The sequence below is a fragment of the Periplaneta americana genome, chromosome 1, assembly GCF_040183065.1.
Source record: "Periplaneta americana isolate PAMFEO1 chromosome 1, P.americana_PAMFEO1_priV1, whole genome shotgun sequence".
In the NCBI taxonomy this organism is placed as follows: Eukaryota; Metazoa; Arthropoda; class Insecta; order Blattodea; family Blattidae; genus Periplaneta; species Periplaneta americana.
Genome location: NC_091117.1, coordinates 91203147 through 92356579, shown reverse-complemented (window position 1 = coordinate 92356579; position 1153433 = coordinate 91203147). Strand labels below are relative to the sequence as shown.

At 35.4% G+C, this 1153433-nt stretch overlaps 8 protein-coding genes and 1 long non-coding RNA gene across 17 annotated transcripts; 5 read left to right on the top strand and 4 right to left on the bottom strand.

Moving 5' to 3' along the window:
• Positions 1 to 4392: 4392 nt before the first annotated feature.
• On the top strand, positions 4393 to 15818 carry LOC138698305 (uncharacterized). The gene is made up of 3 exons (XM_069824128.1): positions 4393 to 4569; positions 12286 to 12435; positions 15247 to 15818. Exons 1-3 carry the CDS (start codon positions 4519 to 4521, stop codon positions 15376 to 15378), a joined length of 333 nt encoding a protein of 110 aa, XP_069680229.1. The 5' UTR covers positions 4393 to 4518; the 3' UTR covers positions 15379 to 15818.
• Positions 15819 to 23423: 7605 nt separating this feature from the next.
• Positions 23424 to 49261, top strand: LOC138698297 (glutamic acid-rich protein-like). Of its 2 annotated transcripts, XM_069824106.1 has the most exons (6): positions 23424 to 23755; positions 33854 to 33982; positions 39025 to 39120; positions 44055 to 44129; positions 47117 to 47245; positions 48899 to 49261. In XM_069824106.1, exons 1-6 carry the CDS (start codon positions 23687 to 23689, stop codon positions 49049 to 49051), a joined length of 651 nt encoding a protein of 216 aa, XP_069680207.1. In that variant the 5' UTR covers positions 23424 to 23686; the 3' UTR covers positions 49052 to 49261. The 2 variants fall into 2 exon arrangements, with proteins under 2 accessions (XP_069680207.1, XP_069680216.1); XM_069824115.1 differs by lacking the exon at positions 39025 to 39120 and having other exon boundaries at positions 23570 to 23755.
• Positions 49262 to 74506: 25245 nt separating this feature from the next.
• On the top strand, positions 74507 to 90595 carry LOC138698292 (uncharacterized). Its single transcript, XM_069824092.1, has 4 exons — positions 74507 to 75205; positions 82419 to 82640; positions 86640 to 86810; positions 90359 to 90595. Exons 1-4 carry the CDS (start codon positions 75149 to 75151, stop codon positions 90497 to 90499), a joined length of 591 nt encoding a protein of 196 aa, XP_069680193.1. The 5' UTR covers positions 74507 to 75148; the 3' UTR covers positions 90500 to 90595.
• Positions 90596 to 105878: 15283 nt separating this feature from the next.
• LOC138709132 (uncharacterized) lies at positions 105879 to 110265 on the bottom strand. The gene is made up of 2 exons (XR_011334839.1): positions 110131 to 110265; positions 105879 to 107593 (listed from the first exon to the last, which is right to left on the bottom strand). It is a non-coding gene; the product is annotated as an uncharacterized lncRNA (long non-coding RNA).
• Positions 110266 to 122978: 12713 nt separating this feature from the next.
• Positions 122979 to 138962, top strand: LOC138698284 (probable serine/threonine-protein kinase DDB_G0283337). Its single transcript, XM_069824079.1, has 2 exons — positions 122979 to 123068; positions 134262 to 138962. Exons 1-2 carry the CDS (start codon positions 123021 to 123023, stop codon positions 135918 to 135920), a joined length of 1707 nt encoding a protein of 568 aa, XP_069680180.1. The 5' UTR covers positions 122979 to 123020; the 3' UTR covers positions 135921 to 138962.
• A 57498-nt stretch (positions 138963 to 196460) lies between these two features.
• Rilpl (Rab interacting lysosomal protein like) lies at positions 196461 to 303470 on the bottom strand. 6 transcript variants are annotated; one of them, XM_069824048.1, is made up of 10 exons: positions 302959 to 303469; positions 302607 to 302742; positions 291098 to 291225; positions 278355 to 278558; positions 274016 to 274090; positions 250512 to 250684; positions 241601 to 241765; positions 229127 to 229225; positions 223221 to 223286; positions 196461 to 204755 (listed from the first exon to the last, which is right to left on the bottom strand). In XM_069824048.1, the coding sequence occupies exons 1-9, from the start codon at positions 303256 to 303258 to the stop codon at positions 223223 to 223225; spliced, it is 1344 nt and encodes a 447-aa protein (XP_069680149.1). In that variant the 5' UTR covers positions 303259 to 303469; the 3' UTR covers positions 196461 to 204755; positions 223221 to 223222. The 6 variants fall into 6 exon arrangements, with proteins under 6 accessions (XP_069680149.1, XP_069680162.1, XP_069680141.1 ...); XM_069824061.1 differs by lacking the exon at positions 241601 to 241765 and having other exon boundaries at positions 302959 to 303470; XM_069824040.1 differs by lacking the exon at positions 223221 to 223286 and having other exon boundaries at positions 302959 to 303467.
• LOC138708814 (ATP synthase subunit gamma, mitochondrial-like) lies at positions 257050 to 263109 on the bottom strand. Its single transcript, XM_069839015.1, has 2 exons — positions 262939 to 263109; positions 257050 to 258184 (listed from the first exon to the last, which is right to left on the bottom strand). Exons 1-2 carry the CDS (start codon positions 263107 to 263109, stop codon positions 257522 to 257524), a joined length of 834 nt encoding a protein of 277 aa, XP_069695116.1. The 3' UTR covers positions 257050 to 257521.
• Positions 303471 to 303882: 412 nt separating the features above from the next.
• Positions 303883 to 305588, top strand: ATPsyngamma (ATP synthase, gamma subunit). Its single transcript, XM_069824035.1, has 2 exons — positions 303883 to 304016; positions 304134 to 305588. Exon 2 carries the CDS (start codon positions 304195 to 304197, stop codon positions 305068 to 305070), a length of 876 nt encoding a protein of 291 aa, XP_069680136.1. The 5' UTR covers positions 303883 to 304016; positions 304134 to 304194; the 3' UTR covers positions 305071 to 305588.
• Positions 305589 to 347166: 41578 nt separating this feature from the next.
• Rph (Rabphilin) lies at positions 347167 to 999512 on the bottom strand. Of its 3 annotated transcripts, none has more exons than XM_069824012.1 (19): positions 999230 to 999512; positions 847768 to 847878; positions 645575 to 645615; positions 536121 to 536265; positions 524062 to 524211; positions 417677 to 417806; positions 400919 to 401038; positions 397356 to 397578; positions 383140 to 383266; positions 371095 to 371246; positions 368235 to 368463; positions 364996 to 365150; positions 361179 to 361261; positions 361006 to 361080; positions 357037 to 357160; positions 354489 to 354598; positions 354184 to 354350; positions 351712 to 351887; positions 347167 to 348443 (listed from the first exon to the last, which is right to left on the bottom strand). In XM_069824012.1, exons 4-19 carry the CDS (start codon positions 536192 to 536194, stop codon positions 348319 to 348321), a joined length of 2220 nt encoding a protein of 739 aa, XP_069680113.1. In that variant the 5' UTR covers positions 536195 to 536265; positions 645575 to 645615; positions 847768 to 847878; positions 999230 to 999512; the 3' UTR covers positions 347167 to 348318. The 3 variants fall into 3 exon arrangements, with proteins under 3 accessions (XP_069680113.1, XP_069680123.1, XP_069680132.1); XM_069824022.1 differs by having other exon boundaries at positions 397458 to 397578; XM_069824031.1 differs by lacking the exons at positions 417677 to 417806; positions 524062 to 524211; positions 536121 to 536265; ... (1 more) ...; positions 847768 to 847878; positions 999230 to 999512 and adding an exon at positions 409703 to 410450.
• Between the last annotated feature and the right edge of the window lie 153921 nt (positions 999513 to 1153433).

Sequence of the window (1153433 nt, the reverse complement as noted above, 5' to 3'; positions counted from 1 at the left end):
AAAACAAACTGAGACACAAATTTAATCGTGATAATATTGTAAATGCAAATGAAATGTTTGGTTATATTACTATAAAATGTATATAAAACCGAGAAATTACATTTAATACGTGGTAACTAAAAATGTCTATCGAAGTATGAAATGCAAATAATAAATTAGTAGCTATATATTTTGTTTCATCTCAAACGTAATATGAACTTTACTCATTAACTTGGGAATATTTTTATTTTAGTAGGTTATTTTACGACGCTTTATCAACAGCTTAGGTTATTTAGCGTCTGAATGAAATGAAGGTGATAATGCCGGTGAAATGAGTCTGGGGTCCAGCACCGAAAGTTACCCAGCATTTGCTCGTATTGGGTTGAGGGAAAACCCCGGAAAAAGCGTTAACCAGGTAACTTGCCCCGACCGGGATTCGAACCCGGGCCACCTGGTTTCACGCTGACCGTTACTCCACAGGTGTGGACAATCCTATGTACTTTAAGGTATTCTTATCGCTTACTTCTCCGAATTTAGTCCAAGCAGAGCTAGTAGGTAACTGCTTTCCCTTTTCTTCCACTACTCTGACTCTGCTGATTTAACTTTATTTTCGGCATATACTTTTGACATCGTGTCTTGTAATCTTTTACCATCAACAGAGACGGTGTCCGAGCCTCTGCTTGAGATCGACGTCGATACTATTGAATCATCTTCAACATTCGTTTTGATGAAACGTACTGATTAGACAAGCCTACAATTCACCTACTGCTTACGCCTTACTGCTACCGGAAGAGCACTCATGAACACCGAGCGCTCGTCGTCAGACCCGATCGCTCGGTGTGTTGCCTTACTTCGTGATTTATCGGAACTATTCGTATATGATCGCTATTCATTCAGTCAGTGCCTTCCTGGACTGATAACGATATCCCGCGCTCGCTCTCTTGCAGGTCTCTGGTTCGAATCTCACGTCGCTGTCACAATATAGAGAATTACGTTAAATTGAAAAATAATCATAATATGGATATTTGAACACATTTTTTTTAAATGGTGGCCGTTCATTTCGATACAGGCTTCAGTTCTTTTGTGCATATTACCGCACTATAGATTATTGTACCTAATTACAATTACCAGTTTCGTCCTTCGTATTAGTAACTCATGTTGAAATAATTCTGTACCTACTCTATAACAGAGTACTGTAAATTCAATCTTCACTTCTGCCCGATCCGAAAAGATAAAATTACTCAGACATGCTATCTACTGTCCGTCCAAGCGGTTACGTCGCAGGATCATAGAAAGGGGGGAAATCACGTGACAGTTAATTACTTAACGAGGCCCTTTTATTTAAGTTATTTTAAACAGTTTTATAATATTATGCAGATGTCCAATTCCTAAAATAAATTAATGTTTTCATAAAATAGCTGATATAGCCCAGCCACTAGCCTTTACAGAGGGACGAGCAGAAGCGACTGGGGGAAACCGGGATGCGACGTAGGCAAACGGACGACAGTACCTGTGCGAAAAAATGATTCAATATTGAAAGCCCTTTCGTCGAAAACTCGAACATATTTCTGGAACCTACTATACTCACTAACTCAGTACTGTTTACTATGACCGCATAAGCGACCTTGGTTCTGTGTGGAGAACGGTTGGAAGTTTACTAGTAGAGGGGGTGGGAGTGAAGTACAGTAAAAAATTCAGGTAAAATAAAAACTGAAGTAAAAATAAAATTAAGTTCCTGTTCAATATGAATTATAAATTATAATTACAATTAATATTAAATTTAAAATAAAAATCAAAGTACGAAAAGATTACCTGATTAATAAAGGCTAGACAATTTATTGTAGAAGTTAAGAACAAAGAAAGAATTCTTTTACTGAAGTACAAATTAAACCTAGAATAATAAATTTAAATAGTGAAGAAATTACCGGATATTGAAATATTTTATGATAGAATAAGATAACCAAAGCTCGGAACTTGGGGACTTCTGTCTTTGCACGTGGCTAAGCGACCGGACTTCAATGTCAACAAACTCCCGCTTCCAGCACAGAGGTACTGTAAGATCTGCTATAAAACTGGTTCCTGGCTGGAACAACATAATGATAATATTATGGTAGGTTGAAACAAGTAATTTTATAGCATATATATAAATAAACATGCAAAATATATCAAATTTACAGTTCTGCTCTGTATATTTTATTACAGTGTATGACTACATACAATCGAATATTTTTCGAACCCATACCTTCTTCGTCTGTTAGTTAAACATGATCTGAAACGAAAGAAACTTATTTCCACGTCACATGAAGTGACGGGAGCAAAATTAATTTTTTTATTTTATTTATTTTAACTAGCTACCTACTAAATACAAATTACATTTATAAAACAAAAATGTTTCTAGCCACTACCGTAAGAGCCAGGCTCGTGTACGGTGTGGTCTTAGTCAATAATATAACATAAAATTTACAAGGACACTTTACTAAATACAGTAAGTAACTTAATTCAAACCAAGAAATACAACACAAGAGCAAGAATAAAGAAGAAAAAGAAAAAGAGAGAAAAATACACATTTAATATAAATTGACAATTCGACAGAAGCCAGTGATATTCAATAAAAACAAGAATATAGTAGACAGAAATAAAAGGTAAAAAAAATACATTTGTTAATATTACATTATATCGTGGATAATTTTACAAATTTATTTTTTAAAAGCTTCAATTTTAAAAAATTTCAAATTTGGAAAATGGTTTATAATTGTATTATAAAGTCTTTGGCCGAAATAAAGTATGGAATGTTTTCACTGTCACTGTTTCCTGTTTGATTTTCAGTAGTTGCTAGCTGATCTCGTATCTGAGAAAGATAAGTATCGTAAATTTGTCTCGAAAATAGTTTTCAATTTCTATGTCACTACTAGGGAAGGTTCCACTACGACTTGATCCATGGCTATGGACAAATTTTCCACCGATTTAAGAGACTGCAATGTATTTCAATGAATGCCCGTTTCCAATCTTTAGTTTGTGTTTGACACAAGTTACAAAATATAAACTCTCCATTCGAAGAAAATAATGTATCTCCTCAGAATTCCTCCACGAAATTCTGTACCTAAATTTTAAGAAACATATTTTCAAACATATACAATACCCATTCGAATAATACGTATTTTGTTATTTTCAAACAGACCGTCTTCCTATAATTCTCTGAATGTCATTGGCTTCGACACGACACAGTTTCCTCGTCCGTCTTCCTGTCATTCGATGTGACCACTTTCTTAGTACACACGACTGTCCCTGAGCACTTGCAGGGTGAACTTTGTGTACGTTGTATCTGTAACCTTACTCATGCACACGACACACAAGTCCCCAAGTTCCGAGCTTTGAAGATAACTATTTACAAGAAGCTATGTCTGAACGAATCTCAATTACTGACCAAGTGCCTAGTAAGTTTTCGTTTGAATTCAATTTTATTTCGACAGTCCCTGATGCTAGCAGGTAGCTAATTCCAGAGTCTTGGCAGGGCTATTATGAAAGAGAATGAGTATGAGGAGGTGCGATGGTATGGTACTGTTAGTATTGTTTCATGGCGAGAGCGTGTGTTCAGATTATGGTGGGAGAAAGATAAGTGAAGCGAGACGACATGTACGAAGGAATGGAAAAGATTTTGAAGAGAAGGCGTAGTGAATGTAAATTTCTGCTTTTGTCTAGTTTAAGCCAACCAGGGATGGGGTAATACGATCATATTTGCGAAAATTACTTACAAAACGTACACACAAATTAGAAGTTTGTTTTGTTGTCGCTCGAAGGTCAGTGAGTAAAATGTCGGCATAGTCAAAAAGGGCAATGCAAGCACCTGCACAAGGAACATTTTTAACAGGAGGGAGGATGAACATTTATCCTGTTTAGCACATGGCTAATAGAATATACTTTTCATAGTAGGTACTTCCAATAAAGCTTGAAAATCAGCAATATAGCAAATATTGAATTTTTCCTTATTATGAGTCACCTGAGAGTAATTAAGTTATTATGGAACATAAACTGAACAAATACTAATAAACGAAATTGCTGCGAAATCGAAACAATCTGGTTACACATTAACAAGGAACAAAACGCTGTAAACGAAATTATTTAAATAATGTAAAAATAAACATACTGCCCATAGATAAGGGATCTCGGAGAAACATCCACAAATAACGTTCATTTTCGAAATATAAAGCAGAAATATTCATAAAATAAAATGTATTTTTTCCGATTACATTTTGAGAACTGGGAAGCTTAGTGACATAGCGCTGGTGCAATTAATCTGTATATGCTATACGTTATGTAAAGTGCCCTTTCGTATATCATGATGACCTGGCGGATATTCCAAGACGTATTAATGCCGATAATGATAAAAACATGCATTTCCAAGGCATAGAGCAAAGTCCTATTTTCTGACATTACATTTATTAATGTTATTTATAAATATGAGTTTACTTTAGAATCCATCACGATCGAACCACTGTAGTTTGTGGTAGCTACACAGAATAGCAGGCAAGATCATTCACTATGCTGAACAAGACGGTGATATTGTTTTTGGTAGCTATTTGCTTATTCCAGGTAAGTGTGGCAATTGAAACAGTGCATCAGCAATTATTGACTAAGTGTAATAACTGATGTGATACAGGATCTGTTAGCCAACTTGTCTGCGTTACAGATGTATATAATTATCTCAAAGGAATTAGCGAATATTTCTAAAGAACATTATATCACTTAAAACAATGTGTTAGAAATTCTAGAAGTGAGTAAAAATTTCTAGCGCCTCTCTTATATAATTAGTCTTACTTAATATAAATTATTTAGATGTAGGTCCTACTTTTCATAATGTATTTTGATTAAGAAGAAATGAAGATCCTATGGCAATGGTAATGTTGTATAATACAAGATGTTCTATAAGTTTGGAATCATAGGGAGTTTTATACAGTCTGTTCTAAATGACACCCATTAATCGTAGCACAGAGATACAGTCGATGTTGCCGTGTCATTAACACTCGATTAATGATGGTAGAATTACTCTGCTGACAAGCGTGCCTGGTTCTATAGGTATGCCAGGTGCTGCGTACCAAAATTCTTGTCAAAGTAAACCATGGTTTATAAGTGCTGCGAAGATAAAATAAAATGGCGTCAAGTACGGGCTTCGCGAAGGCCATATAACACTTCCTCAGCGACCAATCCAGTGCTCTGGAAACTGGTAATCAAGGATTCTGAATCACTGCCCAGCTTACTGAACCAAGGAGTCGAGTATCTAGTCTGGCTCCAACAGGACGACTCACAGGTTCATTATATCACTATTGTGCGAGAATACCTCGATCACCAGTTGCCAGGGCACTGGATAGGTCGCCGAGGAAGTGTCGAATGGGACACGCGAAGCCCATTTCACTTTCATCTTTGGGGACACTTCAAATCTTGTTAATTTAAACCAGAGGTCGACGCGCATGTAAGGAAAACGGGCTCACGCGGGTAGCAGCGAGTTGTGTGAGAAGCAAATGAGCTCTTCACGTCATCTGAGACTAGCAGTGGCGGGTCTGTGATCTTCTTACAATGTTTTGATAAAATGATGTACTTTTCAGAAAAGTGCAGTAAGATAAGATAAGTATAGTGAAGCGCACGTTATGCAATCATTTTATTTAAAATTTTCAATCATAAATAAAACTACTGGTACTTTATTATACTGTAACGAAAATATATTATTAATGATATTGTTGATAACTATGACATACAAAAACATATTATAATAACATGATAAATATATAAATGAAATATTTCTGAAGATCGAAACTTTACCCAAAAATCATAATAGGATAATTATGCAAAATAAACTGTAATTTAATGAACTCTATATTACCACAAATATTTAAATGAACTTTTGATCTGTTCATATCATACGAACGTTGTATGTCTTTATCCTGCAAGGACGTACACACACATTCTAATAACCTGTAATATCACACGGAATTGCAAGATATGATATCCACAATGAATCCGTGAATTCAGAAATGCGTTTTGTTTCATATCAAGAAACAAACTGATCTTTTCTCTAAGATGGAAAAATCCTTCTTGTCACACCTTGCCTCAACCATCTTACGGCACAAAAATAAAAAATCAGTATGTTGCGATTAGATATCTTTAAAAAGTTATCTAAATTTTCGATTATTTAGTCCTGCAGATCTAATAAAACTGTCTTCACCACAGATTCCATGTTTACGAACTTTGGCGCAATAATTTTCCTGACAAAATATATAGTATACTGACAAAATACTCTAACCATATGTTTGTAATTTAGATTTCAAAAAAAAAAAAAAAGTTTTGCCAGTCATAGCGGTCCGTCTGTAGTAACAGATACTAGTTTCCCCAGGCAATTGATACTTTTACGGCGTTTTCAACAGCTGCGAAAATAATCCTCCCATATAGTTGTGACTTTTAAAATAATTACATCTAAAAATTTCTGTCATAAAAAAAATTGTTGGTCCATGCTATGCGAATTTTAGCTAGCTAGAACGGTCGCTCTGTACCAAGTCTGTTTGAAACATAATAATAATAATAATAATAATAATAATAATAATAATAATAATAATAATTTTTATTTATTTACTTATATTTAAATTACAATGAAAGTACAATGGAATAATTATTAAAATAATAGCAGTTAATAATAATAATAATAATAATAATAATAATAATAATGTACAAAAGTAAACTGTTAAGCTACTAAATCTATAAATGAAAATAAATCAAAGCAAGCTTAAATGAAAACTTCAAGAGATCGATAAAATACAAGAAATCATTAGAATATAATAATTCTAAAAACATCTTTACGATAAATTTAGATACTCAAATATCTTGAAACGTTCCTCTTCTAATAATTCATCATATGTGGCTGCGTGTCAAGGTTTGCAGTGTCTTTCGGTATCATATTTGCTTGCTGTATTAAATGTATTACACAATAGACACGTTGCAAGGTCGTTAATTACAGATATAAAGTATCTACTATGCCACGAACTATCAGGTCGGGTCCTCATCCCTTCTTTTGCTAGGTTCACCTTGCTCTGCAGTGATGAATACGCGACTGACCCAATATAACTGGGAGGCGGTCTGATCACGTGCCCAGCAAGCAGCGGGTACCCACACACAATTTGCTCTCATTCCGACCCCTGGTTTAAACTGAGAAGATTTTTGATCTGCAGCACCTGGCATACAGAATCAGGCATGCTTGACAGAAGATTGATCCTACTATTATCAATCTAGAGTTAAGAAGAAGCAGAAACTGGTAGTAATCTGAATGTAGTTGGCTTCGTCCGTTCGCTCATCGAGTTTAAAATTAAAGCTTTTAAAAGATATTTATCACTAGTGTACATAAAATTAAACCTAATATGGAAATTGACGATAAAACTAGTTTATTATTATGAAATTGAATATTTCATTTTGGTTCAACATATAAAATTATAAAACTTGCATAACAAATTCGTCAATACTCCCTCCGTTCCAAAATATGGTAGAGTAACAAACAAAACAAGTGTGATTATTGTGCATACTCGCAGGAAATGTTTCGCTGTGTGGTATTTGTTCAGTAGAGAAGGAACTATCAGACAGTGCAGTTGTGAATGTTTCTAGTCTTCTGTAGTTCATCAAAGTATAATATTTAAATAGTTCATTATAAACAGAAATTAAATGTGTACCTGCTGTGGTGTTCCTGTTGCAGAAAATGTAACACCAACGCAGTCAATTTTGAACAGAACATCTAAGGCACAACAGTCATACAAAAACGGGTTCCAATTTATTGCAGTTTTTATGTTAATTTACCTCTCTCAAAACAATGTTAGTTTTTCTTTTATTAATTTGACATCACACAGAATGAAATATATTTTATTTATTAGTTTTTCTCATGTTAATTTATCAAACAAGTAAGTATCTAGAAGAGGTTTTAAAGTTACATTATATTACTGAGATCTTTAACAAATGTATACAATATTTTGGAACGGAATAAATGGCATATTTCTATACCACATTTTGGAACAGAGGGAGTACTTATTTTACAGATGAAGACGATTCAAATGGTACAGTTAATGGAATCTGAGAAACTTGTCTAAGCCTTTGCTCTTACAGAAGAGTTATGTTTTCAATAGAGTGTAATCATTTATCCAGAATCTAATTTTAATTTTTTATGCGCCGAGAAGTCGAATTCGGCTAAAATTAGAACTAAGTAGCAGAGAGTTTCACACAAAATACACATAACATGAGTCACATTTCATTTCATTTTTCTGAAAATAAACCACAATAACATAATTTATACCGTATTTTATAATGACTATTATACTTTTACTATGTCATACTTTTGACCAATAAAACGGTACGGAACAACGTGTTTCAACCAATCATGGCTGCCTATCCTACAAACTTTATCACCTTCCTAGCATTTGTTTGTTTTTATCACCTCCCTAGCATTTGTTTCGTTTTCCAACATTGTACATTCAATAACTGTACCTTTTATAATGATTCATGTTTATTTCATCATCTTTGATTAAAACTTTTCTATCGTTTACCTTGTTTACATTATTTAGATTAGTAATCGTCTATAGCAGGGCCGGCAATGAATACTTCTCGCTTTGGCAATACAGAACTGGAGCGTGCCCGTACAGCTGAGTAGCTAAGGTATCTGCAGTAGTGTGTGGATACATCTCTATTGTATTAGGTGTAACACGAAACACAATAAATTATGCCATTAGGCGATACAATGAAACTGGGGAGTACACAAGAAGACAGTACAAATGAACGCGATGACAGATTTGCTGTCAGTACTGTACTACTCAACAGTCATTTGCCAGCAACAATTGTTTCTAGTCGTCTGGTGGAGGTATGCAATGTGATTGTGTCTGCTACAACCATAAATAGAAGATTCCATGAGAATGGACTGATGTCAGCATATCAATTGGACCATAGCCGATAGGGAGTCTGTTCTGTTCACCGATGAATTCCGGTTTGCCTTGCGTTCAGTAAATGGACGACACCGTATATGAAGAAGACCTGGAGAGCGCTATGCACCTTGTACAATGTCACCTCGGGTACACAGCCAATAGGGATTATAAAGAATGGACACAGCGAATTTTCCTGTGTTTTGTTTCTCTGTGCGCCGGCGTTCCACTTTCAAGCGCTAGAGGTTAGTGTAATCGAGCATACGCTAAGATAATAATTGAGTATAGAGTTGAGACACAGGATCCAAACATCGCCTAACTTACTGCATAATCCAGTAACGCTTTGATTCAAATAAATTCAAGTTAACAGCTTTTCCTTATTTCTCAGTGACAAACTAGTTGTAATAATAATTTTTTAAATTTCAGATATAATAAGATAATATAATACATTATAAAATTATGTATCAAAATCGTTTAATATTTGTATATAATATAATATAATATAAGTATATGGTTTTACTTCCCATAAGAGTTTTGTTTTTCCATTTTCAGTGCTATCAAATCATTACATATTTTAATTGTTGTTGGGGTCAACGTCTCAACTCTCATTATAAAGGAACTCTAGAGTCTACACATTACAGTTAATGACGGATTTATTATTTTATGGATCCAATTTATTTTGAGTACATAATGTACCTAGATTTATTAATTATATGTTATATATCCGCTGTGTCTACTGCTAGCTGGTGTGATGTCAGCGCCAACTCTAGGGAGAAAGTAGAATCTCACGCTGTAGCTGGCTTGAAGGTCATTGAAATCAGTCCGGCTACATCAAAGGTACCGACGCGAAGTGTCCATACTTAAGTTACCTATACGCTGAGGTACCTTTCAATGGAGGCTCAGTAATGATGTGGGAAGGCATTTCTATTGGAGCTCGCACAGAGCTCTTTTTCATAGAGAATGGCACAATGAACGGGGATCGGTAGATTGAAGAGTGGAAATTCCTCACGTGCCTTATGCTCAATTTATTGGTGCATGAGAATGCACGAGCACATGCAGCAAGAATCGTTTCAGATGTTCTGCATGAGGTTACATTTTAATGATACGGATTGGCCAGCCCGCAATCCTGATCTTTTTTTTTTATTTTTAGTAGGTTATTTTACGACGCTTTATCAACATCTCAGGTTATTTAGCGTCTGAATGAGATGAAGGTGATAATGCTGGTGAAATGAGTCCGAGGTCCAGCACCGAAAGTTACCCAGCATTTGCTCATATTGGGTTGAGGGAAAACCCCGGAAAAAACCTCAACCAGGTAACTTGCCCCGACCGGGAATCGAACCCGGGCCACCTGGTTTCGCGGCCAAACGCGCTGACTGTTACTCCACAGGTGTGGACAATCCTGATCTTAATCCGGTAGAAAATATTTGGGGCATTCTTGAAAAGCGAGTTCGTGGAAGAGCTGTTGTTCCAAAAACGATAAATGAACTTCGGGCACACTTACAGAAGGAATGGGACTCTATTCCACAAGAAGACAAAGCCGGAATCATAAGAAGTGTGCCACGTCGCCTGCAAGATGTGACCAGAGCCCGAGGTGGCAATACACACAATTGAACGTGAATGCAGCTCAATAAAATGTATGAAATTTCAAGAAATTTTTAAAACCAGAGTGTATTTGAATGCACTGTGTGACAACAATAGGCATTATTGTTGGCAAGTGTTGGTGTTATGAAGTCATGTTCATTTTCCAATTTTGTATAGCAAAATTATAAACTTATTCATCACTTTTTAAAACATATTGGTGACATATTAAATACATTTAAAACGTAAAATTCAAGTGTCTCAAATTTTTTGTCCTCTAGTGTAGTTCTGGACTTATGGAAATTTACGTGTGCCCATTATTTTACCTGTTTCGTTTTAAGGGAATTTACACTGACGAAATGTTAAACTCTTTAAATGAGGGTAACTTACAATACTCAGTTTCACCCAATCCCAAGTTTCCTTGCAAGGACGCGTGATTGCCTGCCTTCTATTTATTTCTCCTCCCATGTCCGCTTCGTTCATTCATTCATTCATTCCTTATTTAGCCGTTTACTCTACCCCTTCTGAATAATCACAAACTTGTTTAATAACCGCACTAATTAAAGTGTAATTGTATAATTTCTTTTCTTCTTTTTAACGTGAAACGTTTAAGTGCAAGCCTACCCTTATAAGGAAAAAATTGTTATATTTTCTTTTATAGTATAATTAACGTTTCTTTCGACTTCTGACAGCTCGCTGGACGCGTGGCTTCGAGCGTATTCCGAATCTCACCGGTGAGCAATCCGATGGCATCACGGTGTTCCGAATTCCACCGATGACGTCATTGATGCTCCACCGGTGTCGCACCGGTGCCATCAACTTGAAGAGGTGGTGGAAGGCTCCATCAGCCGCCATCAGTGAATCTGTTTGGTTCTTGTATAGGGCGGGAATTAGCAGACGAATGACATCGTGCACTGTTGTGTCATGGCGGTGTGTTCTGCTGTATAGTTTGTAATGAGCAGAACGTAAAAACAATATGTTAATGGCTTATGAGCGAACATGTCAACGGACCAGTTATTATTACCGGTTCAAGAAATAAGTTGTTTATGATCTCTTTTATTTGAACGAGATGGCAGTACGGAAATTTCGCAAAATTTTGCTAGCGTAGCACAGATAACCACTTACACAGTCGCCATGACAGCATCGATTCTTCCAGCAGTTTTGTTCCTTATTTTCGTTGCAACGTGACGTCATTGATGCCACCGGACCGGTGAGATTCGGAATACTCTGTATATGTCGCTAGTCTCGTGGCTTACGAGTTGTTGTCATGTAGCCAAGGTCAACCATGGGAGTAGCCAATCACAGTTTAACGCCACCTGCTCTCTTTGCCCACGCTTGCGGGCAATGCTGTCACATTATCGAACAAATCGTAAGTGACTGGGTGACTGACAGGCTCCTAGTAGTATCAGCAAGTTGACAAGGTAGTCATGACGCAAACCCGTAATCCACATGGCTAGCGAGCTGTCAGAAGTCGAAAGAATAGTTAATTCTACCATAATACATGATATCACTCGTGGTGTCATGGAAACAGAAGTCTAAGCGGTTTTCCACAGGGTCCGTCTGACTCCATTCTCTACTTGATGGGCTTCGAAGTTTTCCAGATAATTGTCATGGAGATATTAAGTATGTACTTACAGATTATGTCTATACACGAATATCAAACAAAAATACACTATAATACAGTGTTTAAGAAAATAAATATTGTATTTGATTACTTTAATTCTAGTAGACGTTTCACTTAATGACATAACGGAGTATATCAACCACAAAATATCTCCCACTATTACAGGTACTTCATGGAGGGCTGTCTTCACCCAGACTCCCTCGTTCAACGGACACGGATGCCCAATCTGGAGATACGAATGTGTTAACTGACATAGAGAATGCAGTCAGCAGCACGCTTGGTGATTTCAACAATTTGCTTAACCAGACGGACGAGGTGAGCACTCTCATCATGTCTATATCTTTGTCAGTCGTCAAAATATCTGAAAGTTGGAATTTATACAACAGCTATATTACCGGTTGTTCTGTATGGCTGTGAAACTTGGACTCTCACTTTGAGAGAGGAACAGAGATTAAGGGTGTTTGAGAATAAGGTTCTTAAGAAAATATTTGGGGCTAAGAGGGATGAAGTTATAGGAGAATGGAAAAAGTTACACAACGCAGAACTGCACGCTTTGTATTCTTCACATGACATAGGGGAGAGTCGGGTAGTATCGGACATCGGGTAATATCGGACAGTGAGTTTCTTTCGTCTACCACACGATGATAGTACCTGATTGACATGGTTACGTTTCTGTGATGTCGCATAGAGAAACGTAACCATGTCATTCAGGTACTACCATATGGTGGTAGATGAAAGAAACGCACTGTCCGATATTACCCGATGTCCGATACTACCCGATTCTCCCCTAATTAGGAACATTAAATCCAGACGTTTGAGATGAGCAGGGCATGTAGCACGTATGGGCGAATCTAGAAATGCATATAGAGTGTTAGTTGGGAGGCCGGAGGGAAAAAGATCTTTGGGGAGGCCGAGAAGTAGATGGGAAGATAATATTAAAATGGATTTGAGTGAGGTGGGACATGATGGTGGAGACTGGATTAATCTTGCTCTGGATAGGGAACAATGGCGGGCTTATGTGAGGGCGGCAATGAACCTCCGGGTTCCTTAAAAGCCAGTAAGTAAGTAAGTAAGTAAGTAATAATAACAAAAATAAACAAATAAATATAATTTACAAAAGTTATATTACCGGTTGTTCTGTACGGTTGTGAAACTAGAACTCTCACTTTGAGAGAGGAACAGAGATTAAGGGTTTTTGAGAATAAGGTTCTTGGAAAATATTTGGGGCTAAGAGGTATGATATTACAGGAGAATGGAGAAAGTTACACAATGCAGAACTGCACGCTTTGTATTCTTCACCTGACATAATTAGGAACATTAAATCCAGACGTATGAGATAGACATGGCATGTAGCACGTATGGGCGAATTCAGAAATGCATATAGAGTGTTAGTTGGGGGACCGGAGGGAAAAAGACCTTTGTTGAGGCAGAGATGTAGATAGGAGGATAATATTAAATGGATTTGAGGGAGGTGGGATATGATGATAGAGAGAGACTGGATTAATCTTGCACAGGATAGGGACCGATGGCAGGCATATGTGAGGGCGGCAATGAACCTGTGTGTTCCTTAAAAGCCATTTGTAAGTGAGTAGTAATAATAATAATAATAATAATAATAATAATAATAATAATATTAATATTAATAATCATCATCATCATCATCATCATCTAAAAGCAATTTGGGTAAAACTTTCCTCTGATGCGCAGACTTCAATATAGGCTATAAGTTTTACACGAAGTTAAATACTCTTTCTGACTCTGGTTCTATGAATGAGCAATATCTCAGAGTTCACTGAACGCAGATTTAATTTTTGCATATCTATTCTGATCAGAAACTAAGGTAAGTGAATTAACCTTGTCCTTCAACGCACCTATTTGTTTAATTATATCTACATCTTTTAACGGAAACTTTAAACGGAAAATCGAACACAGATTACTGTATACATTATGTCTTTTAATTTCGTCTTAATGTTACAACAATGTGTGAAGTGTATCCATTATAAATGGAAAGGCCATCATTTTACATAAGTATCTTTTTTTTCTTTCTTCTGGTGCTCTCGTAATATAACCATTAAGTCGACTTGATTTATCACTTAATTATCAGTTTTCCATATTGCAATGACTAGGTAGGCCTATATGCGTATGAATACATGTGCATATCCCACTCCCAGTAAAATACTGTGGTAAGACCAAAATCACATATTATTTTCAACGCTGTTTTACTAATTGGAGGTATGAAATTCTGATAATAAAATAGTAAATTAGCAAAGATTTGGTATGTATTTTTTATATGTTTACAGCAGTATTTTACTAGGAACTGCATATCGTTACAAATCACAATTTTCGAGTTACAACACTATTTTACTCGGATTGCGATATGTAGATATGTGTATGTATGTATGTATGTATGTATGTATGTATGTATGTATGTATGTATGTATGTGTGTATGTGTGTATGTATGTATGTATGTATGTATGCATGCATGTATGTACAGTATTGACATTCTCAGAGTCCTAATATTCAAACCATTCTCTTCTCGTATTTATGCGTTTGAAGACGTCTTTCTTGCATTACTTTATAAACCTTTTATTTTTATAGATATCTCATCTTTCTGTCTATAAATGGACATATTCTGGTAATCTTATCTGCTTCTCATTTTGTGCAAATGTCTATAAAATACTGTGTCTGAATGTAACAATTGTTTCGTATGATAACATTGATTAAAAACTCGTATCATCCCTCATAAGATAAAAATGTATTCTGTACATTTTTTTTTCACATTATGTCCATAAATTGAAGACTTCCCTCGAATAATAGTGTAACCAACAAATCTATAGTACACGTTTCAGGAGAAAAAAAGAAAATAATTTCAGCGGCAAATTTCGTTGGACCTATATTTACCACAAGAACCATTTGACTAATCAAGGATACTAGTTTATTCAGCTATACATACATTCATTTATTGTTATAAATGAATGCTTCAAAATTACTTTTTCCTCCGAAGTCACATATTTCATTAATTTGATGTTACAGCCCTTTTCAAGAGGGGGGGGGTCTTCAATTATTATTCAACCTTATCTCCAAGGACACTGAATAAAAAATATATATATCTATCTTGATTACAGTTGCGCCAGATGATGCAGTCGGCCAATAGTAGTTTGCAAACACTATCATCTGCACTGGACGTACTAGGAGATCTTCTGAGCGGAGCTCTACAAAATGCTACGAGAACGCTCTCAGAAACTAACAAAGAGTAGTAAACACGAATTTGTTTTCAAAACACATATTACATACACTTACAAAAATAACGATCTCAAATTGATACATTTCAATACTTCATTAATAAATTGTATCACACTAAAATTAAGAGCAATTGATATACATACCAACCTTAAGTCAAGGAATATTTCAACATGTTTTGTAGTTTAACATTGCATTGTTTAGCACCTCAGATTAAGTATTGAATTATAGTGAAACTGTGTTGAAAATTATAAAAGAAATAATTGTCCTAGAAATAATATAATTGTATAATTAAATGTATGAGAAATTTTCTTTCTTTCTTAAGCCATATATACAGTGAATTTATAATTCAGGAAGACAAGTTATTACAGACATGCATTTTGATAAGCATGTTATTTGTATTAGTAATTCTTATTGTAATCTTTATGTTACGAAAAATAAATAATGATATTTATAACATCCATGTAATGACTTAGGGCAATAGGAAGCGCCGAATCAATGCTGAATGCAGCCCGCAACACTTCAGTCTATGTATAAGGAGTGGGGATGGAGAGGTAGCTGATGCAATCACAGTGTGTGGCAGTGGTGGATTACGTCATTTAGCTGTTATCAATTGCTGTTTATTTATCGAATTATCAACAAAAATAATATACTTGTACAAACTTATACCCTGAATTATTTTTCTACAGTTATCTTTTTTAATACAATATAGTCATCATATGTTTGAAAATGAATATGATGCATGTTATTCTCTTCTACGAGCTAATTAATAATTCTTAGGTAGCATTCGATATCCTAATGAATTGTTACTGCATTACCTAATTATTAACTACGTCGTTCCTATATCAATTAAATCAATAATTCATTGTAAAGAACTTAGTTTATATAAGTTTCTAATAATAAGTAATAATTATGTTTAACCATTATTGTTCTCTAATCTTTTTCAGTGACTCGAGCAAAACACTTGAAAATTTTGCGTTATATCTGATATAGTCACACATAATTGTGCCAAAATGTCGTTGTCCAATATATTTACTTACTTACAAATGGCTTTTAAGGAACCCAGAGGTTCAATGCCGCCCTCACATAAACCCGCCATCGGTCCCTATCCTGTGCAAGATTAATCCAGTCTCTATCATCATATCCCACCTCCCTCAAATCCATTTTAATATTATCCTCCCATCTACGTCTCGGCCTCCCCAAAGGTATTTTTCCCTCTTGTCTCCTAACTAACACTCTATATGCATTTCTGCCATATCTCAAACGTCTGGATTTAATGTTCCTAATTATGTCAGGTGAAGAATCCAATGCGTGCAGTTCTGCTTAGTGTAACTTCCTCTATTCTCCTGTAACTTCATTCCTCTTAGCCCCAAATATTTCCCTAAGAACCTTATTCTCAAATACCCTTAATCTCTGTTCCTCTCTCGAAGTGAGAGTCCAAGTTTCACAACCATACCGGTAATATTCTTATGGGGGAATGTTGTACTTTTGACAGTTAAATTTTTTGATGTGGCAAAGTTGACTAACCTAACTCCATTGTCATTACTAGTTACGTATAGGCTCTCTTTTCCAATAGTTGGTTTAAAAATATCCTCCTGTCCTACTTTAGCGTTGAAATTCCCCAATAAAATTTTTACGTGATATCTAGATAACTGATCAAAAGTATGTTCCAATTCCTCATAGAAACTATCCTTTATATGGTCGTTTTTCTCTTCTGTAGGGGCGTAAGCATTTATAACTACGATATCGCACCATCTACCCGTAAGTACTAAATATGATAACCTGTCACTGATAAATTCGACCTTCATTGCTGCTGATTTTATTCTTTTATGAACAGAGAATCCTGTTCCTAATTGATTATTATTGTTTCCTTCCCCATAATGCAACAAGTAATCTCCTATTTGTGATAGGGCCGTTTCCATCTAACCTAACCTCTTGCACTTCAACGAAGTCTATTCTATATCTAGCTAGTTTTTTGCTACTAATATTACCCCACTTGTTCTATAAAGACTAGTTACTTTCCAAGTACCAAATCTCATAACCTTTTTCCTTTGCTGTGGTCGTGCCAGAGAACCAGTCCCATTCCGAGGCTTAGTATATGAGGCGTTCAGAAGTCAACATGATTAATTCCTTTTCCAAAGATTTTGAGATATTCAAGGTTGAAGTTAAACACACACTATTAATTCTGTGATGTAGTCGAGAACAACACTGCAGTTTGTGGGCTTTTTACTGAACTATGGAGCAAATCACATTGACCACTGAAAATATGGTCAATTTAGTACATTGCCAACTTATAAACTCTGAAATAACCAAAAATGGAGTTAATCATGTTGACTTCTGAACGTCTCATATGGTTTCGCAACAAGCTGTTTTTACGCTGATGGGTTGTTAGCCCTTCGCCCAACTCCCAAGCTCGTACATTTATACGCATGGAACAGGAACAAAACAAACTAGTCAATGGTTTCATATATGCATGGAACAGGAATGCAGCAAAGTAGACAACGGCTTCATATAGGCATGGAACAGGAACGAAACAAACTGATAATACTCGTAATTGAATTAACAGTTAAAACTCGTATACATAGCGGCAAAAAGAATGGGCCGGCCGACAATTTCTAAGTTCCAGAGACATAACATTGCGCATGCTCGTCTCGTCAAAGCCATAATTCACCAGGTAACACATAATTAAACCATTTACATTTGCTGTATTTTGTTTAAGAGTCTAAAATAGATACATCAAGACTCTTGAAGAGTGAAATAATAATAAAATTGATAAATACAAAATCAACCGGGGCGAATATGAACAGGAAAACCACGTATTATGCCGAACCGATATTAACAGTCACAGTAGCGTACGTCGTTACGGCATTGGTCTATTGAACAAGTTGGTAGTAGTAGCTCAAGGTTCGAATCTACCCCAATTTTCTTTTTTATTACAAATTTGCCATCATATGTGTCTCGCAAAGCTATAATTATGTGGCGATATCTCTTAGAATATGCCCAAACTCTAATAAATAATAAACCTCCCTCTCTCTTTCAAGCAATACTGCTTTCTGTTAATACAACGTTCTGTCTCCTCATTACGCTTGAAGATGGCACAAAAACAATAAAACAATAACTCATTGCCCTGGTTCGCATAGGTTATTCTGCGTATGCTACTCTCCGACAGGACTTCGATTGGAGAAATGTAATTTTCTCCAACCAGGTAATTGTCTCCAGTAGCATTCTGCGTATGCTAATCTCCGACAGGACTTCGATTGGAGAAATTTCATTTTCTCTGACGAGGTAATTGTCTCCAATAGCAACGATAGTACTGCCCTAGTTTATTGTATGAATGGCCACCGATACGATGAACGCTTCGTGAGACGAATTAACAAGTCGGGTTGCGTGAGGGTCGCGTATTGGAGATGGATGTCATACGATGGGGCAGGACTTCTGGACGCATCCACGGGAGGTTTACGGCAGAAGTCTACGAACACATTTTGGCAAATGTAATGATCCCTTCCGCCCGAAAACGATATCCAGAAGGAACACTTTTCTTCCAGCAGGATAATCATCCGATACACACCGCTAACCGGATTCAAAGACGGTTTACGAGGTGGCGTGATATCGACCCAGTCGACTGGCCTCCAAATTCACCGGATATGAATCCGATTCAAAATTTGTGCGCTGCAGTCAAAAGGATCCTACGCTCTAATTGGGCAGAACAACCACCCATTCGGACACCTGAGGAATTGTGGGACAGAGTTCTAGATGCGTGGGAGGAGATGGCCAAGAATTTAGACCTGTTCCATAATCTTGTGGACTCCATGCCGCGCGAATGAGGGCAGTTGTTGCGCAGGTGGTTTGTGGACGAGATACTAGTCCCCACCACAGGCCTTGTTTTGTTAATATATTAAAACATTGTTTGTTTTTGTTAATTTAATTATTTATTTGTGTTTGATATGCGTCGGGTTTTTTAGGATGTGAATCAAGTATTTTTGTTTATACAGGCCATGTCTCACCTATTAATAGCCCACAGGTGATGGACAATAATATTTTTACAAGGCAGGCATAACGAAGTTTGTTAAAAATGCCATTTCACATTTAAACTAATAAATTAAGTAAAAGTTAAAATAAAAAAAAATAATAATTTTACCCTAACGGGAGGCGAACTCACAACCTCTGTTATAGATGTCAGACTTCTTACCACTGGGCCCCACACTGCTCGTAAGGTTTACTACATTATACTCGTAGACGGACGACTTTCAATGAAGAGACACCACAGCAATGCCTTGCAGTGGGTAACGTTTACACGAGTGAACCGCGCGATAGAACAGCATTTCTATCGACCAAGAGTCAGCCCATTCTTTTTGCCGCTCAGTGTACATTTATACGCATGGAACAGGAATGAATCTCATGCGCGGGCGGCGAAAGTCCCAGCTGCGGGAATATTATAACAGTTTCGGCGCTAGTCCGACCTGCTGTGCCCGGCGTGCGACTCACCGTGCGCTGGTCGCAATGTGAAAGAAAAACATTGTAACATCCTGTTCAGACGTTGCAGGTCAACACAAAATGGGAGCCATTACTTTCGGAACGACCCTCGTAGTAAACTATTTGTTTAATTACTATTACATAAAACATTATTTTTCTACGAATGTGTGGAAAGACTTTTTCCGACAGAAAACTGGCGCCGAAATTAAAGTTTCCTGCACTGATTTTCCGCACTCACAATCCTCACGTTTTCTAATAAATTCATCTATACAAAAACATGTTTTATAATTAACACTTTATTAATCAATATTCAAATGAAACATTTGTACAGTGACTCGCAAATTTATTCGTGGTTAATATTAATATTAGTCGTAAATTTATTGGTTTCATTTCATCACCAGAATCCATTATTTAAACGCCTGTGCCTACAGAATTAAATTCCCTATTTAAAAAAAAGATAACGACCCACTTAATACACAGTCCTAGTAAATACGCGGTTCCTTGAAGAGTATCTTGTCGGGTTTTCATCCTAGTAATAATAATAATAATAATAATAATAATAATAATAATAATAATAATAATAATAATAATAACAATAATAATAATAATATTATTATTATTATTATTATTATTTGGCCTATATTTATAATAATGAAGTTTTCGCGAAGTGTCCTGGTACTACTGGGTGGACGAGACGAAACACCATCGCTTAACCGAAAGACTAGCGGCCCCCGCATGCCATAGGAGTGGTCTTCCTATCGTCAAAGTGCGATAGTAATATGCGGTACGATAAAAACATAAAACCTCACCTCATTCTTGTAAGTGTTCTGTAAATTTCTCCTTTATTAATACACATTTATTCACACGAGACTTCCTATTTTGTACTGATCCTGTCTCTTTGAACGTCTTTATTAGTCGGTATATTTTTGTTTTATCCGGCACAGGGGATTCGGGAAATGGACGACGGAACTTACGGCGACACCTCCACGAAGACTTTTTTTTACGAAAGTGTTACAATTAAAAGTGCGTTGTTCTGTACTGTACCTCAAGGCACAATTTACATACTCGGCACTCAGCACAAAACTGTAAACTCCTTTCTGCAATATTTTGTATTTTTGTTGCGCGGTATCTGGTAGTCCATTCTCTCGATTGCTGCACACGTCTAAGTAAATTGGCGGACTCATTATTACTGCCTACAAGAACAATAAAAAAATTATAAATTATTGCTAGATTTCTGTTAATCATTCAATTAAACGCTGGCCTTCTATGCCCAAGGTTGCGGGTTCGATCCCGGGCCAGGTCGATGCCATTTAAGTGTGCTTAAATGTGACAGGCTGATGTCAGTAGATTTACTGGCATCTAAAAGAACTCCTGCGGGACAAAATTCCGGCACATCCGGCGACGCTGATATAACCTCTGCAGTTGCGAGCGTCGTTAAATAATACATAACATTTAACATTCAATTAAACCTTGTACTTTGCGCGGGATCTAGTCCGAGGATGAAAGGGCCTTAAACCCGGGAGCAGGTAGTGGCACTGCGGCGACTAGTTTTCTGCAGCTTCGGTGGCGTTTCGTCTCGTCCAGCCAGTTTTTATTTACGACTACACCCCTGTTGTCACCTTTGCATCTTTATATCCGAATAACTTATTTTTAATGTATCTTGCATAGGCCTATTGGATGTCGCCTTGATGTGAAAGTATGGCAGATGAGAAAACAAGAAGATAAGATAAAAATTTCTATAAAGAAGCAGGAGATAGCGAACCGATTTCGCTTTGAGACGGGACTACTCTAGTCGATGATCAGCCTAAATGTGGAATAGTAGGCAATTCCAACGACGGGAATACTGAAAGAATTCTTTCGCTTTCCAGGTAAATCAGCTGAAATTATTGGAATCAGTGAACATTCAATAAAAATATTTGGTTTGATTCTGCGTGCTATGTCATCAGATTTTCTTGTTGATGTAGACAAATTCGACACATATACCGAGGAAAGAACAAACCTGTATCTTCAATTATATCCATGGTACTTCCTTTCCACCAACCGTGCACAAGATGCCTCATACGCGGAGGAAGAATAATCGAATCCCCTATCCTACCAATTGGTATGCTGAGTGAAGAAGCGCAAGTGACGAAACACAAACACGTCAGAAGATTTAGGCAAGGAAATCATCACGAGAATACAATATTAAAGACAATACATATCTCTGATAACGAATTTGAATGACGTCCTATGCATCAGGAATCACACCGATAGCTAAATTGCGGCAAGAGGTGACAGACCAGTAGTGAGTGAGTTCATAATCAGAGTGCACGGTGTATCACAGTAGCAATGCCCAAGAAAATCGAGCCTTTTTGGGAGGGGTACATAACAACTCTTTCCGATGCCAAGTACAGTTACGTGAAAATCATAGGAGACTGCAAAATACGTGTTTTCGTTATTTTCAAGAAAGGCATCTTGTGTGTACCTAATAAGACTGGCAAAGCTCAGATGGGATTAATTCCAGAGTGGAAAAAACAAGCAAATCCACCCCCGTCACAAGTCGCCGCACGTCACGAGATGATACAAATTAATTCCATTCGAGCTTTACCAATCTTATTAAGTACACAGAAGATGCCTTTCACTTCTTTTACTTTCACTTAACTGTACTTGGCATTGGAAAGGCTCGTAATGTATCCCCCAAAAAGACTCGATTTTCTTAGGAATTTCTTCTGTGAGTCCCCGTGTACCCTATGAGATCACTCACTATTGGTCTGTCACCTCGCGCCACAGTTCAGCTGTCGTGTGACTCCTGATGCACATAATGGCATTCAAATTCGTTATCAGAGATCGGAAACAACCCTATATATATATATATATATATATATATATATATATATATATATATATATATATTACATAGGCTTCTATTAAGTTCTGATCCGGTAATAGTAAGTTATTTTTATTATGGAGAACTAAAAAGCCTCTACAATTAGAAGTGCGACTCCTACTAAGGTAATCAACAATTTATTCTTCGTGGATCTCAACACGCACTTGTTGAAGACCAGGAGGAAGAAGATAATGAGAATAGTGACCACGATGATGACAGTGGTAATAACGACGAGAGTGACATCTAGACCTAGTGAAAAAAGATGGAAATATTTTTAATACTTCATAATCAAATTTCTTACAAATTAATTTAATTTTTTAATTTCAAAAGGTAAGGAATTCAAAATACTGAAATTTAGTGCATGCAATTTCACAGTAAATGCATTTTCAACAATATTGTTTCGGACAGAATACATTCCAGACTATTTTTTTTTCTTTTCTACGTCTGGCCCATGGTGCGTTTTGTTCATTCGAGCATAAACATCTCACGTTAAAAATGAACGAATTCGTCTAATAATTTAGGAGAACTCGTTTTACAACAGGCATCATTCGAAAATAACTTTCTCGGCCTCAGGGATCCTGTAAACGTATCTCCGAAAAATACCAAGCTATATTTCTCGCAGAAACATTTAATAGAAAATAAAATATCTCATAAGAATTGTTGATTATAGCTAAACTAAGAAACATCCCATGGATACTAAGAAACAAATAGGAGTCACAAAAGGAGATTCATCTAGTATCCTTCCTCTTGTTTGTAGGTTAAACTAATCCTTCCAATTTAGTAAGTTAACATTCTCGCACTCGTTGACCAAGTTGTTTATTCCAATTTAGATCTAGCACTGCATTGGTTACAAACCTTCGCTGAGTTCGTGTTAGTAACAAACAACACCAGACTTGCACCATTTCAATTGAAAAAATTAAAGGAGTGCGAATCAGAGTGAGCCATGTACAGTATAATCAACTGCCAGCATTGACAGTACAAAACGGATGGTGAAAATGGCAAGACATTGCAGCATGTGTGTCACAGTGCTACTAACGGGCTTCTTCCTTCTTCAGGTAAATCATGAATAATTTATTACAACAATTTACATGACTGAATATTACACAATTATGAACATCACTCTTCTATAATAAAGGGTTAATTTTATATGGAATAACTTGCTCATTATCAGGCCTCGGCCCAGGGTACCGAAACGCATGAAGTTACGAACGCATGGACGATTGTGTTACGTAGATAAAGGGGAACGGGAGGTGGAAAGCGCAGTTACTCTTTACCTGAACTTGTAGACATTCAGTCACAATAGGACACAAAATAAATGTTCACGTTTACAGATATAATACAGTATATACAGTGCATTTACAATACAGAAAATAACAGACTAACATTACATTTTTCATTTTACATTATACTATACAGAACATGTTTTAACAATCTAAAATAATCATTTGATTTTTTGTATTTTATTTTGATGCTGAAGATCTATCTCAATTGTATAATTTAATATATCCCGTGTGTATTTTGCTATTACAGTGTTTTTGCAAAGAATCGAGTTCTGTCATATATTTTTACACAATTTTCAAAATGCAGTGTCCTCCCCTTTAATAAAGTATTCTTTTCCGAACTGCTCTATAAGTTTCTTCTGAAGGGAACGCTTCGTGCCCTTAATTTTCGACATGTTACTCAATACTGTGAATTATAAAATAGCGAAATTAACAGTAGCACAAATATGTACGAGTATATGATATATACATAAATAATTAAATAAATGAAATAAGGTAAAATATACATGCTTACTCACGGATCTCAAGTACGTATGGTGATCGCACTGACGCACGACAGGCAGGAATAAAAAGAGGGTCATGCACTTTGTTACGAAACCAACTGTACTCCCGCACTGCAACCCCATCCCACGGATCATGAAGTCATTTATACTCTGTGGATTGCAGACTTCAGTCTGGTGACTAGGTGACCCTAGGCCTGCTAATTATAGGCCTACATTTCTATTATTATTATTGTTATTATTATTAGTGCTGTCGATCGATCAAAATATTTAATCGATTAACTATTTGAATTAAATCGATTAATCGAGTTTTGATCCAGTTGAAAAAATGTTTTAATATACTGTAATATACAATATTGTTAAATTTAACTTGTGTTCGGTAATAAGCATAAGTATTAAATGTTGTATATCTGTATATATTGTATCGTCATATTACAAAACAATTATTTTAATTACTTAGTAACATATTTATTATGAGGCTTAAAATATGTGTCAGTTTCTCCGGGAATTTTTTAGACAAACATAAATAACAATAAATATGAAGACTCACCTAGCTAATACTGCTTCATTCATGATTTTAAACATGTGAGTGCATTCACATGCTCCGAATTAAGTGCCGCTCTACGTTTAATAACAATGTTTCCTGCATCTATTAAAAAAAAAAAAAAAAACCTTTTTTTTCTGTCAAATACTTCCCCACGATTGTTCGATTTAAATCCAAACGTTTCACCGAGTTTATCTCTCAAATTCTCATATAACGTAATGGTTTACACTTTTCACAAACCACAGAAAACTGATTTTTTTTCCCCTTTATCAAACTAAACACACAACCGTCATATACAAACTCAGTACAGAAACTGCAACTGCAAAACTACAGCGGTCGAAACAGAAGACTGGCCCATATTGTAATCCGAAATTACCAGATTTTAGAAAAGGAAGAAAATAGTTACGCTCTCACTTGCACACAGTGTAGCCATGGCTATTTTATAATGAATGAGGAGAACGAATCCCAGAAAAGTATATATTTCATATGGTAGGAAGATGAGCTGACAACAAGGTGGAAGTTTTCTTGGAAAACCATAAAACTTAGTAAGGATTTCGTATTGCGTTTCAACTTTCATTAGAGGTAGACTAGGTCACTGTCCTCATATCTCCATCCCTTTCTTAAGTGTTTATGCAAAGATTTTCCTACGCTACCTGGTTTCTTGTTTACAGTTAGAAAATAATAGTAGTATTGTGCGTTTAAGTAAGGAATTTCCGAGAGAGAAATTGTCGGAATTTTTAGTATGAGTTTGTATTCACAAAATAATAATTAATATCAGCTACAACCGATTAATTTTAATCGACTCGTTTATTCGATTAAATATTTTTAATCGATTAATTTTACAACAGAAATTGAAGGATTAATCGATTAAATCCCACAACACTAATTATTATCATTACTATTATTATTAGTATTATTATCACTACTATTATTGTTATTATCATTTTTATTATTACTATTTACTGTTATTACTTACTTACCGGAGTTCATTGCCGCCCTCACATAAGCCCCCCATCGGTCCCTATCCTGTGCAAGATTAATTCAGTCTCTATCATCTTATCCTAACTTCCTCAAATCCATTTTAATATTATTCTCCCATCTACGTCTTGGCCTCCCCAAAGGTCTTTTTCCCCAACTAACACTCTATATGCATTTCTGGATTCGCCCATTCGTGCTACGTGCTACATGCCCTGCCCATCTCCAACGTCTGGATTTATTATTATCATCATCATCATTATTATTATTATTATTATTATTATTATTATTATTACTGCTACTACTACTACTACTACTACTACTGTCATACTCAATGGAAATAACCCTATTTTATAATAAGTTAGAAAGTCGCCACGATGGTCTAATGTAGGACTAGGCATCGGGAGCACATCCAGACTCTAAACGGGGACGCTTAATATTCATCACTCACGGAATCATCGTTGCGCGGTGTTCGGCGGGGAAGAAAGGGGATTAAAAGAAATCATATGGCTCCCCGTGAGAGAGTACAATCCGCTCTTGCTGCCCAGCCCTGGTCTAGTGGCTACAGCGTTAGAACACATGGGTCTTCTCCGGAAGCTCCCAACAAGTTTCCATCATCATCTCATCTCATCGCGGGTGTAACGTAACCAGTCTCTTATGGCGCACCCTGAGCAACGACTCAGTACGTAAATTGGGCCTATAACTGGCTTCATATGGGTGCATATAAGTTTGTTAAAAGCATAATTAATACAAACAAAATACAACAAAACCGTTATCACCTTACCACTTCACTTAATATAAATTAATATAACGACGACGACACGCTCTCGTTATAGTTTCGTCTATACCGGTCATTCAAAAGTTCCACGCCATAGACAAACTCCGCTTTTAGTGCAGATAGCGAAGAATGGAAAGAGAGGAAAGTTGTTTGAAATAATGTATAGTTTTTAATCTAACGTGCTTGAATTTTCAAAGTAGAATGCACCTTTGAGTTTGTACACTACTCGTACGAACCTCAATGAGAACGGAAAATGCCCTGATGCCACATGTTTCGTCCTTAAAGGGGCCATTTACATTATCGCAATCACCATAATGTGCCGGGTAAATTACAAAATGATCACGATTATTAGCAGTATTGCCAATACAAGTACACGAAAAACTGCCAGGCAAGAATGAAATTCCCCTGAATTCTTATGCTATCAAATGTAAAGAAATGTTTCTTTATACTTTGAGAAGTTAAATAATCGCTAAACTCTGCATGTCAACTATTATTCTCCATTAAACAATACGTATCTAAAATCCGCTAGAACTAGCGGAAAAGTCACTAATTTGGCAGCACTGAAACTAGCGGGTGTGTCGTACTAGTGTACAGCCTCAACGGTATATTCTACGTTGAAAATGAAAAAACATTAGACTGACAACTAACATATATTTCCAACTTTTACTTCTTTCCATTTTTCGGTATCAGACTAACGACGGACTTCGTCTATGTCGCAGGATTTTTCGATCACCCTCTATAGCCTAATGAATTATTTATCATGTTGAAAAAATAGTATTCCCGCGTAATTAACTACAACTGAAAAGACATACATAAAATAAATCATTCACTAATGAACTCACATAAGAAGATAAGTTCAAGATACACATGTAAGGCATTTTTAGAATCCTATCAAAAATTACTAAATTACGGTAATAAATTATGAGTTATTCGTATATATCCTAATCACTTCTAATATTGTTCCGTTACTTACCAAAATATATATTTAAAAGCGTTCCCGGACAGTTTTTCTAAACCATTTTTCCCAATCTGATAGTCCCAGTTATGCATCATCCCAATGACCATTTCTCCCAAAATATTTGTACCAAGGACAATTTTCCCAGTCTAATATTCCCACTGTTAAATTATCCCAATGGCCATTTCTACCATCCATTTTTTCCAAGTACATATTGTAGTGAGTAACCATGGTAATGCTATTTAAATGTAGTGTAACACAAAATTCCAGTATAATTATGACACAAATTTTCACTTGCAGGAGGAAAGAAATTACTACTTACTTGTTAATGAACACATATACCATAAAAGATACACAAAAAATGACAAAGATTACTGGTAATGCTCTCAAAGACAGGAATGCAGAGCTACTGCAATTACGCAAGGGGTTGGAGAACAAATTACCATACTCCAAGAAAGTATTCATTCTCATGCTCCAAACCAAGAAAAGATCAATGCAGAACTGGTGGCGCAACAAATGAAAAGATTTGCAACTGAATACCCAGAAATACCTCCTGTACAAATTCTTCGTACAGAATTTCCAGGAGTTGAATTGGGAATTTTAAATCAGCTCCCAGATCGAGAAATCTGTACGCCGTGTTAGGAGAAGGAAACTGCCTACAGAACCAACCAATTTAAAAGATTTAGGGGCAATCCCAAACTCTTATAAGATGACACTAGCTGGTGAGTTTCAAAAGCAACAGACACCAAAGCATCCGTTGCTCAACTGTCACTGGGTCAATCTGTTAAGGCAAAGTCTAAGCAAAAGTGGGTTCGTATGAACGAAAGAACAAGAAATATCGTGCTTGACTACAACCAGTACAAAGAAGATAACAGAACTCTGGTTTATCTAACATCCCTCGGCCACAACTTCTGATTGTAACTCATATTTTTTTTTTTTTTCATTTCTAAGTAAACAATTTCGGAAAATTATATATTGTTTGAATTTTTTGGGAACGCAAATGCAAATGATTTTTGGGGAAAGTGACCAATTTAAGAATTGGGAACTTTAGTCTTGGGAAATTGCAGTTTGGGAAAATGTCTTTGAAAAAGAGACATTGGGAAAAATTGTCATTGGGAATTACAGATTGGGAAAAATGTACGGGAATCATTTAAAAGTGATAGTAGCAGTAGTAGCTTATGAAAGCAGATAATTAAAGTCAATTTTGTAAAACTACATTACTGTATATTGTGGAAATTCACTTACGCAAACAAGTTGCTCTTTGAACTATTTGCAATTAATTCAAGATAAAGCAACTTCGAATAGTTCAGCCTTCTTGCTTAGCACCTAAGTTATTTGCAGGACGAAAATCTATATCAGAGTACAATTTCGACTTCATCTACAGAAAAGTAAAATGGTCACATTTTCCATTTAATTCCATTCTGTAATATCTATGGCTACCCAAGTTTCCAAATTAATTTGTGTAGATATTTTTAAACACATTCTAATCGCAATAGAGGAATGACTCTTTAGATAATATTTCTGTACAAAATAAATTCTTCCTATTCTATTTCTGTATAATGGCATAATGGTTAATGTAATGTGTTAATTAATATGAAAAATAATTCGTGTGGATTCTTTTAAAAAATTTTGTCTGAAAATATTTAAGATATAATTAGGCTATGTAAATTGTCCTAATCATGAATTTCCTATTTTTTTTTCAGAATGTATGTTGTCCATACTATTTCACTAGTCACATAACCTTATTTAAAAGCAGCATTTTAAGAAGAAAACAGAGATGATTAGGAATAAATCAGCATATTGTGGTATTTTAAAATAAAACCTATGGTTTTTAGGCTAAATAAAAATTGACACACGAAGGAGGTTAAATGAAAACAGGAACTTGAGTTTTACGGAATAAAAGGACACTTTTATGAATAAAACTACATTTATTTCTCGATATATATTTCCCTGCTACACTACTGCGCTTATCCCAGCGTTTCCCTAATGTCTGGATAACATAAGCATACAAAGATTGTCAGTACTCCGGAGTCATAATCTGACAGCTTCCTTTATATCGTCGTAACTGCTTCCACTGCTTTGGTGATCGTTTGGGTTATGAACCCAGGTTTCGTCACAGCTGCTACGATTCTGTCTTTAGTTCTTGTATATCTGAGGATAGGATGGCAGGTAGACGATATCTTTCACGTGGCCACACACGAATAAATCGCAAGGTGTTAGGTTCGGAAATCGAGGTGGTCAGTACTATAAGGAAAGATCATAGATACCGACGCGTCCAATCCAGCGATAAGGGAGAGTTATGTTAAACAAATTAGAGATTTACTGATGAAAATTGGTCGGGATGCAGTCTTGGTGAAAAATTATGTCATCGAAATCGTCGTCTACCTGTGGGAATAACCAGTTTTGTAACATGTCGAGGTAGGGGAGCCCAGTTACTGTTATCTATGCAAATAAGAAGGGTTCACATACCTTTCACTGAGAAATGGCGCTCAAAAGTTGTTATTTTCATTTTATGTGAAAAAATTAAAGTCGCAGCCTAGACGCATCTTTCATGTTGAAACACTGCAAGTACGGTGCATAGAACGACCCAGGGGACAACGCATATAATTGCTTCGGTTTTGAAACTACGTAAGTCTGTGACTTAAAATAAGTTCCCTGTGGTCAGCTGTTGATAAACGGGGTTTCGGAACCTATACCAGTATATTTCACCACTATAGAGTGCTTTCTCTGTGGTCAGCTGTTGATAAACGTGGTCTCGCAACTTCACCGCTATAGAGTGCTTTCTCTGTAGTCAGCTGTTGATAAACGTGGTCTCGCAACTTCACCGCTATAGAATGCTTTCTCTGTAGTCAGCTGTTGATAAACGTGGTCTCGCAACTTCACCGCTATAGAATGCTTTCTCTGTAGTCAGCTGTTGATAAACGGGGTTTCGGAACCTATACCAGTATATTTCACCACTATAGAGTGCTTTCTCTGTGGTCAGCTGTTGATAAACGTGGTCTCGCAACTTCACCGCTATAGAGTGCTTTCTCTGTAGTCAGCTGTTGATAAACGTGGTCTCGCAACTTCACCGCTATAGAGTGCTTTCTCTGTAGTCAGCTGTTGATAAACGTGGTCTCGCAACTTCACCGCTATAGAGTGCTTTCTCTGTAGTCAGCTGTTGATAAACGGGATTTCGCAACCTATACCAGTATATTTCACCGCTATAGAGTGCTTTCTCTGTAGTCAGCTGTTGATAAACGGGGTTTCGCGACCTATACAAGTATATTTCACCGCTATAGAGTGCTTTCTCTGTAGTCAGCTGTTGATAAACGGGGTTTCGCAACCTATACCAGTATATTTCACCGCTATAGAGTGCTTTCTCTGTAGTCAGCTGTTGATAAACGGGGTTTCGCAACCTATACCAGTATATTTCACCGCTATAGAGTGCTTTCTCTGTAGTCAGCTGTTGATAAACGGGGTTTCGCAACCTATACCAGTATATTTCACCGCTATAGAGTGCTTTCTCTGTAGTCAGCTGTTGATAAACGGGGTTTCGCAACCTATACCAGTATATTTCACCGCTATAGAGTGCTTTCTATGTAGTCAGCTGTTGATAAACGGGGTTTCGCAACCTATACCAGTATATTTCACCGCTATAGAGTGCTTTCTCTGTAGTCAGCTGTTGATAAACGGGGTTTCGCAACCTATACCAGTATATTTCACCGCTATAGAGTGCTTTCTCTGTAGTCAGCTGTTGATAAACGGGGTTTCGGAACCTATACCAGTATATTTCACCGCTATAGAGTGCTTTCTCTGTAGTCAGCTGTTGATAAACGGGGTTTCGGAACCTATACCAGTATATTTCACCGCTATAGAGTGCTTTCTCTGTAGTCAGCTGTTGATAAACGGGGTTTCGGAACCTATACCTATATATTTCACCGCTATAGAGTGCTTTCTCTGTAGTCAGCAGTTGAGAGAATACAAGTCACTCACATAGTAAAGCAAGTTGTGTTTAATTTATTCCAGTATTCGTTTTGATGTTTTATATGCCAACATGTCTTCAGCGGACGACAGCGAGATAAATGAGCCCGTCAAAAAGAAAAAGGGAATACAAATAATCATTTGTATAAATAAGTGTAACAAGATTAAGAAACCAATCGTGATGCCAGAAAAAGAGCATACTTATATAGTCTTCCAATAAATAGGTGACTTGAGAAAATTCCAGAAATAAATGAAAAGGATATTTACGAAGAGTGTGTGTGTGGTTGGAACATACAGTAAGTGAAGGAAAATGACCTGAGGATCTCCATTCCTGAAACATTTTCTGTGTAATTTTATGATATATTTTTGTGTCTCAACACAAATTGTTAATAAATGAAATAATGTTTATTACATTTTATATACTTGAACAATGTTGTTGTTTATATTATTATGATGTACCGAAGTACATATGATATTTCCATGCAGATATTCTGCGTCATCATACGATGAAAGAGTAATGGAACGGAGAAAAATTCTCTCCGGCGCCGGGATTTGAACCCGGGTTTTCAGCTCTACGTGCTGACGCTTTATCCACTAAGCCACACCGGATTCCACCCCGGCGTCGGAAGAATCGTCTCAGTTTTAAGTTCCAACTCTTGGGTTCCCTCTAGTGGCCGCCCTCTGCACTACGTCATAGATATCTATGAACCTAGGACCGAAGTCCACATATGTGCTGAGGTGCACTCGTAATGAGTGACTAGTTGGCCGGGATTCGACGGAATAAGCGCCGTCTTAAATCATGAAATGATTTACGCATATCATATATATTATTATGATGCACCGAAGTACATATGATATTTCCATGCAGATATTCTGCGTCATCATACGATGAAAGAGTAATGGAACGGAGAGAATCCGGTGTGGCTTAGTGGATAAAGCGTCAGCACGTAGAGCTGAAAACCCGGGTTCAAATCCCGGCGCCGGAGAGAATTTTTCTCCATTCCATTACTCTTTCATCGAATGTTGTTGTTGTTTAGTCAACTATCCAAAGACAGGTCTGAACCTCACAAGTGATACCAACAAGGCACGCACCAATTATGAGGCAACTAGGCCAGGAGATAATGGGGTATAATGGCCAGTTCCTTTCCCCCTCCATTCCATACATCGCCGATTAGCTATATATTAATTAATCAGACTTCAGATGCATACAGATAATTGTTATTCCTCTGACACACATCCTTAAGTGAGATGTACTGCCTGATAATACAGTACTTGTACATTTGAACAATGTAAGTAAACAAATTATTGCAATAAACATTGAGGCTATTAGACGCAAAACTTTCCCCCCTTGTCCATATTAAATAATTTTCCACAATTCGCAAAAAATTCCTGAAACCTAAACTATTTGTCATTCAAACAGGAAAAATATGATCTTAGATTACACTATATGATAGTATTAAACCCTTATTTATAGAAAATCATGGCATACGCTGTATTTTATTTTCGGATAAGACCATGCTATTTAATGACCAGGCAACTTTTGAAAGAATTGAAATCCCGAAGGTCATGAACATTTTATCTTGTCTAGCAGAAAATTTAATATTATATAGGCTACAAGTTAATAACATGCTTCCGTTACTTCTTCACTTAAATTTTAACTTCCACAAGCAAAAGGTTTAACAAACACATCCTATTTTACTAATTACTCTGTTTTTTTTGTTTCGTTTTCCTACAAGTTTACAATTCTTGATTTATGGGGTTTAAATAATAACCGTCAATTATTAATTCATCATATTAACGCTATTCAAAATCAGTGCGATAAGAAGACAATGGAGCTTTGACCAAGAAAGAAAAGTAAGGAAAACCTGAGTATATTTTAGAAAAACTGCTGCTTTGTCCACTAGAGTTTCATATAATTCTCTGTGCGCTCGTAAAGCGGATCGTAGCCTCTTTATTGAGAGGCTTCAAGCTGTTCTAAATAAAATAAATGTTAACAATTTTCTGTGTTATCTTGGTTATTATATATTATATTAATTACCAAAATATGATCTGTTACTTTTACTTCTGTGATATTATGTAAGTGAAGACGACAAGATATGAAAAAGAAGGTTAACGTATTTTTTATGAGCTTCTTTTAATAAGCTAAAAATGTTTGCAGTTGCTGCGTGAGGGATCATCAGCGTATATCCAAGTTGCGACAGCGCCACCAAGAAAACCGGTGCTAACAACACAGCTGCTGGACTACTGGAATTCAGGGCTGGAGAAGTTCATTTGGAGATATGATCCGGTACAAAGTTATTTACAGTCGCTTTATCATAGTATCATTCTTCTTCCTCTACTTGATCTTCCTCTTCCGTTTCAAATCTCAAATAATGTCTGGCTTGAACATAATTTACAATAAAACAGAAATTTATTGCTCCAAAACTAATAAAGATATTTCCATACAGATTTTCCTACATAAACAGCAACTGAAACTGTTTGGTGCGCATGTGTAGCATGACGTCATAATGCTTGCGCATGCGCATAAAGGCCAATTCACACGGGGATAGTTTACAGGAGTCAAGTGCTTGAAGCAAGTCGACTTTCCTTCGACTTTCTCGTGTGATATGGTCGAGACAGTCAAGTTGTGACTTGGTGGTCAAGCAGAATTTGAGTTTCCGACTCGTCAACTTTTGTGTCCACTTTCCCATCACGTGATCAACTTGACTCCACCACTTTCTTCGTGTGAATGCTAACTTGTAGCAATTTTTTTTTTTTTGCAAGCAGATATTGTGGATAGCATGCGTGTGTGGTTTGTTTAAATTAATAGTTATTTAATTTTGGTATCGAATTTGAGATGAACTTAGCTTTCACATCCCACATTTTAACAATTACTTGGATTTGTAATTTGAAATTATTCAAGAAACCACCTGCTTTTAGGTTCTCATTTCTTTTTCTGCTAATCCATGATTCACTTCCATACAAGAGAGCTGACGCAGCCAATGCCTTGTAAAATTTTAATTATGTCCCTCTTCGTGTAGTTTTTAGAGATCTTAATGTTCCATACATTATTTGGCACATCTGTAATTTTATCTCTCGAGCATATTTAGTATAACTAAAATCGAATCTTAAATAGTTGAAATCTTGCATCTGTTCTATTGTCTTATTATTTAGGATAAGTTTAGTTCATGCAGGATTATATCCTATAAAGGCCATACTTTTCTTTTTTCTATGAAGATTCTTAGCTTATATTGTTTACAAATTTGTTTCAATCTATGTATTAACCTTCCACAATTCATCTTCTCTGTCTGCTAAAATTATATCACCTGCATTTATAATAAACAATTTACGTGACTATTTCTATTGATTTGAATTCCTTCTAAACTTTTACTCTTCCATTCTATTACGGCATCGTCAATATAAATAATGTTAAAAGAACCGGTATAAGTATAGGTAGGAAGTTCGTACCAGACCAGTAGAATTCAGTTGAGTACAGCGAGGAGTATGGATGTCACCCGCACTACAGATGATTCACAGTATCTTCAAAAACAACCCATATTGGCAATCTGTGGCGCTGTATAGAGTCGTGAATAGTTTGAAGAATTTCATTACATGAGGGGCAACTAATCAAAACGTAAATTGTAACATAAGATGAAATTTTCAGAAGAGAAAAACTTTGTATTTTTCAAACTATTTGTAGTAAAAAGTGAATAAAATCTTGTTTTAATCTATGGTTGAAAGGGAATCAACTTTATATCGCATTTGAAAAAAAAATCAAAATTATGAAATTTATAACATTATTTTTATGGACATTTAACGAATTCATGCAATTGTTACAATCTTATTTTAACAAGGAAACGCGAATTTCTGCTTATTTTATGTTGTGTTGACAATTAATTTTTGTGTTGTCTGTCTGGATATTGTATGCTGCCAGTGACTTCTTAACTTTTGATGCCGGAATTTAAACACTTCTGTGACTGGGATTTAAATACCAGAGTCCTCATTTTCGGACATTTCTATTGTGATCAAAACATATACTCTCATTACAGAATTTACGTTTTAATTAGCTGTATCTCACATAACTGTGTAGAAATGAATGATACAGGTTGCGATTTGGAAAATTCTGATTGCATAATTACAAGAGAAATTATCTTAAGGAATTTAAGAAAATTAAAGAAGACGAAAATAAGGGTTGAAAAAGACGTAAACTATGAAATCAGAAGCAGACGCAAATCACTGATGCCATTCATGAAAGCAGCTAGGAATAAGGGACATTTTGCTAAAATATATGAAGACAAAATGAAAATCAACGGGAGGTACTACAATTTGGAGTTTTGTGAGGAGAACGCGAATCATCCGGAATTTCGATTAAATAACATGGCAGAGAAACATCTGAGGCAGACTGACAAACACGCGCAACGGGAATCGAATGCAGGAGAGGAGAATGAAATCAAGAGAACAGAACAACCGACTTCAAAAGACAACATTGAAGTTAATGTAGAATATGTAGTGGACCAGGGGATGTGCAAGGTACAAACTAAAGAGAATAAAAATTTCGCAAAACACAATATAGAAAGTCAAGAAATGTTCGAAGATCAATGGTTTGGTTTAATACCGAGTAAAGGGACGAAACAGCTGTTACAATCCGAACGTGACGTGAAGCATGGAACGAAAAATGATGAATCAGGAGTCGGAGCAAGAAGGCGACACAACACAAGCAGAAATAAGACATCGAACCAGGGAGCAAAAAACGGAACACCAAGCAAAATTTTATTAAGCTAGCAGACAATGAGAAGCACACTTCAAAGAAGAGTGGCATAAAGGATACAGCGGCAAAGAAGTACAGTATGTGAATGATAAGAGAAAGAAAGGTTTAATCTGTGTAATGATGAATGACTCTAGTGAAGAAGGATATGAATTATTTTTAGTAGGTTATTTTACGACGCTTTATCAACATCTAAGGTTATTTAGCGTCTGAATGAGATGAAGATGATAATGCCGGTGAAATGAGTCCGAAGTCCAACACCGAAAGTTATCCAGCATTTGCTCATATTGGGTTGAGGGAAAAACCCGGAAAAACCTCAACCAGGTAACTTGCCCCGACCGGGAATCGAACCTGGGCCACCTGGTTTCGCGACTAGACGCGCTAACCGTTACTCCACAGTGGTGGACATAGATATGAATCAAGTGAGGGGATAATAGAGGAAAGAAGAAGGAAAGAGAGGGAGAGGAATTCAGAGTTGGGAATAATGGGAAAGTCATCTAACGTGAATATGGAGAGTATAAGAAAAGGAGTCTTTGCGAGTGCAAGTCCGAGTGTACAATTACGAAAGGGAATACGACGAAGAGAAGAAAGAAGTCAAGAATATAACAGAGAACGAGAGCGCAGATGATCCAAGTCCAGCAACCGTGGGAGAAATTGATAGGGTACTAAAGATGTGCGAAAAACTAGAGGAAACTTGTAAAAAAAAAGGTCAGAGAGTTTTGTGATAGTTAAAGGAACAAGAAAGTGCAAACAAAGACGTGTGAAGTATAATAAGTGACCTAGAGGAGAAATCTGACTTAGTCTGTGGTATTGCATGCGGTCAAAAATGTGAGGATTATATTATTTAGTGTAACTGAAATGGAACTGTGAATAAGATAGAGGAATAAGTACTGAAGTGTTAATGAGAAGATGAATAGAATAGAACATTGAGAAGAGAGGCAATAAAGGTAATGAGGCTAATAAGAGAAGGAAATAGTAAGTAAATAATATTTAGGGTTGCATGTAATCGAGAGAGGAAGAATATGGGAAGTGAGGAGGTAGAAAGTGAGTGTATGTAGTGAGAGTGGACCGTAAAAGTTATCCAATAAATGAAAAAATAAGTGAATTGAACAAGTAATAGCAAGGATATATTACAAACATCAGAACATTGGAACTATAAATGAGACAAATAATATAATAGGGTACGGTGATGTAGATCAGGAAGTAGAAAAATTAGTGAATACTAGTCAGAGATAAAAAGGTTTTTAAGGTAAACAGAAAATTATGGATAACAGTAATGAAAGATGACAATAATAGTAGTACAGATGGATGAGTAGATGTAGACGAGAATATTTGTAAATAAGAGAAAGGTGGACAGTACTGCATAGTATTCAGGAATGAGATTGAGGGAAAATAAAGAAGGTAAAGAGTTGAAAATACTGTACATCAGAAAGGATGGAGGAAGAAATAGGATTTAAATTTAGGTAAGTGGAAGATATGGGGAGATATAGATGATAGGAGAAATATAATAGGATATGTGATTGACTATAATCAAGGATAGTGAATAGAATAGAATGTTTTATTTTCGCTAGCAGAGTTGGTGGACCGTATGCAGAAATGTGAGGGAAACCACTGCCTGAAAGCCGTATGATGATGATAAATATGAAATGAAAATGAAATGGAAATGATTGCATAATTGTGCAGAGAACACTGTCATCTATCGGAAACCACTCCAAACTCAATTTTGATGGGAGATGGAAAATTTACGTTTTGATTAGTTGGTCCTCATATCCTATAGCTTCTCACTTACAACTTGATCAAAGGCATTCTCAAAATCTATAAATATTATGTGGGTAGATGTATTATATTCTCTTCTGTTATCAATAACCCGTTTCATTGTAAATACATTATCAAAGCAGAAACGGAAAGATCTAATTCCACTCCGTTCTTCGGTTAGGAAGTTTTCTGTAATTGGTATCAATCTATTGTTCAATATTCCTGCATTTATCTGATAACCTACATCCAGAACACTAATTCATATGTAGTTCGATGTATTGTTCCGTTCTCCCTTTTTAAAAATCGATATTACCTCTTCCGTTAGCCAAGTATTTGGTAGGTATAACTCCATTCATCCACTATAAAAATGTATAATATACAGCTTTAAAAATAATCCTCCTGCTTTTATTAGCCCCATATTTATTCCTTCTGATCCAGAAGATTTCTTACGTTCTTATTTTTAGTGCAGTCTCCAATTCTTCTAATGTCATCAGGATAAATGAATATAATTTGCTATAATTAAATTATTCTATCAGCATCTTATTCTCACTGAAAGATGAGTTTATTAAGGTAGGCCTACAGTACATTAAGAATCCACACATAACTCAACTTTATGCAACTCTGTTATTGAAATTTATAATATTAAAACATTAATAACTTTTTAAATATTTACTTAATGTAACGGTTTTATTCAGAGGCATCTGATAATTTTTTTTAACTCGTGCGTAAATTTATTTAAACCTTTCGTGGATAAAATTACTTATATAATATATAATAATCTACAGTAAGATACCGGTAATTATTAAATAATAGCTTTAATTCTGTTATAGCAATTTGAGGACAGATTCAAAATCTTGGATAATAAAGTGAGAAAACTAATACAAGATTTTATAGAAGAGGAGAAGTTTATTCAGCGGCAAGAAAAGGTAATTTTTATGTCATATCTTAATATTGTAATTTTATGGTTTTACAAAAAAAAAAAAAGAAATAAATTTAGATTATTAATATTCTCGCTAATTCTTGAGCATTATTACACATCTAGACACACTCTTTTGAGAAGACGCAGAATTTTTTAACGTATAAGTTGTCATTTCAACGGATTATTTACTTACTTAAAGACTGTTGAATTTAATATCAGTTTAATTGCAATGGAAAGACGTTTTATTTTATTTCTGTTTGTAAAAGGAAATCATTTAATCTCTCCAGACACTTCGATCAGGTTCATGCTCTAGTAGTCAGAGCTTCTGGTTACAGTCCATAAGATCTCGGGTTCGATTTCCAATTAAAACACAGAAATAGTTCCTTATAGTAGATATTGTTTCTGTGTTCGTCCATGGTCTGGATTGTATATGTTAAGTTTAGAATTAAGGATTTACAGAGAAAAGACCAGAATTGTCGAAAGACAACCTGGTAGCATTAAAAACATTTCTTCAACTACACAGTCGAAATACTGTAATATGTTCCCTACAGATCCATGATATTTAGGCCTACTCTTATATTAATTCTTTCTACCCTGAAAATAATACAATAATTAATTGGATTAAAAACGCAGTAAAAATTACGAAAGTAAATAGGAAAACGTTTTCAATTGGTGTTGTAAATCAATAGGAATATCCTAAAGTAGCACCAACAGACAGCGCATGTACTTTGGGGGATGTGGTTTGCGTGTGCGTCTGAGAATTTACGTAGTGTATAAGTACAGTATATTAAATAGGCTACTCTTAAAAACAACTCAAAACGTCAAATTTTTGTTGTGTTCCTATATATACATAAACCAAGGAAAGCTTTTTGCCTTTAATCAGGTCTCAAAAGATTCTGAATATATGCTTTCATTCCTAAAAAATATAACTAATTAAATTACGCCTAAAAAAGCTACTTCAGTAAGAAATTACTGGCTATAGTTTAATTTTGAAAAAGGGCAAAGAAAAATTGTAATAAAAACATATACAACCTCGACAGCAAGCTATGTTAGCTTAGATTATATTCAGTACTTGTAGGAGTCTCCAAAGTTTACGCCTGCATTTTACAATGGGACTTAATGGCCAGTTTCACCAACCTTCGTTATCATTATAACGTCTCGTTAAATAATTTAATGACACGTTAGTCAATTTTTGTGTTCCACCAAACATCGTTATTGCTAACGCATCTTTAAACTCGTCGTTAATTTATTAGGACTTAATTCGTCGCGTTAAAGCAGTAACGATGGGTTAAGAAGTCAACAACATGGCGGACGTATTCTATGTTGAAATTCTGCAACATAATGGCGAACTTTTATGTGTTGTAATAACACTTGGAATAATCATTTTGAAGATTTAAGTGATAAAGAATTTCACGAAAGCTACACATTAAGGAAATAAGTAATAAGAATGATTCTAGAAGAAACTGAATATAGGTTAGAATACGACAGATAGGAATCACCCACTTAACATCTCTGCAACAGATTCTTCTCTCTTTAAGGTAATGTTACGGGAAGTTTTGAAATAGTAATTGGTGATATGAACGGGATGTCAAAAGCTGTATTTTCTAGATATGTGAATAAAGTATCAGACGTACATCAACATTACGACCACAATACATTATTTTTATAATAGGCCTACAGCTAAATTTCCTGTCGTCATTGATAACAATAGAGTGTGTAAGCTACATGTTCCAGTCATATCTCCTGTCAGTAATATGGCCAAAAGATTCTGCAACAGAAGATCCTATTTTTCATTCAATATTCAAACAATTTCATTTGTAGAGTTCCGCATAAAAAATTGTGACTAAACTATCGCTGAGGTGGTTTCCTTCGTGCTCTGCTTATACACTTTTCACATACGAAACTGTGACAGGTTAGGTTTGATTAGTTTAGGTTTTTGTTATGCCTTGTATATACGATCAGTTGCATCTCCACAAAAAAATAAAATAAAATTCAACGATTTTCAATTCCGAAATCAGCAGAATTACCTCAGCGCTGGTTTATTGAAATTGTAATAGGTTAGAATACGACAGATAGGAATCACCCACTTAATGCCTCTTCAACAGATTCTTCTCGTTTTAAGATAATGTTACGGTCAGTATACGATAGCACAACATTCCAAAGGTGTAAGAGGATGCCTTTTTAAATGGAAAGGGTGCAAAGAGATTTTGCTCTTAGGGTGTAATGGATACCTCTTAAAATCCAATTTAATGACACCTCTTCTGAATTCTGCCACACAATTGTTACAGGGTACATGAAATACAGTATAAAAGTAGTATGCAATTTATGGAAGAGGCGATTTCCCATCCTAAATTTAGGCCTAATAATAACTGTATTGTGGCATCAATTCTGAAGCTGTTTACCTTATCGTCCGCAAAATTTTCTTATATTTCCATTACAAGTTACAAATTAACTGCTCTACATTCCTATTTACATTTGGAAGCATCTGGTTTTTTTGTTTTTAAATTACGGTATGACAACATACTGTATTTAGGAAAAATATCAAGAATAAGAACTTTTAGATGTTCTTAAAATTACAGCCTGTTTCACGTTTGGCTATGATTGTTTCCTCATGCCAAACAAAGTCAGCCGTGATCATATGTAACCAATGAAATTCGCGATTTCGAAGCCATGGTCGTATGAGAAATAAAACATGCAAGATATAAGTACAAACTCCCCAGGTTAGTAAACGCATGTTAATTTTAAAGAAACGAGGCATAGCGAAACAGACAACTTTTAAAGATCTCGTTAAAATTAAATGATCCGTTTATTGACAAGTCGTTTGTGCTAATTTAAAGGAGTTTGATTAAACCGGTCATAAGCCTACAGTAAACTGTGGATTATCCAGGACGATCCGTAGTGAAAAAAAAAATATAGGCCTATAAATAATATAGTCTATGTATAAAATAAGAAAGTAGGGGAACCTTGACTTCAAAAATCCATTTCGTGAATAATGCCTTTAATATAGACTAATTATTAAAGCCATGTTTTAACTTCAAATTTTCAAAATCAACCTGAAGTGTCCTTAAGACGTGACTGATACTTTGTATTCTACTTCAGTAAATGATCCTATTCAAACTCTGGCCAGAGTTTATCTCATTTCGCCATTTCGTGTTTTTAGATGACCATAAATCTCTGAAGTGGAGATTGTATTTACTGAAGGGGAAGTTTCTTTGCTTAAGGGAGTTTACACAATACAAATTCTTTGCACACTGACTTGTTATCTTAAAAGCATTCCCGAGTTTGGACATGTATTTACCATTAGGTCAGTGCTATTTTTCTGTGGTACGGAAGAAGAAATTTATCGTAGGGAATAACCGAACTTAGAGGGTTGTGTTATTATTTTAGCTTACTGTGAACCTACTCATTTTCATGTTTAAAGATTACGCTGCTTATACCAAGAAAGAGTGATTTTTATAATATTAAGATACACCCTCTAAAAACTTCAAGATACTGACAGTTCAGCAGTAGAAAATAGTTCCCTTATAAATAATAATTTATAAAGTTTATTTATATATGCAACAAATATCAATATTACTAGTACATACTCTAATATTTGCACAACACAAATTACTGTATATATTAAAATTACATAAGCTCGTTACACACATATTTAACTTATTTATGAGACAAGTTATTTTGTCCAATAAAGTTCACATTATGTACAATTATTGTAGATATTTTATAATTTTAACCTATAACTATGTATTTTATGTGTAAAATCCACGAATCGTTCACAATTATTTACACACAGAATACTTAATAAATTTTACAGAAGAAAGAGTTCGTATAAAGTATAGGGTATTAAAACAATAAAATTATATTTTGTGAGGGGGGGGATAGAAGTTATTCCTGGCAGGGATGTTAATATGAATTTATGAGAGGGTGATAACTTCCAACAGGGGGGGGGAATCCACATATCCCTCCCCGTTAATTCGCACCCTGCTTATGATCGACAGCCAATAGAATAACAGGCAAATTCTGACGAAAAATATTTTCAGTAACTCAAACATAAATAAAATTATTTCAGGTTGCATGAGTTATTGGACCACTCAATATAGAGAATCTGTTCAGCCCCAATTTTAAATGCTGGTCACATTTTATGGATGTACCCGAATAGGCGACTTTCAAAATGCTGACGATAATTATGGTATTAATATAATCATAAAATATTTCATGCGCAAAGTCTAGTACATGGGTGTCCAAATGCTATAGAACCAGGAGATATTGCACGTCTAGCATGCTCTGCTAGGATCAGCAACTTTCCATATTATAAAATAGGAAAAACGACCTTAAAGAATATGCACTGCGGGTTGCGTACAACAGGGTTGCTTCGTACGAGTTACAATTATTGGACATCTAGGGCCGTATTCATAGACATTTCGCAGCACGCGCTACGAGCGTACTAAACTAGCCCCGGCTATCCACTGGTTACTAGTGCAGAATTCAAATCATATCCTATCGCTAACACTAGTTTATGAATACGAAAAACACTGATAACCCACCGAAAGCCCGCGCTAAAAATGTCTATGAATACGGCCCCTACGGTCTAGTATAACGAATTTTCACTACGGATGCCATCAGTTTATTTCAATATTGTATATTCTTTTGATTGAAAAAGTAATCGAAGACTGGGCTGATATTCGAACGATGCATTTATTGCTACAATTCAACGAAGTCGGAAATTTTATATCCATTTTATTATTTCTGCACTGATTGTTGCATGACGAGATGTGAATGGTATTTACTATGAAATTAATTCTAAAAATGTAAAAAGCAGGAAGTGCAAATAAGATTTTACAGAAATACGATATTGTAAACCCCAATTTACCGGTATTATTACTAAATTTAATCATGGAACTTCACAGAAAGTAATAATCTTTCAGAATCCCTCTTTTATAGGATAAACAACCAGAAGAACATGACGGGAACACTATTCAACAAATAGTAGATAGAAAAGGAGGAAGAGAAATGAAGGTATTGTATATAGAATTGAAATAAATTTATACTGAATTATGTTGGATTAACATGTGATCTTCAGATTCAATGAATTGCTTATTACAGGATAGGCCTAGACGTCTTCCAGTATAATTATGAATGGTTAAATCATGGCTAGATAGATACAAGACAGAGACTTGGCAATGTTTAGGAATTTAAATATAAATGCGTGGCCTTGGTTAGGTTCCGTATTAGCTCTATCTGTTAAAAAATAACGCACTTACGATGTTTAACTCCTTGATTTTACTAATCAATGTTCTTCCAAAAAAGGAAGTATTCCCTCCTTGTTAAAAGGAGTGCGTACAGTAACAGCATCAACAGTGTTTCAGGTTTGCCTGTAAAACATTATTTCAAAAAAACAGTGGGACTGTCACAATAGATGATTCTCGACTTCAGCTAAACTATTTGCTTCAATATTTACTTCCTCAGAGTAACTGACGTCACTTGCATAGTGCCTGGAGAAGGCTTAGGTTTCCCTCCAACCTCTTTGACATTGCTATACCTCACTGCTGTTGCTGTTGCAGTTATAGGTTTTTGTTGTCGCAACAATTATCTTACTCACAGTCTGGATGGAGTTTTTATTTCTAAACTTTTAGGGGTTTCTAGGGCTGAGTTTTTACAAAAATTGGTCAAAAATCAATTTTTGTTTTCTTGTACGAAAATATAGGGTATTTCAAAAGTCAGTTCAAACATTAAACCGCTATAAATATTATAATATTTGTGATAGGAAAAAAGCAAAAAAATCACAGTGTTGGGTAAACAACAGGGTTTACAAAACATTGGAAGATGTCCGCCGTTCTCTTGTTCAACGTACAGCATTCTGTCTGCGACACTATGCATAGCATTTTGCAGATAATGTCTTGGAATATTGGCAATTTCTTGCGAGATGACATCTTTCAGTTGCAGTAGGGTTGTCGGATGTGTCAGGAAAACCCATTCTTTTAGGTAACCCCACAACCAAAAGTCGGCCGGATTGAAATTTGGAGATCGCGGAGGAAAGTGCATACTGATGACACTATCGCCAAACATCTGCGTAATTGTTTTGCAGGGATAAAGATGTGGGATGGAACGCTATCTTGCATGAAGATTATGTTTTCTATATCGTGATTCCTCAGTCTAGGGGTGACGAAGTTCTGTAACATGCTGTAGTAGCGCTCTCGTTTACTGTAACAGTGTGTCTTATTTCATTATTGTTCACACCTGTGGAGTAACGGTTAGCGCGTCTGGCCGCGAAACCAGGTGGCTCGGGTTCGATTCCTCGTCGGGGAAAGTTACCTGATTGAGGCTTTTCCGGGGTTTTTCCTCAACCCAATATGAGCAAATGCTGGGTAACTTTCGGTGCTGGACCCCGGACTCATTCACCGGCATTATCACCTTCATCTCATTTAGAAGCTAAATAACCTAATAAGTTGATAAAGCGTCGTAAAAAACCTACTAAAAATAATAGTGGATTTAACACGAGTAATTGAGGTACGTTTTCTAACCAAAGTCATCAGTAGGCACTTTCCAACAATGTGGCCTCCGCGATCTCCAGATTTCAATCCGGCCGACTTTTGGTTGTGGGGTTACCTTAAAGAACGAATTTTCCTGACACACCCAACAACCCTACTGCAACTGAAAGATGCCATCTCGCAAGAAATCAATATTCCAAGACATTATTTGGAAATTGCTGTGCATGGTGTCGCAGACAGAATGATGTACTTTGAACAAGAGAACGGTGGACATCTTCCCAATGTTCTCTAAACCCCGTTGTTTACCCAACACTGTGATGTTTTTGTTTTTTCCCTACCTCAAATATTATAATATTTATAGCGGTTTAATGTTTGAACTGACTTTTGAAATACCCTATATTTCTTGGATACTTAGGAAGTTGATAGCAAGATGCTTTTCTCCTCTACATCTTCTTTGGGGTTCAGGAGCGATATTTACATAGGATTGTTTCATATGTCGTTATTGTATCTGCTTTCAAAGTTTACCTTTTTCTGCAAACTACATTTTTTATGTTCAAATTGCTCCCAAGCGCATGCAATTTTAACGAAATTCAATGAAAATATTCGTACGTGACCGATCGTGCTTCATTTAATTTAGGATGTTCCCTGTTGTTGTTGTTATTATTATTAATATTATTAATTATTGTTAGTATTAATAATTAGTATTATTATTAATTGTATTTTTTATTAATTGTGTTTATTATTGTCTTCATTGAGTGTAATTAGTTACCACTGGCACCGGGTATATACCCATTGCAGTGTGAATAAATACATACACATACATACATATTTTATCTCAGATCTAAAGCTGAGAAATGTTAAATATATCTTGAAAATTAGGAGCTAAAAATTATTATGTGAATTAAAATATAAATAAATAAATTCCTTCGGAATATGTATGATAAGAACTTTCTTGTGTTAAATATTATTAACGTACCTTGTTAACGTGTTTCGACCTATTTTCGGTCATCGGAGTTCCGAAGATGACCGAAAATAGGTCGAAACATGTTAACAAGGTACGTTAATAATATTTAACACAAGAAAGTTCTTATCATACATATTCCGAAGTGATACAGTGTTGAAAGTTGTGTAATCAAGATGTATAATAAATAAATGTCTATATAAGGTCCTATTTTAAATAATTAATTATTGATAAATAAATTTAACAAATATATACTTTTATATAAGTAATATATATACCAATTTCAAAACATTTTGCCTAAACTAGCCCAGATATCACGGATTTCTCAAAGTTAAAATATTTTCCGTGAATTAGGGTCCTAATAAAAAATATGAACTCGCTACATGTAAATGTAATGCGCATGGAACATTTTGATTCTATCACTTAATTGCATAATTAAAATAAAATTAACTTCGAAACTAGCAATCCGACTGAGCTCAAAATTTGCACATATCTTATTCTTAATGCATCTAACAAACAGTTAGGAATTGAATAAATGGGATTATGGATTACAGAACACGAAGAGGAGGAGGCAGAAACATCAGGATTATACGAATATGAAGAAAATGTTAAAGGTGCAGAGAGAGGCTAAGAAACAAAAGAAAAAGGGATTATCAAAACGTGAACACAAAAAGCAAAGAAAGGTAAGAGGTATAACGATGATTATTTAAAATTTCAACTTCTCAAGGGCATAATACGTGCATAAAATGCACATAGCTTCATGAGTTTCGTTAGTCGCTGCAGAAAAAAATCGTATTCACGGCTAATACTTTAATAAAAATAGAAGTAATAGCTTCTATTCAATAAAATACTAATTCAGTCAATTTTTACTCATCTACATTAATTCTTAACACTGTCGCCCTTGATATTCGAATAATTACTATGTTGCTAATATAGTCGAAGTTCCCAGTTCGAACCTGGCTGAGAAGAATTTATTTTTAGAAGAATCTTTAACACGACTTCCTCCGGAAGACAAAGGAAGTTAGAAGATCATCCATATCCAGAGGAAAGCAATTATTTCCATCCAAACAAGTGAATTTTTGAACGTATGATCAACTATTGTAAGAGCTTTAAAAATTCATAAATTTAATTTTTTACGTAAGTTAATATTTCGTCATTTTGGTTTTTTGGAACTATAGCCAAGGAAAAAGTAACACCGCGATAAACATGCTTAAAGAACTAAACAAAGTTAATCCAGAAAATTATCATTCTCCACAAAACTCAAAAGAAAGTGAAAGTAGCATAGTAAAATCAATATTAAAGAAAGTCACTTCCTAGAAATTAAATATTATAGCAAAATCTTCTTGTTAGGCACGGTACTCAAATTACTATTGAAAATCTTAAGCAATAAATTCATAGGCCTAAAGATAAACCCACCTATCTTATAAACAACAACAGTATTTCTACGGCTCCACTCACTGTCTGCAAAAATGAAAACTTCAACATGTAAACTCAAGCACAACAATTTAACTTCAAATAAAAAATGGCAATCGATAAATAAACCTACAGCAACCGGAATACCAACACGCGAAACAAAAACGCTACGAACTTATGCCCCAACGTAATATAATTTTACAAAATCCAAATCAATGGCTTTTAATTGGACTCCACTCATTTGAAAACAGAACAACAAATTTATAAACAATTTGTATTCTTGCCCTCATCATAATTCAACTCAGCCAGTCATCATTCTCGTCTATAATGCTATAATCGGGAGTAATGAATCACATACCATAGTTGCTGACGCTTGGTAAATGGAATTCTCACACTGCCAGATTGGTCAAATCCAGGAAAGCCTTAGCTACTTGATAATTTCTGGGGATCTGGGGACTTAGCAAACAGCTAATCGACAAGCCAATCCTATATTAACACTCCATTTACAAAAAAATTATCCGTCTAATATTTAAATCGCTGTGCACGTACAATCAAAGCCTATAACAACTCAACACTCATTATTTCACATTCTATGAGCAATAAGTGTAAAAAGTGTGTTAAGTAATTAGCCAATATCACTGATTAAATTGAAAACTTCTTTACCGTGTTAATATTTAATATTTACCTTGCTTGACTAGTTTCGAAGTCTTGTGCTTCATTGTCCAAAACCTAGGACAATGAAGCACAAGACTTCGAAACTAATCAAACAAGGTAACTACTAAATATCAACACGGTAAAGAAGTTTGAAATTTAATCAGTGATATATAAGTGTTAAAAGTGTATATAGAAAAATAAAGAACCATTAGCCAACATCTTCAACTTCTGATATTATCTTCAATAAAATATGTGTAATTTCCTTTTAGGCAGAAGAATTGATCGATAACTCAAAAAGTTTCGGGCAGAAGTTGCAAATCCTCACCACTTCTGCATCGCCTGACGTAACACCCATCGCTGCTGACAGCATTGGAACTGAGACAGAGCGCCATCAAGACATTCCCAGCTTAATTTTTCTTTAATAACCACAAGAAAAGTAACTGCAGAAGATGATGGTTCAATGAGAACAAAACTAACTGATGTAACAATTACAAACATACAGTATTTATACGTACCCGTAATTGTATAAATTCAGAACCGTAAAACTGTACACTACTCAATGTATATATGTATTATTCTTTGACAAGCATTGGAGTGTTACAATCAAGTGCAAATAAAATTTTTATACACTACTTATAGTGTTCATTACACGAGCAGTAGCGAATACATCTTAACACCTCTGTCCACTGATCACTCCACCCTGGAAACCGAGTGTAATATCCACAAATTAAACTTCAGAAGTAGGCTATATTTATTTGTAATAATAATAGTAATATTAATAGTAGTAGTAGTAGTAGTAGTAGTAGTAGTAATCATCATCATCATCAACGACAATAACGATTAGGCCTCAAGGCCCGTTCCGACCTCATGAAGGATTCTACTGGATTTTAGAACTAATCTATCACCATTAACTAAGTCTTCCAGCGTTTCTTCGTGCTAATGGTTTGTAGTTAATTTATATGTTTCAGAATTCGTCTGTGATCCATTCTATTTGTGTGTTCCACCCAGTCTTCTCTATAATATAGATGGCTTGCAACGGGCTGTATGTAGAGCAGGCCTTGGCACTATTGACTCGATTGAGTTACTGTAGATTTCCCCTTAACTCTCCACTCCAACTTCTCCGGCTGAGACGACCACACAGGAGTGTAAGCATTGCTTAGTGACGGATTGTATAAGGCAAACATCATAGCTTTTACGACCTTTCGGCTCTCCTGAAATCCATCATTAATGCACAGTACCCTGCTCACTGTGTATTTGTTTATAAGGCAGTATAAGCGAAAAGAACATGGGCGGAGGTTTCTGAGTTCCGTTTCACTTCTCCGTTGTACCCAGGACTGATGTAAAGTGATCGAAATATTTGAAACATCAACTTTTAAAATATCTGCTATGAAGATAGAAGTGTTAGCTAAAAACAAAAAGAGCAAAAATTTTAATAGACAAGAGAATAATAGAGCGCTTTAATAACTCCAAATTATTATCTGGAATATAATGTGTTTTATAAATCTAATGAAGATTTTGCACAAAAAAAAAAACAAAAAAGAAACAAATGTAACTATATCGAACAATAAAACAAAATTTGAAGGGAACTAGGACCGAAACTACTCTAAAATTCTATACGATAACGACCGTGCCAGCACTGATATGTGAGACAGAACATTGGATATTGAAACAAATACAGGAACAAAGAATATAAGCATCGGAAATGAGGTTCCCTGAGGAGTGTAGCTGGTTACAGAATAACAGACAAGAAACGTATCGAGGATGTCAGAAGAGAATTAAATATTTTCAAGCTTACAGATAGACCTCAAATATTTATTTCCATTAAATGATTATTCAGTAAAACTACCAGTTATAACACCGTCCAGAACAACCATCAAAGAATCCAAGTAAAGTAAATTAAATACTGACGCCAAGAAGAAATCCTCTATCGCAGAGATAGACATTCGTACGCATTTGCACCGCGTGCACTGAATGCAGACACTCGTGTCAATGTTCTGAAGACTGTCTAGCCTCTAGGAGCTCTTGACTTTATTGTCTCGCTAAAGACAGTGATCGAAAACTTCGATTGCAGTAACTTTAAAAAGCGAATTAAAATACGTAATCAATCGGAGCTTTTGTGAGTGCGTTACAAAATGGCTAGCACGGGTAATATTAAAAGACTCTCAGGATCTCAAATGAAACGTCTGTGGGAAACTGATTATTTATTTTCGGTGATAGAAATTGGGGCACAGTATTCAGTTTATGGAAAAGTTATTGACATTATTATAAAATTCCATTTAGAGCGGCATTATAAAACATACCACATTAGTCAGTATGCATATGTCGTAGAATAGGATCTGGAAGCCCTTCTGAATGATCTTTGTAATGATAAACTAGGGATAGATTGGATAATTTAGCCTACTGTATACCCTCAACACTTTATGTATTATCAGAGATCTTTCTTCTAAAAAATGTTTTTATTTTAATTTATTTTCCAAAAAATTACTTCATTTCAGTGTGCTGACACTTCAGCTCCAGTTGAGATAGGTACCGAAAATTAAAAAAAAAAAAACTACACTAAAAATAATTTTCTTATTTAAATTATAAAATCTGCTTATTATATACGTAATTTACTCTACTTCGAATGCATGAAATATTCACGCCTAATAAATTTTGTGGAGTGCAGGTATCTACCCATCACTACTCTATTGCAACTAACTCTAAATTCTTGTCAGAGTATTTGGTATCGCTTTAATAGCTTACAGAAACACCTATGATAATGATGATGATGACGATGATTGATGATGATAATGGTCGTGATTGATAATGGATATAATGATATAATTAAGTACAAAGAAGTGTATCAAAACATTTAACATTCAAGACTTTGCCAGTATGCATTTACCTAAGAATAACAATTGGGTAACTATAATAAAAGGAATTTTCATCAGACGTTTTGGTAGTTCACCACGGCCTAGAACTTAACATCTCTAATGTTTCGTAACTACCATTATGACAAATTGGTATTTGGTAACCAGTTGTTAGGAGTAGCCAAGCATAATGGGCTCAACAGAGTAGGCGACACATCAGGTCCCACCTCTCTTCCCTGACGATGGAACACGTAAGATGTTCCTAAACGCTGAAAGTGTTAGTTTCAGCATATGGTGGTACACCCAAAATTCTACTTCTGAACAAGTACGCAGTGAAAGCATATAATCTCATTAAAATTTTCGTATTTATTAAATAAGAATTAAGAATCACTTACCAGAATATTTGAGAAAACATCAAATTTTAAAAGGCATATTAAAAACTGTATCCTATGACAAGCGATAGGTGAAATTCTGTGTTTAAAGTTAAAGAACCGACATCTTCACGTTCAGGTAAGTCTGAAAATAAATGATCCTACAGCAGGCATGGCAATATTTTCAGCGTATTCCGAATCTCACCGGACCGGTGGACAACAATGACGTCACGCTGCAGCGAAATAGGAACAAAACTACTGGAAGGTTCGTTGGCTATCATGGCGGCTGTACAAGTTGTTGTCTGTGCTACGCTAGCAAGATTTTGCGAAATTTCCGTACTGTCATCTCGTTCAAAGAAAAGAGAGCATAAACAATTTATTTCTTGAACCAGTAGTAATAACTAGTCCGTTGACATGTTCGCTCATAAGCCATTAACATATTGTTTTTACGTTGTGCTCATTACAAACAATACAGCAGAACCAAAGCAGAACACACCACCATGACACAACAGTGCACGATGTCATTACAAGAATCAACCAGATTCACTGATGGCGGCTGATGGAGACTGCCACCACCTCTGCAAGCTGATGGAACCGGTACTACACCGGTGGAGCATCAGTGACGTCATCGTTGAAATTCGGAACACCGTGATGCCATCAGATTGCTCAGCGCTGAGATTCGGAATACGCTGCTAGCTATACAACGCCCCATCATTTCTCCCTCCACAAATATTCTACCTGTTTGTGTATACGTACAGTCTTAAAAAAGGTTTTGTCGCACAGATATTTGTTAGTCCCAGAAAGGAGACAGTGCGCATGATCAGAGGACGAGCGATCTGGTGCACAAGAGAACCGACTAGTTGAGGTAATAAAATTAGTTTCGTTGTATATCTGAGCATGAGCACTGCTTCCTTTCTCGGACTCATAAAGTATCTGTGCGACAAATCTTTTTTTTTCTGAGACTAGACAGTAAACAGAGGTTTAACTGGGTACTACAGAATTCTAATCAGGGGTGTGTGAAGTGGTGGAATATGACAGATAAATTGTAGATTTCGTTTTAATTTCCAATAAACATGGTAACAAGACTATTTTCTTATTATGAATAAAGGTAAAGCTCAATGCTGAACTGTCCTGTTGGAACTTATATAAACATTATATTATGAGACTGCACTTCGATCTTGAACATAAGAAGGATTTTGGCAAACAAACTTATAGGTAAGAGTTTAAACAGGATTTATAAAAATGGTTTAGGCTACATTAGTAAAATAGTTCTTATATGCGATAAAGAAATATTTTATTTTAATTTGTTGTGCAGGTTGAAAGAATGTGAAAGTTTTCAAGGATCTACGGGAAAATTTTGCTCATTGAAAAGCCAAGCTACAATCACTACTAGTTGGAAATGCAGTGCGATCAAATTATTGCATTTCAAAACACTAGCCGAGTTGCAGAGAACAACATCCTTTTTAAAATGTCGGGTAAAACCGGCAAGGAATTGTATGAATTATTACCAAATAACTTTCCTAACTTGCTTTTCAGAGCTATGATGTTCGCAATCTTTGGATTAATGTACGTCTGGGAACAATTTTTTTTTATATAAAATTAACCTGATGAAAAATATTGCGCGTACACGTCTAACAGGCTACAATGTTTATACAGTAGACCTTAATAGTATTCATCTTAATATGGACAGTTTCCTCCCGATGAAACTGTATAGGCAATCTAGACTAATAAATGATTATTTATATTGAGTGCTAAGCCACATTGACCATATTTATTTATTATTTTGCTAATAATTGTAACATAAAATATAATATATACAGAAAAACTTTAGCTCGCCCCTGAAAGAGTAGAACTCGTGCTCAGGGGCGGATTCCTGAATTGAAATTAATAATTATACAATACAATTTGTCTTATGTCTACTGTGCAATTATAGTATATGAATTTAAATTTACAATATTTCAATTTTTATCAAATCCATACATAACTTTTTTAATTTAATACTAGAACTATTAGAACTGACAAGATTAGGATATTTAAATATAAATTTGTTATATATTCTTGGGCCTAAATTACTACTATGATTAAATACTGTAACAGTGTTGCATTTTGGTTCACACAATCTTAAAGAATCCATACCTTTTGTTTCATAACTATGAGAATACAATTCAAAATTATTTCGATTTTTATGTATGAATTTTATTAATACAATATAATAAATTTGTCTTATGTTAAGTACATTAAAGTCTAGAAACAAATTTTGAGATAGAAAATCAATAGGTTTATGAAGACATATTTTAATTATTTTCTTCTGTAATAAATAAAGTGGATTAAAATTGGATTTAAATGAGCTACCCCATCCTATAATTCCATACATAAATACCGATTGAAATAAAGTTAAATATATTGTACGTAATAAACTTATTGAAAAGTAATTCCTCAATAAAACAAAATAATATACTATTTTACGTAATTTATTACAAAGGTAATTAATGTGTTGGTTCCATTTCAAATGATTATCGAAAATTATGCCTAAATACTTAACTTCAGAGGACTCTTTAATAATCGGACATTTACACTGTATAAGACATCAATCAGAATTATGTAATTTAATAATTAATATAGATGTAGGAGATTTGTTACATTTTTTCAGATAATGAGAATGGAATAATGATGGTTTTATTTTCGTAGATAGAAAGATAATTTATGTCAAACCATTTTTTTTATTAATTTAAGTCCATTATTTGAATTATTATATACATCATACCAGGTTTTTCCACCAAAAAGTAAAACTGTGTCATCTGCATAAGAATAGTGAACACCATTGTATTGTTGTAAGTCAATTTTTAATAAGTCATTAATATATATTAAAAATAGAAAGGGCCTAGAACTGTGCCTTGGGGAACACCTATATTAATAATTACAGGTTCACATGAATAATTTTCAATTTTCGTTATTTGAATTCTGTCATTAAGATACGATTTTATTAAGTTTAAAGCATTACCTTTGATTCCTAATAAGTCTAATTTCTCAATTAAGATATCATGTTTCACTGTATCAAATGCTTTTCTTATGTCCAGGAAAATACCAATGCATTTGTTACCTTGATCAAATTCTCTAACAATGTTTTTAGTAACTTTATATATTGCATTATCTGTGCTGAATTTTTTTCGAAAACCAAATTGATTATCACTTAATATATTATGTTTATCAAGATAATTCATTAATCGAACTTTAATACATTTTTCTAGTAATTTTGAAATACATGAAAGTAATAATATTGGTCTATAATTATTCATATTTCTTTTGTCTCCTGTTTTAAAAATAGGTTTCACAATTGCATTTTTTAATTTATTTGGGAATTTGCCATTTAGAAAACATAAATTAAAAATATGAGTTAGAGGTTTGGCAATATAATTTATAACCATCTTAAGTATTTTAGCACTTATGTTATCAGGACCAGGTGATACATTATTTTTTAAAGTTTTGGCTATATTGATTATTTCGTCATCTGCTACGGGGTAATGATACATACAAGCATTTACTGAAGTTACATTGCTAAGAAAATTGTTATTTTTTATAGACGATACAATATCCAAGCCAATGTTTGTAAAATACGAGTTAAATTCTGTTGCAATGTGTATTTTATCACTTAAGATTAAACCATTTCGAGAAACAATCTCATTAAATTGTTCTTTTTTATTTACTTCAATATTTGCCGCTTCTCGCACAGTTTGCCAAAACATTTTAGAATTATTGCTATATTTTTCTAATTTGGTGGAGAAATAATTATCTTTCGCTCTCTTTATTACGTTAGATAATATGTTACGAAATTTTTTAAACTTGTTTTTTTAAATAATATTAAATGGTTCTTTTCTTAATTTGCTTGCAAGTTTGTCTCTCGTACGGGTTGATTTAACTATATGAATGCCTATATTGCGTATTCCACTTGATTTGGAATGTTTAACGTAATGGCATACACCATTAGTTTTGTACATCTCTAAGAAGAATAGAAGCCAAATTCATGTAGTTATAAAGAAAAATATCGCGCAAAGGAAGATTACCAAAAAACAGTGGTGGCGTTACTGTCTGTTTTAACGTGTGTATATAGGCACGCCGAGGGTGCGAGAGATGCGGGGCGATGAAGTACTGCTTCTTCCAAGAAGATGAACAGATAGGGACATCGCCTGTGGAAATGAAGAGTGTCGCAAGAGAAAAATTTGAAGAGAATTAAACGCGTAACATTATGTTTACAGATAAAATAATGACACTCTGCGAGGGGAACGCTTCATCACTACATAATAAAATAAACGCACTTGGAACAAGACACGTATTCACATGCAGTGGAACTGAAACTAAAACCGTAATGTAACTATCACAATGCAAGACTGATTCTATAGATGTTATTTCTCTTCCGACTGTACAGACCGATTATTTAGTCCTGACAGTCGCCGAAGATGTGCGCCTGGGTCAGGCGAGTCCATTTAGTTACGCCAAAGGGTGTTTGGGTTAGTCACTCGCTTGCCTTCGGAGCGATCGGGTGTCATGCGTGCGGTAGAGCGGTATGTTTCTAGTACAATTAAGCTGTACTGCATTCCTTTACCGACCGTTCGCCCTTATCTCTACTCCGGAGCTCTCCCCACTACTCCTATTACTTCCCCTCTTTCGCGTCGCTGAGCTATCAGGACTAAATAATCGGTCTGTACTCTTGAATATAATTCAAGTTATCTCATGACCTTTCCTGTCGCCCGCTCTTCCTTTATCGAATTGTTTCGTTCGCATTCCTATCGTCGGTAATCCCTGCTTGCGAGGCTTATACCCGTTTATATAAACTCAGCAGGTACGTCCGAAGTATTGTGGAAGGAATGAACTCGATTATCCACACCTCCCCTCCCTTTTGTCCATGCCTGTTCTACAGGGTGGAAGTAGTATTAGCCGTGCAGATAGAAGGGACAATAATATACATTAAAATAAATATAAAGCTTATTATACGTTTTGTAATTAAGTGCATAATTAATTAGAAAAATAGGCTGAAAATCTGCGTAGTTTGGAAACACCGGCTCACCTAAGAATACACCCACGAACTCCGATTTCAACAGCAGTATTCCATCCCTTACAATGCAATAAGGATTGCCAAACTTTCTAATGGTAGGAAATAACAATATGTATTAATCTTTCCATTAAATTTGCAAGAAAACAGTCCATTTTATTTAAAGCTGAAAAGAGATAAATCATTCCTTATCAGTTTGTCGAATGATAACAGTAAAATTTAGAATCGTACGGATTGTATTTATCGAGTAAAACAGCGACAACCTTTAAGGAAAAAGTTTTTTTTTCTGAGAAAAGTATTAAGTTGGGACTAATATGATAATAGAATTTTTATTGTATTCTATCCAAGGAATAAGCTGTTAAATTCTGCACAGTTACATTACCTCCACTCTGCATATTTCTTTAAAAATATCGGTATCATTGGTTATACTTCCAGACGATGTGTAATGTTCCAGATAATACGATTTACTATGAAACGAGATAACAGTCTGTAATTAGAAACGCTACAGGATCTAGAATATGACCTACACTGAACTCCACTTCCCTCTTATCGTCTAACACATTCACACAGTAATACGGATTATGGAAACACTTTGGACTGTCGTAATACAAAGGCTTTGAGGTCATTCTCTGATACGCGAGAAGTAACATCTGTCGCTAGTGATTTTTATTATATTAAGCTCAAAGGTCTTTTTACTTTCCAAGAAAGTGAACTAGGATATTTCCGAACAGTCATTAACTATGACTGCATGTTACGTGATAAAATTCGAGATTTCCTCTCTCTTAGAAAATAAAATCCTATTCACAGTTATATAACATATACAGCATATTAATCATTAATAATACCAATTTTCAAGTGCACTACTTATAAGTTTTTATGAAATAGTCCCAAGTTTACGTAACAGAATCAGGAAATAATTTACTAAATTTATATTACAGTGTGGAGTATTGGATAATAATTATACTGAAATTTAATTGTACAATATCAGTCGTTAATAGATCAGTAGATGATTTATTTATTTTATTTTAGTAGATTATTTAGCGTCTGAATGAGATGAAGGTGATAATGCCGGTGAAATGAGTCCGGGGTCCAGCACCGAAAGTTACTCAGCATTTGCTCATACTGAGTTGAGGGAAAACCCCGGAAAAACCTCAACCAGGTAACTTGCCAAGACCGTGAATCGAACCCGGGCCACCTGGTTTCGCAGCCAGACGCGCTAACCGTTACTCCACAGGTATGGACAGGTAGATGATGGAGACGTTAAAATATATTCTTACATTAAAGGAACATATAGAACATTTCAGATCAAGTAGACTTCTGTGAACCTGTTACGGAATGTGTTGCGTGCCAATTGTACTGTCGAGTAGAGGTGGGGAAAAATAACGTAACAGCACCTTGGAATACTACGTTCCAAAATAACGCTAGTACGAAATACTTGCCGTTACAAAATACTCGTTTCACTTTGGAACTACATATATAACAACGCCTGTTCCACAGAACGGAACATGTTTGGCACTATTGAAAGCAGTGGCGCCAACTTTTAGAAAACACTGGGTGGACTCAAACATTTGAGGTATAGGTTAAATAAATATCATAAGTATAATGATAACACGATAAATTACTGGGTGGGTTCAGATCCCACGAGCCCATATAAGTTGGCGCCACTGTTTGAAAGCAGAATTGGGAATCCTTTTGTCGCACTGAAATAAATGTTGGTATATAAAGTGAAAGATAAATAGTAAAGATATGAAGAGCATCTTTAAAAAAGTACACATTAGCTTGAAACTAATGTTACTGAGTATAGGATTCTATGAAACAATTCTTAGCATAATGCCTATATTAGAGTATAGTAACTACATTGTGAATTTTATCAAGAGAGACGAAAATATATAGGTTATGTTTTATTCAGAAATATTTAACAATTTTAGTTTCATTACCCATTACCATTCTCGAAATTAAACTAAATTCTGTTGAAACATGATTATTGTCGAAGTTTTTATTTATAAAAATACAACGGTAAATTTTCATATTTCATTACAATGAAATTATTACTCTTCATGACGGTATTAATATGAATTTTAGCACTGCCGAAATGATTATAGCTTTTATTTACTAATTTTTGGAGAAACTGAACACTATTTTAAACTTGAGCTGAGCAGAAGACAAATAATAGGTTATTTTACAATTGGAATCCACTTCGATTTCGTGACCAATAAAATTTACAAATAATTTAAAGTTGCATTACATTGCCTGCTTCGAACAAACATGATCTACGAATTCAATTTGGCATTATAAAACATTCCTTTTCCACGAATTCTCATCTCGGCTCACTATGACATACTGCATCATATGGCATATAGGGAAGTACAGTATGTGATCATTTAGCGTCCTAAATACCACTGTTACATTACATACTAGTAGTACGTACCTGTTCCGAAATACTACTGTTCCATCAGATACTAGTCAACCGTGTGGTTCCAACGTTCCAAGATACTATTGTGCACCTTGTAGTTACACACAAGTTACATATGGTACTGTTATTTCGGAACTGTTACTTGAAACTTAGTACTTTCAAGGAGATGGAACAGTTGGAACCGTTACGAGAAAATGACAACTTTTCCCATCACTGCTGTCGAACTAAGCGACTCCACCACCCGCCACACCACGAGTTCCTCTCCCGTGATGGTGGTGATGAAACGTATATACCTCACACATCTACAGAGTTTCTGCCTCTGTGCAACGTCATGTTTGCGGTAGACGAGAAGAGAGATAAACAGTAGTTTACAATTCTTTTTAACGCTGTGACGCTCACGACTAAGATAAGTCGTTTGAAATTTACCGGTCACTCACCGGCAGAGATATAATAAAAGAACTGTACCTGAGTAATCATCTCTCCGTCAGGTAAGCAAGAAACTTTCATGCATACAGTACAGCGTCTCGTTTAGGCACAGTGAAAACGTAAACAAAGCGCAGGTAACGTGTGGAGGGAGGACGAGCCGTACGATAAACACGATGGCGGAGCATTAATTGAAATTATATTTTCCAAAAACACAAAACAAAAGAACACAAATTGCATAACGTTATCATAACGTTGAAATAATTCAATATAACAGATCAAATTTTGCTATTAGCCTATATGATGTTGGTTTCAAGCAGCATTTTACAGACATGAATTTCATTCTCTGTATGACTAATATAATATCACCGTCTTCTGTGGCCGAATTAACGAAACTACGGTATATTGGGCTGAAGTGACAACATTATTTCCTAAACATAATTATCCCTTCTCGAAGTTCAATTTATTGAGGTACTGTACCTGAATAAATTATTGAACTTTGAGAAGGGTACTGTACCTGAATAAATTTACCTTTGAGAAGGGATAATTATGTTTAGGAAATAGTGTTGTCACTTCAGGCCAATACACTGTAGTTTTGTTAATTCGGCCACAGAAGACGGTGATATGTTAGTCATACAAAGAATGGAATTCATGACCGTAAAAAATACTGCTTGAAAGCAGCATCATATAAGTAGCAAAACTTGATTTGTTATAATGAATTATTTCAACGTTACAGTTGCTTGTTTGTTAAAGTGTATACATGATGACGTTATGCAATTTGTGTTCCTTTGTTTTGTGTGTTTTTGGAAAATATAATTTCAATTAATGCTCCGGCATAAATGTTGTAACTAAAATATTGTGCATCCCTCGTGTTTATCGTACGGCTCGTCCTCCCCCCCCACACGTTATCTGCGCCTTGCTTACGTTTTCACTGTGCCTAAACGAGACGCTCTATTGTACGTGTAAATCGTCTAGAATCCACTATCTCTGCCACCTACGAAACTTGGACAAATTGCGAAGAACATTCACCATCACGGCGGACGATCAACTGGGCGTCACACGGACACAAGTAGTGCGTTATTTTTCGAGAGGAAATAACATTAAAAGATAAGTGTGGAGAGTGTTGATAGAATAACGAGGGGAAAAACGGGAGAACTTCGAGAAAAACCTTCACAAACCTGGATACGTCCAGCACTAATGCAATTACGCCATCGACGAGATCGGGGTCGTCATGAGCCAGAGTTCTGCCAGATGAGTTACCAAGGTAAATCAGTTTCATTAGATCATGCTTCGTAGTAAGAACAATAAAATTAACAATTCTGTACTTCAGAGATAAAGTATGATAAGTCCAAATTTATCAATTTGGATTGAGATCTATTCGAAGGTATACTCTGTTAAATCCTAGAACGACTTATATCGGATTTAATGCATTTTTTTTTTCAGATGAAGATGAGAATATATTAGGGACACACTTCGATAAGTCCCACATAAATCTGTTTACTTATGTGTGTCTTACAATTTTCAAGGTATACTATGGTTCCACTATACCAAAAGTAAGAGGAATAGGTATGAACGTAATTTTACCAGTCACGAAAGAAAAAAAAAAACTGAAATTTGTTTTATGCTTGGGAATAGCTACCTAATAGATTAGTTGCCTGAGTTTGTCAAGATTAATGTAAGTACAATAAAGTCATTGAACACAACAAAATGTTGGTCGGCGGGTATCGGATGCAAATTATAGGGCACAGGAACATCATTCGTTTACACAGAATTCATCGTTAGCTCTGAATCACAGTTCCATCACTAATCTGTCACACAAAACTACTGTATTAGGCAATTATTAAAGCTTTAAGATCGCATTTTAGATAACTGTCCCACGGAACTACACAGTGAGTTTTGTAAAGTTCCAATAAATGGCATGCTAACATTCATTGAAGCTTCTAGGATTTTCAAGAAACTCAATTATTGTCTCCTCTCTACTGTCTAATAAGTAGTTTAATCAATCTGTCTTAATATTACCGGTACTTAAAAATTGTGAGTACATAAAACATAAGGAAATGTTAAGATAGGATGCACAATAGAATCTTTGAATTCTACCAAACAATGGACCCGCAGCAAGCAAAGAAAGAATCAAGTTCATTAGGCCTACCTTTTAGGACACGAAATGAGCTTGAAAATGGAAGAGATAGTTTGAAGAGGAAATGCGCTACATTTAACAATTCACATCTTCACAATATCACATCTTAAAAATAAATTTAAAAGTTGTGTGTAAAGTGTAAATTAAAAAAAAAAAAAGAGAGAGAGAGACGTTACATTACTTAAGGTGACATGTATTTACTTAGTCTGACGAGTTATTCCTTTGGCTTGAATTGTAACTTATTTTAAAATAGCTTGTAAGAGGGTCTTAGACTACAGTTTAATGTAGTTCTGTTTATAAGTATGAATAAGGGTGTAATTGTTTGTCTTTTTGAACTGTTGTATTAGTGATGCGTGGTGAGTCAGAGAGGTTATAGTTTTACAATGGCAGTGAATAGTTTCGATCAGTGATAATTTATGGTGTGTTCTATAGTGTCAGTGAAATGTGTTCTAAAGTGTTCGTGAAATATGTCACAATGCCAGTGCAGTGAGTGAGATGTGTCATAATGCCAGTGCAGTGAGTGACATGAGAGTGAAGTGAAAGTTTACAGTATCAATGTGAAACTTACGTAGGGCCTATACATATGTGGGTTGTAATAGAAAATTAGGTTCACTTATTAATTAGGTTATTTTATGTATTACTATTAATGTAATTATTATATATTGCTTTTATTATGAATTATTTGTATTATGTATTTTAATTGTATTGTGTATTATTTTATTATGTATAATTAAGTTATCACTGCCACCGGGTGTTTGCTCACTTGCAGTGTAAATAAATGCATATACAATTATTAGAATAAGCCTAATGAAGCTTAAATCCCAATTCTTAAGATGATGATGATGATGATGATGATGATGATGATGATAATGATAATGATCATGATGATGACAATAGTGATGGTTATGATAGTGGTGGTGGTTGTACCACAATATAAACGAAAATTAGGAGTACTAAGAACCAGGAAGTCAAGCTCTGGTCCCTAACACAACCTTACGGCTTCCACGGTTACCTGAACATTTGTTGAATAATAATGAATTTTGTAGTTTATTTAGGCTTGACCTACTCATACGAATATGATGTGTTAAACAATGTGTGTTTAACCTTGGGATTCAAGAGGAGATCAACGTCAATGGAGTAAGCGCGCACAGGAAGTCTATTTAAGTTCGCTCATTTATATGCTAATTGTGTTGTATAACTAACTGCTTCCGTGCTGTACGGAATACACTTTATATCCTAGTGAGCTAACATTCATATTCGTTCTTCTAAAGATTTTACAATGAAATAAAATTATTCTAGTGGCGTTGCCATCGAAATGAAGAACAAAACTAGAAGTTGCAACTGAGGAAAGAGCTGTTTGATGTCATTGCGTCTGGGCCTTCATAGAATCTGCGTAATTTAATCCTTTCAAATTACGATCTGCCCACACTGCAGCTGTTAATATATACAGTGAATGCATATTAGACCGAATAATAAAAATACGAATATACGATAACAATTGACGTAATAATTATCGCGCCAATTCCAACGGTAGGATATTTTGGTAAAACGACATAGCCAAAGTTTACAGAGCTTCATGCAATGGCTTGAATTTAGGCGTTTTTTAAATTAAATTTACACGAAAATAGTGCACGATATTAAAATACGCCAGAGGAATAAATTATTCTCTATTAGATCTCCTATCGATATGAAAAAAAAAAATTATGATCCTTCTCTCAATAGTTGCCAAAGAAGAGATTGTTAAACATTTGGGAAAAAAACATTTCTTTTCTAAAAAAAAAAACCAAGAACTTTCCATCAATATGACATTACAGTTTTTTAAGTGGATCATTTTACGACGTCCCGCGCCGTGGCGTCGCGGTCTAAGGCATCCCGCCTAGGACTCGCGTTACGGAATGCGCGCTGGTTCGTGTCCTCATGGAGGAGGAAATTTTCTCATGAAATTTCGGCCAGTGTATGGGACCGCTGCCCACCCAGCATCGTGATCCACTTAGGGAGCTACGATAGGTAGCGAAAATCCGGTTTCGCAAACCTGCTATAACGACTGGGGGAATCATCGTGCTAACCACACGATACCTCCATTCTGGTTGGATGATCGTCCACCTCTGCTTCGGTATATGGACGTGAGGCCAGCAGCCAGCTGGTCGGTCTTGGCCCTGCAACGGGCTGTAGCGCCATGGATTTTTATTTTTTATTTTACGACGCTGTATCAATATCTAATGTTCTCCCCTTCCTCACAAAAAAAAACAGTATTGTTCCTTGGAAGTAATGTTTCTCTGTCTTCCTCGATTCACTTACTTCCTTTGTAAGAGACGTTCTTTCATATTAGGGTCGGCCCGGTTGGCGCAGTTGGTATAGTGATGGCCTTCTATGCCCGAGGTTGCGGGTTCGATCCCGGGCCAGGTCGATGGCATTTAAGTGTGCTTAAATACGACAGGCTCATGTCAGTAGATTTACTGTCATGTAAAAGAACTTCTGTGGGACAAAATTCCGGTACACCGGCGACCTTGATATAACCTCGGCAGTTGCGCGCTTCGTTAAAATTAAAACATCATTTAATAAAACATAACATTTAACATTTCATATTAAGCCGTCGCTGTCGCTACGTTGGTGGGTACAGTGAAGCACGTCAACACACCCTGCAGCTACAGGTGAACTACAGGGTGGGGCTGAGAAGTTGCTTTCTACAAGTTCTAAATGTACTACCGGTACCGTACATTTGTCAACCGCTGTTTTAAGAGTTTCGTTCTACTCCCTGGCAAGTATGCACTTAATAAACATGTTTCCTGAATTACAATCCACTCTTATACACTAACTACTTGTAAAATAAGTAACGGTGTCCAAAGATATTAATTTTCATTTCATCCACACATATTTCAATGTTCATAATAATATTCGTATCATAAAGGGGAAAAGGAATTGGTTGGGTCACTGGCTGAGAAGAAACTACCTACTGAAGAATTCACTGGAAGTAATGGTGAACGGGAGAAGAGTTCGTGGCAGAAGATGATGCCACATTGAAATATTTGGATCATATGCGGAGACGAAGATAAAGGCAGAAAATAGGAAAGATTGGAGAATGCTGGGTTTGCAGTGAAAGATTTGCCCTTGAGCAGAACACTATGAATGAATGAATGAATGGAATGGAATTTAACTGAGGGGGACACGGATGGCCCAGCACTGCGACCTATTGAGATCTATTACGCTAATCCTCGATATGGAATGAGTTGCATGCCACAGATCCCCTACGCGCACCATCCTAACCACATGATTCCCTTGACGACGGGTCCCTACAGCCGACAGAATCCATAAACCATTCCTGCCTCAGCAAATTCCCCCAAGGCCCCCCTGTCAGTCCGAGGCAGAACTCCTCCCCCGAGTAGGTCCGCCTCGGGTGCCATTGCAGAAGCCATCCAACATCGCTGAACTACATTCCACGGAGGCCGGTCGAGAGAGTCAGCAGCTTCAGGAGGCCGCCGGTAGTGATCTGAAAAGCCAGAATCGGGAGATGAGGAAAGGATAATGGAGGAGGAAAGGAAGTGGCGAAGATGAGTGGGGTTCCAATCACCTGATAAAGTTACCTTATATTCATCCATAGGAGTGAGGGAAAAACCCCGAAAAAACCTCACCCAGGCAACTCGTCCTGACCGAGAATCGAACCCGGGACCGCTAACCCCTCAGCCACAATGGTGGACAATGAATGAATGGATGAAATATCAGTATTTCCTCCGTGCCCTACAGATAATATTATCCTGCCGCATATCGTTTATTTCGAATAATTATACAAATACACAACCGCTTGTTTCAACCTCGTTATGTTATCTGCATAATACCAACCTCACAGGAAGGCGGTAAATTAAGTACTTTACAATGGAAGGAATCAAAAAGTGTCTATAGTAAATGAACAGGATTTAACTATCTTGTACTACATGTTTGTCGGTCTCCTCCGGATTTATTTCCGATAACTCCATGTGACGTAATCGACCTACGTTGGGCTGTCTCACAGTCAGATAGGACAGAAGCCAACTGACCTAAGCCCTTGTCGTATCCGTTAACATCATCAGATAATATCGTCGAGAATTATGTACAAGAAACAAATTATACAGAGAGTGGAAGGAAATGTTTTAGGCCTACATTCCTTCTCAAATATGATTTCCAGATGTATGACAAACAAAAAATGCGATCGGTTTAAAAAAATGACATTTTGTGTTTAAATTTTTATTGGCGATTCTATTAAACTGTTTACAAATACGAGATTGACTTAGTCTAGTGTAGAACAAGCTGTTTAAAACCATCTTTTAGTAGTAGCACAGTCTAATATAATACAGTCACGAAGCTTGAGTTTATGAGGGTACTAAGAACAATAGACTGTGCAGCTAATATTTCGCATTGTCTGTAATGATACGATAGTAGCGATCCTAGTGGTTAGCAACTATCTATGGATGCATATTTACTACGTACTGAGCTTCGTGACTGTATATACTAGACTGTGGTAGTAGTTTAGTCACACAAAAGTACAGTTTTCGATAAATGCCAAACAAGGATTGCAAATTTCACTCGTCGATTGTAATAATGTGGCTGCGGAAAGCAGGGAACGCTGCACCCAAAGACGTTTTATAGTTTAACCGCTGCACCCAGAGTACTTCAGGTACGAGTTAGAAGAGAGATTATAGAGTGGCCATTGCGCCGTCATGTTTGAAGAAAATTGAAAGAGCATCCACCATTAAAATAAGCGCCTAAAACAAAGTAGGCGTGATGATAAATAAGATTGGAGTCGAGAAGCTGTCGAAATTCCGTTTGCATAAATCATTTACACTGAAATAGAAAACCCTAGTGTTCGTCAAAATTTTGACTTACGTGCCAGTAACTTAATATAAAATAAAGAACTTATTTACGCTAAATTTAAAACACTTCGAGTTATTCCTAGAAGGAAAGCTTAAAAAATAACCTAACGGAGCAAAATTGTCATGTATGTACGACAAGAGTTCCAGCATATACTGAAGATAATGTTAATATTCTTAAGTCTTTTTTAATGCGACCTGCAAGACTGTCTATAAAATGAACGAGTATGATTCGGATTATTTTATTAAATTGTTTTCCCAGTCTCTACACATTGCAAAGCTATTTTATTGTACCATAAGATATTATAGAATGAAAGTAGGCCCTAACTGTAGTAAACAATCTTTATCTCTAAGCTTGTAACTTGAGTAAAATATCACCCAGCACGCTTTCAGTTTTTTTGTTACAGTAATTTATTATTTATCGGAATGTGAACGTGAGGCCAGCAGCCGGCTGGTCTCTCTGGGCGCCACAGATTATTATTATTATTATTATTATTATTATCATTAGTGTATAATTATATTTTTTCATGTCCCTCCAGTCAAATAATACGGCCTACTCGAGGGTTTTGCAGAATTTGGATGCCAATGTCAAAATACAATTGTAGGCCTAAAATTGTGTTGCTATTAGGTTTTAACTGGGTTTGAAACGGAATTGTAGTGGTTTTATCCGTATTTAGTTTAAGTCCACTACTAGTGAACCATTTATTTGTTTTATCGTTTGTCTTCGAAATAGGCGCTAAAGCACATCGTCTTCTTCTATAAGCAGTAAGAACACAAAAGTGTCGTGAACACAAAAAGCTGTGCACGGAGGGACACAATTTGTCTCGTTTCATATTTATTACCCACTGTTTCACCAATTATTTTTTTTCAAAGGGAATCTGGAAGAACAGACAAATACTGTAGTACACACGGTATGTATGTCAGGCTTTGTTACACATTCACGCATGAAAAAAAAATGCTGCTAATTAACAAAACTACGAACGCTAAGAGCGTTGTACAAGGCAACTTGGCCACTCTATAATCTCTATTCTAACTTGTTGAATTACACTCACTCACTTCTCTGGAAGTCAATTATGAAAGGACTGCTATTTATGCTCTGCAGCGTTGCTACATGTTGCATTTCATTTTCTCGAAAACTTTACATTCTCAATAGGTGTATCAAAAACATTATTTGACACAATTTGCTCGTAATGACGTCATCTATACAATTCTAGTGAATTTAGTATGTAGGCTAATATGTTACCTTATTTTCTGTGTCTGTGTAATTTAATAAAAACTAATTACTTTGCAACCAACACTTTTAGATAAAGATTCCCAACTCAAAATGTTTTGTGAAGCGTCCTCTCTTTCCTGTTTAATTTTTGCATGCTTTTACTGAGTCACTCAGAATTTACTCTCCGCTTTGGTAGCTATATGGATAGCGTGTGTACATTTCGCCCAACCAGTCCGAATTTCGATTTTCGGCTTCAGAAACTGAGAACGAAATTTTTTCTTCCGTCTACGGAACTGGGTGTTCGTCTATTATCCTGTGATATCTCTGCGGTGGCCTTGAGTCATGTTGATCATATGATCAGGGAGGGCCGCATTTGTAAGATGTCTAAATGTACAATCAAATGAAACCAACTCTTTCTCTACCTCCCTCCCTCCTTCTCTCTCTGTCTCTCTCTCTCCTACCCTAAGTGGTGTGTGTCGTACAAAAAGGGCATGATAAGTAGAAAAAGAAAAAAAAAAAGAAATTCATTTCAAATGGTAAAACTGTGCTCAATTAAATTTCTATGTAAATACTAATCCTCAGGCTTCGAGACTTGGGACCCGATACAATAAGTTTACTGTGCATGTACTATAGGTTGTTGACTCGCTGCAGGTAGTGAAAGGTAGAGATGTGTTGAGGTAACAACGTTGCTGTTTAGAATAGAGTACTGTAGTATGAGGAAATATACATTACACAATCACAACGTCAAAATAATGTGAAACGCATTTATTTTCCTGTCTTTTATAAGTATTTGTTTTTAATTATACAGAGTGTTAACGGTGGAAATAAACATGTAGCAATTTTAATTTCTTCATTTATCCTATTGGTCGTCTTTAGGAAGTGCAGTTACAATACCGAATTGCAAGACAGCATACTACAAAATACATTTTCAGTGTCTCAAACGTAAATCTTTTTCGGTTATCTGCCAAACACAATTTGTACTGTGAAAAACTGCGCTCTACGTCACATGACGAAAAAACTTAACATCATTGCAGTCTCTAAGAGACAGTCCTTTATTCTGGGGTGACTCTATATCCACTAATTTGCTGTTTATATTACACAGTGATCCATATCCGTTATTTTTACATAAAATTGATTTCCACTTCTATTTTACACGTTCAGTAACCGGTGTACTTGATGTCTCATTAATTCTCTGCATAATTTTCTAAATTAATTTGAGGGCTTCTGGCATCTCTTGCTCTGACTTTTCTAACTGTGTAATAGTTTCAGACACAGTTTGAAAATATATTTGTATGAAAACCAAATTATTCGTCAGAACCTTCAAATCCAGAGCGTTTTCCTTTGCGTATTTGTTGGCATTCATTCTACAGTACCTCCACGCACTGTACGCTTTACCACTATACTCAGAACGCCGTTATGCGGATTTCCCACTGAACTGCTCTATCGGGTCCGAAGTCTCGAAGCCTGCTAATCCTATTCCGTTTTACTTCAAGCCCTTCATTTTTTGGCCTTAAATTCTCACATAAATGACTATAAAAAAAGGTGAAGGTATCCCCTTTACATGAAGGCACTTGGGGGCATGGAGGTAGAGCCCCAAGCTTTCGTGACCTCGGAACTAGAATGAGGTGGTGTGGTCGGCATAACGCTCTGGCCGCCTTTTATCCCCGAGAAAGACCCGGTACTCAATTTTATAGGAGGCTGAGGGTGAGTGAACCTCGGGGCCGTTCTGAAAGTTTGGCAACGAGAAAATCCCGTCACCACCTAGGATCGAACCCCGGACTTTCCTGTCCGTAGCCAGCTGCTCTACCAACTGAGCTACTCGGCCGCCCATAAATGAGTACACAATGTAAATTATATATATATATATATATATATATATATCTAAGACAGTGGTCTTCAATCACAGGGCAATTCGAAGTTCTTTTTGTGGCCCTTCCGTAAATTTACGCTAAACATAAACATAATACAAAGTTATTGTTTCTTGATCAAACTTCTCACTACAATAGTTGAAATACTCGTAAATAAAGCATTGGTTTATTTTTGTCTATATCAGAAAAATTTTACACCTGCAAGGCTATGAGTTCGTACTCAACTTGAACCGTAACCTAGTTTGAGTTTTCTCCAACTGTAACACGTAATTCATTAAGACAAAAATAATTGAATCACGCAAAAACTTACATATAAAATAATTTAAAAGCAAATAAATAAGCAAGAATAAAACTCATTAAATAAATTCTGAAACAAAAATTGGATCCAAATAAAAAAATAAAGACTAAATAAAATAAAAAAAAAGTAAAACCCGAATTTCTCCATACATTTCAACCAACTCACAACGTACTTTCAACACAACTACTAACATCAACTCTTTCAACTCTTAAGAAAACATTTAAAACTATGGACCTCTGAAAATTCTCGGGCTCATCTTACAAAAGTAACAACTCAGTATCACAAACTTATCGCCGCTTGACGAAAAGTTATTAAATATAATCGGTAAAGACATAAATGATATAAGGCAACACAGTACACCTATGTACTCAGGTCCCACATTTACCAATGGGCAGGCTTGGGCAATTGCCCCGGGGAGACAGAATTTATGGGGTAGCATTTTTTCCCGAAAAGCTTGCGAAATATTCGCAAATTTGGTTTTGACTGAGGAAACAGAAATACTTTAAAAATAGGTACCGAACTTAAAATGTTTGTCATGTAATCTTTCCGAAAAAAATATATACCATGATACGACATTCGAACAAACCCAAAGCGAATAAAAGAACACTTTTGCTACAACAAAGTGATTATTACTAGACCGCGGAACTTCAACCTATTAAGAGTAAATGCTGAGTAACTTTCGGCGCTGGACTCTGGATTTATTTCGCTGGCATTAGCACCTTCATCTCATTCAGACGCTATACAACCATAGCAGTTGAAAAAGCAGCGTAAAATAACGAATTAAAAATAATAATGGAAAGGGATTGATAGACTACAGTCACTGGTCCATTCCGTAACAACACAAGATAACGAACTAGGCTGCCATATTCTGTGCTTCTCCCGTACTTGCCCAAGCAGGCTTAAACTAAGATGCGTAATTCCTAAGTTATTGATTGTTGTCAGCTTGCCAGTGATGATAATACACCAGAATACATCAATATTGTTTTATTTGCTTAATTTATACTGTACTTTGTAAAGTATACTCGTATTAAAACAATTAGGCCTATATTTTGTGACGGGGGATAGAAGTTATCCTTGGCAGGGATGTTAATATGAATTTATAAGAGGGGGATAACTTTCCAACAGGGAGAAAATCCCCCTATCCCCCCCCCGTTAATTCGCACCCTGGAGATGTGCCTTGACCAAGATGTTACTGAACACTAAGGAGCTCCTTAACGCATTGATGTTCTGTGTTATTGTAAGTTTCATCACATGATTAAAAAAAAAAAACAAAACAAAAAAAAAATAGCTGCTAAGAGTGGAAAAGAGTTGCTTCCGGGCATTTTAATTCAAATATTATATTTAGATCATGAAGGATGAGTGGAACGGAGAAAAATTCTCTCCGACACCGGGATTTGAACCCGGGTTTTCAGCTCTACGTGTTGATGCTCTATCCATTAAGCCACACCGGAATCCCATCCCGATGTCGGATCGAATCCTCTCAGTTTAAGTTCCACCTCTTGGGTTCCCTCTAGTGGCCTACCCTCATGCACTGCGTCATAGATGTATGACAGTGGCACAATGTCCACACATGTGCAAAGGTGCACTCGTTATGAGTGACTAAGTGGCCGGGATCCGACGGAGCAAGCGCCGTCTTAAATCACTAAATGATGTACTTCGGTACATCGTAATAAAATATTGTATTTAGATTTTTCAGATTGTCAGTGGAAGTAATTTAATTACAGTATGACATTCTAGTTTCAGCAGCATATTCTTTCAATATACCTTTTTCTAAAATTAGTTACCCATTGTACTTCTTTTCCTGTACATCTCAATTCAAATTATTGCTTTTAATTTTTTGAGGTAAATTAAGACTATTGGAAATAATTTCTTTACAGTACAACATTATTGATTTAGCCGCCATTTTTTCAAATAAGGTAAACAGGGATAAGCGGACCCATACATTTAATAGTTAAACTTTGACATTTAATAACATGCTGAATTGAAATTAAAATTTCTCTATAATTTGAACAGGTTACCATCAATACCTTACCTAACTATGGTGAAAAGGAATAAAAATGACATTATTAAGCTGAGATCCACGAACGCAAAATACAGTATATTATTTTGTCAGCTCATAGGTTACATTTTTCCCCAATGCTGGGGCTAGTGTAACCTAGTATCTTTCTGCAGCAAAGATCAGAATATGTCTTGGAGCAAGTGGATATGAAAGAACATTACATTCTGTATAGAATGAGAATTTTATATTTTGAGCATTTAATACAAGGCAAATATTTAAATAACAAAATGACACACAAACTAAATGAAAAGTATTCTTTATGTTCCTAAGAACTTTTGCTTGAGACAAATTAAAAGCACAAAAAAGAAACACATAGAATCAGAATTTTATATTTTGGACGCGAAAACATTTCCACTCAAGAATTTAATGTGAAGTAGCTTCTAGTAGCATGAACATTCGATAGTTGGCGCTATTTTCCAAATTTACACTTACCCTGGCTTATCTTACTGTGGTTTTTTATTAAAATTGGGTAGTGTATCTTAGTTGTATCAATTCAAAGAGAAAATAATTAAATTAGGTCTTTATTTAATTTAAATAGTCATATGTTTAAATTTTCGTAGAATAACTTTTAAAAATTGTTACTATTATTATTATTATTATTATTACTATTATTATTATTATTATTATTATTATTATTATTATTACTATTATTATTCCGTTATTATTATTATTATTATTATTATTATTATTATTATTATTGTTCGCACCCCCCATTAACTGCTCTGCAGACCCCACGGGGCCGTGGGCTCCCGATTGAGAATCACTGCTCTAGGCGGTCTAGTCATTCGACTAACTGTGCGCCTCATAAGAGAAAGTGAATCAAAGTTTAACTCTATTATAAAATTTTCAAAAGGATTTTTGCGTATTAAAAAGTCAAAGATCGCACACGGTGGAAACGAGCACGCTCTTATTCAACAAGAGTGCCAAACCCAGATCAATAACGGTACTTATTGTTATTGTTTCACACTCTGAGTAGCGGAGAGGTACTGAAAACTGCAACAACGAATAAAAGAGAAACATCGTGTAATTCATTAAAATGTATAGCCTACTGCCCGGTCGAAAAAACCGTGCATGATCCCACGGGTTTTAAGTCCGAATGGCAGATGTAGGTATCTACAGAGGTATCTTTTAATCATCGTGCATCTTAAAACGGTCTGTCTGTCTGTCTATCTATTTACCTACCTACCTATCTACTACATATCTATATATTTATTTATTTTTTACAATACAGACAAAGTATTGGACTTCAGTGGCGTTGGATGAGTATGACAACTGTCCTTAGGCTAAGACATACCTGCAGAACTAGCTTCTCAGAGCGACTGCCTTCGTACCCCTTCTACTCCACTTACCTTTTCATAGCGTTCTAGTTGCACTCGACTATATCGACATTCATCCTCGCGGCGGCAGGTACAGAATACGCTATTAAGAATTACAAATGAACAGATAATAATATCCTTAGAAACATATCTTTAGAAAGTACGAGAAAAATGAATGAGGGAAATAAATAAGTTAAAAGACATACAAAATAAATTTTAAAATGTATGTGTGCATAAAATGTAAGAAGGTATATGTATGTACTGTATGTACATGTATGTATGTAGGATATATATATATATATATATATGTTGATAAGTGAGTGATAGCTACATGACCGGAGGTCAATGCCGCCATTTAACATTGTAACGCACTGCAGCCAAATAAATAAATACACAATACGCGTAGGCCCTACTACAGTTTGAAGAGAACTGGAACATGGAAAAATCTAGACCCAAAGGAAATGGGAATATGATTATTTTGTTGTTGAAGAAGGCGAAAGAATTGCTTATTTACTGTGTCTCATCTAATTTATTTCTTTTCGTCATTTCAATATTAAACGACATTTCAACAAAGTCCATATTAAGAATTATGGAATAGACAAACTTTCCGGTAAGTTCATTATTACGAACTCTAAATTGAATATTTATGTATATATTGTTAAATTAAGGACATCACTCATTGTGTTCATTTTGTATAGAAATGAACAGTGACATTTATATTAATTTCAAGATTCATTATTTAAATGCTACAAATTTATGTTTCCGTAGGTGATGATAGGAGGAAAGTTTTGGAAAATCTAAAGCAGGTTAGGCATAAAGAAATCTCAAAGAAACTACCGACAGAAAATCTAGCATAATCGTAAACCTTGAAATGATATAACGCATTATAAATACAGTTACTTTATTACAATCCTTTTTTAAAATTACTCTGCCGCCACTGATAGACCTATCACACGCAAAGAATGTCAACAACTCTACGCAGAAATCGATAATCCCCAATAGAAGTGGAGTGAGGCTTACGTCATATTTACTCTACTTGCAGGTTCTGCAGGCCTGGGCTAAGAAGGCCCTACTACAGTTTGGCCCTACGGGGTCCTGCGGGGATTTCGAACTTGGGACCACATGGCTTTGATGTTAAGTTAAGTATGTCCCACTAGCCGCTACGTACACAGCTGCCAGCGTGTATGACTTCTTAATATCCTACAAAAAAAACGTACCGGTATTATTCGGTAAGAATATATGTTAGAGCTTTCGATGAAGGAATCTTGCATATGTATCGACATAACACTGAAAATGATTTTGGATTTTGTTGCCATGGAAGAATGCATTGCTTTTCACTAAATTATCAGTAAATTCAGCGAAATATTTAGATAATGTTTACTTAATCCCGGATGTGTAATATCTTACGAAAGAGTTAGGGAATTGTCTAGTCTTCGAGAAACAAAAGATAAGATTTTATCGTCTGGGTAGCTCTACCGTGACCCCGAGCCTCCTCTCCGTCTCAACACTGAGCCAAGGTGGGGTCACACACCAATGCTGCAGTCAGGGTCTTGAGTCCAAAGGTGGCCGGCACCCGGGTAGGCGCTCTGGCTGTGTTAATGGAAGCTTCATATAAATAAGGGGAGACAGCCCTCGTAGTTCAGTGTCCATTGCAACGGCAGCAGGGAAACATCATAATACCAAAATGGCAGTCAGCAGAACTCTTCTGGCAGCTATCGCAGCTGTTCTCTGCTTCGCACAGGTCAGTTACTTTCCGAAATTCTCTTTCAGTCGCCTCCTGTTACTACAAAATTAGTTGTGGATTTAATGCATTATTATTTTATAAAGTGTGTAAGTACATTTCGAATTAGTGAAATTTACATCTGTCGCTTATCACAGCTAACAAAATAAATCTTGAATACAAAAACGCTTTTAGTAAGAAATTGTTTTCAAGTACAAAAATCACGTTATGGCCATATCAGATTGCATTTAGTTTTTATTTAAGGCTATACACTACTGAAATTTCTAAAACCTACAATTTTTAGCTAGAGAGTTGAAATTTTTACTAAATATGCATATCAGTAACATAATCACACATTGTAAATTTCAATCTCTTCTCAAACACTTTAAAGAAAATAATTAAACTTATTTTGTTTTCTTTTTTCTTTAATTTTCTTAGTGAAAATCCTATTTCTAAAAAAAAAAAAAAAAAAAAAAAAAAAAAATCTTACTTTTTAAATCTTATCTCTTTCTTAAAAGTAACACTGCATATTGTGCCATGGAGCATTAGTAATACCCTACTCTAACTTATTCATTTGTTAAAAAGTACAATTTCTTCAATGTTCAAATATTAATAAAAAATACTGCTTCATGTATAATTCTTTAGCAATCAAACGATGTTGAATACAGCCGATCCAATGCTTCATTTCAAAACAGAGATATTAATGAATAAGTATGCCAAGTTTCATCACTCTAGCTTTAACCACTGAGAAATAAAATTAATATTTGTAGTTGCAAACGTAGAAAATTTCTTTGAAATAATTGAATTTATAAAGTTATGCAGAACTCAAGCATTAACACAAATTCTACCACGTTATATAAAAGTATACCTACTTATAATCAAAATATTAAGATAAAATTTTCACGAAAATACTCCACATGAAACCGTTAATTTTTATAGCGCGAAAAAAAAAAAAGATAATGTTTGTCAAAATTAGATTATTTTCAGTAGCGCAACGCCTTAACATAGTTCAAATGTGCTGAATTGTCCCCATAAATAAAGCCTGTAAGATTACTAAACATTTTTGGAAGCTTTTCCGTATGGAAAATAAAATTTTAATCATTTAAAACGAAAATGAACAAACACCGAAAACAATTAAAGCGTTGTAATGCTTTGTTCATATTTTTATTCGTGTACATTAAAAACCTATATTTGATATGAAACGTGAACATCAGTATTTTTAAAATAAAATAGTCTCATTTATAGCAAAGCACAAACGTTTCACATAATTGGTTCAATTGCAGTATCAATTAATGCCTATTTTATAAATAGTACCGCTATGAATTCAAATTAAAATGTGCTGCTATACTCCCTTCTTTCAAATCAATCAAAGCTTTAATTAAGACATGATGTTTTATTTCGTGAGTTATTAACGTTGATGTTCTGTCTGCCGCAATTACATAACATCTCCGTTATAAAGACAATTGTGTGAATTTATTTCATGAACACTTATTTTAAGTACAATGGCTCTTATTAATCTCATATTATCTTCTACTCTTATATATCAGATATATAATATTTCATTCTTTTTTTTTTAATTTTGTAATTGTCTAGAAGAACTAGACCAAAGAAGTCACTATTTTTTCTTTAACAGATAGGTACTACGAATAGAATGCGGTTTTACTTTCTGACACTCGATACTTTCACAGAATAACCCAAAACTATTCATCTGTTGTATATAGTAATGAATGGATGTATCGCAGCCATAATGAAACTGCTGGTGAGACATGTAATTGAAGTATTTAATTTTGCTCGAGAGACCCAGCTGCAGATTTATCTGCAGTGGATGTTTGGAGGCCTAGACCGCACCAGCAAGAAATCATTTTTCTAAACCAGTGAAGATAGAGATTACTGTCGAAGGTGATCGTATTTCGACGTAATTTAGTAAGCATCGTTTTACATTTAAATGGTGATCCGTTCGCTCGTAATGTTTGATGTGGACAATATGGGGCCGATACATTCATTCAGTTTTACGTACAACAGGTTATTGTGTGGAAAGTATTGAATGCCGGAAAATAAAACCACGCGCTGGGTGTCTTATACCAGTGGTATTCAATCTATGATACGCGTACCGCCAGGGCTACACATTCCACTGAATACGTATGTAAAAATGTTGACATTTATTTTATTATATATGTTGATGCTGTAACTATTTAAGTTTACATGTTTTCTTTGTATGAGACTTGAAAATATAAAATGGATGCCTAATGGGTTGCTAGCCCAGAAGGGTTTTCAAAAGCCATGCTTCAATACCGTCTCCAAGGGAAGAGATCTTTAGGCCGTCAAAAAAAAAAATGGATCGAGAATGAGTCATTGAGACCGTAACGGGCCTTGGATTTCATGCTTCTTATGATGATGATGATGATGATGATGATATATTTTCTTGTATAATATCAACTGGTGATTTTCTTTGCTTCAATAATTTTTACATCATTCATTATTATTATTATTATTATTATTATTATTATTATTATTATTATTATTATTATTATTACATCAATAACTACTATACTGTAAATAATAATAATAATAATAATAATAATAATAATAATAATAATTTATTTTCTATACAACATCAATTATATTCTTTTGTTATTTATTACATAATTGCAATGCAGTTTGGGGGAACGAAGGTAAAAAAAAATATATTTTAGAGATACGCTAGCATAAAAGAGTAAATACCACTGTTCTATCATACTATTCGTAGTATCGATAAGCAACTGATAAAAAATGGTGCCTCCTTTGGTTTACTTCTAATGTAGAATTACCCATATTCCATTTTATTAACCCACCAATAATGAGAAATTTGAGACGATATTTATATCACGTTCACTGCCGCCTTTGCGATTAGCATATTTCTCACGCAGTGTTAATTGCAGTAAAAGCCTTTGTAAAAATTTTAATCATTGTTCTTATAATAGCTCATATATCAATTTGCAGTAAAAGTTTTCATAATATTGTGTATTTCACTCCTTGAAATTCGTTGAGCTTAAAATCACTGCAGTAAAACGTTTTGAGGAGATAATCAACATATAGGCCTATAAAGTAATTTCTTGATATCAAAACAGACTATTATACGTCAATGTGGTGGTGTTGATACTATTCTTGATTACTAATAGACATGCATGCGAAGTTCATTGACTACCTACGAAGAAGAGTCCATCGTGATGTATTTCAGGTTTGTACTCCAAAATGGATTAATATAGCAAATACGTATAAGAATTCTAGACTAAAATAAATCTGTAAATTATATGTATTCCTCACGTTATGGGAAGTACCTAGTAGTTTATCTCTGTGATAATCTACAGATAGTTTACACGTTGATCAATAGCTATATATTTTGAAATTAATAATTTTCAGTCTTAGAAAAACGTTTTGTCGCACAGATACTTTTATAATTCCCAGAAAGGATGCAGTGCGCATGGTCAGACGTACAACGAAACAAAATTAATTTTATTATCTCCACTAGTCCTTTTGTGAATCACGTCGCTCGTCCTCTGAACATGCGCAGCGCCTACTTTCTGGGACTTAAAAAGTATCTGTGTGACAAAACTTTTTTCTGAGACTGTACGTGCCAACCACTTATTTTCAATATTTCTTATTCTATTTACAAAATTAACCGTTTTATTCTTTCCTTGTTTATTCATTACGTTTACGACAAAGCCAAAGTTTAACTGTAATCCATCTAAATAGTTTCATGTTTGACACGTCTATGCGTTTTGTTCTTCGGTAAATTTTCAAGTTTCTTAATCTTAAAATAGCATCGAAACTGCCGTAGTTTCTGTCTTCTTTAATACAGTTTCTTTCACAGTTATTGTATGTTAAAATGTGTGTAACGTATAACTGTAAGATCGCTAGTTGTGCCGATTGACAGCTTGTACCCCAAATATTTCAAATTAGTCTACTCACTTGTTCTAAACAATCATTTACGATCGTTTTATTTCTTATGGTGCCTTTTAAGTAAAAGCTAATCACTTTATCTTTCTTCGTAGATATGCTTAGGCCCTAAAAATGCGTTATTTCGTAAAATGTATTTGTAATTCCGCAGAGCTGTAGAAGATGGCCTGATCGTCTACAAGTAAAAACGTGTTTGTAAATTTTATTCGGTGAAATAATTAAAATGTAATCTCTGATTAACTTTATAACTTCTTTACTGTGTTATATCTGGCTGACTAGTTTCGAAGTGATATTCTTCATTGTCAGGAGCCTAGTGAAGGTCCAGCGCTATCTTCTGGTTTCCTGTTGTGTTGGAGTGTGATCATGATTGTGTCGAAAAGGGTGTGTGTTTTGAAATCGAATTGAGTGTTCAGGATGTGTTTTTTTTTCTTTTGTATGTTTGTAAACTTCATATTGTTATAGAGCAGTGGTTCCCAAAGTGTGGGTCGCGACCCCCTGGGGGGAGGGTTGTGTCGCGACATGGTTTACAAAATAAAACAAACGCCTTATTAATAGCACATTTATTTTGTACTTGGAAACATAAACAATCTTGAACATAAAAATAAAAAGTAGCTGTGTAAAAAATAATTAATGCGATAAGTATGCCTGTTTTGTGACGACAGTTTCTCAAACTCTATATTCGACACACACACACACACACACACACACACACACACACACGCACACACTGTAGCGTTTTCAATTTTAAGGACTTTCCGCTTCTATTACGATGACAATTATGGTGAGAAACTTAATTTGCATGAATACGAGTTTGCAAATGCTATAAAAAATTCAAAAACTTATTTTAATCTCGAGATATTCTTACATTCTTTTGATCCAAAACTGGTCAAAGCTCTGCGAAAAAAAGTAGGGTAAAGTTGCCTAATTCCGTGATACGTTTGCTTTCACTGAATGTCACAGGATTGGTTATCTTGCTAGGAAGTTCATTGATGTCTCAAAAGTAGGCGAAAGATGCACTCTTTCGAGAAAGATGTCTGGCACTGTGATAGAACGACAAAGCTTTGACTGACATTCAGTTTTAAAAAAAAGTAACACGGGATTAGGGGTATCACGGCATTAGGCAACTTTGCCCTATAGTTTGAATATTCCATTAGTTGGTACCTATTTCAATTAGTCTTTTCTTAATACAGAATTTCAACTAGTTGAATGCAATTGTATAAAAAATTCAGTATTCATCTGTGACCGTTGTATTTATTTTGTTTTGAGTTTCTTCCGGAATATATATATATATATATATATATATATATATAAAGTTAAGGTTATGTTTTATTTAATGACGCTCGCAACTGCAGAGGTTATATCAGCGTCGCCGGATGTGCCGGAATTTTGTCCCGCAGGAGTTCTTTTACATGCCAGTAAATCTACTGACATGAGCCTGTCGCATTTAAGCACACTTAAATGTCATCAACCTGGCCCGGGATCGAACCCGCAACCTTGGGCATAGAAGGCCAGCGCTATACCAACTTGCCAACCAGGTCGACTATATATATATATATATATATATATATATATATATATAACTATTATTTCAAACTGTTCTAACTTACTGTACAGTATGTACGTAAAAACAAACTCAGTATTTGTTGTAGCCTATCACAAATTTTCCATGAGTCCTTTAATACACTGGAATGAATAAAATTTCTCCTTGTCAAGTGATGTCGACCAACAAATAAGCTTCCTTATAAATCACTCGATTGTATCTCTGGCAGTTATTGTGTCAACATTTTGGCCTTGCAAACTACTGTTCAAAGTATTTTAAGTGTTCGAAAAATATATCAGCAAGGAAGTCCAGTCTAAGAAGCCAAAGAGAATTGGAAAATCGTTTTGCATATTCCGATTTCTCGTTTTGCATCTATCGGTACATAAGAAGTTGGTTGGTATCCACTGGTTTTCAGTAAAATTGTCGTTTTCGATTTTACAGGGATTTGTGTTTTTGAATGGAATTACAGGGTTATTTAAAATACTACAAACACATAATAAATTTACCCCATATTTTTGGAAATATTAAATTATAATTCAATGTGTTTTTTGAGATATTATATTCTGTCTTTTCCACTTCTTGTTGCTGTAATACCATGGATGACAGATAAGTTACACTTAAAATGACAAGAAATTAGCTTAATTAAGATCTTAACAGGAAAAACTTATACCATTGTAAATATATTATAATTAATATTGTTAATTTTAGGAAACCAAATTTAATATCTCCCACAAAAAATCTTGTTTAGAAAACAACATTAAATGGAACGTATTTTAACTCGAGTATTTCTTACTTCCAAAATATTTTAAAAGAAAAAATCTTATAATTAATAAACAATCATTTACATATACTATAATTACTTCTAAGATTCAAATTAAAAATATTTCAATTCATTCTGCACACTTAACACAGCTGCGCTCGTGTCGAATCTGGAAACTCAACGCTGAGAAAGAGGAATGAGCAGGCAGTTACCCAGCTATAAGATGCGATCCAGCAGGCAGTGTTAAAAGCATAACGCTCCAAATAACAAATGACAAACAAACGATAAACAATCTCCTAACAACGCAGTGTTGTAATGACTAATAAAAACGCTACGAAATTATGTATTAAATTTGTGCCAAACAGAGCACTTCCAAATACATGACAAAATTTGTAATAATAAACGCTATTGCCTGTCTACTGCGATGTGACTCAAAAGAAGATGCATGTCACAGTACTCTGCCAAACCCTACTCATTATGGTGCTAAGTTTTTTAATCAACTGTGATTCACAATGGCAAATGGTAATTTGGGAAATGATTTGCCTTCCTATTAAGTCTTCAGTGCATGCGTGTTCTTCATCTTCATTAAGTAGTGTTTTCTTCTGTTTTCCGGTTCCTACAACAATGCGCGGGCAATTACATGCCACCTCTGTTTATGTAACGTCTATTAATAATAGCTACTTTCTAACATGATGAAAATGAAAACGATTTAAGAAAACTCAGTAGATTCTATTAATGGAATTAGACAACACTTAGAGCGAAACGTGATTAAGACTACTTAATCTGCAAGAATACGATATGCCCCATTCGATTTTTGGAGTAATGCTCTGTACTAATTTGTCTTGATCTTCTTCTATCTAGTTTTGTGCTTTTATTGCATTTTCTTAATTTTTATATAAATCATATACGCATGAACTATAATGTAAATCAATTTCATGAAAGACAATAAAATTGTTTCTAGACCATATTTTACATCATACTGTATCTGTATGCGATAGGTGCTCGAGGCTGGCACCGTGAAAAGATCGACGGAATCTGGATCCATCGCCAATCAGCTGCAGGAAGCGGCCACCAGGGCTCAAGAAGCAGTGAACAATGTGACACACGAGTTGGGACTTGATAACCTTCCCTCTGCCGAAAGTGTAGCCCAAAATTTGCACAACCAGACCCTCCAACTCGCCAGCAAAATGGGCCAGTTAGTTGGACAACTTCATAACGAGGTAAGTAAACGATATCATTCGACACAGTAAAATATAATCAAGGGGTATCAAATCTGGTGACATGGCTGGCCAGAGATGAGGACCTCCGCGACCAATCCAATGGTGTGGGAAATAGTAGTTGAGAAGATTTCTCACGGCGAGAGTGAAATAAGCATGCGCCCCATCAAGTTGGAAGTATATGCGAAGTATCATTGCAAGAAGAACATTGTCTTGTAATTGGTGCAATTCGTTTCGTAGAAAGTGTAGGTACACGTCACCATTTAATTTTCTGGGTAAATGAATCGTCCTCTCAGCTGATCATACAGAACACCACACTATACATTTAGACTAAATCTATGTTGAAAATTAGTTTTCTCCGTGGCTTTAGGGTTAATAGCTGCCCATTCATGTAAGTCATTAATGCCATCCCGTGTGAATTGTGACTCATCTGTAAACGTAATACAGCAGTAAAAGAGTACAATTTTCATACAACCAGATGCATAATTGAATACGATGGGCATGATCTTGTGGTTCTTATCATTCGAGAAACTGATAAGGAATGATTATTTTGCAGTTTTTTAATAAAATGGACAGTTTTCTTGCAAATTAAATAAAGATTAACAAATATCATTAACTTCCTACCATTAGGAAGTCTGGCAACCCTACTGCACTGACTATGGGACGGAATGCTGCTATTCAGACAGACTGCATGTATTGCACGTGAGCAGTCGATGAGCTGTTGCCGATCTACGCAGACATTCAGCCTAATTTTCTAATTAACCAAGCTCTTAATTACAAAATGCATAATAGGTTTATCATTTATTTTGATGTATTCTATTTCTCTCTTCAATTTGCACAGTAATATCATCTCCACCCAATATAACTGCCCAGATGTAGTGCTAATAGATATGTTATTTTGTCATGTTAAAATTCTCTAACGATTAATTGAAAAGAAATTCATGAAATAAAAATGAGAAGTTTTCCAATGTACCATTTCGTGTAATTTTTAAAATGTTGTAAGAAACTGGACGCTATCCAATTAAACACAGCTTCAATCTTCCAACCGTGTTACATTACTTCAAAAGATCATGATCTTGTTCAGAAAAACTGTTATTTTTCTCTAGGATTAGTCTTGCATGAGAAAACAAATTCGTAAGTTCATGCAGTAAAATATGAACATTGGGTATACTGCAATGGCAGAGAATCTGTAAAATACAATGCTACAACGTTGTTACGAACGCCAATAGTTTTGAATATGAGCACTTTTAAAAATGTTAGTTGCTTATCGTCACATTGAAGGAATTTTTGTCATCAAAAATCATCGCGGAACTGAGATTACACTTCACGGCTAACTGCAAAATATTGTCATATTTACCGTCACATTCTGCCCATAACGTAAAAAAAGATTGTTACTTAAAGTTGATTTATTGAATATTTAAATTCAAACATCACTGATTTCAAAATATAAATGTTAATGATAAACCCAAAAAGCAACTTTCTTTTTATAATTATTGAATATTCTCCTGAAGGGCAGATGAAAGATAGGCCTATATCGTATATGTAACTAGAAGTTAATACCTCGTTACAAATAAATAACACTAGTCAAGTTGATAGGGCCTACTTTTTACATGTATGTATTTGTACACACAAATTTCAAGCCGCGGCTATGTTTCTTTTTTTTTTTTTTTTTTTTTTTTTTAGTTATTTAACGACGCTGTATCAACTACGAGATTATTTAGCGTCGATGAAATTGGTGATAGCGAGATGGTTTTTGGCGAGATGAGGCGGAGAATTCGCCATAGATTACCTGACATTCACCTTACGGTTGGGGAAAACCTCGGAAAAACCCAACCAGGTAATCAGCCCAAGCGAGGATCGAACCCGCGCCCGAGCGCAACTTCAGACTGGCAGGCAAGAGCCTTAACCGACTGAGCCACGCCGGTGGCCTATGTTTCTTGTATCAGGGACAAAAGCTTCTTATTTAGTATTCTAAAAAATGTTTATAGTCGTGCAACTGTATGAATGTTAAGAGTGAAAATTTTCTCTTAGGTCGTCTGTTAAGAAATAGAACTTTCAACATGGGATGAAATTGCTTACTCTCAAATCCCATCCAATTTGTCGTATCACAACGGTATTCTTACAGAGTTCAAAAATAAAACTAACTCAACTGCAGTAGAACCTCTCATTACCCCAATCCTCGATTAAACGCTCCGCGAATTATTCGTCGCCAAAAAAAAAAATACGATTTTTAAGAAGTAATTACTTAGCCTATAGTTTTTTTCTGTTTTCTAAATTGTATCTACCACGATCGCGTAACCTTTCCGAATGCGTAATTTTCGTTCGGTTCTCTGTCGAGGTTAACACTTTCATCCAATTTGAATTATCATAAAAATTCCAGCTCGCACTTCCTTCGTCGAATATTGATTAATAATTACTAATTAGTAAGCTGAGAATGGACATGAAATTAGTCGTAGGAATGAGCAGAAAAGAGTAAGAAACAATTTTTAAGAACCTTAAATGGCACAAGATAAGCAGCGAGTCCCAGCGAAAGTCCACGGTCTGTCTATCGACCGACCAGCAGCAAGTCCCCACCCCAGCTAGCGCCGCTGCTTGCATCCGCGAAATCACGGGCTTCGCCGCATTAAAACTTGCATACAACGTTACATTAATGACATTAATAGCTGCTGAAATATTTCCCCATCTTGTGTAATACTTCATACACATGACAGTATTCACAGAACTTTTATCATTAAACCTATTTACTAGATTTAGTACTGTTTTTATAATTACTTGCAACAAAAGATTTACGTCTAACGATCTCCTTTGTTCTGCCATAAGATTTCTTTTTCAATAGTACGTTTTCAAAATATGTACACGTTTACGCACTGAATATGTAACCAATGCAAAACACAACACACCGCAATACTCATGTTTGGAGGATAAAATAAACACCAGTCAGGAGTGATTAACTAAACTAACATTGGAGAATCAGCCATGCACGTAAGGAGAGACAAACTCGTGGGAACAGTCTAATCGACAGAAATGGTTAGTTATGGATGCTTAATTTTTAAAGCGTATGAAATTTTGTATTATTATTATTATTATTATTATTATTATTATTATTGTTATTGTTATTGTTATTGTTATTGTTGTTGTTGAATCTCCAGAAAAAAAGAAACCCTATTTATCCACAACATATATTAGGGTTACAGTTTGATAGAGTTTTAAAAAAAATCATATTATGTATACATATACAGTAGAGTCTCGTTAATCCGAACTAATTGGGACCAAGATCTATTCGGATTATCCGAACTGTTTCCTGTAATACAATCCATGCTATTCACGATCGCTGAGAGATGGTGGTGGGAGTACCCTGTTGCTATTTTTAGAACCACAATAAAACAGGTTCACTTCATTACAATAGAAAATTGCTGATTTTATGAGCATGACAGATGTGTAAATTATGTACAGAAAACACTAACTGTTATAAGTACTCTTGAATGTGTTATTTTCATAATTTTTAAAGTAAAAGAAATTGAGTGACTTTATACATTTTTTTTCTTTTCGCTATTTTGTACTATTACAATAAATTTGGTTTTTTTCTTAAAATAATTTTGTTCAGATTAACCAGATTTTCGGGTTAGCGTAGTTCGGATTAACCTATCTAGCATAAATAGTACACTACGGGAATAATTCATACCATATTAATTTTACAATCACTTATAAATACTGTCTGCAAAGACTAACCTATAATTATGTAATATTACATAGTACATAAGTTTTAATCTGGCGAAGCGATGTTAAGTTCGCGGGTGAAGGCAGCGTCGTAAGCTGGGAAGAGCTGCCGCTGCTCGGCTGACAAACACCGGGTAAGCTTATGTTCGCTAGGACCCATTGTACGTATTCACGTACCTAAGTCCATTAAAACAACATGGCTCATCCAATTTTTTTTTCAGTGCCGTATGTCTCGTGCATTAAAACTGAGATGTATAGATTGTTAACATTCTTAATTCCTTACAGGCGAGTTCCCATCAAGATGATCTGAGCGGAATATTGCAATCCATTGCCAACAAATGGAACGAAACTGCCGCTACTCTTCAGTCTCAGAATTCTGAAGTGTCCAGAACAGCGCAGGAACTGCAGACTTCTTTCAGCACCGGTCTTCAGTCTTTCTTCGCAGAAGCTCAAAAGGTGAGTAATAATCAAAATGTTAAGTCAAATATATAATAAACAATTACAACGTTGATTGGCATATCATAACTACAAATTTTGTCAGTAAACTAAGGGTACAGAAAAAAAAAACAGATTTATAAAATGCATGACTTAAAGTTGTAACAATTTGAAATAATGTTGAGAAATGTAACTGCTGTAAACTTAAATATAAGTTAATATCAGTATATCGGATAGTGAATTTCAAACTTAATAAAATAAAAAATAACAGTGGTAGACCTAAATATTCATAGTCTTAAATAATACTGACTGTAATGCGAAACAGTTTTTTAAATTTATTTATTTATTTAACTAGCTAGCTGGCTAGTGAGTACAAATTAAAATTATAAACAAAAATATTTCTAGCCACTACCGTAAGAGCCAGGCTCGTGTACGGTGTAGTCTTAGCCAATAATATAGGTTGACATAAAATTTACAAAAACAATTTACTAAATACAGTAAATAACTTAATTCAAACCAATAAATAACACACAAGAGCAAAAAAAAAAAGAAGAAGAAGGAGAAAAAGAGAGAGAAATATACATTTAATATAAATTGACAATCAGACACAAGTCAGTGATATTGAATAAAAACGTTAATGTAGTCGATAGAAATAAAAGGTAAAAAAAATACACACATTTGTTAATATTATATATCATGAATAATTTTATAAATTTCTTTTTTAAAAGCTTCAATTTTTAAATATTTCAAATTTGTAAAATGGTTTGTAATTTTATTATAAAGTCTTGGGCCGAAACTAGCACCATATTTAAGAGCTGCACTTGTATGTCACTTAGGCTCAATTAATGGGATAGTAGACTTTTGTCTTCGAGTACGATATTCATGTCGATTAGATTTTTATTTTATTTGATTTCTGTGGTAGTAAGTTAGTAAACTATATTTATAAATTTCTTCAGTAGTTAATACTTTAAAATCTGTATAAATTAAATTTGTTGGGTAATCCATATTTTTGGTTAGACAAAATTTTATTAACCTTCTGTGTTATTGCAATGTAATCTGAATTTCGCTTCGTGAAATTTAAATGTACTGTAAGTGGGAGTTGAGATGACGTATATGCACAACCTTCACAATTGATACCATTAAAAATATGATCACCGTTTAATTTATGAATCGCACTTATTCAGTCTTTGATAATGAATAATTAAAAACAAGACAACTTCAATATCAATAATTAATTGAAAAGACTTACATCACATATCCTACTCAGCATTTAAAAAAATAATAAATATATAATAAATAGCCCGTCTTTATGCAGGCAACTCCCTAAAGAATTGTGGAATTAAACAAAATATGTGGACTATTATCAACTATTTTGTAAGTATCTAGGGCTCTGTTGTTACACTTAACCAATTACTGTTAAAATATATAATACAGGAAACCACGTTAATCTGTACCCCAAGTCCATTGCTGTCAATAACGTTTAGCAGGTCTGATCTTGAAAAAAGTGGGTTCAAATCCTATTGAGACAAGTTACCTAGTTGAAGATTTTTCCGATGTTTTCCCCTCAACCCATTAAGAACAAATGCTGGGTAACTTTTCGCCACTGCACTGGACCCTGGACTCATTTCGCTGGATAAACTTCGCAGTTGATAAAGCTCCGTAAAATACACAAATTACAAAATCTGTACCCCGATAATCCGGACTCAGCTTAGTCCGGACATAAAAAAAAGTTCCGCAAAAAAAATGGGGAATGAGAGTTTTAAAAAGTGGCTGAAAGTCAACAATCGTATACCTTATTTTATTTCAAGGAGTGCAGTTCGGTGGCTCCTTTGAACATCCACTTACAGATTTATGACTTCCTACACAAACAAGTCTGACAATTCCATCCTGTCCCCTCGTCCCAACATTGCACATTTGCCACAATCCTGGTGACCTTCGAAATTATGCAATGAAACTGACGGGATTCTTGGAATTCGGAAAAGATGCGACAACTCTGCCTCCACGTGGATTTGACGGGAGCCTGTCAATTCTTCTGAACGAAGGTTGTGATTGGTTACTGACAGGAGAAGACAAGATTTCCGTCACAGTAAGGAAGACATTTATTTATGACAACCAATTAGTAGGGGGCAGTAGAAGGTCTGTCGGCAAAGTCTTTTCTATGAAACTGCACTCCATGAAATAAAATAAGGTATACTGTTCACATAGTTCATTCATTCTTAAATGTTTCTTGTTGTTCCATCCATCGCAATTATCACCTACACCACCACAGCCAGTTTCTATTCAGTTCGTTCTTGGATTATAATAATTAGGTCCTTGACCTTAAATATGTGATACTGTTTTATAGCTATAAACTGAGTTTTAATGCACTTGCTACTGTTCTTCCAGGTTATTTCCGTTAATCCGGACTTTCATTAATTTGGACTTGTCCTTCAAATTAGTTCTCATTAACGAGATCCCAATTTAATCTGTTTTCCCTATATAGATTCTACTTGCCTTTTTGTTATAAGGTGTTTCTTCAAATTGAGCGATGAGTATTTGTCTTATGTCGATGAAAAGTTCCGCTGCCCCTCCATACAAAATTAATTATGGAATATGAACCTATGTTGAATATGATGGCATATTTCATCGTCATTTATATAATGAAAGTATTGTATAAATTATAATTTATATAATCTGCACATAAGAGCACCGTACTAGCTTTGCTCGCGCAGTCTAACTTCATGAAATCGCGGAACTTCCCCAGAAATGGGGTTATTATAACACTATAAACACCATTTAATTTATAAGAGAGTTATATAACCTTTAAAATATTAGTCTATGTACAAGGCTCTTTGTGAATGCAAAGAATTGATAAAATTACAAATGTATTCATTAATTCAAAATGTCTTTGGTCAACCGTTATAAAAAGTCTGAAAAAGTTGAATTGTTCACAAGGCCCATTTTAAACTTATAAAAATTTATGAAAATGAAATAATTTCTGCAGACCAATAGAACTTTGGCAAGATGATTCTTATAGTGGAAAAAAGGGTCGAAAGTCTCTGTATTAGTATGAAACTATAGTTGTCGCGTGTCCCCCAGCCGACAGTAGTGACAACGTATTTTCAGTTCCTGTCGGCTGCACTGTCCATTCACTGATGTTTTAGCTAGGGAGCGCTCTCCCTAGCAGGTGGAGTTTTAGCTAGTGGAAGGAGGTAGTGTTTACTTGATCTGAAGCAAGTCGAGGGCCTGCCGCTACTGTCGGCTGGGGGATACGCGACAACTAGTTAATGTTTGTAAACAAAAAGCATGAACCAAGGATGTCTATTCTAATACAGCTACTTCATCCGAACCTCAATAATATATTATAAAATACATAAAGTATCTTTTTCTCGGGGTAAACAGATTTTCATACGTATCCTTGACATTTTTATTAAAAAAATATACAGTAGATGTAAGACAAATTTGTTAGCTTAGGCCTACTCTTGACCGCTCGTTAAAACAAAACTAACCTACATTTCCCGTTTCTTAAGAACTTGCAGTTGCAGACTATTGTTATGAAGATTTATCTAATTAGCACAATTCCCTTTCAGCTTGTGCAAGCAATCTCACCACACGCAGAGAGTGCCAGCACAAACCTACAAGAAGTTGCACGCACTGCACTGGACAGGGTTCAAGAAACTGCCAACGAATTCAGAACTAGTCTTCAGCAGACTACAGCTTCCCATAGCTAATAAATCAAGACTGACAATTAGCATTACTACACTGTGTTTTGTGATTTTATGTTGTTTGTAAACCTCAGGTTTCAATAAAAGTAACATAATTTTTAATACATAGTTAGATTTTCCTTCCAATATCCTAAAAAAAAAAATGCATACGTACGAAACAATCCTTTTTCCTAAACTGCATGAATGTGACATTCCTAGCAAAAAGTGTGAAGTTCCGAAATGTGTAAAATATTGTACGTAATTATAGTCAACACACTTTCTCGACAATATTCTTATAATATTGTGAGGTATTGTTGGATGGTAATGTAATTCAGATCTTAGAATTACTTACAATCTTCTATGACATAAACGTAGCTCTTGAGAATACCATATCTAAAAGAGAAGAGTTTGATTCTTAGTCTGGTGTTTCTTGCCTTATTCTACAGTGTTTTAAAAGGTGGTTTTGGAATCAGACTGCGATCGTGGCCAGAGGCAGCTTATTTGTATCTGCATAATATTAAGAGTAAAATTTATGCAATTCTTGGAAGTATAGCTTTAAAAGGTTGATAGTGTGGAATGCAGATAATGTCGCAAGTTTATTATTCTGCGGATTATAGTTACTGATTCTACAGCGTGTCTCTAAAAATGTTAACACTTAGCTATACGGATAGTGATTCGTACTTATATACACTAACTTCAACATTTCTCCACTTGTTCACCATCGTGTTCAACACACATAAGGAACCTTTCTCATGTGGTAGGCCTATGCAGGTCTTGGATGCATATTTCTTGTGAAATTTCTCAGTGATTTAGTTGGGGAAAAATATTACAGGAACTCGCTGTAACCATTTAACAATCGATAAATGCACTCTCGGTGTCAATTTTGGCATCCTCATGTATCCGACATCCACATATTATTTTTATTTTCCGGAACTACGTTCCGGCCCAATTGAGCCGCTGGAATTGCTGCAATGGCATCAGTTATATTTTCTCGCATATTGTAAACATTGCGTTGCTTAGTTGCATATAGACAAAAAATCGCGAGAGTAAGATTCGGCGAACGTGCTGGCCATTACATTGGCTCTCCTACCAATCTATCTTCGTGCGACTTTACCTTCAAGAGAAATGGCCTATACAATTTCCATATGATATGGCCGCATTCCATACAGATGACCTGAAGAGACCAGATTGACTTGCGCTGTATAGCCTTGTTGATCTGTTTGGTCTACGTAAGAAACCCTATGTTTCCAAGGTGTATGTGGTCGGCCGCTGTTGGCTTTGTAATTGTCAAGAACTGAGCAGGTTTCGACGGACTTCTCATAAATGCGGTAAATGTTTCATCTAGATCAGTGGTCGTCAGCACTCGCTGAAATGTGCAAAGGGTACGCGGTGCATCCCGTGTGCACTGTCGTTCAACAGGGAGAGAGAGCATACCCGCTAGCAGCTATGGAGTGCACCCTAATGCACTGCGTTTTCCGCGGGTAAGCGAGACTAGCCCCAGCGTGCTCTCTGCTGACGACCCCTGATCTAGATAGTGGATCACTGTTAAAGTAGGCTTCATACTTTTTGTAAACCACTATGGGGGACTCGGATAATACCTCCATCCGTGCCGCAATCTTTCGTCTTTACTCCAAGCTGAAACTTGTAGCCATTTTTAGAACAGAAATGAAAAATTCATTGTAACCATGGAAATATCATGACCTAGCTTATATTGAAAAAAAAAAATGAAAACGTGTTGCCCTTAAGTTTCTATGTATAATCACTAGGGCCGTGACATCGGTATATTTGTATTAGTTTGAAGGTGAACATACGATGCTGGACAGAATGTAGTCGACTTGTTTCAAGTGCAGACAGCGGAAGCGAATTTGACACACGCCTAAGCAAGCACGTTCCGTATTTTGTATACATTGTTGCGCATTATAAAATGAAGACAATACAACCATTGTATATAAGGGTTAACATCGGAAAGATCTAAAATGTTGAGGTTGAGAATAATTGTTGGAAATCATACTTAAATTGTCACAAATGTGGTAAAACATAAGCCTGAAAAGAATTTTTTTTTAATATTTAGAGTTTTGCATTACAGTTTTAGAATGCCGAAAACGTTTATGGCGTATGATGATATAAGCAGAAAGGTGTGTGCGAAAATGAACACAGTAATACACAAAAACTGTGGTTTCAATACATTATGCAATACATTATGTGAAATATTTTACTTATGCGCCCTTGGTTTCAGTCGATGTAGAACGTAGTTTTTTCCGCATATAAGGTTATACTATCCGACACTCGGGGGTCATTTTCATTTGAAACTTGAAAATGAATGTTGTTGTTTATTGCAGCAGGAACCGAAACCAGGAGAATAACAAGCAAGAAAGGTAAGGCACGGAACAGATGTGATAAATAAATTAATGTAACAGTTAAATACAGGGAAAGCAAAATTGTACGGCATATAACTTTTCGGCATTCTAAAACTGTAATGCAAAACTCTAAATATAAAGAAACATCTTTTCAGACATATTTTACCACATTTGTGACAATTTAAGTACGATTTCTAAACCTCACCAGCATTTTAGACCTTTCTGATAATAAGACTTAACCCTTATTTACAATAATTGTATTGTCTCGATTTTATAATATGCAATAATCGTATACAAAACACGGAACGTGTTTCCTTAGGCGTGTGTCAAATTCGCCGACTGCATTCTGTCGTATGTTCACCTTCAAACTCATACAAATATACCGATGTCACGGCCCTAATAATTACTAAACATAAACTGAATCACTACCCATGTAAGTGTTAACATTTTTTAGAGACACGGTGCAGTGTTTGTATCATCGCTTTCTAACGAATTGACTAAAATAGAGTTCCTACAAAGCATAATATGATGGAAGCAATGACAGCGATAAAATCGAAGACAGCAATCACCCTATAAGTGTATTCCAAGCGTTGGAAATTATTCAGGTGGTTTCCGATGGTTACTTGTCCCAAGAAGCACATGACTTTAGGAACTCTCTTGGCATCATAGAGATATGATAAGATTTAGTAATTACATTTTTTGGGCATGTAATACAAAACAAAATAGCAAACCTCAAAAACGACAAGAATAGCTGGCAGATCTGAAACACGACGCGACGCAGCATTTTCTTCTTAATGGCAAAGTATCATGAACTGGACGTACAGTTTGCCCTTTCGACCATTAAACAAGAGAATTTATTTTGAAATTTAAAATTAGACTACGTTTCTGCAGTATTAAATGTTTCCTTGACAAGTACTTATTTGGGACGAAAAATTATGTACACAATTTTATTTTCCTCTCAAAGAGCATAAAAATTGTCTAATACATGACATTAATTTAATGGAACATTAAGCTTATTTTTATACTAGTAGCACTACTATCACTATTTCAATAAAACCAGTACCGTAAGCCAGCTAGGCCTACATTTATTTCGTTTTCATTGCAATGTAATGTTCTTCAATACGAGAAAAAATTCGATCGCATAAAAGTTGCATAAGAAGTAATGGAACTGTGACTATCAAACTACTAATCTATTTTCCAAAATTCATCACGTAATAATCAGACAGCGGATTTTCGATCCCGATACTGAACGTTAGGTGTACGTCAGTTCCAAGGAGGCCGTTGAACTCATTGCTACGTTCCTTCCGTACGCCAAGGGACGTTACGTCTTGTCGCTGTGTAGGGACCGAAAATCCGCTGTCTAGTAATTAGTCTACAATATCCAAATCAATTTATCGCACTAAAAGTATCATGCTTTTAAAATAATGGTGTTTAAATAAGACATTAGTTCACTTCAAAATAAATTATTAGAGCATTCTACTGCAGAATTAAACGTGTAAATACACAGTTGGCTAACACACTAATGTAAATTGAAAAAGAGAATAAAGAAGTTAATCAATGGCACGACAGACCATAGAGGGCTACGCCTACCAGCAAAGTTCTGACTTGATATCCATTTGCTCAGAACAGGTGAACGATAACACTGGTATGCAACCATTTTTGCTACAGAGAATCTGTTTATATTTTTCACTTTCTCACTATGGATAGTTACAAAGCTCATATGTAGTTTCGTTTCATCACGTTCAATTTTCTGAAAATAACGTTTTTTTTTTGTTTCGAAATTCATGAAAATGTCTGATACTGAAATTAGAATATATTCATAGATAAATTATATTATTACGTTAAAGCTGGTAATTTAGACATAATGGAACCACTAAAATGTTATAAAATAATATATTTTAAAAATTATGAAAAAAGTATCCCTAAATTTAATTTTTCTTGCTTAATATTGCTAGGAAACTTGAAGAAAAAATCAATTCATTTCTACATTTATTTGTATCCCATTCAATGAAACTGGTAGGTGTAAGCCTTAAACATGTGATTATTCTGTGAAAAGAAACTCTCTTAAATGGTGCAATAAAATTACTTCATGTTGAAGTGCACCGCCAAGCAGCAGAATTCCAAAAGCAGGTAATGAATCCGGGGATTAACCGCAGAGATGTATTGGTTACCTGCGTAATGCATTCTACTTTTATAACCATATTTATCTATGTCTTCCTATTTTATCATCAGTTACACGTAATTTATTTTTCATTTCTCAGTGTTCAAGCTTCTTTGAAAGCAGAAGCAAAGTAGTTTGCGAACAAAAGCTGGTGTATTTGATGGATGAGGGATTCAAATTTCCAGTCCTCAATGAATGAAATAGAAAAATCTTTGTGGCGTTCATTTAAGAGATTAACAGAAAACTTCCTAGGTAACAGACAATCTGAAAAGTACAAGGAAATTGTCGAGAAAACGTTAGCTAACTTCAGAACTATAGGGTGCAACATAAGTGTGAAACTTCATTTTTTACACAATCATATTGACCACTTCCCCAAAAATCTTGGTGCAATAAGTGAGGAGCAGGGTGAAAGATTTCATCAGGATATTAAAACCATGAAAGTAAGGTACCAGGGTAAGTGAAATGAAGCAATGTTGACGGATTATTGCTGGTGCAGCTTTATGCATCCCTCTTTAGGGATTCAACTCAAAGTCACTGCAGGGCATCAAAACTTCACAAGTTTCGAGAGGCATTTTGGACATCTGAATGAATGTGAGTAATTTTAATAATAATTTATAGTAATTAATATAATGTAACAATACAGTATTATATCAATTACAGTCGGCCTCGGTAGCGTAGTTGGTATAGCGCTGGCCTTCTATACTCAAGGTTGCGGGTTCGATCCCGGCCCAGGTCGATGGCATTTAAGTGTGTTTAAATGCGACAGACTCATATTAGTAGATTCACTGGCATGTAAAAGAACTCCTGCGGAACAAAATTCCGGCACACCGGCGACGCTGATACAACCTCTGCAGTTGCGAGCGTCGTTAAATAAACCATAATTTATTTTATATCAATCATATAAAAATAATTTTATGAATACCATAATTATTAACAAAGATTATTTTTATTAATAATTTAAGGTTTAATAATTAATTTTACACCTCTGATTGAGGAGGTTCTAGCTGATATGTATATACCGATATGTGTCAGAGGAAGAACTTGTTTGTATGCATCTGAAGTCTGATTAGTGGAATATGTAGCTAATCGACGATGTATGCATTGGAGTGGGAAAGGAACTGGCCACCCTACCCCATTATCTCCTGGCCTAGTTGTCTCAAGAGTGATGCCTTATTGGTGTTACTTATGAGGTTCAAATCTGTCTTCGGACAGTTAATTAAACAACAACAATTAATTTTATACTCTCGATTGTTCGAGTATATTACGGTGTTAAAATATGTTTTAAAAATAATATAACTCATTTAACGTTTTCGAAACACTTGTTTACATTTTGAAGTTTTTCGTTCGAATTTCCAAAAATTACAGAAAAGCCTGGCCCTATAGAGAAAATCTGAATACAGGCTCATATATTCTACAACTTTCAATATCTAAAAGCAGTCATATAAATTAGATTATCTTATTAAATTTATTATTTTAATCATGAACTTAGCCAATTTTAACGTTTTTTTTTTCATTTTTATTTCTAAATTACAGAAAAACTTGACGTGATACAGAAAAATAAGAATACAGATTCGGATTCAGGGCCCTTCAGATAACTAGAATCAGTAATTTTTCTCTTGCAGCACAAAATAATTTTTTGAAATGCATATCAGTGTAATCAAACCAATACTGGAGTCACGTGTGGTTAACATGATGATCTCCCTCCGCCCATCTTGCTGTTGTAGCTGGCTTTCGAAATCGAAATTCGCTACTCACTGTAGCATCCAAAATTCATCATGGTAGACTACGAGGTAGACACTGGTCCCATACACTAGCCGAAATTTAATGAGAAAATTTCACTCATACGATTCGAACCAGAGTTCATGCAGGAAGGACAAAGAGAATAGCTGCACGCATCTTTATTATTAACACAAAAAACAAATAATGAATCGATTCTTATCATCTTAAACATATTGGAACTGTTACTTTAAAAGTTACACTTCGTCCAGTCTTAAACCATAAAAGATATTTAAATACCATTCGTGACATGAAGACTTACAAATTACTGAAGTTCAACTGATAAAACGCACGCCAGTTCTTTTCCTTCAACCACTGAAAGAACGAGGCCATCGCGTGAATGATAACTGTACAAAACATGTCTTTCAAAACATATTTTCAATATGAAAAATATTAGTGATCATGCAGATGCTTGCGGAAGATAAATTGAGGTTATAATGTCAATTGAATAAACAGCGAATGGAATAAATGAGCTATGGTTTTATAAATACATGAGCCTATAACAGGGATGTAAATGAGGAGAAATCGAGCGTGATGTATTTCTTCTCTCCTGTCCAGTCTATAGGACTGATGTGACGCAGATCAGTGCTGTCAACTTTAGCAACAAGTCGCTAGATCTAGCGGTTTTGAGGGGGTGTCCGACGACAAAAATTAGGAAATAGCGACCAGCGACTTTTCTGGAATTTTTATTAATAATTTAACAACAAAGCTAATAATTTTTTTACTTTTTGTCATTTTACCTATTTTTAATAAGATGTATTTGGAACATTAATTTTTTATTTTGAAATTTTTAATATTATTACAGAGAAATTATTTTCCTTGGTACATTTTCAAAATTTTATAAGAACAACCCTCCATGACGAATCATGAATTCTTGTCTAATTCCCTGCATTATCTTCCCTATGACGAATTCTTAAAGTTAAATGGTGCAGTATTTCATCAACAATAAATTTTTGGTTGAGGTGTACCAGTACAAATATTCTGCCGGGGCTAAATCCAAATAGCTTTCTGTGTTTGCTATGACCGTACTTCCTCTTTCCTATTCGAATGCTGAGATATAACGCCTGTTCAGCCAAAACTACGAAACAATTCATATCAAAGCAGCTAGTGCTATACCTCACGCCAGGAATACCTTGAGGATTTCGGGAAAAACGAGATACAAATACCAAATTTCCTTAAAGTGTTTTGCGAAGACTGGAAATACTGAATACCACCTTCGTCCTACATAAATCCTTGCCTTCCACATCAGCAGTTACAGTAAGCAATGGAGGATATGGATGATTTATATGTCTAAAAGTAACGATACACTTTTGTATTGTTAATCTTGAACGTTTCTTTAGATACGCCTTTCTTTTTACTTGTAAATTGAATTTAGCGACTTTTTAGCGACATTTGATATATTATTTGGCGAGTTTGAGATGACAATTGTTGCACAACATTGAGTCCCAGATGTACTTCAGGAATCGCTGAGGAAGGTGTTGCGATTCTTCCTCAATTCCATCCCGAGCACCTAAATCGGTAGTGAGGGGAAATCGCTCCGCGATTCATATTCTTACATTTCTGACCTATAAGGAAATTAATGATTTCTGGCAGAATTCCAAAGTAACATGTTATACGTAAGCTTCTGATCACTAACCGACCAATGGAAAGTCGGATTTCTAGATTTCTTGCAGGGAATACAGTTCGAAAGCATAATAAAATTATTGAGGCATCCTAAACACTTATTCGTTTTGTAGAGAACAGTCGATTTCTGAGGAGAGTTAATAAAATAATTAATTAACTAAACTTATAATCTTTCTAAATTTCAGCAACAATTTAACTCTACTCCTTTTTCTAATAAAATTATTTATTTCACTTCCTTCTTTGTACCAGTGTACAATGAAATGCGGTGCAAGGAAGTGTGTTTTTGCATCAACAATAGACTCTTGTCACAATGCAGGCTCCCTTACTATGTGGTCAGCTCGATGCTGGTCCACTGCGAGGATGTCAGACGACAAGCATAAGAAAAGGGACAAATCTCCGCCCACACCGGGAATCAAACCACAGACCGCTAGGTTTGGAAGCACACGCGTCATAGTGGCAAAAATTGTTTAACTCTTTGAAAAAATATAGGCCCTATAATTTCAATTTGATTAAACTATTATCCTGTATTTCACTTTCTGTCATATGCTTTTCCATTTCACTGCGGGGTAAAGCAAGGAGATGCACTATCACCTTTACTTTTTAGCTTCGCTCTAGAATATGCCATTAGGAAAGTTCAGGATAACAGAGAGGGTTGGAATTGAACGGGTTACATCAGCTGCTTGTTTATACGTGAATATGTTAGGAGGAAATCCATAAACGACTAGGGAAAACACAGAAATTTTATTTGAAGCAAGTAAAGAGATAGGTTTGGAAGTAAATCCCGAAAAGACAAAGTATATGATTTTATCTCGTGACCAGAATATTGTACGAAATGGAAATATAAAAAATGGAAATTTATCCTTTGAAGAGGTGGAAAATGTCAGATATCTTGCAGCAACAGTAACAAATATAAATGACACTCGGGAGAAAATTAAACGCAGAATAAATATGGGAAATGCCTATTATTACTCGGTTGAGAAGCTTTTGTCATCCAGTCCGCTCTCAAAAAAGCTGAAAGTTATAATTTATAAAAGAGTTATTGTATATTACTTATTGTTCTGTATTGTTGTGAAACTTGGACTCTCACTTTGACAGAGGAACAAAGATTAAGGGTGTTTGAGAATAAGGTGCTTATGAAAATATTTTAGGCTAAGAGGGATAAAGTTACACAACGCAGAACTGCATGCATTGCATTCTTCACCTAACATAATTAGGAATATTAAATCCAGACGTTTGAGATGGGCAGGGCATGTAGCACGTATGGGCGAATCCAGAAATGCATATAGTGTGTTAGTTGGGAGGCAGGAGGGAAAAAGACCTTTGGGGAGGCCGAGACGTAGATGGGAGGATAATATTAAAATGAATTTCAGGGAGGTGGGATATGATGATAGATACTGGATTAATCTTGCTCAGGATAGAGGCCGACGGCGCGCTGTGTGAGGGCGACAATGAACCTCCGTGTTCTCTAAAAGCCGTAAGTAAGTAAATTGTCCTATATTATGTGAATCAGCTCTGCGGTCCCAGCAGTAGGAAAAGATAAGAGGGCAATCTGATAGTGGGGAGTAGTAGGGAGGGATCAGAGGTGGTCTCGGGAATGACGTAAGAGAATGAACATTGAACTTGTATAATATAAATAGGGAACGGATTTTCTAGGTGCTACAAATGAGAGATTGAGGACTTTATAAAACCTAATTTAGAACTTTTAGGAGTTATATAAAACTAACGATTAGCAATTTCAATTTTAGTAAATATCTCAATTTAGGTGGAATTTATGTACAGCTGTCAAAAGAAAAAGTGGCCGCTCTCCTGAAGCAAAGTTCCCTTCGGGTATCTTCGCTACAATTCGGAGACAGGCGATGTTACATGTTGTTGGACCACGTTGCCCGATATCTACAGTTATAATTGTATTCTGTGTGTTATCGATAGCATAATGGTAGCGTTCAGGCTTCTTATTCATGAGGTCCTGCGTTCGACTACAACCACGTGCTTTTTATGTTCTTTTTTGTTCTGTTTTTGAGAGAGACAAACTATACATAATGGCTCCTTTCTCTTTTACGATTATTTTATTAATTAACATCAGGTTCATTAATATATTATGCCATGACTTTATCATTATGATATTGTGGCTGCAAATGGAAAGAAAAAAGATTTTATTCTCAATAAAATTATCTTTCGTGGCATAAACAAAACAAGTTTACTGGCGTCGGCCTTAAAACATTCAAACAATTAAGCGTTCAAACAACAAAACAAAAAGCCACAATTCAATATTTAGTCTATCTTCCTCTTATCTCGATCATCTTGCAGTCGAGTGGGCATGGAATTGACTAGTCTTTGCAAATAGCGACTGTTTTTAGACACGATATTCCAGACATTCTGAACATACATACATAAGTGTTCTGTCCATGGGCAGGTCTTTCATTGCAAACCCAGCAATCTCCAATCTTTCCTATTTTCTGCCTTCCTCTTAGTCTCCGCATATGATCTACATATCCTAATGTCGTCTATTATTCTTTTCAACCAGAGACCCAACCAGTTACTTTTTATCTTTCTAATCAGTTTCAACATCATTCTTTCTTCACTCACTTTTTCAAACACAATTTTATTTCTTATTCTATGTGTCCACTTCACACGCACCGTTCTTCTCCACATCCACATTTCAAATGCTTCAATTCGTTTCTCTTCATTTCGTCGTAATGTCCATGTTCCTTCCCCATACAATGCCACACTCCACACAAAGCACTTCACTAGTCTCTTCCTTAGTTCTTTTTCCAGAGGTCCGCAGAAGATCCTTCTTCTTCTATTTAAAGCTTCCTTTGTTCATGTTTGCAGTTTTTCTTGGGAAGGATAGACCTAAATGCGGTAAAATCCCGTTGCTTTCCGCACACCACTATCTCTTTCGCATCTTATTAAATTCCAGGGGGCCCAAGCGTGGAGATGAGGAGAGTGGATTTGACTAATTGGGCCCTCCGGACTTCACCGAAAGTCACGGCAAGGGTTAAATATTAATTCTATCAGGATGTTTGACCCTATTAGAGATCGGGAAAGCTCAATTAGCCTTTGCCCCCCGCATCCTGGACTAGCTTCTACGAATCATCAGAAAATCTTAGAGTGTGATTGGGCCAATTTTTCCGAAAATGTTTCCACACTTTTGCTCTCGTAGGTCAGCGGACGAACGTCGGAATTTAGATGTCAACGTCTCAGGTTCAATTCCTCGTTACTCCTTTTCATTTTATTGTGGTTCAAGATAGTATAATGTAATAATACAAAAAGAAAAACTAATACCAGTATTTTGCAACTGGATTTTTCCAAACCTAATATTAAATTTATGTTATTTATATCGCTAATATAAATTACAATATAAATAACTTGAATATTATTTATACAGTATCACTAAAGAACGATAAAACAATATAAATGATAAATATCGGTTTGTTTAATTAATATAAGATATTATATAATACGTATTTAATTACCTAAATAAAATAACCTATTTTACAATGAAAGATGTTTATTTGTGTTATAATAATTACCTACATAAAATACAGATTATTTATATTGCGAAAGAACAATAACAATATAAATAACTTGAATATTATTTTATAATGCTAATGAAGGAAAACAATATAAATGATAACTTGAATATTATTTATATCGCTAAAGAACGATAACAATATAAAAAACGTGAATATTATTCATATCGGAATTTCACAGATTTATTACAGATGTATTTAAGAAATTGTAGAAGAATAGTAATTAGTAACAGTGCCCTATTTATTCTTCTTGGAGCCAAATTTGTAACTTTTAAAAGTGTGGTTACTATGTTGAAGTGTATGTGTTGCAACGGATGCTTGATTTGTTATGTATGTGAGTCAGATATGGGATGCTTGATGTCGTCGCAATGTCGTAATTATAGTTTGATTGTGTTTGTGTGACTATTATGTATTAATTTATTATGTATGGTACGGAAAGCTGCATATTTGTGTTATAGAAGTGTTACGTATGTGTGTTGTTAATGTTTTTGTATGTTTCAAATTGATACCTGATATTTGTTTTGCAATCGCAATGCCTAATTTACGGAATGTTTATGTTTTGTTTACATCGAGTAAGCTAATTTAATTTTCTTTTCCATTTCTCTTTATGCTTATCTTTTTTGTGTATAAAACTATAGCCCTAACATACATATGTAAAATAGGGCTAACCCCCATTGGAGATACTGTAGCTACAATAGTAATAATTATTATTCATATCGTTATAAAACGATAACAGAATATAAATGATGACTTGAATTTTATTCATATCTCTAAAGAACGATAACAATATATAAACAACGTGATATCCATCAAGAACGATAATTGGATATAAATAATAATTTGAATATCATTTACATCGCTAAAGAACGATTAAAAAATAAAATGAAAACTTGAAGAAGGCGCGAACCCAGAACCTTTGAATCATTAAACAAGCACTCTACCGCTGGTCTGCGAGGAGCAGATATGGAACACTTTCATAGTTCCGGAACTGCTTGTAAAAGCACATGCATCGTGTAACATCGCCGCGACCCGAAGTGGACTTTGAAAATATTCGCTGTTCACGAGTTCGGCCACTTTTTTTTTTTTTTGACAGCTGTACAAAGAACTGGTGCTGACAACGAGTACTACTGAAATGAAGACTCAAATTGTATCAGTGAAAGAGACTGATTGCTGATTGGTCAGTTTCATTTCGCATAACGGGCATGCATTGACACAAAACTAACATACAAGTTCTCGCCTAACCTGAACAACCTACCACCCCTTTTATGCTACGATGGAATTTTCCAAATTCCTTCCCCTTCTAAGACCAATATGGAATTAAATTGTCAGGCCAGTGTTTGTCTATAAGAGATTTTTTGTTCCTTCTTTTATTTTAAATAGGCCTACAATTTTTTTTTTAGTTATTTTGGCAATTTTTGCATTTTTAGTACCGGTATTTTGCAAAAAAAGGCGCTTTTCGGGCACTAACATTTTTTAAGCATTTATATGAGTGTCCTGTTCATTTACGCGGTTTAGGTCCTATAGAATTTAAAATAGAGGAATCCTTTGTACATGGAACGTAGAGATATATGAATAACATAAGTTTAGGATGTAGCAAACAAAATAGGTACGGAACTATAAATCTGTTCCCTAGTAATAAATGAAAGCGTCGCGTCGTCTTGGTTTCAGTCACGGTTATATTTCTAAATAAACAACATGCCAGGCTTGAGTTGTGAGGTACTAGAAACAATAAACTGTGCCGGTACTATTTCGCATTGTCTGTGATGAAGCGATAGTAGCGATCCTAGTGGTTAGCAACTATCTATGGATGCATATTCCCTACGTTTATTGAGATTCGTGACTGTATATACTAGACTGTGCCTATAGTTTACACACGCTTTTATAGCCTGAATTTGCTGGAAACTTCAACACCAGAAATCTTCTATTCAGACGCCTCGGGTTCAATCCTCTGTCTAGTCGTGATTAAATATTGTTTTGTGAAATAACCTAAAGTTACGTGCAGTAGTGCAAAGACGCGGCTGATCACATGTTTCGCACGTGCTTCTGATACGTATTATTGTTAATCTACTTTGTTGTTCAGTATAAATGAACATAACATCGTTGTGTTTGTCAATTTTAATGTGATTTTCGTCGACGCATACTATAAAATCTTATGCATGACAATTCTTTGGAGAGTTAAATTCTTCAAATTGTACTCCGCATTCAATGTAAGGGGAAGTCTAATTGTAAATAAGAAAATGTTTACGTGATGTTTTATGTAATATAATAAAATACAGTGAAGGTAGTTTAAATCACTGTTTTCTGATGAGTTGTAAAAACACAATTTTACATTAATTGCATCAATATTTTATTGTTTACAAAAATATCATAATACAGCATTTTATTTACATTCCAGTAAAACATTCTCATCCTACGCAAATAACTAGCGTAAGTACAGTTACCGAGTATTAAAAAAAAAACAAAACAAATATATATTCAAACAAGTATAAAATAATTTGTACATTTATAATAGTTTCAGTTGTAAATTCTTAACTCCATCGTATTTCCAGTTATATTGAAACTGACAACTAGAGTAACCTAAACAATACTCCAGCCTAATTACAAATAAAGATAAGTGAGTCCTTCATTCACAAAAGTGAGTATGAACTAACGTAAATCAAGAAAATCGTAATAATTCATTACTGATCACATGCGTATTCATAACCAATACCTGATTCAAAGAGCCAAATAGACTACTTATTTAAAGTTATTGTAAATGCATCTGTATAGCACAAACAAGATAAATGCTGTCACAACAAGGATAAAGAATAGATTTACTAATCCACCGGCGTAGCTCAGTCCGCTGAGGTGCTTGCCTGCTCTCGGGCGTGTGTTCGATTCGCGCTTGGGGTTGATTACCTAGTTAGGTTTTTTCCAAAGTTTTCTCCAACCGTAAGCGAATATCAGGCCTTATCTCGCCAAACCAACAACATTTACGTCTAATTGTTTGTGCACGCTTAAGATTTATCGATACTTCATTTTACGTTATCCATCTGCCCATTCAGCTACCGGTACGTTAAGTGTAATAACAATAATAATTCGTGGCGCTACAGTCTACGAAGGACCTAGACCGACCAGCCGGCTTCTGGCCTCACGGTCACATGCCGAAGCAGAGGTGGACGATCATCCATCCAGAATGGCGGAACCGTGTGGTTAGCACGATGTGCCTCCCAGCCGTTATAGCTGGTTTGCGTAACCGGATTTCGCTACCTATCGAGACTTCCCAAGTGCATCGTGATGCTGGGTGGGTACCGGTCCCATACACTGGCCGACATTTCATGAAAAAATGTATTCTCCCTTGAGGGGTACGTTAAGTGTAGGGAAAAAAAGCGCAGTAGTAAGGAGGAAGTCGTAGATTGTAGAACTATTAATGGGAGAAATTGGCACCCTACCGTACAGATCTAATGAGAAACATAAACCCTTAAACATTACTTTACCCTTAGCTTGAGTATAAATTATTTGCGTTTTATCGTGCTCCTTACAAATAGTTTAGAACAAAGTTATGACCTCTATTTAAATACATAGGTCAACAAACATAGATGTTTCGAAAATTACTTACATCGCTTGAATATGGTATCATATTTTTATGAAACTGCTTCAATGTATCACAGTCTTGAGCACAACATGCGTTTATTGTAGAGAATTCCTGTTCAACATTCGAATATGAATTTTTGATAACAAGAAACGAGACATTTTACTTTAATTTCGTGATATAAACTCAATTGTACGGCGAATAATATCTTCGTTGAAACGGTCAATCTTACTTTTAAAAGAATTCTGAAATATTTCTTTCCATAATTGAAGAACTCCTCGGAATAAGGATGTAACCAACAAAACTGTAATTCATGTTTCAGGAGAAAGGAAAATAATTTCAGGGGCATATTTCATTAGGCCTATATTTACTATCAGAACCATTTGACTAATAAAGGATATAAGTTTATTCTGCTATCGAGTGCAATAATTTATTTTTATAAATGCATGCTTGAAAATTACTTTTTAACCCAACTCACGTATTCCAATAATTTTATGTTTTTCCGGGGAGATCTTCAATTACAAAAAAAATCTCCCAGACTCTTCCTTTCTTGACAATTCTATTAACTGTTCGCTGTAAGTAAGGTAATTTTTTATTATTCCGTCTGAATTTGTTCCTTAGACAAAATATTGATGGCTAAGAAGTGATAACTTGTATCTACAAAAATGGCAATTTATTTTAACTACATTACTACTAAATAACTATACTTTATTATTATGTTCATGAAATTGACAGTTAACTAATATTTTTTCCTCGAGCAGAAGATCTTGTAAAGAAGAAAACATATTATATAAAATGTTTATCTATTTTGGGGGAAATTAATTATTGTAAAACACTTTTCTGATTCGCCCGTAAATTCACACATATGAGATCACTTCTTAACCATCGATATAATGGCTATAGTCTATATCCTAATTAGTCGAAACATCTTAATAACTTCTAATCTTTCTTTTCTTATGTTTCCCTCAGTTTCTGAAATGTCTTGGAGAGGTACAACATATGAGATACTTTAAAATCATCCGGCAGTAATAACACCATTTTTGGCTTAGTCTTATGGTGAATTAAATCGACCCGTTGATCATCAAATTGTAAGAATATAATAGTAGTATTACATAAATTTCTTGGAGTAACATAGGTTTCCAATATCGAATATTTTGTCAACTAAGTCACTGGTTCTCCTCAACTGATCTCAACATAATTTATACCCATTTACAATTTGTAAATGTACTTCGGAGAGTTCACTACATACAGTATTATTAGATTATGAATCTAGATATTTCTAGTATCTTTTATCAAATATATCTAAAATATTCACTGTAGCAACACGTTACCGTAAGTCAAAAGCGAAGTAAAGACTGATCTCGAAATATAATTTTGCCTCTTTCATATTCACTCATGAACAAAGAGATCTTTACAAGGAATTGTTACATTCTTAGAAATAAATTCTGGAGAAGTGATGATTCCAGAAAATGGGCGTATCTCAATGAAATACATGTATAGAAATATGCATTTTTTCTCACCAAACATCTCATTGGGTTTCGCTGAGATTCTAACCCAGTCGTAAAAAGTGGATTAATTTTTCGTTTGTCTAAAGATGAGTATTGCTATATTGAAGATGATAAATGATACCACATTCACAATATCTGTTAACATTGCCCTTCAGCATCTCATACGAACATGTATCCAAAACTTACACGTCGACTTTATATCCTATGACGTGTGTTATTTACAACTATCACGCGTTTAAATTCCTTAGCTTACGATAAACCACAAATAAAATAGGTTACACAGGTATTTAATAGTCATAGTCTATGGAACACTTCAACAGTGGCCATTGCATGAACCAAGCAACCTCTCGAGGAACGACCAAACTTTGTATTTCACATCGAGACACTTAAGTAGCAATTGCAGAAATGAAAAACTGTCAGGTTTTTCGTCGCTCCTGTATACGTAAGGACTGGAGTCGTACTCATTGCAAGGTAATGCTGTCCTCTTGTTTAAGCGAGTCTTGAATAGCTTCGCTTGCTTGTCCTTGCAAAACAGATTATCCAAATTTGGTGAGGATTTTATGACAGTAGCTAGTTTGTTAAGCAGCAGCGATTCCTAGGAAAGAAGGTGATAAATTAGTCATCTGAATAAATTAATAATATTACGTGGCTAATAGTATAGTGCGATATTCAGTCTCCACAAATAGCACAATATAAAACAAAATGCTTTACTTTCAATTACCTACAAAAAGTATGATTTATAGAGAACAGAAATATGCTGCTGGAAATGTAAAGGGGAATTTTATACATAGTTGAATAATGAATTGCAGAAACTTCACATGTCCATATGAGTAAACTTTTCAGGAGGCAAAAAAAAACTGATTATCTTCAAAAGCGTTTAGAGTTTTGACGTGACTATTTTTATTAAAGCATAATATTAAGTTGTAATGTGTGACATACATGAAATTTATTTTTTTCTTTAGTATTTTCTGGAAAAAATTTGAATTGCCTGGACATGTGGGGTTTCTACAATTCACGACTAGTAACGATCATTTTATTTCTTTAAAGACGGAGGGCAATTTTTGTTATTTTATAAACAACTTTAGATGCATATTTAGGGCAAGAAATTGAAAAAAGAAGTACACAAACATACAAAAATTCAAAACTGCAAATTCCACATGTCCCGGATTTCTAGTGTTCCAGCAATTTTCTGCAATTCGCTGTAACTCACTGCCGCTGTGAAATGCACACTGAGCACTAGCCATGTGGGATTTCTGTACCATTTGAAAGGCCGTTGTATGAATATTATAACCATATGCATGTTTATAAAAAAAAGATTAGAAGTAGTTCAGATGTGAATGGTATTCAAACGGACTTGAATCAAATTTATTACTGGGCCTTAATGCACAGGATGAATATAAATGGTTCTAAAAGTAAATCTATTATATTTTGTAAAACCCGAGGGGAAACTAGTCTAAATAACGAAGTCAATGGTGTTATAATTCCGCAAGAACAATGTTGTAAACATCTAGAAATATATTTAAACTCCAAATTTTCTTGAGGAGAGCATGTTAGTAATGTTAGGGAAAAGAATGAGCATCTTGAAAAAAGCTATCCCCAAATAGAAGGAAATAGCATATCTAACATTAGTGCGGTCGTTAATGGAATACGGAACTACATGTTGAGATCCCTATAGAATACATGAGATAAATTCCTTAAAAAGAATCCAATATAGGGCAGCTAAATTTGTTAAAGGTAAAAGAGGACACGGGAATAATACGATAAAAGAACTTAAATGGAAAACAGACATAGATCAGAGACAGACAAGTGGTTTCAAGTTAACTGTGTTCTGAAGTACCTCTACTGTGTACAAAGGCGGCGGCGTTGGTCGTGCTCCGTTGAACTACCGTGCCCTAGTTGTTAGCTATTTATTCCTTTGTGTTGCAGTCTACGAGTAACTTTTTTTAATTGGTTATTTTACGACACTTTATCAACTGCGACGAGTAACTTACATCATAGGCTATAGACCACAGAATTCCGTATTAATTTTGAAAAAATCACGATAAAAATATTATATTTCGCGTTTTATCGCTAATTGGTTGTAAGATAATCGTAATAATTTCGTAAAAATTGTAAAATTGATTTTACGTGAAAAAATAAACCTAGCCTATATTATGTATTAGGCGTCAAAATAATGATAAAAAAGGTTTCATACATCAATTTATTCAATAAATGCACAAGGAACCCAGACACATTTCAACACAGGAGATGTAAATTCAGATTAATTCAACATGAGAGCTCGTAATGCCTCATCACGTCAGTTTTAACATTGAAAGTGTTGCACGACTGTTCGAAGCTATTTCTTTCAAAGTAATAAATTCTACACTGCAATCAGTACTTTTTATATCCTTGAAGTAACTTATTTTAACCCTTTCTGAGTGCATTAACATTATTAACATTTATCTGTATAATATTTGCTGGGTTAAATAAATCATTTAAATTTATAAATAATGACTATGAATCCTGCAACCCGTATTTTTCAATTTTCTGAATCACTAGTTTACTGACATGCTTAGATAATTCTTATACTTCAGTCTTTAAGTCCAAACTGAAATGGTTAATTAATTTGCCTACCAACTCACCTACATTATTCGAAATTACTACATTCATTCTACGCTTTATATCATTATGCAGAAAACTGTGGTCACTGCCTATCCCTCTCCACCGCTGAACATTACTACTCATGCGCATGTAAACAAACTCGTATCTATAGTCAAGAAATAGCTAACCTGTTCCATCGGACAAGTTTTGCTCCCTGGTTATGACGCATCGCTAACGCTATGTGAAACTGACACACGAGTTCGTATTCTATCACGAATGTTTGCTGCTCGGAATTGCCTATGGAAACTCAATTTTATTCTAAGTGAGTCATTTTTCCATCTACACAAAAATATCTCTGAAATAAGACTGAGTGAAATCTACCAATATGAATGTGGCAAAGCACACATAGTTTAGACTTCTACAATTTCATCTCGATCTAATGGCAATATTTCTGTTCTCATCACATTTCTCTTTCTCCACTATAAACACACTAACTCCATCGATATTAAAAATACTGAATAATAGGCTACAAGAATTATTATGGGCACTTACCTCAGTATACGAAATAAATAGCGCCAATACTAGCAGAAATCCATATAATACATGTAATTTCATTGTGAAATGATCACATCCGCAGTATCACTCAGATTTCTTCATGAAATAGACGAGGTGCTGTGTAGATTCATTTATACATAGGTAAAGAAACGAGAAAAATGGCAACGTATGCATAAATGTGTTTCACTTAGCCTTCAACTTACGTTTTAAGAATCACAGTCTTACGATTAGACCTTCACTGAATCACGTACTTGATTGTTTTCACTCTTTTAACAGTCTCCCGCACGGATTCTGTACGACAATATACAATATTGATGCTGAAAGTTATTCAGCAATTCTCTGTATGTCTGTCTACGTGCACACGTATGTATATGTTGACAAAGACGTTTATTAAAAAAATTAAGCAAGAACTTAGGACAAGTCGTTGAACTAAGGATAAGCATTAACATTTACAATGATTTTAACGGTAAGAAAAATTATATACTTACAATATAAAATTAAAAATCATTCATAAACCAGCTACTATAAACAGAATGCAATATTTAACCACGTGGATCTTATTAATATTCTTCTAGATAGAAAGCAAAGCATAGAGAGCCTAGGTTAGGCCCGTAACACACTTGCAGAGTTTTCGCCAGCGAGAAATGTGTTGCAAGAAAATTAAAAAATTGATAGCATGGATTCAAATGGACGTCCACACACTGGAAGAGATTCCCGTTCGAGGCAAAAACCTCGAGCGAGTTTCTCGCTGGAATCGGTAGCTCAGCGAATTTTCTTGACACATTTATCAAAGATGTTTGACATTTATACTCTTTATGCGATTGAATATAGAAAAAGATCTTACAGGTGGCGATGAATTGTATTGTTTTTATTTGAAAATGAGGAAAGATGGCTGATAATTGCAGTCAGAAACTTATCGAACTTGTAAGATGTCACCCGTAGGCCTATTTATATGATACACGGGATGAAAACTATAAAAACACGAAACTTAAAGAAGAAATCTGGAGACAAATATCATATTATCTGAAAATAAATAGGACTATATTTTATTTTGATGAGATTTAGTATTATTAATTAAACATTTTAAATAATGTATCTATATGTCTTAACAGTTTACATAATTTTAATCAGAACATAGCAAAGAATCCTCTATCATATCATGAATGGCAAAAAACTGTGGTCCATTCAACCTGAAATAATGCCTAAACGTATCATCATCCAAATCGAAACCAGTGTCTAAAACTCGCTCTGTGATTTTCAGACATTTCTGGCTTCAATTTTAGGCCTACTTTTTCTTTTCATTAACAAAATATGTTCATGTAACGCCATTTCCTCATCATCTGAATATTCAGATTCAACATAACGTTCGTACGTAATTTGTAAAGTACGACAATATACTTACAGGTTATATATTTAAGTACGACATTATACGTAAATACATAAGCTATAATATTTCCCCCAACGAGTCATTACTATAATCAGAAAAATGCTTTCTGCATGAAGCAGTGCATAGATGATCACAGAGGTGTGTGATCTGTGATAGCGAGAACTCGCCAAGTGTGTAGAGGAGGCTCTTCGCCTCTTTGTCGCAACGCATTTCTCGCTAGTGAAAACTCTTCAAGTGTGTTACGGGCCTTATGGAGATGGCCTCAGTCCAAAGATATCACACTTAGGAAATGTGAAATTAAATCTTCTAGTAAAATTGGTAACTGGTACAAAGTTACCACAAATGACTGTACTTGACTGATGGCTCACGTGAATGTTGTTTCGTAAAGTGGGGCAGAACAAAACTTGGACCACCAATATTTACAATTTACATTATTTACACTATGTACACTAGAATTCGCTATTTTTTTACTATTTACACTATAATAAAGAATAAAGAATATTGATCAAATATTAGGTATTTACATTATTAAGCTTATGTACAGTGTTGTGTATTCTAATGCAAGGTATTTCATAATATTATGGCCCAATTTTTTGTAAATTGTGTGCAATAGTGTAAATAATGTTTGATCAATGTACGCATTCTTTCTTTATGATAGTATAAACAGTGGAAATAGTGTATTTTTGTGTACAGAGTGTAAAGAGCTGTCAGGCACTATTTTCAAAAGCCGATCGTCAGAAAGACTGCTTTTCGTCTCTAGAATATGATTTTCTTCAAATTATTACTTTTGTGGAATATTTGTTTTTAATATATACATTTTTCTTCATTATGTTAATCATTCTTTCGATCCAAATTGTCTTATTTAACACTACGAGTAAATTGTAATTGGTTAACTCTTAAAATTACATGCAGGTTGTAAAAAAGGTAAAGGTATCCCCATAACATGCCATGAAGGCACTTGGGGGGCATGGAGGTAGAGCCCCATGCTTTCCATGACCTCGGCACTAGAATGAGGTGGTGTGGTCGGCACCACGCTCTGACCGCCTTTTACCCCCGGAAAAGACCCGGTACTCAATTTTATAGGAGGCTGAGTGAACCTCGGGGCCGTTCTGAAAGTAACTAAATAATGTAGAGCTTCTCGTTTAGGCACAGTGAAAACGTAAACAAAGTGCAGGTAACGTGTGGGGGGAGGACGAGCCGTACGATAAACACGAGGGATGTACAAGGTTTTAGTTACAAATAATTATATTAATTAACATTAATTGACATTATATTTTCCAAAAACACACAAAAGAAAAGAACATAAATTGCATATACACATTTTAACAAACAAAGAATTGTAATGTTGAAATAATTCAATACAACAAATCAAATTTTGCTACTTAGTCTATATGATGTTGTTTTCAAGCATCATTTTTACGGTCATGAATTTCATTCTCTGTATGACTAACATAATATCACCGTCTTCTGTACTGTACCTGAATAAATTTAACTTTGAGAAGGGATAATTATTATGTTTAGGAAATAGTGTTGTCACTTCAGACCAATATACTGTAGTTTTGTTAATTCGGCCACAGAAGACTGTGATATTATGTAGTCATAAAGAGAATGAAATTTATGACCGTAAAAAATGCTGCTTGAAAGCAACATCATACAAGTAGCAAAATTTGATTTGTTATATTCAATTATTTCAACATTACAATTGCTTGTTTGTTAAAATGTGTGTATGATAAACTTATGCAATTTGTGTTCTTTTGTTTTGTGTGTTTTTGGAAAATATAATTTCAATTAATGCTCCGCCATAAATGTTAACTAAAACTTTGTGCATCCGTCATGTTTATCGTACGGCTCGTCCTCTCTCACACGTTACATGCACTTTGTTTACGTTTTCGCTGTGCCTAAACGAGACGCTCTAATGTACAGTTGTTAAAAGAAAAAGTGGCCGCTCTCCTGAAACAAAGTTCCCTTCGGGTATCTTCGCTACAATTCGGAGACAGGCGATGTTACATGTTGTTGGACCACGTTGCCTGATATCTACAGTTATAATTGAAGTATTCTGTATGTTATTCGATAGCGTAATGGTAGCGTTCAGGCCTCTTATTCGAGAGATCCTGCGTTCGACTACAACCTCGTGCTTTTTATGTTTTTTTTTTTTTGTTCTATTTTTGAGAGAGACAAACTATATATAATGACTCCTTTCTCTTTTACGATTATTTTAGTAATTAACATCAGGTTCATTAATATATTATGCCATGACTTTATCATTATGATACTGTGGCTGCAAATGGAAAGAAAAAAGATTTTATTCTCAATAAAAATATCTTTCGTGGCATAAACAAGACAAATTTACTGGCGTCGGCCTTAAAACATTAAAACAATTAAGCGTTCAAAAAACAAAACAAAAAGCCACAATTCAATATTTAGTCTATCTTCTTCTTATCTCGATCATCTTGCAGTCGAGTGGGCATGGAATCGACTAGTCTTTGCAAATAGCGACTGTTCTTAGACACGATATTCCAGGCATTCTGAACATACATACATACATACATACATACATACATACATACATACATACATACATACATACATACATACATACATACATACATACATACATACATACATACTTACATACATACATAAGTGTTCTGCCCATGGGCAGGTCTTTCATTGCAAACCAAGCAATCTCCAATCTTTCCTAGTTTCTGCCTTCCTCTTAGTCTCCGCATATGACCCACATACCCTAATGTCGTCTATTATTCTTTTCAACCAGAGACCCAACCAATTCCTTTTTCTCTTTCTAATCAGTTTCAACATCATTCTTTCTTCACTCACTTTTTCAAACACAATTTTATTTCTTATTTTGTCTGTCCACTTCACACGCACCGTTCTTCTCCACATCCACATTTCAAATGCTTCAATTCGTTTCTCTTCATTTCGTCGTAATGTCCATGTTCCTTCCCCATACAATGCCACACTCCACACAAAGCACTTCACTAGTCTCTTCCTTAGTTCTTTTTCCAGAGGTCCGCAGAAGATCCTTCTTCTTCTATTTAAAGCTTCCTTTGTTCATGTTTGCAGTTTTTCTTGGGAAGGATAGACCTAAATGCGGTAAAATCCCGTTGCTTTCCGCACACCACTATCTCTTTCGCATCTTATTAAATTCCAGGGGGCCCAAGCGTGGAGATGAGGAGAGTGGATTTGACTAATTGGGCCCTCCGGACTTCACCGAAAGTCACGGCAAGGGTTAAATATTAATTATATCAGGATGTTTGACCCCGATCAGAGACCGGGAAATCTCAATTAGCCTTTGCCCCCCACATCCTGGACTAGCTTCTACGAATCATCAGAAAATCTTAGAGTATGATTGGGCCAATTTTTCCGAAAATGTTTCTACACTTTTGCCCTCGTAGCTCAGCGGACGAACATCGGAATTTAGATGTCAACGTCTCAGGTTCAATTCCTCGTTACTCCTTTTCATTTTATTGTGGTTCAAGATAGTATAATGTAATAATACAAAAAGAAAAACTAATACCACTATTATGCAACTGGATTTTTCCAAACCTAATATTAAATTTATGTTATTTATATCGCTAAAGAACGATTACAATATAAATAACTTTAATATTATTTATACAGTATCACTAAAGAACGATACCAGAATATAAATGATAACTATCGGTTTGTTTAATTAATATAAGATATTATATAATGCGTATTTAATTATCTAAATAAAATAACCTATTTTACAAAGAAAGATGGTTATTTGTGTTATAATAATTACTTATATAAAATACAGATTATTTATATTGCGAAAGAACAATAACAATATAAATAACTTGAATATTATTTTATAATGCTAATGAAGGAAAACAGAATATAAATGATAACTTGAATATTATTTATAGGCTATCGTTAAAGAACAACAGAATATAAAAAACGTGAATATTATTCATATCGGAATTTCACAGATTTATTACAGATCTATTTAAGAAATTGTAGAAGAATAGTAATTAGTAACAGTGTCCTATTTATTCTACTTGGAGCCAAATTTGTAACTTTTAAAAGTGTGGTTACTATGTTGAAGTGTATGTGTTGTAACGGATGCTTGATTTGTTATGTATGTGAGTCAGTTATGGGATGCTTGATGTCGTCGCAATGTCGTAATTATAGTTTGATTGTGTTTGTGTGACTATTGTGTATTAATTTATGATGTATGGTACGGAAAGCTGCATATTTGTGTTATAGAAGTGTTACGTATGTGTGTTGTTAATGTTTTTGTATGTTTCAAATTGATAACTGATATTTGTTTTCCAATCGCAATGCCTAATTTACGAATTGTTTATGTTCTGTTTACATCACGTAAGCTAATTTAATTTTCTTTTCCATTTCTCTTTATGCTTATCTTTTTTTGTGTATGAAACTATAGCCCTAACATACATATGTAAAATAGGGCTAACCCCCATTGGAGATACAATAATAATAATTATTATTCATATCGTTATAAAACGATAACAGAATACAAATGATGACTTGAATTTTATTCATATCTCTAAAGAACGATAACAAAATATAAATAACGTGATATCCATAAAGAACGATAACTGAATACAAATGATAATTTGAATAGCATTTACATCGCTAAAGAACGATTAAAAAATAAAGTGAAAACTTGAAGAAGGCCCGAACCCACAACCTTTGAATCATTAAACAAGCACTCTACCGCTGGTCTACGAGGCACAGATATGGAACACTTTCATAGTTACGGAACTGCTTGTACAAGCACATGCATCGTGTAACATCGCCGCGACCCGAAGTGGACTTTGAAAGTATTCGCTGTTCACGAGTGCGGCCACTTTTTTTTTGACAGCTGTACATCTACTCTTACCATTGTTATCATCGTTATTATTATTATTATTATTATTATTATTATTATTATTATTATTATTATTATTTTCTGTAGTGATGTTATTTATATTTGCTATATATTTATATATTGGCTGAGTAGAAGAGAAAACTTGTGGTCTTAACTATGCCAGTACCAATAAAAATATATGAAATAAATAAATGAACAAATAATTTAATTATTGTAGGAAAGGTCATCATAGTAGTATCAACCTTTATCAGTAGAATGCATTTTCAACAGTCCTCGAGGTCTAGTATTGGGTCATGAATAGAACGTCAATTACAGCACAAACGATATGCAAGTGTTCCTTGATAGTAGCCTACCTGTGTCACACGCCAAATAATGACGTCACGCCAATATAGTCTATAAACAACTAACCTTACCTCCGTACGGCCTGGGACAGAATACGGTCCCTAGCGATGATTGTTCAAGTCCGTCAGGTGGCCTGGGCTGCATTCGTGAATCCGATGCTGACAATGGTCCATCCTGTCACAGAGTCAGGTTCCATCTCAAGACGAGTACCTGATAACTCCTAAGTCCGAATCCCTAAGCTCTTCCAACATCAACATCAAAAACTTGTACTACGTTAGACTTCACCCTAGTTTATTTTCAACCATTGCAAACAATCGATGAAATGAGGAGGTGGAGGGTGTTGGTGGAATAATACAAGGAAAACGGGAGTACCCCGAGAAAACCCCTCTGCAACGTCTGCTTTGTTCACGACAAAATATTTCGCCATGACCTGACTGGAGATCAAACACGAACAGTCTGGATGGAAGACTGGCGGGCTAACGCTCAGCCATAGACGCGGCTTAATAGTAATATTATTCGGATTCTTTGTTTTTAATTGGTTATTTTACGACGCTTTATCAACTGCTATGGTTATCTAGCGTCTGAATGATAATATGAAGGTAATAATGCGGCGAAATGAGTTCGAAAGTTATCCAGCACTTGCCCTTAATGAGTTGAGGGAAAACTCCGGAAAAAACCTCAACCAGGTAACTTGTTCCAACCAGGATTTGAATCCGGGTCCGCTCATTTCACGGTCATACAAGCTAATCGTTATTCCACAGCAGTTAACTTATGGCTCTGTGGTTATGTTGTTATTGTTTAGTCAACTGTCCGAAGACAGGTTTGAACTTAAGTAACACCAGTAAGGCATCACTCATGTGGCAACTAGGTCAGGAGATAATGGGATAGGGCGGCCAGTTCCTTTCCAATGCATACATAGCCGATTAGCTACATATTCCACTAATCAGACTTCAGACGCATACAAAAAATTGTTCTTCCTCTGACACATACAGTATCGTCAAGTGAGATGTACTGTCTGATAATAGATATACATACGTATTAGCCAGAACGTCAATCAACGGTATGATTTATAAATGTTTAACCCTACTATAGAGCGTTCGGGATTTAGAAAATACCACTGGGTATATAGGCGTCTTAACGGACATCCCTCCTTATTGTAATACACTATAGACCAGCTATGGGGACTATCAGCAAAGTAGGGAGGGTACGTTACTACTCACCCCGCATTCGTTTGATTGACAGGAGAGGGGTAACGCAGTTGTTTTGCTAAGTCAAGTGCAGTGGTGGATTCGACACACCTTGCGCATCAGTAATTCCTCCGCTGTTATTTCTTGTTTCAAAATCTTTACAGTATTTTGTTTATAGGAAGTACACGTATCATACAATAATTATGACGGCCACCTACTGTCATTAGGCAAATTATATATTCTTCAATTGTATAACCATTCCTTTATCGCGTGCACGAAAAATTCTTGAAATGCCTTGTGATCGACATAACAAAATATTTATTTTAAAAAACAATAAATAAAAAAGCAAAGCTTCATTGTCATTTAACTGCACAATATATTAAAAGATACAGTGCTCAACATAATAAATTGTTTCTTTTTAAAACCATTAAAGTAACTAAGCTCCATTGTCATTTAACTTGAAAATATATTAAACACAATATTATGATCAACAAAATCAATTGTTTCTTTTTATAAATACTATAGAAAGTAAAACTAAGCTCCACTGCCATTTAACTTTAAAACATATTAAACAAAATATATGAGATATGAATGAAACGAAATGCTACTGTAGGCCTATACTGCTGGTTTTCCTTTTTTTATTTTATTTTATTATTTTTTTTTTGTTGTTGATTGCCCTCGAAATTTATTGTTATTAACTAAAAAGGATATATTTGGCTCTAAAATAGAACAACTCAACCGTAATACTGAAACTAAATGCATGTCTGTGATCCTAGACCTGGAGATACTTTTGGTCATATTCATTTTGAAAAGAAAAACAGCTCACAACAGTAAGTTGAGCCAAACATATATACCATACGCATTGCAAATGGCCGCTGATTAGGGAATTGCTCCTCTGGTAGGTATTTAAAGAGATCTAATCCATTTTTTTTCTAAACACTTTAGTGGCGTGCTCTCTTGCATCTCTATAGTGGCTCTGATGCTTGGGTAACACCAAATACAAATGGATTATTGAACAGACACATCTCCATGTCCATTGCAGTTACTTTTGAAAATCTTTCTTGGAAAGAGAACGCATCAAGTAGGCCTAATATGCACTCAAAGTTTTAAATAAGTTCAGTTTCAGATAGGTACTTAATAAAATAATAAGTATCTAAATCTTGAAAATACCATAAACATATCTTGTTTTGTATCTTTTCACAAATATTACGAAAATAGCTTTTAAAACTGTAAATAAATACTGTAAGATCATCGAAGTCCGCTTTATGCTTAAGATCAAAGTGGAATATTGAAGAGTTTTATATGCGCAATTTTAAACCTACATATTAAGCAACAGACTTTCTTCTTTTTGTAACTAACAAAAAATTCTTTCTGCCACTCTTCCTGAAACTGACGTCCCAAGATCGAAGCCATACCCGCCACTGAATGAAGCATGTCTAGAGAAGCACCAGGCGGAGGAGAGGGTCGGTGGAGTGAGGTAAGGCGGCTTTGAATGCAGTGGCCCTTCGGAGCCATTTTTCCCCATGGTTGCTATAGACTCTCGAAAATCCGGCCTCTCAATTATCTGGTCTCTTTCTAGTGTACTTCCTATCACTTCTATTGTAATAGTTTTCTCGGAAATTTGTAACGGTGTCATAGGTTATACTGTATTATTTATATGCGTACAATAATTTTTTATTTAATTTAATTTCTTCCTGTAACCACTACAGGTTGCCGTCGACAAAGAGTACCATGATACAATAGAGTAAAAGCACATAACCTCTGTGCTAGGAATGGTCGGATTAGCAAGAGTCTACTGTATAAATAAAATAAGTTATTTACGTATTTTCTACCTATATAATTAAATAACATAAGTACATCTAAATACTGTAATAAAGCATTATACAGAGTTATTCAAAACCTCTGCGACAAACTCTGAGTGGTGATAGGCCTAGATCTAACAATAAGGAATCTTTTTTGTCAAACAACCTATGTCTTTTGACGCGTCGCGTCGTTTCGAAGTTACCATTGAAAATGTTTTTTGCGCGGGCGTACGTCGATGTATGCGAATGTGTGCACTCCTATTTATTTGTTGAGAAGTTTGTAAGAGACGTGAAGGATTGTTGTTTGTTTGCGTTTAATGTTCAATGCCTTTTCCTTTCAGTTCAGTGTAATCATCAATTGAGAAGGGATGTCTACGCGGTCTTCCACCAATGTTCCGGGAACGAAGAGACGCATCCTCTCGAAGGCGTGATAAAGTCGAGCAAACATTGTGTGGTGAGGATGATTTCTGTTTTGAAACTGTTGTTGGTACATGTGGAGAGCTCTTCTTCCGTTTCCGCGAGCTCCCCATAACACATTACCATGTCGGTTAACTCGGGAAAAGTGTAGACATTCATTCTCATTTGATGATTATATTGAACTGAAAGGAAAAGGTATTAAACATTAAACATAAACAAACAACAACAACAACCCTTCTCGTCTCTCACAAACATCTCAACAAACAAACAGGGATACACACATTCGCATACATTGACATACGCACGCGCAAAAACATTTTCAACGGTAACTTCGAAACGACGCATCAAAAGACATAGATTGTTTAACAAAAAGGGTTCCTTATTGTTAGATCTATCACCCCTCACTTGTCAGAGTTTGTCGCAGACGTTTTGAATCACCCTGTATATTGTTTATAAATGGACTTCTACAAGCATGTTATGTTATTTCTGATAACCGAATAAATGGAGTGGATTTAATTCTGTTATTTTATATGTTATAAAATACGTAAATAATCTAATTTAGTTAAATTAGAAAGAGGTGGGGGAGATGTACACTAACTAAGAAGACTTCTACATACCCAATGGTATTTTCTAAACTCCGAACGCTCTATAAGTCTATAGTTTCAATCTGAAGTTATTTGACTACGGGAATAAGTCATGGCGCTAGCGTCTGAGCCTCAAACGCTGCCTTTGATAATTAACTTTATACCTCCCTATATTTGGATTAATTAAACAGTAAAACGTAAATTAAACATACTTCCTCGTTATACATATGACTCAGAATATATAAAACGAATGACATTGAGGGAATTAGCATGAATCTTCACTTGATTATTTATTGACTCTGTAGTATACTAGGTTATTTAATTACGATTAAATCGGTGATAGCGAGATATTTGTCGAGAAGAGGCCATGAGATTACCTGGCATTCATCTTACAGTTGGAGAAAATCTCGAAAAAATCCAACCGGATTTCAACCCAAGCGGAAATTGAACCCAACAACAGATTCGAATCTGTAAATACGCTACCCTTGACCTACACTGCTGGCTAAAATTCTGTGAAAATCATTTGTACTTATCACTATGCAAGTAAAATTTTAATGTCGATATCTAAATTTTAATGTCAGAAATAAATTTCATAATTTCGATATGATGTTAGGGACTGGACTAATCTTGCTCAGAATAAGGGCCCATGGCGGGCTTATGTGAGCGCGGCAATGAACCTCCCGTTCCTTAAAAGCCATTTGTAAGTAAGTAAGCAATGAAGTAAGAGACGCTAAGCTTCAGCAGAATACCCAGTGACCTAATTGCATTAAGAATTAAACATTCAACATTACATCATGGGTTGAGTCTGTCAAAGCTATGTGTGATAGGCAACCGCTGATTAGCAAACAACACAAAAGAGAAAGAGTTGAAACAAGAGTGCTATAAAACTATTTTAAGTGTAACATCATCTTTATGAAGAGAGAGAGAGAGAGAGAGAGAGAGAGAGAGAGAGAGAGATCATTGGTAAGTTAGAGTCTAGACTAAAAAAATACAGGTAGATTCTAATCAAAGAAACAGCGATTAGGTAAATATTCTGAAATACATATTTCGTCACTGCTTGTTAGTTTCAAAAATACATTATAGGCTTATATTTAATTTTCGAGAGAAACATGAGGTCTTATTGTTACATTTATCACATCATCTTACATAAAAAATGAAAATGAGAAATAGAACAAATTTTGAATATGCAAATCTGGCTTTCAGGTATAGCTCCCTGTGAAGCAGACTTGAATTATTTCAAGGGAAAAATTGTTCCGGACCGGGTATCGATCCCGGGACCTTTGGCTTAGCGCATCAACATTCTACCGACTGAGCTACCCAGGAACTATACCCCACACCCTCTCAACTTTTCCCTTTACATCCACACACCTCAAGTGAGCTGACAAGACGCCAGAACCCAACTCTGAGTGCACACAAACTCTGTGTGACTTGAATTGTGATTTTCTGTTAACATATTAACAGTGACGTATATAATATGCAAATCTGGCTTTCAGATATATAGCTCCCTGTGGAGCAGACATGAATAATTTCAAGGGAAAAATTGTCCCGGGGACGGGTATCGCACCAACGCTCTACCGACTGAGCTACCCAGGAACTACATAGTCTCACAGAGTTTGTGTGCACTCAGAGTTTGGATCTGGCATCTTGTCAGCCCACTTGAGTTGTGTGGATATAAAGGGAAAAGTTGAGACGGTGTCGGGTGTAGTTCCTGGGTAGCTCAGTCGGTAGAGCGTTGGTGCGCTAAGCAAAGGTCTCAGGATCGGAACAAATTTTGAATAATTCACCGTTTTGTGTAATGATTAAACATGTAAATTTCAGTATTATTAGAATGCATGTCTATAATTTTAATTGAAGGGTATTTGCTTCATTGTAGGGACATTGGCATATAATTTCCTTAGCTTATTATCTTAGTACAGTATTTAAATAATTATAGAATTTCAACATGCATTTAAATACTGGCAGAGGGAGGGTCCTGACAAACGTTTGTGGCAGGTAGGGAGACACAAATTCTATGGGCGACCCTGATTACTTAATGTCGTGCCTTTTAAAACTCGATTATCACAGAAACAGCTTCATTTATGATTTCATTACCATTAGAATATAAATAATGTTGAAGGTTTACGTAGTGCTGTCAGCATAAGCCATTCTTTCTGTAATCTACTACAGTGCTGACAGCTGCATATTTCACATAAACAACAGAAAGAGCATCCAGCTGACAACCGACATGGTCATAACACAGTTTGCAGTTAACAGTGTACAATCTACCATCTGCTAGAAGTGACTATTACAAATATGAAGACATGCTTTAAGCTCTTTATAGTTTTATTTATAATAACGAAGGTAAGAATACACATACATAAGCACAATAACAAATAAGTTATAGGAAATTTTAGGAAATCCCCATTATGGCGTGCAACGTCTATACAAAGAATTAGGGCAATGAAATTAAACTGGAAACTGTATAGGCCTATAAGCACATGGGAATATCCGGTACATATTATTTATCCATATGTATGTGAGTAATGACAAGGTTTTATTAGTTTTGTATACTTATTCACTTATAATGCACGTGTCTCTTTCGCGTTCTTGTAAAAGCACAACTGAATAACATTATTTTTTAAAATATATTGCAAAATTTCGGTTTATGAAAAAATTCGTAGTTTTTTTCGCTGCGACAGAAATTTTTATTTGAGCTGAATCGACGACAGAAACTAATCAGTTCTGATGATGGCCAATAGCAGTCTGAAACATGTTAACAAGGTAATATAAAATTTAACACAAGAAGAAATACAAATAATACGTTTTCCGAAGTGATATAGTGTTAAAAGTTGTGTAATCAAGATGTATAATCGGTAATATGTATTATTAAAGATGAGGGGTTTGTGCGCAGCACGAAAAACACGTTGACTAGACAGGGAGCATACAGGTGGACTGACAAGTGAACGACTACGACCAGTGCAACCAAAAGAAATGCAACTGCACGCTATCCATTTGCCTACTTGCCGTCTTATAACACGAAACGAACACAGGCCTTCATAGTCCAATGCACTGCAGTGGTGAACGGACGTAGTGAGCAATAGTTACCTACAATGACGGAAACCAAGCAAACAAAGAATGTGAAATTAAATATTTCGTTGCGGAGATACAGCAGTGATATGTTGCGCATCCAAGCAAACACAATTGTATGTACAGTATGTGAGTATGAAATTACAATATGTAGGAAGTATTACGTAGAAAGACACTGTAACAGCAGAAAACATAAAGACAATATTGCACACGATTTAAAGGTGGTGATTTTCTCAACATTAAACTCAGTATCAAATGGAAAACCAGAACTTGTTAAGGATTTATGTGCGATGATGATTAAAGCAAATATTCCGTTGGAAGATTTTTGGAAAAATATACCAAGCAGCGCATTCCGAATCAGACAACTCTCCGTAAAGACTATCTGGTTTGAAAATATGCAAGGGCATAGCAATAATAAAAGAGGTGTCAAAAAAATCAAGAAAAGACCTGCAGGACCTTGCATACAGAGAATAAAGAATAAATAGCAGAAAAATAAGAGCTATTTAACAATTTGTAACATGGTGAATAATGCAAAATCATCAGACGATAGGATAGCATACTTAACGTCCTGTGACGTTGAAAGAAGCTTTTCGCAGTTCAAAAACTGTTTGAGTGATCGACGACGACGTTTGACATTCGATAATTTAAGAATGTCTGTAGTAGTGCAGTGCAATTCGGCTTGTGATGGCTCTGAAGCTATGGATGAATCATAAAGGCAAGTTTCTTCTTCTAACTATACTAATGTTTCTACATATTCCTCATATTTGTAAATTGTCATCTGCTAGACCTTAACGGAGTGTTGCATTTGTCACTTTTAGATTGTACTCTTCGCGTGGTTTGTTTACGTCGAAAGTCAACACAGGCACTGGGCATACAACTGTATAACGTCTATGCACACGCAACCTGACGACAAACCGCACAAATCCCTCATCTTTATTTATTATCTATGACTCTCTGCCAACGTTGGGGTAGTTTTTGATTTCGCGTCTGAAGAAATCTATTGGTTTGGAGTTGAAGTCGTCGAGACAAGTTTGTGAAGCATCTTCGTTATCACAGGAGTTTCATTAAAGATTGTTGGATAGAGAATGGAGAAGGTGGAAATCTGGCGGCGCAAGATCGGGAGAATATGTGAGACGTTGAATCACCTTCCAACCAAGCTCCTGGATAGCTACTTTCGTCATGTTTGCGGGCGTGCTTATCGTGTTACAGCAGCACTTCATCTGTCTTCCCGGTCGTTTTTCTTCCATTGTGGCCGCAAGGTGTCTGAGTTTTTGATAATAAATGTTAGCAATTTGTAGTACACGACTCCCCATCAGACGCATAACATCATCTTCTGTGGATGGACACCAACTTTGTACCGGGTGTTGTGTGTTGGAACGACACAATCATTTCTCTAATGGCATTCTCCCCATACACAGCACAAATGTTTCGAACCGCCTCCGCTGCCTTTGCTCTTCTATTAAACTCAAACAGAAAAATATGTCGAAGTGTTCGTTTTTTTTTTTTCTTTTCCACTTGACACTCCATCGTCTTTAGCCAACAAAATTCAAGGTGTATTTACAAGCATAACACTCAAAATAACAAATTACGAATTAAAACGATAAACAATCTTCTAACAACGCAGTGTTGTGATGACGAACAAAAGCGCTATGAACTTCAGCAACAACCTAATACCACAGTCTACTATATACAGCCACGAAGCTTGAGTTTTGAGTGTGCTAGAAACAATAGACTGTGACGGTTCTATTTTGCATTGCCTGCAATGAGACGATATTAGCGATCCTAGTGGTGAGCAACTATCTAATGTTTGCATATTTACTACGTATTGAGCTTCGCGACTATATACTAGACTGTGCTAATACGTATATGCGGACTTTCCTTGTGTATAGGAATGGACTTGGTCACACTGTTGAATTTATGGAATATGACGTCTACATTTCCGTTCCACAAAATCCTTCATTTTTTTTCTATTAATGGTCCAGGCTTCGAGACTTTGGACCCGATACAATAAGTTTACTGTGCTTGTACTATAGGTTGTTGACTCGCTGCAGGTAGTGAAAGGTAGAGATGTGTTCAGGTAACAACGTTGTTATTTAGAATAGAGTACGGTAGTATGGGGAAACGCACACATATGTACATTCTGAAAGTAAATACACATTACACAATGACAATGTGAAAAGAATGTGAAAAGCATTTATTCTCCTGTCTTTTATAAGCATTTGTGTTTAATTATACACAGTGTTAATGGTGGAAATAAACATGTAGCAATTTTCATTTCTTCATTTATCCTATTGGTCGTCTTTAAGAAGTACCGAATTGCAATGTACTACAAGACACATTTTCAGTGTCTCAAACGTAAATCTTTTTCAGTTGTCTACCAAACACAGATTGTACTGTGAAAAGCTGCGCTCTACGTCGCATGACTTTATTAGGAGCAAAACGAAAAAACCTAACATAATTGCAGTCTCTAAAGAGACAGTCCTTCATTCTCGGGAGACTCTATGTCCACTAATTTGCTGTTTATATTACACAACAGTGATCCATGTCCGTTATTTTTACATAATATTGATTTCCACTTCTGTTTTAGACGTTCAGTAACCGGTGTACTGGTTGTCTCATTAATTTTCTGCGTCATTTCCTCAATTAATTTGAGGGCTTCCGGCATCTCTTGCTCTGACTTTTCTAACCGTGTAATAGTTTCAGACACAGTTTAAAAATAGATTTGCATGAAAACTAAGTAAATTATTCGTCAGAACCTTGAAATCCAGAGCCTTTTTCTTTGCGTATTTGTTGTCATTCATTCTACAGTACCCCCACCCACTGTACGCTTTACCACTATACTCAGTACGCCGTTATGCAGATTTCCCACTGAACTGCTCTATCGGGTCTGAAGTCTCGAAGCCTAGTCATTATTAAAATATGACGTCCACGATGCTAACCTGTTTTCATAGGACTGATTAACATGAGCCGGCTCTTGATGCTGACTGTTTCAAGATGTGGAGAATCAAGATTCATCCCTTGATGTTGAGTATTGTTAGTAAGATCATCGTTAGATGTTTTTGGCTAGCCATGAATTTTATTAACAAGTTTCCCCCTAAATTCATTTCTATGAGCCCGATTCAGAAGGTTATTTTTAGATTTGTACCTACAATTTACCACAATATGAGCACATAATATTATAGGCCTAATATAATATGTATATGTAATATATTAGACTACATATTGCACATCGATATAGATTTGTACAATTTATCACAATATGAGCAGATAATATAATATAATATAATATAATATAATATAATATAATATATAATATAATACGTATATGTAATATATTAGGCTACATTTTGTACATCAATGGGAGAAGAAAGATTCTAAATAAAATTACAGTGGGGATTATCCTTTTTTCTTAGTGGATTGAGCCAGGGACATACTCTTTTTTGGAGGAACTAATTTTGAAAGATATTGGCGCTTTCAGCCTTTTTACTCTATAGCCAGTCTTCAAATGTAAAATACCATGAAATATTACAGTATCATGACCAGTGGTGTATTTCTAAACGCAAAGTGCTCTGGCTCTGGAATTCTGGTAGTACCGGTAGTAATTTTCTTGTCATCATCGTCTTCACCACTACCACCACCACTACTTCAGCAAGAATACTTATGGAATGTCATACAAAAATACATGGGTTTGAACAGGGTCCGAATTAAGATTTCTGATGGGGGAGGGGGAGGGGGATAGAATACTAGATAGAGAATACCATACATAAGATTATTATTATTATCCTCATTCGATACGGCTCAACGCTTGGTCGCACTGAGTTACTTGTCTTGCATCTGGATCATAACAGTAATTGGATCCGAGAACAAGCTGATAAGATGCGTAATTCCTAAATTATTGATTGTTGTCGGCTTGCCGGTGATGATAATACAGAAATATTATTTTCTTTGCTTACTTTGTACTTTATAAAATACATATAGGCCTACTCGTATTAAAACAATTATATTTTGTGAGGGAGGGGGATAGAAGTTATCCCTGGCAGGGATGTTAATATGAATTTATGAGAGGGGGATAACTTTCCAACAGGAGGGAAATCCCTCCATTCCCCCCGCTAATTCGCACTTTGGGTTTGAATCTAGATATAGAAGTTGTTAGGTATGCGGAATAGACCTCACTATGAAAGTGATTAAATACGAATGAAATATGGCTTTGTATAGATGAAAAATTTGACAATAATATGGGAATCATAAAAGTGCCCTGGCGCCGCCTGGTCTCGAAAAACAGTGTGTTGGCGCCGCCAGCGCCCGCCAGGCCTAATACATACACCCCTGATTACGATGTAAAACAACTGACTATTGTAAGGCTTTTTAATGACTGAAACATAAAACTAAACACATTTAAAGACACTAAATTAAACGGAACTCACAAAAACAGAAACAATAAATTTCAACAAAAATGTATGAAAACAATAACAAAAGTTGTATATACTTTATCAGGTATAGGCTACACCAGCACACAGAATAACCTACGTCACCCAGTTTCGAGAATGAAACTACAGCTGTGTTGGTTTGAATGTTTTGTTTTTGTTTCAATTTACAAATTGAGAGTATGGGTCCATGATAAGAGAAGTAATTAATGAATGGCATGCAATATATTTTCTCTTCGTGTGAAGCAACATTTCGAAATTAGTACCAGCTCAAAAAACTTTTCACTATGGTTCGCTCATAGTGTATCGTACGTGCCTGTTATCACCTTAATATGACAGAATTCGACATTACAAATCACACGGGTGATTGCACAGTTCTGTAGCTGCTCTCGATGCCGAGATACAGAGTGGACCGCTCGAATGTATCTAATTTCAATTGTATGTGACTGGTGAACGATTGAAGATAGTACCTTACGGTAATGTTTATATGAAAGGAAAACTCAACAAGTTTCGAATCCTGTCGGTAGATGGTGCGCAGACATGGTTTCTTTTCGTAGATTGCATCGATTGTCAAAATGGCGACACCGCAGATGAAAGCGCAAACTGTGTTGTGGTATGCGGAGTTTAAATCAATTATTAGAGTTCAAGGGAGTATCGGCGAATGTTTAACTATGATGCTCCAACAGCTAAAAGCATTAAGAAGTGGCACGATACATTTTTAGCTACAGGATCGGTGTTGAAGAAGCATGGTGGAAGTCGTAGAACATGCGACGAAATGGTTACAAATGTTAAGCCGCGTATGAGCGAAGCCCGCGGAAGTCATTAAGAAGAGTTTGCGGGAACTTCAAGTACCGGTACCAAAATCAACATTGCAATGAATTGTCCACAAACGTCTCAAACTGTACGCATACAAAGTGCAGTTAATGCAACGTCTGGAGTCGGATGACAAACCCAAACGAGTGGAATTCGCCAATACGATGCTAGACCGTCTCGGCGCTGATCCTGATTTAACACCGCTCGATTTCTTTCTCTGGGGCTACGTCGAAGATAGAGTGTACGCCACCCCAGTCAGAGACATTCGTGATTTTCGGGAGCGCATCATAGAGGCTATTGAGAGCATTCCAGAAAACATGATCCAACGTGCTTGGCAAGAAATCGTTCATCGCCTCGATATCACAGTGACAGCTGGAGCTCACGTAGAGATATGGTGTCGAGTTTTCCTTTCATATAAACGTTACTGTATGTTTCTATCTTCAACCGTTTACCAGTCACATACAATTGAATTAGGTACATTCGAGCGGTCCACTCTGTATTACTGAGAGAGCCCATGCGACAGCTAATTTTATACGCAATTTCAGCGCCCTCATTTTCGTAGCGAGAGGTAGCGTCATTTGGCCTGGTCTCACAAGTTACATTAGTTCATTGCCTAACTACTAATAACATTAGTTTTCGGCTGTGGTTCAGTGTTGTAATAATTTAAAATTCTTCATTTATTTTTCACCACGGATCCTGGAATAGGTATTCCTTCATACTCGGTGCGGGGAAATATATTTTAAATCCGACGGCTTGCTTTTACGCAAATAGGTACCGGTACTGCTAAACCGCAAAATTCCATACTTTCTTTCCCGCGAAACGACGGATTGCAAATGCACAAAATATTTCAAGGCTCTAAATTAATAGATCCTTAAATAAAATTAATATTTGTACAACAACTTACCTTTAAAGCACACTGTCCAGTGATTGTCCCGGTATGCCGTTTGTCTACAGTACGATGGGCTGGAACCGAAGTGCAATTTTTGTAACGTACTCCAGTAATGACAATTCATCACTTTGATATTTCCTCCACAGTTCATTTGCAACACGATGATTATCTTGGTCACGCCTGTTTGTTCTCTGTTATAACGCGCTGTGTTGAAAGAAAGATACGTTCCACTCTGCAGTTGTTTTAACACTTCTGTAAATTCATGGATTGAGGGATGAGGTTTGTAAAATTGTCGTTTCAAATGACGATAGAACGATTCCGCCCCATTTGTTGTTCTGATTTCATCTGTTGGTACACTGACCCACAATTTAGGAGAGAATTTAGCTTCTTCACTTACATAGTTTTTCAAGTAAGTCTACATAGTCTAGAAATCTCATTAACTGATTGTGATTAGGAATAATGCTATGCAACTTAACAAACGCATCCCCTACTGTGCATGGAGGTACATATTTTAAACCAAACATATTTCAGGAACTTTCCTATTTCGGAATTAGGATTGGTATATTCAGAGCGAAGTCCCAGGTCGAGTATCTTCCTATACCACGTCTGGCCTAATTCAGCCTTTAAAGGTTATGTTAGGAACACTTTTTTGACTGCATTATGAGCAGCAACTTCAAAATCTAAAACTATGGTTTCAGGATTAAAATCATCACTACATAAATCACGAATACGTTTCCACATGCATACAGTTTTCAATAACAGTAAACAAAAAGCAACTTGGACGTACCCCAATGTAGTATATGTATGTATAGTATAAACCTGATGAAAGTACGAGTATTTTGGTGAAACGTAAAATGTTCCATCCGCTAATATATCACGCGCATTACTACACAGAAACTGCAAATTTCGTTCACAAGTAAAAATTACTGTCTTATTTTCGATTCTATATTTGAAATTGTCCTTAACAATGCATTCCACGCCATGATTTATGACCGTTCTTATAAATGAAATGAAATTTCACTTTAAATTCACTTCCAATCACATACAGCACTTCCATCAGCAACACTTACTTTCGACTGTGGTTATGGAGACATCGAACCCTGTCACTATACAGCGCCATCTACACCGAACGTCGAACACATATTCATCAGCGCCACCTTCACCAGTACAGAATGAGTTAGAATAAATTTGGTATTACCACAGTCTAGTATATACAGTCACGAAGCTTGGGTTGTTCAGTGTGCTAGGGCACTACTGTGCAGGTACTATTTCACATTGTCTGTGATAAGCCGATAGTAGCGATCCTAGTAGTTATCAACTATCTATGGATGCATATTCCCTACGTATTGAGCTCGTGACTGCGTGACTGTGGTATTACCACAGTCTAGTATATAGTCACGAAGCTTGTGTTGTGAGGGTGCTAGGAACAATAGACTATGCCGGTACTCTTTCACATTGTCTGTAATGAGACGATATTAGCGATCCTAGTGGTTAGCAACTATCTATGGATGCATATTTACTACGTATTGAGCTTCGTGACTGTACGAGTATATACTAGACTGCGGTATTACGTTATCAGATGAATTGTGCGGAATTGTAAATGTTGTTTTTGCGGTATCGAAACAAGATTTTTGACCACAATTTTCGGTTATTTTGTGCATTAGCTATCCAGTTTTTAAATCAATAATGGAGCTAACTTCGAATGCAAACACGAAACCCACTGATTAATTTTATTATTCTGTACGCGTGTGGTCAAGGCACCTGTAATTCTGGCAACAAGGTCACCATTACCCTGGCAACAGGCAATACGATGGTGTTGAACAGCAACCTCGTATGTCAAAATATTAGTTTTACAGAAGAGCGAAAAAGTGGAACTTTTACAAGGTTGCTATTCAACACCATCGAAAAGTAATTTACTTTAAAGCTCTTATCAAACCCCAAATCTTGTTGAATTTTTTTTTTTAACTAATAGCGAGTACTTGAACATATTATACAGCATTTCAGCAATCCACGGCACTCATTAAGTGCAACATAAGTACGCGTACATGATTGCGTGCAAGAGTATCACTCCAATGCGTCCACTGCTGTGGAGTAATGGTTAGTCTTCCTGACCGTGAAATGAGCGGACCCGGGTTCAAATCCCGGTTGGACAAGTTACTTGGTTGCGGTTTTTTCCGAAGTTTTCCCTCAACCACTTGAAGCAGAATTGCTGCGTAACTTTCGAACCTTGGAATCATTTCGCCTTCATTACATCATTTCATTAATCATCTTCAATAGTTACAGGCAGACGTGGTTCCAGGATCCACCTACAGATGGCATCGTCTGCGGGAGCTGCACATATCCAGAGAAGCTGTCGACCTTGTTGGCGAGTTGGTTTAGCGCTGGCCTTCTATGGGGTTCGATCCCGGGCCAGGTCGATGGCATTTAAGTGTGCTTAAATGCGACAGGCTCATGTCAGTAGATTTACTGGCATGTAAAAGAACTCCTGCGGGGCAAAATTCCGGCACATCCAGCGACGCTGATATAACCTCTGCAGTTGCAAGCGTCGTTAAATAAAAAACATAACATCCAGAGAAGCTGCAGGGACTTCAACAAGCAGACTGTGGTTAGGTCGAGAGAGTGTAGCTCCCTCAGATAGATGGCGCCTTGGTGAGTTGTGGAATCAACGGTAGCATGTCTCTCTGGTTAAGGATGCAGCAGATTCATCCCCATGAATTGCGAACAGATTCCATTGATCTGAAGAGACTGCAGAGGAACATCACTGGGGGGGGGGGGGCGGAGGGGCGTTCCTGTTCACGTGGACTCCGTCAGACCTGGATGCTTTGGTTGAATCGATGAGATGGCACCAGACAGTGAATCACGAGCGGTCCTAAGAACTTCAAAAATCACCCCAATAAAGGAGGTTGCATAAAAAGCCTAAGGCTGCATGCTTGCCTACGGGCTCTCCTCTGAAGGCAAAAAAAAATCACTCTAATGATGTAGTGGTTCCCAAAGTATGGATCGCGACCCCATCGGAGGTCGTGTAAAAAGCTGAGGGGGGGATTGCGAGATGATTTGCAAAGTAAAACAAAAGTTTCAGGAAAATACTCAAAAAGCTGTCGTTTAAAATTGTGCAAACTTAATTAATTACCTATCCACAAAAAAACTCTGTATTTATCGTATCATACTTAGCTAAATTCTCCATACTTCTGTAATACATTGCAATCAATCAAATTTATTTTTGCCAAGTGATGTTGACCAGAAATCAAGTTTTTTTATAAATCAGTTTATTTCATTCCTGACTGTTATGTTAACATCTTGACCTTTCGAATTACTATTCAACTATTCAATCAAGCTATTATTCAAATATTCAAAGTGTTTTAAATGTTAGGAAATATCAGATTAAAAAAAAAAGAGACAGAATTGGAAATCAGATTTTGATATTCCGATTTCTTGTCTTGCAGGTACCTGTACACTCGAAGTTCTGATCTTAACGGGTAATTTTTTTTCAATATGTGAAGAAGATGATTTTCATATAACGAAATCATGTTTTCACTAAGTTACTATAATACTGTAGTATGAAATATTAGAGATGATGTTTAAGCTTACATAATATTTCTTGTAATTGCTGCACCATGTTCTTCTATTTTGATCGTTCTTTGAGTGATATTCATTGGTTCAGAGTAAAATTATCTTTGTTTTCGATTTTACAAAGATTTATAATTTTCGAATGGGGATAAAGTACCAGTATGATACCAGTAGTGAGGGAGGATTAGAAACAAAAGTCCCGTCCAAAAATGGGTTGCGCCTTCAAAAATTTTGGAAACCACACCGCTAAAGAATAGCTGTCCCAAGATCGTGATTTATAACAGAAGAACTGTAGTTTAGAACAGTGTTTCTCAACATTTTATGATAAGACTCCCAACTTTTCCTCTCATTCCTTTAATGTGGCCACCTGGCCTAAAGATCAGAGTAGAATTTAGAACACAGTAATGTGAAATTTGGTATTACATTTAAAAATAAAACAATTTAATTATTTTTTTATTTAATGCAAAATAGCCTAATATTTAAATTTTCATATAACTTCAAAAAATTATCATATTATTATTATTATTATTATTATTATTATTATTATTATTATTATTATTATTATTACTATTATTATTTATTTTATTATTATTTATTTTATTTTATTTATTTATTTTTATTTTTATTTTATTTTACTTTTTTTGTCTGCAACCCTCCATTAATTGTTCTTCGGATACCCAGAGGGCCGAAAAGCCTGGTTGAGAATCACTGGTATAGAGGTTTTGGTTTACGATATTGATGGTATTCTTAATTCTCTCTCTCTTTTTTTTATAGATGACATTATATCACTGCAATGAGTTATCAAAAAATGTGGATGCTACAATATCATCTGTATCCAGTAGCAATCAGCTTCAGCGAGTAATGTCAGTTATCAACAACATCAGTTCTGATCCCACATTCATAAATTTAGAAGGTAGTAAGAGAAGAACAATGCAGAACATTGCGAAAAGTGAACAATCACAAAATAACACAAAATCAAATGTCTTATATCACACTGCTAGTCTTCATAATGTGAGAAACGACTTGATACGCAGTGACAGTGCCAAGAAGATAAAGGTATATTCCAGAGCTGATCATAACTCCAAAAGACTAATTTTGAATAATTATTTGTCAGCCGAGCTATTGACTGATGATACACCATATACTAATCTCAATGATGGCGATTCAAACAGACAAATATATGAAGCTAAACAAAATTTAAAACAGAATTATTTCGTGGAGAACAGTACGAAAAATGAAATAGAAAATAACAATGTGAACAGTACAATAATTCATGATAACTTCAATAAACAAACAGTATTAACATCAAGTGAGCCAACTCGTCAAGAGAAAAGAGCTAATCAATATGATGGAAATCCTGTGGTAGGATATGTACTTCAAGACAATAAACAGTTAATATTCAGCAGAAATGATAGCAATAATAATTATGATCAGAATATATTTACCAAGTCTTCCAAGCAAATACAATCAAAGAGTATTTCATTTGACGACAAATTAAATTTTATTAATTTAAACAATTCTATGAGTAGCATACAGAATCGCAAAATTAATGGTTATACAAACCAATCATATTCTTCTTTTAGCCACAGAGAAGAACAAATATTAGAAGATGAAAATCTGAACGAACTCGTTCATAAATATACACCAAAACAATTTAAAATAGACGAAAAAAGGAACTTGATTAGTAATGTAGCCAACAACAATTCTCTTCTTAATGAACCAAAAGAAGAAGCATTTAAACCTACTCACAATTACTCACTCACAAATATTACATATGTGCGTGATTATCCAATTATTAGGTATAATCATGAAGGACAAGAAATCCCTCAAGCTGAAGATTCAGTTCAAAGTGGTTCAATTGAATTTACAAATCATATTTCTAACAGTGATGATCAGATGTCATCCTTCCAGGCAGTACCGGTATTGAATAAAATGAATAGTAGTCAGTCAACAATATCATCTCAACAAAGTAGAGCCACACATCTTCTAAATAGTAACTCAGTTTTGGATGAAGAATTACAATTTGAAAGCAGCGTGTTATCAACCAACAACATTAAACCACGCCATGTGATACAAGAAAACAGTAAAATTTCAACAGTCCAGACACAAGAAAAAATGGAAGTTACAACACTGCCAGGGTTGCTCAAAGAAGTAGGAACAGAGCTTGAAAGAGCAGAAACATTAAACAGAGCATTTGAACGTTTGCTTCAGTTTTTGCACATTGTCGGACAGGTAGATTCATATCTGACAGATAAAATAAAAAGTGTACTTCGTAGGTTGGCATTGTTTTATGATGATAATTATGGTCCAGGAAATCGTAGAAGACGACGTCATGAGGATGAAAATGTTAGCCCTATTCCTGATGACGATTATAGTTATGATTACAATTATGATTACTATTATGACGACTCATATCGTCAAAGACATAAATAAAACATTTTTAAAGCCTTTGATAAAATAGTAAAACCAGGTAATTCAGTATTAATCATCCTTTCATCAATATACTGCATGTTAATTTATACCCAGGTCTGGTTAATTTCAGTCCTCATGCTAATTAAAGGCAGGAAAAACTTCACAACTTCGGAAAAAAAAAAAAAAAAAAAAAAAAAAAAAACAATATAATGTATTAACATAGAGCTTTCCAATCTTGAGCATTCCCAACACGCATTGACCATTTCCCAACCTGTCATTTTCCTTCTTCTGCAACAGCAGGACTCATTTCACCGTGAATTATGATGTATAGTCTTCAATTTTAAAAACCATAGGATTAAGAATGTAATTAAATGTTAATACAGTGTTTAATCTTATCTTATATTGCAACAAATCTTCGAAATGATGTCTACCTGCTCATAGATAACCTCTGCAAAACTTAAATAAATTGTTGAAAACTAGACCTAGTTCTTACAGTATAATGTTATGAAGAACATTATGAATATCATGTAAATGATAAGGTGCTTCCGAACTCCAGTAACGATTGAGTGCTTTCAGGGCTAAGAGATAGTCTACTGGCTATGTTACGTCCAGGCGTTTTGTCTATAGCTGCAGTAGTGATCTCCTCAGTGTGCAAGGGACACCTCTTTGCTTTCCTGGCCAGTCATCCCTGGCACACTGAAGGACTATTACCACATTTCACCTCTCTTGAGATACTTTTTGCAAAATAACTGACGTCTGTCTCTTGTTATACACAGACAGTTAATGAAGAGCTGTTTATATTTTCTACTTTCCAATCTTTCAAGCACGAAATAGAATATTGTCATATAACTTTATTTCGATCAGTAGGCCTATCTTTAGACCAATTACAACGTCTGTGGTGCCTGGGAGTTTCCACAATTATATTGCACTTACTGTTCTTTCTGAGTGAGTGCAAAATTTGTTATATTCGTCTCACATCTTCAAGTAACTTCACTGCACCAATATGATTGCATTGCCTTATGTTAACATGACGGACGTGGAGGAAATGAAGCTACCGGTACTGTGCATTTGTTTACATATTATGCATATTTTTTATTTCAATTTAACACTTTTCAAAAATAAAAACAATCGGTAAACACACAATATTAATATGAAAGCACAATTTAACGTTTGTAATCAAGTTAAAACTATGTTTTGCTTATATTTCTTTACCAGATTCTTGTATTACTTATTTTCTTTCATGTTTTACTAACTTGCACTAGTTGCCTGAACAGGATTCATATTATAGCGAGAAATATTTCTCTATAATGCTGGGAAAATCAGATTTTGCTAGCAAATTTAAAAAAAAACGTCAACTTAACGTATAAATAATTAAAATAGTGACCTGACAATGACAAGGAGTATAAAAGCATTTAAATACAACATTTTAAAATCTGGACGAAACTAGGTTTACTGCAGTTTACTTGATGTCCAAAGGGACATGACAACTTCTGCTGCAGTATTCCTGCATGGACATAACAATCATGCATCACTGTTTATGATGGACATGGCGAGTTATGCATCTATTCCTTACTTTCAATGTCGAAATAAGTAAGGAAGAAACGAGTTGTCCAACACTATGATTATTATATGGTACTTCACATCTCTGAACAACATGGCAATCTTATCTCATTTTCGGATTTTTGTGCACATAACTTATGCAACAAGACTATTCAAATATAAGTGACCAATATTATTACATTTAAATTTTCTTAAAATAAAAATGTCAGCCCCTATATATTTTCCTTTATAATGACAAATTTCTTCAGATGCTATATTGATTAGCCTTATTTTTCTGCAATTCTCATTTAAAAAAGAAGTTTCAGGTTGTATGTAAGGTGCTAAACATTTTACGTAGTTTTGCTTCATACAGATGTTTCCTATACAGAATAAATTGCATACACATCATCATCATCATCATCATCATCATCATCATCATCATCATCATCGTCACTGTTGTCATCAACAACCAACAAAACTATCATCATCCATACAATAGGTAGGGTTAAGTTCATGGTGTAATTGTACAAGAGCACTGCTGTTCAGCTATCCAATCATTCACAAAAATAGGAGTGGTAAGCACAATAAGCCTCAGGCTGCAGTGTAAGCTGTGTTTCTCCTTCGTACAAGAAAAAAAACCATTACCAACACATCAAGGTAGACCTTTCAGAGAGTATACAGGGTGGAAGTAATATAACCCTGCAGATATTAACAGCACAAGAGTACAACAAAAAATGTTAATATCCTGTTAGTCCCAAGTGAATAATACTTTTCTCAGAAAAAAATAATTTTCCCCTAAATGTTAACAATGCTTTACTCAATAAGTAGTATCTGTACGATTCTGATTTTTACTTTTATCATTAGAGAAACTGATAAAGAATGATTTATCCCTTTACAGTTTTTACATAAAATGGGCGATTTTCTTGCAAAGTAAATAAAGAAACTAACGTGTGTCATTATTCCCTGCTATTAGGAAGTCTGGCAACTCTACTGCAATCACTAAGGGATGGAATGCTGCCTTTCAGATCAAGTGCATGTGTGTTTTCGTAGGTGAGCCGGTGATGCACTGTTGCCAAACTACACAGATTTTCAGTATACTTTTCTAATTAATCAATCACTTAATTACAAAACGCATAACAAGATTTTTATTTATTTTAATGTAATTATTACTCCTTCAATCAGCAGAGTTATATCACTTCCCTCTGTATAATACAAATTGTTTAACATTAAATTTGCATTTTAGTGAGAAGGCCTACGACTGTATGGTGGTGTAATTTAAACAGATTATTATTGTAATTACAATAATGCACTCAATTCTATACTGCTGCATAATATTTTTTCTGTTTCAAATTCAAGAAGCATGAAGCTACATGTAAGACAGCAAAATTAAATGTCAAGGAAATGTTATTCTTGTAGTATGTGTTGTTAAGACGACATATTTTATTATGAGTGTTATACTGCATATGTAATCTAAATTAAGACTAGATGTAAAGCATAATTATATTTAATTACCCCATTTTCGTATGGGATAATAATGTTTTGTATCATATTTCATTTTCATTGTGTATTATTTATTATGTAGATTTTAATGAAGAAACAGTATTCCACAAATAAAATGAGAAATGTTTCTGAACCATTGGTTATACATAATAATAATTATACTACACAAGCAACAATCTTCTTTTTCCTTTGCAGACCAAACCAGAGATATCCAAGATATAACATTGACAAATAATTTAAGTACAGTGTACCTCAACATATTGACAAGGGGATGGCATGGATGCGGGTGATGTGTCGCATCCCCTGAATTTTTCTGAACAAAAAATATATTTATAGTTATTTACCGATGCTTTATTTTGTGTGTATCATGTTATACCTGTTACACATAATAATTATTATTTGAAGATTACCTTCAAATTTTAAATGTCGCTGCTATAGCAATGGAAATATATTACACGACGTGACAAAGGCATGCGCCCAAGCCAATTTATTAACAGCGAGTTCTTACTCCCAAGAAGTGTGACTGTGTATATCGCATCGGTAGAGCTATGTGAGAGCGAGGTAGTGTTCAACTGCTGAGTGGAAGAACATCACTTATATCAGTGTGCAGAGGATGCAATGTAGATTACGCATAACCGTGTTGCACCTGCGTTGCAAAATGTGACTGTATTTTAATTAACTTAAATTGTCAACGTTTTCTCATGATTGACAACAGGAAAATGTATGCTCTGGACCTTTTGGGCTATACACAGTGTAAGGGGTATAAGTGTCATTATTTTAACTGATGATTATTCAAGTGATATGGGAGAAAAAATGTCCTTATAATTTTTTTTAATTGCAATATTTAACTAATTATTGAAGTTTACAATATTAGACATTTTCCAACGTTGCTGGATGGGGTGGAGGTGGTTTAGAAGTACACAGTACAGCTCAAGCGGGGAGGAGGGACTTTAGAAGTACCGGTACACAGTACAGTTCAAGCTGGTACAGACATACTTACTTACTTACTGGCTTTTAAGGAACACGGAGGTTCATTGCCGCCCTCTCATAAGCCCGCCATTGGTCCCTATCCTGAGCAAAATTAATCCATTCTCTATCATCACATCCCACCTCCCTCAAATCCATTTTAATATTATCTTCCCATCTACGTCTTGGCCTCCCTAAAGGTCTTTTTCCCTCTGGCCTCCCAACTAACATTCTATATGCATTTCTGGATTCGCCCATATGTGCTACATGCCCTGCCCATCTCAAACGTCTGGATTTAATGTTCCTAATTATGTCAGGTAAGAATATAATGTGTGCAGTTCTGTGTTGTGTAACTTTCTCCATTCTCCTGTAACTTCATCCCTCTTAGCCCCAAATATTAGGAAAATATTTGGGGCTAAGAGGGATTATTATTATTTATTTACAATGACTGGAGAGGGCATCCTGCGCGTATAAGACCCTAAAACGGCCTCTGGCTCAAAGCCAGTAAAGTCAATAAACACACACGTGTGAGTGTTTCAATACATTGAATAAGTAAAACTAACATTTACTGTGTGTAAGATAAATAAATGAAAGAAGAGACTGTAAAAAAACAAGTATTGCACAGGCAGGTGCGGAAAATAATGTTTAAGCTGTATAATTATTTTAAAAACGTTGATGAGCACAACGCTGCCGGCCATCTTGATGCTGGCTGCAACATTGCCGACATGCAAGAAACGACTGCAGAAGCATGTGGTGTGGGATTGAGAACCGTGCAAAGAATATTCTTAGTGAAGGAAACAGGGTTTGTTTGGTGTCATGCTTACAGTAATCAACGGCTAAGGCCATTATTGTCTTTTGATAATTTAAATTCTCTCCTGCACTATTTGCATCGCACGTGCACGTGAATTACGATGTGGCAATGTTGTACGCTGCCTTGCCCTCTCTATCTGTCTCTCTCGACGCAAACGCTAGCAGACTACAGCCTTCCGAATTGCCGTCGACTCTAGGACCATTATGATAGTTTTTATAAGCTTCTTCACCTCGCTAAAAACTGAAATAAAGTTGTTTTCTTCTTTGAAATTCATTAGCTACACGGTATCTACCGGTTATTCCCCCGTAAACTCCCGTCAAATGTGTGTGTGTCTAATGCTCTGGATTTAACAATGAAGTCATCATCCTTTGACATAATAATCAGGGGTAGACAAATCCCAGGCAGCAGGTCACCATGACGTCTAAATATTTTTATTTGACGCCGGATTTCTTTTTATCGAATTCGAAATTTGTCAAGACTTCAGTTTCTTTTATGTCGCTAAGAAATTCGGGTGCGTTTTTTAGATGAATATTGTTATATTTCTTGCGCACCTCAAGATAATAATACTGCATACAGATTCAGTGAACAGCACGGAGTGGCTCTTAAGAATGTGCGTTTGCATTACAAAGATAGCTGATATTGTTTAATAATATATTTCAGTAAAAAAAAAATGTACGTATCTTCATCTTGTGGATAAAATCTTCTGGTTCCTGAAAATTTTTGGAATTTTGTCTATTCCTGTATTATAACAGTCCCAATTGAAACTTGAATTTTTCTTCTTGTAGAAAAGGCTAATGTTGGTTTACTCGCACCAGTCTTTCTTCTTCTGGGAAAGAAATAGAAAATAGTGGAAATTGCTCATTACTAAACCTGAGATTTTTAGGGGCTAAAAATCAACATAATTTTCTGTATTACTTTAAAGCAAAACCGACAATATAATCAAAGTTCATAACTATTGGGACAGCTAAAGTTTACCATTGTCATGGTATCTTTAAGCGCCTACAGGGATGCTTCCATACAGGGGAGTGGCATTTCTTCTGAGATTAGAGCTCAGTTTAGGTGTGTGTGTATTAATCGAAAATTAGGGGCTAGAAAATATTGAGAATAGGATACATGTTTATATGACTTTTTTTTTTTATTAATACACACACATCTAAACTGGGCTCTAACCTTTGAGAAATGCCACTGCTCCTGTATGGAAGCGTGCCCGTTAAATTTACTGAAATATATACAAGTTTTAATTTTGATAGTTTCGATAAGCAATGTTCTAGTTTTAAAAAATACCGGTAGTGAAAAGTTTGAATCTATAGAGAAAAAAATCGGAATAGGCTGTATCAGAGACAGCCGCAAGTTTTATGCGTGAATACTAACTCGGGACTAGATGCTGAATGTACGGTATCTATTGCTTATACACCCACTCCTATTTGCATTGCATATGCCTCGACATTTTTATTTTTCTCTCTTCACTCAACTTCACTCGGAATTTTCTCAATTTAACTTGTTGCCTGATTGTTACTCAATTGAGATTGTAGCCTGGTTCATTACAAATCGTTTGACACAACTTCGAACGTTCTATCACTTCACATTCTCGAGTTACACTGCTTCTGCTTCCATGTGACCGATTCGTGCCTCAATTTCCTCCCTACCACATATTGCTAGATGGCGTAACCTGCTCCAACTTCAAGGTCACGTTGGATACATTGATTCTGTCAATAGCCATTTACTTCACTGGAATATGTCTTGTAGTTTAGAAATTATATGCACGACAAAATTCGCCTGTAAATGTATCAGTCGACTTTCTGGGATGGCATCCTACTAGTGGACCGAACTTATAGACATATTAACGTCAAAATGGACAAGCTTCTTCACAAAGAATGACACAAATGAAATGTAAAATCTGTCTTTGTTATCGTAAAATATATTATGTATTCCAGATCGACTGCTTCTATAGAGGTTTTTTTTTAAGCAAGAAGTGGAATGGTGAAAGAAGCAAGTATTCTTCGAAACTCATAGGATCTGAAGTTCAAATCACTATGAATTATAACCATAGTTGTCAAGAATTTTGACAAGATTAGAAAAGATGAAACTTTTTTTTTTTTTTTACTTATGCTAAGAAAGAAAGTAAATATGACCTGTGATCATTGTAAGAGATTCTTGTTGTTACAGATTTTTAACGGTGTTTATCATATTAAGACAGCCAGGTAGCTCAGTTGGTATAGCAGTTGGCTATGAACTGGAAGGTCTGGGGTTCAATCCTGGGTGATAATGGGATTTTCTTGTGACCAAACTTCCAGAATGACCCTGAGGTTCATTCAGCCTCGAATCAAATTGAGTAAAAAGAGGTCAGAGCATGGTGCCAACCACAGCACCTCATCCTAGTGCCAATGTCAAAGAATGTATGGAGTTCATGGCATTCATAGCATCTATTCTACAGGGAGTACCTTATTGTATTAATATTAACTTAGTGTAGGAGACTTAAGTAGGCAACAAATTTTGTGATTTTCTTAATTCACGATATTGTAACCATTAGGGACCGTACTTTGTCCCACGAGGTTACAAGGTTAAGTGTTAAGTATTACTGAAGTTTTTAAGCAGACGATGAGCTTGCACATGCAGGCGAAGTACTTGACTGGCTGCTCACATGACTTCTATTTGGTCAAGTTGGGCAGAACAAAAATGGACCACTTTAACAATTACACTAATATTTATTTTACAATATGTACACTAGAATGCACTATTTTTACTACTTAAACTATCATGAAGAATGTAAGCCTACATTGATTACACATTATTTACACTTTTATGTATTGTAATGCAAGGTATTTTATTTAATAATACTATAGCTTACTTATTTTGTAAATAGTGTATAATAGTGTAAATATGTTCGATCAATGTAATTACAGTGAAACCTGCCTTTGCGGTCACTTTATTTAAACGGCCACCTGGCCAAAAGGCCAATTTTCTCTGGAATCAATTGGATTTTCCATAAGTTCGATACAAATTCTCTCTTTATTTAGCGGCCACCTCATGCGCCGGCCAGCGGCCGGGGTCTATTTGGACTGGAACCTGACTATAACGGTCACTGTCCAACAAAAAATATTTTCACGGATACTGTCTGACCTATTTTTTCAACGGTTAGAGGACAGGAAGCAATAGCTAAGTGTACAACAGTATACCCTCCATATCTTAGGGTTAGTTGGTTACTGTTTTATGACTCTTTTGTCACTTTCCACTCCGACCCTGCACAGCTATAAATTCTTACTCGTTTTCTAAGGATTGAAACACGGACTTTTTCTATCGAAAATGTCACAGTATGTTTTAGGTAGTTAACCATTCGATTTTTTTTTTGTTCTCCTCTTTCTGTCTTTCTCTATATGGACCAGCTTTTACGAATTTTTCTTCTTTTCATTCACTTGATTCAGAGGAACTGTGAAGTTAGTTTGAGAGAGAAATCATGTTTAACAATAAATTTAGAATGGTGTTAAGTTTAGAGGTGAGACGAAAAATGATTGAAGAAAGTGAAAAGGAAACATCTGCGAGAAAAATTGCAGAAATATTCAAATGTGGAAAGACACAAATAAGCGGTATAATTAAGAATAAAGATGAAATATTAACAGAATGGGAGGAAGACAGAATCTGTGTTTAGTAATGTGAATGAGTTCGTTTGCGAATGGTTCAAGTGTGCGAGGGCGAAGAAATTGCCTGTAAGAGGGCTTATAATTCAAGAGAAAGCTCTTGAAATTGCGGAAGAACTCAATATAAGAAATTTTGTTGCTAGTAATGTGTGGTTAGAGTGCTTTAGAAAACGGCATAACATTACATTTCGTTCTGTGTCTGGTGAAGGAGGTGACATTGCAACCAATGTTATTAAAGAATGAAAAAAATAGACTGCCTTCAATTCTTGCGGAATATGAACTCAGAGACATTTACAATGTTGACGAAAAGGTTCATTTTCAGGGCCCTCCCTAACAAAACTTAAATTTTAAGAAAAAGGAGTGTAATGGGAGGAAGTTGGCAAAAGACAGAATAACCCTGCTCATTTGTTTTAATGCTGCAGGAGAAAAAGAACCACTCTTAATGATAGGGAAATCATTGAAACCGAGATGTTTGAAAAATGTTGACATGGGCTTATTGGAGGTGAAGTGGACTGCCAACAATAAAGCTTGGATGACATCATCATTGTTTGCGAACTAACTATGCGATTTCAATTCCAAGATTAAACGACAAAATCACAATGTGACCGTGAAATTGGCGTTTCTTCCCCCAAATACATCACACCTCCAGCCCCTTGATAACGGTATTATCCAGTCAATTAAACTGAGGTACCGCTAGCTAGTTTTGAAAAGGATAGTTGCAAAAATGGAAGAGGTTGACATTAATATCCATGAATTTTTGTATGCGCACAGTCGTAAAAAGTCAGTGAAATTCAGTATTTTCAAGCTGATTCATAAAAGAACCGCAACCTTAATCAAGCGGCCACTTGATAAAACGGCCATTTTACAAGGTAACTTCACATGGCCGCTTTAGACAGGTTTAGTAATTTATTCACCATAAAGGTCTTTAAAAATCATGGCTTCGTCAATCTTATTTCTAAGTCTATCTAGTTTCTGATTATACTATGGACATATTTATGAATTTGTAGCTTTGTTATTGCAGGACATCTGCTGACATGATACAATTACACATTAGTAGGCATTTTCTGCAAGGTCTAAAGACATAAATTCCTCTACAGTATATGGCATATGATGCAGCAGCAACCTGTTGACCATGCTTTTAAACTTCTTTTGTTTACTACTTATTATGGAGCTTGGAATTTTATTATACAATTTTATGCCTCTATGTAAAATACTTTTAAGACTTGTGGTTATTCTATGGGTGGACAGATGGATATGACTTGATGTTCTTGTTTGATACATGTGGTAGTCTGAATTCAATTTGAATTTTGCTTTGTTTTTATGAATGAAAGACACTGTTTCTAGAATGTATATACAAGGTACTGGCAGAATTTTGAGTTCCCTAAAAATTTCTTTACTTTGCGACCTTATAGGTGCTTGTTTCATAATTTTTATAATTTTCTTCTGTAACTTAAAAATTTCCGTAATTTTGCTTGTTGCGCCCCATAATGGTATGCCATACTGAATCTGGGAATGTACATATCCAAAATACATAGACTGAGAACTTCATTAGAGGTTGTTTTGTTTAATATTCTGAAAGCATATACATAGCGGTTCAATTTTGCTATAGTTTTCTCAACATGATAGTTCCAGCAGAGTCGATCCAGATGCCTAGAAATTTTGTATTTTTAACTTCCATTATGTCTTTATCATTTATTTTGATAGGAGTAGAATTTTGATCGCTGCTATGTTGTATTATACTGTAGGTCTACATAGTGTAAAGGGGCTGTCAGACATTGACTACCGGTACTTTACATGATGTAAAGGGGCTGTCAGACATTGATTACTGGTACTTTACATGATGTAAAGGGGCTGTCAGACATTGACTACCAGTACTTTACATGATGTAAAGGGGCTGTCAGACATTGACTACCGGTACTTTACATAATGTAAAGGGGCTGTCAGACATTGACTACACTATATTGCATAATGTAAAGGGGCTGTCAGACATTGACTACCACTACTTTACATAATATAAAAGGGCTGTCAGACCTTAACTACAGGTACTTTCAAAAACTGATAGCCAAAAGACTTTGATTCATATGACCTTATTTAATACTAAATTGTAACTGTTTAACTCTTAGACTTATATGTAGGTACTGTATCTAAACATATCTACATTTTGCTCTATTATTACAATTATTATTATTATTATTATTATTATTATTATTATTATTATTATTATTATTATATTGTTTTCTGTATTGCTGTTATTTATATATTTGATAAGTATTTTTATACTGGTTATGTGGAAGAGAAAGCCGTAAGACCTTAACTCTGCTAGTTAAAATACATCAATCAAATAAATTAATAAAAAATTTAAATTGTAGGAAAGATCATTGTAGTGTCATTCTTTATCACTAGAATGCATTGTTAATAATCTGCGGGGTCTAGTTTTGAATCATGAATAGAATGTCAACTGCACACAAACAAGATGCAAATGTTCCCTAATAGTAGGCCTACCAGTGTCGCATGTGAAACATGACTTCACGCCAATATAGTCTATGAACAACTAACTTTATCTCTATATGCCCAGGACAGAATACAGTTCCTAGTAATGACATGTAGGCCTAATGTGAAATAAAAATTTAGATTAATGTTTCTTAGAATTTGACTCAGTTTTTGATTATCTGTAAATGGTACAGTGTACCTTATATTCACAGCAATTACATCACTCTGTGTTATTTCTGTTCTCAAGTGAACTGACTTCTGGCACTTCTACACTTTCTTCTGGAATTCATACTGGTGCCGTTTAATTCCAGCCACTGTCTTAGAAATACCAGTACTGATTAAACTGAAGGCTATGACAAAGTCAGCTATTTAATACTGCTTTGTGTTTCTTTCTTTTACACGTGTCAGCATCAGTCTGAGCTTCTGTTATTTTATTGCCTGTAACATGACATTTTACGTCAAATAAGCCTACATCATAGAAAGCGCAGTTTTCTTCGTTGTTGTTTTTTCAGTGTCAACTTTCTCAACAATTAATCAAATAAATAGTGTTTTTAACCGGACAGGGTCTATAAGTTCTTTTGTTTTTTAGAAAATTCCTTTATCCATGACCATAACGAAAAACATGCCTTTACTAAATACTTTTGCGTGTGTAAAGTAGGCTTTTATTCAACATTACTTTATTTCACTAGTGAGATAAAGACTTTACCTCACAGTTTGAACTTTATCTCACAGTTCATTAGTATTTTCCTAGTACCTGGGCACACACGTATATTTTTCCATTGAACTATTACTCAAGAAGTTAATATATTAGTTACTAGATGTCATTACCTCTACTTCTTTATTACCATTTCTTAAATATACATATACTCAATCTCCTTCTCTTTTCTCTTTCCTTCTCTTCTGGTTTGGGAGTTGTTTTCTATTCTCACTGGAAGAAAGGTAATTCGTGGATCTCAACCAAAAAGGGACTTTCGAGCAGTCAGTGGACGCAAGCCATTAAGATGAACTGTAATACAATACCTGTACGTACTCTCCCTGGTAGAACTCTTGACTCAACCCGTTGCAGAAGATGCGACGAGCAAGAAACGCTTCCTCACGTCTTGGGTTTCTGCCATCATGGAGAATTGCTCCGAATCAACAGACATAATACGGTTCGTTCTCTCATTGCAGCTTCAATCCGTCAGAATGCTTCCTATGAGGTTTATGAGGAGGTTGGTTGCGTCCCTTCTGATGGCTCTACTAGACGGGCTGATATCATCATAATTGATCGGCAGAAGGATAAGGGTGTCATTCTTGATCCCACAATCCGTTTTGAAATGCATGAGCAACAGCCACAAGAGGTGTGTCGTGAAAAACAAGTCATATATGAGCCTTGTTGTCAGCATCTTGGAGCACAATACCACATTACACACTGGACAGTTTTTGGGCTCATGTTCGGTGCCCATGGCACGATCCCACATGAAACTTTAAATCAACTTAAACAATATAAAATTTCTGATGCAACAATTGATGCCATAGGATCTCACGTGTTAAAATCATCTTTAGCTATAATCAGTAATCATTTGTACCCAACAAAATTTTTATTGTAAATGATTTCCTACGTTTTCTTATCTTAATGTTTTTTCTTTTTCTTTCCAAGTGTCACAAAATTGTTTTGTTTACTTATTATTCTTTATGAATTGATTAGTAGGCCGATCTATCGAACCCTTATTTAGGGCGGCTTTTGTTTCTACAAATTATCTACGTCGTAATTTATGCATTGCATCCATATCTAATATGTATTTTTTTTTAATTAGTAATAATTTACCTTTTGGGAAGCGAGGAGACTTGAACCTGCGAAGTTGGGTTTGTAGGATTTTAGGATTTTATAATTTTATAACAACACGCGTTAGTCAACTGAGCTAAACAGACACAATGATTAATTATATTTTAATATTCCTCTTAAGTTTACAGAAGTAAAATGTAAAATTATTTTAATCACATTAGTCCCGTGAACACTTCTAAATAATCCCTGAAACTTCAAAAAGATGAAAATACATGTTTAAAATGAAAAAAAATATATATTAAAATTATATAATTAATTATAATGTGTTATTTATCCAACGCCTTAGATACCATTCTTCACTAATCATGGCCTCCTACATCATGACCTAGCTAGTACACTATCGATTCTAAAATCCATGCCATGATATGTGATTATATAAGGAATTATTTTCAACATATTTCTTTTATAAAACATAATTTTTCGTTATGGTCATGGATAAAATTACGTATGGTACTTGTGAGCGTGATCTTTATTGCACTCGTGTAATTTAAGCACTCGGCTGATGCCTCGTGTTTAAATCTTTCCACTCGCGCAATAAAGATGCACTTACCTCACAAGTACCATAAATAACTATTTTAAGCAAAGGAGCAATTTTCTGTTTCATTTTTTGTCCTGCATCATGAAAGGATTTTTTGGGCTGCTCAACACCCGAAACTGATGGCAATAGATCTCGTAATGTTATATCACTGGGGTTCCTCTTGAGGAAATATCAGTTCAGCCTTCAATCATTCCGAATATTCTGCGACAAACCTTTTTTCATCTCACATAACTTCCACCATTTCTTAAAATCGTTCATAAAATAACAAACAGATTTCTTAATTCTCTTAAAAATACTATCTGAACACACTCCTATTTATGATCTAGTCAAAATATACTCATATAATGATTCTGAAGAGATTTTTTTTTCTCGAGCATTAATTCAAATAACTCTTAATGAATAACTGAAGCCCACTTTTGCTGGCAGTCCCCTAAAATAAAAATAAAAATTATTTAAAAAAAACTTCGCACATTAGCAGTGAAACTGTAAGATGGGATTTAAGTTATGTTATATATATATTGGGGTCACAAAAATTTCGCATGAGTATGTGCCGATTTTTTAAAATCTCAGCATAAAAATGAACTTCATAACAGAAAATTAAATTTTCAATTCAGTAATTTCAAACACTATTATTACAAGGTTAACATGGAATAAATTAATTAATCTGTATATAAACTAAAAGTACACACCTTTGGGCAGACTTTCCATGTAAACTTTGAGGAGATATTTTGCTTAAACACAACACAGAACTATCTTCAGTTGCACCGCTTTAACTCACAACAGGGGTGCGGACCACCTGTTTATTAATTATCAACTTCCAATATGTGTTTACATTCTTAATCTTTCCGAATTCCTTTCTGCGTTGCAGATTTCTAAGTGCAGACATCTGATTAATGTTTACAGAGTAGAAACACCAACTTCAATGACATTAATTTTTTTTTTTTTTCCAATTAGATTGGGATTCTATTCCATTGTGCACTGACTAAAATCAAGGCACGAAATAACAGGAAGATAACTTTTTTCTTTCCAATGGTGGGTACTGGATTTTCCGTCCTTCACACACATGAAGCCAGCTGTATAGACCAATTTACCGACAGAGTCATTGCCCAGGAAGCACATAGGAGCCTGGTCTATGCTACATCCACAATGAGATGATGATGATAATGATGATGATGATGATGATGATGATGATGATAGAGTTTTGTTGGAATGCTGCAGGGTAACCGGAGCTCCCGGAGAAAACCCGTGTTACCTAGACCACGGGCTTACCCAACACAAGTTATAAATTGGAGGTACACCGGGAATCGAAGCTGAGTCCACTGGATTTTAAGTCCAGCACTCTAGCCACCATGGCGACTAAGGCCGGGTGCACACAGAATCAGACGTGGCGCGGCGCGACGCGACATTTTGTCTCGTGGTACTTGTCTCCCATTGATTTCTTATGATGTGATGCACACAGAATCAGACGCGGCGTGACAGTTGCTAGGGGACACAAGGCAACATGAAGAGACAACATCGAATGACTGCTAGAAGTTCGTCGCGAGGAGACTGTCTGATGGCTGCAGTGTATTGCACATGCGTTAGTAGTGGCTATGATTGCACGCTTTCATTATCTACAAAAAATAATGTGGTTTTTGAAAATATGTGAAAAATTGCAAATGAGACGAAAGCACCAGGTGAATAATAATTTATAATAATAACACTGCGTAACAAATGTTAACATTTTTTTTGCGCTAGGCATGTGATATATGTTTTCTATATAATTTGAGCCTCCTGAATACGAATATGGCAATAAAAACAGTTGTTGGTTACGGTTTTTGAGAAATTTTGGAATTTATATCTATTCAAAATATTGTTTTATATAATGACAATGAGGCTAAATATTCACTGTTCAGAAGATTACAGCTTTCTTTTTCTGCATTTTCTTTTACACTGGGCATCAGGTACATCACGAGCTAAAGTCCAACAATAGTCTGCTAGCATATTGGTACTCCATTGTCCTTGGTATCTTTTTTCCATAGTTAAAATTTCTTCATGGAAGTGCTCATCATGTTCATCACTGAAATCGCACAATTCTCGGGGAAAAAAAAGTCAAGATGTGAGTGAAGGAAGTGAATTTTCAGGGAAACTTTACAACCCCTACCTAGTTTAATACGCTTAATACGCCAACAGTAAATTTTTCACTAGTTCTTCATAGTTCTCACTTCTACAGTTATCCAGAAAATTAATTCAACCTCCTTGAATGCAATCCAGATGGCTGTCTCTTTTCCTTCCAGCAAAGATTCGAAGTGATTGTCCATTATTTCTCTAATTTGTGGTCCATTGAGAACTCCCTCTTTTATTTTTGAATCACTAATAGCAGGAAATGTTAAGGAATGTGCGCTGGTCCGAGTCCTCATGGGGGAAGAAATTTCCTCATGAAATTTCGGCCAGTGTATGAGACCGGTGCCCACCTAGCACCGTGGAGAGCTACGATAGGTAGCGAAAGCCGGTTGCGAAAGTCAGATATAACGACTAGGGGGATCATCGTGCTAACCACACGATACCTCCATTCTAGTTGGATGATCGTCCACCTCTGTTTTGGCATGTGGACGTGAGGCCAGCAGCCAGCTGGTCGGTCTGGGCTCTTCACGGGGTGTAGTGCCACAGATTATTAATAGCAGGAAATTTGGAAATTTTTCCTGGATATTTTTAAATCCTTCAGTTTTATAATTTATCCCTTTAACAAAATTCTTCATTAACCGTAACTTATTGTGTAAAAGGGGTAAAATTACTTCGCTTTGAGGTACAAGGGGTTGATGTATAAATTTTTCTTCCTTGGCTCTAGTGATTTTCGTTTTATTTTATAATGCTTATCTCCAGCGCGAGTCCACACCTGTGGAGTAATGGTCAGCGCGTCTGGCCGCGAAACCAGGTGGCCGGGGTTCGAATCCCGGTCGGGGCAAGTTACCTGGTTGAGGTTTTTTCCGGGGTTTTTCCTCAACCCAATGCGAGCAAATGCTGGGTAACTTTCGGTGCTGGACCCCGGACTCATTTCACCGGCATTATCATTTCATTCATTCAGACGTTAAATAACCTAGATGTTGATACAGCGTCGTAAAATAACCCAATAAAATAAAATAAAAATAAAATATCTCGAGCGCGACTGTCCAATTTGTACAGAAAGCAGCAAAATTTTATGTAGCCTAATTGCATTCCAAAAAGCAATGCTACAACCTTCAAATCCCCACATATAAACCATTCGTACTTTGAATATTATCATTAAAGCACACTTTAAAGAAATACATGTCTTACACAGAATACTAACACCACAGAAATATCCTGGTAAACTGAAGCATTTTCATACAGCGAACCTGTTTCTTCCCCTCCAAATGGAAACGAAAAGGGCAATAAAACAATTTCCGCTTCTAGAAGTGGTTTTGACATGGTGATATATTGCAAAATATAAACTACAGTAATGTAATTAAAGCTCACCGTGAAAGAAATGCACATCTCAAGTAAAATCAGGTAAACTCAAGTGAATTTATACCGCGAACCTGTTTCACTCCCTCGAAATAGATTCGTAGAAGGGCAATAAAATAATTTCCCTTTCTACAAGTGCTTCTAACATGGTGCCCTACTTATACTAATATTGTTTTCACATAATGAGTCTTCACATTTGTAAAACAAAATAGTTACACACGAAATACGGTGATTTTTTTAATAAAATGCATAGAAAATTAATTATATTGTGGATCTCGAAAACCCGAAGTGATGGAACATTTTGCTTGTTATTTTTTAATTCAGGAGGTCGAAATTAGTAAGAATTTGTTAGTTTTATGTCTGGTGCAAAATGACTGTTGACCAATATAATTTGTAGTAGGCCTAAGCCTAATTCTCTGCTCTATACTATCACTCATGATTGATTTAATATATTATTTTTCTTTATTGTGAGTCGTGAAGTAGTCATAAACATAAAAAATGACGTACGTTTTAATTTTAAGACTCTTTCAATGCTATAGATTTTTAGGAGCTTGCGTCCTTAGGAAATAATAAGCAAATACAATAGAATTTTTCATATAGACAGTCCTCTATTATTGACGCCATTTTCTAGCCTAGGCCAGTTTTCCAATCCCACAGCCAGCAAATCAGTTGTCGTGAGCAGACAGTTTTAAGCTGTCGCGAGGCGTTGTAAAGCAAAACGTAGCGTTGCGCCGCGCCACGTCTGATTCTGTGTGCACCCGGCCTAACAGGATGATAATAGAGGATAAATACAAGAGAATTGGACTCATGGAGTCCCTATAGAAGAGAGTTATGTTTCCTGGTGGGTCTGGCAGTTAGTAGAATTGCTTTGTGGTGATCATGTGATTGGAATAGATATTTCTCTGTTTACTGTACAAAGTAAATCTTTGTTAACTCTGCCCAACAAGTGCAAAGAATATTTGAAGAGATTTTCAGATACTATTTAGTCGTCCTACACTGCATAATCTACAAAAAACTATCCACAGGTTGACAGATTGTTGTTAGTGACTGTCCAAAGACAGGTCTGAACCTCGCAAGTGATACCAACAACGCACCACTTATGAGGTAACTAAGCCAGGAGGTAATGGAGTAGGGTTGCCAGTTCCTTTTCCCCTGCTGACAGATTAAGAAGCAGAAATCTTTGGCTACCTGATTTCTGGGTTTAATCCATTGTAATTTTTACTCTTTTGGGAGTATTTAAACAAACCTAAGTATTTTATTTTTACTTTTAATGTAATAATGATTTTTTGTGACTATCTTGGAGATTGCATGATAAAAGCTGGAGGGTAACACAGCTGGAGTAGTGTAGCTTTAGTGAAAATATTTTAAACTGGATGCATTGTATTATGTGTATACATAGACATTTATTAATTTGAAAGATGTACACCATGCCAATAAAGATTATTTATAGTTTCGAAATTTCATTGCATGGCTTTTAATTGACATATAGGAGCCTACTATGATTCAAGTACTAAACCAAGTAAAAAGTCATTTTTGTCAGATACAGAATAACGTGTGGTAGCTCAGTTGGTAGAGCAGCTGGCTACGGACTGGAAGGTCCGGGGTTCGATCCCAGGTGGTGACAGGATTTTTCTCGTTGCCAAACTTTCAGAACGGTCCCGAGGTTCACTCAGCCTCCTATAAAATTGAGTACCGGGTCTTTCCTGGGGGTAAAAGGCGGTCAGAGCGTGGTGCCGACCACACCACCTCATTCTAGTGCCGAGGTCATGGAAAGCATGGGGCTCTACCTCCATGCCCCCCAAGTGCCTTCATGGCATATTACGGGGATACCTTTACCTTTTTACCTTTTACAGAATAACGTGTATTTATATTCCAGGTGCCAGTCCGGGTCAGCTTACTTAATACCATAAGGATGAAACCCAACCATTTTTCCCCCATTACTGCATAAGCTAGTGGATTATGGTGATTTTCTAGTTTGCAGGTTGAATTTTCTTTTGCTAACTTCATTTCGAATTTCGGTACTGAGAAATACTACAACTGGTAGTAATTTTATAACTGTTATGTTGGTAGCAGATACAAGTTGTCAGTAGTTTAAATTCTGAAAATTCAAATTGTTCTAGATTTCTGAGCCCATTACTGGAAGCTAGTGAAATCTGAACGGGAAAATTTCAGTATACGGATTCCTCACTTACCGGTATATCTTAAAATAGGCCTACTAAAAAGAGCAGATTTGTCTGTGTTTGTCGAATGCACATCATCATGCTTACGAAAGTGCACTTTTCAGTGCCAATAATTTATTTTGTATGCACAAGGTTAGAATTTTGAAGTAAGAAGGAAAGGAAGGAATCCATGTTCTGAAATTTATCCTTTATTCTAAAGCATATATTTCAAAGTGGCATTCGTTTTCGGAATTCATACTAATCATTTCACAAGATCAAACAAAATACATTTTTAGGTTAGATCTCGTGATTCGTAAACTGTTTAATCAAAGCAATCAATTTCATGTTGTCAGACAAAATACATTTTAATATTAGATCATACACTAATCTACTAACATAATGTGCGAGAGGTCCAGAAGAAATATATACTCTTTCACAAATTATTGAACCTTTTAGAAAACACCTCTCCAACATAAAGATGAGATGCGGTAAATAAGCAAGACACCGTTATTTTTAATACTATATTATTATTATTATTATTATTATTATTATTATTATTATTATTATTATTATAGTACATGGCATTGTGTGATTTTATCCTCTTTTGGTGATATCTAGTATTAGTTTGCAATACTGAAGAGACGGCCAAATTAGTCTTTTAGGAATTACTCTTACCTGATTCTCACTATACATATCAGAAAATTGCGTCAGCACAGGAAAAATCGCAGTATGTTGTATAACTTATTGACACCAAATTGGACACTAAGACCGGGTGCACACAGAATCAGATGCGGCGTGGCATGATGCAACATTTTGTCTGATGATACTTAACTCCTACTGATTTCTTATGATGTGATACACACAGAATCAGACATGACAAGACAGTCTCGAGCAGACACAAGGAGGGAACACTGAATGACTGCTTAAACTTGGTTGTGAGCAGACAGTCTGAAGTGTAATGTGCATACATGAGTACCTATGTCCATAGTTTCACGCTTCCACTTTTGTTTTGTAGTGCACTTCAGACTGGAACTCAATGCGGATAAATTAGTCTACTTCTCTGCTCTATACTATCACTCATTGTTGATTTAATGTAGTTCATAATCAAAAGTAGCGATACTCAATTCTAGGAAAAATGTTTAAATGTTTCTCGTCACTTCTCAGTTCTAGCATGAGCCAATTTAGAACACGTCATTTATTCCATGGATCTACTTCTTCTTCCAAAAGAGTGACATTGCACCACAAAAGCACATCGTCCTCATCCATTGATATTTTCTAAGCCAGGGCAGTTTTCCAAACCCACACAGACAACAGATCAGCTGTAGCGAGCAGACAGTGTTAAGCTGTTGCAAGGCATTATGAAACACTATAAAGCAAAGCGCGATGTCGCAAAGAGCCATGCCATGTCATGCCACATCTGATTCTGTGTGCACCCGGCCTAAAGAAGTGCAAAGTGCAAAGAAACTTCAGAACACAATATGTGAAAACAACAACCTCTTGACCAACCATACAAAAGTGCTAAAACAACTTCATTGGACATACAGTGTGGATGTGAAGCATAATGTAGATTATGTGAGGATGACACAGAATGCATATGAATGTCTCTTCAGTGTTCACCAAAAAAGTCTATTCAGAGGGCTTTCCAGTAGCTGCAAAATCTCTCATATAGCAGTACAAGAGATACTCTGAAAATGCCTTCATTTATATGAGCATAAATTGCAATTACTGCAGGCGATTAAACCAGATGATAGGCCAAAAGTATGTAATTTGCTGCAGATATTCTTGCATGTTTGAAAAAGGATGACAATTTTCTAAACAATGTGGCATTTTTTTATGAATTCACTTTTCATGTGTGCGGTACAAACATAACATACAGTGGAGCTCAACCAATCTGCATGCTGTAAAAGAGATGTAAAGCCTTGGTTTTTCTGAACCGACACATACGACTTGCGAGATGCGCTGCATAATATTTTTGCAATGACGTTGCAAGGCTTGTGGTTTACAAGCTGCGAGTTCATGTGGTGGATTAGTTGCTGAGCACAGGTTGTGTCCGGATTTTTCCTTCAAAATTCTTTGAAGTTCCTTCAGTGGAACAGCGAAAGTAGGAGACAAATGGCCAGCAGGCTTGCAACTCACATTTTCACTTCCCTCAGCCCCAAATTCCCTTGCAAAGACGAGTTTTCGTGTACCTTTTCATTGTTTCTCCTCCCATTTCCCCAACATTGACAATAGTCTCGTCACCTGTTTGCTACTTTTGATAGAGGAAGCTAATGTACTCATATGTGCGTACATATGTTTAGTCAACAGTCTGTAGACTGATTGGAACCTCATAAGCAGAGAGTGGAATTTAGGCAAAAACCTATTTTTTTCCTCGATACATGCAGGCTTGAGATTTAATATTTACATTTTTTATGGAAATGTAGGTATAAATAAAGGGGTTTTATAGTGCCTAAAAATGCCTATTTCGACGTTAGTGCCTATTTTTATGTTTTTTTTTTAATTTTTGCGTAATTTTTTCGTAACTGTTCACTGTATTTCTTAACATTCTGTACCGTTTACATTCCAAGATGGATAATAACAACTCCTTCCTAACAGTAAACACAATAGAGACGTACTTCCAGGCTACCCTTTCTCATTCTTACAATCTTTCAATCCTAAAATTTCATAAGATTGGGTAGCATAGTCGGTATAGCACTGGCCTTCTGTGCTCGAGGTTGCAGGTTCGATCCCGGCCCAGGTCAATGACATTTAAGTGTGCTTAAATGCGACAGGCTGAAGTCAGTAGATTTACTGGGATATAAAAGAACTCCTGCAGGACAAATTATTATTATTATTATTATTATTATTATTATTACTATTATTATTATTATTATTATTATTATTATCATTATTATTATTATTATTATTATTATTATTATTATTATATCTTCCTCTGTCAGCAATTTAACACAAACTCGCTGGGTTGTACCCGATTAAGCATTCTCTTACATTCCAAGACATATAACAACCCCTTCCTTTTTTCTCGTCATTTGTAAGTACAGCAGTAAGCGACATATACCCACAATAGGTGCTGATCATCTACTGTGAAGCAAACTATGGAAATGTGATTGTGTATGAAAAACACTAACTTAAAGACAGAATGTCTTCATTTTGTGTATGCATGTGTACCCTTGTAAAATGTGAAATATGTGGAAGTTTCTTTTAATCCTAGAATTTTGCATTAAATAATTGCTGAATCTTATATTAGTGACATTCTTTAACAAAAAAGCCTTTTTTTAGTTTATAGAGCCTAAATAAAGAAGTTTAAGAGCCTATTTTAGGCGCCTAAAATGCCACTTTTTAGGGCCTAAAATGCAGCTCTCTACTCATAAGAGCCACCAATAAGGCATCATTCATGAGGAAATTGACCCAGGAGATAATTGGGTAGGGAGACCAGTTTCATACCCCTTCCATTGCATACATCACATACAAGTAGTGCAGGTGCGAATTAACGGGGAGAATGGGGGGGGGGATTTCCCCCTGTTGGAAAGTTATCCCCCTCTCATAAATTTATATTAACATCCTTGCCAGGGATAACTTCTATCCCCCCCTCCCTCACAAAATATAATTGTTTTAATACGAGTATACTTTATAAAGAACAGTATAAAGTAAGCAAATAAAATAATACTGATGTATTATCATCACCGGCAAGCTGACAACAATCAATAACTTAGGAATTACACATCTTATCATAAGCCTGTTCATGGCTATAGGGGTAATTACACTAGTCAACAAATTTTAACTTTGAAAATTGTGCCGAAATGAAACATTGTTACTATCCACATATTTGCCATGCTGAATCCAAAATTGGAACCCATTTTTCAGCAGCACCCTCAGATTTTCAGTTATTACCCACATTACACTTCTGAAAAGTTCGATACTAACTAAGCAGTTCAACATTTTTAATATCTAATGCAGAATGCATAAACATGGTCTTTCACTATTATAGTGATGTTAATACTAAAAATAAAGTATCCTTCATGTTATAATGATGTAAATGGCTACTTATATTTACGTAGTGGAAGGCAGGCGTCGCTTTAAAACACTTTTTTGTATGTGTTGTAGTATTCTCTCTCTTTGTATGAACCAGCAGTAATCACTCAACACAGATGGATCCCATCTCCCTTTATAACCCTGTTTCCTCTGTAAAATGTCTTGGTGAAAGCATTTCCCTTGTTCGTCACTCACTGCACCCAAGTTTTTTTGGAAAAAAGTTCTAAATGAGAATGCAGGAAGTGAATTTTGACAGACATCCTGTATCCAAAATTCTTATAATTTTGAAGGAGACTCTGAATTAGTTCGTCATTCACAACACTTTTCAATGACTACCATGCTGGAAGTTCGTTTGGAGTTAATTTCTCTAAAAAAAAATTGGTCACCCATCACTTTTTAATCCGAGGTCCAATGAATATTTCTTCTTTTAATTTCGCATCACTCAAGCCAGGGAATATTCTTCGTAGATATTTGAAACCTTCGCCTGTTGTGTGCATACCTTTCATAAAGTTCTTCATGAGCCCTAATTTAATGTGTAAAGGATGGCGATATATTTTTTGTGGGTCAACTAAAGGTTTAAATTTTACATTATGTTTCCCAGGAGTGAAATCTTCTCTTCTTGGCCATTCCTTGACTATATAGTGATGTTGAGTATCTCGGCTGTCTCAAAGAGACAGAAAAAAGATATTAATTAGTGAATCCACTCTGCATTCCATGTAGAAGACTTTATAATGTTACGGGTAAAGCATGGAGGGCACTTCACTTTATTATGAGAATCTTGAGAAAGACTAGCCCCAAATCGAGGGAAATAGCATATCTAACGTTAGTGCGACCGTTAATGGAACACGGAACTACATGTTGGGATCCCTATAGAATATATCAGATAAATTCCTTAGAAAGAATCCAGTATAGGGCAGCTAAATTTGTTAAAGGTAAAAGAGAAGATGGAAACGATACAATAAGAGAACTTAAATGGGAAACTTTGGAAAACAGACGTAGGAAAAGTAGAATAACATCATTGTATAGAGCACATCTAGGTCAGAAAGCATGGGTAGACATAACGGCTCGGTTAGAAAAGCCAACGTACTACGGTAGGAACGATCATGATTTTAAAATCAAATGTAGGAAATAGAAAACGGATGTCGGTAAATTCTCATTTTTAAATAGAACTATAAATGATTGGAATGACCTACCTGCAGCAGTCTTTGAGGGCTGTCCTTCCTTAAGGAGTTTCAAGAATAATTTAAAAAGTTGTGTATCAAGTGCAAATTAAAATTAAGGTGACATTTAACATTTAATTTTTTAAGGTGACATGTATTTATTTAGCCTGACGAGTTACTTCCTTGGTTTGAATTGTAAATTATTTTAAAATAGCGTGTAAGAGGGACTTAGACTAGAAATGTTTAGTTTAAATGTAGTTCTGTTTATAAGTACAGTATGCATAAGGGTGTAATTATTTGACTTATTTGAACTGTTGTATCAGTGAAGCGAGGTGAGTCAGTGGAGTTATGGTTTTACAGTGCAGTGAATAGTTCCGATCAGTAATAATTTATAGTGTCAATGAAATGTGTTCTATAGTGTCAGTGAAATGTGTCCTAAAGTGTCAGTGAAATGCGTCATAGTGCCACTACAGTGAGTGAGATGAGAATAAAGTGAAAGATTATTGAAACTTATGTACGGCGTATACATAATTATGTAGGTTGTAATGTAAAATTAGGTATTTTATTTATGTTTCATTATTATTGTGTTAAATTATATTGTGTATTCTTATTGTATTGTGTATTGTAAATTTATTGTGTATTGCTTATCATTTTTTTTGTGTATTGTTTATATTGTGTATACCACTGCCACCAGGTGCTTGCCCACTTGCAGTGTAAATAAATACATACATATAAATATGCCAACAATGGTTTTCATATTTTAATGCTTCAAGAATACGATGCATGTTTTCGTATATATTATTTTAATGTACCGAAGTACATATGACATTTCCATGCAGATATTCTGCGACATCATGCGATGAAAGAGTAATGGAACAGAGAAAAATTCTCTCCAGTGCCGGATTTGAACCCGGGTTTTCAGCTCTACGTGCTGATGCTTTATCCACTAAGCCACACTGGATACCCACCCCGGCATCGGACAGAATTGTCTCAGTTTAAGTTCCAACTCTTGGGTTCCCTCTAGTGGCCGCCCTCTGCACTATGTCATAGAGTCTATGAACGTAGGACTGAAGTCCATACATGTACTGAGGTGCACTCGTTATGAGTGACTAGTTGGCCGGGATCCGACGGAATAAGCGCCGTCTTAAATCACGAAGTGATTTACGCATATCATATATATTATTTTAATGTACCGAAGTACATATGACATTTCCATGCAGATATTCTGCGTCATCATGCGATGAAAGAGTAATGGAATGGAGAAAAATTCCCTGGACAGAATCGTTTCCGACACCAGGGTGGGTATCCGGTGTGGCTTAGTGGATAAAGCATCAGCACGTAGAGCTGAAAACCTGGGTTCAAATCCCGGTGCCGGAGGGAATTTTTCTCCATTCCATTACTCTTTCATCGCATGATGATGCAGAATATCTGCATGGAAATGTCATATCTACTTCGGTACATTAAAATAATATATATGATATGCGTAAATCACTTCGTGATTTAAGACGGCGCTTATTCCGTCGGATCCGGCCAACTAGTCACTCATAACGAGTGCACCTCAGCACATGTGTGGACTTCAGTTCTACGTTCATAGACTCTATGACGTAGTGCAGAGGGCGGCCACTAGAGGGAATCCAAGAGTTGGAACTTAAACTGAGACGATTCTGTCCGATGCCGGGGTGGGTATCCGGTGTGGCTTAGTAGATAAAGCATCAGCATGTAGAGCTGAAAACCCGGGTTCAAATCCCGGCACCGGAGGGAATTTTTCTCCGTTCCATTACTCTTTCATCGCATGTTTTCGTATGTTTCTTTCATTGCTGTACTGTATGCTACAGATATAGAGGGAAGTTTATTGCCATTGTGTAATGAAACGGCTTTCAGACTAATTTTAGAAGAATCTATAAATAAGCGCCACTCTTCAGCATTATGTGTAATACCTAGTTTTAATCAGTCCATTTACATCGCTGCATGCACAAACTCCAGAATCTGTAACTATAAAAAATGGTAATAGATCCTTATTTATGTTTCTAATTACTGAAACATTAGTATCTTTATCCAGCACCTTCCATTCCTGAAGACGAGATCCTAGAATCTGTCAGCTGTATAGTTAAGTACAAATCACGTACCAGATCGTTGAGTTCTACCTATGTTATTAAATTTGGCTTTTCTTCTCTCTCTTCATCTGGAATGTAGACATCATCCCTTAATGTAGAGGGCTGCGCATCATCAGATGACGTTGTGTCAGATTTTGATTCTTCTTGCCATGTAGAAGGTGGAATGGGAATAGGTAAATTTTCTCCATGAGGTATTGGTCTTATAGCTGACGGGAGATTAGGATACTGAATGAATCTCTTTTTTTTAACATTGGTCAAGCAGAAATAACAGTCATCTTGGTGGTTTTTTTGTTCATGCCATATCATTGGTTGGGAAAGATTTTACAACAACGCCTTGCTTTCTTCATTTCACTTCACACAGAACAGCTCACACTACTAACAAAACCTATACACCCGAACTAAACAAAGTACAGACTGACTGTCTCTGTTTTCATTACCAGGCACCTTGTAAGTCTATCAACAAACCTTGATTCAGATGTGTCAAGTGAAGAGGAACTTAGTATAATGAATAAAAATGAAGAAGCGCTACATGTATACTAGGTATTGAAAAATGTGTATAAATTCTATATTTACAACGCTAAATTATTTAAATTTATTTCATTTACACCTTGTTAAATGAGAATACGTATGTATACATCAAAATTAAACGAAGGCACCTGTGGCTTCCACCAATTTCCTCAAGCGGCCGGTAATGGAATCCAGAGTCTTCTGGAGGAAGTTGCATGGGGCATTGGTGATAATTCCCCGAATCCATGCCTCCATTTCTTTATTATCTCTGGACGGATTCCTTCCTTTCTCCGTATGGGACCATCTCTGAACGAAAACAACGGAATTTCACACTTCATAGCGTGCAGCAATCTGTGCTCGCTGGCGAACAAACAGGTGATCGACCATCTTTGCTATTGTTGCGCGAACCGCCCCTCATGGCCATCATCTATACTACGGACGTGCAAAAGTTCAAACTCTATCTAATGATCTATATGTACACACAATTTTCATTATGGTTTCATCGATTTAAAAAATTCTGTAGCCAATTAATAATACCTAGCTAATTCCCGCCTGCACTGTATGTATGGCTATTCATAAAATATAACATTGTTTCAGTGCTCAGGAACCTGACATGATGGAAAAAATCTGATTACATATTCGTAATCAGCGCATCAGACTTGGTAATAATCAGCATTATATTTGTCGGCACAAAAAATGTTGTTGACTAGTGTTATTATTATAATCAAGATGCAAGACAAGCAACTGAGTGAGACCAAGCATTGAGTCGTATCGAATGAGGATAATAATAATAATTTTATGTATGGTATTCTCTATCTAGGATTCTATCTCCTCCCCTCATCAGAAATCTTAATTCGCACCCTGCTAATCAGACTTGAGATGTATGCAACAATTGAGGCGGCAGCCGGAAAAGGGGCCCATGGGTCTATAGGCCCTTTTTCGGGAGATTGTTTAATTCGATTCTCTGTGTTAAAATCTACTTGCTTACGTATTTTCGTTTCAATATCTTGTAAACAGAAGGCAGGATAGCTAATTGAATGAACCCATGCACTCTTACGTAGTTGTGGAACACAGCAAACATCAACAGTCAGCTTGAGACAGGCACTGCAAGCAGTATAATTGTGTTGTGTGTAGCAGTTGTGATCTGTGTGCGATATGAATTGTTTCAAAATGGAAAGAAATGAACATAAACTAAAAAAGAGGAGAGAGGACATGAAAATGAACTTAAAACGAGAAGACAAAAATGAATAAACAACATGATATTACGCATGTAACTTCGAAAGGTGCTATTGTTGAAGGTACGTTTATGCACCAGTTACCTCTGCTGCCAGAAGGAATGTTTCTCCAAATTCACTGCTGATGAACGGGAAGATCTCTTCGAAATATTTTACAGTGGGCAAACAAAGTTAGTGCAGGATGCTACAATGGCAGGCTTGTTATCAAAAAAATCTCCTAGTCGTAAATGTAACTTAAAATCCAAAAGTAAGTCATGAAAATACATGGATATATTCTCTGCGTCGAAGTGATGTTCAGCAAGAGGTGTATTGTCAAATGATTTTGGGACTCTTCAAAATTTCTGCCAAAAGACAGAGTAATAAAAGGGAAAATATTAAAAGGTGAAATATTTGAGGAAAAAAAGGGTTCTCATGAAAACAGACCATATAAAATGAACAACAATATAATGGGATTTAGTGTAGTCCATCTACAATCGATTCCACATAGCAAGATCTACTAGGGTGCTATTCATAGACATTTCGCTAGCCCGCGCTACGAGCGTGCTAAACAGGATTCATATCATATCGCTAACACAAAAAAGGTTAGTTCACTGATCATCCACCGAAAGCCCGCGCTAAGAATGTCTATGAATAGGGCCCCTATTGTCCACTAACCCAAACCTAAATATCAAGATTCTCTTTGGGTTATTCTGTGATTATTACAAAGAAAAGACTGGTGAAAAACTGAATGTGAAGTACAAAACATATTTCAAATATTTCAAACAGTTGGCTTGACAACATCATTGAAGAGAGCAAAGTTGGATTGGGAGAAAACATCAATGAAGATTATTCTCAAAGTGAGTGTGAGTCCATCCAGAATGTACACTAAAGTGTAAACTGCACTGTGTGTGAATCCATTCTAGATTAATATTAAAAAACCTGTAATCTGTATTCTGTACCCAATAGATATTCTTGATTCTAAAGTATTCGGTACAATTTATGTCGTAACTATGAGATATATGTAAGAAATATAATTTTACTAAATTGATTATGAAATTGTAAACCTCTGTAATTTGCGCCGTTCAATGCTGATATTAAATTTCTGCTAAAATATACTGTAATCATATTGAAAGTATTTTTATAAAATAAACTTGTTCTCTGGAAAAAGGGCCTATAAAATGGTTCAATAAAACATATTCTTTTATTAGCACTATTAAAGTCTGAATGTATTATTTAACAAAAACTTGTAGACAAATATTATTGTAACAGTATGAAAATTATCTTGATAAAAGTGCATCCAAATCGCATTGACATACAAATAAATCTTTCAATTATTGTTTTCTCGAAACATGACTTTTGCTACTGCCTCAATTTTTCTTCCTCTGATACTTTTCGTTACGTGAGTTTTACTGCCTGATAATAATACATTAGATGTATCAGTCAGAACCTCAATCATAGGTAAAAAGCTACTAAAGAAAAGGACATTATCCTATTTTTTTAGACAACTGATATCTTCAGTAATATATCAACACTGCATGCATCCAATTGTTTTATTTTTTTGCTATACATTATTAAATTTTATCACACATTCGTTCCTTGAACCCACATATGAACTTAGATAACTTATATATATATATATAATACTAAAAATCTCTCCCACATAGTTCATTTTTGAATTGTTAGATGACAGCCTGAGAAGAAAACTAGGTACGAGTGCCTGTTTCTTTTACACTAGTATCTATGTGTGCAGATTTATGCTTCCCTGTACCGGTATTATTTTACTGCTAGATGCACGGTTATTTGCGTCCAGTAGACTGTTTTCCCTACTCCACGTATCAAAATTGGAATTGTTTTATCTTCCTAAATAAGTTACTTTATTCTTTTCTTCATATATCGGATTTTGTAAATCCTCATATTGCTCTTCAGTCCTTTCGCTCTATATAATCTATCGTTGATCAGTCAAATGAAATAGCTGTTTGTAACGACCCCAAACGAGTAGGCTACCCTTCTCATCCACTCTTTTTCTCACTTGAAGAGGAAGATAGAAGCAATCTTCAAAACGTTGTGAATTCATTTAAAATTAAGCAGTGCAAAAAAAATCCTATCTATACCTTCTCTTTACAACTCTACAGATTCAAAGCTATTTGCTGAAGCCTTGAAGTGCACGCCTCGCAGAAATCCAGTTGGACAAATAAATCCGAGGTGTTGCAGTGAGGCCTCTCTGCACAGACCACGCACCTCGCAGCTATAGAAACCACTCAGTAGCTCTCGTGTAGTCCAGATCTGTGTGAGGTGGGCCTCACACCTCGCATGCGTTGGTTCAGAAAAACCAAGGCTTTACATGACAGCCTCAAAGTTTATGTGTTTGTTAGCTGACCGCATTATTGGGTCATTATTTTTGCTGAAGAAACAGTTAATGATGCAAATTACCTTGATATGATGTAGCTGTATCTGATACCGAAAATGAATAACCATCAACTGCAGTTCTTTTCCAGCAAAACAGTGAATCCATTCTGGGCCCTTATTGTGAGAGATCTGAACCAAACTTCCCTGGCATGTTGGATTGGTAAAGGCGGACCAATTGTCTAGCCTCCTAGATCTCCTGACATTACACCCCTTGGCTTCTTCTTCGTGGGGTTACGTCGAAGATGAAGTGTACAAAATTCCTGTGAACAATCCTGATGATTTGAAAACCAGAGTAACCAGTGCCATTGTCATTGTTGATGGGGACATGCTACTGTGAGTATGAACACAGTGCTGCACTACTGATTAGATGTTACACATGCCACAGAGGTGCACATGTCGAAGTGAACTGAACACAAAAAAACTTGAGTTGATGTATCACTTGAACCAGAGTAGTTTCCTATGTCAATGAAAAGCCATGCTATTCAATTGTGAATTTGTGTGTGTATGTCTAATGCCTACCCACTTCACTTTGTGTGATTCAGGTTCTGCATACTGCTGATAGATGGCAAGACTGTGACCAATTTTCAAATTGCTGTGAAGAGTAAATAAACTTTATGAACACAGTGTATAACAAAAACAATGAATAAAAGCCTGCAATTAAGGTACATTTTTAAAGAAATCAGTGTAATTAATTCATGGCAGTATTTTCAAAGTAACACACTAATTCTCTGAAATATAGTCCGACCATCGGTTCTGTGCCCCCGTAAGATATGTGAAATGAACCTTAATTCCTTTTCAGCCTCGGCAATTCATTTCTCTCCCTGTATTCCTATTTCTCTCTTTTCTATCCCTCTCTCTTTCTCTCCCCCACTACTCACAATTTTGAGCCTTCTTGCGGGACAGTTTATTTGCACTTGCAGTCCAGTGTTGTCAACTCAACATGAATACTGTAGTACAGAGTGGTGAAAGAAATATTATTATTAAAGTAATAGCATTTTGCATAAGTCAATCAGCGTCATTAGACCTACTTAAATTAAATTATGAATAAGTAATAATTAACCTTACAGTATTACAAGCAATATTCAAGAGACATGATACTGTTTGACGGAAGTTTGGCAACATCCCTATTCGGCAAGGTTCGTGGACTGCTGTTTGACGTAGTGGGAGAGAAACGGGTGGAATGGGGTGAGTAGAGGCGTTAACTTTTCCAAGAACGACGACAGCGCTGAAGGGGCATAGATTCGATGGTCCGACAATACATCCCTGTCTAAAATGTAATCTAATTTATATAGCATTGTTAAATAAATCAATAAACAAATATTTATCTTTCATGTGTAAAAGAATATAAATTAATGAATTTAATTGTGCTCATCTACATTCTCACATTTATATGACTGTGTAATAATATAAGGAACGGTATAATTTTTATCACGCAATATTCTACTTAATATATATTTATTTAATAATAATAACAACTTTTACATACTAAACACCCCAGATAGTAAGCAAAACAAAAATAACAAATGAAGGAATCAAAATGTATATTGCTATAAGAACAGCATTTTTATGACACTGTAAATTACAAAGAGCCCCTACACAATTTATTTCATTCCTTTGCAACCTATACACTTATTATAAACATACTGCATTAATTTTGTGCAAATAAGAAGTACATTCATAATATCCAAATTAATCAGATTTTGGCACAGTTATATATACCTGGAAAAGGAAGCACTGTCTTGGTCAATTGTAAGATTTGAAAATCTGCTAAGAGAAAAGCGTAAACACACTCTGCAGCTATTTTGTCCTCTGTGCAGTAATATGCACTATTTATCATCTACATAACCAATGCACTAATATGTACTACATAAGAGTACATACATTTTAAAATTAATTTTACATTTTATGCAGCCAACAAAATTTCTAAAGAGCTATTAAAGAAGAAATATTTTCAAAAATTTTAAATCACACATGGCTAGTTTAATTGATTTAAAACTTGCTTGTTGGGGTAGGGTAGTTTGTAAAGCAGCAAATTCAACTTTTAAAATACTGTCAAATGGAGCAATGTTAGCACATTGGTGGGTTACTTCGGTCAAAGGAAAGAAAAGCTGGATAATTGCCGACTGAGTTGAAATTGAAATAGTTGTTTCACTGGTTAGTAGGCAATAGGATTAAGCACAAACAGAGCATGTGATAAAGTTGTCAGATTTACCGTACATTCATTATTTAGTCAGCTGTTTAGTCACGTGAATTTCTACTTTGTAAAATTCTTGGTGTCTTGACACTTCAACAAATAAAAATAATACTTGATTTACAGAAATGGGTGTTTGCTACCTATCACAGCTCCCCAAATTCATCACGATGATGGGTGAGCACAAGAAAATCTCTTTGCCCGTGAAGGACCAAAGCTCATTCTATAACATGAATTCAGGAATGATGCTTAGACCACAAAGCTATGGTGTGCAAACTTTATACTTCATAAATAATAAAAATTCGAATAAGAGCTGAACTTCAACGTATTTGGAGAAGATAAGAAACTTGGTTTAGCATTATATTTTCCCATATTAATGTAACAAATTTAATCTCAAACAAGAGCTTTATTTTCAATTAACCTGTGCGGTATCTTTAGCTCTGGATGAGCCAAAATTATCACATCAATTGTAGCTTGCTTATATTAGTTAAAATATTAACTTACAGCACAATTTAGTATTTATTTAATTCCTTTCAGTGAACAAGAAATAAGTGGAACACAGACAAGAGAACGCTTAAAAATATCTATAGAACATCAGAACAGGATTAAGAATACAGAGAGTAACTTCATATCATTATGGTATTCACAGGAGTATAATTAAGCTGAAATTAGAAACAATATCTAGATATGGTTCGGTGAAATGATTTTTGAAAAGAAACCGGGAAACTGAAACTGACAAGTTGTGCAGAACATAGAAGTAGTGCAAATATCAATTATGTAACAAAAATGCTTATTTTGACAGTCTGAAGGAAGTTTTAGAGGATATATCTCCAGAAAACATATGAAACTGTAACAAAACAAAATCCCTGCAACAATCCTGGCTGTTCTTAATATTATACAGTATTGGTATACAAGAAAGGCACAAAATAAATGGAGAGAATAAAGGATTCATCAAAATCATCAACATCAGTTATGCTCTATGAAAATGCCAAAAAGGAAATTTTACCACACAAGTCTAAACATCTCTGGACATCTTGGACAGAAAATTGACTCTGTAACTACATAAATAATCCAACTAAAAGTGGATGGTTTGATTCTCGAACTTTCCAAGACTGGTTTTTCCAAGTCTTTCGCCTAAGCTGAGCTCCCATTCTGGAAGTTGCAACTGGGGATAATCTTACATCACATATAAATATCTCTGCCTTTGCTGCATGCCAGGAGAATAGAATCCATTTTGTACGACTTCCCTCTAAATCAACCTATCTTAAACAGCCACTGAACGTTGCATATTTCCATCCATGGAGAAGAATTCTAAAAGAATTTGAAATAGAAGTCTCGGAGAAAGCAGCGTGGAACACTGACAGTTGATGACTGAAACTCCACAACTAGAAAAACAAAATGATCTGGTATCTGGTTTTCTATAATGTATTTATCAATTTGATAAGCAATAAGTTTTACACTGTTTGCCAGATAAAGAAGCTGTTGAAAAAGTTTTCTTACAACATTTGTAACAATGAATTTTTTAATTGGTTAATTGGATAACTGCTATGGTTATCTAGCATTTGAGTGAGATCAAGGTGATAATAGGTTTGTTTCAGCACGGTTCAGAATCGATTCTGAGCTGCCTGCTCATGCGCAGTAGCTCAATGTTCATTCCAACAAGACTAGAACTGATTCCGAACCGATACTGAACTCCCAGTTCCCTGTTCGAACATGCTTTAGAACTTGTTTGGAATGAGTGAAATTGGTTCGTGATTAAGAGCAGGAACTAGGAATTCTGAACTGCTGATGCATGTGCAGATGGTTTAATTTGAAGTTATATTAAAATGCTTCGAGATTAGGCAGGCTAAAATAAAAAATAGTTCATTATGAGTGATTTGGAAGGTGATAGCGGTATATTTTACGAAGAATTAAATTCGGAAGATGAATATAATAATAATAGGGGAAGAAACTCCGAAGGCCATGAAAGAAGAATTCAAGAAACGTTTCAACAACGTAAAATCTCGAACTAGTTCTGACACCATACACAACTAGTGCATATGTTGAAAGAAATTCGGCATTAGTTCAAAACGTGTTCTGAATTGCTCGCTGGAACAAACCTAATGCTAGTGAGATAAATCCAGGATCCAGAGCCGAAAGATAAACAGCATTTGCTCTTAATGGGTTGAGAGAAAAACCTCAACCAGGTAAGTTATCCCAGTCAAGATTTGAAACCAGACCCACTAGTTTCACGGACAGGCATGCTGACCATTTCTCTATAGCGATGGACTTCCAACAATGAAGGAAGGAATGTGGAAGAAAGGAAGAGTATGTACAACATAGTGAGTTCATTGTCCCTCTGCAAAAATGCATTTCCCCATCAACGGATGAAGTGGAGATCAATATACTGTACATTTTCATTTAAAGATATAATGCAAAAAAATGTGCCTTCTGTCATTGTAGAATGAGAAATTGTATCCTGACCATGTGTTAAAACTCCCGTCAAATGAATAATCAGATGCTACTGTGAAGTGTATGATTAAGATGAAAAAAAATCGTGAAAATGACCAGACGAAAAAAGATTACTTTAATCTACAATTCGATATAAAACAAAAAAATTGATCCACCAGTAATGATTAGCAAAAGGACTTTTTTGTCTCTAAGTTGAAACTGTAATATATTTCTTTTTTGACTTAATATGCCACATTAAGAAACATTTTTAATACGATATTCTCAACAATTCCAATATCATTGTTTGTCATTACATAAATTTAAACAAAACGTCATTATTCCTGTTTTCTATTTACTTTTCTTGTGACATATAATAATCCATTACTACTGTTACATTGACCCAAGAAGTGTTGAAATGTATTTTCATCGAAGTTACCCTATCTCACAGTCAGTGTAACATCAGTCCAGATATAACTACTACTAAGATTTATTTAAAATCATCCGTCCTCAAGCGAGGTTGACCATTGGGATCTGGAATTAACAAACATAAAAAGATAAAAGGAAATGAAACGAGTAAAATAATTATTCAATTTGTATATAAAAACAAAAATTTATGTGTTAACATATAAATGATAGTGTAGAATTTGTAGAGAGGCCTTCAGAATTTCCATCACAACCTTCTGAACTTCATAAAAGTGAATTTTAAATGATTTAAGGATATTACATATAAATTTGGGTAAACAACCCCTCGCTCCAAATAGTAAGCCTGTCTTTTAAATGTAGTATGTAATTGCACTAGTGTTACTTCAAGACATGTGAAAAACCCCAAGGGTCAAAATTACTATTATCAAATTAATTTCTGAAAAAAATACAGTACTTTATATGGAAATGCACGTTATAGACGGGCTAAAGTTGCTCCAGTTGACGGTGTTTAAGAATTATTCACTAACAAAACATATATAAAACAATAAAAAGGGGAAAAAATTTTAAACAAGAGTATTCTTTCCATAACAAAGCACAAAAAATATACATGTATATTTATATTTCAATATTGATAAAATACAGGATAATTTCAAAACATGTACCAGAACATATTAGGCACACTGTGCTGAAACTATTCTGTAGGATAAAATTACCATGTAATATTACATATGTACAGTGATTACAATAATGTATTCTAATACATACATGTTATGATGCGACTTTTCTGGCAATCAAAATTCAATTCATTCATAAGTCTTCTCTTTGGATATTCTTCAGTTGGTCCCCCATCCTGTTTTAACACTTATCTTACAATGGGAGTCATCACAGAGATAAGAAAGCTTGGAGAGCAGACAGGACTACTTGAGTAAGGCAAACTGTTCCAGGTTCGCACATGCTCACAAAATGCTCCCTTGATTTCTTCCTTCAAAAACAAATCTTTGTTAACTGTGGAATATTTAAAATATATTTATGTGCACAGCGGATTTTTAAGGGAAGATAGGATAATACATTTATTTTTAACAAGGTATAATTAGACACATGGAAACCAGCTGGGTCAGTACTAAAAACTTCAAGTAAATTGTTAAAATAGGTACCAGTAATAAATTGTATTTACATTGCCAAAAAATCTGAACAAAAGAAGCTTAGTCTTCCCTATATTCCTATATGTTACAATTATTTAGAATGAAGTATTTTCATTTAATTAATGAGAAAATATTCGAAGTCTATATATTAGCTTCCTCAGTATTTTTAAAACAGAAATATGATTAATCTACCGAATTGTACAATCAAGACATTGCAAATAATTTATGAAGCACATTATTCAGGAAAATTTATTTCCCAGCATGTAAGGATAATGTTAGTATTAGCAAAGAAAGTTTCAACTCTATTCCACATTGAATATTTTTTGTTACAAATAAAATATCAATTCATTTTAATGTTATCTTCTATTAGAGGCTTTCTTAGACGAAGTTTATCCCAGTCTTGTTACTGGGTTAATGGTAAAAAAAATAACTAAAGCACTAGGAAGACTAACTTAATGGAGCATTCACTGAAGTATGTTTCTATCACTTAACCAAACTAAAATGAAATGTTTAATTGATTAAATCGAGGGACCTTATTTTTTTTTCTATTGCCATAAATTTGCTCAATGGCTTTACATCAATTTATCCTAAGAAACCTTGAAATCTGGTGCACAAAGTAGTGTATGATGAAAACATAAACCTATAGTTAAATTATTCACAATTATATAGTTTACAATTATCATGATGTGAGCATATATGCGAACAATTATTTAAAGATTAACTAAACAGTCTCTTGTCTTAAACAATAGTACCGGTATGCAATTTACAATGATTTTAACAAAGGCGAAAATGAAATAATATTACCGTTTACATCCAATAAAAGTTATAGGTGTGTGTGTGTATATATATATAATTTTATTGCTCCCAAGTCTATTCCTAAATCACATGATCAACACACAGCCTAAACAAGTACCACAAAGGTTATCTGAATGACATGTGCTTAATACGTTGCTTAAAGCACTTCATAAAATGTTCTTTGTAACACCGTCATTTTTGCAAAATTCTTTCTTAGTTTGGACTTATATAGCTTTTAAATGCAGTAAACACATTTAACTGTCCTATTAACAAAGTATAGCTAATAACAGGACTTTTCCTATATCCAACATATTTTTAGCTCTTATGCATAATATATTTTTTAAGTCCATGAAACTATATAATTGTATAATATCTATTTGTTTCACCTTATTAGTAAAGAAAGTTTACTCTATCCATTATATAAATTGAAAAGCTATTTAAAAAACAATAACTTTGATTTTTTTATCAATTCTGTCAGTTCAATGGTTTAAATTTTAGAAGGGAATAGGTAGACCAGAAGGTTATGCAATTATGCAGTAATATTGATGAGATATAATCCCTTTGTAATTTTGAGCTTAATTACAGAATTCACGTAACCAGAACTAACAATACGAATTTGTCTGTATGACCATTTTCTTAACACTCAATAGAAAACTATCAACATTTTTTTACATGGTTTTAATTGAGTCATCATTAAGTGTATTTCGAATTTCTTCATCTTTGTCTCACCTCCAGTTATAAAATATACAGGCAATTTGATAATCATACTATCTGCAAACTATCGAGAATCCTTTTATATCTGTCTGTGCAAGTTCAGTGCTACAGCAATATTATTTATTATTATACTAGTATCACTACTATTATAGGATGCATCAGAAACAACTGACAGATTTTTAAAATTAATTCCTGCATTATCCACTACCGGTACATGTTGTTTTCCAAAAGTACAATTATCATGCTCAGTGGTCTTTAGAGTTCAGTTGAGATGGAGCACTGGTCCACACAACATCTACACAACGCACATTTTGACGTCAGTTAGTTACAACGCTCTTAGTCACAATACTCTGTTACTAAGGGTGTCTAAATGACAAAAAAGAAGTGTGAAAGACAGCAGACCTCCAAGACAAAATCGTTCAATATGTACACCAGACAATGTGAATCATGTAAGATGCATCATTTTATGGAATACACAGAGATCAGCTTGGTGGCATGGAAGAAAATTGAAAAAAAAAAAAAAAAAAACACCATCACTTTTCATGAGACGTTAACTCATCCCAGTATTCCGTGTCAGTTTCAGTTTTATTTTGCACGAATTACTTGATACGTATTAATTATATTAATGAACTGTCCACAACAATACTTTTGACTTTCAACCATTTAACAGATTTTTCAACTACTGATCAATTTGCTAATTCTTTTAGAAGTGTCTATGAAAAAGTAGAAAAGTTATATCATCACACCAAGAAATAAATTAAGTATTCAGCTGCAGCATCATAAAAAAGTGCCCGCTGAGTTAGATCTGTAGTAGCGTGTCTGCCTCCAGACTAGCCGTCCGAGTTCGATTCCTGGCGGGGTCAAAAATTTTCATGTAAAATTCCTACCTTGGGACTAGGAGAGATGGCGGTGCACAATTTCTAATAACTAGACTGTGCACCAATATCCCTGGGCTAAATCCAAAATCTCTCTGCAGTGCATATGAAGAGAAGGTCTATGTTACTATGGATAGTGAGTCGTCTGTTGGAAGGGGACATTAAGACTGGCGGCCCTCTTGGTGCTATTCAACAGGTGTAGGCTACGTGCTGGCACTGGGTTTCCCCTTTTCCCTTCTCATCATCATCATCATCATCATCATCATCATCACTGTGGCTCGCTGAAGTGGTGTGCAACTAAATAATGGGGATTCTCTCGCTATAATTATCAATACACAAATTCATAATCTTAATAAAATTAAACCAAAGGAAATTAAATCTCCACCAAATAAGTATTTCTTTATTTTCAATAATTATATTTAATAATTTCTTTGGTCTATTTCCATATATTTTGGTCACAGTTCTGCCATCTATCTGCAATATGCAGAATCCAAATCACGTAAAGTGAAGTGGGTAAACATAAATCAGATATAACTATAATAAAAACCTCTTTGCTGATTCACTGTCACAACTATTTAACAGTTGTTTAATATTAAAATAAAGAAAATAATCAGGTATTTACATGTTATTAATAACTGGGACAAATTTTTGTGCCCTCAAAATGGGACAATCCCAATTAATTGGACTATACACTTTTAATTTCTACTTCCATACTTAATTTGTACTCCTGTAAGAAGTTCGAACTTCACATCTTCCTCTTCATGTTCCATATCAAAGTATATATTTTTGACAGTGTATCACTAGCAGTGAGTATAAAATGCTCGCTCTAACCGAGTAGGCCTACTATTTCCTCAATGATATCTGGCTGACCAAACAGCTCTCATTCTCGTATGCTACTTAGCATCTTATCCATCTTATCTGTTAACTATCGATGTGCTTGAGCAAAAGATTTTACTGCAGTCCTCCAGTGTAAATTGTAGCCTATAGTTTCATAAAATAGAGCAACTGTTCACACTGCATGTGTTTCCATGATAATTCAAAGGAAAATATTTCTGAACAGTATAATTTCTCACTTTGGAGATGTCAACTGGCCCACCCACTTGCCAGATCTCACTGCACCAGATTATTTCTTGTGAGATTATGTGAAAATCAAACACCCAGCCAATATCAACGCATTAAAAGAAACGATATGCAAACGCATTTGGAAGATTCCAATCGACGTTTTGCAACAAGTTATAGCATGTTTACCGACCAGACTAAGCAAGTGTATTGAAAGTAATGGTGGCCTCTTAGATATTGTTATATTCAAGAAATAGTGCTGTACATCAACTCTCGCTGAAAACAAGAATGTAGCTCTCTGCAGCAATATAATAGTTTCAATTTTCTTTAATACATAATTTTTATTTAAAAACCATTAAGTGATTCTGACATACCCTGTATCATTATTATTATTATCATCATCACTATAGTAGGTGCACAATATGAAATGAGAAGTGAAGGCAGCCTAATGTGTAAAACGAAGGTCATAATATGTTGACAACTATTCCAACTTATTTGACAAAAGTGAAGAAATGATGGAACCCTCACATGATGCTTTTCTTTGCTCCCTTCTACTGGACACCGAATCTCCAAATATGAACAAAAGTAATATGAATTATACTTCAAGAATGGATGAGAAAAATTTGTGTAACAGATCAACTTGCTAGATAAATACATTCATTCATTCATTCATAGTGTTCTGCCCAAGGTCAGGTCTTTCACTTCAAACCCAGCATTCTCCAGTCTTTCCTATTTTCTGCAGTCCTCTTTGTCTCCTCATATGATCCATATATCTTAATGTCTATCACCTGATATCTTCTTGTGTTCCGAATTGTTCTCCCATTCATCATTCCTTCCGTGCATCCTTCAGAAGGCAGTTTCTTCTCAACCAGTGACCCAGTCAATTCCTTTTCCTCTTTCTGATCAGTGTCAGCATCATTCTTTCTTCATCCACTCTTTCCAACACAGCTTCGTTTCTTATTCTGTCTGTCCACTTCACACACTCCATCCTTCTTCATATCCACATTTCAAATGCTTCACTTCGTCGTAATGTCCATGTTTCTGCCCCATAAAATCCTACACTCCACACAAAACACTTCACTAGTATCTTCCTTAGTTCTTTCTCCAGGGATCCGCAGAAGATGCTTAGAAGTGTTTAATCTATACACTTGAGACAGAATGAACAGCGTTAAAAGATCGGTGGAATTTTTAATTCTAAAGATATGAAATCTGATGCATTTCATACTATATTAATACGAAAATAATGAAGAAAATCTTACTAGATACTGATATGTATATATCACAATTCAACCAGGCATAAGACTATGTTGTTCATGTTTATTATTACATAACCTAAGAAAGAATAACAGGTCAGTGTTTGAAATGTATTGTTTCATTATACTGATACAATAAAACCTCGTTTTAACAATGTCACTTTTTGGAAAAGATTTCAAAAGTCGTGGCATAAGTACCATACAAAACAATGCAATTAATTCACACTTTTAAGAAATATCTTAAGGACCTGCTTATATACAACCAGTTTTAGCGAAATTCCGAACTTACACCAATCATTTGTGATAAATCTCTGTACAAGATATGATCACAACAGTGTAGCACCAAAAGCAGTACATTGTGATCAATAGCATACATTAATATCTCAATTGAAAATAAGCTTGTAGAAGTATTATTATGTTTTTGTATATAAAAACTGTAAATTTAATTATCGCAGGCCTACTTAAAAATGTTGTGATTTTGTGAAAATATCGTATTGTTTGTTTGCGAAAGTTTATTAATAATGTGTCTGCTACTAGCAACTTTATTATTATTATTATTATTATTATTATTATTATTATTATTATTATTATTTAACTTTAATCAGTAAAGCATTAAAATATGTAAGCAACATAGCTAAATACCTTAATCATATTTTAATTTCTACTCTCAGCCCTTTTTTTGCTTATATCAAGCGAAGAAGAAAAAAACACACATTTGAGGAAAAAAAAAATAGTTTCACAGAAATTCGTTAAAAAGGGGTTTACTGTACATGAACTGTTATTCTATATTTCTGAAAAGATATTGTGAGGGCAAAACAAATATAAATGCATATCGTGTTATTATAAGTTAGACCGTGTGGCCTGTTACAGACACAATCCATCTTTTGGCAGGTTGTCCAATTGAGTTTTCCCCTATAGAGTAGAAATGCTCTGGGGATTCTTTGATTGCCCATTCTGTTGACGTGGTTCTTTCATTTCTCTACGTTCGTATGTATTTTACTACAGGCTCGATTTGAAGCTCTTATCGTGTACATAAATTTAATAATCATGTTAATTTTCTATGTGATTTAATTTGAAATTAGGATTATAATAAATTACAAAAATATGCAATTCAGTATTATCATGCAGCACATGATTGCAGCAGTGAGACTACACTCTTCACAAGTAACAGTGTTCTTCTATAGACCTGGTTTCCAAAACAAGACAAATGTGAAGATATGATTTCTTGTGAAACATTGGAAGTCCGTCTACAATGAGTTACAAGTTTGTTTCTATTGCGGTATTACAGTATCAATGCAAAACTTCTTGTGCAGCACAGATTGCAAAGAACACTACTATTCAATTTTGTTTTCGTTAAGTATGATTATAAACACGACTCGAAATTTATTTTATACTACAGAGTTATTTGTTGTCTTTCAGTCTATCAATATATTATCAAAATTTTATTGTCTATCTCAATTTGAAGTCACTATTTTCTAGATTGTAATGACAATTTGTTTCCTTAATTAACATGGAATTGGAATGCTTTTCTTCAAAACACATAAAATATTAATGTACCGGCAATGATAAATATTTTGCTTACTTTTTGATCTGAAAAGTGCTTCGGGTGCAAGAGAGAAAAATTATAATGTTTTGAAATTAAAAATCTATTCTGGTATGACTCATGGTACATATAAACATAAGTGTAAGATGAACTTCGTGCCTCGTAGTATGCCACACAGTCCATCTCACTCCATTCTCTACTTAATGTGCCTCGAGCATTGCCACACAATAGTCATAAAAATCCTGGATACCTATGTATGATTTATGTATATACAAGAATACCAAATAATATACACTACAGTGTTAAAGAAAGTTCTTGTATTTTATTGCTTCAATTCGAACAGAGTCATTTCACACAATCATTGGGATTTCGTTAAGTCCACTGTCACTTTTTATTAATTTAGTACTTATTTCGAGTCAGTTGAGATACTATGATTATTTGCTTCTGGCGCAAACATAATATTATGACCAAACTATTAACAAAGAGGGATTCTGAAATGGCCATATCGGAGTTGAAGGTATCATTTAGAATTTGTATGAAAACAAATGGATGAAAAAATTAAAAATAATTAAAGCTATTAGACAGTAGTTTTAAAATTATTTCAAATTATGACAAAATTAATAAATTTGAAGGAATGGACATTATCAGTCTTATATTTATCACTCAAGTTGAGTACTTCTTTCTTGGCACGTTCATAAAAATACAAAGCAAGTAGAAAACGGCCGTAATGTAAAGTTTCATGGACTTTTTTGTTACTTGATAAATGTGCAAAACCTGTTTATGCAACATAACATTATTCCTTATAAGAAAAAAATATACACGAATAGTAATAAATTGATGTACAGTGCTCCACACTGAAAATGGAATGCCTGAAAAGTTTAAGTATCATTCCCACTACCCAGTAAAAAGAACGCTTAGCTCATTACAAAGATGTGTACCGGTAGTAGTCTAGGAATGGCAGTGACTATACCATGTTCGAATCCATTAGGCTATTACCATTTTCATTAATTTTCGAATATGCTATTTTTTTTATCAATTATTTACTGTTGTTTATTTTAAGGAATTTCTTAAATGGTTAAGTGAAACTGGTTTCTTTAGAGACATAAATATGTAAAAATAACCAAAATACAAGTAGGTTCTCCCACTCCAGCTAAACTGAACTAAACCTCGATTACTTGCATTGCTCCACTATGGCAAACACTTATGTCTCTATACTGTCCTGTCTGGAAGAGTAATGGTGAAGTGGCTTGTCGTACAGTAATTAGCACTTCCACCACAAACAGATACCGGTATTGGTTTGTTTACATTATGACGTCCCTTCATGGTTTCTGCCTTTTAGTTGTGGGAGGAAAGACGACTTACGAAACAAACCATATCTCTATTCACGGAAAAAAGTGGAAAGAGGAAAAAGAAAGAAAATAAGAGGATAGCTATACAAATAACCATAATTCATCGACTGTGTTGATTTTTAAAAATTAAAATGACCGTAGTTATTTAAAAAATATGGAATTGTGAATACAGATGAAAAGAATAACCAATATAGTAATAAAAAGACCTCTACTTTACAGTCATAAAATATGTCATAACCCCTACTTTATAGGACTATTCTTATATAGACTAATGCAACAATAAATTATAATTTTTAAAAACTAATTAATACAAGTCAAACAATATATGGATATGTTTATGTTAGTCAACTAATAAATAAATACCGTAAAGTGGGGTGACTTTGAACGCCGAGGTGACTTTGAACAGTAATTTAGCGCCTTTCTAAATTAAATGCTGTACCCAATTGCGAAAAAAGTGAACTAATTTATTGACAAATTAAACAGTTTTTTCGCAATTGGGTACAGCATTTAATTTAGAAAGGCGCTAAGTTACTGTTCAAAGTCACCTCAGCGTTCAAAGTCACCCCACTTTACGGTACAATTATTTCAATGCAAATGGTATGACAGTCAGTTTATGTATTTTATAAGTTTATGCCATAGAACAAATCAGATGCAGGAGTCAATGCAACGACATTAAGTAATAATATGTCGCTGACACTGTTTGGAGTAGGTATTTATTTATTTTCATGAGTAAAGACTTCTGTTTTATGGTTTAATGCATTTATTCAGCTGAATTTATTTAACTGACAAACAATATTCTTCGAAAAACTCTTGAGACATGTGTCCCTGATTACACACCAGTAGCCTAAGTATGAAATGAATATATAAAGTGTAAGTTTATGCACATATTGGATGTAAAATGAGAACCATTGAACCATATACCATATATGCACTGGCATACATGCATCAAAATATGTATTAAATAAATAGGTGAATATGAAAACCGCTGCATACAATGAAACATTCATCAAAATAAAAAATAAAAAAGCTTTTTTATGCCACCAGGTTGTCTTTAGAGGTTGAAGTGCCTGTAAGACGGAGTTATGTTGCCCCGATGATATGGTAGGAATGATCATGATCATGTACTGCCAGGCGAGGTCTTAAATTTAGACTTACCGGTAACCTAAATTCTAGACCATCGACGAACAAAGGAACAATTCCTTTTAAGGAAAAAAATCCCTGTGCCCTGACCAGAAATCGAACCAGGACCTCATGAAGTGTGGTCAGAAACTCTGACCATTAAATCATGAGGCTGGACAAAAACTGAAAAGTAGAACCTAAGAATCCAACTTGGAACCGCAGAACTGCAATCCAATACTAAATCAATTCAGCTAAGGATTTTTTGCTCCATTCAGTACAATACTTCTTCGGAGTATCAACTTCAAGCTGATAGTTTTCGTCGTGTGAACTGAGAGCCAGAACTTAAAAGAAACAGTTATGAGACTCGTGCCATTTTCAGTGTGACCTACTGTACATTTGTTCAATGTAAATCAATACAAATCCATGGTACAAATTTAGAGAGACATATCAAAACACATCCTTCTCAGATAATCTGTTCATCTGATCATTATTTATTAGATACTGATGCAAGTAAATCCAATGACCTACTTCTTCAAAATACATTTTTAACTAAGACCAACAGCAGTTTAAATCAGTGATTCCCATATGAATGTCATAATATGTTTAAATTATGTCTTCAAAAACATGCTCGAATTTTATGGAATACTGATTAAGAGTTTAAGATCAATAGAAAAGTCACTCAATGAGTAACCTAAAATAATGAGCTTTCACTGTACTAAGTTGGTAACAAGAAAGGCACAACAACACTTTTCATATTTCTAAAAGATATTAACTTATTACTGTTTGTAATGAATTGATATTATGCACAACATAACCTTATAAATATTTTACATTAATATCATGTGTATTGTATGTTGTACCTTGACCTACATATGTAAAACAAATAATTTGTTCCAAAAACTAAGGATTTTACAATTTCTAGTAGGTTTTTTTTTTTTTTTTCATGAAGAGGCAGTTCCTGTCACAATAGTTAGAGGAGCCAGTCTATGGTGATATGATAGAAGCTGATATGTACAATTTCAGCAACGATATTTTGTTGTCTGAATATGTTGCAAATATTGTTTTTAACATTATTGCAAAACATGGTATAAATACTCCCATTAGTAGCTAACACTGATACTAATAAAAATATATTCCTTCTAATGTGTCCCTGATTTTTACTGAAAGAATAAACTTTACAACTGCTCTCCTGTAAAATAAGGAAAATGCAGGCTACATATCAGCTTATGCCTTATCACCACATACTAGTGCAAAGAAGCTAAAGAGTATGCAATTTATGGAGAAGCTGTTACATTTTTACAAACATAGATCAGGCTAAATTTCATAATGTTAAGTTTAAAATAATTCTTCAGCACCAGGAAACACTGACCTAAATTACACTGTGTAAACATGGCATAAAATCCCATTATTTTCTCACAATTTTGTTGTCTCAACATTTTGCTCAACTTCAAATATGCCTTCTCAATCAAAAAATCATTTTCTTCATCTATTTTACCCTTCTTGAGGCCTATGGACACATCAACATGGACACTTGGAATTATAGAGGCCTAGTAGCATGTATGAGTAACAGAATTCAGACTTTTGTCAAGATGAGAACTGATCTATAAATAAACATAATGTCAGAACAATTTAGTAGTTTTTTTCTGGGGAATTACTATTTTCTATATTACTATTTATTTTCATATATGACTGCATTTTTAGTTTTTAATCGAAAATTACAATAAAAACAGTATACTACTGCTTAGTGAAGGGTAAAGGAATAAACAGTGTAAAAATAATATTTACATTTTTAAAGCAAGTGTGATAGGTAGGTTCTGAAAGTTAATGCTCTATTAATAACGAAACATATGCCAAAAAATGAGTCCTAAAATATGTTAAATTGCACGAAAATAATAAAATATGCACTACCGTTCATTCTATCTACAATTGTATTTTGATTAATAATAAAATAGAAAAGCTATAATGTTAAATGTATTTTTATTAAATAAATTCTCAACTTGGGAAAAATGTAAGTATCTTACAGCTGACATATATATATATATATATATATATATATATATATATAGTTTGAAAAACAGAAGCCCATCAAAACATGTTAACTTCCACTTTATGAAAATTTTAAGAACTGCAGTTAGTTATGAATGTCATTTGTAGTTTGTGATGATGAAATTCTGCCTATTGTCTTTTAGGAGGTCTTGTAACGAGAAAAATACCGTTCTACATCACAAGATATGGGTGGGATGTATAGGAAGTACATTACATCTTATGATTTCAAGTTCCTTTTATGTTCTTTACATAAATTGATGTCCACTGTTAATACCGAAAATAGTATGCTATGATTGAAATCCCTTGCATATAAAATGTAATTTTACATAGGCTATATACATTACCGTATTGACCAAAATAAAAGCCACACTTTTTATCCAATTTTCAACTGAAAAAAATCAGTGTGGCTTATATTCGCTACCTACGCTTTTGCATGCCATTGTGCTGTTTCAAAATTATGGTATGCTCATTTGCAACAATACAGCTAGCGTCTGTAAGCGAAACTGGCAGCATTTCATAATGCAACAATGCGAACTTTTACCTGGCGTTAAAATTGTGTTGAATTATTGTTTTGTAAACTTGTATATTTCAGATCAGTTTCAGTAAGAAAGCTTGTTTCACACTGATATGAATGATCATTTAGAGTGAAAAGCATCAAGCCAAGGAATTCGGTGTAGTTGTGCATTATGCCAAAACCACAACAAACAGAGAGGCTGCAAGAAAATATAGATTGGACGAATCTAATGTGTGACTTTGGGTTGCATCAAAAGAAAAGTGGATAAAAGCAGTTTCAACTAGAAAATCGTTCAGAGAACCGAAATGTGGCAAATATTCAGAACTTGAAGCTAGGATTCTTTCCTACGTGCAACATAAGAGGAAAGATGAGATGTCTATCTCGCGAGAAATAATCCAACTGAAGAAAATAGTGAGAGTGAGAGTGATAGTGATGAAGTGAATAGTGGCAGTGATGACAAAGAATAAGACAATAGGTGCCAGTGTGCTGTACCATATGTTAGGGAAAAATGTTTACATGTAAGTACAAGAAAATAAATGTTTCTTCCCTTAATCTGGCTGTGGCTTATATTCGTGATAATTTCCCCCCCCCCACGAAAATTAAGAGTATGGCTTATATCCATGGGTGGCTTATTTTCGAGCCAATACGGTATATACCTATATATATTTTATTAATATGCCCGAACATATAAAAAATCGAATATGCACAATATTAACAAAATATAGAATAAATATGCTGCCAAAAAAAGTCGAAAATCCATAAAATATGCACTAACATTTTAAAATTGAGAAAATATGATGTAATATGACAAAAATGGACAAAAAATATGAAACCAGCACATTTCTCTTCTCTAGCCCATAACTTATACACATTAAAATATCTGCATATCTCGCCTCCCATCTCCACAGAATAAATAGTTATACACCTCCATAGTGTCCATTGTGTAAACAGCCAGAATCCATCAAGGACAAAGAACACGTTCTGATCTGTCCATCAATCAGTAAAATAAATGTTGATCTATAATTGCAACTAACAAAATACCAGTGGGACACCTCAAGAAAAAGGGAGAAAATCCAATTTCCACATGAGACTTAGCCAATAACATCAGCATGTAATGCAGCGTGTTTTTAAAATCTGAATTTATATTAATTTCTGGGTTCAAGTCATAACATTTTTAGATTACATTAATGTTCAAGATCATGATGGCAGTGAGTGTTAAGATTTATTACACAAAAACAAGAATTAATATTTATGGAAATTTCCCTTATGCCAAAAGAGAATTTACCCGTTTAAAAGGTGCCAGGTTAAACTGTCCAGCAGGAGAAGGTCCACATCACAAAATGTCCATAGCAAAAAGAGTCACAATATTATGGATTTATTAATTTGTCCTACAGAATAATATCTGTAATATTGATAATTAATTTGAGGAGAAAAATTCGCTCTAGCACCGGGGAATTTTTCTCCTCAAATTAATTGTCAATATTACATATGTTATTCTGTAGGATAAATGAATAAATCCATAACATTCTCACAGCTAGCAGTGCATATAACTGCGGAATCCCAGCCAAACAAGTCACTCAGCTGAGAGCGCCCCTAATATAACGGCAGTTGACATTGGACATAAGCATCAACATATATGCCTAACTTGGAGTAAGGCCACAAAGGGAAACACTGAAGGAGGAGAATTCGATCCAGTGCTGTGAATTGAATTTGGCATAGCTCAGTTGTCGGAGCGCTTGGTACGTAGAACCAATGATCCGGGTTCAATCCCCGGCACTGGAGCGAATTTTTCTCCTCAAATTAAAAAGAGTCACAGTTAAATGCCCATAACACATAAATGTCCACTGTAAAAATATCCACAAGCAAAAATATCCATAATTTTATTAATTAAATGTAACATATCTTAGGCATTATAAGAATTCAAACCATGGCACTGTAAGCAACTTCACAACTTTTTATTTAATGAAACCAAAATACTATCACTATGGATTTTGAATTAGCAAATGTAAATGTAATATAACGACATTTACAAAATGCAAGAATGAGTGGTTGTATCACTTCAGCCACTCAATCATAAAATCGTCAATCTTGGATTGTGAGTAGATATCTGGACATTCAACAACCCAACTGCAAGAGTGGATTATATAGTTAATGGCTTTACCATTAGTTCCTTTGCAAGATGTCCAAACAACTTTTGATTCCATGTATGAAAATGTGCATCGAGAACTACTGGATTTTCCCGATTAAATCAATCATATGTATGTACATAAGCAGTATACATGCTCGAGGAAGGAGACAAGCTCTTCCCCCTAGATTTCCTCCTCCTATGTGGAATTTGTATGGAAGAATTTTACAAGGAAACATTGAATGTTGCCGAAGGACTTCACTCAAATTTTCAGGAAATGGTTGCAATCCATCATGTGAGTGTATGGACTTTTTTTTTTTTTTTTTTTTTTTTTTTATATTCAGCAAGAATAGCAAGACAACGAAATCCGTATTTCCCAACTCCAAGTCGGACATACAAACATCAGAACTCTTTTCAGCAGGAAATAAACCATAAATCAAAGAAGCTTGGAAGCTATAGTCCGAAGATACCCACAACATAAAGCAAACAATAATATTCCTCAGGTATCTTAGAGTAATCTCGTACCATCTAAAAAGATACAATGAACCTCAAAATGAAAAAGCATATTAAAAATGTAATAAAGTAACAAAAATTCATTTATACCTATCATATTTGTGAGCATTTACTTACATTGGACATTAATGTAAGCTATATTTTAAATATTGTTCCGCAAAAGTCTTGGATTCTGGACTTCTATTAATATGGATATTTATAACTAGGGCTAGGATTCTCAGGTAAATAAATATTTTATTTGCACTGTAACAGACACTCGTAATTGTGTTTTAAGTTTCGGACAAGGTAACCTGATCATATATTTCAAATTTTATTTCACATAAAAACACATTTAATTTTTTTTTAATGTAAATATATATTTTCACATATTCACATAAAACACATAAAATTAAGTTTTCATCAAATAATTTTCGATAAAAGCCTCATTTCAGATTAATCATCACCCAAATGTTCAGTGCAGTTGGCAACTGTTTCTCGGAATTGCCTATCTGTGGAGCTGCAGTCTGCTCTCTCACCACAAGCAATAAGAGCTGTCACCACCAAAAAATTGTACTGTAACTAACACACATAAACATTTATGTGTCATTTAGGAGTGCCTTGTAAGTTATAATGCTGATTCAGGAAGCAATTACAATTTCATAAACACCAGCTGCCTCTGTTTCCATTTCTAATAATAGACATGTCTAAGGAGTGCATGTTGTTTCTCAATGGCCAGGGTGCTCTTTTTCCCAGTACAAGGCAATGTTCCGCAATAATCGTCAGTCACTTGTGATGGACAACTTGACCATGAATCTCACTGTGTACTATAATTTTTCACCACTTGGCGAGACAGCATAATTTAGAGTACTGCATATTGTTTATATTAACATAAAATAATTGAAACATAATTAAACATTTTTTCTTTTTTGTCTCATATTTTCCCGATTTTTAGCACATAAATAAATCAATATTTTCCCGATTTTTAGCACCTAAAAATCCGAGCCCTACTTATAACTATGGACTTTTGTTATTTGGACATATTCCTGTGGGCCTTTTGGTCTAATATCGTTTGAAATGCTACCAGAATTATAACTTCTTTGGGATTACTGAAGAGTAACAGGAAGATTGCAATGATAATAAAAAAATACTTTACCAACTGTTTAAGATGAAACTACAGAATTGCTATATTCACATTTATTACAGTTAACAGAAGCTCACCTATTCTCGTCTCCACCAAGAAGAAAGCTACAACCAATGATCATATGGCTACAATAATACCACGTAACAATGATGCTTTTCCCTATTTAGCTTCTAAGGAATGTATATTTATTTTTTAATTTAGTTTTCATTCCACTTTTTGAATAAACTCGTAAAACATATGTTTAATATAATTAAAACCATAATTCTGTGTCTAAGTGAAACTAATCCATGTGCCTTTTATAATTCAGATTTGTGATGAGACTTCACACATATAATATAGCAGAAAAGTTATGTCTATTCACACTTTTTAAATGCACACTCTTTCGAACAATATGTGGTACTGATAATAAGATTACCGGTCATGGATTAAATGTAGTGAACTCTGTGTAAGGAGCTTATCTACGATCATATCTTTGAAAAACCAAACCAACATAAACTGCACTTACTTTCTCATTATACATTATAAATGAGTGCATGGTAATGTGTTCCAACAATGTATTATTATTATTATTATTATTATTATTATTATTACTTTATCATTATCATCATTTAATTTTATTTAGTTCTTGTGACTTTCAACCAACTCTGGCTTCATGGGTTTTATTAGACCAAGGCCATGCTGAGTAACTAACAAACAGTATAGCTATCAAGAAAATAAGAATGATCCATATATTGCTTTGTTCAAGAAATTAGACAATCCCACCTGTATTCAATAGTATTGCCTCCTGCAATACTATAATTGTATTGTTTGTTAATGATGTTTGGACATCTAAAGGCTTCCTGAAAAATATGTGGTATTACCTATTGCTGACAACACAAATAATAACAAAAACATATACAATAAAGGCCAGAAACAAGTTAGTTTGCGTATATTATTCCCAATCAACATAACAATAAGACAAATTTCACTTCATGATAATAAGGAATTAACCAAATTATATAAAGAAAAATAATATTTTTCACTCATGTTAATTTATGGTTATTAAAATGTATATTTCTAATTCATCCATATTTTGCCTGTTCTTGTTACCTTTAAAAATAATCCTATCTAAGTTACTGCATAAATATTTGATGTGAGATAAACTTCACGAATTACTGTCACTGCAACTTGAGATCCTTCCCTAAAATAATGGACATGTTATGCATTAAATGACACTAATTCAATGCAGTCGCTCGTATATATTTTCAACGTTACTGAAGCCAACAATAAGCTGCACTTCACTCAGTTCATTACGCAATTTACACTAGTTTAGTAGTCTGAAATGAATTCTTAATTATGGTTCATTTAACGACACTCGTAACTGCCAAGGTTATATCAGCATCACCGGTGTGCCGGAATTTTGTCCTGCAGGAGTTCTTTTACATGCCAGTAAATCTATTGACATGAGCCTGTAGCATTTAAGTACACTTAAATGCTATCGACCTGGGTCGGGATCGAACCTGCAATCTCGAGAACAGGTCAGCACTATACCGACTACGCTACCAATGCCGACTGTAGTATAGATAACATATGATCTGGAGCAGAACTTTGATTATTGCTATGTTTAAATGACAACCTTTCTACGAGGGTCGTCCCAAAAGTAAGTTTACAATGTATATTTCTCAATATTATAATAACAGTTTGTACATAACAGGCTATGAACTATGTTCTTCACTTAACACTTCATTTTTCCATATAGTTCTATGGCAATTGAGGCAGCTGTCTAACCGTTAGCCAGCATTTCACCACTGAATAGAGTCCCCCGATAATAGCTGAATTCGAATCTCAAAAATTTAGTCATGCACTCTAGTGTTTTATTATTTAGGCCCACTCCAATGTCCTTGTGACGTAGGCATCTAATTACTGTAAGTGCATGTCAGCTGTTAATTTCAATATTGAAGTTGATAAACGAAGATGTGATTTGGTATTTATTGTTTTTACAGCATCTGTTTAGTTTTTATTACAAAATTCTTTAAGAAGTGTAATGAACTGAATCACTTTTGATTAAATTAAATCAATGTGATAGTGTTAAGGGGCATTTCTTGTAATATGTAAACTTGTTCAACTTTATAACCTGAAATATAGATGATTATATGTGGATACGTTTTTATTTTCGAAACAAATTATCACTGTAACTTGGATTTAAATTATTTAACTGTTATTTCAATAAGGAATTAACGAAGATAATCGAAGCTCCATCACACACTGTGTTATTCTGAATCACTGACCAAGTCAGAGAAAAACATGAACACGATCACCAGTAGGTAGGCCTACTATTCCAAGAGACTTTACACTAAATGAAAGGTTCCTTATTACTATTCAAAGAAGAGTTCACTTTATTCTATACCTTTCCTTGATGAATTTATGTATGTATGTATGTATGTATGTATGTATGTATATATATATATATATATATATATATATATATATATATGTAGAAGAAAACAGAATTCAACTAATTTAGAAGAAAAGTATAATACAATGAGCAAATAACTTTTTTCAGGTTGAGAGCATTGTAAACAAGAATCGTGAAAACTTTGAAATAAATATTTGCAACATTACAAACTTCTCATAATGAAAAAGTAAAACCTTTTTTTTTAAATATTACTCGACGTAATAAAGTTCGAAAAAATGTAACCATGAAACTCATCTTATGACTCTTTTTTAAGTACTGGTATTTAACGATGTAAACAACACACAAATACAATTACAGTACTTACTGAAGAAAAAAATGATCTTCAGAGAGATATATGTGTCAATGTACCACACAACTGCAATCTGTTTTATAACAAATCCAATTCAATCTCCATGTACTTACAATAAGAACGTATTTTCGTTTGCAATATGGCAATAATAAATTAATTATTTGCAGAAACACTGAAAGTACGGTCTTATCAATATGATTAAGCTATAAATTTAAAACATCTAATATCCCATGAAATCAAAAGGTCTGTTCATATTATCCTGTTAAAAGAAACTTTTATGAGTGGAATATAATTAAAAATTATCTGAGTAAATATAATTTACAAATGTTTACACCTCAACCCTTCACACATTAATATTATTGGAACTATTATTCTTGTGTTAATAAGGCCATCTATCTTGTACAACACAGAGAATTTCTATATAAAAATATTGCACATGAGCAATAACATTTAGTTGGGCATTCAGAAATTTGGTTGTATCAGACCAGCTGAGACAACCATTTTCACTGACATATATTGATTGTGAGCTTAATATTTTATTTCGACACACTCACTAATTCAGGATGATTTATGTCTTCCACAGTGTATTATAAAACTAATTATGCTGTCCACAGTTTAATCATTACAACCATGTATCTTCAGAGGAAATAGGAAGTATAATTATTATATACCTAGAGACAAAGAAAAAAAAAGGATTAAAATAGAAAGAAATAATAAAGAAAAAAGGAAGGAATAAATATAAAAACAATAAAAAATGGCAATGTTAATTTATATTCTATAAGGCAAGATATTTATAAAAGCCAGGAAGAATAGTATGTGGAAGGAAATGGTCACTGTCTTTTGTGTAATAATTTTCTTAGTATACACTGAAGAAGTTCTGGAGAATTACAGATGACAAGTATCTAATGTTTCATTTGGTACTTTATGTTACTTAGGTTCTTAAAGGTTTAGATAAACAAATATTAGACGATAATATCCAAGGGGCCCATACATACATACTGATACACTTCTTGCAATTACATATGATTTTAATTAACATTATTTCAATAAGAACAATAATCTGAACATTTTCCAGCCAGACACACACTCGTCTTCTATTCATAAAAGATGGGTTAACAAAGGAATGACGAAGTAATTTAATTTTTATAGAGGAGGAGTACAGAATCTTAAGAACAAAAATCAAGTAAAAATTCTGCAAATCATGGATAACAGTTACCAACAATTATGCAAATTAGAACATAATCACTTTGGAATCTTAAGAACAAAAACCAAGTAAAAGTTCTGCAAATCATGGATAACAGTTACCAATAATTATGCAAATTAGAATGTAATCACTTCGAATCCAGCTAAATGTATGGGTGGATTTTAAGAAATGATCTGATAAGGCCTTCATGATAAGTATTTTAATATCTTGAAAATATTCTGCCGGTATATATGTGTGTGTGTACCAGGTGGTAATATCAATTCTAAACTTTATACAGAGTGTAAGGAGTATAAGTGCCATTATTTTAACTGATGATTATTCATGGCATAAGGAAGTAAAATGTCCTCACAATTTCTTTCTAATTGTAATATTTACCTAATTATTAAAGTTTATAATATTAGACGTTTTGCAATGTTGCTGGATGGAGACAAGTACACAGTACAGCTCAAGTGAGTACAGACATGTCGGTACAAAACAGATGCTCTGTTCTAATGCAGGGGTGGACAGGGCTATTGTTGTTTACATAAAACGAGCAGCAAATACAAACTTTCAATCTCATTACTAGAACATTGTTAAATTTACATTTTATTTAACAATACTGCTCCATTTTTCAATGTAGTCCATACCTGTGGAGTAATGGTTAGCGTGTCTGGCCACAAAACCCGGTGGCCTGGGTTCGATTCCAGTCAGGGCAAGTTACCTGGTTGAGGTTTTTCCGGGGTTTTCCCTCAATCCAATGTGAGCAAATGCTGGGTAATTTTCGGTGTTGGCATTATCACCTTCATCTCATTCAGATGCTAAATAACCTGAGATGTTGATAAAGCATCATAAAATAACCTACTAAAATAAAATTTTCATTGTATGTCTAAAAAATAAACAATAATGGTTTACTGCACAAAATCACAAAAACTTTTTCTCTAAAGCAACATTTTAATCTCTCCCGCTTCCATAAAGCAGTATCATTTTTAAAGAAATTTCTGGTTGTGTGATTTTCAAAACGGGTTAAGAGACTCCCTGTTTCTAATAATCATTGAGAAACTGCTACAAAAATTCGCCAATTAAGTAACCTTCTTTGTGGAAAATGTTGACAATACATCCTTCTGAATTACAAAGACTTTCTCCATAAATTAATAACATATCATGATACTCCTGAATTGTGAATGACATTGTAAGTTGTTTATCGAATAGGCCTACCTGTACTGAACTGCTATCCGCTCTGTAGGACAGGGAGCTTGAACTCAGCTGATCTGTACATTTGTCAGCAGCATGAATTCTGCTAAACATATTGCCACGTCTCTCATGCCAGAATATTAACAAATTTAAGCATGCATTATTATTTAATTTCACGAAAACGTAATAGAACACACAAATATTTATTTAAACTAATATTAACTCTTGCTAGATATATCTACTGATGTAATTGTTTTTGTTAATTTTACTCACAATATAAGGAGTATAACGCAAATAAAATAAGGAAAGAAATATTTTTTCTGGGAAAACTATTAAGTTTTGACCCTATGTTTTACGGAAATTTTTTGATCCTGTAGACCATCCCTGACGACTGTGAAAAGGACAGCACTTATACCCCTTACACTTCTGTATATTGAAATATTAGTTTCCCTTTATTATGCAAGAAAATGTTAGTTTTTACGAATTCCAACACACTCTCAATCAAAATATTAATTTAGTAGAACAAATGGAAGCAGAATTTTTTCCTCTATATAAAAAAAAACTATAGTAACCTTTTCTTGTATAATAATTAGGGGAGCTAATATGTCAATATATTAAATTATAGTATTGAAATTCATATGGTCCATGTTCTAATTCGCAGATGCATGGGCAAAGAGAGTTAAGTCCACTGTCCTCAAAAATTGAGATATGTCCACAGAGTTATGGATAAAATGTTCTCTACATCTGTGTTAAGTCCACTAAGTCATATGCCAAAGAACATGGCAGTTATGGGCATGTGTCTCATGGGTTTATTCATCACTAGAGCGATGTTGTGCAGGTAAAGTGAGTTAAGTCACTCTAATGATACTTAACACTCATTACACTGGGGTCGCGAAGGATTCTAGTTTTTAGGACAATAAGACAAGTCCTATAGAAAGGATTTAACCCTGTTTACCCGACTGTTATGTTTCCCTACAAGTAAATTTTATTTTGACATCTCTGTAGTCACATCACAGTCTAGTATATACAGTCGCGAAGCTCAATACGTAGTAAATATGCAAACATTAGATGGTTGCTCACCACTAGGATCGCTAATATCGCCTCATTACAGGCAATGCAAAATAGTACCGTCACAGTCTATTGTTTCGAGCACCCTCAAAACTCAAGCTTCGTGACTATATATAGTAGACTGTGGTCCTATGTTATGTTTCAAATAAGTGGTAATACTCCTTGCTAATAACCCGCATTTTAAGAATGTGTTATTTTGGCGACAATAGTTGTTGTGGTAAGAGAAGTGACTGAAATCGAAGAAAAGTGAGTGAAATGGAACAGAAAATGACAACAAGAGGGAAAAACATGCTTGAAATCCTACAAAGATGATGTGCTGTTTCGTCAAATAATATGAAAGAAGACTCGGGTAAGATAGTGATTCTTATGACTTCCTACAACAATATGCTTTCAGTGATATGCAGTGCAGTTTGTGTGTTCTTATGAATCAGGCACAGGTCAGTGAGCGATTTATGATGTCAACTTCATTGGCTAGGTCGCAACCTAGTCGGCATGATCATACACCATATTAGATGATTCAAATTTTTATTTACGTTTGTTACAAGTAAAAAATAATGATCTGAAAGTTATTCAAAGTATTAAAAATTACCAAAAATTGCCGAAAAATTAAAAAAAAAAAAAAAAAAGACGTATCAGTTCAAAACTTCGAGAAAAAAAAAAGCAATATAATAGCTGACCTTAATATTAATATAGAAAGGATTTCTATACTAGTGGACATCTGATCAGATGTAATTTCCCCCCCCCCTCTCTCTCTACATCCAGATTCTGAACTTCCATCTACTGTATCTAAAAAGCTAAGGGATACTTTCTTCGACTCAGATAATAGTTGCAAGGATCCAGATTTCCATCCCATACAATGGAGTTCCGAATCATCATTTGAAGAGAAATCTTCATCAAAGAAGAAGAGAATCAAGAAAGGAAATCAGCAAGCTATATTGAAAAATGAAGAGTATAGGGAAGTAACTAAATTCAGAGATGCGATTGTAGTAGAAAACAAAAAAGACAGAAATGAAGACGTGGATGAAAATGCTGACACATTTACAGAGCTTCAGGAAACCATTGATATCACTAGCCTAAATGCCTTTGTGTCCTCTGATAAAAATGAAGCATGTGAAGAAAATAATTATTTAGATACGAATATTACACCAGAAAGTTCTGACAAGAGAACAAGAGAGCAATGAAGAGATACCCAAAAACTCAGACCTGAAAGAAAAATAAAGAGGAACAGAGGTAAAATGTATGTAACCAAAAAGAAAAAACTGTACCTGAGAATAAAATGATCCCCTCAGAACGACGTAGGAAAGCATGTATGGATAAGATCAGCGAGACCAAAAAGAGAAAACATTTCTTAAATGTAAAATACTACAAATTTATTTTTAAATCAGTTTTCATTATGTAAAAGAGTCTTTTTTTTAAGTGATTGTTTCATTTCCTGTATCAGAAATATAATGTATTAATACAAAATGTACTATGAATAATATAACATATTAGCATTTATTTATAACATTCAACTAAGAGGTAAGTCCAAAACATGATCATGAGATAAGTCCACATACCAACAAATGTTTTAAAAAATAATAGTTCTATTAAGTTCTAATAAGGTTAATCGAATCTCAATATCCACATACTGCTTCGTGAATAAGTAATGAACAGTAACACGAAATTGTGTGAATTTTAGTTAAACACTTAATTACAGAGTTCTTTAGAAACTTTAAATGCAATTTTCTTAATAACAAGGAATCTGGACTTAACTCTCTTTGCCCGCACACCTACGAATTCACCAACCCGTGTAAGTGTGTACATACACATATATTTGTGTGTGGTGGCCAGTTAGCTCAGTTGGTAGAGAACTGGGTAAGGACTGAAAGAGCTCGTTTCAGTCTCGGGAGATGACAGAATTTTTCTCATTACCAAAACTTCCAGAACGGTTCCAGATCCAGCCTCCTGCAAAATTCAATACTAAATCTTTCCTTAGGGTGCAGGGTGCCAACCACATCTCTTCATCCTAGTGCCGAGATCACAGAAGCATAGAGTTCTACCTCCATGTTCCTCATGTGGCTCTGAGATGTCTAAGGAGGATATCTTTACCTTATATTTTTTTTTTTTTCAAGCTACTATATATTAATATACAGTATATCAAATTTAAACAAAAACTCAATTTCTTATATAAGTAACTTTCCAATACTTCCGACTCAAATACATAAAAAGTGGCCATTAAAAAGGAGATGAAGTAATATGTTTTGCGCAATAAAAAAAAAAGAACTGAAGTAATTATTGTAAGAGTATAATATTATGTGAATAAGTGTGTAAAGTGGGGCATTCTGGTTTTGTAAATTAAGACTACGTACTCAAGTATGATATTTTAACATATGAAATGCAGGCAAAATGCTAGATTTACATTACATGAGATTTGTATATTGCCAAACAGAATTAATAAGAAAAAGAAATGTCTTTTAGCTATGTTCAAATAAATATCAACACAAATTGTTTTTTATTAAGACCATATTTAAAATGAACAGAACTTTGCAGCCTGGCAGATTAATGTTAATACCATACACCTCATGAAAATTGTATGTAAAAAATGTAAATTACTTACACTTCCTATTTCCACTCAACCAGTACCACTTATGCCAAACGTCTGCATCATATGTTCATAACTTGAATTTTAAACACTTTTTACACAAAGCGTAGACTTACATGAAAATCAGCTGAGTAAGATACGGGACCTTCAGAAATGTAGAAATTTGAGATGGTCATTTCTATCAACTCATGTTGAAGTGCAGATATGAGCAAATATTACAAGAAATAATTAAAATATGTTTACTCGGAACCCTTATACACTTAGTGGGACTTCTTTACACAAGCACACAATGAGAATACAATACAAACCATGATGAAACTTGTGACAAAGACTTATTACAGTGCTGCAAACTGAGAAAATAAATCTACAATGTATGTGTTTTAAAAGTTTAATAACAGCATTGTAAATCCAAAATGGAAAACAAAGTTCATATCAATATATAAAATAACAAAATTAAATCATGTCTAAAATCCAATATACATATCAACATTATGAAAAGCATGGATGACATTTCTAGGGTTAGTTGGTATCTGATATGTTAATACAAAGTGTGGATGCACTACTTTTGTTATGACATACTTGCACAAAGAAAAGTACTGGTACTAAAAATGTATACTACTGAAAGAAAAACAATGTAATAAAGAAGTCAAGAAAAGACACACAATAAATATTGTGGCCATACACTTAACTCTATAAAATGATATTACAAAGATATTTTAGACTCTGGGGCAAATGAATGCTCAATGTTAATTTGTGAAACATGAAAAATATTAAATTTCCATAATGTTTATTTATACAGCATTAACTCTAAAACATTACATTAATTTTATATAACAATAAGAGCAAAATATTTATTTCTTCTTTGGTGATAAAGGACTAAGTCAGAAGATACTGAAATATAATGTCTCTGATAATTTTTAAGTCTCCTGTAAAAAACGGTAATTTAGTCTTTAACCCCTAAACGATGAAGACATTCACAAAATCCACCTAATAAGATGTTTTTTACACTATGTGAATTCCAGTATGATGGCAGTACAGTATGTCTGGCAGATCGATGAAATACTTTCAAAATGGAAATTTGTTGCAGTGAAACTCATTTCATATGTTTCACACTTATGATTCCAAGTTAATTTATTACAGATATACTTGTTCCATTTTATAGAGTGTTAGTTGGGAGGCCGAAGGGGAAAAAACCTTTGGGAAAGCCGAGATGTAGATGGGAAGATAATATAAAAATGAATTTGAGGGAGGTGGGATATGATGGTAGAGACTGGATCCGTCTTGCACAGGATAGGGAGTGAGGGTGGTCTTATGTGAGAACAGCAATGAACCTCCGGGTTTCTTAAAAGCCATTTATAAGTTAGTAAGTATATGTTTTCCATTGATTCGTTTTTTCCGCTTATAATATAATAATAATCCGTGGTGCTACAGCCCTTTAAAGGCTCAGACCAACCAGATGACCGATGGCCTCACGTCCACATGCCAAAACAGAAGTGGACAATCATCCAACCAGAATGGAGGCATCATGTGGTTAGCATGATGACCCACTCAGCCATTATAGATGGCTTTCATAACCGTATTTCGCTACATATTGTAATTCCTCATGTACATCACGATGCTGGTGGCACTGGTCCCACAGACTGACCGAAATTTGATGAGAAAATTTCTTCCCCATTCCTTAATGCGAATTCTAGCAGGTTGCCTCAAACCATGACGCCACTTTATACTTACAAAATCATATTTTAAACCAGAGTGATACGAAATGTCACTTACACAGTACAGTAAAAGCTTGAATTACGAGCATAATTCGTTTCAAAAACGTGCTCTTAATCCAAACCACTCGCATACCAAAGTTATTTTCTCCATAAAAAAACAATGCAAACTCAGATTAATTCGCTTCACAACCTTTTATTCATAAGGAATACAGTATAATTCAGGTAAAATTCAATATAATAGTGCAACACAAACTACTTTACTGTATTTTGTTCTTTTGAGTGTCTTTCACTTGTTTTACTGCTTAGTAAACTTCTTGAACATTTCACTGTCACTAATGGAATCACTTCTGACTGCTTGATTGACTGAAATATTTTGCTTTGACTAAGAATCTATCCAATGACACCTGCTTTTGGCTCATTTTGAGGATTTTGCGGAAGTGTGACATTGCGTTGTTGTTGAACAGATCTATTGCACGCACTTCTACAACCTTATCAGGGTAGTGAATTTGAACAAAATTTTGTACTGCTTCTTTAATCTCATTTGAAGCAAGAAATTCGTCTGCTCTTTTCTCTTATTCTTCTTCAGACGAGATCCCCTCTATTGCCTCTTGCTGTTGCTTGCAAGTGAAGCAAGTTACATACAAATTGTGCTGCTCTCATTGCAAGACATCGCACGTTTATCAAACAAAAATGTTTCCTCATTGTTCACTCATTTTGCAAAACACCCAAGTTACTCGTAATTGAAGGTTTTACTATACCTCCTAAATCAATTTTGCTCGAAATTACGTTTGTTGTGAAAATGCAGTATGTTTTCATTGTTAAGATGCAGCCCACATTGAAATTCGTGGAAATTTGAAGCTGCACATACTTGTTCTGGCATGTGCAAGTTTTAGTAAACTGGTATGCGTGAGTGGGAGAATCCATTCAGAAAGGAGAGGAAAGTTTGTGAGCGAATGCACTGAATACAACTACAATAACATCCCTCCAAACTGAAAATATTTTGATATAACTGAACAAATTATGAAACAGTTATCACAATTTGAGGGCATGATTTATTCCTCAGGAGCAAGCAAAACCAAGCAGTCCAAAATAACTGACTTTTTGTAAAATAATAATAATAAAGTATGTTATTAAACTTAACGCCATTTTAGATGTTATTACATGTCACTTCAATTATATGTTTTTTTCTTTTCACTTACGCTTTTTTTTTTTTTTTTTCCAGAACCCCATAAAACGTATAAATGAAGTTTCACTGTAGACTGGTGTCCAACAAGAGCCGATTGTAATATGTGATCAAAAAATATAACAATTATTACAATTTTGACAGTTTGTTGCACTGTGTTCTTATATGAATGTTTAGTATCATAAAATATATCACTAATTATAGTACAAAAAAGAATACACAGATCAATGGATATGGCATTATAGAAATAAACAGTATGTGGAACATAACATTTAAAGACCACAAAAAGTTTCGGCTTATGTAAAACTTTTAGAAGTACATGGGGAATATAAGAAAAAGGAAAATTTAAAAACATTGTCATTCATTCATAAATTATTCTTATATTAGGTCTAATAGGGACTCCTCATTTGTAGTTAATTTAGAAGATTTTATAAGGCAAGTGAGTCTAGTTAAATAGCCAAAATTTAACCCATACTCCTTTTCTGTAAAGCATGAGTGATTCTAAGGGCTTAAATAAGAGACATTCTGCTTCGACATCTTTACATTAACTTCATACAACACCATATGTTCTAAAAGTGAATTGTTTTGCCATATGAATGTCAACTGTTGGTCTGAGATAGTCTGTTCCAACCATCTTGTACTGCCATTGTACTCCAAGACGCACAGTGTAAAGTAACCAATACTATTATAGAATGTAGTGCTAAGTTCTCAATTTTTATAAACATTAGTTTTAACAGTTCTATTAGATTTTCTGACAATACCGAAAGGTTATAATTAGCATATGGCCTCCCTAGTTCTGGGGTGTGCAATAATGTCGTGGTTAAGGTGTTACACTGCAAACCAGAAGATCAAGGGGTCATGGATTTTCTCCATTAACCTAATTTTTTTGGCCGCACTATGGTCCGGGGTTCATTCAGTCTCTAACAGAAATGTGTACCAGGGTTATTTCCTTAGGGGTAAAGACAACAAGCATGTAGGACTGACATTCCTGATGCTTCTAATGCTGATTGTCTGTATAGAAGAGAGCCTTAATCTCCCTCTACCCTTTGGGCCTCCACGACCTGTAACCTTTTTTTACAGTTTGAATCAAAGGTATAAAGTAATTGTTCATAAAACAAAAAGACAAAGAAAGAGAAAAAAAAACAAACAAATGTACAGATGAGTCCGTCAGTTGATCATTACATTTGGTTAATACTTTGTAACAATGTAAAGCAATGCTACCCAAGGTTTAGACATGTCACAATATAAGATTCTGTAAACTTATATTATTTTACATGGGAAAAAATGTTGGGAATGTATTTAAAAGTACAAACTATCACAGAAAAGGAAAAGTCATCCAACTAGCCCTAGAAGTCTCTAACAAAAAATAAGCTTCACTGTACAAATAAATATTCAACAGCAGAAAATAACAACATTAAGCAGACACCTTAGTCAGATTTATATAAAAGCATTTTCACCAGGTTCCATCTTTTAAATGCACAACTACAAAAATATATATATAGCCTATACCATGCTGTGCTATGTAAAAATCAATATACAATTTAATCATATGATACTGTTAGAGAGTATTTAAAGTAAGTTTTGAAATAATAACCAAGGTGTCTGTTTTATTTTAAAAATAACACTGGGAGGTATTTAAAAAAAAACTTGCAGTAATTCGTACATCATAAGAAGCTACATTAATTAAAAATATAGTATGATTTATAAAAGAAAACCATTTGTTACGAAAAGCAGTTTTCAAAATTCATTAATTTCTCTGGAGTAGAATATTTGTCTAAATAAATGAAATATAAAATGCATGCATTAAATTACACGTATTTTTTTCATTCTGAATATCATAAATTAAAATAATCATTATATGAAGTGAAAGCTTCTTACAGTATCTGCAGTTGCATTCTTAAAATTCCTTTTTTTATTTTATTTTATTTTTTTTTTTATTTTTTTTTTTTTTTAACTATAAAAACATTCACTATGCCTACTGGAATTCTCTATCTGCCATCACTTATACTTCCAATCTGGAGTGTCCCCACCCTTACCCTCATGGAAAATCTGTATGAGTAATCCATCCACAATCCCAGTACTTGGGCGATCAGACTGATGCTGTACTTAATGCAAAATTTTCAATACTCGGACAATCAGCTTGATTATATCACAGCAGAAGTAGACTTCAAAGTAAACATAGTGTGGAACAGCGCATGTTGTTATGTCATTAGTGAATGCTTTTGCTAAGTACACTAATCCCTCCTCCATATCTGTGCAATCTGTATCCACGTTTAACCTCAGTAACATTTTCTTTAATGCATTTTAGCTCCTAGTATCTTAAACTGAAGAGTTTTATAGAAAATCTAGAATTTAATAGCACCCTGTACTCGTAGGGTAGCTAGGTAGCTCAGTTGGTAGAGCAGCTGACTACGAACTGGAAGGTCCTGGGTTCGATTCCGAGTAATGACGGGATTTTCTCGTTGTCAAATTTCTAGAACAGCCGCAAGGTTCACTCAGTCCCCTATCAAACTGAGTACCGGATCTTTCCCAGGAAAGGTGGTTGGAGCGTGGTGCCGATCACACCACCTCATTTAGTGCTTAGGTCAAGAAAGCATGGAGCTCTACCTCCATGACCCTCTATTGCCATCATGGCATGTAAAGGAGCTACCTTTACCTTTACCTACACTCATAGACTGTGGTAATATAAATTACCAACACTGCACTTAATGGCATTACACCTACAATTTATTTTTCACTATCCTGACACGTGTGCAGTAGCAACCTAATTTATAGTGTTTACTGTTAACTGCGGTTTCGTGTATCTCTGGTAGGTTTCGGAACGCATACCCTGCAGGTACAGGGAGATTACAGTATACAGTAGATCGAATCAACAGTGTCAATTCAAATTTTTTTTTAAATTTGTGTAAATGTCTCAAAAGAGTTTGTTTTTAAGTTCGATGTTGGACAATAAATCAAACAGAAGGACTGTTTTCTATGGTGTTACAAGGCCCTGACTGACCCAGCCAGCCGCTGGCCTCACAGCCACATGTCGAGGCAGAGGTGGACGATCATCCAACCAGAATGGAGGTATTATGTGGTTAGCATGATGATTTCCCCAGCTGTTATAGCTGGCTTTCGTAACTGGATTTTGCTACCTATTGTAGCTCCCCCAAGTGCATCACAATACTGGATGGGCACCGATCTCATACACTGGCCAAAATTTCATGAGAAAATTTCTTCCCCCACGAGGACTCAAACCAATTCGAATTCCGTAATGCGAGTAATGGTATTAAAAAGAAGTCCAAGAAAATCTTTCATTCATCTAGTAGCACAACATGCATTTTCAAGTGGATTCGCACATACAGCAACAAAAAACTTAAATTGTGACAATATAAGATTTCAGTGGTTTAATGACTGAATAATCTCGATAACAACGCTAAAATTCAGTTTTGTAATTGATTGTGACTCCGAAACTAATATCTTTTACTGATTCATGGATACATATTTTATCGAAATATGTAAATTTCCAAAATAATACTAATTGTTGGAGTTCCGAAGCATCTCTGATCAGTTACATAAAAGACCATTACGTAACTTTCGTAATGTTCTTCATAACAGCATACAAAAAGAAATAAAGAACTGGACTTAATGTTCTTGAAGGACTTGGAGAAACACAGTGATAAGCCACACTCAAATTTTACAGGAAAACAACTATTAAAACTTAAATCCTTAAGAACTGTTTTCCTGTAAAATTTGAGTGTGGCTTATCACTATGTTGCCCCGAGCTCTTTAATTTATTAAAGCAATGCAAAGCCTGTCTGTGAGCATATGGACGACATTTCGAACATTTCTTGTAATTTAATGTAAAATTAAACACTATGTTAGCATTTAATTACACTCTGAATCCTATAGTTTAATAACTGAATTTTGATTGGAAAGCAGTCTTTGTATGCGTACTTCATAGTGCAAGCAAGCCCTGTTATGGCTTGGCCAGTTAGTGTGGGGCACTCGAGATTGAAAACCCCGTATTTACAACACAATAATAACCCCAACACCAAACCCCACTCTCGATCAAACTGACTTTCAATAGACTGTAAAGCGAATATTTTTGGAGATATAAATCTATACTGTTATATAGAATCGATTTCAAGTAAATTGCTATCTTCTATTTTGTTTATAAATAGGGAACCATTAGATTTTAGTAAAGATTATTATATTCAATGTGCACCATTCTCACATAAATTAACTTTGTAACTGACTGACTGAATATGAATATGAACAAAATTCGTCCAGGAATTTGAAAGAAATAGCTGCAGCCCACATAGAAAGTCAGGTGGATGAATGGCTAGATGAGCGGACGGACGGACGGACGGACAGACAGACAGACAGACAGACAGACAGACAGACAGACAAACAGACAGGCAGATAGAAAGGTGTCTCAGAAGTCACTTTCTCTGTATTAGGAATACTGAAAACTTACATTTCCATGAAATCGATTTTTTGCATCACAATAATTCTTCCCTTTTATAGTTTTGTACAATAAGTACGAAAGGTTTTAAGCAATGCCAATTTTCCAAATGAAACAAAATTTTCGTAAATTAATGAAAATTATATAAATGTTACTGTATTTAATTTATTGTAAACATAATTTTGAAAATATACAATATTTTAAATTATGGCTTCTGATGCTTTACTGCTAAATCCAATGTTCAACTGCTGACTTGCAAATTATTTTACAACAAAACATATTCCTTCATTAACAGAAAAAGTTTTCATTTCCAAGTAATGAATTTAATATCAATCATTCATATACCAGACATATATGAGTGCATCAGTTCTTTTATGTATATCATTTCCAATCTGATTTACATAATTATGAAGTTATTTCCTTTTTTACTTCACATACCTACATACCCTGTATAAAATTAAGACTTTCATAAATCTTTTTTGTATGTGAAGTTGTAGCTAAAAAGAAAAGTTTATATTTCTTATATAGTAACTAGAATATGAATCACTTTCATTTTATTGAAATAAGAGTTACTTTCAAAACACAAAGTCATTATGTTCAGGAAATAAGGAAAACATTACATAAAATATCATTATGTTTTAAAACTAATACACTGAAACTGTTGTTATATTTTTATCTCCAAAAAAAACTAAGATATAATATGAAATAATAATAATAATAATAATAATAATAATAATAATAATAATAATAATAGTTTCTTCTGATAAGTTGAAATACAGAACATGAATCTCACCAATGACTTATGAAAGAATTAACTTCACTATTTCTTTATTACTTGTTACTAAATATACTTGAACAAATAACCTCATCAGTGTTATTTTTAAAATTATACAAAATCTATAATGTATCTGCCAGCAAGTGCGCCAACAGTTCGAGATTGCCAGCAAAGTCAATAGCACAGGCAGCAGCGGTGGCAGTTGCCAGGGTGACGGTAACCAGACTGTCATCTTCGTTGCTGCCATCAGCACCACGAGGAGGAAGAGGAGGGGCATTAGACAGGTGTGTCAGGATTAGTGCTGCTAGATAATGCCATCTTGGACAACGACGAAAGACTTCGTTTCGGGCTGCTCCCGAGAAATGTAACATTGCTCTCGCTAAATAACTTGCGAAAACTGCAGACAAGACACAAGACAAATACAATAAGCACAAGGGAACATGGTTGCGCAAACCCTCTTAAATGCTCCTTTGAAATGCAAGGAAGCAAGGTGTCCACAATGAAAGTGTTAATTAATACTACGACCTTACATACTGATATGAACATTATCTTGACTCTTCAAGTGGCTTTGCTGCAAGAGTAAGCAAGTTGCTGATTTAAGATGTTTGAACCACTCCTGACAGTTACTCATGGAAGCTGTTCTGTGTGCGTTTCAGTTGTAAACTGATCATGATAGTCTCGTCTCTCACCTGTACAGATTTGTTGTTACTTTTACAAGCTTAGATTGTCTTCTTTGCAGTCAACATGATGGAATGAACGTCTATTATTTATTTACGTAACTGCACTAAAGAGTATTTTACTGCATATATGATAGAAACCAGCATTCATATGTGACATTTTTCATGTCTGAGCAATGACAATGCTAAGCACTGGAACTATAAATTCAGTTTTTAAACCAATCTACATGAATTGCAAAATTCAAAAGTTAAACTACTTACAACACAAACACAAACTGTTCATCAACCTGATTATCACTTCCAGTCTACATTCCACAACATGCATTAGTAATTCGATCCACAAACTTTATAAAAAGATGTAAATTAGGAAAAGACACGGATTTTTATTAATGAACCTAAGTTCAACGAATTGCAGAATTCACACAACAGAATGTCAAAAACTACAGATATCACATGCAAATGGTGAATGATCGAGAAATTACCAGGTCTATGGACTCTTTGGGATGAGTACACGATTTATTACATTTGATTAATTTTTATCACAAACTACAATTCACAGAAATATAACTAAACGCAATCCTTGATTTTATAATCTTCTACTTCACTATATAATTATACAATTTGATAACGAAATGGTACCATTTGGTTTTATAAGATATATTACCTTTTTTTTTTAATAATTTCAACACTTTTAAAAGTTTTTGAGTTTTTAATAAACTTTTACATTTTAATAAAAAAAAAAGTCTCTTGCAGCTGTGTTTGTTTTGCATGGTCTTTCTAACAAAGTCTTCTTCAGATTTTAATCTATGAGCGAAATATCTCCGTCTCAAACCAAAATATATGCATCAATAAGATAAGGGAAAACCGATGGCTTGACAATGACTCTTCCATAACTGACAAACAGACCAGGATTTGTATTTCATTTCATTTACTTAGATGTTACACTAGCATTGAACTCTAAGATGTGGAACAAGTCAAGAGTTGTACAATTTTTTGGCGAGATGAGATGAGGTAATGTGATCTTTGTTACATGTAAAATATCTTGTGCATCTGATACACTGTAGTTTTTAAACTACGTATCAATGAACGTGGATTTAACAAATTTATGCTTATCTTCATCTGAGGTACAACATCCTGAATGCTGTCACATTTGTGGCTATCGGCACATTTTATAGAGCCTGCAATAATTTTTTCGAAAAAAGAAAAAAAAAATTATGTGGATAAACATCTTTTAAACTAATATATATATTAGGAATGCAAAACTAGCAACAGTACAACCATCACAAAATTACAGTCTGAATGACTACCATTAAAACTCATTATCCTTCATCTTTAATGCACAGAATTATTTACGTCATAAATTTATTATCATTCACAAAAGCACAATTTACTTCTGTTTTATCTTGTAATTGGGTAAATTTAAAAGGCTTATTGAAAACCGATATGCTAATATATTAAATGAGGGGATACAGGGTCCATCTATGCTTATCTTTAGAACAACATTAACATAAGTTATTTGTCACACTTTATTTATTTAAGTTGAACGTTTTCAGCTCGACAAAACCATCTTCGAAAGCTATGCCTTTGAATACATGTGGGTTAGAGTGCATGTGTGTAATTAGATATAATATAAACACTAAACAAGTTACAAACTTCTGTTGTAAAGTACAATTATAAGAGCTGATAAAATGATTAAAATTAAAACATCAATAAAATGTTAAAATGAAGTGCGGAGTACAGCTTGTTGAACCAACTGTGGCAAGGGATGGAAGACCACATGATTCCAGTGTAGTGTTTGTATGGAGGTTAAGCACAACTGCAAATAATGAAGTCTGTGTGAGAGATATATCATATAGATATGCAAATCATAGGGTGGGCCAACAATAACAATTCATGTACTGGAGTTTATAAGTTAACGAAATACAGTAATATTGTGTAATGAAAATTGTACTTTAACAAATGTTTAAAACTGTTGAATAATATATAGGTGTAATATAATTGTTACATTAACTAATATAATATACAATATCTTGTTACAGACTTCATATAGCGAAGTATAAACGTAAGTGTACGAAACAGTTGCTGTTATAAATCTAAGATGTATATATGTGGGAGTTGATATAAGCGAAGTGTAAATTCATTCATGTATTCAAGGGCATAACTTCCGAAGATGGCTCTGTCGAGCCGAAAATGTTCAACTTAAATAAAGTGTGACAAATAACTTAAGTTAATTCTTCTAAAGATAAGCATAGACGGACCCTGTTTCCCCTCATTTAATTGTAATTGGGTATTTTAAACTGAACAAGAGAGCCTTAATAGTCTTCTCCAGTCTCAATATAACATTTAAGCATATTATGGTTTTCAAATAATTACATAAAAAATAACAATTTCTTGAACAACATTTATTTTCAAACTGTACTTTTGATATTTACAGTGCTTATGTTATTATTATAAAGCGAAGCAACTAAATTCTAGAGCAAACATAAAGAAAATACAAAATAATTATAAAGAAACCATACCTAAATTCAGAACATTCAATAATAAAATATAGCCTAGATACCAATAGTGTAGAATTTGAAATTTGGTTAGAGAGACGCGATATTACTCAATTGCAACTGCTAAATGCTATGCAATGAAAAGTTGTGTTGTTTAAATTGACCTTCATTACAATGTCATCAAATGCTAGAGTGTAGACTGATCTCATCAACAGAAAAATACTCATAATCTCTTTATATAGGGTGATTCACGAGAATTTACCGCCACTTACGAAGCTTATTTCTAAAGACATTTTGAGCAAAAAATGTCATATAAACAAATGTTCTATTCTCAATATTTATACAGTTACACTAATTTGAAGTTGTTTGTAAAATACCTTCTTTCTTTAGTTTTAAGGTGAAAGAATATTACAAATAGAGAATGAACCATTCTGAAGTACAATTTCTTTAATTGGCAAGTATTCTGACGCTAAAAATGTACTGTCAATTCCTTAGTTTCTTCGTACAAACATCTTATTCAATTTTTAACTAGAAAATTACATTATTCTTACGCACTTATCACAACAATTATTACAAATCACACCACTTCCACCGACTTGATTCTATGCAGTTCAATTTGTCATCCTAATGTACAGTCTTAGAGAGTTTACAACACATTTTAAAAAATCTCGCCATCCACTTCAATACACTTGGCCGGACGCTTGTGAACGGCACTCGTCGTTCTATGTAACTGCATACGTCTACCTTTGATTTCCATAGTAACATGCATGATGCATGCAAGTAACTCCTCACGTGTTTGTGACTTTGTTTGGTAGACAAGAACCTACCCATACACTTATCAACGTCTCCTAGATACTACAGAAAGACATGAGCAACTGTCATATCAGTGAGGTTATGATGAAAAGTGACAGTGCAGACGAATAATAAAGTAGAGATTTAATTTAAATTTTCGCTAAAAAAGAAAGAGAATGAAAAATATTTGGGTATTGAAATAGTTAATTACATTTTCAACATGCAACTTTGATTAAAGGTATAATAAATAAAGTACATAAATGAATAATTAAAAAAAAAGTTTGTTTTTTTTTTAAGATGAAAGAGTCTCCCAGTACACGACATCGAATTAGCAGAATTCTTAGCTTCCATATCTTTTGTTATCTTTTTGTAGAAAATTATCGAAATTCCATTTTCTGCAATATTTGAAATAGCTGCAAAATGATAATAATTAAGCAGCTCGTTCTCAGGAAAAGATGATTATAGTTATAGCATCTCTCGATTTAGTACTTGATCCGAAAAAGCATTCCATCATCATCCAGTTCTGTTTCAATCCCGTAGCAGACACCCAACCAGCGCATGCGCATAAAATAACCCATGGTTCGTACATGAACTGATACATGAACCGCTTGTTGGAATGAAGCTCACAACATTTGCAACCAAAGGCAACAATCTGACTCATTGTCTCATTGAACACGAACCCAGTTAGTGAAACAGCTGTGCTGGGTGCTCGCTGGCCAAGATCATGTGTTGTTCACAGCAATGCGTTCCAATAATAACGAAATGTAACTCTGTTAATATTGAGAATAGACATTTGTTTATATAATATTTTTTGCTCAAAATGTCCTCAGAAATAAGCTCCGTAAGTGGCAATAAAATCCTCTTGAATCACCCTGTATATACAGAGTGAACTATAAGTAATGTCATTAATTTTTAGAGGTTATTCTTTGAGATATTTTAAAAAAAAGTTTAATACAATTTTGTTCGTTTTTGCTTCTTTTTAGAGTTAAAAATTGTGTTACATGAAACATTTCATAGCGTGTTTTGGGAAAGCCATTGATTGAGTTCCCAATATCGTCGGCTTAGAGTATAAACCTGCTAACAAAAAGGGAATTTTACAGGGGAAACAAAAAAATGAGCATAAATTAACCCTTAAACTTTAGGACCAAATCCGAAGTACAGGTCAATTTAAGAGAGCAGTGTATTATGATAAGAAATGATTGAAAGAATTTTAGTTTTGTCCTTTAAATGTGCATAAATTTGATCTGAATAAATGCAATTTTTCGTTCTGCAAAGGGATTTTACAATGTTACATTTGTTCAGATCAAATGTCTGCACATTTCAATAATAGTCTTGGATTAGGCCTCCTGGCCTGTTCCGCTTCCAGAAGAAAGTTGATCTTTCCATCTCTTCCTTGGTCTTCCGATGTCTCGTTTTCCATGAGGTGTATAGTCCAATAGTCTCTTGGGTAACCTATTGTTGGGCATTCTTAATGCATGTTCATACCAGTTGTTGCAGTAAGATTCTATAGTATCCGTAATGGCGGTGATATTCAATTCTGTTCGGATGTCAGCGTTCCTTTTATGGTTGTAAAGAGTATATCCTGCAAGAGGTCTTAGCAATTTAAAGGACAAAATTAAAATTATTTCAATCATTTATAATCATAATCTCTTAAATTGACTGAGCATATTGGAAATTAAATCAATAGCTTTCTCAAATCACACTATGAAATGTTTCATATAAAACAAAAAAATGGAAACAAACACTAGCACATTTGCATTACTTCGGTTGAAATATCTCAAAGACTAACCCTCTAAAATTAATCACATTACTTACTGTTCATCCTGTGTATATAATTATGTACTTTCAGAAATGTTACCTAATATTTCAGATGTTCTTGAATGTATAAAATTACATTAAAAAACTTACTATAACCAATTACACTTCCAACATCTTGACATCAGTTCCTCCACCTACTCTTGCAGCAAAAGTTAAAAAGAAAAGTTCTTCCTTATAACCATATATCTACCTTCATTAATCAAATTACTCCAAAGGCTTCAAATTACAATTATGAGAATAATGCTCTTTAAGCATGCTTCTCATGCATCTATAAACATAGTAGTCAATTAAGTGTTACGTAACGCTAAATCTATGCTATTTCCGTAATGTGCTGTAAGTAAAAAATGTTAACAAAATATTGTAGATACTTAATAATGTATTTGTTAGCGATGAAATGCCCTGCATAAAAATTCAGAGTATATGATATTTTAGTGCCAACCGATTTTCTTATAAAATATCGATCTTCATGCAATGATGTCCTATTCATTAGCATAAATGCCAACATATATTAATTACCCTTCTGATTCCAAAACATTTGCTGTAGAACATCGCACATATCATACAAATAATGAAAATAACTGGAGTAAATAACTTTCATTTCTGAAACAGATATTTTGAAAACTCAACTTTATGTACGAATTTATACATATGAAACTTGAACTACTTTTTGTAACTTGTTAAGTGATGATAGCAAAATATAAGCCATGCTTCGACATTACAATTTGAAGCAAACTGTTGAACTGAACAACTGTCATTTTTCAGCAGCTAACATAGGAGCTTTAATAAAATGAGCAGATATGCGTGGTAGTTTTTTTTTTTTTTTTAAATAACAAACAGAAAAGTGACAGCTACCTCCATAATAATAATAATAATAATAATAATAATAATAATAATAATAATGAAAGACTTTTGGGAAGGCTGAGACTTAGATAGGAGGATAATATTCAAATGAATTTGAGGGAGGTGGGATATGATGATAGAGAATGGATTCATCTTGCACAGGATATGGACCGATGGCGGGCTTATGTGAGGGCAGCAATGAACCTCCAGGTTCCTTAAAAGCCATAAGATAATAATAATAATAATAATAATAATAATAATAATAATAATAATAATAATAATAAATAATTTGTGGTGTGATCCCATGAAGATGAAGAGCCAAGACCGACCAGTAAACTGCTGGTCTTACTGTCCAAATTTCACGAGAGATCCCTGCAAGGGGAGTATGGTCCTTGCAGGGTAAGGGAAGAGGGTAAGCTAGTAACTGAGTGTCTCTGAAGGAACAAGTGTATCGGGGTATTGTCATTGGCCGACTGGGACAACCAAGGCTCAGTCATTGGACAGCCAGTTCTGTGTCGGGATTTGATTGTAAAAGTGGTGAAAAACTCGCATTCCTTGCTGGGATCTTCTCCTGAAATGTAAACAGCATCCATACACCTTAGCAGCGGTGATGATCATCTAACTACGAGGGAGAGTCAAAAAGTAACCTTAATAAATATTTATTAATTGAATATGTACAATAAGACTATAAATACTTTATCACTTTTCAGCATAGTCCCAACTACGTTCAATGCAAGTGTTTCTGTTATACTATGTTGAAAAGTGATGAAGTGTTTGTAGTCTTATTGTACATATTCAATTAATAAAACAATTATTAAGGTTGCTTTTTGACTCTCCCTCGTAGAATGGGGAGAAATGTGTTGTCAGTGTGATGAGGCTGTTATAGCTGATTTACGAAACCCATCATAGCTCCCCAAATTCAAGATGATGCTGATTGGACATTAGTCCCATACAGAGGCCGAAATTTCATGAGAAAATTTATCATACCAGTGCTCATTCTATAATGCGACTCCAGGCATGATTTAAATGCTACCGCACAGGACCTACCTCTAATATTATATCATCTCTCCTCTGGCAAACTAGCGAAAGTGACAAATTCGTGAACTTGCACTTAAGGTCTATATTGTACTATTTAAATGTAGACCTTAAGTGCAGGTTCGCTAATTTGTCACTTTCGCTAGTTTACCAGAGGAGGGACAATATGTAGATTTATTTATTGGTTCCATCATCATAAAAAAACAGAAATGTATTACAATAGTGTATCTGTCACTAAGAGGAGAACATACATTTTTAAGGTCACCTGTTTATAATTCTGATTCAAATTGAATTTAGTGATGTAAAACTATGGATAGGAGACCTGAGTTACTGCAGGAAAATGTTATATTTCTAGTTGAATATAATAAACATTTTCCTATTTCCATTAGGGAGCAGCAGTAGCTCAGTGAATATATGAAAGACTGGTAATGAAGACCTGTTTAGTTCATCCTTTTTTTTTTCTTTCTACCATCTTATTCTATGTTTACAATTATAATAAAACGTATTTCTGTATGTTTGTCTTGTACATTTAAATTAATAGAAAAAGAGTTGTACTGATTCTTTCCTTAATGCAATATCACATTGTAAGTGATACTATCTGAACATTAGTCTTGCCTTTATATTCAAAGACAAGTTTTATCTGAGGAAGGGAAGGAGTACAAAACAGAACCTTCAACCTTCAACAGTCATGGCTGCCCTCTGTTGAGAGAAGTACCTGTTATTCTGTTATTAGACAATGACTACTTTCGAGCTTGTTTTATCATAACATCTTATCAGTTATCAGTGAAGTTTGGGTGATTTCTTACAAGTGATTAAAGCTGAAATAGTATCTCTCACAATAAAGTAATGTGTTAAGAAAGAAGCAATATACCTCTTTTTTTTTAGTAGGTTATTTTACAACACTGTATCAACATCTCAGATTATTTATCATCTAAGGGCCGATGCAGACTAGCATTTGGTTAACGCTGCGTCCCTGTGTCTACCATCCACACATAGAGTCATAATGATGCACTGTTCTACGTCGATTTCACTGTCCATACTATAGCCGATAGACGCACGTATGTACTGAAAAACGTCAACAATGAAGTGCCAGAATGCAGCAGCCAGCGGTGATGCCGCGTTCTGTCAGAACCCGCAACTAGATAATTAACGCTGCATCACTGCCATCTTTACCTGACGCTGCATCCTGGGAACCACATGTGTATTGATCGCTTAGAATAATGTACTTTTAAATCATGCATCAATGGGACGCTGCATCACAGCATCTTCTTAATGCTAGTCTGCATCGGGCCTGAATGAGATGGTGATATGCCAGTGAAATGGGCCCGGAGTCCAGCACTGATAGTTACCCAGCATTTGTTCATATTGGGTTAAGGGAAAACCCTGGAAAAAACCTCAACCAGGTAACGTGCCCCGACCAGGATTCGAACCCAGGCCACCTGATTTTGTGGCCAGACGCGGTAACCGTTGCTCCATAGATGTGGACAATATTCACCTCTTTTTGCTATTATTTTAGATATATGAAAAAGACTTCCAAAAATAAGTTACAGCAATAATGCTAAACATAAACTATGATAATAAAGGAACAACAAAAAGAAAAAGATAAACTAAATGCGTCTCGAACTCGGGACCTCTCCATTATCAGTTTCACATACATAGATTAGTTAGCTATTACTAATGCCTGATGAAAGATGAAAGACAGTAAATTCATTAAAAGATAGCAGAACACAATTTTTGCTCCAAGCAACTTGGTAACCTCCAAGTACTGTATAATTTAACTTTTACACCATTAATTTCTATACAAAATACAGTACGTTTTGCTAGTTTGTGATGAGCTGTGTATAGACTGCTTACCTATTCACTGCCATTGTGCTACAACATGTAGAAGGCAGGTGAAGGACAAGTGTTCAGCTGTGTTTTGATAAACACACAAAAGGAGTACATACCTCAGTTCTACTTCAGCTGTGGTTGAGAGTAGTTTATTTCTCTGATTTATTATGTAGCAATGGTCAATATACATTCATTGAGGGAACATATATACATATACATGTACAGTGTTTAAATAAAGAGGAAGTCATGCGTCACAAGGAAAAAATTTAGAAATAAATTTCGTAACAACGATTTCATATAGAAATACAAATGTCTAGATGGTATATTTGACAAATCAAGCTTTTTGATTGCCGAAAAATAAGACAAAAGTGCAGTGATAAAAAACTTTACGAAATAGGAGCTCTGTTGAAATATAGTGCTCAAAAGACCCTGAGATGTGAACCATAGGAAACAAGCCTTTTTAAACCATGTGGCAAGACAGAGAACAAAATTGTTGCAATTAAAACCCTAAAGAATTCCAGAAATTCAGATATTACAGTCCCAATTTTACGACGATAGACTTAACTTCTGTAACTGAATGTCAGAAAAAGTAAATAACGAAAAAAAATTGATCCCAGATCGATTCACGGTGAGGCTTGTTTTTATCTGAAAGACAGCATTGCACTGCGTAACAGCACACAGTGGTCAGCAGGGAAGCCAACAATAGTGAATTAGATTGCAATGTATGATGTAAAAATATGAGTGTGGTGTGTCATCAGTGCCAATATAATTATTGGACCAATCTTTCATGAAGAAACAAATAACTGGGTGAGGAAACCCTTTTTGATGAATTAACATCGGAAAGTTTCATGGTGCATTTTCAGCAGAATAATACTACAGTTTATATTACCAATTTATCCATGGGCAAATTGCACTGGATATGTTGGTACAAATTATTAGCAGGAACTTGTGGCTTTCTCGTTCTCCAGACTCACACCTTGTGACTTTTCTCTCTGGGGAATGTTAAAAAAAACAACGAAATTGAAAAGAATATTAAAAATTACAATCCCAATAATTGCGTCAATACATGTTTTAAGAGGCCAATGAAACATACAGGCCCCTATCCATACGTCACTATCTAAAGTTATATGACTACTACAGTCTCACTGCACTTGCTCCTCTGTGTTTTCATATCTAATTTAGTTCGGTTATATTATGAATTAACAATATAATCAACTTTATATTTTTTAACTGATTTTTTTAGTTGGTTATTTAACGACGCTGTATCAACTACAAGGTTATTTAGTATCGATGAGATTGGTAATAGCGAGATGAGACCGAGATTCGCCTTTTAACTGATTAATTTGCCAAATTGTTACAATTATAACTAATCACAGAAAGCCAAGAATAAGATAAGTTTTCAATTTAAAGTCACATAAAGTACCAGGTATTTCATAGTTAATGGTTATATATCTTGGTATTTCGACAAATAATTTCAAGCAAAAAAATCTCTCTCTTTTTATGACAGTACCAGTAAAAATGAAACGAAATTTAATTTACATTTTAATTTACATTTTGAAGTACGTATTAAAAAATTATTTTACATTTGAAAATCAACATTCTCTTACCAGTGAATATGTGCAGTTTTGGAAGTTAATATTCTCATGCCTCGAACTTTGTATTACATTTTTCCATTTTCAGTTGACTTCCCCCTATTACATGGACTCATATAGTGACATCGTAACTTCCTTGACAGTATCTGGTTACATGCAGATAATGCTAGTCACTTATTCACTTGCAAGTAGTTTAAGCAACATTCGACAGATGGCAACATTATTACATGTTGGCATGTGTAGCATCTAGTGGAAACTTCTTGAATTTCATGTTATGTTAAACATTTTAGATTTTCTCATCAATTGTACCCTCGAACAAACACGTATTCATGTAAAAAATAAATTAGATCCATTAGTGCAGAGGAAATGTTGCATGTGAATGATAAAATAACTTGATAAGGTATAAAATATGTATTAGGAAAAATTGGTATCACTTCTTGCAGCCACTGTGAGGAGGGTGACTACCAAATGTTATTGTGTTACATATATCTATTTGGTAAAAGACCAAGATATCTCAGCAGTGTGCAACATTACGGAATGGGGCAACAATCAGGCAAGTGGCCCATCAAAGACTAGCAAAATGTACTGTAGAATCATCAAAATTGGTGGTCCCAAAAGTATATCCTATCCCTGAAAGTCACATAAGGAAGAGTGTATTATTTTACTGGATTTAAGTGCCATAACACAGCCATCATCGAAATGCTTTCCGAGTATTTGACTCATCAATCAACATAATATATTTATTACTAAACCGAATAAGAACAATATCAGATTTCACTTATTCCAATAGGATCATGAATCATCATTTCTAGGGTAACTAAGTGATGACTGCAATATGCATGATGTACTTCTATTACCAATTTTTCTTGAAGATGGAAGCAATATGAAGTTCTGAAGAAAGTTCTCGTCATCATACAGTTGATGTATCAAAATAAATAGCATAGTATGACCTGCGTGAGAATATAAAATATGGCATAATATGGCGCATTTAATTTTCTTTCAACTATTGAAGAAACTCAACTGAATTGTATTAGAAAACAAACGTGTTTAGTTTGTACTTGAATTTATCGAACAAAAATTGCAGTGACAGAATACTAATCTTATTCTACAGAAGACTCCGCATGTCAACAAACATTAATTCAAAATCCTTTTGTGCCCCATCCGCTGATTGGACCTATATTTGTGCCAAAAAAATTAGGCATGCATGAACACGTGGAGCAAACAGACGTGGCAGATAGATTACGTAATTATTTTAAAGTAACAACCTACCACATTGCACTGAATGTATGTGGGATTTTTATAAGAATATACTTATATTATGAAGTGTCCATGTTAGATAACACACTGCTTCTAAAATGTTTCCCCTTATGATGTTTGGGCCCTGAATTACCATCAGCTGGCCCAGCTATTATAGCCTACATCATTACATATGTCACAGGACATTTGAATCACAATATTGAGAAACCCCACATGTTCATTTTTCACGAAATTCAGTTATATATGATTTCGTATTCTAAACATGTAGACTCATGATATTATGAACAGAAACCCCACATATTCCCATCGACATTCATTTTAGCTAAAGTGTTAAGAAAAAGATAATTTGAGCATAAATCTAGGACCTGAGATGTTTTCTGTATCTCCTGAAAAGTTTAGTTTTCTAGACATGTGGAGTTTCTCAATAATCTGGTTCATTTAACACAGCACAGTACCAAAACTGTACTACACAATATACTATATATTACATGGAGCTTATAGAAACTGACTGATGACTGAACACATTCCTATCTCCTTTGGATTTGTGTTGTGAGTGATGGAAGCAGCCATAGATGAATTACACACCCTCCTTGTTATCTTTCCACGCCTCATTGCCAAAAGTCCATGCTGATTCCCAAATACAGATCACATTCTTTCTTGGCAGTCTTTATTGGTTATCCACCTGCTTCATATATCTTATATCCTTCTCGTGTTTAGAAAAACAGTAAATTTCTCATTAAGACTTTGAAAATATGTAACGGGTTGTGCTTTCAGATAGGAAACTAATTAACATTGTGTTCTAGGCACCTTAAATAGGTTTTTTATCCTGCAGCCAATGGGAAGGGCTTTGGACAAATGCATTTTACATGTGGAGTCTTCTTGTATGGAATAAAGATTAGGTAATGCTAACTTGAATGACGAGCTTCAAAGTAGTTTCAGAGCAATGCAGTTGAAGATATGACAAAGAAAAATTAGTTCAATTTAAGGAACTAGCTACCAAGATTTAACAATTTTCAAGAATGACTGGGTCACAATACTGACATTCTTGAGCATCTAAAGCTTATTCTTCAAGACAACAAATTTGATAAGTGATAAATTTTACTGAGTAGTTGTCATTTCTTGTTTTTCTAATGTAATGATTAGTGACAAATGAGTAGTGAACAGTAACCAGTTATTGATCAATAGTTTCTTAATTAGTAATAAATTCTTGTTTCTGTAAAGTGATAGTTTATCACAAATAACTGATTTTTTTGAACCAGACTGAAACAATGATCATATTTTCTTAGCTTGTGATACGAATAAAAGCAAATCATAGTCACATTTTAGAAGTGTTGCATTGCTGTACAGTTTATTATTTACTTATATTTTCTTTATTATAAACTACTTTAATCTCTTCAACTGTTTTAAACCAGTGGTTTTCCAAATTTGATCTTATTGTACTTTGAAACACATTACTACAATTTTGCTCACCACTTCCATTCTTATGAGGTGACAGTGGCCTTGATTTTAAGTAAGGTATTTTATTTTATTTTTTAATTGGTGGATATATTTGCATGATTTATATAAATTTCAGATCTTTTTCCCATCATCTTTTGATTATGGAATAAACATCACAATTTTTCTCAATGTCTTTTTCACAGAATGTTTATCTATTTGCATGCTCATTATTATTGTTTCTAAAGTAAACAAATACAATTATTTTTATTGCAAGGGGGCAAATCCTATAATTTAGGTTTCTTTTCTTTTTAAGAAAATAAAATCTCCAAAGATATATTTTATGTAGGAAGACTTTTTTTTTATAAAATCGCCAAAGATATATTTTTTATAAGACTTTTTTTTAAAGTTTATTTAGATATAAAGCTGTTAATGCAACTAAAAAAGAAATAATTTTTATTTCACAATTATACCAAGTTATAGCAAAAAAAAAAGTTCGAACAAATAAACATGAAGAAAATAAATCATGCACAATTATTAATTAATACAAAGATTCACAAGATCCCCAATCAGTCAAAATTATTATATTTACTATTAAGCAACTTGTCAGACAAAGGTAAACAGAGAAATATGTCTATTAAGGATATCAGAGAAAGAAACATAAATTTCCTTATTTGTCACTAGTCATTAGTAGTGTTGATTATTTGTCACTTGTGGAATTTTTCACTTTGAAAAAGGTTACGCAAAATAGTAAACGATTTATGAATAAAATTAATGTTTAGAAATTAGCATTTTGAACATGATGCCTTGTTTCACTACCTTACTATACAGGATAAAACATTTTTGTTAATGATGTTGTTGTTGTTTTCTAATGCCAGGCGTTCGACAATAAAGTCATTTGGCCTCTTGCACTTCAATATTTTTCAAAGATATTGTCATGGTTAGCCACTGAAGCACAGATTTTGAGGTTTTCCGAATCTAATTCTTGATTTGAATTGCACAATGGGCAGTTAGGGGACTGATATATTCCAATTCTATGCAGGTGTTTGGCCAAACAGTCATGGCCTGTTGCCAATCTAAATGCAGCTACAGACGATTTTCGTGGTAAATCGGGAATTAACTGTGGATTATGATGCAGAGAGTATATTTTTGTTAATGTTGACATTATATTATTGTCCCATAACATTAACATTTATCTTCTACGCATTCCAGTAGCTGTCAGACATTTATCATCTCAATTTAAACTTTGAAAGACGGTTCTGCTTCATAGATACGATGGTTGTTTGAAAAGTTCATGGTGTCATATATTATAATAGTCAAGAACAGATTAATGGTGGGCCTGGACAAGAATTTCTACTTCATTCATGAACAAAGGAATCTGTACATGCAATTAAACTGCTACACTGAGACAAAGGCTTTAGTTTATCATCCAATAGAAGTCACGCTAGGAATTTTATAATGTCATTGCCATCAGCTAGAACTGAACCAACATGCCTGGGCCTCTGGAGTCTAGAAACAAGCACAGTAAACACTGGGTCTCTAGGGACAACTTGAACTACATTGTAATACTAGTTTTTGAGAAAAATGATTGTTATGGGCATATCTACCTTCTGCATACACACATTAAATAAAAGTAAGCATACTACTTATAATAGCCACTATCTGTACTGTATATGAAAAAGTCTGTTAAATACATAAACAATAGAACAACGTGTTTAAATGAATGAAATTTAATTTTGATCAGAAGTAAGACTCATTAATAATAAAAATGTTCATCTTTTTTCTGACAGTTACATAATTTTAAATGTCTTCCCCCCCCCCCTTAAAATAATTAATTCACTGGTTATTCTAAATCTATAGTCCCTAAAAAAACATTAAATTGATATGATTTATATACAAGAAAAGCAAGCCTATAATTCCAATGGAAGCAAAGATCTTAGTGCAAAAAAAGAATGTTTAATATTTAAAAATGTCTAGTCAAAGAAATGCTTGCTTTAAAATCACTACAGAATACAAACTTCATTATTTACAGCAAAACAGAAATTAAATTTTGTTACTACTATTTTGCATCATGGAACTCAGCACAAGCACTTTTAAAACCTATATATTTTTTTAGAATTTGCAATTTTATTCTGAGGGGCTGCCCCACTACATCAACTCGCAACTTAGAGGACCATTTATTTTTGTTCAAAGTTTTTTGTTTCCCCTCCTCCCCACCTCAAGCGTTTGGCAAGTCAACATCAAACTGCAAAGCAGCAATGCCTGTTGGTCTGCAGGAGATATTTCATTTCCTTCCTACCACTCATATCTGGCAGGCATTCACCAATCTGCCCCCAGGGGACACAAACAAGTCATGTAAGTATAACTAATTTTTAGTCTTCAGTACAAAACGATGATCAATAACAAATTAATATTTGTTTAGAATTTCTATTAAAATGGTAAAGGTGACAATAGAGTTTTTACATTCAGAAGCAACTTCACAAGTACCTAATAATAACAACAAAATAAATTCAGAAGTACAAATAAATAATTTTTCTACACACTGTTTTATACAATAACAAGTTTGTTAACCATGTACTTTCAGCACATTACTACGTAATTCACTTTACTGTTGTCTTGTGTGCCTGCAATTGACTAAATTATATATCCGTAATTAAAAAAAAAAACTATGAAATCATAAAGTGATTTGATTACATTATTTCGCATCAGATACAAAAAAAATCTCTTCTCGTTTTAAAAAATGAAACTATCTCTTAAAAAAAGAAAGGGTGCAAACCACTACATATATTCCTAAAGATACTTCACAATTAAATGATAATTTAACATTGTAAAAAAAAAAAATCAGTATTTTGTGTATCACTATTACTTTTAACATACCAATAATAAAGTAATTATACTGTATACATATTAAATTAGTTTTAAAATACGAATATTTCAGGAAATTGTACCTAACTTTTAATGTAATTTCTCACTGAAATATAGAAATATTTGTTAAAAAGTTAATTTTAAAAAATTTCTAGCAGTATTGTACTCATAGTATTACTAAGTAAGTCAAAATACGTGTTTGAAGTTATTCTTCTTACTACACACATATGTCTTCAGTTTTATTACTATATTTCAATAAAACATATTTAATAAAAAAAAATTCAAGTATATTAGCCTAAGTCTGAACATTTTAGAAAAGTGATCAAAGTGATGAAGTATGTCTAATTGAACAATTATTAGCTCCTAACCTCTATAAAGTTTCAGTCTTCATGTAAGTTAGTACCAAATATAAGAGAGCAATGTATTATGATAATAAATGATTGAAAGAGTTTTAGTTTTGTCCTTTAAATGTGCAAAAATTTGAACCAAACAAACGTAATATTTTAAAATTCCTTTCCAGAGCGAAAGTTATATTTGTTTGAATCAAATTTCTGCACATTTAAAGGGCAAAACTAAAATTCTTTCAATAATTTATTATCATAATACACCGCTCTCTTAAACTGACTGAGCATATTGGGAGTTCAATCAATAACTTTCCTAAAACACACTATGAAATATTTCATATAATTCATATAATTTCAAGTATTTTTTTATCTCGAAAAGGAAGCAAAAACCAACATAATTGTATTAAACTTTTTTGTTTGAAATATATAAAAAAAATAATCCCATGAAATTAAGACATACCGTTCACCGTTTATATATAAATTGCATTTAAATGTGAATCTCATAAACTGGAACTCTTAAAACACTCTCTAACTGTGTTTTTATTTATTTTATTTTATTAGGCATCTCCACTTTTCAAGTGGTTGCCTCTAATGCTCTTTCCTCTCGATAGAGAGGAGAATTATCAGCCAGTTACAATACTTCAGGGACAAACGACCAGCCTGTTACAGAAGGTAAGATGAGGACATGCTATATTATACTAAGTGTGAAAACGTCTATAATTTTAAGAACAATAAGAATTAATATAATGAAACTGTCCATCACTTTAGAATTAAGAGTTCATGATCTTAGTTTTCTATGTCTGATATGACATACGACATACATTACGTCTACTGGTGTCGATTGTAATACCGGTAAGGACTGGTTTCAAAGTTACTTATTTTTCCATCCTTACATTAATAAAGTAAGTATAAATTATTTCTCAATTACCTTATCTATAGAGTAATTTTACTTCTCGAAAATGATAAAAAAAGTCCATATTTTGAAACAAATTTCTGCTCTGGTATTCCAGATTATTGAAATTAGTATAGTCTTCAGCATAATGTGCTCAGCTACATCAAATTGTCTGATGGCATATTAGCATATAAATTGGAATTCCATCCCCATTGAAATGAATTTTTTATAAACAAAGAGTTTTGAGTGCATATTTTCTAGACGCAGTTTCATTCTCTATGTCATTTCCATTTTTCTAAAGTTTCATTATTACTGTCTCATGATTTTGAATAGGTCCTGTATTTTCGAAGATTTGTTATGTAGTCTTGTACGCAAATGAGTACAAGTTCCATGTTTCTTCAATGTATATTAAGTTCCACATATTTTTTCGAAATTTTTATAGTTCACAATTTGTAAACAGTTGGAGCATTGAAGCTACGATACGTACAGATTTACTAAATTTACAATGTCACAACTTTTTTTTTTTACTTATGTGCTGGAAGCCATGTTATGATATCGCATTTCATTACAAGAAATGTTTTACATACAGTTGCATGGTAATTAAAAATTGGAAGGAATATAGGCTTCAGTAATCTTAGTAAAGGAGAAAACACACATTGCATCTACAGAATATTAATAAATATTTTCATATGTTTTGATATATTGATGGTTGAGAACTTCATGGGCACTATAGATGTTACAGTTTGTACATTATACATAATGCACAAGAATGAACTGAGAGTGTCTCGGAGCTATAAGTGAATTTACCATACAACAGTCTTTCGCAAGTAAAGTATCTTTATGGAATATAATAGTTCCCCATAACATAGTACATGCACAACGTGCAACTTAAGACAAAACAAGGAGACTAACATGAAAGAAACGAGACAAAACATAATTTAAACTTTTTCAACACATAAAAATGCCAACAAAACATACGATATCTTCTAACCTTTAGACAACATTCGGCTCTGTAGGACTAAGTAAGTTTTGTGAAAATGCAGTAAGGATAGTGAATCTGTGGACAAAGAAACAGAAATAAAGGTTTGCCCAGCCAGAAACCAATAAGAAGATAGAGGAAGTACATAGAACAGTAGCATTAATACAGTGGCCATTCGATTTTGCATTACACAAAAATTAAGCATTATGCAATTACTGAATATATCTTCAAAACTTTAAAAGCCAATGAATCATGTGAAATAACATAAATACTTTCTCAGAACTTGAAATTATTCAAACCTGTGTGACATATACAAATATTACAAAGCAAAATAAGTTCAGTGTTGTATGAATCTATGCAAAGCACACAAACATTCCAAGCCACTTTTCCAAACTCAATGCTAATTGTACCTATTCACTAATAATTGAGATTTGATTGCATTTTGGTAATGTTTTTAGTTGTTTTACATAAAATAGATTTCGAATGTTCAATTACACTAAACACTAATCCTAACATTTGTTGCTAAATTTCAGTAAAATGTTAAATTTCAAGTTTTGTAAAAATTAACTAATGGAAACTGGTTTGTTTCATATGGTTGAACAAATACATAGTGACGACCTGACCTGCTCTTCCCAGACAAGAAATGTATACTTAGATCTATTATATTGCATGTAGTTACGTATGAGAAGCTATGTATAAAAATTCAAACATGTTCTAAAGCATAAATTTGAAAAAAAATCTGTTTAAGTGAAGTATTTTTATACAATAGTTTATTGCAGTGGTTCCCAAAGTGGGGATCGTGTAAGGAGCTGAGGGGGGCGAGAGAAGATTTACAAAACAATAAAAAAAATGTTATTGACATACATTTATTTTATATTTAGAAACATAAACATAAACAACGTTGAACATAATAAAAAAAATGTTTCAGTAGTTATACATTAAAAAATAATCAATGTAATAAATGTATCAGTTTTTCAGAAAGCAGGTTCTCGAATATGGACTCCATATTCCATACACACAATATCATTTTCAAATTCAAGGCAACTTCTCGCTATTGTTTGTTCATAGACAAGAAACTTATTTTGTATAAATAGGAGGTTAAAATATTACAAAAAAAATTAAGAACTACGTACTTTTGCATTCTTTTGACCAAAAAAAAAAAGTCTATTTTAAACTTTCCAACAGCAGGCACATATTTCAATGAGTTTTTCCTTCATATTTTTTTGGAATTTCAGCCAACTAAACGAAAATGTCTAAAAACAGATTTACTGTCAATCTGTCACTGTTTTAATTGTTTTGAGCTTTTTTTCGAAAAATACTCAAAAAGCTGTTGCTTAAAATTGTGGAAACTTAATTGCTTGCCGGAAAAAATAAACACAGTATTTACCTATCATATTGTATGTAACTAAATTTTCCACGAGTTCTTTAGTACACTCAGATGAATAAAATTTCTTTTTGTCAAGTTATATTGACCAGAAATCAAGTTTCTACATAAATCTGCTGATTTTATCCCTGGCTGTTATATTAGCATCTTTCCTTGCAAACTACTATTCAAAGTGTTTGTGTTCGAAAATAAGAGTAAGGAAGACCAATCTAAGAAATCAAAAAGAATTGGGAAAAAGGTTTGCATTTTCTGATTTCTCATCTTGCACGTACTCATACAATAAAAGTTCTGCTCTTAACTGTAAAACTGTTTTCAACACATTACTCCGCGAAGGCTGTCTTACTTTCGTAAGATAAAGATTATTTTCATAAAACGAACACATGTTTTCACAAATTTTGCTCTTGCAAAGCTCTTCATTTGATTAAATTTATCACTTTGTACTGAACTATTACCGCAGCACCATGGTGGTAATAGTTTGAGGTATTACAAATTATATTTACTTAATATTTCGTGTCAATGTTACACCATATACAGTAGAATCCCTCTTATCCGGCACCAAAGGGACCAGGCTAGTTTCGGATACGAGATTTTGCTGGATAATTGAATGAATACAAAAAAAAAAAAAGTTTGTATTTAATGGTGTCAAATGTTGAAACTGCAGCCATGTGAAGCTTATTTATCATTTGCTCATAACTGAATAAACATAAAAACTGCGTGAATTCTCCTTATTAAAACACACCTCATAACACAACTAATAAACTAATTCCAGATTCGAATATTCACTGAAAATTAAAGTTAGTGGGATCTTCCTAATGTGGCAACACTGACAGTCCAAACATAACTACATAAACTATGGGATTTTATATATTGAAACGTATCACACAACACATATAATACAATAATTTTATATTTGAATATTCACAGAAAATGAAAGTTCGTGTGAACTTTCTAATGTGGCAACACTGACAGCTCAAACATAACTAAATAAACATAAAAACTGTGTGGATTTTCTTCATTAAAGCACATCACACAACACAAATATTACACTAATTTTAGGTTCGAACATTCACTGAAAACGAAAGTTCATGCTAACTTCCTAATGTAGCAATACTGACATCCCAAACATAATTAGATAAATATAAAAGTTGTGTGGATTTTCTTCATTAAAACACACCACACAACACAAATAATACACTAATTTTAGGTTCAAATATTCATTGGAAATGAAAGTTCATGTGCCAACCCACATTGTGACAATGTGGCAGATTCAAAATTTTTTTTTTGGCCCAGTCAGAAGTGTCATTGTTTTGGTACTGCCGGTTATTTGGGTGCTGGTTATGAGGGATTTTACTGTACTTCTATTTTTGTCACTCTTTGAGCAGTATTCAATGGTTTTAAGTAAAATAATTATCGTTATTTCCGATTTTACAAAGATTTGTGTTTTTCGAATGAGGTTAATTAAGTACCGGTACAGTAGTGGAGGAGAGGGGGGGGGGAGGGTTGCAAAAGAAAATCTCACCCAAAAGTGAGTCATGGCTTCAAAAAGTATGGGGAACCACTGGTCTATTGAAATGAAAAGTCCTTATCACACTTAAAATTCATTACTTTTGAAGATGGAGAAACAGTGAAGTCCATGCAATAACTACAAATATTTTAAGTTATTGGTTTATTTCTTGTTTCGATCTAGGATCTTTCAAGTAACTTTTCTATCACAGAATAAAAGAGAAATTTATTGCTGTTATTATTATTATTATTTCAATTTTGCAGCCAATAACATTGCAACTATTATTTCTTAATTGTTTTTGTAAAGAAATAATCAGACTCTTTATGTTATATTTTCCAACTTATCCACAAAAGCATTATAAGAAAAATTTCTAACATGCATGCAAACAATCAATATAAAGTCAAATATAACTTTTACTATTAAACAATAAATTAAAAATATATTGTTAAATATATATAATTTTTACAATCATGGCAATTAATTTAATCTCAATGAGATTGTAACAGGCCACACTCATGATACTATTCTTAAAATATGCATAATTTAAGTAATTTCGTGACTTAAGCAGTAATTATATACTTCTTTCGTGTTAAAATCTTAATTCTTATGTTTATTAGAACGTCATAGTGCAAAAATATTTTTGAAACATATCGAAGAGCCACTGTATATGAAACTACCACCAAAACAAACAAAAAGAAACATTCACAACAACCACAGAGTCGTGAGGAGAGAGGAACAAGATTGGGTGATTCAAAATACCCCTTACCAAACATATGAATTTAATATACTGTACGTCATTATAACTACAGCTACTGTCCATTATTTCTATATATTTTAGCTGACGAGATTATGATGTTGGTACTGCCATGCTTAAAAGCATATAGTCCTGCACATTCAGGACTCAACTAATGTATAAAAACATAAAGAGCATTTATGAGTCTAAATGAACAAGGCACCTATTTCTAATAGGAGATACCAGATCAAAAAGTTTAGCATAATTCTCTTGTTAATAATTCCTAAGCACCTACTCTGAATTCCTAAAATGGACAGTTTCTGTAGAAGCTAATGCAAAACTAAAATGAAATTACATCTATACCTATTAGGTCTAACAATGCATTGTTATTACAAAACAATTAATTTTAACTGTACATAATTCATAATGCTTACTTGTAATTTCTACAATGTACATAATGAAATTCTATGTTGTCGAGCATTAACATTATAGGCTAGTTTAATATATGTTACGTTAGTATATAAATAGAAATGAAGGAAGGAAATGTTAACTGGAATTTAATCACACAAGGACAGTGAATAAAGTTTAATTCAGTTTTTAAATCCAGAGTATAAATCCTTGAATTGCTTTCAACATTATGTTAAGGACTCATGCTCTGGAGATGTTTTATTATTATTTACACGAAGAGGTACAGTTAAACTGATTTTAAATATCAAGATGTAATGTTCTACGCAAGTACAAAATTATTTTATTAAACGTCTGTTTGAAACTTAAGTATTTAAGTTCTTCACGAGCAGCAGAGTAAGAATTTCCAATTGCTGTAGAGTATTTCCGTAATAGTCTAACCTCAATTTCACTGAGAAATAACAGATATGCAATGCTGGTACAGTGTTGCATTACTCCTGCAGCTTGCATGAGAAAAAGAAGTGTTTTTGTTGCCATACGAAGTGTATTCTTGCAGGTGCAATTGGTAATTTATGTGTAATATATAAGATTAAAAATGTGATCTCCCACTTAAGCAAGATTAAGGAGCTGAGAAAGCTAAGTGCATCACACATAGTTGCAAATTGTGGCAAGATAGAGCGACAATAATGTGTTCACCAAATACAGTATGTGATGACCCATACATGTCAGACTTTAAATTCATAAGAATGTCTCTTTCTTCCAATTTTCAAGCCTTAACTTTCTCTTAGTCACTACGTGATACAGACAGAAAATAAAGTATTAATATATAATTTTTAAAATAACTGAGTGATCATATTATTTAGATTTTATGACTGTAATGATACGTTTACTTCTGCAACTTTTTTGTTTTTATTGTCAACAAATCAAATAGCACTAATGTTTCTGAATTATTGGGGGGCTTTAAGGAACAGACATACGCAAAGGAAAAATAGTCATACTGATTTCCATCCACATTGATACAGGACTGAAAATACACATATAAACACACTGAATTTAGCAGAGAATTGAAAATAGTTACGATCAACTTAAATGTAGTGAATGTCCTGGGCCTTAAGACTTCCCTAAGTTGGTGCCACTCTAACCATTCAAATGCACAATAATTTTCAGTATATCACCAGGATTTTTAGTTTGGTTGTTGTTAAATTGCCTCCTTTCAGGGACGAAAAAGTTGGCAACATGAAACTACGATTTATTTTTGTAGTACAGAATAACCAGCATAGTAAATTTTTTTGGGGAAGTTATTATCCATCTGTTAAAATCAAAGCAAAAATTAAACTACCGCCTTATGTTCTTATACATATTACTAAATAAAGAGTAATTCTTAAAAAGACGACAAAACCATTATAAAACAGTAGCAATGCTATATTTTGTAGAGCTGTTTAATTTTGATTAATTGCAGCATTATAATGACAATGTCCATTTAAAATTTGAAATTACTAAAAGTGTAATGTAACTTGCCAAAAAAATTAATGAAGAAATGTAAAATATGCTTTTTTTTTCTAAGAGACATAACACCTATTACATTCTTTTCACAAACAAATTATTGTTTCCAACTACACTTACAGGAACCTGTACTAAATGAAACACACAACAGTTTCGATAAACGTTCAAGGAAGAGATTAAAAATGTATTTAACCAATATAATTAATGTAATCAGGGTAATCACTGTCCTATTATTTGCAAGAGAGTAATATAAATATTAGGCATGAAAATATAGCATATTAATTTACAGAAGTTCCTGCATTCTAGTCCACACAGTGTTTTGGACTTCATGCATTAGTTGACAGGGACACAAAGGATTTGCTTACAAGCAAGCAGATTTTAGTACTCACAACTTGCGAATCCCAGATTCTGACTTCTTCCATGGGGCATCATCGGGTTCGAATGGCAAGGGTCCCTGCACTGGGGGATCATCCTCTTCACTGTTCGGCCTGTAAACATGATGCAGTACATATAAAATTGTTCATATTGTTAAATTACAATTCAAAATGGAAGAAAATGTTTTGCACCCATATAGTTACACTCACAATTACATTAATTAATATGACAACAAGACAAAAGGACCTAAACTTTGATGAAATATTTCAGATATAAGCATTAACGAACAATATGACTTCACGAGTCTCCAATGGTAACTTGACAAAAGTGAAGCTGTTCCTGAAGTACTGAATACTGAAGCGTTAGAAGAAAAATAATAATATAAATTGCATTATTATTCTGCAGAAGAAAGGCTGTCAGTAAATGTAGCTCCATTATAACAACAATTTTTTATGTATTATGTATTTGTAACACTACTGTTTTATTCACAGCAAAAAAAAAAGAGTAAAACCTTCATAATTATCATACTAACAACGCAAGACAACAAAACAGAAAATTACATAAATTAAATGAATTATTGTACATAAAGATAAAAGGAAAAATTTATTCCAGTTGCAATTTTATTTATTCTTGCAATTTTATTTGTGGTGATAGCTTGCTCTTTAACACGTAACATACAATGAGCAATGGACTTCAAAGATGTCGTTATTTTAATATTAAAAATATAACCAATTTATGATAAAATCTCAGAGTTTATTGCACTGTATTTACAGTTCATTATATATCTAGAACTTGCAAGTTCTTCTGATTTAAAATAACATGGAAAAGTTTTCGGAAAAAGTTACACATAAAAGCAAAATGACATATGGACAGACAAAAGAACAGGCAGGCAGACAGACATAATATATTGATGTAGATTTGGAATTGTTTTGATTTTTAAAGAGTAGTTTTAACACAAATATAGTCCATATAGAAGGAACACAACACATTAAGGCTACAAATATTAAAAATACAAATTTAGGTACCTTTATTCGTGTAATATGAACATGATCAAAATTGTAATGTTACGGTAATTTTTATCGAAGTAATGAGATTATGCTTAATTTTCAGTATGTATGTATCTAATGCTCCATATTTAACAATAAAATTATTCTCATCCAATTTCTAGTATTAATTTGACTAAACTGTATATTTCAACAACATTCCAAGAAACTGCATACCTAGTATGCTTGATAAACAGTTCTTAAGACATGGTTTTAAATACTGCAACTGTCAAATTTTATTTTCATAATTTCATACTTCATCGTAATTGTCATTGTCTTCATCATAATCATTGTTATCATTATTATCATAAGCTTCACAAGATAGCCTGTAATAGGCTATGCTGTTTCCAAGAAACTAAAACCACGTCTTTCCACATTTTAGAGGCCATCTTTTACAGTACAGTGTGAGACAAAGGTGGCACTTCCGCATTACTTCCATTTGTTGCATACTTTCAATGCCAACCAGAGAACAATCATTCTCCACTTTTTTTCTGCAGCTTACAACCCCAGTCATAGAATAATAGGACAATATTAATAGGAGGGAAACAAACTCTACTTCTGTTTCTAATGAGAAGTGGAAGTATTTCTTAGTTTACTTTGATTTTTCAGCTAGCACCCTTCATATCTTTAAAATGACTGAATATTCTATTGAACACCACATTTTTCTTGTTGAAGCTTACAAATACATACAAGTATTATTTGTATTATTTCAAGTTTCAGAGACAATATTTGAGTGTAGTGTGCTTCAAAATCCTGTATTGTAAAACTGTTCAGGAAGTGGCAAGAAACTGGTTGTTTTAAGAACAAATCTTGTACAGCCCTAACTCAAGAAAACCTTTGGGATATGTGTATGAGATATGAACACGTCCCAAAACGTCAAACAGCCATCTAGATCAGAAAATCGCAATTTCAGAAATATCTGTCTTAAGGAGACTTAGAGTTTTAAGTTTTATACATATAAAGTTTCTGACATCCACAGTTTGCAACCTACTAATTTTAATTTTAATACCACATTTACCATGCATTTAATGGTCTGCCATAAGACAAAGTATAGGCCTACTAATCACGAAAGTACAATATAAAGTATATTATTGAATTCAACAAATGTCATTGCAATTAGATGTTAAACCAAGGAAAATAAACTCAAGAACTGCTAAAATATGTAGAAGAAAAATATTCTTAAAATACAAATGCACTGACATGATAATTAAGTTAGTTTGGTATACATGGTTCTTTAAAATGGCGAGTGATTCCTTCAAGACAGCCAACACCAACTGTTCAATCAACTCTTTGGAAGTTCCTGTAGCCTTCAGCAAGCCTTGAGTTGCGAGTGAGATGGTAGGCCTACCTCTTGCACCAATGGGCAGGCCTTAGACTGTGATGTTGAACAGACAGCATTCGTCTTTGTAGTACGGAATGGTTGACATATAGATACCATTCTTCTCAATGTTAACTTCTTCTGGTTAATTAGCCTCAGACTCGAAATGTATGGTAGGATCAATAATAATAGCACTAGAAAAGCCAGGTGATATGGCTATCAAGTCAACAGTCTGGTGCTACAGGCTACAGTTTTCGGAAATTCCATGACTTCTTCATACATCATGAGGTCTTTTTCATACAGAGCACTGGCCATTATGCTTCTTGTGCAATAATGTCTGGCATTATGCAGTGTTTCCCAAAGGGACAAGATTCCAGAACGTGGACAAGGGTTTATGGCTCACTGAGGCATCACTACAGCGGTATGTATCCTGAGATGTGCCCGGTATGGTTCTGACTACACACAGATTAGCATTTTAGTAGCCTCCCACCATTACTCTCCAATCAAACCGTTGAGGTTGGCAATCCAACAATTAGCTAGTGTATATCCTTATAAATTATCACATATTTTCCTTTGTGTGGAAGTGCACGCTATTTCTCGAACTTAGCATTAATAAGAACGATGCCAACTGCCGTAATGAAATCATTCTGAATTGAAGTCATGTACCTTCAAATATTGTGCATGTTTTTAAATGATTCTCTAGATGAATATACTGAGCAGTGTACTTCAAAAGCTCCATTTATTTCCTTTATTCAGAAAATTAAATTCCTCAATGTTTCTTTCAAAAGGCTAATTTTATTTGGCTAAAAAAACAAACAGCATTCATTAGGCCATGATAAAATATTTGGGTTTTTCTTCACCTGTTCACACATAATGTGATTTTTAATCTTCTAATGTTTATCACTGCTTTGCACTGTTTGTCACTGATTTTAGTATCAGACCATGCCGATTTTTCAATCCTGAACAGCAAGCATGGTCAATAGAATATTTAATATATTACCCGTATAAAGCATCCAGTTATCCATGGTATAATTGGTTATATTAAAATGTTTCGTGTATTCTCTGTTTGTCTTTATATTTACAAAATAATTCTAGTTGTGACTTTGGTAGTCCTTTATTAAAGATCAACAGTTCTTGTGCATAGTCTTTGCGTACAAAAGCTTTATTCATTTTCTCAACTGAACACCATATGTCAAGAAGATATACAATTCAGAATTCCAAATCACTAAATTAAACTTTTACAATTATAATCACGTCTCTCACAATAATTCAGCATTGTAATTTTCTCGTATGTACACAACACAGCTGCTATCAAATTGTTCATTTTGACTGGAATATCTCCAGGCCGAGATAGACTTCACTGCTTGCCAGAATGATGGCATTTCTGACTGCGATGAGAGGAATTATTATAACACATGCTCTGTACATCTGTCACAGAAAGAACCTCTGAACAGGCGAGATGGGTTAGACTTTTTGGCATTGTGAACTGAAGCAGAGCAAATGAAAGACAATAGCAAAACCCAAAAACTAAGGCAATGTTTAATGAATAAAAGTACTCAACTGAAGTATATTAAAATGTCACAATGTATAGTCCATCTCTAGTTCCTTATAGTCCTAGAAATATACAACACTGCTGAATAAAAAAACACTACGAATGTTTTCAACAGGATGATCTAACATCCCACATATCACATTAATTAGTAAAGGTCTATAGCCTTCTTGTTTTCCTGACCTCAGCCTGATTCTAATCTAAGAAGAAACTTAAAAATAGTAAGTGTCCTATAGTAATGCGGTGCACACTTTGCAATAATTAATAACTGAGATAAGAAAATTGGTCCACAGAATATAACAAATAGAGCTCCAAGAAGTGTTCAAAAAATTTTCTCCATCGATGTCAATTATATACAGACCAAAGAGGACACCATTTCCGACAAGTGCTTTAAGGTGAGAAAGTAAGTGAAATATTTTGTTCTAATTTTACTGTTTTCCCTGCACCATGCTAAGAACAATTCTAGTGAATGGTCACTCTATGACTGGAAATAAAGGCATGCAGAAGGCAGGAGAAATGCAAAGGTGCCACCTTTGTCTCACACTGCAATATTAACAAAAAGACAAATTAAACAAATGAAATTAATTCCTAACAGACATAATAAAAATTCTAAGTAGTCTTTTCGTTATATTTAGTATTAACCTGGAGTGCTTGAACATCTGCCATGAAATTCAACATACTTAAACTTAGCCTTTGAATTTGTTTTCAGTATGTTTCAAGACATATTGAAAAGAGACTTTAGTTTCATAATTTCTGTTGCACTGTTAGCTGAAGCTTTTTTTATATCAACTATTGCAACCAAGAAATGCAAATAATTTTAAAATAGCATTTCATTCAAAAGGACAGGAACTACTTATAACCAGAAAAAGTCAACAGGATCAGGATGATGATGATGATGATGATGATGATGATGACGACGACGATGATGATGATGATGATGATGATGATGATGACGACGACGATGACGATGATGATGATGATGATGATGATGATGATGATGATGATGACGACAACGAGGAGGAAGAGGAAAAGAGAATGGCGAGGAGCAGTTTGATGATCATTGTGCATGCAAGTGCACATATTTATTTTTGTAGCAGCTGCAACACTCAGAACAAGACTGAGATATTTGATAGTTTTCTATAGAATTTCAAAATAGATTGATTTAAAAATAATGGATCTTTGCTTCAGATTTACACATTTATGCAGTGTTCCCATCTAATAATAAATTAAATCAGGTGTTGTTCAGATCGTTCTGTCTTTCATTTAAAATCAGTCAAACTAATTACTGTCTCAGAGTGAAATAGTGATTTTGTGGTATATCATAATCCATGGTGAGATTTATATGCTGTAGTATAGAGTAAAAAGTGTGAAATATTGCTTATAACGTTTTAACTTTTAGTTTTATTGAAAAATGCTGTGCAGAAGAGTTGTTTGGATAAATCAATTAATTCTGCACATGTTTGTAAAACAGTAATTTTTAATTTTGTACAGAATGTGCAAAATAATGTTTTTTTTTAATGATCCTATATTGTTTTTTTTTTAATGTTTGTAATCTCCAGGTCTTAAAACATAATATGAAATAGTAATGTTTGTTTAAGTCAAATAATGTTTTAAGTCTATGTTGGAAATTGTTTAATACTTTCAGCAGTGTTGCTCTGCTGATTTGTTACACCTCATAGCTAATCTTTCTTTCTAACTACTGTAGGTCATTAACTGGTTTTAGTAGACTCTCTTCTTCAGACAGCTCCATAAGAAAGAAACTAATGGGTTTAGATGAGAGCATCTTGGGGACCATCAAACTCTTAGACCCGTAACACACTACACTGAGAATTATGAACTATGTAATATGTGTGGAGACAGCTTAGCAATGCTTTGGTCTTCACACTATAGCGAGAATTATGTTGCTAGAGTCCCTTGATAATAACTGAATGTAAGGGTTAAGACAATGAGCACACTCCTTCTGACTGGTTGAATTCAATCATGACTTCCATTAACATACACTAATTAAATCTACAGGTACAAGTATGTACTCAAATAAAAGTCAATTTGGTCGATGAAATAATAAATCCCTAATTATCTGTAATGTCTGGCCTCCGGAGTCCCTTTACAATGAGAGTTAAGACATTGATCCCATCAATAATTAAAATATGTAATGATTTGATAGCACTGAAAATAGAAAAAAACAATCTCTTGTGAAAACTATAAGGGTTATTCCATGCAAAACAGTACGCTTTTGAACCATGATGTCTCAAAAGTTAAATATATTGTAGTAGGTTATTTTGTATGTTCTAAATATGAATTTCACGCAATATTATATTTATATCCTTCATAGTTTGGCAGCAATCAGCATTTAAAATATTAGTTTAGCAAAGAACACGGTTTCATTCACTGAAGTTTTCTTACTATGTAAAAGAAGATGGAAAAGTGATTTCAATGCAATTCGAAAGAAGAGAGCATTGTCTATAAATTCCCTCAAAATGAAAAAAAAAATTAGAATTTTGTAAGTAGTTACCCACCGTAAAATAATTTTAAATAATATAGAACACAAAATGCAATTCATTTTTACACACGAAAAAACATGTGTTTAATTCTTTAGGGTATATTGAGTCCACTGTGAAAATTTCAGAATATTGACTTAAATATCATGTCAGTTTTTAATAAAAATAACTCACCGGAACAAAGGAGCTCAGCTGATAGGCTCTCCCGTCATACAGAATGTTGTGCGATCAAGGTCAGGGAGACAAACATTTGAGATTAGTCATAATTATGAAGTCTCGCGAATGCTGTGACCGCCACACATAGCAAGCGATTTTCAACCATCGGAACAAAAATTAATAATTTTATTAATTTAATTATTCATAGGTTTTTTGAGATAACGTCATAAAACTTGAGAGATGGATTAAGAATAAGATTTTCTTCTTGGTACATTCGAATATAAAACTAAATCTTTTTTTCAATGAGGTGTTTTTATGAGCATCCCTTAATATTCGAATTAGTCTTTAAGGTATTAAAATATGGTTGTTCAGCTTTACAATGGCGTCTCTTTAGTTTCGATGACACCTCATATAGGGTGTCTAGAATATTTCAAATTATGGATAGCATGTAACTGCCACCCATTTTTCAATCATCCATATGACTAAAATATGAATGATATGGCGGTCATACTTGGCAGTTTAATTTATTTTCATAATAACATTATTATATTAAAAGTCCAAAAAAATTCATGACATCACTGGCATATTCTTAAAATTTTGTATGAAATGATCCATAACCAAAACCTATATATTTTTTATAGATATTAAACAAATTTGATAAGTAATTTTATAATATATATTATTTTAAAATATAATTTATTATACAAGGTGGCCCACATAAAGTGTTACAAGCTAATATCTCTTAAATGGATCAATATAACTCAATGCTGACTTCTCCTACAATTTTCAGAGATGGAGTCTTCATGATAGTTTCATGGACAACATTTCAGCATGCCCCAAAATGGGGTTCTGAGGCAGTAACTTCAGAATTTCAAATGGAGTGATGATATAACTTTTCGATATTTTAATTGTCCTAAACAAATTAAGCAACTTTTGTTTAAAACATTTTTTTCTATACTGAAATTCTGAAATGGTATAGGGTGTTTGAAACCAGACATATCTGATACAGATAAATAATAATAAACCATGCTATAACTTTACATGGGATATGATGATGGAGACTGGATTAATCTTATACAGGATAGGGACTGATGGCGGGCTTATGTGAGGGTGGCAATGAACCTGCCTTAAAAGCCATTTGTAAGTAAGTAATAACTTTACATAATTTTATTAATTGCTCAAAATTAGCTTAATTAATATCTAAACACATAGTAAATCTTTTCTAAAAAATTTTAGTTCTATTTATTTCAGTATCATGATATCAAAGCCACCTCAACACTCAAAATATGTGGCTGGCCATGTTGAAGAAGAACCTTTCCACAAGAATCACCAAGTGCTTAGATGTTAATGGAGGCTACTTCGAGCACTTAATGACATAATGTAAAGTAAATACCTTGGTATTTATTCATTTCCTTATTCATTTTGTAATATTTTCTACTACTATATATTTCATTGAAAACATCCTGTAACTGCTCAACAATTTATTTAAAAAAATGTTTCAATAAATGTTGCCTAGTTTATTGAGGGGAACAAAAATATTTAAAAAAAAATTTCATGGTTTCATTTAAAAATCTGAAGATGTACCCTGGTGCCCCCTAAAGGGGCTCCGGGGAAATACTGCCCATATCACAGTTTGGAAGAGCCCTTCCTCCCAATAATATTTAGAAGACAAAGTATTCGGTTTTATTTATTCATTTAAGAAATAGTAACTTGTAACACTTTATGTGGGCCACCCTGTATATAAAAATTATTATTACAGCTAGTTTATCACAGAGGAATAGGGAAACCTGTTAACTTGTATTTACTAGAAGCAAAGTCATCATAAGTGCTTACTAGATTATGCAACAAGGTAGATGATGTTTGGATCCTGTGTCTCAACTCTTATATTCAACTATTATCGAGGAACTCTATATGTTCCTACACAGTGGAATCATCTCTGTATAAATAATTAAAACATTAATTTTTTTAGGCCATATGAAAGGCAGTTTGATATGAGCTGACAGAAATAAAGTTACATGAATTTAAACAGTTGACTTTCTATTAATTGTTCAACTTTATTCACTTCATATAAGTTTTATAGGCTATAATTTCGCTAGGTTACCTGTGTGAAAGGGAAATACAGGTGGTGAGGACAGCTATGTTTTCAAAAAATCGCTAGCCAACCAATGTCAGCTATGTCGCATTTTGAGCACAACTTTTTGCCAAGGGAAAGCATTTTCCATAGCTCGACAAACAGATTACATATTTTTCGTTGTAGTGTGTTCAGGCATTACACTTCTGCCAATCCATTTTCCTGAGCTCTCTTGATTCAAGTAGTTTATCACCTTCCTTCCAGAATGTGCCAGGGAATCATCATCTTACAACAAGGTATCTTCTTGAATTGCTCTTGGCTCTCCCGGGAATAAAGTCGCACAAGCTAGAACTATCTAATTTTGCAGAAGGTTAAAAAGAGCTCTAAATTTAAATTTACATATATTAAAAATGGCTCCATAATGTAGTTATCAATTAATCCAACCCACACGTTAGCTTTCTGGCAATGTTGGGTATGGTCTTCTACCATCTATTGTGGATACTCTGGAGATCAGTAACGATTTATAGCACCACTGAATTAGAAAGTACTATTGTACTTTGTAGTACAGTAGTGAGTGTGGTTTATTGTTGTTGCGTGTTTCGGGAGAACAGCCCTAGAAACCGAAAGAGATGCATATAAAAATGGTGATATAATTAATTCATTGTTAGAGCAGGTATCTTTTTTCGAGAAGAAACAATATTGAAAGAAAGAAAGAAAGTTTTAAATTTATTTTATTACAAATTTTCCTCATTAGAGGATTGCCATGAGGACAAAATATAGTCTGACAATTTGTGTGATTGTATAAAAGAAAATTAACATTACACATATAAGTCTTATCAAAAACTAATAACAAGAGCGTGACAAAGGCTGACCTACTCTGATAACAAATGTAAAACTGCCTGGAATCTGATAAATAAAGAAAGGTCTAGTAACTCCCAAAATCAAATAAACAATCATAATATATCGCCGGAAGAGTTTAATGAATTTTTCATTAACTCGGTGGACAAAATCAAATCCAAAATTCAATGCTCTGAGCTATCCCCTATGGGAATACTAACCGAAAATAACAAAATCTCATGTACTTTTAAATGGAGAGAGGTCACCACTGAAGAGGTATGGAATATAATAAAAACTTTGAAAAAATCAAATTCAAAAGATGTTTATGATATGTCAAATGATTTTTTTTTTTAAGTTATAAATTCAATTTATATTCCTCTTACAAATATGATCAATATTTGTCTAAAACAAGGTCTATTTCCAGATCAACTAAAAATTTCGAAAGTAATCCCAATTTATAAAAAGGCAATAGATCAAGTCCAAATAGTTACAACCAATCTCTATCATTCCAGTGCTATCTAAGATAATTGAATATGTAATTTTCAATCAAATTTGTGACCACTTTGAAAATTCAAATCTCTTTAGTACTAACCAATTTAGCTTTAGAAAAAGGAAATCAACAAATGATGCAATTGAGCTTTTAATAACTGAAATTTTAAGAAATTTTGAAAATAGGTCACAAGTTAATGCTGTGTTTTGCAATCTCTCCAAAGCGATTGTGTTGATCACGACTTAATTTTATCAAAATTAGAATTTTATGGTATTCGAGGGAATACACTAAATATTTTTAGAACCTATCTTCATGGCAGAAGGCAATTAGTCTCAATAGGTGAAAATTGGTCAAGTCTCTCCAGTATACATTATGGTGTTCCACAAGGCTCAATAATTGGTCCACTGCTATTCTTAGTAGCAATAAATGATCTTCCTAAATTCATTAAAGCTATAACAATTATGTATGCTGATGACACTACATTCTTATGTTCTAGCTCTACTCTGAATGAATTACATGCTCTAACCAATGATATTCTATCACAGATGGCTTTATGGTTTGAATCTAATGGTTTTTTCCTTAATCAAGAAAAGACTATCAACATAAGTTTTACCCTAAATCATGTAATAAAAAAGGACAACATACAAAACTATACTTTTTATAGACTCCAGAGTAACATGGGAAAAACATATCGAATATATATGCACAAAATTATCAAGAGTTATATATTTATTAAAGAAATTAGTGACTTGCATTTCTCAAAATTATTTAAGATGTGCCTAACTTTTCGTTCTTTCAGTCGATAATTAAGTATGCCTTAATTTTCTGGGGAAATGGTAGCAAAATTGGGAGTGTCTTGATTTTGCAAAAAAAAGCCATTAGAATTCTATGTCAATCAAACTATCTTGAACATTATCGACCTCTTTTCAAACAATCACAGATATTAACTGTCATAAATTTATATATATACGACCTAGTCCTTTACACTCGACAAAATATAGACAATTACTCATTAATAGCCAATATACATGATTATGAAATTAGAAATAGTGAACAAATTAATATTCCATACTGTAGATTACATAAAACTAGTACAAATTTTTCTATCATGGGGATGAAATTATATAATAAGCTTCCCAGTCAATATTATAAGTTACCAACCAATAGTTTCAAAGCTAGATTTTATAATTGGCTTTTAATTAATCCTTTCTACTCTGTAAATGAGTTTCTTAACATAAATTCATACAAAATTATTTTTTAATAAATAAAGTTATTTACATTTAGTTACAATTATTACATTAAGAGTGAAGTGTTTTCATTAATTTTAGAGTTTCAAAATGTTTTGTGTTTTCATTCTAATTAAACTTTACTGTTTTCAATTATATGTGTATTTTCAAATGTATGTTGTGATGAAGCCTATCACTGTATGTTTAATGGCTTAATAAACTGAATTGAATTGAATACACCATCAATGACTATTTTTCAGAAAGATAATCTTAAAAAGAGTTTTCATTGCAATCTGATATGGACAAGTAATATGGTGCGAATTAAACTTTTCTGTTGGTCGTGCAGCCACTACTGGTGTCACACAAGTTGCGTCGGTTCATGGCCCAACTACTAATAGCATCAAGATTCGACTGTGGCTCATAGTGTTGTTACAGTAACCATCTGAAATTCTACAATTTTTTGTTTTACCACAGATCCTAGACAGATGTCCATACTCTGTGTAGGGAAAGACGTATTTTACATCAAACTTGTTTTACAAACATATGTGAAATATGTCGATTTAGCCTACTTCGAACAACTTTTATACACGGCATTTTTCAATAAAAGCAAAAATTTAAATGTTATAAGCAATGTTTCATACTTTTTACATACTCTGTATGTAGCAGAACAGTGGGTGTATTGTACATATCCGACAATGTTCAGATAATCAAATAAAAAGACGTATTTGCAAATTAGTGAGGAGAGTTCACAAAATTACTGTTTTACGAAAAAAGAAATTACTGTGCAAACAAGTTTCAGCAATTGAGGCCTTGAAATAACAAAGGTGCTAAGTACTAAAAATAAGAAACAAAGTTATTTGAGAAAAACTGATACTACAAAGGCCTGTGGAGTAATGTCCTGCATTAGGTACCAGTCATGGTTTAAACTGCTTAGAGGTCTCATTGTACTTTCCCTGAAATAGGACACAGCATATATCAACGTGAAAAATCTCAGTTTCAAAGAAGACAATAGCACTTAGCACCTTACATATTAAAGCCTCAATTCACGTAAACAGGTGCTTTTATATTGGTTTAGCCTAACACATACATTTTATTTTGTAAATGTTCAAAGCTAAAGCAAATGATATGTGCTGGGTCACATGTTACATTCTCATGAGTCAGGGATCTGTCCTAGCACAGAAATTATGAGCAAAGACTCTGTTTACTGGTTACCAGTGCCCAAATCCAGCTCTGATATATTGTTACAAAACTACAACTATCAGTGCAAAATAAGAACCCAGTCAACAAGCAGCATGCTTACAAGTTGTGTTGTGCAGAACCAGGCTTTCTCCGACTGGGTGAGGCCATGGCGGCAACAGCACTGGTAGGGGGAGGTCTGCCGGGGGAAGGGACGGAGGGGGAGGGGAACACCACGGCCATTGCAGCAGCAGGACGAGCACCGAACTTCCTCTGAGCATGCGACCACCTTGACAGCGACACAGATTGGAGGATCACGCAAGATGACAAGCATAACACCAAACCAGCAGTTTCTCCTTCTTCATCACCTACTAACTTCACTAATTGTACGCAATTCAAAGCAACAGTTGCAATTACATATGTACTTGGATAAAATGAAAACAGGAGTGTGTTAGTTTAAATTAAATGCCACGTAATTTTAATTATTATTCTTTAAGAAAGTTGCAAATATGAAACATTATTCACTCTCCATTATTGTAACTCACATACGGAAAATTCTTGTTAACATTACAGGAAATTACTCACAGACAAATAAATTCTGATGTACCAGTAGTTAAATATACGAATTTCTCCCATTATTTTTGTAATCTAACAATAAATTTAGTCTAACCAGAATTACGCTCATTCACAGTCTTTTTCTTTTACGAAAAGGAAATAACAATAATAGTCTAAGTTGAAAGACTAATAATAAAACTTACTGTTACATAAACATTTTCTAAGACAATGATAAAATAAGAATTTCACACAATAGATCCTGTTTTCATTTAATTCCATTATACAACAGCATCAAACAATGTGGCTACATTACAACGAAATAAAGAATTATGTAACTCAACACCATAATGGGAACATAAATATTTAAAAAGTCAGGGAGGCACAAATTATGGACAATTAAAATATTTAACACTAATTAAACTAAAATATAATACATATACAAATTTTATTTCCACATTAGAATAAGCGCAAAAATACTATCTTGAACTGTAAAATGTACATTAACTAATGAATGGGAGAAACTCACGACAAGAGAAAGACAAGAAATATCATTTCTAGAGACAGTTTTTGCAGCTTTTTGCCAAAAAATATTTCTGCTTATATTTCAGTAAAAATGTCTAATAATTCCTTTATAGAAAATTTCTCTCTTTAATTTTAAATTAAGTGAGAAACAATAACTAATACAGTTATGAATAATTAATTAAATAATAAAAGTGCATCTTTTTACATAAATTTTTAAATACGATAAGTGTGCAACAAGATAAGTCCTGTCTTAAACCCGAAAATAAAAATAACCAAAACTAGTGTTGAGTTACTAAAGTAAAGTAATGGTCTGAAACAATAAAGTGCATTTCGTTATTATTCATGCTAACTCAATTCATCAGTAACACAACCAACAATTTTACTTAATTATATAGTATATGCAAATATACATAAAGCAATGGAAGATCTAAAAAAAAAACCACACCACTACAACACATGCTTCATATTCACAATATTGCTTTTCTTTTTATTTCCATTGTTTATATGAAATTCAACTCTAAAAAGAAATACTATTTCCACCTTTTAAGAATATAACTCAAATAATTGAGTTTTAATGCAATTAATAGAATTTCAAGATAACTTCGAACATAATTTGAAAACTGGAATATTCTACAAGAGAACAAGTATATATTAATTTGAAGAGTAAAAGTAAATTGTAGAAAATATGATGGAGAGAACTGAAAATTGAGAAACTGAATATAAAAAAAAAAATACACATGAATTAATGAGAAAAAATTACTCTTAAGTAACATCACTTAAAAAAACACTCCACAAACCACAACAATATACTGTAGTTGGATCAGGAATGTAACAGAGCTTCCTCTGATAATGGAAAAAGATGTCAAGTTGAAACTAGTCCTTTCTCATTCTCACTAACTTACCATGTCATGTATTTTTAATTGCATATTTAATTTCAGTTCTCAATTTAATACACATAAAATACATCCTGCTACAAAATTTGTATAACTTAAATAACAATACACTGCTAAAATAACACTCAAGCAAAGAACTATTGCATATGTAAGATTTAAGGTTTTCTTGGTGTTCAATGTGGTGCAGGGTTTAGGATCATTGTACCATGTCACAGATGTAAAAACAATCAAAATGACATGTTACCTCCACCATCAAGGAAGACAAGGAAGGGAGAATCTATATTCTGTTAGATCTATTACCAGGAATAATTAGCTTCCAGAATTGGTAACAGACCAGAGATAGGTCCTCTATACAAGCACAAGAGCACATGAACACCTGAAAAAAAGCTTGACATAATAATGCCCTTTTAATTACTTCAACTATTTTTGTTCAGTGATTTAATGTTCAAAATTTTCGAATCCTATTCCTGCGAAACATGAAAGTGTTTTTAAAGGTCTGCATGTTTGGAGCACAGTTTTATCTTTCCAACTGCGGAATAGACTAAGGCAAATTTTTTCTTAGTGTTTGTGACTGTCTGGTAAACAGCTTTACACACATTGAGGATGGTGCGAGTAGACAGAAAGAAAGCATCTCTCTTCCTTGGAGCTCGCTCTCTTTCTACTATCCCCTTTCACAAAAATGTCCAGTTAAAAGGATGGCATCAGGATTTTTTTCTAGAAAAACTCAACTAGACAAAATAATATTCTTTGTTCAGATAGTGACATTTGACATTTCTATATGAAGGTGTGTTACTGCGTTTTGCTGTTTTAATAGAAAATAATTTATAATCCTATATGTTAGTTTACAGTTTAACAGTCTTTCTAATAAACCATGTATAGTTTTTATACGAGACTTATGCAGTTGGGACAGAAAACATTACTAATAAACTATGCATAAGCGATGGATGTATAAACAGCCTGTAACTATACATGGGAATTGTTTTGCAGTAGTTATACACGAAACCCCTTGTTTAAACGTTGTATATAGAGACAAAAATGGTCATCCTTCTAACAGCTATTTATATTTATTGTCATTTTATGACGAACATTGCCGTGTAACCACAGAAGAACAAACCAAAGAGCACAGAACAATTAGAGTAATACAGCTGTAGCTGTATTCTTTCACCAAAATACAGCATGGCAATCGATCAGGCCCAGTTGTACTATCAATACTTAGCGTGGCACACTAGTGCTCACTATCGGATGAATAGAGAACCTCAGTTATTTTATTACCTTTCCTAATGAAGTAATGGCGAAAATATGACGTAGCTATGTAACAGTTGTACTGTTATACACGATGTATGTAGTGATTATTAGTAAGGAATTTACACATGACTTATGAACAAGCTATTCGTTGTGTAAGTATAGACAGTTAAATGTCTATATAAGAGATTTTATTAGTAAGATCGTAATAGTTTAGTTTAGATTAGATTAGTGTTCTTTATGTATATCCTATTTTAAGTGAATAAAACTGTGTACTCTGTAGTGTTTTTGTATTAAACAATGAACTGCACTGAGAAAATATTAAGCAAAGGGACAATGTCTTATGACGATAAATCAGAAATTAAAAGGTCAGTTCTGATACATCCCATGTAATGATATTCAGAGCTTCAATATCTTCCACAACAATAGTAAGGGTGAGTCCTATAAATTATTTTTTAGTTTCTTTTCTGAATTAGTACCTATTTATTTATTTTATTGGCATTGACTTGGTACATCAATTTTTGTCAACTGTTTTAATTTTAGCCTTAAAAGTCGAAAACCACTGCCAACATGTTAGGACCGTGTTCTTTGAGAAGTTGCCAGAGTACTAGAGAGCATACCACAAAAAGTCTGTGGGAACTAAAGGATTATACAGCCAAACTCTATATAAAAAAAATGCCAAACAAATAACATTCGACAAATTTTTCATCTGGTTAGATTAGTACATTGCAGAATAAAAAATAATGAGTAGTGCGTGTTGTGCATTGGATTCATGGTTTCACCTCCAGAAATGAACCAGCTTCAATTTATTACAAAAGGTAAAAATATAATTTATAATATATGATGAATTATAATTTTCAATAGGAAAGTGGTGGAATACTGTATGGTACAACAAATTTTTCAGTCTCTCTCCATTTTATTAAGTGTTTCAGCTTAATAAGTTCAATTTGCTGATTTTTTCCAAAAATGTCTTAAGAGAGTTTCACTGTATTTTGTTTGCTGATATTTCTGCAATAGTAGATAGTGACTCTTTCACATTCATTTGTTCTGAACATAAGATTTTTCAAAGTAAATTCTATAACTTCTATCTCAGAGTCAAAATGTTTAGTACTTTGGCTACTGGTACATAGTGAGAGAAAAGTTTACAGTATATACCAGCTCCCGCTCCTTCTGATTGATTTAATTTGGAGCCATCTGTAAAAATATACAGCTTGGAAGCTTCTGGGAATCTGGTATGAATTGTTTCTATTCTTAATAATCTGAGTATTTCTGGGAAAGTATGTTGTTTCCTTACTTCTTCTAACAGATGAAGTTATGATTCATATTGTATGTATTCAAACAGATTCGTAGCCTTAATTGCAGTTTCTGCTTCAAAATTGAGATGTATATATTTTAAATAATTTTCTATTTTCTGTACTGGAGGTGTTCGAGTTTTCAGTCGAATATTATACTATTCTGTGCATGGTTTATCACTGGTTGTGTTTAATTTTATGAATATTTTTGATGCATTATTTATTATCTCTTCTGATATTAGCTTATTTTCTGTACATGATTGCATTGCTGTCACTGGTGTTGTTTTTACTGTGGTGCATCACAAAAAAGAAATTAATGGAAATGTATTCTTGGACATTCTCATCAATTATGCAGTCTCCCAGCTACAGAAAACGCAAAAGAATGTCATATTCCAGCAAGATGGAGCACCCCTTCATTAGACACGATTTGTTTGGAATATTCTTGATGAAAATTCCCAAATCAGTGGACAGACAAAGACAGCTCAGTAATTCAATGGACTCCTAAGACCACCAGATATTACACCATTATTTTTTTTTTTGCGAGGAGAGAGTGGAAGGGGGATTATGTCAAAGATGATTTATAAAGCTCCAGATATTGTCATCTTGTGACAGCACACGCACAAACAAATGTTGCAAAATGTGTGACATGAAATTGAATACTGCTTGTATATTTTGTGTGCTACAAGAGGTACACATATTGTAGTTAATTTTTTTATTTTATTGGGTTATTTTACGACCCTGTATCAACGTCTCAGTTATTTAGCATCTGAATAATATGAAGGTGATAATGCCAGTGAAATGAGTCCGGGGTCCAGCACCGATAGTTACCCAGCATTTGCTCATATTGAGTTGAGGGAAAACCCAGGAAAAAACCTCAACCAGGTAACTTGCCCCGACCGGGATTCGAACCCAGGCCACCTGGTATCGCAGCCAGATGCGCTGACCGTTACTCCACTGGTATGGACATGTTGTAGTTTACCATGTTCTTTTATGCATACATACTTATGTTTAAATTTGTGTTTTATTACCAGTATTCATAAAAATAGTAATAATTTATAGGCACCCAGTACACTTTCCAACATACAGAACCTATTTAACCATACTGTTAGCAGTACTAGCTAACTATACAAAGAATCATACGTGAATACTGATATGACAGATATGCAATACAAAATCTTAAAATAAATGCATTTTAAAATTATTTACTCCTCCATATCGGTCACAAGTGACATGCATATAACTAATGAGATGGTCTTCTGCATATACCAAATCTGTTCCAGAATGATTAGTAATGGAATTGGGAAATACCATTTCTGTGTTGTGAATTTCTTGGACCATGAAAAAGTGTGATGCAAAATTTCTGCAATTTTGCAACAGATTATAGATGTAAAACATATGTTTCAGAACTACTTACAGGTTCTGTTAACAGAAAAGATAGGAAAGGGAAAGATATTTATGTGATCCCTTGCCGAGAGATATTTATTCTCCAGGAATGGACGTCAAAAAGCAATACAGGATGGATAATTATGTATACAGCATTTAGAAAAAAGACTATGTGGGCCTACATAGTGTTTTGGAAAAAGACTATCACATGAAGAGAACTTGATATGAACTGATATTCAGGATCATTGATAACAATCTCTATAAGGATTATTAAATTCGGAGAAAGGATGCACGCATATACACACATACACATAGGCGGAGCTATAGAGGGTGATTGGGGGGGAGGGGCACTGCATTCCCAAACTTGTCTCAACTCATTCTTTATTATTAACATTAGAAAATATTAAATTCAAAAGATTTTTTTTTTTTTCCTTTTGTTTATGATTAAGTTTCTGTGCTTAAATTGACGAATTAATGTCTTCAGATCATGTGTCTGGATTAAAATATTCATTTTAAATTTCTGAATGTATAAAAATTTCTATACCTCATTTGACGAATGGAAGCACAGTACCAGTAATGTTTCTTTTGTAACAGCCTGTACTCATGTGTTAGAAATCTGCAGATGTTCAGGATGCCACTTGGAGAAATATGAATAACATACTGCAGAACAATGCAGAAAAAAAAAAGTGATCCCGGTATAATGTTTAAACTTAAAGACAAGAGATTAAGTAAAATAATTATAATTCACATTTCATATGATATCTTCAGGAAGGTAAGCTTCAGATAAAGTTTCTGTTAGCACTGTTACATAGTATTACTGATGTATTCATGTGTTTGTGTATGAGAGAGAAAATAGGGAGATTGTTTTAAGTTATGCCCTATTATAATTAGTAGTAGACTTACAGTTCGAGCTCTATATAACTTGGTCCGAAACATCACAGATATGGATGTAACACGGTAAGAAATATGTCCCCCCAGAAAATACCTTTATTAAATTATCATATTCCAATAATTATATTGTACCACGGTCAAGCTATAATGGGGGAAGAAGGTAAATAATGTCCCCCATAACCTTGTTTATCAGGATTCTATGGTTTGGTTTCGCTTTGCCCCCCCCCTCCCCCCAAGGAAACTGTTCTCTCTCTGCCTATGCACATACACATTGTATTTCATAGCATATTTGCAAATAAATAAAAAATTTCGCACCATGCTGAACACCACAAAAATCTTAAATCATACCATAAGCACTCTTCGTAGTTATGTGATTAATTACTGTCTCTACTGCTGTTCTTGAGATTGTTATACAATTATGCTCATTTTCTACTAGTATGAAATATACTGAATGAAGAAACAACAGCAAAGAAAATGGAAGTAACCTAAGAAAAGCAGTCCTGACATTACTAATGATTACCATAAATTCAATATTGGAAATGCCATATTTTCAGAACAAAGAGTCAATGCACTGGCCATTTGCTAATAATGCGAGTCTGTACACTGAGGACAACTGTAACTGACATTACAGAAGGCATTTCAGATTAATTTACAAAACAATTCAGATTTGCTAAAGTCTGATTCCCATTTTATAATACTGCACATGTGCTTCTATCATTTTTTTTGTCCAGAATGATTTTCTTGGGTACTCTTATAGAAGGTACTCCCACTGACTGCAGTATAAGAACAGCTATTCCACATCACCACAGCAATGCTTATCAACATGATGCTTCCACACTGCATATTCCCATTCGAACAGTCTTGCACTGTTATGCATTTGTAAGTAGTACTGTATTTTAAGCCACTATTTTATACTGTACTTTCAATTTTAAGAAGTTAGCTCTACAAATATGTTAAAGTTCAAGCATTAAATGTGGATTGTGTTAATAATAAATTTAAAACAATAAATAAAAAATTACAGATTTAAAATACACAGAAAAGAATGAACTATTTTCATGGAACTATACTTGTTTAGAATTCTTGCATTATACAGAATGTTAAAAAAAAAAAAAAAAAAAAAAAGGTATCCAATATTTTAGGAGATGATAATATGCATGGAAACAAGGAATAAATGTCTAATAAACATGGGTCCTACAACACATACTTTCTGAGATCTGAACACTTGTTCATAGTAGGTGCTCAATTTGATGTCCATTTATGGCAATGCATTTCTCTGCCCTACAATACAGCAGACTACCAGATAATCATACTGTAGTTGACACCCCTGGCATGGAATACTGATACGTCACAAGGAATACTGAAAACAAAAGTTTGGTTGTGGATATGAGTGGGTTTCAGCAGAGATGATGTTGTGAATTTTCATAATCGGCATGTGTAGGCTGATGAAAATTCCCATGCAGTTGAAGAAATAAGGTATCAGCACCGATTCTCGATCAACGTATGGGCAGGTGTTCTTGGCAATAGATTAAGGGCCATACATGCTACCACAGAGATTAACTGAGGCTCGTTATCAGGACTTTCTTATTAATGTATTGCCTACCTTGCTGGAGTATGTGCCATGTCAGCAAAGACTACAGATGTGGTTCATGCATGATGGGACACCAGCACATTTTTTTTGCAATGAGTGTGAACACCTGATGCTAACATTTCAGGACTACTGGATTGATTAGGGAGGCCCCACACCTTGGCCTGCCGATCCCCAAACCTAAATCCCCTAGACTTTTGGTTATCAAGAATAACCAGGTCAATTTCACAAAGAGTGCGTGATTTCTTATGCCAAAGGACAGAGGAATGCACTGTCATGAATGGACGTCACACTGAGCACCTCCTATGAAGAAGTGTTCAGTCCTCAGAAAGTATGTGTTGTAGGACTCATGTTTATTAGACATTATTTTCTTGTTTTGATGCATACTACCACCTCCTAAAATATTGGATACTTCTTTTAACACCCTGTATAATTACTTTATGATATTTTAGCTGGAAAGTGTTAATTGGTACCTATACATCTGATATTGTGAATCAAATTACACACTACAAAAAACATTATATATTCTGTACATTTTACGATGTCTGGTCGTACAGAGACATCTACTTTACAATTATAACATGCTACAATGGTTTATACTGTTAGAATGTGCTGATAAGCTAATTTTTCGACAAGGTGCAATTTTCGTCAGAGAAATGCATGCTGACTTACGATTCACTGGACTTTGGTCGGTACATTTCCAATTCATCTTCTAAGTCACTAACTCGAGCTTTCAGTTCATTTCTCTCGTGAAGAATCTCCTTCAGCTCTGCAGTGGTAAACCTGGGTCGGTTTGGGTCATCCAGATCATACACAGCTTTGTTTGTCAGATCAGGCACTTCTGACTGTATAACCAAGAAACCAAGACACATATAATATTTAATAACTCAGATATAAGGGAAACCTATGGGAAGCAATTAGAACTGACACGTGTTGAAAAAATGGGGAGTCACAGCCAAAAATAATAATCTGCATGGAAGAAGATTACCAGGACACCCGGCTGGATTTCCCAGAATTGTTCTGGATTTTAATGGTGTAGCATGTGTCCTGGATTGAGTTATATTTGTCCCGAAATGTCAAATAAATTGCAAAAATACAATTTTTGCTCATTTCTATAAAATTAAAACTCCTTACTCATTTTTTTCAAAACTCTGCCCAACCTATGTTCAATGTCATCATCAATGCCGCCTGGTTCCTCTTACCAGTTTGCATTGAAATAAAAACAATAATACTATAGTATGTATTGGAAAGTATCGTTATTCTTTACTCTCTTTTGAAGTCGATTTATTATTAATAAGATTTAAACATTGTATCATTCATTTGTCTCTATAGGTCAGGCTATAATATGACCATTATTTTACTGACTTTATCAATAATTCTAAGGAAGTTTCATAATGTAGTAAAAATGTAACAAAATTATATGTTTGAGCCCTATTTAGGGTGATTCAGACCACCCGTAACAGTAATTTATTTCGGAAACTACTGCATTAAAATTTTCCATACAAAAATATTTGTAACTAAAGCACACGTGAACTTTCACTTGAGCTTGATTTCATCAATCAGCCCCAACACAAAGTAGGATCAGTGGCGTATCACTTTAAAATTTCAAATGGAAGTCGGGGTCAAATAGAGTACCCATTTGATAGAGCTCTTCAAAACAAACAAATTCCATAAGAAACTTTTTATTAATTCCTACTCTTTCTATGTGAGAATATATGAAAAGACAATCCAATTAATATCAAGAAATATGTTACTAGAAGAAAATGTAAACAAGATAAGTTCATTTAATGTTGACATAGTACACACGCACAATTATTACTTGACTGAGTGTAGAGCTGATGGCCAGCAGAACTGTTGAGGGGTGAATACAAGTAAACTACCCCTTCTCCTTTGCTTCCTCAGCAGTGTTTCCTTTAGTCACCACAATACAATATCTACAGTACACTGCACTTAGTCAGGTAATAAGCTCAGGAGGCCTTGCCCAACAATGTACAATAAGAAGGAAGTGTTTTGTTTTCTCTGTACCTACATATGTACATTTTTCAAGTTTTGCAATTACTTTTGTGACTAATAAAGTAAGTACCTAAAAGTTAAGAGTGATTACAAACTACAAACAGTGATGGTTTACACAATGGTTTTGATATGTTGTTGGTATTGGGCGAATCTCATAGAAACTATTTGACCCAGACTTCCATTTGAAATTTTAAAGTGATATGCTACTGACCCTACTTCCTGTTAAAACTAATTTAAAAAATCACGCTCAAGTGAAAGTTCACAAATATTTTTGTCTCAAAAATTTTAATGCAATAGTTTCCAAAATAAATTATTATTACGGGTGGTCTGAATCACCCTGGATAATTAGTTTAAAAACATAAAACTAATAAAATCAGTTGTACTGTAAATTGAATGAAAATATGTAGTCACGTTAAAGTATGCAGTATTGTCACCTGTTCTGGATTCCTGATGAGAGAATCTGGCAATCCTGTGGGACACTTACTACTAAACAGACGTGAATAATGTGCATAATTTAAGAAGCAGATTCGTTCAGGTAATGTGGTAAGAAAAATTCCCATAAAAAATTAAATAATGGTTTATTTGACAATGCTCGCAACTGCAGAGGTTATATCAGTGTAGCCGGTGTGCCAGAATTTTGTCCCGCAGGGGTTCTTTTATATGCCAGTAAATCTACTGATATGAGCCTGTCGCATTTAAACACACTTAAATGCCAACGACCTGGGCCAGGATCGAACCCGCAACCTCGAGCACAGAAGGCCAGCGCTATAAATATGGGTCTAATTTTCAATAATTATATAGTTTTCAATGTTTTTCTCTTTTTTTGAAAACAACACTCCAGTAAAACATCTCTTGAATGGCACTAGTTGTGTTTAAGATTATGCTAGGTGTACACAATATTGTGAGTTTCTCTTATGATTGTGTACACATTTTCTAATGCCACGTATGCAAGGATCTTCGAAAACATGCTCTAAAACAGTGCATCCACACCTGTCATTGTTGTTTATTTTTTCATAAAATCATAATGAAGGCAATTAAGTACAATATGAGTTTTTATATAATTTGACATTCAATGCTTGCATAGTAGATAATATATTCATTATATTGATTCAGTATAGAAAATCTTATTCGCTAAACAGCAGTTGATAATGCATGTTTGATGTGGTTGCCAGGGGTTGCTCGTGCTGTGTTGAATGGTTCATTGAACCTCCTATAATTTTCTTTATAAAAATATTATTCTCTATCACTTATAAAAACCGAGAATATATATGGGGCTCACAACCAGAGTGGACCAAGTCCACCAGTGGTCACTTTGTGGATTAATACAATTTCGGATGAAGAAAACTTAGATTTATTCATTGCCATAACAAACAGTAACTCACTTGTTACTACACAGAGGGCAGCATTTCCTATGTAAAGTGAAGGTTGCTAAGCATGAGCCAGGAACTTTAAGACTTAATTTCTCCAAATTATTCCAGAAGGACTTGGTCCACTCTGGTTGTGAACCCCTTATATATGCTTTAACATTAATCTGAATACCAAAAGTTGATTGAGTTATGCTCGTATCGATGAACAAGTTACTTGTAAAGTAGGATTCTCTAAAAGTAGAATTGAACACCCTGGCAAGTAGTTTCAGCGAGAGAATGGTGAGGAAGTGAAGGTGTGTTATATGGCTATTAAACAGAGTGAAGTTGCTATAACGTACTTGTAATGACAGTGGCAGGAGTGGAAGTTCTTATTGGACAGCAGGAGGGAACTGGTACACCCTTGTACCCTCCATCTCTTTCTACTCAATCCCTCTCTCTTTTTTTCACCCCCTATGGCCTATACATTCCACATTCCAAAACTGCTGTTGCTCAGTGTATTTAAGGTAAATTTAATAACACTACTACTATTACTTTTCCGAATTATATGAATACCCAAGAAAATTGGGCACGAGCCACCAATGGTGCTTGCTGTTCTGTTGTGAGTAGAGGTTCAGATGGGTCACCCAGTCATTCCACATACACGCTGTCAATACACAATTCTGCCGACACAACATAATGTTCTTGAAAATGATTTTAATTGTGCAAATGCAAATGCAGTTCTGAGATTTTTATCCAGTACAGGACTTGACAAGGTGGTTTAGATTTTATTTGCCCATTGTTGCTTACCCTCCAGACCATTCACATCTAGAGTACAGTTGGACACTCAAAGAAGTCATGGAACTGCACATGAGGAAGTTGTACAAACAATACTTTTGTTGTTTTACCTTTACTTAAATTGGACATTTCGGACCTTTCACATCCTAATATTTCATAGAATTTTATTGTTTTGAAGTCGCCAGATAATTTGTCTCTGGTAGTATTTGTTTTATTATTTTATGGTTTCTTTGTGTTCATTTTTATGATTTTTTTTAACGAATTGTCTTGTTAGTAATGCATTTGTGTATTTCGTTTTAGTGTGAGATGTTAAGTTAATTAGGCATTTTGTAAAGGTGTTTATTTCCTTTCTTTTTAACAAATAAAAGTGATAATTTAATATAGTAGAGACAGACTAATTGCAGTTCAAAAAGAAAAAAAATGTAAGAGAAAACATGGCAACATGCTGCCAATAATTCTAGGATTCATTAAGTTTTGTATTAAACCCCTTTAAGAAATGTAGTGGATTTAATGTTTTATTTTTATTATTAAATGAAATCAAAATGACAATTTTATGCAATTAAACTGCTTATAATAGATAATTTTGTTCAAAATTATAACCTTAAATAAAGATCTAGGTTTTATTTTTCGAATGACATGGATATTTATCATTTCAATAATCATCAAAATTTTGTGAAACAAATTAATAAGTCCTGCTGTATAGTGATATCTGATATTATATCTACAAGACCTGAAAACTCCAATTAGATATTACAATCTTTACTATAAGAAAAATAATGTAAATATGGATAGGCATTAACAACAGTTTGTCTTGAATTTTAAAGCACTGCAAACCAATAAAAACTTTTGCTATAGTATACTTGAATTGTGCAAGAACTGCGAAAGAACTCTGCCACCTTTCCTATTTACTAATCAATAACAGTGCTATGAATACTGACTATACAGAGTATTAAAGAAAAAGCATTTAATATTTTGAGAGGTGGTAGTATTCACCAAAACAAGAAAGCAAAGCCAAATAAACATGGGTTCTTGGATATGCGTACTTGTTCATCGACATCATAAGAGATGCTCAATGTGATTTCCATCAAGAAAAGTATATTCAATATACTGTATATTCATCAAAACAAGGGAAAAAAGTCTAATAAATAAAGTAAATTTTGTATGAAAAAAGGGCTTTGAAATTGGTATTATAAGAACAGCATATATTTGCTCGTTTCTTACTTGGTATACAATATCAAATCAGAAATGTAAACAAAAGAGCAACAAGGTGTGAGTGCCTAAAATGTACGGCACCAGGCTGCGTTATAATAAATAGAAATCACATTAAGCATCTATAATGATAATGATGAATAGGTACTCAGAATTTCGGAAGATATTAATTTTAGAATCCATGTTAATTACACTTATTCTTGTTTTGACGAATACTATCACGTCTCAAAATAATGAGTGCTCCTTTCAACACTCTGTATAGTAGCTATTTTATGTAGTAAAGAAAGTCCGCAAGCACTGAAAATCTGCGAAATCAAGTGCATAAACAAAAATTCAGAGTTATATGATGAAGCTCAAGCAATAAAATTATTACTCCATATTTTCAAGAATCCATCATCTCAATACTTAAAAAAATTACGTGAAATATTTCAAACTGGGAACTTGAAACCAGATACTACACGAAAGGATATTTTTTAGAGAAGATTATCTATTTTTATTCCTTCATGGTCTACCAAAATGCCACTGATACTGTACCAATACAAAAAAAAAATGATTATTAATGTTGACATGCTTCAAGTGCAAGGCAGCACTATAAAAAGAAAATATACTACAGATTTTAACTTCACTTAGCCTCCATACTGTTTCACTTCACTCCCCCTGGGCAAATACCAACAGTTTATAAGAGACCAAATAATTGGATATACTCTCACCATGGTACCTATATTGAATTGTAGCTTCCTGAATTTATGGGTTTCTTCTACAAAATGCATGTTAGATAAATTTACAATAAATTCAGCACTTCAGTTAAATAAATTCAAAATAGTTCAGTATTCCCAAACTGTCTTGAGTCAGCCATATCCATTCATTCATAGTTTTCTGCCCAAGAGCAGGTATTTCACTGCAAACCCAGCATCCTCCAATCTTTCCTATTTTCTGCCTTCCTCTTAGCCTCCACATATGATCCATATATCTTAATGTTGTCTATCATCTGATATCTTCTTCTGCCCCTATCTCTTCTTCTGTTCACCTCAGCCATATTGTTGTCAGTATAATATAACTCTATTTTTCCTTGTCTATGACCTTCGACACTTTGGTATTATGTGTAGGATGCAAATCTGACTTTCAGGTATAGCTACCTGTGAAGCCGACTTAAATAATTTCAAGGGAAAAATTGTTCTGGGGCCGGGTACCGAACCCTGGACCTTTGGCTGAGCATGCCAACATTCTACTGACTGAGATATCCAGGAACTGTAATCAACACTGGCTCAATTTTTCCATTTATATCCATATATCTCAAGTGGGCTGACAAGATGCCAGAACCCAATATTGAGTGCACACAAATTCTGTGTGACTTGAATTGTGGTTTTCTGTTAACGAACAGTGACATATATAATGGAAATATGTCTTTCTAGTATAGCTCCCTGTGAAGTTGAATTGAATAATTTCAAGGCAAAAATTGTTCTGGGGCCAGGTACCAAGTGTTGGTTTCGGCATCTTGTCAGCTCACTTGAGGTATGTGGATATAAAGGGATAAACTGAGCTGGTTCAATATCTGGCCCTGGAACAATTTTTCCCTTGAAATTATTTTTATGGAGGATGTTCAGACTTCACCTGACATGTAGCAAGTGTCTGCAGTGTGTTATTACACAGCTGTAGCTATTACATTAAACAAAACACACTCGTCGACCAAGGCCAGGAAAACATAAGAGTAGTGTCATCATTTATTTCAATGAGGTGGCAGATTCAAGACCATTTTCTAGGTTAGGTCAACCACTTTTTTTTTTTTTTTTTGCCTGGGACTATTTTGAAACTTGAAAGTGGATTTATTAGAACAACATTTTATAAGTTAAGTGCACTCGAAAAATATATTAACTTTTACGAAATTAGTTTACTCAATGTGGAAAATTAAGTATAATATATATGTATAAATGCAGCTGACTCTAGATGGTTTGATAGTATTTTAGAATATTTCTGTCAATACTATTTATTGAAAAGGTACTTCATTCAATGATAACCTATTCAATTAATACAAGTATTTATGGTACAGCAGATCATACATCTGAGATGAAATAGAAAAACAGAAGGGTCCAATGAAAATCAAATGTAAAAAAAAAAGGTGATTTTAACAATAAAGTAAGTTTACACATGAATGCAAGATGGTATGCTTTCATAAAATGTAGAATTTCAGACATCAAAGATGAAATAAATAAACTCGTAAGGTCATTAAAAAATACTGCTACAATATTTTTATCATTTTCAGGTTACATACATGTTCGAATACAAGAACAAACACATTGCAAATTTTAAAACATGTTGTATTTAATTCTTTGCTGTATTAACAGCAGTGGCACCAGAAACAATTTCTGTCAATTCCTTAGTGATGGCAGCTTGTCTATTTCGATTAAATTGTACAGAAACTTTGTTTTTTACTTTCTCGGCATTTCTAGACGCATTTTCCATTGCAATAAGTCTTGCAGAATGCTCACTTGCAGATGATTCCACCATTGCTCGGTAAAGAAGGCATGTTAGAGAGAACTCAAAGAAACTTTGTACTGTTTCAGGATCCAAATTGTCATAGAAATTCATTTTTGGTGCTGCAAAAACCGTTGCAAGGCTATAAATGGATGTTGCTATTGTTCTGTATGAAGTGACACTTTTCAGCTCATTAAATACAATTTTTCCATTGTTGAAACCTTCATCCATGGTTAGAATAGAACTTGCAAGCTTTGATGCATCCAAGAAAGTATATGGCTTTGCGCCAACTTTGTCCACCACAAGGGAAATTTTTTCAGCATATTCAAACTTGAGAGTATTGCGTGATATAACTCCAACACAGATAATATGGTTGATTTCATTTCTATGTTGTTTCAAGTCGTCCTTGATGTAACGACAAATCTGAGCATTTGCTGCACCACAAAGTCCCCTGTCTGATGTCATTGCAATATACAAATTTTCTGGTAGTGTTCCAGGCAATAAACGAATCTAAAAGACATATACAGACTGAGAATTAAAACATTCTCCTCAATATTATACAACAGACTGCTAACTAAAACACAATTGAAAAATTTGTTATACAAATAGCAAGAGTTCAAAAACTGAGGCTTTTGTTATTTTTATTTTTTTTTATTTTTGCTAAACGGCAAACACATAATGTACCCAACTGCAATGTTGATATCCACACTAAAGGTCTTCATCTACAACAGTGTGAAATATGAGTGCTTATACAAAATATCACTAATTCGAAGAATTTTAAGCAAAAATAGCATAACATCATTGCAGTTACAGCATCCATATGACAGTGACTTAATTTTATTGCATTATCTCTCCAGGGATGTTTGCTGTATTGTGATAATATAATTTAGTTTGTTATATTATGTGAACTTGAATGCATTTCTTATTTCTTATATTAGTAATATGTGGCCCACAAAGATAAAGAAAAATAAGTGTTATAAACAGGCTTAGGATCCGAGATGACTTAAGAATGAAGAGAAGTTACAGTGTAATGGAGTACAGATGGAGTGAGATAGCACATGAAGTTTTGTTTACCTGTGCGTCAGTGTACAATCCGGTTCGTGATCAGAAGTACAGTATTCTTTCATCTCTCTCTATGAAATGAACTCAGGCCATCACAGTGCATTTTCAATTCATAGTGAGCAGTTTTTTCGAACTAGTTGCAAGTATGTACATATTTTTTCATTGCAACGATAATGCCTTCAATGTTACCGAGGGACATGAAAACTTGTGAGGTATGTATTCTACTTCATTTTCCACCGTCACTAGATTGCACTATTAACAGCAGAATATAATGCAGCACACTGACGTTGTTTACATTCACAGTATGTCTGTCTACTATGTTCAAGGAACTCTATAGTCAAGTTGTCCATACATTGGTTGCTGAAGTGTCCCGGATCCTAAACCTGGTTTTAAGTACAACACTTCCTAGTTTTATGTTTAACACATTTTGTAAAAATTTGGTTGCTATGATGCAAATAATTTTACTGTTTAAGATTTATTTGGTATTTGGTACATGATTCGAAGTGATACACAAGGAAAACACGCGCCTTTCATTCAGTGATTTTTTTTTTTTGCAAGGGAAAGTACAATTTTTTGGTCCAGGGAAAATGCTCCTTTTAATCCACTGATTTTTTTTATCATATCATGTTCCTAAACTACTTTAGAGCAAAAATAACACACACGTAACATCTCGAATTGTGCACTTTTTGCCATTCTTTTTTTTTTTACTATTATTCAAAAGACAACATAATTCATGGTGTACTGAAATAAGATTGCACGAAAAACACATTTTTATAGTCTCAAAAATAAAATCCTTGATTTCTTTTAAAAACTGTACAATTAAGTAGATGTCATTAAGAAAATCACGTAAAATAGTTACAGTGTTTATATATTATACTCATTTCTAATATTATTCTTATATTTACGAAAATCGGTAATTAAAAGTGCTAAAAATTAGAATATATTACTATATCATTGGTTTAATAAGACTCTAGGCAAATTTTTCTTTCTTTTCATTTAAACTTTTGTTAAAGACTTCATTATGTGTGAGTGAATTATAAAGAAGCAAGAAAGAGTTACAATTCGTCACTGGCAACCCTATTTTAAGAAGGGTCTACAATTTGTAAATGCCAGCTTTTACCTATCCAGTTATTTGACTGAAGAGAAACACAGTAACTCTATAAATACTATACTGTAATCTTAGGAGATAATTTTTCACTTGACACAAACTTAGTTTCATTTGTAAATTTATTCAGTCAATAAAAAAAAATTATAGGGCTCTGATTTAGAGTGGACTTCCTTAGTGTCTTTTGATTTGTGCTAACTGTTAATGATCTTGTGGTACAGGCAGCACACAGATGGTGTTTTCACATACAAAGATGAAAGTTGCTTGGAGTCAGGTCTGGTGACCTAGGAGACGAAATAACCTTTTCACTGTCATTACTGAGTTCGTCTTTGCTAGGTGCAGAATGCAAGCAACTTGTATTGAGGAATCACCATTTTGCCACTCTCTCCCCCCTGGTGGCTCAAGTGTGAAACAGATTTCCCATGTCAATGAAACCGAAGCTTTGAGAGTTTAACTACTGGTGCATACATGTTACTGTATTAATAATAGTGTACTTTATAAAAAATTACTTTATAATAAACATATGAAAGTGTTCCCACAATCTTGAATAATGGTGTATTTAAACCTAGTAAATATCCTTTGATTAGTCTTTCAACAATAATAAAAATGCACTGCAATGTTAATAATCAGTACTTTTGATGACACCATTGCCCTGAATAAAATACTCCAACTCCTTAACAATATTGCATAACTTATAAACCAATTCATTCACTAGTAACTATTCACATATGCTATTCTACGATCAATTCCCAATAAATTATGAGTAGTAATTGCCCTTGCAATATCCATTGCAATCCTATTTATTATACCCTTATACAGGGTGCAAACAATATAAACTGCCAAAAAAATACTGGTGATAGAGCATAAATTATGGACAAAAAAGGTTTAATAAATTTTTTCTGTAACTTTTGTGGCTTCCCTAGAAAAAAATGTTATCTGTGGGTCTAATGTTTTTGGAAATGATAATAGACCATCATTATTTACTTCAGTTCGCCATGTAAATTACAACTGTGGTGATATCCCTGTTTACAAATCAGGATAGTCTGTTGTGGTGATGTTAGTATGTGTTGGACAGGCCATTGGCAATGGCATTCACATTTACTCGAACAGTAAATATTAGACTACTATCAATCCTAAAACCTTGCAAAAAAATTGTAATAACAAATCTGGGAGGTCAGAGAAGACGAGGTCGACCGCACTTGCGGTGGATTGATGGAGTGGAAGAGGATGCCAGAAAGTTGGGGTGCAAGAATTGGAAGGCTGCTACACAAGATAGAGACAGATGGCGACAATTACTAAGGGAGGCCCAGGCCCACCAAGGGCTGTAGCGCCAATGATGATGATGATGATGATAATGATGATCAATCCTAAAAACATGATATTTTAAGAATTAAAAACAAAAATAGAAGAAAAAACAAAATTTCACTACACATCATGTTTAGCAGAGCAAGATTTACAGTCTGTATAATTTTGGCACTTTATATCGTTTACAAGAGGAGCCATTGACGATATCAGATCCAGGATTAAGAAAGCAAATTCGATATTCACTCAATTGTTTCCGGTTCGGAGAAATAAAAACATTTCTAACCACACAAAATTGAAAATCTTCAGGAGTAATGTTAAAGCTGTCCTGTTATATGGATCTGAAACCTGGCTATCAAACAATACAATTATAATAAAGTGGCATCCCTTTATGAGGTGTCTGAGGAAGATTTTAAATATCTACTGGCCAATGATAATAAGTAACGAAAATTTATGGACACTAACAGAAGAAGAACCAATGGAGATTCAAGTTAAAAGACGGAAATGGAGGTGGGTAGGACATACTCTGAGAAAACCTAAGGAGGCTATAGAAAGACAAGCATTGGAATGGAATCCCCAAGGAGCTAGGAAAGTGGGGCGACCAAGAGGGACATGGAGAAAAATGGTTAAGAGGTGGGAAAGTGTAGGAAATTGGACGACGACGACGACGACGACGACGACGACGACGCCGCCGCCGCCGCCACCGCCGCCGCCACCACCACCACCACCACCACCACCACCACCACCACATCATTTACACCCTGTATAATTAAAATTTTCGAGGTATATTATATCAATTTTATCCATCAATCAAACTATATTCTGATCAATGAGAAGAATTGTAATCCTTCCAAACTTTTTATTTAAAGTCGTCATATATTTTCATTCTGTACTGAAAATTTACATATACATTATTTTGAAACTTGTAAAACAGATCTCTCTCAAATATCATGCTGAAAATGGTCTCCTCTGACAAGCAAACACTTCGATCTGGTATTCCTAATATCCAAATACTTTTCTGTAAAGCATCCTAACTAATAACTGCAACTCTTGGTCTGTAGCTTCTTCGAACACTACAATTATGTGAGGTTTCCTTGTCTATATCTTTCCCTTAAGTAGGCTCCAAAGAAAGAAATCTTAATAGTGTTAAGTCTGGGGAAAAAGTTTTTTCGAGATTATTCAGTTTCAGAAAAAATGTTCAATTCCTCTCATGCTTTCATTTAAGGTATAAGATTTGTATTATGTTATTGGAAATAACTATGAATTCCTTCATTCTTTGCTAACTAAGTCACAAATGCACTAAATATTTGAAGGCAGACTTCTGTAGTAATAGTCAGTTAAAAAGACAATGGGACTGGCAACTCACTTATGAAACAAGGCTGATACTGATTTCCTCTGAATGCACATAATGCGAATTTTCTTATGCCTATTATGATTGTTCAAATGAAACCATTCTTTAACAATAAACCAAGTTATATACAAAATGACAGGACTTTCAGCATGGACAAACCATTGCTACAGGAAGAGTCCAGATCAGTAGGAGGTGAGGAAGATCTGTTCTATAAGGTTCAAAGTATGTGCATATAAATTTTCCATTCGAATCTAAACATATCTAATGATTTCATTGCAAAACGATCGTGGTAAGGCTCTAGCAAATGAACCATTCTGTATTTAGTCATGCAATATTAACGAATTCTAAAAATACTCCAACTCCTAAACAACACTATGTCACTTATAGACCAATAAAATTATACTTAGTCATTTCGAATACTAGTGACTACTCCTAGCAACCAACCTCTGCACGCTCATAGTATATTTCTGCTGCTTCACCAAACACACGAGCACCTTTTACAGCAAGCTGAGCTTTTGAAAATTTTGATGCTGAAACCATTCTCATAGACTTAGTAATCTTCCCAATATTTTTCAGCGACTTTATTTGAGCTGCAAGTGACTTCAGCGTAGCCATAATTCTCTCTCAAATCTACAAAATAAAGGCATTTCTTCCTGTGAACTGTGTTTTAAACATATTCCTATCTTTAAAATATTTCACAATTTCAATATTGTTAACATATACCTACTTCTATCTACAGTGATATTTACTGAATAATTCAATAATAGGTTCATAATTTATAAACACAAATTTTAATACTCAAGCTAATAGCTACATTTATAATATATGTGATGTTTCGGCAATGATGACAACTATCGTATGACACTGAAAGACCGAGAAGAAGATGGGAAGACAATTTTAACAACAAATGTATTATACCCCCTAATAACGAACAGGCCAAATGGCCTATATCTTGTGGCTGATGATGATGTTTCGGCAAACCCTGAATGAGATGGCTGGAATCATGGAACATGGAGCAGATTTACTAGCCTCATGTAGCCCAGAATAGGAAGAGGAAAAAAGGAAATAGCTAGAGCGTTCGCTTACATAATATAAGTCGATCGAGCGGCACACGACTGCCACAAAGACCATGTTCTGTAGGAGTGGTTGTGTTGATGTTAGATTGTGTGTTATTCTTCTGCGACATGTACGACCCCACTATACCATATTATAAGGAAAAATATCATCTAACGTCGATCGAAGTTATTGGATTATTGATTGGGGCTAGAGGAACCATCACCAAAAGATTCGCGCATTTTTGCAAGCAGTTTGGTCTAGGACAAACTCTTGTCACTGAAGTATCTATGTCTGCAGTGAAGGGATCTATAAAAATCCTAAGAAACCATCTCTACACTTAAATAGATTCATCTCTTTCCTATGGCGATCTGCTCACTTAAGTTGGGTCTTGCAACTAGTGCTAAATAGACGACTGTGATCACCTGATAGGAAATAGATACTAAAAAATTGTATGTTTCTTCTGGAATTAATGATGTTTTGTTTAGTCGTTTTTCAATTATTTATAATCGTGTTATTTCTTTTTCTTTTCCTTCTTCATTGTTTTCTTTTTTTTTTCCCCATTATAATTGTTTACCTACCATTTACTAAAACAAAAAACAACAATTTTATGGTAAGCTTTGTCTTCTAGGCAGCCTTCACTTGGAGGAAGCTGAATAAAATTTATTCAAAATAATAATGAGCGTTTATATTAGTTTGCTCCCATGGCACCACAGAAATTTACAATAGAGCACAGGATTTTCATGGTAGAGATTTATCAGAAAAAGTGTGATTGTGGAAAGGTAGAAAGACGATTTGCAAGAAAATTACCTAATGTTACCGTTCCACACAGAAACAACAGCAATCTAAATTTAAACACGTCACTAACACAATCAGACAAATAACACACAATCTAATGTCAACACAACCACTGCTAAATCTAACCACATCACTGACACAATCAGAAGACTAACACGCAATCTAATGTCAACACAACCATTCCTACAAAGAAACTGAACTAGACTGTCGAGCACGCAGGAGATGATTTGCTGTGTGCTGCATGGCCTTTGTGCCAGTCATGTGCTGCTCAGTTAATCTACATTATGCAAGCGAGCGCTCTGTATAATTAGCAATTTCTGTGGCTATCTGACTTCATTCTTTCAAACTCACTATAAATTAGTATCAGAAAAGAAAAAACTGAGAATCATTAAGTGATACTTCTATTATACATATTACGAAAGAACTGAAATAATCACATTTCACACATTTTTACAGATCCTTCACTTTTTCAGTATGTCAAATGTTCATTGTCTTTGCCTGCTACAACATCTTGATAGAAGTTACCAGTCACGACAGCTCATAGTTGAAGACTATGAGACAGACCCGCCACTACAAGAATATATTATATTTTAACATTGAAATTTACAACTCTAAATTAATAGAAAAAGTTAGAAATTTTACCCTGTTCGATAATGACAGTCAATACATTTGGAACTGCTGATATCAGTAGATCTTTTTCTGATAATATACAGTAGATGGCAGGGCCCAACTATAAATCTGCAATACTCCCTATGCAACAAAGCTAGGAGGCACCACCACCACCACCACCACAACCACCACCATTCTTACAAAGAAACTGAACTAGACTGTCGAGCAAGCAGGACTTGATTTGCTGCGTGTTGCACCACCACGTCTGTTGGATTGTATTGTTGAGTACTTCACAGTTAAGTAACTGCTTCCATTTTGTAATGCAACCAAATGTTATACTGAACTACTATTCTCAACAGTTTATGCTATGAAATATGAAATTACTAATTAATGTATGAAAATAGCGTTAACTTTCTTATAATTCTCTTCCACTGCTCTAAAAACTATGTATAATTATTATATTCAGTTTTTTATACTTCTGTGACTAACATTACTTCCTGAGATTTCTAAATAGCCTACATATTTAGTGAAAGTACACAGAACATACACATCAAGTAATCTAAATTAATATCTGGAGTACATTCTCAAATGTTCTATCTTGCAATAAAAAGTTACCATGCAACCAGAAGAACATTGTGACTCAACAGTCACAACAATAACAAATAATCCATACTTATAACTCTGCAGTGAAATCAATTTCACTTTTATTATAATGGAGCAAAATGTAATAAAACGAAATAAAGTGAGCATATATCGCAGAATTTTTTTTGTCCTGGAATTGTGAGCATTACAGCTAGTAGTAACTTAACATATGGTAGGCGGGAGGGGGGAGGGGGAATACTGATTTCTCTGGGGAGCTACTATCACAAATTACTTGGGATAATACGTTATGAGAGAACAGAACAGGAGAATTTATGTGACCATATTCTGAAAATTAAATTTAAAACAAAAAGTGGATGGATTAATCGACCAATTTCTGTTGTAAGATTAATTGATCAAAAATATTTAATTGAATAATCGAGTCAATTAAAATTAATCGGTTGTAGTTGACACTAATTATTATTTTGTTCATTCAAACTCATACTAAAAATTCCGACAATATTTCTCTCCCGGAAATTACTTACTTAAAAGCACAATAGTACTGTTATTTTCTAACTGTAAACCAGGTAGAGTAGGGAAAATTTTCCACCAACACTTCAGAAAGAGATGGAGATATTAAGACAGTGACCTAGTCTACCTCTATTGATAGTTGAAACACAATGCGAAAAACCTTATTAAGTTTTATGGTATTTCAAGAAAACTTCCACCTTGTTGTCAGCTCATCTTCCTAGCATATGAAATACATACTTTTCTTGGATTCGACCTCCCATCCGTTATAAAATAGCCATGTCTACACTGTGTGCAAGTAAGAGCATAACTACCTTCTTCTCTTTCTAAAATATGGTAATTCGATTACAATAGTGGCCAGTCTTCTGTTTTGACCGCTGTACCGCAGTTGCAGTTTCTGTACTGAATTTGTATATGAAGGTTGTATGTTTAGTTGGATAAAGAAAAGAAATCAGTTTTCTGTGGTTTATGAAAAGTGTAAACTCCATTATATCATATGAGAATTTGAGAGGTAAACTCAGTGAAACTTTTGGATTTAAATTGAACGATCATGGAGAAGTGCTTGACAGAAAAAAAGTTTTTTCATGTTTAGTGATGCAGGAAACAATGTTACTAAACATAGATTGGCACTTAATTCGGAGTATGTGAATGTACTTACATATTTAAAATCATGGATGAAGCAGTATTAACTAGGCGAGTCTTTATACTTTTTGTTATTTATGTTTATCTAAAAAATTCTCGGAGAAATTGACACAATAAATTGTAAGCCTCATAATAAATATGTTAGTAAGTAATAAAAATAGTTGTTTTGTAATGTAACAATACAATAGTACCGGTATACAGATGTACAACATTTAATACTTATGCTCATCACCGAACACAAGTTAAATTCAACAATAATTGTGTATTACAGTATATTAAAACATTTTTTCAACTCGATTAAAACTCGATTAATCTATCGATTAATCGATTAAATTCAAATAGTTAATCGATTAAATATTTTGATCAATCAACAGCACTAATTTTAAATGTTACGTAAGACAGGAACATGATGGGAATCCTGTCTTTCATTAGGTAAATACAGCAAAATGGATTTATTATGCTTCTGTTCAAGAGTAGACATAAAATTTAAGATATTAAAATACATTTTTAATGTAACTTTCTCCTAATTGCGAAACTATAAATTTAGTAAAAAGTAATTAATAAATAGATTTAATAAATAAAACATTAATTAGTTAATAAAGTCTCAAGTAAAATTACTTATGTACCTGAATCTCAGGTCTACAGAAGAATAGAAAAATCACAAAAACAGACAAAAAAAGATTACTTATGTTCACAAAGATGGCCTGTAAAATTCTGAACACAATCTGAGAACGAATTATTTAACATCTGGCATTAACAGAAAGAAATTAAAATGTAACATTATACAAGATGAATATATCCTTTACATCAAACATACCAAATACATATTGGTATACGAAATACAGACAAATGTGGAATATTTAAGTAATTAGTTTGAATTTCTGGAAAATAACAACCAAGACAATACATTGGTATGATACGAGTATAAATTTCTGACAGGGTAATACAACAACAAAAACATCACTGCGCAGACACAAGTTTTTCTTCTTCTATTTCATGAGAAAGAAAGCAGGCAGCTACAATAAGATGATTCTGAGTTTGAAGGACACATAATGATCTGCCAAGCATGAGAGGACAGAAAAGTACATCAATTTAATATTGTTTCTTGGTTTAATAACACTTCATTCATGGTTCTTATTGCATAATGCTGATGGGATCAGATGATAACAATGAACATAAAGGACTACACAAAAAGCATTACATAATGTTCATTCACGATGTTAAAACAGGACTATGGAAATATGAAAGATTCAGCAGTAAAAGTATACATCACTGGGGTCAAACTTCTCATTTCAACATAATTTACAACAGAACCATTTTTAAATTCCAGGACAAAATAAACAAAATTTACTGGTACATCAAAATTCAATTAAGGTGAAAGTGATAAGGAAATTTCTCATTTGAACAAACTTTTCTAGCTAAAGAGACTACTGAGAGTTGGTGTGATAATGGTACAATACAAAATAGAGTAATAGTTGGCAGAAGAAACCAAAGTACCGGTACTCCAAGAGAACCTGACCCACAATTGTTTTGTTTTCTACACATCTCATAGGAAATGTAAGGACACAAGACAAGACAAGAAGCCATCAACTGTCTGACAAGAGCTATGAGTAGGTAGACGAAAGTACGCATACATTTTGTGATGTGTGCCATCACTGCTTCTGATGTGAGTTTTAAAATTTACAAGAGAAAGGTACAAGATGAATATGTGGTATATTAATGAAAACATATCAAGTTGTAGGATCTGAGCATTCATTCCAGCATTCGTAGATATAGAGACAATCAGACATTTTCCCAACAAAATTACTTTTTTACATTATGCTGTTATTAGATTTCGTGACTACACAACTTTTTCAACTTGTACTAGATCAGCAGGCCATCCAACCAACTACAGTAACACCCCATTTTAACATTCCCGTTTTTAAGGAATAATCTGTTAAGTCCTAGCAAATTACCACATGAATAGTGTAATTAATTCCCACTTTTAAGGAAACCAGGTTTATGAAAAATCCCACATTTAAGCAATACGTTTCAAGTGAATTTTGTGATAGTGAAGCCCGAAATATCTACTCGATGCTCAATAATCAATAATTCTGGCATAATCGATAGTGCATTTGAATATAAAGTAATGTAGCACCATATAATGGCATTATTCTTTATAGTTCTTCATGGTCTTGCTTTGTGTTGCTTTCACAGAGTGGTTGCTTTGTTTGCTTTGTTCTCACGAGTTATGTGGATCATGCTTCCAAGTTTTTTTGTTAGTTTATGCTTCGTTATAACAGCGACTAAATGAAAATAATTAACTATCAGACAAAAAGTGAAAATAATACAGAATGTCGAGGTTAATCCTCAAATAACACTATCACACACAGCAAAAAAAAAAGTATGGCTTGCCAACTACTTCATTATGGGGAATAACAAAAAAGAGAAAAGAAATTTTCAATGCCTAATTCTGAGTGTGGTTCAGGTTCAACCAAATGGAATAACATTCGTACCTCGCCATTTGAAGAGTCAGAAAATATCATAATGAAATTTACTGTAAATAATAATTGTAAGTATAATTAAATGATTATGTTTGATATATAACACACATTTGTACTAGTTATTTTAGCCTTTCCTTGCCATTTTATGTAAAATCCCTTTCAAGGAAAAAGAAAAAAAGTAATCCCACAGAGATTCGTTAAAAAGGGTTCTACTGTAACATTATGAACTACTATTCTCCCAAGTTCATTTTTTTAGTTTCTTTCTTTTTTTTCTCCAGGTATTTTTCACGTATTCTGAGCTTCGACCTCACACCTATCTTTCTTGTCTTCCAACAGAGAGTAGTATCATTAAACATGTTAGTGCAATACTTTCTAGAATGGCTATCCATTGCAGAAGATGATTAATATGTCGAAGCATGGTGAATGAGTGTTAAAGGAGAGGGGTAGAAATCAGGTCGTGGCCCTTCTGCAATTGTTACTATCCTGTTGTCTGCCTGGAAGGACTTAGGAAACTACGAAAAAGCCAGGTCAGGATAGCCGGCCCTTGGGATCAAATTTCAGACCTTCAATACATAACAGGCATGCTAAGTAGTTTTTTTTTCCTTCTTTGTCAATAATTTGTATTTTACACTGACGGTCTTATGAAATTCCACATACCATCTTTAAAAACATTTCTCACTTATGGGGTTTGCTAAAAAAGTTCTGTAAAGTCTGAAATAGCATGCCAACACAAAGTCTTAGTAATGCTAATACTGGCAAATGGTGATGCTTAGTGACATCCTTTTTTCTACTTAACCTCCTTTTTGTCGAGTCATCTTGTGTTTAATTATACAGATAACTGTTTCTTTATATGCATTCAGAGTGTGTTTTCCGATTTCAAGATGGCGGATTTTCATGGGTAATTCTGAATTTAGATAAAATATTTAGAGACTCGTGAAATGATGGAAACTGTTCACGGTGATCATGAGCCATGCTCGATACTATCAATGGTTTAAGCAACTGAAGGATGATCGACAGTCAACAGATAATAACCTGTGTTCAGGATGGCCCTCAGTGTCTTCTGATGACACTCATATTGCATAATTTCGTGAAATTGCAACATGTCAATAGGATCATGTCATGACTAGGCTGAGGTTTTTTACGCATGAAATTCCATAAATAGATAAAAATAGGCAACAAAATATTGAATGTAGGCAAACACAGAAAGCTTTAATTTCACGCATATCACAAAAACTTAATTGACAAGATATTATCACTGCAATAAACGGTTTAAGTAAATAAATTCAAATCTTAGCAAGAAGTTTTTTTAGTGGGTCATTTAACGATGCTGTATCAACTACTAGATGATTTAACGTCGATGGAATTGGTGATAGCGAGATGGTATTTGGTGAGATGAGGCTGAGTATTCACCACAGATTACCTGACATTTGCCTCACAGTTGGGGAAATCCAAGGAAAAAACCAAAGCAGGTAATCAGCCCAAGTGGGAATCAAACCCATGCCCTAGTGCAACTCTGGATCGACAGGCAAGCGCCTCAGCCGACTGAGTTATGCTGGTGGCCTACAAGAAGTTTACCGACATAAAATAACTGATTCAAACAAAGCTACACTTGTACACTTACAACATTGTAATCAAGGAAAACGTATTTCTGTATATTTTCCACTGTGAACTGATGTCTAGTGTCTGTAAATATGCAATTGACTGCACAATTTCGCTCTTGTTCCCCAAACCACTCATCTTTCCTCAGCTGCCATGCTAATGCACTATTTTCTTCGCGAAATAACGGCTATTAAGGAAGAGAAATAGAGATGGGCGAAATATTTCAAATTATGGTATTAAAATATATATAGAATAGATTTGCTAAAAATAAGGAAAAAGGGTAAGAAAAACATGAAAACAGCAATTTAGGCAGAAAGCAGGCATGCACAGGCAAAACTGGCACTTATCCTCAAAAGAGACAATTTTAAGCAGCCTGAAACTGATGTAAACTGACTCCAAATGACCTAAAAGGAATGTGACGATTATTTCTCATCACCCTGTTTTTCCTTATTATTGATTTTTTTTTTTCTTCATCCACCATCCCCTGCTTTCTTTGTTTCCCCTTTCTTTTCAATAGATGTCTCTCTCTTAATCTTGATTTTGTGTTTTTATATCTATGTGGAGAATGAGAAGATTGGCTGTTTCATTTTTGCTTGTTCATTGGTTTATTTCCTGTATTCTTATTGGTTACTATTTCAAAATTTTCTGTTGCCTGGTTGGCGGTTTTTGCTGACCATACTGTGGAGTGACATGCGGAAGTGACAGTCAGTCAGCCAGCCAGTACTCCTACAACCAGTCCATCTCGCAGATGGACTGGTTGTAGGAGTGCTCTCTTGGAAGCCATCGTCGTTGGGGACTGTTTAAGATAGCTGATTCTACTGATTTGCAGATGGCCTAACGGTTTGGCCAGGATGAGGTATTGTAAGATGTGGATTGTGATTTAAAGAGAGAGATATTTATTCTCGTTTGTCATTATTCTTTAATTTCATTATTTGATTTTTCAAGATTATTTCAGATCTAGTTTGTTGTATTGGTAATTTCATATAGTTATATCTCCACCCTCATCCGCTACTTTGATATATACTTATTTGGAAGTAATGTGGGACAGTCAGCATGTATGCGTGGACTGATTTCCTATTCATCGTGATTGTGTTTCATATGGGCTTACATTATTAATTTGTAAGCTTTCTGTTCTATCATCTCATGCCATGATTACCTTATTCACATTATTTATTAAAGCTTTTCTCTGTAATAGCGAATGACAGTGTATGAGTTTGCCTTTTCTCTTTCTTTGGGTCATTTGCTGTTTTTGCATCACTGCTAGTTACCTTCCTGACATATATCTGTTCTAGGAGCTTCACTCCAACTGTTATTAATTATCTAGTCGAATGGCTGTGATCTTTCGACATCTCTTTATTTATATATATTTATGAACGAAATTTAATGTTACTATTTTTAATGAAATTATTTATTGTTATCATCTTAGTTTATTGTAATAAAGTGTTGTTAAGGTAAATGTTTAATTTTCTTTTGGTATTGTTAAAGTCTGTGTGATGTATCTTGTCTCACTGTGAAAAGAGAGAGAAAGGAGATATGTCTTACTTCGTCTGTATTGTTATGGCGATGGGGGAGTGGAGCGGTGCCGTCCATCCATCCAGTGGCAGAAGGGACTACTTGATACATTCTGTAGCGCAAAATAACATAATATCTCTCTTCGTACTGTGTAGTTCCATCACTGAGCTTGTCTTTCAAGAAACTGTACAATAACAAGACTTTGAAAGGAATCCTGAAAATTTACAACCCTCCTATAATCTCCACCCTCATTTGAAGGGACTTGGTTTTATTGCTACTGAGACAAGATAAACTTTACCAGGTATAACTCTCTCCTTTCCAACGAGGCTATCATCATTAATCAGGGGTTTACAGCCAAATCTCGGTTAAAGATGACCCAATACTATTCAGGAATAAGTACTTAACATCTCCTCTTTTAAGGCTCATAGAAAAAAAAGGCAGATAATTTCATTGCATATATCAAAAACTTCTGGACTGCGATAACAGAGGTCAAAACTTCATAGAAGGAATTAGGACTGACGATAAAACATGGGTTTATGGATATGATGTGAAAACAAAAATGCAGTCCTCACAATGGGACTGGAAAAAATTATCTGACTAAATGAGATGCAGCAGATCAGGTCGAACGTGAAGTCATAAAATGACTTCATAAACTTACTTAATAATACAACAAAACAAAACATATAAAAAAAAAAAACAAAACAAAAAAAAAAAAACAAAATTCGAACTTAGGATCTACTGTATACCACTCTGTAATACGTCCACTGAACAAGTAGAAAGCTGCAACTGTTGTGTAGTCACACCAGTATTAAAAAATCTTTTTCTTTTTTTGCAAAACATCACCTATGCCCACAACCTAGACTAGACGGCAGTTCGGAAGCCGGTCGGCTGCTATATGCGCTGTAGCATTTCTGGTATGTGACGTTACAAGCTTGTACAGTAGAACCAATCGGACTCAGTCTGTAACAAGTACTTCTCAAGTTCGTTTGTTCACATGTGAGTGTTTCAATACATTGAATAAGTAAAACTAACATTTACTGTGTGTGTCTAAGAGAAATAAATGGAGGAAGAGACTGTAAAAAAACAAGTATTGCACAGGCAGGCGCGGAAAATAGTGTTTAAGGTGTATAATTATTTTAAAAACGTTGATGAGCAGAATGCTGCCTGCCATCTTGATGCTGGCTGCAACGTTGCCAACATGCAAGAAACGACTGCAGAAGCATGTGGTGTGGGATTGAGAACCTTGCAAAGAATATTGTTAGCGAAGGAAAGAGTTTTTGTTTGGTGTCATGCTTACAGTAATCAACCGCTAAGACCATTATTGTCTTTTGATAATTTAAATTCTCTCCTGCGTTATTTGTATTGCACGTGCTCGTGAAGTACGATGTGGCAATGTTGTACGCTGCCTTGCTCTCTCTATCTGTCTTTCTCGACGCAAATGCTAGTAGACTACCGCCTTCCGAATTGCCGTCAACTCTAGATGCAATGAAATTATTCTCTGAATGCTACATCTTGGTAGGGTTTCATTAAAATATCACGTCCCTAGGTCGCAACATCCTCTTGTTAGGATTCAATTTGACGAATCTTTCACACAGAAGCAAACATCCACTAACCTAAGCGAAATGTAGGTTGACAAGGTAATATCTATTCACCTCCACAAACTGCCAAGTTCATGCCAACGAATGTCACCCAACGCCAAATTTTATTTAAATTCTCACCTTCAATGGTTCCGACATAGCAGCCATGCAAACTTCTGATGTGGGAGCAACACTAGTGCCATTCAATGTAAGATCCTGAAATGTTGTATGATAGAGCTTTGAAAACAACTCGTTAAAGCCTTACTTTTACTAAGTAAGAAAAGTAACATGCACCTTCCACATAAATAATGGGAATTGAATTTTAAATACACGAACACTAATGAAACAATTTAAATTGGGTAATCTAAGAAAAAGTTGTGCTTATAACTCTACTAGAATGTAAGTTAGTAATATCAATCAATTAACAATATGAAAACAGTTATATCAGTGCAAGAGTCAAAGGAGTTAGAAACGAAAATTCCAAAACAAACATTGCTCTTGTATCATGAAAATCAAATAACAAGAGAAATCTGTAGAAATGTTATCAACATATATCACTAAGAAGCAACCATAACATTAACTGCTTACCACAAATATGAAATACATACACTGACAGATACAATCCACAAAAGAAGTGTTACTATGAACTCTGATTTTTAATTAGATTTTCTATAATTATTGGAAACTCAGTGGCAATCATTCACAATTCATGCAAAGCAAAGCTATTCCATTACAGGCCCCAAAAGGTCCTTAGAGTGGAGTGATGTTAAGGCTCCCACCTCATGAGACAATCGGCACTGAATAGCAGTAGCGATGTTAGTCCTATGTGCTGACTGTCTTTGTTCCCAAAGGAACACCTTGCTATTCATTTTTGTCAGGGGTTGATTGAATCTCACTGTGATCAGGCAGCCTGAATGATTAGATCAATGCAAAATATCCATGACTCCATTGGGAATCGAATCCGCAACCTTCTGGCTTGTAGTACAATGCCTTAACTGTGATGCTACTGCACATTCCTACACACTTCGAGGAATATTAATTATGAAATTTCAAAGTTCTGTATAATTATGTTGTTGAATAACTTTTAATACAAGTTACAAATACTGTACCAAGATAAATTAATAATGTTAGAATAATATAGTATAGACCCTACAAATTTTACACATTGACTACAGGAAAGTAAGACACATACTCAAATACAAATTTAGTTTGTCAGGTATTTGAAGAATTTCTATTTTGCATACACCATCAACATATGCATTACATTACTGAATTCACACATTTTTCAATACAAAACAATCTACCTTTCAATCAATGCATTTTAATTTAAAAATATTTTGTGAAACATACTAGAATATTGTGAAAATGTCAAAAGCTGAAAGAAAGAAAAAAATAATAATAATAAATATTACAAAATCTAATTACCTTACAAGAGGAAAATGCGACAGTTTAATGATGCATAATATCAAGAGTAGACACCAATACGCATACATTATAGGCAGAGATAGTCAGATAAAAAAATTTCAAAATTGTGCTGTTATTAGAGATCTGACTTGCAGATTGCATGCCAATAAGCAGACCTAGCCAAATTGGTAACACCCAAACTAGTATGCAAGAGATCTTAGGTTCGAATCTCTATTCTTACATATTTTTTACTATTCAGTAATTTTTTATCTAATTGCAATAAAGAAAGATATGAAAGTTTTGAGGACATGTAAGAACTAAAAGACCCTAATATTAATGGTATAATTTTTCTTTACTAATTGCGAATACTTGACTGTTCGTCATTCATCAATATGAAGCCGTAGTGTAGACCAATTTACCAACAGAATCGTTGCTCAGGGTAAGCTATTGGAGGCTGGTCTACACTACACCCACTATGGGATGAGATGATGAAGATTTGCTGGGATGCCACTGGGGAACTGGAGCTTCCAAAGAAAACTCCTGTATTACCTGGACCACGAGCTTGCCCAACAAAGTTATAAATTAGTAGTATGGCAGGATTATATGCTCCCAGAAGGTTCCTTGTAAACTTTCGAATTTTGTAAATACAATTACTGTCACATATTAAAGAGTGCAAATACAACCAGTCTACCTACACAAAAAATATTACAGATTTTTAGGATGCTAATTTGGAATAGAATAATGCGTGATATTAATCTTAAGAAATATGCAAAAAAATTTTAGAGCATCGCTGGCCACATCTTTACCACATTCCTTAACATCTGAAGCATTCACACTGAATTATTAACCAGCAGCATATTTTTATTATCAGATTTAGTACTGTAGCCATTCATTACTTGGAATTTAGATTTAAAAGTTACAATTAAAAAGATTGTATGCTATTACATTATTCTATAAAATTACTGCTTGGGAAGTATACATTTTCTAAAACTATATTAATTTTGAACATCACTGTATAATGAACCAGTAATATAAAACCTGTTAAGAATATTAATGTCTTGCTTCATATTTAACATTAGCTAACAATGTTGAATCTGTCTTTTAAGCAAATAAATGGCAACTATGTTTAAAATTCAAGATAACTTGAACCTCAGTTTTTGTGAGCTCTGAAGCACATTTATTCCTTTCATCCCTCCACTTCTTTAACATTATCAAAAATATCCAATCTACAAACATACCTGAGCTCGGGAAGTACATTACCATGTTTGGAACTTCAATTAAATTAACTTTTGTATTTATATTTTCACTATGGTGAGTACTTCCTGTTTTATTTAAATCTTAGGGTCTACTTAAATTTTAAAAATTCCTCATAAAAACTGTATACTGTATAGCTTTAAATCTGAACAAAAATCTATAAATTTATTTCAATGCATCCATAATCATTTCAAAGTTTGAAAATTCAGAATATTTTAAATTCAGTGTACTTACTTACGGCTTTTAAGTAACCCGGGGGTTCATTGCCACCTCACATAAGCCCGTCATTGGTCCCTATCCCGTGCAAGATTAATCCAGTCTCTATCACTACATCCCACCTCCCTCAAATCCATTTTAATACTATCCTCCCATCTACGTCTTGGCCTCCCCAAAGGTCTTTTCCCTCCGGTCTCCCAACTAACACTCTATGTGCTTTTCTAGATTCACCCATATGTGCTACATCCCCTGCCCATCTCAAACATCTGGATTTAATGTTCCTAATTACATCAGGTGAAGAATACAATGCGTGCAGTTCTGCATTGTGTAACTTTCTCCATTCTCCTTAACTTCATCCCTCTTAGCCCCAAATACAAGTGTACCAGTGAACTTAAGAAATGTTGTCATTGTAGTCATATATAGCACTAGAGATTTAAAAAATGACCATATTTGATTAGTCCATAAACACAGGATTCTGAATGTCCCATATGGGACTCTTGACAACCCTATTTTATACAGTTATTTTATTTTATTTCAAATAACTAATGACCACAGCTTTAACTAAAGTGTTTTGAGTCTACCTTCGTAGTCTACAGCTTATCATGATTTCTTACAATATCAAGTTGCCAGGTAACAATTTCTCTCCATTAGGAAATTATGTCCATTTCAAGAAAAAACTTCTGACATTCGCAGATAACACTAAAGTAGAGCCTTACATATACGCGAATTTCTCATCTAGGAAACTTAACTAAATTACCAACCAGCAAAAGTTTTCCTTTCTGGCAGAAGAAAACATTTTCTTGCTATCAAATTCCTAACAAATAAGAAGTTATACCTCATAATAACATCCTGTTAGGCAAGTCAACAGCAATAGTTAGGTAGTTGATTCCTTCAGTCGTGGAATTTCCTGCATAATAATAATTCATCTGATTTGTTATTTGCAGTGAACATATTTTACAGAAAGAGAGCAGAAAACTGTATAATTTTCATTAAATTTAATTTTATAATAGACATTCATAAAGTTTTGTATGATACACAAAAAATAGGTAAATTTAAAGTGATTATAAAAATGTTTTATGTCATATATTTAAGTTAAAAGTATATTATGTCAATCTATCATAATTCAAAATAGTGTGCTCTTTGTACAATGGTTTTAACACCTGCGTTTTGTAAATTAGTGACCCAGTTTATTGCACCTCCAGATTTAAACTCTCAATTTTATTCAGAAATGAAAATATGATAATTTTATTACTCCAGGGAGGTTTTCTTGGTGTACTCTCATTTCATGTCATTACTCATATTCGATTATTCTATCCTTTATTATTCATACAAGTAACATATAAACAAGTCATACTGCTACAATCATGTGATGATAGATCAACATCAATCAAATATATTACCTAGTACTGTATATGTGAATAAAATTCCTGGATGTGGTACTAAGATCTCGAAATAAGTTGCACACTTTTCAGAACAATTACCGGTATTAATAAAAATTATGATGAAAGTTCATAACAGAGACAGTAATGTAACACAATTTTGTAAATATTATTCACATTTAGGCATAAGAAGAAGTCGAATTAATAAATAATCAAATGGTACATACGTGCGATTTTGCGAGATCCTCATTCTCCTTTTGTGCTAGTCCAAGTCTCTGTCTCAGGCCCACCAGCTCCCTCTGCTGATCTTGCAGCTGAGCCAAGAAGTCAGCTCGCTCATCTATTAGTCCCCGTACTTGAGCCTGACTTCCGCGATGTTTCCTTCGAAGCTCCTTCCCAATCATAGTTAGTCTCTCCACCTGTGTCGTAAGCTGGGAAGAAAATGTTTATTAAATGTCACTTCAATTATCAATCACTTTGAAATGAATATCAAATGGCAAAATACTATTAATGGAAAAAAAAATAAAATTAGTATCATGAAAATATGAGATAATACATACTTTCGTTTTATACATTTTCGTATGTCATTCATTAGATCATTACAATGATGTTAATTTAGTTCTTTATCATGTTACCAAATGACATCATTGTATGCAGTTTATTCTCCTGAGCTATTATTCAAAAGACATACTGTACATAAATTAATATATTGTGCACTCGAACAAAACCACCTCATACAAGAAAATAAACTTTCCTTTCCTACACTGTACAATAAATTAGAAGACATTTTTATAAATGAAAGCTGATGAGAATAAATGAATAAGATGTATAAACAATTGAATACTCTTTCAAATTTAAGTACCATAATATAGGGAATAATGATGAAGGGGGAAAGACACTGGCCATCCTACCCCATTATGTCCTAGCTTAGTTGCCTCATGAGTGGTGCCTCGTTGGTATCACTTGTAAGGTTGAGACATGTCTTCGGACAGTTAACTAAATAACAATATAGGGATACAATTTTAAATTTCAAAGGAGGGGGAATGGGGTTAGGCTAGGTGAGGGGATGAAACCTAAAATGAAATTAACACTGATTTTAAATATCTGCCCAATATCTAAATCGACTCGTTTTTTTAATTACATTAAATTGAAATAAATAGTTATTTAGACTGGGAAGTTTTAAAATGAAAGCCCTGCATATATAATATATTACACTGTTATGAATATTGCACATAAAGGTAAAATATTAAGAGCCTTTTCAACAAAGTGATGGTATAAATAAAGATGCTAATCGTTTTAGAAATAATATCTTCGGGCAATTTAAAGTTCTTGTAGTACAAACAAATAAGGTCCTTTTAGTTTTTTTCCTAACAGAATAGCGTTAATTTTACAAAGTAATTCGTCTGTAACCCCAAAATTCTTGCAACCCCCAGTTTGTCATTGGAGGCATAGTTTTGAAAATAATTTTATACAGAAAGCTAAAGCTTTTCTTTTTATTTATGTTACGTTTATGTTAATACTATAAAGTACTTCGTATAGACATTTTAAGTCCAAAATTTGTACCTGCAGAATACACACAAACATACAGAGTTTTTAGAAAGCACTGTTCGAAATGGATATGCATTTTCAGCATTCCTGGTACCGAAAAAGTTAATTTTACCATTTTGTTTGCTTTTCTGATTGTGTAGAACAATTTGCTCTGAACTGTTGGGTGGGTTATATTCATATTCATTGTTTACAAGTCTTTTCAAGTATGAATGAAGTATCATTTTTACAGAAAAATGTATATGAAATAAAGGCCATAAAATGTTGAATTGCTCAAAACTGCTTCTAACTACAGAGTAGTTTCTTGTTCAATTTTTTTTTCTTGCATAAAATAAAGTGGCACATGGGTGGTATATTCTTCCATGTCGATCATGTCATATATGCCCAAGAGTATAGGGAAGACCAGGTAACTTGATACCCTAAGGGTGAAACCTAACCATTTTTCCCCCATTACTACATATGCTAGTGGATTATGGTGATTTTCTAGTTTGAAGGTTGAATTTTCTTTTGCCAACTTCGTTTCGAATTTCGGTACTGACAAATACTACAACTGGTAGTGTTTTTGTAACTGTTATGTTGGTGTTGCTGTCGTACTCTATTTAAGCGGCGTCAGTACTGGCGTATTGAAAATGTAATAGCACTAGGTTTCTGAGTCGGTTACTGGAAGATAGTGAAATTCGACCTTATTAATAATTAATTAATATTAGTATTAATATTAATACATAATAGTTATTTTATGTGTTGCGTTGCGGTTATAAATTCAAGAATAGTCAGATTAGTACGAATAAATATAATATACTTGGGCGTGATAATGCACGTGGGTAATCGATAGAAACATTATTTCACATTTTAATTAATTTCTTTCGTGTTTAGATTTTTATTACAGTGTAAAAAAAAATGAAATAGTGTGGCAGTGACTCCTCCAAGGAAGAAAATGTGTGGCATTCAGAGTACACTTCAGAAATCTGTAGTTCACATGTATAATGAGTTGAAGAAAGAAGATGATGAAGAAGGAATTATGCTAACGGAGACAGCAATTACAACCAGAATAGCAAAATTATTAGGAGTAAGTATTCTTAAGCATACATTTCAAAGTGGTATTTAGTTTTAGGAGTTTGTACTAATAATTTCATGATTGTGGTCAAACAAAACAAATTTTTAGGTTAGGCCTAGATGTTTAATCAAGTCAGTGATTTTCATATTGCCAAACTAAATACATTTAAGATACTGTAATACTGCAGTAGGTGACAGCTTAAATACATTTACAAATTAGACGAACAAATAATCAAACAGCACGAAAGTAAATTTCCAGTTTTCTCTTTTGGTATTAAATTAACCGTTCAGATCACAATTTACATGCCACATCGGCCGAAGAAAATACAAGTCATATTGTAATTATTAACTTGATATTCCAGCAAATATTACATGAATGTTGGCCTGTTATGGTGCTTAAAAATAATTCAGTTTTATATAATAACTATATAACATACTCTATAAAGCATAGGAACGTTGACTCTGGCTGAATAATTTATTCAGGAGTGGTCTAAGTAATATTAAATATGGTGTTTCTTCAGAAAAGCTACCCCATCCAAAGTACTTGTTAAGATATAACACTCGAGAGGACGAGGACGCACTATACTGGGAAACTAACCATTTCTCTTCATCCTGGACCTCTCGCATGTTATATTGGTAATTAGTAACAAGTTTGAGGGAGGGACTACTACAGTGCATTAGAATATACGGTTTTCCTGTGTTTAAAATTTTAGTGTCTCTTAGAGTTTCAATGTGAATTGCTTTTCTCTCTCTGTTTTTTTAAATGGTTAGTCATGGAATAAACCAGGTGACGTTTCCAGTGACATGAATGGTGTTATTCATAGACCAACAAATGAGGGTGGAAGATTAGATGCCGGAACGAAAGGTGGATTTATACTCGGTAAGTTATATTGATTTATATTTTACATAAATTTAGCAAGAGTAATTTTTTAAATCAGGGTACGAAAATATAAAAATTGGTGACTAAATAAAAACGTGGGAAAGCCTTTCACCAAAGAGGATCTCATGTCATATTATGTTCTGTTATGTGCTGTAATTGCAATAAAAGAATACATTTGTTTTATTTTCTTTATTTAAATGCTGTGAATTCATGTGACGTAATTATATGCCCAGGTATAATTTTTATTGCAGGTGCTGATTTAATGTTTTCATGCAATTGAAAGAAAAGTCAGGACTACCATAGTGCTATGAATGGCCCTGTAGTTGAGAAGTGGGTGCAAACACAGTTGTTAACCTGAGAACATTAGGGCAATGCGTTATTGTCATGGATAGTGCTGCATATCATAGCAGACTTGTGGAAAATCAGCCAACAACAAAATGGAGGAAAGAACAGCTACTGATGATTGCAACTGAATATAATAGATTTGTTGTACTAAATGATAAGAGTTCATGGTGTGACGCCGCCGCCGCCGCCGCCGCCGCCGCCGCCGCCGCCGCCGCCACCGCCACCGCCACCGCCACCGCCACCGCCACCGCCACCGCCACCGCCACCGCCACCGCCACCGCCACCGCCACCGCCACCGCCACCGCCACCGCCACCGCCACCGCCACCGCCACCACCACCACCACCACCACCACCACCACCACCACCACCACCACCACCACCACTACTACTGTTTCTCTTATTTCTCATGATTAGGCATACTTATAGATGCTACTTTTTTCTTTCAGGTGAAATTGAATCTACATAACAATCCTACGACAACAGAGCCTTGCCAATTACTGTCCTGAAGCGGCCTTGTCTTATGTGTTGTGTCTATATACAATTCTTTCAGCTTTTTTCCCCCTTAATGTAATGAAGTTGTTGGTTGATTGATGTCCAGTGTTCAGCAGTTAATGTCATTTGTTATCTTGCACTCCAATATTTAACCGGATGATGGAAAGTTGTGTAAAGTTGGACAGTCAAGACAATGATCCATATCTTCATTGAGATTTCAGAAATGGCACATGGGAGATTCTGAAATATCAGTTCTTTGTAAATATTTGAGACAATCATGGCCTGTGATAATATGACTACTGCCACTGTAGATTTTCATAGAAGTTCAGTTATTAAATTAGGTGTATTATTTTTACTATGTATTGTACTATATTTTTGTTTTGCTTAATTGATGAATTATATATGCTGTAAATTGAATAGTAGACTGTAGGCCTATAGCTTAACTGATGATTTGTATGTGCTGTTAATTAAATAGTAGGCTGTATACCACAAGTGATGAATTGTTTATGCTTGTAATTTGAAGTAATTTGCATGATATGTATTATCAATTTCTGTATATTTCAGCTGATTGAATTGTTTATACTTTTAAATTGAATTAACTTGCTTGCTATGTATTATATTTTATAGCTTAACTGATGAATAATTGTTTAGGTTTGTCAATTTAATAATCTGAGTGCCATGTACTTCATATTTTTAGTAGAGCCACCAATGTAGCTTAGTCGGTAGACTCGTTGGCCTGCAAATTCAGAGCTGCACTCGAGGGTAGGTTGGATCCCCCATTTGGTCTGATTAGTTAGTTTCTTCTGAGGATTTTCCTCCATCGTAGAGCGAATGCCGGATGGCCTATTGCAATTTTTTCATTTGCTTTAGAATCTTTCCCATTTTTGTTACCACATTGTCATGTTCTGATCTTGTTATTCTTTTAACAGTGTGGTAAGATGCAGGTATAGATAACCTTACAGTAATTTTGCTACCTTTCAGCTACCTTATTATCTCCCACTCCATGAAGTTCAGGGATCCACTGAAGTACCAGTCGTCGATGTAATTCGACCATTTTGCTTAAAATTTTAAACCACTATAAATTATTGAGATTTCTTGCTGTTACGTCCAATACTGTAGCAAGAATATCTGATTTTGAATCTGATAGTATGACAGCCTTCTCAGATTTATGAAGTTGATACTGGAGATTTTGTAAGCTTAAAAGTGTATCTCAATTTTCACTATCAAAATTAGTCAGTGTTTGAAGTTAGTTAGTTAGTGGCGTTTAAAAAGGGCGCGTCAGCTACTATGGTTATTTGCGCCCTTATCTAAAATCTTTCACTAAACACAAACACAATACAATAACCAGAACGTTTAAAAGAACTAAAACGCATTGTCACGGTTAAAATGGGGCAAACAAGTGTTTGAATATAATTCCCTGTAAAAGGGAATATACTGGTATTGTACTACAACACCACTACATCTATAGCTTGGTAAACAGGATCCATCTATAAAAAATACTGTATGTAGTCACTCACTGACCAGATCATTTATCGTTTCTAATGATTTTTAAAATGTCTGGAGAAGTATCACATTTCTTAACATCATCTGTTAAAGTTAACTTATATACTATTCATTTTCAAATAACTTGGGATTGTGTTTTATTAGTAAAGTTTCCCTTAATTGAGCTAGTTTGAGTTCTCCAAGTAGAGTCAAAAAGTCTGTTGGGATTTTGGCTCAGTTTATTAATATTTGTGGACTGTGATTTTTTGTTCTAGACAACCATATTATCTGCAAATGATGAGATTATCATAAGATCTATCTCTTTAGTTAGACCATCGACATTAATATTGGAAAATGTATTCCTGAAAACAACAATGTGGGAAGCCCAGATGAATCTGTCTCTATTTATATATTTGTGACAATGAATCAAATAATCAAGTCACTGACCCAGTGTAACACTTTATCATGGACCCCGTAAGTTTGCAATTTCTTAAGTGATTTATATCTACAGAGTCATATGATCCTTGTAAATAAATTAAAATTGCTAAGGTGTTTTGTTTTCTGTTTAAAATATCTTCAATATCTTGACTAAAATTTAAAATCTCTCCATTTGTTGAATGTAATTTTCTAAAGTCAACTCAATAAGATGGAAGTTAGTTACTAGATTCCAGGAACCAATTCAATCTATGAAATCATCTCTTCCATAATTTTGGCTATCATACTGGTAAATGGTATCTGTCGATAACTCGAAAAGATATTAGTTGAATAATTGCTTTTCAAAATTGATGTTATGATAGATTTTCTCCAGAGAGATATTGTATTTTACATGAGATTACAAGATAAAAGTAGTGAGTTTGCTTGTTTGCCAACATGTTTAAGAAAATCAGCATGTGTATTGTCTGGACTTGGAGATGTTTTGGATCATATGTTATTAAATTAATAGTAATATTCAGTTCTTGATTAAATATTGTTATATAAAGTAGATTGTAAATTTAATATTTCTTTCAGTTTTTCCTTTATAGTCTGACGTACACAGATAAAACTAACAACCACACCACCAACTAATCTAATAGAAATTAAAATATAATTAAATGTAGATAAAGTAATTAAAATTATAAATACACGTAATACACCATAACCCCCTAATTTCAACAATATACTATTTTATTCCCTTTTACAGCTTGTAGATAATTATTAATTATAGTTATTACTTATTAGCGTAATATTTATTGAACTTATTGGCTATTTCACTTCGTTTGAAAGAAGTTATTGTGTACAAAAAGCATTTTTGGATGATCGTTTCATGCTGTATGTTGTGTATAAATCTATGATTTCTGGCCATCTGTTCTGTGTAATCCATCTTTTGTATAGAATTAATAAAATACTCTTTTGGTAGTAATTATTTTATTAATTGAGTACTTAATTTTCACCAGCTCACATTTCTTGAATCATTTGTTTTTTCTTATTTAAATTTAGGACACAAGAGCCAAAAAGAGGCTTCACAGTTATGTATCATACATTTTTTCAATGACAGACGTCGAGTTGCAGAAATAATAAGTGTAAGTGTAACATTACTAAGCAATTTACAAACAAATGAAATCTTTAAAAAGGTATCTAGAAGTGAAATTACTTATGGCTTTTAAGGATCAAAATTATTTTTGTAAGTTAATTTATTATTATTTCAGTTTTAGCCTATTTGTATTATCCATTTCCTTACTAATTTCAAAAGAAAATCAGAAGTTCATTCGAATTCCAACCAAAAGTCAATTGGTTATTAATTTATCTACCTTTAGGAAGTACAGTATATGTACGCTGGAATCTTTGAAGTGAAGTGACAATAATTTAATTGGTCTTGGAACAGATTTGATTCTTGAATATTATATACTATACTTTGTTGTATATTTACGTCTAGTAACCTATTAATGCTAATACTAATAATGTAAAGGAATAAAAGAATAGAACATAGCAATACACTTCTCATGTGATTCATTTCCTCCATTTCTCATATAGTTCACCTACGAAAATATATTACAAATTATTGAAACTATTCAGAATAACCTTCCAACATAAAGGTAAAGTACGGTGAGTAAAGAAGTCATTCAGTACATAGGATCGTGATTTTACTACATGTGGTGATATCTGGCAACAGTTGGCAACACTGACAAGACGGAAATATTTGCTGTTTGGGAACTGAACTTACGTGATCCTCACTATACACACAAGCATATAGGGTTTTTAGAAAGCACTGTTGTAAATTTCTGATGGGGTATAACAAGTATGCATGCAAGAAAAAAAACACGCACACGAATGCAAGCATGCACACAAGCATATACAGTTTGTACGTAATTATGCACAGGTCGTTGTAAAATTACATTTAATTAAATATAAATTAAATCTGAATTATGCATAATTGATTTGACATAATTCGCTTTTGTAAGTAGTGACATTTAATATCGAGTTTGAATTATATTTTGTTCGCTTTGATACGTAACAGAATTTCATTTTAGCTTCACATAATTTGCTGTATAACTTTGAATGCATTTTAATCATTTCTTATAATCCTAAAGGTCAGCTGTAGGATATGAGAAACATATAAGATGTGTGACAGTGAAATTTTAAATTTAAATTGTTTTATTTAACAATGTTCGCAACTACCGAGGTTATATCAGCATCGCCGGTGTGCCAGAATTTTGTCCCGCAGGAGTTCTTTTACATGCCAGTAAATATACTCACATGAGCCTATCGCATTTAAGCACACTTCAATGCCATCGACCTGGGCCAGGATCGAACCCGCAATCTCGGGCACAAAAGGCCAGCACTCTACCGACTGTGTGACAGTGAAAATCCCTTACTCTTTACATTGGTGATCTGAGGGTTACTGGTGCAGAAAAAAACAGCAAACTCAAACAGTCCAAGCAAATACAGAGCTGACATGGACTGTCTTTACATGCTAGCTTATTTTCTTTCTCATGGCACATGTTCCAAACATTTTAAAACAATTGCAGATCACTGAGTATCTGTCAGCAATCATGTATAACAGCAAAAAAAAAAGACTACTTGTTAGAAGGCAACAATTTATAAACGAAGTTGAGGCAAATTTCAACAAAACAGAAACTTAAATTGCAAGTGATTCTTAATAAACATGTCTAATATAAAAATTAATAATGAATATATGTTAACGCCTGAATTCATGATTGAAGAAAAATTTCGTATTAAATATATATAGTGTATTTGTATTACTTACTTACTTACTTACTTACTTACTTACTGGCTTTTAAGGAACCCGGAGGTTCATTGCCGCCCTCACATAAGCCTGCCATTGGTCCCTATCCTGAGCAAGATTAATCCAGTCTCTACCATCATATCCCACCTCCCTCAAATCCATTTTAATATTATCTTCCCATCTACGTCTCGGCCTCCCCAAAGGTCTTTTGCCCTCCGGCCTCCCAACTAACATTCTATGTGCATTTCTGGATTCGCCCATACGTGCTACATGTCCTGCCCATCTCAAACGTCTGGATTTAATGTTCCTAATTATGTCAGGTGAAGTATACAATGCGTGCAGCTCTGTGTTGTGTAACTTTCTCCATTCTCCTGTAACTTCATCCTTCTTAGCCTCAAATATTTTCCTAAGAACCTTATTCTCAAACACCCTTAATCTATGTTCCTCTCTCAAAGTGAGAGTCCAAGTTTCACACCCATACAGAACAACCGGTAATATAACTGTTTTATAAATTCTAACTTTCAGATTTTTTGACAGAAGACTAAATGACAAAAGCTTCTCAACCGAATAATAACACGCATTTCCCATATTTATTCTGCATTTAATTTCCTCCCGAGTGTCATTTATGTTTGTTACTGTTGCTCCAAGATATTTGAATTTTTCCACCTCTTCGAAGGATAAATCTCCAATTTTTATAGTTCCATTTCGTACTATATTCTGGTCACGAGACACAATCATATACTTAGTCTTTTCGGGATTTACTTCCAACCCAATCGCTTTACTTGCTTCAACTAGAATTTCCGCGTTTCCCCTAATCATTTGTGGATTTTCTCCTAACAAATTCACGTCATCCGCATAGACATGAAGCTGATGTAACCCGTTCAATTCCAAACCCTCTGTGTTATCCTGAACTTTCCTAATGGCATATTCTACAGCGAAGTTAAAAAGTAAAGGTGATAGTGCAACTCCCTGCTTTAGCCTGCAGTGAATTGGAAAAGCATGAGATAGAAACTGGCCTATACGGACTCTGCTGTAAGTTTCACTAAGACACATTTTAATTAATCGAACTAGTTTCTTGGGAATACCAAATTCAATAAGAATATTATATAAAACTTCTCTCTTAGCCGAGTCATACGCCTTTTTGAAATCTATGAATAACTGATGTACTGTACCCTTATACTCCCATTTTTTCTCCAATATCTGTCGAATACAAAAAATCTGATCAATAGTCGATCTATTACGCCTAAAACCACACTGATGATCCCCAATAATTTCATCTACATATGGAGTTAATCTTCTCAAAAGGATATTCGACAAAATTTTGTACGATGCCAACAAACGTGATATTCCTCGAAAGTTACTACAGTTAGTCTTGTCACCCTTCTTAAAAATAGGTATGATTATGGACTCCTTTCATTGTTGTGGTACAATTTCCTTTTCCCAAATTGCAAGTACAAGTTTATAAATTTCGCTAGATAATGCCCTTCCACTCTCTTGTATTAATTCTGCTGGAATTTGATCAATACCTGGAGACTTGTACTTTTTCAGATTTTCTATCGCAATTTCGACTTCAGAAAGTATATTTGTATTAAAGATCAAAATTCTAGTGACGTTCTACTGATTAAAAGATATGTGGACAAGTTAAAAGAATCTTTAAGTACTCCAAGCTCTCAATGTTCTATTAAACTGATTCCTAGTGATTCGAAAATTATATTACTGGTATATTCAAAACTTATTTATACATATTTCAGGGTTGTGCGTAATTTTATGTCATTATCCTTCAGTTACATACAATCCAGGTATCACTGTCCTCACAATAACAGGCACACACATACGTACTCTCACACAAACATCTGATGGTCACACACGCATGTGCTCAGATACATAGCTACTCTAAACTTAGTAAGAAATTGTTCGTTTTGTTACAGAGTAGATTAAATCTAAACATATTTTCTGAATAGGGAAACTTCCATCAAGGAATGTTCATATTGTAAAGAAACATTTTCATTTATCAACAAATGGTATGCTTGTTTGAACAGTCTCTCGTGATTTTTCCATAACACACATAATTTTTAGATAAAATAGAGTAATATGCAGAAGCATTTTTAATGAATTTATTGACATTATACATGATTTCAAACAGTACTTAAAGAAATAAAAATAAAAATCTAGTAGAAATTGCAGCACTCTTTCTACTGCTAGAAAGATTTGAAATGATTTTCCCAAGAACCTGAATTAATAGATGAGAAAATGTTTAAATTCAAGTAGCTATGACAAAAGATATTTTAAAGTGGTTCATGTGAATTACATTACATATGTTTCAAATGCTGTCGTCATTAAGAAGATATAAAACTGTTTACACTGAATAATGACCCTGCCAGCCAAGATCAAGGTTTACTTGCAACATCTCCCTCCTACCTCTCTACTTTTTTTATATGACATTTTCTCGTTTTGCAAGTGTAGGTGACTTTACCTCATCCAGTCTGAGCAGACATAGTATAATTACTACTATGTTTACATGTATTACTTGTGAAAGTAGGCAAGTCTGCAAATAAGACACTGATATATATATATATATATATATATATATATATATATATATATATATGTATATATATATGTATATATAATACACACAATCATGCACGCATGCACACACAGAAATTAACAGATACAGCAGTACTCTTAATGCTCCTCAGAGTTTTGGGGGGAAAAAAAATCAAATTCTAATATACAAATATAACATTTCAATTTACTATAAATACCAACGAAAATCTAGCAATTATGAAAGATAATGCATTAATAATCAATCACTTTCAGCACAAATCAAGACAAATGATATAGCAACATAAAAGAGATGTATTAAAAACAACATAATATTAACTGAATTATTGAAGAAATTTACTTTATGTATGTCCTATGAATAGGTAAAGTATCATTTAATAAAAAAGCTAGAATTAAACATGAAATTATAAAAAAGGTTATCAGTTTTAATTGAACTCCAAATAATATGCATGACTGTATAATTATTACATCATGCACAACAATTTCTACTCTAATATATGAAAATAAAAATTTAACATTTTACAGATTTCACAGGAGTGACGAATTAATAAACAAAGAAATATGATGAGATTATAAACATGGGACTTCAGGAAGAAATTTAGTTTGATTGTCAGTAGGGATTTGGCGATATATCCCTTTTCAATAAGGACTAAGCATTTGTCTTGTGTTGTCTTTTACAATGACTTTCGTCATGCTGGTCAAAAAACGAGTGTGCCACCAACCAATGGCAGTGGTAAAAAATACATTCATCCTATAATTTATCGCCAACTTAAACCACTTACATCACTCTTCATTGGTCTAAGTAGATGGCAGACTTATTTACAGACGCTATTTTTATTATGTACAATCCTATATACACAGTAAGTATAAAACCTTTTGAATTACTGCATAAAATGCTAATTTTTAAAAAACAAATCAAGGTAATGTGATTCATTATCACCATCAAAATGATTATAAATTTGATCTTATCTGCTCTAGCTTCATTTGGTCCATCATTTTGTAGGATGGGCTCCATTTCTTCAGTCATCGGACTTGTATTTACATGCCAGATTTGGAAATCTAATATTTTTTCATTTTGTATCAACAGCTAATCCATCTCTGTTTATAATTTTCTGCAACCTATCATTTAAGTAACATTCGACTCATTTCTCAAATCATTACAAAATATATTATTTATGGAGCAGTCTTTGAGAGTTTAAAAATTACGTTACTTCTGTTGTCATTGACCTTTCTCCTCACATACAAGCACCTACGCATGCATGCCCATAAACACAGTCAATATTGACGATTACATCATTAACAAAAGTCAACATATTACTGCACTCAAATCAACCAACAACGTCAAGGATATGATTTCATGTATGATGTTCGATCATTTTACTTACATTGTCTGCTTCTGCAGACTTTGCAGACAATTCTCTGTCTCGTGCACGCATTTGATCTCGCTGCTGATCAATTAAATTCCTTAACCTTTGTAACACAGCAACATCGACTTCAGGACTAGTGGATTGAGCTAAAATAAAAACAAAAGAATGCTTCAGTTACATTACTTACAAGCTTACCTGCATAATGTTTATACAATATTATCTACTTTCATCTCTTCTATTATAAAAACAGAATATCTGGTCACTAATTCGACTAGTAAACATGAAATTGCTATTGCTAACAGAGAACCAATTAAGCAGGCAGATAAATTAAATGTTTAGGCACTGCAGTTACAAAGGAAGGAATTGGGTCTGCAGATATTAAAATTAGAATTGAACAAGCAAGAAAAATTTTGGGAGCCTTGAATTCAATATGGTGAGACAAAAATATATCCAGAAAGACTAAGATTCATATAGGAAAAGCATTGGTTGAGATAGTCCTTTGTTATAACTGTGAAGTATGGACTCCGAATGTTGAATATAGGCTAGAAGGAAACTTTTAGCAGTGGAAATGGATTATTTACGAAGGAGTGCAGGAATATCTAGGATGCTAAGAATCAGGAATGAAGAAATAAGAAGACGGATGCAGGCAGAAGAGACAGTTCTAGAAAGGATTGAAAAAGAAAAACACTATGATGGTTTGGACATCTAAGGAGGATGGATCGACAATGCTGGCCTAAATGGATATTTGAATGGTCACCAAATGGAAGAGGAGTGAGGGGTAGGCCAAAAAAACATGGTACTGCAACACCAGAGAGGTCATCAGTGCTATAGGACTTTGATGCTTCGGATCGAAGAAGGTGGCAATTAGGAGTGGGAAGGCGGCACTAGTTGCATAATCCCGGACACTACTAGTGCTGTCTCTCTACTGGTATGACCAGTTACACTTTTCATGACAAGTGTCACTCGTTACGTTCAAAAGCAATATGCTTTTTCGAGGCATTCCATCTGTAGGAAGAACAGAATTACACTCTTATGTCGGAAATACTAAGGGCTTTCCAAGCAAGAAGAGACCACTTCACTTCACTTCACATCTACTCCTACAAACAACAATCTAACGAAGTTAGATATGCAGACCTCAGTGGCAAATGAATAACACCATCACAGCTAGTCCATTTACTAGGGAAAGTTTCCTTTAGATATTGTATCACTAAATGGGTAGAATGTAAAGGAACTACATACAATGACAGTACATGCCAAACCTCGTAACAAAGTAATCATAGAGTTTACTTTACAAAAATTCTATACAGATGTAGCCTATAAAGTTATTTTCTATCATAACAGATCCAATCAACTGGTTACTGACGATTCCACATTACAAATTCACAGAAAAATGAAGCTAAAAACTTGATTCCACACAGGCACATCATATCAATTTCCAATCAAGTGCTAATATTGTAGGGTGACCAGATGTCCTGTTTTCGCAGGTTGCTTTTTTTTAATCTCTTATCCTGTGACCCGCGTGAAAGCTTGAAATCCCTATAAACATTCTGCTTTTTAAGTTTATCCTGCTTAAAGTCCTGCGAGATAAAATTTGAAGCAAAAGTTCTAGATTTTCTATTCTTTCAGGGAAAATAAGTATGGAGAAAAACAACAGGAAATACTTCGCAGTAGTGAATAATACATGGACAGAAACTTTAAAACCAACGTTGGTCGCAAAGTGTAATCTGAATTATAGCTATGTTGAATTCTATGACTTCCTTGTTGGATAGCTACAGTTGTTGGAAGCAATAACCTACATTCAAATCAGAAATAGGCTATGTAGTTGCTCAGTAAGTGCTGAAGAATAATCATGCTATAGCAGCTACAATGTATGTGTATATTTTTCTAAATCACGTTAGAAAATAGTTAATAGTTACCATAATATCAATTTAGATCTCCTCATAAGTAAATTAATTATTTTTTTAATATTCATACCGTACATTATTTCCTTTGTTGCAGTTGTACATGACAGCTACTAGTCTACATAATTAGTAAATTCGTATTGTATTAAAACTGGTTACAACTTTGGTATGAAGTCAATATATACAGGGTGATTCACGAGGAGTTACCACCAGAGTTGCGCTAACTTGAAGTTGTTTATAAAATGCCATTATTCTTGAGTTTTAAGGGTAAAAGAATATTAGAGATAAAGAATTAACTATTCAGGAGTATCATTTCTTTAATTAGCTAGTATTCTGAAGTTAAAAATGTGTTGTGAATTCCACAGTTGCTTAGTACAGAATTTTTTTTCGATTTTTAACTACAAAATTACATTTTTTACGCACTTGCCACAACAATTGTTACAAATCACGCCACTCATTTTTAAGACTGTACATTAGGATGCATAATTAAACTGTAAAGAATTAAGTTCCTAAAGTCATATGATTTGTAACAATTATTGTGATAAGTGCATAAGAACGATGTAATTTTTGGTAAAAAATTGAAAAACAAAATCTGTACAAAGCAATTAACAACACATTTTTAGCTTCAGAACACTAGCCAATTAAAGAAATTATACCTCTGAATAGTTCATTCTCTATTTGTAATTTTTTTTACGTTTAAAACTAAAGAAAAGAGGTATTTCATTAACAACTTTAAATTAATGTCACTATGAAAATGTTGAGATTAGAATACGTTTGCTCAGAATGTCTTAGGAAATAAGCTCCGTAAATGCTGGTAAATCCTCGTGAATCACCCTGTATATGTATGGCAAATAACAAAAATCCAAGGCTGTGCTTTACAGAACTATTTTTAGAAATGTGTCCTGCTTTTTGTGTCTGAAAATCCAGTCACACTAAATACTGTCATGAGTGAAAGTAGCTTCATTCATGATAGGTATTAGTCACATTAATTGAAGATCGACATTTACTCAATAAAAACAAACAAACAAACGAACAATTGCATCTCTTCACTTTCTAGCTCAACCTGAAGCTGTTGCACACACTTCATGTAATGTTAACCATTTTTCTTGTACTAATTATTTATGTACTTGTAGTAGAACAACCCCCAACTAAAGAATGCATTCCATTTCACACATATCTTTGTTGATTTTCAAATGCAATACCACGTAAGAATTAATGCACTGAGAACCTAGTACACGTTCTTGAATCGGATGTTCTGTGGATCGGAAATAATAAATGATAGGCCCTAATTTGCAGCAGCAAAAACTGTAAGAGATGCATCATATCCATATAATGTAATATATGATATAGTATGTGATATTCTTAACATGCCAAGCATCAGTATTATAACAATCAACTGCCATTTGACTCATAGTTTGTGCTGTATATCCAGTTTAAGAAGCTGAGTATGCATGAAAGAAAAATCTCAGTATACCAGATTCAAACACTAATGCCATAGTCATTCAGAAATAGACACAAATTCATAGAAATTCTTTTTCTCGCAATAACCAATATTATAACCTCCGGAAATGATTATCTTTCTCCTCAATCACTTTACATAATATACTTCCCACAAAAATGGCTTGTAAATATTTAATGTCCACACCTGTGGAGGAACGGTCAGCACGTCTGGCCGCGAAACCAGGTGGCCCGGGTTCGAATCCCGTTCGGGGCAAGTTACCTGGTTGAGGTTTCTTCCGAGGTTTTCCCAGCAAATGCTGGGTAACTTTCGGTGCTGGACCCCGGACTCATTTCACCGGCATTATCACCTTAATTTCATTCAGACGCTAAATAACCTGAGATGTTGATACAGCATCGTAAAATAACCCAATAAAATAAATAAAAATAAATAAAAGTAAATATTTAATATAAAAAAATTGTCACACAGCTTCTGAGAAAAGGCTATGTGTAAATATATAATATGAAAAATGGGCAGAGATGTGACTGAATAGTATACCATACTTCTGATTGAGGTTCTGGCTGATTATACATCTACTGTATTATCAGGCAGTACATCTCACTTGTCGATAATTGTCAGTGGAAGAACAATTGTTTTATACATCTGAAGTCTGATTAGTGTAATATGTTACTAGTCAGCAATATATGCAATGGAGGAGGAAAGGAACTGGCCACACTACCCCATTATCTCCTGGCTTAGTTGCCTTATGATTGATGCCTTATTGTGTCACTTATGAGGTTCAAACTTGTCTTCGAACAACTGACTGAACAACAATATCACATCTTCGGCATCAAGAATGTTCTAAGTGTGTAGATAGTTCTATTTCATAATCAGTTTTACAGCACTACAATGCTTTAATTATATTCTGCACAGTAATCGTGATCTATCTCAAGAAGGGCAACCCCCTCAGATGAGTCAAGCTACTTTTCACTGATTTTTTTTCTGAAGATGAAATGAGAAAGACCATACAGTAGAACTCTGCTAATAATTCGAATATGCCAGAGAGAGAGAGAGAGAGAGAGAGAGAGAGAGAGACGAAGGGAGGAAAAAAAGGAAGAAAGAAAAAAAAAGTGTATTTGAAGTGAAAATCAATTTAATGTTACAGTATTTAGAAACTCAAAGTGTACAATATACAGCCTATACTTACTTTAGCACTAGCGAATGAATTACTTCGAAACTGAACAAAGTGGTGGACAGTGAAGGGTGGAAGAGAAAAAGGCATAGTTTCCCTGCTTGCATTCATGATCCCTCCTTAGTCCGAAATTTCGATAATCCGAACAAACCCTGGTCCCAATTAGCTCGTACTAGCGGTGTTCTACTATATTTAAAGTACAATAAACAAAATCTCTCCTAACATAGCATATTGAGCTACAATTATGCCTAACAGCTTCAAATACTAGCTAGAGATATAAATATAAAAATGTGACAAATCCTCCAAACTAAAGAGAGAGGGGGGGGGTGAGGGTGTGTGTGTGTGTGTGTGTGTGTGTGTGTGTGTAAAACACTTCAAAAGCCGATATTCTGTTGGTTAAGGTGGAGTATTGTTTCTTTCATTCATTCATTCATTCATTCTGTGCATCAGAAACATGCATAACTGTGGAATATTGAAACTGTTAAGAAAATTTGTTGCATAAATTTCCAACATAGATATCTGAACAGGAGGAAACAAGGAAATAAAATTTTGCATTCTCTGCATGAGATATTTTTGCAGTAAAACAAATAACTTTGTAATGATGACACAGCATGTGTAGTTTATATGCAGTGTTGTGGGTTTAACATTTAGAAACCGAAGTGCAACTACTTCGGCTCTTTCTATGTTGATTTTAACTCACTAGATACCTATATCCAAAGTTCAATGGTTAGGGTTTTATTTAGACTACACAAATAAAATAACGATTCTTTCGTTAATTAAACACTCAAAAGCACAGAAAGTTTTCAAAAATACATAACCATATTATGTTCTTAATTTATATATTAGAAACATTACCTACTACAGATACAAAATTGTAAGTAAAAAGATTAAGAATGCGCAAGAAACATTCCATTAACTCCAAATGTTATAATTTCTCTATAACAACTATGCAAATCATGAAAAGTGTGCCTCATCTGTACATTATTACCATCTGTCTGACTTTTATTATATATGGTAGTAGGAAAAATAATGCTTGGAACTGCAAAAAGTTCAAATTTTTCTCACATAATTACCTTTGTAATTATTCAACTTCAGATATCGACATATTGGGTTAAATTAATTTTGAATTAAGCGAGGATTATTGAATATTGATCTGAATTACTTTACATAGGCTACAAAAACACATATCAGATCAAAACAATTACGTTGGTTATCAAAGCACCAATCACATAAAATTAATTTATTTTCCAAAAATAACAGGCATTTGCAGATGATATAGTGTTTATAGCAACTTCAGAGAATGATTTACAATGTTCAGTTCATAATTTCCATCAAAATGGAGAAAATTTCAATATGGAAATTTAAATTGATGAATCTAAAGTAATGGCTTTTTTAGGGAAAGAACCCACCCATAACAAAAGTTCATCATCATCATCCAATTCAAGCACTAGACTTAGTGGTCTGTAGAGGTCTCAATGGACTTAACTGTAATTGAATTTCCCCAGAATAGTTTACAAGACTATTGCCAGGTAAGTCCAGTGGTGAGGCTGCCACCTTATATAGCCTCTGGATAGGCATTACATGGCATTTGCTCCATGTCATTGGAACAGGTATACCGCTGTAACTTGGTCCCCAGAACCTCATTAGTTAAAGCAGGTTGTGCCACGAGCAGGTGAGGATGGGAATTGGGTAGGAGAGGCTATTTGAGATGCATTACTACTCTTTATAACCCTAACAAAATGTTCATATCAATTATAATTAATTATCTGGACCAAGTACAACAATTTAATCTTCTTTGATATCAAATCATATTATGAAGAAGGAAAGACTCTCAATGAAAAAATTATGAAATTTAACAGAACAATTAAAAGGATATTTAAACCAACCTTGGTACAGAAACACAAGCACAACAGAATTTACAAAACACTGACCAGACCTATATTATGTTATAGCAGTGAGGCCTGCACAAGTCATAGTATTGACATACAGAGATTAATTGCGGCAGAAATTAAATATATGAGACGTACATTAGAATACACAAGAAAGTACCACATTAAGAAAATGTGACATTATAAACTACAGATTGAACCAATCGTAGATTATCTACAAAATCACAGGCAAAATTGAAAATCACGTATAAACAGAATGCCTTGATCTAAAATTCCTTGGATAATGTTGAATTATCATTCTCTGAGCAAGAGATCCTTGGGCAGTCAGTTAAAACATTGACAAGTGACTGTTACGGGTACTAGACCATATACATGGAAGGATGATGATGATGCTTCAAATTACAGTTTAATTTATTTCATAATACTGATAAGTGATCATTAAGATCTGATTCGATTTTATTGCTGCATTCTATCCCTATGATAGGGGTGGAAGAATCCCCCTGCACTTTTAAGCCACTGATATTGGCCTAATGTGTTAAAGGTTGTGTTTTCATTGTTATCATACTGCGACAAAATAGTTTCCTTTCTTGCATTATATGTCAACCATAGCCTACTCATTCCAATGTTCTTTTGGCCATCAAAACAAATATTCTATCAATCAGTAATCGAAAACATATATACAAAAAACTTAGAGGTGTTGTCAAAAAATTAAAACATCCGACAAGAAGACTGGGACAAATTTGTTAAATCTCTAGAATGTAATATTACAGGCCCACAGAGAAGCAGTTTCAAAATTTCCTATAAATTACAATTAGAAACAAACTATCGTCCAGGAACCAAGACAGAATGTGAAGATGACTGTGCAGTAAATGAAGACGATGTAACAATAGAAGAGCTCAATTCTGTATTATAAAAGTCAAAGAATCGAAAAATTAAATGAAGAAAAAATATGAATGTTGAATTATTTAAATGTGGTGGTATATATCTAAAAAAAAAATGTACAGTCATGTATTATTAGAACAATTTAATACTATATGGTATAAACAGAAGATACCTAAAAACTGGGAAATACAAATAATAATAAATGTACAATATAAAAAAGGTCCCACAAACAGCCATAATAGTCATAAAACGTTCAAACTTCCTGAAATCTAATCTGCTGAGTACAAATTAAAAAAGTTAGAAAACCTTTAGCAATGCAATTAGCATTAAATAACTTTGAAAAATATACATAATTGCTTTGAAAATAAAACGTGTCATCTTTTGTTCCCTCCTTCCTTTTCACCTGAAAAAATAAAAGCTACAGGTCTCTTTTGTCATTATGACACTAATACTAAGGGATTCCTGAGAAGAAATGCTTCCAATGAGACTGAACTTCTATGAAATGTATACTCGTATGTCACAGAACCATGTTTACGAGTTCTGTTTACAATGTGCTATCATATCGACAGAAACATGGCAGTTTTACAGCAGGAACAGTTATTCTTGGCCTGTAGAAAAAGTTGCACGGTAGCATTATCAATATAGTGACAAGCCTCAGCTTGATGCACATGCTCAGACCTCCTTACAGTGACACTTTATTAGTTAACCAACATTATCAATTAAACTGGACTTACTAAATAATATTATAACTACAGAAGAATTGAATAATTTCAAGGGAAAAACTGTTCCGGGGCCGGATATCGTCCCCGGGACCTCTGGTTGAACATACCAGCACTCTACCCACTGAGCTACCCAGGAACTCAACCCGACACCGTCTCAATTTTTCCCTTTATATCTACACAACTCGAATGGACTGACAAGATGCCAGAGACCCACATCGAATGCACACAACTCTGTGTGACTTGGAATTGTAGTTTTCTGTTAATGTACCTACAGTAACGTATATATTATGCAAGTCTAGTTTTTCAGGTAAAGCTCCCTGTGAAACAGACTTGAATAATTTCAAGAGAAAAATTGTTCTGGGACCCCCGGAACAATTTTTTCCTTGAAATTATTCAAGTCTGCTTCACAGGGAACTTTACCTGAAAAACTAGACTTATATAGAAGAATTGGTTCGATAGTTTCCATTTTACTTTCTAACTGGCCTACTATACGAAATGCATTGTGGAAAAAAAAATAAATAAATAATAAAAAATAAAATGCTTGGAAAAGTAAGCAGTTCTACGATTAAATGTGAAAATGTGAAGTCTGTCTTGATATCTAACAACACTTTTGTGGTTTTTATGACTTTACTGAGTTCTTTCAATGAGACTGAACTTGTGATGTGTACACTCATGTCAGCTTTATTAACTATTTACAACAGTTTTATTGCTCCGATAATTTTCATTCATTACTTTCTCAATAGCTAATAGAGATTAAGTGACTAAAGCTAATAAAAACAATTGAATAACAATATTAATATTATTTAAATTTATAATTTAAAAAAGACACATTGTAGGATATGCACCATTAAAATTTAACTGCAATAATAATGCAATACATGGATTGTAAAGTAAGAAAAACCCATTAAAATCAAAATTAGCATTGTTGTGTTGCATCATATGTTGTTTTCAGTTTACAAAAGATGCTCAAAATGGCCCCCCCATTTACTACCAAACAATGCATAAATCTGTCTTTGAAATTGTTTAAAGTTGTTATTCACTTGTTTTTTATTAGCTTTATTCACTTGTTTCTATTAGTTTTTGCCTGCAATTGTTTAATCCAAAGCCTCCTCAAATTGGTATACTGAAGCATTCAAATTTCCCTTTATTCAGTACATATACATTGTCATCAAAAGAGGTAATTTTTACAAAACAATAGTTTATAAATGGCAAATATATATATGATTTTGTACGTACTGAGACCTGAAGAATCCGAAAATGGGGAAATAAGTACATGGTGCCATTTAAAAAAACCGACTCATTGGCACACTCTTTATGAATGAAAAGTATAGTACTTGAAAACATGTTCAAAATATTCCTTCTTTGACACCCTACAACTTTTGTATAAATAGTTTCTTCATAAAATTAGAAATAAGAAAGTTACAAGCATTGTTCCATACTTTTCACTCACTCTGGAAATGACGCACATGATATACATTTTAGTAAAAAATTAATGGGTATTTAGCCTATTTGAAATCGACACAATGCATAATGGCAATCTGTCCAAACAAAAAAAAATCGCGATTTTGTGTAACTTATTGTTTAGAATAAACTGACAAATGAAAAGATTTAACCAGTTCATATAGAATGCAGAATGATTTCTCTTGCAAAATTTATTACTAGCTACTTGCAGATCTATTTATACTTTTTGTTACCATTTAATTCTAAGTTTTTACTCCATTCAGTCAGATGACTGCACAGACATGGAAGGATTCCTCTGTCTTAAAGAATTATTGGTCATCAGTCATAAACCCTCTTATTAAATTACGTAAAACATCTTACTCTATCAAGCTATTAACAATGTCAGCTTAAGTGCACAATACAGGAGCAGGCATATATGGTAATTGTATAGAAATCACTATCTATTCACATACTGTGCCACTTTTGGACTACTCTTACATCCTATAGGCATTACTGTTAACCCTGACACTCATATTTATATTACACATTATGTTGGTTTTTCATAACAGTATTGAAGGATTATGGCGAAGGTATATTATGGGGTAGCTGGCCCCCACGTTGATATAAAAGTAGCCCCATATTGAAGGTAGTATCTAGAAAGTGAGAAGAGACGGAAAAAAGAGAGAAAAATGGTAGATAAGATGAGAGAGAGAAGAGTTTTTATTCCTCAACTTCTTCAGTTCCACAATTCCGTAAAATACTGGAGTTAATGCATAACTGGCATATGGGAAAATCTGGTCTCTCTGTTACTGTGCACTTGTTCCACAATGTCGTTTGTTAGCAAACCATAAGCTGTAAGTAATAATGTCTTTCACAACATCACAAAGGAAATGGACTGTTGCAAAACATGTAAAACGTAGGTATAATGAAAAAGTAAGTACTCTATGTTAGATTTTCATGACAGTGATTTATTTTTTTCTGCTTCGTAAACGAAATGAATTCATTCCACTGTTTCCAAATTATCTGACAGATACGTCTATATTCAAATAGACCTAAGGCTTAATGAAATTATTATCACCGAAAAAAAAGAAAAAGAATGTTCCTAAAATTGAGTACCGGGTCCTTCCCGGGGGTAAAAGGCGGTCAGAGTGTGGTGCCGACCACACCACCTCATTCTAGTGCCGAGGTCATGGAAAGCATGGTGCTCTACCTCCATGCCCCCCAAGTGCCTTCATGGCATGTTACGGGGATACCTTTTTTTTACCTTCGATAAATTTAAAATTTATTTCAAATGAAAATAAAATGAAATGATATATTAGGTTCACCCCACGAGACTGCACGATATTTTAAAATGTAGTGAGATGGTAATCCTGAATACTAATTGCTACATGGTTAGGTTTATTCCTGTGTATAGGTAAACGATCCCATTACATTTACAGAATAAATGTTGAGCGACAGCAGTATATTTCAATATTACCGAAAACTTTTTATTAAGTATGGCCAAGAACATTTCGACAAAACCATCAGAGAAGTGATACCAGGATCCGTAATACCAATTGTAAAGTGTGTTCTAAGATCAACATTTTTCAATTTCGATTAAATAAAAAAATAAATCTTTACAATTTTTTTCCAAAGGAAGATGAACAGCAAGGACCCCTCCAACCAGACACTAGCGGATATGTACTCTTTGAGAGAGGGGTTTGGGTGCGGTAGTGACATTCTTCGACAACAAGTCTAAAGTAACCTAACCTATCACTGACTGGACCTTAAGAAAACTCGCCTTTTCTGTGATCAGTAAGAAAACGCACCGAAATGAGATGTACGTCCTGCCCCTCCCTGCTGCCTAACCCTTCCACCTTGATGGAGCGATCCCGCTTGCCCCCACTTCCACAGCAACTTTCCGCCCTTATTTCGGTGCGAAATTGGTGTCGGCACACAATTTTTCTTTTGTTTACGATACATGTGATTCGACTAGAAGTCAAATAATACGTAAATACATTTGTACCTTAACGCAGTAACGCAATTTGTAAAGACATACCAATAAAAATTACTTTTTTACACACCTGCTCCATCTGGTGAGTGATCTTGTCTTTCTGCTAAAGAAGAAGACAGCTTACGATTTTCCTCTTGAAGGCGGGTCACCATTGCAACCAAATCTCGAGATTCTTGTCGCCAGTGTTCTTCTATTTGTTCCAATTCCTTAAATAGAAATGCTTTTTCGTATTAAAACAGTCCCAATATTTAAATAATCGGACATAAACTTGGCAACTTATGTCTACGAAAAAAACAGCGCTTGACATTTGATTCATATAACCTAAAATGTCACTTCATGACCTTTCGTAGGTATTATTGAAATACGTCATGCAATAACTCTGGGGAAAATGTATGCATCATACATTACACGCAAGAACTTACCTTCTCAAAACGTTGTCTATCTTCAGCTTTCTCTACTTTATCATTTTCTAATTGAGCAATTCTTGCTTTCAATTCTTGAACAGTGGTATTTTCACGCTCATTTTTGGTTGCTAGACCTTCTAAATGCTCAAGTGCATTTATTACTTTAGGCATTAAACTAGTGACAGCTTCCGTGCCATGAGCATCAATAATCTTCTCGAACTCTTTACCAATCTCGGAAGCAATATCATACACATCCACAACAGATACCTCCTGTTCGTATTCTTCCATATCTCGTGCAATTTCCAGCTGGAACGGCATGAAGCTCCTATTTTTTTGTGCCACTTATAAGCAAAATTTCACGTCCTCACTCATCACCGACATGACTGTGATTTACAGAATTACCAACACTGGGCAGTAAAATTATGCCACATAGATAACATCTTAAAATCACTTCAATATCTGTATATGTCATAAGTACCTTCCAAACATTTTAAAATTATAATACTGCTATTTATCAACACCGTAAGCTTGTATAAGAAGAATTATGTTTCTTTATGTAGTGTTGGTAGCTAAACTCAATCAGATGATAATGACATCTTTGATAGGTTACTATTCATTGCTACCAAATTAAATAATATTTAACTTCTATTATTATACCTCTGTAAGATAACTATGTAACTATGTAAGTTACACTTAAATATTTACTGTAAATAATTCACATAACTGTAATAATATATTTGTTTTATTTAAAACATAATTGAAAATAATCATAGCATTATGATATTACAACGTTGGCATTTCAAATGTATATGACGAATGAATTTGCGTATGACAATTATAACGTACGTCAATGCCTTGCAAAGTTTAATGTTTCCTTAATAATCTGATATTAATACTTGTAAATGAGAAACACTAGTTTTATTTTTAGAATCATAATTAAAAGTAGTTTTTGTATTAACAATAAGAAGTAATCGTATATTAATATAATGTTTTCATATTTCGCCTGGCGCCATCTTCCTTTTGCTCCCATCTTCTGCTCTACGGTGTGTCCGGACGGCCCGGACGAAGGGCATTTGGTGAGTTTTCAGCAAAGGATTTAAATATGGAAATAACTTAATATTACATAGAAAAGACGACAAAATGGTTGTATGGTTTAAATAATCGATTATAAAATAAATTATTTCTATTTACAGTGCGACACTATAAGTAGAGCACCAGACGGTCTTTGCAGGAATACTAAAAGGGACCGTCAAAATGATGCTGGGAAGATATGGCACCATGGTGCCCCTAAATGGGCAACAACAGGTAAGGGGGATGGCAACCCTTAAAGCAATTTCAATTCGTTTGAAATCCGTCAAGAATATTCAGAAAATTACTCAATCCATGAAGATGGTATCAGCTGCTAAGTATACAAGAGCAGAAAGGGAGTTGAGACAAGCTCGACCATATGGGGAAGGTGCCAAAGTTTTCTATGAAAAGGCAGAAGTGGCACCTGTAAGTGAGACCCCACAAAGGTTAGTTATTGCCGTTACTTCCGATAGAGGGCTCTGTGGAGCAGTACATACACAGGTATCCCGTACCATTAAACAAGAGTTGGCCGAGGACCCAGACAATACTAAAATTGTCTGTGTTGGAGATAAATCCAGGGCCATTTTGCAGCGTATATATGGCAAGAATATAATATTTGTTGCAAACGAGGTAGGTCGCAAACCTCCAACCTTCCTTGATGCTGCTAAACTTGCGAATAACATTTTGACTAGTGGTTATGACTTCGGATCAGGAAAAATTGTCTACAATCGATTTAAGTCCGTCGTTTCATATACGACAGCTGATCTACCACTTTTTAGTCTGAAAGCAATTGAAGCTGCACCTAAATTGAATGTTTACGATTCTCTGGATTCGGAGGTTCTTCAGAGTTACATGGAGTTCTCTCTTACATCTCTTCTGTTCTATGCAATGAAAGAAGGTGCTTGCAGTGAACAGTCATCACGAATGACGGCCATGGACAACGCCAGTAAGAATGCTGCCGAGATGATTGATAAACTCACCCTGACCTTCAATCGTACCCGACAGGCTGTGATCACCCGCGAGTTGATTGAAATCATCTCTGGTGCTGCGGCTTTGGATTAAAGTCGTGCTGGACTTAATGCAGTAGACAGGTTAGAATGTCAAGGTTGGTCAGCAACACTGCCCAATGTAGGTTTTTTCGAACAATTTGCATATTTAAAAAAAAAACTCTTAAAAACAATCTCAAAGTCACTGGTAATATTATTCAACATTATGTGAAACTTCTACATAACACACAATTTGAAAACAGTATTTGTATATCAGATGGTGGTTATATAGCATATTTTATTTGTTAATACGTTTTCCAGTTCTGTTATCATTCAGTTGTATCTAAAATGAATACATTTACATAGCCCCATAAAACATCTTGATATTGTCCAATGTATTCATTTTAGTTACAAGCTCAGTGATGTATAAGAGGAAGTGATTTCAAACCTAATTTTTGAATGTGAATTTATTTTATAATTATGTAAACTTGTAATTATTATAACAAAAATGACATTTGTACTTCACAGTATCAAACTATTTGTCAATCCATGAAAACTCCTATTTGCTCGTAAATAATAAATCTGTTAAAATAATTTCTGAAAATTATTAAATATTTTTAAAGGAATTTATAAAGAATGTGCATGCATAAACTCTAGTATATTATATAAGTTTATTTAAAGAAAATTTTCATAATTTTCTACAAAAGGAATGCATTGCTTGACATTTAATGTAAGTATGTCACTCATCTATTTCCTAATATTAGGATCTTCTTTGTCTTTATTGGATTATTGCGCCTTTTGACAAGTGTGTTTTTTCGGTGGAACCTTATTTATTCTTATCTTGGTTCCCTAGAAAAGTTAGATCTACTCTCGTTAATAATTTAAGTCACAACCTCAGAACAGGATAGCAATTATCATCTTTGATTAAGAAGAAGAACAGTTATACTAGTTTGTTTGTGTGTGTGCGTGTGTGTGTCAAATACCTACCCACTTCATTTACGTGATTTGGGTTCTGCACATTGCAGGTACATGGCATGATTGTGACCCATTTTTAAGTTGCACACTACTTTGGCGGGCCACGCTATGCATGATGTGTCTTACAAAAGGGAATGTACTCTGCTTGGATCATTATGTTAGAATGCTTAAATTAACATTATCAAGGTATCACTTGTGAGATTCAGACTGTCTTCGAACATTTGACCAACAGTAACAAGGTAAATGTTACACAATGCACTGCTTCAAAAGACACAATAATCCAGTGAAGTTTTAATGTTGGGGGAGAAAAATTTTTATTAATTCTACCATAGCAATGAAAATATTAAAGGAAAGGGATGGTTTATGGTCATTTTCTTTATGGCTTCTTTACTCATATGGAATCCCTTTTCTGTTCAGTGTTCAGATGTGCCAAATTATTACACTAAGTAATTCTTTTGCACTTTTCATTTTCTAATTATTTTGTAAAAAGAACAAGTTCTACGGATGTTTACTTTAGAGTGTCTTTACCTTTAAACAATTAACCTTGGTAACTTCATTTGTGTTACCACCTTCATCCTGCAAACAATCAATAGTACTGAATGGTGATGCTCACATTGTGCTGTGTTTTGTGAATTTTGGAATTTGATGTGCTCGTATGTTGAAGCATGAAACTTCTGTCTGGCAGGATATATTTGGAAATTACAGCCCAGAGAATTAGGGATTTTAAGGGTATTTTTGGGAGAGGAAAGATAGTTTCAGAGGAAAATATCATAGTGACTTGGAATGTATAGAAAATCGGAGAGTAAAGTATAAAAAAAAATCTGTGATTTAGGCAAAGTATACCAACAAAACAGATTATGAAATTGCGGACACAAGAATATTAAGAAAACAGAAAATCAGTCTGCAAAATCCTGAACAGAAAATGCTTGATAAAAATAGAACCATACAGAGATCACTGCTGAACACGTGTTTGAAAGCCCATAGGCCTCTCAAGGAGCCACAGACAATATCTTCAATGCTTAGAACAGCTGTTATCCTACAGTGATCCATGATAGTACTATAAATCAGTGAATTAGAGACGAGTAATTTCCCTGGACCAAAAATAGAGTAAAATTGTTTTACCATGAACCAAAATTGTACTAAAACTGTTAAAGTACACCTTACCATGATTGTTCCAGAACGGCTTTCAGTGGACCAAAAAATTTTGGCATTGGACTGGCAGGAGGTTTTTCTTGTTACCTTAATAGTTCTCTTATTATTGAAGTTTGTAGAAGTCATTCCACCATAGTTGAAGCATGGCCTTATTATCTCGCAGAGATTATGTGGGCGGCAGCACATGAAAGTCTTAAGGAGTGGACATATTTTCGTCCACAACGCATCTAAAGTCATGTTTCTATCATCATGCGATTTTTCACTGGATTCTGTCATTTTTCCACATTTTTAGTCACATGTCTCAATAAAAGCAACAGAGTTAGTTGTTTTACTTCCACATAGTCTTCAATGACATGATGAATCTATTGTCTCCACATTGAAGAGGCAGGGTGTCTTGAAACTGACAACCACAGTTAATTTGGCAGCACAGACTACTGCTTTGAAACTAAATTGTAGTCTCTTCGACCAATCTTTGAATGATTGCGATTTACAAATGATTGATATCGGATTTCTGAATAACTAAATTTACTCGCCACGCTCACAATAGATGCTGAAAATGCTTTCCTTGCTGTTTAAGGCAGAATTCAATCCATTCACACTTGTTTGCAAACACTTCGCAATATTAATTGATTTTTATGAAGCATATGACTCTGCAGGTATAGATTATTTGAGACATTGTAAAATATTACACTGAATCAGTGATTTCATTAGCCAACAATTTGTTGTCGCAAAACATGACAATTTATCTAAATATAGAATCATCGAGATTTGCCACAGGGTTCAGTTCTCACTAATACACTTTTTAATATAGTCAATGATTATCTACCCATAAAGCGAAGATCTCGAATGACAATCTCATTATTTGTAGATGATGTGGTTGTCTAAACTAAAAATCAGAGTCGACAATTAATAAACCCTGCCCAACACTTCCTAATACATTTACAGAATTGGTCATCTAACAGTTTAATGAAAATAAATGCTGACAAAATTATCAATTATTTTCACTAAAGAAGAAACCATTGAAAACATAATTGCAGTTGGATGGTGAAAGATTAGGCCTAAATGAAACATATGAGGCCAAATATTTGAGGATGGTATTTGATACAAAATTATCTATCATGAAAGAAACATCTTGAGTAGCCTATATTTGTAATTGTAAAAAGACAAAATAAAAAAAGTTTTCGCTCTTAAAACAACTGGCAAGAAAAAAGTGGGGGTGTTCCACACATAGTAAACACTTTTTTTTTTACAAAATGTATACAAATATCTATCCTTATACTGCTTTTCTGAGGCTTGAAAGTAATGTAGTTTTCCCTAAGATAGGTTACTAGCCTTATTGTTAGGTGGTCCAGTAGTGGGGCTGCCACTTTTCTGAGGCTTGAAAGTAATGTAGTTTTCCCTAAGATAGGTTACTAGCCTTATTGTTAGGTGGTCCAGTAGTGGGGCTGCCACTTTTCTGAGGCTTGAAAGTAATGTAGTTTTCCCTAAGATAGGTTACTAGCCTTATTGTTAGGTAGTCCAGTAGTGGGGCTGCCACTTTTCTGAGGCTTGAAAGTAATGTAGTTTTCCCTAAGATATGTTACTAGCCTTATTGTTAGGTGGTCCAGTAGTGGGGCTGCCACTTTTCTGAGGCTTGAAAGTAATGTAGTTTTCCCTAAGATAGGTTACTAGCCTTATTGTTAGGTAGTCCAGTAGTGGGGCTGCCATTTTTCTGAGGCTTGAAAGTAATGTAGTTTTCCCTAAGATAGGTTACTAGCCTTATTGTTAGGTGGTCCAGTAGTGGGGCTGCCACTTTTCTGAGGCTTGAAAGTAATGTAGTTTTCCCTAAGATAGGTTACTAGCCTTATTGTTAGGTAGTCCAGTAGTGGGGCTGCCACTTTTCTGAGGCTTGAAAGTAATGTAGTTTTCCCTAAGATATGTTACTAGCCTTATTGTTAGGTGGTCCAGTAGTGGGGCTGCCACTTTTCTGAGGCTTGAAAGTAATGTAGTTTTCCCTAAGATAGGTTACTAGCCTTATTGTTAGGTAGTCCAGTAGTGGGGCTGCCACTTTTCTGAGGCTTGAAAGTAATGTAGTTTTCCCTAAGATAGGTTACTAGCCTTATTGTTAGGTGGTCCAGTAGTGGGGCTGCCACTTTTCTGAGGCTTGAAAGTAATGTAGTTTTCCCTAAGATAGGTTACTAGCCTTATTGTTAGGTAGTCCAGTAGTGGGGCTGCCACTTTTCTGAGGCTTGAAAGTAATGTAGTTTTCCCTAAGATAGGTTACTAGCCTTATTGTTAGGTAGTCCAGTAGTGGGGCTGCCACTTTTAGCCTCTGGACAGGCTTGTAAATAAGATATAAATTTCAGTTATCTGGGTTGTGAAATATCTTACCAAATGAAAAAGATGTGAACAAGAAAATCACAAAATTTACATAAAGTTTAGGAATAATAAATAATACATTAAAAGCTAAATTAGTACAAAAATCCACAAGAATAAAAATACATAATATTCTAGCATTACCCTCCCTTTTATACGGAAGTGAGATTTGGACATTACGGAAAAGAGGTATGAGCAGAATCAAAGCAACGGAAATGAAATTTCTCAGACGGACAGCAGGATATACTCTTTTAGATCGAAAAAAGAATGAAGAAATATTGGAACAATTAGAAGTAGAGTCAGTAGAAGAAAAAATAAACAGATACAAACTAAATTGGCTACACCATGTAAAACAAATAGACAATTCAAGAATCCCTAAAATGATCATGCAATATCAACCCAGAGGACATCGAAGGTTAGGAAGACCCTTTAGAAGACTACTAGATGGGGCCGAAACAGGTCTACACAGGCCTAATTCGTGACGGATGATGATGTATAGAAATATAATTTTTTAACGTTGTGAAGAAATGGTAATAACCATAAATGTGAAAATTCTGATTGGATGATCTCCACCTCTGCTTCGGCATGTTGATGCGAGACCAGCAGTCAGCTGGTCGGTCATGGCCTTTCATGGGGTGTAGTACCACGGATTTAAATTTAAAATAAATGTGGAAAAAAATAATTACAGAATCATTACAAATACTTTGATTAATAACACGAACTGTTGAAACTACACCAATAACAGCTATGTAAATTTTAACCAATAACCTAAATATCGTCAGATTCAACAAGTGGAGTTCTCAGCTGCACATACAAGATCGCAAAAGTTGTGGGAAGTAGTGTACTGAGAATCATTTGATTGATTTATTAATTTAATAGAATATTCTATATAGCAATAATATGGGACAAGCAGTAACAAAATTGGATGGCTGAAGGCAGACATCACTTTCCATTAGATCTCTCTGTATAAATTTTTAAATTGAAAAAGCAGCTTTCATACATTATGAGAAATTAATAGGATTACCCTACAGCAAGTGGGACAAAAAAATCAGAGGTGTGCTTAAAAACACTATAGAGCTGTCTAACTCTGGTTTGAGACTTCAAACAAAAATTACGACTTCCATAATTAAAGGTAACTTTATTAGAAAACACAATCCCTTAAAGTTATTTGATGTTAAATATTATTTAACTTTAACAGAAGATGTTAAGAAATCTGATACTCCTCCAGACATTTTAAAATGCCATTAGGAAAGATAAATTTAAATTATCTTGTTGGTTAGTAACCACATAGTTTTACACCTGAGTCCTGTTTACAAGTCATGGAGGTATTGATGTTGGTGCAATGTGTTCCCATTCTTGCATTTACAGAGGATTAGGCTGAAGCAGTACTAATATTTAAGGTGAAATTTTAGCTGTTCTTTCAATCTTACAAAATCTCCTTTATCGAGTTGATAAATTTGAAAAGGCTGTGATACTATCAGGTTTAAAAGCTGCAATCCTTGCTATAGCATCAGATGTAATAGCAAAAAAACCTCAGTATTCTAGAGTGTCATAAAATTTTAAGACAACTGGTGAAATTAAATAAATGGTGGGTACTTCAGTGGATCTCTGCTCATTGCAAAGTGGGAGGTAATGTATAATATGTAATTCATGGTACCACAGCCCACGAACGGCCAAGACCAACCATCCGACTGATAGTCTCACGGCCACATGCCTCAGCAGAGGCAAATGATCAACCAGTAAATACCGGACTAATGTGTGGTCAGCATGCTGATCCTCCCAGCCATTATAGCTGGTTTTCAAAACCTGATTTTCCTACTGAGCATAGTTTCCCAAACTCACCATGATGCTGGGTGGGCACTGATCCCATACACTGGCTGAAAATTCTTTCCCCATGCATATTGGGCGAGCATGCTTTCTGTTACACAAGTCCAGGTGTGGTCCCTTAGACTAGGCATTTTCAACTAGTGTGCCACAAGAAAATGAAAGTGAAAATAGTAGTAAAAAGTCAACTTTGGCACAAGTCAACATTCAGTAAACATAGTGTGGGTGTGCTATTGGCAGAGGAAAGAATGACTGATGCACAGCTAGGGTTGCCAAGCTGGTAAATTTGGAATATCGACCAATATTGAATTGAAATTGACTACAACCCATCACTATGACACATTAGATCTATTGCACTGACCCTCAAGCTATAGCCCCATCTCTCTTATTTCCGACAGCCAATCACATTGCAGGTCGGCTACATTTAAACATGTGTTGTGCTACTCACTGCTGATGACTTTATACACTTCCTAAGGCTCGATAAATAATATACCACCATTTTTGTTCTTTCGTTGGTGTTCACAGAAAGCACACGAGGACATTATTTGCCGCTCAGTTATTTGCTCAATTACAGTGTGTTTGATTTATTATCATAGGAGCTGCGACATGATGTTTAACAGTGTGGCAAATAGATTCCTCATCTGGTAGCTCGGCAACGAAAGAACAAAAATGGCGAACAATACTACCTACCTAGACTTAATGAGCCTTCACTTCCTAAGGCATAAGCAAAGAGGAGGAGTCACGCCGAAAATAACAGCAATGAAACTATAGGTGCATTCCCACTACACTAAGGTTTGCTGCGTATCCAGGTTTCAAGTAGACAACTCACCCATCCCTAGGCCAGTCCCTCCATGCCTTGCCAGCCAGCATTTGGGGAATGCTATGGAATGATTACGAAATGGAGGAATGTTGACAGAATTATGTAGATGTCTAATATGGGGAAACAGGAGAACCACTAGAAAAACCCCCAACTGCGACCTTTTCCGCCACAGGAATCACTGTGAACGAACCTTAAAAAAATTCGTAATTTTAAATGTTCTTATGGAAAAAAAAATCCCATGGTTAGGAACCACTGGTTTAGATTATATGAGTATACTGCGAGATTTTAAATTACTTCAGTCTACCACATGTTGAAAAATGCTGTTTTAGAGCATGATGCTACACCGGGGACAGAACAACTAGAGGCTTCAGTGATGTCACTACAGAAGAACCCACACACAGCAGAATTGTTTGTTGCACTAAAACTGAAAACGTTGACCACTTACTTTCACTGATACAGCTGCTCTCTCACAATACAATAACTTGTTCAGAAAATGTTTTGCAGCTGAATGGTACCGTACCTGCTAGTGCGGGAGGAGGGGGTGGTCGGACCGCTTAAAAGTAACTGTCTCCAAGCTTCTAGATATTCTGTCCTGTCCCCGGTGTACAATGTGGGAGGTAATGAGACAGATGATTTCTTGGGCAAGGAAAGTAGCAAAATTACTCCAAAGTCATTCTATACCTGTGTCTGATCACTTTGTTAAAAGCATAATGTCACAATATAACAATTTCATAAAAAATTACAGTTCTTCTAAAGTAAATTGAAAAAATGGGAGGTATTATGCAGTACATCTAATTTAATAACTGACTTCCACAAAAATCTGCAGTGGCAAGATTCAGATTACTTACAGGCTATGATTGCCTCAATAAACATTTACATAATTGATAATGCAGAATCTCCTACCTGACAATGAAGGTATGGGTCAGGATCATCTTCACTGTCCAAGTTTTACTCAGTCTTCCTGCTATATATTGGGTGCAAGAGAATGTATGACAACTGCTCATCTTTAAATACCAACAAACTCGCTAATTTATGCATACGGAGTAAGTATATGCACAGTATCTGTGTGTCTGAAGATTGAGCTCAATACTGGATCAGAAACTCAGAACACCAGAAGGTAAGCTTCTCTATATTAAATCGTAAGCATTCTTTATTTGAGTTTATCATGCCACGAATTGCGATCACAGTTTGGCAGGACACAGATTACCCCTACAGCTCAACCATCGGTTGAGCAGTGGCATTTCACTTGATATAAACAATATTGTATTGAAATAAAAAGAAAACAACGTAAAGGTATTCATATTTCAAGAAGCAAAGAAAATCATACAATTTTGTTTGCAGATGACCAGGTAATAATGTCACTTTCTGAAGTTACAACTGCAAAGATCAATACTCTCAGCTTCACAGTGAAGAACCCTGCCCCCACACCACTTCTACACAGATGACAGTGATTGACAGGTTATATAGGAGAGATGTCTTGTTACAACCCCAGCTTTTGCTCCTGGTTGGGTTCTTTTCACTGTATTTTCGGATAAATTAAATCAATTGAATAATATTACATTTATTATAAGTATTATTATTACTACCACAGTAACAATAGGCCGCCTTAAGTGAATGAGTAGCAGGGATATTCTCTCAAAAATGAAGAATTCTCAACACAGCATTCTCAGGGGTGCTATGACAGTTTCTTTATCCATAGTTTCATTAATTGGGAGAGCATGTCAGTAAGATTTATGGCTTCATGAACCCAACCCTCTCCCAAAGGTTCTTTACTTCTGAAACCAAGAGTACACAGATTGGAACATCTACATAGTATGGTTTAAAATTTTCAGCATCTAAATAAAAATCAGTGGCTTTTAAGGGAATGGACCCAATTATAAGTAAAATTGTAATAGCCCTAAGTAATAAAATGATTGAGCAAATAAACACTTATCTATCACAGATGTACAATTTCATACAAAAAAATGGTAAGTTTCTCAAAATAACAGGTATAAACACGATTCTAAGATCTCAAACTCAGAAACATGCCAGATTGAAAATACAGTAAAACCTCTGTCAACCGAAAATAAGTTTAACCAAATTGTGTATTACAATTTTTACAGTAAGAATAATATTAATTGCACATGTCAGTTTAACAACTACATGTATTACCTTGGAATTCTCTTTTTTTAGTTACATTACTATGCCTCCTGTTATAAGTCATTGATCCGTAATGTGGAATAACTCCAAGTTGGGTATCTTCCTCACCCCTTTATTCACCTAAAAACGAAGATAAATCCAACATTCGAAATTCGAAGCTTTGTGGGTTCTTGTATACTTCACTAATAACGGAATACATCCAAGCTACGCCTAATATAAGTAATTCAAAATTGCTTTCTCACTCATTTAAAATGATACTACAACAATAGATGACATGCATTGTTAGTTCTATTTGTTGAAAGTGAAGCTGAAATCTTAAGGAGATCCAACTGTAGATCCTATAAGAGAAACTGACAGTCACATGAGCTGTGGCTGGATTTATGAGACAAAACAGAGCAACACATGTATTAAAAATCTCCACTTTTTCCATCAACAATTGCACTTAGTGTCATTGAACAACAGCAATGTACTGTTATTAATTTCTTTGGTGTCATTCCCAAACACTCAGGTGTCTGTGCCAATTCTAGATAATCGCATGGTAATGTTTTGCATAGATTGTTTTGCAGATTGCACAAAAGGGCGACATTTCAGTTTTTCTTTGGGGAGGGGGGGTGAAGATTATTTAGGGAAGACCTTTCAGGGTACATCTTTTGGCATACTCTTTCCCTATTTTCTCTGAAATGAATTATTTTCCATATCGTAAATTGGGGTTAACAGGACTATATATTGTTGTTTAGTCAACTGTCTGAAGATAGGTCTTGACCCCATAAGTGACACCAACAAGGCATCACTCATGAGAAACTAGGCCAGGAGATAATGGGGTAGGGTGGCCAGTTCCTTTCCCCTTCCATTGCATCGCCAACTAGCTACATATTACACTATTCAGACTTCAGATGTTTACAAACAATTGTTCTTCCTCTGACACATACTGTCAAGTGAGATGTACTGGCTGATAAAATAGATGTGGACCCTACATATCAGCCAGAACCTCAGTCAGAGGTTTAAGGATTTAAACTGAATTATATGTTGCTTTGAGACATAAAATTTGTCTTTTGTGATTGTGTATACAACTAAATTGTAAAAAGTAGTATAATTTCCGATTTCATTTGTCCAAATTCTATTGTAGGCAAATCCTAAATATTTCCTTTCCAACAGGCGATGCTATTAACACAATTTTAATTTTAGAAATTAATGCAGAAACACTAAGGGTAAAATTCACTCCTAAGTGTAATTCAGAAGTTTTTCCATCTTGAATCTTGCTTACATTACTTTTAATACTTAATTACAAATTATCAATCATCAGAAGTTTTTATTACACCTGTGCTTGTGTTTTTTTAAGGGTTTACAATAGTAGCTTAGACATTTTTTTTCCCAATGCCACCAGGTTGTCATTTGACATTTCTGGTCTCTTCTGGCAATGGCTTATTTGTGATCCACTTCTGAGGTTGGGGCACCTGGAAGGCAGAATTACACTGACCTGATGATATTATAAGATGATTATCAAATGCCAGGAGAGGTCTTAAACCTAAGCCTAACTTAATTTCCAGACCATGGACGAACATAGAAACATTCTCCTTTAAGGAAAAACTCCTGTGTTCTAACCAGGAATCGAACCCGGGACCTCATGAACTATAGAAGCTCTGACCACTAGCCCATGAGGCTGGTTATAGCTTAGACGTAATTGTCTCCATAATCTTTAAATAGGTCGTCACTTATTAAGAAAGCCTGGTGACACTTCCTAACCAAGCCAGAGTGAAAACACACCGTAACATCTATAAGTAGTAAACTACAGTAGTATCCCTAAAGACATGAATTTTATTGCATATACATTTACTCCAAATAATAGTAAAATTAAATAACTATAGTCTTCACAAATTTTATTTTATGCATTGAAAATATTAACATTTAATTATGCAGTGGATTAAAATACGGTACCAGATTTTCTGGTGCATTCCTAATGAGACAAGGCATTGCTGGATGATATTCCATTGCCGTAAACAATTTCCTGAATTAGCTCCAATAAGCAATAGTTCCATAATAGTTATTTCTTAAGCATCTATAAAAGTGGATTATTTTAATAATAAAGATACAATTCTCACATGTTTTCTATAGTAGTACCGGTACTACTCAATTATTAATTTTTTTTAACCTTAAACTTGGGAGTGGTAGCAATTGCCCTCTCTCCTCTTCAACGACGTCTCTGATTGCACAGAACTGTTTTCTGAACAAAGTGACATAGTGCTGTAGTTTCTATGCTCTTGATAAAATGTAAAAAGGGATTTCAGGAAATCCCTATGATTGCTACTTACAAATGGCTTTTAAGGAACCCGCAGGTTCATTGCCACCCTCACATAAGCCCGCCATCGGTCCCTATCCTGAGAAAGATTAATCCATTCTCTATCATCATATCCCACCTTCCTCAAATCCATTTTAATATTATCCTCCTATCTACGTCTCGGCCTCCCCAAAGGTCTTTTTCCCTCCAGTCTCCCAACTAACATTCTATACTTATATATTCCTGGATTCGCCCATACGTGCTACATGTCCTGCCCATCTCAAACGTCTGGATTTAATGTTCCTAATTATGTCAGGTGAAGAAAACAATGCGTGCAGTTCTGCATTGTGTAACTTTCTCCATTCTCCTGTAACTTCATCCCTCTTAGCCTCAAATATTTTCCTAAGAACCTTATTCTCAAACACCCTTAATCTCTGTTCCTTTCTCAGAATGAGAGTCCAAGTTTCAAAACCATACAGAACAACCGGTAATATAAGTGTTTTATAATTCTAACTTTCAGATTTTTTGACACCAGTCTAGATGACAAAAGCTTCTCAACCGAATAATAACAGGCATTTCCCATATTTATTCTGTGCTTAATTTCCTCCTGAGTGTCATTTATATTTGTTACTGTTGCTCCAAGATATTTGAATTTTTCAACCTCTTCGAAGGATAAATCTCCAATTTTTATGTTTCCATTTCGTACAATATTCTGGTCACGAGACATAATCATATATTTTGTCTTTTCGGGATTTACTTCCAAACCTATCGCTTTACTTGCTTCAAGTAAAATTTCCGTGTTTTCCCTAATCGTTTGAGAATTTTCTCCTAACATGTTCACGTCATCCGCATAGACAAGAAGTTGATGTAACGCATTCAATCCAAAACTTTACTCGGGTATAAGTATATAATCACAGTGATGAAAGTGACAATAATAATGGGACAGTTTCTGGACATTTACATTCAGATAGAATTTAAGGGCCTTGGGAAGAGATTTTTTATGTAAGTTGTTGTTGATAACCAATGCTAAGTTCTTGGCAATAAAGCCATTAACTCTGTTGCTCTCCAATATAGAAGGCTAACGCAGCAAAAAGTATAAACGTTTTAATGCAGACACCATATTTTTATGTCATGGCAGTTATATCACCTACATGCAACCCCCAAACTATTAGGAGGAACACACCTGCTGTTGGTTAGCAAGTCCATATGACCAGCTGGGAGGATTGTCAGACAACTGCACTGACCATATTCTCTCTTCACCAGTTACGCTTATACATGCCATGGCAGGTCAGCATGCTGAAATGGCATTATACCACTATAAATCGCTCTCCAGAGCCTCGTTTGTTAAAAACAGGTTGCACTACAGGAAGATGAGTATGAGATGAGTAGGAGAGGTTATGGAATGTACTTCATTACTTCTTACAACCCTTTCTGTGCAAGAAGTTTCGTACTATTTCAATTTTTATTTTAAATGGGTTATTCAGTTCAATATATATTCGTTATTTTTTAGCTTGTGCATAAGAAAAAGAATTTAACGATTCTTTTCTTCCCTAGAATTGGTGTCATTTGTTTTTTCATTCCTGATAATTGGTTACTTTATTCACAAATCGAGAAAAATAAGTGAAAGATATGTACAAATTTTGACATTAAAAAAATCTTGACATCTATTACAAATTCTGTGTACAGTAAAACAAATTGTAATTTGGATTGGAATGGAAGAGAGATTATACTGTGAAGACCTTAGGATTTACACTATTGGGTATCTCTAAAATGCTCCAGCAAACTTTTGGAGTAATTTTACACATCAAAAGAAAGAAAAAATTCAACATACACATATGTCCACAACCGACACATTTCAGAGCTACAATCTTTTCCTTATTTAGAATCCTTCATAGTAGATGTTCGAAATGCTATCCTCCCATTTGAATACAAGACTGGACACGAAGCTGCATTGACTGTCGTACATGAACCAACATCCCAGGCTTTCGGAAAATGGTTGCACATGCATAAAAAATACGTTGTTGCAAAGTTTCCACATCATCCACTGGAGTACCATAAGTTAAGCATTTCAGATGTCCCTGCAAGAAGTAGAAGTCTAAGATTAAGATCCAGTGAGAGGGGAGGCCACATAACAGGCCCACCACGACCTATCCATTGTCCAGGAAAACATTATTAAGATGACTCTGAATATTCTATTTGAAATGAGCCGGTACCTCCTCATTCATTCATAAACCATATTTTCTGTGTTATGTGTAAGGGTGCATTTTTAAGGAATTCCAGCAGAACATTGACTGGCAAGCCTATCTGTTAGTGTGTTTAGAAAACATAAGGTCCAATGAGCCACTCTCCCAAGTTTCCCGCTCAAAACATTAAGAGAAAATCTTCACTGATGCCTTGCCTGGACCATTGCGTGTGGATTTTCACCTGCCCATATGTGGTTATTTTTAAAGTTAATAATAATGTAGTTCATGAATGACGAGACACCAGCTCATTTCCAACGGAATATTTGCCACAATTTTGACAATGTTTTTCCTGGACAATGGATAGATCGTGTTGAACCTGTTATGTGGCCTCCTCGCTCACTGAATCTTAATCCTTTAGATTTCTTGTGGATGATGTGGAAACTTTGCAACAGCGTACCTATGTTTGAAGCATGTGCAAGCATTCCTTGAACACCTGGGATGATGGATTGCATACAACAGTAAATGCAGCATTGTGTTCAGGCCTGTATTCAGATGGGAGGATGGCATTTTGAGCATCTACTCTCAGAGATTCTATATAAGAAAATGGCTTTAGTTCTGAAATTCTGCAGTTGCAGACATATGCATATATGGGATCTTTCTATTCTTCTTGTGTGCAGAATCATCTCCCAAAGTTTGTTGCAGCATTTCAGAGAAACTCTTTGTATCATGGAAGGAATGGATTCAGATGTTAGGAGTAAATAATTTAGAACTTGATAGTAATTGAGATTATGTTTGTGACATAAAATTATTACACATGTGATCTATCAAACATTTATTTCAGCTGAAAGAAAATTTTGTATCATAATTGATTGTCTTTTAAATTAAATAACACTTGAACAATTTTCGGCTGATTATAATCAACATCTGTACTTATATAAATTATTGATAAAAATAGACTAATGAAGGTGTTTTACAGACGTTCAAGCATCAGTGTTATAGCACATTTTACAGCATTCACCTTGAGGCCATTGACAGTGAAAAAGACACTTTCTGACATGAGATACCTGCACAAAGAAAAATAAAATATATGTGTGTATATAAAACATAGCATCTGTGGCAAAACCAGAGATGAGAAATATTAATAATATAATATTACAGATTAGCATCATTTAACAGCTTTCAATCAGGCCATGACAAATAGGATCTGAATTTTGTATTACTATTTTGTATTGTCTAAATTACATCCAAATACAATATTATTTCAATTTAATTGGGGCAGAATAATTGATCTCGAGCAGAGTTTCATTTATACTGCACTCACTTGTCTGAATATAGTTCACATTTAATGGTGAATTTCAAGTGAGGTGCAACATTGGCTGCACTATTAATCTTGGTTTCCCATGCCATAGTCCTGGGTTCAAATCCTTGCAAAGCAAAGTAGACTTTTTAATGAACAAGAACGATGTTGGGGTAGACTTTCTCAGATACTTTCATTTCCCCTGTCATTGTTATTATAGTTTTACTTCATTCACTATCATCTATAAAATGACATAGACGGAAGAAGTTACACTGCTACTTTGAAGAGCAAACACAGTGATCGATGGCAGACACAATAAAATTATTAATCCATCGAAGGTTCCCTTGGATTTTGTCTGATGGATATAGAGATAAGTTACATTAGACGAATTTCAAGTGTGAATGAAGAGTAGATTAGTATTGTAGAGAGAAAACAATGAATCACGTAAACTTTGCATTTTAGGGGTTCTGTTTTTTAAATGAAATTTAGTGAACTCATATATGTCACCATATTAGATTTAAATTATTCTTTGTAGATTACTTGTTCTGCAACATAGAATTTTAGATACTGTTATCCAAATATACGATTTTCTCAACATATTACATAACAGTTTTGGAAATTAATAACTATGATCTGAGGTTAACTAATTTTTTCTTCAATATTTCAGTATTAAATTTTACTCCTGTAAAGTGATTAAAACCTTAGCAAAAACTGGTATCTATGTTTTGGTCAGTGTTCTGAATGCATTATTGTTTAATGGAAATGAGTACAGTATCACACTCCTAAATGATCTGGCCTGTTTCATAAGCTGTATAAGATATGTATACACAGTCACAGTAGTTAGATTAGTCCTGAGATATGCAAGTTTTCTCTTATTTTGTTTTCTTACAATTTATGGTCACAGCTATACACAACACCAAGGAAAGGACCATTAATTAATATTTACAGTATTTAGAGACATGCTTTTATAATACATGTACATTTCAATTTATTTATGTTCAGTAATATATTGGTTTAATTCACAGTAAAGTACAATATAAAACACGATACATAGAAAAATTATTCAACTAGATCTTGATAACAGAAAAATTAAGATATTTATTGACAAATTATTATTATTATTATTATTATAAATTCTGTAGGTATTTAAGTTGTTTTAATATAATAGGATTTGTAGTTGAACATATACCTAATAGAAGCTAACTGTGACCTAGTAGGCCTACTATAAGATAGATAATCATACTTTACCTGGTCTAATTCCGTTCTTGTATAGGGATACATAATAATCTTTTAATTTAATTTTTTGGCCTTTACTTATTGTAATATATATACTTGTTGTTAGAACAGATTAAATAATTATATTTTGCATAGGATACTGGTACATTAGTAACCTGTTAATTTCGGAAATTTTAATTGAACTAGATGCAGCAGATTTGGAATGTTATATGCGATGTTGTAAAGAATGAATCTAAGAAACAGAAGAGGTTGTATGCATTCACAGTTATAATTATGTATGTAGGAAGAAAGGGTTATTAAAGAAACATAAAACACTGAAATATTCATATAATAATTTAATGTGAAACTGTGACACTGTTCTTCCAATTCTTTCCTAATACATATCAGAGCACAAAGCAATATAAAGTAGGAAACACAAATTTAAATCATCTATTAACTTATACTCAACTACAGAGCCTTCAAACAGATGTTCATCCGTGAGTGTGCGGCCGTTCGTGGTGGCAAAACTCCCAGCAGCCTGGTGACCTTCCACATCTGTGTTGCCCCAGGGGCATCCAACCCCGGTCTAGTGACAAAAGCCACCAAACCGAAGTCGGGCCCCTTACAGGTGTATATTGTCACCCCGGGAAAAAGCTTCAGGTACGCAGAGGCCAACCTCCCGCGGCCACCCCAGGCACTTACGAGCTGCCGTTCCGCAAGTTTGCTTATTACGGACCTGCACAAGCAGGCGGAGTTCCCTAGCAGGTCTAAGTATCCAATTAAAATCTAAGAGGAATGCTGTTGAGTGGTCTACAATATTTCATACAGAAAATTGACAAATTATTCAATTCAGTTAGCAGTACTGAAAGAACTTTATTCTAGATTTTGGCAGGTAGGCTTAAATAAAGAGTATTTTGAAACATTTTCCTTACATAGTACTTTCAAACAAATTAAAGAAATTTCCTACATGAGTAGTTCAAGTTGACTGTGATTTGCAGTTCTGATTTGACTAGATGTGTCACGCTCCTGTTTCGAACATCTGTTCACTTACCTGTACTGTTTATAAGAGAAAACACTCTTTGCATGCGCTTTCCTGCCTGGTATGCTTACAACACATCTCACTATTTTTTAAATTTGTAACTCTAACATTGTTTGATTTTAAACTAGTGAGCCCTGAAACTATTTCTCGCAAGAATTACCTTCTACAGAGACTGCACATTTCAGAGCATCTCTGAAACAACAGAACCCATGATATAAATCACCTTCAACCACGCAGGGGCGTATTTTGCGGACTACCGGGGCTACCGGCGGTAGCCCAAGGAAATTACAAAAGAAAAAGTTTATAATATAACATAATGTAATAATTTTGTATTACCGTATTAGTTTTACCACAGTAATTAAAATTAAAGTAATTGTTAGATTTATATGAGCTCTCTGCTCTCGAAAGAAACAAGTTGTCAAGGCGGCAACACTGGAGAAACCGCTGCTACGAAGGGTAGCCTGTGACCGTTCCGCTCACATCGCACAACTCCCCGTCCCCCACTCCCTTCAGTTTCTGTCGTGCAATGTAGGTGGGTGAGTTGCCGCTCTCGTGATCAGTTTCTTGGAAGGCGCGAAGCAACAAAATCTTAGTACGCTAGCTCATTAATGTGATTGTGTTCTTGCAGTGCAGTATTTTAAATTTGTGATTTGTTCGAGCGTCTAAGAGTTATATTAATTGTGAATTATTAAGTTTTTAATTTCCCAATTAAGTGATATTGTGAAAAATATGGCAGAACAAGTTTCTGGAGAGGTTTGTGTTGAAAATGACTGTGTAATAGAAGGTTTATTAAAAGTGCCTTTTAACCGTCGTACATACAACGAGAAAGTTGAAATTGTGAAAATGGAAAGACCAACTCCTGAGTTAAATTTTTCCATGGACGTAAAAGAAAAACAGCGTGAGTACACACGCCATTTCACTTCAACATCATATGGTAAGTGGAATTGGTTGTGTGGTAGTTCTAAACTGTCTAAACTATTTTGCTGGCCATGTTTGTTATTTAGCCGCGAAACTAATGTGTGGTCAAAAGAGGGGTTTTCTAATATGAACTCCCTTCGAACGGCAATCCTAAAACACGACAAATCAAAAGCTCATATTTATAGTAGCATGAACTTTGCAAACTTTGGGAAGACAAGAATTGATTTACAGCTAGATAAGCAAAAAGTTCTACACATCAACCAACACAATGCTCTTGTGAAAAAAAATCGGGAGATTTTACTGCGTCTTATTAACGCAGTCTGCTTTCTAGGAAAACAAGAATTGGCTTTTCGGGGTCATAATGAGAGTGTGGAATCAGACAATAGAGGAAATTATATTGAATATTTAAGTTCCTTAAGTGAATTTGACCATTTACTGGCCAATCATCTTGAGAGTTCAACAGTATTCCGTGGTACTTCTCCCGCAATTCAGAATGACTTAATATTTGCTATAAGTGGGGTTATGATAAAGAACATAAAATCTGAAATAGAAGAAGCACCTTTTGTGGCCATTGTTGTTGATGAAACAAGTGACTGCTCTAATCAGAGTCAATTGTCCACTGTTTTAAGATACGTCGACAGTACTGCCAATGTTCAAGAACGGTTTATAGGATTCACAAATGTCAGTTCGGGCAAAACTGCTGCTGCTTTGTTTCAGCATGTGGAAGGTGTTATAGCAGAATACAATGTCGGCAATAAGTTAATTGCACAGACATATGATGGTGCTTCAGTTATGGCGGGAAATATTAATGGCTTAAAAACAAAAGTTCAAGAAAAGTATCCTCAAGCACTATTTGTCCATTGTTACAGCCATGTTCTCAATTTAGTTTTGCAACAAACTACTTCATCCATTCCAGAATGCCGCATTTTTTTCAAAACACTGTCGGGTTTAGCTGCATTTTTCTCATCATCTCCTAAAAGATCAGAAAAACTCAAGGAATTTATGAAAAAGAAACTCCCAAAAGTAGCACCAACTAGATGGAATTTTACATCTCGGCTTGTAAATACAGTAAAATAATACAGAGAACAACTGACTGCTTTCTTTGAAAATATCACTTGTAATGACTCTGAAGAAAACTGGGATGATGATGTAATTGTGCAGGCTCAAGGATATTTCTATTTTTTCACACAGTTTCAGAATATATTTCTTCTTGAAGTCTATGCTAGAGTGTTCGCACATACAGATGTGCTCTACAATATTCTTCAGACAAAAAGTCTAGACATAGCATACTGCTTGCAAGAGGTATCAAAGTTAAAACATACTATATCCGAGTTCAGACGTAGTGGGTTTCCGTCCATATGGAGTAATATGGAAAATGAAAATTCTTCAGACAATACAATGGAACCACCATTAAAGCGAAGAAAAGGAGATGATGAATTGAAATACAGGCAGCTGTACTACAGCATACTAGATCGTATGTACATGGAAATTACTGACAGATTTTCTGATTATGGAAAGCTTCAGTTCACACATCTTCTAGGTTCTCAAAAATTTTCTGCTTATAGAGAAAACTTCCTGAATGAGGCACTAAACAAATTATTTCAGTCCTATAACAGTCACTTTGATCAAGTACGTTTGAAAAATGAATTAAGTGTAATATATTCAGCAGAAGTCTTTGATTTTTCGGACAAACCTATCCATGAAATATTATCTGCCATATATGAAAACCAGCTGAACCAAGTTATTCCTGAAGTCCTTAAATTGGCAACATTAATTGTGACAATACCAGCTACGTCAGCATCGGTAGAAAGAACATTTTCTGCGTTGAAGAGAATAAAATCCTACTGTAGATCAACTCATACACAAGAACGTTTATTCGGCTTGGCACTGATGTCAATTGAAAAGTCATTTCTACAGAAACTTCGCAAGCGGCCCAACTGTAATTTCAATGACGAAGTCATCAAAGTATTTTCGTCCCAATCAAGACGTCTGGAATTCACATATAAATATGTAAGGAATTTTATTATAGGGTTTTTAAAATATATTTTGTGTAATAATAGGGTCAGTGGTAGCCCAGACCCTTAAACCAGTATACGCCACTGCAACCACGTAAAAATTAAATGTTTCAAATAAATTTTTACACTATGCAAAAATAAGGGAGAAAAAGGCTCGAAGAGAAGGGAAATACGGGAGTCGAGAGACTGTTAAAAATTAAGGCTAAATAAGAGAGACCCCGGGAAATATGGGAGGGTTGGCGACCCTAATCAGACTATACAACACAAGAATTGAATCGACGACTTTTCTCGGGACTTATTGTTCAGAGACCAATTCATTGTCCAAGGATTCCCATTTCTTGTAAACACATGCTACACGTGAATTAAATCATTAAATTAAGCTCTCATATTCATTCATCTGTTTTCATTAATCCTTTTGGAATATGAGGTTTCTTGCTTGTTTATCGAATGAGGTATTGTCTTATTTCAGCATGCCTCTTCTTTCAGTTATTTATTGCTCTTGAAATCAAATGGTCGATTCCTGTCACTTCTGCAACTCATTCTTGTAGTACTTCTTAATGAAGACAATTCGACACAATTATTCATACATATTTTTCGCCAGTCACTTCATGAAATAATAAACATTTGCAATAATTTCTTGATTGTGGCTATGCAGTGCTTTTTTCCTTTTAATTTAGAAAAATGCAGGAGGTGTACTGTAAAATTATTACCAATGAAAGTCATTTACGGCAATCCTATGGATCGGACTGTACTGTGGTGTGTTTCTTAATAATAATATGAGGTGCAGGTATGAATATATAAACAACTACTCACAAAGTTATCACACCTCATTCATGCAGCTCACACAAACAACATTGGTTTGTCTACTGGAAATGTCGTCGAGGTCACCTGCCAAAATCGCTGCCTCCAACTGTACAAGATGCTTGAAATGATGTCTTTATGTCATCACACATCTTGTAAGAAAATTTGCATTAACATGCATTAGTTCTTCTGAAATTTCTGCAATTTCCTTTCTTATATTGTCTTTCAGTTCTCTCAATGTATGTGCGTTATTCTGGTAATTATTTCATTTATTCGTTAAATGTCCCCATCAATAGAAATCCTATAAGATATTACAAGAATATCCACTGTAAGATATCAAAATTAAAGTGTCTAATAAAAAATAGCCATGTATCACTTTATTTGTTCACTAATTGTAGCCACATGATAATGTGAGTAGAGTAAAGTTCTACAGTTGGGTGTTGGATAATGTTAATAATGGCTCTATTGATCCACATTAATTTTTTTCACGGATGAAGCATGGTTTTATTTACATGGTCATGTAGCAACACAGGACAACAGATACTGAAGTGCAGAAGAACAGATCTTACATATGAAATGCCATTGCATGACCAAAAAATGGTATATAGTGCGTGTGAATGCTTACAGAATTATAGGGCCTATTTTTTTTATAATAACTGTGAATGCACAGAGGTACAGGGACAACGTAGTCACACCATTCCTAGAAGAATTATCTGATGTTTGAATGTACGCATGCATTTTTTCAACAAGCCTTTGCTACAGTGCATACATCTGATCTCTCATTAGCATTAATTGCGGAAATTTTTTAAGATAGGGTCATTAATAAGAGAATATGGCCAGTGCAATTCCTATATCTTACAGTATGCGATTTCTATTTGTGAGGGAGGTTAGAAACTAAAGTGTATTGGAATAACCCGCATACATAAGGAGAATTAAAAGACAATATAGGAAGGTAAAATGCAGCAATTTTAAAAGAGGAATTAATGTGTGTTAATGCAAATTTTCTTAAAAGGTGTGAGAGATTTGTGGTTTCCAACATATTCTATGACAAAGGTAGATAGTTATTGTAATCTGCATGAGCAATTCATGCAATTGAAGGGTGCAGAGCCATAGTGGGCCAATGGATTTATTTTAGTTGGTTATTTAACGACGCTGTATCAACTACTAGGTTATTTAGCGTCGATGAGATTGGTGATAGCGAGATGATATTTGGCAAGATGAAGCCGAGGATTCGCCATAGATTACCTAGCATTCACATTACGGTTGGGGAAAACCTCGGAAAAAACCCAACCAGGTAATCAGCCCAAGCGGGGATCGAACCCGCGCCCGAACGCAACTTCAGACCGGCAGGCAAGCGCCTTAACCGACTGAGCCACGCCGGTGGCCTGGGCCAATGGAGAAAGCAAGGGTTAAAGTTAAGTGAATACCATAGTTTAATGAAGATTGATATAACATTTAGTTTTAATGTGTATACTTTATATCACTTGTTATATGTTTCCATTGAATTATGGTAATAACTTCATTTTAACTCTTGTTTTCTACGGTTTTAGTAAATGGCACTTGGCCCATTGTGGTTCTGAACCCTTCAATTGACATAAGGAATTATGAATATCCGACTCCGCCGACAAACAGCATGCTTCCAGCCACCGCACACAACCACACTCTCATGGATGAACATCTATGTGAAGGCTCTCTAGTATATATTCAGCAATAAACACAGTCAAATTTAATTAAACAATAAATAAATATTGGAATATCATGGCTAAAGTCCCTTCCAAATACATTAGTATTGCAGTACCATATTTATATAAAGAATAAGCTGTTGTTTAGTCAACTGTCCGAAGACAGGTCTAAACCTCACAAGTGATACGAAGAAGACACCACTTATGAGGCAACTAGGCCAGGAGATAATGGGATAGGGTGGCCAGTTCCTTTCCCCCTCCATTGCGTACATGGCTGACCAGCTACATAATACACTAGTTAGACTTCTCAAATAGAGTAAAGGTAAATAAGTTTGAAAACAAGTCGACAAATAATTTCCATCTTTCCACCGAGTTAGCAATATTCTCTCTTATTATAATGATCAAATTTGCTGTAAGAAATTTCCGAAGTCAGATAGAAAAAGAAATTAAGTACAGTAAACCTGTTAGAGCAAATTCAAAACTTGTAAACGAAGTAATGTATAAAAATAAACTCTTTCTTTAAAACCTCAAGACATTTCTTATTTCGTATGTTATGAACTAAGATTAAAACATGTCTCTGAATACTGGATATCTATCAATAATTTACTAATAATATCTACAGTAACACTATGTAATTTCGCTTACCTCCCTATCTCACGAAAAAAAAAAAATACTAAGCTCAACAGATTATTTATGAAAATACACCTACTTATACTATATAACAGAACATTATTTAGCTTACAACTTCTTTTCATCTGAAACCTATTGCCAAATCAACCAGATATTTTTATAACATTAACAATAGTGATAGGCCTACAAGTGAAATAATGTTCGAGTAACTTGAATGCATGAGTGGCATTACAGATAATCTATTCATTTATTGCATGAGAACAATATCTCTTATTCATTCAAAGGACTTGGAAAGCTTTTATTGGCAAATTATGTTGATGTAATATATAACATCTATTTCCAAACTTCCCCTCTCCCCAAGAAAGTCACTACTGTCTACATGTAAAAAGTGAAAATATATTATAGTGAATCTTTCTCTGTTTTGAGACGCTTCAAGTCACTGTTGTATCTAAATGAAATACGTAGGCTCTTATTTGGTGGATCTGCAAGTAAAACATTTGTTATAAAACATTAAAAATATATATAAAAAAGAGTAAACGATGAAATATTAATAAACTGAAAAGTAAAATCTAAATTTTGAAATTCTGACTCCTTATTCCACAGAAAAATTAAGCTAAACTTTAAAATAGGTTTTTATTCAGCTATACACTCTAATTTGCAAACGTATCATTTGTAATGATGATTACAAATATTGTATCTCCATCTTCTTTATTGTAGAATTGAGATGGATTTTGTCAGAATTTGTTAAATACCCTAAAGATCCGAGAAATTTATCCTGAAGTTTTTGCATAGTATTTTCAGTTAATTCAGAGCAAGTACAAAATAATCAGTAAATATTTGTCCCAAATATACTGTCGATAACAATTGAACATTAAAGTTGATGAAAGATGACTATGGGAAGTAGAAATTATGTTGTTAATAAATTTATATGAATTCAGTTTACATACATATTTTTAATTGGCTATTTTACGACGCTTTAACAACTGCTATGGTTATCTAGCGTCTGAATGAGATGAAGGTGATAATGACAGCGAAATGATTCCAGAGCCCAGCGGCGAAAGTTATCCAGCATTTGCTTTTAATGGGTTGAGGGAAAATCCCAGAAAAGCCTCAACCTGGTAACTTGTCCCAACCAGGACTTGAAACCCGGACTGTTACTCCACAGTGGTGGACTCAAATTATATTACAGAATGAGAAACGAATATATGAAACCAGAATTAAAGATACATAGTCCAAATGAAAGCAGGTATAAAATATTTAAAAATAAGAATTTCGGTACCTATATATGTACCTATATCAATGAAGGAATATGGCAAGGTTGTGGTTGTCTTCAGTAGGTACCTATTCTTAAATATTTACATAAATAAAAATATTAAATGAATGGAAATCAGTAACAATAAATGGAATATAAGTTGCTGAAAATAAAATAATATTAGAGTACTTTTAGAAGCATAAGATTAAATTTTGATTGCCAAACAAGGATGAATTCAGAAAACAACACAAATTGAATCAAAGTCCCCAAAGAAAGAGTATAAAAATATCAATGTACAAATAAAACGTAATGGCTATACCGGTATGTGAAAAAAAATCTCAGTCGAAAATAGAATCTAAAATTGATAAACAAATAAATCAGTACGTGTCCACTTTCGCAAATTTAGGAAAAAGAATTTCGAAATATATTTCTTAAAATACAAAGAATAATAAAGCTCAATCATACGAAAACATTTTCAACAAATGTTCACCAGCACAAAATCAAGACTTCATAATATTTATTCGAAAGAAGCTTTCAAATATGGCAGTGAAATTGGATTAAAAAAATATATATATGGAGACAACTGGAACCAGCTTAAATACTCATTGTACATAAGACCAATTTTAGGATTTACACCATTAGATCATGAAAGAAACACCAATATACGAGAAAAATTAAAAGTCACACACACAGGAGAAAATAAACAGACACACTAATGCAATTGATTCTAACATATTGACAGGATGAATGATGACTGGCTCAATTTTGTAAGATCTACCAGGCAACTATAGGTACTTGTTTTTTTTGGAAGATGGAACATGACAGTTAAGCGACCAAACTTGGAACTACAGTGCTATGTTGCCAATATGTACTACCATGCTGCCAGCTGATGGAAGCTAGCAATTGTTGTTAAGATGGCTGACGTTAAAACATTCATTGACAATTGACGAGAAGGTAAGAAAACAATACAAAAATCGACAGAGAATCAGAGACGAAACGTATGCACAATAAATATCGCCAAGAGAGCTATTACACACTCGCCACGTAGGAACAGTAAGTTTGGCAACTCGACCATTGTTAACATAGCAACGTAGCTATGTGACATTCAGTTGTTTTATCGTTCACAACGCTCCTGTCATGTCCCATCTTTCAAAAAAACAGGTATAGACCTTGGAAGACCCAACTCGAGATGGAGGGAACAGGAACATTTGAATTTCATGGGATATGGTAAATGACTAAACAGTTCTACAGTAGCAGTGGCAATAATGGTAAAATACACAGGTCGATCAATAAAGAGATAAGCAGACCAAAATAATATTTTATTTTAGAGACTTGATAAGCTTTCTATAGCAAAATACTAAAGAAGAAGAAGAAGAAGAAGAAGAAGAAGAGCGTAGTTTGTGAATGTCACTCTATTTTTACACATGCAATATGCATTACAGGACTGTAATATCTATGAAAAAATTAATGTATTTCTTCAACAGTGTTTATACACAAATACAATATGTATAAATCAATTACGAATTTTTTTTATACTTGTGAGACAGTCTACGATTTTTTAAATTGAAGGTTGTGAAAATGTTTAATTTATCATCTATACTTTTAAAATAACGAATTTTTTTTTCTAGCGAGTAAATTGACTTTTAGGTTAAATTTAGTAATTCCCATTTTAAGCCCTCAGTCTAATTGAATGAATTAAATATTGTACATCTGCCACCCATGATATCAATAGCTCATTCCATTATACATTGTCGTGCAAAGTCAACCAGTGCGTCTGCCACGATCTGTTTTATGTAATGAAGACAATTTGGAAAAGGTGTAGATTGGTCTTTTCCCATTGCTGTTAATGAAATAGGAAATCACAATGTCTCGAAGATTGGCTCTACCTTCGTCTTTAGCTGAACAAAAGAAAGGTAAGAAACATAGGCGCTGACTTTGGAAGGCAAGACACTTTCTGTTCCCACAACTTATAAAGTCAGGAGCCTCGCCCCACCAAATAATTCTAAGAGATTCCTCATGTTAAAAAAGAAGTACCGGTAATTAATGTCTTTGAAAGAGGAACTAAGTCTTAAGTAACCAGGACATAAAATGGTTATTTCAAATTCATAGAGAGGGTCAGCTGTCGCAATGACTATGTTCGCCCCCCCCCCTCTACCGAGGAGGGACCCGAAGGCTTGCACTGCAGCCTGAGGCTTATTGTGCTTATCACTCCTATTCTGTGAATGATTGGGTAGCCGAACGGTCGTGCTCTTGTACAAGTACAGCACGTGCCGCATCATGAACTTAACCCGGACTACGGTATGGATGATGATGATATGTGAATTAATGATGGCGAAATGAGTCTGAGGTCAACGCCGAAGGTTACCCAGCAATTCTGCTTCAATTGGTTGAGGGAAAACCCCGGAAAAAATCCCAACCAGGATTTGAACCTGGGCCTGCTCGTTTCACAATCAGATGTGCTAACCGTTACTCCACAGCACTAGACAATGACCATGTTAGTGATGCAAATCACAATACCCCTCCCTTTCACTCCTCCTACATTTGAAATCTGTGAATCCCACCCATGATGCAATGGTGACTCCACTTCTTTGTCAATTATCCACATATTTTCTTTTTTTAAGTTCAAATCTATGGACTATTGTGATCGAACAGTAACGGTCATAAATAATAATATGGAATTAATTGTTCAATTAACAGTGTATTCGACTGTATTTTTGCCAAACATTAGTTTACAAATTATTATTAATGTTCAACATTTTTTTCATAAACAATTTGTTATGAAATTTAAAATAACTATTATCAATATTCAGGTTTAGTAATCATTGATGATCATCGTCCTAAGAGTGTTCTTGTTAAGTGATCACTGTGATCAGTGATTGAGAAGTAAGAACTTATCTATTATGGTAACAATAATTGAAGCGTCGGCTGGAACAACGTTGTAAGTTACAAAATTTTCATTCGGTGTGTTTCTGTGTAATAATGTTGTATGTCATGTTACCTTGCTATACTTCTTGGCTTGCAACTGTCCATCAATGCAGTACGTGAAATTTGTCCACTCAAAAGTTTGCTACCCTATAACAACAACGTTGTACGTGTACACATTTTTGCAGCTCCTGTAAATTTTACCAAATGTAACTTATAATGTTGTTCCAGCCGACGCTTCAATTAATCAATTTGAGAAGCTTTTGTCATCCAGTCTGCTCTCAAAAAAACTGAAAGTTACAATTTTTAAAACAGTTATATTACTGGTTGTTCTATATGGTTGTGAAACTTGGATTCTCACTTTGAGAGAGGAACAGATTAAGGATGTTCGAGAATAAGGTGCTTAGCAAAATATTTGGGACTAAGAGGGATGAAGCTACAGGAGAATGGAGAAAGTTACACAACACAGAACTGCACGCATTGTATTTCTCACCTGACATAATTAGGAATATTAAATCCAGACTTTTGAAATGAGCAGGGCATGTAGCACATATGGGCGAATCCAGAAATGCATATAATGTGTTAGTTGGAAGGCCAGAGGAAAAAAGACCTTTGGGGAGGCCAAGACGTAGATGGGAATATAGTATAAAAATGGATTTGAGGGAAGTGGGATATGATGGTAGAGACTGGATTAATCTTGCTCAGGATACGGACCAACGGCGAGCTTATGTGAGGGCGGCAATGAACCTGCGGGTTCCTTAAAAGCCATTTGTAAGTAAGTATAGTTAATCAATGAAACTGCCCAAAATAAAACTGCAATGAACGGAAACAGAATGATAAATTGAGTTGGAGTAGTGGCAGTGACACTAATAGCTCATATTTATCGTCGTTGAAGGGTGAACAAAGCAGTGAAAGGGAAAAGGTATAGGCCGTAGTTATCAACCATTTTCGGTTAAGCAATTTCCATGGGTATTACATGAAAAATCAGATGATTTTATTTTCTGTAACATTTCTGAGAAGCATCAACTAAAGTTTTCTCGCATGTTTGTGCAGAGTTCTGTTCCCCCAATATTTCAAAGAAGTTGGCGCCTATGGTGAAGAGGGTATCCTACTGAGGGTCATTACAAACAGCTAAATTTGCTTGACTAGATATCTGTAACGACTCCAACGAGTAGGGTATCCTTTTTTGTTCACTTGAAGACGAACATAGAGCCAATCTTCCAAACGTCGTGATTTTGTTTTTCATTAACAGCAATGGAAAAGTTCTGATGCACACCTCTCGTAAACCATTTCTTTTACCCTCATTTTGATTAATAAAATTCGGCCATGATTTTAACACAATATTCAGTCTCTTTCTACAGCTTTTCATATCTAGCCTTTGATTGTACTGAATATTCTTATATTTCATGTCCTCGAAACTCATATTAAATACAACTGTAATAATTAATCAACCATTATTATTTTTATCTTAACATATACACAGGTTCAATAAAATATCACAGATTTTAAATTGAAAAAGAACATATTTATACAATAAATATCCCAGTAATATTAACTGTGAAATATTGGTTCTAATAGCTATATTAGTCAGCTTTGCCTACATCTTGAGTGAACTACTCTTAACGAAATGTGGTCAACATAATAAAACCACATTGCTCATGTGTTACTCAGTAAAATTTCGATGTTTCTGTATATAAAATTAAATAACATTATATATCCATAGTATGTGGCTGTACTGAGATAGCATTTCATTACCGGTATATAACACTGCTTCTTGCATGCTGCATTTCACATAATGATATTTCTCTATGATTTCCATCAGATTCTTTGTACCTTTTCAAGTTCCCATCCAATTTTTGTATCATTATTTCAATTTTGATTATACTGTTCCTACTAGAAGATTATTCTTGGAAAATACCAGGTCAAATTACGTGATGATATAGTTTCCTCAATAAATGTCATACCGGTACCTACACTTAAATACTACCTATTCACAATCCAATTATAGCTTGTTGCATGTATTGCTTACTCCTGACTTCAGAAACATACTGGTACCATACCTTTTCTGTTTCCACAGTGTAGAAATGTTTTATTAAGTAAATGCAAGTAAAATAACAAATTTATTAAGGATACACTTAAGGTGAAATTTCAATTTTCTTCACTGTTTGAGCTAGATCTTTGAAAATTTGTACACTATCATGCTGCATACTACTAATTCCACAATTTGGGACATCTGGCCGATATCTACGGCTGACAACTAGGATCCAGAATACAAAGCATAGGTTAAATTAAAAATAAGATACAATATGATTTGAGGAGAGAATACAGAACAATGATAAATTTAAAAATAAAGTACAATTTGATTTCGGAGAAACATAGAAACATAGCCTCTGTACAAAATTTTATCTCATTTGGTCCAAAATTATATGGACTATTATACTGTTTACAAATTTAAATTGTATTTTGAAAAATCACTATTACTCCTTCAAATTAAAAAAAAAAAAAATATTGTCTGAAATTTGTTCCAAAAATATTTTTCAAACTCCCTGAAGTGTAACTTGCTATTTACTTTTTTCAGATTATTCTTCAAGACCTAAGAAAAAATTATTTTATATAGTCAAATATAAAAAGAGGTTTAAATAAATTGTGATGTCTAGCAGAAAAAAATATTGTTGTTCCCCAATATTGCTGAATTTTGGAGCATTTGCCCTATTATTCTTCTTGCCTCCTAATACAGACCGCTTACTTAGATTCTACGATTTTTTAAACTCCTCGTTTAATTCGGGACTCTCTTGTAGGTGTTTATAGTCTATTCTTAATCCTTGTTGTTTACAGAGGGTACACTCGTTTGTTTCATACATTCTAATTTTGTGGAGGTGGGCAGCTAAGCAATCATGTCCTGAGTTTAAATGAAATATAGTTACGACCTTCTTTATATATCATAGACAGTTGTTGCTTCAGATTTTATTCACATTTGCCAAAGTATTTCCTTGTTAATGATTTTTTTTTTAAATTTTGCTTGGCCACTTTAGCTTTTATTGTGCGAGAAAAGGTGTGATAACTATTTTTTTCTTTGTGGAGAATAGTGCCATTTTTTTGCCAGAAGATCTGCGGTGTTATTTCCTAAGACACCTACATGCGACAATATTGATTGCAAGTGTATATGTTTCTTTTGATTTTCTAGAGGTTTTGATTAGCTTTCTTGCTTCAGTGACTATTATGGTTATTGGGTTGTTATTTGAAACTATTGCTTGTATGGCGGCTTTGGAGTCCACTAACATAGCTTGAATTTAATGAAAATATATATTTAAACTAATTTTTGTTCGTTGAGAAACATGATTATAGTCATTCGTTTCGCTTTTTCCTCGTTTACGAAATATGACTTGAAAATCGATGCTAATTATGGCACTTCTTGCATGAACTTGGATCCTCGTATTTCCAATACACCAGATCACAGCTTTTGCATTAATACTCTACTCAATTTTTTTTCTCTTAGCTCACATTAATACATTACTCTCGCTGAAATACAAATTCAATTTGAATTTAAAATATGTATTAACTCTGTGATTCACCTTAAATACGATAATGTGAATTGGAAATGAAGTGGTCGGAACAAAGAGCCATTGAACAGTACAGACATTTTATATAGGCTGGTTTTTTTCACACTCTTCTGTAACACACACACTGTTTCCAACATACAACATTGTTGCATGAACATTATCCAACTTTTTCACATGTTTCTCCGTCACATATCCACACTTCTACCACATCTATAGTAGCATGTCTTTGAGGATAGGTGAATGAAACTGGTATGATACACAACGGACTGTAATGTCATTATGAAATCCCTATCGTGAAATGTGTCTGGAATGTTTTCACAGATCACTCTGTCTGAAATATTCTTCTAGCCTCCGAGTTATAATTTTATATTGCCTAGAAAAATACACATCCAAGGGTTGCAAAAATCTTGTAGTTTTTGGAGGAATAATTTTTGTTTTAATTGTCTTACTATGTAAAGTATTGTTTACTCCTTCAAAAGTAAATATAGTGTCTATCTGACCACTCCAGGAACCCAGTAGTAGTAATGTGTCTTTCTTAATATCCGGGAGAAATACATCTCTTAACCATCTTCTCATGTGAATTTTTTTGTCAGTTTACCAGAACTACTTGCATCGACCACGACATTTAATGGCTTATCATTGTCTACACGTTGTTTTACTTTAGGTTCGTGAAAGCATAGTATGTACAGTCACAGTCTAGTACAGGGCTGGGCACAGGGAGCGAATCCAAACTCTAAATGGGGACGCTTAATATTCATCCGTCACGACATCAACGCTGCGAGGTGTTCGGCGGGGAAGAAAGGGGTTGAAGAGAAGTCATATGGCTCCCCGTGCGAGAGTAGAATTCGCTCTTGGTGCCCAGCCCTGGTCTAGTACATACAGTCACGAAGCTCAATACCTAGGGAACATGCATCTAATGACAGTTGAACTTTAGTTGCTAGCCACTAGGATCACTACTATCCCACAGTCTATTGTTCCTAGTACTCTCAGTTGCTAACTGCTTGGAGCATTGTATCGCGAGAAATGCAAAAATTCACCTCAACCTTCGTGACAGTATGTACTAGACTGTGGTACAGTCGTGTTCCTAGATTTCCAGCTGCATACATATGGATTTGGATGGTGTATGAATGAGTGAAAGATGCCATGGATTGCACTACTACTTTATTAATGAGAGTTAAGAGAAAATAAATTGACTAGAGCATTAATGCGAGAACTGTGATACGGTGTTGCAGAGTTATGAGAATGCAAGTGCAAGCAAGAAGTGGTATAAATAGCAACGATTTTCAAGTCAGTATATTTCGTAAACGAGGAAAAAGCGAAACGAATGACTATCACCACGTTTCTTAACGAAAGAAAATTAGCTTAAATATGCATTTTCATTAAATTCAAGCTATATGACTTGGATGTTTCTCTTGTAAGGAAACTGCTTTGTTATACTTGTTTATTCTGTAGGTAAGCTGTTCTAAGGCAAACCTTTATAGCTTCCATTTCGGCATCATAATTTGTTTTTTGCCGACTATCATTATATAATGAGAGAGGAGGAATGAGTGAAATCCTGCTCCTACACCATTTGCTCCTTTCCACAATGAGCCATCTCTGTATATACCTAACCACATTTTTAAAGGATATATTTCCTCTGTTACTAGTAGTGATATTTCTTTTAGCTCTTAATAAAATTCGGGTGTTCGTCTTTTTTCACTTCATCTATTAAATTTAGGTGGAAATTGTATTTGAATGGGCGTATAGGTTGTAAAGTTGTTTCTACTTCTGTGGTGTTTGGTTTTTTCTTTTCAGTTTTCATAAAAAAATATTTCTCTAAAAAATCTTGAAATTTAAGAAAAATCCTGATAGCAAATTTTGTTAAGCACACTTTTAAAGATCTACAAAAAATCATGCACGTGGTAAACAATTTGGAGAAAGAGCAGCATTTTCAGTAAAGTAATATGTAAGAAAAATGGAGAAAATTAAAAGTTTAAAGGGCCACCTAGATTGTGCAGCCTGTTGGCCTGATTGAAGGAGCCCATCTGCATGGAAATTTTTGTTGAGGTTCTCTCAACAATATACAGTTCTTTAATGTTAAAAATGAAAAATCGAATTTTTTCAACAAAATTTCACATCAGTGTAGCTATCCCTTGAAGTTTCAACAGTTTATAATATTCCATCTGTTGTATATCTTCATTACTCGTTAATATACTCTTCAATAATTCTTTGTGATATAAATAGACTGTGGAACTTCATGCAATTGCATATTTCTATTGATTTGGCATATTGCAAAAGTACAAGTGGATCTTTATCAATCATGATTTTTACGTTTGAATGAAGGCAACTTTATTTTGCATAAATACATATTTTGAGGGTTTTCCTTTTTAAATGCATACATACTTTTATTATACATATTTAAATGCATATTTTAACATCTTTTCTTGTTTTCCCTGATTTATAATCTAATTTAAAAATATTTCCCTGATAAAAATAAGAATTATTTCCAAGAAATATAAAAAAATATATGAGAAATAAAATCAATACCGGTAATTATTACTGTTGAGGAATAAAATTGCTACAACGACAATGGATACTTCTTCCTAAGACACCTGCGACAATAGTCAACTATTGCTGAGATCATGAAATTGCTGTGACAATCCTGCTAGTGTGCTCTGATTTCAAAGAAACAGAACTGAATGTATTTAACCCTCCTGCTACCAAGAAGGGTAATAGAATTACCCCACTAAAGATTTTTCAATCTTATTTTCATTTTTCTCCACATTTCTTTTTGAAATTCCATATATTTGTCCGCTATATGCCCACTAACAATTTGAATTAAGTATAACTTACATAATTAATCTATTTTAAGTTGTAATTCACATTATTCTTGTTATCCCCCCTTGGTAGTGTGTGTCATGAAAATTTCAGGATATAAAATTCAATCTGTAGCTTAATTTTCTTCATTTCTAAGTTAGTCTACTTCCAAATTATATGATTTTGTGTTATTTATAACAATTTTTATATTGTTATTTATATTATCGTGAGCTTATGTTCTCAATTTCTTATTTTTTTATTTCTCTGTGTTATGGATTTTCTAAAAGTGTTTTGTTTGAAATATTTATTAGTGGAACCTCTTTTCGAGATGCTAATTGTAGTATAAGTGGTGCTCGCGAATATTTGAATTTCAGTAAAGAAGTAAATTTTGATATATTAGTTTTATATGTTTATTTATTTTTATAACTTCAAAAAACTTTTTATTTTATTTTATTATAAACAAATATTTTTTAGATACTCTTGTTTGTATATAATATGGTATTTTAATGTTTAAATTTCAAGAATTAACAAATGGTTTCCATATGTTATAGTACTGTGACTTTCATTGCTTGTAAATGTGTTTTCTACCATGTCAAAACTACAGTATATAGCATTGAGCAGTTTGTCTTGAAACGGAAGGGAGGCAAATTTAAATTTACTGTATATGTTACCTCATAGTGTCACCAGTAACATATCTGAAGTTAATTCATTTTGGTATATCTACGTTTTCAACAAAGTGGAACAGACTTTTGAATCACTCTGTATTTAAAAAAAAATAGGGTGATTATTTTATATTTTTACATTTTTTGTAAGTCTATAGTCACTAATACATACATTGTTTATATTCCAAATGCTTAACAAAGATCGGTATATGATTGTGATGGGGGTCATTTTGTTACCCCTCTTGGTAGTAGTAAGTTGTGAAAAACCTTGCTAGCAGGAGGGTTAAACACCTGCGAAAATGAAGTCACATGGAGTGTAAATTTTAATTTCAACAAGTTTTGCTGCACAACTAAACTTACAAGCATGCACCAGTCACATTTTGTGATGTCAAGAGATCATTCTGGGCATTTAAATTAATTTTGACATATAAGAGAAGATTCACAGTAAAGAATCTGGAGAATCGTTGGTTGTTTATTGCCATAATAATTACGTAAATGGCAAAGAAAGTTAAAAAAAAAGCTGGAAAGTTACAAAGTTAAAAACGTACCGGTATCAATTAAAAATATGTGTACAAATGAGTAATTAATGCATTTATAGAAAAAACAGAAATAAAAATGATGATGGCTTGATGATTATTATTTCTTTAAATTGTTATTTTCATCATCATCATCCGTCACAAATTAGGCCTGTGTAGATCTGTTTCGGCCCCATCTAGCAGTCTTCTAAAGAGTCTTCCTAACCGTAGCTATCCTCTGGGTTGATATTGCATCATCATTTTGGGGTTTCTTGAAAATTGTCCATTCGTTTTACATGGTGTAGCCAATATAGTTTGTTATTTTATTTAGTTTATTTTCATTTATACGAAATTATTAAACCAAATAAATCTCTATAGTGTATTTTTTTTACTGCATATATTTTAATTTTTAGCGCATATTTCAACAGATTTTACTGCATAGTTGCATGCATATTTTCAGGTTTTTTAATGCATGAAGTTCCGTGGTCTAGACATGAACATAATGGTCCTAAAAACTTTCTGTAATAAAATTTGTTTCACTGCACAGAAATCAAAGAAATTCATAAAGTACCGGTACCACTACATTTCTAATTGTCTTGAAAGCATGAATGGTATATGATTTCATGTATTTATCACGGCATATTCCATCATCCTTACTTACAGAGTTAATTTTGGCAGGTATTTGAATTGATTTGGCATGTCTCTTAACAGTGAGGAATCTCACAATTCACATGCTATACATTTTATTTCTCGTAAGAACTCTTTGCATTGATAGTACCAGCCAGTTATCTGTTCTTTCAGGTAGTATAAATTACAGTTTCGATTTGTTAATTGGTTTAAGCATATCTTTAAACTAATTCACTCTTCCTACATGCCTCTTTTTTTTCCTTCTCCTCTTCCTCCTCCTCCCTGACCTCGTAATCATATTAAAAGTCGTACCGGTATCATTTTTTTATAACTTCTTCTTCCTTATCGTGTTCTTTTTCCTCCTTTCTTTTGATTAGGCCCTCTGGTCTAGTCGAGCCTTATTTCTGTCCCATTCTCTGTCAGACAGTTCGGGTCTCTTCCATATTGTACCAGTACTATAATCAGCAGCTAATTTTGGTATTTTTAACTATCCAAAATATTACATACCTACGTTATGAATGGGTTATTCAGTACTTCGCCATCTACAGGATCTACTAATAAACTGTTAAATAGAAAATTAAGTAAATATAAAGAATGATCAAGTCTGTAACAGCATTATGTAGTCCTTAACAAATTTATGTGAGTTACAATGACATTCAAAGATAATGTGTACGCAAGAACCAATCAAGTTCAATCATATGATGTATGCAAAGCTTCTTATGTACCGGTATGTACATGATTATAATATGGATGAACATCAGCTGTGACAGCAGTAGACCGGATTGGAAATAGAAATAGAGATGTCAAAAAGTGGCAAGTCATATTAAAAATAGCATGTAATATGATTGAAATGTTGTTGATTTAAATGGTTTCCAGCACTTCGACTATTGTTCAGAATATAGATATGATACATTTTTAATTTCTCTCCACAACATAACATTACAATATAATATGTACTATATAAAGAAGGAAATTGGTGTAAGGGTACAACAATCTTCACTAATATCATTTATTCATTTCAAAACACTTCATTTGTTTAAACTTTAACACAATAATATTCCCTGACACAGTTATGGGACATGAATGAAGCCCATTTATGTTGGATAAATCATTTATGAAAAACAAAACTAAAATGCTACACAAAGCATAAATTTAAAAATTCGATTGTTGTCAATAAAAGAGATATTGGCTGTCCTATGATGAATTTGAATTACTCTTATAGTACCAGTATGTGTTAATAAAAAATGAGCATTTCATATTGAAGACTTGTAATTTCTAGATATCGGTGAGTTTTAAATAAAGTGAGCGAAATATTTTGTCAGAGTAAGCATTTGAAATAAAGTGGTTTTTAGAAACCTTATTCTGTAATTTTTGATAGTATAGTGAAGAACAAAACATGACAGATTGTTAAATTTAATTTCTATGATAGAGCTCCCGGACTTGAAATTCAAACATAAGAAAAAGGGGAAGGGATAATTTCGAAATTTTAATATAAATCAATATGAAAAAAATATTTGTGGTAAATACGCTCATGATCTAGGTACGCATCTTAAATTTAAGTGGCTCCACACAGCATTCTCTGAACTTGTTTTGTTCATACTCAGCACATCAGCATCGGTCGAAAGATCATTTCTGTCTTTAAACGAAAGAAATCACTTGAACAATCGACTCAAGGTTACGAAAGATTGAACAACCTAGCCTTGATATCAATAGAGAAAAAGAAGAAATTACAAGAACTTAAAAATTTTCCAACTTTTTACATTGAAGTTATCAATGAGTATACGAAACAAGAGGAAAGAATAGAGTTTTCCTTCAAATAAACAAGATATGATTTCTTTAAAATTTTGTGTTATTTCTTTATTAGTTTCGTGCTCGTTGTCGAAATCTACTAGAATGATTTAATGACCATAATACATAACATGCTTCTTTAGTTGGATTATAAAATATAGCTGGTAATAGTGACATTAAGTTACCTCTAAAAGGAGAGCCTGCAGACACTGCACGCCACTGATCTTTCTTCTCACTAGGTATGGGGGAGGAGGGGTGACTTGGGAAATGACCATCACATAAAAATGCAATTCCTATCATAGCTAGTGTTTTCAAATGAAAAGACACAGAGAGATAGTGCATATACCATTATATAGAGGAAAGAATACTGCATCAAACGAAATACTGCCAGTTAAGTCCGAGCTGGGAACATTTTGAAAATGTCCCACATTTGGCTCATTATCAAGTTGCCATGCATTTCGTTAGATGTCACCACGTTTGAACCACGTATCATAGCTTTGATATCAGCACCTCAGTTCGTAGCTAGAGAGCAGCACTATTGGACGCATATTGCACTGGCAGGAAAACCTAAATTTAGACCGAGTTGTCAGATGACAGTACCTTTGCGTTTCATTAGATGTCACCACGTTTGAACCGCATGTCATAGCTTTGACATCAGCACCTCAGTTTGTAATTAGAAAGCTGTACTGCTGGACACGTATTTCACTGACAGGAAAAGCTAAATTTAGACCGAGTTGTCAGATGATCGTACCCATACGTAGTTCTACGTAAATATATGTAGTAAATTAAAGCTATGCACTAGTTGACAGGTGATCGTACCCACACGTAATTCAACGTAAAGATATGCAGCATAGTAAAGCTATATACCTATCGACAGGTGATCATACCCACATGTAGTTCTATTTAAAGATGTGCAGTACCGGTATAGTAAAGCTATGCACCTGTCGACTAGTGATCGTTCCCAGACGTAATTCTACGTGAAGATATGCAATATAGTAAAGCTATGCACTAGTTTGACAGGTGATTGTACCCTTACGTAATTCTACATAAAGATATGCGGTATTGTACAGTAAAACTATGCGTCTTTCGACAGGTGATCGTACCCACACGTAATTCTATGCAAAGATATGCAACATAGTAAAGCTATGCACCTGTTGACAGGTCGTCGCACCTACACATAGTTCTACGTAAAGATAGCAGCATAGTAAAGCTATGCACCTGTCGAAAGGTGGTCGCACCTACACATAGTTCTACGTAAAGATATGCAGCATAGTAAAGGTATGCACCAGTTGACAGGTGATTGTACCCACATGTAGTTCTATGTAAAGATATGCAGTATAATAGAGCTATGCACCGTAGTTCTACGTAAAGATATGCAGCATAGTAAAGCAATACACTTGTTGATTTTAAGCGCCCTTAAAAATCCATCTCTCTCAGGCATGTTTGAACCCCCAGACCTTGCATGCAACTGCATACAGAGTGACATTAGACCAGTCTGTTCTGTTAATATTGTAATGAGTTGTTAAATATTACATTACAATAATACTGAAAATCAATTCTAATTATATACCTACCTATTAAAAATTAAAATATTAACATTAAATTTTATGTAAATAATTTTTTATTATAAATTGATAAATATATCAATATGTATTTTCATTTCAGTTACCATTATCTGCCTGATGTGCCAATTTTATGATATATTGTACAGTTTTTGTCACTTTATGATGGGCCACATGCTTGCTTGCCTGTTGTTGCCATTGTCACTGTTGCTGTGTGTTACTGCAATTTCTCGGCAGACAGTAATAAGAATTCGGCTGTTTTTTTTATAAAAACACAGTTTATTTCTCTGATTTATTGTGTGCCAATGGGCAACAAATATTCACTGAGGGCACATATACATGTACAGTACATACTACACAAAGCTTAGGAAGTCATGTGACAAAACAAAGCAAAAATTTAGACGTAAATATCCTGGCAGACCAATTCAGTGTAAAACTACAATATTAAATTTAACTAGTAGATTTAACAAAAGTGATTCTCTGAATGACTGAAAAATCAGACAAAAGTGTTGTGTCCTAACTAAAGACTTTATAAAATAGAAGTTACTTTTGAACATAGTCCTCAGAAGTTCCTATAAAGTACGTACAAGATGGGAAACAAAATTGTTAAAACTAAAGCTGTCCAGAATTCCACAAGTTCACGAATTACAACACCAAGATTACAAACATAAAGTTAATTTTTGCAATTTGATATTACAAAAAGTAAACAACGAAGACCCATTTTTTTTTCCGATGAAAGGTTAGTTTCTTCTGAATGGTTATGCAACATCACATAATAACAGATACCGGTGCAATGCAATTTCAGCAAAGCCAACAATCGTCGATGAAAATCCACTGTATAATGTAAAAATAGGGATATGATGTGCCAACAGTGCTAGTGACTTCTTCTTTCATGAAGAAAAGATCAACTGTTCGATGAATAAAAGAGAAATTTTGGAACCCTTTTTTGATGAATTGAAATATGCAGAATGTTTCATAGGGTATTTACAGCAAAATAACATACAGCTCATATTGATAATGTATTCATGACTGAATTGCGCCAGATATTTGGGTGCAGAATTATTAGAAGGAATTTGTTGCCTCCTTATTCCTCCGATCTCATACCTTGTGATACTGTATTTATCTCTAGAAGAACTTAAAAAATATATATATCCAATGAGAAATTTAGATCCATTAGTGCAGAGGAACTGTAGAATGTGAATGAATTTCTTGAAAAGAGAGAAAATATGCATCATTTCCAGCAGAGTCAGTACTAAATATTGTTTTATTTATTACATCTAACAAGGTTTTAATCTGATGAAATGCTACGAGACAGCAGCAGCGCACAATGGCGAGAACTGAAGTAATAACTGGACAAGCAACTGACGAGCGACCTGTCATAGATTGTCAAAACATACTGATGGCTAAGATGTGCCTACCACGTATCTACAAAAATGGTCATTTAGTTGAACTACATTATTATTATGTTAAAAAAATTGGACACTTAAGAAATATTTTGTTCTCGAGTAGAAGATCTTGCAAAGCAGAAACATATATAAAAAAAATTGTCTATTTTGAGAAAAATTAATTTTTAAAACAGTTGTTTGATTCACCTGAAAATTTACAGATAATGAGATGTCACTATTTAGCCATCAATACTGTACTGGTATGTACAAGACATGAAAGAAGTTACTCAGTTTTCATTGCTGTAGATTCTTAAGAAAAAAATAGTTTGTGTAATCATTTAAACATATCGTTTTTTCCGCTGGAAAGTAAGTCGAGAATGTTTTTTTTTTTAATGTATTTAACTGTACCGATTCAGCTATTCAGTTTGTTCACTTATTGTCAACATTTGGTAACCTCAATGCGATATTTATTACATGAAATAGTTATAAGTATATGTAAACGAGGAACTAAAATTTAAATATAAATATGTCTGTTGTAAAAGATAATTGGATGAATATAGCAGCAGGGACGATTTATGTACACTTATTTATTATAGAGTTAAAAAACAGAATTTCAAAATAAGCAAGTAAAGAAGTTTGAATGTTTAAAATAAATGTGATAGGGTGAAAACTTGCACTAAAACCAGAATTAAGTGTAAATTAACCAACATAAATTGAATAGTTATATGATAGAAAATTTGTTATTAAATTGTATATTTATTGTGTATAATCACTATTTGTGCATATATCAGTTTTAATTATTAAGTTGATGTACTTTTGAGTTATTAACAAATAATACTTATACTAATATTAATGTATTTAACTTTGGTTACTCCATTCCACACCATAATTTCCAAAAATGCTGAGGAGATTTTTCTAGGGATGTTACTAATTTTTCTTATGTTTATCCAAAATTATTTCAACTATTATATCTTTTCTATCAGTGAACCAATTTCTTGCAATTTTTGACATCATACTAAATGCTATTTCATGTACCTATTGTAATAGGTACTTTTTGATATTTTGTTTATATCTTCTTCAATACGACAAGACTGTATTTTATTTCAGTGTGCGTGTTTTAGTTAAAATCTCGTGTTTTCGCATATATTTCACTATCAGATTACATAAAAGAACATAAAATGACAGTGTAATTTACTAAACATGAATGATCCAGTTACGTAATAGATTTTCCTTCTTCCATCTTCGTTCCCCCACGAGTTTCACCAAGGTGTGATTTGTATATTGGGGAAAGAACAAGCTTCCTCCACTATCATAAGCAGTACAGGTACTTTTCAATCTTTTTACAATCACGGACCAGCAAAAGGTAGCAAAATATTTCGCTGACCACAGAGAGGAACAAAACTTTCGATTATTTCTTCAACATTTGAACTGTTAATAAGCTGTAATGATTAATGAGTACTATCTATATTCATTAAATCTTAATGTTCGATATTCGTTCCTTACATAGATCAATGTAACGTCAGCTTCTGCTTTCCTATGATAATTTTTCCAAGTTGTGGATGCAATATAGTTTCTGCAAGACACAGTCCAGCATTCGGTTCTGATGCAAAATATCTTAATTATAATATTATCTACAAGAATACTTTTTACACAAATAAATCATTCATTAAGTTTTATGATTTTCAGATTTATATGTCAATAATATATACTGTATATATATATATATATATATATATATATATACAGTATATATTATTGACATATATATATATATATATATATATATATATATATATATATATATACTTTCCCTTTGGCAATAATTTTATTTACTTCTTGTTTGGCAGAAACTAATCGTACTCCTTTCGATTTTGCTGAAGGCAAATCTGAGTTAGTTTCGGGATTTAATATTGAATATATAAGAGGTAGTTTTGCTTTAAGTTTTGTATCAAAGCAGATTAAATTATTTTATAAATACATGCTCGAAAATATTACTAACTAAATTTTAGATTCGTCACTTAATTTTTCTCATGGATACCGAAAACTGGAAGGGAAACTTGACTGAATATCGTGATCATTTCAAGAGAAGGTTCACATTTCCTGTCGAGGATTAGTGAGCCAAAGATTCTATTGCAGAGTAACAGTGATCAAAGTATGTAGCCAACCCTTTCACGAGGAATGAGATGATCAAGACATTTGTCAATGTGTGTAATGCATAATTCTATTTATTAGAATTGTTGGCTGAAAAATTAAACACTTTCGAAATCAGAAAATCCAAAATAATACTTTCGACTTTATACTGATTCAACAAAAGTCTTTTAATTTAGGCCTACAAGAAATATTTGTAGACATAATTATACTAATTATGTATGTATGGTAATTACTTAATAGACAACATGTTACCTGAGTACCGGTATGCAATACTTTTCATACGGTTGTATTATGATGCAGAATATCAAATTAAATATAATAATGAATGAAACCAAAAACTCATGAAAAGTCTGGAATTTATACCGCCGTAGCTTACTTGTTAAATTTTATCAATTAGGATGACAAAAATGTAAATGAACATTTACAGTTCAAAGTAGAACATGTCCATAAATAGGAATGCATATGACTTTTCGTGAAGATAGTTCAGAGCATAATATGATTCACAATTGATTATAGTCTAGTCACAAAGAAATATGTGTAAGATAATACTACTTTATGTTCCACAGGGACATTCTTTCTTTCATTGACAACTTTTCGAGTGAGTTACTTTAAATGGGCTACATTTTGTTTGAAATATTTTCAACAGTACTTGAAACCATTTTATATCCGACAACCCAAAGAACTCATATGAATTCATCCAGTGTTTTAATTATTTATTTTTCTTTATTCAGGCGCTTTTATTTAGAATTCTAGTTACAACAGGTGACAATCCTGGACTGCAACCTTAGTCGGTGAACATGTCTTCTCCAAGATTATGCCAGCCTTCATGCTTATGATCAGGAAACTTAATCATATCTACCCAGTGCTTCAGACGTTCTCCTTTTGAGTGCCAACCAAGTTGCAAGCCACCTGATAAACGAAAGGAATAAAATACATATACCAAATGGAAATTACATTTTCACATTTACATTGTTGTTGGTCAACTGACCGGAGACAGGTTTGAACCTCACAAGTGACACCAATAAGGCATCACTCATGAGTCAACTAAGCCAGGAGATAATGGATATGGTGGACACTTCCTTTCCCTCTCGATTACACACATTGCTGATTAGATACATATTTCACTAATCAGACTTCAGATGTATACGAACAATTGTTCTTTCTCTAACACACATCGTCAAGTACCGGTAAGATGAACTGCCTGATAATAGCTGTACAGATACGGAATTAAAATTTGGAGCGAATCTTGATGGGAGTACACCTGTATGTAGGAAACTATTTCGCACGACTGTTCACATGTAGCATATACACAGAGCGAAACATACAATAAGGGAACTTTAAATTTGATTTATGTAACTGTACATATCAGCCAGAATCTCAATCAGAGGTTAACATATAGACTTCCCAACAAAATCTCATTGAGTAATTTTCTGTAGTGTATAATATCAATTAAAGCAGTAGTAACTTAAAAATTTGAATATATAAACAATTTAGTCTCCTCCTGTTCCTTTTCAATAATACGTCAATATGTTTATTTTTAAATTTAGCATTTTTAATCATCAAACACAACTATCGGTATTCAATTAAATTCTTATTATAACGAAAAAAAGTAAGTATACAACAGAAACCACAGTTGGCAAAATGTAATTAAATGGAAAAGATTGTAGTTCAAAAGCAAATTGTGCTTTTAATCATTTTGGATTTATAGTTGGACCTGTAAATGGTGGATATCATTGGATAAATCCTGCTATAATAGCAAATACTGCTCCTATTGATAGGACATAATGAAAGTGAGCTACTACATAATAGGTGCCGTGTAATACAATATCAATTGATGAATATGCTAATACAACACCTGTTAAACCTCCAATAGTGAATAGGAATACAAATCTAATTTAGATAGCTCATAGGATTGAAAAACTATTACACGTATACAGTCTTACTCAAAATGTCTACTTTACAAGTTTCCTAAGATTCCAATTTACAAAAGCTTCATAAGCTTTCTTGTAATAATAATTACTGGTAAAATTATCTACAATTATTCTAAAAGATAATGCTTAGATATGAATTAAGCAACAGTGACCTTCACCTATTTATATTTTTATAAAATTAAATTGACTATTATTTAACACCATTTCACGAAAGTTGTACTAATTAAAATGTTGCGGTATCTGACTTATTCTAGTGTAGATAGGGTATTCTGAAATTGAAAAACGACATCAATTTATAGAATCCCAAATATAAACTAAATGTATGTAACAATGCAAGAGTTCTTTATCACGTCCTTTTAAAGCTAAATTTTAAGCAGAGATTTGATAAATTTATTATATTCGTTAGTACATGAAGCTAAATAATATCACCACATTTCATTATAGAGGCCTGGGCACTAATACCTCAAATGAGGTCCTGCTGACTACCCCATAGCTCCCTACTCCACCTTCCCTGACTACGATAGTAATGTTTTGGTCCAATATGAGTAGACAATACGGTAATCATTGCTCAGTGACAGATTGTATAAGGCAGGCTCATCATGGATCACGCTACAGTTTCCACAATGCATAAGAACTAGAATAATTTTTGCGTTCAAGCAGGACACCAGAGTACCAAAAATGTGACATATAAATCTATAACTAAATCTGTAACAAATTTAAATGCAGAAGGGCATTTTAGGCTGCCTGTATGAATATTCTGCAATAATAATTATAATAATTTTCTTTAGGGAAGACACGAATAATGAAGCTAGAGGATCTGAAAAATATAAGTGATGATAAGCATCCTGACGTAAATATTGAAAACATTTACCGGTATCGATTTTCACAGCAAATTCTAACAAGCCCTAATGTGAGCGGTGAGTTTGTTAAAAAGTGGCCCATTGTATCAGCCGATGAAATATGCCCTAAGAAATAAATATACTTAAAAATTTTCTCGACAGTAGAACAGAAGAAATTGGTTATAATATTGAAAGTAGATTAGTAATTAAAATAAAAATTTTCTTTGTGGTTTTTTGTTTGCATTTGATGAAAGCACTGATATTAGCAACACTTCACAATTAACTGTATTTATTAGGGCAGTTGATTCCAAATTTAACATCCATGAAGAATTGTTGAATATTGTGATACTCGTTGAAGCCTGACGATTTTCAACAAGTTTGGCTTCTCAGACTTTCACTGACATCTTATGAACCAAGCAGAAAATGCCGACCTTTTTATGTGAGCTTGAGTAATATTGAACGATGTTTTATTCATAAATAGGGTTAAAAAAAAAATATTTATTTTGTAGTCAGATTTTCTTCCATGAAATATGGACAAAAATTGTGATTCATTAAAGATAGGAGTTCTGCTAGTGATGCAACTACAAAATATACGTGATAGTGATGTAACTAGTTTTGTTCGTAAATAATAGAAAAAAAAAAAAAAAAAAAAAAGGGAAACTTACTTCCCTTCTCGCCTTGTTAGTTTCCAGGGCTGTAAGAGAGTGATATATGCCAGAAATGCATAACATAAATAAAAGAACTTTAAAGCTATATGAATGTTTTTACTGATGCAAAGTACCGAACGGATATGGAAATAGTTATATCAAGTACCATTGCATGATTATAATATTATTATAGCTTTTACGAACTTTCGGCTCTCACTGGCTGCCTGAAATCCATCACGAAGCAGACAGAGTACCTTACTATGTGTTTGTTTGGAAGACAGTGTAAAAAAAAAGGAGGGCATAGGCGGGGGTTTCTCCATTTCCATACAGTACCACTTCGTGCCTGAGGCTGCATTACTATTTTGAGCTGATCAATCGATCTTCCTAGGCTACAGGATTACTGTCATTCACTTTATAACTGGAAATAGATGTTTAACAGCTCATTAAATCTAGAGATGATTTAATATATACGGAAATTACCGCATTCCCTCAACATTTTGACCAACATGTAACTTTATGAACAATTACTCAGTTTAGAGAAAGAATTCTGAAGATTATGAACAGATTGAACAATTACAGTATAAATTTCTTTCGATTATATTTTTAGGAGGTTATTTAGTTAGTAAGTAGTACTAGTCGACAATAAAATCTTTGTCTTTTTCTTTAATCTTATTCCTAGATTTTAATGATCATCTTTGTACCGTTAATGCAACAACAAGACACTTCTACATGTCAGTTTGCAGTAATCTCAAAATCTCACCAAGATAATCATTGCTTTTCCCATAATCCTTGTCCCACACAGTAATCTCCAGGGCTTGTTTGGGCAGTTCAGTCATTTTAGTGTCAAAAACAAATTCTTCATTGAACACAGGATTTAGGTTCTTCCATTTCACAGCAGTCTTGAACTTACGGTGAAAAGGATCTGGTTTCAAGCGACTGCAAAAGAAAAATAAACAATAATATTATTACAAAGCACATTTAAAAAGGATGATGACATTATCTTATTTATCGTCATGGTATTATAATCTGTTGGGAGGCCAGAGGGAAAAAAACCTTTCGGGAAGCTGAGATATAGATGGGAGGATAATATTAAAATGGATTTGAGGGAGGTGGGATATCATTGTAGAGACTGGATTAATCCTGCTCAAGATAGGGATTGATGGCGGGCTTATGTGAGGGCGGCAATGAACCTCCGTGTTCCTTAAAAGCCATAAGTAAATAAGTAAGGTATTATTATCTTATTTAACATATTAGTTAAAAAAATACAAAAATATTGATAAATTATATTTTATTACAAGAACTATATGTAAAGAGTCATTTTAAGCAGAAACTTCGCAACAGGAACAATCCAGCTCACATTTTACTGTGTGACCATGGCACGGCCAGCAGCATTACTTGCTTTGTTGTTACTGCCAGATCATACATACATCCACACTACAGGATTAAAGAATGAAATAAATGTCTACAAAAATAAAGTATTACCTACGTGAGTTACAGAATAGGTACATACCGGTACTAAATTATTATATATACTCATGGAAAGAAAAAATGATCGACACTGATATTTGAATACGCCACAAGGCCTGTAATTGTGAGGTACTGTAGTACTTTCTGGTGTATAAGACGCACTTTTTTTAAATAGCACTTTTTTAACAGGGTGCATCTTGTACATAGATACTGAGTTTTTGAATAGGTCAAAGCTTCATGGGATGCTGTGAAAACTGAGACAGTGGTTAAAGGTTAAGTCGTTTAAGAAGTGTGGAATTAGAAATGCAATGGACGGTAAAGAGAACAATTTGTTGCATTAGGAATAATATTCTGATTTAGCTTTTCATTATCCATTTAGTTCTGGAGATGAATTTTTGGATTTTGACGAAGAAGATTAATACTTAAGTACGTACTCGCCAACTATTTTGTGACATTAGTACTCGTGTGGGGGTCAAAGTGACCCCCAAGCAAAAATACGAATAATTAAAATATAAAATTCATAGTTCCACGTAAACTTTCTAGCTCATATGGGTCACTACTTGCCATAATGTTCTTAAGTAATAATTTGCATGTATATACACCACAAAAGTAACACTGTAATACTTGCGTACTGATTTGTAACATTAGTAGTCGCATGGGGGTTAGTGTGACCCCCAAATAAAAACACGAATTAAAATATGAGATATCCTGGTTCTATGTAAATCCTCTAGCTCATATGCATAATTACTTGCCATAATCTTCTAGAGTAAGAGATTTCATGTATAGAATCGCAAAATAATACTATACTACTTGTGGACTAATTTATGACATTAGTTGTCACGTGGGGTCAACAGAATCCCCAACCTAGAAAATTTAAATTAACGCAACAAATGACAGTCATAAACTGGAAGTTATCATGTAGTCGTATTGCCGACACCCTTTCAGGAAGGTACTGATAAGCTGGACAATGTAGGCAACAGCGTAAAAATAATACAAACCAACATATAACACTGGGGGACAACATGACCCCCACGCGACTACTTAAATGTTAAAAGGTATTCTTTCCAACTTACTGTTAGGTTAGGTACTGGTATGGTATTTGATGAAAGTAAACGTACTGTACATATTACTTCATATTTAAAAAACACTGTAAATTCATGATAATATTCAGTGATAAAGTTTTTTCCCCTCAAAAATATGTACAAAAAAGGAGATGCAGCTTATATGCTGGTGCCTCTTATATGCCAACAAATACGATAAATTTCACTCATTTCTGTGTAACTTACGCTTACAACTTTCGTTTCTGTGTTGCGACATATTATATGATGCGAAGCAAGCATTAGAGCATAATATTTCGTAATGTGTAATTAGAAAACTGTCTCTTTAAGTAATATTTGAGATGAGTAATATGGAAGATTACTTTCGAAGTGCGCACCATCAAGCAGAATTAGATGTGAATATCTTAATATGGTAGGGCCTACTTTCCAGTGTGCTGAAATAGCCAGTTGCTCAAACAGTGGGTTGAGATGATCTCTGTCGTGCGTCCACAAAGAAGCCTAATGGTAGGTCTATTCATTTTTCATAATGTTAAGCATTTGTTGCATCAGATCTTGGAGTGTCAATCAAGATTTTAAGATGACTGGATCGTTTGTAGGCCTACATATATCTTTCAATACATATACTATGGTATATATTATACATTTATATATGCATAATGCTTCACAATATTTACATACATACATTTACATATAAATTGAATACCTACAGTTTGACAAAAGGATCAGAGAAGCCATTGTTGTCCATGGACTGAAGATTAACACAACGTACAATGCCCACTACAAGCGCTCTTCGACGAGTAGAATAACATAATGTTACTAGAATTTGCCCACGTGTCCATGTGTCATTAACCCAGACCTCATCTTCTTCTTCCACCTGAAAGTAAGGAATATATGTACTGGGTACCTGTATATTAATATACAGTAATATAACTGAAAAATAATTGTATACTCAATTTTCTTATGTTAGTGAGATATTGTACCGATACTTTTAATAATAATGATAAACCATTACCGGATAATGTTTTTCCAAATAGATGTTCATATGCTTGGGTTCTTGTGGTTTCAGATGGATTAGAGGAATTCGAGCCTCACCAATGAAATCATGGCCATACTTATCGTCATCTGTAAGAAATTAAATTTTAAGATAGGTACGTACAATGATTTTATTACAGCAAGAACAAGAATTCATTCCTTTGAAATTTTTAATGACAAACACCACCATTTTGCGATATGAAAACATCAATCAACGTCTTTATCTCTCAGGGACTTGCCTCAGAATATTACAAGCACAGAAGACAGAAATTATCACCAACTAGTCTGAGTTAATTAAATCCTTAACTCATTCCTGAATTGATTAGTTTTTGATACATTTTATCAAATATGCGGACACACAAACAAATAGTTATAGTAGTAAAGGTTATAGTAATATTTTATTCTTTCAAATTTTTAATTTATTCAAAATTTTCATTCATTTGGTATGATTCAGACTATAGTTCCCCGAAATGAGCATGAGCTCGTGCTTGGGTACAGTCCAGTAGAACAAAAGTTAGGACTTGGCCTACATAAATTTTACGCAGACATCAATAATAATTATATAATAACAACAACAGTATTGGAATAACAGTGACGAAAAATAATACAAAACTAGTAATACTGGTATCAATTAAATAATAATAATAATAATAATAATAATAATAATAATAATAATAATAATAATAATAATAATAATAATAATAATAATAATAATAATAATAATAAAAAGGTAAAGGTATCCCCGTCACGTGCCATGAAGGCACTTGGGGGCACGGAGGTAGAGCTCCATGCTTTCCATGACGTCGGCACTAGAATGAGGTGGTGTGGTCGGCACCATGCTCTGACTGCCTTTTACTCCTGGGAAAGACCCGGTACTCAATTTTATAGGAGGCTGAGCGAACCTCGGGGCTCTTCTGAAAGTTTGGCAACGAGAAAAAATTCCAATAATGATAATAATAATGTTAATAAAATGGATATACGAGTAAAAACAATTTAGCGAGAGATAATGCATGCGTTACAAAGACTATACATAGAGCTAGCCACTCACTAATTTCCATAAGTAAATTAACTGCTGGTCCCAAACTGAAGTCCATGATCAAAAACGGACATACCGGTACATATTATATTAGTGTTCAGTTCACAGCCTCAAGACCTGGTGTGAACAGGCCACAACCAGAAGGAAATCAACAGTGTCCACCACACATTCATCATGCCTCTCTTGTACAGAAAAGTATTAATTATATTTATTAAATGAAGAAAATAAAACAAAGAGAAGTTACTGGGTAAAACAGTGGTTTTAACCTTTTTAAGTTCCTTCCAAATGCATTTCTCAAATTGTTTATTTTATTTCCTACATTTCTTGGCTTGCAGAAGTCACGACTTTTGCAATAGCTCATATGCTTTTCCGTGAAGTTCTTTATTTGCATGTGTTTGTTTCTTCAAACACACATTTTCTCTATAAATTTCAATAAATGCAGTTAGGAATTCAGGACTGTTCATTCGCGCCATTTTGGACTGAAGACGAATATCTGATTTCACTAAAGATCGCATTTCAGTTAATTTTCGCCAAGAGGCCTTTCACCACACACATGCAGATTAACTGAAGGAATGTGGTTGCTGGGAAACTGTGTCTGTAGCAACAATTTTTCCTTGGGACAATGATCTGTCAAGTCACGGGCTCTCTGCAAATTGTATTTGAATGCTAGCTTAAAAATGTGAAAGTGCCAAAAGTAAATGGATCATACAGAACGAGTCAAATTACTGGCACTGGTATGAAGCAATGAGATTGTTTTTTGATGGGCAATACATTGGGTTTTCCCCATTTAGTCTAAGTTCAGCACAGGACACAATGCACTTGCACTAAGCTGACGACATATTTCTGTTGGCATTTTACACTGCCAATCTTTGTTAATGAGTTATCTTTAAACTATATTGAGAAATTCCTATTTTCAACCATAGTTAGATACACAGCACAACAACACATTTTACTCACTGAAACATACGAACATCGTATCTACTAAAGAAGCATACTTTGTATAGCATTTTTAAATTATTCTTATCTAGAAAAGAAGCTATTTCTCGCCACTTATTTAATAATTTAACACAATGTTTCGATGATTGTGTAGTCTCTGAAAAAGTCACCAAAACTTCCGTAAACACAATTCATATGACTTCTTTAGCAGATATGTCTCAATGAGGAAAATACGTTGCTATACCGGTACTGTATATAATTGTGGTAGAAAATACGGCTTTCTGTATACAGTTCAGACAACTCTTTAAAGGAGATTGACAATACCAAATGCCAGTAGAATTGTCTTACCAACTTAGTGCAAATAATTAGCAAGGAAAACCCACACACTTTATCCTGCACCAGGTTTATTAACTAAGCCGGTAAACCAACATATTGTTGGTAAAAGCAACCTCGTAGCTCAGTAAGAATGCTGGTAACTTAGATTTCAATCACTCTATATAAGTTTCATAATTCCATATGGCATTACTTTTTGGCAAGTTGAACTTAAAAAACTTACCAAGGATAAGGATATGTAGCATCTTTCTTTTGATATCCCCATCTGTTACTGCATAAAACGTCAGAATTTCATTGAACTCAGGATTCCGTGTCTTGTGCACCGTCTTTGTACGCAACCTATTCGACTAGAAAAAATAAGACACAATAAATTACGTAATTGGTGCAAGGAAAAAGTATAATGCTATTATAATTAATTGTAACGGTTTTTCTTGGTTGATTATTAAAAGCTAAACGAGCTAGTGGTCCCAATGGGATACACCATATATAATTAAAGGGTGTACTGATATTATATCAAACCAATTAACACACATTTTCAATTTATCTTTAAAGACATGTTGTTTTCCAGAAAAATGTAAATTAACTTCAATTGCACTAATTTTAAAGACTGGTAAAAGTGGCAACATACCTCTGTATGCAACTATAGGCCAATTTCTATAATAAATTCTATGGCAAAAGTATTTGAGCAAATCCTATGTAAAAAGGTATTTGTCCATGTAAAATCAGAATTATCTAGCTTCCAACATGGTTTTATCCGTAAGAATCAGCTGTTACAATTTTTTTTTACACAAGAAATATACCGTACAATGATCTAGATATGAGCAAAAGAACTGATGTTATATACACTGATTTTTCTACAGCATCTGTTAGTGTGATGTATTTTTTGTGTTCTTGTGTTTGTTGTATTCTTATGTTTTTTGTGATTATGTTTTGTTTTTCGTATTATGTTGTCTATTATGTTGGGGTTGTATCCGTTATCTTGTGCTATGTATTTGATTGTGTTTAGCTCTTGTTTGTAATTTTGTTGGTTCATTGGTATGTTGAGTAGACTGTGTACCATTGTTCGGAATGCAGCTTGTTTGTGTTGTGTTGGGTGGTTGGATGAGTTGTGTATGTGTGTTGTTGTCACACTAACATACGTAAACAAAAACACGCACAAGATTGCAACCTCATTCAAGAAATTAAATTATAACATCGCATACAGAACAAATAATACTCTAAAAAAACATCTCAACACACAAACAACACAAACAAACAAATACAACCACACAGGCGTATACAAACTCAAACACCTGCAATAACTTCTACATAGGACAGACAGGCAGATCATTTCAAACACGTTACAAAGAACACATCACAGCCATAAAAAAATTACAAAACACTTCCACATATGCAGAACACATCACAAATGCTAACCACATCTACAGAGACATCAACACAGACATGGAAATTCTACACATCCAACCAAAAAGCCAGAAACTAAACACACTAACTTAGAACAATACGAAATATACAGACACACAAAAACACATCCAAATGAAATTCTTAGCACGCGCACGCACGCACGCACATACGCACGCACGCACGCACACACACATATATCCAAACGGAGCAGAATAATTGAGAGAATAAAAACAAAAATTATAGAATTAACACAATCCAAGTGGATAATACACTTCGGTTGGGTCAAAGGACATTCCGGTATATTGGGCAACGAACTAGCAGACAGATTGGCGAAAGCAGCGGCGTTAGAGGATGGGGAAGTCGTCTACAACAAAACACCAAGAGAAGTTATTCTGACACGAGAGAAGGAGAGGGGGCTCGACAACAATGGCAACAATGGTCCAATTCGACGAAAGGAAGGATAAGCCTTTTTTCCCTCAGTCAAGAGGAGGTTGAGCCGAAAGGTGCTCATTTCCCCAGAATTCACAGCAATGACAACAGGACACGGAAAGCTGAGGGCATATCTCCACAGATTTAGAATAATAGAGTCTCCCATATGCCCATGTGGACAGCAGGAACAAACAGTCAATCATGTAATATTGATTGTAACATAGTGACCAGACAAAGGAACGATATGATAAGAAAAATCCAAGAAGCAGGAGGCAAGTGGCCAACAACGTGCGAAGCACTGGCCTCCAACTACCTCCAAATATTTTCGAACTTCGTCCGCGATATAGACTTCACAATTCTGTGAAACATCAAACTTGACAGTGAAACTGCAAAACTTGTAAATAGGATAGTGAAAGCGAAGTCTTGATAATATTTAATTATAATTTAGTGTGTTTCTATTCTTATGTGGGGTTTGGTAATTTGTAAATATATTTTAAGATGATTATATTCTAATTGTATGTGTAATTTGTAAAACTGATACTGTGGAACTATGTCCATGTCCTTAATGTCTTTTGATCTATCTACGTAACTTACTGGTATATTATCTTTATCCTTTTGTGTGTTTATTGCTTATTGAATTGAAATCTAGGATAGTGAAAGAGAAGTCTTGATAATTTTTAAATATAATTTAGTGTGTTTCTATTCTTATGTGGGGTTTGGTAATTTGTAAATATATTTTAAGATGATTATATTCTAATTGTATGTGTAACTTATAAAACTGATACTGTGGAACTATGTCCATGTCTTTAATGTCTTTTGATCTATCTGTGTAACTTACTGGTATATTATCTTTATCCTTTTGTGGGTTTATTGCTTATTGAATTGAAACCTAGGATAGTGAAAGTGAAGTCTTGATAATTTTTAAATATAATTTAGTGTGTTTCTATTCTTATGTGGGGTTTGGTAATTTGTAAATATATTTTAAGATATATTCTAATTGTATGTGTAATTTGTAAAACTGTTACTGTGGAACTATGTCCATGTCCTTAATGTCTTTTGATCTATCTATGTAACTTACTGGTATATTATCTTTATCCTTTTGTGTGTTTATTGCTTATTGAATTGAAATCTGTAACTAGGAAAATGTAGGAGTGATATATACTTAAATTCTTGCTGCTGATGTAATTTAAAATTGTAACTAGGGAAACACAAGGTCTTGTAATCTTCAATTAATAATGCTAATGTAATTTGAAAGTTTGTAAGTAGGAAGGTGCAAGAATTCAGAATTTGGAATGGTACTTAACTATAATTTATTCTCATCGCATATCTTATCACACAGATATTTATTGATTACGCAACTGGCAAATTTGCAATCTTAAAAATGTAATTATCTAGAAATGTCAAAACATGTAATATTACCTATGTAATGGGGCATGTTGAAATATATACTGAAAAAAAAACACACACACGCGCACACACACACACACACACACGCGCACGCACGCACACACACGCACGCACGCACACACACACACACACACACACACTCTTTGACTCCACATTACACTACACAAACACACCCCCACAGGAAACAAAACAAAAGGCGCCAAGACCAGGAACAACCAGTTCAGAAGAAGGTCAATAACAGACCGAAACATGTTAACCAAGTACAGTAATATTTAACACGTGAAAGACATATAATACATATTCCGAAGTGATATAGTATTAAAAGTTGTGTAATCAAGATGTGTTAGTTTTTTCCTTTTCCTTCTTCAGTCCCGATTCCTGAAGATAAAATAAGGGACATAAAAATCGAGAAACTGAGGTGTCCACTCAAAACCATTAAAACATGCACTTAAACTGAATATAATGTATATTATATGCATTATTGAGCTAAAAATTGCTTAAATATGCATTACGGTACACATGTTTTTATCCCCAAAAAGGCCAAAACATGCAAATATTTTATTTTATTGGGTTATTTTACGACGCTGTATCAACATCTAGGTTATTTAGCGTCTGAATGATATGAAGGTGATAATGCCGGTGAAATGAGTCCGGGGTCCAGCACCGAAAGTTACCCAGCATTTGCTCATATTGGGTTGAGGGAAAACCCCGGAAAAAACCTCAACCAGGTAACTTGCCCCGACCGGGATTCGAACTCGGGCCACCTGGTTTCGCAGGCAGACGTGCTGACTGTTACTCCACAGGTGTGGACACATGCAAATATGCACGGAAACAGTACACATATTTGAAACTGGAAAGTAATGAAATGGATAAGTACTAAGTTTGAGCTATGTCCTATGTTTCTATAAAAACATGCATTTGCATGGAATTCTCGTCTCTAATAATTACTCACCTTGCCTCCAGTAGGCAGTATGTTCAGTCTACAGAATGGATCAGAAAGGCCATTGATGTCCATAGGTCTGAGACCCTAGAAAATAAAAGTTCCATATTTTATATTAAGAGAGTTAATGGAATTAAATCAATTTTGAAGTTACACATCTAAGATGTAATACTTCCATTTCCTACCTTAGCACGATGAAGTGAGCAGGTTAGGGTAGCTGCCATGTGATCATACAGGAGAGTCAATTCTAATGTGCCAAGGTTTAGTGCTGTGGAAAAATATCAGATAATTATATTTTTGTATATTCCATATGTATAACATTTCCCAGAAGAAATTAAATTAAACAAGTGTTCGAATAATCTCTACTAGGAAGAATAATGGTAAGCAAACCTCGGTTAAGATAAGTAGACAATTTAGAAAATTAATGACTGAAATTACAGTTGCATACAGTGGTACTCGTAACTTGATTTGATATTTTTCAATGGGTTTTGTTTTAATATAGGTGAATTAGCGGTAAAGAGCTGCCTGCCACAGCCTGTAACCAAGAACTTTGATTTTAATTGGTACATGTCATCTTTGTTTGGTATTTTACAGACCGTAATTTATTTACAAATTCTGATTATGATGCTCTGAATAAAAAAAAAGTATCTTGTAGTTTTGTCTTTTTTATCTCGAAGATTTTTCTTCTTTTTTTTTTTACGTTACTGTATCATCTTTCTAGTTTTTCACAAATAACCAAACAACTTTCTGCTCAACTTGACACCTCTCTGGGTAGTCCTTTTGTGGACTGTCCTTCCTCATCCATCCCACAGCCCGGATCTTGCACTCTCTGACTGTTTGGTCATCTGAAAGATGCATATCCATGGGAAGTGATACAACAATGAGTAGGAGAAAGTCCAGCAGAGTGGTATTGCAGTGACATACAGGCTCTACCATCTAGGTTACATAAGGTCATAGATTTGAATGGAGATTATGTTGAAAAATAGTTATTTGTATGTAGGAAAACAGGTGTTTGAAGTCAATGAACTGGGAATTAACGTGGTATATTTGCAATTTTATTGCAATAAAACAAACCTTGAATGAGAAAAAAAAGTAGTGCATTAGACATTTTAGGAGATGGTCCTGTCTTTGAAGAGAATTTAATAGTATAGTTCAGTTCTAGAATTTTTCCTAAAAAATTATCATGTATTCGTGGTGTGCCATATAACAAGAAATGGTATAAACTTAGAAACGATAAATCAAAGGGAATTAAAAGTTATACAATAAAATAAATTTGATGACACTCAATTTAAGCAAAAGTAACTACCAAATATTTTCACTTGGTAAAAAAGAAAGAGAATTCAATATCCAATACAATGGCCAACACCTTCCTAGGACTTATGAATCCAAATATCTTGGAGTTATTTTCGATAGTAAGTTGACATGGAGCAACCATTTGAAATACATTTCTGAAAAAGCTCGTAAAAGATTCTCCCTTCTAATAAGACTATCAGGAAAGAAATGAGGATGCTCTAGGAATACTCTGAACACGCTCTAGGAATACTCTCAACACTACATACAAAATGTTCATACAGCCAGTGCTGACATACGGCAGAGAAATTTTAATTACCGTACTTCATCTTTCATAAACGAAATAGAATATGTTCAAAACCAAGCTTTCAGGCTCATTACTGGTGGAATCAAAACAACTCCAATAGATTCTATGAGATTCCTCACTAATATTAACAGCATCAAAATGACAATAGAAGAAAAAGCACTGATTCAATATGAAAAACTTATCAGATTAACAGGAAACAATTGGCATTCATACAGTCCTCTCTGTAGATTGAAAACTCAAAACAGTTTCATATCCATGGTTCAAGAATTAAAACAGAAAATCAATATCCCGAATTTAAAAGACGAACTCGATAGCTCAGTGGTAGAGCACCTGACCAGAGAACAGGAAGTCGCAGGTTCGATTCCCGCTCGAGGTTGTGAAATTTTTCTTTCATACCATGGCATGATTGTGACTATAATAGTATTTAAATTCATTAATATGTCACATCAACGGACGTGTATACGTCACCAAACATCGTAAGATGGAGATTACATTTGTAAAGTTTCTTTCAACCCATAAGCAGTGCTGACTAGATCAGATGCTATGGACAGTACTCTATAACAGAGTCGCCAGTATGAAAGGATAATTCCAAGCCTTTGGCGTGAGACGAACTCGATAGCTCAGTGGTAGAGCGCCTGACCGGAGAACAGGAAGTCGCAGGTTCGATTCCCGCTCGAGGTTGTGAAATTTTTCTTTCATACCATGGCATGATTGTGACTATAATAGTATTTAAATTCATTAAAAGAAAACTTACAAATTAAACCAAACCCTTTAACTCCATTAAATATAGAATATAATCTAACTTTAACAGAAGAAATACTGAAATCAGAAGTAAACACTGAAATAATGAAACAATTGTCTTTAGAGACAATTAATATTAGATACCCTCCATAAAACTGGCTTCATTTATACACCAACGGATCCTTGATCTCCAGAGAACAAGGTGCCGGTGCAGGTGTTACGTCCTGTCTCTTCTCACTTTATAGATTTCTTGGATATGGAACAACAAGTTTTGATGGACAAATCATTGCAATAAGTGAAAGTCTCAGGAATCTTCTATGCCACATCAATAAATTTAAGAATGCAGTTATATTGTCAGACTCCAAAGCAGCTATTCTATCAATAGTCTCTAAACACACACCTGCATCTCAAACAGCAGAAATAACTAAAATGCTCTCTCATTTAATATCACTCAATAAAAGAATTGTATTGCAATGGATACCATCCCATTGTGGAATCCTGGGAAACGAGAATGCAGATGCTTTAGCAAAGAAGGGCAGCACTGCTACTTACAGACCTGTTACTAACTCTACGTATTACTCTGTGAAAAGTTTTATTAAATCTACATATTTAGACTTCAACAAACAAAATTTGATAACACAATCCCAAGGGAAAAAATGAACTCTCTGCATCATAATCCACAGTTAATTCCCGATTTACCACGAAAATCGTCTGTAGCTGCATTTAGATTGGCAACAGGCCATGATTGTTTGGCCAAACACCTGCATAGAATTGGAATATATCAGTCCCCTAACTGCCCATTGTGCAACTCAAACCAAGAAATGGATTCGGAACACCTCAAAATCTGTGCTTCAGTGGCTGGCCATGATAATATATTTCAAAAATATTGGAGTGCAAGAGGTCAAATGACTTTATTGTCAAATGCCTGGCCTGGCATTAGAAAACAACAAAAACAATAAAAAAAATTTCCAGTTGGAACTGAACCCCACTCTCTTGCTAGTGTACTAACCACTAGACCACAGACGTCGTTGCGAAGGTCATCCAAGTGATGAACATTCAATTAACTCTCGATGATCGAAGTTATTGATTAGAAATTCACATACCCATTTTCCTTTGAAAAATTTTGATTTTGACCAGTAAAAGAGTCTGGTCATTTTTTCTTGGAACGATTGTACAGGAAAACTACGAACAACTGTTTCTCTATACCCGTTATGAACAGTGCTGCCCTCAGACGATCTCAGAAGAACGACACATAGTATGTATTTCTTTTTACATGGTCATTTGTCATTCTTTCGTACCATTTGTAAGGCTTGTTGTGCATAATATTCGAACAGCTGTATCTCCACATCCAATGAAAATTGGACACATGTTTATATGAAGTTTTTAACTCAGAATAGTCTCTACTACTACACCTTAAAATATTTATTATTCCTCCTGAATCATTCTGTATATAGGCTATCATTCAAAGTACGGTAATTATAATTATACATGCGTGGATACCAACATAGCTACCGGTACTTACCTATAACGTGATTCTGCCACAGTTTGAAGAGTGTGAGGTTAGCTTATATAAAAATTTAAGATAATAATACTTTTCTAAATTTAATTTATAACACATAGTTTTGCGATTTCAGGTGACATAGAAATAATGAGCTGGTACTAACAGTTTTCCATTAATGATGGATCAATATTGTCCTCAGCTACATCTGCCCCACTGCTGGCTGTTCGGTGACCACTCAAAGAGCTACCAGACAAAGATGCTCTGTCTTCTGACCAATACCATTCCCGTGACATAGTAGATCCTTGAGAATCTCGACGCCTGTAAATGAGCATACCAGTATTGTAACAATACTCACTGAATTATTACTCTAATATACACTCTGTCCGGCTTCTAGATTTGACATTACAAACATTTGTAACTTTCGTTGTCTGAGATTCCGACTGAAAATTCTTGTATAATTATATGATGATATCTGTGGCAGTTTACGAACATACCAAACCGTAGCTCCCCCATGTAAATGGCAATAATGATGAAATCCATCATGCAGTTCATTTGCAGCCTAGACTTGTTAGTGCTGAATACCTGGTTGGAGGTCGATTACAGGTTGGACATCTGCCATGCCACTGGGGGTACACATATCAAAATTGATGGAATGTAACAGAAAATGCAAGGGTTTCATCAGTTTTTTCATTAAATTATGAATACTTTGAAATATGTGCTCTCTTATTATGTTAAACCTGCAAGTCAGACATAGTGTGTGTGTGTGTGTGTGTGTGTGTGTGTATTTATTTATATATATATATATATATATATATATATATATAAACTTACTGGGTGGACGAGACGAAATGCCATCAAAGCTAGTCGCTTGAGTGCCACTACCTGCTCTTGGGTTTATGGCCCTGTTATTCTCAGACTAGATCCCACGCAAAGTACATATGAATTAGTTCGTAAGGTCTAATTGAATGATTAGCAGATATCTATCAATAATTCATAAGTTTTTTTAACCGTTCTTGTGCGCAGTAATAATGAGTCCGCCAATTTACTCAGACGTGTGCAGCAATCGAGAGAATATTCTCGAACTGCCAGATCCAGCGCAACAAAATATTGCAGAAAGCAGTTTTCAGTTTTGTGCTGAGTGCCGAATGTGTGTCATGAAGTACAGTACAGAACAAGGCACTGTTATTTGTAATACTTTCGCAATGAAAATCTTCATGGAGAAGGTGTCGCCGTAAGTTCCGTCGTCAATTTCCCCGATTCTCCTGTGCTGGATAAAACAACAATATACTGACTAGTAAAGAAGTTCAAAGAGACAGGATCTGTACAAAATAAGAAGCCTTGTGTGAACAAACATGTATTAACACAGGAGAAATTGGATGAAATAGATTTTCGGTTAGAGCAAAGCCCTTACAAATCTTTGCGCCATTTAGCACAACAAGTAGGGGTATCTAAAACGTCATCCATTCAACTTGCCACTAAATTATTAGGATGCTATGCATAGACATTTCACTAGCCTGGGCTATGAGCGTGCTAAACTAGCCCTGGCTACCGACTGATTACTTGTACAGGATTCATATCATATCATATCGCTAACACTGGTTTATGAATACGAGAAACGTTAGTTCGCTGATCATGCACCAGTAGCCCGCACTAAGAATGTCTATGAATATGGCCCTTTAAGTTATAACCATACAAAACCCGTGTAGTGCACCAACTTTTGGCCCTTGACGAAGCAGCTAGGATTCATTTTTGTAACTGGTATCTTCAATCAGTCCATGATAGCTTAGTAGACTCCACGCTGGTTTTTTTCAGTGGTGAGGCATGATTTTGCCTCAGTGGTTATGTAAATAGTCAGAACTATAGATGTTGAAACACTGAAAATCCCCATAACAGCTTAGAATTGCTGCTACATGATGAAAAGATAGGTGTGTGGTGTGCCATATCAGGAAGGAGAATAATAGGCCCTTTCTTTTTTTGAGAACACTATAAATTCTGAACGTTATGAGCAACTGATTCTACAGCCTTTCTTCACGGAGCTCACAGATAAGGAAAAAGAATACGCATATATTGTTCAGGATGACACATACTGCACATGTTTCAATGCAAGCAATCTCTAATGTTTTGGCGATCGCATTGTGAGTCGTGGTTTGTGGCCCCCCAGGTCCCCTGATTTAAATCCTTGTGATTTTTATTTGTGGGAGACATTAAAGAGTGTAGCATACAGAAACAACCCTCGCACCTTGAATGAATTTAAGGAAAATATCCAACAAGAAGTGCGGAACTTTAGTGAAAATGAACTTCAAAAAGTGTCAGGAAATGTGCTCAAAAGATGTGAAGCTTGTTTGAATGCAGAAAGCTACCATTTCCACCATCTACAAGAATGAGGTAAGCTTTTATGTTTTTATCATACTGCATATTACAATCGCTTTGGCAGTAAGCTTTTTATGTTTTTATCATACCGCATATTACTATCACGCTTTGACGGTAGAAAGACTACCCCTATAGCATGCGGGGGCCGCTAGACTTTCGGTTAAGTGGTGGCGTTTCGTCTCATCCACCCGGTACCGGCATATTAGTAATAAATTAATAACACTGAATTTTACTAAAGGCACGATAAAAAAAATGCCTCTTCAATAATAATAGACAATGATCAACTAATTATGTACAAAAATAATTTTATCTACAAATGTATAGGCTAATTTATGTATTTATGGAGATATATATTTGTGAAATAAATAAGCAATAAATAAATATACAAATATATAAATATGCATCACAAATATGAAAAATAATCTCGACAGATGAGTTCAAAAGGGAAAAAACTCAAAATTTAAAGTTTTGAGAAACCTGCATTTTAAAGTTTCATGTTGCTGTGAAAAATCCAAGGATCATTGAAATTACTCCAACTTCTGTTGATGATGTTTTATATATACTATAAGTTTCGAATTGGAGTGAAGTTAATTGAATTTTTCACAGCAACATGAAGCCCTAAGATGCAGTTTTTTCAAAACTTTAAATTTTGAGTTGTTTCCCTCTTGAACTGGCCCAGCGATACGAAGTAATATCGCGGGTGCTCGTGTAAAGGGGGTTAAGTCAAATTGTAAGGTATGTAAACTTCTCTCCTTTGGTACTGAACAAAACCCCTTTGTCACAAAATACGGAGCACTGTCACTGCATCATGGATAGAAGAACGATTTAACACCTTTAACACAAGAAAAAAGTACGTCACCCAAACATCGTAAGATGAAGATTACATTAGAAAAAAGTAATCGTGGAGAGTTGAGATTTGTACTTATCCCAGTTTAGCGAAATCATACTTAACCCCCTTTACACGAGCACCTGCGATATAGTGCTATAAGGAAACTGACCAGTGTCAGATTACGTGCGAAGTTTGTTTCTTACGTGTGAGAGTAATGTGGAGCCATGGTGTGTTGACTGTATATAGAAGGGTTGTTCTCCATATCAATTCCAGCATTTTGCCGGTGGTCCCACGTCTGATCTACATGTTGCTGACTACTATCCAGATTTCGGCTATGTGCAGGGTCGAAACTTGCCTGTCTACTGAAGCTTGCGGAAGATTCTAAGCTCTCATGACTTCTGTAGTAGTCTCGGACGTTTCCAGTATGGTGACCTATTCGTATCAGTAATTACAATGTACTGTACATATTATTGAAGATTATTTGGATGTTACTTTAATTCTAATACTTACAGTATTTAAACACTTAGTACAAAATACGTCTTCATTCTCCATGAGAGAAACCTATACCATTTAACTTTCTACAAAAAACAGACGAAAATAGTTGCTGTGGACTAGAAGGAAATGGAAATGCATACTTTTTGGCAGAGAAAGGAACCACAATTCAACATTTCGTATTATTCAGCAAAATTATTAATAAAGGAAAATTATAAACGAACAATATTAAATAATAATAAAAAAGTTAATGAAAATAAGTCTTGGTGCGACATTTTAAATAATAAAAAGTGATTCTTAATTTCACAACAGTGGCTATTTTCAGACTAGTAACTGGACATGACTGTTTTGGCAGAGGATCTATTGAGAATTGGAATTTATACATCACTAAAATGTATTTTCTGCAGAGAAGATTCAACTATGAATTTGCAGCACATACTAAACCGCAAAGTTATCAACATTTCACATAAAAGTGTTAATAACATCACAAACTTTTAATGGCATGTTAGAAAATAAATGGAGAAAACCCAATGTTCTGAGCATTAGATTGATTAATTTAATATATGTATTCGATATATTGTGTGGTAGCAAAAACGAATCTGCAGTTAGTTTTTGTCCAGCACATACTGTTTCTCCAAAATAAAAAGGTTATTTAATGTTAGTGAAATGTTGTACTACTTTCACCTTATAGAATGCAACATGTCACTGAAAGTACACTTTCTTGACAGCCACCTGAACTTCTTTCCAAAAAACCTCGGTGCTATAAGCGATGAGCATGGGGAGAGGTTTCATCAAGTAATATCTAACCTTCGAAAAGCGCAGTGGGAGGTGTGGAATGCAAGTATGCTGGCTGAATATTGCTGCTCACTCATCAGAGAGATTGCAGAAGCTGTCTACAAGACATTTTAATTTGTAAATTTTGGCCAAAGAAAGATTGCTTTATGTACTAATATAACAAATTTGTGTAAATAAGTAAAGTGCGTGTACCATAAAAATGGTATGTGTTAGAAAATTTTGGTTTTCAGAAATGAACTCAGCAAATCTCATTTAGTTAAAATTACATAGTTCCATCTAAAGGACAGAAGCAAAGTTTAAATTTGTTGTCCAGTGTTATCAGCCAGTACATCTCACTTGATGATATGTGTCAGTGGAAGAACAATTGTTTGTATACATCTGTAGTCTGACTAGTGTAATATGTAGCTAGTCTGCGATATATGCAATGAAGGGGAAAGAAACTGGCCAGCCTAACCCATTATCTCCTGGCCTAGTTGCCTCATAAATAGTGCTTTGTCGGTATCACTTGTGAGGTTCAGACTTGTCTTCGGACCGTTGACTAAACAACAACAAGACTTCCAAAATGGTTAGGCTTCACAGTTAGTCTAGCTAGCACAGAGAATATGTCCCTGGAGTTCAAGATTTATTTAAGAAAATAATGAATTCTTCTGTGTGTAAAGTAGCTTCCAATCATGTTGCTCAAGAAATAAAATAGCATAATATATAAATGGAGAATATTTAAACAAAAATTAATTTCTTAGGTCAAGAATGTAAATTTCAAGTTTAATAAATTTGTCTATTCTGACTTCAAAAGCATCTTCCAATCTGTTTGGTTTAGGAGAGTACTTTCAAATTCGGACTAGCTTCTACTGTTTCAGAGGTGGTAGTAATTGGTTTTTATTGACATATAGAGTAAAGAAAACATTTTCTGTTTTAATAATCCATGTTGAATCTTTCGTACACTACTTTTAACACTTGAATATAAATAATTTGTTAAATGGCGATCTTACTCGTGTTAATTATGTAAGCATGTGCGCCTTACAGCTGTTTCGGTGCTACTTCACATCATCCTCAGAGCCTTCTGTGTCTCGGCATAGCTGTTTCGGTGCTACTTCACACCATCCTCAGAGCCTTCTGTGTCTTGGCATCATCGCTGAGACACAGAAGGCTCTGAGGATGGTGTGAAGTAGCACCAAAACAGCTGTAAGCCGCACATGCTTACATAATTAACACGAGTAAGATAGCCATTTAACGAATTTTATTTTCTGTTTTACCTTGGTCCTAAAACATTTTTATCTTTTCAAACTTTTATGAATTTATAGAAGTATTTTTTATGACTTCGAGCTTCATTTATCAAAGTTTTTGTGTTACTGAACTGGAAAACGGCTTTTCCTTGTCCAGAGGTAGACCTAAAGATTTTTAACCTTAAACCACTTGCTTTCATAGGTGCAGCTAATTATTTTTCCTATGATATTAACTGAAAATATTTTTTGATTTGCTCAGGTGTAGATAAACATTGTGTTCAGGGAAATCATGTGGAAAAATTGTAGATTAAAGGTAATGGCACATATTTTTATTACAAACTAATTATACAGGTCTTTATGACAGTGCTGCACCAAATTGCAGGTTCGTTACTAGTAATTATAATGTCATATGCAACCAAGTTTTTTTTTTTTTTCTGGGATTAATCACTGAGAAATTTTAAATTGATTCTTACAGTTCTAAGCAAGATCCAAGAAGTGGAATTCTGATACAATAATGGATTCTATCGCACATATTAAATTACAGATTACTTACCCAGCTTGTCACTCTCACTGCCAGAATGAAGGTATCCAGAGATATCACCGTCACTAGTGAGGGACAGAGACTCTGTGTGCTGGGAGGAAACTGACCCTGATACCGGTCCAAGACTTGGGTCAAATGTTACACAACTGCCTTGTCTTCCAATACTGAAATAGACAAATACACACAACACTGAATCATGTAAATGCTAAACATATTCTTCTTCCAGGTAATTTCATTAAAATGAATGTACAATAAAGAAAAGACTATCACACTGTAAGGATAATGGCTGTGGTGAAATAATAGTTTATTATAGTTTTATATTTAATTGGATTTAAAAATGCACATATGAACTCTTGTTAAACGATATTAGAAAAAGCATTTTACAATAAGTTTAAATCTATAATAAAAATAAAATACAGCAGGCCTACTTCCAACTGTGGTCTGTTAATTTATAACGTGTAAAATTTGTATATTTAATACAACAGGCTGGACTTAATTGATTATTTAAAATTATGAAAAAAACTTTAATAATTATTACATGAAATGAATTGTATAAGAGTCACCCAAATGAAAGTGAGCCTTTTGTCGTAGTGTCGCTGTTCCAACAAGTGGAGCTTTATGTTTTCTCCGGTAGATAGCATTGTATGTTAGGAAACAGCTGACACTGTGTGAAGTGGTAGTGCTCTGTTTTCATTTACAGAAGGACATTGTATTGTGTAGTCATGGATTCCTCTAAACAAGCTCAACGAGCAGTTATTCAATTTCTGATGGGAGAAGATGTTGGTGGAGCTGAAATTTATTGCCGTATGAAGAATGTGTATGGTAATGAGTGTCTATCACGCTGTACAGTGTTTAGGTGGTGTCGTGCACTAAGGACATGCCTAGACCTGGTCAAGCACACTTAGCCAACACCATGGAATAGACTGCAGCTGTAAACAACCATGTGAAGGAGAATCGCCGAATCATCACCAGACAAAATGCGGAAACACTGTCCTTGAGCAAAGGAACTTTTCACACCATTTGCCATCAACGGTTGAGATACCACAAGGTTTGTGCGCAATGGGACTCCAAGCATCTTTCTGAGGAGCAGAAGGCTCGGCGATTGAGTGCTTGCTTGGGGCATCTGCTGTGTTACCAACCAGAGGGAGGGGGCAGTTTCTTTCCAAGAATGTGGCCGCAGATGAGTGATCCAACCACAAACTGGATGAGTGTGGAATGGCGGTATCCGAGCTCACCTCGCCCAAAAAAGGCTCATTCCTCCATACGAGCTGGAAAAGTGATGCTCACTTTGAAATTTATATAAACTAAGAAGTAAAAAATTCTTCCCTGTCAAATTAAATGAAGTAGCTGTTCTGGAAGAAAACTTTTAACTTTAAATGTATCCTCCTGGAAAAGTCGTTCTTTATATTATTCAGATGGTTATTTTAAAAGTTGTGAGATATAAAAGTAGATACGTACACATAGAGGATATGAAAGAAAGAAAGAAAAAAAAAAAGAAAAGAAAAAAAGAGAAGAAACAAAGAAACAAACAAAAAAGAAAACAAGAGAAAGAGGGAGGGAGAGAGAGAGAGAGAGAGAGTGAGAAAAAGAGGGATGGGAGAGAGGGGGACAGAGAGAGAGAGAGTGAGAAAAAGAGGGAGGGGAGAGAGGGGGGACAGAGAGAGAGAGAGAGAGAGAGAGAGAAGAGCTGCCAGGTTTTCTTGACTCTGACCTAGGAGGAAGTGGTATGGTCAGTATCACACTCTGGGCGCCTTTTAATCCCAAGAAAGCCTGGGTACATTTCATAAAAGACTGAATGAATGTCAGTATACTTCTGAAAGTTATCAATCAATCAATCAATCAATCAATCAATCAATCAATCAATCAATCAATCAAGGGACATTATGGAGCATGTCGACTCCATGTGGATTTCACAAAACACTTCCACTCTATTCTCTCTTTTGCTAGTTCCTCCCAGTTGATAATTCCCATTTCCATGCATGCATTCCTTCTGAATTTCATCTTTCCATCTATTTCGAGGTCTTCCCAGTGGCCTTGTGTTGTTAAAGGTGTTCCTATATATATATATTTGTTTTGCGCTGCTGAAGTCATCCATATTTAAAACATGTCCTGCCCAATTTAATCTTCTGGTCCTATTACATCTAAAATTGATGGTTAATTATAAAGTTTGTGAATGTTCTGAAAGTTATACGAGATGAAAAATTCGCTTCCATCTTAGAGTTACGAGATGTACTGAGTAAAATTTAGATAGTTATATAAGTCATTTAAAACCACTTCTTAAACTTCAGAAGTTCTACATAAGACAGATATGTTTACTGGTGTCGAGTTTACAAACTATTTCCACAGTGACATCAGTAAACTCTGCAGGAAATATAAGTCGCCTTTGAAGCTGATCAGTTGTCAGTGTTTCCTTGCACAGACAGTTGTGTGTATATTTATATCATGAAAACTCCGCCTAAAATGTCACCATGGAAAGTTGAATTCACAAAGAATAAAATAGTAATTTAACAATGTATTGGTATTAAATTTCTGCAATCAAGGGGGAGGGGAACAAATTTTGACACAGATGGTACCTACTGCTCCTTTCCTCCCCTTACTCCCTGCTAGTAATTACTGATATACATGGTCATAAATACGACAGCTTGCTACATCACTCAATGGATTCCTGTATATCCTGAATAATATAAATTTGGACATTCCACTGTGTCATGGAACTTAACATCTCCAACAATGATGATGGAACCTGCATGGAGTTCCGAGACATTGGAGAAGGGTTCTTCACATCGTACGGCTCGCACAGAAGATCTGAAAACCTGGATGACGTCACTTGGAAGAGGGAGAGAACTGAGTGAAAACGGCAAAAGATGTGCTCTAGACATCCAATTGAAAACACTGACCACTTATCATAGGCCGTTAGTCGGAGTCCTCAGCTCTGCTATCCCATTTCATCATCACAGCTGAAATCACCATCATCGTCATCATCACGGATTCCACCCAGAAAATAACTCTCTTTCCATGTAATCATTTTCCATTTCTTTGAAACATTTTCACAAAGAGGACCCTAATTCGATTCATTTGAGAATATTAACTTCACATAACTGCTGAGCTTTCCAAACTAGCAGGGAATTTGAGACAAACCTTTTCTCACCTTCAGCATGTATGATTATTAGGCGCTGTCCCTTCGATTCTGATGCTAGAATTCCATGTACTGATTCGTCACTCCAAGACATGCTGTGCATAAGGAAAGATTATGTATAACTTACCGAGATAATTAGGAAATTGCCTCGGATAGTTTATTCTCTTTTATATATCTTGATTACACAACTTTTAACACTGTATACTTCGGAATATGTATGGTAAGACTTTCCTGTGTTAAATTTCAACGTACCTCATTTACATATTTCGACCTATTTATGGGTCATCTTCAGAACTGGTAGTTGTTGGTCTTGGCGCCACTTGTTCTGTTTCCTGTGAGGGTGTGCTCCTGTGGTATAGTGTGGAGTCAAAGAGTGTGTGTGTGTTTTGAAGTTGAGTTGTGTGTTGAGAATTTCGTTGGGGTGTGTTTTTGTGTGTCTGTATATTTCATATTGTTCTAGTGTGTTTAGTTTCTGGCTTTTTGGTTGGATGTGTAGTATTTCCATGCCTGTGTTGATGTCTCTGTGGGTGTGGTTAGCATTTGTAATGTGTTCTGCATATGTGGAGGTGTTTTGTAATTTTGTTATGGCTGTGATGTGTTCTTGGTAACGTGTTAGAAACGATTTGCCTGTCTCTCCTATGTAGAAGTTGTTGCAGGAGTTACATTTGAGTTTGTATAGGCCTACGCCCTCAGTTGGTAGAGCAGCTGGCTATGGACTGGAAGGTCCGGGGTTCGATCCCAGGTGGTGACAGGATTTTTTCTCGTTGCCAAACTTCCAGAATGGCCCCGAGGTTCACTCAGCCTCCTATAAAATTGAGTACCGGGTCTTTCCCGGGGGTAAAAGGCGGTCAGAGCGTGGTGCCGACCACACCACCTCATTCTAGTACCGAGGTCATGGAAAGCATGGGGCTCTACCTCCATGCCCCCCAAGTGCCTTCATGGCATGTGACGGGGATACCTTTACCTTTTTACCATAGGCCTACGCCTGTATGGTTGTATTTGTTTGTTTGTGTGTTGAGATGTTTTTGTAGAGTGTTATTTGTTCTGTATGCGATGTTGTAATTTAATTTCTTGAATGAGGTTGCAATTTTGTGAGTGTTTTTGTTTTCGTATGTTAGTGTGATGTATTTTTTGTGTTCTTGTGTTTGTGTTGTATTCTTATGTTTTTTGTGATTATGTTTTGTCTTACGTATTATGTTGTCTATTATGTTAGAGTTGTATCCATTTTCTTGTGCTATGTATTTGATTGTGTTTAGCTCTTCGTTGTAATCTTGTTGGTTTATTGGTTTGTTGAGTAGTCTGTGTACCATTGTTCGGAATGCAGCTTGTTTGTGTTGTGTGGGGTGGTTGGATGTGTTGTGTACCGATATGTGTGTTGTTGTTGTTGTTGTGGATTTTCTGTATACCGGTACTTTGAATGTGTGTTTGTTGTCTACTTTGGTTATTGTGATGTCTAGAAAATTTATGGATTTGTTGTTTTCAATTTCTAATGTGTAGTGTAGCTTTTTGTTTATGTGTTGATGTAGGTTTTGGATCTTTCTTTTGTTTCCTTTGTATGCCTACGTATCTGTGCCAATATATGATGTTGTCTGCGTGTTTGTTGTTGTCTTTGTTTAGTATGTATGTCTGTTCTATGTGGTGTAAGAATATTTCTGCTAGTATGCTGGAAATGAGTGATCCCATGGGTAGGCCTTCGGTTTGTGTGTAATATTTGTTATTGTATGTGAAGTAGTTTTGTTTTGTGATGATGTCTGTGGTGTGGATGATTTCTTTAATGTGTTCTTGTGGTGTGTTGTTGTTTTTGAGCATTTGTTCTAGTATCTGTAGTGTCTCTTTTATGGGTATGTTTGTGTATAGGTTGGTTATGTCGAAAGTTGCTAATGTTGTATTGTGTGGGATATGTTTGTCTTTTATTTTATTCACTATGTCTATGTTGTTCTTTATTATTGTTTGTTTTTCGAATTTTATGTTGTTCCTTATGGTTTTGTCCATGTATGTGGCTAGTTTGTGTGTTGGTGCATTTAGATGATTGACTAATGGTCTGATGGGTATGTTTTCTTTATGTATTTTCGGTAGTGTGTTTAGTTTAGGTGCTCCTGGTTTGATTGGTTTTTAGTTGTTGTTTCATGTTGTTTGGAATTATTCTCTTTTGTCTAATATCGCATTTCTCAACTAATAATGGTCTACTAATTGTTTTCATTTTCTTCCAAGAAAATCCTAGGTCTTTTAGCAAAGTTCTAACATTAGTACTGCCGCTATTAAAGCCAATTTCGTCTTTCAGTTTCATTCTTAATGCGGTGACTGTTGGAATGCGTTTCTTGGTAATATAAAAATCACACACTATCCTTCGCACTACACTCTCATCAAATGTGTCTAGCTTCAAGACACTTCTTTTAATTGTTTTCTTCTCTCATCCAGCATTTCACAAGACGTACCATTCCACATTCTAGTTTTCTCGTTTCTATCACAGTTTTCTGGACACTACTACTGGACACGTCTGTAGCCATTGCCATTTGCTCTTGAACTTTATGTAGAGAAATTTCAATTCCTTGAGAAACTTCTTTAGTCATAAACGCCATTACATTGTTTATACCTTCTTTGATTTGATTATGAAGCTTCTTCCCTTTTAATTTTGAAATAACAGGAGCTATTTCATTAACAATTGTAATTTATAAATACTTAAACTAACTCTACATGTATACACAATTTAAAGACACATAAGCTTACACACTCATAAATGCTGCCATTGGATATTTTTAAAACTTCCGTAATGTAACACAAAGCAATTCACTACCGGTACAAGCACCTATTAGGGAGTGAACAAATAAGTGATGGAGAGAAATGTTTTGCAAGTGGACTTTACACCTGACCAGGAACCGATAACCTGCCGTTTAAATCTCAACAGAATCAGTGAAATGATATGATGATAATGAAGTAACAATGGATGAAATTGGTGGGTGGGGGATTGAAGAATGTTAAGTACTCAGAAAAAATCTGTCCCACAGACATTTCGTCACCATAAATCTTGGAGAATACATTCATATATCGGGATTTGAACTCTAATCTCTAATGTAACAAGCCATTAATCGACTGAAATAGAAGTTAATAATAAATTTATTCAGACACTGCGTTAAATTATTCTTATTTATTTATCAGTTATACAATTTGTAGAAATGCAAGAAAGAAAAGAGGAAATTGGGTAACATCTTAATAAATTGTTCTTTCTACATCACTTCTCCAAATGAAAAAGAAACTGTGTGCATGTTCGCTGTAAATCTTAAGTTAGAAATTACAATGTCAATTATGGAGAAATGCTACACCAAAACAATACTATTAGAATGATGATAAACAAATATTTTGAAAGTTACGGTACGGTACTGGTATATTTGGAATAACTTTTCCCAGGAAGGTAATCGAACACATTATAACTTTGGAAAGCTACACAATAATATACGTAATATTTTAATACAAATGACAAGTAACATGCAACATATAACACAAAGAATGACCTATCAAGAAAGTAAAGTTTACTTTTTAAGAGCAATTTCAATGCAAGTCAAGAATTCCTAAGGGTCTTCATTCAGTTAAAGATGGTATTATAACTCTCTGTCTTTTTATTTTATAAATTACAGAATATAAAATTAGATACCGGTACTTTAGTTTACAATTCTATAACTTAATTTAAATAAGTACAATTCTGTTACCTATTATGAATAATAACTGATCATTAAAACATATTTCTCGTAACTAACGAAACTACTGTTAACATTAATGAATATTATCAATTAAAATCAATTACATTCAAACATATGTACCGTAACAGATATAATATGGCTAATGTAATTCATTTAACAAACTGTAAGATGCAAATTCATCTTCAGGAATAAATTATTCACACATTGATTTTAAATGTATTTAATCATTATTTAAATGCAAAGTATAGCAATAAAATATATTATTACACTTATGTAGAATTTTAAAATTATTTTGTCGAATATCTAATTTGTAATGAAGGTTAATGAATTATATTATTTAAATTAAGTGAATGAATTCTCTGAACTACATAATATAGGTACCGTACTAGAAATATTCTGTTAAGGAGACTGTTTGATGTACAGTACAACATAATATTACACATGATATGACATGCAATTTCGTTTTTATTGTTACGAAAAGAAATAAACTGATGGTAAAACGTAATGGGCTGGTAGCTTGAGTAGCACGATTATTCAAATCTGCTATGCTGTAGAGAGTTGCAACACCAACTAAAAGATTATTTTTAAGCAACACTGACAAACATGCGAATATATATATTTTTCAACTCCATATTCCCTTTAATGCTAATAAAATACAACTCTTCTACAATGGAAAACGTATGGTACTAAGATGGACATCTAAAATCAGTGGCGTGCGACGAAACTTAAACTAGATCTGTAAGATGTAATGGGAATTAATTTTGCAATATTTGCTTTTTTTAGTCTCCAATTATATTGAGGTGACTTAGGTTCCAGCTAGATAAGGGGTTGCAATAAAATATATTTAGATATACTTTTTAAAACACGTTTAATGTTTTTAAATAACTACGACATTCAAAACATTCTTATTTTAGAAAGAATTATCGTTAGTAACATTGAAAATTAAATAAATAGAAATTTACAAAAAATACATTCTTCAAAATTATTTAAATATGCTTTAGACCTATTAATTTTATGACATAATAACAGATAGAATATAATAATAATAATAATAATAATAATAATAATAATAATAATAATAATAATAAATTATAGTGTTCTTTTTTCAACTAATCACTCATATGAAGAGTACCGGTATTCAATAAATTAAAGAAAAAATTTAATACATCTTGATTATACAACTTTTAACACTATATCACTTCGGAATATCTATTATACATCTTTCTCGTGTTAAATTCTACCGTACCTGGTTCTGAAGAAGGCCCATAATAGGCCGAAACATGTTAACCAGGTACGATAGAATTTAACATGTAAAAGATGTAAAATACATATGCCGAAAAAATGTAAGCTTGTAGATTTTTTTAGATCGTTAGTTTTGAGTTAAAATTTTCATACTTAAAATATAGTATGGCAATTATCTTATTATATTCTTGCATGTTTTGATTTTATGTAATATACAGCAAATACGACTCATCTATGAGATGTTTTAACATATTGTAAGCTTCATATCTTACGTTCAGTTCATTCAAACGGCACAATGAATTATTTTGATTTTACATCAAATAACATACAAAATATTGCCAAGATGCGTTGAAAGTTTGAAAATACATAATAGATGCGCAGTGTATGACAATGAAATACACAACAAGATGATTTATCTCATATTTAAAATTATACAAGGAGGCAAACTATAATTTGAAAATATGAGAGAATTCGCTGTTTTTATTTCGTATTTCACAAGATATCTTCAATAGAATGAACTTTCTTTGAAAACATATAAATTGTACAAAATTATAAAGTAAATGGGCTAGCAATGAAATACATTAAAATATTTTTAACGGATTATCATCTTGATGTCTTGTCAATATACCTTGCAATTGTACAGACATGTATATTTGCAAACAAAAATAATTTGTTTTAGTTACCCATACTGTACATACGGTATATAAAAAAGTAATGTAATCTAACAACATGAAAAAATATATAAATATAGCCTATATACATTCTTACTGTGAAACTTTCTATTGTTATATTCCATCCTGTACAGTTACAAGGGGTCTGTTTCAACAGAATTACAAATAGGCAGTGCCAGCACGTCCACAAGTGCAGTACAGCAGAGAAGAGCAACCAAAAGAGGCCAATAGAACAATTATTAGCTGTATAAGTAAAAGCTGTGACTCTCATTAACAAACATTTATTGAACAGAGGAGTAACATGATAGATTTTTAGAACCCCAGAACAATTTAAATATATGATCTATGGTCTACGGAAATATTTTTAGGGAAAGAAGAGTGGTTGAAAAACTACATCAACAGTATAAATTGTGCGAGTCGACAGTGACAATTCTCGCCAGAAGTGCATCCATAGAACAGCAATTTTCTGCCCTCAAATGCATCCATACTTACACGAGAACTAGTCAAGGACAGCAGAGACTCGCACAACTATCCATCATCTCCATCAAGAAGAAAATGCTGAAGTACCTAAAGAGTGAAAGTACTTTTTATGACCGCGTCATTAACAAAATTTCCACGGGATAGAGAAACATAACAAATTTTACTTTTAAAGAAGTTTAGTTTTAAAATTGCATACCCCAAAAATGCCGGATGTTGCACTCATGATTCTGCATTTTCATTTATATAAATCTTACATAAGTAAATTATGCACCGCACGCCACTGTACAACACGAATTAAGGTTGAAATTCCATACTTACACCATTCTTACTTTTACGTTCTCATTTAGTTGATTAAGAGTATTTACAATATTTTTCAAATTATGTAGTAATTTAAACATATGTATAGCCTATGATATGACTTCAAAGTAATTAAAAAAATTAAGCGACATTTTAATATCATTTTATGATATCTGAAATTAATGTAAACCAGACCACTTACCAAAATAAGGGCTTTTAAATTAATTATACATAGTACGAAATGCTCATTATAATATAATCTATTATTCATCAAGCTTAGTGTACGATACCAATAGGTACTTGATTTCCTGCACAATATACATATAGCATCAAAGTTCACACGTATCAGAGGTGGAAATTACCTTAAAAAATGGGATTATGTACATACATAAGTATAAGCTCTCTTAGGCGCACACTCTCCCATAAGTAACTTCCTTTTTTTCATTATAACGCATTTTTCAAAATAAAGTACACAAAATATTATTTTTTTATGTACGTTATACTGAGATTTCACTGTATTATGCAGTGATTAACTATAGTATTTAGAGACTTTAAATATGAGGATAAAAGTAATGAATAGTCTGGTAAGGCTATGGAATGAGACCTATGGTCAGTAATTAGTATTTAAATTAATTACTAGTTTTGTTAAATTAAATAATATGTATACCAGTGCATTGAAATAACAATCTGTCGGACTTCACTATCACACTCTGGCTGCACTCAGTAAAAGATAACTGTGGGTGATGGAGTACAATATTCTAGCATGATTTATGACTTAATAACTTGTAAACTTTCTTCTGTCGATAATAATAAAGACATGTGATCTTCTGTATATGCCATTTTTGAGGCATTTAGACCTGGAAATATCAGTAGGTATTCTCGGTAGATGGCTGGACAAAAAAACGTTCTTTTTTTTTCTACCTCATATAATAATAGATCACACATGTTTCTAATTTAGGAGACAGTTCTCTTCATCTCTTTCTTGGGGCGTTCCACATTTTGTCGTTGATAAATACAAAGTAAGAGAGTTAATACACAGAATTCCATGGAAAGTTTTACAGTACCGGTACAAAAAGTGTTCAGAAAAATGCTGTATACTTATTATCTGCTGTGTAATTTAACCTATTACTCAACTTATGGTACTCATCTACAATGTGGGTCAAAAATCGCTTTCCCCAAACACTTCCTTACATTTAATTACATTTAATTTATATTTGACTACACATTCCTTTATACAGATTTTGTTCAAAATGAAGGCCTTGTTTCACAACATTTAGATACTGATTTACAGATGGCAGAACATAACTCACGATTTTCATCGATTTTCACGAGTGACTGTTCGATCATCTGTCGCAACTGATGCAGATGCTGCTGTTTCTGAGCAAAAAACATCATTTTTCAGAATACCCCACAGTGAAAAATCACATGGCGTCAGGTCGCATGATCTGCGTGGCAATTCTGTTCTGCCACGACGACCAATCCATTCATGGAATTGCTGGTTCAAGAAGTCTCTCACTCCTACACCAAAATGAGGTGGTGCTCCATCCTGTTGCCATGTTAACTGCATTTCGGCAAAACGAGGGCTGTTTTCAAGACGTGACATCAGAAAAACAGTTGACGCACGAAAAGGTTGTCAACCCACCAGTTATTACACCAGCTATTCGTTTATTCAAGTTATGACATCTGTATATGTTTACAAGTATGAAACCTAAGAATGAATACCCAGATTGAGGAAAGCGACTTTTACCCACCTTGTATTTTAGCAGTAATTGTTTAATCTAAATTAAAATGAGATTACTGATAAATTTAAATGTTGAAATTTAGTAAAAATTAGTCCATGTAGGAATACTTCTCAAATTGTTTCACATTTCGTCGCTGTGCCTCCAAAATCCGCCATATGCATTTAAAGAGATTTTTCGGGAGAAAGAACACAGTATTCATTTTTAATTTCCTTGATTTCCAAAGCTACTTTCGGTATAATTTTTTAATTTTTCATATGATGATTGAAATTATACCGAAAGTAGCTTTGAAAATCAAGGAATTAAAAGTAATAATGCTTTTTCCTTTCTCCTGAAAAATCCGTTTAAATGCACATAGTGGATTTTGGAGGAGTTGCGACAATTTATGGCACGTAAAATCTTAAAAACGATATGGACATATGTTAGAGAAATTTATTGATACTAAAGAAAATAAATGTTGTATTAATTTATAATATAGAAATTATAGAGTAATAAGAATGCTTTACATTTCATATCTTATTTGAGATTATCTGCCGAAAGTTCAGAGACAGTTTACAAAAATTTCTTTAAAAATTGAATAACCACCCCAAGTCCGAACTATCTACCATTATAGAGAATTTATTACTCTTATTCTGATAAGTGTTCTGTTTCAATTAAATCCGAAATTTAGTTTATGTTTCAGATTTATATGCAAGGTTTAATTAAGAAATTGTAAAAGAACTATGGAATTATATAAGTTTTGAGAGTCACATTATGAATATGATAGTAATTTTTATATTTATGTTGTTTTGGCTTACCTTTGTCTACTGCCGCCTGTATCAGTATCATCTAAACGACGACTTCTCGCTTGGCGAGCTCTTCTGTTTACTTCATCTTCTGAACTGCTCTCTTCCTCAAATTCACCACTTCCTTTACCACAAATTACTGTAAGAAAAAGTCAATAGAATATAAAACGTTATACAGGCCTATATTAAATCGTATTGAAAAACAAATTTGGTACGGTTCTTATATAATTAAGAATTTATAGTTACTCTAAATGTTCACTATTAAGAAGATCAGCCTATATGTACCAGTAATTAATTATCGCAGTAAATTATCAATCTTCTTAATATATCCAGCTGTTTGCTGACAACATAAAGTCCACTATAGTCCACTGTAGTCTATTCAGTTGTTGTTTTTCACGAGAAATGAGGGGTATTTTGATCGGTGTTCATTATAGATGCCTGTTGCTATTAGCCAGAGTTGGGGTGTGAATTATATATTTAATTAGATGTTTATAGATTTATCTGAAAACTAGTTATTTTCATTTTTGCAAAGTTCTCTAGGCCTACTCACCCATGTCATGCAAGAAGACGCTGGAACTATCTACCTTCACCTTCTACATACTTTTGGTACCGTATCTGCTTAGAAGATTACCCATCACCTTTCTAGTTCTCTTTGAGAAACGGTATTAATCTTGATGGATGTTATTCTTTAGTTCGTCAAACTCAAAGGCAGTGTTTCTCAACATTTATGATATGAACCCCCTCTTTTCCTCGCATTACTTTAGTAGTATAAGGTGTAGACTGTAGAACATAGTAATGCGAAATTTGGTTTATTTTAAAACAATCTTATAGTTAGGAGTTAGACGACAATCGAACATTCAGAGAGAGAGACAAAGACAGAGAGAGAGAGAGAGAGAGAGATCGTAAGGAATGAAAACTTCGTAGGTAACATAAATTCATAAAGAAAATAATTTAATTATTATGTTTTTAATTTAACATAAAATGACGAATGTTTAAATTGTTATAGAACAGGTTTTAAAAATTTCATCATCATCATCATCATCATCATCATCATCATCATCATCATCATCATCATTATTTTGTTTGAGGGCCGAGGTCCTCAGTTGAAAGCACTGATCTAGGGTGTGTGGATAATATCACACGGATTATATCGGGAGATCAAGGGGGCCATATGTTGTTAGTGATGACTGATGACTCTATCATCCATTCTCTCTCTCTCTTCTCTCCCTCCCGAATGTTGTCCACTTGTTTGACTTCCTCATTTAGAATTTGCAAGTTTACCTTCTTTGTTTTTTCCAGTAACGATGGTCTTGGTCTTGTTTGCATTTATTTTCATCCTATACTGCTCACAGCTATCATTTACCTCCAGTAGCCCATCCCTTAGTACCGATATCATCTCCTCTTCTGCTAACAATGCTAACATCAGCAAATCTTATGCACTTTATTCTTCTTCCTCCTACTATCACCTCTTCCATGTTCAGTACGAACATATGATTCATAAATGAACATTCGTTGCAGAATAGAATAATTAGGCCTATTGTTTTCCATTTCACCTTTCCTTTCCTAACAGACCATAAGCAACGAACAAACACATGCATTTAGGTAGACAGTTCCAGCATCTCCTTGCATGGCATGGATGAGTACGTAACTCTTAAAATAATAATAAGGAGCCTACGGTAGTATTTTGTTAGTCACTCTAGTGTGCGAGTTTAATAGCAAAATCTTTTTGCCAGCTGGCAGGGGGAATATGCTCTACAGCCCATGAACTCCATGTCATGTTCATATTTCACAGATAATCCACTCAACCACTATATACCGTATTTATTTTGAAATGGTATTATTTTCTGTAATGAATTTATCACCATTACATATTAACATTTTTCATAAGTTAATTAATAGGTCTACTCAATTCCTATTCTCTAACATTTGAATCATAGGAGTCAACATAGCAGTAGGGATTTTAAATGAAGTCATTTTACTCATCCTATATGAATACAGTACTGGTAAGTGAAAAACAAGATATTTTAAGTATCATACAAAAATTAAAATTTTATTTAAAAAAATATACCTAAAAACAATCATATCTTGGTACAATAGTATCGGTACGTAAAAGCAATAAATTATTGTTTAGGACAGAAAGGTAGCGTTTAAATAATATAACTGCAAAGAAAAATAGTGAAGAACACATAGATGGAATAACATGTTTACTAAAAATCAGTGTCATATTTAAAAATCTGCAATTACATAATTAATAATTAGACTACAACAAAGTGCATAAGTTTAGCTGATGATGTGGCGTTTTCAGCAGAAGAGGAGATGATACTAAGGGATATGCTACTGAAACTAAATGACAGCTGTGAGCAGTATGGATTGAAGATAAATGTACACAAGACCTAAGACAATGGTTGTCGAAAGAAAAATAAAGAAGGTAAACTTACGAATTCTAAATGAGGTAGTAGAGCCAGTGAACAGCTTCAAATACTTGGGGTGTGCTATAAGCAGTAACATGAGCTGCTGCCAGGAAGTCAAAAGGAGGTAGCAATGGCCAAGGAAGCTTTTAATAGAAAAAGGAGCATCTTCTGCGGATCTCTGGAAAAAGAACTAAGGAAGAGACTACTGAAGTGCTTTGTGTGGAGAGTGGCATTGAATGGGGTAGAAACATGGACATTACGACGAAGTGAAGAGAAACAAATAGAAGCATTTGATATGTGAATATGGGGAAGAATGGAGCATGTGAAGTGGACAGACAGAATAAAAAATAAAGTTGTGTTGGAAAGGTGGATGAAGAAAGAATGATGCTGAAACTGATCATAAAGAGAAAAAGAAATTGGTTGGGTCACTGGGTGAGAAGCAACTGTCTTCTGAAGGATGCACTGGAAGGAATGGTGAACGGGAGAAGAGTTTGGGGCAGAAGTTGGATGATAGACGACATTAAGATATGTGGATCATATGCGGAGACTGAAAGGAAGGCAGAAAATAGGAAAGATTGAGATTGCTGAGTTTGCAGTGAAAGACCTGCCCATGGGCAGAACACTTCTGTGTATATATGTACCGGTAATGAATTTATATTCATATCAATTAGTAGCTTAACGTACTCTCTAGGTCTAGGTGATGGACTGAGAGTACTGCAGGCCATATGGCTAACTCTTGACTATATGGTAAATGTTACTGCTACAGTAATTCTTATTGGCTAGGAGAAGAAACTTGGATTTCGATTCAACAATGAGAACTTATGTCTGATAGCTTTCCAATACTGGGCATGAAAGAAAACAAGAGAGAGCTATCCTCCCCTATTTTTGGAAAATCACATAGGCCTACAGAATAAAACACTGAGCAAAAATAATCTCTAATTAGTTTTAAGTTATTGTACCGGTACTGTTGTTATTTTGAGGTTATGACAGAAATGAAAACTTTAAATAAAAAAAATGTTAACGTACCGGTAATACCAAGATGACGAGTTACAGAGGAAAGGAGATAAAAAAGAAAGGGAGCAGAAAGGGAAGAGGCAAAGAGATAGACAAAGAGTGAGGGAGTGAGTGATCGTGCAATTACTATCTAGAATTTTAGAGTTTTCTGTAGCTATATAATTGTGGAAATATATATTATAAAGAAGTGGATCTCTTCTTGCTCTCTTACTCTCTTTCTCTGTGTGTTCGCTTCCTTATTTTAACTATCTTAAGAACTACGTTAACATCTTTCAATTATTAACTGCACAGAAATAACTTCAAATTCACATCCGACAGCTTAATGTACATAACTGTATTAAAGTACCTATTTCTCTATTTAATTCCCCATGATCACTTGATAAAATTATTATTAATATACGTATGTGTACTTGGAATAATAATACCAGTGATGAAAAGAAACATATAATAATGTAAATTCGAAATGAAGATTGCGGACTATGATTTTGCATATGAAACAGCGCATTGATATACTTCAACACTTAAATTAGTGTTCAAAAGAAGTAGACAAATCTGTTACGAGCATTTAACATATAGTGTACAGAATGATTCACGGCTAGAGCCACACTTTAAGAATCAATTCTATAGTCCATTTTAAGCATAAAAAGTCATATAAACATGGGTCCCATTATAATTAGTTTGAAAGTTACTTGTAAAAATCCAAATGTCATACTGTGAATCAGACTTCGGAGAGTTGCATCGTAATACAAACATTGGAACATAAACTAAAAGAATGATTGCGCTGTGACGTGAAGTATGGGGGAAGGGGAAGACAGATCTGCCCATATTGTGCATGCTACTGCACTCATCAGGGACAGCCATGTTGAGTTAAGGAACACTATGCATGCCATTCACATCCGTGCGGCCAAGTTCATTAAAATGGAAAGAGGAATATTTTTAAATCTGCTTCCAAACTGATATATGTTTATTTTACGATTAATACAGTATTTTTAATTAACATTTCTTAATATATCTATGTAATTTTAGTGAATAATTCTTAGTTCTTCTCAAAACCACTGCTGCTTTCGTAGGATTCAATCAGTTGATAATCGGACCCATGTTCATATGACATTGTATGCTCAAAATGACCTATAGAAGTGTACTTAAAGTGCGGGTCATTAGTCGTGAATTACCTTGTATATGGTAGTAATGGTTACACTGTAAATCTTGAAAGATACCAGTACTGCAATGAAACTTCTTTTATACCTTTTGTACTTACGTGTTTTTCACGCTTATTCATTTTTTTTCTTAAGTCCCAGCAAACTTTCTATCCATTCCATGTTAATATATTTCAATTATAAGTTTTTCGTTTATGCGTTTTTTTTTTATATTTATACGATCATATTTTAAACTCCAGAGATACGAAACGTCATTTATATGTTCTAATCCATTTTTCTCGAAATTAAGTTTGCTGTAAAAATGCAAAAAACGCGAAAATACAGTATGCGTTCAATGTTAATTAATCAATCTTCTTAATGTATCCAGTGGTTTGCTGGCAATATAAAGTCGACTATAGTCCACTGTCTTGTTTTTCATGAGAAATGAGGGATATTTTGATCGGTGTTCATTATAGATGGCTGTTGCTAGTAGCCAGACTTGGGATGTAGTCAATATATACTGCAGAATTGTGTCTTCTGAAACTGGTACAGTACTGATGATTTTAAGTTTCTTTTTTGTGATTTATGAATGAAAAGTGCAGAAAAATGTGTTCCAGATCTTCATCATGATTATTATACCACAGACAAGCAGGAGTATCAGAAAGGTGAAATTGTGTGACAATGTGACCTGTTCTGGCGCTTGTTAAAAATGTTTGAACATGTCTGGGCAAGTTTTTGTACATTTCCAGGTCATTTGGTTTCTTCTGAACGGACTATAAAATTTGTCCTTTGTCAGATCCATAGGTTTATAAAATGAGACCTTACTGAAACAAAGACACTGGATAGAGATATCACTTGAAGAGGTCTTGGTTGCAAATATGTTGCCTGTTTTGCAATATTATTGACTTTCTCGTTTCCAGGTATGCCACAATGACTAAGTATCCATTGAAATGTTATTTCCTTTTGGAGTTTTTTAGAATACTTAATTGTTTCTGAATTGGAATAATTTTATGTGCCCCCTTGGAGTCGGTAAGTACTACATGCAAATATATTTTTCAGAAATTTGAGTAACACCCTCAATAGCTAGCAATTCAGCATCAAGACTGGAGGAGGATGAACATGGTATGAAATAGCTTTCTTGATATTTTGGAATATAATACTCTGCTCCTGATGTCCCATCATCAGGATTTAGAGATCCATCTGTATAAATTTGAAGGTGATCCTTATATGTGCTGCAGATTAGTTCCATGGCATCTAACTTAAGAACGTATGGAGGATCATTTTTGGAATGATTTCCTGGAATTTGTATACTATGTTCTGGAATCATCCATTTCCATGGAGGAATTTCGTTCACAACTGGAGTTTTAGCAATGAGTATGTCTGTGATATAGATTGGTATTTCTTCTTTGTTTATTTTGTAGAAATTACACAGCATATTATCTGACAGTTTGAAGAATGTCTGAGATCTGGATGAGACTTGCAATTTTAAATGACGTATTTTTAGATCCTTTTTTTAATACATAGTGTCTGATGGGTTGAAGAGGGCCTATTACATTCAATTTCTAGGGCAACAATTGATGTGGTTTTTGGTACTCCTAGGCATAATCTTAAGGCTGAATTTTGAAGAACAGAATGTTTTTTATGATGAGTTGCTGATGCTCCTCCCCATATTTCACATCATTGTTAAGATGAGGCTCATTTTGAAATTCGTGAAATTCTAAGCTGCCAATGCTTGCCTCCAACAATCTTGTGTCCTTTAATGACAATGTTACCACTTTAGAAACAGTGAAACATATTTCATAACACACCATGATGTAAATGAAATTCTGGAACAGTTATCACAATTTGAGAGCATGATTTATTCCTTACGAGCAAGCAGTCCAAAATAACCGACTACTTTGTAAAATAATCACATGTTATTAAATGAAGATCACACAGCAAGTCAATTTCGTAAAATGTTGTGGATTGATGTAATATATCAGCCAGTTTTGGGTCTAAGCAGATATGATTTCTTAAAAATAATCTTAATATTCTTCAAGAGTAATGTGTTATAAATTTGAATATCGTACAGTATTATAGACTCAAAGACGGTTGAACTGTGAAGTTATAAATTTTTCTTGTGAAAATTATACAAAAGTGACGTTCTTCCCATAATTAGATCGTATAGTCTTCATATTATGCAATTTCAGAAGTTATTAAATGTCATTTCAGTTAATATACGTTTTTCTTACTTATGCGTTTTCTCTTCAGACTGTCATAAAAACGTAAGAATATAAATGAAGTTTTACTGTATTAATAATACTGGGGTATTGTATAAATTTTTACAAGAAGTAAGCTAAATAACAGAATTCACATAAATTATTTCATATAAGCCTATTTATTGCTTTCGGCTTTCTAATATTATAATTAATAATTATTTCAAAGTCAGTCACCTTCATTTCTGTATGTGTTATTGATAAAGTTTTTATAAATCAACCATGCAAGCTAATTCAGCAAATGGGAAAACTTGGTAAATAAAAATAACATTGAAATAAGTTAAGACTGAAAAATACTAAACATATCACACAGCTAAGCTGTATTAAATATTGCCACTGAATACAATTTAAATGAAATTAATATACAGATAACTTGACTGGACAATCAATAGTTCTATATGTTAACTGATTTTCGTTCATTAAAATTTTACATATCACAGTCTTTCAAAAATACCGTGAATTCACAGATCCAGAAATTTGTACCGTAACTTATAGATTTTTTACATTATAACATAGGTTATAATAGGATTGAGTGTATAAAATACGAATTTCATACGGTTTTTTAAATTTATGATTTGGCTATGCAGATATGCATATAAATTGAATGATATAGAATTTGTTACCAGTACTCTTATCTGATGTCAGTCATTACAAAAGTCTAATCATGTTTTGAATAAGCCTACACAGACTTTTGAAGAAGTGGCTGCTGTAATGTATTTAAATTAAACTTGTATCAAAATTTAAATGAAATATACAGTATCGGTAACATAAAATCAGTACCGGTATACAATAATGTATACTAATTTTTAGATATAGGAGTGCCACTTCAAAAAATACCGATTCATCTCCGTGATATCTATGTAACAAAATAAAGAGCGAACAAGCGAGGTGGCCCAGATGATAATGTTTGATAGTTGCATTCTGGAAGTCGCGTATTTAAGCCCAGTGGCTGACCAATCTGACAGGGATTTTACATAGTTTCCTTCAGTCATCAAGGCAATTGCCGGATTTGAAATTTACTTACCATGATTCATCACGATAAAAAATATTTATTATTATTACTATGTATTATTCCGTAATGCCAAGACTGTCTTAAATACCCAAACCATAATACAGAAACAAAGATGGCCACCACTGTCATACAACCATTTTCAACACTTTCCTAAGAAGTTATGCAACCTAGAACTTGTGGTCCTTGTCTATAAGCATTCCAATAATGAGAGTCACAAATTTGAGTCAACAACACAACAAACGATGTTCAGACTACCTTCCCCGTATTTCATTGCACTTATTACATCTGCACAACATTGATTGCCTTACATTTACACACATAAAGGAGATCCCACTCACAGTCCATCGGAACATGTGGTTTCAACATGATAGTGCTCCTCCACACTTTGGCCTCGCAATCAGGCAGTATGTGAACAGTACCTTTGGGGACATGTGGATAGGGAGGAGGGGATCTGTTGCATGGCCTACATGTTCTCCGTACCTCAACTCTCTTAATTTTTACATGTGAGGATATGTCAAAATTGTTGTGTACATCATTCCTGTTGACATCAGGGAGGAACTGATTAATCGAATCAATACAGCTTTTCAACGGATCAGGAATGATCCTGGCATGTGTGCAAATGTGTCGATGTTGCGCAGATGCAATGAGTGCAATCATAGGCGCCAACTTTTGAAATTCTTGGGGCATGTCATAGACCTCGGATTTTTAGGCTCGAACAGAATAGGTTGCAACAATTTTATGTAAAAATCCCTAAATGTATGCAACACGAGAAACTCTCGAGCGATGATATTGCCTAAAACTAGGTGCATTAAAGAACGTATGTTTCAACCTACACTAAATGAGCCTAAACATCCGAGGTCCATGTTATAAACTGCGCTGTCTACATTTATAAATTCGTAATATAATTTTGTGTCCCGCGCCATGACGTCGTGGTCTAAGGCATCCTGCCTTACAGAATGCGCGCTGGTTCGAGTTTTCGTGAGGAAAGACATTTTCTCATGAAATTTCTGCTAGTGTATGGGACCGGTGCCCACCCAGCATCGTGATGCAATTGAGGAGCTACAATAGGTAGCAAAATCCGATTATGAAAGCCAACTATAACGGCTGGAGGGATCATCATGCTAACCACGCGATATTTCTATTCTAGTTGGATGATCGTCCACCTCTGCTTCGGCATGTGGACGTGAGGCCAGCAGCCGGCTGGTCAGTCTGGGATCTTAAAGGGCTGTAGCGCCACGAACTATTATTTATTGATACAATTTTGTTGTGAAAATATGCAATAAATACTTGCAAACATTATATAGGCCTAATCACTCACCTACGATGATAGAACCTCCTGATAGCTGTTTTACTGATGAACTCGTTGATTATTTCACCGATGTTAAGTTTACAATGTCAAAATCATCACCATAATATATAAATAACATAACTATTATCTTCTAAGCCTAGTAAAAACTGTTCCATTTTTACGAGATGTGACATTGTTTAGGGTGGAATTCGGGTTTTCAAGCTTGTTGTTGTTTGATGCACTACCTCATAATATAAATCGCGGAACCTTTCCTGAATGTCTGTGAAGTTACATGTCTCACCACTTCCTAATCTTAATGGGATTTTTCTTGGCCGTGAAAGTGTAAAGAGACTTAACCCTGGAATGATAACATGAAATTTCCTAACATAAATGGTAACGTGGGGTGTCATTAGACCCCTTATTATATTCAAGTTTTAAGACTGAAATATGGAAGAAATGTAATACATTTTTTAATATTATATAGAACCAATATGCTTACACTAATAGAATTGAAAAAAGAAAACATGTTGGTCAAAAAAAAAAAAAACTGTCTATTTGGCTGAGCTATTCCAGGAAATAGGTATGTGGGGGACTGGTGGGCCCCCACGTTACCATCCCAGGGTTAATTGCAGTATATTAGAGTTTTCATTAGTATCTTCAAAATAGTATCTACAGAAGTACAAGCTAAGCGATAATTTAGTGAAACTTTTTGAATAACTGTCATAATAAGTAAAGTTATAATAATAATAATAATAATAATAATAATAATAATAATAATAATAATAATAATAATGATGATGATGATGATGATGATGATGATGATGATGATGATGATGATGATGATGATAATATCAAGAACTAGAAATCACATGTGCGGGTATGCTGAGAATGCCCACTTTCTTTCTAGGATCTGCTCGAGCGAACGAGCATACCAGTAGTTGGCGCCTATGAGTGCAATGAAGTAGGGACAAGACACTATGAATATCGTTTGTAGTGTTACTAGTTCAATTCTGTGTATCTACAGTATAGTAAATGAGAGTCAGTCCGTTATGGAGTTCCTCCCCTGTGCTTTTCCTAAGGCAGGACTACGTTTTCTTAATGATGAAAATGACCTCTCAGAAGAATAAGTAGTTACAGGGAGAGTTGCCATTATTGTAAACAGGTTGTGTATTACTGCAAGTAAGTCACTATTATAATGTTGCAGAGTTTCAACAGTGTTTCTTTTTTTTTTTTCTCTGTGGAGCTATGGGGAGGGAGGGTTTACTGCCATCACTCCTTCGCTGCGCCAGTGGTTAAAGGAAAAGTGGCGTTGTTACTCGAAAGTAATTTATCGTCTTTATTCGATCATATTATCATTTAAATATATATTATTGTTTTATAGCGATGGAATTTAACATCACAAGTCCCTTTATCAAATTTAAAATCTCGTCCAGTCGAGCGTAAAAGAAACAACAGTACTGATTGCTAACGAGACCTAATGTACTGTACCATAAAAAAAAGGTTCGCTCAGCAGTACAGGGTTACAGTGTCAGACAAATGCGAGTTTTTTTATAATAGGCCTACGTCATGCGTGCTTTGTTTCGGATAGATTAGTACATTGCCATACTAATAGGACTCAATATGGCAAAAATATTACGACAGCGATGGTGGGATGAAATTAATACCACGTGAAAATACAAACCGAACTTAAAAAAATCAAGCAATGAACGGGAATTGAATACCATATTTCTGTTTCGTAGGTAGTCAAGCAAACCATTGAGCTATGACAAATTTCGACAACAAGCCTTTTCTATTGTCCTTTCCACATGTACTCGCGTTGAACAAATGGGATGCATCTGGAATTTTATTTGTTGCTAAATTAGTGTATTTGGAAATTGCGTGAGTTATATAATTATCGAAATTAAACACATACTGTATAAGGAACAAGATTGGGTTCGTTCTAAAGGCGAGGGAGGGAAAACGCTAAGTGAAATCATCAAGATAATAGATGTAACATCTCCCTTCAGCTGTACTGCGTAGCTATCATGAAGAAATGTTTCTAAGCCGACCATTTTTTCTTTTTATATATAATATGTACAACATATTATAAGTTACACACCTATGATGAAATAAAATTATATTATGTTATCAAGTAGAGTAAAATGAAATTTCAGATAAGCAGAGTGTTTTAGCATGTGAAATATATAAAAAGGAGATTGTTTTTCATTATTCAGCTCTCTCCATTCTCTGGTGCTCTGGTGTAAGATTTTTTTTTAACTAATGGCGTGTACTTGACTGTTCGTCATTCACCCATAAGAAACCAGTTGTGTAGATCACTTTACCGACAGAGTCTTTGCCCATAGTGCGCTATAGGAGGCTGATCTATGCTACCACCCGCAATGAGATGAGATGATGAAGGAGATTTGTTAGGAATGTCACAAGGGAACTGGAGCTCCTGGAGAAAACACTGGATTATACCTATACCACGGGCTTTCCCAACACAACTTATAAATCGGAACAAACCGAGGATCGAACTCGAATCCACAGATTTGTAAGTCCAGTGCTCTAGCCATAAGACCACTGTGGCACCTCACTCTGGTGTAATATGTGTGTGGCTGAATTTATGAACCCACTGTTTCTGTGAAGTATGGGAAGTGGGAATGAGTTGCGAATATAATATTAGCAGAATCTACGTATGATTCATGGTCTTATTCCAGCAACCGAAGTAAAAGATATTAAACTACAGTCACCTGTTTGACTGAAAGAATAAGAAATTTCTGTTCAAAATGCATATAAACATGTTTCATAATCTTCAGTGAGATGCAACATTTCTCGAAGAATTTCTTTTAACAACGTTTATACTGGTAAAGTTTATGTAAGCTAGTAAACCTGCCATCATTGACTAAATGTGATATAGATATTAACCAATATCAAAGGGTCAATGTGACACTTGTCACTTCTATCACATTCAAATGGGAGACATTTTACCAGTGGTGCAACTAATGATGGTAGGACTGAGACTTACACCAAAAGCAAATATTAAAAACAAATTTCACCTTAATAAACTGCATTCCATACATAAAATAGGTATTATTAAAATATTAACTGGGAAAGTGAGATCATCTAAACACGTCAACAATCTACAACATTCTGTTTAAGCAGCAATGTCAAGTACGGTACCTTTCTTTGTAACTCACCCATCTTGTCGATGATATAATTATTGTGATCTTTATGACCGAAGTTCTATTTTCTGACAGGAATTCTGTAAAAAAATTCTTATTCAAAGCAGTGAAATTAACACATTTCACTTTCCGACTTTTTATACAATGTTTCACTGTTTTTCACACAATGTAAAATAAGTACACTTATTTACATACTTACTTATGGCTTTTAAGGAACCCGGAGGTCCATTGCTGCTCTCACATAAGCCCGCCATCGGTCCCTATCCTAAGCAAGATTAATCCAATCTCTACAATCATATTCCACATCCCTCAAATCCATTTTTATATTATCCTCCCATCTTCGTCTCGGCCTCCCTAAAGGTCTTTTTCCCTCCGGTCTCCCATCTAACACTCTGAATTCGCTCATATGTGCTATATGCCCTGCCCATCTCAAACGTCTGGATTTAATGTTCCTAATTATGTCAGGTGAAGAATACAATGCATGCAGTTCTGCAATGTGTAACTTTCTTCATTCCCCTGTAACTTCATCCCACTTAGCCCCAAATATTTTCCTAAGCACCTTATTCTCAAACACCCTTAATCTTTGTTCCTCTCTCAAAGTGAGATTCCAAACTTCACAACCATAAAGAACAAATGGTAATGCAACTGTTTCATAAATTCTAACTTTCAGTTTTTTGAGAGCAGACTGGACGACAAAAGCTTCTCAACTGAATAATAACAGGCATTTCCCATATTTATTCTGAGTTTAATTTCCTCCCGTGTCATTCATATTTGTTACTGTTGCTTCAAGATATTTGAATTTTTCCACCTCTTCAAAGGATAAATTTCCAATTTTTATATTTCCATTTCGTACAATATTTTGGTCACGAGACAATCATATACTTTGTCTTTTCGGGATTTATTTCCAAACTTATCTCTTACTTGCTTCAAATAAAATTTCCGTGTTTTCCCTAATAGTTTGTGGATTTTCTCCTAACATATTCACGTCATCCGCATAGACAAGCAGCTGATGTAATCCATTCAATTCCAAACCCTGTCTGTTATCCTGGACTTTCCTGATGGCATACTCTAGAGCAAAGTTAAAAAGTAAAGGTGATAGTGCATCTCCTTGCTTTAGCTCGCAGTGAATTGAAAAAGCATCTGACAGAAACTGACCTGTATGGACTCTGTTGTACTTTTCACTGAGACACATTTTAATTACGGTAATCGAATTAGTTTCTTGGGAATATCAAATTCAATAAGAATATCATATAAAACTTTTCTCTTAACCAGTCTATGAATAACTGATGTGCTGTACCCTTATATTCCCATTTTTTCTCCAATATCTGTCGAATACAAAAAATCTGATCAATAGTCGATCTATTATGCGTAAAACCACACTGATGATCCCCAGTAATTTCATCTACATAGGCTATGGAGTTAATTTCCTCAAAAGAATATTGGGACAATATTTTGTACAATGTCAACAAAAGTGATATTCCTCGAAAGTTACTACACTTGCTAAAGAAATATTAAATATGTTCATTTAGTAGGTATATACAAAAGCAAATAGATCCATAAAAAGATTTCCGGAAATAAGGATTTCTAGAATGTCTTTTTTATTCTGTATCTGGACGAAGGAAGAATTCTTAATTTTCACTGTACGTTTGACTGACATCAGTAGACCATTGTATTGTTTAATTAACCATCTTACTGAGTAATTTATTGTTAATGAATTGTAATTATCGGTACTCTAGTTCATCATCCTCATCATCATCATCCATACAAGTTTTAGGCCATGTGCCCTGTTACGATCACATAATAAAGAGGAATTTTAAACTCTAGTTAAGTTACATAATATGGAATATATAAGTAAAAACTATACATAGTTCCAGTCTTAACTAATCTCTCAAATAAATAAATCATAACTAAACAGAATAAAATAAGTGTAGAAATAAATTATGTATTGTACCGTGAGGATTTTTACACTTTGATCCTGCAGTTGTGCTTTTAAGTGTAGATGTTGTACTGTTGCTAGATGGAGTTGTTGTGTGGACCAACAGGGAGTACTCACGCCCGCTGCTGCCTCGTGACCAACTATTCTTCTCAAGGCCTGGTCGTTGTAGTTTTCTACCACCATATCTCCCAGAATCAGTGCTATTCTTTTTCTCTGGCAGGACGTATTTGGGCAAACCCTGAGAAAATAATATAGCAATATATAATTATCTTACTTCTCACCCTTCTCCTCAATCAGAACTATAGACAATTTAGTTTAAGAAGGTATTACAGCATCTGAGGTGAAATATTTGAATTTTCAACTGTAATCTTTTATTATACATACACTTCCCTTTTCATTACCGGTACATTAAAAGAATTTTCAGATGTCAGTACAGTAATACTTTCAGAGTTACATTGTAAAACATAGAATATGTACCTAATTTAGCGTATTAAATCTTGAAGCTCATCTATATCTAAGTTTTCCATTCATTTCCCGTGGTATTTTTTTTTAACTGTTTAGGGCCTACACCAAAACTTTGAAAGTTTACACAGAATTTGAGTAAAATTTTCCATACCTGTATGTCGTATGATAGTAAAATATGTAATAGTATAATTGTTATAGTCGTTACAGTTACTTAAAAATAATAACAAATCTTGAAGAATTATAAATTCTACGAGCCTATTTTCTAAATTGAAAGGTTGTAGACTTTGTTCTAGAACCTCATCAGCTGGGCGGCCGGGTAGCTCAGTTGGTAGAGCAGCTGGCCACGGACTGAAAGGTCCGGGGTTCGATCCCGGGTGGTGACAGGATTTTTTCTCGTTGCCAAACTTTCAGAACAGCCCCGAGGTTCACTCAGCCTCCTATAAAATTGAGTACCGGGTCTTTCCCGGGGGTAAAAGGCGGTCAGAGCGTGGTGCCGACCACACCACCTCATTCTAGTGCCGAGGTCATGGAAAGCATGGGGCTCTACCTCCATGCTCCCCAAGTGCCTTCATGGCATGTTACGGGGATACCTTTACCTTTTTACCTTTTTACCTCATCAGCCGTGCAATTGTTTATCTCTTTGAAAGAAAGAAATCTTTTCACAGGTTTACAATCTTTTATATGCCTCAAAATAATAACAAACTAGCTTTCACAGATTAGGTCTATTGTTTCGTCAGCCTGCATTAGCAAGAAAATCTATAGAATTAATGTCCTGCTTCAGATCTTCGATGTATACCTCATACATATTGTATAATAATTCATTTTGTATAATGTGTGAAGTATATTTAAAAACAGAAGTTTTTTAAGTGTTTATCCAATACATTACCAAGACTGGCAAGTAAAGGTAACAAGTCTAACAAATTTTCCCCATTTGCCGATTCCTGATTTTCGTTGTGATAATTCGTGAGTTACGCAAAATATTAAAGAATCAATTATTCTCCCTAGTAGGCCTACATGCCTATTTTTTGTGACCTGTTCGTTGTGTTTCTGGGTTGAAATTTTGACCGTGGAATCAATTTGTGCTGCGCTATTTACTTCCCTATTACAAGCATTTTCTAGAATTGACTCATTGCGACTCATAGAACAACGAATAACTGCGACAGTTGCTTCCGTCCGTCAGGCGGGCCAGCTTGGACGGGAAACCAAAACGAAGCATAATATACTCGTAACACTTCGTGAATTTCCGTCGGTAGTGAATACGACATTGCACTCCGCGCACTATGGCAGTTGAGCGCTAAAGTGATTCAAGTTGTGGAGCCCTTTGACGAGGGCTTAAGCTCACAATATTTAGTATCATACAATTTTGACGTTTTACCGACACATATCACGTAATGTGACGAAATTTACTAAAACAATATTATGCACCCAGTACACTGTCCTGAACAAAATTTGCGTATTTTAAATGGGAAAAAAATTATGGGGGACGAAATATTGGTGGGGCACGGCCCCGGTAGCCCCTAAGGATCGGCCGCCCCTGAGTCCGATAGTAATACCAAATACACTGAAGGTCTAAACAGTCATATTATAATGTATTTGGTAATACCTAACCTTGGTAATACTTTATCCGAGCCGTATTCACATCTGACGGTATAAAACAGTATTCCTGCAACAGTTTTATAGGCCTATTATCATAACCTCATATTATTATTATTTTTTTTTGTTTTTTTTTTTTTAGATCGGGCACAGAGCAACAGTAGCTACGGAGAGAAATATCTAAAATGTCGACGACTGAAAAATAACAGTAAATAAATGAGTGACAGAAAGAAATAAGAGTGACGAACAACTTTACCGAACGTACAAACGTTATTGTTATTACGAAAACTCTTATTTTGGTACCATACGTTCAATACGTCATTAATACGTCACTAATAACGTAAATATAAGGTTTGTTCCAGCACAGTTTAGAATCGATTCTGAACTGCCTGCTCATGCGCAGTAGCTCAATGTGCGTTCCAACAAGGCTAGAACTGATTTCGAACCGGTACTGAACTCACAGTACCCTGTTCCAACGTGCTTTAGAACTCGTTCGGAACGAGTGAAATTGGTTCTCGATTAAGAGCAGGAACTGGGAATTCCTAACCGTTGACGGATGCGCAGATGGTTTAATCTAAAGTTATGGTTAAAGTACTTCGAGACTAGGCAGGTTAAAATAATATTAAAAAAAAAAGATAGTCCATCGTGATTTAGAAGGTGATAGTGATTTTATGACGAATTAAATTCGGAAGATGAATATAATTTTAATGTGAGAAGAAACTCCAAAGGCAGTGAAAGAATAGTTCAAGAAACATTCCAACAACATAAAATCCCGAACTAGTTCTGACACCGTACACAACTCATAACTGGTACATGCATCGAAAGAAGTTCGGTATTACTCATAGTTCGGAACGCGTTCTGAATTGCTTGCTGGGAACAAACCTAGTTCGGACGGTGGAAGTGCGAAAACTCTTTAATTACTGCATATAAAAGTGATAGTAGGGAGATAGGGATAAGTAATTCCTAAAAAGTTTGCTCCAACACGTCATTGTCCATCACAAATCTCACTTGGACTATTTCGATTTTACCTCCGGAAAGCTGATGTCCTATCTGCCTCTAACAGGTGCATTAAATACATATTTATTTTATGAACTCTGTGCGCAGCAGAGACTGTTTAAAGTCAACGAAATATACCGATAAGAAATATATAGCCTATATTGAGAACGGTATGGGGAAAGCTAAAAAATAGGAGACATTCTGTTCAACAGCTGCTTTGTTCACAAAGAAATTCATAGATCTGTTGAATTTGAATTCCGAACCTTCACATGAAAAGTTGTCAAGTTTCAATTTGAGACTTCTTTCATTTTGAGAAAGATTTGATCTCCCATGTCTGCAGGCCATAGATATAAATAAGTTACTGCTTGTGTTTATTGTCTATGAATGTTGGATCTCCTGAATAAATGAACATTAGGATTTGTGGCCAATGAATCATGGTTGAGTTACACAGAAATGTTCCAAAACAACAGAGTAAAGGAAATTGAAGTTTGTAACTCTTATTTTCTATATAGGTAGACAAGAACCTTGAAAAACCACGCTCCGGACTTCTTCCACATTTCACGTGTCTCTGAGCAGATTTTGCACAGGGAGATCGGCTCCTTCTGGGCTGACATTGTTTCTATTCCGCATTTCTGACACACAGCCTGAAATCAGAATTCAGTATAAATTTTCTAATAAAATAACTTTTTGAAATGTTTTAATAGCTTGCAAAAATCGGTAATTACTTTATTACTGCTATGAAATATATAGGTATACTTCTTTCAGTCAAAAAGTAAACACTTATTTCATTAGCAATATCAAGAACTTTAAAATGTTCATTGTCATGATATTTAAATATTTTTTGTAAAGTGCTTGACTAAATTGAAAATTTATTTATGTGATTTTCCATCTCTTTCTATTTGTTGCCAGAAGAATAATTCTGTGGTGTTACGGCATAAGCTGATCATGTACATTTTCCTTATTTTGCAGAGAGCAGTTTTAAAGTTGGTTCTTTCAGGAAAAATCAGGGATAGTACATTAGAAAGAATATTTTTATTATTAGTGTTAGTATTAGGTACTAAATGGGAGTAGACATACCATGTTTTGCTATAACGTTGAACACATATTTAGACAGTAAAATATTTTTGATAAAATTGTACATATCGACTTCTGCCATAACACCATAGAATTACTAAATTCTTACTTTTCTTTAGTTTTTAAAATCATTTCAAGAATTTTATTTGGAGTTTCAACATTTAAACAAAAATCATTTTTGTCTTTTATTATATAACGGTCTAAACCTAACCATATTTTAAATAGACATTAATCATAATAATTACATAAGTAGAGTAAAAAAAATGCCTAAAATAATCAATGAAGAAAGAAGATTTAAAAGTACCGTATGTGAGATTTCATACTTTCTACTTTCTGGATCACTCACTCACTCACTCACTCACTCACTCACTCACTCACTCACTCACTCACTCACTCACTCACTCACTCACTCACTCACTCACTCAGGCCTACCATTTGTTCATTAAAAGTGTAACTACATAATAAATTAAACATTAATTATAAAACAAATGCTATATATAAACACTGTGTTAATTATTTTTATTTTAAACGTATTTACTTGTGAGCACCAATATTAAGGAAAAAGCGTTCATATGCTAGTAATTTAGAGGATATGTATTTGAAGAAGCATTTAGTGGTCCTATATAAAAAAACACATGTTGAAGGCATGGCAGTTAAGCTGTAATGAAACATTAAAATTCTAATTTAATGTTATGAATGTTCATTACTCTTGCTACCGTACTCTAATTACCTACCCTACTAGCTAAAATAAATACATAATAAGTACCGTACATAATTAAAACACAAAACACTGACATGTATTTTGCAGCACAATCCCCTAATAATCTACACGCAGAAGTAAACTTCACTAGTTGCAATATAGAGAGAAACGTACAAAAACTGAATGTGTCCATTTATTTGTCCTGTGTAGATCTATTATTACAATAATGTAACACAAAATATGATTATCATCTTTATATATATACATTTGTTATAGTGTTCATTATAATATATAATAATATTTTTCACAATTTTGTACTATGGTAATTATATTAAAGTTCGGTTTGGTAATTAAAGGATCTGGAATATTCGACTCTCTGATCTATAGCCCTATAGCTTTGTTGACTGAAGATTTATGTTAACAAATGTAGTCTGAAACATGACGCTCTATCTTACAGAAAATGTTCACTCCAAAACCAATTTTACGCTGATGCTAAAATAATGAGGAGTTTAATATTATCAAAGAAAAAAAATAGTAACATAAACAGAAAGATATCAACGACCTTTCTTTGCTTGTCCACGAAACACCATCCATTTTTATTACCTTTCTAGGAGTTCAAAAATTCTCTTATAGTATAGCTGCATTCTTGATCCTGGAAGCAATAATGCAAAGCATCAAGCATGCTGGTCATCTTTGTAGTTCCAGAGTATCATATGAAATCATAAGTGGTAGCTAGTTCGAGGGAGTGTATGGTGGAAAGGACAGGAGTTTCGTATAGCCTATATACGTTGCATGCAGTTGAGGCCATGCGCTGTCGTGTTAGAGAACGACTCTTATGCTTCCTGGATGATTAACATGGACTGCGATGATTCTATTGAACTTCTTTTTAAAACTGGTTTATTTTACGACGCGATGGTTATCTAGCGTCTGGGTGTGATAAAGGTGATAATGCCAACGAAATGAGACAGGGTCCGGTACCGAAAGCTATCCAGCATTTGTTCTTAATGTGTTGACGGAAAACCTGGAGAAATCCTCAACCAAGTAACCTGTCCCAACCAGGATTTGAACCCGAGTCCACTAGTTTCATGGTCAGACATGTTAACCGTTACTCCACAGTGATGGACTTCACTGAGCTCAAGGTACTTAGAAACTACATAATGCATTGCATTGTAGTCTTAATTGTCCGATCTTTCTCAAATATGACAGCGAATAACCTCACTCTACACACCTCTACACGGAGAGAATATGGGGAATGGATTAGAACAGGCATGTCAAAACCCTGCAAATTGTGCAGTCGCGCACATTGTGCACTGGTCTCTGTGCAACGTGCAGTTCCTATTCCCCTACCTGGAGGGAGCGAATCGGCTTGGAGGTGAATGCGACAGGGCTGTACAGTACCTATACTGGGTGTTCAGTTCAAAGTGTGTCATGGCTCGCTGTATGCCGTCATGTGGCTAGTCGATGAGCCTAGAGAATTCAATCTTCCTACACTTCCGCAGAGGTGTATTACCTATCTGCCAGAGAAGTTGCCTAGCAAGTACGGCGTCCATTCAGAAGGGTACTTACTGATACATACGGTAACGCCGGTAGTGGCAGGAAAGTGAACTGTTTTGAAACATGTATTGAGGTGAGTTTTTTCTTACTGTCGGGATATGGGGAGAGGGTTAAGACGATTACTTACGAATTTGTTGACTTTAACTTCGACGGTCAACATGGACACGAAGCATTGGATTTGTATTTTGGAATGTTGCCGTACGCAACCGATGATAACGAATACCCTGCGTACGACTTGGCCGCGCAGAACACAGTTCGAAGAAGGTTATGGTAGCACACAGACTGTACACACCGCCATCTGTTGCTACGACGTTCAAGTTATACCGTACACGTTCTCAAGTGCAGATTGAACGCCTTGATTAATAGGCAACTTCTCTGACACAAAAGCTGAAACTCGCTTCAAATCGCTGACTCATCAACAGTGACGTCATGACACACTTTGAAATGAACACCCAGTAGTAGCAGATCAGCTATTGTTTCAGTAACACAGATCAATACGGGTGCTCATTGAGCTGTGATTGTGAATGCGTTATGGAAAATAAAGTGAGGAGTCCATAGATATAATGAAGAAGAGAAATCACGAATCATATAACATAACTGTTATGATGTTTTCCTCAGCCAATAGTAATTATTTTAAAATGAAAGGCTTTCATCATATCATGTGGACCTAATAGTGACATGAGAATTTAAATCATATTAGTAAAGTTCTCAAAATATGATATTCGCCTGCTCTTATTTCTTAATTAGTACTCTCACGGCAAGAGAAACATGAAAATGATGTTATTTTGGAGTCTGTACTAACACAGCCATCAATGGTTAGACGACTTACAACTTTTATTTGATAAGCTGATAAGTGATGAGAATATAGTGAGGAATACATGTGAGGTTCTTGAGGTTGTAAGTGAAGGAAGAAAGTAACTATTTGTAAGGCGGAAAAATTTTCTGGAAAAATAATACATAATAGCGAATTTTCCACTTCACGTTACTATATTATCTTAATATACTTACATTAATAAATCTTTAAACCTACATAAAGAAAATGTCCTCGCTTCACAGCTTATGAAGTACTCTTTTAACTCAATTCAGTAACGCTCCCAACTTGCTAATACTTGCTCTCAACGTTTTCCAAATAAACTATATATAAATTTAAATTCAAGCTTAATTTATCCAATTTATTAATAATAATGTGGATTTATATTAATATACAGCAAGGAAATGATTCCAGTGTAAAAGCCTCACAATGTCCTATTGCATGTAATTGGGAGCATCTGTGCACCAATGGTCCCAATAATGCTTGAACAATGAAAGAGTATTACTTTGAAATAATCAGTACCTACTACGTAAAATGAAATATTGTGTTCGTTTTTTGTTGTTTCGAAATTACTGCAATATTTATATTTTCTTCAAATACTGTATACAAATCATGTAAATAAATGATTCTTTACAAACGACTGCATTGTGAATTGTAACTGAGTAAGTCTATTGTTTCTTGTGTTACAATTATTGTCAAATATAGACACTGACAATAATTGTGTTTTTTCCTTCTGCTAAGTATGTTTATGATGTCCAAATGCCAATTTAATTGAACACTAGAAGCGCAGAATAGATTCTTGTACATCCCTCCCGCTAAGAACTGGTAAGAGCAACACGTGAATGAAGCAATCTGCACAGACCTGCGTTCCGCGCACATACACTGCACTTTCGGTGTCTGATTTTTGACATGCCTGGATTAGAACTACAGTACTGTCTCACGGATCCTAAAGTGCTGATCGGGAAACTCAAGCTGTTACCTATTGATTTCATAAATAATAAGATCTGAAGTACCATTGAATCTCTTTCCTAGATCGTGATATTAATATCCACAAAGAATCTTATATAGGCTATACTAGTATAATGAAAGCTGCGAAGACACAGATTCGAATCCAGATCAAGCTAAATTTGTAGTAAAAGAAGAGTGTGTGAAAAATTTTCTCGGGATATTCCGATTTCCCTGTTATCATTAAACAATTTCCTTGTACAGTGTGTGAAAAAAATTACTTTTAAATAATTTGTGTGGTCATAGGTGGGACCAATACATATTACATAATAAAGCTGGAAACCACAAGTTGGAATTACATAATTACTTTGCTTATGAGTGTGAATTGCGCTACAGACTTAGGCAACTTCTTTAACACCAATAAAAGTGCAATGTCTTAGGGTACGGACACGTTGACGATGGTAGACTAGCTGGTAGAGTAGCTGGTAGCGGTAGTGGGGGAAATGAATCGCTAGAATCATATGATACCGCACACGTTGACGCATGGATGGTCGCTTTACTGCTAGCTTTCCAGCACGCTGTAAGCTCCAAGAATGGTTTCAGTCATTCTTTCAAGCTTGCAGCGCAAGTCTCGGCGTGGAGCAGAGAGGCATTGGAGAGGTGATCTGTGGACCAGGTGTCAATGATGACTTGTGTAATTAGTAGAGACGACTTTTATCAATTATTTGTGTAATTCGTGCTTTTTAATTTACACAAATTTGTATTCTATTTTAAACTACGCGCGTGTGATTTACTTTTGACGTTAATTGGCCGTAACTCGGTAACCAGTAAAGATTTTGAGGAGCGGTAACTTTTAAAACGAATTTCCATTCTTACTCAACATTTTTCTCGCTTTGACCCCCCCATCTAACGTGAAAAACAAAAAAGTTTACCGCTTACCGCAAATTTTTTTCTGTGAGCAGATCACTTCAAAGTTAGTATTTTTTTTCTCACTTTTAAAAGCAATATTTTGACTTCGAATTGTTTTCTATGCTTCCCTTGGACATTGACCTATCAATACAAAAAATTGCAGCGCGATTGTTTGAATATCATAGATGCTACGACGTGATAAGTTAAACGGAGCGGGAAATATCATTCTTGGTTACTCCGACTATCAGCCAGTGGCCTGTCAAGCTCCGCCTTGAGCATACCGCTTGCTTCACCCGTGGCGGGAATCCTGTGTCAGTGGTTGTAAAGTTTTAAAACACTGCACACATTGGATGTAGAAAAACGTATTGCTCGTGTGTTCGAAAGACCTGCCACGACATTAACTTTTCGTATAGATTCAAAACTGGAGGTAGAATTTAATTAATTTTTTAATTACAAACTACTAATGAATTCGGATGAATGGACATCGTCGTTCACCAATAGGTCTGATTTGCAGTCTTCGACCTCATTTCAAGAGTTTAATCGCTTTCTTCTGTATGTGCCTTAATACCACGAAAAATAAAAAAATAAACAAATAAATAATAACTAATATCAATCAAATTATTGAGAATGTTCACTAGGCACTATTTTTTAAGAATTGTACAGTTTACCTCAGTGTGAGTATAAGCCGTTCTTCCTGCAAAATAGGATTCCCTGGCAATTTTTCCAAGCCTTCTGTATGAAATCTTTGGTTAAATAGAGAAGATAATCGAAAGTTTCGATTTCCACTCTCGGGTAGCTAATGCATTTTTCTGAAAAGTTCCGCAGATATTTAAAAAGATAATATTCACCAAACGCAACCCTTTATTATTTATAGGATGAAGGTAACACTCTCGAGAAAAGAATTCTTGTAATAATAATCACTTTGATTCTGCACTGTCTAATAAATCAACTTCATCCTCACTACTTGAATCCCTTGCGATATCAAGTCTACACAGAGATTCCAAGGAGATGACCTAATCAGCTGTGAGTCAGCTGAGAGATTAAAGCGACCTGCAAACAAGCTCCAATTTGTGCACACCAAGCTTCCTTGTCTTTCATGAACACTGCTAGCGGAGCATGCTAGCTTTAAAGCTAGGCGCCAACGTGTTCGTACCCTTACGCAAGTACAACAAGTCATGTGGCTCCTGTTCACTTTGCTGGTAACATGCGAATCTAGGAAAAACGTTTGGCAGAATATAAATAGAAAGAGGAGATGGAAAGGATTCGATTCCCGGCCCCGGAACAATTTTTCTCTTGATATTATTCAGAAAGAGAAGAATTAGTTTTGTGGCATCTAAGACCTCCAGAATTGTCACCTCTCTCTCTCCTTTTTGGATGGCGAGATACCTGAATTGATTTACTCCGAACCACATCTTAAGAACAACTTTCCTCTCGCTAGGTCTCTTTTTGTGGGGGAGGAGCAGCTCAAAAACTAAGAAGGACATCTATAGAATATTGGAGCGAACATGACCATATCATTTCTGCAGATGTAATCTTTATCTGCAGTTTTAAGGGAGAAATGCTGTTTTTATAGTCTGTGTATTAAAAAAGTAAACATTCTTACACAAAATAAGTTATGTAAATCTGGCTTTCAGGTAGAAGCTTCCTGTGAAGCAGGCTTGAATAATTTCAAGGGAAAAACTGTTCTGGGACCGGGTATCGATCCCGGGACCCTTTGCTTAGCGCACGAATGCTCTACCGACAGAGCTATCCCAGGAACTATTCACGACATCGTCACAATTCTTCCCTATACAAAATGAGTTTCCTTACATATTTTTTTTATTTTGTTTCAACTTATCGCAGTACAATAAGAGTGGTAGAGTGTCACATCAAACACTATACTGTAATTATGTTAAAGAAGTTGCCTATTTCTACAGCAATCGATATTATGCAACATATGCCTATAGCGAAGTAATTACTCATTTCCTAATCAGGTTTCATACCTTAACAAGTCTCTTTTGCTCTTATCTATCACATGACAAATTGTTAGTAGGCCTACCGGTAGTTGTTTCTTCACATCCTGCACACATGGAGAAAAAAAACGGCGTAACTTACGTTGTATTTTTATTCCAGGAGACCGCCTTAAACTTCGTTGCCTTAGACAAAATTTATAGCCTATCTGTGGAGACAACATATCAGTAGCGGCATTGATATATTACTTATGACTCGTTATTGTTATTATTATTATTATTATTATTATTATTATTATTATTATTATTATTATTATTATTATTATCATTAACGAAAAATAAAAACGTCACTCGCCAAATAAGTTGCTATGCTATGAGTTTGTTTCAGTAACTGTTTAATTTTTATTAAGCAACGTATATTAAGCTCAGCTGAAGAAACATGTGTTGAAATTCCCATGGAAATATTTTTCAGATCGCTGTAGAAGTCAGTAGGTCACACTGTTCTGTCTCTCTCTTTTTACAGCTACAAGCAAGGTCAACAGAAAAGTTTATTTCGCACCACATTATAAAATACCCATTTATGTTGCTCACACCAGGATGCATTGAAAGCTCGCGTTTTAAGATTTTCTTTCTGAAAAATTGTCAGTGATGATGTAGGTCTATCTTAATTTAAAACTTACCTTCTTTCAATATTATTTCCTTTCGAAACGATACTCTAACAATGAATTTATTACAATCTTATCTCTTTCGATTTCTATTTTCCGGAAACATCATTGGTCCGCCTAAAGGAACAAAGAACAGCACATTCTTTATCTGTCCTATTTAGAATATTACTCACTTCTATTCCAAAATATCTGAGAACTCGCTTTGAATACTTTACAACGTTGTGGAATCAACACTGGCCTTTATTATCCATTCCGCGTCATTTACCTCTTTCTATTCATCCTCTTTCACCGTGTCAGTTTGTTCCCTATGGAACTCCTTACCTCGTCATGTCAGGGATTGCCGAACAGTTAATCAATTTAAATTAAGAATTAAGAATTACATACTTTTATATGGATTTAATTTGTGAGTGTTAGCCCATTTTTATAGGTTATTTATTCTATATGTTTGTATAAATTGTCATTTAGGCCTATTATAAAGTGGAATTAGGATATTAATTGCAATTACTTAATTGTGTATCGTGTTTAGTCAATATTTCATTACATAGTATGTAAGCTGCTTAATGTGCATGATAATGATTTTGTATTTACAATTAGTATTACTACAGTATTAATATTACAGTAGCGTGCAAATTAATCCGAACAACGTAATTACTTATGCAAAAAACTCAAACAAGATAAAAAAAAAAGGATCTAAGACATACCTCAGTAATCTATGTGGCCTCCCTTGTTCCTAATAACAGCTCTGAGACGATTTGGCATGGATTCCACTAATTTCCCACAAATATTCTTCATTTCTTCATCGCGAAACCATACACCAATGAGGGCAGAAATCATCTTCTCCTTTGTAGAACAATCCATTTTTTGCATTCTTCTTTTGCAAATTGACCACAAGTTCTCAATGGAGTTGATATGGGATGAGTTGCCTGGCCAGGGGAGTACCTGAATATTCTTCTTGTTGAAGAATTCTGTAGTTTTTCGAGACGTATGGCATGGTGCCAGGTCTTATTGGAACACACCTCTGCCATCCGGAAATGATTTTTGCAGCTGGGGTACGATTCTGGTTTCCAATAAGTGAATATATTTGTCAGAATTCATCATTCCCTTGATAGGTATTAATGCTCCAGGCCCTTCATGTGTAAAACAACCCCAAAACATTACTTTACGGGGGTATTTGGGTGCTTGTTGGAGATGAGCTGCTGTTACTTTTTCGGATCCTTTCCGTACGTAAGAAACACGGTGGCCGTGGACCTCGAAATGAGACTCATCGGAAAAAAGTACATTCTTCCAGTCATTCACTGTCCAGTGTTGATGTAATTTTGCCCACATTAAGCGTTTTTTGTACATAACAGGGGTTAGCAGTTGCTTCTTAATAGGCTTACGAGCCCATCGTCCAGCTTCCAAAAGCCTACGCCGCACTGTTATGACGTGAATATTCGCCCCAGTGGTAGCCATTAACTCGCGGGTTAAGTCGACAGCAGTTAAGGTGTAATTCCTATGATTCGGCTGACGCACGCAGCTGACGTAGTGCGTCTGACGTTCACGGCTGACGCATTAGTAGGCGATTCCTATGAAACGTCAGACGCGTGCGGTCTTTTGGTAGTGAGCGGACACTTGCACAATGAATGAAAGCGATTTATTGTTATATTTGAAGACCTGATATTCTAAATATGCGAAGTTCCAATTTTTCAAATTTCATTTTATTCAATCTAAGGAAGGAACATCCATATGAGAATATATTATTAAATTGTCTTTGTTGTAGCTCAACTGTAAGGGACTCATTCGTGCGCCAAAAGATGATGTTGTAGGTATCTCAACATGCATTGCGCAGTGTGTTTTTCATCAATATCTCAGAAAGTTTTTTTGTTTGCGCTGAACACGTTTAGAATGTTAGGTCCTCAATTGCTATTGGAAGAAAATGAAGGGGAAGAAATTCTGCTCTAACAAATAAATGAGGAAAACGCTGAAGTATATCCCATATCTAGAACAAGGCGTGAGGAAGGTTTTTTACAATATTAATTAATCTGCACATGTTACAAGATGACAAGATACTTCGGGAGCTTTAGGGTAAACATTGCTCAGTTCAACTATGTTCTCGATCTGATCAAAGACGATCTCAAGAAAGATTCTTCAAGTAGATATCTGTACCCTGTAACTCATGAATAAAAGTTAGCCGTAACACTGAGGTATGTAAAGTATAAATGCTTTATAGTAGTATTGTAGTAATATATTTAAACCATTTTTCTTGCAACATTGAAATGTAACAATGAAAAAACTGTAAAGTAAAAGTACTTTATTGATATAAACTGTAGTAATTTAATCCATTTTTATATTTTAACACTGAAAAAACAATCACAGTGATTGCAAAGTTGCCGGCTTTCAAATCCCGTGTAGTCATACGAGTCACGGACGATTCAATGATTGCTGGTATTCAAAGTTGATCATGTCATCCAACTACTAGTGCTTGTTGATGCTAAAAGTTCCGGTGGAAAAATGAAGGGACTTGTGTAGCGACTATCCAATCAAAAACCATCTGCAGTGATCTAATTTTCACCTCATGAATCAAATTTGATCTCAGTTTTTTTATGGATATCGCAATACTTTAATCGATATCATCGTGATTCTGATGCAAACTGTCAATTATATTTTTTCTGTCGATACTCCTATCCTCCTGCAAGTCTATAGTTTTTTCGTGGTGTCTTTGGCGTTTACTTGGTGGTCGTAGTGAATTCACCGTTCTATCCACATTCTGTGTTCAAGTATCATTTGTGATCTGAGAAGTTGATGGTGCACCAGCGTCCTCCGCTGCAGTGTCTTCCATAATTAGTACGTCGTCTTCTTGAGTGCTTGTATCGTCACACTGAATATTGGATATGCTTCTGTGACATTAAAAATAACAATTTAATTGTTAATTAATTTACTACACTTCACAGTTTATCGTGGTTTAGAATTTATTATGAACTAGACCCTAATGAACCACCACCATCTAAAAATCTTATACCACTTGCTAGGGGTGTTGGTTTTGCGAATATTGATGGATATTATGTGCGAGATTCATTTACGAAATATTTCAGTAGTCACGCAGGGACAGTATCCTGGCAAAATAATCGTATTATTAGAACTCACTAAGCTAGTTATTTACACATTGTACAACATGTTTACAACAATACAAATGTGTCACATAATGCTAATAAACTATATAAATTTAGGATAGATCATTTTTTTTTACCTAATCTATCGACAAATTCTCCCATTTGTTTCCAAAGGTAACCACGAGTGAATTTTGAAGAAATTCTCTCAAAAATCACAATTTTATTTTTTAAGTCCATACGCCAATTTTAAAAGTCCCGTGGTACTTAAAATTCCAGCTGCGACACGCTCAGTTTTGCATTGTTTTCTCACACTTTCAATTTTCAGCATTTTCATTCTTATGAAATGCTCCTTACGACGCAGATTTTGTGATAGACAGTTGAAAGTTCAGTTCAGTATTTTTTTTTTTCACTTTCTTAACTTTTTGTTAAAAAAATATTATACGATATTTAAAACCATTATAGAAGCTTATCTAATCAATCTACCGGAAACCCAGGGCAATTTAAATAAGTATACGTGTGGTGAAGCTTTCCACAAATTATGAGAACGAAAAAAGGCTTTCAACCAGTTTTTCATCTTCCAGAACGGTAAATAAATCTACTGCATCAGACATTATGCAGCAAGGCAAGCAGAGACTCTTCTCCTAGACGCGCTGCGGCTGCGTCTGTACTGCTCTCGAAGGGGTACAGCCGCGCGGCTCAACTTGCACTGCGGTCGACGCAAGCAGCTGACGCAGCATAGGAATCACTTCCCTAACATTCCATTGTAGCAGTGTAGTGCGTCAGACGCAATCCGTCAGCCGCGTGCGTCAGCCGCATCATAGGAATTGCACCTTTAGTCTAGGATTTAATTTACTTTTCCTGACAATTAAACGATCATCTGCAGGTGAAGTCTTCCTTTTCCGGCCACAGTTTCCTTTTTTCTGGGGTGTGATGGATCCAGTCTCCCTGTAGGGTGAGTCCATGAAAAAGAGGAAATTTTGTCTGTGGAAATTTTTTTCTCTCTTTTTAAAACCGCGATTAATGTGTTCTTAAAACATCAAAGAATTCCAATTTTGAAGATAAGTTGGTATTTTCAAGTTAATAAGTTGGCAGTATTGCCGTAAACATGGCTGACATCAGCTGCTTTTTACATGGTTACAGTTGTGAATGTTTGAAGACACATTGCTAGTAAGTCCATATTATAATGATGTTTTTTCTCTTATAATGCAATATTTCAGAGTATGATAGGTTTAATTCCAGGTAGTTTCAAGATTTCAATCAAATTAAGAATACTTAAAATTGTTTTTAAAAAATGTAGTAGACAATGTCCCGTACGTGACGCAAATGAGGTTAAGTTTAATTTTTTCCAGTTTCAATTGCTTCCATTGTTTAACACTTTATATGTTAACAGTATTACATGGAATCTTTGCTTTACCACAACTTTCAAATTATTTTAGCTTTTTATAATTTTATTATTAAAAATTTATTTACTGTCCCGTACGTGACATCACATTGGGACGGTGTGTGTACCTTACTTACATATACGAGTACACAGGCTTTTAATGTACTGAAATCTATTGATACTTATTTTATTTTGTAACGTTCCTTTGCAGATTTAATCAACTGAAATAAAGGGGACTGCACACAACCTGTGAAGGATAGCAATATTTTAACAAGATAAGTGTAGGTCTTTTTGAAAAATTAAATTAAGATCTTGTTTCAAGTTATTCATTTTGTATTTACTGTTAAACTATGCTACTTGTATTGTTATATTAAATGAGAATGATTTTAAGACGCAAGATAGTTTCAACAAACTGTATTTTTATAGTGTCATGGAGGAGCCTCCAAAGTCAACCAGTGCATCCCGTATGGCAAAGATGAGAGCTCGACTGAAGACAGAAGATGCAGCAGGTTTTCTTGAAAAAGAACGCAAAAGAATTTCTGAATTACGAAAAAAGAAAAAGTCAAAATTAACAGAAAAGCAAGAACAACATAGGAAATATGAAAGGGACAGGAAAAGGCTGCAAAGATCAAAATTAAAAGAAAAACAAACGAGAAAGGAGAATCACAATAAAAGTGGCAGTACTACACCAACCTCAAGTACATCATCAGTATACAGATGTAAGCAAACCTATGCAAAAGCTATTCATAAAACAGCACGTTCACTTCCTAAATCACCAAGGAAACAAAAGGCTGTTGTGGAAGGATTAGCTAAACGTGTTGGCGTGGAATTGATCAAGATAACTGAGGCCAATCTGGATGGAGTAGGTGATTGTGAAGACAACATATTAGTAAACCAGTTTTTCTTTCGTCCATGCATTGTTTACACTTGTCCTGGAATAAAAGATGTGATGGCAGTCTGGAAAGATGGAAGGAAGGAAAAGCTACAAAAGTATTACTTAACTATGTTTTTGAGAGAAGCATTTCAGATATTCAGAGAGAATATCCTTGCTTCAAAATCGGTTTTTCCAAGTTTTGCAGCCTACGACCGACAAATGTGCTATTGCTGAAGGACACACCAGCAGACCAGTGTAGGTGTCTCATCCATGAGAATTTCATGTTTAAACTTAAAGCATTGAAATATAACTATACAAATGAATTTTGGAAGAGTATTCTATGTGATTACAATCTCAATTCATCATGCTGGCACAACCAATGTGAAAAATGTTCAAATGGAAAATTAATGTTACTTCCAAGTGAGCCAGAATGCCCAGTTAATTGGAAAGAATGGGAGAAAAATGAGGATGGCAGACTTACAATTAAAATTAGAGAAAACTGCCTTGGTGACATCCATGACCGACTGCTGACGGACTTTCCAAAAATTATTAAACATGTCTATACGAAAAGGATTCAACAGAAAGAATTTGAAATGGACAAAGCAAGTGATTCCAAACGTGTTCTTCAAATAGATTTCGCAATGTCCTTCAGTTGTGAATATCAGAATGAGGTACAGAGTGCTCTTTGGTCTCGTGCAAGTGTTTTGTTGTTTACAGGTGCTGTTTTATGCTGGTGAGTGTAAAACATTTCTTATTTGCTCAGACACTGTGAAAAAGGACAAGAATACAATCTTTTCATTTTTAGATTTGATTTATAGGGACATTGTTAAGGTGAAAAGTACAGACCTCTGTGAGGAGATTATTTGGAGAGATGGACCATCATCCGAATTTAAGAACAAGTTCATGGTGAAAGTTCTCCAAATTCTTTCTGAAAAGTACAATAAGAATTTCACATGGAAGTATTTTGGGACATTCCATGGTAAAGGGATCGTGGATGGTGTTGGTGGAAACATTAAACGACTGGTAAGAAGTAAGATGATGGGCCAAAATGGACTTGTGATACAATCAGCAAAAGATTTCGCTCAAGTTGCTGCATCTCTGAACACAAGGACCCAAATATGGTATGTTGAAGCAGACCACATTGCAGGGGATATTCTATCAAAAAATCCATGGCAAAATGTGAAGCCGATTCCAGGGATTACAGAAATGCATGTAATAATGTGTAATTCAGATGGTAATATGTTCGGCAAAAAGAATGCTTTGGCCAAATCAATTATTAGGATATGTTAAAAATGCTCATTATGATTGGTCAAAACTTCATGTTTTATTTCTTGTAACAGATAGACAGTCTATTTCCGATTGTGTCAAAAACAGAGATCTTTAAAATTTAATTTCAGTTTCATTCAGAAAATGAAGTGTAAAAGTCAATATTTTAGATATTTAGGTATTACTTTCCAATAAAATATTCGCTTAATATATTTCTTAAGTGTTACTTTGTAATAAAACTTTGTTTTCAATTCTAAAGAAATGGTTTTTAATTATATTATAATGATTAAAATAAACAGCTAATTCATTAAAAGTGTACAAGTCCCGTACGTGACAACCCTTGTCCCGTACGTGACAGAGAGATCTATTTTTCTCCTAAGTCTGATAGTAGTTTTGGAGAAAAATTAAATACACCTTACTTTAGCTTGGAACATGTAGTGTATTCAAAAAAAGATTAACCGATTAACATCAATTAGATGAGCTGAATTTTGAAAATTAATTACTCTCTTGCAAGCAATGGTAGACATCTCTTGTCCCGTACGTGACATTTATAATTACTTCGAATCTATCAAAACTTTCGCATTTAGGTATTTATTAAGTACCTCAAAAATAACTAATTTTATGTATGTAATACCCAAATAAACCTTTCTTGAGAAATGAGTTTTTCATTTTCATTTATATCAAAAAGATACTTTATTATATTCTGTACAAATGTCCCGTACGTGACAATGGAATGCTCCTGTATCGTTTTATGATCGAATTAACAGTAGCCAAACCGATGTGACATTCTGCAGCAATTTGCCTCTGTGTCATAGAAGAATGCTCTGCTAATGTTATAATTTTAGACCGTTTTCGTGGAGTTGTATCCATTTGTGAAGACGACAGAATGTACACAGGATTGCAGTATTAAGTCTTCAACACAACTGAAATGCTTATAAGTACAAAACGACAGGTAAAATGTCACATATTATAAAAAAATAATGACAGACCTTCAACAATGGAATTATACGTACTACAGATGTCAATTAAAGCGGTATGAGCAGCTGTGAGGCCAACAATGACAGAAAATGTAAAAATATGTCGTGTTCGGATTAATTTCCACGCTACTGTACTACGTTTTAATGTTTCAATGTAAATTTCACTTATGGTAGTGTGAAAGAGAAGGCCTCATGGCCTTACCTCTACCAGAATAGACATAAATAAATAAATAAATAAATAAATAAATAAATAAATAAATAAATGAATGAATGAATGAATGAATGAATGAATGAATGAATGAATAAATAAATAAATAAATAACCACACGACGATTTATCGATTAATCACTGTTATTCTCACCCCATCCCACCCTTGAGGCCGGCATTGACAAAGACAGGGTTCTGAATGGGAGAAGTGAAGGCTGATGGGTGGGCGAATACTTGCTAGGCCACGAGGGCACAAGAAATGTGCCTCAGTTTCAGCTTACCGACGGCAACCTTTTAAAATCCGTGAAAACACAAGAAATGCAGATCATTTCGGACCTCATGAACAAATTTGACTGAAAGATAGGTCTATATACTGTACACAACAAAGTTTTCTACTTCTACAACTCTATACGCTTCAGTCAAATAACTAATATGTTACATACGACTAAAAAGTACTAAAATTTAGAATGTAAGAAGCATAGGCTAGTGGCTGAGGTCCGGCCTCATTTGCTTCAGCCAATCAGCCGCCACTGATATATATATATATATATATATATATATATATATATATATATATATATATATATATATATATTGTTAAGTATTATTGAAATATCACCATTTATATAGGTGTCTGAAACTAACATTTTCAAACTCGACCATTCTCATTCCTAAAGAGCATTCAATCTGTGAGGAGTTGGGTCGAAGTGTGGGGTGGATAAAATCTCAGGTCTGTCCTAAACTGGCATGCAGGACTTGAGCAAGATACTATACTTGTCATAATAATAGTTTTTCGACTCTGACACGGGCACCAATCACTTTCAACGGATATGTGAATCAAATTATCCTGAACCTACATCGACGCCAAGGACTGTACCTACCTTCTTGCAGTCGTGGCAGATCAGACTGGCTGATCCCAGCACGCCGAAACTGTCTCCACAGAGGATGCATTGGTTCGTCCCGTTCCCTATGGCAGCTCTCTTCATGTTCTCCAGGCGCTCCACCAAACGCCTGTAAAAGAAAGCAAACGCATATTTTCATTAACAAAAAAGAGCGAGCACTGGTAACGACAATGTTAAAATTTACTTCACGAATTACTTAAGGGCGTACACTAGCGAGCTTTAAAACTTCCACAATTTTTATTCGATTTAAATGAAATTTTAATCACTAATTCTTATCATTAACATTAGATAAGCCTGGGCGCTAATAACTCAATTGAGTCATGCAGACCACCTCTTAACTCCCCACTCCACCTTCCCTGGCTGAGATAGTAATGTTTCAATGCGGTACGAGCAGACAGGAAGGCCAGTGATGGACTGTATCAGGCGGCCATCATAGCTTTTACAAACTTTCGGCTCTCGCTGGTCGCCAAAAATCCACCGCTGATGCACTGAGCCTTACTGTGAGTTTATTTATAAAGCGGTGTAAGCGAAAAGAACATGGGCGGTAGTTTCTCCGTACCCTTCACTGTCATTCTTATCCCCAGGACTGTATTAGATGATGTTGAAATTTTACGATTTTTTGGTTTGTAAATTTGTCCACAAAAAAAAAACATACCTTACCAATACATGAGATTATTCAAGAATTAACAAAGATTTTTTTCCAGTTTTATGGTTTAACATGTGGCTGAATAATTGAGTAATGCAATTGCATATTTGTTTTTTATTATCATTTGCGGTTTGGAATAGAACAAATTATTGTTGGAGAATTTTTTTTTTTTAATTTTTTAAGGTCATGGATAAGAATTAAACTGGCTGTATTTCTCAAGTAACAAAAAAGTTACAAATTTGTACGTAATACAGTGTTTAAAATGTGCATTAAAAATATCACTGCATTATCTTACTTAACGTTTAAGATCTCTGTATTGAAAAATGTAAAAAATATTTTAGGCTATATCCGGGAAACTGCATTTCTAAAGGTAGTCCAACTACTTGATGGTCAGGTTAGCTAACGTCCCTTAAAAATTAATATTTGGTTATCTATAGTTCGATAAAGAAATGAAACAATGCACAAATACATATATTTTGATGTACCGAAGTACATATGATATTTCCATGCAGATATTCTGCGTCATCATATGATGAATGAGTGATGGAACGGAGAAAAATTCTCTCCGGCGCCGGGATTTGAACCCGGGTTTTCAGGTCTACGTGCTGATGCTTTATCCACTAAGCCACGCCGGATACAACCCCGACGCCGGTTAGAATCGTCTCAGATTAAGCTCCATCTCTTGGGTTCCCTCTAGTGGCCGCCCTCTCCACTACGTCATAGATGTCTATGAACGCAGGACCGAAGTCCATATATGTGTTGAGGTGCACTCGAATGAGTGACTGGTTGGCCGAGATCCGACGGTATGGGCGCCGTCTTAAATCACAAAGTGATTTATTACGCCTATCATATATATATATATTTTGATGTACCGAAGTACATATGATATTTCCATGCAGATATTCTGCGTCATCATATGATGAATGAGTGATGGAACGGAGAAAAATTCTCTCCGGCGCCCATACCGTCGGATCCCGGCCAACCAGTCACTCATTCGAGTGCACCTCAACACATATATGGACTTCGGTCCTGCGTTCATAGACATCTATGACGTAGTGGAGAGGGCGGCCACTAGAGGGAACCCAAGAGATGGAGCTTAATCTGAGACGATTCTAACCGGCGTCGGGGTTGTATCCGGCGTGGCTTAGTGGATAAAGCATCAGCACGTAGAGCTGAAAACCCGGGTTCAAATCCCAGCGCCGGAGAGAATTTTTCTCCGTTCCATCACTCATTCATCAAATGCACAAATATTTCTCGCTAACCAAATGATTTTTTGGTGGGAAAATTGAAAAATTCTGCTTCAGAAGGAATAGTCTTTTCCAAGGTAATGTCAGATCATCGATATTTAGCATGACGATCAAAACCCAGAACTATCAAGAGGGAAAGAAAAATGAAGGAGGATGTACAAATAGGAAAATTTAAGCATGGAAATTATTATAGTATAGTAGAAAAGAGGAAGCAACGAAGAAAGAAAGAAGGGAAAGAAAAAACAAAATAAATAAGAAAAGACGACAATAAACAAAGAAGAAAAGATGGCATGACAGGAAGAAGGTAAGAATGAAAAGGGAGGGAAGAATGAAACAAAGTAAGAAAGAAAAAAAGAACAACAAGGAAAGCTGCAAAGAAGGCAAGCAAGAAAAAAGAAGGCAAAATAGAAAGGAGACAAGAAGAAAAGACAGAAAGAAAAAATAGCAAAAAAGAAGAGAAAAAAGAAAGTAAAAAAGGAAAGAAGGAAGAAATGAACAAAGAAACAATACGGCATGAAAAAATAAGAAAAGAAAGAAGGCAAGGAAAATGGAAGAAAGAAGGAAAACAATAACAAAAATAAAGTATAGAAAAGAAAAAAAGAAATAATGCAAGAAAGGAAGTAAGAAGGAAAAACATAAGGAAAAAGGCAAGAAAGAAAATAATAAGGCAAAAAGTAAGGAAAAAGGTAAAAAATGAGGAAAGAAAGTAAAAAAGAAAGGAAGAAGAAAAGCAAACAATAACAGAAAGGCAAGAAAGGGAGAAAGGCAAGGAAAAGAAAGAAGAAAAATAAGAAAAAAAGAGAGAAAAGAAAGGAAGAAGGAAAGAAACATAAGTAAAATGGAAAGAAAGAAAGAAAGAAAGAAAGAAAGAAAGAAAGAAAGAAAGAAAGAAGGTAAGAAAAAGAATAAAAGAGGGCAAAAAAGATAGGAAGAAGGAAGATAAAAACAGGAAAAAAGCACGAAAGGAAGGAAGCAGGGGGAAGAATGGAAGAAAACAGAATAGAAAAATGAAAGAAGGAAGAATATAGAATCAAGGAAAGTAGGCAAGAAATTATGAAGAAAAGAGAACGAGAAAGGAGAAAAGAAAACAAGAAACAAAGTTAAGGATTGAAGACAAGAAAGAAATAAGGAAAATAAGGACAAATATAGAAGGAAAGGAAGAAATAAATAAGGATAGAGTTTAGGAAGGAAGCTAGAGAGACTAGAAAAAGAAGAGAGAGGAATGTATCAAAGTAGAAACAAAACAAAAAAGAATGGAGGAAGGGAAACAATTAAGGAGGAAAAGTTAAAGTTGAGATGAAGAAAAGAAAGACAAGAAAAGAGGGAAGAAAGGATGAGAAGAAATTATGGAAGGAAAGAACACAACTAAAAAGAAAAGAAGACAGTGAAAATAAGAGAAGAAAGGGTTCGTTCATTCATTCATAGCTCTCTGCCCAAGGCCAGGTCTTTCACTGCAAGCCCTGCAGTCTCCAATCTTTTCTATGTTCTGCCTTTCTTTTAGTTTCCGCATATGATTAATATATCTTAATGTCGTCTATCATCTGATATCTTCTCCTGCCCCTAACTCTTCTCCCTTTCACCATTCCTTCCGGTGCATCCTTCAATAGACTAGAGATGAAAAATGGAAAGGAAGCGAAAGAGAAAAAGGAAGAAAGAACGAAAGAAAGCAAGGAGGAAGGAAAGAAGACCGAAAAAGAAATATGTGAAAAAAGAAAACACGGGACGTATGAATGTTATGTTATGTTTTATTTAACGACGCTCGCAACTGCAGAGGTTATATCAGCGTCGCCGGATGTGCCGGAATTTTGTCCCGCAGGAGTTCTTTTACATGCCAGTAAATCTACTGACATTAGCCTGTCGCATTTAAGCACACTTAAATGCCATCGACCTGGCCCGGGATCGAACCCGCAACCTTGGGCATAAAAAGCCAACACTATACCAACTCTCCAACCAGGTCGACGGGACGTATGAAGGGAAAAGAATAAAGACAAGGAAGAAATCGGAAAGCGAAAGGAAAGATAATCAGCATGGGATGCATCTAGTTACTGGACACGGAAATAAAAATAAATAAATACATTTCTAAAAAATATACTGTAATTACAATCTTTCTGCAATTTTAAATTCGCTTAAATGTTGACAAGTATACCGAGTGGTTCAGTGGACTTAAACATGTCTATCGCTATTACTTATTGCTTTCCATATTATTTACATTTATTACTTACACTTATTATTAACATTTAGTGTTTATATATAATATGTACAAGTACATTTAGTTCTCACATGTAGGCAATCCATTATATTTTGTTCTCTAACTTATTGTAACTTATTGCCTCCAAGGTGATTCTATCGTATTTACATTGTCACATGCCAAAACAGATCCCTTCTTATCACTCGAAAAGAATCACGCTTAATTACAAAGTACGATGACACAGTACCACCTTAATCTGCCTTCGCAGACCACAAGTTCTCTATCTCAAAATGTTCCTATTTAATTTTTTCACTCTTTTACTGAATCACCAGGTAAATCTAAATAAAATGAAGTGAAAATCTGAAGAACTGCAGGAACGATCAGAACATATTTGACGGCGTAAAATATCGGGGCTAAAATTGTGTTATTTGTATTCACTTTTCCACTAGCAAGAAAGTCATCCGGGGTTTCAGCCGCAGGGGAAAGGAGACCATGTGGTGGACCGATAAACCGTTCAGAAAATGCAGTCGTCTGTGCCGCTATGTGAGCACGTGAAAGACTAAATCCGATAAGTCGAAGAGAAGTCTAGGAAAATCAATCGAGTAAGCTTGGAGGTTACTTAAAAAAATACCAGCCTTCGTTTTAAATCAGAAAAAGAAAGTAAAGGATGAAATAGTACTAATGAATGTAGATAAAGCAATAATCTACTATATTCTCAGCATCTAAACTTGTCAACTTAGATATACGACAGGTTTTAGGCTTACTGATGTCGTAATGACGGTACATTACTCATAACTAGATACTAACCCATGAATTATTCCTATTAAGTACGTCATAAACAATTTACCTACAAGCAAACACAAAACCAACCATTTATTCCGCAACTATTTCTAACATTCAATCCTTCCTGTAAATTAATTATTATTTTCTTAGTTCATTTCAGATGCATACGAATATGGAACAATATTCATGGACTTATGTGCGCACTGTGTCAATGAGCGAAATAATGTGTATAAGTCTATATATATAGAATGAACAGTAAATAATGTAATTAATTTCAGGGAGTTATTCTTTATGATATTTCAAACAAAAAAGTTAAATACAATTTATTTTGCTCGTTTTTGTTTCCTTTCCGAGATAAAAATTGTTTTGTACGAAATATTTCATAACGTGTTTTGGGAAAGCCATTGTTCTGGTCCGAACAAATGTAAATTTACGTTCTGCAATGAAATTTCATAATGTTACATTTGTTCGAATCAAATTTCTGCATACGTAAAGGACAAAACTAAAATTCTTTCAGTCATTTATTATCATAATACAAAGCTCTCTTAAACTGACTGAGAATAATGAGAATTCAATCAATGGCTTTCCCAAAATACGCCATGAAATGTTTCATACAAAACAATTTTTATCTCGAAAGGGAAACAAAAACGAACACAATAATATTATTACTTTTGTGCTTAAGATATCTGAAAGAATATTCTGAAATTAATAACATTACTTACGGTTCAGAGTTATATTAAATTGATTAATAACACGGCAAAATAACACATAATCTAAAAAAAAAAGCACCTTAGGCCGTTGACTATTGCTGTGGTTCTGTTTCTATTGTGTGTTTTTTATTTACTTGGTTATTTAACGACACTGTATCAACTACCCTACTAACTTATTTAGCGTCAATGGAATTTGTGATAGCGAGATGGTATTTGGCGAGATGAGACCGAGGTTTCGCCATAGATTACCTGAGATTCGCCTTACGGATGGGTAAAATCTAGGAAAAAAAAAAAACCCAAAGCAGTTAATCAGCCCAAGCGGGAATCGAACTCATGGTTGACCGCAACTCCAGATCAACAGGAAAACTCGCTACCTCCTGAGCTACGGCATGTGGGTTATAAATGGCTTGTGTTTATGTAACCGGTTTAGATTTATATTAATGTTTATGACAGTGGTTTTCCAATCCGGCATTTTCTTTGTGACCGAGAGAAACCATTAAAAATCTCAGTTTGATTGATCAGCAGTGGGGGTTAGAACCTCCCGAAAATGCGAGTCTCAATATAGACCATCTGAGCCACATCGCTCAAACAAAAAAAAAAAAGTTATGTTTTATTTAATGACGCTCGCAACTGCCGAGGTTATATCAGCGTCGCCGCTGTGACGGAATTTTGTCCCGCAGGAGTTCTTTTACATGCCAGTAAATCAACTGACATGAGCCTGTCGCATTTAAGCACACTTAAATACCACCGACCTGGCCCGGGATCGAACCCGAAACCTCGGGCATAGAAGGCCAGTGCTGTACCAACTGCGCCAACCAGGCCGACTCGCATGAATGTACGTTTGCTTATACGTAACATTTCGAGAATACACATTTTAGATATCTTTATAATAGTCGTAGCTACAACTAGTACAAGTTAGATGCTCTTAAAATTTGATCAAAGTACCGTTTCTTAGAAAGAACTAGAAACTACGAAGCTGTGTAGTAAAGTATAGTAAGCTATAGAGTTGAAGCTAAACTAGGATAAGCTAACCTAACTATACACGCTGAAAACCTGTTAGACCTGTCCCTTACTAAAAGAGAGAAAGCAGATTTAATATATTTATGTCAGCCAATAAGATGACTAACAATAGTGAAAACGGCTTAGGTTAGGTTAGGTTAGGTCAGAAAAGACTGGGTTATTAAAATAAAGGAGGGTAACTTTACATTTACTTCTAAGTATATCAAACATCTTTGTGATAACTGAGTCCTGCATTTGGTTAGCTAAAGCCTTCAAGCAACTCGCAACAGTGTAGGTATGTATGGAGTATAGAACGATGTACGAACTTCAGGTCTGTTGTTCAGTGAACATGTGAAAACAAAATAAAGCTAGACGCTTGGAAATGAGTGCTACAATAGAAAATTTTGGTAGCGAGCACTTCATTAGGAAAGAAGAAAACGTTTTTTTTTTCAGAAAGGAATATAATTTTTTTTCTTTTGCAACACTTAAAATGTTTACAGTCACTCGTTTTAATGTGTAAAAGCTCGTAAAGCAAGTAGTCAATGTAAATAATTTTGTTTTTACTGTGATTTATTGTATTATTGTAATTTCCACACTTTATTTATTTATTTATACATTTATTTATTATTTATGCATAGACTGTGTTCAGTTACAACGTTCACGTGTAAAACAAGTAGGCCTATTCATAACTAATTCGTTACCGGTACCGGTACCTCAGAACAACAGTGGGATATCTTGCAAAAATAATGTTTTAAATAATGAGGATTAAAATTGCTATTGAACATCGAGTGCAATGTGTAAACAAAGTTTCTTGTTGCTTTAGCTTCATATTAAATCAAAAGTTTGTTTACACATTGCACTCGATGTTCAATAGCAATTTTTATCCTCATTATTTAAAATATGATTTTTGCAAGATATCCCACTGTTGTTCTGAGGTAACAGATATTATCTGTAATCTGAGACAGTAATACATGGAGACACATTTCTAAATGAACAAAAGTTGAAACATCAGGGCCAAAATATATTTTATATATTTAAATAGTAACTCATTTTTAATTGTGAATATTCAAATTTCAATCCTTTTAAAAAATTATCATGTTACTTTTCACTTTGATGAAATCTATGTATCAATTTAAAAAATGCAATTTGAATATTCAGAACTCTGTAAATAGGAGAAAAATAATAAGCATTGGTTTTTACTTTTGAATGAAAAATATACTTTGAAATTAAAAAGTGGGCCTATCTAAATGTGTTTTACTTATTGTGAGAATAATCTTCTGATCCCCATGAGGTGGTTTTAAATAAATAGTTTGTTTGTTATTAAATACACGTGACAGTACTTTTGTATGTGTGTAATATTCTCATTGTTCAGTGCCTATAGAGGCAGACACACGGATAAGCAGATGTAAACAACTAAACACAGAAATGGAGCGGGGAGACGAGTCACAGCTCTCAATTGAAAGCGAAGCTAGTATGATCCATGTGCATCCAACTTGAACTCAAAGTGACCAAACGCAGGACTAGTGATAACCACAGCCTACTTCGGTTCTTTTTAGCAAACTGTCTCGTAGTTTCTATATATACAGGGTGGAAGTAATATTAGATGTGAAGACTTAAGGAGTCTATAGAATACATCGAAACAAACATACAATCCTCAGTCATTTTGTTTTATAGTCAACAATTAATTAAAAAAGATTTGTAATTGACGTTTCATCTGGCAACAGCACAGATGAGCTAAACCTCAGGCAGAAGGCTCTGTATTGGAAGGGGGCTGTCGATCGCGGATATCAAACAGTACAATCGCATATATACACTGTACAGAAAGTATTGGAATGGAATGGAATTTACAGGAGAGGGCACTATGGCTCAGCACTACGACCTCTTACGATCTAACGCGCTAAACTTCAAGTTAGGCGCATTTCCAAACCCACACCGGTTGACTACAATAAGGTTCACTGCTTACCCAGGATTCGAGCAAGCAACCTCCCTCGCCACAGCAGGCGATCGGGGAATGCTACGAATGAAGGAATGATGTAGATGCCTAATATGGGGAAAAACGGGCGAACCCCGAGAAAAACCCCAACTGCGACCTTGTCCGCCACATGTGTCACTATGGATTTTTCAATGAAAAATTCCAGACCTGACCGGGATTCGAACCCGGGCCGCTTGCTTGACAAACCGGAGGTCTGACCATTCAACCACCGCAGGGGCTACATAAAATATTAGTTTCAACAAGTTGGTATGTTGTTTAGTCAACTGTCCGAAGACAGATCTGAACCTCACAAGTGATACAAGAAGGCACCATTTATGAGACAACTAGGCCAGGAGAATAATGGGGTAGGGTGGCCAGTTCCTTTCCCCCTCTATTGCATACATCGCCGACTAGCTATGTATTACACTAATAAGACTTCAGATGCATAAAGAAATTTGTTCTTATACACTCACCCTAGTACATGACATAACTCTTCACAGATACACATCATGCATAACGTGGCCCGCCGAAGTGGTATGCAATTTGAAAATGGGTCATAGTCCTTTTATCTATCCGCAGTATGCGGAACCCGAATTACACAAAGTGAAGTGGGTAGACACACACACACACACACACCTCTGACATATCGTCAAGTGAAATGTACTGCCTGATAACAAATGTACATATCAGCAGAACCTCAACCAGAGGATATAAATAGGATATAAAGTTGGTATAAAGGATAGGATATAAACTTGGTATAAAGACATAATTTAACAGCAAGAAATAGAAATGACCAGGTATGATTTATTATCAACCTTCAGTACAGGTTAAATTACACTAACAAAGATGCAAAATTAACCCCGCATTCGTTTCTATTCAAGACTCTAAATCGTCTCTACGTCATCAATACGTCGACCCACGTCTCTTCCCACTAGGTCTAAAGGTCATAGCTTGTTGAACTAATTTATTCTTGTTTTGTCCATTCTTAATACGTATTCTTTCCAGTCAGTTTATTTTTGTGACGATAAGTCATTAAGTTGAACAAGTTTAGTTCTTTTCGTATTGCGAGGTTACAAGACTTCGTAAGTTCGGCAATTTCTATGTGAAAAATGAATTAGGAATACCGGTATTTCATAACAGGTAATCGTCAACGCCTGTGGAGTAACGGTTAGCACGTCTAGCCGCGAAACCAGGTGGCCCGGGTTCGATTCCCGGTCGGGAATCCTGGTTGAGGTTTTTTCCGGAGTTTTCCCTCAACCCAATATGAGCAAATGCTGGATAACTTTCGGTGTTTGACCCCGAACTCATTTCACCGGCATTATCACCTTCATCTCATTCAGACGCTAAATAACCTAAGCTGTTGATAAAGCGTCGTAAAATAACCTACTAAAATAAAAAAAATAAAATGACAGGTAATCATCTGTCGTTGAGTAGTCCGCTACTGAGGCTGAAGTTATAACTTCTTCCAGTCGTGCCATGTAACGGATTTCCTCTTGCCATTCCTATCAACAGCTGTGAGTAGACTAGATCTAAATTGTCTCATATTATGTTAAGAACATCTCGTTTTATGTTGATTTCACTAATAAAACTGTTTTCACAATTAACAATTAACTTATTTCCATAGCAGCCATAACTATAGTCTTTCTGTATAAAATACATAAAATATTGCATAGTGAAACAAAAATATTCTCTTTTAGATGATATCAAGAAACTATAGTGTGTCATCTGAATCGGTTTTTTGAGAAATTCCATAAGTCATATTTTAACAAATTTAAGTTTATTGCTAATTCCTGTTCTATAAGGATAGATATATCATTTTGTAGAAAAATTCTACAAGTCAAACGGTATCTCTGTTGTGACATACTGTACAGTATGTGCTTAAAAATTAGGTTTCGTGGAGAAGGCCCATAAGTCAGTGACAAGGCTGACACAGAATGAACAAAACTATAGCCAAAGCTGTTGTGTTTTTGTAAATTAATTATTTTGTGTCTGAATATAGGATTTTTTTAGAATGATGTTGTCTTTTGTGTAATGTATTATTGTATTACCCTACATTATTTCATGAAGAACTTTATTATTTATGTCCTTAGTGACATTTTATACAGTTTAGAATAAAATTTGTTCACAAGAAGCAAAAATATGAAGTCAGCTTCTAAATACTGGTTTTGAGAATCAAATTTATATTCTTTTTTAACCAAAGTTTCAATTATTTCATGAAATAAAGATATTGTTTTGTTAAATATTTACCAGATTTTGAGAAATCCCATGAGTCAAACATTTTCAAACATGAATGTTGAGTCACTTTCTATTTAAAAATATTCTTTTGAATACTGAAATATTTGTTAGGTTTTTACCAACATCTCCCATTTCAAATATTCCAATTCCTAACTCATGAATTTCTTTTAAACAGTTTTTTGTTTCCCTAAAACTTTGTATTTCGTGACTTAAGGAGTTTCTAAAAAAAACTGATTCATCCAAAATATTCTCGATGACGTTATAGCTCGCACAACAATAGTCGCGAACATATATTATTTTGTTTTCATAAGAATATTCCTTATTAAATATATCTAAAATTTGACGTGTCTAAGCTTTTATACCAAAATCTCCTCTTCAATTTTGATTGCAATTATGTGTTTTTTAAAACACTGTGTATAATATAATAAAGTCTCTAAATGTGATCACCAGGGAAAGGATTTATATGTAAATACATATTTACTTATAAAGCTAATATAATTTATATTTTGCATTATCTTTATGTTTCACAATGTGTAGGGTTGAAAAATCCTACTTTTATTTTCCATATTTTTCCATATTTTAGAGTTTAGTACATATTTTCGTTAATTTCCATATATTTTCCATATTTCATATAAAACAGTCCATATTATATTAGGTTTAACAATAAAACAAAACAAAATTCCATTAACTTTTAAAAATACATTTCAACAATAGAGATTTAAACACATGTTCAGTAATCCCTTTAACATCAGAGTTATTTGAAAATTAGCAGTCCTATCAACAATGGGAAAGTAAGTTACAAAACTGTATTAATTTAATTTAAAATTTTTAACAGACTTCAGTTGTGCAGCTCAACAGTTAAATGCCAGTCAGAGTACACATAGGTTCAGTTTTGTAAATCATACTATAAAGACGGTAAATATGCCAAAAGTACGTCATTCAGTCAATTTAAAATCAAAACTAACAAGTTACATTTCAGAATTTAAAGAAGATGGTTTATCAACTGACAATAAAATATTATTTTGTAATTTGTGTCAGTGTGCAGTATCATCTACACAAAAGTTCCTGGTGCAACAACACATTACAACTAGTAAACATCAGGCCAACAAACAACTAAATTCCAAGCAGAGACAATTGTTTTTAACACAACCAACAACATCGAATGTAAGATCTGAGTTTAACATCGACCTGTGCCGTTCTCTCATCTCTGCTGATATTCCTCTCTACAAACTAAAGAATAAGGTCTTCAGGGAATTCCTTGAAAAATATACTCAACATACAATCCCGGATGAGTCAACACTTAGGAAGACGTATGCTCCATCCATCTACGATGAGACAATACAGAAGATAAGAGATGAAATTAAAGATAGTTCAATTTGGGTTTCCATTGATGAGACTCCCGACAAAGAAGGTAGACTTGTTGGTAATGTAGTTATCGGTTTGTTAAGTGAACAATATTCTGAACGAATTCTTTTACATTGTGATGTTCTAGAAAAGTGCAATAACAAAACTATAGTTAAACTGTTCAACGAAGCTATGGGTATCCTGTGGCCAAAGGGTATTATGTACGATAATGTGTTATTCTTTATTAGCGATGCTGCCCCTTATATGGTCAAAGCTGGACAAGCATTATCTGTTGTATATCCTAAATTGACTCATTTTACTTGTGTGGCGCATGCATTTCATCGTGTGGCAGAAGTGGTCAGAGACAATTTCCCTAAAGTAGATTTGTTGATTTCGTCAGTGAAAAAAGTATTTCTCAAAGCTCCCAGTAGAGTTAACGTGTTGAAAGAAATGTACCCTGAAATTCCATTGCCACCAAAGCCAATTTTAACTAGATGGGGTACATGGCTAGAAGCAGTTGAATATTATGCCGAACATATAGACTCTATTAACAATGTTCTCCTTGCATTGGACTCTGAAGATGCAGTCTCAATTGATACTGCGAAAACAGTTACCTGTGACATAAGTGTGAAGAATGACTTAGCTCACATTCAGCATACATTTTCATGCATCATAAAAACGCTCAAAAGTCTCCAAAATAGGCACCTTTCACTATCTGAAAGTTTTGAAATTATAAATAGTACTGTGGAACAACTGAATCGTGGTAGAGGTAAAGTTGCAGATGCAGTAAGAGCTAAGGTGGACACTGTACTTTCAAAAAACCCTGGATATGAAGAACTACAAAAGGTTGTTGCTGTGATGAGTGGTGAATCAACAGTGAAGATTAACTTGGACTTATCCCCAGCAGACATTGTGAAATTGAATTATGTACCAGTTACTTCTTGTGACGTCGAACGCTCTTTTAGTCAGTATAAATCTATCCTCAGAGACAATAGAAGAAGATTCACTTTTCAGCACTTGAAAGAAATGTTTGTAACCTATTGTTATGGTAACAGACAATAAAAATTGTGTTTTGTTGAAACTACATTGGAAGATAAGGTACGTCCATTATATTTTTTGTTTAGTTTGATTAAAATGTACCAATATTTAACGTACATAGTCATTTTTTTATAATTTTAAGTCCATATTTAATTCCATATTTTGGTAAAAATCCATATTTAATTCCATATTTTGGTAAAAATAACTACATATATATTTACATATTTCATATATTTTTAGTCCATATAAATCCGTTCCCTGGTGATCACTAATGATGAAACGTCTTCTTCCATGGACACGAGGTTGCCTACGCTTTATTATTATTATTATTATTATTATTATTATTATTATTATTATTATTATTATTATTATTATAACTATTTCTTTCCAATGTTTATTATTGTCACACTAACATTACGTATCCAACTTTCATTATTTTCATTATTTCCTTTCGTGTTGTTTTATGGTCTAGATATTAATGTAAGGACTATGTAAGCAATTGTATTCAATTAGAATTAGAGTCTGGCTGGGGGGGAAGAGAAGGCCTACTGCCCTTAGCTCTGCCAGATTAAATAAATAAATAATAATAATAATAATAATAATAATAATAATAATAATAATAATAATATAATAATAATAATAATAATATTATTATTATTATTATTATTATTATTATTATTATTATTATTATTATTATTATTATTATTATTATTATTATTATTAACCAGGTGTGGGTGTGTCTGAATTCTACACAGCGGTCAGATGTAAATAAGACCAAGTTTCAGACATACAAAGTACAGTATACTTCGATGGAACATAAACCTGACACACTACCTGTTCGGAACATTTGGAGTTAAATATAATCAATGTAAAGTCGTTACTCTTGGTAGTCCTCTACGGAGTGTACAATTCAACTAAAGTCTACTTATATTAGAATGACTTAATATAGCACAACAGGTTAGAAATCGACTCGCTCAATTACTACTGCACTGGACACGTCACGACAGTTCAGCACTGTTGCTGTACCCAGACGGTACAGAAAACAATTCCAACCCCTTTCCCTCTCACGTCATGTACAATACTCTAGTCACATATCGTATCGTATTTACGAAGGAATTGTTTAATCTCTAGTGACCACAAATAGAATTTTGGGTATTCCACCGTGTCCTGACTCCATCATCAGTGCAGACAGGCAAGACCAGAGGAGTAGCCTACTCTGTGGGGCTCTTTATGTCTGGCTACTCCAGGCTATCCCTCTGGTCTTACCTAGCTGTGCTGATGATGGAACCTCTATTTGTGTAGTTTCAAACAGTTGGAAATATTAAATTCCAGGACACGGTGAAATATCTAAAAGTCTATTTGTGATCAAATTCACAGTAAAAGCCAAAAGGACATATGTCTATTTACGAGTATATCCCAGTTCCATTCCGAAAGTCGCACCTATCAGTAGAATATGAAGCCAAAAACACTACGTCTGTACTGGCAAGATAAAGAATCATAATCTAATTGTGCATCTGTGTATGTGTATCTTTTTTAAATAATATATCACATCTGAAACCAAAAGTCAATAGAACGGCAAGTGTTTCATTTACGCTGACTAACATTCCCAGAATGCACCTCCCTTTAAAGTAGCATGCTTGTCATTGTAACATGCATGTCAAACGGACATAAATATGCATAATAACATTAAAACAAAAAGTTTGGGTCAGAACTCGACATGCAAATTTCCGATGTCACTGTCACATTATTTTTCATGACTCATTGCCTAAGTGAAGGCAATTTTTGCATGAAGGATTACAATTTTGTTCACAAAATAATAATAATAATAATAATAATCATCATCATCATCGTCGTCGATTCGCAGGTGTATCCGGGGGCGAAAAGTATATTCTATTATCCATGTGCTAAAAAGGATAAATGTTCATCTTCCCTTTTGCTTAAAAAGGTCCCTTGTGCAGACGCTTGTATTTCCCTATTTTGACTATGCTGACATTTTACTGACTGACCTTTCCAGCGACTACAAAACGAAACTTCAACGTGCTCATAACTTGTGTGTACGTTTTGTAAGCAATGTTCGTAAATATTATCATATTACCCCATCTCTGGAAACAATAGGTTAGCTTAAACTAGATAAGAAAAGAAATTTACATTCACTTCTCCTTCTCTTCGAAATCTTGAACTCTTCTATTTCTTCGTACCTGTCGTCTCGCTTCACTTACCTTTCTTCCCACCACAATCTGAACACACGCTCTCACCATGAAACAATACTAACAATACCATTCCATCGCACCTCCTCATACTCATCCTCTTTCACAATAGCCCTGCCAAGACTGGAATTCGTTACCTGCTAGCATCAGGGACTGTCGAAATAAAATTGAATTCAAACGCAAACTTACTAGGCACTTGGTCAGTAATTGAGACTCGTTCAGACATGGTTTCTTCTAAATAGTTCTCTTAATCTATCACAAAATATTTCAATATCCGGTAATTTCATTACTATAGATTTTTGTTATTGTAGGTTAATTTGTAATTCAGTAAATACAAAAATATTCTTTGTTCTTAACTTCTATGATAAAATGTCTAGCTTTCATTAATCAGGTAATCTTGTCGTACTTTAATTTTTATTGTAATTGTAATTGTAAATTTAATGTTAATTGTAATTTTATTGTTCATATTATAGTTGTAATCCCCTGGTAGAGGGGCAGAGAAGGCCTGATGGCCTTATCTCTATCAGGTTAAATAAATAAATACTAATACTAATACTATTACTAATAAAGCCTAGCATTGTGTCCTCAAGGAAAGAGAAATTGAGAGATCCGTGTCGTAGATTAAGTATCCTGAACCTCAGCGGTTGTCAGCACACGTTACAAAGGGTATTGGATACGCAGTGTATCGGAACATGCTGCCTTAGTTCAGACGTCGCCAGCTCATATTTTTGAGTGCCGATGCGCTGCTGTGTCGAACTCAATGCTACGCTGAGTGCTGTGTAGTCGTACTACGGACAAGGCAAGAGAGCTATAATAATAACACACATATCCCGTCCTCCTACATTAAATTAATTCACAGTTATCTACATAACAGAACCTTTCAAGTACGGGATGGACCACTTATTTCAAATCTTCACCCCATCAAAGCAGGAGTGCCTCAGGGTGCAGTTTTAAGTCCCTCGCTATTTAGTGTATATGTTCAAAATATAACTACACATCCCGAGTGTCAGCAAGGGCCATACGCAGATGACACTGTCATCTACACACAGCACGTCAACATTCACTTTGGATATCTCCAACTACAAGAAGCACTGGATTCTATCACTCAATGGTCAACAAAGTGGCGCCTCAAAATAAATGGAAGCAAATCTCAGGCTATAGTCTTTACCAAACGCTTTCCACATCGAACTGACTCTCTTTCCATTCAAGAACAAGATATATCATTTGTCACAACAACGAAGTACCTTGGAGTATTTTTGGATAAACGACTTACATACCGACAACACATCACTTCCGTCCGCGACAGAGCCTTCCAGAGATTCATGGCGCTTTACCCGGTGTTCAAGACCTCCAATTCACTCAAGACCAAGACTCTACTATATACTACTCTACTCCGTTCATGCATGTTGTACTGTTGCGAGATATGGTCCCAAGCACATCCGCGTCACCTTCAACGCCTAGATCAGACGTCTCAATAGGGCCTTCTCAGAGCACTTCCTCCTCTTTCTCTTTTTCAATGTAAGAGTGGAACAAGATGCAGGAGAAGTTCGTGTATCTCCGGATGACGTCATTGACCGCGACGTTTGAATAGACATCTGCAACCGCTACGATGTAACAGTCAGTCATTGTGTCCATGCCCGAGGAAAGAATGTTCTTATTACCGCAAATGTATGAAGAAATAAAAGCTTTCATAGGGAAAGCGAAATTGTGGGAGACGCAAGTTTCAGTGGGTAAATGTTACCACTTTATTAATCTAAAATTGTTACCTGATTTGAATCAAGACCAGTGTAACAAATATAATGAAATACTGAAGGACTTGAGAAAAGAATTTCAGATCAGATTTAAGATTTGAATAGTTCTAATTTAAAGTAATTGCTTGTGAATTTCTAAGGTGTTTAGGTTATTTTTAATTATTGAAAACATTACGAAATATATTATTTAACTATTATTGTAATTAATATATTAATATTAGCGTAACGTAAGAATACTTACTTTAACAACCAACAAGTTTTTAATGTAATTTTATTATTATTATTTAATTGAATTTTATTTTATTAAATATAGTATAAACTTAAAAAAAGAGCGATACCAAAAACCTTTATTAGAAATGAAATATTGTTATTGTTTGGTCAACTGTTCGAAGACAGGTCTGAACCTCACAAGTGATACCAACAAGGCACCACTTATGAGTCAACTAGGCCAGGAGATAATGGAGTTAGGTGGCCAGTTCCTGGTGCTTAAATAATTACGTAACATGTATGGTTCTTCATGCTTCAGATGTCTTCTTTTTACTCATAGATAGTATATAATTAGAAAATAAATGTATTATTATTGTTATTATTATTATTATTATTATTATTATTATTATTGTTATTATTATTATTACTGCAAACTACTTAAGAAATTCCTTCCGAAAACAACCGTCTATAGTGACAGTACAACTCAAAAGTGCAGCTTTGTGGCATTTCTCCCGCGACAGTTACAACTTAGCTCGCTCATGCGTGTGACATTAATCAGCGATCGGCTATCTTCGGGTACTGCGCTTATCTCTTCAGCTGACTATGTTATTTATACTTGCTCTCTATAACAACTTTCATGCGTTGGCCTTGAGACGCCTGGCCTAGATGGACTCCAAAGGGCAATCTGCAGAACAATAACAGGAACGGATTATCGGATTCGCAACACCCATCTATTCGAAATACTAGGTATAATGAAATTCACAGAGTATATCAAGCTGATCCGCCAAAAATTTCATATCCTCACTACTTACTCATTCCAATCCATTGTTGAATACTCAAATCATCTAGCTCAATAGCAATTTCCATCCCTAATGATTTTCTCAAACACATTCCTTACACCTCAATATCAAACCAACACTGTCCATCTGACTTGTCTGCTGCTAGTAGACATTAGTTAAACAACAAATTATCCAACTAACTACATGCCACCCTTCAGATTCATTATAAGGCAAGGGTCCTAAGTAAAGGACCTGGTACTTAATCGCACACTGCTCATTTATGAAAAAAAAACTGTAATAGGAGAATGGGGCTCTTAAGCCAGATTAGGTGTAATCTGTCAAGAAGCTTCTCGCAGCCACGAGCGGAGCGTCACATGCACAAAAATGGTGGGAATTTCAAATGACTTGTCTGCGCCTCCCCGTTATATTCATATTTACATCAATGTTTGAAATGTAACCATTTCTATTAGGCTACAATTGTTCACCTTTTTCTACATTTTGTAAAAAAAAAAAAAAAAAAAAAAAAAAAAAAAAAAAAAAAAAAAAAAAAAACTTGAGCCAATATCAGCAGCGTTTTCAGAGCGTGATATCGCAGAAAGTAGAGTAGGAAATGGGCTGTGAAATTTGAAATGATTTAGACTTGGCCAACCAAATCTGTTGCTTTCGAATGCATCCGATTGATTTATTAGTAATATTTTATTTTATACATAAACATTCAAAGATCATTTTTACAATTATTAACTGTTTGCTGTTTCCGGTAACATATGATTTATAATGATGTACATGACTAGGAAAATCTACCAATATATCAAATTAGTTTTATATGATAGCATTACTATACAGGGTGATTCCTTTACGGAGCTTATTTCCAAAGACATTTTGAGCAAAAAATGTCATATAAACATAGTTCCTATTCTCAATATTTTCAGAGTTACACTAATTTAAAGTTGTTTGTAAAATACGTTTTTTCTTTAGTTTGAAGGTAAAAGAATAATACAAATAGAGAATGAACCATTCCGAAGTATCATTTCTTTAATTTCCAAGTATTATGAAGCTAAAAATGTGCTGTGAACTCCTTAGTTGCTTCGAATAGACACCTTTTTCTATTTTTAACTAGAAAATTACATTATTCTTACGCACGTATCATAACAATTATTACAAATCACACTACTTCCACCGACATAATTATTTGTAGTTCAATTTTGCATCCTGATTTACAGTCTTGGAGAGTTTACAATACATTTAAAAAATGTCGCTGTCCTCTTGAGCATAGGCTACTTGGCCGCACGCTTGTGAACGGCACTCGTCGCTCTACGTAACTGCATACGGCTATCTTTGATTTCCGCCTCGCTCTCGCTGGCTGCTGACTGCACGCTGACCAAGATCACGCGTTCACAGCAATGCGTTCCAATAACGAAACGTAACTCTGTAAATATTGAGAATAGGATCCATGTTTATATGATATTTTTTTGCTCAGAATGTCTTGCAAATAAGCTCCGTAAAGGTCGGTAAATCCTTGTGAATCACTCTGTATATTGTAGATGAAAACTCATCTTTCACTATATTCCGGTATTTTGAAGAAACATTTTGTGAGGTGACTACTCCTATTTCCGCAATCGAGATACTCGCATTTAATACGTGTAGCCATTGCAAAGTAACAGACATAAACAAGAATTCTGTAACAAAAATTAAAAAAAAAAAAAATGAAAACGTTTTTCTTATGTATTTCCAGAACTAACAATTTAAACAAAGAGCACGTATGTTAATTCTCCATTTCCAGGAGTCTAAATTCAGTAGTGGAATGTTGGTAAGAAACGACGTTAGCGCTATCAGTGGAGGCTCCTTAGAGTTAAAAGCGATTAACAGGAAAAAGATTGGATTGAACCCCTTTCTCCTAATATAGCCCTCTTGGAACAAGGTCACTCCTTTAATTTCAGTGGTGTAACGTAACGCAAATCGACAATATGTAACAAGATTCTAAATGTAGTAGGATCTTCATCGGATTATTGAGACAATTAAAAGAGTACGATTTCAAGCAGGTGGCTAAGTTGTAAAAATATTTTCAAGTGTTCGCAACACTATTTTCTGCGAGTTAACACGATGTTCAAAATGAACTAATGTTAGAAGTACTTTATTTAAAGGATCAATTATTCCAAAACAGACTTAGTCTATTCTACTTTTATTAACACTTCCACAGAGAATTGTTTTCCAGACTGCACAGACATGTTGCAAAAATACTGTTTACATTATTTTGGCTCTACTTATTTGCGTGAGGCACTATCTCAGAGATGAAAATGGATAAACCGCGACAAAGCATATTGTTGGATAAAAACTTAAAATCAGTCTTTCGAACAATAATGTAAAGAACATGACACCAAATATTGAAATATTTATTCAGAACAAGAGAGCACAAAAATCACTTCAAATGCACTAAGTGAAGCAATAACTGTAAATTTATTTAAATTAAACTATTATTATTATTATTATTATTATTATTATTATTATTATTATTATCCGGCCCTCAGTAATACGGCCTCTAAATTATCCGGCCTTCTTCTAGTGTACGGTGGAGTCCCTCCGTTGGAATCTTGTTAAGGAAACTTCTAATTTGGAAAGCTAGCTGACTCCTCCCACTACTGGAACACCACTCAATACGGATTAGTAAGAGTCTACCGATGATTATTATTATTGTTATTATTATTATTATTATTATTTTGTTTCAAATCTTAGAATAGTTGAACTATTGAAGAAAATGTAAATATGTGTTAGTACTAAATGTATTTCAAGGGTACAATCCGAATTTGCACACTATACAATAGCTCCATGCTGGTTATTCTATTGTATAATAATAATCAGGTCTGGGCACTAATAACTCAATCGAGTCACTATAGACTACTCCTTAACTCCACCTTCCCTGGCTGAGAAGTAATTAATGTTTCGGCTCGATACGAGTAGATTTGTGCATTGCTCAGTGACGGATTGTATAAGGCAGGCGTCATAGCTTTTACGAACTTTCGGTTCTCGCTGGTCGCCTGAAATCCACCACTGATGCACAGTGCTTTACTGTTTGTTTGTTTGTTTGTTTATAAGACGGTGTATGCGAAAAGAACATGGGCAGAGGTTTCTGAGTTCCCTTTTACTTCCTCGTTGTGCCCAGAGCTAGTATAATTATTGTAATTTTTAGTAGGCCTATTTCAAACGTTAAAAAATACGTGTGTAGAATAAGTTTTGTTAAAAGTACACATGTGTACATAGAAAATGCAAGTTTTTATTTTGACATCAACTACGCAATTGAGTTGTGGATCTTTCCCGTATTCCTAGCACGTCACTGTCCCTTTAACACTGATAGGGCGAACTTCACCTGTCACTTCTTGCCCACAAGAACGCCAAAATACTAATCGCTATCATTAATTCTATCGACGGTGACGCTAGTTAAGTGCGCAGTTGATAGAATATCGTTAAATAACCGATTAAAAAGTGTTTTCATGCTCTGCCAAGCCTACCATGTATTCTTCTTGCAGCTTGATCTACCACTCGAATGCTTAGATAAGGTCATGTAGACTTAATCATCGAAGATAATCAAGAAAAGAACAAAGTGGTTGTGCAAAGAACGACGCTTTGAAGTGTTCCGTGATAGTCTATGATCAAGGATTCATAGGTGTGATGTTCAGTCAGTTAGTGTAATCAATGCCCGACCAAAAGTTAAAAGAGAATAGGTTCGTGTGCACAAACATGGCAGACTGGCCAAAGAAACAGACTGTAGGTTATAAGTAAGGACCGGACAGTATTCTGTCCCAGGGCGTACGAAGATAAGGTTAGTTGTCCATAGAGTATATTGGTGTGACGTCATTATTTGGCACGTGGCACGGGCACTGTCAGGAAACACTTGCTTCTTGCTGCAGTTGGAGTTCTATTCACGATTCAAACCTAGACCTTGAAGACCGTTAAAAATTCATTATACTGATAAAGACTGATATTATGATTACCTTTCCTACAATTTAAATTATTCTTTCATTCAATTATTTCATTTATTTTTACTGGTACTGGCAGAGTTAAGGGGACACTCTGGTACTATAATGGACAAAATGATTATTTTTTTGGGATTTTTTTTTTCTTAAGAAATAGTATCCTTGATATGTCTAAAGTATAGTGTAAAAATATTTTTTCCTAAATCCTTCTGGAAAGTAGTAAAATTTATGTTTATTTGGAACCTTGCAGTGATTCACAATGGGTAAAGTGGAAAGTGGAAAAATAATGAAGAAAAAAAAGAGCTAAACTTTTAGCTGAACGAAGATGGAATATTGTAGCAGTAAATAATAATCAACAACAAGATATTAGTAGTTGTCCTGTAGGTGAGAGTCCCACATGTTATCTCCAGCCTGCTAGTGAAACTGCTCAAGACTACATTATTATTAATACCGATGTTTTGAAAAGCTTGTTTTCAGAACTAGTATGTAGTGAATGTAATGAAAAGTCAGTAATTGTGAATTTGAGAGAATTTCATGTCTTTCCACAAAGATTGTTGTGAAATGTGGGGCATGTGAGTGTGTTTTGTGTCAAACTTTCTCATATAAAAGCATGAACATTACATCTGAAAAGAAAACAAAAACTGCGTTTGATATCAATAAAAGAATGGTTTCAACATTTTTTAAATTTGGAAGAGGACATGCAGCTATGGAAATATTTTCGGTGGGGTTGGGTATGAATACAATGAGCAGTGCAACATACTTCAGTCTGCAGCAAGGTATTCAGAAGGAGAACAAGATTTTTGTGGATAAAATAATGACAGAGGCAAGACAAAAGGTGAGAGAAGCTCATATTAGTGAAAATCATAATATAAATTCTGATATACTGAACATTGCAGTGAGCTATGATGGAACATGGGCAAAACGTGGATTCACAAGCAGCTTTGGAGTGGGATGTGTCATTGACATACTAACTGGTTTGGTCATTGACTATGAGGTTTTGTCAAAGTACTGCCATGCTTGTGCCATTAGTGAGAAGCAAATAGGAAAAGAAAGCCCAGAATTTTATTTCTGGCATGAAGGTCACAAAATAAACTGTGCGAAAAATTATGATGGATCCTCTCCAGGAATGGAAGTCGAAGCTGCAAGCAGGTTATGGAAGCGTTCAGAATCTAATGGCTTCAGATATACTACAGTCCTTTCCGATGGTGATTCCAAAACATACGTCCATCTCCAAAATATTGAAGTTTATGGCAATGAATTTCCGATTACTAAGGAAGAATGCGTAAACCACATTGCTAAAAGATTAGGCACAGGCTTCGAAATTTAGTGAAAGAGTGGAAAGGAAAAAAAAAATTACTCTTGGGGGTAAAGCACATGGAAGTTTGAAGGAAACCACTATAGTAAAACTAACACATTACTATAGAGCAGCTATAGTAAAAAATGCTCAAGATGTGGACAAGATGAAAAATGCCATTCTTGCAACACTGGATCATTGTTGTAGCACAGATGATAAACCTTTGCACTCAAGATGTCCAGTAGGTGAGGACTCGTGGTGCTTTTATAATAGAGCCTTAGCTAAATCTGAAAAGCCCAAGAGCCACAAAACTGAAATACACACACCCATAAATGTCACTGTATTAGAGAAACTGATACCTTTGTATAAGAGACTGTCTTCTAGCGAAATTTTAGAAATATGTACCAGAGCTAAGACTCAAAATGCAAACGAAAGCCTTCACAATGTAATTTGGAATATTTGCCCGAAGGCTGTAGCAGAAGCAATCTCTCTTGTCAACCAAGGTCAATATCTAACAGAATTGGCAAAGAAATCCAAAATATCACCAGTGACCTGCAGAATTAGCAAACGCAGAGATCAACGTCGTATCAAGCAGAGAGTTCGACGCAGCTTAGAGGTCGAAATTAAAAGAAGACATACAACAAGATCATTAGAGAAGATGCCAAAAAGGAGGAAGGTGTATTGTATGGTGCAGGAGAATTCTAACAGGCGAGTGAAAAGTAAATTGTCTACCAAAACTTTACTTGGATTTTTCTCCATATTGCAAATTTTTCACTTCTGGGTATACTTTTTTTGCATTAAATGTTGATGGATCGGATTCAAATTTTTACCATATGTACAACTTTACTTGATAAACAAAACTGTGCATGGATTTTTTCATTACTATTATACAAAGGACTTTATGATTTTTTTTCCTTTGAAATTATAAGCAAAATTTTACTAGAATTCCTTTTTAGATAAAAAAATTCATAACTCAAGAAAATATTATTATTTTATAAACCAAATGCACAGTTTTATTGAATAGTAGTATAATTATTACCATACAAAATTTCAGCCCTCAATCTCAATTATTACTATGAAAAAGTGCACCCTTTATTGATATCAAATATTAGACAAAAAAAAAGTAATTATTTTTTAAATTTAAAACTACTTTACCTAGGACTTTCAAACTTATACCATCATTATGTAATAATTAATGGGATTTACCTTCAAATTTTAATAAAATTTGGTTCATTAGGTAAAAAGTTTCATTCAGTACCTAAGTGCCCCCTTAAGGCGATAAGTCCTTCTCTTCCACTCAACCACTTTAAAAATACATACTGTAACAAATATTAATAACATCAATACAGAAAACAATGTAGTAGTAGCAGTAGCAGCAGTAGTAACAACAATGATAATAGTAAGAGTAAGATGTAGATGAGTTTAGGTTACATGTAATTCTAAGACTTAAACAAGTACAACTTAGTGTCAAATTAGACAATTTGGATCGAAGGAATGATTAAAATAATGAAGGAAAATTGATGTATCACATGTAAATGTTCTACAAAAGCAATACTTGAGGAAAGATCATATTCTAGAGACGGAAAGCAGTCTTTCTAACAATCGGCTTTTGGAAGTAGTCAATGTCTGACAGCCCTTTATACCATGTACACTAAAATACGCTATTTTTACTACTCGTATTTACTCTGTCATAAAGAATGAAGGCTTACATTGATCAAACATTATTTACGCTATTATAAGTAGGCTATAGTATTACGAAATAAAATACCTCGCATTACAATACACAACACTATACATATATTAGCTTAATAGTGTAAATAGTGTCAGTCCATGTACTTCACTTGCTATATGTACGGTACGTGCGTCGTCCATTTAAAAACTCCAGTAATACTTAATCTGGTAGCCTCCTGGGACAAAGTACGGTCCCTAGTTATGAGTTTCACGAGGTGAAGATACTGAAATGAGAATTATTTATATGCTAAACGAATGCCTAAGTATTTTGACTCAAGAGTACTGGGATCGAAGCTACCAGAAAGAGTAACAGAGCGTATAAACTAATAAGCAGGCAAAATTACATCATTTCTCATACAATTTGGTAGAGGGATGGCACAACTGTAGGCCTATATTTCTTACAGTTTTGTTTAAAAGATAACATTTGAAATTTACGCTTGTATTGTGCGTTATTCACTTTTACTTGTCTTTCATTCTTATGAAGTTTCCTGTAGTTTCCGTTCAACACAGATACAGTACCTGTCTTATGGTTTCCCATGTTATACTTCTTTCTGGGTCGTATTCTTTCATAGGACATTTGAAGACGTGAGACAGCGGTCTCGATTACCTGGTGTGGCATTTTCTACTTCATCTCTAGAATTTGTAAAGGAAACCTAGGGTGATGTCCTTATTTTGTGAAGAATTAAAGAAAGTTGATTACACTTGAAGAGTCCACTGCAATGATGGATGTCACTTTCTTGTCGAAAATGAACCAAGACTGTCAATGCATAGCTTAAGACATGTAGAATGTACATAGAGAGTTATATGGCATTAATACTGATAGTCATTGTCCAATAATGATAGGAAAATCTCAGTTAAACTTTGAGCGCTAAGCATTTCAAACTTTCAATTGCGTCTCCTGCAAAATGTGTTCCAAATGACATCCATCATTCTTGCAGTGGACTCTTCACTTATGCTCAAAATATGAAATCGGAACATCATGCCAGAAGGGCGTACCAACAAAACTGAGAGTTTACATTAGAGCCATAAAATGATGAAATCATTTTTTCTTTCCTTGTCTACATAACAATGTACTTTCTTTGATTCTTTCTTATGTCCATTGTAATTCTCAGACGATTGTTTTCAAACATAAATTGGTTCCATTAAAATATTTTAATAATTCAACATCTGTTGATACGCCCTTCTGGTATGATGCCCTCGAAATGTTGAAGCCATAGGATTTACAGGAGGAAAGGGGAAATTGTGTATTATATTGAAATAAATTGGTTTCAGCCACAAGAAATGCCAGAATAAAAGAAAAATTATTCTCGGAAGAGCAGATATATTGGCCTTTTTAGATATTTATTCATTCATTCATTCATTTACTTATTCATTGTGTTCTGCCCAAAAGCAGGACTTTCACTGCAAACCCAGCATTCTCCTATTTTCTGTCTTCCTCTTAGTCTCCGCATATAATCCATATATCTTAATGTCGTCTATTAATTGATATTTTCTTCTACCTCCAACTCTTCTCCCGTTCACCATTCCTTCCAGGGCATCCTTCAGTAGGCAGTTTCTTCTCAGTCAGTGACCCATCCAATTCCTTTTTCGCTTCCTGATCAGTTTCAGCATTATTCTTTCTTCACTCACTCTTTTGAACAAAACTTCGTTTCTTATTCTGTCTGTTCATTTCACACGTTCCATTCTTCCATATTTAAGGGAAATTTAACTGAAGCGCAATGAAGGATGCACGATATTTTGCGTGTCTGAAACCTTGGTAAATGTTGGAATCACATTCTAAAAGTAGTGGCAAAATGACGACACGCATGGAGTTACTATCCAAATTTCACGAGAGGATCCCTGCAAGGGGAGCGTGGTCATTGCGGGGTAAGAGGAGAGAGTAAGCCAGTAACTCAGCGTTCTTAAAGGGGCAGGTGAATGGGAGTGGTGTCATTGGCCGGCTGGTACAAACAAGGCTCAGTCAATGGCCGTCCGGTTCCATGTCTGGAATAGGTTATAAGAGTGAGGGAAAAACGCTCATTCCTTGCTCGGATCTTCTCGTGAAATGCGGACAGTACAGTGTCCATCAGCAACATGTGTACTTTCGACCATACAGGATCTTCATGTAAGGAAGATAGAACTGATGAAAATTAATGAATAGGCCTACTTACACAAATCTAGCAATAGAACTCAGGAATATTTGAAAATTAAAGTAAAAAATTGAGCTGGTTTACTCGTAATTTCAGCAGAAGACGTTGTAACAAAACCTCTTACCACACACAAACACACACACATTAAACACACAAACACAAAAACACAAACACACACAAAAACAATAACACAAAAAAAATCACACACTTGTTGAAGGCTTAATCATTACCATGCAGATAGCCAAAATCGCTCATATAATTATGTCAAATAGCACGGGATTTGTTTCTCGCGACAGCAGATGAATTCCTTCTCGGTTCTAGGTAGCCAGTAAATTTTTCCTTTTGAGAAGATTAACTCCATATGTAGATGAAATTATTGGGGATCATCAGTGTGGTTTTAGGCGTAATAGATCGACTGCCGATCAGATTTCTTGTATTCGACAGATATTGCAGAAAAAAATGGGAGTATAAGGGTACAGTACATAGTTATTCATAGATTTAAAAAAGGCGTATGACTCGGTTAAGAGAAAAGTTTTATATAATATTCTTATTGAATTTGGTATTCCCAAGAAACTACAGTAGTTGGATTAATTAAAATGTGTCTTAGTGAAACTTACAGCAGAGTCCGTATAGGCCAGTTTCTATCTCATGCTTTTCCAATTCACTGCGGGCTAAAGCAGGGAGATGCACTATCACCTTTACTTTTTAACTTCGCTCTAGAATATGCCATTAGGAAAGTTCAGGATAACAGACAGGGTTTGGAATTGAACGGGTTACATCACCTTCTTGTCTATGCGGATGACGTGAATATGTTAGAAGAAAATCCACAAACGATTAGGGAAAACGAGGAAATTCTACTTGAAGCAAGTAAAGCGATAGGGTTGGAAGTAAATCCCGAAAAGATTAAGTATATGATTATGTCTCGTGACCAGAATATTGTACGAAATGGAACTATAAAAATTGGAGATTTATCCTTCGAAGAGGTGGAAAAAATCAAATATCTTGGAGCAACAGTAACAGATATAAATGATACTCGGGAGGAAATTAAACGCAGAATAAATATGGGAAATGCGTGATATTATTCGGTTGAGAAGCTTTTGTCATCTAGTCTGCTGTCAAAAAATCTGAAAGTTAGAATTTATAAAACAGTTATATTACCGGTTGTTCTGTATGGGTGTGAAACTTGTACTCTCACTTTGAGAGAGGAATAGAGATTAAGGGTGTTTGAGAATAAGGTTCTTAGGAAAATATTTGGGGCTAAGAGGGATGAAGTTACAGAAGTGCAGAGCTGCACGCATTATATTCTTCACCTAACATAATTAGGAACATTAAATCCAGACGTTTGAGATGGGCAGGACATGTAGCACGTATGGGCGAATCCAGAAATGCATATAGAGTGTTAGTTGGGAGGCCGGAGGGAAAAAGACCTTTGGGGAAGCCGAGATGTAGATGGGAAGATAATATTAAAATGGATTTGAGGGAGGTGGGATATGATGGTAGAGACTGGATTAATCTTGCTCAGGATAGGGACCAATGGCGGGCTTATTTGAGGGCGGCAATGAACCTCCGGGTTCCTTAAAAGCCAGTAAGTAAGTAAGTAAGTAAGTAAGTAAGTAAGTAAGTAAGTAAGTAAGTAAGTAAGTAAGTAAGTAAATAAGTAAGTAAATTTTTCTTTTATTATTAGATTCTCTAAAAATGTTTGATTGTGCTTCGGCCAATTCATATGGATGTAATCGTCGCAGTTTAGACACAATTCCAAATTGGTGGAGGTGGCGACAGACTGTGGATTTGTAAATACCAAGACTTGCTGTACTGGCGAGTGGCTGCTCGTACAGTTTGGTGATTATAACCTAATTCTCTAGAATAGGTGGTCTGTTTTCAAGGTTTAGACCTCCATCATTGCATAGCTTAAACCAGTTATATTCCATCCTACCACTGACCACTCCCGTCATCTCTCTCTCTCTCTCTCTCATGTGCGGAGAAGGGTTTGAAATCTTGCACTGCAGCCTGAGACTTACATTTTCCAATTCTGTGAATGGTTGAGTAGCCGAAAGGCCATGCTCTTGTACAAGTATAGCACGCCGCACCGTGAACTGAACCCGGGCTATGATATGGATGATGATATGGAATTAATGATGACGAAATGAGTCCCAGGTCCAATGCCGAAAGTTACCCAGCAATTCTACTTGAATTGGTTGAGGGAAAACCCCGGAAAAAATTCCAACCAGGTAACTTGTCCCAACCAGAATTTGAATCCGGGCCCTCTTGTTTCACGATCAGAAGCGCTAACCGTTACTCCACAGCGGTGGACTCCCTTCACCTTCTACTTTACATATCTATTCAGTTACTGATTTTGCACTCCTGCCTTTTTTTTTTTTTCGAAAACAAAGACAGGAACACTTGAACTACGATTGTGTTGGGCATTTACACAGAGAATCCGAAAATAATAGATACTATATATAGCAAACTGACATACAGTTAAATGCTTTTTATGAAATCTGTTTCAAAACAATACCAACAGCAGATGTAGACAAATTATCCGCTGCCTAGCATCTCAAAGACAAATGAGTATAACTCCTGATCACATATACAAGGGGGAAGTGAAATAACCCTGCATATTTTCAAAACGAATAGCTCATATTACATGTAACAAAAAAGTGTAGTACAGTAGTGGAAAGTCACGTTTTTTTTTTTTTCAGAAAATAATGTTCCCCCCCCCCTCCCAAATGTTTAACACCCTCTTATTCGGTAACTATTGCGAGTAGGATCGTGTTTTTTGTCCAAATCGATAGAAAGTCTAATAAAGAATCATTTACCCTAAAAACTACTAATTTGAAGCCACTGACCAATCCGACCACCTTGCAACTTTGCAGCCAGAAAGGGAGATGGGAGGTAGTTCACTAAGGCAGACAGACCTGAATTCGTTGATCTCTTATATCTACAGTATGAGGAGAAAAATGAATGTATTAGCGGCGATGTTGCCAGAGTGCTGAAACTTCCAACTTAATTTTCTAATTAACCGTGCATTTAATGACAAAACGTAATATAGGCTTTATATTCATTTAAGTGTACCCTATCTTCCCTTTCAATCTGCACTCTGTATATCTGATTGATCGTTATAAAATGGCAACATACAAAAGAAAACGATCGCTAGGATCTCCACTATCCAAAATGAACTTTTGGTAACGATCGCTAGATGGAAGTATAGCTCCAAGCTAATACCACAGTCTAGTATATACAGTTACGAAGCTTGAGTTATTGAGGGTATTAGGAACAATACTGTGCCGGTACTATTTCATATTGTATGTGATGAGGCGATAGTAGCGATTCTAGTGGTTAGCAACTATCTATGGATGCATATTTCCTACCTATTGAGCTTCGTGACTGTATGCACTAGACTGTGCTAATACTCCATCCAGTTCCATCAAGATATAACGTGACTTTTCGTAGTCGCTAGTTGAAGCATACAGAAATTGATACGAGTTGTTCTCCTGAAAGTGCATTAGGCTGATCAATCTTTATGTGATCAGAGGTATAACTTTTATAGGGGAAGGGGAACTTATGAGACGGCTTAGTATTCATTTATAACAACAACAATAGAGGTCAAAGACGACATATTGAGCCTTACTGAACACATGACCAGAAAATTAAAGTATAATAAGCTTACGATCCTTACAACAAATTAATGTGGAAGGACTAAATGGCTCAATCTTTTGGAAGGTAATGGTGATGCTGTGGCAATGACATTATGTTATGGAACATGGCTAATTACAGCTAATTAAATAATTTACCAACGCGTGCCAATAGGTAATTTGTATGAGGTTTAGAACCATTGACTGCATTGCAATAGTAACTATTAAAACCCCTCTGTCTAGCTCGTGTGACGTACAAGGCAAGTTCTAATTACGAGGACGTCATTGGGGCGGGAGTCTATGTATCTCCTGCAATTAATCTTGGCATTGTGAAGCTATAGAGGCCGATCAGCACCGTAATACACCTATCAATCAGGCAAACTAATGCAGTCTACAGCAAGGCAAGAGCGTCTCTGGCATGGACGTGAAATGCAAAGGTATAACAATAGACTTCAGTAGCCACACTCGCAAAGCCATGGTGGTGAAAGTGCTCCTGCAACAGGTGGACCCGCGTCGGAGACTAATGGGCGCTGAACAAATTGTGTTGGGTCAGGCTACACCAAAATCTACAGAACTGCGCTACGACTGATAGACTGGAGGCACAAATTACAACTATACCCAAAGGCAACGCTTGATCGCAACAAAAGGAAGAGCGACAGATCACAAGATCCTACTTATAATCTTGTTAAGTAGTGACGGCATATTTAAAACCGGGGCCTATTTCATCATTAAACTTTGCATTCACAACATTTAACTTTTAGCCTTTTGAACATTTTTTTCTGTTCCTCCACAAATTAGAGACTTCTTTGCATTTTTCATTTAATTCTGCAAAGTCTTTGCTTACCAGTAGTCGTTGTAACTTAATGTTGTTGAGGCTCCATTTCATAGCAAATGAAAAGATATTAATTGTAAATTGTTCTTTAGATGAAAGCGACAAACGTTTTCTTGTTTTTGGTTCTTTCAAGAACATAATTTGCTTGAGTTGACGTAATATGGAAACTTTCATACAAATTAGATAAATTTCGGTTACGGAAATTTATCCTGTTTTAAATAGTTTTTTTTCGTCACTCATATCACTTAATAGTAAATTTTCTCTTCTTATCATATTTATTCTCTAAATTATTTTGAAGCCAAAGCAAAAATTTACTGAATAATTATAATGTATTTAATCCTAATGGCAAAGGGTCTTGGTTCTTTGCAAAAATCGCATTCACTTTTCAGCTATGACTTTGCAGTTTTCAAAATTATTCTAATAATGGAACAGAAATAATAATTTCATAAATAATGCACAGGTTGGTAGTACTACAGATTGAGTGAAGCAACAACAGTGAAAATTATGTCAGTTGCAATTGAAAACTTGATGAAGAAGCACGTGTTTTGTTTCATCCAAAGCATATTCTATGTTTAAATAACGAGAGTTAGAAATGGAGCCTGCACGTGTCTCGGGAACTGTTACTGTTGAAGATCAAAGGTTGTACGTTAAGATCGAAACTTTACGTGGCAAAAAACTCCTCAGAAATCCACAGTGCTTTATTGTGATGAGTTCACAGTGGACCGTAGCACAGTTTTTCGTTGGGCTCATAGCTCTCGTGGTGGTCGTATAAGCACAGACTATGATCCAAGACCAGGAAGGCCAAAATCATCAACAGATGAAAGAAGTGTGAAACTTGTGGCAGATGCTCTTGAAGAAGATCGTCGTGTGACATGTGGGAAACTTTCTGAAACCACGGGAATTCCATCAATGTCGGTATTCCGCATTCTGACAAACGATTTAAAGAAGAGAAAAAATTCTGCGCGATGAGTCCCTCACTGCTTGCCTGGTGAACAAAAGCAGGAACGTCTGGACATTACAACCTTACTGAAACAAAGATTCGACGTTGAAGGTCAAGCAGTCTTGCTTCGAATTGTCGCTATTGATGAAACTTGGGTTAGAGATTTTGAGTCGGAGTTGAAATCACAGTCCAAACGAGTGGAGATGTTCAGTTTCCTCACGACCAAAAAAAATTTCGACGACCTCAACAAAGGTGTAGCAAATAATGATCTTTGCTTATGATCACCAAGGAATCATCATGACAGATGGAGTCTCATGTGTCACAGCAATGTATTATCGTAACTTCATGCAAAATCTGCGCATAAAAATGCCCAAAGCCGACCTCAGTTGCTCGAGACTGGGCCACTGATTCTTCATGACAATGCTCGCCCGCACATCGGGAATGTTATAACCCAAAACTGCGCATATACAGATGGGAAGTGTTATCTCATGTTCCTACAGTCCGTCATGAGTTTACCAGACTTCCACTTGTTCTCACAGTTGAAAGAACCTATGCGTGGAGGTCATTTTGCTTCTCTGAAAGAACTTTCTGCCACCGTTACCCGAACCATTCGACAGAAGAACAGAAGTGGTGTCTTTGATGGTATATTAAAATTTCTCACATTTTGGGATTCAATCACTGAGAAGCAAGGAGGCTATATTGAAGAATTGTAAAGAGATACTAAAAAAATAACAACGTGTAAGTAAAATAAAAAAAAAAGTGCATTATTTATGAATTGACCCTCGTATATTTGAAAAGTGTTCTCTACTTTTTCTTTTCACTTTTAATTTTGCTGACCAGCAAAGAAAGGTGATAGTGGAACAGAAACTGCAATGGAGAGTCCAAATTGCGAGTGAAAAGATTAAAAGTTCATTGGTGGAATAGGTCCCTGGTTAACTGGTGTCATTGGTAAAATTAAACACTTTAATTAAATAAAGCAAATTACAAAAATAAATATTATGATTATGATAGGTATTATAATCTTTATATCAGTATTGAAACTAAAGTACCTTTTGTGATTGCAAAACAATACCATAACAAGTGGGTACATGTTGCAATGCCAATATAATAATAATAATAATAATAATAATAATAATAATAATAATAATAATAATAATGATTTATTTAACCTGGCAGAGTTAAGGCCATACGGCCTTCTCTAACACTCAACCAGGAGTAAAACTGCGTTACAAAAAACACTACAAATTTACAAAGTACACTACAATTTTACACACAAAACTGAATAAGATAATAATAATAAAATGTAAAGAACAAGTAAGCAGAAATCAGACATAATATATAACATACAGAAAGAAAGAAAAAAAGCATAATAAAATGTGAACAGCAGGTCAAAATATGAGACGTACAAAGTATAAAAAATAAGACAATTATTGATAATAATAATAATAATAATAATAGTAATAATATTATTATTATTATTATTATTATTATTATTATTATGGTTGCCACGATCGCTCTAGTGGACAAAATTTTACTGAAGTCTTGATGGTTTATGTTGGCACAGAATTTTTAGAAAGAGAAGGAAATAGCCTTTCACTTTAATGCATGGTTGTCGTAACCTTTCGGCATATATCTCTAGATGTTGGAGGAGGAAGTAAACCTCTGGTACATGGACGCTGGAAGAAGCAATGTCAGAGTCATTCCTGCCAGCTGATTGTACAGCTTTGTCCCTTTTCCAAAACTGGCTTAAAAATCACAAATACAAGTGAAATTACCTATATTAAAGAAAACATATACTACTCGTATATATACACTTCCGGATTCATTATACTCAGAATAAACGAGGGTGATTAAAAAAGTAAGGTAACAATAGCTCTCAAGGGTGACATATTCCCTCTCGTTCGAATTTTTCATCAGGACCGAAGCAGCAGAACACAGCTTTATCACGCAGCCATTGCATGGCGCATATGTTGCGTCAGACTCTCGCAATATCAGTTGTAAGATGGCTGCGCGCACGGAAACATGGTCAAACGTGGAAATGCGTAGTGTGATCCTGTTTTTGTGTTTGAAAAACACCTCACCAGGAGAAATTCATCGTCAACTTGTTGAGATTACTGTGCAAAACAGAGTGTCCAGTGGGAGGGACTGGACCATCCTCCCTACAGCCCCAACCTGCAACCCAGTGATTTTCATATTTTCGGACCGTTGAAGAAGCACTAGGTGGTAAGCGATTCAACATCGATACGGCCGTTCAGCAAGCCGTCATGACGTGGTTTCAGGACTTTCTTCTGTACCGGCATCGATACCTTGATGTACCGTTGGAATTAGTGTTTGGACGAGCATGGTGACTATGTTGAAAAACAAACCGTATCAGTGCCCTACCACTACATGGGTAGAGCAGTCGGTATAGCGCTGGCCCTCTGTGTTCGAGGTTGCGAGTTCGATCGCAGCCCAGGTCGATGACATTTAAGTGTGCTTAAATGCGACAGGCTCATGTCAGTAGATTTATTGGCATGTAAACGAACTCCTGTCGGACAAAATTCGGTACACCGGCGATGCTGATATAACCTTGGCAGTTGCGACCGTCGTTAAATAAACCATAATTTAAAATTTTCAGTGGCCTATTACTGTGTATTAATATATCTGCCTGTGAAATAAAGTTCATGCAAGTTCTTGTTATCTTACCTTTTAAAGCACCCTCTTATTTCAACTCTAAAACTAAAATAACTCACTATGTGAAGACCATCACTGACAACCACCAGATGACTAGCTGCAGCGGAACCTAGGAAGATGGTATGACAACAGCACTGAGTTCATCTAGAAAATCCCAGGTCGTAATGAGGGTTTTTCATCGTGCTTCAATAGGGATGGAAGCAGGCATTGGTGAGAAAAAATTGCAGTTTATAACCGCCTGTTCTAACATAAACCAACTGGACTTTATATATACTCGTATCTATCAACTAGTAGGTTATTTAACCTCGATGGAAATTGATGACAGCGAGATGATATTTAGCCAGAACTCATGTGATAACATGAATTTTATCCTACAGTTTGAGAAAACCTCGGAAAAAATCGAACTAGGTAATCAGTCCAAGGGGGAATCGAACCCATTTCGGGGCGTAACTCCGAATCAGCTGGGAAACGCGCCTACCGCCTGAGTACACTAGTACCTTATAAAGTTATTACTAGGAATGTGATTTTTAGGCGCTAAAAAGTGAGAAAGTACTTATTTTTTATGTGTTCAATTTTTTTTAAATATTTGCTAAAACATAAACATATTTTATAACAACTTAAAAAGTTTTTCTGTTAATACTAGTTTTTATGAGAAAAAAAGTACAGAGGTACTCACCAATCACAGCTAATCTTAAAATTTAAAATTACGGTTTGTTTAACGACGCTCGCAACTGCCGAGGTTATATGAGCGTCGTCGCACAGTGTGTAATTTCAAGCAGCTAGCCGGCCAAAAATCAATTTTCACACCCTATCTTTAATGCTAAATTCTTATATAGACGTGTTTATAACACTCCAAAGTATACTATCCAAGTGTAGACAGATGCTTACGTCTGTTAGGGGACCCTCACAACAAAGCGAAAGTTGCATGTCTCCGATAAGATCATTTACGCTGCAGAGGCAGGCGTGCAGTTTGTATTTGGATGGTGGAAAGTGGTGAAGTTAGTACAGTATTTTTTCTAATACAGAGTGTGGATATTTTATAAGAAAGTATGTACTTACATATAAGCTAATTTTCGTGACAAAAATTATTATCTTATTGTCTAAAATAAGTGTCTGGATAAACATGTGCAAAGAGTTGAGTTTTACCTTATTATATGACTTCGAGTTGACTTTTAAAAGGTGTAGCCCTCTATCACCTCGATAAAATTTTGTAAGATATTCAATATACTTTTCTGAATACGACGTCGTGGTTTTTTTCTGCAAACAGGTGCATACAGAGTAGCTATTAATTATTTTCAGACACCATGCGCTCCGTAATCCGGAGAGCTGTTTTCCAGATGTGGAACAAGAGCGAGAGAAAAGTGAAATTCTCAAATACAATTCAACATTTTGGTCTCAAAGATTACTCTGAAGACATTTTACAGCCAATAAAAAAATGAATTAAATTTCTGTGCTCGAAAATTCGATTACGGTGGGAAAAATACAGCACAAATGAGAAAAATTTCTTAAAATATAATGCGCTTTGTTTGAACCAAGATGCAAAGTCTGAGAATAAAATATATAATACTTAGCCATCTACTACAAAACAATTCCAATTTGTGTCTGCCAGTACAAGCATTCGAGTACGTTCACGTAAACTTTTCGGAGAACTGAGCGAAAGATCAAAACGGAAAAAAAAAACTAGTCCACTTTTTAAAGAAAGATCGCCAGAAGAAAAGCTTTCTGCTGTCCATATGAGTTTCAGAACTTCTAGGAAAAGGCGGCCAATATTGTAGGAGAGCTTTCACTTTCATCACTTCAACGTGAGAAAAAAACGTGAAAATTGATTTTGCAGGAACGACCAACATTGTCACCTAATAAGGATCTCGCTTCGATTACTGATTTACAGTTGACCTCTAATCAATATAAAGAATTAAGGGAAATGCAAAATCTTGTAACAGTTAATTTAGATTCACCGTTTTATTTATTGCGAAACATTGAAGACAGGATAGGTTCAGGCAGGAAAGGGGACTACCTTGTTGACATGATAAAAGAAAGCAGTCGCAATAAAAATGATGCAAATACCGCAATAATATTTTTCAGGGAGGTTTCCACTTTCTCATATGTTACGGGAATATATGAAAATCTAATAAGTATTTTACACACATAATATCAGAAAACTTTTTCTTGCGGTTTTGCGATACTGATGAAAGGGCACTTGACATGTATGCAAGGTAGATAAGGGAATTATATGTATGCTTGCACAAATAGTATTATATGCCTACAACCCTTACAAACTCTTGGCTCATAGAAGGTCACAGGACACTCTTATACTTACTGGCAAACTATCTGATAAAGCCCAGGAAACTAGGAACAAATACCGTATATTACACTTTTCAGAGAAGTCTTCGCAAGAAAAATATCAAGAAAGACACAAATACCGATCTTTTACTCAAGCTACTTATTTCTTTGGACCCTTACATCACCAGCTTAAAGAAATTAAGAAGAAAAAATCGTGGTCGATTTTAATAGTAATGTTGCAGTTCTCTCCGATCCTCCATTATTCGGTGCTGCCGAAGGAGAGACTGCAGCAAGGATACAGATTCTGATGGGGATGAATCTGACGTCTTAAAAAAGTAAGATATGTAGCAATATTCCTTCGTCTTACGCTTTCAATTTTAAGCTCATTCCATATTATGAACATTAATTTCTTTTTTCACTCAAATCGAATTTTTTTTACAATATTACTAATTTTATTTTCAGTAAAAATAGTTGCTATTTTCATTTTCATTATTAAAAACTTATTCACTTCAATAATTGAAGGTACATACCAAATTTTATGAAAATTGAGCGATTAGTTTTTGAGAAATGATTTTTGGCCGGCTAGATTCGCTAAATTACACACTGTGCGTCGGTGTGTCGGAATTTTGTCCCGCAGGAGTTCATTTACATGCCAGTAAATCTACTGACATGAGCCTGTCACATTTAAGCCATCGACCTGGGCCGGGATCGAACCCGCAACCTCAAGTACAGAAGGCCAGCGCTATACCGACTGCGCTATCCAGGTCGACAGGCTAATCTTCATATGCTTGGAAGTTACAGTGCACTATAAACGTTTTCTCCAAATTCTCCATCAGAAATCTGTGTCGGTTGTCATGGAAGAAAGCCTTATATTAGGAGAAAGACTTTTCCGCGTTACATGAAGTTAGTCTGGCGTATTTAAAGAGAGGAATATCACTAACTGCATAGATTCGTTGAATAATCTAGTAATGGTAATATGATTTGTTGCTGTCATCTCTTTGCATGCCAACAAATATGAACATTAATTTTGCACATTGCAAAGGGAATCTTAGTTGATGTCATCGACAGGAGATCAAAACACGTGTAGGTTATTCCTCTTGTTTCTTTATGCCATAGGCAAGACAAATACATTCAGTATGACTTCATAAAGCTATTATGTGCATTCAGCACTAAAATTAAAACATAACAAAAGTAAACTGTACGTTTAAATATTAACGGATATCCCATATAAAGGCCTATAGTATTTATATACAGTATGTACATATTTAACAAATATTTACTTTATGTTCGGAATTAAAATAAATTAGCGCAAAACCATAAAAAAGGATTAAAATATGAATTTATAAAGAAAATTCAGAAAATATTTATTTTACATAATTTTTTCTAAAAAATATCTGTTTTTATGTGAAATAAGATTTCATATTTATAATAGTGGTCCTTCAATCGGAGTTTAAAACTTGGTTCCGTTCCTTTATCTACAGGGACATCATTTTATTTTTACTAACATTTCTAATATTAACCTGGCTATAACTTTGGGTTAACGGTTGAGAACCGGAAACACCGTTTGCTATATTTTGTCCTTCCACGACTGGAGTTCGATGATACTGCGTAAAATATAAAGAAATCACTTTACTAGGTATAGGAGGGAAGAAAAATAGTTCATCAATTTACGTAAAGTAGGAAATATCGCGATTTTGAGTTTGATAATTTTCATTAGGTTTTTGTTTCATCAAAATACAGTACTATATTAACAATAAGTGTTTTTACTCTCGAACTGAGCTATCCATTCGAACGTATTCATTATGCAGTGCCTATTATACTGTATACAGCACATTAGCGTACAATATAGAGAATGAAGTTAAATTGAAAAATAATCATAATATGGATATTTAAACACATTTTTTAAAATGGTAGCCGTTCATTTCGATACAGGCATCGGTTCTTTTTTGCATATTATCTCACTATAGACTATTGTACCTAATTCCAATTACCAGTTTCATCCTTCGTACTAGTAACTCATGTTGAAATAATTCTGTACCTGCTCTATAAAAGAGTACCTTACGTACTGTAAGTTCAATCTTCACTTCTGCCCGGTCCGAAAAGATAAAATTACTCAGACATGCTATCTACTGTCCATCCAAGTGGTTTTGTCGCAGGGTCGTAGAAAGGAGGGAAATCACGTGACAGTTAATTACTTACTTATTTAAGTTATTTTAAACAGTTGTATAATATTACGTAGACATCCAATTCCTAACAAAAATTAATGTTTTCAGAAGAGATGACAGCCCAGCACCTAGCCCTTACAGAGGGGCGAGGGAAACCGGGATGCGACGTAAGCAAACGGACGACAGTACCTGTGCGAAAATATGATTCAATATTGAAAGCTCTTTCGTCACTGGAAAACGCGAACATATTTTTGGAACGTACTATACTCACTATCTCAGTAGTGTTTACTATGACCGTAAGGCGACTCTGACTGCAGACTCGGCCTTAGTTGTGTGTGGAGGAAGATTGGAAGTTTATTAGTAGAGGTGGTGGGAGTGAAGTACAGTAAATCAAAAACTCAGGTACAATAAAAATTGAAGTAAAAATAAAATGATGTCCCTGTACATGCAGAAAAATCATTTATTTACCTGAAAATCTTATCCCTAGTTATTACGGACTACAATTTTCTGTTAATAAATATAAGGCATCATGAAAAACATTTTCAATCATGTAATTAAAGCAAAACAGAAATAATTTATTATTTTGTCAAGTAGGTAGGTTGAGTACTACTCGTAAATGGTTTCTATCTAAACACTAAAAATTAAATGTGGTTCTTGAAGAAAAGTACCTGAAAATTGATGTTTCATAGTCTTCTCGTGATGTGATGTCTAATAAGGCTGGCCGCTCGCTTGCCGACAGTGGATGTTATTAACTCGCAAAACATAAGAGGTGGACGTGTGTGTTCAGTACAGTGGGATGAGCTCTCATTGCCGAAGTAGTAAATTATACCCTGTTAGTTGAAATACAACGTCCTTATTCTTGTGATAGTTTTAAGGCACAGACTCTACCTTCCACTATCTAGTGGAAAGGAGTTCATTAATTTTGGTACGCAAGTTACAAAGAGCAGTTTGAGAATCTGTCAGTCCGAAACCGCTGAGAACTTGAGAACAAGAACTTCAAACTTTGGTCATTCTCGTAACTCGACGGTACTTACGTATCTCAGACGGCGCAATGCAGTGCGAGACGGTCATAACTACAAACACATGCTTGTGCTCAGTCAAATAACTGCAACGTAACGATTTCACAAATGACAGCATTTTCCGGTGGTGGAAACATGACGAGAATATAGGGCTCATGAAGTGTTTATTTTTTAAATTTTTTTTTTATTTTACTAGATTATTTTACGACGCTTTATCAACATCTTAGGTTATTTAGCGTCTGAATGATATGAAGGTGATAACGCCGGTGAAATGAGTCCGGGGTCCAACACCGAAAGTTACCCAGCATTTGCTCATATTGGGTTGAGGGAAAACCTCGGAAAAAAACCTCAACCAGGTAACTTGCCCCAACCGGGAATCGAACCCGGGCCACCTGGTTTCGCGGCTAGACGCGCTAGCCGCCATGAAGTGTAAGTCCTCTTTCTTAAAGTAGTATTTATAACCTGGTAATTTGTTCTTATCTATCCCTCGATAATCTGCTGTACGTTCAGTTTAATTCACAAATTCTCTCATATTTTGAAGATTGCAGTAATAATGGTAGCCTATATTTTATACAGGGATGTCAGTGGCGAAGCTCTTAAGAGGCTTTTGAGGCCTAGTCTATCCAAAAAAACTTGAGCTACCTATTATAGTAACGATAGGCCTATACGTTCGTAATAACGATGCATCGTAACATTTGGTTTCACTCTCAAAACAGAAATAATTTATTATTTTGTCAAGTAGGTAGGTTGAGTACTACTCGTAAATGGTTTCTATCTAAACACTAAAAATTCAACGTGTTCACTGTTGGCAGCCATTCCAGCATGGAGAGTTCAGTGCGAGGCTTGTGGCAGAAGCCATGGATACCCTAGGCTCGCGAGCGTGAGGGGTAACTGGGGAGGGGGTATAGATCCGCTACAGATCAGTGCGAAACGCGGCTAGCCTCTCTGTCACAATAAAACGTCATGCTGTATTGGTGTTCTGTGAATGCGATTCGTTGAGTGTTAGTTTAATCAAATGTGCATACGTGTGTATGTGTGTGTTACATGTTAATTTTGTGTAAAATGGTTCATACTGAGAGAACATTGAGGTCATTATTTGTAGAATTAAAATAGAAACAGTTTTTATGTTGGACGTATGAAACAGAATGTGCTTACAAAGACAGGGGATCGACACCACATTTACATATTAAAATAGCGGATGGAGGAAGACAAAATAGAAATTTTCAATTTTCATGGTATAAGAAATATCCTTGGCTATCAGTGTGCTCCGAGATAAATCAATTTATATTCAAGAAAAGTAAAGAAAAATCATTTAATGCATCTTGATTACACAGCTTTAACACTATATTCCTAAAACATTTAAATTAAATAGACGTATGTATTACGGGTTTCTTAGACAACAATCATAAAATACAGTGAAAATCTTTAAAATCGCAATACAGTAACTGCATTCTCATTTCTATCGAAGCGATAGTAAAACGGAAGCTAGATAACATCGTTATTGTGATAATGTTATTAGTAGGTCTACATGCCAAGTGCATGACAGGTATTTTTGACATCCCTTATAGGCGGAGTTATGAGGGGGCATGGGGGCAGTGCCCCCCCCCCCAAACTTTTCTGAACTCTTTTTTTTTCTATTAACGTTAGAAAATAATGAATTCAAAAGATCTTTTTTGCTTTTGTTTATGATAACGTTTCTGTGCTTAAATTTATGAATTAATATCTTCAGATCATGTGTCTTAACTATAATATTTATTTTAAATTTCTAAACGTTGAAGAATTCCTATACCTCATTTGAGGAATGGAAGTGCTTTATTGTTTCTTTTGTAACAGCCTGTATTAAAATGTTAGAAGTCTGCACGTGTTCAAGCCGACACTTGAAGATGTACTGTATGAATAACATACTGCACAACAATGCAGAAAAAAGAAAAGTGATCCCGGTATAATGTGTAAACTTAAAGACAAGATTTAATAAAATAATTAGAGTTTACATTTCATATATCTTCAGGATTCAGGAAGGCAAGCTTCATATAAAAAAGTTTCTCTTAGCACTGTTATGTAGTTTTATTGATGTATCCATGTGTTTCTGTACGAGAGAGAAAAAGAGGGAGATTGTTTTAAGTTATGCCCTATTATAATTTGTAGCACACCTACAGTTCAAGCCCTATACAACTTGCTCCGAAAACATCACGGATATGGATGTAACACTGTAAGAAACATGCCCCTGAAAATACCTTTATTAAATGATCATATTCCGATATACTGTATTGTACTGTACCATGGTCAAGTTATAACAGGGGAGGAGGTAAATGATGTCCCCCCATAACCCTGTTATATAGGGATTCTATGGTTTTGCTTTGCCTCCCCCCCCCCAAGCAAACGGTTCTCTCTCTACCTATACATCCCCCCATCGCAAAATATATTTAGAAAAGTTTATTTTTGAGAACACGACGATAAAATGGAATCTGAAGTATGGTTTGACAGAGAAAATACGAGTAACGTGACACATAGAAATGGTGTGAAACAAATCCCAGACGCTTCTTGTATACGTGACAGAAGAATGAAGCTCTGTTGTAAACTTTACACGAATGGACGTGAGAATTTTCTGCCTGGCTGCACAATCCGCCACTGTCACCTACTACACTGGAATATGTATTCATAACATTGCCTTAACATGAAGCTGCTGCGGTATTGGAAAGTGGAAGGTGGGGTGCAGAGAGAAGGGGCAGGGTGTAAGCGATACCTCCGTGTAGCGTTGCAACCTGAACTGCTGAAATTGTTTCCAACGCAGAGTTCAATTACCATACACCAGTAACATGATTAATTCACAGCAAATTTACTAACATAGCCTATAAATTTACGTTACCTTCAATTGCCTATATTTTATACTCAGATGTGAAAATTGTAATACTGGGGTATTACTGTGGCGCTCGTAATTCAAATTGAGCTCTAGCAAGTTACAAAGTCGAATTAAACCCGCCTGCTTCGCAATATCTTACTGAAATACTCGTTGTATTGTTAATTATAATTTCATACGCCTTGTTTCAAGTCACAATACAGCATATAAAAAGAGTCCTACTGCTACTATTACAAAGGATTTCGGAAAATGTAGGTTAATCCAAGAAACGCGATACGTGGCTGAAAGAATAAAAAAAATTCTTGTGCGAGAGTCCATGGAGAGTCAAGACCTACCAGACGACTGCTGACTTCACATCCATATGCCTCACCAGAGATGAAAGATCATTCAACCAGTACGGTAGTAATGTGCCTTCAGCGTTCCCTTAAATGCTATAGCTATTGCTAAAGAGCAAGACGTTAAAATTAGGAAAAACTACCCAATAATTTCACCCGAAATTCAAATGTAATACATCGCACGAGGGTGCTTCAAAAGTAAAATAGCAAGAGCTCTCTTGGGCAAACTTTATTTCAAAGACAGACATACTGATACACAGTAGTTGGGCACTGGTATGCATTATTTTTAAACATAGTCACCATGCTTGTCCAAACACTTGTCCCAACTGTAGACCAAGACATAGATGCCAGCATAGAAGAAATCTGGTCAAGTCCCTGAATCTATGCCATGACGGCTTGCTGAACGGCCGTATCGGTGTTGAATCGCTTACCACCCAAGCACCCAAGTGCTTCTCCAACGGTCGGAAGAGATGGAAATCACTAGGTCCCATGTCGGGACTGTAGGGAAAATGGTCCAGTATCTTCCACCTGAAGCACCGTTTCGCACTGAACACTTCAACAAGTTGACATGAATTACTGCTGATGTGGTGCCTTTCAGACACAAAAATCGGATCACACTACGCACTTCCACGTTTGACTACGCGCGCCATCTTACAACTGATATTGCGAGGGTCTGACGCAGTGTGCTCTATTCTAAACTGGAGGCACCACCGCAATGCTCTTTCCTGTCTGAAAATGTGACTGTAGACGCCATGTTGGTGAGGGTATTGTCATGGATAAATTTATCCATGGTATTGTTCTCTCTTTCTAACTAATGTGTTTCAATGAGTCTTTCGTGAGGTTGATGTCACACATGCGCAGTGAGCAATAAGAATTCCGTTATTGTGTACGATAGCATTCACTGCAAGAGAGACAAGGACAACACTATATTAGAAAGAGATAGCAATACGCTCAGAATTCGTGTCACGCTTTTAAAGCATTGAGTTGTATCTCCAATGTAGTATAGAGCTCACTGGTCTGACGCAACATATGCGCCATCTAATGGCTGCGAGATAAAGCTGTGGTCTGTTGCTGCGAACCTGGCGGAAAATTGGAACAAGAGGGGGAATATGTCACCCGTAAGAGCTCATGTTACCTTACTTTTGAAACACCCGCGTATTTATATCGCTTAATATATAGCCTTAATCAAGTAATTTCAAAGGCATATTGGTTCCGTTAAGTTCAATTTTAATTGAAAAATGAGTTCTATTCAGTCAATACTTAACATAACACAATAAAACATGTTATAATAACATTTACACAGATTTTAAAAACAAACGTTTTCGCCAATTTTGATTGGCATCTTCAGGTCGTGTAGGTCGAATGGAACATGTTATAAAAAGTGAACACTTGGTATATGACGTTAAAAACCAAAGTTACAACTGTAATATCACTTAAAAACAGAGAATAGAATATAGCAAAAAGCCTCCACGATATGTGTAGAATCACTGTGTTGAAAGAGGCGTGTGTGAACCAAGGAAACAGCAAAACTCTTCTGTCATTGCAGATACAGTGTTCAAGATAGATTTGAAGATGCTACGAACAGGTCGGTCGTGTGGCCGTTAATAACCTGCATCCTAATTTAAAATTTACTTGTGAGACAGAACATAATAGATCTATAAACTTTTTGGATTTGAACATAGCCATTCGAGGCTCCACTGTTTGTTATAATATTTATAGGAAACCTACAACCACCAATCATTCCATCCAATTTGATTCCAATCACCCCTACACACATAAGATTAGTAATTTCCGTTTTCTAGTTCACCGGTTGCTCAAAGTCCCCCTAAACAGAAACAATTATCAGGCTGAATATAGATACATTGTAAATTTAACACAAATCAATGGCTTTAATAGGAATTTAATTAACAATTTGATAAGAAAGCGCTTAAATAAATTTAAAGCAGAAACCAAAACTAATAGCACTTTAATAAGTTCTGTCAAAAAGACTAAAACCACCCACTGGAAACCCATGACATTTTTCGGTAATGTGTCATACAAATTAGGCAACCTTTTTAGAAAAGAACAAATTAACGTAGCATTCCGTACCAACAACAAACTTAATAATATAATTCCCAATAACATTCAAAATTACAATAAATTTGCCAATAGCAGTATCTATCTATTACAATGTAAAAACTGTCCCAGTAAATACGTTGGCCAAACGAAAAGGAATTTTCGCACGCGTTACAAAGAGCACGTCTCTGACTTCAAATTCAATAAGAATAAATCAAAGTTTGCCACGCATCTCATTTCCCTTAATCACGAACTTACTGGCATAGAAGAAGCCCTTCAGGTCTTAAAGACTATTAACAATCATAATTATACGAATGCTGCGGAGGAACTATATATTACCACCTTTTCTAATAATAATGATAGCCCACTCCTTAACGAACAATACCCAAATTCAAATAACCCGCTGTTTAAAATCACACGCAAGTAACGGTCATTCATCCACTAGTCGTGCAACGTATACAGTTTTCGTCATACGCTACCATTTAATGTAAAGATCAGTCGTGTCGCCGTCCTCATGGATTCCAAGACATTCTTCCATTTTTTGTAAGTATTGTTTTAGAAGATTTAAATAATACTTAAATGCTTCTAAATATTCTTTCATTCTATCCTTACAATTTACAGAATTTTTCCTGCTCTCCATAACGGCCACACGACCGACCTGTTCGTAGCATCTTCAAATCTATCTTGAAAACTGTATCTGCAATGACAGAAGAGTTTTGCTGTTTCCTTGGTTCACACACGCCTCTTTCAACACAGTGATTCTACACACATCGTGGAGGCTTTTTGCTATAGGCACCTTGCAAGCTCCTCTGGCGGCGACTGTTGTTACTAACTGCAGGACAGCAGCGATAGAGTTATGATTGAAACGTATGAATGTACTTTAACGTCTCAGGTTAAATGATTAGAAATATGGATAATCCTAAAAAGCGGAAAGGTAACACAAATTGCTGTGTTCTTTGGTGCAGTAATGCTTATAGGAATATTCATTCCCAAAACAGAAAACTGAAGCGGAACAACGTTAATTGTGGATCCAAGCAGTACGCAGACGAAAGTAAGTAGGCTACACTGCTTGTAAATAACCATAGTATTATTATATACTGATGTAAAAAATATAATCTATATTTATAAATAACCATTAAGTCAACAATGACGGGAATTTATAATTTAAATTTCAATGCTGTATGTGCTATTATATTAAAAAAACCATAGTACATAATTACCGAGTTCTTTACATATATATTATGTATAATATTAGAAACAATAATATATATTTATTTTTAAATGTATTCATATCGATATTTAATTCTTGACTTCAAGTGCTGATGGTTCACCTTGGGAACCAACACCCACAACAAGAATCTGCAGTATTCATTTTATTGGGAACGAGATCAGGACACTTCCAAAACCAGCATACCGTTCCCAGTATTTTTCCACAAGATTACAAGAAAAAGTTGCTTCATCTCAACTAGCTTAGAAAAGGTATGAAAGAGACGCAAAAAGAAGAAGAAAAGATGAAAATTTAAGTATTATGGAAGGTGAATGCTCAACAAGTGTTATTTTGAAAAATGAATTAGTCAGCCATAGGAAGAAGCAAATGAAACCATTCTTAGTGATTTTGGTTTTTCTTTCACAATTGAATTGTGAGAATTCTCTACTCAAGTGTCTATTCCATTACATCCCGAACTGATGTCACATAAGAAAAATGTTATGACAAGAGTTCAGGAACAGATGATATGTTTAATGAAATGCAAGGTTTCCAAGATTATTCTTCACAAAGAGATGAGACAGATCTACCAGACTTAATGGGAGTGACATTTGTGGTTTTGAATATATTGTTAAAATTGCTGCCAATTGAAACACAATCATATAGTAAGATTAGTGAAGAAAATAGTCTACTCATATTTTCACATTAAATTGAAAACTGGATTGTCGTATTCTGCTACGACGGTGATGTTCGGAGGTCATCGTGCAACTATAATAATTATGATGTATTTTTACCACCACTTTAACCCTTCAGTACTCGCGTGGATTACAATAGTAATCCACTGATATTTAATCCTCTATTACGTCACTGCCTGCAGCACTGCGTAGTTGAGCGTCAATGCAATTTCTCGTCACAGTCTAAGTGTGGCATTACTGGTGTTTAGACGTATTTGTCGCAACCCTTTGGAAAGTTATACGAAGTTTTATAAAGTGATGCACAATTTTTCCGAGTGGATTACCATTGTAATCCACGCGAGTACTGACGTCAGTTTTTTGTTCAGGTAAGTGAAATAGTTTTTAATATGGTTATAAGTGATGCAATGCAGTAAGTTTATGAAAAAATGTGTGACATCGTTCCATCCTCTTCGCAGTTTGCTCCAATGGGTACGGAAACTACAAACAACATTTGCAAATGGCTGGATGAAGATATGGATGATGGCATTGGAAATGAAAGTGATGATGAAAGCAACAGGGGAGATCTTTAGAATGAAGTTCACGATTCTAATTCAGAACAAGACAATGATGATGATGATGATGATGATGATGATGATGATGATGATGATGATCATAGTGGTGGTGATGATGAAAGACTAATGTCTATAAATGATGGAAACTGCTATACGGATAGAAAAAAGACTACAATTTCGCAGGAAGAACCAGTAGCTCAACGAGGGAGAAGACGAGCACAAAATATAGTGATTCATTTATCGAGCCCTAAAAGGGCTGCAAGAATTGCGCGGACCCACACAGAGAGTTTTGACTGCTTTATTGATCAGATAATAATCAATGTAATTGTAAGGGTACTAATATTTGTATTGAAAAAGTGAAGCGTAATTACGGACGTGACAGAGATTGCAAATTAACAAATGACGTAGAAATTGAGGCACTCTTGGGTATTTTGTATTTTGCTGACGCCTTGAAATCGGGAAGACTGAACGTAAGAGAACTATGGGATAAAAATAGCACAGGAATAGAGTCAATTTACCTGACAATGACCTACAATAGATTCTAATTTTTGTTACGATGTCTACTCTTTGATAACATTTATGACAAAAGGAAAGGAAAGAAATTTATGAATTGGCTGCTATACGTGAAGTATTAGAGTTATTTGTTCAGAACTCACAAAAGTGCTGTAGTCCAAGCGAATATGTAACTATAGACGAGCAGTTGGTTGCATTCAGAGGACGATGTCCCATGAAGAGTATATACCTACTAAACCAACAAAATGTTGGATCAAAATTTTTGCTAAGGTGGATGTGAAAACATATTACACTCATAACTTGGAAATTTATGCTGGTATTCAACCAGACTGTCCATTTCACCGAAGTAACAGTGCACATGCAGTGGTGAAGAGGCTGGTTCATCCCATCAAAGGAACAGGAAGAAATGTGACCACCGATAACTGTTTCATGAGCATACCTCTGTGTTTAGATCTTCTAGAAAATGACAAAATTACACTTGTAGGAACATAGACAGAAAACAAAAGAGAAATCCCTCCTCATTTCACAACTACTAAGACAGGCAAGTTAACAGTACATTGTTTGGATTCAATGAACGCTGCACAATTATTTCGTATGTACCAAAGAAAAAAAACACTGTTAGCAATATCAACCATGCATTATGATAAGGCAATGGATGAGGAAACGGGAGGCAGCTAGAAACATGAAATAATATCATTTTATAATAGAACTAAATGTGCTGTGAATGTCCTGGAACAGTTATGCTCAGCCTATGATGTAAGCAGAAATTCACGACGCTGGCCTCTATTTTCTTTGACTTACTAAACATGTAATTTGTTTGAACTGTATGGAAGAAATGCGTAGGCCTACTTAGATAATTGAATCAGATGTAGATTAGGCTATCATGTGCGTTAAATCTGAACTGCAAAAACATATGTAAAATATTATATGTTAAGTGTGAATGATTGTTACATCCCTGAATTTTTTCATTGCTACACCCCTGAGTGAGGTATTTAGTTATCAAATATGACGTAACAAAGGTCAGCAGTAGTGAACTTGCGTTTCCTGTGGGAGAGTTTACATCAAGAGATCGGGTGACCTTCAAACAGCGAATGAGCAACAATTCTAGATAACTTACATAATTATGATGATAGTGAACTAACTCATAACTATGGTGCAACAATAAATTATGACTCATAGACACGTCCAGTGTGGAAACATTATGTAAACATGTCACTTGAATGCAATTTGTGTACTATAATACGTTTCATTATTAATATTTATATTTAATACGTTCCGTTATGCGCAACATATCCATTCTCATTACTGTAATAACTGAAAACAATATATTTCTTAACATTTAAATCTAATTGCAATGTTTAAACCATGTCTGCAAACAAAAACAAATGTGGATTACCATTGTAATCCAGGTGAGTACTGGCGTTACGAAATTTAACGCGAGTAACGAAGGGTAATGCTGTTTGTTACTGTAGTTTTGTATTTTGGCCTAGCAGAAAAGTATACAGGAAACAATGCCCGCAATATTGCAAAGAAAGTAGACTACCCAAAATCCAGAGTGACAACTGATTGTACTGAAGTTAAACTGGAACAGCCACGTAACGTGGAACAAATGGTGGCCTTCAAATCTAAATGCTACTGTGGCAGATCGAGTGACACATTCATAACAACTGATTGCTGATTATTTACTCTATTAGAAGGTGGTGATGAAGTCGGGTTTTCCCGGAATAAAAACAAACCTCTCCGATAAAGTGATCATTGTTGTTACTTCACCGTATCTGCATGATAACAGATTAACAGCTGAAGAAGTCGAAACTACTCGGCAGTTTCGAGCGTCGTTAAATAAAACATAACATAAAAATTACTACTTTTAGAATTAAAACACATTATAATACGTAATTTGTAGAGATATTATACACATATAAATATTACACACATCATGACATCATAAATATATGATTGTTTTCGTAATACGACTATTCCTCCCTCATTCAATAGTCTGAAATCTAATTTAAATGCCAAACGACTACACTGATATTTCAGGAACTCTGTAGTTACATTTTTACACTCCTCTAGCAGTACTGAACTTTCGACTGCGTCTATTAAATAATTAAAGACTGTAGAATGCTGGGTTTGCAGTGAAAGACCTGCCCTTGGGCAGAACACAATGAATGAACGAACCTATTCTTACTAATATTACAACTTTTTATCGGCAGAAAGCCGGATGTAATTTCTATATCACACATGACTAGTGAATGAATGAATGCTAGCCTGTAGTTAATTACGAATTGAGACACTGCGCGGCGCCACCAGTATGATTTCCAGACCCATGCACGGTGCCTATATTCTATTCTCTGTTTTTAAGTGATATTACAGTTGTAACTTTGGTTTTTAACGTCATATACCAAGTGTTCACTTTTTATAACATGTTCCATTCGACCTACACGACCTGAAGATGCCAATCAAACTTGGCGAAAACGTTTGTTTTTAAAATCTGTGTAAATGTTATTATAACATGTTTTATTGTGTTATGTTAAGTATTGACTGAATAGAACTCATTTTTCAATTAACTTAATCAAGTGTTTTCCCAAGTATAACTCTGATCATATCTGTGGCTCTAGTTCGACTTCGAGCTGAAGTCTTCGGGGCAGTACGAGTTTCAAATGCTGATATAGAAAGGTCTTGAGCCTCAGGACCGTACTCGTCTGAAAATGAGGCCTGGCTGTCTCAGGGCTGAGGCAGTGTGTCACCTGTCAGTATCGGATTCACGAATGTTACTCAGACCGCCTGTCGGACTTAGAAAATCAATCCATTTGTAGGGCGCACAATGGGCTAATGAATTCTAAGTGCAAGAATCCATCCCGGGTTCAACCCTCTAAAAGCCAAGCCAAGCCAAGCCAAGCTCATATAACTCTGAATATCCTGCATGTAGACCAGTGTTCTTTATCAAACCGCCTCCATCATGTTGAAATGACTACTTACAAGTTAAATAAACAAAGTAGGCACTTGATAGCATTCAAGAAACACAGGACATGATAGATATCGAAAAAATGGTTCAATATATCTGTCTGTGTACACCTATTACTATAATGCTATCAGACTGACTCTATTTATATTAAGCGCCTATTTATTAGTCAAACCAGGGAGAGACCGCATAAGAAATACTGTATAATCACTTGTACTAAAAATTGGGTCTTTTTTTAAATAACAGTGACTGTGAGTGAGTGAGTGAGTGAGTGAGAGAGATATTGATCTGATATCATGAGGACTGAATCCGAATGGATCCTTGCACTTAGATCAAGTTTAGGTTCATTGTACGTCCTAAATGCGATGAATATTTAAGGGGACTGGGTAGTAATTTCTGCATGATTAAAGCATTTCAGTACAAACGTTTAGTTCAATATTTGTAGGCCTTTAGTGTTCAAAGTGGAATAAAAATTTCCATGATTGTACAATAAATCATTCTGAATTCAGTCGTGTCTAAAGACAACTAATTAACTTCTTATCTAAGTGCAAAAAAAGTTTCTAAGTGGTAACCTGTTTTCTCATTTTTCTAACTGCACCTCAAACTTTAGATGCACATTGCTAGCTAGAATCTTCACTCATATTTCTGGTATTTTTAAAAAGTTATTGAGCAATGTATATTGTAAATTCTAAACCAGTGTTTAGTTAAATATTTCATTCTTACTGAAATAAAAAAAAAACACTTTGATTAACAATTTTTGCCACTTTTTTCAATACATATATAATTATGTTATGTATGTGGTATTCGTAAACAGGATGCAGAAAACACTGTAAACATTTCATGTAAATACGTAGATTCAGTAATATCAGAGAAAAATGCACTTAAGTTTGAAAAATATGCATTTAAAGAAAAAAAAAAGTATGTATGAATTATATGCGCTGCCACATTCAAAGAGCTTACCTGCAGAGATCACTCCAACAGTCATCCTAAAAAATCGGGGTTTTCACCCAGATCACTACCTACTTCCGTTAACTCCGACGGATGGGACGGATGGCAATCGTGAATCCAACGCTGACAAGCAGGCCATACCTCCTGAGTCCTGCAGGTAAGGTACCATCATCTATTGACGAGCCCGGAGCCCTAAGCCCTTAGAACCTAAATCACCCGTACTACCTCCTGACATTACCCCAGCCAATTTTACAGTTACAGATGATAGATGAAATTAGGGGAAGTGAAGAGTATTCCTTGAACGAAAGAGGAAAATGGGATTACTCCGAGAAAAACCTTTTGCAACGTCGTTTTGTACACCACAAATTCCATCCAGACGTGACCAGGGATAGAACCCGGACCGTATAGATGGAAGACTAGCGGTCTAGCACTGTAGCCACAGAAACGGATGAGAGATATACATCAATTAATGATGAAATGGGTTGTGGTATTATGTGAATTTGTCCATAAACTTTTAGTTATTTTACCTTGGCGTAAAAAAAACTATATGATTATGACTTCAATTGAAAACTTCTCCAGAAAAAACTCTTGACGCTACGCAAATTACTTCGTAAAATTAACTTATTCTGCCTGAGGCTTTCCGAGGTTTTAAGATAGAGTCCTCATAGATTTGGACCGCGGGCCTACCATAATAAATTTAGGCAATTTTCAAATTGAAGCTTCATCAAATCGATGCTTTGACTTTCGCGTATCATCTTGGATACTTTAGGACGAGGTTAGTCGATCGTCACTGGCCTAAATACAAAAACTCAGATCTCTTCTCTAGCGAGGACAGAGATGCCCGTCTCTCATTAATCATTCTGCCCAGGCTCTAACATCCTCAGCGACCATATACAGGGTGCAACAAGACCTATGTTATCAACTTCAAGCTGTGGTAGAAATCATGGAAAGCTTAGTTTTTTAAGCAATCCTTCTTCTCCAATGCGTCCCTAAGATACTGTGTCCTAGATTCTAGAACTCCTGGGGTCTATTTCACAAATGTACAAATTTGCAGGAAGTAGATCCTATAGCTACAAATTATAGTAAAATATGTTTCACAAAACATTCAAAAATATTCCTGTAGTTGTAACAGTGATTTTATAAAATGAGGTCATGAGTGATTTCAGTAATAGTTACGCTTTTTCTAAAAGTCATTGTTGAAGTTAATATCAATAACAGAACACTGTAACTAAATATGATGTGCTTACAGTCGCGACGCTGTTATTCCCGGCGTGACTCCTCATCTTTGCTTACGTCTTAGGAAGTGAAGGCTCTATAAAGTCTAGGTAGATAGCATCGTTCGCCATTTTTGTTCTTTCGTTGCCGAACTACCAGACGAGGGATCTATTTCCCGCACCGTTAAAAATTATCAAGTCGTAGCTCATATAATAATAAATCAAACGCACTGTAATTGAGCAAATAATTGAGCGGCAAATAACGTCCTCGTGTGCTTTCTGCGAACCCAACGAAAGGGCCAAAATGGCGGGCGATTATATTAAGTCTTTATCGAGCCTTAGGAAATGCATCAGCGAATCACAAGACGCACAAGTTTAAATGTAGCCGACCGGCAACGTGATTGGCGCCGGAAATTAGAGCGACGGGACTATAGTATAATAAGAATAGCTATAGAATTTTTGTATCATTTATACATCTTCTATAGGGATATCCTGAACTGGCACCGACATATAGCGCGCATGTACTTTGAGGGATGCGCTTTGCGTGTGCATTTATTTTACAATAGTGTATTAGTATATTAAACACTCTTAAAAACAACTCAAAATGCCAAATTTTTGTTATGTTCCTATATGTAAAAACCAGGGAAAGCTTTTGCCTTCAATCAGGTCTCGAAAGATTCTGAATATATGCTTTCAACCTTAAAAAGTATAACTAATTAAACTGCGCCTCAAAAGTGCTAGCTATTAGCCTAAGCAAAAAGAACTACTTCAAGTCAGGAATTTCTGGCTACAGTTTCATTTTGGGAGAGGGCAAAGAAAAATTGTAATAAAAATATATATAACTTCGACAGCAAGCTATGTTAGCTTTCCTTAGATTATATTCAGTCCTTGTAGGAGTCTCTGAAGTTTACGCCTGCATTTTACAATGACACGATATTAGGCCTACAATAAACTCTTGATTAACTGAGACGTTTATTATCTAGGACGATCCGTAGTGAAAAAAATATATAGGCCTATAAATAATATAGTCTATGCAGCGTCTATGTATAAAATAAGAAAGTAGAGGAACCTTGACTCCAAAAATCCATTTTGTGAATAATGCCTTTAATGTAGCCTAGACTGATTATTAAAACCATGTTTTAATTTCAATTTCTCAAAATCATACTACATAGTATTCAAAACTGCATGTCCTTAACCTATAAAACGCACGAATAATCGTGATACTACTGCGATCATATTATATCGTCCTATTAAAAATTGCATTTGATCTTTCTGCAACTAGAAAAAAATACGAGGAATTCAAGTCCGATAGTCCCTTCCCTATATACAAAAATACATTGGTTGCTGCATATTCTGTTTATCGCGTACGGTACTTACAATACTAATAGGCCTATAGGACTTTCTACAGTGCTGTAGTTTCCCTCAACCAAAGTATAATACATTAAAATTATAATGCTATTAATTTAATTTTTTCCTCCACTGTTCCTTCCCTGCACTCCGCTTCACCCATCCTTCATCGTACGATAATGCAGAATTCCTTCACTGAAATATCATATGTACTACCAAAGGGAAACTGAGAGGTGAAACTTAAACTGAGAGGATTCAGTCCGACATCGAAACTGGAATCCGGTGTGGCTTAGTGGATAAAGCGTCAGCACGTAGAGCTGAAAATTCGAGTTCGAGTCCCGGTGCCGGAGAGAATTTTTCTCCGCTCCAAGCATCCTTCATCAAAAAATAAAAAATAAATAGATTGTCTAAAGCAAACAAAGCATACTTTGTATTATTATCCATATAAAAGATTAAAAATATACACAGACAAACAAAGATAAGACTTTATAAAACAATAATAAGGGCAATACTAATACTGTATATGGTTGCGAAACATGGACAATAACAAAGAAAATAGAAAACATGTTAAATGCTTTTGAAAGAAAGATATTGAGAAGAATATTTGTTCCAATGAATGAGCATGGGCTGTGGAGAATCAGATATAATAATGATATAAGGAACCAGACATAACGAAAGTAGATAAATTAAGAAGGTTCTACTGAGCAGGTCATGTGCTAATGATGAGCGAACAAAGCATACCTTTAAAATCTTTAAAGGTAAAAATGTATGGAAATAGACCAATAGGTAGGCTAAGAGATAGATGGTTTGTTGAAGTCAGAGAAGATGCGAGGAGGATTTTGGAGAGTAGAAACATGGAAAGGGATACGAAAAACAGGGAAGACTGAAAGCAATGTCTGAAAGAAGCCAAGGCCCGATTTGGGCTGTAGAGCTACAGAAGAAGACATGCATGAATTCATGCACTATCATATGACAAATATGCATAATGAAATGAAAAACATTAAAAATATGCACTATCAAGTAGCAAAAGAACTAGCTAGATATAGAATAGACTTCGTGGGAGTACAAGAGGTTAGGTTAGATGGGAATGGAATATCACAAATAGGAGATTACTTGTTGTATTATGGGGAAGGAAACAATAATCATCAATTAGGAACAGAATTCTTTGTTCATAAAAGAATAAAATCAGCAGTAAAAAAGGTCGAATTTATCAGTGACAGGTTATCATATTTAGTACTTAAGGGTAGATGGTGCGACATCATAGTTATAAATGCTCACGCCCCTACAGAAGAGAAACATGACCATATAAAGGATAGCTTCTATGAGGAATTGGAACATACTTTTGATCAGTTCCCTAGATATCACATGAAAATTTTATTGGGGGATTTCAACGCTAAAGTAGGACGGGAGGATATTTTTAGACCAACTATTGGAAAAGAGAGCCTACACGCAATTAGTAGTGACAATGGAGTTAGATTAGTCAACTTTGCCACATCGAAAAATTTAATTGTCAAAAGTACAAAATTCCCCCATAAGGATATACATAAATATACTTGGACTTCTCCAGATGAATTGACACACAACCAAATAGATCATATCTTGATAGATAAACGGAGACATACTAGTATAGTAGATATTCGAACTTTCATGGGTGCAGACTGTAATTCTGACCATTATTTGGTGATTGGAGAATTAAGAGAAAGATTATCAGTAACCAAGCGAGTAGAGCAACAAGTTAATATTACTAAATTCAATATTTTGAAATTAAAGGACGAGGAAGCTAAGCAAAATTATCAGGTCGAAATTTCGAATAGGTTTGCCACTTTAGAAAGTTCCGACGAAGTTGAGAAAGAATTAGATGTTAATAGCGTGTGGGAAAATATCAGAGATAGTATCAAAATTGCAGCTGAGCAGAGCATAGGTTATTATGAAACTAAGAAAAAGAAACCGTGGCTTGATGAAGATTGTTGCATGGTAGTAGAAAGAAGGAAACAGGCAAAATTGAAATTCTTACAGGATCCAGTTGAGGAGAAGAGAGATAATTATTTCAATGAAAGACAGGAAGCAAATCGTACACTTAGGAATAAAAAGAGAGGTTACTTGAAGGAAAAACTGAATGAGGCAGAAACAAATAGTAAGAATAAAAACATTCGAGATTTATATAAGGGTAAAAAAGGAATTTAAGAACGGATATCAGCCAAGGGTAAACGTGATCAAGGATGAGACTGGTGACTTGCTTGCAGACTCTCCATCAATCCTAAACAGATGGAAAAACTATTTTGCGCAACTACTAAATGTACATAGGCCAAATAGAAATGATCGGGACGAAATTGAAATACAAACTGCTGAGCCATTTATACCCGAACCCACGCCTTCAGAAGTCGAAATTGCGATAGAAAATCTAAAAAAGTACAAGTCTCCAGGTATCGATCAAATTCCAGCAGAATTAATACAAGAGGGTGGAAGTGCATTATACAGCGAAATTTATAAACATGTACTTGCTATTTGGGAAAAGGAAATTGTACCAGAACAATGGAAGGAGTCCATAATTGTACCTATTTTTAAAAAGGGGGACAAAACCAACTGTGGTAACTTTCGAGGAATATCACTTTTGTTGACGTCGTACAAAATTTTGTCCAATATTCTTTTGAGGAGATTAACTCCGTACGTAGATGAAATTATTGGGGATCATCAGTGCGGTTTTCGGCGTAATAGATCGACTATTGATAAGATTTTTTGTATTCGACAGATAATGGAGAAAAAATGTGAGTATAAGGGTACAGTGCATCAGTTATTCATAGATTTCAAAAAGGCATATGACTCGGTTAAGAGGGAAGTATTATATGATATTCTTATTGAATTTGGTATTCCCAAGAAACTAGTTCGATTAATTAAAATGTGTCTCAGTGAAACATACAGCAGAGTCCGTATAGGTCAGTTTCTATCTGATGCTTTTCCAATTCACTGCGGCCTAAAGCAGGGAGATGCACTATCACCTTTACTTTTTAACTTAGCTCTAGAATATGCCATTAGGAAAGTTCAGGCTAACAGGCAGGGTTTGGAATTGAACGGGTTACATCAGCTTCTTGTCTATGCGGATGACGTGAATATGTTAGGAGAAAATACACAAACGATTAGGGAAAACACGGAAATTTTACTTGAAGCAAGTAAAGCGATCGGTTTGGAAGTAAATCCCGAAAAGACGAAGTATATGATTATGTCTCGTGACCAGAATATTGTACGAAATGGAAATATAAAAATTGGAGATTTATCCTTCGAAGAGGTGGAAAAATTCAAATATCTTGGACAACAGTAACAAATATAAATGACACTCGGGAGGAAATTAAACGCAGAATAAATATGGGAAATGCGTGTTATTATTCGGTTGAGAAGCTTTTATCATCCAGTCTGCTGTCCAAAAATCTGAAAGTTAGAATTTATAAAACAGTTATATTACCGGTTGTTCTGTATGGTTGTGAAACTTGGACTCTCACTCTGAGAGAGGAACATAGGTTAAGGGTGTTTGAGAATAAGGTGCTTAGGAAAATATTTGGGGCTAAGCGGGATGATGTTACAGGAGAATGGAGAAAGTTACACAACACAGAACTGCACGCATTGTATTCTTCACCTGACATAATTAGGAACGTTAAATCCAGACGTTTGAGATGGGCAGGGCATGTAGCACGTATGGGCGAATCCAGAAATGCATATAGAGTGTTAGTTGGGAGACCGGAGGGAAAAAGACCTTTAGGGAGGCCGAGACGTAGATGGGAGGATAATATTAAAATGGATTTGAGGGAGGTGGGGTATGATGATAGAGACTGGATTAATCTTGCACAGGATAGGGACCGCTGGCGGGCTTATGTGAGGGCGGCAATGAACCTTCGGGTTCCTTAAAAGCCATTTGTAAGTAAGTACTATCAAAATCGAGTTCTACATTATGTTACTACATTTTTATTTCATTTTGAAACAATGTATTACAACTAATTTCTCATATTTTCTTCACTTAAGCTCATGTGTTTGTCTGAAGAACGTTCTTGAATACAAACAATTATTTTTATACGTTACGAGAAGTGACAGGTGCACACTAAGCGAAAAAATTTAGAAGAAAAAAATTAGGTCGAACTGTCTTTTGCATTTTCGCATGACCATGATCCCATCGAGAATCGAACCTGTTACCTTCCGACTTTGCAGCGTTACGCTTTAACCGGGATGCTATCGTGCTCCCCAAAATACAAAAGTACTTAAGTCTTTATTACAACAATCACAATAAACTACATCACCGCCCGTCTTTAGAAATTCCTTTCCCTCAATCCATTTTGACACAAGGGGCCGTATTCATAGACATTCTTAGCGCGGGCTTTCGGTGGATGATCAGCGAACTAACGTTTTTCGTATTCATAAACCAGTGTCAGTGATATGATATGATATGATATTAATCCTGTTTAACACGCTCGTAGCGCGGACTAGCGAAATGTCTATGAATAGCACCCAAGATCTCTACTTGCGGTTCTAAAAGGAGCTATAGCAACACTTCACAATTCGACACAAAAGTATACTAAATTGCAGTATGCAAGCATGCTGCTTCTGCTGTCCTTTCTTTCAATATTTTGACCTTCAGTTTGTAACGAGCGAGAGTTGGGGATTGAAAATTTCGATATAACAAAGGGAGGATTTAGTGGAAAGTCCACAGATTAGTTGTTTGGTACAATGTAACGAAACCATATTACCGGTAACTTTCTTTTATTATTATTATTTTTTCAATAGACGAATAACGTACGGCTTCCCATAAATGCGGTCATGATCCAATTGCCGGCGTGGACAAGGGAAAAGATTTGTTTTCTGGCCACAGAATTTTATCATGTACTGTCTTGTGTTGTCTCAGCGGTGACTCTGTACTGTGCTGTCCATTCAACCAGGGAGGCCCGCAATGTGAGTTTTAGTTGTTGAAGATTGCCTTCTCATGACTTTCATAGAAACACGTAAATTAACATTGTTCATTATTGATTGACAGATTGTCTTCAGGACCTTAAGTAGAAAGAGAGCGTGACGGTCTTGCGTCGGAAATATGGGCTAAACTATGACATTTAAAAAAAGACAGTTTTTCTCCATACTATTCTTGAAATCAAAGCACAAGACATAAGGACATGAAATGAAGTTGAATACTTTCTAATTTAGCCGAGTTGTAACGGAGTTAAGTGATACAGATGCATATCGATGGTGTTGAACAGCAACCTCGTATGTCAAAAATATGAACGAAACAAGATTTCACTTGATTCCTATGAAAGAAGTTTTCCCGCATCTTCTGCAAACACATCTTAAGTCAAGGCATGGATACAAAAAATTCACAAGAAGATATTTGTTCGTTTTCAAGATATTCAAATGTTTTTTTTTCACTCTCCTGTAAAATTGAATTTTTTGACACACGAGGTTGTTGTTCAACACCATCGATATTCAAGTATCGAATTCAATAATGCAAACTGAATCAGATATAGGAAAATAATAAGTTACGGAGCGTATTAGATTCAATATTCCTATAGCGTGGTCATATTTAATCACTAATCACCATAAAACAATAATATTTATTTATTGAGTGACAATAATCCCTACAAAAAATTTCTGAAAATACATTTTGGACAGAAGATGGCAAATAAAGGTGTTGAGTAAAGACGAGGATTGTAGAGCATGTCTACACAGACGATATCATACTGCAAAAACTGAACATAATGAAGTAGCAAATGTTACCAAACTATGCAATAATATTATAATTATGTGGTGTTATGGTATATACCGATATGTACATTTTTTATTTTACAGAAGAGCAGTTTTAAAGTTCACTCTTTCAGGCAAAATCAGGGATACATTAGAAGGAATACTTTTGTTTATTAGCATTAGTATTAGCTACTAATGGAAGTAGCTAGGCCATGTTTTGCCATAACGTTAAAAACAAAACTCTCAACATAGAATATTTTTGCCAAAGTTATAGATACAGTAGAACTCCAATTATCCGAACTTCAAATATCCGGACCACGTTTCAGGACAGTTTGAAATTATTTATTCAAAGAAAGTTGCATATGTTTTAGGTTTTTTAATTTCGTGTACTGTACTATCATATATAAGTAAAGTTCTGTTCTGTATGGAATATGAAGAGTTCTCATAATTTTAATCCATTTAAAACACTATTTTGTTTGAATATGTGTAACTTTGTTCATTATTAACTGTAGGCCTATATAATTTGGCACTTCTAATACATGTAGTAGCTTAGTACTGTTGTTTCTAGACTCTTTTCATTTCCGATCCAATTATCCGGATTCCTGAAAATCCGGATCATACTACCCCTTATTAATCCGGATAATTGGAGATCTGCTGTTTCAGCTTGTGACATAACACCACAGAAATATCATACATAAATATCAAGAGATGTCACAAAAAATTAACAGTTTTTAAGTTACAATGAAATAGAGAAATAAAAATCGACAGAAAATTGAAGCAAATAGACCTGTGATATTACCGTACAGCATGAATAGGCCTATATATTAGATATGGCTTTGATATTGAATATTGTACATTTCACATATGCAACAGCAATCAATAAATTACACTAGCAAAGAAGATCAAACAAATACGGAAAGCTGATTCCGTCACTACCAAGTCACTAACAGCCTGTCACAAAAAAAGAAATATTTCCAGACACCCACATCAGACAACTGAGCTCTTTAAGCATGAAGTAGCAGACAACAACAACCCGTCGTCTTCGATATCTGTTACAGGCCCTACTACAAAGTACGACGGTTCTTAATACACGAATTATTTAGTTTTTTTTAGTTGGTTATTTAACGACGCTGTATAAGCCACTTAGTGTCGATGAGATTGGTGATAGCGAGATGGTATTTGGCGAGATGAGGCAGAGGATTCGCCATAGATTACCTGGCATTCACCTTACGGTTGGGAAAAACCTCGGAAAAAAACCAACCAGGTAATCAGCCCAAGCGAGGCTCGAACCCGCGCCCGAACGCAACTTCAGACCGACAGGCAAGCGCCTTAACCGACTGAGCCACGCCGGTGACGAACTAATTCTTTATTAGACTACTTGATTGTAATATCAGTACTGATATAAATTGAATTAACCTACTTGATATGAATTGTACAATTTTGTATAGCTTAACTAAAGTATGCTTGTAAATTGAATTCATATGTTTACTATGTATTGTAGTTTTTGTATAGATTGGCTGATTAATTGTATATGCTTTAAATTGAATAGTAATACGTATAGCTCAACTGTTGAATTGCTTGTAATTTGAAGTAATTATGTATTATCAATTTTTATGTATCTCAACTGATTGAACTGTTTATGGTTTTAAATTGAATTAACTTACTTGATATATATTTCATAGCTCAACTGATGAATAATATTGTTTAGGTTTGTAAATTTAATCATCTGATCCCCATGTACTGTATATTTTTTGCAGAGCCACCAACGTAGCTCAGTCGGAAGACTCGCTAGCCTGCTGATTCGCAGCTATGCTCGGGCTTGGGTTATATCCTCGTTGGGTCTGATTACCTGGTTAGATTTTTTCCGAGATTTTCGCCAACCATAAGACAAATGCCAGGTAATCTATGGTGAATCCTCGGCCTCACCTCACCTCACTTCAGCTCGCCAAAAAATTGTAATCTTGTAAAATTTTGACTTGTTCCACATCTTAAAGCTTCAATGATAATTTAATTCTATGGAATACAATAAATTAAATGAAAAATGAAATGAAAATATACTGTATTGTACTATTTTCTTGAAACAAATCAGACGAAATTTAATACAATGATAATAGTAATAATAATAATAATAATAATAATAATAATAATAATAATAATAATAATAACATAATAATAATAATAATAATAATAATTACAAATGGCTTTTAAAGAACCCGCAGGTTCATTGCCGCCCTCACATAAGCCCGCCATCGGTCCCTATCCTGTGCAAGATTAATCCAATCTCTATCAACACATCCCATCTCTCTCAAATCCATTTTAATATTATCCTCCCATCTACGTCTCGGCCTCCCCAAAGGTCTTTTTCCCTCCGGTTTCCCAACTAACACTCTATATGCATTTCTGGATTCGCCCATACGTGCTACATGCCCTGCCCATCTCAAACGTCTGGATTTAATGTTCCTAATTATGTCAGGTGAAGAAAACAATATGTGCAGTTCTGCGTTGTGTAATAATAATAATAATAATAATAATAATAACAATAATAATAATAATAATAATAATAATAACAACAACAACGATATTAATAACTTTTACTCTTGGTCGCAGTTTCACTCCTGTTTGAGTGTTAGAGAAGGCCGTATGGCTTTAACTCTGCCAGGTTAAATAAATCTTTAATAATAATAATAATAATAATAATAATAATAATAATAATAATAATAATAATAATACCTTCAAGCACTGGGCTTTTACGTAAGTTCCATATCAACTCTTGTGTAATGATTGATTAATTTCACGATTGCTGGATCCGGGATGGATCACTTGCATTTATTTATTTATTTTATTTATTCATTTATTTATTTATTCTGGTGTAGTTAAGGCCATCAGGCCTTCTCTTCCAAACACCAGGAATACAAATACAATAACAGAAATAAACAGAAGAAAAATACACTATATACAAAGTAAAGCTACACAAGAAATAAAGAGAGAGAGAGAAAAAAAACACTATAAACAAAGTAAAGCCACACAAAAATTTACACAGGTTGCAGTCACACAAACTTTAAATGAGTGATTAAGTATCATAATTAATTGTATCCTTACTAATTAACTAACATAAACAAGAAACTTGCAATTTTAATCTAGATTAAAAAGGAAAAAGAAAAAAAAAACACAAATCAATACTTCTAGCAATACCTAAAAACATTAACTAAGACAAAATTTTTCAATTTAATTTTGAAAGCGCGATAACAGATAATTCGGAGTAGGAGTATGCATGATTCTAAACAGAAGAGACAGTGAATGTATTGTTCTTCGTTCCTTCAGACGCACCCATGAAAGTAACTGGAGGGAAGGTGTTACAGTGTATGGTCAAATTTACGAGTATTGCAGATGAATCGTATGCACACATTATGAACACGTTGTAGTCTCTCAGTTAAGAGTGAACTTACATTAGTTAGCAAGGAATCGCAATAATCAAAATGGGGCATTACAAGCGTCTGAATAAGATTCTTTTTTAGACTAAGTGGTAGAAATTCTTTCATATGGAACAAGGAGTGAAGTTGAGAAAATATTTTTTTGCAAATGTGTGTTACCTGAGTGTTCCAATTTAGATCGCTATCCATAAAAATGCCAAGATTTTTAACTGTTTCACTGTATTTAACAATAATCCCATTCAATATTATACATAGTATGTGGTATAGTACTACTATCAAGAGTGCTTCGTAGACGATTATGTTCCATTACGATTGCTTGCGATTTCTCTGGATTTAACCTTAATCCAAATTTGTGTGCCCACAGTGAAATCGCATTCAAGTCTTCGTTTATTTTGTTTACTGCGTCACTAGTCTCGTCAGGGTAGGCCGTTTAGGCCCATTGTACGCTCTAAATGCGATGATTGTCTAAGTCCGACGGTTGGCACGAGTGACATTCGTGAATCCGACGCTGAAAGACGGGCCATCATTTCTAGGCCCTTCAGGTAAGGTCTCATCTACTGACGAGTCCGAATGCAGAGCCCGGAGCCCCAAGTCCTTAGAGCCTAGATCAGCATCGAAAACCCGTACTACTCTTAGATATCAACATAGCATATTTTTATTATTAGGGTTAGAGATGATAGATGAAACGAGGGGGAAGAGGAGAGTGTTGGTGGAATGAAAAAGGGAAACAGTAGTAGGCCTGCCTACTTCATTCAGCAACGTCTGTTTCGTCTATCACAAATTTCACCCAGATCTGACCGGAGATTGAACCCAGGCCGCTTGAATGAAAGGCCAGCGCGCTAGCACGGTAGCACAGACTTGGAAACTCTTGTGCATATTATGAATCAATATTAGCGTTAGACGTAAGTAGCAGATTCCTTCACGAAATGGAAGTATGGGTGAAAATACAGCTTAAAACAATACCGGATACATGCAAACAGAATGAGACACAACCAATGTTTATAAGACGAGGCTAATCTATAGAAATCGAAATCGACGTGGCTGTATTTTCAGCTAGAGAGACTGTGTTTTGACTCTTTTCTCATTCCATCTTCTTTACTACTGAAGCAGCAGGCCAGCAAGCTTAAGAAACGACGCTGATGGTAATACCCTTCGGGATTCGATCCGCTGATGTCTCGGGAGAGTTTCAGACTAGATACGAGATTAACTGTGTCACTTGCTTTCATATCCGTGACAGGACTACTATGATTAGGCAGCTGTGTTTGGAACAGCGGGGGTGGAAGTGCCCTGGACTAGGGGTGGCACCTCCCTCTGTGACGTAAACAGAGCCGTGATAGCGTGCCGTCCCACTGGGGTTGTGCTGGGATGCTGGGGAGCGGAAGACATTCTTACCAAGTAGGATATTTTAAATTGAAATGAATCTAGGATAATACTTGTGCAATGTGTTCTTGTACTGCTCTGAGAATTTTAACAATTTTGAGGAACGTAAGATGGATCCACAAAAATACCGCAAGTTGTTACACTTGTAAATTAGCCTATATGGTGTCAGTGGTTATTAGAACGCTGATTTTATGTAATATGAAAATGAGAGATATGCACATAGATATGTAGTTAAAAATGGCAAAATATGTAGATAAAATGTAATAAATAAAACATATGTAACTTAAAATCCAATCTTTATTTTTAGATACATTTTTGCACACTGATAAGAAAACAGAACTGAAAAAAAAAATTACAGGTGCACATGTAATTCAACCTCATTTAATTATTGTTTAGAGGCACAATCAATAATTAAATATTTTTCCATATTTTTTGCGGTCATCGATTGCCTTCTGTCTGTTAGAATGTTCTTATAAATTGAAAACGACTCTCAACTTCACACGAAGTAACTGGCGCGCGTATTTCAGATGAGGAATGTTACTCAGAACAACGTCCTCAAGGAGCTCCATACACTCATCTTTAAGTATTTTGCATACAGTGGAAAAGTTGTGTATCCTGGGTTCTTTTTCAATACATCATTCAATCTTACTGAAACACACTCACCTCGCTGGTTAATTAACAACACTGCTACAAATTCTGATGCGTTTTGAGAACAAGAAAGGAAAACGCGTGAAACGAGTCACTTGGCGGCATCGAACTCGTGCAATTTAGCTTTGAATGTTAATGACATTGTCTGAGTAGTTCAATAGCGTTTTACTACGGTGTTGGACAATTCAATATAAGCACAAAATAAACCGATAAATTATTATTATTATTATTATTATTATTATTTAATAAATATTATGTAATAATGTTAAAATATGTAAAATTATGTATGTATGTGTGTATGTATGTATGTATGTAGTTTTTTAGTAGATTATTTTACGACGCTTTAACAACATCTTAGGTTATTTAGCGTCTGAATGAGGTGAAGGTGATAATGCCTGTGAAATGAGTCCGGGGTTCAGCACCGAAAGTTACCCAGCATTTGCTCATATTGGGTTGCGGGAAAACCCCGGAAAAAACCTCAATTTGCCCCGACCGGAAATCGAACCCGGGCCTCCTGGTTTCGCAGGCAGACGCGCTAACCGTTACTGTATGTATGTATGTATGTATGTATATTCACACTGCAAATGGGTAAATACCCGGTAGCAGTGGTAACTACTTACACTCAATAATGACAATTAATAATAAATACCACTACCACCACTACTACTACTACTACTACTACTACTACTAATAATAATAATAATAATAAAATAATAATAACAATAGTATAATAATATTAACAAGGAGAGTCCTAAATTAAATGGGACAGACTAAATTAAAAACATCGTCCTAAATTAAAGGAGCGTCCTAAATTATAGTGTGAAACATGTAATATTATACCAAATATGTAAAAATGTAAAATAAAATTTAGGGACAACATTCCTACATGTGTATCTCATCAACATTTTGCCTTTTATTCGTGCATAAATATATAGAATTCAAATATGTAATTACATGAAGTCCGGGCTCTAGTGATTTTGTACGAAGTCGCTATACATGAAATTTTGCTACGTTGTCACAGGAAAGAAATAACGGAAAATATTGGACATTTTGTCTAAAATGCTGGGAAATTTCAAGTTTGTAAATCGAAGTTTGTAACATTAACTAGGTTTAATACTTGGCAAAATACAATAATTAAATTAAATAATCAAATATTTAATTACCTGAGGATAATAGTTATCCATGCATGAATTAGCAGCTCAAGAAATTATTATAGCTGTTAATAATTGATCTACACTGTAGGCCTATACTACTCATTTCAATTAAAAATGAAGAATGAGTGTCACTTTTCGCAACAAATCTATTCCTTCATCATGTTGTGAACTTAAATTACTGTTTTTAGTTTATTTTCTTTAATTATTTTCCAAAATAAATATTTTTACAGTGTTAGAGAAGGTCCTATGGTCTTAACTCTGCCAGGTTAAATAAAACATTATTATTATTATTATTATTATTATTATTATTATTATTATTATTATTATTAAAATACATACCTATATAAACTTATTTAAGAGAGCTATACTAAACTAAGAATGTTTATGATATTTGTGATTACGGCGGTGCTGAATCATGGTATGTAAATTTCCAATCCGGCATTTGCCTTTGTGACTAAGGGATACCGTGAAAACCCTCCGTCAGATTGGCTGGTCACGGGGTTTGAACTCGAGACCTCCCGAATGCAAGTCCCAAATATTACTGTCTGAGCCTTCTCGCTCGGTTAAGGGGTTCTGTACTATTGTTTTACGATTGTCAGAATATCAGCTGACAGACGACATTAAGATATATGTGGATCGTACATGTATGCGGAGGCTAAGAGGAAGGCAGAAAATAGGAAAGATAGGAGAGTTCTGGTTTTGAAATGAAGGACCGACTTGCCTTTGAAGAGAAAAACTATGAATGAATGAATGAATGAATGAATGAGCGAATCAAAATACTTTAACTCACAGCTTTACATACGCATCATTTTTGTTTTCTGTGATTTTTTTTTCGTTTCAACAAATAGAATATAAGTCTAGAGTCATGCACAACCGGTTACGAAAAATAAAAATTATATATTGCTATTGAACGCCTGGCGCTGTAGTCAGTATGCAAAGCTCTTCCGTCTCGCGGAGTGTCTGAGGTTCGGTTTAACGAATATTCGATTTGTTTCTCACTCTTTGTGGGTGGACGGCAAAGGCAGACCACATGGAGTCATGCAGGAGTTAAAAGAGCCCTTGGAAGGATGAGATTATCATCGTGTAGACCTATTATTTAATTAATAATTCTTCTTCTTTCACTACAATCAATCAATCAATCAATCAATCAATCAATCAATCAATTATCCATCGATCCATCCATCCATTGACTCATTGATTCATTCATCCATGGATTCATTGACTGATTCAGTGATTCACTGATTGGTTCATTCATTCATTAATTGATTTATTCATTGATTCACTGATTGATTTATTAATTGATTGATCGAGTCATTAATTCATTAAGATATTACAGCTTGTATTGCCAAGAGAAAAACATATCTTCTTAAAACTGATTTATTAATAAAATAATGCATCTGCTTAGAGTAATTAAAAGGCATTAACAACTACTGTTTTAGAGGTATGCATATTAAGTTTAAAGTGTAAACGTTACACTAGATTGTGTGTACTTATTTTCTCTTCTATTTAGTAAGTAATTGTAATTTATTCTATTCTTACATTTCTTTGCACACCAGATTTCATATTATGCATTACACTGATTTCCGTTGTTGTCACCGGTGCCCATTTCTTCATCTACAGCTTATATGTTATGAAGATAAGTGTAATAAAGTATGCAATCAATTGTAGGCCTATATTAAGCAAATACATTTTTTAAATTATACGTAGTAAATTTCCTTCAGTTGTTACTCTGTGTGCTCAGAAAATGTCAGTGTTCTGTCTAGCCCCCAAAACACCAGGGGTAAACGGTTGAAATTTGAACATTCAATCTGATGCTCTACCTTGACAGATGCTCTCTGATCGGTCGAATTAAAACCGGTTGCAAGCCCTATTCTGCAGCTCTCTAAATACAACATTAAATTACCGATTTACTTCTTTGTGTAATCTGTTTAATTTACTGTTTTTTTATTTCCCAATTTGTACACCAAAATTATTACTTTCTACATAAGAATTAAGTAAGTAAATGCGTAATAACTACGAAAAATATGCCTGTCGTAACCTATCCAATGTAACATATTAGAATAGGCCTACATCTATTGGAACTAATGAGTTTAACTGAATGATTTTATTCAATTTCCTTTGAAAGAAATATCTGTAACCCACTTTTAACTGAATTTGGCTGTAAATCGTTATTAACTGATTCACAATCGATTGAATCCTGCAGACGATTGTAAAGAATTTTATTGGAATCGGGTCAGGTCTCAATAACCTTATCAGGTCGCACTCAGAGCAACAGAGTAAAGATGGAAGTCTGAGGACGCGGTTTTCAGTCACGTACAAGTGTCTGCATCCAGGAAGCATTACTGATAGCAACTTTAAGTGGTACTACATGTTTACGAATGTGTACACTCTGTACGTGCTGAGCGAATAAAATGGTTTTACGAGCTCCGTCCACTGAAATAAAGGAGAAAACGATACATGACTCTGATGCTGCAATTTTCTGTCATAGTAATAACTGGCCTAAGAAACCCGTGGAGGACTGTGGCAGAATAATTGGATTTTAGTCGGACCTTATTAGTATATTTACTGCACATAAAGGCCTCTTCGTTGACGAATAAAGACACATTCCTATGTCAGACCTACTATTATTCCACGACTCGTGATAGCCAGGCTTAGGATCCGGGCACTTTAGCAACCAATGTACACACAACTTGACTATAGAATTCCTTGAACATATAGAGGATTCCACTTTAAGAAAATAGCATTGAACATAGGAGACTGTTCCATCAATTATTTATAAATATTTTCCTTGAGAACTCGGAATTAATTAGTTTCATTTAATTCATAGAACATAATTCCATTGAGAACTAGATCGATTTCGTGTGCTAAAATTGTGTTACACCTCTAAAATTACCATATATTTAATTTACGAATAACGGGGTAACAACTAAATTGATGGAATAGTCTTCCTCTCTCTTGCCGAACATCTCCGCTGACAAACTTAACAGACAAGTAGGGGTGGTACAGTTAAGGCTAAGATTTTACACTGTTAAAACACTTACCACAACATTGTCTGAGCGTATTTTAAGAACTACACAAAATTTAATTGTCAGCAAAACAACAAAGGCATTAAGTATGTAACATAGGTTCTTGTTTAATTATAGTGTGAAGTTAAAAAGTGTGCTGTACATAATCCTAAATTTTTTATTATAAACACTTCTTAACATTTTTAATAACGGAAAAAGTGTGCTGCAAATAATCTTAAATTTGTATTATAAACGCTTCGTAACATTTAATAACGGTAAACGTGTGCTGCGCATGATCTTAAGTCTGTATTACAAGCACTTCTTAACCCAATAAAATAAGTTTTATTATTATTAATATTACTATTATTATTATTATTATTATTATTATTATTATTATTATTATTATTATTGTTATTATTATTATTATTATTATTATTATTATTATTATTATTATTATTATTATTATTATTATATGTAATTGCAGTAACGTTTTAGGTCCCTAAAACTGTATTTTAATGCTTACTTTCGATCATTATGGAGCCTAGTTGAGGTGTCTAAAAGTTAGTTAATGGCCTAAATATCCGAAGACTATTTTTTATTTATTTTATTGGGTTATTTTACGACGCTATATCAACATCTAGGTTATTTAGCGTCTGAATGAAATGAAGGTGATAATGCCGGTGAAATGAGTCCGGGGTCCAGCACCGAAAGTTACCCAGCATTTGCTCGTATTGGGTTGAGGGAAAACCCCGGAAAAAAATCTCAACCAGGTAACTTGCCCCGACCGGGATTCGAACCCGGGCCACCTGAAGACTAGTTATAATGTATATAAAATGTAATGTATGTTTTTGCAGGTATCATTATGGCATTAATAGGCTTTTTTTTTATCGTTTCAACGGACTCAACGTACCTATCTTGTGCGATAAACTTGCTGGAATGCTGTACGTATTAAGAAGAGAGTGAGATAGAGATACTATACCCAAAGACGTTTTATAGTTTAACCTAGACTCAGTACGAGCGCTGTTCCTCGACCCAAAATTGAACACTTTTGCGCATCGCCATCTTGAGGTCAAGAGATACGTGACTGCTACATGTTTACATCACGATCCCGTCGATTTCAGATAACATATAATGTTATTTAATGATATTTAATATTATTTAATGCGTTAGGAGTAAGTGTGTATTAATTTAATCAATAGAGCGTTGTAACAGTGTTTATATAGTTTATTGTAATCGTTGTTTTGTGTTATATGTGAAATTGTGGTGTACTCTTGAGCTGTATATAACCGTACAAATAGTGTTGATAGTTTATTTTAATCGGACTTCTGTGTTAAAGTGTGTGCTCTTATGCTGCATACAAATGTACAAAAAGTGTTTATATAGTTCATTTTAATTGTACTTCAGTGGAGTACGTGAAATCATGTTATATTCTAGTGCTGCATGGCCTACAACTGGACGAATAGTGTTTATATAATTTATTTTCTTTGTACTACTGTGTAAAACTCGCTAAATGGAATCATATTGCATTGTTGTGCTGCATATAACGTAAGAAGGATTCGGGAATATCTTTTCACAAGTAAGTTGGTTACATACTGTACATTGTATTAGGATATTGTAAAATGACTGAAAACCATTTGTACATTTTTATTGTGACAATAAAAGAGAATGTTTTGTAGGAATAACAGCAAACTTGGAATTTATTTTTATATATCCACTGCAAAATCCTGAGCTTCTCAGTAAATGGTTATATACTGTTAAGCGCAACAAATTTATACCTTAGGTTTTGCTCTTTTCATTTCAAAGAATCGTGTTTCTGCAATTCTAATTATTGTAAAAAGTTACTGGAGAGCTGACGCAATTTCATCAGTTTTTAATTTTCCAGCCCATCTCATAAAGGTAATCATAAAACATGATCTAAAATATCACAGGCCTACTCTAATTAGAATTTCAACACTTTGAAATAATGATATATTCTATGTTTATTTATTAATATATATTTGAAGTACGGTATTGAAAGTCATTTGTAACAGATAGTATATATTTTGAAATTCGTCATCATAACTAAAATGTTCATAAATGAATGTTTTTGTACGTGATGAAATCCATCTCCAAATTCAGCATTATTACCACTTCTAATGGTATATTAATATGGTACAAGGTTGTGAAGCGCTTTTTAGAAAATCAAGGAATAGTTTGAAGAACAAACAGAGCTAGTTTTTCAATTTCAGAGATTTTGTAATCCACTTCACAAACGTGTATTGTATAACATTTTTTGCACGATCGTATTTTTAAAATTGCGAAAATTTATAGTAATATTATTCTAAAGCCTTTGCAAAACTGCAATGTACGTAATGGTAACTAAGTAACAATAAGTGCACTGTAATCAGTCTATATTAGTATAATTTTATGTTATGAAGAATGGTTTTCCTAGCAACAAGTTAATGTGGGAATTCTAACTTTCAAGGCCTAACGACAATAGCTGTAAACACAACAAAAACACGATCGTGCAAAAAATATTGTTTCAAATTGAACCATCACCGTGAAGAGTATTAAAGAGATCATTAGAATCAGATAATCATGAAACAAAAGATAACAGTTGTACTATATTAATAAACACTATAGCCCTATACCCTTAGCCCTAATTCGCAAAGATGACGAGGATTGCTGACAGTTTCAGCATTACATCTTTAATTATTTGCGGTATATTACAATATTACAGGAATGTAGGTGATTATGTTTTACTATTTGTATTTGATTTTATCCTCGTTAATCTTTTAGCTCATGTTTGATTGTTTTTATGATTTATAGTCAGGGTGCGAACTAAGGTTTCTGATGGGGCGGGGGTTGAATCCTAGATAGAGAATACCATACATATTATTATTATTATTATTATTATTATTATTATTATTATTATTATTATTATTATTATTATTGCTCTGATGAAATGTAAACATTGAAAGTAAGAATAAAAAAGTAATAATTATATTTTGTGAGGGGGGTAGAAGTTATCCCTAACTGGGATGTTAATATGAATTTATGATAGGGGGATAACTTTCCAACAGGGGGGAAATCCCCCTGTTAATTCGCACCCTGTTTACAGTAATAAATCCTAGTGTGTTTTGTGATTGCATTCTATCAGCATTACTTTTCGTCCGCTATTGTCACGATCGCAAGATGCACACAATGTGCAATATTAAGTTAAAGTTTTCACTTGGTTATTGAAATATTTCAGGAAGCCCATTGCACGGATGATGAATTATGCACATACAGAATGAATAGGCCTAATTCATAAAGTTGATGAGGGTTGCAGACTGACAGTTTCAGCATAATATCTTTAATTATTTAAAGAAATGCTGGTGTAGTTACCTATTTATAGGCCTATTTCTTTTTCTCGTCATTCTTTAGCTTATGTTTGATTGTTCTTATGATACACAGTAATAAATCCTGGTGTGTTTTACGATTGCGTTCTATCAGCATTGAGTTTCGTCCGCTATCGTTATGACCTCAAGATGGCGGCGAGCGATCTCTTCTATTCGGGTCCAGTAATATCTTCTGCGCAGCTGGCACTGTGGGGACTTGACTATACCTCATTCGTTCTACTAACGAGGCATCTTGCGGCAACAGTGTAGTAGTCACGACCCGTAAGACCAATGCTTTTTTCTTAAAGGAGCAGTCCGCGGTAAAATTCCATATTTCGATTATATTATAGGATGTTTACCAAAGTAATCCTTGGATTAAAGGCGTTTGTCGCATCGCTCTACGCCTTTTAGTTTGCGAAATATTGAAGGTCTTACTGCAAGCTCTGACGTCATAGCCACTGATCGCTTCATAAGACTGCGTTGTAGTTCGTTTGACATGCAGCATAGAACGAGTAAATATATATTCATACGTTACAGTCAGTTATTATTAACACACTTAGGACCTATCACATGCATATACTGTAATAATAATAATAATAATAATAATAATAATAATAATAATAATAATAATAATAATAATAATAATAATAATAATAACTTACCCATTTTGAATTTCGTACTCATAGTGATTAGAACAACTTGGATCTGGTAAGTGTTCAAACTGAAAACGTTTAATATGTCGATCCATTATAACCTAAGTCAACGCCTTCACTGAGTGAGTGAATGTATGTGAGGCGTGAAATATTCGTTATGAATGGACTGCAAATACGTGTTTATCTCACGTCAACAATAAATTAGTACATGGTTTATATTATTCTATTGCGTCATGGTTGTTGAGTCACACGGTTTAGGCACGAAGCTATGTTTGGGGGAACCTCTAAAACATGTGGATCATCGAATTGCGGCAGTTGATAACCAGAACTACTTCCAAGACATTTTTCTGTATAGTATCTTCTCTCCACGCATTTTTCTTCCAGCTGTATGTTTTGTCTTCCACCCATCGTTTAGTGGCTTTAGAGTATTGGAGTCTGGATCCAGTTACATCTCTTTTCACGTTGTAATTATGGTCCATTATCGCAATCATAGTTCTTGTTACCAGGGGCGGCTTTAGAGGTAGTGCCGTTGTGCCATGGTACTACCAGAATACAGAAGGAAAAGGAGAATTCATGTTTTCCGCTCAAAACCTGAGAGAAACAAGTTACGCTTACACAAACTCTACCGTCAATATGATCTTTGCAGCGAAACACGTTGTAACCAGTGTTTGGAGGATGGATCTGTGCCAGGCACTACATCCCATAAGAAATATAATGGGATGCGCGCGCAATCTTCATGTTCGCTCGTCCTTTTCAGCATCTAAAAGCATGATCTGAAATGTGCCAGGCACAAATTGCCGCTGGCTTTTGCAATGCTTGTAAAACTGTATACATCCCCATTTACTATTCCGATCCCTTACTACCTCGCGCTCTGTCTATCCTTCCGCTTTGTCGGAACAAGTTTCTAAGCGAAGACTGCAACAATAAGATAATAAAATATCTCCCGGTTTCTTGAAAACTTGGCTTGAGAAAGTTTTCACTTTATTATTTCTACCAACAGTACCAAGTGTAGTGTGAACGTGTTAAGTCGTGAGATTGTCATCGTAATAGTGGTCGTGTTATCGTGTTGTGTACTGTTAAAAATGAATTCGGTTGGCGCTTTATTGAAATCTCAGTTTTCAACATTAACATATGAAAACAAGCTTCGTGTTAAAGAATTAGGCAGACCAACACCGCATCGAAAGCAGCAAAGTGCTAAAGTTAACAGATCTCGCAAATTCAACCCAGATATTTATTTAAAAAACAACTGGTTGTGTGGATGTGATGTGAAAAATGCGTTCTTCTTTTTCCCGTGTGTTCTGTTCGGAGGTGAACTTAGCTGGTCAAAAGTGAGTGTGACAGATTTAGTACACTTATGGGATAAAATAAAAACACATCATAAGTCAAAGGTTAATATGAATAACGTCTTCAGTTTGTCTATGCTGGGTAAAGCGAACACTGAAAATCAGTTAAATTCGCGATTGCAAAACACAATGAGCAAGTTGATAAAAACAGATATGTGTTAAATTTAATAATAAAGTGTATACGATTTTGTGGGGCACTAGATTTAGCACTATGAAGGCACGATGAATCTGAGGAGTTTTGTTTGCAAAATAGACAACTTCAACAAAAAAATGATGGATTTATTTTCAAGTCAGAGGAATAGGCGAATGGGTTTTATCTATCGCGCATATTAACCTGGTCAACGAAAGTGCTCAAGTGCTCCAGTTGTATAAATGTTGGTGAGTGATTATTATTATTATTATTATTATTATTATTATTATTATTATTATTAGAGACGAGAATTTTATGCACTATAAAATCCCAAAATATGCATGCATTCATGTACTATCAAACTATGAAATATGCATGATCAAGCGAAAAATACATTAAAATATGCACTTTTATTTTTGTTTCAAAATGTCTTATTTAACTTCACTTTTTTTGCACAATTAAAAACCTAATAACATTTTTAAATTGGTTTCTGTGAGGTTCCTCCACTTGTCTCTATATTGCAAGAAGTTACGGGTTTAAACTTGAACATATTTGTGACAGTGTCAGGTCAAATTCTTCATTCAAGTTTTCGCCACAAATAACCTTCTTCACTGAACAAAAGAATCCGCAGTCCGGGTTAGCATTTAGGACCCTGTCCAATTTGTTTTTCGCCGCTACATTCACTTTCCCACGGGCATAACTGAGGGATCTATGAAATTCTTTGAAGATTATTTCTTTTGTTGCATTCTTGCAATATGTGAAACAGATGCGACATGCTGGTCGACTTGAAATTTTTTAGTACATTTCATCTGAAATTATAATAGACCTTACGGTTACCTAGATACGATTTAAAAACGGACATCGTAATTTAATAATTATTTTGAACAAGTTTTGTGATTTTTTTACAAAGAACAATTGTCATATAAAATGTTCGGAAACAGAACAGCATTGCTTTACTCTTTACTCCAACAGTCGCAAAATACGACATCCTCATCTGATCTAACAAAATCTTTTCCTTTACAGTAATCCACTGTGCAAAGAGTACACTTTTGGAATCTTTAAATTGGAAACATATTAGAACCACATTAACCCGCGCAAACAGAATAAACAAGCACATTAACAACTTACGACATTCACACACTGCAAACACAGTTTTACGGTGATTCCAATTTTAGAAGAATCTAAATTGCTACTAGTACTAGAAAAGGAAGAGAATTTACAACCTCCCTGAAAGAGGATGCTTTTGACCTAAATTATTTGTCGGCAATTTCCTTGAACCCTCTATATTTCCTCTCTACTTACTATTCTCAAAGTATCCAACGTAATAAATTTATGACACGCAGTGTTTAGAGGGTCGTCGGTAAAGTGTTGTAAAAGTGGACTTCCGTCCAGGGAAAGGTCCTCTAACACCTTATTGAGAAAATCTTAACATTTTATTTAATTTTTCTGTTATTTAGTTTTTTTTTTTTTCAATCCTGATTTCTGAAGCTAAAATATGGGACATCAAATCGAGAAACTAAGGTGTCCACACAAAACCATTAAAACACGCATTTAAACTGAATGTAATGTATATTATATGCATTATTACGCTAAAAATTACCTAAATATGCATTATGCATGTTTTTATCCCTAAAAAGTGGAAAACATGCAAATATGCACGGGAAAAGTACACATATTTGGAACCGGAAAGTAATGAAATGGATAAGTACTAAGTATGAGCTACGTATGTCCTATGTTCCTATAAAAACATGCATTTGCATGGAATTCTCGTCTCTAATTATTATTATTATTATTATTATTATTATTATTATTATTATTATTATTATTATTATTGCTTATAGTAGGAAAATGAGTTACCCTCCCCCTTAGGGTATCCTGGATATACCACTGATTTTGGCACTATGCATTAAATATGTATGAGCCGCCACTGCTCGTTACCATTCCACCATATGGAAAGTGTTTTCTCTTAGGAGTGTAAAGAAATCTCTCGTTATGGTATGATTCAAATTTGCTGGTGTGACAAAATTGATTAATCTGATGTAGGTCTTTTAAAAGGGCAGGGTTACAACAACTTTTTTTCAAAGCATTGTAATCGCTGGATCCAGGTTCGATCCATTCCTTCTCACTATTGTATGGGTGAGTGTGCACATTTTTTATTATGTCTCTGTTTCTCCCCATTCGTGTATATTACAAACAAGATTTAATACAGAAATGAATCTGTCTTCTAAGTCGTCATAATAACCTTCACATGTAGCACAAGACCTCATAAGTGTGATTTATGACGCTCTCTTTCCATATTTGTGCGGCGGCTTTAAGCTTTTTGCCATGTGCCAAATGTCAAATTGATAGCCCATCCATTCATATTTGGTCCTTATCAATTTCCTAATTCCTCTATGGCGGTCCGATAGAAAGAGGGTAATGTTCATTTTTTCTTTCAGGCGATGTAGAACTTTTTCGCATGCTGCGCCGCCTACAATTAGACCTTTTTGCAGAACTACGAAGTCTATAATCTTATCTGAATCGAGGTCCATTACACTGTAAGTCACATATTTTGCACTGTAACTAGGTGAGTCAAACTGGCCATCACCGCGATTCGCACGTTTTTATCTTTTAGGGAATTGTTAAGTTGTTCATGAATCTGAAAATAAGTACATCTGACTGTTGGTTCTACGAATTTTGAAATTATTTTATAAAATGTTGTCTTGCCGATGAAACATAATTGTAAAGCTTTTGAAAATTGTTCAAACAATTTGTATCTTATATCGCACAAGTATAACGCAGAACTCACTGCTATGCTTCACCTCTGTTCGGACTTCCACTCCCAATTATGGGCATTCTGGCACACTGCATTAACTTTCAGCAATGTTCCTATTGTTTCTATCAAATATTTGTAAAAGAGGAATGACAAATATTACAGAAGAAAAATAAAATTTGTAACGCTGACCAGAATACAAAAAAAAAGAAACACTTTTTGATTCCCTATTTACTTTCTGTTTCATGCGCAGCGTCCTCGGAATCTGATAAATTAGAATTTGAAGTTTCTTCTTCTATTTGAAAATATGTCTCTAAGTCAGTTTCTGCTCCCCCACATCTGATTCACCACACAATTTCTTAGCGTCCCGCAGCCTATCTCACACTGCACAGCTTTGTTTATATTAGGTTCCTGTGAATTTTCAGGCTCATCGAGAACTACACACACGTCAATATTGTCAGCAATAGGTACAGCTGTCAAAAGAAAAAGTGGCCGCTCTAATGAATCAAAGTTCCCTTCGGGTATCTTCGCTACAATTCGGAGACAGGCGATGTTACATGTTGTTGGACCACGTTGCCTGATATCTACAGTTATAATTGAAGTATACTGTGTGTTATTCGATAGCATAATGGTAGCGTTAAGGGCTCTTATTCATGAGGTCCTGCGTTCGAATACAACCTCGTGCTTTTTATGTCTTTTTTTGTTTTGTTTTTGAGAGAGACAAACTAGACATAATGGCTCCTTTCTCTTTTATGATTATTTTAGTAATTAACATCAGGTTCATTAATATATTATGCCATGGCTTTATCATTATCATTATGATATTGTGGCTGCAAATGGAAAGAAAAAAGATTTTATTCTCAATAAAATATCTTTCGTGGCATAAACATAACAAATTTACTGGCGTCGGCCTTAAAACATTCAAACAATTAAGCGTTCAAAAAACAAAACAAAAAGCCACAATTCAATATTTAGTCTATCTTCCTCTTATCTCGATCATCTTGCAGTCGAGTGGGCATGGAATTGACTAGTCTTTGCAAATAGCGACTGTTCTTAGACACGATATTCCAAGCATTCTGAACATACACACATAAATGTTCTGTCCATGGGCAGGTCTTTCATTGCAAACCCAGCAATCTCCAATCTTTCCTATTTTCTGCCTTCCTCTTAGTCTCCGCACATAATCCACATATCCTAATGTCGTCTATTATTCTTTTCAACCAGAGACCCAACAAATTCCTTTTTCTCTTTCTAATCAGTTTCAGCATCATTCTTTCTTCACTCACTTTTTCAAACACAATTTTATTTCTTATTCTGTCTGTCCACTTTACACGCACCGTTCTTCTCCACACCCATATTTCAAATGCTTCAATTCGTTTCTCTTCATTTCGTCGTAATGTCCACGTTCTTTCACCATACAATGCCACACTCCACACAAAGCACTTCACTAGTCTCTTCCTTAGTTCTTTTTCCAGAGGTCCGCAGAAGATCCTTCTTCTTCTATTAAAAGCTTCCTTTGTTCATGTTTGCAGTTTTCTTGGGAAGGATAGGCCTAAATGCGGTAACATCCCGTTGCTTTCCGCACACCACTATCCCTTTCGCATCTTATTAAATTCCAGGGGGCCCAAGCGTGGAGATGACGAGAGTGGATTTGACTAATTGGGCCCTTCGGACTTCACCGGAAGTCACGGCAAGGATTAAATATTAATTCTATCAGGATGTTTGACCCGATCAGAGACCGGAAAATCTCAATTAGCCTTTGCCCCCCGCATCCTGGACTAGCTTCTACGAATCATCAGAAAATCTTAGAGTGTGATTGGGCCAATTTTTCCGAAAATGTTTCCACACTTTTGCTCTCGTAGCTCAGCGGACGAACGTCGGAATTTAGATGTCAACGTCTCAGGTTCTATTCCTCGTTACTCCTTTTCATTTTATTGTGGTTCAAGATAGTATAATGTAATAATACAAAAAGAAAAACTAATAGCAGTATTATGCAACTGGATTTTTCCAAACCTAATATTAAATTTATATTATTTATATCGCTAAAGAACGATTACAATATAAATAACTTGAATATTATTTATACAGTATCACTAAAGAACGATAACAGAATATAAATGATAAATATCGGTTTGTTTAATTAATATATTGCGAAAGAACAATAACAATATAAATACCTTGAATATTGTTTTATAATGCTAATGAAGGAAAACAGAATATAAATGATAACTTGAATATTATTTAAATCGCAAAAGAACGAAAACAATATAAAAAACGTGAATATTAGTCATATCGGAATTTCACAGATTTATTACAGATGTATTTAAGAAATTGTAGAAGAATAGTAATTAGTAACAGTGTCCTATTTATTCTTCTTGGAGCCAAATTTGTAACTTTTAAAATTGTGGTTACTGTGTTGAAGTGTATGTGTTGTAACGGATGCTTGATTTGTTATGTATGTGAATCAGTTATGGGATGCTGGATGTCGTCGCAATGTCGTAATTATAGTTTGATTGTGTTTGTGTGACTATTGTGTATTAATTTATGATGTATGGTACGGAAAGCTGCGTATTTGTGTTATAGAAGTGTTACGTATGTGTGTTGTTAATGTTTTTGTATGTTTCAAATTGATACCTGATATTTGTTTTGCATTCGCAATGCCTAATTTACGGATTGTTTATGTTTTGTTTACATCGCGTAAGCTAATTTAATTTTATTTTCCATTTCTCTTTATGCTTATCTTTTTTGTGTATAAAACTATAGCCCTAACATACATATGTAAAATAGGGCTAACCCCCATTGGAGATACAATAATAATTATTATTCATATCGTTATAATACGATAACAGAATACAAATGATGACCTGAATTTTATTCATATCTCAAAAGAACGATAACAAAATATAAATAACGTGATATTCATAAAGAACGATAACTGAATATAAATGATAATTTGAATATCATTTACATCGCTAAAGAACGATTAAAAAATAAAATGAAAACTTCAAGAAGGCCCGAACCCACGACCTTCGAATCATTAAACAAGCACTCTACCGCTGGTCTACGAAGCGCAGATATGGAAAAATTTCATAGTTCCGGATCTCCTTGCACAAGCACATGCATCGTGTAACATCGCCGCGACCCGAAGTGGACTTTGAAAATATTCGCTGTTCACGAGTGCGGCCACTTTTTTTTTTGACAGCTGTACATCACTGCAACTTGCTATTGCTTCTTCGACGACCTTCTTTCATTTATAAGCAGAGAAGCGCGTAGATCAGAACTTGGGGAGATTCTCCTTTCAAAAATAGGAAAAGGGCAGCAGTTTTCTTAATTTTCATAGGAGTTCTATTCTCTTTCATTAAACATCTTTTTAGTAAAGACGATTCTTCAAAATCAGTTTCACGGAAATGACTGGAACACACAACAGTAGTTTTCGATAGTGTAAAACCTTTTCTGTTAATTTTCTTCACCTATGTTTTAAATCTTTGCAGTAACTTTTCTCTGTTCGGAAATACATGAAATGATACCCCTTCTTCATGTTGTTTTTGTTGTTCCCTCTGAACACGAAAAATCACAACACCACGGCATTTTAAACTGTATTACGATACAATTTCTTCTGTTTAGTCTACTGTAGTTCAAAATCGTTCATATAAAAAAAAAATTCGTCTACATAAAACCACAACATTGGTATGTGCTGGTTTTATGATTAAATGAAAAGCAAAACATGACTTCACACAGAAATTCTGTTCACGTTTACTACGGCGAGAGAAGATTATTTATTTTAATACACAGCGCTGTGCTGCACTCGCCGATGTTCTCGCCTACTACGCTATCACACCAGTTCAGTGGCTGTGACGTCATAAGTATTTGTGCGGAGTCAGTAACTCAAGAACCATGCCTCGCATTGACATGCGGCAAATTACATTCTACTTAGATTGAAAAACGTGTTTGATTGAAACCAACTTAATTTTATCGCGGACTGCTCCTTTAAGGTGGAATACTCTATAGTAGACAGATATACTGTGAATGTAAACAATAACGTCAATGTGTTGCGTCATATATTCTGCTGTTAATAGTACAATCTAGTACGGTGGAAAATGAAGTAGGATACATACCTCACAAGTTTTCATGTCCCTCGGCGACGTTGAAGGCGTTAGCATTACAATGAACAGCCATGTACAGTACATACTTTGAAAGAACTGTTCGCTATGAATTGAAAATTTACTGTGATGGCCTAAGTTCATTCCGTAGGGAGAGACGGAAGAATACTGTACCTCTGATCACGAACCGGATTGTACACTAACGCATAGGTAAACAAAACTCAACGCGCCACGTCACTCCATCTGTACTCCATTGCACTGTAACGTCACTTCAAGTTGTCTCGGATCCTAAGCCTGGTGATAACGGAAGTTACTCTGATAACGATGGGAAGTAGTGGAAACATGTCCATTCATAATCTCGCTAGTACAGACCCATCTATGTGTGGCAATACCCACAACGAACAATTACGACGCGACGTGCAAAGATTGGAAGTACGTAGATATCAATTAAGACCAATGAAACTGAGAACAGCCAATAACTAATGCTTTTCACCCGACTTAGTTCATACGTCTCATCTTCTTCCTGGCAACAATATTTTGTCTGGGCGCATGTAATATTTCAGTTATCACTAGCTACTAATAAGACTAAGGTAATGTTGCTTAAGCGCGAATGGTTCGTATTGTTCTGGGCGCTTAAAAATCTGTGTCCTCCATGAACTAACAAGCAAACATTCTCATGAGGGCAGACCAAAAAGTTATTTTTTTTCTTCCACCATGTTAATAATGTCAAAACAAGTGCCTATACAAAGTTTGGCCACTCGAGCGCAATTACGAGGACCCTCCAGAAAGTAAGTTTTCCTGAGGCCGTTTACAGAAAGAAAACACAATTTAATGGAAAGATTACTGTCAAGCGGAGGCCTGCGATACAAAAGGACGTGTTTATGTTAATATCGATTTTAAATGCAAATGAATGTTGTTATAACATAAGTGCATATCGATGAAATTATGTTCGCAGTCGTACCAAACGTTCATTGTTTATGTTTATAAAGTACTTGTGCGTATTGGCGATAAAAACAAGACAATAAATGAAAATGAAATGGCTGCAGTCTTCGGCAGTTTTTATTGTTAATGGTAATAAAGTGACTGACAATTCTTCTACATATTAAATATTTTATAAACTACGAGTACATTTTTATAGTTTTACTTGTAGTTTGTGGTATAGCAGAAATGTTGTTAGCCAAAGTTACTCCGTTGATTTTCCAATTCATCGTAAAACCTATTTTGTGATAACCTGCGAGTTCCTTATTATTTTAATTAGTTATAAACATGTTTCTTTTCACTTCTTATTTACAGGATTTGAAGTTTACTAACTTTACACTAATTGGCACATACTTAATAAATAATGATGTGTTTTGTTACATATTATGTTAAAGGTATGTTCCTGGATTTTTCATAGTTCTTCATATTTGACCTAGCCTAACTGTATTTACATCTTCATGCTTTATTACAAAATATAAATAGTTTCCTTTGCTTATATTTATTATTTTCTTGATTCTTAACTTGTTTTCTGTAGTTATGTTTATTTAAAAATATATTGAAAAAGTTTATAACAAATAATTCAGAATAACAGTATTGTTATGGTGGTTGGCCAAATTCAAACCAAAACTGGTTTCCTATGCATCTGAAATACTTACAGAAAAGCACTACATATAATCACATCGAATTAAAATGTATAAGATATACTAAACCTTTCACGTCAGAGGTGAAACACCATAAAGCGGCAAAACATTGTCAATATACCAGCTACATATTGGTTAATTGATTGGAATAGGGTATTGAGAAAGTACGTCGTTATTTTTTTTATTTTTCTTGCAAGTAACATTTCTGTAAGTATTTAGGCCTATTTATTTGTCCTTGTACCATCAATAAAAACACGTATGCTTTTAATTTTATAATTATTAATGCATATAGAGGGCAAAGGCTAATTGGGATTTCCCGGTCTCTGATCGGGTCAAAAACCCTAATAAAACTAATATTTAACCCTTGCGGTGAATTTCGGTGAAGTCTGGAGGGCCTAATTAGTCAAAATCACTGTCCTCACCTCTACACTGGGCTCCCCTGGGATCTTTTAAGATGCGAAAGAGAGAATGGTGTGCGGAAAGCAACGGGAAGCTACCGCATTTATCTTTCCCAAGAAAAACTGTAAACAGAGTGGATTGTAATAAACTGATGGGTACCCTAAAGAATACCTTTGGGGAGGCCGAGACGTAGATGGGAAGATAATATTAAAATGGATTTGAGGGAGGTGGGATATGATGATAGAGATTGGATTAATCTTGCTCAGGATAGGGACCAATGGCGGGCTTATGTGAGGGCGGCAATGAAGCTCCGGGTTCCTTAAAAGCGAGTAAGTAAGTACCCTAAAGAAAATGGGTGTGGATTGGAAGTTCAGTAATCTTCATATGAAACAACGAGTCAAAGTCAAGATAAGAGGAGAAATGTCAGAAGGAAGTGAAATTAGAAGAGAAGTACGTCAAGGATGCCCTTTTTCACCTACTCTGTTCAACATCTTCTTAGAGGATTTAGTGAAGAACTGTTTTCAGAACATGGGAGGAGTGATAGTAGGATGAAGAAGAATAGAGTACAAAAGATTTGCTAATGATATGACGATATTAGCAGACGAGGAGATGATCCTAAGTGATATGCTACTGGAGCTAAATGACAGCTGTGAGCAATATGGGGTGAAGATAAATGCAAATAAGACGAAGACCATGGTCATAGGAAGAAAAATAAAGAAGGTAAACTTGCGAATTCTAAATGAGATAGTAGAGCAAGTGGACAGCTTCAAATACTTAGAGTGTACTATAAGCAGTAACATGAGCTGTTGCCAGGAAGTCAAAAAGGAGGATAGCAATGGCCAAGGAATCTTTTAATAGAAAAAAGAGCATCTTCTGCGGACCTCTGGAAAAAGAAATTAGGAAGAGACCAGTGAAGTGTTTTGTATGGAGTGTGGCATTGTATAGGCAGAAACGTGGACATTACGACGAAATGAAGAGAAGCGAATAGAAACATTTGAAATGTGAATATGGAGAAGATTGGTGCGTGTGAAGTGGACAGACAGAATAAGAAATGAAGTTGTGTTGCAAAGAGTGGGTGAAGAATGAATGATGCTGAAACTGATCAGGAAGAGGAAATGGAATTGGTTGGGTCACTGGCTGAGAAGAAACTGCCTACTGGAAGGTATGGTGAACGGGAGAAGAGTTCGGGGCAGAAGAAGATATACTGTAATGATAGATGACATTAAGATATACGGATCATATGAGGCGACAAGGAGGAAGGCAGAAAATAAGAAAGATTGGAGAAAGCTGAGTTTGCAGTGAAAGACCTGTCCTTGGACAGAACGCAATGAATGAATGAATGAATGAATGAATGCATATAATATTATCTCATTTATTTGTATTTTATAGCCCACATTCCCTCCTAAAACCCACAAAATTCCGTCCTGTTTGGGAACCACTATGTTCGATTATATGAGTGTGCCGTGGGATTTGAAATTACATCTTCAGTGTACCACATGTTCAGAAAGGTTGAAAAACGCTGGTCTACATGAAACATTGTTGGAATAATTCCCTACACTGGTATTCGTATTTAATAGAATTATCATTTTGAAGTATTATGTCACATTTTGAGGACAATTAAGCAGATGAACAAGCCTGCCTACAAGATAGGTACAGCGTATGTTTATTTACGTTGTTGTAGGAGATGGAGATGTGACACAATTTTCTTATGCTACGAACAGAAACGACAACTAAAATCATATAATTGTTCAATATTACAAAAAAATGAGCGTTTGAAATTGTGTTGCTCGTGATGCTAGTTTTGCAGTTGTACCGTCTCGGCAGTGCCGATGTTTGTTCAACAAAGAGGACACATCTGTCCTGGCATTTAAGTTGAGTGGCCCTCTAATTATTAGGCTCGAGACTTCTGCGTAAACTATAGTTGCACAAAGTGCTCTCAAAAGATTGCCTCATTGTTTACTTTTAGATAATTGAGAACGAAAGCTCGACATCAGCATAAAGTTCAAGCTTTATTTGTTGATTCTTTGTCGAGTACTGGCAGTGTTGAGCGAAAATTTCGTGTATTTAGGACATCCCTTTAGCTGAGAGCCTTTGGTCACTTATTGATTAATAAATTACTATTCCGCAAATACGTTCGCTTACAAAATTTTAGTCGCAATAAAATTAAATAACGATAATTAAAATTTAAAAATTATATTTTCACATTTTATACAATATGTTCATTTTATTACGACACAAATAAATATCTGTTGACTACATTACTTTTTATTTTATGTCTATTTCATTAGGCCTACTATATAAAATGAATATCTGTTGACTACATTACTTTTATTTCATGTTCATTTTATTACTATTATAAAATGAATATTTGTTGGCTACATTAGTTTTTATGTTAATTTCATTACGCCTACTATATAAAATGAATGTATGTTAACTAAATTACTTTCTATATTATGTTCATTTTATTAGGCCTACTATATAAAATGAATATCTGTCGTCTACTTTTTATATTATGCTCATTTCATTAGGCCTAATATATAAAATTAATATCTGTTGACTACTTTTTATATTATGCTCATTTCATTAGGCCTAATACGTAAAATTAATATCTGTCGACTACTTTTTATATTATGCTCATTTCATTAGGCCTAATATATAAAATTAATATCTGTTGACTACTTTTTATATTATGCTCATTTCATTAGGACTAATATATAAAATTAATATCTGTTGACTACTTTTTATATTATGCTCATTTCATTAGGCCTAATATATAAAATTAATATCTGTTGACTACTTTTTATATTATGCTCATTTCATTAGGCCTAATATATAAAATGAATATCTGTCGACTACTTTTTATATTATGCTCATTTCATTAGGCCTAATATATAAAATTAATATCTGTTGACTACATTACTTTTTATATCATGATCATTTTATTACTATATAAAATGAATATTTATTGACATTACTTTTTATATTTATCATATTTGTTCATTTCATTAGGCCTGCTGTATAAAATTAATATCTGTTGACTTCATTAGTTCATTTCATTACTATATAAAATTAACATTTATTGACTACATTACTTTTTATATTATGTTCATTTCATTAGGCCTATTATGTAAAATGAATATCTAACTGCATTATTTTTATATTATGTTCATTTTATTACTATATAAAATGAATATTTATGACATTAATTTTTATTCTTAATATATATTTGTTCATTTCATTAGGTCTGCTATATAAAATTAATATCTGTTGACTACATTAGTCCATTTCATTACTTACTTAGCCTACTGGCTATTAAGGAACCCGGAGGGTCATTGCCGCCCTCACATAAGCCCGCCATTGGTCCCTATCCTGAGCAAGATTAATCCAGTGTCTACCATCATATCCCACCTCCCTCAAATCCATTTTAATATTATCTTCCCACCTACGTCTCGGCCTCCCCAAAGGTCTTTTTCCCTCCGGCCTCACAACTAACACTCTATATGCATTTCTGGATTCGCCCATACGTGCTACATGTCCTGCCCATCTCAAACGTCTGGATTTTATGTTCCTAATTATGTCAGGTGAAGAATACAATGCGTGCAGCTCTGCGTTGTGTAACTTTCTCCATTCCCTTGTAACTTCATCCCTCTTAGCCCCAAATATTTTCCTAAGAACCTTATTCTCAAACACCCTTAATTTCTGTTCCTCTCTCAAAGTGAGACTCCAAGTTTCACAACCATACAGAACAACCGGTAATATAACTGTTTTAAGTCCATTTCATTACTATATAAAATGCATATTTATTGACTACATTAGTTTTTATATTACTGTATGTTCATTTCATTAGGCCTACTATATAAAATGAATATTTATTGGCTACATTACCTTTTATATTATGTTCATTTCATTAGGCCTACTATATAAAATGAATATTTATTAGCTACATTACCTTTTATATTATGTTCATTTCATTAGGTCTAGTATATACAATGGATATCTGTTGACTACATTACTTTTTATATTATGTTCATTTCATTAGGCCTGCTATATAAAATGCATATTTATTGACTACATTAGTTTTTATATTATGTTCATTTCATTAGGCCTACTATATAAAATGCATATTTATTGACTACATTAGTTTTTATATTACTGTATGTTCATTTCATTAGGCCTACTATATAAAATGAATATTTATTGGCTACATTACCTTTTATATTATGTTCATTTCATTAGGCCTACTATATAAAATGAATATTTATTGGCTACATTACCTTTTATATTATGTTCATTTCATTAGGCCTACTATATAAAATGCATATTTATTGACTACATTAGTTTTTATATTATGTTCATTTCATTAGGCCTACTATATAAAATGCATATTTATTGACTACATTAGTTTTTATATTATGTTCATTTCATTAGGCCTACTATATAAAATGCATATTTATTGACTACATTAGTTTTTATATTATGTTCATTTCATTAGGCCTACTATATAAAATGCATATTTATTGACTACATTAGTTTTTATATTATGTTCATTTCATTAGGCCTACTATATAAAAATGCATATTTATTGACTAAATTAGTTTTTATATTATGTTCATTTCATTAGGTCTACTACATTTCATTAGGCCTTCTATATAAAATGCATATTTATTGACTACATTAGTTTTTATATTGTGTTAATTTCATTAGGCCTACTATATAAAATGCATATTTATTGACTACATTAGTTTTTATATTATGTTCATTTCATTAGGCCTACTATATCAAATGCATATTTATTGACTACATTAGTTTTTATATTATGTTCATTTCATTAGGCCTACTATATAAAATGCATATTTATTGACTACATTAGTTTTTATATTACTGTATGTTCATTTCATTAGGCCTACTATATAAAATGCATATTTATTGACTACATTAGTTTTTATATTATGTTCATTTCATTAGGCCTACTATATAAAATGCATATTTATTGACTACATTAGTTTTTATATTACTGTATGTTCATTTCATTAGGCCTACTATATAAAATGCATATTTATTGACTACATTAGTTTTTATATTATGTTCATTTCATTAGGCCTACTATATAAAATGCATATTTATTGACTACATTAGTTTTTATATTATGTTCATTTCATTAGGCCTGCTATATAAAATGGATATCTGTTGACTATATTACTTTTTATATTATGTTCATTTCAATACTATATAAAATGAATATTTTTGAGTACATTAATTTTTATAGCAACCAAAGCCTGTGAAGAACAGTTTTATGTTTTGCATCGTGTGATTCTTTACGAACTTGTATCATAAATAATTTAGCTTCTGCTAAACTAAATTCAACCATCTTGAACTGAAAAAAATCGCCAGTTAGATTTAATTTTATCTCAATGTTCATAAAACCAAAAATATAAGCTCAGCTTTACTGAAGATTAATTTCATTGCCTGAAGTCAGATCAACTATTTATACAACTAGCCTTTAATTTTTTCCTGTTAGTCAGTACTCCAAACTTTGTAGAGGTGTTTTGTCTTCACGCCTTCCTGTAACATACTGCATTTAGTTTTGTTTGAACATATAATTCAGAATTGTTTGATTTCTAGTTACTATATAATTTTGTCTTTTATTTTGCGCTCTATTTTAGTTATATCTACGGGAAGCGGGCAACAGTTCGTCTGCATTAGGGACATAATTGATCTTTTATGTATACAACAGCGGGATACAGAAGAGAGATGAGTGCACTCGCAACGGGTGGACTGCACTCCCGGAGATATCGCACAAATGAATCAGACACCACATAAACAGAGTGGTTCATAACTATAGGGGAATAACTTAGAAAACTCCGTTGGTCTTCGCATGCGTCAATTTTAAAGAGTGACACAATATACTTTTCACCTCCTTCTTCCTTATTGTCGGCCAATAACGGGAGAAGGCGTTACTTACATAGCCTTTCAATGAAGCAGAATATTTTCCCATTTTTTATACTTAATAATAACTAAAAAAGTAGTAGTCAGATTCTAATAAAGAGAAAAGCATGTTGAAGAGTATTGTTTGCAGATTTTAAGATGTTTGAGTCACCGCAATATATAAAATTTAAGACTTCTTAATTGAGGTTTGTTTTATACTACCGTAGTGTGGGAAAATATGTTTTTGAAGTAGAAAAGCGATCAGCGATAAACTTTTCTCCTTGAAGAGATAAGTGGGTAGTTGCAGTGTATGATATGAAATCGTCTAAATAGATTCTACTTTATGCTGAAAAAAACCATGTTAATAGAATGAGTCGGCAAGATATCATCACTTGTTAAGTTTATGTCTGACTGCTCGCGATCCGTCAAGTAGCGCGTACATAAACATTATTTATCTTCAAAACCCAACCATGCTTTAAAATAAGCATTTATTGTTTTGATTGATTTAATTTACTGAAAGGGACATACTAAAACGTTTAGTCAATTGTCCCCAGTCTTTTCAATTGGATTTTTGTAACAGAAATTGGGTCCCCACTTAACGTAAAGGAACGATTGTGTCGCCGCCTTATCGCAGAATATGGAAAAGACAGGTGGAGAAAATGTGATGGATTAGATGACTTGTCAATAATTAACGACAATGGTTCATATTAACGGAGGGAAACTCCGACTATGCCTCCAGCGCAGCGGTAAGGTTTAGTAACCTTCTACAACGGAGTTTTCCCAGTTGTTAACCTATAACATTGAAGTTACTGTAAGTAAGGATCAGTGATGAATTCAGGGGGAACACGTAGGAGAATCCTCCCCCCCCCCCGGATTCCAGGGTGTCCGCTCCCAGAGATTTCAGACTGTTTTAAAGTAAAATATATATATATATATATATATATATATATATATGTATATATACTGTATATATATATATATATATATATATATATATATATATATATATATATAATTTATACAACATCACATTACAATTTCATACGACATTTCAGTAACTTAAATTCTATTTTAGGCGGAAAATAGGAAGATTGGAGAATACTGGGTTTGCCCTTGGGTTGTAGATTTTCAGGTAGTTGTTTCCTTGAAGGTTGGTGGTCTGCCGGCTGATTTTGCTGTTTGAAATATGAACCATCTTGATTGTTACAGTTAAGAAGTCGGGTGAGTTGTGTTTTTATTGGCGTAGTTTTCGCTGTTAATTTTGTTTAGCAAATATAATTTTGTTTACTAAAACAGTTATAACATATACGTTAAATGTAAATATTTCAGTGTACGATGGCAAAACAACAGACAGTGTTTACCTTTCTTAAAAATAAAATACGTATTGAGAAGTCACTGCAAAATGCATCCGTTGCATTTAATGAAGAATGTCCTCAGTTGGCTTTAAATGAAAGTGAAATCTGCGAACCGGTAATTCCATCTGTGTTACCTTCATCTAATGCTGCTAGGGGTGGGTCAATGAAAATAAAATAAAAGAAATGTTGGAAAACTAAATATGATAGGCTGCATTTTAATCGTACTCGGGGCAGTACATTTTATAAAACTGTGCGAAATGCAATTAAAAATGTCCTCGAAGCTCTTAAAAAAAAAGATGGGCTATTCATATTAGTGCGAATCATATTGAATTATGAATTTAATCAATAATGCAAACAATTTTCTGTTAGTTTCAAAGGGATTGTTTCAATAATAATTTTATTAAAAATAATATTTTTTGTTTTCTAATTCTTTTAGGGTGCGAAATATGCACTAAATTGCTTGTTTTTTTAATGAAATATTCACCGAAATCAAACCATTTCAATCACCGAAATCAGAGTGAAATAATCACCATAAAATCACACCCCGACTAATAGGTAAAAACGAAACAGCATATTAAAGTATAATTCGTCACTGATTCAACTTCATTATGAAGAAAACTTCTATATCCTCATTTTACAGCATGCTATGAAGATGTCTCGGCAGGTGTATAATTTCACAGTAGTAACTAATGACGTGTGCCCCTACTACCGATGGGTTGTGCAGCATGGACAAAAAGAATCGTAGTGATGAGGTCGTCGAATAGCTACGATGATATTTTCTAAGGATTCAGGTGCGAATATCCATCAACGAACAGATGTTCCTGAGGCATCATAACCAAGGAACTTAACAAGCACTGCTTCTGCAAAATATGATATCTTCATCACTTTTCATCTGACGGTAGGAAAAACCGCATCGCTTTGCGCTCTAAATTAAGTAACTCACACATAGCCCAGATTTAAAACATGAGGAAAGCAAAACTGTATCTTTCTCCCAGGAATTGCGAAATATTCTTGTTCAGTTAGGGTACATTTTTATACTCGTTTACCCTCAATATTTGTTCAGAAAATCTTAATTTTTTTTTTCCGTTTATTTTCTACACATATTTTAAGTCGTTCACAGTGCAAAAGAGATTACCACTACAATATGTTTACTGTTAGACTTGAAGTTCGCGAGTTCAAACACGAACAAGAGTTGATAATTTTAAGAGTGATGAGAAATCAATAAGAAATCATTAGCTGCTTCCTTCTTTGGAAGTGAAGTTGAGAATTTCTTACAGATTATGCGGGTTACTCGCTATGTAAAATATAATCTAACACTAACATCACCAACCAATCTAGTGTTAATTAAAATACTGCTCAGAAGATGCAGAATAGTTCGCAAAATCTTGTTGTAAATGCCACACAGAATCCAAAAGAGATTATTTTATATTCTGAAAAATAAAACTGAAATCGAACTTTGTTAAATTAATCGATTTTACGTAAATGATACAAATTATTACAAGAATGCAAAGAATGTTTCTATTTGTATATAAACTTTATTTTCAACTAATTTTCTGTGATTTTAATTTAGATTATTACGATTTTTCAATAAACCCACATGTGGGTGATTTACGATTAACTTAATCGCAATCAACAACTTCGATCACTTTCAGATTAAAAGCAAAACTGATTCACTAAGTTTCAAAGTTCATGGGAATTTAGATGAGAACTGGGAGACTACGAGCACTGCCTCTTGCACCGTTATTACACGCATGAATAACAGCGAGAGAGTGTAGATGAGAGACGTCACAGCAGTAACAAGTGTCTCGGAATTGATAGTCTTCCTCGTTCAGTTCACAGCTGCAATCAGCGTCAAGTAACGCAGCAAAACAGACTTCGCAGTAAAGTTAACTCTTCGCAACGGTACTTGCTTTCTATTTCATAACGGCATACGTATTATAGTTTACTTATATAATGGTATGGCGAAAGTGGATTATAATATACGTATGTATGTATGTATGTATGTATGTATGTATGTATGTATGTATGTATGTATGTATGTATGTATGTATGTATGTATGTATGTATGTATGTATGTATGTCGAGAAAAAGAAAATACATCAGTAACGACACGCTTCGAGTTTTATATTTATGACTGCTGAGAAGTTCGCAAATAAGCAGGCAATTAATCAGGTATTATTACGATGTACCGAAGTACGTATATTTCCGTGCAGGAATTCTGCGTTATCCTATGATGAAGGATCGGTGGAACGGAGAAAAATTCTCTCCGGCACCGGATTCGAACCCGGGTTTTCAGCTCTACGTGCTGACGCTCTATCATATGATAACGCAGAATTCCTGCACGGAAATATCATATGTACTTCGGTACATCGCAATAATAGGATATGTGCATATAATCACTTAGGGATTTAAGACTGCGCTCATTCCGTCGGATCCCGGCCACTTAGTGACTCGTAATGAGTACATCTCTGCACATTAGTGTGTTGGATATTGTGCCACTGTCACACAGCTGCGACACAGTGCATAAGGGTTGGCCACTAAAGGGAAACTAAGAGGTGGAACTTAAACTGAGAGGATTCAGTCCGGCATCAGAATTGGAATCCGGTGTGGCTTAGTGGATAGAGCGTCAGCACGTATAGCTGAAAACCCGGGTTCGAATCCCGGTGCCGGAGATAATTTTTCTCCGCTCCACCGATTCTTCATCAATTATACAGGTAGGTAGGTAGGTAGGTAGGTAGGTAGTAGGTAGCAGAATGGATAGCTAGGTAAGTAGCTAGACATGTACTGTAAGTAGTAACTACTGGCAGGTAGACAGATGAACGCGTTAAGTAGGTAGGCAATTATGGAGATAGTGAGATAGGTAGGCTACATAAATCAGTAGGTAGGATGGATATAGTGAGGTAGTAGGTAGGTAATATGGATGAAGTGAGGTAGTTTAAGAGGTAGATAGGTGGGTGGGTAGCAGGTAGAGGATAAGTGGATAAGTAAGAGACAGGTGAATAATTATGTAAGTAGAGAGATACGGATATATGTAGCTAGATAGAAATGAATGGACCTATGTACTGTCGGTGACTCAGGAGAAAACGAGAGCGGACTGAGGAGGAAGGAATGTGAACAGATAACGTACGACAACACGTGCAATATTTGTACTGCAGAGTAAGCGGAAACATTAGGTCTCCTTCTGTTCAACTTAGCTTTAATTTCCATACGCATTGTTACACATGTTTCCTGTACGAGTAATAACCTGGCTACTGGGATGCTTATTTGAGCGATGTTTATAATAATCAATAGCGATAGTCAAGAAGGCCACATTCTTTCCGCTCGTCTTCTCCTGAGTAACGGACAGTAGGTAGAGATATATGAATACTGTCCGTCCGAGTGATTATGTCGCAAGAATCGTCGAAACGGGGGGAAATCACGTGACAGTTACTTAACCGAGCGCTTTTTTAAATTATTTTAAACAGTTGTGTAATATTACGTAAACACCCACTTCTGTACAGTAAATATTTTCAGGAAAGAGCCTTAACAGCCCAGCTACTTGCCTTTACAGAGGGGCCAGGAGAAACGGGTGGGGGAAACCGAGATGCGACATAACCACTCGGACGGACAGCAGATATGTAGCTATGCAGATAGGAAGGAAGGGAGTAGTTAAGTATTTTGGCGGATGGTGAAATGCTGTAATATACGTAGATAGAGGGATAGTAATTGAGAAGGTAGTTAGAGCTGAGTGAGTAGTGAAAAGGCATACAGAGAGGTTAAGCAGTTTAAGAGAAATAGACAATCAGGAGAAGAACGGTAATTTTGGAGATTAGGTAGATGGTCTAGATTGGTAGGTACAGAAAACAGGTAACACATAGGCCTATATAAAATTGGTAGACGGGAACAGAGAAGTAGGTAGTTCGATAAAAATTGGTAGGCTGAGAACAGAACATAAGTAGGTAGGTAGGCCTATTAGATAAGAATTAGTAGCAGAAAGGAAGGAGAAGGTATGTAGAAATAATTGGTAGGTGGAAAAAGAAAAGCAGACAAGCAGGAGAAATTATCATGTCGTTTCTGTTAGGCTTCATATATTACCTATTCCTTTTCTGGTTTACGAAACTCGTATATTATTAAATCAATTGTAATAATTCTACAGTTACATATAATTCTATTTTCTAAATGACAACTATTGTTCGAAGACTGAGGTAATTTCAAGATAAAATATTATTACACAGAACCAAAATTATTCAGCGAAATAACCAGATCTGAAGAGGTTTAATTGCTAATCTTACATTACTGTACTTTACGGTGCAATTGATGTCTACTGAACGCCATGAGAGAGACGAGACTTCGTTCCTTAATCATGGTTCCAATTTGTTTTAGAGAAAAAAAACGATAGTTCCCTTATTTTTTTCTATCAAGAAGTATTGATGAAGCTTCTGCAGCATGTTGCTTCACTCCCACGTGCTTTCTCAGGATGATAAATTGAGTCTGAAACAGGTACAGGGCTCAGCGTCTGGTAAGAAATTACAGCAAAGTGAATTATTTACAAGAGCTGCCGCGTGTATTCAAACGAAATCTGACAGTGAAACCTGGATTACTGCCGATATTTTCCATTCATGTAACTATCTACATAATTTGCATGTTGCGTTATGCGAAAGATAAATTGTACTAAAATAATACTCTCCTATCCAATTTACCGTCATATTTATTATATTGTATATGACAAGCAAAAATTGAAACAACTTAAGAAGCTTAGAAGATCTGAGTGGTTCCCATACTGTCATACAGGGCGTCTCATGAGGGATGTAAAATACTTCAAGATAATGTACGTAGTTTAGATTAATTTACATCGATTTAACCTGATACATGTACCTTTGTCCGAAATGTCTCGATTGTTATTGAAGTTATTGATAAGCGAATTTTTCAATGGAGAGAGGTACTATAGATGTATTTCTACGTTTCAGAACATTGTGATGTGATTCATTATTGAAAATGCTGCATCTTATGTTCTTCCAATATGTTTATTTCGTCATTAAATACAACTTAGCAAGAAAGTAAAATAATTACACAAGACAAATCACTAAATTTGTTCTTCTTATGGATTCCATGAATTGTAAATTCATATCAGATACCGGTACCAGTTCTCTTTCCGACCTCAATGAAACACTTGGTAGCTTGCCAGTTTCAGATAAAATCCGGTAAATACGGGGAAATACACAACTGAACCTATCGGTTGGGAAAACGTCTGGATTCCTGAACAGCAGCCAATGCATTGCCATCACAGAATCCATAAACAAAAAGCATGTCTGCACATTCACTATGCCAATACACGAATTAAATATCAAGTGAATTTGTATTCAGTTGTGTCTGTTGCGCTAGTGTTGCGGTGCTCAGATGCTACCGTGCGCAAAAGATATGGCGAAACCAGTGTTACCAAAATGTGTGGAAATTTTATTGCTGTGTGGAATGATCGGCTGTGTGGATTTTGTGTGGAATTCTTGCTGGTAGGCCCAGTAAATTTTTGAGTCAATTAAAAATAAAAGTCCATATAAGAACACTGGTACATTTGAGTCTCGAGTTACCGTGGGTCGATTGTCTAAACCGAGCTTAGCCTGTAGTGGTAGCTTGGAGTTTGTAATTTTGTTTCAAGATTTTTGGCCCTTTCTTTATAGAATTTCTCCCGTGCTTTCAAAGTTCTCAGTGATAAGGAAATACTGAACACCACTCAAGGACTTGGACAGCTGTCTGACAATGAACTTGAGGGGATGGTGTCGGCTTGGAAAACAATTTACTGCTATGGGTCATGTTGAGATGATGAGTGAGAAAGTGACAATAAGCTCAGTCACTTGTCTGGTTTTCCCTGCTCTCTAATCTGCTCCATGTACAACCCGCAACAAATATATTTTCTATTACTTAAGATTAAATTGCTTAATATACACCGTATTTAACCCTCCGCTGGGCATGTTAAAATTGTTACGTGTATTGACAAATGGATCATGGGGTCTCAAAAGACCCCACATGCCCAGCGGAGGGTTAAACAAATACAGGTAGGCCTAATACTTAATATACAGAAATAGATAAGTAATATATATGCATAATACATGTAAGTTTAACAATATATAAACAACTTTCATACGATGGAAGATAGGACTATTTAGTGATAATAAAGGTGTGAATACCAGAAGGACACTAAACCAGCATTGGATGCAGAAAGCTATGTAAGTACAGTACATTAATGAACATATCTAAATATTCTGCATGATTATAATGCACAAGAATGTATTCTAAAATCATGTGTGGAATTGTGTGGAATTTGGTTGTTACGCGGGTGTATTTTATTGTTGTTTACTTTCTTATAGTAGCAATAATTTATTCATCTACGCTTTTCTGTGTGAAAATTCAACGTGGGCGAGAAAAAGAACAATTGGCTGGGATCTTCTGACGGAGACGGAGTTATATGCAACAGGTAACGACATGTAAGCGGTAGGGAAGAAGTACGTTTAGGTCTACTATTTGACGAAGATAAATTATTTCTGAATTTCTTCTTAAGCTCTTAGATTTATGACGTTACTTATGATTAAATAACTATGTGAATTATAAAGGGGAATATGCTTTCAAATGTCGATATTCTTTTATATTTAAAATTATAATTCCACTAACTTATTTCAATAGACCTACTTAACATTTCATCCGAAGCACATGGTACTGGTTATTTACTGACTGTATTGATAAGACAAAGTTACGTAAGTCATGGCTGAGCTTATAGAAATGCATGCAGCGAGAACAGAGGACAGTGTACTAATTTCATGGAACCAGATTTGCTTTCAATTAACTCGACTGCAAAGCATATTCAAGGCTAATTTCGGTATATTAGGGAAATACAATGATCACATTTCGTTGGTAGTGGAATAATGTTGTTCTTACAATTATTGACAAAATGAATTCAAAATAGCGTTAGAAGGACTTTACAACGACCTTAGTGACGCAATTAAAATGTAACTGCGGTTAAACTGAATTTACCATGTATAATGTCAATATTTAATGCAGCAATGACAATATCTCTGTTATTTTACTTCCTTACTTATGGCTTTTAAGGAACCCGGAGGTTCATTCCCGCCCTCACATAAGCCCGCCATCGGTCCCTATCCTGAGCAAGATTAATACAATCATATCCCACCTCCCTCAAATTCATTTTAATATTATCCTCTCATCTACATCTCGCCCCCTCCCAAAGGTCTTTGTGCATAAAGTAGGGTCAGAGTAACATATTATCTACTTGAGAGCAGGGCCTCTAATTAGATATTGTCTCTTTTAATTTGAGTTAACTTTCGTAATCATTCATATTTACGAAATATTTCTCTTTAACATTATACCTGCAGGTGTATTTATAGCTTAATATTAGTGTTAGAGTAAAATGGATCAACATGCAGCCTATTTTAATAATTTATATATCAGAATTTTACAGTACCAAACTTCCGGAACTCTCAAGCAAGCATTTCTTCACAATTGCCTCCTTCCCTATTCCCTAGTTACTGAAGTCGCATTTCACTAGATTTAATATCAAAATTACGAATTTCTTCAAAACGGCTCTTAGATTACTTTCTACATGTGTAGGACTGTTCATTTAATTTTGCGACTTCTTGTATTTCTCATGTTTGTCAACATATTAAGTTGTACTTTCCAAAGACAATTAACATATGAAAGGATATAGAAAATTACACCCCATAAACTCTTTGTTGCTGAATACACAATATATGAGCTGATTCAGGACCTCTACACAGAACTCTTGAGAGATGATAGGTCTCGCATGGAGGATTATTTTTCGTCCACTTTCTCCGAGAGTCATTTAAGAGTTACGCGACCTTAGGTTATGATTAGAGGCAGGAATTTTAGGTGCAAAAGTTTGGTCGAAAAGGTGCAAAAAAAGGTGCCTTAATTTACTTGAAAAGGGTGCGAAAAAGGTGCAAATTTCTAATGTAAATAGTCATTACAACAGTACAAAAACTAATTACATTATATATAAGCACACAACTTTCTTGAATAAGCTTAATAGTTTCATCCTCTTCGGTAGAAATGTCAGCTGATTGACCTACGTTTGCGGTTCAGCCAATATAGCAAATGATATAGACAAGAAAAGGAGAAGAATGAATCTTTCGCCAATACTGGAGCAAGCTCAAATTCCTTTTCTTGCCATACAATAACTTTCGCGTAACGGTAGTGCGATGAAGAGCAAACTAATTTGTGGACATTTTGCCTAACGAGAGTTCTTTTAAGCGCAAATTAATCTGAAACCTTTCATGAAACAAGACTGCACTGAAATGAAAGTAATATGGTATCACACTAAAAACAGTAAATTGTAATAAAACATTCAAAAAATAATATATTTGTCCATTTATTAAAAAAAACAGTAGAATAGTAGTTTAAAGTCCCTGAATGACGTATTTAAAAGTAGACAGAAACACTTGTCATTACGCATACGTTCGGTTTTCCTTGCTTAATTTTTATAGGAATAAAATGCTGCAAAGGAGCCAAAGAAAGGGGAGAAAAAGTGCAAAAAAATGCTGACATTGAAAAAAGGTGCAATCAAAACACAGTTTGGAGTGCTTATTTTATGTTCTCTTTGCAAGTCAATTAGTTTGGGTATTTCAATAGAAAAATAAATAAGGTACAACACCTAAAATTCCTAGCTCTATTTATGACACAATGAATTACTTAATTTACTTCTATACAGTTTACAGTAAGTGTTAATATACAGTTTATAATTCTACATACCGTTTACGGTAGGTTTTCAAAGTGTTCACCTCAACCGTCGTAACATTGACCGTCGAACTCTCTCCCACGTGTGTGGTCTCCAAAGGCAGCTTCTATCCGCACAATCAGTTCCTTTATGGTATGAACTAAAGTGGTATACACCCCACTCTTCACATGTCCCCAAAGAAAAAAATCGAAGGGCATTAAGTCGGGTGATCGCGCTGGCCACGCAACGGACTTCCCTCTCCCTATCCACAGCTCCCCGTAGATATTGTTGAGATGTGCTGGCACAGCAAGAGTAAAGTGCAGTGAGGATCCATCATGCTGGAACCACATGTCCCGTCGCATCTAAAGAGATACATTCCCCATGAGCAGTAGCATTGTGTTCTGAAGGACTTGAAGGTAAGTTGCAGCAGCTTACAGTGTATGACCTCAGCAACAAGACATAGCAGGCACGGAGGTACGTTGAGGGATAGGGGTTCATACTATTCTAAAAAATTACAGCGTTGTCACCTTCAAAATTTTCCTATGAGCCTAGCCTACACAGAAGTACTAGTAGGGGCGAGGATAAAGGGGCGAAGCTTGGATGAACATTGTAACCATTGCTACTCAAATCAATGTACGTAGCGATGCGTTTTAAACTGGCTGTATATCTTCTAAACGACATGTCGGAGAAAATAGGTTGTTTCATAAAAATGGTAATCTATACAAGAATTATCATCCCTCCGAGGTTGGAGCAGAGGTTCTGAATCAACCTGTAGCCTATATCAGAATTTTTCAGTACGAAAATTACTGATCTAATCCTTCCGACCGCACTATGGCCCTAGGGCAGTGATGTCAAAGCAAGCGCATTTTCTGACCTTGAAGTCGTGCGCGGGCAGCAAGCGCTAAGTATGGAAAGAGGAAGGGTTGTGTATATGAATAAGCAACCTGTTGGATTAAGAAAACAGTGGTGCACAAATTTCAAAAGGAACGTGAAATTTTATGTCGTTATTTTTATATGGCTTAATATTATCTATATTGTCTGTAAAACAAAAAATACTAACACTGATTTCTTAATATTGCACTTGTGTTTTAAATCTTAATAAAATAATAGAGAGTTAAGAAGGAATATTCACTTAAATTCCATAGTAGTATAATATTATACTGTATTAAGTGGATGAAACACATCATTCATAAAGAAAGTGATATTCCAAAGAAAGAGCTTGAGTATGACATGATAAGTTGGAATTTATATTGATGGTATCTTTAGCCTTACAAAAGTAATCAATAAACTAATCAAAACAATATTACAGTACAAAGCAAAGTTACCTAGGTACTGTATATGTTTTAAGTGTAACTAATATTACACAACAAAACTCTGTTCGCATTATGCTTTTAAGGTGATATTTGTGAGCAACTTTCTATCATCAGAATATTAAATTATTTTCTCGAAATCTGCTGAAGCTATAAAGCTGACATACATACTTATGATGTAACAGTAGTTGCTTTGTTAATTCATTTCCTTACAAACAATTTCCATGCGAATATTTTCAAAATTTTCAATACATTATCTTCAGTAATACGTATATACGGTATATTAGATTTACGAAAACATTCTGTAAGGCTACTAAATAAATACGCCTATACCTGAAAATTTCACTTTTCTATACGAAAAGTTGAGAAAATATTTCTTTTGAATAAAAAAATCAAACTTGTGAAAAATGAGCATTAAAATTAAAACTTATTCTTATAATGCACTTATACTTCTCAGGCAAATCTAAAAATTAACATGGATACAGTTTTAATACGTTCTCTTTCCTTTGTCTATTGAATCTGTGCTGGCCATCCCTAAATATAGCTCGACCAAGCGGCATATACCACCTCTTTCGTCTGTCTCTTCCCTTTCCGCTGTAAAGCGCTCAGGCTCTCCTGGGCTCTAAAGCGAGCGCTTGCTCCTGTGGCCATCAATTGACATGCCTGGCTTAGGGTTTCCTCGGTTTCTAAAAATAAGTACCGGTGATATTTCTTTAGAGATAAAGACTAACATCCCTTCTGATATTGTCTCCTAATACCCTGTGGATTTCTATGGATTGTAATAGGGTTAATTTTATCTAATATCCGTTGTAATATGTTAGCGTTAATGTGACAGCAGACAAGATATTACCTCAATACATCGATATTTCTACTATTATGTTAAATGTAAATATTTAAGATATGAATATCTATAATTACGTAGGACTATGGTATAATTTTGTTCCATATTTAATTGTAATTCACACTTCCCTAGAAGATATATATGTATCGATGAAAACTTCAGTTCACTTTGCCTCAACTGCCAAAATATAGGTGCTAAATTTCGTTGAAATATGTACAGAATTAACAACATACTTAATAAACATTTTTAAATGCAAAAGTGTCCATATAGAAGTTATTGAATTGCATGAGAGAGAAGTAAAACTATTATATTTTATTAACTTCTATAGTAGAATGTAATGATTTTGATGTAACAGGGTGTCAAAAAAGTTCGTTTACAAAATTGCAGTGATGTTAAAGGAGGTAAAAACAGACATCTTTTTTATGTGACAAGAATCTGGCATTTTGCCAGTAGGTGTCCTAAAAGGGTAGGTCGCTTGGCTTCCGTCAGACCACTTACTACTAGTCAGTTCTGTTTCGACTGTTTTGCCTGCAATACATAGTAAGGCGAATAGTGTTACAAACGCAGTAAGTGGATAGCTGAGAAAGGTGAGTTTGCATTTGCTAGCAGTATTATGGCGACCTCGATCGCCCGATCTAACCTCTAAGGATTTCTTTGTGTGAGGGATATGAAATATCTGATTTACGGTACCCATATTCAGTATACAGAGTGGAAGGTAAGGTAGTACATTAATTGACAGGAACCATAGAACTCATTATTTAGAGTAAGTTTTGTCAAATAGAAAAAATTATAGGACTTACGGATAGTGAGATAATTACAAGTGTTTCGAAAGCGCTGACGGCAATTGCAAGATGTCTCAACGCCGCATAAGTATCACCCCACACCCCATGCGATCAGCGACTTGAAGGAGGTGGGTTAAGTTCAACTACCTTTCACCTTCACCGTGTATCTTGCAGCAGGTGAGGGGAGGACGGCAGCAAACAAATGAGCCGTTCAGAGCAAAAGTGGTTTAAGTCACAATTGGATAATGAGGTTTAAAGTAAAAATTCTGTAAAATACAGCGCAAAGTAGCAATTAATATGTCGTTCTTGTTGTCCACTGACTGCTAATAGTTTAAATAAAATGAATATTAATTACTACTTTGCGCTGTATTTTACAGAATGTTTACTTCAACCCTCATTACCCATTCTTGACTTACACCACTTCGCTCTGAACGGCTCAAATGTACTGAGCTTCGGTGCAATACTTCGCGAGCTAATCTGGGGATAACTCTTCGCACAAAAATGACCTACGTAAACTCCGGATAGGGACGTAACTGTCATTTGTTTAGTTTGTGTAATTTAATGTCAGAAAATTAATCCGATTATTAACCCGAATGAACAAAATAGCTCGTGTCCGGGCGCAGTTCAACAATGAATGCAGAATTATCAACTTACAAGGCAATACAGTAACAATTCAATACTAAGTATGGCGTAATAATTTTAATGTAAGCAAGAAATATGTACAGCAATAACAAGAAATAACATGAAATTCAGGAAATTATGTCCAAATTAGTGAAAACACTTGGGATTGAAGTTTCAGTTACAATTAATGAAAAAATAAAGCTGATGTAACTTTATGTACAAGATGTAATTAACATTACAGTTTGTTGTTTTACGAATTACTAATTCTGGGCGTTAATAATAGAATAAAGAGTAATAAACTCTGTAAATCACATTCCACTCACACCTTACAGGTACTGTTCAAAATGTCCACCATCAGCGTGCGTGCAGCTTTAACATCTTCTAGTCCAATTATGACGAACTCTGGCCAGTAGTTCTTCACTGTTCCGAATTTCTTCCGCGGCCTGGATCATGTCTAAGTACTCACGATTTGTGAACTCTGGCATCTCGTAGTTTTGAAATAAACTAAACTGTATCGCTGTATGTCCAACTGCACACTAAAGCAATGTAAACATCACAACAGCTGATCAGTTGCGAGTACTAGGCCAACTGTCTGCCGTCCGGACAGCGATGCCAGATTTTTTAGACCTTTGTATGTGACCCGACAATGTTTCCAATGTTTCTTCAATCGATTAATTCGAAATCTATGAATTTTCTAATTAAACTACTGCTGCAACGTCAACATAACAAACGTTATCTTCGTTGTTATACAAGAAATTAAACCGTATTTTAAACAGTATTCGTAAAATTCGCTATTGAAATATCCGCATAAAAGTATTATTTCTTCAAAAACCTCGCAAAAACGAACAAAATGGTATCATACTTTTTTGTTCGTTATATTTCAAGGAATCACATCCTACAATTAATGTACTACCTTACGTTCCACTCTGTATGCGGCAGAAGATTTGGTTGTTCACGTTGTTGAAGCTGCAGCGATTATTCGACAAACTCCCGACATTTTTAGCGTAGCGTATCAGACAGTCCGTAGTGCGTTGAAATTAACTGTGCATTCGGTTAACTAGTTAACGGAAGACAGTTTGAACCACATCTCTGAACAACACTTTTTCACATCACTGCATTTAGGTAACAGTCTGAACACAAGTTCAAACACACCACTTATTAACTGGTAACGCCGAAATGACAAGTCTGAGAGCTTTATGTCACATAAAAAAATATTTATGTTTAGCTCCTATATCATCCCTGAAAAGCAGGGAACGAATTTTTGACACTCTCTATATTTGCGTGTTTGTGTACAAATTAATAAATAGTCTTTTTGATTGCTATATCGTGATCATGATGATCGGCTTATCCGGCAACAAAACAAACTATAAATGCAGTACAAAAGTTGATAATCCTCTTCTCTTACGTGTGAATTGGAACTCTCCAGTAAGTAAATGTTCCATCTTGGCTACGTTGTGGGAGATTAGGGCAGTTAATGTCAGTATATCACTTTTCTAACTCTAAGGTTGCAGATTGTTTCTTTGAACCATCAGTTCAACATGTTACCTTCCAATAAATGAGTAACAAACTATATAAATTCATACCTAAATAAGACACAAACGCTGGAATTAAAAATAAAGAATAATATACATTTTATAAAAAAGAATAAATTAACCTTAACGATGAAATGGACTTACCCAACCCTCTCTTGCTCCGTCACCTCCAACATCTCTGCTCTCTTGATCACATCCTTGATGATTGCCTGTTCAGACTCGTTCAGGGAAGAGTCTTGGCGATTTCCGTACGCCTGTAGTTGCTGAGTCTTTACAGACCAGCCAGTCTTCAGCCTGTGCGAAACATATAACAGTAGGTTTGAGACAAGTGCTTAATTTCTAATTTAATGTTTGGAAATCAAACGCTTGCTTCCTTCTGTGATATGCCCTATCTCAGTCTCTTTCTCACCTATCTAAAATAATAAAGCTGTTGTCAAATTTTAAAATAAAATACAACGCAAATGATGCATACGAAAAGGCTGTAGATACTTGTACAAACTCTACTGTTGTATCTTAGGTCGACGCAAGAAAAGACAAAAAGCAAAATTTTAGACACACCATGCATTTTAGCAGTACATTACTGCACTTTGACAACGTTATGTATGGTTAGTCCATTATCTACCTCGAGCTGAAAGAGTTCTGAACAACAAATACCAACTGTCTGACAGCTATATGAAGAATTTCATGTCTGCTATATTCACATCCACAGCGAAATTTAATACTATGACACTTAAAATAATAAAATTTACACAATAATTATCATTTTAGTAGCAATGTACAAGTAATACATCTAGCAAGTCACTAAAATTTGATGTGACAGACACAATAGTCTCTTCATCTTTAACATAATACACCTCGCTTGATTTTAAAGTCCATATACAACTTTTGCTGAAACAGAACAGTTAATTTCTTGGTCTAAAGATATCACTCTTATTGTTTATATAATATCTTATACAGGGTGGTCCAAAAGTCTCGATCCATTTCCATTCAATCGGCAATATTTTCTTTTTATTTCAGTTTAATAAAGAAGTAGCCTATGCTTACTATTGAAGAACGGATAACAGTTGATTCAGCGCGATTGCGATTATTAAGCTATGAACAAGTGCGTCAGGAGTGTAAACAAAAATTTTACAAACCAACACCTACTAGAGCCAATATTCGGATGTTAGTGAACGAATTAAAAAAAGGAAGTTTTCTTGATAAAAATCGTTCCGGCAGACCATTGACCTCTGCACATGATGTTCCACTTCTTCAGCATGAGACTGAACGTAGTCCAGGCGCGTCGACGTCGCCGCCTCAGTAATGAACTGGACATTCCCAGGACAAAAGTCTGGAGAGTTCTGCGGTTTACACTCCACAAACGTGCGTACTATCTGCAATTACAATCCACAAACGTACATACCATCTGCAAGTGCTAAATCATTTAGAACATGAAGATTATGCTGCCCGTCAGGCTATGTGCCATGATCTACTTGAGGCTGTTGCTAATGAAAATCTAATGAACCATAGCATATCCTTTTAAGTGACGAAGCTACATTTCATACTTGTGGTCGTGTGAGTAGGCATAACTGTGGAATATGAGCCGACGAGCAACCTAACGCTACTTACGAATGGCAAAGGAATACATCCAGAATTACTGGTCAATACAGAACGTTTCAAGAAGCCACAGTCATTGGAGTCATATACTTGAACATGCTTCAACAATTCCTAGAACCACAAAGCAGTAGCAGCTATTACACCACGCAAGTTTCGTAATGCTTTTAGAGCGATAATGTAACGCTCAGAGCAATGCTTCAAACTGGAAGGGGGGCAGATTAAACTGTACTGAATATTGTACATAGACTTCTGAAAAATAACATATGTAACAATTATTAACGTTAGACCTTGCTTTCAACAAAATGGATAGAGACTTTTGGATCACCCGGTATTAAAAAAATGAATTACTGACAAAATAACATACATATATTAGAAGATTAAATTCTTAAACCAAAATAGATAAAATTCTCTTAAAACAATAAACTAAAGTGCCTGAATAATCATTTCAGCTTTCGCCTTGGTCGTAACAAATAGAAGCAAAAAAAAGAGTCGCAATTCGATTTCTAATTAAAGCAGAATTGAAAGTCACAACAGTAAAGAATGGAACACAGATACTATTCATCTTAGGGTGTAGATGCCCTTGCCCTTATGTGAGCTTCAAGTCTAACTGGCCCGGTAGGTAGTATTAGATAAGGGCTCCATCCATAGGATATGGGGTAGAAAGGACCCCAAAGGAGTGTTGAAAGCAACCTATCCTATGTGTAAATGTACTGCCTCATAGAACCAATAACGGGAATGACCAGAAGGATATACAGAATGAACCGTAAGTAATGTCATTAATTTGGTGGGTAATACCTTCAGTAAAGAACAACAAAAAAGTCAAATACCATTTGCTATGTTTCGAATAATTTTTCAAAAAAAGCGTACGTTTTAAAATACAATAATTATGAGATCGTGCAACGCTGTAATGAGCAGAGAGTGCACATTAAGTTGTGTTATGCTAAACAACCCCTTCACCTGATTTGTTCTGATTAGGGAAGTGGAAGATCATTGCCATGTACATTGTTTTTGAACTCGTATGAAAAGATACACATAATATACCGTTTAATTTTTGTGTTTAAATTGTGTTAGAGAACGAAGAATGAACAATGATCATTCCATGTTAAATAGAATGTTGAAAATTCTAAAATAAATACTACAACCTAATTTTAACTAAATGTTCAGAGAACACAGACAATAAGATACGCTTCTTTCACACTAAATTGAAAAGATTAAGAAATATTTCTAAATTACCATTTCAATTGTATATTCTAGAGATCGTAAACAATAATTAAGTATACTTATTTCATCTTATAAAACTAATTTTTTAAAACATTTAAAAATCTAAAGGAAAAAATGAAAACACAATACGCTTATTTTATGTTAAAGTAACGAACAAAATTAAAGCTATTACTTTTCAACTCTTTGACTTATCTTTAATTAAATATTCAGTGAACACAGACAATAAGAAAAGCTTATTTTCCGTTATACAAGTCTAATTAATGATTTAAAACTTCTCCGTTTGTTGTACAGCAAGCATTTTTTTCAGGCAATTAGAAATAGTTCCCTCCCACTTTAATTTTCAAAGTACTAACCGGTAAACTTACATAGAAAGAAATCAAATTTCCTGAGCCGTATTTAAAAGCAAATGTGTTATGGTTACATTCTCGTTGTCTGACTCATTCCTGGCATACGTGAGCTGCATCTCTGCAGGCAATAACCTTCACAGTGCACATCGTTTCAAAATTCATTTGCAGAACGAAAACTTACATTTGTTCGAATCAAATTTCTGCACATTTAAAGGACAAAACTAAAATTTTTTCAATCATTTATGATCATAATATACTGCCCTCTTAAATAGAGTGAGCATATTCCGAATTAATTCAATAGTTTTTTTTCCAAAATACGCACATAAGCCTATGTTATATATAAATGTTTTTCTCTCTCGAAAAGGAAGCAAAAACGAGCAAAACTGTATTAAACTTTTTGTTTCAAATACCTCAAAGAATAACCCCTTGAAATTACATTAATTCCGGTTCATCTTCTATATGCGATTAATATTGTGACAAAACAAAGAAAATGAACCTGAAGAGGAAAATGTCTATATGTGACTTGGAATGTAAGATCAGGTCTCTAAAGAAGATGAAATTTTAATGGATATGAAGAGAAGGAATATTGACGATTGTGCAATGACAAAAAAAAAAAAAAAACATTCAGAGACTATACAATACGATAAGCATATATAGGCTATTTACATAGCCTACAAGAGACTGCCAAAATATTACTGACAAGGAAATACCCCGGGTTCGAACAGGCAGGACCGCGCAGGGATTCTGTCACGGGTGCTTCACTTGTCTCTGGATGTTTGATGAAAATCATTCTTCTGTAAAACGCAGAAGAAGACCAGTATGCAAGAGCCACTTCATAGTTTAAAGAACCGATCTGCACGCATAGGAGTGCTATTGAATCTGTAACTGCATTACAAATAGGCCTAGTCAGGGCATGCAGAAATCATCAAAGTTCAAAGATTAATGCATGTGAGGACATTCTATAAAATGATGAAGGCAATAATCATTACCGCAAAATGCACAGGTGATAAGTGCAAACTCGGCACAGTCATCGAATGCGCACTCATGAAGAACATTAGTGTTGAAAGCCACGTCGATGACACTTTTTAACGTCTACACAGAGTTGTCAGAATGGTATCCAGCTGACTGCCATGCGTAATACAGCATCGGTCGATAGATCTCCGCAGACAATTGATTGCATATTACCGAATGCATTTTGAGAATGAAGAGTCTGTCATGTAATTTGGGCTGTGGAATGTTTAAACTTAATTTTATGTAAACCGTGATTCTTTTGGCGTATATTTTATATTTTATTTATTTATTTTAGTAGGTTATTTTACAACGCTTTATCAGCAGGTTAGGTTATGTAGCGTCTGAATGAGATGAAGGTGATAATGCCGGTAAAATGAGTCCGGGATCCAACACCGAAAGTTACCCAGCATTTGCTCATATTGGGTTGAGGGAAAACCGCAGAAAAACCTCAACCAGATAACTTGCCTCGACTGGGAATCGAACCCGGCCCACCTGGTTTCGCGGCTAGACGCGCTAACCGTCACTCCACAGGTGTGGACTATATTTTATACTGTCTAAAAAAATCACATCTAGAGGTTGAATATATTTAGTAGTTTTTGATGGGATGAGTTTTAAATGAACTTGTTTTCTCTCCGGAGGTCTCCTAAAGTATGCGTTCATCCTTGTGTTCAGGCAAGGAATCACAGAGGAGGAGTGATTTGTCTTTCTCAGACAGACGCAAGAAAGCTCTGCAGTTTTGTTTCGTTATGTTTCCGCTCACAATGGCGTCCATAACAATATTTGCAGGAGAGTTTTCTTCAATTTCTCTTATCACACGAGGTGCAAAATTTCCATTATGTTCCTGGAAGCATATAGTGTAAAGTTGCCTAATGCCGTGATACCCCTAATTCCGTGATACTTTTTTACTGACTATCACGGGATTGGGCATCTTACTTGAACATTCACCGTTGTCTCAAAAGTAGCTGAAAGATGCACTCTTTCGAGAAAGATGTCTGGCGCTATGATCGAACGGCAAAGCTTTGACTGGCATTCAGTTTAAAAAGTATCACGGGATTAGGCAACTTTACCCTGTACACTTTGCTTGCTAAACGACCATCCATTGACATTGCAAAGTCTATCATGTAGCTATGTGTTGAGCTATGAATCCCTTTGGTATGTTTCTCATCTTTTGTGGACAACGTTCTTTCGCATGCAATCTCACAGACTCATAGTTTAACTCACTACCCAGTTGCATATGTTCACTTGCGATAAGATCATTAACGAATGTTTCTGCATGTTAGATTTTTTCTCATCGTTCTGATTCGCATTCTTTGTTTGGAGCATAGATATATGGTGCGAAGTTATTCCAAAATCAATTTTCAAATTATCAATGAAATTAATTGAAGCTTTGAAGTTCAAAAGTACGATATTTTTGGCTGCTTCATTTGCCCAATGTTGTAAGTTCCAATAATATATACTAAACCCTTGTGCTCTTGCGTCATAAAACCTGGCTATTGTTTGTTGTTTGACGACATTTAGTTGTGTGCGGTTTCCCTCGACCACGCTTACACCTTTTCATTTCTCCGCTACATATTCCTACGCCATTTTAATATTACTTTTCGTTTTCAGTTGGGGATACCACTTCAGTAGCTTCTCATATGTGTTGTATCCTCGGCAATGATAAAATATTGTCTAATGCTTTCTCAACAAATAATGTGACGACACTAGACACTTCGCTCTTTTTGGGAGGTAAAAGTTCATATTCATTCTGGCTGCTACCTCCTTCTCCTGTCGAACTGGAACTATACCCACTGCATTCAATGCATTGCTTATCGTTATCATAGCTGTGATCTAACGTAATGATAGTTGAAACGGAGCTTTCGGGCTAAGATGCCGTGGTCTATTGTTGCTGATGCTCCCAGACGTTTCGTCTACTACTGCGGCAGACATCTTCAGTGGTTAGGTATCCTAGGTCGAAGTCTTCTGCTATGGATACCTAACCACTGAAGATGTCTGCCGCAGTAGTAGACGAAACGTCTGGGAACATCAGCACCAGTAGACCACGGCATCTTAGCCCGAAAGCTCCGTTTCAACTAGACACCGGCCGTGAAAGCCTGCATGCTAAAATTATCGTTATGATCAGGCTTCGAGACTTCGGACCCAATACAGCAGTTCAGTGGGAAATCCGCATCGCGGCGTACTGAGTATAGTGGTAAAGCGTACAGTGGGTGGGAGTACTGTAGAAAGAATGGCAACAAATACGCAAAGAAAAACGCTCTGGATTTGAACGGTTCTGACGAATAATTTGGTTTTCATACAAACTGTGTCTAAAACTATTACACGGTTAGAAAAGTCAGAGCAAGAGATGCCGGAAGCCCTCAAATTAATTTAGGAAATGATGCAGAGAATTAATGAGACATCAAGTACACCGATTACTGAATGTGTAAAACAGAAGTGGATATCAATTTTATGTAAAAATAACGGATATGGAACATTGTGTAACATAAACAGCAAATTAGTGGACATAGAGTCACCCGAGATAAAAGAAGTGTCTCTTAGAGACTGCAATGATGTTAGGTTTTTTCGTTTTGCTCCTATCACGTCATGCAACGTAGAGCGCAGCTTTCTACAGTACAAACTTTGGCAGATAACCGAAAAGCATTTACGTTTGAGACACTGAGAATATATCGTGTAGTAGGTACATTGCAATTCGGTACTGTAACTGCACTTCCTAAAGACGACCAATAGGATAAATAAAAAAATTAAAATTGCTACATGCTTATTTCCACCATTAACATTGTGTATAATTAAACATAAATGCTTATAAAAGACAGGAGAATAAATGCTTTTCACATTCTTGTGACATTATCAATGTGTAATGTATATTTACTTTCAGAATGTACATATGTGTGTGTTTCCCCATACTACCGTACTCTAAATAGCAACGTTGTTACCTCTACACATCTCTACCTGCAGCGAGTCAACAACCTACTGGGTGTTCATTTCAAAGTGTGTCATGACGTCACTGTTGTTGAGTCACCGATTTGAAGCGAGTTTCAGCTTATATGTCAGAGAAGTTGCCTATTATTCAAGGCGTTCTTCAATCTGAACTTGAGAACGTGTATGGTATAACTTGAACGACGTAGCAACAGATGGCGGTCTGTACGGTCTGTGTGCTACCATAACCTCTTTCGAACTGTGTTTTGCGCCGGCAAGTCGTACGCAGGGTATTTGTTATCATCGGTTGCGTACGGTAACATTCCACAACACAAATCAAATACTCCGTGTCCATGTTGACCGTCGAAGTTAATGTCAACAAATACGTAAGTAATCGTCTTAACCCTCTCCCCATATCCCGACAGTACGTATTTCCAAACAGTTCACATTCCTGCCACTACCGGCGTTATCGTACGCATCGGTACGTACTCTTCAGAATGAACACCGTACTTGCTAGGCAACTTCTCTGCCTCCTAGGTAATACACCTTTGCGTAAGTGTAGGAAGATTGAATTCTCTAGGCTCATCGACTAGCCACATGACGGCATACAGCGACCCATGACACACTTTGAACTGAACACCCAGTATAGTGCATGCACAGTAAATTTATTGTATCGGGTCCAAAGTCTCGAAGCCTGGTTATGATATTTTAACTTGTAAGAGGTTTCCATATTTGTTCATAATTAAGGACGTAAGAAAACATGCGAATAACTCATCCTCCCCAACAACGCCATTTTCACTGTGCACCTTATGTCGTATTTTCAGTCCAACCAATCGCAAAACATTAATTAGATTGATTGATACTCGTTGAACAATTGTGTTTCGACTCACTACATAGAAAGACAACAAGACGTACAGTACGATAACACCACCGACACTCTCTCGTCTGGCGCAACGGGCTGCACGAAAAACGTGATGCAATGGAGCCCTCTAGTGCGTAACTGCGGAGTTTTATAGACAGACGATTGTCATCACTGAAATCAGAGGCACGTACGTGACCTTCAACTGCATTCTGGTGCGATTCTGTTTGTTCGAACCCAGGGGTGTTCTTTATGGGTAAAAGAAGGCGTTGAAATATTAGTAACAGATCGAAAAACAATCCAGAAGACGTAAATTACATTTTCTATGGAGCAACAGACACTAAAGGGCCAAGGCCGACTAGCCGATTGGTGGCCTCACGTCCACATGTCTCAGCAGAGATGAACGATAATCTAACAAGAACGGAGATAGCACGATGATCCCCCCAGTCGTTATATCTGGTTTTCGAAACCGGATTTCGCTACCTATCATAGCTCCCGAAATTAATCACGATGCTGAGCAGACACGCTCATAAAGATTAACATTGCACATTAAGGATTATGATTATGGAAAAACTTGAAAATAGACAAAGTAATACAAAAAAATGTGCTGCACAAGCTCTTCAAATTATCTAGAATTAGAAATTTTAAATACCTATACAGAATGTAGCACAATGCATACCTCTCTATATCAATTTACATAGTGGTGTACTACTTTTGTTGCAAAGACAGCAAATCACACTCTTTACGTAATCAGAGGTCTTTAGCTCAAATCATGTCAGGTTTTCCTCAGTTACACGCGGCACATTTGAGGAAAATATCTTCTAACTGCCCATCCATGGTGGTCTCACAATTTAGTAGCTTCTCTTAATAAATACATAATTAATGTAGTTGACATGTCATTATCAAATGAATAACGAAGAAATCGAGAACGATTGTTTCTATTTTAGCAGCAGTTTAACCCATTCTTCTATAACGCGAAAGATAAACAATGAAGAATTTCCATTAAAGCGACAATGAATAGGCAAGGAGATGTTTGCAGAAGCTTCACTAAGCTTTAGTTTAAGATTAAGCTTCAACAAAGTCTACACAATGTCTGTGAATAGTTCAACTTGAAAGTTCCACGGATTGGACAATTGAGACCCTAGCTAACCTAATTTAGTACACACTTAAAACGTGGCAACATTACAACTCATACATCCATAAGCTATCAATTCCATGTAATTATAAGCTAAATTTTAATCCTTCGTTATATGGTTCAAACGGTAGCGTTTCCAGCTACAAATCCGTGACACCAGGATTCGATTCATCTCCCATTGCGATTAGTCATGATGTTTCTTATGATGTATTTTTCCTGTCTTGTCTCATGCGAAGGTCTTGTGTCAATCTGACCATATAACCAAATGAGTCTCTCTATTTGTGATGGTATAATGTTAATTAATTGCTCTCACAAAAGCGAGGATGGGAATGAATCGTGTCAAATGATCGTTACAATGACAATGAACTCACTTTTTCATCTTAAGTAAATTGTATTAACGAACTCTTTACGTCAATTGTATGGTATACCGATATTATAAATATATTTTTACATGATTATAATTTATGAGGCGGATTTTACCATATTTGCATGTTTTATTCCTTAGTTGCAAATCATATTCTACCATTATACGAGAATAAATAAATGCATTTCAAGTTACTTGTAACCAAAGGTCACTCTTGTATATATTGCATATATATGAATATTTAAGGATTTACTGCATATTTCAGCTTTCAGCGCATATAGAAGCATATTTCGTTATTTTTTTTAGCAATATGATGCTTAAACCAAGATTAAGAATACTGAAAATGGAATACAGAAGAAACACGGACACTGAAACACATTACAGGAGTCACATTTTATTTATTGCAATCTGACAACATGCAGTCAGTGCACTGTTGTCGGTGAATCATTTTGGATGAATCCTTGTCAATCAATAAAGCACTCAATTAAGTGCATTGCTGACTCTGTGCACATTTACAATATTGGGATGTTATGACGGATGAAAGTTATGATTAAAAGAACAGTTATTTAAAACAAGAACCTACATTATTTTCTACTCCACATGTGCATACGATTTTGTCACTAGAACGCTGCAATATGATTGGAGCAGAAGTTACAGGAAGTGTCCATAGGCTTCTTTGCACTCGTTTGCCACATCGATGGCCCAGAACCAGACTGTTCCAAGTCTATTTTTTTTTTTTTTTTCAGGAGAGCTATTTTAAGCTCCTCACATTCAAAGCTTCATGAAGCAATTTGGAATAGCTTCATACCAACTTTATGGAAAGGAATATTTAAAATTTTGTTCGATCATACATGCAAACAAGAACTGGAACACAATGAAACACAGATTTCTTTCTTATAAAAAGTTGGACTTAGAACAGACTGGTTCTCAGCCATCGACATATCAACAATAATATAGGCACGATAATGCAATTTTCTGTGTGGTTTTTTTTTTTTTTTTTTTTTTTTTTTTTTTACGTACCAACGCACAGTGGCGTATTTGGCAGATGTAGGTGGCCAAAATTATTATTATTTTTTTTTGTACTTAATTGAGTCTGAACGTGGTATCTTACTAATTTATTGTATTTTAAGCGATATTACTGTAGATAATTTTTATAAAGAAAATATTATTTATACTTTTTCATGCCATTTAATATTATTCATTAAAATTAAAACATAAATTTTACCTAATTATTCATGTTTATTATTACTTAAAATTTTACTCATACTGATCAGCCGGATAATGATGATGATATGATGATAAGAGCCATGGTTCACTAAAAAATTTCTTCACTTGGTATGTCAGTAGATTCTTTGACAAATCTTATAATAGCGCGACAATAAAGTGGCGAAGGAGTGGAGTTCTGCCAGATCAATTTTTTATTTTGCTACAAATTAGTTGAAGTGATACGTACAAAAGAACTGTGAGAAATATTTGTATTGGAACCATATAGTTCTAAAATGCGGGGTGTTGTTACTGCCGTTGTTGTGTGTATTGTCCCATTTATATTTATATTATTAATCAGGAATTATTAAACACTATATTTATTTTTACCATACTCATAATCATAACTAAAGAAATAAATGAAAAATATTATGTGATTCAGATGGACGATTTTATCATTCCGTACAAAATTCTAAATTACTCGTACAAGCCGATTGGAAACCGGCCGTTAGAAAACTCTAACAAAATACACCGTCTTTAATAAAGATTTTAGGCGTTACAAAATTCAATTGCAAGTAAACTACTGAATTACATCAATGAAACTAGTCCAGAACGAACGAAAAACTCAATCATTTTGTGTGTGTATGTTTCGTTAAGACGAGAGTTCACATTCCTGCCGCTAGGCCCTTTCCTTTTGTTTAGCTGCAGTTCGTATTTCGTTGCCGCTAGGTCGTCAATTTCATTGTTTGTTCATCTGCAGCTGAAGATCGTATTCCGCTGCTGCTAGGCATCACTCACATTGTTCTGGTCAGCTGCAGCTAGCATTTCTCACTGTTGTGCAATGGATGCTACGCGTGTGAAGAAATATTTCTGCGTTTTGGAATTCCACACTACTAGCTCAGTGATTACTATCCAACATGAATTTCGTAGAAAATTCGAAAAAAACCCACACAGTGCTGCTAACGCGTTAGATAGGACGTGCATCTGAAAATGACCAGGACCTAATGCTGTGACCCCCAAAATCACCAGACTTCACACCATGTGACTCCTTTTTATGGAGTTGTATCAAAGACAGGGAATTCATTCCACCGATGCCACGTTATATCATAGACTTAAGGAAGTGTATCATCACAGCGGTTAACACTATCGACAAGTTCGTGTTGATGCGAGTGTGGCATACCATCGTGTGGATGTGTGCCGTGTCAGCCGTGGTAGACACATTGAACATTCGTGTCAAAAAACTGTTTGAGTTCCTCGTTCGTTCTGGACAGGTTTCATTAACGTAAGTTCAATAGTTTACTTGCAGTAAAGTTTTATAACCCCTCAAATGTTTATGAAACACAGTGTATATTATACGAAATTAAAACAGACACTACGGCCTAATAAATGTCAAAGAAAAATAGCTTGTAACATAGCTTTTCATTCGAAAGACATATGAAAGATTCAGTGGTGAAATTTGGAAAAGTATCTACGATACGAACTGTATCTTTTTTCTACGGATTAGATACGCACATGCATGAATAAAATATGACAAATATATTCATATCTTACTTTGCTCTGAGGGCTAGTTGTCTGTCGTTGGGACAGACCCAACGGTCTTTTGAGGCATTACCGAAGTCTACCATCTTGGTTCTCCTTCAGTAAGGTGAGTAACTTTCACCCGTTGAAACGTAGCAGATATGGCCTCATCGCATTTCTGCAAATAAAAGAAAACAACAATTAGTATAATTTCACAAAATACTTTGCTATTGAACTATCCTAATCAGTTCTTAAATAATTCTTAGGCAACTTTGTGCTATATGTGTAACAACCTGATAGAAAAGTAACGGTTTTAGGAAAATTTTAGCCAGACGCTGTTAAAGCTTGAAGTAGTTTTAAACCTTCAACTACATATTTTGTAATAACAGAGTATGAAATTCACGTTTCAAAATTGTCAGTAACATTTGAAATTAAGAGGGCATTGCTTCTATACTTCAGTTAAGTTTTGTTACTATTTGTTAAGATTTTAACAGGTACAAGTAGTGTTACACAGAGAGATTTTTCCTTACCCGCGGGGAATTCACTCTCCCGCCTAGAGGACATGGACGCTGTGATTCCCGCCACACCAGCAGCAATAGGCGGGGAGGTGCTCAGGCGGGCGAATATTACGGTGTTATTCACAGACTAATTCTCACCACATGTAAGTAATACCAGAAAGTCTGGCGAGAAAACAGCTGTTTTGTATGTGTTATTCGTATATTGGACATCCTAGTACAGTAGGCTATAGTCAGTTGAATTCAAATAGCTCTTAACAGCGAGTTCAACATAGGATAATTTTGTGAAAATGGAAATAGAAGATGATTCTGCTGTTCCGAATCCATTAAGCGTGCGCGAAATAGTCAAGAAATTAAGAGAGACTGGATTCTTAGCCGACAAGAAATCTCAGCTACTCAGCAAAGTTCTCACTGAAGAAAGTTTAGACAATTCTGGTGCTAGGCTCGAAAATGTACCTGAAAATCTCTCATGCTTAGTGCAAGAAATCGGTGTATCTATGTATATCAACAATAGAGAACGGATTTTTGTACAATTATACACACACACACACACACACATATATATATATATATATATATATATATATATATATATATATATACAGTCTTTTTTATCTATAAGTATATATATATATATTTACTTATAGATAAAAAAGACTGTAACTAGACAAAAATTCCGAACCATAACACGGTAATTCGTATATTAAATTTTATTTCACATAAAAAATACTTCAAATAATTTAGCCATAAAAACATACATTGTTATATGTTCTTTGTTCTAATCTTTACAATCAATCCAAAAACTGGTACATACTACATATTAATGAAAACGCACAGTAAATGTAAGTTATTTCTTTCTTAAATGCATTGCGTCATGATCTTGTTTGCACGTGCTGGCTTGCACTCTCCAAGAGGAATCCCTTATCTATTAATAGATGACGTCTGACGCAATGCATTCTATCAAATGTTCTTCAGTCGGAGGCACAGGCTCTGGAATGAATGAATGAACGAAAGAATGAAAGAACGAACAAATGAACGAATGAATGAACGAACAAATGCAATAATGAATGAATGCACTAATAAACGATCTAAAGAACGAATTAATGAATGGACAAATAAACGAAATAAAGAATGAATTAATAAATGCAGGAATAAACGAACTACAGAACGAACTGACACATGACAAAGGAACGAATGAATAATACACAAATAAGTGAAATAAAGAACGAATTAATAAATGGACAAATAAGCGAATTAAAAGAAAGAAAGAACGAAATAACAAGAGAATGGCAAGAGTGAAAGAAGTAAGAAGAAATATTCGAGAGATACAGTATGTACGATTCTCGCATCACTGCACAAGGTTAAATGATAGTTTTGGTAACTTCGTTAAAAAAGAGAGATGTATAATGTAAGAATTGCAACAAATATCGAGTTCTATGAGAGGACCTGAAAGATGAGAGCAGTCGCGATTGGACAGCTATGTGAGCTGGAAATCGAGAAGTCGTAAGTCATTTGTCTCCTTTTGGAATTCATCGTTCAATTGTAGGGGCTTGTATTTTGGAAGGAGAACATCGTTGAAGAGAGAACTTAACGTATTAGAAATGCTGAAAAAGTACGATGTTGTCCTGGAATGACTTGAAAATTCGTATGTCTTATTCGTCGAATTGCAGCGTCTCACAGTGGTCAGACGTCGAACCGAGATCTAATGAGTTTCTCCTATGTTAATCACAAATCGATCCGTGATTTTTCTGACCTTTCAATTGTCACTAAGATCATTTTTAAATTCAGGTTAGGTTAGGTTAGGATACGGTGGCTACGGGCGAGTTAAGACGTCGGCCATACTGAGGCCTATTGTGCACCTCGATTGTATGGGATGAATGAGGATGAGAGTGTACCAGCCCACAGGCCGCATGTGACCCCCCACCCGCTCACCCAATGGGGACCTCCTACCGCTTTAAGTTCATACCGCCAAGGTGATCAAGCAGCACAGGATCCATTACAAGGTGTCGAAGCGCCTTTGGAAGTGTTCTTAAGGAATGAATCCTTGGAAAGATATTGCGGAAGGCTGGGAACCCAGGAACGGTTGCGGAGTGGACGCCCACTCCCGCAAGCGGACGAAGACATGCGTCTTGACCTGAGATGAGGAAAGTGAATGATATGAAATCTAAATTCTTTTTCTGAATAGTAAAAGAGAGGGCAAACGAAATTTCGAGGCAAGATATTTTAGTAATAATAAAGACCTTGGATCACTAAAATAGGCTACTATAGGGAGGTTAAACAGTTTTTGGAACAGGAAGAATATATTAGACTAAATTCAAGGGAAGAGAGAACAGGAATGGCATGGTGGAGATTAGGTATCTGGAAGCTCAAGAATAAGAGAGGGAACGTAGAGAAGGATAAATGTCCTTTATGTGGACTGGCGGAAGACTCAATGCATATTGCGTTAAAGTGTCAGGCAACGAATGATTTGAGAAACGGTTAGGTGGATAAAAAATTTCCACAAATAAACGCTATAGTAGCTTATAAAAAATGAATGGTCCCCTAAACGCCAGCAATCTGCATAAATTAGGACAATTTCTTTTTAGAGTTAAAATTAGATGAGAAGAGAAAGTCAAAGCTCTAACGGATATAAATTATAATTACAAAATATGTAAATTATAATTATAAATATTGTGTAGTCGGACACGATAGGAAACTATGACAAGTAGTCAATGAAGTTAACAGAATAATTTTAATAGATTGAATATAGAAATGAAAAAGTTAAAGTAAGAGTTTCAAATACAAGGGCTATTATTATTATTATTATTATTATTATTATTATTATTACTATTATTATTGTGAATGGATGATGACACTTATAGATTCAATATGTATTATTTTTTGTAATAATTATATAGAGAGTGATGGCGAATTAGGAACTGGAATACATCTAATCCGCCATGACGTGAACAAAGATTGGTGAAATAAAAAAAAAATCTTTTTCTACACGGGAGGGGAAGGCAAATGGATCGTGGCAATGGAAATTACAATCCGGCATTTGCCTAAGTAACTCTGAAAAACCACGGAAAAACCACAGTCAGGTTGGTCGGTCCGGCAATCAAACCACGGACCTCCCGAATGAGAGTCTCAAGCGATACGCATGATCCAACTCGCTCGGTAACTTCAAATACTGAAGATAAACGCTGATTTCCTTATTATACAACATTTTCAACGCTATTATTTCTGCAGTTCCTGGGAAAAGTGATATAAGTCAGTTTCCACAAACCTTTTTTGATAATTTATTGACAAATTACATAACATCTGCTCGCTTGGAAAAAGAGACATAAATATTTCTCCCATTACAATAATTCATACAGAAAAAAATCAAATCGACATAAACCAGTGTAAGTTGTCAATAAATTATCAAAAAAGGTTTTCTGGAAACTGACTTATGTCACTTTTCCCAGGCACTGCAGATTTAAGGCACAGAAACTTCAATTTACTAACAACTAGCTCTCTTTTTCTTTCTTTGTTCTTTCTTTCAGGGGAATAATATCTATATCAAATTGTTGTGTTCTTTGTAACTTGTAAGTTCATATGAATATTTTTTGCTGGTTGAGTGAAAGAGAAGGCCTTACGGCTTTAACTCTGCCAGCAAAAGTAAATTATTATTATTATTATTATTATTATTATTATTATTATTATTATTATTATTATTATTATTATTAATTGTTAGCAGTCACGCAATAGAAAAATTACGCATGTGCCTGTTTGAGTTAGACTGTTTTTATGATTACATCACAGAGTAGACCAACAGTCTGATTACCCAATGGGGCACCACGGGAGTCCAGTACACGGACTTGTATATGGGGACAATGAAAAGGACTCGCTTGGGATTCATTTCTGGGCTAGCCGAGGTGACATGCAAGTTTGAAACTGTAATATAACTGTGACCCCGCATCAAGCAAAACAAGGTCTGGTCCCTGTTGGCAAGTTAGAAATTCCTGAACTTCAGAGTGTCAGCACTAATAAGAAAAGATTCCCTTCTTGTCAACATATGCAGATGTGGTGAAGTCGGAACGGAAGACGGATTAAGAGGGTGGGGTGATTACATTTAAAATTTAATAGGTTTTTGAGTTGCTCTACGGAACCGAGATATTGCCTTGGGGGATGAAGTCAAGACGAGAGAGAAAGACAGAAGCACGCAAAGTGCACGCCAATTTCCAGAATGTTACGGTATATTCCAGTTTATGAAATATGGTACGATGTCAAACCTTTAAGTAGCCAGGTACCTTAAATGCAGAGAGATTTTTTTATTATTCCTAAAATCTTCTCATACAGAATCTGAAAAAGATGTGTGTGAAAAGTTTTAGGAACGTAAATTATATTTGGAATATCTTCTTGTTTTTCAAACAAGAGTTAGACCCAACGGTCCGTGCCGCTCTCAAGAGAGTTCATTCTTCCAGCTTGCTTCAGGCCTAGATCATATATGTAACAGAGTGCTTGTCCCTATGTTAAAATCGGCAGCATTTTGAAGAGAACAAGCGCCAAGATCGCCACCTGTCCGCCGTAAACGAACACGAGATGGAAGTACAATCGCTAATGCAATTGAAATGGGAGTTATGACGTGATTCCTTATGTAACAACTAGATTGCAGCATAGTAAACCTGACAAAAGTTGTTATCGCCAAAGCCTATAAGGCCGAGCAATCTGGGTATATATGATCTAGGCTTCAGGTCTGCCATTGCTTCTGTTTCCTGGAAGTCGATAATTGAGTAAAAGTTTTCGGAATCTGATTTGTGTCATTCGGTTAGTCTGTTCTAACTGATCTCTCTCTCTTTTTTTTCATAACGGATGGAAGTGATCTAAATAAGATTCTTTTGAGACATTAATCAGGAAGGGGAGTCCAACACAGAAATCTTAATATCATTGAAGTCGTTTATGAACTTTTTTTTGAGGGGCGGGGTTTGGAGATATTCAAATCAAAAGTCAACAAATGGCAAGATTACAATATGTGTTCACGTAACAGCAGCAGTTGAGTCGCAAAATTATGTACGAAACTGCACGAAAGGTTCAGTAACGCAACGCGTCACAGAGGGACAGTGATGGCTTTGCATTTCCTCATATTCGTTCTAGTGTTGCTTTCAACCTGCTTCTATCGTCACAGAGTTCACGGTTGCCACTACTTCCTGCTACATACTTTGTTACAGCGCGGGATTCGGTGAATGATCAGAGAACTAATGTTTTTCGTATTCATAAACCAGTGTTAGCGATATGATATATGAATTCAGTACAAGTAATCAGTCGATAACCGGGGCTAGTTTAGCACGCTCGTAGCGCGGGTTAGCGAAATATCTATGAATAGCACCTGATTAACATGCAGAGTAAAACCAGCCATTGACCTAAGAAATCTCATCTCTGCAGGTTCCATCATGATTATACCCTTGTCAGATCTGTTCATTGTACAGTTTTCTCAGCTGGTGTGATGTCAGCAACGTAGGCACTGCAATTGCTTTTTTAAAGATTTGTTTCTTAATGTTCTCCTTATTGTTTTATACATTTGTCTTAATCTGTTCAGTTTCAAATTACGAGTAATTTCGCGTTAACAGTAACAGACAATAAAACGCATAGTGTAATATGTAACTAGCCAGCGATGTATGCAATAGAGGGGGAAAGGAACTAGCCACCCTATCCCATTATATCCTGGCTTAGTTACTTCATGAGTGATTTCTTATTGGTTTCACGTATGAGCAGGGACCGGATTTGATGACATGTCACCTTTTTTTTCTCAGGTAGTATTAATTGCTCTTAAGTATTAAAATCCTGAACACGAATCTCTGGTTACAAAAATATTAATTATTTTATTCTGTATTTTTGTAATATTTTCTATTTTTCAAGCTTTAGTTATTTTTTTGCGCTTTACTGCCTTTTCTAATTATTAAATTATTTACAAATTATTTTTAATCTAACGAAATAAATAGATGCTTTATCAGTGGCTCGACAATGATATGTAGAGAGTTTGTGTCTTAGCTCTCCATTTTCTTAGATACCCTTCTTCCAACTTCTCCCCCTACACTTTTAACACTTTTCAAATCAGATAGAATTTTGTTAACTAAAGTTAGAGAACTTTCCAGACTTGCACCTTTCTCCTTGTGATTCCCCGTGTTAAGTTCTAACATTTCCATTAGTGAATGAATTAATGAATACCTTAACAATAATCTTGTTAAATTAAAAAATTAAAAAATAAAATTAAAGAATCACAAAAGGAAAGGAAAATAGAAGGAACGTACAACATTTAAAAAGACTATGACAGTATCACTAATATCGTGCGGAAAAAAAGAACTAAGATTTTAAAGAACTACAAAGACAGATTAATGTCATCTACGAATGATTATCTAGTAGCCTGCTGTACTGTAGGCCAGAAAAATGCATTGTCATAAATTGACGTCACATAGAGCATCTCCTATGAACAAGTGTTCAGATCTCAGAAAGTATGTATTGTAGGAGCCATGTTTATTAGACTTTTTTTTTCTTGTTTCGATGCATACTGTCACCTCCTAAAATATTGGATACTTTTTGTAACAACCTGTATATTATCTCTATCACGCCGCGTTTGTGATTTAAATGCTAGCGCGCTGGTCTTCCATCCACTCTGCTCGGTTTCGATCCCCGTTCTGGTCATGGTGGAATTAGTGGTGACTAAAGCAGGCACTGCTGAGGACTTTCTCTGGGTACTCCCGCTTCCTTATCTCATTCCACTAACACACTACCTCTCTCCCTCATTTAATCTATCATCTGCAATAGTAAAAATAGATTGGGGTGAAGCCTTGGGGGGTAGTAAGGGTTTTCGACGCTCATATAGGAAAGGCGTAGGGCCTCGAGCCCCTGGGATTGGACCTGGCTCTTATCAGGAGCTAAGGCATGATGGCCCATCTTTCAGAGTCGGCTGATCAGAGAGGACATGGAGCTCCTGTCACCTGGGGCTTATCTGTGAAATGAGACCTGGCTCTATCAGGGGCTGAGGCAGGATGGCCCATCTATCAGCTTTCGATTCACGAATGTCACCCAGGCCACCTGTCGAACTTGGACAATCATCGCCTATATAGCCTATGGGGAACACACTGGGCCAAAGTGTGCCTCGTAAAAGTAAAGCCAAACCAAGACTAGGCCTATCTCTTCCACACCTTCTCCTCAAACTATCTGTAAGCAGCCAAGCACTTTATCGTCTATTACTATGAGCTATTACCCAAACTCAAAAAATTTGAGTTTGACATGTTTGAAATAGACGAACTCATGGGGAATGTCTATAGTATGGGATCAACACGACACCAAGTCTCAAAATATGCTACAATAATATAGAGTCTCCCAAATTGATGAATACACTTTTTGAAATAATTTTTCAAGCAAAGAAATGAGATAGAAATACGATTTTTGCGGTTTACGATACAGAAGACGTGGAAAGCATGGAAACATGTTTGTCTGTTTATAAACAAACATGGCGATGCAATTATCGTTCGATGAACGTAAGTGGATACTGAAATGTTATTGGAAAGTGGACAATATTGTTGAGGTTCAACGACGTTGGAGGTTGAATTTGGAACACAACCACCAACAAGGTTAACTATCACAAGAATCCGAGACAAGTTTGAAGTCGACGAAACGGTACAAGATGTGTTGAAAATGCGGTGCGGAAGAAAAAGAAGTTCCGCCGATAATGAGAGTGTTTATGCAGTCATGCAGGCTTTTGCACAATCCCCAAATAAGTCAATGAGGTAAAGATCTCGTGAGATTGGTATCAACAAATTCAGTGTTTATAGAATTTTGCAAGCTCCAAAATGGAAGCCTTACATTCCGAGACTTGTCCATACACTAAATGAGGACGACCCAGAAATGGATAGGACGAAGAGAAAGTGCTGCGGAGTTCCCGCCTCGATCTCCCGATTAAACCCTTCCAGACTTCTATCTATGGAGAGCTCTAAAGGACACAGTGTACGCCACAAAACCACAAACACTGGAGGAACTGAAAGTTCAGATTGAACATGCCTGTAATGATATTCCATTGGCAACAATCCAGTTGGTATGTCGCTCTGTTATACGTCGTTGTTGGCAGTGTACTGTGGCGGAAAGCGGTCATTTTGAACATGTACTGGCTTAATGTATACAAAACCACAAAAATCGTATTTCTTTCTCATCTCGTTGTTGAGAAATAGTGTTTTAAAATATGTATAGGCCTACATCAATTTGGGACACTCTGTATAGACTATCAAATTAACATTCTTTGTCCTAGAAAGGATTTAAACTAGATATGAACAAAATTAACTGCCGCTCTCGCTCACTGTGTTCGTTGCACTTCTCTTTCGAGTCTCGTCTCGTAACTGTCGTGCGCTTCGAGTCCTGCTCAGCATTCTCGAAATAGCATTTGGTCGGCGTGGAAAGATTTCGTAACTTTGAATAACATACATCATTGAAATAAACAACATTTAAGATGTTTAATTGATACAAAAGACAAAACAAAATAGTATCATAGTTATCAAAATGTTCTGGTTCTATTATCAGATAATGCCTATGGTTTTATAAAAAGAAAAAAAAATCTCTAATAAATTTGCATTTCTAAGAAACACAAAACATGACGTTAAATAAAGTGTTCATATTTTTTTACTTGAGATTGTACACTTGATCTCAAACATACGAAAAAAACATCCTAACGTTGTAATAAGAACCTAGTAATTAAATAAAGATTGATACACTGAAAGGTAGAGATGATGTTTCAAATAGGCTACTTGATTGTTTATAGATATATAACGGTTGCCAAAACAGATAAAAAATTCAGTTTGGTATAAACAATTGTGACGATTCAAGGCTACTTGACATTCGAAAGTTGACCACTCCCGATGTTTTGATTCACTCACAAGCAGTCAACGACGTATGCAATACTGTCGTGCGGATTTTCGGCTTTGCAGGCGCTGTTAGTCTTGCTTTCTCGATCGTTGTTCAACTCTAATTTAACTTATGACCTTGCCTTCAAAATAATGTTGAAAGTTTTACACCGCGGCCGACTACAGACAACGAAATAAAGCGTGGAATACACGGTGTCTTATCATTTATATTCCATTACGATTTGTCTTCATGCAGGTAAATTCTGCTTAATTACGTCGGATAAGAATGCAAGGCTTTGTGTCCTCGAGCTCTAAATTCAACATCACCTCTGGAGAATATTATTACTCACCGACCGGGTTATTTAAACAGAGACCTGAGCAGGAACACAATGCCTCGGTTCTATTTATATTTCATCTAGAGCTCAAGTTTGTTTGTAACAAAGGTATTCAAAATCTGTTCTGTACACACGCACTTTTAACCGCTCTCCATATCCAGTGACGGAGAGTTGTGTGAAGCAGTGTTTTTTTACCTTCCTTTTCAAATGCCTCTGTATAAAGGAGGAAATACGAATTAAGACAATATTAAGAGAGTTTTTTTCGTTTAAAACTCGATATTCTATTAAGGGTACATCGAGCTAGTTTATTAAGTGTAACTTTTACAAGAAAGGCTGGAAGCCTATGATTGTGCGAATGTTAATACAACTCAAAGATTTTAATTAAATGAGTCAGATTGGACGTAGAAAACGTGTCGTTGAGCGTATTTATTAACTTTACATGGATCGTGCTTATTTAATTCATTCTCGTAAAAAACCAAGTTGTTTATTTAACTGAATGTTTGAAAAACTTAGAAGAGATAATTTTAATAATGTGTAATATCAGTCACTGTTAAGGATATTAAATATTACGCACAAATACTAATTCCTGAAACAATTCCGTATTGAAGGCACAGTAAAAAAATGTTATGCATGAGAAGTGCCAAATATGAAATGAGTAGTTTCCTTCGTAATAGAAGGTGAGGCAAAATGAACTCATGATTTTGAAATCTTTACTACTCCGTAACCTGCCATAACATAACACATACTTTATGTTCAACTATGTAGGCAAGTTTTAATCCTGGTTGAGTGTAAGAGAAGGTCTTACGGCCTTAACTCTGCCAGGTTAAATAAAGCCATTATTATTATTATTATTATTATTATTATTATTATTATTATTATTATTATTATATTATTATTATTCTACTCGTTTGTCGATGGGAAGTAATTAACTTGCTCTTTGGTGCAAGGGGCACTATCTCCAGATTTTGTATCAATTTCTTTCATCGCTTCCATATTGATCTTTTGAAAGTTCAAGATATAACCATTAATTTTTCAAGACCTTCCTTATTAATTGTAAATAACGATCTGTACAGTTCTATATATATGAAAATAAGTTATTCCTATCAAGGATAGCTGCCCCCCCCAAAATAAATAATAATAAAAATAAAATTAAAATTAAAAATAACATGTTGTTAATCTACAATTAATTTAGGTGCTGTTACCGCTCGGTACTCCTTTTTCAAGAGAAGCTATACTTTTTGGATTATTCTCTCCGAAAGACCTATCAATTAGGAGGCACAAGTTTGCCATTTTTACAGAGCACAAATTCAAAGTTAATTCGTGAAAATAACGCCCGCCAGGTGTCGTCCATTGACATTGATTCACTCTCTCATCCGAGTCATGATATTTTCCATGACGCGCAGTAGCATGTCTGGACAAATTGGATCAATTTGTTCCTTAATTCTCTGCTTCTCTGCTGGACGAGTTTCGTACACTTTGCTCTTCATGTAACCCCACAAAAAAAGTCACAAGCAGTATTGCATGTTATATTTATTTACAATATCAGACAATTCAAAGTGGACTTCGTCTGACGAATAATCCCTGTATCTTCGTTCATTAAATGAATAAATTCATTGCAAAATTCCATTCTTGAGATGAAGTCACGGTCCGAAAACTCTTGCACTTTTTGAATTTTGTACGGACGGTAATTTAAGTCTATGTGCAATATCGGACGAAGGGACCTGTTGGATATGTAAAGGGCAATTGCTTGTCGACGTGCAGATAGTTTTGGACTGCAAATGACAGCAGCACGCACTCTTTCCATATTCTCCGGTGTACGCACAGTTCGAGCTCTGCTTGCAGGTTTGTCATCTCTTGCAGAAGCTGTCGTTCGTAATTTCTCAATCCAGTTATTCTGTTGCGATCCGAACTTTTCCATGTCTTGCAACGTTGAAATGCCGCCTGAATAATCAATGTGTTGTTATCACTGAATCTCCGTTCTTTTCTAATGTTTCAATAGTGAATGTCCGATGTTCTGCTGACCATGTTTATTCAGTACATTTACTGAAATAATTCAGATTTGTAACAAAACAGAAATCGTTGCCATGTAAACGTAAACAATTGACACTCTAACCCAGGGATGCGATACTGTGACTCCAGAGAGTCACGCATTTTTACCCCTTCCTTCCCCTTTCCATAAAGCTCGAAGGCCGCCCGCCCCAATGCAATGCAAAGGCATCGCAGCAGCTATGCATCTATTAGAGATGAACAAAACTAACTGCCGCTCTCATTCGCTGTGTTCGTTGCATTTGTCTTTCGAGTCTCGTCTTGTAACTCTCGTGCACTTCGAGTCTCGCTCAGCATTCTAGAAATAGCATTTGGTCGGCGTAGAAAGATTTCGTAACTTTGAATAACATATATCATTGAAATAAATAACATTAGAAATGTTTAATTGAGACAAAAAGACAAAACAAAACAGTATCTTTGTTATCAAAATGTTCTGGTTCTATTATATATTACTTACGGTTGTGTAAATATAAAAAAAATTCTAAAATAAATTTACATTTCTAAGAAACATAAAAATAACGTTAAATAAAGTGTTACTATTTTTTTACTTGAGATTGTGCACTTGATCTCAAACATACGAACAGAAAATTCCTAGCCTTTTAATAAGGGCCTAGTAATTATATAAAGATTGGGAACGGATCATTATACACTGAAAGATAGAGATAGGCAATGTTTCAAATAGGCGACTTGACTGTTTATACATATATAACAGTTGTCACAGTAGATAAAAGTTCAGTTTGGTATAAACAACTGTGGCGTTCAAGCCTGCTTGACGTTCGAGAGTTGATCACTCCCGAAGTCCCGAAGTTTTGAGACACTCACAAGCAGTCATTACGTTAACGACGCGATGTAGTCAACATTGTCGTGCTGCTTTTCGGCTTTGCGGGCGCTGTTAGTCTTGCTTTCTCGATGGTTGTTGAACTATAGTATCTATATACCGTCAGTGGCGGAGGAAGGAATCTGAGTTCTTCAACCGACGACTATTTTTTGTCGTTGATAACGATAAAATGGGATGTTTGATCTTCTCGACGCAATTGAATTATGTTTCTCACTTTAATATTAAAATATATTTTAACAAATCTCATCATAAAAATTATGGGAAGCGTGTATTTTGAGGTACCGGTATTGATAATTATTGTTGTGCAGTGTTTCCTAATTTATTTGCATCTTTTTAGGGGACGGTGATAAAAGAAATGATGTCACCTGAATGGATCTGCGACCTTGTATTTTTAACAGATGTCACAACAACTCGATATTTTAAATAAATGCCTGGAGGGAAAACTCAAACAATCGTGTCAATGATAGACTCCATTAAGGCATTCATGGCTAAATTGTAACTGTGGGAGAGCCATTTGAGAAAAGTTACACTGCGTAACAAATTTTAACTTTTTTCTTTTGCTCTGGGCATATGATACATGTTTTCTATGTAATGTGACCTCCTGAATACGAATATGACAATAAAAAAAAGTTGTTAGTTACGGTTTTTGAGAAATTTTCGAATTTATATTTATTTAAAATAGTGCTTCATATAATGACAATAAGGTTAAATACTCACTGTTCAGAAGATTACAGCTTTTTTTTGCATTTTTATACTGGGTTTCAGGTATATCACGAGCTAAAGTTAAACAATAGTCTGCTAGCATATTGGTACTCCACTGTCCTTGGCATCTTTTTTCCATAGATGAAATTTCTTGATGAAGCGCTTACCATGCTCATCACTCAAATCGCCACAATTCTCGGGGAAAAAGTCAAGATGAGCTTGAAGAAAGTGAATTTTTAGGAAGATGTTACAACCCATAGTTTCATACGCCAACAATAAATTTTGCACTAGTTATTCACAGTTCTCACTTCTACGATTATCCAGAAAATTTAATACAACCTCCTTGAATGCAATCCAGGCGGCTCTCGTTTTTTCTTCCAACAAAGATTCGAAGTGACTGTCCATTATTTCTCTAATTTTTGGTCCGCTGAAAACTTCCTCTTTTATTTTTGAGTCACTAATAGAAGAACATTTTTCGTGGATATGTTTAAATGCTTCAGTTTTATGATTCATCCCTTTAATAAAATTCTTCATTAACCTTCACTTAATGTGTAAAGGGGGTAAAATTACTTTACTTTGAGGTACAAGAAGTTGATGTAGGATATTTTTCTTCCCTGGCTCTAGTGATTGTCGTGTTGGGCCACACTTCTATTTTATAATGCTTATCTCGAGCGCGACTGCCCCATTCGCACAGAAAGCAGCAACATTTTGTGTAGTCTAATTGCATTCCAAGAAGAAATGCTACTATCTTCAAATACGGACATATCAATCGTTCGTATTTTGAATATTATCATTAAAGCACACTTTAAAGAAATACACATCTTACACAGAATACCAACACCACAGAAATCTCCTGATAAACAGAAGCGATTTCATACTGCGAACTTGTTTCTTCTCCTCTAAATGAAACCGAAAAGGACAATAAAACAAGTCCGCTTCTAGAAGTGGTTTTGACAGAGTGGTCTATTGCACACAACAAGCTACAGTAATGTCATTAAAGCTCACAGTAAAAGAAATACACATCTGAAGTAAAATCAGGTAAACTCAAGCGAATTCATACCGCGAACCTGTTTCATCTACTCCAAATAGATTCGTAAAACGGCAATAAAATAATTTTCGTTTCTACAAGTGCTTCTAACGTCGTGGCCTACTTACACTAATATTGTTTTCACATAATGGGTCGTCACATTTTATAGTTACATACGAAATACGGTGATTTTTTAAATAAAATGCATAGAAAATAAATTATATTGTGCATCTCGAAAACCCGAAATGATGAAACATTTTGCTTATTATTTTTTAATTCAGGAGGTCGAAATTAGTAAAAATTTGTTAGTTTTATGTCTGGCGCAAAATGACTGTTGACTAGTGTTTTGTGTCTCGTTTTCCGTGTCTGGGCCAAGAAATTAATAAAAATGCCCATTCCTTACAAAATATAAAACCATACTTCAGACTCTTATCACGGAATTTGAAAAGAAATTTGCAGACGTTATGTCTATTGACAAAGAGGTGCAACTGTTTACCTGCCCTCTCATATTTGGTCCTATTGAAGTTCCACCTGAACTGCAATTAGAATTAAGTGACTTGCAGAATAATACAGCTATCCGATGTTCAGGATGTCTGGTCCTGAGATTTATGAAAGTCTACCAGAGGAAAAATTTCCAAACTTACTATTGTTTGCTAGACGATTAATGACAATGTTCGGCTAGATCCATCTATGCTAACAGTTATTTTCCGAGATTAATCGCAATAAAAACCACATACGCAGCAGATTAAGTGATTTTCATTTAGTGTGCTAATTGATATTATGTTCAGATATTCAGTCCGATATTGACAAATTGATGAAACCTAAAAGGTATTAGCGTTCCTCTTCAGAACATGTCCAACACGAATAATATTATGCGACTGTCTCTATTATATTATTAGCCTATAGTGTTCTGTATTGCATTGTGCTATTTACAAACTAGCTTTCAAATACGCCTCTGGCGACAACATAGCCAGTGGTTTGTTTTCATGCTAGATGTCAACAAAATGACATCCACTCTGTCATATAGAGTGGGGTGGGTAAAAGTAGGGGCGAGTAGCCATCGATGAACAGTTGCGTTCAATGGACCGTTGCCATAATCTTGGTCATTTTGACTGCATATGCGTGAAACGTCACCTCAAGGTTCCCTTTCGTGTATGTCACTCCTGAGTTGTGTTTGGTCATGGCAGCAAACACGTGGACTGAACAAGATGCTCAGATAAGTTTTTGTTATTTTTAATATAATGTCCAGAGCACATTGGTTAATGACATTAAGTTATGAAATGACATATATAGCTGGAAGCAGTCTTCTGTCTGCTTCCTTTTCAGCTGTATATTCATAAATTTTATATAACCTTCTCAGCACTCTTGAAGTGTGATTAGAAAATGGCAAAGTCGTTATGGATGGACCATCTGGAGTTCCCATGAATGGACTTAATTTTAAAATGGATTATTCAGGAAGCAATCAAAGTCAAGACTCCTGGTTTTGTTTCATGTGTGAAGAAACCATCGAGGAAAATATGATTCAGTGTATGTCTTGCAGGAAATGGGTACATGAAGCTTATGCAAATAAATAATTTGTGTGGATGTGTGTATCTTTAAAAGGAAGACTATTTTATCTACAGTTTAAGAATAATCTCAGACTCAAGAAAATAATTTTATATGTACAATCACATCATTATGTTGCTGTCTTGTAATTTAAAGTTGTATGCTAACATTTTTAATTACTGTATTAGCTAATTTGAAATAGCCTAAAACTTTAAAATATTAAAATGACAAAGACTGTATTTTTCGTGATTTTCAGTTTCAAAATACGATTACAATTGGATTAAAAGTAACCTTTAACATCTATTAATCGAATCTATGTTTTTTCATTGTTAGATTTATCATTATTTTGAGATATTTTTAAAATTTTTCTTTTGGTCCATTCATGGGAACATGGTGCTCCATTCATACAACCCTATCGCCTTCATTGAACCAATAGCCGATTTTTAAATGAGCTAATCTTTAAACAGATATAAATAAGATCTAGCACTGAAACTTCATTTTATCTCTCCTTATTAGTAATGTAATTGTTCAAGCCTTGGTTAGATAAAATAAGAAATCGTTAGGTGATCCATTGATGGCTACTTTCCCTATCTCACCCCTCTTTGCGAGTTTCGCATCCCTGCTCTAACCTTAAATGACATACCTTGACCAATGTTATGCCAAGCCTAGCTTCTATCCACTCCAACTATCGAATGGGCATTACATAAGTCATTCGGCCCCACTTCGTACCATTACTTGTAACATTGTAATAGATGTCGATGTGATTCCCGTATTGTTGGTGTAAATGGAAGTAAGAGCAGTGTTCTGTTATTCAATAGTGAAAGAAAATGTGACGTAATTTTCCATGCATCGCGACTATAAACTTCTTGTATAAAGCAAGTTATTGATTTATTTGAAGCCATGTTACTATAAAAGGAATGTTCTTTAAGTATTAATTTTAACGCAGACAGCCAGTAAACATAACGCTTATTTTCTTCTTCCTCGTTAAAATTAACTGAAGAACATTGCTGGAGAATCTTTTAAGTGTGTAGTAATAATTTAAATATGTATGTAACTTGTATTGATTAAGGCTGGTTGAGTGGAAGAGAAGGCCTTAACTCTGCCAGCGAAAATAAAACATTCTATTCTATTATACCTACTACGTTCTCCCCATTTAAAACGTTTTCATTAACTAAATCACTAATCCTTCTTCCAATTCTCCTTCTCCTTTTCCCCATGCTCGTCCTCCAGGCGGGGTCCATCTGTCAGCATCGGTCACGATGCCACCCAGGTCATCTGTCGGACTTGGATAATCAAAGTGTATCTAGGGTGCACAATGGACTAAGGAGTGTCTTAGTGTACGGTCAATACCTCGTAAAGCCAAGCCAAGTCAACATAGGCCTAGGTCGAGAAACGCTGTTCTGATGTACATTACGTACATTGTGAAGTAGTTATGTATCATACAAGTTCGTAAAGGTTCTCTATTTGGCACGAGTGTGTATCATACAATGTTTTTTCTCGATAGCACACACAAATTTACATTAAATATTTAAAGTTGGAAAGGTTATAAGATCACCATTTCACGGCCGTCTAAACTCAGAACCATTAAGAAATAAGCATCCATGGAATTACAGCCTGCTTTATTCATGATCACGATTTCATGGCCATATAAATCGGCCCTACAATCAACAAAGCGGTTAGGAAAAGTTGAATATCATATCCTGTTGCCTTGGGTACTACAGACGTAGCTTCAGAATAATACGGGCTAAAACGTAAATATGAATGTTAAATTCGTTACTTATTTGTATTACGTGTAATATTTACGTCATGAAATATCGATGTAATGCATTAATTTCTTACTTAATAAAGTTTGTATAGGCCATTCCGTATCTCGTGAAACCTACCTGCGCGTGAGGGGAAGGAAAAAGTGGCTGACAAGGAAACGTTCAACTGTGGAAGGTTGGATAGAATTTTCCAATTTTGTACACTGAAACGTGGTTTTATATCAAATTTTCTACGAAAAAAATTCGAAATCGACCTATAAGGCAATTAAATAGTACTTGGAATATTAGTAGTAGTTTGGTAGTTCGGAAGCACTGACGCTATCGCTCAGAAAAATGCAAGCTCTGTGTAGTACTGTGTCGCGAGCCAATGACTGGCAAGTACGCAATCTGACATCGAACGTAACCGTGTACTGTAGCTATAGAGTTATAGATTTAATTTTAGAGAAGTTTGAATAGTCTATCATACTAGTCTAATATTGTTTACGTGATGGGATCTTTCACCATATTCTCATATACACGAGCAATTAGTAACTTGAATTAAATTATGTTAATCAATTAAAGAAATCTCAAGTTACTACTGGAAATACTGCTTACTTATTAGTTATTGTTTCAAAGTGATAGAGTTATATCGATGCATATTTCCTAAAACAAAGGCAAGTTATCACTTTGCCTAGTTACAGTAGTATATCCTAGTTACTGTAAAATATACTGTTATAGGTTTAATTTGTGAGATATTTAAACATAATATCTTACCAATTTAATATAGGCTACAGTAAAATCCGAAAGTCTTGTCATCCCCCTTCCTTGTTGTATGTTGATATGCATCCCTTTTTAAACATGTCATAGCAGATGTGTGATAATGGTTGATACTTTACGTTCCAGCTTGTTTAGTGATCCAGAACATCAGTATGGGACCATCATTGTCGCAGCACAAAATGATGCGGCGCCATGTTCTGTGTGAAATTTCCGCAGCAAAAGCGGTGTGATTTCTCTGAATGACTCCCTAACAGCTTGCTTCAAATCTCAATTGTCTGGTATCGATATTTCGAGACATGCTGCTTAATTATTCTCCACAGGGAAATCACACCGCCTTTGCTGCGGAAAATTTCACACAGGACATGGCGCAGTATCGTTTTGTGCCGCGACAATGATGGTGCCCATACTGATGTTCTGGATCACTAAACAAACTGGAACGTAAAGTATCAACCATTGTCACACATCTGCAATGACATGTTCAAAATGGATGCACAACAACATACAAACAAAGGGGGTGACAAGACTTTCGGACCTTACTGTACTATGAGTTTATTTAATTCCATGAAATCGGTTCATAATTTGTTCGTAATGATAGGCCTATTTAACTCTGTTTACAAAGGTTCAATTGCAGCCTTGTTTCTCCCTCATTTTTGCCAGACGCTACACTCAAAAGCTTCCGCAACTACTAGATTCATATAGAGATTCACAGAGATATTCGGAACATCGTTTTAATAGCTTACATATTATTTTCGCAACTTTTTTAGGCACAACATCTTATACTAATAAGACGTATCAGTGTGCAAAATTTGAAGGTCCTACGCAAGCTTCCAGTGTTGACCGTTCCCTTGTGAGAAGCTTCCCTTTCTCGCTAAGATTCCATTTGAAAGCCAGCTAGATCACTTACCTCCACCATAAGATTCTTACTACGAGTTACGGCGCACGAATGCATTTGGTTTCATGAGAGAACGAATGACCTATACATTGAATATTGCATTTTATTTGGCAGTGGGTAAAATGAATAGCAATGCGTAAAGTGATTACTTACTTTTTAAAGCACTAATGTTTTAAAGGCTCACTTTATGCATTGATAACAATGGGTAAAATGCAACTTTACGTACTGTCGTAGAAAAAATAGTTTGTGCGTTGTCTATTTGTCTCCAAGTTCACTGGGATCAGATGCACTAGTATCTCTTTTACATGGATAATTATTGCATTTGATCGTTGAGCACATCAGGATGAAATTAGTTTGCTAATGAGTTTCATTTTATGCATGATAAAGTAAAGTCGGGAAAGCTAAGTGGATATGTGGAACAATAAACAGAACAATTCAAAATAAAACAAAAGAAGACGCAAAATTAAAGTTCTATAAAACGATGACATTCCCAGTGCTGACGTGTGGAAGTGAATGCTGGATTGTTGCAGAGATCGGTAACAGTAAACTACAGGCTAAGAGATGAGTTTTCTTCATAGAATAAAAGATTGTGCAAGAAGACATTCAATAAGAAGGAAGGACATCCGCAAAGAATTAAATATAGCTATATTCCATATAAATGAGAAAACTGATGAGTTGATGACCATAAACAAGAATGGAAAGAACGCTGTCTCGAATGAACAGCGAAAGAATATCAGCACTGGTCGAAAGTACCAACCTAAAGCCAAAAGTTCTAGAAAGAGGTGAAGCTGAATAAATGTGAAGATGGAATAATCGTCTCAGTCTAAATCGTGAAGAAGAAGAAGAAGAAGAAGAAGAAGAAGAAGATGATGATGATGATGTCCTGGGACAACATCTCGGTCTAGTATTTTTAGAGTAGGGTATTTAAATGCCAATGTTTCAATGGCGCGATTATCTAAGAGGAAGAAACTGGTGATAGCGAAGTGGTACTCTATTTTGACAATACTGTATGTCAAAGAATTTGCCATGGAATTGCCTGATATGCTCCTGAAATTGTGGGAAAATGTCGGAAAAACTCAACCAGATAATTAATCCTATCGGGGCTCGAATCTACGCACAATTGTAATCTCGGAGTTCGATCTCCCTAAACACTCCCATGATTATCCGCCTCTTTTCACTAGAAATTCGATTTGGAACAGCCGAGATTTGAAACCCGGTCTCTATCATAGGAGACCAATGCTCTAGCCCTGCTTAATCTATGTAGTAGTAGTAGTAGTAGTAGTAGTAGTAGTAGTAGTAGTAGTAGTAGGGTTCAAAAAGGGCACGTCAGCTACTATGGCTATTTGGGCCCTTACTTAATCTATGAAACCTCAAGTTTAATTTAACAGACTTTGCTTCCGTACAACGTATAAGTAACAAAAAAATCCGCAACTGCATAGTTTTACTATACAACGTACAGTTACTCACTTTAATATTCGGCCAAATTCTTTTTTCAGGTTTTGTTGTCTTTATTATGCAATAGAAATGGACTAAGTCTAAAATAAAAATTGATAACGATGTGCTGATACTTAATAGTAATTATATCAAATACACAAATCTGCAGACCATTACACAAGTGAATTAAAAATATGTTTCTATTAACGGGCACAAGAGAGCGTCACTTTAATATTCGGCCACTTTATTTGTTTACCTGAGCATGGGGTTGCTGCCTCAGTAGGCACAGTGTTTCTATACTTGCTGTTTGCAGCAGGAGTTGGAAAGGTGACACAAATCGAGGGGATAATGAAGAAGGAAGGCTATCTTCGTATATTGAAGCAACACTTACACAGAATTGCAGACAAATTGGGCATAAGAGATGCATTTAAATTTTACCAGAATAACGATCCTAAACACAAATCCTATCTTCTGAGGAACTGGCTCCTGTATAATTATCTCAAAGTTATTGACACTTCTCCCCAAAGCCCTGACCTGAACCCCATATAAAATCCCTGGGTTGAGCTGAAATCACGAACACGAAAAGCACCTTCAAAATCAAAAGGTGAAAATACCCACTGAAAACATTAAGAAATACATTTCTAATATACCACAACGTTTGAGAGAGTTTTAAGAAGAAGAGAATACGAAACAGACCACTAAATGTTATTTGTTTACTTTCTACAGAAGATGAGTTTAGTTAAAAGTTGAAGTGGCCAAATATATTAAAGTGGCTGTGATAATTGTCAATTGTCAATTTATGAATTTATTTTTATGCTTTATAATTAAGAATAGATTGATTAATTTTTTTAGTATTATCTTGAAAGAGGAATTGTTGACTTTATATTTTTGTTCCTTATAATTGTCATTAACATAATCAGAATAAACATTGATTTGGTTACAAACCTAAGTGGCCGAATATTAAAGAGAGTAACTATACACATCTTTACGTAGAACTACGTGTAGCTGCGATCGTCTGTCGACAGGCGCATAGCTTTAATATGCTGCACATCTTTACATAGAACCAGGCACGGATGCGATCACCTATCATTAGGTGCATAGCTTTATTATGTTGCATTCATTACTATGCTGCGTATCTCTACGTAGAACTACGTGTAGCTGCGATCACCTGTCGACATGTGCATAGCTTTACTATGCTGTTGAATTATGTGTAGGTGCTTACCTGTTGACAGGCCAATTCTTAAATTGTCCCCCCATATTCAGTAAGGAGAAAGACGAAGATCTACGTCAACAAGGGAAATGCAAGGAGAATAGAAAAACAAAGAGAACAAGGAGACGAGAAAAAGAGAAGACAGGAAGAACAAGGGGAAGATAAGGAGAATAGGAGTATGACAAAAACACCAAGGGGAGAATAAGAAGAGAATGACAAAGAGAAGAAGGGGAGAACGAGGGGAGGACGAGAAGAACCAGGTGAGGTCGAGAGCGAGAGGACGAGAATGAGGGAAGGACAAGGATACCAAGGAGAACAAGAGAAGGCTAAGAACACAAAGGGAAGGACGCGAAGGACAAGGGGAGGACAAGGAGAACAAGGGGAGAAAAGAAAAACAAGGGGGAGGCAAGAAGAACATAAAGAGAACAAGGGGAAACAAGGAGAACAAGAGGAAACAAGGAGAACAATGGGAATATAAAAAACAAAACGAAGACAAGGAGAACAAGGAGCGTACAAGGAGAACAAGGAGCGTACAAGGAGAACAAGGAGAATAAAAGTAGAACAAAAGAAAGATAAGGATAACAAGGGGAGGAAAAGGAAAACAAAGATAAGGCAAGAAGAACAAAGGGAAGACAAGTAGAACAAGGGAAAGACAAGAAGAATAAGGGGAAGACAAGAAGAACAAGGGGAAGACAAGGAAAACAAGGGGAACTAGGAGAACTAGGGGAAGACAAGGAGAACACGGGGAAGACAAGGAGAACAAGGGGAAGACAATGAGAACAAGGGGAAGACAATGAGAACAAGGGAGCGATAAGGAGAACAAGGAAAAGATAAGAAGAACAAGGAAAAGTAAAGGTAAACAAGAACAAGAGGCAAACAAGGAGAACTAGGAGAAAAGGAGAACAAAGGTAGGAGGAATACAAAGAGAACAAAGTGAAGACGAGGAGAACGGGGGAAGATAAGGAGTACAAGGGAAGACAAGGGGAACAAGGGAAAGACAAGTAGAACTAGAGGTAAACAAGGAGAACAGGTAAACAAGGAGAACAAGAGGTAAATAAGGGTAACAAGGGAAAACAAGGAGAATAAGGGGAACACAAGGAAAATGCAATAAGAACAGGAAATATAATGAGAACAGGAGGAATACAAGAAGAAAAAGAGAACAAGGATAACAAAAGAGGGCGTTGCCTTTTATGTGTCGGTGAATTCTCAAGTTGCCCCCGCCATGCATAGTGAGGAAAAAGACGTATTTATACGTAAGGAAAACGTTTAATAATAAGTGATTATTTGAATATAAAAAAACTGTCTAGTAATTAGCCGAACTCGGAACTCTTAAGCCGCACTCCGTAATAGTTTTTTAAATTCGTAAATATGAGGGAAACGGAAGAATCTCGGAAAATCTCTCATTCTATAAAACCTTGCCCACTTATTCTGCGCCGAGGCTGGGATAACTGTGTTCTAGCAATGAACTACGAGAGAAAGGTGTAAACAAATTTCGAAAATAAACCTTTTATATTTCTCGTGCTTTAGTAAAAAGTAAAGATGGAAGACATTTAGGAAGAAAGTGCACATATTTACTCGATTCTAATGAGTTTCCAATTAAGAAGGATACCTACACCACGATTTATCTCCCTTTCACTAACCTGACCTTTACGTAGGAGCTTAGTAAGAGCCAATTCTTGATATTGTATCAAGTAACTTCTAGCCGGAGAGAAGTGGGAAGCAGTAATTCCAACTTGCAGTTGCTTAGTTAGCTTCACTGAACACAGATTAGCAGTGGAAACTCCAATCCTGGATTGAATCGGTGCAATTATACTTGACGCAGTGGGTTAAATACTATCTCTTGAAGATTTAACAGTTCACGACATTCAATCCAGAAATAGAAGGAAAGAATCGTTCATGATATCTTCCATCCGGAACTGCAAGTTGTAGGAGAATATCAGAAGCGGTTTAAATGTATTATACAGAGTGAACTGTAAGTAATGTCATTAATTTCAGGGGGCTATTCTTTGAGATATTTCAAAGAAAAAAGCTCAATACGATTTTGCTCGTTTTTGCATCCTTTCCGAGATAAAAATTGTTTTATATGAAACATTTCACAGCGTGTTTTGGAAAAGTCATTGATTTAATTCCCAATCTGCTCAGTCAATTTAAGAGAGAAGTGTATTGTGATAATAAATGATTGAAATAATTTTAATTTTGTCCTTTGATCCAAACAACTTAACATTTTCGTTTTGCAAAGGAATTTTACAATGTTACATGTGTTCAGGTTAAATCTCTGCACATTTGAAGGGCGAAACTAAAATTCTTTCTACCATTTATTAGCCTATCATAATACACTGCTCTGTTAAATTGACTGAGCATGTTGGAAATTAAATCAATGGCCTTCCCAAAACATGCTATGAAATGTTTCACATAAAACAATTTTTATCTCGAAAAGAAAGCAAAAACGATAAAAACTGTATTAAAGTTTTTTGTTTGAAACATCTCAAAGAATAACCTCCTGAGATTAATGGCATATATATGTTATATATAAAATACGTTGATTATTCTTTAATGTTATATAACAATAAGGACATTGCACTTTATTAAAACAAATTGTTTGTAATTTTTTTTTCTTAAAAAAGGAGCAAAATCGTTTCAACTGCAGTCAACTGAAACTCCGTCAGCTTCCATGCGTACCATTACACCGATTGCTTTACATGGGCCCTCCCCATCCTATACCACAGGCTCAACTGACTGCAGTGGCCGGGACGCGAACCTGCGATGTTAGGCACAATATGCTGGCCGGGTATATCTTGTGAGCAATAAACCGCTCAGCAAACGAACCCAACACGAATTTACCCGATTATGCAGGTATACGAACCCCTGGGTAAGAGTTACACATTTGCGTGCAATAGTGGTATAAGTCTTCCGGCTTCTAAGGGTTAAACAAGGATTCCATCCAGTTCAGAAGGCGAAGGAAATAATAAATTGACTTCGGATGCCAGAACAGGGGTTACTAGTATTCCGCAACATATGAAATTAATGAATTAGACATCATCATCATCATCATCATCATCATCATCATCATCATCATCATCTGCTCCTCCTGCTGTTAGACTGTTCCGTTATATTGGAACACTTTATTTATTCAGATTTCCTTCCCGACTTATTTTTTTATATTATTTTTGTTATCTCTGTCATACATCATGGAAATATAACCTGAGCTATTGCAGAAATCCCTCAGCTAGGTGCGTTCCCAATCCATACCAACTGACTGCGCCAATGTTCGCTGTGTATTCAGGTTGGAGCACGCACCCCCACTAATGCCACGTCAGACAGTTCTGCGCTTCTCCAGATTGCGGGCGGTCGGAGAATGCTATGGAATAGTAATGATACGGAGATTTTACGGAATTATGTACATCCCTAACACGGGACAAAACCTCCAACTGCGACCTTGTCCGCCACAAGTGTCACCATTTGAAAAATTCTAGCCTGCCGAGGACACGAATCCGGATCGCCTACTTAGCAGGTGAAGTTTTGAGCACTTAACAATTTCATTTTTGTTTTAGTTTTCCGATAAGCTCACAATAATATAATGTATAATAAGTTTTAATTAAACCATCTATGCTTATCTTATGTTACAATTGTGAATTTTTACATTTATTAATTTTTCACATTAACGTTTTCGGTACGTAGGTGTAGCATCTTCAGATGTGTATATATGATACTAATTAGAAACCTTGCCAATTGGCGTGTGTATCGTGAACTTCAGTGATTTGTGTATGTGCTCGATGCACTTATCCATGATATATTATAGTTATTACCTTATGATTGCCTTGCGACACTTGATATGCTAATAAATAGTAAAAACTAAACTTTTAGCTTTAAAAACTGAGTTTGTTTGAATCAATGTTTAAAACCAATATTTAAAAACACAATTATTTAAAACAAATATTTAAAAAGACACATTGGTCGTTGCTATTCCTTCGTAGTCTTGCTTTCATTATTGTGGTATATTATGATGTTGAATAGGGCAATAATCTTGAATTTTAAATATCACTACGTCTCACTTTTTAGTTGCACTATGTATTACTTTTACCTTAAAATCCTTGTCTTCTATGTCTATCACTTACTGTTCGTATTTTCCACACGCTAGAGTAGGAGTTGCTTATGGCGAAGTTCACTGATGTGAAAGTGTGCACGTAAATAAACTCAGTCGTCTTACATATTTGATTTACAATTTATCTCTAATGCACTTACCAGTTCATTTTTTTTAATTTGAACAGGTTTAGTGCCTGCTCTATCACATTACTTGTGATATGGTCCGTAAGCTAATAACCTGTAATCGAACTTAAAATCTCATTCTTTAAGACCCACATTTTTTTTAAATATCTTTCACATATAGTAAAACGGGAATTGCAATATTTTTAAACCATTACCTTATAAGTTGTCACGAATGTGTCCCTCGCCTTACTCCATATTTTGCATGAGTAGATTATCGTCGGCCTGCCGAATAACTCGCTATATGAAAGACAAGGAATTTTTCGTTTGACCCATATTTTCTTAACTATTTCACTTTAAAGCTCTGTAAATTTAAAAAAAAAAAAAAAAAACTAACCAGGGTTGTTGTCGTGGACATTGGACATACAAGTAGAATTTGCTAACAGAGCTGTAAGATGCGTAAAGGGACAGGTATATGTACTCGAGATTTATATACATTTCATAGCAATATCTACAATAGTCCTCAGCGGTCTACTGGTTACCATGCTACCCATCCCAGCCGATGTTTCCGGATTTAAACCCGGGGGATAGCGATACATTTTAAAGGGCGATAAAATCCTTGCCATGGCTAGATGTAAATCTAGAGTCCCATGTCGCAGATTTATAGCACGTTAGACTGCGTGTTATCTTCTTCTTGGGTTAGTGAAATGTTTAGGTTTAGGAGTGGTTGTGTTGACATTTGATTGCGTGTTATTCTTCTGATTGTATTTATGAAGTGCATATATTTAGGATTGGTTGTATTAACGTTAGAGTACGTGTTATTCTTTTGATTGTGTTAGTGAAGTGTATAGATTTAGGATTGGTGTGTTGACGTTAGAGTGCGTGTTATTCTTCTGATTGTGTATGTAAAGTGTTTAGATTTAGAACAGATTGTGTTGACGTTAGATTGCGTGTTATTCTTCTGACTGTGTTAGTGAAGTGTTCAGATTTAGGATTGGTTAAATTGACGTTAGTTTGCGAGTTATTCTTCTGATTGTGTTAGTGAAGTGTTTAGATTTAGAGTCGTTGTATTGACGTTAGATTCCGTATTATTCTTCTGATTGCGTTAGTGAATTATTTAGATTTAAGATAGGTTGTATTGACGTTAGGTTGCGTGTTACTCTTCTGATTGTGTTAGTGAATTGTTTAGATTTATGAGTGGTTGTTTTGACATTAGATTGCGTGTTATTCTTCTGATTATATTAGTAAAGTGTTTAGAATTAGGAGTGGTTGTGTTGACGTTAGGTTGTCTGTTATTCTTCTGATTGAGTTAGTGACGTGTTTAGATTACCTTGTTCACATGGTACCATGGAAATTTACATTAATGCAAATAATTTTTATGACAGAGACTTATCTGAAAAAGAGTGATTGCAAGAAAATTTCGTAATGTTATCCCACACAGCAATAGGAGCAAAAGACCACTCCTAATACTAAATCTAAACAGTTCACTAACACAATCAGAAGAATAACACGCAATTTAGCGCCAACACAACCACTCCTACAGGGAGACTGAACTGGAATGCCGAACGTCGGGAGACGGTTTTCCGCGTGTTGTATTGCCTTCGTGCCGGTCGCGCGTCGCCCGGTCGACGTGCATTATGTAAGCGAACGCTTTGTATGTAGAGCTACAAACCACACATGCTATTAAGTAACTGTGTGTTATGGTACAAAGGCAATGAAAAAATTATTAGGTAGATCAATATAAGAGGAAGAAGTACTAAGAGGAAAATCTGGTCCCATAACATAGCCGATTTCACGCTAAAAATTATTTCAATACATCTGTGATTAAATCTTGACCCCTTTTGTTGAGAAAAATTCAATTAAATTGATGAACTACGATCTTCCCTTTTGGTAACAGGAAAGGAAATATAAAGAAAGGGGATGAAGGTGAACGATCTGGAATTCATCTCGTCTTTTAAAGCTATTGTACCTTACTCTACTTTATAAAGGCAGACACTTTACAGAAAATTCTTTGCAGCATTCAATTCTTTGTCCTTCCCTATCTATTCTATTAATCTTAGTTGATTTCTTTTACTGCTTCTTTGGACATATTCGAGCTCGAATTCTCTTCAAACCTTGTTGCGAGTAAAGAAAGGAACAAAGTCAACCAGTTTGAATAACAATTTATCATGTTCATTTTGAAAGTCGAAAATTGCTTGGTCGCTTCCATTATTCATACTTCAATATGTATTTCAACTAACCGACGCTGCTGCAAAACCTCATGTTTAAATGCGATTGGAACTTTCGCTATAGTATAGGTGAATAAGGAGCGATCCAGCGATTATCGATTTCAATCGTGTTTTCTTAAAGTTGTTATAAGTGGACGACATGTTTACATATGGCATCATGACATCGCAACCTCAAGGTAATAGAGCCCTTCAGTTTACTGATTACATATTGGAAAATTACGTCGCAAGTGATGCTATGTTTCTCACCAGTATCTGAGCAGATTTCAACTATTCATCATAGCGAACAGCAAATACCTTCAAATAATTTAATTTACGTCTAAATGGGCTATTTTATATGAGTCAGCCTAATATTTTTATTTTATAGATGTTCTAAAGAACATCCAAACCGAAAAAAATGTAAAACTCAGAAGCTAACAAGCAAGTAAAAAGAAGATAAAACAAATCTTAAGGAAGCAAATGATAGCACTGCAGAAGAACTCCACACTAGGGTACAATTCGTAAAGACAATTCAATATAAGTTTCTATCAGTGTAAAGGTCAAGAACATGTATTTCACCACGTGAGATGAAAGGCTCAAGATTAAAAGATGAAAGCTATAGCTTTACAAACAATATTTTCAACCATATCTGTAACCAATTTTACACAGCCAATATTACATTATCCCAGTGTAGTAGCGACAGCTATACTCATATTTGATAATGCATTGTTACACATTGTTACAGGTAATCCTAAGTCTACAAAATGGGAAAGAAAATATTGTTTGTATTCATACCATAACTCAGATATTCCCGGCCGCATATTGACGATCACCTAAAACTTCCGGGGCCACGCATGGACTAGATATCCGATTCTGAGCCGCATGGGCCTCCCGGATGGATGATGGTAAGTTACTGCCACAAAGTTACCATTTCGTTTTTTTCGTTAACTCTGTATTGAAGGATTGATATACTATTGTAACATAAGTGTTTTTTATATACGTTAATTTTAAATTTTAATATGAACACGTTTAGTGCCATAATACTGTTATTTTCAAAATAATAAGAGTAATGGTTAAGATTATTTATTTTATAGAAATATGTTATACAGGGAGTTTCCGAGATGGTGTTACAAACTTTCAGGGATGATGGGGAAGGGTACATGTATCAATTTGGGATAAGGAACCCTGGTCCGGAAATGACCGAGTCGAAAGTTACAAGCAAAAATAGTTGTGTGGAAATGAAATAATTTTATGCCTCTGTATACCTTATTTATGTGTATTTATCTGTACATCTTACACATACTGTATTCATCTGACGTTGTTAACGTTGTCTACTTACAATATTCCATTCAGTGCGCTGTCTGAGGGATGGGGACAGGAAACTACACTAAAGCAATGCAGATAGCGTAATGTGTAACGGACACGGTCGGTCCTGATATGCACGTCTGTAGACAGCAGTGTATGTGTACAAGTTGCAGTGTCCAGTCGATCAGTCCTAGTGAAATGGAGGATACACGAGAGCGGAATAAGCAGACTTGATTTTCGAATACGGATGAGCCAATGGGAACAATAGACAAGCTCACAGATTGTATCGGGGCAAGTACCCACGTAGGAGACATCCGGCCCATACCATTTTCCCACGACTGTTCCAAAGGTTAAGGGAAGGAGAGCACATGGTGCCAAATTACAATTCCATTTCCACACAACTATTTTTGCTTAGGCCTATAACTTTCGACTCAGTCATTTCCGGACCATGGTTCCTTATCTCAAATTGTTACATGTGCCCTTCGCCATCATCCCTGAAAGTTTGTAACAACACCTCGGAAACACTCTGTATTATGCATAAAATAAAGAAACATTGTCTTGTAATGCATTATTTGGAGTAAGAATGGTTAATGTTATACAAGAGGATATTTCGACTTAATACGGCAATAAATTTATTTATTTATTTATTTATTTTACAGTGATATCTTTGCTTTCTATACAGCGGTAGGCACCCATAGGTCAGCTTATGACGGTGAAATTGAAGCTATCAGGCTAGCCTTAACTCAACTGATATGTCATCAAACTAAATTCAAGAATGTCGTCATCCTGTGAGACTCCAAAACAGCCATAGGTTCCTCAGACTCCGAGTCTTCATCAATCCAAGACTGTCAAAATGCCATACAACTATTACAAGCAAAACACAAAATCGTGATACGACAGTGGATCCCCGGATACTGCAACTTATTTGGCAATGAGCAAGCCGATGCCTTGGAAAAAAAAGGTGCTAAAAGTTTACAACATCTCCTAAACCAACACCCTTCCAAGAAATAAAATTATACATCAAAGAAGTTGCCCACATCATCCACTCCCATGAGATTGCAGAAAAAACATATGGCAAACACTGGAGAAGGGAACTTCTATCAATACCTAACAGACCAAGAAGATTGGCAGTCGCCCATTTCCGCCTTGCAACTGAACATAACTGCTTGGCGCAGCATCTCCACCGTTTCGGTATTTATCAACATTCAATCTGTACCCTTTGTGACCTTCAAGAAGCGATGAATAGGGTAGAGTCGGGCAGACTGCCTCATATTATCGCCGTATCGACGTATATGTCACAAGATTACGATTTTCGACAAGGTGTAACGTATATGTCACAAGATTACGATTTTCAACAAGTTGTAACGTATATGTCACAAGAATGCCATTTTCGTATCAGTTGCAATGTTTATCACAAAGAAAGCGGGTGTGAGACTAACTTGTTCTCCGATTACATATAACAGTAGAGAATCTCGATATGATGGTATAAATCATTTGGTACAATATATCCCATTCAAAAGTCGGAGGAGATGTGTGCAAAAAGGGTGTAAGAGCGTTGTTCGAACACAATGTTCAAAGTGTCTTATTGGATTATGTATAAAGTGCTTTTACTCATATCATATGTTTAAAAATGTAAGTATGTGTTACTTTTTTTCTTACTCAGTGCATTGTATTTATTTTTAGGAATAAATATATACGCATAATTTTATGTTGTTACTATTTTCTTTTACCAAGCACATCCCCATCCCCAATGACTAGGTTCAGTTTAATCATTGACATTCTCACAATCATCCTCAGGTTTTATAATACAAACATGTAATGAATCCACCGCTCCCAAATCAATAAGCTACCACTGGAATTATGTCATATTCTTGTAACATATATGTTTAGAATAATCTCAGCTTATACACCAATTCTTAAGGATTATTAATATTTGAAAACCTATATACCAATTCTTAATATTGGAAAAGGATTACTAATATTTGAAAGGAAAGTGTTATAGGTTAATAACCCATTCCCCATTTGGAACTCTAAACGAACCCAACCCTTTGGTTATGTGAGATGGAAATGGATGGTTAAGACATAAAAGAAATTGCAGTGCAAAACTATTTCCAAAAAGAACATTTATTACAATTCGGACATTCTTCATAATCAAGCTTAACATTCACCACGCTTCATCATGGTCACTTCTTTTTTTACACTCAGAGCATTTAAATTGTGCGATTTCTTCTTCTTCAGCTCAAACCGAGACTGGAGATGCAGTATCATCTAAATTAAAATAAAAAATAAATATTGTGAGACATTATTAACGCTATGGCTGCTATTACACTACCAAAGTTTTTTTGACAAAGATCTTTTATAAAATATGTGATAGTGTAATAGTTGTATAAATTCGAGCGTATTATTCATCATCTTGCCCCCCCTCCCACCGCTGTCTAAACTTGTTCAATGTCAATTATTCCAAACTGCAATACTTCTTTCATTACACTTCTAAATAATTCACCTCATCATCCAGCCATATTACCTCCAACAGATATGTTTGTAGCTCTATATGATACAATTACATATAACTCCTCACACATTCACACTTATACTGATATAATTAAGCAATTGTTACTCACCTTTCTTTTTCTGAAACTCCAACTTGTGCATTTTCTTTCCATTACCTATCTCCACCTGTCCTTTGTATAGTAGAACAATGTCTGACTCATCATTCACCTTATTCAACAATGTGTCCGACATACTGCTAAATCGTTGTGGTAGAAAAACTGAAAATTCCTCTAGAATTGCGAGGATTGTTGCCCCGTATCGAGTTCTTTTCTTCTCCATGCTTTTTATTAAATATGGTTTTCCAGGTGTTAACTCTCCAATATTGTAAATCTTGTTCACGTATTCTCCGGTCCCCAAACGTGTAAGCATCGAGCAGGAATCCATATTGATTTACTACTACATATCAATTTCATAGCCTTAATATAAGTGGTTATTATGCTACATAATCAAAAACATGTTTTTTATCATTACTCAGCAATTTCATCGTCGGATATAAAATTAGCAACCTTGCATAATATTTGCACACATAGCAGATAGCTATTATTTACTTGTAATCAATACAATATTTGTGTAACATAAAACGCTGTGAGAACAATCGCCGGATGTCAATTAACAGCTTGCATATTATTTGCATCATGCAATATTTGTGTAATATAACACGTTCCAGGTGCTTCAAAAACATATTTTTATCATTACTCAACAATTGCATCGTCGCCGGAAGTGATTCAGCAAGCTTGCATAATATTTGCACACTTATGCATATGTAATAACATTACACAACATATACATCTACATTGATTTATCTGCTACAATTACTGTATTACGAAATAATAATGTCACATTCTGATGAATTTAATGTTGGTAATAATGTATGGCTTAAATTAAATACGCTAAACAAACCACTCAATTTTACTTCAAAATGTATTACATTGGAATAATAATAAAATGAGAAGAATGTATGAGTTTAATTTACAAGTGTGCTAGATTAATTTTTTTATAAATTGGCTTAAAGTACAACCATTTACGCCATAAATAATTCCCCCATTCCAATTTCAATTAACATTTTATAAATTGGCTTAAAGTACAACCATTTACGCCATAAATAATTCCCCCATTCCAATTTCAATTAACACTTGCGAATTTCCCTTACCCATTACTATTTATCAATTAAATTACTATTACATTAGAATTTTATCAAATCCCCCCCCCATTTCCAACTTCAATTACATATTTATAACGTCGCACTTTAATCTTCTTTATAACGAATAATAATAATAATGAGAAGAAGAAGAAGAAGAAGAAGAAGCAATTACTATATTACGAACTGCTTCGGTAATAATGTATGGCTTAAAATAAATCCAATAAATGTTACTTCAAAATGTATTAAATTATTAATCAATCCAATAAATGTTACTTCAAAATGTATTAAATTGGAACCATAATAATAATAATAATAATAATAATAATAATAATAATAATAATAATAATAATAATAATAAGGTGACCATTATTCAGCACTTGCGTCTTCACCGGATGTGAATTAACAGCTTGCATATTATTTGCATCATGCAATATTTGTGTAATATGACACGTTGCAGGTGCTTAAAGAACATGCTTTTATCATTACTCAGCAATTGCATCGTCGCCGGAAGTGATTCAGCAAGCTTGCATAATATTTGCACACTTATGCATTTCACAACATATACATCTACGTTGATTTATCTGCCACAATTACTGCTCTAAATCATAATAATGTCACATTCTGATGAATTTAATGTTGGTAATAATGTATGGCTTAAATTAAATACGCTAAACAAACCACTCAAAATGTATTACATTGGAATAATAATAATATGAGAAGAATGTATGTGTTTAATTTACAAGTGTGCTAGATTAATTTTTTTATAAATTGGCTTAAAGTACAACCATTTACGCCATCAATAATTCCCACATTCCAATTTCCATTTCCCATTACTATTTATCAATTCAATTACCAGTACATTAGAATCTTAATATTTTTTATCAATTACTCAACAATTGGCTTAAAGTACAACCAGTTTCAGGACATCAATTGGACAGCTGGCCATTATTCAGCACTTGCGCCTTCACCGGATGTGAATTTAGCAGCTTGCATATTATTTGCATCATGCAATATTTGTGTAATATAACACGTTGCTTCAAAAACATGCTTTTATTATTACTCAGCAATTGCATCACCGGATGTGAGATTGCATAATATTTGCACATCATTGTGTAGATGAAATCTCAGACATGTATGAACTTGTGTATTTCAACTATACAAACTTGTATGAACATATGTAATTCAAATTATTACGTTACGCCTCAACCTGCACTTGTGAATGACGTCACACTTTAAGTTATGCCGTGTGTATTTCAAATTATTACCCCCCTCCCCCATTTCCAACTTCAGCCACATCCTGTTTAATTTACAAGTGTGCTAGATTAATTTTTTATCCATTTGTGTCCCACATTCCAACACCCATTCCCCAATCAATTAAATTACCATTACATTAGAATCTTAAGAAAAAGAATGTATGTGTTTAAGTGTGATAGATTAATTCTTGGACACTCGCCGGATGTGACCTTGCATAATATTTGCACACATAGCAGTTTTCAAACATGTATGAACTTGTGTCTTTCACCTGAGAACAATTGCCGGATATGACTCAGCATTATATTTGCACACATAGCAACATTGATGAGATAAACATGTATGAACTTGTCATACCACAACTTCAATTACATACCTGCACGTGTGCATGACGTCACACTTTAACCTTGAACTCTTATGACGTAATATAAGTTACGCCCCTTTCCTACGTCATAATTTAAGCCCCCACCCCCTCCGTGACGTCATACTTTAAGCCCCGCCCCCTCCATGACGCCATACTTTGGCCACGCCCACTATGACGTAATACTTTGGCCACGCTCACTCAAGCCTGTCACTCCCCTTAAGCCTGTCACTCCCCTCAAACCCTAAAGCCCATTTAGCCTGTCACTCCCCGTCATTTGTATTCTACGAATGGTATTTTAATAGTTGAAAATGAGGCTATACTCTTATAGTCCAAGATGGTTTACACTTTACAGTAATTAGGCTATCTTTTATAACAACTAAATAAAAAACAGTTTGTAACACAATGATATGAAACATGAAAATATCAAAAGCTAGTTCACAATAAACTGAGAACGGAAACGGCAACGAGAACTAGAACGGAAATATTGTTAAAATAAATGTATTTAAAGGTAAGCATTCACATTTAACTATTCTGAATGCTCACATTTAAATACTGTACATTTATTTTAACATTATTTCCGTTCTCTTTTCCGTTCCCGGTTTATTGTGAACCAGCCTATACTATAGAAAACTACACTTTCTATTGGTGTGCACGTTATAAATTATTGTTACAGAACAATCATTATTGTATTCTAGCCATGTTACAATATAAAATTATATATACATGGTTTATTATAATTATCCTATATGTTATAGGAACGAGAATAACAAATTAAGTATTAATCAGATTTCTAATACTTGTACCGGTACCTAATGATAACTTACAAGACAGCAATAAATAATAACAATCATAATAATCCTGATAATCATAATCTTAATCATCCTAATGATTACGATAATGATGATGATAACAGTACTAATAATAATGATATAATGATAATAATAATAATAATAATAATAATAATCGCTGTAGAGTAACGGTTAGCACACCTGACTGTGAAACGATCGGCTTTCGGTTCGAATCTTGGTTTAGACAAGTTAAGACTGGTTCACAATAAACCGAGAACGGAAACGACAACGATAACGGAAATATTGTTAAAATAAATACATTTAAATGTGAGCATTCACAATTAACTTTCACGTTCCCGTTTCCGGGCTCCGGCAATCTTCTCGTTAATTGTGAATGTTCACATTTAAATATATTTATTTTAACATTATTTCTCGTTGTCGTTTCCGTTCCCGGTTTATTGTGAACCAGTCTTTACCTGGCTGAGGTTTCTCGCCTCAACCCATTGAGAGCAAATGCTGGGTAACTTTCGGCGCTGGACCCTGGACTCATTTCGCTGGCATTATCATCTCATTCAGACGCTAGATAGCTATAGCAGTTCATAAAGCGTCGTAAAGTAACTAGGTAATTTAATAATAATAATATTAATAATAATAATAACCCTCTTTTATTCTCTGTTGTTATGATAAAGCAAATATAAATGACACTCAGGAAGAAACGCAGAATAAATATGGGGGGGGGGAAATGCCTGTTATTATTCGGTTGAGAAGCTTTTGTCATCCAGCCTGCTCTCAAAAAACTTGAAAGTTAGAATTTATAAAACAGTTATATTACCGATTGTTCAGTATGGTTGTGAAATTTGGACTCTCACTTTGAGGAACAGAGACTAAGGGTGTTCGAGAATAAGATTCTTAGGAAGACATTTGGGGCTAAGAGGGATGGAGAATGGAGGAAGTTGCACAACGTAGAACTGCACGCATTGTACTTTTCACCTGACATAATTAGGAATATTAAATTCAGAGGTTTGAAATGGGCAGAACATCTAGCATGTATGGGCGAATCCAGAAATGGATATAGAGTGTTAGTTGGATGGCCGGAGGGAAAGGACGTTTGGAGAGGCAGAGACGTAGATGGGAAGCTAATATAAAAATGGATATGATGGTAGAGACTGAATTAATCTTGCTCAGGATAGAGACCGATGGCGGGCTTATGTGAGAGCGACAATGAACCTCCGGGTTCCTTAAAACGCATTTGTAAGTAATTATGATCAATTTGTGAAAGGATCTACTCTATTTCGTAAATCTGTCCTTCCCCTTGCAAAAGTGTTTCCATTTCACATTCAGCATTTTATCAGTTGGGAAACAAAAATATCTTTTGTCAGAGCCTCTGGTCCTTTAAAATAATATAAATAAGTATTATTTTATTTCGTCCTTACACAGCACAATAATTACCCATGCTGATGAAGATGCCCTTGCATTACAACGAAACATCCAGATGTGAACGCGCAATATAATAATAATAATAATAATAATAATAATAATAATAATAATAATAATAATAATAATAATACAGTCGTGTGATATCCATTACTATAGCGTATACAAAACACTATCGAATGATTAAATATGGAATGTCAACAAAATGCTGATAGCGAGAAAGTATATCATAGCTCCAACCATAACTTGTTATTGTTTTAGACTAGCTTAGGATTAGGTAACGGCTGAAAGTGCTGCATTATTTTGCTTCTCCGGAAAGGCAATAAATAGTTTCTTAAAATAGTGTGACTTCTGTAAGAATGTCGACAATTATAATGTGCTGTATTATTTATTGCATACCACACTGCTGTGCCTTCTTAAATTACTTTATGAACATTAATATTTCAGAAAGAGTCACGAATTGCAGTGATGAGCGGCAATTAAGCCGGCAGTCAGTGTACGCATTTCATAACGATTAGTCGGCCGTGCGATAACAGGCCGGGACCCGGTATTCCTCGTTCCCGAGAGTGCCAATCTCGAGAATACGATTCTCGGAACTGGCGTTATCGGCCAGCTAGTCTCGCCTACGAGAACGAGCGGGAGTAAGAGGCTGTTTGCCCGACTCTAGAATAGGGATCATCTCCAACGCTGCCCAGCTCTAAAATCACTGACAGAATGTGCCAGATACTGGGAAGCGAGGAGCCTCATGTCTCTGTTTAGTTCTTAGTTCTTTAAGGTTTTTGTTTAGTTCCTTTATTAGATTTAATTTTAAGTTGTATCAAGTTAATTGTTTTAATCTTGAGGTTGTGTTTAGGTCAAAGATAAGTTATCTATGTACCTGTCATTCGAATAAATAAATAAATAAATAATAAATAAATAAATTTATTTATTTATTTAACAAAAGGGACAGAACGAAGAAGACTATGTCCTCTTTCGAGTCGGGGTCGGAGTTCACTGCCTCGAGTTCGAACTGTAAAAGAATCTTTGCGGTCCGCAGGCAGGCTCTGCAGACTGGCTGTCTCGAGCTCAGTCGGACTAGAGTTCATTGCATCGAGATCGAACTCTGAAGGAGCTGACCGTACGGCCCGCAGGCAGACTTGGTGGGCTGACTGCTGTACGGGCTATCGGCTGAAAACCAGCTACTGTCAGAACGCACAGGAAACTCATGGTTTCCAAAGTGTGGGGTCGCGACCTCCTGGGACGTCGTGTAAAGAGGTGAGAGGAGTCGAGAGATGATTTACAAAATAAAAACAGGCCTTATTAACATAATTACATTTACGTTGTGTTTAGAAACCTAGACAAAGTTGAACATAAAAATAAAATAATCAGTACCGTAGTTAAAAAGTAAAAAGTATACATCTTGATTACACAACTTTTAACACTATATCACACGAAATATGTATTATATGTCTTTGTCGTGTTAAATTTTATCGTACCTGGTTAACCACACCTATAGAGACATAAACACAGACATGGAAATTCTACATATTCAACCAAAACGCCAGAAACTAAACACACTAGAACAATTCGAAATATATAGACACACATGAAAATGAAATTCTCAACACATAACGCAATTTCAGAACACACACACTCTCTGACTCCACATTACACTACACAAACGCATCCCCACAAAAAAAGGCGCCAAGACCAGCACCAACCAGTTCTGAAGATGGCCCATAACAGGCTGAAACATGTTAACCAGATACGGTAAAATTTAACACGAGAAAGACATTTAATACATATTCCGAGTAAAATGTAATTAATGCCATAAATGTGCCTGGTTTTTTCAGAATGTAGGACTATAGCTTCTAAAATCTGTACTCTGTATTCTATACACACGGTGGTATCATATTCAAGTTCAAAGAGATTTGTCGCTTTTGTTTTGATGGCAATCGTAGGCAATACGAGTTTGCAAATTCTATAAAACATAAGAGCTTTTATTGCAAGCTATTGATCTTTTGATCAAAAACTGGTCTAGCTCAGCGATAGAAAGTAGGCTAAATTTTTATGAGTTCTTTAATACACTGGAATGAATAAAATTTCTTTATGTCAAGTGATGTCGACCAGAAATCAAGTTTCCTTATAAAACCCTATATTTATCTCTGGCTGTTATTATGTTAACATCTTGGCCTTATAAACTACCATTCAAAGTGTTTAAGGGTGCTATTCATAGACATTTCGCAGCACGCGCTACGAGCGTACTAAGCCAGCCCCGGCTATCCACTGGTTACTAGTACAGAATTCAAATCATATCCTATCGCTAACACTGGTTTATGAATACGAAAAACGCTATCATCCACCGAAAGCCCGCGCTAAAAATGTCTATGAATACGGCCCAAAGTGATCAAAAATATATAAATAGGAAAGGCCAGTCTAAGAAGCCAAAGTGAATTGGAAAATAGGTTTGTGTACTATTCCCATTTCTCCTCATGCAGTATCGCTATATTAGGAGTTGGATGGTATTCCCTGATTTTGAGTAACATTATCGTTATTTTTTTATTTTACTGGAATTAGTATTAATAGAATTGAATAAAGTACCGGTATGGTAGCAGGGGGTTGCAAAGAAAAGTCTCGCCCAAAAGTGGGTCGCGCTTTCGAACAGTTTGGGAACAACTGGAGTAAACAATACGACCTCACTGCATTAACATTCCTCATCCATAGCTTTATTTCTCATAGTTTAACAGAGATATTCAGAAAATAAATCTAACATAAATCGTGAACTCTGACAGAACGTCACTGTAACGAAAAAGAAAAGTTCCATGTCTAGACATTAGCTGTCTGCGTGGTAGTAGAGAGAGTGTGAATAATTTCTCTAAACCTATAAACACTAATGGTATTAATGCAAGTCACGGTATACATACCCAGCTAAGATATTACGTTTCTATAGTGTAAAATGTCTCGAACACGTAACAGGAATTAAATAAAAATGCAACAACCTATCTGAATCAATCAATGGTTTTGGTTTAGTTGGGTAACTTAATTGGCGGATGGGTGAGTAAAGTGCGTTAATTCCACGGATGGCCGAAATTGAGTTCTTAAGTTCAGATGGTAGAGCAAAACGAGACAGTAGTGTTTAGTGCGGTAACTTTTATCGCAAGTAGAACCATAGTTATGCGATTGTTTTCTGCGTTAATTCGCCAAGAGCATAGTTGTGGGTTTGTAAAGTGTGTTAACTCCAGTAGTTGACAATTTTAATAACAGTGACCAGCTGAATTGGAGGGAAGTGAAGTGACTCCATTTTCGGAAGAATTTATTTGGTATTCTTTTCTACATGACTAGCCTGAAAGAGGATGAATTTCAAGAAGTCAGTTTTCTAAGAAGGGGTAAGGTCAGTGCACTTACGCCACCAAGTGCATATAATGCACCCCTGCCAATTTCTACACTAAAGAATGAAATGGACAGACAGAATAAGAAGTGAAGAGTTGCTAGAAAGTGTGGTTGAAGAAAGAATAATCTTGAAATTGACCAGAAGAGAAAAAGAAACCGCGTGAGCCATTGACTAGGAACAAAACTGCCTACTGAAGGATGCACATGAAAGAATGGTGAACGAGAGAAGTCTGGGGGCAGAAGAAGATATCAGATGAGACACAACATTAAAGTGTACTGATCATACGTGGAGATTAAGAGGAAGGCGGGAAATAGGAAAGATTGGAGAATGCTCGGTTTGTAGTGAAAGACCTGACCTTGGGCAGAAAACTATGAAAAAATATGTATACATTTTTATATCATTGTAATATTACTTTTGCATTTTAAGTTGGCATCAAATTAAGTTGAAAGTGCGTTGCTCTTATTATACTTTTACTGCCATTGTATTTTATTATTTTGCTCCATATATTTTCAAAAATAAGCACGTAAAGTACGCACTGTATTAAATTACTTGTACCAGTAAACACATGTACAGGGTGATTCATGAGGATTTACCGTCCCTTACGGAGCTTATTTCCGAAGACATTCTGAGCAAAAAATGTCATATAAACTTTTGTTCTAATCTCAATATTTTCAAAGTTACATTAATTTGAAGTTGTTAGTAAAATACCTTTTTTCTTTAGTTTGAGGGGTAAAAACATGTTACAAATGGAGAACGAACTATTCAGAAGTGTAATTTCTTTAACTAGCGTTCTGAAGCTAAATATCTGTTCTTAGTTGTTTTGCACAGATTTTATTTTTCAATTTTTAACTAAAAATGACATAATTCTTACGCACTTAACAGAAAAATTGTTACAAATCATACAACTTAAGGAACTTGATTCTTTACAGTTTAATTATGTATCCTAATGTACAATCTTAAATAATTTACAAGAGTGGGCTGATTTGTAACAATTATTGTGATAAATGCGTAAGAAAATTTAATTTTGTACTTAAAAAATCGAAAAAAAAAATCTGTACGAAGTAACTATGGAATTCACAACGCATTTTTAGCTTCAGAATACTAGCTAATTAAAGAAATGATACTCCTGAATAGTTCATTCTTTATCTGTAATATTCTTTTACCCTTAAAACTCAAGAATAATGGTATTTTACAAACAACTTCCATTTAGTGTAATTCTAAAAATATTGAGATTAGGACAAATGTTTATATGACATTTTTTTGGCCAGAATGGCTCCGGAAATAAGGTCCGTAAGGGACAGTAAATCCTCGCGAATCACACTGTATACATGAAAATGTGTGTCAGTAAAGTGTGTTAAGTCCAATTTTTCACGACATCTCCTTATGTTTCAGTCTATTTTAGAGTCTTAAATTAAAATTGAGTGTCTGATATTTTTAAGAAAGGTTAACAATACTCTAATAAACAGTATAAGATGATTCCGAAGTAAAAATAAACAAATTAGGATTTTGGGGAATTATTCAAACTTTAAAAATAATTTTTCTTGAAAACAAGTTTTCTGGAGTTAACACACTTTTCCCACCCACCCGCCAATTACGAAGTTCGCTTGTAAGTAGGTTTGCATCGTGCAATTTATTTCACTTCTTTCAGTGAACCGGTACGAACGACTCGGTCCCTTGAAAACTGAATGCGAGCCTTCATTCTGTGGAGTTAATGAAGTGAGTGCGGGATTGGAGTGCCCTGGTTAGAATCCTCGGCGTCATGCAGGGGTGATCACAATGACGAAACCTAATTCAAGCCTTTCTCTGTGTTTGCGTAATGCATCCACCGCGTCGGCCATTAATCACCATCATGAGGGTAAGAGAGCTCAAAACCGGGCGGACGGGCGACGTTGAGGCTTCCTTGCGAATTCTAAAACGAGGAAACGGGACCTGCTACGTGCAGAATAAATAAGGATGGTGAATTAAACAGCTGACGTGTGACTCTGCGTTCTCTCGCTCTCTTGTCAGAGTATGAACAGAAGGACGGGAATAGTCTACTTCCAATGTTTCCCGCTACTGTGAAATTTGACTCTATTCAGCCATCAAAAGAAACCGGCGTTCAATCAACGATACAACTGAGAAAAAAATGTGACTATGGGGATAGGTAATCTGAGTCCTAAGTAGTTGTCTTATTACTCCCATATAGGTAAACTGAGTCCGTAGATCATAACTCATAAGGGTATAGATAAAGTGAGTCCAGTGTACTACCTGACAAAAAGGCAGTTATAGTTTTGTAAAATATTTCAAAGTTAATTGTTCTTTTTATTCATATTACGCCATGATTACATCTTTGAGACATACATCGCACTAGATGCACTATTTACATAATTTCTTTGGACCGAATTCGCAGCCACAACTAACAGAACGACAAACAGAGCCTGCGTGCGAGTCTTCCCATTCACACTTGGATGCATTATTTTATATTAACCATCCGAATATGTAGTTCTATATAGGAAAAATGATACAGGGAATCAAGATAGACCTATCACAAGATTCCAATTCGCCATATCAGTTTCTTACAAGTTTCTTCGTATACTTTAAAGTAATGTAAGAGCTTGGCAGTTTCCTAGATGGTCTTAAAGTAAAGGGACAAAATGTTTTTACCACACAGTGTTTTAACCATAAAATGTAACAAAACTTTTAACCACACCAACGAACTACTAGTTGTACCGGTACTAGTTCATTGCCAGTTCCAAGCCTGAAAAAAGTGGGAGGTAAGGTTCTGTAGTGACGAAATTTAGCCGGGACTAAGTTTACCTATACATTTTTTTTTGGCAGGGACTCAGTTTACCTATACACCTTTTTGGCAGGGACTCAGTTCACCGCATTTTTCACGGTAGGGACTGACTTTACCAACTCCGATAACTACGGGGCAGGTTGTTCGGCTTCCTTTCCTTTCTTATTTTACTGAAATCCCACTATCATGTCCACACTGTGTAGTAACGGTTAGCGCGTCTGGCCTGAGTTTGATTCCTGGTCGGGGCAAATTACCTGGTTGAGATTTTTTCCGGGATTTTCCCTCAACTCAATATGAGAAAATGCTGGGTAACTTTCGATGCTGACCCCTGGACTCATTTCACCGGCATTATCACCATATCATTCAGACGCTAAATAACCTAAGATGTTGATAAAGCGTCGTAAAATAACCATTCCACTATCAGTAGCTTCATGTCATATCTCCAGACCCGTTTCATCTTCAGAGAACTATTCCTTCTTCGGAAGTGGCATAACTGTGTACACTGAAGGGGGCAATAGAATACATTAAAATAAATAAAAACCTATTAAGCCTTTTGTAATTAAGTGCATTGTTTATTACAAAATTAGACAAAGTCTGAGTAGTTTGGCAACAGCGCATTGTAGGCTCACCTACGAATATACAAATATATAGGCTACGCACGCATTCGGTCTGAATAGCAGGGCTTCGTCCCTTGGTCACCGTTGTAGAGTTGCCAGTTTTACTAGTGGCAGGAAAGAACGATACGCGTTAATTTTTTGTTCAATTTGCTAGAAAACCTTCCATTTTATTTAAAAACTTGTAGAGGATAAAATTAAGTAATATTTGAATAAAGATAATACTAAAGTAGGACTTATTTTAAAGACACGGTATACAGAGTGAACCGTAAGTAATGTCATTAATTTCAGTGGGTTATTCTTTGACATATTTAAAATAAAAGGTTATTCTTTGACATATTTCAAATAAAAAAGTTTAATATAATTTTGCTCGTTTTTGCTTCCTATTCGACATAAAAATTGTTTTATATTAAAAATTTCATAGCGTGTTTTGGGAAAGCCATTGATTGAATTTCCAATACGTACAGTATTTTTATTTCACCTTAATTGTTATTCTTATTCAGTAGTCTGCATTCCACACCAAGCCGAAAATAATTTTTCTATGGTTTATGATCGTCACGTTTGAAGTATTGTAATATTCATGTTTTATTTCGGTATAAAATTGAAATAATAAACAATTCTATGTGCATATTTAAAGCGTCTTCTTCTGAACCCGTTTTCATAGAATTTATTAATGTTACCTCAGAAATATTGGAAAGTTTCAGTTCTTTTAAATGTGTATTTTTTTCAAAAAGTACTTAGGTAATGACCTATTTTAAAATTGAAGCCCTGTTTTACAGTATCCAATACAGCGTTCTATAAAATCATACGGAAGCATTAACTAATACTGATTTACTGTCTGTGTATTTAATCTCCAATGAATTTCGTAACGAATACTATAAATCGTGTTCCGATATCGCTATTGTAGTGAAGTGTGAAGCTTGTGTCCGGTTTTCCTAAAATCAATCGTGAGCGATGAGTCACATACTCGCACACTGCAAGCTTATTCACTGTGAGTTCGATGAGCGTGAGATGATCGTTATTGCAGTGGAGTGTGAAGTCAATATCTATATATTTTGGAATCATGTTTTATGTTATACTTCCATAAAGTGTCTTCGTGGAGAAAATAGTACATATAATTTCGCAGAAATTTCAAAATTCCTCAGTATCAAGTGAAGACACAATTTTTAAACTGATTGCAACATTCTGTGAAACGAGCTCAGTACTTGATAAAAAGAAATCTAAAAGAACAAGAAATTGCTCGAAAAACATGCTTGATTAGAAACTAATTGGAGGAAATCAATACATATATTTGTATATAAAACAGAATATAAAAGTCTTCTGTGTATGTGGCAATGAATCTCTGAAAACTAAAGTCACACAAGACAAACGTCGCACAAATGCTGTCACAGATAGATAAGATTAAATTAATGTAAGGATTTTTATCCACCACTTGTGACTTATTGTGACGAAGTACGATATCGACATAACGGCTGTGAACAACCATAGCAATCTTGAGTTGAATTTAAAAACATAAGTACATCATGCAGAAAGTTATGTTAATAACATATTAACTCCGTTATACAAATCTGACTTTCAGGTTGTAGCTCCCTGTAAAGCAGGTTTGAATAATTTCAAGGAAAAATTGTTCCGGAGCCGGGTGTCGATCGGACGGAGTCGTGTATAGTTCCTGGGGTAGCTCAGTCGGTAGAGCGTTCGCGCGCTAAGCGAAGGGTCCCGGGACCGATACCCGGTTCCGGAACAATTTTTCCTTGAAAAAAAAATATTAACTCCGTTTTTCAATTAAATGACCGCAGCAGAAGAAACTTGAGATCACTTCATGCAAGGCAATAGGTCTACATTATACAGTGTTAAAAAAAAAGTATCCAATATTTTAGGAGGGGTAGTATGCATCAAAACAAGAAAATAATGCCTAATAAACATGGGTTCTACAACATATACTTTCTGAGATCTGAACACTTGTTCGTAGGTGGTGCTCAATGTGACGTCCATTCATGGCAATGCATTCCTCTGCCCTTCGGCATAAGGAATCACGCACTCTTTGAAATTGTATGTTCTTGATATCCAAAAGTCTAGGGGATTTATGTTTGGGGAACGAACACGCCAAGGTGTGGGGCCTCACCGATCAATCCAGCGGTCCTAAAATGTCAGCGTCAGGTGTTCACGTACATTGCGGAGAAAATGTGCTGGTGTGCCATCATGCATGAACCACAACTTTAGTCTTTACTGACAAGACACATACTCCAGCAAGATAGACAATACGTTAATAAGAAAGCCCTGATAACGAGCCCCAGTTAATCTCTGTGGTAGCATGTATGGCCCTTAATCTATTGTCAAGAACGCCTGCCCATACGTTGATTGAGAATCGGTGCTGATGCCTTATTTCTTCAACTCTATGGGGATTTTCATCAGCCCACACATGCTGATTACCAAAATTCATAAAACCATCTCTGCTGAACCCCGCTCATATCACCAATCAGACTTTTGTTTTCAGTATTCCTTGCGACGTGTCATTATTCCATGCCAGGGGTGTCAACTACGGTATGGTTATCTGGTAGTCTGCTGTATTGTAGGGAAGAAAAATGCATTACCTTGAATGGACGTCACATTGAGCACCTCCTATGAACAAGTGTTCAGATCTCAGAAAGTATGTGTTGTAGGACCCATGTTTATTAGACATTTTTTCCTTGTTTTCATGCAAACTATCGCCTCCTAAAATATTGGATACTTTTTTAACACCCTATATAGACTGAAAATTCAATAAAATACAGAATGGTCGGTGATCGTATGATTAATTGAGCACTATAACCGCCGAGATACTAAAACTAGCTCTGAGAACAGGAAAAATTGAAGAATAAGGTATGCGAGAAAAATCTGTGTATTTCGTATTCAAATATCGTATAACACCAGGAAGCAGGAGTTACGGCTTGTTTTAGACAACTTTTTCGCACGCATCAAAGAAAAGTTCATTCACTTCGGTATCATAATATAGCCTAAGCAAGGTAAAGAGTCAGACAGAAGTTTCGATGTTGCCTAGACACCATTACCTGGTTGCATATAATGATATTTTTCAGTTTCTGGAGTTTAAAAGACGAATTAAATGAATAATATTATTTTATCTGTATTGTGACACGGCATTCAAAGACACATCAGTTCAATATTATAAATATGTAATTTTTCGAAAGACAATCATCGCGAAATAAATTAATTTTGAGACTTAATTTAAACAAAGAATAATTTATTGTTGTCTGTATAAAATACGTCCAAGGGGACCGTAATTTTATGTATAGAAGTCATAAACATATACGTGGTTTTACTGCAAAAGAATAATTACCTGTATTAAACTGTAAATTATGTAATTTATCTCCGTTGTATCAATTGACTTTGATTGGTATTTGCTCATAGTTTACGAGTGACTTGGAGGCAGTCGTATTAAACAGAATACTCAGAGATGCAATACCGTTGTTTCACACACAATAGATTTATGTAATTTATCTCCGTTGTATCAATTGATTTTGATCGGTATTTGCTCATACTTTACGAATGATTTGAAGGCAGTCGTATTAAACAAAACATTCAGAAATGTAATACCTTTGTTTCACACATAATAGATTTAGTCTCCTGAAACTTTATCAGAATTGTTCACTGATTTGAAACTCATAGAGTTTTTATTTATGGTTAGAGCTGTCGATTTAACCGATTAATCGAACCAATTAACTGATTAATTTTTAAATCCATTGTCATTAGCTTTAAAATCAGTTTTCTTTTTGTCTCTTTGTACGGAGGACGGATCCGAAGTTAGTGCTTTCGTAACAAAAAGGTTACGCGACGCGTTATTAGCGGTAAAGTTGGCTCTTTTTCCCCGGTTGCAAAGTAAGACTATGTTAGCGCAGCACGGAACTGAGTATGACGGCCCTGAAAGCTACTAACCGCCCTGCATCTGTTTGTGTCAATATTATCAGTCTAACTAGAAGATGTAATTGAGAAGGGAAGAATCGTTAGGTGAAGGAATAGGGGAAATGCAATGTATCCAACTTTAGTGAGGGCTAATGAGTTAAAGAATAGTCTATTATCGAGTCTAAGTGTGGAAAAAGAGCTGGACGAAGAGAATAATAAAGAAGGTATGTATGGTAGTGAATGGTAGTGGAGATGATTCAAGGCTAGCGACTAAGGGTGATATTGATAGAGTGTTAATATGCTGAAAAGAAAAATGTGTATGGAGCCCTTAGGGAAAGAAAAGTAGGAGTGAAGTATGATAAAGGTGATGTGCTACATATGCGAAACATACTGTAAGTGAGGAAAGTGAGTAAGAAAGGGCAAACAACGATATTCAGAAAATAAATCTGGCAGTTTGAATTTAGTGGCAGTGTAATAGTGAAAGAATCGAACCTACAACGTTACTATTTTTCAATGGTGAAGAAGCGATTTGTTGAAAATTTTGCCAGTAAATAAGGAGTGATCCACAAAGAGAACTACAGAGCGAGTTGGCCAGGGCTAGACCAGTGTCAGCGGAAAGTCGTATGCGTACTAACTGCTGTGCCATCGCAATGATCAGACCTCTTGCTCGCGTATGTTTCGTGATTAGTTACACGTTCACACAGTGAGGGTGGAGCTGTATACCGTGCATTTAGAGTGCAGTAGTGTGTCCACTATGAAATATAGCCTTGAACAACGAGTGTTTATTTACGACAACTTTGTGAAATACGAATCTTGGAGGACAGTTGTAACAAACTTCCGTCAGAAAAATTTAAATTATGGTTTATTTAACGACGCTCGCAACTGCAGAGGTTATATCAGCGTCGCCGGTGTGCCGGAATTTTGTCCCGCAGGAGTTCTTTTACATGTCACTAATCTGCTGACATGAGCCTGTCACATTTAAACACACTTAAATGCCATCGACTTGGGCAGGGATCGAACCCGCATGCATGGAAGGCCAGCGCTATACCAACTACGCTACCGAGGCCGACACTTCCGTCAGTCAGTCCCTGATTCTCCAGATCCTTCTAAAGCAATGGTTTACAATTTGTGAAGGAATTTCGTACAATTGGATCAGTATTGGATAAGAAACGATCATGTGTGAAGCGTGTTCTCACTGAGGAGATGTTAGATGAAATTGACCGCCGACTAGAGAGAAATCCTACTACATCATCCTGCCGTGTAGCTCAGCAGGTAGGGGTGTCACAGTCTTCAGTGATAACAGGTACCGGTACGAAACAATTAAAATTAAAACCTTACAAACTTAATATATTTCAGAGTTTAACGGAACCTGATTATCAGGGCAGACTTTGGTTTTGCATGTTGTTCCAACAGTCAGTGTATGATGGACTACTTGACTTCACGTTAATTTTGTATAGTGACGACCACTTCAGTGTTTACATGAACACTCAAAACAATCGTTACTGGGACAGTGAAAATCCACTCCGTTTTCACGAACAACCGCTACCTGGATATAAATTCGAGCCATTTCGAAGAACGAACTGCGGCGAGTTGCTGGACATGTCTTCAGGAGATGTGCAGCCTGCCAAATATCACAAGGACGTCATTTCAACATGAATTGTGAATTCGGTAAGTCCATCATTATGCAATAGTAATCGCAAAAGCGCGGAACGAATCCTCCGCATATGGTAGCGTCGTTACGTATGAATCAGCCGCCGTGTGCGCGGTTAGGAGTCTAGCCCTGGCTGGTTCACACTGTAGTTAAAAATTATTCAAGTAGGCCTAAGAAGTATCGAAGTAGAAATTGTGCGTAAGTTAGGGCATAGATTTTTGTTAAGTAAGGCAAGGATAGAGTGAGAGGAGTGTGAAATAAGAGGTTATAAAAATTAGCGAAAAGCTTATAAATGAAGAGTAGAATAGAATATATTTCATGAAGGGTGGAAAAGAGAGACAGTAAGATGGATGGCATTAAGAAAGGGAGTAATTTAGGGTTAGTTACCGAATAGTGAGTAGAGAAAACAAAAAGTACAGTTTAAATTAATGAACTTAACCATAGGTAACTGAAGAAGGAATTATTGGCAGAATACTGAAGTCCATGTAAATGGAACAAATATTAATGGTGGCACCGTACACAAAGATGTGAGGTTCACCATTAAAATGTAAAAAGTTGTTTCACAAACATATCATAGTATCAAATATATCATACGTATATAACTGAGTAATGCTGAAACGGTGCGTGAACTGACGTTAGTTGCTTAACAAAACTTTATTTTACACTACGAGGTCAAGAGGTTCGTTAATATTTTTTTTTCTGTCATCCTCTACAGTTTTAAATACTTATTTCCCAGAGGCAAAGAACTCTGGAAGAGAAAAAAAAATTCCTGAACAGAAAAATAGACCTAACAACGTGACTTCGAAGTTATGTATTATAGCATGGATATTTCTGTCCATTGCAGATGTAATTTGCTGTTTTAGATGGAGGGTCGGCGTTTCATGGTGTCATTTTGAGTGATATTCTTGCATAGTACATACCCCTCTGAAGAAGCATAATGTGTGCAAAAATTTATAATGTGGATTTAGGTTTAGACTATATATCGTGGTGTGGCATCGTAGGAAAAAAGAGAAGGAAAATCAATGATCTCCCATTACTTGTTTAAACGTTGGTTGATTAATTTGCATTAATAAAACTACTATAATATACTATAAACTGAATAAAATAAATAATTTAATGTTGTTCCGTCACTGACTTAACATATCATATATAAGGTAAAAAACCTTTATATTACATATGTTTCAAAATGAATTGTAAAATATAAACTGAAGTTAAAAATTATTCTCGTGTGAAATGGTTCTCCATGAATATGTACTCGCAGTTCCCAAGACTCACTCCTTTAATTGGGTTATTTTACGACATTTTATTAACTATGGTTAACATCTGAGTGAGATGAAGGTGATAATGCCAGCGAAATGAGTCCAAGGTCCACCTCCGAAAGTTACCCAGCATTTGATTTTATTGAGCTGAGGGAAAACCCTGAAAAAATCTCAATCAGGTAACTTATCCCCTACTTTTGCTGAGTGCATGTAATGTGCACCACAGTTAACCCAAATTCTGTAATTGAAAGAAACATTAAATATGTAGAGTGTGGCACGAAGATTTGTAAACTACAGTACGATTATTTAATCCTGACAGCCGCCGAAGATGTGCGCCTGGGTCAGGCGAGTCCATTTAGTTACGCAAAGGGGTTTTGGGTTAGTCACTCGCTTGCCTTCGGAGCGATCGGATGTCATGCGTGCGGTAGAGCGGTATGTTTCTAGTACAATTAAGCTGTACTGCATTCATTTACCAACCGCTCGCCCTTATCTTTACTCCGGAGCTATCCCCACTACTCCTATTACTTCCCCTATTTCGCGTCGCTGAGCTGTCAGGACTAAATAATCGGTCTGTACGCCACGTAGATTTGTACGTTGCGCCAGGAGTAATACGATAAACAAAATCGAGGGAGTTCTATCAATATTAAATCTGTCTATAGGTTGGTATGGTTTGCCTACGGTTGGTAACAAGTTACTAAGCCTAATATTTGTAACTAAACCTATGTAATTTCGTATCCAGTCGTGAGTCTAGAAAAATAGAAAGGAAAATGTTAGCGCGCCGCACTTTACATAATATATGTCAGTGGCGCAGTGTACACTATCTCGGTTGGGAGAAAAGGTGAAAGTGGCGCTGATTACCACCTCTTTTCTAGTGTTCATAAATGATCTTGCCCATCCCCCTAATAAAAGATGTAGATCATCCCATATTATTTGCAGATACACAAGTATAGTAATTACAGCCAATAACTCCAACGTATTTCAATCTTCAACAAAGGCAATTCTCCTCAAAATATATGATTGGTTTGCAGCCAATACATTAGTATTAAATTGTAACATAATTAAATTTAAATTCTGTCCAAATTCAACCTCGCAAACTTTAAGCGCAATAATTAATAATAAATCCCTAATATAAACAACAACAACCAAATTTCTTAGCTCACAAATCGATATTGTGTTAAATTGGAAAAATCATATTAAAGAAATTACCCCCAAACTAAATTCAGCATGTTTTGCTATTAGATCTATGGAAGAGATAGTAAATATCAACACCTTAAAAACAATATATTTTGCATACTTCCACTTGGTAATGAGTTTTGGAATAGTATTCTGGGGAAATTCTAAAAATAGTAACAGTATATTCCTATTACAAAAAAGAGTAATTAGAATAATAATAGGTGCCAAATCTAGGGAATCGTGTAGGACCATTTTCAAAAACCTACAAACAATGCTCATGGCTTGTCAGTATATTTTTTCATTAATAAACTTACTCGTATGTAATCGTGAAAACTTTGTAACTAATGCAACAGTTCATAGCATAAATACTCGTCAAAAATGACTTTCATACTCCATCGACAAGTCTATCGTGACATCAAGAAGGAATGCGTTACATGGTAGTGACATTTTTAATAGCCTTCCTATGGATATAAAAAATCTAACTCAAAACATAAGATTATTTAGGGCCAAATTATAGAAGTACCTAATTTCTCACACCTTCTATTCTGTAGGTAAATTTATGACATTCAACAATGCTGCATGAATATTTCTGTCTTGTATTAAGTATCGACACTAACCCCTTGTCCTGTACTAATATACTTGTAAAACCCTTTTGTATATATTTCAACTAGACTGTGACTATAATTAAGATTATGTAGTAGGCCTACTATTAAGATTTTTTTTACATGTTTCATATTCTAGCTGTGAAGCGATGTACGAATACTATGGAATCTAAATATATACAATAAAATACAACGAGGATTTGAACCTGGGCCCGCTCATTTCATGGTGAGACATGCTAACCGTTACTCAAAGGACTTATGGAAGGTCTGCTTTTTTTCATTCCATTGAAACGTCAAGATTTAAAGTACTAAAAGAGAAAATATTACCATTAAAGAAGTTTTATACAGTGAAGTTTTGTTTGCATTTTATAAACATACACAATGGTTTCAGAATTTTTCTATTCTTCAAAAGATGAAAAGAATGTAATGCATTGATATTTGTGTGTTTAGTGTGCACTACGGATATTAAAACACACACTATTGAAAATCTCTCTCTTTTGTATAGAGACCATGACTGAATCTCGTTTTAGTTTCTAAGTTCAATGGACCTGTCACACGCCTATATACAGATGATGGATGGCTACGAAGAAGCAGTAAACAGCATGCATTTCTACATCAATATATTATACGTTGATATATTCTCAGACGAAAGGAGTTCAGCATATTAATAATGCATTTCCCAATTCACATTTACAAATAATTTACACTCATGTTCAATCCTTTAGTATAGAATTTGCTTATTATAAAAGCAGTTAGAAAATGTTTAAGAATAAATAATTATGGTTTATTTAACGAAGCTCGCAACTGCAGAGGTTATACCAGAGTCGCCGGTGTGCCGGAATTTTGTCCCGCAGGAGTTATTTTACATGCCAGTAAATCTACTGACATGAGGCCGTCGCAATTAAGCAAACTTGATTGCCATTGACCTGGGCCGGGATCGAACCCGCAACCTCGAGCATAGAAGGCCAGCGCTATACCAGGTTTCGTATACTGGGTGTTCATTTCCAAGTGTGTCATAACGTCATTGTTGATGAGTCAGCGATTTGAAGCGAGTTTCAGCTTTTGTGTCAGAGAAGTTGCCTATTAATCAAGACGTTCAATCTGAACTTGAGAACGTGTACAGTATAACTTGAACGCCGTAGCAACAGATGGCGGTCTGTACGATCTGTGTGCTACCATAACCTCTTTCGAACTGTGTTTTGCGCGGCCAAGTCGTACGCAGGGTATTTGTTATCATCGGTTGCGTACGGCAACATTCCACAACACAAATCAAATGCTCCGTGTCCATGTTGACCGTCGAAGTTAATGTCAACAAATACGTAAGTAATCGTCTTAACCCTCTCCCCATATTCCGACAGTAAGAAAAAACTCATCTCAGTACATGTTTCGAAACAGTTCACATTCCTGCCACTACCGGCATTACCGTACGTATCGGTAAGTACTCTTCTGAATGAACCCCGTACTTGCTAGGCAACTTCTCTCGCAGATAAGTAATACACCTCTGCGGAAATGTAGGAAGATTGAATTCTCTAGGCTCATAGACTAGCCATGTGACGGCATACAGCGAGCCATGACACACTTTGAACTGAACACCCAGGACAGAGTGATTCAAAACCCCCGCGACAAACTCTGTGGGGTGATAGATCTAACAATAAGCAACCCTTTTTATTAAACAACTTATGTCTTTTGACACGTCGTTTCGAAGTTACCGTTGAAAATGTTTTTGCGAGGACGTACATCAATGTATGCGAATGTGTGCACCCCTGTTTATTTGTCGAGATGTTTGTAAGAGAAGAGAAGGGTTGTTGTTGTTTGTTTACGTTTAATGTCCAATACCTTTTCCTTTCAGTTCAGTCTAATCATCAATTGAGAATGGATGTCTACGCGGCCTTCCACCAATGCGCCGGGGACGAAGAGGCCCATCGTCTCGAAGGCGCTGATAAAGTCGAGCAAACATTGTGTGGTGAGAGTGATTTCTTGTTTTGAAACTGTTGTTGGTACATGTGGAGAGCTCTTCTTCCGTTTCCACGATAACACATCATATCTGATGATGCCGAAAAGGCGAAAACGTTAATATTTCATATACAATGTTACAGCAAATAAACATTTGCAAAATAGATAAATCTTATAGATTGAACTTGAAATTTTATTATATTGAACTATATTTATCTGAAAACAAAATGAATTGTAAAATACATTATCATGTCTGCTAATTCGAGAAAAGTGTAGACATCCATTCTCAATTGATGATGAGACTGAACTGAAAGGAAAAGGTATTGAACATTAAACGTAAACAAACAACAACATTCTCGTCTCTTACAAACATCTCAACAAACAAACAGGAGTGCACACATTCGCAAACATTGACGTACGCCATCGCAAAAACATTTTCAATGGTAACTTCGAAACGACGCATCAAAAGACATAGGTTGTTTAACAAAAAGGGTTCCTTATTGTTAGATCTATGACCCCTTAGAGTTTGTCGCAGAGGTTTTGAATCACTCTGTAGGTGGAGTATTTTAGCATTTCACGTCTGTATATTTGTATGCGTATTTTAAATAGACACCCCCCCCCCACGTTTTAACATCTCCTCAGGAGAGATACCTATGTAATATTTAAACAGAAAAGAGAAACGAATATCTCTTCATGGTATGAACCAGGCTTTTGCGCAGTGTGGCATTCTAGGACTAAGAAACTACTCGAGCCGCTCATCGCTTCTGTCCATCATAGTACAATCATAAATTTGAAGTTCTTGTGATACAAATTCAATTTTCTAATGACTATACATATACGAGTAACTTTCTTCTGTGACCGACATGAAGATAGATGATAAAGAGATAATCTCACCTCCTCAATGAAACAACTTCACAGTTTTGCCTTATCGAGTCACATTTCCGAGATATCCGTAGGTTCATAGAAGAATTTTTTTACCATTAATTTCTTACTAAATACTATAATACTATGATATCGAATGACAATATTTGAGTAATATCCTATCTAGTATGGATAATATCAAGCAAAACACATTATTACAGTACCCTGTACAGTTCAGTAAACACAGTATCATGTTATATAAAACGTTATTAGAAATAATTTGCCTCGACTTAAAAGCGCTTCTTTGTTGATTTTCTATACAACGAATCGACAGCTTCTCTGCTGAGAAACCAACAATGATCCCCAAAATGGCTGGATATCGTCTTCCTTGACAACGTATTTTTATTTTAATAATATTCTAATGGAAACACTTTCTTCCTTCATAGCTTAGAGCCCAAATTTTGCTGGAAAAATCTCCATTTTAGCACAGAAAGTAAAGTTTGAAAGAAAAGCGACATCCCATTAACTGTAACTTCGTTCGAGATTTTCATTAAATTGGTGTAATGTAGAACTTCTCGTTTCCTATAAATCTAGTAGTTATCTCTTTGAAAGATTTCCAGGCAATTGGTTCCGGTTCATTCAATTTACTACTGAAAATCTTATCTATCAACAATTTCTAGTCTATGGACCAATAAACAAATCCCGTTTCAGTCTGATCATTCATAGCAGAAAAACTTTCCTTCAAATGCAGAAATTTCACCTTCATTTTGTCAAGAGTAGTATAAGATTATTGTAGCTGCGTCGCTAAGGGAAGATTTTTGTCACTATTCTTGCCTACTACGAACAATGGTCATTAAATTCGTGTCATTCTCGTTTCCTACAAATCTAGTAGTTATCTCTTGAAAGATTTACAGGCAATTGGTTCCGGTTCATTCAATTTACTACTGAAAATCTTATCTATCAACAACTTTCTAATCTGTGAACCAATAAACAAATCCCGTTTCAGTCTGATCACTCATAGGCAAGAGTTCACACAAAGCACTTCACTAGTCTCTTCATCAACGGGAGCTCCACCCTCACAATTTGGTGCGGGATTATGTCTCAAATAATAATAGAACCGTACTTCTTTGAGAATGACTATTATGGGTGACAGATATATCGCGACATGTTGAGAAATGTTATGCTCCTAGCTGTAGAGAATACACCATAAATATGGTGTCAGCAAGACGGGGCCACATTACATTCAGCCAGAGCATCCATACAAGTGGTAAGGACGATTTCTGGAGAAAGAATCATTTCCAGGTACTCTGATTTTCCCTGGGTGCCACGGTCCTCTGATCTCACGACACCAGATTTTTTCTCTGGGGACATTTAAAGGAACGGGGTATTCTCCAGCAAGTTTCGAACCATTGCTGAGCTCAAGAACAACATTAGTGAGGAAATTCAGGGGTTACGGTTAGAGATATTGCAAGCTATTATGGACAATGTGATTGCAAGAGCCCGTATTTGCCAACAGGAACATGGTGATCATCTAAGAGATAATATTTTTCAAACCTAGGTCAAAAGACTTTTTACTGGATTTTCCTATATTAAATATATTTAGTATGATAAAAGTTTAACGTACCTGCAGAACTAAGTCTCCACGATACATCTCTTTGCAAAATTCACATTACCCTCAAACTCAACAGGAAGCTGCCACTTTGGAATTAGGGCCTATATGTTTGGTTGTAAAAGTTACATTTTCCTTTTAGCCAGTAGGAAGCTGTCACAAGGTCAAGGGATTATTATTCTAGGTGTCAAAAGTGACACTGTCCAAATCGATGTAGTAAAAAGTTCACAGTCTCCAAATCTTGATTGTATCAGTCACATTCTCTAATATTTAAAGTAATTTTTTTAACAATTTAACGGCTTAATCTTTTTTTTCAGTCAGTAAACAATATTGTTTATGCCAGACTAAATGAAAATTACAACATAACTCCAATTTGACTTCTATTTTGACTTTATTAATATTTTATTTGATTATTTAATATTTGAGAAAGAGGAGAATGTGACTTTTGCAGTTAGAATCCTCGTATACTGCAACTATTCTGCCATGCCGGAGCGAATTTTTCTCCTAAAATATTAAGTGTCAACATTACAGATAAATTCTGTAGGACAAATTAATATATCTATAATATTCTCTTAGCTAGCAGTGCATAATAACTGCGGATTCCCGGCCAACAAGTCACTCAGCTGAGTGCGCTCCTAGTATAATGGCAGTTGACATTGGATACACTTCAACATATATATGCCTAACTTGGAGTTAGGCCACAAAGAGAAACATCGAAGGAGGAAGGTTCGGTCCGGTGCTGTGGATTGAATTCGGCGTAGCTCAGTGGTCAGAGCGCTTGGTACGTAAAACCAAGGTCCAGGGTTCGATCCCCGGCGCCGGAGCGAATTTTTCTCCTAAAACATTTGAAACAACTTAAAGAGTATGAACGTCACTTGGTAACTTGAATTCAAGAGATAAACGTGCGAATTCAGATTGAAACCTATTTAAGAGTGGTAAATTAACAGCTGATACATATCTTATTATCGGGTCTCGGCATACCTCAGATGGTGAGAGCACTCAGCGCGCCAAGCTGAGGATCCTGGTTTCGATTCCTGGTGCTGAAACGATTTTTTCTACATTTATAAGTAACAGCTGATTGTTTTATCTATTGTACTGCAAAGTAATAATAATAGGAAACAATGAGTAAATTAAACAATGACCAAGTATTTGGGTTTCTGGAGTTACATGAAACTCACGAAGGCCTGTGGAATAATATATGGACTGCAAAGTATCGTGACAGAAATGGAAAGGAAGCTCCCAAGGAAGAGTTCATTGAGGAATTGAACAAAAAAGATTTTAATGTGAACACAAGAGGTATGAAAGAAAATTAAAAACCATTAAACTCCATATGGAGCAGAAGTAAAGAAGATTGGAAGGATTAAGAGAAATGTTCCTTGAAAGGATGACATTTATCAGCCGAAACTGGCATGGTTCAGTGTGGCTAACAGATTTTTTTGGGGACTGTGACATCGTCAAGAAAATCATTTTCAAATATGGTGCATTAGACGTGCTTATTTTATTACACTTACATTAAGATTTATTAAATCTTTGCTTGAAGATTTCACTTATTCTATTTGTAATAGTCAACGGCCATACATATTTCTCTTGCTAATCCAATTCTTAAATCAAACGCAGAATAAATATGGGAAATGCTTGTTATTATTCGGTTGAGAAGCTTTTGTCATCTAGTCTGCTGTCAAAAAATCCGAAAGTTAGAATTTATAAAACCATTTATATTACCGGTTGTTCTGTATGGTTGTGAAACTTGGACTCTAACTTTGAGAGAGGAACAGAGATTAAGGGTGTTTGAGAATAAAATTCTTAGAAAAACATTTGTGGCTAAGAGGAATGAAGTTACAGAAGAATGGAGAAAGTTGCATAACGCAGAACTGCACGCATTGTATTCTTCACTTGACATAATTAAGAACATTAAATCCAGACGTTTGAGATGGGTAGGGCATGTAGCACGTATGGGTAAATCTATAAATGCGCATAGAGCGTAATTAAAAGCAGTAAGTCATTACTGGTGAAGAGGTTAAGGGTGTTCGAGAATGAGGTGCTTAGGAAAATATTTGTGGTTAAGAGAGATGAAGTTACAGGAGAATGGAGAAAGTTACACAACGCAGAACTGATGCATTGTATTCTTCACCTAACATAATTAGAAAGATCAAATCCAGAAATTTGAGATGGGAACGTATGGGTGAATCTAGGAATCCATATAGAGTGTTAGAAGACCTGAGGTGAATAGACCTTTGGGAAGGCCAAGGCGTAGATGAAAAGATAATATTAAAATAACCGGGTTCCTTAAAAGCCATTTATAAGTAAGTAAATCCGATCCCTAACTCATACTGAAAGAGGATTCTTTCATTTCTTCATTATTAGTTAGCTGGCACGTAGGCTTGGTACTAGATAAATTCCTATTTGCACAACTTCTATCGACGCCATTTCATCCTACTTGAAAACAAGACAACTTGACAACAGGTTACTTGAATTTAACTTACTTGAAAAGTGTGAACGAGGGTTAAGTCTCGGTCGTCTTTCATTGAACTAACTAAATAGAGAGGAATGAAAATTATATGCATATTTGAAGACTAATAATAATAATAATAATAATAATAATAATAATAATAATAATAATAATAATAATAATAATAAGCGATAGGTTTGGAAGTAAATTCCGAAAAGACAAAGTATATGATTATGTCTCGTGACCAAAATATTGTACGAAATGGAAACATAAAAACTGGAGATTTGTCCTTCGAAGAGGTTGAAAAATTAAAATATCTTGGAGCAGCAATAACAAATATAAATGACACTCGGGAGGAAATTAAACGCAGAATAAATATGGCAAATGCCTGTTATTATTCGGTTGAGAAGCATTTGTCATCTAGTCTGCTGTCAAAAAATCTGAAAGTTAGAATTGATAAAACAATTTATATTACCGGTTGTTCTGTATGGTTGTGAAACTTGAAACTTTGATAGAGGAACAGAGATTAAGGGTGTTTGAGATTAAGATTATTAGAAAAACATTTGGGGCTAAGAGGGACGAAGTTACAGGAGAATGGAGAAAGTTACACAACGCAGAACTGTACACATTTTCTTCACCTGACATAATTAAGAACATTAAATCCAGACGTTTGAGATGAGCAGGGCATGTAGCACGTATGGGCGAATCCAGAAATGCATATAGAGTGTTAGTTGGGAGGCCGAGACGTAGATGGGAGGATAATATTATCATGGATTTGAGAGAGGTAGGATATGATGATAGAGACTGGATTAATCTTGCACAGGATAGGGACCGATGCGATGTCGGGCTTATGTGAGGGCGGCAATGAACCTCCGGGTTCCTTAAAAGCCATTTGTAGGTAATAATTAACAATAATAATAATAAATACAGTAGTAATAAATAATAATAATAATAATAATAATAATAATAATTATTATTATTATTATAATAGTAATAATAAATAATAACAATAAATATTAATAAATAATAAATACTCGTATTAATAATAATAATAATAATAATAATAATAATAACAATAACAACAGTAAGAGATTTTTATTTTGTACTCATGATAATAATTGCAATTGGATACGATACGAATATGAACTAAAAGAATTTGTTTGGAAATAGCCAGTTGTGACCTATTTTAAGGTGATCTACCGGCGTTTACACATACATGTTGACACAGTATACTGCCGTTCAAATTTGTGGGAATAAGGAGTGCATAAGTTGCAGTAAATTCATTCGTGGTACTCACCGATGCAGGTGACGTGTAGCAATTGTCGCTGTCACGCTGCGAGACTGTTTCATGCGGGGCACAAGTAACGACAGTTGCGTGCATTCTTTGCATTTTAATAAGTACGGCCTAATTTCCCACTGCGACAAACTGTCATAATGAAAATGCTCTCAGACATAAAGAGCCGTGACGAAAGAATTACACATATTATAACACAAGTCACCTAAAGAGGACTGTTCGCATTAGGCCTACATAAATAATTGTAGCCGGGTATGTTTGTAATCTTGCTTTATAACGGCATAAAGCTGTCTCGACAAGGATATAGCAATATTAAATAAAATGAAAACTCAAGTGGCAAAAATTCTTTCTTTATTGCTCGTTAGTCTCTGTGCAGCACGTATTGAAGACGAAAGTCTCTTTATTTTTTATCCGCCATTCATACATCCAACTACGTATCCGTCATCGGCCTTCGTAGCCTATGTGTCTAACCTATGCATCATCTGTATGTATACTGTCCATCTGTCATCTGTCTGTAAGTCTTCCTAGATATCATTCACAAGGAAACGTAAAAAATTTTGGATGTGAATTCTGAAGCCATTCTGAGTCAAAAAGTTCATATGAATATGTGTCCGTTTTCGAACGGTTACGGAGATATGGCTCTTTGATTTCACAAACACTTTTGGGATTCCATTGCACTAACTCGCATTTAGAGAGAGATAATGGACAAATTTAAAGTTTATATTCATGTATGCATACATGCCTAATATTCCAGACGTCGAGGTCGATGTTTTCGTACATTTTCAAAGGTACCTCCTTCTGCTTCAATGCACTGTTGCGCTCGGACGTGAAACGCGCTCATCGCTCGGGAGAGTTGCTCGTGGCTGTTCTTTATGTGGCGAGCAGCATCTAAAATACGGTCGATTAGCTCCTGTCTCGTTTCCACCTTCCTTTGGTATACCAAGTCTTTCATCGAGTAATTACTCTTCGATATGGTACTCTTCTGTTCGGAAAGCGTCGTTCATATTCAGCGACGGCACGCAAGGAACTTCAATGGCACAAACCATAAATATAGGCCTACACAATATCGGCGTATTCTGCAGTCGAAAATTTATAAGGCATCCTGAAAAACACAACTTAACACTTCCGATAACTGTACCTGTATAACGACTGTACTGTAGGTAACTGACTGAACTGCCGTGAACTCATAAGTGATAGTGTATTTGCGTTATGTGCGAGTTCTGTGTCATTACATCAGACAAGGGCAGGCGATTGGAAATTTTTAATGCCTCATCACCCGGTTTGTGGGGTGAATAAACTTTTATCTCACCCACATCGCTCATAAGGCAGATTCCAAATTTACGTCATTCATTACGATCCGTGACCTTGTCTCACATCTCACGTCAGCAGCATATGGTAACGTCTGATTCACATTGGGGCGAGACGTTTTACCAAAAAATGCATCTAGCTCTGCCATCTTTCGAAAACGGACATTCGTTCATATGAACTTTTTCATTCAAAATGGCCCAAGATATCGTATCCTAAATTTTTTACCTTTCCTCGTGAATCACCCTGTATATACTTTAGCCGTTTGTATATCTGTCTACCTATCCGTCTTCCGCCTCTGTATCTGTCTAAATATTCGCCATGTCTATAGTCTGCCTACCTAAATGTCATCGGTTAGTACGTCTGCTTTTCTATCCGTTACCCCTGCCTCTGTCACGTGTATCCTTCAATCATGCACCCACCTACCTATTCGTAGTCTGTTTGTCTTCCTGTCTCTCTATCTATCCACTCACCCACCCACCCATCCATCTCTATATTTAGCCACCTCTATATCCATCCATCCCTATATCTCTATACCCAGACATCTCTACATCCCTCCAACTCTATAGCCATTCATCTCTATATCTAACCATCCGTCTATACAGGGTGTAAGATAAAGGTATGTCAAAACTTCAGGGAAACATTCCTCACTTGAAAAGGATGAAAATATGCTATAATATGAACATGGGTCCCCTTTTTCTACACCTCTGCTTACATTGCATGACGGGCAAGCTAGTTAGTGTGGAATGTCATCATAGCTATCGTGTAACAACAATCCCACACCAGAAGAGCCTGATTACATGCAGACGCTCTTGTTTATATCTGGTTAGTATGTAATTACAAACTATGATAGGGTAGGGGTGCTGTATCGTACACTGTTTTTGTGTGTTTTTCACAGTTCTGGTGTTCAGTGTCCTGGTATGGATGTAATGTACACGACAGCTATGATGGCATTTCACACAAAAACAAAATAGTTTGTACATTATACAATGTAAGCAGAGTTTTAAAAACAGAGCTCTAACAAAGAAATAAAGCGTTTCCGGACACACGTTCATTAATTACACACTGTTCTCCACCTAAATTTCTTAAAAAAAACACACACACATCTGAATGTGTAAAAAAATTGAATTTGCTACTACTATGGTCTATTATTTAAAAATTATTTCCACACAGATTTAGAGCTTCAAGAATACTTACGTAACACTAAAGTAAACATTGTGAAAGTTCATAATCTGTATGGAAATGATTATTTTAGAATTCTGTGATGATATAGTAGGAAAAAATTTCATTGTTACACATTCAGATGAGGTTCCTTTAAAAAGAAATTAGGTGCCATGGTTTCTTTTGGAGGTCAGTGTATTTTCATCGCCTTAAGTATGAGGAATGTTTCCTAAGTTTTGTCTTACCTTATATTTCACCTGTGTGTGTGTATCCATTCATTGATCAATCAATCTATATATCCACCCATACATTAATCTATATATCTCTCCATCAATCTATACATCCATCCATCCACCTATATATCCATCCATCCACTCACAAGTGTATCCCTACATTTAGGCCTATCTATACATCTATCCACCTACAGTATAAGTATATCTATCCATCCATCCACCTATAAGTATATACAGCCATCCATCCATCCTCCTATAAGTATATCCATCCATTCATCTATATATCCATCCATCCACCCACCTATAAGTATATCCATCCATTCATCTATACATCCATCCATCTATATATCCATCTATTCACATATAAATATGTCCATCCATTCATCCACCCGTCTATATATCCATCTATTCACCTGTAAGTATGTCCATCCATTCATCTATACATCCGTCCATCTAGATATCCATTTATTCACTTGGTGTTACTTGTGAGATTCAAACATATCTTCGGACAGTTGACTAAACAACAACACCTATAAATATATCCATCCATTCATCCATCCGTCTTTATATCCATCTACCCGCCTATAAGATATCTATGCGTACAGTTACCCTTAAAAGGAATGAGACGACTCTTGGTCGTCGAAAGTTAAAGTTCTACAGCGCGGTTCACTTGATATCGACGTAACGATACGTAACATGACAAATACAGCAAGAATTGTTACGAGGATCACAACAAGGACAAGGACCAAAATAAGAATCACGAAGAAGACAGCCATTTAAGGCCACGATTTCACAACATAGCTCGGGTCACAAATTATCATTGCTTCTCTGTACCGAATGGCAAATGCCTGCTATGGGATTTACATTCTAGACTGCTGTTGTCACTGTCTTGTCTCGGTAGCTCATATAGTAGCGTGTCGGTTCCACTGCTTAACCGAAACGTCTCGTGTTCGATCCCAGGTAAAACTTTTTTTATTGAGGTGTAATTAATTTCTTCAGAGTTCCTGGACTGTGTAATTTGTCGAAAAATATGAATAATTTATGCCCAATTTCTGGGTCTTACAAGTGGGCTGAACCTCGTCAAAAAAATAAATCTTACTTGGAAGTTAAGAGTATTCTTCCTCAAACAAAAATCATAAGAAACAAAAAGAGACCTGTCAACTTAAAATCTTGTCCACATGCCATCAGCTTCTATTACAGCTCTAAGTCGGTCCGGCATGGATGTCACGAGATTGTGGAATAAATTCTAATCCCCGGCGAGATCTACCCAGGTTTCAACAACTTGATCCCAAAATTCGTCTCGATTTCGAGGGCGTCGATGGGCATAGGTGGCTATCCTTCTCTTTTTCAATTCCGCCCATAAATTTTCAATGACATTCAAATCAGGTGACTTCGGAGGCCAATTAATGATTTCGATCTCGGGTCTCCTTTGAAACCATCTTTGAATGCTTGCGGCATAGTGCACGGGATGGTTATCCTGTTGGAACAGCAATGTTCCTTCGGGAAAACATTCTAGGGGCGGAAGGAAGGAATATATTTTCCAGAATGTGCTCGTAAGTTCCCGCATTAAACTGGCCATCGATGCGTTCTATAACGCCAGGTCCATCGTAAGACATCCACCCCCACACGATATCACAGTCTACTATATACAATCACGAAGCTTGAGTTTTGAGGGTGCTAGAAACAATAGACTGTGACGATACTATTTTGCATTGCCTGTAATGAGGCGATATTAGCAGTCCTAGTGGTGAGCACCTATCTAATGTTTGCATATTTACTACGTATTGAGCTTCGCGACTGTATATACTAGACTGTGATGATATGCTAAAGCGCCCCGATCTTTCACGTCGGTGCACATAGCGCTGATCATGTCGGAGACCATCCTCACGATAGACACGGACAGGACTTTCGTAATCACTCGAGATGGTTGTTTCGTCGGAGAAAATTACATTTCTCCAATCGAAATCCACTCGACTGGTACCGAAGGCAAGACGGTCGACAGCTTGTGCTTCCCCCAATATTTCCATTTGTGCAGCCCTCCGGCTCCTATTACCGCGGTTCCTCAACCTATTGATCACTGTCTGTGAAGAACCGGGAAAGTTAGATGTTGCTCTTATTTCGTTAGCAGTCCGAAAGGGGTCCTGTCGAACTGCCTCGAATCAGAGAGAATCCTCTTCCAATGAAGAAATCCGGACGCCCAGGAATAGGGCGATTTTCGACCTCCCCTGAATTTTGGTAACGATGAACCCACCTCTCGGCTGTACTTCCAGGAACACCGACCAAACGGCCAGCAGATCTAGCACCATATCGAGCCTTAACTAGAGCTATAACTCGCTGTCTCATGTCACGTCGGTTCGCCATTAAGATGAGAAATGAGGGATGATGATAATACTTTATTGTAGACAATGACTATTTAACGTGATATAGAATTATTGAAATAAGGGTCATCTTGCACAGTAAGAGTTAATAAATCAACTCTAACTTAAATATTTAAATAACAGGATATAACAGGAAGTCCAATTGTTGCGAAGCTAATCAAATTAAATCTAATTACATTAAGTAAACAAACCCAAAGTTATGACACCACATTGCTACAGCTAAATTGTAGGTTATTAACATAAGCATTGAATAGGTCCGTGCTTGTGCGTTGGACGACAAAACCAAACATCGAAAAGTTCGAATCTTGCCGAGGAATGTAACTTCTTGCTTTTTATAATGTAAATCAGACTTATAACTACAATCATTCATATTTATTACATTATTTATTAATATTTATAGCCAACATTGAATTTGTAAAGAAAAGACTTTATAAATCTCATATGGAATTTGTGATCTGTAGTGACATAAACATAGATTATCTCTCGGAACTTTTCCGTAAAAGTAAATTAAATTCACTCCTTGAAACTGGAAACCTTAGTCGTAGACTCATTTTCCCACCAGCATACAAGCTGAAGTAGCACAGCCATTGATAAAAGTTTTGTACACTGAATTCCTATTCGGCAGCACCTATAATCAATGGCTTGTATGAACATGATAAACAAATCCTGTTTCCCATGTTACTGAACAATTTAAAAATATTAATTTAAAAATTAAAAAAGGGTCGTAAATGCTGTATCTAGTGACTATTTACATTACATTAATGAATCTTGGAAAAACGTATATGTTACTGGTACTACTGATATTAAGAGTAAATGTATTGTATTTTTCACTTCATTTCAGAATCACTTCAGTGGATGTTCTCCACTCAATGTTGTGAAAAATTCAAAAGTAAAAACGTGTAGATAATGCAGGGACTTAAAAATCTCATGTATTAAAAAGAAGAATCTATATGTAATAAGCTGCAATGTAACTATCCTCATATTCTTAAATACTACAAGAAGTACAGTGTAATTTATCAAAATTTATGAAAGAGAGAAATAGAACACATTTGAATAGAAAAGCACAAAATCCAGATAATGCAATTAAAGCTATTCGGAATATTGTTAAAGTTAAACTTGTAGATATCCAAAGAAAGAAAATGTTTTTTCATTAAAATTAGTGATTATAAAGTAGAGGATCCCAAATCTATTGCAAATTCTTTTAACGTCTTATAGTATATAGTACAGAAATATTATTGACAACTTAAACATTCAATATTTTGCAAAAGATACTGCAATTAGTTACTTAACTCATGCATTTAATAGTTAGTATTAATATATGTAATTAATCAATAACTGCAACAGTGCTTATTCATTCAATCATAACATGAATGAAATTGAATGCACATTAAATTAAACACGTAGATAAAATAGTTAAAATCAACTGAAGGGGTGAGAATGAAATAATCCAAAGCCACACTTTTAACAAAAATTATTTTGTGCGAGTGCATTTATTACATATATGGGAAAGCCACTAATAAAATATTGTAATAATTACTCAACAAATGACATGGCCTAAGGACTCTAAACCTTTCTAATCGTTTGTCTGTGTGGCTTAGAAATATATTTTTAATTTCATTTTAATTGTTAGTTTTTAATATATATATATATATATATATATATACTGTATGTATTTACATTGTATGTGTGTGTGTGTGTGTGTAAATGCATTCATTAGATTAACGTTTATAACATTATAACTTGTAATTTTGTCATTTCTGTGATCATTAACACTTAATCTGAGGACTTTGTAAAACTCTATTTCAACGTTAGTTAGAAAAAAATAGTTGATATAGACTAAGAATCAAACTCGCTCTCTTCTACACAACACGCAGAGATCTTAGCGTTTGAACTATTGCAACGACACGAAAGCTTTACTTTCCGTGTGGAGTGTCGATCTAGTCATGAAGGTCCATTGTCGATTTAACTACACGATTTACGTATATGTATATATATATATTTTTTTTTTTATTTACGTAATATTATCATATTTTTTGCAGTTTTTGAAGTGAATTCCGGAACGATGCTAGTAACAAACCAAATAGCTTGAATCTAAGTAACTCAATATTCGTTATCTTGTGTATCAGTGCTCTGGTCTTTGATCATGCGCAGTGTTTTACATCTGAGACTTAGGAATATTCAATCGTTTCATTCCTTTTCAGGGAAACTGTACATCTATATATCCATCCATCTATACCTATATCCGTCTATTCATCTATAAATATATCCATCAAGTCATCCATTCATCTATATATCCATCCATCTACCTATAAGTATATCCACCCATTCAACTATACATTCATCCATCTATATATGCATCTATTTACCTATAAATATATCCATCCATTCATCCATTCGTCTATATATCCATCTATCCACCTATAAGTATATCTATCCATACATCTATATATGAGGCTATCAAATGCAAAAATCGCCTTATCCAGGTAAACTGGTTTGTCAGAAAACAGGAAAAACCGAGTAAAATTCTATATGCTAAAGCAAGTTGGTTAAAAGTTGTTAAAAATGGTTGTCCTTTCGTTCCATTAAGTTACTGAGCTATGCTGAGAAAAAAAATATATTGTCTTTTTGTCTTGTTAAATAAGTATGTATATCTTTATTAAACTGAAATATAATATTACTATGTATTAAATTGTTAATAACTTGTAGGCTACATGAAGATAGCAGCACCTAATTTGATAATAAAATTGATTCAACTGGTAGAACGAAAGAAAATTGATACTGGTGTCAAACAATGAAAACCCAATAAATTTCTTAAAGCTCTATTTTGAATAATTTGTAAAGGTCTCAAAGCAGTTTTCTTATTATGTCCCCAAATAAATGACATATTATACATTAAATGAGAATGGATAAAAGCATAATATACATTCAAGAGACAAGATATAGGCAAAGATCTTTTAAACCTTTTCAAAATACCAGACATTGGAGCAATTTTCTCACAGACAGCCAAAATATGCTTATCCCATATTAAATGTTCATCAACAATCAAATCTAAAAATTTAACTGATGCAACTTTCTGTATTACAAAATCATTAAACTTTAATTCTTTCGGCATAATATAATAAAATGAAGGTTTAGTGAAAATCGTATACACAGTTTTTTTTTCAAATTCAAAGAAAGCCTATTGCGCTTAACCAGTTTTCAAGAGTAATAATGTCTGCCTCAAACTTTTCAAACATTTCTTCAATAGAGTCAGTAATATAAAATACACTAGTGTCATCTGCAAAAAGAGTGGCAGTTCCTTGTAAATGAAGAAATTTTATGTCATTGACATAAATTAGAAAGAGAAGAGGTCCCAAAATTGATCCTTGCGGCACACCTCATGACAATAAGAGAGTATCACTTTACAAGTTATTCACTGAGACATATTGATACCGTTCACTTAAATAATTCCGAAACCACTGTAACACAATACCTCTAATATCAATAGATTCCAGTTTACGAAACAAAATTGAATAATTAACTGTACCAAATGCTTTTTTAAGATCAATACATAAACCTGCTGGAATTTTATTTTCGTCCAGAGCTTGTTCTATACAAGTAACCATGCCAACAGCAGCATTTAAAGTAGATTATGATTTCCGGAAACCATATTGATGAGTGTAGAAAAATTCTATTCTTGTCAAATAATTACATAGTCTTTTTTTTTTTCATACATTTTTCCAAAATTTTAGAAATCGCAGGCAATATTGAAATAGGACGATAGATTGTAGGATCATTACAATCGCCATTTTTTGAAGACAGGAAACACTTTAGCCATTTTTAAACCTCTAGGCACTGAACCTAATTGAAATGAGTAATTAATAAATTCAGAAAGTGCCAAGCATTAGGAAGATTTACATTTATTTATAACAGAACTTGTTAATCCACCTCTTGTTTTATTATTTTTATGCTGAAGACTATTTATAACTTCAATAACTTCATTAGGTAAAACAGATTCCAGAGAAAAACGTATCATTTTCTGTATGAATGTTCTGCAGGTGTGAAGATTCCTTTTTTGGTATTAAGTTCGCTAAATTAGAACCTATAATCACAAATTTCTAATCTTGAAAGTAGAGCTGAACAATAACTTGGATGTATTTCTAAATACATTCATTGTCACTTTCGAACTTACAACTAAATATGGTAAAAATTCGATAATTATCTCCCGACACTAGACGAGAGAGGAAATGTACTTAAATCATTGAGACTTTTTCGCATTCCTCGGCCTCACGTCTCTTAAATATCCTCTCACTAACGTTGTCACATATCTCGACCTCATGTCATTTAACCCATCAAATGAACGAACGTCATTCCCGTGTGTGGTGTGGGAAGATACCGAAGATTGGCAAATATTTTACTTAATTACCACCCTGGGAGATATAATTTTATTTATAAGAGTTATTATAAAATTAATATGTATACATGGTAATATACCCCAATATTTCATCCATTCTGGTAATGTTAAATACGTAAATCATAGTAAAATAAAGGTTTTATAATATACTACAGATGTGAGCCTACAGAGTTTCATCACAATCTAGTACAGCGGTCCTCAGCGCAGAGCACCCCGGGGCTAGCATCTCTTACCCGCGGAAAAAACAGTGTACCATGGTGCACTCGTAGCTGCTAGCGGGTATGCTCTCTACCTCTTCCTGCTGTATGACTGTGCACACGGCACGGCATCGCTTACCCTTTGCACATTTCAGCGAGTGCTGACGACCACTGGTCTAGTATATACAGTCACGAAGCTTGAATTGTGAGGGTGCTAGGAACAATAGAATGTGCCGGTACTATTTTGCATTGTCTGTAATGGGGCGATATTAGCGATCCTAGTGGTTAGCAACTATCTGTGGCGGGTTGCTTCAATCTCGGTTACGACTTTACCGCCGTAAAATTAGTAACTTACCATGGTTAAATAGAATTTCTGTTACACCAAGCTCGTTTAAGGGTTTTTGGACATTTAACCGGGTTTAAAAGTTTACCGGTCGTTGGCGAGCGTTTAAGAAGCTAACAGCAGCATTGCAAAAGCCTTTTAAATACGGTTATCAGCCGACCTCTTAATTTTTGTGTATGCAAACTGCGAGATAGATATATATCACGTTCTCCTAGATACCTACATTGCTGATTGCATGCATTTGCATCCAGAAGCCGTGATCAGAATAATCGTCGATATGAATTTAGCACCTCATCTTGTGAATTTGCAATATCTGGAAAACAAAGATAGAAGAGTGAGTGATAGGGGCGCCCATTTCAAGATTTAGATGATTCTGCATTAAAAAAAAAATCGATTACCCCTACGAAAAGATACCGGTTCCATTAGAAAAAAAAACAGCTCAAAGAAATCCAGGAAATGCGTAATTGGTCATTGTTGACCGAAACGACAGATGTTAGCACAAAAAGAAAAAAAAAGGGCCGTTTTCACTATTCCGTTGTCTTAGTAAGTCTACATAGTAATTTCAGTATACGGATATCTCACTGACAACAATTGAAGCAACTTTTATCTGTGTTTGTCGAATGCACATCATTGTACTTACGAAAATGCACTTTTCAGTGCCAATAATTTATTTTGTGTGCACAACGTTGGAATTTTGGAGTAAAGGGAAAGGAAGGATCCGTGTTCTGAAATTTATCCAAACCCAGCACCTAAATACATAACTAAAAAGTAGGTAGGCCTACAGCTGTGATTTCGACTACTTGTAGGCCTACAATATGCATTATACTAATCGTACCTGTGTAGTGACGAAGTAAGCGTATCCTGTAACTGTAAAGTTATAACATCAGTTTTACAATCCTACATACTTACATACAAATAAATATAAATTAATAACTTATCAGGAACACAACCGAATTCTTCTGCAATTTTTCGCCAAGTTGCGTCCTTTTCTTTTAGTGAAATGCCGTCCTTCTTATTTTCTATTAAATCTGTATATTTCTCTACAGGCTCGATGAGCATTTCCACTTCATATTTACTGAAATTCCGTGCTCTTACTCGATTTCCTTCCATAATAGGGACTAAAATTAACGAAATTGCAACAAAACGGAAGAGCTGAGGCTTGAGACCCATTCATAATGAAAATTAAACATAACCGTAACATAAACACAGAAGTTTTCGGCCAGGTTATCAAATGGGATCATTTACAATGATTCACATAAACACTGGCATTAACACTGCCAATTCCAAACTTTCATGCTTATGCAAACAGTACACAATCCTGGAGCGCTGAAGTATACGACAGAATATGAGGAAATGGCGTCGTTATGTTTCCATGGTTACAAAGTATCTTTGAGGTTATGTTTATGTCCCCATCATGAATGATGTGATTTTATCACAGATATCTGTGGATTTTACCGTAACATTTACATTCTTATGTTAACGGTTACGTTATGTTTAATTTTCAATGTGAATGGGCCTTTACTGTTTACACAAATTCAGCAGACAACAGAAAAACGCCTTCAATCACTGCCACCAGAATACTACGTTTCAATTGTTGCGAATACGAATAACAGCAAGATAACCGCCCGCCAAGTAACTACGGTAAAGAAATCTAGATAAGTAATGGTGCAACAGATTTTCTCCTTAAACGTGATAACGATATTACCACAGTTAGCTATTAAAGCATTTTAAACAAGATTGAAGCAACCGGGCACTAGTCTCGATCGTGCTATGCGCCAGCTTGTATAATCTCGTAAGCAACGGTTCTGGTACAATTTCCTTTTCCCAAATAGCAAGTACAAGTTTATAAATTTCCCTAGATATGCGCTTCCACCCTCTTGCATTATTATTTTACTACTACTACTACTACTACTACTACTACTACTACTACTATACTACTATACTACTATACTACTATACTACTACTACTACTATACTACTACACTACTACTACTACTACTACTACACTACTACTACTACTATACTACTACTATACTACTACTACTACTACTACTACTACTACTACTACTACTACATGCTGCCTACTGCTCACCTTTCTCATATAATTTCAACAAGGTATTATGTTTGTCATTGTTTTAAATGTATTTATTAATATTAATAATAAAATACTGTAAGTCGCATCTGGACAATGGATAATAATCATAATAATTTACATAGTGTTACTGTATTAGAACTGATTTAAACATCTTTGTAAATATTGATAGATTAAAAAATTAAGTTCGAACTAATATTATGGGTTATTTAGAGCCGTTGACAAGTCTGGTGATAGTGGAATTGAACATGTTGGGGTTGATACAGTGGAAATCACGACGTACAGAGGGCCTAGTTTGGCAGTTGGTGCATGTTGCAGGAAGGGTTCTGTTTAGTAAATAGGGATGTGTCACTTCGGTGTGTCAAAGTCGTAATGTTGAACGCTTAATGTTTGTATTGGATATTTCATTTTGGAATTTTGTATTACTTCATAGTGTGTGCTATATGAAAACTCTTTTCATGATCATGGTAATGCACTTTCCTGGAAATATATTTAACGGGGTCTGAATGAGGAACAGATTATGTTAAGACATGCAATGGAAGTCTAGTAAGTTCTTTTGCTGCAGTGTCTGCAAGTTTACCGGGAACTCCCTGATGAGGAGGGATCTACATTCTATTATAGTTATTTTTCGTCCTTATTTCACGAAGTCGGTAGATAGTTGTTTTATTTATTGGATTATTGTATTGAAAGGGAGCATATCTTAAAAGTCTTGTAAATTTGATTGAGAATTAGTGTTAAGAAGGTAGAGTTTATTATTGAGTGTTTCCAACATACTTCAAAGTTCTTTATGGCGTGTAACTCACACGTGAAGACTGAATAAACTGACTGAAACTTTTTTTTGTTCCTTATTCAAATTTATTCCCAATACTTTTCGATTGCTGGTAAAATTTATGTTCTAGGAATAATAAGTTAATTAAGTAGTAAAATATCGCTACAATCGAAAAGTATTGGGAATAAAAAAAAAAAAAACGTTTCCTTCCCAGGCAGGATTCGAACCACGAAAGTCATAGTTACCAGTCTATAGTGCTCTGGAGTGAACAAGGCTCTGAAATCAGCTACAAGGGTCGGTCTGGTTTTTTTGCCACTACTGTACAACATTGTGTAAATAACCGGCCGCGGCGCATGCCTGCAGAGCCGGAGTTGCGGTCAGGCGTAGGTTCGATTTCCGCTTGGGCTGATTACCTGGTTGGGTTTTTTCCGAGCTTTTTCCCAACCGTAAGGCGAATGTCAGTTAATTTATGGCGAATCCTCGACCTCATCTCGCCATGTACCATTTCGCTCTTACCAATCCCATCGACGCTAAATAGCCTAGTAGTTGATACAGCGTCGCGTTAAATAACCGAGTAAAAAAAGCCTTGTGTGATCGGGATAAACTACAGCACATCCACATCCTCTGTTTGTCTGAGCTTCTAAAGATGTAATAAAATGAAGATTCCAAGAGATGGAATGGTTAATTACGATGTAAGTGTTAAAATGGCATTTTATTTCCTGAGTAGGGATATTAGCGAGGCGAGGCCGCAGACCGAGTGTAGTAATCAGTGGAGCAAAATAGAACCATTTTTAGCATGTGTATCGTATACTAATTTTTAGACAGCATGTCGTGCTGGTAGAGACATTTCCCCTACTCATCTACTGTTGTAATCCCTCTCATTGTAATAGTGAACATTTATCGCATTAAAACCAGGTCTTTATTGACTCAGCTCAGAAATAAGAATATTCGACTGCTGATCGAGAAGTCTCAGTTTCAAACCCGGTTCATCTCTAACATTTATAATTAAATGTAGTTCTTAGTAATTGTTTCATATAGTTATCAATAAAATAGTTCTTAAAGTAATTTAATTAATTTGTGTACTCTTTTAATTAAAAGCAGTCATTTTAAAAGTAGACCTGGCATCGTTTGAATCGCTTTATTGATCAGTGCTTTTGCTACCGTCTGACAATTAGTGAGGAAGAATTGACAATCGGCGCAAATAGTTCAAAGTCAATATTAAAAATACTTTTCGCACTAGTGTGTTAAAAGTACTTTTCTCACGCTACCTTGTAACAGTCAATTTACACCCTTGCCTATCATTAAATATCAGCTTTTTGAAATGGCTGTCTAAAAAGAGCGTATTGCTTTTTTATGGCTTCAGAAACTGTTGTTCTATTCCCTGTCAGCAAATTGGTCGGAGCGCTATGCTAACCACTGTAGCCCAACTACGAAGTATCTGCTGCATACTTTTAACGTACTAATGGCCGATTTTTGGAACGTTAGATATCTATTCGGTAGCACTGTTTATTCGATAAGTGTTACTGAAGGTACGGATAGTAATTATCGACTACATAAACGTTCCCATAACTTATTTGAAGCTAAATGAGGAGATAATTCCTTATGTATTCGATAAACATTCAATATGGTGACTGAACAGCTGATATCCAAGCCAGAAAATCTTGATGTTATACAAAATTGATGATGTTCAAGGGAATACAGCATGGAGGACTATGATTAATACATACTTTGGTTAGAAGGGTAAAATGAAATTTTTCAGATTTATGTTGGATTGTGACAATAATTACATAAAGTTAATTATATTTTCAGTAACACTGAAGAATAATGTCTGATAATAATTATTACATTTTTCTTCCATGTTATTTTACGGGATTATCTTAAAATAAGCTACATTTGACCTTTAGATATACGAACAAATCAATAGCCTCCAAAACCCTGTTAAATTGGCGTCAATTCCCAAGATTTTAACTTTTGAATTGCATTCTCATCCTTATAATAGTATACGAAATCGTAAGTGATTGTAGCTCTAAAGAGTTCCGTAGCTTATTGGCTAACGTGTTAGATCCATATGTGAGAGGTTAGTGGATGGAATACACTCTCCTTTTTTCTTCTAATTCTTTCCTTTCATTGTAACACGATATTCTTTTATAGTAAAGTTAATATATTTTTGTCAGCTCTCTTTATTTCTATAATTATTTTATCATCATCAGATCTGATATCCTTTAAGTACATACAAATTTCAGCACCATGAATAGACGACAACCTTCTCCTTATAAGAATAACTGAAATATATGAACAGAAAAGTGCAAGTTGTGCGAGAAATATTCCCATAACTAAATTCTTTAAAAATTCATAGACATTTCTTCCATGTTTGGTTGTCATTTTTACAGTGAGAAATAATTACAATCAGTGTTGCCAGATCCAATTCATGGTAGACCTTACAGAAAGTGTGCTGAAGTCGTTAAATATCGGTATCATGGATGATTAATATTACATTTCTGTCCAGTGAAAAGTTAAATATCGATTCATTTCTATATCAGCTATAGTAAATGTGTAATATTTTGTCGCTAAATTGAAGTTCAAATTTGGTAAGTTTGCAAGACTGCTCAAATCAAACACGTGTCACGATCTAGTGGCCAAATTTAAAGTGTGCTATCGAATGCATAGTGATTGGACAGATAGATTTGTTTTTTAAAAAGGGGCACAGATTTATCTATTCCATAAAGTCATGGAGCAGATAGCTGTGGATTAGATATCTCGAGCTCTATGCAACCGGACATTAAAATGCTTGCACGCGGACTACTCTTCGGGAGAGTCGGCGTTCTCTTTCTTATTTAAACTTTCCTGACCGAGTTTTACTTTTTCTTGATCACCTTCAGTTCTCGTAGGCAAGCAAATCATCCCAATATACTCGTATGCTACAGCCGCTCCTTCCAAATTCATTCCTACCCGTAATCTTCCTACCCCTTCACTGATGTTAAATAACGTCTGTAGTTGGAAGCGACGCTGATTGAAATACTAAACACATTGCCAGTCGTGGCGCACGGAATGATTAAGGGAGAACTTTCACTCTTTATAGAGGTCATAGTCGTACGTTCGAAGGTCGTCAATGACATGATGTTACTCGATTTCAGTGTGATGTATCATGTTAACACAAGGGGATGTTAGACGTAGAGGCTATCCCACACACTTGAGGCCTTATGTCCGTTGGAAAAGTTGCCACAAATAAGTAATCTTAGTCCACCGTTGTGGAGTAACGGTTTGCGTGCCTAACCGTGAAACGAGCGGTCCCGAGTTCAAATCCTGGTTGTAACAAGTTATCTGGTTGAGGTTTTTTACGGGGTTTTCCTTCAACCCATTAAGAGCAAATGCTGGGCATCTTTCGACGCTGGACCCTAGACTCATTTCGATGCATTCATCACCTTCACATCTTTCAGGTGCTAAATAACCACAGCAGTTGATAAAGCATCGTAAAGTAACCCTCTAAAAATAAGTAATCTCAATATAAGCTCCAGCAGCAGTATGAAAAACACTGAAAGAGAGGCGGATAGATGGATATATTATGAGTACATTGGCAGAATACATGAAGGTGAACACACAGATAATACGATCATACAAATGAGACAGGTACACGAGTGATAGACCGAGTATCCCTGAAATGAGTGAAGGTTTTTTTTTTTTTTTTTTTTTTTTTTTTTTTTTTTTTTTTTTTTTTTTTTAAGATATACATATGAGTATTTTGATATAATGAATGTTTGGTCTCAGATGCATGCTTATAGTACTAAAGAATAAAAGTGCAAATGCAGACTATTCAAAACAGGTTGCTGTTTGTAATGTTAATTGTTGTAAAATTAGTTCAAAGCAACTTGCTATTTGATACTAGCATGAAAGATGACGTGGTGTCTGAATCTAAGGAGCAACCCTTCCAGCATTTTCATCGTTTAGGGCCATAAAAATGCATCCGAAACCAAACGCTCATAATATACAAATACTCGCCACTTACATCTAACAAATAACCTGCACTAATTTCGGGGCAACCTGTAGACACACGACTAAGAAAAGTATACAACTAGACAGATAATGAGTTGTTAGATGGATGGAATATATATGGATGGATGGATAAATAACGGATTGCCAGACAGGTATATAGACAGATAGGTAGACTACCATGTGATGACATATATACAGACTGAGGAAGGAAATTTAGATATACAGACGGATATCAGATGGGTACACTGACGTCCAAAGATATCTGACCTACGATTTTATGATCGTGTAAGCGAACTTTCTAACTACGGTAGAAGTCAGAACCAAAGCTATAAAAAAATGGACAAACTTTGAAACAGTTCAACTAGTTCTCAATAGGTGGCACAGTTATTGGGGAAGTTAAAAAATGTCGGGGATAATGATGTAGACTAAGTATAAACTATTCTTATAATTGACAATATCAGCGGTTTCCAGCTAACTCCAGTGTTGTTTTACAATCAGCATAAGGGGATGTAAATAAATCCTATAACGCGAGTATATTTATGTACGATTGGCAACACTGATTATTACCTTCTTCATCTATCGATAGAAGTAATAACTAAAGAAGCCTTACCTACCAACGAGTTAGAATATCTAACTCGTTGAGCCTTACTTACACCCGAGATCATATATGTAACAAATATGTCGGGGTTATAGGCTTTGAGGTTAACAACTTTTGTCAGGTTTACTACGCTGCCATCTAGTTATTACATAAGGAGTCACGTCATAATACCCATTTGAATTGCATTAGCGACTGTGCTGCCATCTCGTGTTCGTTTACGGCGGACGGGTGGCGATCCTGGCGGTTGTTCTCTTCAAAGTGCTGCCGATTTTAACGTAGCGAGGAGTTATCTGTTACATATATGATCTAGGCTTACACCAACAAATTATCGATCACTATCGATTAGTAGGAGTCATATCTTTGAACACCAGTGTACACTGACGTTCAAAGATATCTCACCTAGAATTTTCTGATCGTGTATGCGAACTTTCTAATCACGGGATAAGTCAGAACCAAAGATATAAAAAAATTACAAATTATGAAGTAGTTCCGCTAATTTGCAATAGGTGGTACTATTATTGGGAAGACAAGTGTTGAGGAAAATTATGATGTATATTAAGTATAAATTATTTTTATAATTGATAGTGTTAGTGATTCCCTGCTAATCCTAGTGCTTCTCACAATGATTAGAGCGGGATGAAATTTTGAACTCTATAATGTGGGTATTTTATGTACTATTGACAACACTGATTGTCATCTTCGCCATCTATTCCTGCAAGTGATAACTAAAGAAAATATATTTACACGAACAAATTTTCAGTCACTATCAATAAGTAGGGATCAGGTATCTTTGAACGCCAGTGTACGCTTGGGATCTTTGTTGATTGCAAGTTTGAGACGAAGAGCGCCGTGAGGAATAACAGGAAAGCCTAAATTTCACAACTGTTTTCGTTGATGTTATGGAGGAAACTTCCATAGCCACCTTGATCATAACGAATATTCAATCAAACAGGATGAAACCACAGTCTAGTATATACAATCACGAAGCTCGATACAGTCTGCTGTCAAAAAATCTGAAAGTAAGAATTTATAAAACAATTATATTACCGGTTGTTGTGTATGGTTGTGAAACTAAACTCTCAATTTGAGAGAGGAACAGAGATTAGGGGTGTTTGAGAATAAGGTTCTTAGGAAAATATTTGGGGCTAAGAGGGATGAAGTTACAGGAGAATGGAGAAAGTTACACAATTCAGAACTGCACGCATTGTATTCTTCATCTGACATCATTAGGAACATTAAATCCAGACGTTTTAGATGGGCAGGCCATATAGCACGTATGGGCGAATCCAGAAATGCATATAGTGTGTTAGTTGGGAGACCGGAGGAAAAAAGACCTTTGGCGAGGCCGAGACGTAGATGGGAGGTTAATATTAAAATGGATTTGAGGAAGGTGGGATATGAATGATAGAGACTGGATTAACCTTGCACAGGACAGGGAACGATGGCGGGCTTACATGAGGGCGGCAATAAACCTGCGGGTTCCTTAAAAACCATTTGTAAGTAAGTAAATAATAATAATAATAATAATAATAATAATAATAATAATAATAATAATAATAATAATAATAATAATGGTAAAGGTAAAGGTATCCCCGTAACATGCCATGAAGGCACTTGGGGGGCATGGAGGTAGATCCCCATGCTTTCCATGACCTCGGCACTAGAATGAGGTGGTGTGGTCGCCACCACGCTCTGACCGCCTTTTACCCCCGGGAAAGACCAAAGACCCGGTACTCAATTTTATAGAAGGCTGAGTGAACCTTGGGGCCGTTCTGAAAGTTTGGCAAAGAGAAAAAATCCTGTCACCACCTGGGATCGAACCCCGGACCTTCCAGTCCGTAGCCAGCTGCTCTACCAACTGAGCTACCCGGCCGCCAATAATAATAATAATAATAATAATAATAATAATAATAATAATAATAATAATAATAATAATAATAATAATAATAATAATAAACTCATCACAGTTTGACATTACATTATAACTTTTTATAAGTTTCTCCTCTTTGTAATTTAAGATAGCACATTTAATTTTTGTCAAGGGTGCTCAGAAACAATTATCTTTATTGAATAGATAACCTCGAAGTTGAAAAAACGCCGTTAAATAACCAAATAAAAATAATTCGTCATATGTTTTCCTCATGCAAGAGTCTTGCATTTACAGTATAATGAATACATGCCATATAGGTACGTAAATATATCCATTAATAAATGTGTCATGCTTTGATGTTTCTGTCCCGCGCCGTGACGTCGTGGTCTAAGGCATCCTGCCTAGGACACGCGTTACGGAATGCGCGCTGGTTCGAATCCTCATTGGAGAGGACATTTTCTCATAAAAATTCGGCCAGTGTATGGGACCGGTGCTCACCCAGCATCGTGATGCACTTGGGGAGCTACGATAGGTGCGAAATCCGGTTACGAAAGCCAGCTATAACGGCTGGGGAGTCCACACCTGTAGAGTAACGGTTAGCGTGTCTGGCCGCGAAACCAGGTGGCCCGGGTTCGATTCCAGGTAGGGGAAAGTTACCTGGTTGAGGTTTTTTCAGGGGTTTTCCCTCCACCCAATATGAGCAAATGATGAATAACTTTCGGTGCTGGACCCCGGACTCATTTCACAGGCATTATCACCTCCATCTCATTCAGACGCTAAATAACCTAAGATGTTGATAAAGCGTCATAAAATAACCTACCAAAATAAAAATAAAAAAACGGCTGGGGGGGATCATCGTGCTAACCACACGATACCTCCATTCTGGTTGGATTATCGTCCACCTCTGGTTCGCCATGCGGAAGTGAGGCCAGCAGCCGGCTGATCGGTCATGGTCCTTCATGTACTGTTCTCCAACCAGGAAAATGTCTCAGGGGAATGAGACGCATAGGGGTAATGCTGTGAATGATTGTTGATGTCATAAGGTCACACACGTGGGTACACGCATCTCCATTGGCTAACTCTCAAAGCACAAACGATAACACTGATGCACACATATTTATACTACCCTGGTAACAAAATTAGATCACGGTTAATCTCCTGGTCTTTTAATTCCTCAATACAGGAAATAACATATGCAGGAGAGAGCATGTTCTTTAAACTGACGTTATAACGGTAATATTATCTATCTACTTCGCTCCAATAGATGACGCAATAGTAAGCACATTCCTTTCACGGTTAATCTCCTGGTTGGAGAACAGTACTGTCGTGCCTCGGATTATCATTATTTGATGTTTTTAGACACATAAGACACATAGGCTATATTAAAGTTGTGGGAGAGGGGTAAGGAATGTCCATTTTTAGCAATTCTACTAAAGGATGCACTGAAAGGAATGGTGATCGGGAGAAAAGTTCGAGGCATAAGTACATATCAGATGATAGACAACATTAAACATTGAGATATATGTATCGTATGCGGAGACTAAGAGGCAGACGGAAAATAGAAAGGATTGAAGAATGCTGGGTTTGCAGTGAAAGACCTTCCCTTTGGCAGAAAACAATGAATGAATGTAGAGCCTATGTAACATACTACTGTAAGTACTAGCGGTTATAGGTAGCTACAAACTACAAGTTTTTCTAAGTCGTACTCTATAAATTGCAGAAAATTTACGTCATCGTGGAACGCACCACATTCATTACTTCGACAGGCATCGCATAATTAGTGGTCCCCAGACATGAAACTTCATCTTTTTGTTTTGTGCTGCATAGTGGCGAGGGCTCTCATCGCTGTTAGCTGGGACAATTCAGACCCAAGACAGTGCCAATTTTGTAATGGAGAGAATCGGAGTCTGGGAGGAGAACTGTATGGGATTCGGTCTTGTACGTCAGTAGCAGGTCCGTAAATTACGATCGGAGCCTTCTTGTCTGCATAACACGGACAGGTGTGCCAGGCTGGCCCGTCATTCAGCCGATATGAACCATTATTCAGCAGCCACAGGTGTGAGAGACTTCGCAGTGTTATAGTCTCTTTGTAATGGTGAATATGGGTGCGCAGGCAAGCAAAACAACACAATGCAATTAAATTAATCTCTTCGTCTACAAGTGTGTTATCATCATTTCATCACCATGATAGTCATCATTATTACAGACGTACTCTAGTTTCCCCGTCATAATCCTAATGTTACTACGATGCACAGCATGAAAGAGATGGACCGTGTTACACTGTCAGTGAGATGTGCACAATGATCTGGTATCGACGGGCGATGAAATAATTAATTCATCCACTGAGAGATACTTGTGGACTTCGTGTAAAGGATAAGTCACGTATATGCATACAGGATGAACCGTAAGTAATGCCATTATTTTCAAGGGGTTATTGTTTGAGATATTTCAATTTTGCTCTTTTTGCTTTCTTCTCGAGATAAAAATTGTTTGATATAAAACATTTCATAGCGCATTTTGGGAAAGTCATTGATTTAATTCCCAATATACCCAGCCAATTTAAGAGAGCAGTGTATTATGGTAATTAGAGCCCGGATGTTTGGGCATTTACAACAATTAAAATAGGCAGGCAAAAAAGATAATAAAAACGTGAAAAAAGGCACAATAAACTTAGAAAAAAGGATTATAAATTTTAAAAAGGCATAATATATTTTAGCAATACATTTAAATTATATCAATATAACTCACATATTTACTTCGTAGGTGACACATGTTGACTTATAAAATACTCTTTTTCGTGATTAACTGTCTTTTCACAAACCTTACATCACAAAACTCTTCCATCGGTTGAAAACACATGGGCACCAAATTCACTAACGTAAGCATGAAGCTTACTTTTCAATGGTTTACTGACTTTAGGCATTCTAGCTAACCGATCTTATACTTTCTGTCACCCGACAATAACTGACTGTTCCTCACTCAAATTTCTTTCTCCTACAATAATAAACACGTGTAGCACAAAATTGCAACAGTAAGATTTTAAAATATGAAAGCAAACAATTGAAAATGCTACGTGACAACTTTTGTGAGAACGAGCTTAATATTTAAAATTATAAAGCTGATTGTTGGTATCGTGAAGACTGACAATTTTATATTTGTAACTGTGGATTGTCCATCGTTATTAATATTACACCAATAGTATTAAAGCCCGATTATTAGCAGATTAAGCACCGAAAAAAATTACTTTTATTTATTATTGTTTGTAAAGACAGTCATTGTTTCAAATATTTAAATTTCATACACATTACATTATAATTAATTAGAAAATTGCAAATAAACAAGAAATGTTGCTTTAAATGACAAAAAATGGCATTTATTAGTAAGAAACCCTTAAAAAGGCAAAATAAAAACTGGCCCTATCACTTTGATTTACTCCAAATCAAATTTATATCTATGAAAATAATGATTTAATTCCACCCAGTAAAAAAGATATTTTGCCAAACATCCGGGCTCTAATGATAATACATGACTGAAAGAATTTTAGTCTTGTTCCTTAAATGTGCAGAAATTTGGTCCGAACAGATATAACTTTTCGTTCTGCAAAGACATTTTACAATGTTACATTTGTTCGGATCAAATTTCTGCACATTTAAAGGACAAAACTAAATTATTTCAATCGTTAATTATCATAATACACTATCTTGTATTAACTGAGCAGATTTGGAATTAAATCAATGGCGTTCATAAAACACGCTATGAAACGTTTGATATAAAAAAATTTAATCTCGAGAAGGAAGCAAAAATAAGCAAAATTATGTTTAATTTTTTTTTTAAATCTCTAAAAAAATAATAAATAACCCTCTGAAATTAATGACATTACTTATGATTCATTCTGTACATGAAATCATTATTTCAAGTGAAGAAAGGAACGAGTAGGCTAACAGATGTACCATATCATCTTCCTTAGGAGACCAACTCCATGTGTTCCAGGAGAAAGTTTATGAAGCAAGGAATCAGACGAATTTCTGGAACAAAGTTGCCACTGTGTATTTTATTTCAAATAAAGACCCATCATTATTTAAAGAGGAACAATGTTTATCTATTAAACTGTGTTAGACACAAAATTTATGTGACGCGCAATAATTCAATAGATAATGCAAATCTGAACTAAAGAGTAGATGAACAGCTTTCTATTGAGATAAAATCAAAGAATAAATTAATAACTTCCTAACAAGGTAATTTACTTTAATACAGAGTGAAAAGTTTACACGCTTTCACATAATAGGCGAATAGCTGCGTCACGGACTAAGAAGAAACTGCCTACTGAAGGCTGCACTGGGAGAATGGTGAACGGGATAAAAGTTCGGGGCAGAAGAAGATATCAGAAGATAGACAACTTGAACATACGTGGATCAAATGCGGAAAGGAGGAAAGAGTGGAGAGTACTGGGTTTGCAGTGAAAGACCTGCCCTTTGGCAGAATACTATGAATGAACATAATAAATTACTGAAAACGTGCAACAATTGTCGTTCACTAAGAAATTAACAAAAAATGTTTTGTTTCAGAATACTAGCCATACCTCTGATTGAAATTCTGGCTGATATGTATATCTGTTATCAGGTAGTACATCTCACTTGACGATATGTGTCAGAGGAAGAACAATTTGTTTGTATGCATCTAAAGTCTGATTAGTGGAAGATGTAGCTAATCGGCGAAGTATGCATTGGAGGCGGAAAGGAACTGGCCACCCTACTCCATTATCTCTTGGCCTAGTTGCCTCATGAGTGATGCCTTACAGGTGTTACTTAAGAGGTTCAAACCTGTCTTCGGACAGTTGACTAAACAACAAATAACAATACTAGCCAAGTAAATAAATTATACTTTCTGAATAGTACATTATCTATTTGGAATATTCTCTTGTTCATAAAATTAAAGAAAAAAGGTATTTTACAAACAACTTCAAATTAGGTTAACATGTTTATATGCCATTTTTTGCTCAGAATGTCTTCGGAAATAAGCTCCGTAAGTGGCTGTAACTCTTCGTGAATCGCCCTGTATAGAAGAAAACTTAGGTCTTATGTAGTCCGCTATGATATCATCTGCTGGTGAAATATCATGTTGGGGCGAAGCAAGCGTGGCAAGTACATGGGCGAATATACAGTAGTATTTCATAAAATTCAAAACATATATGTACAAATACCTTGTATAAAATTATTCAACGGTAAGTTGGGAAGCGAGGTTCCACTCTTCATTTTTAATTGGCATTGACGTCTCTGTATTCAGATATAACGCTATAGAAGCAAGCAATTTTAATTAATTATTATTACTTTCCATTATATGAAACTTAAAGAGGAAAATAAATATAGGAAGAGGACTAAACGAAGTTATAAGGCGACAAAGGTATTCTCTTGAACCTGTGTTTTTAACTTCCATATTGATTTCATTACCAGAATATTTTAAAATATAATTGTTACATAAACAGAACACTCCTGAAAACTTATTAATTCCTAGATGACTAGCTTATGTTACTTGATATAGAGGATATCAAGGTTCTCTTTATCTAGTCTATTCTACTTTCCCGCGAAAAGTTTTAATCTAAATATCTAAATTGAAAGAGAAAGTACTCGCTTTAGCCAATACACCGCTGATAATATCAGACGTAATATAGTAATAAAGAACATCTTAGAACAGATAAGTAGTCATATCATGATTATTTAGATGTCTCATTTCCCTCTTTCGGCCTACGAAAGTTGAATTAAAACTGCTTAAATTTCAGAAACTGATTGGAACAATGAAGAGGGCAATGATTAGAAGGGTCACATCACAAACTGTAAAATGGTATAGAACTATGCCAGTCTCTACGCTCATTATATGGATCAGAATTGTCTGTCAAAAGGAACTCAGAAAGACTGAAACGTCAGAGATGCTGTTTTCGAGCATTGCAGAATAAACATTGTTCGTCCATCAGAGTTATGAAGGTATTCGATAGCACCTCTATAATGTAGATCTATACTTACTTACTTACTGGCTTTTAAGGAACCCGGAGGTTCATTGCCGCCCTCACATAAGCCTGCCATTGGTCCCTATCCTGAACAAGATTAATCCAGTCTCTATCATCATATCCCACCTCCCTCAAATCCATTTTAATATTATCTTCCCATCTACGTCTCGGCCTCCACAAAGGTCTTTTTCCCTCCGGCCTCCCAACTAACACTCTATATGCATTTCTGGATTCACCCATACGCGTTACATGCCCTGCCCATCTCAAAAGTCTGGATTTTATGTTCCTAATTATATCAGGTGAAGAATATAATGCGTGCAGCTCTGCGTTGTGTAACATTCTCCATTCTCCTGTAACTTCATCCCTCTTAGCCTCAAACATTTTGCTAAGAACCTTATTCTCAAACACCCTTAATCTCTGTTCCTCCCTCAAAGTGAGAGTCCAAGTTTCACAACCATACAGAACCGGTAATATAACTATTTTATAAATTCTAACTTTCAGATTTTTTGACAGCAGACTAGATGACAAAAGCTTCTTAACCGAATAATACCAGGTATTTCCCATATTTATTCTGCGTTTAATTTCCTCCCGAGTGTCATTTATATTTGTTACTGTTGCTCCCAGGTATTTGAATTTTTCCACCTGTTCAAAGGATAAATTTCCAATTTTTAAAGTTCCATTTCGTACAATATTCTGGTCACGAGACATAATCATATGCTTAGTCTTATCGGGATTTACTTCCAATCCTATCGCTTTACTTGCTTCAAATAGAATTTCCGTGTTTTGCCTAATCGTTTGTGGATTTTCTCCTAACATATTCACGTCATCCGCGTAGGCAAGAAGCTGACATAACCCATTATTATTATTATTATTATTATTATTATTATTATTATTATTATTATTACTATTATTATTATATAACCTCAATTATAATGTAAATTTTATATAATAAAGTTTTCTTGGATAAAAAATAAATTTAAGAATAATTATACCCCTTTCCATCCGACTAATTTCATGGAGGACAGGGACCTTTTAGCTGCCCTTTTCAACACGAGCCATTCGCGCATAAGCAACGTTCCTAGTTGTAATGTTAAGATTCGGTCCTGTTAGTTATGACAAGTTAACGTTACATGCGCCCAGGCAAAATATTGTAGTCACGAAGAAGGTGAGACTATGAAATGAGTCGCGTGAAAATCATCAAAGTAGAAACTCCAGCTTTATAACAGTAAATAACAGCATGTCTTGTCCAGTTTCCTCCTGTACTAAGGGTGAAATCACAGCTAAGCTATTGGACACACAATGTTTATATTCTTTACCTCATTCATTCAGTGTTCTGCTGAATGCTAGGTCTCTAACTGCAAACTCAGCTTTCTCCAATATTTTCTATTTTCTGCCTTTCTCTTTGTCTCCTCGTATAATCCATATATCTTAATGTCGTCTACCATTACAGTATATCTTCTTCTGCCCCGAACTCTTCTCCCGTTCACCATTCCTTTCAGTGCATACTTCAGAAGGCAGTTTCTTCTCAGTCAGTGACCCAACCAATTCCCTTTCCTCTTCCTGATTAGTTTCAGCATCATTCTTTCTTCATCCACTCTTTCCAAAACAGCTTCATTTCTCATTCTGTCTGTCCACTCACACGTTCTATTCTTCTCCACATTCACATTTCAAATGCTTCTATTCGCTTCTCTTCACTTCGTCGTAATGTCCATGTTTCTGCTCCATACAATAGCATACTCCATATAAAGCACTTCACTAGTCTCTTCCTTAGTTATTTTTTCTGAGGTCTGCAGAAGAAGGTCCTTTTTTCTATTTAAAGCTTCCTGGCCCATTGTTATCCTCATTTTGACTTCCTGGCAGCAGCTCATATTACAGCTTATAGTACACCCCAAGTATTTGAAGCTATCCGCTTCCTCTACTGCCTCATTTAGAATTCGCAAGTTTATCTCCTTTATTTTTCTTCCTATGACTATGGTCTTCGTCTGATTTGCATTTATTTTCTTCTCATAGTGCTTACAGCTTTCATTTAGCTCAAATAGCATATCGCTTAGTATCGTCTCCTCTTCTGCTAACAACGCCATATCAATGCACTTTATTCTTCTTCCTCCTACTATCACTCCTCCAATGTTCTGAAAACAGTTCTTTACTAAATCCTCCAAGTAGATGTTGAACAGGGTAGGTGATAAACGGCATCCTTGACGTACTCCTCTCCCAATTTCGCTTGCTTCTGACATTTCTTCTCCTATTCTGACTTCGACCCGTTGTTTCATATAAAGATTACTGAGCAGCCTTCTCTCTTTCCAATCCATATTTATTATCTTTAGGATCCCCACCAGTTTATTCCAACTCACTTTGTTAAAAGCCTTTTCTAAGTTCACAAATACTATATACACGTCTTTATTCTTCTAGAGAAGAGGTATCTTTCGCCAATTGTTCGTGACAGTCCAATTGCATTTCTCGTACTTTTCCCTTCCTGAAACCAAACTGTTCTTCTTCCAACTGTTCATCTTAGAATATAAACGTCGATTCAGTATTCGCAAGAGAATCTTCGCCGAGTGCGATATCAGGCTAATAGTCCTGAACTCGTTTTATTTCATGACATTATTTTTCTTCGGTATTGGAAGCAACATTGTCTCCGTAAAATCTTCAGGCCATTCGTCTTTTTACCTAAGAGCCAAATAATCATGAGAGGTCACAAAAATCAAGAATGTATGAAAGGAGAAAACGAAATGAAAAAATTAAGGAAAAAATAAAGATAATCTAAGAAATAAGGAAATAAAACAGAAAAAGGGGAAGAAGAATGGGAATAGGGAGAAGACGATTAATCAGTGAAGCAATTGTGTACGTGCGCACTCCAACTGGCACATGTTACTGTACGCTTATCTCTCTATATCTGTTTCCATGAGAATCTATACAATGAACAGAATATCGTATAATAAATCGCACTGCTTCACAGTTCGGAATACAACGTTGTCAATCATGCGATAAATTATCGCGTTAGCGATATTTTTAACCCTGATGCGATATGCGATAACACTTATAGGACAATGCGATAATTTTCGTTAATCATATCATTTCTCTGAACTTATTCTACTTTGTTTCACGTATTAATGAAACACATTTGACTCTATTCTATTCTTCGGTGTTTTCTGGATAACTGTTTTAAATCTGTCCGCTTTCCGTCAAGATTCTCAGGAGAGAGACCGGATTCTTCCTCAGTAAGTAGTAAACCTGCATCGTAGTTTGCTAATCAGTTAGGCCTAATGTTCGCAGCTGCCGTCGGTGCTTTTTCTGTGCGAAAAGTGAATGAAAGTTTATTTACTGTAGTATTATTTATTTATTCCTTCATTGACTCATTCATTGATTTATTTATTTATTTATTTATGTATTTATTTATTTATTTATTTATGTCTATAACAGGGCAAAGCCCCACTTAAATAGACAGTACAAATATTTGCTTAGAACATAAATAAGTTATGACATTAATAATGTATGTCTGCGATAATTTTTAGAGTAAAATTCCGTAATTCTATGTCTGAAGGTTGAAAACGCTGGCTCAGATGTTCGGCACTGTTCATTAGCGACTGTTGCTTCAAGTGTATCTCTTTCCACAGACGTTTCATTTTGTTCTCCGTTCCTCTTTGCCACTATCTCTGCTTGTAAAATGTGTAGATGTGCGTGTAAGCGGAAGCGTAAACGTGCGTGAGTAAATCGCGTATACGGAGTTACTGGTATGGAGTAATTTATTAGGCATATTAACCCTGCCTCCAGCACATGAAGGGAAGTTTTTAAACCGGACAGAATTAGATAAGACCTATACTGACGCTAGGTGCACCAGTGAAATATCTACCACAGCTGCTTCGTCTTCCATCAGGACGAGCTAAGCTCACAAGAGTATAAAATTAACAGACTTCATTTTAAGTAACCGTGGGCAGTGAATTTAAACCATTTTAAATACAGTATTAGTCTCTCTTGATCAAATAAAATAAGATCTAATGTAACACTTGTATAATGGAAAATTCAATATATTTAAATATTCCTTATAAACTGGTTATAATGAAAAAGAACATTAAGTATCTGCACCATTTGAAGAGAAGTTACGTTCGAAATCTATTAGAAGAGGATATGATTGATTGATGATGATGATGATGATGACGATTAATCATTAATAGTTTACTAGATTTCTTTTTAAAGCGGTGACTGAAGTACGCTATATATAAAAAAAAAGTGTGCTTTCTCAGCCGTAAGGATGAATTCGTTGTTTGTAAATATATTACATTAAGAATTTGTCAACTATTATTTGTATCTGCGTATGTGTAAGCGTGATTGAATAAAATATAGGGAAATAATGTAAATTAATTTCTCCCCATGAAGACTGGATGCCTCTATGAGTTTGTTTTGCGTTGCCTTGAAAATGGTCATGCGCCATTATTGGTCAAATATCCAGGGAATTCCGCTGCTAGATGAGGACGAAACTGGTGATGATGATGATTTATTTTAAGATGATGGATGATGGTGATGATCTATTTTAAGATATTGCTTCAATCTATTTTCTTGTACTTACAACGGAATCTTTAAAAATCATGTCTATCCGATTGAAAACTATATAGAGTGGCGCACGAAAAAGTAGCCCGTGTTTTGCAGGCTCTTTAATACACTTAGCAAGTCCTCCTACTTCCGTGAGCCTGTTGCGCCAATTTACGTGTTGACTTCTTCGAATTGTGAATAATTCTTCGACGAATGTCGAATGGCGTCAGTAACTTTTGGAGTGCGAACTGAAGAGGCTCTTTATTTTTAGCACTATGCAAAGATCTCATAACGTGCTACTTGCTACGACATTCGAAAAGCAATGGCAACATAGTTACTGTTTCACGCTAATTTATTTAGGTTAGCCTACTTCTCACATTACATACTTCAAATATAGTTCCCTGCCATGTCAACAAAACGTTGCCAAATTCTTGCAAGACGGCGGACTCCTACAGCAGCATTTCGATATCTTTCTCAATGATCAATCTAAAGCTCTTCGGATGTCAATTCTTGATTGAAAGCGAATGCCTCGCTTTCGCGAAACTTGCAATAGTTCAGTACGGTAGGACTTCTCTCCCACAGCCTTCTTGTAATGTCCTAAACTGCTGAGTTGCATGTTTTTCTCTTGCAACTTAGATTATTATGAAGCACTTTTGTTCGTACTTTTAGGGCTGTATTGTTTACTACGAATCAGAAACAGCCACTGTACTTACAAAATATGGCTACTTCGAGATTTCAATATTGCAAATTTATTAAACAATCGCTGTTACGTAGTACAAGATTTCAATGGTCATCGCTATGAGCACTGACAGCATTGTTGCCACTACTTACTGAATGCCCTAGTATTAACCAAAGCTCGTATAGCTCTCCTTGCTGGTTGGCTTCTACCCGGAAACTTGTCCCTGAAAATTTCGCGGGTTTCGCTAAACAAACCCGTCCTCACCTATACTTCCACAATTTACACCCTTTCTTTTATCGAGTAAGTCATCTTGCAGAATGCGAAAAGAAGCTTATGATTCGAGTAATGTAATGAAATAAACTGCTGACAGAAGACTGCCAACTATCGATAATTGCATAAAACTGACCATTGTTGCAGCTGTTTACACAATACGATACGAAATGGCATTTCCAACTGTCAAATATCAATCACATTGATTCAAACGAAAGGCGGGCTACTTTTTCGTGAGCCATCCATTACTAGGAGGTATTGTAACTTGAAGAACAGGTTAAATACAGAAACGGAGCTGCAAATTCAAACTGTATGGTAGAAATATAGTTCACAAATACTTTAATTAAAACCTGCGTTTGAGAAACCTTTCATCCGACACGTGCTTTATGCAGTATCTCTCAGGAATATTTTATTACTACCTTTATTGACCTTGAAGCTAAACACAATTCTGACTGGATGATGATGACGATGATGATGGTGCTGGTGGTGGTGGCAATATGAGCCAACACGAGCCTAACTTGTATTATCAATAATGTTTACACATGGATTTGCATTTTCTTCATACTTGATGTAACTGTTAAGTGCTTAGTCTTGTGTACAGGGAAATTCCATCGCTTCACGCTGAGTCTATGATGGAGCTCAATGAAGATAAAAATTCTTTTACATTCTTGGTTAAACATGTATACATCAGCATAGCTTGCCACATTATCGACGGTTAGAAATTAATTCGATAGTGCTCATACTGTAAAATCATTCCTTATACGCTCACAACCGAAACTATATTGACAGAGTAATTATAGAGAATAACGGTAAATAGGCTACATATCACCACCTCTGCCTTAGTCGTCGTCATCGTCATCGTCATCATTTAGTTTGCAGACGAAATTGGTTGTTTCCATAGGTTTTTAGGATTCCCCGATTTTCTTTATTCTATCAGTTTGTATTATTGGACTGTTTCCGGTAGCAGAGTGTCTTCTTTGTTTCACGAAAAGTTGTATTTGCAATTGTTTCCTTACTAGTATTGTTCTGTGTCTTGATTTCTTTTATTTCTAATATTTGTGACCTAACGCTGCTGTTAAACACATTTCTATTGCTTAAGTATTTTTGTTAAGATAGGCGTTTAAATGATAATTTCTATGTCCATCTTTAAACAGTGATCAAACATTATGAGACTAAATTCTTATCTCAACAAAGCGATCACAATTTATTTTGGTGGAATGTTAAACGTGAGAAGCATGAACACATTATATTATAATATGAAGGATGAGTGGAACGGAGAAGAATTCTCTCCGGCACCGGGATTTGAACCCGGGTTTTCAGCTATTCGTGCTGAAGATCTATCCACTAAGCCACACCGGATTCCCATCCCGATGTCGGATCGAATCATCTCAGATTAAGTTCCACTTCTTGGGTTCCCTCTAGTGGCCTACCCTCATGCATTGCGTCATAGATGTATGACAGTGGCACAATGTCCACACATGTGCAGAGGTGCACTCGTTATGAGTGACTAAGTGGCCGGAATCCGATGGAGTAAACGCCGTCTTAAATCACTAAGGCTTCGGCCACAGTGCAAGCGGCTGGCGGCGCGGCGCGTTGAGTGGCGGCGTGGATGAATCACAAACGCATGTTAGCAAATGCAGCTGGCCATAGTGTGAGCGGAGCGGCATTTTGGAGGGGAAGTTGGTTCAAGGACAACGCTACACGCCGCTGGCCGCCCGCTCTTGTTTGAGATTTTAGCGGCGTCGCTCACAATTGCAAGTATGAATTGTCAAGAAATGAGAAAGAAGTTATCATTTAAGAAGTAAAACCCGAATATTCCTATGGAATAATTGGGAGAAGAACTTCAAAAACCTCTCCATGACGAGGAATATGTAGGAAGACATTTTACTGAATGCGAATAATATTTTTATAATATGTCGTGTGATGATGATGATGATGATTATTATTATTATTATTATTATTATTATTATTATTATTATTAGTCATACTTCGTAGAATATTGTCGGGATAAACACTCAGTGCTGCGTACAATATTAAACATATTCCAACTCCGAAATAAAGGTACAATTATATGATTTAAATATTTCTGTTGTTACGATTAACGATCGTTAAAGCAAAGAAATACCGGTACGATTAAAACTATTAGGTCAAAAGTAATTATTTACAATCTCATACAAGAAATTGGCACTTCTAATATGAAAAAACACAATCTATTAAGTACAAATTATAATGTTATATTAACATCTGCGACTGATTGAAATAATCAATGAAGTTATCCTTATTTGTCTATCAAATTCACTGCAACTATTATTCCTGCGATCTGAGTTCTAATGAGTTTGCACATCATCAGTTCTCTAATTTGTAAAGTCTTTCATGATAATGCAGATCATTCTTTGTCGCAACCTTTTCTCAAATGGAAGATTATAATATGTGCTGGCTCTTTTCACATTTGTGTCCATATTTCTATCGTGAATCGCCACTTAGCACGCAATATTCAGAAAGCACATTCCAAGTATTATTTTTCGAACACTAGATAAACGTTGATTAAAATTTTCCCTTCTAGGCGTTAGTTCTCTCACTAGATATTGCCTCATAAGATAAAGTTTTAGAGGATAGGCTTCATCTCCAATAAGTACAAATGATACCTTTACAATTGAGTTCGATAGTTCAGGCACATTGAACCTGTTGGTCTCCAACAAATTGAAGAGTGTAAAGTTGTGAAAATGCCTCCATCACTCTGTTTTCCTCTTCCCACCAAATCAATGGTTAAAATGTTTAGTCTGCGCCAGCAATACTCTGTAGCAATACTACGTAAATTAAAATATCTGGAACTGAATTTATCAGGATCCTTTACCTGACCATGCTTTTCGTCGTTTGTTACGAAGCAATTAGGGAACCACAACGTTCGTAGTAATCACTGACTACTTCGTTTAATTTTTCTTTATTTGGTTATGGTATAAATTCTTTAATCGATTCATTTTAGATTACCTCACACGTTTGTCTTGCCATTACAATTGCTGTAAATTTTCCTACCCTGAAGGAAAATGCCAGTAATCGCAATGATGTCCCTGTGGTTATAAACCTACAAGAAAGAGTAATGTTAGAAATTTACCTTAAATTTTGTTCATCTTAACGTAGTAGATTACTTAATATTAGAATATATTAATATTTCAGTCACTAATTCATTAAATATTCATTATTGCATTCTATTTCAGAAGACGTGGCAAAAATAAGTCGTAGAATTTAAAAGATAAATTTGAGAAGGAACTCCAGAAGCTCACAAAGATACGAAGCGGTTCCGAAGCTCTTGAATCGCTACATCGTTATGGACGTTTTTCGACTGACGATGTTTATGAAGGACGTCGTCCTTTCTGATAGAACTGTAGAAAATCTTTCCTTCCAGGAGATCCCATCGACTCCAAACAGTCCCGATTTGGGAGAAAGTAAAGACAATTATCAGCGATGATAACGTATCACTTCAGACGAATATGTCTTCGAATGCCTCAACACCAAAGCCAAGGGCTCGAATATAAATCTAAATTATTTAAATATATATCACTTATATAAAAATATATTCATGTTAAATCTATTTATCAATAATTGGTTATTTAAAATAGGACCTTATCTATACAATAATATAAAAAATAATTGATGCTGAAACTACAGTAGTTCGATATCCTGTTAATAAAGCAACGGCAAGAGAGTATATTTTCAGTGGTACGGAGCACAATTTTTATTTTCTCTTTTGCCGCATATGAAAAGTAATAATTATAAGTGCAGTGGAAAAATTAAAATTTGCACAGCAAACTATTGTAAGAAGTTTTAAATGCAATAAATCAAAATGAAAAAAATTAAAAATATTGAAAACTGCTCATTTCTAATGTTAAATTTTCGTAAATATAAACATGTGTTTTTTTTTTTTGCCATGTAAGATGCAGCCCATGCAATTATTCGTAATGAATGAGACTTAATTCCATCAACACAAAAATTTAAGGATTCGTAGGATTATTTTTATTTAATTTAATTTATATGCAGTATAGCCTACCTGCATCATTGCAAGAAGAATGCATGATCCTGTGTCTTTAACTTAAAATAATTGTATCTTAATATAATGATTAGCCATTGTGCAATAGTGATAAATCTCCGAAATTTGATGGCTTGCTTCTGTAATCGCTCCTTATTTTTATTTAGAAAATAGTCGAAAGTTGTAATAGGCATGCGAGTATACTTAAAATATCTATCTGGATATGTCCCTAATTCTCCATACAAACGATGAAATTCTCAGAGTTTCACATCTCTTATTAAATGGATGAACATAAAATTCTCTTCCATTCCTATTTGAAGCTGTTCTTTCTAGATAAGAATTGCCTAAAAGCAAACACTGTCATGATCTCATCTCCACGCCGCGCCGCGCCGCTCACCAACTCTGCGCTATATGGCCACACCAACGCTCTTTCCTCCCCACTCCTCAATTTTTCGAGAGCGGTACCGCGCCGCTCGACGCTTCCACTTAGAGGGTGCTATTCATAGACAATTCGCTAGCCCGCGCTACGAGAGTGCTAAACAGGATTCATAACATATCATTTCGCTGACACTGGTTTATGGATACGAAAAACATTAGTTCGCTGATCATCCACCGAAAGCCCGCGCTAAGAATATCTATGAATACGGCCCTTAGTGATTATTTTTCGCATATCATATGATGACGCAGAATTTCTGCACGGGAATATCATATGTACTTCAGTACATCGTAATAATAAATAATAATACATTATATTAGGTTCATGTCTTAATGATTACAAAGTTTAATAATTCAACTTCGCTGATAAAGTCACAGTAAGCCGAGTCTGTGGCTCTAACCAGACGGCCCGCGTTCGATCTCCTGTCAGGTCGTGATGGAATTTGTGGTATACAAATCAGACGTTGCAGAGAATTTTCTAGGGGTACTTTTTCAGTTTCTCTCTACCATTCCACCAACACTCTTCATCTTCCTTTCATTTCATTTATCGATTATCTTCAATAGTGAATATAGCCTGAGCTGAAGTTTTGGAGAAATTACGAGTTTATGATGCTCATACAGGAAGGGCTTGGGGCTCCGTCCCTGGGACTTATCAAGCTATGGGACCTGGATCTATCAGGACTGAGATGGTATGGCCCACCTGCCAGCATCGGATTCACAAATGTCACCCAGGCTGCCTATCGAACTTGGAAAATAATCGCATATACAAAGTGATTCACGAGTAATGACCAGCGCTTTAGGAATCAATTCTACAGGCTATTTTGAAAAAAAAAAATATCATATGAACATTGATCCGATTATTATTAGCTTAAAAGTTATTGGTAGGAATCGAAACATACTGTGAATCAGGCTTTGGACTTGCTTGCATCGTCATACAATCATAGAAACGTAAAGGTGAGTTGCGTTCTGACTTGAAGGGGAGAAGGGGAAGCTAGGTCTGGTGATTATCAGCTGCGATCATCAGTGACAGCCGTGACGAGGTACGGAACGCTAAATACCATTCACACCCGTGCGGCTAAGTGCACTCAAGTAGAAGAAAAAAAATGTTATGTTTTATTTAACGACGCTCGCAACTGCCGAGGTTATAACAGCGTCGCCAGTGTTCCGGAATTTTGTCCCGCAGGAGTTCTTTTACATGCCAGTAAATCTACTGACATGAGCCTGTCGCAATTAAGCACACTTAAATGATATCGACCTGGCCCGGAATCGAACCTGCAACCTTGGGCATAGAAGGCCGGAGCTACTATACGAACTGCGCCAACCAGACCGACCAAGTAGAAGAAGGAATATTTGAAAATCTGTTTCCAAACTGAGATATGTTCATTTTATGATTAATACAGTAGTTTGAATTAATATTTCTGTGTAGCTATTTCAAGTGAATAATTTTCAAATCTGCTCAAAGCACTGCTACTTTCGCAGGATTCAATCAGCTGTAACTCCTTAACGGTTGATAATCGGACCCATGTTCATATGACGTTTTATGTTCAACTAGTCGTAAAACACTCTGTATATGTCGCAAAATGGGCCAAAGCAAACCTAAATGCAATGACCCGTTCTGTTTCCAGAATTCGAAAAGCCATGTCAAAACTAGAGACAATAGTGGTCTACTATAAAGGTGATACTGAATAGAGACTTGAAAGTCGATAACTTATAGCCTACATTTAATTGAAGTGTCATTTCAATGTTAGTCTCAACAAAATTAAATAATATATGATCATAATAATTATATTAGTGAAAAACATATATTTTTTAATTGTTATAAGCCTAAGACACTATACAAAATGTTTCCGCATTACGAGTAGTTCTGCTTGAGAACGGATCGAAATTCTGCACTACAACGTGGAAGCCTGTTTATAATTACGGATCCTCTTGGGAGGAAGGTATGAGACGAGACGGGATGAATTTTGTCGGATCGGTTTGCAGCTTCGAAGATACCGCAAAGTTGAGCCAGATAGTTTTATAGCTGTTACTATATTCAAAGACCATCTCCAGTTGAGAAATCGGGTCTCACATTACATATCTCCGAAGTCTTTCATCGGTTCATGGTCATAAATATTGCAGATGTAAAGTTATATCTATTGGCTACCTCCACCTGACAAAAATTAATGAGATGAAATGCAATTTGGGGAAAGTTCAGTGACATGAATGATCTAAATGTGACACAAAAGCCACTTGCAAAATGGGGAAAAGAACATTATTTTGAAATGACAATTGTAGGCATAAGAATTTTATTACTCTCTTTGGGACAAATCTCTTGCTAATGAATTATATTCTATTAATTCATTAATAGACTCGGAAATTTAGGATAACTGCCTATTTTATTCCTAAAGCATTTTAAGCATTAACTAATAAATAAAAAATAACCATGTGCCATGGAAAACCATGAAAATTAGTAGAGTTTTTTTAGTAAACCATAATGAAAGAAAAATTGTTTGTATACACCTTAAGACTTATTAGTAAAATATGTTACTAATGAGCTACGTATGAAATGGGAAAGGACTGGCAACCCTACCACAGTATCTATTGTCCTTTTTACTTGGTTATTTAACGACGCTGTAACAACTACTAGGTTATTTAGAGTCGATGGACTTCGCGATAGCGAGATGGTATTTGGCGAGATGAGACCAAGGATTCGCTATAGATTACCTGACATTCGCCTACTGTTGGGAAAAACCTCGGAAAAACCTAAAGAGATAATCAGCCCAAGCGGGAATCGAACCCACGTCCGACAGCAACTCCAGATTGGAAGGAAAGTGTCTTAGCCGACTGAGCTACACCGGTGGCTACCACACTATCTCCTGACTTAGTTTCCTCATGAGTGGTGCCTTTCTGCAGTCACTTATGAAGTTTCAACCTTTCTTCGGACAGTTGACTAAACAAACAACAATACCTATTTGGGTCCTCAGTGCCCATTTTATGGTTTTAGTACCTAAAGTGTCTATTTTCACATATAAAAAATTAAATTAAGAAGTGTTTACTAATATTTAGATATTACTTATTTATTTACATGTGGCTTTTAGAGAACCCGAAGGTTCACTTCTGCCCTCACATAAGCCGCCATAGATCACTTTCCTAGAGCAAGATTAATCTAGTCCCTAGCATCATACTTCACCTCCCTCAAATCCATTTTAATAGTATCCTCCTATCTACGTCTCGGGCCCCAAAAGGTCTTTTTCCCTCAGGTCTCCCAACTAGCACTCTATATGCATTTCTGGATTCACTCATACGTGCTATATTCCTTGCCCGTCTCAAACGTCTGGATCTAATGTTCTTAATTATGTCAAGTGAAGAATACATGCATATAGTTCTGCGCTGTGTAACTTTCTCCATTCTCCTGTAACTACATCGCTCTTAGCCTCAAATATTTTCCTAAGCACCTCATTCTCGAATATCCTTAACCACTTAGTTGTCCAAGTTTGACAACCATACACAACAACCGGTAATATAACTCTTCTACAAATTCTAACTTTCAATTTTTTGAAAGCAGACTAGATGCCAAAAGCTTCTCAACCCAATAATAGCGGGCATTTCCAATATTAATTCTGCGTTTAGTTTCCTCTCGAGTATCATTTATACTTGTTATTGTTACTCCGAGATATTTGAATTAATCCATTTCTTCAAAGGATAAATTTTCAATTTTTTATATTTCCATTTCTTATTATATTCTGGTCACGAGACATAATCATATATTAGTCAACTGTCCGAAGAAAGGTTGAAACCTCATAAGTCATAATCATATAATCATGTATTTTGTCTTTTCGAGATTTACTTCCAAGCCTATCTTATTACTTGCTTCAAGTAGGCTAAAATTTTCGTGTTTTCCCTAATAGTTTGAGGATTTTCTCCTAACATATTCACGTCATCCGCATAAATAAGCAGTTTATATTACCCGTTCAATTTCAAAACCTCACCGTTTTCCTGGACTTCACTACAAGAATAAAATATACAAATTCAACAACGCACATTCCTCCACGTGAATACTACAGGTCTATATAGACAGTGTATTTAAAAAATAGTGGGCATTATTTCAGGAATGAATTCCCCATATGTGGATAATAAAAAACGTTTATTACAACATGGCTCCCGAAATGTTTCATTTCCGAGTTATGACAGTGTATCTATGACACCTTTTTACATTCCTCTAAAGAATGTGTAAAAAAAGTCCACCTTCTGCGTGAATACAGGGCTCACATCGACGTCTCATGGCCCTGCGAAGACGATAGAAAATTCCTGAATTATTACGTATTTCCTCACAATCTGCCACAATTCGATTCCGAAGAGGTTTCATGTCAGGCACTGGAGACGAATATGCCAACTATTTGAAATGGTTCCACAAGTAAAAACCGATATGGTTCAAGAGAGGTTAGCCAAGCAATTGGTCCACTTCTATCTATCCACCGATGAGGAAACCTTCGATCCAAATACCTGTGAACCATATGACTGAAGTGTAGGAGCGTCATCATGCATGAAGTGAGCTCGTCGATGAATGATCGGTGGAGTGTCTTCCAAAACATCAAGTATTATGTTGTTCTCCAGAAAGTAACTTAAGTATGTTTGAAAGTACATGGGGTCCAAATAATTGATCACCAAAAATGCCGGCCCACATGTTGAGGAATATTGCACTCGGTGATGAGATGGAAGAATTCCATGTGCTGATAGGAGTCGCGTGCATAGTATCTAATATCTCCTCCTCTACATTTGGAGTTGTGGGGCTTGTTCGTTCCCTTTCGACAGCATGAAGTGCAAACTTCCCATGTTCACACAGGCGGCGACACGTAGTGTACGTTCAAATGTCTCCGATCTGGACATCTTTGTTGTGGGTACTTCTCGTAAAAACGACGAACGAGCATTGCTATTCGTTACCTTACATGAAGTGCACATCTTCCAGCTCCTGATTTGAGTACATATAGCGTCACATAGTACAACTTCAATCACCACAATATGTACAACATAATCAGCTGTTCGCCTCGCAATTGCAAACTACCAGAGTGTCTCAGATTTGTATCTTCTGATAACTGAAACCACCTACGGGAAGAAAGACGTTCCAGTGAATACCATTGTTCTGAAGGCCATAATTCGGAAACCAAACATTTCCGGATCCATGTTGTAATAAACTTGTTTTATTGTCGACATATGGGGAATTCATTACTGAACTCATTCGCACCATTTTTTAAACACCCTGTTTAGTTAAAATCAACAAACAACATTTGAAATTATAAACAGCTGTTATTTTAAAATAACTTATTGATCAACAATAAACATGAAACTGTCAGGTTTCAGTGATATGTTCTAGAAATTAATAATTATTAAAGAATCGTCTACAGAATCTTAATGTAAGCACAGTCTAGTATATACAGTCACGAAGCTTGAGTTTATGAGGGTACTAGGTGCAGGTATTATTCCGCATTGTCTGTAATGAGGCGATAGTAGCGATCCTAGTGATTAGCAACTATCTATGGATGCATATTTACTACGTATTGAGCTTCGTGACTGTATATGCTAGATTGTAATCTAAGACTGAATGAAGAAATACACTGTTGAAGAATGTTAAAACATACGCATAACGGATAAACACAAAAAGACAAAACTAAGAAAGGAAATGACTTACCAAGAGAAAGAGAATAAATAGGTTTAAATTCGTGATAGATGATATTAATAATAATGACGATGATATTGACGGTGATAAAATTCAGAGTAGTACTTTGTACCCTTCTGGCTTGCAGTAGGATCATAGTAGCCATGATAAAAGTAGTTCAATTATCCACCCCCGCAACACTTGATTCCACACGCGACAATAGCGTTCCATTCATCGTGCACTGCCACGTTATTCTTTCTAATACCCCCGGGGTGTAGGCGCCGACACCCAATTACAAAAAGGCGCCTCCATTAGGCATCTCTGAACTCTCGTAACCTCTTGGAATAGCTCTCCAGTAGCAATTGATTATGTAGCTGCATAAGCCAGGAAATAAAAATCGTCATTACCGCATGATATATGTCTTCCCATTAATTTGAGCAATTGACGACATTATGGCAACACAGCAAGCTAGATAACATGGCGTGCTATATTGTAAAGCGGATGATCTCTGAATATAATATAAAATTTGAGCATAAGATGCAATATACATCGGTATATAATCCATAAACTTTCACATTAATTTATTTCTAAGTAGCCGAACACATAGGCAATAAGCAGGATTGATGTAGTAGTAGCAGCAGTAGTAGTAAAAGTAGTAGTTGATAGTCTGTAGATAGGCACTAATCAGGTAGAAAGGCATACAGTTAATTACAGGTATAAATATACAGAATGTTATTACTCCTGGCCTTGACGGCGCTGCTGTTCGTATACACTATGTCATCTTTCATCGGTAGAAGCCGCGGATTGTTGGGGGGACGGACGAATGTGTACACAGATGTGTTCCGATTTCTGCCACGGGTAGTAGCATTGCACTTGATTAAAACAATAATTTTTTGTAATGTATTTTTTTTTCCTTTTTTTTTTTTAAAAAAGAAGCAAAATCATTTCAACTGTAGTCAGCTGAAACCCCGTCAGCTTCCATGCGTATCATTACACCAACTGTTTTACATGGGCTCTCCCCATTCTTTACCACAGGCTGAATTGTATGCAGTGGCCAGGACGCGAACCTGCGATTTTAGGCACGCTATGTTGGCCGGACAAATCTTGTGCGCCTTAAACCGGACGGCTAACGAACCCAACACGAATTTATCCGATTATGCAGGTATACGAACCCCTGGTTAAGAGTTAGACATTTGCGTGCAACAGTGGTATAAATCTTCCGGCTTCTAAGTGTTAATTACAGTTATAAATATACAGTAAAGCCCCGATTATCCGTCACCCTATTAACCGATTGGTGGATTATCCGTCTGTCTTTCTCGCTCGCAGAAAAAAAAAGAAGTACTGTACGTTATATTAGCACGAATTTTTTCTACAGAGTGTTTTTATAGCCCTTTACCCTTACGCATTATGGCCTACTCTTCGAGTGGCCGTAGTGTTTATCTTCAAGGCAGAATGTCTTCTACAAGTGTCAAAAGAAAACATGTTGTACTACAGGAAAAAGTGCAAGTAATTGAGTGGTTTGGGAAAAGAGAAAATGTTGTTCATCTCACATCACAATACGAGATATGAATTACAACTGTAAGCGATTTAGGCTAATGAAAATTAAAATATAAACTGTATAAAATTTGTAAATCTACAACATGAGACCTCTACTATTCCTATCTTTCCACAGACAGTCGTCATAAGTTTTCTTGGCCATTAAAAACCCGTCGTTGAAAACCAGACTTAAGTACAATAAATAAGGTTTTAATAACTGACTTATCGAAAAATCAAACATGAATTGTAAAAAAAAAAAAAAAAAAAAAAAAAAAAAAAAAAAAAAAAAAAAAAAAAAAAAAAAACAGACTTAAATTGGTGAACTTCTGATCCACTACCTAGCGTATTAAAAGAAAAGACCATGGAGGAAATTCCGAAAATATGTTGTACTTAGTTTATGAAAACTTGTTATGGTACGGATTATCCGATTTACCGTTCACTCCACCCCTTTCATTACCACGGATAATAGAGGTTCTACTGTACAGAGATAAAATGTTATTGCTCCTGGCCTTGACGGCGCTGCTGTTCGTATACACTACGTTATCTTTCATCGGTAGGAAGCCGCGGATTGTTGGGGGGGGGGGGACGAATATGTACACTGATGTGTTCCGGTTTCTGCCACGAGTAGTAGTATTCTCGTGTGTGTGTGTGTGTCGGGAAACGGCAGTGGGTTTTACGTAAATACATCTGGCTTAAATCGACAGATCTAGACGAGATATTTTGTTTGAAACCAAAATCATTGCACATAGGAGTCGGGAGCTATATACTACCCGGAAATGTTCGCCCACGTAAAAATGACCGCTAGTCGCCGCGTGCCCCTAATCGCGCCTCGCGCATGCATGGCACCAACTCAATTTCATGCTCGCATCGTATTCGTATACCCGATCAAACGATATCACATTAATTTCAATCGCATTAATAGTCACGAATTTACAGTGTCGGAATAGATCACCTTGCAAACATTACATCGCCGTTTCCGTCCTGTTACCCTGTGTGTCGGTTTGATTTTAAAGACGATTCACGTCAAAAGACAGACAGGCAGGTAGTTAGATAGACGGAAAGGTAAGACAAGTGGGCAAATTGGTAGGAATGTACGTCAACTGACGGGTAGACACATAGGTAGATAGCCAGACAGGCATGTGAATAGGACCGAGAGTTTGAGAAACTGATGGGTATTTAAGTAGGTAGCCATGCAGACACTTGTGTAGAGAGACAGGCGGGTAGGTAGGCAGGTAAGTAGGCGAGTAGACAGATGGTCAGATAGACGGGTAGAGTGCGTAGCATGTGCGCAAAACTATCAATTCCCCAAATTCCAAAATCGAAGTTGCATTCCATAAAATAGTGCTCCTAAAAGAAAAACAGGTAATTGAATTAATATGGCAACAGAAGATGATATGAAAGGAAAAAAAGAAGGAATTAAATAGAATAGAAATAATCAAGAAAAAAGAATAGAGAAAGGCAGACAAAAAATTTGCAAGTATGACACAGATTCAATGTGTACAAGATTGGAGAACGTGAATAATATAAATAATTCTGTCTCTTAACTTCCGATTGAAGGCGTAATTCTGTGGATTATAATGTTCCTAACCGAAACTTTTTACAAATAAACTTTCTATGCTGTCCCTTTTGGCATTACTTATGTGCGAGAAAATTAAAAAAAAAGGAAGTCACATGGACAGGAATCTAGTTACTTATGGTTTTTTAACTATATCTTAATAGAATTACATAACACGTGTACACCTACCTATTGAATAAAACTATAGGTTATTAAACTTAAAAAATTCGTCCTACAGTTTGTAAACAATGATTGCATAGTACAGACCAGACTGAACAAAGGAAAACAAACGGTACGCCAAAACCCACTTCCTCTACATTTTGGAAATGAGTATTGTAAGAATATTTTAAATTCAATTAAATTATTTCAAAATGAATAGGTATATTAAGAGAAATTTCTACGATTTGTTCCTTTTGCTGTAAACATATGGAAGAAAGCTAAGTACTTTCAATAGGATTTCAACTCATTTGTTACTATTATATTTGTCACGTACATCAGTTATTCATAGATTTCAAAACGGCATATGACTCGGTTAAGAGAGAAATTTTATATAATATTTTTATTGAATTTGGTATTCCCAAGAAACTAGTTCGATTAATTAAAATGTATCTCAGTACAACTTATAGCAGAGTCCGTAAAGGCCAGTTTTTGTCTGACGCTTTTCCAATTCTTTGCGGACTGAAGCAAGGAGACGCATTATCAACTTTACTTTTAAGCTTTGCTCTAGAATATGCCATTAGGAAAGTCCAGGAAAGCAGAAAAGGTCTGGAATTGAACGAATTATATCAGCTGCTTGTTTATGCGGATGATATGAATATGTATATAGAAAATTCACAAGCTCTTGGGGAAAATAGGGAATTTTACTTCAAGCAAGTAATGAGATAGGTTTGGAAGTAAATCCAGAAAAAAAAATTATTATATCTCGTGACCAGAACGTAGTACGAAATGGAAATATAAAAATTGGTAATTTATCTTTTGAAGAGGTGGAAAAATTTAAATATCTTGGGGTAACAATAACAAAATATATAAATGACACTCGGGAAGAAATTAAACGCAGAATAAATATGGGAAATGCCTGTTATTATTCAGTTGAGAAGTTTGTGATATGGCTTTCATTCAAAAAAACTGAAAGTTAGAATTTATAAAACAGTTATATTACCGGTTGTCCTGTATGGTTGTGAAACTTGGACTTTAACTTTGAGAGAAGAACGGAGGTTAAGGGTGTTCAAGAATAAGATATTTAGGAAAATATTTGGGACTAAGAGGGATGAAGTTACAGGAGAATGGAGAAAGTTGCACAACGAACTGCAAGCTTTGTACTTATTCTTCACCAATTGTAAATCCAGACGTTTGAGATGAACAGGGCATGTAGCACGTATGGGTGAATCCAGAAATGCGTATAGAGTGGGAGACGTGAGAGAAAAATACCTTTGGGGGGCCGAAACGTAGATGGGAGGATAATATTAAAATGGATTTGAGAGAGGTGGGACATAATGCTAGGTACTGGATTAATCTTGCTCAGGATAGGAAGCGATGGCGGGATTACGTGAGTGCGGCAATGAACCTCCGGGTTCCCTAAAAGCCATTTGAAAGTAAGTATGAGCCTGTTTTGTAAAAGTCTTCTCGGCTTCCAATACTCCTCAATTACCTACATACCGAAATATTTACCATTATCTTGATACGTCCACAGCTACTTTTATTTTTAAATTACAAACTACTTTTGGCATGTATAATGGGGTATATAAACAGGCTATATTTCACCCCCTCCTATTATCGGGTCCTTGATTTCCGTCATCCACCCAAGTGTCTCCATCTATTTAGCGACGCGTCGAAGTTATAGTTCTTTTAATCATCATAGGCGTTGTCTTTGGTGCACCTTGGGAGGTGAACTACATACTACCACATGATGATTAATGGAGCAATTGTGGAATATTGGTAGGAGAAACGGGATTTGCATGAGAAAACTTACCAAGGGCTTTATTTCAAGATCACAAATTCCACTTGCATCTACTGGGGATCGAACCCCGATTACCAGCTTGGAAAGTAAACTCTCTAGCCGTCCGTCTAACGCTGTGCCATAATCCGAAGTAAAGACAAAGCATAGGGCCTATTTCTGTGTGTTATTCTAAAGTTTACATAATATTTTGTATTAGTTATATAAATGCTCTTCAATATATACTGTAAATATTTTTTTCCAATTGCGGGTATTTGAGTGCGTCATTCAACCAAGTATATAGCGCAGCATGAAGAAGTGCCGCTAGAGGAAACGGGAGTATTCTGAAAAATGTACTACCAAGCGCATTTTTTTCAGCCACAAACTCTACTTGGGCCCGCCTAAATTCCAACCCTGATTACCTACCACTATGAAAGCACATTTTAGCCGTTTGGCTAACAGTACGCCTTGGCTCTCCCGATATTATTTTAATCTTTCATGATATGAAAATATTCACAGGGGTGCGGCCGGGAAGAATGAACGTATATATTATGTTTTCTAATTTAATCCATTTATTAAATTCAATTGAGATATATTATGAAGTATTACTAAAAATACAGTCTACATACGAACACAGTATTCTCCATTATTGAACTACTTGTGTCTATGGTAAGTCATTCTATCAGCCGCGTCTGTGGCTACAGAGCTAGCGCGCTGGCCTTCCATCCAGGCAGTCCGCATTCGAATTTGTGGTAAAAATAGATGTTGAAAAGAGTTTTCCTCGGGGCACTCACGTTTCCCTCTTTCATTCCACCAACACACTCTACTTTCCCCTCATTTTATCAATCATCTGTAGGCCTAGTAGTAGAATATGCAGGGGCGATGTCTGGGAGTGGAACGGGTTTCTGATGCTGATCTAGATTCTTGGGGCTCCGCGCTCCAGATTTGGGTTCGGGCTTATCAGAAAGAATGACCCGTCTGTCAACCTCGGATTCACGAATGCCACCTAGGTAATCCATTGGACTGAGACAATCATCGCATATAGGGCGTACAATGGACCTAAACGACCTAATTGAAGATCTGAATTTACAAACATCCCGTCCGTTGAAATAAATCGCTGAGGAGAGCAAGAAAACTACATAGAACTGCAATATAAAATGATTATAAAAACAGACTAGAGTCGGGACTTGCGATATTCGTTTTTACGGGAATGTAGCCTATGCAAAATACAACGTATACCAGACAAAAAGTAAAATTCGGTAAATTTTAGACTTGAGATGTTTGTCAATTCAGGTCTTCAATTGTAAGGTTCAATTCCGGTTTCAGCCCTCGTGAAATCAATCAATCAAGCCCTTCTGTCGTCACTTTAAATTGCTTATTCTGTTTAATAAATGACACAGTGAGGAAAGGCGTGGAAGCAAAACCTTTAACATAATTCATCCCACAAAAAAAAAAAAAAAAAAAAAAAGATTAGCCTAAACGTTAAACTAATAAAAATAAAATAATTTTGAAGTCAGCTTCAGAAATGCAACAATTCCAAAGCCGAACATTAGGAGGGTGGAAAATATAGAGAGGGTGAAATAAAAAGTTGGTAACCAGAGAAAATATTGTAATATAGACCTACTACTATGCTTTTAGTAGAGGTTATAATTAGAAACGATCCATTGAAGTGGACAAGAAATTTGATGATGATGATGATGATGATGGTAGCGGTGGTGGTGGTGGTGATGGCGATGATGATGATGATGATGATAGCGGTGGTGGTGGTGGTGGTGGTGGTGATGGCGATGATGATGATGATGATGATAGCGGTGGTAGTGGTGGTGATGATGATGATGATGATGATGATGATGATAGCGGTGGTGGTGATAATGAAAATTACATATAAAGTACTTTTATTTCAGTTTTATTACAGTGTCTGAACTTTGCAAGACAAATATGCATGTTCAATTATATTGATTGATTAATTTAACGCAATTAAATATCCAGTCTTATTTCTTAAAGCTAAAGGTTCTAACTATTCAAAAATTTGCTCCCCTAGTATCAATTTCATACTTACTAATCATGTGAACCATTATTTATTTCAATATCAGTTATTATTGAATATTTGATAATGCGTAAAATTTTCTGTAGTTTAACATGAGGTTAAAGGGTTATAGTTTAAACAAATGTAGCTGCCGTTGCTCATCACTTCTTTCTGTAGCTTGTGTTATTGATCCGCTCGTCTCTTGTGTCCCGTCTCCTGGCCCGGATTGTACAGTGACACACCACATACCTTCCCTTACCTCTCCTCTTTATCCTCTTAGTTACCACCGGCCACTAATATCGCAAAAAAAGAACAACACTCACAAAGGCTCACCACCCCTTGATCTATTCTAGCTTCATACGGACTTAACAAATTGAGTACAAAAGTCCTCGTGTCTCGTCCTTTATTTCGAGCGCAGCAACAGAAACCAAGCAGAGCTGGGCACAAAGGCTATTTTCAGTGCTTAAAACTGTGACCCAATGCCATTTTGTTTCAAGCTATACAAGTACTGTATTCGAAGTTACGTTTAATGTTGTTTTCACATGAATTGAACGGCTTCTATTTTATGAATTACTTCTGTAAACAAACACGCCCCTTTTCAGTCAGTGGCGTACATCCTTCTGTGAAAACATTATTCACTGGAAGAATGGTTCTTTTATTAATAACATTTAAAATTAATTTATTTTACGTGCAGAAAAAGTATGGAGATATAAAATGCAATGTTGTCACTTTAGGCGACAAAGGAAAGAAGGAAAGAAAGAAAGAAAGAAAGAAAGAAAGAAAGAAAGAGAGAGAAAGAAAGAAAAAAGAAAGAAAGAAAAAAAGAAAGAAAGAAAGAAAGACTAATTTAACAAGCTGTAGTAGTACGTACCTGAAAACGTTAAATATGGGCAGTCCATAGTCTGCTTCTCCCTGAAAAAAGTAACAAACAGAATAAATTAATACTCAAGCTGGTCTAGCTTATAAAGAACCTGATACCTGCCAAATTCGCCTTCCATGACGAAATCACTCATGCATAATTTCATAACATTTTTAACAGTCTACAATAAAATTAATCTAACAGAATTGATACAATTTTAACCATAGCTTCATCGCATATGTATACAGAAACAGATATTGTAAATTAATGAATTTCATTGGCTCAAACAACATCTTAGCCACCGGCGTGGCTCAGGGAGTAGAGTGTTTGACTGCTGATCCGGAGTTGCGCCTGAGCATGGGTTTGATTCTCGCTTGGGCTGATTACCTGGTTAGATTTATTCCGACGTTTTCCGCAATCGTAAGGCGAATGTCAGGTAATTTATGGCGAACCCTCGGTCTCATCTCGCCATACACCATCTCACTATTACCAACTGAATTGACGCTAAATAACCCAGTAGTTGATACATCATCGTTAAATAATCAAGTAAAAATATCTTCTAACGCTACGGACAAAAAAGTAACTTGTTCTTCGCTTTTATTTAATATCTGTGTTTTCATAAACGATACGCCACTAATCCAAAATAATTAATCACTTTATGACACTTCTCGCTTGCATCAAGGAAACGCATAAACATAAACTGTATAATGCATGTGCAAAGTGGTATATATCTTCATAAGTATTTATTTTGGAATACTTTAATAGGTTAATGCATAGCTTAATTTTCTAACATTTTTGTTTTCCATGACAATAAGGCCTTTGTAAGAAATTAGTTTTCGATTTGCTATTTGTCATTTTAATGTCATAGCTCGTATTGTATTACTAAATATGTCTTGAGTTTTTCAATTTATGATAAAGTTTGTGTTAATTATGTGTTAAAGAAAATTGAGTGTCGAGTATAAAAAACCAACATTCCTGACATATCCTTTTCTTCGAGTTTAACCGAGGAGTAAAAAGACATCGGAGGCCAGTACAACCATTTGTGACGTCTAGGAGGGGAAAGCTATCGGGGGAGAGTATGGCACGAAAATGGTTTCCTCGTTTCAAAGCGGGTCATTTTGACATGAATGAGCCTCCACATTCAGAAAGAACGTCAGACTTTGATGAACACCGTTTAAACGCTTTAATTCACGATAATCCACCTCAATCGACTAGAAAATTGACCAATATGATGCATTTTAACCAAGCAACCATTGAATTCCATACGAAAAGTTAAAAAAGTGGATATCGATACCATGCATTTTGAGTGAAAACAACAAAAATCAGCATATTACCATTTGTGCATCTTTGTTTGCTTGTCATCGTTTAGATTTGTTACTGGTGACGAAAGTAGTGCGTTTATATGAACATGAAGAAATGAAAGGAACGGTTGAGCTCTAACAAAAAAGAAACTCTCCGTAACTCAAAAAGCTGGTGTCCACCCATATAAGCTAATGTGCATTAAGTGGGACAAAGTACGAACCATCTAATGAATTGCTTCTAAGAAATTATACCATTACTCCTGAAATTTATTGTCAACAAACCTGTCGCCTTGAGACCGTAATTCAAGAAAAATGGCTGGGAAGACTATCAAGCTGTTTTGCAGCATGATAGTGCCCGTGTGAATACTGCTACAGCGATTATCTAAGAGCTTGGTTGAGAGGATGTCCCACATCCACCTTATTCTACTTCATTACATTTTATTCTTTCTTCTTGTAGTAAGTTTATCTATACACGCTTTAACATCAGTGGTCATATAGAGTAAGATCTTTGGGTATATCAGTAGGCCGTTCTTTTTACTACAGTTGAGTTTCGTTTCATATTGTGTGTGTGTTATTCTAGATAGCTTGTGTTCATATGTAACTAATTTTAGATTTTGATGTTTATGATGTTGGTGATGAATCATGGTAAGTAAATTTCCCATATGGCATTTGCCTTTGTGACTGAGAAACCATGAAACACTCCGGTCAAATTGGCCGGCCACGGGTTTGAACCCGGGACCTCCTAAATGCGAGTTACAGTCTGAGCCAACTCGCTCGGTTATTTTGATCTTATCTACTCTACATCCAATAAAATTCTGGGAATCTCCTTTAATAATCAAACTGTTCTTCAAAATAAGCTTGATTTCTTAACTCCAAATCATCGGATTTCTTTAGGCATAAAATCGACAATCTGCCATAAGATTGGTAGGCAGTCATGAAGGATGCATGAGGTTATATTATTAATTAGTTTATGTATTTTGTTTGCATAAAATAAATAATTTTGCATTTAATAAGAACGCTATGATATTTATGCATCAACCTTACGACGCGCAGTCCGCGGTAGTCAGTCTAGTGCACGGATATCAAAGCGCCTGCACTGCGTGCTTTCAAGAACCCGCACAACATTTCCTTAAAAGTGATGATTGCACTTTATCTTGCTAAAAAGTGAACCTTGTTGGATTTGTATTGCTTGTAGTATGAGCACGCAGTGAGGGCGCTTTGACATCCCTATAGTGCTTACCGTGCTCGTTATTATATCCGAGATAGAGATCTACAATGCGGCCGAGAGCGATGGATTTTAATGACTAAAGCAAATAGAGCTGGGAGGCTCCTATCACAGATTTAGAGCGCAGAAAAGAAGAAAGAATGATAGGGTCCCAGGAATATTTCCCGGGCACGTCAACATTTGGAGTTCTTCCACCCTCAATCTCAACTATACAACCCACGTGAAACGAAATCATCATCATCATCATCATCATCATCATCATCATCATCAACACCACCACCACCACCACCACCATCATAAAAAATCATCATTCTGACCACCAAGTAGACGCATTCTCATTCACTCCAATTCATTACACTAACGTTCGTTGTGTATCCAGGTTTCATGCAGAAAATTCATCGAGGCCGACGAAAAATCAGAATGGCGTCTATTCAGCACCTTTCCTCTTACAACTTACTTACAAATGGCTTTTAAGGAACCCGAAGGTTCATTGCCACCCTCACATAAGTCCGCCATCGGTCTCTAACCTGAGCAAGATTAATCCACTATCATTGTATCGCACCTCCCTCAAATACATTTTAACATTATCCTCCCATCTACGTCTCGTCCTCCCTAAAGATCTTTTTCCCTCCGGTCTCCCAACTATTACCTATATGCATTTCTGGATTCGCCCATATGTGCTACATGCCATGCTCATCTCATACGTCTGGATTTTACGTTCCTAATTATGTCAGGTGAAGTATATAATGCGTGCAATTCTGCGTTGTGTAACTTTCTCCATTCTCCTGTAACTTCATCCCTTTTAGTCCCAAATATTTTCCTAAGAACCTTATTCTCAAACACCCTTAATCTCTGTTCCTCTCTCAAAGTGAGAGTCCATGTTTCACAACCATATAGAACAACCGGGAATATAACTGTTTTATAAATTCTAACTTTCAGATTTTTTGACAGCAGACTAGAAGACATAAGCTTCTCAATCGAATAATTACAGGCATTTCCCATATTTATTCTGCGTTTAATTTCCTCCCGAGTGTCATTTATATTTGTTACTGTTGCTCCAAGATATTTGAATTTTTCCACCTCTTCGAAGGATAAATCTCCAATTTTTATATTTCCATCTCGTACAATATTCTGGTCACGAGGCATAATCATATACTTTGTCTTTTCGGGATTTACTTCCAAACCTATCGCTTTATTTTCTTCAAGTAAAATTTCCGCGTTTTCCCTAATCGTTTGTGGATTTTCTTGTAACATATTCACGTCATCGATGAATTATTATTGTTTCAAATATGTGGACTTTATCGTACGCCATCCTGTACGAGTTACCTCATCGTGAACGATAAATGTTATCCATTTGATTAATACTGGTATTTTATTTGTATTCCACGTTAAGAGGTCTAAATCAGCGTGTTTCATCCTTCTGGCATACTGAATTTGTAATTTAAAATCCCGCGGTACACTCATAATCTAAACGAGTGGTTCCTAACTAGAAGGGATTTTTTTTTCATAAGAACAAGCGTGTGTGTGTGTGTGTGTGTGTGTGTGTGTGTGTGTGTGTGTGTGTGTGTGTGTGTATGTGTGTGTCTAATGCCTACCCACCTCACTTTACATGATTCGGATTCCGCATACTGCGGATAGATGGCAGGACCGTGACCCATTTTCAAATTGCACACCATTTCGGCGGGCCACGTGATGTGTATTTGTGAAGAGTTAGCCTATGGGTACTAGGGTGAATGTATGTTAAGTGTTCGTGTAAGTATCGTGTAGGGAATGGGTGAGGATGATTATGAAGGTGAGGAAGGGAGAAGGGGAAACCTGGTGCCGGCACATAGCCTACTCCTGTCGAATAGCACCAAGGGGGCCCCCAGTCTTAATGTCTCCATCCAACGGACGAATCACTATCATCAGTGACATATGCCTTCCCTTCATATGCACTGCGGAGAGATCTGGTATTTAACCCAGGCATATTGGTGCACAATTTAGTGATTAGAAGTTGTGCGCCGCCATCTCCCGAGGTAGAAATTTTACACATAGCGTACTCCTGTCGAATAGCACCAAGGGGGCCGCCATTCTTAACGTCCCCATCCGACGGACGAATCACTATCAACAGTGAAATATGCCTTCCCTTCATATGCACTGCGGAGAGATTTGGGATTTAACCCAGGCATATTGGTGCACAATTTAGTGATCAGAAGGTGTGCACCGCCATCTCCCGAGGTAGAAATTTTACAAGAAAATTTCTGACCCCGCCGAGAATCGAACATGGCAGACAAGCTACCACAGAGCTAACTCGGCGGACAAATGAAATATCACATTCTTTGAAGCTCGTACGATATTCTAACTTTACTCTTCTCTGCCACTCGCATACCTATACTGTGTTTACTGAAGGTTGACTTGTGTCGCGTTCTGAAAGTTGACTCCTGTTGACTCCTGTTGACTCACTTTTTACTGCACTTTTCACTTTCATTTTTCTAATTTTTGTTACGACAACCTTTATCATTTTAATTTACTCGCAGGACACCAGAGGCCGCGGCACACCGATTGAAAATAGCTGATCTAAATAAATGTAAAAATTCTTTTCATTTTCTACCCAGCGATAACAACTTGCTATTGACGAAACGAAGGTTCTGGTAAACCAGTCTGTAGAGTCGATCTCAGTCTGGACCTATATAGGCCACCCACGTCACACAGGTGTCTGGTAAGTTGCGTTACGGTCAGGGGATCTGCTCCGGTGCTTATTATAACGTGGTTGATGTCCTCTCAACGTCTACTTGTCATATCAAAGTGTTTATTGAAGCATTCAGTTGACCTCTCAAGCGTATCGGGCGACGTATGTTGTTTTTCACCTAATACTATTGCTTTGTGTCAAAGTGATGGGAGAGAAGAAGCGAAAATGTTTACAGGTGTAAAGAGTTGTTTAGGCACACCACCTTTGTGCACCATTCCCTGTTTAAATAGTAAGATAGAAACTATACCAGAAACATTTTTGCGAGGTTAAAATTCCAACTAGTTTCACGTATTGGATGAGGGGAGGATACTACATTAGGAAGTAGAGCTATCTTAATTACGCGAGGTTCAGATTCTCTTTGACCTGAGGCGGAGGGGTAGTAACTCGAAAGGATAGAAGAAGAGAAGCCTGATGGACAGCATTCTTTCTCCGAAATAGAGAGGGATTCAGTAAAAGCGTGCAAAAATTAAATAAAGTATGTAGTGTTATTTGAAAAATTGATGATGTCACGTGTATTTTGTACCATAATGTAGTTACATGCACTAAATCTCTACATTCATGATAGCCCCTCGTTCTAACATAACTCTCAAAAACAAAAATTCAAATACCTATCCAAACAAAAAAGTTATAATAGGTGCAAAAGATAAATGGAACACTCTATATATATTATATACATAGTAAAAGTGTTTAAAGTTAAGCATGAAATAGGGGATGCTCTACAGAACATTTTGAGATACGGGACTTAAGGTCAGCGAAATCATATTAAGGAGATGTGAGCTTAAATATGTCTCTCTGTTGCTTACTGTTTTCCATATTACCTACATTAGTTATTTGCATTTATTTACACTATTGTATACTTAGTACCAATTATTATTTACATGTATTTACACTTTAAAATTACATTCATTTACATTTTGAAATTATTTTCATATAATTTATTAATCTGTGTTAGCCACCGGCGTAGCTCAGTCGGTTAAGGCGCTTGCCTGCCGGTCTGAAGTTGCGCTCTGGCGCGGATTCGATCCCCGCTTGAGCTGACCTGGTTGGGTTTTTTCCGAGGTTTTTCTCAACCGTAAGATGGATGCCAGGTAATCTATGGCGAATCCTCGGCGTCATCTCGCCAAATACCATCTCGCTATCACCAATCTCATCGATGCTAAATAATCTAGTAGTTGATATAGAGTCGTTAAATAACCCACAAAAAAAAATTAATCTGTGTTAAGATTTTACTGTACGTATTGTGATAAACTCTTATAATTATATGAAGGATTCTGTCGTTGACTCATACCATGTTTTATGATGTGACAATGTAAATACGATAGACAGAACCGTCATATGGACGACAGATCAACAAACAAACATGCCGGATTGCCTACATGCAAGTAATAAATGTAAATACTAAATTATTTTAGTCTCCGTCATTTTGAGCACCTGCTGTGAGATAGCTTACATTATTGACTCCGATTTGCAAATGATATGAAAATAATATTAAAAAGTAAGTAAATGTACGAGTAAATAATAAGTGTAAACTAAGAGGTCTGCAGGGCAGCGCTTAGAACTAGTGTATATTCGACCGGTCGGAGAACAACCGGTGAGGTTGAACATCCTACCGAATATCCGATTTTCAAACGGTTGCCCCTAATGTTTTGCAGGGTAGACAGAACACCAGACGCACTTCACCACACAAGAACTCCGATTACATTTTGTGACTACACAAATGGAGTAACAATTGAAGGAAATTTACTTTTCCTAATTAAAAAAGTGTTAGCTTGAATTAGGCCTATCATTGATTGGGCATTTTGGTAAATTTATCATCATAACTAATATATAAATCAACTAATGGACACCGGTAACAATAAAGGAAATACGCGTAGTGCATAGATAAAATCTGACATGTAAACACATGAAAGAATAAATTAAATTACCATTATTTACAAAACATAAGAGCAAATAAGTACCGTAGTTTCCCCTAACTATGGTTCACATTTGTCACATTTTTCTTTGTATATTCAGTACTATTCATCCAGATTAAGTGAAATTTTGGCTCCGGACTCTTGTAAGTTTATATTAAATAAATATTGACATATGTGTTTGAAATTATTTAATTACAAGTGTTAAAAAATTATAAGCATTGGTACATAGTTGTATTCTGAGTTGCCCAACTATGGTCCACTCATATATTCATGCTTGAAAGCATGAATGGACTATAGCTGGAGCTGTAATTATTCGTAAATCAATACATTGAGTTTCTAATTTAAGGGTAGAAACATAATCTAGCACAGAAATATTAAAAATAAATGAAAAGTACATGGATTATTTTTATTAGTACACATTACATAAACACTCAATAAACAAGTGAAATCTGAAAGTCATTTTTCTGCAATAATGAACAACTACACTCATCGGCAAAAAAACCGTGCCACCTAAAGTTTCTCAATTTTTTATGAGGTGAGAATCAGAAAATCCTTTATGAAAAATGAAGAAAACATTGCTTCCTAGAAAAAAAAACTTATTCATTATCATTTGCTCTATTATTTTCAACGTCAAACAATGGATATAATTAAAAGGTGTAAAAACTTACAAATTATATCAATTTTCTTCCAAATGTTCAACTGATTTTGTGGTCACTCAGATGTTACTAATAGCGGATATTGCCTCCCCGTGACTGTATAACTCTTACCATTCGCCGATTCAATCCTTCGATCAGATTCTGGATGTCAGTCTGGTCGATTCTAATCCATTCTTTACTTAGAATATTTCGGAGCTGCTATAAGTTGCTGTGAGGAGTTAGGCGACTTCTAACTTGCTTCCCTAATAGTCCCCACACATGTTCAATAGGGTTTATATCAGGACTTCTTGCTGGCCATGCCATCCTATTCAATCCAACGTCGTGAAGGAACTTATCCACGATTCTTGTAGCATGAGGGCGTGCATTGTGATGCATTAACAGGGACGTTTCACCAATAAGTGGGGCATATGGTACCATACGTTAAATTAGACCTTCTTCGATGTATCTTGGAGCAGTCAAAGCACCTCCATTAATGAAAACAAGTTCTGTGTGAGCTTCATACGAAATGCCACCCCATACCATTACTGATCCACCTTGGAAACTGACACGTGAACTGAAGGAACATGAAGAAAAACGTTCTCCTTCTCTTCTCCACACTCTTTCACGTCCATCTGTAAACTAAATCTCGATTCATCTGTGAAGAGCACTCGTCGCCATTCCCCCAGGTTCCAATTAGCATGATTGTGAGCAAAACGTAATCGTTCAACATGATGTTGCTGGAGCAATTCTGGGCCTTTAGCTGGTCTTCTGGAATCAGTCCACATTCATCCAGACGTCCTCTTACAGTTCTTTCACTCACGTTAACTTGTCTTATTTTCTGGAAGGCTCTTCTGGTCTCAATAGCTGTAGAATGGCGATTTCTTAATGTGTTTAGGACAATAAAATTGTCGTCACGAGCCAAAGTTACTCGTTTTCTCCCTGAATCTGATCTCCTGGAATACACTCCTGTCTCTCTAAAGCGATGGTACACTCGTACGGTCGATCGAGGTAGGACTTAGTGACATTTACAATGAAGTACTCCAATACTGCCTCAAAAGAGCTTACCAGTCTGTAGACTTCTTCAGCTTAGCTCGAAAGGAGTCCGAGAAGTTTACACACAATATTACAAGAAGAACGAATCTTCTTTTCAGATCATTGTTGGCTATTATGTATTCAGTATTACAGTCTTACGTATCAGAAAATAAATGAATAACTAAATGAACCTCAGCACACCTACAATTATTTTAAAAATCCTACAATTTTCAAAAATTTTAAAGAAAATGTAGTTGGCCAGGTTTTTTTGCCGGCGAGTATATATCAAAGAACAAAAGTACGGTATCAGAATAAACTAACACATTCTTAGCAAAATATTATGCAAATAAATTCAATGATAATGTTTATTTATCGTACTGAGAACTACATTCATTAGGCTTATTTCGATCCTTTGAATCTCCACATCTCTGAATCATAATCTGTATCCAATTCATTTTCATCGCTCTCATAGTCACTCACAGGGACGGTTGTTTTCCTTCTACCCTGAAGTTTTCGTTTTACCTGACCATCATTCGTGCTAGTACTATTGATGATGGAACAGCCTGTTTCTTTGTTTACTTGACTATAATGTTAAATGGTATTTTAGAATATACTGAGATACCGTATTTGCAGAAGTAACTAATCACATTGATCATATTTTATTGAAACAAATATTTCAAAATGAAATACAACTATGGTCCACGAAAAATTGTGGTACATAGTTGAGGACTGACTTCTAGCCTTGAGGTTAAACATTTTTCACGCAGAGTCCTTAACCTCTGCCAGTGTAATTATTACGTGAAAGTAAACACTATATAGCCAGGTTTAATTGTACAAAGAATCATATATCTATAACGTACCAGTTCTACAGAGGAGAGCTTAATAAAACAGATAATCACAAACTGAATGATTTCGTGTCTTCACATATTCAATAGAACAATGCACACTGAGCTTGTTAAGCATCCATATCATTGCCACGTGTAATGGTAGATAGAAGCATCTATGGGGAACATAATTCCATCACAGTGGCGCCTTAAGTGGCAAACACCGAACTCTTGGGGGACTAAGTAGTACATAATGCGTTTTGGACCATAGTTGGGTGCCTGGACCATAGTTATGGGAAATTACGGTACGCCTACACACTATTGTAACGTTCATACTTTAAACTCAAAATGCATAGGTTGCCTGTAAAAGAGTAGCTGTTAATATAGTCTATGCTATGAATGTATTATTATTTCATTAATAAATCATTTTAAGGAGATAAAAAGTTATTAACAAAAATAAAAACATTCTTAAGCTATAATGATTGTAGTTTCATGATCTGTTGCTTCTGACGATACCTAACTGCAATACATGAATGAATGAATGGATAGAGAGGAGAAAATATCGATTGAAAGGTACATGACGATAATCGCGACCTTGGAACGATTCCTGAAACTCCTGGATGGCTCAATGTCGTCTGTCTTTCATGATCCAGAGCCGTCCATCCGAGAAAGACTCGGACATTCGTTAAACCGACGAACACTGGCTCACTCCACGAGACGGAAGAGATTTGCATTGAAGAATATTAGAATTATATTATACAACACCCTGGCTCTTCCTGCTCTTCTATATGGCAGTGAATCTTGAACCATTAAAGTAGCAGGCATATCAATAATTAGAGCAGCAGAAATGAGATTCATAAAAAAAAAATAAACCTGTTACTCTTGGTTAGACTACAAAACTAACTCAGAAATAGCATATGAATTGAAAATAACCCAATCTTGTAAAAAATTGAAAATTACAACATAGAATGGTTACAGCATGACGAAGGACAAATTGCCCAAGATTTTTAAAAAAATATAAACCAATAGGAGGAAGACGACGAGGATGAACTATGGAGATTCTACTCGACTAAAACCTGAAGTGAGACCGGAATAGGCCAACAAGTGGCCTAATTCCATGATAGTTACATGATGATAATGCGATATTCTTTTCTGAAATCATTTTGTCCTTAAAAATCCATTTATGTATCATCTTAGACAAAAAAAAAAAAAAAAATGATCGGCTGCTATACTCTAAGTCCCCTTCGGAAAACTTCGGTTGATTTCGTGATAGGTTAAGGTTTAGGCTACAGGTAAACGAATTTTTTATGCAAGACTCGGATTTGTTTTTCCTTTGTTTTGTTTGTTTGTTGCTTTTTATGTCTGTTTCTAGATCATGTGTTATAAACAATCTGTAACAAATATAATATATTCAAAGGGTAAATTAGGCGCAAAATAAGCATCCTTTCCCTAGTCGTGTGAATCAGGCGCTGTCGAAATGTGGACTCAGACAAATTTATGCCACTGAAGCTCGGTCATTTTTCTTGTCTAATATTGTATGTTGAATTGAAAATACGAGTAACTTACATGAGTAAGTATCTAGCTTTCATTACAATTTCTAAACAACTGGAGAACTAATTGTTGTATACTACTTTAAGCAACATCTATAAACGATAAATTTCCAGTGGCACAAAACTCACTCTATAGGTAGAGAGTGAAAGTGAAATACTCCTGCAGATTGAAGGGGACGATAGGTTACACTTAAATGAATAGACAACCTATATTACGTTTTGTGATTAAATGCACAGTTAATTAGAAAATTAAGTTGGAAGTTTTAGCAGTCTGACAACATCGCTGCTTGCTCACTGCTTTTTCTTCTCGTAATACAGATGTAAGGGGTCAACGAACTCAGGTCTGTCTGCCTTAGTGAATTACCTCCCATCTTTCTTTCTGGCTGCAATGTTGCAAGTTGGTGGAATCGGTCAATGGCTTGAAATTAATAGTTTTTAAATTAAATTTACACGAAAACCGTCCACGCTATTGAATTACGCCAGATGGTAAATGATTCTTTATTAGATTTTCTACCGATATGAAAAAAAAAATCATGATCCTACTCTCAATAGTTACCGAATAAAAGGGTGTTAAATATTTGGGGGGGCATTTTTTTCTGTGAAAATTATGGACCAATATGGTATTACATTTTTTGTTACAACATGAATTATTTGCTCGGTATGTATATCATATTATAATAGGAAAATTAATGTGACTGTTATCCGAATGTATATTTACGTTTATATTAAAAAATATGAAGTTACGATGATTGTCTGACAAAGAGCTCAACAAGTCTTTTACAATGGAGTCCTCTCCTGTCCATTGATCACTGCACGAATGAGGTAGGCAGACTTCTTCCTGCACAGTGACCGGCAGGCGGTTGAGCGTCCTGCTAAAACTCCCGGACTATATAATCCGGCAGGAGGGTGCACCTGTGTTTGTGGTATTAGCTTAGAGGCGGCTTCGCTTTAAGGGGGATATGTTCAGGTTTTATACGACATGATATCAGCAGCTGAATATTCACCCAGCACTTCTTGTATATCTTATGGAAAAGTTAAACACATCGATAGCTAAGAAGTGATACCTCGTATCTATAAAAATGAACATTTAGTTGAACTACTGTACATTATTATATAGAATAAGTCAGAGTGCGAATCAAGCTCCTTCTTGAGGGGGGGGGGGACATTCAACCCATTTCTCTTGTATCGACATTCTTCGCACGCCGAAATTTTTTAAATAGGCTAAATGGTATTTCCTCGTTTACATAAACGAAAGGCTACATTAAACAGTGTAATAGGCCTATAGGAATTAGACAAATAATATTCACCTTTTTAATATATTATACATTTCTCATATTATGAAAAGTATACAAAAGAGAAACAAAGTAACAATCAATGAAGTACATTATCTTAATAAAATAAATAATTTGCTTGCAAGAGATGATGTCTTTGAAGTTTCTTATCGGTGAGGTATATATGTGGCAGAGTGGTTGCCCCCTTTTATCCAATCAGCTCCAAACCGTTTTGCTGGAAAACCTTCTAAAGCAGGTCCATATATTGATATAATAGCGACTGAATATGAATTCTGTTCTTAGTTTCTTCTATGTATTGTTCATTATGCTGAACCCTCTTTCACACTCTGCTGAAGACACAGGCACCACTTTGATTCTGTTGAAAAGTTCCTTTTAATTTATTACCTACATATTCCTGTTGTTAACATTCTTATACAAATGAAATTCCTCAATATTTTCAGAGATAGTAGAGTCATCATAATTTTTGTCACAGATTTTTAATGAATTGCAAAGCGATTCAATTTCATCCTCACCAAACAAAACAAATTCACTGAAGTTTGTAGGCCATAGGCTTTGGTTTAATGCTTCACAGTCTTTAAAAAAGTTCTTAGAATTTGAAAATCTTGCACTCATATTATCAATTAGGCCTTGTAAGAATTGTCGTCTGAAGTTTTTGAAAGTTTTCTTGCTTTTATTGGATAGTTCCTTTATATCTTGACCCTATTATTGAATATTCAGCAAATGAAGTTTTTGAAAGTTTCTTTTCTTTTATATCTTGATCTTGATACTTCCCGATTGTTGAATATTCAACAAATGAAGTTTTTGAAAGCTTCCTTCCTTTTACTGGATGGTTCTTTTATATCTTGCCCCTATTATTGAATATTCAGCAAATGAAGTTTTTGAAATTACTTTCCTTTCATATCTTGATACTTCCCGATTGTTGAATATTTAACAAATGAAGTTTTTTAAAGTTTCCTTGCTTTTATTGAATGGTTCTTTTATATCTTGACCTTGATACTTCCCGATTGTTGAATATTCTGCAAATAAAGTTTTTGAAAGTTTCTTTTCTTCTATATCTTGACCTTGATACTTCCCGATTGTTGAATATTTAACAAATGAAGTTTTTGAAAGTTTCCTTGCTTTTATTGAATGGTTCTTTTATATCTTGACCTTGATACTTCCCGATTGTTGAATATTCTGCAAATAAAGTTTTTGAAAGTTTCTTTTCTTCTATATCTTGACCTTGATACTTCCCGATTGTTGAATATTTAACAAATGAAGTTTTTGAAAGTTTCCTTGCTTTTATTGGATGATTCTTTTATGTCTTGACCTTGATACTTCCCTATTGTTGAATATTCAGCAAATGAAGTTTTTGAAAGTTTCTCTCCTTTCATATCCTGACCTTGATACTTCCCGATTATTGAATAAATGAATATTCAACAAATGCTGATTTGACATAAATCCATTCAGTTTCTTTCATTAGGCCTACATTTAAGGAGTTGATACACACACTTATCTCAGATGAAACAGAGTTTGCAGATCTGTGATTCAAAATACAGTGAATGTTGTTTCAGAACTTCTGAAGTGTCTCTGAACAATATCAACTCTACAGCAAAGGACCATGTCGCGAACGTTTCTAGTAATTCTTGATATTTTGTTTTATTTTTTCCACTTGAAGAGATAGATTTCGTTTCGAAGTACTGGCTAATGATGAGTAAATTGTCATTACTGTAAAAACAGTACTGCAATATGATGCCACCCATCGAATGTAGAACATTTTCCCCATTTCTCTAAATTCACATCCCAAAGCAGTGGCAACTTATTCTATGTATATCTCTGACTTTTTGGACTGACTGAAATAATTACATATAAAAAGTCTACAAATGACTTAAAATGAAAAAGGAACTGATATTGAATTAATAACATCATTTACAGCGAGTTCAAGTTTACAAAGAACAATAAAATCTCTGTTATATCTACTCTTCAAGAATGTAACTACACCTTTATATGCTCCTTGAAGATTGGCTGCACTATCCGATGCAAATTCAATTCACTGTTTGCATAGTGTTTCACCTGTAATGTCATGTGTGTTCAAACGAGCAGAAATAATGTCAGCAATTGATTCACCAGTCAGAGAAGTTAATTCTATCATATCAAAGATAAAATTGCATGGTTCACTTCTAAACATGTATCTAACGTACAAGATCAAACATGATTTATTTGAAGTAGTAGTGCTTTCATCAACAGGCCTACTAAATACACAACCCGATTCAATTAAATGTTGTGCTAATGACTTCCGACATTTTATTGCTTATAAAATTAATAATTCTGGCACAACTGTGATATGAGTGACGCATTTTCCTCACATTAGTACCATTCAGAAAATTGCAGTGTACATAAATCCTTGTAAAGTATGAATAGCTAAGCTCTTTTGCGAACTACGTACGCTGTACGGAAGTTACGTGCGGTTACTTCAATTTTCTTTTCAATTTTTTCTTCACGTAGTCTAAACTCTGTTGTCAATGCTGCTGGCAATCTTTCGTTTTATTTCGTATTTTCTTTCTTCTAATATTTCATAACATTTTAAATTAAACTTACTTCTCCCATGATCACTGATTTTGTCATTCAATTTTTTATCGTTTTTAGCTTACACTTCTTTGATGAACGCTGTTTCAATGTGTAATTTGCTGTCTTTTAAGGTATCATGATTTTGCACATCATCACTCTAGAAGGAACAAACTATCTCACTAGAGGATTTGTACGAAAGCCACGGTCTGCTACTTTTTCACTTTTCAAATTGTTCCAACTTGATACAGCCACGATTAAGTTAATAGAAATATTACAGCCATCTATAGTAACTCCATCACCATGCAGCGAATCAGTTTCGTCTGAACAGATATGCATAAACTCTTTAAAATCACCGTTAGTATCAGCCTTCTCGAATGAAGATGACTGTGAATCACCGGTATTCTGTTGTACTGTTGTCGATGAAGGGCGTACAGATAAACAATCACTCAGTGATTCCTTAGTCTTTCTATGTTTTGCAAACATTTCGGATAAAATCAGTTGACGTTTCATTGTAAAGGTGCAGTAGCTTGTATATTAATGAAATATTCGTATTTATCACCACTGGATTCACAATTATTTATTAACGAACACAAGATACAACCACCTTTAACAAAATTAAACACTATTACCAACACTCATGTTATTAAACTCACGGCTTTCTCGATTCATTTCTCGAAATTTAGTATGCAGTTTCAGTGTATGCCGCTTGGTGTGCTGCATATAAGCAAAACCCAAGGCCAGTAGATAGCATCGTGATTATCGGTGGTTAAAAGGATATAAAAATTTACAGACAGTATTGACGATAGCCAATAGAAAATATGTCTAGGTCAGCGCATGAGAGGGTGAAAATCATTTCCCTGGCAGGGAAAAAATATTACTATATCAGTCAGGGAAGTTATTTTACCAGCATGGAATTCCTCCTTTTCCCCCCGTTAATTCACACTCTGGAATAACTACGTTATTATGTTTACAAGATTGGGTACCGCTATGTTCAAAAATTTTTCTTCGAAAATATCCCGTACTTTCCAGAGTTATAGATATTGAGAACTTCTTCGAAATCTTTTGGATTTTTATATTTTATTTTCTGCCTTGCACTGCCCAGAATGGACATGAAACTGGATAAAGTTGTATCAAATATATTTAATTAATGATCCGAAGGAAGACTTGCAGTTTCCAGTGACTTTAAGCAGAGAGGAAAATATATCAATATGAAGCTAAGAGTTTCGTGATTTTTTTTATCTAAAATAATATTTTTAGCTATTTCAATTGACAGCATCCCCTCAACACAATAAGTTACTTCTATTATTGACTGTAAGATTATGTGTTTACCAAAATACAACGCTATTAATCATTACTACCAACGGGTTAAAACAGGTTCAGCGAGTAGTGAAATATTAGGAACCATAGTTCTGAACAACTGAATCGTATATTTATATTTCATAATTGTACGGAATTCGAGTTGCGAAACTTAAAAATGGCAAAACTACAAAAACGTTGCAATTAACGTTAACACAGCACGCAATTTATGTGGAGTAACTTCGTTACACGTAACTCCATCTTTCTTGGTCAGCTGTTGAGTGTCTGCCACAAAGGTTCCAGGAGTTAATGGGGAAAACGAAGAATTACGCTATATAAAAACTTTATAGAAATCGCAGAGAGTAATTTTGATTATCCATTCATTCATAGTTTTCTGCTCAAGGCCAGGTCTTTCATTGCAAGCCATCTCCAATCTTCCATATTTTCTGCCTTTCTCAATTTTAATTATACACAGTGAACCGTAAGTAACGTCATTATTTTCAGGGGGTAATTCTTTAAGATATTTCAAAGGAAAAAGTTTAATACAATTTTGCTCATTTTTTCTTCATTTACGAGATAAAATTTGTTGTAAATGAGACATTTCATAGCGTGTTTTGAAAAAAGTCATGGATTTAATTCCCAATATGATCGGTATATTACGATAATAAATGGCAAAGAATTTTAATTTTGTCCTTTAAATGTGCAGAAATTGTTTCCGAACAAATGTAACTTTTCGTTCAGAAAAGGAATTTTAAAATGCTACATTTTATTTATGTTTATCTTCTGTGAAGCTTCCTCATTTTGTGGACTCCGATTTTTTAATATGTTCTGGTAGACTAACATTAATATCAAGTTCAATTTTGATGACAGCATTTTTCCATTTTCATTTATTGCGGTAGTCCGTCGACTCAACTTTCCATAAACATTTTTCTGACTATAAAAAACTAACGTCTTTGGGATACGTTGTGTTCATTGTGTCTTCTCGACCATATAATAACCTATGAAATATACTGTATTAAATAGACTGTAATTACTGGAAACATCATAATAAATTTAACACATGCCTATTGTTGAAAATAAAACCATAGTAATCATGATCAAACTCTTTCCATTCACCAAAAAAGCATAGTATTCAACAGCAATGAGATGATTAAGTTGGAAAAAAAAATATCAGATATTTTCAAGTCACTTTCAGATGGCGCAATTATATCCTTTTTGTTATATAGGGGACACCGAGGTTGGTTGACAACAGGTTTTGGTTGGCACACGCAGTATAATTCTGTAGTGAATCAGAAGATGACAAGCATTATCTAGACTACTATAGAAGATTCGTTTACAGTTGGTCAACCTACACATTCAATTTCACGTGAATGTCGTTATTAGAAGTGCGTCAGGAGCTATTTGTTTAAGAGTATTTTCGTCATTGATAAGTAAATATATAGATTCTTGTTTCTTACATGACAACAATGAAAGTGTTATATTGACATTATGTGTTTACGTGGCACAGTAATATTACTAAACATATGGGATTTGTTATACTAATGTAGGAATTTTATGTGCAATTGTTACGAGCAGTAATGGCGTCATGATGTAGCAACAAACATTTGGGGTTTGTTGGCTCACATTCATTATGCTGGTGTGTCAAACAGCTCCAGTTTAAATAATTACTTGTAACTCGTCTCACATACATAATTGAAGAATAATTTCTGTTCCATATTGAAGATAATAATGGTGCCTGCGTAAAGAAATCAGAAAGGGCGAAAACAACGCTTGAGGAAATGCTCAGAGCTTTGAGAGCAGTGAAGGAAAACAGAATTGGAAGAAAGATAAGAAATAGAACTAAATCGTCCAATGGAAAAAAAACACTTGTTTCCAGAAAACATGAAAAAAGAAAACAAAGAGACCAAAGAGCAAAGAAACTAAAGTGAAGAAAGCACTGCGTAATGTCTAGAGACACTCTGACAATGGGGAAGAAATATTCTGCTTAATTTGTATGGATTCAGTTTCAAACAGTCTGTCCAAAAAGCATTGGATTCAATGTACAAAGTGTAAGATATGTGCTCATGTAGCACCGCCATCGTGATGTAGAAAGTCATACTCTAGTAAAACGGGAAAAGGAAACAGCTGATTGCTGGGGTCGGTGTATGGCGGCTACATTAGTTTAGTTCTGCAGTGTTGTGTTGGTTTATCATAAGTTGAAGTTTTAATATTACATGTAAATTGCATTATGTGAAATTCTTTTATTAATTTTAACACTTCTACGTATGTACGATAATAGTGATGCAAGTGATAGTGTTGTGTTGTTGTCGAGTGATCCTAGGTTGTGTCTATCATCGCACGTGGTAGCCTACTTATGTTCTGAAGTTTTGTCTCGTTATTTTACAGTGGTTTAGAGTGATTTTTACCATTAAAAATGTTTCCACATCAATGTTTTTTTTATTTTACTTTAGCGTGTATAATGTGTATGAAATTATCATGCCAAAGAGCTGCTGTTGCCTGGCTGTAAAGCCAATTAGGCCTAAAATTGCGAATACACAAGAGTATTTGTATTTCCTTCAGATGAAGATCGAATCAAGTTGCGGAGGAAGGCAATACCACGAGAAAATGTAATTCTTACAAAGAATACAGTAGTGTGCATTAACCACTTCCCTGAACAGTAGTTATTAGAGGAAAAAAATTCGCTCCGGCGCCGGGGATCGAACCCGAGTCCTTGGTTCTACGTACCAAGCGTTCTAATCATTGAGCTACGCCGAAATTCAATCCACTGCACCCGATCGAATCCCTCTCCTCTAGTGTTTTTCCCTTTGTGTCCTGGTTAGAGCGCTTGGTAAGTAGAAACAAGGTCCCGGGAGCGAATTTTGTCCTCTAATAATCATTTTTACCATAACAGATAAATTCTGTAGGACCAGAAATTAATCTTTACGTAGACACTTCCCTGAAGATCAGATTTTGAGGCAAATAAGAGTGAATCGACCAGATGATGAGTTAGAGTTGAACATTTTACTTATTGCTGTATAAATAAGTAACTTTAAACTAGGCCCTAATTTTAATGCCAATAGTTACCATGTTCTACCACAGATATACTCGTAGCATACTATGTATTACAGTGAACGTTATAATTTAAAATTAGGCAACTATTATAGGTTAGTTTGCACATACTCGCAGTGATCCTGAGCAAAGAAGAAAAAAAAATACATTGAACGTGAAAACCAAAAGAATTCTGGTTGTTAAGAGATAATATCTCAAGTTTAGATGATATTTTGACCAATGCGTCGAAGTTTAGGCATAGATTCTCAGACTAGATACTACAAAGACATACCGATAAAGTTTACTTTTTAAAAGTAGAACTTAATGAATGTCCTCTTAAGAAGATCCTAATAATAGAACAAAATTTCTGTGTCAAAATAATTTGCGATGGTATAAACATTGACGCCAAGCAATTTTTTGCAATTTTTGGGTCGGATCTTGTAGGCAATACATACACTAAAATAGAAAATTTACGAACTTCAATTAATAAAACAAAATGATACAAGTATTAAGGATAAGGTTAAATGCAGGGTATTCTTAATGAATGTATTGAAAATTGTGGTAAAAACAAGATAAGACTAGACTTCAATTTTATTAGTGAACAGCTTTACCTATTAGCAAGTAATCAGTTAAGGTGTTCAAACTTTTGTTTTAGCCTCCATTTTTTTCTTTTCTTTTCCTGTTGCATACAAGTTTCTTAGAAATATGCAAATTATTGAGTTGCCACATACCTCATATCTCACATCTAACATCAAATTGTGATGTAAATGAGTCACTTATCAAATATCTACAAATCAAGTGTAAACCTCGTGAGAAACTTGTTTGTCTATTGTTAGACGAAATATATGTAAAACCTAAAATTACATATACAGCCAACCAAGTTGTAGGCAAAGAATTCTGAAGATATGACATTGGCTACTACTATTCAAACGTTCATGATAACATCAGTCTTGTCCAAAAATAAGGATGCAGTAGCATTGTTCCAGTAAGAAAAAAGATGCAGATTATTTTTAACAGATCAACACCTTCTATTTTGAAAGTACTTCATCAAACAGGATACGAGGTAGTTGCCATTATTTCAGATAATGTTGCTATAAATGTTAAATGTTTCAAATTACTCTGTCAGGATAATTTAATTCACTCTTTCATTACACATCTCTGCGACTGTGGAAAAAAGTGCTTTTTACTATTTGACACTGTTCACATCTTGAAAAATATTAGGAATAATTGGCTGAATGAGAAGGGCAGTACTTTCATCTACCCAACAATGGACAGTACTGATGTCATCAAACTGAGTAAATTTTAAGATGTTAGGAAAATTTATGAGACTCAGAAACAAAATGTTATTAAAAATGTCTCTGGACTGTCTTATCGAGTCTGTTATCCCAACACTTTGGAGCACAGAATGTTAGTTTTGTTGCACCATTATTTGATGATAAGATAATTGTTGCAATGACCACAGTACAAGATTCAGAAGGTACAAAAGGATGGTTAGAAATTGTAAGAAATTGGTGCAATGCTGTGAATATGAAACATCCCAAAAGGGAATCCATTTAAGTGACAAATTTGATGAGCCTATTAGAAGCATGAAGATATTAGGCTAAGTATTTGTGTTCTTTCTGCTCCTGGCTAAAGTGCTGCGATTATATTATTGTTATGGATAGTCCAAAAAGTTGTGGAAAGCTAAGCAGGTAGACATTGTCAGCTTTGTTACATATCACCGAGACTTTAATTAAATTGTGTGAGTACTTTCTGGAAGATCTGAAGTTGTGTTATGTCATGTTAGGGGTTTTTCAAAGCAATCAGTTGGAACAAAGGTTTGGTAAATATAGGCAAATGAGTGGCTGCAACTGTAACATTTGAGTTCAGCAGGCAATAGAATCTGAACGTAAAATAAAGGTTACGTACCTAGTGAAGTTAAAGACTAGACAAACATAGGCTTTGAATGTATTTGAAATGATAAATGACGTTAATACAGCTTCAGAGAATTTATATGGGCCTGATGATTTCCTTTTTCCTATGGAATATGATGATGTCATAAACTGTAGTGAAGACATTGAGGTTGATTCTTCTACCATAGAAATCATTGTATTTCTAGCAGGCTACGTTGGATTCAAAGTGAGCATTAAATGTGAGTGCCCATTTTGTAAAACAGTGTTACTTACAGATTCAGATCTCTTGTATGAATTACTTCCTCAGATAAGGTATTTGAATCTTCCAAACCGAGAAGGCTTAAAGTATCCGTCAAATATCTCAATCGAGGTTGGGGTTCAGGCGTACAAACTTTTTGAAATTCTTGTATCAGGGCACGTTAAGAATGTGTTTTTAAATTCAAGGCACCCGAAATTTATATTAAAATCTTTGGTATTGCAAACAATGCAATTAAATGATTGCACAATTGACTGTGAATGTGGAAAGACTTGAAAGAGCTGGCTGAACAACGTATGAACACTTGGGTGAATATATTTTTAAATAACTATGCCAAAGACAAATTTGTGTGTTGAAGAGATTGCTTCAAAGAGAGACTACAAGGACGTTGGTGAAACTTCTAGGAAAGGAGCCAGGAAAGCTGCAATATTTATGAAATTAAAATAATTCAAGTATTGATCGTATTAGTATTACTTTTTTGTTGCATGAATGTTAAAAATCTGCAAGATTCCAACGACTGATTTTTACATTATGTCAATATTAAAGTATTATATACCGGTACGATTATTTCACTCTGTTAGGAGAAGTAAACATTTCGTAATGTAATTTAAACGAGTATTATGCTTACGCGAGATAGATACGTGTTATAACATATTATGTTGCCCGACCCTACGTATGACGTCATCATTGCTACAGTATGGCCTTCTAGATCACGATGGTGGTGCATGTAGCATGTATAAACTATGCTTCATATTACGAATGCCGTAACTGTGATTCAGACCTTGATTCAGATTAAGACCACGGTTTCATGATTTTTATTTATATGAGTGCTTCTTATGTTTCAATCAAATTTGCGATTAAAATTACCATAAATGTTACTTTTGAGCTCATAAACTCCTTTATTAATATTCTGTGTCATCTTACTCCACTTACGGGGTTGGTTGACACAATTTCACCTACTAAGAAAACAAGCCGTATCTTAATATAGGTGAATGTTATAAATTTTGTAAAATTACGCTAACAAAACACAAATATAGAGTGACGTTTATACACTTCAATTATTAAAGTCAGATTGCTTCCTTGACCTCAAAAAAATAAAACACAAAAACATGTGTCAATCAGCGCCGGTCTCCCCTACACGATGTCACTTTTTAAATTGAATGCAACTTAAAACTTGCGCAAGATCCGAACGTCTTGTGCGATTTTTCAAGTTGCAAGTTTTGCAACCCAACTTACCTTTCGCAATTCGACATTTCATGCAATTTATGTTGTACCGAGAACGTGTACATCATGTAGGGTAAATTAAAAAGCTTATATAATTCGAGAGTTTCAATATCCAGAAATATTGAATTGTAAGCAATTGAAATGCTCTCAATAATGATATTTTGAGTAATTAATGTAACTTGTTCTTAATTCTTACCCAATTTTTATTACTGATGAACCACATACCTAGGGTAACTATGCGTTTATTCCAATTGTAGTAATTGTATATGGTCAATTTGTTTTGTATGATATTCTGTCGTAAAGATTCGAAGGAATTTGTTTCTTCGGATTATGGCAGGCCTACATTTTTCAGCTGCTTTCTGTACAAATAAACAGGAATAATTCTTTTCAAAACTAAGGTGAAAGAAGAAACCGGAGAATCATTTTAAAAAATATGTGCCTTTATAGTTCCTTTTACCCCTTGTAAATTTCAGTTTTCGTCCCCCCCCCCCAAAGAAAATTCCAACATCGATATCTAAAGTGAATATTCTACGATCTGACCTTTCCAATAAATGTGTGATATTTTGCTGTGACCTTCTGGATAGCGTACCCGCTTCTGATCCAAGTGGTCCGTGGTTCGATTCCCATAGTGAACAGTAGAGATTTATCTTATGCCCACGGGAGTGGCTGGTTGTTCCGTATCATGTGCTAGCCTGTGTAGTCTGCGCGATAACCAACACGACACTAACAATGTTCAGAGAAGTCCGCGTTGTGGGATGTCTATTTGTGGTTCAAGGATATTTCCTCACCTACACCGCACTGTTTTGCAAGATTGTACCAAAGCAGGTGGTAAAACAAGGCAAAGGCATACATTTTTTGTCTCTCCTTACAAAGGAATCAATATCTAGGGGGTAAAAAAAACTGCTCTACGTACGCTGTGGTCTTTGGTTGAATTAAATGGAATGCCATGTTTAATACATCTGAACACTAATGCATCACAATGCAGAAGTTCCACGAGTCTAACAGGTTATAAAAACATTACGATAAGCTTCGAGTGAATTACTGTTTTAATTACATGCACGTTCAGTACTGTTTTTGCTCAAACAGATCGCTTCAGATAGGTTCGTGAGAAAACGACATCTTGAGTTCTGCCCTATTCGTGTAGGAGGAGTGTCCAGTGATATAGAACAGGACTTCCTTTATTGTGGCACCAAGGTAGGACTCTTATCTCAGAGCAAAACAGATGTAAAATAGAATTCTCTCTTAACAATAAGCTGTTTATATTTATATTTTGTCGCAGAGTGATTGACAGGCAGGCTGAGTTGCAAGTTTTACTGTTTTAATTTGAGTCAGAATTACTAATTTAATAATGGTTTAGGTTATAGTGTACATATAATACAAAATCGTAGAATACGACACATAGGTCTACATTTAGTAGATGATTAAAATATTCAGCATATACCGCAACACGAAACAAGAAAGGAAAAATGATTAAAACTATATCAAGTTAACACACTAACATACTTCTGTATGACTGTGTGGTAATTTTATATAGTTGTCTAGAATACACAGTGTGTATTCTAGACAACTATACAGGATGTTTCCGGGCTAGTGTTACAAATCCTGGTCCGGAAATGACAGAGTCGAAAGTTATAAGCAAAAATAGTTGTGTGGAAATGGAATTGTAACTTGGCACCACGTGCCCTCCTTCCCTTAACCTTAGGAACAGTCGTGGAAAGATGGCATGGGCCGAATGTCTCCTACGTGGGTACTGGCCCCGATACAATCTGATAACCTGTCTGCGTCAACGGTTCGTCTTTTGAGAGCTGGACCAATGGCTCGCATGCCGTTGCGTCAGTCGGCTTCCATTGTCCAGAAACCACCAAAGCCTCAGACTGCAATGGACAAGTGAACGCCGCCACTGGCGTGCTGGGTGGCAAAATGTAATGTTTTCGGATGAGTCCCGCTTCAACTTGTCCTACAATGATGGCCACATACGTGTTAGACGCTACGGTGGTGAACGCAATCTGAGAGGCTGCATTGTTGAGCGGCATATCGGATAAACGCCTAGTGTAATGGTTTGGGGCGCTATTGGATAGAACACGCTATCTCGCGTCCTACGTATTCATAACAATCTGAACAGCAACCGCTACATCAGGGAGATTTTAGAGCCCGAGGTACTGCCCCTTATTCAGGCAACTCCACATGCCATATTTCAGCAGAAAGATGCCCGGCCACATGTGGTGAGAATTGTGCAAGTCTTCTTCGAAGAACGACGACTATCATTGCTTCCTTGGCCTGCATGTTCGCCAGACATGTCGCCCATCGAACATGTCTGGGATATGGTTGGTCGGCAACTTGTTCGTCATGGTCCTCCAGCACCCACTCTTGACGCTTTGTGGACTCGCATATAAACTGCGTGGAGGGAGATTCCCCAGGAACATATCCAGGCCCTCTTTGATTCCATACCACGACGCTTAGAGGCTTTGATTGCAGCACATGGAGGCTTCACACCATACTGAAATCTCACGGTCACAGATCAGGTACAGTTCTGTAATTCTAATCATTTGTGTATTGTCATGTACCTAATCTGTGGTATTAATTTCATTTCAGTCACATGTATCCTCCTTGGTGTTGCAATTTCCACAAACATTAGTGTATTTAGAAAAAAAAATAGGATTTTCCGCCATATGTTGAGACTTCGTGTCTCCAACGATCCGGAATTATTTGCAGGGTAATTTGGCTAACTTTATATTGATGTGAATTAAGGAATTACTACAAATGAACTCGGTTTTATCAGAATTTCATGTCGCCTAATCAATTTCGTAAGCGAAAAGACTTCTTTAGAAATGTAATCTTCGAGCTTATATTTTCATCACATAGAGCTTTAGTGTTATAAGTCGGAATTACTATCTACCTTCATATAGTTCCAAAACGCTCGACACACTCTCGAACACACGGTGGAAAATTCAAAATATTTTCTCGCCTTGTTACTTTATTTATTGAAACACCCTCACAACCTGTTTAAGGAAATTATATCTAGATATAAAAAGATGGTATCTCTAGAGCCAATCAAATGGTAGCGCAATTAATAGACTATCTAATAAGTTAGAAACCTATTTTGAGAAAACCACATTTAATTCTGAATAGTAGGATACATAAATGAAACGGAGGAAGCCGAAAAGGATCTATTCACTCTCGAGATAGTTTATGACAGCTGATTATGGTGAAATGAAATACCGTAATTAATTACATTTTATCACATGCAAAAAAATAGGTTTTCAGTATTCTGTACTGGTTGATAAATATAGAGATTAATCATTCGATACAACATAAGATTAAAAAAATAATGAATGTGTACGTGTGTGAAGGTAACAAATCAACGACATGCAAGTTTAATGAGGCTACATTCTAGCTAATATTTCACTGAACGGATAATTGATAGTACTAATGACATCTCACATTTTATAAGAGAAAGGGATGCTTCTAACTTATTGAAAACGTTTCCGTGTATGTATGACCCATTTGGTATGACTTCCGTTAATGGAATTGGGGGAAAAAAGTCCCTTTCATTTTCCGTCTCCGTAATGAAAATGAATTTTTCTCAATATAATTATATATTTCAGATCATAATTTCAGTTTTAGAAAATAATACTTGCACCGTAGAGGTAGAATTGGTGAAAATTGTGCGTGCCAAATTTAGTGACAATTGGCACACTAAATATGGCACTCCCAGTAAATTAGGCTAGTAACTCGAAAATTGTGATTTGTAAAGATATGCTATTTCCTAATAAAACACTACTGTACTGTAAAGATATTTTAATAAATAGGTGCCAAAACCTTAGATAATTCACTATTTTTATTATTAGAATTTCATACTTTTAACTAGTAAAACAACGTTGGAAATAATTTACGAAAGTAGTATGTGATTTTCAACTTACGACAGTATTTTACTGCGTATTCGATTTGTAGTCTTACTTACGGTACGTAAATATCATATTTCTGTACACGCTATTCAAACGTTCAGAATACAGATAAACCTCGGCACTAGAGGTGGTGTGGACTATAGACTTTATCTTGATTTGGGTGTTAGAGGGCTTGCTTTGGCTTATTATTGTCCGTCTTATACACATACATATACGATGATTGTCTAAAGTCGACAAATAATCTGGATGGCATTCGTGAATTCGATGCTAACAGTTAAGCCATCTTACCTCAGCCCTGATGGACTAGTTCCGAACCTCAGACGAGTATACTTGGTATGGCCAAGAATCTGAACTCGCGTTACCGAATGAGAGCTGGTTTGAGTCCCCATGGCGAAGGAATTTCCTCATGAAATTGAGGCCAGTGTATGCGACTGGTACCCACCTAGCATAGTAATGAATGCGGGGAGCTACGATAGGGAGACAATCCGGTTTCGAAAATATGCTATAATTGCGGGGAGAGGGGGAAATCATTATGCTCACCGCGCGTTACCTCTGTACTAGTTGAATGATCGTTCACCTCTGGTGAGGCATGAGGACGTGAGGTCAATAATCGGATAGTCGGCATTAGCCATTTTACTTACTTAATTACTTACTTACTTAATTACTTACTTGCTTACTTAATTACTTACTTAATTACTTACTTGCTTACTTAATTACTTACTTACTTAATTACTTACTTACTTAATTACTTTCTTACTTAATTACTTACTCAATTACTTAATTACTTACTCAATTACTTACTTAATTACTTACTCAATTACTTACTCAATTACTTACTTAATTACTTACTTACTCAATTACTTACTTACTCACTTACCTTCTTACTCACTTACCTTCTTACTCACTTACCTACTTACTCACTTACCTACTTACTCACCTACTTACTCACTTACCTACTTACTCAATTACTTAATTACTTAATTACTTACTTAATTACTCAATTACTTATTTAATTACTCAATTACTTATTTAATTACTCAATTACTTATTTAATTACTCAATTACTTATTTAATTACTCAATTACTTATTTAATTACTCAATTACTTATTTAATTACTCAATTACTTATTTAATTACTCAATTACTTATTTAATTACTCAATTACTTATTTAATTACTCAATTACTTATTTAATTACTCAATTACTTATTTAATTACTCAATTACTTACTTAATTACTAAATTACTTACTTAATTACTAAATTACTTACTTAATTACTAAATTACTTACTTAATTACTAAATTACTTACTTAATTACTCAATTACTTACTTCATTACTCAATTACTTACTTAATTACTTAATTACTAAATTACTTACTTAATTACTCAATTACTTACTTAATTACTCAATTACTTAGTTACTACTTAATTACTACTTACTTACTCACTTAATTACTCACTTAATTACTTAATTATTTACTTAATTATTTACTTAATTACTTACTTATTTACTTAATTACTTAATTACTTACTTACTTAATTACTTACTTATTTAATTACTTAATTAATTATTTACTTAATTACTTAATTAAGTACTTACTTAATTATTAATTACTTACTTAATTACTTATTTACTTATTTATTTATAGAGTCAAGGCATTGAGACCTTCTCTGCCACACTATCACAAGTGAAATATACATTGAAACAATGACAAAAATAGTAATATTAACACTAAAACAAATATAAAATCATTATCATGCACATATATAATGCTTACATATAATGAAATACTGACTGAACATGATACATAATTAAGTAATTTATCATTTATATTCTAATTCTACTTTAGAATAGGCCTAAATTACAATTTATATAAACACACAGAATAACCTGTAAAAATCGTGTAACACTCACAAATAAATTTCATGTAAAAGTATGTATTCTTAATTCCTAATTAAAATTGAGTAACTGTTCGGCAATAGCTGACATGAGGAGCATAGACGACATACCGACATTGTGAAAGGATGAATAGAAAGAGATACAATGACGAGGAATGGATAATAAAGCCCGATGTTGATTCCGCAATGCTGTAAGGTTTTGAAAGTGAGTTCTCAGATATTTTGGAGTAGAAGTGAGTAATATTCTAAATGGAACAGATAAAGAACGTGCTGTTCTTCGTTCCTTTATGCGGACCCATGAAACAGCTTAAAAAATGGCGTTATATGGTCAAATCTACGAGTATTGCAGATGAAGCGGACACACATTATGAACACGTTGTACTTAAATTGACAGCAATATTTGTCAAGAGAGAATCTAAGTAATCAAAATGGGGCAGCACTAGCGCTTGAACAATGTTTCTTTTTATGGAAAGAGGCAGACAATTTCGCAAATGATTTAGACTAGAGAGTGGAGCAATGAAAATATTTTCTTACAGATGTGAGTTACTTAACTATTCCAATTTAGATGTCTGTCCATTAATAATTCGAGATTTTTACAATGTCGCTATAATTAATAAACGACCCATTTATTGACAGTCTTGGTATGGGATGTTGAGTCACGAATTAATTCTAATTGATCTCTATCTTCTCTGTGACTTGGAAGATATCAACTCCATATATTGACTAAGAGTTTCATGTATGAATTATAAAGTCAAGCAGTGCAGATTAGGTACTAGCGCAAGACAATAATGTATTCAGAAGCAAATGATAAATTCCGATTCCTTTTAAGCCACTATTAGATTAGGTCAGCGGTGACCAAAACTCGAGCTACAGTGATTACTAGGCTCCGTAATCCAGCTACGTATAAACTGGAATGAAGTTGCCCGATTCAAAGTATATGTGACGTCACAGCGCAGGTACAGGTACGTTCGTATACAAAATAGTTACGCATCCTCTGCCCTCTTCCTCTAGAACAGGGATGCGATGCTTACTATTAATTCTGAGCGCGAGCTTTTTTAAGCTCTCTCCATAAGCGCGGAGCTTTTCTACCTGAGGCACAAAGGTGTACAACATATTCAACGTTGCAGACCATGACAGATCGCAAGCGAGATTACAATACAGATTTTAATGATAAATAGAAGGTTCAGTTTTTATGTAATGAACATGGCGATGAAGTGCAGTGTTTAATAAGTAAAAATATATACTACACTATTTGTAAAAAAATGTCAAACGTCAGTACGAAACACAACACAACATAGATATAGACATTATTCTGGAGAAGAGAGAAATTGATTTCAGACAAAAAATTAAGAGAGTCCATGTTATTTTTTGTTTTTATAATCATAATTATATTTGTGACTGTTTTAAATGATTTAACCACATAATCATATATGGCCACACATGCGGTGCGTGCGTTGAGAGGAATTTTTTTATGCTGTTTTCTCGACTTTAAAATTTTAAGCAGTTTACTGAATGAAAAGCTCCTTGCACAACAGTTAATGTCATATTGGCCTGAAACTTCTCACAAAGATCAATTAAACGTTGATAAATAAAATTTAACTAGCATTTATGTGAAATATTAATATTAAGTTTCTTCGGGGAATATTCATGTTGCACTTAGATTAAATACGCTGTAGTGGTAAATTCATAAAGTTAAAAAATTTATCGTGTTTCTCTATTTAGACTGATCTCCAAAGTTAATTAAATTTTATTCCCATAACTATTTTCAAGATTTTAAGCAAATATGAACTAAACATTTTGAAAACATTGACGCAAGGAGTCTTTTTAGTGACGTCAATATAAAATATATTAAAAAATATAATTTAAAAGTTATTAGACTTAATGGCACCAATTTGTGTACAGATTATATAGTATTGTAGATCTGTTTATACAATTTAAATTTCACAAATTTTGGCCGAAAATTGTGGAAGTTTTAAAAAATCATACATATCCCCTTAAATGATCGACCTCGTAAATTACGACGGCTCTTCAATATCTTAATTTAATCAGTTTGTTTTTTCGTGTTACGTGCATCTCACAAATCACACTAAGAAAACTCATTACATAATCACGACTGGAGAGTAACGACTACATTTTCAGAATCACACAATCAATATACTCTATTTCAATCAATTTTGTCATTATATTTATAATAATTGCTCAAAAGTACTTAGAGATCACACAGCAGGTAGACCCTATTAGTTTCTCCTAACCAATGAAGTGAAGTATATACATAATAAAGTCCACGCCTGTGGAGTAACGGTCTGCGCGTCTGGCTGCGAAACCAGGTGGCCCGGGTTCGAATACCGGTTGGGACAAGTTACCTGGTTGAGGTTTTTTCCGGGGTTTTCCCTCAACCCAATACGAGCAAATGCTGGGTAATTTTCGGTGCTGGACCCCGGACTCATTTCACCGGCATTATCACCTTCATTTCATTCAGACGCTAAATAACCTAGATGTTCATACAGCGTCGTAAAATAACCCAATAAAAAAAATACATAATAAATAATTGCTTTTAACAAGAAAATGATTTACAAACAATTAACTTTTCCTATTTCTCTTTTTGTTCTTAAAACCCCTTTCCTTTGCGATTTGTTTATTAATGTATATTAAATAATTGAATAATTAGTCCTATTACATAGCCAGAAAATTAGTAACGCAAGTTATTGTAATATTTGGTGCCTTTATTCGATGTATATGCATGTACAGCTGTCAAAAAAAAAAAAGTGGCCGCACTCGTGAACAGCGAATATTTTCAAAGTCCACTTCGGGTCGCGGCGATGTTACACGATGCATGTGCTTGTACAAGTAGTTCCGGAACTATGAAAGTGTTCCATATCTGCTCCTCGCAGACCAGCGGTAGAGTGCTTGTTTAAAGATTCAAAGGTTCTGGGTTCGCGCCTGCTTCAAGTTTTCATTTTATTTTTTAATCGTTCTTTAGCGATGTAAATGATATTCAAATTATCATTTATATCCAGTTATCGTTCTTGATGGATATCACGTTATTTATATTTTGTTATCGTTCTTTAGAGATATGAATAAAATTCAAGTCATCATTTGTATTCTGTTATCGTTTTATAACGATATGAATAATAATTATTACTATTGTAGCTACAGTATCTCCAATGGGGGTTAGCCCTATTTTACATATGTATGTTAGGGCTATAGTTTTATACACAAAAAAGATAAGCATAAAGAGAAATGGAAAAGAAAATTAAATTAGCTTACGCGATGTAAACAAAACATAAACAATCCGTAAATTAGGCATTGCGATTGCAAAACAAATATCAGTTATCAATTTGAAACATACAAAAACATTAACAACACACATACGTAACACTTCTATAACACAAATATGCAGCTTTCCGTACCATACATCATAAATTAATACACAATAGTCACACAGACACAATCAAACTATAATTACGACATTGCGACGACATCAAGCATCCCATAACTGACTCACATACATAACAAATCAAGCATCCATTGCAACACATACACTTCAACATAGTAACCACACTTTTAAAAGTTACAAATTTGGCTCCAAGAAGAATAAATAGGACACTGTTACTAATTACTATTCTTCTACAATTTCTTAAATACATCTGTAATAAATCTGTGAAATTCCGATATGAATAATATTCACGTTTTTTATATTGTTATCGTTCTTTAGCGATATAAATAATATTCAAATTATCATTTATATTGTTTTCCTTCATTAGCATTATAAAATAATATTCAAGTTATTTATATTGTTATTGTTCTTTCGCAATATAAATAATCTGTATTTTAGGTAAGTAATTATTATAACACAAATAAACATCTTTCTTTGTAAAATAGGTTATTTTATTTAGATAATTAAATACGTATTATATATCTTATATTAATTAAACAAACCGATATTTATCATTTATATTGTGTTATCATTCTTTAGTGATACTGTATAAATAATATTCAAGTTATTTACATTGTAATCGTTCTTTAGCGATATAAATAACATACATTTAATATTAGGTTTGGAAAAATCCAGTTTCATAATACTATTACTTTTTCTTTTTGTATTATTACATTATTCTATCTCGAACCACAATAAAATGAAAAGGAGTAACAAGGAATTGAACCTGAGACGTTGACATCTAAATTCCGACGTTCGTCCGCTGAGCTACGAGGGCAAAAGTGTGGAAACATTTTCGGAAAAATTGGCCCAATCACACTCCAAGATTTTCTGATGATTCGTAGAAGCTAGTCCAGGATGCGGGGGCAAAGGCTAATTGAGATTTCCCGATCTCTGATAGGGTCAAACATCCTGATAGAATTAATATTTAACCCTTGCCGTGACTTTCGGTGAAGTCCGAGGGCCCAATTAGTCAAATCCACTCTCCTCATCTCCACGCTTGGGCCCCCTGGAATTTAATAAGATGCGAAAGAGATAGTGGTGTGCGGAATGCAACGGGATGTTACCGCATTTAGGCCTACAGTATCCTTCCCAAGAAAAACTGCAAACATGAACAAAGGAAGCTTTTAATAGAAGAAGAAGGATCTTCTGCGGACCTCTGGAAAAAGAACTAAGGAAGAGACTAGTGAAGTGCTTTGTGTGGAGTGTGGCATTGTATGGGGAAGGAACATGGACATTACGACGAAATGAAGAGAAACGAATTGAAGCATTTGAAATGTGGATGTGGAGAAGAACGGTGCGTGTGAAGTGGACAGACAGAATAAGAAATAAAATTGTGTTTGAAAAAGTGAGTGAAGAAAGAATGATGCTGAAACTGATTAGAAAGAGAAAAAGTAATTGGTTGGGTCTCTGGTTGAAAAGAATAATAGACGACATTAGGATATGTGGATCATATGCGGAGACTAAGAGGAAGGCAGAAAATAGGAAAGATTGGAGATTGCTGGGTTTGCAATGAAAGACCTGCCCATGGACAGAACACTTATGTATGTATGTTCAGAATGCCTGGAATATCGTGTCTATAAACAGTCGCTATTTGCAAAGACTAGTCAATTCCATGCCCACTCGACTGCAAGATGATCGAGATAAGAGGAAGATAGACTAAATATTGAATTGTGGCTTTTTGTTTTGTTTTTTGAACGCTTAATTGTTTGAATGTTCTAAGGCCGGCGCCAGTAAATTTGTTTTGTTTATGCCACGAAAGATATTTTTATTGAGAATAAAATCTTTTTTCTTTACATTTGCAGCCACAATATCATAATGATAAAGTCATGGCATAATATATTAATGAACCTGATGTTAATTACTAAAATAATCGTAAAAGAGAAAGGAGCCATTATGTATAGTTTGTCTCTCTCAAAAACAGAACAAAAAAGAACATAAAAAGCACGTGGTTGTAGTCGAACGCAGGACCTCATGAATAAGAGGCCTGAACGCTACCATTATGCTATCGATAACACACAGAATACTTCAATTATAACTGTAGATATCAGGCAACGTGGTCCAACAACATGTAACATCGCCTGTCTCCGAATTATAGCGAAGATACCCGAAGGGAACTTAGTTTCAGGAGAGCGGCCACTTTTTCTTTTGACAGCTGTAAATCCCTGATGTCTACGTTACGACACTATGTAGTGGATGCGCTATGCGCTCGTGATGAAGGTCGAGCCCTTCTACCGTGATTAGAGCTAATATCGTCTCATCCCTGCTCTAGAAAGTGAAAATCGGGATGCAGCCATAGTGAGTAATCTTATCGATCACTGCCCTTACTAGTCGTATTAGGGTTATTTAAATAACTACACCTTTGTGGTTGATTGAAGGTTCATTGCTGTGCGTGTAATATTCCGGGGATAGTTGAGGATATTTTAACTAATATTTTTACTTGCAACATAGACAACATTACATATAAATTGTGTAAAACAACCGTAAAAGTGACAAAAAACAGTGCACTGAAAGACACTGAAATACCAAAAGGCACAGAAAGTGTGTTGAACGTAATAAAAAAACACAGTACCATAAAAATCTCAAAATTATTAAGATATTAACTAGACGTTTAGCATGGATTTGTGTAGCCTACCATGATGTTCAATGCCAACATCCCAAATAATAATGTCCATTTAGGGAATTTCTAGAAAAGTACATAGAGAATTAGTGGGTTTTCAGTGATGAGCGAGATGCAATATCCCAATGAAACACGAAAAAATATCGCACAATAAGAATATCTTCTACTATATCATGCACCAATAATGTCATGTGCTATTGGAAGAATTTCTTGCAATATATGATGGACTAAGCTAACTGGTAGCGCCACCGAAAGTAGGTGGGTTGCTGGTTGACGGCCCCAGCAACAAGTCGGGCAACATTTGGTGGCATGAATACCAGCAGGGACATTGTTTCATATATTGTAGTTTATTAATAGCATTGGATGTATATACATTTTCCTCGCTCTCAGTCTTCTCTTTATTTATTACCAGAGCAAGGAGAAGCACAGTTTCGTTCGACGACATTTTCTCAAAGGAACAAAAGAAAAAAAATCTTTAGCGGTGGCGCCATCAGTGGGTGATAATCTAAATACAGGCATAATTTCAGGTATGTATTTCCCACATGTAGACAATCAAAATAGTTCATTACAACATGTGTCCGGAAATGCTTATTTCCGAGTTATGGCCTTCACAACATTGAAATTCACCGGAACGTTTTTTTTCCGCAGGTCGTTGCCGTCAAAGGAGACATTAAGAGGGCACTCTGACAGTTCATTCCGAGGGGAAGGTTACATTCAGTGTTGTGTAGGCGTTAGACTGTGCGACATGTATTCAAATCAAGAGCTGGCAGAGATACACTTCATGTACGGTAAGGCGGACGGCAATGCTGCGCTGGCTCGTCGTTTGTACCAGGAGAGGTACCCACAGCGACAATGTCCAGATCGGAAGACATTTGTACGTCTCCATTACCGTCTGTGCGAGTATGGAACATTTAACTCTCCTGGTTTGGGAAGGAGACGACCAAGATCTACAACTCCAGAAGTACAGGAGGAGATTCTGGAGGCTGTGAACTTGATTCCTTCTATCAGCACACGAAGGGTACCGTTGCAAGTCAATGTTCCTTATACGACTGTTTGGAGACTGTTGAAAGAGTATCAATTGTATCCTTATCATTTGCAACGTGTACAGGCCCTGTCACCAACAGATAACCCTGCACGAGTTAGGTTCTGTCAGTGGTTCTTGCACCAGTGTGGTGTAAATCCGAACTTTCCTGCCTTAGCATTACTTACAGATGAAGCACAGTTCACACGAGATGGCATAACAAATTTCCACAATCAGCATGTATGGGCGTATGAAAACCCATGTGCAACTGTTCCATCTCATCACCAGGTGCGGTTCTTCCTCGACATGTGGGCCGGTATCATTGGTGATCGATTAGTTGGACCCCATGTACTTGTAAACAGACTTACGGGGCAGGCGTACACAAACTTCCTGGAAAACACCATACCTCAGGTTTTAGAAGACACTCCACTGATCAATCGTCAACACATTCACTTCTTGCATGATGGCGCTCCTGCACACTTCAGCCGTACGGCTCGCCGGTACTTGGATCGAAGGTTTCCTGATCGATGGCCTCCACGCTCACCTGATCTGAACCCTCTCGATTTTTACTTGTGGGGCCATTTAAAATCATTGGTTTATTCGTCTCCGGTGCCTGATTTGGAATCCCTTCGGAATCGAATTGTGGCATGTTCTGAGGACATACGCAACACTCCTGGAGTTTGGGATCGTGTTCGCAAGTCAATGAGACATCGATGTGAGGTCTGTATTCAAGCAGGAGGTGGACATTTTGAATATCTTCTGTAATGACAACGATCTGCGGAAAGAAAAACCTTCCGGTGAATTTCAATGTTGTGAAGGCCATAACTCGGAAATGAAGCATTTCCGGACATATGTTGTAATGAACTATTTTGATTGTCTACATGTGGGAAATACATACCTGAAATTATGCCCCGTATTTTTTAAACACCCTGTATAAGCTTATTCAATCGTAAGTTCCCATTTTGAAATGTTAATACCGTAAGTTTGTCAAATTTTTAGATTAAACAAAAATAAAAGCATCAATTTGTTCGTAAATAAGTAAAATTTTATTAAAACGCGAAAAAATCAAATATGACTACCACCGTGTTGTTCAGTAAGAATACTCTTTCTTCGATGCCATAAAAAGCATTAGTAAGCACATTCCTAGGGATGTTTTCAATGACATCCGATATTGACTGTTTCAGTTCCTCACGTATAGTAGGTCTACTAAGAAATACCTTTTCTTTTAGATAACCCCATAACCAGTAGTCAGCTGGATTTATGTCTGGTGAACTAGAATTCCAACTGTTCGGAAAATGCCTACTAATTACACGATCACCAAATGTTTTGTGCAATAGTGTTTTTACATTATTGTGTATGTAAGGTGGAGCGCCGTCTTGCATGAAAACAATGTTTTAGATTTTTTATGATTCTGTAACGCTGGTATTGTAAAGTCTTGCAACATTTGAAAATATCGCTGCTCGGTTACCGTCACTGTTTTTGTTTGCCCATTTTCAATTTCTTCCTATTATGAAATGTGACATAAACCATACCATACAGTAAACTTGATATCATTTACAGGTAAAACCATTGTAAAAATTATTAAAATTACTCTCCTACTGTCGTCTGTTTTCTTAACAATTACTGTTTATACAAACGTAACACAATTACCATAGCAACGAAACACGCATCGATTAAAAAAACCCAAACCTTCTAAACAGTAATGGTACCTATATGTAACCAAACTGCTGAGTACAGAAGAAGATACAGCTGTTTCAAAATGGGAACTTACTTTTGAATAACCTTATACCAGGTGTTTCAGACCACCTGTATCAGCCTTCTTTCTCGAAAACTATATGATACTGGTTGTTCATAAAAAAAATTTGATAACCGAAACCTATGTAAAGAATCGATTGGTGGCAGTACCATTTCCCGTAACAAACCGAAAGTAGGTGTACCTGTGGTCAACTTCGAAATTTCAAATGAGAACATAGGTCATTAAAAGTGCCATTGGAAAATACTTTTAAAAAGAAACAACTTTTACTGACACTTGTACGTACACTCTTCATAGTAAATGTTCAAAATGTCCCCCACTCTGTGCAAAACAATGTTCTGATCTCCTCCTAACATCCGTGACTGCACGGAGACCTTCAGCACAGCTGAAAGACATACAGGCTTCTGTAATTCTTTGCTTCATATCTTCTCTAATTGTTGAATGCACTTGGTAGAACATGTCTTTAATTCTCCCCCACAAGAAGAAGTCATTTGGAGCGAAGTCAGGAGATCGGACAGGCCAGGCTACTGGTCCTCGTCCAATTCACCGTAGGGGAATAACCGGTTAATAACTCACCGAGCCCTACGTGAAAAGTAAGTCGAACAGCCGACCTGCTGAAGCCACATCGTTAACCGAAGCGCAAGGGGAACATCATGAAGCAAATGGTGCAAAATATTTCTTAGGAAGCGTACGTTCTACCATTAAAGTTCTCCTCAAAAAAGTATGATCCTATGATTCGGTGTCCGAGGTCACACCATGTGTTGAGGCTCCACACGTGCTGGTAATCAAGTTCACGTAGCCAGTGTGGATTAACCGGAGACCAGTAATGGGAATTGTAGAGATTTACTTGACCATTACTTTTGAAAGTTGCCTCATCAGTTCACAGAATTCTAAGCTCGAAATCACAGTCTGTGTTTGGAACCCAGTTGCAGAAATCAACAAGAGTCTGGAAGTCATGTCCCCCAAGTTCCTGATGGAGATAAATATGGTATGGATGAAATTTGTTGTCTTTAAGAATTCTAAACACTGTGTTATAGTGCAATCCTAAGTCACGGGCAATTCTTCTTGTGGGGGAGAATTAAAGACATGATCTAACCAGGTGCGTCCAACAACTAGAGAAGATATGAAACAGAGAATTAGACAAGCCAGCTGTGCTAAAGTTCAATCACGGATGTTAGGGGGAAATCAGAACATTGTTTAGCACAGGGTGGCGGACATTTTGAACATTTACTATGAAGAGTGTACGTACATAAACATACATTTCTCAGAAAATACCATTTTTGCTGCTTTGTGAGTAAACAATAAAAGTTAGAAAAAAAAACGTTTCAGTAAAAGTTGTTTCTTTTTAAAAGTAATTTCCAAAGGCACCTTCAATGACCCATGTTCCCTTTTGAAATTTTGAAGTTGACCACAGGTACCCCTTCTTCCGGTTTGTTACGGGAAATGGTACTACCTCCAATCGATTCTTTACATAGGTTTTGGTTATCAAATTTTTTTTTATGAACAACCAGTATCATATAGTTTTCGAGAAAAAAGGCTGATACGGGTGGTCTGAAATACCCGGTATAACATTTTCTTCGGTCATTTCCTTCATCCTATAAATTTCATCCACCTCTAGTTTCGGAAAATGAGCATATATATGATGATGAAACATCACTGGTGAGACCTCAGGCAACAATAAACCGAATGTATTGTTTGATAACAATTCCAAGACGACAGATGCTATACCGTCGACAACAGTTTTCAACACCAAGAACATACCTAGGTGATAAACTGAAATGTACTCGTACTAAAACATTAAGTACGAAATGAAGGAAATGAGGAACCGAGAAATGCTCATAACCACGTTACTAGTTGTTCCAAAATTACTTCGCATATACATGCTCCACCTTCAAAATTGTATCATGCCAGTACCCATAAATCTGTTATACTGCACACCTGTTACATAAAAACGAAATTCTTCAAGACTCGAGTAGAGATTTCATATCGTAATTATTTACCTACTATGGCAGCCAAACTAATATAATATACAGTATATCACCACAGAGTAGAGAAAATTTTTTCGCAATATTAATAAGAATATTTGAAAAGTTAACGACAAAAACAAATTCAATATGAAACCGTGTCGAAATTCAACAAATGACTGAAATAGCCTACATTTTGAAATACAAATTCGGCCAAGAAATAGATAAATTGGTTAAAGATTTAAATATCCGATATCGGCATCAAAGTTTATCTTTCACAGCACTTAATGAGGAAGTTCCAGGACAGTTAAACTCTTATAAATTGATTTGAGTGAATAACATCCTTCTCCGAAAGTGGCCGGACTGTGATTTTAATTACTCAGATATTATTTCAACAATAGTTCATTCATATTTTCTTGTCTGTATATTCTACTTCGGCTAAGCAAGAGTGATATAGATTTATACTAATTATCATTACCGTTGTCAATATCGTTGTCGTCTTCGCCATCATCATATTCGTCTTACTCGAATATGCCGTTATCTTATTCTTATTCGTTGTATTAATCATTACCGTATTCGCCATTGTCGTATTCGTCTTAGTCGTATTCACCGTTACCTTATTCGTCGTCGTATTAGGCCTAATCATTATGGTATTCTCCATTGTCATACCAGTCTTAGTCGCATACACTGTTATCTTATTCGTCGTCGTATTAGGCCTAATCATTATCGCATTCGCCATTGTCGTATTCTTCTTAGTCACATACACCGTTGTTATTCGTCGCCGTATTAGGCCTAATCATTATCGCATTCGTCATTGTCGTATTCTTCTTAGTCGTATACACCGTTATCTTATTATTCTTCATCTTATTAGGCCTAATGATTATCGCATTCGCCATTGTCGTATTCGTCTTAGTCGTATACACCGTTATCTTATTATATTATTCGTCTTATTAGGCATAATCATTATCGCATTCGCCATTGTTGTATTCGTCTTAGTCGCATACACCGTTATCTTATTCGTCGTCGTATTAGACCTAATCATTATCGCATTCACCATTGTCGTGTTCGTCTTAGTCGCTTACACTGTCAACTTATTCTCCTTCCTCGTATTAGGCCTAATGATTATCGTATTCGCCATTGACGTATTCGTCTTAGCCGCATACACCGTTATCTTATTCTTCTTCGTCATATTAGGCCTAATCATTAATCGTATTCGCCATTGTTGTATTCATCTTAGTCGCATACACCGTTAACTTATTCTTCTTCGTCGTATTAAGCCTAATCATTATCCTATTCTCCATTGTCGGATTCGTCTTAATCGTATACACCGTTATATTATTCTTCTTCCTCATATTAGGCCTAATCATTATCGTATTCGCTATTGTCGTATTCATCTTAGTCGTATACACCGTTATCTTATTCTACTTCGTCGTATTAGGCCTATTCATTATCGTATTCGCCATTGTCGTATTCATCTTAGTCGTATACACCGTTATCTTATTCTACTTCGTCGTATTAGGCCTAATAATTATCGTATTCGTCATGGTCTTATTTGTCTTAGTCCTATACACCGTTATCTTATTCTACTTCGTCGTATTGGGCATAATCATTACCGTATTCACCATTGTCGTATTCGTCTTAGTTGCATACACCGTTATCATATTCTTTTTCGTCGTATTAGGCCAAATCATTATCGTAATTGCCATTGTTGCATTCGTCTTTGTTATATTTGTCATTATCGTATTCGTCTGCGTCTTCGTCATATTAATCTTTATAGTATACGTCTTCGTCGTATTCGCCATTACCGTATTCTTCTTCATCATATTTACCATTACCGTATTCATCATATTTGTCATTATCGTATTCGTCTTCGCCATATTAATCATTATAGTATTCGTCTTCGTCATATTAATCATTATAGTATTCGTCTTCCTAGTATTTGCCATTATCGTATTCGTCTTCGTCATATTCGCCATTATCGTATTCGTCTTCGTCATATTAATCATTATGGTATTCGTCTTCGTCATATTATTCATTATAGTATTTGTATTCGTAGAATTTGCCATTACCGTATTCGTCTTCATCATATTTGTCATTATCGTATTCGTCTTCGTTTATTAATCATTACAATATTCGTCTCCGTCATATTAATCATTATTGTATTCGCCTTCGTCATATTAATCATTATAGTATTCGCCTTCGTCATATTAATCATTATAGTATTCGCCTTCGCCATATTAATCATTATAGTATTCGTCTTCGTCATATTAATCATTATAGTATTCATCTTCGTCATATTAATCATTATAGTATTCGCCTTCGTCATATTAATCATTATAGTATTCGCCTTCGTCATATTAATCATTATAGTATTCGTCTTCGTCATATTAATCATTATAGTATTCGCCTTCGCCATATTAATCATTATAGTATTCGTCTTCGTCATATTAATCATTATAGTATTCGTCTTCGTCATATTAATCTTTATAGTATTCGTCTTCGTCATATTAATCTTTATAGTATTCGCCTTCGCCATATTAATCATTATAGTATTCGTCTTCGTCATATTAATCTTTATAGTATTCGTCTTCGCCATATTAATCATTATAGTATTCGCCTTCGCCATATTAATCATTATAGTATTCGTCTTCGTCATATTAATCTTTATAGTATTCGTCTTCGTAGTATTAATCTTTATAGTATTCGTCTTCGTAGTATTAATCTTTATAGTATTCGTCTTCGTCATATTAATCTTTATAGTTTTCGTCTTCGTAGTATTTGCCATTATCGCATTCGTCTTCGTAATATTAATGATTATAGTATTCGTCTCCGTCATATTAATCATTATAGTATTCATCTTCGTCAAATTAATCATTATAGTAATCGCCTTCGTCATATTAATCATTATAGTGTTCGCCTTCGTCATATTAATCATTATAGTATTCGCCTTCGTCATATTAATCATTTTAGTATTCGCCCTCGTCATATTAATCATTATAGTATTCGTCTTCGTCATATTAATCATGACAGTATTCGTCTTCGTCATATTAATCATTAAATTATTTGTCTTCGTCATATTAATCATTATAGTATTCGTCTTCGTCATATTAATCATTATAGTATTCGTCTTCGTCATATTAATCATTACAGTATTCGTCTTCGTCATATTAATCACTATAGTATTCGTCTTCTTCATATTAATCATTCTAGTATTCGTCTTCGCAGTATTTGCTATTATAGTATTAGTCTTCGTCATATTAATCATTATAGTATTCGTCTTCGTCATATTAATCATTATAGTATTCGTCTTCGCCATATTAATCATTATAGTATTAGTCTTCGTCATATTAATCATTATAGTATTCGTCTTCGTCATATTAATCATTATAGTATTCGTCTTCGTAGTATTTGCCATTATCGCATTCGTCTTCGTCATATTAATCATTATATTATTCGTCTTCGTAGTATTTGCCATTATCGCATTCGTCTTCGTCATATTAATTATTGTAGTATTCTTTTTCGTAGTATTTGCCATTGCCGTATTTGTCTTCGTCATATCTGCCATTATCGTAGTCGTCTTCGTCATATTTGTCATTATTGTATTCGTCTTCGTCATATTAATCATCATAGTATTCGTCCTCGTCATATTAATCATCAAAGTATTCATCTTCGTCGTATTCGCTATTACCGTATTTGTTTTCATCATATTTGTCATTATAGCATTCGTCATATTTGCCATTATAGTTGTCGTCTTCGTTGTATTCGCCATTATTGTTCGTCGTTTCGTCATCATCGTAGTTGTTTCGCCGTATTTTTCATTAACTTAGCGCTACTGTAATCGTTTTTATCATAAATATCGCTATCGCAGTCATCAGCATCGGCGCAGTGATCATTTTCGTAATCGTCATTAACGATGCGTTGGATCGTTACTTTTTAGTACTAGGGGAAAATATGAATGGATACTGGATAGGCCTATACATATGCAGCGTGTTAATAGCAGAGACAGTATGGAATACAAAAGAGAAACACATCGCTTAAAGACGACACTGGACGAACGGAAAAAAAAGTTGAGTTCCACTTTACTTACCTCGAATTAAAACTTATTAGTTTTGTGGTCAGGAGCACTTGGAACAAAACATGTATGGACTTCTATAATACGTAATGTTTTCTGAAGTACTATGAGCCGAGTTTGAAGATAGCGAGCTAAAATCGGGGTTTCCAGTTGGTAGAGAGGCGGAATTTTTAATCGTACCATAATTTTCTATCTATATTCCATCCAAATTAATTCACAACATACTCAAACTATATGCAGTAGAATGTACTGAAGACCATCAAGCTTGGTTTATGCAGCCCAGGTCAACATGCGTTCAGATATATTCATCCTTCAACAACTTTACTGGTGTAAAAAAAATTGAGAATTTGGAAAAGACCTGTATCTGCTATTCAGTGACTTTGTGAAGGTCTATGATCGTGTATCAAGACGAAATTGCTTGTATTATGGTCAGTGTTAAGAAGAAAAACGAATATCACATAGCCTAAATTAATATGACTAATTAAATATACACATATGGTTTCCAATACAAAATGTAAATATGTAGGCCTAATAATGTTTCCAAGATCTACTTAGTGAATTCTGGTGTTCGGCTAAGTGATGTACTATATCCTATGCTCTTTAATTTCGTGTTAGAAAATTCAGGGATTTCAATGCTAAAGTAGAACGGAAGTTTATTTTTAAACCGACTATTGGAAAAGAGAACCTACACGTGACTAGTAATACAGAGTGTCCACCATGAACCTGACACATTTGAAATTGCTGTATAATTCATACTGCTTGGGGTAAAAAGAAAAGAATGCATGCAATATCAAGAGTAACTAACCAAGTTTTATTAAAAAAATCAGTACACCTCAACATGAGATCCTCATACTGCTTGGGGTAAAAAGAAAATAATGCATGCAATATCAAGAGTAACTAACCAAGTATTATTATAAAAATCAGTACACCTCAACATGAGATCCTTTCGTTGCACGAAGAACATCTAGCCTGAATTCAATTTCCTGCCAGGTCTTCTGAAGCATCTCGGGCGTAACGGAATTGACGGCATCTCTTACGCGGCCGCGTAGCTATTGAAGATCACGAATTTTGTGGCCTGTATACACTTTGTTCTTGACATATCCCCACAAGAAAAAGTCTAGAGAGGTAATATCCGGTGATCGAGGTGGTCATCTTGTCGGTCCATCACGCCCAATCCAGCGACCGGGAAATTGTGTGTCGAAAAATTCTCGAACGATCAGGCTCCAATGTGGTGGGGCGCCGTCCTGTTGAAAGATGACGTTTGGCTGCAAATGCATTAACTGAGGCACAACAAATTGATTCAACATGTCGAGGTAGGCGCGTAACTGTTTGTTCTGCAAAGAAAAAGGGGCCGATGATCAAATTCTGCATCAATCCGCACCACACATTTAATTTCGGGCTGTCACGAATGTGTTCCACAATGCAGCGTGGGTTTTCTGACCCCCAAATACGCGCATTATGTGTGTTGACTTTGCCCGATAAATGAAAAGTGGCCTCATCAGAAAAAGCAATGCGAGTTAAAAATGCTGTAACATGTCGATAGCAAATGCCTGCCTCTTATTACCGTCAACTGGTTTCAGTTCATGAACCAACTGCAATTTGTATGCATGAAACCCAAGAGAGCGATGCAGTATCTTATGTACCGTGGACTTCGGCATCTGCAGTTCTCGTCCCGCTTGTCGAACTGACTTGCGTGGACTTCGTTCATACGCCTGTCTCACTGCTGCTACACGCTCCTCTGATACGCGCACATTACCGCCACCATGCAATTTCACCACACTTCCCGTTGCCAAAAAGTTCTGTTTCCATGTCTTAATGGTGTTCCGTGATGGTGGGTCCTTCTGGAACACGCGCCGAAAGTTGCGTTGCACTTGAATCACCGAATTTGTTTCAGCATACCACCAGATCGCTTGTGCTCGCTCTTGCGCTGTCGCCATTTTGACTTAAGCTACCGCAGCGCCACGTACAACCTCTCGCGCGGGTTTTTAAAAATAGCCAAAGAAATTTCCACAGTTTCTCTACATATTGCAATGCATGTTACCAATTTATTTCCATTCATTGATTTTTGGCAGCCAAATGAAATGTGTCAGGTTCATGGTGGACACACTGTATAATGGCGTTAGGTTAGTCAACTAGTCAACTTTTCCACATCAAAAAATTTAATTGTCAAAAGTACATTTCCCTTTAAGGATATAGATAAATATACTTGAACTTCTCCAGATAGATTGACACACAACCAAATAGATAACATCTTGATAGATAAACTGATACATACTAGTATAGCAGATATTCGAACTTTCAGGCGGACAGGCTGTAATTCTGACCATTATTTGGTACTTGGGTTATTAAGAGAAAGACTATCAGTAGCCAAGCGAGTACAGCAACAAGTTAATATTAGGAGATTCAATATTCCGAAATTAAAGACGATAAAACTAAGCAACATTATCAGGTCGAAATTTCGAATAGGTTTGCCGTTTTAGGAAGTTCCGACGAAGTTGAGGAAGAATTAGATGTTAATGACATGTGGGAAAACTTCAGAGATAATATCAAAATTGCAGCTGAGCAGAGCATATGTTACTATGAAACTAAGAAAAGAAACCGTGGTTTGATGAAGAGGATTCCACGGTAGTAGGCCTATAAAGAAGGAGACAGGCAAAATTGGAATTTTTACAGGATCCAGTTGAGGCGAATGAAGATATTTATTTCAATGAAAAACGGGAAGCAAGTCGTACACTTGGAAATAAAAGAGAGATTACTTGAAGGAAAAACTCAATGCGGTAGAAAAAAGTAGCAAGAATAAAAACATTAGAGATTTATATAAGGATTAAAGGAATTTAATATTGGATATCAAGCAAGGTTAAACGTGGTCAAGGATGAGAATGGTTACTTGCTTTCAGACTCTCATTCAATAATGAACAGATGGAAAAACTATTTTGAGCAATTACTAAATGTACATACGCCAAATAGAAATAATCGGGACGAAATTTAAATACAAACTGTTGAACCATTTATACCCGAACTCATACTTTCTGAAGTCGAAATTGCGACAGAAAATCTCAAAAAGTACAAGTCTTCAGGTATCGATCAAATTCCAGCAGAATTAATACAAGAGGGTGGAAGCGCATTACCTAGCAAAATTTATAAGCTTGTACTTACTACTGTTTATGGGAAAAGGAAATTGTACCAGAACAATGGAAGGAGTCCATAATTGTACCTATCTTTAAAAAGGATGACGAGACTAACTGTAGTAACTTTCGAGGAATATCACTTTTGTTGAAGTCGTACAAAATTTTATCGAATATTCTTTTGAGAAGATTAACTCCATATGTAGATGAAATTATTGAGGATCATCAGTGCCGTGTTTGGCGTGACAGATAGACTATTGATCAGATTTTTTGTATTCGACAGATATTGGAGAAGAAATTGGAGTATAAGGGTACAGTACATCAATAAATAATTATTCATGATTTCAAAAAGGCATATGACTCGGTTAAGAGAGAAGTTTTATATAATAATCTTACTGAATTTGGTATTCCCAAGAAACTAGTTCGATTAATTAAAATGTGTCTCAGTGGAACGTACAGCATAGTCCGTATAGGCCAGTTTCTGTCGAATGCTTTTCCAATTCACTGCGGGCTAAAGCAAGGAGATGAACTATCACCTTTACTTTTTAACTTTGCTCTAGAAAATGCCATTAGCAAAATCCAGCATAACAGAGAGGGTATGGAATTGAACGGGTTATATCAGCTCCTTGTTTATGTGGATGCCGTGAATATGTTAGGAGAAAATCCACAAACTATTAAGGAAAAAACAGAAATTTTACTTGAAGCAAGCAAAGAGATAGGTTCGGAAGTAAATCCCAAAAACGCAAAGTATATTATTATGACGCGTGACCAGAATATTGTACGAAATGGAAATATAAAAATTGGAAATTTATCCTTTGAAGAGGTGAAAAAATTCAAATATCTTGGAACAACAGTAACAAATATAAATGATACTCGAGAGGAAATTAAATGCAGAATAAATGAAGAACTTGGGGGTAAATAGTGATAACCCTCAAAGTTGAGATTGACAGTTTTCTGGTTGTTAAGAGCCTATAAGCCACATTATATTTCATTTGGTTAATAATTATGTAAATATGTTAACAAATGATTGGATTATGCTGCTCGAAAAATATGTCAGTTCTCTGGTGTTTGCAGTAAAAATTAAAATGTATACAATTTGTATATGCGGGTTATCATTATTTACCCCCGAAGGCTTTAAATATGGGAAATGAGTGTTATTATTCGGTTGAGAAGCTTTTATCATTATTCGGTTGAGAAGCTTTTAACATCCAGTCTGCTCTAAAAAAACTGAAAGTTAGGATTTATAAAACAATTATATTACCGGTTCTTCTGTATGGTTGTGAAACTTGGGCTCTCACTTTGAGAGAGGAACATAGGTTAAGGGTGTTTGAGAATAAGGTGCTTAGGAAAATATTTGGGTCTAAGAGGGATGAAGTTACAGGAGAATGGAGAAAGTTACATAACGCATAACTGCTTGCATTTTATTCTTCACCTGACATAATTAGGAACATTAAATCCAGACGTTTGAGGTGGGCACGGCATGTAGCACGCATGGACGAGTCCAGAAATGTATATAGTGTAAGTTGGGAGGCCGGAGAGTAAAAGACCTTTGGGGAGGCCGAGACGTAGATGGGAAGATAATATTAAAATGGATTTGAGGGAGGTGGGATATAATGGTAGAGACCGGATTGGTCTTGCTCAGGATAGGGACCGATGGCGGGCTTATGTGAGTTCGTTAATGAACCTGCGAGTTACTTAAAAGCCGTAAGTAAGTAAGTTAGAAAATTTATTTCTGAATGTCAGGAATGAAAACTGTGGGGCTTATTTAGATTTCTAAAAAAGTAACCACTAGCACAGGCGATATGATGTACTCGGTGTAACTGAAGACGCTAAGCACTTATCTGGAGTTCTAGTTAATGAGATGAATGACACTGATTTAAGGATCAATGCTTCTAAAACTAAATATGTGAACGTATCAGGATACAGTAAAACTACAACTCATTTAAAACAGACGACTGGAAATTTGAAAAAACTACACGATTTAAATATTTGGGATGTAGCCTATCAATGACAAAAATCAATTTGGATAGGAAATTTAGTAACGCCTGGCTAATGCAAACAAATGCTCTTATAATTCGAAGGCAAAAAGTATTCTGGGACCGGGTATCGAACCCGGAACCTTTGAGTGAGTACGCCAAAGGTCTACAGCTGAGCTACCCAGGAACTCTACCAGACCCACGCTCAATTATTACCTTTATATCCACATATCTCAAGTGGAATGACAAGACGTCAGAGACCCAGCATTGAGTGCACACCAATCTGTGTGTTATTTGTATATTGTAATTCTGTACAGTTTTCCCTTACGGTGCTCATAATACCCTGATCTACCTATACTTTAGAGCTCTTGCTGCAAAACATGTATTGATTATGAAATTAACAATTTCCTTAAAAATGTGTTTCAATGTTGGTAACTGGACAAGTCTAGAATACGCGGTGTGGTAAAGTAAACATTAATTTAATAATTTACTTGGAAATCACAAAACAGTCTCAACATTGAGCGTTCACATAATGTAAAGAATTAGGATATTTTAGTATCAAGGCACATTCCCTACAAAGATAGGAAGGAACGCGGTGAAGAACGGTCTCGTTTTGTGTTGACTGGACGGAATCGATACCACCGCCCAGAAACATTGGGTAACTCGTGGGCGAACGCTATTATAAGCCTTGTGCCTCGACATGCATACAAGAGATTTGTACACCTGTGAACGCCTCCAATTCAACATTGCAGCCATCGATCTTGTGCGGACGTAGACCAACCCTTTCTCTTCCGTAAAGGTTACACTTCAATTCTCCAAATCATCCATCGCTATTCTTTTCTCACATTTGGGGCTATTAAATGGAAAAAATTAGCTTGTTCATGTGAACGTGCAGTACAAAACGAAAATGTTATACACACAAAAACATAATATTTTTTATGCCATCCTAGAATTATAAACACATTGTTACCTATATCCAATATCGTGCGTAATCGGCTTATTACGGCACGCGTGCCAATAATAGCAATGACGTATTCGCTTTGACATAATACCGGAACGCTTGAGTGGGGATGCATTCAACTCGTCTGGCTATCTTGCTTACCGCTTTTACGCGCCACGTAACAAGAAATGAAATGCAGGACAGAAGGTAACGTATCATTTATTTCCAATCTTTAACAATTTTGTATCACTTTTGTAATATCACATAAAACAGTTGTGGTTCAGAGAAACTATATTATTAACAAAATAAAGGAACATTTGTAACATAAAATTTGATACACAAGGTATACAGTAACTAGAGTTTCTAATACCTGCAACACAGTATAGTATATACAGTCACGAAGCTCAATACGTAGTAAATATGCATCCATAGATAGTTGAAAACCTCCAGAACGATACTATTGCCTCATTACAGACAATGCGAAATAGTACAGGGACATCATTTTATTTTTACTAACATTTCCAATATTAACCTGGCTATACCTTTGGATCAACGGTTGATACTACCCCCTTCCACGACTGGAGTTCGATGATACTGTCGTAAAATACAAACAAATCACTTTACTAGGTATAGGAGGGAAGAAAAGTAGTTCATCCATTTACGTAAAGTAGGAAATATCACGCTTTCGAGTTTGATAATGTTCACTAGGGTTTTGTTTAATCAAAATACAGTACAGTATTAACAATAAGTGTTTTTACTCACGAACTGAGCTGTCCATTCGGACGTATTCATTATGCAGTGTATATTATACTGTCTACAACACATTAGAATAGGCCCACACTATAGAGAATGAAGTTAAATTTAAAAATAATCATAATAAGGATATTTAAACACATTTTCAAAATGGTGGCCGTTCATTTCGATAGAGGCTTCAGTTTGAATGTGTGTAATTCCAATTACCAGTTTCGTCCTTCGTACTAGTAACTCATGTTGAAACAATTCTATACCTACTCTCAGAGTACCTTACGTGCTGTAAATTCAATCTTCACTTCTGCCCGATCCGAAAAGATAAAATTACTCAGACATGCTATCTACTGTCCGTCCAAGTGGTTATGTCGCAGGATCGCAGAAAGGGGGGAAATCATGTGACAGTTAATTACTTAACGAGGCCCTTTTATTTAATTTATTTTAAGCAGTTGTATGGGTATAATATTACGTAGACGTCCAATTCCTAACAGAAATAAATGTTCTCAGAAAAGAGCTAAGACAGTCCAGCCACTAGCCTTTACAGAGAGACGAATAGAAGCAGGTGGGGAAAACCGGAATGCGAAGTAGGCAAATGGACGACAGTATTTGTGCGAAAATGATGCAATATTGAAAACTCTTTCGTCACTGGAAAATGGGAACATATTATTGGAACGTACTGTTTACTATGACCGTAAGGCTACTATGACTGTATATGCGGTCTTGGATCTGTGTGGAGGACGGTTGAACTTCATTAACAGAAGGGGTGGGAGTGAAGTACATTAAAAAACTCGGGCTACAATAAAAATTGAAGTAAAAATAAAATGATGTCCCTGTACCTGCACAGTCTATTGTTCCTAGTACCCTCATAAACTCAAGCTTCGTGACTGTATACTAGACTGTGCCTGCAAGGTCATCCATTTCTCTTTATTCAATGTCAATGCCAGGCGCAACTAATCGATGCGAACATATGAAGACTTTGTAAGCTATGGATGCCGAATTATTTCATAATTTATTTCCTACAATTTATAATCCTAAGATGCCATAAAGTGTTGTATCCAACTCTTGAATAATCTTATTATGACACTCGTGAAAATAGTCTGACTCACTATCGTTCGTGCGACAAACATTCACTCATGCCACAACCACCAAGATTATCCACTTATTGCATAAATAACTATTATCATCAATTTATAATGAACTAGGAGTCTATTCGTCCATCAGTAGATAATCACAGTCGAATATTTCAATTTTGAAATAACTTTTGTGCGAGATCGTGCGTATTTGCTTGTTTTCCGCACAGAACCAATACGCGGTAAGTGTGAAATACTACATTCAGTATTCCCAACGTAACACACATAACAATTTCCCTCTTCTTACCGCTTAAGCGCGACATTCATTTTACTGCTTTAGGCTTTTAACATATTATTTTTAGAGACGTTTAACATAGTAATAATTATAAATTGGAAACTTACCACTGCAATTTCACCTAAATTGCAATGTTAATTATTGTTTTTAAATATTTGCAAAAATTAAGTAAAGTCTACTACTCCACGAAACTTAATGCATTCCTGATACAAGTAACATTAAGGAAGCAGTGAAAAAATCAACAAGATTCCAGATGCCGATGTTATTACTGCAATATGTTATATAAATAATATTGTTAAAATATTAAAATGGAAAATAAATCATTACATAACATTACCGTTTGTTTTAAGTTCGCATTTATAGACTGGAGGAAAAAATAGAGAAACGTATATCACGGTCTGCTGGAGTATAGTAAACACAGAAAACATTTTATAGCAACAATGTTGAAGAAAGATATTTTAGTGTTCCGAAGTTGCCGTCATTAAACAGAAACCAACATGGAGATTTCATTGCAACTAATTAGAAATTCGTCTTTCAGGTATGTAATAAACGATCTTCGCACAAAATAATGTACGATACACGAGCGGTATGTTTGTTTTCATATTCTAGGAAATTAAAAAAGCTCAACTACGTTTCGCTTTTTCAATCTTTTCCTCGACCATGAAAACGTCAACATACCGCTCTTGTAACGTATATTACTGTTATTTTATACGATACTACTTAATTTTATTGATAAATAAGTGAGACTGTATTAGAACCTTTAGAGTATGAAGCTTTTGAAGAAAAAAAATCTTTTTCAAGTCATACTAAATATTATAGAATATTTTACAACTATATTTCTCACAAATTTTTATTGTTATTTAATTACTACTAATGAAACAATTAAATTTTAAACCATTTTATATTACAACAACACTCGCAGAATATCCTCAGCACTAGCAAAAGCCAGCCATAATTTGATGTTAAACTATTTTAATTTGTGTCCATGATTAATTTACACTTTCATTTATAAAATTAAAATGAATAATAAACTACAAAAATTCTTATTGTTACTCATTTTTTCTATGTTTACTTTCATTGGTTGATCGCTTTACAATATCCACTATTGGTCATTCGTTGAACAATTTAGGAATATTTTAAGAGTTCATATTTATAGGGTGACCAAGCAGTTATTGGTACTTGATACGTAACAACGGGAAAAACTTTCATATGTAATTCATGGGCTTACTGGAAAAAGTTGGTATTGTCGGACCATTGGATCTGTGCCCCCGTAAGATATGCAAACTGAACCTTAATTCCTTCTCAGCCTCGGTAATTCATTTCTCTCCCTGCATTCCTATCTCTCTCTTTTCAATCTCTCTCTTTTTCTATCCTCCATTACTCACAATTTTGGCCTTCTTGCGGGACAGTTTATTTGCACTTTCAGTCCAGTGTTGTCAACTCAACATGAATACTGTAGCACGAAGTGGCGAAAGAAATATTATTAAGCAAGTACCTACGTAATAGCATTTTGCGATGAAGGGAAACAAACAGGTCAATATATGTTTCCTATAAATCAGGCAACGAAAGGAGCAGCTGCTATCACAGGTGAGACTTATTTTATTTCAATTGATTACGTATTAAAATTACTTACTTAACTAATACTAATAATGCAGCATTTTATGTAATTTATATAGACAGATCAGAGCTCCTAATAAAGAAAATCAGGAGAGAGGGAGTCTGCAGGAGATGAAAAGCTAGAATCACCAGGGAAGAACAGACCAAGGGAACTTTTAATTCTTGTAGATGATATGAACCGATGTATTTTAAGAAGATACAAGAATTTTATAGCGTGCAGAAAGAAGTTCCAACACTGAAGAAATTACTGAAGGTTGCGAGAGAAGCAATAATTTCCAAGGTTGGAGAGAAACGCTACGGAAAGTGATTCGAGACATGGAGTTTAGGTTTAAAAATGTAGAAATACAAGATGTATTTTGATTGAAAGAAATGATATTGTAGAATGGAGGACCAATTATTTATGACACCGTTTGACTGAAGTTTGGCAACATCCCTATTCGGCAAGGTTCATGGCCTGCTGTTTAACGTGGTGGGAGGAAAGCGGGTGGAATGGAGTGAGTACAGGCATTAACTTTTCCAAGAACGACGACAGCGCTGAAGGGGCACAGATCCGATGGTCCGACAATAACTACATAGAAAAGCAATGGGACCAACTTTAACTTTTTCCAGTAAGCTCTCAGTATGTACAATCTTAATAGAAAAGTTATACTTTATAAGTTCCAGAAAGGAGACAGTGCTCATGATCAAACATACAACGAAACAAAAATAATTTGTTTACCTCAACTAATCTTCCTCTTGTAACCCAGGTCTCACGTCCTCTGATCATGCGCACTGCCTCCTTTCTGGGACTTACAAAGTATCTGTGAGACAAAGCTTTTCGTAAGACTGTACATTTTACGCTTACTTGTCTTAATAGTAATTAATTATTTTAACAAGAAATAACGAAAAAAATGCGAACATTAACATAAACCCTGTAATGGACTTCTTTTACAAATTGTGTAAAATGCTCTGCCAGATTCAGACCGGCCACATCTACAGGGTGATTCAGGACCTCTGCAACAAACTCTGGGGATCGATAAATTTCGCAATTAGGATAATTGTTTGTAGAACAACCCATGTTCTCCCATACCTCGTTTAGGAGCTAAGCGAAATCTAAACAAAGACAGGTTTTAGTGACATTAACAATTATGAAATGAATTATTTTTCAAGTACGTTTGCTGGCAAGTTACAGATCTTCAAAGTGTCTACCCTGAACCTGATTACATTCATTACACCGTCGCACAGTGGTCAATTTCTCGATTTTAGCAGGACAAAATTATTTTTTGTTCTTTACTGACAATTGCATCGTTTTCCCCCCATTATTAATAGGCATTCTTAAGATAACAAGATGTGAAATTTAATAATGATAATAATAATAATAATAATAATGATAATAATAATAATAATAGTAATAATAATACTTATACTTCATTGCCAGAACAAAGCACATAGGCCTACTGACTTTTTATATAAAAACACTCTATCACCCCAGAAAGAGTAAGTTACATACTCGTGCTCAGGGGGCATTCCACATAATGTTAAGACATTTTATTAAATAACAGAGTAAAAAGTAAAAAAAAGAAATAGAAGAAAAAACACAGATATCACAATAATTCAACTATAAATTTTCTCTGTAAACAGCAATTTTTAAATTGATTTTTTGAAATTAGGAGCATTAGCAAATTGTGTGTTTGGGATTGATTACATATTTTAGTTAGCTTTTTGTGTGTTGCAATCAAAGTTTGTCCATTGCTAATTTCAGACAGACAAGAATGTCAAGAGCGCCTAGAGAGAGGTTAGACACTCTTCAGAACAGTTCACACGAGAGTGTTGACTCAGTGCAATCGGCGCAAATGCATACGAATGCCCATCTCTACTCTAACCTGTCGACCAACGGTGTGATAATTTTTTTTAAACGTACGTAACAATAATATTCATCATGATAATAAATCTTACTACTCCGCAATTTCAAAGATGTAGAGAATTCATTAATAATAGAAGGAGGAGATAACTGAAGGGGTGAGAATGATATAGTCCTAATCGACAGACAAAATTTTACAGGAGAGCGTATTGAAGATTTAGAGTCCAATGCTATTAGGTGCGGTATCATAATTTCTTCACGTCATTTGGTAACTAATTTTTATAATAGGTTTGTTACAGCAAGCAATTCAGAAAGCGTTTCGAACTAATACCGAACTTCTTTCGACGCATGCACCAGTTGTGTACAGTATCAGAACTAGTTCGAGATTTTACTTTGTTGGAATGTTTTTTTAATTCTTCTTTCACGGCCTTCGAACTTTCTTCTTACATTAGAATTATATTTATTGTACATTCGCTCGGAGAAAATTCAGAGAGTGGGGACTGAATGCAGAAAACCACACAAGTTACTGCTGTTTCCTTCGTTCCGCACAGAGGTGAACATCACATAGTTGCCAGCTCTATAACGACTTGGAGTGTACGTATTTGCATTATCTGTTTAGTTTTCTTAGTGTACATTAAAATTAGTGAAATAAGTGGCGACCATGGGAGTCTGTTGAAGAGAGTGCACAACATAGTGATGACGACAATAATTGTAATGTTCGTACTTCTCCTCTTGGAAGAGAACATTGATTAGAGAGACAAGCTGCACATATTTTAAAAAAATGTATACCTATTTCTCAGTGAAGAAGGCAAATATGATTCACCAATTGCTAAAATTGTTTCAAAATCATTAGTGAAGAAAATAATTTGTATCAATTTGACCGAGTATAACACTCCCAAAAAGAAAACTCAGATTGCATTACAAATAGTTACGAAATTCAAGAGCTTTGATGATTTCGGACGTGATATAATACAACGCACCATTTATGAATGTTACAAGATTCACAAATCCCCCACATTGGACATCATTTTAAGTGCAGTGCAAGAAAAACCACAAAGCAGAGATTGCGAATTGCTCTATTGGTAAAAAAAAATACATAATATGACTCAATGTTGTAAGTTATACTATTCTGAAATTTATGAAATTCACAAGTTTATTATGTTAACTGTATAAAAGAATAAAACTATTATTATATGACTCAAATAAATATACTTTTTTCATATTTATAAAATGGGTGCAGTGCAAGAAAAACCACAAAGCAGAGATTGCGAATTGCTCTATTGGTAAAAAAAATACATAATATGACTCAATGTTGTAAGTTATACTATTCTGAAATTTATGAAATTCACAAGTTTATTATGTTAACTGTATAAAAGAATAAAAAAACTATTATTATATGACTCAAATAAATATACTTTTTTTCATATTTATAAAATGGGTCTGAAAGACCCAACCCGTGAAGTGACCTAGCTTTTCATGATCCGTTCACTGACGAAATAATAATAATAATAATAATAATAATAATAATAATAATAATAATAATAATAATAATAATAATAATAATAATAATACTTACTTACAAATGGCTTTTAAGGAACCCGAAGGTTCATTGCCGCCCTCACATAAGCCCGCCATCGGTCCCTATCCTGTGCAAGATTAATCCAGTCTCTATCATCATATCCCACCTCCCTCAAATCCATTTTAATATTATCCTCCCATCTACGTCTCGGCCTCTCCAAAGGTCTTTTTCCCTCCGGTCTTCCAACTAACACTCTATATGCATTCTGGATTCGCCCATACCTGCTACATGCCCTGCCCATCGCAAACGTCTGGATTTAATGTTCCTAATTATGTCAGGTGAAGAATACAATGCTTCAATTCTGCGGTGTGTAACTTTCTCCATTCTCCTGTAACTACATCCCTCTTAGACCCAAATATTTTCCTAAGCAATTTATTCTCAAACACCCTTAACCTATGTTCCTCTCTCAGAGTGAGAGTCCAAGTTTCACAACCATACAGAATAACCGGTAATATAACTATTTTATAAATTCTAACTTTCAGATTTTTTGACAACAGACTAGATGATAAAAGCTTCTCAACCGAATAATAACACGCATTTCCCATATTTATTCTGCATTTAATTTCCTCCCGAGTGCCATTCATATTTGTCACTGTTGCTCCAAGATATTTGAATTTTTCCACCTCTTCGAAGGATAAATCTCCAATTTTTATATTTCCATTTCGTACAATATTCTGGTCACGAGACATAATCATATACTTTGTCTTTTCGGGATTTACTTCCAAACCAATCGCTTACTTGCTTCAAGTAAAATTTCCGTGTTTTCCCTAATCATTTGTGAATTTTCTCCTAACATATTCACGTCATCCGCATAGACAAGAAGCTGATGTAACCCGTTCAATTCCAAACCCTGCCTGTTATCCTGAACTTTCCTAATGGCATATTCTAAAGCGAAGTTAAAAAGTAAAGGTGATAGTGTATCTCCCTGCTTTAGCATCAGATAGAAACTGACATATACGGACTCTGTTGTATGTTTCCCTGAGACACATTTTAATTAATCGAACTAGTTTCTTGGGAATACCAAATTCAATAAGAATATCATATAATACTTCCCTCTTAACCGAATCATATGCCTTTTTGAAATCTATGAATAACTGATGTACTGTACCCTTATACTCCCATTTTTTCTCAATTATCTGTCGAATACAAAAAATCTGATCAATAGTCGATCTATTACGCCTAAAACCACACTGATGATCCCCAATAATTTCATCTACGTACTGAGTTAATCTTCTCAAAAGAATATTGGACAATATAATAATAATAATAATAGGCTAACAAAAATGACAAATGTTGTTAGTGAAAATAAACATAGATCGTAAGTCGGAAGTTTAAGTGACGAACTCTAGTAGATGTTGCAACGCTGTTTCCGTCGCGTGTCGAGTTGTGTAACAACAACCATTGCTTCTGTAGCTTTTGTTTATTTTAACCTGCCTAATCTAGAAGCATTTTATAACCGTAACTTCAGATTAAAACATCTGTGCATGCGTCAGCAGTTCAGAATTCCCAGTTCCTGTTCTTAATTGAGAACCAATTTCACTCGTTCCGATAGAGTTCTAAAGCACGTTGGAACAGGGAACTAGGAGTTCAGTATCGGCTCGGAATTGGTTCTAGTCTTGTTGGAACGCACACTGAGCTACTGCGCATGAGCAGACAGTTTAGAATCGATTCAGAACCGTGCTGGAGCAAACCTAATATTTTATTCCTAGCTTCTTCATATGCGCAAGAAATGATATTTAATTATTTTATTGGAATTTTTTATTAAATTATTATTTATTTGTAATTATGCTGAAATTAGTAATTTGTACCTCATACAAAAAACCATTTTTGTTAAAATTGTGGCTTTGGACTACCTCATTCTCATCCCTTCAATAATTATGAAATACCCTACATAAGAAAAATACTCGATATGTATTTAAGAATAAATAAAATACAAAATTTATGAGGTAAAGGACATTTGGATTGCATTGCATTATTATTACTATCACTATTGCTATCATTATCATCACCATCATTATCATTATTATTATTATCATTGAATCTCCAATAAACAGTATAATAACCATTCTTAGCCCTAGGATTAGAATTGTTTATTTTATTTTATTTCAGTTGGTTATTTAACGACGCTGTATCAATTACTAGGTTATTTAGCGTAGATGAGATTGTTGATAGCGAGATGATATTTGGCGAGATGAGGCCAAGAATTCGCCATAGATTACCTTGTATTCATATTACGGTTGGGAAAAACCTCGGAAAAAACCCAACCAGGTAATCAGCCCAAGCGGGGATCGAAACCGCGCCCGAACGCAACTTCAGACCGGCAGGCAAGCGCCTTAACCGACTGAGCTACGCCGGTGGCTTTAGAATTGTTGCATTAACATTATACTAAAATACACATAATGCAATAAGCTACAAGAGAACAATGTATTATATTAGCAATCAAGACGCAAATTTGAATGTGTTTTTACTATCTCTTGTACACGGCATGTAGAAAGTTGGAGAAAATTTTGCAGCAACATTCTCTTTTGAACACTAGATCCAATTCCGGATAACATATTTATATCAGGCTAGCCATTCCTATGTTATGAAATGGTAGCATGAAAAGAGAATAACCATCAGATCCTCCACTATCGAAAAGACATTTTTTGGTAACGACCGCTAGATGGAAGTAGAGCTGCAAGTTCTATGCAATTCCATCAGGGTTATATTGCGACATCTTTTGCCGTCGCTAGATGGCAGCACTGTGAAATTGATAAAAATTGTCTTTCAAATCCATTGGGCTGATCAATATGTTATATGTGATCAGGAGTACAATGTAGTATTAAACTTAATGGTAGACATTTTATATTATTCTCTTTCGATAATTGGAAAACCGATTAATAGGCGATACAGTGATTCCTAACATGTACTGTACGTGTGATTACTTTTCCAAAATCGATGTTGAACCTGAAGCACCAATTCTCCCTTGTTCTGATATAAACTGTGTGGTGATAAAGGTAGCACTTAATGAGGTGGTGTCAAACCGATTTTGGATAATTGGGCAAAAAGTTCTTGTGCTACTGATCCTCTTTCACTTTTTATCAAATGCTGTATATGAGCCCTTCCTTTATTGAATATTTGACAATGAAAGAGGACACTCCGTGTAACAGGGATTCATATAAAAATATAACTGCTGCTTTTTTCGCTATTAAAAAACTTTTCGTTTTCCTTTGTTGCCGTTTGGCCTCTGACCCATGTTAAAGAAATAGCCTATGGTCGAAACTTTGGCTTAGGCCATGTTCTATCTAACTGTCACAGATATAGGATAAAGATTAAATTTATCTTTGGCAGAGTTTATTACAGCTTGAAAGTCACTCAAGATATGAGCACAACTGCTACTGAATAAGCAGCTTATTTGATTGCACGAAGTTCTGCTTGAAATACAGACTATGAAACAGATACTTTGTAATCTATCATTTCTCAAAACCAGAAATGCAGAACCTACATCTGAGGCGATTTCAATTACTACAAATTTCATTCGAGACCCGTTTGTAAATATACTGTATGGTATGCAAACGTTCAGAACAGTCAGAATACACCAAAACTTTGTTTTATGTGGCTGGATGTCCTATTTTAAAGCGATCTGCTTTCTGTTCGTAATCGATCTGGCTAGTTTCATCGGAGCCTTGGGCAGCCTCATTTGATACTACAGATCTGGGCTTTGTAGCCTCCTGTTACAAATAGCGGTTCTATGTCGGCAATTTCTAATGTTGCGTCCGTGGAGAGGCGAGATATGATCTAGTTATTCGCAGAATGAAGCCCCGCTGAATTTTCAATAGTTCGTGCCCATCTCCTATGTAGTATTAAATGAAACATAGGTGCCTAGTGGAGAAGTACTATTCCACGATATATATGACCCTTGATATTTCAGAGTTTAAGCCCGACATAGGTTCTCATGCAGTGGATGTGGTCCAGGTGAGAAATAGAACTTCATTTTCTATCTAATTTACAAGATTTACTATCTGGATGTCTTGGTTATCCAATATAATTTTGGTACATCTGTTCTCCTTTTCCTGAAAACAAGCAACGATCTTGTATTTGCAAGGTTAAAATTTAACTTACTTTTATATCTTCCTTTATGCAGAATATTTTCTATGATATTGGCTGATTTGTAGAGCCGGGATATATATGCATTTATGAAACTTGAATCGCGCATGTAAATGTGCTCAAAAATCTTAAAACATGCAATATTATATTCGAAATAAATTTCTAAAAATAACACCTCATAAATGCTTTTATTTTAACGTAGAGCAAAAAGATGACAATGTTTTAAAGCATGCATAATTTGTTGGAAGTTGTGAAAAATCTTGTGCATTTCAAAAATAAAGTTGAACAATTAACTTGAATTTCACTATATTACTTAAGTATTAAATTTCTACCTTTTGCCCACATTATAGCAGAATTTATTCAATGAGACCCACTGTTTACACTGTTTCACTGCAAACCCAGCATTTTCAAATCTTTCCTCTTTTCCGTCTTCCTTTAAATCTCCGCATACGATCCATGTTATGTTTCTTAATGTTGTCTATCATATGATATGTTCATTTACCCCGAACTTTTCTCCAGTTCACTATTTTTTCCAGTGCATCCACCTGTAGGCATTTCCTTCTTCTCAGACAGTGGTCCAACCAATTCCTTTTTCTCTTCCTGATCAGTTTTAGCATTATTCTTTCTTCACCCATTCTTTCTTTCTAGCATTATTATTATTATTATTATTATTATTATCATCATCATCATCATTATTACTATTATTGGAGCATTGGTTGTTATTCATAGCTTATTTCATTCTGTTCTTAGACAGACATATTTTACAGCAAATTCTACGTATATATTCTCCTAATTCCATTACACTAATTCGTGTATAGAAATTGCAAGCAATAATAATGATTTTCTCAAATACCCTGTTACATTTTTTTCATGATTTCTTTTTCAGATGTTTACATTCCACATTCAAAATGATCACCAAGTAAATAAGGTGCAAAATAAAATCCTTTCCCTAGATCCTACCGCTCTCTCGCACGGAAGGAAAACGAATCGGCGGTGAATTATGGTGATTTAGGACTATAGTCACGTAAAAATAATACATCGGTAAGAGATAATATGAAAACGTTATGCTACGCTTACTTTTCATCAAAGTATATGTTGAAAATGATGTCCACTCTGGATGCAAGAATCACATCTATATAGAAAATTCTTAAACGCCTTCTGGAACTTGGAACTCTCTATTTGTAATTTCACTGAGCATTTGTCTGACTTCATTCTCAAGCTCTTCAAAAGTGTGGATTGTTCATATAAACTTTCTCACCCCCACTCAAATAAAAAATCACAAAATTTAAATGACATAATGTTTTCTTATTACCTCTTACCTAAGATTAACATACGTGCCCGTTACCAGGGACAGTCCTCTAATTTTGCTTTTTGTCCCGGGACAAAGTTCGTCGCCGAGATGTCACCGGATTTAGTAATTTGTTCCCAGATATCCCGGATGTTAACCCTCGCACATCCCTATGGATGAATTTTTCTAATGCAACTTTTCCGCTTTTCCATAATGTCATAATCAAAACTGTTGGTGAGGACTTAGGTGCAATCAAGGTTAATAAAATATTGAAATTCAGGAAATAAGAGACATTTATTCTATCATAAATTAAGCAACTTTTAGCATCTTCAAAATAAGTGCTTCTTATTCAACAACAGAATTCTCAGTCTCTCTTGTGAACTTTATGAAAATGCTGTTCAATAATTCTATGACTGAATTATTTTTTATAATGTAAGATATTTTCTGAGATCTCCAGAAAGAGAAAAATTTATAGAGACAGTCAATTATTTCCATTAAAAATAAGTAGAAGGACTTCACCTGGCTGGAAATGGTTTATTTTGTGAAATTTCTTGCTTGAAGAAATGTATGACTTCAGAGAAATATTAAAGTGATATGAAGAGAATGCTATTCCTTGCTCAAAATGGAGTGAAATCTGTAAACATTTTCTCTGAAAAATAATGATACCCTATTCACAACTATAGTTGAATTAGGCCTATGTGTCTTTTTGGAAGTAATGCTTCAGTGGAGAGAGTTTTTTTTTCTTCTTCAGTGAACATGATATGGACATCCTTAAATTTCAAAATGAATTTAGAGAAATGAATAAGATAAAAAATTTCTAAATGTGCGGAAGTTATAAAACGTAACAAAATACATAAGCTAATAAAAGTTGCCTAATGAGAAAAGAATTTTCAGGAAAATTTTCATTACCGGTACTAGTTGTCTGTCAGCAGAGCCCTCCAGAATCGAACTAGAGACTTAAGAATCAGCTATCGAAGCCCCGCCCATTCTTTCTCTCCCTCTCTCTCTTTTTCAAACTCCCAATTTTTGTTCAAAATTAACGTGAATGTGAATTTGGAATAAAAGCTCACGTAACTACATACTCAGATTCTGGACCCCTTGCAGGAACACGGTAGTCGTGCGTCTGTATTACGTTTCTTCCTCCACTTTTCACTTTTTTTTGTTCATCCATCCATCAAGGAAGCGTGTTGAGTTTAATATTCCGAACACATTCCATATGCTTTCTTCGTATTGAATATGGACTTCAGATTACTTACAAAAAACTGTAGTCGCAGAAACTGTAGCAAACTCCTGAGCATATTGTTGCACGTCACTTTTGCACTGTGTTTATCTCGGCGGAATCCCATCCATTGCCCGGAACCTCGATCCGTTTACACGTCCTGCCCGGAGTTAAGCACCTGACCAAACTCCTTTATTACCTTCTACCACTCAACTCCTGAACGGTATTGAGCGATTGGTAAACGACCGGAGACAGAATGAAACTCGGTCAAACCGTGCAATCACTTCACTTCTGTTGCTAAGATTCGTGTAACAAAAAATTTCCTCATATCAATACATGTAGGAGGGGAAATTATTTACCTCCTTTTCACTTTGAGACAGTCCGATGTTTTATGTCAGATTGAAATATCTTTACAAAATAATAATAATAATAATAATAATAATAATAATAATAATAATAATAATAATAATAATAATAATAATAATATTAATAATATTAACAATAATATTAATAAAAATAATATTAATAATAATATTAACAACAACGTTAATAAAAATAATATTAATAATAATATTAATAATAATACTAATAATAATATTAATACTAATAATAATATTATTATTATTTAACGATGCTGTATCAACTACAAGGTTATTTAACGTGGATTGAATTGGTGATAGCGAGACGAGGCTGTAAACTCGTCATAGATTACCTGACATTTGCCTTAGGGTTGGAGGAAACCTTAGAAAAAACGCACCAGGTAATCAGCCCGAGCAGGAATCGAGACCGAGCCCGAGCGCGGATCGGCAGGCAAGCGCCTTATTCGACTGAGCTACGCCGGTGGCTAATAATAATAATAATAATAGTAATAATAATAATAATAATAATAATAATAATAATAATAATATAAGGAAAGGGACGAAAACATAACATAAAACGTAACAAAATATTAAAACTAAAATTATGCGTTCACCTCTAAATCCGAGAGGTTATGATGCCAATGAGCGAGAGCGGAAGTCGTGGGTTAATTACGAGTGACAAGAGCAATATGCAGGAAATGTATGCACAGACTGATCATAAACCAACAGCAAATGGCAACGATATGACCTCGATACGGCTCGCCCCTTGGACACTTGTTTACACTGGACACATGCAGAATATTTAGTAAACTAAAATACATCATCACGTCAGGGTGAATGAAAATAAAACTCTTACATACATCCTACTTCACTTAACGTTTTGGAACAAGTGTGACATGCAATTTAAGGATCACAAGATTTTGTAGCAAATTCTTCCGCTGTATATATGATGCATAAAGTACGGAACTTTAATCAATTACCCAAAACTGGATTGTGGATGAATATTTTGAAGAATAATTAGGGAAGTATTTCACAGACATATGTTAAGTAATATTCCATTCATTATAAACGAAATGTTTAGATCATACTAGATGACCTAGACAAATTCTTGCCTATGTAGGCTAGCCTATCAAGAGGAAAGAGAAATTTGGGAAGATCACGAAAACGCTGGCATGATACCGTCACGCATCCACTAGGGTCTAACATGTGAAGGTCATGGTGGTGGTGATGATGATGATGATGATGATGATGATGATAAATGAAATGTATAAAATTTAATGAAAATAAAACAAACAATCAATAAATAAAGAGATACGAGAAAATCTTGTACGATCACACATTCAAATAGGAATGTCAGATTTTAAATCGAATGAATTACTGACATCTGAAAAGATATAACTTCACTTAATTATATTTTATTGGAGTAGAAATATTACACGGAATACTAAAATGTTGAATAATCCATGATGCATTAGCAAAATATATCCCATATACAATTTTTAAATATCGACGGGCCAATTCAAAAGGGAAACAACTCAAAAGTTAGAGTTTTGAAAAACTGCATTTTAAAGCTTCATGTTGCTATGAAAAATCCAAGGACCATTAAAATTACTCCAAATGCTGTTAATGATGCTTTATGTATACTATAACTTTTAAATTAGAGTGACGATAATTGGATTTTTCACAGCAACATGAAGATTTAAAATGCAGTTTTCTCAAAACTATAAATTTTAAGTTGTTTCCCTTTTGAACTGGCCCGTCGATACGAACACAGAAAAAAAGAAACTGTTGACCACGAAGATGGACTATCCAAGACAATCAGCACGAGTACAAATATCAAGAATGGATAGAGTGAAAAACGGGGTAAGCAAAATATACAACTGAAATGGTATGGAGACAATGAGAAGAGAGGATTCCAACGACCTTATTTCTAACTCGTTGGAGGATACTCGGGTAAACAAAGAAATCTGTCACTACATGCCACATGGAGAAAGGAAACAAAGAAGGCCATGTCCTACTTGGAAAGCTGGAAAAAGGGACAGCATGCAGAAAAGACAGAGTGAAGAAGTGAGCCTAGGAAGAGACATCTGAAGAAAAGGAGTGTATTTTTTAGTTGGGGAAACCTGTAAAGAACACAGTAATGTTCCTGAAAAATTAAAATTGAATGAAAGGCATTTTGAAATTAACAAATTTCTGTATAAGCCACTTTTAAGTCAATCAGGAGGCGATAAACGCGACTGAGAAGCGTTACTTATAACTGTAAAGATGATGCACACCAAAATAAAATACTTCCTGTAAGTGTGGTTTAATAACTTTTCTTTCTCTATGCTCAATCCATATTAACTGATATAGTAGAATGTTCAATGTGAACAAAAATGCAATGTTGTCGATAAAAATGCAGCAAGAATGTCCGTTACGATTTTTTAATGAAAAGTGTGGCTTTCATCATATCGGTGGTAGGCTACACACATATCAGTGCTAAGAGTTTCCGGATTTTTGCTGTCAAATATATCGAGTAAAATAACTCTCCGATAGCAGATTGTAGGCCTACGCCAGACATACTTCAATAACTCACTTATCGAACATTAAAGTACATGGTACATGGAGGTAGGTAAAAGAAGAACTTCAGTTTTATCGGAAACTGATAAAGAATTTTTAAAACCTTGAATGTTGCGACCCTCTGTTCAGCATGTGCTACCGTTCCTTCACTCACTGATCTGTTCACTTCAAGTTTAGGCTAAGCATGAACTATGTTACGAACTAGCTTTATCTTGTATAGGCCTACATAATCCCACAAAATAATAAATGTAAAGTCATTAAAAATAAAGCAACATTTTCAAACTGCTGTGACCGCTCTCCTGCAGCGTGAATTTGTTTAAGTCTACCTCGGGCAGAGTCTGATTCACACGACTAGGGAAAGGATGTTTATTTTGCATCTAATTTAGTAGGTGACCATTTTGTATGTGGAACGTAAACAGCGGCGCTGCGATCTTATGTTGTTACTCTGTGGGAAAGAGAAAGACACAGTCTATGACCATAGTCTAGTAGTATATACTGTACAGTTACGAAGCTCAATACGTAGTAAATACGCATCCATAGATAGTTGCTAACCACTAGGATCGTTAATATTGCCTCATTACAGACAATGCGAAATAGTACCGGCGGAGTCTATTGTTCCTAGCACCCTCACAACCCAAGCTTCGTGACTGTATATACTAGATTGTGCTGTGACTAGAATAAAAGAGCGATCATACTGCACAGGTGAAGTAACAGCGGCGTGCTGTAGTATATTAATACAAGGAATTGCCGTTCCATAAACAGAATGGTCGGGTAATATATCTTGGGTATATTTGTTATAGATTAGTTATAACACTTGATGTATAAACAACAGAAAAAGCAACAAACAAACAAAACAAAGGAAAAACAGATCGTAGTCGCGTACAAGAAAATTCGTTCGCGTGTAAATCTAAGTTCTCATAGAATCAATCGAAGTCTTTCGAAGGGAACAACGTATGGCAGTTGATATATTATTTTTCTTGATTATGATTATGCAGGAAATAAAACACTTTATTCATATAGTCATGGGGGTTTATTAATTCAAATGCTCAATTGATCAGCCACGCTGTGGGAAAATTTATCCAGTAAATTTGATGAAATATCTAAGATTTGTCTTTAAATTTAATTTTGCAATTCTCGGTAGTCGTAGAATGACCTTAAAACCTTCTGTAAGACAGACCGTTTATGATGTGATTGCGAAACGTGTGGGTCATAATCCCGGTGGGTTCGAATGAAATTTATGGTATACAAAGACGGTGCTTGGTGGTAGGTTTTCGCAGGGTACTTCCGTCTCCCCTACCGGAATTCCAACATTGCTTCGTTAACCATCGTCATGCGGTGCTATGCATAGAACGTATTCCGAATCTCAGCGCTAAGCAATCTGATGGCATCACGATGTTCCGAATTTCAACGATGACGTCACTGATGCTCCATCGATGTCGCACCGGTTCCATCAGCTTGCAGAGGTGGTGGCTGTATCCATCAGCCGCCATCAGTGAATCTGATTGGATCTTGTATAGGGCGGGAATTAGCAGTCGAATGACATCGTGCACTGTTGTGTCATGGCGGTGTGTTCTGCCAATTGGAGACCGTCTTGGTTCTACTGTATTGTTTGTAATGAGCACAACGTAAAAAAATATGTTAATGGCTTATGAGCGAACATGTCAACGGACCAGTTATTACTACTGGTTCAAGAAATAAATTATTGTTTATGCTCTCTTTTCTTTGAACGATATGACAGTACGGAACTTTCGCAAAATCTTGCTAGTATAGCACAGACAACAACTTGTATAGCCGCCATGGTAGCCATCGAACCTTCCAACAGTTTTGGTCTTATTTCGCTGCAGCGTGACGTCATTGATGTCCACCGGTCCGGTGAGATTCGGAATAGCTGATATACAGTATGGGACTTAACACATCGGTCCTGGAGCGAGGGGAATAGAATAGGCAAGTCTGGGAGCAGAGGAGTAGTGAGAACTGATCAGAGGCTGTCTGAAGGAATGACGTAAGCGATACGTGTATAATATCACGAATGAAAATGTTGTCTTGATTTCAGACACAGTAATATTTCTATACAGTAAAACCTTGTTAATCCGGATCCCAATAAGCCGGACGTCGCTTAATCCGGACAGGCGAAAAAAAAATGAGATCGGAAAAATTAAAGAACCTTGTTTTAAGACTTACTTTTATATATTAGAGCTATGGAATTACAGTAATTACAATATCACGCGTATATTATTAAAATAAAGAAAATCCGTCAAGTTTGCATTAAAGTAATTATTCATCATAATTATGGATATAATGTATGTACTGCATTGTATGTGTTTCTTTACATTTTACTGTACTGTATAGTGTATTTTAATGTTCTTATACTGGTTGAGTGGAAGAGAAAGCTTTATGGCCTTAATTCTGCCAGTAGAAGTAAATCTACTAAATAAATAAATTATATTTAGGTCTATGCCCTTTAAATACACTCTAATAAACGTGTTTTGTTGCTATAAACAGAGTTTTAATCCATTTTCTACTGTTCTTTTAGGTTATTTAAGTGAATCCGGACTTCAGTTAAACCGGTCAACTTATCCCTTCAATTAGTCCGGATTAACGAGGTTTTACTGTATTATTACACGCAAACTTGTATATCATGGACTTGATGGAAATCGAACTTCAGAAAATGTGGAAATATATCTGAAACGATATAGCAATTGAGGTTTATATGAAAGCATATGTTCCTAGTACATAGTGAGTGATCTGTCACGTAAGTGATTCTGATTCGAGTCTCGATAGGCCTGGGACTTTCTTGCATTGAAAAAATCCTTAATGACACTTGTAGTAGGTAAGTACATAGTCAAGGTTTTGTTTAGATTCTTACGTTACCCCAATAACAATAATCACGGTTGGGTCTGATTTAGCTCGTTTCACCTCCAAATTACATTAGTCATGGTATCTATAATACTGTTTACGTTTCACTATTATTACTCATACAATGTACACCACACTAGGGAAAACGCTATGGCAGCAAAATGATCTACATTTACAGCGCGTCAATGGTAGAGGGGAACGGTTGGGTGAATGACACAAAGTACCCGCCATTGGATTAAAAAAAAACCTATTTTACTGGGTAACAATATGGGAAGGTTCACAATTTTGCATGAAAAAATATGTTTTACATTGTGAACAAGAAAAGTGAGAACCATTTTATTTCAAAAAGTACAGAAATTGAGTATTCGTAAAATTAAGTTACGTGATTTTGTTATCTACAGCTTTCTGTTGTTCGTATGAAATATGATAGCAAAAATGTAATATTACAAAATTCTAAAATTGTAAATATCACAGATAATATCGCAAAGCTTTCATTTTATGGATAAATTCATGAACACAACAGTGCATAGTACGAATGAGGTATAAATTACTCCTGGTAACGATAGGCTACCCTTTCCTTGTCTTTACTGAATGTGAAGTCGATAAATAGTTTCGAAACAATGGATATTTCCGAAGGAATGACATGGTACAAAAACCCAAAAACCTGGCACTGGTACGTTGAATATTGTGAAAGTCTTAAGTCATACATAAAAAGATAACTTTCCAATTATTATTATTAAGAAAGTCTCTTCATGATATCGAAATCTAATAAATCTTCAGGCAAGCGAATGTGTGGAAATAGTAGCTACTGTGACAGAATATAGACAAGTTTGGAGGAAAATTGTGATTGAGGTCAAAAACCTTCTGAGGTTTAATGTGCTACAGTGATTGACTGCTTGATTGATTGCAAATATCATTGCTTTACGTGTGCAAATGGGTTTTCATTTTCAGTAAACTTACATATTTTAAAATATAATTAGGAAAATTTATAAATTAAATTATTTTCTTCTGCATAACTCTATATTATGACGACTTAAGACAGATGTTGCTAATCGTGCTGGGTTACCGCAACAGCAGGCTGCCGATGTACGACATTCGGAATGGAATAGGTTATACTTAACTTATGCTATGCACTAATTTTAGTCATACACGTCACGGTTTAGTCCTATTGGGCCTATTGCGGATTCACAAAATTATACGTTGATTAAAATTAATCTCTCCAGCAATTTTTTGGGTCCACCCACATCACCTCGTCCTGTTGACATGCATTAATTAATTAATTCATTCATTCATTCATTCATTCATTGTTTCCTGCCCAACGGTAGGTCCTTCACTGCAAACACAGTAATCTCCGATCTAATAGTCGTAAATATGAACTGGGATGCGATGACTTCCCATTCCGTGTTCATGCTATTTGGATCTATATTGTTTTAATTTTTCTACAATATTCATAATATTTATTTCATTGCAAATATTGAAACTCATATGTAGGGTGATTCACGAGGATTTACCGTCACTTACGGAGCTTATTTCCGAAGACATTCTAAACAAAAAATGTCATGTAAACATTTGTCCTAATCTCAATATTTTCATAGTTACAATAATTTGAAGTTGTTTGTAAAATACCTTGTTCCTTTAGTTTTAAGAGTAAAAGAATATTACAAATAGAGAAAGAACTATTCAGAAGTATCATTTCTTTAATTGGCTAGTGTTCTGAAGATAAAAATTTGTTGCTTTGTACAGATTTTTTTTTTTCCAATTTTTAACTAAAAATGACATCATTCTTGCGCACCTATCACAAAAATTGTTACAAATCATACGAATTTAGGAACTTGATTCTTTACAGTTTCATTATGCATCCTAATGTACAGTCTTCAAGAATTTACAAGAGTGGCGTGATTTGTAACAATAGTTGTGACAAATGCGTAAGAAAGTGTAATTTTGTAGTTAAAAATTGAAAAAAAAATTCTGTACAAAGCAACTATGGAATTCACAACACATTTTTAGCTTCAGTATATTAGCTAATTGAAGAAATGATACTCCTGAATAGTTCATTCTTTATTTGTAATATTCTTTTACCCTTAAAACTCAAGAATAATGGTATTTTAGAAACAATTTCAAATTAGTGTAACTCTGAAAATGTTGAGATTAGGACACATATTTATACGACTTTTTTGCTGTCTGTATTCGGAAATAAGCTCCGTAAGGGACGGTAAATCCTCGTGAATCACCGTGTATATTTGTGTGCGTGCTATTATTAATCGAGGTTATATGAGTAAAAATATGGGGTAGGTTACGGATTGATAATGACGCACATGCATGTCTGGTGCTCGTTTTTCGGCCGGAAGCCAAGAATGGTCAGTAGTATGCAGTATATAGAGGTGTATTTGAAGCTCTGATTTTCTGTGGAGTTTAGGAAATTTAAAAATGATTAAATAATAACTATGTTTACTATTATAATGCATTAGTTTAATAACTAATGCACAAATAAGCTGAAAGTATTAAAAAAATCTTTGGTGTTGTCGGTGCAGTAGTAAAAAAATAATAGAAAAAGAGATATCCTTTTTACTTTAGTAGGAACATTTTAAGCTTCTTTTTATTCACATTTAAACACTTAAAAATATAGAAATAATTGTCAGCAGATCAGCTATATTGGTTTAGAAAACGAAACAGACGAAATACTTGAATTATCGCTTTCTGACTTCTTGAATATTGAGTAGAAATTTATTTATTAGATCACTATATCCCCTTAAAAATTCTCACCCATTTTTCAGAATAAACTGGAGCATAAGTCTGTCCCCATTCATTTTTAAACGTCAATAGTTCTTGACTCTAAATAAACAAGAAAAACTACGTTTAGCAGTGCAATTATTCCTGAATAATTCAAGTGAAAGGACGTCACACGACAATGCAAGGCTACATTTTCGTTTCTACAGATCGTCCCACCAGCGAATAGGGATTATAAAGAATGGACACTGAGCGAATTTTCCTGTGTTTTGTTTCTCTATGCGCCAGCGTATAGTTCCACTTTCAAGCGCTAGAGGTTAGTGTATTCGAGCATACGCTAAGATGATAATTGAGAATAGAGTTGAGACACACGATCCAAACATCGCCTACCTTATTGCATAATCCAGTAACGCTTTGCTTCAAATAAATTCAAGTTAACAGCTTTTCCTTATTTCTCAGTAACAAACTAATTCTAATAATAATATTTTATATTTCAGATATCATAAATTATATTATAAAATAATATAATAAATTATAAAATTAAGTATCGAATTCGTTTAATATTTGTATATAATATAATATAGGTATATGGTTTTACTTCTCGTAAGAGTTTTGTTTTTCCATTTTCAGCGCTATCAAATCATTACATATTTTAATTGTTGTTGGGGTCAACGTCTCAACTCTCATTATAAAGTAACTCTAGAGACTAGACATTACAGTTAATGACGGATTTATTATTTTATGGATCCAATTTATTTTATTTGAGTACATAATGTGCCTAGATATATTAATTATATGTGTTATATTTCCGCTGTGTCGACTGCTAGCTAGTGTGATGTCAGCGCCAACTCTAGGGAGAAAGCAGAATCTCACGCTTTAGCTGGCTTGAAGGTCATTGAAATCAGTCCGGCTACATCAAAGGTACCGACGCGAAGTGTCCATTCTTTATAATCTCTATTCGCTGGTCCCACCGGTGCTCTGGTTTCGTAATTACAAGGTGCAATCAATATATATTTCCGAACTGCATTTGTATTTATTGTACCGTTAAACTTATATCCGCGTGTCACTGAAGATCATTGCTTCCATGTATGCATCAAACAATATAAAATTTTCTTTAAGAACGTGATTTTGTGCAAAAATTTCAGTGCCCTATTGCGATTTTTCTTTGCACCCCTCCATATACGCCTTATAGCTTCTTCTCTTCCTTTCAAGTGATGCGTTTAGTATAGGCCTAGAATATACTGTAGGCGTTTCTCTAGTTCTAGATAAATTCTCCATTTCCTATGTCCCGTATATCGTCTACATTCAGGGCAGCCCGGAAATTCATTGTTTGCCTCTTGTACCTCAAAAAATCATTCAGTTTCTTTGCTAACCTTGTTTTAAACAGAGGTAAAAGCACTCTTAACGAATTGGTAAATCAGCTTGTGATCGCACATAATAAATATTTTACGTTCTTTTCTTAATTCACTATAGTGTGTCAAAGAGAAATGAAGTAGATATTGAAAGTTGTAAATTCATGCTCAAAAAATTTCATCAGTTAACGCGTGTACGCACGCCATGAACACCAGGATATCTAAAGCTATTTTATATCTTTAAAAGCTTTCCAAGCGATAAAGGTTTGGCAGAAAGGAAGATACTCCTGAACTATGCTGAGTATATAGTTTAAACAAAGAGGGTTTTTACAAGGCAGGAAATCTCATTTACTTGATGCGTTGGTTGCATCAGTTTACTGTGCATCGCCTTTTGTTGTAGTCCAAGTCAACGAATCTCTTTCCCGCTCTCGCTTTCTCATTTTAAGCATCACTTTATGAACTGTCTACTCACTCCCATTCATCTACACTTGAGACACTTTATTTTCTTATATAGTGAGCTCGTCTGTGAAGGTAGACCTCTTCTGCTGCTTTCCGCCTCATTACTATGGCTCAAAGCATGATCTTAGCGCAAGGCAGGCACTGCTTTCAAATCATTCAGCACAGAGGTCTCTTGTTCAGCTGATACATTAAAGGGTACTACGTGTCTTTGGATTTACAACCTACGATTGCGTTAAGTTGACAAATCTACATAATAAAATATACTTGTAATCATTTTCTCTAGCTCATGTAATGGCTAGGATTAGGAATTTAATGCATTCATGAATTTTCTGGGAGACTGTTCTTTATAATACAATATACTTATTAATTATAGATAAGAATCATACATTTGTCTCCTTTTATATGGATTTTATTGAATTATTTCACATTCGTAGTGTATGTTTTTACCATATTTTGCACTGTTTAAGGGCATAATTGCATTTATGTTAAGGCGACACTATACTGAAATTTCCAAGTTCTATATTTTTAAGGGTTCACAAGAGTGAAATCAATAACTACCATACTAATGAAGCTAGACTCACCAAATTTTGAACACTGGTATGTCAAGTTAATAATGACTAATGTATAAAATTTATTTCATTCACCTATGATTAGTGGTTTGCATTTTATTGATATTTTATTAAACATTGAATGGCTTTATATAGGCAGTCCCTTGCACCACAATTTACATTATTCTTAACTGATATTCACTTATATCTTTCGTACGTGGCATCAAAAATAACTATAGGATTTTCCTATAAAATTAATCAGCAAATTACTAGAATTTTTATTACAAAGAATAAAAAATAAAAATTTTAATAATGATAAAAAAATCCTAGTAATTTACAGATTCACTGTAGAGAAAAAAACGAATAGTAATGTTTATTACAATGAACTCATATATAAAGAATCATACAAGTGAATACAGTTAAAAATAATGTAAATTGTAGCGCAAGAGACTTTTTATATAAGCAATCAAAGGAGCATGTCCACTCCATGTCCACTCCATGTTTCACAAAACGCTTCCACTCTGTTCTGTCTTTTGCTAGCTCCTCCCAGTTGGTAATTCCCATTTCCATGCATTCCTTCTGAATTTCATATACACTACCGGTCAAAAGTTTTCCATCAGTTATGAAAACAACTATACGGTTTATTTCAATGTACAAACACATCGGAAAATCTAAATACACCAACAAAATAAATATTTTCTCTCTCTAGCATTATGATATGATAGAATATTCAAAACGAATTTCTGTTTAACCACAAATCCATAATTGTGATAGGTGATCGACCGGTATATATAATTTACGAGTGGCTTCACCCAAACATGGAAGTTAGTAATTTCAGTATGAGTAGTATCGCCTTAAAGGAGTTTTTAGAGCATGAACTTCTAACAGTAGTGATAATGTTTTGGGATACAAATCTAGTGGACCCTTGATTGATTCTCAATAGAAAGGAATATTCTCTTCATTACTGCATGTATGATCTGTAATCAAATACCTTACTATAATAATACCGGACAGTTAGCAGTTCTGCGCGGGAACGACGCTGGTGCTGCTACCTAGGCGGCCGGTGTGGCGATACTCGCGAAACAAGTTGTAATCAACTGCAATGTATATTGCTACTGGGCTAGTTAATAGTTTTATTAATTAGTGCTGTGTTAAAATGTCAGGGTGTATATGTGCTGTTTATAATGCTATAAAATTACAGCATTATAAATTGCTCCAAATCGTACTTTCGCTTTCTGAGACATCATAAAACGTGAGTCAACAATATCCTTTAGTAGGCCTAATTCCTTCGTCTTTGTGTTGATAGAAAAATAGAAATTATCTTTTGTATTTAGACACAATAAATGAATAAAAGTATAAATGTATTGGAAATTTTCAGGTTTTATCAAATTACGTTTTATTTTTGTCCACATGGTTTTACTAATTATTACAAGCATCAGATTACTATCAATTTTATCTTTGCAGTTATCAGCAATGCATATATAAAGCAATACATATTGTAAATTCATTCTTAATGTCAGAATTGATTTTATCTCACTAAACCAGAGAAAAAATATGTACCGGTAACAAATAATTACGGAAAGTAATATAAAGTATGCAATATTCTTCATAATATGTAGCTTTGATGTAAGACAATTTTATATTAATACTATTCAACATTTCTTAAGTGTTTCATATATTATTCCACATTAGTAACTCACGTTTTAAACAATAGTCCGAATACAGCTATGTTAATATTTGTATTGTGGACGTAATTCCACGCCGCTCCGCTAGATGTCAGGTCCGCGATATTTCGCACTCACATCAATGCTGCTAGTATACAGCTGTCCGGTATTATTATAGTAAGGTATTTGCTGTAATTTACAATTATGTTCTCTCCCTCCCTAATTTATTGTGATTTATTATCTCCAATGTCCAAGATTATTAACTTGTAATACACAAAACTTATTGGAGTAGTATGAAATAATAATGTCACTACATAGTCCTAAGTTCTATAAACATGGCATTATATAGATCCAAAAACTTTGTAAAATTATACTATTTAAAACTGATTTTATATGTTAAAATCTTATTGGTTATAAGAAAGACTTGTTTTCACTTTAAAAAATAATAATATGTTAAATAACACAGTCGCCACAGCAAGTGGCAATATAGAAAATATTAACTGAATTGAAAAAGTGGAATTTTGAATAGTTATTATTAGTTTATATTGTCAGATTACTCACAAAACATTGTGAAATAGTGTCACTTCATAATCCTAAATACTGTAAACACGTACACATTAAATAAACTTTGCTAAATTATTACTTTATGTAACACTGATGTTTAGCTTATATGTTAATATGTATTGGTTATCACAACAGGATGTCCATGATGCTCATTAAGAACACATGTTTTATGTAATATGTTATATAGTTTAGTAGAATTAATATTTCTAAATAACAGAATACAGGTTGAACAAACAGCAAAATGCAAGTATAAAAGATACATCATAGCTGAAATAATGTCATTTAATGATCCTGTATCTTTGTATTAAATAATATTAACAATGAAAGTGTTACAAATTTATGAATGAATATAAATGGTTATGTTCATGATTAAACCGTAGGATTTTTTTTTAAGTTTATTACTCCTTTCACTATCAACTTCAGAGATAATTGGCTACTTTCTGGCGCCTTGTTGGTGTTTAGTTGGCGACATTGGTCTGGAATCATCTGGCAACCCTGCTTAAAGATCAAAATGTGTCTTGCAGTGTGATGTATCTCTTAAAGACCAAGACGTATCGTACAGTGTTCAGTGTGTTATGTCTCTTAAGATTAAGACGAGTCATGCAGCGTGCAGCGTGAACTGATTAGTCTCAAAGATGAAGATGTATCGGGTAGTGTGATATGTCTCTAAAGACAGTACAGTGTTCAGCGTGATATATTCCTTAAATAATGTTAAGATGTGTTGTGCAGTGTGATATGTCTCTTAAGATCAAGGCGTATCGTGCAGTGTTCAGTGCGATAAAATTCTTAAAGATCAACAGTGTGATGTCTCTTAAGACATATCGTGCGATGTTCAACCTGATAGGCTCTTAAAGACCAAGACATATCATGCAGTATTCAGCGTGATATATTTCTTAAAGATCAACATGTATCGTGGAGAGTAATGTCACTTAAGACCAATAGATATAGTGCGGTGTTCAACGTGATAGGCTCTCAAAGATCAAGATGTGGCGTGCAATGTGATAATTCTCTTAAAGATCAATATCGTCGGCTTAGAGTGTAAACCCGCTAACCACCAAAAAAAATAAAAAATAAAAATTTACAAGGGAAGCAAAAAACTAAGTTTAAATTAACTCTGAAACTTTAGGACCAAATCCAAAGTATAGGTGGCATTAGTACCTGCACTTTTGATTTGGTCCTAAAGTTTCAGACTTAATTTAAACTTAATGTTTTGCTTCCATTCTAAAATTTTCTTTTTGGCGGTTAGCAGGTTTATACTCTAAGCCGACGATGTATCAAGACTATCGTGCAGTGTTCAGTGTGATGTCTCTTAAAGATCAAGTGTTCAGTGCTATATGTCTCTTAAAGATCAAGGCGTATCGTGCAGTGTTTAGTGTAACAAGCTCTTAAAGAGCTAGATGTGGCATGCGTGTCTCCAGTATGTTATGTTTCTTAAATATTAAGAAGTGTCGCTACTTTCTTTGTGTTATATCGTTCAAAATATAATTTCAATGTGTGTGTGTGCAAATTAGATTGTTAGATTATTAAAAAACCAGCCGACGAGTTTATGCTAGAACAGAGAATTTTTATGTAGTCTATGACATTATGTGCAGACTCTTGTCGAGACTCTGTGGGCGTTTTAGACAGAGATTCCCTTGCGTTACCCACCGCGTGTAACGGGTAACATGAGGGAAGTTACAGAAACAATTGCCGCTGACTACGCCTCGCACATCTCGCTACGCATACTGTATATGCGTTTCATTGGTCGAGACTCTAGCTGAACGCTGTGTGCAAGTAGTAAATAAAGAATTATGAACACAGCTTAATAAAAGACTGATCAACCCCTAACAACTGAATCCAAATCTATTCAAATGTAAATAATTTTTATGACCTTAAAAAACACAGAAATTAAATTGGAAAAAATAGTAAGTAATGCATGAAAGGAAAAGTCCTAGAGACGATATAAATTTCACTCAACTGACCGAATTGTGAAAGCGATATTCCATAATTTATTATAGCAGTTTATTGAATTATAATAAAAGTTAATTATTAATGATTTAGTTATGTATTTACTTTAGGTACTAATTCCGAGCTTAAAATTGAAAGATCGCTTTTGCGACTGAGCTATTCTACACTTAGATCTAAATTACACGAAGATTTTTATTTCTTTTATATATGTTTTTAAAATTTAAAGTATAGTTACCTCAATTTTACTAAAAAAATTCAATACAATTAAGTACACCATTAAATGAGCATCCAGAGTAGTTCCGACATCATGTCACGGGAGTTCCAGTGTTTATCAGTCTAATGTTAGGTTCAATCTGATGTGGAATTAAATTTGCAAATGGATATTTATTTATTTATTTATTTATGAAGACACTGATAGATTACGTTTGCGCAAATTATTGTTTACAGGGTTATCATAAAGTCCAGTAATGGCAGAATTAAAAATACGTAAGTTATAATGAGCGATGGTGAAATACCCTGGAGGGATACAGAATTTTAACTAACAGAAAAATCACATATATTTTAAAATAGTCTGGAAATCATGTACACATACATGAAGCATTGAAAGTTCAGATACTTTACTAAATAGTTTTAAGCATGAAGTAGAGGATCACTTAAACCCGAGCAAGGTAATAGGACAGGACGTAAATGTGGTAGAAAATACTTCTTTTAATTTGATAGCCATTACTGTATATACACAGGAAAAGATGGAAATCACTTCCTGTTGCTCCCAAAAATTTTATAGAAGCTGCATTACAATTGAAAATGTAGCCTGCAAGTTTTTAGTAGTATGTTCATATTCATAGTGAAATCATTACTTTAACAACTCAACTTATAATTTTTATCCAACAATGGAATCGGTATTTTAGCAGACGACACATTTTATGTAGCCTATGTCCAATTTCTTCGCAGTTGTACAGTGCAGTATGTATGAGTATAATAGTTTTATTTGAGATCAAATCTTTAATAGAATTAGCCTATTTCCTCACCTTTGTTGCCAAATTTACATTTCCATGTATTTACCACGTGTTTCACAGTGATACTGGTACTTAAGCAATCTTTCAGCCCACAAATTTGCGCTTATGATTGACAGCCGAAGACACAATCATGAGAGTCGAACGGATAGACAAAAAAAAAATCTTTAATTCATTAGAGCGGATCTTTGTATGGATTGGATGTAGAAGAGCTACAAGCACTTAGAAAAACTAACTAGACATACTGAAGATAACCTTTCTCTACGTTCTGTCTACATTTATTCAATACACAATTTTCTGCGGTGAAAGTGACGGCGATTTATTCCTTCTCCCTGGAAGCTTGCAGACGATCCGTCTGGAAATAATGCCTAATGTGACGTGCGGGTTTGACGGCTCTGGAGGATCATCCATCGCCATCGCTTATTCGCCTCCTCGGGTGACAAACTATCGAATAAATTTCCTTGTGAGGATAATGTTTCTAGTGGCATCTGTTCATGAACAATTCTCTTTTCATATAGGGGAACCCGGGGCAAGACGGGGTGCCGGAGCGGAACGGGGTTGTCCTATATTTCGACTGTAAGGTGCTATAGCCAACATAAACAATTTCAATTACTTCAACCGGTCACCAAAGAAGTGTGAGAGCTCATCACTTTTCAGTTGACGTTGAGTTGTGCTTGCGTACAGAGATGGAGTTCATTTATGAAGATTTCTTGCAATATTTTCACAATTCTAACTAAAGGTAAGCCCTATTATTTATTGAAATTTATTTTAAACAAAATGTATATTTAAAATATATTATTTAAACATCTCATTAACAGTTTCGTCATAATAAATAAATCTAATAGTGAAGCGTGAATAAGTTTCTCATCTAGAAGTGTCTGTGGGGCAGAATAGAGTGGGGTGGAACGATGCATTGTCCTATTCTGCCCCGTCTAAATTTTCATTTACATTTATATATTTCTGTTCATTTTTTTAACTACAGATGATTCGTGAATACAAGAAGAAGACGAATACACAAAACTGGTCAACTGAGTCTATGGCAAATGCTATATCTGCAATGACTGATGAAAAGTTGAGTTTTAATAATGCTGCTACACAATGCCACAGACGACTTTGAAACGGCATGTTAAGAAGAGTAGAGAAACGCCGTCATATGTGGTTGACAAGAGAGCTGGAAAATTTCAATCTGTTTTTATGAAGCAGCAGGAATTAGAACTTGTTCACTACCTTAAAAGCATGGGGAAACAATCTGGCTTAACCATGAAAGACTGCCGTAAAAAGGCGAAGAAGAAGTCAGAAAGTGGCTGCGTTGTAATCCTGGCAAGATGGTTACATTGTAGCAGATCTCTTCGCTGTACGCAGCAGCATTTATTAATGCAGAGACAATGAAAACTGCTATTAATGGTTTTCAGAAGACAGGAATTTAGCCTCCTGATATGAAAGTTTTCTCTGAAAAAGACTTCAGTCCTTCAGCAACAACAATAAGTGCACCCTCAGAAACTCTGAATACACCAGTAAACGGTGACTGACAAGATAAAGCATAAAACGTGGCAACAGTGAATGGAAATAATTCCCATGAAACTCATCCCCAGTTTTCCTGGATGCCTGATAGGCCTATTGAAGCCTCTCCCTTCCCTGTGTCTCACCTGAAAATTTGCTGCCAATCCCAAAAGTGAAATCTGAGGAAAGATCAACTTCAAGAAAACGAGGGAAAACAGCTATCTTGATGCACCCTACAGAGCTGAACTTCAAAGTTCTGTCTTCTTAAAGAAGTCAATGTTGACGAAAGAGACAAAAGACAAGGCAAGAAAGAAATTATTCACTTAGAAAAGAACAGAAAGTATAAAAATTATAAGAAAGGCGAGGAAGAGGACCTCATGCGGGGCAGAACGGTGTAGATGACGATTTCTTAAAAACCCTTAATTAAGTAACAATTAATTTTCATTTTTTCATAATTTTTTTCTGCAAGATGTGTTCTTTAGGCTATCAATAAATCATTTTTGCCAGTTTAATAATTTTTATTGATTTTACAGTTTTATAATTGCTATTAAACATTATGTGCCCCATCCCACCCCAGGTCCCCCTACTTCAATTCTTCCTGCTACCACTCTATAACATTTTAAGTTTTCTGCATCTAAAACTGTCCTTTTGTGGTGAAGAGGACACCAAGACAGTCATCGGGTACAAGGTTCGGGGATTGAAATCCGACTGAGGGCAAAAGACTTTATAAGGCCCCTATCACGGCTTCTTCTCGGAGAGAAATTGTCCTGGGACCCGTGTCGTAGACTTAAAAACGTAAAGGAATCCTGCTAATGATAAAGAGCTCCAGATAAAATTCATCGGCCATTTCTTGCCACATTGAATTTCGATGCTGAATAATCTCTGCAGTTGAAAGTGTCGTAAAGTAACCAATTAAAATAATTACAAACTAGATGTTACCCAGAAACAATGTGTTACAATATTCGATGTCAAATAATAACGTCCTGTGCTGTAGCGTCGTAGTCTAAAGCATCATGCTTAGGGCTACCTTTACGGAATACTCACGGATTCGAGTCCTCGTTGGGGATGAATTTTCTCATGAAATTTCGACCAGTGTGTGTTCACCCAGCATTGTAATGAGTTTTGGGAGCTACGATAGGTAGCGAAAACCGTTACGAAAACCAACTATAACAGCTGGGAGATCATCCTGCTAACCACACGATGATCTCGTTTTGGTTGGATGATCGTTCACTTCTGCTAAGTCATGTGTACGTGAGGCCTGAGCCGGTTGGTCGGCCTTGACCCTCCATGATCTGTGTTAGTTTTATCAGTTCTACTGTATCTTCGCATGTTAACATTAACAAACAAAAAATAGCAATACTACTTGGACTATTTATTTTACCGCTTTATTTATTTATTTTTTTTAATTTCTGGTATGTATTTTACTTATTGTAACGTTTATACAACAAATAACGCCATTATTAATTCAAGATATTGCACAAATTATAATGGAAAATAATATAAAGGGTCCCTTTCCATAGATACTCGTTCTAATCATGACACATAGCAACTTCAAACGCAGCGTTATATTCAGCAGTTATTCTTGAAATGTATCGCAACTCCCTTACAGCACTGCAGTCACTTGCTGTGAGGTTGAATTGTTTGTTTTTACAAGCAGCAATTTTCCATTTCATTTAATCACAAGCTGTCAAGCGGTGACGTTTGCGTTTTGAATAATCGTTTATTTCCGTGTGGTGTAGCTGCTATTTTGTTTCATCGTCGCCCGTATAGCCTATAGAAAATATACTGTAACGACGCATTTTTTGTGGAATGGTCATTGTCTTCATCTTTATCTTCCTGATTTTGTGGGCCTTGTCGATCCTCCTCGTTTTCTGTCGAAACGTTTGTCATTACATGGAACCATTTGCTAATTGCTTCCTGAATAATTAGTACATCCCCCGTATCATTTAAACTATTTCCAATTCTATTCTTTATCGTCTAGCATCTTTTATTTTTATTTTTGTCCACCGCGTTCATTTTGTAATGGCTTCATTCCCATTTACATAATCAGTCTTTCGAAATAATATGCGTCTGAAGTCCTGATAGATTCGTTTTTAAGTAGACATTTAATTCAGATATAAACTTCATTTTGGATAAGTAGGTAACATAATAATTTATATATTTATTATTGACCAGCAAATTTAAAGTGTAACGGTTATTCATAAAGAATTGAAAAGGTTTTCAACGTAAAGGAATTCACTTTCGCCTTGATAGCTCAGCTGGCAGAGCACTGGGTTACGATAACTGAGGACTTTAGTTCAAATCTCAGCGATAGCCATCTTAATAGTATCTACCAAAATGGTGCAGCTTGATGTCTGAGGTGGTGTAGTACGCTACTCGGAGGATGAGGCGCTCTAGCGGGACTTTACCGGACCTTAAGTCTGCATGGCTGAATCGACAGATTACACCAAATAGCTAAGACACGATATCTATAAGAACGTGACCATTCGGACTCCAATACCCATTCCCATATAAATGGAATGGTAAAATACGATAAACCTCGGGCTGCGAGACTAGCCTTTGAACCCTTTCTCCTTATAAAGGATATAAAGAGTGTTTCCGGGCTAGTGTCACAAACTTTCAGGGATGATGGGAAAGAGAACATGTATCAATTTGAGATAAGGAACCCTGGTCCGGAAATGACAGAGTCGAAAGTTACAAGCAAAAATAGTTGTGTGGAAATGAAATAATTTTATTCCTCTGTACACCTTATTTATGTGTATTTATCTGTACATCTTACACATACTGCATTCATCTGAAGTTGTTTACGTTGTCTACTTTTAGTATTCCATTCAGTGCGCTGTCTGAGGGGTGGGGACAGAAAACTACACTAACGCAATGAAGATAGCGTAATGTGTAACGGACATGGTCGCGGTCCTGATATGCACGTCTGTAGACAGCAGTGTATGTGTACAAGTTGCAGTGCCCAGTCGATCAGACCTCGTGAAATGGAGGAGTACACGAGAGTGGAATATGTAGACCTGATTTTCGAATACGATGAGTCAATGGGAACAGTAGACAAGCTCACAGATTGTATCGGGCCAAATACCCACGTAGGAGACATACCATCTTTCCACGACTGTTCCAAAGGTTAAGGGAAGAAGGGCACGTGGTGCGAAATTACAATTCCATTTCCACACAACTATTTTTGCTTATAACTTTCGACTCAGTCATTTCCGGACCATGGTTCCTTATATCAAATTGATACATGTGCCCTTCCTCATCATCCCTGAAAGGTTGTAAAACCAGCCCGAAAACACCCTGTATATATGGACACTGAAAAATACAGGCTATCTCATAAGTCTCGAATCATAGCCAAATCTCTGAAATACAGTTTTTCCTTCTTTACGGATACGTCTGAAGCATGAATGATGTCGTTAATTAAATAAAGTGAAATGTATTCAAGTAAATCGGTTGCGCCGAGAACGAGCGCCGATTGCACACAATTACGTGGGAAATATTAATAATTCCGTGAGACGTGGTAGACCAACTGTTCAGTGAACCACGAAAATGTCAACAGACTAGCAGACAATACGTTTTCCCACGCAAATGTGTGTAATCGGAGCTCGTTCTGGATGCAACCGATTAAATTCGAAAGAAACTTCCCTGTGACTGCGGGTGTCAACAAAGTCAATCACTTGAATGCGTTCCTCTTTATTTACCGACATCACACAGAATACAGAGGTATCTGTAAAGAAGGAGAGACTGTTTCAGGAATATTATCTACGGTTTCAGACTTAAGGGACATTTGTGCAATATATCATTTGCGTGATATTCCGTTAGGGCAAAAATTAAGTTAAATGAAACAATTTTAAACCATATTCCCCATGTTATAGTAGGCCTACTAACAATGAGATGTGTATTGTGATAAAATACCGGTACTCTCTCTTAATTTACAGGAGCGAAACTTGGATCATGAAAAGAAAAAATACAGTAGTTATGTAAAGAGTGGTGTAAAAGAATAGAATACTTAAAAATACGTCCGGAAGTAATCACATGAAAGGAACAAAGATATATTAGGTATTCTGAAGTGTCCTGTGTCAATCAACCAAAACCTTCTGTCTTACGCCTCTCTTATTCATAGCCTTCATCATTTCGTCATTCCAGGTTCTGTTCGAGCTACCTCTCCTCCTTTCCGGAGGTTGTCAAAGGTGAATTTATTTAGGCTACCTCTCTTCTTCTATTCTCTTCAGATGACCAAATCATTTTAGACTCTTAATTCTCCATTCTTCACCATTAATTCCGTGTCAAATTCCTTGACAAGTCACGTGTTCCAGCCTAGAAACTCAAATAATCCATTACGACAGCCAATACTTTTATGCAGCCACGGCGAAAATGTGATCGTGCGCCGAGCCACTGTGTAACCTGCAACATGCGGACACCCGAAGGGGAAGTGAAGAAACTGTCTGACTTATTAACGGATTTCGATTTCCTTAAGTCAAGCAAAGCACTTAAATATAATTTTATACAATATAAGGTTACAAATTAATATTTAGTACGTGTAATGAAGAAAGAAATTAATAAGAAAACATAGGACACATTATCACAACCTAAAATTAACTGTATTCAGAATGTCTTTGCGACAGAGTTTAAAAATCAGGAGTTATGTCACTTACTGCCAGTCGTAGTTGATCACGACGGTATTTGTCTGTCAGTCGTGATCTAAATTTGGTTTTTACTATTTTCATTGTTGAAAATAATTATTCACAAACGTAAGTTGTAGCGAACATGGCTTCAACAGAGCAAGCGAAACAACGAAGCTTCGGATATTTATTTTTTGGCAAAGATTTGACATTTGTCAAGTCCTTACATCTAGCTTTCATTTAATAAAACATTGTAAATCTGTGAGTTTAAATTGAAGATCTACCCTCATTATTCGTACATCTGCTGAAAAAGGATCGACGTACAGTGATAATAATAATAATAATAATAATAATAATAATAATAATAATAATAATAACACTTAACATTTAATGTTTCATGAGGAACATGTAGCATAATGCCGTTTTATGTTATACAACCGTTTTCCTCATAAGAGGCCTACTTGTGAAGAAATCATATATTTAATATTCTCATATATGGGCAGAAAAATAAATGCATCCTCCCATCCTACTTGAAACTTTCGTTTTTGTAGAGGTACCTGGTTTCGAGAGAGACATTGCGACGATACGCCGGTGGCAGGTCAGAGAGAAATACAAATGGGACGGAGTTTGACTTCAGTGAGTGAAAGAGTGAAGATTGGGGGAGGTAGGAAGCAAGAGAAATGGATAGCTATCATTGCGACCACAATGTGCTCGCGAGTCACATTTTCGCCACAGCTGCTTTTATGTGATATCCAGTCGTAATCCATATTTCATTTCCATAGCTCATGGCAGATGCAACTAACATTTTGCTAATGTATATAGTACCTACATAGGATAGTGAATTTTTCCAAAGGTGCTTACCTCACCGTGTCGAATTTAGACATGGTACGGAAGGTTGTTTCCTATCTCTTGAAACGAATTTTGAATGACGTCATGTGCGTTAGGAGTCACACAACAGCTGAACTATAGTGACAGGTGACAGACCAGTAGTGAATGATTTCAAAGTCAGAGTATTCATTGTCTCACAGCAACAATGCCCAAGAAGATCGAGCCTTTGTGCGAGGGGTACATAACAACCCTTTCCGATGCCAACTGCAGTTACGTGAAAATCATAGGAGTCTGCAAAAACGTGGCTTCGTTATTTCCAAGAAAGCCATCTTCTGTGTATTTAATAAGACTGGCAAAGCTCGAATGGGATTAATTCCAAAGGGGAAAAAGCAAGAAAATCCACTCCCCGCCACAAGCCGCACCACCTAAAATATTTATAAAAATTAATCCCATCCGAACTTTACCAGTCTTATTATAATTACAAAAGATGCCTTTCTTGGAAATAACGAAGCCACGTTTTTTGCAGGCTTCTTTTATTTTCACTTAACCGTACTTGGAATTGGAAAGGGTCGTAATGTACAGCTGTCAAAAGAAAAAGTGGCCGCTCTCCTGAAACTAAGTTCCCTTCGGGTATCTTCGCTACAATTCGGAGATAGGCGATGTTACATGTTGTTGGACCACGTTGCCTGATATCTACAGTTATAATTGAAGTATTCTGTGTGTTATCGATAGCATAATGGTAGCGTTCAGGCCTCTTATTCATGAGGTCTTGCGTTCGACTACAACCACGTGCTTTTTATGTTCTTGTTTGTTCTGTTTTTGAGAGAGACAAACTATACATAATGGCTCCTTTCTCTTTTATGATTATTTTAGTAATTAACATCAGGTTCATTAATATATTATGCCATGACTTTATCATTATGATATTGTGGCTGCAAATGTAAAGAAAAAAGATTTTATTCTCAATAAAAATATCTTTCGTGGCATAAACAAAACAAATTTACTGGCGTCGGCCTTAGAACATTCAAACAATTAAGCGTTCAAAAAACAAAACAAAAAGCCACAATTCAATATTTAGTCTATCTTCCTCTTATCTCGATCATCTTGCAGTCGAGTGGGCATGGAATTGACTAGTCTTTGCAAATAGCGACTGTTTTTAGACACGATATTCCAGGCATTCTGAACATACATACATAAGTGTTCTGTCCATGGGCAGGTCTTTCATTGCAAACCCAGCAATCTCCAATCTTTCCTATTTTCTGCCTTCCTCTTAGTCTCCGCATATGATCCACATATCCTAATGTCGTCTATTATTCTTTTCAACCAGAGACCCAACCAATTACTTTTTCTCTTTCTAATCAGTTTCAGCATCATTCTTTCTTCACTCACTTTTTCAAACACAATTTTATTTCTTATTCTATCTGTCCACTTCACACGCACCGTCCTTCTCCACATCCACATTTCAAATGCTTCAATTCGTTTCTCTTCATTTCGTCGTAATGTCCATGTTCCTTCCCCATACAATGCCATACTCCACACAAAGCACTTCACTAGTCTCTTCCTTAGTTCTTTTTCCAGAGGTCCGCAGAAGATCCTTCTTCTTCTATTAAAAGCTTCCTTTGTTCATGTTTGCAGTTTTTCTTGGAAAGGATAGGCCTAAATGCGGTAACATCCCGTTGCTTTCCGCACACCTCTATCTCTTTCGCATCTTATTACATTCCAGGGGGCCCAAGCGTGGAGATGAGGAGAGTGGATTTGACTAATTGGGCCCTCCGGACTTCACCGAAAGTCACGGCAAGGGTTAAATATTAATTCTATCAGGATGTTTGACCCTATCAGAGATCGGGAAATCTCAATTAGCCTTTGCCCCCGCATCCTGGACTAGCTTTTACGAATCATCAGAAAATCTTAGAGTGTGATTGGGCAAATTTTTCCGAAAATGTTTCCACACTTTTGCCCTCGTAGCTCAGCGGACGAACGTCGGAATTTAGATGTCAACGTCTCAGGTTCAATTCCTCGTTACTCCTTTTCATTTTATTGTGGTTTAAGATAGTATAATGTAATAATACAAAAAGAAAAAGTAATAGCAGTATTATGAAACTGGATTTTTCCAAACCTAATATTAAATTTATGTTATTTATATCGCTAAAGAACGATTACAATATAAATAACTTGAATATTATTTATACAGTATCACTAGACATCGGATTTTTAGGCACTAAAAATTGCAGTTTTAGGCGCCTAAATTAAGCTCAAAATTTGTAAAATTAGGCTCTATTTTAATGAAAATAGGCATTTTAGGCACATCAAGGTATCATACTTATTTCTTTCACTGAAATTTTTAGTTATACACTAAAATACGCACAAAAAGTATGTTTAAACATTAAAAAAGAATACTATATTATATTTATAAACAGAGCTGCACAAATTTAATATATTGAAACTAATGAAATAATGATTATTGATATCAAGATTACTCATTTTAAGTTATTGAAATTCAGTTCCATGCTCAGACTTTATTATAATTATCTGCACAGTACACCACCAGAATTTTTTCTAAATTCTCCACGGTTAACCTTTGCCTTTTGTCACTGAGAATCATTTTGAAAGCAGAAAAACTTCTTTCAACCGAAACTGATGTGAGAGGCGCAAATTTTAAATTAGGTACAATAGAAACATCAATACTTACTGGAACATTTACACTTTCCCCCGATATCACTCTTGATACTTTTTCCAACAATGAAAATCCTACATTCTTATTTAATACGTTGTCCCACTTATTTTTAACTTTTTTCCCAGTTTCGCCCAAAGCAGAATGTATGTTCACTTGAGCTTCCTTTACTATTGCTATTTGGCTACAAAGAGATTGTTTTTCACGTTCTAATTGTTCAATGCTTGCAGGTATGAAAGAAAAGTTTGATGTTATGTAGGCAATATCGTTTTTCACTCGTGAGTCATTCAGACAATCTTTCACTGCTTTCACACACGCTGCACTATCAGTTTCAGGTAATTTATCAATAACTGTGACCACTTCTTTAAAATACTTAGAATAATACACCACTGACTGAATCCAGGTTCCCCATCGTGTAACAACCGGCTGAGGTGGGAGTGAGATATCTGGAAAGTTCTCTCTGAATATTGAAATCCTGGATGGGGCTTTACAAAAACATTTTTTTGCGTTAGAAATAAACGAATTGACAAGAGGAAATTCATTCCGGATTGTTTCAGAAACCCTGTGAAGGCCATGTGCTAGACAGGTTACATGCGTGAGGTTAGGATAAAATGTTTTAAGAAGTGGAGCTGCAGCAACCATATATGAGGCAGCATCAGTACAAAACAACAGAACTTTAGAATCGTCTATATTACCTGAGTATAAAGACTGTAGGCCTTTATTTACAAAATAAGCAATGGCTTGGCTATTCACTTTCGAAAGTTCCTTAACACATACGAGGTGTGGAATCGAAGGTCCATCAGGACTAAGTTTTCCTACTACCATATTTGCTATATACCTATTCATAGGATCTGAGGTTTCATCCACAGAGACCCATATGTAAGAATCACCTATATCCTCCCGAATGGAAGCTAAAGTTTCATTGTATATTCTGTCTAAGTAATTTTTTCTTAGGGTCGATTCAGATGGGATATTTTGTTTGCAGTATTTTTGTAAAAACTGTCTTAAAACCGGATTTTCAATTGCATTCCAGGGAATGTTAGCGGCAACAAACGCTCTGGTTAAATCAGCATAGAAATTGCTGCTGAGATTGGATGAAGTAGGCTGTGTTAGTAAAGTTTGTTGCAGTTGATTTTTCTGCTGAGCTTTAGCCTTATGAGCCGCTCCTTGCACATGCTGCTTTAGGTGGCACTTCTTTTCTTGCGAAATCTAAAAATGTAAAGTAAACTGAATTAAAATAAAATCCTAATTGTTGTATTGCCGTATTTCTATCACAAAGTTAGTGGGTTCGAACAATCAAAATTTTAATGACCTGCAAATACTTTAACTATCGGAATTTAAAAGGTTAAAGTGTAGTGGTCTTAAAAAGAATTATACCTCAGGATAGCTCAGTCAATGTATAAATATTATAGGCCTACTCATTAAAATTAATAGAATTTATATATTTCAACTATTGTTACATACCTGTTTGCTACAAATCTTGCAGAATATTATTTTTCCATCATAAGTGAATTCTGAATATTCTGTTAGCCATTGCCGGATCAATGTAGATTTTGTACTTATATTTTTCGGCATTATCGCGTTAAACTTCACAGGAAAACGTCCTACCGCTCAAAACTTCTCAACACAAATAAGGTGAGGGAAAGAGCAACTGTTAACGAGCATTCAAATGAACCGTTGTTATTGAGATTCAATTGGACAAAAATACAAAGTTCCACTTATTGTTGCATTTCCTGGCAGTGTTAACACTAGGAGGGCCATTCTTTTAAATATTTTGTAACGGTTTATCCTACTAATTCGCAGTTTTACGACTTTTCATAAATATTTCAAAAACACTCTTTCTTCAAAAATTGTGATTTTATGACACTCTGAAGGGCAGTACAGCTAATCGGTTTCAGACCGAAAACAGTCATTTTTATAGTATAGTATATCTCTGAATCGGTAGCAGCACATGTTGTGATTGTTGCCTGCTTCAAAACTAAGGTTGGTTCTTTGTCGGCATTTATGCCTCCAAACATGTTAAATTCGGTGAAATCTATTGCGAGTGTCGTGAGATTCAAAACATTTTGTTTCCTTTATCAATGGTTTCATGGCCGGTGTGAAGCAAACTTTCCACTTTTTAAATGCCTTAAATTTCGCAGTGAATGCATGTATAAATTATAAAAGTAAGAGTAAAATGCGAAACTTTACAGTGAGTTAGGCATTTTTGGGCGAATATTAACAAATTAGGCTCTAATAACCGTTTTAGGGCATTTTAGGGCACTATAAAACTCTTTGAATACCTTTCAATTTCCATGAAACACAAATATTAATAATTATTTTTACTTTTCTCCTAAAGAAAAAAAATAGGCATTTGCCCTAGAATCCGATGTCTGAGTATCACTAAAGAATGATAACACAATATAAATGATAAATATCGGTTTGTTTAATTAATATAAGATATATAATACGTATTTAATTATCTAAATAAAATAACCTATTTTACAAAGAAAGATGTTTATTTGTGTTATAATAATTACTTACATAAAATACAGATTATTTATATTGCGGAAGAACAATAACAATATAAATAACTTGAATATTATTTTATAATGCTAATGAAGGAAAACAATATAAATGATAACTTGAATATTATTTATATCGCTAAAGAACGATAACAATATAAAAAACGTGAATATTATTCATATCGGAATTTCACAGATTTATTACAGATGTATTTAAGAAATTGTAGAAGAATAGTAATTAGTAACAGTGTCCTATTTATTCTTCTTGGAGCCAAATTTGTAACTTTTAAAAGTGTGGTTACTATGTTGAAGTGTATGTGTTGCAATGGATGCTTGATTTGTTATGTATGTGAGTCAGTTATGGGATGTTTGATGTCGTCGCAATGTCGTAATTATAGTTTGATTGTGTCTGTGTGACTATTGTGTATTAATTTATGATGTATGGTACGGAAAGCTGCATATTTGTGTTATAGAAGTGTTACGTATGTGTGTTGTTAATGTTTTTGTATGTTTCAAATTGATAACTGATATTTGTTTTGCAATCGCAATGACTAATTTACGGATTGTTTATGTTTTGTTTACATCGCGTAAGCTAATTTAATTTTCTTTTCCATTTCTCTTTATGCTTATCTTTTTTGTGTATAAAACTATAGCCCTAACATACATATGTAAAATAGGGCTAACCCCCATTGGAGATACTGTAGCTACAATAGTAATAATTATTATTCATATCGTTATAAAACGATAACAGAATACAAATGATGACTTGAATTTTATTCATATCTCTAAAGAACGATAACAAAATATAAATAACGTGATATCCATCAAGAACGATAACTGGATATATATGATAATTTGAATATCATTTACATCGCTAAAGAACGATTAAAAAATAAAATGAAAACTTGAAGAAGGCCCGAACCCAGAACCTTTGAATCTTTAAACAAGCACTCTACCGCTGGTCTGCGAGGAGCAGATATGGAACACTTTCATAGTTCCGGAACTACTTGTACAAGCACATGCATCGTGTAACATCGCCGCGACCCGAAGTGGACTTTGAAAATATTCGCTGTTCACGAGTGCGGCCACTTTTTTTTTTTTGACAGCTGTACATCTCCCAAAAAAAGCTCGCCTTTCTTGGGCATTGCTGCTGCACTCTGACTATGAAATCGCTCACTACTGGCCTATCACCTCTCACCACATTCAAACTGTCGTGTGACTCCTGACGCACATGACGTCATTCAAATTTCGTTTTCAGATATTGGAAACAACACTCTTTATTATTTTCTGCTCTGTTCGATTTTATTTTTATTTCCTCCTTTCGAACATTTTCTATTGAAGGTCTATTTGTATTGTTTCTTGATATTTTGTCTAATTTTTCTTCAATATTAATATTGTCTTTTATATTTGTATATTCTGTTTTCATATAATTCATTGTAAAATCCCAGGATTCGTTTTTTTTGTGGTCCTTTAATCACAAATTCTAACTTTCATACCTTTGTTTCTGTTTCTCCAAAATATGTTCTATAGGTATATTAAAAAAAAAAGGCTACAAACTGCAGCGTTTAGAGTTTCTGCTGGTTGTGAAAAAGAGTTTCCAATTTTAACATATGCTTTATTATGACTGTATATTTCTCTTCATTCTTGGATACAATCATATAATTACTGACGAACTCTAACATACGAAAATAAAAACACATACAAGATTGCATCAACTTTCAAGAAACTAAAATACAACATTGCATACAGAACATACTACGAAAACATCTTAACATACAGACAAGACACACAAACAAATACGACTTAACAAGTGTATTCAAGCTATAATGCAATAGTTCCAATGACTTCTACATTGGACAGACTAGCCTACTAGATCATTTCAAACACATTATAAGAGACATATCACAGCTATAACCAAACCACACAACAAAATTCAAGCTACGCAGAACACATCACAAACTCCAGCCACACTGTAACTACAGCAACATAGACACTGACATGAAATACTACACATCCAGCCAAAAACCCAAAAACTTGACACTCTAGAACAATATGAAATTTACAAACACACAAAAACACACCCATAACACATCCTAATCACTCAACTCGATTTCAAAACACACACTCTTTTCTACACAATCATGAACACACCCCACCACAACAAGAAACCAGAAGATCCCGCTGGAACTCACTACGATTCAGATGATGACGCAAACCAAGAAGAAACTAGTCAACCAGGTCATTTACCGCCATGTATATTTCTCTCATAAGTACAATGAAATGTTTATGTATAAATTCTTCTTCAAAATTTCCCAAAGTTTATTTCTTGGTATTATCAGATGACAAGTTTTCGAAAAGGACACTGAATTACAAAGAAAACGTCGAGAAAGACCAGGAAAAATATGGCTAGACTAGTCAATCTATGTTTCAAATAAACAAAAATATACTTGCATTTTTACTATGCATCTATAAAAGTCATAGTAGTATTTTAGAAATTATTTTACTCATATCTCAGTTGTACATGCTATACTTGCTGACAAGTAAAATGTTGAATATCTCTGGTTTGAAAAACAACCTCTTTTCACGCAAGAAAAATAAACAAAAATCAGTATTGCGCGACAATTCGTGGACGGCCAAGGCCTATAAGCCGACTTCTGGTCTCACCTCCACATGTCTCAGCAGAAGTGAACTATCATCCTACTAGTACGGGAGGTATCGTGTGGTCAGTATGATGATCCCACAGCCCTTATGGCTGTGAAAACATATTTCCCTACTCACTGTAAGGCACCCATACACAGGTCGAAATTTCATGACAAAATTTCTACCCCGTAAAGATTCGAACCAGCGCCCATTTCATAATGCTATTCCAAGGCGTGACCCCTTGAGTTCATGCATGTAAGGTGCTGGACGTATTAGTTTTCAGTCCTGTTGGTGTTCTTAAATTGGTTTTATTTTTAGGTTGATCCAGAAGTTTGTAGTGTTTTCTATCGTCATCACAAAATTTTGCACTGTGTTGTTAGGAGATTGTTTATCGTTTGTTATTTGGAATGTTGTGCTTGTATATAGGCCTTGAATTTTGAGGATTTGAAGAATGTTTGTGTTATTTGTGGGCTAAAGAAGATGAAGTGTCAACTATAAAAAAGGAACACTTCCGACAAATATTATTTTTCTGTCCGGGTTTAATAGAGGAGCAAAAGCACCGCAGCCGGCTGGAAACATTTCTGCTGTGTATGGGAAGAATGTCATCGGAGAAAGCACTGCAATGAAATGGTTCTGTCATTTCATGAGTGCCACTTTGAAGTGAGTGATTTGCCACGTTCAAGAAGGCCATCGGACTTCGATGAAGACCTTCTGAACCTTTAATCCATGATGATCCACGTCAATCAAACCCAGAATTGGCAGATGTGATTAACTGTGACCAGTCAATCATCATGCTACCTACATTTACATTCCATGGGCAAGGTTCAAAAGTCGGGCACAGGAGTATCGCGCGCTTTAAATGGAAACAACAGAAATCAGCGGATGCTTCTGTGCTTGTTTGTCATTTGTTAGCTCGTCGATAATTCCTATCCAAGATTGTTACCGATGACGAAAAATGATATCTTCATGTTAACATAAAAAAGTAAGGAATGGTTGGGTCCTAACAAAAAAGCAACATCCCGTATAAAACTTTGTGTCATCCACAGAAGATAATGTTCTGAGTCTGGTGGAATAAACAAGGCGTCGTGTACTACGAAGTGCTTCCAATGAATGTAACTATAACTGCTGACATTTACTGCCAAAAACTCAGATACCCTTAGGCCGTAATTGAAGAAAAACGACAGGGAAAACTGCCTCGAGTGCTGCTGCAACACAATAATGCACGCTCGCACCCCACTAACATGACGAAAGCAGCTATCAAGGAGCTTGGTTAGGAGGTGATTCCACATCTCCCATATTCGCCCGATTTTGTACCCTGAAATTTTCACCTTTTCCGTTCTCTATCCAATAATCTTCAAGGGAACTCATTTGATAACGATGATGCTTTACAAAATTGGCTTGACGACTTCTTTAACTCTAAACCAGAAGATATCTTCGAACGCGGATCTGAGAAACTGTCCTAGGGTTGACAGTCATAGATATTGTAGAAGAATATAGGGTTATTCTAAAAGATGGACCCAATTTCATTAATTTATATTTCACGACATACAACTTGGACATGAACAGTCTATATACCGAACGAAAGAGGAAGTTCCAAAGTTTTGTTTTCCACCGCTTGGGCGGTGATAGTTCCGTAAACGGCCGCTAGGGTACTCGCGCCAATAGGCAGGCATTTCGCGTCAGTTGTAAGATGGCTACTATGCAGCATAAGGTTTTCTGCGTTCTTGAGTTTGCACGAAGTAAGTCGGCAGTTACAGTGCAGCGGGCGTTTCGTCTCCGATTCGGTATTGAACTACCGATTAGGAAAAGCATAAGCCGTTGGTTTCAGCAATTTCAACAAAGTGGATGTCTCTGCAAAGGAAAGCACTGCAAGTGGAATAACGTACCTGGGCATGTTGGAACAATGGCTTTTTCCTCAACTTACCGAAGATTCACACGACTTCATTTTCAAACAGGATGGAGCTCCGCCCCATTGGCACCGTGATGTTAGAGGATTTTTAAATCAATCCCTACCTCAACGATGGATAGGTCGCATGGGAAATCAAGACCTGGCTCTACACTTCTGGCCACCGAGATCTCCTGATCTTACGCCATGTGACTTCTTACGGGGTTATGTTAAGGAGACTGTTTACGTCCCAACTCTACCAACAACTGTACCGAACTGCGGAACCGTGTCACTGCTGCGGTGAACTCAGTAACACAACACATTGCTTCTTCGCGTGAGGGACGAGTTCGGCTACCGCTTAGATTTTTGCCATGCAGCAGAGGGGAGACACATTGAACATTCATAACCTGTGTTAAAAAAATTTTGGAACTTCCTCTTTTTATTAATATGTAGATTGTTCATGTCCAATTTATACTTCATTAAATACAAATTAATGAAATTGGGTCTATCTTTTATAATAATTCTGTATATTACTGATTAATTTGTCTTCTGTTCATCTCCAATAAAAGCTTTCATCACAACACAGAGAAGAAAACGCTACGATAGGAAATGAACACAGAAGTAATAAACATTTATCAGATGACAACAAAGAAATAATAAAACATTAACTGTAAGGTTTATAAGAATGGAATGGAATGGAATGGAATGAAATGGAATGTAATTTAGGGGAAGAGGGCACTATGGTCCAGCACTGCGACCTGTTACGAAAGGTTTATAGGTACTTCGCGTTCATTATGACACAAGTTTAAGAAAGGTGCATATTATTTCATTTTGAACGTGTCTCTAAGTGCCTATAAATATGCATAACGAACGTCTGCGTCTTGTGAAGCCACGTTACTGTCTCCACAGCTTATCGTCAAATCGAAAAGCGAGGGCTGTGACAGAACAGTTCAAATAACTGAGGTATCTACTGCATGTGTTTTTATTATGGGCGTCGTAAAACAGACTGACTTTATTTAAAAGTATAGCTCTCCGATGTTTTATGTTCTCGCTCCCTGGGAATCCCACAAGTGCGATTGGAATTTATTTCGGTCTACGAGGCAAGAACAGGAAGTGTAAGTGAAGGCTAGTTTACACTACATTACAGATCATATATGTAACAGATTCCTCATCCCTATGTTAAAATTGGCAGCATTTTTGAAGACAACAACCGCCAGGATCACCACTCGTCCGCCGTAAACGAACACGAGGTGGCAGTACAGTCGCTAATGTAATTCAAATGGGAGTTATAACGTGACTCCTTATGTAACAACTAGATGGCAGCATAGTAAATCTGACAGAAGTTGTTACCGTCAAAGCCTATAAGGCCGAGCAATCTGGGTATATATGATCTAGGCTATAACTCAGTAATTTTTTAACGTGAAACGTAGGCCCCATATGCTGGAGAGTCGAATAAAATATTAGAGGTACGAACATTTCAACACCGGAGTCAGTTGCTTCATAACGGCAATTAAATTCTCACAGCATTCAGATGTCAGTTGCTTAGGAACGGCAATGAATTACGTCACACTAATCTGATGTGGTTTTCCTAGAAACGGATCAATCAGATGAAACACAACAATTCCACTGAAAATATAGTGAGAATCTTTTAGAATTTACCGGGTCACAAGTCGCCCTCTTACTAGCGCGATCTTCTCGCAACTAGAGTTGAGTCGATTCGTGAACGAATCGTTCATTGGAACGACTAATAATAAAGAATCGTAAGAATCGATTCGTAGTATCAAGGAATCGTCGTTCAAAAGAATAGTGATGAATCGACATGGTATCGTAACCCACAATTCTATTGTTTGATATAACCAGTCAGCGGACATTTCCGAACAGTGCCGAATGCTCCCGAGCGAGGGTGAAATCAAAATATGCATTTATTAAGTGTGAAAAACAATGAAACGTACCTGAAATTGACATGGTTAAATAGAGATGTAATGCGAAAAATGTACCTGATAATAAGCTACAGTTGATAAATTATAATTAAGAAACACTGTCTTGGATTAATTTGTAGACTAATGGAGGCCATGATGAATGGTTCCAGCCAATGAGAAAGACATTCCATATGTCTCGCCTCTTATGCTATCTATGCGAGAGATGTAGAACGTTTTTGTTCTACCCGTGGTTTGCAAAGGAAAGTGTCCTGTAAGTCGTTCGTTGACGATTCAAAAGAATAGTTGGAATTGCAGATTGGGAAGAATCGTGAACGAATCGTTACAATCGATTCGTAATATATGATTGAATCGTTGGAATCCACTTCTGAAAAAGAATCGTGTTGCTCAACTCTACTTGCAACCCCTGACTTCTCCTACAGCAATCTCACGGCACTTCACCAGCAATTCCCTACATTCCCCTAAGAGCTGTCGCGAAGTGTGGGCAGATCAGTCGTCAGCCACGTTTCATTCGGGACAGTGCAGCTATGTTGTGTTGTGCAATGGTTAGATATTCAGATTGCATATATGCAATTCGAACAATAACAATGGCTTATTAATGAATGAATGAATAATGTGTTCTGATACTTATTTATTTATGTGATTTATACCTTTATACAAGGGGACAGTGTTCAAAACAGCTTCTGTAGGTCTGTGATTCTGATATCAGATGAATTTGAAAAAGTTTTACATGAAACGTTTTTAACGTTTAAGAGCTTAATAAAATATTAAGCTTAAATTTAATTAAATCGAAAATTATTCTTACACAATTGGGGGTGATTAATAAATTGAGAAGTATAAAGACAGAAATAGTAGATGTAATATAGCTTAATTATAAGGTATTTAACTATGGCATTGGAATCCAATTTTCTCTAATGACATTATTATTCATTACAATTTCAAACAACTCACTGGTCTCATTATTGATGTGTGAATCGTTTCAACTATCAACTGCTTTGTCGTCTCAAGACTAGGATTCTTGGAATGAAAGAGCAATTATGAAGTAATTAACGAGAAGACTCCGCCTTGTTAAATGTAAACGAGTCGAGTATAAAAACAGAAATGAAAAGAAATATTAAACCTTTTATTTCAAGTCAAAAATATACTTACACTCCCAACCATGTTCACAATAACAAACATGAACAGCATGAGAAAGTTTCAAGCAATTACAGGAATTCGACGGATCCCGTGTCAGTTTTTTATGATATAAAATAACACGACATGTAATGACGGAAAATGTAAGCTGAAATTGAGTATAGTCCACAGGAGAAATAAAATTTGTGAAGTTGAGAGAAGAGGCAGAACAATAAAGGAAAACAATCTCTGATCTTATTAATTATATCATTCAGTAAACGCCGGAGGTCAAACCAGAGTCCTCAGAATTATATATACCGCACTCCCCAGCATAGCTAAGAAGCAACTCCATTTTATTTCTCCTTTTCTTCTTTATTTACCTCCTCTCCTTCATGTGTTGATTTCAGCAGAGTACTCGTATTCGTGAAGTGTAAACCAGCCTTAAAGTAGATTATATCCGAGGAACGCGTACATTCCATTCAGTTACCAAGGCAATAACAAGACGGAGAAACCACTTTAGTTTATATACCCCGTTTAAAATGGAGAGATTGCTTGATGTACTCTACATACAGTAAAGAAGAATTTGAAAATTAAATACCAACCTCAAGGCAGTTATTTAAAGACATCATAATTCCTTATAATCTACAATCTTCCTATCTAATATAACCTAATCCACCTATCTAATAACATCTAATCTGATTCAAACAAACCAAACTCTATAAACCAATTTAATTCATAAATCTGATCTAATCTAAATCACATGCACAATATAATCCAGTTCACCTTACCATCTAGTCTCATTTAATCTAATCTAATTCACCTACCTAATCTAACCTAATCCAACTATCTAACCTAATTCAATCTACTCTACCTATCTACTATAATCCAATCCAATACAATCTGCCAATATAATCTAACTCAATCCAATTCACATTACCTTATGTAATGCAATCATATTCACTTAATCTAATTTATCTTATATACATATCTAGAATAATCTGATACACCTTACCTATCTATTCTAATCCATTCACATATTCATCCATCCATACATATATCTGTCCGTCCGTCCTTACTTCTACCCTTCCAGATATCTGTATACCTACCTGTCGGTCGATATGTCTGCCTGACTGCCTATCTATCTGTCGACTTACCTGCCTGCCCATCTATCCATCTGTCGAACCATCTATAGAGCATTTCACGTTAAGAAAAAAATTGGTTTTATGGGCATTGCCAAGAACATTGTAGAAGCTATGTGGTAGGCAGGCGTTTCAATGATAACTGGTCATTAGATGGAACAGCTCCATATGCTCGATGCTTTTTTCTTAACGTTGAATCCTCAATATCTACCAATCTGTCCGTAGATCTATCCATCCATATGTCCATCCATCCATCCATCCATCTACTCACCTACTTACTTACCTACCTACCTATCCAAATAACTATCTATCCATCAATTCATACAGATACCTATTTATCCATCCGGATATCTGTCCATCTATCTCTACATACATACATACATACATACATACATACATACATACATACATACATACATACATACATACATACATACATCTACTACCCTTACCTGCCTACCTATCCACCCACTCATCTATCCAAATATATAATAGTCCATCTAGATTATCAGTCTATCCATCTACCCAGAGATCTAGCCATCCATCTATCCAGACATTTCTGCATACATCCATTCACCTACTACTATCTACTTGCCGCACTCAGCCCACACGTCATTAACTAAGACGAAGTTGTTTGTTTAGTCAACTGTCCGAAAACAGATTGGAACCTCATAAGTGGTACCAATCAGGCATCACTCATGAGACAACTAAGCCAGGAGATAGTGAGGTAGGGTAGCCAGTTCCTTTCTCCTCTATTACATAGATCGCTGACTGGTAACGTGGATGGATGGATTTATTCAGCAATATTATATATACTGATGCACTATACCAGCCGTGGCGAAAATATGACTCGCGAGCATATTATGGTTCGCAATGATAGCTATGCATTTCTCTTGCTTCCTACCTCCTCCAACTCCCACCCTCTCACTCACTGGAGTCAAACTCCGTTCCATTTGTATTTGTATCTGACCTGCGAATCGCAATGTATCTCTGGAAACCATGTACCTCTACAAAAACGAAAGTTTCAAGTAGGATGGGAGGACGCATTTTTTTGCTGCCAATATGATGAGAATATTAAATGTATGATTTGTTCACAAGTATTACGAGGAAAATGGTTGATAACATAAAACGACATTATACTACGTGTCACTTATGAAACATTAAAAGGTTAAGTATTATTATTATTATCATCATCATCATCATCATCATCATCATCATCATCATCATCATCATCATTATTATTATTATTATTATCTCTGTACGTGGATCCTTTTTTCAGCAGATGTACGAATAATGCGGTTAGATCTTCAATTTAAACTCACAGATTTACAATGTGATGTTAAATGAAAGCTAGATGCAAGGACTTGACAAATGTTGAACTTTTCAAATCTTTACCAAAAAATAAATATCCGAAGCTTCGTTCTTTCGCTTGCTCTTTGGATCCATGTTCACTACAACTTACGTTTGTGAAAAATTATTTTCAACAATGAAAATAGTAAAAACCAAATTTAGATCACGACTGACACACAAACACCTTCGTGATCAACTACGACTGGCAGTAAGTGACGTAATTCCTGATTTTTAAACTCTGTCGCAGAGACATTCTGAAGACAGTTAATTTTAGGTTGTGTTAATATGTCCTATTTTTCTTATTAATTTCTTTCTTCGTTACACAAACTAAACATTAGTTTGTAACCTTATACTGTAAAAAATTATATTTAAATGCTTAACGTAAGGAAAATGAAAATCCGTTAATAAGTCGGTTGGTTCACTTCCCATCGGGTGTTCGCCTCCCTCCATAGGTGCTATGCATGTTGCAGGTTACACAGTGCCTGGGCGCACTATCACATTTTCGCCACGGCTACACTATACTATCAGAATTTGCTCATAAATCCAATGCACGGGTCTTTTGATCGTACGTGCTTTACAAAACAAGTCCTACTCTGCAGAATGTTAACATTTCACTGATCAGACTTCAGAAATAGGCCTATATTAAGAATTTTTTTCCTCCCACACATATCGTCCGTTCCACTCATCTTTCATCATATGATGATGCAGAATTTCTGCACTGAAATATCATATGTACTTCGGTACTTCGTAATAATATATGATATGAGAAAAATAATCACTTAGTGATTTAAGACGGCGCTTATTCCGTCGGATCCCGGCCACTTAGTCAAAACGTTTTTCTAAGACTTTACATATCAATCAGAGGTAAACGGAGATGTTAAGACAGGTAATATTGCAGTCTATCAGAAGAAAAACTAAACCGATGGTATTAAGTGAGATGCAGATTGTAAGAGTATTAGCTCAGTATCTGATAACAGACAGAAAGAAAAAATAGGAAATTAGAAACGAATTAGAATGTTTAATCTGTGCGGAAAAATTAAATACCAAAAATCAAACTGTGAACACATTCTATGGAAGACCACAGTATAGAAGAGGAACAGTTGGCCTACACACTAAAACTCAACAGGTTGTATGGATGTCTGCGATGAAAAAAAATGAGAGGGGAAGAGAGGGGGGGGAGAGATGATTTTGACTCTCTCTGACAGGAAACTCGGAATAGATCAATTAGACCTAATGTTTCTTATTGATGATATGATGGAGTGCGAATCGCATTATGGCATTAGGGTTCAATGTATCCGTCACATAATTCCTGAACAAGAGTTTGAGATCACTGGAGAGAAACTGTATTTCCTCATCCATTACTCCACACAAATCATGCACAAAGAGAGTATTATGGAGACAATAATTCATCACTATTATGGCGTCGCTGTAAATCAATAATCAATATACGATCAAATTCATGTATGCACGGTTTGTTTGCAACGTGATTAACAGACATAGGTGAAGAACCACAGGTCTGCATATTAACATTCCTAGACACATCAATTACTGCGACAAATGGTTACAGATTTCAAAAGATAAGTTCTTCGTTTTGGATACTTTGTCACACAATTGTGTAACTAACACAACATTATATTATTATTATTATTATTATTATTATTATTATTATTATTATTATTATTATTATTATACTGAACATTAAATCCAGACGTTTGAGATGGGCAGGGCATGTAGCAAGTATGGGCGAATCCAGAAATGCATATAGAGTATTAGTTGGAAGGCCGGAGGAAAAAGACCTTTGGGGAGACCGAAACGTAGACGGGAGGATAATATTAAAATTAATTTGAGGGAGGTGGGATATGATGATAGAGACTGGATTAATCTTGCACAGGATAGGGACCGATGGGGGGCTTATTTGAGAGCGGCAATGGACCTGTGGGTTCCTTAAAAGCCACTTGTAAGCAATTATTATTATTATTATTATTATTATTATTATTATTATTATTATTATTATTATTATTATTAATCACTATGGCAGTTGAATAAAAATATGATTTTGAAAGTGCTTAGTACAGAAATGGACTATTTGAAATGCTCCACAAGCCATTCAAAATTGAGACAAATTAGATATGAGCCAAGAAATGAGAAGAGAAAAGAAAGTTAGAATGGTACGGGCATGTTCTGCGAATCTGATCAGCGGCTGCCGAGAAAGATTCTAGACTGGATACCACCAGAAGAGGAAAGAGAAGTCGTCCCAGTAGCACTTGAATGGATGATATTAGAATATGGATGAGAGAAAAGGGTTTAGAAGAAATGGACTGGCAAGACATAACAAAATGGAGGAAAAAAATAAAAGTGGAATAAACTTTGGACACAGAAAGATATATTTATATTACATACCTGTTCATGATGATGATGATGATAATTATTATTATTATTATTTTTATTATTATTATTATTTCTATTATTACTATTACTATTATTATTACCATCATAATTAACCCGAATGACCCTAGCATTACGTCCACCTCAGAGAACTACGCTCACCCTAGCTAGGTGTATTCCCAACTCACATCAGATGACTACGCTAAGGTCAGCTAAGTACAGGTACTGTACTCCAACCACGATAAAGTCTCCAGGGAATGAGACGGAGCGGGGTGATGCTGTGAATGAATGTTGATGTCATAAGACGTCATAAGGTCACACACGTGGGTACTCGTATCTCTATTGGTTATCTCTCAAAGCACAAACGATAACACTGATATACACATTTTATACTACCCTAGTTACAAAATTAGATCACTGTTAATCTCCTGGTCTTTTAATCCCTCCATACAGGAAGTAACATATGCAGGAGAGCGCATGATTTTTAAACTGACTTTATAACTCTAATATTATCTACCTACTTCGCTCCAATAGATGACGCAATAGTAAGCACATTCCTTTCACTGTTTATCTCCTGGTTGGAGAACAGTATCCACATTTCGCAGCAGGCAACCCCATTCGTTCCTAGACCAGATCCTTCGCGTCGCCAGTCGTCGATCGTGGAATGCTATGGAATGGTAAAAGGCCTATTGCATTAAAACAGAATGTATCATTAGCTAAGAGAACAAGCAAAGAACTGTTTTTGAGCCACAGATAATTAACATTTAACTGGTAAGGCAGAGGAGGCAAGACCTGTCCTGTGACCTTATCATGTACCGTGGCTGTATGGAGGGGGAAGACAGGTTTTAGTCTGAGATGAACTTACGTGTTAGTAGATTCGTATAATATTATTTATTTTATTTTTTACATGCCAGGTGTCGCCTGCTCATCTGTATGCTCTATATAACCACATGAGAAAATCCCGTAAATATCCATTTGCATGTAAGTAATTCCAGGCTTGTATTAACTTTCTACAGTTACGCATGTATTATGCATGCGTCTCTTTCACGTCCATGTGAAAGCGCAAATAAATAAAATTGTTTCTAAAATATATTGTAACCCCCTGTCGCTTAACCATGCTTAAATTAATGCAGCGTTATATCTCCATACGTAGTGTAAGTCGAGGTAGTTGGATCTGGTTGGATAAGCTGTCATACTTTGATGTGAAAATACACAAACAAGCTGAGTCTTGAAGTTGAAGTACAAATTAGTTTATTCCGAAGTGCACTGAAAATCAAGAACAGAGTGACAAAGTGTCAATTGTGAATGAACTAGAGGAGTGTAATAGGAATTAAGTAAAACGATAGAGATAAGGAAAATAGGTGAGGAGTATGGTGGAGGAGGCTAGCTAGGATAGTGAAGGATAATATGTAGAAAACTAGTGGGATCTGAAAATGGAATGTACACAAGAAACAGACATAATAACGAAGATATTGGACAATGGTATAGTATGTTTTAGTATCAAGTATTATTGAAATAGTGTGTGTACGATATAAGTGTACTGAAAATCAAGAACGGAGTCGTAAAAGTGTAAATTTTGAATGATCTAAATTAAGTTGTTAGGATTTAAAGGGAGAATACTGATCAATATAAATGGGGTCGAAAGTCAAGTATAAGAGCGTCTACATAAGGTATACCTGTAATGAATGTAATTGTGGCACCGGATACAAAAATTGTGAGGTCCACATTACATGGTTGTAAATGTTGACATCAAATATATCATATCATATCATATCATATCATATCATATCATATCATATCATATCATATCATATCATATCATATCAAATTAGTTTATTCGAAGAATAGCAGTAACATAAATTGTTTACCATTTTAAAGTACAAAAATTATGATAACGAATGAAGTTTCGAATCGTGTTAGTGTTAAAAGAATTTCAAGTTTAGTCATGGAACCCAATGGGAGTGAGTATTCGTTATACCCACAACAGGATTTACAATAAACAGTGAAACAACAAAATTTGTTACGTCATTGGGGGACCCAGTGGTGATCTCGAAGATCACAGCCTAGCGATAACTTGTGGAATCAGAACACAGACCAGCCTCCACTAAAAGCAATGACTGATTTTTATAGCAAACATTGATGTCTGGAAGAGACTACACCACACTCCATGGGTTGTGTTATAGTAAGTTCTTCCAAATATGCAAAACTTACGTAGGGCCTATACATATGTAGGTTGTAATGTAAAATTAGGTTCACTTATTAATTAGGTTATTTTATGTGTTATTAATTGTAATTATTGTGTATAATTCTATTGTGTATTGTTTATATTGTGTGTATAACTCGCGCAAGGAACAACGATTACCGAAAAACAGTGGTGGCGTTACTGTCTGTTTTGACGTGTAGGCACGCCGGGGGGGGGGGGCGAGAGATGCGGACCGATGGAAGTATTGCCTCTTCCAAGAAGATGAACAACTGAGGACATCGCTATGGAACGTAGCAAGAGAAAAATTCGAAGCTAATTAAACGCGCAACATATGTTTATGAATGAAATAATGATACCGCACGATACAAGACACGTATTCACATACAATGGAACAAACTAAAGTCGTAATGTAACTATCATAACGCAAGACTGATTCTATCGATGTCATTTCTCTTCCGACTGTACTCTTGAATATAATTCAAGCTATCTCATGACCTTTCCTGTCGCCCGCTCTTCCTTATCGCATTGTTTCATTCGCATTCCTTCCGTCGGTATTCCCTGCTTGCGAGACCTATACCACTGCCACCGGGTGCTTGCCCACTTGCAGTGTAAATAAATACATGAACTAAATATCCTACTTCTCCTATTATAAATCCGTACTATCAACTCTCCAACTATCTAATACAGTAATTCCATCGTAATTTGTACATAAGGGATACTAAGTTATTATTGAATAAAGAAATATAGCCTAGATATAAAGAAAAATAATCAAAATAGGTTACGTATAGCTATAGCGGACTCCCCTTGTGTTTAGGAATCCACTCGTTCAATTATCATTTTATCAAATATGCGTAAGCATTTCCATTCCAACAGAAATCTAAGTATGTTCCACAAAATACTTCTCATTTTTTCTATTAGTGCAGGTTGAATATCGGCGTTACACGTCAAAAACAAAAGAACACAGACTACTATCAAACATTTACGTCTATTTGTTGAGCACTGCTGTCTTGTTCATAGCGAAAATGATAAAAAGAGATGGACGTCAACAAAAGAGAGAAGAGAAGAGAAGAGAAGAGAAGAGAAGAGAAGAGAAGAGAAGAGAAGAGAAGAGAAGAGAAGAGAAGAGGTCCTAATAAACTGAAAAAGAATGAACATTCATTCCTTCATAGTTTTTGCCCAACGGCAGGACCTTCACTGCAACCCAGCATTCCTCAATCTTATCTCGTAAGAACATTAAAAGGGAATAAAATGAAGAGTGAATTTATTAAACGTGGTAAGAAATTAAATAACGCAGCAAACAAATAAAGAAGTAAAGTAAATTACAGTAGAAGAAAATAAGAAGACAACTAAAAACCGAGAATTAAAGGCTGACAGTTGGACGAAGAAATAATGAAAACGAAGAAACATGGGAGAAATGAAAGAGTTAATTTGGATTTTTCCCCCTTCGAAATGAACGTGCGTCGCGTGGCATTTATGTCGTGTTAATAGTAGCTGGCAATTATTGATTAAGCTAATACTGTATTCGTTGTGTGTTGTTCTTTTTGGCACACAGATGCTTTGTACCTGTATATTTTACGCACAGACAAAAATAAGTCCTGGTACATAATAAAGCTCTGAAAGTGGCAGGTAAGAGGCGGTGCCGATCCAATAAAAACCAATATCCAATTCATTGGGTTTTTCATGTATGGAAGAGTTCTGTAGCCGCATTCTATTCAGGCTTGCAGGGAAATACATGTTCCCAAAAGAACAATCCTCCTTCCATAGCCACGTTTAACAAATCGATAGAAGCGCTTTATTGAGCACTTGAGTGCACCTGAGGCAAGCCGGTATGGCCAAGTAGTAAACTCTCTCGATAACAAGATAAACAAAACAGGCAGCACCTCAAACATCAGCATCTGGACGGTCGCCCAGCACCTCCATGCGGTTCGTCTGGTCTAGTCTTATCGTTATATCTACAGTACGTACGTCATTTCACTTGAAGTGGTTCCTGATGCAGCGGAGAGGTATAATCAACTTCCTCCCACTAACTAGATTGGAGACACATCGAAGTTGTATGCAAACAAAAGGTACAGGTACAGTATAGATCAATGAACACTTCCAAGACTTTTACTAAAAATGAGTGTCACGAGTGACAAATTAAATTATTTTTTAATGTTGCGAATTATTTATTATTACATTCCACTGATGTGGAATAACGGTTATCATTCCTGACCATGAAATGAGGAGGCCCGAGTTCAAATCCGGGTTGGGACAAGTTACCTGGTTGAGGTTTTTCCCGGGATTTTCCTCCTCAACTCATTAAGAGCAAATGCTGGGTAACTTTCGGCGCTGGACCCTGAACTCATTTCGCTGTATTATCACTTATTATTATTATTATTATTATTATTATTATTATTATTATTATAACTATTTCTTACCTATGTTTATTATTGTCACACTAACATTAGTCATCCAACTTTCATTATTTACTTCCATGTTGTTTTATGGTCTAGATATTAACGTAATAGTTATGTAAGCAATTGCATTCAATTAGAATTAGAGTCTGGCTGGGCGGAAGAGAAGACCTACTGGCCTTAGCTCTGCCAGATTAAATAAATAAATTATTATTAAATTAAAGCTCGGATTTCTAAGCACAATCAAACGGTAAAATAAGCATGCAAATAAGCACGAAACATGGTGAAAATAAGCAAAAACGAATACATGGAAACAGTAAAATAAGCACGAAAAATGGCGAAAATAAGTAAAAACGAATACACGGAAATATGATGATAAATTGTTTCGTAGAATGCTGGTTGAGAGGTTTTTGTGGATGGCATTCCTTAACTACAACAGCGAGCAATCACACACACACCTTATTGAACCAACGCGTGTTGCACAACTTGCACACTGCAGCTTGAAACTCGGGGATTCACCATCCATGCACATAACATCATTCCGATAAGTGCGATAATTGACTGACCTGCCTAGTCACAGAAGCTTGGCGGAGAATCCCAAGGTTCTCTCCTAATTAGAACTACGCAGTATTATTTCACAACATCCTGGATCATACCCTAGTATTGCTTTCTTACGCATTCGACTGAAGTTAATTTTTATTAGCCAATAAAAAAAGGGGGAATCAGTGATAAATGACGGCTAAGAGGGAAATATGCACTTTTAACATTACAGTTTTGGGTAAAATATGCGGTTTTAGTTAAAAATCGTAAAATAAGTAAGCAAAAACGTTTTCCTGCGAAATAAGCATTTATAAGCACTAACAAACATAGTTGAAATTGATTATCTAGGTGTGTCTTGCGAAGTATAACCTTTCTGCTTACCTTTAAAAGTGTAGAAAAGAATATGCATTTTGCTTAGAAATCCGGGCTTTAATTATCACCATCTTTTGCGGTAGTTGAGTAGTCAGACCTTCTGCGGTGGCTGAGTGGTCAGACCTTCAGTCTGTTACGCAGGCAGCCCGGGTTCGTGTTGAAAAATCCATAGTGACACTGGTGGCGGACAAGGTCGCAATTGGGGCTTTTCGCGTGGTCTCCCGTTTCCCCATATTAGGAATCTACATCATTCCGTCAACATTTCTCCATTTCATCACTCCATAGCATTCCCCGAACGCCACCTGGCGACACACGGAGGGCGCTGACCTAAGGACGATTAGGGTGGCTTCCTCGAAACGTGGGTACGCAGCGAATCTTAGTGTAGTCAGCCGGTTTAGGAATGCGCTTAGCTTGAGGGTTAGCGCAACAGATCGCAAAGATCGCAGTGCTGGGTCATAGTGCCCCCTCTTCCGAAAATTCCTTTCCATTCCATCACCTTCATCTGATTCAGATGCTAGATAAACATAGCACTTGATAAAGCGTCATAAAATAACCATTACAATTATTAGAGTGTTTTCGCACTCCACCCGTCTGTAATTCGTTAACCTATCGTGACGTCATTACTTGCAGAGTCAAAATCGAGATCTATACGATATTACAATAAGCGGAACGGCTGTTCATAAGTAGACAACGTGATGGCTTCTCGTTCGAGATTTTTAGGCCTACCGACGATACTGACATGCTGCTCTCTTTCCCATCTCCACATAAAGCCACAATCTATAGAATTACTTCCATTCTCTTATTAAGGAAAAATATATTTAATGACGGCGACTTAACAAGAAGAAAACGAATGAGATAGGGTTGCCGTATATTGATAAGCAAAAAAGAAGACACTTTATCGACACCTATTTCCGAACAGATCGCTATCATAGATCATATGTATAGCATGTAGACTACTGAAGCTGAGAATTATTGCTATTTTATAGTAGTAATTTTCTTAACCTTAAACAAAATAATACTAACAAGTGTTAATATACATTATATCACCAATACGTCACTACCTACGTGAATATATTGTTTAGTCAACTGTCCGAAAATAGGACTGAACCTCAGAAGTGATACCAACAAGGCACTGCTTATAAGGCAACTAAGACAGGAGATAATGGGGTAGGGTGGCCAGATCCAATGCAAACATCGCTGACTATAGCCCGCATCAGCTTACTTAATACCGTAAGGGTGAAACCTAACTATTTTTCTCCTATTACTACATATGTTAGTGGATTATAATGATTTTCTAGATGTCAGGTTGAATTTTCTTTTACCAACTTTTTCTCGAATTTCGAGTACTGACAAATACTCCAACTGGCAGTTATTTTCTAACTGTTATGTTGGCAGCAATAATTTTGGTTTGCAGTAGAAGGAATCTGATGAAATGGAAGTACGTAACTAGGCTTGTAAAATTTGAACGTAATTAATAATTACGGAGTAATTATTAATACTGGCATTAATATACATAATTCAGTTATGTTGCGTTGTGATTCCAATTCATCACCATATTCAGGTTACTTACAGACCTACTTGGTACAAAACATGCACGTAGCTAATTGACGGAAATATACTTGTTTGTGTTCAGATTTTTATTAAGATATCCAAAAGAAGAAATAGCATGGTAGCGAGTTAGGAGAATGTATTTTAAGTAGGGTATACCCATATACATTTCAAGTGGTATTTTGTTTTCGAAATTCGTATTAATCATTTTACGTGATCAAACAAAATACGTTTTTTGGTTAAGTCTCGTGAATCGTAAACTGTTTAGTTAAAGCAGTGAATTTCATGTTGTCAGACACAATACATTTTAATATTAGATGATATTAATCTACTAATTACCAACATAATGTGCGAGAGGTCCAGGAGGAAAATATACTTTTTCATAAATTATTGAACTATTTAGAAAATACCTCCCAACGTAAAAATGAGATGTGCTAAATAAGTAAATAAGCAAGACATTGTTACTGTTAATACTATACTTTCCTATTTTCTGTCTTCCTCTTTGTTTTCTCATATGATGCACTAGAAGGAATGGTGAACGGGAGAAGAGTTCGGGGTTCAAGAAGATATTATATGATAGACGACATTTATATGATAGGAAAGATTGGAGAATGCTGGCCATTGATGCACTAGAACTCTATTTAGCTTTAGTGCAGTCGGTTACTCAATAAGTTTGCAGTCAAAGACTTGCCCTTGAAAGAACACTAAATGAATGAATGAATAATAATAAAGTAATAATAATACTAGTCTAAAGTCACGCTCGGTGGAAACACTTACTCATGGAATGGCCTTGCTCAGTCCTTTTCGTCAGTTATATGGCTTATACATACATATGATTGTGTTTGAGCCCTCTATCATTATATTTTAAACATGTTTTCTTCCAAAACAATGGCAAACCTTGTCTAAAAGTTTGTGTTATTGTGCATGTCACTTGAAAACTCGCTCAGTCCATAGACCAGTGGATACAGAAACTAGCCCATTAGTTTCATAAAAATGGACTGAACGCGTTTGGAATCACACATTCTTCAATTATGAATATACAGGGTGTTAAAAAAGTATCCAATATTTTAGGAGGTGCTAGCATGCATCAAAACAAGAAAATACTGTCTATAATAAACATGAGTCCTACAACACATATTTTCTGAGATATGAACACTTATTCATAGGGGGTGCTCAATGTGACGTCCATTCACGGCAATGCATTCCTCTGCCCTTCGGCGTAAGGAACACGCACTGTTGTTGATTCCCAGTTAATCTCTGTGGTAGCACGTATGGCCCTATTAATCTATCACCAAGAACATCTGCCCACAACTTGTTTGAGAATCGGTGCTGATGCCTTGTTTCTTCAACTGAATGAGGATTTTCATCAGCCTACACATGCTGATTACCAAAATTCACAACACCAGCTCTGCTGAACTCCACTCATATCCGCAACCAAACTTTCGTTTTAAGTATTCCTTGCGGCGTATCAGTATTCCATGCCAGGGGTGATTATCTGGTAGTCTGCTGAATTGTAGGGCAAAAAATAAATTGCCGTGAATGGAACCACATTGAGCACCTCCTATGAACAAGTGGTCAGATCTCAGAAAGTATATGTCGTAGGACTCATGTTTATTAAACAATATTTTGTTCTTTTGATGCATACTTTCACCTCTAAAATAATGAATACTTTTTTAACACCCTGTATATTATTAATGCATAAACAAATAAAACGAACTACTCGTCAAATTATTATACTTGTTCAAAAAATATATGCCATTTCTCTCCTACTCATTGAATCTAAGTGTAACACTGAAACTGGTCTAAGTCACAGTTCTAATTTCGGCGTATTCTTTCAAATAATAATAATAATAATAATAATAATAATAATAATAATAATAATAATAATAATAATAATAATAATAATAATAATAATAATAATAATAATAATAATAATAATAATATTTTAAACAGCAAATAGTGTCAAAAGTTTAATCCTTATTCCTCTCTTCATAATGAAATAAAATATTGTATTAAATGAGCTAACACATAAAATATTCAGACATTATTTTCTTACATTCCTTAAGATAAGCAACTGTCACTTTCTTCCTTTATCTTTGTCTAGCAGTATCTACGAACGTAACTGAGGTAACAGAATAAGAGAATGAAATATTCGAAGTGGAACGGCAATTTATAACCACATGTAATACCTGTACATATTATACCTGTTTACGCAAAAGCAGGCCTACACTGATACATCCCTTCGCCTGGTGTGAAGTTCGCTCTAGAGATGGTTTGCAGCCGGACTCCTGCTGGGTTAACCCATTAATTAATTTATTACAAAATGAGGGCATTTCGGACGCTTTCGGTGGCTTTAGAACTGAAGCATGAAGAAAGGCCAGTACTAAACTGGAGCTAAAACATTTGTATTATTATGGGTATTATTCTGTTCAGTAAGAGAAAATGAATTTCAATTACACTAACATTGCAAAAAGAGAATTAAAATAAATAGAATAACACAAGAATGACTTATAAATTAAGTTTGAAATCACTAGGAAGACTTTAATTTCAAGCACGATTATTTATTCTTATATGTTCTCTTTGCTGAAATGTGAATCTCGCGGAAACGAGTTCGATTCTATCTTCTTCGCAATAGAATTTTCTCTCTATCTGTTTCTGTCATAAACAATATAACTTCATGGCTAAGAACAGAACGGACAAAATTTTCAAACTCCCAAAGACAACAGCGCAATATTATTAACACCAAGTTCAACAATGAAATCATAATACCTTATTCAAACCCCATAGTACAAGTTGTGTGAATTGAATAATCTCCGGTAAAAGCTGAAGTAAAGAAGTGCTGAAAGTTTCTTATGGATTCCGGCTATTACTGAGTCATTATAGAAAACGAGGATATGGGTGTTTTTTTTCTGAAGACAGCCTCAGGGCTTGTACCGCAGCCTGAGGTTATTGTGCTGATCTCCTCATTGAGATGATTTTTTAGAACTGCATTCCTGTGAGTACGTGATTCACTGCTTTGTGCCATTTTATGGATTCAGCTACAGCATCCAGCTCTGACGGAGTCTCCTTGTTGGTATTCCGCAGCCTTCTCAGATCTATGGCATCTGTTCGCGTACTACGTCTTGCTGCATCCTATATTAACCTGAAGATCGCAACACCGTAGATTTCGTGATTCACCCTGGTGCCATCTGTCCGAGGAGCTATATACCCATAACTCCGGTAGCTCCCGAGTCTGCCGTAGTCCGCTGTGAAAGCCCTACGCCTCCAACCAACGGAGAAATATTACACTATTTTTTAGACAGCCGTTCGTCCGTCTTGTCATAGAGTAAATTCCCCTCGACTTCCCACTGCTGTATTCCCCCTCACTGTACTAGTGACACTACCTTATTAGAAGCAAGTTTCGGTAGCATTTGACTTTAGATCGAAAGGTCTCCAATTCAAAGTCGGGTATTCTCTCAATTTTTATATTACATTTAATTCTTATTGTTTCATGTGGTTACCGATATAATAGCTGTTGACTCAATTTATTTAATTTGTGTACGTTTCTTAATCAAAAACAGTAATTTTTTTAGCCTGCCTTTGTTTGATCCGCTTTATTGACCGGTTGCGATTGCTCAGTGTGACGGTGGAAAAATAAATTGATAATCGACGTAGAAAACTGAAAATCAGTGTTAAAATACTTTTCGCATTAGTGCTAGAAGTATTTTTCTCACATTGCTGTCCAATAGTAAATTTTAACACTCTTACCTAGCGTTTAGAAATTGTCTGAAATTTGACTGACCTTTTTATTTACTTATTGTTACATTATTTATGTTCACATAGATCTATATTGCGCTACAGCGCTGAAGTATCAATAAAATCTATTGGAATAAAGTCTGAAAATTTAATTTCGTTTGTTTCGAGTCGTGTGTCTACTTCCTACAACACCAGTCTCACTCCGGTATAATAGCTATCGCACTTACATAAGTTTATAAAATGTTAACATACTCGTATTGTCTTTCCTTGCTTTACTGTAGGGTTATTCATATCGTTCCTTTAAGTAATTAAATATTGTGTTTTTAATCAAGATCGTATTTGTTTTACTGAACGAATGCCAGCATGTAACAAGCAAACTGGGCGTGGGTTCGATTACCGCATGGGCTGATTACCTGGCTGTTTTTTTCCGCCGACGGTTTTCCCAACTATAAGACGAATGTCAGGTAATCGCATGGCGAATCTTAGGCCTTATTTAACCAAATTTCATTTCGCTACCACCAATTCCATTGACGCTAAATAACCTAGCGATTGACATAGCGTCGTTGAACAACCAACTAAAAGAAAGCAAATTATTACCACTAACGCACAGTTATAAATTGGTAAAATATTGTAGCCTACCTTCTAGTTTGGAAGCAGTCAAAATACTCAGCTATTGATAAACTAGAAACGCGTAGAGTGCGAACAGCTAGAAGTATCTCTTTCTTGCGAACTTTCAATTTATGCTGCCCACAGAATCCACGAGGAGTGGAAACAGCGTTGCTCCGATCCGAGAGACAAGAGGATGTTTTTACTGCAGTAATAAGATCAAGGCTCTCCACCTTGATATTACTTTCCGAGTTATATTCGTACGTCGAGTTCTTACGGGAAACAGGAAAAAAAATTCTCCATCATCATAACTCGAGAGATTCTTGTTTTTACCTAACTCGGTTTAACAAGCTAGCTGTTTGGATTAGTTTGAGAAAACATTTATGTTTGCGGTTACAACAAAAGCATGACTGTCATAAACAAACTTGCCAAGGAAGTTCAACCTTATTAATATAAACATGTTTGTAATAATGAAGTTAGTGCAAGTGAGTATGCCTGCACATCCACCACTTAACGCGACTACTGTAAATTATGTGACGAGTAGATGAATCTCCAAAACTAATGTGGATGCAATTTTATTTTTAATGTAAAGATAGTGTGTCCGCATACATACCACCGAAACGTACAGAAAAAAAAGGAAATGTGTTCATGCGGTGATGAAATCAATACCAACTTCCGATCGCAAAATATAATCGAGATTATTGGATTGATTGCTACATCGATCGATTCATTTACTCAGTGATCAACCGATTATTCGGTTATTGGCTGATTTATTTATTAATATACTGTATAAAACAGAGGTCGAGCCTTTCTGCAAGGTAGCTATGGAAGGAAGGGAAATATTGCCATAAAAAATTTAAAATATGGTTTATTTTACGACGCTCGCAACTGTCGAGGTTATATCAGCGTCGTCGGTGTGCCGGAATTTTGTCCCGCAGGATTTCTTTTACATACCAGTAAATCTACTGACATGAGCCTGTCGCATTTAAGCACACTTAAATGCCATCGATCTGCGCCGGGATCGAACCCGCAACTTTGAGTACAAAAGATCAGCGCTATACCGACAGCGCTAGGCCGACTAATCTTGTCTAAATCTGGGTCTGAAGATGGGCTCTTATATTTTGAAACAGTCAACCTAAATCGAATATTTTCAGAAATCAAAATCATAACTGAAATTAAAGCATTTCACAAACCTTGTTTCGAGATAATTGAGTACGTTCTGTTACTAAGAAAGTTGGTTGGTTGGTTTTGTTGGTTGGTTGGTTGGTTGGATTGATTCCGAACATCTCCAGATGATGATGATGATGATGATGATGATGATGATGATGATGATGATGATGATGATGATGACAACGACGATGACTAGAGCCCAGGTGTTTAATACTTAAAAGTATGTGTGTGTCTAATGCCTACCCACTTCATTTGCGTCATTCGGGTTCCGCATATTGCAGATAGATGGCAGCACTGTAACCCATTTTCAATTTGTACACCACTTCGGCGGGCCACGCTGTATATGATGTGTATCTGTGAAAGAGTTATGTCGTGCACTGTGGCAAGTATAATAGCCCGAATTGTATTTCACATGAGATAGGATTGGGGTGTTTCTGGCATAAGAAGAGCTGGAGATAGGTCCTCATCCTGAGACTCAGACAATAGATGCTCGCCGCTTCACGGGTCGCTCTTGATGCTGTATTCCAGGTCATCAGAGACCGAGTTCAGCTCCGTCAGGTCAAATACGATGAGACAAGGTACGAGGACTGGAATTGGAGGGTAGTTCTGGGATAAGTTGGGCTAAAAGAAAATAAGGAAATTTCATCCGTTTAGGGTTCCGCTTAAACTTTTCATGTCAAAAAGAAAGCTGGCCTATTTATTTTAGTGCCAGTAAATAGGTCACTTTATGTACACCTGTTTCTTTCGAATTATTATTAATAGCGCCAGAAAATGTATGCCCTAAAAACCTACTAATGATGCATGCGAGTATGCCTTTAAACACCTTAAAATATGGCAATAAATATGCACTAAAATTTTCTATATTTGACATTACTAATAAATAAATAATAATAATAATAATAATAATAATAATAATAATAATAATAATAATAATAATAAATATTAATAATAATAATAATAATAATAATAATAATAATAATAATAATAATAACACCACCAATAACATTATAGGTCAAACTAGACGGAATTAAACTTTTTATTATTGAGAGCGGCACACTACTGTGTCGTGAGATTCGCTAGGTGTGCTGCGAAACTTTCAGTACTTTTCTGGTAAAAATATTTATAATAATACACTCAATAGGCCTACCAGTTTTCATAAAGAGCCTATGATGCTTTTATTTTGAAAATTCAAATTAACTTATGCATTTTTATGCAAAATAAAACCAGCTTTAATGAGCTTAAACGCGAAAATATGCCACAATAATATAAATATCATGAAATATTATGCATTTATAAAAAATGCCGAAATATGCAAATACATGCAACATAAAACTTAGTTTGATAATGAAGGATGGGTGGAGCGGAGAAAAATTCCTGCACGGAAATATATGTACTTCGGTACATCACAATAATTAGTTTGATAAGCTTCAATGTTGATGATTCGTGAAGATAATTAATCAGCGTTTGATTACAGCCAATGGAAAAAAATATATGCAAATGCATGAACTTCCTGGCCCTAATTATTAGTCTATTATTATGCAAAGCGAAAAAATTATACGAAACGCAAATATGTAACAGATGTTTAAATTGTCTCTATCAAATAGCGTCGGTGAATTAATGGTACCAAGAAGAGTGTGTGGATCTGCCATGGGATTATACGACATTTGCTTTACACTTGAGAAGCTCGGAAAAAAAATACAACCAGATTATGAGCCCAGCTGGGATTCAAACCCACATTGGATCGCAGCTTCGGAGCGCAAGGACAGTCGCCTACCCTTAGACAACGTCCGTGGCCATGTGTCATCTTCATGACATCTAATATTTCCAACGCCATTTCTTCATCTTAAAATACAGGTCTGGCTTTTGAGTAATATAAGTTATACGTTGTAGCAAAGTCCTTTCCGGTTAATTAACAGCGTGTGTATGCATAATATAGTCGAGCTAAGAGGGTGAAAGTGAGCCGGTATGTAAGGGCAACATCAGCGGGTAGCAAGCAGGTGAAATAAATCGTTGCACTATAAAGATAACAACGATGCACGAAAATTAATGCTCTTAAATGAACATTTACTACGATTCCTTTATAAATGAACTACAGAAAGTGGAATTTTAATTCGATAAATCACAATTATTTCTCCCAATGTGTAAAATTTTCAGTTATTAAAATATCAGTACTCCAAAGAAAGTGAGAGAGTATTTTAAAGTGTGTGTGTTCTTTTTAATAAAATTGATTCTAGCCTCTTCAGAAAAATTACATACTCTCACGTAACTTTATTATTATTATTATTATTATTATTATTATTATTATATAAAATAATAAGTAATAAAATTAGTTTTGTTTCGTTGTATGTCTGGTCATGCGCACTGCCTCCTTTCTGGGACTTACAAAGTATATGTGCGACAAAACTTTTTTCTAAGATTGTACATTTGTTATCAGGCAGTAAATCTTACTTGATATGTGTCAGAGGAAGAACTTTATTTTGTGTATATACATACACGAGGCGCGTCCATAAAGTAACTTTCCCACTCGTCCCACAGCTATCAAACCATATGTTGCGCGAAACGATTGCGTGTACGTGATAGAGTAATGTCCTGGCATGGCGCATGCGCTACCGAAACTTCCCGAGTGCTCTCAGTAGCTTCGTTGCATTGGTTGAAGATGGACGTTCCTATTCCAGCTCCAGCCGCATGTGAAGTGCGGTCAGTGATAAAGTTTTTGAATGCACAGGGCATAGCGCCGATTGAAATTAATCATCAGCTGTGTCAGGTCTATGGGCCTAACGTCATGCGCAAGCAGATGGTGCGTTGCTCCACTGCGCTCCTCGTCATGCACATTTTGGCGTCCTGCTAAAAATTGTCTCAGCAGCAATGCACCATCTGCTTCCCCATAGACCTGGCACAGCTGACGATCAATTTCAATCGGCGCTATGCCCTGTGCACTCAAAAACTTTATCACTGACCCGGCGAGAGCTGGAATAGGAACGTCCAATGCAACGAAGCTACTGAGAGCACTCGGGAAGTTCCGCTAGCGCATGCGCCATTCCAGAACATTAATCTATCACGTACACGCAGTCGCTTCGCGCAACATATGGTTTGCTAGCTGTGGTACGAGTGAAAAAGTTACTTTATGACGCGCCTCGTATATAAAGTCCAATCAGTGAAATGTTTTACTAGTCAACGATGTATGCAGTGGAGGGGGAAAGGAACTGGCCACCATACTTCATTATTTCCTGTTTTAGTAGCCTCATGAGTAGAGCTAGGATTCGTATGTAGTAAAAGCTAATATTTTTAGTCGGTATAGTTTATAAACATGCAAGCCATGCCTCCCACTCTTTATACTTGCCATTCTTGTCATTCAATACTTCCATTAGTTAGCGCTAAGGGTCTTTAATCCTCTTAACAACCACTTAGAAAACAGCGGGGAGGGGGGGGGGTTGAAAGCTGCATTGTCTAGTACTTGTGATTTTTCTTGAATTTCGAGTCTTGTCAACCAGGCTTTAAACCTTCTTAACTGGCATCACATCGACTCAACTATACTCGGCGTCATTCTTAACTCTTACTACATAAAAATCCTAGCTCTACTCATGAGTGATGCCTTATTAGTGGGGCTCGGTAGTTGATGACATATATTTTTTCTGGGACATCACAGACAATGCAGGATGCAATACAAACTCGTTTCACTTCAACACGAGCTAATATAGCCTACTTTTATTTTGAATTCTTTTGCATTTTTCGATTTTTTATTGCCTATTGGACATTGTTTAGGAAATGGTCTACTTTTTGTTGCATTTTTGCCCTTTTCTGCTTATGAACGGACATTTTTTTATGGTGTAGTCGTAGTTCATATTCGAGAACCTAAGGAACTACAGACCTCTTAGTTGGGAAACACACGTACAATTTACTAAGCCAAAGCGGCTGGCCAGTTATATTAATCCTTCTTTCTTACTATCCTCAATTTTGCCTTTTATCCTACTTAAAGCATTGCGGTTGGGGAGGGAAAGTCAATTGATCATACATTAGACGTCTCAAAAACACGTGCTTCCATGGTCGTGGGATTAGTATGACGCGCGACCATCACTGACACATCACAGTACAGTCACAAGACAACGGATAAACACCCAGTCTCGTGTTACGGGAGATAAATTTATTCCATTGTCCACTCAGGCAATTGAACATATGACCGCTCGGTAAGAAAGCACACGCATAATCCACATTGCCACAATTCATAGTAAGAATAAATAAATACATTTAGTTTGGAAAAGATTTGAACATCTACAGATTAGTCGTGTATTGTCCAAATAAAAAAAAAATACGATAGTGCGTAAAATGTGCCTTTAAAACACTAGTGCGTAAAAATTAAGTAACCACTGCTATTCATTTTACGCACTATCAAATAATACATTAGCATGATTCTTAGCTTGGATTGATAATATGCATCAGTTATTGGAAAAACACTCAAAAGTTTCAGTTTTGTAGACGCGAAAAGTCTGTTTCATACTTGCACTACCATCTCAGTAATAATGGTTCAAAAGACTGTTCCACATCTACTTTCTCCCTTTTCCAACAAGATGGCGCTCCATTTCATTTCCATAATGAAGTCGGAATTTTCCTCAATGAACATCTTTCACATCTTTGGATTGAACGTCTTACTGCCACCGATGTCACCTATCGCGCGTGGGCTCGCTGGTCACCAGACCCGACTCCATGCGACTTCTTTCTTTGGGGATACGTGAAGGATGCCTTCTATGACCTAATTCCGTCTTCAACAATTAAGATAAAGGATCTTCGATGTGATTGTATCCATGCAAATTGGTGTCAAATATTTTGGGGACGTGAGCTATTCTCAACAACAAAACATTGATAATTTGTCCTGAAAATGCTTCGTTTCAGAGTTACGCTACTTTGCTAACAAACAAGCTCATAGTACGAGTGATACAAAGGAACTTATTAAAAAAATACAACTTATTACAAAAATTGCTCAAAGTGGCCTACTCTTGCGTCGATGCACCCCTGAGCCTGCGTTCCATGATTTGACGTATTCTGTTGAAAACGCCTAGAGTGTTTCGTATTTGCTCAAATCCAATTTTAGGATACGCTCTCTCAGAACTTCAAAATTAGGTGCAGGAATTGTATAAACTACGGGCTTCAAATGTCCCCAGAGATAAACATCCACATGATTTAAATCTGGCGATCGGGTAGGTCTTTTAATCCTTGAGGAAAACGGCAATTCAGATAACGACGAACTCTCACACTAAAGTGAATTGGAACGTCATCATGCAGGTACCACATTCGGCGGCTAACGTTCATCATCATCCATTAAATGGTGCAATTCGTTTCTGTAAAATCACCGATATATGGCTCCTGTCAGATGTAAGAAATCCGTGGCTGCAAAACAAAACGTGATGTGTCATTTCTTGCAGTTTTTTTATGAGCGGACATTTAAAGTTTGAATGACTGTATAATATAATAATAATAATAATAATAATAATAATAATAATAATAATAATAATAATAATGTTTCATAACAACAGGTTAGAGAGAAAAATAATAGAGATATGCATGTCATGTTTTGCCACAATAAAGATACCATCAGGATGCACAACATATCGCAAAATCTAACTTTCGCCAAAAATTGGCGTATCACCTTTTGCCTTGCAACCACAGAAATAGGGACTAATAAGACGATAAACAAACAAAGGAAAACAAATGTCATGGTCTGTTCTAAACAGAAAGTTAAAACTTGAAAGCAATTCGAGTTGACTACTCTTCAGGAGTTAATATAAGGACAAACTCGTTAACTCGAAACTAAGGATTTTCAGAGTTTATATGAAAGTTTTCAATGTTTTGTTGTTGGGAATACGTCTCCAAAATATCTGGCACCAATTTGCACACATCTTGCATAATATGTTGGAGAGACTGTGGCAAGAATTTGGCAGTAGGATTGATGTGCAGGCCTACTTAACAATACGGAGTTTTATTACTAAGTATTTGTAAGCTGCCAGTTAAAACTTTTAGTTTTGTTAACAATATAATTAATGTAGGCTTACATCATGTTACTGTATCATTAACTGTTACTTAATGAATGTGTTTCAATCATTTTAAATCACTGTATAAAGTATTATGGAGAACTGTAATCGACTGTCACTTGAGGTATATCGAGTAACAATAAAACTATTCAGTCCTTCGATTTCTTTGCCTACCAAAGATCCAAATTGACAGAAATGAAGAGAATAAAATGTGTAAGTTTCTGAAGTATAGATTCGAAGCAAAAAGAGGACATAATGTAAGAGTGAACAAGTAACTTAAAAAAAGAATAATCAGAATGACGCAGGCTAGAGCCAGACGGACGAACAAAGAAACAAACTAAGAAATGTAAAAATGGACGCAAACACAATGTGCTACACAAATATAAATTACGTTAGTATCACTACGACTATGGAGGGAACACAGACAATAATACGAAGGAAATTTTGTTCTACAATTAATTAATTCATTCATAGTGTTCTGCTCAAGGGAAGGTCTTTAATGCAAACCCAGCATTCTCCAATCTTTCCTATTATCCCCCTTCCTCTTAGTTTTCGCATATGATCCATGTATCTTAATGTTGTCTACCATATGATATCTTCTTCTGCCGCTAACTTTTCTTTCGTTCACCATTCCTTCCAGTGCATCCTTCAGTAGGCAGTTTCTTCTTAGCCAGTGACCCAGCCAATTTCTTTGAAGGATAGAGGTACAATTTTAATGTCTGTCTGAGGATCAAACACAGCTTCTCCGAATTGAAAGCCAAAAATTCTATCAATGCGTCGTAACAGAAGTCAATTAAGTTGAAATTAAAATCAATAATTGTTTAAGGTGTTTCATCTATATAGACGCTCACATTTCAGCGAGGTTGGATTGAAAAGGATTCAGACTCTTTTTTTTTTTTTTATTCGACTGGTTTCCACCCACACCACGAAGAACAATGAACCCTATTGACTCCATTCGATTTCCTCAGGGACCGACAACAACGGACACACCTGGGGAGTACACAGTTCGTGACGTGCTTTGAATGACTCGAACCGCGAGTATTGCCGCTATTGGAGAGAGCTACAACAAGATCATTGTGTACGGCAGTGGAATCTCAAAATGTCCTATTTTCATTTCATTTGAACGTGCCCCATACTGCTATGTGATGGAAGTAAGATTAGTACCATAAAGCCTCTTTGTTAGCTCATTTGACAGAACGCTGGCTTACGAAGATCGCAGATGTGAGTTCAAGGATGAGTTATTGATATACGTCAGTGATTCTCAAACTTATTAGCACTGCGGACCGCTTTCCACAGATCAGTGCTTTCGTCGACTCCTTCAAAAGTCACCAGTGTTGTGACGGGTAAGTTAGATTTTGGGATTAATATTAAGGGGACACTCAACTTAAAAATTGGAGAAAAAGTGTCATATAAATGAAAAATTAAATTTCTACACTAATTTAAATGACAGAACTAAATCAATACACAGAATTCTTCCCCTATTCATTGAGAAGTCACAGTGAAATGCACAAAGCCAAAAAATAAAAAATGATAATTAAAAGTGATATTTCAATTAATGATTGATTAAAAATTGAAATATTTTTTATTTTGAAAAGTACTGGATCTAATGAGCTGAGATTTTGCATGTTACTTTCCATGTGTATATTAAATTTTTTCTCCAAATTTGAAAAAGATTGGTCAAATAGGAAAAAAGTTCCAAAATATAGTTGAGTGTCCCATTAAGTGAATATGCCTGGTGATATTTCTATTATATTTTTAAAAACTGAACCAATATTAACTATATATCTGAAATAAAAAACGTAAATAATATAATACTATCCTGAAAGAAAAACGGATGGTCTTCATTAATATGTTACAGCAAAGTTAATAGCCTACTTATTAAAATAGTAAAGCAAAACAATACTCTTATTTCAATACATTTGCATATATTCTTATACTAAAAAGGAAATCAAGTTCTCTTTTTCAGTAAGAATTATAGAACTGTCTTCGTGCATAAAATGTCGTTATAGGTATATTTAGGATCAATGTTAGTTATCTTTATAATCTCAAGTCTGCCGCTCTTTATTTTAAACAGTTTTGATACAGAAAAGAGCAGAAAATGCCTAATCACACTAGTCGTGGGAAACAACATTACACGTTTCAAAGCTCGATCTGAAAATTCTTTACTATCCGCATGAACTTGAAAACCCAAAAATAAAAAAACTGACCTTCTCTTTATAACGTTTTTTTTTAACAGTGTCACTCGATAAGTCAACAAGCTCATCTTCCCCCTTTTCGGTGAGATTGTGAGTCTCCATGCTGATATAGGGATTCTGAATGCATATACTGTTAGTATTAGGAACCGGAAAATGATCTCCAAGTTCATCTTCATCCGTATTATGATGATGTTTAAGCCAGCGATCCCTTATAGCTAACACTTATAAAGTACCGGTATTTGTGGCTGTTTAGTTTAAACTTGTCTAAACTATTTAATAACTTTAGTAACACAGGAAGGCTGTCGGTAACAAACAAATGCTTGCCTGCAGGTCAAAGTTGCGCTCGAGCGCGGGTTCTATCCCCGCTTGGGCTGATTAACTGGTTGGGTTTTTCCAAGGTGAATGCCAGGTAATCTATGGGGAATCCTCGGCCTCATCTCGCGAAATACCATCTCGGTATCACCAATCTCATCGACGCTAAATAACCTCGTAGTTGATACAGTGTCGTTAAATAACCACCTAAAAAAACAAACAAATGAACAAATCTGTACGTTGTACCGACAAGAACAAAGGCCAATGCGCTTGTAACATTATTGTAACATGAAAATATAAAAAACCTTCTCAAGGAAGAAAAAAATCCCTATCCAGAATATTCGCGGACTCTCAGAATAAGCTTCAGGAACCCCCGGAGGTCCGCGGACCCCACTTTGAGAACTACTGGTACATGTAATGGACAAAGCCAAGATCTTAAGAGCTTTCCTCAGGGTTCTCCTGTTTTCCTCTCCTCAGTCCATCAAAACTCCCCATAATTCTCCTTTCATCATCTCCATCTCGAAAAAATTAGGACATCACATGTGTTTGCGTGACGTCGAATCGATCGTCCGTGATGATAGGTGTCCCTCGCTCTTTTTTCAAAGATTGGTGGTGAGTTCTAGACGACTCATAGATCTGTATAAGAGGCACCGAAGTCCATCAGAGTCTAACCTCTCACTATATGACTCGTGTAAATCTGTGAGATACTTCAGAACACCACTCGAGGTATGGTATAAAAGGATTTGATGACTGGAGAGGAATGGTGTGACGTATGGTGGAGTCAGCTTAGCCCGAAAACACAATTGGCATGCAACTCATTCATTATGGTGCACAAAAGGCCTGCTTCGGATGAAGTACTTAGGGATACTCCATGTCTCGCCCGCTAAGCATATATACAGAGTGTAAGATAACCACTGCACCAAAATGAAACTGGTAACAGATCTTGAGGAGACATTTGAAGAATCAAAATATTTTTTTTTTCTAATACTCATCGTTTTAGAGGAAACTGTTATATTGTTTCTGTGAAACATTTGACATCATGGCTACTGCAATAACTCTACAGAGTGCGGCCTGCACTGTGGCAGGACAGAGTGAGTAGTTCAAGACGATGTAGATCCGTAGCAGACGTAAAGTAAAGCAACTCCTAGCATTCGTCTCCCTCTCTCTCTTTAGGGTAGGAAGAGAATGACTTATGCACTCGTGGCTTAATGATAGCAATTTTAAACGCAAATAAGCATCCTGTGATATCAGAAACACATTGTAATAATTGTTACTGGCATGGTTTGTCTTACATTAAATTAACACTTCTGAAAATAAATCATTACAACACACGGTACTATTTACATGTAATTTTAGATTGAAAAAGGTTAAATTAACGTAAATGCTTCCAGTTTAAATGAAGTATCAAATTAAAAATAAAATGTGGGAACTGGAAATCAAATCTACATCTAGACCAAATCAGAAAAGGAAAAACAAATAAAGAAACTTTCTCGAAAACATTACACTCAATAAATTATCACTGGCCAACAAATTTTAACAAGTTGCATGTATCGGAAGTAAAACCAATCGATTAATATGACTTCCTAAATTCGAAAATGATAACGAAAATGCTTAGTTGGTTCTTGTTTTCAAGATATTTTTAACTTTATAATATATTATAAATAATTTTCTCATTCGCCACCAAATAACAAGTAAATACTTTTTTTTTTTCATACCTCCGAGATCAAGGTGGCTGCTTCTTATGGAAATTTATGTGCTGATTCCGAAAATGTCATTGGATTTTTCTATCGGATCTAGTTCAAAAGATATTCAAGAAAAGATATTCAATAAAAACCAAAATTCTATACATTTTAAATGTTATGTCATATTAAGTACATACTTTACAGACATAGATTTTTTAGCCTTTCTTCCGTATTACTTCTGGAACATCCCTTATTACCTACCAGCAATAATCAACAATCATCGTAGTGCTCCATTTACCCTGATACCTTCTTCTTAGAGTAGCGATAGCTTTGTGAAAACGTTTCCCATGTTCACCGCTTATTTTTCCGAGATTGTCAGGGAAGACGTTCGGGTAGAAATGGAGGAAATGCATTTTAAGATACATATTGCACCCCATTCTATTGTATGCCATCAGCATATTGTCCACTAATTTCCTGTAATTTGTTGCTTTGTTGTTTCCAAGAAAATTATGTACAACTACCTGGAATGATTCCTATTTTTTTTTCCTCAGCTGTTAGAAGTTCATGAAAATGTTCATCAAGTAATAACTTTCTAATTTGTGGAGCTATGAAGATTCCCTCTTTAATTTGGAATCACTGAGTCGTGAAAATTTATAAAGGCGGTACCTAAAAGCTTCTCCATCTCTATTCATATCCTTTACACAGTTTTTCATAAGTCCCAGTTTAATATGCAACGCTGGTAATCTATTTTGGTCTCATCTATCAATGGCATACGAATAACATTTTTAATGGCTGGTTATAACAGCGAATAGGGATTATAAAGAATGGACACTTCGCGTCGGTACCTTTGATGTAGCCGGACTGATTTCAATGACCTTCAAGCCAGCTAAAGCGTCAGATTCTGCTTTCTCCCTAGAGTTGGCGCTGACATCACACCAGCTAGCAGTCGACACAGCGGAAATATAACACATATAATTAATACATCTAGGTACATTATGTACTCAAATAAAATAAATTGGATCCATAAAATAATAAATCCTTCATTAACTGCAATGTCTAGACTCTAGAGTTCCTTTATAATTAGAGTTGAAACGTTGACCCGAACAACATTTAAAATATGTAATGATTTGATAGCGCTGAAAATGGAAAAAACGAAACTCTTACGAGAAGTAAAACCATATACCTATTTTATATTATTATACAAATATTAAACGAATTCGATACTTAATTTTATAATGTATTATATTATTTTATAATATAATTTATGATATCTGAAATATAAAATATTATTATTACAACTAGTTTGTCACTGAGAAATAAGGAAAAGCTGTTAACTTGAATTTATTTGAAGCAAAGCATTACTGGATTATGCAATAAGTTAGGCGAAGTTTGGATCCTCTGCCCCAACTCTTTTCTCAATTATTATCTTAGCGCATGCTCGATTACACTACCTCTAGCGCTTGAAAGTGGAACTAACCGCTGGCGCACAGAGAAACAAAACACAGGAAAATACGCTCAGTGTCCATTCTTTATAATCCCTATTCGCTGGTTATAACTTCTACTTAAGGGACCACAACTTAGTTACATCGTACTTCTCTCTTGCACGACTAATTTGACGCATTACAAACTAATATATATATATATATATATATATATATATATATATATATATATATATATATTGGTTATTTAACGACTCTGTGTCAACTACGAGGTTATTTAGCGTCGATAGAATTGGTGATAGCGAGATGATATTTGGCGAAATGAGGCCGAGGATTCGCCATAGATTACCTGGCATTTGCCTTACGGTTGGGAAAAACCTCGAAAAAACCCCAACCAGATAATCAGCCCAAGCGAGAATCGAACCCGTGCCCGAGCGTAACTCCGGATCGGCTGGCAAGCATCTTAGCCGACAAAGTCACTTCGGTGACGTAAAATATTACTAAAAATAAACGGTTAAAGCACTATTTAACCACATAAATGAACGAAGGAGATGATGAAATTCTTTGCCTTCTTGATTCAAACTTTGTTGTTTAAGAGTGACGCATCACTCGTTGCACACCTCTTTAGGAAATGGAGACGATGTTTCCCTCAAATGCAATGAATCTGAACACAAATTCATTTATTTTTATGTATGACAGGTTCATTACAATCATGGAAATATAAAAACAGACATATTCGATATACAATACATTTTAGTGTTGGAGCTTGTCCCACTTTTCCTTTACGGCGAGCAACAGCCTTGCATTATCCATGCAGCACGCAAGATCGTTTCGTTTTCCAATCCAGTAACCAAACTAAGTAGGCATTGCTAGCTGCTGGAGACTTGTTCTCTCCCGCCCTCTCCCCCTTCTTATCCCTTCTTTCTGATGTTCCATCAGATGAAATATTGAGGGCCAAATGGATTGAATACACAGTTGCATAAAACAATGACGTAGCCCCAGCGCGCATTAATATGTGTATACCTTATCCTATGGGTCTTGAACTCTCAGAAATGTCAGACTGCATTTCCCTTATTTCTCCATTATACGCAATAGGCCTATAGGAAAGTACCGTAATGCTATATGGAATCTATCGCAAGATTGTCATGAATATATACAGTAGTGGCAAAAAAAACCGGACCGACCCTTGTAGCTGATTTCAGGGCCTTGTTCACTCCAGAGCACGATAGACTTTCGTGGTTCGAATCCTGTGTGGGAAGAAAACTTTTTTTTTGTTCCTTATTCAAATTTATTCCCAATACTTTTCGATTGCAGCGATATTTTACTACTTAATTAACTTATTATTCCCAGAACATGAATTTTACCAGCAATCGAAAGTATTGGGAATAAATTTGAATAAGGAACAAAAAAAAGTTTCCTTCCCAGGCAGGATTCGATCCACGAAAGTCTTAGTTACCAGTCTATCGTACTCTGGAGTGAACAAGGCTCTGAAATCAGCGACAAGAGCCGGTCCGGTTTTTTTTTTTTTTGCCACTACTCTACAAATGTTTCCTGCCTGCGTTGTTTTTATAAACTTATTTGTAAAGTCTCATTTTCACCATTATCTTAGCCTGTTAAGTACTGTTGTTCTTCTCACTTCAGCCATAAATAGGAAGATGGATGATATAAACACATAGTACAATTTAATTACACATTCTCTCATCAAAAATTAGACACTGGCATAGCTCAGTCCGTAGGCGTGTTTTCCTGCTGATCCGGAGCTGCGCTTGGATGTATTATCACTCGGGCTAATTACCTGCTTAGGCTTTTCCGAGGTTTTCCCCAACTGCAAGACGAGTATCACGTAGTTATCTCAGATCGCCAAGTACCATCTCGCTAAATTATTTGATAGTAGATACAGCGTCATCAAATAACAAAATAAAAGAAGCTTCTTTAAATCAGCACAAACGACTTGTCAACAAACGGGTCGTTTAATTTTAACGAGATTTTTAAAAGTTAACTGTTTCACCAAGCCTCGTTTCTTTAAAATTAACATGCGTTTACTAACGTGGGGATTTTGTACTTGTATCTTGTATGTTTTATTTCTCATACGACCATGGCTTTGAAATCGCGAATTTCATAGGTTACATATGATAATGGCTGACTTTGTTTTGGCAAAGGGAAACAATCATAGACAAACGGATAAGAGGCAGTATAGGTAATTTTAAGAACATTTACAAGTTCTTAGTTCTTGATATTCTTCCTAAATACAGTATGTTCTCATACCGTAATTAAAAAAAAAAAACAGATACTTCCAATAAATAGGAGGAATGTGGATCAGTTAAATTGTAATTTCTAAAAGACATCTAAGAAAACTTTGCGGACGATAAGGTAGACAGCTTCAGAATTGATGCCACAATTACTGTATTTATATACAAAGCATTCTCAGCAGTTGTTCTTAGGCCTAAATTTAGGACGGGAAATCGTCTCTTCCATAAATTGCATACTACTTTTCCACTGTATCACAGTCTAGTATATACAGTCGCGAAGCTCAATACGTAGTAAACATTAGGTAGTTGCTCACCACTAGGATCGCTAATATCGCCTCATTACAGGCAATGCAAAATAGTACCGTCACAGTCTATTGTTTCTAGCATCCTCAAAACTCAAGCTTCGTGACTGTATATAGTAGACTGTGACTGTATTTCATGTTGATTTATGTACCCTGTAACAATTTTGCCTAAATTTAGGACGGGAAATCGTCTCTTCCATAAATTGCATACTATTTTTCCACTATATTTCATATAGATTTGTGTACCTGTAACAATTTTGCCATGCTTGTGCGGCAGGATTCAGGACAGCCGTCATTAAATTGGATTTTAAGGGGTATCCATTGTCTCCTAAAAGAAAACCTCTTTGCACTCTTTTCATTAAAAAAGGCATCCTACTTTGTAATGTTGTCTTATCGTGTACTCACCATAACATTATCTTAAAGCGAGAAGACTCTGTTGAGGCTTTAAATGGGTGATTCCTATATGTCGTATTCTAACCTACTACAATTGCAATAAACTAGCGCTGAAGTAGTTCTGCTGGTTACGGAAGTAAAAATCGTTGCATTTTTAAGGGATTTTGTTTTTCGAGACGCAATTGATCGTATATGCAAGGCATAACAGAAACTTAAACTAACCAAACCTGTCACAGATTCGTATGTGCAAGGTGTATAAGCAGAGTACGAAGGAAACTACCTCAGAGCTAGCTTAGCCACAATTTTTCTATGGGGAGCTTTGCATAGGTCTATGAAATTGTTTGAATATTGAATGAAAAATAGGATCTTCTATTGCAGAATCTTTTGACCATATTACTGCCAAAAGATACGATTGGAACATGTACACAATCTATCGTTGTCAATGACGACAGCAAATTTAGCTATAAGACTATTATAAAAATAATGACTATTGTGGTCGTAATGTTGATAGTACGTCTGATACTTTATTCACATATCTAAACAATACAGCTTTTGACACCCCGTTCATATCAGCAATTATTATTTCAAAACTTCCCGTAACATTATCTTAAAGCGAGAAGAATCTGTTGAAGAGGCGTTAAGTGGGCGATTTCTATCTGTCTTATTGTAACCTATATTCAGTTTCTTCTATAATTATAATTACTATCTATTTCCTTAATGTGTAGTTTTCGTGAAATTCTTTATCACTTAAATCTTCAAAATGATTATTCCGAGTATTATTACAACATATAAGTTCACTATTACGCTGAAGTTCTAAATAAAGAATTTCAGCATCAAATACGTCTACCATGTTGTTGACTTCTTAAAGCATCATAACTGTTTTAACGCGACGAATAGTTCCTAATAAATTAACGATGAGTTTAAAGATGCGTTAGCAATAATGATACTTGGAGAAACACAAAAACTGTCATTAAATTATTTAACGAGACTTTATGATGATAACGAAGGTTGGTGAAACCGGCCATGAATCTGTTAACATTTGAGAAATAATCAGTGGTAGATTAACAACGCTGGAGAAAATGTCGGATAAAGAATTGTTGAAGTTTTCACAAATATTTCAGTTATAAAACCTATGAAAGGCCATCTCTGGTATTTCCTTCACTTTCGGCAGCCCTTTTTGTCCTCAAATATAATCAGTTATCAACTCCTTAATGCTAACCCACGTCACAGTTTCCCCTCACCATAATGTAGACAGACAATTCCTTAGCACGAAAGAATTGTCATAATTACAAGTTATTTCTGAGAAATTTCCAGATTTATTTTCCAATTACACCAAAGACCCTTGGAAAATTTGCACGCAAACATTTTAAAGAAAAATTATTGATTACGTGCACCTAGGTGAAAATGTAAGTTGTGACGTAAAAATTAAAATTGGTTTTAAAAACAGCTCAATATATTACTTTTTATAAGTTTTAACAACTTATTCATTTGTCGCTAGGTATTTCTCATTTTACGCTACAATACAGGTAGTCTGTTGCAGTTTTCAGGTCACGATTTAACTAGATCAGAACCTCCTACTGTGTTATCGTTGAACACTTGCTAGCCATTTCCTAACTAATAACAAAAATACATTTAAGATATACATTTTCGTCGTAGAGCGTTCTAAAAATGCCCAAATTTCATCAGTTAAAACCCGTTCTTTTTCGGCTACGAATTAGAGTTTAGTAAACTAGTCTCGCTTAATCTAAGAACCAGTCGTTAACTGTATTTCTGTTTGAACGCCTAAAGATCTCTCGACATGATTCAGTTTTTACATGTCATATATGAAAATTCTTTGTTCTAATGTGAACTTTTCGGCTGCCATTTCAATGGGATAATAACAAATATACATACACACAACGCAATTACACTAAAAAAAAACATAACGAAATTACACAGAAACAAAGAACGTAAAGTAATATCTACACATACTAAAATTACAATAAACAAACATACAGAAACTATACAGAAATAAAGAACACTGACAGTAATGTCTATTCTTTGTGAAAAAAACTACGCGATAGAGCACTCGGACTAAACCGATCGCACACAGCAGCCACGCGTATCCAGTAACGTGACCTACAAGTCGCTGCATCAGCTCCCGCATTCTACCGGCCGAAAGATAATCTGACCGCTCTTGTGGAAAGCTGAAGAAAGAACGTTCACATTAATTACACAAAAGGGGAGATCTATAACTGAAACTAGATTAATATATTTCAGTATTATTTGTATTTATCCTGGTAATAATGAACAGTTTGACTCGTAGACATTTTGTTTTTGCAGCATTAACTTCCCATGATTGTACGAGAAGATTCGAAGAGAATGGCACTTACGTAGACTTTCGGCTCCCCCCTACTACCATTAATGCACAACACAATGTCAATACGGCGGTTGCTGTCGTCTGCGATACAACGAACTTTTCTGTTGATTTTCGAGTTCGTCATTTTTTTCCGGTTATTATATGCTTATTTAAGTTGTGTTAACTCTCGCTAGTGGTTTTATATTTTATTTTATCCGTCTTAGTATTTATTTTATTATTGTAAATATTTTTGTTTTATTATTATTATTATTATTATTATTATTATTACCATCATTATTATTACTATTATTAATATTATTATTATTAATGAATTATTTTGTATTACAATCTTTGTATCATTTCTGTCACGATTATTATTATTATATTATTATTATTAGTATTATTATTATTTCTATCTTCAGCATTATTATTTGATCCCTGTAAAATTTATGTAGACTACTGGACTGTACCCGAGCATGAGCATATGCTCATTTCGGGTATCTATTCACATGTATTCATTTCAAATGTAAATTGTAAATAAATTTGAATTTGAATTTGAAAAACAAAAAAAATTGGTTTACAGGTAGCTACAGCTGATAATGTGCTGTGCCATGTGTTCCAACAACCTGAAAGAGAAGCACCTTAGAATACAATTTTAAATTTCTTTCTCTGCTTTACATTTCGAATTGACAACTATTTTCCCCCTTTATAGATCTGTTCTTGTACGACTTTTTAACGACTGTTTCGACCCGATGATTTTGAAAAATTCGCTGTGAATAAATCACAAAGCCTTTCTGTAAGCTATGAAAATGTCTGCTTCTCTAACAGAACTCTCCCTTTGTAGAAAAATCATGATAATCTTCAAAACCTAAGTACAACAAGCAATTATAAATTTAAAATGATGCATTAATTATTATACGCAAATTAATTTAAATAACTAAACTTCATATTTTTCGTGGGAACTGCACAGAATTACTTTATCTTGTAATCTTTTAACCGCATACCACATGAATACACAGCGAGACTACCATCGTGCGAAGACTGCATGACGTCAGACCTCCATCTGAGCCGTCTCAGGAAATGATGGATACAATGAACAAACACCCACGTCCTAAAGCTATTCGAGCTCATAAGCACGGCTTTCACACTGGTTGGAAATTAGTTGTTCGTAATTGCAAATGTTTTACTGGAACCAACTGACATGGAATTATAATTATTCTCCATTTTTTAGTTCTGAAGAATAAAATTCTTCTCATCACTTCCTATCTACCACCTTTTCCGTCCTGCTCTCACTAAGCTTTTTCTGATGTTCGATAAAGACAAACTAAAAACGGAACTCACTGTGTTGTATCAGAGACAAGAATTCAGAAATCTCAGTGACGCAGTCAAGCTCTTGCAGTTTCTTCTATCTGAGAACTTACAGGCCTCATTTTCAGAAGTTGTGAAACTACTACGCATACCTATCACCATACCAATGACTACTTCCGAACCAGAACGTTGCTTTTCGTGTTTGAAAAGAGTGACATCCTATCTTAAAAATACGATGAGAGAAGAGAGACTGACCGCATTAGCTGTGTTTTTCATTGTAAAGACTATGTTAAACGACATATCGGATTTTAATAAGAAGATGATTCAAAAGCTTGCAACCTGCAAGACAAGGCGCATGGAACTAATCTTTAAATAAGATAAGTTGCATGGTTTATTTTTGTATGCAGCCCTCCTGAATTCAATACCCACGAACCGCCACTGCTAGTAACTGTCCTAAAAATCTCTTAAATAAGGCCTAGTGATTAGTAATCTGTTTGTGTAGTAGCAGAATTCTATTGAAAGAATGATTGCAAACATTCAATGACTCTTAATAATCCGAAAAAAGGTATCAACCTTTTTTTCTCGATATCTTGTGTTATTGATAAAGCTTCATAAACAGATAATCTCTATTATAGGCCTATTGTGTGCATTGAAACCAAACCACACACCAATCTTTTCATTATATACTGGAATTTCATACACAAGTAAGGTGTTCTCTACGCTTGTTTCTTGGCTTACTGTATGTAAGGTGGTTCCAACCATCTTAAAGCGGTATCCTTAGAAGATACTAGAGTTGTCTGTTCACTATCTCTCTTAAGAATGCCCTGCAAAATACTGCATAAAGTTTTACGCTCTCCCCATCAATAGTTTTGCGTCCTGAGCTCGTTAAGCAGGTGTAGTTTACGCATAACTACAGTATATGTTCCGTCGAGCTCCTTTTCTAACAAGATATGATTAAATTGTTTAATAGATCTTTTCAGGAGAAACGTGCCTGTGTTACTGGACGCAATATAGTATTTTCCTTTATGTTTGGGATTATTAATGCTTGGTTCAGCATGCAGTTCAGCAATTTACCTGCCGGTGATAACGGTTTCTTCCACTTGTCAAATTACGGAAGTTATTGTGTTTATAAGGTTTTTCCGAGCTCGTAATCGTCGGGGGAAATGCCACTATTAGATTACACAGATGATCGATGCAAATTATATTACTCGACTCCGAAATTGATGGAGCTCTAAACATCCTGGTAGTTGACACGCGATGGGCGGTATTTCTCAAGTAACAATCAAATTATTATTACATTACCTCGCAAAGTGTTATTCAATCTACTACAACTCTCAGCAGAAGGTGCTGGCTAATAACGTCTCCGTTTTCTCGGAGATATTTCATAGAATATAAGAAAGGCATATCACACCAAATATTTATACCGACACTTTTAACATTTATTATATAGGTTATCTGCAATAAAATTACTATGTTTTAACTCTCACTTATCGATACATTATCCATTATTATCGATATCGAATTAATTTATCATGCAGTATTCATGAATTTTTAGTACTGTAAACTTTTTCTCGTTTCGATTAATTAATGAATTAATATTTTTTCGATTAATTAATGAATATTTTTTCGATTAATTAATGAATTAATAGTTTGTCAGCCGTAAGTTTTTACTCGATTTAAAATCATATTCAAAGGAATGTCTTCAAAAATTTTTACAGCAGTGATATCACAAATAAAGACAGATTAGACTCCAATTGTTACGGCATAATAAGTTTATCACATCTAATTGTAGTAAAATAAAATGTTCGATCTTTTCTCTAAAATAATTATATCGCCTTTCGCCGCAACGAGAGTTTTGTAACATTTCAAAATTAATGTTGCTTCCACCTCTCCCGAAAGAGAAGTCAATAATTTTTCCATCAGTATTATACCAGTAATACGATTACCATTATTACTTGATCCTACAACAGGTACCAAATCTCATGCCATTCTGTTTATCCACTGGGGCACTTGCATTTACTTCGCATTGCTTCCTCCAATCTGTTATACTGTATATTCTTTCGTATCCATTTCTGTCTCACTATATTTATTTATTTATTTATTTATTTATTTATTTATTTATTTTGGAATATCATATACCTTCACGAGTCTTGTTAAAATTCCAAGACATGGCGACAATATCACAGTAACTTCTACTTTTTTAACAGTACAAACAATATTCAGGTTATGCATCACACTTAGAACTTCTTTTCTTCTTGTGGACTCTTTTTATCACTCTAATACCCAAGTTAATCTGTTACCATTGTCAGTTAAGTTGTGTGTTAGATTTCTGTTCCTAAAAGACTATAAAAATATAAGAATCTTCGGCAGAAGACATTATGTCTTGTAGTGCAGTCACCCTTACTAACTTTACATAACAGTAGTATAAGTTACACAACTGGTGCCGAGAGTTGGCACGAAAATACACGTTTTCGGAAATAAGTATGTCGAACATGTCGCATATCTATGCATTGCTCTGTTGTAAAAAAAATGATACTGAAAGCAAGATCTTAAAGGTTTAGAATGAAAAGAAATTCGTTCTTCAGTCCCATAAAAATCGCTGTCATATACTTATTCTTCAGTCTCACAAAATATCGCTGCCATTTACTCTTCAATCTCATAAAAAAATCGCTGTCATTTAGTTTTCAGTCCCATAAAAAAGGCAGTAATTTACTCTCATAAAAATCGCTGCCATTTACTCATAAAATATCGCTACCATTTACTCTTCAGTCACATAAAAATCCGCTATCATTTACTCTTCAGTTCCATAAAAAGCCGCTGTCATTTACTCTTCAGTCTCACAAAAAATCGCTGTCATTTACTCCCATAAAAATCACTGCCATTTACTCTTCAATTCCATAAAAAATCGCTGCCATTTACCATCATAAAAAATCGCTGCCATTTACTCTTCACTTCCATAAAAAATCGATGTCATTTACTCTCATAAAAATCGCTGCCATTTACTCTTCAGTCCCATAAAAAATATCTGTCATTGAGCTTACAGTACTTAAAATTCATGAATACTGTATGATAAATTAAATAAATCGCTACCGATAATAATTAAAAATGTATCGATAAGTGAGAATTAAAAACACAGAGATTTTATTGCAGTTGACTTATGGAATAAATGTTGAGTGTCGCTATAAATATATGAAGTGATATGCCTTCAGTCCCACAAAAAATCGCTGTTATTTACTGTTCAGACCCATAAAAAATCGCTGTCATTTACATCACTTTCAAATAACTATTTTCTAAGTTTGGAAAATAGTATTAGGGCTATTACAATAATTGATTAAAACAGCTAAGTATAGCTATTTTGCTTACACTTCTGCAAAATTAATTACATGTATAGTTTTAAACCATACAACATACCAATGAAATAAAATGTCTGACTTTTGGGATAATAAAGAATATCTTTCGTGAGAGAAAAAAAAGTACATTATTTGGATCGTCCTTTTCATGGAGTCGTTCTGCGCAAAACGAAATAGTCTAGTGTCTTGTGGGGCCTAGCTTTACACATCCGAGATATTAACGCATTTAAATATTACATTACGCAATCCCGATTGTTTTAAATACTAGTGCACTTGATATAGGGACTGGTTAATAGGCTTACCATATAACCGGCTTTTAGTAATAGCCACTCTGTTAAGAGACGCATGAATATTTTACGTATTTTAGGAGATTTCCTACTCAAGCAAGCACAGCGCTATGTTGAACTAATTAAGGCAACAGCTAATGACTTACTAATTAAAATCATAAGGTTAGCAATCAAATTAAAACTTAAACCACGAAATGCAGATACGATGGAAAATTCGTTTTAAAAATTATAAGAGATTATGAAAGGAATCGTTGGATCGGAAATACTGCATCTAATCAAAAATTAAAGTTATTTCACTACGGTCCAGTTGTATAAAAGTCACTTCATACATAGGGTGACCAGACGTCCTCTTTTGTCCGGACAAGTCCTCCTTTTCAGGCTTTGTCCGGGGTCCGGGTGGATTTTATTTTTTATTTTAGTTGGTTATTTAACGACGCTGTATCAACTACTAGGTTATTTAGCGTCGATGAGATTGGTGATGGCGAGATGAGGTCGAGGATTCGCCATAGATTACCTTGCATTCACATTACGGTTGGGTAAAACCTCGGAAAAAACCCAACCAGGTAATCAGCCCAAGCGGGGATCGAACCCGCGCCCGAACGAAACTTCAGACCGGCAGGCAAGCGCCTTAACCGACTGAGCCACGCCGGTGGCTTTGGACGGATTTTAAAAAATCAAGAAATGTTCTCCTTTTCGTAACTAACACGCCTGATATTTTTAAATTATTTCATTTGACGCCTTTTCCAAGTAATTTGCCTGTAGGTGGCAAGAACATCGACGGAATATACTCTTTGCCAACGATCATAAACTTCTTTGCTTAGGCCTATAAAATAATGTTAAATTCACACTTCGTGCGGCCTTTTTATATATTTTGATAATAATTCTCTTGGCTTGTAGTTAATTGTAAAACCATTTTATATTAGCTTTTATCACATGTAATAATGCCGTAATGAAATAGATATTTACATAATTTTAAGTATAATATAGACCTGAGCCTAAATCTAAATAGATTTTTCTATCCTCTTTAATAATTATTGTTCCCTTGATTTTCATATGTAGATAACTGTATAATAATAATAATAATAATAATAATAATTATTATTATTATTATTATTATTGTTTTATCATAACTATTTTTTAATATTAACACACACTTTTAAGTATATAATATCTAATAATGATTTATTTAGCTTATTTTTATGATTTATTTTAGCTGGCAGAGTTAAGATCGTAAGGCCTTCTCTTCCACTCAACCAGCAAAAAGAGTATATACATATGCATGAACTTACAAAAAATTCAACAATTTGATTTAGGTGAGAGTTACATGAGTTAAGTATGATATAAACCTAAATCTGGACTGTAAATATTTTGTAATAAAATATGTTTTGACGCAATTTATACTATAATATAAGCCTACGCCTAAATCTAAGAACATATTTTGTCCTCTTTTTCGAATAATGTCCTCCTTTTTGAAGTTTTGTGTCCTCTTTTTTTATCGCTGTGAATCTGGTCACCCTACTTCCTACAGGTTATTTTTGATTGAACATTAGCAAATAACTTGAGGTTAGTTTCTACTTATGTTGGATAAAATTAACTTAATATGTAAACTGAGTTTAGTACTAATTGACACCTGCAGTAAAATATGTGGCAACACCGCGAAACATAAATAAAATTCATGTGTGTAAATCCGGTAGATTTTCAACTATTTCGTCAATGAGAGAGAAAACATAATGAAGGCGGGATCCAGAATCGAGCCAAACCAATATCACGGAATTGCATTTTAAGCTGGCTCACTTCAAAGATTAAGTAACTGTTATTTCTTCGATAACGAAAGTCATTCTCGTAACTGTAAGCCTGAAATGGGTCGTGAACCCATATCAATATCTCATAAAAGTGATTTGGAAAATATGTTTTAAATTTTTGTTTCACAGTTTTGAGGTTGTTACAAACTCTTTCAAGAAACTCAGAATTGGCACAAATATCATTTTCCATAAAAATGATTCCAATGTTGAAAAATGTGCAAGTTTCCTGTATTTTGTATAACCAATCCATAACGCCAGTTTTATTCTCGAATGCCTTTATTTTGTCGTAGGCATCAAGATGTTAAAGATTTTCCCTGAAGAGAGAGATTTAGTTCATTTAATTTAGAAAAAATATCTGAAAGATAGGATAATGCTAGTATCCATGCTTCGTCAACAATGAGTAATGCAAAATCAGAATTATGTTCACTTATCTTAATATATAAAACTGATTGTATGTATGTATGTATGTATGTATGTATGTATGTATGTATGTATGTATGTATGTATGTATGTATGTATGTATGTATGTATGTATGTATGTATGTATGTATGTATGTATGTATGTATGTGTGTGTATGTTCTCTATACAAATCTACACGCTTTGACCGATATGTGCCAAAGTTTGCACATTTAACCTTCATAACCAGGAGAAGAACATAGGCTACATTAAAATTGTGCAAATGGAAGTTAAATTAATTAAATATATAAAAAATGAAAATAAACAGATCAAATATTCATGTATTATATTAAAATGCAAAATCTTCTACAATCAATTGTTCTTTATTATTGTCTGTTGTATTCAACATAGACTTTCACGAGGCCTTGGAAATTTTAACACGAAATTAAATTACATTGTTGTTACACATCATGAAGGCTAAAACTAGATAATTCATGCAATAAGTATCTTTACGCAGTCCAGGACCGTATTATGAATTCCTCGATGCAGTTTTGTAGATAGTGAGCAGACTGTTTTATCCAATTGAATTCTAGAATTCTTTCAAACTACAAGGATTGCTACCACATAATTTACTTAATATTGAATAGCCATAGTAGACCTACTATTGCGAAATACTGACTCGCCAAAATTATGCACTAACAAGAATTTGTGTCAAAAACTCATACGAAACATAATATGAGTGGCAATATTAACTGGAAAAACGAAAGAAGATAATATTTTTATCCCACGTATTGCTATTATAGCCATTCGATTTTAAGCAATTAATAATAATAATAATAATAATAATAATAATAATAATAATAATAATAATAATAATAATAATGATTTATTTTAGCTGGCAGAGTTAAGGCCGTAAGGCCTTCTCTTCCACTCAACCAGCAGAAAGTGTATATACATATGCATGAACTTACAAAGAATTCAACAATTTGATTTAGATGAGAGTTACATGTATACAAGAGTTATTTACGAATTAAACAACAAAATACTATGAACTATTAATTAAACACTGAAATAAACTGTGTAGCAGAATTAAACTAAAATACATAGAATGTTAATATATTTCAAATGATATTAGATAATAGAAAGAGATTATTATGAGACAATTTTGAAAATGCAGCACAATCAGGATGATGTCTAAAGAAAAAAGCAAGAGTGTAGTCAGTAATATTTTAAATCAGTATGATTGGAGTGAAATGCTAATAAGGTTATCTTTTAAGCTGTTCTTAAAGGTGTTTGTTGTCTTGCAGCCCCTAATACTTTGTGACAAGGAATTCCAATGACGCGAGGTGGATATTGTAAAAGATGAGGAATAACAAGATGTTCTATGAAGAGGTATATTTAGCGTGCCACAGATAAGTGATCTGGTATTTACGTCGTGGTTAGAATATAGATAAGAGAAACGAGACGAAAGGTAATTTGGTGTTGAGGTGTGCAGAATTCGAAAGAGTAAAGACAAAGAGTGTAAAGTTCTGCGTTCTTTAAGTCGGAGCCACGAGAGACTTGCGAAGGACGGTGATATATGATCATATCGTCGGATGTTGCACACGTATCTGACGCACATATTCTGAGCTCGCTGTAACTTGACTGACAGTTCAGAACTTAGATCACTTAACAAAACGTCACAATAATCGAAGTGCGGCATTACTAGGGTTTGTACTAGGGTAAGTTTTAGTTGCTAGGTAAGTTTTATTATTAGTTATAGTAATATTTGTGATAATATTACAATATTATAATATTGCAATAATAATATAGAGCCTATTTTACTGTTACTGTTAACCCGTCTCTTATTAATAAGTTATGGTCACTAATGACTTGGCAGTTTATAGAAAAATATGATTTTCTGTTGTGGTAGTGTTCTACATTGCCTTCTCCAGGAGAGTGAATTCTGATGAGTATAGTCTCCGTTACTGCAAAACACCCTGAAATACATGTTTTTGATAGAATCCATCCGTTACAGATTGTAGTTTGGCCTTGAAGGAAATTAAATATGTTGTGGGCAGAAAGGCTTAATAATGCATAATGCCGTGGTACGATAAATATTATCATCAATCACAATGTTAAATATCTTAAATATCCCTGTAGCATAAGGTGTTAATGTTGTTAAAACTCTAATCATAGATGAGATGGAATTATTTCGATTAGTCAGTTTTTTGGATATTAGTGGCACTTTCTTTAATATTCGTCACTAGGGAGGAGAAAACATAAGTAAATATGGTTCGTTTTGGTTTTATATAGTTCCCTTGTCGAGGTCTCCGATAAGTCTAACAAACAGTTTATTTAGAAACAGACCAAAATTTAAAACCCGGGCAACGCCGGGTAATTTAAGCTATTAAAGAATAAAATTCGTGCCTTAATTGAATACTTTGTCCCTGGAAAGCCAGCGAATTTGAAAATGAAGCAAACGTTGTGTGTAGTCACTGCCCATTTCATCGCACAATACGGAAAATAATAATCTGTTAATTAACGGTCGAACCTTAATATAGTTAACTAGCTTTACAGCACTATCGAGCACAGTTTTAAATTTTGGTGGCATTCCTTGAAGGCCAATGTACGAAACAATGAGGCCACCGGGGTGGCTCAGTCGGTTAAGGCGCTTGCCTGCCGACTGAAGTTGAGTTCGGGCGCGGGTTCGATCCCCGCTTGGGCTGGGTTTTTTCCGACGTTTTCCCCAACCGTAATGTGAATGCAAGGTAATCTATGGCGAATCCTCGACCTCATCTCGCCAAATATCATCTCGCTATCACCAATCTCATCGACGCTAAATAACCTAGTTGATACAGCGTCGTTAAATAACTAACTAAAATAAATAAAATGAAACAATGCACCCAATTCATGTCCGGAGCTACTTCCTTGACTTTAGAAATAACCCCACTATGCCTGCCTGGAAGAGCGCGAGCTTCATCCATAGAGAAGCCAACACATTTTCCCCACTGGATCCCTTTGTCTCTTATGCTCTTATGTGACTGTCGAGAGAGTGAAATATTTCTTCTCCAGTTGTTCGGGTTGGCAAAGTTCTACAAACAATATCGGCATGAATATCATCACCATATCCATATCCAACGTAGCAACGTCGCAAGGGAAAGTTGGAGCAATAAAATATTGTATTGTTGTTTACTGAGAATCAGGTGCTTAGGAAAATATTTGGGGCTAAGGGGGATGAAATTACAAGATAATGGAGGAAGTTACACAACACAAAACCGCATGCATTGTGTTCTTCACCTGACATAATTAGGAACATTAAATCCAGACGTTTGAAATGGCCAGGACACGTAGCACATATGGATGAATCCAGAAATTCATATATAATGTTAGCTGAAAGGCCTGAGGGAAAAAAAAACTTCTGGGGAGGTCGAGACGCAGAAGGGAGGATAATATTAAAATTGATTTGAGGGAAGTGGGATATGATGGTAGAAACTGGATTAATCTTGGTCAGGATGGTGATCGATGGCGAGCTCATATAAGGGCGGCAATAACCACCGGGTTCTTTAAAAGTCCTCCTACGCAAGATCTGAACTCAATTGGTGAAGAAGTAGAAAGTTACCAAAATCCCTCGATCGCAGAGCGTAAGACTCGCGCATGCGCACACGTTTTATTCCTGCCTCTCCCCTTGCGCATATCTGCGTAATTGGCAACTGCTGCTTGCCCCTCATTATTCCTGCGCAATTGCAAAAGTGGAAACGCCGCTTAAAAATTATATTCACAGGCAGAAAACGTGTTCATGGTGTGTTTTGATTGGAAGAAAGAAAGTTACATAAGTTCGATGTTTCACAATAAATCAGTACCTATGACAAGAAACCTCCCAGTATAATTTATTCGTAGTACAGAATTTTGTTGGAACTAGCTATGTGATAGTCTAGGGCTCGGAAATTGATCCAAAAATCACAGAAAAATGACCTATAAAATGACCTTAAATTTCTGAAAATATGACACTAAAATAAAAAAATTAACTAAGATGTTTAAAATAATAATAATAATAATAATAATAATAATAATAATAATGATAATAATAATCTTTTTTGCTTTAACCGACGTCATGGGCGCATACTATAGCTACGATCAAGATCCTCTGGTGAAAAATCTCCATCAGAAGCACTGAAGTCAAAATTTTCACTTTACAGAGCTTTCTCGATTTTACACATTGACTGGTACCCAATGTTGTTTTCCAATACTTTTTTCAATTTCTGTCCAACTTCTTGTCCAATTTTTCCTATACGTTTTCGCAAGTTGTTAACTCGCAGTAGTTCATACACTCCACCATGATACACTCTATGAAGAGCAAGAGCCGTGCATTTCATGTGAACCATTTTTGTGTAAAATGATTTAATTGCCGTGTCCGCTTTCACCATATATCTGGCTGCATCTGCAACATGGAAACCAAGGATGAAAAATGAAACTTGGATGATGACTATATTGAAGGAGAGGTAGGAGGACTATGCCTTATTTCGATGTAGATTTTGTTACTGTGACAGTGAAAAATTAGAGAAGAGAAAAAAATTATGGATAAAAAATATTCAAATCAAAATACGTAACTTTTTTAAAATTCGGGGGGGGGGGCTTCAAATCCTTAACCGCCTTTACGTACGCACCTACAGGTAAAGCACCTTGCGTATTCAACGAAGTGCTAACGCATCACGCGTAAAGTTACTGCTGCCAACTTTTGGCCAAATATCGTACCTTAACGAAAATGACGAGTGCCAACTTTGGAGACTTGGCGAACTTGGAGATACTCACCTTATAAAAAATTTGTTTATTTTGAGAAAAATTAATTTTTAAAACAATTTGTTTATTCGCCTGTAAATTTACAGATATGAAGTATCACTTCTTAGCCATCGATATGTCGTCTTAATCAAGTTACAAGAAATGTTAGAAAATTATTTCTTTCCGTTTCTCTTTATCTGTTTTTATCCTCGGAAAATGTTCAAATATGAAGCTTCTAATTTGGGCCAAAGGAAGCCTCCGCAGGCTTGTCATTCTGCTATACCATTAGCTGACTGAAATTATACCCGTGGTGAACAAGGATCGGAAATTCTCTCGCTTCCCCACCTTCATATATTGCATTCCACCAATACTATCAATTTCACCTCATCTCTTTCCTCCTTCCACACTACTCTATTTCACAGAAAGACACCACAAGGTACGTTATTACTTATTAGTTACGTTGGCCAGCCAACTGTATCGGTGAAATGATGGCAGAAGAACTGGTACTATTCGAAAAAAAAATTGTTCCAAAAGTGTCTTTATTATACTAGATGGTTTTACTTGGGTTCTACAGATTTCAGCCGAGACTTAAGTGTGAAAAGCCGAGGTATTAGTAAAACCTGCATAATGTATAATAAAATAAAGGAATTGCACAGTGAAATGAAAAAAAAAATAAGCTTAAAAAATAGACAATTCTGTGATTAAATGTGATAAACTGTAATATATCCTTACACCTACAGGTAGTTTATGGTTTTATGATTTTACTGAGGGTTTTTGAAAGATAAATTGAGTTTGGAAACCGTATCGTAACTGCAAGTACCGCATCTTTGGCGCTCTCTTCGATCTAATAGAAATACTATAATTAACAGCGGTATAAACTGTGTAATTATTTTTGCATTATGTATTTGGAGTTAATAAGAAAAACTTCACGTTTCATTTTTGTTTGACTTAATCGAGAACGTTTTAATACGAGCAACTTGCCGTTAAATCCAGGATATTCTGCAAGAACCCTCCTATGATTGAAGAAGGCCTTGTTTGCCATCTCAAAACTCGCTCAATCCATTTGGCCATTTTTATTATTTATACATATAAATGATTATGTCTGAGATCTCTATAATTTTATTTCAAGCTTGTTTTCTTGCAAAACAGCGCCAATAATTGTCTAAAAGTTTGTGCTGTTGTGCATGTCATTTGAAAACTCGCTCACCCCGTAGACTAGTGGATAAAACGACTATCTCAGTCCTTATATAAAAATGGACTTGACGCGTTTTGGAACTACTCTCTTCAATTTGCTACATCCATGAAGCTGTTGGCGCTTCAGAGAGACAAAGTCATTTACAATGAGATCGGGACTCAAAAGGACGACAGGTTCGTAAGACTTTAGGCTCTATGGAAACGCATAGTGGCGTTCTGTGGAGCTGTGTAGAGTCGTGAATAGTTTGAAGAATATTGTTAATTTATATTAATATTTTAGGTCCTGAACAAAGTAAGTTATTCTGTTGCTATTGTATTAGCCTATTTACGTAATGTTAATATTATGCATGATTTCAAAAAAGTAAACTCATCTGTTATTAAATAATTATGCAAACAGGAGTGTGTAACACGTTTATTTTTTCCCGGATTATTCTTCGTTAAATGTTGACGCCTCGTGCTGATATGCATTCCATTCCGTTACATTCAAAGTTCAACATCGGAATTACGATACGAACTTCAGAGCTGAAATTACAATTGGAATGAAAAATTTTCTTGAAAACAATTATGGGTTTAATATTATGTGCCACATACGAGATACACTATTAGATTCACAAAGTAGTTGTTCACCTGATGATAGTAAGATAACTGTACTGGATAAGTGACAGGAGAAATGATTTCCCACGCAGCTTTCAGCCGTCTCAGTCGGTTCCAAGACCTATTGTTCGGAACTTCGTTCACGACTCTTCATCCACGGTTTCCATCACAAAATATGCAGTGACAAGACATATCATAACCCCAGTACTAGTTGCGTGTGTGAATTGTGTGGCAAGAGATATGATATTGAGAACAGATGGCAGGACTGTGACTCATTTTCAAGTTACACACTACTTCGGTAGGTCACGCTATGTTTGACGTGTACGCCTATCTCTATAGTGAGATATTTCATGTACTAGAGCGAGTGTATGTGTAATTGTTGTGTAAGTGTAGTGTAGGGAATGGGTGAGGATGATGAGGAAAGGAGAAGGATAACCCTGATGCCGTCATGTTGTCTACTCTTGTCGAACAACACTGAGGGGGCCACCAGGCTTAACGTCCCCGTCCGACGGACGAACCACAATCAACGGAGAGATTTGGGGTTTAACCCAGGCATACTGGTGCATAATTTAGTGATTAGAAGTTTGCACCGCCATCTCTTCTAGTTCCACGGTAGAAATGTTATACGAAAATTTCTGACCCCGCCGGAAATCGAACCCGGGCCGGCTAGTCTGTAGGCAAACGCGCTATCACAGAGCTAACTCGGCGGACGTATATGTAAATTGTAAGTTATAACTATACAAAATTTACTCATAACGAACACGTTTAGATGTTTACCTTCACCAAACTATAGGAAATGAATCCAGTATATTGTGTATGAAATACGTGGAGAATCACGAGCTTTCAGAATCTGCAATCTGATTCTATGTAATTGAAATGATTTTCTAGTTACACTGAATAAATTACCAATAAACTGTAAGCGCGCTGCTCATTACAAAGTGAAAAAAGTTACGTTACAGTGTATTCACTATGTTAATATCTGACAAAAGTAATGCACGGGCAAAATGACCAGCATATGATATGTGTGAATATATAATTTAACGTTATTCAGGGAAAGTACTTTCGGGTCTTATATCGTGTGCTAACAAATGAATGACGCAAGCAGTAGGCTTACAGACTTACAGTCCGCTTTGACATCATGTACAGCAGCAGGATCTCGGATCAGTATGGACCTGCAGGTTTAGGTGCAGGACTCCATCGTGGCTCCACTCGCTGAGAAATAAACATTTATTTTTGACAACACTGTGAACATGTCTAGCCACACAGATCCCGCCTTTTGAACGCCAAGAAATATTTAAAACTGGAGAATTGGGTGGCATATTCAAGCCCAGCTCCCAGGAAAAATTAAAATCTGATATGAGTTTTATATTTTAGCGGACAAAGTCAAAATTGGCGTCCCCGGGATTCGCTCAGTGTGCTCGGGGGAGTTCGTACAGTGCCGGATGGCGGGCAGTACCGGACGATAGCGTTTCTAGTGTTCTTTTATCACTGACAAGAGATGGTAGCAACTGTGTCGGTCGATCTTTCTACTACTTTATAAACTGCTACCTTTTTGTGATTTTAACCGTTGACAGTGATCGTTGCAACGTTCATCTATTGGTTGCGAATTGTATGGAATTAAGCTAAAATTAGTTAAAATAAAAGAAATTGGGTAAGTATTATATCATATATGATGCAAATCATTTAATTACAGTCTACATAATGCTTTTTGATTTGATTTAATGTAGTTCAAGTGATGGTTTTAAATAATATTGGTCTCATATCTTCAGCAGTGTCTGTCAGTACTGGACACTGTTTAGTCCGGCAGTACCGGATATACCTAATATTTTGTGGTATTTATACATTTTTTCGTAATTCAGTTTGGTTTGGTTTGTAATTTATATAACTTAAATAATGTCAGAAAAGAAGCCAAAAACATCCTGCGAGGAAAAGCCCTTCTGTTTGTAACATCGACAAAAAAAAAAACCCTCAAAGGAGCAGAAAGAGACCATATGCTATCTCTGAAGATATTGATATTTGTGTGAAGAAACACATAAGGAAGACTGGACTCAGTGCTCGTCTTGTAAAATGTAGGCTTAAAAGCTTGTGCTAGGGTTCTGGAAACATCAGACAACTATGAATGCGATTACTGTCAGCATGAAAATTGTGTCCGGAACTGTACTCCATTTCTAAATATATGCAAATTTTTATGTTCGCTCTATTTCTTTACAGCATATTTGAGATTCACTTTTAAGTATTTATATTCTAAAAATTAGCTGATGTGTTAATTCATGTTAAATGAAAAATAAAGTTAATATAATAATTGGTTTTCTAATTATGAGAAAAAAATCTGATGTGTCCGGTACTGAACGAACTTCCCCTAGATGTAAGCATTTACTGTGTTACAATTACAAGTTGGCATTATGAATTTATAGTTCAAAGTGATCCCTATTCGAAATTTATTCTCTAATAGCATATAGGAAGACTGGAAATTAGTCTCAAATACTACCGGAAACTGGGGTGAAGTTGGTTGTCCGTATAGAAATTGAACACAAAATACAGTGTGCTATATTATAATTAAATCACTTTTTTTTTTTTCTTTTGAGGAATTATTAAAACATTTAAAACATATTACGGGTGAAAGATTACTAAAACAATACAGTCATAATTACCAATGTGAAATAATTTTTCAGAGTCACGCATATGTTTGAGAAAGGATCTGAAGTCGCTATCAGATAGAACGCGGACGGTTTAAGACAGGTGCATACCAAATCAGGCACGGACCCGCTGGGCCGTCGTCTTACCAGACTAAATCCCGACGATGCAGACCTCCAGAGTCAAGTCCTGTTCTCAGAGTAGTACCCATATATGTATAATATCCCCTATGTTATCATCAGAAAACCGTGCAACCACAATACTTCACCCCAGTCTTTGTAACTATTGTAGATTATACAGGATGAAATTGAAATAATCCAGCAAATTGAAAGCGACGATACGGTACATTTAAGTGAATGAAAACCTATATTACGTTTTGTGATTAAATGCACGTTAATTGGGAAATTTAGTTGGAAATTTCAGCAGTCTGGCAACATCGCCGCTAACACACTCCGCTTTCTTCTCGTAATACTGATGTAAGAGGTCAACGAGTTCACCGCTGTGGTGTCGTAGTAGAGTCTTCGCTACCGAAGCCAGCGGGCCGGGGTTCAAATCCCCGCTTAAGGTACGTTTTCCTCGGTGCGACTATTGCGATGATCGTTCAACGATGATCGTGCAACGATAATCGTTGAGAACTATTTCTTTGTATTTTCTAGAGTCGCGGCAGTTGCTCGGAGGAAAACAGCTCCATAGAAAATACAAAGAAATAGTGCTCAACGATTATCGTTGCACGATCATCGTTGAACGATCATCGCAATAGTCGCACCCAGGAAAAAGTACCTTTAGGACAAGTTGCCTGGGTAGGGTTTTTTCGTTTCCCCCCCCCCTCACTCCTATGGATGAATATCAGGTAACTTTAGACGCTTGGAGCCCCATTCATCCTCGGCACTTACTTTCGTCCGTTATCATCAATTTTATTCATCTTTATTTCTGGTTGTCCTACTTGGTTTTCAGATCGCGCCTGCGGCGGCTCTCCAAAGCAGCTAACTCTCTCCGCCAACCTCCATGGATATGTCCAGAAGTGATAGTTGACTGCCAACAGCAGAACCCACTTCCCTCCCGCCGGGAGAGGGGCTTACACTCAGACCGCTGAGGGGGGAAATGTGGGGGCTGTTGGCGTAGAATGGTACACGAGTTCGAAGGATGGCAGGGACTGATCGCAAAGGTGTTGGCGGTTAGGTCGGTGCGGCGTAGGTGTGCATGAAACTCACCCTGGGGGAGCACAATAGACCTCAGGTCGCGGTGCATGGGATATTCCCCTCCCGCCCTCATAGAGAGAGGGGGGAAAAGAGGTCAATGAACTCAGGTCTGTCTGCCTTAGTGAACTTCCCCTCCCATTTCCCTGTCAAGATTTTCTACCATATGGACGAACATCAGGATTCTACTCGCAATAGTTACCGAATAAGACGTTGTTAAACATTTGGGAAATAACTTTTTTCTGAGAAAACTATTAACTTTCCACCAATTTGGTATTACACTTTTTTGTTGCATACAACATGAGCTAGTCACTCTGAAAATATGCAGAGTTATTTCACTTCCATCCTCTAGGCCTATATGAAATGAGGGGGAATTAGAGTGTGTTGGGGAATGATAGAGGGAACTGGTAGTACCTCGAGAAAACCTTCCGCAATGTCTCCTTTGTCAATCACAAAAATCCATCCTGGCTTAGGATCGAATCCCGATCACGTGCATGGAAAACAAGCGCGCTAGCGCAGTTACAGACGCGGCATTAGCAATCTTATTTACACAGTGATAATGAATTGTTTCATTCGCAGTGTCAAGATGTGATTGTGTAATGTTGTACTTCACTATTCGCAATGTCCAATGTTGCCATGACACAACACACACAACAAAGTTTTTTGTCTTTTATTTTTCAAGTCTTCTATTCTTGGCATCTAGATCGATAGGGCCATGGAACCAGAATGCGTATTACTAAATGGAGACTCCTTTGTATAAAGAAACAATGTTTCCTACCTTTCCACCGAAAGAAATTTTCCTGCTATCTTACTACGGTTCAAGTTATTGCAAATACAAGTCTAAATGGTTGTCTACTCTCTCGTATAACCTACAGACATGATGACTAGAATGTAGTGTCTGTATTCCTTAACATATACGATCAGTTTTATTTATTTTAATATTCATATTGTTACTCCAATAAGTTATAATTACAATTATATTATTATTATTATTATTATTATTATTATTATTATTATTATTATGTGTACGTTACATTTTTCGTTTTCGCCCTTATATTGCTAGGCCTCACATTGACTCTTCAAATTTCAATGATGACGGAGTCGTAATTGTGGTGTTTTTACTCAGGGCACTTACATTTTTCCCTCTCATGAGGCGTAGAGATTGAATCGACAGATGGCGAAACACAGGTGAGTCACGATATCTACAAGAAGTGCGACCGATCGGAATTGAAAAATAACCCCCAATATATGAGCGGTAGGGCACAATAAGTCCACTAGAAGCTGCAATGCTAGCCTTCGGACTTCTACTTCGTACCAAAGAAAAAGTTAATGCTATTCACTTATACAAAGTGATTCAGTATAAGCATGAAAAAATTCGATGGTGTTTGGGTAAAGGGAGATAAGTCGTAAAAATGAATTTTGAGATAAATGAAAATTAAACTTCGGACTCTTATGGAAAACAATTTTCTACAGAAATAAAACACATCAAATGCTAGTATTCGTTTGTTTTCTGCATACCCACTTGTAGAATTAAATGGTGTATTCACCTGGGGAACAAAACTCCATTTGCACAAAAAATGACTTAACCCCCTTTACCCGACACCATTGAATTAAACAGGAAACAATAGGGAACGCTTTACAGAACATATCGAGATAGCGATCTTGGGGTTTGCGAAGTCAGATTAAGGAGATATGAGCTTAAACATGTCTATTGCTATCGCTTACTGTTTTCCATATTATCTGCATTTATTATTTACACTTATTATTTACATTTATTATCTATATTTATTTACAGTTATTGCTTACATTTATTTACACTAACATCTGGTACATTACTATGGTACAGACTGGATTAATCTTGTTCAGGATTGGGACCGACGGTGAGCTTATGTGAGGGCGGCAATAAACCTACGGGTTCTCTAAAAGCCGTAAGTATTTATTTATATTTCCTATTTAAATTTATTTACATTTCAAAATGATTTTCATATAATTTACAAGTTTGAATTAACAACCTACTCTACGTACTGTGATTAACTCTTCCAATGCTACACGTCATATGAAAGGCTCTGTCGTTGACTCATATCATGTTCTGTAATGTGACAATGTAAACAACAGACAGAACGACCTTGTGGTCGGTATGCCAACAAACAGAACATTTTGGATTGCCTACATATAAATAATAAATGTAAATTTTAAATGTAAACACTAAATGCAAATACTTAAATATTGGTGGCAGTCATTTCAAATAACTGTTGTGCGGTACAAAATGGTACGCTTAGGATAGATACGGAATTAAAAAAATGGGCCGAGACATGGTAGCAGTTCTCCTCTATGTAGGCAACAAACTTCGCAAGACTTCCATAAGTAGCATACATTTAGTTGCTCTTGTTTACTGCACATGCGCAAAGCGTTGTATCTGTAACTTAGAAAGTAAAATTAAGTGGCCCAAATTTTGTTTCCGGGTCTGTACATGATATTTGGACTAGACTAAAATTTGTGACTGTTTATATTCGTCCAGTCGTATAACATAGGTGAGACTATTCCATTGTATTATACAGGGTGAGTCATAAGTATGTTTGGAAAAAGCGTGAGCGTGCTCCTGGATAAAAAAAATAAGAACAATTCCTTATATGAAAATTTGACGGAAAATGCTTATTTATTGGAAAAAATAGTAATAGTGACTTTTGTTTTCATAATTATCTGATCATATTATTGTGTTGTTTTTGTTTTGATTTTGTACAGTGTCTGTTTACAAACAACACAGTGACAAGACAGTAGTACATTGTTTTTGTTTTCATTGGACGCGGTGGTCCAGTGATTTGGCCATCCAGATCACCCGACCTAACCCCATTAGATTTTTACCTTTGGGGGCACTTGAAGACTGTCGTCTATGCAACACCAGTGAATAATGCAGAGGAGCTAATGCAACGTGTTGAAAATGCATGCCAATTGATCCGTGATGACAACATGATGTTTAGGCGAACTTGCCAGTCGTGTGTACGTCGTGCTCAGGCATGTGTAAACAATGGAGGGGAGACACATTGAACACCTTTTGTAAACGTTAAATGACAAGTTTCCAAACATGTACTTGTGACACAACAAAAAAGAACAAAAACAAAGTATAACCATTTCTCCAATAGATAAGCATTTTCCGTCAAATTTTCATATCAGGTATTGTTCTTATTTTTGATCCAGGTGCACGCTCACGTGTTTTCCAAACATTCTTATGACTCACCCTGTATAGTTAATAAATATTCATGAAATGAACACCACGAACTGAAATACCGAAACTTTACTATCTGTCTGGTAACCCAGGAAATGTTTCATTTCAACGTAAAGGGAAAAGCAGAGGCTGCAATTTTCATTCACATAAATGTGAAACAACTTTTAAATATAACAAATCTTAGTTAAAGGAGAGCCTATCCATTGTACCACGCAGAGTTCAGTCTTGTAAGAGAGATCCCCGGGCACCCATAATTTAAAAACGTGTCGCTTGGTACGTCTTCCTCCCATCCGTGTCAGAATTTGCGCAGAACACAGAACTGTACCATATTCTCGCTTCCACAATTTACATAATTAATGGAACACCGGAGGGAAGAATTTTTATGAACTGGAACATTGAATATTCAAAACACAGCGTCAAATGAGCTAGTAACGAGTGCATCGGACCGCGTAAAACACATTTCATTTACATATTTAAAACAAAGTACGGTACCACTGTAAATTCTCCAATAGATTTCTTTAGCGGATAACGAAGCGCTGGCTTATGGAGTCATTACTAATGTAAGATTTAAGTGTTACTTAACAAATCCATAGTGACCACTTAGCCTACTTGCACTTAAGAAAACTATAGTACAAAATACAAATTTTACTTGACGTACATCAACTTCCTTATTACTATCACTTCAAGAAAGTAAATGTTGAAAATTATTGGAGCGTGTGGAAAAAAGATAATGCAGAATGGGTGATAGTAGGAGGAAGAAGAATGAAGTGTATAAGATTTGCTGATGCTATGGCGTTGTTAGCAGAAGAGGAGACAATACTAAGGGACATACTACTGGAGCTAAATGATAATTGAGGTACTCAGAAGCAAAGTGATACAAGTGACATTCTTTTTAAAAATTGAGGTAAGTGTGTATTATAAATCTTTAACGTCACTTCTGTTCAGAGAAAAAGTAATATAAGTGTAGTTCCAGTCAGTGTTGATCCATGTTGGCGTTACTCATATATTACAATGCATACAGAGTTTTGTCTGAGAGGCAAACTAATACAAGTGCGTTGTTTACATAGTGTTGCGTTTTTTCTGTTTATGACTAATTCATTTGCCACAATGGAGAGAGGTGACATTACTTTTTCGAAACATCTTCGTGGAAGGCCTGAACCAACTATACAATAAGGATAACTTTTGCTAAGTGGAGCAACTTGTAAGAGCTAAAGAAATTCATCCCATCCATACACTACTCTATATTTGATGATCTGAAGCATGAAGCATGGGCCTATAATAAGAACTGCAGGACGTGGAAGAGAATGTTCAAGGAATACTCGCAGTAGGAGTCCTACACATGTAATATTCAACCTATCAAACACTATATATTAAAAAAGGATCTAAAAATATGTCATTTAAAATTGCAAGTCTCATCCAGATCTCAGATATTCTTCAAACTGTCAGATAATATCTGTGTAACTTCTACAAAATAAAGAGAGAAGAAATACAAATCTATATCACAGACACCACTCATTGTTATAACTTCAGTTGTGAAATTCCTCCATGGAAATGGGTAATTCCAGAACATAGCATACAAATTCCAGGATTTCATTCCAAAAATGATCCTCCATAGATTCTTAAGTTAGATGCCATAGAACTACTCTGCAGCACATATAAGGATCATCTTCAAATTTATACAGATGGATCTCTAAACCCTGATGCTGGGCTATCAGAAGCAGAGTATTATATTCCAAAATATCAAGAAAGCTATTTCATACCTAGTTCATCCTCCTCCAGTCTTGACGCTGAATTGCTAGTTATTGATGCTGCTCTTCAGTTTGATACTCAAATTTCTGAAAAATCTATTTGCATACTTACCGACTACAAGGAAGCTATATTTATTATAGTTAAATATGTACCAAACCTATACGCACATAGAATTATTCCTACTCAGAAACAACTAAGTAAACTAAAAAAACTCCAAAAGGAAATAACATTTCAATGGATACCTAGTCATTGTGGTATACCGGGAAACGAGAAAGGCAATAACGTTGCGAAATAGGCAACATATATGGAACCAAGACCTCTTCAAGTGATATCTCTATCCAATGCCTTTGCTTCAGTAAAGTCTCATTTTATAACCTTATGGATCAACAATTGGTTCTCTTCTGAAAAAGGTAACATTTTAAAGTCCGTTCAAAAGAAACCAAAATAACCTGGAAATGTACAAAAAAATTGCCCAGACATGTTCAACATTTTAACAAGAGCCAGAACAGGTCACATTGTCACACAATTACTTACACCGATTTAATTTTTCTGATACTCCTACTTGTCTGTGGTGTAATAATCATGATGATCTGGAACACATTTTTCTATACTGTCCATCCATAAACCACAAAAGAAGTAAATTAAAATCATCAGTACCAGTTGCAGAAGACACAGCCCTGCAGTATACGAGTATATTGACTACTCTGGCTGCTAGCAACAGGCATCTATAATGAACACCGTTCAAATTACCCCTCACTTCTCATGAAAAACAAAAACTGAATAGACTATAGTGCACTTTATGTTGTCAGCAAACAGCTGGATACGTTAAGAAGATTGACTGAGTGATCTTTCGGTTAAACAGACACATTTTGTGTTATAATATGATAATCAGAAAGCTCAAATGCTGTTAAGACAGGAATTTTTTAATGTTGTAAGCAATTTTCTTGTTCTTGTTTTAAATAATATACAAATACTAAAAACGTTTGCACTTATATTACTTCTCCACAAAAATATTTTCGTGGAAAAATAATACAAGTGACTTTAGGACCCTATTTTACCTAAAATGATTTACAATAGATAATTTCTATTTAGAAGATAAAAAATATAGGTACCAATATATACAAATGTAAATTTACAGCAACATAGTTCTGTAACAGGTTTTTTTAATTTACTTTTCAACTTCGAAGTCATTTATCTCAAAAGTTACTAAATGTCACTTGTATCACTTTGCTTCTGAGTGCCTCAATTGTGAGCAGTATGGAACGAAGAAAAATGCAAATAACACGAAGATCATGGTTATTGGAAGAAAAATAAAGAAGGTAAACTTGCGAATTCGAAATAAGACAGTAGATCAAGTAGACAGCTTCAAATACTTGAGGTGTACTATAATCAGTAACATTAGCTGTTACCAGGAAGTCAAAAGAAGGATAGCAATTGCAAGGAAAGCTTTTAATATGACAAGGAGCAACTTCTCCGAACCTCTGGAAAAATAACTAGGACGAAACTAGTGAAGTGCTTTGTGTAGAATATGGCATTGCATGAGGCAGTTACGCGTACATTACGACGAAGTGAAGAGAAGGCGACTAGAACCATTTGAATAGTGGATATGGAGAGGAATGGAGCGTGTGAAATGAACAGACAAAATCAGAAATGAAATTGTGCTAGAGGCAGTGGGCGAAGAAAGCATAATGCTGAAACTGATCAGGAAGAGAAAAAGGAATTGGCTAGGTCGCGGGCTAAGAAGAAACTGCCTATTCAAGAAATTCACTGGAAGGAATAGTGAAAGGGAGGAAAGCTCGATGCGTAAGAAGATATCAGATGATAGACAACATTAAAATACGTGGATCATATGCGGAAACAAAGAGGAAGGCGAAAGATTGGAAAATGCTGTGTTTGCCGTGAAAAAACTCAACTTTGGGAGAACAATATGAATGAACGAATCAATCAATCATTGAAGAATACTGAAATTATATAACTTATATACGTTATTAAATACTCAACTCTGACCGTAGTCAAAAATATTTCGAAATTGAAAGAAGTAATAACAGTACCCAGTAATATGTATTAGGCCTATTATATCACTATCTTAATTATTCTAAAAATACCTACACAGTGCGCCACAATTCCGCAGTCAAACTATATCATAAGGAAATTATTCACGACAACAAAATTAGAAGACTTTCTTTCGATTTTAGTTTTCAAACAGATAATACTAGCTTAAATAGGCTATTGAAAATTATGTTACAATCAATTATTTTCTAGAAAAACAAAATAACATATTCGAGACACATGGAAGAAAGAGGTCACTGATATTTCAATAGCAAAACTGACACATTGGCTCAGTACTAGTGCATTTGGTTTATAAGCCAGGAGGCACGGGTTCAAATCGCACTCTACCCTGAATTTATAACTTGTACTGGATAAGGAAAGCCTGTGATGTAGACAGCACAAGTGTTTTCTCTGGGTATTCCGGTTCCCCTGTGACATCCTAATAATTCTCCATCATCATTATTACCAGTGTAATGCAAATCCAACAACTGTAGTGCACTTTGGATAATCTCTTCTACTGCCACCACCACCACCATCACCACCACCACCACCACCACCACCACCACCACCACCACCACCACCACCACCACCACCACCACCACCACCACCACCACTACAACTACTAGTAATACTATTACTGGCTCTGCGGTAGCTGAGCGATCAGACCTTCAGCCTGTCACTCAGGCGGTCAGGGTTCGAGTCGCGGTCAGGCCTTGGACTTTTCATCGAAAAATTCATACTGACACCTGTGGCGGACAAGGTCGAAGTTGGGCTCTCTCTCGGGGTTCTCCCGTTTCTCCAAATTAGCATCTACATCATTAAGCCAACATTTCTCCATTCCGTCATCATTCCATAGCATTCCCCGAACGAGGACTGGCGATGCACGGAGGGGGTTGACATAGGGTCGAGGGGACGAGGGGGTGTTGCCTGATCGAAACCTGGGTACGCAGTGAGCCTTAGTATAGTTAGCTGGTATGGGTTTGGGAATGCGCCTAGCTTGAAGGTTAGCGAAACAGACTTTGAAAGGTAGCAGTGCTGGGTCATAGTGTTCCCTCTCGAAATTCAATTCCATTCCACTACTATTACTCCTAATACTACTTCTACTCCTCATATTCCTACTCCTACTTCTCCTCCAATCATCATCGCCAAAACCATCACTTCTTCACTAAGGTCTGACCTCTTGTAATTTATTATTCTCATTACTTGCTTCTCTGAATATACTAGGTAGTCTGGCTGAGCTTGTTTTTCTTTTTTTACTTTAAAAGAGCTGTATTTAAAATGTTTTGAGAATGAGTATTTAAGTATTAATATTATTATTATTATTATTATTATTATTATTATTATTATTATTATTATCATTATAAGATACGTGTCAGTCGAAATGCCTATATTTGCTGGTGCTATTGCTGGTGGTAAAAACAATTAGTCCACTGTCAAAACTCCAACATTATGAACAAAAATTATAAAGCATCATTTTAACACGGAAATTTAGAAATTGGTTTACATGTACGTCAGTACTATATACAGTGTAAAATTCTGACATGTCACAGGCTTATCTGGAGTAGACCTACAATTTGTTCCATCAGTTACACGTAGGGTAAAGGTTGGTAATATTGTGATACTAATACTATTATGATAGTACTTTTTGAGAATTTTTTACAATTTTACTGAGCGAGAGAAGGACAAGTTTGTGCAGAAACTTGTCCACGAACATTCCCTTAATCCGTTGATGCAAAAAACCGATCTTCCTCTCGCTCAGTAAAACTGTAAAAAAAAAAAAATCAAAAAGAACTATCATAATATTATTAGTATCACAATATTACCAATCTTTACCCTATATTTACAACTGTATAAGCTCTTAGCACGACTTATTAAATATGTATGATAAACCGTCGTTCCAGTTAGGCAGGTGAATCGTATTTCGCTGTTGTTGTGGAATACGTTAATACTTTATGATAGCTTATAAAATATTACCGACTATTTTGAAACCATTTAACATAATGGATAATACATAACTGTATACAAGTATCTATTATTTAGCTTTGTATTAAGTATTATTATTATTTTACTATTATTGCTGTGTTTGCTAAATAAAATATTTCTAGTATGCGTGAAGAACATAAGTTAAACTGAAGTATTAAAGACTGTCCTCTGAATTGCATATTGAGCATGTGAACTCGGTATATGAATATTTTAACAACACTCTTTGAAGAGAAAGATCAAATCAACATAATTACATAGGCATACCCATGGTTAATACCTTTTCGAAAAATATATTTGACTTAAATCAAAAAGTTTCTATAAAACAAGATAAATAATTATATTAACAAACTAGTCATACCCATGCGCTTCACTGCACTTGCTACAAACAATTTTTTTTCTCATAACTGTCCGGCAACTTGTGATACGAAAGAGATTAAGCGAATTTTAATAACAATTTATAATCAAGTTCTATTAGAATGCAAACTTTACCAAATTTCCGATGTTTTAAGAAATGTTTAAGAAAAAACGTTTTTTTGGCAAGATTATTTTAATTCTCGGTTGGTTTATGTACTTGGTGGTTTCAAACTTTTTCTTCTTCAGTGACACCTTACTAGTCTTGTTTCTTTACTTTCTTTATCGTCTTTTTTCACAGACTGTGTAGCTTTATGGTTTGTTATATTATGTTGTGCAACATATTATGTATATGTTCTTGTATATACCGTCAATATGAGTTTTACTCGTTAGGGCATACTCAATAAATTTAAAAAAACTGTTAAATGAATATCTTCCGCTTGTTGAAAAAAGCCACATAAAACAATCGCAGAGTCATTTGTTTTTATTTTATTACAACTGCCTGATTGAGGCGGCACTGATATAAAGCGCATTGTTATTTTAAAATTCTCATCTCGTTAAATATCGGTCCTATAAAAATTTTGTTCAGAATAAAACTGTCACAAATATTTTTGAATAAACTTTTGTTAGGTCATATTACTAAAAAATCTATAATAAGGAAGATATTTCGATTTATTCACTTCAGTTCCCCTTATAACCTCCCTTTTAAAGTAAGTATTTTGAATGTCATATAACCTAGAATCTAAGTGGGACCTAACTTATTTTATACGCCAATTTTCTTAGAAATCGATTCAGCCATTATCGCGTGAAAAGGATACATACATATAGACAAGAATTTCAAAAATGCGATTTTCGGTCTGAGTACAGTTCATTATACAGGTTAACACCATTTTTTTTCGTAAAAGCGAAAATTACGAGAAAAATTTAGGTTACAGTTTTCTTATTAATACAGATTATTTCATTATTAATAAAGATTCTTTACAATGGATTAATTTATTGAACTAATAACATTAGGAGATGAGCAATAATGCTCCGCGGTGGATGATCCTATGTAAATGCAATTTTTTGCTATGAGACTAATATGACAGACAGACGTAGGTAGCTAGACAGACAGATATAGACAGACAGACATAGACAGATAGAGACATAGAGACAGACAGACAGATAGATACTCGTATTATACATACAGATTTTATATTACCATAATTTTCTCTAAAATCCAATGCACGGGTCTTCTGACCGTACGTGCTTTGTACCTAAAACAAGTCCTACTTTGTAGGTACCCTCCCCCCTCACCTATGATTATATCCAACTACTCTCTAAAAACTAATATTATAGAAACATCAATTGAATATAGTAAGCCGAAATTCATTTGCTTTAGAAACTTTAAGAAAGCATTTTATCCTGTTCAACTCAGAAGTATGTCATATAGAACGGAACGAGTCCTATCGTTTTTAAATATTAATTCGGATAATACAGTAAAAATTAAGAAATACCTATGAAAATTTAATGAAATACCTATAGAGAAATGGAATAGACAATGTGACTGAGATTTTTTATATTTTAAATTTAATAAAGAATTAAGGACGTCAAAACCAGAAAAGTCTTCTCCATGGAAAACAAAGAAACAGAAATCTTAGCATGTAGGCTTTCACAGCCGATGTCTATGTGATGAAGATTTTCCAGGCTGAGATGCCTTGCTCTACTGGTATTGTTTCTACAAGAAGCTTCGTCTCCTACTGAAGCAGACATCATCAGTGGTGTTGTATCCTTGGACGATGTGGTCTCCTTGGTGTATCTGTGGCAACAATGTCTAAGGATACCATAGCACTGAAGATGTCTGCCGCAGTATCAGGCGAAACGTCTGGTACAAATAACATCAGTACACTGCGGCATCTCAGCCCGGAAAACCTTCATCACAAAGAAACAGGAATTTTCTGTTATGCTGATGTCATTTTTTGTTTCTCGAAAATGAAGATGACTTATACCGACTATCTCGTTTATATGATGTCATTCCATTTTCGGCCAATGAAGTGTAATGCAATTTTTAATTCCAACCAATCACAGTCATACATCGCTATAATTTTTGCAGCACGATTTATCACTATCAATTTATCGCATGATCGTTCTTTTGTTTAGTCAGTATCGCCAACTGTTTCCACGTAAATCGATGAGCATGAATCCATTGTAGGCCTACTAAATAAAGTGCAAAATCCTACTTCCACATCTACATCTTCATCTTACAATTCCATGTCCATTGTATTTAAAGAAAATGACACTCCTTCATAACAATTGTTCATTTAATTAATGTATTAATCAGGCTATTTGTAATTATATACTATAAAATGTTTTAATTAAATTATGATTTCAGCAGATAATGAAAACGTATTTCTGTTATAATAACAAGAGAAAAGCACAGTACATGTAATTAACATTTTTAAACCTGTATTAAGCTTCTCTCAATTGGCATTACTAAATAACATTCAATTTCTTTATTGCAGTAATCGTTATTCATTTATTTCGACTTCACAATGTCTGAATACGTTAAGTATTCATAAATATACAATTATTAACATTTTGTGTGCGAATTTTAGGAATAGGGCCTATATTATTTACATTTTTATTTTATTCACTAAATAGTCCTCATAAATGTCGCTTCGCTCGTGGATTTATCGGCAAATCTTGTGACATTACTATAGATAATTTCACCAGCTTAATATAACCACAAAAGAATTTATATGTCGTTAAAAGCTAAAGCTCTGACAATTTTTGACTTCCCATAAGATGCAAGTTTGTTGTGAATAATAACCAGTGTCGAAATTGAAATATTTAGGCATAAATATTACTAGCCACCCAATTTTTCAAAGTGAAACTGTTTCACCAAACAAATAAGGCAAATTTAGTGCATATATTTTATCTTTCCACGGTCGAGATTGTAGAGCTGCATACATGGGAACGTGAAAAAATAAAATGTATGCATTGTAGAATTTTATATTGTTTAAAGGAAACAATTAAGAAATATAAACATTTATATGTTTATACAGAAGTCAGAAGACTAGGCCTATATAAATTAGTTGTAAAACCAACTATCTCATAAACAGCAGAAATGAGGTCACATATAAACAAAGAGAAAGCGGGAAGAACGCTTCATGTCACATATTTGTGGTGCTGAGATAGGCCTAATTCCCGGTTAATATTGACATGAAGAATTCTTTTCCCTGTGACGGCAAACTTTCAAAGCGGCTTTTCTTATGACTCAGATCGTTTTTCCGTTTCGTGTTTTAGGCACGTGATAGTGTTCATGCTAAGCCACTAGATGGCAGCATCAGCCAATAGCAAATAAAACAGTGAGACATAAAAATAAAATTGAAACTTGACCCAATAACACTTGGATTCAAAATGAAAGAAACGAATGGGATGATCGTGTAAGTAGTATGGAGGATGGAAGAAAAGCAAAAAATAGTAAGTGATTGGATTCTAATACGAAAAAAAAGAACATTGGTCAACCAGAAAGAAGATGGAAAGGTGGCATAAAGGCGGAGAACTGAACAGCAAAAGACATAGGCCTACATACTGTACATGCATGCAGTATACACACACGCACACTCTATAAGATTCAAATTTTACTGACTATTTTATCCAAATGATTAAACAAGTTTTTGTTGCCCCTATACGTGCTTGTTACAGCTTTCAGGAAACCTGCTACATCCCTTACGATATGCTGCCAATTCGATTAGACAGATTACAGTTGGTATCGTAAATCGTAGTTGCTAGGATACCTCCATCGCCGCAACAAGTGTCCTATATCACGTACGGTGCCGGTCTATCCAACTTGTACATACGGTATATGACATGTTGATTACAGACTGACATTTTCAATCGTTAAAGACATCTAGTTTTATCGTCCCATTCTGCACTCGACATAAAATAAATGGCTGTTGAGTCAGTCACTGGGCGAGTTAACTTGTCCACCAGGGGAAGTGACAAACTGGAACAGCCAACAGTTCAAATATCTGGAGACATTCATCCTTCACTCAATCAGTCCTAATACTCATGTGTTTCAAATATGAATTGTTATTCACTTCATATTCGTTACTATTTAAATGGTGTACGAATGTAGCTATTTGCAATTATTTTGCTGAGAATATTTTAACTTTTCAAATAGCGACCAGATTCCGTCGGATATTACACAGTCAATGACAGAACTACATAACAATAATTCAATGTCAAGTGAAACTTCATAACCAGGTGGCCCGGGTTCGAGTCCCGGTCGAGACAAGTTACCTGGTTGAGGTTTTTCCGGGGTTTTCCCTCAACCCATCTGAGCAAATGCTGGGTAACTTACGGTGTTGGACCCCGGACTCATTTCACCGGCATTATCACCTTCATCTCATTCAGACGCTAAATAACCAAAGCTGTTGATAAAGCGTCGTAAAATAACCTACTAAAATAAAAAAAGGTGAAACTTCATGGCCTACAAACACTCCACTTTAAATGAAGTGCCGAACATAAACATTTAATTAAAAATAAAAAAACTCCGGCATAAATAAAATAACTTACAAATCAGTAATATATTCTTGAATATTATACAGAGTGGGTCTCAAGAATAATATTAAAATGGATTTGAGGGAGATGGGATATGATGATAGAGACTGGATTGATCTTGCTCAGGATAAGGACCTATGGCGGGCTTATGTGAGGGCGGCAATGAACCTCCGGGTTCCTTAAAAGCTAGTAAGTATGTAAGTAAGTGGGGCTCAAGAAATGATGACTCATTCCATTTCTTTACTGCATGGCTTTGACACATCTGAAAGTCATGAACTTATCTATGGAAATTGTTTAGTAAACGACAACGGCAGATAAAGGCAGTTTGAATGTTAAACACTGAGCTAACACTTTTTTTTTTTTTTTTTTTGCCGAGCTGAAAAGTGTCACTTTAGTTCAGAGAGATTTTAAAGGCACTACAGTTGAACAACGATCGACAAAGAAAGAGTAACAGCGCCCGCAAAGCCGAAAACCCGCACGACAGTATTGCCTTAGTTGTTGACCCCTTGTAACATCGTGAGTGGTAAACTCTCGAACGTCAAGCAGTCCTGAATCGCCATAGTTGTTTATACCAGACAGAACTTTTATCTATTTTGGCAACTGTTATATATGTATACTAACGTGCTAAAGGAAACGGTCGTATCTGCAAAAATTGTGTTTTTAGTTAAGGTATGTATATGCTCGTCTAGCATACAGGCAGCTTTTGCAAATACAACCCTACATGATTAATTGAAGAATATGTCAGAATTTTTCGAACTGAAATTTGGATCCACCAATGGATCCAATAACAACTGATGTTAAGATAATAGTTCAGCAAAATCAAAAGGAGTACGATTGGTTTCAGCTAAACATGAAGTAAACCAAATTATTGACAAAGGAAATGTAAATTTAAGTGAACAACTCGAATTATTACAGTTAAAACTTTCTGGCTTGGTAATATGAATTAAACGTTTCCTTCAAGCACATGCAACTCTTAACTCAAAGACGAGATTTTTGCAGACACGACCTTTTGCAGCATAAACAATCATGTAGCCTATTTGAAACATCATCTCTACCTCTCAGTGTATAATAATCCATTCCCCAATCTTTAATTAATTACCTGACGCTTATTGAAAGGCTAAGATTTTTTTCGTATGTTTGAGACCAAATGTACACTCTCAAATAAAAAAATATGAACGTTTTATTTAACGTTATGTTTTATGTTTCTTAGAAATACAAATTTATTTGACTTTTTTTTCTATGTACTGTATATCACCATATCTAATATCTGATAATAGAACCAGAACATTTTCATAACCATGATACTGTTTTGTTTTGTCTTTAATATCAGTTAAACATATCTAATGTTATTTATTTCAATGATGTGTGTTATTGAAACTTACGAAATCTTTCCACGCCGACCAAATGCTTTTTCGAGAATGATGAGCAAGACTCGAATCGCATGAGAGTTACGTGACGAGACTAGAAAGACAAATGTAACGAACACAGCGAGCGAGAGCGACAGAGTTGTTGATCTCTAGTGGGCGCCATGCAGTAACATCATTCATAATACGCACAAGTGATCTGAAGAAGAGGAAGATGTATTCGAACCAAAGCTCTCATCGCAGCACAGGATTCGCACCACTGAGAACAACGAATGCAGCGATAACAAGAAGCCCTAAGAAATCAACAAGCAGTGCAAGTCAGCAGCTGTAAATTTTAAGAACTGTTACGCGAATGTTGAAGTTGCATCTCCATTTGTGCCTCTACAAAATTCAGGCCGCAGAGAATGTAACAGAAAGACATAAACGTATCCGCGTGGAGAACATGAGATACTCTTCCGGCGTTGCCTATACAGAGTGTTTAAAAAATTCGGGGCATAATTTCAGGTATGTATTTCCCACATGTAGACAATCAAAATAGTTCATTACAACATGTGTCCGGAAATGCTTTATTTGCGAGGTATGGCCTTCACAACATTGGAATTCACCGGAACGTTTTTCTTTCCGCAGGTCGTTGCCGTCAAAGGAGACATTAAGAGGGCACTCTGACAGTTCATTCCGAGGAGAAGGTTACATTCATTGTTGTGGAGGCGTTAGACTGTGCGACATGTATTCAAATCAAGAGCAGGCAGAGATAAACTTCATGTACGGTAAGGCGGACGGCAATGCTGCGCTGGCTTGTCGTTTGTACCAGGAGAGGTACCCACAGCGACAATGTCCAGATCGGAAGACATTTGTACGTCTCCATTACCGTCTGTACGAGTATGGAAAATTTAACTCTCCTGGTTTGGGAACTGGACGACCAAGATCTACAACTCCAGAAGTACAGGAGGAGATCCTGAAGGCTGTGAACACGACTCCTTCTATCAGCACACGAAGGGTAGCGTTGCAAGTCAATGTTCCTCATACGACTGTCTGGAGACTGTTGAAAGAGTATCAATTGTATCCTTATCATTTGCAACGTGTACAGGCCCTGTCACCAGCAGATTACCCTGCACGAGTTAGGTTCTGTCAGTGGTTCTTGCAGCAGTGTGGTGTAAATCCGAACTTTCCTGCCTTAGTATTATTTACAGATGAAGCACAGTTCACACGAGATGGCATAACAAATTTCCACAATGTATCAGCATGTATGGGCGTATGAAAACCCACGTGCAATTGTTCCATCTCATCACAAGGTGCGGTTCTCCCTCAACATGTGGGCCGGTATCATTGGTGATCGATTAGTTGGACCCCATGTACTTGTAAACAGACTTACGGGGCAGGCGTACACAAACTTCCTGGAAAACACCATACCTCATGTTTTAGAAGACACTCCACTGATCAATCGTCAACACATTCACTTCTTGCATGATGGCGATCCTGCACACTTCAGTCGTACGGCTCGCCGGTACTTGGATCGAAGGTTTCCTGATCGATGGATAGGTAGAGGTGGCCCAGTTGCTTGGCCTCCACGCTCACCTGATCTGAACCCTCTCGATTTCTACTTGTGGGGCCATTTAAAATCATTGGTTTATTCGTCTCCGGTGCCTGATTTGGAATCCCTTCGGAATCGAATTGTGGCATGTTCTGAAGACATGCGCAATACTCCTGGAGTTTGGGATCGTGTTCGCAGGTCAATGAGACATCGATGTGAGGCCTGTATTCAAGCAGGAGGTGGACATTTTGAACATCTTCTGTAATGACAACGACCTGCGGAAAGAAAAACGTTCCGGTGAATTTCAATGTTGTGAAGGCCATAACTCGGAAATGAAGCATTTCCGGACACATGTTGTAATGAACTATTTTGATTGTCTACATGTGGGAAATACATACCTGAAATTATGCCCCGTAATTTTGAAACACTCTGTATAGGGAATAATATTCTCGGGTTCTCAGCCACGTGAGTTGGATTGTTGCTTCCGAGCTCTGCTGTGTTATCTTCTTCAGGCATTGAAGTGCCATGGGACCATGTCTATGTCGACCTGGATATGGTCCCACGATACTTCAATCCATGAAGATGGCAGAACTAGTCATCGAAAGATTGGAAGCAACAATCCAACCACCTGGCTGAGAATCTGAGAAGAATTATTCCGTATTCGCGTGGAGTTTACTCAATATAGATTGTTCATGGATCGTCCAGAAATATTACACAACACTAGGTTTTCAGACGAAGCACATAAGTTATCTGAATGGTGCAGTAAACAAGCAAAATTACAGATTCTGAGTTAGAGAAAATCCATATTTGTTGCAAGAAATGCCGCTTCATGGGGAAAGAATTACAGTTTAGTGTGCTCTCTCTCTCTAGCCACAGGTTGATCGGTCCAATGTTTTTCGAAGAGACCGTGAATTCTACCCGATACCTAACTTGAGACTTTTTTTTTGTTCACACCTGTGGAGTAATGGTTAGCGCGTCTGGCCGTGAAACCAGGTAGACCTGATTAGAATCCCGGTCGGGAAAAGTTACCTGGTTGAGGTTTTTTTTCCAGGGTTTTCCCTCAACCCAATATGAGCAAATGCTGGGTAACTATCGGTGCTGGACCCCGGACTCATTTGAACGGCATTATCACGTTCATTTCATTCAGACACTAAATAACCTGAGATAATATAGCGTCGTAAAATAACCCACAAAAAATGTTTCCCCAGTTATTGTTAAGGATGCCGAATATGGAAACTCAGTAGTTCATGCAAGATGGAGCAACACCACACACTTCCATAAATGTGGCAGACTTTCTCCATGGAATATTTCACAATCGGGTAATTTCTAACAAATGCCCTGCAATATATCATTGTGGACACAACTGGTCACCATACAGCCTACATTTCAACCGTTTTGACTATTTCCCGTGGGAATTCCTTAAGAGTCAAGTTTTCACTTATCGACCTCGGGATATGCAAGATCTTCGACAAAGAATATTGGAGGTCTGCTATTCTACTGGTGAAGACCTACGCCGCAGAATTATTTCCAATTTGGTTTGTCGTCTGGAAGCAATGCAGCAGCGTAATGGTGGTCACATCGAACACATTCTTCATATCTGAACATTTTGAAAAGTCCAAGTTGTCTTAATAAAAGTTACAGTAAGGTCGGTAAAGTTACAGTAAACTTACTTTCTGAAACTTCATAGCCCTCTCTGTATATGACATTCCTTCCAAAATACACGTAATATGTGATAAATACTAGAATTTTAATCGCAAATCACTCCTATGAGTTACAAATTTAACTTTTCTGGATATTACTAATGTTATGTCATGTAGTAGTAGACTTCAAATATATAGGCCTAATATAATGATTGCCAATTATTTCCTTATTGGTCTGTTATTATTCGGTTGAGAAGCTTTTGTCATCTAGTCTGCTGTCAAAAAATCTGAAAGTTAGAATTTATAAAACAGTTATGTTACCGGTTCTGTATGGTTAAGAGACTTGGACTCTCACTTTGAGAGAGAAACAGAGATTAAGGGTGTCTGAAAATAAGGTTCTCAGGAAAATATTTGGGGCTAAGAGGGATGAAGTTACAGGAGAATGGAGAAAGTTATACAACGCAGAACTGTACGCATGTATTCTTCACCCGACATAATTAGAAACATTAAATTCAGACGTTTGAGATGGGCAGGGCATGTAGCACGTAAGGGCGAATCCAAAAATGCATATAGAATGTTAGTTGGGAGATCTGAGGAAAAAAGACCTTTGGGGAGGCCGAGATGTAGATGGGAGGACAATATTAAAGTGGATTTGAGGGAGGTGGGGTATGATGATAGAGACTGCATTAATCTTGCACAGGATAGGGACCGATGACGGGCTTATGTGAGGACGGCAATGAACCTTCGGATTCCTTAAAACCCATTTGTAAGTTGTAAGTAAGTACATCGGTCACATTCTTCGTGAACTCCATCATTGTGTCTAATCTTAACTTTCAGATATGAGACGTTATCGCCAACTTTGCTCCGTTAAAAATGCTTCATACGAATTCTATAGTCTATATGGGAGAATTAAAAAGTTTTGTGACTTCTCCTTGCTTTCTGCATGAGTGATGATTTGGAACAGCACTTTGTCCCAGGAGGCTACAAGATTAAGTATTATACTGGACGTTTTAAGTGAGCCATGTACGTGCGTCTAGCAAGCGAAGTACTTGACTGTCAGCTCACGCTGCTCTGTTTCGTCAAGTGGGTGAGAACAAAACATGGACCAGTTTTAACAATTGCACTTACTTAAAAATAGCTTTTAGAAAACCCATGATTTTGCAAGAGAAAAAAACTCTCTCTCTCCCCCCTTTCCCTCTCCCCCCTCTCTCTCACCTTTCCCTCCCCCGCCCTCTCTCTCTCTCTCATAATCATAACTTGGTTGCGGATTTTTATGATAGGTGATCTTTTCTTTCACATCCTTTGCAACGCTCGTAAATACACGGGTCATTCAATAATTAATAGTGGCAACAATGTTTGTATGTGGCGCTATCAGCTGTAAATGATGCAAGCTGATAATAATGAGAAAGAAGAGCATCTGGTGTGTGTTATCTGAGAATTTGAAGACAATAATCTCATTTATGAGATATTTGTTGTGAGTTTAATTTGTAGACTGTTATCTATAGTGCTCTAAAATGTTTAGCAAATACGAACTAAAATGCTTCACTTAAATTCAGATTGCAAGAGGCAAGAATGCTCGACAATGCCATACAGCATTACCGGTACTGGAAGCTTGTGGTAGAGAGACTTCACCATATCGTACCGTGGCTAGATGGGCACACGCATTTCGAAACGGGAGGGAAGATGTTCATAAAAAAAAGTGGAGCTGACAGACCGCAATCGGCAAGTGATGATATGCATGTGACCGCTGTAAGAGCACTGCTGGAAGAACACCGTTGTTGGTCTTGTACTGAACTAACAAGGGAAGTTGAAATTGTTCCTGGTACGATTCATCACATTTTTAAGAAGAAGTTAAAGATGAAGAAAATCTGCGCTCCATGGGTTCCACACAGTCTTAAAAAGGAAAACATGTGGCAGAGAATGGAAACAGCGAGATTGCATTTAGAACGCTACGGACGTGAAGGCGAGCGTTTCCTTCGACGTATCATAACTTTAGTTGAAATCTGGGTTCGATGCTACCAACCAAAATTGAAGAGACAATGAAATGAATGTTGATTCTCCTAGTTATTAAACATATATAACATGTTTAGGTTTACCCACAATTGATGGACGAAATTTAATTCTTTATACTCCATGCGCAACTGATTGCGCCAAGAAGTGGATTAAATCTATTTACGAAAGGCTTAAGACCCCGGTATGCTCAGCAGGTGTTTTCATGACAAGATCAGAATGCAATCGAGTCTTTCAATGGTTTGATTTGGAGACGTTGCCCCAGAGAAACGGATGTAGGTCGTACGACCCTGAAACTTGGGTCATGGATGCTATCTGCCACTTCAATTGTGACAACGAAGTTGAATTGGATATATTCCGGAAGATTAATATCACCCCAGGAAAGTACACAATGGCTGGTGTGAATGCTGCAGACAAGACCCGAACTCTGAAGGCCAACATATAGTGCACTCCTGAGCAACAGCAGCGAAGACGGTAGCAGAGAGCTGTGAAAGAGAGGAAAATTGACCTCAAGGCACAAGAAGAGGGTCTCACCCATTTTGCAGGAGGGTTTTAGGAGCATAAAAGTAAGTTATTTGTTACTTAGCTTGAACTTAAACTTCATTTTTAACCTATTTCAGCTTTTTCAACATTTATGAGTAAGTAAAAAGTACGCTTAGAATTTAGCTATCGACTTCATTCAAACACCAAATTGAAGCTTAGAAGACATAGAGCTATGTTGTAATCTAAAATCAACTAATTTAGTTCAAAGCAAAAGCATTGCCTCTATATAAATAAAAAATAAAGTAACTTTTTTACATGTGAGAAAAAAATTACATAAAAATAAGTGAGAAATGCTATTAAGTTCATTCTAGACAACAACATTATTCACTGTTTAGGGATCAATTTGGTGAAAAAAATAAGTAATCTAGGTCAATTGGAAGCGAAGAAATGTTTGCCGAAAGAATATATAATTTTTTTCACAAAATTTATACCCAGTGCCCCCAAATTTATATATATTTTTTTCTGTTTCCCTTTGCATTCCTTTCATTTAATTGTCAGAAATTAGTAAGTGAAATAAGTAATTAAAGAGCTGTAGTGCCACGGATTATTATAGAGAATGAGAATAGAATACCATGGAAGAATTGGCCGGCGGAAGGGACAAGAGGAAGGGATAGACCACGAGAATGTTGATTGTATGGAGTTCGACGGAGCGTGCAAGAAAAGGACTGAGTAACGATGATGCTATGGATAGGAACATTTGGCGAAGCAGATTGGTTTGGATTGAAGGAGAACCATTGTATAATGAAATATTCCTAAAAATTATTATTATTATTATTATTATTATTATTATTATTATTATTATTATTATTATTATCATTATTATTAGGGCTCGGAAGTTGAGGAAAAATACTTTTTTTTTTCGAGTGTCCGAAGACGAGACCCAACATAATATATGTTCATTTTGGGTCACTGTAGGCCAGAAAATGGTGGGTTTAATTGTCCTTTTTTGCTTTTTTTGGCTTATTGGTCCTTTTTAGCCTCTTTTTTTTAGGTCTTAATGGCTTTTTTTTTTGCAACTTCAGCTTCTTTCGACTACATTTTTACTGCCATGTTTACAATTCAACACGAGATCTCACTTGCTTCAAGTAGACTATGAACCAATGACATCCGTTGATGTGGAGAGAAGTTTCTCGATGTTTCGCAACGTGCTATCAGAAAACCGACGATCCTTTACACCTAAGAACCTGGAGATGACTATTGTGATAATATACTGCAATGCTTGCTAACTGAGGTAAAGTTTCCGAAGTCCAATTTCTGTAACCCTGTAAGCCAGATATTCTAGTTATACTAATTTCGATTTCTTTCTCCAGGATGTACATTGCGCGTTCGCTGGATTCATTCTAGGTGGCAAAAATCGTTCATTCTAAATTCTCCAAGTACTTTTTTTTAACAAACACGGAATTCCTTTTTTCAAATTATGTTAATATAAAAAATATATAATGTCTGAAAGAAGCATTTCATTCGTATAGTGTTTTTCGCACTGTATGTTGCATACCGCCAGAATTTTGTATTTTTGAGACATTATAGGCCTACTCATTAAATGTGTAATTGAAACTGAAATTATTAATTGATTTGGATCAACTTTTACGTCCCTTTTTCCAGTCTTTAAGTCCTTTTAGGATATCTTTAGGTCTTTTTAAAGTTTTTTTAGGCAATTTATAGGTCTTCAACTTCCGAGCCCTAATTATTATTATTATTATTATTATTATTATTAATTACTGGTTCATTTGTTACAGCAATAAGAATGGTAAATTACTAGATTTTAACAATTCTGGTGTAAAGGCTTCAGATAATGTCCGTGTTCTTACTAAAGCAATAACTGTCATATTTCACACGAGTGCCTTTCAGTTTGATTGATCGAGGTAATACAGAATATGAACAAACTTCTCCGTACGAGAAAATTACTATATATTGTGTGTAATGAGTGCTGTTGAGTAACTACTACAAATACGTAATTTGTAACAGTACGAATATACACAACACAGGGCGATTCATGATTATGTTAACATGACTAAGCAGAGGAGGTAAAATCTTAGGTCACTGTGGTAAAAATAGTTCCTACGAACCTTAATCCGACTTTGAGTGTTTGCACGATTATTATCAATGGTTTTAGCCCAACCTTACTAGTTCTGTTTAAGACTTCGCTAAGTGCACACTGTGTTGTGAGTTTGAGAAGATACATTCATGTTGCCATACACATTTCTAATACGGATTACATGAGAATCTTCGAAACTATCTCTAAGCAGAGCTTCCACACCTGTCAGTGTTATTTTTCCTCTTGTAAAATTATAATGGATGCAATTAATACGGGTTAATGTATAATTTGATGTTTAATAATAATAATACTGTATATAGTGAATTTGTGTAGGTCTACTGATTCTTTCGTACACAACGTTTTAATAATCTTCAATTTTCGAATACTCTACAATTTGTAGCTTGTTAACTGATAAACATACTTGATGGAATATTAGCCGAAGTAATTAATATCTTTTGAAACATCCAGAAACATTGAATCGGATAACTTAGACCAGAGGGGTCGGATGCTGGCTTACTGTTGGTGAATAGTCAGAATGACTGTAAGCGTAATGCATTTGATGCATTTGTACATATTTATGACATCACACTCCACTATACTATTTTTTTTATTTATTTATTTATTTACTTGGTTATTTAACGACGCTGTATCAACTACGAGGTTATATATCGTCCATGGGATTGGTGATCGTGAGATGGTATTTGGCCAAATGAAGCCGAAGATTCGCCATAGATTACCTGACATTTGCCTTACGGTTGAAAAAACCTCGGAAAAAACCCAAAAAGATAATCACCCCAAGCGGGAATCGAACCGGGCCTGAACGCAACTCCGAATCGGCAGGCAAACGCCTTAGCCGACTGAGCTACGCCGGTGACTCACTGTAATAATGAAAATTGTAAATTATGTTTTATTTAACGACGCTCGCAACTGGCGAGGTTATATCAGCGTCTGGAATTTTGTCTCGCAGGAGTTCTTTTACATACCAGTAAATCTACTGATAATGAGCCTGTTGCATTTAAGCACACTTAAATGCCATCGACCTGGGCCGGGATCGAACCCGCAACCTCGGGCAAAGAAGGCCAGCAATCTAACGACTGCGCCGCCCATGCCGACTGTAATAATGATGTTCCGAGCGAAGGAACACATTTAAACTTATCTGTGGGAACTGAATTGTTTAATTTATCATAAAACCTTGAACAAATTTTAAGAAGTGCATTCTAAAACGCCAATCTACCAGAGATTATTGGTAGCGGACAGTGAAAATGAAAGCTAATGAAAGGTTTGTGACTTCACAGTTATACCTTATTATAAGTATGAAGTCGTATTCAGAGGTATAAGAACACTAAACACGAAGAAACTTGTTATGAATGATCTAAACCTATGTCCCTATACAGGGCGTTTCAAAAATACGGGGCATAATTTCAGGTATGTATTTCCCACATGTAGACAATCAAAATAGTTCATTACAACATGTGTCCGGAAATGCTTCATTTCTGAGTTATGGCCTTCACAACATTGAAATTCACCGGAACGTTTTTCTTTCCGCAGGTCGTTGTCATTACAGAAGATGTTCAAAATGTCCACCTCCTGTTTGAATACAGGCCTCACATCGATGTCTCATTGACCTGCGAACACGATCCCAAACTCCAGGAGTATTGCGCATGTCCTCAGAACATACCACAATTCGATTCCGAAGGGATTCCAAATCAGGCACCGGAGACGAATAAAATAATGATTTTAAATGGCCCCACTAGTAGAAATCGAGAGGGTTCCGATCAGGTGAGCGTGGAGGCCAAGCAACTGGGCCACCTCTACCTATCCATCGATCAGGAAACCTTCGATCCAAGTACCGGCGAGCCGTACGACTGAAGTGTGCAGGATCGCCATCATGCAAGAAGTGAATGTGTTAATGATTGATCCGTGGAGTGTCTTCTAAAACATAAGGTATGGTGTTTTCCAGGAAGTTTGTGTACGCCTGCCCCGTAAGTCTGTTTACAAGTACATGGGGTCCAAATAATCGATCACCAATGATACCGGCCCACATGTTGAGGGAGAACCGCACCTGGTGATGAGATGGAACAGTTGCACGTGGGTTTTCATACGCCCATACATGCTGATACATTGTGGAAATTTGTTATGCCATCTCGTGTGAACTGTGCTTCATCTGTAAATAATACTAAGGCAGGAAAGTTCGGATTTACACCACACTGCTGCAAGAACCACTGACAGAACCTAACTCGTGCAGGGTAATCTACCTGTACACGTTGCAAATGATAAGAATACAATTGATACTCTTTCAACAGTCTCTAGACAGTCGTATGAGGAACACTGACTTGCAACGCTACCCTTCGTGTGCTGACAGAAGGAGTCATGTTCACAGCCTCCAGAATCTCCTCCTCTACTTCTGGAGTTGTAGATCTTGGTCGTCCCCTTCCCAAACCAGGAGAGTTAAATTTTCCATACTCGCACAGACGGTAATGGAGACGTACAAATGTCTTCCGATCTGGACATTGTCGCTGTGGGTACCTCTCCTGGTACAAACGATAAGCCAGCGCAGCATTGCCGTCCGCCTTACCGTACATGAAGTGTATCTCTGCCAGCTCTTGATTTGAATACATGTCGCACAGTCTAACGCCTACACAACACTGAATGTAAGCTTCGCCTCGGAATGAACTGTCAGAGTGCCCTCTTAATGTCTCCTTCGACGGCAACGACCTGCGGAAAGAAAAACGTTCCGGTGAATTCCAATGTTGTGAAGGCCATAACTCGGAAATAAAGCATTTCCGGACACATGTTGTAATGAACTATTTTGATTGTCTACATGTGGGAAATACATACCTGAAATTATGCCCCGTATTTTTGAAACACCCTGTATATACAACACTTTAGTGAAGCAATATGGAAGATGCATCTATTTAGAATAGTGGAAGAATTGGAAAAATATGTAATCATTCATAAAAGATTGAGCCATTGAAACATATTCACTCTATAGGCCTAAGGCATAATGTACATCATAGTAATTAATGATAAATGCAATATGAAGAGGATGCAGCACACGTAAGCATAGCCTACTAAAGGCGAAAATAAAAAAAAAACAAAGATACGAGTCAATAATGTATTACTGAGTGTAAGTTTAACTATAAAACTTCGAAATGAAATGGACATTAATAATTTCACTCTCACATATTTATACATAAATAGTTATGAATTTAGAATTTTCGATGAAACTAAAATCTTCCATCTTCAATGTGGCTATCCGACAAAATTGAAATACTCTAACAGCAAACACGTCAAATAACTTTTAAGGAGGCGAAACAGGTCAAATGAAGCCATGATGATGATTATGATGATATTACGAAATTATTTTATTTCTGTGTGCGTTTAGAATGAGAACATTACCAACAATGATATGCTTGCTTCTGTTAAATTCTAAGCTAATACCTAAGCATTATAAGGTATCTCAGAGAGAAAAGATACTGTATTCGTACAGCGCTGAAATGTCACAATGTCACTGTTAATTAGATGAAGAACTGGTGTACCTGACAGTGCTGTATATTGTGCAGTACAAATAAGGAGAATTGAAAAATAAAACAATATCTAGCGCGACTTTTCTCTTCTGGATGCCGTTTCGCCAAAAATCGAAATTGTTTTAACATAGCTTAGTTGCTGAACAGTTATCATTAGTGAAACGTCGTATGAGTAAATTTAAGTACCCAGACGTAAGTGCAAGTTTAAATCAATAAAGTACTGAGATTTGCGATAAAGTAAGTAGTTTAGGAAATTGTATATTTATTATGTATATCTACTTTTTGTATTTATATCATTTTTAAATTATTAAGTTTGTACTTTTGTGAACTAATACCAATAAATCTAATCTAATCTAAATTTAAGTACGGATACGAAATTAAAATTTAGAGCTAGTATTGATGGGAGTCCATCTCTATGTTGCCAACAATTTCGCACGACTGTCCACAAGTAGCATATATACAGGGGCTCTTATTTACAACACATGCGCAGTGTGTTGTAAGCGATACTTTATAAGGGAGCTCCAAATTTTATTTCCGTATCTGTATACGGATATCTACGACACAACTTTCACATTGAAACAATTAAGGTTGCACCAATGTGCATCTAGTTCTAGGACTCCAAAAACATATAGATCCCATAAGCCACATTTTTCTGAAGCAAAATACTGTACATAATATTTACGGAAATATTTAATACACGAACACTTTTGAGTACGTAAGACGTATATTGTTCCATCTGTTAATTTATCCCGTGCAAAACAAGTAAAAAATTTAATATCTTCGGATCCGACTTAAGTAAATCGCCAACTTATACTACTTTTCAAATAAAAAGTAAATTCTTTTTTTTCTACATTTTACGATCATTATTCTAAGAATTGCCTCTGACAGGTCCTGGCCCATATGTACATCTATTATCAGGCAGTATACATCTCATTTGACGATGTCAGAGGGAAAACAATTGTTTGTATACATCTGAAGTAATATGCAGCTAGTCGGTGATGTATGCAATGGAGGGTGAAATGAAATGGCCACCTTACTCCATTATCTCCTGGTCTAGTTGCCTCGTAAGTGGTGTCATGTTGGTATCACTTGTGATTCAATCCGGCATCGGAACTAGAATCCGGTGTAGCTTAGTGGATAATGCGTCAGTACGTAAAGCTGAAAACCCGGGTACGAGTCCCGGTGCCGGAGAGAATTTTTCTTCATTCTACCCATTCTTCACCATCACTTGTGAGATTTAGACCTGTCTTCGGACAATTGACTAAACAACAACACTCTAAGAAGAATTAACTCGACAGATGAATAAAATTACCAAAATATAATCTAAGATTAGTTTAATCACTGTACATAAAATGATGGACAGTTAGCCAGACAGATAGCATGCCGAAAGTCATCTCTATAATTATATGGGTGCAAAATGTGTATTTTATTTTATTGAAAACTCTGAACTGAATTTTTGTGCCATCACAGTGATTTCCCATGAAATTCTTCTTATAAATGTAAAAGTTCTGACAAATATTTACCTAAAATCTTCGTATTTGGTAGTTATGGCTCATGCAACATTTTTTTAATTGCAAGTTAAACCTTACGTCCAATATACTGGAATCAGAAATTATACTGGCATAAATTCTGACTTACATTAGATGACGACTCTCTTAATAAGAGCCATAACTATGTAATGCGAAATTTCAATAAACAAGTTTGCCCATTTTTTAATCAGCTTCTATATCGAGCATCTTCCGTAACATTACTTCATTTTTTTAACAAAACCTAACCTACAAGAGTCTTTAAAATAATCTGTTTGATACTCAACTCGAACTTCTTGCCTATGATTTAAAAGTACAGCATTCGGTAATTAAAGACTGATATAATATGAGAATTCTCAAGTTGGAAGTTATAGTTGAGAGATCCTGTAAACGTTGCTTTATAATTAAAGCAGAGTACACCAAGATAAATCTTCATGAAGTAGTTCACACAAAATGTGGAAGCGGAGGTTGTTCCACTTTCCGCAGCACTGTCCTCTGGGAGAAAGGTTTCGTCTGTGGACTCAAGGGACCTTCCTTGACGTGGTCTGGGAAGAAAATCTTTACCACAAAACGACCAGTCAGCATATACCTAGTCCACGTTCTGCCGCTCCAAGTGTGCTTTAATCTAGTGGTTTTAGTTATTATTCTTTATAAAATTATTAACCCAGGTTTCGGAAGTTGTACGAAATAAGGTTATTCTTCTGCGATTAATATTTTCATAAAGCATGAGACAACTTCATCAAAAATATTACAGACATTAAAAAAATATAAAAAAGGATTCAATTAAATGCTCTAGTTGCGAAGTTTTAAAGCATTGCTCATGGCGAGACAAAAATTCTTAATACGTATTAAACAGTAAAACTAAAATGCATGAAAGCTACTTATGAACAAAAACGGCATAAACAAAATAAGCACGTAATATTTTCGATGTAATGTTACTGTATATTATATATCACTGCCACTAATAGTACACACAATTTCAGTGCGAATAGACACACAGGCACACTACGTACAAATACCATTAGTCATTTTACATAGGTCCTAAATAAATATTTAGTATTCACCGCTGAAAAGTTTCCTGATTATATGCAAGCTGCCAAATGTACAGGAGAACATCAATAGAAAGCATGGTGTCTTGAAGATTATGCATACTTTCTCGTTTCAAATGTTATATCTTCCGCAACAAAACATTTCCTTTATTTTGTAAATTATATTTCTGTTATTAGTTTTCTTACACTATTATTCAAAACAAATACAGAATTTATTGAGCTTTAAAAGGAGAATTAAACGCAGCAGAACTGCAAGGAGCGCGTCATGAATATGAATTCGTTCAGGTTTCCTAAGGAAATATTAAAGTATCGTACAAATGAAAAACGCTCACTCGGTTGTCCCTGTCAAAATAAAGAGCATAAACATCCCTTTTTCAGGTCGTACTCGGTTTAAGAGAGAAATTTTATATAATATTCTTAATGAATTCGGTATTCCCAAGAAACAAGTTCGATTAATTGAAATGTGTCTCAGTAAAACTTACAGCAGAGTCCGTATAGACCAGCTTCTGTCTGATGCTTTTCCAATTCACTGCGGGCTAAAGCAGGGAGATACACTTTCACCTTTACTTTTTAACTTCGCTCTAGAACAGGCTTGGAGAACTGGGCGACAATTGTGGCGTTGCGTCACTCATCGGATACGTCACTCACCCCTTCCTTCAATCCCCGCGTCATTGACTTTGTAGGGGAGGGGATTTATATTCAGTGTCTGTCTTATGTGATTGCGTACGGGCCACAGATACGTCATTCAACGCAGGTGGACGGAGAACCAACGCTTTCCCCATGCTTTTCACCCCTCTCTCGCCAGTTATGCATCCGTGCTCTTGAATATGCCATTAGAAAAGTTTAGGATAACAGAGAGGGTTTGGAATTAAACGGGTTACATCAGCTTCTTGTCTATGCGGATGACGTGAATATGTTAGGAGAAAATTCAAAAACGATAAGGGAAACACGGAAATTTTATTTGAAGCAAGTAAAGCAATAGGTTTGGAAGTAAATCCCGAAAAGACAAAGTAGGCGTGTATGATAAAGTCTCGTAATCAGAATACTGTGTGAAATGGAAATATAAATATTGGAATTTTATCCTTCGAAGAGGTGGAAAAATTCAAATATCTTGGAGTAACAGTAACAAATATAAATTACACTCGGGAGGAAATTAAACGCAGAATAAATATGGGAAATGCCTGTTATTATTCGGTTGAAAAGTTTTTGTCATCTAGTCTGCTGTCAAAAAATCTTAAAGTTAGAATTTATAAAACAGTTGTATTACCGGTTGTTCTGTATGGTTGTGAAACGTGGACCCACGTTGAGAGAGGAACAGAGATTGTGTTTGAGAATAAGGGGCTAAGAGGGATGAAGTTACAGGAGAATGCAGAAAGTTACACAACGCAGAACTGCACGCATTGTATTCTTCATCTGATATAATTAGGAACATTAAATCCAGACGTTTAAGATGGGCGAATCCAGAAATGCATATAGATTGTTAGTTGGGTGGCCGGAGGGAATAAGACCTTTGGGGAGGCCGAGACGTAGATGGGTGGATAATATTAAATGGATTTGAGGGAGGTGGGATATGATGATAGAGACTGGATTAATCTTACACAAGATAGGGACCGATGGCGGGCTTATGTGAGGGCGGAAATGAACATCTGTGTTCCTTAAAAGCCATTTGTAAATAAGTAAGTATAGCGACGTTATACTACATTCGTTCGTAAAGAGAATTATAATTTTACAGTGCTCAAAAAAAAAAAAAAAAAAAAACTGCCCACTGCTTTCAAAGTTTGTAATAAAATAATCATTATTTTTTTCAGCACATTTTATAAACCGTACTAGTAAACAAGGTTTTCATTTCTTTAATGTCCTGCCTTTAATAACGCTATAGTAACAACAGTGTATGTAATAATAATATTATTACTAGTATGAGTATTATGTAGTAACAGTAGCACTGACAGCACTAAATGTATTAGTGCCACTTAGGTACTAGAAACAACAGTAGTGATTGTGGGAGGATGGTAGTTTCGTTACAGCATAAAATCGCAGAAGCAACAACAGCGGCATTGGGAGGAATGATGATATTGGGGTAGTAGAAACAACATTAAGAGCACCATCCCATAGCAGTACAATATTGTACAACGCTACAAGAATACAATACTACTTCGCACAAACTGACAGCCACTTTCACATTGTTCTGCGTTATGGGTTGCACTTTCAGTACGTAGTCGTGTCAGTTTCCCCTCTGCTTTTCAAATGCTGATAAGAAGTCCAAACAAAAGACAAATATTATCAGCTCTTCACACGTTACCAAGCTTGTCACGCCATCATTACAGTTTTCTCCTCGATACTTCCCAAACGCATATCGCGAACTAATGATCAATACACGTGAAGGTGTGTATAGTTATAAAATACAATGACTGTAGGACCTTTCTTTACCACTGAAAACACTCCTGAATTAAAACAGTTCAGAATTCTGTGCTATTCGTGCTTCTTTAATGCTGATTAACATCCACAATCGCTCGTTCGAAACAGTGTTAGTATTGACAGTATTAATGGGTCTTCAAATGAAGACACAGTATATTCCAGTCTAGAAGCATCAAGTCACAATAATTCTACTATCGATTCCGCAGATGAAACAATTCTGATTTTGAGAGTAACATTTCAAGAAGTGTTCCATTTGTCACTGTGAATATATTGTACTTTTAAGTATTCCTGTCTCTTTCGAGCAGTGTACATTACTGCAATAGGCCGCAGGACTATTAATATGCTGTTCGAGTAATACATATATGGATACGGAAGCAACAAGCGAAAAATATAGAAAGAGCACTGAAAAAAATTACCGGTTGAATAGAATTTTGAAACAAACTATTATGAATTCAGCTCTAATAACTATGAATCTCTCCATTAATTTTAAACTAAAATAGTACTTAGGAAAATACTAGTTTCCATCATATGTGTTTGAAACTACTATTATAATTTAAAACTATATATTTATGAATACAAATCATTTGCACTTTTATTAAGACTAGAATATCAATAACAAAGTTGAACATTTCAGTGTAGAACATTATTACAGTGTTTACAGATAGCACCGCCTTTATGATTCGGCAACATCTCAGACTGATGTAAGATGCGAGTAGCCTAATTCTGTAGGCGTCAGTGTAAAGAGGAAATTGCGGAAAAATATGATGCTACAGATTTTTATGTAAATATTTAATTCGAACTCCAGATGAAAAATTACACCAGCATAAATTATTACTTTAAATAATTTATTTCAATGAACACTTTAGATAAAGTTAATTTTCTATCTATTTAGTTATTTAAAATAACATGACTTCACTGTAAAAAGGTTACATCAAATCCTCCGCGGTGGCTCTGAGATAGCGTGCGCACTGACCATCCATGCGTTCCGTGGTTCGATTCTCGGCGTAGGCTACGGAATAAATTTATCTTGTGTCTACGGGACTGGATGATTGTCCGTTGTATTGTGAATGTCCTGCAACGTCTCTGCGGTGACCTTGCATTGGGAGACTAGAAATGTGTTTCTAATTGGTTTATTTTACGAAGCTTTATCAACTGCTGTAGTTATCTAGCGTCTGAATGAAACGACGGTGATAATGCCAGCGCCGAAAGTTACCCAGCATTTGCTTTTAATGGGCTCAGGGAAAACCCCAGAGTAAACCTCAACCTGGTAACTTGTCCCAACCAGGATTTGAACTCGGGTCCGCTCGTTTTACGGTCAGATATGCTAACCATTACACCACAGCGGTGGGCCCGAAATATCTTAATATCTAGTGTGGATTCAGACAGAATATTCTCCCTCCCCTTTACCGTAATGGTCTGTAAATCGGTATTACAGGGGAGGTAAAGATATTGGATCTTGGATACGAACATTGCAATTAATAACTAGTAACTAAGTAACGTTGGGAACATTTGAACGAGATGCTTCAGCCTTTTAGTCATCGTTTCATAAATTGTCAATATATCACGATCACTTCTTGCACCCTCTCTTCTTCTTCTTTTTCTTCTTCTTCTTCTTCTTCTTCTTCTTCTTCTTCTTCAGACAGTAAGCTATTAGCTTGTTGCATCTCGGAATAGGTCTTCAGACGTTTTGTTAGGTCCACTTACATTTCACTAGGTCTATAATTCATTATTCGTTTGTGCAATCTTTCACTAGATATTCGATGTACAGCTGTCAAAATAAAAATTGAGCGCTTTCTAAAAGCTAAGTTCCCTTCGGGTATCTTCGTTACAATTCGGAGACAGGCGATGTTACATGTTGTTGGACCACGTGACCTGATATCTACAGTTATAATTGAAGTGTTCTGCATGTTACTATTCTAGAGTAGTGGTAGTGTCCCGGGTTGTTATTAATGAGGTCGTGCGTTCGAACACGACCTAGTGTTTTTTATGTTCTTTTGTTTTTAAGAGATAGAGAAAATATAATTGCTCCTGTCTCCTTTGGGACTGTTTTAGTAATTAACATCAGGTTCATGAATGTATTATGCCATGACTTTATCATTATTTATTATGGCATTATGGCTGGAAATGGAAAGAAAGAAAAATTTTATTCTCAACAAAACTATCTTTCGTGGCATAAACAAAACAAATTTACTGGAGTCTGTCTTAGAAAATTCAAAGAATTAAAAGTTCAAAAAACAAAACAAAAAGCTACGATTCAATATTTAGTCCATCTTCCTCCCATCTCGATCACATCTTGCAGTCGACTGGGCACGGACTCGACTAGTCTTTTGAAATAGCGACTGTACTCAGCCACGGCATCCCAGACATCCTGGACGATCTTCCACAAATCATTAAGACGTCTTGGAGGAAGATTGGGCCAATCTTTACACATGTCCCAGTAGCTCAGTCGGAAGAACGTCGGAATTTAGATGTCAACGTCTCAGATTCAAATCCTAGTCACTCGTTTTCATTTTATTGTGTTGCAGGTTATTATAATGTAGATCCTAATAATATAAGAAGAAAAAACTAACACTAGTATTATGCAGCTGTATTGTTCCAAACCTAACATTAAATTTATATTACTTATATCGCTAAAGAAGGATAACATAATATAAAAGGTAACTTTAATATTATTTATATTGCTAAATAACGATAACAGAATATAAATGATAACTTGAATATTATTTATATCCCTAAAGAACGATAAAATAAAATAACTTTAACAAGGCTCGAACTCACAACTTCCGAATCACTAAACTAGCACTCTACCTCTACTCTACGAGACGCAGGTATGGAATGATTCCTGTTTAAACACAGTAGTTCAGAAACTGCTTCAAGTGCGATTCTACAAGCGCATGCATCGTGTAACATCACCGTGCTGTGATACGAAGTGAACTTACAATATATTCGATGTTCAGTAGTGCGGTCACTCTGTTTTTGACAGTTGTACATGGCAAAGCCATTTTGGTTTGTAATAATGTCTGTAATGAACGATTCTTTTTTTTGTAATATATATTTTGAATTATTTCCTAATAATTGTGATATTATTCATTTTATCTAGCTGTGTGATGCACATTATTGATCTTAAAAATGTAATGTCTGCAGTTTATAATATACTCATACTTTTTTGTCGTGTATTTATTACCCAGTGTTTACTCCCATAGAGATTAGAGAAATTATTAATTGTTTAGCTATTGTTTTATGCAATTTCATCATATTCTCTTTTCTTGTTTTATTTTTAAGGTTTTTTATTGTATCACATATCTGATTAAAACGTTTAATTTTATGTTAATATAGATATCTTTCTCCACAATAGAATATCTTGTACATTATGTTAAAAAATAACTTCACAAAATTTCCAGAAGCACATTTCATTTCTTTGTTGCTCGGTCAGACATTCAGGACAATTAGGCGGGTAGATCTTTCTCAATAAGCCTGACCTTCGATCGGTCTAGCCGCCAGCTAGCCAGCTGTCAAACTGTTCCAGTTCTTTTGTTCAGCGACTTAGTCCCTAGGTCAGAGACTCAGTCCTTTTGTTTAGCGACTCAGTCCCTAGGTCAGCGACTCAGTCCCTAGGTCAGCGACTCAGTCCCTAGGTCAGCGACTCATCCTTTTATTCAGTGACTCAGTCCCTTGGTCATCGACTCATCCTTTTGTTCAGCGACTCGGTCCTTTTGTTCAGCGACTCAGTCCTTCGGTCAATGATTCAGCCTTTTGGTCAGCGACTCATATCTTTTGTTCAGCGACTCGGTCCTTTTGTTCATATCTTTTGTTCAGCGACTCGGTCCTTTTGTTCATATCTTTTGTTCAGCGACTCGGTCCTTTTGTTCATATCTTTTGTTCAGCGACTCGGCCCTTTTTCTTCAGCAACTCAGTCCTTTGGCCAGCGACTCAGTCCTTTAGTCAGCGATTCAGCCTTTTGGTCAGCGACTCATGTCTTTTGTTCAGCGACTCAGCCCTTTGGTCAGCACTCATTTCTTTTGTTCATCGACTCAATATTTTTATCAGCTACTCAGTCTTTTGGTCAGCGACTCAGTTCTTTGTTCAGTTGTCAGACCTTTGGCCACTAGCTCAGTTTTTTGCTTAGAAAGCAACAATTTCATATTTATAGTTTTATTAGTTTTATTTTGTATCATTTTCAGTTCCTTGAACCACTTAAAAAACATTAAAATTCCTTTTCAAATAACTGCTGTCAATGGTTATCGACTCCTACTGATTAAATGGATGTGTAAGTAATTTTAAATTGTGTAGAATTTCGTACTTTTCCTTCAACCATCTCTGTGTATTCTTTTTTATTCAGTAATAGCATTAGAAAGTGTAGAAATACGGTAGCTTAGATAACACAAAAATCGAATAAAGGAGAGATAGTAATGTAAAATCGAATAGTGAAGTTAAGTAAAATTTGTAATGAAATATGTTTGAATATCCTGTTACTATATCAAGCAGAAATATGAAAATCTATGATGTAAATGAATACCCAGGTTTAACCTATAAATAACTTTGTACTTTAATATTGAAGGAAAAGAGTGTAGTGGGAGTCGGCAGCTAACACGTTATCAACTGGGTTCACAATACACGCATTGCGTGCGTGGCAGCGTAAAGGCGGAAGACATGGCCCGCTTTTCACGAGTGAGGCCAACTCGTGCGTTTTCATTGTTTACGTGGCTGTAAACTCGCAAGCGACTGTCGAGCAACACGTAACAAACTGACCACATGAAATAGCCAAATTATATGACCTAACATGCGTATTTATATGCAGTTCATTACAAACGTAATATCTAAGATAGGGCTGTCCAACTTTAAGTTAGAAGAGGGCATCATTTTACAATTTATTAAATTCGTAGAGAATGTGAGGGCCGCATATGTAGAAGTTATGCCTATACGGTATATATTTTTATTTGATACTTTCACATAGAAAATCCATTATCTTTTAAATACGTTTTGTTTAATTTGTTATTAATTGTTCTGAATTTTCTAATCTAATTCATTCTTTGTAATTACCGTAAATTGGGGTAAACTTGACCACTGAGATAAACTTGACGACAAAAAAAGAAGGAAAGAAGAAAGATTTAAATCATGATATAAGTCATTCGCTATCTCGTGAAACCAAATGTTTGCGTGCGCCGTAGCATATAGTAAGAACCTTACGGTGGGGATAAGTGAGCTCGCAGCGTAACGAGGGAGGGAAGCTTCTCAGTCCACATTTTTCTTTCCTTGACGCGCAGATAAGTTTCACGAGATACCGAATGGCCTATATCAGCCAGATAAATAGGCCTCATCTAAGAATTAACATTTAGCATTTGGCTTGTGACGTTTACAGAATTCCGGCGTCCTCATAACGTCTTCCTGCTTGGTCCGCTTCTTTCAGGTACCGAACGTGTCAGCAGAATCTTAAGGCGATGATATCATATCCAATAAATAGAACATCACCTCTGATTGAATTTCTGCCTAATATGTAGAGTCTTAGACAAAAAAAATTACCTGCAAGTCCCCTTTGGAAGACTTCGGTTGATTCCGTGAGAGCTTACTCTTAAAAGGAATTTCTTGTGCACGACTCCGCTCTGTATTCCTTTGTTTTGTTTGTTTGTTGCTTTTTCTGTCTCTTTATAGGTCAGGTGTTATGAATAATCTATGACGAAAATATATTCAAGGAATTAATTAGGTGCAAAATAAACATACTTTCTCTAGTAGTGTAAGTCCACTACGGACTTAGACAAATCCACGCTACAGGATAGCGGTCATTTTTTGTGTCTAAGGCTGTACAATTTTACTGTACATCTACTGTCAAGCAGTACATCTCACTTGATATGTATCACAATAAGAACAATTGTTTGTATATATCTGAAGTCTGATTAGTATAATATGTAGTAATGGCGATATATGCTATGGAGGGGGAAAGGAATTGGTCACCCTACACCATTATATCCTGGCTTAGTTGCCTTGTAAGTGGTGTTTTGTTGGGATTACTTGTGAGGTTCAGACTTGTCTTCACACAGTTGACTAAACAACAACAACAAAGAGAACATTTTCTTTCAGGAAGAAAACGTTTTCAAATGTGCCAATACCACAACTACTGGATTAAAAAAAGAGAGGAAATTACGCGATAAAACACGGTAATTTATGGTATTTCAACTTATCAACATCCATTTATCAGGACAATACATTATTACTTTTATTACAGTATTTTATTACAATATTAAGTGCATTTTTGTCCTGATTCTTATATTATCACAATATGCTATTAGGAGTTATTGTAAATCTTCTTTTTCTGCACCTACAGAAAATTCACCAGGAAACATTATTTCGCTTAAGTAAATACTGTTCATCTTTTACTATTATAGATCGAACGCGATTTCCGAGGAAATAGCGTGTACATTTCCCCTGAATCGAGCATGGGAAGGTTTTGTATTGCATAGTATGGACAGACAACATAGACTCAATGTTAGACCATTACTATACAGCTGACATCCATTCAATGCAGTTTAGTTCAGTTTGTGGCTGTACAGTAGGCCTACACATTAGAACAGATAATTTTCATTTATGATACGCATATTACGAAGAAATCGCACAAAAAGTGTCTTGCTGTACTTCCAGCAATCGACAGTTGTAGCGCTTATAATAAGGTAAGCCAATAATTAATTTATACAGTAAAGTAATGGTATTAAGTCGAATTTTATTCCCGAAGCTGACGCGATGAATTACCGCTAAGAGGGCCCTGAATTGCTCATGCCACTTTTTGAGCGGCACCGTAATAAGCGAACCTGTATCCAGACGTACACCCGGTATGTAATTTCTGCTTCGCAGTATTTTTACGTCGTGCAACAAAGTTTCAGTTGGTGTAATAGGCCTATCCTCCTGAGTTCTGAGGCACTTGTTGTTTTATTTTTAAAGTCCAATATAATTCCAAACTTCAAAGGAAAAGTCACTGACATAAGGAAAATTGCTAAAAAAATTCTGCAGGTTACAGTTTGGGCACAAATGCAGGTATTTGTACTATACTTCGGTTCTCTGCACATACAGTTGGCCTACATCATAATCATGTATGAAGTATAGTATAGTGTACTATACTCTCAAGACTCGGGAGACTATGTCGTATGTGATTTATGAACGATAGATCTTCGCGTCATTTTAATCGAATTTTTAAATAAATAATGAATGGTTTGGTCGTGGAATATCCTTGCGATCACACAATATTATAGTATGAGGCGACATCACAATTGCACAAATTATTTTCATATTCATATCTAAAAAATGACGAAACCTAAGACACTTTCTTGGGATATTTTTGATTCCATTCTCCAGAAGAACATGTTAAAGAAGTATGTCGGTCGAATTTTGTAACAATCTATAAGTATACAACTTCCGGGTCTAGAAATTCTCTTCATTTCAGATCTCAAGACGCTGCGAGTACTTAAACAAATTTAAATAATACTTACAAACAAATACTTAATCTTGGTGAAGTAATATATACAAATTGAAAGGGGCGATAGGATGCACTTAAATGGATAGAAAGCCTATATTACGTTTTTTTATTAAATGCACGGTTAAATATAAAATTAAGTTGGAAATTTCAGCAGTCTGGCAACATCGCCGGTAACACAATCCTCTTTCTTTTTGTGATACAGATGTAAGAGGTCAACGAACTCAGGTCTGTCCCCCTACATGAACTACCTCTCACCTTCCTCTATGGCTACAATGTTGCAATCTGGTTTCATCGTTCAGTGAAATTGATGGTTTTAAAGTTAATTTTACACGAAAGCCGTCCACGTTACTGCAATACGTCAGGGGGATGATTCTTTATTAGATTTTCTATCGATATGGACAATAATCACGATCCTATTCGCAATAGTTACCGAAGAAGAGTGTTAAACATTTTTGGGGGGGGGCATTTTTTTTCTAAGAAAACTATGAACAAATATGATATTACACTTTTTTGTTACATAAAACATGAGCTATTAGCTCTGAAAATCTGCAAGGTTATTTCACTTCCCGTGTGTGAGTGTGAGTATATCTCTTTCGAAAGGACATACATTGATCCTCGCACTGGGCCTATCCAAGAACGATATCTCAAATTAAAGAGTGTAAAGCACTGAAATATATTCAACATTTCTTTATTCCGTGACTTTATATCATGGAAACAGCAACCTTCTACTCTTTATTAATTCACAATTCCCTATCGCTCTCTTGCATAACATGACTGCCATTAACCTTGGTACGTTACTACTAGATATAACTACAAAATACAGAACTTAGTCAGCACAGCTATTAATAATATCCTAAAACTGCGAAAGAAAACATCAACTCTTTAGATGACTAGCAATAATCCGAGATACTTAAGGTTAACTTAACGCAATTTCCAAATAGGACAATGCTTGTTTAAGTTTTTAACCAGGTGTGAAAGGCTTATAATAAAATATGGTACTTAGACTAATGCCCTCGAAGGGGACAACTTCACATCACGAACGCTCGGTAACAACTGAGAAAATTGCAAAGGGTATTTTTTCCTTCATATTCTTGTCACAGAAATATGAAAATCTGAATGAAGACCATTATATGCCAGAATAATGCAATGGTGTTAGGGAAATAATAGGAAATATTTTTAAATACAGAGTGTACCGTAAGAAATGTCACTAATTTCAGGGGGTTATTCTTTCATGTAGTTCAAACAAAAAGCTTAATACAATTTTTCTTGTATTTTGCTTCTTTTTCGAAAAAAAAAATGGTTTTATCTGAAACATTTCATAGCGTGTTTTGGAAAAGCCATTGATTTAATTTCAGATACGCTCAGTTAATTTAAGAGAGCAGTGTATTGTGATAATAAATTATTGAAAGAATTTTAGCTTTGTCCTCTAAATGTGCAGAAATTTGATCCGTACAAATGTAATATTTTAAAATTCCTTTTCAGAACGAAAAGGAACATTTGTTCTGATCAAATTTCTGCACATTTAAAGGACAAATCTAAAATTCTTTCAATCATTTATTACCATAATACACTGCTCTCTTAAATTGACTGATCATACTGAGAATTAAATCAGTGGCTTTCCCAAAACACGCTATGAAATGTTTTGTGTGAAACTATTTTTATCTCGAAAAGGAAGTAAAGGCGAGCAAAATTGTATTAATTTTTTTTGTTTGAAATATTTCACAGAATAATCCCCTAAAATTAATGACATTACTTACGGTTCATCCTGTATAGAGTATACAGATAAAATAAACACAAAATGAATTCCACTGCAGTTTTATCTTTACTCTAAAGGATTTTCCAGTAATTAGCAGTACATAGAGTAATATATTTACCGAATGAATCCAATATTCAAATGCTTGCAGGATTAGGTTGTTCGCAGAAAGAGATAGTACACTTTGCCCTCTGAAGTCATCAATGATTCTTATATTTTAAGTTTATTTATCTTTCTAAACGTATCACAAAAAAGATTTCCTTTCTTTTTTCGCTCATTAATATTTCGTTAAGTTATAAGCAGCGTTATATCTATAGATAATACAAAAGTGCTGTTCATTGGACGATAAATTACAAGCAGTGCAGTTTAGAGTTAATTTTATCCGAAGTAATTGAAGAGCACGAGTGATATTTGTTCAAACCATAAGAAAATAAAATGCTCATGTATAATATTAATAAGCTAAGCATGTAAACAAGAAATACCGTTTAAACAATAGATTAAGTACATTAAACTCACCATCTTTCTTTATAACCATTTTGTTTTCAATGCAACTTAATCATGCCGAATTTTCACGCTTCGAGTTTGTTCGTTTCCCAGTGATGCCAAACACAGCCAGTTGTTAACACATTTAATAACCTAGTTCGCTATTTTGTCGTTATCCAAGAGTTGATATGGCACTGTCGAAAGTTGTTATACTACTAATAATCATAATATAAGTATTCACAAAGCACTTCAATCAATTTGTCACGATTTTTATAAGAACTGCAGATGACCTTGAGATCTTAGCTGCAACTGACCTACATATAGAAAAATCAATATTTATTCTGTATTACGTAAAAACAATACGTACAAATTATGAAGTCAATATAAAGAAGTTATTAAAACACAACTGTAGGAAGATCATTTATACAGTAAATAAACAACAAATTATTTATAACCACAAGTAAAAAACAAAGTATTTAAACTCCCAAGACTTTCCGCTTTTAATTATATTTTTTATATCTTCTCTCAACGGCCAGCGAGGTTTGTTTTGTAAGTGGTTGTAATTTGATGAGTATTATCACTGTAATATGGTTGTTAATTAATACTGATTCCACAAAAAAATGACTGCCGGTTAGGTGCGATAATTTATATGCGATAAAATGTGTGATAATACTACGTTGCCGTACGCGACTGATTAGTTGAAATTCAACAGATTGTTACACTCTAATGGCGAATGTGTGTATGAGTGAAATAGTATTTTAATTATTGTTCCAGCTGTCAAAGATTGTGCTATTAACAAATTTGTATCTTTATTAATGTTTTCTTTGAATGTTATTTCTTTAATTTAAAAACCGGTTAACACACTACGACAAGAAATACATAAATAACTATCTATATACACTAAGCGCAGAGAATAAATAGATTTGTGGAATTCTTACACGTCGATACGCATTTAAACTGGAATAATCAAGTAACTCATATTATAAAAAAGTGCTTTCCATACTACATTCTTTAAAGAGCATTCGAAAATTTCTCCCGCTATCACTCAAAAAAATACTAGTGGAAACACTTTTAATGCCCCACTTTGATTATTGTGATTTTCTACTGACTGACTTCAATGCCAACCAGTCGCAAAGATTACAATGTGTTCATAATTCTTATGTTCGCTTCGTCTGCGATGTCCGTCGTGCTGACCACATTACCCCATCCTTCCAATCTCTAAACTGAACGTAGAAATTTTCATTCCCTTGTGCTCCTTTTCCAAGTCCTTCACACCTCTACACCTACCTACCTTGCCTCCCGTTTCAGTTACCTATCATAGTATTACAATCTCTTTACATGCACGCAAAATAGCCTCATACTAGCCATACCAATACACAAGACATTATCGTATTCATCATCATACACAATCTCGCTGTCGCGCTTGTGGAATACCCTACCCAGTCACATCAGAGACTGTCGGAATTTAACAGTGTTCAAAAACAAACTCATTAAGCATTTTCTTACTGCGTAGAGTGTCATGCAGTAAAGTGAGTATACTAACTCATTGCAAATGTTTTGAAATTGTTACTGTTTTGTTCCGCTTTATATTTACACAGTCAGCTACTTACTTCTAGATATTTAATCGTTTTTCTTAATCACTAATATAACTTATTAGGTAAACAATATACTGTATTAGTACCTTTTGTACCCATTGTGATCTTATCTTCCTACTACCAGTATGTATGTATGTATATATATATATATATATACATACATACATACATACATACATATAATTATTTCTCTCATTCTTATTGCGTGTTTTTTGTATTTGTATCTGCAATTTTACTACTATTTATTTTCTTCTTCTCTCTGAATTTTTTTCTTGTAGCCTATATGTTTATCTGTATTCTGGTCGTGTAGTAGAGGTGGTCTGACAACCTTAACTGCGCCAGATTAAATAAATAAAATAAATAAAGAATAACAAATATAGTCATGTTGTATTCACTGCCTTGGTTCTGTAGCAGTGGTTCGATTAGCAGTATGCGCAGTGGAAGTGATAGATTATATTTCGTTCAATGGGACTTTGTCCCTTGTCATGTGAGGTCTTATGTTTTCTCACCCGTGGCCACGCTGATCAAATGATCAAGTTGTTACTTAAAGACTTTTAATATTCCGTATTTATGTAACAATCGCTCCTCTATTACGTACTAAAATATTCCGATGCTCACAGCTGATTTACAGTATAGTTGCTATTACTTATTGAATGCCCTATAGCAGTTCTTCGAATGAAGTTACGATAGAAATAATCGATTCCACGAAATTTTTCTTTCTTACCGTTATGAATAACACTACTGGTAGCAGCACTGGTTCCTTTTAGTAGGTTCTCATCCACACCATCCTTGAAATATCTAAACACATTTTCAACTATCTGAATCACTGGAGAAGAGTGGCAAAGAAGGCCTTGTGGTTTAACTATGCCACTAAAAGTAAAACATTACACATTCTATATCGTTACCGTTGAAACTACGAAGTATTTGCAGTAACATTTTGTCCGATAAAGGAATATGTTTAGTAATAGGGATCAAATTAAAGTTTACAATTTTCGCCGTTATCGTAGGTATCGTTTAGGGTAGTGAATAATTTGATGTCATTGAATTATGTGCCATTATAATGCATACTCCTAGCACAGCAACTAATTTTGCTATTAATCTAAGTCGTTACTGCAATATTACACAGATTAGTGATCAAATCAACTGACTAAATAGACACCGCAAGTGTACCATAGGAAGGTGGCTAATTCGATAACCTACTTAATAATCTTTGCTATAAATGTAATCTAGAGTAATGATTTACTACAGTACGCATCAGATATAGTCACTAATTCAATTCATTTTTGGAACAATTGGATAATGCGGACGCTAGACCAAACCCCGAAGATGCTGCCTCTGGTTACCGGGTCGTACCGAGTCGTGTGAAACAAAAGACAATTGAAATAGTGGTAGTAAAATTCGCGACTCTATTCTTAAATAATTGACTCCACTAGTCAAGTGTAAGGTTTACGAAGCATAACGGCGGCGTTTTGAATGTACTGAAAGAATATGCAAATGTAGTAAGATCTTACAGTATTATTATTGTTATCCAAATATTGTAACCCCATTTTACTCTTTGGTATATTAGGGTTGTAATTTGTTACATATTAAATGCATTATACAGAAATAATATACAATAGCAAAAAGTAGGAGAAGGATTGAGTTATAGTTACAATATAAATACATAAATTAATATACAGGGCATATAAAAAGTCCGGTAACACTTTCAATATTTTATTACACAAAAACTACATATGATAGCACTTTCAAACACACGTCAGTTTAAAGTCAAACTCTCAAAGTTCTGTTTACACCTTACAGAGATTCAATGTGTGAACCATGAGTGACTCGGAAAATTAACAAGCACAACTGTCGTGTTTGGGATACACAGAAACCTCACACAATCATTGAACATGAGCGTGATTCACCAAAGGTGAATGTTTTCTGCGCGTTGTCACAACGAAAACTGTACGGACCTTTCTTCTTTATTGGGGCTACTGTGACTGGACATTCATATCTGGACATGTTGGAGCAATGGTTGGTGCCCTAACTTAGAGAAGATCTCGATGACGATTTCATCTTTCAGCAAGATGGGGCTCCGCCACATTTCCACAATGCAGTACGTGCTTACCTGAATACGGAGATGTCTGATCGTTAGATAGGACGTGCTGGAGTAAGGGACAGATGTTTCATGATATGGCCACCAAGGTCACCCGATATGACTGCATGTGACTTTCTTCTATGGGGGTACTTAAAGGACCGTTTGTTTGTACCGGCTTTGCCACGTGATTTAGAGGAACTAAAAGCAGAATTCGAGAAGCTGCCGCCACGGTCACAGAGGATATGCTGAAAAGGGTATGGGAAGTGTTTGATTATCGTTTCTACATCTGCCGAGTCACTCGTGGTTCACACATTGCATCTCTGTAAGGTGTAAACAGAACTTTGAGAGTTTGACTTTAAACTGATGTGTGTTAGAAAGTGCTATCATTTGTAGTTTTTGTGTTATAAAATATTGAAAGTGTTACCGGACTTTTGATATGCCCTGTACAGTAAACAATACTAAAGACATCATACAAAAATTACATGAATTAGAAATTATAAACGAAAGTGTAGAGATATTGGAAGAATAAATTTGCAAACTGTAGGCCTATAATAATAATCCGTGGCGCTACAGCCCGTGAAGGGCCTAGACCGATCAGCCGGCTGCTGGCCTCACGCCCACATGCCAAAGCAGAGGTGGAGGATCATCCAATCAGAATGGAGGTATCGTGTGGTTAGCACGATGATCCCCCAGCCGTTATAGCTGGCATTCGCAACCGGATTTCGCTACCTATCGTAGCTCCCCAAGTACATCACGATGCTGGATGGGCACCGGTCCCATACACTGACCGAAATTTCACGAGAAAATTTCTTTCCCCATGAGGACTCGAACCAGCGCGCATTCCGTAGCGCGAGCCCTAGGCAGGATGCCTTGGACCGCGACGCCAAGGCGCGGGACAAACTGTAGGCCTATACAAAATTTAAAACAATAATAAAGAAATAATGCACAAAATTGACTTAATTACAAATTAAATACGTAATAAGGGAAGTCGGGGGAATATGGGCACCTTAGTACTATTTCGGGTGCAATATCTCTCGATTTCCTCTAATAATTAATTTTACAGTGTGGATATGTTTCTTAACAATTTAGCTACATTATATAAGAATCCTGACTGCTTACTCCTAAACGTATGCAAGTAAAACTGCAAAATGCAAGTTAATGTGTTTTGCCCATATTCCTCCGAGTGTCACAGTCAACTGAAAGAAGTGAAAAAACATTTTAAATACTTCAAAATATAAATGTATTAACTATATTATATATTGTAAATGCAATTTGTGAAGGTTACTACGTAAGGCCTTTAGCAGATGATGTGACTCTTTGGCGATGAATGACGTTTGGTGATTCTAAGACATTTGAATCAGTGGAAGGAACTGTATGAATTGTAGGTTTGTCACCTGATGCTGCAGTGCCAATGTAAGGATAATCAGGAATGACACTCATGTGCAGTGGAAAAGGGCCTGAAGCTCGGAAGGCATTTACAGCCAGACATACATTAACACATCTGTTCCATGCTTCTTTGACAATGGAAGCAAACTCGACCTTCGTAAAAGGTATCCTATGTTGCCTGAAGAAAGCTGTAGCACCACTGTTGTAAGCTTTCTTCAGAGGACCAAACAGACCCTTATCTGCTGATTTAAGTCAGTCTGTAGTGTGTGGAGGAAGACAAAACATGCATAATCCGTTTTCTACTGCAAAAGTTGAGTGTCAGGATTACAACTGTGTGAATCACGTCCATCTACTACCAAAAATTGCAGGTGCATGCTTACTGATGTTGAAATAAACAACGAAGTTCTTGATTATTAAGAAAAATATACGAGGTGTGATCATTAAATTCCGAGATTGTGTCTGCTGTGGGCGAAGGGATCACGTGATTGACACGCGTGCGCAGCAGTGACACTAGACGACCTTGAAGAGACACGACACCAAGTTTCGAAGCGCTATCTTCATTGAGACCTGTGTTACACAAAGTTTTGTCAGCACGTGCATCCGCGCATTTGCGAAATCACGATGGACTCGAAATTGGAGCAGAGAGCCAACGTGAAATTCTTTGGGAAATCGGCAACCGTAACCCATGGAATGTTGAAGCAAGCTTACGGGAACGAAGCAGTGAGTCAGGCGAGGTGTTTTGAGTGACATTCGCGTTTCAGAAATGGCACAACGTCGCTGAAGGAACACGAGAGGCCAGGTCGACCACACACGTGCAACACTGCCGAAAATGTCGAAAAAATTCGACAAATTGTGCATAATGATCCTCACGTCCATTTTGAATATAAACGACCACAACTCCGGACAAATGCAACGACGACACTGCGGCAGTTCACAGAGCTCACAGAGCTCTCGTAACACTCCAGTTTTGCACCCGCAATAAGATAGTCGTTGCTCCTCGCCCCCTTATTCACCATCTTTGGCCACCTGCGACTTTTTATTTCCGACGATGAAATTCAAGTTAAAGGGTCACCGTTTTGGCATTGTGAAGGAGATCCAACGCGAATCGCAGAAGATGCTTGACAGGCTTCAAGAATGCGACTTCCAGAAGGCATTCCAAAAATGGCAGACACATTGGGATGATTGTATAACTGCCCAAATGAACTACCTTGAAGGGAATGGCAGCCAAATTTAAATGAGGTAATTTTATTTCCAGTTATGGGACAGGACTCGGAATTTAATGATCACACCTCATATCTCCGTTAATGTAGGCAGACTGCTTGTTGAAGTACACCTTACTGACAGCAGGCAGCTGTTCTTTCAGTCATTATTGTCCTCATTTCTTTTATAATGATATTTGGAGGAAAGTAGTTCCCTGCTGCATTGAAGCCGGCCAAAAGGGTAATGGTTTCTCCCTTTTCTTTAGGGTAAATACAATGCACCAATTTGTGTTCTTTGGGTGCAATGACATCTTTCGATCTTGTAATCATTTGTAGGCCATTTTCATCATGACTGAAGAGTCATTTTTATGAAGAGTTATGCTTGCCCATATTCCCCGGAACATTAGCGCCCATATTATCCCGACATGTAGGGTTTACTTTCAACAGTTGGCTCTACCGTAAACTATTCACAAAACAACGTCTGACGCAATAGAACGGCAGTTAAAGATGTGTATTCCGTATGTATACTAATAGATTTCAACTATTTTCTAAAGTTCATGTGCAATCTATTGAATATAACATATCTAAAATAAGTATTGTGAAATTGTAGTATATTTTGAAGTCAATACTCACGTTTTAGATGGCTGTTTTAACAACAATACGAGACATTACTGCACAGTGCGCTTCCCACAGCAACCATTACGATACTCTCACTTTATACTAACCTTTATTAGCGAAGAAACATAATTCCTTGCAAGAGATTCGACATGAAAAAGTAATATTGCCCATATTCCCCACGTGCCCATATTCCCCCGAATTCCCCTATACAGGTAATAACAATAAACAATAGGAATAAAATACGGAAATGACATTCAGTTACTTATTAATTATATATAAATACATGATTTCGAAATAACAGCAAAAAGATAACACAAAAAATAACTTACAGTTAAATTTTCGATACGTGATTTGCGACAATGGAGAGATAAAAACAAAATTACTTATGGTTACAAACTATATGTCTATCATAAAACACTGAACAATAGTAATATCCATAATACAAACATATTTACTATTGTTATTATTACTATTACTACTATTATTTCCCAAAGATAGAGAACTTGTTTTAGATAGTGTATTAGGATTTTATATTATCAATAATTTACACACACACTTAACAGTTACAATCCTGCGTAGATGTGATGTATGAACTCTCTGAATTGTTTATAAGAGCATTTTTTTCCGAAGTAAATGGTAAAATGGTGTGCAGTAATTTAAATTTCAGTCCGAGATATATCTTAAAAATGCCTTTTTTTTTTTTTTTTTTTTCGAAAACTGGATAGTGAAAAATCAAATGGTTAATAGTCTGGCTATCTTTGCATATGCACATAGATTTTTCTGCACTTTTGAATCTAAATCTTTCAACATAGGAAACGAATTTTCTATGACCGGTCAAAAATTGAATGATGAAGAAATCGGGTGAAAATTAACTGCAACATACAGTAGTCGGTCTTGCACATTAAGAAAGAATGATTTCTTCGTCACAGAGCCTTTAAAGTAGAGTTCAGTATGTTTTTCACTTGAATGTAGTTGTGTGCTTGATCCTCTGCTTAATGTATGAAACAGGACAAATGGAATATTTATATTTTGAGTTTGGTGAGGCTGCTTGCTTCGCTAATGTATCCGCTCTTTTGTTTCCTTCGGTATCTGTGTGACCACGCACCCAAAATAAGCAAATACGACCTTCAAAATTTAAGGAGTAGGGATCTAATTTCGACGGCTATGGAATGCATGTTGTATTTATCGTCTATGGTTTGTAAAGCAGATTGAGAGTCGCTATGTATACCTGAATAATCCCGTTGGTAATGCACCATTTCACTGCTTGCAAGATGGCAAATAGTTCCAACTTCAGTAGTGTTATAATAAGCAACAAAAGCACAGCCCACCAAGGTGACGTCTTTCTCCTTCTGCATCCGAGAGCTATTCGTACAAATGTTGTATTCATGTCGATCTGTACATGTATTTGATGCACGGAGATAATATTTTCGGATGGCCAGTTGATTGAAATTGTGACCTCTTTTCCATCTCAAGATGTGATTCTTGTTCTAAAAATATATTATTTCTTTTGGAGTCAGTGACTTCGACTCTAACCATGGCTGTTAAAAACAATGGTGGTATACCCGCAATCTGCGTCTGTCGATGCGGTTCTGTAAGCCTTCGTGATTCGTAGAATGAATCCACGATGAATTTGTATTAATTTGTTTTGAACCCATTTTTTGTGACGTATATTTTGAAATGCCGAGACACAGTACAATAACAGTCGTTCGAAAGCACCATGATACATTGTTCGCAGTACTTCAGGACTACAGTAAGACCCCAGGTTGGTGTGGTGACCCTATGTAAGACAGATTGAAACTGGTGTGATTTAGTGACTAGTGAATCAATATGTGCCTTAAAAGACATACTTTGTCGAGAGTGACGCCTAAATACAAAAGTGTGTCTAGTAAGTCAATATCCTTCATGTCCATCTGTGTGTGTGGTAGGTCGTAATTTCTTTTTCTTGTAATCAGCCACGATTTTCTCTTAAGGAGGTTGAATTGCAGTTTGTTGTCTTATAGTAAGTTATAGATCTTATACTGTAATAAGTTATCACAACGAAATGAAGGAAAAAAAGTTGTGGTTCAGGGGATATCATTGAAATGTACAAAAGCAAATTTGCAGTTAATGTTCGCCAAGCGTTAAGTACGTAATTATGACGGCGTTGCCGTATTATTTTTGATCTAGAGAAAATACTTCGTCTTTTACGAAAAAGCTTTTAGCGGTCATGAAATTATTCACCGCTTTCATCACATTAGTGTTTATTAATATTAGGAAACAAAAATGGTCATAATGGCCATGACCGACTAGAAACATCGATAGTCAAGAGATAAACCCATTCGCCTTTGATGAAACAAAATCAAATGCGAGAGAGCTTGTACTAGTAGTTCCAAATAAAATGGACAGAAGTTTCCAGAAGGAAATGAGAAAAAGGTACAATTCTTGCGTCGGATCTTACAAAAGATCAACAATAGAGAACTGAATGTTAACATCTCCTGTCACTTGGCTATCCTCTCAACTAAACTAACCTTGTCACATTCCTCGGCCACATGTCACTTACCTATCTCGTCATCAAACCCTCTCTAACCTTGTCACATTGCACAATCTCATGTCATTTAGTTACCACGTCATCTAATATTTACGAAAATACAAGCAGGAGGAGAGTAAAACATAGTCGAACATAAGATTCTTTGGTAATAAGAATACTCTTCTAAAATTCATCAAATTTCAGCTATTGTGTGATATTAACAACACTAAAAAATTTTACACAACAGAACACGAACACTTTTATACAATGTTCCTGTATTGATATACAGAGCGAACAATTGGTTGTTGAACAGCAAACAAAAGCGCATGCATAATTACGAAACCAGAGATGAGATTTCCACGCTCCTTTGCTAATTGCTCCCTCATACAAGTACGAATATTTTATGTAATAGAGAAAATTGAACTTCAAGAACTTATTGCACCTAGCAAGGAATTAATATTCATTATTTATTTACATAATATATCGTGAAAAGAATACTATTTCCCTTTCAGTTAAACAAATCATGTGAAACAAGACCTCCCTCAATGAATCGACCAAAGAACTGACAATATGGCTTCTAACATCTCTATTTAAAGCTCAATCTCTCCCCTTCAATTTCCAGACGAGTGTGCACGTCGTTGATGCTTTTATACGCTGAACATACGCATTCCATCAATCATACTGCCCATTCCCTTAACGCAACAGTCCAAGATTGAGTACGATGTCATTGTGTGGAACCACTGACCTGATTCAGTAGATGTCCAGCAGCGCGGATACCGAGTCAATAGTGTCGTCCCAACAGGGAAGGGCGCACGTTGACCACGCAAGTGTCGACACTTTCCTACCGGATATCAGCCTGAAAAGAGAAAAGAACACGCACAAAATTAGTGGCACTAGTTCAACCTCGTAATATTACATTTTTAAAGTCTATAATACTATTCTGTAGTACTTACGAACTCTAAATAAAATGAGTTACAACAAAGTACGCACAAATGAAATACCAAACTGGTTCAAAGTTATAACCCACTACAGCAGGAGCGGCAAAGACTCTCGCGCATTTGAGCGAATCTTAAGGACTGTGTACGTGTCTCTTACCAAGGACGATGGAGAGTTGAGTGTACTGAGCAAGGGTTGAACAATAGTGGTGGTGCGTCATACGTGTCAGCGTTCAGGAATAACTTTATAATTGAAGAAATCTCAATAAATATTGTGTCCCATCTGATTTATTTACAGTATCGTAGTAGAAGTGAACCTATCTGTACTGTAAAAGGAATTTATTCTTAGAAACATATTTTATTTCGAAAAAGATACAGTATTTAAAACGTGTTACTTACTTGCTTACAAATGGCTTTTAAGGAACCCGCAGATTCATTCCCGCCCTCACATAAGCCCGCCATCGGTCCCTATCTTGTGCAAGACCAATCCAGTCTCTATCATTATATCCCACCTCCTTCAATTCCATTTTAATATTATCCTCCCATCTACGTCTCTGCCTTCCCAAAGGTCTTTTTCCCTCCGGTCTCCCAACTAACACTTTATATGCATTTCTGGATTCGCCCATACCTGCTACATGCCCTGCCCATCTCAAACGTCTGGATTTAATTTTCTAATTATGTCAGGTGAAGAATACAATGCGTGAAGTTCTGCGTTGTGTAATTTTCTCCATTCTCCTGTAACTTCATCCTTCTTAGCCCCAAATATTTTCCTGAGAACCTTATTCTCAAACACCCTTAATCTCTGTTCCTCTCTCAAAGCGAGTGTCCAAGTTTCACAACTATTTGTAGTTTTTTTTTACCAACAGAATAAACAAAACCAGTAATTCTTATTCGATAACAGTAAATAGATATTAATGTGGTTTGCACATTGCTTAAGTCAAAAATGTACTAAAACGATAGCATTAAAAATAACACACTTGTTTAATGAAAACAATTCGTGAAATTCTTTTTTCTATTCGTTTTGATTTTGGCAGGTTCATATTGACTTCTAATTTCATGGAAACTTCAAAAATAAGTCGGTCTACTCAATTACAGTACATTTTTTGTCTCGTCGACAAGACCTACGTATATTCAGAACTTATTTCCTGGAAGACTTACTTCATTTCTTAGTTTACTTTCGCAATATCCGGATTAAGATATTTTAATGCCGCAAGCTACGAAACAGCTTTTAATTTTGTACCCTTTATATTTGCTCTCAGTCTTGGCTTCATTACGCTTCGTTGTAGAGACGAACATTTTACAAGCATATGTACTACCAAACTCGGACAGTATACATAGGCTGCAAATTTACATAGTGTTGTCTTAAATAATGTTTTCTGCACATCATGTGTTTCTTGCATATTACATGTTGAGCATTTCCCCATTTTGCATTCCTAAAAAGGAATGTCATTCCCCAGTCGGGGTAAAAACTCTTTGAAAATTTACGCTTCTCTTCTTCCATGCACACCCTCGCTTAGTAGTCTTTCCCTTGTCAGGTGTGCTTAGTATCAGTGGAGCGCGTACGAGCGAGTGACGGACTAGTACCACTGTCTAGTATATACAGTCACGAAACTCAATATGTAGTAAATATGCATCCATAAATAGTTGCTAACCACTAGGATCGCTAATATCGCCTCATTATAGACAATGCGAAATAGTACCGGCACAGTCTATTGTTCCTAGCACCCTCACAACTCAAGCTTCGTGACTGTATATACTACACTGTGCTAGTGCTGACTCCTATGTGCAGACCATCATTCTTTATTTCAGCTGACGAAGCGCTTTCTCAACAACATTCAGAATTCCTTGATTTGGCTTAAGAAATACGTACAAACTGAAATTGAGCGGAAAACATTTTTTTTTTTTTATTTTCACAAGGCACAATGACAGACCAACTTATTAATATCTCACAACGCTCTCAATACAAGGAAGATCAAAACAAACATAAGTAATCATTTCAGCCGTCCTTTTATCAACTGTACCGCGCACTGATGTCTTACTCAAGAATGCATACCTGAAACTCGTGTAAGTACCAGCTAACTAGATAAAAAGAAAATTATTGTTTTCCGCTCAATTTTAGTAATTTGTACGTATTCCTCACTCAAATCAAGAAATTCTGAATAAATTTTGTGGAGAAAACGCACCGTCCGCTGGTAATAAATAACATGTTTTACCAAAGTCCACAAAAAAAATCTCTAATAATAATAATAATAATAATAATAATAATAATAATAATAATAATAATAATAATATGCATTAAATATGCGCTTAATGTCCAAAATATGCACATATATGCACGAACAACCATACGTCAATCATCTCGAAACATGTATATATTACATTTTGTTGAGATATGCAGCTCCGATACAAATATACATTTGCATATATAACTCTTATCGCTAGTGATCACGGTTAGTGCGCCACCTCTACTACAATGGCAATAATAGAAGCACCGCCTTTAGCTGTATTAAATAAATGTTATATATGTTTATAACAATACATATTTAATAAGCAACTCGTTCATACTAACATTTAGCAACGGTGTAAATAAAGACGAGAAACATTGGAGATGCATCAAGATCCGGTCGGTCACGTACTGCGAAACTGATTTTTGCGCCATTCCGTATAAAATCTGGATTCCTATTATGTATTGAATGCTGCGTTTTAATACCGCGAGGTACATTAAGTGGCTACAATTCACATTATCACCTACGTAAATCTATAGTTAATTAATCATATCCAGTGTAACATTCCGTGATCTAGACGAACCAAACTTAATGGCTTTTCGTGTGGTAAACAAGAATAATGGAGAAAAGATCATAGCAGATAATGTCCATGAAACTTCGAGCAAATTTTTAGCGAAATTTAAGGTTATTATTAGTTTTTAGTATAAATGACTAACGACCTTCATACTAGTAATTTCATTTACGTTTGAAAAGTTAGCTAAAAAATGTTTCTCCCTACGATAAGCAAATTCAACCAAAGAATTTAAAACGTTGTCTCCGACATGTGTTGCCTATGTTATGTTGCTAATATGCCAATTTTGGACAAGTTAAGATACTGTCACAACAGCGTAAATTCTTGGCTAGGAAGGGTAAACGTTAACATGGTTATTTAAACAACGGATTGGGTTCGGAAAAAACGGAAAATGTTTAATAACATTTTAATTGATCGAAAATTGGTCTTACGGACTGTATGATTAACAATTAAAAATCTTAACAAAATTATACCTTAAACTGATCATATACGAAGAAGAAAGAACACCACGAAGCTTACATTTTGAAGACGATGGTAATACTCGCTCTATTATAACAGGTGTAATGGGTATACGTGTAAATATTTTTACAGGTAATCGGGAATAACATACTGAATCACATTACGTAAAGAAGTTTTCAATATTCGGAGTTATTTTAGACATGAAAAAATAGCATGTTATTACGCTCGTTAATATTTCCAGGACGAAGAGATCTGCATTCCTGAGTCTTTGGTGCACAGCAACTAGCATTTGTTTATTTGCAGTCAGATTATCTTTAAATCTTTGGCGATAGAGCCCCCTTGCCACGTTTGAAAACTATCTTGCTGCACCGTACATTAAATGAATATCAGCTATTTCAGTATTAGTGAATCCTTATATTACATTAAATATATTACCAATCGCTAATATAGCAAAAATTATTCCTAGGTTTCCGAAAGCTTCCTTTTTACCTCTTTCATGGCAAATAATATGTGAAATTATACCAAATCCTGGTAAGATTAAAATATATACTTCTGGGTGACCAAAAATCAAAATAAGTGTTGATACAGAATTGGATCTCCTCCTCCTGCTTAGTGAGCTTCCCAAAAGGCTAACAACTCGTAACTGAGAAATATTGTTATGTTGGAGTACCGTACAATATTGTGTTTGAAAGACGTGATTATAGTCTATACTGACAGGCGTTTCATAGTACGATCATTCATAAACATCAGAGCGTAAAATACTCGTACGTGGTACATTTATAGGGAAGCTATTAGCGCGAGGTAAAAAAAAAAAAAAAGAAACAGGGGATTTTTATATGAATTTTTCTTAACCAAATATGAAAATTTATGCGTTATACCCCTTACAACCCGGTATAGGTCTGAACCTTGGGTAACACAAAATTATTTTGCTTTAATTCAAGCCAGCTTCGAAAAATGTACACGAAAAGGCAGAAAACAAAATTATGAAATTTCATTATAAATGAGATTAACACATTTCCTATTAATAAAAATATACAAGGTGTATCAAAACATGTGGGAAAGCTGTGGGGAATTGATAGAGGACTTGAAAACAAGCAAAAAAGTTCATATAAACATATGGTCAATTTCGCTTAGTTTTTTACAGTCACTGTTTGTGGTGTACACAGTATTTGTGTTGTGAAACAAGCCGTATGTAATTTTCTTCTGTATTCAAGTCGTTGTTGATTTGTTTTGTATTGTATTCAAATTCACCTGATGACAGTTGTCATAACAAATAAACACAAGTCATACGCTAGAACTTTTATTGATAATTGTGAAAATTTGTTGTTTCGAGTGTAATAATTAATTGCATTTTAACTAGTGCCCAAAATGGAGTACTATAATAAATGGATAGGTCGTGAGGGACTAACATCCTGGCCTACTCGTTCTCCCGACCTCAATCTATTGGAGTTCTACTTATTGGGCCATTTAAAGGTCTTTGTGTATTCCAGACCTATTCATAACGTGGAAATTCTTCACCAGCGACTTGAAGAAGGATGTCTGCAGATACGGCAGACGCCTGGAATATGGGAGAGAGTAAGGCAGTTGATGATGTGGCGTTCAGAAGCCTGTATTAGAGCTCATGGTGACCATTCTGAGCATTTTCTGTAGAAGTTAGAAGTTTCTATATAAGAAAAAAGTATTGTAAATTGTAAATTTAACCTTATCATCACAGATATTATGTACACCACAAACAATTACTGTAACTGAAAACTAAGCGAAATTTACCATATGTTATATGAATTTTTTGCATGTTTTCAGATTCTCTATCAATTCCCAGAGCTTTCTCATATGCTTTGATACACCCTGTATAGATGCAACAGAGTTAGAAATAGCGCTTGGAAAGAATGAGAACGAAAGCATGTAAACGAGTGTTACACTATCAATTGTAGGCTACAGATTACAAAACTGTAGAATCGGAAGTATACTAAATTGCACGTTTACAACAATACTTTTATAATGCTCGGTAATGAAATACAACTACCTTGTCATCAGTACAAAAACAAGTGAAAATCTGCTGAACACGATCAAATTCTGAATACAAAACAATGGAAAATCCAGTGTGAGATATGTTAATGGGGAAACTTAACTGAGGAAAACAATCTAATTAATTTCAAAACCTAAAATAAAGTGTTAGCTATTGACAAGTGAGTCAATGTTTGGAAGTATTGTGAAGGTACACTGCATACTCCAAATGCTTCAAAACAATATGTGGATCTTAGTGACTTCGACACAATTGGGAACCCTGGAAAGACATCAAAGCGCGATATGTGTCGAATTAAAAGAGTGTGCGTTTGCATTATCACCGGTTTTTAACTTAATTAAATTATATCCTTGAGATTTAATTCTTGTGTCTGAATTTCATTCAAGAGATCCATTCTTTAAGAATACGTGCAGTTTAGTGTGTTTTTCAGTGATATCCGATTAAGAAATTTGGATGTTTCTTTACATAATTACCAATCTTATGGTTTTGAAATATCTTGTTGTTAAAATTGATATGGCTGTTTCTCTCTTTCTAACACAGAATGGCTGCGAAGTTAGTACCTCGAATCGGATTGGAATTTTCCCATATTTATCTGGTGGTAAAAGGAACTCTTCCGCTCAAGTGACGGTTGAGAGACTGACAATTCTGCAAAACACAATATTATCACACTACTCCAAACATTATTTGGTCATCGGATATATGGGATGATCGGAAAGTCACTATGAACTTATGCTATAATAGACGTCGAAACTGATGTCCGTGAAAAACGACTGGAAAGACTGCATCAAGTGTTGCTGCAATACGATAATGGACGCTCGCATTCCGCTAACATGAGTTTGGTTGGAAAAATGTCTTCACATCCCCCATATTCTCCCGATTTTGCATCCTACTATTTCCATCTTTTCCATTCTCTATCCAACAATCTTCAAGGGAATATCTCTGATAACAAAGATACTCGTACTTCAGAAACTTGGCTTGTCGACGTCTTTAAATCTAAACCATATTTCCTCAGACGCGGAATCGAAAAACCACCCCTGCGTTAGCAGAGGATGAATAATAAATAATGCAGGCAATGTATAACTGATTAACTGCTGTCTTCTAGTCATCTAAAATAATATACTTGTCACAACGAAAAAAATGCTACGAACTTTTGCATCAGCAATGTTTTATTCATTGTATACTTAGGCCTACGTATATACGTATTCAGTTATTTTATATATTGTATATTTCACTGAATTACCAACAATGCAAGCAAAATAACAGAATTCTAGATTATTTAAGTGCTTGTGGTCATAACTTTAATCTATGAGTAATATAGCCTACTTCTACTGTGCCTATATTTCGCACCATATTAAATTCATTCTATTTATGTTTGTTCAGATATACCAAATTTATTGTATGCCAAATTTTGTGAATAAAAACGTAGTATGCCAAATAAACGTATTCCAAATATATGTCTCACAATTTTGAGTATGTCAAATGTCCGTATGCCAATTTTCGTATGCCAAGTGACTTGAAATGGTCGTGCACACATATGCAAAATCAATCGTGCAGACGTATGTAAAGCAGCCTTGCACACGTATCCAAAATCAGTCATGCACGCGTATGCAAAAACAGTCTTACACACGCATCCAAAATCAGTCATACATACGTAAGTTATGCAAAGGCAGTCGTGCACACGTATGCAAAAGCAGTCTTACACACGCATCCAAAATCAGTCATACATATGTAAGTTATCCAAAAACAGTCGTGCACACGTATGCAAAAGCAGTCTTACACACGCATCCAAAATCAGTCATACATACGTAAGTTATGCAAAGGCAGTCGTGCACACGTATGCAAAAGCAGTCTTACACACGCATCCAAAATCAGTCATACATACGTAAGTTATGCAAAAGCAGTCGTGCACACGTATGCAAAAGCAGTCTTACACACGCATCCAAAATCAGTCATACATACGTAAGTTATGAAAAAGCAGTCGTGCACATGTATGCAAAAGCAGTCTTACACACGCATCCAAAATCAGTCATACATACGTAAGTTATGAAAAAGCAGTCGTGCACACGTATGCAAAAACAGTCTTACACACGCATCGAAAATCAGTCATACATACGTAAGTTATGAAAAGCAGTCGTGCACACGTATGCAAAATAAGCCGTGCACACTTATGCATAAGCGGCAATGCACACGTATTCAAAATCAATCATGCACACGTATGCAAAAGCAGTTATGCACACGTATGCAAAATAAGCCTGTACACGTATGCAGAAGCAGTTGTGCACATGTATGCAAAAGCAGCATTGCAAACTTATGCAAAAGCAGCAGTGCACAAGCGGCCGTACACACTAATCACACATAAGCAAAAGCAGCTATGTAAACAAAAGTGTATTGAGCAGTGGCGGCGCCTGCATATTTCTTAAGAGGACGAAAGAAGTTAACAGCACAAAATGACACATTCTTGAGAGAAACATGCTACAAATTAGCCTACATACATACATGTAAGACCAGATAGTGTTAGGGTTGGCCTTCTCTTTTGTATAGAAATAATCTGTTCTTGTAAACTGAGTTTTCTAAATTGTCCAAAATATGTTTTCACTTCCATTCATTGTTGGATAATTGCACAAACTAACAATTACAAGGAAATTCACAAACTCGCAGCATTTTTCGCGCACACTACAGCATCACACGTGTTGGAAGAGACTAGCTACTAACACATAACCAGAACCGTTTTACGCAAGTGGGAATGGGAAATAATCTGTTAGGAAAGCGAGAACACTGCACCCACCCATGTGGTCTGTGTTGCCACATGTACATTTTACAAGTTCAGAATCACATGCTTTTGAAGAATGTCAGTTCTTGTAAAGTCATATTACTATTATTGCTCAAAGCTGCCGATGGCCGATTAATTTTTTTATGTTAAAATAATGTAGTTTGGAGTACTTTGAATTTCAAATATATTTGTACAAAACTGACAACTTGGCTGTTGTCCTGTCTAGTAGACAATGAATGGAAGTGAATTTCAGGGGCCAAAAAGATCTGCGATACTAACGTAGAACTACTTCATCTTTGTTTTATATAAATCTAACTTCAACTTTCAGATATCCTCGAAAGTTTCAAACCATGACTAGTAGCTTATATAAAGTCCAATGAATAATATATTTTGTTTTATAATTTAAAAAGAAGTTTATATGGTGTCTTTCATAGCTTTGCGTTAAAACTGTTTTTATTGTGCCTCCTCCTAGATGTGTTATAGTCTGGTTGAATGCAGCATCGTTAGATGGAAGCACGACCAGTCGGTTTCTATATTTCCCGCTCATGCGCTGATTCAGAGGAGGATCTCCTCCCTCTCCGTTCATTTACTTGCTTTAAAACTCTGCTTCTGTCTCTCGCCGCTAGTGCGCTGTTGTCTATGTGTGTTAACTGTAGCAAAGGAGGAATGGATTGACTTTCCTCCACACAAACAATTTCGCAAATTTCTCACAGTTTTCTAGCAGCACATGAGTGCGCGTCGTTTAAAACACGATCAACCGAGGTTTTCTTATAGCTGTGAACTTAAAAATTATCGAATCTTCCTCGAATTTCTAGGCATATATTTCATTTGGTATTTACTTTCAAAAGAAGAAAAATGTGAGGAGGACGTTCCTCCCTTCCCTCCCCCGAGAAACCGCCACTGGTATTGAGATATAAGGTGATATGTAATTAATTAAGGTGATATGTAATTAAGATTATATGTAATGAAGTTGATTTGTAATTAATTAAGGTGATATGTAATTACTTAAATTAGTAATAGTTGGGTGAAATAGAAGTACTTATAAGTTAGGTTTACTTTCGCTCATTGTTACGCGTTATTATAGAATAGTTTTTATTTATAGTCCTAGGTTTATTGCATCTATTTATTTATAGTTAGAAATAAATTTGGGTTTATTGTATTTTACTTTTTTCTTTTATTGCAGTAATTATTGTATAATTGTAATGGTATTATTGTATATTACATATCACTGCCACCGGGTGTATACCCAATTGTAGTGTTAATACATAATACATCATACATCAATACATGTATGTATACATACATACATACATACATACATACATACATACATACATACATACATACATACATACATACATACATACATACATACATACATACATACATACATGAACTAATCCAACAACTAAGATTCAGATTGGACAAAAAATGTTCAAATAACCAAGCTGAACAACTTGCTATCATGAAAGCGTTAGACAATATAAAACGACTAAGAACAATAGGTGAAAGACCATTAGACGAAAGACGAATAGCCATCTACACTGATAGTAAAATTACTCTGGACTCTCTAAGGAATGGAAGCAACCACAACAACCTAATTGAAGGCATCCGAACGAATCTACGGCTGGTGGAGAACGACAGATGGCTAGTGGACTTCGGATGGGTCAAGGCTCATGTGGGAAACTACGGTAACGAACTGGCAGATCGTCTAGCGAAGCAGGCAGCGAGTGACGTCGATCTACAGATCTGTTACGACAAGGTCCCGATGAGTGAAGTAAGGAACCAGCTAGCGGTCATATCCAAAGGAAAATGGGAAAGTGAATGGTCAACTACTTCCAAAGGTACTCTAACCAAGGCGTTCTTCCCTAGTGTCCAAGATAGACTGAAATTGAAGATAGAAGTAACTCCTAACTTGACGACTCTGTTGACCGGACATGGAAGACTCAACGCATATTTTCATCGATTTAAAATCAAGAATAGTGCGACATGTGTCTGTGGGGATGGGGATCAGACAGTGGATCATATCATTTATGACTGTACGAAATTAGGAAAGGAAAGAAGAACACTAATCCAGTCTATACATAAATGTGGTGGAAAGTGGCCTGTGGACAAGACAAAATTAGTGAAAAGTTATGTAAAATATTTTATAAAGTTTGCAAATAGTATAGACTTTGAACAACTACAGTAGGCTGGCTAGTATATAAGGATAAGTTATTTGGGAAGATAGGTTAAAAGTCAGAATTAAGTGATAAGGGTCAAAAATAGGTTACTTACATTCTGTAAATAAGCTACAATATTAGAGGGTATAATTTATCTGAAAATAGGCTGATCAAGAGATAGTAAATATGTAAATACTGTAAATATTTTAATGCTAGAATATGTAAATAGATTCTTGTACTTCATAGGTTAGGAATAGGAAAATAAGTTAGATTAAGAAGTACCAATATTATCTTGGCAGTTACACATAGTAGATGAACTACACTAATCCATATTTAATCTAGAATGGCAACATAATAATATATAATGTAAATGGATTATGTACTTGAAGGTAAACCTAGGCATGTAGTATTACTTTCCATTTGTAATGGAACATGCTGCTCAAAAAAAGGAATACATACATACATACATACATACATACATACATACATACATACATACATACATACATACATACATACATACATACATACATACATATATACAAAAAGTACGAGTACCTTACTTATGGGCACACATTAAGTTCATTCGAATTGACGATTCTGCAAAATTTTCCTTCAGTGACTCTACAGAAAGAGCAGTATATTAACGTCAAATTTTATAATCATTTAGAGATTTATTATTATTATTATTATTATTATTATTATTATTATTATTATTATTATTATTATTATTATCATTATTATTATTATCCAGGGCGTAAGTCTATAGCATATTTTCCATTCGGGCATTGATTTAGAGACAATCCAGGAAAAGTTTCAAGACAAGGTGAATGTATTGCATCTACCTATGTCAAACAGGAATTACAAACGTCTTTAACATGCGAAGAATTTGTACACGAAGCGATTTCCACTGTGCCGACGCAAATAGCTGACACGGTGTCTGACACGCGTGGACCTTCTATCACCATCTTCGATAAGATATATATCACAGCTGGACTAATCAAATTGGTCCAGTGAATTTAATCATGCATTCTAATTGGTTAAATTAAAACAAGTATTGTTCGAAATCTTTCTTATGCGTAATCCCAAAAATGCGGCTTAGTACTGTATTACAAGAATAGATTTAGTTTTAATAGTTGATTAAGACGACGAACTTAAAGTACATATAAACTAAAAGGTCCTAAAGCTCATCTCACCTGCTGGGTAGTGTGGGTGACGCCACGGCCGGGAAGCCGGTAACCGAACATAAAAGCGTTTTATTGAGGGATTAAAGGGGAGTCATAGTCGAGGAGAACCCAGAAGCAAGGCGAGGTTTGTGACAAGAAGCACGGTAGCAAGATGGCGTCAGCTCCTTCTACGGTTATTTTATGTATGTAAGTAGTATCTAACCTCTTTGTTTCAAAATAGATCATGTTTAGTTTTGTATGAAATAAATTTAATGTTGAAATCTAAATCAAGAACCAAGTAGTTTTCCTATATATCCTGAGAGAACCAACTCATTCAGTACCGTCAACCTTCTTTTCCATTATGTTATAATGCTGGTGTCAGAAAATCCCGACAAGTTTCACTATGATCAGAACACAGTTCCAACCATTCTACAAGGCATCCATCGTAAGCTTGTATGCCATCAGCAGCGCGCACAACATTATTTTAGAACCGTTAAGATAAGCTATTTAATAACGCAATTGTTAAATGAATTTTTACATTAACATTATGTACAGAGCGCTTGCTTCCAAAAGTAGGTTGACCGGGCGCGCGCGACCGGCACAAAGGCCATGCAACACGCGGCACACCGTCTTCCACACGCTCGGCAGTCCAGTTCAGACTCTGTAGCAGTGATTGTGTTGACGTTAGATTGCGTGTTATTCTTCTGGTCGTGTTAGGGAACTTATTAGATTTAGGGGTGGTTGTGTTGACGTTATTTTTTATTTTAGTAGGTTATTTTACGACGCTTTATCAACATCTTAAATTATTCAGCGTCTGAATGAGATGAAGGTGATAATGCCGGTGAAATGAGTACGGGGTCCAGCACCGAAAGTTACCCAGCATTTGCTCATATTGGATTCAGGGAAAACCCCGGAAAAACCTCAACCAGGTAACTTGCCCCGACCGGGAATCGAACCCAGGCCACCTGGTTTCGCGGCTAGACACGCTAACCGTTACTCCACAGGTGTGGACGTGTGTTGACGTTAGATTTCGTATTATTCTTCTGAGTGTGTTAGTGAAGTGTTTAGATTTAAGAATGGCCTTTTGTTCCTGTTGCTATGTGGAATGGTAACATTAGGGAATTTCCTTAGAAATCGCATTTTTACTTCTTGCAATGTAAATTTCTGCGGTGCCATGTGAGCAAGCTAATCGATGCACTTCACTAATACAGTCAGAAGAATAACACGCAATCTAATGCCAATACAGCCACTCCTAGAGAGAGACTACTACCGAGCGTTGAGGAGACTGTTTGCTGCGTGTTACATGGCCTTCGTGCCGGTCGCGTCGACAGGTCGACCTACATTATGTAAGCGAACGTTCTGTACTAAGTACACATAAAGAAACTAATTATTCACTAAATGTTATTTATCATTAAGTACGTATAAAATTAATAAATTGCATAATGAAATTAATGAACAGTAATAGTTGTGTTATTAATAGTAACACCAATATTATTGGTAGTATTCTTTATATTATCAGTCAATATTAGCTATACAGTACTCTCTAAGGTGTAGTACAGTAATACTGAAATAGTACTGCTATGAACAGTAGTGGCAGTGAAAGTAAGTATGATCTTTGTTGTCGTTCTCGTCATCATGAGTGTGCGCTGAATGTTCTATACAGACAAAGAGTGTTTAAATCTGCATTGGCTTATTTAAGCGAACAGCAATAAAAGAGTACTTTTCCATTATGCCTATGGCCATCGACACGATTTATCTTCCTCTGTTGTGGACTACGCTTTGCGCTCTTTCGAGTTGTTTCTGAAGTCGACTTTGGTCACGTTCTCTTTATCGATATCCCGTAATTTGTTTTTCAATCCGCTGATCTGACGTGAATTCTCCATTCGCTTATGTAGTCAGCCATTTTCTGCATCACAAGCTTCATGCGTAGTTCGGGCCTAATACTCTAATTACGCAGACGAACCCTATCTCCTGCGTATATTACTTGACAACCATAAAAAACACATTTCTGCTGGTGCTGCAATCCATTACAGTCTCTGCCGTCATTACTCGGATCTCTCTGGGAAGTGTAAGGCAAAACAGCACGGTGACTATGCTTTCACTTTTAAAATAGGCCTATAAGTATTTCCAATTAATTAAAAAGTTTAAGTTTCTTGCAGGTATGTGTTTATATAAACGTATTCCTCCTTGGGTAGGAATTTGATACACTATATGTACAGAGTGTCCCAAAAGTCTCCATATATAGGAAATGTAAGTTCAAATCAAAAATGTCACACAGTGTGCATAATGTGACCAACCCGCTCTCCAGATCTCACACCTCTTGACTTCTACCTTTAGGTATCTTAAGTGGTAGATCTACCAGGAGAAAACCCAGGATTTTCAACATCAAAAAGGTGTCGGGAGAGAACAGGGACTGTCATGAAACATCATTATCGAGAAAAATAAGTTTTAATACCTGAACATTCTTTGTGTTTAATCAGTGTCTCAAATGTCCAAAGTTTTACCTTACAAGAGCTTTTCCAATTTTATTTTCTGTGATTCGACAGTTCTGTAGTCCTAGTTGCCACCTACAGAATGCGCTGTATACCATTATATCGCTAAAAATTGACATTTCTTGATTTCCCCCCACTACCCTTCATCTACAAGCCTTTATCGTCGAGTTCACACCTGTGAAGAATTAGCGCGTCTGCTGTCGAAACCAGATGGCCCGGGTTCGAATCCCGGTCGGGGAAAGTTACCTGATTGAGGCTTTTTCCGGGATTTTCCCTCAACTTAATATGAGCAAATGCTGGGTAACTATCGGTGCTGTACCCCGTACTCATTTCACCGGCATTATCACCTTTATTTAATTCAGACGCTAAATCTGCAGTGCTCGGGAAAAGTGACATGTCAGTCTCCACAAACCTTTTTTGATAATTTATTGACAAGTCACGGAACATCTGCTCGCTTGGAAAAAAATACATAAATATTTCTCCTATTACAATAATTCATAGAGAAAAAAATCAAATCGACATAAACCAGTGTAAGTTGTCAATAAATTATCAAAAAAAGGTTTGTGGAAACTGACATATGTCACTTTTCCCGAGCACTGCAGAAATAACCTGAGATGTTGATACAGCGTCGTAAAATAGCCCTTATCGTCGATGTCTCTCATGTGACGACGGACATGTTGCAGCTTTTGCATGGAACAGGTTGGAACACATTCACCGACCTGTGCCTGAATCTCGAAAGCCGTTATATTGAGCACATTATGTGACATTTATATTTTTAACTAACATTCCCTATGTATGGAAACTTCTGAAACACTCTGTATTTGTCCTCTTTTATATACGGGATGTACTGCAGAGTTGCAGTTGAAGTTCTGTTCTGCAAGTCGGAAGGTCATAGGTTCGATATTCGATGTGGTCATAGATTTTTTTCCACTGATCTAATATTTCCTGTAACAGGGATTGTGAACTGATTCGACGCATGGAGTCAGTCTTTGTTTACGTGAGTCCTGTTACGACTAGAGCTGTGCAATGAGCGAATACGGGATACTGATTTAGTTCATTCTCCGCTATGGACACGAATGAGCCTAATTTTTAAATGGATTGCGCTCGAACAAATGAAACATTGGTACCCAATTTAAACGCAGCTAATTTAGCGTTGAAATGGACTGAACAGTTTCGAGTCCCACTCATCCGCTCGCTGAAACAACCAGGGAGACGTTGAGTGGGCTCAACGTTCAGACAGTAAGTTATCATAGCAAAAACCACAACACGCAGTGTTGCCTTCAAAAGCAACAACCTCTGACATGAATGAGAGTTTTGAGAGTGTACAGAATAAAATCAGAGGAGGAGTGTATACCTTACAAGAGAAAAAGTGTAGAAGTGAGGTCTGAATTCTTACTTACAAGAAACCAACATCGGCAATGATGACAATCTCTTAAACTGATAGAAAGAAAGATAAACCTCATTTCCTTATCTTTCTATTCTGGCGCAGCGAATTCTTTGCATTCCTGCCAGTGAGAAACCTGCCAGTAATGCAGGACACATTATATCCAATATGAGATCATAGATATTACCTGAGCATGTAGATGACTTGCTCTTTATTCATGGAAACCACCATAATATTTTGTAGTGTTTAGGTTATAAAAATTAGTCACCCCGTTTGTAAAAAAAAAAAAGTGAGTGGAAAACATTTGTGACTGCTATCTACAATTCTATAATTACTTTAATTGCCATAAAGGTCTGCCAATTTCCTCATAACACTATGTGCAGTATCAAAGAAACGGCCTCTAACTGCAATAATTAGGAAAGCAGTGCCTCATTATTCAAGGCACAGCTATGTGTTATTATTACCCATATAGAAGTTGCTCAAGTACGTAAATTTTTCAGAAGTCTAAGAAATGAGTCTGTGCACATTTCAATTTCGTTCTCCAGAAGGTATCTACGTATATCCCACCAGTTTCTGTTGGATCTTTGAATAGAAAAAGTTTATTTTGACCAAAAGAGATATAACTTAAGTTAGATTTTTGTATCAATTTAAACATATTTCACGAGAAATAATATTTTTTGAAGTCCCTTTATCAATTGTAATTATCAATTAAGTTAAAATATTCAATTGTGGTTGTGGTTTCTATTGCAGTTGCGAATGTAATTGTGGGGTTCGTTTCAGCATCAATTGTGGTTGTGGTGTCTGTTGCAGTTGCAATTGTGGTTTTGACGTCTTTTGCAGTTTTGCAGCTCCAGATGCGGTTGTGGCGTCTGTTGCAGTTGCAAATGTGGTTGTGGCGTCTATTGCAGTTGCAATAAAATTATCGTTGTGGCGTCCTGTTGAAATTGTGGTTGTGGCGGCTGTTGCAGTTGTGGTTGTGACGACGTTCGCAATTATGGTGGCTATTGTACTTATAGATTATGACTACGACCGTGAAAACAATGTTGTTACTGTTATTGAGGTTCTAGTTATGGTTGAGATCGTGACTATCATCTTGGAAATAACGTTAGTGAATTTCACTATAGAACAGATCGAGTTAGGCTTACATCTAGAACCCGTATACACGAATAAAATTATAGCATTAGCATAAAATACCAATTGATGAATTTATTTTTAAATAACTCTAATCAACAACCATTATTATTACCATCCTTGATATTTCATTTCGCTGTGGATTTTCAATTTAATTCTCTTCCATGTTCTCAATATGCAGTTTTAATAGAAATAAACAGAATATGTGGGTGAATATAATACAAATTTAGTAGCAGAGAGACTCAATTCAATAAATATATTGTTTGCACAGAAAGTTAACAGGGTTGTGAATAAATAACAAATTGTAGGGGGATGAATACACACAGCGTGTGGATTTATATATATATTTATATTATAGTAATGCTCATCTCTCATTTCATAATAAAAACTACATGAAATCAATAATGTATTACGAGTACAAACAACTGTTACATATTATATTTCAAACCTATGCTCAACAGAGGTGTCAGTTCAAAAAACGTCCAACATTTTATGTTCATACAGCGGATACTAGAACATTCTAATTTCCAAAATGCATATTTTAATATTAAGATATATGAAGTTAACACAGTCAGATAACCGTACTTCAATATAACCCAAAGTGACCATTTATTACTGAATGCGCAATATACACAAAGCACAAGACACAGAAACAGACTGGAGAGACTAAATTAAATAAATGCATACTATTGTGTTCGCAAACCACACGCTATCACGTCATGAGGAATATTAATTTCCACATATACTTCCGGAAACACAAAATAGAACGATCCTTAATAAGTAAATGTCTAGACTTGAAGTACGTGAAATATTAATGTACACCCTTTTTGTACATACAATTGAAATAACGTTTACTCGCCATTTTGCTTGGAGGAACAGTATTATTTACTCTTCTTTATTTTCGTAAATTATTATTATTATTATTATTATTATTATTATTATTATTATTATTATTATTATTATTATTATTTAGCTTCTGCTCAACCAAGTTCAACTACCTCGCACTGCGAAAAATTCCCAGTTAGATTTGACCTTACATGAGACGAAACGACCTTGGATTAATATTTATACAGTCAGAAATTGTCAGTTCGACTTAACTGATGCTTAATTTAATTTCCTGATCCCATATTCTGTAATAACACACTTGTGCATATCGTAATATACTATGTTGCACTTACCGCTATTGTTGACTCGCCTTGTAAGTTGGATTTACAACACTCGAACTGATTGTTAGAGAAACGGATTATTACAACTCATAACAGCACTAATGCTATTTACGACATAACAGTACCAACGAATTACAGCCAATTTTCTGTGACTCTTCAATATTTTTGTCCACAGACATGGCAGACTTGTTTTGACGGTTTTGTAGTCTCTGGAAAGCACGTAAACATAAGTCTTACAACTTTTTCTGTAGCTACGTTTTCGATAAGGAAAATGTATGACTGTACTGTATATCTAACCGTGATTAAAAATATGCATTTCCCCATACAGTTCAGACAGCTAAGTGGTGCAATAAGTGACAAGGAAAATTCAAACATTGTATTCTGACCTGATCTTAAAACAAACTTAATTTGGCGGCATTTTTACCGAGTGTGTGATAATCTGTGTGCTGAATTTGTTTCGATCTTATGTATGATGTTCCAGAACTTCATACATAGGTACAAAATGTGTAGTAGTGATGGGTGTGATGTGAAGATGTGATTTTGTCGCAGTAATAGAATTGTCACTAGTTCCGACTGTGACTGTAGTTCCAAAATCACAGCTCCGAGAAATCACCATCTCAGACAGATATGTGATTCATAGGTATGGAGACATATATATATATATATATATATATATATATATATATATATATATATATATGCTTCAGAGTCCAGAAGTCGAAAGATTAACTTGTAGGTTGTAAGACAACATATGAGCCGTTCAGATATAAGTCAAAATTGGGTAATGAGGTTTAAAGTAAAAATTCTGTAAAATACAGCGCAAAGTAGCGATTAATATGTCCCTCGTGCTATCCACTGACTACTAATAGTTTAAATAAATTGAATATTAATAGCTACTTTGCGCTATATTTCACAGAATGTTTACTTTAACCCTCATTATCCATTTTTTACTTACACCACTTCTGCTCTGAACGGCTCATATCTTGGATCTAATTGCGAGCACTGCTCTAATTGCGAGTAATTATCGTCGCACCTTCGTAAAGCGTCGTTCACACTTTTCAAGTCACATGATTTCAAGTAACCTGAATTCAAGTCGCAGTTCAGACATGTTACTTTGTTTTCAAGTAGGATAAAATGGCATCCATGGAAGTTGTGCAATTAGAAATTTCTTTGGTAGCAGGCCTCCGTGCCAGGGAAATGATAAATATATTGAAAAAATGGAAGACGCGTTGATCAGTATGGGTTAGGAATTAGATTAGTAAGAGAAATACACGACCATTGATCATTACAAATAGAATAAGTGAAATTTCCAAGCAGATTTAATAATTCTTAATGTAAATGTAATAAAATATAAGCAGGTCTGATTTACCAGAAATGAAAATGATTTTCTTGAAAGTGTTACAGTTCCCCAAAAAAAATCTATCAGCCACATTGAAGTATGCTAGTTTTGGCCGTTAAAATGTCATCCTTTCAAGAAACATTCTTCTTAATCTCTCTTCCTCACTTCTTCTCTATCTACAGTTTAATGGTTTTTAATTGTCTTTCATATCTCATCTGTGTTCAAGTTAAAATCTCTGCTGTTCAATTCTTCAATGAACTTTTCCTTCCTTGGCAGCTTCCTTTGTATTTCTGTCACGAAACTTTGCAGTTTCTACAATCCACAGGCCTTCGTGAGTTTTATACAACTTCAGAAACTCAAATATTTGGTCATTATTTCACTTACTATTGTTTCCTATTATTTTTAAGTTCGCAGTATAACATAAAAACAATCAGCTGCTAATTTAACGCTCTTAAAACAGCTGTTAATTTAAATTCCCGCGCTTTTCTCCTTGAATTCGAGTTATCAAGTGACGTTCACACTCTTCAAGTTACTTCAAGTGTCTTTCAAGTAAAGTAAAAAGTAGAAAGGGATTAAATTTCACTTGAAACTTGAATTCAAGCCGTTACTTGACTTCAAGTCAACTTGAAACAAAGTTCACACTTTTCAAGTTCGTCGAATCAAGTGACTTGAATTCAAGTTACATGAAAAGTGTGAACGAGGCTTAAACATTCTTGGGACACATTGCAGATAACACAGGACAGAATGTGTTACTTTTAGTATACTCGTCGCGCTGATCACTATTGTTTATACAAGACATGGCAACGTCTATCAATTCAATTCGCAAAAGAGCGAAAAAACATAAACAACTGTTGGCTCGTGATGAGGAACATTGAAATGTTTTGATTAAATATACTACTAGTTTATATAGTCCATATTGCTAAAGACGATTAATTTAGAAGAATTTAACTATTTAACATCATCATCAACCGTCACGAATTAGGCCTGTGTAGACCTGTTTCGGCCCCATCTAGCAGTCTTCTAAAGGGTCTTCCTAGCCGTCGATGTCCTCTGGATTGATATTGCATCATCATTTTGAGGATTCTTGAATTGTCCAGTCGTTTTACATGGTGTAGCCAATTTAGTTTGTATCTGTTTATTTTTCTTCTACTGACTCTACTTCTAATTGTTCCAATATTTCTTCATTTTTTTTTCGATCTAAAAGAGTATATCCTGCTGTCCGTCTGAGAAATTTCATTTCCGTTGCTTTGATTCTGCTCATATCTCTTTTCCTTAATGTCCAAATCTCACTTCCGTAAAAAGGGAGGGTAATGCTAGACTATTACATATTTTTATTCTTGTGGATTTTTGTACTAATTTAGCTTTCAATGCATTATTTATTATTCCTAAAATGTGTGTAAATTTGGTGATTTTCTTGTTTACATCTTTTCCATTTTGATAAGATATTTCACATCCCAGATAATTGAAATTTTGTACGTGTTCTAGGCATTGGTTATTGTGTATTATCTTACTTCTGATTGGATCTTGTTCCAAAAATGCCATTACTCTTGATTATTGTGCTGAAATCTCCATCCCAAAATCTGATAATATTTTATTTAATGTACATAGTCCTCTTTGTAAGTTAGCCTCTGAATTTGAAATTATAACTTGATCGTCTGCAAAGAGCAGGATATTTAATGTTAAGGTACTGGTTATTATGATTCCTGATGTAGGCCTATAGATTTGGTTCTAATAGGCAACCTTGTCTAAGTCCATTATTAACATATTTTCTTTCGGATATACGATTATTTAGTTTGACACTTATTTTATTGTCAGTGTAGATTTCTACAATGTTTTGTAATAACAGATTTGGTATATTATTCTTGTAAGAAGCTTTCACAAAATCGATAAATGCTATGTGGGTTTCTAAATTAAATTCTCTTCTTTTTTCTAATAGTAATTTGATACTGAATAATGGATCTATACATGATCTTCCCTTTTCTAAAGCCATTTTGGCTCTCTAGAAGGAAGATTTAAGCATTTTTTTTAAGTTTTTCGTTAAATAGTTTAACAGAAACTATTTAACACTATTACTTATTTCTATAAAATCTCAAATAATCGAATGTCATGGAATATGGGAAAGAGAAGACTGAACACCTCATTGGTCACCAGATACAAGTAATAGTTTGGATCTCAAAACGAAAATTTGTGTTCGATACATTACGGACAGTACTATGCCTTTTGATTGTTATGTTCGGATTCATTCCGTTTTGTTCCGATATACATTCCCCTTGCAAAGAACAGTTAAATTTCTTAATTTTGTAAAATGACCACGAATTGAAAACTTGAAGAACCCAGAGAAGCTGGAATTTGCAGCAACAAGAGACTTCTACTACATTACGACTGATGATGACGTTACCCTTGGAATGTGGCATTTATTGCCTTCCATAAGCTTTGATGACGACTCTGTGAATGCCAGGGCGTTACAATATTCGCATTCGGCAAGAATAATCCGAACAGAAAAATCAAAGTGTGACAAAATCACGATCACAGCGATTTTTCCGGAGCTGTCACAGTTCGGAGCTGTGATAGCAAAACGCTGTCACGCCCCATCTCCAATGTGTAGAGAACATAATGGAGGACACTTCGAACAACTGCTCTGAAATTCTTACAAGATTCTCTCCATTTCGTAAAAAAGTAATTCACTAGTTATGCGAAAATAATAACTTTCCAGATTGTAGTGCCGGGTGAGACAGCGGGAATATTAGCCGCGAGAGCTGGTGGTGATCTTGTCAGACTGTAGAACCGAGAAACGGCAAGAGTGCCGGACTTAAGTTTTGTCTCTCTATATATGAGGCGTTCCGTTTGAGAAGTGCGAGCCCGCCAGGGGTCGAATTTTGTGTTTTTTACTCCTCCGAATATTTAAAACACATATCTGCAACATAAGCCTGGCAGATGTTGGCGGGCTCTCCCTTACGACATCGAAATTATCACTGTTTGTAAGGTTGGAGAAACTGTGTAGTCTGTGACAGGTTCATAATATTCATATTACTCCGTACGAGAAAGGCGAATATGCCACTCCGCCTGAAGGCGTCCGCCATTCATTGTCTCAGTGTTGTTTTAACCACAGACGAGTACAAACGTAGTGATGAATTACGTGTATTTATGGACATTGCAATAGCTTAGTATGAGTAATAGTGACAGTGATAATTAACCAGGCATATCTGGTTATTGTAGGAAACGTCAGAGGCATGTCGAAAAATGGATAAACGTACAAGCAAAGATTAAAAGGAACAAAGGTGAATCGTACATTAGTACGAAAACATCTCGACATGTGCAAGCTCGCGGTATAGGCCCACCATGTACTTGTGGGTGCTTCAACGCATTAGGTATGGAGAAAATGCTACCTGTATTTCGTAATTTCTGAGAGTTGGGTGATTATGACCTCCAGAATGCCTATATTTCTAAGTTTGTAACCAGTGTTGATGTGAACAGATGTCGCATTAAGAACAGGCCCATCTCTCTCAGCTGGTTTTCCGAAGAGGTACTGTCACACCAATAAAGCTCACTTCTGATAAAGTAATGGATCTGAAAGGTTTCCATATCTACGTGCCTCAGAACTTTTCTGGATGACGTGATCAACAAACAAAACGTGCAACTAGCAGTGACCGACTCAGAGGAACATCTTCATGAAGGTGATGTAATGGAGTATTAGCACCTCTGTTCCCAGAACAAGTGAGAACTTTTGATAGCAAGGGTAATAACATGACAGGCATCTACTTATTTTTGTTTATTAATAATTTCAGACACTTTGTAAATGTCACATCACAATGCGATTAAGTGTTTTATTTATTATTATTATTATTATTATTATTATTATTATATTATTATTATTATTATTATTATTATTATTATTATTATTATTATTAACGTCTGCCACTATTGAGTTCATTCTACGTCCTTTAATTGCAATTTTCAATAAAAGTATTCGTTTTCAAGTGTACAAAGTAATCATCATTATTTATTTTACAGACATGTCCTTGGCGGCTTCGCCCTTAACTCGTTTACAGGTAAAATACTTTGAACATCGATTATCTTTATAGGTACATTTGGCGGGTTCGCCCTTCTCTTACGGAACGCCTCATATTATTAATTTTGCTTATTATTCTTTTATTCTATGTCCTTTTGATTCTGAAATAATTCAATATAAGTTGTAGGCCTATATCATAAATGGGCTACTAACTTCCATGGCACATGATGTCCAGATCATGTGCCATGGAAGTCGTGCAGCGTCTTCTTTCAGATGATATTGCACTGAAAGAAGACGCTGCACAACTTCCATGGCACATGATCTGGACATTACGAACTGTAGACGAGAAAGCAGACTTATTCAATACGTTAATACTTTAACTTTATGACAAACACGCACCATTAAAGACCAAACGTACCAGAAGAAACCCAGCCCCTTGGATGACGACTGAAATACGTAGCCTGATGTCCGAACGCGACTTAGCTTATAGAAAATACACCCGCAACAAAAACGACGAATATTTTAACTCCTATAAACACCTAAGAAATAGAACGACTCAACTAATAAGAAACGCTAAACTGAAATACTCCTACAGCCTTATAGAACCCAACACAACCCCTTCCGAATTATGGAAAAATCTGAAGGTTATAGGACTTGGAAGGGCTAGTGAACAAGCAGACATTCCCATCCCACTTGACCGCTTGAACGAACACTTTGTAAAGGACCCGAGCTTGAACGACACAACGAAACAAGACACAGTTTTGCCTGACTCAGTTCCCCCAACTCGAGACAAATTCTATTTTACCGACGTCACTCCCATTGACGTAATGAAAGCCATCCGACGCATCAAGACAAAAGCCCAAGGGCCGGACAACATTAGCATAATACTTATACAGAAAATACAAGAGATAGTAATACCTACGATTGCACATATATTCAATAGTTCCTTGATCACTTCAACTTTCCCTAAAATATGGAAGCAAGCTTTCGTTCTTCCTCTTCCAAAAGTCAAAGTTCCCACCGACCCGAACGACTATAGACCAATCAGTATCCTGCCAGCCATTTCAAAAGCACTGGAAAGAATCGTACACAGACAAATTACTAACTACATGAACGAACACAAACTATTCGACGAGTATCAGTCAGGTTTCAGAGCTGGACACAACACAAGCACTGCTCTACTTAAAGTGACCGAAGACATTCGTGAAGCAATCGACGCTAATAAAGTAACAATACCAACACTTCTTGACCTTAGCAAAGCTTTCAACTCTGTAAATTTTGACCTGCTCACCCATAAATTGAGAAATATGTATTTGTCAGAGACTGCTGTGAGTTGGTTCGAATCCTACTTACGGGAAAGACAACAATGTGTTGTATCCGGGAATCGAAGCTCCTCCTGGCTTGACATAACATCAGGTATACCACAAGGGTCGGTACTCGGACCATTGTTGTTCACAATATATGTCAATGATATTACATCTCTTGTAAGGCATTGTAACTATCACTTGAATGCTGACGACCTTCAATGCTACATCTCTTCCCGCTTAGATCGAGTAAATGACGCTATAGATAAATTGAACGAAGACATTGACTCGATTGTGACATGGACAAAGAAACTCCGTCTTAAAATCAATCCTGGAAAGACACAAGCAATTATATTAGGACACAAACGGCAAACCGACGCTGTAAAGCACCTCGACATTTCCCCTGTTAAAGTACAGTGCATATCCCTTTCAGTTCTTCAGTAAAAAATCTTGGCATTCACATGGATAATAATCTCAACTGGGACATGCAAATCACAGAAACCTGCAGAAAAGTATATTCTATTATCCATGTGCTAAAAAGGATAAATGTTCATCTCCCCTCTTGCTTAAAAAAGTCCCTTGTGCAGACACTTGCATTTCCCTATTTCGACTATGCGGACATTTTACTGACTGACCTCTCCAGCGACAACAAAATGAAACTTCAACGTGCTCATAATTTGTGTGTACGTTTTGTAAGCAATGTTCGTAAATATGATCATATTACCCCATCCCTGGAAGCAATAGGTTGGCTTAAACTAGATAAGAAAAGAAATTTACATTCACTTCTCTTTCTCTTCGAAATCTTGAACTCTTCTATTCCTTCGTACCTGTCGTCTCGCTTCACTTACCTTTCTTCCCACCACAATCTGAACACACGCTCTCGCCATGAAACAATACTAACAATACCATCCCATCGCACCTCCTCATACTCATCTTCATTCACAATAGCCCTGCCAAGACTCTGGAATTCGCTACCTGCTAGCATCAGGGACTGTCGAAATCAAATTGAATTCAAACGAAAACTTACTAGGCACTTGGTCAGCAATTGATTACTTGTAAATAGTTTCTTTAATCTATCACAAAATATTTCAATATTCAGTAATTTCATCACTATACAATTTTGTTATTCTAGATTTAATTTGTAATTCAGTAAATATAAAATATTCTTTGTTTCTCTATGATAAATTATCTAGCTTTAATTATTCAGGTAATCTTTTCGTACTTTGATTTTATTGTAATTGTAAATTTAATACTAATTGTAATATTGTTTGTAATTGTAATTGTAAATTTAATACTAATTGTAATTTTATTGTTGATATTGTAGATGGAATCTCCTGGTAGAGGGGCAGAGAAGGCCTGACGGCCTTATCTCTACCAGGTTAAATAAGTAAATACTACTACTACTACTACTAAACCATTTAACCATAAATAAATTAGGCTACAGGACGTTAAGCTGAACGTCGAAATGAACTGCGATTAATTATTATTTATAAAGATAGTGAAACGAAAACCCGTAATGTAACATTTATAGACGAATTGCACAGACTGGATCTTAATATTTCCATTTCATACTTCAAAATTAAGCTAAATTTAACAATAATAATGAACACATTTTAACAAAACTAAAAGTTGAACCAAAGTACAATAAAACAAATGAAATAGTTAACAATGTTTTCATGTAAGAGTTAGATTACAGAACTCATCATGGTAACCTGTACTGAATGAAACTCTGCAGTATACTTGTGAATGACTGTACTTCTCGCAGTTCCATCCTCCTCTTTAAGGAATATCATTTCATTCCTGTTCTACATGGAGTATAATTTATGTCTCTCATTCAGAACTTTACTCGTGTTCCTGCCGTTTCAAACTTCGCAATTTAGTTTTCCATATCTAATCACGTAAAAAATATCACTACCTAGTGAGACTAAAACTTCCAGAAGCAGTAATTGCATATCAGTTCTGTTCGTTTCAATTTTTATTAAGCAAATGTTTTACGTAATTTACACGATATTTAAATATATACTGCGAAGCGGACGTTGGGTTTCAAAACGAATATTGTTTCCAGCAGGTTATTATTCCTATTTTCTCAATTTCCTTCCAGATACAGAATAAATCTTCCTCAGTATCATCCCACATTTTACGACCATGTGTCACTGACTTGTTTATACTTAGCGAATTTTGGATAGTCTCCCCAGGACATTCACTTTTTGATGTTAATATTCCATTCTGCAGTGAGATCATTTTCTTGCTGTCCCGCACATGCACTCCCGAGGATGCTTACTGCCTAACTCTGGCTGTTAGAGTAACCATAGTATGCAACCATTTCACAAATATATATATATATATATATATATATATATTACATAGACTGATTTGTAAGTGATGATACAAAATGTAAGAGTAGAACGTACATAATAGTAGAAGCAAAAATTCTCATCAGTATGTGAAATAACTGCAATAGTTTTGTGACGATCCGCCACTGACTTGTTCATTTATACTCATTCACATTATGCGCGTTTCACCTTGCATATCTGCACTCTTAGTGCCACAGTACTAGTGTAGAAACAAACAACAATAAAACATGTTGTACGTCTCATTAAGTATGATTTTTATTACACAAATTGCACTGGAATTCAAACTTCCTATATGTAAACTGCACAGATTTTGAGTGGGGTAAATTGCACTGGATGTTATAAATTGCACTTCTTCTCATTTTATTAGGTTTTGCCCAACATTTTTGCCCGGTGTGTACACTCTCGACAATTGATACATCGCCTTGCTTGAATTTGATAGGGTTTGTCTACATGACAAACTGACTCCTTTATGACGTAGACTTTTGCTACGTATTGAAACTGATGTTTGTTTTTTAACAGACTCCAGTCACTTTAGTTATGTGTACTCTAACGATCGGAATGCCTGTTGCTACTCTTGCTACTGGTGAAAGAGAAAGAGAGTTATCATTATTGACGATTTTAAATTTTACACAGATAGTGAACTTAAATCTGGTTAAGTGAAGTGGAGATCTACACTTCGAAAGTGTAATACGAAAATATATACGGTAGGAAACAATAACATTGTTAGAATTGAGTTAGTTCATAACTATGATAAACAAATGAAGAAGTCAGAACGCTCAAATTATGAGTGATATTGCAAAACGTAAAGCAACGGCCGAGCAAAGTGATTCGGACGATTCCAAGGTAACTTCCTTTCCAGAGTAATAATCTCTTGACAATAATGATTTAAATCGAATAAAAAGAAATGTGTATAATGCACGCAGGAAGATGTATCCGAAATTACCAAGCAATCGAAATGAAACTCACGATGTAATTCTTTTAAAGCGCGTTGTAACTAATAAAGGAGAAGAGTTTGTTCTGCATAATCCTAGCGGTATTGTTATTTTTAGTTGTCATACAAATTTGGCACTTTTATTAAACTGTTTTTCAGTGTATGTTGATGGAACTTTCAATTATTGTGCTAAATTTTTCTGCCAGCTGTTTACTATTCAGTATTAGTGTTGAACAAGTGTTTGATAATCGACACGCATAATAAACTGAAGTGGTACAGCACAGTATTAGTGTTGAACAAGTGTTTCATAATCGGCACGCATAATAAACTGAAGTGTTAGTATAGTCTATCCAACAAATATCAGCTCATAGCTTCAGTGCAGTTTGTATCTTCTACTCCTCGGTCATCCAGTGCAGTTTACATGGTAAGTGATTAGCCGTCCGGTTTCTTTGCAGTGAAGTTTACCATTTTCCAATGCAACTTACAACCGCCCATTGTTGACAGGCATCGTCAATCCGGTTCTGCAATTCAACAGTGCCAAAAGGAAGAGCTGTGCATTGTGTTCTTTTAGATGACCCCAGGCACAAAAATCCAAAGAATTTAAGACAGATGATGTGGGAGCGCAAGATACAGGCTCACCTCGATCTATCCATAGCCTACTTCGTTGCTGTAAGGTCATTCCATGTTGACAAGTAAATCAGTGCCGGATCGTCAAAATGCTTAGAAAAGTAAAATGACAAGAGAATATCTCGCGGCCCAGTATAATTGATACCAGAGCCCAGACAATCCGGTGGCTGAGAAACAATGCTCTAGACCAGCCTTTTTCAAGCAGTGTGCCGCGGCACATTAGTTTACCGTGAATTATCCGCCGGTGTGCCGCCAGAAAATAGTGAAGACTCTCGAGCCAAATTGTAAGAATAAAAGTGAAACAAGCTGTACCAAATTGTAAGAATAAAAGTGAAACAAGCTGTAAAAAAAAGTGAGTCCACAAAAGTCAACATTCAGGGAACGTGGCACAAATGGACATTCAGTAAACGCGTTCCCTCCTGTCCTCAAAATTCTCCACTGATTTATATTATATGAGTGTGCCGCGGGATTTTAAATTACATCTTTAGTGTGCCACGTATTGAATAAGGTTGAAAAACATTGCTCTAGAATGCAGCCACCAAAGGCGTTTAATAGAGACTTCATACTCTTGTGAACCAGGAAAAGAAATTCTGCAACAGGCAACAGTAACATTGTGATGTGTTAACTAGGCTTGTAATGTTTGGGACCGATTACACAAGTTGACTGCAGCATGGGGCATAGGCCGAGGACATAAGCTAGTACGAGGACATTGACTTGATTCTGAGACCGATTACGCGAATAAAAAGGTACACATAAACAAATCTGGACAGCTCTAAAAGTAAATATACGCTGCAAAGCATTATAGAAATATAGTTTTAGTACCTTTCGTTATATGTAGAACAGGCCTGCACAATCAGCGCTCAACGAGCGCGCGCGCTCCTTCGGAGCGGGAGAGCGGTGTTTACCGCTCGCCGAAACGGAGAGGAAGATACGTCAGAATGACAGACTTGCTATAGGGAAACGACCACTCAGTTATCTTGCGGAGTGCAGTGTGTAGGCTTATTCTCAGTAACTGTTTCACGTTGCTTACCTACTGCTATAGTACAGTATGGAGGAATCTAAAAGACGGAACATAATATTTAACATTTAACGATTTACAGGTCGAACTTATTGATCTTCAATGTGACCTAAGGGCTAAAGATCGTTTGAATAATACTACGAACCTGGCTGAGTTTACAAGACTAAACATTAGCAATAATATCCACAACTACACATGCTGGCTATGAAAATGATTGCTATGTTTGGCTCAACATTTATATTTGTGAGCAAGTGTTTTCAACTTTAATAAAGGCAAACATCGAACATCTGTAACTGATGTTTCATTATGATCAGCAGGGTACTGTTCCTTTCAGCTACCAACAGCATAAAACATCGTTTTGATGTACTGATAAATAAAAATATGAAGACCTCCCTCAAAGAAGGTTGTATATCATGTGAAAAGTATATGATATACAACCTTCTTTGAGGGAGGTCTTCATATAACAAAATGATATTGTACATTTAAGTAGCTACAGATTTTCTATTACTTCTGTAAAATAAATATTTCTTTATTAATTAATAATAATCCAAGATAGTTTTCCAAACACTGAACGGGAATTCATTTCATAAGCACTCGTAATGTACTTCCTTGTGTATATATTTTGTACGAGATCACCCCTTCTTCCAGTCCACCCTATACAGAGCGCAGCTAATATCTGCATTCCGCTCATGAGCTGTGAGCCGGCTCGGAGAGCGCAAACCTTGTGCAGGCCTGATGTAGAAGAATTATCATAGAATTATTCGAGGGTTTGAGTTTCCTCCTTTCTTTTCTCGTGCTACAATGTCTCTCTATGTAATACTGAGTGTCGCTTGTCACCTCGTATGTTTGTATTACATAATTTACATGTAATGTTCCCATCGTTCACTTCAAAACACTCTCCAAATTTCGCTGCAAAAAATATGCTCCTGAGAATCTTTAACCTTCGGCATTATTATTCACCAGCTACACTGTTTAAGCATGCTACGGTAGTGACTGGCGAACGGAGATTCAGCAGATACACTGTTTATGCATGTTAAAGTACTGAGTGGTGAACGGATAGTAAACTTGAAACCACCGTAACACACCCTGTCGGTCCCCAACATTGCAACTTTACTGATAACCATCTGTTTTCAAACGTCACCTAATAAGTTAAGCCTAAAAGAGCTGATCATATTAATAGTCTAATATAATTGTTGAGCTTTTACAGTCTGAGAAATATGGCACGGCTTGACATAGGTAGAGGTAAACATGCTTTTAATACTGAGTGAATGCAGAAGAAATTATCGAATGTCCTATGAAGACCAGGAATCGCATGAAGGTAAAGTTAAAAGTAAGCGATGAGAATGCTATTAAGGCTATGGATCGGTGAAAATAACAAAAAAAAAAATAATAATAATAAAAAAAGGGAAATCTTGTTTTTAGCTCTATAAAATAAAATGTTTCAGTTTTGTAAATCTTTGCTTATTTTGGCTCTATGACAATTTAAAGCCCCTCAGGACAATTAAAAGGACCAGCGCGTGCGTGGAGCAGCAGCCCTTTAAACTGACACTCAGCTGTCATTCTGACAGACTTTGTTCTTCATTCTAACTAGGTAATTTCTTTTCATTCAGTTCATATTTCGCGCTGTTATGCAGGAGAAAATTATGTGTGGTAGATGTGTATAGGAAGGTAGGATATCAAAAGTTTATGTCTTATACATGCTGTACTTTGATACTCGTTTTCTCGATTTTCCAATTTTCAACATTTTGTAACATTCAAAATGCTCTAATGAATGCAGTTTTTCTCCAATCTCAGTGAAATTTTACACAGAAGTCCACAAAAGCATGTGAAGTAAACTGAGACATTATTCAAATCCCCATGTCATGAAGATGTGATAAAATTTAAAAACTAAGAACTAAAAGGGCAATTTTTTTTCTCGAAAATTAATTGGAAAATATGAAAAGCATGCGTCATATTTTACATACATCTATCAGGAATAAACTAAATATAAATTTGGAAAATTATAATTCAGCATTTAAAAAAAAAACAACAAAAATTGATTATAAGTAAACTAATTGGAATATAAAAGTGAAAATTTGTGTATTGCATGTCCACATAGTAAGAAATATGTGGTAAAAGTTTATCATGCTTCTCACAGGGCATCCGCTTGCATCACGAACTCTCTTTATCAGCGACGCGTTGCTTTTTGTGAGTAGTTGCGTAATGGTATTGCAGAAAATGGTTCATAGTTGAGAAACATGTTTTCGGATGAGGCAACGTTTCCACTAGCAGTGTTAACACTGTAAATAAGATTATTGAGAACTTCAAAACACAAAATGAATTAGAACTGTAACTTTTCAGCACTGTTGGTCATTAAAGGTTTGATGTGATATTCTTGGAAACTTTATCATAAACGCTTACTTTTTTAAGGCACAGTCATAGGTGAGACATACTTTCATTTTGTCAGCTATTATTTTCCTACGCCTTGGAGAATGTACTCCTCAATGTAAGAGTAGAAATGTGGTACCAACAGAATATTGCACCGTCACATTTCGCATAACGTAGCTACACGTGAATTGTCAAACTACAAAATATTGGAATAGATGGATTGGACGTGCTGGACCTGTCACATGGTCTGCCCGCTCACCTGACATTACCCTTTTGGATTAATTTCTATGAGTATACATCTGAAGTCTGATTAGTAGGGCTAAGAAGTGTATGCCTTTACATTGCGCTTCATGCGCCTCTGACTTTAGGTGCCAGTACATAATTGCGTTGGGGTGGGGGATTTCAGTGTGTTCCGTTCAGCAGGGTACTTCAGTTGATATGTTACATTACGACCGAATACTGCTATTCGTAATAGGCAACATTCAACGTCCTGTAAAGAAGAATAATAGCAAGAAGCCGAGGACGAAATTTGTGACAATTTCAAATGAGGAAATTTGTAGTAATGATACAGATTTTGAGGTAATACTTGTGTAAAATATTTCAAATATTCCTCCATTGTTTCTGCAGAAGTCGAACGAAGTTTCTCTAGTTATAAGGCTGTGTTTTATAGCAACAATCATTCTTCTTTTAAAATTTGAAAATGTGGTTTGTTATTCACTGCAACAATATATGAAATAAAAAATTATGTAAAAAACGTAATAAATCATCATATTAACATAGTGAAATAATAAGGCTGAACTTGTCAATGTTATATTAGACTATTTTCTGCAGACAGAAAATAAAATATATTTAAAATAGTACAATTTTTCTTTAACAAAGAAAATGATGTCTTCAAATTTCTCTTTAGCAGATGGTTGTGTTTCGAAGTCATAGGAGTGGCTTTCAACCATCCAAATGCTGAGGACTAACTTACCGTGCTGATAAGCATGAGTCAAACGAACGAAAGACACTGCGTTAACTCACTCCAATCCTGAGACGTACTCAAAGTTCGAGGCGCACGAAGCGCATTGGTAGTATAACGGCATGTATTTCTCAAGCCTACTGATTAGTATAATATATAGCTAATCGGCGATGTATGCAATGGAAGGAGGAAGGAATTGGCCACCCTACCCTGGCCTAGTTGCCTCATAAGTGGTGCCCTGTCGGTATCACTTGTGAGGTTCAGACATGTCTTCGGACAGTTGACTAAACAACAACATAAAAGGAAATGTCATCTGCAGCACGCACCACAAAAGAGAATATGAAGGAACGAATAATGAAGTGTTTCACTATTACTCCCTGAATGTTGATATATGTTAGAAGAAGCCTTCGCAATAATAATAATAATAATAATAATAATAATAATAATAATAATAATAATAATAATACTTACTTACAAATGGCTTTTAAGGAATCCGAAGGTTCATTGCCGCCCTCACATAAGCCCGCCATTGGTCCCTATCCTGTCCAAGATTAATCCAGTCTCTATCATCATATCCTAACTCCCTCAAATCCATTTTAATATCCTCCCATCTACGTCTCGGCCTCCCCAAAGGTCTTTTTCACTCCGGCCTCCCAACTAACACTCTATAAGCATTTCTGGATTCGCCCATACGTGCCACATGCCCTGCCCATCTCAAACTTCTGGATTTAATGTTCCTAATTATGTCAGATGAAGAATACAAAGCATGCAATTCTGCGTTGTGTAAAAAAAACCGTAAAAAAACAGCTTGTTACGAATCCATACAATAACAATAGTAGTAGTAGTAGTAGTAGTAGTAGTAGTAGTAGTAGTAGTAGTAGTAGTAATAGTAGTAGTAGTAGTAGTAGTAGTAGTAGTAATAATAATAATAATAATAATAATAATAATAATAATATGCTTAATAATTTAATAATATTTAATAATTATATTTAATAATTGATTAATATTTAATAATAATTCTCTGCTAACAACGCCATATTATCAGCAAATCTTATACATTTTATTCTTTTTCTTCCTTTTCCTCCTACTATCACCCCTATCATATTCTGAAAAAGGCTTTACAGATTGTATCTTTCAAATGATTCCATTCCATTTCTACATTTAAACTTACTGCATGATTATCTACATTCTGTTTTAATCTTTCATAGTGCAATCCCTTTTACTTTCATCTTGTAGTAAATTAATTTTCCTTAAATAATATAAATAAAATAGAACAGATGGATAATAAATTAAATACCAGTAATGTAATTAACATAAAATAATTTTTATTGGCTTACTCAAAACTGAAATAATTATTTGAAAACTCAAAAAAAAAAAAAAAAAAAATCACAAATTTAACACTAATGAGCGCTAAACAAACATAAGTCAAGTCATTCAAAACTCCGATCTACCCGCCAAACTAAGTTATGTAATCTTTGTGACATTGTTTAAAAATACTCTAAGTACCATTTTACGATGACATGGGTAACTATTTAGAAAAACTAATACAGCGCTAGTGTCAAACGACAGTATTACTGTATCCGAAAAATGATATTACTCGTAAGATAACTATTTGTAATTGTTATATTTAACCTATGCAATTTACGACATTTCATGGAAGGCACAAGGCTGTCGATGTGCCCTTAAGACAGCGCCTATCCTGATGGAAAACACTGCTGGCATTCGTTGACTGAGTAGAATCAAGAAGCTGTGCTTTCTGATAATTAGAGTGATCGTAATTTTCTCGTCAGTATTCCATATTTGGTCTAATAGTGTCAGTATTGTAATTTTACGTACCCCCTTCGCTTTATGGTGTCTTCTGTACTATGTCGATTTCGAAAACCTGACTGAAATGTGTCAAGGAGTTCACATATGTTTAAGTAGTCAATGAGTTTTCTGTAAACTATTTTCTTTAATGCCTTCGACAAAACAGATAGGATGTTATTAGTTAATACTCTTTGGAGAAGGTAGGCGTTTTAACTTTGGCTATTGGGCATACAAAGTTATATTTCTAAGCGGATGTCACCAGCGAGGCGTTGAAAATGTGTATCAGTGTTGTGACTCTGCCATTTGAACAAGACATTGCAGTACATGAGGAAGGTGTAATTCATGTGGTCTAGTGGTTGAAATATCGTGATTGTGAGAAATTGTAGTAGTTTAGACATCATACTTGCATTGTGCTCTATTTTCTCCACATAGCATTATGCTATCGAAGTATGATTATAAGATGGAAACCATTTATAATCTCGCCCCATTGTTTCCATGTAATAGTCATCTTGAAAAGAAGCAACTAAAACTAGACCTGTACAGTTTCTTCAACGTGAATTGTAAATTACTTTACAGAAGAGACGCCGAGGCTCTCCTCCTGGAAAAGAGAGAAAGAAGATGACATGCCCCCCTGGAAGAAGAAATCCCTACAAGATGACATGCCCCTGGAGATGAACAATGAGGGCAAGAAAAAGAAGCTAATTATTTAGGAGCGCAGAAGAAAAATAAAGAAGGTAAACATACGAATATTAAACGAGGCAATAGAGCATGGACATGAGTTTGACCAAATGTCATGACTATATCGATAGCTCTTATTATGTTAAGTATTATACTGCCAATTGTAGTTTTCTTGAGCTATAATTTAAAACAGAGGTTCCCAACTGGTGTGTCGCGAAATTTTAGAATTGAAAGTTACATTTTATGCCATCCAGAAAGTATTTTTACAAAGCTTTTTTATTTACAACGAAGTCTTTGATATGATACATTTTATTTTGATACAGATTTTACCAATGAAACGTGTAACACCTACAACAATGCATGCTCAGTTTAATTTTTCTGCCTCGCGATTATTTCAATGAAAGTGAACACCTGCAACCTCTTCCCACTTAGTAATGAAGAGAGTTTAGAATCGTCAGTATATACGGGTGAACGGGTGATAGTGTGACTATTTATCAAAAGTGCTTCCTTAGATTTTATCATGGACAAATTTTTAATTCGAAAAAGACAATCTGAATCAAGTTCTGGGTTAGATGACAGCAATACTAAATCAAGTAATGTGTGCGAAAATTCCCTTCAGGGTTCACAAAAACGTACTGCGTTTCGTAAATATAGTGATTAATACTTGCAATACGGTTTTACGTGGCGTGGAGATGAATACATAGTAAACAAAATCCCGAGTGTCTTACATGCGGAAATGTTTTGTCAAATCAGTCGATGCTGCCGAATAAATTAAAAAGACACTTAGAACTGCCGTTTTAAATGCCATCCTTGTGTGAATCAGCATTTTTTACCATGAAAATAATTAAATCTCTACATAGGAAGAGACTGCTGCATCTTGAAGATGATTTATTGTTGATCTGTCAACCATAAGGCCACATATATAAAGACTGTGCAACCCACCCCACCAAGCGCACACTTCACATCAATTTAATTAGTGAGCTTTCAAAAACGATAACAAAATATTTTATCGGACATTCGGCATAGAGACATTAAGATTTTCAACATATACCTTTGTTTTTTTCTAATGCCACTCAAGTTGCTCCTTGTTTTTTTTAGAATTTTCGATTGCTTGTTAACATCGATCTATCTACAACACTGGATGTCCGACACTACGCAGAAGTTATCAGTGCTTTTTTCTGGCGGAACGCGCTGGAACGGCCTTCCGGCATCTTTTTCTTGCATTCTTCATCATGGAACCGAAATATATGTGAACAATTATGTTTTTATATAATTTTTATTTGAATTCCGCTTTGCCTTTGAAAGCCTTAGTTGTACGAAAAGGATATTAAAAACGACAAAATTTCCGTGCAGCGAACAGTAATCATCTTCCCGTTGACTGTAAAATATTCTACATACAGTTTCAGCACTTTTTTCTCCAGAAGGAAAGCATTTAATAATGATGATAATAATAATAATAATAATAATAATAATAATAATGATGATGATGATGATGATGATGATGATAATGATAATGATGATGATGATGATGATAATAATAATAATAATAATAATAACAAATACCGGTAAGTGTGTCGCGATATCGTGGGCGTTCAGTAAAGTGTGTCGTCAGTCAAAAAAGTTTGGGAACCACTGCTTTAAACTACTGATACGTGAGTGAAAGAAGTACAGTAAACCCTCGTTAACACGAACTCACCATGAACACTCGGTTAACATGAACAAAACATTGGTCCCGGCATGGTTATGTTATTTCTTAAGGAAGGTATTATCGGTTAACGCGAATTTCAGTTATGACGAATTACGAACTGTTTTTCGGTCCCTTACGTCATTACAAACGCACTTAACGCGAACTTCTGATAATTTTCATAAGTTTCAAAGATTAGTTATATCTCACCATGTAAATATATGGCGATTTATAGAACATTTAAAACAACAGCAGAATGAAACGGAGTATTGGTGACAATTATTAGGTGGCCATGAAAATATTAAACACCCACTGACCAGAAAATACCTTCACAATCAACAAGTGGATAATCTCGTAACCAGATACCAGTAATTCAAAGACGAGAATGATATACCTCGCTACTTAAGAGCAATTTCTTTCCGCCTAAAATTTCTTTCTGACCCACAACCTGAAGATGATGATTATCAAGATGAACTTTAATTTATTTCTTCAGTGCCTTGTTGTAACATTATGAATAAATTAACTGAATTAACTTAAATAAAGTTACCTTAACGCTTTTTAACCACTATTCATTAGTAATATATTTTTAGTAAGTCTGGACATTTTACACAACTTCTTTCCAAGTGGACATTTTAAGCATTGGCTCAAATTCAATTAAGGATTAGACTTTTTCAGATCTTGCTCATGACCAATATGGACATTAATTTTGGACTTTATGTAATTGGACATTTTCTGAGCTTGGATATTTTATATAAACGGATGTTACCACATTATGGACATTTTCGTAATATGGACATTTCAATATTGGATCATGTATCTCCTAACCGAATAAATACATACGAAATTGGTTAAAATAAGATATGCGACATGACATGACTACTTTATTTTGTTATATTATGTAACTCATCATACCATGCGAGATATTTTACTTAAAATATAATTAATTCACAAATGAATCTTCTAATATTTCGAAATCACGTACTTGCACAGATTATCATTATCCCCATGATGTGGCGCGGAACATAAACTAATCAATTTAATGGCTTTTACTGCTCGTCGTGATTCCACTATCCACACCTAACAACTTCTACTCACGCAAGAAATCCGTAAGAAATATAAGAATACTATTGTAAGAAACTTTTAACTAGTGCAACGCAGTAAACGTTTAGCTGTACGAAAGTAATACTTGGTATTAGTACACTTTTTTTACTTGGATATTTAAGGACGCTGTATCAACTACGGGGTATTTAGCGTCGATGTAATTTGTGATAGCGAGATGGTATTTGGTGAGACGAGGCCGAGAAATCGCCTTAGATTACCTGATATTCGCCTTACAAATGAGAAAATCTCGGAAAAATCCCAACTAGGTAATCAGCCAAAGGCAGGGATCGAGGAATGTTAACATTTTTGCTCGAAATTACATTGTTATATCTTTCAAATGCTCCAAAATATAACTTACTTTTGATTTGTTTTTGGACACACACACACATGCACGCACGCACAACACACATTCATTATATGAGGTCTCGCCACCCTCATTGAATATTAACACGACTATTGTGAAGTAGTCAATGTGTATTATCACCTTTAAATCGAGAAAAATTCGTTCCGGCACCGGGAATCGAACCCGGGACCTCTCAGCTCTGCGCGCTGAGCGCTCTTTCCAACTGAGCTATGGCGGGACACGATCCACGGTGCTTGTTGAACTCTTCTCATTGTAATGTTTACGGCCTACTACCTGTATTTAAACAGACACTGCGGACAGAGTGCCGCTTAGGTTTCCCCCCCCCCCCGACAGAATCGAATCTCTAATTGGAATGGCTCCAGTTAAGAGCAACAAGGCCACGAGCCAACCTACTGCAGGTGGCGTAAAGCGGTTGCTAGTTCGCACTAGCCAGACAGGGCCCACCACCTCCTACTTGCGCGTGTCGCGTCCCGCGCAGATTACTCCTCCGCCCAGGCGTCGGAACCTGTGATCGGCTGGTCCTATACGGACGCCGCCTGTCGCGGTCCCCGTTGCGGAGATCCTTGAGCTTCGTCCCCCTACCACCATCCCAGTCCCTTCAGGACTCCCGCGAAAGCCCACCCCTCCCAAGGTAGCTCCCAAGGCCACTAAGGTGACACGTATTGACTTGCCCGGTCCTAGCGGACTGAATAGCCATGGTGTTACAGTCTTAGCTGATGAAGTGCCGCCGATTCCATCCGGGTCCGGCGCACTTCAGGTCATTAAGGCCAAAAAGAAGGAGAAGAAGAAGAAGAAGAAGAAGAAGAAGAAGGGCTCAGCTAAGGCTGAGCAAGGCGGCATTTCTACCGCTAGTGAGCTCACCAAGGAAGAGAGATCGGCTCTCTCTACCTTGGAGCAATTAGAGGCGGCGACTCTTCAAGTCGTGACCGAGGAGGCAGCACCCCCCGCCGAACCTGAGGCCCCACAGGAGACGGCTGCTGCCCCTGAGGTAGATCAGGCTGTTCCCCGCCCCCTTCCCCAGCTCGTACTCACGTGTCGGAGAGTGAGGACGAGGAAGATGATGTTGAGACTGCCCTCACTAGGCGACGTGGTGATATCCCACTCGTTATTATTACGCCAGCCTTCACTGGCTCGCTGGGCCGACTGAACCTAGAGTTCAAGGCCGAATACGAACCGTTGGGCTTATGCTCGTACAGGGCGCGCAGCGGGACGGCCGTGAAAACTGTTTGCGAAAGGGACTACGCAAAACTTTGCAGGTTCCTGACTGAACGGGGAGTAGCGTACAACTTGCTGCGCCCCAAGAACGACAAGCTTCTGCGATTCGTTTTGAGAGGAATAGATATTCACACAGATGAGGACATCCAGGGCGACCTGGAATTCCAAAGCATAATCGTCCGGCGAGTGACGAGGATGCACTCATCAAGGACAAAGGCCAAACTCCCAATGGTCATTGTCGATGTGGAGAATTCCCCCGAAACCCGGGATAGAATGAGAGCCTTGCGGCAGTGCTGCCTGATGAGGGTAACAGTTGAGGACTACGTCCCCAGCAAGCGCCCGCCTCAGTGCAGCAACTGCCAGTGGTACTACCACATGCAGGCTAGCTGCAAAGCGCAGCCTATGTGTCGAGCTTGCGCACGCCCCCATAGTACTAAAGATTGTCGCAAGCCGCACGATGTCCCCGCTACATGCGCACTCTGTGGTGGCGCTCACACCGCCAATTACGGAGGGTGTCCCGTAGCACTACAGGTTAGAGATGCCACGGAAGGAACGAGCAGGGCTGCCCGACGGAGGAGGGCAGAGCTCGAGGAACAGCGGACGCTCCAATACGAGTGGCTCCGGCAGCAGCGGGTGGAGCGTGCTGCGAGGCAGCAGCAGCTGTTCCGAGAACAGCAGCCGCAGCCACAGGCTCGCGCCCCTGTGCAGGGGCCCCGTGCGGAGCGACGCACGGAACTCGGGCCGGTCCGCCAACAGCAGAAGCAGCAGGCGGACATCCCTTCGCTTTTGGATGTGCCCGTTGCCACGTCTCTGTGGTCCACCGTGGCAGCGACGGCCCCCCAAACTGCTGCCAATAATGTAGGACCCCTTTCTCAGCGCCCTAAGCGCAACAGGGGCAGCAGAAAAGCCACCAAGGCTACCACGGTAGAATCCATCTCCGCCCCTGTCCCACCGGCCCAGCAGGAAGCTATTGCAAGCACCTCGAAAGGCCCGACCGGTCAAGGCGCGACCTTGGACCAAGTCCAGCACTTTGCCGAGGCGTTGCAATTAGCAAACCCCAACCTCCCGCTCGCCCCAATCCTAGAAGAATTAACCAGAGTGATAGTTCTCCTTATGGAGAATCCTATATCTGCCCTCCCGGAGATATTTAAGCTCCTAACCTCGTTTCTCTCAATGGCCAGACGAAGTGACGGAGTTGCTAGGATGTGTATATGGAACGCCAGGGGCCTTAGACATGATAGACATGAGTTCAGGGCTTTCCTAGACGCTAATAATATAGACGTAGCATTTATAACAGAAACGTTCCTGACACCCCAAGTAAATTTAAGATGCGCGGGGTTTAAAGTCTATAGACAAGATAGAGGGGGTAGAAGAAGCGGAGGTGTAGCGGTGTTCGTTCGTTCTTCGATCGCGCACTGTGAGTATCTCCTTCCCCAGCTAGCGGCATTAGAGGCAGTGGCTATTAGAGCCTACATAGGCAGACTCCCCTTTCTGCTTATGGCTGCCTACAGTCCTCCGAGCACACTAAATGAACGCTATTTAGATATAGTGACAAGCCTATCCGATAGATTCGTAGTCGCCGGCGACCTCAACGCGAAGCACGCTAGCTGGAATTGTCGACGCCCCAATCGGCAGGGCGATAGGCTTTTTCTAAATTCTACAGGAAACGGTTACGTCGTGATGGCCCCTAGGGAACCCACACACGTACCGGATGCAGCAAATCAACTGCCTGACATATTAGACATCGCTCTGGTGAAAGGTCTCACTACTAGAGCGAGACTAACAACCCTGGATGATCTTCCGTCCGAACACCTACCGGTGATAATGGAGATCATGCACCCAGTCGAACTCTCCCCAACTGCTGAGAAATTCAACTACAAGGCGGCAGACTGGGTGTTCTTCCAAGACCAGGTAGCCGCTACGCTTCCACCACTCCCCCCTGAAGTCACTCCGGCAGGGATAGTTAGGTCAGTTAGCGACCTGACGGAGTGCATAAAGAAGGCAATGGTTGCTGCAATACCGAAACGGTCTTCACAACCGGGACGGATGCAGCTCCCAGCCTATATTAGAGACCTAAAGATCGCCCGCAATAGAGCAAGAACATTGTGGAAGCGTACTAGGTAAGATGAACATAGAATAGAAATGAACCGCTTGCGCAGGCGGATCAGTGAGGCGGTCCACGAAACGGTCGTGGATACTTGGAAATCCAAGGTTGAAACGATGGACAGCAGAAATATGTCAGATGTCTGGCGTGCATCTCGAGCTCTGTCCAATCAGTCTCAATCTATTCACCCATTAGTAGTCGGTCCAGATGTCACGGCCTTTACTCCTGAGGACAAGGCTACCGCACTGGCAGACGTTCTAGAGACCACTTTTCAACCCGTGGAACAAAATTTAAACTTGCCCCATATCAGAGCTATTGAGAAATCGATTCGAAACTTCCTTAGCAGGGAGCAGGAAAATGGGATACGACCTACGAACACCCACGAGGTCGCCCATTTCATTCGTCGCCTCGGCCCTCATAAGGCCGCAGGAGCCGACGGTATCCAAGGAATTATATTGCAGCATCTCCCAAGGTCAGCTATGAAACGCATAACAGAGATAATTAATAACATCTTGGCTTCCGGTCACTATCCCATTCCCTGGAAAGAAGCTCACGTAGTCCTCTGTCCAAAGCCCGGAAAGGATAAGACGAATCCAAGCAACTATAGGCCTATTAGTCTCCTCAGTTGTCTCAGCAAACTGGCGGAGCGGGTCATACATAGACGCCTCACTGAAGTAGTGTTGCCCCAAATCAGGAACGAGCAGTTCGGTTTCCACCCTGGTCGTTCCACTACACTCCAGGCACTCCGCATGACGGAGGACATTACCTGGGCTATGAGCACGAAGCGTGTAGTAGCTGCAGCTTACCTGGACATCGAGCGAGCATTCGACAAGGTTTGGCATGAGGGACTACTCGTTAAGTTACTGGGCATGGGAGTCCCAGATGGAATGATACGCCTCATTTCTAACTACCTCCGAGGCCGTACATTCAAAACCCGTGTAGGCACTAGTTTCTCCACCCCCCGTGAAATTCACGCAGGAGTCCCAAAGGGTTCCATTATCGGGCCCATACTTTTCAATATATTCATTAATGACCTCCCGTTCCGCTATATTCACGGCAGAAGTAGTCATCTGTATATCTATGCAGACGACACTGCCCTCTTGGCGATGGGCAAAACCTATAGATTAGCGTCCCATAGATTGCAGTCGATCTTAGATCACCTCCAGCCGTGGTTCCACGACTGGAGAATCAAGGTCAATGTAGAGAAATGTCAGGCTATACTATTTTCACTAAGAGCGAGGCTCGAAGACATACCACCACCACCCACACTTTTCGGACGAGAAATGCCGTGGATGAACCAAATTAAATATTTAGGGATCATTATGGACTCTCATCTCAACTTCCGAGATCACATCCAATCCCTTCTTCGTAAGGCCAACGGGCTGATAGTTAGACACTATCCCATTCTGTCGGCCTTAACTCCAGACAACCTGAGGGTAGGACTTACCATGCATAAGGCCCTCATTCACTCTGTCATTACCTATGCCGCACCCGCATAGGGGTTTGCGGCAGTGTCCCATCTCCGTAAAATCCAAGTTATCCAAAACCAGGTGATTCGACTCATTACCCATCTCCCCCGAGTCGCCTCGAGAAGAAAGTTCCATGATGAACTAGAGTTGCCAACCATAGACGAGTTTATTGCTCGATTGGCTAGGAACCTGTATGCGGAAGCTCGTGCTAACTCCAACCCGCTCATATCTGGCCTCGGCCAGTATGATCCTAGGTTACGGCGTAGACACCAGACAGGTCCATTAGCTATACTATTGAGACAGGAGGACAGGGAGGCTGGCGTTACTCCCAGGTTTTGGTAGCCACGACTCAACTGCATGAGACTCTTTGGATAGTGCGACCGCTTTAAAATGACCTTGTCTTAACTGGGCTAAACAAAATCCCTCCCTAACAATATCTACTTTTGTTGATCGATGGAAGTATCATAGAGCCAATTGGCTATTATAGATCCATCGATTCATAGAGTCATTCAACCTAAGAGCCAACTGGCTAGTCCCTGATATTGAGACAACTCATCCTGCCTAAGATTTTTCCGTGGTTTTCCTAAGGCGCTAAGATAAATGTCGGGATGAGCCCTAAAAGAAATGGGCCACGCACCTGCACTCATATCCCCATGAATCTCCCTAATTAACTCTAAATTAATTAACAATTACATCTCTCCCCCCTCTTCGCAATTGAACCATCATATAGGCAAATGGCTGGTCTCGAAATTGAGACAAATCAACAAGGCTCATGACAACAATCACGTCCTACATAATAGCCAAATTGGCTAGTCTCTTATATGAGACAACTCATCCTGCCTAAGGTATTCCGTGGTTTTCCTCAGGCGTAAGACAAATGTCGGGATGAGCCCTATAAGAAATGGGCCACGGACCTATATGCCCTTCCCCATATATATTCCCCTTTATTATAAACGACGTATGCCCTAGTTCAGAACATATAAATTGTCTATTAAATATACGAGGTCACTCATTTAGTCGCAAATTGAAAGGACAGGGACCTCTCAAATTGCAGATTTAGATTTCACGGCGCTTCTTCCGACGGCCTTCACATGCTTTGTCATCGAACAACAGATGACAGCGTCTTGCCATCCTAACGACAAACACCAGCCAGCTCTTCCTCTTCCCGTTTCGTGATCACTTGATCAATCTCAGTCCCCCTCGCGTATGTGGTACCTAAGAGGTTACGTCCAATTTCGGCTTCCCCTTCAAAATTTTCTAGAGCTCCTTCAGTGGAGCAGCGTAACCCGGAGTGAGACTAGTGGCCAACAGGCTTGGAGCTCACATATTTAGTTTTGTACAGCCCCCAACCCCTTGCAAGGACGCGTTTTGCGTACCTTTTAAAATTTTTCTTGCTAGTTCTCTTTCGATTTTTCGATTTTTTCGATTTTTCCCCTCAGATATCACTTAACCCTGAAGATGAGGAAGATGAACATCCTCGAAACGTCGGTGGATCACCAAATTATGACCTGGCTGGAAGCCCGAGAAAATTTCGATTTATCACGTCGCCGGGAAAGCTTCAGTATTTATTTATTTATTTATTTATTTATTTATTTATTTATTTATTTATTTATTTATTTATTTATTTATTTACTTATTTACTTATTTACTTATTTATCTATCTATCTGTTTATTTATCTATCTATCTATCTATCTACTTAACTTATTTATTTAATTATTTATTTATTTATTTATTTATTTATTTATTTATTTATTGGTGTCAATAAAGACACACATGTCATTACAAGTTCCAGGTCACACGGACCCTTGCCTTAACAGGAATATTGCTTAGTATAACATGAGTACGTAAATGAAGTGTGAACATCTTCTCCATCAGAAACGGAGACTGGTAAGCTGGATATGTAGGTAAACTTTCAGAGTCAATGATTTTTGCACAAAAGTTAACATTACTTGATTGTTCACTGAATGCTATGTGTAATTATAGTTTAATAAGTGGATTAGGGTGTGTTTGTAGTTTCTGAAGATAGTTTTTACGTAAGTGCTGTACGTAGTAACTGAATAATAAGATTTCCAGATCACTGTACAATTGTGCGTTAGTAATGTAAAAATCAGCTCCTGTGATGATTCTGCACACAGCTCTTTGGACTGCATCGAGTTTCTTGATGTGGCGAGGATGGGTTTAATATATATAGGGACGTTCAATGGCTAAGGTCTTCATCTAGTTGTTCTATTCAGAAGCTCTAGTGTAATATAATGAACAGTTTAATTAGTCATAAAATTCCGTCTTATTGCCGAACTAATTTTAAGTACAGCTTAAAATGTGATTATCACTGAATTGCAGATAAGATCTTCAGCGAGAGATCCATGCGGCCAATACACAGCCACAAATGGAAGATTTTTACACCTGAACCTGATCAACATCATCTTAACATCAGTCAGTAATAACGTCATAGATAAATTACAAACGAAGCTTGAGGGTGCTAATAATCTCACTGATCATAATTATGTAGAAATTTCTTGATCCTAATATGCAAAATAATTAGAAAAATGTTGAACATATTTTAGGCTGATTTCGAAGGCGGTAATATCCAATGAACTGACAATGTAGTTTATGTTTAAATGTGAATCTTTGCAACATGCTGTTTATTCTTGATTTCATTTAATGTAATCGTATTTATATGTTGTTTTAACTAGGTAACTAGTACATCAAAGTTATCAATTTGTTTGCTACTACTACAACTACTGAAAGTTCAAATAACAGTTTATTAGACTTTGCTAAATTCTCTTATTTCCAATGTAGGAGAAATAAATATATTTTATTAATATCGATTGGAATTTTTACATGCGCGTATGCGCATTAGACACACGTACACAGACGAACAGATTAGTCTCTTCCAAGTATATGTGTAGGCTATGTATTACAATTGGTGAAGGAATATAAAATTAATTTGTTATGAAGGATTCACACGTACACAACGATGACTGGTTCTTAAAATAACTTCCAAGACTATCAGTATGAAAATACACCAAGGTTATACTGTAGTTTTGCAATTTATAGCATTAGGTAGGCCTATCATTGAAAGAAATATAAAATTGGAAACTCACTAAATGGGGACGTTGTACTTATTTTATTTCTTAGAATTTATTGAATCCAGATAACAGAAGACAAGAAATGAAATTTCAATTTCTCACTACGAGAGCAGAACCCTACAGAAAAACACATTTCAGCGAGGCTAGCAATTTACTGGAATCTAAAAAATGGTATTCAATCTATAACGTAGCCAAACACGTCTCCACCTGCTGATAGATCTGACAGTGCACAGCAGCAGTGACTGTAGCAATGACAAGGCAAGCAGCCGATGTACGGCCTGGCAGAGATTGATGAAATGTGTGAAGAGCTGCGTCCTGCAAACACCTCCCAATTTCTATCTCTTATAGTTATCCCAATATCATCGGTGATAGTAGCCAATTCTGTACAGTCCTAGAATGTTCCATAGAACTTTAGGAAAATAACATTTTCATCACTGACTTTTACGCTGGGACCATGAACCGAACTCAAGACGACATAGTAAGTCAGTCTTCATAACCTATAACAAATAAGATTGTATTTGTACATCTTGATTACACAACTTTTAACACTATATCACTTCGGAAAACAAGCAACAACCAGTTCTGAAGATGGCCGGTAGCAAGCTGAAACCTGTTAACGAGGTAATGTAAAATTTAACACGTGAAAGACACATAATACGTTTTCTGAAGATTGTAATTGGTTGAGACCATAGACTAAGATAAGTCTGTTTTAATGTGTGTGTAACTTCTTGACATATGTTTGTTACAATTATGAATCGCCTTCTTTCTAATATTAGCAATTAACCTGATCAACAGATATAGGCCTAATACTTATATTATGAATACCGTGTTTGTTGATTAATCTGTGAGTGAGCACGATTATATATGTAAGTTATACATACATAAGGATTTAAACAGCTGAATGTCGACTTTCCAATTGTGTTCATAAGAATTTCTTGTCTTCTATATCTTTTACTTGGAGATTTTTCTATGTTCCTTATGCACCACAGTCTCTTGTTTTGTACGTTGTAATAGTAATATGAATCTGAGAATTCACCGTCGAATTACCTAACATTTGTCTTACTTTTAGAAAGCGCCCATCGGGTAACCAACGCAGTGATTTGAACCCACACCCGAGCGGAGCCTCTGATCTTGAGTCAGACTTCCATTATCTGAACTACTTAAGTTGTCTGTGTGGAAGTTTTACAGTAATTTCTACACTTTATAATCCCACAGCATAACACACACTACATAGTTTTATGTATTCTAAATTTTGACACTATAAGTGATGAGATTAGGCACTCCGTACACCACAGATATGGTTGTAAAATTGAAAGCTTCCATAGTGTAGCGCCATTGTTTCGTTGTAATAGTAATCTTGACAGTTTCTTTAACATGAATTGTAACATATTTTACAGACTGGATCAAGGAAACAGTATGATGACCGTGTGCCACCTCTTGTAAGTTCTGAGGAGTGTGACGAGTTAAGACAGAAGATAGAAGGGCTTAAACGTATTAGACGGTATAGTTTCTGGATGTGTGCCACCACCTTGTTCCAGTCAATGCGAAGAATTAAGGAGGAAATTAGAACAAGAAGGAGAAAATAAAAAATTGAAGGAAGAAGTAGCCTATGTGTACTACATTATTAGAGATTTGAGACAAAAATATCGCAGGCAGATGGCAACAGCAGACAAACTGCTTGAGAATATAAAAGGAAAGAAAAACAAAGAGATTAATATTCTCAAATCAGACATTCAGACTCTTAGAAACAGTGTTTACAATAAACAGGTAAGCACTATCAATACGAGTTAAGTACATATGCACATTTTCTTTATTTTATGCCCTGAAACCCTCTTTATGCATTATTGTAGTAATTATAGCATTGTTAAACCTCGTTTGAAGGAAATATACATTGATGTGGATTGGAATACAAGGAAGATTTTGTTAGTTTGTACCTGTCCTGTTCTGGAAAATAAAGAAGTTCATTAGAATTAGTTATATAGGCCTATTCTTATTTTTTGATTTCAACTATTCAACTAATTTACTGTAGGCCTAATACTTTAAGTAAGGAAAAGAATGGCTATAGAAAATATCTCTGTCCTAGATTTTATAGTTGTATAGGGTGCGGCAGTGGGATATGACGGTTTTCATAGCCCTGTTGTGGGACACTCAGGACAAATTAAAAGAAAACACACATACTGGAAGTAATACAGTACAATGCAATTTATTGATGTCTGATTACTTTTTAAAAACTACATTTCGTAAATAGCCTTCACGGCAACGATTGCATTCCTGCAATCTGCTATGAAAGTTCTGCATAACTTGTCCTAACAAAACAGGTTCGATGGCACTAATTTCGTTCCTTATGCTTTGTTTCAGTGGATGATGGTGCGAGGCTTGTTGTGATACACCCTACTTTTGAGATAAACCCATAGGAAATAATCAGCGCACACTGCTCATGGTTCCATGAACTGTCTGCGAAAGATGTTTCCAGGACGAATAATTTCAAGATTTGGAGACACGCCTGGCCGTCAAAATCTCCTGACCTGACTGCAGTTAAGTCACGTTTACATTTTGTTTTACTAAAATGGAATAGAGGTGTTATTGGGTATTGAAAACATGTCAACAGGGAATAAAAACAGAAAAAAACTGTACTATTATTAGTGGCTGCTCGTGGATTTTATTCTGGGAGAGTTCAAACATAGAAATAAAAACAAACTAGGAACAGCGACAACTTTCTGTATAGTAAAGTAGGTCGCCAAACTTATCGTATTCTAACTTCATCTTCCAATGTTTCTCACTAACGAACTTCACCACTTTCGTGTTGAAATATGACATACATTTTACCATATCTTCTCAGTATACAACATTCCTAAAGCTGTTAGCCTGTCCTCCACCATAGAAATTCTTGAATATGATTTTACCAATTTTAAAGTTGAAAAATATTTCTCGGTTTCATAGATAGTCATCAGCATCGTCGCTAATATTTTTAATGTTTTTGTTGTTTATATAAAAATAGTTTTGCCGAGTCGAAACGAAAGAAGAAAATTAAGTGTTTTCAGGCACGAGAGATGTTATTATTGCGAGACAATTCAGGTCGAGAGTAAAAAATGTCTAATTCGTTTTTAATGTTTCTTTGTCAAACATTGGAAAAGCATCACAAAAATTACCTGTCTTCAAACAGGTAGCTTTTCTGTATTATTCACTGCTTTTAATCGGAAAAATTTTGCACCACAAAAATGACTTGAATCCAAAACGATATTTTACTTGAATGAGAATAAAGTCACAGCTCTCCCTCACGGTAGCATTTAAATCTCGTGAAGAGCTTCCACATCGTCTTTTTGCAGCTGGTTCTTCTTGTATCTCTCCTAACGAAGAAAGCACGATGCTCCTGATATTCAACAATGCGGCCTCAAAACGATGTGTGAGGCATAATATTAATGAATAAACTCAGCGAATACATGAAGATATCATCATTCAATCACTTTATAAACCCAACAGCCTGATACTGTTTCTGGGTTATAAGTTTTTGACATCCCACATTGAATATTTTCAAACCATTCCAAAATTGATTTTTTTTTTTTAATTATCAGTCTTGGATGTCTTCTGTACTAAGTCGAGTCCAAAAACCTGGCTGATATGTATTAAGGAGTTCATATCTGTTTAAGTAATTAAGGAGTTATCTGTAAACTATTCTCTCTAATGTCTAAGACAAAGCAGATAGAATGTTAATTAGTCGATATCTTTGGGAGTTGTACGCGTATTAACTTTGGGTATTGGGCGTACAAAGTTATATTTCCAGAGAAGCGTTGGAAATGTGTATCAGTGTTTATCAGTGTTGTGACTCTGCCATTTGAACAAGACATTGTGCGTGAGGAAGATGTAATTCATGTGGTCTATTGGTTGAAATATCGTGACTGTCAGAAATTGTCGTAGTTTAGACGTCATACTTACATTGTGCTGTATTTTTTCCACATAGCATTATGGTGTCGATGTATGATTATAAGATGGGAACCATTTATAATCTCGCGCCATTGTTTCCACGTAATAGTAATCTTGAAAGGAAGAAACTAAATATAGAACTTCACAGTTTCTTCAACGTGAATTGTAAATTACTTTACAGAAGTGAGATGTTCTGCCCCGCCCCTGGAGAAAAGAGAAGATGCCGCTGTAAGATAACATTCCCAAGAAGAAGAGAGAAAAAGATGCCCCTAGAAGATAATATGCCCTTGGAGAAGAGAGAAGAAGCAGACATGCCCTTTTAGATGAGAGAACAAGAAGAAGAAACTGATTATCAAGGCCCCACGAGATGAACAGAAGAAGAAATTTACAAGTTTAGCGTTAGTTAAGAGAGAGAAAGAAAATTAAAGAAGGAAAAAGTGCGAATATTAAACGAAGTAATTTTATGTAGGGTAAAGTTTGGTAATAATGTGATAGTTATTTTCGAGAATTTATTACAATTTTACTGAGCAAGAGAAAAATCGATTTTTTGCGTCAACGTATTAAGGGAATGTTCTTGGACAAGTTCCTGCACAAAACCGGTCCATTTCTCGTTCAGCAAATTCTAAAAAACAACTATCACAATATTACTGTATCACATTATTACCAACATTTACCCTATATCATATAATGGTATATGTAAGTTATCTTCACAGTCAGCTACCAGCGCCTGTTCGTCTGCATATAAAATTGTACCTAATATGTCTCCAATCTTTAATTTTATTATTGAATTTATATAAATTGTGAAAAAATTGGAATAAACTGCATCCTTGGCGTACTCCTCTATTTACAGGTTAACAGGCTGTTAATTCATAGTTACTCTCATTGCTATTAAATTTAGAATGAGACATCCTAGCAGTCCCTTAGTATATAGAATTATTTCAAATAATTGTTATCGACTTTAGGATAAATAATTATGGCCGCCGGCAAACCGCTTCGGTGTTGTATTATTGGTCTAGGGGAAATACGTCAAATGTAATACATAATCATTATTATTTTCATCTAAGAAGGATTACACAATTGGTTTGTTCCTGCTCACAGTATTTCAAAACCTACATTCATGGTTTCGAATCTTATTTTCGGGAAAAACTAAAATGTAACAGATCAGATATTGTGTAATAAATTATAGAAAATACTTCTAGATCTGAAAACAGATGGTAGGAACGTTTTCGCCACTGCTTTGTCCAGAAACCACATACAAGGGGTTTCCCTTTCTTCCCAACCCATCCAACAAACTAAGTTATTTGCAGAAAGGTTACGCAAGTGAGAAGGTGAGTTGGTATTTAGTATTTATTTATTTAACTTGGTAGAGATAAGGCTGTCAGGCCTTCTGTGCCCCTCTATCAGAGGAGTACAACTAGAATATGAAAAATAAAATTACAATTAATATTAAATTTACAGTTTCAATTACAATAACAATCGAAGTACGAAAAGATTACCTAACGTCGCCACACTGTTATTCCAGGCATGACTCCTCCTCTTTGCTTACTTCTTAGGAAGTGAAGGCTTTATAAAGTCTAGGTAGGTAGTATCGTTCGCCATTTTTGTTCTTTCGTTGCCGAGCTACCAGACGAGGAATCTATTTGCCGCACCGTTAAACATTATCATATCGTAGTTCCTATGATAATATATCAAAGGCACTGTAGTTATTAAGCAAATAACTGAGCGACAAATAACATCCTCGTATGCTTTCTGCGAACGCCAACGAAAGAGCGAAAATGGTAGGCGATTATATTATTTATCGAGCCTTAGAAAGTGCATAACATCATCAGCAGCGAATCGCAAGACGCACACGTTTAAATGTAGCCGACCTGCAACGTGATTGGCTGGCGGAAATAAGAGCGATGGGACTGTAGTTAATGAAAGCTAGACAACTTATTATAGAAGTTAAGAACAAAGAATACATATGTACAGTATATTTTTTCCTATTTATCGAATTATAAATTAAACCTAGAATAACAAAATTGTGTAGAAATGAAATTACCGGTTATTGAAATATTTTGTGATAAATTAAGAGAACTATTTACAAGGAGCCATGTCTGAACGATTCTCAATTACTGACCAAGTGCCTAGTAAGTTTGCGTTTGAATTCAATTTTATTTCGACAGTCCCTGATGCTAGCAGGTAGCGAATTCAAGAGTCTTGGCAGGGCTATTGTGTAAGAGGATGAGTATGAGGAGATGCGATGGGATGGTATTGTTTCATGGCGAGAGCGTGTGTTCAGATTATGGTGGGAAGAAAAGTAAGTGAAGCGAGACGACAGGTCGATGGATTATGTTGAGAAATAAGGTTGTTTCAGAATAATTCTATTTTAATTTCTATGTCAGGCTATGAATTTTTCAAACAACCCTCGTATAGTGAAACTATCATTTCCAAACTGAACAAGGTCTTTCATTTCCTGTTGGGGTGATCTCGGAGATCCTGTGTCACGAAGACGATCATGTCGTTGAAAGAACAAGTGAGATGGCAATTCCTATTAGGAAAGAGTTCTGCGTACAGACTCCTTGGATCATGGCTGTTGCTACGAGTCTCCCCATAAGTGAGATGCATGTCAGCCAGCTCAGGTAGCGCGAATTAGTGTCATCCAGAACTTACTACAAATGGAAATCGTATTGTAAACATAACTGACTATCCAGAGTTATGAGAATGGTACATTTAACACTGTACGTACTGTACTGTACAAAATGAAGTCTTATAGGCCTAACCCGACCAGAATGTTATTACCCGTGGCAGAAACCGGAACACATTAATGTACACACTCGTCCGTCCCCTCAACAGCCCGCGGCTTCCAACACATGACTAGAGACGAGAATTTCATGCACTATAAAATTCCAAAATATGCAAGCATTCATGCACTATCAAACTATGAAATATGCGAAAAATACATTAAAATATGCGTTTTCATTTTTTTCCAAATGTTATCTCACTTCTTTTTTTTTTTTTTTTTTTTTTTTTTTTTTTTTTTTTTTTTTTTTTTTTTTTTTTTTTGGTGCAACATAACAACATTTCTAAATTGGTTTCTGCGAGGTTCCTGCGCTTGTAAGTCAATATATTTTTGTAGATACAGAATGACCTCTCTACATCGCAAGAAGTTATGGGTTTAAACTTGAATGAACATATTTGTGACAGTGTCAGGTCAAATTCTTCATTCAAGTTTTCGCCACAAACACTCAACAAAAGAATCCGACGTTCGGGTTAGCATTTATGATCCTGTCCAATTAGTTTTTCGCCGCTACACCCACTTTCTCACGAGCATAACTGAGGGATCTATGGAATTCTTTGCAGATTCTTTCCTTTTTTGCATTCTTGCAATATGTGAAGCAGATGCTACATGCTGATCGACTTGAAATTTTTAGTACATTTCATCTGAAATTATAATAGGTACCTAGATACGATTTAAAAACTAACAATTAATTATTTTAAAGAAGTTTTGTAATTTTTTACAAAGAACAACTGCCATATAAAATATTCAGAAGCCGATCTAAAAAATCCTTTCCTTTAATCCACAGTGCAAAGAGTACACTTTTGGAATCTTTAATTGGAAGTAAATTAGAACCACACTTAACGCACGCAAACAGAATAAACAAACGCATTAACCACTTACGTGGTTCACACATTGTAAACACAGTTTAGCGAATGATTCCAAATTTAAAAGAATGTAAATTGCCACTAGTACTGGAAAAGGGAGAAAACTTACAACCTCCCTGAAAGAGGGTGCTTTTGACCTAAATTACTTGTCGGCATTTTCCTTGAACGTCTATATTTCCTCTCTACTATTCTCAAAATATCCAACTTATGACACGCAATGTATAGAGGGACCTCAGTGAAGTGTTGTAAAAGTAAATTTCAGTCCAGGAAAAGTTCCTCTAACATCTTTTTGAAAATCTTAACATTTTATTTCATATTTTTGTTATTTAGTTTTTTTTTCTTCTTCATTCCTTTTTCCTGAAGCTAAAATAAGGGACATAAAAACCGAGAAACTGAGGTGTCCACTCAAAACCATTAAAACATGCATTTAAACTGAATATAATGTATATTATATGCATTATTAAGCTAAAAATTGCTTAAATATGCATTATACATGTTTTTATCCCCAAAAACGCCAAAACATGTAAATATTCACAGGAAAAGTACACATATTTGAAACCGGAAAGTAATGAAATGGATAAATACTAAGTTTGAGCTATGTCCTATGTTCCTATAAAAACGTAAATTTACATGGAATTCTCGTCTCTACCCATGATAGATGACGTAGTGTAGCCTATGCGAACAGCAACGCCTCAAGGCCAGAGGTAATAACATTCTGGTCGGGTTATAGCTTTCTTTGCAGTTGTGTCACGCCCTGTGTTGACGAACATGGGACTTTGCACGCCTTCGAAGTGAAACAATCTGATCACAAACACGACTTCAACATTCAACAATCTAAACACAAATGGAACGCAAAAATATCAGGGAAGTAGAGAGATTCTAGACCCGTAAGCGATTCACCATATCAGCAAACCTGACGGAAAAATGGAACATCTATAAGATTACTGGCACATACAAAAAATGTTCCTTTTATTGCTTTTATCATACCTGAGCCATTATAAACTACCTTTTCAAACACGGTGTTGATAATAAGAAAGAAGAATTTAATTCTTACGATTCAAAAAATATAATACAAACATATTTTCATAATTATTAGACACAAAATCCATTTAGGAGTTTAACAGAGATGACTACGAAATGCAATGCTCTGAACTTAAAGTGAAAACCAAAAGTAGCGCTGACAACAATTCATACCAAGTCCCACAGTGTGTTTATTTAATGCAGACTGAAAGAATTAATAAAATATAGACTTAAAAATGAACCCCGCTAAGAATGAGACAGTAGAACAGTGGACAGCTTCAAATACTTGGTTTGTACTGTAAGCAGTAACATGAATAGCTGCCATGAAGTCAAAAGGAGGATAGCAGTGACCAAGCAAGTTTTTAATAGAAAAAGGAGCATCTTCTGCGGGCCTCTGAAAAAGAACTAAGAAAGAGACTAGTGACATGCTGTGTGTGAAGTGGCATTGTATGGAGCAAAGATATGGACATTGCGACGAAGTGAAGAAAAGCTACTAGAAGCATTTGACATGTGAGTATGGAGAAAAACTGATCTTGTGAAATGGACAGACAGAATAAGAAATGAAATTGTGTTGGAAAGAGTGGGTGAAGAAAGAATAATGCTGAAACTGATCAGGAAGATAAAAAGGAATTGATTGGGTCACTGGCTGAGAAGAAACTGCCTACTGAAGGATGCACTGGAAGGAATGGTGAACATGAGAAGAGTTCGGGTCAGAAGACGCTATCAGATGACAGATGACATGATATATGGATTATATGCAGAGACTAAGAGGAAGGCAGAAAATATGAAAGATTGGAGAATGCTGGGTTTACAGTGAAAGTCTTTCCCTCGGGAGAACACTATGTATATAAGGAACATGCTTATAAATGTCCTCTTCGTAGCTTGAAGTACAGTAAAAGTGTTTACTTATGTTCTACTATACCTTAATTTCCAATGTTTCCAGATTTCTATACTCCTCACTGAAATGTAAACCAAGGCATTCAGCGTAAATGGACGCCCCTGACCTACGCAATATGATATTGGACACCGTTACACCCAACAGAATGACATATTTCCGCTCAACAATGCACCTCATTACTATCCAATTACGAATAATGCGTTCATTGGTTGCTCATTGACAAGGGCAAAACATTCCATTATGCACTATCATAAAATTATAAGGGTAACTTCAACATACGTACTGACGTTCGGTGTTGACAGCGAGGCTAGAATCGATAAAACAGACAAGTGTAATTTAAGCTTCAAAATATGTGTGAATATTTAGTTCCATTGTATTGCATGAATAAAATATGAACATACATTCATAGACTAGACGATATTTTACTACTTAATTAACTTATTATTCCCAGAACATGAATTTTACCAGCAATCGAAAAGTATAGGGAATAAATCTGAATGAGGAACAAAAACAAGTTTCCTTCTCAGGCAGGATTCGAACCACGAAAATCTTAGTTATCAGTCTATCGTGCTCTGGAGTGAACAAGGCTCTGAAATCAGCTACAAGGGTCGGTCCGGTTTTTTGCCACTACTGTACATGTGAAATGTTATTCTGTTCTCTTCACCTTCATTTTTATCTACAGTGTGAATCTTAAAAATCTCATTTCAACAATCTCAGTTGTTATATGTAGTAGTTTCTTTTTCTATGCCAGGCATTTAAATGTAATGATGACAGGTAGTGAAAAATCACCTTATTTGCTAGGAAACACATAGTAAATAAAACTTAATTATTTTACTGCTACTCATCAGGAAGAGGAAAAGGAATTGGTTGGGCCACTGGCTGAGAAGAAACTGCCTTCTGAAGGACGCACTGGAAGGAATGGTGAACGGGAGAAGAGTTCGGAGCAGAAGAAGATATCAGATGATAGACGACATTAAGATAATATATGGATGATATGAGGAGACACAGAGGAAGGCACAAACTAGGAAACATTGGAGAAAGCTGGGTTTGCAGTAAAATACCTGCCCTTGGGCAGAACACTGAATGAATGAATGAATGAATGAATGAATGAATGAATGAATGAATGAATGAATGAATGAATGAATGAATGAATGAAGCGATAGATTTTTCCATGGATTAGGTTAGGAGTGTAGAAAGTGAGATGTTTTAAGGGTAATATAGGACATGACAGATGCATATTATATGGCGAAATAGAAGATCCTAAACCATATTATATTGTTAACATTAGTTAAGACAGATTGGACTGAACTCAGTTTTATGAAAAAGGAATGGCCACATTTCAGTAATGAAATTGTATTGGCCAAAATATCAAACATTACAAAGGAACAAATAATAAAATCCTCAGGAACATACTTTTGGGGAGTACGAGAAAAACAAATGAGGAAAATAAACAAAATGAAATAAATGTGAAATTAATTTTAAAATATGTGTATGTAATGTTGTTAGTTGGAAGGCCGGAGGGAAAACGACCTTTGGTGAGACCGAGACGTAGACGGGAAGATAATATAAAAATGTATTTGAGGGAGGTGGGATATGATGGTAGAGACTGGATTAATGTTCCTCAGGATAGGGGCCGATGGCGGACTTATGTGACGGTGGCAATGAAACTCCGGGTTTCTTAAAAGCCATTTGTAAGTAAGTGTGTGTAATGTACTGTAAGTAGACCTTTCTATGCATGTACAAAATTTATGTTGATAAGTGAATGATAGCTATATGGTATCATTCAACATTGTAACGTACTGCAACCAAATAAATAAAATAAATGTCACTATCTATATTATAATGACTATTACACTTTTACTACCTCATACTACTTTTGACAAATAAAATGGTACGAAAGGACGTGTTTCAGTCAACCATGGCTGTTTATCACTACAATTGTATCACTTCCCTAGCATTTGTTTCTTTATTTGCCAACATTTCAAACTGTAAATTCTTTACGGTACTATAAAACATGCTTTGCGATCTTCATTTGTTTCCCGCATAGGTAGTCAACTGAAAATGACGGCTCCGTTCAAACGTTTTGGTGAAGCTAACATTAATGAAATAGAATTGTAGTAAGCCAAATAACATTATATTGAATTGGAGTGCTTTCTTTCTTCTAATCTTTACATACTGTCTCCTAATCGTGTAATAGTCAATTAAATCTCACTTGAGTTTTGATTTTCTCTAGATACATCAAAACCTCCAGTGAGATTATTGTTGATAATAAAAATAAAAGCTTGTTTATTGTGTTCTTTTTTCTTAAAGAGAACGAACTAAATGTCTACTCCAGAGTAGCGCTTATACCTTAACTCATCTGAGTAATTTGTCGCAACCTCAACCCACAACTCTTATTAAATCATTCTCTCGTAATTATTTATATTAACGCAGAAAGTGATTCTTAACGCTGCTGTTTTAAAATGTAGGACAGCTTCGGCACTTCATAGAAACCTACACACATTATCATTGAGCCAAATATGTTACACTGTTGCCACACGTCTGAATACGCGGCACTGTTAATTAATGTTGTGGTATGCAATCAATACATTTCTTCCCTGCCTTTTCAATGAAACTTATGAATAGAGGTAATGTAAACCGTCCAGGTTTCGAGTGCACCATTCAGTTAATTAGTCTACTTTTACAACAGTTCCTGAGGTATAGAATGTGGAATGAAATTAAACCGAAGAATCTCAACACAATACGAAAAGATCATACGCATGACATTATTTATTACCTTTCTAATACAGTAATTAAAATGAATTAGTCTACTAAAATATGAGGAACAACTGAAAAGTAGGTAATATGACGATGTGAAGAATCCGAGTCATTTACAACGTGTACAAGAGCTGGCAAAGCTTATATCCAGACTCGAGAACTTAGCTATTACTGATAAAGCTCTACTGGGTGTTCAGTTCAAAATGTGTCATGGCTCGCTGTATGCCGTCATGTGGCTAGCCGATGAGCCTAGAGAATTCAATCTTCCTACACTTTCGCAGAGGTGTATAACCTAAGAGGCAGAGAAGTTGCCTAACAAGTACGGCGTTCATTCTGAAGAGTACGTACCGATACGTACGGCAACGCCGGTAGTGGCAGGAATGTGAACTGTTTGGAAATACGTACTGTCGGGATATGGGGAGAGGGTTAAGACTATTACTTACGTATTTGTTGACATTAACTTCGATGGTCAACATGGACACGGAGCATTTGATTTGTGTTGTGGAATGTTACCGTACGCAACCGATGATAACAAATACCCTGCGTACGACTTGCCGGCGCAAAACACAGTTCGAAAGAGGTTATGGTAGCACACAGACCGTACAGACCGCCATCTGTTGCTACGACGTTCAAGTTATACCGTACGCGTTCTCAAGTTCAGATTGGAAAACGCCTTAAATAATAGGCAACTTCTCTAACATATAAGCTGAAACTCGCTTCAAATCGGTGACCCAACAACAGAAACGTCATGACACACTTTGAAATGAACACCCAGTATTTATCAGAACTGCTGTGCATTACTGCCATAATGCTCATCAATGTGTCGATGAAAATACTTGCGCAGCAATGGAAGCGAAACACCAGCAGTACTGTTCGTCCACTGATGTTTTAGCCATTGCAATGCATTGGGGAGGGGTAGTATCTGTACAGGTTGCAGCCAGTGAAGCGTATCGGTACGCGACAGTTACAAGAAACCAAGCGCTGTTGCAACACTTTATTTGAAGAGGCTATTCACTATTCAGTATTCTGTTCCTCGTACAGTATATGAGTGGAAACTAAGTTTAGTGCTGGGATTCGTTGAAGTATAAACTAGTTGTTATCATGTGAAGTCCTTGAAAGTCTGTCTTAAAATATTGATAGTGATGATGAAATTTAACCTTGTGTGTTACTGATTGAACTCGGTAAAATTATACATACACAGCCGGTTAAAATCATTCAAAATGTGTACAAGTATTTTAAGAAGGGAAGAGTACAATAACATGAGCAGGCTTCGGTCCTGGACACACAAACGCATGAAGTTCAGAACGCACAGACGATAGTGTTCTGTTGGTCGAGTGGAGTGGGAGATGGAACGCGCCGTTAGTTCGTGTCTCAACATGTAAACAGTCCGTCACAGTACGGCACAAAATATATTTCACTCTGTATAGATGCAGTATATACAGTACATTCCTAGTGTAGACAATAAATGTCTACCATTAAAGTATTAACGTGAGTTGTAACATTCAATCATATGTCCCTACGCCCAAGCCTGTTACACGTACCGCAGCCAAGGAGCAATACACACAACGGTAATGCACATTAGGAACCACCTATGCTGTTACAGTCGGGTGACTGCACACGGGTCATGACGTCATTTATACTCCGTGTACTCTAAACCTCATACTGGTTACTATGTGTCCCTAGGCCGAAGCCTGATCATGAGTCATGACCCACTTGCAAAAACCATAGCTGTGGCAGGAATAATGTGCTCAACGTTGAAGAAAACAGTTGCGGTAAATATACTGTAGCTTATGTCGTGTTGCCTCTCCGCACGTCTGAATATAACCGGCCCGGATGACTCAAGCGGTAGGGGCACGGCATGTCTCTATCGCTTGGTCCGAAGGGTTGTGGGTTCGAGTCCCGCCTCGGGCGTGGGTGTTGTGTTTGTATTAGTGTAAGTAAAACAAAGGGAACAAATGGAAACGAAAACAGAAAACAGAGAGACCTTTAGTAAATGGCCTCTGGCCGATCAAAAAAAAAAAAAAACATCAATTTTTGTTGTGCGCGTTTCTTATTGCACGTAAGTTAAGTGTTACCTTACACTTGATGTCGGAATCAAATTTATCAGGATTTCTGACACTACCATTATAATATTTAATAATGAAAAAAGAATTATTGTACTTTGTTTCCACTTATCGTAATATTTTACTTGTTCACTCATTAAACAGTCAACTCGGTTATAATAAACATTCGGCTATAGTCAACCTAAATCGTTGAGTCCCAACCCGCATACATTAAAAAGTACTTTAATATTTCCGATTATAGTAAACTCTCGCTTCGGTTATAGTGAACCTTAAAAATTGAATTTACAAGAGTTGTATCCTGACAAATACTTATTTGAAGTCAGATCTTGTATAAAATTGAAAGAATGTGTTGAGAACATTCTAAGTTTTTTACTCCTTTAGTCAAAGGACAAAAGTAGGATTAGTGATTCCTAGACAATGAGCTGTATTGTAAATCCAGGCAACGCATGACGATCTTCCCTCACTCCAACGTCGAAGGACTGTCATTCTGTTCTCAGGCACACTACTATTCTATTATTTCTAACCCTCCACCGTCAAAGGTTTGCCTTTTGTTCTCAGAAACATTTTCATTATGAAACAACGGAAAATGAAATTGCCTTCTTTTGTTAAAAGGGGTCGGACATTATGTCCAGAGTATAACTGAAAATAAGATTCCGATGGCTTTCAAACTCCATCAACTCCCTCCCAAGTTTCCATTAAGTGGCCCGGGAATTTCTAAGACTGAGTAGGCCTACCCAATCACACCGCGTTTCTACCTGATCAGTCTGTTTCTAGTGTTCGAACAGTGAATTTACTAAATAAAAATATAGAATCGTAAAGTGTTTTCTTTAGATGGTTTTTTATTTTTATTATTATTTTACGGCGCTGTATCAACATCTAGGTTATTTAGCGTCTGAATGAAATGAAGGTGATAACGCCGGTGAAATGAGTCCGGGGTCCAGCACCGAAAGTTACCCAGCATTTACTCGTATTGGGTTGAGGGGAAAACCCCGGAAAAAACCAGGTAACTTGCCCCGACCGGGATTCGAACCTGGGCCACCTGGTTTCGCGGCCAGACGCGCTGACCGCTACTCCACAGGTGTGGACTTTAGATGGTAAGGCGAATATTATAAGTGACAGTGAACGTGGTCTTTCGCAAGCGGACGTGGGTCGACAGCATAGTTTAAGCAGGACGAATATTCGTCTTGGTTTAAGTAAATCAATTGTGAGTAACAGTATACAGCGTAATCCATTCTACAAAAATGGAATATTTTAATTACTGTATAGTATTTTATTTTCTTGTTCACAATTTCATTTATTCCTGTCATTTAAGATTAGGAGAGAGACACTTCGGATTTAGTGAACTTCAGATATATTAAACGAAGTATGCAAGTCCGCAGAGGTTCACTATATCCGGAGTTGACTGTACTTAACTTAGCTAATATCACTTATATTACTTATGCTAGTTTTAATCAGGATATATGGGAAATCTACTTGGTTTATCAATTCAGAGGCAAGATTAAATTAATTACAAACAAAACTATATTTGATTTATTGAATTTACTAACATGATGAATTACTTACAAAAATTATCTGTTATCTTCGTTCTTGTGTACGACACCTGATGCCATAATTTCTTCCGAACTCTCTTGAAATATCTTCTGAAATCCATATCTGTCAAAAACCTAACAACAGTCCAATAACAACGATCCAATCCCCCACGCGATTTGAAGCAACTGGTTTTGTATTTTCAACAGCAGCATCTCGCCTTCAGTTGGTAAAATACTCTTTTAAGACGTTTATGCCATAAGAAAAAACATAGTGCCATCATAATTAAGACAGACGGATTATCTTTATCAGCAATAGCGATATAAGTGAAAACAATGGAATTCCGCTCAGAAAATATACTTGTTTTTTTGAAAGATGGGACATGACAGTTAAGCGGCCGAGCTTGGAACTACAGTGCTATGTTGCCAATATGGACTACCATGCTGTCAGCTGATGGAAGCTAGCAATTGACGTTAAGATGGCTCACGTTAAAACATTCATTGACAAATGCCGCGAAGGTAAGAAAACAATAACTTACATAAATCGACAGACTAACAAAGACGAAACGTACCAATGCTAACATTGTGTGCACAATGAATGTCGCCAAGAGAACTATTAAGCACTTGCCACATGGGAACGGTAAGTTGGCAACTCAACCGTTGTTACCATAGCAACAGGCCTACCACGCTATGTGACATTCAGTTGTTTTTCCGATCGCAACGCTTCTGTCATGTCCCATCTTTCAAAAAAAAAAAAAAAAACAACAAGTATAGTTCTATTAACATTCCGTCATCGACAGCCAATTATAATTATACACGACCATACGTGTCCACCTTACTTTGATGTGGCATGAATGAATACACTTATTGAAGACTGTGATTCGTATCAACGTGCGTGTCAACGTCTTCTGACAGTTGACATAGCTATGAACTCTGGTCAGATAATTCCCTTCCTGCCAGACAATTTATTCTTCACAATTTACTAACTTCCTTATCGAGGCTTTAATAACGCGTTACAATATTTCTTAAATATTTTCTATGATGATCATAGATCACAGACCAATAGAGAAAGTGCTACAGGGTAGTTATACTCTGGGTCACAACATAGTAAAATATTCCAAGACAAAAAAGTGTGTCCAGAATAAAAAAAACAGACCTACATAGAATCGATTAATTTAGTCGTGAATTAATTCGAAGGAAAGTGTATAAAATCTTCCCGACTGTAGACAAAATTTTTGACGTTGTTCGCAGTAACAGAAATGAGTACTTAAGAGTTTATATACTACAGAACCACTGAATCACGTTGATCCTGTCCAAGCTATGGATTTTGCAAGTATATCATGGCATTGTCCTCCTCCCTCCTTAAAATATTTCTTATACATGTTTAATTATTTTAGCCGACTGTGTATGTATGGGTTTACCGCGTCCAATTGTTGACACGCAACGTTCATTTTCATCATTACTATCAATATTTCAAGACACAGACTCCCAAGGACACCACATGATAACTGGTTTCCACTTTAATGATTAATCCGAACACGAAACTAACAGTAGTTTCAACTCTTATAAGTACGTCCGCTCAAATGAGAGCCACTTGGAACGTGCGATTGGACACACTTACCGCAGGGAGCAAGTAAACACGCGACTCTGAATAGGTTCCACAACGCTGCGTTGCCATCTCTCCCTTTTGAAGACTGAAGTGAATCTTCGTGTGCGTCTTGTAAATACAGAACTAAAACACGAACACTTATTCGGATTCAGTTGAGTCACTATTTAAATCAAGTACACAAGATTCCAAGCTAGCTTTTAAAGAACGATAATCACTTTCTTCTGTCTTCTCATGTTCGATATACCCGTACTTTACCCAAAGCTTTTTATTATTAATATCACCCATCATATTTACTTTTAAATCACGTACTCCTTCAACAGATTTATTTCCCAATATATTTTCTGACCGGACATTTCTCTTCAGTTCCGACCAAACGAAGTCTATGGCTTTCAGACAACAATGGTGGGGGGGGGGCAGTTGTAGTACAACATGGCCGTATTTTGATGATAGTTCATCAATTACATACATATTTTTTCTATGATGGCTACGTTTTATCTCTTGTAGCAGATGTAACTTTGTTGTTGGGTCTGGCGTGGGCAAAGGGATGTTATTTTCACTTATAAATGTTTTAATGACATCTATTGTTGATCTAGTGATAGGTAGGGGATTCACAAAAGGGGAATGGTATGGGACTTTATCCATAATGATGGTGATGCAATGACAAGTTTATTTAACGTTGGAGCTATTTTATTTTGACTATTACACTTTTACTACGTCACACTGCTTTCGACCAATAAAACTGTACGAAAAGACGTCTTTCAACCAATCATGGCTGCTTATCGCACAATTTTATCGCATCCCTAGCATTTGTTTAATTTGATCGCGTCCCTAGCATTTGTTTATTTTTATCACTACCCTAGCATTTGTTTTTTTGTTTGCCAACGTATCAAACTGCACTGGTCTGGCCGTCAAAAAACAGACAATTACAAACCACTCCAGTCGATGCACATCACTTTCAAATATGACTCGCATTTTGGCATTCAAGAACAAGAATTAATAATGATCACTGGTCATATATGAAGAGCACCATTCGGAAATCCTGAATGAGTTGAGGGCTACACCATGTACACCAACGAGTTCACTTCTTTTCCGCACACGTCCAATGTAACATCAACTGAACCACCAACCACCAAAACATTCAAATTTGAAAATTGTACTTTCAATAATTGTTTCTTTTAAAATTATCCATGTTTATTTTTTATTTCATCATCGTTAATTAAAACGTTTCTTGTTTATTACACCATCCCTAATTAAAACTTTTCTAACGCTTGTTTATATTATTTAGGTTATGTTTGTTATAGCTTCTGCTATATATTTTGGATAGTCACGTATCAGAGATTGTTTAATACTAAGATTTATTGAAAATCATCTGTCAAGTGACGTTGATTACTGGGATCCGGATGATTGAAATGGTATGCAAATGTTTTAATAAAAATGAAACTGAATCAACAAAGCCTTCTTGACTAGTAACAGTCCACAGAGTTCAATGATGATTCCATAGTTGGCACAACTGATACCGGTAACAAGAAACATCATAAAACACTACTGCCATCTAGCGTAATGTTGAGATGGTACAATAATACATTTGAAGACAGTTTTATTTTCGTAAGCCAATTAATATTTTATTGTACACTTTGTTACTTCTAATCTTTATATAGCCTACTTTCTTCTAATCGTGTAATAGTCAATTAAATCCCACTCGAGTTTTGATTTTCTCTAGATAAATCACAACCTCTAATGAGATTACTGTTGATAAAACTCATACACAGTTCGTCGTAGTAAGCCCGTTACGAAACCATCGATTTTACGAAATTTTTCTTTCATATTTCAATCGACGTTTTCTTTTGTTGATTTACCTTCTCCAGAGATAATTCTCTTCATTTTTGCGCGAGACAATCCTGTAGTATCACTGGCATTTTTCAGTGGTGTCCGGCACTTACCCTCACCGTCTTTGAAATACGTATAAATATTAATAATAATTAACACTGTTCTTGAACAATCTTACCACGTTCTAATGGCGATTGTGTGGCTTTACGTTTACGACTATCGTTACTATCCGTTTCCCAAGGACGTCACATTATAAATACAATCATAATGTATGGAACACAAAAGCCACAATATACACTTACGGTCTTCTGCCTTGTTCTGAGCTAGCTGTATTATACTTGCGTGCTCGTCTGAAACAGAATACGATGTAAGTTGTTCTCGGAGCACCGACTTAGATTTGTCAACAGCGCTGGCGTACCAACAACCAGCCGCGTGCTTCAAGACAAACACCTGACGCCTCCCGCTCAAGGTAGGTGCAAGTGGCTCTCATTTGAGCGGACGTGCTATAAGTATAGAACTAACTAGACCGTTCTTCAAATAACGTGACGCAACAGCGCTTGGCTTCTTGTTAAGTGTCGTAGGCAGATACGCTTCACTGGTTCAAACCTGTACAGATACAATACTACCCCTTTCCATTGGCTAAAACATCAGTGAACGTACAGTAAATTAGAAATAGTCTGATTAAACTTTTCATTTGCGCAGAAAATTTCCTGGGAACTCTTTCTGTGGTTTTTGAACCAGAACTTTACAGATTGCTGACTGAAGTTTCACTTTATATTTGCTGTATTGTGGTTTAAACATGACTGGTCAACTTATTTTCGCTTCACTGTGATGAAAATTCTCAGTGATTCCGTAGCAATGGGTCTTCCGTCTATATCCAATATCATGAAATGCTTTCCCACCCCCCCACTCCAAGCCACTGGTTTATTGAAGGTTTATTAAAAACATTTAAATACTTTAGAAGCCTGTTGGACATGAAAGTGAGTAGATACAGCAGACACTTGAAAAACGCAACAGTGCATGATGAGACGTTCAGAAGCAAGTTCTGGCGCAAGTGGTGGACATTTTTAGAACTGGCTCTGAAAACAAGCGCAGGAACCGTAAAACTAAGCGAAATAAATAATTATGTATGTAATATAGGCCTGCTATATATCATAAATATAATTATGATATACAGATTGGGTAGCTACAGAAACCGCAATGTGATATTCTGGCTCTCTCTCGACTCGCTCTTAGACTTCGCTTTCTATCACTAATGACTAGGGATGGAAGTTATTGAAGTTTAGACACCGAACTTATGAAGTTAACTACCTCCCGTATTATACAAGTCGTAATGTTTACATCAACTCTGGGTATAGAGGATTGCACTTTAAGAAAATAGCATTGAACATATGGAGGCTGTTCCATCAACTATTTATAAGTATTTTTCTTCAGAACTGTGAATTAATTAGTTTCATTTAATTCATAGAACATAATTTCATTGAGAACTAGATCGCTTTCGTATGCTAAAATTGTGTTACACCTCTAAAATTACCATATATTTAATTTACGAATAACGGGGTAACAGCTAAATTGATGGAATAGTCTTCCGCTCTCTTGTCAAAGATTTCCGCTGAAAAACTTAACAGACAAGTAGGAGTGATACAGTTAAGGCTAAGATTTCACACTGCTGAAACACGCTTATTTGAAGAAGTACACAAAATTTAACTGTCAGCAAAACAACAAAGGCATTAGGTATGTATCTTAGGTTCTTCTTTGATTATAGTATGAAGTTAATAACGGAAAAAGTGTGCTGTACATAATTCTAAATTTGTATTATAAGAACATCTTAACATTTTTAATAACGGAAAAAGTGTGCTACACATAATCTTAATATTCTATTATAAGCGCTCCGTAACATTTAATAACGGTAAACGTGTGCTGCACATAATCTTGTCTGTATTATAAGCATTTCTTAACACAATAAAATAACAGTTTTATTATTATTATTATTATTATTATTATTATTATTATTATTATTATTATTATTCAAATAGCCTGCTTGGGGTGTACTATAAGTAGTAACATGAGCTGTTGTCAAAGGAAGCCTTTGATAGAAAAGGGACCTCTGGAGAAAGAACTAAGGAAGAGACTAGTAAAGTGCTTTGTGTGGAGTGTAGCATTGTGTGGGGCAGAAACATGGACATTATGACTAAGTGAAGAGAAGCAAATAGAAGCATTTGAAATGTGGATATGGAGAAGGATGGAGCGTATGAAATGGACAGACAGAGTAAGAAACGTAGCTGTGCTGGAAAAAGAGAATGAAGAAAGAATGATGCTGAAACTGATCAGAAAGAGGAAAAGGAATTGGCTGGGTCACTGGTTGAGAAGAAAGTGCCTTCTGAAGGATCCACCGGAAGGAATGGTGAACGGGAGGAGAGTTCGGGACAGACGAAGATGTCAGATGATAGACGACATTAAGATATATGGATCATATGCGGAGACAAAGAGGAAGGCAGAAAACAGGAAAGACTGGAGAATGCTGGGTTTGCAGTGAAATACTTGTCCTTGGGCAGAACACTATGAATGAATTATTATTATTATTATTATTATTATTATTATTATTATTATTATTATTATTATTAATTGCAGTAACGTTTTAGGTCGCAAAACTGTATTTTAATGCCTACCTTTGATCATTATAGAGCCTAGTTGAGGTGTCTAAAAGTCGGTTAATGGCCTAAATATTCGAAGTCTAATTATAATGTATAGAAAATATAATGTATGTTCTTGCAGGCATCCTTATACATTAATAGGTTTGTTTATCATTTCAACAGACTCAACGTACCTATCTTGTGCGATAAACTTGCTAGAACGCTGTACGTATTATGAAGAGAGTGAGATAGAGATACTATACCTCACTCGTTCTACTAACGGAGGCATCTTGCGGCAACAGTGTACTAGCCAAGACCATGCATGGGCAACTCGTGCTCACCTTGAAAGAGAGAGAGAGAGAGAGAGACAGACGGAGCCAGCCGTAGCAGTTACAACTTGTTTGTAGTTTCGCTGCAAAAGCAGTTCATTGCCATGGTGCGCTATGGCGGCTCATACAGATGGTCGTGATATCTACTCCACGATTTGAATTTTAGACTGACGCGTGGTACAATAATTATAGTAATTTTAGACAGACTGTACCTAAGCACACATAACAAATTTATATTATTTTCTAGCTTTGTAAATTAGTTTAGTACTGGAAACTAAAACTGAATAGAATCTTTTCAAGATACAACAAACATAGCTGCAACACTTATTTATTATTACACTATTTGTTAATATTTATTAGGTATATGTCTTATTTGAAACATAGAACGCGAGAATTTACAAGTCTTTACACATTAAAGAGTATTTCTCTGTTCTCAGAAAGGTAATAGTCTGTATTCGCAAACAATCACAAATTCAAGGAAGTATTTTTCACATGTCACGGCAGATGAAATAAACTTACTTCTAAACTCTTTCTGTACATTGAGAGCTTTTACACTTCTTTCTTGTATTAAAGTCTGACTCAAGCACATACAGTATATATGGAAGCAAAGAAATTCTGACTTAGGCAGCATTACTAACAGTTCGATTCCTGATTTCGCTGTAATCTGAGTGGCGTGCTGTTCTGTAGATTTATCATTCAAGCTATAAGCTTTCAGGATCTTCTATCGGTTGTAAGCCAAAAGGATTTCAGAAAAATATCGATTCCTTGTCAATTATCATTGTCATTGTTTCTTCAAGACTTTTTTTATCATTCTTCAAGATAGTTTGTAGTCAAAGAAATTGAAGTTGTCTATGTTCTACATGATACTGCCACATTTCAAATTTATCTATAAATGCTCTTAGCTAGTCGATCATATGTCGTGCAATTCTTTAACTCGCACGCACATCATGCTAACGTTATTTGTAGGCCCCGGGAAAAGTATTGCTATCAGCTTAGTATGCAACATAGCATACCTGCTTTGAGAGGGATGGGGTAAACAACGATAGACAGCGTGACGTTGGCAGTAGTGCAGTTTGGTTCATGAGAAATGAAGTAATACATGAAAGGCTCATTATTTGTGCGTCCTTTTGACTAGTTTCCAGTGATTAGCTATGAAGCTTACAAAGTGCAATTCTAATCTATTCTCATTAAGAGACCTAAATATTTCATTATACTTGACATACTAGTAATAATATTATTTACGTATTGATGCGTTGCAATGAACAATGATATCCATGAGCAAGACGTGTAACGTGTATCATATTCGGATAACGTGTTTCAAGAAACTTAGCAGATTTCTTCTTATAGCTTGCAGCATCTGTAACATATAGTAACACATTTTCGAATTGCACACATGATGGCCATAGCAACTCCATAGCACTATCATAAAGTTCACATATTATGGTGGAATAATTAACCCTGTCTAACACTTCACTCATTAAGAGACAGGGTCTACAGCAACATTCCGCACTAAGGGCAGCCACAACCACATTTGCAACGTCGTCCAACGGAGTCCATGCTTTCATCAATGGAAAGAAACCCATATCTTCTCATTTTGTAATTTACACTTCACTTCACGCAGACATTTCTCATATCCATGTTGCACATACTTCTTCCGCAGTGTTGCTTTTTAGGAATTTGTCTTCCAGTGTACTTTTCTGAAAAGCCACGGAGTTTCGCGTTTTCTAATTTGTTTAACGGAATATTTAAAGCAATAAATGCGTCACACATATCATCGTAAAATGTTCGTTCAAGTAGTTGTGAAGGAGATTCCTGCTGTACCTTGCTTAAATTCTGTTGTCTTTTACATGCGCGTTTATGCTTATTGCTATTTATATGCTTCTTAACGCTGCATGCCATGTCGGCTGCCAATTTCACGTGACACAATTCAACACTTCATTATCATGGATGGAAAAGACATTTTCTCCATATTGACGAACATATTTCCTTAGTGCTTCTATCTCGCGTACTTTTGGTCTCGGCATTCTGAAGACTCGTGTCGATTACTTTTGACTGCGTTGTACTAAGCTGCACCTGCACTACTCCTACCTGCACAGTGATCCGTGCAAGAGTCCTCGGTACATAAACATTAGCTATACTACATCGCGCGTTTCCCTGTAAGCAATACTTTCTCCGGGGTCTAGTTATTTGATATCAGTCTCACCTTGTTGATATTCAATTTTTACCTTTAGCTATTCTAAAGCAGATTTAGAGAGTATTTCTTTACTAAAACCTTCACTGTGTTTATTTGTAACATAAAATGTCATGCGTAAGAATGTGTAATAGAACATAATACAAACTTTACCTCCCTTCTTAATGCAAAATCTTTCTCTTTCGACTCATCACTAAAGGAAAATGATCTGGTTTATATTGTTTTTTTTTTTTTTTTCCACTTAAAACGAGCCGCCACTTACTGCAGACACGAGCGAACTTGTATACAGACACTACAGTACAGAGTCCGTGCTACCTGCACTGAGGTTGTGTTCACACTTTGAGAGCACGAGTTGACCACCCATGGCCAAGACCAATCCTTTTTTCTTAAGGTGGAATACTCTATAGTAGAGGGAATCCTACAGAGCACGCTGTGCTTGAATCAAAACATTTCTCGAGGTGACTAAAACAAAGAGGATATAACATACATTTACGAAAACGACTTACTTCATTCTCTTCTTTGTAGAAAACGGTGATACTTTCTAAATAATAATGGTGTACTTTGAGTGTTACTAATTTTGTTGCTACAACTGTGCACATTCGTAAATTGTCAAATATAAACCTGTTTCGATTGGAACTCAAACAAGAAATGTTCTTTCGACATCACACGATGTTATTGGTGCGAATTTGAAATAGTGTTTATTTATTATAATCTTATACCTGTTCATTATTTAGTTCATATTGTACTTCACAGAATTTCGAATAAGCAGGAGTTTTTCAAGAACACACTTCAGTTTTAGTTTAATGCTTTTATTGTTACCAACAACTGATCGTATAGAATTTAAAGTTATTTCATAACACGAAGGTAAATACTGTGTTCGCATGATTGTTGAAGTCGACAATTTTCGAAATATACTTTCCTATTAAGTGTTTAAAAAGTGGATTCTAAAGATTATGGAACGGAAAATTCGCACATATCAGGATCAGACCCAAGTCATAATAAAAAGTGGACTGATCCGAAATAAAATCACTAAACAATTCCAGATGTTCGATGTGTCTTTTAGAGTCACAATGTTTAAATGATGACGCTTATTAACTTTTATGTCTAATGTACATACTTTATACCATAATATATTTTTGTCCTTGACTGGAAAATAGTCATCTCCGAAGTCTTTTACAAGCACAGACAAAGCTGCAGATTTTATTGACGACATTTTAATACATCTTCACAGTACCTTTGCTAGATCACAACTGAACTCCATACGACACAGTACATGAGGGAGGCCACCAACGGGTAAACTAAGAGGTAGAACTTAAACTGAGGGGATTCGATCCGGCATCGGAGCTGGAATCCGGTGTGACTTAGTAGATAAAGCGTCAGCACGTAGAGCTGAAAACCCAGGTTCGAGTCTCTGTGCCGGAGAGAATTTTTCTCTGTTATATACATCCTTCTCCATACGAAGGATTTATATTTAAAATATAAAATAGGCGTGCTATGTCGAAACTATTACAACGCAGAAAACAAAACTTCGAAGGAACAGAGATCCCTTCACGCAGCGTCCTCCAGTTTGCATACGAACCTGAAGGTACATCAGTAAAGTAAACAACTAACGTCATCCTATGTCCTGTGTTCCTTAAACCTGCAGCAGGTCTAAGCAATGTTTTGGTGTCTCAACTTCGATCCCTACTAATGACACAATACTGGTTCCTAAATTCAGTTGACGGAAGTCAGTCTTTCATAGAAGTAAGTTTACACAGTTATGCTAGTGTGATAGCAAGAGGCCTCTTTTGTAATAGTTATTAAATTTTAGCATAAAATGGGACGCAGGTAATGTAATGAACAGCGCGTGTTTATGTAGGTACGATACTTTGTGTTAAATTCGGTCTGCGAGTTCGAAGACGATATCAGAAAAGATCCTCCAGTACATTCAAACTATATAGCTTACAGTGATGTATTTTACACGGTGATAGTTAAAAAGTTATATTTTTAACCATAAGAAAACTCCCTGAATCTCCAAGAAGTGCAGCAGTAGCAGAATTCCGTCTAACAACCGGTCATGACTGTCTTCCTCACCATTTGTATCGCATCGGCATTAAACCAAGTCCCCTGTGCACACTTTGTGATCGAAATGAAGTAATGGACAAGGCCCACCTCATATGCTGTCATGCATTGAAGAAAGACAGTGCTAGTAGCCGCTACTGGGAAGTTAGGAACCGTCTGTATGATAATAACATGTAGTTAAAATTCCTGCCATTGGAATAAATAAATATTTTTAAAATGTGAAATAACACCGAATTCATGTTTCTTTGTGCGAAATAACACCGAAATGAAGCAAATTTTTACACCGAAATTTAATACTTTTATTCACAGCAAAACAGCATCCCTAACAATTACGTATTAGGCCTATATATTTTTGTAAAATTTTATTTGTTCCACATCTGAAAGTTACAATATTGATGTCAGAATTGTTAGATCTATGGAATGCAGTAAACGAAATGAAAGAATAATATTATGAATTAAACAAAAATTACTCATATCTATCACATATTATATTCTTCATTATCTGTTGTATTTATTTGTTACTGAACATGTCCTAATTGCAATTTTATAATATTAAGCACTGTATATGGGTTATTCATTTCCCTTCGGAATTACTGGTCTAATAGGGATTGCATCAGTGACAATGACATTAAGTTTTTTTTTTACTTTTGTTATTTGAATTGTGCATTTACCTTCGGTGGAATGTGTGATAGCGAGAGGGTATTTTGTTAAGATGAGTCTGACAATTCGCCGTATAATGCAAACCTAGCTTTCAGGTAAAGCTCATTGTGAAGCAGACTTGAATAAATTCAGGGGAAAAATTATTCTGGAGCCGGGTATCGATCCCGGGACCTTTGGCTTAGCGCACCAACGCTCTACCGACTGAGTTACCCAGGAACTTCACCCGACACCATCTCAATTTTTTCCTTTTTATCCATATAACTCGAGTGGCCTGACAAGATACTAGAAACCCACATCGAGTGCACATAAATTCTGTGTGACTTGAAATTGTGGTTTTCTGTTAACGTACCTACAGTATTTATTTTTATTTATTTATTTAATACTTTACACTTGAGCTACATTAGGCATTGCAGCCCGAAAGAGCAGAAGCTCGTGCTCGGGCGCAGTTCACATCAGTTATATAAAATATATCAGTATATAACGTGTATGTGGATAATTCAAGTTATGTGGATAAAAAGGGGAAAAGTGACACGATGTCGGGTGAAGTTCCTGGGTAGCTCAGTCGGTAGAGCGTTAGTGCGTTAAGCCAAAGGTCTCGGGATCGATACCCAGGCTCCGGAACAACTTTTCCCTTTAATTAATTCGGCATATAGTTAGTCAAAACGTCAGAAACACCCAGCTACGTAATCAGCCCAAGCCAGATTCGAACCCACTCCCGAGGAACCTCAGATCATGAGTCCAACTCACTACCGTCTGGGATACAGTTGACCTTTGGTGAAAGAGACCCTGTAACAGTGTTATTTATTATAAGTGCTATTTTTAAACATAAAGGAGAAAAAGGGACTTTTAAAGAAAAATATGGAAGAAAAGAATGCAACTTTAAATTTGCTTTTAGTAAATAATTCGTGACTATATATATATATATATATATATATATATATATATATATATATATACCTATCTCCTCTCTCTCTCCAACATTTTAAGTGACAATGGCTCGTGAGTCTAATTAGTAAGATGAGACAAAGTTAACGTTGAACTTGTTAATAACGCACTGTTCTTTGTTACAATTATATTCATGTGCTACAAAGGTGGAATTAACACATCTGAGTTGAAGTTGTTTTACTCTGTCTTCTAAGAGAGATAAAACCTGGCTGTCATATCCGCATGCTCATCTAGGTGCCATCTTTTGGCACATCAGAATAGCTCAGAAAATTAAACTCATACTTGATAACGAGATTATGTATTCACTGAATATTCAACAGCCTTAAATATTCTTCTATACACTCTGTTCTACAAAACAGTTGACACTAATATTAATCTTCCATGTCCTTTATTCGAAATAAAAACTGCGGAATAAGTAGAACATACAAAGTACAGACAGGTTTTATGACTGAAAATGATTCCTTGTACTCAGTAAAGATTGTGTAAAATCCTGAAAATTTCCTGCAAGGAAATTCTGAATCGAGTATCACGCTTTAAAACTCCTGTAAATTACGTTATCATCATTGCAAATAACGTCCAGCTGTACACTATACATACAGGATGTCTATGAACTACCTCTCCAAACTTTGTAGAGTTGTAGGGAACTCAAAACTAAACAAGTTTTGCAAATACTGTATAGGACTAAGTCGGAAGTGCTTTCTTATGAAGCTACAGTCTAATTAAGTTAAAAGTAAATTAAGCAGCGCACTCAACTGTTACGTGATTTCTTTTACTACATTACGAAACTAGTTACAATCACCAAGTAATCATTTTCAGTCTTAAATTCTGCCTATATTTCGTATGTTCTCCTAAACTTAGAATACATATATAACAAATTGGTGACCATTTACATTATCTCCTGCGGCCCGTCTTTCATTCATGAAAAAAAAAAAAAACACTGTACGACTAGTCCAGTGTTGCCAACCCTAGGGATTTACCCATAGTTCTACGGAATTTGAGTGCCAATTAGAGATATAGGGATAATTGATTCAAAAAGCATTGTTTCTAGGGATTTCTTGATTTTTCTTTTGAAACTAAATTTTTTCATTCATTTCATCTTCTATTTTAGTTTACATATATATATATATATATATATATATATATATATATATTCTATTTTAGTTTACATATATATATATATATATATATTTAAAATTTGAGTTAAATAATTTCTTTGAATAATATTTCCTAACAAGAACAAATGGTGACTTTCCATTTTTATCATATTCCTCATTGCTATTAGAGAATGAAGTCACCGGAGATTATGTGACGGTTCTTCCCCGTTTCTTTTCTCGTAGGAAGGTGATTGGATAAGGCAGTTATGTGAGTGTATTTGTAAGTGGGGACTTCCCCTTTTCTCTACGGAAAACTGTATTGGTTCATTGGTTGAGTTCATTACTACAAAGACATTCAGGCGAAACGGATTGAGATTATGGCACAGCGGAGTGATTTTGTGATCCGTGACGCAAGCAAATAATATATATATAAGATTAAGTAAGAAATGGTTAGTTTTGTGCACATGAGTATGCCTACTGAGAATCTGCTGACAAATTAATCATTCTTTTAAAATTAAAGCAAATAAATTTTCATATGAAAAATTTTCATTGTATGCGAAGATGTTAATGTTTCATCATCCGAAAATGTATAGTGCAGGAAGGAAGATTAGCAATACTCATGAAATAAAATCTTGTAAGTTCCCCTTGGTTGGTAGTACTTTATGAGGGCTAATGAGTGCAAAAATAGTGTATTAAATGCTTATATTGGCCATTTAATTGTGTTCTATTTGTTATCATAAGTTCTGTTAATAAAGATTACTATTCGATCTTAAGCTGAAATTATATTTTGAAATTAGAGATTTTTTTATTTCAATCTAGGGAAAAATGGAAGGTATTTTAGGGATTTTTAGTCTCAACAAGTTGGCAACACTGAACTAGCCCTTGATATAGAAGTTGACAGGACCCTGGGTCTTCACGAAATCATCTCATTGATTAAGTTTTAACACCCGTAATGTTGTAGCATTTTAAAAGTACAGTCGAATATTGTAGCATTTTAAACGTAGATTTCGATACATATCTATCTATGTAGGTTACAGGCTATTTATGTAAGTAACGTAAAATGAAAAACTACATTTCCTTGAACTCTAAGCGACGACTATGTACAGAAAGAAATTTATTATTATTATTATTATTATTATTATTATTATTATTATTATTATTATTATTATTATTATTATTATTATTATTAAAGTCAGTTTAACAATGTTTAAAAACAACTTCATTCAACTTATGTCGTTTATGTATGTAATTCAAAAGTCGTTGCAGTCCCTCAAATAGTGCGTCGTTTAGATAAAGCAGATTAGCCGTTGCATAGAGGTGGATGTTGTATAGCGATACCACGTGTTACAAACTGACATCGTTTGTTTAAACTCGGCTGAATGGCAGTTGTGATGTGTACACTGTATCTCCATAGCGACCGACCAATGATTAGCAACTTCGGAGTTCCATTTCATTCGTTTCGCCTGGCAACCACAATAAAAATTATCTGTTGGAGCCTTATGGCCGTTAACAGTAAAATAGGCTACCTTACATGTGTGTTATTTTTATTTTACAGCGCACTTCTGTATTTTAAACAGAATAGGTGTGGGGAGACGTTTCTGATATGACGAAACACATAAAAATTTAAATGAAATATTATATTTCATTTCATTGCTGCCGTCATTTTCAGACGCGATTGTAGTCTCTTCCTCGAGGACATCTATTGATCGACGTAGTTTGTGGTTCCGTAATAATATATAAAAATAAAATTTCTCCGACATTTTATATATACTCGTTTCATTTTAAAATAGTTTCGTTGGAGTCATTTCATTAAAACACATTTATCATGAAAGCTTTGTGAGATAGCTATATTGCCTTTAGTTATTTTTTCTCTATAAAAATAAAACCTTCTTTCATTGAATTTATTTTTATAAAACCTGAAAACAGACGTAAAATGTAATGTTTTCACTGGCACTGAATTCTGGGGAATTCTATCCTGCAGGGCCGGCTTTAAGCAGATTGTACCGATTTAACCCAATCGGGCCCCGCGCCTGTGCGGGGCTCCGCATCTAAGCACAATGATTTATTTGGATTTGTGTGCAATTCTCTATAAGAAAAAGCGCAGCAGATCTGGAAGTGGCATTAACAGAATGTCAAGCTAGAACAGGAAAGAGAACAAATGGATGCCATAAAAATGCTGATGAAGATGGTTTATATGCTTTGTAAAGAAATGGAGGTACTGAAGCCAATTCTGCCAAAAGAGATTAAAAACCTCTGAAATATCTGAGTTTCTGACTTGCACTTCAGAATTTCCTGAGACTTCCAGTGATTGTGGCATAATGGGAGAGGAATTTTTCCAAGCATAAGCTAATAAAAATTTATTTGATATTAATTATAAATGCAGCAAGAAAGTTTGAACAATTTGGTAATTTTATTATATCCATTGAATATGAAATTAGCAGGAGATTAAATCTAGAAAAAAATCCACAATTTTTTTCACAGGAAAAAAGCAAGAAAGATAACTTTTTACATTAAAGGCAGTTATAATATTGTCTTCATTATCTAATCATATTAAATGATACTTAGAATTAATATAAACAAAATATAATGTAAATTATTTCCTTGTAATACTGTTCTTACATATTGATTAAAATAATATATGTAATATTTTCGTTCAGTCATTTCACAGTCAATAAAATATATATTTTCTAAATACAGGGCCGACAGAATAATCTCTCCGATTAGAAACATAAATAACAAGAGCAACATAGATCCTATTCAAAATTTTATGTTACCATCTTACAGAAGAATGTTTGCCATTTTGATATCACTTTGTTTTAAAGATAATATCGTCCAAATGCTTGCCTTCACGAACTATAAACTCCTCAAATAGTGACTGTGCGTCCTTCCTCAAAAAAGCATGGCCCTATTATTCCAAATTGTGTAACAGGACACCAAACAGTAACACACTCGCCGTGGAGAGATCGCTGATGCATTTCTCGAGGGTTTTCTGGGTACTAAAATGGAATTTTTTATTTGTTGATGTAGTCCGACAAATGAAAATGAACTTAGTCATTATTGAGCACAATAGTATCGCCCGGAACATTTTTCAATATGGTCTCGCAAGCATCTTGACGGTTGAGCCAGTCATGTTACCGAAGTTCATGCACAACCATAACTTTGTAGGGATGGAACTTGAGGTCTACACTACGATGTCCATCGCTGTGGAGTAATGGTCAGCACGTATGGCTATGAAACAAGCAGGCCCGGGTTCAAATCTGGTTGGGACAAATTATCTGGTTGGGGTTTTTTCCGAGGTTTTTCCTCAACCAACTGAAGCAGAATTGTTGGATTATTTTCGGCGTTGGATCGCGGATTCATTTCGCTATCATTAATTCACATATCACCATGCATACAATAGCCCGAGTTAAATTCAGAGTGCAGCGTGCTGTACTTGTACAAAAGCGCGGCCGTTCGGCTACCCAATTATTCACAAGCATGGGAGTGGTAAGCACAATAAGCCTCAGGCTGCAGGGTAAGCCTTCGGGTCTCTCCTCCGTACAAGAGAAAAAAATCACTACGATCGGATATTCCCAGTACCAGAGCATGTTTAATGGCTGAGCGTTGTGGAGATGTGGTAACCATGCCTCAATGCTGCGATATTCTCGGGAGCCCGAACGTTGAGACATCTACTGGACGACTTCTGTTTGAAAGTTGAACCTTTTGTCTGACATTTCTCACTCTTATCAATGCAGGGTTTTCTTATCAGGAATTCTTTCGTGTCGACCTACTCTAAAATGGGTACGAAATTACCGCAGCGTTGCAGTCACAGTCATCATTTTCTTGAAAATGCTCAACAACAAAATGCACGATGTTCACCTGTCCATGCCATGATGGTAGCTGAAATGGCATGATTTTTACTGCTCAAAGATATTTGCTATTCGAGCGCAACTATCAAGAAACCTGTGTTACGGCCAATTCAAATTGGAGATCATTCTGCAGAAACTTGTATTAAATTTAGACTATCTAAAGATAAACATATTATTTTGTTTACTTGTACCTTTAATCTTTATTAAATGGCATGTGTTTTCTAAACGCATATTTTGATCAATTTCCGTTGTATAATAGGAATGTAAGTCCCGCGCAGAAGCGTCGTGGTCCAAGGCAACATGCCTAGGACTCGCGTTAGGGAATGCGCGCTGGCGCTGGTTCGCGTCCTCATAGGGGATAGTATTTTCTCAAGAAATTTCGGCTAATGTATGGGATCGATGCCCGTCCACTATCGTCATAAATTGGGGAGCTACAATTAGTAGATAAATCCGATTAAGGAAATCAGCTACAAGGGCTGGAGGATCTTCATGCTAATCGAACGTTACCTCCGTTCTGGTTGGATGATCGTTTACCTCAACTGAGGCATGTGTACGAGGCATGTGTACGTGAGGCTTGTAGTAGACAGTTTAGCCTTGGTCCTTAATGGCCTATAGCGCCACGGATTTATTATTTTTTTAAATATAGATATAAGTCTATAACAAACTATATTTACCGACATAGATTTTGGAGATTCTGTCTGTGAACATTGGGCCCTGCAACTCCTAAAGCCGGCCTTGGTATCCTGATACGGAAACTTAATTTATCTAACAGTGAGATTATTTGCTTGCTATCCCGGAGCCAATCGTTTCTCTGCGTCCAGAAGTTAGAACAATACTCTCGAAAATGCTAGCCAGAAGATTCCGATCTTTAAGTTTGAAGAGTCTTCAGTCTTTATTTTAACTCACTGTGAGATCACTGAACTTTGCTTCCGTTTAAGTATTTATGTGAGATCACTTAACTCCGTTCTCATCCTTTATAAAAATAACTTACTTACAAATGCCTTTAAAGAACCCGGAGGTTCACTGTCAGCCTCACATAAGTCCGCCATTGGTTCCTATCCTGAGCAAAATTAATCCAGTCCCTACCATCATATCCCACCACCCACAAATCCATTTTAATAGTACCCTTCCATCTCCGTCTCAGCCTCCCCAAAGGTCTTTCTCCCCTTCAGGTCTTCCAACTAACACTCTATACCTGTATTTTTGAAAGATGGAACACGACAGTTAAGCGGCCGAGCTTGGAACTACAGTGCTATGATGCCAATATGGACTACCGCCCTGCCAGCTGATGGAAGCTAGCAATTGACATTAAGATGGCTGACGTTAAAACATTCATTGACAATAGGGATATCCTGAACTAGCACCAACAGATAGAGCGCGTGTACTTTGAGGGAAGCGCTTTAAGTATGCATCTGTTTTCCAATATATAAACACTGAGGATTTACGTAGTGTATTAGTATATTAAATACCCTTAACAACAACTCAAAATGCCAAATTTTTGTTGTGTTCTTATATGTAAAAACCAGGGAAAGCTTTTTGCTTTCAATCGGGTCCCGAAAGATTCTGAATATATGCTTTCAACCTTAAAAACATATAATTAATTAAATTGCGCCTATTAAACAAAAAGAACTACTTCAAATAGGAAATTGCTGCTACAGTTTCATTTTGGAAAAGGGCAAAGAAAAAAATTTTAATAAAAACATATGCAACCTCGATAGCAAGCTATGTTAGCTTAGACTTTATGCAGTACTTGTAGGAATCCCCGAAGTTTACCACTGAATTTTACAATGAAACGATACTTGGTCCACAGTAAAGTCTCGATGAACTGGATGATTATTATCTAGGACGATCCGTAGTGAAAAAAATATATAGACCTATAAATAATATGATCTATTTAACTTATTGAAACCATGTTTTAACTTCAAATTTTCAAAATCATCATTCATAGTATTTAAAACTGTATGTCCTTAATCTACAAAACGCACGAATAATCGTGATACCACTGCGATCATAATATTGTATCATCCTATCAAAAATTGCATTTGTTCTTTCTGCAATGAGAGAACAAAAGTAGGAGGAATTCAAGCCCCATAGTCCCTTCCCTATAACAAAAAGACATTGGTGGCTGCATATCCTGTTTATCGCGTACGGTACCTACTTACAATACTTACGGTTAAAGAGGAATATTCACCTTCGACAAAGATCCTTCTTTTTTTTTATTCGTGCGCCTCGTTCTCAAAGTTCTCGTTTAGGTATATGTATATTCTGTATACTGAAGATTTCCCCATCCATCTCTTAATGAGAATAGCACAGTATTATAGAAGTTTAAACTATTATTTATTTTAAATTAAATTAGATTGTGAGGTAAGAAGATACTGAATTATATTAAATTATACTAGGTTATACAAAATAATCATAAATATAATTTTGACACTCACAGAAAACCAACAAGCGGGAGAAAGTAATGAACTGTAGCAATGACATAATATAGCCCTGTGACGCATGGAACGCTCCTGCCATCTAACGGTAAAACTTCGCATAACATATTCCTATTGACGCGAAGGTAAGAAAACAATACAAAAATCGACAGAGAATCAAAGATGAAACGTACCAATGCTAACATTGTGTGCACAATAAATGTCGCCAAGAGAGCTATTAAGCACTCGCCACGTGGGAACGGTAAGTTTGGCAACTCAACCGTTGTTACCATAGCAACAGGCCTACCACGCTATGTGACATTCAGTTGTTTTTCCGATCGCAACGCTCCTGTCATGTCCCATCTTTAAAAAAAAAAAAAAAAAAAAAAAACCACGTATACTGTACATGTATTTCTGGATTCACTCATACGTGATACATGCCCTGTCCATCTCAAACGTCTGGATTTAATTATGTTAGGTGAAGAATACAATGCGTGTAGTTCTGCGTTGTGTAACTTTCTCCATTCTCCTGTAACTTCATTCCTCTTAGCCCCAAATATTTTCAAAAGTACCTTAATCTTCAATAAGTTTCACAACCATACAGAACAACTGGTAATATAACTGTTTTATAAATTCTAACTTTCAGTATTTTTGAAAGCAGACTAGATGACAAAAGCTTCTCAACCGAATAATGCAGCTATTTCCCATATTTATTCTGCATTTAATTTCGTCTCGGGTGTTATTTAGGCCTATAGTTGTTACTGTTTCTCTTAGCTGGTTATTTAACGATGCTGTATCAACTACTAAGTTATTTAGCGTCGAGTAGGCCTCTGTAGCGTAGTCGGTATAGCACTGGCCTTCTGTGTTCGAAGTTGGGGGTTCGACCCCGGCCCAGGTCGATGACATTTAAGTGTGTTTAAATGAGACAGGCTCATGTCAGTAGATTTACTAGCATGTAAAAGAACTGCTGCGAGACAAAATTCCGGCACACCGGCAACGCTGATATAACCTCTGCAGTTGCGAGCGTCGTTAAAGAAACAATAATTTAATTTTTTTAACGTCGTGGGATTGGTGACAGAGAAATGGTATCTTGGCGAGATGAGGCCGAGAATTCGCCACAGATTACCTGAAATTCACCTTATGATTAGGGAAAACCTCGGAAAAACTAACCAGATAATCATCCCAAGCGGTAATCGAACCCGCGCCCGAGAGCAACTCCAGATCGGCAGCCTAGCTCTTTAGCCGACTGATTACGCCGCACAGCGGTCCGAAACGCTTAAAAATCCGACAAAAGTAATAACTCCTTTTCTAGTGGTCATATTAACTTGAAATTTGGTACATTTATTACTAATAACATGTATCTAACGTGTGCAAATTTTAATGTCATTTGGAAATGAATAACTACCCCTCTTGAGGGGTGAGATAATTATACGTTCATTAATAAGGGCCAAATTAGATATTTTCATCACACTCCTGTTATTTTATTGCAAAACTCGATAAATTCATTATAGTCATTTTATGTAGGCCTACACGATTTCATCAGCAACCCTTATATAAGGGTTGAAAAGTTACATAAGTTATGTAATCCACAAGTTTAAAATTATATATAACCTGTATAAGTTACAATCGAAATTCAATAAAGGGTTTTCATTTAATAACATAAATAATCCGTTAATATTTTCGTAGTTTTGTACGGGTATCCAAAATGTTACGTACCATTTAATACTACTGGTAATATAACTTGGATGAACTTGCGCACTTGTAAATTCCGTTATATTATTGTGCTAAATTATATTAGAATATCTATATTTTTATACATTTTGTTATGAAGTTTAAGGCTAAGTAGAAATAAAGTATGCATTTTGATAATTACAAAGGTGTTGAGCATTTGCATCTGAGAAGTGTGCCTTGGATGCACTGAGTAGTTTCATTGTTGTAAATGCAGACAAGTTGAAATACAGAACTGTTTGAAGGTCGCAATTCAAACACCAATCAATCAATCACTCAATCACTCTTAATGTATCCAGCTATTTGCTGACAACATAAAGTCCACTATAGTCCACTGTAGTCTTTTCAATTTTTGTTTTCATGAGAAATGAGGGGTATTTGATCGTTTTTCATTATAGATTCCTCTTGCTAGTAGCCAGAGTTGGGATGTAGTCAATATACTGCAGGGCTGTCTCTTCTGCAACTGGCACTTAGGATTTTAATTTACTTCTTTTGTGGTTTATGAATGGACAGTATACAACAGCTATGGGGACTATCAGCAAAGTAGGAAGGGTACGTTCATACTCACCCCACATTCGTTTAATTGACAGGAGAGGGGTAACGCAGTTGTTTTGCTAAGTCAAGTGCAGTGGTGGATTCGACACACCTTGCGCATCAGTAATTTCTCCGCTCTTATATCTTGTTTCAAAATCTTTACAGTATTTTGTTTATAGGAAGTACACGTATCATACAATAATTATTACAGCCACCTACAGTGATTAAGCAAATTATATATTCTTCAATTGTATAACCATTCCTTTATCACGTGCAAGAAAAATTCTTGAACTGCCTTGTGATCGACATAATAAATTGTTTCTTTTTAGAAACAATAAAGAAAAAAGCAAAGTTCCATTGTCATTTAACTGTACAATATATTAAACAATATAGTAATCAACATAATACATTGTTTCTTTTTAAAACCAATACAGTAACTAAGCTCCATTGCCATTTAACTTTAAAACATATTAAACACAATATAATGATCAACAAAATCAATTGATTCTTTTTATAAATACTAAAGAAAGTAAAACTAAGCTCCACTGTCATTTAACTTTAAAACATATTAAACAAAATATATGAGATATGAAAGAAACGAAATACTACTGTAGGCCTATACTGCTGTTGTTGATTGCCCTCGAAATTTCTTGTTATTAACTAAAAGGGATATATTTGGCTCTAAAATAGAACAACTCAACCGTAATACTGAAACTAAATGCATGTCTGTGATCCTAGACCTGGATATACTTTTGGTCATATTCATTTTGAAAATAAAAACAGCTCACAACAGTAAGTTGAGCCAAACATAGATGCCATACGCATTGCAAATGTGCGCAGACTAGGGAATTGCTCCTCTGATAGGTATTTAAAGAGATCTAATCCATTTTTTCCTAAACACTTTAGTGGCGTGCTCGTTTGCATCTCTATAGTGGCTCTGATGCTTGGGTAATATCAAATACAAATGGATTATTGAACAGACACATATCCTTGTCCATTGCAGTTACTTCTGAAAATCTTTCTTGGAAAGAGAACGCATCAAATAGGCCTAATATGCACTCAAAGTTTTAAATAAGTTCAGTTCCAGATACTTAATAAAATAATAAGTATCTAAACCCCGAAAATAACATAAACATATCTTGTTTTGTATCTTTTCACAAATATTACGAAAATAGCTTTTAAAATTGTAAATAAATACTTGTAAGATCACCAAAGTCCGCTTTATGCTTCCGATCAAAGTGGCGTTTAATAGTGAAGCGTTTTATATGCGCAATTTTAAACCCACATATTAAGCAGCAGACTTTCTTCTTTTTGTAAGTGACAAAAAATTCTTTCTGCCACTCTTCTTGAAACTGACGTCCCGAGATCGAAGCCATACCCGCCACTGAATGAAGCGTGTCTCCCAAGCACCAGGCGGAGGAGAGGGTCGGTGGAGTGAGGTAAGGAAGCTTTGAGTGCAGTGGCCCTTCGGAGCCATTTTCCCCATGGTTGGTCTAAAAGAATGTGTTCCAGATCTTCATCATGATTACTACACCAAGAGTGATTCAAATTTGAAAAAGGAAGACATTCTTACGTGATAAAGTAAAGAATTTCAAGAGGAACTTATATCTCCAGCCTGTCACTCGTCCCCGCAAACTGACGTTTCAAATTCGTCGTCTTCTTCCCCTTCTTTTCTTCGGATATTACCAAAAGACCAAGCACTTCCGAAGATATATTTAATTTTTATTTTCTTCTGGTGGTTTATTCAAACTGGAAATTAATGGGTCAGAAGTCAACATTAATCTGCTAAAGAGATATAAATTGTCGTCTCGTTTTGAAATTCTTCGAATAAAACTTTCTCGAAATGTTGTCACATCTTAGTTTCTAGACTCAGTGGCATCTTCTAATAATTCTGCAACCGATAAAATAACTGAGCTGCCGGCACAATTACAGATCCAAGCAGGCCTACTTGGATGGCATACAGTATTGACATTTTGAAAAATGTCTATACTTGCTATCATTGATAACACTTTTCAGAAATATAAGAAGTAGAAGAAATGTCTGTAAATGGTAACTAAATTTCTTGTCAGTCTGAATTTTTACGAAGATACGTGGTTTCGTTGCGGTGACTAATTTTGTTCTAACGCTGATAATATTGAAGAAAAAACCACATTCTTATTACACTTTCTAGTGACTTTCTGCTATGACTGTCCAAATTTAATTCAAATTTATTCTTTATATATTGCACAACATATTCTTTATGTTACACAAGAATCTTATTACTCTTTTCTTTAATTTTCTCGTAAATTTCTTCGCAACTAACACGTAAATTAATTTTTACACACTACATTATGCACGCATTATACAATGACCTGAAACCAACAAAAGTCCTCTGGATATGGACAAAATTAAGGGCCTTTGTTGTTTACTTCCAACAAATCACTCCTCAGTCTTTAAGTAATAAAACATAAATCTCGGTAAGTGCGTATGGCGCGACACGTGTTGACGGACCAGGCGCACAGATATGATTCAGAGGTCATAATTCGCAGTGTTGCGGGGTGTTGCAGATGAAACCTTCAGTGACAAACTTATAAATGCCTACCAATATACATTATGTAAGTTTCACGGTGTACACTGGTGAACTTTTTTTAAACTCTAAAACAATTTTGCTTTTTGCCCAAAACACGAGCAATAGAAACATGATTTATTATCAGTATTAGAAACAAAAAATACTGAAAACTGTAATTGTTCCTAATACATAAGACCATAACACATTCACAAAAAATATACTTAGCATTTTACTTTGCATAATTAAGGCAGATACAATGTTCAGAAATCACTTATAAAAATACAGAATTAATCAGGAAAGATTTGTGTCACTTTTCCCCGTAAATATTGACCAGAACCTTTGAAGTATTCTTCGAGAAACACTTGGTCTTATTAGAATGACTGGTGAGGATTATTATTGAGGTAATTTTGTGTTTTTAATATGAAGTTCGAATAATGACTTTTGTCCGGTTTTTTAGCGATCCGGACCACTGTGGTGGCGTTAGTTGTCACTTTTGCTCCACGGTAATTCAATTTTTCCACTCTTTCGAAGGATAAATTTCCAAATTTTATATTGCCATTTCGTAATATGTTCTGGTCACGAGATATAATCATATACTTTGTTTTTGTTTTGTTTTCTTTTCTTTTTGTTTTTGTTTTTTTTTTTTTTTTACTTAACTTGCTTCAGGTAAAATTTCCGTGTTTTTCTTAATGGTTTGTAGATTTTCTCCTGATAGATTCCTGTAATCCATATTTAAACAAGCAGCTGAAGTAACCCGTTCAATTCCAAACCCCTCTGTTTTCCTGGACTTTCCTAACCGCATATTCTAGAGAGCAAAGTTAAAATTAAAGGTAGTGCATCTTCTTATTTTAGCCCGCAATGAATTCGAAGTGTGTCAGAGAAAAACTGGCCTATACGGACTCTCCTGTACATATGAAAATAACATACCGACTCAATTTAATTTCCCTACGCTTCGAAATAAATTCGTCGCTGCGAAGTTATTAGTTTTGTCCCAAACAGAATAAATGAAAAAAGCGTTCTAGAAAACGTACGTGGCCTTGCGGCGATACTGGAAGTCACACTTTCTACGTGAGACGTATTTGTATTAAAAGTGTCTGACACCGCATTTCCCCAAGTCCTTTTATTAATATAACAAGCGCGAGTGCATTCTACCGTATAATTCCAAACACATGTTAATACATGCATATACTTGACACTTCATGGTTATCACGCTAACCTTATGCAACGCTAGTACTTTCTGATAGAAATATGTACTTTCGATTTCCATTAACACTGAAAATTGAAATCAAGTGTCTACTGAAGTCAAAGCACTCAAAGCTGATAGGCTGTCCATTTTAGAAGCCTGCCTGTACTGCATTTTCGTAACATTCTACAATCAGGTTTAACATAGCGTAGTTTCTAATTTTATAGAATCATTGGCTAGTTGATTAATTGGTTTACTGGCTCGTTGGTTGACTCGCCTACTTAGTAACTAAAAGACTAATGTATTTGTTCATAAGAGGAGTTAATAACTAAACGCCTGCCTTGTAAACTTAAGAATCGATATTGTATCCTTAATACTTGAGTAGACCATAAGGAAGGCAATTACGCCTGTGTTTCTAATTGGGGCATAACAAAGTTCACTTAATACATTAAATAGTTACTTAAAATGCGAGCTCAATTCTATACTACCATACAGAGCAACTGCCCTTGCAAAGCAGTGTGTGCACTCGAAAGCAAAAAAGAGCAACGGACGTTAAACATTTGAGTGGGATGATCGGTTCTTGCATATTTCTCGTGTGTAGCGAAGAGGGCTCTTGCACAAACGGCACGAGTTGGTCACCACTGATATAGAACAAAGATGCTCCTTTGTACAAATTACCTTTCCTCCCACAGTTTCCATTTAGCAGATCAGCAACCTACTTTAGATGATTCCTGCTTAGTTAGTGTACAATATCCGAGTGTAGTCAATTTTACTAGTTTTCCAGTAATATGTTCACTAATCATTGAGTAGATACAAGCCTACTTCACAGGTTTAATTAAATTCAACGGACTGAAGTTCTGCAAATGAACTCTCTGATCCATTCTTGGACAATTTACTGAACATTTCATTGTCTTAATCTGTTCATATTCTAGCAACCATGTCAACTAAATTAGAGAGTAATGAGTGACTACAGGCATTCCATTATATGACTTGTTAGATCAGCGGTCATCAGCACAGTGCACCCTCGAGCTAGCGTCTCTTACCCGCAGATAAGACACTGCACTATGGTGCATCAGTGGCTGCTGGGGGGTATACTCTCTCCCTCTTTCTGCTGCACGACGGGGCATATTATGTTGCACTACTTACTCTTTACCCATTTCAGCGAGTGCTGACGACCATTGAGTTAGATTATAAAGAGTCATCATCAACGGTGTCGTGGCCGCAGGCACCCACTACTCCCCCGCTGACAGTCCAGTCCCCGCGCGGTCGGCGGACCGACGCGACTCATACGCATTTTTAGCACCAAGATAAATCGGATGAACTAACTTAGTGCCGTTATTTGCAAGTTAAAATTGTGAACGATCGTAACGTTTCTTAAATTTTCGAACAAGCTATTGATAGCCACCGGCGTGGCTCAGTCGGTTAAGGAGTTTGCCTGCCGGTCTGAAGTTGCGTTCGGGCGCGGGTTCGATCCACACTTGGGCTGATTACCTGGTTGGGTTTTTTTCCGAGGTTTTCCCCAACCGTAATGTGAATGCAAGGTAATCTATGGCGAATCCTCGGCCACATCTCGCCAAATATAATCTCGCTATCACGAATCTCATCGACGCTAAATAACCTAGTAGTTGATACAGCGTCGTTAAATAACCAACTAAAATAAAACACAAGCTATTGAAATTGTTCTCCTTTTGCTTCGAGACATGTAATGTAACAAATTTTCATTTACATATTATAAAACTTCATGCAAAATATTTATTGTTTCATCTCGTAAGTTATTTTGTAGTTATTTAATGTTCGCAGATCTGATTTATACACTCTGTACACAAATAAAATTGCAGGGCGTTAGATCTGGAGATCGAGAGGGCCAAAATCCTGCACTAATTACTCTTTCATCAAAGACGTTAACAACTGCATGCAATAAAGTCCGAACTGTACGAGCTATAATCCTGGTTTGCTGAAACGAAACATGCATTCATTCTTCAGTCAATTGGCGAGAAAACTGTTCCAAAATTACAGATACATACCGGATAGCATTATTTGTGTCATTAAAAAGGGAGCGAATTAGTCTAGTCGCACTCACGGCACACACACTCCGACCTTTAGGGGAGTTTGGTAGGCTATATGAGTCATTGATTGTGTTGGTCAGTACCGATTATTTTGACACTTCACTCGGCCATTTTTTTGTGATATTTTGCGAAACGATGCTGCCCCGAACTTATCCGTACTTCTGGAACCTTTTTTTCTCACTTGACTGACGAATGAATACACGGTGTGTCCCAGCAAGACGAGGCTACAGCTATACAGTTCGGATTTTATTGCGTGCGTACGGGTATGTACGCGTGTATGCATGTGTGTATCCAAGTAATACGTACGTATGTATGTATGTATGTATGTATGTATGTATGTATGTATGTATGTATGTATGTATGTATGTATGTATGTATGTATGTATGTATGTATGTATGTAGGCTATGTATGTATGGTCCACACTTGTGGAGTAACGGTTAGTGCGTCTGGCCGCGAAACCAGGTGGCCCGGGTTCGATTTCCGGTCGGGACAAGTTACCTGGTTCAGGTTGTTTCCGGGATTTTCCCTCAACCCAATATGAGCAAATGCTGGGTAACTATCGGTGTTGGACCCCGGACTAATTTCACCGGCATTATCATCTTCATCTCATTCAGACGCTAAATAACCTAAGATGTTGATAAAGCGTCGTCAAATAAGCTACTAAAAAAATGTATGTAAGCATGTAGATACATATGTATGTATGTATGTATGTATGTATTATGTATGTATGCCAAGCTATGAAATGCATAACAAGGTAGGTGAGCTATTTTCCGACATGGTCTTAATTACGACAGTGGGCTCTGCTGAAAGAACTTGTGGTCTAAACCGACAGAGGGCTGCAGTTTCTTGAAGCAGTCTGAGAGAAATATCAGTTCCGTGATAAACAAGTTTGCAGAAGCGTTTCTCTGCCGGTCAGAGCGTGAGTAGACATTTTGTGTGATAGAAGTATTGTCTGAAGGAAGCATATTTTTCTGAGTATTCTGCTTTTGACAAAGGTATGTAATTCATAGTGTAAAGTATTGTAGTTTAATATGACGTTCATTAATTTCAGAATCTATCGATATGGATTGTGTAATAGCGCGATTAGTAACAGCAAACGAGGTGCTCTTAAATCCGACACATGTCGGAATTATGAACCCCATTGCACTTACTTCAGTTATGCCTACTACAGGATTTATGATAAAGCATCCCAATATAAATTCGAGTTATTTAATGCTCTTTAGCGTTGGAACGGCATACTTAGCAGTATTAATGCATTTTACCAAAACTACTGCATGTTCAGCTCAGAAATTAGGTGCAAAATTCGTTATCTTTAATACCTCTTCTTTATTTTAGATTATGGGTAAGCCATGAGCGAAAATTTCTGAGGATGTAATGGCACGGGCTGTTGCAGCTGTGAAGAATGGTATGCCTCTTAACACAGCTGCTACACGCTACGGTATAGCTAGGAACACCCTTAGGTATCATGTCAATGCCGGGGCTGAGAAGAAAGATATTGGTCGTCCCGCACTTTTGTGCTTCGCGTAAGAAAGAGAATTGTGCAGCCGACTTTTCCGACTTGCAGATGTAAGGATGCCGTTGACTAGTTAAATTGTGAAAAGGACTGTTTTCACATTTTGTGAAATAAACGGCATAAAGAATAATTTTAATAAAAACTTAGGGTTAGCTGGTAGGAAGTGGATGAAATTATTTCTAAAGCGGCATCAAGATGTGTCAAAAAGGAAAGCGCAAACTTTGAACCAGGGCAGGGCAATGAAACTAAATCGTGTAATTGTGAAAGACTATTTTGATAATGGATTTATGGGAAAACATGAGAATATTTACAATATCGATGAGAAGGGGTGCCGATTGATTCTTCATCACACACAGGAAGTTTTGGCTGCTAAAGACACTAAACGCTTACATTTGATTGCACCAGAACATGGAGAAAATATGACAATTGTAGCTTGTTGCAACGCAGTAGAACAAGCATTTCCTCCCATGATTCTCTTCAAAGGAAAAAGGAGACGACCGGAATGGGATGATGACATGCCCCCAGGCACAGCTATTGAAATGACAGAAAAGGGCTCAATGACGTGTCAGGTCTTTATTAAATGGCTAGCTCATTTTGCTAAATTTAAATCTGTCGGCAAATCCTTGCTCATTTTCGATTGTGCAAAATCTCACCTTGATTCCAATATCGTTGATGTACCAGATGAGCATGACATAATATTGTTTTGCTTGCCGAGTGATTGAACACACGAAATGCAGCCTCTAGACAAGGCAGTTTTCGGACCCTTGGAACAATACTGGGATCCGGCAGTTTTGCGGTACTGGAGCAATCATGGCGAAAGAACCATTACGAAAGCAACATTTGGAAGAATTTTTTCCGACGTTTGGTTGAAGTCCATGACACCTAACAATATTATGCCTGGGTTTAGGGCCACCGGGATATGTTCATTTAACCCTGAGATAATACCAGATAGTGTATTCGCTCCCTCTGATTTATATTTTCTGCAACCATACAAAAAAGATAGAGAGGGGTTAGAATCCGACAAGGAGAGTGACGGTAACAGTGAGCTTTGCAACTCATCAGTCACTGAATGTGCTAATGATAGTGGAGTTCCTGTGAATGACGAAAGACTGTCAACAAGCTTCACAGAAATTTTGACTTCACCCAAACTTAAGGAGAAGAAAACCAAGCCAAGACGTCCCGCTATGAACGCAAAAGCTCAACGTATAGTGAAATCCTTATTCACGAAAAGAAGAATCTTCCAAAGACTAAAGCATAAAAAATTCCAAAGAAAATTTCCGAATGTCCCAGTAAAACTACGTCTGTGCAGGATTATCAATAAGCAGGACCAAGTGGAATGCCTTCAAAGAGAAAAGAAAGCTGGTTTTGCACAATATGTATGGTGGACAGAGTCGCCGATATGCGATTGTGCTGCAATTGTAAGAAATATGTGCATGAAGAATGTGCTGACATAAGTGCTGATTTTCGAGGATCCTTTGTTTGTCCTGATTGTGAAGCAGACTGATAATGTATTTCTCCAGTCAAAGGATTTTTCTATCCAGTTTCTATGTACCAAAGTTTCAATCAAGACTATGTGTTAATATTTTCTACCTTGTTTTTTTTTTCAAATCATCCTGCTTGTATTGCGTCACCATATTGAACGTGTTTAGCTTTATTTAACTTGACGATTATAGTAATAAATATAATGAAAATGGTCTAGAAGTAATTAATTTCACTTATGTAAGGCTGTCTTAATGTTTCATAAGGTTATTATTAAATTTGTTTATGTGTCGGAATTAAGGTACATAATGTGTCGGAATTAGGACCACACTTTGTAAACTTTTCAAATTCGTCCTACTGTTTGAATTTCACTGTATGTAAATATCTGAAATATTTTTTTCTCAGTATTTGTGTAAATATACTAAACGTATACAAATTATAAAGTTTCCACGTTGAATGAAAAAATAAATATAAATTTTCAAAGCTTAGAGTGTCGTAATATGGCTCATATACAGCTGTCAAAAGAAAAAGTGGCCGCTCTCTTGAAACAAAGTTCCCTTCGGGTATCTTCGCTACAATTCGGAGACAGGCGATGTTACATGTTGTTGGACCACGTTGCCTGATATCTACAGTTATAATTGAAGTATACTGTGTATTATTCGATAGCATAATGGTAGCGTTCAGGCCTCTTATTCATGAGGTCCTGCGTTCGACTACAACCTCGTGCTTTTTATGTTCTTTTTTGTTCTGTTTTTGAGAGAGACAAACTAGACATAATGGCTCCTTTCTCTTTTATGATTATTTTAGTAATTAACATCAGGTTCATTAATATATTATGCCATGACTTTATCATTATCATTATGATATTGTGGCTGTAAATGGAAACAAAAAAGATTTTATTCTCAATAAAATATCTTTCGTGGCATAAACATAACAAATTTACTGGCGTCGGCCTTAAAACATTAAAACAATTAAGCGTTCAAAAAACAAAACAAAAAGCCACAATTCAATATTTAGTCTATCTTCCTCTTATCTCGATCATCTTGCATTCGAGTGGGCATGGAATTGACTAGTCTTTGCAAATAGCGACTGTTCTTAGACACGATATTCCAGGCATTCTGAACATACACACATAAATGTTCTGTCCATGGGCAGGTCTTTCATTGCAAACCCAGCAATCTCCAATCTTTCCTATTTTCTGCCTTCCTCTTAGTCTCCGCATATGATCCACGTATCCTAATGTCGTCTATTATTCTTTTCAACCAGAGACTCAACCAATTCCTTTTTCTCTTTCTAATCAGTTTCAGCATCATTCTTTCTTCACTCATTTTTTCAAACACAATTTTATTTCTTATTCTGTCTGTCCACTTTACACGCACCGTTCTTCTCCACATCCATATTTCAAATGCTTCAATTCGTTTCTCTTCAATTCGTCGTAATGTCCATGTTCTTTCCCCATACAATGCCACACTCCACACAAAGCACTTCACTAGTCTCTTCCTTAGTTCTTTTTCCAGAGGTCCGCAGAAGATCCTTCTTCTTCTATTTAAAGCTTCCTTTGTTCAAGTTTGCAGTTTTCTTGGGAAGGATAGGCCTAAATGCGGCAACATCCCGTTGCTTTCCGCACACCACTATCTCTTTCGCATCTTATTAAATTCCAGGAGGCCCAAGCGTGGAGATGAGGAGAGTGGATTTGACTAATTGGGCCCTCCGGACTTCACCGAAAGTCACGGCAAGGATTAAATATTAATTCTATCAGGATGTTTGACCCGGTCAGAGACCGGGAAATCTCAATTAGCCTTTGCCTCCCGCATCCTGGACTAGCTTCTACGAATCATAAGAAAATCTTAGAGTGTGATTGGGCCAATTTTTCCGAAAATGTTTCCACACTTTTGCCCTCGTAGCTCAGCGGACGAACGTCGGAATTTAGATGTCAACGTCTCAGGTTCAATTCCTCGTTACTCCTTATCATTTTATTGTGGTTCAAGATAGTATAATGTAATAATACAAAAAGAAAAACTAATAGCAGTATTATGCAACTGGATTTTTCCAAACCTAATATTAAATTTATGTTATTTATATCGCTAAAGAACGATTACAATATAAATAACTTGAATATTATTTATACAGTATCACTAAAGAACGATAACAGAATATAAATGATAAATATCGGTTTGTTTAATTAATATATTGCGAAAGAACAATAACAACATAAATAACTTGAATATTGTTTTATAATGCTAATGAAGGAAAACAGAATATAAATGATAACTTGAATATTATTTAAATCTGTAAAGAACGATAACAGTATAAAAAACGTGAATATTATTCATATCGGAATTTCGCAGATTTATTACAGATGTATTTAAGAAATTGTAGAAGAATAGTAATTAGTAACAGTGTCCTATTTATTCTTCTTGGAGCCAAATTTGTAACTTTTAAAAGTGTGGTTACTATGTTGAAGTGTATGTGTTGTAACGGATGCTTGATTTGTTATGTATGTGAGTCAGTTATGGGATGCTTGATGTCGTCGCAATGTCGTAATTATAGTTTGATTGTGTCTGTGTGACTATTGTGTATTAATTTATGATGTATGGTACGGAAAGCTGCATATTTGTGTTATAGAAGTGTTACGTATGTGTGTTGTTAATGTTTTTGTATGTTTCAAATTGATACCTGATATTTGTTTTGCAATCGCAATGCCTAATTTACGGATTGTTTATGTTTTGTTTACATCGCGTAAGCTAATTTAATTTTCTTTTCCATTTCTCTTTATGCTTATCTTTTTTGTGTATAAAACTATAGCCCTAACATACATATGTAAAATAGGGCTAACTCCCATTGGAGATACAATAAGAATTATTATTCATATCGTTATAATACGATAACAGAATACAAATGATGACCTGAATTTTATTCATATCTCTAAAGAACGATAACAAAATATAAATAACGTGATATCCATAAAGAACGATAACTGGATATAAATGATAATTTGAATATCATTTACATCGCTAAAGAACGATTAAAAAATAAAATGAAAACTTGAAGAAGGCCCGAACCCACGACCTTTGAATCATTAAACAAGCACTCTACCGCTGGTCTACGAGACGCAGATATGGAACACTTTCATAGTTCCGGAACTGCTAGTACAAGCACATGCATCGTGTAACATCGCCGCGACCCGAAGTGGACTTTGAAAATATTCGCTGTTCACGAGTGCGGCCACTTTTTTCTTTGACAGCTGTACAAGCACATGCATCGTATAACATCGCCGCGACCCGAATTGGACTTTGAAAATATTCGCTGTTCACGAGTGCGGCCACTTTTTTTTTTTTTTTTTGGCAGCTGTACCTTACTCATATATCCCGTCTCTGTGAATCGAACGAAATTTCTATTTTATCACTAATCAAAACCTGATTAATTCCTTCCTAATATCAGATCACCTATTCAACAAAAAAGTATGAAACCTTCATTTCACTGCCCTATCCTTCTTTGCTAATCTAATCTAATTCACAAAGGTTCTTTTTAACATCCACACATACTTTACGTTTCCTTATTTTATGTTACAGTGTGCAATGTATTGTCCCATGAAAAAGTGTGAATTAGCTGAGTTTAAATTCTGTAGACCAGGTATGCTCAAAATTGTAAAAGCGCCGATTACACGGGTGATGCTGCTCTGCATAACACACACATTGTACGGACTAGGCTCCGCAACTACTAAATTGCAGCACAACCCGTCCCATCGCTCTCACTCTCTTACAAATAAGAATAATAAACTGAATTTGAAAAAGGAAAGGGTATACATTGTAATATTCAGTTATTAAATTGTTTATTATATTTTATATAGTTGTGATATTATTATATCATAGATAATGTTATTTTCATATTCCACCATACATTGCAGTCTATTCAACATGTGCATTCTTTTCTGCAAGTAATCGGAAATCTATTTCCAACGAATTTACTGCAATGCGCAAAAGACGCTCATCTGTTAATCGGGATCTATGTTTGGATTTTTGGACTTAGCAACCTTCATTCTCGAAAATAATTGTTCGCACACATAAGTCGAGGCGAAGGTAGCTAACATAGTGGCAGGGAATAAGCTCATCTTGGGATATTTCGTTTCGTTCATTTTTTAATACTTCTATGCTTGTCAAGTCATATTCTCCGCATTTAGTTCTGAATTTGTAAATCAATGAACTCGTCTTGGAACTGCACTCTCACGGATTGTACTAAATTTACTATGAAAGGATTAACAAAAAGATTAATATCACTCTCCATACGTCTAAAATCACAAAATCTATGTTCTCTGAATTCACATTTGAGCTGTTCCAGTACAGAGATATAATTAACTATATTTTGTTCACGCACCATACATCTCTTTACAAGTTCACCATCCGTGAAGAGTTTTAGTGCCTTAGCTAATTCCCAACATACTACATAACTTGCTCCTAAACACAGACTCTGAATTGTTCGACTCTCTTCAATGTTTTGCCTTTCATTAAGTGCTTTCAATTCTTGAAGCTGTAGTGCACGTTGCATTCCTGAAAAATTATTTTATCATAACATGTATTTCTGTTGGAATAAAATCACTACAATAACAATGATATTAACAATAAATAATAATAACTTTGGTAGGCTACATGAATACATATTACAGAAAACACCTTCCCTGTCACTTCCGCATGGCAGAGCGTATAATGTAGTTTTATGTTGCTCAGTAGTATTCCTGTCAGTACTCTACAACGTAGTAAACACTTCACGTTTTCACCGAACACACAACAAAAATAGTCTTCCTCCCTCACTGTAAGAAATGATCGTTTGCTTACAAAAGGTTTTGACTGTATCATTGTCCCGCACTGTTCGTACGTTTTGTAAGTATTTGAACTGCCTTCCGCAGTCATCCGTCGAGCTTCGAACGAGGAACAGCAAGCTCTACATTCGAAGGTTGTGATTACAGAACGTAATCGGGAGTCAGAGAATGAGCATACCTGCTGTAGACTATCCTTTGCTCAAAAACAACTGCTATGCACGTGAAATCCACTATCTAAGTTCCAATCCAACTTAAGACATGTAGGTTTTTGTTTTGTAGTGTCATTATTGGTTTAGAGTTTAGACGAAGAGTCAGCACGGTCATAACTCTATGTGACAGTAGTATCGCCACGTGTTCGTCTAGTGGAGTGTTTCTCAACAGCAGGGCCGCGGCCCTCTACCGGGCCCTGGCATCAATTATTCCTGGTAGCGAGATATTCTCCTGGAATTTGCCATTTTACTTTTCTAAGCATTTTTTATGAATAAATATTTTATAGTGCAAACATTCTTAGGAGAATAATTTTCGTGATCGTATCGAAAATCGCAGATCCAGATCGCCTCTAAACTATAAAGTCTGAAATCGAACTAATTAACGTATGAGTAGCAAATATCAATGACCAAACCACTTATTTTTTAGAAACCTTTCAACATATTTTTCCACCACAAATCTTCGTGAAACTGCGTTTGCTGCCATGATCGTGCTTAAAACGAAACAGGGGAACCACCTGCTAAACATTTATGACTGTCTCCATTTGCTATCACTTCAATTCATCCCAGAGTTGTATGCACGTAAGGACAGAAGACAGCAATAAAAGGCTCACTAGCATCGCTAAAACCTCAGGTGTAATAAAAGATAAAATATATTAAGCACCAAGGTTAACTTTTCAATAAATTATAATTATTTCTGTGTTAATGTGCAAAGTTTTTACATTCATAATATTAATCAGTGTTGGAAATAGTGTTACAATTGGGAGATTCATACATTTTTATACATGAAATTACATACATTGCACATAAAAACTTCTGGCGTGTGTATGTGTGACAAGTGCTTCGCCGACCTGTTGGCACCCTTCTGTTGCCTCTCTGCTCAGCTGACTTCTGTGGTGAGTTACAGTGCATAATCATTCCTCCCATTACCATTATTTCTTTTTCAGACCAATATCATTAAAATAAATTTAATAATACAATGATCAATATTATAAATTTTTTAAATTTTTGGTAGTCAGAAAGCGATAATAAATCAATGAAAAGTAGCACAAATTAATTAAGGAAGCTACAACTTGCTACACAACTTCATTAATCAAGTAAATGATAATTAATTAAATTATTTGTCAACACGTCACACCGTTTTCATAGTGTACTAATATTCTAAGTCTTAAGATTACGTTATACTTAATTATTAATACTTATGTTAGTTAATGTATGAACGTTAAAAAAAATTGGAAAAGTGTTCAGGAGTAAATTTGTTGGGACCGGATCCTCGTCTTATGGAAAAAGAATTTACTTGGCCGCGGCCTTTCAAAGGTTGAGAACCACTGATCTAGTGTAGGTCAAAATGAGAAGTTGAAGAGAGAAAATAGCGAAGAGCCATTCTGCACCCTAATAGTTCAATTTCAGAAATAAACATAAAAGGGAGTGTTTCAAAGTCAACATGTACTTTTTTTCATTATACGTTTCCCTGTGATATCCCAACAATTCTTCATCATCATTATCATCATCATCATCATCATCATCATCACCACCACCACCACCATCATGAGTATAATGTAGATCCATCGCTTGTGCTGCATTCTAGATAGTCCCTGAAGAACTGAGTAGTCTACGTTTCTCGGTACTAGAGACATCTATGAACCCGCGCGTAGAGTCGTGGCGAATAAGGACCCTGTTATTGGACAAAAATAAAAAAAAGGACTTCAATGGTTCATTCACGGGTAACAAAAGATGTGTTTTACGATGTGCGATGCTAAACCTGGCGCAATGAGGAGTTCTTTGTTGCCCTTACCTATCTGACTTGGTGTTTCTGAAGTCATTAAAACGTATGAAAAAATTTCTCAACGACAATTGAAGCAATTCTGTATACAATGATTAATTGCACGCTGCGTACAATATATAACATTCCATTTATCTCATCTCATGTAAGACAAGAAAAAAATCTTTCCAGCCGATTTCAGGTATGAACACTAGTCAAAATGAAAGTGGCCGTTCTCTTGAGCAGTGAAAATTTTCTAAGTCTCTTCGGGTGAGCGCGCAATACACTACCGTAAATCTCCGTGCGCCTCTTTAGTATTAAATCCATAATACAAGGCGCTGATTTGGGATACCTCCACAGCATGCTTCGAATCCCCTTAGAGAATGTTTTGTTTTGTCCTTTCTTTTATTTTTTACTACTCCTTTTAGTGTAATATAGTCAAATAATTTCGTTTATGCTAATTCATGTTACTTACAGATAATTAAAAAATTGGTGAAAATTTGTGGTTATAATTCCTGGAAATCAGAATATATTTTGTCATCAAAATTATGGTTTTTGTTCTTATTTACAAATACTACATTTAGGCCCTGATGATCACGGATTTAGATTAGTATAGTAATCATATTACCTGTAGCACAACTTGCAAATTAATTATTATCCATTATTTAACCGTCATCATATTTACTGAATGTTCATTAGGCAACAGAGTGCAAAACAGCAGGGATTAATAAAATAATTAACACTGCATTTTATTATGAAAGCCCCTAATTGTCGTCTTTTTTGTTACTTCCATCTAGCGTCAAAAGTTTCTATTAACATGAAAAAAATAATAAAGCGAAAAGTATTCTATGGATAAAAAAATGACGAAAACCTGTTATATTTTCACTGATGTATTTAAAAGGCAACAAAAAGAAGTTTAGTAACTCCATGAACATTTGAACTTGCAACCTCAACAACTATTACCTTACGCTTTACCAACTACGCTAAAAGTTGAACTGCAGTCAGAATGGCATTGTAACAAGCAATGGTCGTATTCCTCTTGAGAATCTGTTATACAGTATATAGTGTTTGTGTTACAATAATGACTGTTTAAACACTCTGAACGATCTGTCTGTTTTAAATCTCGTATATGAATTACTTTCTCGGAAGATTTTAGTGATTAATAGTTGTGTTCCCCATTACAACTACTAGAAGAATACACACAATCTTTTGAACAAGGCCTGGCTGTCCTTGGCGCTTACGGAAATACCCGATTCTAACTTAGACTCTCAGATGCCGGCCAGCTTCATTTTGACCAAGTGTACTGTATCTACGAGTATTTTGTGTTCTTGAGTTCACATAAAGACTCGTTCACGTTTTCATTAACATAACTGTTACTTTTTGAAGCACTCATTTCCTAGTGATAGACTCGTATGAGTAACTTACTGCAGATATTGAGTAGCAAGAAAATCAGTTCAATAGTTGGAAGAAATTGCTGTGCGCAGACAAGACAGGCAAGAGAGAGATGGCATGAATAAAACAATTTTTTCGATATGAGGGATGCTGAAAACCTGTATCTCCGCGACAATGTCTATACCGACTTTTCCAGCTTAGGCCTATAATTTACAGTACTTTCACTTTAAACTCCGTATATTTAGAAATGAAAAATTGTATGTGTTTATTCAACCATAAATTAAACAATTATTCTTATTGGGCTCTTAGCAAGAAAATCGTTCACGAAACTCGTAACTTACTTGCAAATAAGAGACGTTGCCGCCTGCGAATAATTGTATTATAACACAATGACCGAGACAATTAGCAACAGAAACCAAGCCCGTGTTCCTATTATTTCAAAACAGTAGCTCTATCAACAAAATTTCATTACGCTTCGTGATGTTGGTGGTCCCGAGGATAATCTAATACTTACAGTATGTACATGCTGAACATTGCTGTGGGGGAGTACTTGGCAACAGGCAGCATGTCTCCAATCAAATGTGAGACTACACATTTCTGCTGCTGTTACTAACATCAAACTATACAAAAATTAGATGCCTTTTCTCATAAATTGAATTTTTACTACAGATCCTTTCGATTATAATAAACATAAATCCGCGACACACCGTTAAGAGAGGGGGCCGACCAACCGAAATTTGATGCGAACAAAATTAATGTAACACAGTTAAATTCGCATCAAATTTCTGTACATTTAAAGGACAAAACTAAATTCTTTCAATCGTTTATTATCATAATACACCGCCCTCTTAAATTGACCGAGCATATTGGGAATTAATTCAGTATCTTTACCGAAATACGCTACGAAATGTTTCACATACAATCATTTTTTATTGAAAAAGAAAAAAAAAAGAGAAAAATTGTAATAAACCATTTTGTTTGAAATATCTCAAAGAATAACTCCTTGAAATTAATGACATTACTTACGTTTCAACTTATATACCTGAAGAGACAGAGAAAAATGACTATATTGAACCGCAGAGACTCCGCATAGCTAATTGAAAAGTATAAAGAACAAAAGTTGTAAGAGCGATTTTTGTCATTTTTTAAGTCGTTGTCAAAACAGGTTGTTTGTGTGAAGTCCGGATGATAACCTACTAAAGTCTTATGTTGAAATCTGAAATGGAAGTAGGCCCTAGTTAATGTATGCAATCATAGTTGTCACCAATAGTTGAATTAAATTAAATTATGGTTTATTTAATGACTTTCGCAACTGCAGAGGTTATATCAGCGTCGCCGGTGTGCCGGATTTTTGTCCCGCAGGAGTTCTTTTACATGCCAGATATACTGACATGAGCCTGTCGCATTTAAACACACTTAAATGCCATCGACCTCGGCCGGGATCGAACGCGCAACCTCGAGCATAGAAGGCCAGTGCTATATCAACTACGCTACGAGGGCGACTCACCAATAGTAGGCCTATATGATTTGGGAGGTAAAAAATGTGTCTCCCGAAAAATTTTATTCTGTAGGCTTACACTTACAATCTTTATTGTTTACTTACTTACTTACAAATGGCTTTTAAGGAATCCGAAGGTTCATTGCCGCCCTCACATAAGCCCGCCAGCGGTCCCTATCCTGTGCAAGATTAATCCAGTCTCTATCATCACACCCCACCTCCCTCAAATCCATTTTAATATTATCCTCCCATCTACGTCTCGGCCTCCCTAAAGGTCTTTTTCTCTCCGGTCTCCCAACTAACACTCTATATGCATTTCTGGATTCGTCCATACGTGCTACATGCCCTGCCCATCTCAAACGTCTGGATTTTAAGTTCCTAATTATGTTAGGTGAAGAATACAATGCGTGAAGTTCTTATTGTAGGGATTCGTAACAAGCTGTTTTTTACGGTGATGGATTGTTAGCCCTTCGCCCAACCCCCAAGCTGGAGGACCACCCCTTAGCGGCTGTCCACGACTGCTTATTCAATATATTCGCAGCTACCCTCCATATCTGGAGGCCGTCTCCTCTATCCGCAACCTGAGGACGCGCCATGCCGTGGTGATAGGGACCCACCATACAATGTTTACACTCTTTAAATTATACCTATAACCAACTAGGATCCACACCTGTGGAGTAACGGTTAGCGCGTCTGGCCTCGAAACCAGGTGGCCCGGGTTCGATTCCCAATCGAGGCAAGTTACCTGGTTGAGATTTTTTCCGGGGTTTTCCCTCGACGCAATATGAGCAAATGCTGGGTAACTATCGGTGTTGGACCCCGGACTCATTTCACCGGCATTATCATTTTCATCTCATTCAGACGCTAATTAACCTAAGATCTTGACAAAGCGTCGTAAAATAACCTACTAAAAACAACTAGGTTAGTAATAAAAAAACAACATAAATAATAAAGGCAAATGAAGTAGGAATTGAAGGCAACGTGAAAAGATCTTGTAATTCATGAACTGTTTTCTTAGAAAAATTTAAGACATCAATTCTGAAAAATTGACGTTTACACCGTCACATTAATAGCTCAGTGAATTTTCTTCTTTTGCACTTTCTACACGTATCTTTCACTACATGACGTTGATGCTGCTGGAATGCTCAAGTATGCAGGACTTTTCTGTTTGTGTGGAAAAGCTTCTGTGTTTCTGATGATTTAACTTATGAGGATTCTGCTAAATTCCATGTTAAATGCTATTTTCATTAAAGTACCGATATTTGCATAATATCAATCTCTCATTTCTATGCTCTTTTCCTCCCATTTGTAAACGGACAAAGTTTCTTTTTCTGTAACATCCGACATATATTATACATACATCATCCTGAATGAATTTCAGTTCTGATTTATTTCCGCAGTCAACCCATCAGTACAGCGTAATGTAACGGTTGGTTCTCTTTTCACTGTAAATATTTGTGAACGGCGAATGTTGGAATGACATAAAACAACACGTGAGAAAGCTTGCACAAAACATACCCTGCATGCCACAAATCTTATTTTAATTCGCTTAGATTTAAAGCTAGCTCTCGCAAGTGAAATTATTAATTTAATATTATAATTATGTACTTAACAGTTTGCACTAAAACTGAAATAAATATCAATAATTGCTGGTTAAGAAGAATAGATTCAGTAAATATCAAGACAAATCAAAACTATGTCGTATAAACAAGTTAATTAACGATAACTAAGGCAGAAATGGATGCGTGTGCATATAGCAAATAACACTTGATAAAGAATTATAAAAATATCACGCAATAGTAAGAGTGGAAATAAGCAGCACCGGCAGCTTAGTCGGTAGAGCACTGACTTACAATGACCACGAACCTTAGTTCAAATCTCGACTATGGCGGAGTGGTATCTGGGTCTCACAAAGCCACGCCACGCATATTGACGAGTAGCCATTTGCGTTTCTGCCTATTTTTTGCCGATTATGATGAATACAATAATCACCAATTAGGAACAGGATTCTTTGTTCATAAAAGAATAAAATCAGCACAAAGGTGACTATACCTTCAGAAATTCAGAATTTGCTCCTAACTGAATTTCATAAAAAAAAATGTGACTCTGGTCCTTGTTGCAATCATAGATTCAATTATTTAATTATTATTTTATTGACATTTTTATTTAAAATTGTTTATTTATAATTATGATAGAATTAGTAATTTTTATATTTGGTTTTAGTATGTTTGTATAATTTTAATTAAGAACTGTGCAAAATTAACTATTCTCGCATGTATACCGAAAACATCTCTTCTTCCTTTTAATGTGAAGTATGACCTGTCCACTGATTACTTTAAAGGACTGCAGTGGAAAGGTAACATAATAATTAGTCCTTTATTTGAGAACTGGAATGAATGGTTGGACAAAATAAACCGTTTCTTAATTAATATTGCTTAATTTAATTATACATTTAAAAGCTTAAATTTTTATTGGACGAGAAGATTCATTCATTCATAGTTTTCTGCCCAAGGACAGGTCTTTCACTGCAAATCCAGCATTCTGAAATCTTCCCTATTCTCCACCTTTCTCTTATTCCCCGCATGCGATCCATATATCTTAATGTTGTCTATCAACTGTTATCTTCTTCTGCCCCGAACTTTTATCCCATTCACCATTCCTTTCAGTGCACCTTTCAGTAGGCAGTTTCTTCTCAGCCAGTGACCCAGCCAATTTATTTTTCTCTTCCTGATCAATTTCAGTATCATTCTTTCTTCATCCACTCTTTCCAACACAACTTCACAAGCTCCTTTCTTCTCCGTATCCACATTTCAAATGTTTCTAGTCGCTTCTCCTCACTCCGTTGTAATATCCATGTTTCTGCCTCATACAATGCCACATTCTACACAAAGCACGTCGTTAGCTTCTTCCCTGGTTCTTTTTCAGAGATCCATAGAAGAATTAAATTAAATTATGGTTTATTTAACGACGCCCGCAACTGCAGAAGTTATATCAGCATCGCCGGTGTGCAGGAAATTTGTCCCGCAGGAGTTCTTTTACATGCCAGTAAATCTACTGACATTAGCCTGATGCATTTAAGCACACTTAAATGCCATCGACCTCGGCCGGGATCGAACCCGCAACATCGAACATAGAAGGCCAGCGCTATACCAACTATGCTACCGAGGGCGACTCTACAGAAGATGCAAGAGAAGACACTATAGAGACTTTTTTTTAATATACTATTTATTTTGTAGGGGTGGTGAGAAGAATCAGCTCATGTTTTATTGTCTGTCTGTCTGTCTGTCTGTCTGTCTGTCTGTCTGTCTGTCTGTCTGTCTATCCATCCACCTATCCATCCATCCATCTACCTATTTAATGTTAATATTAATATATTAAATATTGTCATCATAATATTTCAGACACTCAGCTGTACAGGTGAGAACGAACTATGGTTATAAATTTGGATCTCTTCTAGGATATAAGTATTTGTCCGTTTTCTATGTCTCGTGTTATGTCTAACAAGATAAAATGTCGGATGTCTATGTATCGCAGGCCTATAATGTGTTTGAAATCGGCTATTTAGCAACGTTCCATCGACTGCACTATTATCCAGCGTTGTTGAACTGTGATACTGAAACTATATTCCATCGGGAATATCTGAAATTCATCTTACGGCTGAGCAGAATCTCTAGAAACCCATCAAAGTAATCAATCCAAATGGGATTCGAATCCACGTCCGAGCGTAAGCAAGTAGCACGGGTCCTGCGCGTTACCTCTAGACCACGCCGATGAATAATGTCAGGATGATAAGAAGCTTTCAACTAGAGGCAATTAAGAACCTAAGTGGTAAGGGTTTTACTGCTGTAATTATCAACTTGTTCTCCCTTGTAACAGATTTACAACACATTAACAAACCCTCACACCAGACCCAGACGAAACTTCGAGCACAAGTTAGCGGATACGCCAGGCAAGCAAGACTTTAAACCCCTTGTATACAAATTGAAAAGAAATAACGGTTAAATATATGAAACAGTGGCTTAAGTACAAAACGTTTCATTTTTTACAAGACGTATATAATAATTCATTGGCCCAAATCTCTTTAAAAATATATATTGCCTATATCGTGTTATTCTTCACTTTATCAGATGCAAGAAAATTCGAAAGAGATATACACTAGACGTTTAACCAAAGGTCCCAGGTTCGATACCCGGCCCCGGAACAATTTTTCCTTCGAAATTATTCAAGTTAACTTTACAGGGAGTTATACCTGAAAGCTTCATTGCATAGACTTTTCCCATTAGTGTTTATGAATAAGAAATTCACAGAGCTTCGAACATTGACTCTATCTTCGATTTGAGGTTCAAAAATGGGGTACGAAGGCTATTCTGCTCTTCCGGTTCGTTAAAAATTCTAATGATCAGGTGCATCAAAAATAAGTTGTTTTAACAACCATTAACTGCTGACTTAATGCCTGTTAAGTCACAAGTACGGTGCACCAGCAACAATGATTGATAAAGATTTGCTTAACAGCTGTAAACTTTTATTGGTGATCGAAGATCAATTAAGTTAGTTAACAATAGTTAATTCCTTTGGACGGGAAGCAAGTCGTACACTTAGGAATAAAAAGAGAGGTTACTTGAAGGAAAAACTGAATGAGGTAGAAACAAATAGTAAGAATAAAAACATTCGAGATGTATATAAGGGTATAAAGGAATTTAAGAACGGATGTCAGCCAAGGGTAAACGTGATCAAGGATGAGAATGGTGACTTGCTTGCAGACTCTCCATCAATCCTAAACAGATGGAAAAACTATTTTGTGCAACTACTAAATGTACATAAGCCAAATAGAAATGATCGGGACGAAATTGAAATACAAACTGCTGAGCCATTTATAGCCGAACCCACGCTTTCAGAAGTCGAAATTGCGATAGAAAATCTGAAAAAGTACAATTCTACCGGTAACGATCAAATTCCAGCAGAATTAATACAAGAGGGTGGGAGTGCATTATATAGCGAAATTTATAAACTTGCACTTGCTATTTGGGAAAAGGAAATTGTACCAGAACAATGGAAGGAGTCCATAATTGTACCTATTTTTAAAAAGGGGGACAAAACCAACTGTGGTAACTTTCGAGGAATATCACTTTTGTTGACGTCGTACAAAATTTTGTCCAATATTCTTTTGAGAAGATTAACTCCGTACGTAGATGAAATTATTGGGGATCATCAGTGCGGTTTTCTGCGTAATAGATCGACTATTGATCAGATTTTTTTGTATTCGACAGATAATGGAGAAAAAATGGGAGTATAAGGGTACAGTACATCAGTTATTCATAGATTTCAAAAAGGCATATGACTCGGTTAAGAGGGAAGTATTATATGATATTCTTATTGAATTTGGTATTCCCAAGAAACTAGTTCGATTAATTAAAATGTGTCTCAGTGAAACATACAGCAGAGTCCGTATAGGTCAGTTTCTATCTGATGCTTTTCCAATTCACTGCGGGCTAAAGCAGGGAGATGCACTATCACCTTTACTTTTTAACTTCGCGCTAGAATATGCCATTAGGAAAGTTCAGGATAACAGGCAGGGTTTGGAATTGAACGGGTTACATCAGCTTCTTGTCTATGCGGATGACGTGAATATGTTAGGAGAAAATACACAAACGATTAGGGAAAACACGGAAATTTTACTTGAAGCAAGTAGAGCGATCGGTTTGGAAGTAAATCCCGAAAAGACAAAGTATATGATTATGTCTCGTGACCAGAATATTGTACGAAATGGAAATATAAAAATTTGAGATTTATCCTTCGTAGAGGTGGAAAAATTCAAATATCTTGGAGCAACAGTAACAAATATAAATGACACTCGGGAGGAAATTAAACGCAGAATAAATATGGGAAATGCCTGTTATTATTCGATTGAGAAGCTCTTATCATCCAGTCTGCTGTCCAAAAATCTGAAAGTTAGAATTTATAACACAGTTATATTACCAGTTCTTCTGTATGGTTGTGAAACTTGGACTCTCACTCTGAGAGAGGAACATAGGTTCAGGGTGTTTGAGAATAAGGTGCTTAGGAAAATATTTGGGGCTAAGCGGGATGATGTTACAGGAGAATGGAGAAAGTTACACAACACAGAACTGCACGCATTGTATTCTTCACCTGACATAATTAGGAACGTTAAATCCAGACGTTTGAGATGGGCAGGGCATGTAGCACGTATGGGTGAATCCAGAAATGCATATAGAGTGTTAGTTGGGAGACCGGAGGGAAAAAGACCTTTAGGGAGGCCGAGACGTAGATGGGAGGATAATATTAAAATGGATTTGAGGGAGGTGGGGTATGATGATAGAGACTGGATTAATCTTGCACAGGATAGGGACCGCTGGCGGGCTTATGTGAGGGCGGCAATGAACCTTCGGGTTCCTTAAAAGCCATTTGTAAGTAAGTAAGTTAATTACTTTGAAAGATCACAAGACTGTGGGAATATTCGGCAATGATTATTTTGAAGATGAAATGCTGTATCCTCCCGAGTCCTGAGAGTATATTATACTATACCACACTTCATACAGGATTATGATATAAGATGCATGTGAGATACTCGAAATATGGTATAATAGGCCTACACCTGCATTTGTGCCTTAAATGTAACTTGCAGAATTTTTTCAGCATTTTTCCTCATGTCAGTGACTTTTTTTTTTTTTTTGAAGTGTAGAATTATATTGAACTTTAAAAATAAAACAACATAATGTCTCAGGAGGATATTTAGATTATCTAAATCGACATGAAGGTTAACGTGATTAAATAAAATTATAACATAAAAGAAACACAAGAACGAAAAATGTTTAACTACTTTTGTTGAAACAGTCCCCCCATTATGCCTTGTTTTCATAATTTTGTTGTTAAAAAGAAGTTTATTTGGACTGAAACCCACCCTTAAAAGAGAAAAAAAAATTTTATTTGGAGTGTAACCCGCCCTTAAAGAGAAAAATGATTTTTGAATTTTCCATTCACCTTCACATGTACAATCGTTCCCTAAGCTGCTAAAATCGTAAATAAAATATTTTATTATGAATTCAACTTATTGTTCATTAACACACTCTTGTTCATTTTCACTTCAATATCTTTGATTAAAGGATAATGAATTCATCGTCCTTTAAGCATGGACAAGATTGAATTGGAACACCCTACTATTAGCCGCGGCGAAAATGTGATCATGCGCCAAGCCACTGTGTAACCTGCAACGTGCATAGCAACTATGGAGGGAGGCGGACATCCGAAGGGGAAGTGAACCAACTGTCTGACTTATTAACGGATTTTCATTTTCCTTACGTCAAGCATTTAAATATAATTGTATACAATATAAGGTTACAAACTAATGTTTAGTGCGTGTAACGAAGAAAGAAATGAATAAGAAAACATAGGACACATTATCACAACCTACTAGTCCACACCTGTGGAGTAACGGTCAGCGCATCTGGCCGCGAAACCAGGTCGCCCGGGTTCGATTCCCGGTCGGGGCAAGTTACCTGGTTGAGGTTTTTTCCGGGGTTTTCCCTCAACCCAATTGAGCAAATGCTGGGTAACTTTCGGTGCTGGACTCCGGATTCATTTCACCGGCATTATCACCTTCATCTCATTCAGACGCTAAATAACGGAAGATGTTGATAAAGCGTCGTAAAATAACCTACTAAAAAAATCACAACCTAAAATTAACTGTCTTCAGAATGCCTCTGCGACAGAGTTTCAAAATCAGGAATTATACCACTTACTGCCGGTCGTAGTTGATCAAGAAAGTATTTTTTTTTTGTCTGTCAGTCGTGATCTAAATTAGGTTTATACTATTTTCATTGTCGAAAATAATTTTTCACAAACTTAAGTTGTAGCGAATATGACTTCAACTGAGCAAGCGAAAGAACGAAACTTCGGATATTTATTTTTGGCAAAGATTTGAAAAGTTCAACATCTGTCAAGTCCTTACATCTAGCTTTCATTTAACATCTCATTATAAATCTGCGAGTTTAAATTGAAGATCTAACCGCATTATTCGTACATCTGCTGAAAAAGGATCGACGTACAGAGATAATAAATAATAATAATAATAATAATAATAATAATAATAATAATAATAATAATAATACTTTTAATGTTTCATGAGTGACATGTAGTATAACGTTGTTTGTTTTATGTTATACAACCGTTTTCCTCGTAATACTTGTGAACAAATCATATATTTAATATTCTCATCATATTGGCAGCAAAAAAATGCGTCCTCTCATCCTACTTGAAACTTTCGTTTTTGTAGAGGCACTTGTATTCGAGAGAGACATTGCGATGATATGTCAGTCGCAGGTCAGAGACAAATAGAAATGGAACTACTTGATAGAGAGATAGCCACTACTGCTACCTGTTTGGAGCACAACTTACTGTATAAAAACGGTCTTTCTTGCAACCCTTCCGATAACTGTCCATATAAGGAAACTCAACTGGTTCAGTGAACATGAAACATAGCATATCTGCTCCGTAAAATTAGGTTTCAATGTATACAAAATTATATTTTTACTTGAAATTGAAATGCAACAGTTTAATGTAACACTATTTTTAAGTTACAAATAATGAAGAAAAAATGTAATTAGTTTGAATTGTATTTATACAAAAGATAGCCTTATATAGCATACAAATACGCTACTCATTACTCATTATACACTGCATAGGCCTACCATTGCACATTGTTTTAGTGAGTAATCAAACTTAGCATTTGTTAGGGAAATTGCGCTTTTGTATTTACATAAAATCTCTAGCAATTAATTCCACATCATATTTCGCAAAATATGCTGTTCTCCGTCTCTTCTTAACTGTCTTCATTTTAACAATACCAAAGCTATCATAATCGTATTGAGAGCCAAACAATTGACAAACGAGACGGCTAAAGATGAGTTCAATTTTGCAATCAGCGGACAAATCTATGGTTGAGAGGTTAAGTTCGATTGTCAGCTAATGTAAGTAACATATCAATCGTTAGGTTCGGTGCATCCTATATCCAGTTGTAATACCAGTAAACTTCAGCAGTATTTACGAAACGACCGAAATTAATCGAAGTGGTGCACTTGGCCACAACTTGCTTAATCGAATGAGTCAGCTGTTCGTAACAAAATCAAGACTAGAACAGCCTCCTCACCCCATTCTGTCACCTGAAGACGAAGACAGAGTCAAGCTTCGAAACGCTGTGTATTCCTCATTCATCAACAGCAATGGAAAAGTCCAGTTAGTTTTACAGTTCTCCTAAACAATTCGCCATTGCTATCTCCGTTTTTAATAGTAATATGCGTTACAAGAGCGGTATGTTGAAGTTTTCATGTTCGAGGAAAAGTTTGAAAAAGCGAAACGTAGTCGAGCTTTTTTAATTTCCGAGAATTGAAAGAAAACCTACCACTCGTGTATCGTTTATTTTGTGCGAAGAGCGTTTATTACATACCTGAAAGAGGAATTTCTAATTAGTTGCAATGAAATCTCCATCTTGGTTTCTGTTCAATGACGGCAAATTTGCAAAACAAAAATATCTATCTTCAACATTGTTGCTTTAAAATGTTTTCTGTGTTTACTATACTCCAGCAGGCCGTGATATACGTCTGTCTTTCCCCCCCCCAGTCTATAAATGCGAACTTAAAACAAACGGTAAGGTTATGTAATGAGTCTGGAATCTCGTTGATTTTTTCACGGCTTCCTTAATGTTACTTGCATCACGAATGCAGTAACTTTAGTGGAGTTGTAGAGTTTACTTAATTTTTGCAAATATTTAAAAACAATAATTAACAGTGCAATTTAGGTTAAATTGCAGTGGTGATTTTCCAATTTATAATTATTACTATATTGAACGTCTCTAAAAATAATATGTTAAAAGCCTAATGCAGTAAAATCAATATATCACTTAAGCGGTAAGAAGAGGGAAATTGTTATGTGTGTTAGGTTGGGAATACTGAATGTGGAATTTTAGACTTTCCGCGGATTGGTTTTGTGCGGAAACCAAGCAAATACGCACGATCTCGCAAAAAATATTGTACAGTGCGGTGTTTGACGGATGATTAGCGGCAGATCCCCTCCCTGCTACCGCAGGGATTGTCATGCTAATCACACGATGCCTCCGTTCTATTTATATGATCATCATTCACGTCTGCTAGGACATGTGAACGTTAAGGCAGCAGCCGTCTGGTTGTCGCGCCGCAGGTATACAAAACTGAAAATATTCCTTGAAAATATCGAAACGGCTTTTCAACATCTATTTTTTTCTTTCCCCTCCGTGCAACGAGAAAATAAAAGCAGTGAGCGCTATATACTCGTACATATCGTAATTATTATTGTTTGATTCGGACATTAGGAATAATTGAAATGATAGCTCCCTTTGCATTTCTAATTTACTACGTATTAACGTCTCAATAGTCCAACGCTGTGAACGAATAACATGATTGGCCGTCAAGTCAGCGTGCTCGAGTTCAAATCCTAGTTGGTTGAGATACATTACCTGGTTGAGGTTTTTATCCGAGGTTCTCTCTCAACCAATTGAAAAGAATTGGATCTCGGACTTATTCATCATTTATTGCGTCAGTATCAACATTACCATGTCTCGGGTTGTTCACGGTGCAACGTGCTGTATACTGTACGTAGGTACAAGAGCGCAACTGACGACAAATTATAATTCACAGAACAGGAGCGGTAAGCATAATAAGCCTCTGCTACCCGTGCGGTGGTTGAGTGGTCAAAGCGGTCCGAGTTCGAGTCCTGGTCAGGCCTGGGATCTTTCAATGACAAATCCATAGTGGCACTTGTGGCGGACAAGGTCGCAGTTGGGGTTTTTCTCGGGTTCTACCGTTTCTCCATATTAGGCATCTACATCATTCTATCAACATTTCTCCATTTCGTCATCATTCCATAGCATTCCCCGAATGCCGACTGGCGACACCCGGAAGGGGCTGGCCTAGGGACGAGGGATTGCTTGCTCGAAACCTGGGAACACATAGAACCTTAGCGTAGTCAACCGGTGTGGGTTTGGGAATGCGTCTAGGTTGAGGGTTAGCGCAATAGATCACACGAGATCACAATGCTGAGCCATAGTACCCCCCTCCCAAAAATCCCATTCCATTCCAAGCCTCAGCTAACAATCGGGCTCCTCCTCCGTGTAAAAAAAAAAAATAAGTCGTAATTGTCCAAGGAGAGTTTGTTGAAATGCAAAGCAACTCTAACGCAAAAATTTTTAGATTTTTTGAAATTCATCATAGAAACAGGATAGTTAAACTTAAATTGCATACACACTTGTTTATCCAGAAATACAAATTATTATTCCTCTGTACAAAGAACTGGGTGAAATTTAAAGTTTTATATCAACATAATTACATAATTATTTAGATTAACTACATTATTATTATTATTATTATTATTATTATTATTACTACTACTACTACTACTACTATTATTATTACTTATTACTATGTTCACAAAATTGAAAACCTAACTAATATTTTGACCTTGAGTAGAAGATCTTGCAAAGCAGAAGCATGTGTAAAAAGTTATTTTATTTTGAGAATAATTATTTTAAAACAAAATTTTTATTCCCTGAAAATTTACAGACAAAGGTATCACTTCTTAGCCATTGATAGGACAAATTATAAAGCATTTCTTTCAATAACATTTCTGCTATCCAGTTTCGTATATACTGCAACATATGTTTTCCTAATTTTACCATTTCTAATTCTGTTATACTGTATTTTGTTTTCTATTTTGTTCGTCACCTACGAGATAACAGCAGAATATGTTTGAAACTAAGAATCCGGGTCTTGTTAATTATAATATTATCTAATTAACTTTACTAATTGTATCTTTATCATAGCTCGAATGGTTTTTTTAATTGCATGTGTGGGTAAAATATGGCGGATCCTGAGAAAAGGGGCTGGCCCTTAAAAATGTTGTAGTTTCGTCTATCCCTGGATATAATGATGTCGGTACAGTTGTACAAATTATAAAACTCGTTACTGATCTAAATCTCCACTCGCTATTGACCTTATAGGACTACAAACTTTTACAAGACCTTCCTTTCAAAATCATAGTACTGTATCACCTACTGTAGCTTACAACTAAGTACGTTTACCTACATAGGATTTCGTTTTAACTTCCTTCATCACGAAGTCCTGCTAAATATTTTTAGGTAAATACATCTGTGCGGAAGGGAAATTCGATAAAAACTGAGTAAACGTAATGTAGGCCTTAAGAGTTAACGATCCACCGCTGTGCCAACCTCAGTAACGGATACATCCTAGATGTAGGCTTAACAGATCTCCCAGAATACGACTTGCTAAACTGTTGAATAATTCGCGATAAGTTAAAAACGTTAAGAAAAGGGCAACAAAACACAATTATTATTCACAATAATCACAAAATAAAGACTTTAATACTAGAAACTTTATATGTCAACTTTTCTAACAGTTAAACATTTATTGTCCTTCTAATGCTGCGCTTACACATGCAAAATAAAGTGAATGTTGAATCGCGCTTAAACGAGTGTCATTAAATATTAGAGATGGATCCAGATATGAAGTGTACAAAATACGCGAGGAACCATGGTCTTTTCAAATTGTTTGAAAATTACAGACGAATAATTGTATGAATAAGGACAACTGCAGTTTGTCAACAGTAATAGCTTAAGTCAGTCATATCAATTGATGCCCATAGGCGCAAGCGCGCGCTTTAAAGCTCAAGAGAGCCTGAGCGCTTTACAGAGGAAAGGAAAGAGACAGACGAAAGAGGTAGTATATGCCGCTTGGTCTAGCTATATACAGGGATGGACAGCACTGATTCAATAGATAAAGGGAAGAGAACTTATTAAACTGTATCCACATGTCAATTTTTAGATTTGTTTGAGAAACATAAGTGCATTATAAGAATGAAAGTTTTAATTTTAATGCTCATTTTTCACAAATTTGCTTTTTTATTCAAAAGGAATATTTTCTCAACTTTTTTTTATAGAAAAGTGAAATTTTCAGATATTTATTTATCTATTTATTTATCTATTTGTCTATTTATTTAGTAGCCTTACAGGTACTGAAACAATGTTTTCGTAAATCTAATATACCGTAAATACGTATTACTGAAGATAGTATGTTACAAATTTTGAAAATATTCGCATGGAAAATGTTTGTAAGGAAATGAATTAACAAAGCAACTACTGTTACATCATAAACAAAAGATATGTGGCCATGTGTTGGTAAAACGTCAGTTCTATAGCTTCAGAACAATTCGAGAAAATAATTTCATATTCTGATGATAGGAAGTTGCGCACCAATATCAACTTAAAAGCATAATGCGATAAGAGTTTTGTTATGTCATATTAGTTACAGTTAAAACATTTAACTAGGTAATTTTGATTTGTACTATAACATTGTTTTGATTAGTTTATTGATTACGTTTATAAGGTTAAAGATACCATCAATATCAATTCCAACTTATTATGTCATACTTAGTCTCTTTCTTTGGGATATCATTTAGTACAGTATAGTTGTACTACTATGGAATTTATGTGAATATTCCTTCTTAACTCTTTATTATGGTATTAACGTTTAAAACACAACTGCAATATTAAGAAATTTGTGTTAGTACTTTTGTTTTACAGACAATAAATAAAATATCAAACAGAAAGAGGCCATATAAAAATAACGACATAAAATTTCACGTTCCGTTTTAAGTTTGTGCACCTCTCTTTCCTTAATCCAACAGGCTGCTCATTCATATGCACAAGCCTTCTTCCTTCCATACCTATATCTTGATGCCCGCGCACGACGTCACTGTCAGAAAAATGCGCTTGCTTTGACATCACTGGCTTAAGTACTATTGAATCATCTTATGTAGAGATAGTATAACTGTTTTCATAACAGATTATTTCCTTAAATTAACTTAAGAACAAAAACGTATTTACATCAATATACAGAGTGTAACGAGAAAAGTGGGCAAAACTAAAAATATGAATTCCTCATATCATATACACAGAAGAAAAAATGGTTACGTGAACATGTGTCCGGAAATGCTTGGTTTCGGAGTAGGACTTGCAAGTACAGTATGATTATAGTGCACTCCAGTACGTTTGTTTGCTGGAATTATTATGAGGCATCTTAGGAAATTTAATCAGAATGCATCTTAATAATTTCAGCAAACGTACTGGAGTGCACTATGATCATACTTGCAAGTATTTCCTGACCCATGTTGATGTAACCATTTTTTCTTCTATGCATGAAGAATCTATACCTGAAGTTATGCTCACATTTTTCGTTACATCCTGTATACCGGAACCGTTGGTGCCACTGCTATTTTTTTCGCTCTTTAAAACCCATAAACGCTGAGTTTAAACTATCGGTCTTTGAAAGTAATGGTGACCAATGAGAATGATCAAGTTCTATTCAAACTATCTTAAATACTAAAAGTAATTTTAACTTTCCGTAAATAATTGTTACTTACAGAAACTGCCTTTCTGTCTTTCTTTTAAATTCGTTTTTCAAGTTTTGTGGGCATTGGACTGAAACGTCATTAAATCAAATCGCAGTAGAAAACAAGGAGAGTCAGCAGCAGCATTCTTCCTACAGTGCAATTGATCTTACAGTGCACACAAAGAAACTTCACGTATCTGAGATCAATGTTCAAATTAAGTGTGGCTTAATAAACCTTCAAACTGCACGGTCGGCAAATGCCTAAGTTTTCAGGGCTGTCTAGATCGTTATTACTATACTCTTCTTTAACAGCCGGGAGGGAAGGGGAGAACCTTGCAGCCTCATTTTCTTCTACTGCTGTACGAGTACAAAATCCTTTCTAACCAATTTTCTAGCTCACAAGAGAAGCTCTACAGTCGAGTCTTTTGTGCTGATGTGAAATTAAAAGCGGTTATACTCGACATTAGAGACCCTTTAGCTTTGCTGGCCCAATGTTGTGACCTATAGTACGAAGAGTAAAGTTAGACCTTATTCATTGCACAGCTTTTACTTTGCCTTACAACATCTATTTTTGAATGTAACCCTACTCTAATTGTCCTAATTCTAAAGCGCTGGTTTAAAGTTGATAAAAGTTTGTCTTAATTCTATACGCCTGAAGTAGCATGGCGGAATTTAGAGCTTAATATCAATAGCAAAAATAATAAATTACTGATTAAATTTCCAACTTCTTTACTGTGTTAATTTTACCTTACTTCACTAGTTTCGAAGTCTTGTGCTTCAATGTCCAAAGCCTAATGGAGATCTCGCGCTATCTTCTGGTTTCCTGTTGTGGTGGGGTGTGTTCATGATTATGTCGAAAAGGATGTGCGTTTTGAAATTGAGTTGAGTGTTCAGGATTGATACGGGTGTGTTTCAGTATGTTCATAAATTTAATATTGTTCTAGGGTGTCAAGTTTCTGCTTTTTTGGCTGGATGTGTAGAATTTTCATGCCGTTGTCTATGTTACCCTAGCTGTGGTTTGAGTTTGTGATGTGTTCTGCGTAGGTCGAATTGTTGTATAGTTTGGTTATGGCTGTGATATGTTCTTTGTAACATGTTTTAAATTATTTTTCAGTCTGTACAATGTAGAAGTCGTTGCAACTGTTGCATGATAGTTTGTAAACTCCTGTTAAGGTAAATCCTAAATATTAACACGGTAAAGAAGCTGGAAATTTAATCAGTGATAAATAAGTATTAATAAGTATTAAACCTGTATATAAAAATGAAGAATAATAAATTATTAGACACTGATGAACATTATTGAACACGTAGTAACTATTTCACTGAGTTAATATTATAAATGTTGGTGGTATGTTACTTGATCGACTAGTTTTGGCGTGGTTTGCGTCATCCTATGAATCCTATTCAGAGGATGACGCAAATCACGTCGAAACTAGTTAATCGGGTAGCATACCATCAAAAGTTTGTAATCTTAACACAGTAAAGTACTTATTACTTGTTTAATAACGTTCAAAAGTGATTATACAGGGTGTTTCCGAGGTGGTGTTACAAACTTTCAGGGATGATGGCGAAGGGCACATGTATCAATTTTAGATAAGGAACCATGGTCGGGAAATGATTGAGTCGAAAGTTATAAGCAAAAATAGTTGTGTGGAAATGGAACTGTAACTTGGTACCACGTGCCCTCCTACCTTTAACCTTTGGAACAGTCGTGGAAATATGGTATGGGCCGGATGTTTCCTACGTGGGTACTTGTCCCGATACAATCTGTGAGCATGTCTACTGTTCCCATTGACTCATCCGTATTCGAAAATCAGGTCTGCTTATTCCACTCTCGTGTACTCCTCCATTTCACTAGGACTGATCGACTGGACACTGCAACTTGTACGCATACACTGCTGTCTACAGACGTGCATATCAGGACCGACCATGTCCGTTACACATTACGCTATCTGCATTGCTTTAGTGTAGTTTCCTGTCCCCATCTCTCATACAGCGCACTGAATGGAATACTGTAAGTAGATAACGTAAACAACGTCAGATGAATACAGTATGTGTAAGATGTACAGATAAATACACATAAATAAGGTGTACAGAGGAATAAAATTATTTCATTTCCACACAGCTATTTTTGCTTGTAACTTTCGACTCGGTCATTTTCGGACCAGGGTTCCTTATCCCAAATTGATATATGAGCCCTTCGCCATCATCCCTGAAAGTTTGTAACACCACCTCGGAAACACCCTGTATAAATGTTAAAAGAGTGTATCCAAGAATGAAAAATTATTAGAGTTTAAGGTTTACATTCTACTGAGTCAAAGTATCATATTAAAGATTATAGTTATTTAAGTTACATTAAAAATACAGATTTAACGAATGTCAGACAGCGATTAAGATTATTAGTTTCAGTAATCGGCAATTAAGATAGTATTTTATTTATTTTTATGATTTATCACTTTATTACCAAGTAATAATATGTATACATTTCGAATTACAAACATAACATACTCTTACATAAAATTAAATTAACTGTGTTCCTGTTTTCTTTCTACGTTACATATAAATTTAATTCCATGAATTAATGCTTTGAAAACAGTTCCATTAAACAGTGTTTTAATAATTATTATTTAACAACGGCATTACAGAACTGGTGCTGAGGGCAGCATCGTGGTAAGGATAGGTTCCGAGGGAAAGGTATGGGATAGTGTGTGTGAATATATACACATGACTTGCAACAAATAAATTACTAGGCAGTCAGAATTTGAAATCCAGAATTTATCTGCACTACGTTTCAATGCAAATATGGCCAAATTACAATAAAGGGAAAATCTAGAAATCGAATGGTGCAAAGTTAAAATTATATATATATATATATATATATATATATATATATATATATATATATAAATGATTAAAATTTCTTAATAATTCAGTGAATAATGATTAATAATAAGTAGGGCCACGTAAAAAAACCAGTTGAATTGGTATAAGTGAGTAACTATAATTAAATATCAGAAAGCTAAATTTTTCACGTTAAGATATTATTTCCATTATTATTATTATTATTATGATCATTACTTACAAATCATTTCTAAAGAAAGCGGAGGTTAACTGCTGCCCTCAAATAAGCCCTCCATCGGTCCCTATCCTGATCAAAATTAATCCAGTCCCTACCATCATACGTCATCTCCCTCAAATCTACTTTAATATTATCCTCCCATCTACATCTCGGCCTTCCCAAAGGTCTTTTTCCGTCTGGCCTCCCAACACACTATATGCATTTCTGGATTCGTCCATACGTGCTATTTACCCTGCCCATCTCAAACGTCTGAATTTAATGTCCCTAATTATGTTAGATGAAGAATACAATGCGTGCAGTTCTGCGTTGTGTAACTTTTTCCAATCTCCTGTAACTTCATTCCTCTCAGTCCCAAATATTTTCCTAAGCACCTTATTCGCGAACATCCTTAACCTGTATTCGTCTCTCAAAGTGACAGCACAGTTTAGTATATACAGTTGCGAAGCTCCATACTTAATAAATATGCAAACATAGATAGTTGCTTACCACCAGGGTCGCTACTATCGCCTCAGCACGGACACTTTCCTGAGCAGACGATAATGTATGTTCGGGTTTTCTGTATTTCTATGTATGGAGCTCATTGAAATATTATATTATAACTTTATTGCGTATCATTACTAAGTTTTATTTAGTGTAATGTGTCCATAACTTCCGTTTACTTTTTATTGCATAATTTGTTTCAGAAATAATTACAAAACTGTGTTATTTTATTGTGAAGAGAATTTTACATGTTAACATAATCTATTCGCATCAACATTTTAGGTTTAGAATGGAAGCTATTTTGAGGTTTAACAAAAAACAATTTATGTTGTGATTTTAATTTAGCACATCTACCTTCCTTACTTGTAGATAGAAAATTTATCATACCACTCCTATGAAATTAGTGTACGTACAATTGTGTTACTTCGTCTCTTAGGAAGTAGATAAATACAATAATATTCAGTACGTACTCAATTGTAGTATTAAAATACAGACAAATTGAATGTGCGGTGTATCATATATGAAATTATGCTTAATTATAATGTATAAATGCGAATATTGAAGTAACGGTACAGTAAACATAACCTATAATTTCAACATATCTAAATATCCGTGCGGTGCAACTGAAAATTATTGAATCGTGCATAAATGAATGTACAAGAATTTCACAATATTTAATTCAAATAAAGGGAGGTATTACACATACGAACAACGTAATTTTCACACCAAAAATAATATTTCACCTTAACTCACAAGTGAATTATGTCTTAAGTGTCTCATAATCATTGTTTTAAATTTTATTACTGCAATTACACTACATTTTAGAGAAATATATGTTATTCTTTATGCATTCCAACTAATTTATATAATTTAAAAGCCACCCTTCATGATCGGGTTAAGCGAGTCACATGGTTTGCCTTACGGCCTGTATTAGATCACGATGGCAGTGACACAGTGTATTGTTCCTAGTACTCACAGCGTTCCAAGCGGCTAGTAACTATCGTAAGAAATGCAAAAAATCATCCCTAGCTTCGCAACTGTATATATTAAACTGTGGTGACAGTCTAAGTTTCACAACAATACAGAACAGCCGGTAATATTATAATTTCTTAAAAGTTCTAACTTTCAGTTCTTTTTAAGCAGACTGGATGACAAAAGCTTCTCGACCTAATAATAGCAGGCATTTTCCATATTTATTCTGCGTTTAATTTCCTCTCGACTGTCATTTATATTTGTAAAAGATAAATTTCCAATTTTTATATTTACAATTCGTACTATGTTCTGGTCACAAGGCATAATCGTACACTCTACTACTACTACTACTGCTACTGCTACTACTAAGAGAAAATTTCTTGACAACGTGCCAACAATGTCAATGGTCAGCGCACGATCCTCGAAGGAAATTAATTACTATGATCTGTCTATATTGCCTACACGTCTTTGTGTCAGAGTTGTTTCTAGTATTGCGAAATGATGTATAATTAAAAACAGAAGTATTTATATAGTGTGGAATTATAATGACCATTACACTTTTACTACGTCATACTATTTTGACCAATAAAACGGTACGAAAGGGCGTGTTTCAATCAATCATGACTGCTTGTCGCTACAATTTTATCACTTCCCTAGCATTTGTTTTATTTTCATCACTTTGATTTTATCACTTGTCTAGCATTGGTTTCTTTGTTTGCCAACATTTCAAACTGCAAATTCTTTACGGTACTATAAAACATGCTTTGCGATCGTCATTTGTTTCCCGCATAAATAGCCGTCTGAAAATAGCGGCTGCGTTCAAACGTTTTGGTAAAACTAACATTAGTGAAGTAGAATTTTAGTAAGTCAATTAATATATATTTTATTGTATTAGAGTACTTTATTTCTTATAATCTTTATATACGTTCTTCTGTTTTTATCACCTCCCTACCATTTGTTTCGTTTGCCAACATTTCAAACTGCAAATTCTTTACGGTACTATAAAACAGGTTTTGCGGATCGTCATTTGATTACCGCATAGATAGTCAAATGAAAATGGCGGCTCCGTTCAAACGTTCTGGTGAAGCTAACATTAGTGAAATAGAATTTTAGTTAAGTCAGATAATATTTTATTATATTAGAGTACTTTATTTCTTCTAATCGTGTAACAGTCAATTAAATCCCATTCAAGTTTTGGTTTTCTTTAGGTAAATCAAAACCTCTATTGAGATTACTGTTAATAAATGTTCAAAATATTTGGGAGACGTATACTGAAAAATAGGTTCGGGTTAATGAGAAAGAAATGTAGCCTACTATTGTCTTGTGGACATTCCAAAGCAATTAACTGCTCATGTGATTCAGTATGACACAAAACTACAGCTTAAAATAACACAACAAACACAACTGGCTTAAGAAAAAGACATATATCAAGTTCCAATGAGAAGGGAAAAAATTGTCACTTTCCTTTACAGAATCGAACCCAGGTTCATTGGACGCTACCGCTTCAACAAGATAAAAGATTGAAGACCTTCATAAAATAGACGGGGCAATTCAAACGGGAAACAATTCAAAATTTAAAGTTTTAATACACCTGCATTAAAACTTCACTGCAAACCGAGCATTAAAACATCATTAACAGAATTTGAAGTAATTTCAATCATCATTAGATCTGTTATATATACTCTAAGTTTTAAATTAGTGTGTGTTAATTGGATTTTACCTAGACAAGAATAAAAAAAATGTATATAGTATTTGTGGCAGAGTGCATTGGAATAAACTGATGGGGATCCTAGAGAAAACTGACGTGGATTGGAAAGAGAGGAGACTGTTCGTTAACCTTTATATGAAACAACGAGTCAAAGTCAGGATATGAGAAGAAATTTCAGAAGAGAGAGAAAGAGGGAGAAGAGTACGTTAAGAATCCCCTTTATCACCTACCCTGTTCAACATCTATTTGGATGATTTAGTGAAGAACTGTTTTCAGAACATTGGAGAAGTGATAGTAGGAGGAGGAAAGAATAAAGTGGGTAAGGTTTGCTGATGATATGGCGTTGTTAGCAGAAGAGGAGATGATACTAAGGGATATGCTACTGGACGCAACTGTGAGAGTATGGAATGAAGGTAAATGTCAACAGACGAATACCATGGTCATAGGAAGAAAAGTAAAGAAGGTAAACTTGCAAATTCTAAATGAGGCAGTAGAGCAAGTGAACACCTTCAAATACTTGGGGTGTACTATAAGCAATAACATGAGCTCCTGCCAGGAAATCAAAAGGAGGATAGCAATGACGAAGGAAGCTTTAAATATAAAAAGAAACATCTTTTGCGGACCTCTGGAAAAGAACTAAAGAAGAGACTAGTGAAGTGCTTTGTATGGGGGAGAAACATGGACATTATGATGAAGTAAAGAGAAGCAACTAGAAACATTTGAAATGTGGATATGGAGAAGGATGGAGCGTGTGAAGTTGACAGACAGAATAAGAAACGAAGCTGTGTTGGAAAAAGTGAATGAAGAAATAATGATGCTGAATCTGATCAGAAAGAGGAAAATGAATTGGCTGGGTCACTGGTTGAGAAGAAACTGCCTTCTGAAGGATGCTCTGAAAGGAATGGTGAATTGGAGAAGAGTTCGGGCCAGAAGTAGATATCAGATGATAGACAACATTAAGATATATGGATCATATGCGGAGACTAAGAGGAAGTCAGAAAATAGGAAAGACTGGAGAATACTGGGTTTGCAGTGAAAGACCTACCCTTCTTCAGAATATTAGGAATGAATGAATGAATGAATGAATGAATGAATGAATGAATGAATGAACTGGATTTTTCACAGCAACATAGAGCTTTAAAATGCAGTTTTCTCAAAACTTTAAATGTTGAGTTGTTTCTCTCTACAACTGGCCCATCGAAATAGTATTACTTTTTTGTTATACATACCTATGAATCAAGAACGCAATTGGATGACTTTCTAAGCAGACTGCAAGTTAACGAAACCCAGACAATTTCAGCACGTTTAACACAATCATGTCACAATAATTTAATAATTTTGTAAAAAAAATATTAATTTGTTATCTGCTCAGAATCGAACTCTCTCCACGCAGTTCGCTGCTCACCTCTGCCGACTGAGATAACTTGAGTGTCTACAAATTCAAACAGAGAAAGTAAATATAATACTAACGTTAGAGAGTGTCGCATCGATTGCAATTTTTGTGTGTTCAGTCTGTACAAGGCGTGATATAAACTTTCCGCACGCCAGCATCCACGTCATTCCCACTAGCGCCCCACGCAGCAGAATTGCAGTTTGTTTGTGAGTCCCTACTTCATTATCAAGAAGCGGAACGTAATGGAATCAGGTACGCAATGCACGGCAAATTAGGTACGCGCCGCATAAGTCATGCAATAAATGCTTCACCTTTTATTCTACATTATGACATTTAAAAAAATGAAAGTTAAAGCACAGCATACTGGAACATGAATCTTTTGTTTATAGGACTAGTATGAGCATACAGCATAAAGTACCATTTCATTTGTCTCATCACCTGTTTCCACATTGATTACAACACTTCTCTGTTTCGTTTCGTCCGGATAATCAAGTGGCTTATCTTAGTCGTGGGAGTCAAGGTATTAAAAGCATTACAACTTTTCTGCCGTCTTCTCTCCTCTCCCCGCAAATATGACGTTGTACAGTGGCAGAAATAAAATAATAATTATAAGATCTGTACACTGATCTGAAGCTGTGCATTTCAGGTAATTTAATGTCTGTTTGTGCTTTCACTTGAATTTCAGAGACAACTGACGATAAACAGGCATTCCCTTGTTTCCAGTCTGAACCCGTTGGGGCGTCATCGAGAGTCAAAATTTTTCTCTCTTTCGTTCGTACCAAAGAATCAATATATACGTATATAATCTAATTTATATTGGAAGAATATTTACGCCTTGATCGCTGTACGCCTACGTTTTTAATATGACTTGAGAAATTATATCTCACAAATTCTTACTTTATATACAGAATGCAGATACAATATAAACTCACAATAAATAATTTTTAACATAAAGACTAATATTCTGAGAGACGTATACCGGTATTTTAGAAATTGAGAGATAATTATTTCCACAACGCATAACATACTACATTGGCAACGTGATTATACAGTTAGAATTTCGCAGTAACACATTTTCGGGCATGAACAACAATATTTTGAAAGACGTATAATTTAGAATTAATACAGTGTTATTTTCAGTCGGATTACATACATCCACACACTACATTAGCAAGGTGTCAAAAGTATCATAGAATTGCTTTTTGATATATGTGTAAAATCTTTGTTTTTTTTTTTTTCATTCCTTTGTATAAAATAAGTACTGTAGTTGTAATGTGAAAAATAAGCAGTTTTTAAGTTAATGTCTGCAACTTGAGTGACGGTCCTTGAGGTTCATTTTATTATGGCCATTACGAAGCTAGTCGCACTGAAATTGCAGTTGCTTAAAATCGAATATTTCGCAATAGTACTACTGGTGATTCAATATTAAGTATTAAATTACGTGGTAGCAATCCTTGTGGTTTCTAATTATTCAAGAATTCAGTTCGATAAAACACAGCCTGCTCGCTATCTACAACTGCAGCGAGAAATTCGTAATAGTCTACGGTCCTGGGCTGCGTAAAAAAAACTTATTGCATGAATTGTCTAGATTTTGGCCTTCATGATGTTTCAACAATGTTATTTAATTTCGTGTTGTAATTTCCACGGCCTCGTGAAAGTCGATGTTGAATACAACAGACAATAATAAAGAACGACTACATAATATTGCATTTAATACTCTCAGATTTAATATTATACATGAATGTTTGATCATATTTATTTCTATTTTTTACTTTTTTATTAATTTAACGTCCACTTGCACAATTTTAATGTAGCCTATGTTTTTCTCCTAGTTATGAAGGTTGAATGTGCAAACTTTGGCACATATCGGTCAAAGCGTATAGATTTGTATAGAGAGCACACAAACATACTCACATACATACCCACATTCACTTTTATATATTAAGATAAACACGGAAAGCTATTTACAGATGAGACAAGAAATACATGTATAATCTGCGGGTGTTGGGGGAGGAGGAGATGACGATCTGCCATACCCAAAGTCCCCTTCATAGAATTTCGGTTGATTCCGTGAGAGCTTAGATTTGCAAGTGATCGAATTTCTTACAACCTTTCTATTTTTCCTTTGTTTGATGCTCTTTCTGTCCCTTTATAGATCAAGTGTTATAACAACTAATAAGATATATTCGCAGAAGTTCTCCAGCTCGTTCCCCGAATTTCTGATTTTTATCTGTGGAGGAATTTAACACGGAAAGTTTATGTGAACAATCCACACACTATTGAAGAGATAGAAAACTAAATCAGGGGAATGGAATGAAATTTTCTGGAGGGAGCATTATGACCCAGTACTGCGACCTTTTACGATCTATTTCGCTAACCCTCAAGTTAGGCGAATTCCCAAACCCACACCCGGCTGACTACGCTAAGCTTCTCTGCGTACTCAGGTTTCGAGCAAGCCACCCTACTCTTCCCTAGACCAGCCGGCGTTCGGGGAATGCTATAAAATGACGACGAACTGGAGAAATGTTGGCGGAACGATGTAGAGGCCTAATATAGAGAAACGGCAGAATCCCGATAAAAACCCCAACTGCGACTTTGTCCGCCCGAAGTGTCACTACGAATTCAATGAAGAATCCCAGGCCAGACCGGGACTCGAACCCGGGCCGCCTGCGTGACAGGCTGAAGATTTGACCACTCAGACACCGCAGAGGAATACTGAAAATAGAGAGTTGAAGAAGGTGTTTCAGAATTTTCTACACCGATTGATTTTTGCATCCAGAAAGGTGAATATTTTCAATGTATGCTTTGATGAAACATAAGCTCAACATAGCATGTTCTTATTACCTCTTACCGGCGCATTATTTGTACGAGACTATAGGCCTAAATCATTGCCATTCACTGCCTATTCATTTTTTTCCCGTGCGAGAGAGCGTTCGGATCTCCTCACTAAAGTCGCGCGCAACGACCACTTAAAATGCCGTTAAGTTGTGTCTGTCGCGCATTGTATAGCTGCATTTACACATGCGCGTACGCATGCAATCTGGAAAGAATATTGAAAGAATCAAGTTTAAAACGCACGTTCATTTAAGATGCATGAAGATTTTGTGCCTACATGGTGCGCCGTGTTGAACGTCATCTTCATTACGTATAAAAATTAATTAATATTAAATATAAATTTTGCATGCAATGATTGAACACAAAGTTGAAAGAAAAGTTGAACCGTGTAGATGCACCTTATTTGAGGTTAGTCAATTCTTTCCGGTCATTTATACTTGTCGAATGACGCAGATTTTGGTAATATTGAATCTGCTTCAAAGAATAGAGTTATATGTACCATCTGATTGGAACAATACAATTAAACAAGTTCGAAAAAGAAATGCATTTATTGTCTATGAGATGAACCAGTATGATTTCAAGACAACTAAAGAATATGAAAAAAGTATCACATGAAGGAAGAAGAATACAGATGGAGAAAACATAAATTGGTTTCAAATTCAGTGAATCCGCTTTGACCATTCCAAACTATATACTATGTTTTACTAGACCACCTTAAATGATGACATGCCAATCAGTCAGCTCGACTTGAAATCAGTAAGGAAGGAGCGCCCAAAATATTTCTCGACTGTGATATAGTAACAATTATACGGTAACAGGAGGTCCATTACTGTCCAAAAGAAGAAATATATGTTGGATTTCTTGAAGTTCATACCACCCCTACACCACCAATATTTCACTTCATTAGAAACGAGTAACAGGGAACACTTGGGTTCATTTGAATCACTGTCTGATGATAATGAATAGGCTGGATCTTGCTCATTCTTTGCTCATTTGAAAACTATTGTAATGATGATAATGTTAATGAGTGTCAGAAATTTTCAATATTTTGCTTATTTATATTAAGTATTTGTTTGCCTATCCCCTGTGAGTTTTTATTAATTTCAGGTCATTTTGTTTAATTTTAATGTGTATTTGAACTCATCTTTATACCTCATAGTAACATTGATGACAATTTTAATACGACTTTCACATTCTAGGTCCAGGTACAAAAAGCAAAGTTTACAACATCATATTTTGCTCTTTATTTTATTACTAGCCGTACCCGTGCGCTCCGCTGCACCCGTTAGAAATAAATATAAAGTAATTACATAATTAAAATAGGACATTTGATCCAGGGAACATTCGTGTTTGATAGAAGGATAAATCGTTTAATATGTTACTTAATTTAAATTGCATCCAAATAATTAAAATGCGATCATTTTTGTCCAGAGACCACTCATTTGGTGCAATGACAATTCCTTTAACATGTTTCTTAATTTTTATTAAATGCAACCATAGTTTAATGAACATTGACATCATTTAGATTTAATGTGTATACTTTATTTTACTTGTTATATGTTTCCATTGAATTATGGTAATAACCAGGGAAAGGATTTATATGTAAATACATATTTACTTATAAAGCTAATATAATTTATATTTTGCATTATCTTTATGTTTCACAATGTGTAGGGTTGAAAAATCCTACTTTTATTTTCCATATTTTTCCATATTTTAGAGTTTAGTACATATTTTCGTTAATTTCCATATATTTTCCATATTTCATATAAAACAGTCCATATTATATTAGGTTTAACAATAAAACAAAACAAAATTCCATTAACTTTTAAAAATACATTTCAACAATAGAGATTTAAACACATGTTCAGTAATCCCTTTAACATCAGAGTTATTTGAAAATTAGCAGTCCTATCAACAATGGGAAAGTAAGTTACAAAACTGTATTAATTTAATTTAAAATTTTTAACAGACTTCAGTTGTGCAGCTCAACAGTTAAATGCCAGTCAGAGTACACATAGGTTCAGTTTTGTAAATCATACTATAAAGACGGTAAATATGCCAAAAGTACGTCATTCAGTCAATTTAAAATCAAAACTAACAAGTTACATTTCAGAATTTAAAGAAGATGGTTTATCAACTGACAATAAAATATTATTTTGTAATTTGTGTCAGTGTGCAGTATCATCTACACAAAAGTTCCTGGTGCAACAACACATTACAACTAGTAAACATCAGGCCAACAAACAACTAAATTCCAAGCAGAGACAATTGTTTTTAACACAACCAACAACATCGAATGTAAGATCTGAGTTTAACATCGACCTGTGCCGTTCTCTCATCTCTGCTGATATTCCTCTCAACAAACTAAAGAATAAGGTCTTCAGGGAATTCCTTGAAAAATATACTCAACATACAATCCCGGATGAGTCAACACTTAGGAAGACGTATGCTCCATCCATCTACGATGAGACAATACAGAAGATAAGAGATGAAATTAAAGATAGTTCAATTTGGGTTTCCATTGATGAGACTCCCGACAAAGAAGGTAGACTTGTTGGTAATGTAGTTATCGGTTTGTTAAGTGAACAATATTCTGAACGAATTCTTTTACATTGTGATGTTCTAGAAAAGTGCAATAACAAAACTATAGTTAAACTGTTCAACGAAGCTATGGGTATCCTGTGGCCAAAGGGTATTATGTACGATAATGTGTTATTCTTTATTAGCGATGCTGCCCCTTATATGGTCAAAGCTGGACAAGCATTATCTGTTGTATATCCTAAATTGACTCATTTTACTTGTGTGGCGCATGCATTTCATCGTGTGGCAGAAGTGGTCAGAGACAATTTCCCTAAAGTAGATTTGTTGATTTCATCAGTGAAAAAAGTATTTCTCAAAGCTCCCAGTAGAGTTAACGTGTTGAAAGAAATGTACCCTGAAATTCCATTGCCACCAAAGCCAATTTTAACTAGATGGGGTACATGGCTAGAAGCAGTTGAATATTATGCCGAACATATAGACTCTATTAACAATGTTCTCCTTGCATTGGACTCTGAAGATGCAGTCTCAATTGATACTGCGAAAACAGTTACCTGTGACATAAGTGTGAAGAATGACTTAGCTCACATTCAGCATACATTTTCATGCATCATAAAAACGCTCAAAAGTCTCCAAAATAGGCACCTTTCACTATCTGAAAGTTTTGAAATTATAAATAGTACTGTGGAACAACTGAATCGTGGTAGAGGTAAAGTTGCAGATGCAGTAAGAGCTAAGGTGGACACTGTACTTTCAAAAAACCCTGGATATGAAGAACTACAAAAGGTTGTTGCTGTGATGAGTGGTGAATCAACAGTGAAGATTAACTTGGACTTATCCCAGCAGACATTGTGAAATTGAATTATGTACCAGTTACTTCTTGTGACGTCGAACGCTCTTTTAGTCAGTATAAATCTATCCTCAGAGACAATAGAAGAAGATTCACTTTTCAGCACTTGAAAGAAATGTTTGTAACCTATTGTTACGGTAACAGACAATAAAAATTGTGTTTTGTTGAAACTACATTGGAAGATAAGGTACGTCCATTATATTTTTTGTTTAGTTTGATTAAAATGTACCAATATTTAACGTACATAGTCATTTTTTTATAATTTTAAGTCCATATTTAATTCCATATTTTGGTAAAAATCCATATTTAATTCCATATTTTGGTAAAAATAACTACATATATATTTACATATTTCATATATTTTTAGTCCATATAAATCCGTTCCCTGGTAATAACTTAATTTTAACCCTTGTTTTCTACGTATTCAGTAAATGGCGCTTGGCCCACTATGGTTCTGAACCCTTCAAATAAATTATATTATATAATATTACATTACATTATAAATTATATTATATTATATCAGAAGTTACTGTAATAACATTATAGCATTATGTCCATCTAGAGAAACTACACTTTCCAATGGTGAAATAATAATTAATTATACAAATCGGTTAATTTAGCTTCCGATATTACTTCATACAAACACAGAAACATTCTCTGTAGGCTATCTTTCATAGCTTTCGATTGTTGCTGTCCAAGGCCCCTTATAGACGAAGTCATTTGTTTTTTAATTCATTACACGGCCTTAGATAGCAGTTATTTTAATTTTAAAACTCATTTATCTCATAAAATATCAGTCCTATCAAAATTTTTCAAGGAATAAAACTTATCGCAAATTATTTTTAAAGAAACTTTTGTTATGTAACATTTTTCACATAAATCAATAATAAGCGAGATATTTCAATTTATTTAATTCAGATCCCCTTATAACCCCCCTTTTAAATAATGTATTTTGAATGCCATATAGCCTAAAATCTAAGTTACAACGAACTTAATTTATTTTCCAATTTTCATCGAAATCCGTTCAGCCATTATCGCGTGAAAAGGTAACAAACATACAGACAGACATACAAAAATTTCAAAAAAGCGATTTTCGGTTTCAGGGTGGTTAATTATATATGTTAGGACCAATTATTTTTGGAAAATCGAAAATTACCAGAAAAATTTCGGCTACAGATTTATTATTAGTATAGATTCAATTATTATGTAACATAAATGAGAAATATAATACCAAAATTATGCAATAAAGCCTTTCTTCCATTTCTTATATGAAAGTTCATTCCTTTATTCATTTGTTAACACAGAGAACATTCCCTCATAATGTATCTAATTTTTCAGTACTATGAAACGCAAACATTTCAATATCACAGTTCTTACTATTAGTGAGTTACACCACTATTGCTTTCAACCCCTCAATTAAGGGTCGTGATCTTTTGTTTGAACCTTCGAAGTTATTTAACCAATTAAGTGCAAATAATTTTAATGTTATCGTGGCACATTTAATTTCAGTTTCTCATATTAGGCCTATGTTATACTAAAATACAGCTTAATGATGTTTTACTTTTCTATCAAGAAGTTTTATGCGTATTTCTTAAAGTACTTTCCAGCTCTTGCATATGAATTTTATAAAAAAAATAAATAAATATTTTAGACCATAAATTATGTCATTTTTCAACATACAACTCTATTTTACGTAATATTCTATTATAGCCTTTCGATAAAAAGAAACAAAACATTGAAACCCTGTATTTTATATTTTACGATTTTCTTCGGGAAAATCGTCGGGCAATTATGTAGCAGGCATCGGCCAGGTTATCTTCTCATAATAGAGGTCCAAAGCACATACATTATCAAATGTATATCGTACTGTACACTTAGTCAAAATGAAAGTGGCCGGCGTCTGAGAGACTAAGTTCGAATCGGGTATTTCCGTTAGCGCTCGGGACAGCCAGGTTTTGTTCAAAAGACTGCGTATATTCTTCTAGTAATAATGGGGAGCACAATTATTAATAATTAAAATCTTCCGAGAAAATAATTCATATGCGAGATTTACAACAGACAGATCGTTCAGAGTGTAAAACAGTGAATATTGTAACACAAACACTATATAATGTATAACAGGTTCTCAAGTGGAGTATGACCATTGCTAGTTACAATGCCGTTCTGACTGCAGTAAAACTCTTAGCGTAGTTTGCAGAACGATAGCTAAGAGTTCGTGAGGTTATAAGTTCAATTCTTCGTGGAGTTACTTAACTTTTTTTTTGTTGCCTTTTAAATAAATCAGTGAAAATATAACAGGTTTTCGTCATTTTTTTATCCTTACAATACTTTTCGCTTTATTATTTTTTTCGTGTTAATAGAAACTTTTGACGTTAGATGGAAGTAACACTAAAGACGACAATTAGGGGCTTTCATATTAAAATGCTGTGTTAATTATTTTATTAATCCCTGCTGCTTTGTACTCTATTGCCTAAGTAACATTCAGTAAACATGTTGACGGTTAAATAATTGACAATAATTAATTTGCAAGTTGTGCTGCAGGGATATGATTATTATTATACGAATCTAAATCCGTGATCATCAGGACCTAAACGTAGTAATTATAAACAAAAAGGAAAACCATAATTCTGATGACAAAATAATATATTATGATTTCCTGGAATTATAGCCATAAATTTTCACCAATTTTGTAATTATCTGTAAGTAACATGAATTAGCATGGCAAAATTATTTGATTATATTACACTACAAGAAGTTGTAAAAAATAAAAGAAAGGACAAAACAAAAAATTCACTACGGAGATTCGAACTCAAACTGTCTGCATAGAAGTTCATAGAAGTTAAGTACCTTAATCACTGCTCCACGCCAAGCATGCTGTGGAGGTATTAAAATGCTGTGTTAGTTATTTTATTAATCCCTGCTGCTTTGCACTCTATTGCCTAAGGAACATTCTGTAAATAATATGTTGACAGTTAAATAATTGACAATAATTAATTAACAAGTTATGCTACAGGGAATATGATTATTATAGACTACTAATTTAAATCCGTGATTATCAGGGCCTAAACGTAGTAATTGTAAACAAGAAGAAAAACCATAATCCTGATGACAAAATATATTCTGATTTCCTGGAATTATAACCACAAATTTTCACCAATTTTGTAATTATCTGTAAGTAACATGAATTAACATAAGCAAAATTATTTGATTATATTACACTAAAAGGAGTTGTAAAAAATAAAAGAGAGGACAAAACAAAAAAATTCACTACGGAGATTCGAAGCATGCTGTGGAGGTAGCCCAAATCAGCGCATTGTATTATGGACTTAACTAAAGCGGCGGACGGAGGTTTACGGTAGTGAACTGCGCGCTCAGAAAATTTTCGCTGCTCAAAAGACCAGCCACTTTCATTTTGACCAAGTGTACATACGTACATTATGTTTTAATTAAATTTTCAACGTTTTCTTATGGTTGACATAATGTCAACCTCTTTACACTACAGGGAAAGTAAGCACCCTGGACCTCTACTGCGGTAAGATTGGGACCTGGACATTGCTTACTATACATCAAGTACTAGATACAATTATTTTTATAATAAAGAATAAGGTTGGAATTAGTCACCATACTCTTGCCTCAGAAGAATATCAACACAATAAATATGTCTACTTATGCCATAAGTTGCACTTACTCCATTTGACATGTAAAGTGTGACTTACAGTGTTTTGATTAATAAAATCATATTTGGTCTGCATCTTACATAAAATTGAAGGGCTCCCTGCAAAAATGGTATGTCTCCACGTTTTGGTGAAATTAATGTTTTACTTGTTCATACGTTAAAAAATAAGCCCGATCTTTTATCCCAAGAACGGTATGATTCCGAGAATTTGGTAGGAAGTTACAGTGGAATTGCAACTGAGCTCCCTATCGTTTCGTTGCAATAAGGAAGCATTTCCAGGATCTTTACAGGCCTACAGAGTGAACAGTAAGTAGTGTCACTAATTTCAGGGGGTTATTCTTTGAGATATTTCAGAAAAAATATTTAATACATTTTTGCTCGTTTTTGCTTCCTATTTGCGATAAAAATTGTTTTATATGAAACATATCATAGCGTATTTTGGAAAGCCATTGATTTAATTCCCAATATGCTCAGTCACTTTAAGAGAGCAGTGTATTATGATAATAAATAATTGAAATAATTTTAGTTTTGTCCTTTAAATGTGCAGAAATTTGATCCGAACAAATGTAACTTTTCGTTCTGCAAAGGAATTTTAAAATGTTATATTTGTTCGGATCAGATTTATGCACATTTGAAGGACAAATCTAAAGTTCTTTCAATAATTTATTATCAACATGCACTGTTCTCTTAAAATGAGCCAGCATATTGCGGATTAAATCAATAGCTTTTCCAAAACAGGCTATGAAATGTTTCATTTAAAACCATTTTTATCTCGAAAAGAAAGTAAAAAAGAGCAAAATTGTATTAAACTTTTTTGTTTGAAATATCTCAAAGAGTAACTCCCTGAAATTAATGACATTACTTACAGTTCAACCTGTATATACTTATAAAATTATTTGTATGTACAGTTTCCCTGGAAAAGGATGAGACGATTGAATATTCCTAAGTCTCAGATGTAAGACACTGCGCATGATCGGAGATGACACCGATACACAAGATAACGAATATTGAGTTACTTAAATTCAGGCTATTTGGTTTGTTACTAGCATCGTTCCGAAATTCAATTAAAAAACTGCAAAAAATATGATAATATTACGTAAATAAAAGATAAATATATACATAAATCGTGTAGTTAAATCGACAATGGACCTTCATGACTAGATCGACACTCCGCACAGAAAGGAAAGCTTTCATGTCGTTTCCATAGCTCAGACGGTAAGACTTCTGCGTGTTGTGTAGAAGAGTGCGAGTTCGATTCTTAGTATACACAACAATTTTTTTTGTCTAAATAACGTTGAAATAGCTAAGTCACGTTGAAATATAGTTTTACAAAGTCCTGAGATTAAGTGTTAATGATCGCAAACAATACAAAATTACAAGTTATAATATTATAAACGTTAATCTAATGAATGCATTTATACACACACATATATACAATGTAAATGCATATATATTAAAAACTAACAATTAAAATGAAATTATAAAAATATATATAATAATAGACAAACTTTTACAAAGGTTTAGAGTCCTTAGGCCATGTCATTTGTTGAGTAATTATTACAATAATTTATTAATAGCTTTCCCATATGTGTAAGAAATGCACTCGCAAAAAACAATTTTTGTTAAAAGTATGGCTTTGGATTATTTCATTCTCACCCCTGCAGTTAATTTTAACTATTTTATCTACGTGTTTGCATTAAATTTTATTCATGTTATGATTGAATGTATAAGCACTGTTGCAGTTATTGACTAATTACATATATTAATAATAATTATTAAATACATCTGTTAAGTAACCAATTGCAGTATCTTTTGCAAAATCTTGAATGTTTAAGTTGTCAATAATATTTCTGTACTATATACTATAATACGTTAAAAGAATTTGCAATAGATTTGGGATCCTCTACTTTATAATCATTGGTTTTAATGAAAAAATATTTTCTTTTTTAGGATATCTACAAGTTTAAATTTAATAATATTCCGAATAGGTTTAATTGTATTATCTGAATTTTGTACTTTTCTACTAAAATATAATCTATTTCCCTCCTTCATAATTTTTTATAAATTACACTGTACTTCTTGCAGTATTTAAGAACATGAAGATTATTACATTGCAACTCATTACATATAGATTCTTCTTTTTAATACATGAGATTTTGAAGTCCCTGCGTTATCTACATGTTTTAACTTTTGAATTTTTTCACAACATTGAGTGGAGAACATCCACTGAAGTGATTATGAAATTAAGTGAAAAATTCAATATATTTACTCTTAATATCAGTAGTACCAGTATCATATATGTTTTTCCAAGATTCATTTTGTAGACATAAATGTAAATAATCACTAGATACAGCAATTACGATCCTTTCTTAGTTTTTAAATTATTATTTTGAAATTGTTCAGTGACATTGGAAACACATAGGATTTGTTTATCATGGTCAGACAAGCCATTGATTATAGGTTCTGTCGAATAGGAATTCAGTCTAATTCTGTGTACAAAACGTTTATCAATGGCTGTGTTACTTCAGCTTGTATGCTATGGGAAAATGACTCTACGAATAAGGTTTCCAGTTTCAAGGAGTGAATTTAATTTACTTTTACGGAAAAGTTCCGAGAGATAATCTATGTTTATGTCACTACAGATCACAAATTCCATATGAGATTTCTAAAGTCTTTTCTTTACAAATTCAATGTTGGCTATAAATATTAATAAATAATGTAAGAAATATGAATGATTGTAGTTATAAGTCTGATTTACATTATAAAAAGCAAGAAGTTACATTCCTAGGCAAGATTCGAACTTTCGATGTTTGGTTTTGTCGTCCAACACATAAGCACGGACCTATTCAATGCTTATGTTAATAACATACAATTTAGCTGTAGCAATGTGGTGTCATAACTTGGGGTTTGTTTATTTAATGTAATTAGATTTAATTTGATTAGTTTCGCAACAATTGGACTTCCTGTTATATCCTGTTATTTAGATATTTAATTTAGGGTTGATTTATTAACTCTTACTATGCAAGATGCCTCTTATTTCAATAATTCTATATCATGTTAAATAGTCATTGTCTACACTGAAGTATTATCGTCATCTCTCATTTCTCATCGTAATGGCGAACCGATGTGACATGAGACAGCGAGTTATAGCTCTAGTTGAGGCTGGATATGGGGCTAGATCTGCTGGCCGTTTGGTCGGTGTTCCTGGAAGTACAGCCGCGAGATGGGTTCATCGTTACCAAAATTTTGGGGAGGTCGAAAATCGCCCTATTCCTGGGCGTCCGCGGATTTCTTCATTGGAAGAGGATGCTCTTTTATTCGAGACAGTTCGACAGGACCCCTTTCTGAATGCTAACGAAATAAGAGCAGCATCTAACTTTCCCGGCTCTTCACAGACTGTGATCAGCAGGTTGAGGAACCGCGGTATTAGGAGCCGGAGGGCTGCGCAAATGGAAATATTGGGGGAAGCACAAGCTGTCGACCGTCTTGCCTTCGCTACCAATCGAGTGGATTTCGATTGCAGAAATGTAATTTTCTCCGAAGAAACAACCATCTCGAGTGATTACGAAGGTCCTGTCCGTGTCTATCGTGAGGATGGTCTCCGACATAATCAGCGCTATATGCACCGACGTGAAAGATCGGGGCGCTTTAGCATATCGTGTTGGGGGTGGATGTCTTACAATGGACCTGGCGTTATAGAACGCATCGATGGCCGGTTTAATGCGGAAACTTACGAGCACATTCTGGAAAATATATTCCTTCCCTCCGCCCGAGAACGTTTTCCCGAAGGAACATTGCTGTTCCAGCAGGATAACCATCCCGTGCACTATGCTGCAAGCATTCAAAGATGGTTTCAAAGGAGACCCGAAATCGAAAACATTAATTGGCCTCCGAAGTCACCTGATTTGAATGTCATCGAAAATTTATGGGCGGAATTGAAAAAGAGAAGGATAGCCACCTATGCCCACCGACGCCCTCGAAATCGAGACGAATTGTGGGATCAAGTTGTTGACACCTGGGAAGATCTCGCCGGGGATCAGAACTTATTCCACAATCTCGTGACATCCATGCCGGATCGACTTAGAGCTGTAATAGAAGCTGATGGCATGTGGACAAGATTTTAAGTTAACAGGTCTCTTTTTGTTTCTTATGATTTTTGTTTGAGGAAGAATACTTTTATCTTCCAAGTAAGATTTATTTTTTTTGACGAGGTTCAGCCCACTTGTAAGACCCAGAAATTGGGCATAAATTATTCCATATTTTTCGACAAATTAGACAGTCGAGGAACTCTGAACAAATTAATTACAACTCAATAAAAAAATGTTTCACCTGGGATCGAACACAAGACGTTTCGGTTATACAATGGAACCGGCACGCTACTATATGAGCTACCGAGACAAGACAGTGATAACAGCAGTCCAGAATGTAGATCCCTTAGCAGGCATTTGCCATTCGGTACAGTGAAGCAATGATATTTTGGGACTCGAGCTATGTTGTGAAATCCTGGCCTTAAATGGCAGTCTTCTTCGTGATCCTTATTCTGGTAATTGTCCTTGTTGTGGTCCTTGTAACAATTCTTGTACTATCTGTCATGTTATGTATCCCTACGTCGATATCGAGTGAACCGCGCTGTAGAACTTTAACTTCCGACGACCAAGAATCGTCTCATTCTTTTTCAGGGTAACTGTACGTATATGTGTCTTATGTTGTAGTCTATGATATTGACACAGTAATTGTGTGTTCAGTGCAAAACGTGGCTAATTATACTGTATACAATTTTATTTCAAAAAGGGGATAGCTCCATTATTTGTTTATATTTTACACCTTCATAAATTTCTGATTATAATAAATAATTGAGTGATAAAATGAAACTCCTAGGTACCTAGGACATACAGTACTCTGGAAAAGGAAAGTAGCTCAGTTAAAATTTTCATTTTTTAGATTTTTTGTAGTTTTCCACAACTTTGTAAAAGTGGAGCTACATCGTTTTTGCAGGGAGCCCTTCAATTCTAAGAATACCGAGTCATTTAAACAACAAACTTACAATTTGCTAATGCTCCATATTTTAAAAAATGAATTAAAAATTGTTCAGGAAGAAAATGTAAAGTTCCACTTATTGTAATATCTGTGTTTCTCTTTTTCCTTTGTTACTTCTTATTTTGCTGATTAATAAAACATCCATATTAAAATTTTGTGGAATGAACTTTATGGTTACATTTACCCCAGCCAACCTTATATTTAAATACATTTCTAGTACAGTATACAGAAACTATTAAGTCTCATAGCTCTTACATGCGAGGAATATATTATGTAATGTGATTTTATTAATACTGCATTTGGTTCGAATTAATAAAATTAAAATATAAAACGTTACATTTTTATATTTAAAATTGTCATTGTGAAGAAGACAGGTGAAGAGAGAGAGAGAGAGAGAGAGAGAGAGAGAGAGAGAGAGAGAGAGAGAGAGAGAGAAAGGCTGGGGAAGAACTTAATCTAGAGCCAAAATTAGAAACATCGCCTTCTTCAAGGATGTTCCCAACTGTCAAATTTTTCTTACAAATTATGCATGTTAAATTTTATATTTAATAAAAATTGTTGTATCGATTAGTTTATTCTGACCGAATCGTTCTTTTAATTTTTCGGGAAATATTTTAACACATAATAAAAATACAAAAACACTAATCAAATAGACACACATGGAGTCAAAGTATAAAATGAAGGTTTGTAATAATTGTAATTTAATGAATATGAAATTTGTATCATCGATAATATTTTTGCTTTTACCATAAACGCCTCACAATATGATGAAAAATAATTCGATTCAAACCATATCAAAGAGACGAATAGTGTTGACATACGCTAAAACCAATGCATCTGCTTCCATTAAGTCACACTACATCGCACCGCCGATCTAAATGGAAGTAATTACTATCATTAGCGAAGTTCCTAACCCATTGGCTAATTTTATTTGGTTGTACAAAACATGTAAACAGGGATAATGGTGATTAGCCTCATGGTCCTAAATCTAACCTGTTGCACGTTGAGTTCCCGTCGCAAATCGTTCGGTGAAGTGAACGTTCGCTAACGCCCATCGGACCTCCATCTCAGTGTTTCAACCAAAAATGCACGTTGCGACTATCGCATGCTTATCTAGGGTTCCTATTTCTTATCGTTACAATGCTACGTTTAATTCTGTTACAAAAATACACAACCAGTATTAATTTAGGTAATTTTACAGAAGAATTAGACCAAAGGAAGCTAGAGTTATGATTTAACAATTTTAATAATAATAATAATAATAATAATAATAATAATAATAATAATAAAAGAATAATAATAACAAATTATACAGGGACATCATTTTATTTTACTAACATTTTTAATATTAACCTATCTATACCTTTAGAGAAACGGAAACACCGTTTGCTACCCCCTTCCACAACTGTAGTTCGATGATACTGGCGTAAAACACAAACAAATAACTCTACTAGGTATAGGAGGGAAGAAAAGTAGTTCATCCATTTACGTAAACTAGGAAATATCGCGATTTTGAATTCGATAATTTTCATTAGGTTCTTGTTTAATCAAAATACAGTACAGTATTAACAATAAGTGTTTTTACTCATGAACTGAATTATTCATGCGAACGTATTCATTATGCAGTGTATATTATACTGTCTACAGCACATTAGTGTACAGTATAGAGAATGAAGTTAAATTGAAAAATAATCATAATGTGGATATTTAAACACATTTTTTAAAATAGTGCCCGTTCATTTCAATATAGGTTTCAGTTCTTTTGTGCATATTATCGCACTATAGACTATTGCATCTAATTCCAATTACCAGTTTCGTCCTTCGTACTAGTAACTCATGTTGAAATAATTCTGTGCCTACTCTATAAAAGAGTACCTTACGTACTGTAAATTCAATCTTCACTTCTGCCTGACCCGCACAGATAAAATTACTCAGACCTGCTATCTACTGTCCGTCCAAGTGGTTATGCCGGAGGATCGTAGAAAGGAGGGGAAATCACGTGACAGTTAATTACTTAACGAGCCACTTTTATTTATGTTATTTTAAACAGTTGTATAATATTACGTAGACTCCAATTCCTAACAGAAATTAATGTTCCCACAAAAGAGCTAAGACAGCCCAGCTTTTACAGAGGGGCGTGCAGAAGCAGGTGTGGGAAATCGGGATGCGACGTAGGCAAATGGACAGTACCTGTGCGAAAATATGATTCAATATTGAAAGCTCTTTCGTCACTGGAAAACGTGAACATATTTCTGGAACGTACTATACTCACTAACTCAGTGCTGTTTACTATATGCGGCCTTGGTTCTGTGTGGAGGACAGTTGAAAGTTCATTAGTAGAAGGGGTGGGAGTGAAGTACATTCAAAAACTCAGGTACAATAAAAATTGAAGTAAAAATAAAATGATGTCCCTGTATTACGAATATTGTAGAGTACTTTGTAGAGTTTTACTTTCCGGCATCCAATACTTCACACAGAATAACTTAGAACTTTCATACACAGTAATGAATGGATGTATCGCCGCCATAATGGCATGTGCTGATGAGACATGTAACCCAAGTAGACCTACTTAAGTTTGTTCGAGAGGTCCAGATGTACATTTCTGGATTAGTGGGTGTTTGGAAGCCCGGACAGCACCAGCGAGAAATCATAATGCCAGTGAAGGTGCAAAAGTTCTGTACAGTGAGTGTTTGGGAACCTGGATCGCACCAGCCAGAAAGCATCTTTAGCGTCTGTGGAGATAGAAATTATTGTCGGAGGAGGTCGTATTTTGACATAATTAGGCCTAATAATAGTGTTTTACCTTTAAATGGTGATCCGTTCGCTCATGACGTCTGATGTGGACAATATAGCGACAATACATTCGTTCATTAGCTACTAACTTACGTACAACAGGCAAAAGGTTCTAGGTTATTTTGTGGAAAGTATTGGGTGACGGAAAGTAAAACCATATGTTTAGTACTCTATACTATTCGCAGTGTGCTATTATGTAGAATGAACAAAGTTGTCTCCTTTGTAATTCTGTAATTATTTTAAATGTACGATCAATTGTTGCAAACTTTGAAAGATACACCTATTGTTTCCCCCTTTTTTTAAATTACAACATGGAGTTTTCAAATTTAATGTAGCATTTTCAGTGTTGCGATTTGTAGTTAAATCTACTTTCGGGCTTGGTCCACACAATACTTGACCAAAATCTGGAAAGAGACCTTGATAAGTGAATAAACAGCACAGCATGGAAAAGTATTAATATAGAGGGCAAAATTATTATAGAATCTTTATTGAATCTTCGATCTCGCTACGCACCACCACACACGGGACTGACGTCTGATACATGTTGCATTATTTCATGATGAAATGGAATTGAGAGACAGTATAACTTTACAAATATACATACATCCGGAAACTAAAATTAAGCGAGTTTTCGCAAGGTCGAAGATCAGTGACAGGTTAGGTTAGGTTAGGTTAGATTAGATTAGATTAGATTAGATTAGATTAGATTAGATTAGATTAGATTAGATTAGATTAGATTAGATTAGATTAGATTAGATTAGATTAGGTTTGTTGATGCTTGTATGTCTTGCATATACGCTTTTTGGTAGATACGTACACAGATTTCCCCTGGATAGAAAAAAGTCCGCGTAGTGCAACTTAATGATGATACCATTGGATTACGTGGTGATTTCGTGTGAAAATGTCTGAGAAAACCATCGGTTGGGTAATAAGAAACGAAGGTATTTGTATTTGGATGCGGTTTATAGCTTTCGCAATAATCACGCCGTATCTCTAGAGTAGTGTGCTACAATTTTGAGGTTATTTTCAATTATCTAAGTAGATTTTTTTCTTCGGTGTGTGATATATAGCGGGATCAAAGATTCACCCTGTTTTTTTATCATTATAGGTACACGGTAATCGAATGATCAACATATCAGCCTTAGACCAGAGTAATGCACGGTAGCCCACAGATCAGCACTGCCATTCCGTACTCGTCAGTAGCCTAGCCCACCCAAGACCAACACTGCTTGACACGGCCGCTCCCTAGCCCGTCGCACTGGGCTTCGAAGCCACTGTAGTCCACCGCACTGCTCAGCACTGCACTGACATCAATCCACCAGTTAGTTGCATTCTACTGCTTTTCCGCTTACGCGCATTGGTTGTGCTTTCGCTTCGCGTGTGGCATGAGCATACAATTCCCCGCATACCAGACAACATACAAAATTAAATTATTTTCCACTGTTGTCAAACACATATTTAAAAATTGTGCTAATGGTACTTTTTTAACTTCCATTAGACTCTGTTGTTTTAAACTCTCTAACACCGATTTTATCCTTCACTACTTTTTCTCTAGAGAGACTGTATTTTAAAATGTGTGCTTCCACGCCGGTGTCTGTGATGAAGATTTTCTGGGCTGAGATGCAGTTGTCTACCATTCTACCAGTGTACCAATAGACCATGACATCTCAGTCCGGAAAACATTAATCACAGAGACTGTATTTTCTTTGCGATTCACCATTATTTGGATCCAACTTGAAAAACAAAAATCAAGAACTAAAACTAAAACGTTTGAAACAGTAGCTGAACGTTGATCGAACCGCACACCCTAGCACAAGCTCGCGGAAACTCACTTAATAAGTAACTGATAGAAGAGGAGACTCGGGCTCGATGCCTTGATAACAGCCAACGAGTTATATTACTATAGAATTGCTGTATATGCCTTTGATTAGCGCTCCCTGCGGAGGCTGGCAGTACTATGGACTGCCATTTTTTTGGTCATACAGAAGCATGGAGTTGTGCTAAAGATTTTTTTTTTTAAATGCAGAACCAATGTATTGTGTTAGGTCAAAACGTGTATGTGAATTAAATTTTAATTTTGTGTTGAGTATTTTTGTGTATTCTTGTACGTTTTTATATTCCGTGTTGTTCTTGACCTTTTGATATGTAATATTTCCAGATCTGTTCCTATATTATTATAATAAATAATTATGATTAGTGCTGATAATATGTTCTGTGTTATTGGATTTGTTATAATTGTTCATATCCCGGTATGGCTTTAATTTGTTCCTTGCATTCTGTTTGAAATGACCAAGGCCTATCTGTTAGTCCTACTTTAAAAGTGAGGACAATTATTGCACCCTAATTTTGTATTCTCGTCAGGTTGTTTAGTCAACTGTCCGAAGACAGGTACGAACCCCACATGGCACCACTTATGAGGCAACTAGGCCAGGAGATAATGGGGTAGGGTGGCCAGTTCCTTTCCCTCTCCATTGCATGCACCGCCGATTAGCTGCATATTCCACTAATCACTCTTCAGATATATACAGACAATTGTTCCTCTGTAATTATTTATTTGTTTCTCTTTAATGTTTAGATATCCGTGTGATGTATTTTTGTTTCATATGCTATAATAGGTTCAATTTTCTGAATGTAGACTTTTTTGTTTGTTACTCTGATAGAATAATGTAATGAATGTTCTTTTCTTTTTGTGTTTATGTATTGGTGCCGTTATTTAATGTTTACACTCTGCTTTTATTTTTATTAATGTGTAATTTTGTTATCAGCAGAATAATTTTAAGAACAAACTCTTCTCTCATATCACACATCATTAGTATAATAGGCCTATGCTCTTTATATTTTAAGCTCAAATTATAAATATAAAAATTGGTACACATTTCACTTCTTATCACAAAGAGAAGATTTAATTTCATTGATGCTGAAAGTGTGTCTGATGCCCCGAGTATGCATCTGAAACCTAGGAAACAAGCCAGAATGCCATACCATTAATTAGACTGATAAAATGTAAATTTAATATATCTTTATACACGGTCACCATTCATTCTAACGGTTTATTTTATTTAGTTTAGATTTAGTTATAGGTATATTAGGATTACGATGGAAGGTCTTTTACATAATTGTAATTAAATTGTTTTATATAGATTTTTTTTTCAAATAAAGGGCAACAATTTCTAATAATTGGAGCTGGATACGGTTCATATAACAGAAGATAACCCTAATTTTTCATTCTTGGGTCAAATGTAGAAACAGTTTTATTCTCCAAAAGCCTCAGCCTAGTTTAGATTGGTGCGAGACAGCGTGGAATCAGTATTTTTTTTTCAAATGATATTAGATTACACAATATGTCCAGCACGTGAAATAGAGGAAGTGTGGGAAGTTGTGGCTCCTGTTATGGGTTTCTTATAACAGTGTTAACCGTAAGTATCTTATCCTTACAATAAATGTAGTGAGATACGCATAACTTACTATTAGTGTCATTATGTTGCATGCTGAGAAGTTGACTTTTCCAAATAATTGCAGAATATCTTTAAAATGTCGCCACCATCTTTCTTGTACGTATTCATTCATATTAGTTACATTATCGTCATCTTTTTTTTAAGTCATTTTGCGCACTGAATTGCATGGCTTTATATTCGGTTAGATTAGATATAAAATAATTTAATTTATGACTAAGCCAAAAATTATGTAATTTTTATGCCGAATAATATGTTCATCTATCCTTAGGAGCTTTGGTTTGATTACACTGAATAGAACTTCTCATTTAATATCTGGACAATATTTAGTGAAATTAATAAAACAGAGCTCTTACAAAACGTAAAGTTTTGCGCACGTGTGTTTTATTTAATTGTTAACATAATATGTAAGTCAATTAACAACAATTACTAACTTCATCACTGCTATCTGCGGCCACATTTTAACCGCGCCCCTTATTTTTGGCCAAACAAAACATGGCGGACTAATGTTCAACTGTGTTCAACCAAAAGACGTTGTAGCCACTTTATAGTACATAACTCGTTGATCTGTGGGTTCTGATTGTACCGGGAGAGATGGATTTCTAACGATGACGAGATTCTTAGTATGGCCTCTCCGGAAGTAAAGTACAGTAAAGCCTGAAGTCCCGTGTCTGAGATTCACGGAACAAAATAAGCCTGGCCTAACGGGAAGACTCCTGATAAACTTTACATGTGATTTCTCATTTACGTCAAAATTCAATAGTCATTACTCTCATTTATTTCTCAATTCTTGGAAGAAATTAATTTCGCAGGAGCCTAGGTATAGGCCTACCATACTAAGATCTCAGCCATCCATATTTGGAAGCAATGGACATCTATCAAACAGTCTAACGATAGTTTCTTAAATTTTACATTTGTTTCACCACACAGAGTTAAAAATCGGATTTAATAAGAATAAAAATTGTTGCACTCAAATTCAATTTCGAAAATTTATCATGATTGTGTTCTTACTTATACTATGTATAAAACATTACTGATCTTGGAGAAACAAAGTGATTCTAAATTAGGTAATTCTACAGAAAAACTAAACCAAAGGAGGCACCATTTTTACTTTTACAATTGCGTACTACGAATACTATATAGACTATAAAGTACTAAGCATGTGATTTTACTTTCCGACGCCCAATACTTTCCACAGTACTATTCATCTGTTGTAGTACGTGGTAATGAATGAAGTGTATCGCCGCCATAATGCACATGAGAGATGTAATTTAAGTACTGAAGTTTGCACGAGAGGTCCAAGTGCAAATTTCTGTACAGTGAGTGTTTGGGAACTTTGTCTTCACCAGCAAGAAGGATTTTTAATTCCAGTGGATGTAAAGATTATTGTCGAAGTAGGTCGTATTTCGACATAATTAAGAATTGCGTTTTTTATTCAAACGGTGAACCTTTCCGTCGTGACAGACTAAATGTGGACAATATGGGGGCGATACATCCATTCATTACTATGCAGCCTACAGCCTACAACAGACTAACAGTTTTATACTCTGTTTCCGAAATGTGTAGAGTACAGGAGACGAAACAAGTCCTTTGCGCAAGTGCTGAGTGGAGGGGGCCAGTCCAATGACCGCTCTGGGGAGAGCATTGCTTGAAGACGAACGTCTGAAATGCCACCCTACCTACCGCCTTCTTCCACACGCATCTTACCTCTTAGCGGCAGTGAGCCGATGCAGCCCGAAATATACTCCCGCACTGATAGCTCTGCCATTCGCTTGTCATTGGTCCCACCCAAATGCGTAGACTTATTTTACAGTTTCTTGAAACGGAGTTTAGGTTATTCTGTGAGAAGTATTAGGTGCCGGAAAGTAAAATAACGTGCTGAGAACTCTATATTATTCGTAGCACAAAGTTTATTGCTAACCTTGGACAGGTAACGATCGTAAATTTTACAATGTGGAATTTTATTTTTGTCCATTAAGTAAGGAAGTTTGCTGATGATGTGGTGTTGTTAGCAGAAGAGGAAATGATACTAAAGGATATACTACTGGAGCTAAATGACAGCTGAGAGCAGTATGAGATTAAGATAAATGAAAATAAGACGGAGAGCATGGTCATAGGAAGAAAAATACGGAAAATAAACTTGCGAATTCTAAATGAGGAAGCTTTTAATAGAAAAAGAGCATTTTCTGCGGAACTCTGGAAAAATAACTAAGGAAGAGACTAGTGAAGTGCTTTGTATGGAGTGTGGCATTGTATGGTCAGAAATATGGACATTACGACGAAGTGAAGAGAAGCGAATAGAAGCATTTGAAATGTGGATATGGAGAAGAATGGAATGTGTGATGTGGACAGAGACAGAGTAACAAATGAAGCTGTGTTGGAAAGAGTGGGTGAAGAAAGAATGATACTGAAACTGATCAAGAGGAAAAGGAATTGGCTGGATCACTGGCAGAGAAGAAACTGCCTACTGAAGGATGCACTAGAAAGAATGGTGAACTGGAGAAGAGTTCGGGATAGAAGAAGATATATCATAGACAACATTAAGATACTGTATATGGATCATCCGAGAGACAACGCTCAAGTATACAAACATGCCAGAGGAAGATGCAAAGGAAAATACTGGGCACCACGCTACGAGACAGAATGACAAACAAAACACTATAAAGACTGACGAACACTACTGACGCAGCAGAACGAGCCACGGCAACGAAGTGGACCTTGGGGGGATATGTGGCAAGACTACACCAGACAAGATGGACCCATCCAGTCACGATGTGGGACCCCTACGTCGGAAAGAGAGGACAGGGAATACCACGGCTCAGATGGTCTGACATGTTTACCAAAGAGGCGAGGAAACAATGGTCGAGGACAGCAAAGAGCAGAGTTTTGTGGAAAGCACTAGGGAAGGTCATTGTAAACAGATAACGTAATCAGTGTTAAGATATTGTAAATAGTAAAGTCAGTATTAGTGAAAGTGTAAGATAAGTTTTGTAAATAGTAAAGTCAGTGTTGAGAAAGTGTCAGGTAAATAGTGTAAATAGCAATCCGTGTTTGTCAAAATGCCAGTGTCAGTATAATGTGTGTAGTGCAAGAAAAAAATGAACAAAGAACAGAGTCCTGAGATTAGTTAAAGTTGAACAGGGTTATTAACCATGTCACAAAAGTAGTATACACGACAAGCTCGCCTGGATTGGCTCACCAAGCGAGTACACTTGAGCCATCCCTGTCGATGGGGTTCTAACCCCATCACAGGAGGCCTGTGCCCAACATGGGACATCATTCATTCATTCATTCATTCATTCATTCATATGGATCATATGAGGAAACGATAAGGAAGGCAAAAAATAAGAAAGATTGGAGAAAGCTGGGTTTGCAGTGAAAGACCTGCCCTTGGGCAGAACAAAATGAAGTGAGGAAGATAGGGAAGATTGGAGAATGCATCGTTTGCAGTGAAAGCTCTGCCCTTTGACAGAAAATATGAATGAAATGAATGTTGACGATTGTTTAGATTGAGACTTCCCTTTTTTCGAATACTGTCTCCTTGTGTGTTGAACTCTCCGACAATGTGCTTTCAGCTGCCAAGCATTTAACACGCGTTGTAATTTCAGAAGACCATCGTAAAAGTTACGATAGTTCATCTTCATTTGGAAACCAGTTAATAAGGTAAGATATTTCTTTATTTTACGCTAATTTTGCTGTGATCAAGCATAAGACAAATCAGAATTCATGTTTTTATAGGAACATAGGACATAGCTCAAACTTAGTACTTATCCATTTCATTACTTTTCGGTTCCAAATATGTGTACTTTTTTGTGCATATTTGCATGTTTTGACCTTTTTGGGGATAAAAACATGCATAATGCATATTTAAGCCATTTTTAGCTTAATAATGCATATAATATATATTACATTCAGTTTAAATGCATGTTTTAATGGCTTTGAGTGGACACCCCAGTTTCTCGATTTTTATGATCCTCATTTTACCTTCAGGAATCAGGATTGAAACAGGAAAAAAAAACTAAGTAACAGAAAACGGTTCATTCAAGTTTGCACCCATAACTTCTTGCGATGTAGAGGGGTCATTCTTTGCCTACTAAAAAACATATTGACTTACAAGCGCAGGAACCTCACAGAAACCAATTTAGAAATTCTGTTAGTTATTAACTGTGCAAAAAAGTGAAGTGAAGTGAAGTGAAGTGAAGTGAAGTGAAGTGAAGTGAAGTGAAGTGAAGTGAAGTGAAATAAGAAATTTGGAACAAAACTGAAAGTTCATGTTTTAATGTACTTTTCGCTTGATCGTGTATATTCCATAGTTTGATAGTACATGAATGCATGCATATTTTGGGATTTTATAGTGCATGAAATTCTAGTCTCTAGTCATCACCTTTCTTGCAACAAGAAGAAAAAGAGATGGCCCTTACAATTTTTTTACGACATCCTATACATTGTTCGTATCAATTCCTGCATTATCTATACAGGAACTATGAGTCGGAAAAATTAAAATGTGATGTCCAGAAAATTGTTTCTTTCCCAACTATGTGAAGAAATGGTAAAACAGTGGTTGCAACAACGTTGGAGAGTACCAGAGCTCCATTGTTCACTTAAAAAGAACATTCAGGAAAGCTTAAGACACCGAAAAATAAGAAGAAGAAGAAGAAGAAGAAGAAGAAGAAGAAGAAGGAGGAGGAGGAGGAGGAGGAGGAGGAGGAGGAGGCGAAGAAGTGCAGAAGTAAAGAAAATGTACCGTGTGCTCAATATGACCTGCAAAGAAGAGGTGAATTAAAACGTTGCAGAAGGACTTTATTGTGTGTTAACTGTAGCTAAGGCAAGAGATGAGTTAATATTAGTAATCTAGTATAGTCATGTAACATTATTTCAGTAGAAAATAAATATTCAGTCAACAGAATTCCCCGGATTTTTAAGATTTGAAAGAAGGAGGTGATAAAATTACGGCCTTTTGTGTACATTAAATTGACAATTTCCTGACTAGATTAAAAGAAAAATGGTGCCGCCTTCGATCTAGTTCTTCTGTAGAATTAGCCTAAATTATCTCTGGTAATTTCATATCATTATATTTTATTAAAATTCATTAGTTTCTATATAACAAACATTCAACAATAAACTACCGGTATTGAAGTTTCTCTGAAAACGGAATCTGTAGTGGAAAGTTACATAAAATATATCACTGCCAATTAATATTACGGATCATCCCTAATATATCAATTTGTTGTTCATAACGTTTTAAATGTATGTAGGAGTACCGGCATACAAAAAACAATTTGTGGTTGTATAGTTATATCACCTGTAAAGTTCGCTAAGCGCCATATTGTTTTTTTTTTTATAGAGAGCGATTTATAAATCAGAGTATTGTTCTGTTAGCCTATTGCACTTGACCGCTTAACACTTTTGAGAAGTCATGAATGGTGCAGGTCATTTTCATTGTCGTACAAAATGCAAGTATTTTTAATAAATGTAGGTAAGTTAAATAAAAAAAAAAAAAAAAGTAATAAAATTCTATAAAACATATATTTTCAAAACACCGATATTGTTTGCTATCTATAAAAATTATCAAAAACTATGTTACAACTGAAAGTAAAATCTTGAACTTCGACTTATGCGAAGGTAATTCTTTTAAGACTCTGAAATATTTAAAAGTTCCTTTGAACATTTGTTATTCTTTCGCTTGATATTAGCTGCTAAAGTTTAAGCGTATTACTGTTTTACATTTGTCAGCTTACTGCACAACAAAATTTTAATGCGAAAGTATACGAAGTATAAAATTTAGTTCATGGTATCATTATACAACTTACTTATCTAGAAATTTGTCAGGGAAAACTTGAAATAACAACCATCACTTCATACATACCTTGCAATATGTTCATATTTCAAAGCCATTGACTTCATGTGTCAGCGAAACATCGAATTTCAGTTCATGAGAAAAATTGTTGACATAGTCATTAATATTAGTTGATTTTTAGTTCTATAGGACAGATTCACAACAACAAATAAATGTCTTGCAATAACCACACACCACAAACTCACAATAACAATTTAAACAACATCGTTAACTAACGATTGTTGCCATGCTTGTAGGTAGCCATACAGCCTGTTGCATGGGTTGTGCTCGAATTTCAACTGTCTCCTATCGCTCGCTGTTGCTCGTTTCAACTGTCTTGCGCGTGCGAGATGGTACAGGGTAGCGGGAAGGGCGAGGGGAGGCTATGACGACGACGGTAACATCAATGAAACAGTCGCTCTATCTCTGTTCACGGTATATTCCGTCCTGGCAGGCAGCCTGTTGCGCTGGGCACTGGTTCGTCGGTTGGGGACCCTGGCACTCGTCAGATCCAGCAAGCGTAGCGCACAACCACAGTCGATAAAGAGTTCCGGTGTACACTACTAGCTTTCTAAAACTTGCTGATATGCATACTCAAGAATGTAAAACGTTTCGGCTGCAGAAAAACTGGTCGCGGTATTATACAACATTCTAGATGAAATTTTAAAAAAATATTTTGAATCATTTTTTGTTGGACAGGAGCACAGTAGTCAAACAGTCGACTTTTACTCTGAAATCTGAATTCATATCTAGTCGAGTCCATAGAAAAGTTAATATTAATTCCGCTCTGTTCAAGAAATAGCGTTTCCGGAAACAAAATCTAGTTCTTTTCCATGCACGGAGGTAAAATTTATCTCAAAAACGAAATTTGTGCGTGTTTCTTGCATCCTGTTTGTTCTGTGTTGCCTCAAAGCAGTGGCTTTAAGCAATGCTGATTACATGACCAAGGACTTGCATAATATATCTGGTTCATACTCCTCACCAAATTTTTTAAGGAACGTAACGTAATATATCCTTAGGTCTTCTCCATATTATCTTCTTTCTATAGCTTCCAGAATATTATTATTATTATTATTATTATTATTATTATTATTATTATTATTATTAACTAAATTTACATAGGTCAAATAGAAATGATCGGGTTGAAATTCAAATACAAACTGCAGAGCCATTTATACCTGAACCCACACTTTGTAAAGTCGAAATTCCGATAGAAAAACTGAAAAATTAAGTCTCCAGGTATCGATCAAATATCAGCAGAATTAATACTCGTACAAGAGATGGAAACGCATTATCTAGTGAAATTTATAAGCTTGTACTTACTATCAGGGAAAAGGAAATTGTACCAGAACAATGGAAGGAGTCTATAAAAAGGGGAACAAGACTAACTGTAGTAACTTTCGAGGAATATACCTTTGTTGGCGTTGTACAAAATTTTGTCCAATATTCTTTTGATTCATTCATTCATTCATTTATTTCATTCCATAGATCTTACATGAGCAATGAAGCTTTAAGATGTGGAACATGTCAACATTTTACAATATTACAATTATAATTTTTACACATTTTTATAGTTTTACAATTTAGTAATTTTCTACAATTTTTACAATTTTGTACAATTTTTTTACATTTTGGCGAGATGTAGTGAGATGAGATGAGGTCCGAGGATTCGCCAAAATATTACCCGGCATTTGCCTTTTCGGTGGGGGAAACCTCGGAAAAACCCAACCAGGTAATCAAATCAAAGGGGGTAATCAAATCAAAGGGGTTGATGCCAAGGACTCGCCATAGACCATCCGGTTCAGTCCTACGGCTGGGGAAAACCTCCGAAGAAACCAAAGTCCAAAGGGGGATCCAACCCAAGCCCGAACGCAGCTCCGGATCAGCGGCCCAGCGAGTCTGCCGACTGAGCTACATCGATGGCTCTACTAAAAGTATACAATACATAGCCAATCAGATTATTAAATTTACAAACGCAAACGATCATTCATAAGTTGAGCTATATTATAATACAAAACAATTTAATTAAATTTAAGGCATAAACAATTCAATCAGTTGTGATATACAGAAATTGATAATACATATCATGCAAACTACTTCAAATTACAAACACAAACAATATCAGTAGAGCTATATAGATTACTATTCAATTTAAAGCATATACAATTCATCGGCCAAAACTATACAAATATATACAATGCAAAGTAGCATACTTTCATTAAGCTATACAAATTTGTGCAATTAATATCAAGTAGATTAATTCAATTTATAATCATAAACAATTCATCAGTTGAGCTATACATATTACCATTCAATTTACAGTAGGTCTATATACAATTCATCAGTAGAGCTACACAGACTAGTAATCATTTTAAGAACATATACAAATCATCAGCCAAACTATACAAACATATACAATCAAATTAGTTCAATTTACAAACTTATTTTCGTTAAGCTATACAATTCATATGAAGTAGATTAATTCAATTTATAAGCTTAAACAATTCATCAGTTGACCTATACAGTATACTATTCAATTTATAGTACATACAATTCATCAGTTATGCTAAACAAAAAATACAATACATAGTAAACAGATTAAGTCAATATAAAAACATATTTTAGTTGAGCTATATAAAATTGTACATGTCATTTAAGTAGAATAATTCAATTCACAAGCATAAACAATTCATCAATTGTGTAGAAGGCATGAGTATGTAGAAATTTGGTTAATTCTTTTCTGAACCTTTTCTCGTTGTTCTTCAAATCTTTAAGATAATTAGGCAGTGCATTGAAGACTGTTATACATGAATAGCGAACTCCTCTTTTAAAACAGCTTAGACTAACAGAGGGTAGATAAAGATCTGATTTATGTCTTGTATTAAAATGATGAATGTCTTGATTAGTACTGAATTTATCTTGGTTCTTAATATACAGCATCATTAGGGAAAGAATGCATTCACAAGGTAAAGTCAAGATTTCTAAGTTTCGGAAAATATTTTTTACATGAGGTCCTTTTATGCACACCGGCCATTATTCTTATAGCTTTCTTTTGTAAAACAAAAACGTGTTTAGCTTCAGACGAGTTACCCCAGAATATTAATCCATATTTCATTACAGAGTGAAAATATGCAAAGTATGACATTTAAGTAAGTTTATATCACCAATAGTAGATAAGGATCTTAATGCATAACAGGCAGAGCTCAATTTACGAGTAATACATTCTATATGCGTTTTCCAGTTCAAGTGATTATCCAATTCTAAACCAAGAAACTTTGTGCTTATAGATTCTTTGAGATGAGTTCCATTTAATCGAATACTGTAGGAAACCTGAGCACTATTGTGTGTACTAAATTTGACTGCACTGGTTTTATCAACATTAAGTGCTAATTTATTTGCATGAAACCTTTCATTCATTAGATTCAGCACTGAATTGGAAGTGTTTATAAAGTGATCGTATTGTTTGCTTGAAATAATCACACTTGTATCATCTGCAAATAAAATTACATGAGATAAATTGTTTATGGTCAAGGCTAAATCATTAATATAAACTAGAAACAACAATGGACCTAAAATTGACCCCTGCGGAACACCATGTTTAATATTTCTAAATTCTGAATAAGTAACTATATGACTATTTGGTACATTTATTTCTACTTTTTGTTTTCTATTTGATAAGTACGATGTAAACCAACCCAACATCTCATCTTTAATACCATAAAACTTCAATTTTTTTACTAATATACTATGGTCTACACAATCAAATGCTTTAGCCAAGTCACAAAAAATCCCACCGACATGTAGTTTCGAATTTTATGAATTTAGTATTTCATCCACCAAACTAAAAGCAGCATTCTCTGTCGATTTTTGTTTTCTAAATCCAAACTGTTCTAAAACTAATATATTGTTGGACTCCAGGTAATGATATAATCTATTATACATAACTTTCTCAAACACTTTTGAAAATGTTGTTAATAATGATATGGGTCTGTAATTAGCAATAGTACATTTATCTCCCTTTTTGTATATTGGTTTTACTATTGAATATTTGAGTCTTTCTGGAAAAATACCACATTGCATTGACAAATTGCATAGATAGCTTAACGGAGGGGATAATATTTCAGAACAAGCTTTCAGAACTTTACTTGGAATTTCATCATATCCAGAGGAATATTTTGTTTTTAGTTGTTTTATCACATGCATGATATCTGCTGCGGTAGTGGGAATAAATTTGAGACCTAAAAACTCAGTGTTAAATGCATCAGTTAGGTAACCAAGTGCAGCATCTTCTGCACAATCTTGAATGTTTAAGTTCTGAATAATATTTATATAGAAGTCGTTAAAATGATTTGCAATTGATTTTGGGTTATCTATTTTACTATCATTGATTTTAATGCAAGTAATATTTTCACTCTTTGAATATCGATTAGTTTCATTTTTAATAATATCCCAAATAGTTTTAATCTTATTATCTGAATTTTGTATTTTTTCATTCAGATACGTTTTCTTTGCATCTTTTATAACTTTTGTCAAAATTTTACAGTAATTCTTGTAGTAATTAAGAACATGAGGATCATCACTATTCCTACTCATTAAATATAGATTCCTTTTTCTAGCACATGATATTTTAATTCCCTGAGTTATCCACATGTTTTTACTTTTACATTTTTTCACCACCTTGACTGGAAAACATTCATTGAAATAATTCGTAAATGTAGTGAAAAATGCATTAAATTTAGTATTAATATCAATGGTATCGGTACTATATACATTTTCCCAAGATTCATTTTGTAGACATGTATTTAAATGATGAAGAGATTCAGCATTTATAATCCTTTTTTTATTTTTAGATTAACACTTTGGAATTTTTCACTCATATTGAAAACACTTAGAATTTGTGCATCGTGATCAGACAGGCCATTGACTAATGGTACTGTTGAATAGGAATTCAATCTACTTTTATCTATAAATATATTATCAATGGCAGTACTACTTCCAGCTTGTGTTCTGGTTGGAAAACTTACTGTGTGACTAAGATTATAAGTTTCAAGAAGTGAGTTTAATTTTCTTTTACGTGAGCTTTCTGATAGATAATCTATGTTTATGTCACCACAGATTACAAATTCGGTATGTGGTTTATAAAGTCTTTTCAATAATGAATCTAAGTTAGTTGAAAATTTCTTATAATCTCCCATTAGCGCCCTATAAACACATAAGATAATTAAATTTGATATCTCATAACCAATTTGTATTCCACAGATTTCAATATCTTGTTCAAGGCAAAAATCAGATATATCAATTTTACTAAATAATAGATCCTCTCTGATAAAAATACAGGCACCCCCTTTTTGGAAGACATGTCTACAGAAATGAGAACCTAATACATATCCATGTAAAGACAGTTGTAGTATTTCCTGTTGCTTCTTATGATGTTCAGTTATACACAATATCTGAGGTTTATGCTTTAGAGTTGCTAAAGAAGTGATCAGTTCATCAGTTTTTTGTTTTAATCCCCTAATATTTTGATGAAAAATAGTGAAGTTACTGTGTTCATTACTAGAAACATCAGAGCATTTACAATTTAGTTGAACTTGTTTCAAACACCTTACTGGTGGGAGGTTTAACCTAAAAAAGGAGAAGCCCTAGCATTAACTAACACAGGAATATTACAACTCTGCTTTTTAACATGGCTGCCTCTGATGCTATTAGCAAAAAGAACCGAAAGGTGCTCCTTGCCTCTACCATTCAGATGCAGGCCATGTGACGTATATTCATACCTTCTTATAGGGCTTACATCTATCAAACCAATATGTGATGCCCCAGGTCTCATCAGAGCTCGCTCAAGCCGCATTTCACACTCCGCACCCTCCTGTGAAGATACGGCTTGTCGTACCTGCTGAAAAGACTGAGAAATCCCACATTGGTATGGCTGCTCATCTCAATTATGTTGTTGACATCTTTCTCAATAGAATAGTTACAATCGTTATTAATACTATTACCTGGCCCACCCACTATAACTACATGATCCCTCTTAGAAAAATCTGAACTCAATTTCATCATATCCTCAACAACATTCTTGAGAGGAGCATTAGGCTTACATACACTAGATACTTCAAACTCATCGCCCAGTTTCGACTTCAAAAGTGAGGAAATACCTCTTGTATGGCTGCTTCCTAAAATCAATACTTTACTCCTACAATCATTAACCTTATCTGTTTTCTGACTTACCTTTACTAGTGTCGATACTGGGTCTGAGTTCTCCTGATCAACATTCATTGCTTGAAGAGCACTGAATTTGTTGGTCAGTTTGATTGATGCAGCATCATCCGCAGAGAAACGTCTACTCCTAGATTTGGAATTCTTCGGTTTCATCCAAGTGTGAGATCTCCCTTTATTCGAAACACTAATGCTATCCTTCAAAGCTCTCAATTTATTAATTTCACACTTTCCCTCATCTAATTCCAATTCTAGGGCTCTGATTCTCTCCAGTTGATCGCGCATCTTTCTATCATATATACAATCACTACATTCCCAACTACCTTTGTCAACAAACTTATCAGGATCTATATCTATACATTTCCAATGAAAACAGAAATTACAATTATTACATACCAATCCTTTCACTACAATCCTTCTACAACCACGACAGTTTCCAGACAGAGCAGCCATAGCACACATTATGTATATACTGTACCTTATTTACAAATTCAATTTCACTCACTTTTCAATTTAATGTACTTACGTATATTAGTTTTAGATTAACTCCACATCTAGATGAAATTATTGGAGATCATCAGTGTTATTTTAGGCGTAATAGATCGAGCATTGACCAGATTTTTTTTTTTTTTTGTATTCGACAGATATATGGAGAAATATGGGAGTATAAAGGTACAGTCCATCAGTTATTCATAGATGTCAAAGACATATTTCAATTAAATTAGCAATAGCCATTAAGGCTAAGAAACTACAGTGACTGTGTTTTTCTTTAAGCCCACTAATTTGAATATTTCTTGTTAGATGACTAGCGTTTTATTTTTATTGGATTCTATACCACGGTAAGTATGCCAGCTTTTCATATGCATAAATGTGCATATTTCGGAATTTTTAGTGTCTATATAAGTGCATATTTCGGCAGTTTTTAGTGCATATTTGTATTCATATTTTAGGTTTTTGGTGCATATATTTCTCAACAATAATAACTTATTTACCGGCATACTGCTTCTCTGAATAAATATATCAATACGTATACCAGAGCAGCTAAGAGTACGAATACCGGAGCCATTGCCTGTTTGAGGAGAGATGGCGGGAGTACTTGTGGCAACAAATATTACTGCCTCCCCTCCAAGCGGGAGTGACACTGCTTAAGGATTTCGAAGAGAGAAGAGGCAAACAGGAGTAACGCCAAAATGTACACGTCTGATTTAAACCTAAGAATCACGATTTATAAAGATGACTATGAACTTTTTCAATATGTCAAATGGATAATGGAATGCAATTTCATGATGTTACGCAATCTAATTAATGATAAGTATCATAATAAGCAGGTTAATCGAAACGATGTACCAATGATTATATTAAAGTCCATGGAATTATGTTGCAAAAAATGTGATATGTATTCCAAAATTGTAATAATTACTTGAAAATATTCATCGCAATGGCGACAAAAGAAATCATTTCATACTGCGTTTGTCTTCTCCACAATTCACATTCAATATCACCGCTGCAGGGACACTGCTGTACAGCATTATATTCTAAATATTCTAACTGTGGATTACTCACGGAGCGAGTAACCATGAAAATCCATGAAGTTTGTGCCGACGCCTGATTCTGTGGGTACTATGTAATGACCAGGCTTCGAAACTTTGGACCCGATACAATAAGTTTACTGTGCATACACTATAGGTTGTTGACTCACTGCAGGTAGCTAGAGATGTGTTGTGGTAACAACGTTGCTATTTAGAATAGAGTACGGTGGTATGGGGAAACAAACACATATGTACATTCTGAAAGTAAATATACATTACACAATGATAATGTCAAAAGAATGTGAAAAGCATTTATTCTCCTGTCTTTTATAAGCATCTGTGTTTATTATACACAGTGTTAATGGTGGAAATAAGCATATAGCAATTTTAATTTTTTCATTTATCCTATTGGTTGTCTTTAGGAAGTGCAGTTACAATACCGAATTGCAATGTACAGTTTCCCTGAAAAGGAATGAGACGATTGAATATTCCTAAGTCTCAGATGTAAAACACTGCGCATGATCAGAGACCAGAGCACTGATACACAAGATAACGAATACTGAGTTACTTAGATTCAAGCTATTTGGTTTGTTACTAGCATCGTTCCGGAATTCACTTCAAAAACTGCAAAAAATATGATAATATTACGTAAATAAGAGATAAATATATACGTAAATCGTGTAGTTAAATCGACAATGAACCTTCATGACTAGATCGACACTCTGCACAGAAAGTAAAGCTTTCGTGTCGTTGCAATAGCTCAGACGCTAAGATCTCTGCGTGTTGTGTAGAAGAGAGCGAGTTCGATTCTTAGTCCATATCAACGACTTTTATTTTTCTAAATAACGTTGAAATAGAGTTTTACAAAAACCTCAGAATAAGTGTTAATGATCACAGAAATTACAAAATTACAAGTTATAATATTATAAACGTTAATCTAATGAATGCATTTATACACACACACATACAATGTAAATGCATATATATATATATATATATATATATATATATATTAAAAACTAACAATTAAAATGAAATTAAAAATATATTCCTAAGCCACACAGACAAACGATTACAAAGGTTTAGAGTCCTTAGGCCATGTCATTTGTTGAGTAGGTAATTATTACAATATTTTATTAGTAGCTTTCCCATATGTGTAATAAATGCACTCGCACAAAACAATTTTTGTTAAAAGTGTGGCTTTGGATTATTTCATTCTCACCCCTTCAGTTGATTTTAACTATTTTATCTACGTGTTTAATTTAATGTGCATTCAATTTCATTCATGTTATGATTGAATGTATAAGCACTGTTGCAGTTATTGATTAATTACATATATTAATACTAACTATTAAATGCATGTGTTAAGTAACTAATTGCAATACCTTTTGCAAAATCTTGAATGTTTAAGTTGTCAATAATATTTCTGTACTATATACTATAAGACGTTAAAAGAATTTGCAATAGATTTGCGATCCTCTACTTTATAATCACCCATTTTAATGAAAAAATATTTCCTTTCTTCGGATATTTACAAGTTTAACTTTAATAATATTTCGAATAGCTTTAATTGCATTATCTGGATTTTGTGCTTTTCGATTCCAATGTGTTCTATTTCCCTCTTTCATAAATTTTGATAAATTACACTGTAGTATTTAAGAATATGAGGATAGTTACATTGCAGCTCATTACATATAGATTCTTCTTTTTAATACATGAGATATTTAAGTCCCTGCATTATCTACATGATTTTACTTTTGAATTTTTTCACAACATTGAGTGGAGAACATCCACTGAAGTGATTCTGAAATGAAGTGAAAAATACAACACATTTACTCTTAATATCAGTAGTACCAGTATCATATACGTTTTTCCAAGATTCATTTTGTAGACATAAATGTAGATAATCACTAGATACAGCATTTACGACCCTTTTTTAGTTTTTTAAATTAATATTTTGAAATTGTTCAGTAACATTGGAAACATGATTTGTTTATCATGTTCATACAAGCCATTGATTATAGGTGCTGCCGAATAGGAGTTCAGTCTAATTCAGTGTACAAAACTTTTATCAATGGCTGTGCTACTTCAGCTTGTATGCTGGTGGGGAAATGAGTCTACGACTAAGATTTCCAGTTTCAAGGAGTGAATTTCATTTACTTTTGCGGAAAAGTTCCGAGAGATAATCTATGTCTATGTCACTACAGATCACAAATTCCATATGAGATTTCCAAAATCTTTTCTTTACAAATTCAATGTTGGCTATAAATATTAATAAATATTAAGAAATATGAATGATTGTAGTTAGAAGTTTGATTTACATTATAAAAAGCAAGAAGTTACATTCCTCGGGAAGATTCGAACTTTTCGATGTTTGGTTTTGTCGTCCAACACATAAGCACGGACCTATTCAATGCTTATGTTAATAACCTGCAATTTAGCTGTAGCAATGTGGTGTCATAACTTGGGGTTTGTTTACTTAATGTAATTAGCAGGGAACGGATTTATATGGACTAAAAATATATGAAATATGTAAATATATATGTAGTTATTTTTACCAAAATATGGAATTAAATATGGATTTTTACCAAAATATGGAATTAAATATGGACTTAAAATTATAAAAAAATGACTATGTACGTTAAATATTGGTACATTTTAATCAAACTAAACAAAAAATATAATGGACGTACCTTATCTTCCAATGTAGTTTCAACAAAACACAATTTTTATTGTCTGTTACCATAACAATAGGTTACAAACATTTCTTTCAAGTGCTGAAAAGTGAATCTTCTTCTATTGTCTCTGAGGATAGATTTATACTGACTAAAAGAGCGTTCGACGTCACAAGAAGTAACTGGTACATAATTCAATTTCACAATGTCTGCTGGGGATAAGTCCAAGTTAATCTTCACTGTTGATTCACCACTCATCACAGCAACAACCTTTTGTAGTTCTTCATATCCAGGGTTTTTTGAAAGTACAGTGTCCACCTTAGCTCTTACTGCATCTGCAACTTTACCTCTACCACGATTCAGTTGTTCCACAGTACTATTTATAATTTCAAAACTTTCAGATAGTGAAAGGTGCCTATTTTGGAGACTTTTGAGCGTTTTTATGATGCATGAAAATGTATGCTGAATGTGAGCTAAGTCATTCTTCACACTTATGTCACAGGTAACTGTTTTCGCAGTATCAATTGAGACTGCATCTTCAGAGTCCAATGCAAGGAGAACATTGTTAATAGAGTCTATATGTTCGGCATAATATTCAACTGCTTCTAGCCATGTACCCCATCTAGTTAAAATTGGCTTTGGTGGCAATGGAATTTCAGGGTACATTTCTTTCAACACGTTAACTCTACTGGGAGCTTTGAGAAATACTTTTTTCACTGATGAAATCAACAAATCTACTTTAGGGAAATTGTCTCTGACCACTTCTGCCACACGATGAAATGCATGCGCCACACAAGTAAAATGAGTCAATTTAGGATATACAACAGATAATGCTTGTCCAGCTTTGACCATATAAGGGGCAGCATCGCTAATAAAGAATAACACATTATCGTACATAATACCCTTTGGCCACAGGATACCCATAGCTTCGTTGAACAGTTTAACTATAGTTTTGTTATTGCACTTTTCTAGAACATCACAATGTAAAAGAATTCGTTCAGAATATTGTTCACTTAACAAACCGATAACTACATTACCAACAAGTCTACCTTCTTTGTCGGGAGTCTCATCAATGGAAACCCAAATTGAACTATCTTTAATTTCATCTCTTATCTTCTGTATTGTCTCATCGTAGATGGATGGAGCATACGTCTTCCTAAGTGTTGACTCATCCGGGATTGTATGTTGAGTATATTTTTCAAGGAATTCCCTGAAGACCTTATTCTTTAGTTTGTAGAGAGGAATATCAGCAGAGATGAGAGAACGGCACAGGTCGATGTTAAACTCAGATCTTACATTCGATGTTGTTGGTTGTGTTAAAAACAATTGTCTCTGCTTGGAATTTAGTTGTTTGTTGGCCTGATGTTTACTAGTTGTAATGTGTTGTTGCACCAGGAACTTTTGTGTAGATGATACTGCACACTGACACAAATTACAAAATAATATTTTATTGTCAGTTGATAAACCATCTTCTTTAAATTCTGAAATGTAACTTGTTAGTTTTGATTTTAAATTGACTGAATGACGTACTTTTGGCATATTTACCGTCTTTATAGTATGATTTACAAAACTGAACCTATGTGTACTCTGACTGGCATTTAACTGTTGAGCTGCACAACTGAAGTCTGTTAAAAATTTTAAATTAAATTAATACAGTTTTGTAACTTACTTTCCCATTGTTGATAGGACTGCTAATTTTCAAATAACTCTGATGTTAAAGGGATTACTGAACATGTGTTTAAATCTCTATTGTTGAAATGTATTTTTAAAAGTTAATGGAATTTTGTTTTGTTTTATTGTTAAACCTAATATAATATGGACTGTTTTATATGAAATATGGAAAATATATGGAAATTAACGAAAATATGTACTAAACTCTAAAATATGGAAAAATATGGAAAATAAAAGTAGGATTTTTCAACCCTACACATTGTGAAACATAAAGATAATGCAAAATATAAATTATATTAGCTTTATAAGTAAATATGTATTTACATATAAATCCTTTCCCTGGTAATTAGATTTAATTTGATTAGTTTCGCAACAATTGGACTTCCTGTTATATCCTGTTATTTAAATATTTAAGTTAGAGTTGATTTATTAACTCATACTGTGCAAGATGACCCTTATTTCAATAATTCTATATCACGTTAAATAGTCATTGTCTACACTAAAGTATTATCATCATCCCTCATTTCTCATCTTAATGGCGAACCGACATGACATGAGCAAAGCTCGGATCTTGGGGACTTGTGTGTCGTGTGCTTGAGTAAGGTTACAGGCATAACGTACACAAAGCTCACGCTGCAAGTGCTCAGGGACAGTCGTTTATACTAAGAAAGTGGTCACATCGAATGGCAAGAAGACGAACGAATAAACTGTGTCACGTCGAAGCCAATGACATTAAGAGAATTACAGGTAAACGGTCTGTTTGAGGAATTAGAAAATACGTGTTATTCGAATGGGTGTTATGGAAGTTTGAAAATGCATTTCTTAAATTTTAGGTACAGAATTTCGTGGAGGAATTCTGAGGAGATACATTATTTTCTTCTAATGCAGAGTTTATATCTTGTAAGTTGTACCACACATAAACTAGAGCTGGAAACGGGCATTCATTGAAAGACATTGCAGTCCTTTAAATTGATGGAGAATTTGTCCATAGCCATGGATCAAGTCGTAGAGGGACCTTCCCTAGTAGTGATACACTAATTGAAAACTATTTGCGAGAAAAATTTAGGATATACTTATCTTTCTCAGATACGAGATCTGCTGAAAATCGAACAGGAAACAGTGACAGTGAAATATTCAGTATTTTATTTAGGCCCAAGACTTTATAATAAAATTTCAAACCATTTTCCAAATTTGAAATTTTTTAAAATTGAAACTTTTAAAAAAGAATTTTGTAAAATTATCCATAATATATAATAGTAACAAATGTACTTTTTTTACCTTTTATTTCTATCGACTATATTCATGTTTTTATTGAATATCACTGGCTTCTGTCGGATTGTCAATTTATATTAAATGTGTATTTTTCTCTCGTTTTCCCTTTCTTTTTTATTCTTGCTCTTGTGTTGTACTTATTGGTTTGAATTAAGTTAATTACTGTATTTAGTAAACTGTCCTTGTAAGTTTTATGTTATATTATTCACTAAGACCACACCGTACACGAGCCTGACTCTTACGGTAGTGGCTAGAAACATTTTTATTTTATAAATGCAATTTGTACTCACTAGGTAGCTAGTTAAAATAAATAAAATAAAAAAATTAAAGTTTGCTCCCGTCACTTCATGTGACGTGGAAATAAGTTTCCTTCGTTTCAAATCATGTTTAACTAACAGACGAAGAATTTATGGGTTCGAAAATCTTCGAATGCATGTAGTCATACACTGTAATGAAATGTACAGAGCAGAACTGTAAATTTGATGTATTTTGCATGTTTATTTATATATATGCTATAAAATTAGATGTTTCAACCTATCATAATATTATCATTATGTTGTTCCAGCCAGGAACCACTTTTATAGCAGACCTGACAGTACCTCCGTGCTGGAAGCGGGAGTTTGTTGACATTGAAGTCCGGTCGCTTAGCCACGTTCAAAGACACAAGTCCCCAACTTCCGAGCTTTGAACATGAGACAGCGAGTTATAGCTCTAGTTGAGGCTGGATATGGGGCTAGATCTGCTGGCCGTTTGGTCGGTGTTTCTGGAAGTACAGCCGAGAGGTGGGTTCATCGTTACCAAAATTCAGGAGAGGTCGAAAATCGCCCTATTCCTGGGCGTCCCCGGGTTTCTTCATTGGAAGAGGATGCTCTCTTATTCGAGGAAGTTCGACAGGACCCCTTTCGGACTGCTAACGAAATAAGAGCAGCATCTAACTTTCCCGGTTCTTCACAGACTGTGATCAGCAGGTTGAGGAACCGCGGTATTAGGAGCCGGAGGGCTGTGCAAATGGAAATATTGGGGGAAGCACAAGCTGTCGACCGTCTTGCCTTCGTTACCAATCGAGTGGATTTCGATTCGAGAAATGTAATTTTCTCCGACGAAACGACCATCTCGAGTGATTACGAAAGTCCTGTCCGTGTCTATCGTGAGGATGGTCTCCCACATGATCAGCGCTATATGCACCGACGTGAAAGATCGGGGCGCTTTAGCATATTGTCACAGTCTAGTATATACAGTCGCGAAGCTCAATACGTAGTAAATATGCAAACATTGGATTGTTGCTCACTACTAGGATCGCTAATATCGCCTCATTACAGACAATGCAAAATAGTACCGTCACAGTCTAGTGTTTCTAGCACCCTCAAAACTCAAGCTTCGTGACTGTATATAGTAGACTGTGATATCGTGTAGGGGTGGATGTCTTACGATGGACCTGGCGTTATAGAACGCATCGATGGCCGGTTTAATACGGGAACTTAGAGCACATTCTGGAAAATATATTCCTTCCCTCCGCCCCTAGAACGTTTTCCCGAAGGAACAATGCTGTTCCAACAGGATAACCATCCCGTGTACTGTGCCGCAAGTATTCAAAGATGGTTTCAAAGTAGACCCGAGATCGAAATCATTAATTGGCCTCCGAAGTCACCTGATTTGAATGTCATCAAACATTTATGGGCAGAATTGAAAAAGAGAAGGATAGCCACCTATGCCCACCGACGCCCTCGAAATCGATACGAATTGTGGGATCAAGTTGTTGAAACCTGAGAAGATTTCGCCGGGGATTAGAATTTATTCCACAATCTCGTGATATCCATGCCGGACCGACTTAGGCTGTAATAGAAGCTGATGGCATGTGGACAATATTTTAAGTTGACAGGTCTCTTTTTGTTTCTTGTGATTTTTGTTTGAGGAAAAATACTCTTAACTTTCAAGTAAGATTAATTTTTTTAACGAGGTTCAGCCCACTTGTAAGACCCAGAAATTGGGCATAAATTATTCATATTTTTCGACAAATTAGATAGACTAGGAATTCTGAAGAAATTAATTACACCTCAATAAAAAAAAGTTTCACCTGGGATCGAACACGAGACGTTTCGGTTAAGCAGTGGAAGCGACACGCTACTATATGAGCTACCGAGACAACACAGTGGCAACAGCAGTCTAGAATGTAGATCCTATAGCAGGCATTTGCCATTCGGTACAGAGGCAATGATAGCTTGTGACCCTAGCTATGTTGTGAAATCGTGGCCTTAAATGGCTGTCTTCTTCGTGATTCTTATTTTGGTCCTTGTCCTTGTTGTTGTCCTCGTAACAATTCTTGCTGTATTTCTCATATTATGTATCGTTACGTCGATATCGAGTGAACCGCGCTGTAGAACTTTAACTTCCGACGACCAAGAGTCGTCTCATTCCTTTTAAGGGTAACTGTACCTACTACAAGATACGTATATTCTCAGTGTCTCAAACGTAAATCTTTTTCGGTTATCTGCCAAAGTTTGTACTGTAGAAAGCTGCGCTCTACGTCGCATGACGTGATAGGAGCAAAACGAAAAAAACCTAACATTGCAGTCTCTAAGAGACAGTCCTTTATTCTCGGGTGACTCTGTGTCCACTAATTTGCTGTTTATGTTACACAATGTTCCATATCCGTTATTTTTACATAAAATTGATTTCTACTTCAGTTTTACACGTTCAGTAACCGGTGTACTTGATGTTTCATTAATTCTCTGCATCATTTTCTAAATTAATTTGAGGGCTTCCGGCATCTCTTGCTCTGACTTTTCTAACCGTGTAATAGTTTCAGACACAGTTTCTATGAAAACCAAATTATTCGTCAGAACCTTCAAATCCAGAGCGTTTTCCTATGCATATTTGTTGGCATTCATTCTACAGTACCCCCACCCACTGTACGCTTTACCACTATACTCAGTACGCCGTTATGCGGATTTCCCACTGAACTGCTCTATCGGATCCGAAGTCTCGAAGCCTGGAAATGACGGATGATATATTGAAGTCTGTTAAACCATTTAGTACACATGAGATGAAATGAGTTGATAAAAATAAGCGCTGGAGTAAAAATGTCGAAGGAAACCAAAGTAGGGATTATACAGTTTGTGAGTGAAGCTTCCTTCACATACTCTTTGACTGCAAAAATATCCTACGGTATCTGGAATGAAACCTTGACTCCAAGCAGCTGATTTTAACAATGACAGGTCTACCGCTCTGGAGTAACGGTAAGCATGCCTGACCGTTAAACAAGCGGGAACGTGTTCAAATCTTGATTGGGACAAGATTGACGTTTTCCGGGGTTTTCCCTCAACCCATTAAGAGCAAATGCTGCGTAACTTTCGGTAGTGGACCCTGGACTCATTTCGCCGTCATTATCACCATCTCATTCAGATGCTAGATAACCATAGCGGTTGATAAAACGTCGTAAAGTAACCAATTAATAGGGCTTATACAGTAAGAATCGTGGAAAAAAAATTACATTTTTTATTGTCTCAATCAATTGAGTATATTTCTCTGTGTATATTTCCAAATTTTCAGATATATGTTGACAGGGACGGTGTAACATATGCAGCAGGTGCTTTTTAGTGCAGGATGTAAGTACAAGCATGTCCCAACTTTAGACACATTTTCCCGATAATTATACTTTTCGATACAAAAACCCTGCTATCTCAAGAACCGTTTGTCTGATTTCATTCAAATTTTGTACACTTGTCCTTTGTAATAAGCTCTAGAGGTTGGACCACAATGGTTAAATTTGAATAAAAAATTATCAATCTTCTAGTAAAAATACATTGAAAAAGAAAAAAAAAAATATTGCAAATTTAAAAATCTATACAATATTTAGTATGAAGTCAGCTGTGATACTCATTGACTCACTGAGGATCAATCTTTAGATTATGATCTCAGATTTAACGAAAAAATAGTAAATGTTAATAGTTTATGTTAAATCATGTTTTTGTAAGACAACTTTTTTTCTTAAAAAATTCAAACTTCCATACATACGAATGGTTACTAGAGGTACTATATATCAAACTGAAGCTAAAATCATGTAGAATAACTGTGCAAAATGTGAAGAAAATACATGAAGTGGTAGTCAAGTTATTTAATATTTTGTAAAAAGTACAACCGCTACTGTATGAAACCCCTTAAAAAAATGACAGGAATTTTTTTCAAAACTAATCGCACTAAGTAGCTGACAAAATTTTTAAACACCCTGTGCTGGTCCCGCATTCTACCGCGTAACCTGCTAACACGGACCATCATTATTTTTACGCGTCTTTCTTTTCCTCACGCAGCAACATAGAGACAGAATTGTTAATGTAAATACCTTCACCACAACATAACTTAAAAAGTAGACCTGCACGTTATCTCTGTACCGCATCTTTATATTCTTGTATCTTTGCATATACTGTATGTGATGAACCTTAGGTCAAAATAATTATTAGTATAGGTATTGAACGGAGTTTACTGTATTAGAAAATAAAAATTAATGTTTCACTTTTATATGTACTATATTGCGAAATACACAAACGAGCGGACTCGGGACAAGTTACCTTTACGGTACCTACGTATATAGTTAAGGACAAGGTTTTTCCGGGGTCCCCTCGACCAATTAAGAGCAAATGCTGGGTAACTTTGACGCAGACCGCTTCCTTGGTCTTGAGATAGCGTGCTGAACTCCTGATCAAGGTGGCCCGGGTTCGATTCCCGGTCGTGAAGTCAGGGGGATTTAATTCGGACCTCTTCCGGGGACTGGTTGTCTGTCCATTGTCCCAATGTGTGTGGTGTCTCGCAGTGACCCCCGGGTACTCCTGACCCAGTACACGGGGGAGTCCTGCAGAGTGTGCGTGTGTTCAGTAGAGTTGTGGGTTTAGGCACAATAAGCCTCCGGCTGCGGTGCCGAAATTGGTAAAAAAAAAACTTTTGACGCTGAACGTTTGACTCATTTCGCTGGCATTATCACCTTCATTTCACTTAGACACTAGATAAACAGTAGTCGATAAAGCGTCGTAAAATGACTCAATTAAACATACGCAAAAACATTTCTTAAGTTATGTAATCCTTTACATGATGGAATTGTGTGGTGATAATGGAGCAAGAGTGCAAGCAGAATTGAAGGATGAAACATAATTAAGGGCAAAAATCATGATCATAACTTCCTTTTCATTACAAAGCTTGTAGTATAGCTATTTCACTAATGTTTAGCAATTGGGAAGGGGGTAGTGTTTGTAGAGGTTGCAGCCAGTGAAGCGTATCGGTACGCGACAGTTACAAGAAACCAAGCCCTGTTGCAACACTGTCATGAGTTACTGGAAGTGTTGTAGGAATTCAGTGCATTCAATATCCTTCATGTATGTATTATTATTATTTTTGTGAAATTCAAAGAAAATTTTATTACAGTAGACAAAAAATAAAGCATATGCAACCAGTTGTATGTAGTAAATAAATGTCAGTCACTAAAATCATTATTTTAATTTGATTATAATCTATAGAACGACGCAATTTTCCTATTTTGTTTTAAAAATAGACATACATATAAAATATTCCTATTAAAAACATTTACCTACCTTTATCAATGTGAGCTTGCTTTTGTACAAGAAGAACCATTTTCTTTCTACTATAGAACATTAAAACAACACTCGTTAATGTTATTATTTCATATTCTAGAGTGTAACAATAGCGTAAATATAAATTTTACAAGCTTCCTCATTAATACAATGTTGGCACCTGTTAGTTTAAGTACAGAGGCATAAAAATCTTAAGTGACCAACATAATATTTCTCCAGTACATCATATAGTGATGATACTAAGGGCATATGTCGACATAAACCGTTAATACTGACAAACGGTAGAAAATAAAACTTAAGGAAAATTAATCATTTTACTTTATTATGACTTGTATTCCACCCAGACTCAAATCTGTAATACCAAATGAGAACTGAAGTTTTTTCTTTTTAATAGCTAATCAGAAACTAAAAGTTGTGAAAAAAAAAAGAAGTGACTTAAGCCCCATTGATTATGCACCGAAGTATTATGAAAAAAAAAAGAATTAATACAAATTTTACTTCACACAATAATAATCTTTAGATCTCCTGCGCCCCAGTGAAAAATATAGTTTTTTACTGCTTATAGTATAGACAACAAGACAAGTTTTGTACACCCTTAACGTTTCAAATTTAATTTTTTTTCTATATGCCCTAATGCATAGGTTAGGTTTAATAACGTATTATCACTATAGAAACCATTGATTAACGCCCAGCGGCGTCAATTCAGATATTAAATTTTGACTTGTCTATACCTGACAGCCACGATGGAAATGTTGAAGAATTAATAATATTCTGATACAAGATCCCTAAGATAACCGCGAGAAATTCCAATTATATCACCTGCTTATGGAATTCAATCTGCGTACCTTCTAGAATATAATGCGGCTGTACTAGTTATCATATTTCAGCACCCTCGATAAGGAATTACTCGTTTCGAAATACCTGATAGAAACTCTATGTAGAAAAATTCAAAGAATTGTGTAAACCCCGGTTAACATTATACTGTATATTGAATGGAATGTCACTTTTCAAATCCCTTTGTGATTTTGTTGAACCTAGTTTTTACAATAGAGTTCCTATTACTTAATTATATATGAAAAATCAATGTTTTTCCATGAACTGGAAATAAACTTTTAATTTAACTTGTGTATTAAAACTCTGTACGAGCACAACGCTCTAATATCATGAACCATAATGCATAACACTATCACCATCAGCATTATCAGTATCACCACTAATACCCTCGTTACCACTGGAATTCGGGTTCATATGCACTAAATATTGCATACCCACGAAAAGAATAATTGTTTCTTATATATTTTTACTGTATATGTATAATTCTAAAAACGATACAGAACATTATCTATGGAGTAAGTATATTAGTGTAAAATTGATTGTGTTGTTCGTCATAAAAGTCTTAAGAGGCGCTGGGTGCAATAAGAGTTTAACTCTACTTAAGTCGTTATTTCGGCGATGGCATTTTCGTAATCTTCCATGTCTTCTCTATCGACTGTAAAAGTTGTATTTCATTTCGTTGAATTTAAATGGTATGGGAGTTCATTATGTGAAGTGCTGTGCTAAGTCGAAAAGTTCAAAACTTACAACAAAAAATATGTTATACACATGTTTCATACATCAGAGTCTTTGGCAGTATCATGTACTTACTATACAGTTTTCTTCCCATTCAGTTTTTTGAGTAGGACATAGGCCTAATATACCATCAAAGGGAAAACTTAATCTAAAAAATCCCCCTCGTCCTCCCTTGAAATTATCAAAGAAAAATGATATTATTTCTTTATTGAAATTCTTAAAACCAGAAAATGCAATGCATGTTCTCTTCAAAATATTTTGGATTCAGAATGTAAAATGAGTGATCATGAATAAGAATATTTGACACTACAGTACTGGAGTTTTCATCTGTAGTATAGTTTCAGAATTTATTTTCTTAATAAATCTTCTGTTTTTCTTATTATAAATTTGAAATAAATGTTAGTTTGTTTCTACAGTACATTTCCATAAAAATGTAAGGACTTATCGGCTGAAATTTTTATTATGTATTATTTTCATAAGCTGAAGTCTTAATGTACTATTATTTCTCATTATTCATTCAATAAAGTTCGTGTGTGTTAGTGAAATAACACTTTTCTACTGGTTTTAATGTATGGTACTCTAATTTAAGAGATCTCACACTTTCTATGCAATAACGACTTAAGTTTTCCATGCTTTATTTACAAATTTAAAAAATGGGTAGTGTTTAAATTGTAACAAATATTGAATATGAATAATTTATATAGTCTAAAATATTATATGCCTACAAAACAAATGCTGCGAGTATATGTACTACTAAAATTATTACATTGTTATAAAACTTTGACATTGTTTTTTTCAAAACATAGGTTTTCAATTTAAGCTGTTATTGCACCCAGCGCCTCAATTAAATGTGGCACAAATTAGAAGCTCATTATTTTCATTTTACCCATCCTGTTCCATCTCATTAGTAATTCAGAGCACTAATATTTATGGTTAACATTACTATAATAGGCTACATGTATGACTACATATAGTCATTGATTATTCAATGAAGACGGCAAAGCCACCGGTGTGGCTCTGTCGGCTAAGGCGCTTGCCTACCGTGTCTGAAGTTGCGCTCGGGCGCGGGTTCGATCCCCGCTTGGGCGGATTACCTGGTTGTGTTTTTTCCTAGGTTTTCCCCAACCGTAAGGTGAATGCCAGGTAATCTATGGCGAATTCTCGGCCTCATCTCGTCAAGTACCATTTCGCTATCACCAATCTCATCGACGCTAAATAACCTCGTAGTTGATGCAGCGTCGTTAAATAACCAAGTAATAAAAAAATAGACGGCGAGGTCCTCATATATATATATATATATATATATATATATATATATATAAAGTACCGTATATTACTGTAACACTTGATTATCATTTCAGAGGAGAACATCATAGAAATTCCGTGCACGTGAACCAATTTATTAACCTATACCAATACTGCCTCCTCTGTTTTAACCGTGCCTGAATCTGCTAGTTTAATTACAAAGCAGTCCAAAGAAACGAGAGATTTAATTTTGTTGTTGGTAGGTTTAGATTCATGATTGTTACAATTTATTAAACATGAAGCATTGGGCTGGTGGGCAACGAAGATTTGCTGTAAAATCGTAAGCTTATTATCTTGCTTGTGGGGACTTTTGCCGCTACTTTCAACTGCGTCGTCATGATCCTGCGTCCGCTTCACATCTGATTAAATCCTGGATTCCCAATTTAGAAGAAACAAGCTCAGCACTAAAGAATAAACCTCCAGGTAAAGAAAAAACAGCCAATGATCGTGCGCAAACTGTTAATGCAGCTCGTTATGTGATAATGGTTCAAAATGTTAAGTGATCAATTGAGAAGAAGAAATTTTCGTATCAATAGATCAACTTGGTTTCAGCAAGACGGTGCAAAAGTATATACGCAGCCATCTATAAGACAGAAATGCGAAATTTGTTTGGGAATCATGTCATATCGATAAATGGAGACATTTCTTGACCTGCACGATCCCCCGATTTAAATGCATGTGATTTCTTTTTATGCGGGTATCTAAAATGTAAGGTAATACGTAAACAAACTATAAAACATAGAACAACTGAATACAGAAATTCGTGGAGAAATTTCAAACATCACTGACGAAATGTTGCAAAGTGTTATGAGAAACTTCAAAGAGGATTACAATAATTTATGCACGTCGGTAAGGGTATTTGGAAGATGTCATTTCAAGAAGTAGTGGTTACAAACAAATGGCATACTATATTTTATATTTCCATATAATAAAAGTTAATTTGACATAATTTCTAAATTTTCATTTCACTATTTAAAAATATCTCGTTTCTTTGGCCTATCCTGTACTAAGCTCATTTCATTGTAATGTTCTATTTGAGGTAAATATCATTTTTAATTTCACATTTTAGACTGATCCTCACTTTGTTGTATATCGTACAGAACAGTTGATATCCAGAAAACTCAAATCTGTGTCCTTTGTAGTGCCTATGGTGTGGCGAGATCAATCAGATCATATCAATTATTGCTATTCTTGTAATACGAAAATAACAGGTATTTCAAAAAGAAATAAATTTTATATCCTAATGTCCCATAAACAATTATAGCAGTTTCCTATAATGAAGACACTTCTGTGCCAGTTCCTTCAAATAACATTCGTTGAAGAAGAAGAAGAAGAAGAAGAAGAAGAAGAAGAAGAAGAAGAAAAATGGAGCAATTTCAGATAACGGATATGACAGTAAGCTGTCAATATCAGAAAATCCTGCACATCAATTTTAACAAAGCAAAAATGTCCACTTGCTATTAATACGAAGGAGAATAATTAAGCACTACAACGGACAAAAACTAAAATATTTCAATCATTTATCAACAGTAATCTCACTAGAGATTTTGATTTATCTAGAGAAAATTAAAACTCGACTGGGATTTAATTGACTATTATAAGAAAGTACGTAAAGATTAGAAGAAATAAAGTACTACACTAATAAAATAAAATATTAATTGACTTACTAAAATTCTATTTCACTAATGTTAGCTTCACCAAAACGTTTGAATGGAGCCCCCTTTTTCAGCTGACAATCTATGCGGTGAACAAATTACGATTGCAAACCATGTTTTATAGTACCGTAAAGAACTTGCAGGTTTAAATGTTGGCAAACAAAGAAACAAATGGTAGGAAGGTGATAAAAACAGAAGACAGTATATAAAGATTAGAAGAAATAAAGTATTCTAATGCAATAAAATAGATTTTAATTGACTTACTAAAATTCTATTTTACTAAATATTCCCTTCACAAAAACATTTGAACGAAACCGCCGTTTTCAGTCGACTATCTATGCGGGAAACAAATGACGATCGCAAAGCATCTTTTATAGTACCGTAAAGAATTTGCAGTTTAAAATGTTGCCAAACAAAGAAACAAATGCTAGGGAAGTGATAAAAATAAACAAATTCTAGGAGCGCGATAAAAATAAAATGTTAGGGAAGTGATAAAAGTGTACGATAAGCAGGGTAATAAAGCCGTTATGGCTTTATTCGCTAACACTGGAAACTCCTTTAAACTCAACCAAAAACCAATTAATGACAAAGATTTATAACTTTTCTGTAACTGAAAATCAGTGGAAATTTCAAGAAGCTGCTCTTTTTCATCTATGCTTAATGTGGATTCTAAAATTGTTGACTCTTCGAAGGGATTGCGAATCCAATTGTTATTGTTGGACATAGCAGGGAAATATTCTCTGAAGGTTTTTCCAAGTCCCTTCAAAAGTTCTTTAACCATGTTCTTGGCATTTTCGTCTAAAGAAAGATGATTTTCTACCAGGAAGTCGTGAAGGGTATCAAAGCACTCGGTTTGATTGCTATTGAAACATGTTTCCCAAAAATTAAGTTTTTTAATGAATGATTCGATACGGTCTTGCACAATATAAGCGTTTATATTTGACTCCTGGAGAGATAAGTTTAAAAATGCTAATTTTTTAGAAAATGTCTGCCAAATAAGCTAAAGTCTGAAGCCAGATTTCATCTTCCATGGACTTTGCTGGTGAAAGGCATGGCTGGTGAGAAAAACGTAAACTTCGTCTTTAAGCTCATATAGTCTGGAAATAGTTCTACCTCGAGATAGCCACCTAACTTCAGTGTGAGACAATAAACTCTAATAAATGCTTCCCATTTCCTCACAAAACACTGCAAAGATGAGGGAATTTGTAGGGCGAGCCTTAATAAAATTAATTATTTTCATTGCGTCGTCCAGCATACATTTCAATCCATCGGGCATGCGTTTAGAAACAAGAGCCTGTCAATGAAATTAACAATGTGTCCAAGAAGCGTTCGTCGCTACCGATTTCACTTTGGCAACAAACCCAGCATAGCACCCTGTCATAGATTTCGCACCATCTGAACAAATGCCTACACAGAGAGTCCAGTCTATTGAATTTTCGCGAAAGTATTCGTCGGTTAACTTAAATATATCTCCTCCCGTAGTTCTCCCTTTTAAGGGTTTACAAAATAGTAGCTCCTCTTCTACACACTCCCCATTAACGAAAAGTAACAAAATGGCTAAATTCGCAACATCAGTCGATTCGTCAAGTTGAATCGCAAAAGAAGGATTGGTACGAACTCTTTCCAAAATTTCATTTTCGACATAATTTGCCATGTCTTTAATCCGGCGGTTGGTCGTATTGTCGGACAATGGTACCATACTGACTTTTTTTGTGAAAGATTCTCCAAGCATGCACTGTACTACATCATTTATACATGGCCGCACTAAATCTTCAGCTATTGAATGAGGTTTAGCAGTTTTAACTATTCTGTAGCAAACGCGATAAGACGCTTCAAGAGCATTCTCATTGTCACTGTTTGCAGCGCATACAAAAGTAGTTAAATCATTTTTCCACTTATTAGCTTTTCGCGTAAAAAAATCAGCAGATTTGTTTACGTGGGTGGGGTGTTTAGTTTCTAAATGGCGTTTAAGTAGAGAAGGTTTCAGGCTACTGTTAGCAAGAATGTCGCCACAAACAACACACTGTGGTCTTGGACAGTCCTTGTCACCCATATAATATATGGGCAATGACAGTGCTTTTGAATCCCGTTGTACTTTCATGCGTGCAACAACGACCTAAGCAGGGACCGCTAAAGTTTACCATTGCCGAAAATCCAAACCTAATGTAATTATCATCGTACTTTCTTTTCTTTACACACGGTTCACTTTTGTCGGATTGACACACATCACTAGAAGCTGAATGACCTGTTGACACATACACTAACTTGCGATTTTGTTAAACCCTGTTTCCCTTTCAAACTTCCACTTTTTAACCAGTTATCCATTTTAATGTAAACGGAAACAATTCTGATACGCAACTGACAACTCACTGCATTTGCCACAAGGAAAGAAGAAGTAGGCTATTGTTGAAAATACAAAATAAATATAAGTTTGTTGAAATTCCACATTAACATCTAAAATCAAAGACCTGACCGCCATGTATTTTGTTCCTTAGTCGGGTCGCGGTACTGTTGTTAGAACACAAAGAAGCTGGCAGACTAAATTTCCATATTATTATTATTATTATTATTATTATTATTATTATTATTATTATTATTATTATTATTATTATTATTATGACAATGCCTAAGAAATGGAGGAAACAATAATAGGCCTAACCTCGAAACCCGCCATTATGGAAAAGTTTTGGCGAACCCCCAGGGGTTCGCGAACCACAGGTTGGGAAACGATGGTTAGAGGAACCACATTAGGTAATATGCTAAAAGATTGCACATTTGTGGCTGAGAAGATTCTGCTTTGTGATGATGAGCAGTTTAGAGAGCAGTGCGTCTCATTTCGCTTCCAGCATCAAAGGAAGATCTGCCTAATGGAGATGAAATAAAGCACACACAACATATGCCCTGTTATTCATCTTCGTCAATATCGCGGTGCAAGACCAATAAGCTGCATCATCCCCATTTGCGTTACATCGAACAAGCCAAGTTGGTCTCTTAGTTGAAGCTGCTTACAACTTCGAGGAATTACTGCCTCAGACTTTCAGTTACTCAGATATTTCAAGATATTTCTCAACTCCTTGAAGAAAATGCACTGCCGAGCGGATCGAATGACTTTGTACTTTTACAGAGTACAAAGGCAAAGTATTATGGTGCTAAAAATCTATTTAGAGATTTTGACGAGATACACATTATCAGCATTCTTAGAACCGAAAAATGGTTTTGTTTATCCCGTCCGTCTATATACTGCGATTTCTACTAACTACTGGTCAGATTTTGTTCATATTCGGTAAGTACGAGTCAATTTAATCGGGAATAATACACATCAAATCTGTAGTCAGCGCAAGAAACCTGTAACCCCAAAAATTGATAATAATATTAATATGGATCTAAACCTTTTATTTATCATTCCTCTTATTGAGACTGTTATATAGACCTAAGTATCCACATCAGAGATAGAGATGACAACATTGCATTACCATTATGTACAATGCTTACAATTTTCTTTAACTTTGATTTTCTCAGAACTTATGTAAGGGTTACGGTTACAGGATTGTTGCTTTGAACCGCAAGAAATATAATACATTTTAGCGAAATGAAAATATGTGTCTTTATCTGAAATCAAATTAAATGTCTAGCACACAACCGACATTACAAAACAATAACAACTCAATATCACGAAATCAGAACAGCACGTTTGCACCAGTTACCTGTAAAGGTATCATGCTTTTGCGCTACAATGCGATGGCGCCACAATGCTTGTCAGCCAAGCTTTCAATATTGTTTCTTTTTTTATATTGGCAATGTGTCATCGTGCAGCCACCCACTTGCTACTACGATTAGTATTCATACTGCTGTATTATTCTATAAATACTAAATTGTGGTTCAGACTGCGGATTGACATAATATATATATATATATATATATATATATATATATATATATATATATATTGTGACAGCTGCACCGGGGTTCGAACGCGTGTCCGACAGGGCGCGCGGCAGACGAAACGCTGGTACTGGGAGCATCTGCATGCTGAGAGGGCAGAGGGGGTGTATTACGGCAACGCGGCGAGGGGAGGTTGCGCGCGCATCTGCTACTTGCTGAGTGAGGAAGGAAGCAAACTGCTACGTGCGGAGTGAAGGGGGGAACGGACCCTCCCGAATCGTCCAGAAGTCCGTCGAAGTGGAGATATCCAGATAATTCGAGAGAGCTATCTCTGGACACCCGTAGAAATTTCTCGTAACTATGGTTTAGTTATAAAAGAAGAAACGCGAGTGAACTTGAGCAGTTTTGGACAGTAAGCGAGTTAGTCTTGTGTAGCAGTGAAGCCAGCTTCGAGACCAGAGCGCGACTTGAGTTGTGCCCGTAACTGTGGAGCCTGAAGCCGGGAGTTCGAGTGCAGTGGACCGCAGTTGGGGGACCTGAGTTCGAAGTTCAGCGTATCGTCTCTGAAGGTCTGGGGTTCGAGATTCTGTGAACGCGAGTGACTGAGTCAGAAGAACTAGCCAAGACAAACGAGCTGTGAACTGAGAACTGACAGTTCTGTGTTGTAAATAGTGATTTGTGAATATTAGTTAAGATTAACAGTTCATTGTTGTTTGTAATAGTCCAAGTAAATTGTCATTGTCGTCTGTGGAGTGCACTAACGAATACTGTGTTACTGTGTGGAGAGCAAATCCTATTGTTGAGATAATAAAATTACATTGTTGTCTAGTTTAAAAATTTACAAAAAAAAAAAAAATATATATATATACAATAATGTTGCACTATTGCAACTGTTATTGTTTATTGTGCGGTTAAAAATTATTCTTTTTATAAAACTACGTGTAAATATTGGTACAGATTTGAAACTCGTCATAAAAATTATCCATAAAGCACTTAATTCGTACTTGTTTGAAGTTTAAATGTAGGCCTATCCGATATTTTCTTCACGAGCTGTATTCGAGATAACTTATGGTTTTTAAGGAACCCGGAGGTTCATTTTCGCCCTCACATAAGCTCGCCATCGGTCCCTATCCTGAGCAAGATTAATCCAGTTTCTACAATCATATCCCACCTCCCTCAAATCCATGTTTATATTATCCTCCCATCTATGTCTCGGCCTCTACAAATGTATTTTTTCCCTCCGGCCTCCCAACTAACACTATATATACATTTCTGGATTCGCTCATACGTGCTACATGCCCTGCCCATCTCAAACATCTGGATTTAATGTTCCTAATTATGTCAGGTGAAGAATAAAATGTGTGCAGTTCTGCGTTGTGTAACTTTCTCCATTCTCCTGTAACTCCATCCCTCTTAGCCACAAATATTTTCTTAAGCACCTTATTCTCAAACACCCTTAACCTCTATACCTTTCTGAAAGTGAGAGTCCAAGTTTCACAACCATACAGAACAACCGGTACTATAATTGTTTTATAAATTCTAACTTTTAACTTTATTCCAGATAGCATTATAAATACATTGGCGGAATTGGAAAATGTTACACCATGAAGATCTTAACGTAATGTAACGAAATTTTATTGTATGTGATCCCTATACTAAGTGATGCTCTTGTTGATGATGATTATTGGAAATTACTGTGATGTTTTAGGTTGAGTGAAGATTATAGCATGCCCAGACGACGTGCACAACCAAATTATAGCCAAATTATATTATCTGATTTTGAGAAGTGTCGCACAATTGGCATGAGGTGCATGGGAGCCTCATACAGGTTGATAGACCCGAGAGTTGGCTGCAATGCAATGACTGCAGAACGAGTGGTGAGGAGATGGACTCAGGAGAATACTGAGCAAAGAAGGCCAGGCACAGGTCCTTCCAGACACACCACAGCAAGAGACAATCATCGGATTGTGCAAATGACTCTGATGAATAGGCGATTGACAATAGTTGAGTCCCGAGCAGCTGTTACAGGCAGAGTATCGTCACGAACTAATTGGGAATTAAATTAATTAACTTTATTTAAAACGCGTATTAGTCTGGTGAAATGCAAACGAATTGAATATGGTTTAGATTCCGTATTAAGTTAAATTACAATTAGTTAATTGTGGATTAATAACATGTTGGTGAAATCGGACCTAAATATAAATTTTGTCGTGTCTGAACTTTTGTCCAAAATCCCCTCATTGAATTTTAATTGCAATTCTGCGTTACTTTTAAAATCCCAGTATATCAAGCTACTTCCTGTATGATAAAGTTCACGACGAATAAACACAACTAAAGGGTTCAGAGCCATAGCGGGCAAAGCACCATTTATTAAAAAGGGAGAAAGCAAGGGTTAAAGTTAAATTAATACCATAATTGAAGATTGACATAGAATTTAATTTTAATGTGCATACTTTATCTTAATTTCTATATGTTTCGTTAAATTATGGTAATCACTTAATTTTAACTCTTGTTTTCTCCGTTTTTAATAAATGGCGCTTGGCCCGCTATGGCTCTGAACCCTTCAATTCTCGTCTCCCCAACGACAATCTTAGGAAACCTGCTGAGATTCCTTGCAACATATCAGTCTTTCTAATTGTTGTTTTGTTTAGTCAACTGTCCGAAGACAGGTCTGAACCTCACAAGTGATATCAAGAAGGCACCACTTATGAGGCAAGTAGGCCAGGAGATAATGGGGTAGAATGGTCAGTTCTTTCCCCTTACATTACATACATCGCCGACTAGTTACATATTACACTAATCAGACTTCAGATGCATACGAACAATTGTTCTTCCTCTGACATACAGTATATCGTCAAGTGAGATGCACTGCCTGATAATAGATAATAGATTATAATTTTGCGTAAGACAGCTAACTTCGCTCTTCAACATCAAAACTGGAACAATACGTAATTAAGCAAGGTACCACAATTATCAAGCTAGATAATACAATGGGAATATGTATCCACCATAAATATTATGGAATGCATTACTGAGTAGGATTACCACTGTTTTCCGCGTTCTGCAATATTTGACTAGCTGCAGTATTCAGAATTATTCAGACGACGAGCAAAGAGACTTCGCCACGATTTTTCCACTCTTTCTTTTTCTGCTAGACAAAATGATTTATGTTCATGCATGCATGTAAACAGTATAACACGCAATAAAGGAGAGCTCTATTATGACCCCCTTCACGATCAAGCAAGTGGTGCCAGCATTGACACTCCAATTCCCCCATGACTGATTTCCAGATAAACGTTTGCGAGGTATAGAAACCTGCGATTTTGTTTTATTCTTTGTAATGTTCTGCAACTGTAAAGGACGTCTATCGCTGAACTACAGCCCGCTTTTGAATGTTGGTTACGTATGGAGGATAATATTAACAAATCGACATACTACCTATATTTTTTATAATTTTGTTTATAGTTCTGTAAGCGAAAAAGCTGGAAAGTGACACTTTTCCACTTTTGAAACTCGGGCTCACATCTTGACAAGTTCAAGTAAAATCAGTGGTATTATACAGTGTGATTCACGAGGATTTATCGTCCTTTACGAGCTTATTTCTGAAGACATTTTAAGCAAAAAAATGTCATATAAGCATAGTTACTATTCTCAAAATTTTCACAGTTACACTAATTTACAATGTTTTGTAAAATAAGTTTTTTTCTTTAGTTTGAAGGCAAAAAAACTAATACAAATAGAGAATGAACCATTCAGAAGTATCATTTCTTTAACTGGCAAGTATTATGAAGTTAAAAATGTGCTGTGAACTCCTAAGTTGCTTCGTACAGACATCTTTTTTTCTATTTTTAACTAGAAAATTAGATTTTTCTTGCGCATTTATCACAAAAATTATTACAAATCACACCACTTCCACCGACTTAATTATTTGCAGTTCAATTTCGCATCCTAATTTACAGTCTTGGAGAGTTTACAACATCTTTTAAAAAATGTCGCCGTCTGCTTGGGTACACTTGGCCGCATGCTTGTGAACGGCACTCGTCGGGCTACGTAACTGCATACGACTATCTTTGATTTCCGTAGCGCTCGCGCCGGCTACTGACTGCACGCTGACCAAGATCACGCGTTCACAGCAATGCGTTCCAATAACGAAACGTAGCTCTGTAAATATTGAGAATAGGACCCATGTTTTTATGACATTTTTTGCTCAGAATGTCTTCGGAATTAAGCTCCGTAAAGAACGGTAAATCCTCGTGAATCACCCTGTATAGGTGTTCATGAGCTATCTCCCCAAACTTTGTAAAGTTGCACAGAACTTCAAACTAAACAAAATTTGCAAATACTACACAAATTACAAGCGTGTTCTAATGAAGTTACAAAATAAATAAGAAAATGCGTGTCAGAACAAATATTTATTACTTGTGTTTCAATGTACACAATCACATTAAATGTTCAAAATTATAATCAACAATCTCAACAGAAACACGAAGGCGCCGCAAAAGACTTTATCGAGTATGCTCGAAGACGCCGACATTGCCCTTAATACCCGCGGCCGCTGCAGTAATTCTGTGGATGAGAGTCATGTCAGTCCTAATAAGATTTTCATAAACGAGGGTTTTCATAGTCCCATAAAAAGAAGTCTACCGGCGTGAGGTCCGGCGACCTAGGAGAACATAGTGCTAGTTCACCTCAGCCAATCCAACAATAATCGTAGGTAATATTCAGAGAAATGTTTTATGATCCGAACATGCACTATCAGAATTAAATTCACGATAAATCCTTCGAGCTTTCCTACTGTTCCCCCAAAAAGCTCTGTAGACGAAGTGAATGTCCGTGTACATATTCAACTGAGATGTTCTACCGTACGAACACAAATGAGTCGCAGAGAGTGGTTTTCTACGCTAAAGACTGTGATTGTAACTGGTGTCCTAAAGCAGTAAAAAGAACCACATAACAGTTGAGTGCACTGCTTAATTAACTTTGAACTTTTTTTCTCTTTATAAGGGTGGGAGGAGAACATCCCCATGCACAGCGACCTGAGGTCTATTGTGGGCCTCTGGGATGAGTTGCAAGCTCACCGACCCCACCTACGCCGAACCGACCTAACTGCTAACACCCTGACGACCAGTCCCGCCATCCATCCAAATCCGTGTACCTTTCCACGCCAACAGTCCCCCACATTCCCTCTTCAAACGGTCTGAGTAAGATAATCATGGCCAGTATGGAGGCGGAATATGGCCACAGCTTCTTTCTCGGCCAATCAGATATAGACCGAATTATGCTAGCCCACTGTTTAGAATATGTCCTGTTGCGAAGTTTTCGAGATTGGTGTGTGATCTCTTTTCATTACTTCCTTGAGTCCACAAAGTTTGCAGTCTGGCTCTGGTAGAATTCTCATACGATGAAAGTATTTTTAGTAGAACAATGTTAGTGGCTTTCTTAGCCAATATATCTGCTTGTTCATTACCATATTTTAGTAAGAAATATAAAAAATGTCTTAATTTTTTAATGTACCTTATGACTTATAAGTAGGACAGTAGGCACACAGTTGTAGAGTGCTAAGTTTATATAATATATTAACTTATTTTATTAATGGTATCAAATGACCTAATTCTATATTTTATTTTCAGATCTGTGACAGTGACAATTAGAGATGACTGGAAATTTTACCATGGGTCCTACAAGAACACTGGAAATGTAAGAGTGCTGCAACCATCAGAGGGAAGTGGGAGGAAATATAATAGAGGCACAGAAATCAAAATCCGAACTAGTCATGCAGAGCTCATTTTGAGAAAAATGCAAACAATTTCACAAAGTCCAATGTACTTACTTCTTTTTGGTATTGTTACCTAGCACTTAGCCACATCTACGTGTCCCACAAGGAGCTTATTTACTTTAGAAAACGCAACATACAGAAAAATAGGTTTGAAAATTGCTAACATGTCCCCTGGCGAAACTAACACTGACTTTGTTGCGATGATTTCGGAAGCAAAATCCGTCATTACACTACATTATTATTGACATCAGAAAACAAAATATCACCAGCCTTTGCCCAGTGTATATGCAAGGCATATCAAAATCCTAAACTAACCTAACCTAACCTGTCACAGATTCGTATATGCAAGGCATAGCGTGAGTGTAAACTAGCGTGAAACTTTATTAATGTCACCAAAGTTATGTTGTTATTACAGAGGAGACAGTTAAAGGTATGAAAGTGGAGTACGAGGAACAAACTCAGCGCTAGTTTAATCTGTCCCCTTTTTGATCTAATGAAAGAGACTTTCATAAAAATTAGAAAATAAATTACATTACTATTGTTATATAAATGTTGAAACACAAAATTATATTTATAAACAAGTTGACACTACAGTAACACACTACACAATTAAGTCAATCATCACTATCCCACAACTCACTCTCAGATTTTTCAGTCTGGGTCTTTTGTTTAACATGAAGCGCGTGAAATACTTAGAAATCATTTGACAAGTTCCATTTTTAAACTTACCGCCAGAATTCTAAATGTTTCACGCAAGTGACAACTTCTATTTTTACATTAAACGATGAAGGGTCGCTCATATAATATGAGAGAACCCTTAACTCATATACCCCAAAATTGATTACACGTCCCGTTTTTTATATCAGCATCTGAATTTAGCACGTATTCACTCAAAAGACAAAACATTTATAAACTCAGTCACAAAATTAAGAGAACAGATTTTGCGTATAACAAGCTGAAATGTGGTCGACCTGTAACTGCAGCGACCATGGATAACGTACTGTTGGTCACTGAAGCTTTCATGAATTGCCTAAATCCCGGAGATGAGCATCATATGAGCTTGGCATCTCTAAATTCTAGAGAGTCGCTTTAGGTGATGTTACGTCAGCTTGGTATGAAGCTGTATCCTTCGAAACTCATCCACGGATTATTAGAAGATGACCCTGACCACCCGGTTCAATTTTGTGAAGTACTGTTCACCGAAAAAAAGAAAGGCATGGAGTCCTGATAAAAATCCTATTGTCTGACGAATCTTCCTTCAAGCTGTCTGGATGTCTATATTGTCACAATTATGTCTACTGGTTCGAAGAGAACCACTATTTGACCATTCAACAGCAGCTTAACCAGCCAGATGTGACAGTTTGAACTCGCCTGCTGTGCAATGGTATCTTTGGCTCCTTGTCCTCGTCACTGGTGCTGTCTACAGGTCACACGCCAATATGATGATGTTGTCTTTCAAGACAGAGCGTTCAATAGTTATTTGACCAGGAGTTTCCCGGAAGGTGGATTGATCACCGAGGCAAACTTCCAGGTTACCTGGATTTCTTCTGTTGAGAGTCGTCAAGAACAAGTCATATTCTCTAGACACCATGCTACAGTGCATCACTGATTAATTCTATTATATAAATAAAAACAAAGAACCCTGTCGCCAGGTGTATAACAGTGTCCTCAGAAGGCTGGAAAATGACGTCAATCAGAACAGCCAACAATCTGAGCACCTATGCGACAAAAAACTGTTGTATCTTGTACCGTAATTTCCCATAACTATGGTCCAGGCACTCAACTATGATCCAAAACGCATTATGTACTACTCAGTCCCCCAAGAGTTCGGTGTTTGCCATTTAAGGCGCCACTGTGTTGGAATTATGTTCCCCATAGATGCTTCTATCTACCTTTACACGTGGCAATGATATGGATGCTTAACAAGGTCAGTGTGCATCGTTCTATTGAATGTGTGAAGACACGAAATCATTCAGTTTGTGATTGTCTGTTTTATTAGGCTCTCCTCTGTAGAACTGGTAAGTTATAGATATATGATTCTTTGTACAATTAAACCTGGCTATAGTGTTTACTTTTACGTAATAATTACACTGGCAGAGGTTAACGACTCTGCGTGAAAAATGTTCAACCGCAAGGCTAGAAGTCAGTCCTCAACTATGTACCACAATTTTTCGTGGACCATAGTTGTATTTCATTTTGAAATATTTGTTTCAATAAAATGTGATCAATGTGATTATTTACTTCTGCAAATACGGTATCTCAGTATATTCTAAAACACCATTTAACATTATAGTCAAGTAAACAAAGAAACAGGCTGTTCCAGCATCGATGGTACTAGCACGAATGATGGTCCGGTAAAACTAAAACTTCAGGGTAGAAGGAAAATAACCGTCCCTGTAAGTGACTATGAAAGCGATGAAATTGAATTGGATACAGATTATGATTCAATTTCAGAATTACAAGAGAAGTGGAGATTCAAAGGATCGAAATAAGCCTAATGAATGTAGTTCTCAGTACGATAAATAAACATTATCAGTGAATTTATTTGCATAATAGTTTGCTAAGAATGTATTAGTTTATTTGGATACCGTACTTTTGTTCTTTGATATACACTCACCTGCAGAAAACCCGGGCCAACTACATTTTCTTTAAAATGTTTTTAAATTGTAGGATTTTTTTAATAATCGTAGGTGCCCTGAGGTTCATTTAGTTATTCATTTATTTTGTGATACGTAACACTGTAATACTGAATACGTAATAGCCAACAATGATCTGAAAAGAAGATTCGTTCTTCTTGTAATATTGTGTGTAAACATCTCGGACTCATTTCAATCTAAACTGAAGAAGTCTACAGACTGGTAAGCTCTTTTGAGGCAGTATTGGAGTACTTCATTGTATATAAATGTCACTAAGTCCTACCGATTCAGCAAAAGTGGTTGCATTGATAGACGGTGGGAATAGTCAGCGTTATGTGGCTGCAGTTCTTGGGATTCCTCGACCGACCGTACAACGAGTGTACCATCGCTTTAGAGAGACAGGAGGTTATTCCAGGAGACCCGGTTCAGGGAGAAAACGAGTAACTTCGGCTCGTAACGACCATTTTATTGTCCTAAACACATTAATAAATCTCCATTCCACAGCTATTGAGACCAGAAGAGCCTTCCAGAAAATAAGACAAGTTAACGTGAGTGAGAGAACTGTAAGAGGACGTCTGGATGACTGTGGGCTGATTCCAGAAGACCAGCTAAAGGCCCAGAATTGCTCCAGCAACATCATGTTGAACGATTACGTTTTGCTCACAATCATGCCAGTTGGAACCTGGGGGAGTGGCGACGAGTGCTCTTCACAGATGAATCGAGATTTAGTTTACAGATGGACGTGAAAGAGTGTGGAGAAGAGAAGGAGAACGGTTTTCTTCATGTTCCTTCAGTTCACGTGTCAGTTTCCAAGGTGGATTAGTAATTGTATGGGGCGGCATTTCATATGAAGCTCACACAGAACTTGTTTTCATTAATGGAGGTGCTTTGACTGCTCCAAGATACATCGAAGAAGGTCTAATTTAACATATGGTACCATATGCCCCACTTATTGGTGGAAAGTTCCCGTTAATGCATAACAATGCACGCCCTCATGCTACAAGAATCGTGGATGAGTTCCTTCACGACGTTGGATTGAATAGGATGGCATGGCCAGCAAGAAGTCCTGATATAAACCCTATTGAACATGTGTGGGGACTGCTAGGAAAGCAAGTTAGAAGTCGCAGCAACTTACAGCAGCTCCGAAATGTTCTAAGTAAAGAATGGAATAGAATCGACCAGACTGACATCCAGAATCTGATCGAAGGGTTAAATCGGCGAATGGTAACAGTCATACAGTCACGGGGAGGTAATACCCGCTATTACCAATATCTGGGTGGCCACAAAATCAGTTGAACATTTGGAAAAAAATTGATATAATTTGTAAGCTTTTACACCTTATATTTATATCCATTTTTTGGTGTTGAAAATAATAGCGCAAATGATAATGAATAAGTTTTTTTTTTTCTGAGAAGCAATGTTTTCTTCATTTTTCATAAAGGATTTTCTGATTCTCACCTCATAAAAATTGGGAAACTTTAGGTGACCCGGTTTTTTTGCCGGTGAGTGTAGTTGTTCATGATTGCAGAAAAATGACTTTCAGATTTCACTTGTTTATCGAGTGTTTATGTAATGTGTACTAATAAAAAGAATCCATGTACTTTTCATTTATTTTTAGTATTTCTGTGCTAGATTATGTTTCTACCCTTAAATTAGAAACTCAGTGTATTGATTTACGAATAATTACAGCTCCATTCATACTTTCAAGCATGAATATATGAGTGGACGATAGTTGGGCAACTCAGAATACAACTATGTACCAATGCTTATTATTTTTTAATACTTGTAATTAAATAATTTCAAACACATATGTCAATATTTATTTAATATAAACTCACAAGAGTCCGAAGCCAAAATTTCACTTAATCTGGATGAATAGTACTGAATATACAAAGAAAAATGTGACAAATGTGGACCATAGTTAGGGGAAACTACGGTACTGTTTTTCAATTCTCCTATATATTCCCATTATATGAATACGTATTATACGAATGATAATAATAATAATAATAATAATAATAATAATAATAATAATAATAATAATAATAATAATATGAATTCCTTTCAACTGCCCATCTACCTATTAGGCACTCTGAGTATTCTGATATTATGCCACATTCCCATTAAAAGAATCATTTGGATAGAATTAAATTCCATAGGTGATCATTATTTTAAAAAATATTATCTCAGTTCAATTTTCTTGTTTGAAAAATACCACACACGCATAAAGTAAAATTCAACATAGCAATACAATAATTTTAAAGGTGAAGAATGGGTATAACGGAGAAAAATATACGGAAATATCATAATATGTACTTCGGTACATCATTGTAATATAATAATAAAATAATTTTAATTAGAAATATTGTGTAGGACACTGGAGAATAACTTAAAGCAAGAGATGACAATTATGAAGTCAGTAAGATGCTTGCAGTACTAAAAATTATGTATAACTCCGAAACATGGGCAGCGATTTTCAAACATAAATTAATAATTCAGATCTCAGAAATTAGATTCCTAAGAACCATTGCGGGCAAAAATTAAGAAATAGGAGAAAATAAATAACGACATAAGAAAACTGTAAAGGCAAATGGTATAAATATCTTTACAAGATACATTAAATTTATTTTAATTTATTAAAAGTAGTGTAAACTCATTAAACAAGTCATGTTATTTTAAGGCTCGTGTTAGTATTTAAGTATTACGCCTAAGATTAATGTCATCTTTTAAATTCCTAATTCGAATCTTTTAAACCTTACTGTAATATAGGCTATTTAAAAAAGAAACCGTTTGGGTTCTAAAAATTTCTCAAAGAAGAACAATATTTTTAAACTATAAACCAAAGACCATTGATGAGTCAATCTCTGTAAGATAGCAAAACACTTTTATTATATTATTTTTCAGTGTTATTTATTTTACAGCAAAACAATATATTAGCAAATGTCAGACGAGAGACCCTCTTGATGAGCTGTTAATGTTGAAATGAAATAGTGAACTATCCTTTTAGATGGTGTCTCTACTCCAATTGCATTTATGGATAAGTAGAATTTTGTGATTTACAATATCAGAAACGTTGATGTTCAGTGTCATATGAAAATCGATCAACTGCATCAGAATTTATCAGTGGATTCCAGGCAAACATGAGACAATTCACTTTAACTACTCTCATTTGACACTTTGAAACAAATCTCTCGTTTGTGGCTAGTTTTCTAGCTGTGTTGAATGATAATGCTAGGAATAAAGTATTCAGCATCGCTAACATGATACATACTCTATCGATAGAATAATACATTTTACATAATGTATTATCTTCCTCCAAAAATCAGATCTACATAAGTACAAACCGGGCAAATAACAAATTGAACTTGTGAAATTTTAAATTTTGCAGTGGTAGAGTTGTGATGTAGTTCCTAGTTCTTACTTGTTTCGAAGATGTGTTGAAATTTAATTTACCCAACATTCAGGAACTTAGTTACCAGCTCCATCGTCAATGATTTTGACAAATAATTAATTTAGAAAACAATTCAATTTCATGGAAGGTAAAATTAAATAAAAAATCAAAACTGTTATAAGTTATAAGTAGGGAACGGACTTACCTATAGTTCCGTACTTATTTTGTTTGCTACGTCCTAGGCATATGTTATTCAGGTACATACGTCTCATGTACACAGGTTCCCTCTAATAAAATTCCATAATTCTATAGGATCTAAAGTGTCTAAATAAACCATAAAGTCCTATAAATGCCCAAAAATTATGTTTGCGCCTGAAAAGCGCCTTTTTAGTATTTTGGGTACATTTGAAATAAAAATACCAGTACTAGAACTGCAAAAATGTAAAAAAAAAAATCTACAAAAATGGTATTTAAAATGTAAGAAAATTCTCTTACAAAAACTGGTCTGGCAAGTTCGTTCCAAATGGTCTTAAAAGGAGAGGGAAGAAGATATTTTTATCTAATTTTTTTGTACCGAACTTGAAAAGTCCATTCGAGCATAAAAGGGGTGGTAACTTATTCAGTGTAGGCGAGAGCTTACAAATTAGTTTTCACGTCTATGCACCCCGTTGTGAGAAACGAAACTGACTAATCAGCAATCAGTTTCTTTCACTGATAGCATTTGAGTTTCCAGTCCAGTAGCATTCATTGTTTGCACGAGTTCTTTGTACATAAATTCCACCTAAAATGGATATTTAGAGCCTATGAAAATTATTATTTGTTAATTTTGTTTAAACTTCAAAACGTACTAATTAAATTGGATTTTATAAAGCCCTAAATCTATCTTTATTTTAGCGCCCAGAAATCCGTTCCCTACTTACAAGTAATATCTGCAATTATAAGAAGGACCCTGAGTAGAGAAACGAGAAGAGAGAAAAAAAAATAAAGTTTGCGCATTGGTGATAATCAGACATCGGATTCTAGGGCAAATGCCTGTTTTGTTTCTTTAGGAGAAAAGTAAAAATAATTATTAATATTTGTGTTTCATGGAAATTGAAAGGTATTCAAAGAGTTTTATAGTGCCCTAAAATGCCCTAATACGGTTATTAGAGCCTAATTTGTTAATATTCGCCTAAAAATTCCTAACTCACTGTAAAGTTTCGCATTTTACTCTTACTTTTTATAATTTATACATGCATTCACTGCGAAATTTAAGGCATTTAAAAAGTGGAAAGTTTGCTTCACACCGGCCATGAAACCATTGATAAAGGAAACAAAATGTTTTGAATCTCACGACACTCGCAATAGATTTCACCGAATTTAACATGTTTGGAGGCATAAATGCCGACAAAGAACCAACCTTAGTTTTGAAGCAGGCAACAATCACAACATGTGCTGCTACCGATTCAGAGATATACTATACTATAAAAATGACTGTTTTCGGTCTGAAACCGATTAGCTGTGCTGCCCTTCAGAGTGTCATAAAATCACAATTTTTGGAGAAAGAGTGTTTTTGAAATATTTATGAAAAGTCGTAAAACTGCGAATTAGTAGGGTAAACCGTTACAAAATATTTAAAAGAATGACCCTCCTAGTGTTAACACTACCAGGAAATGCAACAATAAGTGGAACTTTGTATTTTTGTCCAATTGAATCTCAATAACAACGGTTCATTTGAATGCTCGTTAACAGTTGCTCTTTCCCTCACCTTATTTGTGTTGAGAAGTTTTGAGCGGTAGGACGATTTCCTGTGAAGTTTAACGCGATAATGCCGAAAAATATAAGTGCAAAATCTACATTGATCCGGCAATGGCTAACAGAATATTCAGAATTCACATATGATGGAAAAATAATATTCTGCAGGATTTGTAGTAAACAGGTATGTAACAATAGTTGAAATATATAAATTCTATTCATTTTAATGAGTAGGCCTATAATATTTATACATTGACTGAGCTATCCTGAGGTATAATTCTTTTTAAGACCACTACACTTTAACCTTTTAAATTCCGATAGTTAAAGTATTTGCAGGTCATTAAAATTTTGATTGTTCGAACCCACTAACTTTGTGACAGAAATACGGCAATACAACAATTAGGAATTTATTTTAATTCAGTTTACTTTACATTTTTAGATTTCGCAAGAAAAGAAGTGCCACCTAAAGCAGCATGTACAAGGAGCGGCTCATAAGGCTAAAACTCAGCAGAAAAATCAACTGCAACAACCTTTATTAACACAGCCTACTTCATCCAATCTCAGCAGCAATTTCTATGCTGATTTAACCAGAGCGTTTGTTGCTGCTAACATTCCTTGGAATGCAATTGAAAATCCGGTTTTAAGACAGTTTTTACAAAAATACTGAAAACATAATATCCCATCTGAGTCGACCCTAAGAAAAAATTACTTGGACAGAATATACAATGAAACTTTAACTTCCATTCGGGAGGATATAGGTGATTCTTACATATGGGTCTCTGTAGATGAAACCTCAGATCCTATGAATAGGTATATAGCAAATATGGTAGTAGGAAAACTGTTTCCTGATGGACCTTCGATTCCACACCAAGCCATTGCTTATTTTGTAAATAAAGGCCTACAGTCTTTATACTCAGGTAATATAGACGATTCTAAAGTTCTGTTGTTTTGTACTGATGCTGCCTCATACATGGTTGCTGCAGCTCCACTTCTTAAAACATTTTATCCTAACCTCACGCATGTAACCTATCTAGCACATGGCCTTCACAGGGTTTCTGAAACAATCCGGAATGAATTTCCTCTTGTCAATTCGTTTATTTCTAACACAAAAAAAAATGTTTTTGTAAAGCCCCGTCTAGGATTTCAATATTCAGAGAGAACTTTCCAGATATCCCACTCCCACCTCAGCCGGTTGTTACACGATGGGGAACCTGGATTCAGTCAGTGGTGTATTATTCTAAGTATTTTAAAGAAGTGGTCACAGTTATTGATAAATTACCTGAAACTGATAGTGCAGCGTGTGTGAAAGCAGTGAAAGATTGTCTGAATGACTCACGAGTGAAAAACGATATTGCCTACCTAACATCAAACTTTTCTTTCATACCTGCAAACATTGAACAATTAGAACGTGAAAAACAATCTCTTTGTAGCCAAATAGCAATAGTAAAGGAAGCTCAAGTGAACATACATTCTGCTTTGGGCGAAACTGGGAAAAAAGTTAAAAATAAGTGGGACAACGTATTAAATAAGAATGTAGGATTTTCATTGTTGGAAAAAGTATCAAGAGTGATATCGGGGGAAAGTGTAAATGTTCCAGTAAGTATTGATGTTTCTATTGTACCTGATTTAAAATTTGCGCCTCTCACATCAGTTTCGGTTGAAAGAAGTTTTTCTGCTTTCAAAATGATTCTCAGTGACAAAAGGCAAAGGTTAACTGTGGAGAATTTAGAAAAAATTCTGGTGGTGTACTGTGCAGATAATTATAATAAAGTCTGAGCATGGAACTGAATTTCAATAACTTAAAATGAGTAATCTTGATATCAATAATCATTATTTCATTATTTTCAATACATTAAATTTGTGCAGCTCTGTTTATAAATATAATATAGTATTCTTTTTTAATGTTTAAACATACTTTTTGTCCGTATTTTAGTGTATAACTAAAAATTTCAGTGAAAGAAATAAGTATGATACCTTGATGTGCCTAAAATGCCTATTTTCATTAAAATAGAGCCTAATTTTACAAATTTTGAGCTTATTTTAGGCGCCTAAAACTGCAATTTTTAGTGCCTAAAAATCCGATGTCTAGTGATAATCAAGGCCCGGACCTTGGAGACTTGTGTTGCTGCACGTACGTAAGTGACCGACTTCATTGTCAATATAAACTCATTCAAACCCCGCTTCCGTAAAGGAGGTACTGTCAGATCCGCTTGAAAAGTTACTTCAGTCTAGAACAACATATATTTTATTAATAACCTTGGGAAATACATTGAATTTAATGGTGTGCTCTGTACATTTTATTACAGTGTATGACTATGTACATTCGAAGGTTTTCAAATTGAAAACTTTTTCGATTGTCAGTTAGAACCGATTTTAAGCGCGAAAAACTTCTTTCCACGTCACAAGACGTGACGGGTGCAAACTTAAAATATTGAATGTATTCACTGTAAATGTTATGTGTTTGATTTTCAGTACTTGCTAGCTGATCACGTATTTGGCAAAGATCAGAATATCCAACATTTTTGTCAATAATTGTTTTCAGTTTTTGTGTCACTGCTTGGGCGGGCCCCTCTCTGGCTTGATCTAGGGCTGTGGACAAGTCTTGTACTACTTTAAGAGACTTAGATATTTCCATGGCACTTGTTTCCAATAGCTTAATATATTTTGACAAATCCTTGAACTTCTGTTCAATATACATAATGTGGTCTCTTAGCTGTTCCGACACTAACTCTTTAGCTATGGCACCTGAAGAACAATCCTCACTATTGAGCACTGCTAACACGTGTACTAATTTTTCGTAGTATTTTGCATAGTAGCTTGCAGCACCCAACCAAGTACCCCAACGTGTTATGATTGGCTTTGGAGGTAAGGGAATTTCTGGCGCTATATTTTTAAATACTTGTAACCTAGTAGGTGCCTTTAAAAATATGTTTTATATTTGATATGAACCGGTCCACATCTGGATAGGAACTCCTCACAGTCTCGGCTACTCTGTGAAGAAAATGAGCAAGACAAGTCACGTGACAGATGTTAGAGTAGCTTAATTTTATTTGTCTGCCTGCTTTCATCATGTAAGCAGCGCCATCGGTGACTAGCAGGAGGATATTTTCACGTTTAACTCCGTCTGGCCATAAAAGAGACATTGAGTTTTCAAATAGTGTTACAATGGATGCATGATTCACTTTATCAAGTACCTCTGAGGTTAACAAAAACTTTTCACCAGGTCCATCAGGACTCAATGTTCCGACAACGACATGTGCTACAAATCGCCCTGTTTCATCAGTCGTTTCGTCCACAGAAACCCAAATCTTATTATTTCCTACCGCTCTCCTTATTTGATTTAAAACATCTGCATAACAATCTGGCAGATAGTTTTTACGAAGAGTTGATTCGGAAGGAAGTTGTTTTTCTGTATATTTTTCTATGAAGTTCTTAAAAAAAACATTCTCTACTTTATGGAATGGAATGTTGGCCCCCACCATCATCTCACAGACGTCCCGAAAAAATGTAGACTCCCGACTTGAGAGAGAAGTAGATGGAACTTTGTTTACTTCCTGCTCCAATAAAGTTACACTTGCCTTATGTTTTTTGTGTTGCAATGTATTTCAATGAATGCTCGTTTCCAGCCTCTAGTTTTTGTGCGGCACTATCAACAAATTATAAATTCTCCATTCGAAGAAAATATTTCACCTCCTCCAAATTCCTCCACGAAACAATTCACCTATAATTCAAAGTAGTATTGTTAAACTTTTATAACACCACTTCTAATAACACGTATGTTATGAGTTCTCAAAACGTCCGCTTACCTGCACTTCTTTGAATGTAATTGGCTTCGCCATGACTCGGTTACCTCGTCCGTATGCTGTACTTGTATGTGCCCGCTTTGTTATTAGTTGTGACTGTCACTGTGCACTTGCAACGCAAACTACCAGCACAAACCCCCCGTCCTATCTGAAGCTGTAGTCGCGCGGAGAACACAGACGTACCGAACATCAGTGGCCTGGTGATAATGATGCGTTGATTATCCGGTTAATATCTTTAAGACAATATTCCCTCTAGCCAGGTAGAACGATCCAGTCTTCCTGCCTCATCTACCTATCACAACTAAGCAAAATTCCGAACGAACAGTACAATAAATGATAAAAATAAATATGAAGCAATAAAAACTATAAATAGGCCTATGTATTCTGCAGGATAAAAATAAGAAAGCCTGATAAATGCACAGAACATTTACTACATTTGGACGAATGAGAAGTCCTGAAAGCATATCAGTGCAATGATCCTTCGGTATCTCAAGTTCAAAAGATCGAAATTATCATTCTGCGATGTTCAGTGGAATGACATTTGTGGTAGAAAAGATCGGAGGATGACATTCTTCCCTCGGATTCTCCCGTTTTCCTCAATATTACAATTTTATTCAATCAACATTCTCCATTTGACCTTCCCATTCACCTCATTCTATATAATTTCATGTCATAAAAATATGGTTGCAGAAGAAGATGTATTAACTTCGGTGATGCCGGATAGAGTTGGTGAGAGTCGCTGACATGTGAGAGTATTCCTAAGTTGCGGGCGAGGGCCAGTGTATGGAAGCCATGACTACCCAGCATTGTCATGCTGGGAAGAAAGAACTGAATATTTTATCATTATTATTATTATTATTATTATTATTATTATTATTATTATTATTATAGTAGTAGTAGTAGTAGTAGTAGTAGTAGTAGTAGTAGTAGTAGTAGTAGTAGTAGTAGTAGTAGTAGAACAATCTCAATATGTCCTACTGCATTGATAGAAAATTTGCTTCATTTAATGCTAAAATGTTCTACATTATTGAATCAAGCTGTGATTTGCTGAAACTACTTCTATTAAACAATAAAATTGTCGAGCAGCAGTCACTTGTGCGATTTATCTGGGCAAAATATCTGGCTGCAAAGGATATTCATAAAGAAATGCTGCCCGTGTATGGTGACAATTGCTCTCGCGTCAAGCTGTTCACAATAATTTGGTACAGAAGTTCTCTGACGGGTGGACAGATATCGAACACCAAGTTGTTCGGCCAGTGGATATTGTCACGGAGACAAATGTGCAACAGGTTGGCGACTTGGCCCGAGCAGGCAGAAAGAAGAAAACGATAGCTAGCCCGGAAAGTAACAGGCAGGGGCGTGTTTTGCGGACTACCGGGGCTACCGGCGGTAGCCCAAGGAAATTACAAAAGAAAAAGTTTATAATATAACATAATGTAATAATTTTGTATTACCGTATTAGTTTTACCACAGTAATTAAAATTAAAGTAATTGTTAGATTTATATGCGCTCTCTGCTCTCGAAAAGAAACAAGTTGTCAAGGCGGCATCGCTGGAGAAACCGCTTGCAACGTGAGGCAGCCTGTGACCGTACCGCTCACGCTGTCCGGTCGCACAACTGCCCATCCCCCCGCTCTCTTCTGTTTCCATCATGCAGTGTAAGGCCGGGTGAGTTGCCGCTCTCGTGATCGGTTTCTTCGCAGGCGCGAAGCAACAATACGCTTAGCACGCTAGCTCATGAATGTAATTGTGTTCTTGCAGTGCAGTAGATTAAATTTGTGATTTGTTCGAGTGTCTAAGAGTTATATTAATTGTGAATTATTAAGTTTTTAATTTCCCAATTAAGTGATATTGTGAAAAATATGGCAGAACATGTTTCTGGAGAGGTTTGTGTTGAAAATGACTGTGTAATAGAAGGTTTATTAAAAGTGCCTTTTAACCGTCGTACATACAACGAGGAAGTTGAAATTGTGAAAATGGAAAGACCAACTCCTGAGTTAAATTTGTCCATGGACGTAAAAGAAAAACAGCGTGAGTACACACGCCATTTCACTTCAACATCATATGGTAAGTGGAATTGGTTGTGTGATAGTTCTAAACTGTCTAAACTATTTTGCTGGCCATGTTTGTTATTTAGCCGCGAAACTAATGTGTGGTCAAAAGAGGGTTTTCTAATATCAACTCCTTTCGAATGGCAGTCCTAAAACACGACAAATCAAAAGCTCATATTTATAGTAGCATGAACTTTGCAAACTTTGAGAAGACAAGAATTGATTTACAGCTAGATAAGCAAAAAGCTCTACATATCAACCAACACAATGCTCCTGTGGAAAAAAAAATCGGGAGATTTTACTGCATCTTATTAACGCAGTCTGCTTTCTAGGAAAACAAGAATTGGCTTTTCGGGATCATAATGAGAGTGTGGAATCAGACAATAGAGGAAATTATATTGAATATTTAAGTTCCTTAAGTGAATTTGACCATTTACTGGCCAATCATCTTGAGAGTTCAACAGTATTTCGTGGTACTTCTCCCGCAATCCATAATGACTTAATATTTGCTATAAGTGGGGTTATGATAAAGAACATAAAATCTGAAATAGAAGAAGCACCTTTTGCGGCCATTGTTGTTGATGAAACAAGTGACTGCTCTAATCAGAGTCAATTGTCCACTGTTTTAAGATACGTCGATAGTACTGCCAATGTTCAAGAACGGTTTATAGGATTCACAAATGTCAGTTCGGGCAAAACTGCTGCTGCTTGGTTTCAGCATGTGGAAGGTGTTATAGCAGAATACAATGTCGGCAATAAGTTAATTGCACAGACATACGATGGTACTTCAGTTATGGCGGGAAATATTAATGGCTTAAAAACAAAAGTTCAAGGAAAGTATCCTCAAGCACTATTTGTCCATTGTTACAGCCATGTTCTCAATTTAGTTTTGCAACAAACTACTTCATCCATTCCAGAATGCCGCATTTTTTTCAAAACACTGTCGGGTTTAGCTTCATTTTTCTCATCATCTCCTAAAAGATCAGAAAAACTCAAGAATTTATGAAAAAGAAACTCCCAAAAGAAGCACCAACTAGATGCAATTTTACATCTCGGCTTGTAAATACAGTAAAGTAATACAGAGAACTACAGTAAAGTAATACAGAGAACAACTGACTGCTTTCTTTGAAAATATCATTTGTAATGACTCTGAAGAAAACTGGGTTGATGATGTAATTGTGCAGGCTCAAGGATATTTGTATTTTTTTCACACAGTTTCAGAATATATTTCTTCTTGAAGTCAATGCTAGAGTGTTCGCACATACAGATGTGCTCTACAATATTCTTCAGACAAAAAGTCTAGACATAGCATACTGCTTGCAAGAGGTATCAAAGTTACAAAATACTATATTCGAGTTCAGACTTAGTGGGTTTCCGTCCATATGGAGTAATATGGAAAATGAAAATTCTTCAGCCAATACAATGGAACCACCATTAAAGCGAAGAAAAGGAGATGATGAATTGAAATACAGGCAGCTGTACTACAGCATATTAGATCGTATGCACATGGAAATTACTGACAGATTTTCTGATTATGGAAAGCTTCAGTTCACATATCTTCTAGATTCTCAAAAATTTTCTGCTTATAGAGAAAACTTCCCGAATGAGGCACTAAACAAATTATTTCAGTCCTATAACAGTCACTTTGATCAAGTACGTTTGAAAAATGAATTAAGTGTAATATATTCAGCAGAGGTCTTTGATTTTTCGAACAAACCTATCCATGAAATATTATCTGCCATATATGAAAACCAGCTGAACCAAGTTATTCCTGAAGTCCTTAAATTGGCAACATTAATTGTGACAATACCAGCTACGTCAGCATCAGTAGAAAGAACATTTTCTGCGTTGAAGAGAATAAAATCCTACTGTAGATCAACTCATACATAAGAACGTTTATCCGGCTTGGCACTGATGTCCATTGAAAAGTCATTTCTACAGAAACTTCGCAAGCGGCCCAAATGTAATTTCAATGACGAAGTCATCAAAGTATTTTCGTCCCAATCAAGACGTCTGGAATTCATATATAAATAGGTAAGGAATTTTATTATAGGGACTTTAAAATATATTTTGTGTAATAATAGGGTCAGTGGTAGCCCAGGCCCTTAAACCAGTATACGCCACTGGTAACAGGTGATGAGTCTTGGCTGCATCATTACAAGTAACAGGTGATCAGCCGCGTATGCATCATTACCAGTCCGAGACAAAGCCTGCATCAGTGTTTGGATCAATCGCCAATGGCACACTCGTGTAGATGTGCCGCCATCCTGCAGCTGGTCTTTCTTTACTTCGCTTATGTGCATATCGATAATACTGCCACATAGCGATGATAGTTTCAGGCGCCTTAATTGCTAATGCAATTTATAACAAACTGACTTTTCCTGATCTCTCTCTCTCTGTCTCTCCGTCTCCCTCTCTCTCATCTCACCTCACGATAATTTTTCAGTGCTATTATGACTGCAGTAAAAGACTTTCCAAATTTCTATGGAAATGTAGAATACTTGACAATTTAAGAGAAAGTCGGATAGAAATGTATGTCACTATTGTAGGGATTAAGACTGATTGACTGGAAGAAAAAGCCTTATGACCTTAACTCTGCCAGCGAAAATAAAATATTCTATTCTATTCATATTACTCAAAATTTAAACAGCAGGTTTGAGGAAACTGTTTCAATTGCTAATGAGAAGAAATCTCTAAGACCGAAGGTAATAATCAATTATATTGTTCCTAGTGAGCTGTTAAGATGGTTAATTAAATAATTCTAAATAATTGTTATGGAATTATTACTGCTATCAGTTCTCCAAACATCTCCGAATAAACTGCAACACAGTGTGAAAAATAAGAAAACAACTTTTTTACTCATATAAACTAAAATAACTTTTCACACTCAAAAAAATGACACATAGATAAGATATGAATCTGTTTTGTTTGTGAAAGCAGAGATTTAAATTAATATTCATTGGATAAACAACGTTTTCTGTACAGATAAAATACACTTTCCTCCTTACTGGTGGAGTTAACTCACGTAATTGCAGAATTTGGCCTGATAATGACTCCCAGGTTTTAACAGGTTGTTCACGATTTGAAAGTCACTATGTAATGTAGCTTTACCTCACAAGTCTTCATTAACTTATGTATCTTCAAAGAAAACAATGGAATAATAGCGCAAAACAATTAATTAGAAAGATATTTGACTGTTGTGTTCCATTAGAAGACACTTTTCAACAATCTGTCCTTCAGGATCGCCAGACCTCAATTCGACATTTTGTTGTGAAGTTACCTCAAGGAATGAGTTTTCGTAGGACACCCAACAATTCTAAGAACTAAAGGATGCAATTTTTAAAGAAATTACGAACATTTCGGGACATTCGCTGCAAAATACTGTGCATGATTTCGTAGAATGAATTATTGTTGCTGAGCAAAAGAACGGCGCAAACAATCAAAATGCCTTGTGGTTGTAAAGTAAATCCCAAAGTATATCTAATACAATGATGCTTTCGTTTTTTGTCTTTTTAAAAGTTTGAACTGACTTTTGAATAATCTTTTATATTTTTACTCATCATTCCCTGATGAACTGACTCGCAGATATGAATATAAAGAAAATTCACAATCAGTTTGGGAGAAATCGTGGTCTGCAGATAGAGGGACAGGCAAACGGCATGGCCAAACCAGTTTTTTGGTACCGTCAAGTGGAGCGATTTCGGACTGCATGTTAAAGTTCGGACATTTGTGCTATATAAAATATAAATACAGTCGAAATCGTTTATAGCGACATCGCTTTTAACGACGTATTGGCTATAACGGCGGAATCTAACGCTCCGCTCTAAATCCTATATAAACACTGTATTTAAAAAAAATCGCTTAGTACGACATCACTTATTACAACTTATCGTATAAAACGATGTATTATATTTTTATTTATTACGTATTTCGGGATTATTGACAACAATGTAACGCTTATTTTCAAACACTTGTTTTCAGTTAGAAAAATAGAACCCATTATGCAGTTCATCAGTAAATATCAACTTCAGTGGAAGGATCATCTCGAACGAATGGATCGATGCAGAATTCCAAAAGCACTGTTTCGTTACCATCCTCATGGCAAAAGATTTCTAGGTCGTCCGAAGAAGAGATGGACTGAAAATTCTAGTTTGAGACCGTAACAGGCCACTCGGCATAATACTTGTTAGGAAGTTGACGACGACGTTTTCAGTTAGATTGTAGATTTCAAATCAGTATGTCTGTTAAACTGTCAAGGCAAGCATCGCTGTGAAGATGTCGCAAAAGAAAAGGAAAGTGTTTAATATTGAAGAAAAGTCACACATAATATGACGATTAGAAAATGGGGAAACAACACCGCGAAGGAATTAGGTGTATCACACTAAACGATTTCTACAATTTGGAAGGACAGGGAGAAAATTCTTTTCGAACACAATTATTTAAAAATCAAGCGGGTCAGACCATCTGAGCACAAAGATAATGAAGAAGCTTTATTTACATGGTTTAAGCGGCAAAGAGCCGATCAACGTACCTGTTAATTATGTAATTTTTGTAATACAGTAACTGGAACGAGGATGTGTCATTCATGACTATTATACTATACAGAACTTACAGTAAGTTTAAATGCTCAACATTTTATTTATCTCATTCACTAGCCAAGACCGTGTATGTACTACATGATTGAACTATTTACATTGTTGTTACCTCTTTCCTCACTTATTACAAGTTTTTTTTTTTATATTTTGCTGGCATATTATTGCTGTACGTAGGTACTGTATAACCATTAGAAGAAAAATTCCTCTTTAGTCCCCCTCCACAAATACTGTACGTACTGTATTTCTGTTACGTTTTTTGAAGTTTTAACTCTATTCTGTTCATTAACCAGGTAAGTGTGCAGCCTAAAATTTACAAATATGAAACTTTTAGCAAAAAAAAACAAAACAAAAACAAAAACCCTGTTTGTGTGACTATTTGCGGCGGCTTGCTTTTACGCAAATAGGTACTGCTAATCCGCAAAATTCCATACTTTCTTTCCCGCAAAACGCGCAAAATATTTCAAACCCCTAAATTAATATATCCTTAAATAAAATTAATACATATACAACAACTTACCTTTAAAGCACACTGTCCAGTGATTGTCCCGGTATGCTGTCTGTCTACAGTACGATGGGCTGGAACTGAAGTACAATTATTTTTTAACGTACTCCAGTAATGATAATTCATCACTTTGATATTTCCTCCATAGTTCAGTTGCAACGCGATGATTATCTTGGTCACGTCTGTTTGTTCTCTGCTATAACGCTCTGTGTTGAAAGAAAGATACGTTTCACTCTGCAGTTGCTTTAACACTTCCGTAAATTCATGGATAGAGGGATGAGCTTGTAAAATTGTCGCTTCAAATGACGATGGAACGATTCCGCCCCATTTGTTGTTCTGATTTCATCTGTTGATGCATTGGCCCACAATTTAGGAGAGAATTTAGCATCTTCACTTACATCGAACACACATTCATCAGCGTCGTCTTCACTGGTACAGAATGGGTTAGAATAAATTTGGTATTACGTTATCAGATGAATATTGTGCGGAATTGTAGATGTTGTTTTTGCGGTATCGAAACAAATTTTTCTACTTTAATTTTCGGTAATTTTGCGCATTAGCTATCCAGCCTAACGACCGTAAACTGGCGGTCCCTTCGGAGTTGTTATAACCGGTTTCAACTGTATTGTACACGTGCAACAATGAAATCATTCAGCCTGGGAAATGTTTATTTCTTACCTTGACTTGCCACTTGTCTGAATGCCAATGTGGAAAATATAGAATATAAACTATATGTTGCTTGAATGTAAACTACACCAACACTCCATACACAAGTTCAAGAAGATAGTACAGTATATAAGATAAAGGGCATAGGCCCATGGCATAAGGACTCGATTATAACTGACCAAGAATACATTATATATAAAGAGGGTTGACGTCTGTCTGTAGATGTAAAACAAAAATCTAGATTGACTATACTCAAAATCAAAATGTAAATATAGATTAAGAACATAGAAGCACGCAGACGTCAATATCCGGACGCTCGTGGTTGGATGGTGGCGTCTATATATTAAGCAAACAACAACTTCACACTTACTGTACAAGCGTTCAAGATAATTCAGTGCTACTTCTTAAAATATTAACAGAGGTGAATCTAATTTTATTTACAGTGTATCTGTTCTATATATCTGTCTAAAATAATTACACACTTTCTGTTTGTAGTTAATTGTTTTCCCTTTAAAGTTATATGCAATTATTTCCTCAACAGGGAAATGTTTTGAGTTCGGACTTGCCGCGAACTTACACACAACTTGCAGTTGTGTGCATGTCAATAATACGCAGCAAGAATTTGTAATTATAAAATGTAGAATTTTTAAATTTGCTTCAGATATTTTCAGAATTAGTTGCTTATGATTACTGTACTAAAAGTTCATCAATGTTATAAATTATTAAGTAGGCTTATATATAACTAACAGTTTATCATTTTTACTATTTTGCTTTTATTTTCACTCTTTTAAAGTACTTTTTCCTGTCCGAACTTATTTCATATTGAGCTCGAAATCGGACAGATACTGAAGTAGGCCCCTAACATTTGCAGTACATTCGAGCTCACTCCAACATACACTGTGAGTCCGAACACCATTACTTAAAAATAAAGCACAGAACTGCAACATTTCTTTTCGTTAAAGCATTCAGCACCTTAAAGGATATAACTTATCTACATTATATTTCAGTATTTCGAACACATTTACTGTTAGCCATTGTAATTATTACTGGTCATCATCATCATCAGCAGCAGCAATATGGATTGGGGCCTTTGACCCGTTCCGACTTCAAGATGTGTGTATCTCGTATTGAATTATTTAAAATTGTGTTGATTAATGTCCAACATTTAGATCCATATAGAAGTGTAGACACTGCCATGATCTTGTATAATCTCAATAAAGTTCCTCTTCTTACTTTTCCAGCTAGGATTCTTTTAATTGTGCCGTGTATTTGTTGAAATCGTTGCAGTTTTATATTAATATCTACTTCTTTATTGATACTCATATGAAATCATAAATAATTAAAATTTAAAACTTTATCCAAAATCTTTACATTTATTACACTCTTAATAAATTCTTATAAGATCCTTCCCTCTAAAGGCTAAAACTTTGGTTTTGTCTGTGGATATTTACATATTTTATTCAGAAAATAATAAAATAATATACTTTATATACAGTTCTATGCAGGGATCTTCCGAATTGGCCATTATCACCTGATCCTCAGCAAAAAGAAGGGCATTATGTTCTGCTCCGTTTATTATTATTGGTAATATATAGAAACTGTTCTAAACTCACCCCTCTTGATGGTAACAGGAATACTACAGTTTGTATTTTCACGAAAATCTGAAAATCAAAGTTTTGTTGTATGAGAAAACTTTATTTTGGTCTTATTAACTTATTTTACCATTGATCGGTAACTTAATAATTATTTTTCGGAGGAAAGTGTAAACTCATCACCATGGGTTACGGTATATCCGGCATTATGAGCTCACAAAGTTCTCAGTGTGAACTTCATTGCAAAAGCACTAAATATGTACAAAGTATGTTTGTCAATAGCACAGAAATCCGTTACGATGTAAGAAGAATATAATGCTTTAACGCTTAAAATTGATTACCTACGCGTGAAAACAGTAACTAATACAGCCAAAGTGTATAATTAGTCTAACGCACTTTCCTGTGCAGGTCCAGATGCAGCTTTTGCTCCCGAGTGTTAATTGACGTCCACTCCAGCAGAATCCTTCGAGATTAAACCCCTATCGTTTATTCATAGCGTAATGCACTAGTCGCTATGTATTGCGACAGGGGCTGCAGGTGGTTTCTGACGGGGAGTGGAGGGGGATTTCCTGTATCGGTTTGCCCCCAATAGATAACACCAGCTCATTTCCTCTCCGCTAGGTGGTTGGCTGTGACAGGAACTACATCGGTTCAGGAAACAGGTGACAGAAATTCGTTTATCGCACGTGCAATATAATAAAATCATTTTACCGAGCGTCGTGTCTTTGCATCAGCACTTCATCTGTAAGTTCCGCGAAAGGAATCCCCGGTTATCCCACCGGAGCTCTACATTGACTTTCCTCCGTCTTAAAGAGCCTTTGTTTCGATGCCTCAGGGTTGCTGTTGGAATAGAAATCGCTCCTTGCAATATTTGTGCGGCTTTCGTGTTTTATTTAATAGTGTACTCTTACTGTATGCATCAAGAGTTACACTCTAAATAACTTAGACTCGCTTATGAAAGAAAATTAAAGTGTTGAGATTATTTAACCTAATCAACTATGTTATAGGAAAATTAAACGTGTTCTCTTTATAAAGTGTAAAACAGCAAGTCGATCAGATTTTCAAATCCCAAAAAAATCGGGAAACCTCGCAAAGTGCATAGTAAAATGAATAGTGAAATTTTTATACAAATTTACGTGAGAAATATAAATACGCAATAAAAAATAAACATAATCGCCATAAAAACAATGCATTGCAATACATGAATACAATAACATAAAAACACAAAAATAGCATATTATACATACAATATTAAAATCGTTTGCATGTGTTGAATATATCTGTCCAGAAGGAAGTCAGTTGATCTGTTTTATCCCTGATATTTTCATTACAAATTCAATCTTGTTCTGTTGCTTTCTTATCTTTCGTCTTGAGGATGGCTGCTTTTATTTCCGCTATGCTTATCAGCTCGTATCGCTCTCAGGGTAGATTACCCCACTGTATATCCTACTACTATACCCATATCTATGGGTGGCTCCTGTTGAGGGAAAGACAGAAGTGTTTTTCCAAAGATTCCATTGGGATCTTTGTGACATTGCTGGTGAACTTCCTTCTGAGGGCTCTGTTAGTGCCTCTTGAGCTTGGGCGTTTTCTTGTCCTTCTCAGAAATTAGTTTATTTATTTAATTTATTTAATTTATTTAACTAGCTAGCTAGCTAGTGAGTACAAATTAAAATTATAAAACAAAAATGTTTCTAGCCACTACCGTAAGAGCCAGGCTCGTGTACGGTGTGGTCTTAGCCAATAATACAACATAAAATGTACAAGGACAGTTTACTAAATACAGTAAGTAACTTAATTCAAACCAATAAATAACACACAAGAGCAAGAAGAAGAAAAAGAAGAAAGAGTTTACTTTGCCTTTAGTAGTCTTTTTTATATAATTCCCTTTTCTCTGCATAGAGTTTTAGATTTGCATCAGGGATGTCTGTTCATGCTCTGTGCAGGAGTTTGATCCTTTCCTGTTCGTAGCGCTCAGCATCAAACCAGCTTTCGGCTGTTCTTCGTCTATTGTATATAATTTTCTATCCTTTTCAGAATGGGATCTTCCCCCCGCCCTCAATAATGGTCCCTTCAGCTTTCTTGGGAATTTTACTTTTATTTGGGGGGGGGGGATTTTTTGCTTTGTTAGTGTAATTATTGATTCTACAGGTAGATGTTTTCTTAGAAACGCTGGTAAGGAGGACAGTACTTGTTGCCATATGAGTTGCATGAAAATGCAATCTTGTAGCGCCAGACTACTCTATCATATACGCCTATTCGCGTATATTATATTATGTCATACACTTATCATATATCTCCCAGCCCCACTCACAATTGCGTTGGAATACTGATACTGCCAGCTTCTCTTATTGGCTACCACCCATATTCAATTCAATTTTGAAGCGAATGAGATAACTACGAGCACCAGTAGTGGCAACTAATTTACTATATTGCCAACTTTGCAGTTTATATTTCTCAAAAACATTACTATCAATCTAGAAAAATCTAAATCGGGATAAATCATTACATCTCGGAAAAATTCGGGACAAATAGGCATCCCGAAATGCCTTCAGAAAAATCCGGAACAGAGGGTTTAAATTCGGGACTATCCCGCAAAAAATCGGGACTGATGGTCACCTTAGGCTAACAACAGTGTTTAGCCTCGGAATTGATTAATGATTCTTTCATAACTCTGTGTGAAAGAAGAAGCAGTAGAAGAACTTGAATGAGATTATCAGTGTTTTGAAGTTATTTTGTTTGTTAGGAATTTCCTCAATGCTAATGTTCTGCATGGCCAAAAATTAGAAACACAAAATTTACAAATACAAATACTGCAAATATAATTTAGAAATAAAATGCCTACTAAGGCAGCATTATTTTGTTTTGCCATAGTTCTCTGTCTGCGGTATCTTCTTCCCAGATTCCAAGTTTCTGCATATAGCATTAGCCTACATTGCACATCACCCATCCATATCTTCGTGGTCTGTCTTATTTTCTGCCTTACACACTTGGCAATGTGCTGTTGAGTATTCTTCTTACCACTTAATCATTTCTCTTCAATTTCTTCTAGAATATTTTCTTTTATATCCATGATTTCTCTTATAATTTTGCTTCTCATTTTATGTTTTCTTGATTTCTTGACTGGTCACAATCCAAAATCCATTTCTGTAGTAAGCAATTTATTCTGATGGTTCTTATTTAAAATCTACATTCCAGCCTCACACCACACTATGCTCTGCATTATTGATTTCTAAGTATTTATCCGAAGTAGACTATTACTGCTTCATAAAACAGAATTTATGTTTTTCAATTACTTTGCTTTTATTATTGATTCTACTTTCTCTTTCTAAATTTGAAGCTTCGTTTTATTAATCCGTTTAGTGTCTTTTTTTTTACCTTTTAGTTTTCTATGTTTCTGCCCACAGCAATAACTATTGTCGAGTGTCGGGTAGTTTTCTTTCCAAGTTTTTCTCCCTTAAGCACCGTTTTCACTTTCGCAATTGTGCAGGAATAATAATAATAATAATAATAATAATAATAATAATAATAATAATAATAATAATAATATATTATTATTATATTTATTTATTCATTCATTCATTCATTCATTCATTCATTTATTTATTTATTTATTTATTTATTTTAGCTGGCAGTCTTAAAGCCGTAAGGCCTTCTCTTCCACTCAACCAGCAAAAAGTATGCATACATCATATGAATGAATAATGAGAGACAAGCAGCAGTTTCCAGTTAGGCAGATATGAGCAAGAGACAGGCAGGAATAAAATGTGTGCGCACGACCCTGCTATGGGATCGGAGATATTGGCAACTACCTGTCTCTTCAATAGTTGAGTCACAATCTAGTACAGGCCTGCACAAGGTTTGCGCTCTCCGAGTCGGCTCACAGCTCATGAGCGGAATGCAGATATTAGCTGCTCTCTGTATAAGGGTGGACTGGAAGAAGGGGTGATCTCATACAAGATATACACAAAAGGAAGTACTATTACGAGTGTTTATGAAATGAATTCCCGTTCAGTGTTTGCAAAACTATCTTGGACTATTATTAATTAATAAAGAAACATTTATTTTACAAAAATAATAGGAATTCTATAGCTACTTAAATGTACAATATCATTTTGTTATATTTTTATTTATCAGTACATGAAAACGAGATTTTATGCTGTTGGCAGCTGAAAGGAACAGTAGCCTACTGATCGTAATGAAACATCAGTTACAGATGTTCGATGCCTGCCTTTATTAAAGTTGATTATAGAAAACAGTTGCTCACAAATATAAATGTTGAGCCAAACATAGCAATCATTTTCACAGCCAGCCTGTGTAGTCGTGGATATTATTGCTAATGTTTAGTCTTGTAAAACTCAACCAGGCTAGTAGTATTATTCAAACGATCTTTAGCCCTTGGGTCACATTGAAGATCAATAAGTTCGAGCTGTAAATCGTTAAATGTTAAATGTTACGTTCCGTCTTTTAGATTCCTCCATACTATACTGTAGCAGTAGGTAAGCAACGTGAAACAGTTACTGAGAATAGGTCTACACACTGCACTCTGCTAGATAAATGAGTGGTCGTTTCCCTCTCCTCTACCTATAGTAAGTCTATGTCATTCTGACGTATCTTCCTCTCCGTTTCGGCGAGAAGTAAATACGGCTCTCCCGCTCCGAAGGAGCGCGCGCGCTCATTGAGCGATGTTTGTGCAGGTACGGTCTAGTATATGCAGGTGTTTAAAAAATACGGGGCATAATTTCAGGTATGTATTTCCCACATGTAGACAATCAAAATAGTTCATTACAACATGTGTCCGGAAATGCTTCATTTCCGAGTTATGGCCTTCACAACATTGAAATTCACCGGAACGTTTTTCTTTCCGCAGGTCGTTGCCGTCAAAGGAGACATTCAGAGGGCACTCTGACAGTTCATTCCGAGGCGAAGGTTACATTCAGTGTTGTGTAGGCGTTAGACTGTGCGACATGTATTCAAATCAAGAGCTGGCAGAGATACACTTCATGTACGGTAAGGCGGACGGCAATGCTGCGCTGGCTCGTCGTTTGTCCAGATCAGAAGACATTTGTACGTCTCCATTACCGTCTGTGCGAGTATGGAAAATTTAACTCTCCTGGTTTGGGAAGGGGACGACCAAGATCTACAACTCCAGAAGTACGGGAGGAGATTCTGGAGGCTGTGAACATGACTCCTTCTATCAGCACACAAAGGATAGCGTTGCAAGTCAATGTTCCTCATACGACTGTCTGGAGACTGTTGAAAGAGTATCAATTGTATCCTTATCATTTGCAACGTGTACAGGCCCTGTCACCAGAAGATTACCCTGCACGAGTTAGGTTCTGTCAGTGGTTCTTGCAGCAGTGTGGTGTAAATCCGAACTTTCCTGCCTTAGTATTATTTACAGATAAAGCACACACAGTTCACACGACATGGCATAACAAATTTCGACAATGTATCAGCATGTATGGGCGTATGAAAACCCACGTGCAACTGTTCCATCTCATCACCAGGTGCGGTTCTCCCTCAACATGTGGGCCGGTATCATTGGTGATCGATTAGTTGGACCCCATGTACTTGTAAACAGACTTACGGGGCAGGCGTACACAAACTTCCTGGAAAACACCATACCTCATGTTTTAGAAGACACGACACTCCACTGATCAGTCGTCAACACATTCACTTCTTGCATGATGGCGCTCCTGCACACTTCAGTCGTACGGCTCGCCGGTACTTGGATCGAAGGTTTCCTGATCGATGGATAGGTAGAGGTGGCCCAATTGCTTGGCCTCCACGCTCACCTGATCTGATTTCTACTTGTGGGGCCATTTAAAATCATTGGTTTATTCGTCTCCGGTGCCTGATTTGGAATCCCTTCGGAATCGAATTGTGGCATGTTCTGAGGACATACCCAATACTCCTGGAGTTTGGGATCGTGTTCGCAGGTCAATGAGACATCGATGTGAGGTCTGTATTCAAGCAGGAGGTGGACATTTTGAACATCTTCTGTAATGACAACGACCTGCGGAAAGAAAAACGTTCCGGTGAATTTCAATGTTGTGAAGGCCATAACTCGGAAATGAAGCATTGGGAAATACATACCTGAAATTATGCCCCGTATTTTTTAAACACCCTGTATAGTCGCGAAGCTTGGGGTGATTTTTTGCATTTCTCGCGATAGTTGGTAGCCGCTTGGAGCGCTGTGTCACTGCCATCGTGATCTAATACAGGCCGTAAGGCAGACCATGTGACTCGCTTAACCCGATCACGAAGGGCGGCGTTTCAACCATATAAATTAATTAGAATGCATAAAAAATAATATATATTTCTCTAAAATGTGGTGTAATTGCATTAATAAAATTTTAAACAATGATTAGGAGACACTTCAGACATAATTCCTTGCGAGTTAAGGTGTAATATTATTTTTGGTGTGAAAATTAGCCTACGTTGTTCGTATGTGTAATAGACATACCTGTCTTTATTTCGATTAAATATTGCGAAATTGAAGGGTTGATAGGAAAAATAACTCATGCCAAAAAAAAAACACTTTTTTCAGGAGAGGGAAAAAACATTATATCTTGCTATGTTGAAAGAGTAAGAAACTGAAACTGTAGATGTAATTACCCCAATGCTTCACAAATATATTACTTGTACTGTGCTTATTTGTTAAATATTATTATTCAAGTTATTGTGCTTTTTTGGGAACTTTGCATTGACATAGGTTATTTTTCCTAGAAAAAAGATAACATAGAACAATAATGTGAACATAAGAATGAATGAATGAATGAATGAATGAATGAATGAATGAATGAATGAATGAATGAATGTAAGATAAGTGAACACTGTATTCACACTAATATATTTTTACAACTTTTTCCAGTATTTAAAAAAGTAAATTCTCAATAACAAAAATTCTAGAAGACATTATTATTGATATTATAGTTCACTTTTTTCTTTCATTCCTATTCCAGTCATCACCACTAGTCATCTTTAGTCATCATCACCACTACTATTGTCGGAAAGATCATCATCAGCATCACTTTCAATCTGAACATCAGGAACAGAACTTTCATGTGATTTGTAAAATCACACACTGATGGGTTTCAACAATCATACAAGGTTTTTAAATGTCGAATTTTTTCTGGATTCAAAGGAATACGATCTGTGTACAGCTTTGCCAGTTTCCTAATTTTTTATGGCACATGACTCCATATTCCATTGCACATATCTCTGATTTCAAAGAATCCATGTTTCCGAGTTATTTTGAACATCCTAGCATCCTTAAGTTTAACTGCTGGCCGGCTCCTTTGACATTATAGAGGTCATCTTGCTCAATGTTGACAACTTGAAAAGGACTTGGTTTTGAGCGATATGATCGCATTATTTCGTTCCATTCTGCTGAGGTTTCAACAACAACAACAACCTTTCTGTTTCTTTCCTCTATGACAGAGAAATATTAATCATTCGGTAAGCACGAGTGGCCTTGCACTGGGAAAATGTGATTGATTTCAAGATTTTAAAAGAGTATGCTAACATGTACAAAAAATGAACCATCACATAGTTCTTATTTTGCTCTGAGCACTCATCTGATAGCAGTACAAAATCTTCTATCATGTTATCGTGGTTTTTCACGAAGTAATTATGAAGAAGTTACGTAACACTCTTTTGAACCTTGTTTCATACACACTCATTGTATACATACATACAAATCCTCTGGTTACTGAGATCATGCACCCCAAACACATACTACCACAACTGGCACGCGTAAAACGCTGCATTTTTTGTAGATTTGGAAGGGTTAAATTTTGCATGAAGCCAAAGGATGTAATTGATACTTTTCCTTCACGATCATTTTGCATCCATTTTCTCTTCAGATCATACATTGCCTCTGCATTTCTTAGATGAAGTTCTTTTTGGCCACGAAGCTGCTGTTTCTTCTCTTCAATTGAACAATTACTGATTTTCAGAGTAAGCTAGTCACAAGTTGTACGTGTAGCAGATCGTGGAACTCCGAACTTCAGGTTGAACATAATTGTAAATACAATCAAAGGTTTTGTATGGAAAAGCAATTTGGTACATATCCAGAAATATTCTATGCATCTGCTTAATTGTCAAAGTTTCGGACAAATAAAATGTGTGTGGATTGCCACGAAGAGAGTAAGTGTGATTGTCTACATTTGAAAGATTTTATGTTATCTTGAACAAGAGCTTCTATTTCTTTAGATATTTGGTTTGGCCTAGTATCATATTTACCTCTACGTTCTAGGGGTACCTTTCCAGTGGTTATGAGTGATGACTGAATAGTTTTCATCTTGTCTCTAATTATTCCAAGAATGCTCATAGTTGTTTATGTCTGAATGTCAATGCTGCCACAATTTTTCCGTCATAAACAGCCCATGTCAAATGACAAGGGTTATTCTTCTAGAATTGGTCTTGACATATGTTGTTTTTGCAGAACCACCTATATTTTACAAGGTTATAATCTTTGACAGAGGCTGTTTTTTCAGAATCCATAAGCATACACAGATGCAACATGCTTTCAGCTTTCCATTAGTACCGATAACTCATTTTCGACCAAAACTGACATAGGTTGTTTTTCCTATCAACCCTTCAATTATTGTACATTCATTTATGCACGATTCAATAATTTTCAGTTGCACCGCACGGATATTTAGATATGTTGAAATTATAGGTAATGTTTACTGTCCCAGTTGCCCCTTTCTGTCTAATTTTAGTGGTCTCCAATGCCTTGCCATTCATATGGAAATATTATAGCAGTCGTGGACAGCCGATAAGGGGTGGTCCTCCAGCTTGGGGGTTGGGCGAAGGGCTAACAACCCATCACCGTAAAAAAACAGCTTGTTACGTATCCCTATAATAAGCCTCGGAATAGGACTGATTCTCTGGCACGACCACAGCAAAGGAATAAGGTTTTGAGATTTGGCACTTGGAACGTAACTAGTCTTTATAGAACAGGAGGGGTAACATTAGTAGCAAAAGAACTAGCTAGATATAGAATAGACTTCGTAGGAGTACAAGAGGTTAGGTTAGATGGGAATGGCATATCACAAATAGGAGATTACTTGTTGTATTATGGGGAAGGAAACAATAATCACCAATTAGGAACAGGATTCTTTGTTCATAAAAGAATAAAATCAGCAGTAAAAAAGGTCGAATTTATCAGTGACAGGTTATCATATTTAGTACTTAAGGGTAGATGGTGCGACATCATAGTTATAAATGCTCACGCCCCTACAGAAGAGAAAGACGACCATATAAAGAATAGCTTCTATGAGGAATTGGAACATACTTTTGATCAGTTCCCTAGATATCACATGAAAATTTTATTGGGGGATTTCAATGCTAAAGTAGGACGGGAGGATATTTTTAGACCAACTATTGGAAAAAAGAGCCTACAGGCAATTAGTAGTGACAATGGAGTTAGATTAGTCAACTTTGCCACATCGAAAAATTTAATTGTCAAAAGTACAACATTCCCCCATAAGGATATACATAAATATACTTGGACTTCTCCAGATGGATTGACACACAACCAAATAGATCACATCTTGATAGATAAACGGAGACATACTAGTATAGTAGATATTCGAACTTTCAGGGGTGCAGACTGTAATTCTGACCATTATTTGGTGATTGGAGAATTAAGAGAAAGATTATCAGTAGCTAAGCGAGTAGAGCAACAAGTTAATATTACTAAATTCAATATTTTGAAATTAAAGGACGAGGAAACTAAGCAACATTATCAGGTCGAAATTTCAAATAGGTTTGCCGTATTAGCAAGTTCCGACGAAGTTGACAAAGAGTTAGATGTTAATAGCATGTGGGAAAATATCCGAGACAATATCAAAATTGCAGCTGAACAGAGCATAGGTTATTATGAAACTAAGAAAAAGAAACCGTGGTTTGATGAAGATTGTTGCATGGTAGTAGAAAGAAGGAAACAGGCAAAATTGAAATTCTTACAGGATCCAGTTGAGGAGAAGAGAGATAATTATTTCAATGAAAGACGGGAAGCAAGTCGTACACTTAGGATTAAAAAGAGAGGTTACTTGAAGGAAAAACTGAATGAGGTAGAAACAAATAGTAAGAATAAAAACATTCGAGATTTATATAAGGGTATAAAGGAATTTAAGAACGGATATCAGCCAAGGGTAAACGTGATCAAGGATGAGAATGGTGACTTGCTTGCAGACTCTCCATCAATCCTAAACAGATGGAAAAACTATTTTGCGCAACTACTAAATGTACATAGGGCAAATAGAAATGATCGGGACGAAATTGAAATACAAACTGCTGAGCCATTTATACCCGAACCCACGCTTTCAGAAGTCGAAATTGCGATAGAAAATCTGAAAAAGTACAAGTCTCCAGGTATCGATCAAATTCCAGCAGAATTAATACAAGAGGGTGGAAGGGCATTATATAGCGAAATTTATAAACTTGTACTTGCTATTTGGGAAAAGGAAATTGTACCAGAACAATGGAAGGAGTCCATAATTGTACCTATTTTTAAAAAGGGGGACAAAACCAACTGTGGTAACTTTCGAGGAATATCACTTTTGTTGACGTCGTACAAAATTTTGTCCAATATTCTTTTGAGAAGATTAACTCCGTACGTAGATGAAATTATTGGGGATCATCAGTGCGGTTTTCGGCGTAATAGATCGACTATTGATCAGATTTTTTGTATTCGACAGATAATGGAGAAAAAATGGGAGTATAAGGGTACAGTACATCAGTTATTCATAGATTTCAAAAAGGCTTATGACTCGGTTAAGAGGGAAGTATTATATGATATTCTTATTGAATTTGGTATTCCCAAGAAACTAGTTCGATTAATTAAAATGTGTCTCAGTGAAACATACAGCAGAGTCCGTATAGGTCAGTTTCTATCTGATGCTTTTCCAATTCACTGCGGGCTAAAGCAGGGAGATGCACTATCACCTTTACTTTTTAACTTCGCTCTAGAATATGCCATTAGGAAAGTTCAGGATAACAGGCAGGGTTTGGAATTGAACGGGTTACATCAGCTTCTTGTCTATGCGGATGACGTGAATATGTTAGGAGAAAATACACAAACGATTAGGGAAAACACGGAAATTTTACTTGAAGCAAGTAGAGCGATCGGTTTGGAAGTAAATCCCGAAAAGACAAAGTATATGATTATGTCTCGTGACCAGAATATTGTACGAAATGGAAATATAAAAATTGGAGATTTATCCTTCGAAGAGGTGGAAAAATTCAAATATCTTGGAGCAACAGTAACAAATATAAATGACACTCGGGAGGAAATTAAACGCAGAATAAATATGGGAAATGCGTGTTATTATTCGGTTGAGAAGCTCTTATCATCCAGTCTGCTGTCCAAAAATCTGAAAGTTAGAATTTATAAAACAGTTATATTACCGGTTCTTCTGTATGGTTGTGAAACTTGGACTCTCACTCTGAGAGAGGAACATAGGTTCAGGGTGTTTGAGAATAAGGTGCTAAGGAAAATATTTGGGGCTAAGCGGGATGAAGTTACAGGAGAATGGAGAAAGTTACACAACACAGAACTGCACGCATTGTATTCTTCACCTGACATAATTAGGAACATAAAATCGAGACGTTTGAGATGGGCAGGGCATGTAGCATGTATGGGCGAATCCAGAAATGCATATAGAGTGTTAGTTGGGAGACCGGAGGGAAAAAGACCTTTAGGGAGGCCGAGACGTAGATGGGAGGATATTAAAATGGATTTGAGGGAGGTGGGGTATGATGATAGAGACTGGATTAATCTTGCACAGGATAGGGACCACTGGCGGGCTTATGTGAGGGCGGCAATGAACCTTCGGGTTCCTTAAAAGCCATTTGTAAGTAAGTAAGTAAGTATGTTTACTATATCTTATATTCCTAAATTCGCAATTATACATTATAATTAAGCATAATGTCATGTATGATACTCCGCACATTCAATTTGTCTGTATTTTAATACTACAATTGAGTATTGAATTATTGTATTTATCTACTACCTAAGAGACGAAGTAACAATCGTACGTACACTAATTTCATAAGAGTGGTATGATAAATTTTCTGTCTTTATCAAGGAAGGTAGATGTGCTATATTAAAATCACAATATAAATTCTTTTTTATTAAACCTCAAAATAGCTTCCATTCTAAACTTAAAATGTTGATGCGAAAAGATTATGTTAACATGTAAAATTCTCTTCACATTAAAATAACACAGTTTTGTATCGTAATTATTCCTGCAACATAATATACAACAAGAAGTAAAAGGAACTTATGGACACATTACACTAAATAAAACTTAGCTATGATACGCAATAAGGTTATAATATAATAATTCACTTAGCTCCATACACTGAAATAGAAAACCCGAACATATATTACGGCCTGGTCTAGATCGAAAAGGCATTGACTGTGCCGTATTTCGCATTGCTGTGAAAAGTTGTGTAAACTGTGAAATGTTCGTGATCGGTTGTAATAACTGTAAATTGCTAAAATACAATAATCTGAGTAATAATATGGGACAAGGAGACGTTTGTTCCACTATAAATTCTAAGAAAAAGAGGTCAGAGTTATCCTTCCAAAAGATCCAGGAAGGTGAGTTTATAAAATATAATATATACTTCATGAAAATAATATATAAACCTTATATATTTCGTATTTCAATAGTGGAAGGAAGGTGTTAATTTTTCAAAAGAACACGATATCAAAAGTACAATACATTTTATGGTCTGCTAGGGAAAGAGTCTGTGATGAGGCGATAGTAGCGATCCTGGTGGCTGGCAACTATCTATGGATGCATATTTCAACCACAGTCTAGCATATACAGTCACGAAGCTCAATACGTAGTAAATATGCAAACATTAGATAGTTGCTCACCACTAGGATCGCTAATATCGCCTCATTACAGGCAATGCAAAATAGTACCGTCACAGTCTATTGTTTCTAGCACCCTCAAAACTCAAGCTTCGTGACTGTATATAGTAGACTGTGTTTCAACTGTCTATGTTTGCATATTTAGTAAGTATTGAGCTTCGCAACTGTATATACTAAACTGTGGTTGAGTGTTGAGTTCAGGTCTTGCGTAGGAACTGGTATATTCATTGTGAAAACTTATTTGTATTATGTTGGCACAGTTCGATCAGTTTTTGTAATATTATTTCCATAGATTTTCTGTGTGTGTGAATGTGATGGAGTGTTCTGATGATACAAGTAGTATGGAGTCCATTGAGGGCTACAGAAAGTATCCTTGTCATTCGACGGACTCAGTTCCGAATTGGACCGCCAGGAAAGGAGGTATGCCCATCAATTTTTGGGGGAAAAAGTACAGACTGGGAACTAGAAAATTTTGAAAAAGTGATTTTTCAGACAGCTTTACTTCTTAAATCACAATTCCAGTTTCATCTATTTCTTCGAGGTATTTTCTCATCCTAAATGAAAGTCTTCTTCGTCGCTTCCGTTGTGGTTAATCAGCAACAATAATCAAAACAGCTCGAGCCATAGCTACTACATCATCAAGCGTTGACATTGCTCTTCAGACTGAACATAAAATCCTATTTTATGCATAGGAAAATGTGCACAATGGAAACGAGATTTGCACAAGAGAATTTCATTTTTCTTTTTCCACGGCAACAGCGCACTGCGCATCTCGACCTCTACTTTGCTTCTACTCCTGCGCAATTGCAAAAATGGAAACGCCGCTTTATTCTGATTGTCTTTCTAAACTTGCGAGACCAGTCTGCTCTTGTACTTATGTTGCATATTGGTCCGTGTAAAGTAGTCCTCAACTGAGAAGTTTAACAACGAAACATAAAGTGTCATGATTATGTTTTTAATTTTAGTTTCTCCCGATATGCATTACCGGTAATAAGAAAATTGAATACTTTTATGCTAAACTCTACAATGCATGTAACCGAGCTGTTCAAGCATTAGTGATTACATTGTATCGAGCCTCAAACTAAAGGAGAGGAGAAACAAATGAAGATCTGTAAAAATGGATATGTAATATATTCCGAATAATTATCACTGGATCAAAGATTTTGGCTATCTTAGCAGACGTTGCTGCAAAATAAGAAGTTAGAATGGGTGATGGGTTTTATCAGTGAATGAAGAAAAATATTTTCCTTGCACAGAAAAAAAAAAAATCAGCGAATGAAAGTAAAGTACTTTCTGTGGAATGATTACTTCACAAATTAGTCTGTAAAATTGGCCTCGATTTCTCTCAATTTTACGACACGGTTTTTAGCTACTTTCCTGTTTTGTAGAGTCATTCCTATATAACTAGCCAAGGAATGGATCAATCGTGAAAAATAACAAAAAGGAATCAAAATTTGTCTGTTTATTCCTAAGTTCACCAGTGGTTTGTTAATTATGTTATTATTAAATATCTCTCTAGTCCTTGAATTGAAAGAGATATAAGTGAATAATGAAGAAAATTAAAATGTTGTGATGAAGTTATTTGAATCCCCCCTGATATATCATATCAAATTCCGCTGTAACGCACATTTAAATATTACAGTATCTTTATTTTCTCGTACACGTGAATTTATATTATTATTATTATTATTATTATTATTATTATTATTATTATTATTATTATTATTAATCCTGAAATTAAACTAATGCAATATATTATATAGGCTACAGATGTGAAAAGAAGATTGACTTCTTGTAAAGAACGAGAAAGCGAAAATAAGAACTTATGTGCGCATCCTCGAGATTATGAGTGACTTGACAATTATTACTTCATTACAAAAATCTTCTTACTGTTTGATTTAGAAGCTATGAAAGTGGAAATTAATGACAAAACTACTTTCCGTTGATTATCTTTTTATCTCAAAGCACCTCTAGAGGAAACGTTACATCGTAGTAAATTACTTTAATTCTTCATTTCTGGCCTAAATATAAGCGAAAGCGAATAGGCCTACATGTAAATGACAAAATTTCAACAGTTCGTTCTGTAATCTTCATTATTTTCAGTTGGCGTCGAGTCATACATGGCCAGTCAGGCAGCTTCTTGTGTAAGAAAATATAATTATATTGGTCAGGGGTGGTCGACAGTGAAAAGGCTTGAGAGTTAGTTTTTTTTTTTTTTTTGGTGGAAATACTGACAGCTAGTTCACCAATTCGATGTCCAAAAATAAACATAGCAAAAGAAAAACTATTTTAGGAGGACAGTAAGCATGATCGGAGAGGACCGCATTTAATACTGTACCACAATTCTAACTTGCAAATGTGCTGAACAATACTGCAATACCAATAGTAACTTGTTGGGTTGAATCTGAGATTAGTGCACCCATTCCCTCTGAGAATCCAAGTTGGATTCAGTTGATTGTAACAACAAAAACTACACTATAGATACTATTTATGTTTGGTACAGTGTAAAGGAATAATTGCATTCGGGTAACACAAGGACCAAAACAAACAACCTCCTTATTAAATAATCATGAATCTTAAACACACCTGTTGACTACGAGACAGCAAGGTAATGACATCATTGTATGATAAGAAATAAAAGAAAATAGCAATAATAATAGTAATAATAATAATAATAATAATAATAATAATAATAATAATAATGTTGAGGGATGGTTAGTTTTAATATTCTATGTCTGCGTAATTATTTTATTATTTCTTTTCGGTTACAGATTGGTTATCAAGCATGTCGATCCTGAGATAACTCGGTCGAGAACGATAGATTTTAAACAGTACCAGATTATTCCTTCCAAAAGGCAAGCCGAAGATCTCCTGTCTCAATTTTATTGCACATAAAAGAATCCCGTTCTTGAGTGAGACAGTTGGCAAAGTTTATTACTATTTCCTCGTCCAAGTCAAAATTCAGCTCTGCCAGTCCTCCATGATATATCTTTACATGAACCTTTTTCTCAGATATAAATGGAACAGAATTTCTGGAGAGGGCACTATGACTCAGCACTGCAACCTTTCAATACCTATTGCGCTAATCCTCAAGCTAGACGCATTTCCAAACCAACACCGCTTGACTACAATAAGGTTCGCTGAGTACCCAGGTTTCGAGCAGGCAACCCCACTCGTCCCTAGGCCGGCCTCCTTCGTGCGTCACCGGCAGGCGTTCGAGGAATGCTATGGAATGATGACAAAATTGAGAAATGTTGACGCAAATATGTAGATGACTGATATGGAGAAACGGGAGAACCCCGAGAAAAACCACAACTGCGACCTTGTCAGCCACAAGTGTTTGAAAAATCCCATGCCTAACCGGGTCTCAGACCTAGACCGTATGCTTGTGATAGGCTGAAGTCTGACTAATCAGCCACAGCAGAAATCTCAGATTTAGAATTTAAATTTCCAGTAAATGGCTAGTAGGGTTTCAAAAAGGTTTTAACAATATTACGAGGCATTGCAAATACTGTAAACAGTAAATACATTGACTGAGCGAAGTGGTTCAGACGGTAATGTTTGAGACTTGCATTCGGGATGTCCGGATTCAAACTCCGTGGCAGACCAGTTAGACTGGGATTTTTCATGGTTTCCTTCAGTCACAAACGGAGGCCGATAGCTCAGGTGGCTGTCTTTTCTTTCTTTTATATTTATTTGAGTTCGTGGTATTTGAGTTTCCGTTATGATTAGAGCAACTGCCTGCGGACTGAAAGTCGTGGGTTCTGGTGGTGACAGGATTTTCTCGTTGCCAAAGAAGTTCACTCAGCATCCTGTAAAAATGAGTACTGAGCCTTTTGTGGGAGTGAAAGGCGTTCGGAGCGTGGTGTCGACCATACCACCTCATTCTAGTGCCGTGGTCAATAAAGCATGGGGCTCTAAATTCATGGTGCCGACTACAAGCTCATTCTAGTGCCAGAACCAAGAAAGCAAGGAGGTCTAAACTCCATGCCCCTGAAACGCCTTCATGACGTAGGTAGGGAATACAGTTTTTTATCGTTCACAAAGACAAATGCCGGATTGGAAATTTACATACCATGATTCATCACTGCCTTAATCACCAACATCATAAACATTAAAACAAAATCTAAATCAGTTACATGAACACAAGCGATCTATAACACACGACAATAGAATCATGAACTCAACAATGGATATAAATATGCCCAAAAATACTATACACGCAATATAACTATAGTTGCTGAAGCTTGTACAGAGTTGGGCATAAGTTATAGTAGTATTTTAAAAACGTAGTATGGTGTAAGTAGTGGAACAATATATTTCAAAATTATTACATAACACAGACAGAGATAAGCCACTTTGATAGCCTTGGCAATAACTCTCACTTTTTTAATATGACGCTTCATATGTGCTCATCATTACGGGCAATAAATTCTTCCAACCGCTGAACAAAAGCGTGCATCACCCTAGATCATATATACCCCAGATAGGCCGGCCTTATAGGCTTTGACGTTAACAACTTTTGTCAGGTTTACTACGCTGCCATCTAATTGTTACATAAGGAGTCATGTCATAATTCCCATTTGAATTGCATTAGCGACTGTACTGCCATCTCGTGTTCGTTTACGGCGGACGGGTGGCGATCCTGGCGGTTGTTCTCTTCAAAGTGCAAACGATTTTAACATAGCGATGACCTATCTGTTACGTATATGATCTAGGGCATCACACGATGCAACATGTCCATGGGAATGTTTGGTACGACCTCTCTTATCCTATCCTTGAGGTCAGCTAATGTTTGAGGACGTGGCGAATACCATGCTCTTCAAGTGCCACAATTTCCAGTGCCAAGGCGGTCTACCGGCAGATGTCTTTTGAAGTATGCGTTCTGGACCTCTTGCTCCTGCTCAGGTGTTCATTGTGTCCTTGGGCGACCAGAGCGTTTTTTCTCACGGCATGGTACAGTGGTACGGAACTGTTCTATCCACCTCAAATCGTCCGATGGTCGAGGATTTTGTCATGCCGTCCTAGCTCGTAGTGGCGACGAAATATCTTTTGCACAGCAAATGCACGAGATTCTGTCGACCATAACGCAATGTTTGCTAACGGCAATCTCTTCTCAATCCAGTTGACAATCGAAACCCGCGCATGATCAGACAGCGTCATCGTACTACGCAAATGAAATCAGGCTATGACTCATGCCCAGCACTGTATAAATACTATAAATGCATAAAAAATAAATCCATTACTAATACCGTTTTACGCGTATAATGTAGTCAAAGTACTCATACTTGATAATGGTCACAATGTACCAATAATGTTATTAACGAAATAAATTAGAAATAAACACCGCTTTTATATTAGTACGCCCTTCAAATAATATAGGTCACTACAGCTAGGAGCATCAACTTGAACGACCTTCCGCAAATTACAATTCCCTTTCTTGTTGAGCGTTTTAAACAGATATTCCTTTTATTGATTTGAGACTCATGAACAATGCTTTAATTCGTTCGCAGCAGATGAATGAGTTGTATTGTTCAGTTTCGAAACACAACACAATAGATTTCAAAGGGAGAGAAAAATAAAAAAATCTTCTATATGAACAGAATGTCAAGAGCGCTCTACAAGTTTTATTAGCAGAATCTAATTACTTCCATTTTTAATTCCCTCGTAATTAGTGCTAATTTATTATTCCGATTTAATTACGCTTTATTAAATACTTTGAGAAGGAAATTAATTAGAAGAAATTTCACAGATGCAAATCGCTGATTGTTTCTAACAATAAATTCTTAAGATGTATTTTCATAAGTGTTAAAACAATAAGAACCTATTTTACATATGTTTCCAACCTATATAGGCATCTAAAACTTAATTTTTAGGGCCTGAAGATCCGATGTCTATTCATAATTAAATTAACCTACACATTCCTCTTAAAACAACATATTATCTAGTTTACTATAGGTCCTATTAGTCTCTTGAAAGTCAAATTATTTAAAGAAGTCTTAGTGTTCAGAAGTTGTGAAAATTCTCTAAAGGCACCATCCTTCTCCATGATAACACCCATTCTCACTGCGCACAAATCACAAAAGATACCCTTATTTAACTTGGATCGGAAATTTTCCCACAGAAAGAGAGCCTGGATTTAGCCCTGTCCACAGTTATCCGAAACGGAAATCTAGCAGAACAAAATTAATAACTTCTCTCCTAAAACATATTTTAATGAAAATTTGTACAGTAGTTACAAGTAGTATATTTGTTTTTATTACATTTGTATAAGGGAAACTACCACTTATACGGGGTTGCATTAACAGAAAATTATAAACATTTCTCCTAAGTAACAGATTTTCATGAAGCTTTGTACAGTAGTTACAAGTAGTATATTTGTTTTGTGTACAAACTTTTATTACGTTTGTATAAGGGAAACTACCCCTTATATGGGGTTGCATTAAGAGAAAATTATAAACTTTTCTCCTATATAACAGATTTTCATGAAGCTCTGTACAGTATTTACAGATAGTATGTTTGTTTTGTATACAAACTCTGATTACAATTGTATAAGGGAAACTATCCCTTACAGGGGGTGCATTTAGAGAAAATTAATAACTTTCATCCTATCTAACAGATTTTCATGAAAGTTTGTATAGTAATATTATTCGGTTGAAAAGCGTTTGTCATCTAATCTGCTGTCAAAAAATCTGAAAATTAGAATTTATAAAACAGTTATATTACCGGTTCTTCTATATGGTTGTGAAACTTGGACTCTCACTTTGAGAGAGGAACAGACATTAAGAGTGTCTGAAAATAAGGTTATTAGAAAAATATTTGGGGCTAAGAGAGATGAAGTTACAGGAGAATGGAGAAAGTTACAGAACGCAGAACTGCAAGCATTGTATTCTTAACCTGACATAATTAGGAACATTAAATCCAGACGTTTGGGAATGCAGGGTATGTAGCACATATGGGCGAATCCAGAAATGCATATAGAGTGTTAGTTGGGAGGCCGGAGGGAAAAAGACTTTTGGAGAGGCCAAGACGCAGATGTAAGGATAATATAAAAATGAATTTGAGGGAGGTGGGCTATGATGATAGAAACTGGATTAATCTTGCACAGGATAGGGACCGGTGGCGGACTTGTGTGAGGGTGGCAATGAATCTCCGGATTCCTTAAAATCTATAAGTAAGTTTCAAGTAGTAAATTTGTTTTGTATACAAACTCTCATTACGTTCGTATAAGGAAAACTACCTACTACAGGGGGTGCATTTAGACAAAATACATAGCTTTTGTCCATCTAAAACGGACCCACTCAGTAATATACCTAACATAAACAAGACTGTGTAATAAAGGGAAGTGACGAGCGATTGATGTTTTCTAGGTGCTTATAGGGCTGCAAATAAATTCATGTACACTTCAAATTCGCTAGGCTCCGCAAAAGTTTCTCAATTGATCGAACTGAACGTGTTTTCATTATTATTTCGGCATGAAATATATATGATCCTATCTCATTCTCAAAAGTTTGTACTTCGGTAGACATTTAAAACACTACACATAGGCTACAAATTATACGTTACCCTATGGTTAAAGTAATAAACAAAGTCCGAAAAGTCGTAAACTTACGTATATTATAATTCAAAATTGTAACTTATTGGTGAATTCAGGAACTTTAATTTTCTATCGTAAAAATCGTACAAATTATAAGTTCCTTGTTTCGATTATTAAAAATAACAGTAAAGCGACATTAGAGATATCAAAATATAAAGATGAATTACTCTAATTATTTATTAAACGAAATGCATAAACACTTATGTTTAAATTTATGGTAAAAATTTGAATTTTGGCAAGGATTTTTCACTTCCGGTTCACTGTGCAGTCTCCATTTGGACGTTTGGAAAAAAACTTACAAGACGAAACATTTCCAACAAATGTCCTGATGGTGAAAGAAATGCGGAACTGGCTGCACAATTAACCAAAGATATTCTTTGAGGGATTGATGAAGAAATACCATGGTCGCTGGCAGAAAAATTATCGTTAATAAGTTGGGCGAAATTTGAAACATAGGTTAACCATTGTTTGAAATTTGTATGCGTTACGTAATATTAAGAAATAAATAACGTTGGTCAAAATCGTTTAGACGCCGTATATGGCTGTTCTGCTTTCAGCCGTATGTTTTTTATTGTAATAGAGTTAAGCGCCAAAATGTTTTAGTATCAATCTTCTAATTGGACGTCCCCGATCTCTTCTGTCTTGGCTTGGCTTTGAGTCCGTACACTTAGGCACGGTTTTGCCCACTGTCCGTCCTTATATGCGATGATTGTCTAAGTCGGACAGGCGGCGGCCCGGGTAGCATTCGTGAATCCGACGCTAACAGGTGGGCCATTCTGCCTCAGCCCCTGATAAAGCCAGGTCGCACTTCGCGGATGAGTAGCCTGATAAGCCCCAGAGGCCAGTAGCCACAAGACATTTCTGATTAGCCGAAGCCACCAAGTGGACTATCCTGCCTCAGCCCCTCATAGAGCAGGTCCAGTCCACATGCTAGTAGCCCAGGGACCCGGAGACTTAAGTCCTTCCTATATTAGCATTGGAAGACCTATAATATCCCCAAGACTTCACCTCAGCCTATTTTTACTATTGCGGATGATAAATGAAATGAGGGGGGAATGATAGATGGAAACAGAAATACCCCGAGAAAAACCCTCTGCAACGTCTGCTTTGTCCACCACAAATTCCATCACGAACTGGTTCTATCGAACCCGGGCCGCCTGAACAGAAGACCAGCGCTCTAGCACTGTAGCTATAGACGGGACAATCTTTTCTATCATCTTCGGTGTAACTTTGTCTGCTGAGGTGGAGGTTCACTTGAGCGTGGGTTCGATTCCCGCTTGCGTGATTACCTGGCTGGGTTTCCCTTCCGAGGTTTCTCTCAATTGTCGCTAAATACCCTGTCGCTATCATCAATTCCATCGACATTAAATAACCTAGTACTCGATACAGCGTCGTCAAATAACCAATTGAAAACTCTTCTACAGTAGCCTATACCTAGACTTGTCTGTAACTAAAAATAATGAGTATAAGTAAATTTCCTTTCAACTTTCCACATGCCGTAGCCGCTGTATTCAGTTTCAATTTACAGTTCCTTCCTTAAGACCTCATTTATTCTGAGTCTATTATATTGCAATCTGAAGCCGATCGTAAGGAAGGCACTTCTGCGGTCTCTGTCATTTTTTTCTGCTCTTGAAGCAGTCGCTAATTAAATACGTTTTCTTAATAAATTATGAAGGAAGTTCGGTTGTGAAAGGAGAGGAACATGTAAGTTAAAAATAGAGCATTACAGGAAGTAAAACAGCTGATATTAAATCGGTAGGCGCAACATTTACTGAACGACTAGAATCAGGGATGTCAAACGCCTGCTGCTTGCTCCCAAGAACCTGCACAACAAATGCTTAAGAGCGGTGATTGTATTTCATCTTGCTAAAGAAGTGAACCTTGGTGGATTTGTATTGCTTGTAGTATGAGCACGTAATACGGGGGTTTCGACATCCATTTAGTAGATCACTGATCGTATGCACTCTCTGAAATGGGTATCGGGTAAGAAGTGTATCGGAATATAGAGGGAGAAAGCAGCCATAGCTTTTGCGGGCGATCAGTAACTGTAGCCGAGGACACTATTTGCCGCAACTTTAAACATTATCATGTCGTATATCTCCTATGATAGTCAATCGTACTTATAGACAAATGTCTAAGAAAAGCATAGAAAAAAATTGGAAATCAAAATCTTTTTTGGAAAGTGAGGAAAAAATACTAACTTGGAAGTGACCTGTTCAAAATAGACATTGACACCCTCAAAAGTTGGTAAGCGGCAAACTTTTTTATTTGTCACTTATACATTTTTTTACTTTTCAAAGTGAGCGAAATGTTTAGAAAGAATGAAAATTAGTTTCAAAAGTGGTTGCTATTCAAAATCTTTACTAGTTTCCGTAATACGGCTAGTTAAGCGAAAGAGTAGTTTCGCCTGGCGGACTTACGTATGCAGAGTGACAACTTTTGTCTGTTAGAACTACGGAATCTCATAGAAATCATTGCGGTGATTTCAAATGTGTTTTCGATTTGTTTTCAATCCTTAAAGTTCTCGAGTTAATCGTGAGTTTTGAAATTTAGTAAAAATAATTATATTACATAAATAACATTTATGCTGATTAAAACACTAGTATGACATACTTTGAAATTCAGAAAAATGAAAAGAATATCATGGTAGTTTTTATATTGTTGTTATTATTATTATTATTGTTATTATTATTATTATTATTATTATTATTATTATTATTATTATTATTATTATTATTATTAGTATGTGGACTGAAGCTGTCTTGATTCATTTTCCTGCCCTAGCACAAGAGCCATTACACTTCAAACTTATCAAGATTTCATATTGCTATCTCCAATTTTGTTTCGGGCACTTTTAACTCCAAAATAAATTTGGTCAGTGTATATTTTTTATAGAAATATATGTAATTACGGCAGATATTGAATTACGAAATTTTCGAAAAACAGTTTGTACCAATTCCTGGGATATATCTATCTCCGGTTCTAATCGTTCACATTATTTAGTCTTGGGCTCAGATGAAAGGTAAAAATCCCAGTGAAATAGTGAAATACTGTATTCGACATATCAGGATTTGTGGCTCGTCCACTTCTTTCACTGGACCCCTCAATAATTCCAGAAGAGACATATCTTTAGGTTATTGACATTATAAACGAACACACTGAGTATTTATTAATTATATAAAATATGCGAGTAAGAGACGCTAGCTCGAGTGTGCATTGTGCTGATGACCGCTGGACTAGATAGTGGGCCTTCCATAACGGCGACAGGGCTATCATATCTCGGCGAGTCCGAGAGGAATAATAGTTGTGAACAGAAACAAAAACTGAATAATTTTGCACAGGATACTCCAGTTTCTCTTGCCAACATTTCACCATTCATCACAATCATTATCATCTTTATTTACAAATTTTAAAACATTTGGAAACCACAGGCATAACCCAGGCGGTGGTGCATTTGCCTGCTGATCCGAGCTGCACTTAGGTTTGGATCCCGCTTGGGCTGATTACCTGGTTATATTTTCTTCCCTAAGGTTTACCCCAACTGTAAGACTAATGTCTAGTAATCCCATGGCGAATCCTTGACCTCAACTAATCATCTTGCCAGATGCAATCTCGCTGTCATCAATTCAATCGATGCCAACTAGCCTAGTAGTTGATACAGTGTCGTTAAGTAGCCGACTTAATTGTATAGATATTAAAATGATTTTCACACTTTCACCATCTAAAACATTTAATATTTCGTGAATCACTCAACATATTACTCACAACGATTTAATGTCGTACTAATGCAAGAAACCTACCGAAAAGGGAAGGAAGAGGTAGGGTTCACAGAGGCCGAAAGAAAACGCAGCATTCAATTTGGCGTGACGTTTACGTAAAATTTGCGTTTTGCGTCGTAACTTGAACCTCGGCGCGTTTTTAGCTGAGTTTATTCTTAAATTTCATTCATGTTCTTCTTCTTTTCCACTTCTACTTCACGGATTAGGCTTATTGCGTGTTCCGACTTAACTATTATGATTTACTGTTGGTCTTTTGACCTTTTTCTATGGTCTTTCCACATCTCTTGTTGCCGAAAGTCTGTAATTACTTGCTATTTATGACAGTCTGGTGTCTGGCATTATTAGACCTCGGATTTTTAGGTCCTTAAAAATCGACTTTTAGTCACTTAAATTAGGCTCTAACTAAAATACAGTTTTAGGCACTTAAACATACAATTTCAGGCCGTTAAAAATACGACTTTATGCACAGATACGGAAATAAAATTTGGAGCGCCCTTACTGTATAAATTTCGCTTGCAACACAATGCGCACGTGCAGTAAACAAGAGCTCCTGTGTATATGCTACTTGTGGATAGTCGTATGAAATTTTTGCTCCAAATTTTAATTCTCTATCTAAATATGTGTTCTAGCCACTCAAATTAATACTACAATGTGAAGCGCCCAATGGGCATGATAAAGCCACTCAAATTACAACAACTATAAAATGCAGTTAATTAGTGAGTAGAGGGTAGCTGCGAATATATTGAATAAGCAGTCGTGGACAGCCGATAAGGGGTGGTCCTCCAGGTTGGGGATTGGGCGAAGGGCTAACAACCCATCACCGTAAAAAATAGCTTGTTACGAATCCCTACAATAAGCCTCGAATGGGAGTGATTGTTTGGCACGACCACAGCAAAGGAATAAGGTTATGAGATTTGATACATGGAACGTAACTAGTCTTTATAGAACAGGAGGGGTAACATTAGTAGCAAAAGAACTAGCTAGATATAGACTAGACTTTGTGGGAGTACAAGAGGTTAGGTTAGATGGGAATGGCATACCACAAGTAGGAGATTACTTGTTGTATTATGGGGAAGGAAACAGTAATCACCAATTAGGAACAGGATTCTTTGTTCATGGCAAAATAAAATCAGCAGTAAAAAAAAGTCGAATTTATCAGTGACAGGTTATCATATTTCGTACTTAAAGGTAGATGGTGCGATATCGTAGTTATAAATGCTCACGCCCCTACAGAAGAGAAAGACGACCATATAAAGGATAGCTTCTATGAGGAACTGGAACAGACTTTTGATCAGTTACCGAGATATCACATGAAAATTTTATTGGGACGAGAGGATATTTTTAAATATATGCGGATGACGTGAATATGTTAGGAGAAAATCCACAAACAATTAGGGAAAATACGGAAATTTTACTTGAAGCAAGTAAAGCGATAGGTTTGGAAGTAAATCCCGAAAAGACAAAGTATATCATTATGTCTCGTGACCAGAATATTGTACGAAATGGAAATATAAAAATTGGAGATTTATCCTTTGAAGAGGTGGAAAAATTCAAATATCTTGGAGTAACAGTAACAAATATAAATGACACTCGGGAGGAAATTAAACGCAGAATAAATATGGGAAATGCGTGTTATTATTCGGTTGAGAAACTTTTGTCATCTAGTTTGCTGTCAAAAAATCTGAAAGTTGGGATTTATAAAACAGTTATATTACCGGTTGTTCTGTATGGTTGTGAAACTTGGACTCTTACTTCGAGAGAGGAACAGAGATTAAGGGTGTTTGAGAATAAGGTTCTTATGAAAATATTTGGGGCTAAGAGGGATGAAGTTACAGGAGAATGGAGAAAGTTACACAACGCAGAACTTCACGCATTGTATTCTTCACCTGACATAATTAGGAACATTAAATCCAACCAGACATTTGAGATGGGCAGGGCATGTAGCACGTATGGGCGAATCCAGAAATGCTTATAGAGTGTTAGTTGGGAGGCCGGAGAGAAAAATACCTTTGGGGAGGCCGAGACGTAGATGGGAGTATAATATTAAAATGGATTTGAGGGAGATGGGATATGATGATGGAGACTGGATTGGTCTTGCACAGGATAGGGACCGATGGCGGGCTTATGTGAGGGCGGCAATGAACCTTCCGGTTCCTTAAAAGCCATTTGTAAATAAGTAATAATCATTACTTATGCAGTATTAGTATTAGTACTTATTTATTTAACCTGGTAGAGATAAGGCCGTCAGGCCTTCTCTGCCCCTCTACCAGGAGATTCCAACTATAATATGAAGAATAAAATCACAATTATTATTAAATTTACAATTACAGTTACAAATAAAATTACAATTAGTATTAAATTTACAATTACAATTACAATAAAAATCAAAGTAAGAAAAGATTACCTGACTAATTAAAGCTAGATAATTTATCATAGAAAAAGAATATTTTATATTTACTGAATTACAAATTAAACCTAGAATAACAAAATTGTATAGTGATGAAATTACTGGATATTGAAATATTTTGTGATAGATTAAGGAAACTATTTACAAGAAATCAATTACTAACCAAGTGCCTAGTAAGTTTGCGTTTGAATTCAATTTTACTTCGACAGTCCCTGATGCTAGCAGGTAGCGAATTCCAGAGTCTTGGCAGGGCTATTGTGAAAGAGGATGAGTATGAGGAGGTGCGATGGGATGGTATTGTTAGTATTGTTTCACGACGAGAGCGTGTGTTCAGATTATAGTGGGAAGAAAGGTAAGTGAATCGAGACGAGAGGTACAAAGGAATAGAAGAGTTCAAGATTTCGAAGAGAAAGAGGAGTGAATGTAAATTTCTTTTCTTATCTAGTTTAAGCCAACCTATTGCTTCCAGGGATGGGGTAATATGATCATATTTACGAACATTGCTTACAAAACGTACACACAAATTATGAGCACGTTGAAGTGGCAAAAACAGTAAACAATTACGAATAATTATTAATGAATTCATAACCCTCATTGCTCTATGACTGCTGATAAGCTTATGTAGGGCTATCTATCTATCTATAGCAAATAAATGCATTATTTTACCAATTAATTTAAATTAACACATTATTAATAATTGGCATTGCGATACATAACAATATTTTTCTCTGAATTTTCTGTTGTGAAGTTTTTATTTTCCTAGACAGAACTATATTGTAAGCGGAAAAAGATATTTCCAATGATACCGAAGTAATGATTTCATACATAAATCTAACAACATTTGCTATACTGATTTAACAAGTATAAGGTGTCTGAATTAAGCCGCTCAAAAGATTTATTTCAACATTAACTGTTGAAATTTTTCAATCAAAATGCATGCTAATTTTATTTCGGCTGCACAGGGAAAATTGCAAATCATCTTCATACTTTGTATTATTACTTTACTGTCCTAGATCCTGTTCTCTATGTACTTTATACATATGATCTACCTACTAGCTACCAATAACACGTCCACACCTGTTGAGTAACGGTCAGCGCGTCTGGCCGCGAAACCAGGTGGCCCGGGTTCGAATCCCGATCGGGGCAAGTTACCTGGTTGAGGTTTTTTCTGGGGTTTTCCCTCAACCCAATACGAGCAAATGCTGGGTAACTTTCGGTGCTGGACCCCGGACTCATTTCACCGGCATTATCACCTTCATTCAGACGCTAAATAACCTAGATGTTGATACAGCGTCGTAAAATAACCAAATAAAAAAAACCAATAACACCTTAATTGCAACCTTTGCAGATGATACAATCATTCTTGCCTCACACGAAAATCCTCATACAGATTCACAGCATCTTCAAGTCCATCTAGATCTAATGCAACAATGGCTACACCTATAGCGTGGTATGATAAACTGCGCTAAATCAAAACATAATACCACGTTCACCTTGCGCAAGTAGAATTGTCCCAAAGTCTAACTAGAGTAACTAGACAATATCTTGACCTGTATTTAGATGATCGCTTAACCTGGTACCATTACATGAGAACAGGAGTAAAACTCATATTTAATCGACTAGCTTGGTTGTTAAACAGACACTCTCAATTATCTCTATACAACAATATTATTATTTATAAAATAGTAAATATGAACAAATGGATTACAATTGTGGATTATGCCAGCAATTCTAATATAAACGTAAACGTTTTAAGAAGATTTGAATCTAACTCTCTTTGCTCTCTAACCAGTGCACCATGATTCATGTCCAATGTTAAATAACACCGTGACCTAGGAATCCCCACCCAGAGGTAAGAAGTTCGTTCCAAAATTGTTAAGTTGTGTGAGCATGGACTATATATCTACCGAATGAACGTAGTGATGCCACTCTCAACGTCAACAAACCAGCAAAACAAACATGTATAATCGGGTGGTAACAAAACTTATTTTTGTGCCAATGATCCGTGACCTTAGAATCAGAAACAAAATGAACAATTAACATTGTGTAAAAAAACTATATTTGGCAATTACATTCTTCGTAATTTTCAATATAAAATAATTTACCCATACATACAAGAATAACATTGTCATTGTTTATATAGTTTTTCCTAATTTATCAACTCAACCTTACAATAAAATTACATCAATTAAATTTATTTATTTACTTAAAAAAAGAATAACAAACAAAATACATATCAGCCTTGTTACAATTAATAATTATTAGTCTATAATTTGAAGAGTCCACTGCAAGAATTGTGGATGTCATATGGAATACATTTTTCAGGAGAAGCAATTGAAAGTTTGAAATGCTTAGCGCTCAAAGCTTAACTGTGATTTTCCGATCATTGCTGGACAATGACTATCAGTGTTAATGCCATATAACTCTCTATGTACATTCTATATGTCTTAAGCTATGCATTGACAGTCTCGGTTCATTTTCGACAAGAAAGTGACATCCATCATTCTTGCAGTGGACTCTTCATTTACATTTTCAGTTTATCAAAAATATACTTTTCTATGTTCAGAAAAATAATATTTTTACCCTGAAAATGTTCGTTCTTCGTCACAAGACGCAACTGGAGCAAATCTGGAATATGATACAGTATTCCTTACTGTATCACCAAGAGAACAACAGCATTGTGATTTTAATAGTGTATTTCATACATGGCACATCACATTAAACCCATAATTCGTTTCAAGAACACTTTTCATTTCTTGCTTTAATGACTATTGGAACATCTGTGGATTGCTATATATATATATATATATATATATATATATATATATATATATATATATATATATATATACAGGGTGTTTCAAAAATACGGGGCATAAATTCAGGTATGTATTTCCCACATGTAGACAATCAAAATAGTTCATTACAACATGTGTCCGGAAATGCTTCATTTCCGAGTTATGGCCTTCACAACATTGAAATTCACTGGAACGTTTTTCTTTCCGCAGGTCGTTGTCATTACAGAAGATGTTCAAAATGTCCACCTCCTCCTTGATTACAGACCTCACATCGATGTCTCATTGACACACTGCTGCAAGAACCACTGACAGAACCTAACTCGTGCAGGGTAATCTGCTGGTGACAGGGCCTGTACACGTTGCAAATGATAAGGATACAATTGATACTCTTTCAACAGTCTCCAGACAGTCGTATGAGGAACATTGACTTGCAACGCTACCCTTCGTGTGCTGATAGAAGGAGTCATGTTCACAGCCTCCAGAATCTCCTCCTGTACTTCTGGATTTGTAGATCTTGGTCGTCCCCTTCCCAAACCAGGAGAGTTAAATTTTCCATACTCGCGCAGACGGTAATGAAGACGTACAAATGTCTTCCGATCTGGACATTGTCGCTGTTGGTACCTCTCCTGGTACAAACGACGAGCCAGCGCAGCATTGCCGTCCGCCTTACCGTACATGAAGTGTATCTCTGCCAGCTCTTGATTTGAATACATGTCGCACAGTCTAACGCCTACACAACACTGAATGTAACCTTCGCCTCGGAATGAACTGTCAGAGTGCCCTCTTAATGTCTCCTTTGACGGCAAAGACCTGCGGAAAGAAAAACGTTCCGGTGAATTTCAATGTTGTGAAGGCCATAACTCGGAAATAAAGCATTTCCGGACACATGTTGTAATGAACTATTTTGATTGTCTACATGTGGGAAATACATACCTGAAATTATGCCCCGTATTTTTGAAACACCCTGTATATTTGAACAATAATTATTCTTCCACATATCGCGGCGTCAGTCATTTCTATATTTCTAGACTGCAGCAGAGTGACTGCTGCAGACAATTGTTTGAAGTGATATTAAAACATACTAACATCACACAAAGGTCGAGAAAGCAAAAACATTATGTCTATTTTGAGTCAATGTCTGACGCACACTTTCTTACGTCTAGTTCATAATGTTGACGTAATTGAAGATCGAATACACCCATAGTACTTTACACTACCCAATACAACCTTATTTCTTCAGTTCTGTACTGAACAATTGAACGATAAGACATTGACGAAGTTTTCCGGAACGGTTCTCTAGAAAGTTTACGTGTGTGGAGGTACGTTAAGCTACATTTCACAAGTGTATTGTACAACAAAATAATTTCTAGGCATTTGATTGCACACATTGATTCTGACTGCACACCGGAGATTTTGTGTTTTTTTTTTTTTAGTATAATTGTTTATTTGTTAGTGTACACTACTTTTATGTCTCACTTCACCATGAGCAACATTTCCATAGTATTAAAATGTACAGTACATTGTTATTATGATTTAATTGACACACAAATCTAACCAAAATTGTCCTCCCTCTATTCGATCCTTGGTCAGAAATTGTTTATGTTTACTCTTACTGGTGACATTGAAATAGTCAGTAAATTAGCAAGTTGTTATTAGACAGAGCTAACACAACATTTGCAATACACAACATAGTTGGTTCCCATTTAAAAATAGAAAGTTGACTCTAATATCTTGAAAATTACTTCATGCACAAAAAAACACATTACGTGTATCAGATATCCCCTTCGATGTAATTTAACTTGTAATTGTCGGTTTGTGTATATATGAAATATATGACATGCTATCGGAGGTGAAAGAGTTAAAGAGGCATTCTGTATGACGCACTTCGAAAAATAAGTATCCAAATAAAAACTGCAATATCTACTAATGGATAGGCCTACCCCCGTAAAACAAATGTAGAATACACAGGACGCAGAATAAGTGTATATGGTTTTATTACGCCTTTTATTTAAAAGCGAGAACGAACAAACAGACGTAAAAACTCATTCTATTGAGAAATACAGTTGGTATTTTTGTTATGATCAATTACGCAAGTATTTGATGTTATTGTAAATATGATATACATTTAAAAGACAGAACACCCAATAAACACAAGATGAATTCCTTCCATTATCTACAAAGAAAGGTTTCTAGGGTCGTCATTGAAATGCATGGAAACACAAAGAACCGGCAAAATGATTCAAAGAAGCATGCCAGGTACCGAGCAGCAGGGATAAAAACTGTATTCCTTTTAGTATTCCCCGGCAGACACGTCACTGTGACGTCAAGTATCGATCGGAAAATAACAGCAAAACGCTTCTCGTTGCGTGTGTGTATTCCTATGTCAATATATCCGAAACTACCAAACGAGAGCAATGACATTTGTTTTAACCCCAATTTTGTTGTTGGTATGAATACATTTTCTCCATTCTTTGAAGCTATTGTAGGCTTATGTCAGAAGTTTAAAAGGAGTTACCAAATTTAAAGATTTGGAGCAATCCTTTATTTTAGTTGGTTATTTAACGACGCTATATCAACTACTATGTTATTTAGTGTCTATGGAATGGATAATATCGAGATGGTATTTGGCGAGATATCGACGATTCCCTATATGATTACCTGACATTCACTTTTCAGTTTTTTCTCTCTTATGAAGCAGGATCCCGAAGGTTTACACTGCAGACTGATGCTTATTGTGCTTTCCACTCCTGTTCTGTGAATGATAATTGTGGCCAAATGGCCGAAAGTTACTCAGAACACATCTTCAATTGGTTGAGGAAAAACCCCAAAAAAAGTCCCAAGCAGGTAACTTGTCCCAACCTGGATCTGCACCTGGGCGCGCGCGTTTCACGGTCTTACGAGGGGTGGAGAAAACCTGGGGGGAGGGGGGGGTGCGATTGTAAATTGCACTGGAAAATAGTAAACTGCACTGGAAAGAAACCGGACGGTTAATCACTTACCATGTAAACTGCACTGGATGACCGAGGAGTAGAAGATACAAACAGCACTGAAGCTATGAGCTGATATTTGTTGTATAGACTGTACTAACAATTGAGTTTATTATGCGTGTCGATTATAAAACACTTGTTCAACACTTACTGTACTTTATGCGTATCGATTATCAAGCACTTGTTCAACACCGTACTGTACCACTTCAATTTATTATGCGTGTCGATTATCGAATACTTGTTCAACACTAATACTGTACTGTATTTTGGCCAAGCTATAACATGTATTTTTTATGAATCTGAATCGGTCAATTTTTCCTTCCTGGTAATCAGAAATTTGTCTTTCAAAGTAAATTTGTCCCTTCTTAGCACAGTCTAGTATATATGTACAGTCACGAAGCTTAATACTTACTAAATATGCAAACATAGACAGTTGAAATATGCATCCATAGATAGTTGCTCATCACCAGGATCGCTACTATCGCCTCATCACAGACTCTTTCCCTAGCAGACTATAAAATGTATTGTACTTTCGATATCGTGTTCTTCTGAAAAAATTAACACCTTCCTTCCACTATTGAAATATGAAATACATAAGGTTTTATATATTATTTTCATAAAATATATATTATATTCTATAAACTCACCTTCCTGGATCTTTCGGAAGAAGGATAACTCTAACCTATTTTTCTTACAAAACGTCTCCTTCTCCCATATTATTATTCAAATTATTGTATTTTAGCCATTTACATTTATTACAAACGATATCGAACATTTCACAGTTTACATAGCTTTTCACAAAAATGCGAAATACGGCAAAGTCAATGCTTTTTCGATCTAGACCAGGCCTTAATGTTTGTTCGGGTTTTCTATTTCAGTGTGTGGAGCTCAGTGAAATATTATATTGTAACTTTATTGCTTATCATTGTTAAGCTTTATTCAATGTAATGTGTCCATAAGTTCGTTTACTTCTTGTTACATAATATGTTGTAGAAATAATTACAAAACTGTGTTATTTTAATGTGAAGAGAATTTTAAATGTTAACATAATCTGTTCGCGTCAACATTTCAAGTTTAGAATGGAAGCTATTTTGAGATGTAATAAAAAAGAATTTATATTGTGATTTCAATTACACATACGAACAACGTAATTTTCATACCATAAATAATATTACATCTTAACTCGCAAGTGAATTATGTCTGACGTGTCTCATAATCATTGTTTTAAATTTTATTAATGGAATTACACTACATTTTAGAGAAACATATGTTACTGTTTATGCATTCCGATAATTTATATGGTTGAAACGCCGTCCTTCGTGATCGAGTTAAGCGAATTACATGGTCTGCCTTACGGCCTGTATTAGATCACGATGGCTGTGACACAGTCTATTGTTCCTAGTACTCACAGCGCTCCAAGCGGCTAGCAACTATCGCGAGATTTGCAAAAAATCATCCCAAGCTTCGTGACTGTATATAGTAGACTGTGTTCTTAGTGTGTGAATTTTGTCCTCTATGTGGTGTATTGATGCTATTGATCTTTACGTAAATTTAGATCTGAAGACTGATTTTTTTCCACCAGGAATTGGTTAAATGAAACCTGCACAGAAAATTTTCAGTATTTGCCCACACGTTTTTCACTACAACATGAATCGCTATTTCGAGATCTGAAATTACTGTAGCAGGCTCAGATTTCTTATTAAAGCTCTCCTCACATTTGCTACAAATGGAAAATTCAAGCAAGGCGATGTATCGATTGTCGAGAGTGTACAGACAAGTCAAAAGTATTGGGAAAAACTTAATAAAATGGGAAGAAGTGCAATTTACAACATTCAGTGCAATTTGTCACATGTAAAATCAGTGCAGTTTACACACAGGAAGTTTGAATTACAGTGTAATTTACAACCGTCCCTCGGGGGGTTCACCCCTTTGGAGTAACTGTTAGCACGTCTGACCGTGAAACTAGCGGGTCGGGTTCAAATCCTGGTTGGGACAAGTTCCCTAGTTTGAGGTATTTCCGGGCATTTCTCAACGAGCAAATGCTGGATAACTTTCGCGATAGACCCTGAACTCATTTCGCTGGCATTATCACCTTCAATTCATTCAGACGCCACATAACAATCACAGTTGACATAACGTCTTAAAATAAACCAATTAAAAAACCTCGGAAAACCTCAACCGGTAATCAGTCCAAGTGGGGATCGAACCCACTAACGAACGCAGCTTCGGATCAGAAATCAAAGGTGCCTACCAACTGAACTACCCTTAACATGGAGCATCCATATGCACTTCAACCCAAATAGACTTTTTGTGCATCAGGGATGGAATGAGTTACATGTCGGTTTTGCTGCAAGCTAAATCGTCTCCATCATCTCCCACATTATGCATTCCTCTCCAACTACCAAACCCGTAAACCACACCTCAGGTGGTGATCACGCACCTATGGGGTTTCCGCCAGTTAGATGTATTCGTACGCAGTTGAGTTATTGAGTGCGATGCTAATTTAATACGTGTATTGCTCTGTGCATGGTTCATTGTGTAATACAGTGAGAATTCGGCATAACTTAGAACAAATAATATTCACTTACAAAAATTATGTAAAAAAAATCGTATAAATCCTGTAACAGAAATTTTGTTATAATATTATCCCGGGACACACGTTCCATCATGACAAACAATGTTTAAGTTAGTGAAAAAAGTACAGACATACAGTATGTAATGCTTATAGCCAAAAAAAAGTACAAAACATAGGACACATTTGACGATATTAGGTACCGATTACAAAATAAAATTCACGTAGTTTCTCGTACTCTTTTCAACAATATTAGTGCATATTTAAGAGAAGAGAGTGATGTAAAGATGGGTAACATTTGGTTATTTCTTACATCTTTAACAATATGATTTAACAGACATACGCTTGATACATGGTTTATCGCTGATATTCTGACGTGAAACAACACTATATTCAATCGACAAGTAGAGAATTTGGGAAAATACTATATGTAACACTTTGTGTAAGTTAGTTCCTGAAGTTCTTAAAGGGGCAGTACCACCACAGCTTTCGTTATTGCATCAGCCGATGATGGCAGTTTCCATATTATTAAATGTATATAACAGGAAATAATGGCCTCATATATTAATAAGTCGGCCGTGCAAGTGGAAGCTAAAGGAGTCCATTTACAGGTTTACATGTACAAGAGAGATTGGGTACTTAAAAATTAAATAATGGAAGATTCCATTATACACTATATCTATACGTCAAGGTCGAAACATAACTTTTACAAAAGTCGGTTTTATTTAAGCGAAAAAATTTAAAGCACAGAGTACAGTGTAATTATTGCAAGCGAAAAAGACGAGATAATAATGAACGTAGAAATGGTGAAACGATAAAACCAAAACGCGCCAAAAGATGTGGAAAGAAAATTGAAGGAATGCAGAAAATCAAAAAGAAATAATAAGCAATTTTACAAGATGTACAAGTAGTTGCTATAAATAATAAGCATCTACATCATCTCTAACTCTCACATTTTATAAACGTAACCAATGTAAAAGAAATAACCTATTATAAATAACCTTTTAGATATTTAATAAACATTTTATTAACAATTGCGTACAAACAAAATCTGGAACTTGTGAACTTGATTACATATCTTTCAAAAAATCTACGGGATTTCATCAATCCCCTACAACTTTATTTATAGTAACATCAATTTAAAATATCGACTTTTGTAAATATTGAAGTGCTACAAATATGAAATAGGAGTATGACCTGAGACGAGTTGTATTCTAGCGGAAGCCTTCCAAATTATTACGCACTGATACTCTCTTTCCGGAAATGTGTTAGTATGCAGTTAGAAGCTGAACTGTTTAAACGTTGATCATTATTGAGTTTTCGAGGAAAGTGAAAACTTTGGCTGTAAGCTATTTTCTTGAATATACAGGATGAATCAAAAGTCTGGAACCATATAAATATCTTCCATATGCTTGATCTTCGATTACTATTAGTGTTACCAGTATTTGTAAGACCAAATGCTATACCAGTGACACATTCGATTCTAGCCCTCAGCTATCTCAAAAGCCGCCATTTTGAATGAAACTTTGAAATTTTAAGTGGAAAGGGGACCATGTAGGTACTCACAATCATGTAAAATTTTCTGAGAAAAACAATGGTGCAATCCGTTTTAGGATATCTCTAATCGTTTTCAAGTTATTTAAAGATAACTGCAATAATAACACGAACATTAGTTACTGCATCTACAGATATTTTGTAACATGCTACGGTACTAAGGAGGCTTTGGAAAAGGCGTTTTTATGCAATTCTGGTAATTAACTTTTCCTGCTTTACTGTTTGGTTAACCTGTGACAGTTTCAATGCATTGTTGTGATTATTTGAAGCTTTCCTATTACAAATTTCTTAATTTTCGTGTTGACATTATCGAAAGAGGAAAGAATTGACATCATTCTTCATTCTGGTAGGTTAAGCCACAGAAATGTTGCAGCAGAGTGAACGAACAGTTCCCTGGACATTGGACTGGTCGACGTGGACCAGTAGAATAGCCGGTCAGGTCTCCAGATTTAACACCCCTTGATTTTTTCTTTTGGGGTTACATAAAGAGCTTGGTAGTATGAAGAGAAAGTTGAGAATGTGGAACCTTTAAAGAACCTTATCATTGAAGCCTGTGATAAAGTCACCCTGGAAATGCTACAAAATGTTCTATCCACATTCTCAAATTTCTCTTCATATATCAAGCTCTTTATGTAACCCCAAAAGAAAAAATCAAGGGGTGTTAAATATGGAGACCTGATCGGCCATTCTACTGGTCCACGCCGACCAATCCAATGTCCAGAGAACTGTTCGTTCACTCTGCTGCAACATTTCTATGGCTTAACCTACCAGAATGAGGAATGATATCAATTCTTTCCTCTTTCGATAATTCCATCACCAAAATCAAGAAATTTGTTACAGGAAAGCTTCAAGTAATCACAACAATGCATTGAAACTGTCACAGGTTAACCAAACAGTAAAGCAGGAAAAGTTAATTACCCGAATTGCATAAAAAATACCCTTTCCAGAGCCTCCTTAGTATTGTACCACGTTACAAAATATCTGTAGATGCAGTAATTAATGTTTATGTCATTATGACAGTTACCTTTAAATAGCTTGAAAACGATTAGAGATATCTCAAAACGGATTGCACCATTGTTTTTTTTTTTTCAGAAAATTTCACATGATTTTGAATACCTACATGACCCCCTTTCCATTTAAAATTTCAAAGTTGCTTTCAAAATGGCGGCTTTTGATATAGCTGAGGGCTAGAATCGAATGTGTCACTGATAGAGCATTTGGTCTTACAAATATTGGTAACACCAATAGTAATCGAAAATCAAACATATGGAAGATATTTATATGGTTCCAGACTTTTGATTCACCCTGTACATCATTATTTCTCAATGTCAGAAATATTAATTATATAATAATAATAATTATATTCTTAAAGAAAAATAATCTACGTTTATAGCAATGTATGTTTAATTGATTTCGTTTTTAAATTACGATATGTTTTGAGGTTATGACTTATAATATCAGAATGTCACAAATATGAAAAACTATTATTATTAGTATTCCATCTTTATAACCTGGGTTTCTGTTTCGTTACTAGAATTGACACCTGTAGGAGGAGGGAAAACCTTACCTTCCAACAAACTGAGAAAACAGTGGAATGAAAAGGAAATGCAAGAAGCCATAAAACAAGTTCAAGAAAAGACGCGAGAGACGATTCATCTGGATTCAGTATTACAGTTGAGGAAACATCTTGTAATGAATATGCTGAATGCTTGTTCTGTGCTTTTCTTAGTAGAGGCCATTTTGACTTTGCAATTTTGTTAATTTTGTAACTTGTTAATAGTATTCCATACTTGTGCCTCTGGATATGGAAAAGAATGGAATGTGTGAAGTGGACAGACAGAATAGCAAATGAAGCTGTGTTGGAAAGAGTGAAGAAAGAATGATGCTAAACTGATCAGGAAGAGGATACGAAATTGGTTGGGTCACTGGCTGAGAAGAAACTGCCTACTGAAAGATGCACTGGGAGAAGAGTTCAGGGTAGAAAAAGAGATCAGATGATAGACGACATTAAGATATGTGGATCATATGATGAGACTACGAGGAAGGTAGAAAATAGGAAAGATTGGAGAATGCTGGGTTTGCAATGAAAGACCTGCACATGGGCAGATGTTTATGTATGTATGTATGTATGTATGTACGTGCGTGCGTGCGTGCAATTACCCCACTCTCCCCTACCATTCACAGGCACATTCAGCAATAAACAATTCGATTACCTTCATTATTCAAAACATGTAGACTTCAAAACAAAAAAAAAAAAAAAAAACAAAAATAGTATTCGATATTTGTATCACTTCCTCTACGAATAAATATATCACATGAATTTGTGAAGAATGAATGGAATACATCTAATTACGCCATACGATTATAAAAACAAATCGTATTTTATATTTTTTGTAATTACAGATAACTTATTTTGTGTATATTTTTTCTATTTTCTTTGCGTAATATGACCGTCATTCGATTACGTATAAATCTTAAAATAAATTCTTCCCTCAGCAAACCAACGAATCTCGATAAGAAATTTCCACAAAACGTTTACACAAAAGTTTAATTACTTTCAACAGAAAGAATAGCCTGCGTGTTAATTAGAAGGCATCTAGAAGGAGATATTAATTTTCTTACAGGGAATCAGTTTTAATTTCCAATTAAGCGTGAATATCTTAATATAACAGAAAACTTATAATTACAAATAATATGTAAGAAAATAAGTGTATTTAATTTTTTTCATAAAATAAAATAAACTCCGTATATTTATAAACTGAATCGGCAGTAAAGGGAAAAGTTTGCTACTCGAGGCCAGAAGCAAAACAAAAGAGAAGAGATGTTCTTTTAATTAACTGTCAGCACTTGTTCATCCACCAGCTTTTGAATTCAAAGCAAATGTATGAAAGCAGAGACGCACTTACAAACTCTCCGGGCTAACCGCTATTTTGTAGGCACTAGAAATGCAAGGCTCTTTCGCTCTTATAAAAGAGCTTGAAATATTACTTATAATCAGACGTTTTGTATGCTTCAATTTAATTAAATGAGACGATCAATTATATCTGACATAAATGAAGCAGAAAGAAGGAAATTCACTCAATTTCGTTTGTTGGTATGTTTTTAATCTCCTGTTTTCCTTTCCTTTCTGTATCACTGAAAGTTGTACGTATAATCTGTACAAGTTGTTCATACAGCAACTATCTGGGCATATCTTCTTGGTCCCGAGCAATTACAATAGTAATAATATCAGATTTACAGTCATGTTATTTAAATGCTGTGAAAAATGGTTCTTTATCTCAAATTGTACCTATATGAATATTTTAATAACTTTCCAAAACAAGAAAGTAATATCTGACAAATATAAATTCGTGTTTGAGCAGACAAAAAGGGATAAGTACCGTTCGGCCAAAATTGAGTTAAGTCAACATTTGGATAGAGAAATGTGAGAACATTATGTAGAATGAGCTAAGTCATAGCTTTGAAATTAAAGATGAAAGAGAATTGTGTGTATGGAGTTAAAAATTTGTTTGAGCGTTCCAACATATTTCGTCAAAGTGGTTTTTGCAATTATTTCAAAACTTGTTTTGCTGACTTATCCCCTTTTGTCCCTGCATCCACGAATTACATTCAACCAAAAATCTTAAATAAGCCGTAAATCATATGGTATTACCTCATTAGTTGTTTTTTCTTCTCCTGTTTATTACTTATAAGGAAAATTTTCAACGTTAATGATTTTGATATGGGTATCTGACTTTTATATATTTATAAATATCCCTGAACTTCTTGTATGCGGAAAATTTACCTGAACTTCTTGTATGCGAAAAATGTAATATTTAATATTTACTTACTTTTAATAAAGTTTCACATCTGTAAGCGGTATTTTATATTAGGTTTGGAAGTAAATCCTGAAACGACTAAGTATATGATTATGTCTCGTGACGAGAATATTGTACGAAATGGAAATATCAAAATTGGAAATTTATCCTTTGAAGAAGTGGAAAAATTCAAATACCTGGGAGCAACAGTAACAAACATAAATGATATTCGGGAGGAAATTAAACACAGAATAAATATGGGAAATGCGTGTTATTATTCGGTTGAGAACCTTTTACAGCATCATCCAGTCTGCTGTCAAAAAATCTGAAACTTAGAATTTATAAAACAGTTATGTTACCGGTTATTCTTTATGGTTTTTAAACTTGGAGACTCACTTTGAAAGAGGAACACAGGTTAAGGGTGTTTGAGAATAAGGTGCTTAGGAAAATATTGGGGGGCTAAGAGGGATGAAGTTACAGGAGAATGGAGAAAGTTACACAACACAGAACTGCACACATTGTATTCTTCACCTGACAGAATTAGGAATAGAGGTGGGGAAAAAATAACGTAACAGTTATTTTGGAACCGTTCCTTGTTTGGAACTGTTCCAAAAAGTAACAGCACCTTGGAACACTATGTTCCAAAATAACAGTGTTGCTCTGAGCTAGTACGAAATACTTGCGGTTACAAATACTCGTTCCACTTTGGAACTACATTATGACAACGCCTGTTCCACAGAACGGAACATGTTTGGTACTTACTATTGAAAGCAGTGACGCCAACTTTTGGAAAACAGTGGGTGGGCTCAAACATTTGACGAGAAATCTCACAACATGATTCCACGAGCCCATATAAGTTGGCGCCACTGTTTGAAAGCAGAATTGGGAATCCTTTCGTCGTACTGAAATGAATGTTGGAAACTAAAGTAAAAGATAAATAGTAAAGATACGAAGATAGTCTTTAAAAAATGTACACATTATCTTGGAACTGATGTTAATTGAGTATAGGATTCTATCAAATAACTCAATGCCTGTATTATTAACTACATTGTGAATTTTATCAAGGGCGATGAAAATATATAGGTTATGTTTTATTTCCAAATATTTTACAGTTTCAGTTTCATTACCAATTCTTGAAATTAAACTAAAGTCTGTTGAAACATGACTATTATTGAAGTTCTTTTGTTTAAAAAAAAAAAGCACAACGGTAAATTTTCATATTTCATTACAATGAGATTATTATTCTTCATCACGGTACATTATTAATATGAATTTTAGCACGGCCGAAATGATTATAGCTTTTATTTACGCATTTTTGGAGAAATTGATCACTACTATGACCTTCAGCTAAGCAGAAGAGGAAGAATAGGTTAGGTTCTATTTACCACTGGGATCCATTTCGATTTCGTGACCAATTTACAAGTAATTTAAAATTACATTACATTTCCTGCTTCGAACAAATCTGATCTACGAATTCAATTTAGCATTAGAAAAGATTTCATTTCCAGGAATTCACATCTCGACTCATTATGACATCGTACTGCATACTAGTCGTACGTACATGTTCCTAAATACCACTGTTACATTACGTACTAGTAGTACGTGGCTCTTCCACTGTTACATTAAATACTCCTGTTATACAAAATACTTGTTGTTACAAAATATACATGCTGTTACAAAAAATAACTTGCTGTTACAAAAAATACTCGATGTTATGGAACTGCATTATGAGTTATGACTATAAAATAACGTAACGGCCTGTTCCAAACCATCACTGTTACATTACATACTAGTAGTACTGTACCTGTTATACAAAATACTTGCTGTTACATGTTACAATATACTCGATGTTATGGAACACGGCCGACGTGATGCTCCCTTCGCTTTCAAAGGTGCAGCGAAGCTTGCAACAAGTGGGCCGTGTATGGAACTACATTATGACAACCGTTGCTGCAGTGTTGTCAATTTAGCGACTTTGTCACTAGATCTGGCTACTTTTAACAATTTTCAGGGACAAAATCAATACCAACTTTTAATCCTGAACTGGCGTCGTGCATAAATATAACGTAACTGTGTTTCGTGGTGTCAATACTGTCAGTATGACTTCTGGACTTTCTCATGGCCCTCGACTTATACTTTTGCCTTTTTTACCCAAATGTTTGCATAAACTACTTTGACTAAAGGGTTTTAACATAAATAAATTTTGTAAAAACACTGGAGGAGAGGGATTCGAACCGGTGCTGTGGAGCTAACTTCGGCGTAGGTTATATATGGTGGTACTGTTATTTTGGAACTGTTATTTGGAACCTAGTATTTTCGTGGAACTGGAACAGTTGGAACTGTTACGAGAAAATAACTTTTCCCATCTCTAATTAGGAATATTAAATCCAGACGTTTGAGATGGACAGGGCATGTAGCACGTACGGGCGAATTCAGAAATGCATATAGAGTGTTAGTTGGGAGGCCGGAAGGAAAAAGACTTTAGGGGAGGCCGAGACGTAGATGGGAAGATATTAAAATGGATTTGAGGGAGGTGGGATATGATGGTGGAGACTGGATTAATCTTGCTCAGGATAGGGACCAATGGCGGATTTATGTGAGGGCGGCAATGAACCTCCGTGTTCCTTAAAAGCCATTTGTAAGTAAGTAGTATATTTAAGTTAGTCTCAGTCGGTTAAAGCGCTTGTCTGCCGGTCTGAAGTTGCGCTCTGGCGCAGGTTCGATCCTCGCTTGGGCTGAATACCTGGTTGGGTTTTTTCCGAGGTTTTCCCCAACCGTAAGGTGAATGCCAGATAATCTATGGCGAATCCTCGGCCTCATCTCGCCAAATACCACTTCGCTATCACCAATCTCATCGACGCTAAATAACTTCGTAGTTGAAACAGCGTCGTTAAATAATCAACTAAAAAAATTAAGTTAGTACAAAATAAAGTTTTATAAATCCGTACCTATATTAGGCTATACCTGAAATTTATTATAAGTAACAACACTTTAAACATCGTAGTAAAGAAGGAAAGAACCACGCTTCTAATACATTCATGAAAACTTGCACTCTATCCCTATTTGAGCAAAAAAATAACCTTAATGTAACATTTCCGGAACTTAAGAAAATATGTACAGCTGTCAAAAGAAAAAGTGGCCGCTCTCCTGAAACAAAGTTCCCTTTGGGTATCTTCGCTACAATTCGGAGACAGGCGATGTTACATGTTGTTGGACCACGTTGCCTGATATCTACAGTTATAATTGAAGTATCCTGTGTGTTATTCGATAGCGTAATGGTAGCGTTCAGGCCTGTTATTCATGAGGTCCTGCGTTCGACTACAACCTCGTGCTTTTTATGTTCTTTTTTGTTCTGTTTTTGAGAGAGACAAACTATACATAATGGCTCCTTTCTCTTTTACGATTATTTTAGTAATTAACATCAGGTTCATTAATATATTATGCCATGACTTTATCATTATGATATTGTGGCTGCAAATGGAAAGAAAAAAGATTTTATTCTCAATAAAAATATCTTTCGTGGCATAAACAAAACAAATTTACTGGCGTCGGTCTTAAAACATTCAAACAATTAAGCGTTCAAAAAACAAAACAAAAAGCCACAATTCAATATTTAGTCTATCTTCCTCTTATCTCGATCATCTTGCAGTCGAGTGGGCATGGAATCGACTAGTGTTTGCAAATAGTGACTGTTCTTAGACACGATATTCCAGGCATTCTGAACATACATACATAAGTGTTCTGTCCATGGGCAGATCTTTCATTGCAAACCCAGCAATCTCCAATCTTTCCTATTTTCTGTCTTCCTCTTAGTCTCCGCATATGATCCACATATCCTAATGTCGTCTATTATTCTTTTCAACCAGAGACCCAACCAATTCCTTTTTCTCTTTCTAATCAGTTTCAGCATCATTCTTTCTTCACTCACTTTTTCAAACACAATTTTATTTCTTATTCTGTCCGTCCACTTCACACGCACCGTTCTTTTCAATTCGTTTCTCTTCATTTCGTCGTAATGTCCATGTTCCTTCCCCATACAATGCCACACTCCACACAAAGCACTTCACTAGTCTCTTCCTTAGTTCTTTTTCCAGAGGTCCGCAGAAGATCATTCTTCTTCTATTAAAAGCTTCCTTTGTCCATGTTTGCAGTTTTTCTTGGGAAGGATAGGCCTAAATGCGGTAACATCCCGTTGCTTTCCGCACACTACTATCTCTTTCGCATCTTATTAAATTCCAGGGGGCCCAAGCGTGGAGATGAGGAGAGTGGATTTGACTAATTGGGCCCTCCGGACTTCACCGAAAGTCACGGCAAGGGTTAAATATTAATTCTATCAGGATGTTTGACCCGATCAGAGACCAGGAAATCTCAATTAGCCTTTCCCCCCGCATCCTGGACTAGCTTCTACGAATCATCAGAAAATCTTAGAGTATGATTGGAGCAATTTTTCCGAAAATGTTTCCACACTTTTGCCCTCGCAGCTCAGCGGACGAACGTCGGAATTTAGATGTCAACGTCTCAGGTTTAATTCCTCGTTACTCCTTTTCATTTTATTGTGGTTCAAGATAGTATAATGTAATAATACAAAAAGAAAAACTAATACCAGTATTATGCAACTGGATTTTTCCAAACCTAATATTAAATTTATGTTATTTATATCGCTAAAGAACGATTACAATATAAATAACTTGAATATTATTTATACAGTATCACTAAAGAACGATAACAGAATATAAATGATAAATATCGGTTTGTTTAATTAATATAAGATATTATATAATACGTGTTTAATTATCTAAATAAAATAACCTATTTTACAAAGAAAGATGGTTATTTGCGTTATAATAATTACTTACATAAAATACAGATTATTTATATTGCGAAAAAACAATAACAATAGCCCACAAATAACTTTAATATTATTTTATAATGCTAATGAAGGAAAACAGAATATACTGTAAATGATAACTTGAATATTATTTAAATCGCTAAAGAACGATAACAATATATAAAACGTGAATATTATTCATATCGGAATTTCACAGATTTATTACAGATGTATTTAAGAAATTTTAGAAGAATAGTAATTAGTAACAGTGTCCTATTTATTCTCCTTGGAGCCAAATTTGTAACTTTTAAAAGTGTGGTTACTATGTTGAAGTGTATGTGTTGCAATGGATGCTTGATTTGTTATGTATGTGAGTCAGTTATGGGATGCTTGATGTCGTCGCAATGTCGTAATTATAGTTTGATTGTGTTTGTGTGACTATTGTGTATTAATTTATGATGTATGGTACGGAAAGCTGCATATTTGTGTTATAGAAGTGTTACGTATGTGTGTTGTTAATGTTTTTGTATGTTTCAAATTGATAACTGATATTTGTTTTGCAATCGCAATGCCTAATTTACGGATTGTTTATGTTTTGTTTACATCGCGTAAGCTAATTTAATTTTTATACCATTAAGTACGAGAAAAATTCGTACCGGCACCGGGAATCGAACCCAGGACCTCTCAGCTGTGCGCGCTGAGTGCTCTCTAACCAACTGAGCTATGCCGGGACCCGATTCACGACGCCGGCCGAACTCCTCTCGTAGTATCGTGTTACGGCCTTACTGCCTGCACTTGAGACGATATATGTCATATATGTACAGGAGCGCATATTACATGACTTTGTGGCCATATTCAACAACAGTTTCTTTAAACTGTTAACATCATATATGTACCATTTCTCTTTATGCTTATCTTTTTTGTGTATAAAACTATAATCCTAACATACATATGTAAAATAGGGCTAACCCCCATTGGAGATACAATAATAATAATTATTATTCATATCGTTATAAAACGATAACAGAATACAAATGATGACTTGAATTTTATTCATATCTCTAAAGAACGATAACAAAATATAAATAACGTGATATCCATAAAGAACGATAACTGGATATAAATGATAATTTGAATATCATTTACATCGCTAAAGAACGATTAAAAAATAAAATGAAAACTTGAAGAAGGCCCGAACCCAGAACCTTTGAATCATTAAGCAAGCACTGTACCGCTGGTTTACGAGGCGCAGATATGGAACGCTTTCATAGTTTCGGAACTGCTTGTACAAGCACATGCATCGTGTAACATCGCCGCGACCCGAATTGGACTTTGAAAATATTCGCTGTTCACGAGTGCGGCCACTTTTTTTTTTTTTTTTGACAACTGTATATACTTTCAATTTTAATGTAAATAATTTTATAATTATGAATACACAAGTTTTTCATAAAGGATATCGTCGGTTTCTTGGTAAAAGTGACCAAGTCCAAAATGAAAAATTGTTGGGAAAAAACATTTAAAGTTTTTTCAATGACCATCCAAAGATAACTGTACTTCTTTAGATGTTAGTAATGAGTTATTTTTAAGGTAAATGTGCTATATTATTAGTTTTTAATATAAAATTATGTCTTAAATTTTCATAATGCCTGGAAGCCTTGGAATGTGACTTGGTCACTTTTACCAAGAAACCGACGATATATGAGATAATCATTTTAGTACACTAGAGTCCACGGCAATTCGGAAGGAGGGTTGTCTGCTAGCGTTTGCGTCGAGAAAGACAGATAGAGAGAGCAAGGCAGCGTACAACATTGCCACATCGTACTTCACGCACGTGCAATACAAATAGCGCAGGAGAGAATTTAAATTATCAAAAGACAATAATGACCTTAGCCATTGATTACTGTAAGCATGACACCAAACACTAACAATATTCTTTGCACGTTTCTCAATCCCACACCACATGCTTCTGCAGTCGTTTCTTGTACGTTGGCAACGTTGCTGCCAGCATCAAGATGGCCGGCAGCGTTCTGCTCGTTAACGTTTTTATAATAATTATACACCTTAAACACTATTTTCCGCGCCTGCTTGTGTAATACTTGTGTTTTTATAGTCTCTTCTTCCATTTATTTACCTTACATATACATAGTAAATGTTAGTTTTACTTATTCAATGTATTGAAACACTCGCACGTGAACAAGCGAACTCAGGAAGTGCTTGTTATAGACTGATTCTGATTGATTCTCCTGTTCAAGCTTGTGACGTCACATGCCATACAGGCTACGGCGCATCTAGTGGCCACCCGCCTTCCGAATTGCCGTCTAGTTCTAGATCATTCCTACACTCCTTCTCTTCAAGAATTAGATTATACTGTACATCCCTCCGGCACTAGTCGCTTCCCTAGTCTTCTCACGTCTGTGTACTTTGGTAAACATTGTATACAATTACTTCTAGTAAACTTAGCAATGTCCATTCATTATTTACACAACTTTAATTCATGTTTTATTTTGTTCTTTAACTTAACACGATAAGAAACATAATTTTTATTGTTAATAAGTAGATCCACACAGGACTTTCAAGCTAGTTTCCTGAAGTTAGAAGAAGAAAGTGAGAATGTTGGACTAAGAGTGAGTGCGTAGAAGACAAAATAAATTATATAGTAGCAACTAGGAATAAAAATAGACACATGCACATAACATACAAATTGGAATATACAATTTTATAAGAACATACAATTTCAGACATTTGGAATTATGTCAGAAGACAATGGGACAGCTGAAAAAATTAAAGCCAGGCTAAAACTTGAAAACAAATCTTCACTCTTTAATGAAACCAAAAGTAAAGACCTTGAAAAAAAGGAAAAAGAAAATGGATAGAAAAATAATCAGACCAATAATAACATAAGCATCTGAAACTTGGTGCATGTTAAAGAATGATGAAGCATAAATCAGTTCTTGGAAGAGCAAAATATTGGGCAAATGTTTAGATAAAAGTCGAAAAAATTATGAGTAGAATATTGAGAGGTTTGCCGCAAAAGGGGCATATATGTGAATATGGCGAATTGAGATACATGCAATCTAAGATTTTAAAACACACCTGAGTAAAATGTTATACACGCACGCAGCCCTGTCCTGCAGGTATGTACAGTACAATCAAAACAAAATTTCGCTAATATAATTATTCACTACATTTTAAACCGTTTTCCCGAAGAAGGGCGTATAGGTCTATCCGCCTTTCTTCCGGCAAAGCCCTCAATTACATATAATAAAAAACTTCATAATTTTTACGGTGCCCTCAGCATTTTAGGAGAGATTAAAAATTCTAGACTTGAATTGATTGAACATGTGAAAAGAAGCGAAGAAACGTCTCTAATTAAAAAGAATACTAAAGAAAGTAAGGTGGGAAGAGATGTAAGGGAGAAATGTTGTAAAGATGTCGAAAAAGATATTAAGAATTTTGAGATTAGAGGTTGGAGAAGACGCATACAAGGTAAAAAGAATTGTGCTTCAATTTCTGCTCTTAAATGACCATAGCTTTGCAAGAAGAAAGAGAAGAAGAAGAAACGGAATTATTGTGAAATGTGTGAAACACATAATAAGAAAGTACTAACATTTTATTTAACGACACCGTTTACTACAAAATTTATTTAGCATAGAAAATAGCTGCTTTATAATTATTTTTGTATTATTTTTACTATCACTTTTCTCCTTGCAATATCATGCGTCTTCTTCGGCTGTGGTTTTAACTTGGTAGCTCTACTTCCCTCTTCAAGTGCTAGCAAAGCGGTGGAGATTCTTCCACATAAACTATACGTACAGGATGGGTCATAGAAAGGGAAGATATTTAATAGTCAAATGAAACTTTAAATATTGTATTAAATTAACTTTTATTATATTAAAATATAGAATATAGCATACCATTTGCATGTAACCACTACTTCTTGAAAATGACATCCTTAAAGTGTCCTCCACCAACGTTCATACATTCTCGTAATCGCTCCTTGAAATTTCTCATTAAATTTTGCAACATTTAGACTGTGATGTATGAAATTTCTTCACGATTTTTTGCCTTCAATTGTTCAATGTTTCGCGGTTTGTGCGTATACCTTACTTTTTAGATACTCCCATAAAAATAAATCACATGCACTTAAATCGGGAGATCGTACAGGCCAGGTCTCGATATGACATGATTCCCAAGCAAATTTCACATTTCAGTCATAGACATGGCTGCAGTTTGTACTGTTGCACTGCCTTGCTGAAACTAAGTTGCCATAAAAATTTCTTCTTCTCAACTGACCACTTAAAAATTTGTTAATCATTATCACATAACGAGCTTCATTAACTGTTTGTGCACGGACATTGCCATCCTCAAATAAATTCATTCATTCAGTGTTCTGCCCAAGGGCAGGTCTTTCACTGCAAACCCAGCTTTCTCCAATCTTTCCTATTTTCTGTCTTCCTCTTTGTCTCCTCATATGATCCATATATCTTAATGTCGTCTATCATTTGATATCTTCTTCTACCCCGAACTCTTCTCCCGTTCACCATTTCTTCCAGTACATCCTTCAGTAGGCAGTTTTTTCTCATTCAGTGACCCAACAAATGCCTTTTTCTCTTCCTGATCAGTTTCAGTATTATTCTTTCTTCACCCACTCTTTACAACACAGCTTCATTTCTTATTCTGTCTGTGCACTTTACACGTTCCATTCTTTTCCATATCCACTTATCAAATGTTTCTATTCGCTTCTCTTCACTTCTTCGTAATGTCCACGTCTCTGCCCCATACAAAGTCACACTCCATAGAAAGCACTTCACTAGTCTCTTCCAGTTATTTTTCCAGAGGTCCGCAGAAGATGCTCTTTTTCTGTTAAAATAATCCTTGGCCATTGCTATCCTCATTTCGACTTCCTGGCAGCAGCTCATGTTAATGCTTATGGTACACCCCAAGAATCTGAAGCTGTCCACTTGCCTCATTTAGAATTTGCAAGTTTACTTTCTTTATTTTTCTTCCTATGACCATAGTCTTCGTCTTATTTACTTTATCTTCATCCCATACTGCTCACAACTGTCATTTAGCTCAATAGCATATCCCTCAATATCATCTCCTCTGCTGCTAACAAAGCCATATCATCAGCAAATCTTATGCACATGGCCCATTAATTCCTTTTGAAGAGACTTTAGTGCTGAGCCTGTTTCTTCTAAACTGCGAACCCAGGTTTTAATCGCTTGTGAAGAAGTCACTGGATCATGGGAACGGAGTTGAAAGTGGCGGCGAAACTCTTCTGCTGGCACTGGCGATTTAGGTAGGCCCTAATAAGATTTTACAGAAAATTCTTGTTGCTCATCAGTCCATTGTTCTCTGTTTAATGAAATCAGGCTAAACAAAGACAATGAATCTAAGCCTGCTAAACTAATTCATGTACTACTAACAACAAAATTTAAATCTCCCTTCCTTTGGCCCACATTGTATATCCTTTGTCTCGTGTTTCTCCCCTGACTTAGCGGTTTTCTTGTGTCTACTTGACCAAAAGAAAGTAAAAATGCGTATGTGATCTAAATTGCGAGCAAAAATCCAGGTACATATAAATAGAATACAGACATAGCGTTACTCTGTCAGCGACGAGCATAGTATGAGGCATACAGTTTACTCCCTCCGCATGTTAACTTTTCATTAGGCTTACTTTTGTTCCTAAATTATGTAACTTTCAGTTTGCGGTAATACTCTATAACTCTCAAAGTCAAACAGTAGCTACGAACTTGCGGCAACTCACCTGTTAAAGTTCGTCACACAAAGCCTGCAAGTTTTGGATATAAAAGTAATCCTTAATCAATATATACCAAACATCAGACTCTGAACAATTATTATTATTATTATTATTCCTATACAGAATGGAAGTGAAATAACCATACAAATTTTCAGAGCGAATTCCTCATGTTGTATAACAAAAAAGTCGATATAGGACAAAATCAACGTTCATCTAGACATAACAAGCATCTAAGACCCCTGCAATCGGCAAGCGGTAAAGCATGAAAGTCGAGGAATATTATGGACAGGAACACGGTCCGTATAACCTACCGTGGACAGAAAAACAACGATGATACGGGAATGGGTATTCAAGTGTTGTTAATTCATTATAAAAAGTGAATCTGATACAACGTAAATACAAATGAATTTGATTTATTACTAGAATATATGTATCTACAAAATATAATAATAAATAAGTAAGTAAATACATAAGTAAATGAGTGAGTGAGTGAGTGAGTGAGTGAGTGAGTAAGTGAGTGAATAAATAGATAAATAATGCATAAATAAATACAAAAATAAATAAATATTACAGTACCTTAAACTCTCGAGCAAAATCCTTAATATTTGCGCTTTTTTCTGGGCGTTAAATAATATTTAGTTCTTAAAAATACTCAGGCGTGAACGTTTTGTTACACGATGTCTTACCGGTATGCGGGGGCTTTGATTCTCGTCACAACAGACCACGTTGTACTGTTTTCTGCTTTCTTTAGATTCAAAGGCATTCTACTAAATCGGCGGAACAGTGTACCATGTTGGTCGGAACTTCGTACTTTTCCCAGAACAAAATATTTTATCAAATGTTTAACATCCTCTAATACGACAACTATTGCAAGTAGTATCATAAATAACACTAGGCCGAGGAAAATGTGAACCGCAATGTGTAATACAGTGGTCGTCAGCACTCGCTGAAATGTGCAATGGGTACGCGGTGCCGTCCCGTGTGCACTGTCGTGCAACAGGAAGAGATAGAGAGCATACCCGCCAGCAGCTACTAGAGCACTACAGTGCGTTTTCCGCGGGTAAGAGAGGCTAGCCCCAGCGTTCTCTGTGCTGACGACCCCTGGTATAATGCATGCGTATCTGAGTATTACATCTACGAAACTACGTGGCGAGCAAAGCTTCAATATACCGCCACGCAGTATCATTCCACTGTTAACTAGCGAGCTCGTAAAAGTAGGATTTCACAACCATGATTAAGGCAATGAAGTGTGCGGAGTGAACAATGAATACTTATAGGTCTTCAGATTATTTTTCACTTCCCTACCTTTCTTCCTTCAAGTGTCTCTAAGGCTTTCTTTACAATAATCATTTTCATATTTTGCCTTTCCCTGAGGAGGGCTCCAGAAAATTTTTTTCGGCTATTTCTTTCTCACGCTGAATATCAACACAACAGTTAAAAGAGTGTTTAAATAAAATATCATGCTTCTTTAAACTTAGATTATAATAGTTTTTACTTAGAGCTAATTATTGGATGGTATAATTATTCTTACTTTATTTTCTTATTCCTTCAATTATTTGTCTAATTTGAGTTACTAATGTGAAAATTTAGCTAGTAGTTGAAAATATTATGTACAAAAATATACAAATCAAATTTATCTGTTTCTTTAAGTAATGCTCATTCTGTTTTATTAAAATTCAGTATCCAGACTTGGTCACTTTATGAACTACGGTAATTAATCTCGCTGAAGATCCGGAAATGTGTAGACTAATAATTTACAACTTGGACGTTCTCTGCTCTAGTGGGATAATGGCCAAATGGCTGTACTTGCCACCACTGTTAACAGAGTATAGCAACAGTTCCCAGTTCACACAGTTTCTCTTAGACCCTTAAGGTTCATGTATCCAGGAACCTCATTAAAGACCTGGGATACGAGAAGAGCTACGTCCGGAGAACAAGGAACGTATATATGTTCAGAGTCCGACTTTCAGTAAGGACCATTTTATGTATTTCCGTGTAGCAGAAGCGACTTCACTGAAAACTGAAATTGTAGCTTTCCTTGTTATCTGAACTTCGCTTGTAACTTGAATTTAACACACACCTGATTAAACATACGACCCTACGTCGACATCAAAGATGAAAATCCTACATTATATTTCGAGTCTTCCCTACTCAAATGAAAGCTCAAATGAACAGTTACTATACAAATATAAAATGAAATAATAGCAAATGCAAACTATGCAGCCTGAGATGAATGAAATTACTAAGTTACTAGACGCGCAGCTTTAATGTTAAAGTTACTGTTGCGGGTTGAAATTGCGTGGATGTTTGTTCCTGTAAATTCCATGACTTGTGTTACCTTAGATGGAGACTGGAATCGTGCTGACCCTTCGTCATGGGGACCCCTCTACATGTCAATTTAATAAATGTTTTAGATTTTCGGAAATAGACTTAAGACAGAAGTTTCAGCACTATAAGTAGCATGAAAAAAGAGCCCTTTGACGACTTTTTATTTCTAGATTCTTAGATCAGAACAATACTCATTCTTCATATTTGATTCACGTCTGAAGTTGTACAACACGTGGCTGTGAGACTTTGCCGATCTATTTCTCTATATTAGTAAATTAAGAAATAATTTGAAGATGGAAAAGGGCGCTGTTACATTCAGAAAAAAATCTGCCTCAACACAGCATTTGTCCAACATAATGCTAATCAGACCTATAGAATTCGATCACAAGACCTCCAGCAGTCAATGGCCACTACTATTAGTATAGTGGTACATATGACGACGTTTTCAAGTGAAAGACGCTCTTCAGCTTCATAAGAGCGATGATAATCTAGAAATAGCGAAATTTTACCAAATGTTTATTGCTGACAAGGCGTTTAGTGATATTTTTAACATTAATAATGTAATTCCTATCAATTTAGCGGCTTCTGCAATGTTTTAGGCCTATAGTGGGCTTTTTCAAGAACGGCGTTGGCAACATTGGTGACAGTCTGTCCTTGACAGCCGGCAGTCAGTGAAGGCAAGCAGCGAGTCAACTTAAGTGCAGCTTATTCTCTTACGTTGTGTTGTGTTTTGCAATGGCTACGTACTCGTATTCAATGCGCGAACGTGTACACATTTTTAAAACGTACATCCTTATTATATACCTTCTCTGATAGTATTTTATGTTAAACATCAAAATACATTTAGCACTAATCAAAACCTTTCATTTTAATACAAGACACAAATCAGATCTCCATCCACCCTTTGTTAGTTTAAGCTATTATAAAAAAAAGGAGTTCACTATACACGTATCACGGTCTTCAATACACTGCCTAATCATCTACGCATACCTTCTACTCAACTGAAGAATTGTTTGTGCATTTAAATTAAATTAATCTGCTTGCTATGTATTGTATATTTTTGTAATTGAATTAATTTGCTATGTACTGTAATCTGCTTACTATGTATTGTATATTTTTGTAATTGAATTAATCTGCTTACTATGTATTTTATGTTTTTGTATAACTTTTACTTGTTCGACATCTCAAAGCCACAATGCTGATGTAAGGTCTAATAATACAATAAATAAAAAGAAATGACGAAGTCGTTTATAACAGTATCACTAACACTGAATGTGGGGCCAGCCATACGTTTATCGATATAAACCTGAAGATAATCTACGGCAAAACATAATGGAAAGAACTGTCTCATGGAAGGATGATAATATAAAAATAGGCTACCGGTACTTAGTTTGGAATGCACACACAACATTGCCTAATGGATGGAAACGAAAAGGGAGGTCTATAACTTATATATTTTACAATACAAACCCTTACCTGTTTGCAATAGAGCAGGCGTCGTCAGGAACCGCAATGGACAGTCTGCAGAAACGAAGATGGATGAGTGAAAAAATGACCTTCCTGAAAATGGAAGATCCCACAACCGCCTGTTGTAGGTTCTCTCCCTAGAGACTGCTTTCATAATCTGCAATCTGACGTGCGGCTTGATTTGTGTGGTCAGCGCGTGTAGGCGATGTACTATCGTTTAATTTTGGATAGCTCATTACTTCACGGGATGACGGATACTGAGAGTTTCACAGTTCCTAAAGAAAAAAGAACGAACTGACTAAAATGAACTTGGTACCTAACAAAAAAAACATAAAATTACTTAGTCATACGTTAAAAAGTGTTAACATTTTAACACTTTTTAACGTATGACTAAGTAATTTTATGTTTTTAACAAACAAAGTGTTAACGTGAACTTTAATCAATAAAAAAAAAACAACCTACGTGTATTACACAGGCCTGCAAAATTAAGGGTCATAAAAAGTTTTATAAAACTTGAAGCTGCATTTATAGTTTCTTGGGGAGCTGAACCCAAAACTGAGCTCAGATTATCTCTATCACATATCATTTTTCCGCAACATGCATTTTGAATTTATATGGAAAAGTGACGAAGTGAAACATGTTCTGTGACAAATATTAAAGGTATATTTTACAAAACTATTAGATTATCAGTCCCGCGCCGTGGCGTCGTGGTCTAAGGTATCCTGCCTAGGACTCGCGTTACGGAATGCGCGCTGGTTCGAGTCCTCATGGGGGAAGAAATTTTCTCATGAAATTTCGGCCAGTGTATGGGACCGGTGCCAACCCAGCATTGTGAGCTACAATAGGTAGCGAAATCCGGTTACGCAAACCAGCTATAACGGCTGGGGGACTCATCGTACTAACCACACGATACCTCTATTCTGGTTGGATGATCGTCCACCTCTGCTTCGGCATGTGGGCGTGAGGCCAGCAGCCGGCTGGTCGATCTTGGCCCTTCGTGGGCTGTAACGCCACGGATTATTTATTAGATTGTCATAATTGACAACTCCTATTTAGTCAAATGCTTTATATAGCCTTTTTCTCTTCATGATTAAGTTCCGTTTGTAACTCTTTCTCTTGTGTGAGGTTCAAGAGTTGTTCTTTGTAGCCAGTGTTTTTGTTCCCAATGGCTGTTTCTTGCTCTGCTGTCCCGTTCACAGAGAAAATATGGAAAATTTATATACCCAGCCTACTGACCAAGAAGCATGCATGCACAACTCTCTCAGCTCTCCCGCCTGTAAAAGAGTACGTCATGCCTCGACTCTAGAATGAGGTGGTGTGGTCGGCATAGTGTAGTCTCCGGAGCAGTTGCTTACGCGCCTTCAATCAGAGACCTCCGATTGATGCCGCAACAACTTTCCTATGGTCAAGGCAGCAGGTTGTATCTGTGTTGTGGCGCAGACGTACACGTTCCGCTGAGTATTCCTTTAATCGCATCATGTAGTGGTTCGAATCCGAGTATTTTTTTTTAATAATTGTTTATTTTTTTGTTTATTCTCTCATTTCTTTGGCTTTATCTTTCTTTTTTTTTCCCCACAGATTTCTTCTACATTTGAAATTCATAGCATTTGTTAAAGAGCCTGTTAGTTGTATATTATTGACCAAATTAATTTCATTAAATTCAATTATTGCGAAACCTACAGTAAAAATTAAAGTTTTTCAGTAGCTAATGTAAACAACTATAGTTCTCCTAGAAACATTCGTTTATTCACAAATAGTTACTGCCAATCAATCTAATCGATTTAGTTTAACGTAGAATATATTAAATAGAATTTCAGAATGGAACAGAAAAAAGTGTGGTATGAATGTGTTAAGGTTCACTGTTTAACAATAATTTATTCAGGCTCTTCGTTATCTTTAACTCTGGAAAACACTTTCACATAATATGAGGAGCATCGTTTCAAAACATATTAAGTCCCCCAGTGGACGAAATTAAATTTGTTACTTTCTATTTATTTATCTTTCATGCTGTGAAGTCTGATGGTTCCAAGTCGTCATATTTGTAAGCTGTGAAACCAGTACTTAAAAATGGTTTTGTGTAGTGTTTTGAAAACTTCTTCGGTTTACGAGTAATCCAGTTTTTCGTCGTTCGTGTAAAAAAATTGTAAGTTGCACATAACACGTTTTGAAACGATGCTCCTCATATCCATGAATATCCTCTATTAGAACATAGTACAATATTAATAAAATAATATATCGCAAAATAATAATAATAATAATAATAATAATAATAATAATAATAACAATAACAGTCATAATAATAGCAGGCCGACACAAAATTTTAAATACCGATAATGTAAATTGTAAGCAATTTTAATAACTCCACCTTGACAAAATGTTGCTACTTTAAACTTAATAAAGAATTTCCATGTGTCAGATACCCGCTTCAGTGCCATTTTATCTCACTGACAATTGCAGCCAGTACCGCCGGACGATCGATCGGTCGGTCGTCCTTGAAAACGCCGTCCTCCGATTGTCCCGTCCCTCCGAATCTCCGCATCCCTCTGTATATCTTCTCTGCTACCTAAGGTAGTATCGGAGATCACCGGAGGAGAGCTTTATTCGTAATCTCCGATTCCTCCGGCAGTTGCACTCGCTCTGCTGAGCAGCACTAGGCCGGCATCACGCTCCAACCGCCTTTTACCTCGGAAAAGATTCGGTACTCAATTTGATAGGAGGCTGAGTGAACCTCGAGGCCGTTTTGGAGGTTTGGCAACGAGAAAATCCCGTCACCACCCGGGATCGAACCTCGAAACTTCCAGCCCGTAGCCAGTTGTTTTACCAACTGAGCTACTTGGTCGTCCCATACAAAAGAAATATCTGGAAATATAGAGGTTAAATTGGAAATTATGTTTATAAAACTTAAATATGATACAAGTGAATTAAAATTTCCTTTCGCCTTTGCTAAAGAAATATTGTAAGGTATGACTAAAATCTGAAATCTAAGGGCCGTATTCATAGACATTTTTAGCGCGGGTTTCCGGTGGATGATCAGCGTTTTTCGTATTCATAAACCAGTGTTAGCGATAGGACATGATTTGAATTCTGTACAAGTAACAAGTGGATAGCCGGGGTTAGCTTAGTACGCTCGTAGCGCGTGCTGCGAAATGTCTATGAATAGCACCCTTAGTCTTTTTTCAGCCTTAGTCTATGTTCGCCTTACAGTTGGAAAATATCCAACCATATATTCAGCCCAAGCGGGATTCGAATCCATGCCCCAGGGCAATCTCAGGTCATGAGTCACGCTCGTTACCCGTAGGCTGTGCCTGTGGCTAAGGAGATTCTTCTTATTCTGATTGTTGGTAATGAATATGGTGTTGACGGTAATGGAATTTAGTAATTACATGGAACTTTGCAATATTATAATTCTAACTATACATTAGGTTAGAACATTTTCAACTAGTGTAAGGAATTTTTTTAGAATATCTCCATTGATTTTCATGTTATCCATTGTGACTTTTCTACACCTATAGTAAACGATGAAAAATAAAACAAATACAGTATTATTATCTATTACCATTAACATTATCATTACTATTATTACTACTACAATTATTATTACTATTATTATTACCACTATTATTATTAGAGATCTTTAAGTTAAACCTTTAAAGATTTTGTTGTATTGAAAAAGACATGAGTTTATATTCGTCTTCAAACAATATACCCTTATAATTTCCAACATCACTTCATTACACCAAGTTTCAGGAAGACATTTACAAATAAAATTCGTTTAGGAGTTAAAGAATTAAAACAAATTGTAGAGGAAATGACTTTCGCCCTAAGGCTATCTTTCCTTTACTTCTCGTAAATAAACATAACGATGAAGCTAATAAGTAAAGAGCTTGGCTCTAAAATTTTAAAAGAATATAGTACAAGTACCAAATGTATCTAGATTTTAATAAAGAAATAATCAAGGACATGTATATTTTAGCTTCTGACGTTTCCCATTTCGTTTTTATGAGACGTCTGGTATGACCCCATTGGTTGAATGTTTATTCTTCATTATTACCACTCCACTACCACCACCACCATCATCATCATCATCATCATCATCATCATCACTACCACCACTAATACTGTCGTCACTAATATAGGCCTAACTCGCTCTATCACTACTATCCATTTCAAATCTAGATAAATTTCACCAATATTGGACAATATTGTCAATATCAGGTTCCCTTGTACACGAAATCCTTGTAGCAGAAGAACATTCTTTCAAATACTGCAAAGCGAACGAAGACAAATAATCTACATCCATCGTCTACAGCAGTGGTTCCCAAAGTGGGGATCGCGACTCTGATGCGGATCGTGTAAAGAGGTGATAGGCTCGAGAGATTATTTACCAAATAAAACAAAAAACACTTCATTTTGTAATTAGAAACATAAACACAGTTGAACATAAATATAAAAAAATGCTTCACTTTTTATGAAGTAAAGCGTAATTAAAGCGATAATTGTACTTAGTTTTCAGAAAGGCAGTTCTCAAACATGGATTTTTTTCAGTAGGTTATTTTGCGACGCTTTATCAACATCTTCGGTTATTTAGCGTCTGAATGAGATGAAGGTAATAATGCCGGTGAAATGAGTTCGGGGTCCAGCACCGAAAGTTACCCAGCATTTTCTCATGTTAGGTTGAGGGAAAACCCCGGAAAAACCTCAACCAGGTAACTTGCCCCAACCGGGAATCGAACTCGGGCCACCTGGTTTTGCGGCCAGACTGGCTGACCGTTACTCCACAGGTGTGGACCCAAACATGGATTCTGTAATCGATACACACAGAGTGATATCATTTTAAAGTTCAGGGGGATTTCTTGTGTTCGTGTTCACGGCGAACATAGACAAGACGCTTATTTTGCATAAATACCAGGTTGAAAATGTTACTTAAGGGTTAACTTTATAACGTGGTTCTCTATAATAAAATACAAATAAATCGAATAATTAAAGGAAGAAAATCTCATCTAAATAAGAGGACTCGGGGAAGGACGCCAGAATACTTGTAGCATTACCGCTCTGAATGGCGATACCAATGCGCTGACGTAGATACTGACTGCTGCGAGGGTCCCGAGAAAGCTGCACTAAACTTCTGCCTATGGTGGAGATGAGAGCCCAAGAGATTCTGTTGCAAACTTGAGGTGTTCTTACATTCTTTTCATTCAAATCTGTCTATGTTTTGCGAAAAAAAATCTAGTTTTAACTTTCCATCAGTAGATACAGAGTGTAATGAGTTTTTTCATATACATTTTTTAATTCCAAGAAATCGAATGCAACTGTTCAAAAAATAATTTAGTAGACTATTCATCTGTGGCTGTCGTAATTATTATTGTTCTGAGTTTCTTCCGCAAAATACTGTGAAACTTTTTATATCGTGCAAACTTAACTGCATGTCCACAAAAACAAACTCAGTATTTTTGTCGTATTATTATGTAGCTCAATTTTCCATCAGTTCTTTTGTGAAGTGATGTTGACCAGAAGTCAGTTTTCTTTATAAATTCGTTGGATAACAAAATGCTTAAGCATAATTTTCGATTTACATTGAACAATTAACATAGCGCTACGGTGGTAATAGTTTGAAGTACTGAAAATGATGTTCACGTAATACAGTATTTATACACTTCATTCATAGTTATCTACAACATGCCCTCCCGGCGCAGCAGCGCGCCATTCACGCTCCAGACTGTGCCGGTGCGCACAATTGACATGAGTCTCGCTTATCCCGCCAGGCTGCGGAGAGCCCGTCGTATTTGCTCCGTGCTTGATGTACGTATAGTAGACTATAGAATGATACGTGTATTGAATTGAATTGAAAGAGAGGGGAAATGGAAGGATACATTTAAAAGGTACGCGAAAACGCGTCCTTGCAAAGAGAGTTCAGGCTGAGAAAAATTGAGTATCTGTGCTCCAAGCCTGTTGGCCATTTGTCTCACTCCGGGTTACACTGCTCCACTGAAGGAGCTGTAGAAAATTTTGAAGGGAAGAAGCCGAAAATGGACGTACCGGTAACTTCTTAGATACCACATACGGGGAGAGGGGATGCAGTGACACGTTTATGCTTATGGCAGCATTTAAAGGTAAACTATAACTATAGCGAGTTTTGAAAAGAAACGGAGAGTCGTCGATCTTCAAACAGGAGTGCGAGGTAGCCTATTTCTGCATTCCACATAGCGAAAACGCAAAATGCCTCCTATGTGACCTTGTGCTTTTAAATTTAAAGAACACTGTCGCTAGAGAACCAAATCAATGAAGGAAACCTGGTGTTGTACGAACAAAATTTGCATTTTCAACAGAACGGAACTTCCCCATATTATGCAGTACCTGTACGACAATGGCTGGATAGAAGGTTTCCTAGAAAATGGATTGGTAGGAGAGGTGCTGTAGAATGGCCGGGGAGATCTTCAGACCTGACTCAGATTGACTTCTTCCTATGGGGTCATTTGAAATCAGTTGTTTATAGCTACTCCTTCACCTGAGAATACTCAAGAACTGAAAAATAGAATAACCCAATAATGTAATCGGATTAGTAAGGAAACACACCAAAACGCCCACGAGGAGTTCCAAAATAAACTGTATTACTATTTAATCAACAATGGAACACATTTTGAACATTTTATTTAGTGCAAAATAAACTGTTTCTTGTCAGGTTGTCAGGCAGAAGATGTGAAATAAATGAATGAGGTGTATAAACAATTGAATGCTCTTTCATATTTAAGTATAAAAATATAGGAGTGTCATTTGAAATTTCAAAGTGGGGGTGGCTGGAGGTGGGGACTAAATCTGAAATGCAATTAGTGCAATATCTAAATTGGCGTGTTTTTGTTTAATTTGAATTCAATTTAAATAATTAGTTATTTAGACTAGGAAGTTTTGAAATGAATCCCTGTACACTGTGTCCACACTAAAAGTATACAGAAATAATAGCTTATATGGTAACTTGGATAGGTTTATTAAATAATTTTTTTTCTGCATTGTATAGAGCAGTAGTCGTCAGCGCTCGCTGAAATGGGTAAAGGGTAAGTGGAGCAACGTGATAGCCCCGTTGTGCAGCAGGAAGAGGTAGAGAGCACATTCGCGAGCAGCCACTGATGCACCATAGTGCAGTCTCTTCTCAGCGGGTAAGAGACGATAGTCCGAGGGTGCAGTGTGCTGATGACCGATGGCATAGAGTAACTGAAAAAGTTTCTATTTTCACTGGTACACTTCAACATGAGGACCATCTATAGCTCGACAGGTACCAAAACGATACTCAATCACTTACCAGGTGTTCACCAACATATCAGGTGTTATAAGCTCAACTGCTTGAATGACACGTTGTCTCAAATCAATCAAATCGGAGGATCCCGACTGCGCGCAAGACACATTTCTATCTGTTTTAAAGCGCCCGACTGCGCGCTGCGGTCAGTTTTAGGTATAGGCCTAAGTCAACTGCGCGCGGCGATTATTCCTGTATTTTCCTTCCCATTTTTGGAGACTTAGGACTCTCTATGAATGCTAGCCTATTTGCCATTCACAGGTATGGCTAAATGTGCAGTGTCATATGCATGTCGAAATTAGTATAGAGCATTTGTCAAGTTAAGTCAAGTTAAAATATGCACTTAAATTATGTGCCTTTATTGCAATAATAATAACTCTTTAGGAAATGCAATCGTGAGATAATTCCTTGCCTGTATTTTAAAATTAATTCCTCTATATACTCCCTAAGTTTTTCGCAGGCAGCTTCAGATTTGTAAGTATCTGTCAAGAAAGTTGTATACATCTGTTTGTGCACACACGTATATATATATATATATATATATATATATATATATATATATATATATACTTGGAACAATCGACACTCGTTAACAGTGCTACCATCCCTATAGCCACAACTATTCTCGAAACAAATGATTGACATTATTTACTACTAGTGCATCACACTTCTCTTACATGAAAAAGATTCACAACTATTTGAAGTATTTGTGGCACACCCGCTCGCGCGCAGTTGGTCTGTTTACACTTCAGTAGCACGCGCGCAGTTGACCTGTTTACAATTCAGTCGCTTGCGCGCAGTTGGGCAAAAATTACCCTTTCGCGCGCAGTCGGTACCCACCCAATCAAATTACGAACTTTTCTACTGTACACAAAATTTTTAATAAATCCCCACGCAAAAAAATTCAAAGGCGTTAAGTCCAGGGATCTAGGCGACCAGGAAGTTGGCCCACACCTACCAATCCAATTTCTTGGGAAGGTTACATCCAAAAACGTTTTAACAAGTCGATGGAAGTGTGGTGGAGCATCATCCTGCTGAAATGTTAAACCTGGCGAAAATTGCGGAATAGCAAATTTCTCCAGCATATCAAGGTACGTGACTCCCGTCATTGTAGGCTCCATAAAAAAGAATGGAGCAATTGCTCCATTTTTGTGCATTCCCAACCAGACATTGACTTTTGGCGAATCCCTTTCATGTTCATCACTTTGTAGGGATTCTGAGAACCCCATATGCTCCAATTATTCCCGCAAGCGTGAAAGATTGCTTCATCACTCAATAGCAACAAATCGACATATCTGGAATTTTCATCGATACGCCGAATCATCACAGAAATTAAGCTCTCTTGCGACAATCATCTGGTTTGAGTTGATGAAGGAGCTGAAGTTTGTAAGCACGCATAAGGAGACGTTCGCGTGGAATCTTGTGAACTGTTGAACGAGGAATCTGCAGTTCCCTAATAGCCTGCCTAATTGATTTAAGTGGGCTTCTAGAAAATGATTCACGCACCTGATCCACAGTCATTTCGGCCACATGCTTTTCAGAATGTTTCCCTGTCTTTGAAATCAAGCTTCCATTATCTCGTAGAGTTCAATCCCACTCGTAAATGGATTTGTATGTAGGAGGATCCACATTCCATCCCCTCCGTATACGCCGCTGAACACGCATAGCTGAATTCAATTCTGCAAACCAGAGCACGCATTGAACTTTTTGCTGTACCGTCCACACCTCTATTGACAAGTAACTAGACTGATAAATGCAAATTTTCATTCATGCAACAATAAGCCTGAAACGAAACATTTCACACAACAGTGGTCATACAACAATAAGCTTGAAACAAAACATCCCACATAACAAGGGCCATGGAAAAGATATAAAAGAAATCTTGGAGAGCTTTTCTATTGATTGAGCTTTATCTTAAGGAATTATAATATACGGTTGTGAAATTATAAGCTATTATTTCTGTATACTCTTAGTGTGGACATGGTGTACGCGTACGTGTTTGTCTTCTTTTATCTAAGCGGTGGCTTTGCACCATATTGATAACGTCACTAAGATGTCAATTGCTTTTGGTTCATAATCCCAGTAAAAGTGTGATCAAGAGACGCAATGCTTGAAGGTACATTTATTACTATTACTATTACTATTATTATTATTATTATTATTATTATTATTATTATTATTATTATTATTATTATTATTATTATTATTATTATTATTATTGTTATTATTATTATTTTTATCAATTTCTTTTAATTTTATGCTAAAGAATAAATTTCATTTAAACAAAAAGTGGAGTCTGTCATCAACCGTCCTGTTTTGTCACTGCTCGTGCATACTACAGTGTGTCACATAAATCCAGAATCATAGGCCAAATCTCTTAAATACTGTTTCTTCTCCTTTACAGAGACTTTTGAAGCTCGAGTGGTGTCGTTTGGTAAAGAGGAACGCATTCAAGTGAATCTATTTTGTTGGTACCCGCAGTCACAGGGAACTTGTTCTCGAATTTAATCGGTTTCACCCAAAACAAGTGCCGATTACACAGTTTTGTGGGAAATTTCTTTAAAAATTCCGAGAGACGTGGTAGACAAACTCAGCGGACCACGAGAATGACAACAGACGAGCAGACAATAAGTTTTCCAGTACAACTGAGTATAATCTGCGCTCGTTAGAGCTGCAACCGAAAACATTCTAGAGAAACTTCCCAATGACTGCGTGCCAACAAACAGGAAAACTCTAATACATTCCTCTTTACTCAGGGTTCAGAAGCACCTGTAAAGAAGAAGAAGAAGAAGAAGAAGAAAGCAGTATTTCAGAGATATTACCTATCAGACACCCTGTATAATTATAGAATATCCTATTAAGTTACTGTAATAAATAAATTAAATAATGGATAATAAATTAAATTAATGAACTACAGAGAAATATACGAAATGATTAATAATTAAATTAATTAAATATTGCAATATATTAACTTACGAAATTTAAATGTATTGCTCAAAGTGACCACCCTCCGCTCCAAAAGATTTTAGAAATTCAATTCCAAGTGCATTCGAATGTCAGTTTATTATTATTATTATTATTATTATTATTATTATTATTATTATTATTATTATTATTTACAACAGTCCTCTTTTATTAGACATCTCCACATAAGAAGAAGTTTATATTAGTACGATTGTGAAGGAACTCGTGTTTCCGGATACTCTCATCTAAAACGTCGTTTCAATTTCTTATAAGCTTCTTTCTCACTAAATCTTGCACAAAAATAATTCTCCGAGCTGCAGTGAAAGTAATTTAATTTTATTTGTCATATAGGCCTACCAACACTCATTAACAAATTTAATAATGTCACAATGAACACAACATGCGACCAATACACCCCCACTCCACCGAATTAGACTGTGGACTGCTGGCGGGATTCCCCGCCTCATCTCTCAACAACATTGGGTGTCCGCGGCTGGGAAGTCCACCACTCCTTGGATCTCACAAGTAGAGAAGCAAATGTACAAATATTCAAAATGTGAGAATAAACTAACAAGCAAACATTCTAATGGGGCAGATAAAAAAGTTAATTTTTTTCTTCCACCATGTTAATAATGTCAAAAGAAGTGCTTATACAAATTTTAACCACTCGACCGCAATTACGAGGTTGTCCAGAATGTGATTTTCTCCGGGGTAGTTTACAAAGAAAAAAAAAAGCACAACTGCATGGAAATATTTACTGAAACAGATACAGCAATTGTTGCACTATCTGTCAACATATCCCCCAACTAGAATTGAGACATCTGTCATACCATGGGATCAATTTTTGTATCCTTGTGTCGTAGAAGTCATCCGCTTGGATCGGAAACAGTGTGTGACAGCCGTCTGCACCTCTCTGTCGATTCCATGAAATGACAAATGTCTCAATTTCGGTGGGGAATATGTTTAAAAGTAACTCAACAATTGCTGTGTCTGTCCCAATACATGTTTCAGATGAAATTATGTTTTCTTTCTGTTAATGACCCCTGGTGAACTTATTTTTTCGGCCCTCGTAATTGCTGTTGAGTGGCCAAATTTTGTATAAACACTTCTTTTGACTTTATCAACATGGCGAAAGAAAGAAAAATAACTTTTTTATCTATCCCCATCAGAATGCTTGCTTGTAAGAAAAAATTCTCTGACAAGGGAAGGGTTTCGGCTCGAACAGGAATTTCGTATCCAAAATTTGTATACTTTGATTTTTCAGCACTGGAGTGTGGTTCAGAATATTGTTCAGGTGTTGCTTCTGCGTGTTGTGCTTATTGCTCTGCTCCATGCTGTTTCATGCATTTTATAGAGAATCCTCATGTACATTTTTAAAGAAGTGTATTGACTAATACCAACCAAACGGAGAGTTACACAAATGAATGCTTTTACGGACTTCATCACCATTGTGAGGTAAGCCTCTGTACAAATTTTTAACCAAAAATTCCTGTTGGAGCCGAAACCCTTCCCATGTGAGACATGTAGCAAAGAAGAAGAAGGCTATGAAACTTTGCCGGACAAATCGACCACTTTTTAATCGTAAGTTTATATCACTTTTGTTAAAGTTACGCATGAAGTGCGAAGGACTAAAAGGTAGAACTTTTATGACAACTTCACTAGATACTATACAAGGTGCCTAGTTACCATAATAGATATATCCGGTACGATTCTGAATAAATTAAACGTAGTAATTTTCTTGATCTATATGTCAAGAGGAACTGAATAGTTATGATAAAGAAAATTGTTTGTTACCGCAAAAAAAAAAAAATAATTAAATTTGGTCCTGAATTATACGTTAGTCGCTCTTTACATTGGCTTCGTTCGAAAATTTGACAGAAGAGAAATTAAATTGGCTTCGTCCGGTGCTCAACACGCAATTATCCATTCCTTCGCGTGTCAGCTTTAATGAAATCAATTTGAGTAAAATGTTTTTTTCAGTCGACGTTACTCTAATTTGAGACTACGATGGGAAGCTGGAAAAATATCAGACCTATCCACCTTTTCTCTCTTTGATTTCCTCTGTTTGTCTATCAATTACATTCTAGAGCCTTGTGATCATGTAAATTCACCTTGTATGCCAATTATTTTCCCCCTCTTTTCGTGAAAACGTATTCTAGAATCCAAACGACAGTAAAAATAGGTACTGAACGTGTATAGGAAACCCCACAACTCGCTGCAGGATTATATAAAAAAGAAACTTTTTGCCAAATTTCAACATTTTTGTACAACTTAGAACAAAAAAGCTTGCCAATCGAACAAATTCTATCTTCTAATCGGAATTCTTATGCTAGGCAAGCATGATTCACACTATACTTCGATCTAATATCTGACAGGCGACATAAATATTGTCGACAGAGGAGGAGAGAAGTATAATTACTATTCAACCAATAGCAGAGGTCTCATTCCACCTTTGTCTTGAAGCTGGGAAGGACTAGAACGCTTCAGACCTCCCAACTTCAAGATAAGCGTGGAATGAGATCTCTGCCATTTGTTATAAAGCAATTCTCGTTTTCTCTCTCTCTGCCTCAACATTTACGTCACCTGTCAGACGTTATGGAATGAAATATAGTAACCTGCTTTACTTTACCGGTATACGTAATGTATCTCTAACGAAAAGCGGTTTTACATACAGGGTGATTAATGAGGAGTTATCGTCACGGAGCTTATTTCCGAAGACACTCAGAGTAAAAAAAAGTCAGATAAATATGGGTTCTATTCTCAATAGATCTCAACTGATCAGAAAGAGAAACAGGAATCGGTTGTGTCACTGGTTGAGAAGAAACTGTCTACGGAAGGATGCACTGGAAGAATTGGTGAACAGAAGAAGAGTTCGGAGCGGAAGAAGATATCAGCTGATAGGAGATATTAAGATATGTGGATCATATGTGGAGACTAAGACAAAGGCAAAACATGGGAAAAATTGTAGAATGCTGGGTTTGCAGTGGAAGACCTGCCCTCGGGCAGAACACTTATGTATGTATGTATGTATGTATGTATGTATGTATGTATGTATGTGTATGTGTGTATGTATGTATGTATGTATGTATACGCAAATAGAGAATGAAATATTCAGAAGTATCATTTATTTAATTTACTAGTGTTCTGAAACTAAAAAAGTGTTAATTCCTTACTGCTTTGTACAGAATTTCTTATTGAATGTTCAACTAAAAATTACATCATTCTTACGCACTTATCACAACAATTGTTACAAATCACATAACTTCTAGCAACTTGATTCTTCACAGTTAAATTTTGCATCCTAATGTAGTCTTAAACAGTTTACAACAATGACGTGATTTGTAACAATTGTTGTGGTAAGTGCGTACGAAAAATGTAATTTTGTGGTTAAAAAAAAAAAGTCTGTACGAAGCAACTATGGAATTCACAACACATTTTTAGCTTCAGAATATTAGCTAATGTCCACACCTGTGGAGTAACGGTCAGCGCGTCTGGCCGCGAAACCAGGTGGCCTGGGTTCGATTCCCGGTCGGGGCAAATTACCTGGTTGAGGTTCTTCCGAGGTTTTCCCTCAACCCAATACGAGCAAATGCTGGGTAACTTTCGGTGCTGGACCCCGGACTCATTTCACCGGCATTATCACCTTCATTTCATTCAGACGCTAAATAACCTAGATGTTGATAACTCAATAAAATAAAAAAATACTAGCTAATTAAAGAAATGATACTTCTGAATACTTCGTTCTCTATCTGTAGGCCTAATATTATTTTACCCCTAATACTAAAGAAAAAAGGTATTTTACAAACAACGTCAAATTAGTGTGCTGTAACTCTGAAAATATTGGGAATAGGACCCATGTTTGTATGACATTTCTCGCTCAAAAGTCTTTGGAAATATGCTACGTACGTAAGTGGTGGTGACTCACTCTGTATTTGTACTCGTGGTAGCAATTTTACAGTTTATTCTCATGGCTCATGGCTCAAGTAGTTACAAGACTGATGTGATAGTCAGCATAAAACAAACTCTTGGGGTGTTCGAGTTTCAATATCTCTTTTCTTTTCGTTTCTTCATTAAAAATGGGAAATATTGCCCTATTCTAAGCATATTTTAATATATCGTGAAAGTGCTTTGTGGCTTTCATGGGGATTATAATTTTATCAAAGAACGGGAAATATGACCCTATTTTAATTACTTTTTAATATATCTACTTACTAGAGATGAGCATGGGCAGACCGTGGTCCTCCGGCCGAATACCTGTACAGCAGTAAGACCGTCAAGCCTACCCGCTGTCCCCGTGAACTCTTGCTACAGTGTTCGTGCTCGATGCAACGAACTTAAGCCCACTGAGTCCCAGACCGCTGGCCCGCGGAGCCCACGCAAGCTTGCCTGGAGACCGCAGCGATTCCTTCATAGTTCGTGTGAATTCCGAGCCCGTCTCCTTCTTCTTTCTGTCCTCTTACATCGATTAATCCATTACTATTCGCTTATATAATATTAAACATTCTTTCTGAAAATAATGCATTACAACACCATATTCCTTTAATTTACCCATAATGTAACATATTTCTGTAAATAATCTTATCCTTCATTCTTATTATTTTGAAAATAATAGTATTACCACAGTCTAGTATATACAGTCACGAATTTCAATACGTAGTAAATATGCATCCATAGATACACCGTTCTGCATGGATTTTGTTGTTTTGAAATAAATGAGCGTTTCTGATTCACAATTTCACACTGATTGCAAAAATGAAATCCGTTTTCGCGTACCACGTCAGAATTTTTTACAATTCAAAATTTTATGTTTTCAATATGTTTCGTAATATAGTAATATTATAGTGTGCTTGTCGTTTGTTAAAAAGGCACGACAGCTTATAATTTAAACTTTATTACTTAAAATGTGAAATAATATAGTTTATTATGTTTGTATTTGATATTTATTAAAATCTACTGAATGTATCCGCCCTTAGGGGATGTACAAAATTGTACCCTTCCCCTTAAAATGAACCGAGGTTAAGACATCCGTTGTTTATTCTTGTAGATTTTTATCTGTCTGCACCCAACGTTATCTATAAACAGGAAGTTGAAATGTTTAGTGTCTCAGGTCATAAAAATTATGAAGGAAATATTTACTCTTAGAGATTGCTATTAAAACTAACAATGAATTAAAGAAATGACATAGGGTCCCTGCATATATATTTATTTATGGAAGTGCAATCCAGCTTATGAGGCTACAGATTTCCTTACTGAGATAATAAACCTATCCCGTTTTAAAAGTTGTTTTAAAATTAGAGGATCAGTTTTGTGTTGTTGATTGTCGTGTAAAAGTGAAGTGTGTAAGTTCTCATTTTTCTGCGAGAGTATAACATAATAGTGTTGTTTCATAGAAATGTCGAAACGTGATTGTGTAAATGATCCAAATTTGTTTTGCTATATATGTGGGTCATATACGTTAGTAAAACAGAGACAGAATATAACAACTTTTGTAAAGAATATTTACTTTCAATATTTTGGCATTAAGTTAGGAGGCCAGGACAAATCCTGGTGCCCCCCATAAAGTATGTCGTAGTTGTGTTGAAGAGTTGAAGAGTTGGAAAAATGGAAAAAGGAAGTCATTGCCCTTTGGTATCCCTATGATTTGGAGGGAACCTACAAATCATGGAGACAATTGTTATTTTTGTACAGTTAAGGTACTGCCCGTGTCTCACTTCCTGAGCTGTTTCTTTGCGGGGCGAGACGCAGAGGGGATGAGTGGGCGGTCCTGGGTACCGCATGTGCCTACTACCCTACGTTCAACACATCGGTCTTTTCAGGATTCCTTTCGTCAGCTATGGAGCAAGATCAGCCATGGACAAGCGAATGTATAGGCTATCCCCTCACAAAACAAATGATGTCCTTCTCATCAATTCCTGTAACTAAACACTAATACCAGTGGTAGACTACAGTCTCTACTTGAGATTATCGACCTAATCGCGATTACGGTTGTCACGTGTACACATCCGTAAACTCTTTCCTCTGTGGCAGTGTTTCTCAAACGTTTTTCCACCGCGAAACCCCTTTTAATCTAAAGTGTAACTGCGGAATCCTTGTAATATTTTATTAGTATCTAATAATTAACAGACAAGTGAGAGCTAGTATCTCAATAATTCTGTTCAGTGGGACTAATGTATTTGTTTTTTAAGCCTGCAATCTGTTTTTATGGCGGAAAGTTGTAGTCTCATGTTTTAGTGGACACATACGCAGAGAATCCAGTGATGAAAGTGACAAGTATTATGGGTATTTTCCGTTTTAGATGTTTATGAGGTCTAAACATATTATTATTACGCATGTTATTGTAATATTATTATTACTCATATTCTTGGAATATTATTATTATTATTATCATCGGTTGTTTCATATTATTATTGATTCATATTTTCGTAACATTTATATATTTTTATAGCATCCACTAAGTATAAAATAGCCACCGGAGAAGCCCAGTCGGCTAAGGTGCTTACCTATCGATCCAGAGTTGCGCTCGGGCGCGGGTTCGATTGCCTCTTGGGCTGATTACCTGGTTCGATTTTTTCCCGAGGTTTTCTCCAACTGTAAGGCGAATGTCATGTAATCTTTGGCGAATCCCCGATCTCATCTCGCCAAATACCATTTCGCTATCATCAATTCCATCGATGCAAAATAACCTAGTAGTTGATACAATGTCGTTAAATAACCAAGTAAAAAAAAGTATAAAATAAAATTTAAAATAATATAGGGCTCACGGAACCCCGGAACATACTTTGAGAAATGCTGCTCTATGGTAATTCAGCAATTGTCCAAACTGAACGAAGAATGGCCTAGTGTGTACTTACATCGCCATCGCCATCAGAAATAATAGCGATAGTGGTAACCACGATTAGAGTATCCAGTATTATAAACAGTAAAGACCCATGCAATGGCGTAGGATAATGTTTTCAGCACATGTAATATGCTGCCGTGCCACACGCTGTAGCTGCCGTGACGGTCCGAGCAGACCTAAGAGGCGTGGTTATAAGCACTTGGGAGCTCACGGTTCAGGACGTGAGACACGGGCAGTAGTTGGATATACTGCTAAAAACAAGAAAGATATTTTATATCCTAACATTCCCTCTGCCATTCGGATCATATCTCATGGTCCTGATATTCCCGTTCTGCTACCCCCTGAATCAGATACACTGCCATCTGGATCCAGAAGCACTGAAACTGAATCTCCAATGGATCATACTTATGAACCAGGCAATACTGGTGATGATAGATGTTTTAATCAAAGTGAGCTTAATGATTTAGTGAAGGATTTAAATTTGCCTAAAGAATCAGCAGAACTATTAGGTTCTAGGTTAAAAGAAAAGAAAGTATTGGCTGAAGGTACATATTTTTCATGGTACTGGCATCGTCAGAAGGAACTTGTCCCCTTTCTTGCTGAAGAAGAAAATTTAGTGTATTTCCAAGACATCCTTGCCGTCTTAAAATTTTATAACATAAACTATAATTCCAAAGAGTGGAGGTTCTTCATAGATTCTTCTAAGAAAAGTCTTAAAGGTATTTTTCTTCATAATGGAAACATTGCGGACTATTGCTGGATGTTAAAAAGGGACTGCTCTGTACAACATGCAAGGAGGTCAAGGAGGACAAAGTTTGAAATGCAATATTGAGGTAAGGTTATGAAAGTGCTTATAATTATTAATTAATATTAATTAATGATTAATTAGTGACAAATAGCAAATTGTGGCCTAGTTTTTCTCACAAAATTCTTGTTGAAAATAATTTTTATGACGTTTCACAAAGCTATAATTTTATTTCTAGTTATTCATGAATTGTCTGAAAACCTGACGTGATGGGGAAAAATGGAGATTATTTTCGAATTCAGCACAAAAAATCCGTTTAGAATCGCCTATCAGATTGAAAACAACAGGAAATAAGTTTTCAAATGCAGAACGGTGTAGTTGCTAACCACTAGGATCGCTACTATCGCCTCATCACAGACAAAGTTAAATAGTACCTGCACATTTTATTGTTTCTAGTACCCTCACAACTCAAGCTTCATGACTGTACATACTAGACTGTGGTATTACCACACTAAACTTGTTCATATTCGAATTAAAAGTAAAATATAGGGAAAAAAAACTTTTATTTTATACATTACATCAATCCTTCAATACAGAGTTAACGAATAAATAAAATGGCAATTTTCTGATACTACCACCATTCATTCTCATTATTAATTGGATAATAACATATATTCATTGTTCCCTGATGTGTCGTCCACATGAGTTCCGTCGATTATAATTACCTTTTCGTCTGCTCTTAATTTTCGTCTACACTAATTTTTCCTTCATTTTAAGTTTATCTTTCTCCACTCCCCTTTCATCCACCTATTTTGTTCGTTCACAAGGATTTTTCGTCCATATGATATCACGGTCATAGAAAATAATAGTAATAATAATGATTTTAGTAAATAATAATAATTGTTCAGTTATTAATGAAGTTAATGAGGTTAAATACTTAGGTATAATTACTGATAATCATTTAAAATGGAATAATCATATTCATTATATTTGTAATAAATTACGTAAAACATTATGTTACTGTGTTGTTCTAAGAAATATTTTGTCAATTAACTGTTTACGTATAATTTATTTAGTATTTATGTATGGTATCATAGGTTGGGGTGGAACTTATAAATCCAACCTTTATCTGTTAATTTTACTACAGAAAAAAGTATTAAAAATTTGTTTATAAAAGCAGAAAGATTACCCAACTGAATTGTTGTTTAAATACTTCAAAGTTTTCAACATTAAACAAATGTATTATTTTATTTTATTAAAATATTTTCACAGAAATTTTAATAACTTTGAAAGGTATATACATAAATATAGAACTAAAAATATGAATTCTCTGCGTTTGTGAGAATCAAAATGTAAAACTAATGTAGCTTTTTATCATAGCATGAGTCAAGGTCCCAGATTATTAAACAAATTTTATTCCAATATTATTTTAACCACGAATCCTCTCCAAATTAATAAAAAAATGTAAAAAATTGTATTTGATTTATAGTTTGGGTTTAAATATATTGAACACTTTTTAATCTGTATTCACTCTCAATTTTAATTTTATTTTCGTCTGTATTGGAATCCCCTCCTGAGCACGAGTCTCACTCATTCAGGAGTGGGCTAGTTTATCTTTCATTGTATTTATTAACTTGTATTCATTTCAAACTTATTAGCAATACAAAAATAAATAAAATAAAAATAAATCAATTCCATGTTAAGTGTATTCGTCTCTTCGTCGATGTAGACTACCTTTTTAACAAGGTATCTGATGTTCACGTGTCCCGCGAATAACTGTAGAATCGCCGTTTGTACTTCCGACCGATCTTTCTCAATGTGTTTCAAAACGTCCCAATGTTTGAATGATGTGTTCTAATGATTTTCTTGAAAACAGAAGTGTCATCCTTCCACATAATTTATTAGTACTCTGCACTCTATTTGTCTCTTGGCCATAGACATTCCAAAATCCGAGTGAAAATCTTGGAGGTAGCCCTCTTCTGCCTCTTGCTAGATGGTCTCTTGCATATATTGTTTCAACGTATCCAAAAAGATCTTGGGCATCATCTTCACAACTGTCTGCTATTTGGTCTAAATTAGCTTCTACATCTTCCAATGAAACAAGAGGAAGAATCAGAAGGCGACGAAAGCCAATGCGAATGACATTATTTAGGAAATGTTCTCGAAGTCCTAGATTTACTGCGTGACGCCAAATGTTTTAACGAAAAAGAAATAGACATCCCTTTGCCGTACTATTTTAGAACGAACTTGAGCGGAATTTATTGCACTAATTTTGAATTCCATTAAGATTAACTGTAGCTTTAAATCCGAGTTTATTTCTTGAGCTGTAGTTTACAAATGCTGGAATATACTTCTTTACATAGGCCTACTTAAATCTTTTCTAAAGGAAAGTGCATATAGGTCTACTGTATAACCGGAAAAATTTTCTCAAACACAATTCCATTGGCTATGTTTCTTTAGCTGTAAAAATTGAGGAGATATTTTATTACTTACAGACATTAGACAGCTAATAAAATGGACGTAGGTCCTAATGTGGAGTGGACATTGTATATGTGAACGAAATAAATGAGGTTAAGTAAGTTGTTACTCGTGGTATGAATATTTCTCCCCATCGTTATAGTCATCTTTTATTCTTATTGCTCTCCACATCAGTATCACTTCAGCTCTGTCTTCTATTTCTTTACAAACGTTCAGTAAAGACACATTTTATATGCAATAATAATGTTGCCTTTTAACTTACAACTGCATATTGGAAATACAGAACATTAACAACATTAATTATAATTAACACAACTTGAATCTGAATTTTTATGTAGACACTTTTTTATTTGTGATGTCTCCTAAGTCGTTTCACTGTAAAAACCAATAGAAAGCAGCAACAATTTATAGTAGTGGTAGTAGTGGTACCATGAAGTAGCAGTAGCAGTAGCGGCAGCGGTAGCGGTGGTGTTAGTTGTAGTAGTAATGGTAGTAGTAGTAGCAGCAGCAGTAGCAGTAGCAGCAGCAGTAGCGGCAGCAGCGTTTTTTCTTTTTCACTGGTATAGCTTTTATGGTTCACTCTCTCTACTTGAACTCACTTTTACTTTTTCTCTAGTGCACTTAGATTCTTCTTCTTTCTAGTACATAAAACACTCTATTTTCTTTACTTACCATTTCTAATTTACTTTAACTCTCTTTACTACTTTCCTTTTTACTGATATTCTATTCTTCTTCCCCTTAATACTTAACTAATTATTATTCCTCCATCTTTTCTCAGTTCCACTTTAGTTACACTTAACGTTCGAATCCTCACATTTTTGTTTTGATTACGTTGCTCAAATTACACAACTGAAATATGCATTGGGGAAATAATTTTCATGGAAGGCTTATCTAAAAAAGAGGGATTTTCGAAAGGCACAAATCCATTAGTATCGTCTCTTCTTCTGCTAACAACGCCATGTCATCGGAAAATCTTATGCACTTTATTCTTCTTCCACCTACTATAACCCCTCCCATGTTCTGAGAACTGTTCGTCACTAAATAAATAATATTTCCTAATGAATGTTACCGTTCCACATAGCAACATATAATAATAAATACCTTCGAAATTCGTGATAGCAAGGCAAAACATAGTTTAAACTTTTTTCAAAGTTCACACTATCAGTATTTAGAACCAACTAAAATTAGTTGCACAATATTCTGTCCTATTCTATAAGAAAAGGCCTTTCAAAATAAAAGTTATTAACTGTATTTAGGTGTAGTAAAACCGTGAAAAGCATATAGTTTAAGCAGTTTATTTTTACAAATTAAATTAATTACGAAGAATAAAGAAAATAAAATCTGCCAACTTTCCCATTACTTTCATAATTAGTTTCAGAAAACGTACAAACTATTTATTCAACATGAGATAGTATTGTATGATTTACGAAATATCACGCAATACTTACAGATCAATTATTAAAAAATTATCCATCCATGGAGCACAGCAGCAAACTCACTGCGGAGCCGTTACAAAAACACTGTATAGTTAAAAATAAATTATTTACATAATTATGAGAAGAAAACAGCGTCCAGTGGTTTCTTTGAATGCTATTTGGATTACAATTCGTTTAAAGTAACTTAAGTTGATGAATCTCTTTGTGATTAATTTTTTTCTGGAGATGGGAATTAAAGGAAACAGAGCGCGATTAATATTTACAAATGTGATTTCGGACTACCACTGTTATATGAAAGGCAGCTGAAACGTGTATTCTTTCGAGGAACGCTAATAAAAAATAAATTATATCCGTTTTTATAATCTAAATGGTTACTGCATTAATATTTTAAGTATTAACATTGGATGTTACATAACGTTACCCATACCAAATGTATAATGTACATAAAATATTGATTTTTGTTGTAATTTGCATTTCATTATACGTCTAAAACTTACTGAATAAATAAAATAACGTACTAGGTGCTTTGGGCAGATGATAAAGCCGAATTAATATAATCGTCATTGACATAACATTAGAACAGTTGAATATATTCTTGCCTGCTGCCCAGAAACACAACGTAGTTTCCTATTCGTACCCATTAGGCCTACATGAGTGCATTTGTGTGTGAAATGATTCTGAAAAGGCCAATTTAATAAAGACAAATTCTAAAATAATTAAACCTACAGCTACAGTGGTAATCACACCTTAAATACATGAAGATAAAATAGTTCTGTAATATTACAAAATTAGTAGTGTAATATTTCAATGTTGCTAAATCATACTTTCATTTTCCAGATAACATTAAATACTCTGGCATATTATAGTGTTATAGAACTCCTCCGCTGTCTGAATTACTGTTGTGAACACCGCATGTTGCTAACCGAGAATGAACTGCATTCTGCAATTGCCTTCTCGTGCCGTCGTAGTTCTATAGCTAGAATTACCCTCAGTTCCACACGCTTCTATTCATTAATATTTGTAATTTTTATTTAGCTAAACTCTAAATTACTGTAATTCCTTAATAATTAATCTCTTAGTATTATTTTCTCGAAAATTTTATTGCCATATATTGCCTAGTCAATATGTTAATTTTAAGTTTCTATATTCAGTAATGAATCATTACACAATCATTTTGTCGATTTAAAAATAAATTAGAGTCTTAACAATAACTGGATCTTTAATAGATATTTTTATTCCACTACACATTTCCTGTATTAAAATTGTGAACATTTCAAGTTGTGGCAGCAAAGGTGCTAGGCTGCATCTGTTCCAAGTTCTTCCAGTTGAAGTTGACTTCACTACAGCGGTTACTAAGTGTACAGAAGTGCAAACTGCTTTCACTGTTCGTGTAACTGTGATAATCAGATATTGACTATTCATTTTAAGGTTACGTAGCTCATGAAGTAAGATTATGTAATTACTGGAAATTCCATCATGTTCATTGAATCTTTTGTTAAACTAAATTTGAAAATCGGAGGTGCGCCTCAGGCGTGGGTCCGATTACCGCTTGTGTTGATATTTGACTGCTATTTTTCAGAGGTTTATAACAAATATAATAATATAATAAAATGACAAATCTCGGACCTCACCTCGCCAAATATCATCTCCCTGTCACCAATTGTATTGAAGTGATGTAAATAATATTTCAAATCCTCAACAAAATGTATCATTCACTTCTGTAACCATGTAACAGTAACAGCTTCTTAAAAATAATTATTATAAGGAGTCATCTGTGTATCGAAGCGCCAGCTGAATGCTTCGTTACCTAGTCAATTTACCCCAGAATGATACATATGACATATATTTTTACCAAGAATTAGTAGATCCTTACTTGAAATTAAAACACATAATGACTATCCACTGTGAGACACTTCAGGCGATTTAGTCATGCAAAACAATCCGTGACATTTCATGTTATTCTTATGCATCTACTACTTTTTGCGACGTTGAAAGGAATTTCTTGCATTGTAAGTATTGTTTAAGTGACCAGTTCACTTCAATTTCGGCTACTTTCTTATGTAGAGCATTGTTCAGTGCAACGCTAGTTACCAGCAGTCTTTTATTGAACTAGATTTCCCTTCGTGCATAAAACGCTAAACAGTTGCCTAGTCCAGAAGCTTAGGAACGGATACCAAAACAAATGCAAGCGTTTGACTTGAGTGTTCAAATACAACTAGTAACAAGGTTATGAACCCGCTTCATTTACTTCCTTCCTGTTTTCTTAATAATTACGATAACAGTGGTGTTTTGGTGCGTTTACGAATGAAGAATACACTGACATAGTTCTGCTCTATGATGAAATATGGTAAAATACGCTGCAGCTCGTAGGCTTTGCCGGCAGTGGTTTGACAGTGATGTTAATATACCCACTGCTATACCCACCCCATTCCACCCATGAAACCGGTTGTGCCAGATGAATTGTGCCTCGACTACAACGTTTCAAGTGCAACCTCAAAGCCCGTGAAAACATAAGAAATGCAGAAGCCAGACTCGGCACGAGCGATCCTGGCCTCAGGAACAAATTTTACTGCAAAACAGGTCTATATACATCACAAAGTTTTCAAATACTTCTAAAGCGACATAGCCTATGCTTCATTCAAAGACTATTATATAAAAACACAACATTTGATTTCAGTTAAGCTAAATGACTGAGGCCTGGCCTCACTTGCCTCAGTTAATCAGCCGCCACTGGTTTCTAGAAAAAATTGCTACATTGCAGTGAATTCACTAGCACTTGCCAACAGACGGAAACACACTTTCCTGTAGCACTGATGGTAGTCACGAGGAGACTGTCATTACACCCTGTCCCCGCGGTGCTCAGGCTTAGGGTGAAGCACGCGTCTTGTAACAGCGTTGCAAAATATTCATTACTTAAACTGATTTATTATTAATTAAAGTATTAAAATACTTACTCTTAAGTCGTAAATGTAACAAAAACATTATGTAAAATTATTTGTTGCAACTGAAAAGTGTTATGTAGACGTAAATGTGTTTAAAAAGATACTTACTTACAAATGGCTTTTAAGGAACCTGAAGGTTCATTGCCAACCTCACATAAGCCCGCCATCGGTCCCTATTCTGTGCAAGATTAATCCAGTCTCTATCATCATATCCCACCTCCCTCAAATCCATTTTAATATTATCCTCCCATCTACGTCTCGGCCTCCCTAAAGGTCTTTTTCCCTCCGGTCTCCCGACTAACACTCTATATGCATTTCTGGATTCGCCCATACGTGCTACATGCCCTGCCCATCTCAAACGTCTGGATTTAATGTTCCTAATTATGTCAGGTGAAGAATACAATGCGTGCAGCTCTGCGTTGTGTAACTTTCTCCATTCTCCTGTAACTTCATCCTTCTTAGCCCCAACAACAACAATCGGTCGGCAAAATTATGTTTTAAAAGCACACCGCACGTTATTGTATGATGCCGACATGTTAACCATGAGAGCGCAGCGATAATACCACAGTCTAGTATATACAGTCACGAAGCTTGAGTTGATGAGAGTACTAGGAACAATAGACTGTGCCGGTACTATTTCGCATTGTCTATGATAAGGTTATAGTAGCGTTCCTAGTGGTTAGCAACTATCTATGGATGCATATTCCGTACGTATTGAGCTTCGTGACTGTATATACTAGACTGTGATATTACTTCTACTACAAAAGATACAGATAATATTTCGCAAGACCTCAATTCTATTCATATTGACTTTATGTGCTGGACATGTTTGCATGATAACTAGATTTCATAGTGGTCCACGTACTGATTGATGGCAGAAATCCAATATAACAATAGCAATGTCGACAGACCCAAAATGACCTTGCAATTTTTAAAACCTCCTATAAAGAAAATAAAAAGTTATTTCACTTTATTTTATTATTTCCAAAATAAAATTAGGTTGACAGTATTGAATATGAATAAAATTATTCCATGTACTTAAAAGAAGAGACTGTGTACACAGACAGATGCCGTGATGAAAAAAAAAAGTTTATTGATTAGAAGGAAAACGTATATTTTAATTAAAATCCTTGAATTTATATTTCTCCGGCATCACGTTTTTGTTTGCACTTGACTTAATTATTATAAATAAATTTAATTTACTCTGTAAATGATTGGAATAAAAGAATTGTAGTTGTAGTAGTAGTAGTGGTAGTAGTAGCGGTGGTGGTGGTGGTGGTGGTGATAGTAACAGTATTGAGCGGCTAGGAGCGGGTTAAGGACGATCCTTCAGCATGTCGGCTCGACAGTGGCCTATTGTGCACCCCGAATTATGGAATGAATGAGAATGAGGTGTACCAGCCCACCGGCCGCATAAGACCTCTCACTCAAAGAGCTCCCTACACCCCCCGCCTAAGTTCATACTGCCAAGTTGACCAAGTAGCACAGGATCCATTTTGAGGCGTCGAAGCGCCCTTGGAAGTGCTCTTACGGAATTAATCCTGGCAGAGATATTGCGAAAGGCTTGCAACTCAGAGACGTTTCGGAGAGGATGCCCCTCCTGCAAGCGGACGAAGACATGCGTCTTGACCTGAATATGCCTATGGAATTAGGTGATGAAGATGAATAATATGGACTCTAAATTCTCTTTCTACAGGGAATAGGAAGGGAAATGGACCGTGGAAATGAAAATTCCAAACCGGCATTTGCCTAAGTAACTGTGAAAAACCACGGAAAAAACACAGTCAGGTTGGTCGCTACGGGGATTTGAACCGCGGACCTCTCGAATGCGAATCTCATGTGGAACGCATGAGCCACCTCTCTCAGTAATAAAAGAATAATCCAAATAGTTATAAGATTAAATTCCCTGTAGCTGAAACATGATTTTCATTCTAGTTCAAAATTTCTACTATATGATAGTTGCAATGAAGAGAGACAAAAAGTTCAATATTTCTGTAAAATATGCAACAACAATAACCAATTTCTTCGTTTTATTTATTTGTTAAATTACTGCATTATGGACAGAATAATTCACTCAGAAGTGCATTCAGAGAAGGAGAAGGAGAAGACGCGTATTCTTCCCTTAAACAAAATAAACACAGAAGACATTTCACTTTTACTCTATTCTCTCAAAGGGTTTAAAATCGGCAAAGAGCTAACACTAACTATAAGCAAAAATATATAGGAAAATCAGTTATTTTGTTTCTGAGGAATTGGCACCAGAAAGAATGAAATTTGGCCATGAAAAACAAAGTACAATAAATTGTTATATTATATCATATAATTTTATCCATGACTGGTATCTAAACTGGTCTTTATTACACCGTCCTTAGCGATCTAAACAATGGTTTTATTCACAGCAGAGAATTAAGAAATTTTAAATCACTCTCTCCATGACAACCAACACATTAGCAACAATAAAATCCTTACATTAATTCATTTATAACTTCTTCACAGGCACATTACAAAGAAAAGACTTATACAATTTAAAATTAAATGCATATACCAGTACAGTAATGGATAAAATATTGTCTAGCACACGACAGTAAACAGACTTTATGCGTTCGCGAAAATTATCACCCTCGGCTTATCCTCGGGCGCTACACTTTCCACACGCGGAAAATTGTACTCTAATCCTACTCAGCCATTCCAAGATAAATGAGCCTAAGTGGTAAAAATTAAATTTGTGATAATAAAATTTATTTTGACAAAGAGAGCTTCTGAATAGTGTAAATTGCGAGATTCGAAAAAATATATATATTTATTTGTATTTTTACTCTCATTTCTTAAGGTCTCAAAACAATGTAGTAATCTTGTTCTTGAAATGTAAATTTATATCCCTATGTTCTCACTATTGATATAGCCAAATCAGTTTCCTTAAGGTGGTATGCTTGCTACTTCTTATTGGTAGAATCTATTAGGTACATGGTGGACAGTGTGGTTTTTTTGTTTTGTTATTTCCTGCAATTATTGTGACTATGTATAAAGATAGCCATCTTCTTGTCCCGTACGGAACTAGAAAAGATACAAAAGTTTGTTTTCCACGTTAATGAAAGAAGATAAGTGCACAATCTTTTATAGAAGTTAAGTAAGTACCGCTCTCATAACGTCACTAATTTTAATTAGGTTTTTAATATGATATTTTTAAAGGAAATAAGGTTCCGTATGGGACAGTTCTGTACGGGACAATTTCAAACAGAACTCGAGGTTGCTGTATTGTTGATTATTGGTGTTTTATGTAGAACATTTGAATTTGTTTCATAGGCTATGTTACGGGGCCATACATCATATGAGAACCTACAATGTTTTTTTTTTAATTAATTGTATGGGGAAAAGAAAATTTTGTCTGTACGGAGGCATACAGCATATGGGTGCCTAAGTTTTGTACGCGGAGATCTGTACATGTACAGATCTTAGATCATCTCTTGCTGTTCCTAATGTATTTTTTTGATGTTCATAAACAAAAATTGTCCACCTCTGCAGGACAGGAATCCAGAATTATATAAAATAATGGTTGAAAAACAAGAAATGCTGCAAATACATACTCCAAGATTCATTGAGACAAGTGTGCATCTACAGTGGTGCTACATGATGTATTCTTTAAATCAAATTTGTTGTACAATTAAAATGTAAAGCAAAACAATTTCTTTACTTCTTCTTTAATATTAATAAAATCATTAAATGACAGTCGAAGAGATAGAGAGTGGAGAGTAAAATATATTTCAAGGGAAAAAACAAGGGATGGGGCGTATGGCCAAGGAAAAAATTACCATGACAGCACTGACTATATGTAATGGCCAGACATCAGATTCTAGGGCAAATGCCTATTTTGTTTCTTTAGGAGAAAAGTAAAAATAATTATTAATATTTGTGTTTCATGGAAATTGAAAGGTATTCAAAGAGTTTTATAGTGCCCTAAAATGCCCTAAAACGGTTATTAGAGCCTAATTTGCTAATATTCGCCTAAAAATGCCTAACTCACTGTAAAGTTTCGCATTTTACTCTTACTTTTTATAATTTATACATGCATTCACTGCGAAATTTAAGGCATTTAAAAAGTGGAAAGTTTGCTTCACACCGGCCATGAAACCATTGATAAAGGAAACAAAATGTTTTGAATCTCACGACACTCGCAATAGATTTCACCGAATTTAACATGTTTGGAGGCATAAATGCCGACAAAGAACCAACCTTAGTTTTGAAGCAGGCAACAATCACATGTGCTGCTACCGATTCAGAGATATACTATACTATAAAAATGACTGTTTTCGGTCTGAAACCGATTAGCTGTACTGCACAATTTTTGGAGAAAGAGTGTTTTTGAAATATTTATGAAAAGTCGTAAAACTGCGAATTAGTAGGGTAAACCGTTACAAAATATTTAAAAGAATGGCCCTCCTAGTGTTAACACTGCCAGGAAATGCAACAGTAAGTGGAACTTTGTATTTTTGTCCAATTGAATCTCAATAACAACGGTTCATTTGAATGCTCGTTAACAGTTGTTCTTTCCCTCACCTTATTTGTGTTGAGAAGTTTTGAGCGGTAGGACGTTTTCCTGTGAAGTTTAACGCCATAATGCCGAAAAATATAAGTGCAAAATCTACATTGATCCGGCAATGGCTAACAGAATATTCAGAATTCACTTATGATGGAAAAATAATATTCTGCAAGATTTGTAGCAAACAGGTATGTAACAATAGTTGAAATATATAAATTCTATTAATTTTAATGAGTAGGCCTATAATATTTATGCATTGACTGAGCTATCCTGAGGTATAATTCTTTTTAAGACCACTACACTTTAACCTTTTAAATTCCGATAGTTAAAATATTTGCAGGTCATTAAAATTTTGATTGTTCGAATCCACTAACTTTGTGATAGAAATACGGCAATACAACAATTAGATTTCGCAAGAAAAGAAGTGCCACCTAAAGCAGCATGTGCAAGGAGCGGCTCATAAGGCTAAAGCTCAGCAGAAAAATCAACTGCAACAAACTTTACTAACACAGCCTACTTCACCCAATCTCAGCAGCAATTTCTACTCCGATTTAACCAGAGCGTTTGTTGCTGTTAACATTCCCTGGAATGCAATTGAAAATCAGGTTTTAAGACAGTTTTTACAAAAATACTGCAAACAAAATATCCCATCTGAGTCGACCCTAAGAAAAAATTACTTAGACAGAATTTACAATGAAACTTTAGCTTCCATTCGGGAGGATATAGGTGATTCTTACATATGGGTCTCTGTGGATGAAACCTCAGATCCTATGAATAGGTACATACCAAATATGGTAGTAGGAAAACTTAGTCCTGATGGACCTTCGATTCCACACCTCGTATGTGTTAAGGAACTTTCGAAAGTGAATAGCCAAGCCATTGCTTATTTTGTAAATAAAGGCCTACAGTCTTCATACTCAGGTAATATAGACGATTCTAAAGTTCTGTTGTTTTGTACTGATGCTGCCTCATACATGGTTGCTGCAGCTCCACTTCTTAAAACATTTTATCCTAACCTCACGCATGTAACCTGTCTAGCACATGGCCTTCACAGGGTTTCTGAAACAATCCGGAATGAATTTCCTCTTGTCAATTCGTTTATTTCTAACACAAAAAATGTTTTTGTAAAGCCCCATCCAGGATTTCAATATTCAGAGAGAACTTTCCAGATATCCCACTCTCACCTCAGCCGGTTGTTACACGATGGGGAACCTGGATTCAGTCAGTGGTGTATTATTCTAAGTATTTTGAAGAAGTGGTCACAGTTATTGATAAATTACCTGAAACTGATAGTGCAGCGTGTGTGAAAGCAGTGAAAGATTGAATGACTCACGAGTGAAAAACGATATTGCCTACATAACATCAAACTTTTCTTTGATACCTGCAAGCATTGAACAATTAGAACGTGAAAAACAATCTCTTTGTAGCCAAATAGCAATAGTAAAGGAAGCTCAAGTGAACATACATTCTGCTTTTGGCGAAACTGGGAAAAAAGTTAAAAATAAGTGGGACAACGTATTAAATAAGAATGTAGGATTTTCATCGTTGGAAAAAGTATCAAGAGTGATATCGGGGGAAAGTGTAAATGTTCCAGTAAGTATTGATGTTTCTATTGTACCTAATTTAAAATTTGCGCCTCTCACATCAGTTTCGGTTGAAAGAAGTTTTTCTGCTTTCAAAATGATTCTCAGTGACAAAAGACAAAGGTTAACTGTGGAGAATTTAGAAAAAAATTCTGGTGGTGTACTGTGCAGATAATTATAATAAAGTCTGAGCATGGAACGGAATTTCAATAACTTAAAATGAGTAATCTTGATATCAGTAATCATTATTTCATTAGTTTCAATATATTAAATTTGTGCAGCTCTGTTTATAAATATAATATAGTATTCTTTTTTAATGTTTAAACATACTTTTTGTGCGTATTTTAGTGTATAACTAAAAATTTCAGTGAAAGAAATAAGTATGATACCTTGATGTGCCTAAAATGCCTATTTTCATTAAAATAGAGCCTAATTTTACACATTTTGAGCTTATTTTAGGCGCCTAAAACTGCAATTTTTAGTGCCTAAAAATCCGATGTCTAGTAATGGCAAAGTTGAAAACAAAGATATTAAAGATTTTTTTAAACAGACAGCCAAAAATGACAAACATTTTAAGCTAGATGAGGAATCTCTTCATTTGAAAGCATTGTCAAAGTGTCTCAGATTAGAAAAATCTAAATGATTCTGATATTGTTAGAAAAGGAGCTGACATATTGTATTATAAATTTAATTGAAGGTTCTTAAATTGAAATAAACTTGCAATTTAACGTACAGTATAATACATAATCATTAACATACAACTTTTTATGGTTAAATTCAGCAGATCAATCTGACTGTTTCTTGACAAAATTTCCTCTAATTGCGCATTGCTGTCCCATAAAATGCATGTAAAATCGATAAAAATAAATATTTGTTATATTAATATTACATTATTACCTCCAAAAAACATAAAACCTCTCAAAGAAGACTTCTAATTCACAAGTGTCCCGTACGGAACTATATGTCTGTCCCATACGGAACCAAGTATTTTTGGTTATTTCGTAGCAGTTACATGGTTCTTTTAACTAGTAACTACTTTTCTAAAATGTTTCAGTGCCTACAAGTTCATGGAAAAAAATTCATTTACTTAAGGAATCAGATATCACAGATTTTTGCCATCAAAGTGCTTGTTGACTATTGAGGTGTCTAAAAAATGTCCCGTACGGAACCCCATTTTATTTAGGTATTTCTCAGGAAATAAAGTTCAATAAACTATTCTGTTTTCAGGGAGAGGGTCCTTCACACTTTAACAAAATTATTCATTTATCACTGAACATATTCTACCAAAGATACAAATTTTATAGACAATTATATTTCCAAAGTTGCTGTCTAAAGTGTCCCGTACGGAATCTGGAATGGCTGTAGTATGAATGAATATTGCTTCTCTTTGTCAATTTTAAATTAGTACAACGATTTACATTATTAATTTCATTTTAAATAATGAGGGGGTCAGCGCAAAAGTGGTCTAAGCCCCTTTTTTAATGTAGAAAAAGCAAGTTAAACTTATATATATATTACAATTATAAGTAATATTTTAGGGGGAAAATTACTTGCTTCCTAACAAGCTATATAACAGTGGATTGATCTATTCCACTTCGTAGGAAGATAGGCTAGTTTACATCAAAATCAACAGAAGGCTCAATATTTAATTTCTTGCATTGATGAGGATTAGACCACTGTTGCGCTGACCCCCTCTGCAGCTACTTCAGAATTTCGTTTACTTTACGTGTAATATTTTATTAGTTTTAATTCACTTTAAATAATTCAATACATATGTATTTGTCCATATATTGTGTTGTCAAATGTTAACAAAAATATATTCTTGTTTTGTGTAATTGATACGTGTTATTATTCATATTACTCCGTGATAGTACATAAATTAATATCACCCATGTAACATTACGCATTATTATAAATATTTCTGAGCCTGTATAAAGAGAAAAATTGAATAAAAATAGTTTAAGAACTGTTTGACACATCCCTCCTTCAGATAATATCAATTCTATATACGCCACTGAAATCATGAACTGATATTTGTTAACTTATATATTAGTATATTATGTCCCAGGCATCCTTAAGTTAATTCTTGGTAGTTGTAACAAATAATAATTAAAGCATATATTAGCTGTTTGATTTGTGTAACAAGTGGATTTCCGAGGTTCGAACCAATGGCACATTAATGAACCAATACAGTAAGGACGCAACAGTTGAATCCAGAATGCAAGGCTTGGGCGCCAGCACTGACGTAATAGCATGACGTCAACTCGACGCCACAAGCATCGACCCCCGTGAGCAGAATGAGGGGCTTGTAAGGGTGGGGTTGTTGGATGGGGAGAGAGGTTGTTAAATGTATGTGATATATATCCATCTGGCCGGGATAACAGGGTACAGATTTTTCTTGTTCAATTTCAAATCTAATTCATTCCTTTTACGATTGATGATACAGACCTATTAAAAATCGTATAGATATCCTTCAAGAAGCTAAATTCATTTACAATTTTCTTTTCGAAAACCAAACATTAAAATTCAGTAAGTAGAACTTGGTTAAGTTTAATAATTTAGAATAAAGACATGATAAATAAGATACTTTACCGCTAGAATGCATAAAAATATTTTGTGACTCTAGAACAGAATAGTACGAAATAATATATTTATTTCCTCATTGTCTTACTGGTACCAGACTACATGATGATGATTCATAAATTTGAATCGTGAATTTCTTAGTAAAGTTTTGGTTAACTTCTATTGCAATAACGTACCATTTTATTTTTTATTATTTTTGCCAAGATATTTTACATTATTTACAGAGGGAAAATAAGAAGTCTGATACTTTAAGCTATTGCGTTATATACCTCAAAAATCTTTAACAAAAAAGAAACATTATGCAAAAAATGTATTTCTTTTGTAGAAAGAACAGTAAAAAATGAACATAAGTCACGCAATTGTAGAAACGTTTAAAAATGTTGCCAATGACATAGACGTAACTAGTGCCATCTCTAGTCCAACATACAAAATAAAATCGATGTTGAAATAAGATGCTGCCAACGTAAGAAATGTTTCACGTTACGAGATAGATAATGAATAGTAAACTGTAGTCGAAACAATGACGGAAGACTTGGAGGCGATGCCGCGCTTGCGGACAGTCACCATCATGATGCTACCAAATCATTCACATTCACAATCAACGAGCATTTATTCAATATCTCAACTAATTACACCCAACAGTAATTCTTTAACACAAACAACATTTTAACAAGTAATCTTATAATAATAATTATCTGCGTCTCTATATAATAACTTGTCTATATTTTGCATTTATTATTATCTCTTAATCTCTATTTTCAGGTGAAACAATTACAAAACACACAACATCAACTACGAAAACTATCTTGAACTTACGACAATTCTCAGCCATGATTACTCTAAATATTTTATTATCTTCATTATAAAATTTAAATTTTAACATTGACTAATTTAATCACTGTATATCAATTGTAAAGTAGTCATCAACGTCAAACAACATTCATTCAAATGCCAACGGCCTCTCTGAGTGAAATAATTACAAAACACACGAACATTAACTACGCATACTATCTTGTAACTTACGACAACTTTCAGCCATGATTACTTTAAATATTTTATTATCATCATTGTAAATTTTAAAATTAACATCATTGACAAATTTTAAACATTGTATATTAATTGTAACATGAGCTATATGTATAAAATAAAACATTCGTCCAGTCTAAGTTCAAATTCAAAGATTATCTCAATATTCATCCTGTATCATGTTATATCTACATAAAGCTCATGAATTTCATGTATCACATATATTGTTCTCTATTTTCCTTGTTATTTGCATAATATACTATTATAGGTCCAGATAATATGTTTTGTTATATCTGAAGATGCCCTAAACAGCGAAAACGTTCATATATTGTTATTAAATAGCAAATAAACATTTGCAAGTTTATATGCCTTAAGATTGAAATTCATTAAATACTTGTTAATAATTTCAAGATGCCTACATGTGCTGCGTATGGCTGAACATATAAATTTTCAAAGAAAATTTTAATCATTTACATTTAAAACTTAGGACTTGTAAAAACTTGTAACTTATTCATCATATTTTATTTTAGCTGTATATTGGGTTAAGTTCGTAGCGTTTTTGTTTCGCGTTGCTGTGGGTTGCTGTGGGTTGCTGTGAGTGGAGCCGTGGACGCTAGAAAATGGAGTGTCAAATGGAGAAAGTGGAACATTTCCGACATATTCTTCTTTTTGAGTTCAATAGAGGGGCGAAAGCAGCGGAGGCGGCCAGAAACATTTGCGCCGTGTATGGGAACAATGCTATCTGAGAGAGCACGGCAAGAAAATGGTTTTCCCGCTTTAAGGAGGGTCGTTTTAACATTAGCAACACTCCACGTTCAGGAAGACCTTCGGGGTTTGATGAAGACAGTTTAAATACATTAATCCACAATGATCCACGTCAGTATACCCAAGAACTGGAAAATGTGATGAACTGTGACCATTCCAACATCGTGCGACATATGCATTCAATGGGCAAAGTTAAAAATATTAGGTGTGTGGGTACCGCATGCTCTAACCAAAACCACACAAATCAGCGGGTGGCCATATGGGCATCTTTGCTTGCTCGTCATCGATTGGCTCGTGAACAACGTCGAACATTCCTATCTAATATCGTTACTGGTGACGAAAAATGGTGTATTTATGTTAACATAAGGAAAAGAAAGGAACGGTTGAGCCCGAACAAAAAAGCAATTCCCCGTACAAAGGCCAGCGCACATCCACTAAAGATAATGTTATGCATCTGGTAGAAACTACGAGGGTGCGCTGTACTACGAATTGCTTTCCCAAGGTTTAATCATCACTGCCGACATTTAGTGCCACCAACTGAGACGTCTTGCACACGCAATCCAAGAAAAGCGACCAACAAGATTGCGTGAAGTGATGCTACCGGTACTCCACGATAACGCCCGTCCGTATTCTGCTAACCTGACAAAAAACACTATCCAGGAGTTGGGTTGGGAAGTCATTCCGCATCCACCTTATTCACCTGATCTTGCGCCCTCAGATTTGCTGCACCTTTTCCGCTCTCTATCGAACATTCAAGGAACTTCCTTTCCGGATGAAAATGCGCTCCGAACATGGCTTAACGACTTCTTTAACTCAAAACCATGCGATTTCTACAGGCATGGAATCGAAATACTACTCCAGACTGTTATAAATACGTAGTGAAGGAGAATATATTGTTGATGATTAACTTTTATTATGTGTATCTGATGTGTTTAATAAACTTACGAAAAATCGCTAAGGAATTATGCAGCAACCTAATATTACATTTTAATTACTAAATGTCTAAATAATTTATTCATTACAATTCGATGAATCTGTATTTCCTATATATTTCCTATGTTAAATGACTGATTTTTAATATTCCTTGAGTGTTATAGATACAATATAAACATTCAATATTATTATCTATTGTTAATTTGTACCGTTACAGAATTTCATTTACTAATTTCATCCTTAGCCTAATGTTCTTAAAGAAAAAATTAACTTATCATTTACTTTTAATTTCAGTTTGTATTTTTATTTAATTGCATCTAATTATCTTGCTTTCTTAGCGCTTGACTAGGCATTTTACATAATCATATTATATACAGGATGTTTAAAAAATATGGGGCATAATTTCAGGTATGTATTTCCCACATGTAGACAATCAAAATAGTTCATTACAACATGTGTCCGGAAATGCTTCATTTCCGAGTTATGGCCTTCACAACATTGAAATTCACCGGAACGTTTTTCTTTCCGCAGGTCGTTGTCATTACAGAAGATGTTCAAAATGTCCACCTCCTGCTTGAATACAGACCTCACATCGATGTCTCATTGACCTGCGAACACGATCCCAAACTCCAGGAGTATTGCGTATGTTCTCAGAACATGCCACAATTCGATTCCGAAGGGATTCCAAATCAGGCACCGGAGACGAATAAACCAATGATTTTAAATGGCCCCACAAGTAGAAATCAGATCAGGTGAGCGTGGAGGCCAAGCAATTGGGCCACCTCTACCTATCCATCGATCAGGAAACCTTCGATCCAAGTACCGGCGAGCCAGTCGTACGACTGAAGTGTGCAGGAGCGCCATCATGCAAGAAGTGAATGTGTTGACGATTGATCAGTGGAGTGTCGTGTCTTCTAAAACATGAGTTATGGTGTTTTCCAGGAAGTTTGTGTACGCCTGCCCCGTAAGTCTGTTTACAAGTACATGGGGTCCAACTAATCGATCACCAATGATACCGGCCCACATGTTGAGGGAGAACCGCACCTGGTGATGAGATGGAACAGTTGCACGTGGGTTTTCATACGCCCATACACGCTGATTGTGGAAATTTGTTATGCCATCTCGTGTGAACTGTGTGTGCTTTATCTGTAAATAATACTAAGGCAGGAAAGTTCGGATTTACACCACACTGCTGCAAGAACCACTGACAGAACCTAACTCGTGCAGGGTAATCTGCTGGTGACAGGGCCTGTACACGTTGCAAATGATAAGGATACAATTTATACTCTTTCAACAGTCTCCAGAAAGTCGTATGAGGAAAATTGACTTGCAACGCTACCCTTTGTGTGCTGATAGAAGGAGTCATGTTCACAGCCTCCAGAATCCCCTCCTGTACTTCTGGAGTTGTAGATCTTGGTCGTCCCCTTCCCATACCAGGAGAGTTAAATTTTTCATACTCGCACAGACGGTAATGGAGACGTACAAATGTCTTCCGATCTGGACATTGTCGCTGTGGGTACCTCTCCTGGTACAAACGACGAGCCAGCGCAGCATTGCCGTCCGCCTTACCGTACATGAAGTGTATCTCTGCCAGCTCTTGATTTGAATACATGTCGCACAGTCTAACGCCTACACAACACTGAATGTAACCTTCGCCTCGGAATGAACTGTCAGAGTGCCCTCTTAATGTCTCCTTTGACGGCAACGACCTACGGAAAGAAAAATGTTCCGGTGAATTTCAATGTTGTGAAGGCCATAACTCGGAAATAAAGCATTTCCGGACATATGTTGTAATGAACTATTTTGATTGTCTACATGTGGGAAATACATACCTGAAATTATGCCCCGTATTTTTTAAACACCCTGTATACTGTTTAATTTTTAAGCTTACTAAATTGCATATTGTACTATGATTGCTACCTATTGTATTGATTTTTTTCTCTATTCCATATATGCATTTTTTAAATTGTTTTCCGGACCTATATGGTCACCTGCTATGACAGGCGGATTTTATTATTATTATTATTATTATTATTATTATTATTATTATTATTATTATTATTATTAATTTTTTTAAGGATCGTTTAACTTCACGTCTTTTAATATCGAGTTTTTTTTATTGCTTTTACTTTTAATATTATATTTTGTGATTATGAATTTACTAGCGCTGCGTTGCACTTGTTAGAAATAAATATCGTTGACTTAAATCTATTATATTTCCAAATACAACTTTGTTATTGCTTAGCGAAAAACATTATCGTATTACAAGTTGTAAATAGATTGCTCGTGAATTGTTTAAAAATTGCATTTAAAACTTTGAATGCAACTGTTATTAATATTATCATGCAATACTTTCTGGAGTTGTTCAAATTATTCTACTTTTAAGCTTGGTATTGTATTAGACCTAACAGGCAATTGGCCAATGTATGAAACAAAATATATTTTGTAAGAACTGAAAGCTGAAAGAGGGCTTCCAATTAAATAATCAGTTTGTCCTTGAACTTTAAATGTCGGCAAAAAATTTCCTTCGCACCAAAACGATGCCATTTGGAATGGGTGCATATTAGTTCGGTTCAATCTGATACACACATGAAATATACCGATACAGTACTAATTCGGTCTGGAGTTGGGTTGAGAAAGTTACAGTATTAACTCGGTCCGAACTATACAGGTAGAGACAAGTTATATACATACAAGCCGTTCCGGAGTTGCTTTCGGGAGCGGGTTCGATTCCCGCTTGGGCTGATTACCTGGTTGAGTTTTTTCCGAGATTTTCCCAAACCATAAGGCAAATGTCAGGTAATCTATGGCGAATCCTTGGCCTCATCTCGCCAAATATCATCTCGCTATCATCAATCCCATCGACGCTAAATAACCTCGTAGTTGATACAGCGTCGTTAAATAACCAAGTAAAATTATATGTATGTAAATATATATATATATATACATATATATATATATATATATATATATATATATAATTTGAACTGGTAACGGAAATTACGGGAAAACGGCTGAACGGATTTTAATGAATGACCCATCATTTTGAAGCTTGACATCCGAGGATTTTCAGAAAAATAGTAACTTTCAGTGAAGCGTTAGTTTTCCTGCATAATTTTCCTGTTTTTCAAAATCCATCTTTCGTCAGTTTTGAGAACTAATTGTATTTCAATATAAAACAAAACACAGACTGCAATAAACAATAGGCTATTATACGAAGGCCATGACCTGCAGGATTGCTGACATATTTAGAGCTCAAATTCAATTGGTTTTGGGGTTATATAAGTAGATGTAGAGAATATCTATAATTTACTGAGTGGCGGCTATGTAGTATATATATATAACTACAAAACTTACATAAGGTAAGAATATTGTTATTAAAAATGAAATATTTTTATAGTTATTATTCAAGTGGAGTTGGGTCTTTTTCATATACTTAATGGCGGTGTGGTGTAGATATTTATATGCGTCATCCTCTTCAGTATTGGCTCGAGAGAGCGCAAAAAATTACTGTACATTTCCCAAGGAAAGACCAAAAGGTATTGCTTACTGATGAAATAAGAGGCCTACAAAATTATGTAGTCTCCCGATCTCTTGGCAGGATAAACTGATTTTACCCTCTACATTTCAAGCTCTCCATACAGCAGCTATACCAAGATGCTATGTCTATTGTTTGAAAGCATAGCAAACCTGACATTTTTTTTTTTTTTTTTTTTTTTTTATTAACTTTCGTCTACAATCCGCAATGACTGAAATAGCTATTGCTTTACTCCCACATGAAAAACCTACTGATTGTCCTGACATTGTTGTTTTCGCGTTGAAACTCAAAAACTGAAGGTGCGTAGGTTCAAGAGAAAGTATTTGGCATAAAAAAACCATTCAGAGGGAGTATGTTTCATTATTTTGGAGAAAATAACTTTCAAAATGTCTGGTATTCTTTATTCAAAATAAATCTGAAAAATGTTTATTTGAACGTCTAATGAACTTAGTTTGCAGCATTTGCTCCACAAGCCACTAGTATATATATATATATATATATATATATATATATATATATATATATATATATATATATATATATACAGTAGGCCAAAAAAGGCACAAAATTAGAAATACTCCATTTTCGGAAATACATAACATTAAGTTATAATTAGACCGCGGCGATTGCAGTTGACTATGCAGACGGATATAGAGTATGACGTAAGACTCTCTCGCCTTTCGCCGTACTGTTCCATGCATCGAACCCGAAACATTCAGAGTGTGGTTAGCTATCATACTGAAGAGTTGCGTGTATGAAAAGACACATACTGCAATGCTTAAAACAACTCGCTCTGGAAGTGCAATACTAAATAATTATGTGGAATAATTCGGACGCAATATATTTAGGCTATTATAGAAGAAGAAAGAGTTGTATGTGTCATCAGATTATTACGAACTAAGAAGCACTATTTTGAAAGACACTGTAATAGTAAAGCACACAAGAAAAATGTTGAACGAAATTGAAACAGGAACCATCGAGTTCGAATACCGGTAGTCGGTGACAATTCAATACAGACTTGTGTGACATGTTGGTACACACAAACATTCCATTCAGAACTTTGGACAATCCCCGCTTTAGATTATTTCTGGAAAAATACACAAATCAACATATTCCAGGTGAAGCAACAATACGTAAAGAATATTTACCAATTTCGTACCAGAATACGATTGCCAAAATTCGAGAAAGCATGAACGATCAGAAAATATATGGGTTTCAGTTGATGAATCTACAGACGTAAGTGGTAGGTATGTGGCAAATATGGTGGTCGGTATACTTTCCGAGAACTATGTAGGGAAAACATTTGTGCTAACTTCAGAGAAATTGGAAAAGGTAAACCATACAACTATTGTCCAAGTTTTTTTATAAGGCTATGCGTTTTTATGGCCGGAAAGGATTAAATATCATCATGTACTTCTTTTCGTCACTGTAGGGGAGAGTCGGGTAGTATCGGACATCGGGTAATATCGGACAGTGCGTTTCTTTCATCTATCACCATATGGTAGTACCTGAATGACATGGTTACGTTTCTCTGTGCGACATCACAGAAACGTAACCATGTCAATCAGGTACTATCATCGTGTAGTAGATGAAAGAAACTCACTGTCCGATATTACCCGATGTCCGATACTACCCGACTCTCCCCTATTATTAAGGCAAAAAAAAACAACTTAAAGAACGGTATACCAACATGGAGCATTTAACTTGCCTGGCGCACGGACTAAATAGAGTTGCTGAAACTATTCGTGCTTTATATAGCGATGTGGACTGTTTTATAGCGTCTATGAAAAAAATATTTCTCAAAGCCCCTTCAAGAATATTAAAATTTCGAGAAATTGTACCAGATATCCCCCTTCCACCTCAACCCGTAGTTACAAGATGGGGCACCTGGCTTGAAGTTGTCTTATATTTCGCAGAATGTTACAATAAAGTCAAACTAGTTATACATGCATTAGATGGCGAAAATTCAGTTGCCATTGGAACAGTAAAATCCTTGATTTCAGAAAATATGCACCAAAAGCTACAATTCATAAAGACCAATTACGGAAACTTGCCACAAGTTATAACTCAACTGGACACGTCTGGTGTACAAATGTCCGAGTGTATTAAATTAATTGAAAAGTATCGGAAATAATTAACAAGGTACCCCAAGGACTGTATCCTGATAAGGTAAATGACAAATTACGTAGCGTAATAACAAAAATAATGGCTATGCAGTGTTGAACAGTTTGGTGAAAAAATAGGATTAAAAACTTAAATGACAATGTAAACCTTTTCACGTACTCTCCATTAACCTCATGGAATGTCGAAAGAAAATTTTCGCAGTACAAACATATTCTAACTGATAAACGCAGAAGTTTCTCCTTTGACAATTACATATGTACATAGTTGTACTACACGACCAAGGCGGGACCCGTCGTGGCAGAATGAGGAACTCCGTGCTCGCTGCGTATGTTTACTGCTGGAGTGTCGTCACATCCAATGCCTAGCGTTTCAATCTGGACGCAATGCCGCGTGTAGGAAGACGTGTGTTTCGTAGCCTTATTTACAATGCCATAAATTTTTGTGATGAAGAAAAGACAACTGGTTTATTCCTACTTCTATCGAAGACAACAGAGTGTGCTGCAGCTATTGGGAAGTAAAATAAAGAAACAATTAGTAGGATTAGAAAATAGAAAGGAAGGTAAAGAATGTGAGGACAAGGGTGTAGAAATATCGACACCAAACAAAGTTAGACGACATAAGGTTGAATTAGACGACATGGACAAATGTATCATAAGAAGAGAAGTTCATAAGTATTATAGTCTCTACAAAGAGCTTTCAACATTAGGAAAGTTGCATAAATTTTGTAAGAGAGAGATAGGTTTTAAAGGGTGCAAGGAAACTTTACGAAAACTCATACTATCCATGGAGTATAGATAAAAGGAAATATCTAATAGAACGCTCTGATATAGTAGCCCGTTATTTACCTGCACGAAACATGGTTCCATACTCATTACACTGTCCACAAATGTTGGCAAGACGTAAACGTGTCAGGAGTTTATACAAATAGCAGTGCAGGTCAACGACTTATAGTCGCCCATGCTGGTGGTAGTGATGGTTTGATACCGGGTGCTTTCCTCATATATATGATATCCGAAGTCCGGCCACTTTAAACTGCTAAGGTAAGAAATGTATATCAAATGCAATATTACTTCAGTTTACGTTACTTTCGATTCATGTTCTCTCCTTTATGAACACTGATGTTGTGTTTTCTGAATAGATTCCTATGTGTGTAAGCATAAATGATAAAATAAAACTAAACAATAAAGTTAACTATATATACGAACATATAACATATAAAGCGTGTTAATAATAATGAAACAAGAGAGCAGTTCAGCATGTGCTTCATTTTGCATCTGATGCGGACTTTACAACACGGTCTGTGTTGTGAAGCGAATCGCAGCGCCACCAAACAAAACGGTTCCTGCATTGGTCGTGTAGTATATCGTAATTCCTTATTGCAAAGAAAAAGATTCCGTTGACAACGCTTCAATTAGATAAGTACAAAATGTATTATTATTGTGTGTATGCAATTCATATACTCAACACTGTACGTCTGAAGCACGCACAGTGAATTGCTTACCTGAGAGTTCATTACACTCGCCAAGGAACGCTCCAGTCATACTTAACTTGACGGTAAAGGGCCCGCACTCCCGCAGTTTAGTTATAATAAATACACTGTTGGAAAGAGTAGACTTTAAAGATGAGTATGACTTTTTATTATGTTTTTTGAGGCTCAATTAAAATCTTATGGAGGTCAATACACAATGATGCGAAAAATTTGGTTTTTGAAGACAATTTAATACTTCAAAATGCAGAAACTGAATGTTGGTAAAATTAATAATCATTAATGATCTTTCAAATAATCAAAATTAAAAATGATGCTCTATGTGACCGCTATTTGCCCTCACAATCATTTGTAGGCATTTTCTCCGTTGTCCAATAGCAATGGATATCTCTGATCAAGCCGGTCCCAACTTTCAAGTTGTCTTAAATGTTCAATATTACGAATTCTTGTTTTGTAGTAAACTACTTTTTGTATTTGATTCCATACAAAATAGTCCGTAGGATTAAGATCTCGTTTGAAACTTCAGCGGAAACCATAAGAGAATCTGAGAAATGCGATCTTTCACGCAATAACCTCTCAGGAGGGATATCATGTCCGTATCTTGCTAATCAATCATTGTACACTTGAAACAGACCATTCTCGCTGAGCGTAGTTTCTTACAATTTGACGGGCAGATAAATTATCATATTGGTACAAATGTTTAATGAAAATCTTGTCTTCGTTCGCTAAGCGACCCATTATTCACAAAATGAGAACTCAAAACGGAAGAAAACAATGATGGTAGCACAACAAACGGCTTGGCATGCTGAACTCGTAAGACCATAATGTTTACTTCGGCATAAACGATCGATTTTGCACTGCCTTATAAAAAATAAAAAATAATGTTCAATAAATGGTAAAAAATTAAATAGGCCTATTACAGTACTTTCCCGATCTACAAGAACTGTGAAATTTGCATGTGAAATAAACTTTCAAGTGAAATCATTAGCTACTGGTATATAACCATTTACATTTTGTGCCTTTTTTTGGCCCACTGTGCGTGTGTAAATAAATAGAAGACCTACGTTTTGTGATTAATTATAAAAATTAAGTTTGTTAATTATAAAAATTAAGTTTGAAGCTTCAGCAGTCCGGCAACATCGTCTTGCTAAACGGGTGTACAAGTATATCAGTTGCGCGCGAATTGCTTCGACGTAAACAAATCAGTTGCGCGCGGGCATTCTACATAGGCACATCAGTTGCGCTTGGAGACTTTCGTATTAATGAATCTGTTATAGTTGGGTGGTAACGTCGAACAGTTTTAAAGTTTTCATTGCATCTGATTCTTTATTTCCTCCCGAGATTTGGGTTCGGATACAATTACTTCTAACACAACCACAAGTGCATGCGAAGCACTTCATAATGCATTTTCTCTTACTTTTAACTCTTCACATCCTATTTATAATTTCGTTGACACCATCATTAAGACACAAACTAGTACATATAGCCTATTGAAATAAATAAGAGATGATATTCCCAGGATGAATCCGACATATAAAAAACGGAAACAATATATTGAATAACTTCTTAATACAAACAGGAACATTAGTAGAATTGATTTTTTAAAGATCGTTTCGTATTATTATAGGAGAATATGCATATTTATAAGATTTTTATTCCCTTCGACGAGTACCAACTTCATGGTACGATCATTTTTATTCCTTTGACGAGTACCAACTTCATGGTACGATCATTTTTATTCCTTTGACGAGGACCACTTCATGGTACGATTGAAACAAACATTTTTAACCATACCAGCCAATAACGTGCAGAGAATCCTAAGTCTCTATAAAATGGGAAGGAAAATGTTGCGAAAATATCATGACCGCGCGCAATTGATGAGTACTCATTAGTAACCACCGCGCGCAACTGATGCAGTCTGGTAAAAACTTTCCGTGCGCGCAACTGATAAACTTTCCCGCTAAAACGCTCTACTCGTATACAGAATAAGAGGTCAACGAACTTGGTGAGTCTCTGTACGTAAGCTGCCGCGCGTTCGCTCCGTGCAATGGCTTGAATTAGGGGTTTCTTAAATTAAATTTACACGGAAACCAT

Bases quoted from the DNA above. Each gene is read 5' to 3' on its own strand.
- Rilpl (XM_069824040.1), bottom strand. From the start codon at position 303,258: ATGCCGTTCCAGCTGGAAATTGCACGAGATATGGAAGAATACGAACAG. The intron at 302,743-302,958 runs GTAAGTTCTTGC...TTTCTATTTAAG, and splicing joins ATAGACAACGTTTTGAGAAG to GAATTGGAACAAATAGAAGA. The intron at 278,559-291,097 runs GTAAGTAAAATG...TTTTCTTCCCAG, and splicing joins AGTCTGCAGAAGCAGACAAT to CTTACGACACAGGTGGAGAG.
- LOC138698292 (XM_069824092.1), top strand. From the start codon at position 75,149: ATGGCAGTCAGCAGAACTCTTCTGGCAGCTATCGCAGCTGTTCTCTGC. The intron at 82,641-86,639 runs GTAAGTAAACGA...AATTCCTTACAG, and splicing joins TTGGACAACTTCATAACGAG to GCGAGTTCCCATCAAGATGA. The intron at 86,811-90,358 runs GTGAGTAATAAT...ATTCCCTTTCAG, and splicing joins TCTTCGCAGAAGCTCAAAAG to CTTGTGCAAGCAATCTCACC.
- LOC138708814 (XM_069839015.1), bottom strand. From the start codon at position 263,109: ATGGCTACGCTGAAGTCACTTGCAGCTCAAATAAAGTCGCTGAAAAAT. The intron at 258,185-262,938 runs GTTGGTTGCTAG...TATGTCTTTTAG, and splicing joins TATACTATGAGCGTGCAGAG to ATTCGTTTATTGCCTGGAAC.
- LOC138698297 (XM_069824106.1), top strand. From the start codon at position 23,687: ATGGTGAAAATGGCAAGACATTGCAGCATGTGTGTCACAGTGCTACTA. The intron at 23,756-33,853 runs GTAAATCATGAA...AAATGTTTGCAG, and splicing joins CGGGCTTCTTCCTTCTTCAG to TTGCTGCGTGAGGGATCATC. The intron at 33,983-39,024 runs GTACAAAGTTAT...ATTCTGTTATAG, and splicing joins TCATTTGGAGATATGATCCG to CAATTTGAGGACAGATTCAA.
- ATPsyngamma (XM_069824035.1), top strand. From the start codon at position 304,195: ATGATGCTGGGAAGATATGGCACCATGGTGCCCCTAAATGGGCAACAA.
- LOC138698284 (XM_069824079.1), top strand. From the start codon at position 123,021: ATGAAGACATGCTTTAAGCTCTTTATAGTTTTATTTATAATAACGAAG. The intron at 123,069-134,261 runs GTAAGAATACAC...TTTTTTTTATAG, and splicing joins TTTTATTTATAATAACGAAG to ATGACATTATATCACTGCAA.
- Rph (XM_069824012.1), bottom strand. From the start codon at position 536,194: ATGGTAGACTTCGGTAATGCCTCAAAAGACCGTTGGGTCTGTCCCAAC. The intron at 371,247-383,139 runs GTAAGCCAAAAC...TGTCTATTTCAG, and splicing joins ACAGGCGGCAGTAGACAAAG to TATTGGAAGACAAGGCAGTT. The intron at 357,161-361,005 runs GTGAGTAATTAT...TATTTTTTCTAG, and splicing joins TACTGCCTACTGGAGGCAAG to TCGAATAGGTTGCGTACAAA.
- LOC138698305 (XM_069824128.1), top strand. From the start codon at position 4,519: ATGCTGAACAAGACGGTGATATTGTTTTTGGTAGCTATTTGCTTATTC. The intron at 4,570-12,285 runs GTAAGTGTGGCA...CCACTATTACAG, and splicing joins TAGCTATTTGCTTATTCCAG to GTACTTCATGGAGGGCTGTC. The intron at 12,436-15,246 runs GTGAGCACTCTC...TCTTGATTACAG, and splicing joins TGCTTAACCAGACGGACGAG to TTGCGCCAGATGATGCAGTC.